Source organism: Anomalospiza imberbis, chromosome 1 (genome assembly GCF_031753505.1).
Source record: "Anomalospiza imberbis isolate Cuckoo-Finch-1a 21T00152 chromosome 1, ASM3175350v1, whole genome shotgun sequence".
NCBI classification, from domain to species: domain Eukaryota; kingdom Metazoa; phylum Chordata; class Aves; order Passeriformes; family Viduidae; genus Anomalospiza; species Anomalospiza imberbis.
In genome coordinates, this window is record NC_089681.1 from 111319134 (window position 1) to 112472566 (window position 1153433).

Here is a 1153433-nt window from a genome sequence, read left to right on the forward strand (position 1 = left end):
ATCCATGAATGAGAGATGTTACTAGAAAGTGGAAGGAAATTATACCTGGATGTCCTCAGGGGAATATTAGTGTCTTTTTGTCACCAATAGCCTGTGTGGAAGTTAAAGTAAAGCCAACTTTGCTTCACAGATTTATCCCAGACAGGCTTATTAACGAAAACTCATATTTAGCCTTTTTGAGTACTACAAACCTCCCTGTTAGGACCCAAATGCAGCTTAATCAGGATTCCCTGGACAACCAAAATATATGAAACAAGACTAAGCTGGTAATTTCTTTCCATTTCCTTGTTCATAGCTCCCAGTTCCCTGTTTTCAGATAGCAGTTTCTTTAAGATTGAAACTGTGAGTATTTAACCTCAGCCTGACTGACTGAGGTAGAGAAAGAGTCCTCTTCAAAGAGTGGGAGAGTAAAGGTGTAAATAATAATCTCCAGCCTGACAGGGTAAGGGAAGACAGCTAATTTCAGTTCCTCTCTTAAAAAGGCAAAATATCAAAGCACTGAATATTGTGTTTTCTTTCTGAGCTTTTCAAATCTATACTGAGGATACAAACAATTTATAACCTCTTGTATCTCAGGGTCTCCTAGTGAAAACATGCTAACTGCTCCTAGCTGCAGATTTTAAGTACAGCTTTTGAAACAGTCCATAAAGCTACTGAGTATAAATTATGTCTCTTTGTTAGTCTAACTATTTTCTACCTTTCAGTATCTTATTTCTGTCAAAATCCCATGTGAACTACAGCATTATCCTCATAGAAAAACACTTTCAAGCTTCTACAAAATATGCATTGTTACTAAAAAGCTGTTATTTCACTGTACTTAACATACACTCAACTCAAAACCATTCTGCTCACAGCCACGAGCTGCTGATGTCCACAATAAAGCAATTATTTTGATTAGTGTATTAACTCCAGTGTTGTTTTGTCTAATAATCCCACAATAAGATAGTTCCCAGATGCAGAATTAGGTAAGGCCTATACAGTCGCACTAACACAACATAATTTCATGTCTGTGTAGAGCTCATATTTGTGGTGTGGGGTGAGCCATCTCAACTTACTTTAGCTGCCTAAAAGTTAGCCTTGGACTGAAGTTCCAGGAGATGGCTGAGAAAACCCATTGCCTTTCTCACCATCTGATGGAGCAGTCCTGTTTGTCTCACTGTGATGGGAGAGTCCCAGATCAGGTTCAAGAACCAAAGGGTGGAGGACAAATGCCAGATGAACAGAACTGCCATTATGATGGCAGCAGGCTATTAGGTCACCCACATTCCCTTGGTCATCCAAGGAGGGAAAGGAGTCTAGATATTTTAAAAACCTTCTAAACACAATGAACTGATGAGAAGGAGCATAATTAGCCCAGACATCTATTTGTTAAGTATATGATGTTAGATGACATGAATCCTAAAGAAAATGCTCTCTGAATTGTATACATCACATAAAGTAAGCTACAAGATGCTTTTCCCATTGGCAGTCATTGGAGTTAATGCCTGTGATTTTTGTTTGGAATGACACATGGCAACTAGGTACATAGTATGCTGATATTGCCTTACTGAAACTATTAATGAAGTAACTGGAATAAGTATCTTGACCCAAATAAAAACATTGATGACTTTGGACATGTTTTGTCATAACTACTTTCAAAACAAAAATAGGAAATCTGCTTGAAAAACTGACATGCCCCATTTTGATGTTTTCATTATGATACAGATTGGGTTTTGTTTTGAAGCAGACTATTAGTTTGAATTTTTTTTTGTTCTCACCATGTTACGTATAAAAAAAAAGGACATGGGAACAACATCTGACACTTTGATTTCACTGCAGTTAAGCAAGAAGTTTATTTTCCAGAGAAATTTTGACATTTCAGTTCAAACCAAAGTCACATTTTGTAAGCCTGTATGATTTGAAACTCAAAACCTCTGTTCACTGCAGTGCTCTGTTCACAAAACTGACATTTGCCTGCTAATTTTCTAATTGAGGGTGCTTGGCATGGAGCATTATCCTCTCAGCATCCTTGATAAAAGGATGTCTTGTGTATCATTGGCTGAAGAACACATTCTCCTCTTTGGAGCAGTATGAAACTGTTGTGCCCTCTATCACTATTTGAATCATATTTCTCTCTTAATTTAGGTTATCATAGAGCACAGAATTACAGCTACTGTTAAATGCAGTTTTCTTCTTTCATATAATCACTGGTTTTAACTTGTTATTGATAATTTACACCATTGTGAGAACACACACAGCCTCAAGCAAGGACATTTACAAAAGGTTACATTCATTGTAAAATGTTTTGGAAAACTTATGTGTTTGGACTTAACACAGCATTTATGCTTATCTGATAGATATAATCAAATTAAAACATCTGTTGTGTGTAATCATCTGTCAGAAAAAGGAAATCAGCTTGTTATCAACTCCTGCATACATCATAGGCAACAAGAATAATGTTATCTTCAAGATTTATCTTAGTAAAGCAATCTCCTGAATGACACTTATCAAAATAAGGTTTTGAAATATTATTTGAATTTGTGCTGGATTCCCAGGGCACTGCTGTTCACATGATCTCTGACTTTTAGCTATAATGCAAATCGACCATTTTTAAGCTTCACCGAATTGGCTTGCTCTGTGTTTGCGGTGAATGTGTAAATACCCTGCAACAGTGAAAGCAGAACTATATTAGTGTCAGAAGAGACATCTCTCTGCAGTGCTTCTGGCAGGAAACACCATTAATGTCACCACACAACCTTTAAAATGAAAACTTCCATCTTATTTTTCCAAAACCAAAGGACATTTGGAGACTTTATACTGTTTATTTCAGCTTCTACAATGAGTATGTGAGCTGGAGGGAAACTTGCACACTTCCATAAGTGTGTTGTATTTTTGTGTGGAATCTTTTATATGTACAAAGAACTTGTAAAATTAAGTCTAGATGATGTGGCATTCTTAAAAGATATGGAAACAAATTATTACAGATATACTCTGCATATAATTTAAGTTGCTCAAAAATATGGTTACCCATGGAACCTGTTTTCATTATCGCATAATTTGTAGTGTTTACTATAATCAAAGCTTGTTTTTATAGGCTGTCCATTAGAAAGAGTTTGAACATGGATGCCAAGCCTCAGAAAATATCTGAAACTATCAAAGAACTTCAGTAGTATAACACAGAGGCCCTTCTGTTTCATTTTTTCCCACAGGAACAAAAGGGAGTTGTGAATCTATCATAAAATATATCCCTAAATCTAATCTGAAAGAATCTCAATACTTCAACCACAAAGCCCCAGAACTGAGGAAAGCATCCTCCCACCCCACCAAGCAGAAGATCATGTCTGTGTTGTTCAGGAATGCAGCACACTGATGATGTTAAAGTGGCTCATTTGACCGCAATCTTTAAACAAATTTTTTTGCGATAGCACAGCTGTTCCTCTCAGGAAGGAAATGCACACTTCCATAATTTTTATCTGCAAGGCAACTTTATGATCTGCAGTCACAGGAGGTGGCTACTGTGCTTTAGAGGTCAAAAGCAAGCAGTTCAGGAGGATCCAGAATGACTTGGGAGTTGGATATTGTTCCAACAGAGCTGACCCCATAACAAATGAGCTAACTGTGGCTTGCAAATATCTTAGCAAATAAAACTCACTTTTGCTATTTTCCTCTTCTGTGACTAAGAGCTTCATGAAGCTAGCCTGCAAGCCCCATTTTCAGGCTGTGCACACACAGTCTCCCACATCTTCCGACTGGTGTGACGTCTCCCCAGGTGGATGATGGTCACCATGCAATCCTACGAGCCTTGAATGTTGGGCAAGCATTTCCAGTCACATCTCAGGCCAGAGTGGCCAGGCTACCATCAGTGGTTTCAACTCCTGGCTGTAGCAGTCTAATACTGAGCAGTGAAAATTACATTGTGCTCACCTCAAACTCTCAGATGCGAAGGGTGTTTACTCTGTCTGCTAAGTTGAGAAAAATGTTGGGGCATCAAAGACCTCTGCAAGAATGAGGTAAAGATTATTAAACCACAGCTTCAGTGGTACTCAACATTCCCTGCATTACTAGAACAGCACAGGGTCTATTAGAGAAAGCTTTAATGCAATTTGCACCCATTACCTTTTTCAATATTAAAGTGTTATAGATAGTCCTTAACTGAGAATTAAATGCTTTGATGTAAATAAATGGTTCATGATTGACTCCACTGTCTATGGAGAAATAACACTGAATTTTCTGTCAATTTTGCCATTCTGGAGTGTCAATTTCCCAAGTCCTATGCCCAGATATTGACTTAATTGAGGGAACAAATGCACATTGCTGGCTCAAAGTCAGTTTTCCCTTCCATAAAAATGTGACAACATTTCTTGCTCAACTTTGCCGTGTCTGTAAGGATATTTCTGTCTTTGGAGAAAGTGGTTTGGTAATTCTTCTGACTGCTACAAATGGAGGTGCAATTGACAACGATGAAGGATGAGAGTGTGAGTGAATATTTGATGTCCCTTCACATGCTTTGAAGTACAGATAAGGAGACATCTTGTCCAGTGCTACCATAGTTTGATCTCTGAATCATGCAGCAGTTGGAGCCTTCCTGTCCTGAGGGACCTCTGCCAATCTTATATCAAAAAAATGCTCAGAAATTGAGGAGTTTGTAGGCTTTATGGTGAGTAGAACAAGAAAGCCAGGCAGCATGTTGTGCAGAGAAGTGTAGTGATGCTCCTTAGGGAGTGAGAATATCCTGTTGAAGTCAGACTGAATTTTCTAAAGAGCTTTTATAGTCCTTGCTATTTATTTGATACATGCATTTGCTTGCCATAAATACAAGCCTGGTTTTCATCGCTACCTTTCTTTGATGATTTCTGAAACATGATTTCTGAAACATTCTGAACTAATGTTTCAGAAATAAGAAAAGATGGAAAAATCTACTTCAATAATCTACATCATAAATGAAAAATAATTTACAGCTGTCTGCATGACATTAACATGATTTAAATGTTTTTCCTTTAAAGGGCATGCTGTTCTGTATGGTCATGTCTTTCTTTTCTTCATTTTGTTGCCTATTTTTGCCTCTAATCTTTGGGTCCTTTGTCCCATTTCTCCTATTCTCTATTCAATCTTTCCTTTGTTTTTTTTCAGTTAATTTGTTCTGAGTGTTATAAACCATCCCCACTGACGTTTCCTTTAGGTGTCAACTACAGACTACTATGTAAAAAATTAAATTTTTTAACATCTTTGCAATTACTACTGTGTCAAACTATGATAATGTTAGATTTAAAAACTGCTTTTTCAAAACTGTCTTTGCTTGTGTATGTACATTAACATTTCATCTAAAAAAATAATGACTATTAGCTTCGCAATTAGCAACTGCCACACTCTCTTAATTAAACAGTGGTAAGACCTCTGGGCCTTACATAGTGTTTTTTAGTCAAAACCCTGAATAAAGGGCACAGGGAAATGAGAGTGGGATAACATACTTTACAGCTCATTTATTTGCCCTCTCAACCACAATAAAGAATCCCAGCCCAGGCTGGTCTCCATTTCATTACCCCCCTCAAAAATTTCTAGGTATTTTCAGATGTGCTGATAAGCTGATATGTAATGTCCTGTTAAAACACCACGGCACGAGATCCCACCTTTTCTAGCAATGCAATGATATATGTGTGTGTGGTGTTGGCAGCTGAGCTGGGGTTGACATAGCAGAATGAACTTGGCCTCCCGTACAGAACCTGTTTCCACTCCTGTCTGATCTACTTATGGATCTCAGTGGCATGTTGGGGAGCACAGCTCCTATTTTCACTGTAAAAAGGTGTCTAATTTGCAGTGATAACATGAACTGCATTCTCTCACCTGGTCCTTCCAGTTCCTGAGTCCTCTCTCACAGTCTTCCTGCAGCTATTTCTAGCCCCTCTGAGCTCCTGACAGCCGCCACTTCCTGCTCAGCCCACTCAGCACACTGCATGGTTTGCTAGGCAGCAGCCCCCATGGTTTGACATAGTTGCTTTGGGTTGTTGTGCCCTTCAAAGAAATGCTGGGGTACCTGCCTTTGTCTAACCAGTGTGGGTCATACTCCATGGCTCTTGTGAAAGATTTTACATGGTATTTCCTGTTAAGTTTCTTAAACCCAATAAAGATTCAAGGAAAAATGCAATCTGAAACACCTACTAGGTCACTGTTTTCTTTCCTTACTTAGCTACAGTGGGCAAGAGAATTTAAAAGGCAAACAGGATTTTTAGCACTTCAGTGGTGTGATTAAAGCTTGCTGGTATCACAGTCATATAGTCAATAATGATTGGCAAGTGATTTTCATCTCTGAATTTCTACCCATAAAAATGTGAAGTGCTGTCTTGGACTCTTTAAAAACTTGGATATCTAGCTGTTGCTTATTGATTAGTTTTGATGTTGTTCATCCTCTTGGCTGTTGGTGAGAACAATAAGAATCTGTCAAGGACCAAATTTTACAGACAGTTCAGGTATTGTTCCTTCCCTTGCCCACACTAAGCCAGACATGGCTGTCAGCCCGATCATTTTGAACACAGGCCCCAAAAGTCTCTAGTCCTACAGAACATCCCCTGAAAGTCACAATTCCTTCCATGTGCCAGTTCCATTTATCCATGTGACAAATGGTGCCAGTTCATATTGTACACCCATGTCAAGGCAAAGGAAGCCACACCTTTGAAGGGGTTTCACTGGAAACCAGAAGGCAGGCAGGTCATGGAGGTGAAGAAGGGAGCAAGGTACCATTTGGCCTCTTCTACATGGAAATGTAGATCTCTCTCAAACTGCTAGTGAAGCAAATACAACTTAACCTTCCACTGGAGGTAATCACTAGAGGAACCTGAGTATTTTTTTTTTTTCACTGCTATTTTTTGTAAAACGCTTTTTGTTTGGATTTTTTTTTTTTTTGCCTTTGAATAAACCACTCAAGGTGCAAATTATCACAATTGCACAATTCATGACCACAATCTCTTCCTCTCTTCAGGGAGCCATATAAGTTTTCTAAGGATCAGAGGAAACTCAATAATTCTTATATATGAAGAGATACACTGCTTCCAGTGATGTGCTCAAAGATGCTCAGCTGGAATGCATGGAGAAAGAGGCTCCAGGGAAGAATGGGCAAATTTCTTTTCTTACGAGTGAACATTATGACCTAAAAAATAATTGCTTTGCCTGCAGCACTGAATGGGTTTTGAAAAAAAGAAGTATATTTTTTCTTATTTCTGTTGTTTACTTTTGTGTATGGGACATGAGTGGACAAATTTGGGATAACTCCTCACTTTCTGGACGTGTTTTTTTCTGTGCAACACGCAAGTAATAACTACTACACCACAGTGTGGATAGGATTTATCTATTAGGATTTATGTGGCAGAATTGACTTCACAGGTGTAAAAAACCATAATTATATATGTACTTCATAACTCTAATAAGTTTTCTTCTACATGGCCTTTCAGGTGTAAGCATCCATCTCTTTCCAGTGCTCATGTTGATGACTCTTAACAAGACACCTGTAGCATCAAAAGGGATCCATCTAAGGCTTGCTAACATCACCACTTACTACTTGTAGCTGAGTACCAATCATAGACTAGCAACGTGAGCTTCCAGGTGTGAAAGGAGTGGTGACAAGTGAGAACTGCAGGTGTTGATAGAGTGTGAAAGCCAATATGTGATAAGCAGCTACCAGTGTGAACTTTGGTTTCAAAGACTAACACACATTTTGCAAAGGCAGCGTTTGCAGCCCTTGACAGGAATTAGAGGTTGTTTTGCAGCACCCACAGAATAACCTTCTGCTGTTGCTCTACAAAGGGTGCACACCACTTTCAGCTTTTGCAAAGCAGTTTACCGTAGACACTCCACTGTGGGCTCACCCCTGCCGTGCTGGTGTTCTTGTACACAGGCAGCTACGCTGTTCAGAGCATGCAGCTGCTGGGGGCTTCCTGCCTATCTCTGCAGCAGGCAGCCATTTCTGGCCTTCACCTGCACAACTAGGAGATGGACCCCACTTTGCAAAGTCTGAATCTGGATCCAAACACAATTTTCTTCAGAATTCACAGGAGATCTTATCCTAGGTTTGGGCTTGCTCCTTTCAGATCAAAGACCAGCTGCAAAACTTGTATTCCAGCCAAAACTTCCTCCAAGTTTTGGGGTCTGGGGTTGCAGCTCTGGTTTAGCTCCATTTCTGGCTAATTTAGAAAACTCTATATGTTGAAAATTTAAAGCCAAACATTTGTCTCATTGAAGTCAGTAGAGTTTTGCTTTCTTGACACAGATTTAAAAAGGGCACTTAGATCATATAGGTAAGATTAATACTAACTAGAATGTTTAATTTTTTTTTTCTGACAGGCCTAACATTTAGGTGCAAATTAGCTGCCCTAGGTCTGTAGAATTCTCCATTTTGTAATCTCATTTTATTACATTACATGCATAGACATCCTATTTAACATTAACTCAAGAGAAATAAGTCCAAAGACAGTCCTTGTTTAGTTTGACCTTATACCTTCCAATCATTGCTTCTGGAGGGAAGGGTTGTTTCCTCTAAGAGATTTAGTGCAAAGATAGGATAACAGATTGGAGTGGACTATCAAGCCATTCCAAGGAAATGATTGTTATATTCCTGCCATTGTAAAAACCCAGGTTGGAGCCAGGTAGGTGAGAGCTGATGGTGCACTGAGTGGCTCAGAACACCTGTTGCCCAAAGGAAAGGACAGCACCATAAGCACTCCTCAGGGTCACGCATGAGTTTTTAGAACAGAAACTCACGCATGAGTTTTTGCTCTTAGCTCTTTATTGCAAAGGGGTTTGGCAAACCTCTCGCTCTCGGAAAAAGAGTCTTTCTAAAGCGTATGTTATTAGTTATCTTTGTTTGTTTGTTTGTAACAGAATTAAAATTGAATGGGTTGTGCTCATTGAGCAGCACAGAAACAGCAGTTGGCTTGAAACGAAGTGAGCTCGAGTTGAAAACCCTCATCTTTTGATACATTGGGCAATTTCCTCATAAAAGTGTGATAAAGTTTATTTGTATAAACAATTGCTTCTCCAGCAGTGTACAAAGAAACAGTAGCAGGGGGTGGTTGTGGTCACAACTAAGCAGTCTCAGTGATCTTAGATTACTAACCTAGCACTACATTACTCCTGGGATCTTGTCAGCCTCTGAAACACACCAACGGGTTCTGCTCAGTCTCTGTGTGAAACTTCATTGTGCTGGATGAAGGAAATCTTTGTCTATCTGAATTTCATTTCAGCTCATAATGACAGCTGTTTTTTAAGTGCTAAGAAAACCAGCAAGAGCAAAAAGACTCTATCAGACATTAGAGGTCAGAACAGAGCCCTGGGAAAGTCTACAGTTACGGCAGCACCTGTCACATTAAGCTACTATTCATGTAGGTTAGGTCGTGTAAGGAAGGAAAGAGGGATAAATTCCTATGGTTACTTATGGTCTCATCTCAGTTCTGTTACTGCTCTTACCCTATAATCAAAGGCAAGAGATTTAAGATTATCCATAAAGTAATTTTAGGTAAAATAATCCACAATGGAATTATTTTAAATAGTTGTTGAAGAGACTGCTAAAGGAAATGATAAGAAAAAGTGCCACCCCTTTTTAACTGGGTGGAAAGAATTTCTAGGAAAGTAATGTGCCAAGAACTCGTGCGTAGCATAGTGTCTTGGCATTGTACAGTATTTTGTGCCATTGCTGTGACAGCAAACCTACCTACAAGGGTTTTGCAAAGAGATTAAAGCAAGGAAAGCAATTTTTACTGGGGAGATTTGTAAAACAATGCCTCACAAGTGACAAGAAGCAGCTCTTCAAGGTCTACCAGGTTACACATAGGTTGACAGAGTTAGCAAGTGTTTTTGCAACAGTGCCTTCCTTTGGATGAGGAGAGTGCAGCACACTTCTTCAGGTGGAGCACTGCACAAATACCTTGTTTAAAGCTGACTGATATTTGTAATGGGGTTAATGTTCAAGTTCAAACACTTTTGCACAATAGTTAGCACAGGTGACCGAGTCTACCTCTGAGCTGTGGCCAAGAATAAAATAAAGCCAGTCCAACCTTCTTTCTTGAACAAATGGTGACCTTCTCAGAAGTTCTTGATTTGTAATCAGAACCAATTAGATGAAATCAGTGAGAGAGATATCTGTAGATTTATTTACCTTGGTTAAGGTTGAACAACGTTGGATAATCAGGATTCAGTGTGAATCATCTGGAAAGGATGAAGGCATTAGTATTCCTTTTGCTCACCTAACAAGGTCGTGGTTTTAATATTAAGGCAAAATTCTAAACCCTTCCCCAGGGGCTATAATTATATTACTGCTATTTACTCTGAGTGCTTTTCTAATTTCTAATGTAACTGTTCCTAAACTACTGAAGTCTTACTGGTTAGTAAGAACTATTCTCATGCTGGAAGCTTAAACAATTAATATTGTTCAGCTGATCAGGAATGTTGTTTTTCTTCAGTATGAGCTATGTATGCATTTTTTGTGACACCCCTGAGAAATTACTCTACTGTGTTACTGCCCCACAAAGGAAAGAAAAGAGGGAAGCAGCAAATATAGCAGCTTTCCCTGCTCTGAGGAAATTGCACAACAAACATTCTTTATATCCCTAAGAGGATCTGTTGGGTAAACCAGCTTAGTTCCATATTCCCCAGGAGTTCTCCTTATTCATGACACTAGAAAGGACTAAGATTTGATGAAGTCTTCTCAGAAAATCTTAAGAAATACACGTTTTGTAGGCTTTGAAAAGGAATGACATTTCATTCCTTAAGCCCATTCTGTAAATTATTTCAAAAATATTTAGAATATTAACAAGTGTTTATCTTGCTGGTTTTACTGCCACTCCTCTTCCCCTGTACACCCCAGTTTGCCACTAAAATGATAAAAAGAAGGGATAATTAGAAAACCACTAAATTTTAATTTCAGACTACTCTATGAATCTTCTCCAGATTTGAACAATAATAATAAAAATATAATCTTCAAAATAATGCAAATTTATCATTAAAGGAAATATGCAATCTATCTTTATTACCTTTTTGGGTCTTGGGAGCACTGGCAATAATTATGGTGACTGCCTCGGGTCCCTAAAGAAGGGTGGTGGTGGTAGAGAGTCTTCCATGCTTAGAAAAATGCAAAACTAAAATGAATTATTTGAGTTAAACCAATGCTGTTTCTCCCTGGACACTGTTAGACAGCTTTACTCCTGGTTTATATTGCCAGAGATTAATTCAGCTGGGAATAATAAGACTGAGATGTCTCCATTAATTATGCTTATCTAGAGAAAATACCAGAAAAAAAAATCATATGTAATAAATGACCAGAAGCTTAAGGGAGTTGCTTGTGAAATGACATACATTCTTTTGAAAATTGGAAGGATGACTCATCATTGGAAAAAAAAATAAAAAAACTGGTCCAGATGATGGTAGATTCTGCATTTCTTGACATCTTCAGATTGAGGAAATGTGTTGCAACTGAAGACAAGTTACTGGACTAAGCTAGAATGAAAGAGAGCATGGGTCAGACTAAGTTAACTAATATTTTCTGACCAGAAATTACAGGAATCTCCAAGAAAGTATGAAAATCATAGGGAAAGTGTGGGCAGCAGCTCTCTCTGTGTAGTTCCAGCTGCTTCTCACTGGCTATGGGCTCAGGACAGAACTCTTCTCTAATCCATGGCAACTAGGAAAGTGAGATCCTTGAGCTGTTTTGTTTTGAACTAATCTTTCTCTCTGAGCCATTTCTACCAGGCCCTTTTTACAAGAAAATTGGATTTCTTGTAGAAGTTCCTCCATGTATGGCAGAAGGGAAGAGCCATGGTTTCAGCTTCATGGGGTCTGCCTGGGACAAACATCCCTACCTTCAGTCTGACTGGAATGTGGAAATTTATGCCAAAGTATTTGTGCGAATTTTATTAACTGCACATCTAATGCCTTGTCTATACACTCTGGGGTGCCCATTTTCCCCAGCAGTGGTCACTATGAATGGGAAAATAGCTCTTCCCATGAGTGTCTCCTACCAGTAACATCTGTGTTAGATGTTTCTGCCTGCCTGTCTACCCAGTTTTGCTACAAGAATGACAGTTTGGAATGATTATTTCTCCCCTTTTTTGCAGTTGTTGCATACGGGAGATAGAGTGAACTGTTCATTTCATTATAGAATCAGAGAACATCCCGGGCTGGAATGGACCTTGAAAGATCATCTAGCCCAACTTGCAGAATGCACAGAGCCAAAAGACAGGCTCTATTTCCAAAACATTGAAAGTCATAAATAAATACTTATTTTCTACCAGCCTTTTTTCTTCTACTCAGTGAACTAGTTGCATTCATCAGATGTGCAGTTTAGGCTGCAAGGTTGTCCCAAAGCACAGCAAGGATTTGTTTGGCCAATGTATGTCTCTCAGTCAGCAATGAATGCAGCCAGAATGGTGGTGGAAAAGGAAATTGGGGAAGAATTTTACAGACACACAACTGCTCTCTTGGTCGTACGAACAACCAAGACAACAACCCATGATTGGTGCAAATGAACTTTTGATTTCTTCTCCATACAAATGTGTGATAGACACAGATTTACAGCTGGCTTTCTGTCACGAATTCCAGTCAGGTCTGCTGCTCTGTTTAATTCAGAGCAGCAGCCCATTTCCCAGCTGGTGCTTCACAACTTAGGATCAAGCACATCTCTGAGACCTGAGTCTGGTCCATACAGCTATGTAAAACATATGGTCAGTGGCCTCTTAGCTCTGTAAGATATTCTAGAATGAAAAAGGTTGTAGGCAAGCCAGTTTGCCCATGAATTCTCCTTGTGACACGTATACTAACTCAAGGGTGATTTATATTTTGCAGACCAAAAGCATTTTTCCTATGCAATTTACTTACTCTTGCAAGCCTTTTGGCCTCGGTGCAGTAACAGTCTGTGTATCCTCACTTTCACCTAAGCTTTCTGTGTCAACCTTTACTATTCTGCTTTTCCAAAGCATTTTGTATTTGATGGAGTATTCCTTTCAGTTTAATTTACTTTTATTCACAGTCTTAACTATCATATGAAAACCACCCTTTCTACAGTGGTTTAACCTGTATCCCCTTTATCCCTTTGTATTTATTCACTTGTCAAAAGAAACCTAAATATTAAACAGTTTCACCATTCTAAAAGCAGTTTCTAAATGCAACCTCCTTCCACCCTCCTGTGTTTTCATTCTGAATGAAACTGATTTACTTGACTAATTCCAACATTTTTGTTATTGCATAAGAAATACACTGTCTTAACAACCTCAAATTGAATATGAAGCAGCAAAAAACTTCTTAGTATTTAAGCAGAAGCAAATTCTGTTCCATGTGAATAAATCACATGAACTGACTTTTGCACTCAGAAGGTCTCACTCATGGAACTCTAGAATTCAAATTTTTTAAAACCCCAGGGTATTTGAAAACCTTTATGGCCTTCCTTGAAATAAATGTAACTGAAGCTGGAAAGAGCCTAAAGGTAAAAAAAAAAAAAAAAAGAGCTACTAAGCCTTAAATCCTAAACAGAACAAGGCACTATCTGAATTTCTTCCACAGAACAATCAAAAGCAATAGTAAAGTCCCTGGTTGCCTCTGCATATGGTCTGTGAGATCAAGATTTACTAAGTTATGGGGTGCTTTTGGAAGGTGGTTTTGTTTTGTTTTGTTTTGTTTTTTGGGAGTGAAAGGAAGAGGGGATTATGGAATAAAAACAGCTGTTGAACTGTGTCATATGTGGTAATAAGCTCCTTTCCTCACCCACCCAATCACATAGGGAAAACACCTAAATATTTCATTAAGATGATCAGAATCCAGAAGAGCATTCCACAGCAGCATTACCTTGGCAAGAGGTACAGTCATCACAAAGCAAAATTAGATTGATTTTGCAAATAGTTCTCCCACATTTTTTCCTGAACCCCGTGATCTATAGCACATCAGAAGTACCCAGTTTACTCTGACATTTCTTCAATTCCTTTGAAAATTATGGCCAAGGCTGTAAACAGGTATTGAGAGAAAGCGGAAGCCAGCTGAGGGACTTGAGTTCAGACATTCAGGGCTAAATCACCTTACACTATGGAAAAAGTCAGCAGTTACTTTCTGGGTCTATTCACAGGTTTCTGATTCCACTTATGCTATAAGAGCTCAGGATGGAGGTGACAACTGCATGAATCACTGGGATGACATGTGCATCTACAAGGAAATGACAGAGTTTCCTAGTGAGCTGGAAGTGAGAAAAAATATTTCTGGGAATTGCTGCAAATTTGATCATCCATGTCTAACGAGGAGTCAGCCATAACTTTGATAAAGGCTATATATCTTTGAGGAAAGGTGGTGACAATGGTTTGGCCAGATATTCAAAGTGTTTCTCTTCTCAGCCAACCACACTTCAGTCTTGCCTGGGTTCAGCATGAGCTGACTGTGCTTCATCTACACACTTCCCTGTAGACATTTTGATATGGTATAAGTGGTGGTGGTTGCATTGTTCAACAGAGGGCATACAGGAGGACAAAGAAGACAATTTAGGTTTGGGTGAACATGGTAACTGTGAGATAACTTATATTAAGGCAGAATTCCCTTCTAGGTATTTCACTAACACCTTGGCAGCATCAACAGCCTCACCATGCACTCTGATGAGTACTTAGGAAAATGTGTCAACTCATGTCTCCTGGTAGGAGCTCACTTGTCCAGACTGAATTGAGTTGTGCTAATGGGGATCAACTTGCAGAGCCTCCTACTGGAGCCCTTCTGGACAAGGTCTTGTGACACAAGGTACATCAGAAAACTCCCTTTACTTCGGCATATCTATGCCTACCCTGTGCTGTCAGTAGGTTTATAAACAGGCTGTGCTGGCCAAGAGAGATTCCCTCCACACATTTCTGTCCCCTTATAAACATGAATGCAAATCACTGCAGGCAGTGCCACGCACTTGCCATTCAGAAGGTCTGAACATCTCAAATAAATGATAAGCCCCAACACTCATGCAGGAACCAGAAAGAAGTTTTCCAAACTGAATAAACCAAAACCCACTCTGATGCCAATGAGAGTATTGGACAGTCTGTGACTGAGATGGCCCAAAGGAACTGAGTTCCAAGACCAGGAGCTCTGTACAGGGCTTCTAAGTCCTTCAAAATACATCCTTCATTGTTGCAGCCTCATACTTTGGTACAGAAAAGTCACCAATAGAAGCCTTTAGCAATTTTTAGATGATATTAATGATTCTCAGACTACAAATCTGAAACTGCCATCTGCTCAGTGTTCTTGCTTTCTGAATGCTTGTGTGCTCTTATTTGGTTCTGCCTAACATACATTTTTGATGCCATTGAAGTCAAGAAGAGTTTATTATTAAAGGTGACCATGGAGAAACTACCTGCAGAAATTGGTAAAGTGAATACCCATAGTGCAAAGATGCTTCATATTGAATCAAAAAAGAAAATCAAGCTTTAAAAACAGCAAAACATATGCTGGTCAGTATTCCTCTGCATTATACTGAAAGGAAGAAATACAGCTGAAATACAATGTGAAATACATATGCCAACATTTAAGAGTGCTAAATAAATTGATCTTTTGCTTTAGCTGAAGAATTGTAAACTGAAAAGAATGTCCCTTTTGCATGAGGAAAAATGCTGTAAAATAGAATTGTTCAATAAAGTTTGTGCAAACACAAATTATTCCAAAAGGCAGAGAGCAAGTCACTAAAAAATTTGCTCTAAAAATCACCATACTGTTTGCACTTGCCTACTATGTCATTTTATATTCCTGCAATTCATCCACAGTCTTCAAACTTGCAATCTCAGGATAATAATTTTCACAGTGGGTGCAAGCAGTATGATCTGTTAGACTCAGGTAAATGCTGGAAAAAGCAAGCTGTCCATTCAGTTGTCTGGTGGGCTGAAAATTAGTCAATGGCTGCTGTGAACGTACAGTTTTGGAGGTTTCCTTTCAGCCTTTTTTTCATAGAAGAGCCTTGAATTACTGGATTTAAATGGATGTCTACAATTTATTCATTCTTAAAGCACAATTTAATACTTACAGCTGAAATGTCCAACCCCTAAGACAAATACCTCTACTTTTTTTTTTAATATGGATATATTTTCTTTTAAATATCAGATAATATAAATTGGAAACCAGAACTATACTATATCAGTAATTTCTTTTACTTGTTATTTAATACATATGTAGGCAAGAAAGAGAAAGAGGTGGGAGGATTGGACAGATGATGGGGACTTTTAAACATCTGTTACATTTCCAGAATTCCATTCCTGGTAAGACTTTGAAATGTCACAGCTGCTGCCCTTTTGCTTGTATGATTATTTCTCCAGCTGTGTGGAAATGCTGCAAAACCATTTTGTGACCTGTCACAGAAAATATTTTGACTCAACAATCAATAACATAGAAGTTCCTAGTAAATGGTATTAGCTAACTCGGTGTCAGAGTGGATAAAAAAAATATTGTTGGTTCTTAATCATTGTATTTAGGGCTGATGTGTTTATAATGTATTTTCCCAGAAAAGTTGCATTCCTTACTCTTTCAAGAGTTTACAACTTGGTTCTTTGTATCTCCTCTACACACTTATGCCCAGTTAAGGAAAGGGTTAAAAGGCAATTAAGAGGGATCCGTCACTGGAGACTGATTTCTGACTCTGAACTATGTGCAGGGATAAACCCCCTGCAAATCAGAAAGAATTTTTTTGCGCAATAGACTTTAGAAATGGCTACCCAAGAACCCGAGAAAATGAAAATGGATGAGGGGGGAAAGTTATCTAAGAGAGCTGTGAGGCTGGAAAAATCTGGGAAAGCACTACAGGGAAGTTATTCCAATTGCTTTAGAAATACTTCCCCTGATGGTTCTGGGTACTTTTGCAAAATGTCTCAGTTATCAAACCCCGCAGAGACACAATTCTGCCTTCTCAGACAGGGCTGACTGACTGCTGGCCACCTGACAAACTGGAGAGATGATCCACAATAATATCACTCAGCTGCCAAGTAAAGCCAGTGATCTGCAGGAGGGTGAGGGATAGAGGGAGGCTCACCAACGTCACAGTAAAGAATTTCTCCTTAATATCTAATCTAAGCCTTTGTAGATACTCTTTCTCCAGCCTTTCTTGTGTGCTCCCTTCAGGTACTAAAAGATCTCAGGTTCCCCTGAAACTTTCTCTTTTCCAGGCTGAATAAACCCACTTCTCTCAGCCTCTCCTCACAGGAGAGGAGCTCCATCGCTCTGATCATCTTGTTGGCCTCCTCTGGACTTGCTCCAACAGGTCCATGTTTCCTCTGTGCTGGGGATCCCAGAGCTGGATGTGGCACTCCAGGTGGAGTCTCACCAGAGGGAAGCAGAGGGGCAGAATCCCCTCCCTCGCCCTGCTGCCCACACTGCTTTGGATGCAGCCCAGGAGATGTTCGGCTTTCTGTGCTGTGAGTGCCCACGGCTGGGTCATGTCCTCTCACCCTCCAGCATCCCCAAGTCCTTCTCCACAGGGCTGCTCTGGATCTGTTCATCCCCAGCCTGTACTGATAACAGGGGCTGTCCACAGCCAAGTGTTTTGTACCATCTTGTGATACTGCCCCTTGAGATCAGACTGTGACCTCTAAATGTTACTTCAGTCAGTCTTCAGAAGAGCTCAAGAGGGAATCCTGTCACACGTGCAAGTACAAGAACAATGTTACATACCCAGCTAGGTGTATATAGCTGGATAAGAACATTAAATACCTGTCAGTGTTCATTATCTTAACTTACATCAAATTGTTGACTGTGTTTGAAAGCAGTAAAGGCTAAAATGGACAGTGGGGTGGTTTTTTGTTTTTTGTTTTTTTTTTTTTTTTTTTTTTGAGAGGAAATAAGGCAAAACTACTGCTGGTAACAACTGCCCACAGATTTCCCTGCCTGTCATTACAAAGATGTTGAGGAGGAGATTCAAAATTTGGCAAAAGAACTGATTTTCAGATAAATGCTTTCCCACCTCACTGAAGAATGTCTTTAAGAAAAATCATTCAACCCTATCAGCAAACTCATGTTTTCTGACCGTTTTTTTCCCATAAAAAAGGGTTCCCAAGGGTCAGTTCTTTAGACTCCTTCCAGTAATACTTGCACATGTAATAAAATCCCAGGATGACAAGATTCTAGACTGATTAGACACATTCTATGGTTACATTGGATTCATATCTTAGAAAAAACATTTCATTTTCTGTAATTTGTTTCATAATCTGACACATAAAGTCAAATATTTAGCCAAATTCATGGAAGAATTATGTTAAGTGAGGTTTTGAAAGATATTAGTGGGTGGAAAATGAAGCCATTGCCACAATTTTCAAGGCCCTATTTGTCTGAAGTACTTCTGAGCTTCACAGTTACTCTTCAGGCTCTGTATGGTTGGGAAAAATAAAAGGGTATCGGACTCTGAGCCCATGTTGCACTTGTTCAGTCTTTCAGATTTGCACCCAAAACACCTGACTGAGCTACATTTTCACAGGAACTCATGTAGAAAACATAAAAAAAAGGGTTATCAGAGACTAGCAAGGGAAAATCATAATTTGAGAAATAAGGATTTAGTGCTACATGTGGGCTAAAATCCTTAATGCAATTCCTTCTGTCAAACCACCTATGATAATATATAGTGATACAAACCAGGATGTAGATTCAAGTATGGGTGATAATTTGTCTGTCTTTCCTCAATATCCTGCTGGCAAATGTGGTTTATCAAGGGATAAATCTTGACATGAGTGAGTGACTTCCTCATTTTCTAGAACTCTCTCAGTATGGGAAGTTGATACTGTGAAAAAAAGTTTCAAGGGGAGCAACAGCTGGAGCTTCCCAGGAAATAGATATGCCAGAGAGGAGACATTTGACAAGCTGTCTTGTGCCTACAGACTGTGTATTTGTCACAGAGAACAAGTTTCTATGCCAGAGAAGAGCAAAGGGGTTTAAGAGAGAACAATTCAGTTAACTAAACATAGTCATGACAGCCCCAGATGACACGGGCCCTATAATAGATTTCAAGACAGAGAACTGAAAGCCTTAGGGAATACCCTAAGCATTGGAAGGTCTCTGGACACCAGTGTTGACGTAAGTGAATCCCACCCTGATAATCAAATGAAGCAGCAGAAGGGTTCTGGTGAGCAAAGACATCTGAGGGCAAAGGACAAGGCCTCGAGAAGACAGCCAGAGTATACCCACAACATTCTCTTCTAGAAAACCTATGGGATTAAACAGCTCATTATAGGAAAGACAAGATAAGCGAGGAGAAGATGAAAAGAAAAAAGAAAGAAGAACTTTGTTCAGTCTATGGACAGTCTAACAAGGGGCAAAAACAGGCATTAGAGAAACATGTCCTAGAAAGGGGATATGAAGGGTGAGGAGCAAAGAGGGAGGTAGATCTAATTTGGATAATTTGGAGGAACATGTACAATCCACCAAGTCCAAAATACATGAAATAATACACTCTGCTTCATGAAAGTAGTTTCCAGTACTTTTTCAGCAGTTTTCCTTGAAAAAGATAAATCACAGATTTCTGCAGCAATGCAGAGGATGATCTCTTTAAACTTTGCCCAGTTGTTCCATAAGCTTTCAGAAACACTCAGTTTCTTTTTGTCACTTCCATACCACAGCTAACATGTTCCCAGACAATGAAATTAAAAATACATAAACCTGACAGTTTATAGGATGAAGGAAGAAACCACACAAGAGAGAAGAAAATTAGAGGGTTTTGATTTTTTCCTCTAAACAATCCAGTGGGCAAATCCTCTCAGGAGCTCTCTGTCTGAAGTAAGGACAATTGCAATGCTGTAATTACTAGTTAGCTCTAATTACATTTTGATTTCTACTATTTTTTATGGTTTTTTTTGGTTTTTTTTTTTTTTTTTTTTTTTTTTTTTGAAAGCTATTACTCACTGGAATGAGCCTGAACAGCTGTGAGCCTTTATTGGTGATATGGGTTCGGAAATACTATCATTTGAACTGATTAGGTGTGCACGTTCCCCTTGTCTTTATCTCATTAAATTCTAATACACAATGCACTGTACACACTGGAAAACACACAGATCACACGCACAGGAGACAATCACTTGAGAACTGGATACACCAGGCTTTCCTGGAGGCCACCTGGGATTAATTCCCACATAGCACAATACGTATCGGTTTAATAGACCTCATAAAACTGGGATTAAGATTTCAGCCCTACATTAAGGCACAGGACAAATTTTCAGATGTTTTAAAAATGAAAGAGAGAATGAAGGAAACTTTTAGAAGAAAATATGGGGCACGTAAAATATTTTAAAATATTTTACGTTATAAAACTCCCCTTATCTAGGTATTATAGTCTTTTGCCCAGTGGCAGCAGCCTATCTGAAAGGGTTGCATCAGGATGCAATTTTCTTCCCCCGAAATAGAGATTAAAACCTACCTAGTAAAAGATCACCAGAAATCCAGGATGTGTTGCACCTCCAAGACAGAATGTTTTACTGATGGTTATTTCACTTCTTTATGAGACAATGGTTTCCAGTGCAGTTAAAATTTAAACAGAAGCAGGGAGGTACTGTCTTTTTCAGGTCTCTCTTCTATGGTGTTGCTCCTACCTCTAGACCACACAGCATGACAGAATACCTGTATGCCATCTTTGGTTTTCCTCCCCTTCTTGCTGATCTCTGCTCTTAGATCTATTCTTGGTAAATGCAATGACTCCAAGTAATGTATGTTTCCTACATGAATAACAAAAAGAGAAACTCCTGTTACACTCCCTTATGGCACTTGATGCTTGATTTGCTGAAGTTATAGGGACTAGTCAAATATTAACAATCTTCAGAGCCTTTGCAAATGCCATGGCTGTGTTGCCTAAGATCAGAAATAATGCAAAAATATTTTCTTAACGCAAAAAATACTTCAAAATCCCAGGTGAGTGCCACATATATATATATGGACGTCAGGTTGTTCTGCAGTGAACTGCATTGAAAATCTCAAAGCCCCATTTAGTAATGCCCTCCCTGCCTCTCTTAGCCTGGGTCAGTTGCCATGGCATCTGCACAGCTCTTTAAAAAGAATCCAAAGCCAGTGTGAGCGACATCTGAGTCAGCTCAGTGCCTGACCTAACAAAAATACTGTTGCCTGAAAATGGGCACTCCTGGTAGATTTTACCTGAAGCAGACTAGTTTAATCCAGACAATAACACTACTAAGGCAAGTCAGTGCACGAGTGCTCACAACAGTTATAAGCAATAAAATAACTAATTTTGCCACTGTGCTTGTCAAACAATTACACAGTATCATAACACCAAGTGTCAGAGAAGACAAAATAATATATCAATGTACAAACAAGTACCTAGTACATAGGGTAAAGGACTTGATAGCTTTTTTTTTTCTTTTCTTTTTTTTTTTTTTTTTAATTGGGCACTGGTTAAAATGTCAGTTTTGTTTTCACTCAGATGTTTCCAAAGATGAGAAACGGATGAAAAACATAGGTTTTGTATAGGTTTTCTAGGACAGAAGGGGGTGAGAGAGACTGTGCTCACACAAGCAGTGCTGATATGGCACATTTACCTCCAGGGAAGAGATGGAGAGATGTCTGGTGAGAAGAGGACCAAGCTCAACTCGAAAGGGACATCTGGGTTCATTTTTCAGCATGTGTGGAATCTCATTCAATGTCCAGGCTTATTATAGATTTTGTGACGGAAGGAAAAACAGCATGAGAAAGAGAGGCCAACAATTTTGTTTCTCAAGTCTCTGATCAGCCCCTGTTAAACTCCTTTTCCTGCCAATAAAAGCAAAAGAGTGTAGTGCTTGAGTGTGTAAAAGTGGGAGTCAGAATTCATAAGCACTTAGAGAAATCCCTCCTAAAATTTTAGTAAATACTAATGTTTTTGAATACTGCATTTCATGCAAAATACTGGACGTCTTCTATTTTTAGCACAGCAAACTATCTCTTCTTAAAGCAGTCACTATTAAACACTTTTTGCAGTATGTGAAAGAGAAGAGAAGTTTTGCATGGTAAATTTTAGGTTTTTTATAGCATTATGAGGGGAGGGTTTTTTTTTAATTCTGTGTGGACAAATGCCTGTTTCTTCAGTCATTCACAACTGACAAAATAATAAAAGGTGTGCAACTTACATGTTAAAATGAGACTAGTAGGGAGTGTTTTGGGTCATTTGCCCATGCTCCAGACTCCAGTTTTAAAAAATTTTAAAAAGACTGGGCACATCCTGCTGCCAATTCTGCTTTCCTAACCATTTGAGTCTGGAGAGCTAGAGGTGAATGACTGCATCTTGTAAGGAACTTTCTTTTGCTCCCCAACCCGTTGAAACCTCAGAAAATTCTCCTAGCCTTACATTTGGAGCTGAAGCAGGAAAAGTCTCAGATACAATCTAACAGCACCCTAATCTAGGACAAAAACACACACACCGTATGAACCAAACGCTGCCCATTTTACTCTGCCATACCCAAGCCACCTGCACGGCTGCTAATGGAAAAAGCACACATGCAGACGCATGCAGGTTCCTTTGGAACATTCTACCCACTGGAAGAGAAGAAATCTGCCTTTCACATGAAGTCATTTTGCCAGTGTTTTGAAAGTATTTTCCGCATGTTTTTTCTATGAGATCAGCAGTCATGCCCTACTGTTCCACATTATCAGCCTTTTTTTTTCCACCCTGTGTTTTACATTAGCAAATCAGCCAGCTCTGAGATCATATTATGTAAGTTTCTTGGTTTTTTTTTTTTTTCAGTTTCTGTGTTTCTCTAATTAATAGGAAGTAGCTCTCCATTAAGGCCTAGAGATGACAAATGTCTTCCTTTCCTCATCTGTGCACAGCTCAGCTGCGAGCCCATTGTTCCTTGAGCTGCTCTTTCCCAGTGTTGCCAGCCCCAGGGCTGTTGTGTTTCACAAAGCAAGAACCACTCTAGGAGCAGGACAACAATGTCATGGATACATTTGTCCCTCACCAGCCAGAGGCCCTTGTGACAAAATACAAACGTGCACATAATAAACTTTGACCTGTAATTTTAGCCTTTCCCTAAGGAGGATTCATCCCACTTGACACTGACCTACTGAAAGGCAGCTGTCTGAGCTATTGGGATGGCTACTGATGCTTCCTCTGTAATCAGTGGGGAGGAGTATTCAACCCAGCTGAGGTGGATGAGGATTTTCAGGAGGTGCCTACTTGCCGCTGGCTACAGAGCATACTGAGGCAGCTACTAAATTAAACATCTACTTTCCACATGACTGAAGTGTTATGACATGAATTCCATTGTACATGGTTTCCTGCACCAGTTGAAGCCTGCCTTGAAGGAGAAATGTCTTCTTTATCCTTCAGTCTAAGACAGTCAACACCACTTCAATTTTTCTGCTTTGAAGCTGTTGTATGACTTTCCTTTCTTTTCTCGCTCTTTCTCTCATTAATGGGACAGGTAAATATTTTGCAACACATCATGTACTTCCATGAAATGAAAATTTGGAAATAAATAGTGAAAATCTCCCAATTTTCTTTCAAAGCATGTGCTTTTCAAAATTCAGTGACTGCATCTTTTATAGACAGTTGGGTACGAATATTCAATAATTAAAATTCTAAGGCTGAGTCTTAGTCTGGTTTGGATTCATTCACCACAGAGTATTTTTCCTGTTCTGTGGAAGAATACAACTAGAGGTTATTTGCAATAATTAATTTGACTCTGCTAGTACTGGTTTAAAAGCATGACAGTGATCTGTTACAATGACTAAGTTGCATGGCATTAATTTTGAGCTGAAATGGAATTATTTAAGATGCTGATATATGATGGAGATTATCTTGTCTAAAAATTAAGCTTTATGAGTTGAAAATATATTTTCTGCAGATGAATGCTAATAAGCCTTTAAAATTCATAGTTTCTAAGAATACTGTTAGTGAATTTATTTGCTGTAATATTCCTGAAAAAATTATGTAGAGCAGAAGTTTGTATTGGAAATACAGTCCTTACTTTTGTTCAGCAAGTTAGAAGCTGAGCATTAGCACAGAACTAAGAACAGCTTAGAAAAATAAAAAGGAGAGGTTGAATTGTTATTCCCATTGTATTTATTCTCAAACAAAATGTTGAAAATTGTTTGGTTGTCTCTGATATAAAAGATGTTATGAGGGAATGGTCATTTCAAGTATAGCCATTCTCACTTGCATATTGAAAACTGAAGATAATCTAAGATTTTTATTTGGGAAGAAAATCCTTGAGTTCTGCCAGTTATTTTTGAAAAGGCCTGGAATAGTTAGAACTGGGTGGTGTCACAGAACAGAACACATACACAATAGCTGTTAAAATAAGATGTCATATTGACAAAGCTCAGGAGACAATACCCTGTAAGAGCCTATGTTACATCTATGGAAACAGCACCCGTCCAAAGAATCTGGAAAGTCTTTTGCTTTCCTAGCTTTGTCCTCATGTCTTGCTAGAAAGTGAGTTGCCTTCCAACAGGCAATTCTAATGTGCTACTTTTTTCTTGTTCTTCTATATTTAAATTTTGTTATTCCATATTCCTCTCCTGCATGGGCTGGGATTTCATAAACTGTCTTCCGTGCAATGGAACAAACTAATCAGTCAGCTAACATTCTCTATCCCTTTTATTAATTGGTCACAACATCCAAAGAGTAGAGCATTGGACATATTTCAATTATTGGGGTGAGTAAAGGAAATGGGATGTGTCAGAACTGATACTCTGGTCTCTGGCAGCTAAATGCTATAGCAGCACACACTGCTGAGAGTTACTAGATGGAGGATCTGTTCCACAGAGGTGTGCTGGTAAGCTGATTTAGCAGCTGTGCCTGGATACAGGTCCAAACAAACAAGGATCTGAAAGCTGGCTCCAAATCAACAGCCTGGTAACCATTCAGCTAGTCTTAGAAAACATTTTGTTCCAAGGCTTTAAGTGCTTTCTATTTTCTGCAGGAAAGTCTCCACTGAATTACAGTTATGCACCTTTCACCCAGCTGAGGAAAATATGTGATTTCTTTGCATTCTGAAAAGTTGATTTAAAACAAAATCCTAGCTGGTAATTTGGCACTGGTTCGGATAAACTCCCAAAAATGTCAGAAGTGACTGTTCAAAGAGGGTGACAGGCATTAGTATGCTTTGCAAAAAAACCCCCACACTGATAACTCAGCACATTCTTCTGTGTTTTCTTTGTCAGGTTCTCTAGAAGAAGCATTTTGCAACCACACTCACAGAAATTCCATTTGGCTGCAAGACCTTTGCCCACACTAGAGAGAGCTATGCCAGCATTGGAGTAAAATTACATCCAGAACTGTAAGGGAAGTAAAACATCCTGAATATTCCCCTTTCAAAAGCTACTGGTGAGAATGACGTGCAATGTCCCCTGAGTTTTAGAAAAGCTCTGAAAATTTCTGTTTCTGTTTCCAAAGCTCCATTTCCAAGAGCCTGTTTGACTGATGCAGATCTCTGAGATCACATAGGTTTAAATACTTTCCTTTAAAAAGTGACAGCCATACTGCACCTTCTCCAACAGGAGCACTTCCTAGCTAAGAGTAATAATTATTAGCAAACCCCAGAAATTAAAGGCAAGTTGTTTGAAAATATATGCCCAGTCATAATTGTTAGGGAGCTAAAATTTCCTTATTTCCTTGAACAACCATGTCTACCAGCCTGACAATACGTTAGATGCAACAGATCCAAATTCTGGTTGAGGAATCCAGAGATTTATAGGACTTATAAAGTAAAGATGAGGTTTTTAGGTCACTAGACTACATCTGGCCTGCTTTGATAATGACTAAAAAGTGTTATCATCACTGCAAGTGGTGTTGTGTTCACATTCATATCTGTGGTGATTTTTGCAACTTGAATGGACTAAGTTGCTTTTTTTATTGTTAGAAAATGGTGATGGCTCCATTATCTGGAGAAGGTAGACAGCTCCAACATAAAGGAATTAAGTCAAAAATGAAATATGATCATAGATCAGAATGGAAAGGCCCAATCATCATGAGCATACACAATCTGTGTAAGGACAAATGAATATTCTCTAGGCTTGTGAGTCGAGTATCCTTCACAACATGAAAAAAAGTCAAAGCAAAAAGAAAAAGAGGCTGGCAAAATTTCTATCCTATGTTGTAAGTCATGCACAACACCTGGAAATGCTTAGGATTCCAATAACATCTCAAAATATAGGTGTTTTTTTTTTTTTTTTTTTTTTTTTTTTCAAACCATACTAGTATTATTCACTCTATTTTTTATCTGAGCAATATAGATTGGCAAGTACTATAAACATTTCTGGAAACAGTCACTCAAATTCTACTTCACCCGGACTTTAAAGCATTGGTACTTATTTTCTTGGATTACTCTCTTCCCTGGGGACAGAGCCAACATTACAGCAAATGTCACCCTCTGAGAATATAAATGATTGATAGCTAGGTTATTCTAAAAAACAAGAGAAAAGGACACTTAGCTACTCCCACTGTAATGCCTCAGTATTACTCTATGTGTACCACTGAGAAGTAGTTTTGTAAGTCAGACACCAAAACTAGGAATAGAATAGCTGATTCCCCTGGATCCATTGCACATTTTCTTTGTTTCATGTTTCTTTGTTTCATTAATTAAAACAGTTGTTACACAAAGTAATGGAAAACAATTTATTAAGAACTTATTAGAAAGAAGATACTGCAGGCTGTCCCCTACAATATAGTATTTAACTATCTTGCTGAGCTGGGCTTCCTGGAGTAATCCCTTGTGCTTTGTTTTGGTCAGTTTTTATCATAAATTTTGCAAAAAACTTCCATTTGCTGCAATGCTCGTCATGTCACAGTGCAATAAGAGCTGGGCTGCTCATATCTCCCATGTCACCATGCAGTGTTTAGGTGTGTCCTTGTGTTCTCCTGCTCATCCACCCTCTACCTCTGGACAAAGTCGTGTCTGATGCCAGGCTGCCTGTGTTTGTGTTGTGTTTGCACAGGGCCTGATCCCACAGAGTCCCTGTCTGTAAGCATATACTAAGCTCTCTAACCTTTATAAGAAACAATATAAAAAAAAAATCCTCTTTTACTTACACATAAAAGACAAAGAAAAGTAATGGAAGTAGTCCCATGTAAAATATTAATAAGAGGAGAGCTTTGAAGTAAGTTTTGAAGACGGGAGGAGTCACAACTCACTGGAGAAGCCAAGCCCCTAGAGAAAAGCCTGCTGCTAGCTCAGGTCAAGGTGAATTTTGGGTGGGAAACAGGACAGGCTCAGTGAAACAGGAAGGTTGACAGTTACAGACGACAATGGAGGGTCCTTGCCAGTCCACATATTTTGTAGCCAGGCCAGCTGAATTTGATGGCAGACCACTCCAACAACCTAAAAATTCTGTGCCAGACAATTTCAATAGGGAAATGAAGATTTTTACAAAATGAAATAGAAAAAAGTTACCACCCACTCTGCTTGTCTTCCTGCAGAATTTAGCACACAGTATTGTCATTTGCAGCTTAGAGAGTTCTGCAGGTTTCTGTCCCTGTGCCAGCTTGCAGAGTTAGCAATGTGAGAGGTGAAGGTGTTGTTAGCTCACTGTACAGCCAGTGGGGTGGGTGAGTGTGGGGCAGAGTAAGGGCATGGGTACAGAGGCAGTATGGAGTGGTGTCACATGCCCTGCAACAGTTCAAGTGAAATAACGGGCAGTGTGGATGGATGCTGACACAGTTGCCTTAATGCTGGAAGGTTCTCAAGTGATCGGAATAGGTCACATCTGAAATTTTTCATTAGACTGTCTACATATCCAGGAAAATACAGGTGTTTTGGATTGACCCTTTTTTTTTTTTTTTTTTTTTTTTCTTTACAACTAAGAACTAGAATTGGATTTTAGATTAAAACCTTTACTTTGGAAAACAGATTTGTGCTATAGAGCACACTCCATAGGCTGTATCAAGGATGCAGGTCACCTGTAGCTGCAGACTACTGAGAACTTGCTTAACAACCAAACATGCTGTGACCATGTCTTTGAACAGGGCTTATTTCAGTATAGCATTAAAGGTTAAATTTCAAACCAGCATATCCCTCCGTTAATGTTTCCTTTAGCCTTTGATGTCTGTTTACTCTTCCCCATACCTGTTTCTATTTTTGGTCAGAGGGCATTTGTATGTAGCTAAGAGTACACATATCTAAGAGACTATTTCTGCAGGGATATTATAGAGGGTAATTTTAGGTCCAGGACACATACTGAGAAGTGGACAGGCTGCCAGAAGGATTATAAAACCAGTCGTGTGTTTCTCAGATCCAAAGAACAGGTTTCAATTAAGCAATGCTAGGTTTGGCTGTAACAGAAATCAGTGCCAGATAGAAAAGACTTCTCTGATCCCTCCCCTGCCCCATCCGCCCTTCCCATTTTGTACTTTTGGCCAGCTATGAGATGAACATTTGCTCTGAACTTGCACAAACCCTTGCAACATGACAGTCTATGGAAAGCAATTCCAAGATGAAAGGTTTCTACATATCTGGACAGACTAGATTGGTGCAAGAGGCATGTCAGAGGCTGGCCCATTGCCAGGAAGATAACCCACCAGTCGATATTCTGGAAGTCACTTGCATTGAACAGACAGGAGGATACTGTGTATTTTGCCATTGTATAGGTTCTGACTTGATGCCAAAATAAGCTCCTGAAATGGATGCACAGCACAGCATCTAAAACACTGCACTGTCCCAACTGTGGTAAAAGGAAAACACTTCTTTCCCTGTTGCTATGTACTTTGGCAGATCTCCCATCCCAAGAATTGTGCTCAAAGTACTCTGGAAACACCTGCCAGGAGACTACTTGGGAATGTTGTTTAAACAAGCCTACCTGCCAACTTTCCAGCACTGTTGACTTTGCAGTACCAAAAACGTGTCCTATTTTAAAAAGGCTTGATGGATAACAGGAACTGGGCCATAAGGATGAAGCACAGAATGTGCTTAAAATCTGCTTGCAGTTTCTGAAGCTGCTCAAAGTATGTAACTGTCTAATGTACAGACATTTCAATATGCAGCAGTATACATGGTTGGACTCCTGACAGGAACACATACATAATAATGGTATGTGTTGATGCTGTGTGAGGAGAGGAAGGATATGTTTTTCCTACAGTAATTTACTCTAAAAGGGCTTCCACGTAATTGTTTTCTGATAAGATGTCTTTTTAAGTGTGTGTACAATATTTTTAGAGGAGCTATAAAAGTTTTCAGGGCAAAACTTTAGTGCACAGTGTTTGTTCTCGGGGGAGGTCATGCAGAAGCAGAAGTAAAGAGAGTAGCCTCTTGCCAGATTTGTCCACTGAAGGGAAGAGGATGCGCAGACAGACAGAAAAAAATGTCCTTTTTCACACACACACACAGACTTAGCATGCACACAAACACACTGGCACGGCCAGAGTTATCAGGTAGTGATGAAAATACAGTCTGCTTCATTAACATTGGTCAGTGTAAGACATATTGACAGATCTTCTAATGAGGGAAACTGAATTTCCTTCCATCCCCACTATGCACATACTTCTATTTCCCCATACAGTGTGTTTATTTTCAGATGTAGGTAGCTCAGTGTCCATTTAGTTCAATTCCCTCTAGTCCCTTTGAGGATTTCAGAGATCTGTTCACATCTTTGTTCTTGGCCCACACCTAACACGTTCTTGTGATGGAGAATTTGAATCCCATAGCAACTTTCTGTATGTGAAGGTCTGTGAGGTTCTTCCACCTCCCTTTCACTACTTCTAGTAATAACTTTAGCTCATAAATTTAATCTCTTCAGGGAACTTCAGCAAACATGGAAAATGGCTCTCTAAAGGATCATGTTAGGCACAAGGAGGAAGCTCAGCCTCTCTGACTCAATCATCCACACTATGCAAGTTCAGTTCTGCAATAACTCCGAGGAAGGCTGCATCAGAGATTTTGTTGATACATGGATGTGTAAAAATGCTTACATCTAAAGGTGCAATTAACCCCCAAGAATATGCAGCAAATCAATGAATGTCCATCATCATGGCAAACAGCGAGTTCTTTCAAGCACTCTCAAAAATTTCCCACTGTTGACCCACAGCAATGAGGAATACATCTGCCACTTGTAATGCAGTATTTTGTGAACTTTAAAACTGTTCTAACCAGCTAAATTCAAGAAGCTGTCTGAAGTGCTCTTTATGTCCAGATAAAAAGAAACTGTCTGCTGTGCCAGCAGAAGTATATAACTCTATCCTGAAATATTTACAGCCTTTCTGGGCTGCATTTTTCTAGATCTGAAGCCAAAGAAGTATTTCCCAAAGACTACTGACTTTGTAGGACTATTTATATCCAGCTTCTCTTGAATATCAATGGAAAGATTCTTGTTGACTTCAGTAGGAGCTAGATCAATGATCATATCACTGAAGTAATAATTCATTACACAAAAGGCTCACAAAATTAGCTGCAGCTACTCTGTCACTAATCAGTGCATACAATTTTTTGCTGACCTTTCCACTGCAAAGGCACCTGTGCCATCAGAATAGTCCCAGCTGTTATTCAACAGTTTAGAAAACATTCACAAATATTATTATCTAGCTTTTCATCATGTAAAGTGCTCTGGCTCTATCACTCCATCTTAACCTGTGGAAAAGGCAGAGGTATCCTAACCAGCACCACAGAAAACACTGAAATGCGCAGCTCTAAGCTTGGCTTGAAGACACTTAGCATTTGTTTTTGCAAGCTTCCATCTCTCATGTGCAGTATGCTGTCAAGGAGAGAGTTTATATCCTCAAGTCAGTAGCAGACACATGAAAATGTAAAAACCTCCCATATCCTTAATCAACAACTGAAATCCATGGATGGTAGGGACAAGTAAAGCCAATGCACATGCCTTAGTTATCTCTTTTATTTTCTGTAGTGACAGTGACTTGGCTTTATATGTATTTTCCCTTTTCTGGTGTGCTTGATTCCCTTCACTGCCATTACAGTCTGATAGCTCAGTACATCTTTGCCTACAGTGGTTTTTGTTTGTTTGTTGACTTTTCTACAGGAATGGTACAGCATTTGCTTTGTTTTCTGGTTTCCACTACATCAGAATGAATTTTCTTCTTTTCAACAATATAGAAACCAAACCAAAATTGTGTCTGTTAAAAATAATTTTAGGATGAATAGTGCTCTAAGGTATTTATTTTTAAAAGCCTTATGGTATTTAAAAATGTTGAGTGCACAGAAAATAAATGCAGCACTTTGATACTCCTGCAAGGTTCAGATCTCTGACTTCATGGGAGGAAATTTTGTTTTAGTTATTATGAGTTCTTTTATGCATTGTCTAATTCTTGATTCCTGTATTTTAAATACAGGAGACTGAAGAATTAAGCTGATCAAAATAAAAAAAAATTATTTTAAAAAGCTAAACATAATTTCTGAGGTGAACTGTCGTATACATAGAATTCTTAAACATGAGAATTTTTCAGCACTCTGAAACACTTTCTATTATAAGGTATTTTGCTTGCATACTCTGAAAGATGCTTGAGATACGTGGCTCAGGTTTATCTTCTATGTGTAATGAAGTTTATAAAGCAACATGATAACAGATACTAAATTACAGCAACAGATATCAGTGAGAGGTGGAGGTTATATTCAGGGCTGTTTGTATTGCCATATTGTGTTTACCAAGAACTCAGTTATTATATTTCCCATATTAAATTTTCATTTAGAAATCTCTTTTCTATGTCTGAACCTACAGACTGCTATGCATGTGCAAGGCCTTTCCCTAAAATAGAGGGTCTTTTTTTTCCCCAGAGAAACAATAATTTGCATACAGTCGCTGAATGCAGCTGTAATCTTGACAATTTTGTCAGGAAAAGTTCAATCCTTCACATTTTTGGAGTGAAGTCTTGAAGACACAGGAGCTTGAGGACTAAGGACTTCTAACCAAAAAGCCTCTCTAATCTTACCACAGGTTTGGGGAGATCAGATTAAGAACTATGAAAACTTCCTTCATTTTATTTTGGGGTTGAGAGTTTTGCTTCATCAGAAATGCTTTAATTTTCCTTCTGTCTTCTTTCTCTCTCTAATTTTAATAGTTGAGATGGAGCTACAAAGACTCAGTCATTTAATCCAAGCAGCAACTAGACCCTAGCTGCTTTCAGAATTGACTGTGTTTGACTTTAGTCACAAAACTTAGGTCTTAAATGCTGACTGTCCTTGGCAACTTTAAAATCCTAATAATAGGAAAAAAGATTCAGCTAGGAATTACAGAGCAAGTTGCTGGAACTTCACCAAAAACAGTGTCAGATGTGTGTGTGCTGGGTAACTGTTGCTGCAAGAGACTGTAGAGTTCTTTGTGGTAAATGGGTCAGAGAAGGGTTGCTAGTGAGAACTGATAACTTCAAGACAACTTGCTCAGCATGGCAAAAAGCAAAGAGTATGGAGAGTAGCATGAAGTGTTGCTGATACACAGGAATTCCTAATCCTAAAATGAAAATTTGTTGGAGTTGCTCCAAGGTATGCTATTGTTCAGTGCCTAATGTTGACCCTACAACATTTGATTTTTGAAGGATGGGGAAAATCTGCACTGGATTTCATGTCTCCACAACAAAGAAGTAAAGTGGTTATAAGAACCATCTACCTTGGTCTTATGAAATCTGAGGACTTCTGAATATTACATGCAATTTTGCCTGGACAGCTTGAGCCAATTCCAGCTCCCTCAGTAGTAAAAAATAAAAAAGAGCAGCAGAAAAGAACCTGCTAGTGTATTCCCGAGAAATAACAATAATAAAAAATTGGTATGCAATGATGTGGTGGTATGCAAAAAGGAATGGTATGGCCATAGAAATACAGTGATAAACAGCAGGGAATAATACGTACCAGCAAAAGTAAATTTCTTCTACACTATTACTAACCTCTTGCTTGAGGCCAAGAAGCAAGGGAGCAGCACCAGGCCCAAATCAAAGCAGACATGTAAGAAGCCTTCTGGGATAAGAACAATATCCACAACCAGCCAGATCAGGTGAGAAGACCACACATATTAAGGGACCAGCTCTCCCTGCCCCTCCATGTACTGTCCTTCGCTCCATCACCTGCCTGTGCTTCTGGTTGTGATCATGGCAGGGCAGCTGTGGTGTCACTAAATGGCAGGAGAAAAGAGAGAGGCAGGGAGGAGAGTAAACATGCACCAGGACCAACAGCAGGGCTCTGTGAGTCCAGGACTCCCCAGGAAGCATCCAGATGGGGCAGCCCCCCCTCTCTGATTGTGGCATGTAGCCCAGGTGACATTTTGGTGACTTTATTTGCCTGATAGTGTTAAAGCCTTTTGCTGGAGTCACAACACCTTGTTCTTCTATTGAAAAGTGCTAATCAGGTTATTTTCCAGCAACTAACTCAAACAGCATTGACAATCACCTTTTAATTTATGGCCACTACCCTGCTTTCTTAAAGTTCATTTTATTTATTAACCTGCTGGTTTGTAGTGGTCTCTGTTCCATTTTGATACAAGTGCAGATGCAAAATGCAACAGTTTTATTAGTTCACAGATTTTATATCTCTAACAGTTTTGCTATTCACTACACTCTGACAGGCAATGTTATCACAGTTTACTGGGCACAGTTTACAAGATACAAGTCTTGAAACAATTCTGCCCTTTTTTTAAATTAAGATACTAATGAATGTGGAAAATGTCTCAAGTTAATTGGTTCCTCTCAGAGGGACTGGAATGGGAAAAGGAAATGACAAGGGAAATAGGTATAAAAATAAACCATTCTTGTGCTCTAAATTTCCTGATCCCCTGGAGTTTTCATAAGCTGAAGTAAAGGCAAAACCTCACAGCTGGTGCATTTTTGAATTTTAGATGCATATGAATAGGAATATTTATGCTTTAAAATACCAACATAATTTTAAACCACCATTTTCTAATTGCAGCTGATATATGCTTCATGTGTTTCTTGGCGGCTTCCTTTGGAAAAGACACAGGAACCTCAAAAAGTGTAGAATTTCATTAGGAAAAAAAAAAAAAAAAAAAAGCAGCACAGTCTGCTGTATATAATGAGGAGCTTGCCAAGCCTATGGGAAATCAGAGGAACCGATAGGCCAGCCTCCTTCTTCCAAGTTCCTTCTCTATGAATTAAACTCAGGAACATTTTTTGCCTGGGACAGAAGAAAGTCTTATGTGCCTAGGTAAAAAAGAACAGTATGTGCTTAGGCTAAGCCAATCACCCAAACTCATTTTCCATAAACAAGGTTCTGCTACGGAGACATAACTGTGTTTAATCCTGTCTGGATGACTTCATTAGCTAAGCACTCCAGAGCTTGCCATAGACCATGTGATTCACCCAGTTCCATTCACTCCAGAAAGTGGCTCTCTCTTTGACTCTGAAGCAGCAAAAAAGGTCATTTATCAGAGCAGTAGAATTAACACTGGGTCATGAATGCCCTAAAAAGTTGTGTTGGTTTTGCAACTGAAACTGCCACGAAGGTATATCTCTCCTTCAGGAAAAGTCTTTCCAAACTGTTATATTTCATTGACTTTTATCCTTTTCCCATTGTTTTTAAATAATCTCAACCCACTTCCAACATGGATTCACAGCAATTCCAGCGACTAGAGAGCAGTAAGTGTTCCATCCTGAACATAAAAGAACTCTATGTTTTGATTTTTTATCTATGTTATATTTTAGGACGTTATATAACTTCTTCATACAACAAATAATTTTCAATTAACCTTTATGCATTTCTGTTTTTTACCCCCACTACATGGGCATTTCTGTTTTTTACCCCCACTACATGGAAGAGCTTTCCCTACCCATGATATGCAGGTTGGAACCAGATGTTCTCTAAAGTACTTTCCAACTCAACCAGAGAAAGCTGGATTTTGAGTCCATTTATGCCTTATGTTGTAACTCTCTTTGAACTAACTCAAGCACGCAGACAACTGAGGAGTAAGAACTGAATCAGACAGTGCAGGTTTTGGCCCTGAAGGTGAGGCTTTCAGATCTGCCAGTGAACGTGAGGTGCCACAAAGGTTTCTCAGGCTGAATTTCTCTCCACCATACCCTCAAGCTAGAAATGCAGGCCAGGGAGCAACAATCCCCGGAGTCTAATTAAAAGATCCTGGCTTGTAGTGTGGGAAATGCCTCCATGATGAATAGCACTTTGCTGCACTGAACAATCTGTTCTTAAAACATAAAATGGATGTGCTGATTGTAAAGTGGGGATCTGTTTTATTTGTACATAACTAAGGAGCATTTGCCTACACGCAAATAGGGACTGGGCAAAATGCTAGAACTCTGCAACTCTTGGCTGCAGCAGTAATCAGTGGGCAGTGACCATTAGTGTGGGCAGAAATCTGATCTGGATCATAACAGATGTGGACCTTGGCAAAATCTACAAAGCCTGAACTTGTCATTTGTCTGCTGCATAACAGAGTGAAGGGCAGCAAAGTGGGCCCAGGTCTGGAACAGAGCAAGGCAGTTCAGAAATACCCATCACGGTGCTGCACCAAATACCGCTTTAGATGACTTGACTGCATTTTGCCAGTATATAATTCATTCATGTTCAAGGTTTACACAAAGAGGCCTAAAGTATGTTCCCTGTTACTCCCATGCCATTGTCAGATTCTTTTAACAGATCAGGACAACAAAACTGATGCCATGCCTCAAATGTGGAAACCAGGGATCTCTTTCAAGTGGGAGATACTGAAACCTAGTCTGAAACAATGTTATTCTCACACTTGGACCACAAATTCCTGGAACTGAAAAACATTCTCCAATTAATATTCTGTCATAAATGACAAATTATGCTTAGAAAATATAATTTTACTAAAAAGAAAAAAAATGGTTTGGAAGATTTCAAACCACCTTGCAAGAACAGAACTGAGTGTGTGGATTTGGAGGACAAATTTCTCAGGAAGGGATGAGGATGGTAAGCAGATACAGGCATTGACTACTAGAAATAGTCCGAGAGAAACAAGGCACAGCATGTAAAGTACTTTGCAAAATACCAAGATATGGTCAGCTAGTGCTAAGGAAATCCTATAATGTATATTCATATTGGATCTTCAGGGGGATGCAAGGCAATTTTTTTAAGAGGTGTGCTGTAGAAAGATTTTACTGCTTACTCAAGATTTTTGCTGTTTCTCCTGTTGGCTTATATTAATATGACTTTCAGAATATTTTTAAACTTTTTGTGTTCCCAAATATTGTAAGCTCTCTTGGCTTTTGTTTGTTTGTTTATTGCTGCTCAGTTGAACTGACCTAAATTCTGGGACAGTGTCTCTTGCAGAGAGATCAGTATCTCATTTCTCCTTTTGTGGACTTGGCTTTTATTCCTTTTGCTAATCTCATCGAGATTGCCTGTAAATCATTCCCATCAGGGCTGGTTTTCTCATTTTCTACTTTTGTTTCTAGTGTATTTTACTGGCTGTCTTCCTCTAAGGAACAATTCCTGCAGCCAGGCCAAAGAGCTTCTTCAAAAGGCACTTACTTAAATGCCTCTAAAAATTGAACAGAAGATGACAAAATATCCGAACTTGAAACTGATGTACTCAACACAGAAAGAAGTAAAGGGAATGAGAGATGGGGATACTTGAGGAACTAAGCAGCACCACCACAGGGTCCTACCCAGTCTCACAGCACACCAGCCCTCCTGCCCTTGTACAGGTTGGCAGGCAAGAAAGTATTTAGTTACTCAACTGCCCCCTCCATGTCACAATGGCTAAATAACTTACATTCTTTTTAGATTTTGCAATGCAGACATCAGTACCTTTAGATAATATAAAGCACCATGTTCTCTTGCAGAGTAGAATTACATACATATATGCATACACTTCTTTTATGACAAATGCTGTCACCGAAATTATGAGAAGAAGCTACAGTTTGGAAAAAAAATATATTCCCTACTAAAATGTGAATTATGTACTAAATCTATCTCCTGTCACATCATGATTCAGAAGAGTTCCACACCCACAGTGTCAAAGGCTGAGTGCATTCTGTGCAGAAAGATATTTTTTAATCAGGTTTTACAGGGCCAAAAAAAGCCAATAAAATCCATTGGCTTTTTTCACACCTCAAAAAATTAAATGTCTTAAAAAATTAATAACAGATGGAAAAATAAAAGACCATATTTTTGAAGATAATAAAAATAGTTATGATTCCCAGTTTACCCTGCACTGTAGTAGCAAGAAATATCAGACTTGCCTAGGCCATTTCAAATTCCCAGCTAAAAATGCTACAAGCAAAATTTGGGCTACAATGAGGTCATCATCACACAAAGGATATTAGGAAGAGAGCAAAGAGAAGTATTTTATTTTATTCAGATGAAGTATTTAAACAATGTGCAGGAGCCAGTTCCACCCCTCACTGGATACTAAGACTCTCTGTTTATGAGAAACTGTTCTTCAGAACAACCTGATTGGAGCAGCTGGACTGGACCTTAAAGGACTCACAAGAAAAAACTCTAACAGTTTGTCCCCCAGTTAGCACTTACAAATATGTCCAAGATCTAAATTTTTAGAACTTTGCCTGTTCTGTAGATTTTTTTTTCTCCTATCCAGCTTCTTTTACTGCTTGAAGAAGAAAAAGAAAGCAAAAGTAACTCTTTAGGCTAATGATGTGTCTTAAGGATTAAGAGGTAAAGAGAAAGACTTATATCTTGATTAAAATTCATCTGTTACTGGGGTTGCTTCTGTGCTTCTGTGCAACTTTTGTGAGTCAACTGTTAATCAGCCCAGTTAAAATATCATGCTATATGTATCATTGCTTTCTACTCCCATGACATTTTGACTTTACAAAGAATAATGTCAGCCCCTGTTATCTAGGTTTGCTTGGTAATATCTCTTTTCCTTTTTGGCCTGTGTGTCTCTCACTTTCCCAGCGAGTGTCTTGATGATGGAAATTCTTGCACTTTTGCCTTTTCCCCTAAATTTTCCTGTAAATGCCTTTTTTTTAAATGACAGTTGATGTTGCAAAATAAATGAGAAAATGATACGCAGTATACACCACATTTCAGTTAAAATCATGTTTCTGAGAAGAGATGGACCATTCCAAATGAAAAGTGAAACTGTCCCAGTCCCACAGCTGGACTGGATATCGATGAGACACAGAGATTTTAGCAATTGCTGGGATGAGATTAGATGTGGGTCCTAGGCATTTTCCTAGAAAATCAGAATGGACAGCTTTGTAAGTCGGAGGACACACACATCCCCACCCCCCTTAACCTTTCCAATTTGCTTCATCTAAAACTAATCTGGATTGCCCACAACATGGGGCTTTTATCAAAAGGACTGAGGAGAGACAGGGTGGGGATCCTGTTATGGCAGGGTGTGTTTCTCTGTAGTTGTAAAGACTCATCCCTCCATTGTATTTACAGGAAAAGAAAATCAATCTTATGAGCATGTCCTCATCTTAACCCAGTTTCTGTACACACAGATAAGAATGAAATCCAGACTCCCCACCTCCCCTGGGCTTCATCTTATTGACTGTAAACCTCTAGATCTGCCACATACTCTAATGCTGAGATATTACTTGTAAATTGGTAACAGAATTCTCAAGGATGTAAAATATTTATAAAATCATGGATAAATCTGGATCAACGTATTGTCTCAGATTTTAAAACATTCAACTGAGTTAGGTAATAGTAGAATATTTTTTAGCTCATAGACTATTGAAGGACAATAAGTCAATAGACAAATCAAATCCCTACAGTAAGTTTTAGTCTAAATCTGAATAATCCTCATTAGGAACATGGAAAGCCACATCACCTTCAAAAGCTGCTCCACTTGCTCAGCTCTGACACTGTTGTCACGCCCAGACCATTTTATTCCAGAGCTTTTCTGGCTTCTAGATGCAGTGGAAGAGTCTTGAGAGCTTCACAGCAGAGAGGAGGGAGCAAGGAGCATACCCTGAGACTGAGTTGCAAGAGTGTATTAAAATTGCAGTCCAGATTCAACCTCAAATTATGGGAGATGCCTAATGAATAACATGGATGTATAAGAACTCTGGTGGAGTGAAGCATTTCCCTAGCCCATTCACCCCAAGAAAATGTTTCCATTTTTTACTGCTAAAAAAAAATTAACAAACTTATTCCAGTTTGTCAATGGGGTACACCTCCAAAGTGCTTTACTCCAGCTCCACCAGACTTCTTTCTCTTCAAGTGTCACCTCAGATGACACAATGCAAAGAATCACATTCTCTGTGTCAGCCCCCTGGCTGACACAGAAGGACCAGAGGACACCTCTTCTGGTGACAGGGTTTTCTGCTGTGCCTCCCCAGCATGAGCTGGGCTGAAGGGTTGGCACACACCAAGAGACCTGTGCAGCTCAGCAGCCACAAAAGCAGGCTTTGTCCCTGCAGAGTGCTACTTAGATTTGAAAAGGCAGCTTGATTTCTGCACCTCATATGGCTTGCCCCACTGGAAACCTGTCATGAGGGCCCAAATTACACAGACTTATGAAGAAACAGAAGCCAGATAAATATGGAAAGACTAGAATGATTCTTACTAAGAGTACAGTTCTCCTGGACTGTCATACAGCCATTGCACCGCAGGATTAACAGAACTCCTTGCTGACAAATTTTCCTGCTTTTAGGCTAGCTATTTTTAGGTGCTAAAAATTATTTTAATAAAAAATGGTCTTAGGTGTTTTTGGCTTATCTTTAATACTCAGTCCATAAAAATTTATTAGAGATTTTTTTTTTAACAGACAGGGAAACCAAAGAGAGTGATAACGAGTGATTTTTCTTAAAATGGTGGAAGAATTATGGGGAAATATCTAATACGAAATATGTAATGGTATGTGTATCATCAAGGCTGTGGAATAACACAGATAGATATGACCACTTTGGACAGGATATTTTGGGGAATAAAAAAGTTGTATAATAATTTTCCTAATAATTTTTAAAAATTAAAATTATGTCTTTTTCATATGGTCCTTCTTTTCCAAAATGAAGGATTTTTATTAAAATATGCTTTTCTAATGCTTCTGTTGAAAAAGGGTTTTGCAAACACCCATGGAACAGTTCCATCAAGAACAGGGTTTCATTTTTACAGTTGGTATTACGGTGTTATTTCCCCTCACACATATTGAGTACAACCATTACCAGCGTGGTTATGGGATATGGTAGACACGGTTTCACACTGCTTCATAAATCAGCCTTCCTTACCAGAACTTAACTATCCAGAATATTAGACATTAAGGCAAGACAAAGGAGAAGCAACCAGGTAACTGCTGTAGAGACAGAGAACAAAGCTGGGAGGATTTTTCACCCTGATGCACAGAGAAGTTAGAGGACAGGCAACGTGCTTGGCAGAAATGAAGTGGCTGCATTTTTTGAAGTGTGGGAGGAAGCTTACGTGAAGGTAGACAGCCAAAAGGGGAATGAGAAGATGAAGGAAGTTGTCCTGGGGAACAAATGTGCCTGAAAACTTTTAGCAGCACTGGCTGACTTGCAAACTCACCAGCACACTGTTTAGTCCATCTGTAGTGCATCTAATAGCACTGGTGTATACATTAGTGGCAGCCTGTGGAACTCAGGCTCTGCCATCATGTGAGGTTAACAGATGGACATGTTTGCATAAAAATATTAAAATGTTGAAAACATTGCAAACATGCAGTATTTACTAGTAACTGTCAGCTTTCTATCTCCTACAGCCATTTTGCTTCCTCACATATAAACGTATTTACATAATTTTCAAAATGCCTATTATCAAGCTCACTGTTATGGTACCTCTGGAGTTGTTACTGTCTATTATGTAAACATAGCACTACTACAATTTATAACAATCCTGTTATTTACCCCATAGAATGTGTAACTGTTCCAAGTGAGCCATTACTGACTGCCACATAAAGTAAATTCATCTTCAGCTGCTTTTGCAAGCATGAGTTGTAACAACGCTTAACATTTCAATAGCGCCATGCATGTTGGAAGATCTCAGTGCACCTTATAAACATTAATGAATGAATTCAGAATTAAAAGCAGTCCTGTGTGGCGAAAATTAGAGCTAACCCAATAATTCCATAACCATGTTCCAGTTCAGGAAGAAGTTTAATCGTGGGCACTGACTTCAATGTGGTTGCTTATGTGTCAGAAGCTTCACACATGCCCAAGTTCCCAGGTGACTGCAAGTCTTCAGGGTCTGTGACATTCATTTTTCTTCTCTTTCTGTTGGCAGAGCATGCTCAACTTACAATCTTAACACAGGAGGTCTCTCTGCAAACCAGTCTTAATTCTGTAAGACATTTGGTTTGAATTTCATGCACACACACTCCCCCCAACCACACAGTGAGTTCATTCTTTTCAGGTTCCTTGTATTTTGTGCTAACTCTTCCCAGAAGAGTGCTCCACCCCACTGCACGGTGTTCTCAGAAGTGCTGGAGGGAGGCAGATGGTAAAGTCAAGCAGAGCTTTTCCCAGCTGGGCAGCAAGGACACAGCTCTGCAGTCAGGCATTTCTGCTTGCTGAGGGTTTTAAGCCTTCAAAGTTGTTAACAGAGAAAATAGTTGCAGGTGTCCAGACCAGAATGTTAAAAACCCACATGGGTCCACTGCAGAACAGCAACATACTGGGGAATAGTAAAAACCCCTCACCTCCAGTTACTATGTTTCACTTTAAATCCAAGATTTTGACTTACTAAGATGTGTCATGATGAAATGGTATTCCTCTGAAGTGCATTTGCTTATGACAGCTTATTTGGGAATAAAGGAAATGGAAATGAAATTTTATATTAACTTCATTATGAACTTATATATATAAAAAATTCCAATTATCCTCTAAATTGTACTGGCTCCTGAAACACTAAAAACAATGGAGCTAAACAAGTCAAACAGGAAGACAGCAGCACAAATGAGAAGAAAATTCTGTCTTCTTATTTAAATTAATAAAAAGTCAAAAATGCTTAATAAAATACTCTAATTACAGTGCCTACAGAAAAAAGTAATAAATAAATTTAAAAAAGCTCTTAAGAGACATCACCACCTATGCATCATAGCATTGCTCCACGAACGAAGATGTAGTGAAGCAAGTCAAGCCTTTTCACTTTAAGAAATGGAGTAAGTATTTTCACTTTAAGAAATGGAATAAGCTCTAAAAATTAACCAGGTTGCCACTGCTGAGTTATACTGGATTGTATTTTGTTCTACAAATCTGTTTTTAAACTAAACCAAAAGCATGCAAATGCTTTCTGGAGCATATACAGTATACAACTGCTCTAAGTAGCAGATGATACACAACCTACTTCTGATCAGGGATAAATTTTAAAACTGAGACTCCAGTACCAAAAGTGTTCTCAGAAGCAAATTCCTACACAAGTGGTGCATGGATATCCAATGATTTACTGTGTTCCCAAAGGTGCCAGACCACTGAAAGTCTCTAAGAACAACATTTCAGGTTCATATGCAATTGTGCCTTCTTAGTCAATACGTGGGAAACAGGCTGCACATACACTGTGCATCAAGCAAACACTGGTTGGAGAACAGACGGATGTGCTTGAAACAGCCTTGCAACAGCTTGACATTCTGTGGACTAGTAAACCAATTGCAGGGTAAAGCAATGCATGGCAGGAAAACAACTCACAGGAAGGCTGCCCTTAACTTTCCCTCTACTTTATCATATTCCCTTCTATTATTTACTGCTGCTTATAGATTTTCATTCACTCTGCAATGATATGGGAGAATGCAATGTCTGGAAATTTGGTGGAAGTGACTCCCTCAAGACTTAATGAACTTGGTTCATGTCTGGCAGCTGGTTGACCTTGCTGCACCTCCATTTAAATCCAGGGAGTTAAGTCATCCATTAAATTAAAATAGTTTTGATCAACATTTGTGTAACTAATGAAAGCATCATTTACATAGCCTCTCTCAAGTGATACTTAATCTTCTGTGGTGACTGAGCAAAGATTTCCCTAAAAGTAGGACTCCTTTTTTTAAAAGCTGAATTCTGGGTTCTGTGAATTTGATGACAAAATGCTCACTGCTTCTGATCTTTTTTTTCTGGCTTTTCAACGATATGTAAGTAATTTAAAATGGAGAAGACAAGTGCACAGTCTTTCAGTACTGAGCAACATTGATGCAACAGATGAATGATACACTCAAAAAATAGAGAACTTTGAATATCCCTTCTTCTGCAGATTTAATATAAGTCAGATCCTTCAATATTGTATGGATGTGGATTATATTAAAGAGTTTGAGAACAATCCCTAAGTAGTGAATTGAACATATCATTCAAAAACGTAATACAAAAGTGAGTTAAAAATCACAAGATATGAAAGACTTGGAGAAAAAATTAATGGTCATGCTCTCATAGTTCCTAATGATAAATGATGTCTTGCATGTAGATAGAAAATCTCTTGCCTTTTGCTTATGATGAGTTTTTCCACTCTATATAACTGATATAGAAAAAGAGGACTTGAAATATTCCTAATTACAGGGAAATTCTGATGTGGAACAGAATTTGAAATTCAGCAGAAGTGGGTGTACTCCAACTCTCCCCAAAGATCAGAGGTTTGTGTGCAGATGGGCCCTGTGTATTAGCAAATACAGTTATTTGAAACCTAAACATATGGGTGCTTTGTACTGTCTCATGGAGTACAACAAAAGACGTGAAAAAGGTTTACATTTTATCTTTCAGCATGAAAGGTACTGTGGGACCAGGCGAAGGAGCCTCTCCCATCAGCACAGGTTATGGGAATGACCCTATTTCAGCTCTTTTCTCAGCTCCCTCTGAAATGTCAGTCCTCTAAAATGGGAACAAAAGACACAGGCAGAGGAGGGAGTGCTAAATCTGTATTTTCTTTCTCATGGCCCATTAACAAAACACACTTTAGAGAGGTCTCAATTTACAGTGGGAGCCAGTCAGACCTAAGACCACAAAAATACAGGAATATCAAAGAGTTTTTTTAAAAATCTCTCTCTTTCTTCAGTTTCTACACTAACCACAGTGACTGAAATCAAAGAACACAGTTTATTCTACTGCCAACAAAGATTCTGAAGTTGGAAATTCTGAATTTTTTTGCTAGCCTTTTATGAGCAATAGTTTAATCAGAATGCTTCCAAGGATCTCTTCCCCATTTGATTTTTTTCTCTGTTCCTATACTGATTATATGATAATAGATCTACCAGTGAAAAGACTCAAGTGACATGAGATTTTCAGAGCCTTTTTTCCCATCTTCGATTTTGGAAACTATCTTCACTCATTTCAGGAAGCAAAGGGGAAGTAAAGTTCAAATGAGAATGAGTTTCAAATGACCATCTTCCAAAAAACTGATGTATTCTTACATGTGTTTCCATCATAGTGGAGAGATTTAAAGAGTCTATTTTCCTTCCTGTTACAATTGTAAAACTTCACACTTAACACTCAGGCATCCCCATTTCATTCTTTCCCAAATGCCTTTCAGTCAACAGGACAGCTTAACTGCTTCTTTCAGCCATGTAGTTTTGCAGCCTTGCTGCCCAGCACCATTCCCCTCTTCAGAAACAGATCATGTTTCTGGATGAGAAATTTCAAGGGCATGTCACATACACTCATGAACTGTCACTGTGCTTTCTACACCTACTTTGAACACCATGAGATTTACCTCTTGAATATATATATATATATATATATATATATATATATATATATATGCAGTTGGCTTTTGATATCTTCCTTAAAAGGCTATAGCTGGCTAAAGCCAGATCCAGGCATTTCCACCCAAATCCAGGCAATTAAGTGAAGATCAGAATTAGAAGCATATTCACTACCTATATTAGGTGACTGGCCTTCTGGAAGACCTTGAGCACCTCCACAGACAGACCCTTAAGTAGGTGCAATGTCTCAGCCAGAAAAGAAGTTGCAAATTTAGGTTTGATTATCTATTTGAAAGAAATGTAATGGAGGTAATTAATTCCATGTGACTACTCACAGACTTGCAACTAATTTTATTTGTCTATTTTTTGGGATCAGAGTGCTTGAAATTTAGCAGGACTAGTGCTGAACATCTCAGGGGATAGCATTTTTCTTCCTTTTCTGTTGTTATATAATCACAGAATATAAAATTGGTGTGTACTTACCAGAATTTGAATTTCTTATTCCTACAAGTCATGCTTTGCCAGTATAAGGTGCAATTGTTTGTAATGAACCACACAGACTTTAGCCTTGCTCATTTAAGCACATTAATTTTTGGGACCAAGACATTTGCTTTATCAGTATACATTAAATCAATGTGCTTTGGATTTGTTGCCTGCAGTCTTGGCTTGAAAGCATGTGTTAAGCTTCTATCAATTCCATTTCTTTCCACATCAAATTCATTAGAGTGAATAGAGGGACATGGGGTAACCACCATGGCCCAAAACTCATAAATTGTTCAAGCACTCCATCCAGCTGCAGAACATGTCTATATGACAGTTTTGTGTTTGCCTGCATGGAAATGACTGTGAGAAGTGGCTTCCTGGCAAAGTCTGAAGCAAAGGCCACAGTCCAATTACTTCCTAGTTGTAGAAGTAGCTTTAGGTAAATTTATTCTTAAAAGCCTCAGTGTAATTGTTGAAGTTACAGACTTTTCTAAGGAAAATAGAAATGCAAAGGTAGAGTAGAATAACCAATTTTTAATTTTTTTCCCCTGCTCTGGAAAAAGCTCAGCTGCTTCAAAACATCTAGATTAAGGTTTACCCAGAAATCCAGAAATCACTTTTGTGCATTTTGAGGCTCCTGGAAAGTGGTTAAATACCTGTGACATGGCAGAGTAGTCTCCACTCAAGTACTGAAATGAGTCAGTCCCCAGTTCTGATAAAGGCTGAAGGAAAGAGTCTTGCGATGGACTTTGGGAAACTGCGCCTCTCTCCAATAAATGTTGTTACTGTGTTTTGACTGGAAACATTTTTGCAGAGTCCCATGGTTAGGTGGCAAAGAGATCCACTTGGGAGAGATCACACAGGAACCCTGCATGGAGGATCTCCACACATTTTGAAGGGCCACTGCTCCCCAGCTCACTTTGCAGTCAGGCCACGCTGTGGTAATGCCTTTTGGGAACTTAAAGACACACCTCAAAGTGGACTGTTCTGCTCATTTTCACTGGTATTGAAAACAAATTTTCTCTCATAACATTTTCTTTACAAAGTAGAACAGTAAATGAGTGATTGATTCTGCAAAATACAAGCTTCCTTTTGTCCCATTAGTTCCATCAGCATGGAGAGCGCTCTCTAGGCTTTAATACAAATATAAATTTCTCCAACCATATTGCATTTACCACTAGGAGTCCCAGGATTAAGCTATCCAAAACTCCTTGTGGAACCACCATCTCCACTTTTCCTTCCTTATTGAAATCACTACAGACATGGGATTACATAGCCACAGAGACTGGCTCTGCTTTACAGCACATCTACAACACTACTTTAGCTGTTCAAAGTGTTGATTGCTGCAGCTCCAGAGGCCTTTTCAATATAAGGATGAATGTTTTACATTTTATTTCTGCCAAATGCAGAGAACTCTTTATAGATTGTACAATATTAACTGGAGCTTTTTTTTTTTTTTTTTAATATATATGATTAAAAGAGAAGCATCATCCTGTGGGGATCCTGCCAACTAACTCGATATGTACTCTTTTTCCCTTTAGTGGTTCTGAGAAAAACATACCAATTAGTAGGATGAGGAGATGGGGAAAAATCTAGGGTTCCATTTTGGGAAATAGGGCTCATCTCAGCTAGCTTTAGCTACCTTGAAGACAGGCAATCCAAGCCAGTCACACAGGACTACTCATTCTCTCTTAAGAGAGTTGGGTTGAATGAGTCTCAGGAGTTGCCTGACTCTCTTCCTTCATCTCCAGAGAGAACTAGGATAATTTACTTAGATTAAAGGGTTATAAGATGAGTTTAAGACGTAATTAGTATGATCCTTGTGCTGAAGCCCACTGCTTGCATGAGAGGAAAACAGAAGAGCAAATTCTGGTGAGTAAAGGGTCTGTTTTTCTTTTAATGAAGGATACAGTTTCTAGCATTTTTTGTACCCACTGTTTCCAATCCATTGTTTAAATTATGAATTCTTGCTTCCTTGCATACCTAACAGATTTTGCTCTTATTTACAAACTGAAATGTCTCATGCTTGATTCTGATATGTTGAGATATAAGACATTATTATGCATGTGAATGAACACCTGAGAACTATCCTTCAGGCTGCAAGGAAAATGAAGCACTGCAGGGCTGAGGGAGTGTCCTGATGATTGAAAGAAGGCAAAAGAGAGGCAGACAATCCTAAAGATGCCAGACAATAATATTTTTGTGACTCTGTTAAGTGATTATATTCACTCAAGAGTCAGATTTGTGTAAGTACAAATCTAGGAAAAATACCAAACAAAATTATTTCAGTTCGGGGAACTGTTTCTCATGCAGAACATTAAAAATTTAAAGTACCCCTTCCCAGCTTTCAATTTTCTGTTTCTCTGGCATCTTTACAAACAACATTACAATATGATAATAGTGGTGTTTTTGTAGCCATGAGCATTACTATTTAGTTTGAGTCTACCTGATGCTTTTCCTTCAGGCTAGAGGAAATATTTGCATGTGTGAAAACTTGTCTCTGTTCTCCAAGTGTTTCAGCTGATCTAACACACACATTAGCCTCTCGCTTCCAGTTTGTGGTTGCTTTCAAAAAGAACATGCAGGCACCTCTGGTGTCAGAAGTTACTGTAAAAGGCCTGGATCAATACTTCCCTGCAACAAAGGCCAAGCAACAAATTGAATGGATGTTTCAGTTAAACAAGGAAAGAGTGAAGGGCAGTGCTGGGGAACACAGCAGCAAGCATGGAATGTGAAGAGGACTTTGGGAATAACACTCAACACCTGCAGCCTCACTAGCAGACAAATATTCAATGCTCTCAGAAATGACTCATACTAATTTGGGAGTGTAGAGGACAAGCTTTGACAGCACAGTCAAAGAGGCATCTCTTATGCCACGGAGCCAAAAGGCTGTTCTTTAGCAAACAGCATACTCAATGTAATTTTAATCTCACCATGAACATTTTCCAAGCTTGAGAGAGGAAAGAATCTGTGCATGATTGGCTAATCAATGTCGCCCTACTAATAACTGCTGTTGAAGGGCTTTAGTGTCACTCATTGATAAACAGATTTGTTAAAAAGCTCTAAATATTCAAAGACATTTATGGAAGGAAAAGGTGACAATGGGATGTTGGGGAGGGGGTGGCAGGTGTCACTTTCTGCAATTTCTGAGAGCAATGCTATTTCTTAATAGAAGTAACAGTAGAAAAATTCCAATGAGAGAAGAGAACAACATGTGGGTAAGGTTTGGCAGTATGGATGACTGCATCCAAAACTCACACCTCTTATGATTTGCAGGCAAGCCTGCATCCCTATACTCATTAGAGCTAGAGCTTATTGTGATTGTGGCTATCAAAGCACTAGCACTCTGCTGTTCCTGGATATATATAAAATGACATCACACAAAATGGACAATTCAGATTGCCTCCAGCTAGTTTACCCAGCTTCTATTGCTCCTAAAGCTGCAATACTGTGGCCTCTAGCAAGGATATTCCTGAAGAGAACACATTAAGAGCTGGAATTTCTTCTCTGTAGGAAATTCTAGACTTTTTTTTCCCTCTTTGGAACAAAAATACAGACATTTCAAGGGTTTCCTATGGAAGTGAGAAATTCCCAAATATTTTGTTTCAAAATAGCTAAAATGACACTTAAACTGGAGACTGTGACAGACTCTTGCTTAATGCCCAGCTCCTTGTGTAGCAACAGGGAGTCAAGGCCCCAAGACTCCATAAGTGAGGCAGCAGATGAGGAATATGGGAATCAGCATTCCAGCTCATTCGCTAAGGTGTCCAGAGCACGGTCCTCACACAGAGCAGGATTTTAGGTTGGCTTATTAAAGCCCTGCTTTCTACATGAACCACCATCAAAAACTAGAAAACAATGTCTCACCCTCTCTTTCTTCCAAACATGAAAGCAAGATTGCTCTGGGCAGAATGAAATGCTGTAGTTTAAGGATTTGTGGTGGGTTTTGGTCTTTTCAAAATTTAATTTTAGGTAATTTTAAGAAAAAAAATCTGACTCTCTTTTTCACCCAAATTATCTGTGAGTTTCTTGAATAGATATAAACAGCTATTTTTTTCATTAATTAAAAAAAAAAAAAAAGAAAAGAAAAGGCAGTTTATTTCTAGAAAATTTCAACAGTGTCTGCATGAAAGCCCTTAGAGGGGTTCCCAGCATGATCTCTCAGCTGCTGCACAACAGTGGGCCAAACTCCAAGTGGGACCATAGGTTCCTTGGGCTTCTGGCCTCCAAATGCCCGTGAGAGATCCTGACAGCCATAAAAACCCAGAGAAGCCCTGTGGGGCTGAAGAAGTGACTGTTGCTGGGCTCTACAACCTCCTGCCAGGAAACAGCGTGCAATGATGAAAACCTCCTTACTGTTCTCTGTCAGTCTGCTAAACTGACAGAGTTCCACAAATTATTCCAGATGTGATGAGTCACCAGTTTCTGACCAAAAAAAAAAAAAAAAGGGAAAAAGGATGGTTTGACTGGAGAATATCCAACCCATTCTATTCTTGGGATGGCTAGAAATTCTCTTGTGCTAGACTTCCTCCTGTTCTTTGACCTACAGGAGAACCCAGCCCTTGAGCTAAGGACACCAGAGCAGCATGCTGCAGTCAGTTAGGCCTCCAAGCACATTTCCCACAAATCTCTCATGCCAAGGATTACCAGTAGTTTCAAGCTAAAAGCACCTTCAGCACTGCCACACAAATGTGCTATCCCTTTCACTGTGTCTGCCAAAAATCTTTGCTCTCAGAAACGGCACTAAAGAGCACAGGTAACAGAAAGACCAGTTTATACTGAAAATTCTTCCAAATGCAGTTTACTTCTCAGAATGAATGGGGTTTTCTTTGTTTTAAACATCCCTAAATTTGTCCCACAAGTGAATTTTAGCAGATGGAGAAGCATGTATCAGAGTCTTACTGTAAACTGGAAGAAAGTTAACAATCCCCTGACAATCAGGTACATCCCAAAATGTGAGTTTGACTAGCCTAACTACAAGTTCTCCACACAGTTTTCTACACTTGTTAGTAAGGTACCTACCCTCCTGTGGCTTGTTAAGTGTTGTGCCTACCTGTCCATTCAGTCCCCAATAATATGCTCAAGCGAGCGTGGCAGAGTGATGGCAGTTTCAGAGGCATGAAGTTCCTACCAGTTCTAGGCTGGGCAGAGTCAGGCTATCAGTGCCTCCCAAGAGGGAAAAAAAGTGCAATGTTTATAGTACACCAGGAAGTCTGCAATATCAAAAACCCCTCTTAATGAAAAACCCTTTACCAACTCCACTGTTGGTAAGGCTTAAGCAAAACCTCCCAACTTAGGCTGTGAAGTCAAGAACTAAAGAAATTCATAGCAAAGTAAGTTTTCTTCCTTTTGATGCTTACAGTACAGTTTTTTTTTTTTTCTAATGGAGAAAGCAAGATAATGTTATTAGGAGATGTAGTTCCTTTCCTAACTTCAACAAGCCAGTCTTGGTCATTTACTGCTTCTTCTTTAGTACAAGGGTTGATGAAATTAGGAGTTTGACAGTTTTGGATAATTACAGACTTGGAGTCAAACTGGCTGTGATAATCTGTGTGAGACTATGTGGAAACAGCTTGTGCAGGCAAGAACTTGGCTATCTTTTAACAATTCTATCAGCCAGTCTAACAAGATATCTGACACCTCCATACAAGGAATGCTTCATCAGTCATTACCTTGGCATAGTTTCCAGTGAATTTGAAGGAAACTTTGTAAAAACAATAGATGGCAGAATAACTGTAGGATTTTGTGCAAACAGCAAAACTGTCAACCATGCTGACTCTGGTTTTGGGAAATTAGAAAATTTTAAGAAAAATTAACACTTTGTCATTTTATGAAAGATCATTGTCATTAAGTCCCCTTCATATTTTAGATGAAGTGATGGACATATTCATACCTTGCACAAAGGAGAGGTAGGGAAATGTGAAACATTTTTTTTCAAGCAAAAAGAGGCCCAGATCATATATTGAAAATACTATTATTATTTAAATAATTTAATCTAATTTGGAGAGCAGAATGTTTGAGTTGCTGAATGTTAAGAAAGAATACAAACCATGCCAAGATCCTTAAGCGAATCATTGACATACAGTGTGAAATCTGCAAGGACTCAGCAGCAGTGTAAATTTGCATTTCCATAGTCATCCCTGCTGAGATGATCTCAGATGAAACAGTGGGATCCACATATGTAATTTAGTGCAGGAACTATTCAAGCCTGTTCTACTGAAATGTATAGTGTATTCAATTAGTTTTATGCATCCTTATTTGCCAAACGCTGATGCTTCTTAAAAAAAAATGTTCTAACCAATTTAACTTCATTCCTGTCAGGAAATTAGTGTGAAATGACAACCAGCTTTTTCAGAAGTGTTTCTTGACTATTTTGATGTTTTTAGCAGGATGATGCAGTGCAGCAGATGCTGTTAGGTCTAAATCCAAGAGAAAAAAAGTAACAACACAGGGACTCCGACATTGTGCTGTTGTTTAAATCCTTCCTGGTTTAGCAGAATGTATAAATGTTGTTAACTCAAAGGCTAATAGTTATCCACTGCATCTCTAGCTCTTGCTTACACAAATCTCATCAATAATGTCCAAGTGTTTCTGAAATATTCATTCTGACACTGGGACACTGAAGTGCGTAAGTTTCTCATATTGCCATTTCCACCCATGGGTGGGTGCTTTGCCTTAGCCGAGGTGTCCAGAGTAGCCCATGTTATCACTACTTTGCCTATCCACACCCAGCATCACCCAGTCAATTTCACAATACACAATCCTTACTGCAAATCCTGGCTCCACAGCTGTTCCACACATCTCCATTTTTCCTCTGTCAAAGGCATTTCTAGCCCATGGCTCATTGCATGTAAAGTATTTGCCTGTCCTGTGCTCAGTATGTCAGTTTCCTGCCTTGAACCTTAGTATAGATCACAGTTTCAATGCTGGTTTTAAACACCTCCAGATGAAGCCACTCCACATCGCTATAAGTGACCAATATCATAGTTGTGAACTCTCCTGACTCGTGGGACATAGCTTTAGGAATATTGGTATAAATATTCCATCTTTCCTCCAGGTCCCCCGTGATCCCTCTTTTGGGCTGAGGCATCTTAAATACATTTTAAATCTTCTCTAAGCATGAGTCTCTGCATGTTCCCATCTGTTGCTTTCTGGAATAACAGTGGGTGACTGACCAGACTGGTTGGAGGACCAGTACCAGAAGACCCTCCTGATCAGTGGAATGATCTTTGTTCAAAACCTACATAGCTGCTTATTTTATCCAGACCGAGGCCTAGTTACCCGATTCCAGCTAAAATCTCAGCAAGCAGACAGTACCATACAGTCAAGAAGATGAGATGCTGAAACATTAACAGTCAGTCCCACTAATAAGCACAGTGAAATGATAGAAGATCAATCAGGTGCTGCAAAGGCATCCTATGCAAGTTATTTGATGTGTTTTACTTCATACTTGAGTTAGCCTGGTTCCCTAGACTGAGTGTTCCACCTTTCAAGGTTGCTCTCTCCAGGCAAGGTGTCTCACCAACCCAACTAGACCTGGTAAGTCTGCCAGACAGCAACAGAAAATAGCTAAACTTGCAAAATTTGCTGTCTTTTGTTTGCATATAGCCATAAGGGATTTGTGGCAGGTGGCCAGATATAGGTTAATGGCAAAGCTGCTCATCGAATTCAAATTTCATTCTTACCACTGGATTATCCTTTCACCCAGAGAAGGGGGCTTAAAGCTTTATCAGTGTGTAGGTGGCAAATGGAACAAGTGCTTATCAACACACACAGAGCAAAGGTAGAAAATATGAGCAGCATTGACATTTTAAGCCTTTCAGTGAAATGATCCATTACTAAATATATCTTTTCTTTTATAGACCATATCAGAAAGGAGGATTATGATCAAAATGTCATTTTTAATTGTATTTTCTATCCTTGACTTGGTAACATTTAGAGAAAACTCTGACTCCTTTTCCCTAAAAAAGAGAGTCTACTCTTCCCAGGTGTATTACATAAAATTAATTATTTACAGCTCCATGAGAGAGATTCCTTTTTAATTAGAGGCATAATTAGTGAATCCTTAGTGTCTGATTTTACATATGGTTAGTATTTTGTAAATTCTTAGAAATTTGATTTTTACGTGATGATTTTAATGGTAGCCATGTAAATCTGAGCAAAAATGAGCTGTTTTATAACAGAGGCAGAAAGGCAGGAGGAAAGTGTATACAAACTTTGCCATTACTTCATTTACGATTTGCTACATATGGTCCCACATGGAGTTCAGTACACAAATAAAAAGCTGTTTAAGATACTCCTTTAACCAATGCACATGTAAACCACAGAAGCCATGAACAGGAAGAGATGTATATGCTGTGTGGCAGACTGTGTGAACAGAAGGTGAATTCCAGAAAAACTTTTTAAAGGAAAATGTGTCACTTTCTGCCATTCAAGCATGTTTATTTTGACACTAGAAAAGTCACAGTTGATGTAACTTTATCAGATTAAAAAAAAAAAAATTAAGTTACCTGAAAGCCAGAATCCTTACATGTGGCATCAGTTTTACTGTAACTGAACAGAATTAGACATTTAGAGTGGAATATTTTTATCTTCTGACGTAAGGACAAACTGCAGCTGTTTCGAAGGTGCTGAAGCTCTCACATCTCCAATTAAGTGCACCGGTGTAAAAGATTAAGAACTCAGAAAGTGAAGCAACCATCAGCTGGATTTGCACTGCTTATGTGAGCAAAGGATTCTTCTATTTTCATCTGCATTTTGGGCTTCTTAATGAAGAAAATTTTTAGAGCAGATTCTGGGCCTCCTTGAAGTTACAACACAGCTGCTTGTGCCACTATGGCAACAGAACTGCTGGCACAGAACAGTCTGGTAGCACTAGATTATATTTTAGGAAATAAATGTAGGGAAGGGAGCTATGGTCATGATTGATACAACTAAATACACCAGAAGTTAGGAACTGTTGCAAATATCCTTCCCAATAATTTATAGTGTGCAAAGCAATCAAATAATTTACTTTAGTACCAGGCCTGTGAGGGAATTGGCAATATTGTAAAGCTTTTTTATGTCGAGACCTATGTGATTTTGTTGGGATTTGCTCAAAAGTGTGACTGAAAACATCTTTAAGCTCACTGACAGAGTTTTCCCTCCTTTGCCAGTAGTGTAAAGTCTGGGCAAGGAAGCATTTTAAATTTCAATTTTTAACCTTTTCACAAAAAGGGAATACACCAAGACATCAGGGAGAAAGCGATTCGTAAAACAGCAAAAAGTAATGTCTGAGGCAGAGCAGTGACTATTATTCCATTCCTGGAGGTATTCAAGGTCAGGCTGGATGGAGATTTGAGCAACCCGATCTAGTGGGAGGTGTTCTGGCCTACTGCAGGGAGCTTGGAGCTAGATGATCTTCTAAGTCCTTTCCAACCCATACTGTTATTGGATTCTATGATTCCATGTATCTGAAGCCAACAAGTTCAAGGCACACAACTACCTACCCCAAGCACAGAGCAGCTGCCTCTGTTTATCCTGTCCTAAATGTCTAAAAGTACAGCAAAGCAAGCATGGTCTATGACAAAGAACCAGAAGGGTAAAGGTTTGCAGGAAAGAGAGGAAGCAGCAAATGGCAAGGATGTGATAGTTTAGACTCCTAAAGCTTGAGGGTGTGACAAATTAGGATTTTTTATAATTTACCAGGTATGGACAGATGTTTGAAGCACCCTCAAGTCATCAGTACTTCTGACATCAAATTTCAGAAGATAAGGAACTCAGAACCTCATCACATTAATTTGATTTGAATGTAAGCTTTCCTTACATTGCATTTATTTTCAAATCCAGATACTATTTTCCAGGTAGTGAAAATACAGCTACACTAAGGTTATGCTTTTTTAAAAATGGAAACTAACAGTCTCAACATGACACAAAAATAAAACAGGTTTTATTTGTATCATCATTGTTAACAGTGGCTTTGGAATCTGAAAAGATGGGCAAATATTTACAATTTTATGTGGTGTCAAATTCTATTAAGGAAATACTAATGCTTACTGTTTTGCACCTGCAAAAGGCTCTTTTGAAGAAAGACTTTTTAAATTGGTCTTTTTACCAGTCAAAATGTTCATTGCTAAAATTTCCATTTATGTGACTATAAAACCAGAGTCAGGATCCAATCCATAAATTCCTTTGAGGTAGGTAAATATTTCTTCAATTACACAGAAAAAGTAATGAGTTATTTAAGTTAAGTGATTTTCCCTTACAGGCATGTATTTGGAACTAGAGAATTCTTGTATTTAGCTCTGTTCATTTCTCTACCACATTTTACTTCAAACTAGTATTCATCGAGGATTTACACTAAGTCACATGTGGACAATAAGAAAATTTTGGGGACAATTTTTTAAAATTTTCTTTCTTGATTCTTTTCTGTCTCAACTCATAAACTTGAGTGGCTTTTATAGCTCTCAAATAAGGAAGACCAAGCAATTGCTTGATGGCCATGAAAAAATGCAAATCAAGACTTTGACATCAATTGCAATTGAATTGTCTCAAATCACCTTGTCTTCAATGTCGCAATTTTCTTTAAAATACATGTGCTGTTGCATTCTTTCTTCCCCTTCCCATCTCAGTCTGTTCCTGGACTTCCAGAAATTTTTGATTTTATGTGACAGGTAGGGAAAAGAACACACAGTCATCTCCATGCCTTTGTACTTGACAACATCTCCTTCCACTTTCTCCTTGTCTGCTCCATAGACCTGACCAAGAGCAACTTGCTTGGTTATGAACAGAGGCTGAACTCATGTTCAGCTTTATAATAATTGCAGACTGCTTTTTCCTCTAAGGTATCTCTGTATTCTCCCTTCCTAACACAAAAACACAACTTTGGGTGCCTGACCATTAACTTGTCTCTTCCATCCAAAAAACTTATGTGTTCCAATATCCCATTTTAAAGTTATTTCTGTCCTTTGCTGGCCATCTCATTCCACTTGGAAACAGGGATGTGGCAAATTTATCTCAGTGAATTATGCTTTGTATATGTTATAGCTGAATAAGAGTTTCAATTATTCAATGCTTAAAAAGCCTTATCTCTTGCAGCTAGAGCCTATTTGAACATGTTAAGCACTTGGTTATTTCCACTGACAAGATCAATTTGGTACCAAATTAGAAACCATCTAACCTTCAGTAGTTTGAACAAAATGTGTTGAAGAGAGAGAGCTTGTATTTGTTGAACTCAAAATGAAAAAATTCTAAACCCTGAGTAACATTCCTGACCTCACTCATACTTGAAATACCATCAAATATTATGGGTCAGATTTTGATCTTGTTCAACAATGTGAGAGAAGCTTACTAGCATCTTAGAGAATTTTTCATATTGCAATTGATGCTAAACTTAAATGTGAAACCTCAAGCCACTCCCTTACAAGACTAGCACAGGAGTGAGTTCAAAGAAGCTGCAAAACTTCAAACATTTTGGGTGTCAGGATTGTTTCTAAACACTGAGTGTAAAACAGCAGAAATTACTGTTTCCAGGGGGCTGCTCTAACTTCCAGTGTTGGTAAAATTATCAGTACAACAGGCAAAGGACTTTGTGTGTTCCAAGCCTGAACATCAAAAAATGCAAAAGAAAAATCAAAAAGTAAGTTTCTATTAATCAGAAATATTTGCAAAAAGGGGCTGGAGTGGAGGAATGGGAAAAAAAAAAAATCTGCATTTTGTAGAGCATGGTTCTTTCTTTTAAAGTTTTCTTGAAACATTTGTTTTTCTAGATAATGAACTCTCCCTTTCTTCTTTCAGGAATATTCTGGGCAAGAAACTCAAATATTTTCGTGCTCAAGTCAACATTTATAAAAAAAGGAATTTTGACTATCTGTACATACAAGTATATCTCTGTTCTCAAGAAGTCAAGTGTGATAAGGATCTCACAGTGATTTTTTTAGCCAATGCACATCCTGTATCTTTGAGTACAATCAAACAAGTACAACACATTTATCGAAATGATTTGCTTTAATGTTTCTGGAGCAATGCTGTAAGAATGTGCCTGCACCCTCAAAAGCCTGAGTTTTACCAAATATATAGTAAAAGTATGGCTATGACTAATGCAAATTGCACCAGTGCTCTTGCTGAAGGATTTCTGTAAAGTTCTTTTCCTCATGCATTCTGACTTCACCACAAAATATTCTTTAGGAAGGGGCCTCTTTCAGAGGTGCTGATAATTCCCAGTTCCTCTGAAAGTAAGTGAGTTAGTGGGCTTTTTGCACATTGCTACAGTGTTCTAACATTTTGAATGCTGCTTCAAACCATACCTATCTCAGCTGACTATTTTCTGCTCTAATTTGGGATTTGGCCAGAGCACAACATTCACATCAGCCCTATCTTGACATCAACAGTTACTTATGTTTCTTCATTATTCCACTTTTACCAGCTGGCCTATTATATTATGTTATATTATAGCATGTCACAAGGGATTGTCTCAATTACATGAGGTTATGCTACATCTGTGAGCATAATGTAAAACTGGGGCTGGGACAATGGTGTTTTCTCACAGCTCTAGCTAAGCAAAATGGCAGTTTTACAAGAATGGGTGCTGAACAGTAAATTAGTAACCTAGAGATCCCCTGATTTATAAATTACTTTTACACGAATGAGTTATGTTACCACAAATATGTACCAAGCAAATATGCAGTTAAACTGCTTGAGGAAGTCAAGGAATCTTTTCTCTTATCTATTTAGAAGTGCTCTGGAAGCTTGGGCATAATGTTTGAAGTTGAAAGAAAAATCCTTAAAAGCACTTCAAATATTCTATTGTGCAAACTGCAGTGAAAAAAGGTCTACTTCTAAATGAAAACATCCTGATGGAGTGGGCAAAAAAGTGCTCAACCTCTGTATCACTTCGTATCACTGGAAGGGCTGTCACATTCTCTAGGCAGACAAATCCCAAGTCAGGATAAAATGACTGTTCCAAAATATTTCCCTTAAACTATATAGGGGCATTTGGGAAAAAAAAAAACCAAACTAAAAAACTTCAACAAGTCTGATTTATTTGATACCAGCTGGGATGTGTTCCAATAAAATCACTGTTTTCATTCTATTTTACAAATCATGAAGCTGTATTCACATTTTGTGAAGGTGTGGTTCATGCAGTAATACTTTTATGGCCATAGACATTACAAATATAAAATATTTGGTGAGAGAAGCAAACACCTGCATCTTCTATGATTGTGGGTACAGAAGAAAATGGTATAACACATAGGAGCATACTGTGGCATTTAGCCTGCTACTATTCAACTACTGCTGTGAAGGGAGCTTTTGAGAAACTAAAACAATGTTATTATTGTCACTAAACAATACTGCTCAAAAAGTCAGTGCTATATATAAACTCCTAAGAATGTTTTCATCAAGCTGGGAAGCCAAGTCTTTGTGAGGCTGAAAAGAAATTTTAGTAAGTGAACAAGTGTCCATTCTGCACTGCATTCCCCAAGGGTTGGAAAAATAGCAGAAGGCTACATACTTTATAGCATATCAGCATTTTTTTCATATACAGAACTAGAAAAATGAAAATATATCTTTGTTTTATATGGATTTTCTTTAGCCTTCAGACTACTGAGCTATTCTTCAAATGCCTCTTGCTAACAAAGACTTAACATTTACCAGAGGATTGGGCAAATTCCTCAGGCATTAGAAGCATGGTTGATTAAAAAAGCCTGTATTTAGTAATTAAAACAGTGCAGCTAATCCACAACTTGAAATATTTTGGAAGCAGATCATGGGGTGAACAATGCAGCTGTCAAGTAAAGAAGAGCTTTTCTCATAAGGGATCACTTCACAATACAAGCATCTCCAGATCCCCTTAAGCTATAGTGCACTTCTGCATAGTTGAAGACTTTTAATATTTCTTAATAGCTGATATAAATCACAAAATTTCATAACAGTGCAGGATTTCCTAGGGTTGGTTTAACACTTACAGAGAGCAGCAATTTGCTGTCTTATCCAGCTAATGCTTACATGCAAGTGGTTTTGATTCAAACAATGTAATTAAAATGGGTTTAATATATTGCTGGTCATCCTTTTGTAAGAGCTTTGCCATTCCATATCATAAGTGGCTTAAAATTTTAAATTATGTGATTAGTTATGACAGACACATTAGGCGTGGAAACCCCAAACTGATCTGAAGCAAGCCTCAAGGAACCAAATACAGTGAACTTAATAGTGGGAAGGCCTCCTTTCTTTTCTTTTGTCTTTCTGATGGTCATGGTCTGCTTTCCTTACATCTGTACTGCTTCATCAGAACAAACAAGTCCCACAAAACTTTTGTGGCAGCCTCAGTAAGAGCATCTGCTATTTTACAAGCCTCAAGAAAGTCAAGGTATATTCTTACATTGATTTTCAGGCAAGAAAGTAATAATTGACTGCTATTCACAACATTTCCCCCCCCCAAAAAAAATTTCTGTTACCTCAGTCAATAAATATGCTAATCTCTCTCAATTATGTTCCTCTCTATCAAGCATGAATAAAAAATATCTTGTTTGCTGTAGAGGAAAATGACAAGGATAATTAATTTGTGTCAGGTTTTTCAGAACCCATGACTGGGATCCTGATCACCAGTGAAACCACTTCACCTGTGACTGCCATCAACCATAGCTCTCTCTCTCCACACTCATTCACAGCAGCAGGCCAAATGTGCCACGCTGGAGGTCCTGAACCCTGAGGAGCAGCCATTAACTTTAATGTTCCCCCAACAAGAGGGGAATCTCAAGAGAAGGGAATTCCTGGGTGGGACATTGATGTTTGAGGCAGCGAGGTGCTCAGAAGCACCCTACAAAGCTACCAGCAGGTATTACTTTGTCAGCTCTCCTCCTTAAGTTGCATCAGCCTTCACAGACCCACAGACACAAGAGGAAAACAACAAGAGTCTTACTGCTCACATGGAATTCAATTCAAAAGATAAATGACTGGGGAGCTTGTCTAGGCCTGGCTGGAAGGAGAAAAATTTATTCAGTTGTGAATTGGAAAAAGGGTACAGTGCAATCTTTTATAGATTTTACTTTCAATGTCTTTAGGCATAAAGACTAAAGAAAGAAAAATATGGGAGATTTCCTTTCTATTATCTCTGTCCTATGAATATTTATGTAACAAACTACAACAGACATGTATTATCTGGTAGGAGCTCTCTATTTAAACTAATCCATGTAAATTACGTGGGCTCTTCACAAAGGGCTCATTGCTGCTTACCTTTACCTCCTACAGAAGCACCTCTACAGGTATTCTCAAAGCACAGAAGAATACAAATGCACATAATCAAATTGGATCACACTAAGAAGATTATGTCTGCATTGATTGAAAGGCACTACTAAATCTGTCCAACATTCCTACAACCCTACAAAAGAAGTGAACACTGTTTTGCTGAGAATTTTTCCCTGCATTCCCAGTTATCTTCTTGGTAAGCGAGGTTACGAGGTTACAAAACCAAAAAGAAATGTAAAATATAAAGCTGATTAAAGCTGATGAAATAGGGAAATATACGACAATGGATATTTCTAAAGGAATAAAATATATGAAACACCAAGCTCTTAACTGGCATTAAATTTAACCTGGTGCTTTAAGAAAAAAAAAAAGGCTATAAAATTTTTCCTCAAGATTACTTTTTATCAATCCAAAGCCTTAATTCTGTTAAAATACCACAAGAGAAACACAAATTGCATTGCAATATGTCTGTAGAAATATAAGTATGGGAGATCCTAGTGTCAGACAATGGAAAACCATAATTGGTGTTTATAACTCCAGTAGAAGACAATAGCTAACCTTGGATGTTACAGAACACACACTGAACACTTCCTTCCTCAGCATATTTGTGTGTACGCTTGTTTCTGCACATTATTTTGATGATATTAAATAAGAAATCCCTGTTTCAGAAAAAATGTAGTATGAATACATAGACACATCTGTGAGAAAATGACAAGAGGCTTGTGGTTGTGGAACATCATAGTTAGTAGAGGTCCTCTCACAGCCAAATAAACTGCATCATGATGTACCTGCTGTCATGTCACTATGGACACTACGGAGCCTCCATATTTCTCTGACATACTCTGACATCCATATTTCCTTTTCCTCAGAAGTGGTGGAAACCTGTTGGCCTTTACCCACTTAAGAACTGCTGGCTGGTCAGGGTCAGAGGTTGGCTGGCTGTTCTTAAATACTTGACTCAGTACTCAGCTACTACACAGCCCTTTTATTCTCTGCCTTGTCTTTTCACTGTATTTGTTTCAGAAGCTGGGACCAAATCCTTGAACTGGATGAAGTCACAGCAAGCTTTGCTTTTGGCTCCAGTGAGAGCAGCATCCCATGTGATTACACTGTGAGCTCCATTTCCCTTTAACTTAAAACATGTCAACACATTTTTACAGCTCTTTAGAAAGTACTGTAATCTTTAAGCAGATGCTTGTTGTAGATAAGCAGGGAATGGTATACTCTGTGCTGATTCTAAATCAAAACAGTGCTATCTATGTGAGCTACTGAAAACACTTTGGTCTTCTCCACCAACCAAGAGCAGTGCAAGGGATTCTCTGCTGCTAGCCTGAAAAACTGCCTGCCAGGTGTTTCATAGAGCCAATATTACCTGTGGTTGTGTTGTAACAGTATTTTCAATACACAAGGAGGAGGAATGGAAAAGTGGAGACTTCTCCAAACATCTCCACTCTTTACACATTTTAATCCCTGAGAGTCATCAAACAAAGAGGGTTTTATTTTTCTCTGATTCCCAACTTGCTTTGTTTTTAAATCAAAAAGGTGTAACTACTTCTTCACTCTGTTCAAATCCAATGGCAGCTTTCAATACAGTTTTTTAATTAGGCTTCCAAATTTGTTCATAAGCTGTCCAGGTCACAAGGAGAATTAAAAACAAACACTGGTAATGTATTTCTTCATTACTTCTACAGACCGCTATGTTTGACTTGTATTCAGAAGCAAAGCTAGCAGGATGCACATGACTGGAAAGGGCACCAGTGAAGTCTGACATTGGTTAAGCTTCTGGAAGCTCTGCTCTGAACTCTACAGTGCCTCTGTTACTTTGGGATTTGTACAAAAGATACAGGCTTAGTAACTCTCAAACAACACTCAGGTACTGGAACTGAAAAGCTCACCACTAAACTGCATGAAATATTTATGCAAGGATAACAGTTGTGTTTTCAACATGAATAATGGATTCCTTGCTCCTACATACTCCTCAACACCATACATTAATGATGCCTCATCTACAGATTTCATACTTATCAGTAATTTTATCCTAATTCTAAAATTTGAAATTTGCTCCCCACAATTCCCTCACATCCACAAGTCAAGTTTCAAAGCCACGACTAAGATATAATTTCTCCTCTGCTCGTTTTTTTTTTTTTTTTTAATAAGAAAGAGAATGTAATAATCAATACAATGTTCATAACCTTCCAGGAATTCAAAGGTTTTTTGGATTTAGATTTTTTTTCAGATTTTTCACCATTTATGAGACAAAACCAAAACTCAACACTCCCTCAGTTTTTGCCCTCTCATGGCAAAAACAGGACAAAAAAAGCAAGATCCATCATGATTCAATGGATATATTAGTCAGAGTTAAACTCACACATCCAGAGTTGAGTAGTGATTTCCTAGTGATCCATCCTAATATTCCAATATTAGTTCATCAGCAACTCAGGAACAGAGAAGGGACAGCCAAAACCAAAACCATACACACACTTTGATCCCTTCCTCAATTTTCTGTGCAAGTACAATGTTTTCAAATTTGCCAACTTAAAGTATTTTTAAAACCCTTGATCAAAAAAATACTATTTACTACAAGAGAGATAAAAGGGAATTTGGGAAGACAGCTATCATCCATGGGAGCAAGCCAAGTAAATTTGTGGACCCTAACTATGAATTTTCAAACTTTCAGGTGTTTGATGGCTTGTGAATTTAATCTTAACTCTGAATTCCCTAGGCTTTAAAAAAATCCACGTATAAATACCTTTCTGCTAACTATAACATTCTTGCAGAGTGTTGTGCTGTAATTTACACAGTGTTCACACTGAAGCCAAATTGCTTTCACTTAAAAAGCACCTCTGCTAAGGCATATATCATTTCTAGTACCTTTGCTTCAGCACTTTGCTCTCCTTTTATGCACACAGAAGGCTTTTAAACAAGGGTGACTGTCAATACCTTTAATCCCAGCGGTGGTACAGGCGGAGAAATGAGATTCTTCCTCCTACTCCCCCAGGCAGCTCTGCAGGTTGGTGGTTCTGAAGTGCGGAGACCTCGTACCAGGTGCTGCACATTATCTGTAGAGCAATTAATAGAAGAGCTCACTGTACAGAGCTGTCCACTGGGATCTTTTACAGAACCATAGAACCATTACAGTTGGAAAAGACCTCTAAGATAGACAAAGTCCAAGCATTACTGTTCACAACTCTTTCAACAAACCCCTGAAAACTGCAATCCAAACTAAGCTACTCAAAGGCCAAGTACTGCACGAAGTCCGGAAAATGCTACCAGAGCCGCAGACTATGTTTCAGACATGGTCTAGGGGTTCTGAGGTAAGACTGAAGGGCAATTACTTGCCTTTTCTTCTCTCCCCATTTCTCAGATGCTATTAATCTAAATACAGAAGAGACTGAACACACAACTTCACTGGAAAGTGCAGCCATAATTTTTTTTTTAATTTACAGTGAGTCTGAACCAGCAAAGAGGTTGTATTACATTTTTTACATTTACATATTTCTTTAGAAGATACCTTAATTTTTTTTCATAGTTTTTTTTCAAGCCTGAAAAGTGGTGAAGGTTTGCATTTTCAAATCATATATATATACAGCCTGTACAATCATTTCTGTGGTATTGACTATGAAACAGTAACCACAACATTCAATTAAATAAAAAGAGGTAATATTTTAAAATGTATTCAGCCTTACAACTGCATTACAGCAAAACTGCAGTGACTTTATCATTTGTCTGCATGGTTTCTCATTTCCTACTGTGGTATTTCCTTTTGTGGTGAAATAATACTCCTATTATTGTCTCACTGTAACCTAGAGATCCATTTTACATATAAACCATAGAAACAATTCTGATTTTTATGTTCTCTTGTTAGTGAACATTCAGGATAACCAAGTTCATTCAAGTCATTCTCTGCATTTCTGTTGTATTAAATACAAAGAAGTCTTTGTAAAGAACTGAGAAACTTCTTTTTTATCAAAGAATCATAGAATATCTTGAGTTGGATGGAACCTACAAGAATCATCAAAGTCCAGCTTCTGGACCTGCACAAGACAGCCCCTAGAATGATATAACTTTTATTTCTTGTGAATAATTAATTTATCAAAGAAAAATAACAATGACATTACCAAAATTATTCTACTAGTCACTAAGTTTGGCAAAAATGTTTGAACAAATCCTTGCAGAAGCATCAAAAATATTTAAAAGTTCCATTTAAAATACTTAGTTAAAAATTAGAGAACAAAGTAAAATAGCAGGACTAAAAAGGGATTAATAAAACATTAAAAATTTTTACAGACCTACCCTATAAGCATGCAAAATACTAATATAAGAATGCATCCTGAGGAAAAGTCCATAAAAGGAAGTAGTAGTCAGAGTGTTACTTAAATACAATTGTTAATGATCATATTTTTAAAAATAAATTGTATATTTTAAAGTAAAAATTTGCATCTTATAGCTCACAGCTCTAAGAAATATACATTGCATTTTGGTTTGCATTAATACAGAGGTATTTAGTTATTCATCTTTTAAAAATGGTTTCTATTTTTTTTTATTAGAAAATACTAAGCATCACTGCAGATGAAGGAGTTAAAGGATTTTCATATTTTATTAAACAACGATTCCTAAAACATAACACAGATTTGGAAACCCAGAGAAGGGAATTGGAATACAATTTTTAACTTTAATTCTATCAGGAAGAAATAAAAATCTAATTTTCATGAGCCTACATGTTGTCTTTCAATTTTGAGATCTCATTCATCTTTTTATCTTCGCAATCTTGAAAAAAGAAGTATAGTAGTAGGAATAAAACAGAGCATTTTAAGCGGCAGGGGGTTTAAGAATCATACCTTTTTATTAGATTCAGTTGCAATCAGAGTACCTTAAATGAAGATTAGCCCTGAGCAGTCAGTACACCATCTATTCCTGGGATACTCAGGGTCTGATGGCCTGATAATGTATTTTAATGCATATTAGCTTACAAGGGCCACTAAGAGTTTCACATCTGCAGTAAGAAATGCCTCTAAAAAGAATTTTGGCCTTTCTACTTTCATGTTAGATGGCATAATAATGAAAAGAATGAAATGGAAAATATACTTTTTAGGGCAGAAATCTGTTGGGAGATAGTTGCATATATTATGCCTCTCAGCAGGCAGCTGAATCAGTAAGGCTTCGTAGAACTCTCTGCTGCTGGAAAGAAACTGGTGCAGAGAAATCTGTTTGCATTTCAGCTCACTTCTTCATATAAGTGAAAGTAGCCAGAAAACATGCCTGTGTCTTTGTTTCCCTCCAAGATAGCAAATCCTTCTGAGATGGAAGTGCTGTGGATTGGCTTGGACAGGGACTGTCCTTCAGTCAAGATAGGTTTCAGTATCAGAGCAGGACCAAGCAAAGCAGACTAAAGAACCAGCACACTGGGCTAAAACCAGATCTTTTTGATGCTCTACATTGTTGAGATAAAACGCACAACAGGAAAACAGAAACGATACCTAGAAATACAGGGAAACAAAACTACCTCACCACCTGTAAGCAGCCATCCCTCTGCCAGCACAGCAAGGTCGTTAAGCACAGGGCCTACAGCTGCTCCTGGAAGCTGCTGAGGAAGGCAGAGCAGAGCTTCTCTCTAGCAGCTGCACACCAGGATTAGCAAAGTTTAATTCTGAGAACTCCAATCAACTTTCCCACGGTGTCATTATCTGCACGCCAGTTTGGAGGTGCAGCTTGATGGAATGCACAGAGGGAGAACCTCTAACAAGAAGAAAGCTTGGCTTCAGACAAGCTTGACTCTAGGCTAGAGGTCTTCTACCCTTTTCCCCAGTAGTTGCAGAAAAAAAGCAGCAGACATAACTTTTTCTAAAGAATCTGAATTATTTTAAGGTCACTAAATTTCACTTCCTTGCACTCACTAGGGTGACAAATGTCCCCAGCAATATTTTAAGAGATGGCAGATAGAGCAAGAGTATCAGATTACATAAAAGCAGTTAATGTTTCCTTAGAAGCAGAAAGTTTCCTTCCTTCACACCAAATTAACTCAAGGAGACTGAAAATTAAATTAAATTAATTTTCCTTATTTTAAACAAACAAATAAATCCTCACTGACCTTTGAAATACAAAGCATAACAGGCAAAGGTGTGATTTAAGGACGACTAGGTAATTAAAAATGAAATCAGAAGCTTTCTGTAGGCAACCACAAGAAACCTACTAAACCAGCTTTACAATGGGCCTGGCTATATGAACAGGGGTTTAATTGTTAGTAATTATTTTCACATGCTGCTTATTAGTTCCAATTGTTATTAAAGGCAAAGGATGCACTGTGTGAATAGCTGAGTTCAAAAGTATTTTTCGGTAGAAAGCACTGACTATCTATGATATCTGAACTGTGCAGATATGTGTTTTCTACAGGTACTTCACATAGGAATCAATAGGTGAACAATGAAAGTACTTAGCTAATGCTAAGGCCCAAGTGTTTGGGTCAAGAAGCAAGTTCTGTTTTCTAAGTTTACTCATAAATGTCCTGAGCTGCAACTTCCTGATATCAAAGAGCTGTTGGCGACTCACAAACCACTTCTTCTGAATGACTGACTCTGTGAAATATCAAAGCAGAGCTTCTAAGAGCCTCAAGAATAAATAAGCTAGCACTTTCACTTCTGTGAAAGTTTGAGTACTTTTTGCCTGTTTTCAGAATTCCATGCTATATAGATAAGCTTGGTTGATATGATTCTTCTTGATTTCTGTCCATGTCACGTAGCAGAGTAGCATTATTTCAACAGAGAATAATTTTAAAAAAGAAAGGAAAAGTTAGGCATTCTCTGAACTATTTATTTTAATTTTGAACCACTGTTACGATTTTTTTCTCTACAAAAACCTAGGATCTGTATGACCGGCCATGAAAATCCTACTTTGAGAAATCACATTTCCTCTAACTTCCCCTCACATCCTGCAGAGTGACTTGAGGATATTTCCTGTCTGAATACAGAAATGCTAACGCACGTGAGGTTTTTTTCTCCTTGTTTCCAGAAAAGAATATAACACGCCCCTCCACAGATAAGAAAATCCACTGAGGAAAAATATAGTGCAGACCCACAGATCCCAAGGTTGTAGAAAACCTCACATGGCTTTGCAGCTGACTTTGGAGTTGATTTATAGGCTGTCATCAAATCAGTGGTCAGAAGCTGACACAAAATGTCTTCTGCAAGCTTTGATTCCTTATTCAGAATGTCTTCTTCATTTATATTCTATTGAACCAAACAACCCAGGATTTCCTCTCCCTTTGTTGGATGGCTTCCTGTTCCTGCAGCTGCCTTTTGTGATGTCAAAACATGAGAGTTAAGTGTTGCCTGAGGATTATGTTGCCCAAGTCCACCCAAATAAATCAGATTTGAGCATTTAATCTTTTTAACATCTCTAAATATGTGGGTTTAAAAAGCAAAACCTTCTGTAATGAGGCAGCTCCTCCCCTTTACCAGATAACTTCATGACAAGCAAAGATTCAGTATGACTTGCCTTGAATCTTACATTTTGCAATATACTGAAAGTTTCCTGTTATCTTTTCTCCTTTACTGCAGCAGAAAAAACACTTTTACTGCATCAAAGTCTTATAGGAGCAGGTCTCACTGTATGTATAATTACATATTATTCTTCCATTTCCATCTGACCTAAATCAATTCTTCTGGTGGCAGAGTCTGTACTCTGTATTTGAATAAAGCATCAGTTGTATTGAATGTGCTGGAATTGGCAGATGGTTGGTCAGTCATTCAGTTTGATATTAATTGCTTCTTTGAGATCTCTTCCAGAGAACTGAGGACAAAATACATAGTGTCTTATTACATTAAGAAAAAAAAAATCACATCTGAAATTCTTTGATGAAAGATTCGTCTGCCTGGCAGACAATGTACTTTCTCCTTAAGAGTCAAAAAATGACTAAAAAATTCCATTATTTAAAGATTATCTCATTTCCTTCCAGTGAGTAAAAAAAATCAGACATTTTGTTCGAAAGAAAAAAATGAATTTTTTTCTTGCTATTTGAACAACACTTTTAACTGATTAACAGAGGGGGGTTCTTTTGCAGGAAGAAAGTAATGTAATTTTTTTTTCATTATTATTAATTTTTAAATTCCTCACTGCTCATTTATGCTCAGCTGTGTTCATGAGTCTTTTAGTGGCTCATGTTGAAGACTAGTAGCAAGCAGGGGCAGGATCAGTTATAACAAGACTACTTAGCACTTGATTTTAAAGACTGGCAGTTTAGAAGAGGACCTAAGCAGCTGGGGTGGGTCTGTTCTTCCTCTCTTATGGTGGGTCTACTGCTAGAGCCAAATAATTTTCTATTGGTATAGAAAGTACTCCTACAAACTCTTCAATACACTTGTAATTATATTCATGCTTCACATCAAATAAATTTTTCCTTCAGTATTTTAAATGTATCTGGCACCTAAAAATCATTATGCATGATTTAATCTCAGATTCATTACTTCACAGATATGTAAAATGTATGTTGTATCATTTATTCATTGGCCATAGAAATATATAAAATAGCTGTGAGCTGTTAAAAAATGTGGCACCCATTCTTCTGATACTTATGCATTTCTATTTCCATCACAGCAATTACAGCAGGTGCCAAATGGCACCTATTTCTTTTTGATAAATGGTATCTTATACAGTATTTAAAGAAGTACTGTGTCTGCTCACCCTAAACATTTTTAAAGAGGCAACAATCACTTAAAACTGGAGGCTGCTTCTGCCACTGCAGCATTGTACTTGCTAAGTGAGCTAAATGCCTTGTTTCAAACATGATTCTCTCTCACATCAAAGGTCACAAAATTCCTATGTCATTTCTGTGTTTCACTTTTGCACTTTTCCCTGAATCCTTTCCTTGGTAATATTTTCTTTTTCAATAAGCACGCTGCACGCCCCAGTTTCGTCCTCTTCCTATCCTACTTTTGACATCATGGTGGGTATTTGGACCTTAAGCTCAGACACTGAAAAATCATGAATGTTTTAACTTCTGCCACCTATTTACAAGCAACTTGGAGATACATCAGTAACACACCGGGTGTTTCTAATTTTAGTAAAATCCTCCACTGTGTCTGGAGGCTTGATCCTGAGCTAGCAAGCATCATATTAGTTACACTGATTTAAATGAACAATATAAATCTACACCAGCCATGTCTTTGTCTTCAAAAAAATCTCAAGACTTCTTGGGACCTCACATGCTTTATATGGAAAGATGGATAAACACAGGACCAAGATTTTGTCTCAAAGCTGAGCCTCCTTAGGTAAACAATAAAAATGTCTTAGTTGTACATGGCTATATTTTGCTCTACAACTGGAAAAATATGCATTAAAGCAGAAATTATTGACATTGACTAAGGCTATTTTTTTAATATTTTATGACAGCAAAATACATATGGTTTTTTCCCACGTGGAAGAACCACCGGAAGAGCACTGACAACAGCTTGGGTACTGGGGGCTCACATGGCTGGTTTGAGAGATGGACCAGTTGTGCTCAGAGCAAGGGAGGCCTCTTGGACTTGTCTGGGTGCTGCGACCTGGAGCTACCTCTGCCCTGGTGGATATCAAAATTCAATGAGTCTTCAAAACACCAGAACAAAGGCAGCAATATGAGCCAGCTTTTCAGGTGGGTTTTAAAAGTTCTCTGGGCTCAACCATCATAATTATGCCTGTAGACAGAGAGTACAAGCTGAATGACTTGTGCTGATAGCATCTTCAGAGGCAGTTTTGCCATGCTGTGTCATACCTCTCTCTCTAAGAGTTGTTGTACTTTTCCCATTCAAGTCTACAGATAACAGAACTGTTCTTGTGCTTTGGAAGATGGCTTCAGTGTGTCTCTATCCTGCTGCCTAAGTACACTGGCTCATTCGAGCCAAAAGGAAAGTGGCTTTAGGAATGGGAAACTTTATTACAATGGTAAATAATTAATTCCCAGTTCCATACAATTGTGGGGGGCACACTACAGCAATGCTCAAGAATGCTGCTCAGATATCAAGCAGCCACACCATGTGTTCAAGAGGAGGAAAAACAAGGTGTGACCTAAGATGCTGTAAAGATTTACATAGTGTGGTGAGCTTTGCAGGGAGGTTAACTAGCCTGGGTTTAGTGCTGGGTTGGTGCAGCTCTGCTGCTTCCCTTTCTGAAGCTATTGTCTGTCGGAATTTAATCTGTTTTATGTGTACAAAGCAAGTTACTCAGGGTAGCTAGGTATCTCTTACACAGCACTTTATCTCATGGAATACAAACCCAGAGAGCTGCAATGAAGATGACAGACACTCAAGTAGGAATAGTTGGACAAAATCACAAAATTCTCACTGGATCATTAAAAAAAGAAAAACTCATATCATCTAACTTGTTAATCATGCATGCAAGATGGCAAATGCCTATGGAAGGGTTAAGAGGAAGAATTTACTTTCTCAGACCTACTGTCCCATGCTTTTAGCAAAATCAAGCCAACAAATGAACAAGAACATATTGCCACAGAGAGGATCTGCAAGAAATATTCTAAACCAGAAGAAAACACATTTGACCACAGCAGCAAAGAATCAGTTGACGCACTCAGCAGAATTTCTGAGCTTACGAAAAAAGATGACATCTGAGAAGCGAGCCAAAACTCAGAGTAAAACCACACAGCAATATTCACACCTCTAACGAAGCCAGGGAATTTCTGGCTCTGCAGCTTTTGTGCTTTAAATACGACATTTTGGCATTTTGCCTCTGTGTGTGTGTGTATTTTAGTAGTGTAAAGATATCCTAACTTTAAAGAACCTCTTATTCTGCTTTTTTCCAATTAAATACCCTGCTAACAATCTCTGAAGTTAAGGCCACATAAGCATCAGAGAGTTGGGCTCAAAGATAAACAAAAATACAATTGGACCAAAGTGATTTTTTCTCCCTGAACAATGTTCTGTCACTTGCATGTTATCCTTTTTGTCTTCAATTCAGTTTTGGGCATGCTAACACTTCTCCATATTTGATTCTGGAGGTACTTTAGAGCTAAGCCATAAGTGAAATCTAAGTCACTTCTCACCAGCCCCATAAATTTGTCACATAGGAAAATGCCAAAATAATGTTTAAAATTACTCTATCAATTCCTATTGCCTTACAAAATATCTTGGCAGGCTAATTTTATTTTCTTTAGACCATCTTGCAACAAGTTTGCTGGAAACACCATGTTTGGACAGATTTACTGTCCAAGGGTTTTTTTTTTTTTTTTTTTTTTGTGCAATACTTGCAATAATTTTAGCTTGTAATTAAGAATGGATGGAAAAAAGTTATATGCAAGGGTTTGTAAATGGTTACAAGGGGGCTTGCTCAGGGGCCCTGGCCTAGGTCTGGAGAAGGAGACGGAATTATCCTCATCAAGTTTGCAACCACCTGTAGGAGAAAGGCATGTGGGAGGATGCAGCTGATATGCTCGAGGGCAGGGCTGCATTCAGAATGAGCTAGATGGGAGAAATGAACTGACAGTAAACTTCATGAAATTCATTCAGGACACCTGCCCTGCCATCTCTGGAACAGACAAACATCCAGCAGGACACAGGCTGGGATTGCCTGGCTGGGGAGCAGCTCTGTGGAGCAGGGGCTGAGGTCCTGGGGCACACACACCTGGTTGAATCTGAGCCAGCAGGATCCTGGCAGGGATGAAGGCTGAGTGCCCTGGGATGTGTCAGCAGGAACACAGCCAGCAAATGGGGGAAGCAGTTATTCCTTTTTGCTAGGCATTTGTTTGGCTGTCTCTGGAATACTGAGTTCATCTCTGGGCTACTGAGTACATGAAGGTTGTCAATGAACTGCAGCTCAGCAGAGTCCCTGAGGTGGCAGAGGCTAAAGCACTTGTCTTGTGAGGAGAGGCTGTGGGAGTGGGGCTGGTTCAACCTGGAGGTGGGATGGCTTCAGGAACCTGCAGTCCCCAGGACCTACAGAGAGTCAGGCTCTTTGCTGAGGTGAATAGTGGCAGAATAAGAGACAGCAATCATAAAAGAGAATGAAGTGTTTTTTCTTGGATATAAAAAAAGTCAATTTCCATGAGGATAATTAAGCAGTAGAGCAGGAGCATATCTGGTAGGCCAAAACCCTGAGCAACCTGTCAATACAGGCTTCTTTTTGGTTGCAATGTATTCTCTTTGTTGAGCCATACTTCTCGTTCTATTGCCTCAGCTGCTCCAACTGGACATTAATTCCTTTGGAGGGGAGGTACCCGATGAAATATGTTTAAAATAATTTGTAAGTAGAAAGGAAAAGAAAAGCAAGTTGGGGAAGGATGCATAAAAATACTATGCCACAGTGCTGAGGCAGCAGAAAAGAATCACACATAATCATATGTGCCAATACAGTTAACAACTGAAATATGTTGTATGCTGTGATTAGATTAATTGACATAGCTTTGATGAATGTTGGGTTTTTCATCTTTAAAAATAAATTGTCATGAGAGAATGTGCTTGTGCGGTCTATATTCACCAGTGCTGATGATTTTGCTCATTTCCTTCAAAGGGCTTTCTTCATTATAGACATTCCTCATACTGACAAGTGAAGAAAAATTTGACCCAAGTATTTTTGTTCCATATTGACATCTAAACCATTGGTGTGGAGTGGTTTGTAGTAATTTCTGCTTTAGGAAGAGATCATGAAGTTACAGATATACATATTTCCCTATCGCCACAGGTCACTACACACTATTACCCTGACAACTTTTTGGATCACCTAAGGAGTGATAAAAGAAAAGAGGGCACAGAAAGCATTTAGAAGCTCACGAGATTACACGGTGGTGACAATGGAAACAGAGATGTGCTAATGAAGAAGCTTTCATATCAGTTTAATATTTTTTTTCTTCTGCAGTCCACATCTGAAAAATGCCAGTATAGATGTGCGATACTCTAAAAAATATTGGTCTGCCATACTATCACAAGACAGTCCATTTCATCCACTGATTTTACAGATAATTTCGCTGTGAAAGTTTAAGGCTGAACTACTGAATAGTCTCTGCCAGCTTGTGAGGATTTTCTCTATGAGCTGAGGACAGCTTTGGGATTTCCCTACCTTGCAGCACATTGGATGTAGGCTCCTGACTCCAAGGGGGATATGTGGTGTCCATAGTGTACGTGCTGGATGCAGAGCCAGCATCGCAGCACACACTGCTGATTTCCTGGCTGAGTCAGCCAGAACTCTCCCCAGGGCTTTTCCTTCACTACAACTCCTCAGCAAGCTCAGACCTCAGAACCACAGATGGGTCCTAACAGACGCTTTTCTTATCAATTGTGTAGGCCAGGAGACACAGCAGCAACATGCAAATGGAAAACCCTCGTTGAAGCTACCAATACTTTCCAAACTGTAGTTTGAACCACTAACATTCAAAGCATAAAGGACCAATTTCAGTGTGGGAATAGCTCAGTTAGCTTCTAGGAAATTATATTGACCTACCCAGAGATAAATTTTCCTCTAACCATGAATGCAGTTAACATAAACAGCCATAGAAAACTGTGTAGGTCATTGATTTTGTAAATAATTTTACATGTAAACTAACTTCACCTTCTGGATTTAATGAGTGTTGATTCAATTTTATGGACTGTTATTTCTTCAGTGGCCCTGATTCACATAAAAATCTCATAAGGAAAGAGTTCCGTGATTCCGGCTGGTAAAAATTACCTCTATCTTCATTCTCCACCTGCTTTTCTCTTTGTTAGGATCATGCATTTTATTGTGGTTTTATCAAAAAAGTGAAATACAATTTGATAGTAAAGATTTAAATAACAAAGAACTTGTGGGTTTGGATTTAGTAACCACGGCTGTCTGTAAAAGCAGAAGTTTGTGGAAATTGATTTGCTATATTCACTAAGGCTGAGCATTTTAGTTCTTACAGTTATTTAGACTAACTTGAAAAATTCGAGCCTTGTTTTCCTAATCGGAGTTTCACCTTTTTTTGGTCTAAACCATACATAGTAAGTGGCCTGGGATATTGGCAATTCTTAGCTACTGGCCTCTGCAGTCTCCAAACTCTCAGATATTAAAATATTTTTTCTCAATTATATTGAAGTTAAACAACATTCTGAAACATTTGTACTTTTCCAAGTGTTGACTGTAAGGCAGAGAACAATTGAGAGCTAAGAAGAAGGACCTGAGTATTCTCCCTCAGATAAGAACACAGCCTCTCTAGTTACTCTTCCTACTGAAAAATAACTCTAGAAGATAAGGCAGGGATGCTCAGCTATGAAGATTGTAAGACGAAAAGCCAGGAATGTGGAGTGGAAGGTAGGCACTGAACACAGTATTCTTTAGATAAGCAAACACTTCTTAAAGAAACTAAACCACCTATGTGAGGTATGAAACTCCCTTTGTAACATGGGTAGAATTCTTATGTTAAATGGCAATCCATAAAATATGAACCCCAGCACAGAACCGCTGAAAGGTTCTGAAAGGAACCGCTGAAAGGAGCCCTGCCACTGCCTAGTCAAAGCAATGCTGATGTTTGAGAAATTAAAAACTCTTTCCTTCTCAGAGTGTTTCCAATGTTCTATTGTTTGCTGCAAACAAGGTAGAGCAATATAGCTCTACAGGATGCTGCTTGCAAATTGAAGAACCCACAAAACTTTTGTGCTTTTTTTTTTGTTTCTAAAAGTATTCCTATAGATAAAGCACTTGATCCTGGCTCTATGCTGCACTATTCATGAGGCATACTTTGCAAAAAGCTTAACAGAGAAGATTAGATTCAATTGTGGCCAAGTAATTAAGAAAAAAAAAATATTCTTTTGCACAGAAAAGAAAACAAAATAACAAAGCTGTGCATTCCTGAGGTTATTTTGGAATGCATTTGTTCCTGTCTGTCACTGCCTGTAGTAAGGCAAAAGAACCTGTGATTTTTGACTAACTTGGTGCTGCACCCACTTGGGTCAGTCACTTTGCTAAAGAGCAAAGGTGGATGTTCAGGCGCAGTGGTGATCAGCATGCAGCACAGAACCAGCTTATCCACAGCCATGTCCTCCTAATCTGTGCCCAAGCACTGTCAGAATCAACAATGTACTACATAAAGGTAACAGCAAGAAAGATCCAGTCTGTAAGTACCATTCAAAGTAAGTCATGGCCAGAGGTCTGACACTTTAGATAAAGAAGCTGTTTCAATAAATTCTTCCTTTTCTCTGGAGTTAGGTTATACCATTCTTGCTTTTGTTGGAGCTAAAGAAGGAATATCCAGTATTTTCTCAATGGCTGCAAAGTATTTGTAATAAATAACAGTTTTAAGCTTTCCCCAAACACATGCTATCAAAAAGTTTTGAACCTGTCCTTTTTTTCCTGAAACACTCTGAAGTCCACAGATTTTACGTCTACATTACATTGCTGATGGAAATGACGCCTTCCTTTTCTGTGATCCATCCATTTCCTTTTTCTGTGGGCTAGAGCATGTGCACAATCCATAAACATAAATAGGCAAATATAACTAAATATATATATATACAAACATATATATAGAGAGATATATAAATAGACCTATCCCCAGTTAGGGACATAAGTAGCATAAAAATGATTTAAGTAGCCTATTTGTTTCCTTGTTAGGGTTTGCTAAGGAGCAAGGTAGGTTATAAAAAAAACCTGGATTAAGTAGGTTTCAGTTTTCCTTTGAAAACAAATGAAAGTTATTCTTTGCACAGCATTGGTTTTTAAATTCTGTTAAAAAGCTGAGTCATCTACATAAAGGCAAAATTCTGGTGAGGAAGATTAATTACTTTTCAGTGAACCTCCCCATACTTAGTGGGAGCTGTGTTCATTGCAGATGGAATTCTTGACTGTACAATCATTACCACTGACATCACTGAAACTACTTAGAATTCATGAGCTAGAGACTGACTAAAGAATTAGACTGGTACTTATTCCCATTCTAAAGGAAGGGTCTGATCCTGGTTTACAGGAGACTTCTCTGATTGACCTGGGGAAGAGTGGGACCGAGCTCCAAATTGACAGTGTGATTAATAACAATAGCACAATGATGCTCCAGTCTGTTTCATTAAAATGGATCCTGAAATTTTTGCTATAGGGATTGTGCTCCTTGTTTCATCTGTGTCCTAGTACAGGTCTCCTGATCATTTAGTAGCTGAAGAAACAAGCAGAAGCTAAAGGCCACCAGGCCTTCTGCTTGTATACACCATTGCAGCTCCTTACACTGAAGGGCAATGGAGTTTCAGCAGTTCAGACCAGCTGAAGCTCTTCTGCTCAACTGCTTCTCGTAAACTGGAAGGAAAGGCAGAGCCCATATACCACAGAGCAGGCTCAAAATGTTTGAGCTGCTTTTTCTTTGTACCCAGGGAATGTGCAGGTACTCAGGGGAAAGTGTGAAAAGAGAAGCCAATAGCCAAGTGGATGATTGTGCTGAAGGAAGAAAGAGCTGTAAAAAATGGAGGAATAATGAAATGAATGGGGCAGTTGGGGTGGGAGGAAGCCTGTGATGTTTGGTCCCTCAGTAAAATTAATTAATAGTTGAAAAATGTGAAACAGGATGCAGAAAACATGTGGCAAATACCAGTGAGGTAACCAAGGCCATTTAGAGCACTTCCTATCAAAATTCAAACACATACAAAAATAGAGCTGCAGCAACTCATTTAAGAGCACGTGGTTGTTCATAAATTTTGGCTTACTCCTGCTGGAAATTACCAAAGTGCTTTTTTACACAAAAGAAACTTGAAAGGTCTGTGACTGTGAATGAATATTTTACTCAGCTTGAAAACACTCTGAAACCCGTTAGCTGAAGAGAAGGTAAAAGTTTCACATTGCTACAAACCTCACTCGCTGAGCTCTACAACTGTAAGCTATTTTCTCACAGAGGCCGATGCCACTTCTGTGGAGGGACCCAGAGAATTTCACTGCTGTCCACTCTTTGTCAGGATATACAAAACATCATCTGTGGGGGGTTGCTCAGGATTATCGAGTGCTCTGCTTCCCCAGCTATCTTTCATATTTGCATGCAGCTATGCTTCTTGGGATCCCTCCACAAATGTATTGGCATGAGTGTGTACTTGGGTGTGTTTGTGTGTTTGCCAATATATTTGGCACAGCCAGAATGCATCAGTCTCAAAGTAACTACAGGATATCTACTCTGACAGCATTCCAGTAATGACATTGAACTGAGGCAGACATATCTATGGAACAATCATGCATTTGTCTGGTCTTTTGAATCTGAAATGCTAACTTGAATTGGAAAGGGTAAGGCCCTTTCAGAGCACTCATGAAGCAGTTGGGAGTAGGAGATCTAGAAGACTTTAGTTTTTTTCTATCTTGTTCTTTGGAGCCTAAATATGCAAGAATAGAGCACAGCCCTGAGGGAGGCTTTGCTCATGCCTAAACCCCTGACCTCAAAATGGAAAACTTGGAGTCAGCTAAGTCTCCCTGACAACAAAGAGGGGGGGAAATGGAATTGGCACTTCACATTATTAATTTATTTGCATTACAATTTCATTCTCAAATGGGGAATAAACTGAATCAACAAAGAGTGGTAAAGAAGTGATCTCTTGTCAACTACAAAAAACATGTACATATATGTGTGTTTACATGTATATATATATATATATATCTATATATATATATCTTTATCTATATCTGGAATGAAGAGACAAAGTCTGCTTGCCCTTGGGGGCATGGCAGGCAGCATTGGGTGTGCCAGGGCAGGAAACAGCACTTATCTTATCCTGTACATTTTGGGGTCCTCTTTGAGCCAGGAAATGCCATCATGACCTGCAGCAGATAAGATAAAGAGCTCTGCAGAGGGTTGCAGAGTCTTTATGAGTAATCAGAGTCTTTATGAAAAATCAGTTGTTCAAACAACTGCTTATATTCTGTATATTCAGAGAAACTAGTACTAATTTCCCCACTTGTTTCTTGCCAGTGACACCACTGGCATTTTCTCACAGGTATCTCAAGACCTGAAATCTACCTTGTATTTTTAAAAAAAAAAAAAAAATAAAAAATCAAAACCCACAGGACTGCTTAGCAACTTGAAGAATCCTTAACCAAAACAGTCCCTCTCTGCCATCTCTAGTCCAGTTTCCCTACCTGGTAAAAGGAAGAGTTAAAGTGAAAGGAAATGGAGTATGACATAAGACCTGAGGCCAAGTCCTTAATTTGTTTTTTTGCTGAGGCTGAACTCAAGGAAGTCAACTGGATCCTTGCCTGAGTAAGTAATGAGCAGAAATTAAGGAAGGGCTTGAAGCCTGGGTCTTTGATGATTAGGTCAATGCCTTCCGTGTAATCCCAAGTGACCAAAAGAGCACAGAGAAAAAAAAAAAAACAAACTACCCCTTAGCACTTCCCATTGCCAGCTCAAGCAGGAGGACATCGGTGCTCATAGAATTGGGATTCTACAACAGAGCAGTTAAAACCCCATGGAAATGAGAAAAACTCTGGGGCTGGGCTGTTGTAGCCAGGTGGCTGCAAAGTTAAAATAGAGCCATTTACAATTTTGACAGATTCCTCTCTTCAAAAATCACTGTGAAGCACAAGGCTGTACACATACATCTCCTCTGAGCACACCTCAGGATTCCAAATCAGACTGGAAAGACATTCTGCAAAGCAATTGCCCAAGGATGTAATCCAAATGCCTATATCACCTACCTCAGTGAATTCAATGCCTGATTCATTCAGTCCAAGGACTGGGTTTGCAAAGCTTTCATTGAAACTATTGTACACTATGCAATTACAATAAAACAGATGACTGCTTTTATCTACAGGTATAGGGCCTGTACAAAGCAGATTGGTTCTACTAACACATAATATCATGCCAAAAGTTCTCCCAGAAAGAGACTGATAATGTTCCAGAAAGTAACCAATATGTGACCCTGCTTGGTCTCCACAGAACTGTGTACACTGTTTTTCTTGGATCTAAATGGTATGGCCAAATTTTGTATTGAGTCATTATTCAGACAGTCTTATTGACTCCAATGGAATTGTACCAATCCAAATCAACCCCAGCTGTCCAACATCCTTCCCTTGACTCCTAACCCTTTGCAGTCCTATTCTTCTTACCTCACAAAGCTTGCCTTGAGCTAATTCAATGGCAGGAGTACAAATGCAATACTGCAGAACTGACCAGTTTTATGTATTCATAGCCATAGCAGCCAGAGCGAGTCAGTAATCCTGGAATCATCTGATTAGACAGCACACAAAGCTAAATTTAATTCCATTGTTTTGCTGCCTGCAGCAGTAGTAGGGAAAGGAAAGCTATTAGTAATCCTGTTCTGTATTGCTCTCACTGTAAATAAGTGTTTTTAGTGGATTACCCAAGGATGTAGATTTCATAATGTGAAACATTTTATTGCTGTATAAACTATGGGTGTACATTAAGGTGTAAAAGGTAATGAATATATAACCAAGAGTGCTCAGGATGTAAGCTCTTCAAAGGGCTTCCTTGAAGACTCAGATCACAGCATCAGTGAGGAGGATTTATATTTATACTATTGATCTGAAACAAACAAGATCATTCTAAATAGGAGAGAACTTAAGCAGATTAAATAAGTATTGTACATATATGTATACAGTTCTGCTACAGTTTCCTCCCATGCACATCACTTATTTGTATTTATTATATTACACGTAGGGAAAATATGTTCAGTTGCTTAGGATTAAGCTCACAAGGAACAGAAATGGCTGAGGTAAGTACTCGATGGTTTGGCTGGCTCCAGCACTAAGGAGGTAGCTGGAGAGCATCCTCATTGCAGATTGTGTCAGGAGCCATGTGTGACTCGGCACAGTGTGAAGGAGAATCTCATGCTCGCACCCCCTGGTGCCGAGAGACTCTGAGTGCTGAGTGTCTGTCACGGAGCTACTCTCACCTTGAGGAAGATGAGAGTCAAGTCCTCTGGGATGCCTTTGCACACCATTGGCTGAGGCAGAACAACTTGAGAGGAGTCCAGCCTGGGAACTCTGCCAGCAGGAGAAGGAGGAGGCAGAGTCTGTCTCTGACATCTGTAACGAAAGATGGTGTTCCTGCAGTGCTTATAGAGGATGGCTGGCATTACCACAGGGATCTTCTAAGAGAAAGTAAGACTTCAGCTTTATGAGGTTTAAAATGAGTGCTATTTACTATGCAACTCTTTCCATTTGTAAAAGACAGAGCCCTCTGCAGACATTAATGCTTTCTCCTGTTCCTCTCACAAGCATTTGACATATTTTTGCTCACATAAAACTTGCACACCAATTCCTTTGTGCCATGCTTTTAGGAGATGTCATCATAAATCATTTTCTCAGTAACTGTTTGCTTCTACCTCATGTAGCATATACATGTTATACATGAACCTGGAAGAGGACAAGCAACCAGAATGTATGATCTCCCTTGTTGGCTGTCTGACTAAATATGAGGTCTGCACCACATATAGCAGACAGACAGAAAGGATTTGGGAACAGCAAAACTCAGAGGGGCAAAAAAAAAGTGTGTCCATCTGGTTTGTTGTTTCCGGGTTGCCAGCAATGAAGTGATGGTGTTCATACACTTATCCTTCATGTCATTGCTACCCAACTTTCAAACCTGGGCCATGCTGTGACTTGCTGCAGAAACCAGTGTCTCTTTACAGGAAAGCAGTGTGTGCATATGTGTATGTAAAGAGTAGGACTCCGCACCGAAGGACACAATGCTCATGATACATTCAAAAACCACACAAGCTGCAAGTAGTGCATTTTGCCTTAGCACAACTGCATTCAGCTTAGGACATATTTCAGGCTAGGTTAGAATAAGAAAAAGCATCTGGTGTAAACATTCAGGGTTTAAAGGTTTGAAAGTCACTTTCTGAGACTACTCCCCCTTGCAGTATGCAATTTAATGGCAGATACATTTGCTGTTTTCACCTACATGTTCATTACCAAAGTGAGAAGAGCAGGCTGAAAAGCACACTAATAATGAAAGCACAAGGGTATTTCTTACAAGAAAAGTGGTCTTAGGTAAAGGGAAGAGATGGATGATTCCCTGCTTAAGCCAGGAACACAGATACAGACCTCAATGTAACTGCAGATTCTGATACCAGATTCATTACAAGCTGGACATTTATTTTGTAGAAGAGAACATAATTCTGAGAACCTCTCCAAGAGACAGCTCTTTAAAATCCAAAGAGAAAGAAAAGGTTAGAAATAGGATTTTCCACATTCTGATACGTATCAAATTAGCTGTTTTTGATTTCAGAATCTCAAGTGTTAAAATTACTGCATACTGGGTGGAATCTGGCAGCCTCACGCAAAGAAAGCAAACAATAGACAAAATACAGTGAAACAGTGCGTTAAAAGCCCTCTAAAATAGTCTGCTATTATAAGTCAATGCTTTCTGAAGACGTCAGATAAATGATTTTAGGTATCTGCAGAGTCTGCCATTATGGTATGGCAGGTCTGTCCAAAGACAAAATGCACCAGCTGTGGCTCAGCAGTTTACCCAGCTGCAAAGCCCAGAGTAGGCTGAAGTAGACCAGGGACAAGGGTCTGGCACAGCCTGTCTTCACCCACCTGGCAGATCACAGATAAGCAAGCCACCATTTGTAGGCTGCAGTAGCTGAGATGCCGACTTCCAGAATCCTTGGGTGGTACTGCGGACTCTCAGAGAGGCAGGCAGAAGTCAAAGTACATAGGGAAATGCTGCAGTGAGGTTGTGAGAGATTAACTGGGAAGTCTGAAGCCTAAGATTTTATCCCAAGACCATATAAAAGCCTCACCCAGGAGCAGAGCACAGCACAGTCTGAAGTTGCATTAAGAAACCAACCAACTAGACAAAAAAAATAAATCCCAGTGTATACTGAAAGTAGCAATTTTGTTTTAAAAAGCCTCCTTCAGCTATTTCACCCTTCCCTTTGGTTTCAGCTATTATTCAAATCTTTAAAATTCTGCATCAGTCCTTTAATCTTGTGGAACAAAATTTCTGTTCTGCAAGGAAGGGCGAATGTAGGTTCAACAGAAAACCAGAAACTCAGTGAAGAGCAAAAGTAGTTTAAGTATTTCAAAAGGACATGCCCCTTAAAAAAAAAAATTCAATTGGAAGTGCGCAACTGATAAAGAAATCCTATAGTACTTTAACTTGGAAGCATTCAAACTGTTGAAAAATAACATTGCAAGGCTGAAGAAATAAATCAAAGTTCATTGGCCAAATTCTGCGCTCAGAAAAGAATGGCTAAGATCAGAGTCTTTCCCAGTTGCTATCTGTTTTCCTATTTTTTAATTAAATCTTGCAATCTTTCCTCAGACAAAATCATCCTCTGGGATTGCTGGCATTTTTTAGGACTTCAAAAACTTAGCACTCAGTGTTCTCAGGAGGAAAATCTTTAAGAGTTAAAACTATACAGCTGAACTGCAAAGAACTGTCCAGAAGTGGCATGACCTCATCCCCTAGCAACAGAAATCAGTAACAACAAAGATAATATAATTACACCACAGAAAGGATTCAGAGGGCAGATTATGTCAAGTATTATGTTGTTAAGAAAGAATGACATGTGAAACAGACAGTTTTAAACACAGATGAAAATACAGAAAATGTGCAAGGTCGATAGAGAAAAGTGAAATACCAACACAGAATAAATTAGCCTGCAAACCCTTAAAAGGGAAAGAAAATTATTCCTGTTCCTGCTTTCACTGTTTTATTTATTCAGTACACAGAATCAGATTCTCAGGGGAGCAGAGAAAGGCATTTTATTTCACAAGAAGCATAGTGGCACAGGGAAAATAGATGACCCTATGATGACAGCCTTGTTCTGGAGCTCTGAAGACCCAGTTCATTTCCTGTTTTGGTACAGATGGTCCATACTACTCAGACAAATCGTGTGCTTCCTGTTCCTCTGTCTCCCATTTGGAAAAGAGTGCCAGAAGAAGTATAAGGATTCAGAGCTGAGATGGAACAGATACCGCTGTAGTCTGGGGATGTCATGGAATTACCTACAACAGAAGGATTCCTGTCTGCATTGGCACGGAACACGTATTTGTCCCTTGAACAATGCACTTCACTTCACTTTTGCTGTTCAGGTTGCTCAGATGCCTAGAGGAGGCAGGACAGAGTGCCTGAGCAGCCTCCACTTCTCTGCAACACTTGGAGCTCCAGCACCACCCACCTGCCAGCACAAAGTTTATTTGGAAATGCATTCCCTGATACAGCTCGCTGCCAGTGCTTTCATACACCTTTGAAACACTGAGTAACGTGGGGTAACTTTTCAAGGACAACCTCATTTTAAGCAAAACTGACGGGTACCAATAAAAGCCTATATGCCTATTGCTTTACATGAGGCAAGGTCCCATCACCAAATCACCTGATCCCCCTCCTAGAGTTTTGCCTATTTATTCTCTATATCACTGCCATGTGAATATTAGCTTTCTATTCAGAGTCCTAAGCGGGCTCTGGCTAAAGTGACCCTGCCTTTTTCAGCCATGTCCAAGATATTTGCTGAAATTAAACTAAAACTAACAGAAAATCCAAACAAACAACTGCAAAAGGAACATCAGAGGTTAGTAGTGGTCATCATAATTTCTACATACTGATATGTGGACTAAGCTACACCTTGGTGAACTCAGTTTCTAAGTACTCAAGGATCTCAAAAGCAGGAACAAGGTGAGATGTTTATAGTAACAATTTTTTTAGGGAGTGAAGATGTGCACTAAGAGTATGATTTTCACTTATTGCATTTCTGGAATTAGTGAAAGAACCTTCTGAATGACAAATATATGCTCATGAACACTCTTAGCAGTACAGCCAATAATAATGAAAAAGCCCAAATTAGAAAGACAGAGAGAAAGAGTATTAGAATGTATGTGAGGTGTAACTCACACTATGGGTTTTGTCTCTCAAATACTCTTTATTTTACCTGTTCATTGCCATCCTTGTGGAGGTATCGGGTGTGGTTAAACTTTATACCTCTGCATCAAATTTTAAATTGGTGGGGTTCTTATGTCACACGGAGGACACATAAGCAGAGCAACACTTAAGCACAGAGACTACATCTACAGCAATAAATGCAGCAGGGCCAGGAACAGTCCTGGTCACTTTCTCAGTCATCCACGCTGTTAACTTTTAATGTTTCTAGGAACAGTTTTGGCCCAAGGCTGATAGCCCATCCTGAAAAAGTCCTGGGTGCTGTTCAGAAGTTGACACTGGCCAGGGAAAATTCCCAACGGAAGTTTGGATGCAGACACCTGATTTGGAGAATCAGAGAATTTAACAGTGTGGACACGTTCTTCCATACTATTTAGTCTCAAAGCCGGTCCTGGGGACATTTAATTGACTCATATGTACATTACCTGTGATTATTTGTGCCTTCTTACCATGAGAAACAAGTGCTACTATTCTAAAGTCTTTCTAATTATTTTTTAATTAGAAAGGTTTGAAGTAATTATTAAAGACAATTGCTTCTTCCCTCCAATTTGTGCAGAGTCCTACTGCATTTTTTGAACCTTTACAGTCAAGACCCAAAACTGGTCACCTATCCAGGACTGCTTTGCTGTTATACCCATCTTTATATCTCTTTTATGAGTAGAAGTAGCTGATATCAGACCAATTATGGTCATTATTCCTGCCATAAGACGTAAAACTCAGTACAGATGGTATCTTATTCAACCTTAACATGATGCAAACAAAAGAGCTATTTTAACACACTGTATAAAATCAGGGGACTTTCCACACTCTTTCCCAGGAGTGCCTGAGAACTGATGATTTAGCTGTCTTGGCACCTACCCTAGGCCCATCAGCCAAACTAGACTATTTTTCCTTCAGAACAATATGTTTTGCAGATATTACTAAATCCTGTTTTTTTCCCCCCAGCTTCATATGGAACTGTGTTAATCACAGCTCAGTGGATGGAAGAATCAGCACAGTGGATGCAGTTTCGTAAGTCTTTTTCACAGCCTGCCCAGTCAGTCTCCTCTAATACTGGCTGTTACAGTTCTCCCATCTGAGCTGCTGTTTAACTCAACTGCTTCTCCTTTGTATCGCCCATCTCATCTTTTCTAAATCCTAAAAAGGTTTATCAAAGACTAATCAAGTCGCTGATACCCCTTGTGATAAAAATGAGCCAGAGTTTTCGACCAGGACTCCCTGTAAGTTAATTTGAAGCAAGGTCATTACCTGCATTTATTAGCATTTTTTGAAGTAAGAAATACTTCTGAAGGTTGAGGTTAAAAAAATGAAGCTGAAATTAGATAATACATTTTTTCCTGTTTTTACAATCTGTGGGGACACATATTATTTCTATAGTTCAATTTACTGGTGTGTATTCATGTGAAGTAAGAAGATTTTCCACATGAAGTAAGAATACCTTGATTTTTTATCTGGCAAGTACTGTGTTAAAAAAAATTCCAATGGTAGGTCAATTTAACACAGAACAACATAGAAGTAAATTGTAAGCAGGTAGAAAACACAGTCAGTATTTTAAAAGTGTACAGACTGTGTCCCAGTAACAAAGAATGTACATAGAGAATCCTGTCAGTGGTGAGAGGATTCATTATTATTCTCTGTTGTGTATGATATTGCCATTCCTCAAGGATACTGCAGTTATTTCATAGGTTGCTAAATAGCACATGACATCATGGTGAAAAAACTGATTGATCTAGTTAGACCTGTGGAGAAGAACATAAAATCTTTGCTATTTTATAACTCTAACTTACATTTAAGCTAAGTTATAGCTCTTTGTCAATGCCAATGTCTCTGAGTATCTGAATGTCAGCTGCCAAAATTAAGTGGTTTGATATCGTTGTTTAGAACTCACTGTAAACAAAATAAATAAATTAATTTTTGATCAACTCTTGTGAAAGGACTGCATTATTTAGGCAAGCCATGTATTTTACTGCCTCTAAAAGCTCCTGGTTTGGCTCAGAACCATTTAAAAATGACACTGAACAATGCGGAGTATATGTTTATACAAATGAGCATATTATTAGACTTAATCCAATCAATCTTGCATTTCAATTCCTACAGGAAATGGCACTGGCATGGATCAAATAACACACAAATCATTACAGCTAAACAGAATGTAAGTTACAAAAAAATTCCTCCCTAATTGGTGGAAACATCTGTCTACTTCCCCACCCTCAGTTTCTTTCATATCTGGTACTCAAGAAGATATGTTGCTGCTATTCTTGGTTCTGAATTCCAGTAAAATGTTCAGGATTACATACATTTATAAAGAAGTTAAGTAACCTGTGATCTAGCTGGATATGGACAACAGTACTTTTGTGATAATGTGTGAGGCAGAAACACTATAGCCTTGAGAGGTATGACTGAAAAAATACTAATAAATGTTCACTGATTTGGTGTACAGTAAAAGTGAAAGGGTTCATGTCTTGAGCTGACTGAAGAAGTCTTTGAGAAGAACAAACCCCTGTCAAATTTAGCAATTATAATGTTAATTTCCAAGTATTTCCTGATTCGCTGAATAAAATACCAGGTTTCATGTCTGAGGTTTTTTTCCCCTCCAAGTTTAAAAAAAATCATGGAACTATAAGAACAATAAAATAAAATAAAACTAATTATTATAAAATAAAATAAATCTAAAAATAAAATAAAACTAAAATAAAACTAAAAATTATACAAATTTATCCAGAAGTTTCTGAGGAATGAAGGCAACACACTATTTCCCAAATTGTGTTATAAGAAAAGGCAACAAAACCAAACACCCTTGCAATCGTTCAGCAAATCTTACTGTTGTAAATGCATGATTAAACTCTCCTAGAATGTGGCTGGACAATAGAGGAGAAAGTTAAAAAGTGTTTGCACACAAGTAAAAGATGAGGGGAGAAACTACAAAAGAAGAATCACAGAGGGCTTAAAAGGAAAAGTACCTTTGGCCTGGTGCGGAAGATAAAAAGTGAACCTTACTAGGAGACTGAAGTTAATAGAAATATGGTATTGGAAGAAAAAAATCCTGTCAGTTTATTTCAAACAAGGCCTTGACTTGCTACAACTGATAATGCTGCAAGTGTTGCCAAGGGGTAATCTCTTCCTGAGTATGGTTCCTAAAGAATTCTCCCTGAGAGCATGGAGCTGCGAAGGAGAGCAGCCTGCCATGCCCTTCATTTCTGCTGCTCAATGCTCAGAAGAAAGCAAGAGGAGTCAAATGGAAGTATTCCTAAATTTGCCCTCAGCAGCTGCTTCTAGCAGACTGTTCCTATGCCCAAGGTAATGCAGAGGAGTAAAGGTATTGGTATCCAAAATGAAGGGCCTGCCCTTGCTGATCCATCTCTGCTTCACGAAGTACATTTATTTTTAAATTAAACTGGAATAGGTTTGGAATATGTGTATACTTTGTTACAACTGTTTCTTCCTCACTGAGAAACCAAATAGAAAAGGCTTGCTCATTTTTTACCCTCTGACAGAATGGGCCTGTTGGAAGAACAGTTCTTCTTTGCCCCTTAAATACAAAGGCTGTGATTCTTGTCTGTAAATGAATAGCAGAAATAACTGCTGAAGTTAGTGAAGCTCAACAGTAAGGAAAATGAGAATCATATCCTAAATGTCAGCACGGTCCCTCCAGATTTTCTGTACTGCTTGGCACTTAGACAACACTTTTTATCTGAGGAACTCAAAAGGCCAGTTCTTAGTTCAATTTTGTAATACCCTTCTGAGGCTGGTAAAATGCCCAGCTAAGGGAACTTGAGTACAGAAAGGTTAAATAATTTACTGACAGTCACACACAGTCAGTAGCAGAAACCAAAGGCCCAAATGCCCAGACCTGTGCTGTAAATGTAACAAGCAAGAAGTAAATTCTTGTCATTGTCAGTAGATGTGTGTATCTGTACTTTAATGGAATGCATTGACTATGCATCCTTTGGGGCTTAAATGCTCAGTAAATCAAACTGAGCTAAGGCTTGTTTTAAATAGATGTAGATTTCTAAAACAAATAGCAGCATTCACTCAGAGAAGTGGATTATAACTCATGGGTAGGCTGTTGTTTTGGAAAGAATAATCAGCAAAATGCAGGGAGAATTTTTAGAGTGTTTTCTAGTAACAGTTATTACTCTTGCACCATATTACATTTAATAGCAAAGTCCCTGCTGAAACTGCAATACTGCAAATACCTAAAATGGTTCTTTGTGGAGGATAGGAATTATTACATTTAGTTCCCATGCAAAGAAACTGATGTCCATTTGGAAACTGAAAAATAAGAAGATTCAGCTAAAACCAATTCCAGTTTTGAATACTTCAGATAATGACAGTTAAAGGAAAATGGAATTAAAATCCTACCCCATTTAAGAATCTGTTATATAGCACTTTTCACAAAAACTTGATGTAAAATCTGAACTTGTATTTCAGGACTTCTGGAATTCTAGACAACGTGCCACCCAGAAGAAACCCTGTTTAGCCACATTTTTTAAATTAGTGAAATTCCAGCAATTATAGAAAAAACCCAGCAATATTCATATGAATAGGTAGATCATCAATAATTTACAGCTACGGAAAATCTTCTTTTTTTCTTTTATAGCCAATATATATTACAGTAAAATGCTTATTAAATTTCCAAGTGGCATGGAGCTAGGACAAATTGTGAGTTCCTTGGAGGATAGGATTAGGATCCAAAGTGATCCTGCCAGTTGGAGAAATTACCTAAAAAACATAGGAGGTAAAAGGACATACAGTTAAGTAAGACTAATTAACTACATAACTATTGTCGTGGTTTGACATGGAAATGAAATTTTTTCAGGAAGTTGGGTCAAACCAATCAGTAGTCAGGTTTGGATATTGGCACCTGGAGGGACCACTGAAGGTATGGACACGCCTCTGAGAACACAGGGAGTTAAAAGCAAGAACTCCCAGGGGAGCTGGCTCTTTGGTTCCAGTCAGAGTGCTGTGCAGACTCTCCCAGGAAGATGAGATGCTTGAGGGACTGAGTATTGATTATCTGAGGGGTGGCAACTTGATCACAAATCCCGGGTGGTGTCTCACTGTGGTCTTGTTTGGAAATTGGGTGGGAGAAGGAGGAGTGTTTTGGAGGGTCTTCATCCTGGATTTAGCGTCTGTGTTTTTTATAGCAGTAGTAGTTTAATAAAGTTTTTTTTTTTCCTTTTGTTATTGAGCTTGGGCCTGCTCTGCTCTGTTCCTGATCACATCTCACAGCAATTATTTGGGAAGGTGCATTTTCATGGGGGCGCTGGCATTGCGCCAGTGTCAAACCATGACACTATATAATAGTAAAAGGAAGAGGAGCTCATTAGATGGGGCTTCTTTAGGGTTTGGGGTTTATAGTGCCTCAAAAGCCATGTTCACAGTGTCATGTTGTTTGGAAGAAAAAAGATAAATATGATACCAGGGAACATATGTAAAGCAATTTTCAAGACATAGGAAGCCAAGTCCCATTTTCTGTCATCTGCTGGTATATGAGCGCTGAGTGAAGTGGTAGACCTGTGCCCAAATTTCAACTCAGGAGCCATGAAAAATAAGAGAGGGAAAAAGGAAAAGAGATTCTCAAAACACAACCTTGAAGGAAAGATTCAATAAAGAGTGAAGGGGGGTGGGGTAGCGAAGAAGGCAGAGTTGATAACCTGTCAAACATACAGAAGGCTACTTCAAAAGAAGGAAAATCCATTCCCTGTGCCTAATATAACCTAAAGTTCCATAAGAAGGATTCAGGATGGGCATTGGGCGGAGCTTTCTAACAGCAGGAAAGGAAAACCCCACAGTAAGTTGCAGGAAGCTCTACAATCTTCCCACCAGTGGTGAGATATGTAACTATCAGGAATGACATTGACACAAGATGTGTAGAAGGTTTTCCCTGAGACTCTGATCCTATTCTGCTAAGTTACATTTCTTTAATATTTCACAGAAATATCAGCATTAATAATTTTTCCTGATATAGCTTGATTTTATCACTTAATCTAAGCTTCCACTCAGACAAAGATGGAGAGGATCTAAGAGGACCAAATGACTCTAACTATCAGATGCCCAGTTCACAAATCACTTCTCAATTAACACAGTGCCAGCAGGCAAATAGGAAATCTGAAGCAGGCATTACTCTCAGAAGGGTTCTAAGTTTCAGTTGTGGATGTTGTAATCAAAACCAGTGAGAATGAGTTTGAACTTGATCAAGTTTGACACTTAGTTTTGCCCCAAGCTAACTAGGGTGGTAAAGAGAAAATCATGGTCTACAGCTATCGCATGCACAAAGAAGACCAAACATTGTAAGCTGTGTTGACAGAAACACTAAAATGCAGTTAAAGAGTGTTTTAACAGATAAATCATACCTGGATTTGATTATGCATATGATGCATCAGAAACATTTGTATTGGTGCACCCAGGCCTATACTGCTTCAAAATTATTTTTGTTTTGTGGTTTCTTGCAACTTTGCCTGAAAAATGTTTTACCCCAAAGTTTAAACTAAGTTGAGATATTTAAATAATCTTATGACTATTGTTCTCCCTCTTCATAGCTTAAAAATATCTATATTCGCCTTGAAGAAATAGGTATATGGTAGTTGATTCTGACATTCATTATCTAGAATTATAAAAGCTTACTGCAAATACATCCTCAACTGCCAAAATCCACCTTTTTTTAAAGAATAAAAGTGTATTTATTACTTCAAAGTGGCTTTTTATTTTTGTAAACCTTCACCTGTATGGACCAGAGACAGAGTAACAGTGAGGGAAGATGAGGAGAGGAAGAGAGGGAAGAAGAGATCAGGGGAGAGCGAGAAGAGAGGAGGAGAGGATGAAGAACAATCCTAACCCCAGTACCTCATCTTTATTTTTAGAAGACTTTGTGTCACAGACCTAAGAGGTATAAATAAATTCAAATCATGCTGAAAAATTGCTGTTACTCATACATTCAATAAGTTTATGTAATTACTAATAACGAGAGAATTTTGCTTCTGAGTTTTAGATACTTATTTAAATTTTCTCTGATTAAAACACTTGAAACAAACTCCTCTCTTCATTAGACTTTATGGCATTCATCAACTTAAAGAATAAAATGCTTTCCCCTCCATTCTTCACAGAATCTCTGGGTAAATTACAGGATAAAATGATATTTAGTGTAGTTTGAGGGTTTCTAGAATTAAGAACCTGGTAGGTGCTTAAAAGTAAAACATAGAGAAGCTCAGGTTTTGTATGTATACTGAATGAACCAAGGCCAGAGCATATATGTCTTCCATTGTGCAAAACTGAATGTGTAGTTAAATTAAGAACAATAGGTATTCATAAATCAGCACAAGTGCTCATGAGAAACAAGTCTTCTAATTAAATAAGAGAATCAGTGTTTCTTGTTCCGGGAATTGTTATTTGGTATTAGGTAGGATATATTGATAGTAGAGAGACATTTTTTGTGAGAAGAATTATTTGGTTTATTTATCAAAAACAGCTCCTTTCCTACACATTATTCAAGTTAATTTACACAACTGGGTTGGAGGGAAATACTATTTGTGCTTTTTGAAAAGGAGCTAGAAAATGCTCTTACAGAAAAATCAATCTTTGTTATCAGAATAAAACATAACTAAAAGTAGTACTTGTGTGGAAATCATTATGGTATTTCATTCTGTTTTGATTTTATACTAAAAGATAAAACCAAAGAAACTCAAACTCATCAAAAAAATCAAGGCAGGCATTAGTATCCTTACTAAGGGAGAAAATTCTGCAGTGATATGAAAAAAGAGTTGATTTATTGTCTCGACAATACTTCAGAATTTGAGTGGAAATATTCTCTATTTGGTGAGTAAATGTGGCTTGAGGATGGCTTTGTGATTTTCTGATCCTGATGCTTCCCAAGTACCTGTTTTTCCATCATCTCATCAAGACAGAAAGCAGAGAACTAATGTTTTCTAACTTTGGTCCTGCAACCTCAGATTTCATCCACCCATTAAGATGCCTTACAGCTTTTCAAGTAGAAAGAAGAGCCTGAGTAGGTTATACTTGGTAATATAGTCAAGAACACATATATTTCAAATAATGGGGACATGAAACATCTCACTTACTTTAACCTCTTCAAAAATAAGACATTATAAAGAAACTTTCAGAAATTTATCTTCAAATCAGCTCTAAAAATATCCCTTGATGTATAAGTTCAAAGCAGGGAAATCCCATCAATGCCTTACTTTGGATGAGGCTAAAACTAGATTTTGAGATTGTCCTCTACAGTATTTCCGCGTTAATGTACATTAAGCTGCCAGGGCACTTTGCTTGCCTAACCAAGGCACATTCGTGCACCAAACAACATGAAATTGTTGTTGCACAGGGTATCTTGCACATTTGAAGCTTTTTATTTTCACAAGAGATGATTTGAACTCAGAACTCATTGTGTCATGGAGATTTGATTATATTTCATCATGAGTAGTGTTTTAGGGTATAAAGGCAACTTTTTGCTATAAATGTTTTTTAATAGATTTAATGGGTTTTGGGCTAATATTTTTCCACCCAAAGAAAACCAAATTCTATACAGACATTTTGGTCCTGTGAGTTATAGCCCAAAATATGTAATTTTTTCATATTTTCCTTGAGTTTCCTGAATGAAAGAAAGAGTTAACGCTTGAATATGAAAGAAAAAACAGGTTTTGAACATTCTGGGTTCAGTATCTTCTTTTCTGCTGAAGCTTTACATGACATATTAGACATACTGCATCCCTGGTTCTGTATGTTAATAGTATCAGAAACTTAGAAATTAAATATTGCAAGTAACTCTCTCTGTTATTTAACTCTGGGCAAAATAGAAGTATGATGTGATTTCAAAAGCAGACTCTTTTCTGCTGCCATTGGGCTAAGACTTTTTTGAAAGTCTTACCCTAGGACTTTGGGTCATGAGTCTTGCTGGAATCCAGTCAGTGAAACAGTGGAGCGAAGTCTTTTAAAGTATTTTCCTGCTCCAGTCATGGCTCCCAGAGCTGAAAATGTGTAATCGGGTCCTTTGCCTCATTCTGTGGCAGCTTCTAGAAGATTCAGTAATTTTAGCCATTCAAAGCACAAAGTTGTGCTTTGTGGATTTGTGTCCACAGAGCTGTTGTTACTGGCATTTTGACACGAGGCAGGTTTTTCCCTCAAAATTCGTTTAAAGTGACCACTGTAGAAAAATTACTACCTCTCCAAGTATTTATATAGATCTACCATCAAACTTGTGGGTCTATTCCATGCAGATGTAACTAAGAAAATGTTTCTGACACTTTTTTATGCCCAGTTGAGTGATTTTGGTGACATATCAAAAAGACAGAACCCAGAAGTACAAGGAGGTAAAAGCACACTATTTTTAGGCGCTATTCTGTGGTGTTAGAAAACGTTTGTGAAGGCTGCTTGCCCAGGGCGTTGTGCTCCCCTTGAGCTTCCAGAACCCAGAACAGTAACAGACCACACAGCAGTGACCATCAAGGGCAGCTTTGCCTTTCAAAGTCTTTGATTTCCAGCCCTATAGACTACGTTATTTTCATGACCATTGTAGTGCTGGTTTTTCTTTGCCTGCAGTATTTTCTACAGAGTAAATTCACAGGCCATGTGTGAGAATATATGAGACAATTCATATAGAATTTTGCCATAATTTCACAGAGGACACGCATTGTCACTGCCATTGTACCCAATTCCAAACACAGGATGCTGATCCCCTGACAATACAGCACCAATTTAGCAATGTTCAGAACAACATTTTATGAGGCAGAGGAAAGTAGTCTAAAGAAGCAGAATTTAACTGGAGAAAAAACACTACCAAACAACAAAAATTCCACCCAAGCAAGCATAGCAAAACTGAAGCCCATTACAAAGAAAAGATTAGGATGACATGACTATTTTTTCCCCCCATTGTTAAATGTAAACTAAGTTAATGGCAAAAAAGTCGTGGAGGATGAGGGAGGGAAGTTGTGGATGATTGCTGCATTCTTTATTACGTCCCCTTCCCATCCTGGCGAGCTGGAACATCAGTGCAATTCTCATGCCAGCTTCCAAGTAAACAACACGCACTTCCTGGCTATCTCTAATCTGGGCAGCAATGTGTGTGAAAGGAGAGTGCTGAGTGATCTGTGGCTGTGACCAGGTATCCTGTTTTGACAAGGGTGTTTGTCCTTTACCCAACATATTGCAGAAGTTATTCTTGACATTTTTGTACTATGTTTTATTGGAAAAGACCTAATTAGGTCTTTTGGGAATGATTTAATTTGGATTACTGAGAAGGTTAGAGGGCCAGAGGTAACAATTAAAAAACAACAACAACAGAAAAGCTTCACTTATAAAATATCTATTGCTTTCAACATTTTAGTTACAATTAATTCAAAGATATTCACTTTCCTCTAATTAATATTTACATTATATATTATCTGTGGTTCAAAATCAAGTTTTAAATTGGATTCTAAAATGTTTTGAGGAGCTAAAGGAATTGTTTTTGTAGCTGGCTCACACTTCCATTCTATAAGTAATGCTGTTCAAAAGTTATTTTTAGCAAAAGATTTCTATTTTGGAAAATGTCAGTTAAGCAAACCCCCTGACCAATAGAATGTAATGGTTCTAATGAAGCTCTGCAGGCAACACCAGAAATCAGAAACAAATTTCAAGATGAACGAAGTGCAGATTGGTGTAACTATCTGGTACTTGGATGAGAGTCATTCAAGATCCATGTTTTAAAGACAGATATGCTGTCTCCTGAGTGAGTGGTCTATTATGTGGGCTGAAGAGAGCTCTGTAATTTTACCCAATGACTCCTTAGATTTACCCAGATGAAGAGTGTTGTCCACAAGAGAGGTTTAAAAGAGGCTGAACACTAGAGATAAAATTTTGACTGGGGTAGAGTTCATTTTTTTCACAGTATCTAGTACAGGTTTATGTTTTGGGTTTGTGCTGAACACAGAGCTGGCAATACAGAGATGTTTTTGTTATTCCTGGTTAAGGGCTCATGCAGAACCAAGGCCTTATTTTTGTACTGCCACACTGGCAAGGAGGCTGGGGGTGCATGGGAAACTGGGAGGAGACACAGCTGGGACAGGTGACCTAGGCTGACCAAAGGGATATTCCGGACCTTATGACATCCTGATCAGTATAGAAAATGGGGGGGAGAAGGTGGAAGTGTGGAACATTTGGAATGATGGCGTTTGTCTTCCCGAGTAACTGTAATAGGGCCCTGCTCTCCTGGAGATGGCTGAACACCTGCCTGACCATGAAGTAGTGAATTAATTCCTTCTTTTTCTTTGCTTCCATGCACAGCTTTTGCTTTCCCTATTAAACTGCCTTTGTCTCATCCCAGAAGTTTCTAAGCTTTTACACCTCAAGTTCTCACTGTAATCTCATTGTTGGGGCAGAGATCGAGCAGCTGCGTGGGGCTTGGTTGCTGGCTGGGGTTAAACCACAAGAGTCACACAGCTGACACTGAAAGTTTAAGTGCCTGTTCCTCTCCCATCTCATGTAGAGAAAATACCTGAATGGGCAGTTCCCATATTCCACCTAGTTGCCAGAGCCATCTAGATACTGCCATTTTTCATAGAGGAAAAAACCCCAAACCCTATGGTTTTATGGAGAAATACTCCATAGGAGTTCACTGTCCCTTCCATAGGAGGGGAATGGATACCCCCCCAAACCAAAAAGCTTGTCATTTATGAACTTAAACTATCTTAATTATATCTGACAGCTACAGATTTTACTCTGATAAGAGGTGCTGGCATCAAGTAAGGAAAAGAGGACACCAAATGAAGGCAGGTTACTGGTGTTAGGGACAGTTGGATTTAGGCAAACTCTGAGCTGAGAGGACATTTAGGAAGGTAACAATTCAATCTGCTGTGTCCAGCAGGCACAGAATTTAACCATTCTCTAACTAACTTTCTCCATTTACTACATTTGATGACAAGAAATGTTAACTCAAAATGGCTTTCAGATAGCTACAGAACCTGCTTAAAACGTTGAAGATTCAGAAAAACTTAATACCTCAAAACAAATTCCCATGATGCTATCTTAAGGAAAAAAAAAACATTTTTTGAATTTTCCTTTTCTTCTTTTGAAGATGAATTTAATCTCTGAATATCTTGGAAATGTCCAATCAGGGAAGGAAACCTAGAGCCACACATTCTCCCTAAATTCATTCCAGTTGCACAGGTGTGACCTTGGGATGACTTTGACATGTAATTTTATCATTCTAGAGTTTTGCTGGATAATTCCCCCTGCATCCCAAATTGCACAAATCCACTGATATATGAATATTTTGGAAATGTTAAGAACCTAATGTTGAGTCCAACATTTATAACTTTTTTTTTGAGAATATAAAATTTTTTTTGAGACTCAAATATTCATCATTGATTTTCTATAACTTCATTGTAATATTTGAATAAAAGCAATCCAGAGGCACAAATTCCCATTATATAAAAAACAGCAGGACATTTAATGGCATAATATGCAGTTAATATAGGGACTGACAGTGATGTTATATATTGTTGGGAACTCAGTGCCAATGAACTTAGAGCAGACCTCATTAAACAGCAATAATTTGCTTTTTCTTTTTAAGGCAAAATCCCAGTTCTGCAAGACATTGTAATGGATTGTGATTCCAGAAGTCCTTCTGAGCACCATGGTCACATAAGAACCACTGGTGGGACCACTAGTTAAAAGGATTTACTTTTAAATTATCTGGTATGAACTGAATATATTAGAAATAATGAATCATTACAAGCTGATGCCTTAGAATGCTAAATCCTCATTTTAGTTAAATATACTGGAGCTGCACAGGAATGATCTTGGAGGGTAATGAAGAGCAAAATAATGACAGATTAGCCAGTTCACTAACTTCTCTGATTAAAATCTTTCTCCATAATAAGCAAGCCAAATTAAACGGAGGCGTGAGGTAAAAATATAAAACATACTTTTTTGTTGAAGTTTCAAGTACTTTAAGCAAATTTTGTGGTCAGATTTCAGACTCAAAGACCAGAAATGTAACCTGATGCCTCTCCCTACATTTGACTTGGGATATGACACTGTGCCAGTGGTAAAGCCTAAATGAATTAGACAAGCAAGACTTATAACACAGAAATTTACAAACTGGGACTTGAAATCAAGACTTAGAGTTAATCCCATGGCTGAAGAAAATCAGTAAAGAGATGGATTTTAATCAGGTAGAGCTTTCCCAAGATAACTTTGCAATATTCTGGAAACAGCAACTTGCAAACATAAAATCAACAAGTCCAGCTTTGGTACTACCTTAAATTGATTTTTTTTAAATTTGTTGAACACATACTAATGCAACTAATTAATTCATTTGGGAAGCATAATTAAGAATCCAGTTCCCACTACAGAAACACACATTTTCCAAGGAAAAGTAACGTAATCCAGGAATTACTTGGAAAAGTCTGAGACCCTAAGCTGTCATGCTCTCTTACAGCTCATATGGTTTACCTGCCTGCACAATCCACCTTGTAAAATTTGTTAAACTAGTGACTCCAGTGCATTCTTTATTATTCCACAGTCAAAAATTAGGCATATTTTAATTTCATTTACATTGCTGTCAGTCCAAATAAATTCACTGGGTAGCATCCTGAGGTTTTTTAAGTCAAGGACAAATTGTCCATTTACATCCCTGAGAAGAAGTCCCTCTAAATTTGGTAGAGTTACTCCAACTCATCTCTGTGCTATCAGCTCCATGTCTCATCTTTTATATCCTGAGGTTACAGCATAAATAAGGGAGCAATTAGAGATGCAAACCAAGTTTCAGTATCAAGGTTGGAAGCAGAATGTGTCACACTAGGAAAATAGAAATGTGAATTCCAAATGATTTAGGCAGAGCTGCCAAAGGGAAAATCTAGCATTTCCCTAATGGAAAAAGTGACTATTAGGTGGAAAGCATAATTGGAAAAGTACAACAGAACTTGAAGCCATATGACTGATTTATATAGAGCATAACTTTAAGTATGTTCACCTGTTATTCCCTTTCTAAGGTCTTCAAAAACAAAGTGTTGGTCACTTTCCCAGGGGTCTCTCAAATAGCAACAGATGTGGGGAGAGCCTTATATAGATGTTCTGGTTTTGAAAATTGTTTTGCCACCATCTTTTGTTAAGCATGAAACTCTGGGAAAATTTCACACATTTCTAATTTCCCTTACTTGTTTGCATTGCATTCATTGTCTGTGGCTATTCTAAGACTCAGAGTCAATACGAAACAAATTATTTTAGAAAGAGAACTCAAGAAACCCAGGGCCTCTTTTTTAGCAAAACTGAAAAGTCTGCCTGTATCAAGTCTAGCAAAAAAGAATACTAGTTTTCAGCTTGTTAGGAGAGCTCCAGATTTCCATGAGTTGCAAAGAGGTAGCATCTCCAAAAATTTTAGTGTCTAGGAAGATTTACAGTTGGACTCGATGGTCTTTAGGGTCTATTCCAGCCTAAATGGTTCTGTGGTTGGTGGATTACTAGATGATGAGTTTGACTGGCTGCATGCAGCCTGGAGTAAAATTTCTTCCAATCCTCAGCTTTTTGTGCCGTGCACAGGCAGCGTGGTTGTGTTTCTCTCTCATACCCTGCAGCAGGAGAGGCAGGAAGCCCCACTAGCTGACTGTCATATTTGATGCGGTCTGGAGCCCTCATTATCCTTAACTGTTATTACAGACCATTCCAGAACACACGTGAATCAAGAAACATGGACAGGAGTGGGTATTTCTCAAACAGTGCACTTCAGATCCCCTTTTGCTCAGAGCTAACCTCAAAGGCCACAACCTGATCTTGTTTTTCAGTTTGTTAAAGAAATCCATAAACCCACAGATGTTAGAAGGTTTATTTTCCTGCATTCTGGCAAACTAAAATAAATGAGAAACTAAAACCCTATTTCTAATAAAGAAAAAAATATTAGAGGTGAGTGAACCATGACTTTGACTGGTCTTTTGGCATATAGGTATGTGACTGAAATCACTCTAAAAGGGACTAGTAATTATGAGGAAAAAAGAAGAAGTAAACATGTCTTTTAACTTAAACCAAAGTATACATCACCTTCAAGATCTTAATTAAATTTCTCAGCAGGAATTAGCTCAAAAAAGAAAAAAATCTTCAATCAACTTAAGAAGGCTTCTGTAACACAGAACCTTGTGCTATTAAAGCCATTTCAGAGAAGAAGAACAGTCACAGTATGAGCTTTACAGGTAGACTGACAAGAAACTAAAAATCCTCAAGTGGAGATATTACAAAACCTAACTCTGCTTCCTTCTTGCAGCAGATAAATCTGACTCATATTTTTAATTTAAAAAAATGTCTCTCCATCATTTTTAGCTAGGAAATCAGTGCCTTCCTGATACATTCTCAAAGATTTTACTTTCTAACTACTTCTCTTCACTTGTGTCTTCCTCTTCTCCTTTTTATGTAAATCTTGGTGCATCACAGGCTACAGTTACATGCCCAGTCTGCACCCACCACAGAGAGCTTGGTCTGTATTTTTGTCATTTGCAAGATGGTTTGTGTGAAAACCATTCAGATGCCCTCTGGTGACTGAAACTGACAGTGAATTTACAGCTCAGTACAGCCGTCATGAGTATCTGATGGACCCAGTAATAGCAATAAAGTGGATGTGGATGTGTTGTTGGCATTTCCCTGTTGCTGTGACCAGCACTGGAACATCTCACAAACAGCATGCCTGCAAGCCAGAGGACAGAAACCACCCACCTGATGTAGAGAAGATATATGCTGTGATGGCAGGAAACCACATGTGTTTATTACTTTGTCAATCTTAGGTCTAAGACCCACAAGAAATAAAAAAATAATGATAATCTATAAACAGTTTATTGCATTATTCGTCAAGAAACTTCTGCTACTTTTATTACTCTATTTAACAAGATAATGGTAGAAAAGCAATGTACTAGTGATGGTGGGCAAAGTTTCCATTTTACCACAGGCTGGAAAATGGATTGTAAAATTTATGCTGTTTCATTTAATTCAGGTTATGAACACTGCGATGTAACTGAGCGACAGAAAAACACCTTATTCCAGAAGTGCACTATTTATTTATCTATCAGTTTATCAATTAATCTATAAGCTTAGCCTTTGGCAACAGAAATTCATATAATACAATACATATAAATATTAAAACCAACATAGCTTGATAAAATGAATTCAAATTCTAAGCAGTAAAATATGAAGGACAAAAGCATAAGTTAGGTTTTAAATTTCAACCATTTAAGACAATAAAAAATGGCAAAAATACATGGAAATAATTTTTTCATTTCTATTTTAAATAGTATGTTCAATAAGGGCAACAAGCCACATCACAGAGACATTTTGGCTCACTAGAAGACATCCTGGTTTTGTGGGTTAGTATAATAAATGTAATCTGGTTCAGCAATGAATTACCTACTGAATATACAGTTCTTAGGAAAATAGCAAAAGATACTCAACCTGCCCATACCATCATGGGCAAACCATTTTTTCCTCTCATACCTAAAGGAGGTCTACAATTCCTTTCCATGCTCACATTCAAAGCAGAAATGGGTATTACACTGAATTAGCCAAGGAAACCACAGTTAAACCATAGTTATTTATTGTTCTCTAGCAGTTTCATTTATACCAGGGTAAGTTTGATTATGTTTAAAGATATGTTTAGATATTAAAGCCAGCTCAAATTCTGTGAATCGTGAAGAATGGAGAAAGTAATGAAAATTCAACAAAGGGCAATTCTGGGGTTTTGTACTGGTAAGGTATTCCTCTGCATACACTTGGAGGCCCTGATATTATCACAAATTGAACACTTTGAATAAACGCATAGCGGTTTAGTCAAAATATGCCACTCTGCAAATTCTTGTTGAAGTGGGATAGTCAGCAAATAATATGTAAGCCAGAATGATCACTTTTACAAGGTGTTTTGCAAAATACCTCCTTTCTTCATGTGCTTCAGTTTTCCTGAGTTATAACAATAAATACTGATCCATGTGTGGGCTTCCTTGAAAGTTTTTTTTATTGTGTGCTTCAGTAAACCCAGAAAGCTCAGCAAAAAAACCCACCAGCAGGCACAGCCACATGCTTAAAACCAGAAACAAAAAGTTTCAGTGTGTGTTAGGAGAAAAAGAATCCGTTAAAATCCACTACACAACGTGATAACGAATCCTCTACAAGTGTGACTGTTCTCCAGCTTATCACTACTGTTCTGAATTGCTGTTACTTCCCTTCCTTTTACCTCAAACTTTCTCAACCTGCAAACCATTCATCATGTAACATTTTAATCCTAATTTTCCTTTTTGTTTGCTCAATTTCTCCTTTGTCAATATCTTCCTTAAAATATTACCTGCAATATTATTTTTTTGGTATTCTCATTTTCCTTGTTTTGTCCTCCCCTCTCACAAAATGACAAAAATGTTATATTGCAGTCCTCATAGAATGAACATTCCTCAAAATAAATCAAACTCAAATTTAAGGTTGAAGAATAAACCCTAAAACCATCCAAAATTTCCACTGGTGTTCAAGGGTCTCCACCTTTCAAAAAACTCCTGCAAGTGTGGCTTTTAATAGGGATGTTTATTGTTTTATTTATTGGAGCAGGCTTCTTTATTGTGGTGTTATTTTTCAAGTTTGCCTTAGAGAAAATCTCTTAAATGGTTTCTAGACTTCTTGAAGGTCTCAAAAACAATCTCTCTGCACTACCAATTTTCTTTTAGCAGCAGGACAAGTTTGCCTGCCAGCAAGCCAGTTCTTTGTCAGAATGAAGAGCTTCTCATCAGTAAATGGAACATCTTCAACACTGTATTTCACTCTCTGCAGTAATAACACAGCGCTACCAATGACTTGAAAATAATTAGCCAGCAGCAGCATTGATATTTTCTTCATTGCCAGCACTGCTCTTCAAAGCAGTAATTCGTCTCTCTTCAGGAGCATCAAGCCCTTCAATTGAATAATGATGGACTTGAACAAATACCAACATCAGCAGCACAATTCCTACTGTGGAAACTTGTAATCCAGTTTTCTTGTGTAGTAATCTAGTGTTTTTAGAACTACCATCAAAGCCTCCATGAGAGTGATATACTTGTGTGCAATTAAAGTGAAGTAGATGAGATCTAAGCTTCTGAGGGTAGTGTTTTCCTTTCAACACACATTCCAAATAAGTCTGCAATTCCCAAAATTCTCCCACATTACTACCATGTTCACACATCCCAAGAAAATTCAGTGAATTCAGTGACCAGTTTGCTTTTTCAGTCCTGAGACTACAGCAAGCAACACTGTCCTTTTTATATCAGCATGTAAATCCTCCTACTGAGCCTCACTGACCAAGACTTCAGTCTTTTGAACAATCTGTCTAATCCTCTACAGACACAAAATAGTCCTGAAGCACGTCTTGTGTCCCCAGTCTAGGACTTTGATTTACACTGTCTCAGAAATGCACAAAAAAAAACCAAAAAACAAAAAACAAAAACAAAAACAAAAAAAAAAAAAAACAAAAAAAACCACCAGCTAGTTTAAATGCAAGCTACAGAAACACTTAAACTTAACCTTCATTCTCACCAGTCTTCTTCATTTCCCTGTCCACACACTACTTTTGCACATGGGAATAGGAACGATGCTCTGTATTTGTACTGTACTGGGACTAAAAGAAGTGCTGTCCACCTTCCTCCAAGCCTGCAGCCATAGTCGAACAATTTAGGAATGAGATAACCCCCTTTGATTAAAGCAAGTCTGATTGATAGATAAATGGTAGTAAGAACAACCTCTGGAAGGGAACACATGGTCAGATTGCTCAGCTGGGTGGGTGGCTTTGTCTAAGTAACCATAAATTCCTGGAAGAAGCAGGTGAGGGCTATAGAGCCTTTGCTCAAGCCTAAAAACAGTAACAGTTAGCCAGTGTAAAAGCAGTTTAGGTGAACTATGAAAATTTAAGTTCTTCCGGTGTTTGTCAATCCTATACCCCGAAGTAATTTCCTTTAATGAGTTAGTCCAACTTCACTTTTTGTTTGGAGAGGGTTATTTTCTTTTTGTAGAGTTAAACAAAACCACTAGACAAAATGGCTAGATATTTTTCTGACATCTTTTTTTAAAAAAAATCACTCAAGGGTGTGTGCTTATTTATGCAAGTGTATTAGGAATATCAGCTGTGTAAATCAACAATTGATTTCCCATTTAAGCTGACTGGTAGCTGCAGTTAAGACAGCAATAGATGGCCTGTAACACTATAGTCAGGAGGCTATCTCCATTTTCAAATTGAATAGATTTATGTATGGCTTCTTAGTAAATAAGCATATTGTGATTTCTTTTACTACAAAGTCTGTTTTGGTTTGATTTCAAAATAAAGCTCTTTTTCGTCTGTGCCAAGAAGAATATCCTTTGAAGCTAGAAGTGAAAACTCCAGACACGGTCTGCACCATTCCTAACAATCAAAGAGCTCTTAACTTAGTACCAACACACATTCCTCTAAACAAGGCACTTTCTCAGATCTATCTGGTTTGCAGCAGAGCCCTCCTACCTCATTATTTACATTACTAAAAGCTGGTTGTCCTCTCCATCCCTGCTGCTGAACAGCTCACTTCTATTGATGTCTAAGATGTCTTAATGTCCTTTTCATTCCTCTTGAGATTCCACTTCATTCCTCTATCCCTGCTCCAGTTCCTCACTGTACTTCTCTGATGACCTGACAACTCGGCAGAACTACCTAAAATTTGTCACTTTTAAATACCTGTGTTTTGGACAAAAAAACCCCAAAAAATCAGAATGTTCTGTCTACATGCCTACATGGCCTTTTCTACCCTTTCTGAACCCTTGATGGTATTGCCTGAGTGTACGTAATATGGAAAGGAAGTTATTAGGATGGTATTCATATAAATCCCATCCATCTTCTTCAACACTTCCTTTTCTACACTTTGCTTCCTGACAAGTAGAGTTGGTCAAAAGATTTTCCAAGAAGGCCTAATCACCAACAGGAATGCTGCCTGAAAAGATCTGCCCCAGTCATTTAATCCCTTGTTTCTCTGATACATTTCCAGAATAACAATGCTTCTAGCAGCTCTGATTCATGTACAGCATTGTTTCAGTTCAAGGCAGCTACTGAGGGTCCCACACTCTGCTCACTCCTTCTTGGACTGCTGAGTCAAAACAGAAACTTGCACACTGGTTTGCTTAAAAATGCTCTGTGGAGAACTGCTGCTGTCTCAGGAGTGAATTCCTGAGCATCATTGCCATTCATTTAGGACTGGCAACTCTGTTAGCTATTCCCAGCTATGTCCCCATGAAGAATACCTAGGTTAGAAATTAACTGTGGCACAGCATGTAAGTAATTGCTCTTGTAGTTTTACAGTTTGCATTCCACACTGGCCCTTATGAAAAGGAAAAATCTACACTCTTAAGAAATGTTAACAGAAACTGCAGAGCAGTTCTTTCCTCACTCTGTCCTTAATTTCTGTCCAAGCATACAACTTCTGAAACATAATTAAAACCTAAAAAGCTCTAAATTATTCTTAAATATACTAAAAATGGAACATCTGCTTAATCAGCAAATAACTCAGAAGTTTAGGACTATTCACATTTGCTTCAAGCAAAACAAACAAACAAAAAAAGCAAGTGTCATAAAACCAGGAAAATATGATGAAAATGCCTCCAACCACCACAAGCTACACATTTTGATACCATTCATTCTACCCATAACTCAGCAAACCAATGTTAAATAAATAGAGAAATGTCAGATTCACTTGTACTGAAGTCATTTGAGAATTCTGAAGTAGGCAAAGAGAGTTGTGTAGGAAAGTGCATGGAAAATGCAAGTTGCCATTAATTTTATTGCAGTCTTGACTAATGAGGATGTAGGCAGGGGAGAGTCTGGGAAGCATTAACAGAAAGAAAAAGTAATACATAGCAAATAATATCTCAGGCTCCAATTCCAAGTTCATTATTTTATGGCGAATTACATAGCTAACATTATTAATATTCAGCCTAAGTGAGAAAAGGCAGACAAATTACAGGCTAACCCTAACTGCACAGAACACATACCCCATCTTTAAGCTTGTTAAAGACAGCTTAAGCTTGAGTAAGCTGTTGTTTGTTCCCTTACATGCTCACCTCCTTCCATTAACACTTTATATTAATAGATGTTAAATTGAGGTTTTCCTTTAAAAAAATCAGAAGCAGGAACTAAGGTTTGCAAAATAAATTTGTGCCAGCTTAACTGCAGAACACTTCATTCTTTGACAGTAAAACCATAAGATACCATTTTTATAGGACAAAAGGAGCATATTTAATCCTTTTGTATTTAACTGAGGCTTCCATTTAAAAATGTTTATCAAAATTATCTTGCTCATAAGTTCTTGTATTGTTTTTTATGGGCTTCAGAAAATACATGTCAGTATTGAGAAATAATTATCTGCTAAGAGGCACTCCTGGGTGAGGATAGGTGTTAGCCTCTAAAATTTTTAATAGACACATGACTTTCACGTCTTTAATATCTATCCAATTCAAATCTCAACAGCCTTGTCGTCTTTCTTATGCTATTTTAATACTTTTTCAGTTTGTTTGCATTATATAACACTGTTTTGGTTTTCTGTGCAACTCTTCAGTTTTGCCATAACTGGCACCTAATTGCACTTTATTATGAGACCAATCAAGAGTATGTTGAAACCTTACATGGCAGCTACAGGTCAGTTTTCATAACACTGCTGCAAATTAGGCACAATGTAGGGTTTTAATCTATCGTTCCTTACTAAAAAAAAAAATTGTGTTCAAGGAAATAGAAACACTGCGAAAAAATTTACACTCAAATTCTTCTTCAACTCTACACCTCAAACTCTATTCAGAGAAAACCACATTTTCACAACATTGACAGAAGAAATTAGAGAAAGAACAAAGAGATCAGTAGAAAAAAGATTCATTAGCCTGAAAACATGGGAGTATTCAAGACAAAATTAGAGTATTTGAGAAGCATGAAGAATTAATCCCCCAGCACACTTCACAAAGGTATTTGGAACACAGTGGGAAAATAAAGCAAAGCTGCAGTAAGATGTAAAGTCTGGAAAGCACTGGAGAATAGGAAAGACTAAACAGTTAATATCTTTACCATAAAGACAGCACAGTAGGCCATTTGGATTATTCAATTTCAGATGGCTATTCTATGTTTTTTTTTTCTTTTTGTAAAACAGGGTGAAACCATGCAAGCTGACCAGGAAAAAAAAAATAAAAGAGTAGTAAAATTTTACCACTTCAAAATGCCACAGACTATGTACTGCAGATATTCATTTTGCACAGACAAATCAAAACTAATCCTTTATTCAAAGAATAAGGTGATCATTTCTCAGATAAGGTGACTAGCTGCACTGCACTCATGCTTTTCTCACTAAGTGGACCCAGGAAAAGCTTATTAAGTGGCTGCACTGGTGAATGACTCACTGTGAACCCTAATGCTAATCAGGAAAATACACAGGAAAGTTCTGTAAAATGCCCCGAAGTTGCAGTTAGTCAGAAGGTGAAAACAAAATCTTGACAGCTCTTCCCTGGAATGGTGCTGAGGTTATCACTGGTGATGCATCAACAGCTCCTCAAGATAAGATTGCAGAGAAAGTGAAGTAGCCAGGCTGTCTTGCTACAGAAAATTACAAGCCATCAAGGAAAGGCACTGGAACTGCAGAGTGCTCTGCTGCATTTTCATGTGCTACCCAGAACCAGCAGCTTAGAATGACTGTTGGCAACACGAAATTCCAACTATTTATCCTCTGGCACATATTTTTTAACAGTGATCCTAGAAAGTGAATTTGTTCCTCCAAAAGGTAGAGTGCTTTCTGTTACTATTAAAGAAAATTTCAAAGGCAAATGATCTGAAGCTCAGTGGCATTTATGCCCTCAGGATATGCCTGTGGACAATTAGCACTGCTACTAGTTAAGATCTGAGGACAGACATTCCCTGTGTATCAATTGTAAAACACAGAAAAGATGGTCTCTTTCTAAAAAAAACTTTTCAATTCAGACTGAAAAATTTGAAATGGAAACTAGGTGTGATAATAGCAGGGCGTCCAAGAAAGCAGATGATAGACTGAGGTATTGAAAGGATTTATGTCACATGTTCTGAGAGTCACATGGGAAATCATTTGGCAAAAGTTCTGTCTCCTATTTACCTGCTCTAAGCAGATGTATCAAGTTGGGGGTGCAGCAGCAACTGTCTAAATACAGAGGGCAGGCACAGACTTTCCCAGGCATTTCCCCAAGGAAGGCTGTGAGAAGATCAGAGCAAAAATGAAAAACAATTCTTACCTCCACTTACACCTGCTGCTGTACACATGTATAATATGTCATGGAGATTTGTTTACCAAAAGGTGATTTCTTAGTTAGACACTAGATATTGTTTTGATAGATTGACCAATTAGGTCAAAACTGTATCAGACTAGCTGTAAGAGTTACTAAGTTTCTTAATAACTATAATATAATATAGTATAATATAATATTAATAAAACAATTAATCAACCTTCTGCAATCATGGAGTCAATGCTAATTATTATCCAACTAAGAGCCTACAGCGACATGGAGGTAGATCAAATAAATGATGAACATAGGGACATAGTAGAATGTAAGTAAAACATCTCATGCTTAGATGACTGCCCCCTCCAAAATGTACACCAAGCTCCTGCTTGAGTACTGGGACTCTCATAAATGATGTGCAGTCAGAATGATAACCTCCTGGAATCAAGATGCAGGTGGAGCTTTCTGGACAGAGTCAGCAAAAAACACCAGACCCAGGATCTGTCTGAAATCCTGCATCTCTTAGGAGCTTTAAGGCTTGAGCTAGAGCTTGGGCAGATGTCTGGATTTACTCAGTATTAAATCTCCTGTGAGTAGGTGCTTATAAAGCTGTGTTTTTCTCAAGCAGGAGAGCAAGGCTCACTTTTGAAGACTCAGCTTCTGAAGGAAATAAATAGTATGAGCTGTCAGATTTTAAACAGTAGCCTTGTATTGAAATTAGATAAAGAAAACTTCTGGGCTCCTAGAAAAGCACCTAGCCTGACAAAGTGTGGGTGAGAGAGGAATGCTTACTTCCCCCTTTCAGCGGCACCATCTCCCTGTGCAGAGTTTTATAATGATCCTGGGGCCAGGAGAGAAGCACAGGGCTCTGTTAAGCTGCTGTCCTGCCTCCCAAGTATATTAAAACTGTAGGAAAAGGGCAGTCCTGGAAGAAGGAACTGGGGCTGCCCAGAATCAGCCAAATCCCTTAGCCATGGACGCATAAGCTCACCCCCTCTTTGTGCAGTTCACTGACTGCTTTGCAGATACTCATGTTTCAAATTGATCTACAAGCACTATCATCCCTTCCCCTTCCTTTGGCGGTAGCTTGTAGAAAAACCACATGTTCATCAAAAAATCCACCAGAAAAAAAAAAACAAACAAAACAAACAACTCCAAAGCAGGCATCAAAAACAACAGCAAGCAGCATTATGCTGAACTGTTTCATAGCTGCTTTGTCCCTAGCCTTAATTAACATTAATGGGACCTTCTGCAAAAGCACAAAGGGGAACCAAGGCCACTACTTTGTGCCTGGATTTGTAGGGTTCCCATTTCCTGAGGTTCTTTCCTGCAGCAGGAAATAGTCCATCTGTCTCAGTAGAAAGGTCTGAGTCAGTGCTGAATCACTGCCCAATATGATGTGAGGGGGTCAGAGGCCACGTGCAGTTTTTGTTATGTTTTCTTGTAGTGTCTTTTGAATATGAGCATAAATTAGGACCACAACAATTTTAAAGATGGGACAGCCCACTATGCTTTTCACATAAGTATCTATGATGTTTGCACCCCTAAAGCAATGAGATACAATATCCTGCCTCCTGTTTAATGTTGCCCTAATAGCTAAAAATCTACAAATCCTACAGTGGAAGTAACATTTCAACAGTGAATAGGAACAACAGGAACAGCAATATTGCACAAGACCTCATGCTTGTCAGAAGTCAGAGGCTTGAAACACCTAGGTTTCAGTTCTGAAGTAAGATCAAACTTCATTTGCTTAGGTACACATTCAAATGAGATGTTTCATGCCTAAACATCGATCATGTCAAAACTGTAGACCTTAAATCCATGATCTCCACCAGGTCCATCTCCCTGGAAAGGCTAATTCTCAGAAGACTCCCAAATACATAACACACTGCAGAGAACACCAATTTTAATGCTGCCTGTGGAGAAAAACTAGAATTTGGTTTCTCTAGGTAATGATGACAATAAATTAAGCAAGACAATGTTCCAAGTTCCAGGTCTTGCTCCAAAGTCAGCACATACTTCATAGCTGGTTTATGTCAAATGCAAACCCTCTCCAAAGCAGTATCTTAAACCCAGTCCTTTCCTTTTCCCTCATAAGTATCCAAAAATTATGCCGAGTATCACGTTTCCCCTCACTGGGCCAGTGAATCTGCAACATATTCCCCTTAAGTGGAACGGCTTCAGGAAAAAGAAAGCTCCAGCCATATGGAGTTCTCACTAGTCAATAGCCATATGGAATGCTCACTTTTGCAAGATGTGTCTTCACCAGTCAGGTGAAGACAAGAATCAGCTGCCATCTCCTCTGTCCTAGATCAGTGTTCTAGCCACTGACATTACCCTACTGCAAATTATACCAAGCTGCACTTGAGAGGAAACTGATTCTCCCTTTATTGGCTGACAGGCTGCAGGCAAGCTGCCTTGAACAGAAGAGATTGTGGGCTGCAATTCCCAGAAGCAAGTCTTTTGTCTTTGTGGAGTTGTATGGATGGAAGGGGTAGGTTTTAACTTGTAACACAGCAGTGCATTGCACAGTCCTATTACACCAAACAAGTGACTCTCTGTTGACCATTCTGGTTCCTAAATCTCTCAAGGCATCCAACCTTTCCCAGGCAGTGTTTATTGGGTGCTAGAAGGAACCTAAGCACCAGTTTGTAACTCTCAGCTTGAGTTGTGTTGGAGTTAACAAAAACAATGGGCTCTGCTTTGCCCAAGGCCTGTGGCAAAGCTGTGACTGCATTCATAGTTTGTGAAATGCTCAAGGGCATTTTCAGGACAAAGCACTATACAAAACTCAAAATACTGTTGGACTGATTTCCACACCAGAAAGGAAGCAAACTGTCTCCTACCAATGCCACTGGCAAAATTCCTTCTTGTCAGTGACAGCAGAAGGAGGTTCCAGATAACTAGAAAGCCAGTAAGATAGTGAGGAATACCACTGAACAGCGTTGCATTTTGATTTATTATATTGTTTGTACTTTACATGGAAGCTCTCTCCTGTTTTACAGCCCCTGGTCTAGAAAGCTGAGGATGTGCATTCACTGCCTTGAGCCAGGAATTGCCTCTATGTCTCCGTGGTTTTTAACTGGGAGCACCACCCTGCTGAATCCACTGGCACAGGCAGACAAAGGACAAACAACTGAAAACCTAGGAGTAGTAGGGAGTGAAACAGAAGATAGTTGCACCTCATTTTGAAGCAACCAAATGCCAGCTCTTTTTGAAGTGAGGAAGTTAGCTCATCTATCAGTCTCCTCTCTTTCTGACTTGTATGTCACATCCTTTTTTAAAATAGTTTCTCCTAGTGCTTGTACACTGACCAAATTAGCATTGGTTAATAGGAGGCTCTGGACATTCCCTTGCATGCCAGAATATAAACCACAGTAGCTTTTGTATATAAAGAATCTTTAGGGCTGTAATTTCAACAGTGGCCTGTGCATTGAACTAGAAATGGCCTGGAAAGGCTGCCTTACTATAAAAATAGATGATTCCTCTTTCCACCCTAGCAGTGGGATAGAAATTATAAGAAGCAACATTGCCAAGGCAGAAATTTCCTTTTGAATCCCCTAGAATTTCTGTTCAGTCCCTGGCACAAATACTAGGTGCTATTAAAAAGCTGGAATGTACACTAAATTAAGAACTAAAGAAATGGCAGTGATGATTTAATTCTGAATATGTGAAATTCCTGAGAGATGCCTCAATTATATCCTCAAACATTAATGACTTCATCCACGAATTCAGATAATAGAAGTTACTGTAAACTGCAAATATGCACACATCTACAGTACATTATTCTTGTTCTATTGTACTATTCTATAAAAGGACAAACTTTTCAGAAAAGCAGACAGATTTCAGCACTGCAGAGAAATAAGAAAGCCCTAAATAAAATTATCACAGAATGAAAATTCACGCTAATTTACTAATTTTAAAAGGACATGCATCTAGCAAAGTGTTAAAGCAGCTTACTAAAGCAAATACGTATTTTTGACAAAATTCCTTTTTCTCCCCAGGTTGAGTATAGAGCTTAACTCATTGATGCCAACTGAACCTAGGAGGCTCCAAGAATAAATGTTGAGATTAGCAGCAGGACAGTGCAAAGTCAAAGGCTCAACTATATTGAGTCACATTTTGGATTGATATGGGTTTTCACACAAATGAACTACAAAGCCCTGCAAAAATTTATAAGCTGACAGACCAATAACTATCAAGGAGATTCTAGTCTAAAAAATAATCTAAAGGAAAGAGAATCAAAGCAGATTAAAAAGAGGTCTGGATGAGGTCTTGCTCATCAGACAGAAATCAGATGAAATATTTAGATTTCATGTAGGCTCTCTAGTTCAGGACAATTTCCTAAATGCCTAACAGAAGACATTTTCCTGTTAACACACAGCAGTAGGTGCTTCTGCACAGGTTTGATTGAGCCTTGTTTTTAAAAGTTGAACATATTCATTCTGCATTTGCCATCATATGTTGAGAATGAAATGATGGGGGGAGAAAGCAATTAAAAGTTGCAAGGATAAATTTGTCTCACTCCAGTCCAGAGTTTTAAACTATGAGATTTAAACTATGTTTTATTAGTTGGGATTTTTTTTTTAATCCTAGTACTGTTAAATTACAACATTTTATTCGTTAATTCAGATATGCAGAAGAGGTCAAACACATGATTTGTAGGTGTTACTTATGAGAAGTCTGACCCTTCTCATGGCATTTTATTTATTTACTCATTTTTTACTCCCACTATCACTATTTTGTTTAAAGAGAGACAGAGACATTATTTCCCACTCACTCTTTTCTCTACTTGCTTGTCCCTTTAAGTTGCAGTTTTCTCTCTTAATAAGCTCTGAAAACATTTGTTGTTGAAGCAGTTTTGCCCACTCTGCAAAATGCAAGTTGTTGGTTTATTTTTTCCACCTAATTCACAAAATGCTTTAGGCATTATTAAGTGCCTGCAGCTATAAATCACAAGTCCTGTAGCAATTTTATGTCAACGCTCTTTCTTCATAAATCACAGGATAGCCAGCACCATCTATGCTTTGTGCAGTATCTGTTGCTTTGAGAGGCAGCAGATTTGAATGCAATGGCCCAATACTGTGAGGCTGTTGGCCAAAGAGGCCGCAAGATAAAAATGCCAAGGAGTTGTAGCACTGAATGTTTCCTTTCATGACCATGGACCATCACCATCTCTGCTATTCAAAGCGGCTTCCTGAAGAGTCACTCAAAGTACCCCTCCAAGGTCTGACCACTCCCAGCCACCAATATTATGCCATAAAAATAAGTCACTTGGAGTCTCTGGGTTAAAGCCAGCAGAATTCCTCTTTGGAAAAAAAGCATTAAGAAAGCCTTATTTCCAGAGTATCCCCATACCTTCTTTCCCCTTCCACCTTGAAGTGAGCTAAAACAGTGGTCTTGGGGTTGCACTAGTATGTGGTATTATCTGGGATTGTTTCCAAGGGCTTAATTTAAATGTTTAACAGTTTTAAGTCAACAATCACCAGAAGTGTGGTGTGGAAGTATGGAATTTAACTTGAATGCAGGACTTTAAAAAATTTGTAGTTTGTTTCTGGGAAGCATGTAGTTCCCTGTGAATTATAAGAAAACTTACATTTAAAGATAGTTGAGATATTTTTCCCCTGAAGCAAGTACTACAATTCCAATTATCACAGATCACTGTGCCATCTGTGAGCAATTACCTTTCACCTCCTTTTTAAAACCTTGTCAACACGCTAAGTCAGGCCTCAGCTTTTTTCTGAGGTTTGGGTGCATGACCAAAGATATTTACAGTAAGATCAAGTTCACCCAAGCCTTCTCCTCCAACTTGTTTACATCAAGAGTTGCAGCTTCAAAACTGCCCTTTCTGAATTCTCCCTGGTTTTCTGTCTCTGTTTCAGAAACCCCTTAAAACTCCGTAAGACCAGTAACACTTTTTGGATGGTACTAATCTCTTTTTGTGAGCCATATAAAAGATTCTTCCTCTAGGGGAATGGATGCTTCAAAGCCTGAGTTATTTCTCTCCCGTTGTCCAGGACAGACTATTAACTTCATCTTTGTATGTTACCAAATTTGTTCTTCTCACCATATTAGTGAGAATAGTAACCCTGGGGGTCAGAGTGACATTGCTGATGTGAGAGGAAAAATTTTAAAAAAGAGAAGAAAAATATTTTACTTTTCTGTAGCAGTTGAACTGCATCTTAGACAAGATTGAAGATGGCTGTCAGTACATGGTAAATGCTGTCCAGGTTCTGTTTTATGCATTGGAACAAAAAAACCACCACATCCTTACATAAAAAAGGACCCCTTTTAGAAGTTTTTTTAACTGTTTCTTCAGTGCATCAGTTAATTTCTTACCATGTTTTTAAGTGGTCAGAGGACTGATTATTTATTAAAACAAGGGCCAGCAGAGTTGGAAGTAACTATAATCTATGCTTTCTACTTTTTCTTCTACAGTACATCCTCTAAATGGAAGTCCTCAAAAGATAATAAAATTTATCAGATCTGAATGTCCTGAACACCCCACATGTAAGGGTTTGAAAGGCACATGTTTTTGATTAACATCAAAAGTTCACACAAATATACATTTTCTGGAATAATTCAGCTCCACGACTCCTGGGAGCATACCTTTGTTAGCACACATATCTTTTTAACCATCAACAGCATCATTAACAATATCAGCATCAGTAGACTCTGCTGCCAATTGGAAGCATTCTCCATAGAGATATTTAAATCCTGAATGGGATTAGAAAACCTCAAAATAGAGCTGATTTATACTGTTGGAGAACTGAGAGGTAACTGATGTTCACCCCTGTTCTTGCTGCTTTGTGGCAAAATTTTAACCTTTGTAGTCTTCAGTCCGCCACCATCACCATTGTTTAAGAACAAATGTGAAACATACAAACATACAAACTGGCTGATACTATTGTAGCAGTGCTGCTGTGGTCTTTGCAATGACCCTCTTACTTCTAGAATGATCTCTCAAGGTCTCCAGAAGGTTTTCAAATAAAGTATTAGAAACACTTTTCTTTCACCCATTACTTATCCTTTCAGTACCAAAAGAGGACCTACAAGAGAGCCAGAGAGGGACTTTTTACAATGGCCTGTAGTGATAGGACACATGGGAATGGCTTCAAATTGAAAAAGGGCAGGTTTAGACTAGAAATTAGGAAGAAATTCCTTACTGTGAAGGTGGAGAAACAATGGCACAGGTTGACCAGAAAAGCTGTGTTTCTCCCATTCTTGGAAGAGTTGAAGTCCAGATTGGATGGAACTCTGAGAAACGTGGTCTAGTGGAAGTGGGGAGTTACAATTAGATGACCCCTGAAGTCCTTTCCAACCCAAACCATTCTATAAATACCAAAACTGTTCTCCATTACTCTTCTAAACCCATACCGTAGTTCTATGACTAATGCCTACTAGAGATTTAACCTAAAGTTTGCTGTTACGAGGATGGTGGATGATTCAGACCTCATGAGTCAAAGACAGACACTTTCCACAGTCAAGGAGAAACAGTTACAAAAGCTACAGTGGGTAGATGGTCTGCTTATAGTCCCACAAGCTTGTTTAAGTCAAATACATATAAGATACCACTTCTGCTATTCACAGTAATCTATTAATTGTTCAGCCATAAAGACAGACAAAATCTCTCTTCAAGACAAATAAAGGCTAATTCTTATTGATTCAATAACATTCTGATTGATAGACTACAAACTCTGTCAGAAAAATACTGCTACTTCAACAGTGATGATGGAGTCTCCCGTAGCACCAGTGTTGGAAGTTTCATTTTTTGGAGCACCTTTCCAGATAAATTTGTGTGATTTTAACCACAAAATGATAGCTAGAGGTGTCCTAGTGTTATGTCTTGTGCCCACTGTAGCAGCACTCTTCTCAATCCCTCATTGTGTTGCATAGTGTCTAGTTTTGCTTACACTGCCAACACAAACCACTCTTTAATTCTCTGAAACATCAGAAAAAAGATAAGCTGTGAGTGGGATTTTGTTACTGGATAGTGAAACTAAACCACACTGAAAAGATTTGAGTGGCTGAAGGACAAAGAGACTGGTATTAAAAAACCCCAAACAACCATCACTGCTTCCTTACACTCTTCCACCCTCAAGTACTCATAAAATGAATGAATGAATGAATGAATTCAGTGAAAAATGGAAGCCATATTATATTTCTTGCAAAACACTTACAATTTCACACACACACTTATGAACTGCCACTTCAAACCCACATTCATTGGTCCAGCATCCTCTGCCCATGTTTCAAGTACTTGTACTCTCATTTCTCAACTTTTACACAGGACAGTTTCAGCTATGAAAATTATCCTCAAATTTCTTTACACTTTGCAATTTATATTTTTTCCAGTTGTCTCATGAAAAAAAGATTTGGAATGTCATAAACAAAACTATTTAAATATTAAAAATATACTAAAAAACCCAGCCAACATTGATTAATTTATGCCAATGCCATCAAACTAGACTTACAAATTTCACAGACTGCTGAGTTTCTAACTCGACTCTGATTAAAGAAGCTGAGAAACTTTTTTCTGCTTACTAAATAAACTTTTTCCCCCCCCCTCAGATATTTATAATTCCTATATAGTCTTATAATTTCTGTAACATCAGCCTATTTTTTCAAAGGTTTCATATTTAGGCTTAGGCAACTATCAGTTTCTGGGCCTCATGTTGGGCTCCTCTCTGGGGCTTCCCCTGTCAGGGGGAAACCCTCCTGGAGCGGTTTGGCCAACAATTTCTTGTTACGAGGTCTTTTAAGACTAAACTACCCAATTAAGAAATGACACCTAGATTATTTTCCCTTTTTACCCAATAACTGATCCCTCAAAGTCTGCAATGCAGACTTTTCTGTCCAATTGCAAGACATCACCCAAGGCCATGAAGAAGAAGGTGAAGAAGAACAACCTGCCTCTGCCCTAAAACCTCCATCTTGTTCCCATCCTCAACACACTAAAAATCCCAAAAGCTAAATTTCTCACCCAAGTGACATGCTATACTACTCTCTATAATCTATTTCACAGTTTTGTGGACTCTAGTCTATCTTGAAGTCTTGGAAGCTTTCTCCATGAATGAGGGTCAAAGTCAGTGCTTCTCTGGGGGTCAGGATGCTTCAGAGCAGACAGAGAAATATTCCCCGTGCCCTGGGTTCCCACAGGCAAAAATCATGGTAGATTCCACAATAACATTGCCAGTGTTTTTTTCTTGGTGATTCCCAGTGGGGTTCCACTTGTTGGTATGTGGGGTTTGCACAACTCCCTTTTAATCTGGGCATGACATTTTTCAGCATGCCTTTATTGCTTCTTCAGAAGCTTACATGCTGCATTTGCACTTAAGAATTTATAACAACTCCTGCCAAGACTAACTTCAGACACCATGATGGCAGGAGGCTGCTCTGCCAGACAGCATCAGCACTAAGGGATGAGAAAGCTGAATTCATGGAGTGGGGGTTTGAAGAACTATGGAGTGCTCCTTTACAAAAATTGGTATTGGGGACATTCAAAATAATAATAACAAGGCAAACAAACAAAACCAGAGCTTGGCTATGAAATCAGGCTGCTCTGATGTCAGGGAAAGTGAAAGCAAGCAGGGCCTCTGAGCTCTTTCTCTATGCAGAAGTGTAGAGAGATGCTTCACTCTGGGACAGGCCCAGTTTGTGCACCGAGGTGCAAGCGTTGTGTTGGAAGCTGGATACAGCTGCGGGAGCATTTTGCTCAGCAGCACTGCTTGTATTTGTCATGGGAACTGCTCCCCTGTGCTGCTGTCACTGAGAAAAGCACCTGCACAAGTGAAGAACCTCTCCCCTGTCTCTTCCAAGGCCTCTAACAGCCAAGTGTACTTCTTCAGCAAGGAGGTGGAAAGAGCTGAGCAAGGTGCAGCCAATGAGTAACATTTAGAAAGTAATTCTGCCACTTAAGAGCCAAAATGTCAGAACAGTCTAATGTTTTGCAATATCTAGTTGAAAAAGCAAAAAGTGCCTTACATCAACTAATTTTCCTGACAGTTTTTATTCCTCTCATTCTTTTGTACGTTTTATCCTCATCATCACCAACGCTTTTATTAATTTCCTCCAGCATGAAGCAATTTTAAATAAGTTCACACCTTTGTTTGTTCACAACAACAAACACCTAGACAATTTTTTTTGTGTGTGTGTATGTAATTAATTTTAAAAAGCTGTGCAATGTGAATAAAGCTTTCAAATTAAGCTGAGACGGAATATTAATCTACTGAAAGCATAATGTCACAGAAACAATTTCCAATTTTACTTTTTTTGTACTTGCAGCAATTTTCTACATTTAGTTTTATCACCTATGTCTCACGGTATTGCCAATATCTGTAAAAGAATTCCTTATACCTGCCAACAAAAAAACAAACAAACAAACAAAAAAAACCCCAACAAACCCCCGCAAAACACAGAAAACATTGGCAGAATGTGTTTCTTTGGACTTCTATTTATTTCAATATATTTTTGCCCATTCAACTAATAAGCTATGGGTATAAGTAAATAACATTTCAATCTCAACTTTTGACATGGACCAAGAAAGCTACTTTATTACCAGAATAAAGGTCTTGGACTTGAGTATTTTTATAATCTCACGTCAGTTTTGGATTGTGCTAGAGGGAGATTTTATTTTCTTGCTACTTTATGTTTGATTTTATAACATTTTCTCAAAGGAAGTCAGATCTTTTTGTTTAGCTCTATGTATACTTATTTAGACAAAACTTTTTGTTTTGCTTTGTATACTGACTTAGCCTTATGAGGAGGGCTATGGAGAGAGTGTAGAGAGTCTGACCTTCTGATTTGTTTGAAAGGAAGAGATGCATGAAATACCACAGTTCAAGCTTTTTATCTGTGGTTAAATCCCACTTCCTCCCCCACTTCAGGTAAAGATACAGTTATACCCTTCATATTGTTATCTGCTGCAGACTCCCCATGATTTCCATTATTGAGAATATGAGACACAGCAGTTCAGATATTTTGTTATCTCTCCAAAGGTACTTTTTAGTCCAGTAATGTAACAGTAATTGTTGCTTTGCAAGACAACAGCTTTGAAGAGCTGAGAAAAATTAATAACAATTTTCTTAAAACTGATGCTTTGTAAGGCTTTGGGAGTAATCAAATTTCCTTTGTAATAAAATAATAGTATTAAAAGAATCAAAGAAAACTATTAGGCAGTGTCTTGAAAATGGTCATTAGAGACCAGATAATCAGTCTTGTTTTGAACAGCTTAGTTGGCTAACAAGCAAAAGCTACAGCTCAAGAAAGGGAGGATTTTCTAAGTAGACAGAAAACCACACTAATGCATGCAACCACTAAAATTATAAGACGGCTAAGTATTACGAGCAAACAGTGTTCAAGGAAGTCTCTCAGATGACTAGAAGCCAAGTAGTGTGAGAGAGAGAAACAAAGAAATGAACTTTTACAGTATAAATTTAACACTTTGAGGGCATAGAGTCGACACACAAACTTTTTAAGGGGAATGTGATATCTGATTCACATGACATAAGGAAAACTTTGCAGACTTTTATGAAACATTTTTAAAAAGCCAGTTATCACTTTTTCTTAATCAAAAAATGTAAAATTATCATCAGGTAAACACAACTACGGGGCTGTCCTGTTTATGTGCAGAAGCCTAAAATTCTTTGAACTACGTAAAGTTGATTCTTTTTGGTCAAATGTTATCAAATATTCTTGGGCCTACTACAGAGTGGATTTTTCCTCTATTCTTACTAAATGGGCAAACTTTTCTCCACGACTCTTGTTTCTGTAGTATCAGTAGAGAAGAAAGATGATGATTAGCTGTGCATTGCAGCAATGATTTTGACATTTGTGGCTTATGAGTCACTTATACCCTCTGTGGAGGGGGACCAGACCATGTCTGTGGAAAGGAAACAGTTTTGCAGGTGAGATGTCATGGCTGCTGAGATATGTGATTAAATCTAAAAAAGGAAACTGATGTCCTCCCTCCTTGAAGTAAACTTGAACTTTCACATAGAATACCTACTAGCTAGGATAAAATGTTAGCACTAGCATGTGAAGTTATGCAATTTTACTTTCTGCCACTCCTGAATAATAATTAGATTCAAAGGATAATATTCAGGCCCAATATTTCCTGGCTGGCTTCCCTCACTCCTTTCTCCTGTGTGTTTTTTAATGCAATAAATTAGCATGGAATAGACTCACATGGAATTTGAATAGGAGGAATTTAAAATAAAATAACACTGTGGGCATAGCAATAGCTTTGTTAACAGTTAATAATCTAATCGTGTTTCTTCCAAATACAATGAAATAAGAGGATTTGGTGTACTCTTTGAATCACAGACAAATTTACAAATCTGTCCAGTAGGACTAAAGAATGAAGAATGCAGAAACCCAAAATTAAAAAATTAATTAAAAAATTATTTTAAAGGGGTCAAAGTCATGACTATGTTTCTTATGCTTGCTAAAAATGACAACAAAAAAGTGCTATTGTTCTGAAATGAAAAGTTACAAATGTAACTGTACTTGATGTAAAAAGGCCATACAGCTATTTAACTTTCCTCCCTACCATTTTGGTCCTACTGCTTATTGTGATTTAATAAGAAGACAGTTAAAGTTCTCAGCAATAGCAGACTGATCTAGTAATAGATTCCCAGAAAGGAGCACTTCTCAACTCCATCATTCTGTCACAAAATCTGTGAGGGAGCCGGTGCTTTGCTAATTTGCATATCTTTCCCTGTGCTAAATTGGGAAAAACAATGTGTTAAGTATGCCCTACGTGTCCTGAACTGAGAAAATAGCTCCATAAACTTACTGTCAGTTATAATTATGTACAACCTGCTAGAAGGAATGGAGGCAGGAAAGAGAGTTTGGTCTCAGTGGAGAAATGCCAGAGATAAATCTGGCCAACTATTTTCACAACAATATAAAAAAAACCAGCCTCTCCAACCAGAAAAAAGGAACCCAAAACCAAACTTCAAATAACTTTTTCAATAGCTTTTAAGTTTCTAAGAAAAATGACAGTATTCCTGAAAGAGAGACCCCTGGTTTCTGCCAAATATCAACCAATAAAGAAATCTCTATTCATATCAGAGGATGAAAAGTTCTCACAAAGTCATTTTATTTCCAACTTTGCTAAATATTAGCATAAGTTTATTTTCCAGGGAAACCTATCCAAGGCAAAGTACTTTTCCTAGAAAAAAAAATTCTACTAACTTATGTCAAACAACAAGGAAAAATAACAAGCAAATTCCTGAACCTTGAATACCAGCTCATAAAACTCAGAGGAGGAGAACAGCTTCCTCAAAACCAGAAGAGACTGTGCCAGACTTTCTAAAGTCTTTCCGCAGTGAGAGCTTTTGTGTTCAAGACATGTTTGTACAATATGGGAAAGAAGCAAGAATAAGGAAAAAAAAGACAGACACTATTGTAGAAAGTGTCTGTCTTCATAGTTCAGTAGGTGACCCTGTGCTTTAAGAAAGGCTGTGACAGGGAGGGAACTGCTACAGCACTGTGTCTTATGAAAAAACTTTGCATACCTGAGCATTCAGGAGTGTACTCTACCTGCTTCCCCTGCATACTAATTCCTTACAGTTTACAGTTCAGGACTGAAGAAGCTTCAGAATCTCATCCCAGAACGTTTCAGTGCAGTGTGTAAACACAAGTGATGTGTTTTAACTGGCAGACTCCAGTGACCTGTGCTCTGACAGTGCAGGATGCAGCTGAACGCGTCTCGAATACAGAGCAACAAGTTGAACACACATACCATTGTGCAGAGACCACATGCCTAAACATAGAAATTTAAAATAGCTCTTGAATGTTTTGAAACTAGGCAGAACAAAATCTGCTCTTCACCTATATGAGTGAACTCAGTTAGCAGAGGATGCTTTCCACCCTTACTCCCATCCCAGGGAATCATCAAAAGTCATTCCAGTTTGAGACTCCCCAAGTGCCAGGAAGGGGTTCTGACCTGGAAGTTAGCTTTGGAGGTTTTTCAAGGCTCCTAATTCTGTCTCCAATGCTGTGAATTAGCATTAGCAAATGCCTGCTAGCCTACTATTTGTTATGGAAGATGGAGGTTATTTTATTTTCCATGCTTCCTTTAACAAGAATGTATTACACCAATCTACCTCTACTACACCTCCAAGCAGCAGAGAATGTCAAGCTTATAAAAATGCCCAAGGGTTTGTTTCCCTTTCACCATATCCAGCGCCTGAGATTAATATCAATCAGGATATGCTGGATAGGACTACTCAAAATGAGAGTGATGAATCTATGTTCAAAAACCATATTTGTGCTACTGAAAAGTATTTACCTTTCATTATACTCAATTTCCCATTCTTTACAAATGGAAGCAAAGGAAGAAAGTGTGCAGTTGTCTGATTCTTCTTTATGATATATAATATACAGTGTTTATTGATGCTTTTGAAATTTAAGTTTTCTTCATTTTTTGGTAGTGGTTTTATTTGACAATTCTCAAGATGGCAGAAAAAACTAACTGGAAAATAAGAAATGTAGTTCTAGTTAAATTAAGATGGCAAAATACAAGCTATTTTATCCAAATATCAGAGTTTTACTGAGGTATTTCTTTTTCAATTTTAAAATAAAAAAATATAAAGAAAATCTAATGAGTTAATGCTTATAATTTGCTCTTTTATTATCAAAAGAACCAGACAATTTCAGAAGGAATAACAAACATTACCTAATAAAATTGTGTACATTAAAATACTTTTATTTTCTTTTTGAATTAATTTTATGACTCTTAAAATTTTTTTTTTCTGAACAGGTCCATGAGCAACCTGAAGTTTGACCTTCTTTGAACAAAGTTTTGGGCTCTCTGCTCTTCAGAGGTCACTTACAATCCATATGAGTCTAAATAGCATGGCTATTTCTGTTTAATCCGCTATCTAAAGTAATTGGTTAAAAATATTCAACCAGGTTCAGAGTAAGGTTGAAACATGTGCTTACTCCCAGTGTCAGTAGAACTGTAAGTACCTCCATATGATGCTGTGTCTCATGCTGGGGTCATATCCTTGTTTTCTTTCCTGCTTTACCTTTACATTTTAAATTAACATCTGTTTAATTCAAATTGCTAGCAAGACTGGGAAGAAAAGCTTGATTTGTGAAATATTAATTATTTGTATCTTCTTAACTAAGGACTGAAAAATGATAAATGCAAGCATTTTGGTTCTTTCAACAATTTATCATTACCAACTACATTAACAACTACTATATTGATTAAATTTATAAGATTAATATTTATTTCCACATTATGTATTGATTTATTGGGCTGAGACATAATGTCAAAATTGCGAAGAAAAATAATCTAAGCTGCAAAAAATGCTAGCATGCTCAAACTAGGAACATACAGCTAATTAAGATCTGGTGACTAGCACATGTTTAGGCTTTTATTGACATGCAGTGGATGTATGCCAGCACAGCTAGTTTTGCTTTGTTGGGTTTTTTTCTTCACAAACACAGCTGTTTGCAATGAATCAATTCTTATAATTTCCCAATTGACCCACAATGAAAGAGAGCAGCCTGCTTTAAAGTACAGTTGTTAATATCCTTTCTTAATCCATGTTTGCGGGGCTACCTTTGTAGTGTGTTTTGTGAAGGTGAAACTGGAAATGCATATGTGCAAGGACACATGTGTGTGTATTTTTTCTACAAAGAAGAAATGCAGAATGGCATTGATGGCAAATACATGAAAATTATATGACAAACCATCTCTAAGAGTGAGGTCCTGCCTTGGTCACACAGAAATCCAATCAGTGGCATGATGAACATATCATTATATTATACTGTCCACAACATATTCTGGACATAATTCAGATCATAGGAATTTAAAAGCTTTCTGAAAGTAACATTCATTAATTATACATCACAAAAATTTTCAATTTATGTCCCAGTGAGGGACAGAAAGCTCCTGATGCCACCAGAATAGGTAACAGCAAGATTATTTTGTTGTTTGGAAGAAAGATTGCTTGGATATTTCATAATATTTCATGCTGTTTGACATTATACCTATTTAGATCTTCCTTAGACCATGATAAATATCAGGAGAACTGAAAATCTGAGTATCCAAAAAGAGAAATACACAAGATTAGTCTCATTTCTACCTTTCTCAGTTGGTTTAGTACAGACAACTGATACATGAATAGCAGTCTTCAGCTTCAGATCACTACTCTGACAGGTTTTTCTACCTAGAGAAGTAAAGCTATTTCTGCTGTATTTAACAGATAAAGCCAAAGACTCACCTCCTGATTAGATGAACCAACAATAACAATACAGTATTTCCTGAAGAATGTCAATGCTTTTCCTATGATTAAAATAAAGCTTTTCTAAGGTCATCTATAGACAATGGCTGTGTAGTATATACCACAAATTCTAACAGCTTAAACAGACACCTGAGTTTATGAAATAGATACACAGATACTATATTCTGTTTGAAGTACTAGAAAGGGAACATCAGTCAATGGTACATCAGTCAAAAGACTCATGTACGTGGTATGACCTTCATGGCAAAGCCACAACACAAAGGAGTTGTCCAGCCTTTGCCTGAGCTTTTGCCTGTGGCTTTTGATGATCATGGATAGATCATATTTCCTAAAGAACTCCATAGCAGCTCATTTAAAGGAACTCCATGAATCATTTTGCAGCAAGCTGTAAATGCTGTTCCTTTGAAGCAGCCAAAATTCCTTTGAGAATCTCTCTTCTGACAAAGTCTGGATAACTGTCAATCACTTGCCTTGGTGTTTAATGATATGAAGGCCAGAAAAAGAAAAACATACCTAGAAAAGAGTTATGCAGTAAAAAACTATCGGGCCTGATCCACACTGCAGGTCCAGAACACAGCATGTAATCAATCTGTCTTACAGATAGTTAATAATGTTCTTGGGTCCATTCTACTCAGGTAACTTTGTGGTGCAAGCAAGGACATTTGCCTTTGAACTGAGCATGCAAAGTGATCTTTTGGAAGTTTGAGTAAGAAAAGTTGATTATATCAAGAATTAAGTGGAATACATTCTATGAGAAAAGTAATATAGTTTTAACTGCCCAAATAGTGGAAATTTATTGTTAGCATTAGAAGCGCTATAAAAAGAATGATACTGTGAGTGTCTGAAACATATTTGTCTAATAAAAATTTTTAATATATAACATATAAAATGTTTTTATTTAGCTCTATGGTAATGTGTTTTCCAAGAAAGAGCAATATACCTCAATAGAGAAGCAGTACTTTATAAAGGAAAGATTTCCTTGACAACATCAGTTTTACTTCTATCTGCATGGATTGGGACATAACTGAAACACAATGCTGCAAGGAAAACCTACAAGCCCAGGCCCAACATTCTTATGACATGGCAGGCCTTAAAGGTGGCAAAAATGTCCATGAGACTTCATATGTGGCAATCAATCCATGTTGGGTTGTTGAAATTCTCTATAGAAGTCATGTATTCTGTAGGGTTTATCAAGTAAATGAAGATGGGAGAAGAGCCTTTATTTGGTATCACTTTAATAGATGGATTGGAACGGAAATGAAAATGTAAGAGGTGCAAACAGGTTCCTTCTCTCCAAATCATTTTGACAAAATTCAGTGGTAAGAAATTAATTACTTCACATATTTAAAGTCAGCGCTAACATTAGAAAGAGCCCATTAACAGCTGACCTGAGTTGTAACTCAGTAAAAAAATAAAAGAAAAAAGAAAATAAGTACATTCCTATGTTTCCTCTCAGTCAGTGTAAGCCATGTGAGATATGCAAAATTTCTTTCTACAGTCTCAGCTATTTTCCAGGGGACTAAGAGGGTGAAAAGTAGCCTAGAGGTAAAAAATGATTTTTAGCAGGCATAAAAAGCATCTCATTATCTCAATTATACAATTATGTACAGTGCAATGGGAAATAATATTCCTTCAAGTGAAAATGCAACCATGTACACTATAGTCTTCAATCAAGGAATTGGGGAAAGGCAGGTGGTGACACTCACAGTCATAAAACAGTTATACAAAACCACAGATGTCTCAATAGATATTTATTTACATTAGACTTGCTTTCTGATATTTCAACATGGATTAAAAGAAAGACTAGAGTTGGAGAGGGAAGGTAAAGACAGATAGAAAATGATGAGTGAAACTTATCTTTTAACCCAATGAAGAATTCTGTAAGAAAGGCATAACATATTCAGAAAAGCCATTATTTCATATCAACAGGAATGAATTAGCTATGGATTATATGGTTGATTTGGTCATCAGCTGCTGTATCTGCATTATTATAGATCTTTCACAGTATGAGTTTAGCAAAAAAGACATGAGTGAAGGCAGTTGGAGTTTTATGATTTTGAAAGTAAAACAGTGAGACCTAAATTTCAAGGAGACCACCTTTCTATGAGCTTCTGGAAAAACAAACTGGGAACACTGACATGAACCAGAGAGAGCATAAACTACTCATTTCAATCCTGCAAGAGTCCACTTAACTCCCCCTTCTGAACAGACAAATGAGTGACTGCAGGGATGATAAATTAGTTCAGCTCTCAGCAGTCACAGTGACAAAAGCAGTAGAATTCACATTTAGGATTATTTTATATAAGCAATATCATGGACATTTAAAGAGAATGAGTCTCTTTCATGGTGATTTGATCTGCTTGGCACGCAGGGTGCCTTGAGAAGCTGCAGGCTGCTGTTTGCAGCTGTGCTCCCAGACACTCCTGCTGGACTCATGGTAGGAGCTGACAAAGAGTTTTGCTACACACAAAGCTATACCACCTTCTATATGACAAACTAAGCCACCAAAAATACCTTATTTGTAGCAATGATTTTTCCTGCCACTGGAGATACTGGATTTTCCCCCAGTCCTGGCTAAGGATACAAGGTCAGAATAACTTTCCTTTACGTCCACCCTTCTGAAAAGTGTTCCTGTCTTCTTCACCAGCTGGTGCAACTGTTGGAAGATAGAGAGCTGTGAAAACAGACTTCTATCTTCTCTGACCCTTTTAGAGGATTTGGTCTTGCCGTGAGTTTCAATAGGCTTTTATACATGAGCAGTACTTACAAAGCAACTCCCTTACTTTTCTGACAGGAAGAGATGGATGCAAACACTAAATCTAAAAAATTGGATGCAGCTGGATGAGAATAAAATGTTTTAAGACTCAGCTTCACCTGCAGTATTCTGAGTCGGTGTTATCCCAATACTGATCTGAAGCCTTGTTTTTCACATTTAGTGTTGGTGAGACATTTTATTGAACTGGATATTACAATATTAGACAAGGACAGAGTTGTGAAACATTCTTTTGCATTTGTTTTATTGCAGTGGAGAAAAGAAGTAGCAGAATTTTTTATAGAATTAATTTGAAGGTACTATGCTATGGATCACATGCAGTGAGACAAACCCACATATTAAAAGCTACAACTCTACTATAAAAGTATTTTTTCAAAGTCTAGTAATAATTCAAACCATATAACCAAATGTTACAGTCCATTTTGATCTAGTTCCATCACACATTCCTAAGCCATACTGTAAATCCCACCCAAAACAACAAAAATCACAAAGCAAAAGCTCAAAAAACTTCTCCAAGAAACCTGAACGTAATCACTTTGCAAGCTTTTTTATTTTGTTTTAAAGTCAAGCTTTTGGAAAGCTTTCAAAACAATGCTGATTCTTGAATAAATGCCACTACAAACTGGGATTGTTTAGGATAGGCAGACCAGTTTCTGGAGAGAGAATGAGGAAGCATCCAGCTGAAAAACCCCACTGCCCCCTTATCCCACTCATATCCTTTTTCTCCACACAAAAGCCAGAAAACAAATTTCATCTGGATAAACTGAATGCTGACTGACTGCAGGTCGGTTTGGTTTTTTTTAATAAATTTGTCACCTTGGCAAACCTGCCCATTTGCTCTATCTCTATATGCAACATATAGATATCTCTAACATATAATATCTCTATCTGCTTTTCTGAAACACTTTCAAATTCTCTTTACTGCCAGGATCACCGAATGTTTTACCTATTAGGCTTGAATCCCCATGGCCATGGCATTATTCAAATACTGCTGATACAATGGTCTTTGCATACAGCTGCTCCTGCTAACATGTACCAAGAGGAATTTTATTGTGACAGCTTATGAAAAAAAGTACATAATCAAAGGAAATGTGCTAACACCTTAAGTGTCCAGTATCGAGTACTTCATCATAGCACAACACCTACAGGAAATGCCTGTGACATCCACAAGTACTAAATGAATCCATTAGGATTAGTGGTGTTAAAATGAATACCAGATGCATTAACAAGGGACTGCATAAAACAAAATGCTGCACAAATGTTTGCATCCCAATCCCAGCTTTCAAATAACATCAGCATATTACCCTAAAATCATTACTTTGCTATTCTAGTTCCTTTCCTAGGGAGCTCTAATGATAGTTCTTGCCCTACAGTGAATTCATATTGCATCTGGCACAGGAAATTTGGCATTTCAATTTACATAACTGTTTTCAATTGCACAAATTTGCTGTTCCCTAATTCTCAGCGTACTTTGAACAACAGTTTTCAATGCTTGACTGAGAAAGAGAAAAACTGAGCCAAACAAGTTTCCTTTCCCTCTCTCCCCTTCTGTCAGTAGGTTATCGTGCTTTTTCAAACAAAGATAAAAGAAGGTTGAATGTCAGATTTCAAAGAAGAGAATTTGTCCATCATTTTGCCTAGTTTAATTTGGATAGTTGGGACTGACTGATAGAGACTGGATCATGTATTACAAGGGAGAACTGCAACCTGGGTGAAAATCCAGACAACAAAAACTATGACATTTCCCAATAAATAGTATTCTTGTTTATGTTGGATCAAAAGAGATAGAGATAAATTATAGTACTTCTGTGAGACCAAGTAAAATCAGTGCAGATTTATTACTGAGTGAGTTTGAGCTGAAGCTATGGATGGTAGATGTGCTTCTCTAGGGTATGTCCAGTTCCAAGGTATACATTGCTGCATGCTGAAGGAGCAAGCAATGAGTGAGCAGTGACAATGCACTACACACCATCCATACTAAATAGCAGTGTGGAATTTAGGATGAAGACAACAGAGGTGGACTAGAGAGGAGGAAATGTGACACATAAAAATAAATCAAATCAAGCTTTAAGGAGTTGCAGATCCTCTCTAATCTAGTGGAAACTAAAGCTCTCTAAGTGCTTGTAAATCAAGGAAAATACCATTATAGTGAGACCCAGGGTTTCAGCTCATACACTGAAGCTATTTACATTTATTGAGAGAGAAACAAAAAAGCTGATATGGTGAAATTGCAGGAAAGTACAGCTGTGGAAAAGAAGAGGCAGGCTAATCCTGGTTTTGTTGCCAGTGTCTCTGTTATTAGGAGTAGCAGTGATAACATTATCTCTTCTGGTTGCCATTGACATCCCTACTTTATGAACATGTTTCTCAATTTCCCAACATTGGCTGCTGTGATATATTCCATTTTTGTCATTACCTTCCCTGTGGCAAGACAACTAGTGTTTCTAGAAGTGCATTCTTCATGTGTGATTCTGGTGCCTGAGACAAAAAGAAACAATTTGGCTTCTCAACAGGATGTGTCCTCAGTAAAGGAAGACAGCACCATCTTCATCCACTCAGAAGAACCTATTAATAGAAAAGATAAAGCCACAAAGTGTGGTCTCTCCTAGCAGCTCCCGAAGAGATATGTAGTTTTCCTTGCTGAGGTGAGAACACGGAATTGACAAGCAACGGAGCTCAAGGGAATAGTTTGCCAGAACTACACTCCCTTTATGTGCAGCCATGTCCAGTGACTCCTGGCTTTTTGAGGATAGAAATGGCAGCCACAGGGTGGGCTGGGGACACAGAGACAGGAGGAATTTCCAAACAGAGGAGAGAGGAGGAGCTGAGCTCAGTCAAACAAAACACAATGCCAAATTTCTAAGGTACGTCTAAGCCACAGAAAAGACAGGAACCACTGGTCTATGCAAATCCCTTCTGTCATTCTGAAACCTTCTTGGCAGCCTGGCCCTTCCTCTTCTTTCTGCTTTCATTAACTGCTGCCACCATTCCACCCACTACAGCTGTTTGGCCATCTCCTGTTGCCCACTCATTAGTGTGTCCCAGTCCCTTCCTTCTCCTGGCCTTTGCTGCTGCTTCACATTGCCCAGAAGGAAAGCATGCCAATCACCAACTCAACAGGATTGGGGAAGAAATTAGAAGGGCAGATTTGACTTTTCAGCCATTATGTGGCAGAATTAGGGAGAAAGCCACAGACCAATGATATGTAGCATAATTTTAGCTTTTACAGATTTTACTATGTGTTTTTTCCCAGCTTGTTTACAAATTCACTGCACAGAATATTGCAATTCCATCCTAAAGGTCAATCAAAGTAAACAGTTTTAAGAGCTCTTGAGATAATAATTTTGAAGAAAAAAAAATATTGCTTTACTTAGGCACCCTGCAGAAGATGGCAGAGTATAAACACAGAGATTTCTCAAGTTCCTAGTAATTGAAAGTAGAGAGTGCACCCTGGAATATGTACATAAATGCTTGTGTGTGCCGTGTTGTGAACTTAGTCTGTATTTTAAAATAAGTACAAGTTCCAGTTTACATCAGAGAGGTCTGATGGCAAGCACAAAATATTCCACCCATGAAAGCAAAATACCACAAAGGATGAAGGAATGAAGCTGTATTAGTTGTTTTATCCCTGTAGTTAAAAATAAGAAAAATATATCCAAACCCCAGAGTCTGTGTTGAGTCTACTAATGTCACTGCCAATAAGAGTTAAAATTTCAGTTCCTATGTTTGTCTTTTTTGGATACATTTCAGACTACATTTGCAATATGTGGTCCGACAGGGAGGTCTAAGAGAGCTGCCAAATTCCTCTTCCCCCATACTCACAATGCTACGAATAATCACCTCTATCAAAAAAATCAATTTTTTGATATTATGGAAGCAAAAATAAATTAAGGAATTTACAAAAAAGAAAAGAACCACTAAGAAAAAATTGAAAGTTATGACCATTTAAAATGGCTTGAGGTGTGGTTCTACAACTGAAATTCATTTCCAAAACCTTCTGTAACTCCAGTGAAGTCAATAGGATTTGAATGAGTTTGTTGTACTACATTTATAAAATATATGAACAATGACAGTACCATCTACCATTCATAAGATTTTTTTTACAATACTAGCTTAAAAAAGCATGGGGCTTGTAAAACTGGAAAAATACAATTTACAAGATTTCATTAGTTTATAGATGCTTTAACTTTTTGGGATTATATATCTCCATGTCACTTCATATTCAGGAAATGCAATTCTATGCTTGACCAAATTCTGATTCAGAAATGGCATTGGGAGAATCCACTTTAAAATACTTAAAAGCTCCCTAAAATTATAGTTTCAAACAGAGCTTGATGAAATAATCTATGTTCATGCTAACTTTTTTGGATAGAAAGAGAGAAGATTAAGCAATCAATATTTTCCTACGTTTAAATGACTGTATATATGAATCACTTACATAAATGTTGCCATAAAAGGCATAATCTGCTTTTAGGCATGGATTTAAATAGCTTGCATCAGCTTGAATGTAAGCTGTGCCAGGCATTCACAGGCAGAATTGCATGGGGAATGGTCCTTTTTTATTTTTATGCCTTCTGAACAACAGGTACAGTCACACAAAAACCCCCCTCGTTTGAGTCTTTACACGTCTCATTCTCAGATCTAAAAGCCAAATGTCAAAGAGAGTATATCAGAAATCTCCACTGCATTGTTTATTGTGCTCTCTGTAGAAGACAGCTGCTAATAATTAATCCATTTTGGTGTTACCAAACTGTCTTTTCTGCCTCTCTCAGAAGAGCAGCATTTGCAGAATGATTAAATAAGTTTTTTTGGTTTGGGATGAAGAAATGGGTATAGTTTGAAGGGCACTAGACAAGTACTAAGCCAGTGAAAGACTGTGTTCTAGTCCAGAGCCCCAAGCAGACACTACCAAATACTGTTGGTTTCTGGTTTTGTAATATTGAATAATTATGGCTTGAATTCGTCCAAATGGAAACAACATCAAACAATCCTGCTTTTACAAGGTTTCTATACTGCCTAGCAAAACCATTGCATTGTGTACACTTCACTGGAGTCTCGTAAAAGAAAAGTTGAAGAAACAGAAAGAAATTCCACCCTGTTCTCTAAGCTTATCCACTTTGGTTCATATTTATTTCATCACTATATCTATTATTATTATCACTTCTATGTGAGCATTGTCTTCTTCACTTCCCACCTCAGGTTACTGTAACAAAGTGTTGACTGACAGCTGGAGATTTCCAAAATTAATCCCAATGAGCTGAGTAACCCTAAGAGCATGACTCTTGTCAAGATTTTCAGCAGGCATTCAGATTATCTTGGTGAAACAAAGGGCAACTTTTGACGAATCTTACCCAGAATGAAGCCCTTCAGTGAAAGTCAAAACATTATTTTTACTGAAGAAGAATGGAACTCTGAAGATCTCTTTAAATTAATTCTGATTATAAACTACACGATTTTCAAGGTGAGCATTTCATCAAAGGAACACTAAAAGAGAAGGTGTCATTCTAAATGTGAGCTAAACAACCACCCACCTAGGGTACTGCTTGTTGTGACTGCTGTCTCTCATACCAGTGCTGCCATTTCGGGAGGTATAATGCATAAGGAGACTGAAGACAGATAAGATCAGTTCATAAAATCCCAAAACAATCACAGCAATAGGATGCAGAGTCTTGTGAGACTGTGCACTGCAGAGATTCAAAGACTAAAACTAAACATGCAAAAAAAAGTACCTGGTCAAGGGAGCCCATCAACATATTTGAGGTATTTCTGCCCTTGCATACCTTATTTACAGTCAAAAATGCCCAATCTAAGATATAGATTTTATATATACATATATATTGAACACAATCTGAAGTTAAGGAGAGCTTCTTGAAGAACATGACCAAAGAAGGATATGATGATCAACACCATATTTTGATCTGGAGAGAACTGTATCAACAGGGATGATGACTTCAGTAGTAGAGTATCATATACAATATATTTAACATCAGCAAATTTCATTAGCTTTGTATATTAAGCAGTCTAAATTGCTACAGCTGTTTTTCCTGACATACTGCCAGTGGCTCAGCATAATGCTAGAACACAAAGTAGTAAATAACAATGCAAAACTAAGTCCCAAGAAGTGCTTTGCAAAAGAAAGATGAAAAAAATCTTTAGAAATTTTACTTCCCATAATCCCTCCTAATCCCAACAAAGAATAAATCTCTTTTCCACACAGGACTATATTCATATGCCAAATTAATTTAAAAGAAAAATCTAGCACAATCCTTTCAGTTGTAAAAATTACATAGCTGCCAGCAGATGAAAGAATTAAAGCAGAAAGAACAAATTATTAGCAGCAGAAAGAACAAATTATTAGCAGCAGAAAGACAGTCATGGACTAGCAGAACACACCCTCATGGTAAATAGTGCAGCTGTTCTAGTGCTAAACACTTTGGGCACGATGATCTCTTGGTTTTTCAGTCTATACCTGCTTCAGATTTCTCTTCCTCAGAAATTTTGAGTGCATGGAAAAAGAGATGCATTAGGGCAGCTCCATTAGCCATCAGATATCCAACAGATCAAAGTGATTTTGGCTCAACATCCTTAGATACCTTCTTGATTACAAAGAGGCCTTGACTTCTCAATCTGTGCTCTTTGAAACTCATTCTAGGGGATCTTACTGGGCAACAGATTAAAAAAAATCTGTTTATTAGGATTAACTTTATAATTACCTGTTGGGTGATTTTATCCTGGACAAGGAGAAGCAATGATCCACTGTAGAGAATTGTCTTAAAATTTGCTTGTGGTCCTTATTAAGTGTTACATTTTAAAGGATTATCTATGTTTTTCCCAACAGTAAACTTGTAAAAAACTAAAGTAAAATTGCCTTATGCCTTGCACCTTGATACTTCTTTATTTATATTAAAACCCAATGCTCCACTTAACTGAAAATTCACAGAAACTCTTTCAGTTTTTTACATATTTCAGTTCTTTTTTAAATGTTAAAAAGCTTTTCTGCCATTTTCTAATTCTTTTTACTATAAACAGTCATGTTTAAATATTGAATACTCTTTTGGGAATTTTTTTGTCACTTGAGGTTTTCCATTCCAGCTTGTGAACAGTTTTGCAGATGGTATTCATTTTTAGCTTAAGTGAGGTGATCTTTTATATTATTACTGCTCACGCTCATTCATAACTGGCTTTCTTTCAACAAAATAGAGTATTTGTGTGCTGTGTTCCACTAGTACATAATGTACAAGAATTTTTCCTTCTAAGAGTCAGGAATTCCAGCCAAACTAAGTCCCTATATAAACATTTGTCTGCACTGTTCTGTTGTTTATCCCACTCAAAGAGAGATGAGGTGCAACTGGTGAGGAGGTGAAATTAGACCATTGCATATAAATTAGTTAATCAAAATAGACAGGAGAGTGTTAGAGAGGATCATGTTCAAGCGAAGGATGATATTCTAGTGAACATTTCTCCTAGAGATATTGAAAAACATAGCCAAGGCAAATAGCTTAGACTAGCAAATTACATAGGTGCTGCTGTTTTAAGTAAAACAGCAATTAAAAACTCAGTGAATCTATAGGTGTACACAAAGTCAGCACTAGGAATTCAACTGTATCCAAATTCAGAACAAATCCAGAAAATAAACAACAGTAACTACAGGTGTGGTCAACCTTTAACCACAGTACTCTGTCTCAAATTCCTTAGGCTTGGGATTTGTTTTTTTTACCAATATGAAATACATGTGCTAGAGAATTCAATGCCCTAAATTATTTGGCTTTCCTACAGTGCACCAACCACTAGATGTGACAACAGTAAGGAAAATGGCTTTGTGTCAATTTCTGTAAGCAGTCACATAACTATTTGAAATCCAGAATTTTCTAAGTGTGATATCTCTGCATGAAACAGCTCACAGGCCAAGAAGATTGAGTGAGAAACACTTGTCTTGCCAGAGTAAGGTGTGCTATGGAACCAATAGAGAAGGTGACAGTCTAAAGATACCTGTTTAGGTCTGTGGTGTCAAGGCTGTTGATTTCTGTGGAGATGTTGATGCCATCTGGAAACTTGATGGAGTACAGGATCTTCAAGTGTACTTCATCATTACTGGGTTATTCAAGAGCAGCCCTACCTTCCATGAGTTTTCCCCATAAATACAGTGCAAAATGAGCTGGGCACTTAGTGCTTGAGTGTGAGCTGGAGAGGGACACTAAAGGCACAAAGATATGATAAATATGTTTTTGTGGCTTCAATCTCAGAATGTTAGTAAAGTCTGCATTCCTAGGGATGGTTACATGTCACAATTTTTTTTTTTTTCTCCTGAGGATTAGGTTTCAATTCTCAAAAAATTCTGTGCAGGTAGAAATGTTGTAAAACTTCTCTGCAGATCTGAAATTCAATCAATTTCTTTCTAGAGCCATTTGTCCATTTAGCATCTATCCTTTCTTAGAGGAGATATTTTTAAAACATCACTCTGCTTCACCCTGAACATAGAAAGGCAGCAAACCATGCTGGAAGTACCCGAGTGAAAGGTAAGATGTTAAATACATTATTAAGTACTATTATTCAATAGGAAAAATCAACATATCAAGAAGTACAGCATACTGAATTCCCCTATTAGTCTGAGTTACAGAAGCAATTGGAAAAGTAATCTCTGGGGAAACCATTCCATTAACCTCACATAACATGGCACAACCTGTCTCAATTTTTAATCCCTAACTTTCAGGAAATGTGGCTCCATTATAGCAGTAAATGTTTGTGTCAGAGCTAAAACTAAACAAACCTCAGTGGAGCTGAATATGTTGCAATTTCCACTTCCTATTAGGCTGGCTGCTGGGGGGTATGTGCCTGCCTGCAGTACAGTGTGACAATCACAAGTGTGTTGCTATGGTTTAAATTAACTCTTTTTTTTCCCCCCTATATTTCACAGACTAGCAGCATGCCTATGGTTCCATGTTGTATTATGTTGTATTTGAAACAAAGAAAGGATTTTCCAACCCTTTTAGCTTTTTGCATCTCACACAGAATCTAAGTCAATTACTTTTGTTCATGCTCCTGAGAGTCTGTAGGCTTTCTTAGGCAGACTTGCTTATGTCACTGCCCTGTCATCAAAACATAATTACATAGCATCTGCACACATTGACCTTGTTTTGTCCTGTGGCTGCACTAGGATATAACAAGCATAAAAATAAAGTTCCAGTTAAAGCTCCATTTGCTTGGTTGGTAGGTTACATTAACACAGACTCTTCAAGATATCTTTGAATTGAAATAGGTGAAATTGGTGCTAGGAAACATGGTGAAGTACAACACTGTGCACCATTCATGCATCAGTTCAGTACTTTCAGTGATGGCAGAGAGTGCAAGGGCATGCTTTGTTAGTTTAATTTTTTAGAAGAAACAGGAGATTTTGTTTTGAATTCTTAATTTTCAAGGTATACTTGAAATACACTTCATACACTTCATGCCTTGTCTTATACTTGATATTTTCCATTTAATCTTCTTGACTATGACTCTTCTACATCTAGCAGCCAGCCTCCTCCCAGAACCATGCTGTGAAGGGAACTGTCCAACTTGATTGTACCCAGGAGACAGAATGCAATTCATGATATTAAAAACATCACTGTTGATGTCAACAGAAAGTCAGTGCTAAGACAAAGTTGGCAGATGGAAGCCAGACAGATCCAAAATTGGAAAATACTACAGTTGGCTGCCAGTGTGAATTACTTTCAGGTGGTCAGGTTCATTCCTAATTAAGATGGCACCCTCAGCATGCAATCCTAATGAGCCCTCAGCAAAGGCTTAATGAGTCCTAATTCTCAGCTTGCATAGTTGCATTTCTCAAAGTGGGCTGGTTACTATGCAACAAGTCAGGCATAACAAAGATCTTGCTTTTGCTAAGTGAAGTGGGAGTCAGATGAGATTAAAAATTTCATTAGTTCTTTTCTGTGTGCCTGTTTTAAAATAGTCTTTGAGAATGAAAAAAGCTAAAGTTCACAATTTATCCTATCATTATGCTGATAAAGTTGTGTTACTTACATGGAATGTATAACATTTGAAAAGACAGAGGATACAAAAGGCTTCCTCTATGTTTTGAGTTTCTTAATATCAGAAGTCAAACAAACTAGAAAAAAATGGACCTCCAGCACAATTTTCTTGTAGTTGAATCAGCTTTATAATAAAGCTTGAATAAGGAACTTTGCAAGGTAGTATAAAAGTCAGGTCTATTGTAGGGATGCCTGGCCAAGGGGTCATAGGGCTATCAAGAAGAAAATCTGACCATTCCTGGCTGAGCCACAAAATTGTTCTATTGGCTTTAGAAAAGCCAATTTTCCTTCTGCAAATAGAACCAACTAAGTGGAAGTACCTATGCAGCCTCATTGCTGTTTACTGTCAAACACCAAAATAGATTCCAGGTCTCACAGGCATTTCATGACAGCTGCTGTTCACAACATCCTAGAGCAAAGTTGCCTTCAAAGCTGCTCGTTAACATGATATGGTTAATCACAGTCAATTCTAAGACTCAAAGGTTTGTCCAGAAATTGACCTACTACTTTCAAAACAAAGAGCCATTTGAACTTCAAGTCCCATTTGTGAATCATAGATGCTACCATATACGAATAAAGAATTAAATTATTATACCTAAACTCTGTGGGTAAGAAGAGTAGAAGGGTTACCATCTCTGAAAGTATAATAGTAACTCACAAAATGATAAACACACCTGATTTACCTTATCACATATGAAGTGCCTAAAGTAGCACAAAGCAATAAGGGATTTAAGTGTGGTGTCCTCCAAAATTTTTGTTCATAGGACCATAATGAATTTAACAGGCATCTATATTACTATTTACTCAAATTACTGGGAGTATCTGGATTATAGGTACAGTAAAACTTGTCATGTAAGCAAAATATTGCTTACATTGCTTGCTGTGACCATAAGATTGCTCACATTGGACTTTGTCAAAAATGTTGGGCTGCTTCTGGTTTTCGTTCATTAATATTTTCTTATAGGTACCAATACTTTGAGCATTTGGGGAAACACAACTCAGTTTAGTGAAAAATATGAAGTACCAGGTATTCAGCTAATGTGAATTGGTGTTGAAGAAAATTAGTCTGGCAAGGGAAGTTTTGCTACTATGTCCAGGCTGGTGTGTGTAAAGATATGGAACTCGACCTAATAGGGCATCTATTCCATGGCAACGTAGGCTGAAGATAAATCTGATTGATTTACAAGAAAAGATTCCTCCTTTTCTTGTTTCTCCCTTCCCCAGTGCCTCAAAAGTCTGCCAATGCAAGATATAAATGCCACAGAGAGTTTCTGGCTTTCACAGTATCCTGACCTCTCACAGATATGCTGAATTCTGAATGGCAATTTAAGAAACCATCAGGTAATATTTTGGCATAGACTGACCTGACTCAGCTGTTTCATCCTCCTCTCCCCCTACTCAACTGCACATGGATCTTCCTTGACATCCTTTTCCTAGCTAGGCATTGCTAGATACTAGCACACACTCATTCAGAAAGTCATATCACTATTAGACTTGGTTGGGAATCTTATGTGATTTTTATTTTAGTTAGGAAACATTGAAAAAAACCTAAACAAGTCATGGGAAAGTCAGTTTTTAATGAAAGATCAAGTTTAACCTATGTTACACAGTTGCAAAATTGTCTTATTTTTTGACATTTTAAAAAGCAGTTCATTTCCTTGGTGAAAATGACTCCTAGTTTTGAAATTAGTGTATCCCTCAATTAAAGGGTTAGTGAAAAACTGCAGAGGGCAGGTTGGTGTGACAGGAGTAGGGTTAAGTGTTAGACCATGGGAAAAAATCCTTCCTGTGATTAGCAGAAAGACTTATGACTGTGCTACGTAGACATAGTTCTACTTAAAAGACTCATACAGGAAAAATACTGCCAAAATGGCAAGAAAAGTTTTGTATGGACAGACCACCAAAAACTCAGATTCTCGTGATACTCCAGTTAGAACTGGATGGCTTCCTAGAGGCATCTTATACTATCTCAAATGCTAGACTAAGTCTCAGGCTTGCCTCAGCCTGAGATGGGCTTCCCACCCTGCTCTTAAGAGCTGTCAGTGGATGGCAGGGTCCCTAGTGATTCCCATCCAGTCTTCAGACATCTCAAGCTCTACAGACACAGATTCCAACAGAACCTTTTTAGCTATGCCAGACTTTGACCCTAAAAATTAGCCTCAAAACTGCTAAGAAAGCCTGAAAACTCATTGCAGATGTCTTCTGAATCTATACTCAAACTGCACAGTCTGGAAGGTTCTAGAATCACAATAGCTGCTAGGACAGTGCATAGGACAGTTTGAGCATAATTTATAAAGTTAACTAGTCCAAGTGGATTTTTTTTTTTCTAGGAGCAGCCTTCCTCCTGGTAAATGACACTAACAGAAAACTTTGGTGTGATAAGACAGCACAAGACCTTATTTTCAGTTACAGATAAGTTTTGGTAAATTCTCTTGCCTTAACCAGGTTGCAAAGACTGCTGGTTTTCCCTTGATGAAAGCCTCACTTCGCCTGCTCTTGGCAAAGATATTTACAGGCAGAGACAAAATGCAAAACATCTAAGTAATAGGGAAGATAACCTGCTATGCACAGCTAGAGAAGGGTTGAAAGGATGGCCTGGGCACAGAGGCAACACCACAGGAAAAGACTTGTCCCTCTGCCTTGCCCAGACAGGATCACAAAAATCAGAACTAAGGCTGTTCCTTCTGTCAAAGAATTTAGAATAAGTGATGTAGCAGCTACTGCACGGAGTTAATATCCCACCCCAGCAGCAGCAACTGTCTCCTGTGAATCCATTACACCTTTTCATTATCAACAGCCAGAAAAATGAACTTATTTTCTTATCTGTATCTCCAGTTCATCTTATCACATGTCCGTGGCTATGACCGAAAAGTGTGCCTGTCATCTTTAGAACAATAAAATTCAGTTTTGCCTATACCACTGAGTGTCTCTGAGAAAGATCTGCTTTGGGAGTGAAGGGGAAACAATGTCAGGGTAAATAAAATTAGTCAATTTCAGTTTTCTGTAAATTTCAGACAAACTTAAAGACAACCTACAATAACACCACTCTTCAAAATCAACTAAGTTTCTGACTCTGATCTCCTAAAATTAAAATTATGTAATTATTTAGAAATATCTAGCTAAGGAAGCCATTTAGTTTTGATTGCTGGAGATGTTGATGAGCTTTATCGTGTAGGTTTCAAAGATTAATACGTTTCTCCATGGACATGTTTCTAATCCAAAATAGATCTAAATTCCACAGAATGACTAAGGATGGTGAAGAAAACCCTCCTGTATTCTTGAAATTCCAAAAGTCTGTAATAGAGACATTTTATTAGCCTCCCCAAAACTGTTTTCTCCCAGCTGGATGTTGTCAAACCAATGTTGGATTGGTGTGTAAAACCAATGCAGAACACACATAATTGCAACCTCAATTATTCATACAAATTAACTGCTCTGTTAAAAAGTTGTTTACTCTTGGAATGATTTATTAACAGCTGATAATATATTTATTTATAAGTAGAGAGGGGAAAGCCATAGGGGATTTCAGTTTCAGAAACTACACACTCAGTCTTATCTTGGTTTTGCCACCTGAGACACCAAGCTATCCAGGAACAGATGAAAACATGAGAAGTTCTACTGGTTCCAGTTTTTCTTTATTGACCTAGAAGTATTACACCTCTTTTATTTTTTTTTTCTACCTTTAGAAACTATGACAAAACCTAAAATTTTAGCCATTGCCTCATAATAATGTAAGTTAGAGGTTTCAAGGTATCAGTGTTGCAGCAATGTATATAACGAAGAATGGCGTGAAGTTTTGTAGTGCATATGCCAAATGCACATCAATATTTCATTGGTTCCAGATTAGGAAAAATCAAGCAGGAAATTGCTCCCATACATGATAGAAATATTAATTGCACACAGGATTGTCCCACTACAACTCTTCCATTTATAGCAGGATAATTGGACCAGCTATTCACCCCATGAGGCTCAAGAAAATCAAGGCAGGTGTTAAACTTCTGTGCTGGGGATCATACCTCTCCTTCCCATACTTTCATGGATGTGGTTGTTTAAGTGAAAATAAATGCAAGCTCAGAGAGCACACAGCATCACTTAAACAGCACCATACATTGTCTAAAGCAAAAATTAACAATCCAATCCCTCCTGAACAGCAGATCATGGAGAGCAACAACCCTCTGTATGTCCAAATTGCTGACCCTGTGATAAGCACATTTTAACTATGGGGGAGAGCCAAACAGTTATCCAATGATGTCCTTAGAGCAAAGCATCCTGGAAGTATGGTACTGGCCAGGCTATGAGAGTGTATAACACCCAGAATATGACAATTACATTCCACTCCACATTTCACAACAGGAAAACATTCAGGGATATTTGCTTCCACATAATCATAAACAGTTTGAAAGTCAATTTATGCACCTACATAAAAGAATCACCTGGAAACTTTATCACCACTCTAGCATGTACACCCTTGCAGCAGCTCTGATAGCAGTGAAATTTCAATTGTATCTTCTTCTCCAGATGAGCAAACATTTAAAGGCTCAAAAGTTATTGTTGTAATAGGAGAGATCAAAGGCCTTGTAGCAGGTGTTTAAGCAGCTGTTCCTGTCCAATTTCTGCCCAAACAATTCACAGCTGGGTATGAAAAGACCTACACAAGTTGCTCAGAGAACTACTCAAAGTTAGGTGAAGTCTTATTTTCTTTGACTTGGTTTGTTATGGAAGAAGTAGATTATTATTATATGATATTTTCTATGTAACAGCAGGAGGAAGAGCTTTTCTGTTAAACACCTGGTTAGCTAAGGACTTAGACTCAACAGCTGTGTTGAATAATTCTGAAAAGCATCTTTCTGTCTGCTCAAAATGCCTACAAACACCCTTGCAAGGAATGGAGCTAGGTGCAGAAGTAGGAAAGAAGGAAAGGCCAAATCCCTTATGTGGTGTGGGACGTCACAGCTCAGTTGTAACCAAAAGAGACTCACTGAGAGCCTGATGTTATTGTAATGGGGTATTGATGTTATTGTAATGGGGTATTGTATTGTACTGTAATTGTAGCAATAAGCAAACATACGCTGAGTACCACAATTTTCCCACTGCTTGTTAATGCCTATTAAAAAATTGACAATGGTCCAGAAAACAGGAACACAGAATGGAAAATAAACCATACAATGAAAGAATGTATGTTCCTTTTCAGAGGAAAGGGACTTAGTGGTCTGTGGTTTATAATATACAGACAAAAAAATTCTTATTATGAAGATGCACAAAATACAGCATGTGTAAATTGAAGGTAGACATTTTGTGTTGGAAAAACAATCAAATCCCTATTTAACAATGAGATGACTTTTCCACTGTCTGACATCTTTAAATGAAGTTGAGAAGTGGTTTAAGTTATGTGCTCCTGCTCCTCCAGAATGTTTGGGATAGAGTAAAACGTTGGTGACATCTTTAAATGAAGTCAGGAAGTGGATTAAGTGACGTGCTCCTGCTGCTCCAGAAGGTTTGGGATGGAATAAAACATTGGGCTGAACTGCCTTGGGATGTTGAAATGGATGTACTGATCACTTTACATTTGGAAAACTGTTTATACTGCCATAAGAAAAGGAGGCAACTGGAGGATATGCACTGTGCACACCTTCTGCCACAACCGTCCTTAGGAGAATAAAAAGAGTGTTCCCACTTACTGTGGCTGGAATATCATCGTGTAGAGGTAACTGATTATCACCCCAATGCACACCAGACCGTATGGTGAGTTCACACCAACGTGATAAACATCAAAATTTTTGCTACAGCTATAAATGTGCACAGATTTTCTATTATGGAAACAATTTCATTAGTTAAATATTTACTCGTATTTCCATTTGAATAAAGAACAAACAAAGAAACCAAACCAACACAAAACCAGAGGATTTCTCCTAACAGGATAGAATTTTCGTGAGAAAATTAGGTTCTGATCCAGCATGTCTTTCCTATTTAAAAAGTTTCATTTTGTATAACCTTTGAAATACTTGTATTAAAAATTGAAATACTGATTTGAAATGAAATATTAAATTATTTCACTCCCAGCAATGTCAGCACCATTGAAAGTGCGAGGTAGAAATTTTCCAAAATGAAGTGTCATTGAAAACTTTGACAGAAGGTTCTGATTCAACAAAGTTGCTTTTTCCAAACAGAAGAGAAAAAAAGTGTTAGAGAAATGATTAACCCAGCTTTGAGACCTCTGGAGGCAAGTTGTGGTGTAAAGTCTGACTGCAACTGAGGAAATTAAATACAGTCTACACTCTTTAAAAGGCAACACTTTTAAAAGTGCATTTTTTTCCCTTTTAACTTTTATTCAAGCATATTTAGCACACCTGCAAAGAGTCAGGGGGACTGTCCTGGCAGCTGACCTCCTTTCACTAGAGAGCAGTTTGAAAGCAAGGGAAAGCAGAGTGTGCTTCCTTTTTCTTTTCTTCTCTTTTCGTTTTTCTCCACCAATTTCAAGCAATCCAACCCTCATTTGGGTAGACCATCTACAATTATGAGAACACAGCTCAGTGTCCATCTCTTTTCAAATTCTTGATCTAATTCAAGACACATAGAGAGTTTTACATCTCCTTCCAATGTAGAATGTTAAGAGGGTACTGGAGTTCTGTCATTTTAAAGCAACCGAGAGGAGCTGGTAACAAAGTAATGGAACCAAGAGTGAACATAGGCCTGCTGACCCAAACAATCCTAAACTGAGAAATGACTGTAAGAGAGCCATCAAAATCCTGCCAGTGAATGCTAGAGTCAGGGATAGGGATTCTATCCCAAACAACATGATTTCCTCACCATGGAAAACCATGTAGCCACTTTAGAATACTTAAGTCTTTCAGGTTAAGGTAACTTCATATGCTATCACTGTTATTGTAAAATATCAAATACCAGCCTGAGGTTTGCATGAATTAATGTAAGAGTTTAATTTTTGGATTGCAGAGCACCCACACTGCAATTAAACAGCTGATCCCAGGCAAACAATTTCAGGGAATTTACTCTTGGTCAAAGTCTTTAAGTATGCCACTCTTTTGAGGGGTTAAATAAGAAACTATAAAATATAAAAGGATAGCAAAGATATCTGCCCTATGCAAGGTAGAAAATTTACTTCTGGATTTAATCCATGCATGCATATGGGTATACAGTTATATATATATATTTTTTATATATATTCCTGGCACATTTGGAAGAGCTTAGAGGGTTTTATAATTTTGTACATGTACACCACAGACTGTTTGAGAGGTTATTTTGTGCTCTGTAAACAAGGTAAACAGCCACCCTTGAATTGCTTTTTGAACCAAAACCAAACACGGAATTTTAATATTTAAAAGGCTAAAATGCATGCATTAAATAGGGCGTGGAATACAAGCATGCACTGATTTTACAGAGAAATAAAGGGTAACTTTTGCCTCTGCTCCCACTTTTCTGGTTACCATTGCTGGGTGTGCAGCATGAAGTCTGTGGCAAATAATTTTGTTTAAAAAAAAGATAGAAAAATAGACAGAAAATAAGCCCACTCCTGCACTGTTTTCTTCTTCCAGCTTCATCATTATAACCACACCTGCTCATAAAGTAGCACAGACTTCCTCCTTTTTGGATACAGATATATATGACTGAAATAGGTCCATACTATTAACCATAATCTCATATTGAAGGTAAGACCAGAATGTTGAGTGTAAAAGCTGAACTCTCCATCTTCTTCCTTCAGTAGCTAGTGAAAATGAGTTTGACTCTTTCTGTTTTCCTCCAGCTATTTGACCATCTTATCCCAAAAAAAAAACCTACTCAATAAATATTTCAAAAGCCTTTTCCCCCACCCTCTCCCTCAAATCAATTCACCCGGTGCTTTAAATTCATTCTGCTGAACAGGCTTCACAGCTGAACAGTAATGTCAGGAGTAAACATGGCTAAGTTACGAGGACTGAGGCTGTTCAGCCTGTGGTTCTTCTGATCTGGCCAACAAGTCATTACACACCAGTGCATTTCCCATTGGGCTGGAAAGAGCACAAATCCACATAGTTTTGTGTCAGTTACATGAGCCCAAGCACCTTTAGCATCCTGGATCTTTAAATGCATGGCTGCACTGGGTCAGGAAACTCACGACAAATTAATAAAGCCCTATGAGATACTTGGAGCAACAATCAATAGCTATGCCAGTGACATCATTATTATTATGAACCTCTTGCAGTTTGGCAGAGTTGTGCCCAGTAGAAGTAAAGAAGAAGAGAATTATCTTCTATCTGATATACAACTATATTATGACCTGAGGCCTTACATGTGCTACCCAACTGTCAAATTTTAGGAAGTGCTGGTTACCTGCAACTCACACTGAAGTAATCTCTTGTGACTTGGCTTAATTTGTAAGGAGTAAGGAGCTTGCAGGGTTGAGCAATGAGGGTTGAATGAGACAAACACCAAGATTAGATCAGAGTGCAGAGAAATGGAGAGCCCAGTGCATCTCCAGAGACAGCTCTAAAAACACTTTTTCTTCTACAAACCATGCTTAGGGTTTGCTTTGTTACAGCTCCTAAGGAGTATGTATTACACAGCTACTATAGCAAGCACTAGCTGCCACAAAGTCAAAAGGGATTTTGTTTTGCTTTGATTTGTTTTTAACCAAGATGTCTTGGTTGCAAAAGAAAGATGATGATGATTATGTATGAAACTGATACATTAGGCATGTCGAATCCAAAGATGAAATATTGTCAGATTTAAAGCTCAAACATCTAACTGGTCAGAACTACAGTTGGATACTCCTGGTAGTATCCAACTGTAGCATTGGACATTTCCTCTGAAATCAAGTCTTGCTCACCCACTTCTCCCCTCCCCAAGACAGCTGCTATCAATATTAGAAAACATAGCTTCATAACAGTCTGTCTCATTCAGATGAACTTACCTACATGAAAGCAGATGATCTGCGGCCAGGCATTTAGCTCTCAAGTGCAATCCCCCTGGGGGCTTATCCTAAGGGAATGATTCCCAGACCAATCAGCCTTGCTTACCTTACCCAGTAAGATAATGGGGTTCTAACTGACTTCATTACTCAAATAAAAGAACAGGGGGAGGGAGGAAGGCAGGGCAGTGGCTTAAGTGTCCCTAAAATTATTGCCAGTGTTCTCTGTAAGAAAATTATCGAGATTAATTTGGACAAGATCATCAAGCAAGAGACTGAGGGGGAAAAGATGTGATGAGGTCAGTGATGCCTTGCCTCTTTCTGCAGAGATCTTGGTGAAGGAGAAGGCTTCACTGAATCCCTTGCTACCACTCAAGCTAAAACAGGAGCGTGTTGGGTGCAGTCCTACAGTTAATTCTTAACAGCATTCGTGTCCAGTACGACCAAGGGAATCCATCTCAACTGCTTGATATCCTTGTTCCTTACTTAATAAACAGGCCTTTTATTTGAACACACCCTTGCCTGTGTGTTCACTTCTGAGAGTCAGGATTAAGCAGTTTTCCCAGGATGATCATGATACCTTTAAGGGCCTAGAAAAACTCATCATTTTAACAGGTTTACCATTGCTGTTCTTGTTCTAAACTATGGCATCAGGTCACTTGCTAGAAGAAAATCCTTCCTAGGCATTTATTTTTTGCCTTATACTCAATACTTCTAAGTCATCCAAAGTCAGCATCTGCTTCTTCTATAACTGCAGCAGCAAGAATGGGGGAAGCATTATAAGCTTCCACTTTACTGCATCTGGATTTAGAATACTATGCACAATTATTAACTGCCTCCCCTGGAAATTTCCTTCCTTTATTTTGCTCAGACAAGCAGGTTTTGGAAACTTGAGGTTGAGTAGCCTCAGCAGAACGTAATGGTCAGTGATTTATTAAGACAGGCCGTAGGTGTAGAAATGTTTACCAGGTGGCTAATAAACAGGCTTTGTGAAATAAAACTAAGGGGGAAAACAAAATCAGTGGCCTTTTTTGGGATAGTTTCAAACATTTTAAATATGCACTGGGGAAGGCACACTTTTTAAAAAATATTATTATTTTTTCAGTTTGACATGCTCTTTGAATGTTAAACGGACATACACTTGGCATTTTTGAAGACAGTATAATTGCACAGTGAAGAAGGGGGAATATATTAATGTAGAAATAGTTTCCCTTCTGTGTGGACCAGCATTTAATTCTCATAGTGAAATGGTCTTTCATAATGAATTACAAGTATAATCCAAAATCTGAGGAGGGCTTTGATCACACTTCAATGTTCTTCCCAGTCTGTGGTGACACAAGGTAACTGAGGCTGAGGAATGTTGCAGACAAAACACTTGAAGAAGTTGAAAGATGAGTCTTCTTTTGGGTTTTTGTTGTTGTTGCTTGTTTTTGTTTTTTAATTTGCTAAACTGTGGAACAAGAACATGTTCCAAACCATGGGACAGGAGTGAAAATAAGAAAATATGCTCTGGGGTGACCAAAATAAATATTTCAACAATAAGAAAATGGTCTTTTCAAACAAGTTATGTATCTTGTATATATAAAAAAGTTAGAGAGGGTAGCCTTGATAGTTTGGCAAGATAAAGGTGGATCCCAATTGTTTAAGTTTTGATAATAAAAAAAAAATGTACAGTACTTATTTTTTTTTCTAGAATAATAAAACAGGAAATCTTAGAAACCTTTTGTTTGTGGTTTTCATGAGCTTGAGGAGAAAAAAACTCTTGAACCAAAAAGTACAATGATTATAGGAAATAATAAATGAATTTTTAAAAATGCAATAAAAAGATCATACTGAAAAAAGACAAAAATAGACATTGCAAACTGATGCAAATTTTGATTCCAGAAATTTAACTGATTACATACAATAAATTGTAATTCCATTACAATAAAGGAATAAGAGGATTTCTTTTTCCAAGCATCACTTTTTCCTTTCTGTCACATTTCTTGTATTAGTAGTACCTTGCATTACGACTGGATATTAGCTGGTAAACAGGTTGGCATGGATCAGCTCTTGATGAGTCATTTGAGAACAGACAGCACCCTTTTTAGCTGGCATCCAGTTTTACAGCCCTGTCTTTGTCCATGGGCCAGAACATTTGGCAGAATGTGACCTCGAGAGATCATTTGTATAAATAAGAGAAAGAGACAGCACGTGTTCAGCCACAGAGTATTTCCATTACCAACCATCTACCCATGTTCTATGTTCCTTGCTTAACATCTCTGAGAGAAGATGTAAGGCTGCCCTGCCACCATCTCTGTACGACACCTTAAATGGACTGCACAGAGGCATTTCCCACAGATTGCACAGACTGGGAGGCAACAGCACTGCAGCGTTCCAAAGGAGCATATGCAGAAAGCATTGTTGTTTACAAAAGAAGAAAGGTATTTTACTGTGTTTATGAACAGGTCACTGAATTTGCCAAGCTATGAAATAGGCAAGCTTTTGAAAACTGAAACACTTGGGATCCATAGTCTATGTAGGCCACATACGCATCAGCCCTCTCCAATATACTTTTATTCACTCTTGAGCAAAATTATTCTGCTTTCCTTTTCCTGCCACTGGGATTAATTCAGTGAGCTTCCTCAGATTGCATAATTACCCTATAAGAACAAAACCTGAGCCCAAAGATAAGCAAAACATTTGGCTTATTGTTTAAAGCTTCAGTCCAGAAGCATGTGGTTGCAACTATCCAAATTCAGGTTAATACTTAAATATTTACTGATGTCAGACCAATCTCAATTACATTTTAAAAAATTTAAAATGCCCTCCTGAATGTAAGCAGGAAGAACTCCTGGTAAGCACTTCTCTCAAACTGATGGGAGACCTCCACATTTCTGAAAGGATTTGCACTTGCTGATCCTTTTGAGAAAAACTCTTAAGTAGTGTTAAAACAATATTTTAAATTTTGCCCTCAGCTTCTTAACCTTGATGGCCATGTAAGTCACCATAAAGATAGTACTTATGAAAAGTGACAGATTAACACATTTGCAGTAGAAACTGTTCTTCATCAAGGATTTGTGGAAATAATAGTGAATCTGTGGTACACCCAGGCTATAAATTCCAATATAAAGAGTTTAATAATATGGAATGCCTATAAATAAAAGAACTCCCCACATCAGAATTGCCTTCCTTCTTGGCCTCCATCATTAGCTGTCAAAGGAATAATATCTTTCACTGATGTGTCAAGCAATTATCCCATCCCCCCATGCCAATTTCAAATAAAGAATACTATCAAGTAAATTGTCTAACTTTTCAAATGTATGATGCATGGTAAAACAGTGCTGCCTTCTGCCCCTAGCAGTAAAATTTCACAAAAATGGGTTGTCACATCTGACAAAATTTCTTTTGAGAAATGGCCTCCTTTTTACTGAAGAACCCAAATTACTGGTCCCAGTGGAGACCATAGCATCACCCTGGAGATGCAAAACCATCAGGATAAATAACCAGACAGAAGGACACTCATCTTAATTCACACGTAATGCTCTGTCATCTTCTGAAACTTGCTAGTCCTGAGAGACTTAGAGAACTAACCAGATAAACTATAAAATATGGCAAGGAATGATCTACAGTGACTTGTGCATCTTTCTCAATCCATAAATAACTTTATATTTCATTTCTGGCAGCATGACAAAGCAAGGAGGTAATGAGCCATTATGGAAAACCCATCTGTTGCTCATAAGGGGAAAGGCTTTGTGCTGGTAGATTTACCGAGGAAAATTTTCACTGCAAGTCCTGTTATTCTTAATGAGAATTGCACATCTAATTGCCCATGCTGAAAGTGTACCCCATTATGTTCCTTTACTATTTAGATGGCTATTGTGTGCTCCAGCAACAAGAGAAAGTTATTATGAAAAGAAACCCCATTGTGAAGTGTCAGTGACATTCAGGCAGTGGGGGAAAGGAACATAGAACAGGGGAGGCTGGGAGAAGACAAGTACAAAAGTATTAGTCAAAATTTCTGACACTACAAAACCACTAAAGAAATTATTTTTGCATGCATACAGAGAAGCATAGTTCACTTGGTCTACTCCAAAGCCCATATGTTTTTTAATTCTCTTGCTAAATTTCTTGACTTAACCTTCAGATTCTCAGTTAGAATTTTAACCTTGTATTGTTTTACTTGATCACTCTTCCAACTGCTCTAGAGAGGGTGCTCAGGCAAAAATATCCTGTCTACTCAGCAGGGTTCACAGGCTTCTCCAGAGCACTGGAGACTGTCTCTACATCTTGAACAGCCTTGAACATCAGGAAAGACGAGGCATTCATCATTCCTTTTGCCTATGATTTGTTTAGCTCATGCACACACACTGGGCCCAGCCTAGCAGTTTTGTACCAGGACAAAATGTCAGGAGAGAAGCAACTTGGGCCAGAGGTTTCACTTAGACCTTTGACCTATAAGCATTCTCAACCCTTCTTGCATGTCTGTCTGCCTGAACTTGCCAGTGCCACAGGACAAAGCAGAAAGTGCTCAACCACAGGGGCTTGACCATGCCAACACCTGAACAAGCAACTCCTCTCCCTATCTCCAAGACTCAGCCTTGAAGCCACAGACACACAGCTTGTGGTTTCCTGCTACCATTTCTCTGGTATGGGATCCAGGGCCTGATGAAACAGGCAGTCAAGAAGCTTCATAGAATATTATGAGTTCACTAACACCAAGAAACGTAGAACAGATGGAAAGAGAGCTTTAATGAAGCAACAATAACAGGTTCCTTCTAGTCCTAGCAACATAAAGTTACTGTCACTCAGGCAAAATAAATTTACCCTTCTCATTTAAAGAACAGGAGCAGGCTCTGAAGCCAGCCTGAAACAACATGTTAACATAGCAATATCCAGATATGCAAAAGAATTCTGTTTTAAGAGAATCATCTCTGGCGGCAGACCCCCAAAAAATGCCTCTACTCCAAACTAAGTCTCTGTGTCAAAAGCAGTGGACCTTGAACAACAGCAAGCTCCTGCTTTATCTTTCCAAAACATAGCTACAAATTTAATCTACCACTTAAATGAAAACAGAACATTGCAACCATTGCCAAAGTTTTCTCCACCTATAAAATAAAGCTGATGAGCCCCCAGATATGTGCTGGGTATTCTTCTGATGGCTTGACGACCAGCAAAAATTTTATTCTGCTGCAAATTCCAAGTGTGGATACGATTGGAGTTACTACTGGACTTAACAAAGCAGATGTCTGAGCAACAAAAAGAAAATGACAAATCATACAATGCACGTATTTTGAAGAACTGTTGTTCAACAGCCCTTCTATTGGGAGGCTTCAAGTACTGTACAAACATGCCTTTCCTTTGCATCAACTCAGTGAGTTTGAGATGACATTCCATATGCTATTCCTGAATCACTCACATCTGGAAGACACAAATTAGTTTGGGAAGAATCACAACAGAATCTGCTGAATGTTGCTGAAATTGTAGGAGGACTGTAAGTAATCAGAATAAAGTCAAGAATTTGAACAGAAAACTATGTTTGACATGAAGTACCCTGTGGCTCTTCAGTAGCCATTAGTAGCAATATTACCTATATTCATTTCCTCAGCAGAAACAGTTAAAGGAGTAGAAACCTCTCTAAAATAATTACTAATTGATTCAGCACTATTGGGGGGTAATTGCAACATCATTTTTAAATGTCCTCTGTCCAAGTACAAAGTCAGATTATTCCTTTGGGAGCTGCTGATCAGTTTAGTATGTTATGCTACAGCCAGCTCCTTTTAGAGCTCTTAACTGAACAAGGAGCTTCTGAAATCACCACAGGACAAGGACTGTGTGCTTCAAGGATTCTCTAGTTGAAGAATCATACTCTTTGTCAGCTTGTGAAGACTAACATGAAACTTCATAAGACCACATGTGCCAGCTGCAGTTTTGTGAGACAGTTTTGATAGAAATGCTATAAAGAATGAAGAGACATTTCAGTTTTATGTCTCAGTCTGTATCTATGTACACATACAAGCATGCACAAACCCTGAATTTATAGAAGCTGGATCTTGTCTCAGAGATCATTTGTTGGGATATGGTTTAAAAATGAGGATAAGGGCTAAGGGAAGGTCAGGACAACATCAAAAGTAATAAAAGAAAAGTTGGGCCATCAAAACCAACACATTAAAATTCAACAGAAATCACCTTACAACACTAAAAGTAGAAAAGAACTATGCTGTGTCCCCATAGCACATGCATAATATAACTTGAACGAATGAAATACCCTGGGGAGAAAAGGAGAGGTGTAAAAAGCCCAGGCTGGGCTGTGATGTGGTACATCTCCATGTCAGCAAGTTTCAAATGGCACCACGAGATCTGGCACACGCTTTATATAACATCCTGCAGAACTACTGCGGACAGAGGAGTATACCTTTTCCTGAAGGCACAAAAGGTGCCTTTACTCTGCTGCTGTGGAGAAAACAGGATGGGGAAAATGTATGTTTAGGTGACAATCTAGCTGCAGGGTAAGGCCATGACTGGAAAGGGCAGTCCTTGCACTTCAGCTGGCCACAGTACAAAGCTCTGTAAAATTTCCCTTTCCTTCCTGAGTCTGTATATCTGTCCAATGTCTCCATGCTGCAGGGCCATACAAAAGGCAACAGGAAGAAGCATTCTGCCTGGAAAATTCTGTATTTACAGATAGCACATCCATAGCACACTCATTCCCCTACTTATTAAGGCTTATGCCACATCTAAATTTATGTGCTAGAATACCTATAGGGATGAGCAAGTTCTTTTGAGCAAGTTCTTTTGAGGAAATAGGAACATAAAAGGACAGATCAATTCATTTAAGAACTGCTTTAAGATTCTTTCTAGTATAAGGCACGATGCCTACAGCAAAACTTGCTGTTGCAGTTATACCAGTATAACTGTACCAGCAACGCCCTTCAAATCAGACAAGACCTTATTTCACCAGCAGAAGGTCTAAAATTGTTTTTCTCAGAAGACCTTCTCTCTTCTTCTGCCTGTGTCTCTGACGAGGTTCACCAGCTCTCTCCCTGGGGGCGGTGACGTGTACAGGGTTGTTTTCTGATCTCTACAGGCCTTGAAAGCAGCATGATCAAATGGAAGACTGAAGAGACCTGACAGGCACGCAGCTGTGTGCTGCAGCTCCACTGCCCCCTGACTTCCCAACTCATCTGTCTCTCTTGTCTCACAGCATACAGACAGGACAGAGCAGAAGATTAAAGCCACATTACACGTTACTGAATTACACCGGAAAGAAAGCAGATATCAGCAGAGGACAGAGATAATGCTCCCAAGTAATAAAGCAAACAACAAATTCTGAGAGTCCCTGTTCTCTAATTGAAATGAAGCCTCCATTTTATTCTCCCCTGGATCTTCTTGGCTATTCTTGAGGTTTTAACAATTTTAAGCTCATTCAGGCCAAAGAGATTAATTCTACATGAAAAAAGTAATAGCAGAACTGACACGATTATCTGTTTTATAAACATTATAAACAAGCATCTGAAACATATTTTTTCCCTGAAAAGCTCCTTAAGGTAGATCTGAGCTGAAGAAAATGGTGAGCTAATGACATTTCTTCTTGATTTAAACTGACTTAATACCAGACAAAACTTATCTGTTTTAACTTAACCTGCAGCACAGCATCCATACAGGCCTATTATAACTACAGAATGTTCAAACACAGTTTTTCTGGAAAAGTTTTGAGAAGACACTGTAGCTATTTGGCTGCTTTAGGGAAGGAAATAGGTAACTGCACATACCTCACAAGGAAAATCATATATGAAGTTAATATTCAAGAGAGTTTAAAGCCTATGTCTAGGGTTCCAGTATTGTTCTGTATATCATATTTCAGCTTCCACTTCTGATGGCCGTCTCTACAGTATTTAAGACTGCCCTGGACTTAAGGCAATTAGACTGCATAATTGAATGTACAAAGGAAAAGATGAACAGGTACCTTGACAGTGAATCTTAGAGACTTCCTGAAGAATCAGAAGAATTAACAAGACTAATTCTTTCAATGATGTGTTTGAGTGCAGTGACCTGTTCTTGGTTGCACAGGTGTACCTGCAGAGGCAGCTAAAGGACACAACATTTCCACACACCTCGATAGTTGCAATGCTCAAGTGTTCCACAGACTGGTTTAGGGAAACAAACAGGTGTGTATCCTTGAGGCTCACATTAAACTGGCAGACTGGAGGTTCCAAACCCCCTCTTCTCTATCCTCTGTCATGCCATCAGAAGCAAACAACTAGTTTATTCTATACTTTTTATAGCTAGAAAAATACACTCACATTCGGCAGGCCAGCTCCTAAAATACATATCTCCTTTTATATTCAGAGTAAAACCTTCAGCAGGTTGCACTTGTCTCTTTGCAAAAACAAAACCCAAAACTGACAAATTGTGTATGTCTCCTTTTCCAAATGCATAAAGAAATGGCCCTTGATTTTATTTTCATTTTGTAGATGGCATGGGTGTGATCATAAATTGGCAGTATGACATGCATAGTGGCATGAACAGTATGAAAACCCAACATTCCTGGTGGAAATCCATAAAATAATTTATTTATAAATGCTTTCATTTAACCCAATGAAAAAGAGGGAGAAAATTGTATCTTTACATATGCAAATTTCTGTTAATATTTTTATTTTAAATCTGTCTACACATTAGAAAATACCTCATAACACAGTTGATTATTATTACCTGTCTGGTTACAACCCTGCACAGTTCAGCAAGGATGGATACAACCCTAGACTGGGCTCCTTTCCTATTCACAGAGTTGACTGAGCCTTCTCAGGCCAGAACAAGGCAGCATACATTATACTGGTTAATATGTCATACTGCTGTATTTACCAGCTTGAAAGAAACTTCTTCATTAGCGCTCTCTGCCTTTGATATCCTAAGATTTTAATTAAGCAGTGTCACAACAGGGTGTGCATTAACAGAGCATTGGCACATGCCTTTGGAGCATTGTGAAGCACTGGACCAATTACCTTCTACCACCCAAGCAGTACAACAGCAGCCCATTAATGCACACCCTGGTGTGGCCTGTTTCAATTAAAGTATATTTGTGAAAGGACAGGCAGTGTTGGACCACTGAGAAAATCAGATGTTTTTAGGCTAGGATCCCACAGATTATTCAAACTTTTACAAATGTACACACTGAAATTCAGTAAACAAATTGCCTAGCTTACTTGGCAATAGTAAGAAACAGGGCTATTAAGAGAACAGAATGTAATTTCCATCTGAACGTAGAGAAAGTGAGGAGGAAGCTGTGGTGTCAGCACTTCTGCTCTCTCCATTCCCCCAGAGGAGGCTCAGTTTCAAGACTCTGGCAGAGACAACATCGAGGAGAAATAGGCTCTACTCACTCCATGACAGGGTTTATCCATGGATAGAGTTCATCTAATTATGTAGCACAGTGCAATTCACTAGGAACTTAATATTCTCTTTGTGCCTTGGTTTGTGGCTTGTTGGGGTTTTTTTGCATTTACTACAAAGCTAATTTTCTCCTTGCATAAAAATTTCATGCATGGCTTCAGCAAAAGACATATACACACTTGGCAAAATATGTTTTAACTAAACATCCCATGCGCACCAGGCAAGTCTTGCTTCCTCACAATTTTTTGTTTCCGTTTTCTCTCTCCACTCCTTTTCCACCTATGTATTTATGTCAGACTCTTTAGGGTAAGCAGCCTCATATAGCCCTAGATATAATGCCTCACAATTTAATGGCTTTCAGCAACTTTAACAAAAGTCACAAATAAAAATAAACCATTGACCTGTGGCCAACTGGCAGACTATAATTGCATGTTACAGGAGGGGAGCATAAAGCTGTGGTTTTGATCACTATACTCCAATTCAAGTGCACACCACCAAAGGCCATATCAATACAAGTTGCAGAAAGCACAAAATTGGTGGCAAAAATTCCTTGGTATGAGTCTCACTCAGTGTCCATAGAAATCAACTTGTCTTAGTAGGTTAGTATAAAACAGTTTATGACTACACTGTAACCACTGCCAAAATACAGGGCAGAATAAATCTGGCAGGAGCATCTAATCTGTAAGGAGCCATATCCTACCTTACTACCTACCTACCAGGGTAGGCTGAGAGATGATGGACTGGATGACAGAATATCTGGCAACTGGAAACACCAGAAAGGGAACTAGTTAAGCAGCAGAACAGTGTTATTACTAGTAAGCAATTAGGAATGAAGTTAAAGTGACGGTCTGGTTGAGATTTTAAAAGAGAACAAGTGTGAAGTTCCCTGTAGGAAATTAAGGTGGTTTCACTAGCCAGGGCATTGAAACTGTTCAAAACTCCGAGTAATCTTCTATTTAGGGGAAGCTATCATTCGTAGGAGGATGAAGTTGATTGCACAGAACTACTTTTCCTTCTTAATTTTCCTGGTTTTAAATGAGTCATCAGCCTCTGTATGTAATGAAGTCATATACATCAGCTACCTTCTCCCAAGTCTCAGAGGTGAAGCTGGATACCTCTGCAGTACAGCTAGTTAGTCACACAGTCAGCATTAGAGCCTTTAGAGATTTTAACTGCAGTATTGCATGTAGCAGTTGGACTTGCTTCCATATTTCAGGAACTACCTGAGCCAAGTTTTAAATGAAAAACAAACCATATGATGAAGACCCATTGCAAAATGATGAGAAATTGTCCCTCCTATTTTGATTTCTTTCCTCAGGGTATAGTCTAATAACTCTAAAATACAGATGTCATCTTATGTTAACTACTCTTCTTTCTCTTTTGCTGTAATAATGAAATTTGCCATTTCTAATTTCAAAAATGCTATGTCTTCTAATCTTGAGTCACTATCTAAGTATCAGGAGAGCAAAAGCTTTTGTTCTGCAGTTACCCAGTGAGTTGAATGCTGTGTCTATTCTCTATTTTGTGTTAACAAACTCCCAATGCAGGCAATATGCTGCCAGAGTGATAGATATGGTTGAAATATTGACAATTAGATACTGACTTCTAAGCAAAATTGCAAACATCAAATGAATTTCAAACACATTTGAGCTGATGCCACTGTTTCTCCAGCTACAAATTCTTCTGGCTTCTTATCTGTTTTTATGGAAATTTATTCTGGGGTTGACAGAAAATGTCTCTCCCATCTTTTCACTTTGAAAGGAAAGATGAATCTTTCAATCCCAATCAAAAGGTAGTCAAGAGAAGATTGGTAAAGAAGCATCTAAACCTTTAATTAAAAGCAGTAAGACATATTTCTTCTATTTTTCCTATACCACATTGAACAGGATGCCTTGCAAGACTTTCAGGATAACTTAAGAATCAAGTTTATACTTTCTTCTCTTTTCCAGTTGAGATGATTTTATAATCTGCAATTGCTCTTTAGATTAGTATCTTATCAAATTATTAATCAAATAAAATGTGTATATATATAAAAAGTATAAAGGCAATATATAAATACACTGAATATACATAAATACATAAAGAGAGATAAAGCATGTATCAACATAGATATGTATATCAAACATGTATAATATTAGAAGTATTAAATGTGATTACTAATTCAATTTCTTTTTAAGGAAGAAGTCAAAACCAGCACATCCCAGATAGGACATATATATATTCTTTTTTTTTTCTGATGAATCACTATAATTCAATTTATTGCAGGTTTTCTAGAAGCCCTGTACACTGGTATCTACTGACAAAACATTAGTGCAAGTCTGACTGAGACTAATATCTAGATAAAACAAGGTATAGAGCATTAAAAGTTGAACCCAGAATAATATAGTTGATTTTAATATTTATGTTTTATGTTTTTCTATTCTTTTATAATACATGGTTGTTAGAGATAAGATGTAAAAGTGTAAAATCCTTATTAAAGGTTATAAATATCTTACCTTTTTCTAACTGTAAAGAAACTTTGAGGAAATTTTTTGCTCTCACAATTAGTTTCTATTCAGAATGAATCAAATTGTTAGGATTTGGATTGCAGTAAACATATCAGACTGAGTCCTGCGTGTACATCTTGCCATGGAGATTCAGTTGAACATTTATGAGTAACTACTTCATCCATAGTGGCCTTCTGCCTGCTTTCTGCAGTTTTGTATGATTGAGAGTTGTTACCACAGGGATAGCCAGTGAAATATTCCCCAAAAGAGAGCTAAGGGTGCTTTCCATAAGCACTTGTGTGTACTATATATGTATGTATGTGTAAATATATATATATATATATATATATAAACACAAGTTACTAAAATTTGCATCGTTATATCACATTTAAAATACTACAGTTATTTTAGAGATGGTTAGACTCTTGAAGTGATTCAATTTATAACATTCCCCAAAACTTCCAAAATGAAACAAGAGAAATAAAGCATAAATTAATCTCCTAAATGGCCCTTTCCAAAATGACCTAGGTTAACCCCTTATATTTCTCTTAACAAAAGTCAATTGCTAACAGACAAAATGAATAGCTGTTAATCTTTGTTGCTAATAATCTTTTCTCAAGACTGTGCAATATAGAAGTTGAATTAATTCTTCATGGTTCAAAGACTACCTGGTAGAAGTTAATATCACATAAAGTGATATAATGACATTCCTTGACAGAAAGGGGGCATAAGGACATTATTGGTGTAAGGGCACTACTTTACAGGCCTACAGAAGAAAATTATTCTTCCATAAGGAATATCTTTTCTCAGTTGCTAATAATTAATTTCTTGCCTTAAGTCAGCAATTTATTGCTGCACTGCAACTGTACAAAGCTGAAGACATTATTCCAATAAATATGAAATTTTTTTTGGTTAAAATATTGCCTATTGTAATAGTTTAAATAAAATATAAGGAAAAATAGAGTTCCTCTATTATTTTCTATGTATTGTGTTGACAACACTGTTACAGCTCATGAAAGATTTGTAAGTTTCATTATTTTATTTTGTCCTGTCACTTCACTGACTTTTTGCACATCCTGCTAAAAAGGCAGGGAGCGCTAGATTTCCATGTGTGTTTTTAAACAGCAGCTCATGAGGCTGATCACTATTTGGATTGATTTATGTTTTAATTTTATGGATGATATCACACAATTATCTCCAGATGGAATAATCGGGATGAAGCATTGCCAAAGAACATTAGACACTGAAGAACTCAGCCAATGCAATCCATTCAGTACTGTAATTATTTTTGTTTTGGCTTCAGATATTTACACAGAGGCACAAACTCATTCTGGTAGGGCCTTGTTCAGTATCTGTACAAGTCAATGGAAAGACTTCCATAGATGAAAGGAGGCTCTGGCTCAACACCCCATAACCCTGCATTCCTTCCACACATTGCCCTGTGGTATATCTCAGAGATTCCTTCACTGTATTTCCTTTCTCCTGCCTTCCTCTCTTTGGGACTCAACCTTTGCCTTCCCACCCTTGCATCCTTCCCAGAAATCTGCAGCTGATATTCAGACTCATTGTTTTTGGTTTATTAAACATAGACAAATGACATCAAAACTTGTTCAGCCTGGATAAACCAGGAAAGTTTTAATTCCTATAGAAATCTATATATAGTTCTTATTTGTATGCATTTATTGGATGAGCAAGATTGATGACTTTGGATTTCTTGGTGTTGAAGTCAACCAAATATTTCTTCCTATATTAAATCCAACAATCTAAGAGATAGGCAAGCTTCTCTTTTTTGTTTTTCTTCCTGGGAAAACAGACAAACACTGTCTTGCTTAACAGTCCCATTTTACTCAGCAGCCAACATTTCCATGCCTACAATTAATTTTCTAGGAGAGAATTTTCAAAAGGACCTGCCTCAGCTAGTAGCACAGATCCCACTACAAACATCCAAACTCTATTTAGAAACTTAAACTGAAAAATTGACTCTGAAATATAAGTGTAGACTTAAGGCTGTGACTATTTCGGCTCTACTTCCTACTGCAGAACCCAAACAAGCACCACAGGGGAACACAGCAGATGGCCCTCTTAGGACACATCTGCATTGGTAAATGGCACTACCAGAGAGCTAATCAGCTACCTCAGGAGCTGGAAGCAGTGTCATGACACCAGTGCAGCTTGCTGAAAGATAGAGATAATTACTGTACCAGTGTCTTTATAATGCTTTCAGGACACGTGCCTTCCATTATGGATTCTTTCTACAGACCCACACAGAAGTAAATCACATTTCTACAAATAAGTCTGACCTGCCTATAGACCTGAATGAGTTACTTGGTCTTCATGATACACTCATGCTAACCTTAAATATGTTTATTATCCTGCACTTGTGTCTGGCTGAATGAGGCATGACAATCTATATAGTGTCATAGTGTGTAGAGTTCTACATGCTTATGTTCCTGAGCCAATGAATGAAGCTTTCAGGCTTAAGGGGTCTGGGCCAAACTTTCTGAGTTACACAACTTTCTGCTAGGTTTTGGATCAGCTGCATAGATTGTGAATGACACTTGAGAGTAGTTGAACAGCATGTTCTTTTTCTTCCTATAAATATAAACATATAAAGGTTTTAGTGTAGGGTATCATGTCCTATTATTTCAACTAATTCCTGAGAATGCAAAGGGGAATGTTATTTGATGGGTTTGTGTCAAATCTGGGAATCTTTTAGCATCTGTTTATTAACCTCCGCTACAGACTTTTCCCTTAGCTTCTTCTGAAACATTCTCTGTAGAATACCACTGACTTAGATATAATTAGGGGGCATTGGAAAAAGTGACAAAAAATTGCCCTTTCTCTTTGCACTGGTTCAAAAGTTATCAGATAGCTGTAATGACCACTTCCTTACAAAATTCTTAAGTCTTTTGGTCAACAGCCATACAAAAGAAGGGTTTCTTGCCTCTCATTTCATAGAAGAGAAATGTATATTTAAGTTTTTAGCCTTAACCTAAGAATCGAGGATATGAATTTACAGTTTATGAGCTTCTCCTCAAAAAGTGCCCCTCTGCATGATCTATGGTGGCTAATCCTTTAACCAAGCAGCAGAAAGCTGTCTCAGAGGGTAGAACCCCTACAGCAGCTGTCACAGACCAGCTAATGCTATGTGAATTCCCTGAGCTTGCACCAAAAAAGCAAGAGGTAATGCAGCCACTTGGTTATTCCTTCTACTTCATCCCACAACTCTGGTGATTTCTCACTTCCTATAAGTAACTTGGCAGGATAAATCTCATTAATAAAGCTACTATGTCCCATTGCAGTGCATGCATGAAGCATAAGAAAAGTAAACAAAGCTGGGATCTGAAGCACAGAGACACCATAAGCTAAACTGCAATGCCTTTCACCAGAAACTTAATGCTGAGTTCAAAAAGTTCTTGCTGAATAAGGTGCTAGCTCTAGCCATGATAAAAGCAGGCATGCTGACAAGATGACAAGTGAATTTATTAGACTGGCATTGAACCTGAGCAAATAAATCTTCTTGGAACCTCCAGAGTTGTATAGAGATGTTCAGGTGGCACTCAATAAGCCTGGCTGGCTTTGAACTGCCTCTGTGCAGTCCCATTCCTTGTGGGAAATAGGAACACAGCACTGAAGTCTTCCTGATGACTCCACAAAATGAGTCTGAGTCTTTAGGGCTATTAGTTTGTGTTCTGAGACTCAGTGTGGCTAAACAGCTCACAGACCCAAGCTGGCTGGGAAGGCAGCACAGCTGCCTCTTTCTGGAACTGGGCCTAAACTATTGAGTATGGGCAGCCCAATGCTGGCTGGGTAAGGAGAGAGCTCAAGTATTTCTGCTTCCATGGTATGATTAACCTCAAACTGGTTAAAGCATCCACAGATAACTGAGTGTTGATTACAAATAAGTTTAGAGCCCAGGGCTCATTCTGATCTACACCTCCTGCATCTCAATCCCATGCCTAGGAATTAGTGTACAAGACTGTTTCCCCTTAACAGAATGTTTTCAGTCATGTGCCAGTAAGTAAAAGGTAGCTTCTCTTAGTGCCTGACAAAATCATAAGTAGAAGAAGATACCTACAGCAGTGCATAGGTTGTTAAACAAAAAGAGCACTAGAACAATATTAAAAAAAAAAAAGGAAATAAAAAGAGCCAAGTGACCATTTCCTACACCAGATAAGTGAGGCACAGCTACTCTGATCACAGGTAGTCCCCCACCTCGGGGCAAACTGCTTATGTGAAAACTGCAAATCACTTCTTACCAAGTGGCCTGTAGTCCCTACATGGCACCAAGACAAAATTACCAGTTAGTGGTTTTGTTTCAGTCTCTGGATTCAGACACACCAATGTGATTACTGACTGTACTGTAATCTACCACAGTTTGCAGCTTTAAGCTGAAGCTGGGTGTTGCCTGAGCACATTATGAGGATGCTTGAAGGGTAAATTCTGCTGGTGTAGATGCCAATGTAATGTTACAAATCATAAGAGAAAACACCACCAGATGCACAGCAGCCTTATGCACTCATCTTTCTGGGGGGAGCCTGCTGAGTGTGCTCTTTCACACAGTTGCACCCACATGGTGGCTTAGAAAGCCAAGCTGTGTGACTCAAAATAAAGCTGGGATGGGGAGGAGTGCAGAGTGGGCACTAATACTGACAATTCAGGATCCAGTGCACGAGTGTCGTCTGGTCTCCTTTTCTTGAAGCGTGTACATTTACCTTGATGTTTACAAACTCAACTGTATGGTTTCAAAATAGATATAATTACATTTAGAAGGTACTTCCATATCCCACGAGCGATGCTGGACAGAACATGTGAATATTGGCACTACTCAGTATATATTTCTTAGACATATAAATAAAATACCCTTCTGTTGAAAAGCTTGCTAAAGTTCATTTCATCCTAGCAGTGTGCTTAGTGCTAAGAGAACTATCCTAGGAAGAGGCTATAAATATCTCTTTCTCCTTGTCCCCTCCCCAATTAGTAAAAGAAAACATGTGTGATGGTGAAGAAAACAACCTGAGAGAAAAAAAAAAAAAATCAGAACTTTGCAGAAAAAAGGAAATGCATCCACCATTGTACTGTGACAGATCTCCTTGTATTTTTTTGACAAAAGCATTGAGTTTGTACAATACAACTGAAAATGAGAGAAGTCACCTTTGCCTCCCCCTAATTATTATCAAAGATTGTGCAATGAGTTTGAAAAATTCCATTACTGGCTTGTGACTTTATTATTTGCAATAAAAAGAAACTGTGCTAATAGAGATAAGAAAGGTAAAGGAAATGGAAAAGCTTTCTGCATGGATAGCAGGATAGAAATCAAAATTCAGCACCAATATACAACATTCCTCCTAACCTCTCAGTGAGGATCAGTGGAATTCTCCTCCGCATTCACAGACTCCTGTTTCAGAGGAACACAGCAGAAAGAATGCAGAAGCAGTAGAAATAAGATTACAATAAACTCAGCTAGCCCCCTTTGATTCCCAGATGAAGGCAGAAAAAGCTACATTGACACAGTCTAAAAAATTTTATCTCCACCTTGCACTGCGTTTGAGGGAGCATATTCTTGAGCACCAATGAAATACTAAAACCAGCTGCAGAAACAGCCGTGGCAAAAAGGCATGGTAGACATGTCTAGTGTTTGGGAGGTGGCAGAGGGTGTTGGTAATGACTGAAACTGTTTCATGACCAACATTTTGCTCCATTACCCAAAGCAACATGTCACTTTCCCTACTCTATAGAGTGACAAAGTAAACAACAGCTTGTGGATGATGCTAGTTCATCAATAGCAGTGAGAATCTTTTGTCTTCTAACACGTCCTCTGAAGACAATCTGAATCACGACAAGTAGTCACACAAAAAATAAAATAGCACTTGCTTGCTCTTGAGATTGTGGAATTATCTTTATTATAAAAACATACTCTAAAATTATATATAACTATTTAGTGGTCCTAAAATTGTCCAGTTAAAATATGTCCTGTCACCTAAATTTCCTTCTATGCTACAGTAACTGCCTTGTAGCTGGAATGGGGAGTGAGGGTTAAAACCCCACAGACACAGTCCATCTTGATTTTGACATAGAATTTCCATCAGCAGTCTATGAAATAAAATAATGACTCCATTAAAATACAGTGGGTGAAAAAACAATTGCTTTGGCTTCCAAATGGGTTTTAAAGGGATGTACTCTGGGCCTGATTCCTCTCAATCCTTTCCTAATGACCAGAATGAGGTATGAGAGTATATGTTTATATATTTAGTAATGATAATAATTGGGACTACAAAGGATAGGGTTCATCATAGTGTTAAAAACTGAATATGGTAGAAATAACAAAAGTCAAAAACCTCAAAACAAATGTAAAGTACTACAGGCTGGAAAGACAGATCAAATATAAGACGTGGGATAAAATATGTAAGCTCTTTTACAGCAAAAAAAAAAAAAAAAAGCAAAGGAATTGAAGTAAGTAATAAGTAAATTTTGAGGCCAGAACATGGCTCCGCCTATCCTCAGTGTACTGTATTTAGTGCTGGTGAAATTTTTCTGGTACATCTTTCAATCTGGGACATGAAAAATTGAAGAAGTGAAGAAAATATCAACAAGAATGGTGTGAGAGCTAAAACACTAATCAAGGAAGAAAAGCAGATTGATTTGATGAAATAGTCTTCTCCAAAAATAAGACAATAAGTAAAAGCAGAGTTGAAAATACACATTGACACACTTTTCCAGTATATACAAGGGAGAAAAATCAAAAGGTACTATGGGAAACCTAAGAAAAATTCTGAATTTCTGAGCGCAATCAAGAATTCAACTAGAAAATAACTAGAAAAAAAGGAATTATTTAGAAATATTTTCCATTAGAATTTGTTTTTTTAGATAACTCCAAGAGGGGCTGCTAGTTTATTAGTCCTCGATCACAGTAGGGGAATAATGTGACCTGGGCTCGGGAGGTCCGTCCGACCCCTGGCTGCCGCTACCGTAGGTGTCCCGGACAGCGCTGGGCTGACAGGCTCAGCCTGTCTGGGTCCCTCAGGCTCGGCTCCCAGCCACAGGCAACTTAGTGAGCAACTCTGGAGCGATTTCAGCTCTGTGAATTCAGCTCTTAGTGATTTCGAGCAACTCTGGAGCGATTTCAGCTCTGTGAATTCAGCTCTTAGTGATTTCGAGCAACTCTGGAGCGATTTCAGCTCTGTGAATTCAGCTCTTAGTGATTTCGAGCAACTCTGGAGTGATTTCAGCTCTGTGAATTCAGCTCTTAGTGATTTCGCTCTGTGCTCACAAGTGCCTCGGCAGACGCAGGGATAGAGAGAGGAGAAGGCTGTATGCGCTTCCACAGCGGTGTCCTTTAATTTCAGCTCCTGTGAAGGGATGCAGGAACAGCTCTTCTGCCGAACTGGGCAGAGACAGGGGTTGATATAGGGTACTGGGGTGTTGGAAATTGTCCAGTGGCCAAGGTTGAGGAGAATGCGACCTATAGCCTTACACAGAGATAACAAGGGTCCGAGGGTGGAAGTTTTAGCTACTTTGGTCCAGTCATTATGGCTAGGCATTTCTTATCTTAGGTGAGTGACTGCCAGGGAGGCCTTGAAGGGCCTCTGACTGCTACAGGGGAAGTTCTCATCCACAGTCTCTGAAGTCCCTCCCACCCATATACTCCTAAAATTACACCAAAATTTATTTGTACAATGACAAAGAAGTTTTGGTACAGTGCTCTTATATAAATATGCTCAGAGCTGAACAGCTCCGCAGTTAGTCTTTTCTGTGCCTTTTAGATGTTTGCTCTAGGACTCCACAGGAGTTTAAGCAGACAAACACTTCTGTGCTTCAAATGATATGTTTACCAGAAACTGGGAATCTTGATCTAACTACAGTGTTTACAAAAATTGTGTTTCTGGTCTGCATTTTTATTTTGCTTCTCTTGGTAACAGGACATAAGATACAGGATTACACTTTTGGCAGGTGGTGGGAGGTCAGTGCACTAACAAGTGCTTTGACCATCCAGGGTAAACAAGAGCAAAGGTCAAAAACTAGTTTAATAAAACATATTGTTTAAGGAAGCAATGCCTCATGTTTAAAATGAAAGAAAAAAAAAAAAAAAAAAAGGTAGTGGAAGTCATGAAAAGAAAATTCCTACACATTAGAGTTACTCCTAAACAAGCCGGCTACGGACATATCTGTGTCATGAGGCCCATGCACAAACCTGTCTGATTGGTCAATTCATTACTTGCTCTAATTCTAGGAAATCTCCCATTGAATCTGAAATGAAAAGTAGCCAAAGGAGTAATGAAAATGGTATTTGCAATGTCTTGGACTTCATGGACAATAAGCAATCCTTTGGTGTGTAGTATGAACTGCTTACCACAAATATGATCTCCTAGGAAATAATCTTCAGCATGTAACTGTTGTAAAGCTCAGTTACAGATCCCCTTTTCGCCTAAGACTAAACTAAATTTGCATAATCTACACTGACTTTCTCTATGTCACCCTGTTACAAATGGCAGTCTTTTGACTAGTCAGTTTAAGGAATGAAGAATATCTTCTTCCCATGGCCCTTAAAGTTTGGCTGGGTATAGAAGGCAAAGGCAGGGCAAGCTTTGTGGTAGAGGGTTTTAAATTAATTTATTTCTCCTCCTTAAATTAAACAGTTTCATCATTAATTCCACTTTCAATATTGCAATAAAATAATTTATGGGGCCCAAAGATGATAAATGCTTAAAAAAAAAAAAAAACCAAACAAAGCAAAACACTAAGAATTAAAAATCTTGTAAGACCTTGCAGAGCAATAAACCATTGTCAAATGTTGTATGGCAAGACTTGTGGCAGTTGTCTGTTGTAAGAAGGTATTTCATCTAAGAAATTAATCTCTTCTTAAAGGTAAGATTTTTTCTCAGCGGAAATAGAAGAAAAAACTGAAAAAACCCCCACCACAGCTATAATTTTACACCCACCTATTGGGAGAATAAAATCTGTCTAGTTCTGCCCCGGCACTGCCCCAGTTCCTGTAGCAGTACAAAATATACAGCCCTCTACTCTAGCTCACCCTGACAATGCACACAGAATAGGAAAGGCTTACAGGGGTAATTTAGTTTATCTGGCCTGTGTAAGGCTCTCCTGAAAATCCTGGATGCTGTGCCATGTCTTTGAATAAATGAGACGTATGCCTCTCTTTTTTAAATTGAAAACAGTGCACAGACTTCCATTACCATGCCATTCCCCTGAGATTCTGCTGAATCCAGGTGATGACAGTAATGCCAGTATTAAAGTTTATTTCTCTGCAATCTTGCCTAATGTTGCCCTGTTGGGAAAGAGCCCCCAAAAGGGCTTGAAAAAGTAACTGGTCTGGATAAAGAAAGCAAGCAGGCTTCAAAATCTGAATTCTGACTGCCTACTGCCAGCCAGTCGGAAACACTGCCCAATTGTCCAGGCTAGCCTGCAATCATGTGAGAACACAAAGCTACACTTGTAATCTGGACAAGCAAATTGGCTGCTGTTTCCTGCACAATGATACAGATTTAACTGGAACGCTCTCCAGTTCCAGTTAACTGGAAACATAACCGAGGTAGAATCCTTTAACAGTATTAACCAACAGCCTGGATTTTGTTCTTTTCTTCTTTAAATGGACAAGTACCAAAAGACCAAACTGAAAAAGTAGACATTTAAAATTGGACACATGCCTATTAATATTCAAAGTACATCTGTTTGAACCTCATTTAATAAGGGTGACCAATAATTAGGTCCTGCCTCTGCAGAACCTAGGATGTGGTAGTCACTGTTTTGGTCACCTACTTAAAATACTAGCCAAGTTTCTCCTCACCACACTCTCTGCAACCTAGACAAATACAACCTTGCCCTACACGTTTTTTCACAGAATTTCACAGAATTTTCTAGGTTGGAAGAGACCTTTAAGATCATTGAGTCCAACCCATGTTCTAACACCTCAACTAGATCATGGCACCAAGTGCCACATCCAGTCTTTTTTTTAAACACATCCAGGGATGGTGACTCCACCACCTCCCTGGGCAGATGATTCCAGTAGTTGACCACTCTTTCTGTGAAAAACTTCTTCCTTAAGTGTAGCCTGTATCTCCCTTGGCGCAGCTTGAGACTGTATCCTCTTGTTCTATCTGTTGTTGCCCGGAGAAAGAGACCGACCCCCACTTAGCCATTCAAAGATAAGAAAATTATCTTTCCTTCCTGTTCATCTCATGGTCCACATCTTTTCCAATTCCCTCCCTGATTTTCTTACTCTACTCAATCTAATCCAAGCTGCCTCTCTTCCCTTTTTACACGGACCACAGCCTAACTTCAATGTACCTGTTATTCACAGTGGAAAAGCTGACTTTTACCTCACCATCCACACCTGCTGTCCTTGCCTTAATTTGCATTTGCAACTGGCTATCTAAGATGCAACACTAAAAAAATTGGTGCAGAAGCCAGCATTTAGCATCTGTAAATATGAAATTTTATTCTGTAACAAAAATTCTCAAGCACTACAGAGATGTAAAATATAGAAAAGAGTACAAGTCTAACACTATAGAAACCTCCAGTAGTCTTCTACTGGCCACTGGGCTTCATCTTTTAGTTACTGAATACATAGGACTGAGCTTACTAACCCCAAAAATATACTTAATAACTTTCAACCACTCCAGTTCCTATCAGTTAACCCCACTGTTGGTGTGTTATAAATAAGTCATTATAAATGTAGTCCACATGCCTGACAACATGTTGCTTGAAAAGCCATTTTACCATTTTATCAAATGTGTGGTCAAAATCACGTGTCCAAAAGCCATTTACATCAGTTGTAGATTATACTTCAGACTCAACTTTCGTCTTCAGCTTTAAGGATCATCATATTTTCTAATTATTTCTACTTTTGAAGGGTAAAACCTTCGAAGATTCTTACTTTGTCACTGGGAGAAGTGGTGGTATAAAAATGAATTGCAATTGTTCTTTGTTTCTTTTAGAAGGAGTACCCAGAAAATGTGGGCCCTTTGAATCTCTCCCTCTCCCTTATGTTTCTGTGTATATATATATATATACATATACATATATATATATATATATATATATATATATATATTCGTTTCTAGAATCCGAATATGTATTTTTTGTGAATGGAATGGATCTGAATTGTTTTGCAGAAGTTTTCTGGGAGATATAAGATTTAGCATGCTGTTGCCAACCAAATCAGACTTAATAGATATACATATTCTTCTTTAGATATTTATTTAAAATTTCTGCAGTTGCAGAGATCACAGACTACTAAGTCAACAGAAAACCTAGTATTTAGTCTAAATCATTCTCACAAAATGCTTCTTTAACCTGTACTCAGAAATATACTTTCCTTAGCCTGACTGGGTATTCACCAACTATTAAAGTTAGCATTCTCTTCAGTTGGAAAAGAAATCTTAAAGAAATCTAGGCCCACTTCTTCTTGTCTCATCTATCACTGACAAGGAAAGCAAAGAAGACACCTTCCTTCCTTTACACTGCACGGTTTTATATTTTTGAAGGCTGCCACATTGTGTCCTCCCACTCTTCTGATGGAAAATCTTCCTAGATTATATTTCCCAGGTGCCCACTCACTTTCAAGACTGATGACTTCTCCACATCCCTTTGCAACATGTGTTTGCCTCTGTAACATAGTAGGCTGCTGTGGAGAACTTGACATGCATTCACCTCAGTCTGACAGGCATTTAGATCGCTATTTGTCTTGTTTTGAAGTTTTTGGGACTCCTCACATTGCTTTCAGCAGGGGCAGTGTCAGATCCCATTCACAGCAGCTCATGCATTCAGCTTGATTACTACAGGTATTCTGAAAGATACGAGAAAGCCAAGGTTCTTTTCTGAAAAAGGATCACACACATTCTGTAATTTCCTTCAGAGCTGAGATAACCCATGAGAACAAAGCAGTAATCTTGGCTCAGACACATACTGGCTTTGCTCTTTGTGTTACACTTCAATGTTCCTTTTCTTTCTGAGCAGTGTTTCATGAGTGCTGTTGCCTCTCTATCAGTGACGCTCAGACAAGTCATCAACTCACAAATCAAACTTGTTTGGAGATATGATTTGCAGTTAATCCAGCAGTATATATGTAAGTTCTTTAGTTGCTAAAAACCTAGTTTACACAATCCATGAAGTCAAAAATATTACTTAGTATAATTGTAGCCTACTGATAAGGTTTAACATCTACCAGTATATTATATTTAGGGTTGAAATTGAAAAATAGTTTAAGGAAAAGCTAAATCAACCCACTTTAAAGACTTTGAACTAATCAAACTCTCAAGTTATTTTCCCCCATTTTTTCATTAAAAAATATGTGAAAGCCGGAAAGAAAACCAAGTATAAAATATTGGCAGGATCACAGAGAAAAAAAAAAAAAAAAGTGGAACAGAGCTATAAGCTTTAACTTTGATAATACACATAAAAATTGAACTCATCCCTTTACCTGTACAAAGGGTAGGTAAAAAAAACCCCAAAAATAACAAACAAATAAAAGCAGTAGCATGAAATCCTAGAATACCAAACTGAGCAATAAAAAATCATTTGGTAGTGACCATGAATGAACACTGAAGCTAAAACAATTTTCAGATGCCATTTGTTGAGCTACATGAATGAACAATCTTAGAATAACATCCTCATGGCTTTATATGGTTTTATCCAAATCTGTAGTGGAAGAATTTATTGGAAATAGAAACCAGCAAATAACTGCAATAATCAATTAAGCCAACACAGTTTAATGAGACCCTTTTCTTAACTTGAAATGTGTTTATAAACACATTGCCTGTTAATTCATTATGTACTCTCTCTATGTACCTTAATATTGTTTTTCACCTGAAGAAGAATTCTGTCAATCCTCATGACAGAAACTGCTGCCCAGAGATGTGTTCCGGGAATTTTAGTGTTAGGAACTGTCTTTAGTGGGAGTATATGCTACCTAAAAATGGGTACATGCTGTCAACACAGACATTTGAAATTCCTTCATAATTAGACCAAGGGAGGTCTCCATAATACAGAAAAAATAGTTTTAGCAGGATCAGGACAACAGGGCAGGTTGGGGAAATTATTAACATATTTGGATAAAATTCAGCACATACTGAGAGGAAAGAATGCTGCAGTGATCCCTTTTGACAAATACAAACTAAACCCATGATTATTCCTTCAATATATCATTTGCAATAGGATGTAGTGCTACCACTCCCCTTCTAATGCACGTATTCATATTAAGACCCTGTTTTAAAAGATAAGAGAATGACAGTCAACTTCCACCCATACCAGCCTGGGGTAGGGCCTCAGTGAGAGGCCTCTTCTGACTGAACTGTGCCAAAATGAACATCTTTCAATCTTCCAAAATGGATATCTTTCAATATTCCCAGCTAAGAACTTAAACCACACCTATGTATTCAGATGTGTGGATAAAATGGCTTCTAATGGCTCTAAAATGGGAAGGTGCCATCACAAGCGGTCTGTACACAACCATTCTTTTTCTTTCTGTCCTAATGAAGATATGACAGGCAATTTAGCTCTAAGAGAAGTTGCCCTCCCTCTCTGTATAATATTTTTGTAGTGGCAGCACAACTCCTTGCTCCTAGTAACACAGGTATCAGAAGGAATGATGATCAAAATTCCAGTTCAGAAGACTATACGAGGCTGCCTGTGATATACTTGCTTTTATCTTTAAGACTGATTTTCCACCATATTTTCTAAAAATCTCTTCCAGCAAGGTTTCAGCCAGCCACTTTTCACTCTTCATTGCTATTCTACCTTCTGAAGTACTGCAGGAAAGAAGGGACTTTTCTGCTTCAAAATATCTATGGAATTTAGGTCAGAATAGTGTAATACAACAAATGCTATTACATTACAGAAGGCTTGCTTTCTCCACCTAGTGGCTAAAATACAAAGCTAATATCCTGTACAATACTAGCACCCTAAGGAAAAAAGGCAAAATAAAAAAGAAAATAACAAAACAAAGGATAAAAAATAAATCCTCTGATTTATTAATACTTAGTGGCTTAATTGTACTGAAAAAACTGACAAATTTTTCCTCTTCTCTCATCCTCAATAAAAGCAATTTTGCCTTTTCAGGCAAATGGAAGTACATGGATTTTGCCCTCAATGGAAGCTGTTACAATGAGACCCTTGGAGATTCAAATCTCCTGTTTTTTTCATGGAAAAGGCATAGTGCAAACAGAGAAGACATCTATTGTGACACCACAAGCTGTCCAGATGCTGAGCAATATGACAGGAAGAAACTCAAAGGAATGATTTGTATTAGATTTGTGCTTCTAAGCTCACTATGGGCAATTTTCCTGACTGCCATAAATAGAGCCCCCCAAAACGGGAGGAAAACAGTTTTTTCTCTGATTACTGCAAAGTAAGATCTCACCCAAGCCTGGGTACCTCAAGCTGGACTTCTACATGCAGTGTAGTTTCCCAGGACTTTCTTTACAATCAAGGGAGATAAGCAGGTGCCTATTGAAAGTGAGCCTTCAGGTCTCTTTCAGAGCTTGGCTCAGTAGGAGCTGCACTGGCTCCTGCAATGTTCATCTCTTCTAAAGAGACCTGGGAAAAATAGCTCAGAATCAAATGGTTTCTAATATGAGGCACTAAAATAGAGTAGAATATTAGTACCTGGCATAGTAGGATGGGAATTTTTAAATGTTACATGCTATGCTTTACTTTTCAACCCGAAGAGGCACTGGCCTCTCTGAGTGATCATGACTCCCAATGAACACTTTGTTTTCAAGATCAAAAGTCCTGTCAGAATATTTTTCACTATTTCAAAATAGGATGGGGACAGAAAGTTTTCTGTTTATATTTACCTCCCTCATAAGCTAATAATGTAAGCTAACCGGCTCTAAGTTTCACAAAATTAAGAAACAAGAAACAGAGGGAATGCTGAGGTAAGTTTTACCACTTTCTAAAGGCCCAGTTCAGTGAATTCTGAAGTATTGCACAAATAATCTGGCTCAGCAGCCACCACTGCTTATGACATACTCAGATTTGTTAGGACATGACAAACCCTTGCCCACTGTGTCATAAGAGGCATAGTTCAGAAAAAAGTATCTCAATCATTTTTCTGGTAATGAGAAACAGCAGAAAAAACTTCCTTCATTCTTGTTGTCTAATACATCCAGGCCCATCCAAAAGCATATGTTTGCACGTGTTCTAAAAAGCTAAGGAATTCAATGTGCTTGTGTCTACAAAGGAGACAACCAGAGTAGAGTCAAAGTCTCCAAGCAGAATGAACTTTGTTAAATAATTGCAATTACTAAACCCCTGGTTTTAGTTGTGAAGACCACACAGGGCTGGTTTGAGTTAAATCATATTTTTGTTTGCCCTTTCATTTAAGCATATGCTTAAGAGCTTTCCTAATTAGACATTGATTTAAATCTACATTTAAGTGTTATTGCAGATCATCTTATGTCAATTACAGTCATAAACAAGACCTAATAGAATAATTTTGATTTCAGGATTTTGACATCACAGGAAAATTTAAAAAGTCAATGGGCAAAAAAATCCCTGAACCTACAAAAATGCCAATAACAACACCCACATCATCAACACATGGGGAATAAATAGGCCTTATTTTTATGGTTTCTAATGCTCTAGGAGGTGGGGGGAAAATATTTTATTTGTTTGGGGATTGTTGCAATATTTACACTGAGAATATTCAGTTTATATATCACTATCTTCATCAATGGGTCATCAGCATGAAAAGCTGGACTGTACCATACTTAGGAAAAGATTATCACTTATGTTATCTAAGATTAATCTGAAATAGTTGTTTAACAACCCTAAATAGCCTTTCAGAGTTACAATACCAGGTTTCTCAGAGGAAGGCACTTCCTGAACAATATATTTTAAGAATTACTGACCTACTTTCCCTCTTCTGTTCAAGCAGTGAAAAGTATTGAACAGATACTTGCACGGCCATGAAACATTGCAAGTTTAAAGCAACTTAGGAAGAACCAACACCCAGCAGCTTAGCACCTAACTTTAAATTAATAGACTTTTTTCTAATTAGTAATGGTAGTTCATAATGTATATCACTATAGTAGTGTATGATATAGTACTACACATTAGTAATATGATCTTTGCTCTTGGAGATAACATCTTTGAAAACAACTTCTTCAATCTACTTCTGATAGGTTGAAAAAAAGCCCATGACTACTACATCTTTCACTCTGCATCTCTGAACAAACTTATTACTTAGAGATAACTACTGCATAATTCATTCACCATCTTTTAAATTTATTTCTGTATATTTTTCTGTGCAAATTGAAGGGAGAACAGCATATTCTGCTTGTTTTCACAGACTGGTAGAGGGTCAGAACACTCTCTTCAGCCAAAATAGGTTTTGTTATTATTTCAGCACTGCATTACTGACAGTATTTTTCTACAGTGTGGCAAGATTACTGTAACATGCTAACATGATAAAATTGCTAGTCACACTGCTTTTCTCTCCACAATCTATCATAGCATCTCCCTTTTCAGTGAGGGATAACAGCAACCCAATGATGTATAATAGCTGACATTGCTAAATCTCCTTTCCTATGCTATGAAGACCCATGGTGGAAATCTTGAAGCAGCTCCTTTGTTAAATCACTTACTAGCAGTCTCCAATTTAAGTTCTCTCCATCTGACCAAAGGGATAGAGACACAGATCAATAGTACTGAGAGACAGAATAGGATGACTCTTTCAAGAAATTCATAGCCTTTCAGGAAGAATTTGCAATTGCATTTCAAACAGAGTCTAGGAATACCTGTGCACTGTGAGCTTTGTGAATTGTTTTAATGGCATTATCTGAGCACAAAATGGATTCTTTGACCTGTCACTCAGAAAATTTGTGCTTTGGATGAAATCTACCTTATTAAATGTTGAACTACTTCTGCCCCCATAAGAAGACACCCCAAATATAAGCAAGGACATTCACATTTTCAGCTAAGAAATTACCCAAATATTTGGAATCTGATACAGGTTGACAGAAGTCCCACAAACAGACTGCAAGAACAGAGCTGTTTGCATTTCCTACTCAGACACAGGCTATTTTTAGACCATACTGGTTAACCAGCCAAATAAGATTTACTGCAATCCTAAAGGTGAGATGGAAGGGCAGTACAACTCTTCACTGTCTCAGTAAAAATGATTGTTACTGTAACAAGCATGAGAGGATTTTTGCCTTTATTTTTTAAGATGTTATTAATACTCTCTGAATTAATTAAGGGGGGAAAGGCATTTTGTTTCCTTTTGCTTTTCTGCAAGGATTGCTTCATATTGCTTAGATACACAAGTTATATGTTGCAGCCAGCAGTCACAGGCAATCATGCATTTGTATACCACATTTCCACTAGGAAAGACAATATGTTGGTGGTATAAATGACAGCTATTTGCACTGCTTGGTCTTCAGACCCAGCAAAGGTCATTAATAGTCAGTATGTAACAGGAGACTTTTTGCCTGTGCTCTTTTACGGTGCTCAGGGGACTGAAATAATGAAGCTGTCGGTGACATCTCTTTAAAAGGTAATTGCAGGTAAAAATACAAGCAGAAATGAGAAATAAGTAAGAAAAATCCCTTGCTACAGTTAGCAAAGTACTTGGGTGGTAGGGGAGATGAAAGAGGAGAAAATGCTCACCAGCACAAAGCCTGATTCTCACTGGCTCTGCTCCTGCCCACTCTGTCCTAAGCTATTTCACTCTGTTGAAGCAATTTTACATTGTAGTGATTGAGACTTTCAGAGGCTGATTCCTCATCACCACACACCTTGTATTTCTGGTGCAATGTAATTTCATTGTACAATGTTTTACTTCAACTCTCTGCTTGAGCAGACAATTAAATACAGTACCACATTAAGCTTATAGTCCACCACTTACTAGAAGGAAATCCAGCAGATGAAACATAGATTTCAAAGCAGAGCTTCTGCAAATAAGGAGGAGTTTGTAAAAGTAGAAACTTAAGATAAAAAATTACTTTGAACCTCCAAAGATTCTGATTTAGACTGGTACTTAGGTGTGAGGCCCTTAAGTTTCAGTTTGGATTTCAGTTTGGGTATAATTGAACTAAGCCATACTTTCATTTAGATATGGTCTTACAAATCCATTTCAGACTGCCTAACTATATGTATGACTTTAAATTAGACACATTTTAAGTGTCTTAATGCAGTCCAGATAGATGACCTGCAACTGGGGTCATTTGAATGAGTCATTTTTCACCTGTAGGAACTATTTATCCTTCAACTCCTGCCTGGCACAAAGCCAGTTGTAATTTCTAGATAAATCTCAGGAGACAGACTGACAGTTGAAAGAAAGAGAGAAGCCTGCAGCTATGCAGTGCACAGTACATGACTAGCTCTCATCTACAAACTGCTCCTAAGCGTGGCTTAGAGTCATAATAGACACTGATCTGATGGAAGGCCTTGTTGTTTGTTTGTGAGTAGGAGTTTTTATTTTTTTTAAATCGTAAACCCCACAGAGTTAGTGGGGTGTTGCAATCAACACTGTAACGTGACTTTTTTTAATGAGTATCTCTCATTTCTCACACTTCAGTCGGATGCTGATGCTTTCCAGCTTGTTTCAGTATTCACACTTCATACTTGTACAGCACTGAAGCATCTCTCAAGATTTGCTTTCATGACCTCTGAAACACTTCAAGGTTGTTTTAAATCCCATCATTGTCTCCTTCCTCCCCAAGTAGACACCTAATACCTAAAGTTCAAGTATGCACAGGTCATGCCTAAGTGGTGGCCAAAGTATATTGTGGGTGTCCAATATTCCTACTCAACAGGAATCCTTGGAGGGAGCAAAGAAGCATCTACTCAATATGTACACTCAAGAATGTCCAGGACATGCATCTCTGTCTTGCACTACAAACAGAATCTCTGTTACTTAAAATTAAAAGGATGTGCCAGACTCATGGCAGGTATTCCTTCTCTGGTGTAATTGTGTTGCTGAAACAAAGGCAGTAGCTTTAAGTTAAAATTTCAAAGATGCAGAGTCCTGGTTCCTCCCTTAACCAGAGAGCAGAGACACAGCAGATGGCTCCTCAACTAGTTCCCTGATGCCCCATCTTCCTACAATCCTGCTGCAGTATCAATATCAGTGAGCACAATATGAGCTCCTTTGCCTCAGAGTTATGCCTTGTCCTCTGCCCTGTTGAAGAGATCTCACTTTTTTACTATGACACTAGGAATACACCTTGCACTCACATGAGCTGCTTCCTTACAATCTGCTGTAAGTAAATATTTTCAGTTTGAAAAAAACCTCCAAAAAACAAACCTAACCCAACAACAAGGATGCCAACCAACCCTTTCAAAGCAAACAACCCCTCAAGCACAAAATACCAAAGAAAACAAAAAACAAAATCCACACAACTAATCCACCACCCCATACCTCAAGCCACAAGGGTGAGCGAACATCTGTGTAGTTTGGTGTGGGGATTTCTTTTTTTTTTTAACTATGTAGATTTTTATATTTTCATATTGTTTTCTGCCTGTCTGGATCTCTTTTTTTAAGGGGAACAAGGTATTCCTGTTGTTTAATTTACTGCAGCTCATAATTTCTAAACTTCTGGGTTAACTTTACCAGATTTGAGAATGAGACAGATCTCAAAGTAACAGTGTATTTTTTAATACACGTTTTTTTTCCATAAAAGGGGCAGAAGGGAAGTTCCAACAGGAAACAGATGAAGCACTGAAGGGCTAGTTAGCCTAGACAGGCTTGCCTTTTGTACCCATCAACCAGGCAGCCAGTCAGGCCACATTCAGCTGTGACCCAGTTATGGTATGATGGACTTCCAGATCTGGAAAACTTGACAAGGGATAGATTAGAGGTTTTACAACGAGAGAATAAGAGCACAACAGGGAAAACAAGAAGACATGCAACAGGAAACTCATGGGGTGGTAGGGAAGTGAAGAGGTTGCAATATCTAAATTTGTAGCAATTCAACTGCAACCAATTTATTTTTCTCAGTATTCCTGTTTGGAATTACAAACGACAACTTCATTTATTCTTCCGGCTTTGATCGTTATTTCTACAGGAAAGACTCCAATAAAAGTAAGTACAGCAGCAAGGAATGAAGCCTTTTACAATTGCACTCACATAGACCCAACATCCTTCTTCTACCTTCTCCCACACTCTCAGAAATACACAATTGAAGAAGGGCTGAGAGAGAGCTAAAACTTATTACTGGTCTGTGAAAGCAAGATGTCTGTGTATATGCTTTCAAATTCTGATGCAACACTCTGGTATGGTTGAACTCATAAGAAAAATAAAAGATTTCTGAAAATTAATCTTAGGGGGAGAGACACTACATTTTACTTAATAGGGCATATTTCCTAATATGTTCATCTTCCTTAATAGCTCTGAAGTAGGCAGGCAATTGTGTTGCATCTATTCTGTATAAAATTGATTTTATATTAAAATTATAGCCCTATAAAATATTGCAGCACCCTCAGGATTCAAAGGCAGTCATATATCATAATTTTATCTTAGAATGCCATCTGGCCATATTTTACCATGCGTTTTGTTTCTAGGAAACACACCCTAGAAATAACACCACAATACAGTACACACATATTGAGTAAGCACAGAAATTATTTCTCCTCTGACATGGGTGTACAGCTTCCACTCACTTCAGGGACTACACAAGGCAGGCCTGGATTTCTGTTTTCAGTGTAAATTCAAGTGAAACATTAAAAGTCTACAAGCAGTAAAGCAGAGAGGAAATAATGCTGTTCTGCCCAAAATAAAAGGATAGGCTATAATTTCACTGTATGTGCTTAGTTTTCAGTTCATTTATTAAGAAATACTAAAATATAACCATGCAACCACTAGTTTAGTTAATTATAGGCCAAGAAGATCTCAGATTGTCTCAGTGGATGATCTAGCATACTTCAGCTATTGTTAATGAAGCAAAAGTAGTTTATACCAGCTGAACACATAGTTTCTGTTATCATGGAGAAATAACTGGTCTTGCCTTTGTACACTTATGGAAGAAAAAGGGATGTGGAATAAGGAGGCAGAGATACTGAATGCCTTCTTTGCATCAGGCTTCACTGACAGGATCAGCCCTCAGGAATCTCAGGTCTAGGTCCAGGGAAAACCAGAGGACGAAGGAAGATGTTCCCGTGGTCAAGGAGGATAAGATTAGAGATCACCTCATCAAACCTCATCAAATCTGCAGTTCCATGGAGCCTGAAAGGATGCATCCACGAGTGCTGAGAGAGCTGGCAGACAAGAATGTGGTCAGGAGCAATAAGCATGTGTTCACTAAGGGCAAATCCTGCTTGCCAACCTGATTGCCTTCTACAATGGCAAAACTAGCTGGATGAATGAGGGGAGAGCAGTCCATATTGTCTGCCTGGACTTCAGCAAGGTTTTTGGCTATGCCTCCCACAATATCCTCATAGGCGAGGTCAGGAAGAGCAAAGGGTGAAGTGGACTGAGAACTGGCAGAGTGACACATCCCGGGGGGTCGTCATCAGTGGCACAGGGTTTAGCTAGAACCTGTCACTAGTGGTGTCTCCAACAAGAAGCAAGCAGAAACTTGTTTGCACAGGAAGTTCTACCTGCATAGGAGGAAGATCTTTATACTGTGCAGGTGACCACACACTGGAACAGGTTGCCCAGAGAGGGTATGGAGTCAACCTCACTGGAGATATTCAAGATTTGTCTGGACACAATCCTGTGCTGTGTACTCTAGGAAAACCCTGCCTGAGTAGGGAGATTGGACCAGAAGACCAATTAGTGGTCCCTTCTGACCTTGCTGTTCTGTGACTCTGTAATTAAATAGAGTCTAGTTATTAATATTTATTTAACATTAACTTATTAATTAACTCATTATTTCTGAGAAAGTTACATTTCAGGTTGTAACTTCCAGCTACAAAGAGAAAATTCTTTAGAATCTGTTAAAAAAAAATTTTCATTTGATTTTATGGTTTTGGTTAAAAATCACAACCTTAAGGTGTTTGCCTTTCTGCCAGGCTTATTAATGCATCAGGAAGTCATACATAGAGTTGAAATACACTGCTTTAATATGATTTCATTCTATGATTGGAGAAAATACCATGAAAGAAAAGGACTAAATCACACCTTATTTTAGCTCCAGAAATGCTTCTCATATGTACTGAAAAATGTAAATACAAATCCAGTAATACATTTTACGGTTAGTTGACCCACTAACCGTTGACTTTACCCAAAATCAAATCATTTTGACTTTACCCAAAATCAAATCCTGTGCTGCATACTCATGTGTTAACATGTTCACCTGCTAAAAAAAGCTTTCTGGTCATTAAATCCTCCACCTCTAAGCAACCTATAAATAAACTCTGAGTAAACAAAACAAAGCAAAAAAAAACCCAACCAAGCAAAATACCTGAAAAGGCAAAATCATGTAGCATTTGCTGTCGTTGTTGAATTACATATCAAGGAAAAAAGTTTTATTTCCATAGCTTTGTTTGCTTTGGCAATTGATGTCTCTTCCTCTTGTGTTTTAAAGCTGTCTTTAACAAAATGACAGCTTAAAAGCCCTCCTTATTCACAGCTTGAGGTTGAAATGGAAACAAGCCAGAGCTGGAATGGCTTTCCAAATTAGCAAGGGAACCTACTGTTGAAGTAGACTATTACCCTGCATGTGTTTGTGCATACAGCCTTGTTTCTCCTACCCACAACTGGGCTAGCTATCATTTACTCACCTCACAAAGCTACCTCCTTCCTGTTCTTCTCAAAGAATTTAGTCAAAACAAAAGAAAAATCAACATAAAGTCTTTTGTGCTTGAAAGCACTTTTCACTTCAAATGGCCAAGCAGCATCAAATCACTTAGGAAATAAAGAAAGAGTCTTGAAAGTGCTCAAGGCAGACACAGTGGGCTGCAGTTTCAAAGGGGCTGTGAGAAGCTCTGAAGGGCTCGTGGCTGGTGAGTACCTACACAGTGTAAGTGGTACACAAAAAGCCAGGGCTACAGTGACATCAGAGAAATATACAGTGCAAATTGCATAGATCATCTGGCTTGCAGTTCTGCTGAGGAACATCTTAATGCATGTGCCAAGACAAGGCTTTTTTTGTTGAATCCAGCCACTGCTATACATTTTGGGGAGACCAACAGAGGCAAGGCACTTTAGAAATGGGAAATCTAAGCCACATAAATGCACCAAAACATAAAAAGAAGACCCTCAAAGAGTTAACAACAAAGACAGAACATGTCCTTCCTGATCTAAGTTTCCTACCCTTGCAAAGAAGAATCCTGAATTTTAATGAACATTAACAGAAATTACCTAGCTATTGGGCTGGCTTGCTTACAGGTATTAGCACTCGCAAAGCAGCCTAGCATGCAAAGATGACGGGCAATGATTTCCCAGATGTCTCTTGATCATTTTCCCCTTGATTTCAGTTTGCACTGAAATCCATACAAATCGTCAGTAAATGTGCACCTTACAGAGACACTCCAGAGCTCAGGAGCAATGAAAAAGGGCAGGATGAACAGCAAAACTACTCCACAGCTTTTGGGAGATAAAGGGAAAATGTCACATGCAATCACCTGTGTATGTCTATGGGCTGCAGTCAGAGCAATATTGCACATTGCAACCCAAGAGCCCTGTGCTAACAAAGTTTAAATTAAAGAAGCTAAAAGTAAGAATTTCATAACCAAGTAAAAGGCACATGCAGAGCCTAAAACCACCAGTAAAATTGCAGCAACAGCAAACTGAGACCACATGTCAAGAAAACTAAAGAAACTGCTGACTATGATAATGAACTACCTTGGAAAAAATCACAACCTTATTCCACCTTGCCAAGAGAATCGGATCACACATTAGTCCTCAAAGCAACTTAATTATTACTCACAGTTCACTTTCTCAGCTGCCTTGCTGCACTCCTTGGACTCAAGCAAAAATCATGGGATAGAGCACCACACAATCAGCTCTGCTGAGTCAGCACCAAGAGCTAGGTAAAAGAAATCACATATGATTTCATCTGCCTAGTTGCTTTCCTCATCAGCTGCAAGCACTTCTATTTAGCTCTCTGATAGAGCTAATTAGGAAAATATGTGAAAGGGGGTTGTAGCCAGGTGTGGGGCAGTTCCTTCTTCCAAGTAACAACTGATAGGACGAGGAAATGGCTTCAAGTTGTGCGAGGAGAGTTTTAGATCAGATATTAGGAAAAATATCTTTATTGAAAGGCTTGTCAATCATTGGAACAGGCCGCTGAAGGAAGTGATTGAGTCACCATCCCTGGAGGCATTTAAAAGACCTGTAAATGTGGAACTTAGGGACACAGTCTGTAGCAGACTTGGCAGTGCCACATTGATGGTTGACGTCAATCTTATAGGTCTTTTCAATAATTCCCTGATTCCCTGGAAGAAATGGATGCAGCTAGGATTGACTCATTTTTCCTGGCTTAAGCACTAATCCCCAAAACTCAGGTGAAACTCAGTTTATCTCTTTTACCTGCTTCCAGTGAGAGGTGGACAGCATGGGATGGCTGCCCCTTTCTGCCTAGCCCTGAAGGGTGGAGGTGTGTGCCTATTCTCACCTCCCTGCCCACACCGTAGCCTAGTTTGCAGGACATTCAGGTGTTAGTTTTGGTAGTAAATCCCAAAGACAGGTAAATGTTATTGTACTTCTGGTATTTCACTGGGCATTTTTTCATAATTTTTAGGTGGCTTTTTTTCAGAGGCTAACCTTTCTTCCTAGCCATAGATTTTCCTTTACTTAGATTATTGGAAATGACACTGTTTCAAAAGATGCAGAGCAGACAGGTCCTTGGATGTTTTTTTTACCCTGCATTAAAAAAATAAGTCACAAATAGCTTCATAAAAATCTCAGTTTTTAAAACAGTTTCCTACTTGAGATTGATTATCTCAGCAAAGTATCTGCCCTGGGATCAGATATTAGTGGTTTGAGACAGAGCTGTAGATGAACGTAGAAGCAGCAAGGACAAAACCTGGTCCTGCCCAAGCTCACTAACCCTGGTGAGAAGACAGTGGTCTTTATGTTGTGAAAGGCCAAGGTTTCTGAAGAGATGATGGAAAAGAGGTGTACCCATGGCCAGCCATGGTCACTCAGGGTGCTGCTCCCTCACACAGCTCATGGGTGACATGGGCTGCCTGTGCTGGCCCTTGCACTCAGACAGATATGTGCTCTTCAGTCACTCTGATGTGAAAAAGATGACTCCTAACAGCATCAAACTTTTCCTCCAGTCTATCCAGACTTTCTGTCCCATGCTCTATGCAATATTCTATTCCCATGGCCTGCCTAACCACAGTCTATGCCCAGCTGTGGGATCGATACAATTTGAATCTCAAAAATATTCTTCTGATGTGACTTAATGGAGTCAGAAAGATGAGTTGGCAAAGGGGTATTCTACATTAATCTTAGTGGCCAGGAAAACTTGGAATTTATATTTTAAAATAGGAGTGAGTCTTAATGTTAATATTTTTTACTATTGTATAAAATGAAAAAAAAAATCAAAATAATTTATTTGGGAAAAGCTTCAGATTTGAAACACATTGGTGGGGGCAGGGAGGAGGGAAGGCAAACTTCCCGTTTTTCTGGCTTTTTATTTCAGGTATTCTATCATGCAATAGACTCAATCTTCACTTAAAATATATGTGCCAGTGCGATGTACTACTGTTTTTAGGGGACCTATTTTCACAGCAGAGTGCTACCTGACATGAGTGAGCCCACGTGGCATGTTCTATCTGTGTGAAAAACCTACTTTGTTTTGAGTGTTTCATCATTATACCAACAATTTTAATATTCATGGCTCTCTAGCCTTTGTTCCCTAAGCTAGAGCTCTACCACCTTTCTTCTATTTACCTCCTCATCATCTCTTCCAGTAGCTCCTTCCTTTTGTTCTTTTCTGGGTATTGCAGCCCTTGAATCACACCCCTGTTGCCAGACAGTTTGTCCTCTGCGGTGCTGAATGGGGCACTTCAGAAGGCAGCGTGTCTCCTTCTCAGGGAGTGAGTGCTTATTTCACACACAGAGAGGAGCAGCTATTCAGCACAGCGGGAGAAATTACGGAATGCAGCCTGGAGGGGAGGTCGATGAGACAGAACATTTTTCTGGAGCTTTCTGGCTCCATTTAACCTCTCAGTAAAAGTAGGTTAGAGCATCCTAATATTAAGGATCATGTGGAAGGGGAAAATGAAAAAAATAAAAAAGTGTAGAGAGGGGAAGGAGGAAGAGAAGGGAGCCTTTGAATAGGAAAAATGTCCTTGCAGGTAATGCACATAGAATTCCTTCCTGATGTATAGTATAAAGGAGGGGATCATTAAGCTTGGCTCAGGAGTTTACAAGTGTGACTTTTTTTTTTGTCAGAATCAGGTCTGAACTGATCACAACTGGTCACAACTCTAACCATGCTTATTTCTGCATCTGGGCTTGGTGGGGGAGAAACTAAGGAGGAGAGGATAGATAAAACATTGTCACTTACAGTTCAAACAGACAAACCTAGAAAATAATCTGTGCTGTATTCTTAAAAAAAGTAAGTGTCTGAAGGTCCCAGATTCTTTGCAAACACAATCAGCTATGCTTTCAAACAGGTGCTGAAGTGCTGAGCTAAGACATTTATTCCCATTTCTCTATATGGGGAAACTAAGGAACCTTTCCCAAAAGGTAGTGTGAGACAGCTCTGAACTGGCCAGACACAGGTGAAGGGGTGGGGGAATTACCATTAAAATTAAATGTAAAATTGCATGTTAATAGAAAACACCCAGAGAACCATGAGGAAGCTACTGCTTTAACTTCATTGCCATTACTAATGTAGACTCATAATGAGGGGAAAAAAATAGATCAGCAAGCCAAGGCAAATTTTTACCCCCAAGTTATGACAGATAAAGATGTTTGAGTGGGATTTTATAATACATTATTTCTGTTTTAATCAGGCCCTATAAAGCAGCAACAGGGCTTATATACTTCACAGACACTTTGGATTATTGAATGCTCACAGTAGGCTAAAAGAGCACTTACAGTTCATCAAATTAGGCAAAATGTATAAATTAGGTACCATGAAACACACAAGCCAATGCATTTATGAGGAGTGAAGAAAGGGAAATAGAAGAGATTTAAAGGATGAGGCATTAAAATGTACTTTACAGTATGCTTTTAAGAAATTACATTCATGACTGAAGAAAACAATTAACAAGCATTTCAGCCTGTTTCTATCCATCGTGCAAAGCTAAGACCTATTTCTACACGTCTCCCTAGTCAACTATCCATCTTCCCTGGCCAACTATCTATCTTCCCTGGTCACTGATTGTTGCAGTATTTCCAAAGAGCATGATTTATTGTCTCCCACACATGTTGCAGCTTATATAGCTTGCCTGTCATGCGAGGCAGGCTCAGCCTGGAGCTTAACATCTGCAGTGTGGATACATACAAAGCTCAGGGTCTCACACACAGAACCTGTTTTGCAGGATATCATGTGAAGCAAAGGCACAGTTATGCTATGAGACAAAACTGCAGCCTTCTGAATGCAGAGCAGCTTTCCTGTCACATAAAAGCCTCATCCAGATTTAATGAGCCTATTTCAATACTTCTCCCTGTCTCTGGGCTATCAGAGAGGGTACCTAAGTGGAGAATCTCAACTTGCTTTTTGGTGCTATGAGTTTGCCAGTCAGTCAGTATTCTTCTTTCCTGCTGGTTCCTGGGCACCCATCATAAATCAGTGATGCATTTTTTCCCCTCGTGGTTCCCATGCAAGTTCTCAATGTGTTCAGGATTGCTTAGGGTCCTAGCTAAGACTGGAGCCTAAGACAGGCTGAAGATGTCTTCGGCAGGAACAGGAGGCAGATGCCAGCCCATTTCAAAAAGAGCTGCAAATTAATGTCTTAAAGGCATAGGGTGAGAAGAGGGCAGTTTCACCTTTGTGACACCTAATCAGGAGGGAGGGAAGGAACAGCTGGACATGAACAGATGGAGAAAAAATGCAACAAACTTTTTTTCTTCCATATGCACTAAGATGGTATCGTTTCTGTTGTGTCTTTTACTGTTGTGATAGATTATGAGAATTGCCACAAAGTAAAGATAACAGCACAAGCTAGGATAGCTCTTTAAAAGCATGGAGGGAAAGCCATCAGGATTGTGAAAATGTCAGAAATGAAAACAACTTGGAAATGAATCTCAAACCAAAAACCTTTATGCATCTGATAAACTGTTTGTAAATGATAGCCAAATATCTTTAGTCTACATTGCAGCATGAAAAACCACCTTTTCAGCAAGGACTTTACAGTAACAGCTAGATATCATTGTCCTCAAAACAATTACTATTATTTCTCATCTCTATGAAGACAAGACCTCAGACATTAAGTAGTCAGCTGGAGATCCCCATTGGAGACTTTTCAAATAAAGGAGAGGTTTTGTTTCTAAAATTAACTGAAACAACTGAGAATTAATTAAGAAAAAAATGGGAATACTAATTAACAACCAAATTTGCCATCTGTGTTTTAAATACTAACCTGCTAGATAAGGAACATTTTATGACTATTATTTGCCAGTTTCTTCTAAAACCATTTTTCTGTGTCCATTATCAAATTCTGCTCATCTTTCAGATTTCTACAGATTTCTAACAGGGAATGTGTTAGATGAAACTACTGAAGAATCAAACTAAGATAAGGCAGGTAACCAGTAAAGATGGAAAGCATTCCCTTCTCATTTCCTACAGAAATATTGGGTAGGCAGCCCATATTGGGGTGTGAAACAGTTGGTCTGAAAATATTTCAGATTTGAATTCCATAAAATAACCCTTCAAAAACGGAACTGTATATGAGAATGACCATGCATAAGTCTTGCAGTTTAGAAGAAAGTGGCTACTTTAAATTGCACTAGAAATTAAAATTCATAAAATGCACTGCCTCTTTTATAATTTTTATTTAAATAGTCTGGGGTGCCTGTACCCTGAAAGTGTCAAATACAGAAGAACTATTTCTAGCATGGTCTCAAAGCATGGTGTTGGTTGGTCTTGCTCCTCCTTCTGCCTTGTATGGTAGGATAAGAGGCAAGGAAAGTGAGGTTTGTAGGTGTCTAGTACTCATGTGTTTTCACTAACAAATACCTGTCTGTGGCTGCGCTCATATGCACATACATTTTTATAAATATGTATACACACACACACACGTATGGACCGCGGCTATGGCTCACAGTCTGTGGTGCCATCTGGTGGAAAGAAGTCAGCAGCGGCCCTACTGCCAGAAAAATAAGCTTAAAATGAAGGAGGGAAGGAGGGAGGGAGGAAGGAAACACCAAAAGAATGAAGGTCTGATCACATGATTAATGGAAGCCCCACTGTTCATCAAAACACAATCAGTTCCAGTCTGTCTCAACACCTAAAGCTTCTTACCTTTACTGTCTCAGACTGTCACACTCATTGATATGGATCAGCAATCATTGATGAGCATTTAAAACCACAAAAAGCTTAAATGGGTAATGGAAAAAGAGAAATACTCCCTCACATTTCTAGCTGTCTCCTCTCCCGATTCTGTCTGAGTTAGAAGGGTTTGAGTCCTTCAGACTTAATGGAACAGAAGACATCTTCAATGTATTCAACCTCTGCATATCATAGAAAACCTTTAGCAGTGAGAAAATATTTCCATGAATACAAGGTTTGGGGTTTTTTTCCCCTGATGCTCTGTCAACTTTACCTGGCATGAATTGTCTGCATTTCTATCAGTAGATGAAGTTCTTGGGATCAAATAACATACCATAACTCATAACTTCTAGACAATAAAAGCAATAATTTGTTTTTTGTTTTAAGGATTTCTTGGAGTGATGTTTACCATATAGGCAGAGGAAGGCAGTCATGTTTTATAGGAAGGATCTGTTTTTGGGTTTTTTTTTGGTTTTAAGAAAAAAAAAATGGAATGGTTATGTTTTTAGGGGAATACTTTATCTTCAAGAAGAGCACTCACATTAGAACAGATCAAGGCCTGAGGGAGCCTGCCCAATATGAGTAAGGTCTAATTCTTCACTAGGTTATGCAAAATTTGGTCATTTGGGAATGTTCTTTTATACATAGTTATGTTATACTTCTAACTGTGTACTCACAATTGCACTAAGGACTAGGGATAGGCATAACATGTTAAGGCTTCCATGGCAGAAACACATGCAGCAAAAACAGTTTTGTAGAGAAACAAAAAATAGTTGAAACGTTCATTAGTAAGGGTGGTGACATTATATCATGTTCATATTCTTATAAAGTAGCTTTAAATAATAAAATGTAGCTGACAAATATCAGCTTTCCTTTTTTCAGATTAAGATCCTGAAATGAATCAGTGAATTTAAAAAAATGATCAGGATTGTTTCTTAAAAGGCTGGAAAGTTTGTCAAATGTTCTGTGTCTCATAAAGAAAATACTGTGGAAAGCAGACACTTTAAGTACATAGCTGAGCAACCACAAATACAAATCTATATACCAGTTGCAATTAGTTTCTGCAGCTGAGGCAAATGAGCCCCCTACACTTCTTCCTTCATTTTCTTTCCCCAGGCTCTCTTTATCTTTTTCTGATTCAGTGGTTGTATATCACTTCTCCACTTAGTTCTCAGGCTCTCTTAAGGCTCCATTCACCTCTCTGACAGCCATCAAACCCTCTCAAAAAAGTGAATGGAAATGCAGTGGGGAAGAGAGGTGATATGACTAAATAAAAATTCCATCCCTGCTGAGATAGCATCCTAATCCATTGGCAGTCTTTCTTGATAAAGAGGGAAAAAAATCTTGGATTAGATTTCAGAACTTGAGTTGTGGTTGAACCATCTTTATAGCTGCCAAATTAAATATATTCCTTGACCTTCAAAACTCAGCATTTTCAAAATGTGTTCTTAAAACTCACTCAAAAAAAGAAGAGTTAAAATGTATGACTCCTGTTTCAGCCATTGCTTTATTTCTGTAATTCTTGCTTTTTGCTCTTGCATTCTTTTGTTTCTCACTGCTTATATTATGATGTCTGAATCACAGGCTGCTTCTTGTATTCAGTGAACCCAGCAGAATAAATTGTATTGACTTTACTTGGTATAGAACTGGATTTACTGTCCATTGCTCTAATCTACTAGATTACTTTTCTCCTGCTATTTCTTTCCTATATGTAAATAAACAATGAATATAGAGAAGTTGTGGTTGTTGGAAGATTGGAAATTAAACTAAAGAAATGGCTATTTTGGGGAACATTTTTCACACCATTTTTTTACAAAATATTCATCCATAAGTTTTGACGATGAGTTGTTCAAAAACAAACTTCCATTTACTACAGAAATGAAACATTTCCCAATAACTATAAACCCCCTTTCTGCCTTCTTGTAGCTGAGATTCTTCCTCACCACCATGACTCAACAAATCCATTGGGAAAAAATGATCTTTTTTTCTTACAGTTTTTCTAACAAAGTTTCTGTGTAAGCTCAGAAAGAATTACTGAGAAGGGGAAAGTTTCATTTGTAGGACAGTTCAGCAAGTTCAGTGGTGAATGCCTGGAAGACCCTGTGATGTGCCTTGTTACTGTGATTAATGACTTATTATTGATGCAGAACCATAAATTTATACAGGATCTGTCTAGAATAAGTAAGAGAGCAAAGTGTTCTGCTATAAAGAGTTACAGCAGGAAAATAGCTAAGATTCATAAAAAGCAAAACTTAAGAGATAAACAAACATATAACCAAACTGTGAACATGATATGCTCCCTTTGTAGTTCTTGGAATGTTGTCTTTTTTCTGAGATGGGAGGCAGACTGGGCTCTTAGTGGATAAAGGAAAACCAGGACACAAAAAAGAATTTTAATTTAACAAGGGAGCTGATTAATTTCCTCATAAAACCTTGAAAAAGTCATTTGAAGACAATTTGTTTACAAACACACACCCAAATTGATGTCTGACTGAAGAAACCGACAGTAAATGGGATGGTGCCACAATTCTGGGGAGCAGAAAAGAGACCCCCTTTTCAGCCCCAGTGATTTCTTTGCAGGCTCAAAATGGGCATTATCCTCTGTGGTCTCAAGGTGCTCTTTTCTCTGGGGTGCTGCTGCACATCCTCACTCAACAATAAATTCTCTGCATAGGTAGTGACACAAACTTGGTGTGTGGAAAGTAGGGGCTGATAGTGTCTGGTAATCTGTAAATTATTTAGATAATCAACAGCTAAAAATATACACCCTGGGATTTGGTGCTATCTGCCTTGTTTACATATCCATCTCTGCCCAGGGCTAACAAAGGGCAGACAAAGAAATTTCACCTGGGGCCTCAAGAACTATTGGAGAGATACAGCAGAAGAATCCATCGGGGAATTTTGGGTTCCATATTAAAAGAAAGTATTCTCATACTGTGGGTCAGGCTCACTTTCAGTGGTTTTTGGTCGTAAAATGGTAGGAATATCTATACCTATTTTTTTGCATAATGGAATGTATCTTTGAAGTGATTCTAATTTAAAAAACAAATAATATGGAAAAAGTAAGACCTAAACTCTTGTAAAAGCCTCCAAAGTTTGTATTTGGATGTTTTATTGGCAACATGTAGGGAAGGAATGGGTTCACATGTGCTTCAAAGCTGAGGAAAGAGGGCACAGACAGGATTGGTTTTTCCTCCTTACCTCAGTATCACAAGAATACATTACATGACCATGTGCATCACAGTTCTGAAATCTCCTGTCTTTCCTGTGTTCTCATACTGTACTGAAGAACACAATTTAGGCTCCTTCCATGCTTGATTCTTCTGGGCTGCTCTTGTTCTCTCCGTGGTTGTATTCCATAAGGTTTCCCATTTTATGTCATGTTCAGCGCAGGGACTCCTTCAGTTGGCACCTCACACACACTGCTTCTGGCTTCATTCTTAGAACACCTCATAGGTATTTCCACTGCTTTTTCTGAGCCTTAATTACTGAAAATGTGTCTGGGCAGTATCAACTGACACTAAAATGATTTCCTCTTTAATGTCAATTGAAAAATGAGTTCCGTTTCTTGCTCCAAACACTACTTTCATGTCAGTAATTTCATGAGGCCCCCGAGAGTTTTACTAGAGCAGCCAGCTGCCATGATGGAATCGTGCCGTGTTGGACCAAGCTCCGCGAGCACACTCAGCTGTTACTGGCATTCTGCATTTTGAATGCTCAATACTTACAGGAACACCAAATATTTTGAATAGATCTGCATTGGGTGGGAAGTGGAGACAGTGCTGCAGGGAGCTACTGTGCAGACAGAAGCAGTAATGAATTCTATTGCAACAAAAGAAGAATTGAAGGCTTCTTAAGTAAAGCTATGGGAGAGGACTGAGAGGGTTTTTTTGTTGTTCATTATGGTTGAAAAGATTCCCCTGCTTAGGTCTTTCTCTGACCTCTGCACAGAGATAATTTTTCCTGTCTTGAGTCATGGACTTCCATGCTTTTTATTCTCTACAGACTACATCTCTGCTGTGGCTGTTTCACCTAATGGCATCTGCAGCCTCTAAAAGTGAGGTTGGCAAAAGCCCAAGTTGGCACTGGCATGCAGTGGTGTGGATCAAATGGACAGGCATGATTTGCATGTGTGCCTTGCTACCAGGCAGTTTTTACTACTGAAACTGTTGTAGGAAGAAAGAAAGAAACAGGTTGTCAGCTCTGTAGCTTGCCCTTTCATTTGAGTTCTGAGGATGGGTTTTGGGTTAAAGAAGTCTGAGTATAATGCACCATGGAGTCCCTAGGGATTAAAATTATCCTGGATCTGTTCATACACAGGTACATACATTCATATCTACAGCGCAATGCCTTTCCTAAATGGCATTTCATGAAAGGGCAGAGGAAAGCAGAACTTTGCAAAGGATGGAAAGCAGACATCTTTCTTGACTCTGGTCAGCACCTTAGTCTGCAAACAAAGTTATCACACAAGTGTGATCTTCTATAACTTTTTGAAACAAGTCTGAAATACTCAGTGTCTCTCCTTGCACTTCTGATAAGGTCTGTTGGCAGGGGTAGCTGTACTGGTTAAATGTCTGTCTGTGTGTGCTGGGGTTGGGGCAGGCAACAGGTACCTGAAAAAGGAAAGTGACTGGGGCCTTTTTTTTTGTTGGTAAATAATTTATTTTGGATGATTGTAGATATCACTACCAGAAAAAGTAATCCTGCTATAAAATTTTTTATCCTGTGTTTCTGAGGCCTTTTTACCAATAAAGTGAAAGCTTGCTTTCACCACAGTGAGGAGGAGACAATTTTCTGGGCCAGATGCTGATGTCTTGCTATTTAACATTGAAGTTTCCTTGTTCCCTCAGAGCCTGTGTGCACCTCAGTCATCCATGTTACTTCAGTTCTTTCCCTTTAGTCTGTGTACAGAATTAATCAGAATTATTTGTTAATTCATTCACCAGGGCAGATCATGGTCACATAGCTAAACGTTTGTAGCAGTCTCCAAAGAGAGGCAAAATAGGATAGAGACTTACTAGCCTGCCAAGCCTAGGGAAGATTCTTTCCTACCTCTTCTCTTTGGGAAGTTTGTTTAGTTTTACACATTTTTGCATTTTTGTCCAATTATCTAGAACATTTAATACTCCTACACAACAGACGAACTGCTTCTCTCAGGTCCACATTACCACAGTGAGCTTTGATGAGCTTTGATGCTCAAGTCCCTATTGTTGAATGAGAATTCTTTCCAAGCTTAATAAAAAATTATATGCTTTGGGAAAAAATAATGGAAGAATTCCCAGCAGAGAATCCAGTGTGGTTATAGCTTGTTGAAGCTATACTTTTTGAAGGTTTCACTTTGGTGCTGTGCAAGCAAGTAATACAAATCACCTCAGAAAGTTACACTCTGCTTGCATGTCAGACAGGACGTGTCATAGGGAAGGGAGACAAATGAGCTTGAAGTGGATTGGGAGGAGCAGGAAGTTCTAATAGAACCAAGCATAATTTAGCCAAAGAGCAGAGGTCTTTGCTGTTGCAGTTCCCTGACCTGGGTCGCCACAGCTGGAGGAAGTTTCTGACACTTTTTTTTTTTTTTTTTTTTTTTTTTTTTTTTTTTTTTTTGTGGAGAGGAGACACAAAGGACTTGTTCTCAGGACTTCCTGTCAAGAGGAGCTGGCTGCAAGAGCTGAAACATATTACAGTAATAAACATAATACACAGGCAGGACTGGCAAATGGAAGGACTATTGCTGCAGTCCAGGGAAGCCCTTGATGTGAAAGAAAACCTTCTTTTTCCAGGGGCCTCTCATGCCTCTCTCCAGGGGCAGAGTCCTTGATGCCTTAGGTTTTAGCTTTTATATTTTTCAGATTCTGTACTGCTTTAGTGTGTAGTTCTAAGCTTCATATTAAGGGATGGTAAGTTCTCATCACAGAGTAGGTAGATAAAACAATTCCTTTTCTAGCTTGGGACCAAGGACAAATGATCCAAATTTCAGGCCCAAGAGCGTTAACAATGTGAACTGAAGAGAGAAAAACAAGAAGGCTGGGACTTCCAGACCTAAAGCTATATTGGACAATTAACTCCAGTAAGCAAATGGACCAAAACTTATAAAAGGGAGAGACCCTGTGACCAGTCGTCCATTTTGTGACCATTTGGGTTCATCTTGGGTGTAGCCCTGGCTGGGCTCTTGGCTGCCCAAGGTGTATCCATTGAGGCCTTTTAATAAATACCTACTTTATTCTTTAACTCCGTCTAGCCTCTGTTTTAGTTCAGCCTTCACAAGGCATCATCCTCACTAGAAGTACAGACACAGTTCCCAGCATGCTGTGAGCATGGAAAGGGTCATTTTCAAAGGGAAAGCAAGGAAAAAGTGTCATTTTCAGAAAACACTTGTAATGCAAGCCCTGTCCCCAGTGCAAAAGACAAGAGAAGAGCCAATTTTATGGCCAGCTCACTGCACAAGACATTAAAGTTATGTTCAGGTGAGGTGCTCTTCTACAAAGACAAACCAGTTCTCTTGTGTGGTAGAAACAACCCTGCTGTGAGCATCCTGTCTCAGTCATTGCTACAGACAACACTCATCACTACTCGGAGCACGCTCAAAGCTTTAGTACCTTGTAAAGGTCAGTCTGGCTGACTCTTTGGATTGAAGAAATATTTCATCCTTGCCATACAGGTCTGCACAGGGTTGAATCATGCACCTCAAGATGATTTTGGTGGCACTGAAACTACTGGGTAAGTCTATTTTTCTAAGCAGTAGTAGTTTCTTTTGAACATTTTTTCTTCTGGAAGAAAAAAGAGAATTGGATATTCTCCAAAAATTGGCATCTGCAAACAGCTGCTTATATCCCAAAGCCCTCACAGTACGCGAAAAGGGAAACAGATTTTGGAAAGCAGACCTTGAACTCTGTCTTATGGCCAGCTATTGCTGTGAAAAGTAACCAGAAACACCAAATCCCACTGAACTTGGGTGTGTCAGAGGGTCTAGCAGAAATCTGAATCACTGAATAGATTAGGCAGATCATTTTTTCCTCCCTCATAAGCCTAGCAGAATATGTCTTTTTTTCTGTGTTTGCATGGCACCCAGTGGAGACTGAGGCCACTGTGTGTTACTGTAATAAATATTTACTTGCTCATTTGGAAGCATGGACATAATACTGAAGGGTCACAACTGAGAAACAGGGGTGAAACATTGCAAAACTGTTTGTTTTTTTTTTTTTGGTTTTTTTTTTTTTTTTTTTTTGTAGTACTTTTCTGGGCCTCTCCAAGGCTCATCTTTAGACCAAGAAAGCCAGGCTGTCAGAGTGCTTGCTAAGAGGAGAACCTGGAACTTGCAGCACAAATGGAGAAAGCACTGGGTCTGCTCTCCACTTCTCCTGGTGGCTTACTCAGTTTGCTGTGCAGTGCTTGTTCTTTTCTTCAGCTAAGGATTGCTGTGTGTTGGTATCAACTGAGGAGATGCCTCTACTTCCCTGCTTCTGCCCCTTCCTCTAAAAGGGGCAGAAAAGAGACTCAGCGGTGGCAGTGCAACTTTGCACGTCACCAAGTCTAACTAGAAAAAACCAAGATGATGTGTGGAAAGCTCAGAGGAGCCTGGACTCCACCAAAGAATATTTCATACAAGACTAACACCAGGCAGAAGTTGCTCTACCTGAGGAAGAGACCATCCTAGTCAACTGCTGTGTGATGTGGCACAACTGCTAATTAAGGAGGAAGTGATTTCTGAGTGAAAAACATGGAGCTCAATCCCACAGGAATAATGTTCAAGGAGCTTACACAATTTTCAGTTGGCTGCATGTCAATGGCTGAATTCTACAAAAGACAGAAAATGTTCTGACTGGTAAAAAATGGTGAAATAAATCAAATAATAGGTGTGAATAATGGTTTCTATATTTTTCTCACACAGTTCTATTTTTCAGCAGCATTTCCATGCAGCAGAACCTAGGGCCTCAGCTAGTCACACTATAAACATAAGCCCATTCAACTTTTAAAAATAGCTGCATCATTTTAACTGCATCGACATTCAACTCCTCCATTTAAAGCAGTGCACATATCTAGTAGATTATTTAGCTATAACTTATGCTCCTTCAAGTAAGTTCAGTGAGGTACCAGTGCAAAGCATCTGCTAAAGCTGAGCACACCTGTGGCAGAGGTCTAAACACATAAATTTTGAAAAGGAAGGAAGTGGTTTGGTCACAGGACCTTGCCAAAAAGTGGATTTTTTCAGGAACATTGTAACATTGGTAAACAAACCTTGATGACCATGCGTGTGTTTCTCCAAAGCTCTGGGAGGGCTTAAGTGGAGGGATGTGCTATCTCCTGCCTGTCTCCCATCTGCAGAGATGGGAGACATCCCACGCCTGCCTTGTGTGCAGCAGTGGGCAGCTGCAGCCTCCTGTCTGGATGTGCTGGGCAGCACGTTCCCCTCCAGGCAGGCTTGTTATCTGCCTGGCAAATCCTCCCCTGTTGCCTGCAGCCTCAGGACCACTTCTGTCAGCCATTAATTATCACCGCGGCTCGTGCTCGCCTCAGCCAAATGGAGGCTTTTGCCCAGTGTACGGTGTCCTGCTGAAGATGAAATTAACATGAATGGGGCAAGGAGCTGAGGCACACACAAAGGCTATAGCAAGTTTGCCAAGAGTCAGGTGGACACTTAGGTTCGAATCATGGCTTGCTTGGTACGTTCAGTAACTCCTGCTGCAGTCCTGTCTGCTCCCAACCTTTTGCTTCTGTGTTTGCTGATCATTATTGGCACTCTGAGACATTGGTCTTAATGGGCAATCTCTGGTCATCCAAAATATTAAAATTAAAATTTATATAAACCTGCTAATTGTGGAATTGTCCTGAATTTATGCTATACCAGCTATTGATTTGTTTACTCTCTTCCCCTCTACTTGAAATCTCAAGGAGTGACAATCAAAGGACATGGCTTTCTCCACACGGAAGTTATAGACATCCATTCCAGATGCCGACTACTGATAAAAACAGCTTTTGCCCTCTGGAACAAACACACCTCACACATTATAAAGCCCCATTTGTCCTTGTTATTTTAATTCTAAGGCTAGGACAGATACAATGATATAATGTGCCAATTAACTTTTTTTTTTTTTTTTTTTTTGACACTGACAGTGGGGCCAAGAGGCTGCAAAGATAAAGCCTTCTTACCTGAACTTCTGTGGAAGCCGATGCAAACCTCCCTTGGACTGGTTCCATAAGCACACAGAGAGACAACTGACAGACAATAAAACCAAAACCACTAATGCCACAGTTGTTAGCAATTTCATTTTAGTAGAGCTTGAAGTGGAATGATCTTGGAAATGGAGCAATTCTGGCAGTGACAAAGATGAACCCGACACCAGAACACCAGCTATAAACCACCTTTGCACCATCTGTGTTACTGGAACACAGTGTCCCACTTTCTGCTGATCTCCCCAACCTCCTCAGCCACCACTCCGAGTTCCAGGCAGGCTGCAGCTTTAGCCTTCTGCCTTCCTCCTTTTCTCACCATCATCATGGCCAGAAGCAATGCACATTTCAGCACAGGTGCACTTGAAAAAAACCCTCTCACCTGCTTTGTCATCTCATTCCTCAGTCTTCTAAGGATTTCTTTGTTCTTTCCTGATTAAGCTGAAGGGAGTTAGAAGCTCATTGATGTGTATTTCATTGGGCAAAACAAAGTGAAGTGTGCAGGCAATCGAACAAAACATGCATAGGGCTGAAGGAGACAGGCACACTCCTGGTAGGTAAAAAGGAACTCTCAGTGACTCCCAACCTGTGAACAAAGCCACTTTGTTTGGCTGGGGAGGAGACTGGAGCTGGGCCCTTCCACCCCATCCTCACCTTTGCCACAGAAACTGCCTGGTAGGAAGAAATGCACATGGCAACAAGAGAGCTGCTAAGTGAAGCAGCCACGGGGAATGCACCAAATACCTTTATCCCTGTGAGATATGGCTGAGGAGGCAAATTTACGTTCCACTTTCCTTTCAAGATGAAGTATGGCTCACTCTACCACTGCTTAGGCTGTACTTATTCCACAAATAAAGATTTTCTGTCTTCCATGTGGCAACTTCTGCCCTGAAGTTACTCTTTAAAATAAACCTCAGGAGCAGAGGCAATGTTCTTCTAGCAGGTGCACAGCTGAGAGCCTGGACAGCAGATACCCACCAGCAGTGTATGTTCAGTCTGGGTGTGAGAAACACTTCCTCCTGTATTTCACCTCCTAGAACATGGTGGCTGCACTGCTTGCAGGGCAGCAGAGCTGTCCTGTCTCTCTGATTCCTCCTTTCCATCTGGTGAAGATGCAGAGGAGGCAGAGTTTGCTGCAAAGCCTTTCTGCTCCCTCTGTGCTCAGCCACAAGAGTCACAGCCTTAGGAAGCCTCTCCAGAAAGGTGCCACAAGAACACAGAGTCACCCAGCTCTTTTCTTTCTTTTTTTTTTATTGAAAGCTTCATCAAAGAAAACAGAAGTTTAAACCTAACATCCACTGATCTACAGAAAGCCCCAGGAGTGGGAAAATGGCAGCTATTTAGGACTGTGTTACAAATGGAAAACATAAAAAAAAATCATAGCAGTACAGATCTTTCAGAGACATTCTGAGACATCAGCACACAGATGCCCATATAAATAAGATTCATAATTTAACGTATCTCAGAGGTTCTGTATTCTACATTTTGGCTGCAGTGAAGTCTGTAAGGGCTGTAAAGAACCTCTGACCCATTTTTGTGATGCATGATTTCTTGATAGGAAGTTCATCTGCTTTCAAAGCTGCTTTGATTTTTCTTACAGATAGAGTCTATTCATTCTCCTTTAAAAAGGAAAACAATTAAAAATTCCTAAACGAATTCTGTACACTTCCTGGTTTTACATAAAATTGTTTTGCCTCAAAAAGATAGTAGAATTTTCTTCCACTCTGGAATACATCATATTTAATAATACTTCAATTACATAAACATCATGTTCTCTTCTTTAGGCTGTACTTTTGGGCTTTTAAAAATATAACTGACTGTAAATTTCACCAAATTCATAAAATTATTATCCAAGAGAAAGACACTTAAAGGCAGAAAATTAACGTTGGGCAGATACTCTTTTAAGGACAACAGATCCAGATCTTGGAAGGTGCTTACACCTTGCAGGCTTTGGACCTACAAGGAAAAATGGATTTGTGAACCTGTCAAGGGCTGACATTTTCCACTTCATTACACATTTTTATTAAGGTGAAAGAACTCAGCTGTCACTGTTGGGGAATTAACAGTTGAACTGAACAACTTCAATAAACACAAGAATTTTTTCTTATCATGGAAACCTGAACCAGTGCTGAGATTCATTTCTTTTACAGCTTTACTCTCATAATTTTCTGTTCAATTTTAACAAAGAGCATGTTAATAAAGGGGAGAAGAAAGGGTCTCTTCTGCCTGCTTCGAGGCACAAAGGTGAATCAATCTCTGGGATACCTACAGAGCTCTAGCCTATTTGGGTGACAGGAGCAAGATAGAAAAAGTTGGTGCTCTTTTTGAGAGGAAAATAACTCTCCTTACTCTACATCTTTGCTGTTTGCTGAGATTCTAGAAATCTGCTCCACTGAAGGGGAGGAGAAGTCTGCTGCTCACTCAGCCCTCCTTCTGAGAAAGTGTGCGTGCATGACTGTGTGTATGTGCATCGGAAATGAAAGGAATCCTCGTTACTAGAGTCAATTGTCATTAAACAGAAAAGACTAATGCACCAAATGTCAGCGGTTTCATTGTTTCCTGTTTTGCATTTCCATCACACCGTGACTGTTTTCTTGGTTCATGTGGGCTACCGAGAAAGACCAGGAAACTCCCTTACTCTAGGGCACTTCTTTTATATCCAAACCAATTTCATGTTAAATAAAGTTTTGAAAGGAAATGTTGACCACGCGTGTATCAAACATTACTATCTTCAACTACCACATTTGGTCTCATCACTAAAAATGGATTGATTCATTACTTTAAGCACATTATCACTCTTTAGCATGACTCTTGCTATAGGTGAAGTTAAGTGAGTCTGCCTAAACCTGTTTTGCTCATGTCAACCTCAGCATTAAAATGAAGTGGCATGAGGAGCACCATCAAGCTTAAAACCATGAAGCATGGCAATTTTTTAAACACTTAGGATCAGTCTCAATCTTTAGTACCATAAACAACATAATATAGATCCAAATACTATGACATATTAAAAATAAACTTTATTACAATGCAGGCTTCCTCAAATTTGCTGAGTTTTGGTACACATACATACATAAATAATACCCTTCGTTTGATTTTTACTCGAGTAAAAATCCATTCGAATGCTACAGTCCAATTGCCCATTGAAAGTTTAAGCCCTCACTTCTCTAATGACCAGCCTTTATCTTCCACATTTGGGCATGCATCCATAGCAGAAGATGATACAATGTGATGCAATTGCTCTCAGATATGCCTCATTCTGCATTACAGTGGATTTCTTGACCAACACAACCAAGGCAGTCTCTTGGTAAACAGAACTACACAAGTAAGCACAGGCTAAGGACATTTCAAGAGTCTGTTTCACCAGAAGGCAATAAGAGGACATTCACAACTTGAGGCCTGACTGTCACAGGTGAAAAGTGCTTACAAAACCAGCAGTAGAGCCAGATAGGAAGAAGAGTCCCTCTGCAATCTCAGTGGGAACAGTGAGATTTTTTCAGTGCCCTGATCTACACTCGGGTCAGCACCTGCAAATATAATACTCTCTTCAGTTCCACTGTATCTTTTTGTTTTTTCCTCAATGTTAAGTGACAAGCCCAGGTATTCAGAATTTTCTAGCCATAATTCATAGTTTTCTGACACCCCTTTTGTATTTATCTTTTAAGGTAAAAAAAAAAAAAAAAAATACCAAACCTGAACATCCAGATTTGATTATTTACAAGAATTCAGGTGTGATGGAAAGTAGGTACGCAGTACAGTTTATGGATTTGATATTACTTCTAGACCTCTGGGCCAGGCACCATTGCCTTAGACATCTAGAGTTGCTTCTGTAATGTTTCAGGAACTCTCCTGATATTTAAAGCTAATTTGGCAAGACAGACAAAGATGTTGACTTTATAAATTCAGGTTTTCAAAAAAAAGAAAAAATGTAAACCAGAAACTAAACAGAGCATAACTAAAAACCTTCAAAAAACATATTAGCCAGAACAAACACAAAGAAAACCAGTTTAAGATTTCAGAGGCCACCAAGTGACAACACCCATGCAGCAAGTGTGCTGCTATTTCACTGTTCACTTTTATATAATTTTTAACTTTTAGAAATGTGTTACAACTTTCTGAGCATTCTGTAAGTTCCAAATAAGCTTTCTTCTTACCTTATGATCTATGACTGTTTATAATCAAGGCTCACAGTGTTTACAATTCATAGATTTCAAGTACCAGTTCACTGTTGTTTTTGGGATCAGTAAGATGATGAATTGTATTTAAGGGGTCCATTTTCTTTCCTCTTCTCCCTCCACTTCTTTGCTTTGTTTCTTTTGATTTCAAACACTATTGAACATTATAGCATGAAAAAGAAAGGGAACAATTCTAATACAGAATGCATATGAAACACTTTAAAGTGACAGGCACTGTGATATCATGTTGCCTGCCTGGCTTAATAAAAAACACTGAGATTGTTTAACTTTGCTGAAAAAAATAAGAAAAATGTTTCTGAATGTATAAATAAAGCAGCAGAGTTCTGAATAGAAACAAGAAGGTACCTCAGCATATTCATCAGCCACATGGTAGCTACCTTGCAGCCTCATTGTTGATAGTAAATGAGACTTTTTGTGTGTCACATTAGAACTAACACAGAAACAAATGTCTTTATTTCATATTTAACTGACTTGTGCCCGGGGTTATCTCCATTTGTACAAATAATTCAGAGAGACACAGAGAGTATGCGTAAAAAGGAAGAAAATAAGGCTAGATTGATTTTTTCCCTCATATGCCCTCTAAAGAAAGAGGGAACCTTTATCCAAGGACAAAATTCAAGTGCCACTCTCAAAATGCAACAAGTAATGAGACAGCACATAAAACAGAAAGAGAGGTTTGGGTTTTTTGTCTGAGTTGAAAACATGTTGTGGATGATATTGTTCTTTAACTTTGGCATCATCTGGTTTTCAGAAGTGTTGAATACCAACAACTACTCTGGAGAAAGCAGGAGTTTTATCACTTCTGAAAATCAGGCCCTCTTCCTATGGTAAAGAACCATGTGAACTCCCATTTTTCTCTTTTCTATGTTGCATACCTAGCAGCATTTACTTGCAAAATCCCCTCCCCCCTCCCATTATGTTAAAAAATACGATCTTGTTTTATCGATTTAAAAAAATAATTGTGTTCTTTTCCCCCAAAAAGTCAGGTAAGGGAAACACAGACCTCTTTTTAAGATTGGGCAGCTGAATCAGATTGATCCAATACATATGTTTTCTTTTTCCTTATTTTTGATGGATACCCTGTCTCTAATCCACCACAATAAATGTGATGAGCATTCCCCTCTCTTCTAGATGGAGGAAAGTTTAAAAATGTTTGGTTTAATATTTACACAAAGATATGTGTGTATGTATGTATATATGGAAATGCTGCTTCACTTCTGCCTCCTTAAGGAAAAAAATCATCTTTTGACTTCCTTCTCACCTTTTTCATTTGTCTGTTTGGAAGAATTAAGGGCCATAATCAAGATTTCTGTATGGAAAATAACTGTCATTCCTAAAACAGGTTTTGGTGGATTAAATTTAATGTTGTTTTTTTTTTTTTTTTTTTTTTGCCTGATCATACTAATTAGTGATTGTCAGCCAACATATTAAGACAACAGAAATCATAGCAGAGAAGAACAATTTTTAACTTCCTGCCTGCATGACAATACGACATAATTTTCCAAATTTCTGCTTGCATGGGAAAGCTAAAATGAGAACAAATATCAAGTTTGCTTTCTCTTATATCTATCTGGCAACTCAAATGCAACACTGAGAAATAAATGCACAATTAAGGTGGCTATGCATGCTGGACGATGACAAAGACTGAGGTGAAGAAATGAACTGGTATGTTAGAATTCAGAAGGAAGACTGTTCTTTCAGTAGAAATACCAAAGATCAGGTAATTAAAGAGAAAAACTCCCCAAAATTAAAGCCTGCCTGGACAGATTAGTTGGTAACCCAATCCCCCTTGCTTTGGAATGTTCTCCAAAGCACATCATCAAAAACCTGGACAGCTTCTGATACCAACTATTCTGAAATTTCCACTATAAACATATGCAGTATGTAAAACACCAGTGGAAGATAGTTTAAACAAACAAGAAAGTAAGAACTGGTCCGGCCATGTAGGTCAAATAAAGATAAAAAAAAAAAGAAAAAAAACCCTCTATCTTCTGGACTGCGTTAGGGTGTCACTTCATCTTTGGTATAAAATAGGCCATCCATAGGCTGCATTTGTTCACAACTAGGAAAGACTACAGAAATTGTCAACAATTTCTTCTATCTATTGCTTTTTTTGCACTTTTTTTGACCATAAGCTCCTATCTACTTAAGTTTTTTTAATGCTCTTAAGCTAGGTTTTTGCAATGTGACAAGCAAAGCAGACTAAAAACTTCTTAAAGCTCATAAAAAAGACTGCAGATAAAAAGCACTAATGCTTTTGCTAGCGATCACGCTTTGTAAATAAAAAAATCTGCATTCTGCAAGAAAAAAACCCTGCATTCTCTATAATGCAGCAAGTTTTTTTCTCAATTCAATAACTTTACTGTAAAATGCTTTAGCCTTCTAGATTTTTTTTTCTGTCAACACTTAAGACAAAGTTCATAAAAGTCCCAGCATTTTTCCAATCCTTTCAGTTGCCACAGTTCCTTTATCATCAGCTTTTCTTCAAAAGAAGAAAATCATTTTCTTCTAAACTGTACAGTTTATTTTTTGTTCACCCCAAAAACTCAGTCTATTAAACTTCTGCACCAGCACCGGTGTGAGCAGTTTCAATTCATTCTCGGGTTTTCTAACAAGACGTTGACAGCTTGCCTTGAGAGCCTTTGACGTCCTTAAAATTAAGGCAATTAAGATTCAAGATAAACCTTACCTAAACATTTCTTTAAAAAAAAACCCAAAAAACAAAAAACCAAAAAATAGTCTAGATTAAAACAAGAAGAAAAAGAAAATGAGAGAAAAAGAGTAGCTTAATTTTTGAGGAAGACAATTGGTTTTCATCACAACTTGCTCCCTCTTGACATCATCAGTTTTTCTGTTTAAAAAAAAAAAAAGATCTAGCTACACCTCCAGGTAAATTCTGAATTCAAATGTTCGTCCAGATGAAATGTCAACCCAGCATTTTTCCTCTGGGTTTTTCCTTTAGTTGAAAAAAAAAAATAGCAAAAATAAAATTGTCAGACTACATGACGGAACCATTTGCACAGCACATAAAAACACTGTTTTGTTTTCGTTGGGAAAGGTAGAAAAAAAAAAGCATTCATTTGACGCCTGTGCAAACTGGAAGCCAACTTCTTGTTCAGTGAAGTTTCTCCATTCAAGGCAAAGATTTCAGACCGACATTCTTCAGTCCTGTTTATTGTCTGTGAAAACAATTGAATTAAAGTGGTCATTAAGTCAAAACAACTTTGAAATAGCCTCCTCTCCTTTTTTTCCACCCAATTCCCTTTAAAAGCTATCCAAGCTAAACTAACTTTGCAGCTGTTTAAATATGATACCACCACTAAGCTGAAAATAGTCAGGCAAAAATAGGGAACTCCTACTTTGGGGACATTAACACATCTTAAGCAGATGAACTTACTCTTTGAATGCTAGGCATTAATAGGCAGTCTAACTACACTGAAATGAGATGAATACATGGCTTAACACTGTGTAAATCTTTCACAGGTAATTCAATAAGAGGGTGAATATTTTCATAATAATAAGTGCCACTATTTATTTTGGGTATTAATAATAACATGAAAGATAAAATTACAATAAAAGGATACAACCAATTTGCTAGAAAGAACTCATTTTCTGATGGCAAGAACAATTACACTGTGGAACAGTCTGCTTAATGAGCCAGTTAAGGCTAACTTAGCAGAAACCTTCAAGGCAATATTAATTAGAAAAATATATTTTTTTATCATATAGTGTCTTATCTTTCTAAATTTAGCACATAGAATAAGGAAAATTAGCAACTTTTTTCCTACAGAAGATACCTTTCATTTTGTGTTTTTGATGTTTTGTGTCACTTAAAGATATGTCACATCTAGCTTATTTGAACAAGACTGTATGAGATCTTTAAGAGAGACCCAGAACCTACATAAAAATTCTATTCTGTGTCTAGGGCTATCTGTAAGGATCAGCTGTTGCTTTTCCCACAGTCTTTAAAGCTTACATGGAAAAAATCCTTTCCTGACCAAAATTCAACACAAGAAAATCCAGCACCTTTTCTTTTGCAAACATTAATGCATTTGCCTTGACTAGTTTAAAATAAATTTTAAAATTAGGAGTTAAATTGTGAAGAATGTTGATGACCTAACATTTGCCACAGAACTTTTCATCTGGGAGTGTATACACAGAACTACGATTTTAAATATTATGTTTGCAAAAGGGTTTTTTCATTGCATGACACCTGAAAATTAATATTTTGGAAGTTAAAAACAGATTTTTGTGGAATGCAACAATTAACTATTTTCTTCTGTTTTTCTATGCATAATTTCTGGTAGGACTACTCAATTTGGAAGCTCACCTCCTGAGATTTTACTGCCCCTATGGGCTGAGTGGCTGCCATGTGTGCAAAAGACCAGTATCACCAATGGGTCACAGCACATGCCCTCTAATCTAACCTGGCATTGAGTTTATCTACAAAATGCTCCAGAAAACCATAATTCTTCCCACATTTAAAATCAGATTATGTTGTGCAGCAGAATTTTGCTTGGAGGTAAGAGAGTATACTTTTTGGGGGCAAGGATATCCATTGATCTCCGCTTCATAGTGTTCATGCTTTTATGTACAAAATTAAATATTTACAAGGAAAAAGGGGAATAGGGTCTAAAATAATTAAGGTGATTTCCTCATAAAGTAGATTCTCTGCTCAGAATCAAGGGCTTTTTTTATCTACAGAATATGTAGCCAGGTTTTTGCCATGAAGTTACCATTTCTGAACTCTGTGGGTGGGATCCTCAAGTACAGCATTCAGCATATTAAATAAAACAATATGTATGCTGATTAGAAAGTGGAACTTAAATTCCAAGTTTCATGGTTTATTTTTACTTACAAAGAGAGTACAGAGTCCTTATACCACCCAGTTCATTCTTAGTACATTTTCTCTCCTTCGTTGCCTGCAATTTTATGATTGTTGCAAAGAAAATAAATGTAAGGAAATATACCGTTATAACTTTCCTCCTGACCGATCAGCTCCCATGAAATAATTTTACATAGTCTGCCTGTTCCTTTGCCTATATCTGACAAAATCATTGTCCAGTCATGTTAATTACTTTCTTATATCTCATGTTGACAATCACCATTTTATATCTGGCATGAAGTTTGTTATTAATAAATGTGCCCTTTGAAAAACAGAGTAACAAAATTATATTTTAATTATAAAACAAATTAACGGTTACTGGAATATTTTGTCAGAAGTTATTTTTTAAAGACAGAGATTGTGTATATTTTGGTTTGTTTCTACAGCTTCCCACACTGCATTTCTGCCTGCAACTGGCAGATATAAATAGAGGGCCAATTTCAGATTAAAAAAAATACTGAAATAAGCATAATAAAAAAATTTGTGGTGGACCTGCCTGTCTGATTAAAAAAGAAAGAAAGTCCTCTGAATATAAATGCTAGTGCTATTACAAGTATATTCATCGCTACAAAAAGGCTGTAGCTGACAAGGAAAGATGAGGGATCTCATTTTCAGGGAATTCACCGCATGAGCAAGAAACACAGCATCCATTTCAATAAAGAATTGCAATGTCATTTCCTCCTTCGCTGGAAAAATGCCAGAATCTGCAGCTCACTGCTACCTTATGAGGGCTTCTAGACCTAAGTCCTTATGATGTCTTCTAGACCTAAGTCCTTTTTCTTTGAGATGTAAGAGAGAGGGAACTGAGACACAGAAATCATCAGATCCAAATGCTACAGAACACACTCATGAAAACAAGTTAACAGGATGGTACAGACACATATTTCTCTCTTTGCCTTTTATATTCTGTAAATATTTTGCAATCATTTATTTATAGGTGCTAGGGAGACTATCAGCTAGAAAGGATAAGCATACATAGTCTGTGTCTCCATTTGGGTAGCTTGTGATTGATTGTTTTTTCAATAGGTACATACAGACAGATATAAGCATGACAAAAAATAGTCTTCTGTCTTATGGTGGTCAAAACCACATAAATCTGAAATCATTTGATACTCATATGGTAGACAAACAAATGCATCTTTCACTTTCAGAGGTCAAAAATGAAGTAAAGCAATTGACAAATTGTTATAATTCTAATCTTTTCTATATCAGCTTGTATCTGATGCCTCTGTAAATACAGAGTCATGATGCATTGACTGACATATCTATCGTATTTCTTGTCTGGCTATTTCTCTCCTTTCTTCCCGAAGATAAAACATGTATAATTCTATTTTCAATGTGATGCTGGTGTTCAATATACATGTATTAATGAAAGACCTCATTTGTGCTCCTTCCTAGAATCTGTCCCAGTGAGTAGCCTGTCAATATGTAACCTTCCCTTTGTGAAGATTTTTATTGTAGCAAAGAGAAGTTGTGTTTGAAGAGATTATTCTGAAGATGAAGGGACTCTTTAGAAGTTCTAAATACAGCTGTCAGTTTATAAATTTTGAACTTTCCAAGGTAATCCGTGGGAAGCAAACAAAGGGAGCATAAGAATGGAGACAGACTGAACAGTGCTTCTACCCACCTTCTTCTTATCCTTCTTCTTCCATTTCCAGGTTCTGCCTATTCTGTATCTGCATGGCAGTTTTGCACAATCACAAACACCAACTTGGAGTAATTTATACTGCTTCATTAACTACACTTTCAGAAAGAAACCTTTACATTTGCCAGTGTGCACTGGGCCAATATTTTCACCATTGCAAACTTTAATTCCTTTTTAACCTCTGATGCCAGATGCTGCTTTAGCCCATCATGATGATTGTTAAGGCAGTTGTTCAGATCCTTCTGAGTCCAGAAAAGAAGCAGACAGTTAGAGAGCGTATAATTGTGGGCAAGAGCTCAAGGACATTTCGCCAAATTGAGGCCGTCAGCCAAAACCTTTTGCTAATTACAGTGCTATATATCCAGAATTCATCAGAACTTAACAAAGCTATTCAGAAATCATATTTATGAAAAGGGAGTCAAATTTGTCCTGCTATAATCAAGAAGCACACCCTTCTGACTCCAAAGGCTATGCCTACTTACTTAGACTGTTGGTAAGAATATGCAGGCGCATGTTCACTGGATGTTTCCACTGTCATCTGTTGCTGTTGACCACTGGCTTCCTGTGATGAAGATGCTACTGTCTGTGGAGAAGTATCAGCAACAACACCCTAGGGAATCAAATAAGAACATGAAAAACTTACTAATTCCACTCATGGCAGTGAATTACATACAAGTGCTCAGCACCAGCTCACCGTTCACGCATTTCTCTAGAGATCAAGAGAGTTTGAAGTAGCAGAACCACATGCTAACACAACAAACTCCATCAGTTTTAGAAAGCTAATTCAGCAACAAGAAGGTTTCTCAGCCTACCAGTAGTACTTTGCTCTCACAGGTTGCAGTGAAGAATACCTTCCTCTTTGAGGGCAGTTCCCTGCCCATTCAAAGCTAGAGGCAAATCTGATTTTGGTGGATTCTGTGTTTTACTTCTTGGCTTTTTCACAATGTATATATGCCTTTTCTAATTTTTGCTTACCTATCCCAACTTCACAGTGTGTTCACATTTATTTTGCTTAAATGAAAATGCAATACAGGCAGAATCTTGGCCCACCACTCTCCACTTTACTACAAATCCAAAAGAATTTGAGTCACCTTAGAAGGATGCTGTCCTCTTCTACACACTGTCTTTATGCATGTTCCCTTTAAAAATAAATTTGCCTTACACTTAGGACTTTAATCTGTTAAGTCAAAGCTCCAATGAAGTTTTGATTTATTTATATGTTTGCAAAATGTAGATAAGTAAACACATAAAATATTATATTCATGAATGTAACATTATGCACAATTTCTTATCCTATTTAGACAGTCTGAACTTGGTTTCAGTTTTTCGTATGCTTTCAAAACAAGATACATTTTCTTTCCTCTCCTCTCATGCTTGGTGTGTTGATCTCATGAATAGCAAGTATCTTCAGGGAACATACTTTATTACTCTATTGCACACAACAGAGCCAGAAGAGGGAGCACAAAGCACTTGCTTTGTTTTTATTTGAGCCCTGTGTAAACAACAGGTAGTTTATTTTAAAACATCTGTTAAAATATCAGTTTCATTTTTCAGAAATTCTTTGTATCTATTGCTTAGCAGACTGCCAGTATTATTTTTTCTGTCTACTTCCTTGTCTTTATCCTTCTCCTTTTGTCCATCTCATCTTGAGATTGTAAGCTCTCTGGGGCAGAGACTGTATTTTTTGGTCTCTGCTTGTGGAGCATCCAGCATGGTAGGGTCCTGGTTCATGATGCTACATGAATACAGATAAACATTAACAATAATCATCATCACTGGGTAAGAGCAAAACAGGCTACAGATTCAGATAATATTTTGATTATTATAGTAGATAATTATGACACTGAATTACTTTAGAAGGCATGAATATACTAGCAAGTGATGGGGAGGAGGTCTTGACAAGCAATTTAATGAACCTTAATTCTCATTTGGACAGGTCAGCATAGTGTGCAGCCAACCCCATGATATGAACCACTCTCTATCCCACCATCTCCTTTAAATTCAGATTTGTATCTGCCTGATTTAGACTTAAGAATGGCAATTGAAAAGAGAGCACAGTGCATTTGCAAACAAATGAGGTTTAAGGCAAAATTATACCGAGGCAAAAAAGACTGAAACATAACCAGCTCAGTACAACAGAACGGTAGTAGCCTTTCCTGTGGGACCTTATCTGGGAATAATTGCAAAGAACTAGGAGAAAACAGGATAAGCCCACTTGACTGCTGGTGAAGCCATGCCAGCAGTACCACTAACTCACATCCTCAAAGCACAGAGTAGTAATAGCACAAAATCCAAAGTCCACACAGATGAAGACAGAAGTACAGAGACCCTGGCACTCCTTGCCTTACCCCAGAGTAGGGCAGAAGTTGTTAATAAAAGAGGGTAGTGCCAAAGAGAAACACACAGGGAAGAGGATGCCAAGGCTCCCTCCTCTCGCTGTGCTCAGCTGCCCTTATGAAACTTCACAGAAGTGGAGGCCAAGCTGACGCTCTCCCAGCAGCTTGTGGTCTACAGGGTTGAGTAAATACTTACTCATTAGACTGTCATCAGCATGACTCAGCCCCAAGGAGGGAGGGAGCGAATCCTTCCTCAAGGATGAAAAGCACTCAGTCAGTGCAGCATCCTCCACGTCTGTATATACAAGAGGAAGGTTTCCATTGCTCAATCACTTTTTCTGGTGGCTAAATGTTTCAGCAATTACCTATGCTTGCTAAGGACTGCATCAAACCCTCTTGCAATCTTCTCTTCTTGAAATCTCTTTTGGTTTCGTGGTCTGCCTGCTGCGTTTGTTTTCCTGTCTCTTCCCATCTCCCTCCCAAGTACATGGGGAAAAAATAGTCACAATCACTGATGTTTTTATTCCATGTCCTGCTGTACAACACAACAAATGCAAAACAAGAGCCCTTGCAAATAATAAAAAGAAAAAAAAAAAGAGGGGTTAGAAAAAAGAAGGAAAAGGAAAGAAAGAAAACAAAAAGAGAAAGAGATGTGCAGTCCTCATTTAAAAAGCTGAAAGCTTCCAGCCACCACTCCATAAAGAACCTTTAGGCCCCTTTCAAACAACAGGTGCAAGAAGACATAATAAATAAAAGTTCTGTTCCCCCTTCACTCTACTTGCACGGATGGAGATAAACTTACTTCAATAGGGACAGCTGTTGGAGGCACAGGAGTGTACTGGGGAATGTAGGTCCCTTGCATAGGTGCAGCAGCAGTCATGTACTAGAACAAATCAAAAGCAAATGAACAATAGAAAACCACAATTAAGATGCATAAAACCATGTTAGAAGAATGATACTATTTCAATTTCCCATTCAGAGCTTTTAGTAAGAGTATAGCATATTCTTTCTTTTAAGTAAGGACTTTAGGTAATGGTAGAACTTACCCAGCTATAAAAAATTATAATCTTGAACTTCAAACTCAGATCCTATCTTAATATAAGCAATAGTAAATATCTTAGTGACAGAAGCATATTGTTCTCTAAAATTGAGAGACCTATTTGTGGTTACAGATACAAAGCAGTCTAACCAATCTTTTGGAGTCTTATTGACCTTATCTAATGACACCTACAAAACATGAAGCATGAAGTTTGAGAGGTTTATTCCAATCTATACTTAACCACACCAACAGCAGCACTTGGGTTTACAGGGATACAAAGCTGCAGATATGTGCAATCTGAAGCAGGAGAAATAAAGCAAGAGCAAGATCCATCTGGAATTTCTCCTTTTGTACACAGGTACCTTAGATAAATTCTTATGGCTTATTCTTACTATCCAGGGATCTTTCCTATGCATTTTGAAACTTGTGCAAATTATTACAGCAACAATTTGTATTAGCTTCTCTGAAACATGGTCTCTCCCAAGTACTACAAGACAATCTTTTTTAAAATTAATGCATGCATGTGAATTTTGTCATTGTTATGGCACTGATTTCTTTATATACAGCACTTCTCAAAAACCTCTTGAACTGAATGCAACGGTCATTGTTCAAATTTTCAAATAAAGTATTGATATTAAGTCCTTAGATCTATATGTACTTTGCTTTCTACAATCCAGTCCTAACTACATGCTTCACTGACAAGAATCTCAGAATGTGCCCAATCCCCCAACTGACTGTATGACACTTCCACTACATGTTATCTTCAAAGACACACCAAAGATCTGAATCAGCCCACAATGTATTTGATGAATTTTAAAATGAGTTAAATATAACTTTGCTTCCTGGCAGAGCTAGGAAGTGCTTGCAAGATTTTATTCCACTGTTTATAGTAAAATTTACATTTAAAGCACTCTCCCAACTCAATTCTAAACTAACTGGATGGTTTGATATGCCTGTCACAAACATGCATTTTGAAATTGCAAAGTGGGGTGAAGACTGCAGCAATGCTGGAGAAATGCCTAAGGGAATAACAACAGCATATGTAAGAATGTCACAGCTAAATTCTGAAATATTCTTTCAAGTAGAAGAAAATAAAAAGTATTTAAGTGAAATTGTTTTCTATTAAAAAAAATAAGTGAGGATAATCTGTGATATAGAAGGCATACTTGCAATATGAGCAGCCTATGCTGTTGAGAACCATCACAATATTTTTCCCCGAATTCACAGTGTTTTCCTGAACTTGAGCAAAGAGACAGGAGTGTCCTATGTGTCTGTGTGCCTATAGCAGGCCATGCTTTTCTGCAGCTCTTTCTCCTTGTTCTTCAGGAAGAGAATTTAATTCTATACTGTTTTTTACGAAAGCTAACCCCCCAAAAGCATTAGGCCAACTCTCCCTACTGTACTCAGGGCAGCTGGGCTGTTCTCCTGCCTCACAGATTAAAAGCTAATGAGAATGCTACACTGGGGTGTTGCAGAGCTGCTTCCTCTCTATTCATTCTGCCTTGTAATTGTGCCCTCACATGTTGGGAAGACATCTGTTGTATAGCATTGTTCTAAGTGTGTCAATATTTAAGATTAACCTGAAGCATGCATTCTTAGAGTTCTGCAAAGACCTGCAAAGGTTCTAAACATCCACGCAGTCTAGCTTCACTTGTACAAATATATAGAGTTTATTTGAAAGTGTTAATTTAAATAATAAAGTGGTATCATTCAACTTGAACTTCCTCGGTTTTCTTCCTTGAACTTAGCAGATCAACATTCAGACTCTTATAAGATGCAGTTGTCTGCCATTCCCTACCTTAGACACAAACCCATGTGACTTAATATACAAATAATAAATTACTCAACTGCCTTTTAATTCAGATCACTCAATTTTTGCAAAATCCTTTGGCACGGTGTTCTGTAGCACAATGGAAACTGTCTAGGAATTAACTGATATCTTTGCTGACTGTAAAAGCACTGCTCTCAGTAGTTGTACAATTTCTGTCTATTATTTTTTATCTCTCGAGGCAGATCCTGATCTTACTTTCCAGCCTTCTTCATGTTGCTTCTTTCACTGCCAGACAATCTCTAGGGAAAACTGTACTGCTGACTTGAGTGTCACTGGTGGCCCTGGCCAAAGCCTGCTTGCCTTGGTCCTTTCAGATACTCACACCTCCTGTTTTTATTCTTTTTTTTTGCAGAAGTTTTAACTGAATTCAGCCAAACAGCAATGATTTACAGCACTGGATACCAAAGCTATCCAGTTACTTGCCAGACTCCCTGGAGAACTGTAGGACAGTAACTTCTCCCCTGTATATAACATTCTGCATGTCTAAATGTCTGCACTAATTGTGGATCAGTTTTTCTGACAAATCCTTTAGAGTTCTACAATTAAAAAGAATAACGTTGTTAGCCAAATTAGTTCCACTAATGGCACAAATGAAGTCATAGTACTTGGGGCAAAGATTTTGGTCCCAGGAAAATTTAGCCAAGGCTCAGTGCTACAGAATACTGATGCTTTATAAATGGCCCTGGATCACACAGTAGCAGTGTTCTGTATCACAGGTACACATATTGTGCCCTTCAGTGGAATATCCAAACATATTTTATGTCTTCTTCTTTATGAATGTAAAGACACCCTCACCATTTCAGGCAAGAGTTATTGGGTCAACAATTAAACATGTTATGGGGTTTGGAACTGGTTCTCTGTCTCCAGGGTCTCACTGAAGGTTTCACTGAGGCTTCTGTAAAAATCTTTACCAACCTATAGAGGACAACAACGACTTAGTTCTCAGAGACACATAATTGGTGTCTAGTATCTGAAGTCCCCTCACATGCAGCACAAGGGAGTCCCAGATGAGACCACATGAATTTGGAGATGTCTGCCCTGCTGAATTAGTTTCTACCATGGGAAGTAGTGCTGAGAAGCTGCTTTAGCTTAGTTTGTTTACTAACAGTGTCAGGAAAAAGGAGACAGATTAATTTTTTTATAACTGACACTAGCTCAAGCAAGTTTACATGTATTTCTTTCCTTTGTGAACTACATAATCCTAATTCTCTGATCTCACAGGATAAATAAAGATTACACAGTGCTAAGGCACAATGTCAGTGTTGATACTTACAACAATGGGTTTGGATAATGCAAGAGTTGAATTGCTTGTCATGAATATTCATGGTTGGTTGTTTAGCAAAATGTTTCCTGAACACTGCTGTTCAGTAGCTTCCATATCCAGCACACAATGAGCCCGCTGGTATCTGTGTGTCTTCCTGCATCCCCCAGACATTTCAGCTGGGTATTTTATTAAAAAATGTGCTCTGGATCTGTTAAAGTGAGTAGAGTTCACACTAGGAGGTGGAAAAGGTATTCAGAAATTATACTGAGATTTAAAGAAAAGTTAAATATTTTATATCTACTCAGTTTAAGACCACCCAGGATGAAAATTCTAGTCTAAGGACATCCTTGAGCTGAGGGACTCTGTTGTAATGCAGCTCGATTTGGAATACAGTTCCTGTAAATGTTCATACTCTGCAAATGGCTTCCCATCTCCCTCAAGAACCTCATGTAACTTGGAAGTAAACAGATGGCAAACAAAGAAGATGTCTATGTCAGAAAGTCACCACTGACATTTATTTTCTCCTGAGTGAACTACACTCAGTACAGTTCTTTATCCACACATATGTGTGAAATAGGGACAGCATGACTCACAGGCTCAGCTCAGCAGCACCCAGCTACATCCCCTAAATATCAATATTATGAGCACTGAAATGAGAGCATCTGAAAAACCCAAATGCATCCTTTCTTTGTCATGTGTTTCCATCAGGATTAAAGATTCTTGTGCTGTGATGTGATCAGTCATTCAGCAAGGTATGTGCAAGGCAGAGGAAACCACTGTTCATTCTTCCACATATGTACAGGCTTTGTGGGTCTACTAGTAGAAGCTGCTCATTTTTGACAGTAAAATGAATAGCGACTCTACAGGCAGAGATGATGGATCTGGAGGTTATAAGAGAGTTTTTCTCAGCAGTCTGATCCTTTAAAAGCAAGTAATTTCTACTACAGAAAACAACTACATTGCTGGTGGCAACAGGCTCTTAATTTGCTTGTAAACTATTGTTTTCTTCATACAGTACAGAAAATGAATGTTCTCAGCACTGAAGACGTGCAGTGTTATAATATGATTCATGCTTTATGATGCCCAACTGCTTAATTCAGACTGCACTGATCAGGTACCAATTTAGTCTATATGCTACATTAAGAATTCTAGTCATGTCTTTTCCAATGGGATTTTTGTTTCTTACCATTTTGAAATTACTTAAATGTGTGGAAGAATATACAGCTCAAAACCAAGAGTGTTTATGTACATCTACATCTCTGTTCTTTCAGATACTGCCCTCTGTGACTACAAAGAGTTAAATGCCAGGAGGTAACAAATGAGGAGGTGGGCTGAGGGGACAAGATGAGATCCCTCATGAAGGATCATGTTTAATTCAGAGAGCAACATCACTTCGAGATCTGCAAACAGTAGGGTGTCCCAGCCTGGCTCCAGCAAGGATCGTGTTAAGCCTGCAGCAAACACCAAACCCATAAAGGTGACAGGCACTGGGAAATAAAAAACAGGAGGAAGGCAGCTGCCTGTACCCAGCAGAGTGAGGGAGCATGCTGCAGTAGGATAATATGATCTACCCATCAAAGATGGAACTGAGTCACCTGCAGGGAATTTGCAGGAGCTTTTACATTGAGACTGTGGCACAGGTAATGCCCATTTATTCATCTGTCCTAATAAGCTCTTAGCCTGCTTTTCTCAGGCCCGGGTTAATGCAGAGTCAGGCATCTGCCTAACAGCTGAGGTACATAGCAAACACCCCCTACAGCAGCCATTAGTTACTGAATTTCAGCTGAGACGCTGCCTGAAAGAGTGCCTCTTGCAAGACCAAACTATTTCATTTACATCACCAGAAGAGTTTGGCTGCACACTCTGTTTAAATTCTGAAGGCCATCATTAACAGAATGTATAAGAAACCACCCTAAAGTTCAGCTCTATTTATAGGCCTAGTTGCCTATAAAATAACACAGCTGTGATTAGACAGAGGCTGCTGCAGATACATTAACTCTCTTGGTCACTATGAGTACTGTGAGATTTTAGGAGTGACAACAGTTAATAATCTGATCAGTGCTGAATAAGTTTCCCGGTATAAAGAAAACAAAAAGAATTTACAAAACGAGATAGTAACAGATATGTTGCAGTAAATCAGGAAACCTCAAACAACACTCAGAATCAATAGACTTGCTAAGGACAAATGGCAATGAGCGAGGAAAAAATGTTTAAGAAGCCTTTTATACATTTCATGAGCAAATGCTTTTTTCTGGTGTTTTGCTTTGGTTTATGTCAATATATATCTGTTGCAAGAATCAAATATCTCTTTCCTTACATCATCAGCCTTCATGTTCCTGAGAAGACATGGAGCCTTTTCACTCACGGTGAGAGCCAAAATGCAGAAACCTTGTACCAGAATATGCTGGTAAGCCTTTACACCAACCACCACAGCCTGCTAAAGGGAGATTAAATGGGATGTCTAACATGAGCAAATGCTAAACCACGTATCTGAAATAGGCAAGGATTCCAGAATCTGGTCTTCAATGACTATTTGTGGTTTCATATCACCACATGAGCTATAGTACAGTGATAATGACTTAGCTTTTCAGGATTCCCAGAATTAATGCCAGGGTTTGTTTCTGCTTTTTTTCTTAATCTTTTAAACCATCTGAGAAGTCTAGACGCTGCATCACTAACAGAATTATGTGAAAACATTTGCATTGCTGGAAAACTGAAGGAAATGAGTCTGTTGGCTGAATTTATTTTTATCTTTTTTTTTTTTTTTTTTTTTTTTTTTTTTTTTTTACCCCATGAAGGAAACCTGCCCTTCCACTTTCAAATCTCTTTCCCTTCAAAGAACAAAAACTGCATCTCTCTTTGACCATTGTCAGGTGGTTCTAACTTTAATGAAATATACAATAAAACCACTGCTTTTTCTCTCTGGTTCCACCTTCTCATTTGAAAATACCCTGTTCTCCAATAGAAAAGAACATTGTCTTGCTGTGTCCTCTTATCCCATAGTCTGGCATGGAGATATGGGAACTCAGGAAGAGAAAAGGACCATCTAGTTCATCAGTGCCAGTGGCAGTTCAATGAAATACAATATCCAGCTGCCACAGTTTTCACTTTAAACTTAAAATATCTTTTGCTACCCAGAAACATTCTCATTTTCCAGCTCAATCCTGTACTTATTCAATGGCTGTTATTAATTTCACTTTCTCCCAATTAAAGAATGGGAGAATAAATGATATGAAGTTTTTGCATATATTACAATAATTTTGCTAATAATTATCAGCCAGGCAAAAAATATAATAATATAATTCCATTTTACCACACAATTACCATAGTCCTATCAAGAACAGCTCTGTCATTCAACAGAATCCCATTGCTGGGCCACTGCACTCATTGTTCAGGCAGAGAATAGAAATCTTCAGCGGATTTAACATTCCTTCCCTGCTGCTCAGTAATACAAATGTATTTAGGAATGCTGGCTATCAATTCCCTTTCAACCTTCCTAATGAGATGTTACCTAATTCTCTGAGCAAGTTAAATGAAGGAAGAGAGAATAATAACTTCAAGAACTATATTTGCAAACTAATCTCCTTTTCTCTTCAGGAGTGCTAAACATCCTTTGCAAATCCCTATCTTTGGAAATCAGAGTAATACTGATAAAATCAGTAAATTCTCAGTAAATACTGAGAAAATCAGTATAGAAGAAAAAGTGCGGATGAACTAACCCCCCCATAGCTAACAGGTCTTTTCTTCTTTCTGAAATTCAGTCCTGCCACTAAAGCACAGGACTAATCAGATAAAGACTAATTAGAGTAAATAAATATGAGAACAGTCAGATGCCCACATACAGCTGTGCACCACACTCTCAGTACCATACACTTTGTAAAAGCTGTAATAAATGCAAGCAGTATAAACAGATAAATAAAAAGCCTGGCTCGTTCACTTTAACCACTGTTTAGTCTAAAGGCTGGCACTACAAATGAGCTCAGTAAAAGTCTCAAACCACTTCCAGATATCTCATCAATGTGTGAAAAGGGCAAAAACAGAGGAAAACACATCAGGATGTGAAAATAAATCCCCATTCTGATTGCATCTTTCATTAATTGGAATCTTCCTTTAGGCATTTGACCTGAGGGTGCCAAAGATCCTTGCAGTCCATGTGAGTGTACCAAGGCCCATGATAGTTTCACTCTTCCTTGTGACATTTTATGTGAGGACTCATGGAAAATGTACAGAAATGTAAACCGATCTCCCATGTATGACTGCATATATGAACAGCCTCAAGATGCGAAAACTGTTTTTTTGCAGAATTTGAATAATGCCATATGTCTGATGGATACATTTGCAAGAGAGGAAGATATCTGTGCTTAAAACAAAGAACAAGACTCTGGCAATTTGTTGTATTTTCTTAATTCTTCAGTTTCTACATGTTTCTCTACAAGAGAGGTATTTTTTTTTCTAATACCCTCTATGTACCTGTTCCATGAATGCACATTATGAGCTCTCTGGGGCAAGTTTCTGAGCATGGGTTAGCACCTGATTTATTACTGTCCTGTCTGCAGCACCCTATATAAAATCAGGGTATAGTGTCTGTATCATAATGTAGAAGTATCAGTCTCAGTCAACCAGGGGTGGCAATCACTGAGATTATGTGTGAGATCCACACATTTCTATTCTTCTTTCAGATCCTGTATACTGAAGAATGAAGGGGTGATGTGGCGGAATTACAGCTGTGGCTTCTGATACTTAAAAATTCCTTATCCATGCCTTTAGTTGGAAATTCTTAGACATTTCCATTTAACTGCAATTCTGCCAATTAGTCCCTGATGAATGGCTGCTAGTAAGATAAAGGAAAATGATCTGTACATTTTCATATTTTCAACATAAGTAAAAAAATAAAATGTATTGGTGAGTCTCTCAACATATAAACACATTGAGGTATTATTAATAACACATCTATTTATATGAACAAATAATTGTTTTCTAGAGGTAAACATGTCTTCTAGATGCTATTAGATCTCCAGGAATTTGAAGAGTCTAAAGAGAAGCAGACTGGCGTGTGCAAACATGCTGTATGGTTAAAATAAAAGGAGAACTGCTTAGACTTTTAAAATAACAGTTGCTCATCAGTCATCACATGCACTTTCCATTGCTCTTTCAGACCAGGGATAAAAGTGGCCAGCTCACGGGCCAGCTGTCCAAGAATGAAGCAGATGAAGGCCAGAACAATCAGTTAGAAGATAAACCAAACCAAAAAAAACAGTAAAAACAGACAAAAGGGCACATGAATGTTAGTATTTCCAGTTTTCCTAGAAACAGGAAGAATTTCAACATCTCCTGCATGAAAAGGCAGTCATGCCAGGCAGAAGAAAGGTAGTAAGATAATAGAATTATACCACCAATGTACACCTTGGACGTTGTTAAGAGCAGCTAAGGCATGATATTCTTCAGTCCTTTATCTCTAAAAGATCCTTAGAATCCAAAATATTTGGCTAAATATCATGAAAGATATCACTGTGGGAACGCAGGGGAGGACAGGGCAGGAGAGGGATCATTTCAATACTTAATAAAAAAGACTGCTGTTCACAAGTACCCTGTATCCAGAGATGGAGGAGAAGTTGTCAGTTCAGTGAGCCTGAAAAACCTTGGAGATGTCACGTTTTGGGGCTTACCCTGGAAGCAAACAGTGGCATTAGGGATGCCTCACAATCTGGTCTTCCTGAATTGATGGTGAGCGTACCAGTTCAGGCTTAGGCAGGGGGAAACACATTCCCTCTGGGAAATGCTGGGCCCTTATGCCTAAGGATACAAGGAAAATCAGCCTGCTGTTGGGCATGTGTGGATAAACATCCCATAAATGATGCACTCAGGCCTTCCAGGCAGCTCAACACAGAGATGGTGTGCTTCAGTAGAGAGTTTGCAAGCCCCAAGAGCCCTGCTTCATATCAGCCCTCGTGTGAAACTCTGGGATGTCCTTACCTCTTCCTATACATCTGGAAACTGGCAGTACCTCTTCAGTCTTCAAGCCAGTGCCCTGCTTTTTTTCCAGGACAATCCCACCAAGTTGCCTCACCAAAGTAACATTCCTGGGGTTTTCTGACTTGGCTGCGAGACTAATCTGGCCCTCAGTAAGCAGACCTGTAAGCTGACCCAATAGGAGGTCTTGGAAGCCTTCCCAAAGCACTGGACATGCTGAGGCTGCTCTGGAACATCCAATCCTGGGAGTGTTTTGCAGCTGCTGCTTGAAAACTGACAGAAACCAAGATGGACATTTAAGCCAGTTGGCAGCTGCCAAAATCTCGCAGACTAGATTTTGTATTGGGAACAACATGAGGCATTGTTTCTGAAAATTAAATTCTTTTTGGAATTTCTGGCTCAAGGGAGAATCTTTCTGGTTTGTTCTGAGTTTTTAGAAGATGAATCAGAATGAAACCAAATTTCATAAGATTGATTTCCCACAAACTGGAAACCGTGAGTGTTAAGAGTGGCTAACTCTTCATCTATCTGCAACTTCGGCCATATTCGTATTTGGATTGGGTGGGGATACTAGAGCATACTAACCTTTAAAGGCTGGTGCCAACTACAGTACATTTAAAGTAAAGTGTTTTAAAGTGATGCAGTACAAAATATTGCTTCTCATTGGCATAAAAATTGTTGTGTCCAAATCTTTAAATGTATTTACATGATCATTAGCTTTGCTTACATGGCAGGGCTGTGGAAGGTCATAATAGTAAGCATTTTTTGGGAAGTCTTCCTTTTCCCACTGTCCTCAAACTTATGAAATTCTTGTGGAAGAAAGATCACCTTAAAATTAAAGTCAGTGCCCTACTGATAGAGTGTGACTGTGTAAGAATATTACAGTCTGCCCCTTGGTATGTTACTTATCAGCTGTGGGAGGATCTCTGAGACACATTGGATCATATCAGCAATAGGGCTACAAAAGCAAAGGAGAAACCTTGACTTTTAGCAGAGTGGACTGAACTATACTGCTATGTCATCAGCTTATCTACCATGTAATGATTTGCTAACAATGGTGAACTCCTAAAATTGCATGATAAAAATTACATAGAATCTCTCCTAATTTGTCATTGTTTCATCCAAAAGATAAGGTGAAGAGGTAAAGAAGTAGAAAATATACAAAAAAATAAAATTAAAAGAAAATAAAACCACAAAACAATAAAAACCAGCAGAAGAACAAAACAGAAAATGAAAGAAGGAAAAAAAAAATCCCTGTACCTCAAAAATAGCCATCCCTACTTGCCATAAGCCCTCCAGTCTTATCATCTAATCAGTAATTTGTCTCCTACAGAGAGGTCCCTTTAGAATGCCTCCCATTTTGGACTCCTGAAGGTCTTTCATACTATTTCCCTATAGTATTTTCTTAACCTATGAGATACTGTTTCATTGGGGAAGTGTGATCAACACAGCTGACCAACCATAAGTGAAATAACCAAGACTGCAAGCCTGATGCTTCAGCTTTAACTATCACTTTGTACAGGTGAGCAACTTAACACATAGCAAACATGAGGTTTGTTTGAAAAATAAAAAAGTGCAAGTACTTATTTTTCATATGACACTATTAAATAGAGCTTTATGGGTGTGCTTAATAGTTATTTTAACAGGAATAACATGAGCAATGCTTGAAGGGGCCAGTAAAACAGATGTGTCTTAGTGCTGGCAGAATAGCAACATTCCAAGCCTGCTCTTTGGGTACTTTCACTGCTAGTTTTCCAAAGGAGACAGAATCACCTCATATGCATTAAAATATATACAATTATCATTTGGTATGGATTTGTGCTTTAACAACTTCTTACAGTTGTGGAAAATGCAAGCACTGAAAGTTTTCAGTGTTGGTGTATGAATTTTAATAATTTCTATGGCTAATAAAGACCTGACCAAGTATAAAGCAAGTCCCATCACTGGAGAAAAAAAAATCTCTTAATCAGTCTTTTCCTTGCTCTCACTGTACTGATTGTAAATAGTTTTAGACAGGGCTAAAAAAAGTGTAGCAGCAGTCTCAGCTTGATAGATGAGTATGCTGAAATGGTTGCTCTTGATATATTTTTTCAGTTAACACATTCTGTGAAAAATTGGAAGCAAAGCTAAATAACAAAATTTTCCCAATTTCTTCCATTCTCTCTTATTCTGATAGAGATTATGAGCAGAATAATCCAGGAAGGGAATCAAGATTGGTGAAAATACAAATACATGTTCAAGCACCCATATTTCCTCCTTATGAATGCCCTTTATATGACAGAGATGTCCAAACAGCACTTAAGGAGCAACAGCAAAATGCCCGACAGACAGGCATGATAAGTAATGGCTCAAAATGTTTGCAAGCCAGACAAAAAGGGTGACTTTTTTTTTTTTTTCCCTGAAAATCCTTTAAGGTAAACTCACTCTATGTCTGCTGGCATGCAGCCATTTTCCTATAAATTCATATTACAATGCTGTATTTCTAATGGATTGGGTATGGTGCTTTTCCATTTTGCTAATGAGAAAAGCTGAAGGCCATTACTTGTTCTGATTAAGATCCCAAGGGAAGAAATGTGATGTGTATATTACCAGGCCATATGTAAAGGAAGTATTTGGCATTTCCAATCAATCAGATGAAGGGTAGACAGAAAAAGTCTTATCCTGTGACTGCAGAGGAAGAAGATATAGGGGGAAAAGAAACCATAGAAAGTGTCTTTAAAAGGTGACTTACAGGAATCAGTTATAATGATATTAGTATGATCAATGACTAGAGGTACTATCTGGGAAGGATGTAATTACCAAAATGAAAACTTTCAAATGGGAAGCCTGATCAAGGGCAGAGGTACTGTCATATTTCTCAGAGCACTGTCAGCTCTCATCCAGGCAATGTATTACGGTGCCACTCACAAGCACTATGAGGTTGTGCTTCCCTGGGGTGGGAGCAGACCTAGGAGTGAGGGATTGAGAAACTTTGCATCCAGCTCAGAAACTAAGTCTGGCCCCAAAGGCAAATTCAAGATAAAGAAAGATAAGGCTGGGCAAAGGGGAAAATAGAAAATTCCCAGTCATGACTGGCTTTAAGGAAGGTTTTGCAGCAGTGCACATTTAAAAACCATTTCAAGAGAGAGAGAAAGGAAATGTTGTAGACTGATGAGCTACTTGTCATAAAGGAGAGGAAACAAAAACATGTGCCAAGAGATGCACTGCTCAATTTACAGAAGGATAGTCTGGAATATCCTCTAAGATGTTTCAATATGGAATTCCTACATGTTTAAACCTGTTGTCATAGAATTTTTAAAATTTATATCTGAATGAAATACAAAGTTTAGAGACAATTTGTCATCCCTTTTTCAGTGGCTGCATAGTAACAGCTTGAAAATGATACAAGATAGATGCTCCAAATGGCAAATAAAATGAATAGAGCTTGGAGATGGGTGTTCTAAGAGAGAACAAGATCCCTTGACTGTGTCACAATGCACAGTCAGAGCTGTAGATATACTTTAAATAATATATTAATTTCACATGATGTATTATGTGGTGACAAAAAATATACCACACTACATCCTCTCAAGTGGAACTCCGGATTAATGGAACATTACTATCAATGACAGCAAAACTGTAATAACTGACAAGGTCAGCAGGAGAGATAGTCTCCTGTACTCTCCCAAATCTGTATTAGGGCATTTAGCTTTCCTCTTTAGGACACCATTGATTCTTTACAGATATTTGGGAATGGTTCAGATACTGACACTTGGGAATAGAAAGAAAGGGTGTACCACTTTCCCACATGTGCTTTAAAAGAACATTTTCAACCCTTCCCTTCATCATGAAATCAGGAGGCAAAGGGGAGAGACATATTTTTCATAAATATTATTGGTGACAAGTCATGGATGAAGCATAAAGTGCCAGGAAAAAAAAAAAAAAAGAACCACAGCTGAGAAAGCCCACCTACAGCTATCAAACTGAAATTCAATCATCTTCAGCTTTCCTTAAAGGCATACATTTAAAGTATTCTACACAGGCCCTAACAGGAGTTCTCAGTGAGCTCTTCTGATCCCTCTGCTCCAATCATGCGAAAAGAAACAAACACTGCACAAATGCAACCCCAGCCTGTACAGGCAAGCAATTCTGGCCTCTTCTGAATGCCACAGCCCAGTCACAGAATTGTTCTTCTCAGGAGGATCTTGCAGAGTATCTATTTCTAGGCTAGGTTGTCCATTCTGGTTCTTTGATGCACTTCTGGCTCTGGCACATGGACTGACTGGAAAGCTCAGACATCTTCATTTTGCACTGGCTCTCACTGATCAGCATAATGTCCCCTTTGTCCTTTCCTTTTATACACAATATTAAAAAAAAAAAAAGAAAAATATTAAACGCTGTGCAAATATTTAGAGTGGACAAAATCCTAACTGCACCACAGATTTCCATGTCCAAGAATATGACAGAGATGACAAAGTGGCCATTTTTCTGTCAAATAAATATATATCAACACTTTAAAGCCACAGGACTTTGCATGATTCACCTTACAGAGAAGGATTGCTGCTGACATACAAATGTTATACTGAACTCATAGGCCACACTGCTGAAATACAAATTAGCAGAGGTAACACTTAGAAAGTATAAAACTGGCTATTCCTGAAGCTGAAGAAGGGCATTTGCAGATTCCTCACACTTAGTGGCTGAAGTCAGGGACAACGAATTTAATCTTAAAATGGGAGGGTGTGTGGGGGGATGGCTTGCCAGCCTGCCCAGCTGTAATATCTCCTAACAGCCTTGAAGGAATGGTAATTGTAAACTGAAACAGCATCTGCTTAACTGTCATCCTTGCCTCAGGACTGGAACTTTTTTTGCTTGTTGTGAAGATCATGAGAAACACTACATGGAGCATGAAGATGAAAACAGAGCAAGATTAAAAATATTAAATACAACCACCAAGACACAGCTGTCCATACTGCTAGAGAACTCAGGGGAATATAAATGCCAAAATTTGACATTCATGATATAACTTGGTATGGGAAATTAGAACACTGAGTTAACTGCAAAACTCTACTTTAAACTATTTTTCATGATTATTTATATAGAAGACAGATTATTACACATTATTCAGCAATCTCTGCTAGGCAGTAAAGCCAAATATAACTTCAACTGGTAAAATCTTTTTTTTTCTTACTGAGAAGAATGGGCCAATTAGCTCAGCTGCCTTGACCAGAACAGCTTATGGCAGTCCACCACACTGAGACTCTGGGCTTTGCCTCAAATGTACAGCTGAGCATCCCTGGGTTTGCAACAGAAGCTGCTGTCCATACCATAGGAAAGACTACACTGCATGGAAGTCATTTACCTCAAAGGAAATGGAAGAACTTGCATTAATTTGATTATTTATTCTAGTGATGCTATAAGGTTTAATTAATATTTTTAAAACACCTTGACAATATAAAATGCATTATAGGTATTGCTGTTGCTATTTGTTAGTTGTTCTCTGCCTCAGGATGTCTCTGAAAAGACTGGAGTCCTGTTGTGTTTGGGAGGAACAGCAAATGCTACAGATTGCCTCCTGTATAATTTGTACCTTAGGGAAAAAAAAAGAAAAAGAATAAATGTTTGCCATAAATCTGCAGGATATGTGCAGATGGAGTTAAAATACTTCCATAGAAATGCCACAGCTTCATAAACTGAACTAACTGAACTGCCTAAAAAAGAAGTGCTTCAAACTATCAGTAAGTACTGAAATTTCTTAGTTTACAATAGGATCAGCTCCACCTGCAAATATCTCTTTATAACAAGTATAGACAAGAGACACTAATACTTTACACTTCTCTGCCAAACTTGTAATTGCAATCATATAATTAAGTGTCCTTGGAACACATATTCAATAGTGTATGCAATAAAGTAAAAATCCTAATATTAAAAATAAGCTCAAGATGATGCCATGGTGCTTAAGCCATATTTTTCGGTTTTGAAATGCAAGAAAATATAACACTGCTCATGACATCTGTATGAAAATTAATGAAAGACAAGAGTGGATTTATAAGCCTTGAAACGTATTATTTTCTTTGCCTTCTGTTGCAGATTAATTACTTTAAATTTTTCCATCAATCATTTTCTGATTTCCAGCTCTGTTACGCTCAGTTTTAAACAAAGGGCAAAGATTTCAGCAAGGTCAGTGGTCTTCTGCTCTCAATATTGTTCATGTGCAAATAAAATAAGGAAACCTCCTTCTTCAACCAATGGCCACACACTGAGTGGAATTTTTTGCTACTATTTCATTAAGTCCCCTAACATATCAAGGAAATCTGAAATTGTTGCTACTTCTGTTTTTTATTTATGGATAAACTTCACGTAATATAATAATCTTATAGGACGTGTAGAGGAAAATAATACCAATCAACCAAATGATGGCCATTTTGTTGGAACAACCATTTAATTCCAGAAAATTAAAGATTCTGAGATAAGTCCATTGTCTACAGAGGAAATCAGTTCCACTAAAGCTAGTTAGGAGTATTTGTATGTTAAAAGAAAGTCAGCAAAATAGCTTTTGTTAAAAATTATCTTCAAACACTAAAATCTTGTACGCCAGTTTGGATTCTGTGGATAAACTAGGCAAGGTTATTTGTAGGAATACCATCATAGCCCAATTCTCACTTCCCCTTACTGTATTTTGTCACTCCAGTTTGCACTGTCAAAAATGGCAATTAAAAGAACAAATACAACTCATTTTTTAGTCAAATGCAGGTGTTTCAAATGGAAAAGGCTGGAAGTAGAGCAAAATTACAGTAAACAGGAGGAAGGGCACAGTCAGGTGCCTGAGCGATTGAAAAAAAAATCACTCTGGAAATCATAGCACTTTTGGTCTATACTGCAAATACTGCACAAAGCTGTGGTTCACAAGGCAGAGAACACAAACAGCATGTGAAGCTCCTGCATCACTGAAATCAGTTTGTGTCATATAAATATTATATTGATTTAAGAGAAACCCCCAAGGGAAACACAACAAAGGAAAACTGGGAGTTGAGGCTGGCAAACACACAGTAATTTGGACACTTAGATACTAAAGTCTTACATTTTCTGTTGCTGTATTACAACTACTAATATTAAAAAGGCAAAATTAGAAGCATACAGGTGAGTCAAAAGTCATAAAATGTCACAAAGGATAAAGCAGTCCTTCATGGGACCAGAAAAGGATGTGCCTCTGGATACAAGGGCTCCCCGGACCCATCCTGATGATGGGTGGCTCACCTCTGCCACACAGTAGAAATCTGCTGAGTTCAACAGTTCATCACCTTGCTAGAAAAACAATTCAATTCAGCAAACTCCCAAATTCACTCAACACAGCTGCTCTCAAACCCCTTGCTGCAGCTCAATGAAAAGTGCTGACTGAGATGTTTCATAGTAAATATTAGGTACAGCAGAAATCTCCTCCCAAATTGAGTCTTTTAGGAGCAAGAGGATTCTACAGCCTCCTAGCTCTGACACAGAAGCACCCATAAGTCACAGATAATAAAATACCATCAGAGGGCACAGAGGTTATTGCCATCAGCAGCTCCCTGTAGATTTGTAAATCATTTAAACAAAGCTTATCCTTTTCTGAGAACTTCAGGCTGAAATCACTGTGTATACAGGAACCCAGTGTCTTACACAATGTATGAAGACTGTACCTTTAGCTCCTTCATTTAACTTTGCTTCACAAATGAGTGATCCCTGAACAGGCTGCTCTTTCCAGAAGAAAACAAGAAAGATACCGCAAAAGCACTGGTGATTTGTCTTAGAGGAAGTTTAATCCTTTGGGGTACCAGTTTGCCAACCATCTGATAAGCCATGTGGATTAACTGTGAAACACACTGTGAGCTGAAATTCAGTGGGATATGATATGGGAAAAGGCAGTGAAATTCAATGGAATATTATTTTTGTGAGCAGTTGCAGGTCCAGGACTTTGTCCAATACATAGGTTATGTTATCTCTTCCACTGTGATTAAAATATGTACAATACTGAACAGCTTTCATATTAAATTCACTTTCAACTCCATTGTATATGTTTTTGGTAACATGGCAACAGGTCGCCTTCCAAAACACTGAAACACCTTCAACCTAGTGTTTTTGTCAAGTCCCAATTCCTCTGGAATTAAAAAATTTCCCTTATGAAAGAATATGGGAAATGTAATTCAAAGGTTGCTGTTCAGAGCAGAAACATTTTGCTTAACAAAATGTACCCATGTTATTGGAAATAAAAAAAAATCAAAGAATGCAGTATACTTACTAATCACACAACACATGTTGAAATGAATCAGTCTTACCTCTTGGTTCCAAATGATTTTTAGTAAGACAATACTGTAAATGGCCAGTTGCAACATATGTTTACTCTTTGACTGTAAACCTCAGACATTGCAAAAAAAATGTTATTTTGATGTACAGCTCTTTCCTGAGTCTTGGTACATCATGCTCAGCAAGCATTTAAAAAACTTTTTATAATATTCTGAAGTCTCAGTATTTAAATGACTATTATTTGTTTTGAACTGAAATAACAATGTCTTTTTGTGATGAAAAACAGAGGTTGGAGATGAAAAAAGGCTATTAGCCACTGCTCTGGATTTGTGTCAACACTTGGAAATTCCTCCTGTGGATTTTAAAGTCCAGTTGAGTTCTAGACGTCCCAAACAATGAATGTTCTATGCCTCATTTCAAACATTAGTCTAGCTTTTAACTTCTTCTGCAACGTATTAAAGTTATTTTCCCTATTCAACTTCTATAACCTTGTTGTTAACACCACTAAAATTTCTTTTCCTTTTCATGGATACCCTTCATGCACCTATGTTGTGTTGTAAACCACTGTTGTCTTTCACCTCCATGCTGTTTTCTTTCAGCTAAAGTTTACATCTCTCTCTGAAGTTGATACAGTTCAAATGCTTCACCTTAGACCTGAATGATAATGTGGGAAGGACTGCAACAGTACTTAGGATAAACTAGCTGGTTTTCCATATAATTTATCATGTTGTTCTTTTCCACTGACAATAGCTCCTTCAAGGATTTCAAGACTTCTTGCTGTGTTTGTGTGCACTTGCACATGAGGAGAAATGACCACAGATCTGTTTCCCAGCTCTTGGCAGAGAAGAGCTGTGGAAGCAGCATTCTGGGAGACACTTCTTGCTTTTCACATGGCCACAGTTTTGAAAAACACCCTTCACCTCTCTAAGATCCTCAAACTTGCCTTGTATTACATAGCCCCTACAGAGCTTGTCTTCACCGCTTATATTTTGATTTATTACTTCTGTGGAAAGCCATATTCCTCATTTCAGTGAGAATTACCCGAGCCTTGTTTAAACACAGGCAGGACAATAAAAACAAGTTTTGTTCTAATAAGACAAAGAGTTCTCTTCTGATTAAAAAATGGAAAACACATTTACAAAAGAGAAACATATCAAGAAAATACAGATGACAGACCTGACATTTAGAGTACTTTTGTTTTCCACCTCTTATTGAGTTGTCAGTTGCAGGTGTGGTGGGATGTTTCAAACCTAGAATCATTTTCAGGATTTTTTTTAACCTATTATTTTTTCCTCTCTTCTACCTCTCTGTCTGCTAAATAAAGAGATTCTTTCTCTCCTCAAATCTTGCCCTGTCATTTATAGCATCAGCACAATTTCACAAGAAAATGTGTGAACATTATATTTTTCCTCTTTAAATTCAGAATATTTAGGTAAATGACCTACTAGTAGTTAGCAAAATGACTTAGCAATCTTGGTTCATCTGTAGGAGAGATAGCAACAAAAATTTCTGGGAGTATGACTATAGATGAGCCTTTTTGGGGGGAATATTCTGCAGACCTCTAAATTTATGCCAGATATTACTAGTTTTATGGCTTTCAGTTTCTATTCATTACCACAAAATATGATTTCATTTTATATACAGTGCATGGCTATCATTAAATTAAAAAATAACATGCTTGGAAGAGGTGGCTTTGAACCTTTGAACCGCACTCTCATTCACCAGGTGGCATTCTAGAAATTACAAAAAGAACTGCAGCAGTCATATTTAAGAAAATATGTGAAAAACAAGCATCTAAATGTTCTAGTTTACAGTTATGTAAAGTTATCTGCAAATCAATTATATGAATGAGATTAGTTTGATGATGAAAATGAAGTTATATTAGTTAGGGCTTTTCTGGCTGATACTTTCTGCTTTGCTGATCCATCACTGTTGTTTTGTGTTGATGTGTATTTTTATCACCACAATCAGGGAGTTGATTCCTTCTCTGAAAGGGAATCTGGGCTAATGTCACTTTGAGTCATTGGCTGATACCTCAAAGAGAAGCAACAAAAGCTCTTTGTTCATTTCTGGAAGTGCTGTGTGAAGGTAAAATTTAACATAGAATAAAAGCTACTGACCTGCTGGGCTCAGATGAAGTGGTGCATGGACCAAAAATGGAATTCCCTCCATCTATGTTTATTCACCTTTTACATTTTCCCTTCCTGCCTACGACAGGTAGTGGCTTTGAAGATTGAACACTTGCACATAAAGGCAAACAGTAAGCCACTACCAACAAATGGTAGGGAGATAGAGCTGAGTTCAGAAGTGAAGGGGGAACACTACAGAGATATGATTTTATAGACTCCATTAATTCAAAATTCCATCTAACCACAGCAATGGTCAAACATAGATGGTGGAACCCCTGTTGAAACAGATGAGCAGAAAGAGTCTCATCTACACAAGAGCTGACTGCTGATGACTGTTTAGAATCTGGTGCTTTTCAGTTGCACTGAGTGCCCCTTTTTATCTCAAATTACATGAGGTAAATTGGAACTTTCTTTCAAGAGAATGGGAAAAAAGTGCAGAAGGAGCTACTTGTTTTTTTTATAAATCTCACAAGAATTTATGCTGATCTTCTCCCTTCTAACCAGAATAAATTCTCCTTAAATAGATCTCCTGCCCCAGACAGCTCCATGTTGTTAATCACTTACATTTGCCCTAGACTTTGGCTGAGTAAAAGCATAGGGAAGATCTTAGTTTCAGCCTGAACTAGGCTATTTCATTTGAAATGGGTTCAGTCCTATATTTTCCACACAAACAGTAACCGAAACTGTCAGTCAATAAATAAAATAAAAGAGCTCTAAGATTAACACCTGATAACGTGAAAGGCACAAGACTGCAAAGAAACCTTGCTCCTGTAGTTCTCCAAGGACCTTGTGACATACAATTAGAATAACAGAGAATACTTTTTGAGCAAGAACCTGAACATGAGGAGAATGAGATGATGTTTCAGCTCCATGTAGCTGTAGTATCTGCAAATAGAATGGAAGATTAAACAGGAAAAAAAACAACACTATCTAACAAAGCAGTTATTCTGCTGAGGCCTTCAGGTGACATTTTAAACCACTAGTGACCATGGAGTATCCAAAGGAAATAAAAGATAAAAAACCTATAACAAGCTTGTTGTTCCATTAAAGGGTTCTGGAGATATCATCAAGCCTTGCTGGCAACAAAAAGAACTAACAAAGTGAAAGATAAGACTGATGTACCTGCATAACAAGCCTGCTATTCCACTGAGAAATTTAAGTGAAACTATAAACCAGGAAAGCTGAGTTAAGGTTGTTTGCAGTTACAACAGGATCCTACATTATGCCATTGCAATTCTTTCACCTGTATTTTTAATACAGAATATCTGGAACAATGAAACATTTTTTGTTTGTTTGTTCTTCTTGTTTAAAAAGTGCAATGGAGGGTTTATTTTGTAAGTTGCCTATCAAGTTTCTAAATTAGAAACTGAAAGCAGAATGAACGTCAAGTGTGAAGAACAATTAAGCAGCCCAGCTGAACTACCACCTTGAGTAAAAAAACCTGGCTTCTACTCACTCTCCCATTGTTGTGGGCCTCAAAGACTTAAGACGAAATAAGGCTACACTAAGGCAGTGCCAAAGGAGAGGGAGAAAAAGCTGGAGTTAGCCCTCTGCCTATGAAGACTAACAAAGGCTGCCTCAAACTACTGAATGAAACTGGAATCCAAGCAGTATCTGAAATGGATGCTAACACCAGGGAGGAGAAGGAAGCCCCAACCAAGAATGTGCTGAACAGCAAACTTCCTTCAGGAATGACAAGCAGAGGAGAAAGAATAAAGCAAATCTGCTTCCCACCGAAGAGGCAGATTATTGCTGCTGATGGCCAAACTTGGAAGTGCTGAACAGCAATGACTGAAAGCAGCTATCAAACTGCTCAGTTTTTACATTTCTAGAGGTTTCTGTATTATATCCACTCAGGCATCAATCACAGTGTTATTAAACCACAAAAGAGATGTCAGATCAATGGCTGTATCAGAAACATTTTGAGTGATAGGCTGATGATGGAACAATTCCAGCCTCTATACATTATTAAACACATACTAATGCTGCTCTTTCAGTGCTACCCTTACAGACTCACACACTCTATTCTCCCTCTACAGTACCTTTTTTAATAGCAGACCTAATTGTAGGTGACTATTACATAGGAAAAACAAGACTTACTATAATAAATAATAATAAACTAAGGAAAAAAATTCAAGCCTTCAACCTCTTGTCTATCTTCACATTATGCCTTCTGGCATTAAAATTTCATTTTAATACAATTGTAGGAGCTGAGACTGGGTTGTCAGCCTTAATCAGAATATTCAGAGCTATTGCTTTCTTGCTGTAATCTTGACATAATTTAAGCTTAGGTTTTCTTTATGTATTTGCCCACAGCTAGCACACCCATGTAAATGCTTTTTGCTCATTTTGAGTGAAGAGGTATCTATGAAAAATACATATAAATACAGCAGAAATCACCCCTCTGGCAGATTGTCTGCTTAACTCTAGATTTCAAGCAGAATGGGGAAGTGATCAGAGCAGCACACGTGTCTCTCAATTCATCAGCAACAAAAATTGTATTTTCACCGGCAGAAATCAATTTGATTTTCATAAAGGCAAAAAAGAATTATGTTCTTGGTGGATAAAGCACAAAGCACAGTAACTGGAACATGCAAATGCTGTACCAATTTCTCTCACAACACAGGAGCATAGGGTCAAAATGTCATAAATGGCACACCTTTACCTCCTCTCTCCCTCCAGTGCCCTATACCATCCTTTGCCATTGGAATCAAGCAAAGATGGATTTGCAGCTTTTCCTGGCATCTTGATATCCTGATTAGGCATCTTCCTGATTGGGGAGTGCTTGGTATAGCAGAGAAGTCTAATTTTATGTGGACAATTCAAGAACAGATAAGAATTTAGAATGTTAAAAATATAATAAAATGAAATTAAATATGCATTTTTTAGGAGTTTGGATAGAAAGAAAACTTCTCACCCCCATTCATGGCAAATAGTTTCCTAAACAAAATTATTTGTGTTTTGGGGGGAAGGATTTACCTAGCACAAGGGAAATGCAGCTGACCATGAGTGAGTCTGTAGGAAAGCTACTTTGTTTTGATTGCTGAATTGGAAGCTCCCAGATAGAAGTGAGCACCCTAGCAGCATGAAGCCCAGCCTGGGCCGGTGACCAAATAATGAAGTGGATGGAGGCAGCTGCCCCCTGGATTCCCAAGGGTTTTAATGTGTGCTTCAGGGCTGACAGATCAAAACTCAAATCCAGTTTTTGGATGGAGGCAGAAAATGGCAGAGGCTGCTGTTACTCAGGTCACTCGCCTCACCAAAGAGCTAAAGAGTAAAGGGAGATGGAATGGCTCCCTCTGTGAAGGGAGATGGGATGGCTCCAGCCTGGACAGAGTATTTTAATGTTTTAAGGTACATCAAAAGGCTGAGTAATTCCCACAAGATATGAAGATGCATAGACCCTTGTGCTATTTCTCTAGCTCTCTCACTAAAGAGTAGATTTTCTGTTGAAGCAATGTTTTAGAAACCAAGTGTTCATCTTCAATCAGGCAAGTGTGGAGGTGGTTTTGAAGTCAACTCTCACTTAAGTGACCACAGGGGTCTGTTTCGGCTGAAAAATATGTTATGCTAATTAGCAAAATGCTTTGTCTAAGGAAGTGAACATATGAAAGCCTTCCAATAAAAACTGCTTTGCATACTGCAAGCTTTTAAATTAAATTGGGACAGAGTTACTGCCAACAGTGAGTAGAATTATTTGACTAGAATTATTTGTGATTTTTTGTCTTGTTTGCCTAAAAAATCTGGCTGGATTATTGAAAGGTAGCTGGTGGCTCTTTATCGCACTCTGTTGCACAGTTTTAAGGATAAAATTGAAAAATATATTCATAATAGATATGTGTCATTTATATATTTTACCTCCCATAAAACCTAGTCCTCTTGAGGTACTCACAGTAGTATGGCTTGGACTTGACACAATTCTTCATGCTTTATGCTCTCAGCGCTCCTCTCTCTGGACCAAAACTCAGAATTCCAAATAAATGAAGTAAAAATATCTCTAAATAAATCAAATCTCTAAATAGCTTGTGGGGTTTGTTTTTTTTTTTTTTTTTTTTTTTTTTTGTTTTTGTTTTTTTTTTTTTTTTTTCTGTAACAGAATACATGTCAAAGAATGAATTTCACATCTGGATGGATACATCCAGCAAAACTGCTACTGGCAGCCCAAATCATGATTCCTGATAGGAGGAATTCCCAACCGAAGAAACTCTCTATGACATCCATGATTATACTGCTTGCATGAGTATTTAAACTGAATTTGTGCTGATGCTGTTTTTATCTAAGAGAAATCCCGTATGTGATAAAACGGGGTGTCATTTTGATGTTTGAAAATGAGATGTTTGGAAAGCCTATGGATATTGTAGCACTCATCAATTGTTTACTCCTACTTGCTCTTTAAGTTTTCTGCAAGTGACTTTGGAGTTGTACAGATAGTAAACATAAACCTGTATGGTATACCTCTGAATGTATTTCAAGAAATTATCACAGGGAATGCTGCAACCTTGAAAGATAAAATTGTGTAAAGAGCTAGGAAAAGAAAGGAAAGATTTTCATTTGGTTGCAGTAACATGAGTTCAGGAGCTCATTCATGAGATCATTTGGCTGCAGTAACATGAGTTCAGATCTCAGGATCTCAGGATCCCACTAGATGACCCACTGCCTCTCAGAGTCCTTTGCCTGACTCCCCAGATGGATTTGTTACTGTAAGCACTGTAACAGTGGTCTCAAGCAAGAAGAGAACATTAACTGGGAATTTTCTAGTTTGCATTAAGATTGTGAGACAATGAGTGCAGAAGACAATGTTTCTTAAGTGTTATGGAATTGAAAATGACAGTCAGAGGAAAAAATTCATAGGAGCTGCCCAACAGCATAATCAGAATTCATTTTCCATTTCCTTGCCTTAACTGTTAAACAAGCTTTGGAATCACAATAATTACACATGCAGAAATTCTCACTAGACCAAGTATTTGTTTCAATTTCATGAAAGGAAAAATGCTGAGATTAATTTTGCCATGTAATTCCTACTTCTTTTGATTATTGAATGCAACCTTTAAAATGTCAGGAATAAACAATGAACCATCATGTTTAACTTTCATCAGAAAAAAATACAGAACTCTTAGATCTTAACTGAGATTTTTTAAAGAAGTGGGAAGAGACACTGGAGTTGGATTCAACAAACAAGAAAGAAGCAGCAGAAGTGAAGAGATCAGGAAGAGAGCCAACACAGTGAGTTAAATAACTTTGTACAGATGCAACTGTATTAAGTACCTCATTCAACTAAAAAAAGAGTTGGAAAACTGTGTTCCTATAGATTAGTATCAAGTAGAACAGTGGTGAAAAAAATGCTAAGTGCATAACAGAGCATGTTATGTAATTACATGTTTCATGTTATTATTACAGAAAGAGCATATGTGCTAAAGTAACAGAAGTGTAATGTGTATGCCTGTACTTTTGCAAAAATTTACATTACATGCAGTGTGCATACATTCACATATCAAACCATCATTTATGGTCTGCAGCTGCTGTATTTCAGGAACTTTTCAGAGAGCGTAAAGGATTTTAATTAAGAGTGGTTTTTGGCTTTCTCTGACTCTGGGGGAGTTAACTGAGTATGACCTACACAGTTGAAAAAGAAAATCTGAAAACAGTTTTTGAAATATGCATATTTAGATATGATATACTAGAAACACAGCTGGCCTTGACCAAAAATCCCATTTCTAAGCCTGGAACAAAATACATATGGCTGGCTGCTATGGTTTGAAGTGAGTAGTGTATCCCACCACAAAGTCAGAACTCCTGATCCCAGTGGTATGAAACTTTCTGGACTGACAAGCAAACAATTTAAAAACCAAACTGAGAGAGCAGTTCTTCCATAATTACATGAGAACGAGTACAGATAATTCCTCTTAAAGAAAGATCAGGTTTTGTTGGCCTACCATTTTACTACTAATACTATTTTGTCATTTCTGTTCTGTAATAACTAATGCTTACTGTATGATGATGAAGCCCTCACTTCACCATCAAAAGCACTGAAAAGAGTAGTCAATTACCTTAGGAAAATCAGTAACCAATAGATGCTTTGCAACAGAGGAAAAAAAGAGCGATCTTACCGTTCCTGTTGTGCCCAAGGAAAGGTGGTTCATCTGTTGGGTCAGAGGGCCCATCATGCTTGCTGGCTGCATTGACATAGTGTGGTCCATTGTTGGTGTTATCACAGCACCCTAGAAACACACATTATTTACAGTTCAACCTCTAACATTCAAAAAAAAAAAAAAAAAAAAAGAAGAAGAAAAAAAAGGCATTCTTCAAATGCAGAGTGAATCTGACTGAAAACTTGACATGAATCTTAAAAGACGCTAATACATCTGTCAGAAAAAATATGTTTTCTTCCTATTGACAACCAAGCTACACACATATATTATTTGTATTGCTAATGAGGCCATTTTATGTCAGCTCCAATTAAGAGTCATTTTTTACTTCATCGCTTCTGACAAACAAATGCATATGTTCTTTCTATGATGAATGCTACTGTACATTGCAAAATGCCTATCATTTCCATTTTTCCATATCCTATATAGAACAATCTTACAGACAGAACACATATGTCCCCAATTTTCTCTGACTTCTAAAGCCTTCAGTCTCAGAGATCTTCAGCCTATTATGGTAACGATCTTGGATTTTTCCAGTCTCAATTAAGAACCCTTACTCATGGTATTTTATAGCTGATTAAGTAAGACTAGCTATTGACAGTAAGTTTGGTAGTGACACCCATTTAAAACACATACAAAGTGTTTTAAAACATTTTTCTTCTCTTAATGGAAAACAAAGACATTAATTAAAAAGAGCATATGTACTAAAGCAAGACTGAGACTTTGACCAAAAAATGAAACAAAAGACATGCCAGAGGAGCTTTAGAGAGAGAGAGAGAGCTTCTTTGCCATTCATATTCCTTGGTTTTTAGTCTCCCACTCCCCAAGGTCCCACGTTGGCCACATCATGACTTAGTGAAGTGTTGATTCTCTTCAGCTCTATGTTGTAAAATGCTATTTCCTGTGTTGGTTACAGAAAGTCAGTCAGAAAGTGTGGTCTGCTCTTTTTCTTGCAGATAGTGACAGTATTTCTAGTCATTTCTTCATACAAAATAATAACTTTACTTTGTGTGCATCTTTGTGTGCACACATCACAAACTTACACAATCACATTACATCTGCTACAAAGTGTGACAGATGTAGATGAATGTATCTGTTAAAAAAAATTACTTTTTTTACCCTTTGAGAATACTGGAAAAATTCACCTATAAACAAACTTGCTTCAAAACTCATAGTATATCTGTTCTTACATGTCTATCTCACATTTACATAGAACTATTTTTGCAAAGGATCTGATTAGAATGATTTCAAATTTTCAGTCGCAAATAAAAATAAATAAAAATAATTCTGATTGCTTGGCAACAGCAATTGGGGAAATACCAATTCAATTTTGACTCACGTTCCAGCAATATTTTCTCTATGCACATCCTGTCTGAGAAGTCCAGAGTCTAGAAGGTAGGCTCATTTTGGTCAGTCTTTTTTGTAATACCCTCAGCATATGATATATATCCACATTTATTTTATGTCACAGAGTGGATTACATTTCTTGCATTGACAAAAGTCCCTAAAGAAATCTGACAAATTACAGAAGCTAGCCTCCATGGAGTAACTCTCATGATTCCAAATAAATGCTTAGGAAACAAGCCAATCAGTGTGCATGTATCAAACTTGCAACACTTGCCACTTTTGTCACTTTATTGGCTATTAATTATTTGCACTGGTTTACATGGATTAATTTATTGATTAGCTCATTTAATGAACTACCACACAGTGAAATCTTCCCTTTGGGTGAAAGAGCCTAAAAGCAAGTATTCAGGGCACACAACCATTCAGCCCATCCAGCAGTTCCTGCATAGCAAATTCAGTACAAGAGTCTGAAGAAGAACCATGCACAACAAAAGTAATCTTGTTTTGGTTTTGAAATCAGTGGCCTCACATACCATGCAGCCAGATGAGGTCCTAGGGTTTGGACTTCAACTGCGCTTTTTTGGTTATGATAGGAAATTGCAAACTCTGTGCTCAGAGTGATCAGTGTTTTTACTCTATCAAACCAAATGCCCTCAAATTAAATTTGTCAACTGAAAAGCAGTTCTCAGTTCCCTCTACAAGCAGTGTTCTCGTTTGGCTCAAAGGTAGAGAATTGCCTCAGGGCTTTCCATGACAGACAAGATGGGCTCCCACTTGTGATGTCAAGGAAGGTGATTCTCCCTCTCTTCTCCATATTCATAATATCCCATTTTGAGAGGTGCATCCAGCTCTGGGGGTGCTGTATAATGAGAACGTGGACCTGTTTGAGAAGGTCCAGAGGGGGGGCCATGAACATGATCAGAGGGCATCAATGTATGTAAGCATCTGAAGGGAAGGTGTTAAGAGCATGGAACCAGGCTCTTCTCAGTGTTGCCAAGCAATCAGACAAGAGGCAACAGGCAGAGACTGATGCACAGGAAGTTCCTAAAGAAGAGATTCTTTACTGTGCTGGTGATCCTCTACTAGAACAGGTTGCCTAGAGAGGTTGTGGAGTCTCCCTCACTGGAGATACTCAAGAACCCTCTGGATGCAATCCTGTGCAAAGATGCTTATTGCAAAAGTACAGTTAGAGGAACTTGCTGTGATTACATATGTAATCTATAACTGTTAACTATTCCTGGATATAAATTCAGGAACCTGGAAATAAAGGAGGGGCAGTGGTGAAGGAAGTCTTATGGTTTAGTTTAACAAATGTAACTGCCAGACATAGAATGGCAAAATCTGAGAACAAATGTCTTTCAGCAAATAAGTTAACACCACAGGTATTGCAAACAAACTATTAAAAAATATGGACTAGAGAGAAAATATATCAAGGAAAAAAAATTGCTCAGAGACAGAAAGCATATAATTTCCAAATTGAAAATATATATATTCCGGTCCCTAAATATACACCATTTAATATGCTAGAAAAAGAAGCTGAGAAAACAAATCAAATATTTGCAGCTTTCCTAAGACAGCTTAACATGTTTTAAGCTGACAGTTACCTAGAGCAGAGAATTACATGCATTTCCCAGATCATTAATTCACCAGTTCAGAATCTTCTTGTGATCACGTAGGAAAGAAATTATACTTAATTAAGGAAATATTGTCTGGTTGTTAGGGCGACCCCCAGTCTTCAGACCATAATGCGTTTCATATTACATGCTGTCAAGTCCATTCATATTCAATTTATTTAGCTGTAGAAGACAAAAATGTCTTGCCTCAGATGTTGCCATCATATTAAAAGAAATTTGATTCTTTTTAGCCTATAATATGTAATTGCTGATAAACATCCAGTTGGCTACTGGCAAAGGTTATATCAAACATATTGTTTCATCTTCATCTGTTTGGATGTCTGATTTTACTGAGTTTGTAAATGTATAGAAAGGCATCTTAGCATTGCAAACTGTTACTTAAAGCCCATTTTAAGGGCAAAAAACCTATAGAAGAAATTATCATGAGGTTTTGGCACTCTTTGCCAAAAAAAGTACCTGTCTGGTCAATTATTTAGATCTGTCCTGTTGCCTCGGCATGATAGCTTTTTTTTTTTTTTTTTAATTCCCACAAGAAACTGATTATAATTACTTTTAAATTTGGCAAGATATTCTCAGCATATGATTTGTCATACAGTTGTGTCGATGTTAGAGTGGTTTTAAAAGAAATTAACAGGGTAAATGGTAAGGGATAATGATACAGACAAGCATGTTTTTTGTAACATTTTGATAAACCTAAGATAAGCTGACATACAGATTTGATTTCCTCCTCCCTTTATTTGAAAGACCTTGCTGTTTTAGAATGCTTTAAGCTTTATGAACATATTTTTCCGATAAGAAAGTAAATGTATATGTTTCAGAATATAGTCTATCACTTACAAAGAGAGAAGCCAGACTCTATGAAACACTGCACACCCCCTCTATGGCAACAAACTCAAATTACAGGAAGGACACCAAATACAGCTTATTATATGAGGAGGTAAAATATCTTTAAGTATTTGCCAATATCAAAAGGCATCAGCAGAACAATTCTATGTTGGTGCAAAGACACATGCCAACTTTTGTCTGTTGAAGGGTGGGAAACTGACAGCAGAAATAAAAAGTGTATTAGAAGGCTTTAGGAATGGAGAGTTCACTAGTTGAGAGATGCACTAAGGGGCCAGTGAGAGGATAGATTAGTTGGTCACAGATTTCTACAATAATGAACTGCATTAAAGGCTTCTATTTTATTTCAGTGTTCTAATACTGATATTAGACTTAAGGGGAAAATACCAGCTGAATAAATATTTTTAAAGCTTACAGTAAGAATCTGTTTGTTTTAGAATTTATTTTTCCTTTATTTAAGAAGTTTAAACAATTTAACCATACTCACAAATTCTGTTTTGTAAATACTGGTCAATGTAAAGCCAATAAACTTTACAGCAGAAAACTTACTTTTCAAATTTCAGATATCTTGTGCAGACATATAAGCACTAGGCCATTCCATCTGAAAATTTATTACCCTACTACCAAGTGAATGCCTTTATGTTATCGAGAACATGTTGTTCCTTGAGATTTTATTAAATTGAGTGAAAGGATGACTTTCCTTACATTCATCAGACAGACACATCTATCAAGAATTAATATGAAAAAAATCAACATGCATGCTTTTTTGCAGATAAATACACTCTCTCTGCACACTGAACAAATGATGGCCATATTTCGATTGATTTACTGTTCTGTCTAGTCTGACTTGTCTGATCTCCTTGGGCTGCCTCTTACAGGCAGCAGAAAAACCAGGTTCCCTTGTCAGAACTGAGTCTACTGAACTACTCCAAACTGGCTGGTAAGGGTCAAACTCCTATGACTGTAGCAGGAAGATTAAAGGTAAGTTTGAAATCCTCTCTGTCCTTGTCATCACCTCTGCTGGGAATATTTGTTGATATTTCAAAACAAAGGAAAACTTATTTTCCCTTTCTCAGTGAAAAGGTAGCAATTGCTGTGGCACTTGCCAGTTTATCAGACATTAAATAATGATTTGAGTATAGTGAAGAAGATCAGCAAACATCAGCTAAAAATGTATATTCTACAAATCTTAGGATCTGATTTAATTTCATAACATTGTTGATTTCAAAAGCTTTCTAAAAATGTGGCAAAGTGAGCAAGAAGCCCAAACCCTCCACTAAATTAAAGCAGCTTTAACTTTGGAATAGGCAAACCCGATACAGACCATTAATGCTGAACCCTGCTTCTGTACTGAGTATATTTTGAATCATGGGCATAAATTCAAATTCCTATCTGACATCACCTTCATAACTTAGTTGAACCTCCTAGGAGCAATGGGCCTATTTGCTTTCCCTTTCTTATGTTTTTGTTGTATGTTTGTGAACTTCTTTCCTCAGCTGAAAGTATATGTCATAGGTCCAAGAGTTACTGCCCAGAAGTAACTAGTTTTAAAAGATTAAGAATCCAAATACAGCGTGGTAAATAAAGAACAAAGGAGACCCTTGTGTAGGCTTCACCTTTCTTCAACAATAGCCAACAATGGGTTTCTTTCCCATTGTCCTTCTTGCCTTGTATTTCCTGTCTCCTAGTCTAAAATACAGCTTTGATAATGTACAGATACAATCCTACATGTATGAATGCAGATTAAAGGGATGTAGAAATGGGAACATCAAGATATGAGGAAAAGACAGCTGATGCAATAGGAAGAGTTTTATACTAGTAACTTTGTGTACAAATAAAGCAATACCTGAAATGATATTGGACCAGTTAGTAAACGTATTATATCAGGCAGTACCATATGTCAGTAGTTTATGCTTCTACCAGGGTAGAAAAAATCAGTAAATATCATAGCATACCTCCGTCTGTTAATCTAAAAGGACCTAACAAAAACAAATAGTTTATAAGTTTATAATAGCATTTATTCTGCAAATAAAAAGCTGCCCATGTCACTCAGTGCTTAAAGCGACTTTTGCATGGTGACTTGTATCTTTCCACCCAAAATAAGGTCTGAAAAGAAAGGCCATTCAAGAATGTGACAACATTTACAAATATTTATGAATGGAAAATATACCTGAGTTCCTACAGGGATTCTGAAGCAGATTTTGTGAGCCCTGTGTTAGACCTTTGCCCTTACTCTTTGCCCATGCAGGTTGGACCACAAGCCCATGTGCTTCTCCATAGTCTGAAAATGCAAAATTTTCATACCCTTCTTCATCTTGCCCCAGGAAAAAAATAAAATTACTGGTATTATGTGCAGTAACAAATGGGAGTATTTTAGCTGGGGTCTGCTGTCAGGAAGGAGCCCACAGCAATTAGGAAATGACCTGTTGCAGTGGTGTATTCATTCCAGCAATTGCTGGAGAAGGCAGAGAGGCCATAGGCAGATCTTGCTCCCTCATCTGACCTATTCTAGAAGGGAATGAGAAATCTCATTTGCTTTTTTCCCTGCTCTTCAGCTAATAAGTATGTACTTGGCTGTATGATGGCTCCATGTAGCCACTCCAGGTATCAGTGCTTTTGTTATGTCAAGAACAGCCACCACAAACAAAACAATCCTCACAAGTCAAATAGGGTTTAGCATCCCCAGAAGACAAAAAAAGAAACACAAAGGTGGTAATTTGCCTGGGACATAACTACTGTAATACACAGATCAAATTTTCTCCTGCCCTTCCCACTATCAGATTTCACAAAAGAAAGATTTCAATCCATGTCAAAACAAGCAATTCCATTCTGTTTATATTCTTATATATATATTCTGATGTGGATGAAATCCTTCCTTCCTGCACTGTCTCCCAGCAGCTGCTGTGCCATCCTAGTAAATGGGAATCAGGAGTCTCTTTTCTGTGGATTAGTTTTTCTTAACATCAGAAAGGAATTTCATCTATTAAAGTTAAATCCAAATAATACTTCCCCTCAAATAGCTCTCTTCTATTCCCTCCCTTCTTGCCTATACCCAGGTGTGAAAATTCACTTAATGGCACATCCTAGGTGATAAATGGATATTATCAGAATGTACATTAAAATACAAGCCAGAACCAGTCTTTAGGTAACATTTTCACTTCTTCATCTTAGTGGGTTCAAATGAAACTTTCAAAATGGATGTCATATTTGTATCCTCAATAGTTTGATTTTACATATACATATATGCACTCACAAAATTACACATGGGAAGACAAATTGTATTGCCAATTCTACTTCACCCACTCAGGCCACAATGTTTTTCAGAATGTGCATAAGTTTTCTTTAAGATTTGAAACTCTCAGTGCAGGATTTATTATGGCATATGTAACTAGGAGCAACAGTGACTGGTTTTTAAACTTCCTGTTCATGAGCAACATTTAATGTGCAATGAGTACAAACTTCTGTTATAAGCTGAAAATGCTTACTAATTTTATTTTACACAGGTAAACATTCTCCTAAAACAAGAAAAATGCTTGACAGAAAATTTTGCCTCCAGAAGTTTGTGCTTTTAAGTAGAGTTACAGAGAAGGTTGGTGACATGAGAGCATGTAAGATGTTTAATGTAGTGGGGCCTTGTGTCTCCCTGGGCCTCCAGATTTCCATGCAAGGTGAGGCAGTCCCACCTGTCTGTGTGCTCCACAAAGGCATGACAACAGATGTGACCCGGTGTCTGACACACCAGGCTGTTAATCTCTGCTTTTCTGGCTAGATTGCAGATGCAGATCTTGCCTTTTCTGGCAAGATTCAGTGCATAGGTCATTTGCCAGGCACAGAGAGTGCTTAACTGGGTTTGGGGAGGAAACTCCAGTGACATTTCTGCTATGTGCACTTCTAGCCTCGACACTGCAATGGCCAGTGACAGGGCAGAAGCCGTGATCTGTAAAAGATATGCTGTGCTTTGTTTCCTGCCCAAAACCTGCAGGGACTTGCACTGTAATCTTACAGCTGATCTGGATGAAAATATTCACTTATTAGAAGGACAAACACGGACACTGGGAGAAATAAAAAATTATGAGGAACTGGCTATCAACAAGAGAAAAAAGAAACCAAAACCAAACAGTAAAACAGGCTGGTAATATAATCCTATGTATTAAGGTCATATTAGAGATAAGATGGCAAAAATGACACTCTACACAATAAAGAATATGGTATGGCTGTGCTTGGTGTTAACTCCACAACACTTAACACAACCAGATTTAGATGGAAATATCTGAAATAGCTTCAGCTTTCAAAAAAGTGAGGTGGTATCACTGAATGAAGTTTCAAGGAGACATACTGAGGTGCTAGGGTGGAAGACAGCAGAGTGCTCCTTTTTGAAATCCCAAATACTTGAGAGGGCAATGGGAACAACAGTCAAGGAATGGTTATTATCAGGATGTTTCCCTGCAATTCTGAGATCAGAAAGGCTCTTGTAAACCAGAATTTATCAGTGATGGACAATACAAATAAGGCAGCTTCACACTTGCTCCTGGAATTTGTGTCAGCCCTTCCAACGTCAAGCCAAAGGGAACTCTTCAACATCAGAGTTAATTCCTAGGCAAGGTTCAAATCTAGGCTGCACTTTCAGAAGCACACTGATGTAAGGGCTACCACGTAATCCAGGTACACAGCTGCTTGGGGTGGGCAGAAAGCCACCTTGAAATATTGAGGTTAATGTTACTGCATCACTCCTGAACTGAGCTACAAACAATGTCCATCCTCCATGAGGATGCACTATGGGGCACTGCCATCTGCTGCCTATGTCTCCACTCCTTGTTGGCAGCTCCTGCACAAAGGAAGATTAAAGGTATGGAGGGTCTAAAAATTATGTCCTTTCCCTCCTCATACCATTTTTCCAATTTAAAAGTTCTGGAAAGCTGATGAGGACCAGTAATATGCACATAATCTTCACAGGAATCCTTCTTCTCCTACCTATTAGGAAAGACAGATAGCAGAAGATGCTATAAATTAAACCCTGGGTGAGTAAGGATGCTTTTCTAATGATATGCTTCTGTTCAATAATAGATTTTAGACCTGAGGATTATAGACTGGGAAATCTTGTACTAAGCCACTGTTCATGTTATGTATCAATTCAGTTCTAGATCACAGTGATTCATACCAATCTTTAAAACTAAAAATGCACCCTTATTAGAGAGGACAAATACAGAAATTTGTCTCTCTGTCATGTTCTGTTAGATTTGTAACCTGTAATGTTAAACAAAGCCCTTTCCCACACAGTAATGGAAAGACAACTATTCCAGCCTGCCTTTTCTTTCATTTAAACCCCAAAGTTTTCACAGCCTGTGTGTCCTGGCCCAGATCCCAAATTGCATTTCATTTTCTGGACTTGTAACTCCTTAGGGGAGGCTATGGATGGAATCCACTCCATTCTGTATTGGGATTTTTTCCTTTGACTAGTTAAAACTGGCTACCTGGCACTGCCAGCTTTGTGACAGACCTCAAATCCAAGATTGAGGCACATATTTCCAGTAGTGCCTTCTTACCTTATATTACATCATTAAAAGTAACACAAGACTATGTCTCACTCATGCCTCTACAAATTTTAAGCATGATTTTTCTGACTCTCAAAATTCCAGACCAGTTGCTCCTTGGACTCTCTGCAAGCAAAATGCCACCAACACCTGGTTTTTGCTGCTCCTGGACAATCCACTCCGCTTTGGATGATGCTCCCAATGACACCATTGCAGTTTGTACACTGTTTTGAATAACTGAGACTATAGGAACAATCTGGACAAACTGTGGCTGCAGAAGTGTCCCTACCTAAAACTTCTCTCCCAGATGCATGAGACCTCAAGAGGCCAGTAAAGCTGATGGCAGCAAGTACACAGAGCATGTCCTTCAAAGGTAACCACATCTAAATCTGCGAAGGTACAAGTCATATAGATGAAATCAAATTCAAGCCCTCAGCCATGTGTCACCAGTCAGAAAAAATGGAGTCTAGAGAGGGTAAACAGATTTTTTAAACTAAAAATCGGGTATTTTAAGTTCTCCTTTACTTTAAGGTACTTCCAGCAAAACTAGTCTTTGTGGTAGAATAAACAATTAATATTTGTAAGTCCCCCTTCTACCAAAGATCTCAAAGTTTTTTTCAGTCCTGTGTGATATACAGAGGACTCAGGAGCTGGTCTGTTATCAGGGTTCTGGGATGAGTTTGGATCGACAACTGAACTTCCCAAGTCCATGAGTGCTCAGACTGGGGGTTACCTCTTGGGTCATCACCACTGCAGCCCCAAAGACAACAGGTGCTTCCAATTACACACACCAGTCCAAATTCATCAAGAAAATGATACATTTTAACTCTTGATTCATGCTAAGCAGATTTGAAATAAATAAGAGAAAATGGCTAACTTGAGTCTACTTTGCTCCACACTCTATTGTCTTTTAAAAGCAAATGAAAATACTGAGGAAAAGCAATTTAAAAGCAATGCATGTGAGTAAATATTCAGTGCAAAAATGGTTCAAATAGGTCTAAGAAGCAGACATGAAAAGTTCAGAAAGATGCAGATTTTGGCTATTATTAAGGCTAGGAAGAAGAGAAAGCAAGCAATCCACCAAGGATTACTCTACTTTAAAAAAAAATATATCTTTACTGATTAAGAATGACTAAATTGATATATTTTCCCTTTTGTTTTCTGTCCAGATAAAGTCACTCTTGGGCAGAAATCTTCCTTATAAAGTTTCAGCCTAGAGCACATTTTTACAGCTGAATTATTATCTTTAAAATACGAGTTCATACTGGAAATGCTGGCAGCCCTCTTAACTATTGTATAGCAGTGAGCACAGCTGTAACATGTTAAATATGTTGAAAGTACATGGGGGGAACAGAGTGGCTCAGGGGTCTGGTAACAGAACAGAGAGTCTCAGTGCTGGGTCACCAGGTTTGGTCATTGCTGGGACTGAAAGCTGTTATCAAGCAACAGCTGCTCAGTTCTGTTCAGGTATCAGCTACCCATGGAGAAACCCTCTACCTCAGACATACATCACTGTGACTGCTGATGTCCAACAGCCTTCCCAAGGGTTGGGAAAAGTAGGGGGCTGCATCTCCACAGGTTAGCTTGAAGGTGGAGGGCACTGATGACACAGAGGGGAGAGACTTATGTGGTCCTTGTCCAGCATGCTTCTCCACCTACAGAAGGTGCTTGCCACTAGCCTATGGCTACTGGGTCTTCTCAGGGCACTCAATTTTATCAGAAGGACGGTAACTAACAAAGACAGTTCCTTTTTCCACATTAGTGAATGGACCACATCCATGCCATTACACTACCAGTTTCAGAGGAATTGCCAAAGCAACATGGGCAAATGAAGTCAGTCTGCTGCTTCAGTTTTCTCTAAATGAATTTACTGGAGTAAATCAGGTAAGTTGTTCTGTTTTACTCTTATCCATATCCATGCTACAGTAATCTCTACAAAAAGATTTTATTTATTATAGCTTTTTTTTGATACACCACCATTTCCTACCAGCCACTGTGTACTCCTCCATGGGAATGCACAGCAAGCAGCCAGATCCTGACATACGACGAAGATGTTTTTACTTCTTTGTGGCTTTGTGGTTTCCACACACCGTCTGATTTGCAGAAGTTTAGGCTGAAATCAAAACTTTTTTTGGGGCAGCTTTCCTGAATTTCTTTCAGCTATTTGAGTATTGTATAGGTGATCAGTTTTCTCTGGGAAAAAAAAAAAAAAAATCTTTATGTTTATTTTCTCTGGCATCTAAAAATTAACTACCATTGTGGCCAACAGTAATTCCAGAGGTTCTACGATTGGGCCAAGAAAAAGCAGTTCAAGTTTTTTTCAATGTAATTTTCTAAACCCTACCTGAAGTTAATTCTTTAGGCTACAAGGTAGCTGATGGGAACCGCCTACTACCAAATACTGCTCTGAAAACATCTCAGACAACAGAGAGCACCTTGGTCTGGAGCCAGAGAGGAAGAAGCTGATGAGTCACTGCTGTGGTAAATGTACCATAGTGAGTCTTTGACCCAAACTGGATGATCAGCCTTCTATGAAGCACTGATCAGGCAGCTGAGTCTGCCATGAGTTCAGTAAGATGCCTTTTACACGATGGTAAGAAGATGCTTTGGAGGAAAAAACCATAGAGCAAGATAAAGAAAAGAAGGCCAGCTGGATGGTATACACATATTGCTGAGATGAACAGTATATTATTTGGAAAAAAAAAACAAACTCTGAAGAAGAATAAAACCTCTGAATCCAGGTCACACTTGGCACATAACAGTGACCAAAAGAATGAAAAAAATTGGAGCTGTCAAAAAGGATTGTTTCCAGCATATTTCAAAATGACATGTCATTTCAGAATTTATCTAAATTTGAAGGGGAAAAAATAGCTTAAAATTAGTTCAACAACCAAGAAATGAAAACAGGGAGATTCCAGATATTTTGTCTTTGTTCTTCTTCTCACCCTTTTCGCACCCCCTAAGTTCTCTCTGGGAGTGGAGTCAAAACAACATTTTCACAACTTTTTCCATGTCACTACTCTCTCCCTCTGCACATTTCCACTTGAAGACAAGTTTTAGAGCTATTATTTGATTCTGGCCACAGAGCCAAATTTTATAATCCACAGAGTATTATATATGTAATAGTCCTGCCAGTCCTAGCCAGAGGCAAAGGGTAGCCTCAGAGGTAAAGGAAACAAGAAACATCCAAAGGAAGATAAATAGGAATGAAATGATAGGCAAATGGCTAATACTCCCATCTTTTGTCGAGAGATGTGTGGATAGAAAAATAGTGCTCTAATTAATTCCAGAGTGACAGGGACTAGAGGGCTGGGTTCTGTGCACTGCATGCTTGTGAATCTTCATTATATGTGAAACCCCTTCCTCCAAAAACCAAATAAACTCTTGTTTTGTCTTTGACATCAAAAGATGCATCATAACTAACAACAGATGTTCTGATAAACTCCAGTAGGGACGAACCTCTTGGCAGCCACATTTCTGTTCTGCAGTGACTTTTCCAGGCACACAGAAAATCCACTTGTGGGACTGAAAATACATGCAATGGTTTTCTGGTAGTATTTCCTGTGGTATTTTCTGTTACTATTGAGGAATTGCAGCATCATGAAGGACCATCTTCTGGCGTTTCAGTTCAGGGTCACTGCAGATGATCATGAATTCAGGGAAGTAATGCAGAAGTGCACAGCTTGAAGAGGGAACTAGATGAGGCAAAAATTTTAGTAGAAGCTGATTGCAATTTCAATGGTTCAATCTTCTGTAGCCCAACAATCACAGTAACATACATTTCTTAGTAAATTTGAAAAATTTTGCTTGAAATCCCGACCCTGCTGAAATTAATTATGGTTTTGTCAGCAACTTGAATGCTACCAGTATTTAACATTGTTTTAATCCTCTGAGACAGATGCCAAGCTGTACATCACTATGCAGGTATCCAAAAGATTTTTAAACCACAGACAAATTTTCATTAATTAGTTATGTCTAGCAGAGATGATTCTGCTCTTATTTTCAGATTCAGATTGTAATTCAGTGGTTTTTGGTTTTTTTCAGTAATCCAATTGTAAATTTTGTGGCCCTATGCTGCCTGCAGACTTGTTTAATCAAGAAACAAAATTTTGTTTTCTGGCAAGACGGCCATGTTGTCTAGAAGCTAAAGTAATTAATAAAGATAAGGACAACCAACCTTGGAATAGGGAAGAATCAAGTCTAATAAAAATTTCCTGTAAGAAACCATCTAATAAATACTTGTTATGCACACTAAGAAGGATCCTTAGGCTGAAATGTTGCCATAAATTATTCATATGGAAGTTTTGGACTGTAAACAAATTTATGAAGATAATGATCTCTTTGCAATTCATGAACAAAAGTGGAGGGAGGGGTCAATCCCCAGAATAAACTGCGATGTATAAATCCACCAGCTGGAGGCATAAAGTACTGATGCAGAGATTCACTGCCGAAATTGTAAAATAATCCCTCTGTGTTTTCTCCTTCCAGAAAGACAGCTTTGAAGAGCAACTGCAGATCCAAATAATTTAGCATATCCTCATTTGCTGTCCTTGACCAGAGCAGTAATCACAAGTTAGAAATCAAAGTCTTTCGACTATAATAGGTGAATCAAATGAGAACTGTGCACAGCATTAGCCTGTGCCTGCTTAAAACTAACAGCGAGCAAGCGCGAAACCTTCGTCAGTACAGACCGCAAGGGGTTGTTGCAACTTTGGGAAACACTGATGTTCATTTTTGTTTGATGTACCAAACTGCTTTTCCTCAATTGAGGATTCATACTGACTGCCTAGGTGGTTTAATAAGCTGAATGAATTTCACAATGGCAAAGTTTACTTCCAGTACATTTATTTAATGGCTGAGGGAACTGATGAAAGGGAAATAAAAATCTGATGAGGGAAAAAAAAATTAGTCTAGAATCTAGACTCCCCCAGGACAATTTCTTGTGCTTTGTATCCTCTATACTGACAGACAACATATTTGCTTTCTAGCTAATTACCAACAAGTCTAAAATTTTACATCTTTGATGTGTATGAGATCAAAGAATATTAGGAAATAAAAGTAAGATTAACATAATTGTCTTGTACAGCTATAATAAATTATGACTACATATACAACCAGACACCCTGCTCATCGGCAAGGCATAAACTAGAATCGATTGAACTATACAAGAACCTTGTTTAACTTTGTTTCCTCTGCAGTTTCTCACCTCTCTTGACAGCCACCACTGGATCCCAGATGGAAAGCCACAAAAGAGGCCCCCTCCCAGTGGCCTATCTGTCTGACACCCATGAGATCCACAGAAGCTTCTGTTTCAGTTGTTGAGCCTTAAAAAAATATAGCAGCCTTGTGCAGATACAGCAGGCCACCACAGGGGATGAACTAAAGGATTTCCAGGTCCAAATTCACATATCCCTACCACATGCTTGATCTAATTTCTATTTAGGTTTTTTATTTTTTACTACTATTGTCTACCTAATGTGCTTACACAGACTGGGTGCCCAAACCTCTTTGGGAGAATTTTGTGGTAGTGCAACCTTTTTCTATTATGTATCTAGGGCACGATTCTCATCCATCAAATCCCTGCGACAGTTAGCATGCTCAATTTAGGAAAAAAGGGGAAAAAAAGGGGGAACCAATGCTTTGATGTATACCTGCATCTAATTCATCATTACCATGGCTGAAATAATGTGTTAGGAGTGTTGCATTTTCTTTAAACTGTCCATGAGCACAATGCTGCCCTATAATAACTGATAAATACCTGGCTTTGATTGATTTGTCTTCAGTCTTAATACACACAGCATGTTTGTTTACTCCATAAATATCTTAGTATTCCTACTTCCTCACCCGCTCAACTATGAGAAAAAAAATCAAAGGCAGCCAAAAATAACTGCCTTGCAATAGTAAAATGGGGTGGGAATGTTTGGATCGCTCCAGCTCATTAAGGTGACGTGAAAGGTCTACTTCTGGCTAGGAGCTGTGAGTTATTCCTTCAAGCAAAAACATTTTGAAGGTTTTATTTATCATCAGGTGGCAGTGACAATGAAAAACATCTATTGCACTTCAAGATAGCTGGTAATAAAGCAGCATGGGGAACGACTGACAGAATAACTATACCACTGTAACTTCTAAGTTTTTACAGCCATTCAGCTGGAGCTATACCATTGTATTAAGAGTGGTTTAGGGTATAAAAAACATTTAATACAGAGGGGTTCTCTCCCTCTCCATTGCTGTATGAGGAATCGGTACAACAAAATTTGGGTAAAGCAGTCTTTTGCTTAATTTAATTAATTGTTTTTACTATGCAGTTTTGCTTTAGTTCACACAAGGGCAAGCCTAAAAATGTTTCTGACTTTCTGACAACTGCCTCATTCAGCACCCTTGCAAGCAGCTCCCAACAAATCCCAGTCTTCAAAGGCACATTGTTTTTGTTTGTTCTCATTGTAACAGATGTTTTGTATCATGTACTTCAATGAACTAATTCATCTGCAGAGGACCGCCTACTCTGGCTGGTGTGCATCCAGCTGTGGAAATAGCTCAAGTGTCATCTGTGACCACTTTCATTCCATTCTTCTGACCTCACAGGATCTCAGTGACCGCATCCAAGCCCATTAAAAATAAACAGACCTGAGAACATCCTTTTAAAAATTTTCCAGCAGAGGAGTAATGCTACTCTAGGCAGGAAACCTTTCTGGAAAGAATGTAACTGATGCTGAAGGAAGATTCACTCAGCTCTGGAAGTCTCCTCCAAGACATGTTGCTTTTATCATATGAATTACCCAGTCAATATTAATAGGCACAGGAGCAATGTCATGTGTGATTTTGATGGAACTGAGAGAGCTTCTGACTAACACAGTGCCATATCAATTAGCCTGAGCACCAGACAATCAATCACCACTTCTGCTCTAAATGTACTGAGCTCCCATTAGAAGCTGCAAATACCATGAGGCTACTTCATCTCAACACACTGAGCCCTTTTATATACTGTGGCTCTACAGTAATATATTTCTGAAGTAGAAACAAAATCAATCTGAATTGCTCTGGAGTGGAAGCATATCCCATTAACAGCTGTGCACCAAGATTAAAATGTATTAGTGGATAAAAAATGGTCTGCGTCTGTAAGAAGACAATTACTACTTTCTTAAAAGTGACCAAATAAAACATCCAACAGCAATAAAGAACAGACTTTCTGAAAATGCCTTTAGAATCACTTGGGATCATTTCATCACAAGTCAAAACATGCCCGGGATGGTGCAACCATTCCTTGATTAGCATCCTTGGAAGCAGGAGCAACAAGTTGCTTTCTGAATTTCTTGAGAAGTTGACCACAGTTTTCCACAGGAAATAAGTAGTTCCTGATAAGATGCTGATCATACACTTCAATACTGGGTCCACTGTTATTTGCTAATTACTTTCAAACCATTTAGTCAAGTCACCCATTAAGAGGAAATTATTCAATTGCAGATCCACTGGACTGAGAAACTCAGTGACCAAAACTCCTTGTGGAGCTAGAATTATCCACCTGTGTAAGAGGGCTCGCAATACGTCAAACCAAGTAGTTAATTTCGGTTTTGAGGAGCAACTATGGCTGTAGTTAATTAGACAGCTCGGAAGGATCTTTAATATTGTGCAACACCAATCACTAGAATATTTCAGAAACATTTCAGGAGCCTTTGAAAACCTTCAGGAAAATTAGAGCCTTATATCAACCATCAGAACTGATTCATCACTTTCAGGAAGTTGCATTCCAAACCCCGTATTCTGCAGAGAAAATTTTTAAATTTTCCGGCAACTGTCCTATATTTTAAAGATGGTAATTCATCTTTTCACTTCAGCCCAGGTGTATTTATCATGAACTTGCTATTTGGGTATATCTAGGGGTCAGCTGCTTTGAGGTCTAAGCAGATCATGCAGAAGGCATGAACAGCTGGCTGCAGCTCGTGACATTTTCTGTAGTTCCTAACTCAGAGGTCGACAAAATGGGCTCACTCACAGCGACGCTAAAGAATTTCACATTAGTGTTCACTGACTTCACAGTAACTCATTAAATGGTGATACCTAGGGTACAAATGGGTGCCTGACAGAAGACTCTTTTGGGATTTTTAGTCTTTGTCACACATTCTAGCCTTCTGCTGATTTTGCTGTTGCTTGGTTTGTTTGGCTTGGGCTTTCACTTTGGAGCATGTCAGGATGATAGATAGCATTCTTTGAAATAGAGAAAATACTTCTCAGAGGGAAACCACCACATTTGAGTAAAACTATTGTCCTTCAGCACATCTAACATACAAAAGTAATGCCCGTGATGCTCTTATGACTTATACTGTATATTGGAATTGTTAATGACAAAGAGTTCTGTCCCTTGTATGAATCCACAAGACTTTTGCCAGCACAAAAGAGTTAACATAGCTTTTTTTGCTGTGAGAAGCAGAACAAATGTTGCATAATGCCTGGTTACATATTGTCCCAGCTTGGCCAAGCAGATGAAAGGAAACAGCAAAGCACAGTCTCATACTTCACTCGATACAACAGCACTCATGGCATGTTTCTACTTACTCCTTCACTTGTCTGCTGAACAAAATAATGAAAAGAAGCTCAGAGAGGATTCAAATACATTGCATATTGTGGAAGCAGGCAAATGTCACCACAAACAGATCATTGCTAATCACCACAGCCCACACTCTCAGAGCCATGACCTGTATCACTGATTTTTATCTGGAAGACAGATTTGAATGGCATATAAAACTCTAGGAAGAATAAAAAATGTACACATTTTGAATATTGTGAGAAAGTTCTCTTCAATTGTGGTATTTGAAGCCTCCTAAGCTCTATTACAAGATGTTTATAATGAATTCACCTGGCTTACACACATGTCCAATATATCTTTTTTTCCTGAATGGATGCAGTTACACACATTGGTACATTTATATTATCTCAGTGAAAACATCCATGATTACTACCCACTGAAGTATGAAGTCCAGAATCTCAAAGACATGCACATCACCTGTGCAGGCCAAGCAAAATATTTCTCAGGGTTATAGCCAAACCCGAACTTTGCCATCCAGGGATAAATTATCTTGCTTTTCTACCCCGGAAAGTAGAGGCAAAGCAAAGGAAAGGGCAAACTAGTATGGAGTTCCCAGGACCTACTCCAGATCCATGCTTTTAACACTGGCATGGATTGAAGGTATGTTTGCTGTGTGAGTCCAAATCTGAGCTCTGAGCCATAACTCTTCTCTGGGCAGCAGCAGCAGTACCAGGACTCCCTTTCAAAGACCAGTTTCCCCCACCATTACCATGCTCTAACCAGCTGCCTAAAATTTGCTTTACAGTCATCTCCTGGTAGAACCAATATGCCCAAGGTGTTGAATATCTGTCAAGATTTAGGTTGAAATGTTTTAAAATTGGATATCAAGCGAAAGCTGAAGATGTGAATAGGGTGTTACTGTCTGCAGAAAGCAGCATGAAACAAGGGGAATTGCACAGGTCTTTCTCTTCAATTTTTTCTTATTCCTGTGCTGTTCCTGTGGGAGGATGTGGCCTGTCACAGCTTTAGCTGTCATAATGAGTGTCTCTGCTTGCTGCACTTGGAGTGAAGTTAGCAAGGGAGCTAATACAGCTTAGCTACTTCCACAGACACAAATCAGTGAGGTGGGGTTCTGCATCTGCTTGTCTATCAGAAACACGCAAACTGTTCCTGACAAATGTCCACCCCTTTCTCTCCCTGAAGAAAGAATTGTGACAAGCACCAGGAAACGATCATTGCATCAAACACTTCATCCTCATTTAAAATAAGTACATCTAGAGCAATCTTCTCCTTTCCACAAAAATGATGTGGCCTGCCAGCAGGAAGAAATGTCAGTGGTGAAATGCATACAATCGTGCTTTTCCTGGAACACTGTTTGTTCTCCTGGACTGCTGAACTTTGGGTTAGCCAGGAGCAGCTGTGGCAGTGTGGATGAAGCAGCTTTACAATGGTAGGTCTCTTCCCCTACCTGCCTATGGAAAATATACTTCTAGCCACAGCCCTGTCAGATGCAGGACATCTGTGAATGTGACACCCACCCCCACCTTCTTGGCTAGAGGCAGGCAGTAGACCAGTAATTTCCAAAGCTGCAAGCAAGAGATTTTTATTGATAGTGCTAAAAAGGAAGGCTACCAAGCTGTGAGCTGACACAGACTCACATCCTGTGTAGATTGGGCAAAGAGGGGGTGCATAATGATTTGCAGATTGCCATACTGCAAAAGTACAAAGGCTGTTTGAAAGCAGGCTGTGTTCTGTGTGAATCATATGCAGCCCTCTTGTCCCACCACGGGGATCAGTAGCAGGGTGTCAATCCTGTGATCCTCAGCTTGAAGTTGAGTCATCCCAGACTGAACCTCCCATGAGTACTCCACACTCTGAGTTTACAGCATTTTAGGAGGCAGAAGTAGACAACTGATAATGAGGAACCCAATTGCTTTCCTGCTTTGGGATGTGCATGTATGGTTTGCCATGCATAGAGAAAAGATAACTTCCACTCAATTGCTTGCTCAGAAAAGCACAGTGGTGAAAGGCTACACCTGGGCTTTGGGGTGGATGTCACAGACAGGGTCTCTCCTCGGCAACAAGACCTGCAGTGACATTACAAAACATCCCAGGTAGCTTATGTAAAAGGCACAGATTGGGAAAGACTGTCCAGCAGACATCCTTTAACAAGAGGCTGTAGTCAGTAATCAGAAATAAAAAATTGGATTTAAACTGTAGTAAGTAGAAGTGAGATTTCAGCCCCTAATTTGCAATTTCTTGTTAACAATAGGCCATTTGATAAGAGAACCTACCCTGCTGTAAGTGCATCTCTTTGGCAGGTAGTCCAAAGGTAGTGGTTTCACTAAATAACAACTTGGCACTCCTTTAAAATTCTTTAGATTCTGTTGATCTGTGTGTTACACAACTCATTCTTCACCAATCCACTATGAAACAGGCAAAGAATGTTCAGTGTTTATGCTATTACATTTCACTATTTGTTTTTGCAATCATGTAAGAAAGAGGTTGAAACCATCCTCTCAACAGCACTGCAGATACCACTGACTCACAAGAGGCTTTGTGGAAAGCACTACTGAATGCATGGACTTAATCCTAGCTCAAACTGCTTTGAGAGGAAAACTAGGCCACAAGGTTACAACCTGAAAACTGTAATTAAGCAATTACTCCAGTGGGACTAAAATCAGTTTAAGAAAGATACACATGATTTGCCTCAGTACTGCAAAGTTTAGGTCAATATTATATTCTTTCTAAGGACATTTGAAATGAAAAGAAAGCATTTTACCTATGATAGAAATGAATGTCAAATACTGTTAGACCTGACTACATTCAACAGTTTCAATAATAAATAATAATACAACTTATGGTGTCTTGAATGTTTCTAACTTCCAGGGTGTCAGAGCACAGACGACATTTATACACTGAGATAAAAAAATAAATTGTTAGCACTGCTTCTGCAAAAATAATTTTAAAATAATTATGTTATTAAGATGCTTCAGCAGTTACAGTTGAGAAGGTGCTAATTAATCAGCCACTTACTCAGACCCCTCAATAAGTATATCAGGAATGAACACAGAAGGGAGGGGAAAAAAAAGGCTAGAAAATGCTACATTTGGAGGCCAGAAATAAGAGTTGCTATAAGTCTACCTGAAATGTTGAGAATGATATTAAAACACCTAACAAAAGGTTTCTTACAGAGATAAGTGAAAACCAAGGAGACAACCCAGAGCTTGGCTCCCCATGCAGCGAGGATGGGGGTCATACTAAGGTGTTTCAGAAGGAGCCCCAGCAGAATAAGGACACCATCTCAATTTCCTACATCAGACAGCAGAGGCAGCACTCAGAGAATGAGTGTTTGGGCAGAAAAATGAATAGAGACAAAGGAGATGAAAAACCCAGAGAAGTCACTGAACTCAAGGTGAATTGAGGAAGCAGGACTGGATCATCTCTATTGCAGAGCTGGAACATATGAGCACAGGTCCAGTGGCCAGGACTAAAGGATATTAATGAAGATAGAACAAAGATAAATCAAAGATAGATGTAGCTAACCTCATTTTTTAAAATAAAATTCCCTATTTTCTTGACAAAGGACATGCAGCAGATCTAAACTCTCTGAAGGTCAATAAAGTATTTCAGGCAGCGCTTCAGCCAGAAATTACTAAACTTTGGGGATGATAAAGGATTAACTAAAGCAGAAATGATAACAGGTTGTGCTAAAAGACAAGCTAGGCTACTTCAGTGGGAGGGTCACTAAAATCTCCCTCACGATTGCTCTCATCCAATGTTTTAATAATTCCCTTGAATAATATTTAGGGAAATTGCGAAGTTGTAAGGCACATTAAGTAAAGTGGCAAATTAGAATACCATACAGGAAGGACTGGACTAAAGAGAGCAAGGCACAAATTCATCAAGTCAATCAGGCTAACATGTGGTTTCCTTTATCATGTAGGAGCATCTGCCAGAAACGTGGAAGAAGGAGAAAACCTAGATATATCAGTGAATTTCAGGATGACTGCATTACTAGTCATGAGCACAAGGGAAGAAAGACATTTTACAGTGCAGCAAAGTCATTCCAGAGAAGAGAAGGAAGTATTAAAGCTATTTGCACAAAAGGCTTGAATCCTGTCAGCTTTGGCTACTCAGAAAAATGAATTCAAAGTGGAATAGATCCAAAGAAGGGTCATTGTTGCAGCCAGAGGTATAAAATCCCTACATTACTGCAAATGAAGTGATGTTAACATAGTTAACCAAAACTGAAAATGCAGGTAACATTTTTGTCTATAAATTAATGTGGTGAACATTGAGAAAGGACAACAGTTACTGAACATAGGAAGAATGTTTGACCAAGAAGATGGAGGTGAAATGAATAGGAGCACTTTAGGCTGGAAATTAAAAACTGAGTGCTAAGCCTCAGAGCAAAGGTGTTTTGAAACAAACCTCCTGATAGGATTATCAAGAGGCATAAAATCAAAGTATTTAATCAGGTTTTGCAAGGGATTATGTAACATGCCACTGAGATTAGCTCAGTTGGTTAGAGCATGGTGTTAATAATGCCAAGGTTTTAGTTTCGATCCCTGTATGGGCCATTCACTGAAGAGTTGGACTTGATGATCCTTGTGGGTCTCTTCCAACTCAGAATATTCTGTGACTCTGTATGGTTCCTGGATACAGGAATTTTGAATTTTTTAAACTGGTCACTAAGTCCTTAGAGTACATTATTATAATTTTTTTATATAAGTCCTGCACTAGAAAAATCATGATGCAGTTGTAAGTAATACATAGATTAGCTAGTTTCCCCTACTTATGTAAATTGCTCCTTGAATACACTTGGCATAACATAATGATAATTTATGGAAGTGCTGTTGTTCCAAGGATTAAGAAGGTGCCAGAGTCTCCTTCATCAGCTTATTGCTGCAGGCATGAGTCTCTTCTAATTCTTGCTGTTTCACACCTATGCAATTCAATTTTCCTAAGTGAAGTTAACTCTTGATTTATACTGGTAAAAATCAGATCCAATATTTCCTTTTGTAGCTGGGACAGTTTTATTTTAATAATTAACATGAAAACCCTGAACCCTAATAGTATCACTGTGAGGATGTGTTTAGAGACATCAGTCAATATAGGCCCTTGTTCCACCAGTCTTTTCACAAACTTCTACTAAAAACTATTTAGAAGTATGACAGTTTTATAATCTAAATAGATTGGGATTTGAAAAAAGACAAATATAAAACTAAGCCTAAGAGAAAGATCTTTTCTCCAAGGTCAAAAAGCTGATCAGTGGCAGATGAAAAAGTATCTGCTACTAAGTGCTCTAAGCTTACATGTATTCTTGAAAGCCAATGTGAGGAAAGGCAGGCTCAGGCAAAAAAGGTGCTGCAGCAATGATAAATATAGCTATAAAATACATTTGTAGCTAAACAAGTATGCATGATTTCCATTTGGAATTTTCTTTCAAAACCAGTTGAAGCCTCTGGACAAAACCTCAAATGAATACCATATTTAAAAAAATAGTAAATTAATTAACCTTAAAGATTACATCTTGATTAATACATAATTTTCTTCCTATGCAATTGTTTATAAAAGGACATCTTGTCAATAGCCTAAAACTTGACTTGAACCTTAACTAACAAGAATTCATCTTAACAGCTTTGACAGATTGTGCCAGTCTTTTTAAATCCTATTTTGGAGTTATCACAGTTAGGGTGCTGCCCTGGCATTACTTGTAAATCACAGGCTTTCCTCAAGAATGCTCTTCTGGGTTTGCAGAACCCCAGAACCTGTTCCCTGCTCCAAAGCTGCCCAATGCTTCTTCTGTAAATGGAAATGCTGATTTCCTGCAGTTGTAGGGATGGAGTTTGGGAGGCAGAAAGGAGATCCAGGTCCCCTTCTGCTGGTGAACTGTCCTCTGGTAACATCTGGTATTCTTAATTGCACTATGGAAATGAGAAACACATCTCCATGATGGGAAAGGCACACAGAGATTATTCCCATCTTTGCCACCAATTAATGTGAAACCTCTGTGCTCTCAGCCCCAGAGCACATTCTAAGTTCTTTGCTGTCTGTGGCAGATGAAAATTGTTGCCTTTCCCTTCCACCATCACAGAATTTGCATATTTGGTAATTGCAACACATGACCACCTTCATTACAAGCAGGCTGTGGTCTGGCTTACAACATGCACATCCTCTGATTTGCTGTAGGCCAGCAGAGCAGAGCGCTCTCTGTGGAAAGTGGGTAACACCAGCATCACCTGCAAGACAGCAGACAATGCTAGGCGCAAAATAAGAGAAAGGTTCATGATGGAGGGTAAATTTGAGAGGACTGTAACACACATGTCACATGCCTCAGCCTGTTCACTGCACACATATGCATGCATAACCAGAATGCATCTCATGGGGCAAAATACCTGATGGTGAGCTAAATTCAGCACTCTGCTGAGCCCATTACTTTCTGCAAACTGATTCCTCTAATTTTTGGCCTATCACTAATAGCATACATTTACGCAGCCCACCACTCTCTCCTGATCCTATTGCAATCTGCCTACTTACTAATCTATCACCTGGTAAATAACTATCTGGACCAGTGCTTACCAAATTAGGAATTTTCACTCAAAATGGCAAACTAAACATATTAATCTTACAGATTTGCGTTCAGGATTTTGACTTTGGGTAAATCTAAAACTTAATGAAAATGCAAATCTTCATGAAAACAGAGTTGTTACATATATTAATATGAGATAAATTAAGTATTGCTGATATTCTTAGGTGATGTACACAGAGTGGGAAAAGTGAAAGCAGAATGAAGGCTTTGTACAAAATTAGGCATTGATTTTTTAAAAAATGCACTATATTCTTCCACAGAAGGTACTCTAATGTCTATTGATTAATAACTATCTTTTTAAAAAATAGTTCCCTCTGATAAAACTGCTTTTAAACAGCTGTTGTATTAAGGTTTTTCTTGACAATGAAGGTTGATGTGAAAGGTTGCATCTTTTCTGTTAAAAATAAATCAAAATTCCATAACCTCAACCAGAATTTCCTGGCTTCAAGAAACTCTGGGGAACCTTTCAAATTTTGTGCCAGATGCCTTCTTTTCCAAATCTCTTTTTCATTTATGTTTATAGATTTATATGAAACATAGTCATTATGTTTTTTTTTCCACTAATGTAAATGTCTTTAAACAAACTGATGGTTTATCCATTTAGTGTTCATGCTATCTGTAGAACATTTGAAAGAAAAGAAAATTTTACTAGAGCTCTGAAGTCTTTTTAGGATAAAACAGCACACCACAAGTTCCTCAAATGCAAGGGCTTGTCCACTGGAAACATTTGTGGTTCTCCTGTCCATGTTTTCTAAGTGAATCCATATGTGGTGTGTCTCATTGCCATCACAAAAAATGCTCAGTTTCACTAGGGGGCTCTAACAGAGAGTCAAAAAATGTTGGCAATCAAACTTAAGTATATCTTTTTCTGGCATTTGTATTAATTTCTACAACAGCAGAACAAAGGACTGAAGCAATACTTTGATATGATTCCAGAAGCATTGTATAATCAGACTTAAAAACTGCAACACTTGAGTAGGAGATGTAACTTGGCTGAATCTCTTACACCTGTTTTCTTTTAGAGGTCTAAGTTAGTTGAGCTCAGGCACTGCTTTCTGTCCTGGGTACTCTCCCCAAAACAACAACACCTGGCACTAAAGGAGGTCAGCAAGCACATGCGCACCAGCATCTGAAAAACCCATTTAGGTAGCACTGAGACTACATCTGTATACAGTGGGTGCTGAGTGAGAGGGAGGCAGAAGTGACCTCATGTGAGCCTGCCTGCCCCAAAGGAACATTGCCAATTACTGTCTTGATTATCAGAGTTATAGAATTTGCAGTCCTTGATTTTCTGCCTCAGGAAACACTGGAATTAAAATTGCTTAGCAGAACTTTGTCAATGGTATTTGGTTAGTTATTTCAACCTCTAAACACTTTAGCCTTAAGAGTTCAAGTAAGTTCATGTTCAAAGGATCTCATAAAAATACATGGCTAAAAGTTGAAAGACTTGCTGAAGATTCCAATTTCTAAGGATTATTTCCTGTTTACTTTTCATACCAGCTAGCTGAATTCTCACATTTCGTCTTGGAGGCAGGAATCAACTGTCTGCAGAGGACATACTTTGTTTTCTTACACTCAAACAGGCAAACTCAAGATAGACTCCTGGCTCTGTTTACTAAAAAGGTAGAGCAAAAAATGTGAGGTAGAGAAAGCCATCTTGGGAGAGGGATGTGGATTGGAGCACAAGGAACTTCTTTGTTCCAGAGTGTAGGAATCAAAACACTGAAACTGCTGTGGTATTTTGGGTATTATCCAAAGCAGCAGAGTCGCTAGTGAGAAAATGAAAACTGATCCATTCCAGTTGAACAATTTGTACCTTTTATACTGCTACACTCATGCACAACAATTAAGAGGCAAAAATCTGGAGCCCTTGCTCAGCCTCGCTTCTCACCAAACTAGGGGTTTTACACTGCTTATGAAATAAGACATGTTTTTGTTGATGCTTTTAAAGACAGACGGATTCCATTCAGCCATGGGCCACAGGAAGGATGGCAGAAAAAAATAATAAGGGTGTTTGTTAAGACATTGACCTCTCTAGAAGGACTGTAAGGGCTTGAGAAACTTCCATAAGAGAAGTTCTCCCCAACATACTTTATCATTATCATTTATCTTTATAATTATAGTGGTACATTTTTCCACATGCTGCTCTGCTTACACCCTTCCTGCTGCCACTGGCATACTCCTTCTCCAGCTAGTATGTAGAAACTATTCCAGACTGACAAGAACATCTATCTGTGCATACCCAGTGATTACACACACAGTTTTACTTGGAAATAAAAGAGGATAAGTGTAAAACCAGTGTGTACATTGAGTATTAGGGTAGCACATTTCTGTTGGTTCACTAAAAAAATGCCTTTAAAGAGAAATACTACATGTATTTTTTGTAATAAAGATTTGAATCAAAATGATTTTTACAAATGCCTCTATCAGTAGAAATGAAATTGTCTATATGTGAACTGACGTGTAAACATGTTTTTCAAAGTATCCCCATAACTTTCAAACAGCCTTCAGGGACTACAGGAAAAACACAGTAATATGGCAAATGTTATAAGTCTCCAGAATAACTCTTATCCCATTTATGTTTTGATTCTGTCATTACCATCCATCTATCCTTATCCTGAGGCATTAATGAAAAACAAGAACATGGAAGAATAAGCACTGTATTTTGAAATATATAGTTAACTAAACTGAGCCTGGACTATCATCAGTGCATTAAATGTTTTGCCAATTTTAATCCAAACTCACACTGCTATAACTCTTCTGGAGCTTGTCTTCCATTAAAACTGTGGAGAATGATCAGGGCACATGGCAAAGCAATGACACTGCCAAATTTTAGGTATTCTTACTTTGACACAGTGAAAGCAATATGGGAAAAAGTGGTGAAGGTTCAATTCACAAAGGGTGCATATTTCAAAAGGTCTGAGTCACACATGAACCTCCAGGTAGATTTTTCATCATGTTCACCTGACTCAGGAATACCACTTTCCAAAACCCTGAAAGTTGTGTAAGCATTAAGATGTGAGAATAACCTTACTATGCCAGCAGAAGTTTATTTTCAATACTAGTTATTCAGAAATAGCAATGCTACTTCAACCTATTTGATGTTATTTTTCCATGGCTTTTGGAGTAAGACCAGCAAAAATCACTGATAACCAAAAATAAAACTCCTTTAAAAATTATATCTGCAGTTGTTTATTAACAATGCCCTACAATATCAGTTCTATAGCTGCAGAGTCCTTGACTGTTCATCTGAGTTTCTCTTTTTAGGACAAAAATGTTCTGATTACTATTTTCTTACAAAATGTAATTTTGGTTGTTTTCTGTTTTTAAGGGTATCACAGAAGTAAGAAGACAAACAAGGCTGAGAAGGGAAACCAGTACACTCAAATATTTTCCAGTTAATTTATATGTCATTTTTGTTTGTTAGGGTCAGAGGTTTATCTGCTTGTAGTCAAAAAGCTACAGAAGGAATTGGAGATACAATCTTTTACTATAGTGGGCTTCATAATCTGCCAAGTAAATGGATACACAATGCACACATGCACACATCAGGAAAATGTTGCTGAAATTGATACACAAAGGGAAATAAAGGACAAAAATATCTGACAGGCCAACCTACTGCAGGGAATATCACTGAAGAAAGAGCTTTGTATTTGCTGCACAGGGAGGCAGGTGGGACGGGAGATGAGACAGGCAGGCAAAGGAGGGACAGACAGACACAGGATGGTAGTGCTGTGCAGCACAGCTCTGCCCTCCTGTCGGCAAGCCTGCCAGTCTGAGAGAACACTGCCCTGCCTGTGCTCAGCATGCTGAGTGAAAAACCCCCTTTGTCTCCTCTACAGCATGGTTCTGCCTGTCTTTTTGTCATGAGGGACACAACGTGATGTTAAATTATACATAAATATCAAGTAGGACTTTCTGTCGGAAATGAAAAGCTAATCATCCAGTAACATGATTTAGTGGATATTTATACTCAAAACAAAGAATTAACCACCACTGTTTGGGCAATTCAAACTGTGCTTTCTGTATGAGTTCATCTCTACTGACAAAGAATAATAGAGGCTTAACAAAATGTTCTCCTTCCTGGAGCAAGGGGAATGTAACATTTATCTGCAGTGGTGACCAGGGGAACATCACATGCCACAATCAATCACCTCATAAAATACTACGAAGTAAAGTGGTGGCAATTTAGATAATAGCATGGAAAACTAGCTTACAAGAAGAAACAAAAAGCTAACCAAATTAGAACGTTCCCAGTTTCATCAGCTCACAGGATTACCAAAACTCACACCCTTAATTCTGCCAAATGTTATTGTAATCTTTTCTTCTTTTTTTTTGAGCTATGGAGGTGCCTAGAATAGTCCATATATAGTTAGGCATGGAACTACAGAAACTTAAAATGAACACAGATTCTTTATTTTCTTTCAAAACAGACCATTAATTCTGAAGTCTCCCGAATTCTCTGTGTGGCAATATTCTGACAAGTTTTCAGACATTTCTAATAAAGAATTCATCTCTGAATGAAACCTGGGGAATGGTAGTTCTGCCTTTTTGCTTTTTATGCTTCTTTGGTACTAAATGCCTCATGTCTGCATGAGAACATAATCTTTGGAAACATATGGGAAAAATCTGTCAGTGAAGAGTCTAGGACTGTACAGAAAATGCATGGAAGTAACCCACAACAGCAATGAGACTGGAATAGAAATGGTACACCACTTATCCACTCTCCCTCTACTTTTCCATCTAGAATCACAATTCCTTTTTTTAACGTGACTCTCTGGTTCACAGGGAACACCAATTTAACTCAGTATTTTGAGGGTGCCACTCACTATAAGAGACAAGTTTTCTCTTCATGTCCTTACTAAGGGGTAAATACATTCAATTACCTTATCATAACACCTCTTCTAGTACTGCAGAAAAATGCTTTGCTCAATATTGTCAAATAAACACACATATACACAAAATCTGGGATTGTTAAAGTGATTAAGTTTTTCTTTTAGAAAGGGAGTTTTTCTGCAAGGATTGGAGATTCTTTGGCTTTCAAAAGTCTCGTAACTCATCATATACACAAATCTAATCTTCTTGTGGTCTGCTATTAAATCCAAATATTAGAATACAAAACTGATGTTAACTGTGAATTTTTTCAACACATTTCATCTTCCTACAAAGAATACAGCAACAGCTTTACTCCACTGAGACAGAAAGTTCCCCCAGGGTCTGCAGAGACGTGAAGCACTGCAGCAGCAGGAATTGGGTGACCAGTCAGAACCACATTACGCTCCCTGCCTTGTGAGAGAACTGAAGAACTTGCCTCCAAAGACCTGAGGGGTGTGGAAAGGGGGCTACAAATTGGGATGCGAGACTTGTGCAACTAAACAGATATACAGTGTAATTATATCCATGTTGCTGTACAGCTAACTCTCAGCAGAAGTTACACTACTGTGAAGTCAAAATATTTGAACAAAAATATGAATAACAAACAATCCTAAGCTACAGACCTTCATTTTAATATTACTCCTCTTCTATAAATCAAAATATTGATGATTATGTGGAGCATGCATTTAAATTTTGGTTAATGGCACTATCAAGTGGATCTATACCTGAGAAACTCAAAGAAGGTAGAAATGTAACTAAAGGGATCTGTCTATAGTGGAATTCAGTGTGGTGTTTTCTCCTGGTATATCACTAATATTTAGGTAAAGAGCATCAAAACTCTTCTGTGAGGTAAACCAAAATCAGCCACACTAGTCCTAATGAATATTGGTTAGAAACATATTGCAGCTTTAAGTAGTTATAAATTGATAAAATGACATTTTACTCTGGGCAGAGGGGGAAAGAGCTGACTGGTCAAATCATAAAGCAGATTCAGATTTGGTAGAGACTCTCTAAGACAGTTGTGCTTCACCCTTTTCCACTACGTTGAAATGCATTACTGAAGCACTGTATCCTCATCCTTGATATGAAGCTGCACAGGACATTTTTGATGGATAAGCATGTAAGGGAATGGTCACGTGTTGATTCTGGCAATTCAAAGTACACAGGAATGCGGTTATCTTGCAGTCCCTGAAGTACAGCTTCAGAAGCAACACTTCAGAACTTGTTACTCTCTTACAATCAAAGCAATTAAATAACACATCACCCATTCTTCCTTTTCCAATAAATCAAATGGTGCTCCTTAAAGAAACAGAATCTTTACGGCAGAGGGCTCTTGTCACAGGGAGCAGCTGGCTGCTCCTACATGACCCAGGACTTCAATGTGGATGGACAAGCAGAGCAAGGCTGCAATGGAAGCACTTTTAGCCAGATATAACCAAGTATCCACTTACTGTTGGTTGCATAACATATGGCGGATGAGGCATCCATGAAGTACTCTGGACCTGCATATCAAATACTTTTAATTAGCATAGAAAAGTTTAAAACTTAAAGATTTACTTGAAAATATTTTCTCTATTACAACTAAGGTGCTAATTTTGAAAGAAGACTTAAGTCTTATAACTCAACACAAAATTAATTTACACTTCATAAAGTTATTGACAAAGGAAAAAGCTTTCAAATTTCATTTGATAATGTTTTCCACCAAAGTCAAAAGTCTGACTGCAGCACTTCTATGAATCACAACATTTTATCTCGTAAAGAAGCCTTCAGTATTCTGTGTGCCCTATTTTTTCATTTGCATTGTTTGCTTTCATCCATCAATATAATCATGAACATGTCATCCAACCGACAGTGCAGGAGACATAAAATGTTCAAAGTTTATTTTCAAAAGTATCTGTATGAACTTTTAAAGGCATAACATTTTCAGAGATCCGAGAATGACTTATTCTGTTTCCAAGAAGAACTACAGATGTAATTCAGAGTTTTTGAAAATTATTCTAACCGAAAGCTTTCACGGCAAAGCTGGCTTAAGAAGTCCGTCCCTCCAGGATCATTCTTAGCTTGAGCATCCTGGGGTCTGTTCCCACCAGAACTCCATATGCATCACCAAAGACTTTGTTGTTCTGCCTTATGACTGTCATATAATATATTTCAAGGAAATAACAATTATACTAAGAATCAGACATATGATAAAGTGTTTGCATATTTGTTGTGGCATCTCTGAGCCATAGCTACCTTTTGTGCTATGTGTGAATGGCCCACAGTCTATCATAACTCGGGCTCAGCCCCAAGAATTTTGTATTTTAGTTTCCTTTTGCATCAGTCTGGACACCCCAAAACAGAAGTACGCAAAAGATGTAGCCATGCTAGAGCCATCAGGGGACACCTCACTTCCAGAGATGGGTGTGTGTCACCTCAGACTGAGCAGAACCAGGAATAACAAGGAGAAAGCTATAAGGTCCCACTGCTCCAGATGCCCTGTGATTTTGTTAATGAAGAAAGTGTTGAGAATTAATTGTATAACAGTGTGCTCCAACATTTGCATACGTTTATCAAAGTCTATTTTTTGTTGAAAAGCAAGTTAATCAAAACATCTTTAGAATCAAAACCAGCACACCCACATGCTAACACACCTCTACTACAACACTTTCACATGTGTTGCACATTACTACAACACATGTGAATCCCCATGAACTGAAACACACTAGAGCTGCCACAGCTTGCTGCTGCTCATTGCTCCCACTCCTGCATCACTGCAGCTCCTTCACAGTGCCAGCGTAAATGTCTTTGGGCTTACACTGCAAACTATCTAAGCAAAATGATATATGTTAAAAAAAAAAAAAAAAAGAATGGTTTTGGTGCAAACGCATGAAACCACAAATTGATGCAATGGTTCAAACCAGAATGGGAAAAGGGGAACAACTGTGAACTGTGGAGCAGTGATGAAAGTAAGTGGCTGGGTGGCATGAACTCAGTGGCCTGAATGGAAGTAGTATGGCTCTTAAGCCAGCTTTACTACCAAGAAAATGGCATGTGAGCTGCACGCAATGCAGCGTATGTCTCTGGCATTGACTCTTCTTTGGCGCTGCCATTAGTGAAATTTACTGAATTTACCTCATCAAAACAACTTTTGTGTGGCAAATGCTACATAGCCATCTCAAATAAAATAACACAAAGAGAATTACAAGAATCATCTATCTTTGAAGATCAAGTTTAAAGTAGAGTAACTGCCCAGAATTACCTGTAAGCAGTACCATACCATCTGCAACCGCCCAGCCACAACAAACCAACCCTAACATTAAGAACAGCCCACCGTGCAGCTTTGAAAGTTTGAGTAGCTTATTTCAGGTAAGACTCAGGGTTGGAAAAGCACTGATGGCACAGGAGAGAAATAACTAAAATTGGAAAATGTATAGTCAATGACCAGATTCTGTGAAGTGGTAAGTTCCCAGACAATGGCTAATAATAAAAATGTACAATCTGGTTTTGACTTCCATCTCAGAAAGACAATAATTTCCCAGTGGAGATCTGAGAGGGATATGCTGAAAAGAGAAATTCTGAATGACATGGCATGTAGCAGACTAAAGAACGATTTGAGGGCACTTATCCTCAAGTAATTTGCTTTGACAGGGATTACTGGATAAAAATGAGTACTTTTAAAGGATGTAGTTACTGGAAAAAATATAGCTGGGGTCAAAAGGTCAAAGTATAATGCAGTCAACATAAATTATTTAAAAAAAAAACCACTTAAAATTTTTTGGCTAATGAAGGGGAGCCAAAATGAGGAAACAGACTGGAAATTAAGCAAAATGTTTATCAGAGAAGCTGATTGAAATTAAGAATTACAGTGGCTTTCATTACTGTTGTAAAGAATGCAGGAAACACTTAAAACTCTACCCAATGATACCTGAATATTCCTAGAGAGCCCTTTGTTTCAAGTGTGACTCAAGAGTGCAAGCACTCACAATTTTCTGTGGTATACACTCTGCCTTCATCCACATCCAAAACATCATTAACTGGGAAACACAGTAGACAAGTGCATATCTGACGTACCTGATATGTAGAGACAGGGGAAGCAGCAATGAATGGTGTGATTGATGTCTGTGGAATCATGCGGTTTGTTGGAATACTGTACGGTGAGGAATAAAATCTGCAAACAAAGAACAAAGGCAAGAGTTTTTTGAACCTTTTGACTACTTAGGCTCTAACTAAATAATTCACTGCCTCCTAGGCAAAGACAGAAAAAATCTACCCAGGTAATTATGTCCATCTATTTCCAAAACCACAATAAAAAAGATGTGATGGCTCCATTGAGCAAATCTTGAAAATGGAAAGGAGGAGGAATATTTACACAAAGCATATTTTTTTTCACTTCAACTACCACAAATATAGAACTTCACAATACAAGAAGCAATTATCTGAGATGCAAAGACAGCTGATTTTCCAGGGCGCTAGCTTGTGAAAGGAAATTTCTTACACGATATCGAAGACAACATTACTGATTTCATTTTTACACAGGGTACTGTTTTCTTTTCATATCCTAGTGCTTCAGTGCTGAGAATAACACATTCTATATACATGCCTGAATTATTTTATTAAGGGGTGGCTACAAAAACTCTGGCTGAAATTTTCATATTCATCTATGCAGAGAGCAAAACCCCCTTTTTCTGGTGAAATGTATCAGGAATTATGAGGCTAAATGCCCCAGGCAGCACTGAAAAGCTCAGATTTAGTCGGTTTTATGTCCACTGTTGCATGCTATGAACAGAAGCTGCACCATCTCTTGCTTGATGGTAATGTTATATTCTTTCTCCTTCCCCGTGGGTTAATGATTATTGATAAAATTATCACTTGGAAAATATCATCACTACTGCTGGATTGTGTTAGTACTTAATATGTGTATGCATTTGACCTTTTTGCAGTTTTAACTGTAAGGCAGAACAATTAAATTGCTTAAAAAAAGAATGTTTGTGGTTTTACTGTTGTCTAAATGCCTGTATTTTGGACTCAGAGAGAAACACTCGTGCAGTGCTCTTTTGTACAATTTAAACCTCATGTAGATCTTTCTCATATAGGATGCATGAGTAAGTAACAGAAGATTCTGCACAGTGAAGTGAATTTCATTCCCTCTCTCTTTATATTTTTCCCCCTCCCTACTCTGAGGCAATCAACAGTAGCTTTCTATGAGAGCTATGCAACAAAAAAAAAAAATCATTACTGGTGTTTAAACAAGTGCTCTATTTCCTGATCGCCCTGGCATCACAGATTTAGTACTAATCAGTCTAGTTCAGACTGGATGCATTCATTCTGGATGCAGGCTCAAATAACTACCGACATCAACCAATAGCCTTAGAAAAACAGGCTGTTCTCTTTGAACGTTGGGCAGAAACATTCAAAGTTAGGAGGGGAGAGGGAGACAGAGAAGCAATCATTTGTTCTTTCTATTCCAAATCAGATTTTAAAATGCCAAAAGCAGCAGGTGGCATATGAGTGATTTTTTGTTTAATAGAAATATAATGCTATTTTAGGACCATTTATCAACCCTCACAATGTTCACACAGAGACTATTTTAAAATTGTGCCTTTGCCCAATTTTATATATATCCTATTATGAGAACTTAGAGGCAATTGTATCCCCATGCTTATAGCAAATATTAGGTTAACACAACATCGAGCGAGAAGGGATTTTTATACCACTAGGCAGATTCATCTATGGCACTAGCATGTTGCATATTATCTAACCCCCTTTACAGGGGTTTTCTCCGAGATTAATGTAAACCAGAAATCACTTGGCCATACTCTTGATAAGTGGGTCAACTATGAAATGTTGTGTGGAGCAAATGAAAATACTCAATGGCAGACTGACAGAATTTAGACTATGGGTAAAATGTGTAATGTATAGAAATATAGATAAATCTTCTAAACTAAAAGATAATATAAAACTAAAACTCTTTTGAGAAAACCACACATTTTTGTTTATTCTTTTCTCATTCTGTTCATAAACCTGGCATTGATGCTGGGCTCATATCCTTAACCATGCATGAACCATTCGGACAAAGACAAGTACAGGGAAGAAACAACTTTCCATTTGGAAATAGTGCTGACTCTTTGGAATAAACTCTCCAATAAATCCCAGCAAATACTTACAAATTTACAGAAAATGTGCGCTAAGCCAAGAATTTGACTGACAGCTTGCCATTTCAGTTTCAGCTTAGAGATGCATTTATCTGAATAGCACACAAGCCTGTAGAATATATACTATGGTAATGTGGAAAATGCAGCCTTTCCCACACCCCTGCCAATACCGTTAATCTGTCGCCATTTGGCATGCTCTCAAATAAGCATCAAATAAAACATACCACAGTACATTCAGCTGTATTGGGAAAATTAGCGCACAAGGGCTTCAAGGAAGAGAAATGAAGAAACTCTGATGCTGCAAATGACAATGCAGGAAAATCCAGTTCATATATATTTAAATTTTAATAATAATAACAAAAAAAAAATCAAGTGTTACAATCTCAGCCACTGCAACAGGCTGCAAAGAAATTATTTTGCAGTCAGGAAATCCTTACATCAAGAGACAAAGGCTTGTCTTCTTTCCTCAATGCCACTTGTGGCCAGAAGGATCTAATAGTAAAGGATGTGGATGTCTCTGCCATATGTGAAGAACAGTGGTGTGGTGAGGATAGAGGTGTCCTTGCTGGGGATGGACTCAAGCATAGTCACCCTGAGGTATGGGATGTTCAACCTACCACACTGCTGGAGTCATTTGCTATCAGGGCAGGGCTCACTGGCAAAGAAGGCTTAACACACCCTCACCCATGGGACACTGAGGCATCTCCCTAAATTCCTTTTACATACAAATGGGCTAATCTCCTCATATGCAACTGGCACAAGTAGCATGCTGGGAATCTAATAAGAGACATGGGGAACAAAAACACAAGAGTGGCCTGGTCTGGCACAAACCCTACAGCACAACAAAAAGATCTGCAGCTGAGGACCTTCCTATTGTCAGTCTTAGGCTTTGCCTTATTTTTTTTCTTTAGGCTTAGGGAGAAGTGAAATGAGGTGGAAGACGTATGTTTTAAGTTCATTCAAGGGAATACAGGACTCTCAGTCATCAGAATATCTACATCAGAAAGAGGAGTGGAAAGAGATATGAAAGGCTTTGATTTGTCTTAGATATATTAAATTATGCCTCCAAGTTTACTGGCATTAAAATGCACACCGTGTATATAGTACTGTGCACTAGGTATTATGAGAGCTGTAGGCTTTGTGGTGTGGTTGACCTGGGAGCTCTAAGGAGAGCTTTCCAGAAGGCTCAGCTGCATTTTCTGCAGATGCAGTTTGCATCCTTACATTGATCTGTGCAGTTTTTTGCAGGTGCAAGACAATGTCCCTGCTCCTCAGCTGCAATTGCAATGCTAGGAGCACAAGCATGCAGGTGGCAAGGTCAAGGCAAAATGGACGTCACCCTTGTATTAAAAATAGACTTTTTCAACATGCCTAGATTCCATAAGCAAAGGGAAAACTCATCATTAGTAGGCAAAAAGATGCTTCTGGAAGTTCCTGAAGGCGGGTTTATAAGGGACTCAAAAGAACACATTTTTTAAGTGACGTTAAAATGAAGCAAATTTCCAGTACCTCATCAGGCACACAGAGCTTTAACAACAGTTTCTGTTGCTTAACAGACAAAGCACATCCTCCCCTGCTACACCAACCCTCCCTCTGCACTTGGGGACTGCATTATCTGCAGTGTCTGGTCACTATTTCCCTGCCAAAAAGTGGGAAAAAAAAATCCATATGGTTCCCATTCTATTGGGTAATGTGCAAGCTTCCAGACAGAATCTGCACAAGAGCAAGATTCTATTTGCACTGCAATAAACACCATTTGCTCATACCTCGTGCCTGCGGGCAGTACTGAAAAAGTTAGATTCATAAATAGTATCCTGGGGCTCACATAATGTAAGAGTATTACCAAGCATTATCAAGGCAGCAATTTCCTGTTGCAACATGGCACACAGTCAGATGTTGGAGTTGGGAAAGACCTATCTGAATATTGAGCCCATTGGCCAGCAAATGCGCAAAATTGTCCCCCAGATATGAGGTACTAAACTGGTACAGCACATCATAATCTTAGTCAAATGGCCAGGAGGACTCCAGCCTCAGGAACATTTTAAATGAGCTTCCTTACAGTGCAAGTACAAGAGCTCTATCACGCTCCTTGTATGGGTGCATAAAACTACTAAAACAATGTTAATGCCACAAATTAAAAAATTAATAGCATTTTAAAACAGGCACACTATTCCCCAAAATAAAACCTGAGTACCTTTGTAAACACAATTCAGAAAAGGCTGATTATAAAACAAAAAAAAAAAAAAAAAAGGCAAAGTGTTGCCAAGTGAAAAGATCTTATCTACTGAAGTGTGTGCTTACCATAACTTCAGTACCTCATACTGTAATGCTATGGTACACTATGGACTGGATTCTCCACTGCATTGTACCAGTTTTATGCTGATGTAACTCCACTGGATGCTTAAACAGAGCTACACGGGCATAAAAACAATATAATGAAATGGAGAATAGAGCTTTACAATGTAATAGACTCAGAAAAAAATCATCTATTTCTCAGCAGAGAAAAAATCATAGTAATTTTTAGTGAAAGCCTCTCTCACACTGTTTTATTTCTGCTATAGATTTTCAAGGCAAATATGCAGTTATATGGTAATAAAAGTGATAGTACGACACCATGAACAATAAGAACCTTTTCATTTGGAAAAAAGAGTCCAGATTCTTCCCTGAGGTTTGGTTATGGCCCAACTCAAAACCTAATATAATCTATGCCTCTTAAGGAACTGTGAATTTTAAATACCACCCCATGACACTTGCTGCAGAGACATGCTTCTCTAGTAGGCTTCCATCCTCCACATAATCCTGTGTGGACTTAGCAACTTAGATTCATCCAAATGCAGCAACCCTATAAAGAACTCTAGAAAATGTCAGCATATGCAGTTAAGCTTTCTTTTTAAATTTTGTTGGTGTTTCGTAACTCTTTGCAATCATCACCTTGACTTGGTATCTTTACATTTCTCATGCCCAGACTCAGTTCACTAAGTTCTGCACTGGTGACCCCAGATGAATGCTACAAGGAAAAGGCCTTTGTTTCACAGACCTTTGGGTGACATTGCTCCATGCAAACCTTAGTGGCTTGGTCCACGTTACAGCCAAAGTGTTCTGCAGCCTTTTGAGCACAGTATGGGTGTGCCACACTGCCCTTCCTGTGAGGAAGATGCCCCTTTGCTGGGTTAACCTGGCTCACTTCTTAGAGCTTAAGAGCCTTTGAGTCTCTTTCCCCATGGCCACACGCCGACCGACACCTGTGTCTTGTGTCAGCGAGCAACAGACCAAATTTACACAGCAAAGCATCAAGGTTCTCCCAGACTTTACTAAAACAAAACTCCTGAGCTAGATTTTCACTGTACTTGCAAGTAAAGAGGCTTATGAAAAACAGAAAAAACTTAAAACTACAGGATATGTAGAGATTGCTGTGTGAATGTCTGAAGAGATAAAAAGATCCTGCTGGACCAAAAGGGTCCTGGTGATCCTCATGATACTGCACACAATCAAGATCTCACCACAAGAGCATTTTGAATGATGGTTTAGTCCTGATAAAACTGAAAATATTTTGACATTTCAGAAAAAAAACATATGTCAAAGTAGTAATTAATTGTCACTCTTAGAGAGATATCTGGTACTCTAATTTTATTTATTTATTGCCTTAAAAATAAAAGAATATTTAAAAAACTGCAGAACTGAAATTCTCCACTGGGTACAATTTCTTTACCCAATGATCAGTGACAGTATGCTCAAGCAATTGAGTGACCAAACCACCTGAGCAGCCTCAATGAACACCATAAATGTTCTTTGATATAAATAATGTCTGATTCTGAGATAACTTTCATAACTTCAGAAGAATTTTTCTTGAATTAAAATTATATTAGTCTCAATGGGTCATTCAAACTATGGTTTCCAAAACACTCACACATCTGACATGCAGGAATTTATATGAAAAAAAAAAGCCAGTTGTCCACATGAAACAGCAGTGGATTATGAACCAGTGATGTTTTTATCTATAGATTATAATGTTTTACCAGCTGAAAAGTATGACAATAGAGAAGAATGACTCATTTGGATGGAGGTCAGAACAGGGAAATAGAAGCAGAGAATTCTGAAATCACAATTACAAACAAGCTCTCTATTCTTCTGAGTTTGGCCTCTTCCTCCAAAACACAGGAATATCACAAGTCCTACAAAATTACTGCTTGTGAAGGAAAATTAAGCAAAATAGACTAACTATTACTATTGATTTTTTTTTTTTTAGCTACTGGGAATCTTAGGGTTTTTTTCTTAATGCTTCAATTAGCAGTACCCTAACAAACATTTAACAAATAAACCCATTCATATCTATGTCAATAAATTCTCCCCTTCAGCTGGAGAACACAAGTGGGAGTACGCATGGAATTTGATAATCATATCATACATCTCTCTGATCAGAGAGTGACTGTCAAAGAGTTCAAGGCTGAACTTCCTGCCTCTTTTCAAATTGCTGTTAACCTAGCTGAAAAGAGAGCTAAATTTCAAGGATATATTTTTCTAGTTTATGAAATAATTGGCAATATAACAATGCAGGTAAATAATATGATGATGTAATTTCACTGCTCAGTTTGAGAAAAAAATTGTAATTCCTCATGTCAGCAAATGGTAGCTGAGAAATAAAGAGTGTTACTCAGAATTTTATCCTTAAATCCCATCTGCTTACACACTAATTTAAGGCTTTCTCCCTATCTGGCATTTTTATTCAGACAATGCCATGGAAGGCAGCCAGCCAGCCTGCAGAAAGAACCCCAGAAGAAGTAACAGCTCTATTATTCAAAATACGTTGGAATCTTCAATGATTATTTTAACAAAAGCCAAGTCAGTAAAGGGAAACTTTACTGGTTTCCACTTCATGACAGAGAGAGATTAAAAAGACATCCACTTACATTTGCCAAATAGAGATGGAAATTATTAGGAAAAACAACTTCCCATTCAAATGGATATTGCAAACAAGAAGGCATAAAAAGAAAAGGAAAACTAAAGAAGAACTTGACAATATAGCATTATATGCTTCAGACAAAATATGACTGAGTGGATTTGCTTTTCAAAAAAGTTTCGCTACAGAAAGAGAAAACAGAAGATGACATTCAAAATAATTTAAAAAAAGACATAAGAAAACATGCATTTCTTACCCATTCTGTATAGCAGCTGTTGGATCGTAAGTCAAAGCCATGCCAGCCTGCACATAGTTAGGGAAGAAAAACAGATTTTTTACTATTAGTGAATGAAAAGAGGGAAAAAAATACATGAAACATATTCAAAGCCAATATGAATAAAAACTGTATGCAACTTAAATAGAAATCTAAACTCTCAAGGGAAGCTCAGATGGCCAAAAGCAGCATGGACAGATTGGGTACCTCCCCAGCCTGAGAGATCACTGAGAAACAGATCTGTTCAGTCTTTTGGTTGCTATCTTTCCATAACATTTAGGGCAAATGGTGTTTTTGTTGCACCAGTTATCAATTAATAACTCCACTGAGATTAATGCCTTTACAGCTGAATACTCACTATAACAAGAGAGGCCCAAATCCTGCTATAGCCTGTGCGATGGGTAGTTGGTAAATATTCCAAAGCCAGCTTCATGAGAGCTTCACAGGAAGGAGTCTCACCTTTCCTACAAAGGTCACACATCGTATGACCCCGGCCTACTGTTTCCCTGGGGTGTAACTCCCACTTAAGAGTTAATTCATTACCATGAGACAAGAAACAAAAAATTGGCTTTGAAGCAGAAAAGCCTGAGCTTTCAAATAAGGCTTTTTAAATACTTCAGAGGTCTGGACAGAAAAAGAATTTGTTAATGTGTTACACAGAGCTTTTCAACTGCCATTTACTACCAGGCAGACCATGACCTGTGCAAAAGGATATGGCAGTGTCAAAACATTGTCCAGCTAACAACTATCATCACTGCCACCGTCAGCAGACATATCCACAGGTACCACAGGAAAGGCAGTGAGAGAGCAGGGCTGCAGACAGAATTAAGCACTCTACCTTATCCTCCAAGATAGAAGCCAGGGTCATGCAGGAGAGACCTTTCTTCCCCTCAGCATTTACTTAAAGACATGGAACTGACAATCCCTCCTCCCACATACTGCATTTGCTTTGACTTTTTCCTTTCGTTATTGATTTTTATCCCTCCCTTTGTGAAATGCTTTCCAATGTAAGATACCAAGAGATGAGAAGAAGTTATCCTTTGTGCAGGGTAAGAAACACAGCAGAGAGAAATTCTATTGCTCAAGGTGCTGCTCTCCCTGTGGGAGCAGGTAAAAAAATGCCATGGCACCATCCCACCCCAAGACACTGTATTCCTCTTCATTTTTCATACATATCCTATGCTTGTTGCCTGAGACAGGCAGCATTTTCTTCAAGGACAGATGCTTTACCAACCACGTGCCATGGTCTGTGCTCCTGCTGGGAGCTTTTCATGCCCCTAAAGCCATCTACCAAAGTACTTCTGAATAATGGCATCTGCCCCCTTCCAGATGGCAGCGCAGACAGGTCAGGAAAGTGTCTGGGCTTGGCTGGTTCCCAGGCAGGCAGGTGAGCAGCCAGGGTAAATGCACTGGTGACGAGCAGGCAGAGAGCGGGCAGCACTCCTGGAAGAGCTGCGTTAGCCCGGCAGCTGCAAACTGGTCTAAGAGGAGGTGGTCCAAATTTCCAGAGGCCAAAAATAATTTCTGATGTGAAAGGCCAGGTTTCATGCTACTTATAGCTGCCAAAAAAAGGTTCGTGTCCTTATTAAATTTGTATATTTCTCTCATTATTCTTTTAAGCAGATGCTAGGGCAAATGCTTTGCTTTATGAAAATGCCACTGTTTTAATAAAATATGTAGTCTCTCCCAAGCAAAGGACAATTCAGGAGACAAGTCCAAGTACATGTGGCTATTTTTGAAAGAAGCATTGATTTTATACAAAGAAAAATAAAGTGGCTATTTCTGCAAGTTTTAAGTGTCAGAAAACTGAATTTAGGGAGACCCAAACCACTAATAATTTTGATGTAAAAAATAAATTAGCTTAGAAAATAATAATCCCTTACTTAACTTGGTTTTATACTCTTATGTCTTATGCATGCTTAGCACATTATACTGTTTAGTAAGGCTGCATTAATTACTAATGGAAATGTAGAAATTTCCAAACAAAAGAGAAAAGAAAACTTTTTGGCTGCAATATATTTTTGAGGAAACATACTGTCTTGTTTTCCTTTCTCTTTTAAACACGTATAAAATTTGTTATTGCTCTCTTTTTCTATTCCTGCACCAGTGAAGACAACTTAAATATTACATACGAGCCCTAGAGGGACAGAAAATTTAATTAAAACTTTTTTTTTTTTTAAATACTATTTAAAATTATTAAGATGTTCCCTTTAAATTGAGGTGTTTACATTTTACCTCTCATCACACATCTACTCAGACTAACAAAAAAAAGGTTATAATTTTTTGGGAAAGGACATATCCAAGCTTTCTAAATTAAAAAGTTTCTAGATCTAGTTGTCCTTAGAGCTGCTGGATCAGGGCTCACTACATCCTGCAGCCTGCATTACTGACTGGGGGATAAAATGACAACAAGGTAGGTGGTTCTGGGAGGAAAAGTGAAAATGAACTACTGATCTTATCTTAGTTTCTTTGACATAAATAAGAATGAAGGTGCAGGAATGAAAACCTTCAGCAGCTCTTTAACTGGCTGTCCACATGAGACCTGCAAGCACATTTGTGCCGCTTTCATTTACTTTTCTCACAGATATTTGAGTGCATGGTCATGGCACGGACACTCAGCTCACCCTTCAACCCCATCACCCCCAGACCTGTGTGTGGGTCCATGCAGACAAACTGCACAAACTCAGTTCTCAGTATCGGTATTAAGAACAGGAGACACAGCTGTGATCCTGAAGAGTACAAAATATGACAGGCTAGACACTCATCTCCTCTTTATCCACGTCCCATATTCTTACTGCATGGAGACAGATTACCAGAATCTGTTCAAGTACTTCAGCAGTGACCACTATAAATATCACCATCACATTTACCAGTAAATGAAAAGTCTCACATTAGACAAATAGGACACAGCGTGTGGCAATATGTGCATATGGTAACCACCTACGGCTGGCCCAGTAATATTGCTAATATTCCCCCTTGCTGCATAGACTTAAACAGCTGCTATTTCAAATAGCTGCTAACACAGGACTATTTACTTCTTTCCCATCAAGTTGTATAATTTCTCCCTACAAAATTATGCTGGCTGGAAGCCCAGGAGTGGCAACACTTAGCCTGGACCAGTCAAAGATTTATGGTCTGAAGCATCTTCATTCATCAGGAATAAAAACTGATGAGCAATAATAACTTAGTGGAAAATTGTCTGAACTTTCCTCCATAGCAGACAAACAGGAATTCCAAAAATACCAAATGCAGAATATTAGGGTTGGCCTCAGACTTCTGTGTGAGAGTGGTCTAGCTCATTCTGTTAAAATCAGAATTGAATATAGCCATCATAATGCTAATACAAGCTGAACCATACCAAGCATTGGCTGATGCCTCTATAGCAGCCCTCTGCTGTGCTGAGACTGTTTTCTTTTGGGCCTTTTCACCCACTGGTTTGCTTGTGTCTCAGTAGAAGGAGAGGGTCTTATTCTTTCTTCTCATGGTGACACTTCTGATAAAATGTCATCTTGAGGGAGAGGCACTGATGATGGAATGCTACTTTAGGAAAGTATTTGTCACATAAATCTTTTCTTAAGCAACAACTAAACCACATAATTTTCATGCCACTCAGCCAGATAATGGCCCTAGACAGCTACTGAATGAAAACACACTAATAGAAATAAAGGTCATTCTTAATGACTACTGGTCTTTTCAGAAAGTCAGGTGGCACAGAAATTAACTCAGCTTGTTAAAAATATTGATTTTTAAAAAAAAAGATTACTTAAACCATATGAGTTTACTTATTTCTTATTTTTAAAAAAGTGTCTGAACTTAAAGTCATGAGGAAAGAATGAAAGTTTTTGTTATTTTTTGCTGCAGTTTTCTAACTATTGACATCAGTGAAAGAGATTCTAAGAACAAGAGATTCAGTCTGCACCTGTCTTTAAATTTAAGCTCTTTCATTCAATAAAGAGTAGGAAATACGAAAAAGCATCTGGAAAACAAGGGTTTGAAGGCCTTTTGTTCAAAACTTTACTGTGAAAATTCTTCCATGGGCAAAGACAAGATGTTGTTTCTGGTTTGATCTTTTTTCCCTTCTTTTTTATGATTTGAACATAAATGATCTGATCTTCAATATCATGTGAAATGAAGTGGGTTTATTATTTCTCTACCCAATCCCTGTGATGTCTCATAAGAAAAAACTTACCAGTGCAGTACCTGTCTTCCAGCAAACATAAATACCTATAAATGACCAATTACTTCTGTGCATCTTTGGTGTTGCTGGGGAGCTGCTTTCATGAACAACTTCATATCATGAACAACTTCATATCATATTCCCATATCTATTCTCTGTGTACATCTCTTTCTGACACCGTGCAAAAATTCACCACAATATCAACCTGCTACAAGATGTACTTTTCCTTCTCCTCAGAAGTGAGACTTCCACATCATCTCCTCAGACCTGCCCTGGCCACCCACCCTCTGCCTAGTGCTGGAGCACCTCTGCAAGGGGAGGCTGCTGCCAGGATCTCGGGCTGTGCAGGACGCCACAAAAAAATTGAGAGGCCTGGAAATCAAAAAGGGGTGAAATCCTGTGGTGGGTTTTCCAAGCAGAAGGCCCCCTGTATTTCTCCTCCTTAACGTGAGATTTGGAAAGGTAAGGTTGTACACTTGCACTTAAGGGATTTCAGTGGTGAACTGACGTGGGAGTTAGACTAAAAGATAAGTCTGTCCTCTGGATCTCCACTGACTCAGAGCTTCACCCTTTCACACTGGAGGACTGCCATCCCAGGGCGTGCACTTGGCTACTACAGTGGAATCAATTGAAATTTCAACACTCAGATTCCTGTACTTGTTTTGCTTCCATCAATAATATCTGCCAGGCATCACAACACAAGGATCTCTTGTGCCCTGACAGAAGATACCCTTATTGAAATGCTTTGAAAAAAGAAGAGAATAGGGAAAAGAAATCATCAACCCAGATGAGATTAATGCAAAATACTGATGTAATGAAATAAGATCAGTCACCAGTAAAGTTAACTTGGAGAATTCCTTTTTTTGATTATTTATACAGTTCTGACAGAAATATTCAACATTATTAGAAAGACTTCTGAATTTAATAGTGAATAACTGCCCCCCTCCCCTTTCATTTTTAGAGAAGGAGAAATCTAGAATATAAACGTGACACCTTGTAGATATCTAGATGCATATGAAAGGAATGGAGCATTTCCCAGTGATGTGTGCTTCTTAAGCAGCTGCAGATTCTGAGGGGAAAAGTGTTGTGGAGAGAAAAGTATATTCTACTGATGTCAAACTTGGGAAGTGATTCATGAACCTCAGAACATCAGAGACTGCACTGATAAACAAAATAACAAGTTCAGATACCCAAATGAATGACAAGAAACCCTTTTGTCCTACAGAACTGGAATGGAAGTCTGACATACACAGCTTCTGTTCTTGGGATTGATTCACTTTCTTTCCACTTTAACTCATCTTATTAAAAGATGAGCATCTTATTCAACTCATCTTGTTAAAATACAAATGCCAAAGACTACAAAAATTGAAAAAGAAAAACCAAGAAAACCAACAAAACCAAAAGAGAACATATATAATATAACATAATTATTATGTTTCCACAGCCAGTCTATACATTCGACCATGTCATCTTCAGGTCTATGAATGATCTGCTTTGGGGGATCTGGCATTCCCATTTTGCCATGAGTGTGCTCCAGTGCTATATCAGCTGTGTATAACATTCACATCTGCACACTAGATGTGTGTGCAGCAACAAGTTGGGAAGACCTCTAGGAGCTGGCAGCACTCCTGATACCTGTTGGGGATACAGCAGAAAAAGGTATGTCCTTTCCCTGTCTCCAACATTTGTTTATTCTGCCTAAGAAAGCACTGTTATAGCAGCAGAATTTGGAGGAAAACCCAACTGCAGGAAAATCTCCTGGGCAAATGGCATGACATTTTTCACCAGAGAAGGAAATTCAAATCTAAAATGGAAACAAAGAAAACTGATCTCTAAGGACAAGTACACTGCTGATTCTATTTTAACTAAACCATGGCCCTTTTAAAATCCTGATTGCATTGACAGTGATTTCACGTAGGCTACTGGTTTAAAATATTTCCATGCATTTTATAAGGTCAAAATCCAAACTGGTCTTTGGTATTTGTGCCACTGAGGCATCTTTTCAAAATGTTGCCCATAGCAACAGCACCTTGTGTCATTATTCTTGATCTTTTCACCTACTGGTCAGTTATCTTTTGCCCTTCTCTTTCTCCCTCTGGAGAGAGAGCTTCTTTTCAGGTTCAATGCCCCTCTTTGTTAAACTGAGCTTTTGTTGAAAATAAGCATGCAAACTGCCAATGTTTAACTTACAGGCATGCTAAATGTATATAGTAAATGTCTTTGTGGGTGGTTTACATGTAAGGGTACTAGTGCTTATCTTGACAGAACAGGGAATTTCCTCTCACAGCAAAGAAAAGTTACTTGTCTAGGTATAAGAAAAGTTACTTGTCTAGACACTCAGGATTATGGAACACAACTAAGTAGTACCTATCTCCTTGGAAGCATAGAAAAAATATCCATGACTGAGTTATAAATACGCCTGAAACAGAACTACTAATCATTTCTAAATGCATCTGCTGGTAAAGAAGAGACCATTGGCACCAGGATCAATTGCTTCAGCCCTTCACTGGTACTAAATTTACAAAAAATTTGGGAAAGTGTATCAAATTACCTGTTGTATATTTTTCTCTCTAAATTGCTGTTTGAATCAGACAAAGTTGTAATGAAAAGTGGATAAAAAGAGAAACTGTTACAAAAGCAACGTTCCCAAACTACCAGGTCATTTTATTTTTTTAAGAAAGAATTAAAAACATGCTTAATTCTTTGGCTATTCCATGAACTGAGCTTGAAAGAAAATAATGGAGAAAAGAGTAAGCAGAAAGAGAAGAAAGGGAAGGAAAGGAAGGTAACCGATTGGAATTTTAGAAATAAAAAAATGTAACTTAGATTATGGAAGCAAAAAAGCAATGAGTGGAAGAATTATTAGTGACAATTATTGAATATCATTATAGACATCAGACCAAATTCAATGACAATTATTGCATATCATTATAGACAACAGACCAAATTCAATGCATTCAGTGCTGCATCTTACTGTTGTGATATGTGCAACAATACTGTAGGGGTAGTACTCTGTTACAAGACAATGCAACTATTGAAATAGCACAAATTTTACAGAAATTTGAAAATTAAATATCAAAGAGTTCAAAATACTATGACCATCAAATAAACCTTAATCACATTGGGCTCACCAGATGTAGAAAAGCTAAAATTTCTAGAAAACAGTAATAAACTTTAGGCAGAATTCTCCCTGTCTACCATGTAATTTTCAAATAAACCTGCTCTTAAATACATGTATCAAAAGACTTTATTTCTGAATAACCAAAACAAGGTTTCATTAAATCTACAATAGAAGATTATGTTGCAAAATTTATGCTGCAGTTTTTAATCCAGTCTGATCTCATTGTGTGACTACACTTGATTCCCTGGGTGCATTTTTGACTAAAACATTTTTGGAGATTTATGTCACCCACCTCTAGACTTGTCAATTGCAATTTAAGGGTAAATTGAATCAAGTATTTTACAGACAGAATTTGACTATTATTATCCTCTATCACCATCTCAATATAATCTTGTCAGGTTAAGTTTCAAAACAGAGTGCTTAATTAAACCAGTGTAAGGAGAAGCCAGCCCAAAAAAGAAATTACTGAACTTTGTGCAGAAATTATGTCAGTTGCTGGGTCAGAATTTCACTGCAAATATTTCCAACACTTGCATGTATCACTGTACATTTATTGCACCTGTCTATTAGATGCCTAATTTGACAGCCTTATATAAAGCCATCACTAATATAAGCTCTCAGCTCTGTAGTCCAGAACTGGTCAACCATCACAAACACTCAGTTAAATTCTCAGTAAATCTGCTGAACATTTCCTGAGACTCCAAACAAGAGTGTAAGGTTAAGGACTAGAAAACACTATTCAAGATCTGCCACTCTTCCCTGGTTATAGCTGGCCAAGTAAACAAGCACCAAACCCACCCCCCAAACCCACCCCCCACCCAGACCTCCAAAAATCCCTAGAGAAATTCAGTGCATTTCTAAATATTTGACTTTAAAAGGGCAGGCAATTTAACAGCCAATTGTGTATGGTTATGAAGCAATCTACAAAGAGGTAAGATAAGATTTTCTACTGCGTTCTGCAGTATGACCTGACAACTTCATAAAAAACCAGAAGAAATCCTGTTTTATAAAATTCCACAGAGGCTCTTCATAAAAGAGAGCAAAACCTCTGAGAACAGCATGACCAGAGACACACCACTACAGCAAACCTGCTCCTCCCCACTAAATCTCCTACCATTCCCTCCCTACAGCAGAGTACTGGGCACAGCTGTCTGTCTCTACTTTGCAAGCTCAAGTTTGAGGCCAGTGACAGAACTGCTGCTGTCATTTCTCTGGGAACTGCCCTTCCGAGAAATACTCCTCCTGCACGCTGAGTGCTAATGCTGGTTAAACCTCAGATGCCTTAGAAATGCCCTTCAAAAAAGTGTTCAAGAATGAAAAGGCTTATCTGAACAATAGCCAAAACACATCTTGGTCTACATACCACAGGATTTGGCCAGGGTGGGAACACTAAGGGAGTAATCTCTTGGATGGTGTTCCAATACTTTTCTTTGGGGAAGAAACCAAGAAAGGGCAGAGGTGTAGGGAATATTTCCAGATGCCATTTGAACTATGACACTTGTCATATATCACACTTCTCACTTTTCACTACTCACTGCCTGTTCTTTTAAAAGGAAATTAAAAGAAATTAAAGCTTACAGTAATAACTGTAGGAAGGTTAGTCAAGTGCTGCTACCTAAAGAACAGCTGAATGGTAGATCATTTTTAGAATAAGATTGTTAAAGGATAAAGAGTTTGAAAAACCTTATTGCATATGAAATATAAGAGTAATTATACAGAAAGACTTTACATTGGAAATAAGAAAATTAACAGTGGGGAAGAAATTCAATAAATTAGGGACCCTAAAAGAGAACATGCATTCTTGTCTTTGATGCTCTGGGTAGCAAATATCCAATGTGCAGCAAGGTATTAAGCAGATGTTAGTAAACAGAGAAAATCTGAGAAAATCTAGCCTGAAATATTTCTGAGTTTTGATCTTTACCACCTTTTCATGTTTTTACATTATACTATTACAACAGCTCTGTAGTTGACTGCGATCAACAACAAGAAATGATGTCTTCCAGCGCTGAAAATCAGTTTTTAAGTGTTGATACTACAAATACACCAGCCACACCCTGCCTCTAGGTCACCAGCATATCACTGGGCTAATAGGCACCACTCCACTAGCAACAAATGAACTACACAAGATGCAATAAGCAGATGCCCTGGGGCTACAGGCATAATGGTGGCTTGCTGGCTTTAACTTTATACTCTCTTTTATTATTGATTTGAACTGAAGGAAGTATAAAACAGCAGAGATAATAGCTATGATGGTATTTACTTTTTAAACAGGGATTTAGATGTCTTTAAAATATGGATTGATGATCTTATTGTTGTCTCCTATACATAAATCTTTGTTTTTCGAGCTATGTGTAGGCTGACCTGAGTCTACTGCTTGAAGTACTTGGGCACTTGTTCCTCAGTAGATCCCTAATATGACAAACCATAATGACTCCTGAGAAGTTAACTCCAGTTTTTGAGACATACGGTGTAAAATACTGCAGTGACCCTTTGGAGACTTCTGCAATGTCCTGTAGCAAATGTGTCTCCCATATTGGGATTTTCAGACCACAGAGCTAAAAATGGAGCCTTTGCTGTTGGATCAGTGTAGAACAACCATGGAATGGTGAGAGCAATTTCTACAATTTCAAATGGCCTTTCTGTTTGTTCTGGGAGCTCAACAATAGTGCTAGAGTATATATGTCATAAACTAATGGTCTGAAAAGTATCAGCTAGAAAAATCAAGTAGTTACAAAAAAGCAGAAATACTCCAGAAACATGTAATTCAGAAACAGCAAATTATATGTTTTTTTTCAGTTTGCCTTGTAAAATTGAAGTAAACATAGCAACACTCACCCCACCCCCACAAAAAGAGACACCTTTCCACCACTCCCCCCACAACTTGTATTCTAGAGAAACACAATTGAGACCAATACATTTTTTTTCCTTGAAGGCTCAGTCATAAACACAAAGAGTAGTTGTTTAGGATAGAAATACTTGTAAGTCCTTCAGCCTTCATAGCTAACACCATATATAAGCAGGCACTATGAGCAGATCTACCTTATTTGTTCAAGTCTTTTTTTTTTTTTTGGTAATAAAATTCAAAACCAGTAAAAAAACTCTTGAAGAATCAAAAAATGCCTTTCTTATTTCACTTTCATATGGAGTCACTTCCCATAAAAGAACACAGAAAAGAAACTCCAGTAACAGACTACTTGCAGCAGAGCAGAGAGCAACCATTACATTAGTTTATTTTAAAATACTGTATACATGATGCAGCTGAGGCTACTGTAAATTGCTTTGTCTTGAACAGAATTAAGAGCTTAGCTCAGATAAGCTTTCGGAAAACTTTTACATGGACCCTACATCTGGATGCACATCTCTCTCTTTTGAAACAGCTCTCACATTCTCTAAGGATATTTACCACCAGAAACTAGATGGAGGAAATAACATTGTTGAATTGCTTCAGTGGAAATTGATTTTGTTTGTAAATGGCACACCTTGAGTGCTGATGTCTCACCAGTAAGAGAATCCTCAGCTCAGGTCTGCCTGCAGAGCACTCACAGTGGGACCAGGCTGTGCACAGTTCCACACCAAGCTCGGAAATTCTCCTTTCCTGTAACTTTACACTCTGCACATTATCATAAACCTCCATCTCCCCACTGCGTGCATAGCTTTTTCTGTAAGAAACTATTGCATTTTGTGTGCAATCTGATTTCTTCACAGTCTGAAAGGTAGACTTCCATGTCTGTCGCTGACTTCTGCCAAATCCCAGGAAAATAATTGCTACGTGGCACTTACCTCTCCTTCTCTGGGCCATGGCCTTCCATTCTGTGTGTATTTGCTTTGATTCTGGCGCTTCTTTTGCCCTCCATCAGCAAATTTGCACAGCAAAGGCTCAGTGGGGGCTGTGAAGACAAGAAACCCAGTCTATATTAGCATCCCCCCCAAAGAAAGTGATTATACCAGCAACAGTAGTGCTTTGTAATACTGATCTTTTGAAGTAAAATCTTGCCTTCTGCAGATATTTTTTGCCTCTTTTAGCCTTGACTCCACTGGCAGCTGTTCTTATTAACTAAGCTTCAAAAAATATATACTGGCAGCCCTTAAAAGAATTTAGCAAATATTGTTGAAAAAATAATCAGCCTACGCAGAATGTTAAGTTGCTGTAGTGGAACAGTATAGTAAGGCATTAGTTCCAGTTAAGTTAGACACGTATTCATGACCAGCATTAGTGCAAGGATAAACACTGCTTTACTAAAGAAGCTTTCAGTTTTTAATTGTAAAAACTTTGCAAGAACCTGCTTAAGGAATAAGTGTTCTCACTATTTTGGTGTTTCTCAACATCCAGTCCTTTAAAAATCTGACTGAACTGAATAAAATGGAGACTTTTGCCAAGCCCAGTCCAATCAGCTTTCTTTTTCCTCTTAACTCCTTCTTTTAAGCAAGTTGGCAGCTAAGAAAACCCTTTTCCTCTCCAAGTGAGATCTGGAGTGAGTGAATACCATAGTCAGGAGAAGCCAGAGTCCCAGGAAGAAAGAATAATCAGAGCACTGCACACCCCAAAAGGCAGCCCACAATAGGGTCCCCTAGAGAAGAAATTAACACACATCAAACGGGCGCAACAGGAAGGGAACTTGGTGTCTTGGGATCTCTTTCCCATCTACCCAGCTTTTCACAGCCTTCTAAAAATTTTTTAAACAAAACTTTAATTACTCTGCTAGTGGGAGCTTGTCTCTTCTACTTCATCCTTAAAAGGGGGAACAAATTCTACCCACTCAGGTGTATGTTAGGGTTGTGCTTTATTGCCTGTATCAGCAGAGAAGTAAACCAGTATTTTCCTGTTTGAAAGAAATCTAAAAATCATGTGTCACATCTGAGTCTTTTCAGGAATCTTTGAGTCCCTAGGCATGGTAAGTCTGTAATTAATTAACCAAGAGTTTTGATGGAAAAACTAATAAATATGTTTTTTTCCTTCCCATTTCCTGTTTGTAGGAGGCTAGAAATGTTGAAAGAATACACCTTCAGAGACATGAAGAAAATTTTTGGGTGGGGGGTGCTAATCAAGTTGTTGACTTATTTATTTGTAATAAAAATTATGATCTGGTTAAGGGACAAGTTCATGTGGTATTAAAACAAGTTAACCTCCACCAACCTCCTGATTATAGCCAATTCAAAATGGGTCAGAAAGGATAGATTAAAACTGTGATCACTTAAAAACTGGAAACAAGAAACAATGCATGGAGAGAATCTCACATCAAAACCACAATTTCGCATTGGGACAGCATCACTTTGGCTACTTCTGAAGCTATAACAGCTTTGTTTTTTCATTACCATTTTACCAGGCTAGTAATTTCCAAGGTCACTAGAAACTGAACAGCAGGAAACAATCCATTATTGGCAGAAAGCTTGACTGTGTGACCCCAGAGGTCCTTCCCCACCTCCAACTTTGATTACTGTATCAGATTTTTCTAGAAGCAATGTTCAGACAACCATTTAAAATTTAAAATAATGAAGGTTTAAAAGCATCCAGGTGGCTATGGAGATTCTTTCTGCAGGTGGAGAGACTTCACAGGGCAGACTGCCCTGTGCTTTCACTGGTTTTACTCCATGGCCTGATGCTGCCTGATTTCAGAGTGGTTACTTAGAGTTCACTTTGATGTGATTGCGAGGGAGGAGCAGGTGCTAAGCCGGCATTAGAGAAAGACCTATTAAACATTACATCTGAAGCTTCAAAAGCTTTTTGTTTTAAGCACTGAACAATTATCAAGGAACATATGATACCATCAGGAGGACCATGCAAAATCATCTGCACAGTGAATATTTACACGCCCTGATCATCTACTAATGAACACATCTGGTATTAGCCCATGTCCTGTGATGTGGTTTAACAAGCTAGGAAATCTACACATCTTCTCTCTATATATTAGCCAACCACAAATAGGAAGCTGTTGCCATTTCTAGAATTCCCTTATCCAGCATTACCATCTGACATCCTCCTATTCGTTAATTAGTGGCTTCCTAATGTTGATTGAGATCAAACATAGCTACCAAACAACTTTACTAACTCCATCTAGAAAAAATGTAAAAAAATATTGTATAGACTTTTCAGGAGGTTGGAAAGAAGGTGGAAAAGTACAGTGCTCTATACAGGCAAGTTTCTGTATGGGAGATTATATTCCTCTGTGATAAACTGAGGGTAATTCTGTGGATAAAATCAGTTTATGTTGACCAACATTAAAAGAAGTAAAAATTTCAAAACAAAATGCTTTGACAGGAGGACAGAGCCCAGATAGGATGGTTTTGGGTTGACGATTTTCAGGGTTTTGTTGGGTTTTTTCCCCCCTAAACACAGGCATGTAGCATCAAACAAGACATGAAGAGGTGTAGGTTCTAATGGTTTACACCTGGAAACAATTATGGTAACCAACCTATATATATATGTGTGTGTGTATATAACCAAATTAATAATCTCTCTTCTTTCAGGACATAAATGTATGTAGAATGTACATACATTTATGTATGTAACATAGAATGTAACAGTCTTGGGAGCTCAAAGATGTTGCTGTAAGTACGGAGAAGAACTCAAATCTTGGTTTACTTCAGCCCTCTAGAAATTTTTGTAAGAAAGGTCCTCTAGGCTTTCCAAGATGAGATGCCCCCAGATATTAATACCATCATTCTTACTGGTCAAATACAGAGCAACAGAAGATAGTAGAAAGATCACATCCTATTCCACCAGGCAAGCATAATTATTTCTAAATAGAATTCTTTTTTAATGGTTTCATTACATTTCCAACGTTCTTTAAATTATAAATTTACTTCAGCCAAGAAAATGATAACAATGAGGTACCATGGTCATCAATTCAAAAAAGAAAATATTTAGGAACTAGTCAAACAATATCAACCTTAGATGAATAATATTTATGCATTGCAGAAGAAGTGGTATATTTCACCCCAAATACTTCAGAAGGGGAGGAAAGAAAAAAGGGAATATTTTAAACTTTCAATTTCTTTTCCATTCCATGTAGACAGTCTTCAACTTATGGACTGCATTTTTACTTTTCTCTTTTTCCTCTGTATGAACATATGGACTGAAAATAAATGCCCGTGTCTCTGCCTCTTCTCTCACCTTTTGTACTTCTGACTTAATAGAAAATGTAATTTGGATATCTGTAGATGTCCACATTTTGAAGTGATAAGCAGATCTTTTTATATGGTTCTTAACATCCTTTAGGTTTTAAGCATATGTGGTATTTTGAAGCATATCTGAAAAATCTACTGTTGCTATTTTCCTGTAAAAAAATGAAAATTGATTCACTTGAAATAAATTTCAGGCTATTCCATCCTGATAAACTCTTCAAGATAGAAGGCACTGCTCTTTCACTGACTTCTACCTGACAGCAACAAACACAAATATCAAGAATAAATAACTGCTTTAACCTGAACATGGTTCATTAAGCCATAACCCATTTTTCAAGGCGAAGATTTAAATGCCTGCTGCAGCTCCCATCCAAAGCCTTCTCTAGTTAATAAGGCATAAATAGTCCTGAACTTGGCTTTGAGTCTTGAGAAGGAAGTGGGATCAAATTGATAGTGCTTCTAAACAGCATTTGCCAAGATATTCAGGGCTGCCTTAGGAGAGGGCAGTAGCTGCTAGTGTTCAAATTTTGTTCCCATGGAAGTCAATGGCTAAAACCCTATCTCACTTCAGTCAGAGCCTGAATTTACTCTAAGAGTTCAGTGGAGGTGAAAGAGAGAGACTGGTTTTATGTCAATCAAGCCTGTCGATATTGTTGGAGTTGCCTCAGGAGATCAGCTTCTCATGCTCTGCTACTTTAGATGGACAGATTGTGCAGACAAACAGCTCAGAACTGCCAAAAGGCTGTTAGTATCACCAAAAGCAACACTGGTACTTAAATAGCACAAAAACTTCTGAAGGAAGGAAAAGGGGTAACAGTGCCCCCTTCTCAGATCTGGCAGACTCTCAGAAATGTTCCAGCTCAGGAAGGGAATTTCAATTAAATTGGAGAATTCAACAACAAAAAAAAAAAAAAAAAAAAAACAAACAAACAAACAAAAAAAAACCAAAAAACAAAAAACCCACAAACTTCTAACTAATTCTGAATACATAATTTCCATATTCTTTCATTCATCGGAAGGCAGATACACTTGAGCTCCTACATGTGCAAAAATGTATATATTCATGAGCATGTGCTTCATAAAGAAAGATGAAAGACGTCATTTGCATTTGGTGAGACTTTTTCATTATTTCAGGTGCTCTGAAACTTTTACTGTCTAAAGAGTTACTGAGAAAAGCCTGTTCCCCACTGTCATTTAGTATCATCTGTCCAGCAATGGCAAGTATTACATATACAAAAAGCAGTAACAGGACATTTTTACACATTTTAGCTGCCTTTACTATGAATATTTTTGAAGACAGAGCATTTTTCAGCATGTCAGGTAGAGTTTAGTCTCTTCTCATTTTTTGAAACAATGAAAGTAACATTTTCAGTAAAAACAGCCATGTTCATTGTGAACATTCATGTGGGTCTTTAGCCACCTCTATTTTTTAATGTGAAGAAAAACAATTAGAAAGTCATTGGTATGGCAATAAATGGTCAGTGGAAAATTAATGATCTTTTTCAAAGTATGCTTTGATGAGAAAGTTGGATTAATTTCTTTTTCAGCCTTGGCAAATCCTCCTCCACAATAAAAAACTGTGCACAGTAATAATTGGGTTCACAATCAGACCAAGCATTCATACTGACCAAGCTCTGATAACTATTTTAATTCCTAACTGCCTTCCAAATTTTAAGTAGTTTGGTAACATTTTCATGTGCAAATCACACAGAACATCTTATTGAAACACCCATGTAAGAACCAACCTCTTTGTCTGTTTCAGACCAAACATTTGTAGCCTTTAAGAAAAACTTCACCTTATGATAGCATCAAAGCCATTTGTAAGGAGGCAGTATTTCACAGGGAGACATGAGAGACACAAAAGCTGTAGAGCAAGGTAGGACAGAGCAAGTTTAAGTTCTGATTTAATATCTGGGCTCAGATGGATGCACTCAGCAGGACTATGGTATTTATAGAGCCTACAGAGTTTATTTACAAAATGAATGTTGCTCTTGTAAGCTTTGAAAATGTAGAAGTTCCAGAACCCCATCAATAGAGTCACTCTCTGCTCTAGTGAGTCCACTGGCTTCTAGGAAAGTCCTGCCATGCAATACTTTTTCATCCCAAAGTCATAAATAAACAAAACCTGAACTTCAAGGAAGATTATAAAACAAAACCATAACTATTCTGCTCTTGGGAAATGAAGATGAAGAATTTCAAAAGATGGTACGTGATACAAAAGGACATGTAAGGACAAAGTGTTAGCTGAGTAAGGAAACCATAAATAATATGGCAAATAACCACTTCATCCTATCCTGCGTGGAGTTGTTAAAGGACCGAGTAATAGATTTTGTCCCAGAATTCCATGATACAGGATGTGATGTCACAGGAGAGACTCTCAATGTTTGCAAGAGTTAGCTTTTAACAGAGGTCGAGCTATATATAGCATATTTCATAGAACCATAGAATATCCTGATTTGGAATCATAGAATATCCTGATCCACAAGGATCATCAAAGTCCATCTCCTGGTCCTGCATGGAACAGCTTCAAGAGTCCCACCAGGAACCTGAGAGAGTTGTTCAAATGCTTCTTGAGCTCTGTCATGCTTGGTGCTTTGACCACTTCCCTGGGGAGCCTGTTTCAGTGCCCAACCACCCTTGGAGTGAAAAATCTTTTCCTAACACCCAGCCTAGACCTCTCCTGACACAACTTCAGGCCATTCCCTTGGGTCCTGTCACTGGTCACCACAGAGGAGAGCTCAGTGTCTGCCCCTCCACATTCCTTCACGTGGAAGTTGTGGACTGTGATGAGGTCTCCCCTCAGTCTCCTCTTCTCCAGGCTGAACAGACCAAGTGACCTCAGCTGCTCCTCATTCGGCTTCCCCTTCAGACCCTTCACCATCCTTGCAGATTTATCCAGTATTTTAGTTAAACTTAACTACATGATATTAATTGGATTTGTGCAGATGATTAAGAAAGCAAAACAACAAGTTATCACTGCATTTTAGTTTCTATAAAACTTCACTTTTACAAAATAATTATAGTAACTGGGGGCACAGTTAATAGAAAAGGACACCAAAGTGAAAAAATAGTGATCTACTTTTGATAAATTGTATCAGAACTTAAGTAATTATCTCTTGTTCACCTCTTTGTCTTAAGAAATGGGAAGCAATCCTTTCATCTTTTTTGTATAATAATTGTTTCTAAAGACCAAGAACATGTTAGAAAAAAAAAATAAAGCTCAGAGAGAAATAATGTGTCAAGCACAAAGGTAGGACTTCTATCCTGTGAAACAGAAATTACTTAGAGCAGGTGGAACAGGTAACCATATGTGTCTGTATGCTGGAGAAACAGCATGCCAACTTGGAAGTGTGGAGCAGATCTTGTTGCAATCAATCTAAATACTCAAGCCAGTACATGGAAAACTTCTGCTTTATCATATTGTTGCCGAAATGTCCATAAATATTTGTTAGGAGAGAACAGAAACTGGAGTCATCTTTCTATAAGAAACTGCAGCATTCATTTTACAGTCTGGTGGGTTTTTTTTTTTTGGTTGTTTGGTGTTTTTTTAAAACTATGTTCCTTTTTAAATTTTCAACGGAAGGGCAGACTGGGAGTGCCTGATTCAGGCTTATTAAAGTGCTCCACTCCAATCTGCTGATAAGGAGGAACTGTTGTAAAGGTTATAGAAACAGATGCTTCAATATGGAATGGAAAGTTAAATCAATCAAAATAGAAGAACTGAGATACAGTACTAAAATCATGCTGAAATGCTGTAATATGATGGTCTATTTTTATTTCACCAAACTCTATTTCTCATACAACTATAGTGCTGTACTCCATTGGAGAGAATGAATGCATGGTGAACAAATCCAGAATAGAATTTGGAATTTTATTACTTAATTTTATTAACTATTAAATAATTATAAAATACTCTGCACTTCAACATTGGAGTCTTCTTTTATTATAAACAAAAGGCAGAGCTCACAGAAATTAGATATTCTCACTGAACCCAAAGCCTCTCTACTGAACTCAAGTTTAAATTTGAGGTAAATGTAAGCAAGATCTGACTCAGGCCTATGGGCTTTGCCACAGAAATCAGCTTCCTCAAACTTGATGATACAGCAAAATTCTGCCCTATTGGAGGTCCCCAGCATAATGCTGAAAAATTCCAGCTGTAGTTCATCCTTTGTAACCAGTGCTGTGACAGCTCTTCACAACCTTTAACCACTGGATGAAAGGAAGTGGAAGGAGTGATTTATTTTGCAGTTTTAAAATTTCTCCAAGAGCCTTTCCAGCAAAAGAGTAGATCCTCTTACTGAATGACTGTGCAACGAAATCAACTAAGCATGTGCATCAGTTTGCAGAAATAATTTCACACACCTGTGCTTAAACCTAGTAGTTTTTTTTTTCTGTGACTTTCAAATAGGATCTGTTACAAACTCAAATTTAGGCCACATTCTTTTAATGTGCCAATTCTAATTGCAAAACATGTAATTCAGCTGGGTTAATAGCTCCTCCAAAAAACACTTTGATAGACTCCATTGGATTCGTGCCTCATTGGAAAAGCCATGTACAAAAGTGAGATGATACCATGTTTTGAAGAGAAGCATTTGTTACAAGTCACTGGAATCACTTTGCATATTATCTGTGAGGTAGATAATAAATAAATATTGAACTGTTAATTTATGTTAGATAAGGAAAGTCTCTGACTTGCTCAGTCATCACTGTTAAAAGATGAATGCTTAAGAAGCCCAACCACCCTGTCTGAAGAATTTTTATTTGGAACTTATGTGCCCTAAATTCCCTGTTTTTCTATCTTGCCAGACTAACTAAACAAGACACTGAAGAAAGAAGAGTCTATGTAGCTCTTCTGGAAACTATGCAAATAATCAGTGGAATAAAGATTTATGATAATACAATGGTCCCCTATCAAGAGTTTCTTCCCATTGACAAAAGCTGACAGCTGTGAACAGTTTTTCAAAACAAACCAAACAAAACAACAAAATTTTATATTTTGTATATGTTTTTTGTATAGATTTTGCAAAAACTAATTATTGTCTGTGATTCTGACATATAGTTAAAAGGAAAAAAGAAAAACAAAAAACAGAAGGGTTGCTTGTACCACTTTTATGCTATTGACTTACTGCATCTGATGCTCACTGGACTACATGATGGGCAGGAGCTGATCCATCCAAATAAAATTTTAAAAATGCCAAACTTAAAATATATTCCTGTATTGAAAAAAAAATTTAAAACCTTTTTGTGTCTTTCACTGTAAATTTCTAGACCATGCACGGTTTGCCACACAGACACACACACTTCTGCTGAGCGTGACAAGGAACTAATAGAGATCAGGCAAAAAATGTCCAACCCAAGATCCCAAGATCCAGTGAAGTTGATGAGAACACTTTCACTGGAAGTAAATATGACAACAGTTACACTGAAATAGATCTTACAAACTTTGTTTTTGTGCTTTATTTGGTCTTTAAACTTAAAGCTGAAATCCCTTCACATTGGCAAAATGCAAACAGAGTGAAGACAATGGCTAACCTGTCATCAGAACCAATTTTCAGGAAAAATAAGTTACAGAGTGAGGTTCTGCTGTCTTACTATGTTGCTTGTCATTCCAGAGAAGCATTAAATCTGAACATTCATACACTGAGGTAGTGAACTAGATGAGAAGTCTGAATTGTATCACAGTTTTAAACCAGTAGCACAATGATTTTCATGTATATACTCCATACCGGTGCTCCTGAACCGACTGTGGTTGATACACCAGCTGTGTGGGGCCCCAGGACTCCAATCTGCAGGTAGAAGCTCACTGAGGAAACCTGACCCTCTAAAAGTGATTCCAAAACCACTCTTTAAATCCCCCTCTGAGACTGCCCTGTGAGCTTTTAGGAAGATTGCACTTCATATACCTTTTACTCTTCTCCCATCTCACGAGTTACTTGGATCAAAATGGAGATCTTCTATTTCTTACTGTTCAATTATTAAGGAACAACAACAGAGGCAGCTTCATCTGAAAGGCTGAGCGATTTTTAAATGATCTCATGTACCATAATTTATAATGGAAAATCAGGTACAAATAGTGTGATATGCTTTCTAGTTCCTCGCTAATGGAAATAAAATGAATCCCTGGTAATGGGTGACCCTACTTGCTTCTGTGGTCACCCCTTTTACTTTTTCAGTGTTCTCTTTAGTAGCCTCAGGAGAAAAGAACAAATGCAAAGCTTTCATCCAAAGCTGCTTTGCAAAACAATAGCTCTATGCTTCTGCTATAAAATCTATTTTTACTATTCTCAGAAACAAATATTATTGATCACAGAGGCTTCGCTATTCCCACTGAGAAAAACTTACTTGCACTGACAGTCCAGAGATGAAATTGTTAGAATTTATGCTGTACAAATAATTAATTCTGGTTCTGTTCATAAAAGGTTATTTCATGTAGCTGTTTAAGTGTTACTCTAATATCTAGTGTGGAATCTATTTATTTTAAATTTAATTTTATTATGTTCTGTATTATTTTTTACTTTATATTTATTTAGATAAACAAGAACATTACCATCATATATTCCTCTGTATGATACCGCTAGAACTAACACTAGAGAGACAAAAAAACCTCTTCAAACATGCTTTCAATATAAACAAGGAAACCAGGACAAATGTCTCATGTCAACGAAATTATTTCTTTCCACCAGCATAATGATAATTCCTGTACATACACATTTATTTTTTAATAATTGCAGTTGAGTTTTGGGATGCCCTGCTTACACTCCAACACATGTATACTATTAATGTCCTGAAGAGCTTATGCAACCCAGGGTTATACTACATGAGGAAAAAAAAGCTTCAGTTATGACCATTAGCTTATTTAATTCACATTTAATACACATGTATGCGTTCTAATAATACTTTTTTTCTTTTTCCCAGTTAGGGAAAGACACATTTGTTGTGTCTTCGTGAATGGCCACTGTAATGAAAAAAAGTGGCTATATATATACAATGCTAACATTATTTGCAGCTCTACTCACAGCCTATTAAAGAGTAGCAGTAGAAAATATATACAATCAATAAATATTTGGTTTGGGTGAAGATGCCCTGTGTGTTGTCAAAGTAGTAACATGACCTTCTTGACATCTGAATTGAAACAATCTATTTCTAAAAGCACTGATTACTGCAGATGCATGAAATATTCCAGTGTAAATGTAAAATAAAGCTAATTTTTAACCAGCTATCAATCTGTTAAAAGGTTTTAAAATATTCAGAAATATTCAGACCTTTTTTCTCAGAATACCTAGTGAAAATCCTTTTATTTAAATCAGTTCTAATTAACACACATTCTAATAACTGCTGGGTACAGCAGCAAAAACTCCAACCACTGATAATCTAAAACATAGCTCAGCCATATCATTTTGCCATTAGTCTGAGAGAGAAGGAAAATCTGAAGGGAATTGAAAAAAATAATTATTGTCCTATGTATGCCCTAAAATGAAGGACTTTACTAGGAGCTAACAGATATCATCACCAGCTTTCTCACTTCAATGCAGGAATAATTTTAAAAAGTGGATTTGACCCTGACTATGACAAAACCAGGGCTGGGTATAGGTTCCAAAGCAGGAAGCATTTAAAAAACAGTGACTGACTGATTCTTAAAGGCAGGAGTTCATTTTGCTGTGGTAGACAATAACCAAGTCACACTAAATGCCTTGGACAGCATAATTTGTGTGCCACAAAACCTCACTGTGTGCTCTTACTATTTTCTTCTGTAAATGGGCCCAAAGGGAGGAAGGCAATACTTTGGAAACAATACATAAGTAATGATGCTGATACGCCTTACCTTTTTCTCCCCAGAAGAAGGGGTGAGCAGCAGCTCAGAACAAGGACTGCAATACCCCTTGCAGCTCCCAGCCTGATGCATTGGCTGCTCCTCCTGGCATCTTCCAAGCCCTGAGTCTGAAAGACGGACTTTTTTTGGGTAGTAACTGTGCTGAATGGCTACTGCCCCCCTCACCAAGTACCTGAAGGTAGGGAGCAGATGTGGCACAGGCATTTATGTGCCAGAAAAGGAAGATAAGAACTTGGAAAAAAATGCTCAGTAACTTCCATTTCCTTGAAGGGCAAGAAGGCAGAAAGGCCCTGTAGCACATGACCACCTGGAGCTCCTCTCAGGACATCGAGGCTTTGCACCAGCTTGAAGTAAGCCTCTGCCTTCAAGGCACAACTGTACCTGTGGTTTCCATGACAGAGAACTGCACAGTGGATTCACTGGGAATTTTCCACCAAGTCACCTATTTATGATGACACTTTATTTGAGGGAAAGACAAAAAAGTGAAATTATAATCTTTTCCCAAGACAATGGAGGACTTACTCATACTTCTTAGCTCTTTGCAAAATGTGTTGATGATACCAACGCTAAATCTAATGTGCTACGACATAAGGAAAATTCTATCCCTTGCAGCTTAAAAATCTTTTATTATCATCTGAGACAATATCCTAGAATATTAAACAGATAACACTAAGCCCTTCTGAAATTTTCAATTGCAGAGCTCTCAGCTGAGGGTAGACAAGGAAGCAAACTTACATATTAGAGACCGAGTGATAGACTAATCTTTAATGTTCTAATACATTGCTCAGAGATTTTTTAAAGGTTATACTAGATTCTACTTTGCCATGCACCCAAAAATTGCAAAAAGAGTAGGATTTCAATGCTAAGATTTGCAAAGTAAAAAATCAGCCCTCAACTCCCTCAGTTAAAAATACTGTAATAATTAAAACATGAGAGAGCCAAGCACAAGGAAGAATATGTGAAAAGGAAAGAAAGGTATAGAAATATGCAAAAAAACCCACTTTAACAGAATGAATAGAAAAATAGGAAAATAAAGGACAGCAATGTTTCTGAATTGTCCTTGAAAATGTCCTAGCTTTACAGAAAAGCAAATGCAACTCATGTCCTCCATTTCTGGATGACAACAGGGGCCTTCGTAAACACTTCACAGAGACTACAGCAAAAAGAAAATTCTAGCAGAAATGGCTGCTTAAATGTCACTGCTTATAGCAAACAGAATGACAGAAGTTTATAAAAGATGTAGTTCTTTCTGAAAACAAAACGGAAGACCTATTCTGTTGGATTGTGAGGAACCCACTAAGGCTGTGGATGGTCTCAGGGACAATTGTTTGGCATCAGATCACTAAAGATACTGGGGGAGACTATTGAGACTCCTCTATACAAAAATACCAAGGCTCTGTTATTAAAGTAAATTCAAAAGCTTGTCTCAAAACTCTATAGATGAGCCAACCCTTACATGCCACAGAAAATAAAATTAGAAACAACTATGTGAACGATGAAAAAGCAAGGACCTCTCTTCCAGATAAATTACATTAGGAGAAATAGTAATAGTTGCTTGCACCAAAACATATAATTTTTTAATGTTTTTTCCTCATTTGAGTGGGATCCTTCTTTGGTTTACAGGCACATGGATGCAGCCATGCTGGCATGATGAGTCTGTGTGCAACTCTATTCAAAGCATGATTGTAACTCAACAGCAGTATCAAAGTCTGGTCTGGCAAAAGCTGTTTCCAGCTGACGTGAAGCAGCAATTTTCTTCACAGCAAATTGTTTCATGAATCAGCCAGCAGGGAGTGACAACATTCTGCTACCAGTGACTAAGCCTATGACCTCTGGGTTGTAATTTCCACCAGCTTAAGAAGAGTTCATTGCAAACATGAGCCTATTTTTCACCCTACTGTTAAGAGAGATGCTAATCTGGCTCTTGGTTTCCTTTCTTTCTTATTTTTTCTTTTTTTCTTTTTTTTTTTCCTTTTTGCCAGCTTTATTGCTTACAATGTAGTATTTCCCTGGAGACAGAAAACAAAGTCTAGAACAGGTTGCTAATAAAACTTAAAGACAACACAGCAGAGTAAGAATTAAAGGGCAACAACTTTTCTACTTCAAGGAATTTGGCAGGCCTAGCAGAGACCTCATGGCTTTCTCCTGTCATGAAAAGGCAAATGAGTACTGAACCTTGCAACCTGGCAAGAGACAAGCAAACTGAAGTGAGAGACAAAAAATGTTTTTGAGAATGCCTTCTGTTACAGAACTAGAAACAGAGGAAAAATCCCAGTCCTGAGTATGGTGAGAAGATGAACAAGGAGTTTTAAATGAAGGGTGAGGTAAAGACTGAGTAATGAAAATATGAATATTACCTGAATTACCAAATGTTCTCCAAATACTTCACCTAGGGTCTGCATACACATAAAACTTCCAGCTAATGAACCACAACAGACTGATGTCAGTATTAATTCTACTGAATTAACACAACACTAGAATATGTACTGCTTTATGTCACTTGGTTGTAACAATAAACAGTGGTAGAAAGTGCTTTTATACCCTTAACAGAAGTGTTGAGGAGAGGAAAAATGGTACCCTAGATTTTATTCAGCACTGGGCTTCCGTTTGATTGTTGATCCTAAAAGGAGTGACAACCTTGTTAAAAGAGCTGTCATTAAGCCACATTTGTTATTTCTATTCAGTGCAGCTCTGCTTCTTGGGTTACCAGCGGGGAGAACAAAGTCTCAGGCTCTAAAGCTCAGCTCTGAAATGAGAAGGACAAGCTTCTCATACTGATAACCAGTGTCTCTTAGACTCTATGGCAAGGGTAGAGGAAGCTGTATTGAAAAGGCCAGCATGGATTTCTTGCTGGAGCAGGAGTTGAATGTAAGATTTCTTTGTCTCCACCTCTGTCTGAGATGCCCTAAGAACTGGACTTCTGGGACGTGTGCCATATGATTAATGTGGTTCTATCAAACTGTGCATTCAGAGGGACAAAGTCATATGAGATCTCTGGGAACTTACTGGTTGGCTACATGGTATATGCATGGGGTTTTTAACTGGCCTGGACAGAATATATTACTTGGATTTAAATACAAGCACATGTTACATCAGATGAAATCAAGGTGATCCAGGCCTCAGCACAGCCTGTTTGCAACAGACTGCTTTTGCTAGTGGATAAGCAAAGATTTGCACATTTAGGCAAAAGCTTTTGCTTTAAGGGTGCCTATGTGCCAAACAAGAGTAAGATTGCAGGAGGACTTGCTTTATAGTACCAGAAGAAAAATATATTTATTTGAAATGGTCAACTTAGACCAAACTAGCTTACTTTTATTATCAGTTTTTACTGTGTTTACATAGCATATAAAACGAGCTCAGAATTATTCCAGGTTTAATCCTGTATCTCTTATTCCTGCTTTGTAATACCCTTGTAGGAGAGTCTTCTCATGCAAACTGAACTATTCATATTTACATTATGCAACATGTTCTAGTGCTGCAGGATTAGGGTACGAGCATGCCTACGTAGTTCTCAAGCTGTGTCATGCCAGGCTCCTTCAAGGTAACTTCTGCTGCCACTTTTTGCATCCTAAATAAGGTGGGGGTTTTTACAGTGCTTATCACTGACTTTGTTTGCAAACACCTCACAAGCACTAATGATTTCATTCTCCCAGTAGGCAGTGAAGTATTTCCTTCATTTCACAAAAGGATGAGATGCAGCACAGGGATAACAGAAGTTGTCCAGTGTCACACAGTCACTGAGTACAGATCTCCTGACTTGCTGTGCAGTATTTATTCACAAGTTAACCCTTCTCAAACAGTTCTGCCTAGCTGCACAATTTTCTCAGCCTCATTTCCCATTTCAGCCTCTGTCAGGAAAAATCTCATTCACTGATGCAAGTTTGCAATGCCACCATAAGCTCACTAAATGCTTTATCAGAAGGCAGCTTGATCTATAGTGCTCATTCAAATTGAACTTGTAATGATAATAAGGACTGGATGCAATCACAGACACACACATTTCTCTCTATACATGTTTGCACAAAACATACGTTTATATACATATCTATATTATCTGGTATCTGTAGAAAGTTATCAAATACAGAACATCAGAACAGTAAACGTGCAGTTATCTAAAGCTTCAAGCAGACCTGCTTATTCACTGCAATATTTAGCTATTCTAGGCTCACACTTGTATCTATATCCCTAGAGGGCAATGTCACCTAAGAGGTTGAGCTCATGTCCCTGTCATCTTCATGTGAAGTCAAAAATGATGCTACTGCAAAGACAGACAGAAGTAAGTCTGTACTTAATAAAATTAGTTGTAATTAGACTTGTCCCAGTTTATACTGAAGAAGTTTTGAAGCCTGATTTCAAGAACAGCAAGGCACAGTTGATTATCCCTACCTACCTTCACAAACCTCTGGGATTTTCCTACTATGTCCCAATGTCAAACAGTGTAAGGCATAAGTAAAGACAAGATTCACTAGCGTCTTAGAGACCAGCATGCAGAAAACCAAATCAAAAGAGAACCTTGAAGGGAAAACAGAACATTCATTTTCTTCCATGAATTTACTGTCTTGCTGCTTTACAAATAATATACTTTCTGCAAAGCCAAGTTTCCTGCTGGCAAGGCCTGGGTCTATCCCCAGGTCTCACTCCACATTTACTCTCAACATTGTTCAGCTTGCATTGTTCAACTGCGCTGCCAGCCCTGGTGGGCACTATTTCAATGGTCTCTTTCAATGTGTGAAACGAAACCCCTCACTTCAGCAATGTTCTACCTCTGAACAGAAAATGATGTTTGGGTGGGGAAGTTTTCCAGCAAACCTTCTGACAGTGCAATTGTCTTTTAAAATCAGAATAATGCCATATAATTGCTTTATTGATGGATTCAGCAGCCTGGATTCACCCTCTGAAATATAAAAAAAGAAGGCTTCTGTAGTTTGCTTTCTTTTTGTTTTAAATGATTGATAATTATTTCACAAATGTGTTCCCCTGACATTTGATTTGCTAGATAATACACAAACATACAGTTTCTAATGGGTTTTCTGGCCTTTTAACCTAATTTATTTTCTCATTACTTTTAATTTTATTTCCAATTCCAATATAAAATCTGTTTTCCAGAAGATTTTTGCACGATCTGAAGCTTCCTCACTTTAATGATATACAGAATGATATTTTAAAACAACGATAAAGCCAAGATCAATGATAGCAGAGAATTAAAATCAACACATATTTTTAACTTTTCTTTGTCATGTTGAACTCCTTCACATGCATTCTCTCTCCAAAAAGGTTCCAAAATTACAATGGAAATTAATAATAATTTTGTGTATGTTAACCTTTAAAAAAATCTGCTACATGAAAACAGTTAAGTGAAGACCAAACAAGAGAGTTCAGCATAAGAACAGATGTTTTGCTGTCAAGTATTGTTACTGTATTGCAAGGATATATTAGCTAATTTTTGATTAGGGAGATCACAGAGATAATCATTAAGAGATGAAAATTATATATTTCACATTTTTATAACACAGAAGAGGAATTAACAGCTAAAACTTCAGAGATATATATGAGTGTGCACAAAACAATGAAAAAGTCTCAGTGTTAAGGGAGAAGTAGTGAGTAAGAATACCAGTACACTCACCAATTGCAGTGGCAGTGACTAAGAAAAGTCCAGTAATTTATTTGCTATAACAGCATTTACACTCTTTGGAACAAAGCAGGTTGTCATAGAAATTGTTCTGAGTGTATCTTTGGGATTGTACTAATTTACTCAAATTTTATCAGTATAAAGAATTACACTGCTTTTTTTCGTTTTCCTCAGCCAATATAAATCTGTTGAAGTCAGCGGGGCCTTGTGATTTTTGGTCTTATGGCACTGCAGGTCCACCCACCACTCCATTCATAAATGCATGAAAATGCAGGTCATCTTTCTAAAGAAAACTACTTAAAAGTATAAAGGACAATAGCCTTTTGTGTCCTTTACTGGAATCCAACATGACTAGGAGGGAGACATAACTTTTTTTTTTTTTCTTCCAATGGAGATTCTCAATATGCCATATGTATATCATCATTCTTTACAAAGACGCACTGAGATTTCCTAGCACTGCATTAAACAAATGAAATGCATTTTTGTATTACTGTCCTATTCAAAAGATTGTGCCCATGCACTAAGACTCAGAATAGATGAAGCCTTCTGAAAGTGAAGTCTAAAGAGAACACATCCAATCTGCTATTTAACCTATTTTTCCCATTCTATAGACTTTTTTTTTTTCTCCAAGGTGTGGCTCTGGTTAGAAAGGATAACACAATAATGATCTCCAAGCAACAATACCTGTATTGTAAAATCCCAATTTATTCAGATGTCCTTTCCAGTGTAGCCAAAAGAAATAACCTGACATGCTAACGGACAGGTTTCTATTTAAACAAAAAAGAAAAAAACAGAAGTCCTTAAGAAATAGCCTCTAAAAAACATGTTTTTGACTCTTCTCCTTGAATTCCACTGACAAAAGTAATAAGTAAGGTGACAGGAAACCTGATATTAATTCTGCAGGTTCTAACTAGATGTGCAGGAGATCTAAGCTCAAGGAATAGGGCTCGAATGTAAAGCAAATAGGCAATTATTCTGAGCAGAGAATTCTGTGCCTGATGATGACTTGCCTGTCTCCTTTCTCTGGGAGAATCTTCTGTGCTGATGCCTATATTCAATCTTAATGCCTGATACTGAGCGATGGGAAGCTGTAGGGATTCTTTGGAGATTCACTGTTAATAGGTTTAACTCAGTTGCCATGTCTGCTGGGATATTTCATAAATACATAATGCATGCCATGTGATCAGAATAATTAACTAGAATCACACAGAGCACACAGCTCTAAAACTTTTGCCATCTTCTGCTTTAGCCCCTCATCTTTTTAAAATAACAAATGCTGGTAAAAGGGCATGGAGTGATTTCCCCTCCTTTGCATGCATTCATGGCACACTCACACAGCTCCTGCCTCTGCAGTTCTGAGGTTCTGAAGGAATCAAGATTTCCAGAAACATTTTTTTTCCACATTCTGGGATGGCTACAGTTCTTCTCTACTGTCTGTATGAACCATTCTACAGAATATATGCAAGTTATACTCAGAACCTATAAATTCCTGTCAGAAAGAAAACTTCAAGATTTGAGTGAAAATGTTTTGAGAAAGAAAATCCTGCTGCAGATGTGTTCTTCGAGCAGCTTAAAATTTATCCAGCTGCTTTTTTTCCATTATTAATCTTCTGCATCTTGGTCCTTTCTTTCCCAAATGCTACATCAGCTCTTTTTGTTAGCATACAACATGCAGGAGGTTTATTTGTCTGTAAGGCCTCTCCATAAATAATGCAATTGCTATGGCTTCTAACGTATCTGAATTCCTGCATTTGAAGTGGACTGCATTCATTTATATGAGTGGACTTCCATGACATGGATCTCAGTGATCCACCAGTAGCAACATTCTCAGCATTTGCCTTTCCTGCATTATTGTATCAAAGAAAATAAGGAAAATGACAGAGGGTCCACCCCTATGTCATTAGGTGCTTCAATTTACTGTGCCAGGTGTCTGACACATGATTTCAGGCATAGTGACCCCTTCCTCTAAACCTACCTTCTTTTACTCTACAGTCTTCCCAGTTCCTTCAAAAGAAAGGAGGCATCCTGAATAAAAAAAATGTTCAGAGGTACAAGACTATCACATGACATAAAGTGTTCCCACTCAGTCCATATGAGAGAACCCCAGGGGTATATTCAGCCTGCTAAAAACAATCTTGCTGCAGTATCATTACAATGCAATCTTCATTTCCAATCCCATCAAAACACATGGCTAAAAATTGTTTTCTGAAAGCTGGATCTCATCAGATCTTCTCATAAGAGTTAATGTGGCTTTCCTCATGATCAACATGAACAAGAGAACATTGGCCCCAGAAACTCCATAAGGTAAGGGTGACAAGCATGAAGCCAGCAAAATTTAAAAAAGGAAAAATCATACCATTTAAGTTTTATGATCAAATTGACAATGGGTTGTGTTTGTTTTTAATAGTCATGCCTAGTTAATTCCCTTCAATTAGTAGTTGTTGAAACTTTAGTTTGAATTAGGAAAAATGATATTACTAAGTAATTTAACAATGGTTATTACCACTTAAGACTTTCAGATGTGCAATTATGCAAATTCACCAAGCACCATTCTGACTATTTTTTCACTACTTGGCAAAAATTGCTGATAGAGGTATGAATTTACATAATGTCATCTGCTATTTCATTTACAATTTGTATTTTAAAAATAAGGTGTGTATAAGGAAGCTTCTACAACAGTTCCACTGCTCCTCACTGCCAGTTTTTGCCATTTTAATTTTTTTCCCACATGTTAAGTAAGGATGCAAACACAGGACTGAGAATAATCAAGGAATCAAGAATACAGCTTAGGATATTTGCCAGTACTGGTCTCATTTCCAAAGTACATGCCCTCTGACATATGCATACATCATTTTAGACATAGCTAGAACATAAATGCAGAACTAGATACAATAAAACTTCTCATTTTTAGCATACCATGAAAATACACATATTTTACAAACCTCAAAGCATAGAACAAAAAATTGAGATATTCATCTCAATCCTCTCTTCTGACTCCCTCCTCTAATTCTCCTGAGTTAAGTATTTGAAGATTCTGGGTTCTTCAACACTCTTTCACATGGCAAATTAACAAAACAATCCTTTATCCTTACAACCTTGCTCTACTGCATTTCATATCAGTTCTCACTGTGTATTCCTCTCATAAAATTCCTTACCAGTCCAGTTGCCTGTATTGCACTGAATGACTCCATACTTGGTGACACTGTATTTTCCATTACACTTCTTGACTGCCTAATTGATTGACTTGAGTATTACAACACTCAATGAATCAAAAGTAAAAAAAAAACTTGACCAAAAATTTCTTCATGTTTCAATAACGTCAATTACACTCACAGAATAATGGAAAGGAAAAACAAGGAAAAGAAGAAAACCACCCTAAGGGCCAAAACGGACCATTTTATTCCTATAATTCTATGGCATAGTGGGCTGAACATCCTGTCATCGCCCTCACCATTATAATGGGCTTGAATTACTGGAACACAAGGTAGTTTATGGTATTAGCTTGCCTAATACCATAAGGAACAAACAAAGCATTCACTGCTGAAGTACAAAACTAGAAACAGAGGACACATAAGACAATATTTGACATTGTTCTTTATGCACAAATAATGTAACTAGTCAGTTTTCTGGTAGTAGACAGAGACTTTGCAAACAGAATGGATCACTAGGAGAAGAACTGTGATAGGGACTTTCAGATGTGTCTACATTCTAAATATATACAACTCAAAGTAAAAGAAAAATAAAAGCAATGCACATTTTACAGGAAAGTTGGATCAAGGAAAAGGTGTTAAAACCCAAATGAAAGTTAGTTCAAATTCACTTTCAGGACCATTGAAATATATGAGGTTTCATTGTTTGATCATGAGGAAGGAAATTTTTGTGATTTTCATTCAAGAGAGCAAGGCTACAAAATTACATCCATTTGGACAGAAAAACAAATACTTTGGAAAAATAAAATATTGCACTTTTGTCTAGTTCCAAGTTTTCTGTTTGTTTTCAAATTTTCTGTCCTTGTTCTAAGTTCTCTTTGTTATTTCAACTTAAAAGTTTCCTTCTCATTTTTAAAGGGGAAAAAATCAGTACTTCTTTTAGAGGCTGGCAACTCTTCCTGAATTCTGCAACTTGTGCCCTTGTCTAGCAATATTAAACTTTGATTTTAACTTCTGCTTTGAGTGACAAAATGAAAATTAGATCAATGTAGCTGGAGTTCAAAATTGTTGTTGTTGACACTTTCTTTGTGAATGCTTTCTCTTCCCATTTTCACCCAAGATAGTTTTTTTTTACTTGTTTCTATTTTTTTTTGTTTTTTATCAAAATGTTTCACTTTTGTGTATCTGCAATACATTGGGCTGTACAGCTTTTGGATATGAAAACATTGAATCTGTGATTTAAGTGACCATATGAAATTAAAATTAAGTTATGAAACATTTTACAAAATGTTTTTTCCATTCTTTTGGCACTTTGGGACTAACTTTAATTTTAAAGTTGAACAAAGAACTATTTGCTATTCCTTCTGGAGACAACAAAAGCAAAGTTAGTACACACATTCATCACAGATACTTAAATATATTTATACCAATACTCAAAATGATTCAGTAGTCAACTACTACTTGTGTCACCTCTGTATAGAAAGAATCACAGAAATAAGAAAAGACTCAATAGGTGATTATTCAATTATCACTAAAAGTGGTGGAGCAGTGTGTGCATACTGCCTTGGTAAATACCAATATAATATCCATGACACACAGAGTACACTCTAAATTAGGGACACAATATAATGAGAAACACATAGAACCTTTGAATAGCACATTTGCACATAAATTAATTGAAAATAACACATATTCCATAGAAACACTTCTTGGCTTTCTTTTTTTAACTCCTTTAAATTGACACATCTTACCACACTACAGCATGACTGCTATGTTTGCAAAGATATTAACAACAAAAAAGTCTTTGTAGGTGTTTATTTCTGCTTGTAGCATGCATTTAAGAGCTGCAAAAGAACAATGAGGCTAGATCCAAAATTCCTCGAAGTTTATACATTCAATGTTAGCATTAAAAACTCAGTTTGTTTAAGAACGAGGCTGAGATCTGCTACTGTCCTTCCATTTTAAGCCAAACTGCTAAACACTACTTTGGTTTTCTACTTAAATGACAAAAACTTGCATATGTTATAATAACCCTGAATATTCCTTTACTTCACCTTCTGTAAGAGGGGTAACCCTGTATGAATTGATTTGACACTGGTAACTGGCACTACCTAGAGCACAGCATCTGGTGAATCAATCACTACCACCATAGTGGCACATTACAACTCAGTCCAGGGATTTTGTGTTCAAAGCACAAAGTAAAGAAAGTTTATTATAGATAAACTACCAACTTCAAGCCAAGTATGCTGTGTTATCACATGTTTTATTATAAATTTTGATACCAGACTACGCTCAGTGTGCTGATCTGCAAACTCGCTTTCTGAGGGAGGATATGGGGGAGTCTCACTTCTCTGCCAAAATGAACTGTAAGAGAGAGTCATTACATACAAGGCCATAATAAAAGATTGTGCAGTGCCATCCACAGTTCATGTAATTTTTTATATTTTACTGCATTCAGTATTTAGCTTTAACATTGAAAAAGCTACTTTTCTCTCTCACTGACAGGCTAAGACCTTTACAAATCTCTTTTTAAGAGACCTGGCAAAACCTACACAGCTCTTCCTCTTGCACTGTTCAAGAGAAACACACTTAAACCTCCAGCCCAATACTACTATAGGTAGAATCAGAGCTCATTTTCTATGAAGTAGAATTCATGGGGTGGGGGGGGCTTCTCCGAATGATTTCCTAAAGCATCACCTAACGTCACAGAGATGGTGGCTATCTGCTTCTGCAGGAGCCTTCCTGAATAAAACAAACTCAGCAGGTTTTACTAGGGACTACTGCTATAATTTGCTACTAGTAATGTCACACTGGCTGGATAAAAACCCTGCTTAGGGTATGTGTCCTCCCTCCAGAGGCAGGAAAAACGCAGCACAAGGATCTGAGCATACATATAGCAAATGGTGGAGCCACACCACAAATGAAGAAACACTGACATCAACCCTGCGGTTTCTAAGCAAGATCTCCTCGTGTTACTGAACTTCTACTTTTCTGAAGGAATTGTTTCTCCTTAAAACAGATTGGGGCATTACATGTGAGCTGCTCCTCCTGAGATTCCTCTATAAGCTATTAAGAGATGAAAAAGCAGAACTGGGACATATATCCAATTTCAGAACAAGATGAAACATGAATTGAAAATGTCTATTTCCTTCTGTTAACTGTGAGAAGAGGCCAAGTGATGTAGTGAGATGCAAGCTTCTACATCCAGCTTCTAGTGGGTAAATTTAGGCTCTTGAGCCTGAAGATCAGAATTGTTACTCATAGAAGTGCTTACCAAAATGGAATGAGATTTGATATTTTCTAATCTGACTAGCAATAGTATAAAAAAACAAAAATATACTTAATATACTGATCATGGTAAAAATATGCTGAAAGGATTAAAAAAAGGACAGTTAAATCATAAAATCAGCAAAGAAAGTGGGCAATAGTACTTTACATATGGAAGTTAGTGATTCTGATTCAAAACAGCAAAATTTCTTGGCTGCTTGTTGATGACATGGCAAAAGTTGAAGTCATCGATTTATAATGGAAAGGGTAACTTATGCTGCAGTATTATGTCACTGCCTTACTGTAAACAGAATTCCTTCTCCAAAGCCAAAAGAAAAATGAACCCTGATCTTATACTTTAAATTTAAGTGTGCATATGTGTTGGTGAAAGTCTGCATTTGTATCAGCTCTCCTTAATATCAACTGAAGCTGCCTATGCACAAGGACATTCTCTTCTTTGTTTGTGTTATGTTACTGTTAGATTAATTTATCCCTGAGCTTAACAGGTCTTATTTCTGACAGAGTGATGCACAAATGTGAATGAGAGGTCAGGGAGAAGGATTCCTTTCAGCCTTCTTTCTTGTGTAAAAAAAAAAGGAACCTAATTATGAAGAATTTGATTAAGACTCCAGCCTTTTCCTCTTTTTGCCTTGTCTGTGAAAACTGTCCTCACCACATGGATAGGTGAAAGACAGAAATAAGGACAGAAATTACCATCACCCTATTCTGTCTACCTACAGAAGACACTTGTATTTGATCCAAATCCTGGGCTCAGTTATTCTCTTCAGTCCCTTACTTCTCTTAGCCATTCACTTACTTGAATATAACACCAGTCCAGCACAGCAGATGCTTTCATTAAGTATGCTGAGAAATGCTGGGCTGGTCTGGCCTGGAATTCAGAAAGAAACTCAATTTAAAATCAAAATGAATTTAAATGTCTCTGGATATGACACAGCTGAGAGAAGCACTACTGAATCTCTCAATTTATTCCACCAAGAACTTTCAGGTTAATATATATTAATGTATTTTTGGTAGGCCTGCAATGCAAGTTTGATTTGTTTCTGCTAGAAGTAATTTAAATTTAAATTCCAAAGCTGTAGATATCTAAAGAATTCTTAGGTTCTCTTAATCATATTAAAACACCATATACAAGGATTAAAATAAGCCAACAACCTATAGAGAGTCTGTTAAGAGAAGTAGCCAATTGATAGCAGTAAGCTGAGGGTAAAAAGAAACAAAATAAAATCCCTCTTAAAACTTCCAAATAGATTTTTAGAGCCAGCAGGCTTGAATCTGGGGTTTAATCAACACAACTAATTACCTTCAGCATAAGAATTGAGAGAGGAAAAAAGTGAAGAGGCCTCTTTCAGGCAGCATCTGAAGTTTTCTTCAGTTCTGGGCTCCTCAGAGAGCCATGATGCTCCTGGAGAAAGTCCAGTGTGAGTAACAAAGGGACAGGAACATCTCCCTCACAAGGAAAGGCTGAGAGAGCTGGGCCTGTTCAGCCTCCAGAAGAGATGGCTGAGCTGGGACCTCATCAATGTCTGCCAGTATCTAAAGGGGGGGTGCCAATGGAGCCAGGCTCTTCTTGGTGGTGCCCAGCAATAGGACAACAGCCAGAAAGGGATGCACAGGAAGTTCCACCTGAACATGAGGAAGAATATTTTTACTGTGCAGATAACCAAGCACTAGAACAGGTTGCCCAGAGAAGGTGTGGAGCCTCCCTCACTGGAGATTTTCAAGAACTATCTGGACAAAATCCTGTGCCATGTGATCTAGGATAAGCCTGCTTGAGCAGGGAGGTTGCAGTAGATGACCCCAACTGTTGTCCCTCCCAACCTGACCCATTTTGTGATTCTGTGATTCTGTAAAAGCTGTCTTCACATTCACAAGCCTGAACCTGAACTAGGAGAGACAGCTGTGCCCATTGGGACTCTTTTGTCATGTAGGGGGTTCTCTGGCCTCCAGCTGTCAGAGGAGGCAGTGGGAAAGTGTAAGGGTGAGAGTGGAAGGAGATGCTTAACCCTTACAGTCCCCAGTAACAATCACCATGTGCAGAGCACCCAACAAAGGAGCACTCCTTGGGCAAAGGGATAAGCTGGGTTTTTTGAGGTTTGACTTGGGACACTTTTTTACAATGATGTTAGAGGAGTAGTCCACCTTCTCTGTCAACAAGGGAATGTCAGGTCTACTTATCTTGTCCTGGGTTTTCTCATCTTCATGCAACTGCCCTTCCCAATACTGGCCATTCATGTAATGGCATTTCATAAATTTATGCACAACAGGTGGTGTCAGTAAGAAAAAGTGGCAGGTTTCTAAGTGGTCTATTTGTGTTTCTGCATTTTTTTTTTCTGGGAAAGCTAAAAATTCTATTAAAATAACTTGGCTGTCTTCTGCTTTCTTTAATCACACTGGCTAGCAAATGACTTCTTGGTAGCTGAGAAATTCCTATCTTGCAGGTTTTACTAGTAACACCAATTAACACAGCAGGAAATATAAATATTTCTACCACAAAAGTGATTATTCCAAGGCAATTACACTCTGTTGGTCAGGGCGAATAACTCCCAATACCTAAGCAAGTTTCTACTCTCCAGCACTGGGAGAAAAAAAAAATAATTGGAGAAATGGTTTTTTACCTTTCTCGAGAAAGAAAAGCTAAATTCTCAATAAAAAAAAAATCCCCAAGTTGTATTTTTCAGAATGTGAAAACGTATGTGAGATGTAATGTCTATTAGCTTCTATTTAGCGTCTCCCTCACACCAGGGAACTTTATAATAAGAAGCAGCTGAGGAGAAATCAATGTTGGCCTCCATGGATGTTCTGTATTCATAGGGATGGCTCCTCTGATTGATTTGTTGGCAACATGAGATAAAAAAAATTTAAATTAAAAAAAAAAAAAACTTAATGAGAGCTAAAGCTTATATGAGAGAAGAGTGAGAGACTAATACTAAAAAAGGGAAAAGATTTTTAACAGCTCCTCTAACCTTGCTTTATTAAAATTTTCTGTGCATGGACAAGGACAATGGAAGGAGAAAGGCTTCTCCCCTAAATTTGACCTGCTGAGATAAAATAATCAGGTCAAAACACTTGAGGCCTTGCATAGTACGAGAGGACACATTTGGCTGAAATAATAACAGAGAGCCATTTATTCTTTTCCAGTTTGCAAACTAGACAGTTCTACATTTATTTTTAATTTTTTTTTATGCTTTCTTATGGAAGACATAATCTACTTGCTCTTTGGCAAAGCTAATCCTTCAAGATTCCACAAAGCACTAGTGGGACAATGCCAGAGTATACAATAGATTGTGGGTCAACCCAGCACCTGATACTACCTTCGAAATATAGTTCTACCTCAAAGAAATTCTTCTCATAACTAGTAAAACACACTCAGAATGCCCCTTTCCTCTTGCACACAAAATTTCAGACTGTACTATATACATGTATGCTTCATAGCCACAGGATACCCATTTTAGCAAATGTTTAAAAACAGGGAGCCTCCACCTGAAGGCATCAGAGGGGGACCTGGAGCATTCACAGAGGTATTAGATGAATGAAGCTTGAAAATGGTGTGAAACATAAATTACACTGCACATAAATTCAGCTCAGTGCCGCTCTCCATATGAAAAGCTAACTACATGTTCTGGTAGAACTACATGTTCTGATGCATATTTTCTTTCCAACCAGTATTGTGCATTTCTTATTTGCACCACAGGTCTCTGCTGTATATCCTGAAAGTGCCTAGTGCACAGAAATCCTGTTGAGATCAATGAAACTTCTATGCATAGAAGGGGCAGGGAATGAGCAACGGAGATCCCCGAGGCAGATAAGTCTTTAAAATCAAGTTCATGGGAGGCAAATTTGCCTTGTGTGACTGGTAGCAGATTTATTTCAGGTTTTGTACAATTCACTGAAAGCCAAAGATAGGTCTGGGGTTTTACCTGTCATTGCTTTTAAAGGAACACTGAATTAATTTTATTTAGAGGCAGATCATGCAGGTCTGTACACTGACCAACAAAGAGAAGTGACTATGACATCTAGCATAGACACAAAGTCAGAGTATAGATGCACTGAGGAGAAAAAAATTTCAAATCAAGTGGGATTCTCGAGTCTAATGTATAGCTGTGCACTTAGTCTGAAGTGCTTTGGGCAGAAAAGAATCAAGATATAACAGGCTTAACAGCAGAGCACTTACTCTTGTCTTTTGTCTCCTGGTGGTGGTTAAGTGGCAGAACAGAGCTGGTTATAATGCAAAGTGCTTTTACCCATGCAGGATTATGCCCCTCTCTCTTCTTCAAAATTTCAATTTTTGTGCTTTCCAGGATAACGCATATTTTTCCAACACAAGACAGAGTTATGGGGGAAACTGAGCTCTCATAAGGATTCATACCTTACCATCACTGAGCCCATCCTAGTATTTCATATAGACTTCCTGGGACCACAGCTGCTGTAACTCTAACACAGCAAACTCTGAAGGACACCAAGATTTTAGGACACCAGCTGACAACACCACCAGAACACAGAGCAGAAAGTTTGCTTTGAAGATCATGTGTTTATGTGATTCACTTTGTCTCAAAACTTTGCAGCTTGAAAAATATCTTTTTTCTTCATCTGAGTTAGTACATTCCAATACAACACCACAGTCTCTTGCAGCTCATCCCTTGTAACTCATCACTATAATCAAAATGTTAACATGAATGACCCAGAAAGCATGCAATCACTCAGCATTGACACAAAACTACCTCTGTCAGGCCACATGGGCTTACAAAGCACAAAAGAGCTTTTGGCTGTAAAGGACAGATATTTCAGCAAACACACTTTGCTAAACATCTACCTACAAATGTTAAAGCTCTTCATCACAGTTCTGATCATGTAAGTGTAAGTAAAAAAAAAATATGCCCTTGTATCTTATTCTCTGCAGCATGTTTCCACTGCACTGTACATCCACTCAGCTCTATTTTCCTCCTAATTTTAGGATTTAGAATGTTCCTTACATTTTTAAGAACTTATTTTTTTTTTTTAATAAAGAAATCTTCTTCCTCCAGAAGGAGGAAACATTTTCTGTTCTGTGCATGATGAAGCACACAAGCTGCCATCCACTACAGGGCCTCCTCTGTTACTAGCTCAATTTCATCATAGTGAAACCAGTCTACAACTGTTCCAGGAGTCCACCAAATTCCAAGACTAATCACATGTTACTGACAAACTGCTGAAACTTAGAACAAATGCCAACCAATCAGTGCAAATAAATGCATTGGCTTGTGCTATATTTCTATCCCATCCAGGTTAGTGGCACAGCAGGCAGTATTTCATCATTTGTCCATAAAATGTGTGAAAAGTGGAAACCTGGAACTCGTAGCACAGTGTGGCAGTGGGCCTTTCCTTGTGTCAAACTCTGGAGTATTAGGAGATATTTCAAGAAAAATGTCAAGCCTCAAATCCTTTGTATAGAAAAATGCATCACTGTACTCAGAGCAGAGACAGCTCTCCTCACTTAGGGATGCCCACCTCAGCTGATGCATGGCCATGAGCAGTTGTGGAGGATACAAAAGGTGGTTGTATCTCCCATAAACTCCCACCCCACAAGAGAGTGAGGAGTCATTAGTGTTAAGAACACAATCACAGAGCCATAGAACAGCCTGGGCTGGAAGGGACCTTGAAGATCATCCAGAGCCAGCTCCTCTGCTGTGGCCAGGGACACCTTCCAGTAGATCAGGCTGCTCAAAGCCCCTTCCAACCCGGCCTTGAACACTAAACCTGAGGATACCTCTGGTTATGACTGCTATGCAAACTCTGTTTGATTCCTGACTTTGGCAGCCCAATTTATTTACATACAAATGATAAAAAATCAGCTCAAAAAGGTAATACAAAACAATAAATCATCTACTCAGATAGTCCTGTCTGCCACAAATGAAAACACACCAATAGAAATCAGTGAAATATATTTTCAGCAGAAATGCCTCAAAAATATAGGGCTTAACCATTTACACAAAAATCACTTCTCACTAATCCCAAGATTTATAGTATGTTTTGAGGGTTAGTAAGTAGAGATAGGAGGATTACAAATAAATGTTTTGGTCTCAAAATTAAGACCCAGGTATAGAAAGCAGGAGATCTGGGCTCTGTTTCTTCCTAGGCCTCAGAGACTCGTGCACTGCACAGGAAAAGCAGGAGTCCTTGGAAGGTGAAGTCAACTCATCTGAGCAGGACGCTTTTCAGTAAAAAAAGGTATCAAGCACTACAAAACATCATCTCACTGAATCTTTAATGGGAAAACTGGGATGTTTACCTTATACACAGGAATGGAATTAAGCTAAAATAACAGGTATTTGGAAAATATTACTTTGAATACTGCTGACAGACATCAGATTTCTTAATCTGTTGAGAAGATCTGACTGAAGAAAGAAAACAGTATCCCTGTGCTGGTCCTAAATATGAACAACTTTGTATCCTGAGGCACGATGAAAGAAAGGGGCAGGTGTAGTCATTCTTTGCCACTCTGTAATGCCACCATCAGCCAGTGAATCTCTCAACAGTAACGGACAGATTTTCATAGCTTCACCCTGCAAACCACTTAAATGAAGATTAGCTTTTTAAAAGTATCCTGTCCCTTCTAACATCCATTTTGGCATTTAAGACTGAACACTTTACGGATCTGAAACACTGGATGTTTTATCTTTAATGAGCATCACAGAAGCTCAAACCATTAAAATCCACTCACCATTGATCACCTAGAAGAAGAGAATATCCTTCAAAGTCATGTAAAATTTTCAACATAAAGCATTGACTTCTTTTGCACCAGCTTTGAAGATATCTAAAATGCAATTTCCTTACATCATATCAACAAGATCTTCATCAATTTAGTGAGAGAAGCATGTGTGCATTTTGTTTTACTCTGCTAACCTTCCCCTCCAAACACATAACCAGGTCCAAAGGATGATTAAATACGTAATGGGATGAGGCATAGTGTGACATCTTACTGAAAGATAAGAGGGCAAACACCAGTATTTAAACTTTTCTTCTAGCTTGTGACAGATAAAGCCAGCACCATTATGTAGCATAGGCTTCATGTTACTTTATATATCTCACACAATTCCTATACAGCTTTTGTGTAAAATCCTTCCCTGCATATATAGAAATGAATCATATCACATTATAGCTTGCTATGCATTCTTCCTGGAGCACACTATGTTTTAAATTACAAAATCCATTTTTATTTTCTTTTTCATTTGTCACCTCACCACTGGAAGGAAGGTTTCCTGGCACGTATTCCATTGCATGCCTGACAATATCAAGTTTGTCTTCAATATATTAGTATAAAAATCGAGGATAAATGATTACATGAGGTCAATGAGCAAGTAGAGGAGACAAGAAGCCTACATGATTCATTGTATCTTCTGCTACAAAACTCTGAGACTTTTTGATGAGAATGCAGATACAATAAGTAAGCACTTAGCAGAGAACTAATTTTTTTAGTACTCTGATAATTTTCAGATAATTTGGATAAATAAACCTGATATGAATATGTGTTCTTTGTTATCTGTTATCTCACAGTACAGTAATGTGCTGCACAGTGTAAGCCTCTCATAGTCCTTAATGTAACTCAGCCACTTGGAGATGAGGCGCTGATAGAATTTCTCTCTGAGGCATTCTCCTTTTTAATTCTGAATTTGTACACCTTCCCAATTAATGTATACATTCACAACATACTTATGCAACAAAGCTTTAAAACTGGTGCAAGCATCCTATAATGCTTTTTCATGCATGTGTTATTGAAAAAAAGAAAGGTAAAAAGAGTAACATGTAAAACATGTATAAAGCAGAAAGGCTGAGCATGCTCTGCAGGGCTGAAATGCTTTTCAGAGGACTAAGGGAGAATCGGTAAATATTTAACGTTGCTACAAGCAGACGGATTAACAGAGTAGAGCTCTTTGATCAATACTTGCAGCATCATGTATTATTTCCAGCGGGCATGAACAGCAAAATGCTATTTATTGACTAAAGTATGCTACACATCATCGAAGTTTAATAAAAGGAGACATGAAATTCTCTCTTGTCCAGGAGTAAGCCCCTGACCTGGCTGTAGCCTAATCAACCATTTCTTGCACTGCAGTAGCACTTGATAGTTCCCAGACTTATTTTTCTGGGAGCTTTCCACAGCACAGACAAATCCAGTCTCTGACATCAAGAGATTAAAGTATTAGATAATTTAAGATGAAATTAAATAAAGCTGGTGCAACAGAACAAATAGAAGTATGAGTAGTGAGAGGGCAAAAAGCATAAAATCACTTGGGTTCACAGACTAATTAGGACTTCAATTAGGAGCTCAGAATAAGAAACACTTTTAGTTTAGTTTTCTAGCTTATAAAAATAGTAAGAAAGAGTTTTGGCAGCTTTTGTCCCACTTTCATTGTATGCAGTGCTATGCAAGCCAAAAAGGAACAGCAAAATGAACACAGCTGCCAGACAGAAGAGAGTTCTTGTTGGGGCAAACCAGAAATGTTCCGATCAGACCAATGCCCCATCTGCCACAGACAGTGCTCCATATCCAATACATATACGGAAAATTCCAGGAAGTAAACTGTAAACGTCTGTGAAACAAATAGATGGTAAGAAAACATTTGCCCTGTCATCCTGAGTCTCTTCAAATATATTGCAGGATTCACACTCATTAATCTCATTGGGATACACATGAAATTACCTAGCACTACTTGGGAAAAATCAGCCAGTGAACTTAAATTTCATGTGCTTCCAGTAGCTGAAATATCTTGAAACAAATGGTATGGCCCCCACCCTTAATGCAAAGCCCTGCTGCACATACAACTGCCAAGGAAAAGCACAAACAAGGAAATTTGCATCAGTCATTCCTAATACTAAGACCTTTTGTAGATAAATTATTGTACTCCACTGTCCTCCCAGTCTGTTCCAAATCTCCACCATTTCTGTTGCTGTAGCATGCAATGTTTGTTGTGTTTATGATAAAGCTTGGAGTAGATAATTGACCAGATAAAATCCCATAATAACAAAAGTGCATTAGTCCAAAGTCCAGGAACATATACCCCTGTATATTCAGGGGCAACCCAGACAACAGAGTCCACATGAAGCTCTTTTCCTCTTGATGTTGAACACAGATGAATTAATGTCACAACAGTCAGCACCTGAAAATTGTGGTTGTCTGCTCACTGGGGTGCAAGGAGAGGCCTCCCAGAACACAGGAGCTCAGCTGTCTCCAGACCCATCACCTTGCAGGGCTGAGCTCATCTCCCATAGTTTGTAACCTATATACGACTCTGCTGAATCTAAATCTGTGCTGCTTATTTGGAAGTAGGTAATTGGGATAAAATGAAATAACTTTTCCTCAGAAGGGAACCCTCTCAATTTTCCCTTCACAGCTGCACTTTCTGTTACTCAATTTCAAGGAAACCAAAGTGACTGAATGTGCCTGACTTAATATTTTTAAAGGGCTCAAATATGGCTTTCAATCTCTCTTCCTCACTGACTGACATATCACATCCAGGAAGCAAAGAGATGCTTTCCTTGTAAACTCTGAATAAACTTCTCCAGTCAGTGTATTTTAACTCTTATTTCTAAGAAGGACAAAAGTTATTCAAGTATACAATTGCTATTTCTGAATTTCATTTAGCATATACCTCTCATGAGGTTTCTAAGTGATACATGTCAAAAGCTAAATGTGAAATTCCAAAGAATCCTTCAACCACTTACCTAAAATGTTGCTTATTGCCAAAGAATGATTCTGGAAGGTAAATCCTTAAATGACCATTTTATATTTTCTTCTTTTCAAATATGGTCCTCCTTTCCCTGACAAAGCATTTTGAGTCTTCTTATGCAGTTATAAGCTTTTCTTAAGGTTTTTCAAGTGTTATGATAACATTTTATGATTGCTTTTAACAATGACACATAATCCAAAACACCTATGAGGGATTTCAGGGAACAAATTTCAGCAGCCACTGAAATAAGAAATCACCAACTTCAAAAGGTTGCCACCTCAAGCTATCAGACTGACTTGTTTTCTACATCTGGTTTAAAAGATACAGTAACTCCACAATGCTAAAACAAATGAAACCAAATCAAATAGTGCAATGGTTGAAAATACTAACAAAAAATGATGAATGGAAAAGAAATGATGAATGGAATAAAAATAAAAATCCTTTTCAGCACTCCAGCCAGCCCACAAGAACCCCTTAGGGCATCTGATGGGTATTTTCTTGGCTGATAGCAGGACTGATGAAGAATACATTGTGTATATAAATTACATGAAGAGATGAAAAGAGGATGAAGAGGATATATGCACTTAAAGAGGAACAAAGACATCAGGAGTGGAGTGAGAATATCCTGTAGAAAATTTCTAAAGACACTAAAAAGGTGAGTAAGAGAGACTCAGGCAAATGACAATGTCTACTGAGGTAGGTGGTTAAAGGCAGTTCATTGGTATACATTCAGTTGACAAAACACTAAGGAAGACTCATGTTGATGAACCTCCTTGCCATGAAACTTTCCCACCTTTTTTCCTTTTTAAATAAGATTTGTGCACATAAATGTGTGTAAGGAATTTTAATGAGATGTACACTTTAAATGTATTAAAATGAATTATGTAGAAAAGCAGTAGGAGAGCAACAGATGTACAGATCCAAAGGGTGACATGCTTAGTGTCACTTGATGAATGTTTGTTTTGTTGCTTTGAAAAATTAATGTCATGAAATATTTAAAATGAACAAGAAACTTTAAAATTAACTTGGGGGATGGATTACTTCCTTACAAGGACAGGGTTTTATTAAGGAAATTATGCTTTTAGCATTCAAATCAGGACTCTATGAACAACCATTAAAATAAGCCAGATATTTTAGGAATGCCTTACAGACAATGTGCTTTCAAACACCTTGTATATAGCACCTCTATATATACCTATATACCTATATATACAAGGTATATATTACCAAGGTAATATATACCTTGTATATATTACACCTTGTAATAGCACCTCTTATGGACCATGAGACCAGAGAACTAAGTCTTCACAGCATACTTAGAGGTAGTGTTTCCAGTTTAAAGGGTAGTGACATGATAACCTTTAAAAACTTTCACAAGCTGATAGAAGACCAAGGTTGTCCACTGGTCAAAAAAAATTCTGGACCATTGCTCTTACTTATACCAAATAGTGACAGTAATAATTCTAGGAACTTCATTAATATCTAATTGTCTTCTTTCCATGTACTTTACCAAATGAGGGAATTAGAAAATGAGAATTCCATCCATCCCGTATTTCTGTTATTAACAGTGTCTGCTTTCTTGTCTAGAGCAGGATTTTCTGAAGTTTATGTTAAGCAGTGAAACTTTCAGCGGTCTTTAGGTTTGAAAACCATGTTCAGGTATTTAAGTTTAGGTATCTACACCAAAAGAACATCCAAAAACCAGACAATGGGTCCTCTGCCTAGGCTCTTCAGCTTTCATTGGCAACAGCTATGAGGGGATCCCATATGTCTGCCTGGTTCCTCAATGCAGTCTGTACAGCACATAGAGAAGCAGCAAGTACCAAGCTTTTGACTTCTGAGTCCAAAGTCAAATTCCAGAATTGTAAATAAGAATTAAGCTGTAATGCCCAATTGAAAGTGACTGTGAATGAAGCAACAAACTGGAATTGTTAATTTTGCCAACAACACCTCGGGGAATCAGAAAATTGTGAGTTTTTTCAAAGAGAAAGCATATTCTTGAGAATATCCATCTTCTCCTCCATGAGAAAATTGTTCTTGAGGCAAGTAAAGGAGAACAGAGGAGGTTATGATGATATAACTTGCATGCCAAGCCTTTGAAATGATAGCCTCATGAGAAATAACATGAATCAAAAGGAGTCTTTGATTTTTCCTTTTCAAAATAAGACCCAAAACCTCACTTTGTCCAGTACTATGCTCTTTACCATTTAGAATGGCTGGTAGCCAAGAAACGCAAACTAACCACGTATGAATGATACATGTCAAGGTTGTTCTGCAAAAACAAAAGAACTTTTTGTGGCCTAATAATGTTCCCTGACTCTAATCCATCTGTCAAGAGATTGCTACCGATAACAGCACCAGCAGCAATGGGGAACCCTTCTGGGTAAAAACATAAATTGCATAAGATGTGGAAATTGTATTATTTTGGAAACAATTTAACCTCAAGCTTTATCTGTGTATCTGATAGACACCCTCCCTCTCTCCATGTATCTTGATCCCCTATATACAGGATCAACATGTAGAACACATTTTCATGGTGTACTTTACCAAAATCTATTTTACTTTCATGAAAATTCAATTAAACAAGAGACTGCAATTATCTGTTTACTGGCAAACAGGCAGTCTACATTAGTTCAGCTCTGCTTTGCTGAACTGTGTTCAACTGCTCAAAGCATTCACATGTTTCATTATGAGATTTCATCAGACATCCCTGGCTCCAACACAATGGCAGAGAAAATGGAATGCACAATGCTCACTGCTCTCCACATTTTGGCTGCAGCTTAAAAGCTGACCATGAAACTAGTCAGCTTAAAAGCTGACTACAGAAACTGTTCACAAGTATAGCAAAGGTTAGGATAGCTTCGTGTATATTCGGTTTGTATTTCCCACATCTTATCCAGGCTACTTCCTCTCTCTCTTTTTTTAGCATGGAAAATTGAAAATTAACTTTCATGGCTTTGCTTTTGCTTCACTTCAATCACAGTGCCTAAAAATCAACAGTATAAATAGTATTTTATATTTTATTAACCACATGCAGCCTTACTAGTGTAACTTCCCACCAGTGCACACAAAGCCACCCTCTTCCTGCATGGCTGAGCTGGCATCCACATGCTGATGGCACAAAATACATCTGACTGAATTGCCATTTAAACCTGAAAGTCTGATGGAGCCAGAAAAAGCTTTGATCCTGGGAAATGTTTCAAGTGAGCTGTCCCCCTTCCCGAAGCAGACAGATCTCAGATCTGAAATGTCACGCACAATTACCCTAGAGTCTTTAACTCTGAATCTCCAAATAACTCCAGGCATTATGCAGGCTCTCCTCTTCCCCCAGCAACTTCAGGACTTGATTTTAGTGAAATTTAAAGAATTTTCTTTCAGAAGTAGTGGCTAAAATGAGACATATGTTGTAGTATAGGAAAAAAATATTACAACACTGATTCTTACAAATAAGAAGAAGAATGCAAACTGTTAGGAAACAAATAGTAAGACTGCTTCAATATGCAGGCCATCTAAAGATTTCCAGGCTTCTTTTTAATTCTGTGTTTGGGATTTCTTTAATGAAGACAAAATGTCCCTCTTTGTAAGGGTGGAACAAAATAACATGGGCATTTGGAATCAGGTTTGTATTGTAATTCAATATTGTGTATTCAATATTGTGTATTCAATATTGTGTATTGTAATTCAATACTGTGTATTGCTGTATCATGCTTGTGCTGTGATTTCCACATATTGCTACATGAATCTTACAAATCAAAATCCAATGTAACATCAAATAGCTCCAAAACCCTACATTTGGCATTAGAACATTGAACAGTTGTGCTGCCTCAGACCTGTTGAAGAGACCACAGTTTGTAGGCCAGGACTGGCATTCACCAAGTTTTCTCAACACTACAAGGATGAGGAGCTTGGTGAGTTCTGTGCCAGCAAGAGGGGTCAGTGGTTCTATGGGGCTCAGGAAGTAAGGTAGTGTGGCAACTCATGATATCAAGAGGTTGTTTTGGTGGTCACGTGCAGGGGCAACTATCCCAATGACCATAAGACTAGTCTTCTGATGCTCCATGTCTGCATGGATACCTGAAGCAAGCAGGATTGAGGACAGCAGAGGCTGCTGTCCTTGGAGTGGCATGCCAAAGAGGCACTTCACTGAGCCATGGACTTTCCTTGACAAAGAAAGGCAACAGATTAAGAAAAAGAACACCAGAGACAACATCTTTGTACAGAAGTTATCACCAGTGCTTGTGTAAATGATGATGGGGTGAACCCCACAAAGCAAAGTGACAGAAATGAGCCCAGGGAGGCTTCTGAGCTCACCAGCATTCCCCTTAGGCATATGTTCCCAGCCTCAGTATGACCAGGCAAGAGGGCTGGTCATACATGTGATGAAGGGATTAAGTTCACTGTGCAACATCAACAATCACTAGTGCTGGCCTGAGATGGGAGCAGAAAATCATTGACCAACAGTTCATCATCCTTGGACTAGGAGATGGGCACAAGGTGAGGTATGTGCTCATGAAGTTCAGTGAAGAATATACAGGCAACCACAGCCTTGTTAAGAAAGCTGAATTGAAACCAACACAAATGATAACCACAAGGTAAAGAGCCCTTTGCTTTAGATAAAGAGCATTATCAGTTGAGTAGATCACCTGTTTTGTGTAAATTGAGTTCCCTGACTCAATCCAAAGGGTGTAAATGTCCTTCTGAACCACGCAGGAAATATCTACAAATTTCAGGCCCATGTAAAGTATAACATAGAGGCAGCTAATAAGAGAAATTTGGGAAAAAAAAGCAATCAGTTTGAGCTGGCTTTGAGCCACATGTTCCTCTGCAGTGACTGGGAATGCTCAGCATCATGATAGTGCAGCATAAGACTGGCCCTGGGAATCATGCTTCTATTCTGATTCTGTTGTGTAAAATGATTGCCATATCATGCTTGTGTTGTAGTTTCAGTGTATTGCTCTTTTAAATCACAACTGCACTTAATGTCAAGTATCTTTAAACAAATCTGGAACTTTTCTCATGTGAAATGTCTGAAGGAACCAGATCAGAGAGTATTGGACTCTGACAAGTGGAGTCTCAGGAGTAAAAATGTTTTTTGTGGGCTGTTAAAATGATACTACTTATAATCTAGGGGTCAGAGATTCCAAACTTACCCCTTTTTATTTTTGTACAGTGAAAAAGCCCAATAATTATAATGAAGAATATAAATAGACTAGATAAGAATCTTTTCTCTCAACCAAGCAGTAAGAGCCATGGGAAAGCAGTGATGATGCCACTAAGTGCTTATTCCCTAACATCCTCCTCCTGTGAGCTCACAAGCCCAAAGACATTCTCAGAACTGTCATCTCACTGTGCAGGGAAACAAGCAACTATTTAAAGGCAAATAAGGGTAAGAAAAAAAATAGGAAAAAAAGAAGGTGAAGTCCTTTAACCAGGAAATTAAATCCAGGATCTGGCAAAAGTCTTAAGCAGATTTCTACTTTTGGCAAAAGAGGAGACTGAGCATCTTAAAGACCGTTTTTTTTGTCTGGAATAGAGCTTTGAGACTTCCAAATAGGCAACAAGCAGTGAAAAAATTTCAATGCACAGCAAAAAGAATGAAACTAAAGACCAAATATTAAAAGCAAAATCTATCAGGATGTCAAAGTCAGGGGGACTTTCTGAAAACTGCATGTTTCTAAGACTGACGCAACTTTTAAAAGCTAGCACGGAAGAGGAGGAACTGTTTTATGTTGATAGATGCTTTTGAGCTCTTAACACGAGAAAACAGGAAATACCTAAGGAATTGTTATTTTGGTTTTGGCAGATACTAGGGACAGACCTTTAAAGTGCCACAAGAGCAAAAGGATATCCTCTTGAAAGGAACACAAGTCCTTTGCTAAGAGCTAAGCTCAATTGCAGAAGCCTGTAAAAATGAACTAAGGCAAGTGAATGTTAACATTCATGGCTCAATTCCCTATCCAGCTCAGCTGAGATCTAATTCCAAAAGACAGGTATTTCAGCACAAAAGCACATGCCAACAAATTAGAAGCAGTATGCAGAAGGAAGATGCAGGCAGCAGCGGTCTCAAAAATCAGAATACAATGATAAAATATCAGGAAACTTAATTCCTTAAAATGGATTACCTAGGAAAACATATTTATAATCACTAAAACCAAAATAAAATCCATCAAAACCATCAAAATGAACACAATCTGACTCTAAGAAGAGTTAATGAGCTTCAACTAACATGTAGGATTAAAAACCAGATTTCTTTTGAGCTCCATTAGTGAAAAGGTATATGAAAAAGCTACGCATTAATTATTCCTATTAATCTTAGCACTCCAAACTTCCTGCATGACAGCTTCTCTTTTTTGGTCTCACCTTCACTGCCAAAGAATGGCCAAAGATTTTCTGTATATTATTCTGTGAGCTAATTCATTTGTAAGATGGTCAAATATTAGGGACATTGAATGGAATAGAAATAGATATGCATATTGAACAAACAAAAATGGCCAAAGCATTCTGAGTATAAACAGAACAGAACTGTTTTTACTGTAAGTGGATGTCAAAATGCATCTAAAGACTTGGCGATTCAGAAGAATTCTTGGCTTGCTCAACCAATTCAGGTAAATTGATTTTGATCTATCCAATTTTTTTTTACCTTTCATTTGTCTTTAAGAGAAAGATAAAAGCCATAATTCAAAACCTTGGCAGTTGTTAGAGAATGAATTTTGCTCTCTCACTCAAATACTCTTTTAATCTTTATACAGAAGTTTCAGACTCAGGTGACCACTGCTATTCAGGTAAAAAAACCAAGCATTTATTTAAAATTTGAGTAGGGGTTATTTAAGTATGTGCTAAGAAACCATTCTCAATCAAGGTCATCAGTGAGATTTCAGGGGGAAAATAAACCCCATATATATATATTTATACATACACACAATCCCAAGAGAATCAGCTTTAATGGAAAATGGGCTTGCCAACAATTCTGGCATGACAGGTGGGAGCACAACTCAAATTTTCCTAGGCTGTTGGACTACAAAAAGCAACAATGCCAGGCATATTCAAGTCAGCATATTTCACATGTATCAGAGCTTGAAAGGCCCAAGCAAAAGGGATATACCAACACAGGTAACTGTCACATGGATTTAGCTCCAATGACACAAACTTGTTAACAAAAGAAGTTTTCAGAAAACAGAAGGTTTCTGCTGACTAACCTGTCACAGGCTAAAACATTAAGCAATTTTGACTCTGCATTGAGAAAAGGATGCAACAGACAGGCTCTAGGTCAAAGTCAGTGGTGCCCAGTCTGCCTACCAAGAGTGGAGGAATATGCGCTGTGTCATCATCCAGCAAAACCCTTCCTTCAGGAGAGGGTAAGTGACAAGATGCAGACGGTGTCTGATCTAGTGCTTCAGGCACAGCACATGGAAATGCAGGATTGTATTTACAAGGAAGTTCTGTGCAGCTGAGGCTGCTCAAAACCCATGGAGGAAATTTTTGAAATGCTGGCATAAAAGAGATGGTGACAGCAAGGTAATGCTAGCTGCAGGGAAGACACACTGCACTAAGCCTGCTGGGAACAGGGAAGAGTGATGGACAACCATTTGATTAATCGAGATACTCTCTGCAAGGTGTAAGGAAAGTGAGATGCAGTCAGCTGTTTCCCAAGTAGTTGCTTGTACAGGTTAAACTGGTTCTTACCAGCAAAGCAGTAGTTTAAGAAACACTGAAACAAAATTTTAAAATTTAGGTTAAACCAAACATACCATATTCGTAACAGCTGAACTCCCTCACAGAAAGCATGACGTCTGCAGTTTCCAAAGGTCTCTGCTCATAGGTGTAGTCAGACTGACATCCCCATGAACTTGGCATTGTGTCTTCCCCTGCCACATCCCTCTTAGATGTTGCACATAAACCACTCGAGTCTGGAATCCATCAGCTGTGTTAGATAACGGAGTTACTTTGATTTCTTAACTAGTGTTGGTAAGTTCTGACAGCCACACTTAGTTTTATTAAATGTACTTGGGCAGGCTAAAGTCTTTCCCAATAGCTCCTTAGGGCACTATTACAAATTTCAGATTGAGACTGGACTGCTTGGGAATCATTGTGTTCCTGGAAAATGGGCTAATTACAATGGCAATCTTGCACAGCAGTTACCAATAGTCTCTGCCTATATTGTTTTCCCCCTGCAAAAAGTTAGAAGCATGAAAATAAATAGAATTAAGTCTGTGTTTGTTATTAGAAGATATGCAGCAATCAGGCAGAAATGTTTTCATGTTCACTGCTAGGTACAGGATCTGATGCATGAGAAATGGTAATGAGATAACAAATTAGCTATTGATTCAGACAGATCAGTGATGACTGAAAACCATTATGTGGTAACTTCTTTTTTCTGGGGGTCTGTTTGAAGTATGTTGGTGGTCCTCGTGTATTTCCTAGGAGAAGAACATCTGTTGAACAAAAAACACTATCAAAATCAATATAATTAGAATCTTTTTGAAACTCTTGAGTTAAAGGAAGGGTGGATCTTTTTCCTGACCCTGAGCTGATCTTTCTTGTGTGACAAATAGAAGCTTTCAGCTTCCAAGTAGTTTTTGTTGGATGAAGAAACAGTTTTATTTCCCAGGTCTGACAGTCTGGCTCTATCTATTAATTTTCATACACTTGGTTACATTAATGTTGATTAATAGTCAATAGTTTCAATTAAGCCTAAAAGACTTCAGTACCCAAATATCCCTGCAAATTATTGGGATGGACATACCTCTCACTCAAACTAATTCAAAAAGTGCCCAAAATGTTAAATTAGTAACAGATACCAGAGGAATAATATGCAACACACTTATAGAATAAGCCTCCTTTATGTCACTACTCTGGCATTCAGAAAAACCTTCTGGAGTCAATGATCACATAAAATGATCAGAACAGCAGAATCTTGAATCAAACCACCCCTAATGTATATTTTTAGGGGTGCTGAATATTTTTTACTATTCCAAAGCCAGCAAATAAGCAATGTCTTAGGGAAAAAAAAAAAAAAACCTTTAAATTGAAGGCACATGCCAATCCCATTATCTTCCATATTTCCCACCTTCAACTATTATTTCCTATCTACAGCTCTTATTTTCTTAGCACTCTTAGCACTGAAACTAAATCCCACTTTGGATGCAGCTCCTAATATAAAATGCTATATCAGCAACCTGGGTCATGATATACACAAAAGGACTATTTGGTTGAAATTACAGGCAGGGAAAACATACATAAGTTAAAAATTGCCTACCAACACCTTAATCACACACAAAAAAAATGTTTAAGCTTTTTAATGACTATTTCTTCTTACATTACATGAAATATGCTGAAGTAAAGATATAAAAAATTAACTGCTCAACCTAAACTTGTATCCACCACAATTAAAGCCTCCTAAGGCAAAGGTAAATTTCTTGGTGCTACTGCTCACATTCAAGAATAATGCTTTCAAAGAATCCAGCTCTGTTTTCCCTGGTTGCTATCAGAGCCACGCTTGAGGCTAGTCTGAAAAAAGATAAATTAGGGATGAAAATAACCAATGACATCAACTCCTACATCAGTGAAATGCAAGCTCTTGCAATATATTTACTCCTATGCTACCAGGCTTCCTTTGAAAATTCCAAATGCTGAGGTTTTCATTATACTGTAATGTAAAATTCAGCTGATAAAGAATTTCTTTGAAGGGCAGATGCTCATTCATGGTGCTGTTACCATGGGTGAGGGTGGAAAGGGAAATCCAGACAAGAATACAGTTACGAAGCTGCTGGGTCATATTTTCTTAATTTGAATACATATATAAAATTTTTACAGTATAAGCTCTGAACTAAAGAGCTTCACATATGGTCACCAAGTTACAGTATTTACTGAAAGGGGGATAGAGGGAGAAGGAGGGGAAGATGGGAGAAAAGGAAGAGGAGGGAAGAAAAAGGAAGAAAGAATATGAAGAGGGAAAGGGAAGGAAAAAGAGGAAAAGAAGGCTTGGATTCAGTGAATTCATTGTGCAATCAGTAATCTACTTGAGAAGGATGCTGTATTTTATTTAGTAATATAATGCTGTAACTGAAGAGTCACCCATGACAACTGGGATATATATCTTTTTACTTGTTTTTGGGGGAATTTCTTTTGTCATTAAAATTTGCATGTTTTTAAAATGTAAAAGTCTTATGTGAAGTAAGGATTGTTAAATTTGGCATTTGAAAGTTATTTTTCCAACCATATCTGTGCAATGTAAAAGTTAAATTACAAATTACTCCTTTGCCCTTTTTCTCTCTCTCTTTTTTTTTTTTTTTTTTTTTTTTTTTTTTTTTTTTTTTTTGGTTTCCTTTTCTTTGCTGAACAGCAGCAATTCCAAAAATACTATAAACAGAAAGATTATATACTGGGTGGTAGGGTAAAGGCTACATCTAAAATGCTGCTTTAATGAGCTTTAACAAAAAGGACAAATGTAAAATCAGATATCCATCACCTTTCCCTTCCCTCTTGATGTGTCTCACATTGTAGAAGATAAATTGCAGACACATCATAGACACTGAGGCAGCCCAAGTGAAATGTAGGCTGCTTTGCCCTTCTTTCAAGTTCCTGTGATTGAACCTGGGAAAGACCTTTCTATGATCTTGTGATCAAATGCTGCCATTCAAAAAAGAAAGGCTCAGAGAAATGACTAAGAAATGGGGCTTTTACTGCCGCTCAGGACTGCTGACCAGTACAATGGCATTGTTGTTGGGACAAACAAATAAAAAAATCAAAAAAATCTTAGCCTCCTGCTTCCCCAGTACTTTCAAGGCTGAATTGCTTTTCTCTGTGTTTTGCAGCACCATTCAAGGAGAAGGGTGAAAGAGAGACTTCCAGTATGCAAGAGGCTCCTTGCATACTTATTTGAATACCTTGAGGTATTCAAAACATATGGGAAAGGGGGAGAGAAGCTTCTGGTATTCAAAACATATTGGAAACTGCTCTTGTGATACCACTGATCTTACTTTGTCAGGATGAATCTCAGAGGGAAATATCTTCACGCACTACTTCAGACACTTCATGTCACTTCATGCTCAGGGGGAAAGGCCTGCAGAAGAGTCCTCAATGCTCATCTGGTGCCAGGGACAGTTTTACTTTTGGAGGGAGGGAGGGAGACAGTGTGGCAGAAATACAAGACTACAAAAGGATGACAGGCCCTGTGTAATTTTCCCCCTTATATGTGTCTTCCCCTTCCCGTGACACCCCCTTTCTCACCACAAAGTCCTACCTTAAGGCATCAGCGCCAAATTTTTCCTAAAATGCTTAAGGACAGACACACCAAGCTCCTGCAAGACTTTTGTTCAGGCAAGTATTCAGAAGTTTGGATACAAATCCTCTCTTTCCAGCTACCAAATTTTTTCACATGCTCTGCCAATGAAAATATCTTTGTAGAAAACTCTCTGTACCAGCCCTGATGGGACAAACCCAGCTGAAAGCCTCCATAAGGCTGTCGGCCACCCAAGGGCACTTCAAGGCACCTCTCCTGGATGTTTGTTGAGTTACAGTGGTGTTCCAAAACATGTGAAAATTCAATACTCCAATTTTATTGGGACATCTGAAAAGTCCGTTCCCAGAGGCTTCCACTTCTGGTTGACATACAGATGCACAAAGGAGTGTGTAAAAAAATATCTATTTGCACATTGTTAAGCAAATAAAACTTTTTTGTTCAGCTTAGTAGGAATTTACAGGGTAACAGTAAAGAAGATTGAAGCTTCTGACATAAGTTTCTCCACATTTTGAATTTAAAAGTGTTCAATGTGTAAGCAAGTGGAAAAGTGTGAGGGAGGGAGGAGGAAAGGAAGATTTCTTCTATGAAAGGCATGAAAGCGAAATAATTTTTCTCATTTAAAAATACATGAGATCATGCAAACCACTTGCTGGGTATTATTATTGAGCATAACACACTATGAGCTCAAGTGGTTAGTCTGTGCTCAGCCTTGCTCAAGTTGGCTTTTTAAATGACTTTTAAACTAGTTGGCTCAGGTGTGACAACACTATACTGCAGCAGTAGGGTCTGCAAAGCAGATGTACTCCATCATTTAAAGTGTCCTGAAGGGACTAATAAAGTAATGCAGGAGAGGAAGAATCAGGAGGAGTTGTGCCACTGCTGGCCACAGCTGATGCAAAAGCAGAATTGCTCCCTGAAATCTGAATCATGTACAAATAACATTACAATGTTCCACATTGTTTCATGCTCTGATTTGCATGTTTTTATTTCTTTGCATTGCATTGCTTTAAATTGCCAGCCCTTTAGACCTTAACAATCTGAAATTCAAGCTGTGAATCTTTCTGGCTCATAAATTTTTCCTGCCATAACACCTGCGCAACTCGTCTGTCTTGTCTCGGATTTTACAAGTGCATCCAAGGAACAGCACTGTCCCTGGACCAGAAACTTGTCGACACTTCTCCTGCTGATGTATGAGGCAAGACAGAATTCAGTGCACACATTCAGCTGTGCTGGCTATGCAGCAGTAGCATACAGAAGGGGCTTCTTTATTCTTAAACAAATATATCCACCATTTCCCATAAAGGGAATAGATTTTCTGAATTAGAAGACTTACATAGTCACTCTTAACAGCAAAAAATGCCCATGAGTTAAAAGAGAAAAGAAAAGTATATATTGAAATTAGTTTAGATAAACTGTGGCACAGTTCATTGCCACTAGATATTATGAATGAGAAAGGAATGCAGTTCTCTGTTTATACTGCAGACTGTTAGAAATCTTAGGAAAGATATGACAGGTGCTAGTGTGGCAGGAAGAAAAAAAGGAATACTCTTTTCTCATTTATATGCTATATTGTTCTCTAACTTTCATTCTTATAAACTGAGTGGAAGATTTTAATCCAAACTGCAGTAATGCTATTTTTTACATCATGACCTGAATTACTGTGATATCACAAACAAACTGATCTTACGCATCTTTTTCTTATCTCTAGTTACAAAGTAATACAAAAACCCCAACTCTGTAAAAGACTTTCTCCCTAATTATACAGGTAGATTACAAAACTCAGTATTTAATCATATATTTTTTTTAAATACAAAAAGATACAGTTCTTTTCCTAGGAACTTACAGACCAGTACAAGATCAAATGAAACCCAACATAAGTATGAAGCACTTCAGATCTTTGACACTGTCCCCATCATCAATAACTTTATGTATTTTTGGAAAAGCAGGCTTTAGATGGTGGCAGCATTCTGTCTTCTCTCACACAGCTTTCCTCATGAGCTCAAATTACGTGGTTTAGCACTGATACATACCTCTTAACATCTTAAATACAAATTGGCTCAGCCCTCATTCCTCCAGGAAGTTCGTGTGTACCAACTACTGGGGTTTACTAAGTAAATAAATATGTCCGCATCCTCCTAACCAAAGGGAGTCTTTTTTGAACTAAATGGAAATGACATAAAATCTTGAATAGATTGCCTTTAAAAAATCTAAAGAATATACAATCTTTAAGATCCAAGAGACCTAGGAAACTGGAATGTATCTTTGCATCATGACATGGAAAAATGTGATATGAAACCAGAAGCACCTACAGCAATGTCAGCACAGTAAGGACAACTGAAGGTTACATAAACTTAATTCTGAAGAAACCAAATAAACCAACCAAACAAACAAACAAACAAAAAAAATAAAAAAGGAGCTAAAGAGAGAGAACCCCATCTTGTTCAGTGGCACAAAATGACACACTACACATTTGAAATTCTTAAGACAATGCCATGAAGTAAAAGAAGTATCATCAGATTTTAAAGGCTGTCTTTGAAAGGAAGGAAACTTTAAAAGTCCAAGAAACACTTGATTTCATGTGAAGTCAAAAGCTACTGGAAATCTATTGCTGAAGAGTTGGTACGTGTTAGATTAACTACAAATGATGTTTGACCAAGTACTTGAAGGAGGGTAAAGCCAGGAGCCTGTGCTGGTGGTGTTTGACAGCTGTGAGTCTAAAAGGGAGGGCAGAACATGGAGCAGTGATGAGGTTTTGCCCACATCGTAGAAGTCTGCATGAGCCAAAAACCAAAGTCACTGAGATTTAAACAGGGAACTACTTTCTAAGCAACAGGTTTTATATTTTCCAATAACTCAGTACCCATTCTGCAGTTTCTTGGTTAGAAAGTCCATCTTTATGACCATCTTCTCCAAAGTCTATGTCATCTTAAACATGTGAGATCTGAAAAATGAAACTATTTCCTGAGGGACTCTCTCTTCTGAGAGCTGTACACACCACCCAGGCCCCTCTTGACAGCCAACACAACCCCAGCAAAAGGTCCACAGAGTCCATTCTGCACGGAGCTGTTTGTCAGAGAGACCTGAGCTTGGGACAGCACCTGCACATTGCTGAGGGCATGGGAAGCACATGGGGCCCAAAGTGGGACACGGGTTACAGGGGCCTCATGGTCACCACCAAGACTCAAGCAGGAGTTAAAGATTTTAACTGTTTGTCAAAGATGAAGACTTGGAAAGAAGATGAAACCAACAGAAGTTAAAAGAATATTCAGAGGATTTGCAACGTAAAAGAAATTTCTGCTAACAATGAGCCGAGTTTGTGTATTTATGGAGCACAGAAAATGAAAGATAACAGCAATTCCATTAAAAAATGACAGCTAGAAGTTGGAAACAAGAAAAGTAAATAGAAAATTTGTTAAACTGTTACTTTTTATGCAGGTCTTTCCAAGGATCATATTTTCTGATACAACGAGGAAGAATTTATATAGTGCTGTCAGCAGATAACAATGAAAATATTTACAAACCTGAATCCCTAGAATTCAGGTAGACAACATAAAAGATTCAGAGAAAGTTTTTGAGGATAGCAATATGTAAAAGATAACTTCCTTTTTAAACTAGTTTCACTGAGTACTACCAGTAGAAAATCTAGCAGAATCTCCTTTATTCTGGGTTCTCTGTAGCCTTCAACAAATGTTTCAAGATATCTACAAACCAATATCTGGTTTACAGTTTTGGCTGCTGTCCTATCTAGTTTAAAATGTCAAAAACATATACATATATACAGACTGCTATGCAAATGTCCCAAGAAGAAATATTTGTAAGAGTTTCAGTGTTTTATCTGTATAAATGAATGGAGAATTAAATAAAAAAAGATAAAGCACCAAGAGACATGGTCAAAAAGCTATCTAAGAAAACCTTTTAAGTTCATTCACTCAGAAAAACAACTTACAGCATCATTAACGAGAAACAAGATAGTATTTGTTCATATATTAAGAGAAAAACAGTGGAAAAAGTTGTTCATGTCCAGTATACAGTTAACCCTCAACTGGAATACTGTTCTTTCATTGCAATTTAAGGCACAATATCCTACAAAACATGTTGCTCTAAATAGAGTATTCCAGGTTCTAAGCCTACTTCTCTGAAGCAAAGGTTAACTATTTGAATTTATTCTCTGTGATGCAAGAACCTGAGAGACGTCCTAAGAGAAATATTTAAACTAAACAGAGAGGCAGAAAATATCAGTTGATTTTGGTGAAATGAGTCCATAAAAATGCAGTGCTTGGAACAGTTTCAAGAAGAAAAAATAAGAAGTAATGATTAAAGCAAGATATGAGATATTTTCAAATACATCTGTATTGTTGCAGATAATTTCTGTGTATTTAAGAGTTTTTACTCTAGTAAAAGTCAGTATAAAAATGATGTGGTCACTTGTTACTTGTGGGGTTCTTCACATACACAAGGATAATAATTCCCTATTCTTTTTTTTTTGTCAGATATCTGTAATTAAGTTAGCAATAAGAAAAGGAGGATTATTGACCATGTAATGTAGCAATCATGTGTCTCACTTGCTTTAAATTTTCTCTAAGAAAGTGACTGGCCCAATGTCCTCTGACAACTCAAATGAAATTTAGGAAGTACTATAGCAAATAGAAAATGCTGTGAGAGAGTATAATAGACATATCTGCAGAGGACAATTACTGCAATTGAGTCTTGTTCATGTGAAATTCCAGAAAAAATAAGAACTTGTTAAATTTTTGCATTCATTCAGAAAGAGAAAATAAAGTTATTTAAAAACATCCAAGGATACCAGGACAAAACCAAAAACTGTGTAAATATCATACCCTAAACTTGCCCATTCAAACAGAAGCCAGCTTGTCACTGAGAGACGAGCTAGGAAATTTTAAATTAATTCAGTGATTACAAAATGTCAACAATTAGCAGGATTTCATACGAAGTCTCCTATTCACCATCAAAAATATATGCTGTACAGAAAGACTGAGAGAGAGCTACCTGCATTATTAGTAGTGCTCTTCACATCTCAATGGAGATGTAGAGCAATACAGAATTCATTTGCTAACTTTCAGTGTGGCCATACAGGGCCTACACCATTAGTTCCTCATGAGGCTGAATTCTCTATAGGATGAAAACATACCCACTAGGCTGTGTAGGTCTATTTATCTCAGGAAAGCAGTGCTAATAAAGGGAAAACAAAAAAAATCTCTCACAAAAAAACCCCACTAAAATAATAATCACTCAAAGCTACTCAGAATATTTATGAAGTTGACATGGAATTTGCCAAGAATTGAGATTCTGCGGATTTCTGGAGATGACTGTGCTTTCTCAGTCTGAAAGAAATGCAAAGACATTAACTAATTATTTATGGAACAACCAATTATTTTGCACTGTATATCTAAGACTGAACATCATGAAATGCTTATTAGTTGAGCAAGTAAGAGAGTGGAGCAATTCCTTCTGGAATGGAATGAAGCCAAGGAGTTGTACAGAGAGGGGCCCCTTAATGAGAATGTTTCACTAACACAGACACAGTGATGCTCAATTTACCTAGGCACTATACAACTTCCCATCAAATGTTTCAAGAGACAGAAAGTAACATTTACATTGTGACTGGGTTGAAGCAGAAGGGTCTGAAGCTACAAGTGCTTGGTTCTACAATTTTTAAGAAACAAGAGACAGTGACTGAAGTTCTAAAATCAAAGGACGGATGTGTTTTTGCCTTCAGAAGGTACAGAGGACAGAGCTTCCAAAGTGCCCTGTGTGCCCTCCTTTCCTTCCAGTTGTAACACTGCTTTCCTGCTGCATTTTTGGCCTGGGCTAGCTTAGATGTGTGACTCTTGGCTAGGCTCAAACATCCAGGTACACAGCACTTATTCTCTTGTAAGTTTTTTCTAACTTACAAGAACAATAAAAAAAACCCCAAACACGACAACAACAAAAGCCAAATTTAAAAAATTCAGTTGCATTTACATCTCATTTTCCAGGAAAAAAAAACCTAGTTGAAAAAGAGTCCTGTATCCAAAATTAATGTTTCAGCTAACTCTTTGGGAAGGTATAACTAAGTCAGGTAAGGTATAAGTTTATGCTGGCATGAAAGCCAGAGCTATGGTGCTCAGTCTTTCTAATGGGCTGTTCAACATCATATGAAAGTTATCTACTCCAGATCTCCCATCATGACTGGGTAACCAGGCAAAACTAGCCCTGCAGCACATGAGCATTTTATCCTCTAAACATGCTAATCTTACAAACATACATCCCACAGAACGTATGGTGACACATCACCAGGATCACAACTCAGGGAACCAAGTAGGGGAATATATCAGGGATGGATGGAGGAGAGCTGCCAAAATCATTTGTCTGGTCCATAATCCCACTGCCTCAGGCCAGTAGCACATGGCCAACAGCCAGGTTGATTTCTTTCTTGATGGGCCTCATGCAACCTTCTATCAGCTAGTAAACCTGAACCAGAACATTAGAGCTTGGATGAGAGATGTGGACAAAAATGCAAAAAACTCTTTCAGTTCACTGCTACAACTGAAAGAAATCCATTTGAAAATCCAAAATCAATGTAATTGAACCCTAAAAGTATTGATCCATTTTCATTCTCATTAAGATCAGGCCTTTGAGCTGCAGAGGTTAGTAACAGATAATGTTGCATATTTCCACTAATGTTCTCTGGTTCTTTGTTTTTTAACTGATATCCATAAAGAGGTCACAGCAATAGACTAGAGATGATTCTCCTTCTATGCCAATTACTGAGATGCTGGGAGGATCCTTTTCAGACTGTAATTGTGATTTTCCAAGTACATTAAGAAACTTGATTTTCCTTCCTGCTTCATGCAAGACACTTCTGTCTTTGCTGAGAGGCTTAAATACAGGTTCATACCACAGATGTAGAAACTGAGTACAAGCCTTAACAGGAATCTACAACAAGAAGAAAGTAGGAGTGAATAATTTTTTTGCACTGGATAAAATGTAAATGATCCCTTGAATCAACCCCACTGCCAAGGTGATCATGTTTGTTCTCTGGCTTAAGAAGAAGAGGAATGAATACAACAAGTATTTTAATTATGGATTTAAAGAGTGCTCTAGTCTAATAACAAGGCACAAACAGTCTCTTTTATGTGGACCAAATACCCTACAACAAGTTCTAACTACCTGTGTTCAGAGATACAAAATCTGCCTACCAAAACTCAAGGACAAAATGGGATCTTACAGATACCTTGTGCATGGCTGAGTGAGTTCAGTTAATGGTTCAGTGACTTTTTTGAAGCTGCATTATGCTATATATGCATCTGAACAGTACTCAGGTAAATTAAAACCCTTAATATAGTCATTTCCTAAATAATCCTTGCAACTAAATGCCATCTGACAACAACAATCTTTTCACATGGACATCTCTTCTTCCTCAAGAAACTAAGAACTGATTCATGTCCTTTAAGAAAGCATCAGAAGTTATGGCCATTAAAATCCAAATTCAGTGTATCTCTTGAAATAAGATATAACAAGAAATAAATAACCATGCTGTCTTATCAAGACCCCTCTTTCGATGTACAACATAGTTCATGTTGAATACCCAGTTCATTTCTGATTATTTAAAAATTTAAAATAAGAAGAAAAAAGAAAATTATTTTAATTTTATAGCTTTTATTCTTTACAATGTAGCTTTTTGTCTCAAGCAGGGTCTGTAAGAATATTCTACTTCAATACTGGATTTAATGATGTGTCCTTTCTGACACAACTGGGACTGTGACCATGGAGCACACAGGCTTATACTGACAAAGCCAGCCTTAGCAAGTGCTTGCTATTCACACTCTTTCCATTGGGTGTTGCTATGATATTAAACAGATTACTTCTGGGATTCAAAGTGTGCATACAGAAAGACAAGCCAAAGGTTAAAGTTCTCCGCCTATGCTGCTCAGCCCATTGTTCTATGCAACCCAAGTTTGTTGTATTTCACAAAGCTGGTGGTGTAATTCACTAGCTGGTGCTGAGAAAAATTGTCTGCGGCTACTTTTGAAAAAGCAGTCTTAATATGGAGTCTTGCAGCCTGTACTAAAAGCTTTATCTTCTTTCATGAAGGTGATCTGACTAAAATTTATATGTACCTTGCAGCACTCAATTACTGTACACTGTAGCTGTGCAGATGACTTTCTGTTAATTAGAGTATTTAGTACATCTTCTGCACAAAGAACCAGGCAATGAATAAGAAGAAATTTAATGAAAGTAACCAAAAAAGGAAATAGTTTAAAGGAGGCTAGGGGAGAAAAAAATGGGGGAGATAACAACTTAGGACACAATTCTTGCAAGCATTTCCTGCTTATTTAATGCAGCCCTTCAGAAAACCCAGAGGAGAAATCCTTGCAAATTTGTGGCCTTGGAGAGGTCTTGTCAAGCAGTAACTATCAAGCAACTGATCACTACACTTTGCACAGCTGATGAACACACAGATGACAGCTAAAGATTTGAAAGGCAAAATAATACCTGGAACTTGGCTTTCAATGTGGTATGGACACACCAGTGAATGTGTTCTAAAAGTATTGTGAGAAAGTGTCAGGACTTCATTAAGTTATGGCAAGAAAAAATGACATAAAATACTATTTGAAATATCCTTAGTATTAACAGCTACTGCTGTTAATACTGGTAGCTAGCAATACTGAGTGGTAACTGTGATGAATATGAAGCTGCTAGGCTTATATTCTTATATACATTATATTCCTAGTTTGTTAAAAAATAATTGGCATTTAGTTATGTGGCCTCTATACTAACTGGGGAAAAAAAAAACAACAAACCAAACAAAAAAAACCCCAAAAAAAACCACCATTCAAAAGGAAAAACACAGTGAGACAACATGAATTTTATATGTCCTTAAATTTGCTGCTGTCAGGCAGAAATGCTTAAAACATACAAATCTGGGTAAGAAAAAGTTGCTATGGGTCATAAAAGATAGAATTCAGCCAGGGAAGTCATATGCCCTCTTAGCGGGGGCAGTAATTTAGACCACTCTCAAGATAAATTTCAGTATTTAGGTATTCTAAACTATTCAGTGAATTTTAAATTTCACAATGATGGCTAGACTTACCTGGTAGACCAGGTGGGGTTTTCAGATATTTGCCATTAAAATGCTGAATTACTACTTCACATTTTTCTGTAGACTCCATTCTGGAAAAGAGAAGAGAGTGGGATATGGGTAGAGGCAATATGTGTTACTAGACTGTTATGGAAGCAACTCGGCAAAAAAACAAAAAGCAGAAGGAGAAAAAAAGGACAAGCACAGATGCTGAGAAAAACCTTCAAAGCTGTTATTGCTGATTTTTGCGGAGAAACTGGTTGAGCCCATTAGGACAGAGTGTGGCTCCTGAGGGGGACCTGCCACCCTCCCTGCCTGCAGCTGCGCTCCCAGCTGTGTTTGAGCCACAGCCCTGTCAGTGAACAGTCCCCTTCTGGCTCCAGGGCATCACCCTGAACAAGGACATTCTTTATGCTCTCACGTGCTGCTTGGAAAAGCAATGGACACATTTCTAGACTCTTTGTGCACCCAAAATAACTTCAAATGGCTTAAAGAAACGAATTGCAGGATTTAGAGAAGAAGACAGAGGATTAAACAACAATTATTAAGGATTACAATGTTAAGAAAACAACCTGCAAAGATGGGCTTTATAGTAAAACCAAAGACAATGCATATATGACTATTACAACATAAAGCTGAGTTCTGGGTGAAGACAGTAATTTATGTGTAACACCAGCAGAGGAAATGCCTTACTGTTCATCTTCTATGAGTTCAGGATAACTTTCAGCATTGAGACATTAAAGCATTAACAGTGAATTGGTAAACGTATTTTTGAAGAATTGTTAGGAATACAATGTTGCTAGTCAAATCCCAAACCACAGTTATACCACATCTGGGAACTCAGTATTGCTTCAGATCTTCTAAATTAACTGCATAAAAGTCCAGAAGAAGAGTTAACCTTGCTCCAGAGGGGGTTTAGAAACTTTGAAAAGAGGAGAGAAAAGGAAAGCTAGTAATATCCTAGAAAATTTGTGTTTAAAAATTATGTTCAATGCTCCTTCAACACACCAGTACTTACCTCCAGGTATTCTCCACAAAATAACTCTGCTGCCATACTTATTGCTTACTTCTCACCAGTCTAGATAGTTTTAAAATGAATTTATCCACTATCCTTCCTGTCACACAATTTGGGGAAAGAGTGGTTCACATACAACAGCAGTTTGTCTCCCAGGATACAATTTTGCCAGAGTCCAAAAAACCACACCACACCGCAAAAACAAACAAACAAACAAAACCCCCCCCAAAAAAAAAACCTCTAAAAAAATCCTGCTTGCCCATTTATTTCTTTGAGGAAGTCAGTCTATTGTCCAATTGTTTCCGATGAAATTAAAACTTTCCCCTTCCAGGTTGTATCCCGGTGTATCACGTGGGCTGGTCTATTTCTACAAGCACAAAGACAGCGACTTAGATTGTTCGCTTTGGCTTCATTCAGATTTAACTAAGCGAACGTCTGCGCTGAGCCTTTAGAGATTCTTGTCTCTGAAAGAATAAATGCAATAAAAGTCTGTTTTCTGTAGCTGCAGGCACTTGGTGTCAAACCATGTTATGTTGCACCACACAGCAGTGACAATTTCATTTTAATACATGGGGTACATTTTAACAAGCCAAAGCAATCCCTGCAAAGAATGCAATATATAAGCTGCCAAATGAAAGAGACTCAGTGCACTTCATGCGTTTTATGTGGGAAGAGAATAAAAGTGAAACCCACAGTGTTCTGGGATAAAAAGCCCATAATTCGAATAGCACTCTGAAAAAGAATGTGCACATTTTCCTCTCAAGTTTCACAATTAACGGCTCTCAAATGCCATTGCTGGCTATCTGTAATCTGGCACACGCTTCGCTTGAAACCGACACTGGCATTATCGACTCAGCCTGAAAAGGCAGCACAATAGACAAAGCCCTCTATACATGCTCCCCTCAGATGTGTTGCTGAGTAACAACTGTCACCATCCTTTGCCCACCCCACCTGAGCCCTCGTGCGCTTCCTGCAACTTCTGCCTGTGGGGGTGGCCTTTCCCCCCAGCCAGGCAGCCACTCACTGATCAGGAAGGCATCCACTCAAGGGCCACCGAAACATGAATTATAATTGTCCACAACACCCCTTTGCTTAGAAATAACCCTTTCAAATTGAACTCTGCAGGATCATTAGCTCACTGACTGACTGGGAAAAATTAGGGGTACAGAGCAACCAGATATATTAGCAAGATTCTCTGATTCTTGCCATAATAAGACCCTGGTTTTAGTTTAGTCAAAATTCTGACCAATATCAACAACTTATGTGTCAATGCTTATGGCAGACACCTACACATCAGTTGAAGCTATCCACACACACAGATTCACACATTACTGCTCTTGTTTTATCTATAAGGATGAGCTGTATCCGGGCAGAGGTCCCAAAAATACACTTCCTTTAGGTCCACGTTAATAAATTCCTCCTACTTTTCCTTCAGAAAGCTGCAGCACTCCTCTATTGTAGAATGTGCTTTGAATTATTCTTCCTATATTGAGCTAACAATGTTTCAAAATGTTGCTTGAGACTGGTATTGAATAAAAATATCACTAATGCAATAGTTACATGTTAAAAGTTTTTCTGTAAAAGAATATCAGCTAATCACAGGTAAACTTGGGAGAAGAACACTTAAATACTTAATACTTACTTACTTAAATACATTTTTTAATATTGCCATTCCTTTCATAATTTATAGAAAAAATATGACAAATATAATATTCTGGAAAGAAGATAAAGATCCTAGATGCTTCAAAACTTTCTACTGAAGGATGGATATTCAACACTTGCTGGAAAGGGAAAGAAAACAGCTTCACATGATAATAGAGATTTGGTCTGATTAGATAATTTGTGACGTATTACTTTCAAATTCCTTTCAATTGTATATTTTTGATGTTGATCCTAAGAGAACCTAAGATAATAATTCATCTTTACATGCAATTTGGAGATAACGATAATTCATCTGTATATTATTTTGAACCAGCAAATGCACTGCAGAAAAAAAAAAATAATTATCAAATCCATAGGATTTTATATATTTTTAAAAGGTACAGATAATGATATAAACCCAAAGGAACTATTAACAGCATGATAATTTATTTTTACCTGTGTCTATATATGTCCCAGTTCAGGAAACTAAGTTGTAGGGTTCCCAAATGCAAAATAAGCAATGAGACTGTCTATATTCTATTCAATTTGAAAAGAAGTCAATTTTTTAAAATATGAAGAATGTTTTTATAATTTTTTTCTAGCTATATTTTGTAAACTAAAGATATTTCAATATGAAAAGTAAAAGAAAAGAAATCCAAAAAACTTAAACAGTGGATGCTTAAACAAACATCAGAACCAAATAATTTGATGTTCAGATCTTGCTATTAAATATTTACTTTATATAATTTACAAACTAATAATAATAATTTATTTTATAATATAAAATTTATATATCTCTCCACAGACCACAATGGTACCAAAGTAGTCATTATGTGTTGTTAGAAATAATAGGGAACATTTAAAATGAATGAGAAGAGAAGAGAAGAGAAGAGAAGAGAAGAGAAGAGAAGAGAAGAGAAGAGGAGAAAATAAGAATTATTTTAACCCCCTACCTAAAGTTCCTATACATGCTTATTATAAAGATTGACGCAGTGTCAAGAAACAACTTAATACAATTTTTATATAAGGAATACCATTGTAATTACATAATTATTACCTGAGAAATATTCAGTACCATGTAATTACCACTTAGTGGAAAAGTGTGGGTTTGGTTTACATATATCGTATAGTCACTTTGCTTAATAATAATAATAATATAAATGAGAATCAGGACTGTATTTTTTTAATATCCAAAGTAAATATTTAAAGATGAAATTGTTACTACCACATTTATGTTATGATCAACATAATAATATTGTTTACATTTACTAGAGTGGGTATAATAAATCTTTGAGAACAGTGTTTCCTTACTATTTAAGGCATTTTGCAAAGATGGAAGCAGATAGATAGTACAGTGAGGGGAGCCCAAAGAATGGAGCCCATAGTTAGAATACACACCAGAGAACTGAATTTCTTTAGCATATCAAGAAGATGACTAGAGGGGCAGTCTGACAGCACTGCATAAGTACCTTTGTGGGGAGAAAAAACTAGGGAGTAAGGACTTCTTTAATCTTCCTGAAAAAGTTATGACAAGAACCAGATAAATTAAAAAGAGAAGTTAGGCAGAAACATTTAACTGCAAGGAAGATGATCCACTGGCAAACATGAGCTAGAAAGTTGGTGGTCCTTTTTTTCTGGTTGATGTCTTAGAATAATTTCTGAAAGTCTTATTTTAGTAAGACATGAACATTAGCTCAATATTAGGTAAAGGGTAGTATTTCAACTGCCTAGGATATAAAATATGTGAGGCAAAATGATCTTCAGATCTCAAATACTCTAAAGAGTATCTCTAAACAAGGTAGTTTTCATTCGCATGAGGTTTCTTATGTTTTTCAGCCTTCCATGGAAACACATTCACTAGTTTTTAAATTTATTTTGCTAATTTAATTCTAGGCATTCTAAGACCCTGATGCGGCTGCAACCTGATTTCCTCCCTCCCTGTGACAGACTTAATGTATCTTGTCTCCCCAGCTTTTCAGTCAGTAAGAGATTGCTTCAAGATGTTTGTGCTTTTTGGTTTGAATCTATTTTATGTTGGAAAAAAGCTATTCCCTTTGCCACTCACAGCCTAAGAAGACATTTATTTTGACAAGTTCTCCTCATGGCTCACAAATTACATCTTTCCCAACATCTCTTGCCTCTATATTCTTCAACTGTCTGCTTGAACAACAGGAGGTTGTTCACTTTCTCAAATAAATATAAAAATAAATAGAAATATAAAAAAATCTTCCTCTCAAGTTGTGGTACATTCTATACCTTGCAGCACCACCCATTATGCCAAGGTGAGCTGCCTGAGTATCTCTGCACTACAGTATCTGTATTTACAGCACTCTCCATAGAGAAATCTCCTTGGGTCAGAAGAAATAACTTCATTACACCTACATTATCATGAATACCTGTGAAAGATGAACAGCTTCTTTTAAGGAAAAAAAAAAAAAAAAACCAACAAAAACATAGAAATTAAAGGCTCATCTCTCTTGTTTTACTTCAGTGGAAACTGGAGCATAACCATTTCTACTGAAATCCAAGCAGAGCTTCTATAAATAGAAAAATTATCCTGTGATGGCTCAAAATCTCGTTTCCTAGTTTTTGTTGCTCCCTTTTATTTGCCGAGTTGAATATTGTTTCCAAAGACTAAATTTAAAAATGTAAAATGGGGACAAGCAGGAGATAAGTTTAGGAAAAAAGATAGAAAAAGCAAAGAAAAGCAGCCCATTAGAATCTTTTCCAGAAGAATAAGGTAGGGAAAAGATGAGGATGAAGTCCAAACTCCCAGTAGCAGAGTGTTTAAATGCCTTACTACAGACCCCTAGCTAGGTCACAAAGGGATGGAAGCATCTCCCTGATGTGTACCTTTGCTCTGAAGTGACAGCTAATTGAGAATCTCTTGACTTTGGTCATTTGCTGGCAACAGCATCATAGCATTCTTTTATGACCATTTGTGTTGTACACATTTTCTCGTGTGACTGGAAAAGAATAATATGAACACACAGTCATTTCCACCTAGACCTAGGCTGATTTATGCTACTGTCTTCACAGTCTCAGGTTAAGTATTATACTGGTGCCTGCCAGCAGTGCAATACTTGACTGTCTGACTGTCAGCATTTCCATCATAAATTTCTGTTTTCAGAACCTTATGACTTTGTTGTAAAATGTCGCTTGTGGGAGGAATCTTGCAAGGTCGTTTTAAGTTACAAGACAGTAAACAAAATAAAAAAGTTAGTGGTTTCTAACTCTTTCTTTGCACTTTATCATTTAAAAGGACCTATAAAATGCTTGTTCTGCAGTTCAGCTGAGTGTGACAAACCTGTGTATGGTATTATTAATACTACTATCTTTTTAAGGAAGATACTTAAATAATACTTGAATGGTGTTTTATTGTAGGGTTATAAAAAGCAACTTTTATTTCATTGATTCAGTGGCACCAGTTAAGTCCCTCCCCAAGGTATATACCAATATCTCCTTGCTCCCTTTCCCAAAGACCAAGGAGTTCTTCAATTAAACTCACAGTACCTCAGGCTTGGATTATGCAAATTGCTCGGCCAAATTATCTGATGGCTCCCAACTATCCAGCTTCCTCCCTCATCACCTTTCAGAGCTGCATATTCATTTTCGTTTTATGGAGTCCCATTGATGTTTGTCTAGGGATCCTGATCCATCTGCTTTTCCCTGGAATTTGCTTCTCCCTGCTTCTTCCTGAAAGTGAGGTTTCATGCCTGACAATTTTCTTAGGGATGTCCAAAGTCCAGCAAAATTTTTTCCAGGTTGCAACAGCAGATAGAAATGCGAGGGTCTCAGAGATACATCCCCACATACACCTCCTCACCACCCTGCAGTGTTGCTCTGAGACTTTTTCAGGGAGGCCTTTCAATGGAAATGCCTCACCGCAGGCATTGGAATATTTTCCAGATATCACACAAAGTCTTTGAAGCATGTTTGGGATTTCCAGTTTCACCTGAGATATTAAATTATAAAGCAATTTCCTAGCTAAGATGCAGGATGTGACAGATCATTCTTCTGACTGAAAGTAGGAATGATCTTTATAATATTTAAGCCAGTACTGCCATCCCAGATGAGGGATTTATTCCAGCTAAATTATAGCACCTTTTCAACCACCTTCAATTAAACCCTTGAATGAAGAAAAACAAAGCACTTTTCCTCTTTACAAATGCATTCCTAAACTGCCTGAATGTTCTTTATCCCCTGGTGCTGCTGACACTTCTGTCTCCAAAGTAGCAACATCACTGATCCTCAGAAATCTCTCTCTGAATATTCCTCCTAATAAAACAGCACCACTGCTTTCCCTCCACTGTGATTTTGTCATTCCTTTATCTTCTCACACCTTAACGTCTGGAATTCATCCTCTATGGGCCTGTGGAAATCCAGGTCTTCCAGCACATACAGTTACCTCTTTATAAGTGGCAATACATCTTCAGGATAAAGATAAATATTTCCCTCCATTCTCTCAATACTTTCCCCTATCCAGTAGTTCCAGCCTCCCTCAAAGACCTTCTTACTATCTCTGATCTGCTTTTTACTCATACCATCAACAACACTACTAGTGTTGTTTGCCAAACTCATAAGATATCAATTTAAAAATTATATTTTGAAATAAGTCTTCAAATCCAGTTTCTGTGGATTTCTTTCCTTTTTTTTTTTTTTTTTTTTTTTTTTTTTTTTTTTGTGGGGTTTGTTTGTTTGTTTGTTTTTTGTTTTGCATTATTTTGTTCTCGTTCATCTTGCTGATTTTTTTTAAGGATGAAGGACTATGATTTTTTTTCTAAGCTCTGAAGAATGCACTTACATTTTTAAAATGAAAGATCAGCTGCTGACATTATTAGACAACTCCCAGCAACAGGTATTTAAGAGAAACACCTACAAATATAAACATTTTGATGAAATTCTGTGCAAGGGCATCACAATGTCATTCCCTCTTTTAACAAGCAATCTTACAAAAGACTGAACTCAAAGCTTCACATCCAAAGATGTGCCTCCTTTTTTCCAATATCCTACTTCTAGAAAGCATTTCTGCCCCCTTCTATTTCTTATTTCTCTCCCTGCTCTAGGATAGGCTATGTTTAGTCTCAGCTTCTGCTTGCCATTGTCAACAGAAACACCCCTGCTAAAAAACCATGGTAGTGTGAGCCCTGTGGAATGCCAGCTCCCTAGGAGAGTCTGAAGGCAGGTGATATGGCCTAGAAGTAAAAAACATGGGCCAGGGGTGAGGCAGAGGCAGATGGATAGAGTTTATAGCATGGATTGGCTTTTACAAAGCCACAGTCAAAGTCTAAAGTTTCCCTTCTCTGGCCCCTTGCTCATAACTCTTCTCCCCAAAATCTCCCCTGGGGTGTACCCAGGCATAGTTGGCTCAGGCCACAGTGAAATGCTCTGGAAAGATTCAGGAAAATCTGTTCAGTTGCTTTTGAAGGATGCAAAAGAGAGGAAATTGTTTCATGGCTTGATATTCACTCAGAGCTAGTTTTGTACACACATACTCCAAGGGAGGCTGTTAATGTCACCAGATATCTAATGTCATAAGATAATTTTGATCCAAGAACATTTGAAGTTCTCCAGGTTATAGATGATTGGGTAGCCACCTGCAGTACTATAAAACTGCTAATCATACCCATATAGAAGAAAAATCTGACAATAGTTGCCTACCTTCAGTCTTCTGATTGCTTTTTGAATGAATACACTTATTTTGAGATTGACTATTTCCATGATTGGGCAGACTCAGAAAGTGACTTTTAATCATCATAAAATGTAATTAATAACTTCAAAAGATCACATTTCAAAATTACTGGATGCTGCATCATTTCAGCATATGCAAATTTAACTTTTTCTCTGGTGCTTCTATGGCTCTGCTTAGAGCTATGGTAAGCATCATGGTACATTCCACAGGCAGGCAAGACATACTGTGGTAAAAGGTCCCAGATCAGAATAGCCAGGATCCTCACCTAGGGTGCTGATTTGAACTTCTAAAATCTTATTTGGACTGGAAATCCAGCTTCCATCCCTGAACTATACTGCCTTAGCAGCCATTCAACTTGTGCTCATACCATAGGTACATCAGAATGAAGCCTTCATGACTACAAGCAAATCTAAACAAATTAATAACCTGCTTGGTTTGACATACAGGAAAAAGATACCAGATAGCATCTCTTTACAAAAAGAAAGTCAGCTGGTTATGTAATTTAATATTGTATTGATAATTCTGCAAAGACAGGAGTCAGCATTTAACTATGGTTCTAAATTCCTGGATTACCTTTAGCCTCACTCAAATCAGTGGGAGATCTGCTGTATACTTTGATGGAGGTTTTAACCCACTGTCATTGACATGGTGAGTTACACAACCTACAAGTTAGATCATCAAAGAGTCCCTGAAATATGTTCCATAATTAAATACAATTTCAAAAAGTAAGTCAATTTTCAAAAAATGCGAGTTTTTCCATGACTTAGACTAATGTATATTTAGTGAGCTAGAAAAAATCATGTTATTATCTGCAAGAATGCACAAGGAACAGTGTGCCATCTTTCAGCATAAATGTTTTGCCTTTTCCCATTGAATTCAGACAATATTATCTAAACATTTTTTGTGCATGATGACCTTTCACATCAAGGGCTGAGGTAACACTACAATGTCACTTTTCTTGAAAGCTAACTTTTTATCACACAGTACCTCATTTCACTCAGTGGTATTATGGCACTAACAGAAGTGCCATGGTATACCAAAATATGATGGATTTCAGAGAAATTTGCAAGATGAAGAAGCTATTTTGCCTCCCCTACAAAGCACAGTGTTATGAATATTCTGTAGAAACAATGATCTAGGGTTTTTTTTCCCCTTTTCTTTTGAAGCAGAAGACCGATTTGCAGCAGAATTGCAAATTTCTCTTCTAATTTGTTTTTTCAATACCTTTCTATATATAGCACTCTATTTCTTGGCTTTTGAAAAGAAAACTATTTGATTTGAGAATGTTTCAAGTTGAAGAGAATCTATGTAAATATTCCCTGAGAGTAAACATGGAGCCCTGTCTATCTGTACTAACAATGAAATACATGGTAATAACATGTTGCCCATTCTGTCTAAAATGTCTGACTACCCCATAAGGGCTTGTTCTATGCAAATATTTCTTCTTAAGCTCTTTTCACAGCTGCAGTTCAAGGAAGCTGCAGCTTTCAAGGAAGGCACATTTCTTCAGTTACACTTCCTACCCTTTGCTCTTCCAGCTGTTAAGTTTACTTTCTCCTGTTGCAAAATCTTTGTCAAATATTTAAACAGTTTCATAGAACGGTTTGAGTTCGAAGGGACCTTAAAGACTATCTAGTCTCTCTCCAGATTTTTTACAAGACCCCTTCAGGTATTGAAAGACTGCAATAAGTTCATTCCCAGGATCTCCTAAGCATAGGCCTTGGCTTCTTTACCAAGTCTGTGCTTTTTGCTGTAGGACATTTATTATTACCTGAGCTTGATCCTGAATGGATAGCTCACTATTCCCAGCCATTTTTAGAGCAATGAAATGAACATCCTTCCTCACTGGCATTTCCTGCTGGAAAGAGTGGATACAATCTGATAAAGGTGCCACTCTGCATCTTCCATAGCTGTGAGACTTCAGAGCTACAGAACAGACAGCAATTGCAAAGGACCAAAGGTGAAAAAATGCACGTGAAAAGTAAGAGCAAAGGTTTCACCTGGCAAAGCCGACTCCTCTGCTGACTCCATTCGCATCTCTTAATATTCTGGTGGAAATGACATGTCCAAAGGGTTTCAGCATATTCTCCAGTTCCTGCTCATCCATGGACACGGGTAAATTTGAGATGTATAGATTTGTGGGATCTTGCTCTTGTTGCTGCAACAAAATAAGAGAAATATCCTCAGTTAGGCTTAACACAGTAGAATAGCTTATGGCTCATATTATAGGGTTAGTCAAAATAGGACCAAGCCAAGAATTCATAGCTGCATTAGAAGAAAAACTGGGTAATCTTTTCATGATGGCAACATATTTGCCAAATTTCTGCAAACTCTCATGCATGTGCTTAATTCTGTGCGTGATTGCTCCTATTGAACTCAGTGACACTACTCATTTATAGAAAATTACTCTCATGAACAAGTGTTCTTGGATTTGTGTCCTAATTTAGCAAAGAGATTGTGAAGAAAACGTGATTTCCACAAATGTGCTAATGTTAACATAAATAAAGAACAAATATTCAACATATATTTTAAGCAGATGTTCTTTCCAGCCTGAACACTTCCCATTCAGCCTGTTCATCATGAAAAAGATAGTTTGAAAACACAGAACACTTTTCATAGCATCTTCTCCTGTTCTTTCCCCATCGAAAATGTCTGTCTTAATAATAAGATCTAACTGGGCTAGGGGCAGGAGAGGGGAGTTCTGCAGTTCAGCCTATGGTCCTGGGTGAGATAGGTCACATGTTTGTTCTGAGACTAAAGGAAAACATCTTATAAAACAAAGCCTGTAGCATGAATAATTGAAGAAACAAATTTGAAAGCAGCTTTCTTGTTCTATTTCAGCTCTTTAGGCTAAACTTTCCATTTCCAACTCCTGTTCTTGCTTGCTGGACTACTGCATGGAACCATGAAAGAGACATAGATGCCATATGTAAAATAAGTGTATTGAAACAATAAAAAAGCCCTTGTCTACAAACAACCAGGTCTTGAATGCATTAAATCAATTTAGTTATGCCCTTGCAAATTTTCATTGCTCTGTCCATTTTTATTGATACAAGCTTTACATAATATCTGATCACCTGCCAGTACAAGCCTGGCTGGGATCAGGCATTACTACATTATTTTAGCTAATGTTAAATACCCAAAAAAATAAGATGCAATCATTATACTGTGAAGTAATCCAGACAACACCTTCTCTGAGAAAGTTCTCTGAAACAGTTTTTAATTCTTATTCTTACACATTTTAATAGGCAGAATTAATTTGTACTTGTTCAAAATTGAGTGGATAACAGCAATACCCTTTTTTTTGCTGAGTTGTCCTAAAATCAGATTAACAACCTTGCAGCAGCACTGCAACTTTGCACTGTTATGAAATTACACACAGTCCTGCAGCCATCTGCACTGGTTTAACTAAACTAGGTTCAAATTTCACTCCATTAAAATCAGTGAGGATGTGCCTTGTCAAACACAATAATGCATTCTGTTTCAAGAAGATGTATGAAGGCAGGACAGAACCAAGATATCTGCTCCATCGCTGCCTTTTACATTCAAGGCCTCAATATTAGAAAGAGAAATTGCTTCAAGCTGTGATTCATACACACCATCTTTGCAGGGACTAGAATTACTAAGGCAAATCTAATGTAGCTAAATATCAGAATCAGAAGCTGAAGAAAGTTTTTAGCTTCCCTTACCTCAGGCCCTAGGGAAATTTTAACCCTTTTGGATGAGACAAAAAAAAAACCCTGCAAATGGAGACCCCAAAAGGTCCAAAATCAGAAGGCATGTAATACTGTTGTACTGTTTAATGTGGATTCTGGTCTCAGGGCTATGGATGCTTGTCTTTGGATGTACTGGCTAATGACCACTGCATTCTAGCTTTGCATCTCCAGACTCACTACCCCATGAAACAACACATTACTGTGCATGATGAATTCTTCACTGTTTTACAAAACCGAAATAAAAGATCAAAGTGGGCATGTTTTCAAGCTGTTGTCCATAAAAACATACCCAGTTATTACCATGTCCTTAAATAAAGGGCGGAAGAGAGAAGAGGAACATTACACATGAACATTGAACTTACTGCAAATTCAACTGAAGTTACAAACCTCAAATCTAGAAAAACCTTATTTCCCTTTCCAGTTATTTCCCTACAGTCATCTTCCTTCCTCTCACATCAATTTACATTTATACATGTCCAAAAGCTAGTTCCTCTCCAGCAACCAAAAGATGCTAGTGAGGGGTCAGAACTGCTACAGTACCGACAATGGAAGGAAAATCATGCACACAGTCCTGGAGGGAAAGTAGCCAAGAAAAGAAAAGGAGTATGAGCTTCAGATCACACTTTTAGCTTCGGGAAAAGCAAGGAGACAAGAATGCAAATAATTGTCTTTCTCTGTCTCTTTTTTTTTCCCGCTTTTCTGTATGCAAACTATGTAAGTTTTATTGGTACTTCCCCCCTTATCCACCCTCTACACACCAAAACCATACAAAAAATTGAAAGATGTAGGAATTTGGAAGCATCTTCATTGTTACTTTGAAAGGGTGAGCAATAGAGGCAGGTAAAGCAGGGATATTCAAAAGCAAATTGAAGCAGAAAGTTTTGCAATTGCAATTGGCACAGTTCTTCAGAAATAATGCCATTATTATGCAAACCTCTACCTATTGATTGGTTAAGGGCTTTGATTAATCCACCAATCAATGTTCACGGACTTACATCTCTTGCTAATATTTAGAAAAAAAATATGCTGATGAAATCCCTGTAGCCAAAGACCAGACTAATGTGGAAAAGTGGATTTATGCATCAGTAACTTCACAACAGCCTCTGCTTTCACTGAAGCAACTCAGTCCCACAGCACATTAAAATGAGAACTCCTCCTTTGACTACTCAGTTTTCAAGCTGGGTCATACAAATAAAATAAATAAGAACCGTTGCCAATGTGTCTCACTTCTGAACCAGGAACACATAAGCCTTTTAACTGTGCTAGAGATTAAATGTCGTTGTTTTAAATATCCGTGGAAAGTTAGCTACACTCTGAGGATGAATGAAAGACTAGCAGACCATAGTCACTCTTTCACAGGGATTTGCCAAGCCTATCTTTTATCAATGTGATAAATAAATGCTGCTAACGGAGAGAGACAGATGAGGCCACTCATGCTACCTCTGCAACACAACAGTGTTTTCTAAGAAATGAAAAAATTCACATTATTTTTCATTACTATACAAATATAGCATTTAGAGAAATACCCCTTTCCTTTACAGGGAAATATCAGGCCACAGAAGCCATATATCACACAACCAACTGAAAAAAGATGAAATGCCTTCACAGTAATGCAGCCGGGAGCTGAAGAGGCTTTACAGGGATGATTTGAAACCCAGCTGCCCTGTCACTGTGCAGCCAGAACCCACTGCCACCTACCCTCATAAGCTGCTATTTCTCAGGCTTGGTCCCACTCCAAGCCTCTGGTATCGAGGCTCCTTGTGACCTTTTTCAGTTGTGCAGAGATCTCTGATGTTCAGTGTGTGCTGACACATGCCTCTCATTTTGCCCAAGCCTTTTCATCCCAGATTCCACAAGCTCTCGTGTGAGATATTCTCTTCCCCATCCCTGTGCCACTGCTGAGCTTTTCACTGTCAAAGGTAAGTGCCCGGGTGTTCAAAATGTGCCTATTTGTTGACAAGATAAGCCTAACCAGAACCATAAGTCCAAGCACCCCATGAACTACTTGCCTTTCATAATCCTAACAGTTGACAGCTCAGTTTCTGCCTTTAGTGAAGGAACAGCTCCCGGGATTGCAGGACTGATGGTGATGTTAGTGTCTGGATCAGACTCCCAATGGTTCATTTAATTCTCTCTAAGACTTTTCACTAGACATTAAAAAAATGCTACTTGCCATCTTGGGCCACTAAAATCCCATTTATTATTGTCTCCAGTCCCAAAATACACTGACTGACCAGTCATTAGTGAGAGAGCTGAAAGTCTTTTGTTTGATACTGAAGGTCACTTCAGAATTGCATCTTCATCCTATGACCCCATTGTTTGGGCAGGAGCCAAAAGGGTGGGTAGCAGAAAGCCACACGCTCACCACAAACAACTCCAACAGCACCGTGACTTGGATGCCCCACAGCTGGAGACTTGGAGCCAGCACTGTGGGGCCACCAGCCAAGCAGAAAGCAGAGTCTGGGCTTTGCTAGCGAGTTCATAGAATCTTAGAATCACTAAGGTTGGAAGAGATCTCCAAGATCAAGTCCAACCAGTAACCTAACACTGCCAGGTCCACCCCTAAACCATGTCTCTAAGCACTACATCTACATGTTTCTTAAAAACTTCCAGGGACAGTGATTCTACCACCTGCCTGGGCAGCCTGTTCCAATCCCTGACCATCCTTTCAGTGAAGAAATTTACCCCGCTGGACCACACAAGAGACACCATGCTGGCTGGCCCTGCACCATGGGAGAGTGACACACCTGTTGATGCAGTCTTCCCAAAGCACACATGTCCCTTGGATCTAATCCCCCACGAGTGAGAAGGGCCTCCCCAGGGGGACCAGGGCCAGCCACTGCAACTGACTGCTGTCCTGGAGGTTCACAGGAGCAGGGGGCTGCTGGCTGCCTTTCCCAGGCCCCGTGCCAAACACGGATAAATAATGGGTACAACACCAGGCCAAGTTGCTGCTTCATGAAGAGAGTGGTGAAACAACTGTGCAGCCTGCAACTGTGCAGCCTGCAGCCTGTGTGCCGGCTGTAGAAGAACCATAGTCAAGACATGCAAACTTGCAAGCGCAGTCTCAAGGCACCATCAAAAGCCTGCTCCTGGCTATCCTCACAGATGTTCATTTTAGCCAAGATCTCCCATTTGACAGCCCAAAGATTTTCCACATACAGTTTGCACTTGCACTGCAGCCCCAAAGAAGCAGGGATAAACTTATCCAGTCAATTCCAACCCTAGGAAATCGTGGCACAGCCTCACACCTTAGGCAAAGCACATTCTGGGACTCTGGTGTGTGCCAGTCTGTGTGGGTACACTGAGTGCCAGAGAATGAGCCAACAACAACAAGAAAAAAGAAATTAAGTCAATTTAAGCTCCTCTCTCCAGAGAAGTGCATGGCTTTTTGCAACTCCCTTTGCTTCCACTGCAGCTTGTTTCACCATCATTGTATGAGCATAATACCTCAGCTCCTCTGGCCCTTGCGCTCCAGGGGCTTTAGCTGCATGCATTTGTTGCAGTTGGGCCATTCTGGCTGGGGATGTGTATGATAGACACTCTCAAAAGGGTCAAAACCACACCTAGGAAGGCTTAAAATTGTGAAGATTTAATTTTTTTTAAATTCCAATTTGAAAAAAAAATCCAGTCTTAGAATTGGAAGGTTTAAAATTGTGAATACTGCAAACTAGCAGTAGGTCAAACCCATGTTTTTTATTAGCTCAGACCAGCTCCAGTGGTCAGCAGAGCAGGCGTCCTGCTGCAAGGCTCTGGAGTTCAGGAGCAGTTGTACTGGGGGAATAGCCAGAAATTGTGTTACTGCCTTTAAGAAAGTACTGGGCCAGTCACTCAGCTCCCAAGGCCTGTGCCAAGGAAGCGAAGGAAGTTTATAATGCAGAGGATTTGAAGTACACTACAGCAACAGTGTTTCAAAGGAAAAAAAGAAAAAAACCAAACCCAAGCCCAACCCTAGTGGGGCGTGTGCTACAACTCAAAGTTTGCTGTTTGCTTTGCTGGGCCCTCCCAGACGCTTTTGAAAGGAAGGACAATGTTCAGATGGGATTTTCCCTCCCATCTTGAGATAATCTTTGGAAGCAATGCTTGAAAAGCTGAAAGAACAATTCCTTCTTTTGCGAGCTGAGGCTAAAGCTCCTTACACAGTACATTTAGTAATGCATTCTTTAAAGACACGTGTAGGGAGGGGCAGACAGCTTTTGGCAATGTTCTTTTTTTCCCAAAAGGAACTCAAAACTCTTCTAATCTGTGATCTCAGTAGGACTGGAAACTGAGTATGTTTGGTTTATCTGGAAACCTTATGTACCAATTCCTTTTATTGAACCTAGTTTATTTCTCCTTAGATCAACTTGCCCTAGGAAACCAAGCACTGATTACGAGTTCAAATTATTTCTTTTTCCATCTTCCAAACTTATTCTGGGAATTTAACTTTACATGTGGATCAATATGAGATTCTGAACTCCTCCTTTAAAAGATATAATCAATATTTATACTAATAGATCATATGCTTTTCTTGTCCTTAATAAATTGAATTTTCATTATACTCATTTTGACACATGTCAATATTTCAGTTCACCTTTAGAAACACAGTTCTATCTTTTTACACGCAGGTTCAAAACACCCTTTGAGCAGTATTTTCCCCAAATTAGTTAATCTCTGCCTTATGGCTACTGCCCAGATCTTCAGCCTATGCATTGAACTCCTTGTCTCCTTTAAAGATCTAGGTTGAACTTCTGTATCCTCTCAAGATAAAAATAGTCATTTTTTTATAGAAAAGCCGTTTATGTGGATCCATATATATGAAACCAGATAATTTATATGGAAACATTTATGTGCCATTTCATACGCTTTCCAGTGTTTGCTCACTGTTTTGAAAACTGCAGTTGTATGGCAGCATCAGTCTCATCCTCAGTTTATTAAATTATTTCTAAACTGAAGTTTTTATAGCCAGTAAGCTTAAATTAAATTTAGAGGAAACATGTAATATTTACCCTCAGTAGCTTCATATTCAATAATTCTTCTTGCTGTTTTATTTTGTAACATTCACGTTTTTAGTCCTGCAGATCATGAGAACTTTTCAGGATATTTGAAACAGACATTCATTTAAAAGCTGATCTTATGCACATTTGGTTGGATTCACAGACCAAAATTTGGAATAAAAAGACTTTTCCCCCATATTTCTACTGTTACTCAATTTAGTCCTGCTGCTTTTTCATACTAATATAGCATATTTTTTCACATGTGCAAAAGATGCCTGGTTTCAGACAAAGTAAGTTACTGAATTTATAGTCCTACTGTTTAACTTCAGCTCTAATACCTAATGTCATCAAGGAACATTTAGAGATGTTCTGTCTTCACTGACCTATTCAGGCATGGCAGGATGGTCCTAACTTACTTAATCACTGTTAGACAGGATGAATAGGGGCTAGTACTGGGAAAGTTAAAAGAAAGTCACCACAAACTCCACCACATCCTGGTATCAGAGAGGTGACAGCAGGAAATCCTTTTTCTCCTTCTCAGTGAGGATGGGAAGGAAGGGTATGGTGTAGGAGTTGGGGATGGGGATCTTGCCTGTGTACCTCATGTGGTGCCTTCCCAATCAATGAAGATACACTGATATGAATTAAGTGACAGTAGTCCTGCTTTCAAAGACTTTTTACATTACATATTTGTTGTATAAAAAGAAGGAACAAACTAAAATACTCTCATGAAACCTTTGCTATAGCAATGGTTCAGACGATGCAGCCTTCCAGATTTGCCAATGACATATTTTGAGCCATCATTGCAGTAACATGAGGTGAACAAAACGAATGAAGTGCAGCTGCCAGGGTTCCCTTTGACTTTTTCCTTGCTTATTTGCTTTCCTTTGTGTGGGCACATTTTTAACAATGTAGAAAGCTAAATCAATGGCCAGTTAACTATTGATGCCTGGCTAGTTTCACTCTCTTGTTGAGGACCACACCAAAAGGCTCACAATGCTGTACAGAAAGCCTAAACTTCACATGGATTTTATTAGTGCACAATATATAATAATATAACAGATACAGTTGAAGGAAACTGCTAAAAGTAATGCAGACCTCCTTGTCAAGAGTATTTCTGAAGTTCTTTTACAGAATCTTGGAATTGTTTAAGTTGGAAAAGGCCTTTATGATCACTGAGTCCATCCCTTAACCCAGCAATGCCAAGTCTGTCATTAAACCATGTCCCTACCTGATACATGTACTTGTCTTTTAAATCCCTCCAGAGATAGCAACTCCACCACTTCCCTGGGCAGCCTGTTACAATAATTGACAATCCTTATGGTGAATTTTTTTTCCTAATATTTAATCAGAACCTCTCCTGGTGCAACTTGAGGAAATTTTCTCTTGTCCTATCACTTGTTTCCTGGGAGACCAACCAGGCTACAACCTCCTTTCAGGCAGTTGTGGAGAATGATAAGATTTCAGCTGAGCCTCCCTTTCTCCAGGCTGAATAACCCCTACTCCTTCAGTTGATCCTCATAGGACTTGTGTTCCTTCACCAGCTTCATGGCCCTTCTCTGAACCCCCTCCAGCCCCTCAATATCTTTCTTGCAGTGAGGGGCCCAAAACTGAACACAGGATTTGAGCTGTGCCCTCACCAGTGCCGAGTACAGGGAGACAATCACTGTCCTGGTCCTGCTGGGCCACACTGTTGCTGGTATAAGCCAGGATGTCATTGGCCTTCTTGGCCACCTGGACACACACTGGCTCATGTTTAACTGTCTATCAAGCAACATCCCCAGGTCCTTTTCCACCATTCATCTTTCCAGCCACTCCTCACCAACCTTGCAGTGTTTGATTGGGTTCTTGTGACCCAAGTGCAGGCCCAGGAACTTCACCTTGTTGAATCTCACATAAATGGCCATTTCCCATTATTCCAGCCTGTTCAGATCCCTCTGTAGAGCCTCCCGACCCTCCAGCAGATCAGAACTCCTGCTCAACTTAGTGCCATCTGCAAACTGACTGAGGGTGCACTTGATCCCCTCATCTGGATCATTTATAAAGAAATTAAACAGGACTGGCCCCAACACTGATCCCTGGGGAGCACCACTTGTGACCAGCTGCCAACTGGATGCAACTCCATCCACCACCTTGCCCTGGTCCTGACCATCCAGACAGTTTTTATCAAGTGAAAACACAAGCATCCGAACCATGAGCAGCCAGTTTCTCCCAGAGAATGCTGTAGGAAATGGTGTCAAAGGCTGCAGTAAAGTCTAGGTAAACAACATCCACAGACTTTTCCTCATTCACTAAGTGTGTCGCTTTATCACAGAAGGAGACCAGGTTGGTCAACCAGGACCTGCCTTTCAAAAACCCATCCTGACTGGGCCTGATGCGCTGGATATCTTGGATGTCCTGGTCCTGACCATCCAGACAGTTTTTATCAAGTGAAAACACAAGCATCCGAACCATGAGCAGCCAGTTTCTCCCAGAGAATGCTGTAGGAAATGGTGTCAAAGGCTGCAGTAAAGTCTAGGTAAACAACATCCACAGACTTTTCCTCATTCACTAAGTGTGTCGCTTTATCACAGAAGGAGACCAGGTTGGTCAACCAGGACCTGCCTTTCAAAAACCCATCCTGACTGGGCCTGATGCGCTGGATATCTTGGATGTGCTGCAGGATTGTGCTCAAGATGATCTGCTCCATAACCTTCCCTGACACCAAGGTCAGGCTGACAGACCTGTAGCTCCCCAGATATTGCTGTCCCTATAGATGGGTGTCACATTTGCTAACTTCCAGTCAACCACAAACTTTCTGCTGGGAAATGATTGAAAGTGGCTCGATGAGCACTATGTCAGCTCCCTCAGTATCCTTGGGTGGATCCCATCTGGTCCCATGAACTTGTATAACAGAACACTAACAATTTCCCCTGGGAATATATGGACTTCATTCTGATCGCCTCCCCATCTTTCAGCTCACCTGAACAACTGCTGGTCTTATTATTAAGGACTGAGACAAAGAAGGCACTAAGTACATCAGCCTTTTCCTCATTCTTTGTCACTGTTTCCCTCTACATCCAATAATGTATGGAAATTTTCCTTAGCTCTCCTTTTATTGCTGATGTATTTATAGAAGTAATTTTTATTTTCTTTCATGGCAGTAGTCAGATTACCTTCTAGTTGGGTTGTCAATCCCAACATGTTTTTTGGGGAAGAAGCCCTAATTATTACATGACCATTTTCAGGTGCTTCTGAGGTTTCCAACACATCCATAACCCCTGTGTTCTTGCTCCTGCATGGATGGCCATCCCCTATCTCCACTGAGAGAGCAGATCTCACTAGCACACTGTCCCTCACACATTGGCATGATACCCTCAGGCTTATCTCTACTGAGCCTGGCTTTATCCCTTTTCCACTTTAATTTTTTTTGCATTAGGCGTTGTCAGAAGCATGAGCTATCTCCTCAACCAAGGCTGCCTAAACACGGATGGTTTCACAGGGAAAAAACTGAAGAACAGAGGACATTCAGTTATTCAAAGCAGCTTATTTTGTCTTAGGTACCTTCAAAAGAATCTCTGTGTTGTTTGATGGTCTTCCAAAGGCTCTAATACACAAAGATTTAACATCCTGAGATGTTAAATCTGACACACTGACAGATCGACTTCACAGTAGTCGGTGTGCCTTTTTAGACTTGATACTGACTACATGTTTCATAAATTATCTTTCTCTGTGCCCAGCCCTACCTGATGTTTACACTACACTACGGTTCAAATTTTATCAAGTGTGGTGTTTCCAAAAAGTCACAGGAGATTTGGCCGCAGTATAATTATGCAACCACTCTATACAAATAATTAAGCCAAATCCATGAAACATTATAAATACAGCTAAAACTAAACCTACAGCATCCATTTTCTGTATAAGCTTGATTGTCATTAAGTCATGTCAAAAGTCTGTTACCAAGGTCACTTTCTGAAAAGACACAGTGGTTCTGCACATGGACACAGGAAGCACTCATAAGTGCTATTCTGAAGAAAAGCATTTTCCCAATGATTTTCGAAAGTATTTTATTGTTATTCACATATGTAAACTTAAGCACTACTGAACTTTATAATGACCCAAGAAAATAACATCTGCCATTTGAAATCCTTTTCCTGGAGTAATCTAATCAGAAAAGATGTGACTTGGGCACCCAGCATGACTGGGCCATCACTGAAACACTCTTTGCAGTTACTCCTTAAATAAGGCATAGGCTAAAAATTGCTCTACCAAAATTTGTCCAAAAATTGCAAACAAGCAAATTCCTAAACTCCATGACCAATGAAGAGAAAAAACAAAAATTATTGCAGGAAATTATTTGTCACAAATACCTGTATCAGCACCACAGTGGAGTATTATTTTTAAGTACTGTTTTAATTAAAACCACGAACTTTAAAAGAGTTCACAGTTTATATATGCTCAGAATTTCTTCTCTCTGTGCAAACTATCAGAGTGCTGTGTCTGCTGTGTAAGCTGGACTCAGCTTTCTTTTAATTAAGTTTGTTCATGGACAGCACAGCATTTGCTAAAGCTAAATATTGCTGGAACTGAATTGTTATTGGTCAGTCCAGCACAGAGCTGCTGCAGAACCTTCCATCATGCAATTCACCTGCCAATGGTGATTTAATTTGCCCTTTGTCTTCCGTGGGAAATATGGGCTTGAGTCACTGTGGTTGCTGCCTTCAGATTCTATAAGACACATGGTACCTCCCTTCACTTCCACAGAATACAGTTGTAACCAGAACTACCAAAGACTGATATAAAAACCTCTTATTCATACTTTTGCTATTACAAGATGAGATTTTAAAAATTCCTTACTTAGTCTTCCTAGAAACAAATTTCCAGCTTCCAACTTGCACAGTACAGTGCAGCCAAAAAGGGAGATCAACTCAGAAAAAATCGTGTCATTCTAACTTTGAATATGTTCAGTTGTGTCCATATTCTACTTCACACTGTTTTAGTGACTGTTTTCTATTTTTATCGCTGTTAAGTAAGAATCGATTACCTCAGATGATCTGATGACTGTCTATAGCAATTTCTGAAAATGCTACACTAATCCCTACCCATAAACCTGAAATCAGAAATTCACGTATAACCTCTGGAAGCAAAAGGCTAATTTGCCAGATAAGCTGCAGCCTAAGTTGAATACCTTATCTATTTATTTTGATTTTTCATCGATGGTGTGCTGGTCAACTTATGACAGTTTTCTATTGCCCACTGGACAAAATTGCCTTAAATATGTTTGTTTCCTTTATGCTATACTGAGTTAATGACATGCTGATTGATGTATATTTTGCAGGATTCTTTTACTGATATTTAGACAAGAGTCAAGTCCTTTTTCCCCGCAGAGAGCTGATGAATCTTGCAATTTAACTCTGCTATTCGCTTTCTCCCAGAACTGTGTATTACATGAAGCTGTCCAACAGAAAGGGTGCATTTGTGATTTGTAACATAGAGCAAAGAGGTCATGGAAGTGTTTACTTGCTTTGCAGAGGATACAGCATGAAATCAGACCACAGTATAAACTTTCCGCTATCAATAAGGGAGGAAAGAGAACCAATTCGACCTAAATTTCCATATGCACTAAATCAATAACGTTAAATTAACAGCTTCATTTAAAGTGCTCTTAAAAAACCAAGAAGTATGCACTGAAACATCCCATTTTAACTGATTCTTGTGATTATTATTTGTAACTTTGAAAAATATGATATAGCAAATAATAAGTATTTAGTAGCACTGCTTAATTCAGTTTTTCAAAAAATATCTGCAGTGCCAGTAACACTAATTAGTTGAAATGCTTTTTTATGTATGTAAAATGCTCAGTGAAAAAAAAATCTGATTGCAATAATATATGAAAAAGAAATTCACTATTATTTTTGCTCTAATTAAAATCATACTTCCAAACACCTGACATAAACACCAAGCATTTCCAGACGAAACTCTTTTTATGTTGAGGCACTATAACTCTTACAAGAATTCTACTGTTCAAATTTGTGTAAGCTGAAATATCAAGAGTTATGATAATCAATAATCAGAAGTTGGATTTTTGCACACAGCAATGCAGATTCTAGAAGTGGTTCAAAATATTACAGAATTTCTGGATCTTGCTTTCTTAGTCTACATTTGTCAAGATGGCAACTCTCATGAGTGGTGAGTCCTGGAGCTGACTGGGCTGTTCCACTTCCTTACCTCAAAGTATAAAGCAGAATATCTATGTTCTCATGAGAGTACCATTTGACCAAAAGGATTGCAAATGGCAGTGGAAACAAATGGTTTTCTCCCTAATCTGTCTCAGGATACAGTACCACTTGCTCAGTGCAGAGGTCAGAGTGCAGTGTCATTGTAGAGGACAAAACTGGGTTCCTCAAACTGTAGATAAAAAGTGTTTAGGTCAAACTGTGCATTAGCCTCTCCTGTGCAACTGTGGTGTCTGTAGTAGGCGTTAGAGCCGAGGCTGGATGCTCCTCCCTTGGCAAAGGAAACAATGAGACTTCTTAAACAACAGGAGCATGGCAAAACTGAGGGCTCTGCTGTCTGATCATCCAGAGGCTATAGGATGGCATAATGGAGCAGCAGAGCCACAAGTTACAGATGTGGTCATGCACACATAACCTGTACTTGGCCATGGTGGCTTTAGGACTTTCTGTCCACTATTTTTGGCAGCTGTTCTTTCCAAGGACAGAGTATTTGCTCTGTCATGGCCTGATCCTTCTCTAACTGAATGCTACAGAAAAATTCTCTTTGTTTTAGTTGGCAGCATCAGGATCTGTGCTTGGAAAATATTTTCAGAACTGCATTCAGTTTAATAAAGATGCAAATAGTGAATAAATTTCTTCTGATGATTATAATGAATTTATTGTTTTCCTTTAATATTTCCTTTCAAAGCTGCCAGAAATATAAATATCAAATAGATTTGCACACAGGGTTAAATTATTATCAATGCTGCATCCACCTGTAGATCAGTAGGAACTAATGTGTTTCCCTTGAGAAGCTTCTCTAGATTTGAGGCTAATTCTGAGGAATCTAAGGAAACTCAGATTTCTTCATTTAAAGTTCAAAGACTTAACATTTAACTGTCTACACTTGGACTGGAAAAAGACCATAGCTATTAACAGCAGTAAATTATCAGCACTGGGACAGCATTAAAAGCTTTAAGGGGACTTTTTGGGACAGTAAAAAGCTTTTTAATATTTGACCTACTGACCCAAAGGCGAATGCAAGCAGTGCACAGGTCCCATGTGATTGCCTGTGAAGAAAACGGAAGGCTTTCTTTTGTCATGTTTTGTGTTACTTCCTATAAACCATAAATGAAGTCAGAATTTTCTAGTCTGGGAATTCCTGTTGGGATAAAGGTTGAGGCCTACTTAGCCTGAGTCCATATAAACTGCTAGAGAACAGTTATTCATCTTGATGCACATGCCAGAAATAGAAACCTACTAGTCCTTGAGGATGCATCAATTTTCAGGGAGTCTGGATACTTTTAACTACTACAGAAACCTAAGAAAAAAAATCTACATAGACACTGCTTCTGGAAACCAAAATCCATTGTATAACACTGCCTTGACAGCTTTATTTTGAGAAATCTGTATTTAACACAGACAAAAATATCATTTCCATTTAAGATCAGGCTCAGCTCACAAAATATACACTGCAGAAATACTTGTACTATATCTAAATGCATCAGATATAAAAAGGCAACCAAGTCATGTTTCAAAAGTGACAAGGGATGGTTATCATTCAGAAGCATGGCAGATGCAACACTACCACATTTTCCCTATTTGTGGAATTTCCAAAGCTGAGTCAGCATGTCCCAGCAGAGGGTTAGCAAGAAGGCCTTGAAATAATCAGTTTCCACTCCCACAGAAGAAAATGAGGAAATATTATGAGTAACAGAGGAAAATGAAACTTTCATTTATTTAAAGCATAACATACTAAAAATAGAACAAAAAAGCAGGGTTGAATTGCTGTGATTAACACTGCTGAATCCCATTGTATGACACAATCCTGAATTGCTGAGCTGTCTGTGCATTCCTCAGCACCCATCAGAGCAGGTCTTGCTCTATGTGATGAGATTGCCCTGGTAAATGAAGTTGAGATAAGTGGCCGACGTCAGGAAAGAAACACGCAAGGGTTAATGATGGGGTTAAAATCCTGTCTCTTTGCCAAATGGAGCAGGCATGGATGGTCCCATGGTGTCCAGGCTGGAGTCCCAGCATTGCTGGCACTGTCTGTCTGAACTTTTCCTGCCAGGGAAGTCCACTGCTTCAGTCAATGTCATGCCTGTGCACAACAATGCCAGGAAACAAATCACTAACCCATGGTGGCCAATTATACGGTGCTCAAACATGAAATTTCACTAGAAGAGTGGTAAAGAAAGTAATCTTTCTATAATCCCTTCACAATCCTTCAGAAATACCATGCACTTATTCAATCACGGGCACAGATATGTGGGCAAGTTGACTCATGTAAGCCATGGAGCACATAGTGTATCCTGAAGCTGCAGATGAGCTAAGTGCCAAAGCTTCCTTTCACTGACACAGAAATCAAGTACCACTGTGGAAGGAAGCATTATTTAAGGGTATATTATGCGTTCTGTAGGCAGAAAATAAGGATCTGAGTGGTTCAGTGCATTACCTAGAGGTTTGGGGAACATCAGGGGAGAGTAGTAAGCACTGCTATATGTCTACAATACTGGGGGAGAAAGGAAGGCTAGAGAGAGCAGTATGAGAAACATGGTTCTCCTCTTGCCAAGTGATGAAAGCAGAGAGGAAAGGGGATTTTATTGTACTTTTCAATCTACAAAGAACATAGTGCAAGATGCTGGTGGAGGGAAGCAGTGAACCAAAAAGTAGTCTATGAACTCTCTTACATCCAAAAACCAAGGTAAGCAAAAGTTCTTAATGAGTTTTCCTACAAACCTTCCATTAGTTCCTTCCACATTTCATATCAGCTAGAAGAATGCTGTTTTCTCAGCAATAGACCCTGACTCAAGTTTTCCAAGCCAATGAATGTTTGCAGTTGCATATTCACAGAGGAAAAAAAAAAAACCAAAGTCAACAATTATCTGCAGAAGAAAGCAGAAAACCACTCTGAAATTAAAATACTTATAGCAAGGTGGACAACGTCTCCAGTTCTATCCTCCTATCAAAGGTCAAGACAGAATTATAAAGCAGATTTTGTTGAGCCATGAGGGGCCATAAGCTAGTCTTATGGTGGAGAGGAAAAAGAATTTCCCTCTGCTCAAGAAACTGATGTGAAAGGGAACATGTGCTGTTCTTGTGGCAGGAACAGAGTTTTGAGAAAGCCATTAAGCACAGATATCTGGTAACCAACATGAAATAACAAATTCAGTTGTCAGCTGGTCAGCTGGTGAGATGCATCAGGACTGGCGTGGCTGGACAGGGGCTGCGTAGCACAGAGCTCTTCAGGGTGGGAAGGACAAGCTCAGAGGTGCTGCTGCATGAAGCTCATGCAGTTCATTGCCTTTGTAAGGAGGCAAACTGTGCAAGGATGGCACAAGATGATATAAGAGAATAGTACAGAAGAGATTGAAAGATACTGCATGTTGGATTCAAACAGAGCACAGTATTTGAGCCTGAGTACACATGACCAGTCCCTGCAAGAAGGAGAAATGGAAGAAGAAAATGGTCCAAGCCCTGTAACTCCATCTTTCATTTTGTTTCCATAAATCTGGACTTGGCTGGCTGTGACTGCTCACATGTCAATGACTTGCTATGTTTTACTAAACTGGTCTGTGAGAAAAAGCACTAGCATTCCAATATTAAGCTCTCTGAGGTTCATGCATATCTGTTCTTACATCTATACAGTGTTTCAGCTGTGGGTAAGGTGCATATGTATGTGTGTGAGCCTCTGTGTCTGCATACATGCATGGGAATCATAGAATCATAGAACATCCTGGGTTGGAAGGGAACTTAGAGGTCTTCTAGTTCCAGCCCCCCTGCCTGTGGCCAGGGATGCCTTCCATTAGATCAGATTCCTCAGAGCTCCATCCAGCCTTGCCTAGAACACTTCCAGGGATAGGATATCCACAACTTCTCTGAGCAACCTGTTCCTGTGCCTTGCCACCCCATGGTGAAAACTTTCTTCCTAATATCTAATCTAAATCTGCTTTCTCTCAGATTTAAGCCATTTCCCTTTGTCCTGTCATAAGTATAGTGCTGTATTATATACATAACAACAAAATATACACATCAAAGTGCATTTCAGTTTACATATGCTTTCAGTTTTGAAGATCTGGCTAAACAGATGCCTATGTGTAAAAGCATACAAGACTACATCCAGACTTCCAAAAAATGGATGCACATTTGCAATTATGCATCATATGTGTAAGAGACTGTGTATGAAAAGTAGGTTTCCCCATACATAGTCACTTAATGTGCTTAGCTGGTGGTCTGCTTGTGTGTGATTAAATATATCTGCATGTAATCATATTTTACATTTACTTGTATAAGTGTATAAATTCTTCATATAAAAAGTGATGTCTTCATCAACCCAAAAAATGAAAAATATTATTATTCTCATTCTCACTTATAAATCAGAATCTAAGAATTTCTGCAGTATTAAAACTGTAACACAAGATGTACAGGCATTCCTTGAGTCCCAGACTGGAAAGTAATTTCTGTGGGGCATTTTGGATGTAGTGGATGGCTGGCAATTAAAGAGAAATGAGAATCTGCTGCAGGGTATAGAAGGAGTGGTGTGGTGTCCTCCTAGGATGCTGAAAGCTGGACCTGGTTCTTGTGTTGGTCCTTAAATGATCTGAGTCATCAGGACAAGGGGGAATGGGTTCAAACTGAAAGAAGGTAGGTTTGGATTAGATATCAGGAAGAAATTCTTTACTGTGAGGGTGGTGAGGCACTGGAACAGGTTGCCCAGAGAAGTTCTGGATGCCCCATTCCTGGCAGTGCTCAAGGCCAGGTTGGGGTCCCAAGGGGAAGCTCTGAGCAACCAGGTCTAATGGGAGGTGTCCCTGCACATAGGCAGGAGGGTTGGAACTAGAAGAACTTTAAGGTCCCTTCCAACCCAAACAATTCTATGATTCTATGACTTTATTCCAGATACAGAATCCTTTTTTTTTTTTTTTTTTTTTTTTTTTAATAATGAAAAAGACAGCATTAAAGAAGAGAACTTGAACTGAACATTTTAGGCTTCTGGATTACCTCTCTCAGATGCTGTATTCATAACTTGTTTTCAGAACAGTTTTAGTGAAAAGAAAAGCTGAAGGCTTAAAAGTGGAACATCCTAAACTCTCAGCTCTCTAATATTACACCACTAGTGCCAAGAAGCAGAATGAGAGAAAGCCATTTTATCATGCAAATTAGGAGTGCTTTATCTGAGGTATACTTCTTATGCCAGTGCTTATCCCTGCTGATACTGATATCATCAGTTGATGACATAAATAAATTAAAAAAACCCAAAACCATACCAACCAAAATAACAAAACAACTTTACCCATTTTTTTTTCTGGAGGTAAAATGAGTTGTTTCTAAAGGAGGCAAGATGGAAAAGATACCTGTGAAATTCCAGAGTTTGTTTGTGAGGTTCCTGCCATGACTGTAGCAATTTATTGTGGCACATGGTAAAACACACTACTGTGGACGTGTGAGTTTTATTTACTAGCTGTGTAAACACTTTAAACCTAAGGGGCTAAAACTGATATTACGCAGTCCTGAGAAATCTGTGTTCAGCTCAACTTTGTCAACAGATCAAGCTAATGTTACTTGTATTCTGTGGACCACTAAAAAAGAAGAAAAATCACAAAAACCCCCCACATCTATGTGCTAAATATGGAATTGGTCACAAAATCCCAAATCTAGCAAAAAAACCCCTTAAAATGCTCAGGTTCTCCAAGAGAAAAATAAATATCAACTGAATCCCACAGAGTAATGTCTCAGTCTGATGTTGACTCAGTTGTGGACCTGCAGATCGGCGACTGCCACAGATGGATTGCACATCCAGCAGCCTCAGGATGGGATCTGACACTCAGAGGTTTCCCAGCCTTTCCACGCCAGGGAGCGGATGAGGCTGGCTCTGCTGGGAAAAGCATCAACAACCTCAGCAGCTTGTTTGTTTTTTATGGGAAATAGTTTTGAGTTACATTACCCTGTTTTTAAAGATCAATAAACTTAACCTGCTAGGCTGCCTGTCACAGGTCCTTGAGATATTACATTGTTTCAAAAGATCAAGCAATTCCCTTAGAAAGTGAACAGCTAAGGAGTAGAGCTATTTGTATTTACTGTGCTATTAATTTTAAGACCTTAAATAACAAAATTTAAAGAGTTCAAAATAGTCAAGTATGAGAAAAAATATTTTGAGGTAGTCAGCCAATCACAAGTCATGCAGTGAAACAAGAAGAAAAAACAAAATGCACAACCAGCTCCTGCCACTTGTGATACACCTAGAAAATTGTGTTGTACTGTCCCAGTGTTGCTAATTCCCATGTAAGTAACAAATTTCCCCACTTTTCAATTCTGCTAAACCTGCTATCCATTCTATAAGCTCTAAAATTAACATGAAGAAAAAGAAATACTATTCAGAGACAAAGCCCACTTGAAACCGAGGCCCTGAGTACTCTGGGACAATTAAAGTGCAGCCTGGGTATATTAATCACTGTCTTCTGGCCCATTTCCAAATTGGGCAATTACAATCTGCCTACCTCAAATTCTCTCCAGAGTTTCAAATGCAAGAGTTATTTGTGATTTCCTTCCTATAAAAAGTGTTGTTTAGCACAGTCAGTAAAGACTGGTTTCATTCAAGTGATGGGTGAATAACCCACATTGACTATAGAAAATGTGTAAAAGCACTTCAGGATACTTCAGGAAGAAGGACACTTATTACATGGTCATTTTACAGTGCTTTTATTATTCTAAGAGGAAGTACTCCTATCTAGATATTTCTTCACAGGCCTCTCAGTAACCAAGTAGTTCAGAGTTAGACTTGTTTTTCTAAAATTACATTATGGTAGATTATTTTTTTTTTTGTTAATTGAAGATGATAGATTTGAAATGCAAGCACCGTATCACAAAGACAGTTTAGGAACACATACACAACTTCTGCTTTGAAAACTATTCAGACAATTCCTGAGCCAAAAAAGATTAATGATTTATTATGGGGCTCATTAATCAAAAATTGTGTGTGCATGTTTTTTAAAGGACCAATTCCACCGTTCAAGTCAATTAGGTCCTCTAAAGCTATTACATTGGGAAGGAGCCACAATATTACCAAGACTTCCTGCAATATTGTTGAGACTTCCCCAAGTGTATTTAGAGTATAAAATAAATGCTATTATTCAGGAGATACTGAATTGCTAAGCTTCTTAAATTTGTACAATTGGGAAATTGAAGTACATTAAAATGCTGAAACTCATTAAGAGTCCTTTTCACAGCTGCAAAATCGTTGGCATTCACAGCACCGTGCAGAACAATAAAACACTCCCCACACCTTTGAACAGGGTGACTTCCGTTCCTCCAGCTCTGCTTTAATGAATCACTGAGGCAGAACTGGTATCTAACCTCTCCGTCAACCTCTTTCATTGAAAGTAACAAACAAAAAGCCACAATAACACTAATATTCTGAACAGAAAAGAAAAATGTACAAGCATACTGTACTAACCCTCCCCCAGCACAAAAAACTCAGCTATTGCTGAGTCTTTGTTAGAATGTAATTCAATTTTCTCCATCAACAAGAAACAAACCATCTTCAGAGGCAGAAAACAATCTGTTTTTCTGCTCAAGTCACCCACCAAACCATGCCAAGTAGACTTTGGGTGTCACTTTTCTGAACCCAAAGCACAGGACTCAGCATTTGGATGAGTGTTTTCACTAACACTAGCTGGAAAATGTCACTCTGCATGCCAAAATGTCCTCCTGCCCTGATCACTGAAGGGCTGGATTTTGTGCCTCCAAGGTGGTACCAGAACAAACAGCCCAAGTCCACAAGAAACTTGTGGACACCCCATAAATGTCACATTCTCCAGCAGATGCATAGTGCTGGTCCTGATGATCAGAAGACAGTGCCTTTCTGAGACTCAACAAAATTCCATCTTTCTGCAACTGCATCAAGGTAAGTAGTGCCCAACCCTTCCCAGCCAGCAGCCAGGCACTGCACACCAAGAGATTGCAAACAGCACTTAAAACCAATCCCTCCCTTTGATCTGGGAACAGTATGTTCTGCCTTCTCCTCAGCCAGGAGGTTACAACTGCACCTCTCATATCTACAGGTCTCACCAACCCCAGGGCAAAGAAATCCAAGTCTTATCAACACTAGTGTGCATCAGCCTGATTTCTTCAGCTGAAGGATTTGTTTCCAAGTAAATTTCCATTGGGCCACCTACTGTGCTTCCATTGGTATTTGAAAAACAGAAGGAAAAAAAGTCAGTAACCAACCAAAAATTAAGTGAGAATAACAACTAAGGAAATAGTGACTACTCTAGACTTTTCACAAGATTCATCATAATCTTGGTGCTGGACAAAACTGCAAGAAACAGTCTTGGGACTATTATTTAGCTCATTAAATTCTATGTGCAAACTCTGTTTATTTCAAACTATTTCCCAAAGCAACAAATGGATTGTCTCCCTGAGAGGGGGAAGTTTTTCCCTTTTCTCCTTTAAACATTTTTGAAAGAAAAGTACAATGCCAAACTGGTGAAAAGATTATCTATTTCAGAAGTGGGTTTGAAAGATTCAACAAGAGATATTAACAATAAAGATCACAGAATTAATTACAGAAAAAGAGGGGGTGGGGTTCTGCATGGGAGTTCCTGTCTACATCAAACAAACTCAAAGAAAGCAACATTACGAGGGAAGATTACAGTATGACAAAAACAAGGCATGTGGTTAAAGCAAAAGATGCTTTAATACTGTACAAGCTGAGATGGTTTTTTTACCGTCAACAGAAAAAAAAAAAAAAAAAAAAAAAAAAAAGTAGCTTTCAAAGCTTTGCTGACTGCCACAGGAGCACACACAGGTGCACCAGCTGCATATCCCCTCCAGGATCACATTCCTCAATTGCTTCCTGGCCATGGAGACTTGGGACCAGGCACTGCTGGTGCATGGCCATCAGCACTGTGGGCAAAGGAGGTGTCTGCCTCCATGCCAAATGCTGCAAGAGACAAAGCAGTGGCAACTTCTTCCTAAAAAAAACCCAGTAAGAAAAGGGCTGTACCAGTTTCACCTGGCCAGTTGTTTGGGGAACTGATTGATACTTGCATGGAGACAATAAAAAGAATGAAAGGAGACCTCTAAGCTTTTCAAAACATAACTGATAATATTTTTTTTTTTCCATCTGAACAGGAAAACAGTGCCCAGCAGAAAAAGAAGCATTTTCAACAGCTTTTTATCCTTGAAGTGTTTTGGCTTTCGCTCCTGAACCCATCTTACTCTTTCTATTGGATCATTTCATTACAACAAAAAGGAAGGGGTCATTGTGGAATCCATTCCCTTTGCTGAGTCAAACAGAACTCAAGCTTCCACCTTGAAATCACACTGTAAAAGTTGTCTTATGCTGACAACTCAGGGCTTTCCTTGTCCTGTAATTTAGAGTAATTGAACTTTGCCATCTTGTCTTTTGCAAACTTCAAATAGAATGCCAACCTTCTATCACAGTCTTATCAACTACCTTAATTTATTTTGCCTAAGCTTTTGTTCTCTTGGAAAATAACACAACTATGCTTGCATCCAAGCAGCACAATTAAGCATCTCTCCTTATGCAGTGTGACCCAGTACACCTTAAGAGCTATGGTAACCTTATTAATTTTAGAGTATGGGCCAGTATTTTTACACAGTAAGTTTCCATCTGGAGAAAAGATCCTGGCCAGAATTATTTTAAAACTACAAATCAAAACCTTCTATTCTGCATCCCAAATCGTTGCACTTGAATATTACTGGGCATTTGGAGCTGAAAGCACCTGGTTGCTAATAGTGACTGAACTGCACATAAAGGCAGAGGTATGAGCTGAAACATCTGCATGCCCATCATGGAGGTTTGGATGTGCATTATGCACCTGGCTTTGTATATCCTACTCTGGCTCTGGTAAAAAGACTTGCTTGATTTCAAACACAGTGCCTGCAAGCATGAAATATTTTCTATTTTTCAAACCAACTTTTAAGAACAGCTTGAATTATTTGCTTTCTTCATTAATTTGCTTTGACCCTTAACGTGGGAAGTTCTTTCCAGAAAAAAAAAATCTGAATAGTTTCCAGGCGTTGTTCAGACTGCACACTGTGGAAAGAAAAGCTTTTACTAAAGTTTTAGGCTCACAAATGAAATATTAATATTTATGTGCAGTATTTAGAGTATCTGGCTTTGGAGTTAGGAGTAGGTACCTCATCACATAGAGTTTCCCTCCCATATATGTGAGAGACATTTAAGAGATGTTTTAGCTTGGGCTGTTGTCATAAGGGATCTCAACTGCAGTAATCCAAAACTGTCCTGCTTTAGCACCTAACCCTGGAGCCAAGATTCACCAGTCAAAGACTGTGTGGATTGCAGACCCCAGCCCAATGACTGTGTCTGATTTTAAAAGCTTTTTCTATGCACTGCCTATGATTACCCTTTTAGAGAAGGAAATGAGAGGAAGAAGCCATTCTAAATGACTAGATTAAGTTTAACTTCGGTATCTAAGGTCAGAGCAAGAATTTTTGTTTTAGAGTTTGGGTTTGCTTTTACTCCTAAGTGAGTTCCAGTTTGATCTTAGAGGCCGCCTGTGGCAGCTGAAAATGGAACCATCCCTTCAGGTCTCATCCTCCTACAGATCTCAGTACTCTCCCCTGCAATCCCCTGTGGTTTTGAGCATCTGGCCTTTCCTTGCTAGATAACATTAAGAGGATGAGTGTAAAGCTGTAAAGCTCAGAGTGGGGCAAAGGAACAGCTCATTTTCCTCAGCAACACCTAATGTGCAAATATGGCCTGAAAAGACATGGAACACCAGAACCTATATTTCTAGAGCAAACAACAATAAGCAGACAAAAACCTGAAGTCATCAAACCAGAAAAAAAACCAAAAAAAAAAAAAAAAAAACCAAAAAAAAAACCAAAACAAAATCAAACCAATAACAAAAATCCTCACCAAAGAAGCAAAACCAACCAAAAAAAAGGATTTCTCTTTCAGCTGTTTCAAGTATATGAGTCAATGGTGCCTTATTCAGCCAAGCATTTTGCTGATCTAACTTACACTAGATATTATAAAATCTCTAGCAGCAACACAACCACAGAAACAAAATTAAGTTATCAGGGAATATCTTTCCTCATATTTTGCTCTAAATACTATATGCATCAGAAAATCTAGAGATGAAAGACTTCCTGTATTTTTGATATAAGGTAGCTAAACTTTCGTCCAACTTCAGTGAAGCAGTTTCTCAATCGCCCAAGTAACCAACATTAAAAAAACAGAGAGTAAATATTAATTTGGCCAAGCAGGTTCAACACCAAATTATGCTGAATGGGATGGGTTGTGCACAAGCGAAAGCATAATGCTTGTTTGTAAATCCCAAGATCAAAGGCTAGAGAAACAATAAAATAGTGCATATTACTAAACTCATAAGGTAAAAGAATACCTAAACATAAGGAAGATTGTTAACCAACATCAGCATTTACCAAACGTACTTTTGAATTACTTTTGAAAGTGCAATCCTCTGGGTTTAGGTTTGCATTTTGACTCTTCTACACTTGTGCCCACTCTATTATAAAGAAATACTAATTTAATTTTTTTTTTCATTTTTTTACATGTCAAACTTTTAGCTATACTAGGACCACTAAACTTCTATGTTCACATGGTTTTAAAGAAATTCTTTAGTTTGCCAACACAAAGAGGACCAAAATGAGTTGAAATCTTCTTATGGAAATGTGTTCAAAGCTAGGAACAGATTTGTGTACTTAGCAAGCTGAATAGAGTTCGCAAGTTAAAATTAAGCATAGTTCAAATCCCCTGAGAACTGCGACAAGAGCACTTTCTTTCTGAAAATACCTAAATAGTTAATAGAGGAGTTAACAGTTAATGATGCTTAAAATGTAGACCTTAATTCATGAACTTTATGGGGTTGATAAAATATAGCGATGGGCTTTTCTAATGGCTTCCACAGTTCAGCCAACCTCTCTTAACGGGTAGGACCTCAGGCTTTATGGTAAGCATAAAAAGGCAGTATTTGCCATCTTGGTGAGGTTGCTGGCCTACCTAAGCTGGAGATTACATCCCTTTACACTAGTTTTGTTATCCCAATGCAAGACTAACAACAGCTTTTACTAATATAAAAGTGAAGTTTAGTCATTTACATGGGAAAATGAAAATACAAGTCATTATTGCTTTATGCAGTACACAGAAAATAGCTTAAATTAAGATACATTTCAGATATAAAGTTTTTTCATAACTTGTCTTTGTTTGCCATTAAAATGAAAGGCTGGGTTAGAAAATTGCAAGACTACATGACGACACTGGGTCCTGCCTGTTCCTTCGATTGCCTGTCAGGGCAGTGGCAATGGTTTAGGAAATCCACTGTCCCTGTCTTTGCAGACCCCAGAACAACACCACAGTTTCTGCCTCATGGAGAAACAACAAAATGTTTTCAGTAAAGCACATCTTTTAAGTTGACATCATCCTTCCAGAACATGTCAAATACAGCCACTAAAACTTCATACTACATATGGTTTAGATTAAAACTAACAAACAAACAAACCAGCCCTTAAATTATGAGGCTTTCCAGGAGCAAGAAGCCAAAAGTACAGTAATTGCTTTATAGAGCACTGCAGGGACTGCCAGCAGAGCAGCACATCCGGCGCCACTCAGAGGAGAGAGCACTCCCTGTTTCCAGTGAGCAGGATGGAGTAACAGCCTCTCCCAAGTCAAAAGGGTGCTGGGATGCTCTCATCCCTGCTGTACCCTGATTGACACTTACCCCCCAGGGGCACCTACACTGACAAAGGAGTGAAAAACCAAACACAAAGCACAGAAAATCCCTCCGTGCAGCCAGTGCAACAGGCTTTGGACCTCTGCCTCAAGGAGAAAACAGCTCCAGGATGGTTTGGTATTAATGACATAAATGAAGAAATTACATTTGTGCTGCTTCCTACATTTAGTAAAGGAAATTATGCATTTCCCACAAAGCCTAATGCCAGCTCCGCAGGGATTATATTACTATTTATTGTTTTGTTTGCTCAAATAAAACACCTGTTGAGGTCAGCTATTCAAAGAATTTTTAATATACAAGCCTTACACTATGGAGAGTAAGAAATGTTTATAGAGGCACTCTTGGTAAGATTGTTGGCTTTTTTCCCCCCAGGTAGGTGCATAATGATTTAATAACAGAAACAGCATGCCCACAAACCTCTGAACCTCAGATTTAAATAAAAACTAATATATCTGAAATCTGGATATCAGTCTCCTTCAGCCTTCCCTGTTATGGAAGGAGGTGTAACCCTAGGATACGGCATCCTTCTTTTATAAAGTCCCATCTTAAAGTGTCAGGAGTCAAGGAATTAAAAACAAAAGCAGCATAAATCGCTGTCAATCATTAAAGTCTTTGATCTTCCAATTTCTTCAGAAGGCATTATGCCTCCTAAATGGAGGGATCAATCACCCTATGCCAGACCTGCTGCTAGGCACTCCTGCGCCTCCCCGCCAGCATGGAGGACAGCCCATCACAGTGCATTCCAACTCCCCTTCCAGGCAAACAAAGGGGCAAAACCACACCAGCAGGAGAACAAAACAACACAACACAAACCTCTTTGTGCAGCTACACAACATGACTGCCTTCCCTTTTGGTATATTTTTAGGCTTTTCTGTTAAACAGCAGCTCACTTTGGTCTGCCTTTCCCAGTATATTCTCAGTGTGTGTTCTACCATCACCATGCCTCACTAGCAAACAGGATTATTGGAGATGTTTTTAAAATGAAGGAGAAAATGTTTATGTTTTCAGTCATCCGTGGCCATATGAAATTATATGTTGGCCTACATTAGCTTGTCTCCTCCTCTCTTACAGTAAACAAACAGACTGCATAAGTAAAGGGAGAATAATTTATTCACCTCTTCCTCAAATGCCAAACCTCTCCAAATGCAGCACATTTATCTCACAAGGAAGACTGAGCAGTTAAAAGAAAAGGAAAAAAAAATTTAAAAAATGAACATTCTCACCATGACATCTATACACAGAGATACATATGCTGACTTAGCCATGGTTCAACCCAGAGAGGCCCTGCTGTTCTGTCTTGCAGGATGGATCCTGCAAGCAGGCTCAAAGGGAATGCCACCTCAATGCCCTGTACCAATGCAGGAGATGCAATGAGCTCCAAACAAATTCAGCAGGATTAGGCCCTTGATTACCATCCTGGCTGCTGATAGAGTTGCACAGATTCGGTGAAAAAAAAAAGGATTTTAATAATAGCAAATGGTATCAATCAACCCATTTAATATGGATGTGCTTGGCCTGTGGCAAGAGTTAAATATGTTTTCATCCCAATTCAAACATGTTTGTCACTTAAAGGTTTCTACTCCTCACGTGTCTCCCAGGCCTTAATTCTGTTGCCCTTCCTCAGTTTGAGAGCACTTTTCCATAAACATTCCTTTTAATTTCAGATTATGGCAATCACAAGCACAATCTGGTCTTTATAAACAGGGAGTTGAAGAGAAAACAAACATCAAAGAGATAAAAGTAGTATTGTACTTTTAATTATCAAAGTATTTTATTTCTTTTAAAGGAACAGATTCACTGGTCTTTCCCAGCTGCCTTGCATCATCACAGCGATGCAAAGCATTGTAAATCCAGTTTTCAGGCGAATGGTTACAGTGAGTTAGCAACTGCTTTACATCACTGGAGCAGCATAAAGAAGCAAGCATTTCAGTCTAACCCCTAATCTTTCAAGGCATTTTACAAAACAAGAGAAAAGGTTTTTCTCTCCATCAGTGACTACTGCTTAACTGAGAGCACAGAGCAATCTAGTTAAGAGGAATAAAAGGTACTAGAGAAAATCTCTGAAAACAATTTTGAGGCAGAATTTGTACATTTTACTCTCCTTTGGCTAGCAAGAACATTTAAGTCTCCTCAGTGGAAGTGGTGGGAGAAAACTGAAACAGTGTGCCTCATTTTCAAACCTGATTTGAGACAGGTTGCAATATAATGCTTCAACACAAGTTAGAAGGACAGATTCACTTTTACTTAGGGCTTGGAGCATGGATAAATCAATGCTCAGATTAAAGACAATAAAGACAGATAAGCACTTTGGGTGAATATTAAATAGAAAGAAAAATACCACTCTCAAACCCCTCCTGCTTACCTAATGCAAGGTAAGTGGAAGTGTGGTTATCTTCCATAATGCTTCTTTCACTTGCTTTCAGCCTCATATCTGTTCAAGGCTTCTTCTGTTCAGGAGCTGCACTGCAGCCTGATTAACTGAGCAATTAACTGTGCCCTACATTGTTCTTTTTTCACCTGGCTATTGCTTCATTTCTCAAGTGGATGGAGCAATTGCTTCTGTTTGGCTAAGCTCTCAACAACCACAACTACTAATTTTCCATATACTTTCAGGCAACCGGAAGTTAGGAGCCAACATTTTTTCTTACCTGAATGCCACAGAGAATAGGGGAATAATGCCATGGGAATGGCATCCCCTGTCAACTTGTGCTCCACTCCACATGGGCACGCGCACACACACATTTATTTGCATACAGTTGTCGTCTTTTACCTTGCCATGTTTGAAAAATGACTAAAAAACCAAAAGCAGACTTCATTCCCATCTCCTATCAGTAAACAGTAGCTGTTTTATCCAAGTTCCTAGGGAAATGAGGCAAACACAGGATCACAGAATATCCTGAGTTGGAAGGGACCCACAAGAACCATGAACCCCAGCTCCTGGCCCTGGATCGAGCAACCCCAAAAAACACACCATTTGTTTGAGAGCATTGTCCAAACACCTGAACTCTGGTAGGCTTGGTGCCATGACCAAACATGCTGTTTGTGTTCGTAATTTTTTAACCTAATAGCTGCTGAACCCAAGAGAAAGATAAGCTTTTCAAAGACAAACTATAGTTATACATGTCTTTTGTCATAAAGGAAGATAACAGATCAAGCAAGTTCCCCCAGCTGTAAGGAAAAAAAATGACGTGTTAAGAATGTGCAAAAGGGAATGATGTGTTAAGAATGCTGTTGCAGATAACTGTGCAGCATCCTTTCTTGGCTCCACTTTGTGACAGGCCTGCACTGTGGGTGGCTGCATTGCACGAATATTCAGGTTGCCCTGTATGTGCATCCCCATTGATCTGCACCCATGCAACCAAATGCTTAATTTCATTTGCACACAGGGCTTCAGCATGTGAAATTGTTCATCCCTCCCTCCCATTGAGTGTGGCATGTCTTAGGTGGGGCTGGGCTCAGCACTGCAGCCTGGCTGCTGCATCACTCCTCATGGACATCCTGGAAGCACTTGGCTGGCTTCCCCATTCAGAAAGTGGGAGGCTTGAGCACAGACAACACTTTATTCAAATGACAATTACTGGAGTGCTTTCTTGCAAGCCATTTCAACTCAATTACTTCAGTGAGCAGTAACATTTAATTTTACAGCCTGGGAGCACAGTGATTCTGTAATTTAAATGTTCCTGACAATTTCAATCATACTGTGGTCTTCATGCAATTTGGTTCATGACATTGAATGGCAGAAACTGCAGAACTGATGCCACCTGCCACATAATCATGCTGTCACAACAACCTGGCAGCCTGGCGGCCATGCTACCAGGTCCTGGGCACATCCATAGCTTCCTACCACTGACTAGCCAGATAAAAAGGACAACAATGGGGAAGAACGCAGAATCCACACTAACACTCCTGCTGCTCCTTCCGGAAGACAGCGGCCGTAAAAACAGCGATTCACTCTCAAATATCCCATTTTCTGGATTCCTTGTAACCCAGGAACCCCACATAAAATCCCAGAGACTTCAAGTACAGTCCATCACACCAGTCTACCAGTCTCATTTTCTACTACAGGCATTACACCTGTAATTTGCTGCAGGAACAAGCATTCTTTCTTCCTCTCCCTGAAGTGCAAGGAGGGACTCGGTGTGGTGGAGGAATTTGGCAATTCACTAGGTAACAATATGGCTGTGCAGATCCCACCTGCTCTGCATTTCTAAAGGATGGCTGAAGCCTGCATCTCAGAAAAATTAGGACCTTGCTCTCAGAGACAAGCAGAGAGGCTGTAATGCATTCATCAGAAATCAGAGTGAATGTGCACACCTTCTTCCCAGGAAAAGCTAATAATTAAAAAAAAAAAAAAAAAAAAAAAAAAAGAAAATACATCCCCATTTAGGTTTGAACACATAGAAAAAGCAAAGCTTTTAGACCTGTCTTTCTACAATAAAAAAAAAAAAAAAAAGAAAAAAGGTCAATTTACTTTAAAATTTTATTATGAACACTAGTCACAAACATTTCTGATGACTACATGGTATCCAGTTTGGACTGTTTGGCCTCCTGATTTAATAGTACTGACACCCTCACTTTCTATTTTCATGCGTGAGAAAGGTAGGAACGAGTGGACAGTGACCAGTCAGACTTCACTTTCCTCCTTTACCAGTCAAAATGAAAAGGAAAGAGAAACCTACACCATGGTGAAACAGGGGGCAGCTGAGTGCAATGCCAATAGCACCATTGCCATTTTGCAAAGGCACTCTTTCATTCCTCTTTATGCATCTATCCTTGTCACCTTGCCAGCCTGAAGCCAGGCAAGCTGAAGGGGAAGCGAAGGACAGCTGTCTGACCACCGAGCAAGGAAAAGTGCAGAGATGGCTCAGCACCAGGCACAATTCTCCTCCTTACTTCTAAGCTAGACATGGAGTAACATTTCCCAGTCTTCCTTGCTTTCCCTCCTTCCTCCACCCAGTTCTTTTCTCCTAGAGGACAAGAATTATCATTAGGAAGGTCACTTTATAGCTGCTGAGTTTCTCTCTGGCTGTATTTCAGCTGAAGCTGAAGTTAGCACGCTGCTGGGTGTGAGGCAGAGCCCTGCAGACCAGCTTCTATCCAAATCCCCAGCGCTATAATTAAAGTAATTGCTATGTCCAGTGAAAGAGGTTTAATTTCACAGGGATTCAGGCAAAGACAGAGTGTGTCTTCCCTTCCTGAGGGCTACATAACAAACTCCAGTAGCATGGAATTTTATTTTGTCATTTTTAATTGTTATTAATTTTGAGGAAAACACCTGAAATGTTTCCACAAGCATGATCAAATATGTTAAGCTGGGGAAAATGTGCTATCTGAAACTGAAAGCAATTTTTGCTTTGTATAAGAAAATGTGTTAGAATGCATGACAGCAAGTGACTTCTTTCTCAGAAAAAGAAAAGTTTACTACAAATCAATATGCTTCCCATGAAACACAGTTTTACCTATGGAAAAGTTTTGGTGCTGGAGCAAGTATTTAGTTTTGAAAGACAACCATTTTTAGAGTTATTGATGAAAAGATTAATAAAACAAATAAAACCTTTTTTTTAAAAAAAAAAAGTATGTAGTATAAATATCAACATCCACACTCATTTTTCTACCCATGCCTCCTGTGTGAACTCTGACAATTTATATCCAGAAATTTTTTTGGAGAGAAATCTATGCCTACAACTATTGAACATATTTGGTAAACTCAACATCATACTCTGTATGTTCTTTACAAACAGTCAATATGTCCACATGTAAATCCCAACGCAACAAACACTGGAATTATTGTTTCACACAAATCATCGGGTGACACATTCATGGCTCAATGCTCTGGATTTGCTGTGCATTGCGACACAGCAAAGCATGCATGAGCAGTGACTTCAGCCACACTGCAGAACATCTGCACATTGTGGACATGGCTACAGTGCACCGAGCTGCCCCAGGGATCCCTAAGATAGTTGGCAGTGGAAGTGAAATTGAGTTGAGTTTAACAAAGGTCTCACATACTGCCCAAATAAAAAGCCTTGACAATCTCCCCTGACAATTGTGTTTGTAAAAGAAAGATATTAATGGAAAAAAGCGAGTGATGATCCTTTTATGAAACTCCCTTCTCTACCTTGGTTATCAAGAGATGACCATTGCACGAGCAGGAGGACTGCTTGGGTGGTTACTTGATTCCTAGGGAGGCACAGGAGCTGTCTGCAATGCACCCATTTCAGAAAAGAAAACTCAAAACATCTGGAGATTTTCTTTTCTTACTTCCCAAAGAAAAAAATTGAGTTAAATGCTTAAGAGCCCTGGGAGAGTTTATGTGCAACTACTTATAAAGCATCCACTCCCCTCTGCGTGAATCGGCTGCTTGATGCAGCTATGTGGAAACTGGGGGAGCTGTTGGGTAAAAAGGATGAGAGTACATTTTCCCTGAGGCTGCAGTTTCAGTCCAGCTCCAGAGTGCCAGAGCTGTTGCTGCCAGACACCATTTCAGTTATTCCTGCAAAATGATGGATAGCCGCAACCCATTCCCTAATGAAGATTTCATCAGGAAGGCTGCCATTGCCATCAGCTTCTTTTTAAGGGCAGCCTTAAAGGACAGGCTAAAGAAGAAGAAAAAAAAAACCCACAAACCAAAACACTCACTGCCCTGTGCAGTTTTCTTCTGAAAAGTGAGGTGCTAAATGGAAGCAAGAAAGTCCTTGAGAGATTCCTTTATTGTATTTATTAGCATCTCCTTTGAGTAAAGCTGAGAGGAAAGGGGGAGAAAAGGCCTCTCCTACAGGCCGAGACTTCAATGAACAGTAGTAAAAAATGAAGTTGGAGGAACCAAAATGTGCATGCCAATTCATGCTGTGAATTCAGACATCAGCCAGTTACAATGACAAGGAATTTCTGTTAAATTCTATAGCATCATAGTGGTCAACTACATTGGACACTTCTGCTGCTGAATGTTCCACCCAAACCTCTCTCAGGTCCCTCTTATTTTCTTGAGTGTGTTTATGCACCACATACATATGATACAGCATAATGGAACACAATATTATTTTAGCTAAAGAAAACAAAAAAGAGCAATTCTTACTTTAATAGTGTCTTGTACTAACTAGTTATAACAAGGACAGACCAAAACGCCAGCAAAATAAAAACAACCACCATCTAAAAATTGATGTTTATTCTTTTAAACATATTCTTTTTATCTCAAGTACTAGGATCATCTTCATCCATCTTTTTAGGAAGAATAGGTGACTACTTGTTTGCTGGTATTATAGCACTTTTTCAGGGATTGGCTACAAAATGCAATTTAGTCATCTCCTCTATAACAATAGTTTACAGAAAGATTTTCCCTTCGAAAACTAAATATAGAATAATGCAAGTAGCTGAAATGAGGACAACATGCTACATTTTTTCTAAGAAAACATCACTGTCTCCCTTAAAGTAGAATAAAGCCCTAAGCATTCCACAAAGTCAACATCTGAGTGAGAGTAGAACCAAGCTGCTCCCACTGTCTTCTAAGAAGCCACAGAAACTTCATGAATTCAGAGCTTTAACATTGTTGCTTTTAATGTACTCCCAAGAAAGAAAATGCACCTACATTAAATTTGCCCCTTCTTAAGAGGGCAAAAACAGGTCATCCCAGCAGCAGAAGACCAGATGAAGAAATTATTTGTAACACTCCCACAAAGATGAAATTGAAAGATGAGCAACATCACAGCTGAGCAAGGTGTGATTATAAGAGTGCCGAGACCTGGGAAGTCCAATGCACTCTTTACCCAGCTCCCACTGTTGTTAGCAGCAGGGAAACACTTCAAAGAATACTGACAGTTGCTATTTCCACAGCTCAAAACCAAAGGAAACATTACTGCTTCCCTTAAATTCCTATAGCTTTTGCTTATAAAGAAGCATTGTTTCAATGGCAATGATAGTGCTGGACTTCATAATGGTGGTGCCCACATGAGAACTTCAGGGTACTGCATCTGAAAGTGCCTGATGCTCTGTGGATACTACATCAACGATCACAGCTTTGAGTTCAATATGAAAATTTGGGGGAAAACAGATTTTTTTCTCACTGTAAGCACACTCAAAATGCAAACCATGACGTTATGCACATTTCTGGCTTCAGACTGTACTTGCTGGTATTAGCAGCCCTTCTTGCACATTGGTGACACATTCTCCCTGCTTCCATCACTTGCCATGAGGTGAGTCAAGCCCTACACCTGGCCAGATGTTTCAAGGTTAATGCAGACTAATTAGATGAGTTTCTAAGGTCAGTTTTGTGCAGAAAATCCTCTGCTGAACCAGTATCTATGAATGATATGAAAGACCAGCTGTGAAGAGGGGTAGCTGCTCACAGACAGAGACATCTTTCCACATAGCCTTTGCATTTATTAATAGGTTCCTTCTTTAGTGCTTCCCTCACATTTGGATCAAATACAAGCATGTAGACTTTAGCATCATAAATAGGAGGCGACTCTTTTAGGAATGTGTGAGTGTTTCCAACAATCATATTGTATGTCTTTGTTATTGCTCGCTGTTTTCCTGTGTGGATAAGCTTTCCTTGTTAAAAAGCGTCCAGTAAAAGAAGTGCACAGAATAAGAACAACTGAAGATGTTTTCAAGTCTTACAGTAAATTGTTTTTTCCCTGGCAATAATATTAGGATTTAAAAGTTTAAAGTCATTCAGGGATAAAAACAAATATTAAATCACTGAGATATTGGGTGTTTCTAGTCTCATTTTACGGAAATGAATTCCCCTCCTAACTACAAAAAAAATGTATTACTGTACTGTTTGGAGAAATACCCTACTATACTTTCACAATGCTTCAGCCTAGTGCTTCTGCTTCTGCTAATAGCCACACTACATTTGGCCAGGTTCAGCATAACTGCTTTTACCTTGTCCGGTCCAAAGCTGCAACTTTTACCCTTTTTAAAGTGAAAATGACATCACAACAGAAAGATTACCCTCACCTTTTCAGATGATCAGTGATGTGTGATTTATGCTATCCAAAACTTTCATATATGAAAAAGAAATTTCAAGAAAGATGAACTAGGGGAGTATGTAGGTCAAAATGTCCAAATTTCATCTTGGACAAGCTAGTATACTCAATACTTTTTTTTTTTTTTTTTTTTTGTTATAATTATTTACCTTATAAATGCAACTTTATAAGTAGCTGTCATATTCTGCCATTTCTGCCATCATATGTATAGAGAAAAATGTAGAGATAATATTCCCTTCACTGGTAACTGGTATTATACTCTAAATATACTGGCACAAATTATACATCTTTGAATATTTCTGGTTGCTGTTCTTTTGTTTATTTGAATCCAAATTTTTACCTAAATGCTATTTTATTCTTACTTGTCAAATCCCTTTATCAAAACTAAACAGGAAACATCTCTCTTTACTAGCTCCATAATATTATAAATGCAATGCAACTAAGCTCTAAAAAAAGAATAAGAAAAAACTGTAATAGGTGACAAACTGAGATTGCTTTGTAGCTCACTTGAGCATTGTGAGGAGCGGGTCCAGCCTCAGCAAGCACCGCTCAGTTTCAGCACGTTGTAAAGTAATCTCATGTTGGGACTAAGAGAGAAATTGAACCTTCCATTCAATACAACAGGCCACATTAGAAATATATCCTGCCTGGTCCTCATTAAACTTGTAAAACATGACTGCAGGAGTGCAGTGCATAGCACCCTCTAATAGCACCATTTAAATACCAGTCAACACTATAGAAGAGGTAGAGAAACGTGACAGAAGTATTAAAGCTAAGTCAGCCCTGAAATGTCGGGAGTTTAAATGTCTCTCCAAATCTCGCTGGACTTGGAATCAAGAAGAGAAGTCTTGTGTGAACTCAGAAATGTTTTTTTCCAATACCTGTTTGCAGTCAGGCTTCAAATACCAAGAAAAAAATCACTAGGAATATCAAGTCAAAAAAATGTAATGTTGGAATAAAAAGAACCATATCTTTTCCTTTTCACCTCTCACTGGCTGAAATCATTCTTTCACCCCACAGAATACCTAATTCCAATGAAATGCTTCACTTCAAAGAGGTCCCACATTATCTTAAAAAGGAAATATGAAGCAAGCATTCTCCAGGGGAAAGTAAACACTAATCTAACTTGCTGCTGAATTTTAAGAGTGAGGGTTGAGGGAAAGAGCATTCAGTAAACATTAAAAGCAGCTCCAAACAAAATGAAAACAAAATTCAAAAACCAAAAATAAAAAAAAAGGGAAAGCATAAATGATAAATCCAGGGACAATGCAAACTGATTTTGAAAGGAAAAGCACTTTTCTCCTTACTGTTTTCAGCACTATGACAATTTTCTTTTAAATACACTTTATCTGTTATTTGTCTTAAAGCATGTTAAACATGCATGTGTGAGCTGTTCCTGTAGCTAATTACTATTACAGCATTATAAACAGAAAGTTAAGTAATACTGAGGAGGTTTAGTTTCAGAGAGGCATGTCTAGTCAAACTTTCAAGCTTTGCAGGAAAGACTATGCTTCCCTCCAACATTTTTAAGCTTGGAAGAATTTTCTCCTTTGAGGTTGAGATCTAGTAAAATTTCAGTGCTGTTGACTTCATGGAATTTAACTTCACACTTCAATATCAATAAAAATTCAGTACAGTTATCTGAAAATGGCCTTATTGAAGTTATCTGAAACTCTACTGATGGATAGGAAAATAATGTTCAACACAAATAAATGCATAAAACATTTCTAAGGATCTGAAAGACTCCCATCCAAAAGCAATTGTTTCAGCAAATCTTTTTCTACCTTTCTTGCTTAAGTGCTGCATGAAATAAAATTATTTCCAAAACGTTTCTTCATAAAGTAAGTGTTCAAGTGAATCAGTACGTGTAAACAAGCTCTACTGAGGATTCATGCTGCCAATTTAGGATAAAGTATTTTGTATATTCAACTCCATTTCTCTGGTAAAATTTCCCTAATGAAATGTAGTAAAACTCACAAACTATCAGATCAACACACACCAGCAAAATTAAACCCCTGAGAATATTCACTGCTTTATTTTTATTAGTACTGCTTTAAATATTCAAAATGTATGGGTCATAAAATTATGCTTAGGGCAACATTTTCTCATAAGTTCATTTGTGCATGTTTTAAAACAGATTTAAAAACTAAATAATTTTAATCTCAACCTTAATGCAGACACAACCAGCAGAAGTAGTGATGGGGCAGATCTTAATAACCCCCTCCTCAAATTGTTAATTTTAGGATGGTTTAGAGTAGGAAAAGGTATGTATTTAAAAGCCTGAAGCAGTTTATATAATGCTTCAAATTTCTAAAGCAGCCCCCACATTCCCTTCCTTACAAATACAAGATAAAATTACTTGGAATTTCCGTATATTATTACTGAATATAGGACAAACAATAACACAGTCAAGAGTCAGACATGGTGACCCGTGATTATTTTTCATGGAAAGATCACAGGACAATATAAAATCTGAGCAATCAACTAGAAAAATGGGCTTCCATGTAGTTTAGACACATACATCTCAGCCTACAATTTATCATGTTATTACCCTGATCACAAAATGCAAGAGGAAAAGTTCATGTCTGCTTTCTTGCAGATGTGGGGTATCACTGCAGCCCTATGCACAGGAAAATCACAATGTGATTTGAATGGGAAGGGGGTTTTTTTGTTGTTATTGCTTCTTCTTTGTGGTTGTTTTGGTTTGGTGGTTTTTGTTTGTTTGTTTGTTTCAGGGTTTTTTGTTTGGTTTGTTTTTTTAAGACCTTTTTTCCCTCTCAAGGAAGCCAGGACAGCCTGTGATATGACACAGGTTACTTCAGGAGATAACGGATGCATTATCTGCAGTAATTGGAAGAAGGGTGCCCTCATGTTCCCCCCAAGAATCAAAAGATGCTAGACCCTGCTAAATCACAGAGGACAGCCTTGCAACTCCTCCCAAGTTTTTTTGCTAGGTCTTAATGTAAAAACAAGGCTGAAGAAGTAGTGGAGGAAGGTGGCAGGTTGTGCAGGGCACCTGGCAGAACTGGGAAAAGAGAATCTGCTGCTAGCAGGATCAGCAGGGGATGTGACACCTCATATTAATCCTCAAGAGCCTGGAAGCATCAGGGACAATATTCAGCACAAGCCAGGCAGCTCCACAAAATGCACTCTGATTAGAACTGCTCTCTGCCCAGCTTTTTGGTTACCATGAGCTAGAATGTAGACAGGCCAGTGTTAAAGCCTTCTGAAGAGGTATTGCTGCAGGTCTGTGTGTTCCACCAGGAGAGTCTGCAGAAGCTGCAAGAAAAGTCACTATGAACGGCCACCTCAAGCACATAAAAAAGCTTTTTCTTTTCTTTCCTTTCCTTCTCTCTCTTTCCTTTTTCACCTCTTTCTTTTCACCCGTCCCTCTCTCCCCACACTCCTCTTTGCCGGTCCCTCTCATCAGTGTGTCCCCTATGAACAGACATTAGCTTCCAATTTCTTTTACTTCTGCTTGAAGGTAGGAGCAGAAGCTTCCACAAACAGAAAGTTCCAATGCCAGTGACTTCTGGGTACAGGCAGTACAACTGCCCAGTACTATCAGGGATTCTCTGTATGAAGAAGTCAGTGGTGAATATCTGAATAAAAACTATGGACACAGTGCAAGCTGGCTGGAGATTGCCTAGAGCGGAAGACTGCCTGGCTGGAGCCTTGGTGTTTAGGCAGTCACAGACAACACAACTGGCAGCATGGCCTAAGAGTACTTGCTTCCTTCCAGCAGTTAGCAGTTAGCCCCCACTGGGGGCTTGCTTCCAGCAGTTAGCACCAGGAGAAGTTTTGGAGCAAATCCCAGACTGCTCCTTTGGTCTTGAGTTAGACCTACGTGTCGAGTTTTACCCTTCCACGGTACCAAATTTTGCATCCAAGAAAAGCCGGCCTTGGCTATTAGTCAGAACAGGCCTAAATGCAATTTCACAAAAAAATATTATAAAGAAGAATCTGAAAGTATACAACTGGTCATCCTTACAGAGAAGATCACTTTTTTAGGGAAAAGGAATGAGATCCGATGTACATCACATAGCACAAGATCTTAAGAGAGACAAATTGACCCAAAATGTACATCTAATGTTACTTTCCTTTGGGATTCTTTTTTTGTTCAGACATTTCATGCCAGATAATAAGGTATCTGGATAAGAATCCAAACTTTTGGATTTGCATAGAAAGCCCTCTTTGACTATGCAATGAGACAAGAAGAAATTTTTGTCTAAGAGTTAAAAAAAACAAAACGAAACAAAATTTCTTGGGGAATACAGTGAAATCACAGACCAGAAAGCAAGAAGAAATGACACTGGTGAGGTGCAGACCATTATAACATTTCTCTAGAAAGATGTCAGTGCTCAAAAGTGACAGGACACAAATCCACAAGTGAACATGTACAATGACCACCCTGAAAGCACCGTGTGATGTTACAGCTGGTTGAAAACCATTTTTAATGAAATAAACCTTTCAAATGCACAGGGAAATATAACAGCCAAGAAATCACCTAAATGCTTTTCATAACAGATTCTCAGTAGAACATTATTTAAATATTAAGGCTTATAATTGATGAAATTACTATTATAAAATATTATGTTAGCAATAATATTTCCCAAAACCTCTTCCTTGAATTATACTGCTCCTTATTCTATTTTCAGGCAGCCTCTCTAACATGAAATGCCAACATTGTACACATCAATGGCCTCGAGGGTATAATTAAAACTTGTTATTTACATTTATTTTTTAAAATAATTAACTGGGAGCATGTCTAATGAATGGTAATGGGGCTTAAATTAAGACACAATATGTCAACTACCTTGCCATTTGGAAGCGAACTCCCGTGCAGCTCCATGTGATCGAGAACACAGGGCTGGTGGGGGAGCCCTGTGGATAGCACTGTCAGTATAAAGTCAATGGCACACATTGGCTGACACCTGGTTACTTTGAAGAACCTGATTTTCACAGACATTTCATTTTACATATGGCATTGATGAGTTAAGGCACTGGCTTGGTTTTGGTAGGCACCAGAAGTTAAGCAGAGGCTTATCCATGCCCTAAGCTACACCTGCTGCGGTCCTTTGTTACTACAGTCTCTCTGTTTTCCACTACTTATAGGTATGTCCTCAGTCGACACAGTTTATAGGACGCGGCATAATCAGCTATTCATGCCAAAATAAGCTTCTGACTCAGAAAGAGCCTATGCATAAAGAAAATCCTCACACAGTGATGTACTTTCAAAATGCATGACCTCATTCTTCCCCAGTCAGGCTCTCAAAGGAAAACCGACCCAAACAAAACATTTTGTGGAGTGAAACATGAAACCAGTGTCAGCTAGGTCACTTCCAAGAGTGAAAGGCAAATTGCAGATGTGTAATCAATGTAACAGTGCTTGTGTCCACTTCCTACAGGTATAAATCCATTTTCCCAGCTTCCTGAAAGATTTTGCCACCTTGCTGCACTTGGGTCAAAAACAAGGAATTGACCTATAAAGGTCAATTCAAAGTTGATCACTGGTTGGCAGTGCTAGTACTACTCTTGTCCATCAGTTAAAAAATATATAAAAATCTATTTGCAATATTTTCTCGAACAGACTCCTGTAATCAGTTCAGTTCATGTAAGTTTAGACAAACTCCCTAGTTTTCATATATAGCTTCAAATGCATTTTCATAAAAGATTAGCAGCTGTTCATGTGTAATACATATGTTCCATAAGGTGAACAAAAAAAAACCTCTCTAGGAAAAAAGCCTGAAGGTATCTGTGTCAACAGTAAAATACTTACCACATGTCACATAATCATCTGAATGAAGTTGCAGGTTGTAAATACAATAAGAAAAAGAAGTAGAAAGAACATTACATTTTTCAAACACATCACTCATAAGCTGAGGAATAGTTAGATGCGTGTTATCATTGTTTACCTTTTCCCCCCTGCCTTTACTTTCTTCCCCTAGACCTGTCCATTTCCAGGCTATTTTTTCCTTGCAAAATCCTTCTTGTCCCTCCTCCTTCCAGGTAATTTTTTGGCTTATTAGTGTGGGCTGCACTGCTAATATTTGATGCCACCTAGTTTAGGCAAGTCTTGCACACAGCAATACTAATGAGTTTGTAGTAAAGGCTGCAATATCTAACAAAGCTCATTTGACATCAGCATGACTACTTTATATAGCTCTGTGAGGATGAGTTTAAGAAAATGCAAGATGAGGATAAAGAAATGCAGGGATTTATTTATCTAGATCTGTTTTATTATGTCTGCTATATACAGGGATACAGTGGAAACCACCTCAAGTAATGGGCCAAAAATCCATGAATTCCTTGCCTCAGGTAAAGCAAAACTGTAGAATTATCACTTCAGACTATAGCAAATCTACTCTTTTGGTCCAAGGATATATTCATCTTTCTTTACACATAAATTTGCATGTATGTGCATCAGTTTGTGGTAAAAACAGAAGAGAAACAATGCTTCTGTTTCAACACTAAATATTTAAATTTTCAAAACAACTAAAAATATTTGAATAATTGTACAAGCAAGGGCAGTTGTTCTAACTGGGATAATGATTTCTTTGTATGATATACAAGAAGAAAGTGCATCACAATCACATGTGTACAGCTGGGTGCACTTGTACAGAGCAGGTAGGAAAACAGAAACCATAATGCATATGCTAAGAGAAAGTAGAAGGTGGTATTCTAGACAGAAAATGTACTCTACCTGTAATATCTGTCAGTATGAATAATTTCTTGGCTGCTGGCTAGAATATATTCTGAAGTTCATTTTGTTTTATCACATTATTCACACTTTTTTCTGGAACAAGCCGTTCTCTTCTTATAAGACTACACTCTAGTGGAACAAATGAGCTCAAGCCTATGATTGATTCTCCAACATAGTTGAGATGCTATAGCTTTATTCACTTTTTTTAAAAACAGCTTTATTCATTTACTACCTCCAGCATGACTCCAGAGTAGCAGCTGCTCAGAGAAACAGCATTTTGAAAGGTTCTTTCCATGCTCAAGGAGGTGGTGGTAGCTTTTTTTTTCATAGTAAATTCCATGATAAGGAGGAGGAGAAGTGCCTGACACAGACAGACTGTCTCTGCTCACCAGTTCAAAAAGTGCACTCCCAGAAATATTTTCTAAAAGCTTATCAGTCTAAACATTCCTCTTCAGCTCTGTTTCCCTGTTGAAATGCTGTGTGAGTCTATTTGGATCAAGGCAGCAACTCCCTGTTTTATTTCCTGCTGAGGAACTGGCAGGGATGGGAAATCAACAGCAATCTGAGCAGGGTCCCTGGAGAAGCTAAAGCCATGCTATAGATGAGAAGGTTTTGTACAATCCTGTTCTGTCACAGTGTCACCAGAAAAAAAAAAAAAAGAAAAAAGAAAAAAAAACAACACAAAACCAAAATGAAACAAATTCAAATTTCAATAATAAGAAACTCCAAAGCAAACAACCACAACTCTTTTATTTTTCAAAGATATATACATATTTTTTTTCCTCTATAATAACCAACTAAAATAAACATATTTTGGGGGATACAAAATTCACACAGAAGTCACCATATTCTTTTCTTGAAAGACTCTCATGTTAAGAGCAGAATGACAAGGACTACCAACTAACATGGATTCCTCTTTCTTGTTTTTTTCAGTGAAATTTTTTTCTAGGAAAAAAGAAAAAAAGACCCTTTTTCCAAGATTTTCCTTGATGTCTCAGACCTGCAGCACATCAGCTAAATAGCTCACACACAGTTATTTCTGCTCAGGAAATCCTGTGAAGAAGTATGGGACATATATATTCATTCTCATTTACAAATTCATACATTCAGAATAATCCTGAACAAATAACTACATTTCTTAAACATCCCAGTAAAGGAGAGATTTTCAAAAATCCACCAGGAATGAAAAGAAAAAAAATTAACTGCTAGTTTGACAACTCAAAAAAAAGATGTAAAAATATCAAAGGAAAACATGGGTTTACGTACAATTTAAAAGGTACACATTTAGTCACAGTCTAAAAGTGACCTAAATTGCTTTTCTTTATGACCAAGGAAAGCACCTAAACTGAGTTGGGCCCCATCAACTGGAAACAGTATGAACATACAGCCAATTCTGCAGTGTGGATGTTAAGATCTGTGATAGATGAAATTCAATGACAAATAAAACTGGTTTTAGAATAAATTGTGAAAAAAATGACGCATGTGTTGAATGAGAATAGCCACTGCTATCTCGTACTGTAATGCTTTTGCTCTTACTTTTCAGAAGTATTTAGTTGTTTTAAAGGCAAGAACTTTATATGGTGTAGCAACCATGGTTTATAAAAATGTAAATCTCTAAAGGGGAGACAAGAAGTAAAAGCATGCATGAATTTAACTCGGAGCTCATGAAACAAAATGACCTTTTAAAGTTCTGCTTAGAAGCAGCTGCATAATTTACTCTGCCACAATCTTTAGAATGCTCAGAAGGCTGGATAAGGAACAAAATTCAAATATTTGGAACTCAACCACTGAATTTTGGACTCCTTCCTTTTCCAATGTCTTAACTTTGTTTATCAGCAGCTCTTCTGCTGTGCAAATAAAATTATAACCACTTAACTGAGCAAGCAAGAGATGCCTTAAATTAAAAATGCTCTGTGAAGAGAGCAACTGTGTAAAAGCATCATGCAAACCAAAAATGACTAAGAGCAGAAGCGAGCTAAGAAAGTCCGTGAGCTCAAGGATCTCAAGAGGAGAATGTTTTCATTTTCCAAAAGCTCAACCTCCCTCCTTTTCCAACATACAGGACAGGAGAAATATGAAGGGAGCAGAACTACCCAGGGATTGCAGGGGCAGAGAAACAGGGAAAGCCACATCTGGTTCTTGTGTCTGCTCACAGAAAGGCTCCTTACCTTTAGAAATACCTTATTGTGTCCGACACTACCTCTTGCTGGGAGAGACTAAGCCTGCCTCTCTGCTATAAAGCTAGTACTCACCAGGTGCTACAGCAGTAAAATAAAGAGGAAATAGTAAACATCATCTTTGTCTCTCTGACAGACACAGGGGTGGGAATCACTGATTTTACACCATTTCATTTCAACTTGCAAACAAACACCAAAACCCTTCCTCCTGCAGTAAGGGAACAGCCTTACTGCACTGTGCCCTGCTCCAGTGCTACACACTGATCTGCCATTCTCTGCTATTACAGTCGGTATGATTCACCTCAGGTATGTATTAAACGTGAAGCTTTTTTATATCGTCTCATTTTTAAAATAATTAATGTAATTTTATGCTTAGGAGAGAATCTGTAAACTCTTCCGGGCTACCTAGAAGCCATTCACCATTTGTGGTTTGTATGTTTTCTCCATTTGGCTTCTTTAGACACCCTTGTCAGCAGTTTTGGAAGAAAGGGCCTTCAGAGCTCCTGAATGACCCAGAACCCTTTTACTCCATCCCACCAGCTGCCTCAGGCTCTGCAAGGCAATGCAGCACTGCAGCACCAGCTTCCCTCTCTGCCTGTGCAAGAGGCTGAGCATTTAGCACTCTGCTGAATGTTTATTTCAACCACAACAAATGGGAAAGAAATGTGCACTTGAACTCGGCCTCCTCCTCACAAGCAGGGGCTTCTTATCTCTCCTCCTACCTCTTCAGAGCTGTAATTTAGAGCTCAGTTCTGGGTCTGTTATATGCTACTTGGAAGTTATCATTGCTCCAGCTATTCATGGCTCATAAAGTATTGTTCTCTCAATTGCACTGTATGGCTCTTTGTGTGGAAATGATGGATGAAATGGGATACATATTACTTAATGATTAGACTTCTGCAAAACATGTTCAAACAGATATGCCAGGCTTGATGATACCTTATTATCATCAACGAAACAGAGACAGCATAATGGTGCCATGTATGTATTTCTCAGCAGTAAATGCAAGGGAAATGTTTCTGTTTCAAAACCCGACAGCTCTTTAGTCTCAGTTATTTCACTTCAGCTAAAGATGACATGCTAAAATGAGGGCATTTATTACTAAGTGGCATTAAGAAGGGGGATATTTAACCTACCATTGCTTACAGCAATGCATAGAGAAATCATCTAATGTGTGCTGGCAGTAATTTATGACATTGGAAAAAATGCTATCATCTTTTTTCCCCAGTCTGTGGTCTGGCTTTGCAAACTACAAGCCCTCAGGAGCAAGTTTGATATAATGCGGCTAATGAGAATAAGTGAGCATACTGCAATATTCTTAAAGGTTTACACTGCTGAGTCTTTGACTCTTTATACTTTTTAATTTCCTTGTACAAACAGTGCAGTGAAAAACGGCAAAATCCATTTGGCTGGTCTGTGCTACAAATTAAATCCTTGATTAAATTTTGGCAATTACTTCTCCGGGTCTTTTTCATTTAAACATTTTTAATTCATTTGAATAAGCTTCTTAATCATGATTCTGGCAATCCATTGTATAGCAAGACAAACTCTAATAAATGCCATAATGCAGCAACAGACAAACAGAAAGACGGATGGATGCTGAAAAGGAAGGGTTCTGTCTTTTGGGCTTTTTTTTTTTTTTATCTTGGTAAGTGTTGCCTATATCCATCTTTCATGAAAGTTGTATTCCAGTCTTCTGTGATGTTGAAATTTATCTCATTATGTGTTGACATTTCCCTTTGTGATGTCAAAAGCTAATAAAGACTCCAGGTAGGGTTTCAAACCCTCTTAATAAGAGGGTGGAAGAAAGATTAAATCATCCTTAATGCACAAATCAATACTATAGTCAACCAAAGGGTACAATTTAAGAGGAAAAAGTGAAGGGCTGTCACTCTTGTAGCAGAAAAGATGCTCGATGGACATTTTCAGCAAAGTTGCTTTAATTTAGCTGCTTAGCCTTTACTGCACAGGATTGTATTACCTATTGAAAAAGTATCACAGAACCTGAGCTCTTCTCTGGAGGTTTTGGGTGGATTTTCATCTGAGAAGATAGACATGAGACAGCAGGAGGTAAAGTATCTCCTTAGTCAGAGAGGAAGTGTCTGAGCATGGAGAGCAGCACCGTGCCCATTTCTGTGCAAAAATGGTGTGAGGAAAAGCAATGGCTACTTGATGAGCACAGAGTCAGGAGAGAACAGAAATTAAAAGAAACCCTACAGGAAAAACAAAACTGGGTGGAAGTAATAAAATTTTAACCATTTGGTTTTAATTATTGTACCACTAGTTTACTGCTGCTAAAATGTGTAGAAAATATTGATAAATATAGAAGTTCAAATTCATACAGTGTTTATCAGTGACCCTAGAAAAGAAAGAGTTAAAGTCTTACAGTAAGGCCAACTCTCTGTCAGACAGGAAATATGCTAACATCTCACCCAGAGTATCCCTATTCTTGTAACCTCTGCCAATGCTTAATCTCACCAAACCAGAAAAAATAACCTCTGTGATCCTGAGAGGATAAACAAAGGGAATGTATATGCCCTGTTTTTTCCCCTTTCCTTTAAGCCAGAAGTCACCTGTAGATAGATTTTGCTGCTTTTTCCCACTACATTCCAGAGGCTTGGCTTTATGCAGTACATAAAGGAGAAGAATTTAAAAGCTGTACATTGATTTAGATGCACTTAATTGCAATTTCACCATCACATTACATTGTAGGCTCAGTGTGAGGTAAAGGCACAAAGAAAACAGATAAATAGAAGACCAACAGAGAATACCTGGATTATATTAAAAATTAAAAGAGAGGAGACACTAACTCTTGGCAAGCTGTATTAATGTCGTATCTGCCTCTCCTTGTCCCTAAAGGCAAGGGATTGAACTCTTGGGGATTTAAGCTGAGAGGTGAAGGTTCTGCACAAACGTTCACTAGCATGCAGGGGATACAGAGTGGGTGAGCTCATCTGTTCAGTATAAACCAGCAGTGGATAAAGACATAGTGCCCAAACAATAAGTCTGTCAATGCCATGTCATTATGCTTATGCTCAGTTTCACCAATAGCACATAAAACCTTTTTGAACTTCAAATGTTGGGCCACACAATTTAGTTTACCAGTTAATAAAATCGGGGTATTCTTTTTAAAGCCTCTTCTCATGACAGAATTTCATTCTCTGGAGTGTTCTTATCAAACTTCTGTTATGATCCTGAATAAAAACCTAGTGCCTGAAAAATACTACAGTGAAGAGGGGGGAAAAAGTCCCAAATGAAGCACTAGAGAGAAAAATCCTTACCAAGATAAAAACCTTCAATATATCACAACAAATCATATTAGAGCACAGGTGACAAACACTCCAAATCCATCACCAGGAAAGAAAAATAAACTATGATCTATTTATACAAGTATAGTGATATGAAAGGAACAAGGAAAGAATAATTCACGAGGAAATTACAAGTTCTGAGCTTCTAATTTTGTAGATTATTGTAATTTTCTCTACAGATGTTGGCACAGAGAGACAACTTTAACCCTGAATTCCCTTCTTGCATAAATGAGGGACTACAAGCCTCCTGATACTAGATTCAATATAATATGAAAAGTAAATCTGGCAGAAGTAAAAGTAAAATTCGTGTATAAATCTATTGAAAGGGTAAAACATAGAAGTCACATATAATATTTTCAGGATCAGCATTCTACTGCAAGTGGATGTTTTTCTGTAGAATCCCTTAATTTAGTAAAGACAACTACAAGATGCAGAGACTGTCTCACTGTGATTAGAAATAAAGGTCCGAATTATACGTCTGGATGCCCAGGGATTTCTCTAAATGAAGCATGGGAGTGTAAGAGAGACATGCAGCTCACTACCTTTGATAAGAAACCATATGATGTCAACAATGACAAGAACTCAAATCTTGCTCTAAGCTGGGCTCTTCACAGGTGCCTATCATTTGCTGGTAAGACTTTTCTATTTTCTATACCTTCAGAACACTACCTCAGTTTTGCTGTGAAGGATAAGACCCTCTGCTTTGAAAGCAGTGAAAATATAACTACTGGCTGATTAATTGGTGTATCAATGCATTTTTATATCAATTATTATGTATTATAAGCTTGGCCAAGGACTTCTATAACCAAAGGTCTGGCAAGGATGGCACTACATTCAGACAATTTCCTCTCTCAAGTAGCCATCCATCAAGAAGCAGGCTTTTTTCACAGCTCTATTTTTTTTTTCCTAATATTTTTTTTCTTATTTTAAAATAAAATCTTTTTATGAGCTTCAACTCCAGCACATCACAGCCTGCCAAATTCATCTACTTATAGCCCTAGGCTGAAACATCCCTTAATGCTCAGTTTCTACAAAGCCTGAGAAGGACAATTCCAAGGCCTGTGTTGTATCCACTCCTTCCCTACCCTACTCTGCCCAGCTGGCACCTCCTGCCCAGCCCGAGGGGAACCTTCAGGACCTGGCACTGGCAGAGAGACACCCTTTGTTAATAAGTGTAGGGGCAGGCTGCAGCCCAGAGCTCATCAGGACATTACCATGCAAGCCAGCATGTTACTCTTCCCTATTCAGTCCCTAAAGGAATTGTATTTGACAGAAGTGAACAGCTGCTGTGTATTTAGAGATGTGAATGTATTGCATTATTTAATGAATTGTGTCATTTTAATATAATTATTACTAAAAGTCCAAACGTAAGCCTATTTTTATTTATGCTTAAAATTTTTACCCACTAAGCATTTTCAACTCTGTTTGCAACCAGAACTGCTTTCACAAGGTTAGACCACCATAGTACTCCCAGTTTTGTTTGTGGATCCTTATTCAGCCACTTTCTTTTCAACAAGAAGGATCTCCTCCTTTCCAGATAGTACCAGGACTGTAGCTGCACTGCTTGCACTTGAGCCAGCTCCCCTGCATGCCACTAATATTTCTATCTCACATACAGTATTTCTGGGTTTTTAACAAATAACATCCGTGCAAGGATTCCTGTTTCTCCTTATTATTTTGGTAAAACTCTTTTATTACCCCAATGCCTCCACCTACATGTTCACTCTTAATATCATGACAGTAATACCTATGCCAAAAAGTCTTGAGCATGAATTATTCCTTCATGTGCTAAGAGAGTACCTCATGTGGAGCAAAGGATGAATTTCAACAAGCCACTTGATGCTACCAATTTCTTAACACACAAGCAGCCTAACAGGCACCAGTGCAGCTCAGCAGGTCTCGTTGTCAAGCCCAGAGCACAGCTCGGCTCCCACCATGTTCAAGGACACGACAAGGCAGTTTTGATCCCGGTGTTCACTTTTACCTTCAAAACAGCGCCGCTAATAAACTCATGGGGTTTTCAGAACAAGAGGGAACAAAAGGGGAACATGGGTTGTGACACTTTGCTTCCTTATTACTGGAATCTAGAGGGTGACTGGACTCTGCCTACCTGCTGCTTAAAATTACAGTGAGGTAAAAGGATTTTAGAAGCGGTGCTCTGCCTCTAGCAGGAGACGGATTCAGAATGACTGGTCACACAGTCTGGTGATCACATGCATTCACAGGCATCTCATTTTATGCACTTATGCAATAACCTCATTTCTGAAAGTCATCTGGAATCATTCTCTGGGGCTGGGACCCTGGGCCTGACACATGTTCTTTTTGGAAGGTGTTTCTGGTTTCCCAACTGTTGTTCTGCATTGCTCCAGGGCTTACAGACACTCTAGTGACGGCCACAACCTCATGCCTTATTCACATACCTCTATATTGCTACATTACTGGGTGGATACTGAATTAGTCATCACCAAGGGTCACTGAAATATTCACCTATTACTTCATTTGCAGTAGATATTTATGCGGATGCTAGCCAAGTCAATGCTGAGTATGTTTTTTCCTTGCAGTGTTAGACAGATGATGTCCTTCTTTTTTTCTAAAATACCTGTTGCTATCAGAAGGAAAAAAATGTCTATGTATCTTTCCATATATGTCACACACATCTGTATGAAATCAATTAAAGATAGGAATGTTGCTAGCCCACCTTAAAAAATGCTTAGGTAAAATGTGTGTACACCAAACTACCCCATGCTGAGTTTTTTAAAGATATTGTTTATTCAAAGTAGTCAGAACAAATGGCCTCTGGGATAAAATTCAATTCAATCTTAAACAGCACGGAGAGAGGGATCACAGAAGGGTAGTGCTCTGTTTCTTTCTAAAGAAGTAGAGAACATCATGTGAATCTGTCAGAGGTCTAAAACAGATACAGATTTAATAAAACTGTAGAACTCGCTGGCACGGGACATTTTAGATGTTTATGCATCCACAAATTGGTAAGTATGGAAAAAAGATCCCATCTCTGAAAAGCAATCCAGCCCAGGGATGTCAGGGTACACCCAAATATGTCTGTATCTGCATACCATACCCCTACATGCCACCGAAGCAGGACACAAGCCCATTGAAAGCCTCTCTCAGCAGTGCACCCAGGAATGATGCTGTTTAATCTGTCCCTTATTACTAGTTTTCATTTACAAATTGAAAGGGGGATCTGTGGGCAGGAGGGATGTAGCTTGTTCCTCCCAAAGGGGTGCTCAAAATCCAACCCCTTTTCTCAGCAGCCATAAGTGCAAAAGGCAGGAAAAAAAATCCTGACAGGCAATCCATGAAAATGCAGCCTGTTGTAGTCCCTGTGATAGAGAAAAATTCAAAGAAAATGAAGGAGCAGCCAGTGAAGCTTCACAAGGGACTACTCTGAGGGTTTAAAGAAAAAAAGCAGGCATACTGGAAATAGAAAGGATCCACACAAGACTTCAGAGGATCAGTAAAGACTTGCAGGGAAAGTGAGAGTAACAGAATAGCAAGGGGAGTTCACACTAGCCAAAGGGATGAAGGGGAGTAAGAGAGGCTTTTACAAATACTTCATGTCAGGCAAGAAAAAGATGGAAGAGGCTCACTAATAAATGAACACCAGGACAAAGAAAAGACAGGGACTCTAAAATGAATAAATCGACTTTTAGCAAGGGACATAAATAAGATAAAGCCAGATAATAAAAAGAAAACTGGATAATAAAGAGGCAGGTAAAGGGAAGCCTAAGTTTGTTGTTGCAGCACTGAGGCACAGGGAACACAGGGCAGCAGGAGAGCCTCTGCAGCAGGCACTGTTCCCTCTGCATGGGGCAGAGGGGACAACATGGCCCAGCAAAGGCTCCTCATTAGCATTATAATGCATAACATGTTCCTGCAGTTCTGCTGCATCTGTCTGCCAGAAAGCAAGGAGGGAGCGAAACAGCTCTCCTCCTCTTCCTCACCCACCTCAGAGATCAGGAGAAGGATGGGGAGCTTCTCCCAGGATCTTGGAGACGTAATTGACTGCACAAAGCTCAAAGGCATTTGAAGTCAATAGTTCATATTTTGAACCCAAAACCATGTTATGAGGCCATTGGGCAGAGAATTTAGTGAAGATCTTCAATTCTTCAATTGTCATGTTAATTCTGTCTCCCTTTGATGATACACTGGTCCCCATGCCCCGGTTTACAGATCAGACCTGCTGTGACATCCCTTATGGCACCTCCATCAAAAGATTAAAATTTAACCTGCTGATCAAGTTTAGGCTTTTCCCCAAAGAAGCACAAAACCTCAGTGCATAGCAGAGATGGGGCAGCAAATTTCCACCAGAAGACTTGGCCTGTCCATGACACCCATGGAGGTGGGTGACACACAAGGCCAGCAGCTCAGGTAAAGCTTCCAGAACAAACCTAATGTCATTGCAGAACATCTATAATACAGGTAGAGATAGATCAAAATAACCCATCAGTTCTAAACTGCCCTTCAAACTTGACCTTGAAAAATGCCTTCCTGTAAAGGATCAGACTTGCCTCAATCTTTTATTTTTAGGTTCCACTTATCAACAAGAATACTACCAATGTGATGGAAATGTATGGGCTACTTGATTGCTATGTGCCCTTTACCATCTCTAAAACTAGGCAAAAATTATAGCAACACAGTCAGATACCAATGCCTCAAGCGCCACACAGCAATTTCTGAGAAACCTTGAGAAATTTGCTTTCAAGGGTTAAGATATTAAATAATTTAAATATGTTTACGGAAGTTTCCCTGATAATAATCTCACCCAACAAAATATACGTGTCAAATGTAAACTCTGTATTTTTGGACTCTCCACCTTGGCTATATTAATATTTCTACTGCAGCAAGTTGTCGAGTGCAGCCTAGATCCAAGCAGGGAGTGATCCTTCAATTCTGAGCCCCCTTACCCTCCTACTGAGGACCCAGTGCTCCACAGAGAGCAGCTTCCATCAAAACTACTGCTGCTAACTCAAAAGCACCCAAAGGCTGCAAACCCAAGCCACGTGCTCCAGCTCTGCTTGCAGGGGTGGTGGGATGATGCCTGCCACCTTTGGCCCCTCTCACGCAGCCTCCATCTCTCTGTGTGGCTATTTCCTGCTTCTTCCTTGCCCCAGAAGTTTAAGTCCTATTTTTCAGGGAGACCCTGGTGCAGGAAGGAGGGCTGCTGAGCCCTGTGGGGAGGCATGGCTCAGCCCTGCTCTCAGCAGGTATTGTCCCCCATATGCCAAGCCCACCTACTCCACCGCTGCACTAACAGCTTCCTTCTAATGGTGTTCAGCTCCACACCAGCACATAGAATAAAACAATTTATGCTGCCAAATGGAGATGCACAGAACCAATGTACCAAACAGCAGAGATATTCAGCTTGTTCTCTGCCTATTCTACTCTGAAATGCACCCAGACTCATTAAATTGCTGATCAGAGATTATTAACTCTGAGTACTTCCTTCCATTTTGTCCAACTGTCTCTAGGTTTTCCCTATCACCTGCCAGGAAAACCCACTAAATTTCTACAAGAGTTTTAGCCAGTTTAATAAATTAAAAAAGAAGCAAGAATGAATGGAGCCCTAATACGATTTGTATGGAGTGGAAAGTAGTCAGAGCTACTAGGTTGTTGGAAAATAAGCAAACACAACCATTTACACTGAATCTTTCTCTATATATCAGGCTCTAGACAAAAGCACCTGAAACCACTTCTCCTGTTTCAGACAGGACATACATTAAACTTAGTTTAGACGAGGGTGGATAATTAAGCTCAGGACCTATTAAAATCTTGACATCTGATTTAAAGTACAAGAATACATGAAACAATACATGTCAAAGACCCCAGAAATTTCCAGGCATTAGGATACAGGAGAAGGAAAATGCTGCAAGCAGTGACCCAAATTAATTATTCCACTAGAAATCCAGAAGCTGCCAACATTAAGCAGGGACACACCAAACTACATTAGAGAAATAAAAAGTTATTTCAAAAGGTATCCATTTTTCTTTGTTAATACCCCTAACCTCTCCTCAGTTTTTTTGATAAGATAATGACATAGGCTCCTGGGGGGAAAAAAGCCTGCTGTGAAGGAAGAATTGGGTAAAGCCAGAGATCAGATCTCATCCAAGAGTCAGAAAATCAAAACGTTTTTTAGATACAGGATAATTTATGCACTAACTTTGCTTTTCAGATCAAATTTGCTGCTGAGGCCCCAAGAATGCCTCTCACTGAGGCAGAATATTATCAAACAGGAATGAGTGCTTTGCTTTCTCAAAATCCCAAACAACTCAAAGAAGAAAACCTGAAGCTTATTTACAAGCATCCCTTGTGTGCTCTCAGCCATGAGTAACAGATTTCCATTAACACTCTGAAAGAGTATTTGATTTTTACAGACAAGCTACAGGCTATGCTTAACTTTGGATACAGCCAGTGACCAAACTTCAGTGATTAATTTTATGTGAATCACAATTATTATGAGAATGTCTGTGCTGTTTTCTTCATTTTCTGATTTTTCACTTTTATGTACTTATGTCAGAGATTTCAACAAAACAGATTTATAAACAGGGACTTGCATTATTACCCTTGACTCTTTCATCTTCTGAAATAATGTAACATCTAGTATAAACTTGAACAAAACCAATGAGATATACACAGTTTATCTGTTCACAATAAAATTACACAGAATAAAAATGACTTAAAGAATATTTCATCTTTCCTCATCTTTCATGTAAATTGAATTTTGCTACTGTGAGCTCTTTCTGTACACACAGGGGTGGAAAACCAACTAGTTTTCATGGCATAATGAACACTTAGATAGCTGCAGAGATAAGCATTCAACTGCATTTACATTTTGCAATTATTTAATGCCACCTATTAATATCCAGCTACTGTCTCCGGCAGTCCTGCCTAGCAAGGTGGATGAGCATGCAAAATGTGCTAAAAAGGAATTTCCTCCTCATTTTCATCTTTGTTCTACTAACCCATGGCTCCCATTGTCCCTGCACACCATTCCCACCAGGAAGGCAACTCGCATTAAGCACAGCCCCAGCACACCAAGCCTGCTGCCAGCACACTCTCAGCACTACTCCGCTTTTCTTCTCACATGTCACAGTGCCTTACTCTTTTTGGGTTTTGTTTTTGCAATCACTACCCTATTGCTGCTTGGGAGGTTGAGTTCCTCGTCTGCCTTGGAAAAACCCCAACAACAGAGCTTTGAATGCCCCAGGCTGTGATTTTTTCTTATCTTTCCATCTGTTGTGAAGATTCAGGTGAAATTCATTGAGACTCATAAAGCCAAGTTTATACTGTGCCACTGATAAATCAAAGATAATTTTCTGAGAAGCAGACATCTATCTAAAATGATCTCGTGCCTAAATTTCAATTTTCATAGTTTGGATCCCTGCACATCTTACATTTGAGTACTGTTTTCCAACCTGCTGAAAGCATGGAGTGGTGCTGCTGTGCCATGAAAACCGTGTGGTGCACCTGTACAGAGACAGATGCATGTCATTCAGGCAGAGAGCCATGTCAAACCAGACACAGAGTGATCTGAGGTCTGAAGCATTAAAGGAAGCTTGTAATAAGTATATTTTCAGAGCTTTACCATATTACTGACCCTTTTCTTTCACCCAAGCAGCCTGCCCACTTTTAGTTTCCTAACACACCTTCCTTCGCCAATTCTCAAGCTGATCAGCATCTCCCTCAGGAGCCCTCATTTCCCCTCAAAATGAATACACGTGAAGTCAGATCAGCTGATGATTAATCCCACTATGTCTCTAAAGGGTCAAAATATTGGCAACAGAAATCAATGGTCAATCATGTAATGACCTCAGCAGGACTCTGATTACATGAGCACAAGAGAGCTTAACACAGAAAGCTGGCTACCATGTGAATCTGCTTTGGAGCCCCAGGGTATTACAGAGGCTGGCAGCCAGCGCACAGACGGGCAGCAATTCTCTCAGCTACACATGCAGATGGATTTTTAGGTATGCTGCAAATAAGTCCCAAAGGCAAGAAGAAAAGCCCAGCTTTTTTCCTAGTGTTGTTTCATTGCTGATGACTGGTAACACCTTTCAACTCTTCTCTGTTCTCCTTTGCTCTATAAAGACTGTGCTAGAAGAATAGATCCCACTACATGAATCCAGGAAGACCAGTAGCCCAAGCATATTTGACACTAGTGGTGAAACTTCCCTTGGCTTCAGTGTGGATGAAACTCATCCTCTAAGTTCCAGTCAAAGAGCCTGAGGTTTACCTCTGTAAACTCATATACGAATTTGGGTCAAAAGTTGCAGAATTCCTACAAATCTGCTATGACCAGCTCAGAAAACATATTTATTTTAATTGGGATATGAAAACAAAACTCCAGAGAAAGGCCTGCTGAAGACCAACTGCTATTCACTCCAAATCTTAAGAAAGACTCTCAAAACACAGCATTATTTTGGCTATAGATAACTATTCCAATTGGTATCTACTGCAGCCACATCTGGTTTAGAAAAATATTTTAGAACCATTCTGCCCAGGTGGGAATTTATTTAAATACACAAGCTTGAAAAGAGAATTTAAAGTCCATCAACAATTGCACACTTTTAGGAAGCAGATTGGAGAAATGCTGAGAAGAGACTACTTCGCAAAAGTTTTCTGACACTCTGCTTTGGATTGGGTGGGTCAGCAGCCAGCCCAGGTGTAATTCTGAAGTATTGCAGAAGGGAAGATAATACAAAACATGTGAAACAATCTCACCACAAAGCTGAAGTGCTGAAGAAGTCAATGTGCCAGTGCAAGGACTCTGTAGCATCAACACTGAGCCAATTCTTTCTGAATGGCATTGATTCATATCCATGGAAAGACAGTAAGGTTTCCAAGGATGTAACAAAAATCCAAGATGCAGTTTGAAGTAGAAAGCTTTTGAGAGAGGTATGGCCACCAAATCTCTCTACTTTTTTTTTTTTTTTTTGTGGGGGGGGGTGTGGAATTTTGCTCTCTTTGTTTCCAGTCCCAGACAAAACAAGGAAGGAAGAAAAGTTCTCAGAGATTCAAATCTGGCTTTTAAATAAATGTCCCACTGTCTTGCGAGAACCAGTCTTTTGTGAAACAAGTGTCCCTCCCTCGTATGGGGAGAGAAAAGGGAAGGTCTTAGATCTTGACCAATAAAATGAATCTATAAAATACTGACCAGAGCTGCTACTCCTCACAAAACTGCCACACAAAGGCATCATTTTGTGTTGCTGATATCTGACCAAAGGCAAAGAGGCTGAGCAATGCGCCTTCATGTCAGGAAAAATAATGCAATGCTTAGATTGTGCCAAGTGTGGAAGCCCACTGGGTCTGAAAGGGAGGAAATGCAAACAATAAGCCTTTAGTTTCGCACTCCACAGCGCTACTCTGAGGCTGAGCATCCCAGACCCTTTCCAAGTCCTGCCTTCAGAACCTTACAGTATTCTTTCTGCATGACCGAAGCATACAATAAAATAAAATAAAATTAAATTCATAATAAAATAAAACTGTAGATCATAGGTTACCCTTCTTTTTCTGAATCACTGGGAAATTTTCTTAAATCCACCAGAGGGGGTTTTGCCCAAGCATCTTACAGCCCAGATCTTATCTGTGCCAGAAGTTATATTGTAAAATACACCCACAGATGTTAAGAAGGCTTTGAAAACTGTTAATCTGATATTCCTCTTCTAAAACTCAGTGCCACTGAGGTATTATTGATAAAACAAACAACACCCAAAGGCTTCAAAAAGAACAAAAGCCAGAACTACTGCTCTGCCACCATGTTTCTGAGCCTTCTTGCAAACCTAGCCTCAAAAAAATTAAACTCCAATTTTAACTTTTTAAATTAAGAAATGAATTAAAATGAATTAAAACTATTTTTAGATTTAACCTGCTTACCTCTTAAGTAAACAACTACCTTGAGACAAAGTGTCTGAAACACATGTAAAAATGAATATTAAACTCTTGGTATAAAAATACCTCCTGTGGATTTCAATTTTACTTTTAGACTCCTCTTGGGAAAATTATTTTAAACACATGTTCAGATAAGAGTAAACTTAGATAAAAACTGGTTTTCAATAGTTTGGGGCTGGATTACAGGCTAGTAATGCCTCTGTAAAGCCACAACAGTAAAGATAGCCTACACAGATGCTGAAAACATACATATGTCCATTATAAATCCTACACAAGATTGGATACTGCTCTTAAGGGTGTTAAGAACCTAACAAAGCACTCACAGCTCTCATGAACAGAGCCAAGACAACTAAAACTTGTAGTTTTGGACACCTTTTCCTCCCATGAGAGGCTGAATTGTCTGAGAAAGATATTCAAAGCATACCATTAGCCTAAGACTTTCCAAAAAAGCACTCTGAGTTAGTTTTTTTTAATGGAATTTCCATGTTTAGGAGTTAAGTATCTATCTGTTTTTAAAAATCTGCCTACAAGCATAAGTGCATCTTTAGGTATTTAAAATAAATTTTAAATTCTGGCCAATAGTGCCCCATTTTCTCCCATCTAGCCTCCATGAGTTAATCAGCCAACTCATCACTTTGAAAGCAAGAGCAATTAAATTCTTGTATTAGAACTGGGTCCCATTAGATCTCCTCCAGCAGAACATCTTCTTAAACGAGATCTGCAAGAAAAAGACATCTGCTGGAAGAACTGGGCTGTAAATTACAATTTGAATGCTGATGGCACTGAAAAAAAAAAAGAGAAAGAACTAAAGGCATTTAAATTCCTATACCTAGAGAGGTGTGTTTTTTAATTAGATGGGAGAGTTGACAAGGCTTGGATAATAATATTTTTTATGTGCTCTGCCTGAAAATACAGATCTCTTTCTTCAGTCCTAAGAGAACTCTCAGTTGGATGTGATTGTGTACTATAACTCTATTTATGGTATAGTCTATCGCACTGCACTAATGTGTTCCAAGAGGTGCCTCTCCAGGAAAAGCCAGTATCCATGCAAGCAATGAGAAAATTTGCCTGTGGAAGGCATGGCTTGCCTTGCAGTGCAGGGTGGGCACAGGACCTGTGTGTGGGTACTGATCCATTGTGCCTGTTTCCAGGTAGGCCTGTGCTCTCTGAAGGCAGATAAATAGCTCCAAAATGAGAACAGCCCCACTGCTCCACATATTAAATCAATTTGTCCTGAAGGAGGCTGTGCTAATGATGGCAGAAAAAACCTAAAAAAGTTTCTCTCTTTTCCTAGTCTGACTTTGGATGTAAATCTGTGGCAAAAGAAACATTTGTACTTGGTCCAAATACGTTGTTACTGAGTGAATTTGACAGATTGGTAACACTTTCTTTGATGCAGTAATAAACATTTTCAAACAGAAATCAAGATTAGTCTTTTCTGTTTTAAACAAGGATACGGAGATGTCCAGTATATTCAGTTCAATATTCCAGGCATACATTGAATTAAAACCAGCTTGGTAATGAATATTTGTATATTTTTTGTCAAGTACTATAACTAAAGAACACTGTGGAAGGACAGCTTTTACCCCCTTACCCTGCAGCTAGCACAGAGATGCCCAGTAATGACCCAGCATGTGAAAACAATGGCAGGAAGGGTAGAAGAGGTACAGCAATGTCTTCAAGAGGTCTTCCAGCTACCAACCCGACACAAGGCTAAGTACATTTACTCACTGTCCTTTATAGGGCAAAAGACTGATTTCAAGTGCTGGATAAGCAACATGGATGAGCTGGAGGAGAAACCAAGGTTAAGGAGATGGTATGAGGGAGCATTACTATGCAAACTGTATCTCTCCCCATTTGGCAGGCCTCTGAAAAGAGATGAAGAGAACTGCTTGCCATAAATATATGTAGGGCTGCAGTAGACCAGCTCTCTTGTGATGAGCAATAAGGGATCAAAGCTGATCCCCAAGGTTGCCATGTGCAAGATGCCAAATAAGTCTCTTATGGACTTCCAAACCCATGACATTTCTTTCTTGCTTCCTTTTATTTTTCCCCCCATAATTCACAGATGCCCGAAGATTTCTGATATTTCAGCAATCCACTGGGGATTGCCAGATGAATAAATGGCTGAAAAGCCACAATAACAGCCCACACCCTCCCCTCTTGCCTGGATTCACTGAGTAATGCCAGGAGTTTCATATGCCCCAGGAGCTCCAAGAGCAGCACGGGCGACTGACTGTCTAGTAAAATAAGGATGATTAAGTCAGATCAGAGTCATTGTTTGCCTTTATGACCCACGTCTAGTCTTTCATCACATTTACAACACTTAATCCTTAATAGGAAATGCTCCATTTATTTTGACCATTGATGTATTCAGGACAGTCTCAAGGGTCAACACAGTTTCCATCTTTCTTCTTCCCAAGCTACATTATTAGTACTGTCCCATGGGAAAATCAGGCTTCAGCTTATCACATCAGTTTCTTGCAATTTTCTGAAGAAGCTCACTGAGAGGAAAGCGAGGGAGAGCCAGGGCAGAACTCTTTCCCCCCAGAAGCAGATCTACCAAATACATGTTACATGAGCTTTGGTTAAGTGATCACAGGGAGATCTCAGCAAAGCTTGGCTGGCATCAACAGCATTTCCCCCAAAACACTGCGAGATTGCAGGATATTGTTCCTCCACCTTGATTTGAATTGAAAATGGTATTTACATAATTTAGCTAACTTGGGGTGATAATCACTGGGATTATTAACTGTGTTCATATTAAATTTTAACATATTTTAGTGAATCACATTAGGATAATAATGAATATAATAAATTTAAGGAAAAGAAATACTTAGTTCTCCTTTATAAATAAGTTCTTCTATTTATTATTCACAGAAGAACATGTATTTTTACATCACTGCATTCTTACTGTGGTCTGTTCATTTATAAAGTTTTCAAGTCATGGATATCATATCACTGAGAGATCCAGTTTCTTTAAACTTCTTTAAACTTCTTTTACAGAGTTTTTGACCAGCATAAAATATTTTCCCTCACAAACACAATGTGATATCTCTGCAATCCATATATTTGTCCCGTTTAAAATAATGTAATGGTAGACAACCAATGGAGACCTGACAAACTAAAATATGTAGGCTTATAAAGGAAGATTGCACAGATGGGTACATTTAGCAAAGTCATTTTCCACCAGCCTATGAGTATCGAATTTCTAAATTCTTAAGTCTTTATTCATTCATTCTTGGAAGGTTTAGAGGCCAATTCATTTTCTCAATCTCTCAACTTCATAAATTTTCATTATTTGCATTTTAATTCAAGCACGACCTTCATTCTAGATTCAGAATGAGTTAAGATAGGACAAGAACAAAAGAAAAAAACATTCTTATGGATGGTAGAAGTAGAGTGAAATGAAGGAAAGGATATAAGTTGATTTCAGATTTGGAAACTTAGAAACACCAGGGAGAAAGCTATTTATTAAAATTGGAAAAGAAGAAGGGAGAAAAGCCCAAAATAAATGGAGCACTGATTAAAACCGCCATTTTATTAAAGAGGATAGAAATAAATTTAATGTACTTTTAAAAGAATAAAAAAATAATATAAATATCAGAGGAAACCTCCCTTGAGGCAGGGGACAGCCTCAAGATGAGAAGATGTCAAAATGAAGAACATGGAGCACAGAGGAAAGGTACCCTTAAAGGGTCATTCTTTTTATTCATTGCATAAATTTGACTTTGCCACACATTTCCAACACTCACAGCATTTTCTGTGGTATGTGCTGACCTTTTTGGTTTGTCTGCTATAGTATTTTCTTTTACTTCAATATTTTTTCTTTAAATTTTTTCTGTAATGTCTTGATAGGTAGAGCACTAGTAAAAATAAACCCCTACACACAGAACAAAAAAAAAAAAAAAAATCCCATGAAAAATAACCCTCCAGAACATTTCCAGCTTTGTCTTTGGACATCGGCGTAAGACCTCCTCCTCAGGGCTAACCTGTAAGCTTTTCTGGGGTCTCTTCAGTGTTGTGTGGGAAAGCTGCCTGGTACAAACACTTTTATGTGCAGCAACTCTTAGGACACTAAAAGCTTAAGGATTGATGTAGCAAAGTGTGAGCCTGTGACTGATGTGGCACCTGAGCATTACGCTGGGAGCAAAACGATGGGTTATAATGCCAAGCTCTGACATAATGGCCTCAACCAAGTGATTTAAGCTCTTCGGGCTTCTTTCTCCTCCTATGGTCTTATAAATACTACACAGACCACAAAGACTTTTGTCTCTCGACATTGCCTGCTCACACTATTCCACTTTAGGGACACACAGGCTGCCAAATAGAGGTGCAATGCTGGTGTTAAAGAAGGGAAAGTGAATTTTTCACACACAGCAATGGTATCAGTAGCATGATACCATTCTTCACATATCAGCAATGGTATTTCTGGTCTGGCAGTAGGTTTTATCAAGACTGACAAGACCTAAACTCAAATGAATCTGGAATTCATGCTCTGGTCAAATACAAATGCTGTATTTCCAGTCCAGAGTATTTCGTTTGATGGTGTAAAGAGATTGAAAGACTGTAGCAACGACATGGATAAAATCAGTCAGGAACCTGACCACATTTTATTAATACGAAAGAAGTGAAGTGAAACAAACAAGGGGAAAATTGGATAAAAATTGAAGGCCCTATATATTACATGAAGATTTGAAATGATAACTCCGTCATCATTATCCAGAGTTCAAAGTCCACAATTATTTCCTTGTACAGAAAGGCAGACTGATAATTCCCTTACGTCAGTTAAGGTCTTTTTTCCCCTTCACTCCTTACACAAAGCCCTTCTTGTCACTGGGAAATTCCTTAGACAGCAGCAGGCTCTCTTGCTAAGAATGAACAAGACACAAAGCTCAACTTCTGCAAAGCACTGCTCATTCAGCAGATATTAATTTGAATACTGAAATCAAAGTGTCTGCTGACAGCTCAACATCACTGGAGAAATGCAAGACCCATGATGTAAAGCTGCGAGAGGGCTCTCAGATTTGTACATACCTATGCATTGCTGCTGCCCTTCTCAGCAGGAGTTTTAAAACTGGTGGTCTGAGTCTCAACATCTCAATCATTAATCACAATTCAAATAATGAATTAAAATGGACCTCAAAAGACAAGGAAGGCTTTCAGCTATCCTATGTCTTTTAGGGCAGAAGTTTGATGATGTTTCTTTAGCTGCTTAATGAAGTTGGCTCCACTGGCCCCTATCTGCAGATTGAGGTAATTTTATTTTAAAAAATCTTTTAAGAAAAAAGCCAAGCAAAGCATGTGTATCTTATTTAGCCACATAAGGAATATTCAAAGCACAAATCTCTAAACACAATAACAAATCCTGCTTGTTTCAAGACACTGGTTTCATAGTCTCAAAAACTCAATCACGTAAGTAAGTTTTGCACATAGGCAGCACATCCAAGAGTAGAAATTTAATTATTTGTACTTTATTAAGGAATAATAATCAAAGAGGATTCCTGAAGAACTTCAGGAGAATCTCACTATTTCCAAAAGTTACAGATAACTACTGGCCAAGAAAAAAGATTAACTAGAAATGGGGGAACATAAAACAGTGTTTAGAAGAACTATATTTACATATGAAATGCATTGCTGTTCCTTGCTACTTGATATAGAAATGAAACTACATTGGGCATACTAACAATTGCTTACATGACTCTACTGGACCCCGGTATGGAATGGCAGCATCTTCAGTTCTTAGAAGTGCTCTGGAACTGCTTTTTCCACTAAGTCAAAATTAAAAAACAAGCCATGCTTTTGCAAAGCTGGCTCTTGCAGACTTTTTCTGACAAACTTTACAAACGCAGTTTTGAAGATCAGCTCAGATCTGGTACTCATTTGCAAGTGAAATGCTGAACTTGGCATGAAGTTTAGCTCAATTCTTCTCACAGGGTCACTTCTTCCAATTCTCCCTTTTGGTGCATAATGCCTCCTTGGTGAGTTCTAGTTAGTCACTAGGGTCTCACAGGAGACATTGGTATATCTTCTTAAGGAATTATTGTTATTTTTAATTGGAGCCATTTGCCCTTCTGAGAAATCCACAGCACTAATGGCAGCTCTTCTGTTTCTGACCTCTACCACCTCCCTGTCAAACTGGAATGGAAAACAACGAGCTCTTCCATTTAAATCAGCTCCTGCTGTCAGTGACAACACCCAGAGTTACACAAGTAAAGTTAAAGCTGAAAAAAATGCACAACTGATCTCTACTGCTGCTGCACAATCTGTCTTCACTCAGTTAAACTCCCTTAATCTGAGCAAGGTGAGAAAGATGAAAGGAATTTAGATATAGCAAAAATCAAATTGAACTGCAACATCTGGATCCAAAGCGTTATTCTTATGTGACTGTTGGAGGGAGAGACAAGGAGTTTCAGGATGGAGCAAAGGTGCAATTTAAAGCACACTGGATATGAAGACCACCAAATTTCAAATATCTTATTAATCAGTTGTTTTCTAGAGATAGGAGAAAACTCCATACCTGTCTTTCCAGGCAGAGTTGATGCTCTGGCCTGATGTAAGAACAAGCAGTCTTTCAGGCAGGCCAGCTGCTTTAGCGCTCTTTCAATTAAGCAAGGCTTACAAAGGGGAACTGAATAGACATTTTTCTTCTCTTTTAATTCTTCTATTTGAAATTTATTTCTGCTTTATGTAGGGGTAACTTTTTCATATACAAGGATGTTATCCAGAGACAAAATTGCAGCCCCATTGCAGGGAGTTAACCATGTCAAAAGGTACCTGATGATATCTAAACCTTCAGCAAATTCCAGCCCTCTGATTTCACAAGAAAAGTTGAGAAGCAAGCATTTATATATCTTCTGGCAGCTCACAAGAATTCTCTTTTAAATGCAAGTGTAGGAAAGACCCACATTTAGAACATATCTTTCTTCTTCTCCTGAAGTAAGAGCAAGACATATCTTGCCCACTTACAAGAACAGTGGGTTGGACTGCAGAAATAAATATATGACAGCACGAGGTCTGCTGCCCTTGCAAAAAATGATGAAACATTCAGGGATCAGCATTTTTCGCCCCAACTACTTACAATCCAAAGCAGATATTTCAGGCTGGCAAATTATACCTCTGAGGACAGAGTTATGAAATAATTTCTCCCCTGGCTTGACAATAAAATGGGGGGGAAGAAATGACAGGCAGGATAAATGTGCCTGTCACACCACTAGCAAATAGGAGAATCAAGCCTTAAGCACTCTTAAATAAAAAAAGAACAACAAAAGCAGGAAACCCAAACATCAGAACTTTTGCCACAAACTGAATTAATTTTTCTCTGTGAAAAATCCCCTCAACCCACCTTCTATACCATAGATATGTCACATTGTTTGACATCTGGCCTGAAGATAACTTGATAATTGTTGGCTAAGCACTAAGCTTTTGTTTGGTTTTGGTCTGTTGTTATGTTCCTCAGTTTACCATAGGACATTAGAAAAAAGGAAAAAAGGAAGGAGGAATGATGATTTTTGACTATATTATCAATTTCACCCCTTGGGTGACACCCCTTTTCCTACATCTTGGGACATCCAAAATGAATAAGTTTTTTCATATTTAATGACTGATGGTGAACTGAGAAAGTATCAAAAGAGCTTATCTCAAAGAGTGAAAGCAGGTCTGAACAGAAATGCTTTGTCGTAATTTAGAAAAACCAACTTGACAACAAACAAAGACAATGACATGATGTCTCTCTTGTTTCTTCCATGGGCTACACTGGGCTAAGAGCTCATCCCTAAAAGCTCTGCATGTGCAGCTGCTAATGCATGGGAAATGTGATTAACTGACTTGAGAAAGGCCCAGAATTACTCCCATTCTGACTAGATTACTGGATAATTAGATTGGTGGCACTCTTCCCTTACTGGGCTGTCAGATTAAATCCTGCTGGTTTTCTTCAGATAACTGTCATGTTTCACAATAATAAACAGGGACTGACACCAAGTCTCTTCGTGTTCAAAGGAAGCAAATGCCTCTTCTACCCCCACACATCCAAACAGAAAAATACTCAATGCATTTACTAGTTCATTGAAAATGTCATTAAATTTGATTAAAACATACCTAGTTGATGAACCTGGTCAGAAACATTTAATTTGTCTTGATAAATGGGAATCACAGGGCTTTGAATACTCATCTGGCAGATTACTTAATGGGAGGGAAAAATCAAATTATGCTTTAATAGGGGATAAAGAAGGAACATTTCAAAGTTCTGCTTACAGAGAAACAAGTCTTTCATTCACATGCTCCTAATGGGGATTTGTTCAGTCCAAGAAAGGAGCCGGCAGGTATGTTTGGATCTTCCACATCTGCATAATGTGGGAAGTGAAAGTTTTTTGTATTCCTCAATTCCCGTAACTGGTACTGCACCCCATGCTGTTAAAACAATACTCAGTATATTTATGGTATTTGGCTCCTCTCTTCCTTCCATGAAGACCTTGACAGAGCTTGATATGAACTCTGTGATTTGACCAGAATGTAAAGTTCAATTACCAGTTCCAAAATGCACATATAATGCTACCATTTTCAAACCCACACATTTAAACCTCATGAGGATCAACAAGTTTGATGTTTCTTCCTGAAGTAATCAGGAGGTGGGGAAAGCCTTCTGAAAGATAAAAAGAGACACATGCCAAACCTGAGCCAGTATCTTAACTCAGCTGAAAATTGTGCTGAGCTTCCCAACATCCTGAAGAGCACAGAGTAACAGCCCTTGGAAAAAAAGGGTTCCTAACAGAGGGAGCTTTTCTGCCCCACTGTAACCCTGCCCCAAAACCAAATCAACTCTCCCCACCGAGGCACCCACGAGCGATCACAGCACCACTGCAGTCTCGTTCCTGCAGATTTTGAGAAGGCTGCTGTTTGGAACAAGGCAAAAAGCTTGATATTCCAGCATTTTTTTTCTTCTTGTTTTAAATTACATAATAGTGCCTTATTTGAAGTATTGCCGCTGCTAATTAATAAAGGCAAAGTTTTCTGTTTGCCTGGTCGCACTGGCAAATTTATGCAATGTGATGAAAAATGTATCTTTTGAAGCTTGCATAAGAGAAGATTGAAGCCAAAGAAAAGGTGAAACATCTCTGATAATGTACACCAGAATATCAAAAACATTAAAAGTGTAAATCTATACCTGCATCTCTATTTTTTCCCCTGCCTTCTAAAGGCTTTTGGGTTTTTTTTATCTATTTTAAACTGAAAAAGTTGTTTACACTTTTGTATGAGATTATCTGCAACAAAATGGGGAAGGGATAGAGTTAAAACAACAATGGCAATGAAGTAGAGGGTAGATAAGCAGCTACAACAGTAAACTATAAATGTGAAGAGCATAAGCTAGCATTAAAAAATATGTCACAGCTATATGGCTTGCATTTATAACACTAATACATGTTTATCATATTCAATATGAATAATAGTTCCTAGGACTCGCAGCAAGAGTTAGAATAACAAAACTAATCACATTAACTATATGGAGATACTTATCTAGAGAACCTTTTTTTTTCCACCCACAGGTTCTGTTTTTTATAAAACTAGATTAGAATCATTTGTCTTTTTCACTTATGGCTGAAACAGAACCATCTTGGAGGGAAAATGAACTGGCTGATCTACAGTGCACAGCAACATCGAATAGCATGTTTGGATAAGAAGGGACTGACACTCTACCTAAGGAAAGCATAAAAGGGATTACAATGAATTTCTTGAACTAGAATTTGACGAAAACATTCAAATTAACTCTTTCCACTCTCACAGATTGAGACAAACAGTAAATATTGCGAGATTGTCTCCATCAAAGTACAAAAGGGGACTGCTTAGATATTTGTATTAATGAACTCTATTTGTGAATAGATGCTAAATTATTGTCTTGAGACATGAGATCAGCAACACAGTGCCTTGAAGAAATCTTGACATTTGCATATGTCTTCTGAATGCTATATAAAACTAAGTTCCCACAAAAAACTGACATTCCCAACAACTGGGGCCTTTGTGTGCCTGACAGAGAACTGGTGTAAAACTTCAAAAGTCCATTGGCTTCAATGGAACTAGGCTGATTTGTATCCATGTTTTATCACATATCCTCACCCATTTTCAAACCCAGATCTGTGACATTTCTTGAAAAACTATGCATAAGAAAATTGCTGATGAGTCAGAGCCTTGGGTGGATAATTTTGGGCTACTGGGTATAAATGTGTTTTGATCACTACTCAGGGGGCTGGGATTAAAATCAATACAGAAAGGGGTTCAGAGTAATTTTTTAATAAAGAATTATTTGTCTCAGAAATGGAAAGAAAAATGTCTTTGACTACTTGACAGAAGTAAAATGGCACTTGTTTAAGTTTGCTCAGGGACTCGGAATGGCAGAAAATGACCTGTGAGAGATGGATTAATATAAAGTTAATCCTGCCACAAGTATAAATACATTATTCACCTGTCTGTGCTGTTTATGAGATGGATAGATACATGTCCATGCAGTTGGGCACTCATAAAACTTTGCCTAATATTTGAAATACTTTGCTTTTACCTAATTTCACAATAGCTCTTCATGAATTGAGGCTGCTTTGTTAATGGTGGTTGAAGGAAACCTTCCCATGCAATTGCCACAGAGGAACTCCATTTTCCTGGGTTGTCATCCTCAGGCTCGCTCAGGAGCAGGTGTGTTTATGCTCACTATGATGGAGGTCTTCCCTGGACACCTGTCCAATATGAGCTGAACAGAAACCTCTGACACCCTTCACGGTGTCTAACAGCTATCAGATGTTAATGCATTTTGGCCGTTAACGAGTGGGACTATGATTAAAGCCAGCACCGTAGGAGAAGGAGGGTTTTAATCACATTCTGACATGCACTAGGGAGGGAGAGCTCTCCATTTTGAAAGGCTATCATCCAGTCCCTTTGTGAGAACTAAACGCAGTAAACCAATAACAGGAATGGTACCCACCACTTCACATGCTTTGGGTGGCCTTTCTTAACAAAAGGTTATTCATGCTGTTACATTATGAGAACCCCTAAAATCTCATTAGCAGCAATGAAGCAGATCCAGCGGCAGTAATAAACTCTAGTTTAAATTAGAAACAGCTACATTTTGCACATTCATATGTGTACACATGATCTGTTTGTTGATAACCCAAAATTACCAATTTATTAAAGTTTAAGTAACTTAGAGATGAAAAATAATAATCAGCAACCTCTGCATTTAGAGCAATAAATCCTTTATTCATCCTACAGCTGAGCTGCTCCTCTGATCATTAAGGAAAAATTAATTAAAACACCTTTGCAGAAATTGCATCCCAGGATGAAATGTGGTAGAGCCAAAGTAGGCTCGCATTTATTTGCAGTGTGTGGTCCCTGCTGTGAAAAAACACACAACTTACAAGAGTCACTCACATTTTAAATATTTCCAGCTTGAACATTCACTGCAAAACATCATTGCTAAGTTTGTATTCAAAAGACACAGCATAGTAACAGTTCTCTATAAATGCAAAAGGAATGCTTTTTGTTTTACAGCTGAACACTCCTCTCCCTCTATTCCACTGAGGAAAACACTACATACTGCAATTCAAATCAAGTCAAGTTTTCTTTCCTGTATGAAAATTCCTATTTCAACATCACAACTGCTATTAAGTTCAAAGGAAGCTGACAGTTCTGCAGTTATTAAGTTAAAAGATGGCCAACTTTCAGCTGGAGTCATTGCAAATTAATTCTGCCTTACAAGGCCACATTAGGTCATTTCCTGAGCTGGTGGTAATAAATAGCCCTTTCCATAATGTAAGAACAAATGAGTGTAGTGAGGCTGTCCTGATGTGAAAACAGGAGGACCAGGCTAGGCTGGGCTCAGGGAAGTGCTGTAGGGCAGCCTGAGCCACCCACACTGAGACCCACCTCCAACTGGAACCTGGATCTTGCCATACAATGAGCTTAGGTGCATGTCCAAGCTAGAGTGTTGCAGTAGGTATGATCTCACAGTGCCTCTTTTACAGCCCCTTTACTCTCTCATTTTACATTTTGGGTTGTAACTACCCTTGCCAGCTACAGGGCAGAGATGGTGGAGTGGGATTGAAATGGGCTGAGATCAGCAGGTTTTGTCTTACAGGTTTGAGCTCTATTATGTCCTCAGCTTTGAGGGGCATTTATTTATTAATGAATGTATAGGAAGGAATAGAGTTGGCAGGGACATGCTGTGTAAACAAGCATCAAACTACTGACATTTTCCCTTCATGCCTTTGTGCTGAGTAATTTGCCACAGACATGTGAAAGCACTAATTAACAAAGCTTAAAACCCAGGATTTTCTCTTCCTACTAAACTACTCCATTAGCTTCATTTCTTAGAATGCAGTGACGTCCAGGCAAAACATTTCCTCAAGTAGCGGGGAGAAAAAAATCCTGCCTAAAGCGTGCATGGCCTCAGATTTGTGTAACCCTATCTTTCTATAGATACAGAGAGGCCACAACATCCAGGTACATGGCCACCCTCTAATACACTGTATTATCCTGCATCTTTTATCACCTGCTGTCTTCCACGTGAATCTGTTCCAAGGCAAGGACTGCTCTTCTCTCGATTTGCTCAGGACCTAGTAGAATCGTGGGCCTGACCATGATGACTCTAACACAAAGTCTCCACGGTGTCCATGTTATGATCAGGATCAAATGACACAGGCTAGTGAAGAGACATCTTTTCTGAAAATAGCAACAAAACTTAGGGGAGTTTTGCCATTGTTTTTAGTGAATCTACCACTTAACCCAGAAGGTCCACAACTCATGCTGCAAGGTGAGTAGCAAGAAGTCTGCACTGGTCCTCTGACACCTGCCTTTCATTATGGGAACACAGATTTCCCCTTTCTAGCATTTCTAGCTTTTATCATTGAAACCTCTATAGACGCATTCTACAATGGTTAAGTAAATTTCAGGGAGGACGGCACAGATTAATTCTCATTATTACTATTACTATCATTATCACTAAGTTAGTACAAAAAAAAAGGAAAAAAACCCAAAACCTCAGACTCCCTGGCCAACAAGCAAGCTTAGGTTTAATTGTAAACAAAATGGGCTCGATGGTAGGCTTTTACACAAGTCTTAGACAATCAAAGCTACTGATAAACAACAAGGATTGTTTACCATGGGAATACACTGTTTTTTGCTTTGTACAAAAGAAGGAAACTGGAGAGCTGGGAGAGCAACAGGGTATCTCCATGGATTAGGTAGTGTATCGTACAGCACACAAAATATTATTAGGAAAACCTATACTGAGATGGCCACGCAGCCCATTGCTGGGCTTTGAGGGACTGAGGAGAATGCAGGTCAGGAAGAATAACTGGCAGATTATCTTGCCTTTTCCCAAATCAGAAAAGAACATTAAAGTGCTGCACACAATCTGACAGCACAAGGCCTCAGAGGGATTCCAGGCTGCTCCAGGAGGATGTGAGTTCAAGGCCCTACATCCCTTATACCTAGCAGGCTACAGCTTTAGCCTCTTGTCCTGCCCCAATGATTATTCAATTATTCATACAAGGTGAGAAAGGTCTGGGTGAGAGAGAATGAGAATGTCTTCTTTCAAGATGGCCAATAATCTGATGGAGGGGCAATCACCTGGCATGTAAGAGACCCTCCTTAAAACCATAAGAAATCCTCCCTAGAGCCCCTGCTGCAAATTAGACTGACTTAGGCCAAGCCACCAAAATCTAAGCGAGTTCCCTGAGCTCTGAATTATTAACTGTTCTGGAGAAAAGAGATTCTTTCACCATTAAACTTCTGCAGCTCTTTCTTCTTTTGGGGGGTAAGGTCAAATAAGACCTTGACTTTTGACTATCATATTTATCTACTGTTGTAAGTGGCAAAGCAAAGTGAGGTTAAGTGGTCCACTGAGACTCATGATGAAAGGTTCTACACAAAAATAAGAGAGATGTACAAGTATTTAAGTCAAGAAGGAAGAAGGTAGAAATATTGAAAACTAATAAATAACCTATGTAAACTGAAGTTTCATTCACCCTGCATTCAGAAAATTGCACTTGGAAGGACTTTAGGAGTGCCTCAAAGAATTAGAATCTTTGAAGTCTTGAAAAACAGAATTTCTTCATGAAAAATGAAGTCACTTAACATAGTTCAGCAAAAAATACAGCAACTAGTCAGGTGATACTATAGATATTTAATATATACAATCAGGATAAAGATAATCTGTTCACACAACACACTGCAAAATAAATCAAGTAGGCTGATTATCTTCATTTGAACTGAAGTCAGACATAATTGCTAGCACATTGGCACATGCTATTCATCATAACACTCATATTTTTCACCTCAGAAAGTAGCCACTCATTGTCCTTTGTAACCATTTAGTCTTTTCCATTGCTTTGAGACCTTAGTACTCTCATTGTCATATAAAATGCATTATGGCTACTACACAAATCCTTTACAATCACAGTCAAATTTTCTGAAAATGGAAAGAAACCCAGCAATATAACCAAGTGAACCTCATGGAGCTCAAAATCTCAGGAGAGCTGTACAGTGCAGACAATTAGTTTTTGCTTACTGGTAATGTTTTGCAGGCAAACACAAGACAATCAAAACCAAAAAAAAATCCCCTCTTAAATAAGGAGAATGTATAAGAACTCTGAAAAGGGGAAAATTGCAAAGCATAGGAAGGAAAAAAATCAGAAACAAAATTTGAGACTATCAAAGCTTGCTTGTGTTCCACCTCTTTAGGGTCTCTGCATGTACTTCTTCTACCTATTAATGCATATCCACTGACATTTTGAAAACAACATTAAATAAATCAGGTCTGTTTGGAATAGCATCTTTCATTATTTATTTACTATAAACCACAAACTTCTACGCAATGCATTTGCTGTGATTGGGAAAAAAATAATTTTTATTACAGTCTGAGTCATTTCCTATTTTCTTCCATTACCGAATAATAATTTAACACAGTAAACAAATATCCACTCATTAAAGTTTTTTAGCAGACTAAAGCTTTGAGTCATTGTTCTGGCAAAATTTGCTTCTCTGAAAGCTCTGTGAAGTGTTTTGTGATCAGTATTACACAGGTAATGAACACAGCACATGAAGACAAACAACAAATGTTCTGTGTTTCAGCACACTGAAAATCCAACCATGCAGAAGTACATGCATTTGGTCATGCTCATTTTACAAACCTCCTTTAGCAGCTCTCAGGATGGCAGTCACCAACCTCATCACTGGTTTAGCCCAGAACAACACTACATGGGTCTCATCAGAAAAAAAAATCTGCTAATTAGTACACAGCTCTGGGAGGCAATCTCTTTGGTCTATGATGAGCACAGAGACATGGGGGAAAAAGGCTGAGAACAGTACACATAATATGGGCAGTGACAACCATAAAATCAGAATAAATGTTTGAAAATTACCTCTTGACTGCCTTGATTAAGTTTAAAACGTGGCAGGGTTCAAACCAGCCATCTTCAGATACGTGGTGTAGTGTGACCAGCTCTGTGGGACTGTATCTCATCTCCAGAGCAAGCACAAGTTCACAAAAGTGACTACTGAAAGTTTAGAGACCGAGAGAGAGAGTAGTGTTTAAAAAGTTTTAGGAGAATGGAGAGAGGAAGCAGGAAGCCATTTTCAGGAGTTGTTCAAGACTATGCATGGCAGAGACTACAGAAAGTCTGAAGGAATCTGGCCTTCTCCGAAAACATAAAGGTGAAGACATGTGCATGCACTTTTTGTTTAGATCTGTACTTTCTCCAGTGTTTTGGTAGTGAGAGAATACTACTTGGGTGTAAGCAAGTTTGCCATTTATGATGGCCAGTATTGATGGTGCTCACAGAGGTCAGGGAGCTGCACGTGCTGAGTAAAAACTAGACCTGCTGAGATAATAACCAACATGTGTTCCTGCTCAGGGTATTTAAATACAATATAGAAATCTTGCACAACCCTGCCCCAAGACTTGGCAGTAAGCAGGATGCAGAAGGCTGGAAAGGACTCTGGGAAAAATTAGGAAGCAACAAAAGTCAATCTGTAGCACAGACTATTAAAATCCTGATTTTAAAATTAGGGAACAAATCCTCTTGTACTAAATAACTTCTATCAACTTTCAAGTAACAATAGTAAGACAGTGCCTATATATCCTTGAAACTGAAATTTCAGCAAGCTTTTGGTGAGACGTACCAAGCCCAGCCCAAGCAAGCTCAAGTCAGCATCCCATCGCAGGAGGATAGGCTGTGCACCTACACAGCTAAAAATAGCTGGAGGTGCACCTAAAAATCCCTCAAGAACAGAATGGGAAAACTAGGCAGTGTCTGCAGAATCTTCCACATTTATGCACCTGTGCCCTTTTCTGGTTAGCTCTCATAGGAGAGCTGCTGAAGACTTCTCCAATTTGCTGAAAAAGCATTAAAAAAAGAAAATAACTTCAACAAAAAAATCAGACCAGAAAGTCAGACACAATCCTGTTTTTCCATATGGTACTAGTGAAGTATTTTGAAGCTACCATGAAGATGAGCTTCTGGCCTGCGAGCAGGTCCACGGGAGCCACATCTCCTGTGCAGTAATGTAGGAAAAGGAGATTCAGCTGTCCCAGTCCCAGGGGAAGCAAGAGACAAGAATGCACAGCAACACCATGGACTTCATCAGGAGCACCAGAGGGGAGGACCTGCACCCAGCATCCCTCCCGTGACACCCTCTGTCCCTTACCTCCCAACATGTTCTGTACAAAGAGGATTCCAGAGATTCCCTCTGAGGGATCCACTAAAAATAAATAAGCTATTACTGTTAAGGACAATAGGGATTGTCTTACAACTCTGATTTCTTTTAGGTTTCTTTAGGTTAAGACTGCTAGAGGACTGAAAATGCACACAACACCACCACTGTCCTGTACAGTGAAACCAGTGGCTCTGAGGACATTTGAAAGCTCTCAGGTTTTTTTTTTTTCATTAAGCATCTGGGTCTGATTTTTTCTCAAAACATCCAGAAATTTAACAAAAGGCACCACTTCTCCCCTCCCTCAATGCCTTGCAAAACATTTATTTTTCCAAACCATAATCAAAATTTATTCAGCAGGTATTTTAGCATCTGGCATTCAAAGAGGCTGCGGAGAAAGGAACAAGCTGAGAGAGATAAGGAGGTAGAGAAGAAATAACCCGAGTTGAGAGGGAGGAGGTTCAGATTGGTTTTGGACATTTCAAAATATTTTACATTTAAAGATAGGACTGTGAAGCTCCAGATGACACAAAGGTCTACAGCAATATTCTCCTCTACAGTAATCTCCAGCACAGATATAAAATATCAGAGGAAGAACAGATGTAACAGCCAAGCATTATAAAACAAACAAATAGCCAGTCCTTTTTTTTTCTTCCTCAATTTTAGATCCTGAAAATTCAAGAATTGCCAATCCACTGTCAGGAGTGGCTCCAGAGACTTCTGAGCACAGTTTTGAAGGCTTCCTTTTTATTTTATCATCTCTTTTCCACTTCTGCAGCCTCCTGTCTCTCCATTTAATTATAGATGTGTCAATGAGGTTGATTAGAGCAAGGTTTTTAGGAGCTGGGGGACTGCCATTATAAAAATCTAAGGAGAGACAGTTCTGATGAAAATCTTTTATAAATAGCCACAATTTGCAACTCAGTCTACTTAAGAGGCCAGAGGAAAAGGGCACCTTAACTTGGGTCACATCTCTGCACTTCATGATCTAGCCTTTGAGTACCTGGAAATACCCATCTTTACAAAACTCCCCAAATCTTTAAAACCTAAGGTACCCTTACATCAATCCTCTGGTAAATGTATAATAAATCCCCTGCACGCCTGAGTCCCCGAGCCTGCAATCCTCTTCAATGTGAGCACTCAGTGCCTTAGCTTAGGCTGTACCACAATATGCGTTTGAACTCTGGGTCCTCAGCACAGACTCTATTTGAAGAAACATGATAACAGGCATTGCATTTTTTCTTCTCCATGCTTTTAGATAACTGTTATTCTTGACAGTACATGTTGCAATATTCTATACTGAGCAGAAATTTTGTTATAAAGGCTCAAGGGACTAAACTTGTAACTGAAGAACAGAGTCTGCACTGCTATGAACAGATAACAATATGGGCAAAAGACAATCCAATATATCTTTTTAACCTTATAAAACAATCTACTTGCTCTATTAGGCTCTTTTCCCAATAATAGCTGTATGAAGCTATTTACAACATAAATTAAGGCAATTACTAGCCTTTATTCCCACTTACCCAGTCTATAATTATTCCCATATCCTAATCTGCTCTCACTTGTTTCCTTCACATTTTCCAAGAGGTACAAAGTACCTTGAATATAAACAGGCACAAAGCTCACTGAGGTTGCATCTACATTTGCATTTCAGTGTGAATCAGGCATGTATCTTTTATGCAAATTTCCTAATTATTCCCACTTGACATGAGCTGGTTCATATCACAGAGCCATTGTGGAGCACAGGGAACTCAGGTACTTTCAGATTAAATTTACCCAGAAGTTCACTTCAGGACTCCACTTGATGTATTTCCACCACAACCAAGCCTGCTGCCTCCAGGGCCTGAGAAGAACTCAGGGAGATAAAACCTCAGTGAAATGCACAGTGTGGATGTGCTCTGCAGCACTGTTTGTCTCCCCACATCTGTTCCCTTTAGTCCAAACTGGTCCCTACAGTAGGCATAACCTGAATGCTGGACTTGGGGAAAGACCTACAGCTCTCAGCTTAGCTCAGCAAACTGCCCAGCTGGAAACCACAGACTCACTTTGCCCTCTATTAAATAATATACCCAGATTATTCAGATCTAAAGATAAAGCAAGTGAGCGAGGAGCTCAGAATCAGACATCATTTTGGTCCCCTTGTGTTACTCCAGCATTGTCCTTAGCAGCAATGCCCAAGAATGCAACATACAGTAACACCTTTCAGTCTTCACTGACCCTAGTTAAGGACAGGAAGGTTGACTGCCCACTGCCATCCCCATGTCTGGACAGAAATAATGAGTTCTTAGGAGCATCAATTTAAGAAAACACCTAAAAACTTCATGATTTCTGTTGGAGTAATAGTGCTACTTTCATATAAATATTACTGAAGTTATATAATATGTTTCTGGTAGTGTGAAATTGAAATGGATATTCATTTTTATATATTTATATTCATTTTTAATATGTATATATATATATGGAATGACCAAATTTGGTTTTATTAATGAGGACATATTTTTAAAATGAACATGCCCTGAAAAGTGTCAAAACAAGTGGGGAAAAAAAAAAAAGGTCCCATTTTGAAACAGAACTTACAGCAATGTAGCCTTAGTGACCACTAAACAAAATCTCTTTTCATGGTCATGGTAAATGCGTTTGCTGCCGAGGACAAGGAAAAACATATTCCCCGGACATAAAGTAGATTTAGTATGTCCTCAAGAGGTTTGTAGGATATTTACTAGTACTTGAATTTTAAAAGTCAGCTTAAATTATTAAGTTAAATAACATATCCATATCTAACTTTCTATAAAGATAATAAGCAAATACCTGTAAAGCTTACCCACATATTTGCTGTCTACAAAAGAAAAAGCATCCTCATACTCTCCTGGGGAAAAACTCTCTTTTTTTGACAGGACTTTTTCTTGTCAAGGACAGCACAAAGACAACATAATACTCAGACTACAGAATAAAATTAAATACTTAGAAGAAACCTCAACTTATCAAATAATCATTCTGCCTGTATAAGAAATGTCTTGTTTAAAAATGGCAGGAGTATATTTCCTCTAATTTTCCAGTTCAAGACTATAATTATATTAATATTGTGTGTTTCCTGGCAGTTTTACTATAAAGATTTAAATATTCTCTTTTGCTTTTGATTAATATGGATTTTTTCCCCCAACTTCTCCACATCTTTATTTGCCTTCACAGAATGGAATGAAGGGTTTTTAAAAGTATATCCAAGAAAACATTTTTATTGTGGCAAATTACAGAAAAAAATTCTAGTAAAGCATGTTCCAGAAAAAAAAAGTAGGCGCTTTTTTTCTCTCTGGAAAGGCTGAGCAACAAAACAGGTGCACTGGGGAAAAAACAAATTTGCTGGCTTTGCACAATGTAATGGAAAGTCCACTTTGTTTTTATTACCATTTCAAGCTGCTAACAGATTTCAGTGTGGAATGAAAAAAAAATAAAAAAGATTTAACAAAATCCAGATTTTTGATTTTTCTTGTATATACTTCAGGAAATTCCCTTACTAAAGCAGAGCAGTAGAGGTTTTCTCTTGTTTCCCTTTTGTCCACTCGCTTTTGAAAGAACTGTTGTGATCTTGAAAACATAATCTGGGAAGAAACATCTGGTCTTCACTTTTTAATTACATTTCAGTCATCTCAAAGGCTTTCCTGGAGGTAGACCTACCTACAAGGGCTTACTGTCAAAACTATAGGAGTTACAGGGCTGCTGCATAAATGGATCAGCTGTAATGGTGGATTTGGGACCAGTCTAAATAAATAAGATCATGCCACGTAAAACTTCAGAAGTAGGGACTGCATACAAGCAGATTGAGAGTTTTGATGCCGACAGAAGCATGGCTTGGGGTAGGGCAGGGAAACCTTCAGGGAGAAAATAAGGCCAGGAGCAGAAGAAGCATCCAAACTGGATAACTGGATGGTGGAAATAACCCAGCAGCCTGCCTCTAGCCCTGCCCAAACTTTTTTACATTGGGAGCAAGAGTAGAGCCTTATCAAGGTCAAAAGCAGTGCCCTCCCTCAGCACTATCTCCAAATGAAGATGGAATGAAGAGCAGTGCCACGGCGATGGCAGCATGGCAGCGGGGCTGGCCGCCAGGCAGCCACGCAGGTGGGCTGCAGCCGCCTGCCTTGCGCCTGGGATTCGCTTCCTGAGCCTCCCCCAGCCCAGGTGCTGACACTCGGGAGACCACATGGGGGGAGCAGGACAGCTGCCAAGTACAAGGTGTTACCCTGGACACTAAAATGTCTTGCTACAGCTCTAAAGCATGCAGTAATGGAGATATGAGAGGATAAGGAATTCACAATTTGTTTGGGCTGTGATCCAGCAAAAACCACTTAAGCAGGTGTATTACCAACAGAGCCACCAGCTCCATCACACACAGGAAGCAGACATCCAGTTTCCCAACAACAGGATCCACACCATCCTGAGGGAGCGGGAGGATCACTTTGAGAAAAGCCCTTTTTCCTACTATCCATTTCCAAATTTTATGTCAACCTGGCCACAGTATTCCCTAGAGTGCAATGGAAACACTAAACAACAACCAGAGAAAAATGCTTCTCTCCTTCTTTTCTCTAATATTTATGCTACAGTGACAAGAAGAGCTCTGTGCTATGTTCTGCACGGATAGAAAGTAATAAAGTGTCCAGAGCAACAGATATCAAAAAGAGAAAAGCTAGAGAGAGTACAAAGATGGTGAGAAGAAATGAGTTGACTAATGTCACACAGTAAACCACCAACAGAGTGTGGAAGAGTATCCACACTACCCTGAATTTGTTGCCTCTTAATTGTGAGGGTCAGTACTATCTCCTGTGCCATACATGCTCTGGCAGCCCAGAATGAAGGACCAAAATCTGAAGTAGCAGATGTAGATTTTTTTTTTTATAATCGGTACTATGTGCCATGCTTAAAGTACATTGGGGACAGTATATCCTGTGCCAAAGGCCTGAATCCTAGCAAGTATTTTGCTATTTTAAATTATGTAATAAAAATTGTTAAGTAGTTCACTCTCTTTTTAGAGCTCTGTGTGTGTATATATGCACACATATGTACATATTAAATTTAATATGTACTGACAAGACAAAGTAGTTTTGCCCTATTCTTTCCTTTACATGAACCTAATGAGGCTCTGCAAGGCTGTTATGTCTCAAAGTACCATCAGTGACAGATAGATAGATAAATAAATATATGTGTCATCCACACCCCTTTTTAAGATCTTTGCTCACAGTGTCCGTTGCTGGTAAGGTCGACCCGACATAAACCAGTTCTCAGCAGGCATCTCCCAGCTTTCAAATAACCGCTGAACTTAAGCTCTGCAGATGATAAAGCACCTTGTGTCAAAACCAGTGCCTTGTGACTTTGACCTTGCAGTTAAACCTCAAAGGTCTGTTCTGAAATGATGTAATCCACAAATTTTTTTTCTTCATTACTATTTTTAAACTTCACAGAGGTGAATAGAAAATCATGACAGGCTGGAAAAATACTTACTGGTAACAAACTGAGAGCAGAAATTATTCCTAAATTTTCATTAGCCTGTCTTACTAATAATTAATAAGCAAGATAGTTAGCAAGATGGAAACAGTTGATGCTATTTGAAGTAGACTAAGTCATGACAAACAAAAAGACCCCACTTTGATAAGCAAGCAAACTCCCAGTAACCTCAGTTGTTTGGTGTTCCCAGGTGGCAAGGAATGGGTGTGACTTTTCTTGTCCAGAATAGAAGTGTGCTGACCCTGAACTTGACTCAGCCACATTCTGGGCATGGAGTTTTCCCAGCTTTTACACCTTGTGTTGGCTGCTGTTAGTTTATACAGCCTTTCAGTTAGACACAAGACCTTTCCATCCTGAGCTAGCTCCACAGTCCATTTAAAAACCCATTTTCTAAAAAGGAACAACTCTATTAAATAATGCTCTCAATGTGATCCTGCCAATATTCATATTCAATTGCTTGACCTGTGGTGGCAAAAATATTTCATGAACCTACTGCTGCACATCCAGTAACTCGCATTTGGCAGTGATGGATACTGCTGGCAGGCAGTGCTGTTGGCCTAGTCCAGCCACACAAGAAGGCCAGTTGGGGTGTGGATGCGGTTTCTTCACTACACTTATTAATTTCAGCAGCTCAGATGATATGTGATATTAATGGATTAGAGGCAAAGTTGGGAAACACTTACTCACATTTTAAAACCACCAATCCTTAAATTTGGGATGAGAAAACACAGAAGGAATCCCAGCTCAGAGGGCAACTTGCTTTTAAAACTACTGCATCTAGAGAAAGGCATGTGTTTGGACAAGATTTATTTTTATGTACTTGGGGACGGATCAAAAGCCCTGTCACACCCCTTCCAAACAGCTCATGGAGAAGTAGTCAAAAAGCCAAATTGCTTCATTTCCTCTCCTATCCCCCCCTTCTGAAACCCTGCCACACACAGGTGATGCATCTGATGGAGGGATGCCAGGAAAGTTAGTTAGGCCCCCAAATTAGGTTCATACACATATTGTCTATCTGACTAACCACCTACTAAAAGAGAGGGACCCAAATAAACAGATTAAAAAAATCACAAAAGATGCCTGGAGCTGAGGTACCCTGAGCATTTTGGGGAATAAATTATCCAGGACTACAGGGTCTTGTACACTTCAGAGTGAAGAACTATTAAGAAAGATAAGGAAAGAACCCTGAATATTCTGGGTATTTCAGAAGTGCAGGGTACTTGAAACCAGGTTTTACAGCAGAGGAAGTCTGGTGTATTGGTTCTGTAATGCCCTTTGGATTTCCATGAAGGAATATTCTGTGAACAGAAATACAAGCATTCACAAAGATGAGATCAAGATAAAAAGAAGCTAGTCGTGCTGTAGTTAGAGCAGCACCAGTGACAGTGGCATATGCCTTTCCATAACATGAAAACATATGTACAGTACTTATATCCTGTGCCAGGGAGCCTAAGCCCTGCAACCTTCTCTTGAGGTGAGAAAAACAGCACAGAATTTCTGATCTGGATAGGCACAGTCCTTGAGACAAACAGTAATGAGGGCTGCTTGTCTGCCTGCTGCATAATGTTTTGGAGGGGATGTTAAGCTCCAGCATGAATGAGGGCAGTGCCTCAGAGCTACTAAAGCTCCTTGCCATGACATGATCCAGACACAGCGGCTCGTTTCCATGCTGCACTTGTGGGCCTCCAATCCCTCTTCCAGCAATCAACAGTGGTCCAAATGGAAACACAGTTATGGGAATTTGTTTCATTAGCCTTCTTCACCAACATTACATGTTTCCTTCTCACTCCTTTAATCTTTAAAAAGAGCTACTCATTTTAAAGATCTTGACATCTCTTCCTTCTTGTGCACTAACCCATCCAGCACAAGACAAGTAACCAATACCTTTATATTTCTTTCCAAAAGAGTCTCTGGTTTCTAAAAGAAAAAGAAAATGAAAGAGATGTGATTCATCCCTAAAGTCTCCATAGATATTTGTTTTCTCCGGATGACTGTTTTCCTACATTTCAGCAAATGGCCTGGCTGCATGACCCTCCCCCTCAGCACCTGGGAAGCACACTGTCAACTCTGGAAGTGTTTATTCTCTGTAGATTAAACAGCATTTGCTGGACGGTGATCACAGAAAGTTGTAAAAACAGATGGACAATGATCTGTCCAGACTTCCAGAGCTCACCACGAAAAGTCTAGTTACATAAAAACATTTTGCTGAAGGATCAAAGGATTTTCTTCCCCCTCCATCTATACTCAGTTACATGAGGAATTTTATATAAACACGGGAATGCAAAACAACCATCTTAAATAATGCCTAAATTCTAACTTTTGAAACTAAGTTCTTAAATTAGGCTAATAGAACTACTGGAGCGGTTTAAAAAACCCCACACCAAACCAATCTTATGTATGATCCTTTTCCCATTTCACCTTTATCTTGAAGCCTTTTTTTTTTTTTTTTTTTTTACAGATATACAATCATTCATCTTAAAATCATGCTATTTTCAAAGAAAATAGCAAAACTATTTATTCTCACTAGAGCTCCAGATCACACTGATTCAAAAATTGACATCAGTGTGCCCTCTCATGCATGAACATAACCAAACAATGCACTGTTTAAAAGCATACAGGCTTTCATCTAGGAATAAGAAATAGCATTTTTCTAGGTGGCGAGTTCAGCCCTGAGCTGTACTTCTGACAAAGTCTTGAGGTCAGGCTAAATGAGATGAACATGAATTCTTAGAGTAGCACTGCTTCAAGAGGCTATGATGCGATGAAAGGGGGATACAGGATGAGTAAGTACAACACCCTGGCTCTAATGCTTGCAATCCAGGAACTGAAAGTGAGGTCCAAGTTCTCACTTTCACAGTAGGGACTTGGAAAACCTAGAGCAGTTGCAGGGGAAAAAGCAAGAATGATGACAGGATCAAAGCATTTGCTTCACAGTGTGAGATACAAGATGATCAATTTATTTAACTCATCAAAGAGATGGTTTAGAGGTGGCTTGGTCTCAGCCTATGAGTGCCCATCTGGGAAACAGAAATTTAATAGATGGGTTTCCAACCTAGGAAGAAATTACTGAGATCAAACAGCTAGAACCTGGTTTGTTCACATTATAAAATCAATTGCTACCTCTCTGTTACCAGTCCTGACTGTATAACCATCTGGTCCTTCTTCATATACTTCAAACTGAAATTTAAACAATAAACTAACCAAAGAACTGAACAGTATAAAACAGGAAAGAGAATTTACATGAACAAGAAAAACACCAGTGATCTGAGCAGTATGCAAATACTGTTCTTCAAGCTCTGACTTCTCCTCCATTTCATGTTCATGTATTTCTGCATTTTGTGTTTCTAATTATCTCATTTCCTAACTGTTTTTTGGCAGAGAACTAAGTTTTCTGACAACAAACATTGTCTTTACACTTACCTTTATGCAATCACGTTTCTATGTTGCCTACAAAGTCAATATTAATAGTATCTTTACTTTGTGTGCCAGGAAGCTGGAGTTAGTCCCTGGCCTGGAGAGGAGCAGTTTTCAAACTGGAGATAGAGCATTGCCATTTTAGTGGCCCTTGAGAGGTTATCAAGGGGACAAGATGATCAGCATTTCTGCTCCTATAAAAAATGCGGCCTCCCAGGCTTTTAGCATTTTGTGATACTGTTTTGCAGTCCCCCTGGGGCATGCATCTTTGTACTCCCAGTTGGGAGGTTGGGAAAATCTACTGTACAGGAATGTCATAGTGCTACTGCCCAGAAGGCAGCAGTACTTTTTGCCTTTTTTTGCTAAAGAGGAATTTTGTATAATGTTTTAAAAAGTCTGAGTAATACTATAAATTTGCATGTGTAACTTTCAGTATAACGTCCATTATTTTTAGAGAGTAATTGATGTTGTTTTTTTTCTTCTATTATGGTAGTTAAGCATTGGAATTTGACAGACAGATTAAAAATAAAACATAAGGAAACTCTCAGAATAGGTTTCAATCTAAACAAGGCAGATAAATGTTGGGAAAGGGAAACACCCCATGTCAAGAGCACCATATTTCCTGGCATGCAAAGTACCAGCATGATTATTTGGAGCTGCATGCTTTCTTGGTCACATCCTCAATACCATTATGCTGTATCTAGAAACTCATAAGGAAGTGGGCACTACACCAGCCTTTATCAGAGGAGGCTGAATGGTTCAGTACTAAGAGCTGCTGGTGCAGAAGCAGCATGCTGTATATATTTAATAGCTGCATGCTGTATATACTTAATCCACAAGCGCTGTGCAAGCTCTCCCAGACAAGCATTTTGCATTGTGTGGGATTTTTTTTTAATACATTTAAAGCACTTTTTAAGAGTAACAGTTCTGAGACACATACAAAGAAAAGTGTTTGCCATACCAGTGTGTGAAATCTCTGAGCTGACAAGCTCTAACACAGAATAGAAGAACACCCCACACTTGACTTACCTAAAGAGATCTTCACGAGCAGCTGAGTTGGACGCAGAGTCCGACTAAGAAAAGGCTAATTAAGAGCTTCCTCTTGTGAAAATTTAGGAGGAAATGACAGAAGTAGAAAAAAGGAAGACAGAGGGACATGAAAAGACCAGCCCCCCGCCTGCATGATCTTTGTAGGGCAGCAGGGTGTGGGGACCCCAGCAGTCTCTCTGTACCTACTCTGATGCCATAAGCAAGCAGCTTGCCCCTCAGAATACAGTGCAAAGAGGGTGAGAGCCTACTCCTTCCCTGTCTAGACTGTCACACTGGGAAAACTCAGACCCTCCCCTGAAAGAATTAAATAGCAGACATAGGGAGGAATGAGAAGAATCCTCCCTCAGAAGGCCCCTCAGCTTTTACCCCATACCATAAACTGCACCTTGGTGATGCAACCATGCCCCTGAGAAAATAATAATTAGGTGAACATCATCAAGGAGGAAAAGCAGTTCAACTCTTTTCAGGGGAGATGTTTATAGCAGATCTCCTCTGGATATGGCTAAACCATTGTTCCTCATGGTCCTTGTCCTGCCAGCCCCCGGTGTCAATGACCACTCTGGGCTGTGAGACCAGGGCCACTCCTCAACTGACACAGTGCGTAAACATGCTCACAAGAAACAAAACATGAGGGAAACAGGGGCAGTTATGACATTTAATCATGAGCAAAAGGAAAGCCATTTAAACAATGGAAGCCAAGTATGAGTTAAGTCCATCTTCCACCTTTCCAATGATGTAAACAAAGTTAATTCATCTTTTCCCTATCTTTGTCTTCCCTCCCTTCTCCCCTACTGAATAGTATAACACATTAATATAAGTTTCAAATGGAGTCCTTGCCCCTGACAATCAGCTCTTCTTGCTCCCTGCCTCAGGAAACACAAGATGTTTGGCTAACCCTCCTCTTTTAATTTATGGAAAAGAGCCACAGTGCTGACTAGCAATTATAAGCAAGATTAATGATTTGCCAAGAGACCTCTTTGTACTTTCAACTACCTATACAAAAGCTGCTCTTTTTCTATAGAAAACAAATAGTGTTTTGAGAGAAAATATGACACACTTGCCAGACTGGAAATTTTTCCCTGAATAGTACAGGTTGAATATTTTAAGCCAGCACTACTGTAAGGCCTGCTTTGCACAGTGTCTGTTTGTATCAAGTATACCCTACCAGACAGAAACTCCTCTAGCTTACTCAAACCCTTACACAGCAATGTTTTAGACAGGGAAACCTCCATCAGAAAGAAGCAAGCACAATGCAGACACACCACGTAGCCAGTTAAGTTGCTTTAATACTGATCTGATTTTTTTTTCAAAATACTGCTACTTCAGAAATAGTTATTGAATCAATTAATTGTAAAATCAAGCAAAAAGATTTCTACATACCTTCTCTCTGTCACTGATAATGTTTTGGAAAAATTGTGCAATTTTTTCTAGGAGATAAGAAAGGGATCATGGCTTGCTATTACAATGAGTTAAAATATATTTTCCTTAAGTCCCTAGAAAGCACTACTATTGTTTCTAGGCATCACTGTGTTTGCTATGACAACTCCTAAATGTCCTGTCTCTGTGTTGAATTCTTCATCTTTGTGTAGCTTAAAATTTAAACAAATCATTTATATATCACTGCATGAAAAAAGAGAGAGGCCTTAAAATGCAAAAAATGCACCTAGCTATCATATTTTCTTAATGTGCCTTTCCCGCTGCTTGCCTTTTTGCTTAATTGCAGAAAAAAACTATGAGCAACACTGAGAAAAATAAAAAACAGTTATTCAAAATAGGAATTGTGGTGCATAAAACAGATTTATATTCAATAGATTGTACATAATATGCTCAGTAATGGTTATTATCTCATACAGCTCCAGCCTCCTATATACATATTCATCTACAGAGTATAGATATTTTCACTCTGCGATCTAGGAAAGAACTGATAGCTTGCAAATCCCACTAAAACTGGTAAGAATAGCTGGAAATTAATTGTATCCTGGAATTATCCTATTACTTGTAAGAATAAAGACTAGGACAAAAGAAGTAATTCCAGGGACTAACAAAAATATGAACAATTTTTTTAAAACTGCAAATGGTTTAACAGGGGATCATGCTTTCTGCCTACATCTATCTTTTGGGGGAGAAATTATGACAAACAAGGAGTCACTGTAGGTGTTCTCCTTGTGACTATTCATTATTTCAACAATAAACGTATGCATAATTTCATTTTGCTACTGATAGATTCAGATTACCAGGAAAATGGTGTATATACCAAACAGCTCCAACTGTTTTCCAATACAAACAATTTTTAAGAAGACAAACAGGTCTGAATCTTCTGCCTTCAAACATGGCTACCATATTTCTGGGAAAAATGTTCCAATAATTCTGATTAGCACTACTTTATGTTGGATACTAAAAGCCCTGGGTAAATGTGATTTTCTTACTATCTTTGTAAAATTCTATCTTTTCTATTCACTCCAGGTAGTTAAACTAAATACAGGCCAACATGTTTTCCCTCATACAAGTTGTGGAGGAGCCACAGTCAGCCTAAACATATGTGAAGCTGTGGCCATCTCTTGCTTACACATAGTGACATCAAAGTCACTGACCAAAACTACAATTCAAACTAAGACAGTTTATTGGAAACCTCTGACTAAGCTCACTGCAAATGACCCTGTGCTCCAAGGGCAGTGTCAGTTCTTTTCCTCAGCAAGGAGGCTGTGTTTGTAGGGTAATTATGTAGGGACTTCCCCAGGAACTCATTCTGCCCATGTTATGAGCAAAATGAAAATCAGAGAGCTGAAGGTTAGAAGAGAGCTGAGCTACCGACAGAAAAACTGGCTGAGCAGTTCATATATTTAATTTTAAATATAGTTAAGCTCATCTTCTGAACAAAAACTAATATGATCAATTACAATATGAGAATTACAACATATTTTAAAATATTTTTCTAAACTAAGGCCAGGTTGCAGTATCTCACAGAATTTGGTAAAAACAGTGCATTTACATTAACAAATTTGCTAAGGCTGTGCAGATGTGTTAATGTAAATCATTTGTAATTCAGTTGCTACCAACAATAAAGCACTTAAAAACATGATGACACTAAAGGGAGCATATGGAAAATAACGCAAATGGAGAAAAAAAGGCCAATAATTGAAACGTAACCATAGCATTGCAAAAGCGGAGAAAATAGTGACAAAATACATAAATAGAGATTGAAGTCTATTAATCAATCACAATGCTGTTTGCAAAATCCAATATTTTCTTCTTTCTTTTTTTCCTTTTCTTCTCAACCTTTGACCTGCATTTCAAGTAGAAGAGCATGCAGGAAGGGAGTGATTGCTGCATTATCTGTTATATTCAAAGAATAATAATTTGCCTTAAAATCTGAAATTTCAGAAATAAAGGGAAAATACTTATGGTTAAAAATGTTTGACTAAGGCAAGGCAATTCGTGATTATTTCTGTGAGCCCCAGAGTGGAGCCTGCAGAAACCACAGGTGATTTGTAGTGGGTTCTAGAGCAAAAGTTTTGGAGAAATATGCTTTATGTGACATAAGCAACTCTAATAACTGAAGGCAAGCTAAGTATTTAAACAAACACTTTCTTTCCCCATCAAATTAAATGCCTTCAATGAATGCAAACCTTCCAGAAATGCAAACCTTCAAAACTACTTCCCACCTCAACAACAGCTGTATATATATTACCCAGCTATGGATAGCAAACACATTGTGTTGTATTTAAAGTATGTTTTTTTTAAATGCTGAGCATAAAAACTAGGCATTATAAGAAGGTATTATGCCACTGTCATTACAGCACACAGTTTGCAGGTTGATTAGTTGAACAGAGCATGGTCCCAAGTATCCCTATTTCTGTTTTTCTGCAAAGAAGAGTATTTATGAAAGAAAGCCATAAAGCATGCCACATATATCAACAATCAACAGCTTATCTGCATTCCTGTTCCTCAGGATAGTGGATCATTTACATTCTGACACCTCCTGAAACATTAATATTTTTTTTCTATAATTGCTCCCCTTTTAATGATTCAAACCCAAGGCACTGCCACACACTGGAAAAGGGAATTTAAACAGGGAAGAAGAAATGCTACCAATGTACAACAATAATGGAATAAATTTCACCTCTTGGAAAGCAAGTGGCGTTTCTTTTCTGCATGGGTAAAGGCGAAATTTTTAAAGATGCACCATCCTAGGCTTTACATCTGGCTTAGCACCAAGTTCCCCTTGATGTAAAACAATTTATACACAAAGATCAGTACTTCTCTGTGTAAAAAAAAACACAGCTACTGCAGAGTACCATTACTCTCAATCATCTCACATCATTTCTTTATGCTGGCAAACTTTTTGTGGATTTCATACACAAGGAGGAGTCTTACCAGGAGTGTGTGAATTTACATAGCTTTTTATCTGTCACCTATGGACCTGACTATTCTCACTGCATGTAGGACTCAGTACCATTCATGCATTTGCAAATCCTTCTGCCCATAGAAAGTAAAAAAGAAACATATTTTTCTTTGTTTTATACCAATTCTTGCAAAAACTTCCCTTTTTAAAGTTTCTATTCCCCACTGTCAATCCTTTCTTAACCATCTTTTATTTTCACTCATGTTTTTTACCAACCGTCTTTAAAGATATTCAGGAAAGCTCTAGATAAGATGGTAACAGATCCAGTAGGGGGAAAAAATTGCCTAGTACCAATGGCAAAAAAAAAACCAAAAACCACAAAACAATGTGAAAATTACAAAGAAGAATAACACTTTCTCTTTTCAAAGTTTTCCACAATCAGCTTTAACATACTCCCCCCATAACTTCACAAACTACACTGATAAGGCAAAAGCCTCATTATGTAATTAGACAAAATCTTTTAATGCCACAGTGTGCACCAAATGTCTACCTGACACCGAATAAATATGTGTGAGGCTTTCCATTTACTTCAAAGGTTACTGGACTAAACTCTGTGTGGGCTCACTAATGAGCAACCTGACTTGTGCTCATGAGCCTGGCAAAGGATAGCTCCAAGAAAATGCAATCTCTACAGCTCATAATTGTTTAGATGCTGGAAAATGAAAATAATGAACTGGAAGAGACACAGCCCATGGCACCTTTTCTTTTCATGTATGCCACTAATAAAAATTTGTGGCGTACCATTGGAAGAATGAAGTATTTTATAAAAAACAGGAAAAAAAAACCCAGAGCCAAAATTTGTTATCTAGGGTGGGTTGACAGCTCATTCATAACTTTGGCAGGAGAAGCCTGTCATCTATTTGAAGACATGCACAGAGACAGTGCAGAGAGGCATAGTTAGGGGCATGTTTACATTGCAGTGCAGGGGAAACCCAGCCATGGTCTTAGAGAGTTCTCAAGAAGCTAATTTATCTTGTTATGCAAATTAGATACAGACCTAACAGGAATTATTTTCTCCAGAGCATCTTTAACCCTCACACACCCACTACCTAGTATCAATCTAAAGCTTCTTTAAAGCATCAGGTCTTGATAAGATTAGGTTGAATTACAAACATGAGATTGGTACTTTGATTTACTTTGTGCTAAAATACAGCCAGCACACAACATTGGTTTTTTACTGCTTTATGAAGTATACAATTACATGAAATACACATCAAACTCATCTAAATAGCTGGCCATTTAACTGTCTGTTTGGAGCAGTTGCACACTTTGTCATCCTGTGTGATCTAAAGCACAGAGTCAAGTCTGGCTGCTGTTTGTAATTTAAGATAGGTAGCTCTGAACAACAGGGCCTTTCCCCCTCCTCCCTCCCAAGCAAGGGAAAGCTCTTAAAAGGTCAGGCACCAATGCAGTTTACTGAATAAAGCTCAAGTTTGAAGAATGTGCCTTCTAAAGTGATTTTACTACCTGGGATGTAATGAGTTTTACAGACTCGCTTTGTTAAATTGCCCTGACAATTTCCATTTCCACTTGCTTCAATCATATTAACAGAAGCTAAAGTTCACAAGTAGTAAAATATTTCAGTGTACTGAGCTGGGTCTCTAAAAAATAGATCACACACTTGACAAACATATAGGACATAGCATTTGGCATTCCATTTCATGTTTGGCTTGGCATGTCTCGTTTAGGGCAGGACAAGATGCCCTATCACAGTATCTCATTACTCATGGAAATAAAACATGGTTACACCAAAGACTTGACAAATCCCATTTAGTATGTCAGAAGGACAGGACTGCCCCAGTGACTTGGAGTGGGAATGAAAAGGGAAATGTTGGAGATGCTCCACTGAAAGGGAAATGTACTTAACATCATAAAACACAAATATACAGAACCTGAGTAAAAAGGCAAGAAACCAGAAATACCTCATTGAAATTAGAAAAGGGACAGAAAAAGTGAAGACAGCAAGGATAAGTCTGGTTAATGATGGGATCATTCTCTCATTAGAAGACTACACACACTACTCTGTCACTACCTTGTGTTATTGCCTTTGCCTTTTTAAAACACACAGTCCTTGGGGCATGGGATGGACCTTCCTCTGCCTTTGCTAAGTGTCCAGTGCTCCCTGAAAGGTACTGCAATCCAAAGAAAAATGACCAACAATTGATAGTTTCCCCTTTTCCAATGCTGAAAGAGTTCTGAAATCTTTTTAGAGTTTGCAGAATATAGGAAAGAAAACTTCAGTAAATGATTATATCATGCAAAGAAGTATTTGAAATCTTGCATTAATTCAAAGCAAAAGTTTATAATGTGCAAGACAAGATGCTGATTTACAAATTTTACTTCCCAGGTGTTTTTCTACACTATTATCCTTAAGTGCCATAGCTATGGCTACATGTCAGCACTAGACTGAGATTTAAATTGATTTACTATGACTTTGATTTAAAATGCAACTTGATGCAACCAAGAGAAGAGTTGGGCCAAGAAATGCTTTTGCTAAGCTAACCCACACTAAGTGACGCATAGAACAAATAGACCATCTCAACATATCTACAAACTCACTGAGTGAGGGAGTCAGACACAGACATTTAGGATGCTGGTTAATGAACTACTGAGGCTCTTCAGAGGCAAAAATAAATAAAAAAGGAAAATCAATGATTTCAAAACAATTTTAAAACAAAAAATTTGGAACTCTGCATTATCATCCAACTATTCTCGGAAACATTAATAATGCTGAAGCAAGTTGAGATACAGTCAATACTCAACATAAAAAAAAGGTGAAAAAAAAATCAGTACTTAAATAAATGCTGTATTCATCACTCATTGTTCCTCCTGAGTCCCAGGCTCCAGTAACTGGCCTGACAGCATGGTAACCAGATCTGATGTAAAAGATCTTTATTATATACACTTATCTGGCGGCCCTGACTGAAGGTGGCAGACAGTATATGAAGGGAAGATGAGCGTATAATGGGAATGTGATTCCCCAAATCCCAGAAGGAATAAAAACCTGTAGCGATCAAGGTAAATCAAAGCCGAATGAAAAGAAACGCTCATCTCATTTAGATGCAAATATATCCGGATGCCACTGCACGCCACCTCTAAACAGTATCTCACAGACAGCATTACTTTCATTGTACCAACAAATGCCTGTCTTCGCTCTAATAATGTTCTCTTTGATGCACATGCTGTGGAAGAGTTAAGGCATATTTACATTCAATCAACAAAACTTCATCAGCACAGTGAGATGAACAGAGATCATATCCATAGCCCGCATCTGACCTTTTCACTGCTCTCTCCCTGAATGCACGCGTGAGGCAGGAAGGAGTGCACATGCACACCAGCAGAAACCAGAGATAATGCCTGAAATCAACTTCTGCCCAAGGCATCCTGATAGTTTCTCCTACGGTAAGTATTTTATTCACTTCAAACACTGGATTTTAATTTGTAACTTCCACAGAGCTATGCACAGGGTAGGTGCTCAGGTAATGAGCATTTGATGGAATTCAAAGAAGGCAATAAATTAAAAAAAAACCAAAAACCTCACATTTTTTGAATAAATGCATTACCTTCAACTGAAACCACATATTTATTAAATTATTTATTTACTAATTCACAGCATTAAGCCGGGTTCATGATTTACTCATCACAGGCCTGTGCCTATTGCAGGACTTTCGTCCAAAACCAGGTTATTACACATCAACCACCTGTCAGAATCCATACACATGAATATTCTTCTCTGAAAATACATGTAACAATTTCAGTTTAGTTTATCATTCACTAAAGAAAGGATAAATCAGCAATGTATTACTGTGACGCAATTTGTTTATGAGTCTTGACCTTGCAAGTTTTACACAGTTGGACCTTGATCCAATCTGTCATTCAGCATCTAGAAATAAAATTTTTATACATACAGCGAACAGCAGAAGTTAATAACACTTTTGATGCTACAGTTTCATCTTAAGAAACACAGGACTGCAATAACAAACTGCATTGGTATAACAGGGCAAACTGTAATGGTGTAACAGGGCACTGGATGGAAAGCTTCAGATACAATGGCTTCTTTCTTACATTCTGCATAATGTGAGAAGCTATTGACTTCTAATTTTAAGAAAGCACATTAATTGTGCCTTTTTATTTTGTTAGGACTGGTTTTGAAAATTCTAAGCTGTCTTAAAACAGCTAAAATATTTGCCTTAATGTATACTGCTTAAACAAATATGTTGGGGTCCTCTTTTGGAAGGGGTTTTTGAAGAAACTGCTGGAACCCCAGCTATGATTTAGGTCCCAGCATGCCTCAGTTGCACCTCCTTTCAGCTCTTCAGATTTTTGAGGGAGGAGGTGGTTCATGGATTCAGCAGGTCAAAGTGCATATCACTGACTGTGACTGATAAAGACAGAGTTGCCCAGAAGGCCAGATGCTTAGATTTTGGTTTTAGCTTGATGGGCCAAGCTGACATCTGGGAAAAATTCTGTTATCTCAGCTTTGCCTTCAGGCTTTAAACTATCCACAGCAGGCACGGAGGACCTACACTAAGACACAAAAGATTTGTGGAATCATTTAATATGCATATTTTCCTCTTATTGGGACTTGAGTTTTAAAGGCAAACCTGACTCCCATTCCTAAATTCTTCCAGAATAAAATCTTGCACCATATCACTAAGGGTGAAAACCAAAGTTTGTTGCTTGTTCCCAAAGAAAAAAGTTTTTGGTTGTTTTTGTTCTTACTAATATGTTAAGGAAGGGCAGTTACATTATTGATGACCAAGAAGAACAAAATCAAATATTTGAGGTTTTTTTGCCAAATACATACTACCTTGAATTATTCTTTCTAAAACAAAAACTAAGTAAAAGTGTGAATGCCATTAAAATTAAAAGATCAACTGAGTTCATTTGTTGAACAAGGCTCTTCAATACATTCCATTTCTGCTGCAAGATAAAATAATAAGCAGAGATAACACAGTGAAATATTTTACACAGGTGGAATATTAGCTAGGGACCAAGACTGTCAAAATCTTGAAACCATCCAGCAAAGCTTTCTAACAAAAGCCGTTATACTCATTATTGCCAGCTGAATATACGTGTTAACTTTGCATCCAAAATATAGGTCTATATTTTAAACCAACTAACTTCAGAACCACAAAAGACTGCTACATGACTCTGAGCAATCTTGGTTTTAAGCATGATTAGAAATGGCAGTACAACAAGGCTGAAGGTCATCTGAGTCATCCAAACTTCCAGATTTGAGCTCTTACTCACAAAAATCAAGTTCTGCCTTAAAACAACCAAACTTGATTCCCTGAAAAATATTTGTACATGTATCTGTCATCTGGTATTTATATTGGGACAGCAAGATTTCAAAGCTGTCTAAAACAAATATTAGAGACATATATCTCAGGAGCGCGTCTCTCAAGAATACCAATTTGAACAGAATAGTTCATTCTCTTAGCAAGCATTTTGCACATCTCAAGGTTTTCCTCTACATAATATTTATGGGAATAGTAATTCTGACAAAAAAAAAAAAAAAAAAAAAAAAAAAGACCACAACACAAACAACCAAAAACATGAAAGGAGAACTAGAACTCATTTGCTTCTTATGGCTCTCTAACTTAGGCCTATATTTCTCACCATCCTATCTTCATGTTAAACCTTTTAGCTGTGAAGTATCTGCAAAGATAATAGTTTGTTGTGGCTACTTTAAAAAAAAAAAAAAAAAGAAAAAGATAATCTTTAAGGTAATAAAAACCTGCCAGTTTCATGGAACCTAATACTCCTTTCTTAAAATGTGAGATTTTATCATAACTGAAGCAAATATTCCCATGGGGCAAAAATTCCAAGATTTAATATGTTAGAAACCCATCTATCCCCTATTGCTAATTTCTCACATTCACTTTTCTTTGTGAAATGCAGCATTTTGGAAAACATTTCGAGTTTAGAAACACATAAATATAACTTACTTTTTATAGCTCCTAGTTGGCTTACTATATTTTTGTAATTATACATGGCTAGAAATTAAGCTCTGGGACACTAAGCCTTTCCTTGCACAACTCAAGATACCTGGGGTGTCACATTTATGGTGTTAAACAGCCAACCAGTTGGTATACTCACTAAAGACAAGCTGAAGAACAGATCTTTAGCTATGAAGGTTTGCAAACACTTGTGGCATAATTTTAAAACTTGTGTTTATAAAATATAACACCTGCATTTGAATCTAGACATGGTAAGGCATTCAGAAGTTTAATTGAGCAAATGAAATTTAACAATAGAATATGCAAAACAATGTAGTTCATACACCTGCTAAAAATCAGAATGTCTAATGCAAACTCTACAGTGCCCATCAATTGACTAAAAGGCAGCAAAATGTACATATTACAGCACTACAGACTCTCTGAAAAATATCATACAGCTCCACTCAACAAGATTTAAGAAAGATGGATTTTAAATAGAAAAGGTATAGAAAAACACTATAAGTCAATGGAATAACATAAGAACAAATGTGAATATCCCAGAAAAGAGACTTTGTCTGCCTGTTGCAACAGCATCACCCAGCTCAGATCCAAAACTGCAACAGGATTGTGATAAGTGTGTAGGAACGCCCTAAAAAAAAAGTGTTATATTCACAATAGCAAAATGAAGGATGCAAATGCGGTATCATTCTGCTTTCCCAATGCTTTATGTGGATTGACTAGTGTGGAAAAGACTAAAGTGAAAGGACTCCACTTACGTGGGAACAAAGGGGGACATTACAGAAGTAAAAACATTTGTCAAGTCAAATACCACTATTAAAAACTTCTAAAATATTAAGTTAAAGACCAACACAATGGGTTATCAAAGAAATACCAGCAAAGAGGCAATAACTAGTATCTATAGCTATTATTCCATGACTAATCTGACCTATGGACTGCTAAGACCAGGTGACTTGAGAGTGCTGTGTTTTGTGAGAGGTTTCCATCACAGTACAAAGTGTTGCAGGTCTCAGCTACTACTCTGATTCAAACGACCTCTCAACAAAGAAATGGAGAAGCCTTTAGTAAAACCCACTAAACAGATAAAGTACTACATGATGCTCCCAGCAGGAAAGTGCCTAAGTTGCTACATTTTCAGACCACGTCCTTTAGGTAAGTCTGCACCAGGCTTCCCAGATGTTTTGGGATCAAAGACAGCCAGCACAACATTCACTTAGAGGAGTAACCAATGTAACCCCTGTAACCAATCTAATTGCCCACTGACATAAAATGTTGAGTCTCTTCAAGGTATCCCTGTAAGCCAATCTGGAAATTACTTACATACTCAAGAGAAGTAAATAGCATGCAAAAATGTAATCATGCAAGATGAAACTATTTATTTGAACTTCAAGGAAAGCAAAACAGAGTCTGCATCCAACACTCCTTTTTAACATATGAAGTCTGAGTTGAAGCAGACTCAGAAGATTGATCATGCAAAAGACAGCCATTATGTATTTCAGCTAATTAAATTTTATTCTGAAAGGGAAGCATTTCCATTACTCTAGGCTCAGCAGCCTCAGTAGAGAGGGCAGAGCAGCGAGAGCACTGCGACCCCATTACAGCCAGACTTCAACCTGGTTTGGATCAGTTCTGGCTCCTTTACCAAACCCATGACTTCACCATGTGCAATGTGCCATGCAGCAGGAAGGCAGGCTGATGTGAATTAGGTCATGCTATTAGGAGTGGTGACCTTTCATGATGAACAGTTTTTAAGCAAGGGAGAAGATTTTTTGGAAGCTAAGACACTGTGAAAACCCTCACTTCACTGACTCCACATGCTGCTTTATGCTACATCCCTATAATAAAGCAACACAGACATATAAATGATAGTCCTGGCTTTCCATAACAAGCTATAATTGGAGTAGGTGACTAGGCGAATGTTTAGATAAATGGTGGGATCACAACCTTTTATGCAAAATGGACAAATAAGTTATGGAAAATATCTGGGAAGCCCTGAAGCTGTGTAGCTCTACTGCAAGCTATAGGCACAGTTAAAGCAGACAGTAAATCACTAAATCTCATCTCAGAGTTTACAGTTTTGTTGTTGTTTTGGAGTTTTTTTGCCAGGTTTTGCTGACAGATGGAAAAATACTGGCTGATTATGACCAAGATTTAATTTACTTCCAATTTCCTTCCTATTTCTACAACACATGTCTAAAAAAAACACATACTATTTTATTTTCAGGGCTTAGAGGTATTGCTAGCAAATAGTCATACTCTAACAGCACATATTATGAAAATACCATTGCAATACTTTTTTGCTACTCATGAGAATCTCATTATAAGATTTTCTCACTAATATTTCTAAATTATCATCTATAAATGTAGGCATACATTGATATAAATATAGTTTCTTGAATACGTATCAACTAGGCATGCACTGAGTAAAACCCAATATGTCCATACACGGAGAGACAGAACTGTGGTACTGCACTGGAACAGCATCATCTATCAACTAAGTGAGGTAGTAAAGTGCCAAAGATACCTTTGAAGATGGGGAAGCCTTTCTTCAAGGCGTCTTCTCTTTCTTTACCTGTCTACCAACTGAATTTAAAGACCAAAAATAATTTAGTTGCAAGAAGTGACGTCTGAGACACAGAGTTCAGTCTCAACTACTAGACAGGTATGTTCACTCATTCTGAGGAATTCAAAGCCAAACTTTCTAGCACCAAGCCTTAATTATCCCAACTCCAAAGTTTTTTGCTAGAAACAAACATTTTTTCACTATCTCTTTTCCTTTTTGAATTGTGGTAAGAATATCAGGATAGAAGATGACTGACAAGTGGTAATCATTGAACACAGCCCACTTTGTTACTGACTGGCATCCAGATAAACAAAGCTGCATCCATTTTAACAAGGCAAAAATATGCCTCCTACCAAATACCATATTCATATTCTAACTATGTGTGAACATGGGGGAGGTCCAATTTTTCCAACTACAAAAAAGTCTTTACAGCTGCTTTCATCAAAGTTTTCATTGTTTTCTTTGGTTTTTGAGAGCATAAAGCTGTGAGGAGCAGTAGAGAAAACAGCCGTTGCACCTCCATTAAGGCAGTGTAAGGGGTGTCTTTGGTAGGCGTAAATCTCCCTGATGTACTCAGTACATACCTTTGGGAATCACTGAAAGATTCCATCTACCTACACAGCGGAGGAACTGGCAATTTAGGGCCCCTAGGTTCTTCTATGTGTCCACCATTTTTAACTATGACTAATAAAATGACTAATATTTTCTTCCATGAGCTCTAGAGAAAGCAGAATATGAATATAAATCTCTCCTAAATAAGGATTCATTGCACAGCATGACATCTGCTGCAGTCCTTTCCTTGGTTTAGATATGAAGGCATGTGCTGCAGCATTGCTGGTCACATCATGCCAAAGCAGTGGGTGCACGACAAAATGCATAGGGGCGCTTCAGTAGCCCCTGGCAAAGAGAAAGTCCTCAAGCCCGCTGACAGAATTGGCCAGATATTGATCCATTGGTGGCATCAGCTTCAGGTATTGTTCATCAATATGACAGATACAAATTTGATCTAATATTTAAGGAAAGTTGTGACCAAACAATTCCAGACTTTAAGGCAGTTATTTATAATGCCCTATTGATACAGAGATGGGAGAGTTGGGTATATTTCCTTTTGACACACTGAACAGATGTCCTTGTTCTTGGGGTTATACTTCACTTGCTGCCTCAAAGGAATAGCTCTGTTACTTTTTTTTTTAACACTTCAATTATTTCTGGGGTATATTTTTCTAAAGCTGACATTTCTTATTTTAAAAATTTATCTTCCTAGGTTTAATCAAATATGTGCATTTATGCTTGTGCAAAATGAGGACTGCCTTACAAAGTACCTGATACCAGCCAAATGTACTGTGTCCTCTGTGTCCATTTTCCCATTTCTCAGGCTGCAGCACTACACAGCATTAGCAATACTTGCCTCATTTCCAACATATTGATATAAAATGACCCTCTAAGCTTCCTGTCAGCTCTGCTCTCGTATTACAAAGCCACTCTAATATGCTTCACGTTCATTACTTAGCAACTGCTCCTTGCTTCTAAGAACCACATCCTTATTGACGCACACATATCCTGGCACATCTTTCTTAAAACTGGAAACAGAACAGGCATTAAAGGAAGTTATGATTGCATTTTATAAAATCGTAAGTGCAATGAAAAGGATTCATAGGGAAAAAGAGCCTTCTGTCTCTCCTGATATAAGAATTAGCAAGCAATCAATGACATCTACATTGCAGGTCTAGAGCAAGCAGAGGAGATGGATCTTTGAAGAATATGAAGTTAAAATGAAGAATTTCTTAGGGCTGGATGTTGTGCTGCCAAAATTTTAAATGCAAAACAGGAAGGATAAATTGTTTATTTGGGGATGGGGAGGCAGTTCTACAAATGACTATTCAATACAAGCTGAAGAAATCCCAAATTGCAAATTGCTAGAGACTAAGAGACTACTCTGGGGAAGTATCCTCAGATGCTTGTCTGGTTCTTGTACTCCTCTGTTGGCACATGCTATAGAGCATTATCAAAAAGAGAATCTGATATCAGAAGGAACTTTATTCTGGTCTGATATGGCCAGAATGGGTTTTACATTCTTATATCTCTTACATTTATTTTGAAAGCAAATTTATCATGACTACAAATAGAATTCAGCTGTTCATGTCATCATTATTTCCCTTTCTGAGCACAAATATATAAAGGGAAAAGACTAAAAAATTCAGTGAGCTTCCATTATGACTCGGTATGTTGCATGTAGCATGAGCGCAGCCTAATTTCATATTTTTATACAAAGGAAAAATAGAGGTTCCTATTATAGTGACAAAAATTATCATTCATTAGTGAACAAATCAGCATCTAAGCCAAAATTTATTTAGATTACAGCCAGACTACTCAGACATGTCGGTTGAATGGGAGACAGTCATTAATAAAGAAATAACAAGCAGAGTATTCACTAATACAGTAACATTTAGATATTCAGAGGGGGATGCATAGCTGCACAGGGAATATCTATGCATATTACTTGTAGATTTGTGTTTACTGGTAGAGGGTGCACCTGTGTATTTCCAGGCTGATGAGCTGTTATACAGGCACTCACATCAACTCAGAAGAAATGCCACTGAAGTTTGCACACCTGCCTTCCAAATCAAACCAAAAATTCTGAAAGTGGCCCGGTTTTCACTCAAATTGCATTGCTTTGTTGAAGCCGTATCTCAGTCCAGACTAAGTGGTACCCCAAAAAGCATGCACATATCCTCCTGCTGGTGGTCACATGAATCATCATGCTAGATACAATGAATTTTTGCTTCTCACCTTACAAAAGCATTGTCCTCAGGCCGATCTACAGAAGAACATAATGAAATTATATGTCACTGAAAGGAAGGCTACGTCCATTTTCTACCACAGTTATATTTTCTAAAACCACAGTTTTTTGATCATTTCAGCATGCACTGGGTTTTTCCTGGTGAGTAAAGCTGTGCTTACTGAATTTAGAACATAGTTCTGCTCAGTCTGAGCTGCAGATTCCCAAGCTGCATAGTTGTGGTCAGATAACTCCTCCATGGGGCATTTGGAGTTTCCTGAGTATGGAGGCAAAAAAAGAATTAATCTGACTCCAGTGTTTAACTAATTTACAGGACTCAGATTTCCTCTTCTGCAAACATAAAGGGTTTGCAAAGAGTGTGTGAGAGCTTCCAAGATGTATAGCTATGTGAGTGCTAAAGATAGGGAGCCCCATTCTTCTCCCCAGCTTAGATTGCCAAAGCGCTGTGGATTTCAGCTGTATTATTACCAATTCAAATGCGTTCCAAGTCAGAGGAAAGTCAAGAACAATGTGTATTTATGAAAAAAGGCCAACTCTTGTTTGGCTGAAGTTCATAACCCGAAAAGAACCCAGTAATTCCACTATTCTTCAGCCTAAAAGTTGGCTACATTTTTCACTTTCAGCATCTGTTCTGTGGTGCAAAGCATTAATAGCACGGAGGTGGATATATTTACTGATTGTATTTTCATTTTCAAAGGCAGAGGAATGTTTTAATGTTAGATGAAGTTACAGTATATATAAAAAAAATCAAGTAAATCTAGAAACTAAAGCAGCACTTGAAAAGGGAAGGAAAACACCACGGCCAGGTCTATCTGAGGTGATAGCTAGAGAATAAACATGACTGTGTGTGCTGTAAGATTTTCTAAGCTAACTTAGTGGTTAAGAAAGATGCTGAACTACAAGTTTTGGGAACAAAGGAACATAGTACTGACCTAATTCCTCTCAATTGGCCAACAGTAAAGTTCCATGCACTTTCAGAGAGTAGAATTATGTCAAGTTAAGCAATTCTGAAAACCCCCAAAGAAATTATTGTTTATAATTTTGGCAGGTGTGGTTCAAACACTGTCGATGTGCATACCCTCCTTGATGCTGATCTACATGTTTTTAGGAGAAACACATGCAAGTGTGAAAGGACTGCTGGATTTTAGTGCCCACAGGATAACTTGATGTTCTTTCAAGAATGGCTTAAACTAATGCATTCTATATTGGCTTGTGAATGCACATCTAAAAGCAGGAAAAGGATCTTAAGATCATTTCACACTGGCTACCATACAGTTCTCAAGTAGAAACATAAAATTTACAAGGCTAGATAAGACTAGGAAGTCCTTCCATTATTGTCATGTATCTTTGCTATCACTCCAATCTATCATTGTTTGTGCAAAGCTGCTCATTGCTTTAGTCTTGATTGTCTAGGACGCCCATGGGACACTGTCGTCTGCTACTGCAGATTTTCTGAAATTTAAAGTTAGCCCTTTGCTGGCACATCTGTGATTTGAATCCTGAATTTAGACAGTGTTTCATCTGGGAAAACACACAAACAAACAAACAAACAAAAAAAAAAAAAAAACACACACACACAAAAAAAACCTTCCAGGTTTTGAAAGGCATATCTTCCTAAGAAATTTTGAGATAAAACCTAATAAAAACAAATAATTTAGCATCTTGTTAATGCTCTTGCTTTGTCAATAATTATCCATTAAGAAATGGAAAGATATATTTACAAAACCTGCAAAGGCTAGCCCCATCTGGTAAACTCATTCCCCATCCCAAGAGTAAAAGATAGTTTATGAAAAACAGAGGTAAGCAGGCAAGAGAGGATGAGGACAGCACGACTTTGATAAGCAGCAGTACATGAAACTTGGAACTTCCAGTTTGTGCTTCTGCAGGAACACCTTTGGTATGGCTGACTTGGTAAAAGAAACCAAAGGAGAGGGACACTTGCATGTGTAACTTCCAAACCTAAACTGAACTAGCAGTCATTTCTTTCCAGCTGTAACTTTCCATTTCGATTGAACCCAGGACTGTTATCAATTCAGGTCAGTACTGGTCAGCCAGCATGACCAATATAGTATATATGTGCAAAAGCACAGGGAGAGAAGGTGCACATTTCTGGAAGATGAGAGGAGAGCTCACTGGAGAGTGCTCCACACCCGTACAAGAGTTGTGCCAAACGTCTCTGACAACTATTGCAGCAGCAGCAGCCTACGCCTGGCTGCGCAATTCATTCAGAAACGATGCGGAAGGTGGCCAGCACAACCATGTTCTCAGCTTCTCCTACAGTGCTGAGCATAGCCAGGTTTCCAGAGGCACCAGCTCCTGCCCCAGCAGCAAATGAAAAGAGTGTTTTATACATCACCAATACAAATATTAGACTTCATAGAACAGTTCGCTGGGGATGTGATAGCTGATAATTAAAGCACAGGAGTAAAACAAGGCCTGACAATTTCAATATTGAGCTCTAAAACTCCTAGAATCCCACTTTGGTTTCAAAAGGAAGGTTAGCTTAGTCAGTAGGGCTGTTAATCAAAAATATTACCAAAAAATTCGACCAACCAGTATCCTGAGGTTTTGTTAGCTAAAATTTGCAGCCATTTCAATCTTGAGTTAGTTAGGAAACCAGTGTATTATGTGTATAGGCCATATTTCATATTTTGTATGGACAGCATTCTTATTATTTTCATGAATTTTTAAACTGCAAAAACAAACAAACCTTTTCATTAAAATAGGTAAAAAAAAAAAAAAAAATTGGAAAGAAGGGTTTTCATCGGAGTGTTTCCATTTTAAGGATGAGCCCTTTAGAGTATTGGTGTCTGACAGAGGAAAAAAGGGGAAGTAATTTAAAAATAAGAGAATATGAAGCTGAAAAATAAGAAGACAGACAAACTTATTTGGTCAGCTGACTCATACCAGAGCAATGCTTAAAACCTATGCAAAAGTCTAGAAAATAAATAAAATTTTCTTCTGTGGGATTTCCTTTTCCTTGTTCTTGTAGAAAATCTGCCTATTTAACTATACAGCAACCAGCTCTCTATTCCTCTTTAGAAGCTCTTGTGCTTGGCTCTGTTCTGTGGGAAATAGCTCCCTTTTTTCTTTCACCTAGATGGTGATTACTCCCTGTATTTGAGCTTCTGCATGATGGAAAGATGAGAAAAGTATCACACAAGAAAGAAAATCACTTTCTGCAATTCCCTTGTGGAGGAAAACACATAAGAGCCTATTGGCACAGCCCTTTCTCAGAACCAGTTCCTGCAGTGTACTCTCTGGATGGCAATTACTGCAGCAGAGTAGTCAAGAAATGATTCCTTGGACCTAGACAACTGCCAGTGCTAATTAAATATTCCTTCAATATCCGCATTTTTCATGCAGGTCTTAAGGATGTCTAAATGCATTATACATACAAAAGGAAAACCCAGAAAAGATACACAAGATCAAATACATTTTTAATCTTTATAAAAGCAGGACTGAAAACCCTTCCTTTGTGAATAAATTTGTTTCAACAGTTTTGATGGGCTGCTAGGTATTAAAGAAGCTATTAGATACTCTGCAAGAACCTACCTTTGCCTGAACTTTCACATTATGCAATCTTACAGCACACTAGAACTGGAAATAAAAAATGGTAGAGAGGACCCCAAATGTCTGTGAAGGGATAAACTGATTGCACAGTTCAACAGCAAGATAATACAAGCTCAGAAGCTCAAATTTATTTAGACAGCAGACTTCTATTGATTTTTCAGGTGATTTAGACTCCTTGGCATCATTAAAACTTACATATAAAGTAGATTAGGAAGTTTCCTCATGAATGTGTAATTCTAGGTGAAGGACTTTTGCAAATCCCAAGAATAGATGTGTCTACAGATTTTATTAGAACACTGATACATTTTTCATGTGTACTAGGCTTCTTTGCCTACTTGCTGAGCCAACTCCCATGTTACTAAGATTCTCCTTATTAATTTTCCATATTCTGTCTAAAATATTTTTCTAGGAAATGCAGGAAAGGAGCATCTGGAAAAAACCTAAACTGGTATATAAATCATGCACATAAGCAATGTTTTTTTTTCTGTCATGTTTCTGTAGTCCCTAGCATAAAGAGACAACCAAATCAATAATTCCTGTGAGATTATCCAGTCATGCCATTTTCAGTAGGAAGACAAAAATGAAGTAGGAAGCCCAAAAAAACACCTGGACTCTGTGAGCCTGACCAAGTAGGCACTTCATACACACAAATGAATCTTCATGTCCAAAGGCACGCAGTAAGCACACAGCAAAGTAAACCAGGCCAGCTAGGAAAATATCCTTCAGCAGCTCCATAGCATTAATTCTTCTCAATAAATGAAATGCTTAATAAGCACTTTTGAAAAAGATGGACAACTTAGATGAACATAGGACAGCAGAAGTGGTCAGAACTCCTGGTTCATGTACCTCTGAGAGAGAAATGCAAAAGAAGCCAGGTGACAACATCTGAGTGCAAGAGACTCACGCAACTCTCCTGTGGGTGGGAGGCTGTGTGGGCCCTGTCCTTGAGTGGGTCCCTGTCCCACCAAGTGAGCCACATGAGACCTCATCTCCTCAGCTGCCACCACCACTTCTCCAGGCATACTACTGCTGTTCCTCTCCCTCAGCCGAATCCTCACCCGCCTGCTTCAAACCAGAACAAAAAGAGTAATTCAGACATGTTTAACAGCTGGGGTTTTTTTCCCTTTGTGGGTTTATGGGGTGTATTAGCCTCAACAGAACAAGTTTTCCAATACTGATGGGACTTGGAGCATCAATCCACCAGAGTTTAACCTTCTTCCAGAGGCAGCACTCTGAAACAAAATCAGCCAAAATGCTGTCCAAATTCTATAAAAAAAAGAGGGAGGTGGCTGTATTTTACCATCAATAAAATGAGTATATTTTACTCAAGTATCCACAAGATACTTCTGCTAGCCAACACGGACAGGGATTCGGTTCTGCTTTTTGTTTTTCAAAGAAGATTCCTGGATTTCTATGAGAAAAATTATATTGTGTTAAAACTGAGAAAGAACCACTCTTTCCGAGCAAGAGCTCTCTCCAGGAAAACATCACAGACAATACCGACACTTCAGCATATTTTCTCTCACTACTGAAGAAGGCCAGCACATAGAAAGAGTTGGCCAATGCCTCTTTCACCTTTACTCAAAAGCATCCACAGCTGGACTGAGATTTTTTGACATTAGCTGAACACAGGTTACAGTCTGTCTCCTCTCTGGCCTCTACACAGGGCAGTTTCACTGCTTTGCAATGCAGAGTAAAAGAAAAAGGGCACTGATACTATGAAAGCATGGCACACAAAAGATTTAGGTAATTTCTTCGGACTTAACTCTTTTTATTTTGATTTCATTTGAAAGCCACCATTCACCACTAATTAAAGCAGCTCTTCAAATAAAACTGCTCTTGATAAACTTCCAGAAATGCAGGTTAGATTATTGTTCTGCCCCTTTCCTCAAGCCTCTTCTGAGCCCTCGCTGTTAATTCCTACACTGGCAGGTAATGCTGTCTTTCAGTCCTGTTATGCAACTTGGCTTCCAACATATGCAAGAACTAACATGTTTCTCCAATAGATTTGCTTTCCCAGGCTCCTGCCTTCTCGGCAATGTGAAGTACTTTGTGTGGAGTCATCTGAATTTCCTTTGAAACCCCATTTTTCTAAATACTTAATTTTTTTCAGAGATAAGAAAAGTCAGTTGTATATTTATCTTGAGCTATCAAACACACTAAAAAGAATCTATCTGAGATTCCAGGCACCATGGCTAAATAATAAAAATACAGTCAGTCTTATGCAAACAAATCTGTACACAGCAGCTGCCTCAAAATCTCACAGGGCAAAAAACTGCTCCTGCCACAGGTTCTCCAGAAAACAAACCAACCAAGGGCTGGTATAGCTCTTCCCACTCTGAAAACATCAGACTTTGCTTTTAGTCCCTAAATATTGGACAATCCAAACCACAACGTTTTAAGTCACCATCTTTTCTGGTGTTTCTGCGAATACCAATTGCAGTACATTTGCAATTGTTCATTGTTCTGGATCCTGACAACCCCAAGCATAGATTTATCTTTCAATCCTATCGTTAAATCTATAATTTTAAATCTATAACTATACAGTTTTATATGGATTTAGATTTTTTTACAGATTTATATATAGATTTACTCCTTTCTAGAAAGGCCTATTTGATATCAATCATTAGGAAAAAAACATATCTCCTGTCTTTTTTTTTTTTCCCACAGCTTGACTAATGCATCAAATTGCCTATATTTTAACAAGGAGCTGCTGTATATCTGAAAAAAAAACAGCACAATCCTTAGTAGAAGTTTACATTCTTCATCTTGCCATCTTTTACTGATTTGAAGCAAATGTTTTTTATCACCACGTGTCAATAAACACTAAGAACCAATAAAACAGCCTAGCTTGCATTGTGGGACACTGTTAAACAGAAATACATTGTTGACATCCAGTTTCTTTCAGGCACAGTGAGTGTAATTCGGTGGAAGGCAAAAGAACCTCATTTACCAGCAACTACTTTTCTCTGTAAATAAAAACAAATCCACACACCAAAACAAAAGGATGTTTTTACTAAGACATCAAAGGTTTAAACCACCGACATTCCTTTAAGTAGAAATCTTCAAATCTGAGGGCTGTTTATTAGTTGATTTCCCTCTTTTTTTTAATTACCTGCTTGCTTTCACTGTTTTAGATTCTAGGACAGCATCGTTTCTAGAGACACTAAATCAGGCAATATTAAGTGCTTTTTGTGATTCTCAGGCAAGGCATTTTTAAAGTACAAAGCAACAGCTATTTTTGCTGGATGACACAGTCTAGAGGCCAAAGACTCATTATTCCACCTTCAGAAGGCAACAGCTGGACCACATGGTGGTCATTACTATAACCCCTGTCTCACCATCAGCCCCTTTGCCTGGGGACGAAGGACAATTCCAAGACCAGAGTGACTGAGCTCACTGTTCTTGCTATGGCTCCGGCAGCCTCTGTCTGTGAACAGATGCCAATCATCTCCAGACAACCTTTAGCAACTATTCTTTCAGCAACCTTCTACACTTTCATTTACGCCCTCAAAACAAAAAAAAACAAAACAAAACAAAAAACCAAAACAAAAAAAAAAAAAAAAAAAAAAAAAACAAAACAAAAAACACCTCAACAAGCAGGAGAAGCCAAACCTAGGCAGATCAGCCAGATTTTCCTTATGCTCAGGCATTCACTCCTTCAGAGAAGCCCACCAGGCACATCAGAAAAGAGTAACTTTTCCAAAGCAAAAGAACTAAATGAAGACAACTTCAAGGTGAAGAAAAGGCAACTCTTTCACCCAGTACTTAGCAAAAGGCATTTCCAATGCTCTTCCACTTTGGTGCTCTGTCTTACAACCCTCTGCAGTCAGAGGGGCAGACAGAGTCAGAGCAGAGCCCATTACAGGAGAGACAGCTCTCAAGAACACAGACAAACCGTGGGATGAACAAGGTGCTGGAGCCAAAGGATTCATGAATATTTGGAATAAGCAATCCAAAACCTTAAGAAAAACAGGAGCAAAACAAACCCCTGGAAATTTAACCCAACAGTTGAAATAATCCTACAATTACATAGTTCTTCTTACCTTTGCCATCTGCGCCTGCACGCCATTTGCTTTGAGAGATGCTACTGCTTTCTGTGCTGCTGCGGGACTGTCAAAATCTACAAAACCATAACCTGGAGAATAAAAAGATAAATATAGGTTTTCAGTATAATCCATGTGTATGAGCACAGATAAAGATTTTATTTTCATAAAGAAGGAAAATCTTTCCATTCTCTCACACTGTCTCATAATCTTCCAGCAGCACTGCCACCACACCTCTATTTGTCACATCTTTTCTCATGAACCTAGTAGGGTTTAAAGGAATAAAGTGACCTGAAGCTTCAAAGTGCCAGAAGATACACAGCAGAGGGGGAGTGTAGGCAGGTCTTTGTCTGTCCTAACAGACTAAAGGTCCCTGGCAGCAGAAGGGCACACACGCTCAGCGCTCTGGAGTCCTGCCCCATCTCTTCCGTAAGAGGAGGTAACATTATGGACCTTCCTGGGATACAAAGCTACAGCTTGCAATGGCTGGTTTCACGAGAAAAGACTCCTTCTCCTGTCCTTTAAAATCATACAAAGATTAAGCTTCAGTTGAGAAGGGCAACAAGTCCGTGTGGCAGGCTGGGGCCATGTGTGCAGGGGCAGGGAGAGCAGCCTTCCAGCAGGTGGGACCAGTTCAGGGAGAAATCCCAAGTGTGCTCTCCAGGCAACTGCCAGATAGCTCCAAAAGATGGTAGACAGCAAAATCTCAGCTTTGGTTAAACCACATCCCTTTCATCTCACTGCTCTCTCTTCTGAAACAAAGGGACAGATATCTGCCAGGAATTGCTTTGGGGTATCATCTGAACAACAGCTTAGAGGTTAGATCTTAGGGATTGGCAAGGGATAATCATCTGCTTTTATGTGGCTTTCTTACTCCCAGTATTTGCATTAGTTTAGTATATTAATCAGCCAGTCACTTCCTATCTTCTCTTCCTCACTCTCCATTTTTTTCTTCCTTTAGCCAGCAACACTGGTATGTTCAAGCAAGCCCAGTGCTGTTATCCCTACTGGCTAGCAAAACCCCTGAAAGTTGTTTTTATTTTCCTAAAGACATAAAGCAGGGGTAAGAAGACAAGGAATTGACTTTTCACAACTTTTAAAGCACTGAGCTCTCTCTGACCTTCAACAGCATTCAAATGTCTTGCTTGTAAAGATTTCAACTGAATTAGGAAGATCTAAAAATCTCACCAAGCACTATTTAGGCAGCTGCATATATTTCACAATCCATCCAGGGAAAACCCCTACATCTTTTTAAGCAATTACAGTGTAGGTAGGCATGTGCTGCTCAGACAAGCTGTGGCCAAGGGCCACATCTTTGGCTTCTCCCTGGAAAGCCATATGGATGAAACCGAACTGCCTGAAAGCTTTAATAATATTAGCTCAAGCATATTTATAGCTTCTTTGCAGACATCTCCATTTACTAGATCAATACATATCCTACAGGAGGCAACCACAGATATGATTTCCTCCTGTATCCATTTGTATTTATTTTCCCAGCCTTTCTTCCTACTCCTAGGAGACTTCATTGCCATCGAATCTGCACCAAATCTAGGTATAAGATTGTGTGCTTGTTATCATCTTGCCCCTCAAATTACAAACATCTCTATTATTATTTTGGTATGCATACTTTACTCAATGTAGGGGTTAGTCCAATCATGAAAGAATTTTGTGTACATGGATGTTTTTGTTTCTTGGCTTAAATCTCATCCATAAAGTTTTAAGAAAACTAAAAGAAATAAGAAAAAAGAAACAGACAAAACTATTAAAGAATTGCTGACTTAAGGAGCGTGAAAACCACTATTCTGTAGCAAAGTCAAGATCTGAACCTTTCTTTTCTTTTCTTTGCTCAGTTTACTATTTTGGTTTGTTTAGTGGAGGGTTTCTTGTCATGGGGAGGACTGGGGAGATTTTTTTTGATAGGGCATTACTACAGATTGAGGGACACTGTGATACAGACACTGACAGATTGAGGGACACCATGATAACAAATCTAATAAACACTAGAGTTTGATCAACTTGGGGATGTGAGGAGTGTTTGACCTTCTCTGATTCCCTCATTTGATTTTCCCTTTTTACTGCAAGCCATTTTTAAATCAGTTTGTCCTACATCGCATTTTCCTTTGCAGTGCTATCCAAGCTCTCTTCCACTGCAGAGCAGCAGTAAAGCTGATACTGCTTTGAAGTAAAAAGCATGCTACAAGAGAGCAAGACTCCTCCCTGGATTTCTCCAATGCCTTTGCCCTCTGGAAGAGAAACTTCTGGGAGGAAGAAGGAGATACAATTAGATGTGACTTCCAATTTCCTATATGAGAGATCCTGACAAGACAGAGCTGTCAAACAGGAAATCTGAAACATCTTGGGAAGTGATGGGATGGCTTGGATCAAACACTGAGAAAATTATTTTTTAGGGCAGTGAGGTGATCTTCTCAGGAAACTAAATTGTTTTTATTTCTCACCATTTCCATGCCCAAAAATTAGGAGGTAAAAGTGCAAAAGTAATTTAACATTGTCATTAAAAACAGATAATGGAGTTAGTTTTTATTTAGCATCAGTGTACAGTGCAGGTTTCATGTATGAAGGAATAGAAAGGAGATTATTTTTAATCTGACTTTCCAGACAGCACAGTAGTTATTCACATCTAAATTAGTTTTGCTTGTAAATAAAAACCAGAATGTGTAAGAATATTCCAGTGTTGTATCACAGATATAAAGTATATCTAGCATAATAAATCAGTGAAGAGTAATATCAGTCCATAATATCTAAAACCATTAATATCTTCTACGAATTTTTTCACTGGGCACAAGGGGCAATATGACCATATCAGAGATCCAGTGGAGTATCAAGACAAAAAAACCTCACATCTTTAGCTGCCCATTATGCATTCTAGTATAACTACTCCCAGTCTCACTGCAAAGCTGTTCTTTTTCCTTCCCTCAAGCTCATTTCCATTCCAAGTATCTTTTTCTAGCCCTCCCCCCTCCTGACACATCTCTCCACCACACACAGAACATCAGGACAAAATCACTCCATGGCTGAAAACCCGTCCAAAGAACATCAATCTGCCACAAGGGAAGCCAAGTTCCCAGGCTGTTTCAGCATTCAAGTATCCTTACAAGAACCCTGCAATGCTATATAATGGAAAACCAGGCATGATGCCTTTTTGTACAGTTTCCGTTCTTCCACGTAGATGTTTATAGTCTATGTTAGTGACCCACACTAAAATATTTCATTTGTTCATAACCTCACTTCATTTTTTGTGTCTCCGGCACTGACTAAATAGTGTTAATTTTTCTGTTTGGGTTTTGGGTTTTTGTGTGTTGGGGTTTTTCTGTTGTTGTTTTTTTTTAATTTATTTACTTGTCTGGGTGGATGAAATTTAGCCCTCATGAAAGCTAAAACTGGGTCTTGGAACATCCTCTCCAGTGTTCTCCAAAGTGTAAATGAAGTACCAAATTCCCTGTGCTGAGAGTCACTCCCTCCTGTCCAGGCTGTGGCTGAAGTGGGTTGTGCTCCCCACCAGCAGAACTGGGCTGCTGTGGCTGCCCCTGGCAGGTGCACTGTGGCTGGGTTTGGCTGCTCCAGCATCTAACCCTGCTCTGTTCCCTGGCTCCTCCTGGGAAAAGGTAGGAAAATGGTTGGAATCATCCCCTGGGATGAAATCCAGATCAGGGTCTGCCAATCAGACGCTGCTCTAAGAAAACATTTGAATTTCTTTTTCCTTCTTTAAAAACAACTGCAAGCCTCACCAGACTGTCCCTCTGCTAGACTCAAATTCCACAGCTTTTTTTTTCTTCTCTTTCCCCTGCATTTTTATTGTGTGTTCACTGCCTTGTAAACATTCTGGTTAATGGATTATACATTTTTCCCCCAGTTTTTATGCAGAACATCATGAAAAACAAACTCAGATTCTAAACCAGGACCTTCAGACTGTGCTCACAAGAATCCATCACCACCACAGGAAACCAAAACTGTTTCCCCTTTTTTCCTGAAGCATCCTGATATTTTCCTTTAAGAACTCCAAACACAAATAAGGAAAGCTGTGTTGTCTCCTGCTGCTTTGAGAGATGGGAACTGAATTTATCACTAACATGAACCCCTCACCTCAAGTGTACTTAGACTGAGGGTGGCTTTGGTACTCCAATGCTACAAGTCCTCCAGGATCCTGAGGTTTTTTTGTAGAATGACATATTACAAGTTCCTACATGCAAGCACACAAAGAAACCCAGGATAAAACTATTTAGAATAATTGTTAAACGTTTCCTTTAAGAAATACAGTGCCTGTAATTTTGTACTGGCCTGATGCCATTAGGGCTAAATAATTAAATTTTAAAAATAAAACCAGTATGGTTGGTTTTTTTTTGTTTGTTTTTTTTGTTTTTTTTTTTTTTTACCTGTGGGGGAAAGAAAACAGCTAAGCATCAGCAAACTCAAGTTTATAGCTAGCTGCAATAAGTGCTACCCAAATACACTGGCAGACACTAAACATCTCCGTCTCCTATAACCTAAATGGCTGGGGGCCTCCCGGTCTCAGTTTCTCAGTTCCATAATTAAGCTTGGCAGCAGGTTCAAATGAATTAAAACTGAATGTCACTATTTCCTCAACAAATCCCTCATCCTTGTTTTTTTCTTACTTGTCAGGAGAAGACCAGCAGAACAGCAATTAGTGGTAAGCAGTGCAGTGAAAAAGAACCAAGCATACACTAATTAGGTCACTCGCCAAACACGTTCATTTCATTGGCAGATTTAATCAATGTTTTCCTGAAATGTCTTAAATCTCCTATGCTAATTTAAAGTTTTGTTATTGTTGCTACTTTAAACACAGATGGGATGCCTGGAGATTTTCAATTGCTTTCCACAAATCCATTTCAAAATAACAACCCCTCATATAGTATATCATCAAAATTTCGGCACAGGTTTTAGGAAATGGCCTCTAATTTTATGCCAACATTTTTGTGCCTGCAAATACCTACGGGTGCAATTTTGTGGATTTAAGTAATTGCAGGTGTGTAGGGCTCTTAGACATCAAACTCTGAATTGCCCTGATGGATCGGGTACTTAGGGGTAATGCCAAATAATTTAAGGGACTGCCTGCCACTTGAGGTTCCCGTAATTCTTGTGAAGTGCTGGATGGTGGCACAGAGCAAAGGTGAGCTTCCCCTGGCACACATGGGCTTTACACTTCACCTCCAGGAAGCTCTGCTGGTATAGTGACAGGAATGAGAGCCTTGCTGCCTTTTTGAAGCATTGAGGCAGCTCCTCAGTCACTGCTGAAAGCAGCATTAGTTACTCAGAGTGCATGGGAACAGCATTTTCAGGGTGTCCTAGCAGCTTACAGCTGTTAGTGCTTACAGCTAGCACACCAAGGTGCTTTTTTGCATGGAAGACACTCTGTCGGCAGTCGGCATCACTGTCGCCGTGGGAGAGGGAGTTGCCACGGCTGCTGAACTAATCTGCACCACACCAGCCTGCCCTGCCCTCCTTCCTGTCCTGACTGCACATCCTCGGGTCCCTGCAGAGGCTCCATCCTTCCTGCTGGCGCTGCCCCCAGAACCGGCCTGGCCACGGCCCCACAACCACCAGTGGGTTTGAAAGGGTCACCTGATCAGCCAGGGTCAAAATAAAATGAAAAAAGCCAAAGAGCAGGAGAAGCGTGGTTTCCTAGAAGTGAGGAGCGGAGCGCCCCGGTACGCTGCTGAGCTGGAGCTCTGCAAAGACAGCAACCTCTGACAGAGGGCTGAGAAAGGAGAAGCCATGACAAATGAGGGAAGATAAGTTGGGGATGGTGAATTCTAAGCCTGACCCTGACAAAAGGCCAAACACCACATCTGACCTCTGAGCAGGTGCTTCTTTGAACCACTTGAATTCAAGTCAACCAGTACTCTCTGTTTTCTGGCTCCCACACATCCACACAAGCAGAGACAAGAGATGGAGACCTGACCCATCCAGCCAGGAGACTGGCATGGAGTCTGGGCACTAATTCAGCCAGTGTACCTGAGTCGGTAACCTTGAAAGCACCTAAATGCATGCATTGATGGGGAGCTCACACATGCTGAGGAGCTCTTCTGCTTCCACTGATGCCAACAAACTCACTTCATCAAAAGAGTTAATAATTGGTTTCTGTAAGTTAATATCTTTGCTTCCTTCCTGACAGATGGAAAAGGCTGACTGTCCCAGGCAGCCCCCACTCCTGCCGGGCCCTCTGCACTAGGGGCTGACATGGGCATTTAAGCCAAGTTGTGACAAAGCAGGAACTCCAGCTCTGACATTTTCCCACATTGGAGAGCTTGACTTAGTCACAATGACTCCTTTTGGCAGCATAAGACATGTACATTTTGCATAATATTACATAATAGTGGAGAAACTTTTAAAAGATGAACACAGATTTACTTATGTGTAATGAAAATTCCATTACACCTAAACTTTTTTTCCTAGGTCTAACGCACCAGACCATTTGGAACGGTGCTTGCCACCAGCGTACAATGTTTTTTTTAATGTAAAAAAAGTTCCCAGTCCTTGTTTCTGACCATCTAGAATTCAATATATTGGACCTGAAATCCAGAGCAGAGAAGACTGAGCATATCATACAGGTTCGGTCTTCAAGTAGTGTAGAGGTTGTTTGGACAAAAAGGAGGATAAAGTAATTTCAAGAAACATTTCATTAATGTTTCTGCTAATGCTACGCAGAGAGTGGAAATTAAAAACCACCCCCAAAAGGAAATGTGATGAGGGAGAGGAATACCAGCCTAGAGAAGAGGCAGCAGCCAAAACTATTTGATGAATTAAGAAACCATTAAATAGAATATATTTATCACAAATACCTTATTTTAACTTTATGAGATCACCTCCACATATATATATATATATGTGCATATATCTGAAGACACAAGCATGAAGTTTTGACACAAACACTAGTATAAATACACAAATACCTAATAATCAAAGAGATATTTCTCCTTCATACTTAGAAGAAACCACTAGGATTTCACAAAAGCCTAAGTTAATTTGAGTTTTAAAATTCACATTTGCCCAGCACTCATTTAGAGTCTCTTAATAGGTAGTATTTGTTCTGACAATCAGATAGTCTGCAAAATAAGTGATTATCTAGTAATTTACTATGCAATTTTCAGACATTGTTTTATGCTCAGATAAATAATCAAATAAAAGTTTTATAAGCCTTGGAAAATTAGAGTTAGCAAGCAAAGAGGTTGAATCACCCTTGAACACAAAATTACCGAAAACAGCTTCTTCATTTCATTGTTCAAATTGTGCTAAAATATTCCTACAGCTCCAAATACTCAGAGTAATAGTAAAATAGTCTACATCATTACTATTTTTAAATCACTACTTTATAAAAATGTTCTCAGTGGCTAGAAAGTGGTGAATCATCACCTTTTAATTAAAACAGCTAATATATAGTTAGAAAAATAATTGGAAGTGAAGACTCTTAAATGCAAGAAAGAAAAGATAGTCCCTTCATTTCAGATCACTCCCCAGAGATGCACCTACATTGTTAAGTATGCATATATAGCTGATTTTTTTTTGTTTGCTTTAGCTTGATATGGAAATACAGCACAAAACTCTCACTTTAATTATGTTTCTGCAGTGATTTCTTTTGCTTCTTGCATTATTTGAATCCCCTTTATAACAAGAGTATTGCAGAAAACCAGCATTAACTAACAGAATTTTAGAGATCTTTTTGCAAACACATTCTTAGTTTGAACATTCAATTACTTTGAATTAAGCAGAGCTCATATGAATACAGGTTATTATTAATTGCATTGAGTAACTAATGATAATATTTTACTGCAAAACTGAAGTATGGAACCCATTATGATCTTTAAATGTATTTTAAACTGTTTATAAATTATTTTTGTCAATCTCTGGTGAGTAAAGGAAACAGTACAAAGACACCTACAAAATTTTGCTATGTGGGAAAGAAGTACTTATGCATCAAGTAAGTAACTATATGTATATGCATATTCATGTCTATTTTTCTGGAACTTCATGCTTCCAAAACCTTAGTCTCTGAAGAAACAGAAGCAGATCTCAAAATTGACAAGAGCTCTTTGTGAAAGATGGTTATAATAACAACTGTGACGGGGAGAGGCATAAGAAGTTACGACTTTAGCAAATACACCTATCAAGAAAACAGTACTGCACTTGAGTACCCTCTCTCAATTTACACTGCATTCCTGGCAATTCAGAACCCCAAAGACTGGCAAACTGAAGAAAATCCTAGAAAGAGCACAATCATAGCCATGAAAATCCAGATTTTGCAAGTGGCAGAACACAATTTGTTTATCCCTAACAATATGACAAATATTTGGGGCCTTAAAAGTGAACATACACGTGTGTGAATACTTATGGGTAACCCTAATTGCAGCACGTCACCAGCACAGAGAGACCTAAGACTTTCTGAGAACCTGTCAAAGAACAAAAATCTTGGTGAAAATAAACAGAGTGAAGTTGAGAAATATTTCCTGGTATTTGCTAACAGCGTGAATTTGGATTAATCACACAAAACCAATGATGGAAAATTCATTGCTTAAGTTACTAAATATGGACTGACTAAAGAAAAAACATTGTAAATCTCACAGTGTCAGAAGAACATGAGATAAACACACTTTTCCATCTTTAACTTTCAAAGTAAATCTCTCCTCAAGTCCCACTGATTCACTGTCAAAATTCAAAATGAAGAGTAACTCTATTTTTAAATACAGGGATAGCTTACATCTACAATTGCCATATAAACCTATGTATGATTCAACATTACAGTTATTTACCACCATAACATTTTTAACAATACATTAGTTGTATAATGTAATCACTAATATTATTTTCACTAGATTTCTGTAGCATGAGACAGTCATTGTGGTTCTGAAGCTGAACTAAATTTCACACTTGAAGCAGTGATTGAAGAAAGCAGAATGTTCTCCCAAAGAAGTACTGCAAGAGGAGTGCTTAGTTACATATTTATATAAAAGGGAGAGAAGGATACAATAGCTGTTTCTTCCCTCGATTGGAGAAACACTCAGTGCCTCACAATATTTTGCAATACCCAGAACAAAATAACCAGAATTTGCAGTTTCAGATTTACATCACCTGCTTTGAGATCCAGAGTTACAGTATCAATTAATAGCTTCCCTGAAAAACTTGAAAGGAGCCCTTACACCCAAGACTGAAAAAGGGTTTGCTTTTTAAACTGCTATTTTTCATATTCACTTTCCTCTGATTACAGCGACGTCCAGATGCTGAAGTTTCAAAATACCACAAGAAAGACTATTTTCTCGGTATTTCCAGACAGCAGGAAACACTGACACTCTCATGAGAAAGTCTGCTCTTCTGAGGTTTCATGCTCAGTTATGCAGACTCCAGAGCTTTACTTAGCTTGGATAATGTTTGGGTAAGATATGAAACCAAATCTCTTGAGATTTGTCCATCACTTATTTTAGACCTGAGCGACTTGAGTAAAAAACCTGGTGTAGAGAAACAGTTTAGGAAAAAATCATTCAGCCATTACTTCTGAAAGCTCCCTGTGCCTGTGTAAAGCAACTGATTTCTCTTCTAAATATTGGACCTCAGTTTACCCAAAGCCAAGCAAGTTATCCACCAGCTGTTCACCAAAAAGGCACATAACCTAAGAAACTATGAGACTAATTCCAGCTCCTGAGGACTAGTTAGAAATGAACATTAATACTGTCCTGCATCTCTCAGGGTTGGAATCTGGCATGGCATTCCAGCAGGCATTTATGGACGGACAAAACAGAACCTATGGGTGCTTTACTTCCAGTGCACCACACCCATGAAAGACAGCAGGGAAATACTGGGAGGGGGGAAATGAAATCTCTCAGCAGCCAACTCTACCAGCACTCACTTTAAACAGTGATACTATTCTAGGAGGCAAAAGGAGGATGTTGTGTAGCACTCAGGGATCTTTGTCAGAAATGAAATATTCCATTCTCTTCTTCCCAACATTGGATTGCTCAGCAACCTTAACATTAAGTAACTGCAAATCCTTGCAAGTAGGAAAAAACAATCTGACAAGAGAAGATGCACTTGGTGATCACACTGTGATTACTGTACTTTATTAAAAATAATTTTATTTTCCGTATGTTTTGACAAGAAAATAGAAAGCATCTTGTGCAGGCTTCAGGAAATATTAAAATAACCTAAGGTGATGAACATGCTATTATCCAGTCTGTTCCAGAGGGAGGATGCTCAAGTACTGAAATGGTTTTCATTTCAAATACACATTCATTTTCAAGACACTGCACTTGAAAAATTGGACTGTATATTTGTCATACAGTAAGCAGTGATAAAGAGCACAGCAATTTATGTTCTTTATGCAAACCACTTGTAATTCAGAAAACAACTATAGTTTCTAAAAGGCAGCAAAGTGATAACACTTTCCCAAGGAAGTGAAATGTTTTTTTCATGCCAGTTGGCTAATTCTAGCATGCCAACCTTTGCTGTGATAAACATTTTGGATAACATGAAAAGAACTCCTATTCCAACCCATCAACACTCATGATGTCTTGGAGCTTTAGGCAGAGATGAGCAATACCTTCTGAATATTTCATATTTCTAAGAAAAGGATCCTGCTACCACCACCACCACACTAAAATAATGATGACCTTTGAGCAAGAGGTCAATGTGCTTTCAAGAAATGACTGGTGGTAACAACCAGCATTCCACCAGTGCTAAGGAGGAGAAGCAATATATTTCGGCAATATAGAGCAGGATAAGCCACAACACAGAGGTAAGAACAAAATCGGTGTTAAAGACACAGTGTACATTTATTGCTCAATGATTTTGGACATAGACACTATTTCAGACAATCAGAATGTAAGCTTCCTTAAAGTTTTATAGTTATATTGCCCAGGGTGTGGTGTTCTTTTTTCTTTTGTGGTTAAATACTAGTTGCACCTTCTGAGCCTTTTTTCATGTATCTACCACATTTATCTGTAGCCTGAAGTTCCAAAATGCTATTATTATGGTAGCCAGAAATGGCTATTAGTTTTCCTGGCTGAGACAAAATGAAAAAAATAAGAAAAAAAAAGAATTGAGAAGAAAAGAAGAAATCACATCAGAAAATCTTTTTTCAAGATCTCTAATCCATTTTCTTCAGATTTGAGATAGTTCTGCAATGTAGGTAAGTGGAAGACACAGATAAAGTGGGTAAAGTACAGGCTTTTAATAAAAGTCTGAATTTTGAACTAGTAGAAGTTTCCTATCACTATAAATCCCATATCTCTAATACATGAAAAAGAATCAAGTTAATAATACAACATTTGAATCTGAAGCAAACACCTTCCTTCCTATCTTGAATTTAAGGTAGCTCTCCAGTGTCAGCTTGCATGTAACAACATTCCCTGCTGGTACAGAACATGGGGGTCACACACCACAAAGGTCTGATGAAGGCGCCCGCTGAAGCCCATGCTGAAGCCCCCTGAATGATGACTGTGAGGCAGCAGGAGGTCACACCAGCAGGAGGACAATCCCCTGTGAATAAATGCCAATATGTAGGAAGCCTCTTGCACACTCAAATTCATGGCCTCAACTAGCCTTCACAGAGCTTGTAGAGAAAAAAGGCACAAATATGGGATTGGAAGAGACATCTTGGGTCTTTCTGGAATGTGGATGATGAGAACCCAACATTAGATGACCACATGGGGTAACATCAATTACTTACATAGTTCTTTTAATATTACCCTTTACTTACTGAGGATCTCACCTGATACATCCTTGTACCAAATATATATTGCCTTCACAATAGTGGCCATTTATCGTTTGGGCACTTACATAATCATCTGATACTTTCCCTAAAAATAATCTTCCAACTTTCCATTCAGGATTTCTTCTATTACTTCCTAAGTAAATTATTTTACTATTGGATTTTTTTCTCTTTTTCTCAAAATCCAGCCTTCAGGATCATCTAAGTATGTCTCCATGTAATTGCCTTGTGTAACAAGCAGGTATTGAGGGAGCTTTGGCAGCAATATCATTGAATAATAAATAAGAAGTCTGATACATGCCTTAGAAAGAGGGGCTGGGTGGGCATTGCTGATGGTAGTGACTGCTGTGTCCTATCCTGAATTCAGATCATAAGAATATCTGCAAGGACTATGTTTACTAGCTTTTCCTAAATGTTCAGGCATCCTCTGAACATAAAGCTGTTGAGTTTAGGGTCTCCAGAGCCCTTTAAGGATTTAACTAAGAAGCAAACTCATTGATATATATTGCCAGTAAAAGGCCAAATATACACTGAAAACAACATTCACCACATTAAGCCAGTTTAAGGTATGAATTTCAAGGCTTGAAAATAAAAGGTAAATGTGAGGAAGGCAGATATGCTAAAATATTCTTTTTAAAAATGAAAGTGAGGACAAGTCAGATATAATCATATTTGGTTATTAATGAGGGATACTTTATTATTAAAAATATCACAATTTTTATAAATTATACAGAGAATAATATACCTGAGATTTCCAGGTCTGTAATAGTTTGCAGAGAGTGGTTGTGCATCACTGTAGCACAACAAATAAGAAAAAAATAAAGAGGAAGCAGCAAGGAGTTTAGCTGGGACACACAAACCCAGCAAACGTTATTTTGCCAAAATGCGCAAAAAGAGAAAAAGACATTTGAAATGCCCAGCAGGATCCTCATATACCACATCAAAGAAATAAAGAAATGGCAACCAATTTTTTTTTTCCTTTCAAGAAAGAGTGCAAAATCTCCCCACACTTTTGTGTGTGTGTATGGTCTTGGTCAGTCACTCAGCCTTCATTTGCTGTGGCAGGCGAGACAGGGAATAGACACAGGCACTGCCGTGCCTCTCTCACGCAGACGCCAAATTCATGTTGGTGTTGTCAATGCAGAGATATGTAAATGTTTTGAGCCTGAATGTCTGCTTCCTGTCAACAGCAAGAATTAGCCAGACAAATATCCGGCAGGCACGGCTGTGCTTTCGTAAGAGTGTAAATGTTGTACTACAAAATTTGCTGCTTGCTTTATCACTGGCCTGTAGCTCTCAAAGCTGTTTTTGTGACCAAATGCAAAGGAAAGCACCTTCCCACACCACCATGAGACCCTGAAAGCACTGAGGGGTGTGTATGGAGGAAGATGATGAGGTACTAGCTGGCTGAAAAAATGAACACAGAGCTACTAGATGACCAAAAGGGTGCCCACAAAAGGAAACCCATCTCATTTCCATTACACAGAGATGGCAGCCTTTACAACAGCTTGCTACTCTACCCCTACACCTTCCTAGGCATCACTTTGTATTTCTGGGGCAGTCCTGGGACTCTTTCTTCCAGAGGTGACATAGGCAAGTGGTGTATCAATCAGAAGATGGCATGTCCATGTATTTCTGTATATATAATGCAATCAAAAGACCCTATATTGGGTATTTCTATTACATAGAGTGATATTCTGTTCTATGACCCTGAGAGCAGGTTTCTTTTTCACTGCTTAAGGGCAAGGGTAGGGGGTAACATGGAGCTGAGGCGTAAATTTCCTCACATGCCAGGCTTGAAACCTTTGAACGAAATGTGGATTGCCACTCTCATTTATTCATGGGGTGCAACAGCTTCACCCTCCCAGTGCTCTCTCCTGCACTAGAAGACAATATGAGGTTCCAGCAACAGACAGGGAAAACATTTGGAAAGAGAAAACCTTCCTAGTCTTCCAGAAATCATATAATTTTGTCATGTCATTTTATTACTTATTTTTTCCTTTTTTCTTCCCAGATGGTTGGGACAAACATTGCACATAAAAAAGAAGCAGCCTTTCCTTGCCTGTATCTAGAAGCAAGCAGATGGAACAGATGAAGGATCTCATGCAAAGCATGATGGTGTGACATGATGGAAGACAGACTACAGTATTAATCAGCCTTTCCCTCCCTAAGTCTACACTACACCTAATTAAGATGCCCATTTCACCTTCCTATCATGGATTTTGTCACCTAGGAAGTCTGTATTTATTGCATCAAGGCTTTGTTTTCCTGGATAACAAAACCTAAGATCTTTTAAAAACAAGAAAAAAAAAAAGTCCAGCAAATCACGTGATTCCAATCCTAATTCACATATGTGGCACAAGTGCTTTGCACTTGTTTAATGGGCAACTAACAGAATCAAGCTTCCCTCAGGAAAGTCAACATTTTAGTGTACGCTAGGAAAATTAAGAAAAAGCCATCTTCCAACCAAAAAATAAACCCCACATTTAATAGCTTAAAATGAAGCCACTGAAGACTAAACATCTGGGCTTTTTGGATATTATCCCAGATGCTGCGTGTAACACTGAAGCTCTTCATCACAGTATCCTCTTAAGAATTTGAATAAGATCATTTCTCCAGTATATGATGCTTCTCTGCAGGACATCATAAAAACATGCATGTTGCAATAAGACCTCTGCTATGCGTGTGAAATTCACACTGAACCACTTTAGATTTCTTTGGGTTCTCCAGGATTTCACGTAATACTAATCACCTACCTGCAGCAGTAGCAACAGCAACCACCCATGTGGATCACAAAAGCCAGTTAGAGAGGGATTATCAGAAACACTAATAAATCAGCAGTGTTTCTAGAACTTCCACTGGAGGTCAGTGGGATTTTTTGTTCCTGAAATACAACAGGCACATCCACAGTGCATCTCACCAGCATCCATCAGAGACCTTCCCACCAGTGTTGAACAAAGCAGTATTGCCTAGATGGCAAAGACAAGTGCCTGAACAGTGTGGTCCTCCCAGAATATTTAGGACTGTTTCTCATCAGGTATAAAAAGAAGTAGCAGAGCACCACTGTGTTACTGGTTTCAATACTAGTTTGGACAGGTCTGCTCAGTACAGCACTGTGTTTTTGAAAACCTCAGTTTCAAAAATGACTTGTTTTGAGATCTCCGCTGGTCTCATCTTCCAGGCCATACCAGCTGTGCTGAGATGCAGCCTGGATTTACTGGGACTGCTGCACAGAGTTCTGGACCTGGTTCTTTACAGAAGGTCAGACTGATCGGTGCATTTAAGCTCTGCAAACTTCTGAGAAAGCGTGTGTGGAACATGGCCACTGGAAAGCAACTGAACCAGCACAACATTTCATAGGCCAGAGGCACACTGATTACAACTATAGCCAAACTACACAGTGTGAGAGAGCCACACAAAAGACAAAAGTATGGGATAAGGCTGAAACAGAATTAGCCTTAATAGACAGTACCTCCCTAGAGCTTTTATGCTCACGGCCAAGCAAAACGGTTCTGCACAGGAAGACAAGAACTGCAGACTTCTGGCATGGGTCTTGAGACATAAACAGTATGAGAGACTTGTTCCCATAGTGGAACAAAGAGGTGAAGCAGACCCCCTTGAAACAAACAATTCCTGGCTATCATACCATCCAAACAAGCACAAATAAAATTAAGTGTTTCATTTAAGCTTTCCCTTTTTTTTTTCAAATATATAAAGTAGAAAATAACATTTTTAAAAGTTGATAGCTTTTTTGTTTTATTGACCTTCCTCTGCTTCCTCTAGCAAATCACACACAACCACATTCTCCCTTTTTTTAGAGATACATTGGTAGTAGGAAGTTTTGTTGTAGACTCTCTTTTTGTTTCTTTTTTTTTCCAGACAGTCTTGTCCATTTTTTTCCAGTCCTGAGATGATCGCTCCTATTCTTAATTTTCCTCCTCTCCTTGCTCCTCTAAGGTGACTTAAAAAGAGAAAGACTCACAGAATAGGCTAGGAAGATGGCTTGATTAATGACTTTTCCACTCCTGTAAGTAATTTCAAAGGAATCATTCTATCCAGGGATGACAACAGGGAAGATGTTTCCATAAACTCCAGTATGCTTCCTGCAAACACATAAGCATTCCAGTGCAGGCAAGGAGAAAGTAAAGATTTCATTCTCTAGCAATGCAATTATTTTCCTTTTCTGTTTGCTTTTTCTCCCCATACTTTCTGTTTTTCCCATACTTTCCATTTTTTTATCTTTCCTTTAATGGGTTTTATCTATGTCTGTAATTTTCTTCCATCATCTCCTCTTTCCTAGCATGTTTTTCTAGCTTCTTCAGCCTCTGATTTCCTTTGTCTGCTAATTTCAGCAATTAAGATGGAAACAGTAGTTCTCAAAAAAAAAAAAAAAAAACAAAAACAAAAAAACCCCAAACAAAACCAAAAACCAAACAAACACCTCAGCTTTTAAAGTTGAAACAAGAAAACTGGACTTTGAAAAAAGGTGAAAAGTAAGGACAAAGGTCTGTTTTGAAATGATAGTGCAACAAAGGAAGCAATTAGGGAAAAAAGTAAAGTGAAAAATGAATTCAAGTTTTCACTTGGAATTCAAGTTTTCTTTCAGTTAAAAAAAAAGTTCTTGTCCAATATGTTTCTGTACTTACTGCTTTTATCTGCGTAATGGGGAGTAGACTTGCCAAAATATCATGAGAGTCTTACTAGTAATGAGACTTTTAGACAGAGAAAATGCCAGAGTTTCTAGATAAATCAGAAACAGAAAGTACTAAGTACTTAAATGGAAAATTTATCTCATAAAGGAGTGCAGCCCTGTATCTCAAACAAAAGCAGGCTCACAAATTGCTGTACTTACATTTTTAATAGTCTGCCATGTTAATCAACTTTCTAGGATTCAGTCTACCTGCCTCAGGAGGGGCTTTGTTATCCACACCCTGGATACGCAGGACAGTTTGGTCTTAGTTGAAAGGCAAAGGGCACAGAACAGAGAACCCAAAACCTTTTGATGGATGCTGCAGCTTGAGGTTGTAGCACATTTCTAGTGCAGTTTGAGAAAGCCAGTACTCTGCTGCTGTCACAGCTTTTGGTTGCCTGCTGCAGGGATTCCCTGCTGCCACTTGCTTCACAGACACTTCTGTCCTATAAACACAGCTAGAAAACATTAAAGATGAACCTGGGGCCTTGGAAAGTTTCTGAAGACACTTAATATAACTATCGTTTTATCAAAGGAACATGTATTAGAAGATTATTATTTTGCTTCTCAAAGTATGCTTGCTACAGAAAACTTGTTCACCGAAGGACAACTCAGAAGATAGCTCAGCTTCTGAACCTCAGTTTTGCCCAGCTTCAGGTATTATTGACTAATTTAGGAGACAGGAAGACCACATTCTTTATGTGTCAGAGGAAATGGAGAGCAGTTCCTTTGTAGGGCACTTCAGAGCCCCAAAGGTAAATTCATTTTCTGAACCACCTCTGAAGGAGCATCTCTCTGCAGGGTTCATATTGATTCTAAGAAAACCAGTTTTAAAACTGAGAGTTTTGTGTTTGTTTCTAAAACTGGGCAGGGCAGACATTTGCCTCTGCAAGTGTCACTATTCAGCCTTTATCAAGCTTACAGTGTGGGGCGAGATCTTGCCAGCTCATGGCATGTGCCAAAAGGAGAAGAAAGGATGGGAAAGGAGGGTGAGACTCTCACACTGGGATTGCACACAGAGGAAGGGACAGGGTGGCGAGGCACTCATGCAAGGCACAGCATAGGTGGATAAGGAAACAAACAAAAAAAAAAAAAAAACAGAGATACATGCACATTGGATTTTAGTTCTAATAAATAAAAACTAGGGCAATGCACCCATTTTTATCACAAGGCTTCACTAATGAGAACACTGCTAATGAGAACACAACATGGACAAAAGCTTCTCTCAAAGCTTTTTCATTCAACACCAAACACTTCCCAGTCAAAATCCAGAAAGACTTCCTAATAGGGATTAGCTCATTTTCATTGTGAGCCAGAGGCCATTGGAACAAAAATACCAAGTGTTTGGTCAGGAAAAGTAATTTGGGCCAAATATTGTTCTCATTTGGTCTTGGTCTCCCTTTCACACCCCTCTCTGTTCTCTCCCAGTGATGATGAAGGGTATGACTGTCACCAGTACTTCTTCCTGTTAGCACATAGGAAAGGCTCCAGCAAAAGGCTCTTGCTCAATTCCATTCATTGCAGCTGGGTCATGCAGACAAACCACAGCGAGCTGATACAATGAAAAGCAAGTTTTAGCTGGAAAGCATGATTTTTTATTTCTTTTGCCGCAAATTTTTCTGCCCTCTTATATAATTTTAAAGCAATGTGCTACTATGTGTATTTTTAAGGAGCTGAAAAAATTAAACCAACTAATCCTTTCTTCTTGAATTTTTTTTTTCCTTACAAAGTAGGCAGAGCATACAAGCTAAATAATATTATTATATGTATGCATAACTTCTAAATAAAAATAAGAGGTTAACTTTGGTGTGATTTACTAGACTGACAACATACCCCTATCAAGTATACAGCACCCTAATAAATCCTGAAGTGCTCCCTCAAATTTGCATAATATGTATGCACTATCAGTCAAATCCAAATGTGGATTGATTCAGACATCTTAAGGAACAAACAACTCACTGCATAGGCACAGACTACAATAATAATCATTCTCTGATTATGGCTGATGCCCAAAAGATTAGCCAGCTAACGGAGACAACTATCTACCAAGCTGGCTGAATTTAATGAGCATTTCATTCACCCTCAGTAAGAGCCTCTTTGAAATAAAAATGAAAAAAAAAAAAAAAAAAAAAAACAACCAAGAATGTGGTGGGTTTTTTCTTAACTGAAAGTGGAAAAACACTTTACAGACTTCAGGTACATCGGCTGAAGTTCATCATTACCATGGGAGATCAAAGCATTTTTCTTAATCTCTTCTTAACTAAAACAATTTAAGCCCATTTTCATTGTTACTTCCCCAGGCTGTACCTTTCAAGGACAGTTCCACTGTTTTTAATCTAAAGTACAATAAGCTGCTTCACACACAACACACATAAATTTCCAAATCTCCCCATGCCAGACAAGGGCAGTAAATTGAGAAAAGGACGAGTTCAGTAACTTCAGCTGTGCAAAGCCTGTTTCCTAGCAGGGGATCAATAACAGCTGACTGTATTACGGTCAGAGAAACCGGCAGCAGCTTTGCTGTTTTGCTGCTGGAGGTCACTACTACCCTCAGTGCAACTGAGCCTGATGAGGTACATGCCCAGGGTACAAAGGTGCAGAGATCCCTGAAAGAGCTCCAAACAAGCCAGCCTGGTTGCTGGAAGCAAAAGAGCTGCAGGATCCAGGGAAAATGGTCAGTGCAGACCCAGGTTAGCCCAGCAAGTGCCTCACAAATATCTTCACTTCTTCCACAGCTTAAGTAGGACTATTTTTACTTCTTTTGACCTCACACATCACAGCTTTACTGGCTACCTCCATTTCCCTAATAAAAATAATAATGCTAAAAAAATTTAAGTCATAAGTCTTATGAGGTTGGGGAGGTTGGGGTTGTTTAGCCTGGAAAATAGGGGGAGACTTGGGGAAGCACTCTCTACAACTAGCTGAAAGGAATTTATAGGCAGGTGAATGTTGGTGTCTTAGCCCAAATAACAAGAGATAGGACAAGAGGAAATGGCCTCAAGTTGTACCAGGGGAAGTTTAAACTGCATATTAGGATTTTTTTTTTTTTTTCACTGAAAGGGTTGTCAGGCATTGGAACAGGCTTCTCAGGGAAGTGATTGAGTCTCTACCCCTGGAGGTATTTAAAAAGATGTATAGATGTGGCACTTGGGGGCATGGCTTAGTGATGGACTTAAAAGTGCTGGGTTAATGGTTGGATTCAATGCTCTTAAAGGTCTTTTTCAAACTAAATAATTCTATGGTTCTATCTCAGTTTCATCTTTGCAGGGGTTACTCTTTCCTCTCAGAAATGAAGGATGAGTTGATCCAGCTCACAGAGCTATAACTAAAAGGGTGAAATGAAATACAGAGTGCTCACTGATTCGCCTAGATCACCAAAGAGGGAATGTTACTTTGCTTTATCTCCCTTTCTGTTTATCTGTTGAACTTGTCCTTCTTCCCTTTACTACACCAAGGCTAAGGTCTGCAGACCTTCCTGTAACTTAACCTCTTGCTGCCTCAATTTCTTCTTCTGTAAAATGGGAGCGATACATTTATATTCACCTTTTGGCAACTAGATTTACTAATCAAATTAACCAGTTATCATGCATTTGTAAAGACCTCAAGCTCCTCAGAAGCAAAGCATTACAGTAACACAAAGTTTTATTGTTATTGTTGTAAAAATAATCAAAATTCAGAGGGAAAGGAAAGGTGCCAGCTGGCAGATTGAATATCCAGACTCACTTATTGGCAGCAGGACTATTGCTGATTATGCAAACTTGTACTTCCAGTCTTCAACTGGTTAAGGAGCTGTTGTCAGCTTATTTCACAGAAAGCTCCTTGTGGCTCGAAATACTGTCTGATCAGCTTCTTTTCATGGATCCAGGATTCCCAGAAGCAGAAGTCCTTAAGCACATGCTAAGTGTAAAACCAGGATTTAGGTGCTGTGGCTAATCACACTCACAATAAAAAACCTCCTCAATGCAAGAAAATAAGAAGGTTTTTTCCTCACAAATATAGGCATATATTAGAGTATCCAGGACCAAAATTTATCTTAATAAAACTCATCTTCAAACATTGCATTTGCATAGAGTATATGCAGATAAATAGATAGATAGATAGAAACATATATAACATGTATCATACATATTTCATTTAAATAAACCTTTTCTTTGGGGCTTGGGTCTTGGTGTTGCAGAAAGATTGTAAGACTCTGCTAGGCTTTCACTCACACTTGTTCAAGCTATCTGAATTACCCAGGTCTAAGGGATATATTCCAATTTAAAAGGGCCTTTCTGGCTGTCTAAGAAAAGTTACGTGGTCAGGGACACAGGAAGATGGATGCGTGCCACAGAACACACCAAGTTAACAAACTCTATACTGGCAAGCATGGACTCTTCTTGAAAGCTGAAAAGTAAAAATCTGTGAGGATGTACAACAACTTTTGAAATAGAAGTTTGGAACATTTGGAACATGGCTGAATCAGCAAAAATGTAAAAAAAAGGTTATGAGAAGAGTCAACAAATAGAATCTTCTCCTTGAGTAATTACTCTTCCTGGAATAAGCAATAGTTAATAATGAGAAGCAGACAACCACTGAAAAATGAAAATAAAAGCACAATTTAGTTGAAGAGAGAAGATAGTTACCACACACAGGAAGCATCCTTAATTAGGACTTCTAAAAGAAGATTTCTCATCTTGAAGGAACTTATTAGCAACTGATTGCTCCAAGGAAGGTTTCAAAACATGTTAAAATAACAATTACAGAATGTTACTAGCTAGAAGTTGACTAAGATGATGAGACCAAAGATTAAATCTTCAGGATTTTTTATTGGTAAATTCCCATAAAAGAGAATGGGAAAATGGGAAACTTCAGCATAATGGAGATATTGACAACTGAGTAGAGAAAACTACAGGCAAGTCAGACACTGATAACCCTTGCCTACTCAGTAGAAAACCAAACTGATCACCAGAGAGCTGTTTCCCCAAATCAGTGCCACCATACGTCCTGAAATGTATCTATGTATTAGACCCTCTCACCAGGATGTTAGAGAAACTAACATCATGAGCAATGTAATCCCTGATAGGTAAAACTAAAAATCTAGCTTGGAAAAAACTGATGGTCTCACTCTTTTAGGAAAAGCAACAGCTAGCAGATAGCTGGAGGGTCCAACAGAAGATTTGATATACCACTAGAGAAATCTAGGCTGACCAGAAGAATAGGGTTCAGTGTTCTTAGATCAGACCTCAGGAACTGACACATCTCAGTTTTGTCTATATGACAGCTGAAAGGCAATGCAGCAGCTACAGCTGCAAAAAAGCTCCAGGGAGACTCATCTGAAAGCCTGCATGGGTGGGGATACCAGCATGAGAAAGAAAACAAGTCAAATCAAATGTTAATTTCTCCAAAATTTGTCCTCAAAGGAAAAGGCAGGAAAACATAGTGTATAAATCAAAGGTGATCTAAATGAGTCTGATTATTGATGACAGGGAAAATAGATGACCCATATTAGCATATCTAAGAGAAGAGCAGACTGGATTTCAGAGTCCAGAAGATATTGTGTGCCTACCGCATTTCCACCTTCAGAACAGTTACTGAGAAGCACATCAAGTGGCAAAACAAGCTCATTAACTTAATCAGTTTTTGATGGCATCTGACAGCCTCCATCACTGCTCACTTAAACACTAACAGAGGCATCTGAAGGTTGATCAGAGGCAAAACAGACCTTTGTTGTCGCAGACACAAGGGGCCATGGCTGGATCGTTCTTTTCACCAGAGAAGAACAGCATAAACAATTTGGTTTTCAGGTTTTGAAAGACAATGTGGAAAGAGTCCCTTTACACTTTGCCCTACCCCAGTAGTAGGTAGCTTCCAGCCCACCCCAACACCTTGTTGGTCACAGCACCAAAAACTGTAGGTTCCTAGGACTTTGCCATGAGTGGCATAGACATTGTGGCCAACACTATTATACTCCAGGCTGTTGCTAAATTTGCTTACTTGCAGCATCTCTGCATCTTTATATGCCAAAGTATTCCTTTAAAAATAATGACAAGCCATAACATGAGTTATCAAAATGAAAAAATAAAGGCATGGGAGCAAAATAGGTTGTTTGTCTTCTTCAGGACACTGCCACAGATTTTGACATGAGGAATGGATAAATGCACACTGTCTAAAATCAGTGTACCTTCTTAGCATGAGGCCAAAATTTGGCATTCAATGCCAAAATAGCAAAGTCACATTCAACTATTACATACATGCCTCAAAACCTCATACCCGGTACTGATAACACAAATAAGATGCTGCAAATGATAAGTTAACAAAAAACACAGCTCACAAATGAATTTTTAAAGCAGAAAGCACAGCAGAATTCATATATATATTGGCACTGGTATGCACATTAAGAGGGATATATACAAAGACCTATCAGCAAGGTGTTAAGCACTCATTCAAACAAACTCAAAATCTGGCTGTCAAATCCAACACTTAAGACTGCAATATATGTCTTCTTCCCTTAACAAATTGACATAGAACAATACCCTTGAAAGACAGATTTGTGGTAATAGTCCCTGTAATTTATCTTAAAAACAGGATGAAAAGACCTAGTTCATTTGCTAAGAACAAAGCCTTACCATCAACCACCAGGCAGCTGGGGAACATATAAGGATATCTCTCCTTACGCATTTCTTTTCTTCAGGAAGAGATAATCTATGGGTCCTGATAGAGAAAATGCACTGAGACCAGGCCAGGGGTGTCCAAGAGTGAGTTATTATTTGAGACTGCAGGATGTATTCCAGTTAAAGGACATCATCTACATACATTTATTGCCCTTACTCCATTATTTTCCATACTCCACAGGATATATCACTGGACCTACAAGCATTTCTGGGGTTTTCTTGCTATAAAAACAAACCCTGGGTTTCTACTGTTGGTAGTTCTTTGATCTGAAATTTCTTGGTATTGATGACTCATCTTGAAGTCAAACTCAAGAGTTTATTTTCCTAATAACTTTTGATTTGTTGGTGGTTTTCTTTTTCAGTGTTTTGGTTTAGCAAAAGATGAGACTTGACGAACAGGAATAAACAAACCTGACTAAGCACATAATGCTACCTCTTTGAGTGCCATTTTAAAAATGACAAAAAAATATGACGCTGTGATAATCATTGATTATTTGCATTATATTGTAGAAGAAAGGCTTGTACTACCCTTGGGGCCCACATTGCAAAGCCTTGTAGAGCAAAACAGGAGATATGTTTCATGTCTCAATCGACTATGGATAAAATATGCTTGACAATTTCAGCTTGGGAGGCCCAGAAAGATTATTTATTTTTCCTGTCTGGGAAAGAGTTATTTGTTTGTTTAATTGTACTGTGCCTTTTAATAAGGAATGTTAAGGAATCTTCTGTTGACAGGAAAAACAATACAGTCCAAACCATTTCAGCAAGAATGCCTATTATTCACTGGATAGCATTATGCATATGACATGCATTGTATTTGCTGCAAACAGGACAAACATTTGCTGTTTTGCTCAGCTGAACAGAGAACAGCTTCTCACACATGTTTTATCTACTTTTTTCCAAACACTAAATATTACATCACTGTGAAATAAATTAATTGACCTGTGCTGTGAATAAATAAATCAAAAAATTCAATATGCTGCTTTGAATTTGCAGTTCATTTCTGCAAGACAGTTTTGCGGTAGCTGTAACATATGAGTTAAGTAAGCCTTTCTGACAGGTGTAAAAGCCTTTCATACCGCTTGCAAGGTTATGTTAGCGAAATATGACAGAAAATGTGGACTAGTCACAATATCATATGTTCCATATCAGCAAGTATCATAACAGAAAGGCTCACTAGACCAAATAAAATATACTATGTGGTAAAACAATGGGTGTGTAGCAATAATGACACAACAGAACAGGCAGGAGCTGGGGCTTTAATTTGGCATGTTGCTTTGCCATAGGATTAACCCAAATGAGACTCATTATCTGGGAAAAATAAAATAATGAATTTATCCATCAGGACCATTACCCTATGCTTGGCTAAGGAGAGAGGAAGCAACATTTACTAATTTGTTTGCTTTTTTAGAGCTGGAATGAACTCATAAAAAATTATGGAAGTTTTCATATGTACTGCCTTTCTCTGCCATCCTGTTGCATGCACTTTCTCAAGGGGACTTTATTGATCCCTCTTCCCAGATGTTTCATATTTGAAGAAGCATCATAAATCACTGCTGGAGCAGGAGATATTGCTGACTTTCACCCATCCAGTTCTCCAAATCTGAATTTGATTTTGTTTTGCCTAGTTAGTAGCTCACGCTCAGCCCTGGGTTCAAGTGCCTGTACCCAGTTCATCCCAGCAGTACCCTGTGTACTGCACAAAGAATATTTCAATGGCCTTGTCCAAGGAATGCTTTTGGTTGCTATCAAAGCTGGGTGACTGCTGAGCCACTCCATTCAGAAGAACAACTAATGCCGGAAAGGAACTATTTTTCTATCATAAGACTGAACAGCTGATGAGCCAAACATCATCTAACTACTCACTTGTGATTTTGGAAAGAGCTCTACCCTGGAAAAAAAAGGAGCCTGTGTGGAACTGCAAGCTGGGCTTCAATCAGGGTCTCTGTGCTACAAGGCCAGCTCTTCTTTTGGTATGTAATCCAGAATCTTCTGCAAAAGGCTTATGTGAATTACACATTGCCTCATGTTGAGAGTCAGGCAGTTAAGACATACTGTTCTAAACATCCTTGTTCACATGAACTTCAACCACTATTTACTAGTGTTCAAGAGAAAAAAATAAATTAAAATGACATCAACACTGATCTAATGCTTCGATTTTTCACTAGGAGGACAGCTGTTTATACCAGTCTGCCTCACATCTGTGAAAGAGCACAACTTATCAGACAGCTGAGGGATGTAGGGAGCAGTACAGAAAACCAAGTTTTAAACTCCCCAAACCTGAACTGACACCAAAAAAGTAGAGTTTTTTTACTGCCTCACTTTGAAAAATGCCAAACAAACAAAACAACAAAACTAACCCACAACACTACAACCAGTCTTCAGAGAAAGAAATACAAAAAAGCTAGGTATCAGCAAACAAAAAAACAACCCAGCAGGATATATAAACCAGGGATTAATTGTTTTGCTCTATGACCATCAACAAAGTCTATCCATAGCATCTATTTCTAGAACTTCCAAATTCAAATTAAACCTAATGAGTTTACAGTACAATTTTTAAAGGGTCTCGCCTGAGTCATAAAGACTGAAGCAACCATTAAGGCCCATTTGTTAACAGCTATGATAACTGCACTGTCATTACACTCGCTGTAGGACATTGTGCTACACAAAGGACTAATGTTATTGCACCAGACTAGAAGCACTTTAAAGTCATCTTGTGCAACTAGTAAGACAGGCAAAACACATTTTCTGATCACAAAAAGCATTCTGGAAATTGCCAAAAATTCATGCATTAGCATCAACTATACATGTAATATATGACGTTATTTTACCATTTAAGTAGACTGCATTAACCTGCCATGTTTAGCTTTGAAATTTCATAACTATGGTTATCTAAACACCACTGTTACACTTATCTATGCATTTAGGTTTGATGACAGTTTTGTCCTCTTATGCCCTTTAAATTATTCTCATCTGAGGCAACAAATTTGTCATCTCTTCTTTTTTTAACAATATTAATTAACATGTTATTTGTATTATAACAGTTCACAGAGCCTAGACAATTACACAGAGTGTCAGCAGACATCTTAGCAAAAGTGATGAAAACTATGGATCTCTGCTTGAAACTTGATGGGTAATCAAAGCTTATCTACTTGCAATTAAATTGTCACCAGGCTAAAGATTGCAAATTGAAATCTACTGACCAGATTCTGGTCTTAATATATACCTGGAGAACACTAACAATATGAGAGATATTCTAATTTAGAGTGATGCAGCTAAATTTGGATTCTGAGGGTTTGTGTCTCAGGTCTAGAAACCAGGGCTTTTAAAAATGCACATCTAAGATACTGTTAGAAAAAGTAGCTTTACCTCAATCTTAAGGATATCTTTATGTTCCCACTTACTTATAGAAAATTAAAATGGAGCAACAGCACATCACAGAACCTTGTGGCTATGTCTTGTCAGGCTAGAAGTCAGACAGGAGACCTTTGATAATTCTTTTGTATCAGAAAGGAGGTGTCTCTGATACGATTGACATAAGATACTGCAAAAGAACTGAATCAGTTTTGAAGGGACTGCTGGACGGATAACAACAGCTACTATACCTTCACCCCAGGAAAACACGTAGCACTCATACAGGCCTTGTGAATGTTTTACTTCAACATTTCAGCCACGGTATTCTCAGAAAGCCTAATGACTTAGAACTAAAGAAAGCAGAGATGTTGTACAATATGCAGTGGTTTTTAGAGACAGATAATCACAAAATGGCATTCTGCTTTGCACAGAAGGATGTGAAAGACAACTTAGAATAAAATTTTTAAAAGCCAGTCTCTAGAAACCCCAGGTAATGTTCCATTTATATACAGCTTTAACTATGATCCTGTGATGACTTTTCTAGATAAGCAGGAAGAATTAGCAGGCTTTTTATATGGAACAAAAATAGAAAGAAAGAAAATCTTGGTCAAATCTGTATGTTGAAGGTAGAATCTGTCTGTTGTATGTTGGTATGCCAGAGAATTAATTATAATACCATTCGTTTCTACGCTTCAGAATAAATAAGGCATCACAGCAGGGAATGAGTCCTTGTCCTCTCTTCCTTACAAGTCACTTTATCATTATAATTTTCTGAAAGAATTATTTACAAAAGATTCTCTATAGATATTCATTTTGGGGCATATGCCTAAAGAAATAATCACTTAATATACAAACATCTTAATTTAGAGTTAACATTTGGCAGCATGTTCCTCTTAATGTTCATCTGGTAACCACCAAAATGTCTCAGTTTAGAGAGGGACTTTCATGTGAGGGAGGAGGATGGGAGGTGCATAGCATCTAATGTCAGAGCAATGTTTTAATCCTCTTATCAGTCATAAACCTTATGACTTACAATGTTTATACTACTTACTGTAGCTATTTAATTTCTAAATCAAAGGCTTTCCTACATCTTATTATGATGTCTGCAAGGTTTTCACTTCTACTTCCCACATACAAGTCAATATCTTGTAATGCCCCACAGTTACAGCTGTGTGCTGGTAGTCAATTAATGTCCGAAAATTGGGTGCTTACTTCTTCTGATTAAATTTAACTATTAGGCTTCTAGGCCAGACTAGTGAACTCCTCACTGCTCTGATTATTCCTAGTCTTACAGCCTTGGTGTCAGTACAAACTATGCCAAACTGCTTCAGGCTTTCCTCTGACCAAGTGCAGTCTGCAAGCAATCCTGGACACAGGCATATTCACTCTCCTGGGCTACGTAACCCAACACTTTGACTCTCCAAGTCATTAATACTTTTCTCTGCAACTTGTTCCTAAGGCAGATACAAATACTGTAGGCCCAACAGCAGAATGAGCTGGGATGATGCCAAAGAAATAGTTCTCCTCTGAAAAATACCCCAATGTATTCAAATTAACACAAAACAATGTCGTGGTTTCCACAGACCTTTCCCCTCCACATCATAATTTCTACTAAAAGCTGTGACAGAGCTAAGGGAGGCAGAGCAGCCTGAAGGTCAGGACACCCTCAGTGGGGGTGGAAGGGGTCAGGCTGGGTGCTGATTCAGACCCAGAGCTCCAGCCTGAGCTTTTCACCTCTCAGCCAGCTGTCTGGATAGGGTGTTCCTTTCCGTGGTTACTATTAACTGTGCCAAGCTAAGAACAGGAGAAATGCAGGTACAGACAAAATACATTTTACTAGACCAACAGACAGTATATAAGCACATATATATGTGCTTATATATGTGCACATATAAGCTTTCCTTCAGATTCAAAAAAGCTTTTGTTTCTTCCCCCACTCTCTTCTCCCAAGCCTCCATTTTTTAAAAATCTTGAGTTCACCCCAATCCAGAGTAGGTGTAGAAATCCTCAAAAAGACTTAACAGATGGGAAACCCCTGTTTCATCCAAGAGTATTAATTCACAGCTGACTGGAGCTGACAGAAAAGTTGGATCTCGAATGGGAAAAAACCTACTGAAACAGCTCTCCAAAAGGACATAGGAAAGTACTAGGCAAAAAGCTTATTTCTAACATTAAAAAAAAAAATCATGGAAGTGTTGTTCCAGTTGACACTGCCTGCTAATAAAGTAACTGGTAAAAAAAGTGATTATTTGGATTTTATAAAATGGTGCAGAGATTTGGGGGCTTAAGTCTGCGGGTCTTATCTTTGTGATGATTATGTGTAACTACACCTACTTGTAACTAAAATATTTACAGACAAGAACATTTATTCTTGGGAATGGTCCACATTCTTGGCTTTTTCATGAGAGCCAAGAAAATAGTCCTTTCATTAGTTCAAACTCTGTATTGACACATGGGCTTTGCTATCCAAACAGTAAAAAACACAACTCAGCTGAGCTTCACAGATGTTTTGAACTGGCTCAAAAGGCCAAGCAATGTGATCAACATCCTACCACCTAAAGTTGTCTCCCTGAGCACTCAAGTACACATCTGTACTGCATATTTCTTCTTTCACCAATGACATCCAATAAAAAACAACTAATTTAACACGATTGCCAATGGATTCTTCAATATTTCACTTAAGTCAAAAAGAAAACAGATTGTTTTTAGAAAAACACAGCTATTAAATGTATCATTATTGCTGCTCGGACTTGGAAGCCAGGCAGCAGACACGCAGCCTACAGAAGTCATTGAATGCAGGGAATAAAAATGTATTTTGAAACAGTATATTGATTTTTATTTCTTTTCTAAGGGCATGTGGAATTTTCCCTGGGTGTAATTCAGCTTGTCTTGTCAAGGAAATGTTCTCTTTTTGTGTGCAAATTGAGTGTTTATCCTTTCAGCCACTTGGGAGCCGGTGGCTTTGTGCTCCTGGTGCCCCTGATGCCAGCAGTGTGAGCATGCTTTGCTCATCCATTTCTTACCAGCCTTTCAGTGCTGTGACACTGGGGCCCAGCTGAAGGCTGCCTCTTAGCTGCATGCACTTATGATATCATTGTGCTTCCTTTGTAGTCCTTCAAACAAGGACAATGTCAAAGAAGCCCTCTAATACTCAAACTCTGAACAGTCCTTCCATGTTCTCCATTTGCAGCCATCACTGGCGCCCACTGGGCTTGCCCAAAGACACACAAAGTTTCCAGTGAACACATACATTGCCTTCTTTTGTCTTAAATTTCACAATCCAATCTCCTCTTTTTTTTTTTTTTTTTTTTTTAACCTCTGTGTATTTCTAGGCCAGTTTGGTCCTTTTTGCTATATGTGATCCATTAGCTGCATAACTTTACAGACCAAGATGCAGGTTTCTAAGGGGTTCTCAGGCACCTAAAATCTTGGAAGCTGAGGGAAAAAATGGATTAAAGGAGGCTACTTTGTCTGGCTTCCTATGCCAAAACCATAAAGATGACATGAAAATCAGAGACATGAAAATCAGAGACATAAATGCATGGATAGGTGGTCTGGCTCCAAAATATGATGGTTCTTGAGTTCTAACATATGGGAGTGGGATCATTTTCCACGTGTAATAAGCTCAGCTATTTATTAACATAAAAGCATTTTACAAAGGGGAAAGTTTTTTTGGAACAAACAAAGTTAAAAAGAACAAAAGAAAAAAATGAAGACATTTTAATTTTCCATATTTAACAGTGTTTGTTCCCACAAGTATAAAGCATTACTTCTCTTCCTTTATGATAATTTAAAAGGTATGTTATTAAGAGTACAATACCAGGAACATATAGAAGGGAAAAATGCCAGCAATAAATTAAATGTACTGATAAATGATAGGAACAAATAATGGCATTCTACAATTAGAAATATGGCCAGATTTTTTCCCTTAATTTTCTAAAATGTTTAGTATTAGTACCTTTTTTTTTTTTTTTGGAAATGTTTAATTAGCTTCCCTATTTCCCCTTATCCTTCAGTAACTGGAAGCAGCATGTTGACACTCAAAAATTATCTGCAAGTACTGAAATGTTTCAGATTGGAAAACAATGTGGAAGCTAGGTTGGTTGTGGGACACTGCCCTAGCCTTTCACCTCTGTTGAGCTGGGAAATGAAATCTGTCTTAGGTCATAAGTCAAATGGGCTTCGTGATATGAAGGAGTCCCTCAGGAATGCAGACACAGAAATGAGGAATGACAGAGAGACACACACTAGGACTCATAACCTACTTCTGTATTGCTCTGAGCCAGCTTCCTATTAAAACCTCCTACAAGCAAGCTCTCCTTGCTACCAAATTTAACCTGGATTTATCCTCAAAAATCACAGAAAAAGCTAAGTTTTCAATCTTCAAAATCACACACACAGATATACAAAAAGCTCTTCAACATTTTTTGGACCTAGATTGATCCTTATTCAGCACACTGAGCTCTTGGCATGGAAAGCGCAGGCTTAATTCTTCCCACCCCTGCCTGTATAAACAGGCATTTGTGTCCCATGCCCTGTCGTGTTCATTGAGGTGACTCACAACAGTTCCTGGCCACTGCCCTTGGAAGCCAAGTGACACAAGCCTGCTCTCTGAAAATGGAGTTTGGATGTTCAGCCTCATCTTTCTTTATTTAATTCTGTAAGCGTTTATCTTACGCTCTTGAATCATCCTCCAGGCTAGGTAGTTAAGGAATCTCCTATTTATATCAATCCCCTGTAGCTCAGGACAGCAGTAAAATGCTGGTGTTCCAGGAGGATTACCTGAGCAGAGAGGTTTTCACTACAATACTTTTCCTCCCTGCCACTAGCACTAAAAATGCAAGGTAAATCCTATAATGCTCGCAAGGAGTAGCAGTGACTTTCTGTAGTCCAGCTCACACAGCTAAAAAGCTTTGGGGCACCAATGACTTCTTCAGGGCTCTCTGTTTGATCACTGCACTGCTGTAGCTACAGCTATATATTTAATCCTGTGATAAACACTAAAGTTATTATATGTATTTATATGTGTACATAAGCATATATTGATACATGCATGCAGCAGAGGAAAGGAGCTAGACAATGAGGTAATATGACAATAGGTAATATGACAAACACATCCTACTACAGGCTTTGCATTAAAGGACGTGTCCAAATACAGTTCTTTCCTCCAGCTCCTGAAGGCTGACTGAGCTTTACATACTGCAACAGAGCTGTAGCAACTGTATTAAAATTGTTTTCTGACAAGTAATAGCACATTTTCACGAGGCTTTACACATGGTCAGAGATTCAACACTGCCATTAAGGAGAACAGTCAGCCAGTAAATATCTTGTGCTGTTCTTCCCTAGCAGGAGTGTAATTACACCCCAGCATACCAAACTGCTCTATCTCGTCCTTGTGACCTTTGTCCTTTAGCAAACCCACAAAGGGAAAAGCTGGTATTCCTGCTCCAAGAAGATCACATACGAGTTTTAATCTGCTTCAAGATTTCACTGCCCTTAGAAACACTGAACTCTCTTCTGTGTGAACAACCTGACAAGAAGCCAGGCAAAGGGCCACTCGCCGGTCAACAGGAAGTAAGCTGGGACAAAAGGTCCAAGTTGAGGAACGCTTCTCTGGGCTCTCTGTCGATGTGCAGCCTCGGCAGCCTGCACTTGGGGCAGAGCCAGCACAAAAATGTACTCCGGGTAACTGTGGGCTTTGATTAAAAAGCCACAGTGCTTAATAACAAAACCTGACTGGAGAGAAAAGAGGACTGAAAAAGAAAGAGCCAAGCTTATGAAAAATAGCTTGTGCCTTCAGGCTCATTTTAAATATGTGTTTGATTGACTTTTTACTTGATTAAAGGATATTCTTATTCTGTCCTCACATTCTGTCCACTGCTTCATACTGCACATCAATAGATTTTGAACCAATGCAAAAAGCTCAGGTAAAGCAATCCAGAGCAACTGTGTGAACTAGTTCATGTTTCTCTCAGCATCTTGGAAAAATGAGCTCTTGAACTATTCGGAAATCCAATTAAACCCACACATGGATAGAAAATAATGGTATTTCCAGAATGTCTGTATGTGCACTGACACTATGAAATACTACGTACGAGTAGAACAGATGAGTTCCATGAGCTCTTCTGAGTTAACTGTTGTGAGAAGGAGAAGCTTGCAGGCAGCTGAACCTGGTGGCATTGCAAGTACCAGAGGATGTTTTTCACTGAAAAATCCCCAAAGTAGGACTTTGAGCAGAGATATGAAGGCTCTTTAGAGGTCACATCAAGCACTCAAAACCAAATCCCTTTCCTCATTTGAAATAGCCTTTGTTTATACAAAGAACACGTAAATGTGTCTTGTGTGGGAATATCTGTTTGTAGCCACCCCTCCAATTTTACTGTGTGCAGCTTTGGGGAATCAAGTGGATGTCTCTTCTTCCTCTCCCCTCTCGCCCTTTTTAAAAAAGGTTTTGAATTTCTTCTGCACATAAGGAAAAAAGATCTTTAAAATGAGATTTACTTCAAATATTACTTTCTAGAACAGGACTGTGTATTCCTCTCCAAGTAATTTTAACTGGATGACTAAAAATTTCAACTGAATTATTAAAAATAGAAAGATTCTATTTCCTTTCTGCCAGAAAATTTCTGAGTGCTCTGAAGTCAGTTGGCTCAAAAAGTATCACTAAAAAATAGAAAGAATAAAAATAATTCATAATTTTAAATTCAGCAATACAATTTCTAGTTTCAATTAGGAGACTTTTCCACTACATTATAAGTTATGCTTATAAAGCCCTTCATATTTAAAATGTGCTTAATTATTTTTTCTTATAGTTCAGGATGAAACCAAAGTAGCAATACAGGAACAAATTACTATCCATCATCTGTTTTGCTACACCCTTTGCAGGTTCTCACACCATAAAACATGCAAAGCAGCTTGTTGCTCCTTTGCTGAAAGTAATGTCTCTGGTAAATAATGTGCTTTTACCCCAATTTCCTGAGATGCGTGTGGACCTGAACAGTCCCCTGAGGAACATGCAAGAACTTGTTGCTTCACAGTAACCTGCACATACGAGTCTTCACTCACTCCCTCTCTCCTTCCTTTGTTGACTTCGCCACATAAATAGCAAGAACAACAAAAAAGGTGGTAAGAAGAGATTTTGCAACAAAAGTAATCTAATACGATGCTTAGGTCATACTAGGGACATACTTTTAACTAAGGAAGAGAATGACTGTCTGGCAATAGCTTTGAAAAAATATATGCTGGAGTTAATAGTGCTGGCAAAGTCACTAATGTCATCAGAGCACCGAAGAACAGGAAGGTGGTGCTAACACCAACTACAATAATCTTTCCACTGTTTAGTTTGGAAGTTTGTGCCCTTTTCTGAAAGCCACGTTTCATGACCTACTGGTAAAGTCCAGAGTAGAACAAAAAAATATTTACAAGGTTAGATAATATGAGCTAAGAGGAAAGACTGGAAAACTCAGGGTCCAGTTGCTGGACAAGGCAGAGCGGAGACAGGATGACTCTAATCTGGTAAATTAACAGTTTCTGCAATGTATAAAGGTAAAACTATGTTTCCTTGTTCATTTGGAACAGTAGCCTAAAACATAGCAAGGAAAACAGATTGGGTGTCAAAAAAAAAAAAAACCCAAACCCTATGGGTAAGCATAGTATGCATTGCCTAATAATATTTAGGAATCCCAATCATGGAACTTTCTGGGGACAGGATGTAGGAATAACTGTAGAAAATAACTCAGCCTGCCTTAGGATCAGGTGGATGGACTAGATAAAAGACTTCCCAGCCCTATCTTCTACAAGTATTATTTTTATCTAGCCTCATTTTCATCTCACTTGGAAGTGCAGAATTTATGCTAATATTACAAGGAATACGTCTCACAACAGGTTTATACTACTGAGCAGTCCTTGATAATTTGAAGCCTGTAATAAATATATTTTGTAACTAATGAGAAGTTATACTTATTAAACTACCATCTGAAGACTGCATATTTCATTGCAGTATTTTTTTCACTACTAAGGATACCAACATTTTTCTCATGTTAACCTCTGGGAATGAAGAGATAGACTAGTGTTCAACAGCTTATGTATGATGTGGATATACAAATCTCAATTTTATAAAGGAAAAAAAAATGCATAGGTATAAATTTTAAGCTATCCAAACAGTCAATTACTACACAGCTGGCATTTCTGTTGCTCTCTGCTAAAGTCTGTTTGAAATTATGACCATCTCTCATTGTAAAGCTTGCAGAAAACTTGACAATGGTTTCTGATCCCTTTTTTTATTTTCACTGCTCAGTAACAAAACCTGTGGAGGACACCTGCTTCTGCCTCCTGGACATAACTTCCTGCAATCTTGACTGGTAGAAAATAATAAACCTCAAAACTTCATTATAGTGGTAACCAGCTCTGTCATAGGGATTTTCCACAGTCGTCCTCTGTAGAATTCAGAACTTTGGATGGATTTATAAGGAAAATCTGAAAGATATTCTGGAGTACAGTATCTAAAACACAAGGAACACTGATTTGCTGTTTCCTTCTTTTGTGCATTCTGTGTTGTTTCCCTCATTTGCTCGTGTGTTACACTGTCAGGCACATTGGAATTAACCAGAAGATATGACCCAGATGTCAGTGCATTTGTAGTAGAAAAAGGCAATTTTAGAGTCTAGTGCTTAATAAAATTTTTGCATGATTTCCTACAGCTGTTATCCATGTGTTTTTTCAGGATAGCTGAAATACTACACTGTTAAAGAAATGAAACAAACACTCAAAACATGCTGAAAATGCAAATCCACAAGTGAATTTAATGTGGGATGTAAGTCTAACAGAGTATTTGGGGCTAGCGCTGATAAATAACCACAATGTCATGGGATCCAGAATCTGGTGGTCCTTGCCACCAGATTCTGGATCCCAAAACCAAAAACCTACTAAACAGATGTATTTGCTATATGTAATTATAGCAAAGGCATCCTGATTTAGTCACTGAAGTCTCTTCTTTCGCTGAGGTTTAATCTTGTTTATTTTTGACACAATGTGGGTTCTTATTGCACTCTAGAATCCAGAGACAAAATACTAAGACTGTGGATTAAAACAAAATAGAAATCCTTCCATATGAACTCCATGTCTGATGATTGTAAGGGCTACAACTATGTGTAAGTTTCAAATAATAGTCCTGAAGCTTTAAAAAAAAAAAACAACTCGCTTTCTCTTTAAATGTTAAAGAAAGCAGGAGATGGTTTGCCCTATGCTGTGAACCAGGCTGGGATCCTTCTTCATTTCCTATACCACCTCTGAACACAGAGCTTTTGGCCTGTCTGTCACATAATAGATATGTGAGTTCAACAAGTGTTAAGCTTACCCTAAAAAACAGATGAAAACAAACATCCATGCTTATGAATACACTGCTACTGCACTTGGGTGGCCATCTAAAAGAGACACGATGCTGGGACCAAAGTCTTCCCTGGTATATTTCCAATGACCTCAAGGTTACATCAGGATCTACTTGCCCATTGCACTTACTGATACACTTCAAGATTTTTAAATAAAAACATATCTTGGGTGAGAGAGTTCCAGAAACAGATGCACAAAGCCTTAGAAGGGTTTTATACTCAGCATGGTGCAACTGAGTGATCCTGTCCAGCAAAACACCGGAAAAGCACATTAATCAAGAGCCAAAAGCCCACATTCTGGATTTTTTTGTTTATCTTAACATAATTTGTTTACATAAACTTTGCACAATATTTTTCAACCCACTGTTCCTTTGGTATTTACTTATCTTCCTAGAAAAAGCTTCCTGCCAAATAAATAATTAGAAAATAGATTTTCCCCTTCCTAATTATTAATTATTGCTGATTGTAAGAGAAGATATTTAAAGAGACTTGATAGTCAAGAACAGCCTCCTATGACATGTTCATCAGTAGTCCCACAATTTCAGCCCTTTGCACTGTTTCAGATAAAAATAGAACATAAAATGATTAGAAAATATAAGGCTTTTACAAAGGCAGATGGCTGAAAAGATCATTCCAGGTACAAAAAAAGTCCAACCCTAGGCTGTGATTAAAGAAGGCCTTTTATGAAGTAAAGGAGATTTTGCAGAATTTCATTTCATGAGGGCAGGCTTTAGAAAGAAGGGAACCAGTTGCAGACACCTAGAAGGTGACTGAGTATTTATTTCTGCAGAGTAAGGAGCAGGATCCAGATCAACAGAGAAACTCTGTGGTATCTAAGAATGATCCTTCCATGCCCAGAGCTCTAGCTATAATCCCAGCTAAATACTGACAAGTGTGCTCTCATGCTTCAGAGCAGAACACTGGATACCTGACCTTCAAATGCTCTACTGCTGCCGAGAAAATGCTTTTATAAAACTACTGGAAATGCATGTATCAAATCTCCTTCTAATACCTCCATCAGAAGTAATTAATGATGGGAAATTATAGGTTTGCACAGAACTTGCACTTGCAGGACAAGTCACTATGGGTGTTCATGACAGAACTTGTTTTTCTTTTTTAAAACGCCTTAAATAACCACTGAATAGACACCTTTGAAACTTTGTTAAAAAAGTGTTGGCCTATCAATAACAAAATAACGCACCCTCAAAACCAGCTGTTTCACATTCCATTCATCAATCTTTTGGTTGCTTATGTCAAACATTGACAGGTTTAATGTATTGAGAGACAGGAGTTTGTCCTTGGCTCTAGCAGGAGGGAGGAAATGACAGCTGAGCACCAGCTTACAGCACACATACAGAAAAGCCTACAGACTAAACTGGGGCCTTGAGAAAAAACTCATCCTTCCATGCCCTGGGATCACCCCACACAGACACCACAGGAGGCACAGATGTGTGTGCATGTCACACTGAGCAAGGACAAAAATAGCAGTCCCTGAACTTTTTTTTTATCCATTTTGGGCAGTGTAACAGTAACAGACACAAGCCTCAGGTACTATATACTGGGCAATTCCAAATCTCCCCTAGGCTTTAAAAAAAAACCAAAAGAAGTATGTTTATGCAAACACACATACCAGAATGTATATTCTGCACTAACACAAAGCAAATAGCCCCTCAAACATAAGCATACCCTAAGCAGCCAAATAGCAAGTCCAATTTCAATTTTGTGGGTAAAACTGAACCATGGAAAGAAAGTACAGGTATCTTGAAAAAACACGTGTCCTAAAAAGAGCAAGTGGTAGTACCTGTTGCCTGATGATTTAAGGAAAGAAAAGGCATTGGTGACACTGAATTAAGATCTCCGCTCACCAATGACAGTTTTGTACACAGCATTTGGGAAGCCATTTGATCACAGCTAGCACTGGAATTTTGTCCTGTCTTGCAGTGTCCCTGAAACAAATGTGTTTGCCCTGGTAATCTGTGGATTGAAGGAAAAACATAGGGCTGCAAGGCTGAGCTCAGGTTGGATCCTGTTTCCCCACAAAACTGGGAGCATCTCCAACAGTTCTTAGGACAGTCTTTGCTTTCCTTGGGGCTCCTTCCCCACAGCTGCTTCACAGCTTGCAATGAAAATCAGGGCAAGCTCATTCTCATGTACACATAGCCAAGATAATTTGTTTGGAAAAGAAAGGCATCAGCTTCAACCACAAAGACAGCAATCTTTCCTGTAAGTTTGTAACACCTTCTGGTGCAGGAGAACATATCAGTATTGCATAAAAAATTCAAGACACTTATTTTATTCTATTTGTGGTATATGTTATTATTAAATTCATGTTGAACACAAGACAGTATGTTTTAAATTTTACCAAAAACCTGGTCATATTCCCATCCTTACACTGAACACTATTTCCCAGATAGAAAGAAAGGTTATATTCATACCCTGGGTCTTGGTCTACTTAGCCCAGGAAATAGTGGCTACATTACTGGAGCTACTTGGCACTGCAGCATCTGTCTTATGAAAATAGTCTGAGGGAGCTGGGCCTGTTCAGTTTTGAGAGCAGATGACTGAGAGAGGATCTCACCAATGTATATAAATATCTAAAGGATCTGTGCCAAGAGGGCAGAGCCAGGCTCTCCTCAGTGGTGACAAGCAATAGGACAAGAGGCAATGAGCAGAATCTGATGCACAGGAAGTTCCACCTGAACATGAGGAAGAACTTCTCTGCAAAGAACAGGTTGCCCAGAGAGGGTGTGGAGCTTCCCTCACTGGAGATATTCAAGAAACACCAGGACACAATCCAGTGCCATGTGCTCTGGGATGGCCCTGCTTGAGCAGGGAGGTTGCACCAGGTGACCCCACTGTGGTCCCTCCCAACCTGACCCATTCTGTGATGCTGTGATTCTGTGAACAGCAGTTTTGGCCACCCAGCTCTAATCCAATCAGGAATACCTACATTCAACTGAGAAATACCAGTGGTGTAGTCAGTATCACAGCATATTTCCTGAAAGATTGTCCTGTTTATAATGTAAGAAGGGCCTACCTTGGCTAAGAGGGACAATAGTTATTTAGGCAACTCAACTACCCAATTGACACCTTCACCCAGGAGGATAATAAAAAAAGTAAATGTTACTCTCAGGATCTTTACCTTCTCTGGGTACTATATACAGTTAGAGGGATAAACGTCTCGTAACAACCACTGACCTGCCAAATCTGCTCTACCACACACTTTCTTTAAAATTCTGTAAGAGGGTTTTAACAGTACGTCTCCCACATCCTGGGGTGCTGGGAGATCAAATGCATCCAAGACTGGGAGGCACTCAGATACTTCAGTGATGCAAGCTATGGAAGAATCCAAGACAGACAGATAATCCTCATTTATACCATATGGGGAAACACACTGAAGCAGAGAGAAGTTAAGCAACCTGTCACTCAAAAAAAAAAAAAAAAAAAATACATAGAGAGTGCCACAAGGAGAATTTCATCCCCTTTCCCCAGTACTTCAGACATTTGGAACAAGCTTCAAGATGAAGACTATTACTGGAAATAACAGCTTGGGAGACAAGTGACTAGCAGGTTCCCAACTACATAGTCCAGTGCATATAAACACCCTCTCCTCTATCCCATCACTAGCATTAGCATATAGAGCACAAAATGACTGAATGCAGCATGACTACAATCATTTTGATAGCGATTGTTTAAGTCAGTCAAGAGAAGAGCTGGCTGTCACTTCTAATCCTTTTGTTTGAAAGGTGAAAGCACCAGCTCTGCCTCAATCCTTCTGCAGGATCTTAAACCTCTGAGCATAGAGGGCTTGCTACTACCAAACAAGTTTCATGACAATGTATTAACAAATGACATTGGAAGAATGACTCTTGATTTCCACTGGCATTACCTCTGCCTGGGTGGTTTAAAGAAAAGAGTTATCAGTTAAGGAACAGCAATTTAGAAGCCATAAATGTGGGGATAGAGACGCCCATGGGATTTGTGTGCTAGCTTTGCTTGCAACAATAGATTAGAAAATCAGATAGAGAGTTACTAAAAAAAGAAAAAAGGCAAGAAACTAAAGACAGACTGATAAGAATCACTGCAAACCCTGCACCTCTGAAATACAGGTCTAATAAGAAGATATTAATGGGTCCAGAGAGTTTATACTTCCCCTGTGTTCATTCACAAGTTACACACCTACTGTATTTTCCATATGCAAAGCAGTCATATGTAGTGATTTAAACTACCCATGAAATCAGCATTTTAAAGAATTATTGTTTTACTAACAAATGTTCGCATGAAAACATTTTTCAAAAGTGTTTACAAATCAGAAAAATGTACTGCCATGTCTTTAAAAGAATAAGCACCAATGTTTCACCAGATATTTTAGTACAAATTTTGTCAAGCTCAGCCCTCCAGAAATGTCCAGTTTAAAACAATGCATCTCTTTAGAATGATTTGAGCTATAAAAAACACATAATTATAATATTAGCAAAGAATGTATAGCAATTTGCTATGGCAACACTACTTCAGAATTCCATTATACAATTACACAAGAAAGCAGATTACTTAAATATGAACTTTTATGACTGTCCTTAAGCTTTTCCAGGAACAACATCAACATTCCAGTCAATCATTTAAAAGGAAATACTAGTGTCTGATTTTTATGTAGCTATCAAAAGCTTTTCATTGGGTAACACTACATTCAGCAGTTCTCTTAATTCTCTCTAGAAAACAAAACAAAGTGCTGAGCTCATCAAGTTTAAACTTAAAACAGCAAAGTACCATGACACACTCCTGCTTTCTGATGGCAAATGCTGATGGAATACTGTCGTCCCTCCAAGACTACAATGTCTCCCACATTAATCTAAAAAGTACTTCTCATAAACAATGACAACTGTGAAACTCACTGCATTCAAATAGTAATGGAGAAGGTCCACAAGGATATATGGCCACAATAAACTCATTATCAATTCACGAGCATATGCATGGAACATATCTGCAACTGTTTATCCATCACTACTGCTATATTTTTATTGTTGTGAATCACTGTAACTGTAATTTGCATGAGGTGTACTGCTACATGTTTTTAGTGGCTAAATTTAGCATTTTCATAGCACTTCTAATAGTTTGCATGTCCAGAAATAATTATATTTCCCTACAACTGTGCAACTTGAGAAACTTTTTGAAACTCAGGTTTACTATATAGCATTTTAAAATGCAGACTTCAATAATTTAATTTCACTTGCCAGGACTCCCTGTTTTCGTTTTCTTAACTACACCAGTTAATGCAGACTTTTTCTGAACTAAATGGGTTTTACTAATTCTTTACCTCCTGGAGCCAGTTGTAAGAGTTTTGTGCGACGCATATAAGACAGCAAAGAAAACTCAGAAGGTTTAATCCTAGTTTTGCCAACACTTCCTCCTGAGACTGTGGATAAAAGACAAGTTCATCCTCCCTCCTCTAGTAGCTTCGGTTTCCTTGAAAGGATCTCAAAATAGACTAATAGACCACCTGTGAGGAGATCTTAAATTCATTAAACTCTTACAAGGAATACAATTTCTCACTATTTATAATTTAGTCCTGTTGCGGATCCATTTAAATAGAAAGACTGCAAAAACCACTTCACACATCTATTAACTCTGAAGTCACCAGCAGCCCGTTATTTGTGACAGTTCTCCAGTTTGAGCTTATTCAATCTTCCTGTTGCATCCATTAGGACTCTTCTATAATCTCTAAGGTAAAGACTTAAAATGTATGAATTCAGAGCATTCTGTCAGTATAGTCCTTATTCTTACTTCTCCTGCTTAGCAGTTATTAGTGGCCTACAGCAATTTTCCTCAGGACAAGTACTATCATCAGTGCTTTTACACAGCTTGGCCTTTCTTCCTAATCAATCATGAAAACATGGACCAGAGAGGGTCTCCTCACTGTCAGGTGACAGAAAACCAGATTATTATTCTGTTATTCATTCTAACAAAACATTAAGTCTTGGAGAATTTTCAGATGATAATATACAGGAATTTTTGCAGAAGGTGCTGGCCAACATATCCTAACAGACATCATCTCTAATAAAGGATTTATTCTTTTCAGGAAAAGCTTATATCATTCCTTCTTTTTGCAGCGGAATGTACCATATTTGCCAAGTGACAAGGACATGCTCTTTCCAGCCTTTATTTGCTCATCAGCTGGGACGTGGGTTTCATTTTGTTTCGTTTTTTTTCCTACTTGGGTTTGGTTGGGTCTTTTTTTCTTATTTTTAAGGTGATTGGTAATATGCGATGGTACTGCGCTCCCTTTGAAACAGGAGTGCAGACTATTAAATGTAAAAATTATCTGAAGTGCCCTTTTTCACAAAACCATTAAGATTGAAAAAATCCTCTGAGATCATCATAAACCCAGCACCATAATTTTCATCACTAGATCATGTCCCCAAGTGCCACATCCACTCAGTTTTTTTAACAACTTGAGAGATGGTGACTCAACCATTGCCCTGGGCAGCCTGTTCCAATGCCTGAACACTCTTTCAGTGAAGTACTTTTTTCCAAACATTCAATCTAAACCTCCCCCGTCAAAACTTGAGGCAGTTTCTCTCATCTTGTTGCTTGTTACTTGGGAGGAAACACTTGACACCACCTGCTACAACCTCCTTTCAGGTAGTTTTTGAGAGTTATAAGGCTCTTTCTGAGCCTCAAAGGCTCTCTCTTACAGCCAAGATCCTAATTTTTAGAGCCAAAGCTTTGCTCCTTGCCTGAAAAGCCTCCTGTGAATCAACAAAGCCTCATTTCAGGGTAAAATCTCCTCACTTACAGTTCAAAGCCTCATGTACTTAATTTGTAATACCTCATTTGGAGTGTCCAAAGACACATTTTTAGGGTGTAAAGTCCCATTTTAAAGGCCAAAAGATTCATTTGTAGGGTCTGAGCCTGTCTATTAATACCCATGGAAGGAAGAGAAGAGAGGATGGTTTTGTCAAAGTTCAGATGACTAATGACAGAGTAAGCATTTGTTTCCTTACTGAGTTGTTAAAGTTTACCTACAACTGACATGTAATATGTAGGACACAGACTATAATAGCGGGGGAAAAAAATGAGGGAGGGCAGATGTGATAGCTATGTACAAATAGAAGATAGGATGTCATTAATGAACAGAGAGTCTAATTATTTATTTAACCAACAAAGGGTAGAACAGTAAAGAAGGGGCCTCAAAATGTTAAGAAATCATTCCAGAAATATCACTGATAGAAAAGGAGAGACATGCAAGCCAAGACATTTGAAAGGTTCGTGCCAGGACATCCACATATATATCAAATGGCAAAAATCATCAAAATTTTAAAATCGCCTATACCCTAAATACTTATTAAACAGGACTTCCCAAGTACATTTAAGAACTGTCAGACTGGTTTGATTTCATATCAGATCACAAAAACTACAATTAATCTGCCTTTAAATAAAAAAAAAAAAAAAAAAAAAAAAAAAGCCCAAGAAAAAGCAAACAAAAATGGTTTAAAGGCACTGATACATAAAATCCCACTTTACAAGGTCACTGACACACTTACCAGGGGTAATGAATCTTGTTCTGATCAGTTTCTTACCAGCAATTTGCAAACAAACCAGAGGGTTTGTTCACTGATCAACAATAACATTGAATAGAGGTCAGCAGAAAGTTTTACAAGAAAAGATTGCTGGAGCTCAAATGTATCTGTTGAACTGAGTAAATACAGGAAAAGAGGAGTGCATTTTAACATTGAACTATAATATTGAAGGGTAAGAAGCAAAAACCAAAGAGGGAGATGAATTAATTAGTGTGGTGCCCAGAGGTAGGGGAGGAAGGATAATGAAGAGTAGTGGGATTAAATTAGGAAAAGCAAAATTTAGGCTGAGTATAAAGAAAAAAAACTTACTAATAATGAGTTTTGTTATTTTGGGAATTAGTGTCTCAGGTGAAATGATGGAAACACCTGTCTCAGATTTTCAGATTTAGGACTTTTAAATTTAGGTTGCACAATGGTGCTAATACATGAACCACGAAGTGCGCACAAAGACACACACACACACTTTGGGGAACAAGACGGTGCTGGTAGGGACAGAACAAGCGGATGCGATCACATCCTGTTTCAGCTCCATGGCTACAGTGCAATTACCAACATCCTCTCCAAGAACTGCCCAAAACACAGCCTACACACACGTGGCACAAGCTCTGCTTGGAAGCACTGCCCACGTGGAAAAGAGATAGGCATGTGCACAAGTAGGTGGTTGGCAGGAGTTCCTGGCCCAATGTAGTTCCAAGCACAGCGGGGTAAGGACACATCAGCACACCTGGTCTTTGCTCCCAATTCCAGCATTAGCTCTCTTTGCCACCCTTGCAGGCCTTCCAGTTTGATGGTAACAGCAAAAGAAATCCATAACCAAAATTGTAGCATTTTGTTGTTCTACATCAGGTAATTTTGTTTGGACATTAGTGAGCCCATGCCACACCATTCAGAGGCCAGGCTTGGTGCTCCAGTCACAGCACTTTGCCTTTGAGCACTTTCTGGAGTCAATAGTGCAGTTCAGAGGAACAGCTGCTATCACTCCTGCCTCTTCATTGAGTTCATGAAGGCCAAGTAAGCCAGCAAACACCATCACCAAACAAAATAAAACATCCCTTCAGAAAGGGCTGCAAGACAAAAATGCCATACACTGCAGCTAGCAATTGGATGTCTTGTTTATAGCACTTTCCTGCTATCTTAAGTGGGAAGCATCATCCAAAACTGTTCTAACATTTATTTTTCTGGGGTTTTCTTTGCCTACCTCACATAAAAGTAAAAAACAGCAAAACCCTTGCAGGCAATTCTGAGAGCACTGCCAGGACCACAACTGGATAAACAGTTTGTGCCTAATAACAAGCCGGCTGTTCACCCTGTGAAAAAGAAGGGTTAAACACTGTAGCTTTATCAGGAAATTTGAGGCTTTACACTGGAAGCAATTTGTTCAATGGCTATTTTGACCATAGAACTTCCTAATCTCAGTTCCCATAAAGTTTGGCTTGGAGCCAGCCAGAGTGGTTCGTTTCAGCTACACAGATATCTTCCACAGAGGAAATAAAAGGATTTCAAACCCCAGAGTCATTTCCTTTGGTTCTCGGCTCATTCAGAAAAAATGTCCTTTCGGTCAGTGATATCTCCAACTTAATTCCTGCAGCATGACTTTAAAAAAAAAAGAAAAAAAGTCTTTGTGGGAAACTTTTTGTGAAGGTTTGGAAGTGTGCCCTATAAGCTTTTTGCCAGTTGGTGTAAAATACCTTCTTTGCTCACAGAAGTTTGCAAAGAAAAAATGTCCTCTTCGCTTCTACATTAACTCTGAGCTTTCCAGAAGTTTTTACTCATCTAGCAGTCCCCATTTAATAATTAGAGGAGATATTCACAGTCATACACACAGATATATGAGTTTACAGAACTGTACATCAAAATAATCCACTAAATGTATTTTAATCATGGGGATTGATGCACGTACATTTTCAGAGGTAGCAGTGCGAGCAGAACAAGCAAACACTTATCAAGTGCAGCAATGTATTTCCCAAAAGTATCATAGACTTTGACACATTGTAAGCCTCAGTATCTCCCTTTTGAGAGTAGCTGACAAACATCTGAGGATTCGGCCCCAAATCTGAAAAGTGATCTAAATGGTCCAAACAGGATATATTTAAAACAAGCATGCAGGCCAGCCAACATAAATACCAGGAGTACAATGTCCTGTCCAAGTGAGTGGGATACATACTCCTTGAGGCTGCCACCATCTTAAGCAGGTAGTCAGGGTTTCACTGAAATAATGGAGATAAAATTTTTGTCACGCAATCTAGTTGTAATGATCAAATTCATTCCAAGCACATCAGACCGGTGAATGCTACCTTTACATCATCATGAAAGGGAGAGGAATCTTTTCAAATATATCCTCAGACCCGTGATATTTCTAAAAGCCTATAAAGTAAAATATAGAGGTACAGGACTCAGTAAAAATGGCAGCATTTGTGGGTTCTGTAATAGCGAGCTTACGCATCCTTTGTCCTAAAATGAACTTTGAAGCACCAGGATGCCCAGGAGCTTACACACTTCATCAAGAAGATTGATTTTAGTAAAACTCAAAGCCTTCTTCAGTACTGTGCTTCAGCATGCATCTAATATTAGGCATACACATCCTGAGGTGGCCCCATCTCATGTTCAGAAAATTCAGAAAGCAGAATAAATGACACATGCAAAATGGAAACATTAATGAGTTGAACTCTACTGTCAACTTCAAATGTCAGTGCCAATCTTGATAATTAAACTACTCTTTCTAGGAAAGTTTATCACCTGATTAAAATTGTAGTTTTAGTTATTATTTATTAATTGAGCCTTGTATAATGTACTTAAAGGCTCAAAATTGTTTCTTCCTGCATTATAATAATTCAAGGTGTTATATGAGATGGACTGAGACATCAACTCCTCACAGAGTACTTCAACACACATACACTCATATTTACATGTATCTCCATATATCTCACAAGCTGCTTTATAGCACTGCTCTGCAAAGGGCAACTGAGGCCTTAGAACTGAAGGCCTTCTTTAGCCTCAGATTTTCTTACAGTGTCTTGAATAGGACAGACCAGACCTTCAGTCCTTCAATCTGTGGATCTCTACCAGAGAAGATAATCTACAATATTAGATCTTATTTCTGTTTTCTGAAGGAATGGGAAGGGGGGAGTGGGATGTTTATTCAATTTATAAAACAAATTAAGAAAGTAAAATAAACAATGAAGCACAATTTTCTATATGCCAATCCAAACATTTCTGTTTTGCAAAGTTCCCTCTATTTAAATCATTATTTACCAGGATAAAATAACAGTGCCGAGATACTGATGAAGCATATAGAAAGAAAGCCATAGGGGAGATTTACAGATAATTTTTCTGAGGATATAGTAGACCTAGACTGGAATTGTAATGATACCTTTTTCCTCTTTCCCATTCTTTTCTAAAGCTGTATGTAAATTCAAACCAAATGTTGAATGGAAATTTTTTCTCCTTTTACGTTCCACTCTTCTTCTCCCTTTCAGGAATGCCAAACACAGGAGCTGAGCGTCAGTAAAGACTGACCAAATTAAAACAGAATTTCTGGTTTCACTTAGTCCTATGGGTAACATACTTCTACTCTTGCCTAAAACACAGTGGGAACATGGGACTTCAAAGGGTAATCTGCAAATCCTATTTTCTTACAAGCTTTTTTAATATGAAATGACTCAGTGACAGTCAGAACTTCCATTTACAATAATAGAAGAACATTTCATAGCCAGTCCTCTGCCTTATCCTCACTTCCACAACACTGAAAGCTCACCTTGCTGGGCTTTTGAAGGTTAATCTGACAAAGCCCATTTTGGAGTTGTTTTTTCTTTTCTTTAATGTGCAAACCTGCAGACATTTCCTAGGCCTCACACTGGCAAACACACAGGTAATTTGCAAGGAGATGAACTGTAACAGAGCCCCACTTCACTCCTCCAGCTCCTGCTCCCAGGCATTTCAGCCAACCAGCGCAATTTCCCCCACACATTCATTCCCACGTGCTCCAACGCAGCCAGTCAGGCTGGCTCAGGATGAGTGACACAGTTGCCATCTATTTTAACTCAAGAGCCAGGCTTTTTCTTCAAAGAGTCGCCCTAGTAGCTGGCTTCCAGGTAAAGATTTTCTCAGGAGGGCTGTAGATAGCATGGTGCATCACACCACACTGTTGATAGTGTGGTAGCATCACAGTCCCAAGAGCCCTGAGCCAGCACCCAGCCCTAATGGCCCCAAGGAGAGCAGTCCTAAAGGGAACGTGTCTCCCAGCTCCCTTCCCAGTGCTCCTTGTGGGGGTGCAGCTACTGAGACTATTAAAGCAGTTGCATGAAAATATATCTTACAACATTTGCCTGACTCCGGACTCAGAATATTAGGGAAACTCTTCAAAATAAGTGCATGCACTGGGGAAAGAATCCTGACCCCACTCTCAAGCAGGCTCATACCACAACTCCTGCTGTCATAAAAATTGAGTTTGCTCCACCCTCCGTACTAAAACTTGGCTGCTCTGCTGGTCAGAAACTCTCACCCATATTTAATCACGGCCTGTTTACTCTCACTTATTCTAGCTGCCAGCATTGTATACACATTTTTTCCCTTGCCTAATACCAGACACTGATTTCTTCACAGACATTTTTATTTTGTTCTAGTTTTGTGAATGTTGTTTTAAATGTTATGTCTTCCATTCCTCACCAATCCTACTCTATACTCTTTCGAGTAAGAAGAGCCTCAGCATTTCCAAGAACAAAACTGAGACCATAGGAGCATGAGTTTGACTGCATGGAAGAAGGAACAAACTCTAGCTTTTGTCTTTAAGGCAGTAAGAGGAGGGGAAAGTCAGTTATATTAATTGGATAGAAAGAAGTGGTAGGAACAACCCTATCAAATAGTTTGGGAGAAGAAATTAAAGTGGGAATTAACCAATTTAATATGCCAACTATCATTTCCATGTTTTGCCTGTGGGAGAGCTGCACACAAGGGCAGCAGGTCCAGGTCTATTAGGGCAGCTGCCAGTTCAAGGCAGGACTCAAGTGGTAAAGCAGGATGTAATTCAGTGCTGGATCTTTCCCACCAAGAGCTGCTGGGTTGCATCTTCTTGCCTTGAAAATGTTCCTCTAGAACTTGGAGCTAACCAGAAGGAAGGAGCAGACTGGAGTGATGACAATCTCTCTCTCCAAGCAAGCAGATGGGGGAATTGAGAAAATTAGAAGGTGATCACTAGATCTATCCTGCTTGCAAATAAAACACCAGGCCTGAAAAGCTAAGTGGACATACTGCAAAGTAACCATGGAGTCACTCAAATGCAGTGCTGACAACACAACTGAAACATCAGTGGCTCCCTAAGTGTCTTATGCCTTAAGAAATAAGATGGGTAAACTTAACTACATAATACAGTCAGAAAACAGTCACAGAAAAACTGTGAAAGCAATGCAATGAGTGGATCATCTTAACATCAAGATCTAACATGCATGGCAAAGACAGAGCAGGGGTGCTGGCGGGGTAGAAATGATTAGACAAAGCATGGCAGAGAGCAACACATAACCTGCAAGAGCTGAAATGCAGAAATATGCAGAAAAGCAGTAAGTGGAGTGTTGCCCTTTTTCCATTAAAAAAAAAAAAAAAAAAAAAAAAAGAAAAGGAAAAAAGAAAAAGAACTTAGAAAAGCAAACTTTATTTTCTAACTCCCCTATATACACACAATAGCAAAAATGACAGTGGGTTGGAGGGTGAAACTGCTACCTCTCTAACCACACTGGTCAAACTAACAGTCCATAAATTCTTTCTGCCTACAAAGAAGAATGCACAACAATCATTATTTACATGCGTGAGAAAACTCAGTGGAAATATGTAAATATCAGAAGGTATAGGAACTTTTAGCAGAACTTTAAAACTCTCAAAAGAACAAGGCAACAGTGGAGTACTCATAGGGGACTTTTATCATCCCTACACAGATTGGGCAAAATGGGATGTAATGCAAAGATCACATTTTTAGGTGCTGTTTCAGAGACCAGCTGCTTAGGAAGCCCAGAACAGATGCAACTCTTAATTTTCAATGACCACAGAGAAGGTTATAGGACAAATTGACAAAAGTGAATACTAACAAATTGCAACAACAGATGGTATTCACCCTCCCAGTTTGAAAAGAGCTCCAGGACACAATAACTGACTACACACACTAAGAAGTGGTGTGCAGGTTTTTTTTCCCTAAACCTGACTTTGCACCTGAGGACTGGGAGGTGGCACACATGGTCCCAACATTCTGAAAACACCCCAGGTAAGATTCAGGTACGTAAAGATCTGTAAACTTGATGTCATATCACCAGAAATTAAAGAAACAGAGTAAAATCAATGGAAATAAAGTATGTTGAAAGAGTTAACCTGACTTTTGTAGTTTTTTTTTTTTTACAGACCTATTGGAGTACTTTGAAAAGGTCAATAAGCCTGTGGTTAAGGGTGATATGGCCAATACAGTCTGCTCAGATCTCCAAAAGACATTTGACAAGACCCTCACAAAAGACTTCTTAGGAAACTAAGCAGCCATAGATTAAGAGGGAAAGTTCTTGAGTAAACAATTGGTTAAGAGATAAAAACAGAGGGTAGAGGGCATGATCTTTCCTACAAGGGGGGAGCAGGACCAGTGGACTTTCACAAGGAACTTTGCCAGGACCCATACTGCAGATCTCACTTCTAAATGATGAGAAGAAACTAATCAGTGAGGTGACAAGATTATTTAGGAGACAAAACAGGAGATGCATCTGTGAAGAGCTGCAGAAGACCCTTATTAAATTAAGCAACCGGGTAATAAACCAGAAGAAATTAAATGGAGATAAATGTAGTGATGCACACTGGAGAAAATTCTGGGTTTACATTATGATGTCCTTTGAAATGTCCATAAAAGTGTCAGCTTCCTATTTGCTCAGAAAGGCAAATTAAATTCCAGGAATTATTACAAAAGAAGCAGAAAGCAAGGCAAAGAACATCCAGCAGAAATATCTACATATATTTCCCTGTTAGCCCCTCCTTTCCCATAACTTTTGAACTGACTGACCCCATTCCAGCAAATTTTTCAGAGGTAGCAATCTCAAACACTTTTAAGTTCCAAAACCTCAATCTCATTAGTAGATACTGGTGAAAACACAGCAGAAATTTGTTAATCCCAGCAGCCACAGAAGGATTTGTGGCATAGCATACAACCCCCTCCTTTAAGTGTAATAATTTTATCACTTCTGCAGTAAAAATCCAAGAAAATAGAGTATGGCAGGCAGAGCTATGCAATTCTTCCTGATGTAAGAACTCAAATTCACCCAACTTGATAAATATGTATGTGTCTCCAAAACTCGAAGCATATTTAATGTCTGTTCCATTACTTTCTTCTCTAATAACTGTCTATAATAGCAATAAAACCTGTTTCTATTTAAAAAGGAAATTACTAAAACAATGTGCAACAAATGAACAAAAATTAAACACTAATATATTGAGCACAGATGTTTGGGGGCATTTCTCCCTTAGTTTTGGGGCTTTTTCTAAAGATACCTTCCATCAATAATGTGGAATTTACCCTGCAATTTACTGTGAGTTCAAGTGCCAGACAAGAGCAACCAAGATACCTCAGGCAAACCAGGTCACTGAGACTTTTTCTTGCTGTTTTGTGATTAAAGGCTGACCACAAAAACCTTTAGTTCTGCAGAATGACATGCCTGGTTGGTTAAATATGCAGGCAATTAACATAGAGATAACATGCATTTAAATGGAGGTCCCATTGACCCCCTTCTCCGGAGTGCAACCTTTGCTCTGAAAGCAGACAGCTTAGCAAAAATATTCAATTAATAAAAAGCCATGAAGGGCAACAACTCCATTTCAATTAATTTAAAAATAAATAGTGTTTACTGCTCCATGTTTGATAAGTCAATAAAAAAAACCAGCACAACTAATATCACAAGCAGCAAAGCAATGTGCCTGCAAGATCTTTATAAAGATCATGTAAAAATACCCAACCCTTTTTCTCCTTTGTTTAGAATAAAATAGAACATTCTATATGCAATGAAATAAAGTAAGCCTGTTTAATACATTTGAGCCCCTTCTTTCTTGCCTCTGCCCATTTCCTATCCCAAGTGTGATGCTACAACTTGCTGCAGTGACTCCCATCCCTCTCTCCAAGCATTCCCTACTGTTTCCACCCTCTACTCTCGTAACTATACCTCCCTCCCAAACACCTTGCTGGCCAAAACCAGCACAAGCTCTGGTTCCACCATAGAGGAACAACTAGTGAATTACTGTAGTTACTTCAGGTGGACCAAAACTAAATCCATCCTGGATTTCTTGTAGCAAGAAAATTGAGTGTCCATTCTACATAACTGCCAATTTTCTGAAAATATTTAACTTGTTTCTATTTCAAAGTCCCAGCCCTCTTTTGATTTAAACTGGACAATAAGTTGTAAACTTCTATGTGAATAAAAAATTGACAGCTTGGAGACTTTGAAATTGGAAACCAAACTAAGAAATTTTTAACAATTTGTAATTTTTTATTAAAACTTGTAGTTTGGGGTCCAGAGAAACCACGTATCACACCACTGCCATCTAATGGAAGAAAACATCAGCCAATTATTGGTCCTGGGGAAGACCCACTCAGACAAAAACTATTCCATAAAGTAGGAGAGTAATTTCTAGCACCTTCTTTTCTCATCTATAAATTTAGCTCTTCTCAAAACATTCTGGGTTGAAAAAACTCACTAAATGTTATCCAAATGTACGATTACTCTCGGGAGAGCTGAAAGACTGGTTTAGTTAGGGCTTTTTTGTATTGGTTTTTTTTTTTGGTGGAGAATTCAGTAATTTAAAGAAATGTCATTTAACTCCATTCAAAATCCTAATATTACTTACGGTACCTAAATTGATTGTGGAACCCGCGCTCTTTTTCAAAGACCTGGGCTGCAAAGCCCAAAGGGCAAGGTTGCCTTTTAGTTATTTTTTTTGTAGAGTACTTTTGTTTTCTGTACTGTTGATTAGAACCTAGAGCTTTAGCACTCACGTACCTGTATATGGCTACCATAGCCTAAATAGATGGAGCAATATTATTAATGCCCAGCAGCTCCCTTCCCAGAAGTGGTGTGGGTGGTTTTTTTGATCAGCATTGAGGGAACTACATCTTTATTGACAGCAGTTATGATTTTTCTCCTGTGTTGCACATCTATTCCTGCTCAAGAAATGTTGCATCATCTCCAGACAGGCAGCGCTCAGACAACCCGAAAGACAGATGTAATAAAAATGATGGCCCAGTCTCTTAGTGTTTCACAGTTTCATAGCCTCTACCAAGAAAGAGAACATCTACTTAATTCACTTGGGTAAGCGAACGCTGCTCTTCGAAACAAAAGCAGGGGGTGTGCAGTAATAGGGGAAAAGCGAGCAGTGACCTCTCTGCTGGAAAACCACAGAAATGAAGTTGTGTTGTAATTCACAGATCTGATTCAGAATGGTTCCTGTTGAGTACCCACACTCAATAAGAGCCTGCCAATTGGATTCATTATCAAATTGTCACTATATCAAGGCAGCATATGTTTTGCATATGCTGTATATTCTGAGAGAGCCTAATGGAGTAGGCCCTAGAAAAACTAAGGAGCTGGGCACTGTCCTCCTCCTGCCTCTGCCCCAGGCTTCTACAGGCTGGCTGCTGTGCTGAAGGTCTTGAGACTTTTGAGGAAGTAACTTCTGAACAGAGTACCATCACTTTTAGAAGAGATGACTTGCCTTCAAGCAACCAGACACTGAACAGATTTACTGGTGTATAAGATGCTGTATCATTGGATCAGAAAAAAAAGCTTTAGCAAAGTGATTCTTCAAGACATTTGAAAAAGTCAAGGCATTGGAAGGAAGCTTCCAAAGCTGATTATGAGCTGCTGTTCAGATTAAAAAAAAATTTCATCTGTTCATTTCTGTGCTATGAAATAGATATTTCCAAGTCTGCTGAGACCACTAAGAGCCTACTAGCATTATCCAGTCCCAAAATGCACTTCAAGTGCATGCCAAGCTATCGGCAAAGTTTTATACAGACCAATGAATCAAAACATTAATCACTGTGTACAAATGGAAATTTTACTTTTTTATTTCTCTGGAAGGAAACAAAGTTAAACCAATTATTTGTCAGCGATATGGGTCTGCAGATTTTGGAAGCAGTAAATTAAGAATAATCACAGATTAGATATGTCACAGAATACTTGAGCATCGTGGGTCTCCCTACATAAAATATTTGCTAGGCCATGAGTTCATTTATGAAAAGATAATGACCCAGGAAATTTTTTCCTTAATTGCAAAGAAGCCATTTAAGAAAATGTCTGGGGAATTAATTAGGAAGGAGTTTTCTCTGTAGAGGACCTGGCTTTAAACTCACTAAAAAACTTTTAGAGGTCTTGTTTGAGACAGAGCATCGTTTAGAGGCAGTCAAGAATGTTTGCTGAGGTGCATTTTGCAGGCATTGGGGTGGGTATGTCTCAGTCCTTACCATGGTGATGCACTGCCCAGTGCCGCTGTGCTCCAGCTATAATGACTTGCTGGGCACAACTCATTGAATCCTTTCCTATTTCATTTTAGCAGATGTGAAAAGCATTCAAAATTATACAGACAGGAGAATCTTTACCTCCAAGCTAAAATGAGATTTTGCAAAACACTTGCACATTTGCCAAGACATAATAATGCCTGCTGGCCAACCCAACAGGTGCCAGGAAAATAGCTTTGTTATGACACCTAAACACCCATGAATACATCATCTGTAAATTCAAGGAGACAATTATGTAGTTATTTATATATATATATATATATATATATATATATATATATATATATATGCAGCTTTCCTACCCCCCCAATATAGCTCCTGGTAACTTCTTAAAGTGGTCAGATTTACAAAGCATCATAGCTCATGAGCCCAGAGGTCAAACAAGCTTTTATTTGCTAAGCTAGGGCGTGAATTTAAATTTCATTTGTGAGGGAACAATCTCATATTTTTTTTAACTGGTAATTCCTTTCACTTCATTTTGATGTTTGTTTGCTATCATGGTGTTTAGATGCCTTTTTAGATATTTTTTCTTAAGACTTGACTCTTGATCCAATGTGGTTCCATAGTAATATCACTTTTTAATTTAAACTGAAAAAATTATCTCATCCTTTACTTATAAAAACCACAGGAGTCAAAGTAAAAAAAAACCCTGAAGTTTTAAAAAAAACTCCTAGAAAACAGACAAAAATACCTCCAAATATTTAAAAATTTTAAACAACTAGCCTCATGTTGTTTTATTTATTTTTTCAAAACACACAGCATTGCAAGTTTGCTTTTTTCCTTTCAACTGTTGAAGACTTTGTCCTTCTGTCTCTGGAGATTTGGTTTTATCAGCTGGCTTGCTAACCAAAAGTGATACAACTCAGCATAGTTTGTGCACTCTGTTCAGGAAACCAAGGAACAGAAGGACCAGATTAGCTGAGGCTGCTGCAGGTCAGTGGTGAGATGGACCAGCAGAGCCACAGACAAAACTTGCTGAACGCCTGCCCCACACTCAGACACTCAGCACATGTCCGGCTTTCACAAATGCCTCACTGTTGGAAAACCTGCTGAATTAAAATATTCCATATTGCTACACTTTTCATAACTTGAGAACTATTATGCCACTGATTACATAATGCTTTGGAGTGGATCAAAAATGGAAAAAAATAAAATAAAGAAATGTGAACAAACAAAATTAATGCACAAAACCCAGCACATCTATTGCTACTCTGGCATTGAAAACAGGACTGATTTATTAGCTACACAAGTCTAGAGTTTCAAAATTAAATCAGTCTGTTTTACAAATTATTTACTTTCTACAAGATCCATTTCCCCTTGAAGCACACTGTGCATGCCCTCCTAGTGTGAACAGTTTACAGTCTGTGATCAGGCACAGACCTACTTGTCTGGATTTTTTTCCCTTTCAAAATGGCAATTCTGAGAATCATAAATTACACAGCACAGTTATTGTAATTCGAGCTTATTCCCAATAAATAAAATTTATTAACTAAATAGCTTTCTATGTGGCTTAGCTCTTTCCCACCAGCTTATTATTTTATATAGACTTGCTTCACATTCCTAGTCACAACCATATTGTCCCATCTTAAGAATATGAATTTAAAAATACAAAGTAAAAATGCATAATTTCATATAATCACAAATAAACTTCACTTTCTATAGAATATTTCCAGAGAATACTTTGTAAAATTTGAAACTTTGAAAGTATTTTATCTAACACAGATACCAAGGTCTATCTGCTATGAATATAAGCTTTGTTTATCAGAACACCAGAGCAGAAGCCTCCAGCTCATTAAGCTCCAATGCATTAGAGTATTTAGGGATGCTAGTGAGCTTAAGCATATGAGAAGCAACACTGACACAAGGCAGGACAGACTCCTTTTGGGAGATATGAAACATCACTTTATCATGCCATTCCAATTATCTCCAGCACTTGTAGTAAGCCTCCAGTTATTCCATTTTTGTTACACAAATAAACTCTCAATTTATAAAATAGGTCATGGCAAATTTTACGTCCTGGTCTAAAAACAGCAAGGCAACTGGAGAAATAAAACTGTATGTGATATATGGTGGGTTAACACAGATGACCTCATGGCTTTTTTTTTACCATAAACCTACCCCAATCCCAATGAGTGCATATCTGCATCCACAGTTTTAATATTTTAAAAAGAAATAGATCATTGCTAACATTTCTCAACCAGAAAAATGTCATAATGAAATACTAATTATAAGCAGAGTCGCTGTAGTTCCTCTCATTGTGTTAGGCACATTTCCCTCCTAAACACTGTTATTCAACATATCAAGTCAACCATAGTTTGTTAAAAATACATAAAATGAAGAACATACCACTGAAGTGTTTGTATCCTACAAATTACAAACTTAATAGGTTTTATTTATTAAGAAAAAAAATCCCACATGTGGAATTTCAGACTTTCAGTCATTCTCCTGTGCTCATCTTCTAAGGTACTAGCAAAATACTCAAAATCATGCAAGGCCCTGATTAAACCAGGAAGCAAATCTGCATGCATGCAATTACAGTGTCTGCAAGGGCAGACGCAGATGACAGTAATTCATACTCTAAGAAATGGGCTTGTGTATTTGGCAGATTAACTGTTCTGTATTCCATTGCTATGAGGTATGGAAACTGTACTGTGAAACAGCCATTACTCATTCCCTCAGCTCTGAGCACATAGGTCTACCAAAGGCAAGCCAGGCTGGAGAGGGTGGGGGGCGAGGGCTGGAAAGAGAAGAGTCTACACGTTTCAGATTAACGCTTCTCTTGAATGGTTTCTTTTATTCCATTTCCCCCACTTTTTAAATTAGCAAATACAGTAGGCCCAGAAGGGAAAATGAGCAAGGGGAAGAGGGAGAGAGGGGAGGGAAAGGGAAAAAGCAAAAGCAGCCAAAACTCTCCAGCTTGTTCATTAGGGGTTTTGTGTTTGAACATCTGAATGAATCATGTGTCTGTTTTTCATTATTCTCCATATGTATTTGTTCTTTGCTTTGTTCAGACATTTCTGGCCATGTTGTCATGACTGTGCTTATTTTGTTTTATATACTGTTCTGTTACAGGCTGATGGTTACTTCTCGTCTGCCTCAGTGAGCAGTTACGCCACCAACAAAGAGCAATCTGAAAATGAGAGGTTATGTCAAAAGGTGTCCCTAGTGAACTCCCTTGCAGCCTATATGATTACTTTAGATCTGACTTCTTAATTCAGACCAGGGAGAAATCCTGAGATAACACTGCTCCTTATCATGACAGGAATGCTGTGGGTATCTTTTTAAAAATCTGAGGAATAATGGAGAATGACTTAAAGTACATCACTGAATGCCTTCCTTATTTCTCCAAAAGGAAAGCTAACACTTGCTAAACAGTAACCTGTTTCAACAGATCAGCAGTTACATGGAGGTTTTGAAATAATTTCCTTGCTAAATTAAATCTTTCTACTTTCAGCTTTACTCTATACCTTGGTCAACACACAAATGACACTGAAATAAATACTGAAATCACTAATCATGTGACAATTTCTGCCATCACATTTAATCCACCCTACTTCATTGGATACACATCACAGGATGATGTGCTCATTTAACAAGATAATCTCTTACTTGGCAGAAAGTGAGACCCAAAAGACTGGAAAGGAGCAAACAAATAGTGTGTTTTTTTTCCTTTTTTGATGTTTGAATACTGGGTTTTGTTTGGAGGTTTTTTGGGTTTGGAGGGAAAGGGGGATTGTGTTGTGTGGGGGGAGGGGCAGATGGTGGTTGTTTGTTGATTTTTGCTGGGTTTTTGTAGGGAATAGATTTAGACTCTACTGTTTTAGAGACAGTTTCAACTTCAACTTTCAGCAGATAGGAGAAAAAAGGTCTAGCTGAAAATGCTGAAGTAGGTGCCAAATTGATTAGCAGATCCAATTTAAAAAATGAGTTCTCAATGGCTCAGTATTGCACTACCTAGTGTACTGAGAGGGTTTTCTCAAAAGTCTTCCCCAGGTCTGTTATTATTCACTCTTTTCCACATTATCTTGTCCAGTGGATTAGAGAAACCATTTATTAACTGTGAAGAGGATACTAAAGAGGTAAGTGCTGCAAGCACTCTGAAGGCTTAAGATTATACTCAAATCTTAGTAAATTAAGGAGACCACAGGAAAAAATAGGATAAAATTCAATACAGACAAATGAAAAGTTCTAGCTCTAGGAGGGAATAATCAACACCCCAGAGCAGAGCATGCAATAAGGAACGCCTGGCTGGCAGCAGCACTGGAAGAGAGTAACAAAACCAGGGGCTGCACAGAATCTCTCAGCACAAACCAGTACCATTTTTCCCATGCAACACCCTGTGCCTCAGAGATGCAACTATATTTTAAATACATATAAAATTATATATATGAATACATCAACAAAGAGGAGAATCATGTGATCACAGAGAAGGCAAATGAAACCCCTCTATACTATTTAAAATTTAGGGCATCTAAAAAACTATGTCCAGCTCCAAGTCCTTCAGGTAAGGAGTGAGCTGATTAGAGAGACCAGCAAAGTGCATCATAATGAGAAATTTAAAACAAATTGCCTTTAAGGAAAAAGTTAAAGGACTAGTGTTTAGTCTAAGGAAAAGATAAGGCAGATGCAGATCAGTCTTCAAATATGTTTGATGTAAAAAGGAAAGGAATAAACTGCTCTACATGTCCACTGGGGATAAGAAAAGAAGCAATAGACTTAAATTACATCAAGAGAGATTTGGGTTAGCCATTAGGAAATGCTTCATTATAGTGAGGACAGGGAGTGTTATCACAGATTGCCTGAGAAACTCGAGGAATCTCCACCACTGGAGGCCTTTGAGCAAAGGTTACAGAAATACCCCTCCGCAGTGGGTTAGAGCTGATCCTGCCCCAAGGCAGGTCCTGACCTCTTCAGGTCCCTTCCACTTCTGATTCCTGGGAAGGCTTTTTGGTTTCTTTGGCAGCCTTACTGAAGAGAAAGAAAATTGCACCCAGCATTTAAAGCAGTAAAACATCTATTATTTTTATGCCATAAAGCATACTGTTAATAAATCCAATTATGTTTATGATCTTTTAATGGCACTGCTTATGTCATAAAGATCCATCTTTGAAAATAGAAATAGATATCTCTGCCCTACAGTGTAATACAACAGCATGAAAGCAAACTAACAGAAAATAAAAACTCATCGTTATATGGCTCCTATTAAAATGATCTTAAAGCTATCTATAACATAAAGAACACTAAACCCAGACATTTTTCTTTCTCAAAATTCTACCATTCATATTCTTTCCAGTATTTTCACTTCATATTTTGTGTTTCACAAACAGATACACTCTTTTCCTTGTTTACCACTGGCAATGGAAGCAAAGGAAGTTCTGCTCACAAGGGTATTCCTTTATAATGTAATCCTAAAAAAAGAAAAAACAACACCAAACCCCAAACACAATGAGGTTTGTTCCTGGTGTGACATTCAAAGAAATATGGAGTGATGTTATCAGAATTCCGCCAGAAGAGTGCCCCAAGGAAATCAAACACATGTTCAGGCAAAAGCAAATGCACAGCAGTGCAACTTATGACAATGGCCCATGACCAACTGGGTTGGTAGAGTTTTCTAGGTCTAGAACTACAGTCTTCCAACTTACTTTTCTCCTGAGTAGCTAATAAATGCTGTTTCTGACAGGCAATAGATAAGGTCACACAGTTCTACAAATCTCAAAAACATCTCTAGCACAGGTGACAGGATTTTTCTCCCATCTCATAATTTCCCCAGAATGCTTCTCTGCTGCTTCTCTTCACCCTGTATCGGGCCACTCACAAGACAGTCCTAAACTGCAATGCCTTTTCTTTTTACTAACACATATAGAAATGCTCTCCAGGATGTGTTTCTTTTCAGGAGAACCCACTCTAGCAAATTTTACCATTCCAACAGTATTCTGTACACCACTAGTTGAAAGCTACAGAATCATTTTAAGGTACATTTTCTCCCCCGCAGACTGAGTGACAATGCAGGCTCATAAATGAGTAACAATTCTAGTCCTGAGATAGTACTACAAACGTTAGTCAATATTTTCCTCAGCAAATATAGCTATACACACACACAAAACATGCTATATTTCAAAAATATTTTCATACATTAGCAGAAAAAATTAGGAACATAAAAATGGAAGAGGAATTATTTCTATATCTTGTTATTGCAACTTGTAGATCTAATTGTGTCATAAAAAATAATTTCTTCTTCTATTAGCATATGCCAAGACTTCAGAAAAATATAAAAATTAGACCAGGTTTTCCTTGGGAAACTTTTCCCAAAGGTTTCTCTGTTTTATACAGGAAATCAATTTGCATCACTGATGATATCATTCAAATCAGACAGCACTATGTGCTTAGAAGGCAATTTACTCTTCTGCCGAAGCAATTTGATACTTGTTCTGATTTGTGATTTTCATTTTGTTTGTTAATGAAAAAAATTAATGAGCAATGTTACTGGAAGCACAACTCAAAGCTTTGGCATTATTAAATATGTTTGTAATATACTGTGCATTATGTTGATTGCACAGTTGGAGCCAGAGCTTTGGCAGTCAAGCCACCAGTCAATCATTCAAATTGATAATGAACTCACAGGGTGGACACTTTGCACGTACCTTTGCACTGATTTGTGTTTTTGTCAAGAATTGCCTTTGTGGATACAATTTTCCCATACCTATGGAGAAAACAAAAATCAGAGGTACAAGTTACTATGTTTTAGTAAAGTACATAGTGATTTTTGCATGCAAATATAACACATATCCTAGGAAGAGGTCTAGAGCTCTTGAAAAATGTTCATCTGATATCCTGGAGAGATCCCTTATGCCACTAGCTCAAACACCGTTAGAGTCCCCCAAGAGCACTTGCCACAACCTGTCCATCTCTGGTCCTGCACTGCCAGCATAAATGCCAATCACAGGAAGGATTTTAGGACACTAGTAAAGAGGCTAAATTATTTTAAGTTTGTTTAGTTTAAATACAGACAGACCACATTCCGTCAGGATTAATGAAAACGCAGGAATTATGGTCACTTTTTATACGCAGGCGTGCACAGCTGTGCTCATGTGTGCATCCATGTCTATGTATATACACTCTATCTAGTTTGGATAAACAGAACCTTTGAGGTTTGTGTGCATCTCCCAGCTCTTGCCAAGATGAATGTTAATATTCATTTGAATTTATATCATCTCCCATAGATAGCATGGCACTGCACTGCAATTTGATAGACTTGGTACAGTGAAGAGGGAATTCAGGCAGCTACAATTTGTTATATAAAGCAACTAGACCATAAAATAGGTATCTGTGTTTACCTCACAGAGATTAAGACTAAGAATGCAGACCTAATAGTAAGTATCACAAAATCTTGGTAAAAGATAACAGAATATGGCATGTATGGATGAGCATAAGACATCAGAATAATAAGCAAAATAATTCTATTTCTCAAATCACTGGTACATCTTGTTCTTTGTTGAAGAGAACTTCCCTTAAAATGCCCTTTCCCACATTTTTTTTAAAAAGCATTACTGATACTCTGATATATTGGGCTTTCATTTGGAGGACTGCTCCATGAAACACAAGTTTCTACACCCACAAAGGACATATTGCTATGAAAGACTTAAGAAAATTATGTCTTCTAATGCCAAAGCAACACCCATGGAAAATAATCAACATCAATTTTAAGCCATTGAAATGTATGGTATACAAATGCTTATTTGGTTAATCTTGATTAACAGCAATATAAATTTGGTGTTAGTGGCTTCTACTTGCAATCCAGAAACAAGAATGTAGAAAACCTGCTATTACTTTCTCTGCCTCAGGAGGAAATCCATGTCTCCCACTATACAGAAAAGAATTCAAGAAGTCTAAGGGCAGCTAGAGTACTGTATCACATATTCAAGGACACACTCTTCTTTTTCCTATGGGTCTGTAAACATACTGAGAAAACCAGTCAAAAAAAAAAAAAAAACCCAACAAAAAACCAGGGAGACAAAGAGGGAATGGTACCATAACTCAGAGTATAAAAGTGACTCTTGGGTTTCAGTCTGGAATCAAGAAAACACTTAAATACCTCATGAAGGGGAGTAGCACCTCCAGGACAGACTGGGAATGGCCTAACTAAACATACAGATTGATATCAGCAAAAAATTTGCGACAAAGTTCTCAGCTGAAGTTTCCATACTGCAAGTGACATGTGGGCACTCAGCTTAAGATAAAGGGCACTGCATCACTCACAAAAGCAGAGTAAGGAGAGATGGAAAGTGAGACTTTCCATTTCACTGTTTTTCCTTTGCCTAAGAATACACAAAAGCATTTGTTTCCATTTGACTTTCATTTGAGGAGAAATAGCATGTTTTGCTTCATTTTGTTTCAGTCTGAAACCAGTCAGGAGGAGGAGGCAAAACTGATCTAAGAGTATTAAAAATTTGTGTAAACTAAGTCAAGCCCCAATTCAGATATCTTTCAGGAACCAAAACAACCAAACAAGCCTTCCTTCCCTTCATCTCTCTCCATCTCTTTTTTTTTGCTCTGTAGGTCAGAAGGATTTTGGCCTCTGAAGGCAGAAGCAATCCATTGTTCATTTCACTATGATGAGTACATGGGCAAGTAGTTGAGAATCTATTTTGCCGTAGCTGGCTCCACTCCAACCAGACATAATAGATTCAATGCTAACCATGAGATCACATGCTTTTCTAGCCTCAGGTGTTTCCAGACTCAGGGCCTTTATACTCATTCATGTTCCACTCGATTTTATAATTCTTCATGGTAGTACCTGAAGTTGACTTTGGCCTCTAAGATATTAGAGCACATGTCTTCATAAAGCAAAGAAACATTCAGTTCAGTGATTTATGGCTGTTCAGTGGGTCAACCTACCCAGCAGGAAAGTTGGCCCATGCAGTGCATCTTCATTTATTCGATTTACTTAGATTTAATATCAAGTACATGAAAAACATGCAAAAACACACCTATCTTGTACAGTAATGCACCTCTGACAGATATATGGGAAAAGAATCCAACAAAAATCAGTGGCTAACCCACAACAACCTCAAATAAAACACAACTCCTACCTAAACTTCCGCCAATAAAAACCAACACCCCACCTCCATTTCAGTCCAGCCACTCCTAATGAATTGATATGTTGTTCCATCCAAGTCACAAGAGAGCTAGAAGTTTACACTTCTTGCCAGCAGAGACAGGCATTTGTGGTTCCACTGCTTTTATTACAGATTTCACAGAGTTATTTGCTGCGTACTGCGATCCTGCAAACACTTCGTTACATGAGAGATTTTACTCACAGAATTCTGTTCCGGTCAGGAAATGCTTCTCACCACATTCAAAGTTATGTGCACACCTTCAGGTTTGCAAAAACAGACATCAGAGTGGTAAGAGGCACCACAATAACAAACACTGTTATAGGCAATTAGCCATATGTTGGCGATTTAATCTACTGCTATAAACCCTGAGTGCTACCACAAGAAAGTAATTGGAATTAATTTGGACACTGTTTTACTAAATATTTCAAGTAATTATTCTACAGTAATCAGAACATCAGTTCTGATGAAGAACGTTAGTTTGTGTGCTGCATGAAATCAGGAAGGTATTTTGTTCCTAAAAAAGCAGTCATATTTCTTTCTCTCATGTGTGAAGTGTGGTATTAAGCTATAGCTTATCTCCAAAGTTGTTTGGCTTTCTGCTTGTTTTACCTTTAATCATAATTTGATTCACCCATAAGTAAAAAAAAAAAAAAAAAATGTATTCAATGGGAATGTTCACAAAAATAAGGATAAAGTACATCACAAGTGTTTACCTCTTGTTTTCTTATATTTAAATGGAAATTACTACAAAATTCAACAGCCTGCACACCTGTGTTCTACAAACTACTGATATCATTAATGTAAAGAAATAACAGGTATGGTCTCCTTTTTGTGAGAAAATGTGAGTGCTTTTTAATTTTCTCTTGAGTACAGTACATGGAAGTACTCTTTCAAAGATATTGAATCAAAAATTCTGGTCATAAAAGGATGACTGTAGGATTGAGTTCACCTCAATGCCATATTACCAACCCTTCAAAACAATGGCTGTATCATTAATGATAACCTACTGCATCACACTATCCAAGGAAACAGATGTAACGAATCTGAGATGGATACCTCAAGAATGTGTCTATTGAGCATCTGAATTGAAATTGCTGTTCAAAAAGTTTCCAGGCACTCTTCCTGAAGTGTTATCTAAATGCACAGTAACCACTAAAAAGATTGTTCAAGTGCTTTTAAAAATTGTTGTAATTATTTTTATTCAATTATGCTTTTGATTCTTTTTTATGTAATAATTACCCTGGAAAACCAGGCGATCAGATTTTGAAAGAGCTTCCATGTCAAGAACAACTGCACAGATTAGGGCTTCACCACATTAATGAAGAACCCATGCAGTGAAATAGTGACTAGTTGTCTTCATTGTTTCTCATAATATATATACCGACTGCCCAGAAAATTACAAAGTTTAAAATCTGCAGGTTCCAGAATAGAGAGCTGCTTGGAGAGCTCATTGCCACAGCCCACACTGATGTCCCAACAGAGACATCACTACAAAAAGCTATTGGACAGCTTCTAGGAGGGAAAATCTGTCATGAAATTAACATTTGTGCCCTGGAAGTCACATACCACCAGAAACTGTGAGAGGATACCAGAGTAGCATCATCACATATTGTCCCTGTTTTAACATCAGGCACCTCCCCAGCTGCTGAAACAAATTCCTATCTGGCCCAGCCCAGCCATGCTTACATTCCAAGAAAACATTCCGTTGGGGGTGGAAATACCTTCTTAGAAACATAATCAATTCTACTTTATCTTGTATATATCAGTGAAACTGTTGAAGTCATCTGACATACACTATTAAAATTACAAAGGTCACTTAAAGACTCTTCACTTACCAACAGCAGTAACTGACACCATGGCACACAAAAGGGAGAACCAAGGGAAGAGCTCTGCATAGAGAAACAATCTCCCTGTTCAGTCCTGGCTATAGAGCTATGTCAAAAATCACTCTTGAGAGCCCCATCCCATTGCACCCCATGTTTCAGACTACTCAGCAGACTCAGGAAAGATGCAAGGAATGCAAAACAAGCCCTTAATGTATGTACATAAAAGCAGATCACTTTAAGAGCTTTCAGGTAGGTGGTCGATCAGCACTTACATTGCAGACAAAGCTCAACACGCTCATTTCCAGGAAGTTATTTGATAACTGCTGTTAAAATGGAGATAGTTCCTGAAGGAAACCATTCAGCTGTGGGTGATAACTCTTGTAAGATGCATGAACCTTAACCACTGCCAACCCCAATGAGAGGAGAATTTGCTGTCTCAAAGCACACAGAGAATTTGAGCCATTTCTCCTCCTGGCTGTGAGAAGCTAGGGTGCAGGGAAGATAAGTGGACAGCTAGGGTTAGGAGACAAGTGAGATTCAGCTAAGGACTACCTCAAGGCAGAGGAGACAGATGCCACCCATCCCACTGCGAGCAGGCAACATACCATGAGAGGAAGCTGGCTGAGTGACAGCTGTGACCAAGAGTTGCTGCATCAAAGAATGGATTTCCTAGAAGGCCAGGCTGGTGGGGGCTACACAGACTTTTCAACTTTTCCACGTCATTATGGGAAACAAAACCTCTAGGATAGGCACAGCATATTCCATCTTTCAAGCCAACCTTGAGGCTGGCCATAGCTAGTCCTGTAACACAAGACGTCTGTAGGAGCAGACAGGATAAATCTCTCACCACTCACCCAGATCCGTACTGCACGTGTGCTGCCATCCTCATCCACAAGGCAGCGGGTGCACAGGCAGGTACAAAATACAGCTTTTACCCAATCCCAAGCACTGCTTGTATGCTTCAAAAAAAAAAGTGAAGCTTGGAATTGAAACTCAAGATACCAGTGTACAGAACTCTTCCTTGCTCAGTAAAAACCAATGGAGTTATCAAGTAATTTCTGAGTTCAGAGCTTAATAATTATATCCCCCGCATTTGAGTTCACTCCAGGCCTCGAGCATTGCTCTGAGCACAATCCACCCTACTGAAACTGTCTGCGTTTCTGGGCATTTAGGTAATGTATGCTTTTATCTTGGGAACTTTTGTACTGGGATGAATTTGACCAGCAGTAATTGGATTTAGATAAGCAACTCTGAGGCGCTTTCATTTTTGTGAATTAATATCTAAAAAGTATAACCAGGTTTATTTTGTTTAAAGAAGACTCTATTAGGCAATTCATGGGTTTTGGGAGAAAATAAAGCCCACATTATGAAGACCTAAAGTAGGGAAAGAACTGCTGTTGAATTTCTTGGAGAGATATTTTTCCTGTAATACACTATGACATAAACTTACAACATCCAAATACACACAAAGGAGAAATTCACTCCAAAAAAAAAGTTTATATTTGCATGATAATTTCTGGGCATTTCATCTACTGCATGGCATTTTACATGCTTACATTTTTTCCCTAAAATATAGGTTATTCTGTCCCTTAACAAAGACTGAGTTGCTTTGTTGCCCCTTTCTCTGTATATTTTTTTTCATTTTAAAAAACCCCAAAAACCTGGAAATGTAAGACAAAATTCTTATATTCACACAAAAATACAACAAAATACGTGCCACTCAGAGCTCCTCACACAGACCAGTGCATGGCTTGGGGAACAAACAGAAGGAGCTACTTGTAGGGAACTGATGGGGTAATGCACTGACAAGACCATGCTTCTGTAAGAGCATAACATTTGGATGCTCTTTGCTAATTACTTTGCTCTGGCTGTCATGTTTACAAAAATCATTCATTCACTCAGTAAAATACAAGCTTTTGACAGGTCTCTCACAGTATCCCGCTGGACCAAATGTCCAGCACACAGCTGGACAAACACGTCTTGCAATGGGTGAGCAACTGGCTCATGGGTTGGGCACAAAGGGTTACAGTGAATGAGGGGACATGCGGCTGGGCATGGCCACTAGTGGGGTTCCACAGGGCTCCATCCTCAGCCCCGTGCTCAAAATCTTCATAAATGGCTTGGACACAGGACTGGAAGGGAATTAAGTTTGCAGAGAATAAAAAGAGGGAGATCTGTTCTGTCTCTCAAGGGCAGAGAGACCTCGACGAATCACAGGACTGTGCAATCATGCACAGTATGAAGCTCAACAAGGGAAAGTGACAGATTCTGTGCTTGGGACAGAGTAACCCTGGATGTATGGGCAGACTGGGGAACGAGAGGCTGGAGAGCAGCGCTGCACAAAGGGACCTGCCTGTCCTGGTTGACAGAAAGCTGAATGAGAGCCAGCAGTGCCCTGGCAGCCAGGAGGGCCAGCCCTGCCCTGGGGGGCATCAGGGACAGCATCACCAGCTGGGCAAGGGAGGGGATTGTCCTGCTCTGTTCTGCACTGAGGCAGCCCCACCTCGAGTGCTGGGGGCAGTTTTGGGTGCCATCTAAGAAAGGTATAAAGCTAACAGAGTATCCAAAGGAGGGCTCTGAAGATGGTGAGGGGTCTAGAAGGGAAGCCATATGAGGAGTGGCTGAGGTCACTTGGTCTGTTCAACCTGGAGGAGACTGACAGGAAACCTCATTGCAGCCTGCAACTTCCTCATGAGGTAGAGGAGGGGCAGGCAGTGATCTCTTCCCTATGGTGACCAGTGACAGGACACGAGGGAATGGCCTGAAGTTGTGTCAGGGGAGGTTTAAGTAAAGGTTCTTCACCCAAGAGGGTGACTTTGATGATCCTAGTGGGTCTCTCCCAGTTCTGCATAGAATATTCTGTGAAGTTAGCAAGCAATTTAGACTAACAACTTGTCCAAGAGTTTCAGAAACATCACAAAAAAAAAAAAAAGGAGAGTGGCCTCTTAAATCTTTTGTTTGTACATCTAAACCAGCCCTGGACTTTCAGAAGTGATCCTGAGTCATTAGCACCAAATTCTGAAAGGGCAGCTCAGCAATTTTGAAACTGAGACCTTCTATCTCTGTTCCTGACAGCACAATTAGAAGCCTAGTTTTAAGCAAACAGCAATGAACATTGTAGCATGTGGGAAGAGTGAATTTTCAAGAGAATGCAAGCTGATGAATCACTAAAACAACATATACATATTCAGTAGTATCTTCTGGTACAGATATTTACTACTAAGGGTGTAGTGATTTCACTCATACATGGGCCAATTAATCACTATTATCCCACATTCACTGAAAATATATTTTTCGGAACTAGGAGAGATAAAAAGCTACAAAATCCATAAAATAACTACGTTATACAATATGTCTATAAACACTATTATTGCTTTAGACAAATAAAATCCATGATCTTACTGTTCTATTGAAGAACGGTTTCACATTAGGAAGAAAGAACCTAAAAAGCTATTTCAGATTATGGATCATGCCATTTACAGATCATATTCAGAAATCCCACTTTTCAGAAGATGCAAGCACCATTTATCTCAAATCACAGGGCTCTAATACAGCCCTGGAAGGCTCTGTTAGGTCCTTTGGTGCTCTTTTAATGAAGAATAGGGAAAACTTAGTAGTTTTAGTGAAGTTTTCATCTTGTAAAATTTCAACAACATCAGAAAGATAATCGTTAACAGGCATGTAAAGAAACACCTATAACTAAATAATTCCTTTGCTGTTAAAATTCTAGCTTTCCTTTCCAAAGGAAAATCTACTGCTATCAAAGCCCAGGAATGTGTCTCGCCTTCTCCCTCACTAAATTGAAAGACTTGTCTCACATTAAAGATAGAAATGTATTTACAAGACAACACATATTTACCAAGAAAGAGAAGGTCATACTTCATATTCAAACTAATCTGCACTTATATATCTATATTTGAACCTTCACCTCTGGAAAAACAATTTCATATGAGAGTGTACAGGCTTGAAGGCTTATTGCAATTTTTTTAAGTATTTGGGAAATTAAATCAGGTAAAACAGAAGTTAAAGTAAATGAAATTTAAACAGACACAACATTTGTTGAAATAGTAAGACCTTGAATTTTCAGACCTGCAAGACATATATCATTTTAGTAGTTCACAGGTAACTTTTCCTGTAACCTTGTCCCTTTCTTTGCCAAAATCAGAATAAGATTTTTTTTCAGCATGTAAATGAAATTAAGTGGTTTAATCTAACACTTTCAGACACCAAAGATAGTTTTTTCATTGCCTTCTGTAGGTTCAACCTCAAATCCTATTGACAGAGCTTACAATAAGGCTATCACACCCTTGTTACTCAGGACAGAATAAAACACCACTTACTAATGTGGCACTCCCCACAATAGCCTGACATTTTACTGTTTCTCCTCAGCTTGTTGCAAGTAAGACACGTGGCTATTAGCTGCGGTTTCTATTCTAAATGCTGTTTTTTCTTAATTAGTGCTATGTATTATATTCATATTAAATCTGTGTATTTAAATATTGAAGCTATTTAAGACTATTTAAAAATTAATTACATTATTGTATATCATATTAAAATTATTACATTTATGTTTTTACTTTGACAGAAAACTATATTTTTCCCTCACAGTTCTGCCATGACAAATAACCAGTGTTAATAATTAATTAGCAAAATATTCTACAGTTGCTAAATTAAGTATGTAAAACTAAATTCATGCACAAATAACTATGATTTCATGCAGTACAGTTCAGTTCTTTTTCTGGGCCATCATTAAATCTTCAATTACTAATTATTCCACATTTTCAAGAATTCAGATGTCTTAAAAAATAAAATGCAACTTTTGTTTACAGATACTTAGCAGTGCCTCTAAATTTTCTGTATGATAGCAGGCACTATTGGGAAGACAGTTTAGGGATCTGAAACCCTTCACAGAATGACATGTGGTTTACTGTAGCCCGTCACAAAGGATAATGCCAGGCATACTCTAATTTTCAAAAGGCAGTGGATTTATTAAAAGTCCAAATCTTTTCTAGGATAAAGACATTGCTCATCAGCATTGAAAATAAAAAAATGAAGCAGTTCTTCAAACTTGAAGAATTTCCTCTATCCAACAATTCAATTATTTTAGACACTCTGGAAATATCCCCTCTCTTCCCTAACATATCATTCCAAAATGTAGAATTTATTTGCATTGTATGTTCTAGCATGCTGTGCTGTCTTGAATCCGATTTCTCATTCACAGTCTTGCTTACTTACGGAAGATTCATTGTTAAATTACAGTAGGTATGAACCAGCATGCCAGCATACCATGATATTAATCTCTGAAGTGTTCAATCATTTAACAATAGCCTCATTATTCAAGGGAACTCTGCAAATTCAGTTTGTGAAGATTTTCTGACATTTCACTAAAACAATTTACTCTTAAAAGAATTCAATGACTGCAATATATTGTAATACATATACGTATATATACACGCCTCAATCAGATGGTTCCTCTCTAATAAGACAAAAAAAGAAGAGGAATTGAAAAGAAAAAGAATTACAGATAAAAGCAAGAACTCCAGCTACCACCAGGGACCGTGAACTCAAACTGATAATTTAAAGCTAAAGCATTTTATAGGGTTCACACAGAGGCCACTTGAGTCAAATGTGTGAGTGAGACTTCTTGAGTTCACACAGCTCCCATTTCATTATTTACAAGTTAGAAAAATCCAGGTACTTGGGTTGACTTTAGAAACAATATAGTTTTGAGGGGAACTGTTTCTTCAGTATTTTACATTGCAAAATACATCATTTGAGAGCTACATCACAGAAAATTTTCTTTTTCTTCAATATATTTAGTTTAATCCTTTTATTTCCAGGGCTGGAATGTCACAGTTGTATTCACTTTCCAAAGGATGAACTTTGAAAAAAATGGCACAGAGGCACATATCTTTTTCTGCCTGAAATTTTCAGAAAGAAACAACAAGAGCTTGGATTTGTATTTTTACAATTATGCGGGCAAAAGTTCACACTGCTCACCCAGAACTGGGACAGAGCTCCTCTGGGTTTGAATTCCTTTGAATTTTAATTCCATCTAGTATATTTATAAAAAGCAAAGATTTTTTAGTCCATTTATTTCTACAACTCTAACATAATGTCAGGCTCGGGAGAGTGTGTGAAAGCAGATTCGATAAGCTATATGTTCGTGATACTTTTGAATACTCATGCACATGTACAATTTCAGGCATGTTGAACTTAAACAGGATGAACAACATTTCTCAAGGTTAAATTATGCTTGTAGGCTCATAAATTAATGTGCTTGTTTGGTGTGGAAAGTCCTCCCTACAGCCTCCACACAGCAAACAGATGTACATGGGACACATAATTACATGTTCCCACTCAGCCAGGGCTTTCCTTTCCTTAGTGAAAGGCTTATAACCACCACAGGAATTAGTTTCAAGAAGACAAATCTGCTCTGGCTGGTAACTCACCACAACTCCCAGGTATTCACCAAAACCTTCTCAAATGATAGTTATGTCAACAATTAAATTCAAACTAGGCGAAGCTGCCCCATATGCAATATAGATACACAATTTATGAATCACGTAATGTTTTTTATGCTTTCAAATCCACTAAAAACTTGTAAGTAAATGCAGCATTAAATCAAGAGTCACCTGATACAAAAACACATTTACAAGTTTTAAAAGATAATGATGACATATTTTAAAAGATGACATATTTGAACATATTAGCCTCACTATGTCAGGTGGATAAATATCTTTGGAGGGAGAAAGCTTATTGAAAACTTCACTTTGGGTCAGACTCTTACTTTCCAGAAATGTGGTACCCATGTGCTGGCTCCAAGGGCAGCCCTAATTTTCACTGTTGGAGCAATTGCCCCATGTCTTGAAGCGTTAAAGATCTACTTTTAGAAAACATCAAGGGGTAGGTTGTGCAGCATAACTAGCACATCCTGTAGCTCTCTTCTCATCAGTCAACACTTCTGAGCCTAAGAAAAACAAAATTTTAGTTAACCAAAATCTTGTGCCAGCTGCTCCCACTGGACACCTTGGCCATGAGTCTTCTACAAAAGAAAACCCAACACTGGCAATAGCTGTGCTCTGCTCTGGTTCATTTTGTGCCCAAAAACAGCCAACAGGGACCAGGAAGGCATGAGACAAGCCATGGGATTCATTAAAGAAATAAACTCTTTAAATCCATGGAGTCTTCTGTCCTTAAAAGGACACGTAGTTGGTCCTGCTAGGCAGAACCCTAGAAGGAAAGCAATAAAGACATGCATTGTAGCCCAATCCTTTCTGAAATATCCATGGGCAGATCTACAGAAAGGCACAAGAATTTAAATACTTTAGGTTTCTGCTGAAAATTTTTACCCCAGGAAAATAAGACACACTGAAAAAACACAGCGAGCCCATTTTGAAATCTGACCAGTAATGCTGAATTTGGAAGCAATTTAGCTTCAATTGCTTGAGAGTCCTCAAGAAAAGACTTTTGTATATTACTGGCTTCAGGCATCTTCAAATAAACTAATTAAATAAGATACAATCCTCAAACCATATAAAGATACACATGGAAAATCTGAGACCTCATTCTGAGTATTGGGCATACTTTGACAGAGAGAGAATTGTGATTCACTGGGATAAATCCACATCTTTCTGAAACTGGTCAAGGAACATAGCACTGTCTGCAAAGAGCAAAGCACAATTGCTCTTTAATGCACAAGAAAAGGTTATGAAGTTAATTTTGATATTAAAAAATTACAAATAAATATGAGACATAATTTTCTTTTGCTTAGATATTTCAAGCCCCTGTTATAGACTCAGGCTGTATTTTCATGCTTCTCTTTAGAGACATGAGGGAAAGAAACCTACATTTTTAAAAGAATTGAAAGCTGAGTTCTCTACCTTATCACATGCCTAAGGAACTAAGGGTTTAAGAAACAAATACTGTGAACCTAGCAATAAAATTTTGAGGCATGGCAACACCAAGGGCTACATCTTCATCAAATATTAGTGAACAACTTCAGCTAGGATAAGAACATTGCTTGACAGTTGTATGGTTTGGGTCCCAGAAAACAATCCCAAGGAAAAAAAATATAGCAAGGAATAAATCCAGCCTGTGATCTATTCCCCAATTTATAAAAAGAGCTGGAGTTAAAGAAAGATCAAAACCGCAGTGCTGACACCCCTCACTTACTGCTATCACAGACATAAATAAAAGGTATATCCTACACAGATAAATTATTTTTCAGCATATCTATTGCGCCAAATATGATCTCCAAAAGGTGCTAGGTTTAAAAATTAGTAACACAAAATTTACAATGATCACTTATAGCAGCAAGCTGCCTGCTTTTTGAACATCCCATCAGAAGTAGTGAAAGCACAAAACCTATGTAAAAAGTCACAGTCATTCTTCAAGGAGTCAAACACATTCTACAAGAAACAGGTAAATATTCTGCAAATATTTACAACTGTGAATGACTGAATTAACATTCTGGACAGTCTTGAATGCACCCAATGGCCAGCTTTCATCAACCTAGCACTTGCAGTATCAGACCTTGTATTTATGCATTCCTGAAACATCTTATTCATCCACAGCATTTGCACTCTTTCCTCCCACTTACTTAGACCTTGGGAGTTTCTGACTCTTTCCCTTTTTGCTGTTCAAGAAAGGAAGTTCTCATAAGACCAACATCTTGAATAAGAAGCCAAGGCAAAAGAAAAGGCCTGCTCTAGCTACTCATTTCCCATATGTCTTTGCCCTCCGCTTTATTTGGGCTTGTTCCAGAGACCACAGAGATCAAGAGAAAAACCTGTGGATTTGCCCTGTTTTGCAATTTCTGAGAGCCATTAAATGTTACTCTACATGCAACATTCCATTTTGTAAGACAATTTCCTATGTTCAGACTTCAGTTTCTTTGTGATTCCCACATTCTCAGGACAACAGTTTCTTTGTTCAAGCTTCCATGTTTATGGTATGTTATCTTATCTCTGGTTTAGCCTTTAATATTGAGCAGAGTCGGAAAAGAATCATCCTCTTGTTTGAGATGCAAAGGTTTATGTCTGCTTACATTTTTAAGATACACAAACATAATTCAAAATGTCTAAGAAAATATATTCTTATTAATGCTGTTATCTGAACGATGATATTTAACCCCAGTTGCAGCTTAGTTCCCTTATCTCCCCTGTGAAATAGCTTTTTTTTTCTCTAGGATACTGTCATGTTAGTTTCATATCAGAGTCTGAAAAAACTTTCTCCAGCTCTGCAAAGGGAACAGCAAGGTTGGATTAGAAGGAAATTCACAGAAGTGAGAATGAACCAAACTATTACAGTGGTGGGAGAGGGCAGGAGAATTTCATAGCCTCGAGGCCACCCAAAGCTGAGAGAGACAGTGTCACAGTGAAACTGATTCAGAAAAGAGACACAAAAGCATAAGAGTAGAGAATGGCAGAAAAATCCAGGCCCTAGTCTGAATTCCAAACTGCACCTGCACATGGTGAGGAACAAAAGGACCTGTCTACACCACAGCCATGCCAATTTTGGAGGAGAACATGGAGCTACCACAGCTAGCTTTGACCTGGTCCCAGGTTTCACTGCATGGATCTAAAACCCAGAAGCATCTTCAATAGAGGCTCCTTCAGGAACTGCATGCTGTGAATGTGAAATGCCCACTACTGACTCAGTTATGCATGCTTTTCCCCATCTAAAAGAAAGCACTTCAAAAAAGAAAAAAAAAAAAAAAATCATCATTTGTTTAAATCCCAGGCAGGGTTCTTGCCAACCTTCCCATGTCCCCCCCCCATCCCCAACCTTCTCCCAAAGGCTGATTTCTCACCCACCTCTAAGATTAGTGTGTTCAAGACCTGCTCAATTTTGACAGGGAAAAAAAAAAAAGCCACCTTGAACAGAAAGCCTTTTGAGTTTTCCCTTACTTTTGAAGCCTTTGTATTTTTTAATCCCTGCTCTGCCAATTTCATCTCCCTTTCCCCTCCTCCCCTTCAGTGGAAATTTTCTACTCTTTACAAGCCTGTCTCTCTGCAGAAAATTGATTTCCCCCAGGATACAGCCATCCTACTGTTCTATGCATGGTCATTAATGACCATCCTGCTCACCACAGAGACAGACAGACACGGTGGCACTTCTCCCCTGCTCCTTAGCACAGAAAGCACATGGGGAAAATGGTAACAGCCTCAGAGCTCAACCATACCAAGAGTTCATCATTCCCAGAAAACACCATACAAAATCCCCAAATGAGCTATTACAAGAATAAAATGATTCTTGCTGGTTTCTGTCACTCTTTACTTCCACTGCATTAGATTGAATTTTTTTTAATCTCTCCCAGGTAACAACCATTATGTAGTTTCCTCTCTCCCAGAGGAGGTAGTTTCCTTCTTCCCCCACATGGGAACAAGCCCTAATCAGATGTTACTTGGACTCATAGAGGTTTTACTTGGGGACTGGCATCAGGCTATCCAAGGGCAGAATGCATTTCAGCACAGATTCCACAACCTGCCTGAAGATGTGAGAAAATACCTGGGTGCTGCACTACTTGCCATTTCAGCTGCTTTGCAAGTAGTGTACTTGCTGGCTGCACCATTCCTGGGAGATCTGCCATCTCACATCTGACTGCAGCAACGTCCCATCCTTGGAGTGACAGACAATTCTCCCCTTAACTCCTGGTGTCTCTGATGCCAATGGGTAACACAAAATGACTGTACTCACAAAACTGCTTAAGCCTTCTCTATAAACATCTTGTGGATGGACTCTAAATTGACTCCATATCTCCTCCTTGACCCATGGGGTTCTTGCAAAAACTTCCTTTTGTCCCTGCTGCTACAGGGAGGTACAGTGGAGGACTTGAAGTCACAAGCTACATTACTAGTTTCAGCAGGAACAAAAATAAGGAAAATTATTCATAAAGCTTAAAGATGGATATAGAGCTGGCTTTTGTGGGTTCTGTTTAGTATTCAGCTTGGTTCCAGTGAATTTACATTAAATAAACAGGAACAGTGTCTTTAAATCAAAAGGCAAATTTTTAACAAAAGAAAACCTATTTAGTGACTGATCAGAAAAAAAAACTGACTCTAAAAATTAGTTCTGAAACTGAAAGAGAGCCTTAGCTACTGAACTGCAACTTGATCTGAAAAATGTCAACACAGTGAATGCCTTGATGCAGTACCTCAGAAAAGCTGGGGTGGGGAACTGCCCAAACCAAGACATTAATATTTAAATCTCACATTGTCCAGCTATGTCCACTTTGTATATTGTGCCATGATTTCTTTATGCAACTCTCAATAATGCTGGCTGATATTAACCAAGGAAATCCACCCCACTGTAGGTCCCATAAAATCACACACTCTGGAAATTTCCAAATATCTTGACACAATATGGGCAAGTTAGGATAAAGTTTCAAGCCTGAACTCCATAATTTCCTGTCTTTTGCTGGTCTACGCAGCCCTTCAATGCTATGTTAATATCATTTCTGTGGGTGTGATTGAATTACCCGCCACTCCTGATGCCAGCATTAGTGGATTTCTGTGTAACAGGAGAGCACACTTTACTGCTCATACTGTTACTAAATACCATTAAGCAGAGCAGCTGCAACCCTCCTGATAGCAGGACTGGAGGGCTACCTCGTTAGGAGGGGACAAGCACTTTACTGCTGGCACACAGCCTGAATCCCAAGAGCCCTCAGCACGTCCAATTTGCCTCGATGTCCCCACCAGGCAGCCTGCCACAGCATATCCCTCAGCCAGAAAAGGTCCCCGGGCCTCTAAGTCTGCTGAGATGCAGAGATCTCTCTCACAAGCTCAACATCCCTCGTCCTACACGATGCTGCCGTGACTTGGCAGCTTGAAAAGATGGAGACGTATTTACTTGGCAACCTTTTGGCTCCAGGTGCAACAGAGGGCTGCTAAACTGTCCACTGAGAGCACGCCTCACACACTGGTGACAGCTACTAACTAGTGGCACAGTGCTTTAAAAATCCCTTTCCCAAGTCTTTGCAGAGAAATTAAAATACCATATGTACGTGGATTGTAAAAACTCCATGGCAGCCTCCAAAGGGAGATTCAACAAGAATTTCTCATCAATACCCTTGCACTGCTAACCAGCACCTATTAAGCACGTATGAACCTGACTACTCCACAGACACATCCCTCTTTAGAGGCTTGCGTTAGAGAAGAGAGTGAGAGATGAGGAGCAATAAAAAAGAATGAGGGAGAATGAGGAGTTTACACATAGCTGCTCACTACACATTGACAGACAAAATCATCCAAGCAGTTGCAATGAGCTGTAGTTACACTTCCTGCCTTTCTAATCCACTTCTTCCTCACCAAAAAATTCCTCTATGCTGCCTATGCACTTGATCAGAAGCAGTGGGAGATTCAGCTGCTAGCACTGAACTAACAGCAGTCCCATGTTCTCAATGGACCGTGGGAACAGCATGGCAGGGACACAGGAGGGACAAGAAATGTGCTCTTGTTATTGAGAGAAATTCTTGTTTCTCTACATCTAAGTCCAGTAAGAACCAACAAACAAACACAGGAATCTAATAAGAATTACCACTTGCAAATCCCATATTATAAAAGAGAGAGTTTTTCTTGCCGCTCCATGAAAACAGAGATGGAACAACTACAAGTCCAAAAAGTGCTGATAGCATTTAACAGCTGTATCATTACAACCTGCCTCCCACATCTATAAGAACTGCTAACAATTATGTCTGGAGTCCAATTCTTATGTTAGGCAACAACCAAAACCACAGCATGAGTATAATGCCCTGCTTCCATTTAAACCCCACCAAGGACTTGGTCATTTTCCATTTCTTCCACCATAGGCATAATTTTTCCTTTCCATCTAGTAGCACTTGCCTTGACTTCACTTTATTCTGAGTCCAGAGACTGTCCTATATGAATCCTTCAGGTCCATGAACTAGCTGTATGGTCACACAGGTGATAGGAAATGATTTTTTTTAAAATGCACTTCATTTGTTCCTAAGGCACTTAATAAACTTTATATTGAAATATTTGTATTAAATTATTATCATTAAAAAAACTTCCTAGCCGTAGTCCATTTAATTGGCAATTCTAAATTTGGTGTTGATTTAAGTAAAGCAGAGGAGACCCAATACATTAAAGGCGAGTAGAGAAATTGTTAGGTATGGCTTAGATCCAAATTCCTTACTTTTAAAAGTAAAGCTTCAAGGGTGCCGCAGTATTCTCATTCTATGGGGTTTTGTTGCTCACAGCCGATGATGGACAGACACATGACATAAAGGTAATCAAAACCTCAGAGGTTTAGAGATGAGCTTCTGCTTCTGAAATAATGCAAGTACCAGTGTTCTGTGATCTCACAGAGCACACGTGGCACCTCCTGATACTCTCACAAAGACACTACAGCAGCTTTTGAGCATCATTTCTCTTGCTTAGGAACACAGATGTTCCAGTAATACATTTCATCCATTTAAGGACACATACAAACATACATAAACTAAATATAATAACAAATATCCATAAGCATGAAATAATTAGTTTTTAAAACATTTAAATGATGCCTGCAGTCCTTGATGAAATTTTCCAAAGGCTGGAGAAAACTCTCTTACAATCAGATACTTAAACTGCTTCACCTATTTGGATTCTTAAAGGAAAAAAATCTGAGAAGTGACTGCAGAAGTGCATCTCGGAGAAGAATGGAGCAAGAGAATTCAGAGAGATCTTTCATCTCATTACACCAAGAACAAACAGTGAAAAATTAAGACCAGACACTTGATTTGCAAGTGGGTTAGAAATTCTGACCAGGGAACATAGTTAACAGAAACAAACTCTTGGCAACAGTAGTAGGTTTGCTGTTGTTTTCATATCTTCAGTTCCAGAGTGGGTGCTTTTCTGGAACATATTCTTTACATCAGAATAAATTTCTATGCTTAGTCCAGGAACAAAGAAGGGAAATTTAAAGATCTTAACCAACCAGAAAATTATGGTAGACTGTCCCTTGGTCTCTTCTGGATCTTAAATTCTATGACTTTGTGAATAATTTTATCCCTTTTAATTATTAGTTCCCTACTATAAGAAAGCTAAAAAGTTAATGTTCTTGAATCAATAAATTACAGAAAATAATTGAAGTTTCATAATTGGATTATAACCCCAGGAGAATATAGAAATGCTGAACTGGGAAGCTGAAGTAAGGAAAGCATGGCTGTTTGGTTTTTTTTGTTGGTTTTTTTTTTTATTTTATGTGATCACCAGGTAGTAATAGCCATAAATGCTTCAATTATTACCTGTATCACACTGAAACAATAACATGCCTGTGATCCTGCAATAACTGCTATTTGAACAGACTGCTGTGCTTCCAAGAAGCTTCCATGGACTTGGGTGTCTGTTGTCAGAAATCTTATTTCAGACTATGTCCTATAATTCCACACTGCTATTTCCTTAATTGTTTTATTCAGGGTTGCTCCCAGAGCTAGATACCTTCCAAGAGAACCAGAGTCTAGAGGCCTCCACATTCCCTAGAACTCCTGACGGGGACACAGAAAATACAATCCCAAGACAGAGAAAACCTTTTAAGATCTCTGTGAGTTCAACATCTTTTAAAAATTAGGCTGAAAACATTCCGCTGTTCCTGTCTCTGTTTATAACGAGGCAAATAGAAAAACCTCTGACATAGTTGCAACAATTCTAAGAAATTCCTTCTCCAGTGAACATCTTTGTAAAAAATTAAAGCCTTTGCAGTTTTTAACACAAATCTAGTAGCAACACTTGTCACACAAATAATTCTGGGAAGTTACCAAATACTTGGAATGAAGGACATTGCATGCTACATAGCACAGAGCTCTTGTCGATGCTTGTTTGGAATGGTATGAGAAAGTCTAGCGGCTGAACACAATGACATTTTTGTTTTCGTGCTGATAATATTCAATAGCTTTGCCACCAAAGTTGGCCTGCCACTTCCCCTTGCATAGAAATTGCAGGCATGCACTAAGGCTTTTGCCATTAGCTGGAAGCAGTGCCCAGGTTATTCTTGGTTTGGGGAGGGGGGTTGTTAAGCATAGCTGGTATTGTTTTCTTTCAGCAAAGCTTTAGGACAATGTAGTTCTCAAACAGAGCAGAACATTATCTGCGTCATACCTTCAAGGAAAAGGTTAAAGAAACATTTCTGCTACACAAATGTCAGAGCGTGAACAGCATGTCTCCATCTCCTCTCAAAAGCTGGTGGCTCCTAAGGAGTATAAACCACATGCCAGTCACAGAACTTCCGTCTCCACTCTCTGCACATGCACGACAGCAACTGGCTCTGCTCTCCCACTGCTGCCATCAGCTCTCAAAGGATATGAGATCAGAAAGACACAGTGAACCTGACACCATGGAATTTAGGAGAACAAACACCAAAAATGCAGACAAATCTAAAACACATGGAAAAGCTTCAAAACAGAAGAAATAAAGATAACCAGAACTTGCAATGCCACTAAAAAAAAAAAAAAAAAAAAAAAAAAAAAAAAAACCACCACACTGCTATGACTTAAAGGACAGAAGTGAAGTAGCCAACAGCATTTCAGACAGCCCCCCCACTGGAAAACAGAATCCAAGCATCAGAGTTTTACAAGGCACCTCAAGGGGCTGGAAAATTCAGACTGTCAAGAGATCCATGGTTATGAAAGCTTTTTCACAGAGAGCATCCACATTACAAAAACAGACATGTCCCACAGACTTATATGGTGGAGAGCCTGTTTGTCCTTTGGACAGTTTCTGGCAATGAGCACTTCCAGACTCAAACGGAGAGATGAACTGATGGTGATGCCACGGCTGACTGGCTGCACAAAAAATATGCTGGAGAAGTGGAGAAAGAAAGAGGACAAGGAAAGACTGAAAACATATATCTCAGCACAGGTTAGAAGAAGCTCATTAACTGTGCTGCCCTTCTATCTCTACACCCCTCCTGCACAGTAAGCAAACAAGTGGCTGTTATGTTCATGCCCTTTACACTGCTACAGAAAACTCAACATTTCTGAGTTCTCTTTTTAGTTGGGGGTGTTTTTTTTTCTTTTTCTTTCTTTTTTATTCCACAAGGACTTTAATTAAAATTCATCAGAAGAAATATTTTCAGCAGCAGTGTCTGAAAATGCAGCCTCCTCCCATATCTTCCATTAAATCAGGTTCATCCAACTTGAAAGGAGATGAGAAACTCTCACTGACACTCTGTCACACTCCAGTGAAAAGACAGGCACATTCAAAACAGAAGAGAGTGCAGGTGTTCATTTATTACTTTACGCAGATTATTTTTCTGCCTTTCTTCCTGACAATGGGAACGTTCACATCCCAGATGGAGCTCTCTGTAGTGCTGTGGGCATTTGCTGACCTAAAGTTTTGTTTTCCCTGATGAAAGAGGCAAGGTAAAAAGAGGATTGGTTCATTGCCTACTGAGGCAGCTTTAATGTTTGTTTCTAACAATGGAAGATGTTTGGGGATTATTTCAATGGGAATGAATGCACAAATAATTTTTCAACTATATCAGGTAAAGGAGAAAAAAAACCTGTTCACATCCATGCCCATATTTACACACTGCAAAAATATAATATTCATATAACTGACTTTGCAAAACTGCAAACTTTCAAAACTGATTTTGGAAACCAAGATTTTCAAAGGAAATACAAGGTCACTGTCTTGCATCACTTCAGACCTAGAGAGTAACCCCACAATGTTTCTTGCAGCACTGATAAGCACCATCACTATAAAGACAACTTCAATGCAAAAATTACCAAATCATGTTCACAGCATCAGTTTTCTCTGCTTTTATGCCTACATTATGCATCCTTAGCATTCACCATTTGTCTCCAGATCAAAAGCATTTTGACTTTAAAAAATTACCCTTCTTTCCACATCCTGCCCCTCTCAATAAACTTTTAGGAAAAGTCCATGATATAAAGAACTTGAGAAGAATGTAGATTTCTCCAATATAATGCATCAGTGTATTTTTTTCTCTGGTCTGGAGACACAAACATTAACAAATGAGAGGAATATACTCATGTAGTTCCCTCCTTGCTTTCTATCAGCACATTAGTCCAGCAGGGTGCTTGGTCCAGCAGCACACCTTTCTTAGGACTTTGCTTTCCTGATTTTACTTGGAATAACAAAGGAAATCCAGGGGAGGGGAAAGGGGGAGTTTAGGTGTTTTTTCTTTTTTTCCCCTCAAGTGTGGGCATTTCTTTAGCTCCCATGAAGACTGATCTCTTCAGCAGATTTCATAGCCATTCCCAGTTCTCATATTACCAGGATAAACTGAACCAAAATATCCACCAAGACTTTAAGCAGGAACTATTCCCTGTGATGCCACATGGTTCCTATATGAGCTAATCCCACTGAATGAGTGCTCTCACCTTCATGCCCTCTCAGTCTCTGCTATATCACAGAGCAATGGTGTCAGCTGATATTAATTACAGAAGAGACGGAGGTTGTGGTTCTGTTTGAATTAATATTGAAGACAGAGTGCACATTGCTTTAACATACAGAATGTTACAGAATGCAGTAAATTCCTTTACCACTCCAAAGATTACTTCTTAAAAATTGAGGAGCAGACACAGCCTAATGCTCTCTAAGTCTCAGATAATTTGGGTTTTGTTTTCATCAGGGTTGGGATGAGAACATCAGTTTACACTGGGTACAAATTTTGTCTGACTTCACTGTGGAACAGATTTACTGCAGAGATTGTTTTGGTCTTTTTGGTCCTGAGCTCACGATGGCAATTGTACTTTGGTTAACCTTTATTTTATCTATAGTTCACAGTATTTTCAATTATTTTTATTCAACTTTTTAATGCAGTAAGGAACAGGAAAGGAAGAGAATTTACTTTCCCCACACCTTCATTACATCAGTTTTCATATAATTAATATAATATAATGTAATTATTTAAACAAAATAAAAGGAAAATAAAAAAAATCAGGACTGTATAACTCTTGCTGCCTTAACACGTGGCAGGAATTGTACTTGTTGCAGCTATTAACAAAACAACCTATCCTGAAAGGCACCTTGAACTCCTCTGAAACCTCAATGAACTCAGCCTTTTTCTGTGAGGGCAAAAGGAATGGACACAGTTCATTTCAAAAATAGTCTAGAATTTAAGTAAATTAATGTGTGACTTTTCAATTGATAACCTCAGTTACATTAGCCTTGGGACTAACTCTTTAGTAGAATCTAAACAGTGACAGCCTGCATATTTATTCAGACTTTCGATAACACAAAACCAAGGACATCCATAATTAAACAAGAGGCTAAAAAACTCACACTTAATGAATTGCCAAGGAGTCAATTGGGATACCTTCAGACAAAAGAGAAATTTAAAACACCAAAATCAAAACAACTAAACAACTCCACTAACACAAAACAACCGCAAATCATTGAACAATCCACTCAAAAGTATCAATCTATAACTTTATTTAAAGAAAGCAATACTCATTAAAATAATTATGCAGCAAGGATTTCCCATACCTGGAAAACCTCAGAGAATTCTGTCCCATCTCCCTCAAGAGTTAGCCTGAGCAGCATACAGACTTACTCTCTTTAGGTTTAGATATTTTTATTGTTGTTGTTGTTTTAATTAATTAAATAGGGCCTTTAATTTTACCCTGGAACACAAAGAACTCAAGTTGACTGAATCAAGATGAACAGGGATTATTTTTTGAATACATGTCAATGTCTTAACTGTGAAATGCAGAAGGCTTAGGTTTTAGCCAAATGCTGGAGCTTTAAGCCAAAATTTTCAAAATTCCTTGGGGCAGGGGGGAGGAAGAGATATAAAATAACTCTTTGCCCAAATTTTCTTTACCTTCTGCAAAGCAGGCAGGGGGGAGGAAGAGATATAAAATAACTCTTCTACCAAATTTTCTTTCCCTTCTGCAAAGCCTATTTTATCTTTTAAAAAATTTTGGGCCTGAATCTTCTTCATTGCAAAAATGTAAGAACAAACAAAAATAACAAAATCATGAGAAGCTGACTGACTTCTTTAAATTAAATATGTTTTAAAATCATAAATCTCAGATATTTAGTCTGTGCGTGAGATTTCTTTCAACTTATCTTCACCAGGATGCAGTTAGGAAGAACAGGATGAGTGTAGTATAATAATAAGGCACTAATTCATCTGTGCATGTTTTTAAGAAGATCTTAGAATTCTTCAGGGTGGTGAAATATAAGGCAATGCATGAAAATTAAAGTGGAAGAGTATGAATATTTCAAATATAATAATTAATATTTTGCTTGTAAAATGACACAGCATGCAAATTTTCCTGTCTATAATGTTACATTTTAAGGCTGATTATCTTCCCTTTTGATGGAAAGCATATTTCTACTGGACACACATACAATAATAGATACACATACAATGGTGTATACCACTGCACCAGCAGAGAGTGTGTACCTCTGAGAAATAAATGGTAACTATGTGATACTTACTATTAACATTATGAAGTATGTAATTATTTAAATTTTAGACTAATAAATTCTGATGATCAATATAAGCATAGATAAGTATAAAGCCTCTTTTTTTAAGAACCTCAGAAAAGGTTAAAAGAGGCCAAGGTCCATTTTTGGCAGTTCCTTTACTCAGTGTTTATGGAAATCCAAAAGATTATGCATACACAAAAGAACAACAGATTCTTGCTTGCTTTAACACTTTTACTCTTTTTTTTGTTGTAACTTTTGAAAGAGTTATTGTATAGAGTCCCAAAAGATACAGTGCAACCTAGCAGCTCCCTGCTGCAAAAGAGAATTTGATGAAATTCTGCTGGACACATGGTAAAACAACTACTGAGGAGCAGAACCACACAAAAAGAAAAATCTTCCAGTAGCAATTTTTTTTTTCATTTACTCAGCTACTGTACAGCCTATGATGACTTGTTTTCCTTTAGTTATATGAACAGTTTGACAGATTACTGTGACAAGGTTACTCTCAAATTGATAAAAGGTTTGATAGTGTCGGAACATTTGTCAGAAATGTCTCACATCACGTGTAATGGACTCTGCACTTCAAGCATCAATGGTACTCCAGTCTGCTGTTTTGTGTTTAGTGTGCAATGCACACCAACAAAAACACACAGCAGAAAGACAGAAAAGCAGGCAGGATTCATCAAAACAGCCCCGTACTTTATCAAACCATTCTGATTAAAGGGGTTTTGCTCCCTTAAGCCACCTCACAAAATGAAATTAAATGAAAAACTTTACACATGACTTGAAGGGTGGCCTCCATATGGGACTAAACCTGAAAATGGGATGGGATATGATAATGTACATAAACATGTGTGTTTACAGGATTTCCTGTACTTCTGACAGGGAAATATTGTGGGTTTAGAACATTATTCCTCAGCCTACCAAATGTGAGACATTAGAAATGATAGTTGTACTGCTAGCAGCCTTGTCCCATGCTAGAGCAGAGGAAATGGGTTCCGAAGGGCTCATTTTAGGCACTGGCAGCTAGCCTATGGGAACCATTGTGCTGGACATAAGCCAGCTTTGGTGAATACTTCCCTTAAACAGCTCTCAAAAAATATTGTACTACAAAATAATAATATGGTTCATGGATTGGAATTTAGGTTTTCACTTCACATCTTGCAGCAAATGATGCTAATATTAGGCTACGCAGGAAGCCTAGGAGCCAGCACCTTCGCTCGTTTGTAAATACCTGTTCACATGAAGACTTTAATGTGTGGTGAAGCCCCAGCCATGTAAGCTAAAAGAGAGCTCTACACAGGATAACATTTCTGAGCAGAAAAATCCTTTTTGTTCATATAGCAGCAGACTGTTGGGTTTGGTTTTAGTGGGGTTTTGGGCAAGAAGGGCTGGGTTTGAGGGTCTTTTTGGGAGTGGGGACAGGTGAAGAGATAGGAGCTTTGGACCTTTATCTACTTCTACTATGTAACCACCTGCAAAGGTTAAGAAAATATCTTGCAATGTATTACTTAAAATCTGCACATTGCTGTCATGAGCAAGAGTGAGATTGCTTAAAAAATCACTGGGAAGGGTATAAGCAAAATTCAGAATTAAGCATTTCTCAGATCATACTGCAGCCTGGAAAGCAGTGGTGGGGAATACACCACCACAGCAGCCAGTACAAATTCTTGTCTTTTCATATGTTTAAGTTTCCCTACATTGTCTTTCTCTTCTGCCTTGAAAAATTCTTTAATTTTCTGAAAAAAAAAAAAAGAGTCAGAAGAACTATCTGGTTTCTCCTTACTGACATTCAGCCAAAGGATAGAAAAATCAGCAAAATGAGTGTCAGCATTTTTCTTAAAGAGCATCTGTTCACACAGGAACCTCATGACAGCAAGACAAAGCCCTGTAATCTTGTATCAGATTAAGTTTAGCGGAGCACATTAAAAATATTGCCACAGTGCTAAAAGGAAGCTCTGAGATACTTGATTTGCACTTCCCATACGCAGACAAGGGGTAGGGACACACTCTAAACTTCATGATTCAAGTATCACTGCTCATAACACAGCATCACACCACGACAGCAGCACTTAAGCACCAAAGCTGTGAGGATCCTTTAGGAATAGTTAATTCAGTCCTGATCAGCTGAAAGGATTTATGTGAACTGGAGAAGGGTTAGACTGCAAGAAGATGCATCACAAAACAGCTTTTTGAACATCAGTAGACTACAGTCAATTTATACCTACTGAGGATCTGGCCCTTGAATTGGGATTATCTGTGACTGTCACATGTGGAAAGTGTCAGTGAATGTAGTTTGTACAAATGTTGGACAGGTACACTCACATTTCAGCTTGCATGAAATACAAAACATCACCAGCACACTATTCTCCTGTGAACAGTGAGTCAGTTCTACCCACGGAAGCTTTAATAGCAGAAAGTCACAGGGAAGAGTTTCAAGCTCACTCAAGTCCAAGTATCATGTCAGTAAGGCTGCTGACCCCAGTCCTGGCCAGTCATGCCCACATAAAGAGTACTCAGGGAAGTCTTTCAGGATTTTAAATCAAAATTAGGAAAGGCAGAGTGGCATAAAATTGTAAAAACCCACTGAATTGTTACTCCTATTGCAAGCTTCAAAACAACAGTCATTTGGATTCAGGTCTGTGGATCAGCCCCAGACTGTTCCTTACTTTACCAGATTTAATTTATTGATACCTATTTGAAAGGCTGATTTTTTATGACAAAATACAGAGATTATGTTGTCTTTTGGAATAGATGACTCTATGGCCAAAGCACTGCAGTTCTGCATCATAACAAGAGTGGATTTTTATTTTTCAGATTTCTCCTTGTGCATATTTTGACACAAAAGAAAACGTGTTATGCTAAATTCCACCATGGTGATCTCTGGCTGGAATCTCAAACTGGATTGTTCTCCTCCCACATGTCAACAATAATAACCAAGAGTTTGGAATTCCAATCAGGTTGTCATTTCATATTGCCCACTACATTTAGTCAAGCGAAAAAGGGTAGAAGAGTGCGACGTTTTAGGAAGTAGTTCTTTTGACGATGCGTGAGGAGCAAAGAGCTCCTTTATGCCACTTCTTTGGTTTCAACACAAATAAAACACAATAAAACCATATTCAACAGTACAGTCTGCAAATATGACCCTCAAAATAAACAGGGAAGTAGAAGGTGCCACTTCTTCTACAGTATCATTTTTCAGTGGCACTGCAGTTAATTAGATGTTAATTATATGGCTACAAGGCCACCTGCAGTGGGTTTCATACTTCTCAATCTTTGAGCCCAGCAATGTGACACAGCAATCATAATATGTGACAAATGATTGAGGGAGAAACACCCATGTAATGTTGTGCACTGGGTTGTGATTCACAGATCATTATGACTATAAAATCTGTCATTAGGGAGGTTTTCCTGCCATGCAAATTCTTCTTTTAACATAAGAAATCAACCAGATTAGAGTAAACAGAAGTCAATGTGAAGGCCCTCACCTCTCTTCCCCTAAACTCATTTACCTGAAGGTTTTTAGCTGGCATTAATTTGTCATTCAACTAAAGGAAAAACACTCAAACCTCAAGTGCAGGAGGCTTCTGATGCCTTTCAGGGGCCACACAAGTATAAACAGGAAGGCCAGCTCTGACATCTTCCTACAGAAAGACACTGAGTATTTTATGGGCACTTACGGCTGGCACAGCTTGATGAGGTCCTGGTCAGTGGTGCCGGGTGGAAGGCCTCGAATGTACAGGTTGGTTTTACTCAACTGCTCTCCGCTGCTGTTGTTGCTGCTGTTGTTGCTGCTGTTTGTGCTGGGGCTGGGAGGAGCCATGGGGTGGGGAGCTGGTGCATAGGACTGCTGGAAACAGAGCAAAACAAAAAGGCTGTTAGCGGAAAAGGCAAATTAGCGTGGCAGAAGCGTGTGCGTTACCTAGGTAAATCCAGAACTATGCTATGCTTGTCCTGCCCCTTCCTGACCACTTCCAGCTGCCTGCTCCCATGGCACCTCCACCCACTCCCAGCCAGCAATGCCTTTCAAATGCAAAATAGGACCAACCAACACTATTGGTCCAGCCATAGCTATGAAATGCATTATTCTATTATACTTTTTAATTTGGAATTAAAGTAGCTAGATCACAAAACAAAGTTCTGAAATGACAGATACTCAAGGAGTAACTAGCATTAAAGAAAGAAATTAAACACAATCTGCTCTAAGAGTATGCTAAAACACAAATAAGAATATCTAGCCAAAGGTACAGAAGCTGGTGCCAGAAGCTGAGTTAGTCTTTTCTAAACATGAGGAGCACCCAGTACATACACAGTCAGGTGGCAGAGAGTTGGCTAGTCTGAGAGAGGAAGAAAATTCCAAAGCAGCCTAAAAACACTCTGTTACTACGGATGTCTTTCGCAATAGAGAAACAGGGTTTTGAAAAGACGATCAGGCTAAGACCTTCTGCTCTCAAAATCATACCCACTTCTGAACAACCACAAACCACACACAGCAACTGGGAAATATTGCTTAAGAAGGGAGGCATTCTCACATGGAAAAACAGTATTCTCCCCTAACTCACTGGTAAATACATGCTGTGAAAAAAGACACCCACATCCAAAAAAAATTACCTAAACATCTCTGATCTGAGGCAACAACAGAGAATTTCAATTGCTGCAAGCATCCCTGGCTCTCTGACCACTGGAGCTTTTACTCAGAGCTTGCCAGGAGAGCAAAGGAGCAATTGGAAGAAGGAGACTATCCTGACACCATTGTGACCTATGCAGAAAAGCTGAAATCTAGGGAAGAACTTGCAGGATCCTGAGGACCAAGCTCCAGATAGGCAGCCAGGGGAACTGGAGTCAGAGCTCCCAGAATGTAACTGCCTGCTGAGAGGGAGAAAATCCCATTTCCACAATGCAATCAGCACACTCTGCTAGCTTTATGTGTAGTGACAACAGCAGGTAAATGTTGAACCAATGCTAAGTTAACCATGCTATGCTAATGGACTAATAAAAGCAAAACATCTGCAATTTTCATTACAGCAGCAATGACACTTTAGTGACTTCTAATATGCTTGTTCTACTTTTAGGCCTTGAACAGAGAAAATATTTAAGTCTGTGAGTAATTCTGATCACGCTAATCAACTGCCCCTTAAATGTCAGTGGCTTTACTTTAGTGCTTATAATTATGCATACACTAAATCACAGTCTTGGTAGATGGATTTCTAAATTAGTAGCTCTAAACTCTTTCAAACAAGTCCCTTTGTTTAGTCCCTTATTTAGAAGGAAAAAAAAAAGTTGGAGACTATAAGGGGTGCATCAATGACAGGTGATGATCAGACGTTTCAATGAAATGAAATGCCACACTTGCACTGATGCCTTTCCTCCTGGCCTCCTCCTTCCTTCTTCCAAGTTTCTCCCATTTAAAGCAGGAGAGAGGGAACATAGCTCCAAGTGTCAGGACATCAGAATTCCTCTGCAGTCTCACCTGGCTGTAATGTGACTCAAGTAGGAGCCATTAAAAGAAAAAATACTGGTTTTTAGTGTGATCACCATGCTATCAAGTAATGACATTCGCTCTCATCTCCTGTAAAAGAGAAAGGGCAATGAGCTCCCTTCCCCAAGTCTCTGCACAGATACTTTTGCTGACAATCAAAAGCACTTAATGCATATGGATCATATTTCTCTGCACACACATTTTATCACTGGGTAATCCCCACCCACTCAAGCTTCAATGTCATTTCCAGAAATAGAGAGCTGAAGCAGCAGCCTTGAGTACCAGCACAGGCAACCACCTCAACTGAGCCCCAACACTGGGGACACATCTTGGAAATCAGCTCCATGCCGTGGCCACAGCCCAGCTGGATAACACTACAGGCAACACTAACATATATTAAATATGTAGGCATCTTTATATTATCATATCCTGTCTGAAAGCATATATAAATCTCTGTGCACTGCAGGACCATAGAAGAAGCAGGTATGACTGTATATAACATGTTGGGCTTTAATATATCAAGAGCTCAGGAAATATCCCACGGTAATCTTGCACATTTTGAGCATTGCTAAGGTTAAATAAAAAGACAAACAGAGGTCGAGGTTACATTCTTACCACTTTAGCCTACACCTCCCAGAATACCATGAACACTCACCGCACGTAAATGATGTAAAGCAGTGAAAGATCTTCCCATAAGCCAATGAAGTGCTGTGTACTTTCATTATTAATTGTTATTATTATATATGTCTTAGCAGGGAATAATGAGTATATGTCCTATTCTCACACCAACTTAATAAGCAAGAAAAAAAAAGTTGAAATTCACCTTTGAAATACAAAGAGCAATTTTAATTCTATTATAAGATCTTTATCCTCACACAGAGGAAAACACTGGGGGCCTAATTCTAATGCTAAGCTTAAAACATTTAATTCCTCTCAGCCAGCTGAAAGGAGATGTAGACATGAACACAAAATACATTTACACCAATTTTGATTCCATAGCTATTAAAAAAAAAAGAAAAAAATCCTCGGTATACAGAGAATGAGGCCATATGACAGGCTGTCCCTCAAGTAAGAGCTGCTTAGACAACAGGCCCACATGGATGCCTGAGTTCCCAGCAGTATCCTTGGAGATGCTTTAAGGGTGGACAGAGAGGCAGCCACACTCCACTTTAGGGGATGCTGATCTTCTCAGCCCAGCAAACACTGTTACACTCCAAAACCTCTTCACTAATAAATCTCAGCTACAGCAGCCCACAGTAATTTCCATGCATATCCAATACCCCAGAATACCATCTGCAGAAAGATTACGAAATTGCCTGTACTGAGACTGATGACATCTTCTGGCTGGTTGCCAGACTAAAAGCTTCAGGTCAGAAGAAAGTTTCCCCCTGTTCTTGTTTCCTGAGCTGCTGAGTATATGACTGATGGCAGAAGTATGAGCTTTGCCTCTAAATGAGCAAAGGATCTGGTGTGGCAATCTCCAAGTAATAACTGGAGTGAAAGAAATGACTGGCAATCTAGTGATGATCCCAGATATGGACTACTTGGTACAGTATCCTGGACGAAACCAAAGTGGGGCACTATCTGGGGAACCACCTGCACAAGTGGTAGCAGGAAATCTGTGCCTTATTCTGACTTTTGGCCCCTCCATGGCTGGGGGAAAAGCACTTAACTTCTCTGCCTCGAGAGCCAGAAGGAGCACGCACCACTGTCAAGACTAGTTCGAAACACCCTGACACCAGCTGTAGAAACCTGGAAAAGAGGTTTTGCCACCACAACCTAGTACAGGACCTACACTGCTAGAAAACAAAACAAAACAACAAAACAAAACAAAAAAAAAAAAAAAGCAAAATCTAAATGTTTCACATCAAAAGAGAGCTGGAATTCAGAGCTGGTTTTGCCATTAATTTTTTTCATAACCAATGTAACCAACTCATTTTTCAATTCTCATGCTTCATTATTCAGTGGAGAGTATGTGGGGAATGAACTGGTTTGTAGATCATTCCAAGCAGCTTATTAATTTAGGATGGATGGCTAATAGGATTTGTTTTCATCTTTGAAAAATGAATGAAATTTCTCCTTTTTCATTATTTAAAAGTGAAAAAATTAATGTGGTAATTCTGATCCATTCTCAGGAATGCACCCTTCTTCTTAAACCCTACAGTTCAATTCTTTGAAACAAAGTGTCCTGTGAAACTGCACACAGCTAAGCATGAATAATGAGATACACCTTGGTCTTTCTGTGTAAATAAGCCAGAAATGCTGAACCAGAAGCCTCTCAGATATTAAATGAACAACGCTCCTCCTTCCAACATCCAACCTCCTTACGCAAGAACAGTATTTATCTTTCCATGGCAACCAAGTACTCTTAGGTAGTTTTTCACTAGTTGCAAGCTTAGACTAAAATAATTTCTTCCAAAGCAAAATACTACTTAAAAAGACAAATTTTAAATATTTTTCACATACAATTCCTTTTGGATGGGAATCACAGGCCCCAGATGCCAAGTTGTAGAGTCTGCTTTATTAGCAGCAGCTGGCTCCTTGGCAAGCTTCTGAGGCGGTCGGGCTTGTGGTTTTGGAGTGGCCTCAGAGCCTAGGATGCAGCTGGACAGTTATGCTAATGGACTAGCCAATTTGTTTTTAGTCACCTTTGGCTATCCCAGATTTGTATTCTTTTATCCACTTGAAAGGAAAGTCTTGGAAAGATTCCCTATTAACACCGATATGTTGACTTTTCCTATCATAGTCCATATTTTATATGAAAAAATGAGTACAACACACAGTCCTACATTAAAACATGTGTTATTTAAGCAATTGTGAACACACACTATCCATTTCACTCTGAATGGAGTGTTTTCCAGCTGCTAGATTCATCTAAGTGCCCAATTACAACACAATGCCCTTCTCTTCCAATTGAGAAAATAAAATAAGACAAAGTAAATACAAATAAATTGTGCAAATACCACTTTACAGCTCACATTAGGAAAACCCTGTTCTCTCTATACTCTACTGTATGAAGGAATAATTTTTGTGAGCTGGAGAGTTCTTACTAGTCAATTATAGAGAAGATGAGAGGATGCCACCAACTATTAGTCTGTTGATGGGATTTTGGAGCTGAGTGAACAGAAAATCTCCTATTAAGCAAAAGACAATCATCACAGTTGAAGAGAAAACAGAGCAGTAAGGGAAATTCAGGGAAAAAGAAACATAGATCAAAGTAACAGCAACTCTCCTGCCTTTGGTTTGCTTCCTCAGTGAGGAGCAGCACCAGAAGGCAAGCTGTATTTCCCATCCATAGACAGGTAGAACAGAAAAGTGAAAAAAAGATGAACATACAAGCGGGCAACATAGACACCCCATGTATTTTAGAAAGGCTGCAGCCAAGGGAACACGAGTTATAATTTTCTTCCCAAGTCTGTAGAGCACTCAGTGCTCTTGCAGAATCCAGCCATGACTATTGCCTATCTCCCATCTGGCCAATGAAGACCTGGAAGATAGAGCTTCTTTTGGATTCTTCTCTACATATATGAGAGAAAATAAACAGATGCAAAAGAATCAGAGTTTTCGAACCCCTCTGCACAGTAAAAAAGCTTCCTAGACTGTTTCTGTAGAAGCACCTCTTGGCAGCATTTTCAATTTGTAAAGGAATGGCATGTGAAAACATGAGTAAACTCAGAAGATGAGCAGAGACAATAAGGTTCAAAGTCTATTCCCTCATAGTTCTTTCAATCAAGAAAACGAGAACACACCTCAAGAGGGTTTTGATTTCTCTGAATTCCTTCCAAGGCCTTCAAAAGTGATTTGCTGGATGCAAGAAGCCCAGCGAGTGATAGCTGCTGGGTTATACTCTCTGTACTGCAAAATCACTGTGCTACTCCAAGCAAATCATTTAAGTTCCATACATCTCAGTTTACTAATCTGTAATGATTCTTCCTTACCTTCTTAAGGCATATATAATGCTCTGTGATTAATGGATGAAAGACACTACTAAAGATTGCAATATTACTTAAAGATGGGGAAAATATCATTAAAGTCTAACTTAATAACTAGAGCTAAACCCAATTCTTTTGCAGATAAAAATCATTTCTGCATAGAATGGTTTTGCTATTCTGTATCTACACTGAATGAATGAAATAATTTAAAATAAAAAAAACACCAATTAAATTAATTTTCTCTTTAATATTTTTTTAATTTAAAAACAACCTTAGAATTATAGTTCACAGGGCTATTGTGATTGTAATATATGTATTGAACTCACTTTATTCCAAATGATATCTATATTACATGGGAAAAAGGTGCAATTGTATTTTGCTTACCCTTTCATTTCACATCGGAAAAAAAAAAAATAAGGCCACTTGGGGAAAATGGAAATTATGAACAAAGCCTCAACCTAGTCCTCCAACAGACACAGTAGTCATTCAACAGTCAGACTGAAATTGGGATTTGATGGATCAGTAAAATAATTTGAGATCTTTGCTTCACAGACAAAGCTGTTGAAATCAATAGGCTAAATACTCCTGAGGCTTACAATTCCCTCGAACCTGGTACAAAGCATTAAAGATCTATGGAATGAAAGCATAGGCAGAATTTGAGTCAATTTTCTCTATTCCAAAATAATTATCTTCTAATCTGCATGACTGTGCAGATTTTAGCATTTTATAATTATCTACAGATAGACAATACAGAGAAATCGAGGCATCCACAGGAAGAGGAAGAAGTTCTTTATTGGACATGACTCCATGAAGTAAGTCTCATTTTATACAGTTTTCTGAATTAAAACCAACCAATGAAGCAAAGAAACAGAAGTTCACTGTTCTGGCTGTCTTCAAGAGCACTGAGAGTTTAGCAGTCATTAGCCAGGGTGACAGAAGTCTGAAAATCTTCTCACTAATCATTGTATCTCCTATTTCCAGTAAGACAGACTTAAATAGTCTGCACTACCACCATTATCAACAGGAAATTTCAAAAGCAAATCGGTTGGGTGTAAAGTAGCTTATTTTGAAGTGTGATGAATTTGAAGTAATAAAGTGGATTAGAGAACATTTCATTAAGAGAGTCTGAAGATCATCTTATCCGAGGAAGAATGGGCCCCAGCAAAAACCAGTCCAAGACAGGGGAAGGGCACAGAAATTAGAAACATTATTTGCAGATGGAGAATACCCTGGCCATCATTGCCTGTCTGGGGTTTGGTCACTGAATGGATGTAATAGATGCTGCAGAGCTGCCAGCTCCAGCTCTTCGCCTTCTCCTGCCCACATATTGTTACACCACAGATGGAGCTACTCATCCCTCATAAGCAATGTTCTGTTTATCCACAGACTACCTGTAGTTTGGGTCTAAAATACGGTAACTTCTCTGAATTTAGGGCTTCTTGCATCCAGCCGGGAGGGCAAAATTTAGTCCCTAGCATTAAAAAGCCAAAAACTAGCAATAAGAGCTGTGTCATCAAACAAATATTTTCCAGAGTGGAAAATAACCTTCACAGCCTTGTCTCCTCCCATTTATTTCATGGCAGGAGGCTCCCATGACAGAATATTCCTGAGGCATTATTTATCTCTCCACAAGGGAGAAGAAGAATTCTTTCTATAGATAAAGTATTTTGGCACTTTGGCAAACTCATAAACAATAGCCTATATCCTTTGACATAAATTACTGTTATTGCTTCATTATCCAATCCATTCATATTTTATTGATGCACTGAGACTAAATGTAAACAGACTTGAGATCTTAAAATTACTAAATCTGAGCAATCTGGACAATGAAATATTGCAATTCCTCTAATAAAAATATTTTAGAGCACAGATCAAAATATGACTGCAATTACTGTTTGTGATACAACAACTCTGTGGTAAAAAAAATAAGAAGAGAGAGAAAATAACAAATTCAAGAAGAAATTATTGTTTGTGTTTATATTTCCACATAGCCAGTTTTGGGGCTACAATGAGCTGTCGGTCCATTTAAAGGTTAAGAACGAAATTGCAGACCAAGAGGCTGATACTTAACTTTCCAAATGTTTGCAAGAACAAACACACATTTGGTTCTGAGAAACTAAATTTACTCTCGGGGTATTTGTTTACATGTGGCAGACTAAAAGCATCTTGGAAATGAGATGCAGCAGGCATATGCTGCATTGCATTGCTTTTCTGCACACAGTCCACACATACCCCAGCATCAACACTACTGTGAGAACCTGGCTACAATAAAAGCCCCCCACAAAAACCTGAATTTATAGCATAGAATGAAACTAAATGTCGGTATCATGTCTTTCCTCTCCACTTGAGAATCTGGCGAGCAGAGATCAGAAGCAGATGTGTTTTCATTCTGCAGCAAGAAAGCCCAACCAAAAAGGTTTTTCAAGATTCAAACAAGTGTCCTAAGTTTATCTTTCTTATAGAAGAATTAAGCAGGAAATCTGCCACTGTTGACATAAGCACTGCTGGGATGGAGGATTCAGGGATGGCAGAACTCCCCAGGAATGTTGTTCATCATCTCCCCATGTTACCACAAGGAACTTTTGTAGATGTGCATGGGGAAGCTCTGCCTCCTCCACCCAGTATATATAAAGATGAGATGTACCTCCCGTCCTGTGGCCAAAAGAATCCATGGAACGCACAGTTTGGTAAAGGCTTTTCCTTTCCACAACAGCATGGCATCATCACCACAGAATTTGGGGCATTTCACAATAGCCAGAGTTCATGTGTTCTCTGAGACATCTCTAGTTACAGTAACACACTGGTCCCAGGCAGGGTGCCAGAGGATGCCTGCAGAAGATATGAGCCATCACAAACCTCACCACATTTTTGCTTCCAGTGCAAACTCATGCAGCACATTCATCACAGAAAACAGCTTTTTAAAAATTGTCCACACAAATCATTACAGTTCATACATAATTCCTCACTTAGGAAGAAGAGTACACAACCAGCCTTGTGAGACCAATGTATGTAATGTCATTTATAGGAGAGCTAGAAAACCCTCCCAAGAGTAAACTGATATAGTGGGGGTAAGAATTTAAATCCAGGTTAAAATTAAGGTGCCAGCCTATGGACATAACTGGCCAATGTGGTGCCAGTCACCTTCATGCTTCTGGCAGCCCTGAATACTGTATCAAAAACAGGCTAAGGAAGACAGGGAAGCTGGTAGGGCTCACTGCAGGGCTCACTGGGGGTGTGAAACCCCACATTAAGAACCTCTCTGTCCCATTCCAGATACTCCTCTACATTCTTAAAACCAGTCGACTGCGTAAGAGAGAGAACTTCATAATGAAGTCACCATTATACATGACCTGAGACACTGTTTGGGCCCATGGAAAGACTGAAGGAATGGGACTCTGCAAGCCTTAATTAACTTGGTGAGGAGGTGAATTCCAGACCTCCCTCTTGAGGTCGAAATGCGCTTTGAGCATCACATGACTGGCATCCCAGGAGCCCACAAAATATTATGAACATCAGAAGGTGAACAAGATAAACCAGGAACATTCTGGGATGTCAACTATGAGCTTTAAATCATTTGCTACAGAAGATGAATAAGCACTCTCAACTTTGTTACTGCAGATTCTGATACCTTATCAAATCTCCATTTTCTTTAGATTTCATGTGGCAGATTTGGGAGGTAGTATGGGAAAAGCTGTTTAATTTTATTTGATTTAACAAGTATCTAATATAGCTTACAATTAAAACATCTTCCAGACATCAATCAAATGCACTTGAGGCAAAATCTACTAAATAAAGTGAATTAATGCAAAAAATAGAGAACTTCTTTCTTCTATCTTTAGAATTTTCAGAATTTAAATGCAATTTATTTACAGTCTTTTTTGTTTTCTGTAGATTTTATTGATTTTGAGAATGAACTTACTTAAGCATGCTGAGAGTGAGTATAAAACCCCAACACTATTGTCTTTTTTGGATCTATGAAACAAAATATTACCATACTTTTGTTTCCATTCATAATCTTACAAGGAAGTCATATGTACCTTATGTTGAATTGAAGCCTGAGCACTAAACTCTCAAGATACACCCAATACTCACACCAAATGCAGACTGAGGCAAAGGTGCTAATTGATCATCCCACTCACAGGGGTATTTTGCCACCTAAGTAGATGCCACAGCAGTTAATGCCCAGCATGCACTTTGCTGCCATGACTTGAGGTCCTGGAACTGCAGGACTAATGAATGATGGAAATTCTGTAATACTCAGAGTCACTGAAAGATGACAAGTGAGATTGACTAGTGAGATTCTGGCATGTTTTTATTACAAGGCAAATAAAAACTATGAAGTTTTTTTTGAAAGGTAAAATAACTTCAGAATGCCAGTTTGGCTTCAAAAACAGTGAATCTGAATATAGATAAACCTGACCTGCTGCTTAGATATGCAAAAGACCCATCACTTTTAAAATTGCAATCAGTATTATTCAGTAAGTCCTTTCCCATCTAATTCCTACTTCTTTCTTCAATGTTTCCCCTATCTATGATTTTAAGCAGTTCTCAGAGCAGGGCAGGAAAAAATTTAAAAGATCTACATTTACTGTGGTGGAAGCTCTAAGTCTCTTCCCATTTCTTCAACAACAGATTGTGCCACTTGTCCGAAGTTTCAAATGTCATTTGACTCATGCACTCAGAAATGTTGACTCAATTAAATTATCCACAAAAAACTAACTTTCAGTTTGCTAAAGGCAACCTATTCTCTTTTTTTTCTGATATGCTTAGGATGTCTCACAGTGCAGAAATTCAATTTCAACGCAACAACTTGCTTTTTCTCAGTTCCCCAAAATCATCACTATTTTCTGCTAAATGTTGTGGCATGATGAGCCAAGTGTCTCACTAACAGACACAAACTCAGCTGAAGATGCTCTGCCTAAACTATTTTGGGCTCTGTGCCATGTGCTTTTTCCATACCATGCGAAGGAACAATACGAAGAACCTGAACTTCTGCGCTCAGAGGTGAAGAGCTTTGCAATGTGGGGATACAGCTGCTTCGTTATGCATAGGTATAAAATCCAACTCAGCACTAATTGGGATAATGAGGTACTCCTGTTGCAAGCAATAGGAATTTAGAGTAAGAGGGTACATATGTTAAATTCCTGAAACAAGTCACCATCTCTCTATTTACTGTTTTTCATACAAATTATATACTTCCTGATAAACAAAAGCTTAAATTTCCTTCTGCACTGCAACATTGCCTCCAATCTCTTCTGCTAGCTTTCTGGCTTTTTGACCTTTTAATATTCTTCATTCACGCATGATTTATTTTTTAAGTCGGCGTTTTTTTCCTCTGGAAAGAATATATATTTGAAGTAATTTCAAATGTTAAATCAGGATAAGCAAAGGAAGAAAGAAAATCTCCTTAATACATTTTCTTAATAAATGTTGTACCATGCTTTAGAATAGAAGCTTGAAGAATTACGGCATGTAATAATAAGGTTTATATTTCAAACCAGATACATATAAATATTCTAAGTCTTAATACCACTTAATGCCTCTGTCATAGGCTCATATGCACAAAATGTGCAAAAAAAAAAAAAAGTTCAAGTCTAAAATGAAAAATTATTTACATCAGAAAAAGCAAACCAGAATGGGGAAGAGAGGTAACTACAATACTTCCAGCAAGTATTACAACTTTTGTAATTATAACACAGTGTTACCAGCCGGAGCAGAAAAATAAATTTGTTAGGAATACCAGCTTGTTTACTGGAGTGTTGGCAGCAAAAGGAAGACTAAAGAAAAGATGTGCCTACTGCTCAACAGGACAAAGGACAGATGAAAGCACTTGGGGCTTTCTTTGCCTCAGTCTCCACCAGCAAGGTTTGCTGCCAGTCCTCTTGGCTGTCTTCCCCTAGTAGTTGGGCCTGGGGTGAGAAGTGCTGCTGAGGAAGAGGAGCATTAAGTTAGAAACTACTTCAGGAAACCAGTGAGAGGTTACTGGACACAAACTGTAAGGCAGCTGGCTGGTGTCACCCAGAGGCTGCTCTTTTCTCTGAAAGGCCATAGCAACTCTTCAGAAGAGGGAGGACTGGGGCATCAGTAGGCTGGCCACAGCCTAGCATAGCTAAGGAGAAAAGCCTCATAGGTGCTGTGCCTAAGCCTGTGAGGGGCAAGAGTATCTGCAGGGATGAGCAAGGGCAATCAAGAATTGACCACCTCGCTCAACTTCTGCATTGGGACAAGCAGCTCCACAGATCAGGGGAGAGTGGTAGATGTTGACCTTAGCAAGGTTTACAATGTGGCACTGTCACAACAAGCTGGAGGACAGGAGGGAGTGCACCCTCACCAACACTGCAAGTAACACCAAGGTGGGGGGAGTGGTTGGACAACTAGAGATAAAGGCTGTCTGAAAATATTATTGTCAGTATATCCAATGCTCTAAGAAAGAACTACTCACCACAAAACTCCTTCACCTCACGTATTATGTATGCTAAAAGCTCTCCAAGTTTACTTACAGAACAAATGACTACTAAGTGATCTGTGCAGGTACATCCTATAATCAAATTCAAATGCACAAAAAGGATTTACTAAAACTGAGACATCTGAACTTTATTCCTCTGCTATGCTTTGACCTCAAATTTAGTTCATTTGCTAAAGTCATTATTAAACAACAATGTTCCACACAGATTCCAACAGCAGTACTATTTACATTAATGCCATATCCCTGGATTAAAGGAATTAGAAATACTGAATATCCTATTCCTTAGCTTCTTTGAAGATCTACAGTGTAGACTAAGGAAACACTCTCTAAGAAAAAGCAGCACTAATTTAAGGGCAGTCTGGTTCTCAATCATTTGAAATTAAATAAACTGAAATATCTTTAAAAATCTCTGAGACTAAAAGTTACACAATTAATGCCACCCCCAGTTGCCATCAGATAATCAAAGTTCAGTCTGGGTAAGATTTTAAATTACACGTATCCATAGTTTTAACAAATTGGTTTTTTTGTTTGTTTGGTTGTTTGTGCTTTTTTTTTTTTTTTTTTTTTTTTGTTTTTTTTTTGTTTTTTTTGGTTTTTTGGTTTTTTGGTTTTTTTTTGGCAATCATCTTCTTAAAACGGTGAAGGGAATCTGACTCCCTTAGCCACATCAAGGCATAGGTCCCAATGGGCAGCATACTCAGTCCAGGTACTCAGAATATCTAGGCTCAATGTCAGATACAGTGTGTCACACACAATAGAACTAAAGGGCTAACTTCAACTTAAGCCTAGGTTTGGGGAATTTGATCCAAGAAAACTTGAAAAACATCTGCAATGGGACACTGAAAGACAGCACCAAAATACTGCAGGTCTTCCAGGTGGGTCTGAAGACAACTGTAGGATTGAGTCCTAGCTATAATGAACCGAACTATCACTAAAAAGAGCAAAGCCTGGCATCTTGTGGAAAGCACAATATATCCAATCAAGTGTTTAAATGACCACGTGCCAATGACTGCTCACACAGGACCCAAATTCAGGCTCATGAAGAATTCCAGTATTTCCTAAATTCTGACTCTCTGACTATATAATCTTAACTTCCCCTGACAGAATTAGCTGAGCATGATAAAAGGAGCTGAGACTTTGTTTCTGTAAGAAACAACCCATTTGGGAAAACAAAAGGCCTACCCAGCAAAAAGACTCACATTTAGGTGTTGCTAATAACAGGTGGGAACATCTTAGGAAATGGCATAAGAAATGCAAACAGAGAGAAAATATCCCCAGAACACTTTTCACTTTGCAACCAGATGTTGTACACAGATCATCATCCTACATCTTCTGTGATTTGATCCATCAGACTTTAGTACTCTAAAATCCTCCCAGTGGGAATCAGTTTTAGAATTTGATTTTATATTAAAGAAAAAAAGAATATGTGTGGTTTAAATCTGCCACCAAAAAAGTGTCATTGATGCTGCTTGTCCTCATTCTTGTTTTACAAGAAAAATTTTGCAGTGGTTCTTTTCCCCCCTTCTTCCTACCACTCAGAACATTTTATGTGAAGCATTTTATCCCATGTCTTATGTGGACAATCCCCAAAAACATGAGGAGGTGGCAGCCACACAGTCAGGGGGATTGCTATCGCATCTTTAGCAAGTAAATAGAAACACTGTTAGCGTGGCGATGCATCTGACAAAATACAGAGACAGGCTATTAAAAGCACTGGATGTTTTTAACACACTTTTAAAAACAAATGCCTATATTTAAAAATGTTTCTTTCGCAGGGATTTCTCTTAAAAGAGAAAACAGGGTATCCTAGACAAAATGCATATTGATACTCTTAATTCTGCTGGTGTTAAATATCTGTGTTATCCCTCATAGGCCTAATATTTTGTTTGCAATGGCTTGCCACCACATTTACTTTTGTGAACCCTGGGCTAATAAGTTCTTCCAGGCAAAAAGTCTTTCAATGATAGAAACAACCTGTTATCAGGCTATTTATGAATATGTTTCACTGAGGTCCATTTACCATTACAATTCCCCCAATATACCACACCCAACAGGTGAAATGCTGCTGTAGAGGAAGAAATAGACACAGCATCAAGGCACCTCTGGGAGGGACCACGCCACAGCTTTTGTCTGCCAAACAGAGCCCAGGTTTCCCTGGTCCCATCTCAGATCTTGAGACCTTACCCTGCTCCAAACACATCTGGAACAACCCCTGTAGCCAGCCGACTTTTGATGATCCACTGGTCTGGCAAGGAGGACACAATTTAAAAGTTCCTTTGCAGGCTGTATACTGAGGGCTTCTGAGCCACAAGTGGTCTCCTGACGTCTTCTAACCTTTCTATCCCTTCCCTCTTCTAAACATCATCAGCTGCATAAAGATGACTCTGAACATTTGGAAAGACAGGGTTTGTTCAGGCTCTGATGGCAAAATGGGTGAGTATACGTGAGAGTCAATCTGCAGAGTGATTCCTGCAATTCAATACCATAGCTCTGAAAAAATACAGCAAAGGCTGTGAAGTTGTATATATGCAATCCCTGCATTTCTCAGTGCCCGTAGCTTATATTTATTCACCAAAGTAACAGCTCTTCTTTTCTCATTAAAGCTTTTTACAGTCTTCAGTAATTCTTCTGTAGGAGGCTGTTAGTACATTACCACTAACCAGGAAAACAAGATTTTGAAATACTCCCTCCGTGGCTCCCTGCTAGGGGAGCCATCGAGAACGATGGCACAGTGTAGCCCTGGTTTCCCTCAAAGCACTGCCACCCTCCCGGAGCATTAACTGCCAGGTTTCTGCAGCCACAGTCTGCAAGGCTGAAATTAGCAATCAGCACCTTCTCTTGCACCTCATCACATGACAGGAAACAAACATAAATAGGGAAATACAATACGTTCCTAAAGGTGGAGTCGAAATACTTTCATCTCCGTAATGGTTTAGTAAAGGACACTTATACAAGCAGCTTCTCATAATGTGTCACCTGTTACTTGCACTTTCATTTGCTTTCTGCATAGCACTGAAGACGACCACCTCTAAACGTGCTCTTTCAGAACCATTTCTGGCCTGAATCAAACTACTTAATATCTTTGCTGCAGACAAATTGTTTTATTAAGCACCACTGTGTGATCAGATGCCTATTTATTCTTGCATCCTTCTGCACGGAAAAACTCCAACCTTTCAGTGGATTCATCTCATTGGCAGCTGTTGCACATTTCACCCTGGACTATCCCAAACTCCTCTGCAGACCACCTCGCTCCCTCCTGCACTACTGAGGTGCAGCTAATTGAAGGCTGCATGACAGACTTGAAAGATAAAGGACCAGGTCATATTTTCCTGAACAGTGCCCTGCAGGTCTTAACAGCCATGCAAAGCAGCCACAGCTCTTTTATTTCAAAACCTTTTCCAGAGGACTCACAAAAAATAAGGTGTATTGAAGTCAATTTGCAGATTCAAACGTAACAAAGGGCAGAATTAAATCTGCTGAAGTTGCATCACAGTCTACACACAAAAAGAAAATGTAGCCAAATTGTTAACTCATTTAGGACCTTTATATCTCCTGCATAAGGGAAGCATAAATAGTCCTTTGCACGCATACAAAACCCAGACATATATCACAGTGTTACATAACATGACACAGCATACAGCAGGAGGGCATAGAGCTAATGTGATTCTACTGACACAGACTCTGACCACCTGCTTCTAAAGCTTATCATCACCTTGCTGGCTCAGCTCTAGCACAGCTCAATCAACTGCCCCATGTACTCCTTTTCTTGTGCACTGTACCTGTGGCTGAGGAAAAGTAGCTTCTCCCTGAAGCAAGGTTCTGGCTTGGCCAAAAATTTCCAAGGCAGCACCCAGGATGTGCTGGAGCCACAGCCATTTCAGCAGACCTGAGGTAGGGAGAGACTGAGATTTTGGAGGTTTTTTTTTGTTTTGTTTTGTTTTAAATCCTCGGGGATCTGACTGCTTCTATTTTAGTATTCCTAATTGCAAACATGGTTATTTTGGTCCTAAAATGTTTTGAGCTTTTATAAAATTAGCTGCAGCATTTTACTTGAAGATGCCCTGGCAGAGGGCAGTTCCACAGGCTAGCAGCCTACTTGCTAAAATAGTATTTATCATCTACTCACTTGAAAACAATCATATTTCTGTCAGTTTACACTTGAGTTCAAATTTAAAGACATTTAAAAAAAAAAACAGACCTCTTGATTAGCAGTTCTCACCCAACATCCCAAATCTGTGAACTGACCCTGATATTTAATAAAATCATTCATGCCAATAAAAGGGAATTAAAAATAAACAAACACAAAATCCCCTCCCCTGACACAATTGCTAAGGAGCAAACAAGACCATCACCATCGATTCCTCTCAAGCCATTTATCAAACTACTGGCAAGAAAAAATAAGGCCCAGCTTAATTACAAACAGAACAATAAAAAAAAAAAAAAGGTTGAATATAAAGGAAGAAATGCTCACAGACAATAGATGAGTTTAAGAATTATTTTTTACAAAATATTTTTTGTCAATAGACAAGGCATTAGGTTTTTTTCACTGCACTTAAAAATTATCAACAAAAGTACAAACAAAATTATGTCACTGTTTCTGGTTATGTTTCATGACTTTGAATTTCAATTAGTTTTTGAAATATTTCATTATTGATCAGAGCTTTTTAAAATACACATACAACATTCATTAATGAAATCAAGACAGGACAAATCCCTTTCATCTTCATAAGCAGTAGCTGGTCTTACTCAAACACCCAAATTAGCTTATTTTTGCTGCCTGTGTTCCCAGACTATCATTCATGTTTACAGATTTTTAAAATGAGCTTAGCTTTTTTGAAAAACAATAGAAAAACAAAGTCCTACCAAAAAGAAAAACCACCACCTAGGCAGAATTCTCAACGCTTAGTCCAGTATAAGCCTGCAATTCTTGTATTCTGCAACCACAGGCTTAAAAGCGCCTTAGCTGCATTTATTAGCTACGGGGTGCATCAGAAGATCAGCTTCCTTTGCCATCCCACGTAGGCTGAGACAGACACCTCTCCCACAAGGTTATGGTCCAAGGGCTTGGTCGTGTTCTTGTCATCACCACGGAGAGACAACATTAACCCTCAAGGACCACCACAGTCCCCCAGGGCAGACAGGTGTCTTAAGCAGGGGGAGACGCTGGGCAGAGGAGCATGGAAGTCCCACCAAGAAGGGCCTGCAAACCCTCAGGATCTCAGGGCAGCACCACTCAGCAGAAGGCCACTGCCTTGCAGCGGCGCTTGACCCCTTCTTCACATTCGTCACTCTGCGATGGAGCAGAAGCTCTCAGAAATGAATGTAGACACTGCTGCTGGCACTTTGTATCAATTAATACATTTTAAAATAAATAATACCAATTGTGTGACAAGGCTGGGAAGTGATTACCAAGATGCCTCATAAATCTGCATCAACTTGCCATATTTTGAATTTAAACCAATCAAGGCTATGAAAGGAGAGCCTTTTTTTAGGTAAGGTAAAATTGGCAGGATAGAAGGTTTCTTGACATCTAGTACCAATATTAACACTTGCACACTAAGCGAGGTAGTAGGACAATTACCCTATCTGAAGATCTGGAGTATTGGTTATATTAGCAGGTTAATTTTCTCAATTTTCTAAGCTCCCTTGCAGTGATCCATTGATGGCCAGCCTCTCTCTGACAGTTTATCCAAATAACTGACACTATTGCTGTTATCATTAGAATAGCTTTTCTTCAAGCTGCTATTGTTTAGCAGCCGTGGTCTGTGTATATGAAAAGAAAACCCATTAAAACTCATTTCAAAGATCTCTGTTAGCCCAGGAAATATTTAACAGCAGCAGTAGCTATGCAACAAGAAGGTTAAGCCAGTTAGTGTTTGTGACAATTGCACTTAGCCATTCTATCCAATGGCAAGAACATCTTTGCATTTATCAAGGGAACAGATTTCGTAAGAAACTACACACAGCAAGAAATAAATGAGAGATGCGGGGAAAACTCGTATTATTGTGGCATCTGCTAGAGCTATTTTAGAATGGTGTCCCCCTGTGCTGCTTCACTGATGGGCTTGTGAGAATCAACTAAAATTAAAATCTGTTTCTCAGACACTTGTAAATAGGCCACAAAAATTTAACATATTTCAGGGGTTTTTTTTGTTGTTGTTGTTTTCATGTAGTCCCATAATTTTCTACATTCATTTAGAAAGTGTTTCAGCTTATGCTTTGGAATGGCCCTTGTGCCCTGGACCTGCTGTGAGAAAGGCTCTGCACTTCCCTCCTCCTCTGCCAAAGAAGATATTCCTTATGGCACACCCTCGTCTCTCTTGCACATAGGGACAGTTGCAGCAAGAGTTTGCCCTAAGGATTATTCATTTCTCAAACAGGACTTCAGTATTAAATCCAAAATTTTTGTGAGGACAAAGCAGCTTTGTTCCCAACAGCTTTGGGCATCCAATTTCTTAAAATGTGTGTAAAAATTCTGCTTCATCTTCTACTTTGCCTATGCACAGGAATCCCTTGCACAAGGAAGGCCAAGCATTTATGCCTTTTCACAACACACCAGCATTTAATTGCATTTTGGCTCCCTTTAGGATGCGGGAGTCTGACCAGACAACCAGAAAAACATAAACGCAGAAATGGCTTTGAGCAAGATTGCAAGCCCTCTGCTCCCCTTGGCAAATCTGAGCTACTCACACAGGCACTGAAAGAATTGGGGCAGTATGAAAATATGCTCAAATGTGAGAACAAAGGTTGTGTAAAACCAGCCACAACTAACTTCTAGAAAAATGCATATACCATCCCTCTTACCACGATATAATTTTTTTTTTTTTTTAGTGAGAGTTACATGCAAAGTCTATGTTACCTCCAGAGACAAAGAAAGAAAAAAAGAAGCGCTGGGAGCCTAAGACAGAGAACCAAAATGGCATGTCTAAAATTTAAACTAATGCTAATCTAAAAGCCTCCTTACTACGTGACTGGGTTTGGCACACAGAAAGCAGAATATGACATGATTTGAATAAGTTGCACTTGGCAATATGAAGGAGAACTGCTGAATCACTGACTTCTATTTCTGGAAAGATGAAGTTTATACTGATTCTGGCTATACCAACACATTAACTCTTCATGTCATCAGTCTCCACACAGTACTATCAAAAGTGCTTTTCTTCTTCCTCAACAGGATGATAAAGGGAAATCCCACTCTTGTAGCTATATAAGTGTTTCCAAGAAAACCACACTGCTTACTTTTAAGTGGAAAAAACTGTATCTGTATCATCAAAATGACCATCAGCTTAGGTAGAAAAAATTCTTTGCATGCCGAAGAAAGGAAGTGCCAAACTGAAGAACAGAACATCTGTTCTAGAGAAAGCTATAATTATCTCATACGTCTGAACACCACTGGGCATTGAAGTTACTCAAGCTATTTTGCCAGACACTGTGTTCAGGGCTCCTACTTGACACCAGCTAGAAATAATCAACAGCTTGAGAGGCCTGTCAATATAGACCTTATACACTTCGAAGGGCACTACTTTTGGTGTCAGATGCAGAGTCTTGTTGCTCTAAGGGGATGAAAATCTGAACTATTTTGCTGCCACTGTCTCATATTACAAAACACTCTAATATTGTTAACTGTATCACTCACAGTTTAACAACTACTTCTGTGCCATCCATCGTGGTGTGCTTCACTGTTTAGGCATTTTAATGGAGTCCTTGGCAGAAAGAAAGCAAAAAAATAGCAAAATTGCCACTCTGCCACCTTACCTCCGCCCAGAAGAAAAAACAAGTGGTTTTCCTCAACAGATGCACAGTAAATGCTGTTGCAGGAGCTATTCCCTGGGGATGCCAAGCAGCAAAGGCTTGAGCCTGCTCCCAAACCTATGTGCAGGAGCTGGGCTTTTCTCTCTCTGCAGAGGCAACTCCCAGTCCCAGGCCCCACATTCGAATCCTCTCAATGAAAGCCTTTCATGAGTGCATTCTTTGGTATTTTGTTAGCTTATCATGCACTTCTGGTCGTCTCACAGAGAACACATCAACTGCAGCTGAGCCCCAGCAACACTTTTTTAAATATCCACCTCATGTGTGTCATCAGCAGATCACACAGGAAAATATGGAAAAGGGTTATAAAGCTGTTCTTCTTTCAGGACAACAAATAGCTACTGTTCTATTTTTCCATTTAATTTTTTTACTGTTCTATTTTTCCATTTAATTTTTTTACTGTTCTATTTTTCCATTTAATTTTTCTTAATTATGGCAAAGCAACAGAAGAAAGAAGTAAAACACATCTTTCCCTGCTAATTCTCAGTCTATGCCTGTGCTTTTCTGAAAATGGGATCAAGGTAGAAAAGGAACGATAAAAACACAGACAGCAGCAAGAAGGAGAGCGTACAACAGTCTCCTTTGATTCTGGGAACACTAGAGGCTAAAAGAAACTCAGCTGCCTGGGTATCTGAAGGACAGATTCCCACGTGAGACTCCAGCCTGGCTGTGTCACAGACACTGACAGATGGGTTTCCCCAGCCTTGAACAACCTAATGGAGCTTTTAGCCAATTTGCATAGTGGCTGTCCCTGGGTGAAATGGGTACGTGTCAAGGACATTAAGCAGGCCAAGACAAAAGTGTAATAGCCTTGTGTACAATATCACTTCTTACTGCTTGCTATTTATAACCCCCAGGGGGAGGAAAAAAGAAAAGAAGAGAAAAAGAAGCCTTGCTGAAAGCCAGTTGTGAGGCAGCAAGTTCCTGCTTTGGGGAATGGGCTGAAGAAACAAGACACTTTTCTTGCACAATGGAAGAACAAAAGCACTGTGCAGACAATTACTAGCTAGATTCTTTTCTTTTTTTAAAGCAAAACATTGTTGAAGTCTCCCAAAACCTGTCTATATTAGTGATCTATTTTGATCCCAAACCCTCAAAGAGAAGCATGTGAAGCTGATTCCTGCACCTGAAACAGAGTCCAAAATATCACTTCTAGAGTCCCATGCAGGTACAGGAGCCCGGCTGCTGCAGCTCTGTACAAGAGCTAAACCTAAGGCTAAGTTTTCTCAGGTCTAAGTCCAGGTCTTCTTTCATATCTCCTAGCACCTCACACGTGTCTGCTTCTTAACAAATTAGGAAGAAGAATGAAAAAATTCAAATTGGACTCACACCAAAAATTTATAGCTTGATGTGAAATATAAGGTCAAGCACTGAGGGTGGCTGAATTACCTGCTGAGTTGCTGCAGCCCTCGCTCACTCCAGGGAAAAGCACGCGTACTTCATATTTGCTCGGCAATCACCACAACCTCCTGGCTAGATTTTGCTCTCAGCCACATTAGAATAACTCAGCTACCAGACAGTAAGCTGTGATTGAAAAGTGGGGCTGAGTTGCAACTTGTGCAAAAAGAGCCCCTGCATGGAATCACTGAATTTTGTTGCCTTGCCTTCTTCTTCAGACTTGCTCCTTACAGCTTGCTATAATGCACAATGGAGGGTCTGCCCGAGCTTAAACTAATTCTTTACCATTTAGTAGAGATCAGATTAAAAATTAAGCACACAAACAGAGGCTTCCCAGAGGAAAGATTCAGCTCTGGCAACTAAACTCTGCACATAGCATAAAACACACCACAGAAAGTGTCAAACAGTATTTTTCACAGAAACAAAATCCACACCAAAAAGGCTTAGGATTTAACCCAGTTGAGCCATAATACATCAACACTGAGTGAATACACCCATATGTGATGCTACAAAAAACTAGAGATCTTCAGCAAAGGAGAGCTGTCTGCAGATTTGACATCTGTTTATGATCCTCCTGCTCATGGTGAGTGATTATCTATCCTGAGAACACAGGAGGGACCAAGAAGGTAAGTCCTGGTTTTGAATGTAGCTACCTCAGTGCTATTTTTGATTTTGTCATTAGCTGGCTGCATGATTTTGACTAAGCTGTCACTAGGGACTCCCATTGCTTCTAAGTGAAATGGGAGCACTAACTTTATTTTAGGCACTTCTGAGGTCATAGGATAGAAAAGCTCTATAAATGAACATTATTACTGTCAGCAATACTGTTCTACCACTTCCATGGTTATTCAAAACCAAAACCAACAGTAGTGCACAAAAGAGCTCTCTAACAGCTATCTGCAAATCTAGGTTATGACACAGGTCACCACTTTATGTGTTAAAAAGCTGCAGGATTTCCAGATGAGCATCTTCAGTCATCATAATATCTCAAGCTCAGTTCTCAAGTCCATTTAATTAGGGTGGATGGAGAGGAATAAAGCCCAGAGGATGTTTCTGCTTGGGTAATGTGTTTGTTTAGCATTACAAAAAATGCTATGAGCTTAAGTGTAAATTATTTGAGCCTTTGGCACTATTCAATTATATATGCTAATTTTAGATGGAGTAGATTGTACTTGAAATAACAGGATTTCATGTGAGCAAAGCTTTCTGTGGTGTAATTCCGTTGATATTCTCTCAAATCTTCTCTCTTGCAGAGACCAACCCTTTCTCACTGCTGGACTTTTATTGTGAAGAGAGGATTCACTCTTGGTACGACAAATAAGCATTTCAATTTAAGCTCCTCATTCAGTTCAATTACATAGGAGCATGCATGTATCTACCCAGTAGCTAATGATAGGGAGTTGTAAATACTGTTGCATCACTTGATTTTAAGACTTTCAGTGTTATTAGAAATATGGTATCTACAGAAGCTGTAAATAATTTGATTTCTACAAATTAGGTGAAAATGTTGTGATCATTTAAAACAAATAAGTTCAATTTTTTTAACATGTTAACCAATACAATACAGTATTTCATCACTTTCTCATTTCACCTTTTATAGACAGAGACTGGATGACCAGCAGCAAAAAGGTCAGTATAACAGAACCAGAAGAAGTAAAGCTAAGGCTTAGTCAAAGTAAGTCTAAGCCTAATAGTAGAGATAAACTTCGTTTTGCACCTGAGTTGGTTGCTCTGCAGTAGCAAGCAAAGACCCAGCACAACTCATTCACAGTGAGCTGAATTAAGGTTGCATTATGCCAGGTAGACAGTACCTTACACAATTTAAAAAAGAATAAAATATAAACAACCGAAATATGCAGCAACAATATGCAGCCCCACAATACCCAATGTCTAAAAATCTAGAGCCTATGTAGAAACCTATCTTCCTAATGGAAACATCAGAATAACACGCAAAAATACCAGTATCATAAGGGACATTTAAACAAGGGAGATTTTTTAGTTCTTCTATACTTGTTCTGGAACTAAGAAAAAATTAAGTCATAGCAGAAAAAGAAAATTATTTGGGGCTCAACTTTGATAGCCTTTTCTTGGTTTCAGGTTGGGAGGAAGGGGGTTGGGTAATTTGGTTTTGGGGGGTTTTGTTCATTCTTTACTCAACTGCATTTAATTGATAAGACGGATCCATCAAATAATTTTTGAATAGCAGAGAATGTAAAAGTGAAAAAAAAAATCATTATTATTAACAGCACTTCCTTCACTAAAGAAGGTTTAAGAGTTTTATATACACAGCAGCAGTCTGAAATGCCAACCTCCTCTACATCTTGGGTTCACACCTCAACCCAGCAAGGCAGATTCAAAATTTACAGCTTAGTGACAAGGATGCCAATTCATCACCACTAAACCATCTTGAGCCCTCTTTGGAAGTGGCACAGGTCAAAAGAGGAAACCACCAGCTGCTGTAGAAATCCCTTCTCAAATAAATTAATTCCACAAGTAGGCAGCCTGGCACTAGCGCTCTCACACACCTTCCACCACCCTCCACCAAAATCGGCGCTGCAGAGGGGCCATACTCATCCTGACTTTTCCACTTACCTTCCAAAATCACAAGCATAAATTTTAAAGTGTCACCAAACTTTAGAACGAGTTAATAGAAAGAGTCAAGAAGAGAGTAAAATATAATCACACGAAGCTCCAGCGTTTCTGATGGTTGAGTTTTCTCTAAAGACAAGACTGGCTCTCCTATTATCTTCCAGTCTGCAGAGGCACAGTGGTTGGACATCTTATGTTGAAGAGTAGATGAAAGAGAAAATTTACTTCTATCAATCTTTAAAGGAAACTACAAAATAATTTAACAGCTTATGCGAACACCCAAAGAGAGGATTTTTGTGGAGCTATTGTTCTGGCAAAGAAAAATGAGGCAATTTAAGTTAGTTTGACCAGGAAATGCATATCCATATCTATACACCTTCAGTATTCCTACCTGCATAGCTATTTTATCAAATATACTCACAGTTCAGTTTAAGAGTGACTTACTTTACCTTGGTTTAAATCTTTGTCCTAATTAATTTAAACTGAACTGTTATAGAGCCAACAGAATGTGGACTTAGGTTTATGCATACAGTCTTTAGCATCAGTTTAATTATATCAGTTTGAAATTGCACCATAAATTTGACTAGTATTATTCTGCATAAGCTTAGCCCTTGCAGCATCAGACACTTAAACCTCATTGAAATGCTGTGACATTCTTGTACTTAATTCCCTAAAATTCCTTAGGAAATCCTAGCCTAAACTGTGAGCAGGAAGCAATCATACCAAAACCCTTCAGAGATGAAGCGGGCAGCTCACATCTCCACCAGAGCTGTTTTCTTACCACCCCTTGCGTAACAGAATACTTCAACCACATGCTTAGTGTTTTGCAGAGGAGCAGTAGAGTTACTCAGGTGTTTAGGGACAGGTTGTGCTCAATTCTTTGCTGGAATCTCAGAAATTACGGTTTTGGTCCCCTCTGCAAAAGGTACAGTATCTCTGCTATTCAAAATCTGCCATTGAAGAGCACTAAGGCTTTAGTGAGGATTGGTGGGTTGGGGACCAGGCTGCTACATCATCTTCCCCATCATCCAGTGCCCTCTAAAAAATGCAATGGGGAGGGCTGGAGTGCTACCTGGCTCATCTCCCCCCAGAAAACTGCCCTCAAGAGCTACTGAACATCCTGACTGAAGAGAAACTCCCAAATTGTCTCTCCATCACTGCAGTTACTCTAAGGCAGCTGGAAACGGAAAAAAAAAAAAAAAGAAAAAAGAAAAAAAGAAGTGTCTGAAGGCTGTTAGCATGTAATTTTGCATACCTCATGGCTGCTATTTCAGAAACAGTTTTCAGATGAGTAATTTGGCGAGATTCACTGTTTGCAAACTGCATACTTGGTCTAAAGAGCACTTACAGTGATGTCTACAGCACCAATGTTCAGGCCACAGATCTCTGTTTACCCTGTGTTTCAGACCACCCAATCTGCACGCTTCCTCACAGTGCTGATTATTACTTACTCTTGTAAAACTTCGACTAATGGCTCTTCTGATACAAGGACTTTTTGGGTTTAGTTTGGGGTTTTCTTTTTTTGAGAGGGTCTGGGTTTGCTTTTTTTTTTTTTCTTTTTTAGAAATAAAGGGGGGGAAATAATAATGTTAAAAGAAGTAAAGCCTAAACCAGAAAAAGTTCATGTCCTGTCATTCATCATCTAGAAGAGCTGTGAGGAGCAATGGCATACAAAAAGACAAGTTCTCTAACTGGCATGTCTCCACCAGCCTTTACAATTAACAAGCTAGCTCATTGTCTGGGTTGTTATCTAAATTACAGTCTAGCCATTTTCTGCTAATATATTTTCTGACTTTTAAAACACTATACTGTACAGTACCTAGAACAAAGGCATCTTTCTCTATTTCTATTTAAATCTCTATTTCCCTGTTTTAAAAATTAATTACTGTAACCATAGCCCTAAGCAAAGAAAAGGAGAAGGGGAAAAAGGAAGAGAACATACTTTTAGCAAGAAGGGAAGGGAGTTCAGGTGTTGGAGTTTTCTTTGAGGCAGAGGCCATAAAAACTCACTACTTTTAAAAAGATCAGTCCTTTCTTATGACATCTCTGAACCATTGAGTATATCTTCACTTTCTTGTCTTCTTTTTTTTAATATCTAATTCCAGTAGAAAGAAAGTTACTACAAAACTTTTTTTAAAAAGGGATCATGTAGTGGGGGATACAAAATAATAACCATTATGTGTCATCACAAACATATGTTCCATTATATTTATTCTAGTTATAGCACATAAAAGATAAAATGCACAAAACTTGGGAAACATACTAGGCATTTTACTAAAACTCATAAACAGGCATCTTTGGATCAGTCTACCCAAAACCAAAAACTTTTTCTGCTTTTACTTAACGTCTGTTTCTTGAGATTCCCCTCTCAAGTCATCTTTCTTATGTGTAAATCTTGCATGCATCCTGGCAAGTGTGCTTTTAGGCTTTTCAAACTTTTTTTTTTTAATTTCAGATACTGGAACTTCTTTTAAAACATGTTAACCACAATTACACATATCCCATACTCTTCTTTTGGCCAACAGGAAAAAGGATTAGGGAAAAATGGAACCTGCCTCATTAGTTGATTGTTTATTTTGCATTTGTGGAGTCTGTAAAAATAATGCTTCACTCCAAGTTAAGAAAACATCTGTGGCAAAAAACATAATTTTCTTCCATTCCAGAAAACAGAAAGGCAGCAAGGCTTTTCTCACCATGTATGTCATCATAAGCAATATTACTTCTGTGACTGAAGGCAATGTAAAAGAAAAAAAGAGTTTGCAATAACTTTTAATGGTGAAGTTATAGGACAGCCCATCAATAAATCTATTTTTAAAAATCAGCAATAATTACAAATCATTGAATATCTATAAGCAAGATTTCCATATCTTTGATGTTTGCTTTTCAGCACAGGGTTTTACTGGTGCCACTTGTCTAATCTGGCTGACATTATTTAAATTGGAGAGCAACAAAAATAAAGCCCCTTTTTTGACCAAGAAAGATTACAGATATAAGAAACTTCTCAAAAATTACTTCACCTTTTACTGAATGGTGGTCCTGACACACTAAATCATTACACCATGGGAAAACACACTGAAGACTGAAAACCTCCATTAGAAGATATCTGCCAGCAAGTTGGTGTTTACCAAGGAATTAATTTTCAATTAATACATACTACTTGAAATTACAGAGATTAATTCAGATGATTCAGTACCCACCAGTAAAGAACATGGATTTGGTTTTGCTGAATTTTTTACATTTCTCATGGGATGGGGTGCTCTAACAATAGTCTTCCCTCTATAAGTGCAGACACAATTTAACATGATTGTGGGTTGGGCCATTTTTCTCATGCAGACTTCACTGAGACAATTGTAATGTACGGAAGTTAAGACAAACCCTCTCGCTACTGAATGTATTAAGCTAGTTCCTTATTATTTTTGAAAATTGTTCCAACCTCACTTTTCCCAAGCAGCATTTACTGCTAAGACACATCCCCTTGGTTACATTCCCCACAGCCAGACAGTATAGGTGCCTCACAGCAAACCCTGAACTTCAGCAGCAGGCTGACACCAGTGAGGTATAAATTGCAGCAACTTTTAGTCTGCTCCATCTGGCACCTGAAACAAAACCAGTCCTCTGACTGAAAGCTGTCATTGGTGTCAAGCTAAATCTGACCCATCCTTTCAAGCTCAATACCAGCAAAAGCATAGAGCTGTTTTAGGATCAATAACTTAAAAAGCTGTTTTCTCTGATTTGTAATCCAAACAAGTATTTGGGAGATGAAGAACTGGAGGATTGAGCCCAAAGTCATTACTTCTGACTTTATACTTCCAGAAATATGCCCTAGCCATGCATTTTAAATAACCACATTTTGAAGGTTAAACATATATAAATTGTAAACAGAGCACAGAATAGACTTGACACAGGGCTTTGAACATGAAGCATTAATATTTATTCAAAGTGTAAGGCTTTTATATGAAAAAAATAATACCTTTTCTTAGCTGAAACATGTTTAAAGGTTGATCTTCTCTGAGGAAAGTATCAAAATGCAGTGTGACAGATAAAAATCCAGAACATACCATGTCCATATTCACATATAAAAAAATATTTTCAACCTTTCAATTCAAAGACCAGCAATAAAAAAATCCCTCTCATATCCTTAGGATGCTAAATAATCATTTCATCCATGTCTCAGCAGTGTTGACTATAAAGACATGATTTGCCTTTGCTCTGTAGTTTTTATATACAAATGAACTGAGGACAACTCATTGTTACGGAAGTCAGTGGGATTGTCAGCTTCTTTACAAAAAAAAAAAAAAAAAAAAAAACAGCTAGATGCAGCTGGCTCACAACTCTGGAAAAATATTAAAGATGACAGAAAGAGTATGATGTTTTGGCTCTTCTGCAGCCATTATGATATTGAGCAATATGCTGCAAAGAGCTGTTGCAGTAAAGTGCTGCAAGACCACCTCCTTGCTGAACAAAGGTCATGCAAGGACTCAGTTGAACACTCTGAGCTGCATTGCTATGTCTGCATCTTCCAAATTATAATTTTTATGCATCTTTCCACCATGAATTTTGGGCTCTTCACATACCAACAGAAATTCTGTGTTGGTGAATAAGATCTTCCAATTCCAAACATTACCAAAAACCTAAATTATTTGTTTCATTTTTACCACCAAAACCATGTTAGCTGTTTGCCTCATAATAGCTTGAAGAGCTTTTCATGATCCCTACCACACAGTGGAGAGACAGAGGTGTCATTCTTGCCCCGAAACAAGAGGATACTGCTCTTCTCCAGGGAGTGTGCTGGTTATCAGAAACATCTCTACCCACCCATCCCCACCACAGCAGTTGGTGGCGGTGGCCAGACATACAGAAAGAGCCCTGCAAGGACAGATGTACAGAAAGAGCCCTGCCCATCTGACAGGTCCTGAGAGCCACCCAGCACCTGCCTGGCCCATGTGCTGCTGCCCAGTACCCAACATCCATCACTAGCCTGGGACTCAAGGAGGCTTCCCTCTACTGTGTTTTATTTCCATTATGTTATCTTATGGCGCTTTATATATGAATATAATGTATATTTTATACAGATCATGTATATTTGTGCCTACATAATGTATACAATATATATACGTACATATTGTAGGGAACATACACCAGCAACAGGCCTCTTTTATTGTAGGGATTGCTTCAGTCAATCTAATAGCTGACACGGTAAAACAATTTTACAATTTGTACTCTCTCCCATATTTTATATTTTCAGAAGGAGAAAGGAAAGAAGAGACTGGAATTTCTCCCTCTAGTTACTCAGACCATAGAATCAATGTAATTCTGCTGTCTTCATTACATTATTTTTCCCCAGAAACCATAATACTACAAAAAGATTAAATTAAATAATACTCTAAAAAAAAATCAAGCAGTTCTTTAATTTCATTTCAATACCATCTTGTTCTTCCAACAGCCTCTCAGATGTGCAGGAAATGGCTTAATGATGTGCCTTTATTAAAGGGAAGTGCTGAGGTATCTCTGCAGGTTGCTCCCATCCCCCAAAAGTTTGCACAGCAACAACTCTGCAAATACATATCTGCCAGCAAAAAATGTCTTCATCAGAGCCTCCTTTTATCACAGAAGCTGCAACAAAAACAGCACTTAAAGGACATAATCATCTCTACTCACAGTACCGCCTGAACTGTAAACACAGTTTAAAAACTGCACGCCATGGAGCTCAGGCGTGTTATCTAATCCTTTAGAAACTCTATCCTACTGCAAACACAGGGAGCAGTAATGCCAGCCTCACCATGTGCTTCCACTTACTGACCCACTCCCTTTCCACAGGCACACAGACACCATCCCTCACCACCCAGCACAGAAATGCTAACGCAGCTCTCATGGCCCAAACACTCGGTGCCTCACCTGGGAAGCAAATCCAGCCCCGCCAGTCACCTTCCTAAGGCCCCCAGTCGTAACAACAAGTGCAACTGTGCATTATATATGCTGTTGTCTAGAGTTATGTTTCCTCACCCTTGCCTGCACCCCTCCAGCACTACAGCTGAAAAACAGAATGAAAGGAGTAGGGTTTTTAGTGTAGTGTCTGGGGCTGCCGAGCTTACTCTGGCTGGTAGAGTGTTTGAAACATTACTTACCTGAGCAAGTGTTGCAACACTCTGGCCACACTTATTTTGTTAGCAAAGCAGCCAAACAGCTCGGGTGACTTTGCAACTGCCTTGCAGGGCAGCACTGCAAAAGTACAGGCTTTGACAGCCAGACCTGTCACAAGGAGGAAACAGATGTTTTTTCTTTTCTTTATCTTCTTTTTTTTTTTTTTTTTTTTTTTTTATTTTACTCTTCATTTACTCTGAACAAGGTAATTTGATCTAACTAGAAAGCCATTCTTCTATTTTCTTGCTAATAGAGCTGAAGACTCCTGACAACACATGTGAGTACAAGCCTCATTCAAAGTGGCCTTGGGAGCAGCAAGAAATGCTTGGTACCTGTTTCAGAGCTTTGTGTGGCTGGAGCAGGAGCAGCCCTTGACAGGCTCTCAGTCATAGCACCAACACTATCGTAACTTGTAATGGAATACAGCTTCTCCACAACAAAAACAGACAGCAACTGGTAGGTGAATAACTCTGGGCAAGACAACAACTGAAAGGTGAGGGTTTTGCCCTGCGCCCCAAATCATACCAGATCAAGCTGTGCCTGAAACTCTTGCTTTTGTAAATCTTAGTGCTGTGAAAAGCTGATGGTTTTCCTGAAAGGTAAGCAGAGCTAGTTTTTTTTCTGCCCCCATGCTTTCAATACAACTTAGATGCAGTAGTTTCACTCAGGACCACATGACATTTTGTAAAAGCTGTTACCCATTTCTGCCTCTGTTAGTCTCCGTCCCAACACTCCCCATCACATTTGAAGTGCTGAACCAGAAAGCATTTAAGTTCTAACTTGCATTGATTTTTAAAATCTGCCCACAGAGAAAGAGGAATCCTCCTCTACAGATCAATTTACACAACCATCATGGCACTAAGGTCACAGACAATCTTCTACCACACAGTTACCCTGTAGAACCTGAAGGAGCTCTCCCAGTGAAATCAGCTTTGCCATTGGAAAGACACGGGACCCTGCTTTGGATGATCTGAGACTCAAAAAATACATTTCAAAATCACACATGGAACAGATGAACATTCAAACATTGACTCTTCTATTTCTTAGACAACACTTGTTTAAAAATAATTAAATGTATCTTTGTTAAGGGTCAGCCATACTGTAGATGACAATTTAGTCAAACACCCATCAGCTTCATCCAGCTGCTCTCTAGTATCACAGATCATGTACTCGCCAAGCACAGCTTCAATGCCCAATCATTCTCCACACAACTACTTCAACCATCCCTATAAAGTTTACAAATCTCAGAGACAAAAATGAACATCTATACAGGTATGAAAACTAGAGCAGAAGATAATGTATCCCTGTGCCTAAAATTATATATTGCAAGAGAATTCTTATATTGTGCCTGGATTAATTACTTGCTCCACTACAGGGCAATTTTTACAGGATTAACATACATTGGACTAACAAAGGGCTATAAAAATTTTTGCTTGCTTCAAGCCAGACATGATATCTAAACACCCCTGAAAGCCACACACAAAGCTAGACCTTAGCAGCACCCACAGAGAGATGTAAGTCATGTTGCATTAGATCCTACGAAGTGAAATTACAGCCCACATCTAGCACACAGATTGTGTCCTAGCAGGCCAGATGTTGCATGCATGATTAACTACCAGCCTTCTAGGGGAATGTGACGAGCACACTTGCACATGTCCTCTACTCAGACTGTCCCTGAAAATATATATTTTTTTTTTCTACCTTGTGAAACAAGAGTTAAGCTGCATTTTACACAGATTTTAGACGCTGTTTGATTCCCATTGTGATGGTAGACTGATCCACAGAAAGGAAAGGCAGTCCCACATCACAGGAAGCAGCAGCTGCCCTGCAAGTACCCCCTCTGGAACTTTGTTGGGAACTATTCACTGCTGTGTACCCAGCATGCACTCTTAGGATAACTCAAAACTACATCATTACCTTGAGCAAGGATTAATCACAAAAACAGGGAAGAGATACCTGTCCAAAGGCACTGCTGCATTCACTACCTACAGAAAGACATTGCAGTTGATTCTCATGTAAGAGATGGGGATGGAAAGCCAAAGGAACAAAAAGGGGGAAGACTTTCCACCAAAAAAACCCGTGTTGGGCATCTGGTCTAGGAAACACACTGGGCAAGGAAGAATGACTGAATCTTCACTGGCCTTCACTCTTGAGGCACTTAAAAACACAAAGATGCTAATCTCACATTTCCCATTTGTTTGTTTGTTTGTTTTTTTTATTTCTTTTTGTTTTATACCTTCTGTGTACAAAAAAGAATTTCAGACAGCACATGTTTAAAAATTAAGCACAGTTCTTAAAAGGTTTCGATGACATAGGATATTAGCAAAGACCTTACAAATCACACCTGGCTGAAAAGACTAACAAAGACCTTCGAGAACACAAATTCACATTTTGTAAGACAGTCTGAAGATGTTCTATCTGTATTTATCTTATTAGCATGAAGCACCTGACACTACCATGAACACTGCAATGCAAAGGTATCCTGACTCTGTACCATTCATAAGTGTTTCTATTGTACAGCTGAGGACTTAGAGCGTCAAGGGGGAGGAGGAGATTTTTCTGCTTCCTAATTAGCTGTCAAGTGACAGAGTTCTTTTTATTGTTTGCAACAGAATTTTGGGAAATGGTTCCTCAGTACATTAGGTCACACAACCCATGCAAAGCTAAATGCACAGTTACTACCACAAGATGTGAAGGTGCTTTAGCTTTCACCCAGACTACTTATTCTTCTCTTGTTTGCCAGCTACCCTTAATTTCCTTCACATCTCACTCCTTGTTGGTCTGTTCCCCACTTTATCCCCAGTACAAATAACTATTTTTTTTTAACTGATAATCTAGATTGGCAAAAGCATTTGTTCAACTGTTTGTCCAATAGTTCTCCACTGTCATTTTGCAGATGTTCCACTGAATTTATTAAAATTTTAAAGCTTGCCACTGATACAGGAATTTTTTTTTTATCAGAATATACTTCAAATGTTAGGCAGGACATCTAGGAAATTACTAGATTCACATCAAATTTTGTTTCCTTGAGGGGGAAAAAAATCCAAACACTGTGTTTCTGCTTTCCTCCAGACATCAGGGTAATACCCCTAGTCTTTTTTTGTTACTTTACTTAGTTCTAAGCTATTGTTTGAAACTGATGCTTCAACTTCTTTAAAAAGCATTAAACCTGTTCTGCTCACATTTGTGCCAATTTCTTGGACTAAATTTATCAAAACTTAGCTGCACCAGTAGGTCACTGAAAAATGAGCCTCTGCCTAGGAGCTTGCTGCATTACCCATTAAAGGAATACCCCAAACAAGATCGCAACTCAGAAACTCACCACTAGCTGAGCAGCATCATGAACTCTTTCAGCTCCTCCCTTGCATTTTGTGGTCATTTATACTTCTGGATGAGTTTTGATTATCGCTCAGCCAATGTTAGACAAATAGTAATTAACCTAAGAGTATTCATTACAGGCACACACCCATAAACTGCAATACGAACGTCATCTGTGATTCCCTAAGTGAGGGAGTCCCTCAAGACTCAATTACTTGCCACTTTTTGCTCCATTTCAGATGTTAGCAGCCCTACTCTTCTAAATGGGTAATAACTACCGATAACCATTTACAAGCAGCAATTAAGAGTTTTAAACTGATACCAATGACTTCTCTCAAAACTGGGACCAAGCTTTACTTATTTTTTCCAATTTCCTAGATAATTATCTCAGTGTTATCTGTTTCCCACATACTTTACTGAATCACTGTTTTTCACAACATACACCTAGATGTTCATTGAAAATCCCTGGTAAGAGGGAAACTGAAAGTATTGATACATCAGATGAATTTTTCTCTATAGCATAGATCCTAGAATGGTGATTAACTTTGGATGAGACCATGTTAGTTCAGAATATCTGCTTTTATCCAAGTACAGCAGACAAACCAGGCTGAATAAACTCTCAGAGCCCCACCTTTTCTGAAACCAACTTCTACCCCTTCCCTACAATTGAGCTTAGCGTGCCAACATAATTCTAGGAGATACTGGAAGAAATGAGTATCACATAATGATTTATCATGTGTTAATTAACTGTCTATTGCACATTCCCTTGACCACTCTTGTGCAGCTTCCCTGCTCCTACACTCAGCTATTAGCTGTACACACACCCATCCGAGACAGGAAAAAACACAAAACACCCCAAATGAAACAGGACCTGTCCCAGCACACTCAGAAACTGATTAGCCAAACCAAAGCCTGATAACACACTCTGGATGTTGACAAAACATCCAAATGTCTGACAACCTGCAAAAAGGAAAACTTAGAAAACTTCCAGCAGAGGCATCTTAGCTGATCACGGCAGCGAGACTCATTGCACATCACAGCAACAGCGAGCAGAAGCCACAGAGCTCTCAGCACCAGAGACCAGCAGAGTTACCCTGAGTGATAAAATACAATGTCAGGAGTTTTAAAGTCTTTACCAGCACCCTTTTAAAATATTTCCTTTTTTATCTAGATTTTTTTCCCCCTCTATCCTTTTACCCTGAAGAGCATGGCACTTTGCATTCTACTTTATTCATTAATTAACAATGGTTTGACTCATAATTTCTGTTAACCAGTTCTAGATACCAAGTAGATATTTCCATGGATTTAAAGAAAATAGTGGATAGGTATTCCAGGGAGTAATTTAAAAATAGTGCAAACGTTACACACGTTAAGAGTGAATAATGTACCCTGCTTACATTCCTTTTATTTAGGATTCATTTCTAGAAGGAAAACCCTACTCTTCAAACTTTTTAAACTGATTTTTTTAAACCCTTTAAACCTGCATTTCTCCTTCCCAAGGTTACACAGCTTGTGGCAAAGTATACATATGGAAGTAGAGCAAGAGAAGTCCTTTCACAGTTTTTAGCCTGAAACCTAGTCAAATGTCAGACCTAAGAAAAAATAAAATTAAACAATCTATTCTTTTAATTGCATGTTCAACTCCCCTTTTTTTTGGTTTTTTTTTTAATTGTTTTTGCTTTTCTTTTTAAAACAAGTCCTCTATTTGAAAAGAACAAAAAAAAAAAAAAAAAAAAAGCCCAAACAAAACAAAACAACCCACAATATAAAATAATACAGAGCTTAAACACAGTGCCTGGTGGGTTCTTTGAGTTTTTTTCCCTACAGTACTTATATACTTTAGTCAGAGCAGGAGACAAAAATAGGAAAGTATAATATATTCATCTTTCTTCAGAGTCACATGAAGATGTACTTGGATGAGGCTAAGGGGAAAAAAGGAATAGAAGTGATGTCTTTTTTACAGTGCAAACTTTCAAATGAGTACTACATTAAAATCAAATATCTAAATGTAGCATCTGTAGCATCTATCCAGCTAACCAGGTTGTTGTTATTGCCATGATCTCCAATGCTGAGCTTGTGCCACCTGAAAACAATGAAAATTAAGACTCATAAGCAGCAGCAGTCAGACCTCTCAAGAGTGTTGATACCTCTCTCTCAGAGTGTCATCGGCTCCTGACAGCCAGATGCAGACAGGCAAGGTAAAACGTTTCAATCTGTGCATCCCTCTGGTCTGGCTGCAGCGCAATGTACGACTTCAAACAGCCCTCAGTAAACAGTCTTCTCATCACTCCAGCCTGGGCTGAATTTTAATCAGGGTCCTTTAAATGCCATTGAGCAAATCCATATACTATGGATTGCTTCTTGCATGCCTCCGGCCAACCACTATTTGGAGGGTCATTTATTATTTTTAGAAAACCAAAGCAATCCAAAGTTACAGTACATATCACAGCACATCTCGAGGCAGAGTGCAGTTATTTCTGGACATTTCATATTGCATGTAAATGAAGCTTTTAATTATTCCTTTAACATGGCATAGTGGATGCATCCATCTGTTAGGCACACAAGAAGAGGAGCTAGGTTTATCTCACGACACAACAGCAGTTAAGTTTTCAGGCCACTGAGATGGAAAACTTGGATTCAAAAATTCACATATTGTGCACTAAAGAAATATGGGAAGAGCTCCCAACTGTAATAGTAGCAATAAAGAGTCTACAATTCAGAAGGGATGCTATGTATGATGAAAACACTAAGCCTGCTCATAAACTACTTTTTTTTTTTTTTTTTTTTTGGCAAACCTCTCCCGGGGAAGGTTGGGCTCTGTGCATCAATTATAAAACCAAGAGTATGCCCCTAGTAGAACTACAAGCTCAGCAAAAACTCATTAGAAAGTGTGTGTGCGCAGGGTGGGGGGAAATGTGGTCATTATTTGACTGCTCTGTTCTGCAAAGAACTGTATTAGGGAGGTGTAAGCCAGCATAGTGCTGACTGCTACAGTTCTTTCTATCTCCCATAGATAAGTCAATTAATCAAACTTTGCTTACTACCTGTCAAAAGCCTGTGCCTGTCCTCTTGTTGAAATACAGAAGGAATGCAGGGGCACTTCCTCTGCCTGCAGGTTCTCTCTTGCTTAAGGAGTGGTTTCAGTCATTTTGAGAAAACATTATTTAGTCCTGTTAAACACCTTTAGGAAAATTCTCTTCTCTGTCTTTCTTGCAAACAGAGAAGCTGACAAGCAGGGAGGGAAGACATGCACCCAAAGAGAGGAGTGGCACTTAGCACAGCATCTGAGTGCAGCCTTTAAAACCACTGTAGTGCTGCTGCTGACACCTTCCTCCTGTCCAGGGCTTGGTTTGGGCCAGGCACCAACATGGGCATCATCCCTTGGCTTCACAACTGTCCATTTGAGTTTGAATTTCAGACTGAATGGGCAGTCTCAGGACCAGCAATCCACATAGCTCTGCTGGCTCAGAGGAGGAGAGTGAAAGCAGGTCTTTCAAGAAATGCATGTCTGGGAAAAATACTTCCTTTGCCTCTATGTCAGGCCACCATGATACAATCAGAGCAGCAATGTGAGATGAGATGATGTTTCTCTTCTGCCATGACAATTACAGACATTACTTCCATTATGGGAAATGTTTGAATATATTCTTAATTGGAGATTCAATAAACATTCTTTAAGAAATGATGTCATGTCCTCTTCACAGGAACAGGGGAAAAAAAGGAGGAAGAATTTTCCCCTATACCTTGAAAAGCCTGAGGAGCTGGATTTGTACACTGGAACTCAGGCAATATAAAGTGGTCCCTATATTTTTTGGAAGGTATCTTAAAAGAGGGATGTTTCCTTAGGACTTTGTGGAAGAAAAATAGAGTGTCACAGAGGCTGGTTTTCATCCGGATTTGAGGAAGATGTGAAAAAGAGCTACATATATAAATCCCAAAAGATGTATGTCAGGGAAAACAAATGCAGGATAAGGACATTATTGCTATTGCTCACCCAGGCCAAAATGAGTCCAGGAATCTGGGCAAACAGTCACCATATGATGAATTGAGAATCCACCAAAGCAAATGGAAACACTACCACTTTTTACCATTTTTTTTGTCCAATTCTGGCCTATGATTGACTAGGATTTTTAGTACTTTTATAGTAGATATTTCTTTCACACTATTGCCTGATGAAATGCAAAAAAAAAATGACCAGTTGTTGAATACAGCCAATTCCCAGAATACAATTATTTTGGATTAGTTTCTGAACTAGGTTCAGACTAAGCACTTTTAGGTCTATTTTTATTTGTAGATGCTTCAGTGTTTTTAGCTGTTTGAGCAGCAGTTTTTGCCACAGACTACTTTGTGGCAGCATGAGCAAGAGTTGAATTCAATGTTATTATTTGGAAAGTATTTGATTTTTTTTTCCTCTTAAAACTGTCCTGCATATAGATTTGTTTCTAATGGTTTCTGCAGTTCCTCTAAGAAAAAAGAAAATATTCTTGATTAGTCTCCCCAACTCAAGCATAGTGAGAGGCCACAAAACATGAAATCATAATTCTGGCTGTGGTTGAAGCCAATAAGACAAATGTAATTCCTGTTAAAAATGTATCCCTTCCTAATTTTTGTTTCTTAGACTTTCTGACTAAATTACTCCATTAGGCAATCACGGCCTAAGATATCAACTAAGAACTAAAATTCTAATTAGAGGATCCCGCATCCTCCATGATCGTAACCTCCAGACATTTAAGAAAAGCCCCACACAATCAAGCAAGACTCTGGTGTTTCCACTGCCCAGCTCTTGGGCAGCAGCTTTCAACTCACAACAATCCCTTTCATTAATTGAATTCTTCCACTCTGAAAAAATTCAGAATTTTGGTAATGGAAGAAATTACAACTTTTTGCCTAAATACAAATATCTTTTTTTCTCTCTAGTGAAGCCAAAGTAACTTTAGTGAAACTTATGAAGGAGTATTCCACATCAATTAATCAAGGTAGATGCCAAATTCTTAATAGGAAGATAACGATTACGCCCCCTTGCAAATCTGTCTCCAACTCTTCTATTTTCTTCATGTATTTGTCTTCCTTGACACATACTGTGCTCCTCCCCCTTACTCACATGCATGGCATCGGTGAGTACTTTGTCATGCGTTAAAACAGCTCGAGGTAAAATGTTCCAAGTCAAGTAGGCAATTCTAGTAGTTCAAGAGACAGTTTTTGACAGAACATGAAGTATACACTTTGGCTCTGGCCCACTTCACTAACTGGCTGATAAGTACCTTGAAACATCCAAGCAAACACACTCATCAAATGAAGCAATTTAACACAAGCAAGATGGCTTTGGGAAACAAAAAATTGATTCAACAGAGTTGACTCTGCAGATTTGTACAGGCACTACTCTTACAGACTGTTCCATGAAAGAATTGTTTCCATTGGCCCCTTGACTTTTGGATTCTTATTCTTCTAAGCTATGTTGCTCCAGTTGCAAAACCTGATGAAGTTCATTTGTCATCCTGATTACACAATGTATTCAATGAGTCCATTTTACAATATAATATTGACTAAAATATTAATAGGAAGTGTTGACAGGAACCAATCCAAAATAGCAACATGCACTCTATTATTAGCAGTGTAGTTTCCACCATTAAATAGTCTAAAAAAGCTTAATTGGATTTTAGCAGTCCTAGAAGTCAAGAAAGGAAAAGAACCTTTCAAAGTATTAACATCTCAAGTTCTGCAGCATGTTTCAGGAGCCAGCACAGTCCAGTGATTTGTTATGCTTGTGAAACATTGCAGAAGATCACCAATCCTTTCCAAAGTCCTGTTTCTTTAGCCCTTGAGTTGAAAATTAGAACATGGCATATAAGGAATTTTCACCTGAAGTTTAAAATGCCTGTATACATAGAAGTTTAATTTATTATTCTAATGACTTTCACAGCTTGAGATTCTCACTGGGAGACATGCCTGTATGCATTTAATAAGGCTGCAGAGATTGGGACTATTCCTGAAGGACTTTCCGAATCATTTCCAAAGCATCTTTTTATAGCTGGCAAAGTATAAATTATGTAAAAAGGCAATTAGATAGATACCATCAAATCTATTTGACTGTTAACCCCTCTTTGTTAGATTAATCTATAAACCTGAAAAGAATCCACTTTTAGCATTCCAAGACCATGCTCACATATTTAGATGTGAAGATGTAATCATTCAAATAACTGCAGCAGGGGGCAGGGAAGGGAGGGAGGCAGGGAAGGAGAAAGGGAGAGAAGGAGAGAGAGGCAGGAAGTCTTCATGTTCTTCTCCTTTTCTCTTGAGACCTAAACAGCACGTTCATGACAAATATGCTGTCCTATTACTATGATGTTGGTAACTCACAAACATAACTAATGATCCCAGCATTAGATTTTTGGAAATCTGGCAGAGATCTGATACGCAAATGTATAAAAAAAAAGATTGTTGTATCTCCTTTCCTTACTGATGAAATTCTAGTTCTTTTGGGATGTGAGAATTGAGAAGAAACATTCCCATACTCCCCATAAATCTTCCAGTAGCAAAGAATGAAGAGAGCCAATGGCACAAAACAGAGTTCCAATTAAGCCACATAATTTTTTTCCCACAAGATTGTCCCACAGGTAACAAAACTCCATGTTTGGTGCCACAGCTCTCTGCTCCTTTTCATAAATGGCACTTCATTGCCTTCTTGGAATTCACATATCATGGCACTGAATATTAAATACAAATTGCACAGGGAAGGCAAGAGCATGAAATTTCCTAGCGTTTCTACCAGGACACAACTCTAAGTCCAAAATTTATCTTCTCCTCACAAGGAAATTATAAACAACATATAGTGTGTTTCTGCTATTCAAGGGAAAGATTCAAGGCCTGAAAATTGCCCATCTCCAGTGTCAGTGCCCTTGAAGCTGGACAAGATCATTCAGCCTCAAACACGAACAGCAGCCTGCCTGTAATCCAGTCTCAGATCTGAACACCCTCTTCTTCAACCATCTCTAATGATGGGTAACCTTGACTTGCTTTTTAGTTGGATAAACAGACAGGCTGGCTCACCCCATGGCAGAAGAGTAGCTAATACATACATCAAAAGAGCTCTCTTCCCCTTCACCGCATGACTTCTGTTTTACGAGGCATGCCCAGAAGTAGAGATCATGTTAAACCATTTGACAAGAACATTCACTATTTCCTCCCCCCTTCCAGAAACTGACTGTGAGATTCTAGTTACAAAGACATTTTGTCAGTTCACTGCTGTAAGTGGCCACTTTTCATACGCGCCAGCTAAGCAGAAACTACCTGAGAGTTATGAATACTTATCAGATTGTGTGAAAGTCACAGGCATCACACTGCTGTCTGACTCTCAATAGCAGGGGACTTCTGGGTGTCATTTGGGAATGAAAAGATGCTGTCATTACTCCAAGAGGAGAAAGAGAGCCAAATGAGACTACTTGTGAAAGCAGCCCAATGATAGAACATTTTGATTAGAATAAATGACACCAAGAAATTGTCTGCTGGCAACCATACTTTTTCCTATTACAAGAACATGATATAATAAAAGGGAATTTCTTTGCCAACTCTCATTCAACTGGGAGGTTTCTGAAACCTCAAATTTCATGAGACAACAGCCTATAGAGATGAAGAAACAAAGGAAAGTATTTTCAGCTAGTGCTTTTCTGGGGAACAAAAAGAAAAGTTTCCTTACTTATATATACACACATGCACTTCCCTTCCTACAATTGATCTGGTTTATTTTGCAAAATAAAAATTCTTGCATTTCAAAAAACTCCAGACTATTAAGAACACTCTTCAGTAAAACTATGTTGCCTGGCCTGAAAGTCCATCAATAGTACCAATGGTGCTGCTCATTCACAGCCAGCAAAACTGGTCTTCACAAGGAGCAGATGATCACTGTTTGGAGAGTATTTGAGAGCTGCTTGTACCCAACAGCATTAAAAACTGAAGCCCAGCCCAGCTCACAGCTCTCTGCATGCACTGCCAGCTCTGCACCTCAGTCACTGACCCATCACGAGGCAGATGTGTGGAGGCATCTGTGCTCAGCTCTCAGCCTCTCTGTCTCCAGCTCTACTCTCTTGCCTCACCATTTCACAGATATTTCTTCTATTCACATTTGAAGAAAAGAGAGATTGTCAGTAAACAGCTGTACTTCGGGGGGTTTTCTATGAAAATATAATTCATGCCTTTCCTCCACCAGATCCTTTCCCTCTCAGTCATCAACTAGACATTCCACCCTGGAATAAAGCTTTTTTCCAGATACCTCAAACAGATGGAAGGATTCAAAAGAAGTTGTTCTGATACGTGTGCCATAGTAAGTGCCTGATCCATGCAGCTAGAGAGCCAGTCCTTCTTGAATGAATTTATATTTAATTCTACAAAATTGAACCAATCTAAGAGAAGGAAAATATTGTTTTGGGTATGGGAAACCCAGAAACCAGGGCTCACATACAACTTAGGAAACAGCTGGAAACTGCACTGTGATCATATTCTTTGCATGTGACTATCCTAAAAATATGTGTTAGTGACTACACTGGACACTCTTCCTCTCTCTCAACTGAAAATTCACCATACACCTCAGAAATATTTACCTAGAATCTTGTTGAAGTTGGTAGGTACTTGAGCGGTAAATAAGTCTGCAAGAAGTGGTATTCTGTAACTTCCTGCCCAGCTTTGCCTGCAAAGCTCTCCAAGTGGTCAATTCCAGTGAAAATTGGTTTAAATGTTCACTGAGAGCCCCAGCAAGCCTGAAAACTGAACTGACCTTGGACTGAGCCACAGTTTGTAGAAAGCTAATCAGGTACCCGCAAGTCCAAATAAAAATAAGCACATAACACTTTCAGCTAGATCAGGGGAAAGGGAAGAAATCAATACTAACTACACTGCAAATTTTATTTTGTGTTTTGAAATACGAACAGAACCTATCCATGGTTAAAATTCAGATAATAGTTTCAGTGAAAGGAAGGTTTCAGCTCCGATATTAACTGAGAAATTTGATCTATAAAAACAGTAAGGTTTTTCTCCACATTTTTTCACTAAATCACTTGAAACTGACATTGTTTAAATATTAAAACCCCAAACAAACCCAGAAGTGAGCAACACACAGGATGTTCCAAGCAGAAAAAGATGAGCTGTTTTGATCTAAACACTCTTACCTCAAAGGACATAGTATCATTAACTAAGATGGAAAATTTTAGATTTATTGGTTTAATGCAAATCAACATTTCAGCCAACTTTCCAATTAATTGTCAGACTTGAAAGCCATTTATACATACAGCTCCACAAGCAATATATCTCCCACCTTGCTCTGGTCCTCCTGCTCTCTTTTGGATCACCTCTGACATGGCTTGAGATGGATGTCCCCAAAAAGTGGTAGCACTCAAGTACAAATGAGCTGCTGAAAAGCCAGTGGGTAATAATAGCAATCCTCTCTTACTTCTTGGAATTCAACTGCTCAAGTTTCTGGAAGGTAACTTGAAATGGATGAGTGCCCAGGACTGAGTGCCCCAACCAGGAGGAACCTCAGTGCCACATCTAAAAATTAAAGTACTCTTTTGTCAGGTCAACACTTCAGTGCTCTTGGGAAGTCATCCAGATGGAAATTGCAGTCTTCCCCCAAGAGCCACATCCAAACATTCTGAAATCAAGGTGCTGTGAGATCAAGTTACAGCTGTGATGTTTTTCGCGTTTTAGACCAAGACACCAATCTCCACATCAGCTCCTTTCTGCCACATTCCAGTGGTGTGGCAGTATGAAAAGCTTGCAGCTGACCTGCAGAAGATGCACCAAAGATTCCTGAACTCAAAACAGTCTTAAGGCTATTGTAAATACTACACTTATCCCCAGCATTTACCCTGTGGAAAACTGCAATACTCTCACAACACCACTCATGCAGTGACTACAGACCACTTACCCAGGTTCCAACCACGTGGTCGATGCTAAAAGCCTTTTCTGGAGCTCTACACATGGGTAAACGTGACAGCAAATGTGTGACAGTTTTGCATGAGCACAGCCACCCTACACTCCACGGAAGAGGGACTCCATCTCGCTGCTCCACAAAGCATCACACACATCCTTGGGACTAAGGATTACACACTAACAGCAAGAATAATTTAAAACGAAGAAATAGTATTCATCCTACAGCTTTCTGATCACAGTGAGGCACTCTACTAGGCACAGGGGCTTTTCAGAGCAGAGTTTACCTCTGGCAAGCATAGCCATTTGCAAGCTAATGCTCTTACTAGAAAATACTAATTTACACCTTTGAGGATACATAAACAATGAAGGTCTGTGACCAAATCAGACCTCACAAAAGCTCATCTAAAAAATCACCTGCCTTTAATTTAAAGGTTTGAGTTTGGGTTATTTTAATTAATTCTCCCAAAGCTGTGCTAAATTCCAAGTAGATACACCTCTTTTCACTACCATTCTTGCATGCTCTTTTCAATGCATTTTATTAATGCACACTACAAATAAATTCTATTGTAGAGTGAATGAAAGAGAGATTGTAGAGAGAATGAAAACATTTAGTGGCACAATGCAGATATGTGGCATTCAAGTAAAATACAGGTTTCAGACCTCCTGATGTAAATGTGAAAACAGCAAACTGAAAAAAAGGTGGGAAAGAAAATGGAAAATCTTCCTTTTGCATTGAAAAGTTACTTTTGTTATGAAAAAGACAATCAAATAGTAAAAATTCTTGTGACTCAAACTATATTCTATTAATGCGGCTCCACAACATAGTATGTTGCTACACCGTATAAATTAACTTCAGTTTTCTGGAGACAATAAGTAAGGAGTGTTTTGTCTAGCTATATGGGATAATGAACAATGTAACAATTTCATAGCATTCCCTTCACGCATAAAAACCCCGGCATACTGTTAATATATCCTGACTAGATTAAAAGTCTTGCAAATGATTTTGCCTGAAAAGCCCTAGTATGAAATCTCCTTCAGGGAAATATCTTCAGCACCAATTATTTTAATTGACAAGAAAGCCAAGAGAATAGCAGCGAAGTGACAGAGACAGAGCAGACCAGGAAAGGCTCTGTTTCCCCATTTGCTCTCACATCCTGGAGTCTATTTGCTATTAGTACTTGCAGCCTTCCCCACCCTAACTATTTATATTACTACCTCTTCATGGATATGTTGAAACTTTAAATCATGGGAGACCATGTAAGAGTAAAACTTAATAGGTTATCGGCACCATAGCCATGCCTCACACACCTTTTTTTTTTTTTTTTTTTTTTTCCTTTAAAAGCCCCACTTTCATCGTTTGTTGTCCCCAAATAGCTGGTATGCTTTTGAACAGTTTTAGCACACCACAATTATTGCCCTCCACCCTCCAGGGAGGAAACAAAGGAGAGCAAATTTAACCTACTCGGTGTGATAATAACTGTGAAATCTTCTGCTTTCCGTTCCTCACTCCCCCCACAGTGCCCTCCAGAAGTAACCCGAGCCTAGCATCCCATCAAATCAGTGACATTTTAAGGCCCCTGTGCAAGGGGGAAGAAGGAAAAAAAACGTTGTTTCAACCTTGGGAATCATGTGGAATCCACATAATTTACTATTTCCTGTGATTCATCAAACTTCCTTCTTCCCAAGAGTAATTGGTCACCACTTATTTATACACCACAGAGTGGCTTAACTCCAAAGGTCAGACCAAGATTAAAAAAAAAAGCAGACCATTTATTCAAGAAATCTGGGTGGTTTGGGGCTGTTGGTTGTTTCTTGAATTTTTAAATTTTGGTTGGGGTTGGGGTTTTGGGAAGTGGGGGTGGGGGGTATTAAATGTGTAAAGAAAAAAACCTTACATGTCTTAAGCAGGCACTCAGCCTTTTGGACAACATGTGTTACCATCACTAAAGCAGTATCACAGTGAAGATTTAGGATGCAGAATCTTTAGCAGAGAGAACTGCTTGCATGTGTGGTAAATCAGGTCTCAATTTCAGGCAGAAGAACTAGGAAAAGTGGGAGCATGTACCACAGCATTGCACACTCACTTTGGCAATTCCTTTGCCCATTGTAAAAGAAAAGGATGTCACATATTTGATCCAGACCTGCCTTGACGCCCAGGCAGATGGGGTGAGTGCCAGTAACAAAAATACTTTTTCAGGAAGAGTGTGTGTGTGGCTTTGTGTTTACAAAGCAAACCATTTGGTTCCCCTACAATAAAAGTGTTTAGTCTTTAATATAATAAGTAAGGAAAAGCAATTATGAATCCAGAAGCCCAGAGGAGAGAAATAAAATAGTCCTTAAGCTCCACATTTCAGACAAAACTGTCATTCTAACATTGAGTATCTACTTTTAATACACATGCACTTTTAATAAACAAACACTAAGACACCATGGAATTAAATACTTTCTCTAGCTAAAACTTCTGCCCAGTTTTCATGATCTCTCTGCACCACACAGCCCTGTAGCCCCATCTACACAAATGAGTGAAGTAGTATGAAAGAAGATGCTTGAACAAGTTAATATCACATAAACTGCAAACCCCAGTTTGGGGGAACAATTCATATCATTTGAATCAATTCAAATGTTAAAGATTTGAGTAATCAAATGCTGAGATATAAGATGTCCAATCAAAAAGAAAGCTTACATATATAAGCTTAAATGCACATATATAACAACGTCCATAAAAATACAGCATGTGACATAGCTGACATTAAGAAGGGGACATTCTAAATCCTTCTCTTTAAAAACTAGAAAACATATCCCAGCTCTTCTTTTAGGATGTAACTGAAGCATATAAAACATATTTATTTATTTTATCAAGAAAACAAAAGAAACCTGCAGAACTTAAGCCAATTGTTACAGAACAACCATGTATTTTCTATCCCTCTTGCAGATTCCAAAGATCTCCTTTATGGGGAGCAAAGGAATTCCAAACATCCTTGCAGGGTACTTTGCCCCAGGCATTAACTGAAATTCCCACCATGATCAAGACAGAGAAAGAGGAAAAGAAACCATGCATTTTTTTAAGTGCATATGTATACATACACAAATATATACATATACATATATATATACAAAACAAAATTATATATATGCAAACAATATGTAACAATATGTAGTCAATTGTATTTCAGATGAGGAAATAGATGAAATTAGACATTAGGAATATTAATACTCCTAATTATGATGTTAAATATGATTCTCCATGACAAAGTGGCACATGCAGAAGTCTCAAGATATTTAGGAAAGAAATTATGTGTTACTGCTTTTATTCATGTGTTCAGGTCAGGTTTTGTTTCACTTTTTTACCTTCATTTTTTCATTAGGAAATATCTGATGTCTGAAAAAACAGGGATCTGAGACAAAGCCTTCTCTCCTTCAGCTAAAACACTTCAAGTTTTTTTTCCCTTTAAGCATTTCTATGTACCTGCCTCACACTGGTCAGATGTATGGTCAAGATCATAACCATTTTTTCAAATTAGTTCAAAGTACTTCATCTACTCCAAATTAATCATTTTAATTATGCTGTCAACAGCTGCATCAGGGCTTCAAATTAAATCTGTTTCTTTAATGAGATCCTGTTGCCCTACGCTTTTTACCCAATACTCTTTTAAATTGCTAAAGTATATGTTAGGATATTACATTATAGGCAGGTCTTCATATAGACAACCACTTCAAATAATTTAAAGAACATATTCTGAATTTTCATATGCACATATTAAAAAAAAAAAAACCAACCACAACCTCCTGGAAGTCTTAGGAACACAGGAATTTTTATCCTTCATTCGAATTCTCATAAAAGTAACAGGGGGAAAATTGGTTTCAGTGGAAGTGTAGCAGAGAAGGAAGATAATAATCCTTTCCTTTTTGCTTTGTGATGAGCTGTGATCCTTCCTGTTTCTGTATTTGCTTCAGTGAAGCCTTCCTAAATTGGCAGAATTTTAATGCAACAAAAATATGTACTGGCAAGGTCGGGATTTTGCTTAGCTTTTTTCCTCCCCTCCCTGGTGTTCCTTTAAACCTTACAAAAGAGCCTGTAGACAGGATTGTCAGGTAAAATTCACAGAACAAAAGAATGCAAATTGCCACCTATTACCTCTCAGGCACATTTCAAATAACCAAAAGAAGTCTAGATAAATGATAAGATTCCAGTCAATAGCTCATTTCTCCTATAACCACACAGTTCTGAAAGGAAATACACTGCAGTTAAACCAGTAGTGATTACTGGACAAGAAAAATATAGTTACCTTTTAACCATGGCACAGTAGCATTTACAGATCAAAAACATGTTATTAAACTCACAGACTGGTCGCTCTCCGCGTCTTCTCAGAATATTTCTCAAAAGCTAACATTTCTAACAGCCCAGCACCTGAAAGTATGCATACCTCGCATTTTCTTTCCTGGCTAGAGCTTCCATAAAATCCCATCTGCCCCTCTCAGAGGCTGAATAACTATCCTTTTAAGAAAAGTATTAGCTTTTGTAAAGTCACACGCTTAAAGCTGCCACTGAAGCAAGGTGCTTCTAAGCACTTCGTGTTGGCCTAACCCACACTCTTTTGAAAATACCACCCTCGGGCAACTAAATCCCTGGCCTAATTTTCAAAATTGCTGAAGATTCAGCAGTTTCTAATCATTGCACGGGAACTAATGGGGTGTTAGCAGTTTGAAAAACAGGCCACTTATTTGAGTCCCTTAGGACCAGAGGATGCCTAATTTTACACAGCCATTTTTAAACAAAGCAGCCTTAAGCTAGGCTTTTTGCCTAAACTTTGGCCAAGCAGCCTGCCCCTCACCATGAGAGGCTAAAAAAGGCTGACATATGGAGAGAGGGATGGGCAGTAATAAGAGCAAAGTGTACAAAAACTGCATGGGCAGTGGAAGAGTTGAATGCAGAACTGCTACTCCAGAGAACCGCTGCTGCATGGCAGGTGCCAGGAAAAGAAGAACAGAAAACCAAGTAGATCCATCATGAATTAGCTATGTGGAAATGACAAATATGTATCCATTTTACAGGAAGACATAAATTAGAGCTATAGCACTATTGCTTAGGCTCTAGGCTGGATCATAAGAAGGTTGTATTATAAAAACGCTGCTTCCCAAGGGTCTTAACTACAATCCTAGCCTCAGTGTACAATACGCCCCTAGCACAGCATTCCTCAATGTAATTCCTGCTGTTTGGCTATCAGTAACAACTGGAACCATGTGATAGCACTCCTGACAGATTGTGGTGCTGCTGTGCCCTGCCTGTGCTGCCAGGGAACAGGTGAGCTCCGAGGGTCTCTAGGCACTGGAAAAGTCTTCCATACCGAGCATGGTATTGCAGTCCCACGAGAAGCCCCACCTCGAGCTTCACAAACAGCTTCCAGTTGCCCTTGTACATTGTGTTGCTCTGTATGTATTACAGCTGCTTCAGAACTGAAAATAACACACACAGGAAAGGACAGCCTGACACTAAGAAAGCAGCTCTCTTGTGAAAATATCAAGAATTTGGGGTTTGTAAAGCAAAAGGCAGCTCATATTTGTCACCAAAGTCCTGATGACTTACATAACCAGCTATGTCTGATGCTTGACAATGCTGATATGTAAAATAAGACAGCAACTGAATGGCATTGGGCAACTAAAAGGGGGAAAACAATTATACATAAGGTCAAATTCTAGGGATTTCTACAACTTTTACACACATTTGCAATAACTATTTTCATTCATAGAGCAAAAAATGGAAACAATTATCAAGGCTGGATCTAAGTTTTTTTAATATCCCACAGGAAGGCATTTTATAATGCACTGAATCTATTTAGCAGTTTGAGAACACCAGTATCATCAGCCAGCTAATAATGAAGTCAAAACATTACCCAGGCAAAGAACATCGCACAGACAAATTCTATCTCCTAAAAGTCTGAGCTGTATTGGAACATATTTTCTACATAAACATTACTGGTGTAATCCAACAGATTTATAAGATGTATTCTTAAAAGCTTATTATCAAACAAATGTTTTATGAAGGATGGGATGTTGTGCTTTATGGCAATGTTCTGAGGTAAACTTTCATTTAAATGCAAACCATAAAATGGTCTAAACATTATTTTGGCAACTTGATGTGTACGGAATTCATCCCTACTTCAATTTCATAATATCTTGAATAAATTCTTGTAGACTGAAATTATGCATAGCAATTATTTAAGAAATATGTCTCAAGAATCTAAATATAGTTTACAAATATTGCTAGAATATTTGCCAGCAAAATATTGAAGTCTTTTCACTTTTCCCATAATGTAGTTAGATTTCTCTTCTGGGGTTTTTTCAGTGATGGAAAATAATTTTTCCCTTAATATCAGAGATACAAGCTCAAAGAACAGGTCCTGTCCTGGTTTAAATCAGGCAGCTCTGAGTAAATCTATTTTGCTCAACTGATGATCTCCCTCAGAGAAAACAATTCTTGCTTTTTATGTCATCGAACCACTTTTCCCGCCATTAATTTCAACTGCAACTCTCTTTTATGGAAGATGAATTACAGCAACAGCTTACATACCTCTTCTATTTCAATTTTGACATATCAAGGTTTCACTAGCCTCTATTTCCTCCTCTTTTTTCCCCTGCAGTAATTGCCAGGATTGCTTTCTTTGAAATGTCCTTCACATGCAAATACTGGAGCTAGCCAGGCTGGACACCTCTCCCCTCTCGACAAATAGGGGAAAAAAAGCTACCTGCTATGATGAATCAGAAGACTTTCAGGATGTTTCTAATTTTACTATTTCATGTGCAAGTAATGCTGATCACAGAGTTTTCTTTCCTGATTACTGTTTTGGATGAACTATATGATTTTTTTGAGCTGGTGGAAGAACATCAAAAAAGTACAATAAGCAAGCAGGGCTGCTGAGAACATAAAACAGGCTAGCAAAGGAAAGCCATTAAATAAGAGATTGAAAAAGGGAACTAAATGTATGTATCAATTAACAGTTTGTTCAGTGCAAGGTAGTTTAAATAAATCAGGATTTGAACACAAAAATTTTGTCTTTGATGATGATGTAAGTCATGTTAGTATCATTTCATTCCCCCATATATTACCTCTTCATGTCTTAGGAAGAATTAAATATTTGCCAGCTGAAAAAAACTGAAATATTTGGCTATTATACAAGGCTGTAATAATAGCAAAAAAAATATTTCTAGTTAAAATTTGGTTCTCAGCAAGGCAATGCATGATGATAAAGATCTACATACTTAAATGAAGATGCTTCCCTTCCCTTCTAGCAGCACCAGATACAGAGGACAAATTCAAAAATTTGTATTTCCAAGCAAAGAAACTAACAGAGTAAATTTTATTAGAAATGCATTTTCACCTCAAAATCCTTTCTCCAAGTCTCTCTGCATGCCACAATCTTTATGTAAATATTACAAAAAAAAACAAAACAAAACAAAACAAAAAAACCAACAACAACAACAACAAAAAAAAAACCAACCAAAAAAAAAAAAAAAAAACCAGAAACAAAACCAACATATGCAAAACCCAAGCACCCTCATACTATTACCACCTGGAAGCTGGAAGTAGTTTTTGGCTAAAAATTGGACTTGAGAAATCAGATCCTAAAAAACAACTCCGTTCACTCAAAAAAAAAAGTTTCTGAAACTGGTTTCTGCCCAGTCATGCTTGTCCTGTCCTGAGTCTGCACATGTGCAGTTCACACTGTAGACTCTTGCTCTTCATGATTCCCATCATATCCACACCTCTGTGTACAGGTAAGAGTTTAATTGAATGAGTTACAGTTACTAGCTTTTAACAAGACAACTCTATTTCCATGGTGCAAACTTTTACTGAGACAGATTACTTCCCAATTATCAAGCACACTTTGCTTGCTCCTTTATTTCCACTGTTTGGGGCTCCCCTTGCCTCCCAATTTCCAGATATTTTCTCCTTAATGATTTTTTTGTTCTCAGATAATTTGGCATTATGAAACTTTCGGATTTATGCCATGCAAGTCACAAATTTAAAATTATATATATATATATATATATACATACATACATATATGTAAATGCAGCAATCTCTGCAGTACATACCTAGGTTATTCAATTTATTTATGGTATACAATGTTAGGAGCAAGCCTTGTTACCACTATTAAATTACCAACAGGGAGGGAAAGTATGAATCCTGTGGTCGTATCTATCTTCATTTTCAGCAATCTTAAACTGTTCATTATGTTATTAATACAGAAATTCCTATGCAGATACACACAGACCTTTATTGTTATCTCTATTCTATGTCCACTGTTATCTTGAGAATATTTTGATGTGTGGGTACTGTTGGTTGACATGCTTTGCCATAAGGAAAACTACTATTACCTAAAGTATTTTCCTCCAAAAACTGAAGAGCAATAAAACACTTACAGTTCAGCAGGTCTAATTAAAACAAGTATATGGCATTCAATTCCCCTTTAAGCATCAATTGCCTGCAAATTCTGGAAAATATATTTGCCTGGCTCATTCACTAACATTTTAGGCTGACTCAAAAGCCAGACTACATAACCAGGCACTGTATGATCATGCACAAAGTTTAGGTGGTCTTTTTTGCCCTATTTCAATAAACCAAGTTTAAGGTAGATAGCTGAATGGTGATCCAGATAAGAAAAGCTTTTTTTCTCTGCAATGCTGAGTTTAAGTTATTTCTAAGAGGCACTTGGTAATCATGGACCCCCATATACTGCAGTCCTAGTGTTTTACCTTGACCCTGACTAAAGGGTTTTTTTTCCCCCTACCTACTATCACTAGAAAGGATTTTCAAGAATTCCATCTCATCATGTCAGATTCTCCTTGCAAAGCTGACCTCTTTGCAAGTCAGAGCCTGGAAACATCAGGAGAAAAAATGCAGAGCCGCTTCAGCAGAAGTCATACATCACTTCCAAAGACCAGACAGACTCAAAATCACATTCACATCAGTGATGCTGCAGTTGCAATAAAAAAAAAAATAAAGTCCAGGAGCTCTATCCCTCCTTCCTGGCATTTTTTCCTCTTGGTCGTTCCTACTCAACTGTAAAAGTTGCACATTCTTGAAAGTGAAGCACACTTCTTTTCGGGGCTTTCCCAACATTTTGGTGTGTCTCCCAGAGGAATTTTTTGAGAGACCCTTTTTTAATGAGAATAGATCAAGAGAGACAAATCACAAGGAAGCACTAAGCTACTGCAAAAACACTCAGAGAAGGGAAGACAAGACCACTAGATGAGCCCTTGAGCTCCTGTGCCACAGAGCCATGATCTGAAGAGCTGAAGCAGCTACTGCTGCCCCTTTTCCTGACAGCATTGTGGCTGGAAATATAAGTCTGGATAACAGTCCCACTGTGCTATACAGAAAGGGATATTTAAACTTTAAACTCTACCCCCATCTGTAGTATCATCACAACTCAGGTGCATTCCAACATGCATTGCATCTGCTGAAAGCACATTTCTCAAAACCTGTAAACCCGGATTATTCTCATGCCTTGTCCACTTTATGAAAGCCCTAAATTTTGCGTGTCTCCGTTTTCAACAGTGGATACAATGTAGCAGTACTCCAGGATCCAGGGAGCATTCAGGAGTCAGACCACAGATTACACAACAGGAACTGGTATTCCCTGATAGCACCTGACCCCTAGTTAGACCAAATGGTCTGAAATGTGCTAAATATGTATTATTACTATAATTTGTCTCTTCTGTGCCAGACAAAGCAGTCTGAATTGCATCTTTTCTTGTTTATATGAAAACAAGGAAGTTAGCTTTCTATTTCCCTGGTGCTATCTAGGGAATGTAAAAAGGATGCCCTAGAAGAAAGGCTTTCAGAGTTTGCCACAATAAAGATACTTCAGGGTGGGAACCTATGAAAACACCTTTGAAGTGAGAACTGTCATTCAAGGGCATCCTGAATATGCAATATATTATTGTACCAATCCAATTATTAGTCTATCTACTAAATGTTATCTATATATCAGTACTCAAGCAGACATGATTACATATTATTATAGCTGTTATAAATACTGATTATATTTAATTTAAAATATTTATATTTGTATAAATTACATATATAATTATATTTTATGCAGAAACATTTCCAATTCAATACCCACACATGCATAATGTGATGAAAATCATTTCCTTAAGAATTGAGGTGCTGGTTTATCAATATAATTCCTGTGCTTGTGTACTCTTCTCTGACTGCCTTTCTTTTTAAAGGACACTATGCCAGATACAGTATATAAAGAAACAGAGAAGATTTGACTGGCTCTTTTTTTGGTTGGTTTTATGGGGGTTTGTTGGTATTTTTAAACATATAGCAAGTACACGGTAAGAGATAAAGGAAACACTGTATTTTAATTGTACTTAGGGATACTTTGTAGTAAATTCAACTTGTGTTTTCTTAAGCAGCTCAAACACTGCAAATCCTAGTGAAGTAGGAAAATATTATCTTTTTAAATGTGAAGACAGAAATCAAAATGAAGTGACTTTTCCAAGGCCAGTGACAGACAGGAGAACAGAAAGAAGCAGAATCAGCCTTTCAAACATTCAATCTTTTACTAGAGAGAGGTCTTCTTCTCAGCTGAAACAAGTCTATTTTGGAGACAGTTACAAAAAAATAGCTTCAGTTGAAAATCAGAGGCCTTTTCTATTTGGCTTTCTGAGTTAGTTGGAATGGGTAAGTAATGGAGAGACTCATTAACTCCTGTGCTTTTCACCACTGCTTTCAAAGTAATCACAGAATTAGCTGAAAATTGTTCTCTGGCCTGTCCGTGTTTTCTATTGAACGAGTCTCATGATAGAAGAGCCAAGATCTGTGACCTAAACTTGGCTCCAATAATGCAGAGAGCAGCCTCTCCTCTGTGGTGAACTGAGCCTTGAACAATTTCATTAAAAGGAATCATTGGAAAAGATGAAATCGATGTTCTCATAACACAATAGCCTAAATCGTTAATACAGATCCTAATTTAAAGCAGGCAAAAATGTAAATTTTCTCTATCTTCTTTCACAGAACAACACCTGCCAGGCTTTCACGGGAGGCATAAACTCACCTGCAGTACTGATGGCCAAGTCCAACATTTATTAATTCCAACGACATAAAAAATAACAAAGGTGACAGCTCCCTTTTGTAACATGGAGCTGGTCAGGCCTAAGCACACAACAGCAGTAGGTGATCTAGCACATAAATGAGATAGATGGATGTAATGAAATCAGCGTGTTTGTAACCAAATGATCCTACTGCTGTCAAGCAATTTCAGTCCATGCACAAAGATCCCAAGCACAGGTCACGGTAAAGCATTCAATTCAATACCAAGAACCTTATCATATTATTTCACATGAAGAAAGATTGTATAGTCAAGCAGTCTGACAACTTTGCCTATGAAGGACAATTTCTCCAAAACAAATGCCAACAGCTTATTAAGTTACCAATCCATTGCTAAGCTATAGTGACTTAATGCCACCAGGCCGAAATATTTTCTGATGATTTTTAAAGGGCAGTGCTGGGAAGCTTGCAAATCACACATCCACATTTTAATGAAAGGTGCAATTACTGAACATTTACCTTGTATTTAATTAGAATGAAACATCAATAAGGCTCATTTAGCGTCTCTCTAATATGTCAGCAACTTTTTTTAAAGGTGGTAGCAAACATTCATTTTTGGTTTATAGTTATAAAGCTTTGCATTTGCTGGGTTGCTATTAAATGACTGAATGACAAATGGTGCAGTTTTGTCAATTCCAAAGCAAAGATAACTCTGCTGTGGTTCTTGCACAGAACTCGAATCAAAGACTAATTTAAAATCAGTATAATTTCCTCTAAAATAACAAGAATGGTTAGGGTAATCATATACAATTATGACAAAGGAATGCATCTGTTTTTCTGACCCAGCTGTCACTGTTTTGACTGCTTCCTAATGTATTCAAAATTACAAATAGCTGACGTATCTTATCTGAAATTAAAAAAAAAATAAATAACCAGGCAATAACACGAGAATACCTTTGCTGAAGACATCGCATGCAACACAACTGATTCCACTTTGCCCGTCTGGTTTCAGCATAAGCTGCTCCTTATGCTATATACCTCAAACTCCCTTTCAGCTGGTGGCACAGTGACAAACCAGACACAAGGTGTAAGAACACATTTCCTTTTAGCTCCACAGTATTTTGCTGTTTCAAGCATACTTGGAGTCACAAACTCCAGAACTAGATTTAAGATTCTATGAAGATCTGCTGATCAAGGAAGAAGGCAATGACTCCAGCTTCGCTGGACCAACTTCTTCAGGATTAAACTATAAGAATCACTTGCAGCTTCTTTCCCAGAGACTAGAAAACGATGAGAGGAATAACGGAATATAAACAGAGGAAAAAACAACACATTGGAGCCTTAGAAGGCTTACCCAAGCAAAATTTGTTTCCAGACTGGAGCACCTGGCACACAAGTACTCATGTATTACATAAGCATGCCATGTAATGCTGTGGCAGCTGGGATGCACAAATACTCAGAGAAAAGATCATGGCAGGTTTGGCCAAAGAGAGCTCACAGCATGCTTGATTAACAACCTGCTTAAAAAAAAAAAAAAAACACCAACCCAAAGCCCTTATGACAAATGCCAATATGGGAGATGTCCCATGAAAGCCAACAGAACAATTTCCATGCCTTTACCCTACAGTACCAGCTGCAGGTGCTGGTTGCCACTGACAAGACTCTTCTGGACCAGGCTGCAATGACATTCTTTGGAAATAAAAGTCTTAATGCCTGGAGTAAGTGCTTAAGCACAAAATCACTATAGAAAAATCTTACTTTCAGTTCAATGTTTGTGCACCTAAACAAGAAAACAACTTAAGAGAAACTTGTCCTCCTAATTCAATATTGAGCAGCAGCCTACCAGGTAGGAATATATATCTGTTACAGGAAAATTTAAATATTTAACATCTTATGTGATAAATATCTAATATTTACTCAAACTCCTAATGAATGCTTGCCTAGGAGGAGGACATGAAACCGCACTACAACTATGTCATTACTTAATTAAATTTTCCCTTTTCAAAAAATTCTAATTTCCAGCCAGCTTGCTAATGATTTCATGACCATGCTACGTAAACATTGTTTCCCTGATTTGCTTTAGATGTTTTCAAGCAGATATTGAAAGGGCATTACATTTGCCAATGGCCTCTTCTGCTCTAACTCATGTGAACTCATGACAAATATCTGCCACAGAGGGCTTAGAAATCAGAGGAAATGGTCAGACACATTCAGAAGGTATCCTGTACAGGTCAGGGCTTTGAAATAAAGCAGAACTAAGAATCTCAAGGCTTTCTGATTATTACCTGCTCCTTACAGGTCATCTGTACACAGTCAAGACATTCAAACAGGAACATCTTTGAAAAAAAATGACTGCAAGAGACAAAAAGGACCATTCTCTGATAGAAGCTCCAGAATGCATCTCATGAATTTTGAGTTTAAATTCAGGATTCTGCCAGGCTGACTGTGGGATTTGAGATATTTCACCCTCTTTGTCTGTAATTTCCAAAGGGGATTATTTGTATGACTTACATGAGGCCTTCACCTACAAAAGGAATGGAGTTTAGGAGCACATGCATCCCTGAGCACATTCTACAATTAAAACCAGAAATCAGTAAGTTTTGAACAGATTGCAAATATTCTTATGCTACAAGGAAAGGAACAATCTGTGAGAGCATGTGTGTGGTAACACTGACCCCAGCTGCCCTCAGAAGTGGGTGCCAGGTCTCCACATACTTACAGAGGAATTAAAAGCTCTTCTGTCAAGTCACTTTCAGGCAAGTGCTAGACACCCTTCTGCCTAAGCATATGTCAAAATTTCTTTGCACTCACACTGGCAGGTCAAATTTGTGTTTTACAATCAAGGCACATACACATACCAAAAAAAAAAAAAAAAAGAAAAAAAAAAAAAAAAAAAAAAAGCTGGAATTACATTTTCTGATGGAACTGATGTAACAGACTGAAAGGGCATTGAAGCCTCTGAAAGAAACTCTAGCAAAACCATACTTAAATGTGTTTTTAATTTATAACAATGCTAGAATCCAGGACAATTAAGAACTTGGTTTGTTCTCAGTTCAAGCAGACTCTTTTCTCCCCAGAGTAATTGCACAGTATTTCTTGTTTCTTGCCCTCCCAATTAGCATGGTCTCCCAGCCCTCACTGCAGATGAAGTTAATGTGAGGAGTGGAAGTGCAGCTCTGCCTATCTTTCTGCAGGTAGCAATTTTGTTACATCAGCCTAATACACACCTGCCTCTGAGCAAACTGCTCTGTGTCACAGGCCATCTTGCAACCATCAGATGACAACTTTTCAGCACTGCTGATCTGAACTGCATTCAGGTAACGACAGCATTGACAGTTCTTCTGATTTTCTCATATTTGATGTTTTATTTAAAACCGCAGCTGCTCCAAACAAATGATCCTCTAGGAATGTCAGCTTTCATTTCCCAAAGCATATTTTCAGCCCTCATGTTGTACATAAAAGCCTGGGAACAGGAACCAAATGTACCTTGATGTCTCAAAAATTCAAAGCAAAATGAAATATATAAGTACAATGTGTACTTACATATCATCATTTTCAGGTATCAGACTCCTTTCCACTAAGATTAGGATTTTTTTTTCCCTGAAAACCAATGTGACTAGCTAGAAAATTTACCTTGAATTTCAACAAAAAAATTGCTTACAATAAGAACTGTTTAAAAGGCACAGGTGTACTAGACAAGTTTGAACAAAGAGTAGTTTGAGCTTTTTTCTTCTCTTTCTCTTCCCACCCCTTCCCTTGGTCTTGCTGGCTGCTCATTAATCCCAAAGGATGGAGGAGTTCATATTGGCTCTGGCTTAGCATTTATGAGGTGCCTGAATACTTTGGCGTAAAGTGGATTTGCTTGGAGTTTATACGTGAACCTGTACAGGACTCAAGGATGGACTGATTGGTTGGAAGGGATGTCCTGAGGATTTTAACAAAAATCTTTAAGGCAAGAAAATACTTTAAGTTATCAGAGAAAGAATGGAGGGCACCCCATTGCTTAGCAAAAACAAGGACCACAAGGAGTTAATTTCTGACCAACTTGCACTCTTTCCTCATATTTCACTCAAATGCAAAAGAATGACTTTATAATGCCAAGATTCAACTTTGAAAAACACCACTCTCCCAGCATTATGCATTTTAAAAACTGGTTAATAATATACATTCATGCATAAACCAATGCTATAATTGAAGATTCCTTAGAACAATGAAAGACTAAACAAATCCTAAATTTACAAGGCTCTGTGGTGCTATTTAAGGACATCCCTGTGTTACTGTAGAATTCCAAGCCCAACTCTCACACTCACTTGCAGGGAGGACCCAGCTAATCCTACACAGCAGGGGGGTTTAGTAACTCTTCTGCAATTAGCCTGAGGCTTGAGATGAAGAAATGCAAAGCTACCTCCACCTACCTCCATCCCATTTACTGTGGGTTGTAACATGCTCAGACTCCCTAAGGGTTAGAAAGCCCTCATCCTCCCAGAAGAGACCCCAGAGAGATGAGAAGAACCAGCTGGGCTGGATGTGGGGGGAAAGGCAGTCACCAGATATCTGTGTGGCTCTCATGCTGACAGCTCCCATCCAGCTGCCATTTGATGCTGCACGACAAGCAACCTGTACACAGATAGACTTTGCTTAAGTCTTTGGTAACAGACCAGCCAGGGAGGAAAACGTCCCCAAGGGAAACTGGAGCTTCAGTTCAGCATTCAGTATATTCATCATCATGGGATTTTAAGAAGAATAGCAGCTCAAAGAATAGAAGAGTTTGCCAGGAAAGAGAGAAATCACCACATGCAAAGTGACTTCAACTCAGAAATACCAGTCAGGGACAATTTGACAATTTTGGCTTTTATTCTCCTCTCCTACACCTTGGTGCAGTCCTAGTAACTCACCTAAATTCAAAGGGATTTTACAAGAGAGGATACAGTATGTAAACGAAAAATCAAATCTGATGGGACAAACCTGATAAATGTGCAAAAGGAGCAATTATAGGAAAGTAACAGATATTGTGGCACTTCACATTTCCAATCAAAAGGTGTCAAAGAAAAAAAAAAAAAGAAAAAAGGCTTCCAGTCTCTCTACATTTTGTATTGCCCACAACTGCAATACAAATTTAAATTTGGAGGACTAAGGCTCCTACCCCTTCCAATGGGTCACTACATGTACATTTTCCATGCCTATTTCCCTGCAAATCTAAAGAATTTCAGAATTAGCTTAAGAATGCTGATTTTGGTGCTGTCTGACTTTTCAAGACTCACAAATGAAAAAGCAACATGCCATACTGAATTAGTTTCTCATTCAAGTTCTGTAATCCTGCAAACAGGATTTGCACATTCACCATCCACATGCTATCTTGAAACTTTTCCCCAAACTGACTACAGTGGCAAATTTAATGTTCCTATCCAATAAAACTGCTTTTATATTAAGGCTGAGAACAGAGTTCCCAGAACTTGTATAGTTTCATGTTAAAAAAAAAAACAACCCACAAAAAACAAACTAAAAAATATCCTAATCAGAAGACATACAAATTGATTGATATTTGGAAGAAGTGATTATGATTATTTTTTCTACAACTATTAATATTTCAATCAACTGTGCTGTAGACCCATCACAAGTAAGATGTTTGTAACATCAATTAGACAAATTCAGAGATTACAAGACACCACAGAAGTCTTCATTTAGCCATGGTAAAACTTCATTATAACTTCAGTTAAGTGATGTATAACCCCAAACATGTCTCCACAGCATTTCTCAACAACACCAACCTGTGTTTTAAGGCAGTTCTTACAACATGCTCTCAAAGCATCAATGCTTTAAGACATCATCACTGATGGTTAGAAATAAAAGTATCAGTGATGAAGTATCAGTGAAAGTGAAGAGTTAAAGGAAGAGCCCTACTTGAGTGTAAGGAAAATCTTTTCCCACTGTTGTAGAGATACAAAAAGAATAATTGAATATAAGAGGAGAAGCATTATGGGAGAGAAAAGCACCACTTCACACCACAAATTCGCATGGAGTATTCACTCCAAACAAAATCTCTTCAAACTACTGTTTGATAGGGCTAGAGATGAGGAAGATGAGCAGTCATCTTTAAAATCTTTGATAATATTTCCCTTAAATTTTATTGAAAACACATGGCTATTTCTTTCATTCAGCAGCCAACTTTGAGTTAGTTTTTAAATACTAGCTCCATTCTCTCTTTAGCTCCCCTTTACAAGGACAGCAGAACAGTTCCCACAGGAGAATTAAAGCCAGATGCTGACAACTGGACCATGAATCAATATATTTCTTAAATCCTATATTTATACACCTCCAACCTCCTTCATATCTTTGGCCACCTGTATCAAGAACCCTGTTGCTCAGGGTATCAATTGTGATCAGGTACTGGCCAGTGTGAGGAGCAGCAGTCAGGCACCTCCAATTTTGAAAATCTAACCCTTCATTAAAGACAGTATATTACATGGAGTCAGCAATATACTTTCAGAATTGAGAAACATTTTTATTGAGCCATTCCAAACCCATGCATATGATGGCAAAGTCATCCTTCTCTCTCACTTGCCTTGAAAAAGGTTGTAGCAGCAACAAGACAGAACCAAGTACCTGGCATAAATAGTCAGACTCCTTTGTTTTCAGACCCCAACTTCCCTATTACCAAGGAAAGACATGAAAGAAAAACAAGATACTGTTAAGGAAAGAACTTCCAAAATATGTAAAAAGAACCTCTACTAACATGCTTGGTAATCCTGCCCTTTGACCAGATGAGCTTAATCATGCCTAATATGGAGCTGGAAGCTTTTGCAGACACAAAGCTTCAAGGATGCAGCAGTGATGGAGAGAAACATTCCTGCCTTTTACAGGCCTGAAGGATCTTGCTTTGGGACAGGGCATCTGGAATCGACACCACGCCCCACAGCCACAGAAAAGGTGTAAACAGTTCGCTCTGGGTACCACCACTGACGCTCACAACTTCTCCTCCCCTGTTCTCTCTAATTATGAGAAGTGGAACCCAACCCCCTGATGAGTGATTTTGCCAGAAGGCATCCCTGAACATTTTCCTCAAGTCAAATACCATGAATCATGTGAATAGAACAGGAATGGAAGAAACCTGACTCTATAGAAATGCCTACAAATAGCCTACGGACTTGAGCTGAGATTTATGGGTCTGATCTAAATCCCTTTGAGGGCAGTGCAAAGACCGCAACAGGGTAAGGCAGGAATTTTGTTCCTGCTGCGAGAAAGCACAGAAGGCATGCCATCGTCTGTTAATTATTTTATTTCTACAAGGAATTCTCAGGAAAGGAAAACGTGGCCCTAAAACATGAGAAACAATATATATTACTGAACATCAAAGCTTACTTTATCAAATCAATAGGATTTTATCTTTTTTTTCCCAATATAAATAATTACTCTTGGCCTAAATTACAAGCACTTTGATATTATATACTTTATTAATCAAATGAATACACTCACTAAGAAACTTTTGATCAAATCACACTGATAGGCAGTTAAGAATGATACTAACAATTGTCTAACAGCCATGGAGTAATCCCATTTGATTATTTCTTACAAACATATGTGAAATCATGTTGTCTTATTTTGCTGTATTCAATGTATTTGTGCATTTATAATGCACTTAGGAAAAATACATAAAAGTTCTTCTTACCTGTTATTCACTAGTTTCCACCTACCATTTAATATGTATACAACAAAGTCCAAACAGAATTGAAATGTGGTATGTGCAAGTTTACACTTCTACTTTGCATTACTTCTCATACTTTTAGATATTCCCCCTCCCTCTAGAAACATATTTTTAAGGTTTTTTTCCTGGCAACGCTGACAAGTCCAAGCCAAAACCCTATTGCCTGCATAACCTAAAGTCAGATGTTTCTGCTCCAAACAGTTTACAAACGAAAACACTACGAATGCAAAACAAATGGATAGCACAATGTCTACTTGGATAAATTAACAGACTGACAGTGGAATGATTTTTCTTGCACATATACCTCATTTGTAAAGCTGCATCATTCTTATGCCCTGAATTTCAGAACCACTAACTCATCAAGTCCTTGGGACCAAGAAGGATAAAGATACAGAGATGTCTTAATCAAAAAAAAAAAATCTATTGCAATACTAAAAGTTGTTTTCTTAATGAAGACTGGATTCTACTGGCAGCTGTCTACATTGCAGTATTGAGGTTTTAGGGCCACTATCATTTTATTTCTTTTACTTTTATAAATGCAGCATATGTAATACTGCATTAAGACTGATGCAACTAAAGTGAGTTCTTACAGTGAACGGTAATCCTTCTTTATTATCTTCATTCAAATACAGCTTGCAAATTGTACTCTGATTGCACAACTATTTGTTTCAGGTTTGCTTTCAGAAAGCCAAATAGGAAAAACATTGTTTGCATCATAAAACCTTTTTTTTTTTTTTGTTAGCTTTGTTCTACATTATGAGGAAATGGTTATAAAAGCAGAGATTTCACATGGAAGACATACAGATTTCCATTACTACATTTGTGTTTACTAATAGAAGAAGATGCATGTAGAAAACTAAAAATTGAACATTTGTTCCTGGTTCTATTCTTTGCAAGGAAGACCAGAACTTGCTGAGGCTACTTGTGTGGCATCCCACTCCACAGGCAGCTCTACAGAAACTGCTGTGTTTCTATGTTTGGCTGAAATGCAATTTACCACCCAAACCGAGCACACAGGCCCTTAGCAAATGCCAGGATGGATATTTGTAACCACCGTGCCTTTGCTCAAAAAGGAATAAAGACTTTTCCTAACTGTTCCAGCCATTCTGCAGAGCAGCATGAAATTCCTGCCCAAACATCTTCTCTTGTGCAAGTCTGAATGATGCTCCCAGTGCCAGCATCACACCCCAGTACCAGCATCACCATCAGCAATATCAGACTAGCGAACCCTTGTCCTCACCTGTTCCTGATACCTGCACTGTTAAATATCTCCTAATAAAACATTTTGTTTAGAGCTCAGCAAATTTCTGTTTCGGTTTTGCAAGGGTTGTAATACTTGCAGAAATGCACACACAGCTGCATATTTTAGGAGTTTTAATATTCATGACTGGAATTAAAATCAGACAGCCAATTTCTACTGAGGCTCAAATATGAGTTGGTCACCATAGTCTTTAAGGATCTCACAGGGAAAAGAAGAAAACAAAAACCCCCACAATCCAGCCTTGTATCTTTTCATAAGGATCACAGCCAATGGGTGAGGGGAAGGAAGAGAAAATTGTTTAGGAGCTAGCTAATGATATGAAGGTTTTCTTCACCAGCATGATGAGATGTTTGTAACAAGATGCCAGGTAAGTGATGACTCATCATTTTTTAGCAAGCCTACAAATATTGCCTTCTGAGCCTCAAGTTTTTTCACTCTCACAACAATTCTTACCCACCATAATGAGATTCAACCATGCTGGGGACAGGAACACAAGCTTCCTCACACTGTTCATCTGTGCCTATTGATATAGATTCTTTGCACCAAAGACAGGATAAAGATTTCAGATCAGTTCAGACTTAGCTAAAATTGGAGTACTACTCTAGCATAGCAAGAGGCAGTTGTGCTTCTGTGCTACTCTGCTTATGCAACAGCATCACACACTTGAAAGGAAAACTGAGGTTTACACCAGGCACTTCTTCAGTATCAAGCAATCCCTCAAATGCAGCTATACCTTTCAATTGTGCATTGAGCCCACTCTTCTCAGGCAAACATAGTGCACCAAATACCTACCTTTCTGAGCAGCAAAAGCAGACATTGAAAATAAACACTTCTGAATAATGCAAAGCATTCTATTATTACATTGGACCCCTTCAGAGAAACACTCATGCCAAAAATCACTTCTACATGTAAGAAAACCTTCAAATCAGAACTAGTGCATAGACTTGCTCACATATTGAGAAATAACATGGATAAGAGGAAATCTGATTATTTATAACTACATTGTGGTAATGAAGAGGTTAAAGGCATATCATAGACTGCAAACACAGATTTCATCTCTACAAATGTATAACATGACAAGCAATGCACATGTGTGTGCCTGTCTGTGTGCATGTGCAAATGAGTGAAATATTCAGCATCTTGTACGAAACCACCTAATTATTTGCTTACTAAAAATTTACACGATACTTTATCTCTTGGTCATTTCCTATACACAGAAATACACACTGGTTCCCAAGTACAAGCTAGGGAAAAAGCTAATAAACAACTTCTAAAATTATTTTAATATATATTCTAAAGATATGACCTGCAGAGCATGCTCCCAGTAACAGCAACCAAGTCACTTTCTGACTCCTTCCTCCCTGATCTGTTTATTTCTAGCAAAGTTGTGCTTGTGGATCATCTTGTTCAAAGAAAGGATTTTAAAATAAATACAGACACATTTCATCCTATCAATCATGATCCTAGGGATCAAAGGTCCTTTGTAAAAATAACTTCCACTTCTTCCTCCGAGATGCATTCCTTAGAATATAAATACAGAGAATGAGATAAGTTGTATAAGGTTTTCTCTCAATACACACCAATAAGCAAAGCAGACCTGGGGATACACACTTAAAGGACTGGTGACAAAGAGGCACAATGGGTGAATTTCTGTGTTACTAACCCTGAGGCCATTTGGCCTGTGTCACTCCAGGCAAAGTGATTTCCCTGCCTTGGAATTCTGAAAGTTTCTCAGGACTGCATTTTGAAGTTCATCAGAAGAAAGAAAATCTCTTACATTTACTTTGGAAAAACATGTGAATCAGTTGAGAAGAATACTGCACTGATTTCAGAGTACAATTCTAGGCTTCAAAAATTGTCTGATTAAAAACAGGGCCTCTAAACATGTCTATCTTGATGGAAAAACTAGTATAATGTTTATTTTTGCAGGTATTTGGCCTGGAGAGAAATATATGAAGCAGACTGAAGTTTCCAAATCATTTTCAATTACTCTGCTGGGCTAAGGAAGAACAGATCCTTCTTGCTTGGACAGCATTCTCCATAAAAACACAAGCCCTCCTGAAGGAATCCATTTAACATGGTCTTTAAACAATACATTTTGTCTAAGCCATTACTGTATGTCTACTTTTCTGCATCTGTGAGAGTAATAATGATTTCATTCAAGTATCCATTTCCTCATCTGGTCCCAGACTGCATTGCAGACCAGCTCTGCAAGCTCAGTATGCCACATCCAGGGATACATTATCCAGACAGGAACTTCAGCTTAAACCAGTACCAACAGCACAATGTTGTTCTCCAGAGTCTGAAAAAAATAGATTAAGAGACACCGCCCAGTTTCATGAATCACACTGCACCAAATAGAGATAGTTCAAGGTACAGTGCTTGTCTTTCAAGATGCAAAGTGGTCAACTACCAAACTGTCTTAGAGTGAAAATAAGAGAAAAGAAAAAGAAAGGAAAAAAAAAGTGGTATAGAGGTAAAGGCTACATTCTATTGAATTTTCCCTCTATTAGGCAACGTTGAGAGATATAATAAGCTCTGTATCATCCAAGAAAGGTTTACTTAGTAAATCAGCATCAGTTTGAGCAAGTTAGCTGCTCACAGAAAAAGCATTGCTCCAAGATCTTAGTGAATCATGAAGTTCAGCTGGATGAATATTTTTGCTTTTTCATTTTGGACATAAATAAGCACCTCTTCTCTCAGCATGTGAAATGAGGATTAAATTGACCACAGAGTCATATTCTGTATTCAGTCAAGACAGCAGAGAAAGAATAAAAGATTATGATCGTCATAGCCAAGGTATCTTCTAACGTGAAACAGGGAAGAGATAACAGGAATTAATCGATATCTTTTTGATTCACAGAAGATCTTTTTGTGGAAGAAGTAGTTTCCCAGAGGGTTCAAAAAGGATGTATTGTTTTGATTTAACAGCAACAGCTTTATTTTTTCATAGTAATTTTCATCTTCAGTTAACATTCATCTGAGCTGAAACTCATTCTTGACAGCATCTATCCCCTTGTGTTTGTGGTTACAGCAAATCCAGGGTAATCCAGGAACTAAATTATCATGTATGTTTCCCTCTACTCTGTCTCTGGACAGAACTCAGATCAGGTAGAAGAAAAATTCTGAGAAGTAAAAATGAATATGCTTCTACTTCGCAGATAGGTTGGCCTTATCTGGGAAAGCATTCGAACAGTAGCAACCAAAGGCTGAAAACAAAGGCTGCCATTCACATTCAAACTAAAGAGAAAATATGAAGATGTACCTATTTTTGGAATCTACTTAAATACCAGGTGGCAGATACACCAGACAGAGCTTTGCTCAATTTTTTCCTCAATCACTTGAAGTAAGAGGAGGATGTCAAATGGGTTGCACTGTTCCAACCTCAGGAAGCTGAAAAAACCAGCTTTGTTCATGTCTGTTCAAGTCCATTGATAACAACAGGAAAGCACATTTGCACTTCTGATTCTTGTTTATTTCCAGAGCACAGCCTTGCTGGAGAAAAATGTCATTATGATAACTGTAGCTAGTACCCCCAAAATTAACAGCCAGGCAGCAAAGGTAGGGGAAAAAAAAATAAAAAAAGCTCAACTCCATAGAAGACTAGAAAACTTCTCACACACCTTCATTTACTTCCACGGAAAAGAGAATTTGTAGTCTCTTTCTCCCTAAGCATAATTTATGGTTTGCCCCAAAGTTCTCACTTTTCCGAACAGAAAACCTCATACTACATGCAGAACCTGCCAAGCTCCATAGTGAAGAGATCAGAAAAGAGAGTGAAAAGGAGGGCAAGGACACTTGCTTTCATCTTTGACATAACTCAGGTCTCCTTCCTAGAGATCTGTAAGAGCAAAAGGGGCCACAAACTCCAAGAAGCAGCAGAATTAAGATTAATCTCCTTATGAGACAAAAGCTGTCCTGTGATATAACTGAAAATGAGACACAGAGAGAGTACTGCTAGTCCAAAACTTAAGTGTCTCTAATAATAATTCAGAAGCACTAAGGCTGTTTTGAGCCAGACAGAAGCTAAGCACAGAGCATTCATGATTACTGCTGTCTAAATTTCCCCCTTACCTAAACTGATCAGGCTGAAGCATCATTTTAGGCAGAGGACCTTAACACAATTTAGAAAGAAACACATGGCTCACAGAATGCTAATTATTCATTATAAGTGAGCTTATGAATAGCATATTAGATAATATATTTCAACTGATATTCTGTGGGTTTTATTCCCAAATCCGTGGTAGTACTACAGCACTAGCCATGTCAAGACAAATGCACACTAGCACTGTGTAGAAACAGCAGCACTAATGAAGTAGATATCTTTGGAAAGAAAGTCACTGATGGTAGGAAAGTTACTGAGCATTAAAAGAATAGCCTATATAATACTAAATTGGTTCCCTATCTTATTTCTGTTGGGGGAAAAAAAGTCAAAAGCTGGATTCATTTTTCACTGGATCATTATTATGGTCTTCTGGATATTATCTGCAGTGACTTTCATTCCAGGAAATAATATAAATCTAGTATTACAGCTGAACTTGGGAGTCACATGCACTTTAAAACCACAAGTTTAATTGGGTTCTGGGATCAAAAAGTTATATCCAGGTTGCATCTGCCATTATTTCAGCCTCCAATTGTCCTTTCCAAATCAGAATTGCTAATAGAAACTTTTATAAGTCTGTATAGTGAAAACTCTCACATAGAGATAATGGCCTGGATTGTGCCTGGCTCTGTGAAGGTGTGCTAAGGGGAAAAGATCACAAAGAGCCTACAATACACAATATATTTTCTGCAGGGCAAGCCAGGATTCACAGTCTTCCAATTTATGGAGCAGAGGCCAGTGCTAGATTCTCAAAAGCACTCAAGGAGGGTTCTTCCTGCAGCAATTGACTTGTCTTGCAAAAGAAAAAAAGGACAGACATGGTGCACCTTCTCAAAAGGGGCAATAACAGCCAGGCTTTTAGAGAAGAGCTGCAAGTTTTTCTTCTGCTCAAGCCATAATGTTATTCAGGTCCTTCAGATTGTACTAATCTCACCCCTACTTTAAAGAACCCTGAAAATTCTTACCTTTGAGTTCTGGCCAAGCCAGAGATGCTCATGTAGGTTTTAAAGAGAAAGCAGATTAAAACTCAGTCCTTACTTTGTGCTGCTCCTCGAGAACAGCACTTCTCAGCTGTGATTGCACCCCACAGAGCCCAAAACCACATCTCTTTCTGCACCAGGAGGATGATAAGCTAAGCCTAGCTGTTCTCAGAGAGGATGCTAGAATGTGGTATTGGACTTGCAGGAGCAGGCTGACAGTTATAGTTTTAGAAGAAACACGTTACAGTGACAGTAGCAAGTTTAATATTAGTGACACTGTAGAGTACTGATAAAATCATCATAATGCCAAACCGTACATAGAAGACCAATAGTTTACGTAATAAATGTTCTTTCTCTACTCTAGAATAGGCACTAAACTTTTATTCCCTCAGAAAAAAAATGGAGAAAAATATCTATCTTTGCTATCAGAAAGTCACCAGTCTTTCAAAAAGACTAGGAAGTCAAATCATCAAGGGAGCTTGCTGGTGTTTGTTTTGGGAGTTTTATATTTGCAATTCAAATTATCTAACACAGTTCAATTTTATTTTATATAAGTTGCATATTATTTACAAACATTATTCCAAAATAACTGCTGACATTAAATACAATCACTTAAGAAGGAAAGGAATGAACACAAAGTAAAAAAAAATTAAAAAAACAAAAAACAAACAAAAAAGAAAGAAAGAAATCCTACCACTAAGGTGTCCTAACATCAAGAAGTTATTCAGATGGAGCTTAAGGTTTTGCATCAATCTCAGCAAAAATGTGGGAAAGAATAGAATTTACCTTGTTTGTGGAACAATACCTCAATATTTTTCTTTTCTATTTCATGTACTGATAAATATGAGCCCAGAACAAATCCATCAGCTGCAGGGAGTGCCTGTACTTTCAACATCCTTTACTACCAAAGAATGTTTTCCATTCTGCTGAGGAAGTGTACCCCTTTATAAACATGTGAATCAAAGGCCCTCTATTCTTTAATAAAACATGTCTCAAATTAAAGCATTAAATCTTTCCTTAATCAAAGGAGCAGCAGAGGCTGAATAGCAAAATGATTCTGCTCAGATGTTCAGATTTATCATTAGTATTATTATTATTACTAGAGTAGTGAGTAGCAACAAAAAAACAGACTGAGACCTCCTTTGGGCAAAGCACCAAGCAGAACATGGGGACCCCACTGGCACCATGAGAAGTTGGTGAGGTAGGACACCTTGGGACACTACCCCATCTTACTTGACACATGTGTGTTCCTCAACTATTACAATTTCAAAGTTAGTGTAATCTATTTTAGTGGCAGTGATTCAGGATAGTTTAATTTAACCTGCTTTAATGTGCAGCCACAAAGAAATTCTGCTGAGAGGCAGAACTTCCAGCAGTGCAGAGCCAAGTCTTTGAAATGCTTTGCCTCACTTGTGACTCTGCAAGCATGGCCTAAGAAAGTCCTCAGCTGACAGAGATGACAACTGAAATGGCAACACCGAAAAAGGGTGTGTGTCAGGAAAACAGAGAGTTGAGTCAAACAGATGAAATCACTTGTCCTGAACTGAACAACACACTAATGGCACAGCCGAGAAGATAAAGGGTTCCCTTCCAGACTATAGCAATCAGGGTAGCTATCAAACCTGCTCACCATGACCTTGGGATGTTCTGTGACCAGTCCACAAACACCCCTCTGAGGGCAGCATCCCCAGACTGGGTTACCAGAACAGCTGTCTGAATTAAACTCTTGTGCCTATAGTTACAGTACTCTACTTACTCTGCTACTTCTAAAAATATTCTCCCTTCAAGTTGCAAAAACAGCTATGTCAGTTCACAGCATTTTTCCATTTAGCCCCAAATCTTGTCTCCAATAATAATCAGAAGTAGATGGCAAAAGGAGAGGACAGGAGCAGAGGAAACATACAGATAACTACCCTTAACCATACTCCCATCCTTTAACAATTTGACTGTTTGGCATTGCATGCACAGTCTTTTGGAGGCAATTCCTCAGTGATTTCTATACAATGAAATTATCAATTCTCATTCGGAACTCAGGTGAACTTTTAGCATGCCATTACTCTATGGCAAAACATGTTCTTTTTCTCATAAACTGTGATCCAATCCCCAGTTCTCAGGTTCAAAGTCTGGTGCTCAAGCCATGCAACTACCCATGGTGACCCATCATTATGGCTCCAAACAATTTGAAAAGTTTTACCCCCTTTCACCCAGTCAAAAGTCATCCTTGTTTACAATCACCACATTACTCTATTTTTCAAGTATCCCCATCCTTCTGTTCCACAAAATATTTAGCCAGTACCATCAACAATGATGCCAACACAGGCCACAAGAGCAAAACCAGCAGGGAAGAAAATCCTCTTTGAAAATAGGATATTGCTCAGGGTGGGAAGCAGGCTATCCATCTCTACACCTGGTGTCTCTCTGTATCAAGTCTCTATTGGATAAGCAAATATGCATCGTCCTCACAACACAGGAGATGGGTGCTGGCATTACACCTATATAAATTCAGATAGAGAGATAAATTCATTCTACTTTAAAAGTTAAACCATTCATGTAATTTTTGATACCCATGCAGTATTGTCATCACAACAACAATTAAAACATGCAACTTTTATCAAGGCTAACAGTTTGTCTTACCATAACTTTGAAACAACTTCTGTGACCAGTACACATCAAACATTCCTATGAGGGCAGGATTCCCAGATCGGTTTATCAGAACAGCTGTCTACACTAAACTGTCGTGCCTATGGTTACAAGAATGTGCCATGGCTAATCTGGATCTGGGTGGGATTAACTCCCTACAGCTGCTGGTGCTGAGATTTCTGGCTCTATTTAATTTGGCAAAGAACCACACAGGAAGCTGAAAGACTCAGTCACTATAGTGAAGCTTCTGACATTTTTGTGCCTGGGCCCTGGAGAACCCAAACACAACTCGAGCCAGAAGTCAGTAAACTATTCAATTTACACAAACAGACATGTAAACTCAGGTTGCAGCTTTGTTACCAATTAAGTTGCCCAAAATGCAAGTTGTCTCTGCCCTCGCTACCTCCCTTGGCCGGGTATTTGTACTCCTTCTTGGATGCCGGGTATTTGTACTCCTTCTTGGATGCCAGTTCTAGTGCTTGTTTGGCCATGTGCTGAGCTGGCTCAGAGAGCCCAAGGACAAAGGAAAAAAAAAAAAAGAAAGAAAAAAAAAGTGACAGAAACCAGAATGCCTTAGTTTTCAGCCATATCTGCTCCCTAGCCTGGTTCACCTGGTAGTCACACAAACACAAATGTCTGCACCAGGGAAGGAGCAGCTTCCAGCACGGACAGAACTACCTCCTACCACTAGAACTGAATTAAATAACTGTGAAATAGCAGTGTGGCAGGGCTGTGCTTGTCCTCTACAGAGCTCAGCAGTGTTGCAGCAAAGGGAGGGAACAGGTCTGCTTGTCTGCAGCACTGCATAGATCATGATCCTGCCATGGCTCTGGACAGCCACTTCTTAAGATGATTTAAATATCTATAAACATTGCCTGTTCAAAATTAAACAAATTAGTTGGTCTGACAGTGCACATTTACTAATTACTTCACTAACTCATGGATAGTTTATCTAAGCCAGTAACCCTGGCTCAGCTTTCTTAATACACTTTAGCAACAAAGTACTGTACAGAGCCCAGCCTAATTTCACAAGAACTTTACAACCTGCCATCTTCATCTCTGCTGAGCCAAAAAAGAGCTACCCTTTGTTCTCAGCCCTTGGAGAAACACAAAGGTCTGTGTAAACCTAGGGCAGAGTACTCAATTCTCCACAAGATGTGATTTTTCCCTGTTAACATTAAATAGGATTATCAGGGAGAGAGAGGAGACTTTCACCAGCCCTGCCTGTTCTGTGTTTGGGAAGCTTAGGTTGCTGAGAATGCCTACACGGTGTGTATCCACAGCTAATTAGTGGTAAAGACCCCTCCTGTGGAGTCCATCAAAGCCACCCCACCCCTAACAGGGTTGCTGCACAGAGATCTGAATCTCTGCCTTCCTTCTAGAGGGAGGCAGGGATTCCCCTCACCATACAACAGTGAAAAATCAAATCCAGGAAGCAAACTCAGGTACCTCACTCATGAGATCTCTGAGGCTGGCAGAAACATCGATTTTAATCAAAATCAAATAAAAAGTGAGCCACTGAACCTTCAGAGAGCTGCCACAAGCAAAGTATGTACAACTTCACTTTAAAAGACAATAACAACAAAAATAGCATAGCCTCATCTGTGCTAAAATACCTTTGACATCGGCCACATGAGCCATCCCAGTAGACTTATTCCCACTGGAATGTGGCTTCAAATTGCATCCCTTTATACAGAAATGCCTAAGAGGATTTGCCTCAAGAGAGAGCTGACATGACTGCATAAGCCTTCACCCAAGGGTTCTTCCCTATGGAAAAAAAAGCTTTAATTTGCAGCTTTACAGTATTTTCTCCATTTGAGGCTGCAGGGAAAAAAGGCTGAATCTCTGCATCTCTATGCAACTAGGACCAACTACATCTGCTCAGTCCTTCAGAGAGAAGGAATATTGTCCTTTTTCTACTGATAGAGTCATTCCTATCACCAGAATCTTGGATCCAATTCCCTCATCAAGACGTCAACTCCATAGACGTGTGCATTCTAAAACATTTAGTACTTCTAATATGCCTCCATTTACACCTTTCCCTTTCTCAGTGATTTCCTCACCAGGAAGCTTAACAAAGGACAGTTTTGCAATACAGCCAGAAATGTTTCCCCACACATCCCCTTCAAAACTTCCATGATGAAAGTCATATAATGCCTCCTATTAAGAAAGGATTTTTGGGAACTAAAATCAGAAATAATCTGTATGATACTGCAAGTGAAGCCACTGAAGTACATTTTAGGAATAAAACAGAGGTTTAAGAGGCTTTAGATAACAAAGAAAGAGTCATGATGTCCACAGTTAAATATTGCATGATACTTATTTAGGCCTGTCAAGCAGCATCTCTTTTTCCTCCTTACCCCCTCCTTTCCATCTAAAGCACCCTTCTGTACGCTAAAAAAAAAACCAAAAAATTCTGCTTCCCATGTAGCCAGTGGATTCCACTAAGCAAAAATTACAGAGAAAGTAGAAGAAAGAATAAAAGAGCCCCAAGAAGATGCAGTAGGCAACACAAACTCACCTTCCAAACTGGCTGTTTCATTTTAGTTAGGGAGTTCCAACCTTGTTATAGAAACAGGGACAATTATGTTCTCCAATCTTTAAGGAGGGTGGCTGAAAATCATTAGCAACACCTGCATCTGCAAATCATTTTGTAATGCTCTGAATGAAAGATGATAATAAATTGCACTGACATTCATGGAACATTTGCAATTTCATCATTCAAGAGAACACAGGGATTCTGGAGGAGAAGCACGATTGAAAATCTTATATGATAGGAAATAATATGGGTAGTTTGCATTTATATAGCTGCCACCACCTGAGAATATTAAAAAAAAAAGAGATACCAACTGTATCTCTGAACATCTTTCATAAGATTCTATAGGCCTTCTTGCCAATCTCAGATCAGAAAAGGAAGACAAAACAGTGAGTTCTTCTTCAGTTCATACAGCAGGGTAAAAGGCAAAAGAAACCAGTCAGGAATTCCTTGCTCTACCTACCCCACGGCCTCCTAAATGTTTAAGTGCTGACTCAGAAAAAGAAAATATTCTCTAAAACATAATGAAGTGGCACGGAAACATTTATCAATGCTGCAATCTGGAATAGAGTTTAGCCTTTTAGCAATATACTCTGAACTGAGAGATGAAATAAGTTGCATAGCATGTAACTTATTCCTAAAGCAAATTCTACTGTAACTTAATTAACATACAAATACAATTTTTCTTCTATTCAATAATAGAAGGAAAAATCCATTCTATTCCCTAATGAACGACAGTTAAAATTTCCTTCATTTCAGCTCTCCAAGAATGGAAATGTTACTACTGCATTTCTTGACTTTTTCTTTTAACCTTGTTTGCTGCAGGAATTTTGGGGAGTACAAACAACCATAAATAGAGAAAACTCCCTAAGACCACTTGGACTTAATTGTTTTCAATACAGCAGTTTATATTTCAGCATTATTGTGCTGTCTAGTCCTCTTCTAATTTTCCCCTAGCCTGAGAACATGGTTAGCTGGGGAGCAAAGAGAAAACCAGGTGGCTTATGAATAATTAGCACTTTTTATAGCATTTCTTCACATGCATTTCTACTAGCACACTGTTCCAAATTTAATGGGATTCTGAATACTCTGAACATAAAGAGAAGTATTTACACAGAGCAGCATTGTCTGTCTTGGTTGATTTATTGTTGGTAGAAAGAACTCATTAGCTGTCAGGCCAGTTGCTGAAAAGACTATAATGCCAATGCACAAAGTTGACATAATGAAAATAAAGGAAAGAACCTGGGCCAAATTCAGAGGCAATCTGTAAGGTAATGTAATTTATACCCACTTATGCTCACTCAGATTCCCTCAGAACTTGTTCTACCCACTCTATTGGTGCATGAGGGAATCTAAATTGATGTAATTTATATATCAAAGAGTCAGAAACGCTATAAGGCCACTAAGTCTGGGGCACTTAAAGTCATGGTTTCCTACATACTGTTCTATTCGTTAATCTGTCCTGAATCCTCCCTCCCTTTACTGTTTCATCCTGTGATTTATGCCATCAACAGTCCCTGAAATGCAATAGGCCAAGTGAGAGGCAGAGTGTAGGTAAATGAACATGACTCAAAGGAAATCTAAATAGATGGAACGCAGAAGTTCGGGAAGCCAGGTGTCTCTCACATGCACATCCATTCTTCCCAGTGCTTGGATTCAATTTGAGATTTGGCTCTGCATATCCTCCATTACCATTGGCAATTGAATTTGTTACTCAAACAATACAAGCAGTCACAGCTCATAGACCTTCAATTTAGGGCCAGGAAAAATATTACAAGGGTCTAGTTGGACCTTCTGCACAAGAGAAGCTAGCAAATATAACCCAGAAACCCCTGGACTGAACGCAGCAAAGATGAATGAGAAAGACCCAGTGTCAGTTTAAAGACTTCAAATGACAGTGGAATCTGATGCATCCCTCAGCTATATGTTCCAGTGGTAAACTGTCACTGCCTTTCAAAATATGCACTGTGTCATCTGCTGAATTTTACTGGCTTCAACTTTCAGCCATTGGCTCTTTCTTTGTTCTACTAAATTTCTCTGTATATTTCTTATAGATTATATATTCAATTGCCTCTCACCCTTCAGTTCACTGTCTCACATTTTCTACATCCAGACTCAAAAGAACATAAATTTTGTACTCAAAATAGTTTTACAATGAGTTGAGCTTGCAATGAAAAGTATTTATATATGTTATACTGATAAAAGCTTTTTCATTTGGGAAAGGAAATAGGACAGCTGAAATCTGGTGACCACAGTCTCTTCCTTCAGTATCTGAGCAGTCCAGGATATTATCAATTGACGTATTTACTCTCTCTACTCTATCTGAACATACAGGGAAGAAGAGAATGAGAGCCAGGGTTGCAAGAGGCTTGATTGTTAAACCACTGCTTTTCAGCTCCTTCCACAGCTCTCTGACTGACAGCTATTCTGCTATCCCACTCTAAGCAAGCACTCCATCCCACAAAAAAATTCTGATTTTATCACTATGTGCTAATATACAAAGATATGTGGTCAGCAGTAGCTCTAGTGGCAATGATATATGGTCATATTTTCTGGTTTCCTGTTGAACTACAAAATAGTGTGTAACAAAAAATCCTCACACGTTAAGGGAAACCTCATTACAAATTACATTACAACGTAGGAGTAGCAGGAACGCATGAGAAACACATAAAGGGGTGCTCTGGAGCAGCATTCTGGTTTTCTATCAACCCACAAATGGGATTGGCCAGAATAAGATGTTTTCACATTGTTTGCATTTTTGTTTCCAAGGTCTCGAAGAAGATTTGTCAGACAGTTCAATATATCCCACTGTTGTTTCTGATTTCAGAGGTTGGCACACTAGTCTGCTCTGCACAGGCATGGTTGATGCTACCTGTCCCAGCTGGAGAGATGTTAAAGGTCTATGCCCTGTAGGACTGAAAGGGATGAAGCACAGACTAGCCCAGTTTCTCTTCTGGTCAGAAATCTAACTCTTGGATAGAAACTATCTGGCTCTCGGCAAAGTTAATGTTGCTTTATTATCTGTCAGGATTCTCCGCTGTTCATTTGGAACATCTGCTCCCCAAGAGGGGGACAGACTTTGCACAGGAGCATCAAACAGAGCCAGGAGGAAGCACATGGTTGCAGCGAACCGCAAAGAGCAGCCAGCATCAAACACCAGTTCAGTGCTTCCTATCAGCTAATGCCTTTCATCCTGTGGCCTCCTTCACCTCCAGACTTGGCCTCTGTCTGCATTTACACCTTCCCAGAATAAAATCCTTGCTTCCCCCACCCACTTGGTAACCATCATTCAGCTAGTTTGTCTATGACTCATCCACTTCAAAACCCTGCTGACTCACAGGCCTCAAAAAGGAAACTTGCTCAAAGAACGTACTGAGACGTGGGTACACCATCCATGCCAGCGAGGAACTCATCCAAGCTGACCCGGGCTTTTTACTAGGGAAAGGGAAGGAAGATGTGTCTCATTTGTGAATCGTTATAGTTTTAAAGCCTAATTAGCTTACAGATATTTATAACCAAAGTATACCTCAATGGCCTGATTTCCAAAAATATTATGCACCTAGTATTTCCCACCAAACCTAATGGGCACTCAACAGTGAAAAATATGATAAGGCTACATAGCTTTTCAAACAAGAATATACAGGATGACTTCATGAACCCATGGGTAAAAACTGACTTAGCTCATGTGATAAGGCATGCTTGACACCTTTGAAGAGCATGTTAAGTTAAAATAATAGCTGTAGAAAAAAGAATACAAAATAAAAAAAGAAAAAAGACATTTCAGATGGACCTGTCACACCTGAGTTGACCGTGCTCCTTCACCTTCATATATTTAAAACTAAGTGTTTTTCGGGGGAGGGACAGCAGGCTCTCCTTGAAGAAAAAAAATAAAGAACCAGATTAATTGCCTTTATTTTTTCCACTTCACCGTATAATTATTAACACACCTACACAAGTAGGTAGCAGAACCTTCTCTAACCAAGGGTGAGGGATTCAGCAGCTTCCTCAGCCACGTCTCTCACCATGAGGCAGGAATTCATTATGCTTCCTTATAATACAAGCCACTGAGAAATGTCTGGTAGAGGTACTGTAAATCCATTTGATTTCACTTCTGAGGAAGGGAGCGTGGTCTGAATGAGGTCTCTTCTAATACTGCACACCTTCTAACAAAATACTATCAGCATATTGAGAAAATGAAATTTCACACTGCAAGATTATCCTTCCTGCTCTCCCCATTTCTCCTGAATTTTACCAGAATTCGTCCTTCTCCAAAAACTGCCTACTAAATGCACAGCCTAGCTGAAATCCATGCCTTAATGATGAGTGGTTTACCTTTGATTTTCTCTAGCTATGAAATGACCACCAGTAATTTTTCAGCCAAAAAGTTACCACCAACTTCCATCTTCACTAGGACACCTCTGGAAGCACTCATAAATGTTGGCAGTAGGACAGGTCTATATTGGTCTAGAAAAACAACAACTAAGCAATGATGACAGGATCACTCATCTTCTGAATTAACCACAGGACTCATTATTACAATTTAAGTTTCTTCAAAATTTTCTTACTGTTCACATCCAAGGAAGACACCCACGCATATAAACTAAATATAAACTAATCAAGGTGTTTCTCTGACAGACTAGAAAGAAAGAGAAAAAACAATGTTATTTTTATTTCTCTTTGAAATTGTTTGGGAAGAGCCAAGTACCTTGTTTAAACAGACTACATAACTAGCTAGATAGATTAGCCACATAACACTAATATTGAAATGGTTCAGAACTGAATATCTAAACCAGTTAGTAAATCCTCTCACTGTAATCTTTCTTGCTTTAAGAACTTAGTCCTATGTACTAATTTAAATATTTACTCTTACTGGAATAATTTTTAAAGGTAGAAGATTGCATCTAACAATTTACATTAGCTGATATAGATCTGGTATGCATCACCTGTAAAAGCGCAAATATTATTTTAATGTTTTTCAAACTATTTAAATAACATTGAACAACAAAGAAAACCTTTGTAACACTGGATATTTGATAACTTATCCCTTATCTGCTTGATGTGACATTTAGGAAAACACATTTTTAAAAGTCAGTAATGTATTCTGAACGCAACACTGACACTTTTTGTACCCCAAAACTTCAGTCAAATCATGAAAAGAAGAAAAACATTTTTAAAAAAACCACTTAACATCTTCCAAAACAACAAGCTAAAAAAATACTATTAGAATGTAAATTTATGTAGTACTATTTTTTTTTTATCCCACCTGGTGTATTTTCTCACCCCCTAAAGAAAGATGTGTCAAAGATTGCACAGTTCAGTGGGGACTTCGAAGTTGCTATCAATCTCTACATAGAGAGCATTCAGATACTGCCATGATGGGCAGCAGTATAAAACCCAAAGAGAGAGAGAGAGAAATAGATAAAATACCTTCGGGAACAAGTTTCTTTCCAAGAAAGCTTACTAAACCAAGGCTTAAATTGAAACAGTATTATTTTTATATGTAGAAGAATTTTTCATCTTTTAACTCTCTCTTGTTTGTAATACACTCACAAAATGAAATTTCTATCCTAAAGGCCAAATTCTAACAGTCGTCTTCCCACTGAATAATTCCTAATCTTGTATGCAGTGCTGCAGTTTCAGCAGAGTTGCTGACAAGGCAGTGTTCAGCTGGGAGCACACCTGGACCACAGGATGGGGCCCAAAGGGAAAACACCTCACAGCTTACCAGGCTCCCAACACCAGCACTCCATCTGTCCCAATAAATCACTTCTACCAACCTCAGTGGGAAGAAATTTAATACAATTAAATCAGGCATGGGGTTTTTTCCCCCTCTAGTTGTCTGCTTTGGATATTCCCACTGTAAGTGCTGAGTAAGCAACAGATACAGCAGTACTTGGCATCAATATGAAACACAAGCCCAGAATTTCAAAATGCATGTCTAATTAAAAAAAAAGTCAATCAAGCTGAGTGTTAAAACTATTACTTAAACTACTTGAGTCTATAAACTCAAGAAATACTCAGCACTGCAACCTACACCTAAACACAGGGAGCCCTGGTGAGGCTGGATGTTACATCCCAAGCTTTTTAGACTTCATTCTGCTTTTCGTTGTGTGACTTTTGAGCCTTTTAGGTATATCTGGATTAGACATTCAGTCTTTTCCCTGCAATCTAGAGGGAGATTAGAATTGGTACATAAACACACATTTGACAATTTAGATCCTTTTGAAATAAAGTACCTTAGGAAAAATAAATTCCTGCCACCTAGTTTAACTGAAAGACAAGGTAACAGACCAAAGCAGTAAGGATTTCTCAAAATGCATGTTTAATAAAAATCAACTTCACATAACTGCTAGAAAAGCTTCTGTTGCCTTTTTTCTATCTAAGCAAATAATCAGTCCATGCATCCTAAATGTTACAACATTTTTAAAAATTAAAATGAAATAAGGGAAGAAATCACATCCCTCTTCATTATCCAATCTAAGCTGTGGAAGCTAAATAAACAATTAAGTTATTTAAATCTTTAAGATCACACCACTAACAAAAAGAAGAGTTACCTGTTAAGAGAGATACTTGCTTTTGGAAATACATTCTATTCATGGCTGTAAAAAAAGAATACAAACAAACAAAACTACCCTGAAAGACCCAAACTTCTTCCCTTTGTCTCCAAACTCTCTTTTCTTCCCCTGCAAAAAATACAGTAAAAGCGAGAGGTTTCCCTGTCAGCTTGCAAGCACTATTTGGAGAAAAAAAAAAAAAAAAAAAAAAAAAAAGGTAAAGCCCTAAGGAGCTCTCGGTCTTCAAAAGTGCAAAGTACATACGGTTCTAGTTGAAATTAAAAGGAGCTGCAGGTGACCAGCACTTCTGGCTCTGAGGCCCCAAGCTACTGTACAGAGCACTGTCCCTTTGAAATTTCAGCATTTACCAGCAGCCAACTTGCTGAAGTGCAAGACACATGCACCCCTTTCCCCCCCAGTATTTACTTTTCAAAAGCACAGAACAGTTGTGGGCAGCATGGCTCTCCTGCAGCATTACAGCCCTGGTGAAACAGGAAGCAAGCATGAAAAAATACCAGCTCTAATCCTCACCGAGCACGAGCCCCCAGCCATTGCACACCAGGATATTTCCAGAGCTCTCATCTGCTGGAAATAGACTTCTTGTCTCACATTGATCTCAACTGCTTTTCTCTTTTGTCCAGTTCCATTACGTTGTCCGTGAAGTCAGCCAGCAACATCAGCTGAGACTGTATTTGTTCAGTGCCAGTTTACCGACACAGGCAACTCCAGAAATCCACTCCATGGCTTCCTTCACTTTGCAACACCCAAAATCTGCTGGACAATGCATGGGATACTGGCCACCAAATAGCAAAGACGGAGAAATTAAAGCCCAGGTAAGCACAAACATAGTGCACAAAGGTAGAAAAGAAGGAATGATTGTTTGCAACTGAAACCCTAAGTATTAGGGAAAAAAATGAAAAAAAAAAAAAAAAAAAAAGAAAATCAGGAATGCATGAACTGGGAAGGCAGAGTGATTCATTCCCAAAGTGAATGAGTAGTGTACAGTGTATGGGTAAACAGTAATCACTACTTGCCATCTACCATCCAGGTCCTGGCACTGCTTTGCAATTAGATCTCCTACCAGCCACTTCACTTCTCTCCTTGCTGTTCCTACCCACTTTCGTGAGGCTGCCTTATTTACATTGCTCATAAACTCTTGCAGGCAGGGACTGTCTCTTACCCTGGCTTTGTATGCAGCTCAGCACTACCAAACTGCACAGTCAGAGGCAGTCTGCAAACAGTAAAATACCACAAAAAAAAAAAAAAGAGGAGAAGAATATGACTGGCTTAGAAAATACAACAGCAATATCTATATATAACAAAAAAGTTTTGATGGTCAAATGGCAGAACAAACACCATGGCATACATATTAGAATTAGGTGAAAGAAAAATGAGAACCAGCAGGGTTCCTATAAGGCTAAGAAGAAAACCAAAACAAGGGGGAGGGGGAAATAAAAACAAAGACATTGGTAAAGAAGTAGATTTGCTAAATGACAAAGGATGGACAAACTGTAGAATAGAAATAAGGCTTCTGGCTTTCCTTACATTCATGTCATGGTAATGACACCTTTTTTTTTTCACCACCAGGGATCCATTTATGCCTCAGCTTCTTCAAGGTCTGTCCTTGTCACCTAAGCTTCAGATCACCTCTTTGACCCTCAGGCTGGTAAAAAAGAAGGCATGAACTTACCTGACAATCTAACCTGAGAGCAAATGAGAATGTGGGAAAGAGGAGGAGGGAAATAAAATCCACCTATCTCTACCTCAAAATAGCTGACTAGTGCAGAAAGAAAGTCACCCACTGAAGGTTAAGAAATAATAAACAACTAATAATTTACTCCCATGCTAAAAGACCAGGGGAGATGAAGCATAAACGCGTACTTCATCGTCTGTTGCTGGAGCATGGCAGTCCTACTTCATTCCTCAACGCACATTGTGAAATCGCAATCTACATCTGTGTGGCCATTGGCACAGTTCCTTGTTCAGTTTTAAAACACCAATAATCAACACTTGTTTGTAGTGTTTTCACACATTTAAAACAAAACCCTTGGGACAAAAGAAGTTATCAGCACCAAGAATATCATCATTTCTCTCTCATCCACGAAGTACCTTTGAGCCAAACACACTGTGATTTTTAAAAATGCAACTATTTCCAACACAACAGAGAGGGTAGCATATATGATACTGTTACAAGCCAAGGTGAGAGGAATAAAAAGAGTAATGACAACAGAAAACCTAAAATAAGTCCTGGCAAGGCACACGACGTCAGGCATGAGAAAACCAAAGCCAGTTGGCTGTGACAGCTCTGTATCTATCAACTACTACTTAGCTAACACCCATCCATAAATAACTTCTTTGCTATTGCCTTGGTGACTAACAGGGTGCTGTAGATTTGAAATATTAAGCTGAAGGATTCAAACACAGACCAGTTTCCTTACACGATGTCGGTGGAATTGTGACAGTTGTTTTTCTATAACCTTCCCATCAGTGCCTGACAAAGCTGGCAAGGGCCAGTGGGACTGGGGACTGTGCACATTTACTGTTTGAAAGCATTTTTCTCTTCTCCTTGGAAGAATGAGAAGTCCTTTGCATCCTTTGCCAGATGTCCGCTAAGTTTTTGTCTCCTGGAAACATCTGGGCCAAGCACTGCTCAAATCTCTAAAATACTGCAAGCTGGGCCCTGATCTGCCCCTCATAGCACTGGCCAAACGCCACAAAGATCTTTTTCAGTCACCTTAGCAGGACTGCAGTCAACCTCCTTCCCCAGCACTGGGGACACAAGAGGGAATTCCTCTCCTCCAGAAAGTGCATCCTCAGGCCCTGCTCCATTTGTCCTCTTCCCTGGCGGAAGGAAGGCTCAAGAGGAAGGTGTAATGTTGAACCAGCAGGCAGGTTCAGGCACTTGCCTCAGGTAAGTGCTCTTGCAAAGTGCTCTGTAATTCTGTAAGTCACATTTGGTTTAGTGTCAAATGTCTTTGAGAACTCCATCAGCTAAAGCTGTGGGCACTCAACACTTCTAGATAACTATAGATGAACATGTCCCCTTCTAAAAATGCTTTCCCCTTATTTTTCCCAGCTTTTTCTCTACTCTTAGACCACTCATGCATCACATTTTCTCATAAAGCAGCAACGGCATTCCTCACCTCCAGATTCTGCCCAAAGAGAGAAGGTGTGGATGCTACACAAGCCCCAACTCTTGATAATCCAGTACAGGTATCTGAGGTCATTATTTGCATGCAGCCATTGCATGAGCAAATAAGGTGTTTAAGGCACCTCTCAGAATGAGCTCTGAAGATTAGTTAATGTTTATACAGCCCACTGAAAATTGAAATGACTGCTACATGCTAAGTATTACCATCACCAGGGATCCATTTAATTCAAAGCAGGGCAGACACTGAAGGAAACAAAACTTATTTTTTCTGTCCAGCACAATTACTGCCAGACTTATGCATGCTAAAAACACCCAATAACCCATCTAACACAGTAAATTAATGTTTATGCTATTAAGTTTAGACAATCTTAAGCTGAAAGCTTTTCAAACTAGAGGAAATTGCATGTTGCTCAGGGACAACTGTATACAATTACAGTGATTTCATAAAATGGCAGAGATATAAAGCAGAAACTGAGTGGCCGGCAAGGCTTCTAAATCACACAGATAACAAGTATGTCCTGGTGGGCCAGGAGTCTACATCTTTCTCACAGCTGTTCATAGAGACAGGAATTATATTCATAATCTCAAAATTCAAGACAACTCAGTGCATTGCACACCTGAATCTGTGAGGCAATGGCAGACAAATCACTGATCACTATGTACTATTACTGTCATCATGGAGTCACCATACATCAGCCAGTTTTATTATTATCCCATCTTGCACCACCAGCTGACACTCACAGTAAAAACAACATTAAAAAGGACACAGAAATATTTGGACCAACCCATATGTTTCTTTAGGATGCAAAAGCTCCAAAGAGACCCAAAGAGCACAAACATGAAATGCAACGAGTGCAATGCTCCCCCAGGCAGAAAGTTCCCAGCTGCTTTGCTAAAGGCCACAGCAATATGCCTGCTTTATGCTTGTTTTCATGAAGGATTGTTTAACAGTACACTTAGTGCAGCTCTACACTGACACAGTAAACATCATCTTAATACAGCCTAGGTAAAGCTTTCAACTTACCAAGTCCTGCTGCACGCTTTGTCAAACATCTGAAGGACTGCAGTGCCTCTGACTTTCTTCTGATGTCTTGCAGGTATAGAGTGGTATTAAAGGCAGTTTTCATGAATGCAAAACCAGGCAGAGGCTTTTCTAAGAGCTATCAGTCCTATTTTTTACCTTATTCATTGTACTGTTCACAGCACATTTTTATCGCCAGTCTCCCTTCCACAAAACAATTCCAGAAGTGTCATTTGCACACCAAACGAGTGTATATCGTACCATTCAGTTACATGTGGCAGATTATCGGGCTGTGTATAGCAGCTAAGCAGAACATTGACAGCTGTGTAGACATCTCAGCTGATACTAAAAGAAGTCTTGTCGGCAGTTCTGATCTTAAAGTAAATACACTGAAAATCTTAGCTCCAATTAGGCTGAGGCTAATACGATTTTCTGGAATGAACACTAAACGAATGTGGCCGATAACACCATCTTTGCAAAATATCTTGTTTGCTTTGTCTTTAAAAGATTACACTTTCAAGATAAAAATGGCCTGACTTAAAAGCGATATGTCCTTGCTGTCCATGTTCACAAAAATTGGAATTCTGTATTTTAAGCTGTGTTACGCTTTGTTAATATGAAATTGCCACCCTGCATCACTGACATATTAGCTGAGCTCCAAGTGACCTAATTCATTTTTAATATTTCATAGTTTGTTAAAAGCTGTAACAAGAGATCACTAACATGGTTCTGACACTCCCTGTCATGAATCAAAAGATGTAGGGAAAAGGTCATGCACTTACTAACTGGCACCAAACCAAATTCATCACTACAAAATGAGAGAACAGAAATGAAGACTGCATTTCCCATTATGCTTCTCTCTTTGTAAGAGTATCCATCAACTTGCATGACTCCAAAAGCAGAATTTATTTATATGCACATCCCCCAATAAAAGGTCAGAGAGAAGTGAGAAAGAGAAGAAATAAGGATTGCAGCCTTTGTCTAAGCAAGTAGTTCCTTCCCTTTAAAGCATACTCAGCAGCAACAGCTTTTGAAGACCAAAAGGAGAAACAATTCCCAACCACATAAAGAAACTAACGAGTCCCTTATATGGCTAAGAATTGCAATGCCATTTTTTTCCACAGCCAGAAAAATTAGAGCAAGAGGGGAAAATAGAGCAAACTTTAAACAGGCAGCTCTCTGAGCACGGGGGAATTCACACAGGCACATCATTCCAGCTTTAAGAACTGCCAAACACTTTCTTCTTTAAAGGGAAGGAGGACATTACACCAGGTGAGTCCCTGCAATCTAGATTTTAACTCTCCTGTTGTAACTATGGATACCTAGCTTTAAAAATCTTTTGTGATGTAGCAGTACCCCAGGCACCCTTATTCCATCCTCTGGTGAAATGCCTCCATCTGAAGCTCCCTAATGTCCCTGCATCTCAGAAGTCACCAATGCACCACCGAAAGATTTTGCCAGCTCTAAGACTGCACATCCAAACCAGCTCTCTGCCCTATCCACTGCATCTTCAGACTGACTTTCACCCTCCCATAACCCTGGCAAAAATGTTGCCAGCTTCTCAACAGGAAGGCAGCTAGACCATATCACATGTTGTTCCAAATAACCAGAGTCTCTCACAGGCAAGACACACGAATGAGACTTGATGGCTGATCCAGTCCGGCCGTCTCCCATCAGCAGGAGGAAAGGTCAGGCTCCTGCGCAGCATCGATACTGAACTCTGAATGGCTCAGCCTGGCTGGTCTCTAAATATAGCTGGGCAGAGGAAGGGCTGTGAAAGTGGGTGGGGAAGGGAGTGATACAGAAGCCAAATAAGCAATCAATTAAATAAAACAACACCATGTTGGTCCACCAGTAAGAAGACTTTCCCTCTCTGCTATGCCACGTTCTACAGCAGAGTATTTAAGCACAGCTTCAGAATTAAGTCTATGAAGGCAAACTCACAGAATAAAAAAAAAAAAAAAAACCGTCTGGTTGATTTATACTTGGGGAGGGGGGAACACAAATCTGTTCAACAACTTATCTTCTTGAATGAATTTGAATCACACAGGAGTGACATCACTTCCACAACATGACAGCACATAAATCATCATCAACCACATGGTACTAACCATAAAACATGTGTCAGGAAGACACCAACAAGGAACAAAGTATCAGAGTGCTTTACATTGTAAACATGCGTCTTCTGGCTTCTACTATGATCTATATACATCAGGTGTTTTATTTCATTCATTTGCATTTGAATGAAGTCAATACAATTAACAGAGGAACCCTCATAGAAAATCTATCCAAATAATTTCATCTGCATAAATATACCACAAATGAAGCAGTTAAAAATGTAAATATTTAGTTTTTAATAAACTATCATATTTGATACTGAAGTTAACTTTACAACAAATAAGCAATTTATTTCCACCATGGTTGCAAGCAAGCCCAAAAACAAGGGAGGGAGGGAGGGAGGGAGTCTTTCCATTCAAAAAAGCAGGAAAAATAATCTCTTTCTCTTATTTGACAATGTCAGACCTGAAGTCTTTCAGCTAATAAAAAACTTCTAGGAGATTAGACTTTGCTATAAACCAACAAAATATAAAAAAACAACATGACTGAGGAATTCAACAGGAGCTTCCAATCTGCAGCTACAGATAGGACAAGCAACCTCTGCTAAGTTCTCCATTTAGAAACACTGTATCTTCAGAAAAGACCAACACAGAAAATTGACTTGTTTCAAATTTCAAAGAGGCTACACAGTATTTTTATCTTAAGAATTACATAACTAAAAAGCAAAAGCAGCTCTCCGATACTTTTTTGTGGATTAAGTGCATTTAGCCTCTTACTGAAATTGTTAATCTTCATTATAAGGCACTGGGCTCCATGTGAGACATCTCCTATGGCAATTAGACTTCCCCTCTGTATAAATTGTATTTCAACTGGCAGAGGGAGAAACAGACAGAAAGACAAAGCATCTGGTTTACGCTGCTTATTCTCTAAAATTATAAATCACAAGAAATAATGTTAAATAGAAATTATAGCCAGAGCAAACACAAAATGCTGTTAAGAATCAGATGAGCTATGTCCTCGGCCCCTTGCTTAATGCAGAATCATTTTGATTTACTGTTTTTATTTCTTTAGTGACTGTTTTTTGGGGTTTTTTGTGTTTTTTTTTTTTTTTGGTTTTTTTTTTTTTTTTTTTTTTTTTTTTTTTGTTTGGTTGGGGTTTTTTTAATCTGCATATTATTCAGCTGTCCTGGTTTTATCATGGTGATCAGTATATGCTTTGTGGGCCTGATTCTGTCTTGCTGAAGACAACCGAGTCTTTTTCATTGATTTTTCAAAGGTAGCAGAACAGATCCCTGTCACTATAACTTCTACTCAATAATATTATTGTTAACCCTCTACTTAAAATATTGGTACATCATTCTGCATCAGTAGACAGCATTCTTGGGCTGATACCTGCTTGTTTAGAATAGCTCTCTTTGTAAAACTGTTTACTTCTAACCTTCCCTTTGTTACTCGATCTTTCCCATATGAGTGGGAAAGCAATTGCAAAACACGACTACAGGAATACTCGGAGTATAGGCTCTGACAATATCTGAGTAAATCACTGTTCTCTGTCTCCCTTCTCTGCCCATCTGCAGTCTTTGGTATGGAACAACTATATCATAAAAGCTCTTATTCACACATGCTTTTGATATTACACTATTTAATCACATACAGCTGTAGCTGATGAGACTGTTACAAAACACAATTTTAATGCAGCACTGGAAGCAAATTCTTGAGACATATTAACTATTTTCCTCTACATAAAATTTCTAGCACTAAAATTATTTTCTTCAAGAAAAAAAAATACAACCAGACTATTTGTTTTTTTGAAAAGTCTAGTTCTCTTCCTGGACAGTCCAGAATGGGGTTGTTTCCAAGCAAACTCAGTCCCCTCCTGGAGCATAGACAGTGGAAAATTTACTTCCCACCCCTAAATAAATAAATAAATAAAACTTAAATTGAATTAGAAAACACTGCTTGCAATTATATGCAAAGGGAATACTATATAGGCTACTCACAGCAAGACCTGAAATGAACTCAGACATGCTACTTGAAATTCAGCCTTTCTTATCTGTTTTTTAATTCATGGAAATTTAAGAACTGACAGTCTGATGATTTTTACCAAGATACTTGAATTAAAGTGCAAGCATACCATCATGCTTTCTTTGAAAGGACTTCATGCATTAAAAACCAAACCAGGTCATTTTTGAACTACTGCACTTTATTTTGAAAGGGCACCTTGTATAAGGCATTCTAAATTATAATTATTAACACACTCACCACAGCAAGATCTTTGTAGCCTCATCTGGCAAATTCTTGCAACTTCCATCTTTTATTACAGAAATAAAATATTTGCTTGCAAAATAAATAGCCATAGACTATTATAATATGTAAGTGTTTGAAGTAGTAAAAATTTGATTGTTCTTTTTCCACAGGTTTGGTCTGGGTTTTTTTGTTTGTTTCTTTTTTGTTTTCTTTTTTTATTTGGTGCTTTCTTTTGTGGGTATTTGTGGGTTGGTTAGTTTTTAATTTAAACAGCCTTGCATTGAGGCAACATATGAAAGGAAGAGCAATCAAGAAATTTAACACCATTTTAATACATATCATCATGTCCCTTAAAACAACACAAGTATTTTATCCAGGCATGCAAGGATAAATGGAAAGCAAATGAGTTCATATATTCCTTCATTTTTCAGAGGAACACAACTTTTATCTTCCTTATTGTTTAAGCCAATTGGCAACTACTAGAGCTAAATATTAATATTACCATCAAAATCATAGCTAGGCTGAAATACTTTTAAATGGCATTTAAATGAATTTGTGTTTTTTGGGCAGCTCTCTGAGGCATTTAAAACATGCTGTGACATACTGAATCAAACAGGGCTAAGTGTGAACAAACTTCATTCCTAGAAATGCATTTCTCTAATTGCAAGTGTTTGCCTTTACTTTGGCATGATCACATGGGCTCCAGCTAGACTTTTGAGCTCTGGCAGCGATCCAAGCTGCAGATGGTTGGAAATGCAGCCTGAAATCAGTGTGTGGTTGATGAATTACTCCTTACACCTGACCCCTGCTTCACACCAGGCACCAAACACAATCTGAACACTACCAGCCAGAGAAGCCCTGTCAGGCATCTCTGTATCTGGAACACTTTCTTCAAGGCCTTCTGTATGGCCAGATGGCCAAAAGTGGGGAATGCCATAAACCCTCTAAACAGAAACGTGAGTGACTAAAGAGCACGGGATTGGTAGGTAAGAGGTGAACAGAGGCAAGAGCTTTGCACCTATGCCAAATGCACACTTTCTAAAAGAGAGTGATGGAGCAAACAGGAAGGTATGCTCATGCCACACAACTGAAGGAAGTCCCCAATTCCCTCATACCAAAAGATGCCCTAAAAAATGTCAAAAAGGAGATATAGCACACACCTGAATGTGGGCCTATAAAATCACTATATCAAACTTAAACTCTTCTAAGTACACCTGTTTGAACTCCCTAATTGTTTTTTACTCAGCTGGGGCACGTAGATGTCATTTCAGGAACAGGCTCATTAAGCCCTCTTGCTCGCAGGTCAGTCTGCATCCCTTTCACAGCCACAGAGATGGGGTTTTATTCAGGTAGATGTTAGGAAATCACACTTCTTCCTTTTGCACGTGTTCACACATGCATCAGGCGTACACAGATGAAGAGGTACTGTGGGTACTGTAAACACTGCCTCTCTTTTTGGGGTGTTACAGTCATCTGACTGGGTTACAGAGGCAACACCATGAGAGTTAAACTACCCGACCCAAACCATGACTAATAAGTAGGAAATATCTTGAGAATGCATGAAAGCAAACCGCATGGAAATAGCTGCTTAACTGGCATATTTTTACCCCAAGTGCAGGTATAGAGATCGTAAACCAAACAATTCCTGTTGACAGGTAACTGTGGCATCTCCTCCTTTCTACCCAAGTGATTCAGGTTTTTTCAGTAGACTGTTTGCAATGAAAGCTGACCCCAGCAAGAGGTCTAATCATAAGCTGCAGAGGACAAAGATAAAACACATCACCTACTAAATCAAGGAGACTCAAATATATTCAGAGTTAATATTTTTCTCCCTTTTTTCTCACTACATGGCATTTCATAGTGATTATTTTTGTTTTCTTCTGTGCTAAGTGGCAAAGAGAAAAGAATTTGCTTTGGCAAGCAAGAAACTAAAGAAAGAAATTCAGACCATAATGCAAGATTTGGCATCATTAACATTCTACATGACAATTTGCAACGTACTCCTGTAAACCAGTTGTTTGAGTAGTTACACCATCAGCAAGGATGCAACTAAGGAAATTCTCTTAACATCTCAAAATAAAATAAAGAAGTACTACAGATTCTCATCAGATATACATGAGCTGAACCACTTCCCTGCAATATTTTTTGCAACAAGAGCACAAGACTATGCCTCACAACAGTAACCAGAAACACTTACTCTGAAATAAACTCCTAGGACAATTGGACTCTCTCCCTACTCTCAGCATCGACCTAAAAAAAGTTCCAAAACTGTAAGTTCAAACTGAAGTTGTCAGATAGTGTCACACCAAAACAGAAATAAGGTTATGTCTTGTCTCAAACTCAGTGCTTGTCCTTAAGAGACATAGTAAATTCCTTGCAGTTTTCTCATAAGGATTGACACCCTCCCTTTCTTCTCTTTTTTGGATGACAATGGCTTTTCCTAAACCTGAAAATAAAGTTTTAGCTTCAGTGGTGGCATCTGATAAAGAAGGAGCACAAATAAATGGAATGAGTTCATGCTTTGTGTTCCACAAAAGGCCACAAAACTCTAAAAAGTTAAAGCAATCAGACAAACATATGGAATCCATTTTTTGCTATTTATAATCTCATTACCCACATAGCTATTCATTTACACCCTTTCTGCACAACAACGTGCTAGCCACGTTAGAAGACACACACACACAGACTGTAGGCTGGAATCCTGCACAGCTCTGTGCTCCCCTGTGAGAGGGACATGATGTACAGTAATGCGGTACTTCTCAGAGGAGAGCCAAGGCAACTTCACCAAACAAGCAAAGCAAAAGCACTTCACCCAAACACGCTGGGGAACATGAATTTCCAAACTTTGCCTGTTGAACACACTGCCACTCTGAATTTCAGGTCTACCATGCTTTAAGAAAGCCTAGAATTTCCTTCTTAATTACAAATGAATGTGCACCGCCGTCCCGTCCCCCCCCCCACACCCCAGCACGCATGACTATGAGCATAAAAACACATTCTTTCTGTAGAGCTGAATCCTACCATGCTTGGTACAAAGAGCAGTTTTGGAAAATAATAAGTTCTCAGGCTGGCTGGAATCATGCAAAGGTTTATTTATATGTGTTGCTCCAATAGGGATGATAAAAGATACAGCTCTCCACCACAAGATTATTTGATTACCCAACTATTAGCTTTAGACATACAATGGATCTAACTGCTTTAAAACGTCCCAGAAGCTGATGGCTAGCTTTAAGGTAACAAAATCCAGATGCTGCCTGTCTGCACTACTTTAAAGTCTTATAGAAGAGAAATACTTGCATCTGTGTGTATATGTGTATATATGTGTCTGTGTATATATATATATAAATATATCTGCGCACGTGTATATATGTTTATTATTTAGAGTTTATGAATGCCCTTAACTGTGGACCAAGGAAAATGTGAAAAAATAAAGACACCTAAAATGTATCACCGATTTGAAATTTTACCTGTCCTTACTGTAATAGTGCAAGTGTGCCAAGACTGATGCACATGACTTTTCACAGGGTTGATAATTTTATATACCGGCTATAAAAATGCATTTAAGGTTTTTTTTTAAAGCAAGGACTTAAAAAAAAATTCATGGTATAGAAAAGCTATTTTTCTACTTTAAGCCCAAATATAATGTTAATTTTCTCAAAAAGCTTATTTTACAAAGTTAAAAATGAAGAAAAAAAAAAAGGAAAGAAAAGGGACAACTGGCAAAATGTAAGCTACATGAGTAAAAGGGATGGAATGTCCAATATTTCTCCTCCAATACTCGAGGCTATTGTTCTTTCAAAAAAACACCATCAATTGTTTCATGTCCTTGGCTTGCCAGGTTTTGAGGAATAGCATCAGCCTGCATCCCCCAATCCCCCAAACAGTTAAAGCTATAGGCAATATTGCAGTCAAGCTAGTGACGGGCTGCTGCTGCAACAGCAACATTACACACTAAATGGTCACAAAGGTAAAATGCTATTTGGATTGACCTTGAAAAAAGGGGTGGAGAAATAATAAATTTCATGCCAAAACACAAAATTTAAAAAAGGATTAATTTTATGCCAAAAAAATATCTGCATGATGCAGTGAAAGAAACAGAAGAGCAAGGAAGTGAGAGGTAACCCTGCCATGAATTTCAAGGCTGTAATCATACTGAGTTCTTCTGGTGTCATCACAACTCCAACCAGCCTGAATCACAGTTTTTACAATTAGTTAATTTATACAATGCAGTAGTTGGGCTATAAACGTTAATGGGAAAGTAATTTTTATTAACAAGGAATATAACTTATCCTTTCCCAACTGCAGCGAGATCAACATGCTTCAAACCAAAAGTCTGGAGAAGTCAGCCTCCCTTGTGGCACTTCAGCACACACAGTTGCACACACCAAGTGTCCCATGTGTTAAATTTGCCACAGGAGCACAATGTGTACATTTGCATGCAGTACCATATGCACGTGTGTGTGCCCTGCCCTGGCTTTTCCCTCCTAAAGGATGTTCGTTTATTTACTGAAACTGTTAATCTGGGGCTATGAGGTCACACTTCACCTTGTGAAGTGTGTATTTTTTTCTTTTTCTTCCCTCCAAATACAGTGTCCTGACAGGGCTTGCAAACTTTCAGTTTAGGGTTTTCTTTTGTTACTGTCCTTTGATCACAGGAAATCTTTTCAGAGAGCAGACTATTATACAATGGCATTATAAAAATAAGGCTTTAATTAACTAACTCATGGCCAGGTAGCATAGACTTCACTCAGCCTCTCTAGGAGAGGCCGGCCTGCTTTCCAGTCTGCTGGCATTTTAAAAATTATTAAGAAAAGAAGAAAGAAAACGGAAGCGTCCACGCTTGGATACACTCTCCAAAAGTAGTTACCCTCTATTTCTAGACCTCTTAAATGCAACAGAGTACAGCCATATCATCCTCGATATTTAATGAAATATTAAAACCAGTGCAATGCACTGAAACAAACTCCACCAGGTTTACAGACGGTTAGCTCCGAGCTCCACAGCATCTCCTCCTCAGCCGATTAAAAGTTTGAGTTGCCACAGACAGCTTTTCTAACAGCAAAATGCTTTTAAGCTATGAATAAACTGTAGAGATCACTGGAAAATCCACCAAAAGTGTTTTATGTCCGACGCGGTCCAGAGCAATCTTTATCCCATGCCATAACAAACACACTACCTGCCCGCTGTTACGATAGCGTTAACCGCACTGTTCTACACAAACAATAAAAGGAATTAGCCGACGCCAGCAGCCCTTGGGGAAAAAAAAAAATTAAAAGAAATAAAGAAATAAATGTGAGGGCAGACAGTAACCTTCCTGCCTCTCTCACGCCGGCTTTCTGCCTACCAGCTCAGCTCTGTGTGATACCAAACCCGAGAAAGAGAAAAATCGCCAAAGAGAAGAGGCGAGCCAGCAATTCGCGCGGATCCGCTCTCCATCCCCCGCCAGGCGCCCGGCCCCGCCAGCCCTTACCTTGGTTTGGAGATAGTGGGGGTAGTAGTAGGTGTACTGAGGGTACATTGGCTGCTGGTCCAGGCGTTTGCCCATGTAGCTGGAGTCCTTCTGGCTGGTGCGGGGAACTCGTTGGCAGGGTGTAGTGCCCCAGGGCCTTTCTTCCTCTCACGCCGCTATTCCTGACAGTGCGGGCGACAGAGGAGGCTGCCGAGACTTCCTCGCCGTCTACCGCGCGCTACTTCCAGCGCAGCCAAAAACGCGCCCGCACGAACATATACGTGTGTCTGTGTGTGTGTGCGGGTGTGGGTGCGTGGGTGGGTGGAAGCCCCGTGCCCGGGTGCCCGCGGCGGAGCAGCCCGCCTCCCCCGCTGGCAGCAGCGTGCCTCCGGTGGTGCCCGCTGCCCGGCTCGGGAGGGAACCGTCCTGCGAGCGGAGCCGGGAAGACAGTGCAACTCCAAATCTCCGCAGAGCCGCTCGCTCGCTCGCTCTCCTCGTCCTCTCCTCGGCTCGCCCCGCTCTCGAGCCCTCCCCTCTCGCTTCCCCACCCACCCCCCTTCCAACCAAATAAAAAAAAATGAAAAAAAAGAAAAGAAAAGAAAAGGAAAAGAAAAATAAAGAAAAAAAAAAGAAAATAAAAAAAAAGGGGGGGGGAGGGAAGAGCCTTCCCCAGCCTAGTTGCCTCTGCCTCCTTCACGGAGTGACATGGTGTTCAGGGCTCGTCCTGTCTTTCATTCAAACCCCCTCCGCGCCGCGCCGCCGGTGGGAGGGACCTCGGCGCGCCGCTCCCCCGGGAGGTCGGCGCAGGCCGCGCGGCCGCCTCCGCGCCCCCGCCCGCTCCGCGCCCGCGCCGGACCGGGCAGCGCCGGAAAGCGGCCGTGGGACTCGGGAAATCCTACCGCCGCGGGGCGGGGGACGGGGCAGAGCAGGCGGTTTTATGTGTATGATTTTAATTTAATATATATATGTATTTTAACAAACGGGAGGGGGAAGGTCACGGAGCCTGGTCGCCGTCCGCCCCCTTCAGAAAACTACTCTCCGCACCGTGGTCCGGCACTTCGCGTAGAGGCGACCCCGGGCCAGACATATTAAATACATACTTTGTTTACCCGCTTATATAAGACTTGGTTTATTTAAAGTTGGAACAAAATGGAGGAAAAGGGTAAAGAGGAAATTCGGCCGGCCTGACGGGCGGGGTGCCTTTCCCCAGACGTGTGAAAATACCACAGTGCCACAAAAGTTACCCGCGGCTGCGTTTCCCCCGGCCGGGCTCCCCCGCACGCAGCTGCCGCCGCCCGGGCCCAGGTGAGGGCCAGGTGTGGCCTCCGCGTCCGGCCGAGAGCCCCACACCTGCCACAGATCCCAGGCGTGCAGGACCTGTGTCAGTACCGCGATCCCAAATATTTATCCTCCGAAAGACTCGAAGGAAGAGTCTGTTTTACAACGGGGCTATAAATCATCAGGAAAAAAAAGTGCGTGAATAACAAAATGTTTCCTCTTGTACACAAATCCTAGCGTTTCTCTTTTTTTATAATAACTTCTTTAACATGTCATCAGATTCCTGGGCCTTTCTACAGTGGTTTTGCCTATTTATAAATTTTTGGGGAAAAAAAATGTGGGGAAGCAGTTTCTTTTTGTTTTTATTTAAATCATCCATAGTATGGCAGCAGGATTGTCAGCTGCTGCATTATCAACCAAATTGCTTAAAAAAAAAAAAGGAATTATAAAAAGAATGTCTTTAAAGGGACATTTCTCAAGGCTGGTAGGGCTAAAATTAGACTTGCCAGCTGTGTTTTGGTTTGTGGGCACGTGCTTGCACATGACAGGAACATGGAAATATCACGCTTTACTCTGGCAGTTTGCTGTTCTCATAAGCAGAGGGTTTTGTTATGGATTCCCATAACTGCCCCATAGCCAGTCCAAAAGGGCAGTGCGGGAAGCCATACACAGGCTTAAAATACTGCATATACACTGTGCATGCATCACCAGCCATTCATAATCGTTGGTGCTTAGGTACCAGCCCTCTGCCATACAGTGGGAACACCATGCCATGCAAACACAGGTATTTGCCTCCTGTGGCGGGAGAAAAACTTCTGCAAAAGGAGTGCTCTGTTCCCAGAGCACTGTGCAGGCATTCAGTGGGTTCCTGCAAACCTGGATGAGCCCTGTGGAGCACTACCATTGCCCCAGTTTTCAACAGACTCAGAACAAAAGCCTGGTTGGGTAAACTATTGAGTATTTTCATTCCCTATCTTTAGTATTATCATTCCAAGCTGGCCAGGACTATGTGGTCCCTCTTCTGAGGGTCCCTCTTTTTCATTCATCTTCTCTTCTGAGAAGTGAATTTAGAAAAAGAGATAGGAATGGGAGGAGAAGCCTGCAATCCCCGCCTCCCAACCCCTCGGTTTGTATCACTGCTCAGCTTTAAATACGCTGCCTCTCATTGTAGTGCATGATACTCTTGCTTACACTTTCTTCTCCCCCCCCCCCCCCGGCTTTCCCTGAGGGTGAAATAGACTGTTTGAGAGTTGGGATCTGCAGAAGTGAATAGTGATTACTTGACTGTACATGATACTTTGAGCCGAGACAACTTTCAGATTGTTCTTTCAACTGCCAGAATTAAGTTGTTGTGCTTCTCTCCTCACCTTCTCAATTTTCCCTCAGGATATTAACACAGTTTTTCTTGCTAAGCAGTCTGCTTGTAGACGTGGACGTAACCAGATTTGGGAGAAGAAAGAACCTATGTGTACAGGGTGAAATAAAAGATAAATACTAAAGGAAGCAGAAAGCTCCATTCTGACCAAGAAAGCTACATGAACACGCAAGGTTCTCCATGGTCATTAATTTAAATCCAGGAAGGACTGTTTTGTCTATATCATCTGACTACTGTGAGTATTTCAAATCATGCCATAAAATTTCAACCCAAGATTTCCACACACTTCTCCATCAGATGCACTGGCTAGTAGCTCCATCAGTTCTAGCAACTGAGAAAAGGTGGGAAGCTACAGAAGTGGGACTATTATGTGAGTGGGGAACAGCTCCACCTTTCATCTGCTCTCTCTCAGCAAAAATCTTCAATATGCAGATGCTTTGGATTTCCCTTTTCACCTGTAATCCTGACCAGGTGCTGAGCAGCCTCTGCTGTTTGCTCTGAGTGCTCAGCATCTCGCATGATTGAGCCTTCAGAGATGCAAGACAGAGTGGAGGCAGCAGAAATAGCAATTCAATATAAAAGAGTGGGGGGCCAAGGGGAGAAGACAGGAGGCAATATAGCATAGCAAAAAATGCAAATGAACAGCCACAAAAGCAGATTTAGATAGCATACAGCCTCTGAACAAATGCTAGTGCTGGAAAATGGAAAATTTCCATTTGCAAAATACAGACATCAAAAAGATCATCTGTGACTTGGGAGCACACTGTTTAAATAGAATCCCCTTCATTTTCTGGCCTATGCATTTGAATAACTGAATCCACTTGCAAACTGAAATAGCAGTTTGCCTAGCGAGTGTTAAGTATAAATGTTCCTCAAAAGAAAAGACAAGCTGTTCGATCCCAGTGAGCAACAGTGAGCAACTTCACAACTTTTTTTTTTCTTCCTATGGGAGGGCTCATTATCAAGCCCCAGCCAGTCCCAGCCTCGGGAACCCAGGGAGTGAGCCAGATCCCAGTGCATCTGCAAAGGAACTGCTGCCACTGCTGTCACTGACCTGAGGGCAGATTCAAGAACCAGGTGAGCAGTAAGGATCTCTTCAATGGAAAGTTTAGAATTGAAATGAAATGAAATTAAATAAATGGGAACACATCACCTATAAACTTGACAGCCAAGTGCATTCAAAGACAGGCACCAAAGGATATTAACCCTGCAACAACCAAAGCTGTGGATAAGAAACCTGGAGTTAACCAACAGAAGGGAAAAAAAAAAGGAGGGAAAAAAAAAAAAAGAAGAGACTCATCCTCCTGGCAGCCTGAAGTACAGAAAAATTACATATGTTTGGATGTATTTTTACCTGTCATAGAATGCAGATTTCTTCATTCAGAAAAACTGAGTTAAAAGAAAAAAGCAGATGCCTAGTAGAAAATTCAGGGGCTTTTATTTGATAAAATACAATTCTACGTACACTTTTTCTTTTTTTTTAAATAAGCTTACCTATCCAATTACAACCTTCTAAAGTCAGGTATCAGAGTCAGGGAGCAATTAAAATATTTTATAGCTCCTTGCTCTTGGAAAGCAGCGATATGTATTGTAGAAGATTTAACTTCTGGCAAAATTATGTCAAAATTTTCTAAGTCAGGACTAGAGAAATAGAGATACCACCACCTAAAGCAATATAATAGGTTAAAAAAAAAGAGCAATTATATTTGGCTTACATTTTTTACCCTGTCTCTCTACTTTTATTCTCTTTATTTACTCATTAAAGCTATTACAAAGGAGACCATAGGGATGCTTGACAGCTTGTTTACAATGGATTACAAGAAGAGCACTGATTTTATTTTTAGATCTGTCAGCTCCTTCAGTCCAGCTACCTTAAAGCTTTATTGATGAACACAGAATTTTACTATCAAATGGATCATTTATCAAGCTGATTTACCTAAGGAGAGCTAACCAAGTTTCTAAGAAGGGACATACCCTGGTGCAACCATCAGTAAAGCATTTGATAGCCACAGAGAAGGTTAAAAGACATAGAAGATCAAAACACTTAGCTTAACAATGACAGTATTAAGTGTCTGGGATTGACAGAACTTCTCTGAGTTGGGGGATGCCACTGTTTTCAGGTGCTTTCCTTTCATAAGAGACCAAACACCACTGGCGGTGGCTTTACCCACACACACACCCCCCCCCCTTCACTGCCTTCAAGAAAAAACTCAGCAGGTTTGCTCTTCAACCTTCAGCACTAACCATCACAACAGCACAAAGTCTAGAATTAGACAGAGTTACAGATGACCTAAAGTAAATCTGAAAGAGTTAATGGATAAGATTTTGGACAACAGCAAAGTGTTGCCATCTATCATCATACTTCATTATTTTCACTTTATCATCTTCTATCTTTACTTTATGGCTTAGGGGTTTCCATTAGTCTACTTTTACCTGAACATCCAGTCCTAAAGGAAATCTTTGGACAGCAGCAGAGTGAAAAATTTTAGATGAAAAGTGAACAACAGTGAATATTCACTAAATTGTTTGTTTTCCACCTGATATAATCCCTTACAAGCACAAGCCAGTTAAACTAGCAGTCAGTTGTACAGACAGCCTGAAATTATGCACTAATGTTTTCTTTCTGCAGATGTTAATGGATACGACCAAAGTAAATAATACTTAGTCTTTTGTCTGCAGTCTGTTTCCTACACATCTCTAAACATTTTGCAAGAGCTAATTCATCCTGCAATGTGGAAGAGGATTAAGTAACACAACCAGTCAATGGCAATGCCCCAGTTGTGACAGTAAATGGGGAATTTCTCTCACCCCACAAACCCTCATTGCATGGTAAAAGCCACAGCAAATAAGACCAATGGGGCAAAAGACTGGTACTTTCAGTTCTGTAAGGGATTTATGTGGAGAGAAAGCAGTGCAATGGCAGTGAGTGCATTGTGAAGAAATGGGAGAGACACTGGCTGTAGCATATCATAGAATCACACAGCAGAATGTTAGAGCTTTCAGAAAATGCCAGGATTGTGCACAGGTTAGAAGACATCCCATTCAAAGGTGGCGTATTCCATAGCAACTCCACATCACAAGTCAGTAAATGCTGCATCTGGTCTTGAGTCTAAACTCTTAGGATAAAAAAGGCAAACAAACCCCACCAAACACTATCAGGACTAGCCAAGGCCATTTGTCTCTTGCAGCATATTAACTTAATACTACCAGCATTGGATGTGGTATGGTTCCAGAGGGAGAAAATTCTTCACCTCCCACCTTCCTCCCTCCAAAATCCTGCTTACTAGACATTTTCCCCACCCCTTGTTTACTTAAAATTAGATTGTAATCAGGGAACGTCAGTTTTTTTCTCTTCAGGAAGTTTATTTCTGAAGGTAATGGGGAGATGTAAATATGCTGCCTGTTTACTGAGGCTCATAAACATATACGAACACAGGCAATTAATTGTCACTGAAGGAGTTCCAGCAAACATTGAAAATCCTAGCTTTTTAGGGCATGTTTGACTAAATGTTCACCCATCATGTACTGAATTACTTAGTGAGATATTAATTTTGTGCTCCAGCTGAGGGTAATCACAGAACAAACTGGCATTATTCAAGTTACACTGTGAAATTACAGCAAGGGTAAGCTTAAGAACAAAGGCCAGCAGGAGTTGAGCCTCTCGACTTGAAAGGAATTATCTTTTCCTCTAATTGAAGTGAGGACTGTTTTGTTTTGTTTTTTCTTTCCTTCCTCTTGCTAGATTTCCAGCAACACTCTTTGGCAGAAGGTCTTCTTGCAATGGAATTTTGCAGCCCATGAGCAGGGGCTCATCTGCCTGGGAAAGTTTACTGATGCAATTGCATCAGCATCCTCGACAGCTAGAGTTATATCTACGTAACGCCTCATATGGGCATTCTTCCCTGGGAGTGATTATGCTGGTAAATGCCCCTATTTACACAAGCGCAGACTTCTGGGTCCTGTTTTCCTGCTGGTGCTGCCACTGACCTACACCATGACCTTGGACAAACCCCTTCTCCTACTCCCTCCTCTCTGTCTGTGTCTCATGAGTGTCAACTGGAACTCTTTATGGTCAGAACAATCTCTATGTTTTTACAGTACCACAGGGTAACCTCAATTTTGGTTGGGCACCAAAACAACACAGCAGAAATCTGCAATAATGTATGCAAACAGTTTGTTGTTCTATCATCCAGACGGCTGCTATTAGAGAATTCACTGGCTGTGGCTTTTTTTTTTTTTTTCCATGAGAAAAAGTTAACAATAGGAACGAATGGAGGGTCATTTCAGGCGACATTCCATCGCTATCAAATATAATAGATTCTGCTTTCTCCATACTTTTATCCTCCCCAGCATGCCAAGACACATTTCTATTTGTCTCTTTCATATCTGGCAGGCTTATTTGCCCACTAAGTAACACTTTATCTAATGCTGGCTGTAAATAAGGTCTGAAGGAGCCTTTGCTAACAATTTCTGTTTCATCCCCTAACAGACCCCCTTGTAAAACATGGTACAATTATGGCACTACCCTTGTAATTTTGTCCAAAACTACATTCAAAAGTGTTTGTGAAAATAATTTTTCATTACAACTACTGGAAATTTTATGGTTTTGATGAAATCTCAAAACATTACCTCATTTTTTCAGTTTAGTTCAAATTTGATTTTTTAATTTTAATTTTTCCATTAAAATTCTGCCTTGACTCAACTGCAATAAGTATTTTCCTACTTAGTCCCCCTGAAAAAGGAAAAATCAAAGTCTAAAAAAAGTCTCTAACATATTTTCAAAAATATCTTAAGCAAAAACTCTTGTATCTCTACACATGCAGGAAAATATTATTTAGGAAATATACAAATGAAATACCCCTATTTAAATCAGTCTCTAGAGAAATGTGTTCATCAGTTGTTTGTTTTTAACTGAAATTCATGACTGGGAAAAGCGATCTGCACTTCAGCTTGTGCCAGTAAGCCCTACAGTTATTCTGACTCTATTCAATCCAAAGTATTTTATAAATAAAGAAAAATCACAGGTTGGGAGGAACTGTAATCTTCAGCCATAACAAAATGCTATTCTTTTCCTTCTCACCTAAACACAACTGAGAACTGAAGAGGAAAGCACATAAAAACACGTACTAAGACTGCTAGTGCCTTCTTATCAACATGCAAAGCTTCCGTGAAAGCATTACAAGAAAAAATTGTAAGTGTCCACTAAATATGGAATCAAAAGATTGTGTGTAACGATTCCCAACAGAGGGGGAATTTCTGGCTCTCAAATTCTGTCTCACCAAGATAGGGAGAGAATGCATAGCAAATGGAGCAGTACAGTACTGGGAGTTGGGTAAAAAGTTCCATGTGCAGGTAAGCTGCAGACTTGAACCAATTCTCCGTTTTTCAAATCAGTTCATTCTTTTATAGGAATAATGGCTTTTTTTTTTTTTTTGTAATGGACAGCTTCCATTTACCACAGAACCAATGCAGCCTGCCATGCAAAATGAAACCTTATGTCACACTAGATTACTGTCCATCATAACCAAAGAAAATGTATTGAACTGAATATATTTGGTTCAGGAAACCCGTATTTTGTCAGCTGCAGTATAGCTCATTGTCCACTAAACAGTACCAAGCCCACTCTGAACAGAGCACACTGTAAAAATGTTTCACCTCCTAATCCTGAACTTGTACACTTGCCAGAACAGAAGGGAGGGTAATACCTGACATCTAACAAAAACAGGGTTAGGACTGACACTTTGCTGTACCAGAAAAATTCTTTGGGTAAGAGATCATTTATTTCCTGCAAACAGACAAATGCTAATTACAGCTCAAATCTGCCCTCTTTTTCCTCTACAATTTCTTTTTTCTTTTGCTTCCTCCTCTCCTTTGTGCATCCTTTCTTCATTCTTGTTCATCAAATATTTTTGCCTTCAAAAAATCTCATCAAATCTCTACATTCTCATTCATCTGAAAGTTATCTGTCTTGAGAATAATTTTTCTGCCTTCTTTTATGTATTCCAGCTGGAGTTTTTAATAAAGCACAAGGACTCAAGGCTACTGTATTTTTATTAGGAGATGGTGGAAACTTTATAGTGATTTCTATTCACATTCAGCAAATGTTCATCCCTATTGTTCTAGCCTATTTACCGCTCCCAACATCCTATTCCCAAATAGTTTTCACTCTGTAATCCTTAATCTGTTTTGTTTCCTCTTTATTTCTGTCCCTGCCTAACTGCTTATCTTGCCAGCATAAGCACTTTCTTTTTCTCAAATTTTTTCTCCATTATTTTTTCTCTTGCCCCCATTCCTCAGCCACAGATGCTTTAGGCTCCACTTTCTTACTTATGTTGCAGTTCTTTGAATATAGAACAAAAATATTCGCGGGGGGGAAAAAGATACCACTGCGCTATTCTTTTTAACTTGGAAATCCATCCTACTAGATGGGAAGAGAGAGCAGTGTGCCATAAACATCTAAATTCATGTCAGCTGAGGTGCCTTGGCAGGGTTGTGGACAGAGGTAAAATAAAGTGGAAGGTGAGAATATTAAGTTCATTAACAGAGCAAGAACTGGGTTTCACAAACTGAGGATCCAATCAATCTCACCTCTTACTGACTTGTTTTCAATAAAGGTCTTTAAAGACATTTCTGCTAAGTACAGATGTACACAGGTTCCCTTCTCCTCACAATTGCAAGTTGTACACCCCTGACATCACCATGCTTGTCTTTTCAGGATCCTATGGCAGAAAAACATATATCAGCTTAAAACCTTAAGAGCAATCTTTGCCAAAGAATTCTTACCTCATACAGCAGGGTAAGAATTACAAGCAGAAACCACTGAAAGTGAGTAGGAGTTAAATATTAATCTTTTGATATAGTTTTTCAGATGAAATACTGACACAAATTCAGCTTGCAGATAAGTTGCACTTTGGCCATTTGGTACATTCCCACCAAGCAAAGGTAGATGTTTCTGTACTATGAAGAGCTTGTAAGAGAAAAAAAAACCCAAAAAATAACTTTATTTAATTTAATTGTATTTTAGCAATAGATTTTTTTTGTGCTATTCAATTACTTTAATTTTTACCAGAAAAATTTTTACTTTAATTTGTTTTACCAGAAGGGCCAGGAGTGTTCTGTCCCTATGGGGCACATATTGAAATTTCCCATGGTCTCACATTCATTGGAGTGAAACACGGGTTTTTCAGAACTCTAGCACTGCAGCCGAATATTTCCATCCTGCAGATTGCATCCTCCCTTCGAGCTCACGATGAGAAATTTGAGTCAAACCATTTGTCCTTTTCCTGTTTCTCAAGATACAATTTTTTTACCTGTGTTGGAATAAGGTGGTGCCAAATGAAGACAAAAATAGCCAAGCTCATCCAGCTCCTTCTTCTTGGATAGTGGCTGAAAGAAGCCTGAAGGAAGGCAAGGTTCCTTAGAACATGTGGAAGAAGGACCAGAAATTTGCCCAAATGGGTGACTCATTCTGCTAGGGATATACTTTCTACCTTTTTTGTGAAAACTTTCCAGGTTTGGCCACATGGGAAACACTTGAGTAGGCACAGTCCCTGCATCCTCAGCATATATCTCCCTAAAGTCCCTATACCTGCTTCCCTCCCAGCTTCCATAGACCTCTGCAAGACAGACACGGAATGTCACCTTCCTCCCAGGAACAGGAGCTGTACAGAGCAGGAGGCAGGAATGACAGGCATAGCAGGAGATGCTGGCACATAACTCTAGCAGTACTGTGAGGTATTGCACTGTCTCTGCTGAGCTGTTGGGGTGCTGCCTATCACTCACTGAGATGAGGAGGTGTGGAGGAGGGAGCACAAAAGCAGACTGAGGAGTGAGAGAGGGATGTGCCTTGGTTACAGGGGGAGTGAAGACAATACATCAAGGCACTGGTGTTATAAAAGGACCCCAGGGTGAGCAAGCATTACAGTCTGAGGTGGAAAAGAATGAAATAGGGATTTCAAAATACCTGTGGAAAATGGGACCTGAGGTTAAGAATCAACTAAAATTGAGAATGAAAAACCGTAGTGATGGCAACCAGGTAGTCAAGACGATCCAAATTGAGTAGGAGGGCTAGGCAGGACATGAGAGGAGCCAAAATGGGTGAGAACAGAAGGGCACAGAGACATGCAAGGCAAAAAAGAGGACAGCCCTTTTCCCTCTGCATCCTGGTAACCCCCAAATTCCTGACATTGACCACTCCTCCGTTGTCAACAAAAATCATCTACACCCAGCTGCAAAGTAGTCCAGCCCCTTCTAGCATTGGTCCACACAGACTATTAAAATCTAATGCTGCCAGACTCTCCATGTCTCTGTGATAAATAGAAAGATTTCAACCTTGCTGACAATCCATTTGTCAATATGCCATGGGATGGCATTTTCAGGTTCCTTTATTTTTTAAAGCCAGAACCTTTTTCACACATAAATTAAATTAAAAGAACAAGTGGGAAAATTCCATACGATCCCACATTTAAGGTTAATGAGTAATGGCATAATTATAATGAATAATAAAATGATAACGAGTGTTCACAGAGAAGCCCATTATAACTGCATAGACAACCATTATTCTGTAATTTTATACCTTTTGAACATGTAACTTTGCAACCTTAATGCTTTTTTAACATTGTTTTTTGTCTGTGTAATTATATATAACAATCTCCAGACACCATCTGCAGTCTTCATATTTCCTTGATACCTTTCAAACAAAATTTTATACTGAGTATGAGAAGAGGCAACTGATTATCTCACTGAGCAACAGCCAGGAGATAGTGGGGGATGCATTTGGTTGTTGCCTTTCTGCACATTCATAATTCCTATCTCAACAGCTGGGACCATGTTACAAACTCTTGGGTTTGGTTCATCTTTTTTAAAGCCTCCATTTTTACAACAGTTTTCTAAATATTTTCTGATTTTTCTGATTCTGCAGTTCACTTCTCCCATTGTTCTAACAGTGGAAGCCAAGTTAACAAGGTTTCAGGACACAATTAAATACTTTATTTTATTCAGTTAGGGTTGTGTCTGAGAGCAAGGCATCAACCATTTCCTTCATTCCTTTCCATCCGACACTGTACCGATTTACCCTAGTTTTGTGTGCTGTCCTTCACTGCTGGACTCCTGCTTAGACACAGTACTAGGCACATTTTTTAATTGGAAAGAGGCATTGCATGCTTACAGACTATCATCATATTTCAAGTTTACTGCTAGGAAAAGCCAATATTAATAAGGGCTGGTTTGCATTTCTTCAGGCATTACATATTTTAGCTGCAAATGTCAGCTTTTAGCAAGCTCTTTAGCTCTTCTTTCCAAAGTATAATAATAATAATAATAATAATAATAATAATAATAATAATAATAATAATAATAATAAATGCCCCCCCATAGGACTGTCCCAAATCCTTGTCACTCAAGCAACTCTGGGTCACCTTAAAGCCACTGCAAGTCCCTGAACATCTGCATTATTCAGACTAGATTCCTAATGTGTACCGTATAGCAACGACCGCTACACTACCTGCATGCTTATATGCAGGTGGTTCTCTTGGCAGCTGAGACTTCTGTTTGGAATAAAAGAAAAAAAAACCTGTTTGTAGTAAAGAGCAGACACTTTGGGGGGCCAGCTCAGTGAGCTGACTACCTGTGGAGCACACATTCTCATTTCCAGCCGCATGACCCTGAAGCAGTCATTGCAGTCTGAGTGGAGAAGGGGAGTTAACACTAAATAATATTAGATAAGAGTCAATCTCTAGTCAGCACTCTTCAAACAGCAAGAGAAACATGTCTTAGGTATAAAGTGAGAGATCAAGTAGGAGGTAACAGTAGTGAAGAATGATAGGGCAAATGAAAGACCCACTCTGCATGCTTCTCTGAATTGATCTTTTCTATTATTAGATTTTTGGCTATAAGAGAAAGGTGATGGATCCTATGCTCTCAGTGCCACAGCAAGTCATTCACTTGTTCTTCAGCATCACTAAGAGCAGTATATGAACTTCAGCAGATTTATGTATCTATTTTATGCAATAATTTAGTTGCTGCCTCCTTGCATGTGGGAAACACAGTAACACCTAATTCAAGAACTAGTCTTGTAACAGTACTAATTAGCAAGACAAACAAAAAAAAAAAAAAGAAAAAAACAATCAGGTGATGTATGGATACTTAGTTGTATAACTCCTACAGAGATGAATGAAAACAGATCCTCTAATTTCCAACATGCTGCACTGAAAAGGACCATCTCTGAACTGAAATGGTGGATGGCTCCCTATGTACAAACACTTACACACACATGTAACCCATGATCCAAGTACGCTGGTAGATGACAGGGTGCCATGGCACACTTGGTCCCACAGGACTGTCTGGAAGCAGTTGGACCTGATTAAGCTGAACTCCCTCTTAAACATCACAATAATTTCTTGTACCAGCTATTAAAACCCACTTGCAGCAGTGGATTTTGCAAGCTGCACACCCTGTCACTCATTCCAGCTCCCCTAGGAGCCCTGGAGCACCTGTGGCTCTGCTTGTATGTGGCTCTGGAATACCTTCACTGCTCAGTCCCCAACTCTGGCCTCCTCCTTAGAGCTGGTGGTTGTTGCACGTCTGCCAGCATGAATACCAGCAGCTTTTGGCCGGGGAAGAGGTGTTATACCAAGCCTGGGATTTCTGGAATATGATACTAGGATTTCTACATTAGCCCGATGGAGCTTCTGAATTTCCACCTTAGCCACTTTATATAACACAACAGAAAGTATATTAAAAGACAAGTTGCAAAGTTAATAGCTAAAATTCCTGGAGCACTGGAATTAAGACTGCTTATTCCACCGTAACTACATCCTTGAGTCTCTTCCTTTGAAAAAAATCTGCAGAATTGCATCTAATTCTAATGAGAGGCCCCTTGCCTTGTTCTCAATGTTGAATGGGCACTGCTAGCCATACGACAAAATATTTCATATTTTATTTTCTCATCACTTTTTAATGCCATACCATATTTCCTGTACAGCACTCAAATTCTGCTCTGAAGACAGAATTATTAATGTTTGCATAGATTCTCAAGCAGTTTTTTTTTTTTTTTTTCACTATAGTGACAGTGTGCTTTGTAACACATGTAAATTTATCTTCCTAATGCCTGAGGAGATGGAGAACTATGTTCATCTCCCGCTAACAAGTAGGCAACAGAGGCACATACAAAATTCACCAAAAAGTCAGTGCTGGATTTTAGTGCACATTTTAAGGAAGGGCCTACATTTTCTGAATATTGTGTATCATATGGCACAGTTCTGCTCAAAGCTCAAGCTTCTGCCAGTTGTCAGCCACAGAGTGACCAAACAGAGTGACCAGTAGCAACAAAACCTTCCTGTCCTCCCCTATGGGATTGGCCCACCAAACTGCAGCAGTGAGCCTCATGTATATGCTGGCAGCAGAGAGACTGCTGCTCCAAGCCCCAGACCCGCATGCTAATCTCAATCTTCTTGCTCAGTAAACTTAATCCTACTCTTACAGCAACTGAAAAGAAATATTCCTAATGGGAAAGGATGGGAAATCTTAACAATAAGTAGTTCCATCAATCCTTTTCTATATATAAAATTAATGATACTGAATTGTAAAATTATCAGAGAATGAAGCAATAATTTTATGAAATAGAGAGTTAAAATAGACTCCAAAGGATTAACATCCACAGTAGATTATCCCTTCCATACTAAATTGGGTAATGGATTTCACTGAATGGGATATTTCTTTATAGCAGAAGCATGAGATATTCTTTCAAAAAAGATCTGTAATATCTTACTTTACATATGATTTGTGTTTTCTTTTGCTAATTCCTTCAGTCATTTAGAAGTAGAGATCTTGACTGATGACACAAGTGCATATTCTTGTTGAGATATATTAATATAATGGGGAGGAACACACAAGCCACACATGATCTTCTTTGGTAAGAAAGAGCAGAGGTCTCCACGTGAAGATTTCTGGTCACTAATGGAGTATGGTAGGACACAAGTAGGTAAAAATAGCAGTGTGGTTAAGATACTGGACTAAACTTGGAAGCTATCTTCTGGTTCCTGGCTCTGCTGCAGACATCCTGTGTGTCCTTGGATAGATGCCTCTTGTGAGGCTAATTTCATTTATGTGCTCATGTACATAGTAATGAGCCTCATAAACACCCTATAAATATAATCACTTGAAACAATTTTTAAGGTACAATCTCTCATACTCAGTGAGGGATTTCATATTCTCCTGGGAAATGAAAAAGTGTTTTCTAGGCTAAAGGCATTAGACTGGTTTGGAGCCATCTCTATTTCAGTGGCATCTGTGTGCACATTTAGATTTGGCACATGCAGACGTTTATTTAAAAAAAAAAAGTCTGTATTATTTGCACTATTTCTCTTTTTCTTTCTCAGACTGGGATTGTTCCTATTTATAGGAACTCAGACTGTAGGAAGCAAGGAGAGACTTACAGATGACGATATCTTTGAAATATGTACTGGCTCCATGTAGTTTTTGTTCAAAATTCTTGGAAACATCCTGTAAAAATATGTGTGCATGCACAACAGTTGTGATTATTCACATAGACTGCACTGTAAATCACAGATTCATTCGTACATCTGGAAGTTACACATCTCCCCACACACAATATGCACAGCTACACAATTCACAAGTAAATTTCTACAGGAAGGGTGGTCCTAGAGCAAAGGCAGATCTGCCAAATCTGCTAATCAGTGTGATATTTCACCATTTCTCGTGCAAGGTACACCTTTACTGTTTCAGGGGTTTTTTTGGTGCCCTGGCAGTCTCTGTTACAGACATCCAGAAAGGCCAGATAAAAAACTGCTGCTCACAGCAGGTCTGCTTCAGGTGGGCAGCAAATGCAGTACACCATGGACCCTGGGACTAGTCAGCAAACACAAACCATGTCAAGGTTAGGCCACCACAGTGTTCCTAGTTTTGTTTGTGCATCCTTATTTAACCACTTCCTTTTCAACAAGAATTATCTCCTCCAATATGTATCTTTGCAGTTGTTGACCCTCTGTGGCTTATATGAAGCATAATGTATCAGGAAAAAGAAAATTATGCAAGTAAAGATTTTAAGTCTATATCTATCATCTACACCTATGACTTTGTAAAAATACAACTATCTGCTTTCCAAGGTAGACATGCCTTACTTGGGATGGGTCATTATAGAAACCTCTTTTTTTCTTTTTTAAAAAATTTAATATATCCAGTTAAAAAGCCACGCATATGGAGTAATTTCTCTATGGATCATTTATGGGCAAAACAGAGTCCAAGTCTGAAAATTCACCCCATCAGGAATATGTTTGCCAAAAACCAAAGAGTTTAATATTATTAAAGTATGACAGAAGATACTCTTGATGATAAGCCAGGAACTAGTGTTCATTATTAATCCGTAAATTAACTACTGTTGCCCTTAAATCTCTATAGCATTCCTTGCATCATGTTACTGTTTTCAAAGAACTAGAAATGCCAATACCTTAATGAATCAGACTACTACCAAATAGTCTAAGATTGTTAGAATACAAAAAAAAATTGCAATTCCTAATATAAAAGGGAGCAGGCAATAAGACAAAATCAAGGACACAAGCAAAAGAGACCTGCTGTCTCCAAATAAAAAGCATCAAGGTGCAATGCAGCTAAAAAATCTGTGACTGCGGCTTCTACAAGAGCTGATAATTCAAATGTGATCACTTACATATAATCTATAAAAGCAAGTGCATAACTACAGGGACAGTTTGATAGTTACAGGGGGGTTTAATATTTTTTTTCCCGGATGGGAGTCATTGTGTACTACAGTTACCTAAGTGAATTCAAGGTCATTTAAGGGCAAAGATACATTTCTGGAGCTACTCCTGCTGTCTGATCTGTCAAAGAATTAACAGCCTTTGCAGTTAGGAACAGAAGCCTTACCAAGTAGGATCCTTTTCTAAGGGAAAGGAAAGAAGACATGAAATTAAGAACCAGGGCCTCTCAGGAATGGCCTGAGCTATTTGTTAAATGCCTCAGCACTGAGATGTCCCAGTAACAATAAGGCTGTGGCAAATCAAGAATCTTGACACTCCCAAGAACTTGTGAATTCTGGCAAGTAAGTTATGTCTGGGGAGATGAAGTGAAGTGAGGATGTACTAATTGTCACATTGCAGTATCATAACATTATGAATAACATTCATAATGCCATCGGATAGCTTCCAAAAGAAGATTCCTGATACAGCAAAAAACTGCCCCTAATATTGGCTCATATTTTATTAAAGCTGAGGATACAGTGACAGCTCAACAGTAAAATGTATGTAACAATTACTCAATAACAGGTTGTATAGAAGGCTTCAATAGTTTCTTGCTTGTATCCTTTGGGCTTTTTTTTTTAATCTTTTTTTTTCTTTTTTGTCATGTAATGACAAGGACATTGCTCATGTTCACTGAAATACCTCAAAATATACAAGCTGTGATCAGTAACACATTTATCAGCCTCTCACACTGCCCTTATATTGCTATTTTCTATTTTTCAGGGAAATACATTCAAGACACATGCACAGAGTAAATCCAAAATGAGCCTTAAATAATCTTGTTCAGGGCAACAGAGAATAATGAATGTGTCTTCAATGAGGGGCATAATTACAACAAGCTGTCAAAGGAAACTTTAAGAAGGTTTGGGGGCAGGGGGAATTAAAAGCTATTTACCTCTATCAAAGCAGAATGAATAAGGGTAATGAGTAATAACCCTGAGAAAATGACAACAAAGGGGAACAGTCTCAGCACCATGAGTGGGAAATTAATCAAGTTCCTCTTTTGTTAACAGGTGTTACACAATAAATTCCCTGTGTTCCACCCTGAAAAAGCATCCTTAATACCAGAAAAGAAAAAGTTCTAAGAAGTAAACAAAAAAAATGCTACCTTGTCCTTACAATACATCACTGGCAAATGTCTCAAAGAATCTTTTAGTTCAATACAGTAAAAGAAATACCAAACCTCAGTGTTTCATGGCATTTAGGTTTAAAATTATGGGGAAAATCCAGTGTCCTAAATTAACAAATAGGCAATGGATGCATGACTAGGAGAACCATTTGGACAACACCAAATAATTTGCAGGAAGGACAAGGTAACAGCTAACAAAGCCCCAGTGTGCCTACTAGAGACAGACAAGCTTGGATATCTTGATTACACCTACCACACCTCAGTCTCTTAAGCCAGGGAATACTTAGTTCAAGTCAGAGCAGCACAATGCAGTTGTGTAAACAGAAGACTGAAAATCAGGAAATCCTTAGTTCTAAAATGGGATCCAACTGTGCCCCTTTTTCCTGTCCACAAAAAAGTTAATGAAGCAGCCTAAGCAACCCGCCCTATCCTCTCTCCTGGACAGAAATAGGAGTGTGTAACTGCCAGTCTCAGTGAAGTGCTGGGAAAATTAACAGGGATGGATTGAATAAATTCACATCTTTAACATATTCTGAGGAAGCATAGGCTCCATAAGAACTAAATATTATTGAAATACTGAGTAGAAGATCTTTTCAAGGGGAAATTACTACATTTCCTTTCCTTATGTATCGATTACTCATTAATGCAGCAAAACTGAGAAAGATCAGATTTGACAGTTCTCAAGGAATGGTTTTCACTCTTACATATGCTTTTGATTTGACACTACAAATAAAAATGTTATTCAGTAGACCCCAATCCTCTTCCAAAACTACTCCTGAGGGCCACAATTTTAAGACTTTCTGTGCAAATTATCTTCTCTAATGTCCATTCCAGCTTAATCTTGCGTACTTATATGTACTTGAGAAATAGCATGCACAAAGATTTCTACTGCTGCTTCTTGTAAAAGTATTTGAAGACAATTTGTTTAGACACTTTAATTTCAGAGATTTTGAAATATGCTTTGCACCTTCAGATTTATCTCAACTTCTAAAAATATATTTATATTTATTGAAAGAAATATAAAAACCCTGAAAAACAAAGGTTATTTCTAAGCAAAAAAAAAAAAAAAAAAAACAAACCAAAAAAACAGCAAAATAACCTCCAATGCCAACAGTATTAAATGTTCAAATGTTCTGTATGTAAAAGCTAATATGAATGCCCAAGAGCTCTGTGCATTGAATGCAAAGCTGTGGAAAACAGAGATGATGGTATTATATCAGATCATGGAACTGTGAGCTTAAAAAAAGTTCAGAAAGCAGAAACACAAGAGGGACAATGGTAAGGTCAATTTGCCCTTTATATCAAATGACATATTTACAAATTGCAGTACATAAAAGTTTAAAGAAACTCAACCAACTCACAAAAAAAGAAAAAAACAGAAATTAAAAGAAAAAAACCACACATAAAAAAAACCCCAACCAACCCACTCAAAAATAAACCAATACCAAAACCTAATAACACAGCACCACCTTTTCTTCACTTTTTGCACTTAGGCAACTGATGTAGTTGCATTGAGGGATGTAGGTAGATGAATGGCAGTAGGTATTATAAATGAGACTGAATAGGAGGGCAGCATTTGGGAAAGACCCTCTAGAAAGAAATGAGCTGTGTAGAGAAAACATGAGAACCTTTCTGCAGAATACAAGGCACTAAATTGCATTTGAGTTTTGCTCTTCTTTCAGAAGCTATTCGAAAATAAAAAATGTTCTTTGAGTAACCATAAATAATTTCTTTAAAAGGACAATAATCCTGTACAAGAAATCTCAGTGTCAAGGTCTAAAGAGAAAGAAAGGGTTCTAGAAAGCACAAAGTCCAATTTACTTGCCAGCCAGGCACTTTTCTCCTCCATCTGTTTTAGAGAATCTCCCCCTAAAAACTTTCACAGCTTTTTTATTATGCACTTTTGCTTCATGGTGAGCAAATACAATTAAAAGCAATGGTATAAAAATGTGAGAGTCATGAGCCTTGGAAAAGTCAGTGAACCTTGCAGCATATTTAGCCCTTAAGTGAGATTTCACATGGACATATACAAGATTTAGATCATGTAATAAATTGTTTTGTTCAGAATAAGACAGGAAAGTTGATCCAATCACACTAAATCCTGAAGAACCAATTTGTCTGGAAGCACACAAAAAGAAATCTCCTTTACCCAAACAACATGCTTAGAATGCATTCCAAACTTCCTGTGTGTCATTGGCCATGCTGAGCAGACAGGGCTATGATTTCTAATCTAATCAGCCTCAGAGTGACTGTGAAACCAACAGCTGTGTCTGAGCAATCGGAAAAATAGATACACAACAAAGGGGACGACCATCTCATCGGGGCTTCTCCCTCAAGTGCATAAACTCAGCTTCAGTGGAAAGTATAAATATTTCATTCACTATTTTGTACTGTATTCCTCCTGGGATTTGTGCTCCAACTAGTTTCTTTTAAAGGTGCATTAATGTCTTCTTTTAACAGCATCCCTTCTAAACTTTTCCCCTTGCTTAATGGGCCTGAAGGGATTAAACCCTTAGCAGAAAAATGCATCTGTTGTACATAACATCACAGTATTAGACTATCATAATACCAACTCATTTATTCTCATTTTGTGGAAGTATACCTTCCCTTGAGAATGATGCTACAGGGTATATTTCCTTCCTGATGCTTCCTTTCATGTATTGTATGATGTTAAGGAGAAACACTTGTATTCAGACATCAGAAGCCCAAGGCCCACTTTTTGCCTTGCATTTTGAGGCCACATTATGCCAAAAAGGTATCTAGGCTGGCCAGCAAAAAGCTCCAGAAATTCTGCCTGTCTCGGTGAATATGCATTGTATGCTCTTTGTGCTTGTCACAGCTCTGGACACTGACCAGACAGACCTGAGTAAATTTGCTTTTGATTTAGGTGACCTCCTTCCTCTGCATCAATTTAAGAAAGCTGAGCTTAACATGTCAGTGAGGTCAGCTGTGGTCTAACTACTCGAACACATACCATAATAGCAAACACCAGTCTGAACAGTGGTGCCATTTGTCTTGGACTGGCCAAGGCTTTGTCTATGCAGTTACAGCTTCCATAGTCCTTTGGCTTTGCATTACATAGGATTCCCTGCAAGTGCATCATAGCCTCCATCAAGACCAGGTCTCAAAAACAGCCTTGAAACCAAGAAATCAGAGGGACTACAGGTAAAAACTGGTAACTACTCTCAGTTACTTTCGTAACTTAGCTTTGGCAAACTTGGCAAAATTTATAGTTCACCTGAATGGAAAGATGTTACTTCATCTGTAAACTAACTTCACTTTAATCCAGATAAAAGAACTTGTGTATATCTTGTGCCAGGAGGAAATGTAAGATGAACATTTTCCTACTAGGGCAAGAGAGGAAAGACGGTCTTAGGCAAAATTTTCCAGGGGCAGTTTTGAAGTAACCATTTTTTGAACTGAACAGAGAAGAATGTTTAGTTCTCTTAGCTAACATGATAGTGATCAGGAAGAAATATAGAGCCAATATTTAATGGTTCAAATGGAGACGCTGGCAAGGATCTGGCTTAGAAAGAGACAGATCTGCAGAGGTTTTGACTCAATATTAATCTCTGTTGAACTGAAAACCCTAAGTGCTGGAAAAGGAAAAGGTACCAAATTTTCCTGTTTCTTCATGCTAGCTTACTTGCTGGATCCTACGCTCTTCCAGGTTTAAAGGCAGCCATCAGTATTACCTTAGCAGAAAATGAAGATGTCTGGTAAATAACAAAGGCAGAGGATGAAGGGGTCACTCAGTCAGAAAGCGGATTATGCAGCCTGCAGTATGCTTGCAATGTGACAGACTTCCTTAAGTACACAAGTGTGTTAATCAATAGTTAGGATCTATCTGAATGTGTAACTAGCTTCACCTTTTGAGAGCTCATATTATCCAAGAGGGGGGTTAATGAATATTAGCACAAAACAGAACCATGGTTGCAAAATCCTAAAATGACAGGGAGAGGAAAATAACACCAACTTGGAATCATTGCGGGCTTAGCTGCTGAATGATGCTGAGAAGGGCACAGTCCCTGTTGACTGAAACTAGAGATGAATTCAAGCCACACAAATTCCAGCTCAATTTCAGACTTGCCATTTTTTTTGCAACCCTGCACAAATCAGCAGTCTTCTTGACTGGACTGCCCTTTCTGTCCTTCTCAGTGCAAACAGTGGAATAGTCTGCTCTGCCTAATGCACAGAATTACCAAGGAAGAAAAGGGTGCTTCTTATCCCTTTCCATGACTTTCCTGTTTACTGTAAAGCTTCCCCTATTAGCCAGAATATGTAAATGCATTTGACTTCCATATTGCAGCGATATATGGTTGTATAGTCCTTCAGTCTGGTTAGCCTTCCCAGTTGTCTTTCATCTTCCCTGCATAGCATCTGTTTTTCAAAGACAGATTCTCTGCTGTTGTCTTGGGACAACGCTGGGACATCTTCCCCGAGGAAGACATTTTGTTGCTGTTCTGCTTTGTGTAAATTAGCAGCGACATCTTCTGAGATTTTTGCTAAACCTTTGGGGCTGTTTTTCCTTTGCAAGGTGTCTGAGTAAAGTGTCAGCTCTATTTTCACACTGGACAGCAAACACATACAGTTTTGTTGGTGCTTTCATTATGCTGAACTATGTAAAAACCAATGCACAGTGTTAAAGGCAGAGCATAACAGAACTTAGTAGCCTCAGCCTCTGAAGCATTTTCATGTCTGTTTATCTCAGAATACAGATAGAATATCTTAGGGTGGCAACTGTTACTAGATTCTCTTTTCCATATCACTGTTACACGTGCAGAAAAAATACACAGCCCTATTGTGAGATTTTGTGGTCTGTTTTACTTTACCCTCAGCTGATAGTTCTCATTTATTTCTTGACATCACAGTATATCTAATGTGGAAGCTCCTGAGACTAAGAACTTTAGTAGGACATAAAAATTGACTGGTTTTGGTCCTTCCTCCATTATGGAGAAATGTTCAATTAGAAAGCCCCCAAAGACACCAAATCTTTAACCTTTGGCATCTTGGCACTTTTAGAAAATTAACTCATTTTGAATTGTCTCTTGTTAAGCTTTGAGGATCAAATTTGCTTATCAGTTTTAAAATTATGAATACATTACTCTCTCTCTCAAATTTCTTTTACATCCATAGAGCTGTCCATACTCCTAATAAATCTGAGCTGGATCCAAGACTATATTGATCTTCAGACACTGGCTGTGTATATTAATCTCCGCTATTTTTCTCAGAGTGTATTTCACTCATTGATGAGGTAATTGGACCACTGGGCAGGTATAATGCTACAACCACAACTACTTCCACAGAAAGCCCCTTTCTGATTGCATTTTAAGTTACTTTTCCCCAAGTCTCTCTCATCGATAAACATTAACATTTTTGCAGCAATGGAGGATTACTTCAATCACGTAGAAAAGGAATATATAAAATTACCAGGGCCTTGTAAAGGCTGGCCGGAAAAGTTATAAAAGTAATAAGCACCTGAGTCAGGTAAAATGTTTGAATACGTGGGCAATACAGGAATATTTACATAAGTACTCTGTTCTATTCAAATCTGAAATAAGCACCACTATTCAGTTTACGTTTCAACTTGTCAGACTGATCAAAACAGAAGATGTGCATGTGAACTGAAAATTAGGAAGGAAAAATAAAAAACGTTCCATCAGGCAGTAATATGTAGTTCATCTTTCAAGTGAGGAAATAATGACTCTGCATGTGTGCCTTTCTGTGGAATGCAGGCCACAGCTTTTGTGAAATACAGGCAAAGGTAAGACTGGAAGTTAGATTTGTTTTCTTATCCCTTAAGATGGCACATAACAGCTATCCCAAGGATTTCTAACAGGAAACAAAGGCTGAAAACTCTCCAAAGATTTCAAGGTAACACAAAAGTTAAACTTGAAAAGACTGCATCAATATTGGGTCAGTCAGACTAGCATCCCTCTCACTGCAGGCATAGTGTTGGCCCAATTTCCTTCTCGCCAAAAGCCAGAAATCACCAGGTGGTGATGTATGCCATGCTTCAACAGGAAGATCTTTTCATTATACTGCTGGGGTCAAATTCTGAACTCAGCTGTATTAGCACAGAGCTACTCTATCAAAACCAGAAGAGCTGTTCCAAATTATTGAGTAAAAGAGAAATTCCAAACTCCACCCAGATATAAGGAGACCATTATTTTATTTTTTGCATGTATACACAACTATTTTAAGAGGTCAAGTATGACCTAAAATTTAAGGAGACCTCAACATGCTTAGATCCCATAAAAGAGAGACTTGGCCTTCCCACATCCTCCTCTGTTCTCCTATCAGACCCTTGCCTGATTTCCCAACTCATGATCATGGGTCTTCAAATGGTCTCCCTCCCAACCCACTTATAAGCACTGAGGTAGCAGGAGCAGAGTCTGAAACAAAATCCTACAAGCCTGCCTCATGGAAGGCAAGGTCAGATGCTGAGCAGCCAGATCTTGCTAAATTCCTGCTGGCTGCCTTGCACTTCAGCGGGAAAGTGCAAACCAGCTGATCAACAGTGACTGGCTCCTGCCTCATGAATAGATTGCTCAAATTTAAAGGCAATATATCTATATTGTAGAAAGGTTTCCTTGGAAAAAGGATTCTCTTTAACACTTAGCAATAGGGCAGAATAGAGAACTTGTGTGCCCTTTTGATTCATATTTCAAACCTTTAGCTTCCATTTTGGAGAAGCTGCATGACATAAATCCCCATCTCCCCCTCCCACAGTTTAAGCCAATAAATTCACAGAAACCTGATCACCTATGAATGCATAGTTTCCATCTTTCCTCCTGGGTAGCTGCTAAAGTAACCTGTTCTGCTCAGAGGGAGTATTTAATGTTCCTCAACTACTACCATTGGTCTTGCCCCTGAGAAATTTCAAAAAGAAGGCTTTGCTCAGAAATGGTCATTTAAATGACCACCAGGAGTAATGCAGTTTTCATCTTTCCTGAAGACAGTAATTGACTTTATTTATTCGCAAATTTCACGCAAGCTATATTTCTGTATAGTCAACCACTTCTAACCACTCTCCAAACAACTTTTTTCCAGAAAAATCCCGTATTTGCCATACCTAAGGATCATACTAAACTTTGTAGTGATTTAACAGCAGACAGCCACTAAACAAAAAAAAAAAAAAATTGAAACTTCAGAAGCTATAGGAATTCATTGTTTCTTTTAGCTGATAATAAGCTTATAGCTAAGATTATACAAAACAAACTTTAATAATTGCTGAGGAGCAATGAGTATAAATTCAAGCTGTGTCTCACAGAAAAAAAATTAAACAGTCTATAAATTGTATCTCAAAATAAATTGCACTAGCTACGCTGTGCTAAAAATAAATGATCCTGCTACTATTCTAGTGAAATATTTTATTAAATCTCCTAAAGTGTGATCCAAGGCTCTGGGATTCACCCCCACCCAGTAAAGCTGGTAAGAGAGAGAGCAGAGACAGCTTACAATTACATAGTTATCGAAAAAAATCCTACATTTTACTTCTGAAAAAGGACAAAATAGTTCTCTCTGCTGTGTGAAAACATATCCTCTGCCTATTTTAACAGCAGTCAGACCACTGCAAGACATCAAAAATATCTAAATGCCAATTCAGGCAACAGGTTTAAACCCACCAAAATATTAATTGTTTTTTCTCACCAAGCATAAATAAGCATTGCTAGAAGACAGCAAAGAGACCAGAAGCATGGGAAATTAGAAAAATCTTCAGGCTGTTAACAGTTATGAAATACTATGATTTACATGTAATTGGGATAAGGAAGTCAGACAGTGCCAAAGGCTGAAAACTATTTCACTGGAAATGTCACTCCACAGGTCCTGTTAACAGCCTGGCCTTCACCTCTGGCCTGGCCTGAACCTGTCTAGGTGCTCCTGCACATCCACAGGCAGGGCCAAGAACTTCTCTGCACAGCACCTGGATCGGGTCATTATGGTTAAATTGACCTTGCTTGCTCCTGAAGCCTCAGGATGTCCAGGTATGCACATTTCAGATTGTGAAAAGAGCTAACCCATGGAGCACTGGACAGCCAACATTTTGGAACTGACAGAAATACAGAACTTGCCAGTGTTCAGGAAGGAAAGATTATTATCTGCCAAGGAGCAAAATTATGATCAGAATATAAGGCCTGTTTTGCAAAAGTGATTTAACCAAAATTTGCCCCATGTAAAATAACTATAATCTATAATTAATAGAAAAGTTGAGTATTATTTATTTTATATATAATTCTAATTTTGAAATTAATAAAATATTTTCCCTACATTTAAATTTTAAAAATAGTTTTCCCTTACATGTCCACCAGCATGGACAGTTGTCCATCTCACAACATATTACATTGCCCCAGAAAGAAAGAGAAGGAAGATAACAGATAAACTGGGAAATGTTTACTTAATGGGACAGAAGTCTTCATACTTTAACAACTCAGTCAGGGGTTCTGATGACATAATCAAAATCACACCTAACTCTTTGTTCAAAAACCAAGGACTTTGCTATATTTCAATTTTATTCAGAAAATAACAAGGGAATAAGCAGGTTTTAAAAAAAAAATCAAATTATATCTTCTCTTTTCCTTTTTTTTTCTTAAATAATATCTTCTCAGATTTCAAGCTATTTGTTAACACCTGTGAAGGTGGTTGTACGTAACCCCAAGAGTTATTGATGACTAATGAAATACTTCTCTGGGAAAATACAGAAATATTTTCAGTTCGTGTTTGTTCCGATGAGAGGTTTCAAGTCAGTTGGCAGCTCTTCAGTAAAACCTCAGAAAGCACTTGAACCCTTTTACCATCTTAGTTACTGAATTCTTAACCCTTCAGCCCATGCGTATCCTGACTTCAGTTTCAGTGCAACTAATGGGTATTACAGCTTTTAGTCCTTGGGGCAGCGTCTCTTCCACTTCAAATGCTACAGGAAAAAAAAGGCATCTGAACACAGGCATGGGAATAATGTCATTTCAACCAGAAACAACAGGAATCTCTCTTTTTAAGGATACCCTCACTCTCACATGCAACAATTAAATATTCTTTCTCATTTTGCACCAGTAAGTCAACTCCAACTTGGAATTCTAATCTTGGTCCCCAGTAATTGTATATTAAATTGTCGAAAATAAATGTTCCTCAGACTGCTCCTCCCAGGAACTGCCTGAGAGAGGAGTTCTCCATAAAAACAACCGAGAACAATTGTTTTTCCTAGTTTTCCTTAGAACTGCTGCAATTCCTCCACAAACACTGATAGTTTAAAAAGAAACAATGCTTCTGTCTCAGAAAGCACATCAGCTGCAAGCTCTTGGAGGTTGGGAGAGCAGCAGTGTCTGGCCCTTCAAGTTTGCCTTGCTCCCTGCCATGTCCTAAGACAACTGTATTGCCACTGGCGAGAAGAGATAACTGGGTAAGACATATCTGAGTTTTCCTCATTTTACACATTCCTGTGTCACAAGCTGCCTGTAACCTCAACAAATACCTTGCATGGCTTCTTTGCATTCTCTCGTCCTGCCTGCGTGCTGCCTTTACTGCCAGCCCATCATCTCCTTGTGGCCTGCATCTCCTCTTTTGCTCTTTTCTCCTTCAGCCTGGCAAGGGCACTGGGGCCTCTGGCTCTGAATTTATGAAAACAAACCACCACAACAACAGGCTCAGGCTGATGTCTCAACAGATAAGCAGGCGATCTTTGGGGTAATATTTTGAGATACAGGCACAATCTTCTTTACAGACCTCAAACTTTTGAAGAGAACTGGGGAGTCCAAGCACAGTGAATGACAAAGTCAGCACATCAGCAAACAAATTGTTCCTGTGCCTTCAGTGGCACCAACTTCCAATCCTGTCCAGATTACCCAAGCCAAATCCACTCCTTGAGCTCTGCACTTTGAAGAACATCGGGGGAAAATGCCTCAAAATGGAAAGAAAAGTCAGAAGCATAAAATGGCAGATCCACACTACTTACATGAAAGTGAAGGGTAGATAAAATGTTAATGTGCATATTTGGGGAGTTATATTACAGACCATTATTTTAAAAGCTGATTAAAATTGTTACTCTGTCATGACATTATTAGTGAACAGCAGGCAAAACTAAGGATCTTTTTTTGAACTCTCCTTTACAAAACAAAAATTCTTCACTTTTTTTTCCTATGTCTATTAGAAATTCAGGAAGATAATTTGCTGGTTTTAGGATGGTAAACCACTGTAAGAAATATTTAGAAATACCTTAAATTTCCCATGGCATCAAATTCTCAGGGCTATTCCCTTTACATATTTACTTAGATTTGAAACTACATTTTTGCTTGTGGGTGGCTTATGTAGCTCTCTCGGTTTGCTGTTTATTTACAGCAAATAGAGCTCAAATAGAAAGGGCTTCTCCTTCTGTACCTTGAAATTAATCCAGATAGATGTTCATTATAAGTAGTTTACTAACTAAAAAACAAAATAAAACAAAAAATCCCACCACCCTTTCAAGTACAGCATCTCCTTCTTTTTATGGCAGGATTTCCACATATGCAGGGAAAGATGTCTCTTCAACTGGAATGAACTGTCATATTAATGGAAAATGGAAATTTGCTGTTTAAATCTGCAGCTGATTTCTACATCATCTGAAACATTACAAATTGCATTTCTCATTATAAGGAAAAACAAAGTCACTTGGGAAATTAGTTTTACTTCTCACCTTTTTTGTGCTAAAAATGTAAAAAGTCTGAATTGAAAAACAGGAATAATTGACAGACTATTTCCACAGCAAAGGGTTATTATGGGAACACACAAAACTAGACAAGCATTCTAAATTCATCCTATTAAAAAAATGAAAAAATCCTTTTTTGTTTGTTTTGTGCAGGTATAAAATAAAAATCTTTTTCTCCTACAGACTTGAAAAGACACTCTAAAATGTTCTGTTAAGATCCCACTTATCATCAGTGCTGAATTCAAATGAGTTTCAAATATATTGAACTATCACTTTGCAACATATTACTTACCCAGGATTACTTTAATTTACATCCAGTGCTACTAAAAATTCAGCTCTCCTCCTCTGCCACATCATTGTGTACATAATGAACTTTATGATTTCTTACAGGCACAATCTATTGCTTTTGGTTTGACTTTCAGGAAGTTTTCCCCAAGTAATTTTTCAGCAAGTGAAGAAAGTCTAAATAAAATAACTTTCCTGATGAGATTTGGCATCTTATTTTATTACAAGACAGGATACTTAGGTTTTTTAAAGATCAATGTTTTGAATAGATCTTTGCAGAGCATATGTTTAAGAAGCATTCACCCTCATGACACTTCTAATACATCCAACATCACTCTTTTGGAATTAAAAAATAAACAAACAAAGAAATAAAAAAAAAAAAAAAAAACCCTGTGTAACTTCTTTTAGTCATAGATCAAACTTGTGGAGGCTTCCACAGGTCTATGGAAAAAATACTTCACTGACCAGGTCATATTTCATTTGACTTTGGACTTTGACTTTCAAAGTGAGAGATCAAAGATGCTGGGGGAAAAATATCCCAAATGCTGCAGGGTGATCCATGTGGGGAGCCACCCTCATCTCTATCTCAGGCAATTGCCTTTATGCACATGGATTTAATGCAGTCTTAGAACTGACAATACATTCAAAACATCAGGAAGGCCAATGGCAATATTACTGCATCATTCTGATTAGAGGGTAAAATGCTCTGGAAAAAATTGGGTGAGTAATATCTGCTAGTCCATTTAGCAAGGTGGTAGGTAAGAAGAATCATGAGTGCCAATCCCAGTAATGCTCCCCATCTAATTTCATTTCACCTTAGTTCTCCTAAACAGTAAAGGAAATGTTCCCCCATTGAAATACTGAGGTTAACTTCTAATACTTGTGTGATGCTATGGAATCCTTTGATTAACTAATCTGAAAAATATCATCAACAAAAGTGCAGGGGAACATTACATTTCCTGGGTCTAGAGCCTGGGCTTCTTTCAGCAGCCTGTGTTGTCTCAAAGAGGCCAAAAACAATTTTCAAACAAAAACAGTGGTAAACACGTATCTTCAGCAACTATCAAAATTATTTCTCAGAATTACCAAAAAAAAACCCCACCAACAAACCCCAAAAACTGAAAAAGTAAGCAGAAGAAAACAGCAAAGCTATTTCCATGAGACAGAGCTAAGTGCTGAGAGAAGAGTTGAGGGATGAATTCCAGTTTGCACAGCTCTGTAAGTGGGTGGTTGTATTAAATACACTTTATTCCAGCATTTTTAAGCATTCTGAACACTTCTAACAAAATAGCTGGAAATAAGAACTATCCACAATTGACAGAGCAAATGTAAGCAACAGCAACCGTACAAGCAATTATGTAAAATGTGTCTAGGGAATTTCCCTCCATCAACTACGAAAACAACACTGAAGAAAACCATATGGGGGATGGAGTATACCATGAAAATATTTTAACTGTTACATCAATAGGAAAGCATGAGGATTTTTCTAAGATGTCATTTCTTAGAGACTAGGCATTTTTCTTCTATTGCAGTTGCAGGAATACTGTTATTTTTATATTAATGGAATTTAAGAGCAGATACAGACGTGAAAGGTGAATTTTCTAACCATTTTGAGAAATATTCCAAACACTACTACTTGTCCATTCTGGAAGTGATGCAGCAGAGTACTATCAAGGCAGCTTCTTAAAATGAATAGCGTGACTACCTCAATCCCCACCTATCCTGAAAAGTCAGTTTACGAACTTGCAGTACGGCAGGAAAATTATTATTATGTTACAATAATATATAGATTTTATTTAACAAAATACTACCAAGCAGTAGAATTTTTTTCTCCAAACTTTTAGATTTAGATTGACTGATAATAAAAGTGAATCATTTGTAGGATTTCCTTTAGTGAGATTTGGATTTGGTAAATCCTAAAGGATTTACCAAAATATTCAGTGATGTTAATGTCTACAGTAATTAATCTCAGGAAGACTCTTTGTTGTTCTTGGGGTTTGGGGATTTTTTTTCTCTCCTTGGGTTCATTTGCTTTTACTATTGCACATCACTCTCCCCTTCAATAAACAAAATCCCATGCAAGCAAAGTGACTAGCCAAAAATAAGTTCATTTGCAGGGGTACACTCCCATTTGCAGGTTCTGGTCTTTGGATTTTTCATGCTTTGCTGAGCACTTCATTTGGGTTGGCAGATTCAGTGAGTCATATGGTGACAATTCTCATTTTCTGCAGCATCTGAAATGTCCACTCATGGCATCACTGACAGTTAAAATTAGATATTTGGCAAAGCAGTCCTAGAAACTAAGGGCTTGATCAAGTTGCCTAATTATAGCTTCCTAGTGCCATTTGAGATGCCCTGGAGTACCCCCAGCAACCACAGAGACCTGGCAGGTATCACAAAAAACCTACAGGAGACCTGTGGTTCTCCAGAGCGGGAGCTGTAGGCAAGGAAGGATAATCCCACAACATTTCAAAGGGCACAGGACCTTTTGTTTAGACTCATTTAGGAACTGAACACTATGTGCTTGCCACTGGGATATTGAAGAGATCAATTCTCCTGTCTTAGCTTGTTCTTGCATCACATTCCATCTCTGCAGGCGAGTGCATGAACTCTCACTGTTGCTCTGTGCTTGCTCTCTGGCACAGAGCACAAGGAATAAAAAATATGAAAATAGATCAGAACAAGCGTTAATTTTGGTGGGGTGAAAGTCTTGGTAGAAAACCTCTTACAGGGAATCGAAGGGAGGGCTTGCATATTTTCTCCATATTCATCTCATCACTGTTTACTCAGAGGAAAAAAAAAATCTGCTTAAGGAATTGTTCATGTTAGTTCCTATTGTGTCACGGGTTTTCCTTGGAGGTGTGCAAAGCAGAATCCAGTCTTGCCTAATTTGTGAAATTTGACATGATTTCAGACTGGGGTTGATAAGGTTTGTGTTTAGGGACTCCTGATGGCATCTCTAAAGATTGAAATTCTTCATCCACCTCTCTTTTCTGACAAGATTGTATAAAAGTAGAATAAAAAATTGTTTTATTCTTCTTTTTCACATTAAGCAGAAAATGGCTTTCTTGAGATTATGCATTTGCACTGGACTCAAGAAAACAGACCCCTGCAGAGCATGAAATGACACTGGGGAATATATTTTCCTTGACATACTGGGCATTTTTCATCTGAGGCAGCTCTCCACCATTCCCTCCCCTTCTTATTTTTAACATAGTTATGCAGTACCTCATATCAGCACTCATTCTTATATTCTCCTTAAAAATAAAATGAGCACCAGCAGTACAGAGGGACAAATAGTGCTTATCATAATAAAAACATTATGGTCTCATGGAAGTAAGCACTATTTGGAAAATGGTATGAAAAATACAATGCTCATGTAGTTTCCCAGTGGCCAAAATTTCAAATTTACTCATGAAGGTGTAAAATATTTCCTAGAAACCTGCTGAAATTGCATGAAATCTAATAGTTTGATGCCCAAGGCAGGCCTAATAAACCTTCCCTACTTCAGCCCAACAATTCAACTGCCTGAATAAACAATACTCAACAACTACCGCAGCTCAAGTGTCTCCTGAATATTAGATCCTTTTCTCCAATGAAATAAATTTCATTGAGGCCAATATTGATTCTGACTGGCATATATTTCTGTTCAGATCAGCAATTTGCTTTTTTTTTTCTAAATCTGAATCAATATACATTGGTCTTACACTTTTCTGATAGGGAAACTGCTTCTAAACCCCTCTGCTTTCTGCATTAACTCAATCTGTTCAGCTGCACAATGGATTGGTTAAGACGATTATTAGTGATATGACTGATGTTATTTGCTCACCATCATTATCAAGTAGTGCATTCAGAGCATGAGCTAGAAATAGCATGCTTAAAGAGTGGCTAAATGGAACAAATGTTTAAAACTAGTGTGTAGTTAATGAACAAGGATATTCATTGAAGTACTTCTCAGAAACTGAAATAAAAGCTTGCTGTTGAGTAAAGATCATTTAAGATATTTCAGGACCCAATGTAGATTGGTGGTGGAATAAGAGCCATGCCAGGAGTTCCTGGCAGTTGGTGACTTCTGTGGGTCGAATTGTCACCACATGGCACAGCCTCACAGGCCTAAATGCCACCTTGCTCTTGCTTCCATAGAGGAGCTCAGAGGGTGTGGAGCCTCCCTCACTGGAGATACTCAAGAATCACCAGGACACAATCCTGTGCCATGTGCTCTGGGATGGCCCTGCTTGAGCAGGGAGGTTGGATCAAGTGATCCACTGTGGTCCCTTCCAACCTGACCCGTTCTGTGATTCTGTGAAGTCTGGGAAGCACTGTAACTAAGGCATAGGCTGAATGGATACACCCAGAGGTGTTTTGTTAGAGTTGGTTTGGTCTCATTTTAGTGTCTAAAAAGTTTTAATGTCTAAATGTTTGAACCATTATATTTTCTCTATAACTGTTACTCATGTTTTTTTATGAAAACAAGGTCCAAGAAAATATCTTACACATCACAAATTTATGTCATCTTCATATTAAATGAAGGAAACTTTGTATTTATTTCAATACTAGAAAATTATAAAGTATAGAAATATATTAATACCCTATTTAATAAATATCCAACATTTAGCAGTCACAAATAGTTTAAAGTAATTCTAGATAGAAGGGATAAGATCTGGAGATTTTTTAAATATAGGTTAGCCTGTTAGACAATATTTTGAACAAATTTTAACAAATTACATTTGGATTAAGTAGATCATTTATTAATTTATTAATGTCTTGTGCTTCAGCTGGGGTCTTAAATCTGTCATAATGCTACAGAGAAGAAAAATATTTTAAGATGTATAGAGATGGGACAGTTTGGAGAGAAAATTAAAAGTTTATGAACTGATCGCATATTCCTATGAAAAAAAAATACACACTTCTTATTAAAACCCTGTGGCACCTTGATGCAACTATCACTTGAGTAGCATCTGCCAGTGTCAGGTAGGGTTTCTCGGACTCAGATCTTTTGGCTTCTAAAATAGTTACAAATAACCCAGACCAGTCTTTTTTTTCTTTTTTTTTCTGAATCACCATAGCAGGATTAAATAATCAGTACAGGGAAGAAGATTTTTTGAGAATTTTTTTATATATGACACTAGAGAAATTATGTGGCATCTAAGTCACTAAATATAAATCTGGTGAAAAGGTTGCTTTATTTGCTATGTGTATTGTTTAAAAGTAAGCACATAAAGAATTTGACAACCTGAATTTTCTGTTTATCTGAGAAACTGTACACCTACTCCTTATACTTGGAAAGAGATTTCCTGTCAGCACTCATGAATTTCTGTCTTGACCCTGAGCAGCAAGAGATATATTGCAAAGGCAAATGTTTAAAGTTTATATCAATATACACGTGGGACAAAGGTAATTTACTCAGTGAAGGAAGAACCCCCTGCTACATTTAATCATGCTCAAGTACATGGGAAAGTGCCCTTACAGCTGTTGTTTCTTTCTGCCTTTTTAACCCAACTATTGAGAAGCCCTTTTCTTCTCATGAAACACCTTAAACCCAAAGCCTAATTAAACTAGTAAAACAGCACTAAACCTGGTGGGCAGACATCGCCAGTCACTATAATTTGCAATTAGATTTTGGGTGAGGGTACAGGAAATCGATGTTATGGTCACCCCTTAATGAGAACATAAACACTTCCATATTAAAGGATTATTTTCTTAAAATCCCCACAGGTAGGCAGGGGATTCTTGCACCTGTGAAGGAACAAAAACATAGCAAAGAAAATAATGGGAAGCAAAACAAAAAAACCTCTTTGCTTCATGTGGAAAAGGTATTTTCCTTTCTCCCATGATCTCAAGAAAAGCCAGATGAGGACAGAAAATAATAGTATGTATACACGTGGTCAAAGCAACAAGGTCAGGGCAAAACTCAGAGCCATTCTGCCTCTTTAGAACCACCTGAACCAGTCTTGTTTCAGTGTACTGTTACAAGAGACAATAAAGACACAAAGACAAAGAAACACCTTCTACTTTTGATCATCAGTGAATACAAACAGGAATGTCTTGGTGGAGGCCAGTGGGACTTTATCGCCTCTGATCATTTGAGAGCTTGGCTGATTGCATTCTCCAGACAGAAACTGCAAGTGTATATTTTGGGGCTTTTAGAGAGGGAAAAAGCAAAAGTGAGATATCTGTGGGAGACATTCTGCACAGCAATAGAGACTGGAATCTGCATTATGAATGTCCAATAGCAAGGAGTCTCACACTCAGCTGCAGATCTTCTGATACCAACACCATCACTGACCATCACTGCAGTTAGAGACTTCATTAAAGAAACTTTCCCTTCCTCATGAAATTTAGGAATTGTATAAAGCAAGAAAAAAAGCTTCTCCTTACAGTAAGTAATTTGCACAGAATGACTCTCAAGTTTCTCCTCCAGTCCCCTGTTTGGACCAACAGCTAACACTTTGTGATCACTAGCCGTGTTTACTTCTGCTTTTCAATTCCATTTTTTTCACTGTCATTTTAAACAGAATGAACTATTTTTATTTTGGATGTAGTAAAATTAGATGGTTTTATTCTTCCAGACATATGACTCCTAAAAATGAACAGGGTCAGTTTAAAAAGCATTCATTGAGTGGGAATGCCATCTCTGTTGGGTCTTGGGTTTTTGGTGAGAGAGGGAGACAGGATACTGGGTTTTTTGGAACAAATCTAAATATGGAAAAGAAGAGTCCTTAAGAAAATTATAGCTAACAATGTAAGTTCACTTTTGCTGAAAGAGATTGTATTTAGTTTATTCCCTCCTTCATTATATTTGACATGTTTTTTATAGAGTGTTTAGCTGTTTTCCACAAAACATAATCTGATTGGCATTTTTCTTTCTGGGTGGGTTTATTCCTCCTTTTACAGAGGAAAAAAATCTTTACACTTCCCCTCACCCCTTGCTTTTTTTTTTTTTTTTTTTTTTTTGGTCTTAAATAAGGAAAAATATTTTCAGCCATGCCAGTTACTCTACCAAGAAGGACCACGACCAACACTGACACCCCTTATGAGGTCAACAAGACTAGAAAAAGGTGTTTATTCGCATGGAATATCTTACAATAAAATATCAAAATTGGATGTAGTCATTCAAATAATTTAATTTGGTTTTAGTCAGTTAACAAGATTTCAGTGCTCGTTGCCCTTTAAAAAGCAGTTATTCATGAAGCCATACAACTTAGCTATCACAAAAGCACTAACATGCTTTTATTAATGTTATGTGAATTTTTTTTTGTTTGTTTTCTGCTTCACTAACATTTCAAGAAAAACAAGGTGGTTGCCATGCGGTACAGTCAGTCCTGGAATGGCAGAACAGCCTTTTATTCCCAAATTCTGAGAATTTTTTTAGATCTACACAGGAGCCTGTATTTTCTCTGAAAGGAATTATACATCTTACCATAAGCAGACACAGTTTCCATAGTCAGTTTCCCTATTGTACAATACTTGGCTGTAAGAACAACAAATTGAATTTTTGTCCTCCTTCTATTGCCCCTTTTACCTTGAATTAACTACTCTAGTAAAAAAAAAAAAAAAAAAAAAAGGTGTGGGGCATGAAGGTATAGAGGGGGATATGGAGGGGGACCAAAAAATGTGATGGCAGAGAATTACAAAATTACTCCATTTTGAGTTTCAGAAAAGTCAAGTTGACCAAACTTCTGCTTCAGACACCTTCTATTGGAAAACATCAAGTTTATGTCTCTGTTCCTGATGTAACTGAGCATGCAGGAGGAAGTGGGGAAGCATGAACATTTAACTGCCAGAAGAGACAGGTAACTATTCCATAGATCATTGTCTTGCATTTCAAGGGAGGAAAAGATTTGATAAATAACTGCATTTGACATTTTTGACTATGAGGTGCAAAAAGGACTCTGTTCAAAATTATACAACAGCACCCCTTTAGCATCATAGGTTTCTCTGGAAAGATACAAGTGTCATAAAATTAGCAGCAAGTAAAAATAGGAACTGAAATAAAAAGACTTTACTATGATACACACAAGCAGTAACCTGACTTATTTGCCCCACAGGTGGGATTTTTTTTTAATTTGAATTAAATAGCTTTAAAATAAATCTGTTCATTTTGTGTAATTCTCATGTAACAAGTATGATGGGAAAAAGCTGCTCTGCAGTTCTACATGACCGCAGCTAGAAATTGTTTGTTTACCCAATGCAGAATTTTGTTCTGTAAGCAGATATTTTCTATCATTAAGTTATTAATTACATATTGAATATATTCACTGTGGGCTGAAACCCCTATGTACCCTGAGTATCTTAACTCAGTACTGGACAGATTTGCTCTTTTAGGAAAGAGTGAGAACTTTCACTCTTCAGAAACAGATTCTGAATTACGCTTCTGAAATCTTGGTCCCCATTTTCATCACGATGAAGGAAAAAAAAAATTAAATTATCTAGGTAATGATGGATCTACTTTCACTGCTTTAAAATCTACATCCCAACGAACTAGTTGGAGAATGTTAACACATCCTTTTCCTCACATAGCAGTGCTAAGAGTTTTTTAAGACTGAAAAGGCAATTCTATCAAGCTTCAATATATAATTAATTCTTTTACTTTCCAACTCCCAAACAAAATATTAAGATAAACAGCTTGACTTGGTATCAGGCATTGTTCATCGTATGCTCTCCTTTACAATGCTACAGCTTTCACAGTTCTGTTTGTCTTGCATAATGTACTGTATGTAGGGCAGTGAATTACATTCCTTTCCAAGAGACCATGCTGAATTACTATTTCTTTCCCAGGACTCAGAGGTGAATAATTGCACCTGTCCTCCTTAAGCAGACAAAAGACATTAAGCAGCAGCCAAATGGAAAGAAAGATTTAAAAAGAAAATCACTTTATAGTTTGGCAGGAAAACAACTCAATCCAACCTTTCACCCAGCTGTATACAATATGAGGATTTTCTTGCGCAGCTTCTGAAGAAAATGAAGTCTTCAAAGAGAGACTGCCCTGATAACAAAGCAAAAAATTGAGGTGCTTTCTAGAAGTTTAAAAGATCCTACTTTAAAAATAAATCGTTGACAATAAAAAAGAAAAAAAAAAAAAAAACAAAAAAAAAGAAAAAAAAAGCTCAATGACACATCTAAGTGTTTGTGGGCAAATGTTCTCATTTACAGGATACAAACAAAGAAATAAAGTAGGATGGGGGAACAAATATAACCACATGGCTTTTCCAAGACCACACAGAGATGCAGTAGGAGAACCTAGCACAGAGCAGAAGTGAAGATGCTGGAACTTCCTGACAACCTTGACACCGTGTCACAGGTTCGTGGTATCATTTAGATTGGGAAAGACCTTTAAGACAGAGTCCAATTGTAAAGATTTTGTGACCATGCTGAACATAAAGGCTGAGTTTTGCTCTCCCTGACTACAAGCAGCTGGCACGGAGATCTGCAGCAGCTCTGGTTTCAGCAGAGCAAGCCATGCTGGCAGGCATCCAGGGACAGGTCACCAGGGCAGAAGGACAGAGCCTCAACAGAGTATTTGCCTTTGGTGCCAGGAAATTCCTAGCACCTGACCATGCCAGAGGGCTAGTGCTCAAAAAGACAAGAAAAAAGCATGAAAGTTGAAAATACTGAAGAAAATCTCTGCAAAGACTTTTGTAATATTTCCAGACCCTTACAATTTTTTTCCTCTTGCATGGAAGCAACTATATACCCAAGGAAGAGAGGTATTTGTACATAAATGGAAAAATATTCTCCTCCTTGGGAAACCAAAAGGTTGTCAGTCTCTTCGGCAAAAATTCAGGCAGTCCATCTTACGGCTAAAAAGGTAAATGCCATGGAAAAACAAACTATATTAAAATATTGACAGCACCCAAGTAAAATAGAAGAAAAAAAAGGAAACAAAGGAGTGATGCCTTGAGGAGAGATGCCCTTGCCGAAAGAAATTCTCTTTTCCCAAAAGCACAAATGCCTGTATTTGACATCTTTAATGAGAACCTGATACTGGATAGAAGAGAAACACTGGTGGAAAGCAAAGAACATAACTAAACACACCTCCTTTCAGCTAGAACTTTTGGGCTTCACTAAAACACCTCCATCACCTTATAGTTACAGGTTTTAGAACAAAAGCAAACACTGCTGAGTTATATACTTGAAAAAAATACAGAAAAGCGCCAGGTTTGACAGATAAGGTAACAACTTGGAATGAAGGAAAACCAAAGCTTACTGCCATTCTTTTCCTCCAACAGCTACAGGACCTTGGGTAGGATCTCTTTCAGTACCATTGCTTCCCTTCCTATTTTCTGTCCCATCTAGTTACATGCCTTGTGATGGCGACTTTCTTTTGTTTTGATAAAAATCTGAGGTCAATAGCGTCCTTATCAAGAAAAAAGTCAACACAGCACTGTGATGAGTTGTCCCTGGATTTCAGAAATAAATAAAGCCTGTTATTTTGTGGATCTCTATTTTTCCTCTCAAAAACTCCAGCTCCCTCCTTTAACAGTGATGCAGAAATACCTTCTACAAAACACTTTCAGTCTCCTCAAAATGAAGTTCTCCTACAGAAACCTTGAAACTGGACAAAAGCAGAGAAATTAATGAAAAACTTGCCCAAGACTGACACATAGATCACAATGTCTCTCAGGTGTCTCTTTTAGAGGACATCCAGCTAATAAAAGCAAGAGCAAACATTTCAACAAAGGTGACAAAGGTGAAAAAGGTGACAAAGATGAAAATTTAGATTGCTTAACAAATAAGACATGCAAAGAACTCTAGGATTTTGATCTTTTTTAGATCATGTGCTCTCAGCAGAGTGTTTAAATCACTGGTGGAACTTATGTCAGAAATCAGCAAGGGACAAATGATCTTTGGTCAGCATTTGGGTTTACAGTAAAGCAACATTTGAAATTTATCAAGGGGAAAAAACTGAAATGTCATCAAAAGAACATTTCAATTTTGACAAATCAATATTTCCCACAGACATGCATTTCTTCCATCACCCTTTGTAAACAGAACTTGCTGTTGACAGTGCTGCTGAATAGCATCCCTGGTGTAAATAAATCCTCAAGGCAAGGAGATAGGTCTAAGGGCAAAAGGAAAGTTTCATCCCTTATGCCTTCACTGAATTAGGTGGGTTTATATAAAATCAATAACCACAATTAAAATTAAGAGAGAAGAGTAAAAGTCCATCAGCAAAAAGATTTGAAGTAGTATTTGCTCAGACTAGTCCAAAACCCTTCACCCTTGGAGGCTGCAATCTAAGGAAGTTGCCTGAGCGTGTTAATTATTTAAAATGAAAGCAATACAGTTGCTGGCCTTTTGCGATAATCAATCTTTCAAAAAGTGTCAGGTGTCTCCAAAACATGTGACAGGTTGGCAGTTTGTAGCATCTACTGTCAAGCCCTAATACCAGGATTTTCTCTGGAGCCTGAAGGAACTCATCACCTCAACTAACAAATCCTAAAGACAACCTGTCTGGCTTACTGAAAATGAGATGGAGAAGCTAAATTAGAACCATACATCTCCTATTTGCTAAATTAAAGCCGAAAACCAAAACAAACACTGGAAGCGTGTATATACATATATATAGACACACATTCATGAATACAGACAGAAATGCATATAGAGATATGTATAGGTAGATATATATCCGTAGCTGTAAATTATAGACATTTACTAAGATCTGTATTTACTACCTCCTACAAGCCTATTTTACAGTCTAAATTTAGGGAATTTTCTTCTCTTAAAAAAAGGAAAGAAAGGAAGGGGGAAAAAAAGCAGCATCTGGTTTGGGTTTTTAAAGTCTCTTTCTGTTTCTTCCACTTGAGTACGCAAGAATAAAAAATGTAGAATCAGCAAGAAAATTCTTGCTTCCCATAGAGTCTGCTTATAAACAAAAAGTTCCCATCTCCAAAATGGTTGACTTTATTAGCATTTGGAGGTGATGAGAAACTTTCTAGCAGTAGTTATTTTACCAATAAATAAGCTCTGTGGATATATCTGTGCAAGTACTTTCAGTAATTTCAAATATCTCAATTATACTTCCCATGAAGAATTCTTTCTTCTTGAAAATAAGGGCACTAGTTATTTACAGGGGATTTTTTCCAATCCTGCTAGCATTAATTGTTGAAAAAATTATTTTGTCCTGTGATTTTTGCAGAAAATTTGACTTTTTTCTGTTAAATAACACAGGAAACAAATCAATAAAAGGCATCAACAAACATCAATCTACAAAATTCTTAATCTGTTAAGATTAAGAGAAACAATGACAGACCATAATATGTGTGATGTGTAAATGAGTAGAGGATACCAGAAAAAATAACACTAAAACAACACTTACAAATAAAAAAACAGAATTCTGAAACCAAACATTTCTAAACTCACGTGGAACTTCTCCATTTCCCTAGGCTTTCTGAAAAATGTTTGTTGCGAGTCAGTTGAAGGGTTTTGTGTCGTCAGTGCTCTCCCTCCCTTCTGAGAGGCACTGCCCTTTTGGAGCAGGGCAACTTCAAATTGTAATTGCCATCCATCAAAAGTGTAATTGCCATCCACTCCAGAACAGAAAAATTCACTTGGTCAACCTGAATTACCTATGGGCAATGGCCTTTCACACACTTCACAGACCTGGCAGGCAGCATCCACAGCACTGTGCCTTTGCAAGAGCCAAGCAGAGCCACAGGCAGCATTTAACACAATTATTACAGCATCATGTACACATTTTTGAATAAAACTACTCTTTGAGGTGAAACATCCTTAAATACTTTGGTTAGAGTTCTATATTGCTAGTGACTTTTCCCTACAACCCTTCACTATAGTTCCACGTCAAAGCTTAATACACAAAACGAATATGCTGGATAACTCAAAGGCGGAATGCAAAATCCATTGGTGGATTTTGTGATTTCTTTTTTTTTTTTAAGGCCTGGCCAAGTTTTAATGGGCTGTCACACATGAACTGTTATGAAAGCACTACAATGAACTGAGCTGATAAGCTGATCTGATCAGAATTAACTGCATGTGATTGCTGCTTTGAAAAGCTGGCCTAAAGAGGCAGCATTGAAAGCAATCTCACAAGTCACTGGTACCGCTTGCCTCAGCTATAAGTAAGCACAGATGGTGAGAAAAGTTAATTAAGAGACATATTTGTTTGGGAATTTGAAATTTCCACCCTCTCTTCTCCAAAGCCAAGCCACAGTGAAAATGTGTTTTACGTTAGCGGCCTAATAAGTTCATGTTTTTGAGGCTCTGTTCCTGTAGATGGAGGTAATAGATAAACAGAATAAATAATTTATGTCAGCAGTTAGCATATGGATTTGCAGCTGATCACTAAGCTACTCATTGCACCTGATAGCTACAACATCTCGTCAATTAAAAATATTCCTTTCTCCACAATCCTTCATTACTTTTTTCCTAACTGGCACAGCTTCTCTCTTATAGCACAACTGTACCTAGCAATGGAGATGTCATCCTTTTGATTCGCACTTTAATGACTGCCTCTTTATTTTATACTCTCACTTGTTCTTGCAGGATTTCATAAGGAACATGTCAGCAACTACATAAAATAGCTTCTGGTGATACACTTCTCTTTTACTTCTGGTTGGGAACTCTCTTACCTACTTCTTTCCAGCCAGTGCTTGATCTTTCCCCAGATTAATTAATGGGGGAAAGCTGGAGCTGTCACCAACTTGAGAAGATCAAAACACATCCTTTACACTTTATATACTGTAAGACTGTGACCAAAGTGACATCTGGCAGATATTTTGCTCAATGGTCCTTCAACAGTATATAATTTCTTGGACCAATTTCCACTTTTTTTCAGCTGTGGCCATTATAATGACAAGGGCCAGTAGCACCAAAGAAATACTGGCTAGAGAATGGTAGGGAGCAATCACACATGAAAGGCCTGTGAAGGTAAGAAAGGGTTAACACCAAGGACAGAGAAAGCCAAGACTTCAGAACTGCAAGTGTAATTGAGAGGTTCTTAGAGAGACACTTCCCAATTCATGCCTACTGTACTATTTATTTCCTTTCCCATCACTGCTGATTATAAGGATGTGCATGTGTAAAAAGAAGTTTCTTCCTCTCTAATCAGACCAGCTCTGCTCCACGAATCCACAATCCACTGTTCGTGACATTACAAAATGAATCAGGCAGGAGGCTCAAGTCAGATCAGGAAGTGACAGCTTTTGTTTAAACAGATATCTTGGAAATTAGTGATGACAGGATTATACGGCATAAGCATTTCACTCTTTGCACTTTCTCTCTAAGGAGAGGTGCAACAGAATTACTTACTGGAAAGATCTTAGTATTAAAAAAATCACAAACCAAACTTGATCGCTGATCATTTCTACTTATATTCCTAGAGAAATAAAGGTCTGTTTGGAATAGGACACCCATGCTATGTATTGCATGCTTCCTGAATTTAAAGAAAGATAATTCTTTGCATTATAATGCATCACATCATATTTGGTATATGATGTGTGAATTTGGTATGTATCAGTAAATTGTTTCTGTCACTCTTATTTTGGTGTTATAGAACCAACTTTGAGTAGAATATTTCACTTACAAAAATGTGTCCCCTAATTAGGTTTACATTTCAGAGAAGAGGATCACATCAGAAAACTAGAAATTGATAACCAACTTCAGCCCTGCACTGAGAACCTTCCTACATCATTCTGCAAAGATTTTAGCCAAAAACTTGATCTGTGTTTGATATATATATATATATATAAATGTATATATACACTTAAAACTAATAACTTAGCCATTATACATATGTATGCATACAAATTGATAATTGTATCTCACACCCCCAGGTGGTTCCTAAACATTCTATTACCTAATTCCATAAAAATGGTAGGTTTTCTAATTTTATAAATGTATACAAAATAAGTTGTTTAAACAGTCAATCACTGAGAGCTCACTACAGATGTTAATCCAATTTGTGTGGTAATGATCAGGTCAGTTTACATAAAGCATTACAGCTGTGCAATGCTGCAGTCCGGCAGTTCTGTCATCAGCAATGAGGCTTACCTACCTGGAACTGGAAATTTTTCCAGTGGACTATGCATAGTCATGCTGACAGTGAGTAAGCCCTTCCATTAGACTTGTCCACAGTGACAGCCTTGCTCCTTTTCTGCTTTTCTATCCAAGGATTGTCAGTGGAAATGTGTAAAAGGAGCTACAGCTCCTTCTACTGGGTCTTAAGGTTTCTAAGATTAAAGATTTGAGATCCTACTAGGGCTTGCAGAATTGAGTGGAAGAATGCCAGTAGTGTCTCATAGCACTCTGCATCACATTTCTTTTTAATTCTGCTTTTCACATTCCAACTAACAGTATAATTTTAGAAGCAATCATGCATTTAAAGAAGCCGTAGAAAGAAGTCTGGGGACAGACTGTTGGAATAGGGACTGCTAAGCAAACTGATTGTCTGATCCATATATGACATCTCAGACGTAACAGCTTGTAAACATTATGTGTAGAGCTCCAAATAATAACTCTACAGATTTAACCAATCATGCTTTGAAGGCTGTCACTGATTTAGTGGAGCATGACCAAATCCTGTTAGAGTGCAGAATAGATTCTAGCTGGAAGTCTTACGTACGCTGGGTTGGGTATCTAGATAAGGATTTCAAAGACATTGTGCATGCTACAGACATGTATGCACATAGAGAAATTAATACACACAGCTAAATTCACCATCCCATGGGCATACAACAAAGGTTTCAAACCCTGCAGGGTAACACACTCTGTAACAGCTCTGTCTGCTTCATCAGAGAATATCACATGGTCAAATTCCTTCATAAGTAAGGACTGACTTTTACAATGGTGAGCATGCAGGTATCTGAGACTGCTACATGAATATCCAAGAAAGGCATAAAAGATTCCTTTACAATTTCAGCTGGAATACTCCAAAGCTGATGAGATCTGTGTTTATTTTATCACTTTACAGATGTGTTTCTTTAAAACAACAGAACAGTCTAAGTAGTTCTTTTGTTAGAGTTAATTCAATGAACAAGATTTCTGAAGATCTGTGAAATTCTATCATCCTTCCAGCAAAATGTGGAGAAAGGGACATGAAGTGAGTCTTTGAGACTTCTGAAAAAGCATAGGTAGGAAACCTGTGTAGATGTGAAAGTGCTCAAAGGACACTATCACTCAAAGGTTCCTATCTTGCCCAGCAGGAATAATCAGAATTACTTTGTCTATTTTTAATCTTCTTGTGTAAAGAAAGTTTGAGAGAAAAGCATGACTAGGTGTCTTCTCCTATTCTGAGCAATACATGCTGTATTTTTCTGGCTGTAAGCCTCTGAGTGTGAATGCCAGAAGAATTTCAAGCCCCTAATATTAAAAAAAAAAAAAAATTACTATGTAAGGACCATCTACCACATTATAATTTATATTAGTATACACAGATCCTGCAGGTTATCCTGCTTCCCAGTATAGCTAGAAATTAGCACCTTCTTGTTTGTTCAAAAACTGCATTGCACTGTTGACTGGGTTGATATGCAGTCTGTTTTTCCCTTAGATAACTCAAGAGCTGAAAAATTACCCTGTTTAAATAAACTTCCTGTTCTTTTCTTTCCTAGGGTGGAAAGACTGTTTTTAATCAATGATTGCAGCACTATGGAAGAGAGATGCCAAGGGTGCTCTCTGATAAAACAAAATAAAAACCTCACCTTTGGCTCTGACATAGTCAGTACCAGCCAGAGTCATAAGGGTCTCTTAACGCTGCACTTTATAAGATATTTTTTTCTTTCATTTAGATTAAAAAAAAAAAAAAGATAATTTTTTTAATTACATTTGGCCCAATTAAATTTAATCTTTTTTGTCTCCTTCAGCTTTTCTCCAAACAGCAGAGAAATCCAAGGCTTTTCTCTTGGTGATGTCTTCAGGGACTAATATCTTTAAGTACTCCAAAGGTAGATCCAACTCCCTGACATTTGTCTGCCTTGAACTTGCAAAGCACTTGTAAGTTTGTTAGCCTCCAAAGTGTCAAAGAACTGCAATGATCTTTAGAAATATTCCATGTAGTAGGTTTTGCAGAAACAGCTTCATACAGCTCTACAACCTACAACTTGTTCTGGTGAACCTGTGTCAGATGAGGGCAAATAAAATCCTCTGAAGTAAAGTAGATATCCAATTGAGCATGTAATACTGGGAAGATTCACAAATAAAGGAGCTCCCCTGTATGCAGCTTTTATAATTGTCATTTACCATAAAAAGGTTGGTTTGAGCCCAGATTAAACAAATCCAAGTTAGAAACAGGAACTAGACTAATTCTACCTTCATAATATACAATGAAACAGACATCCAACCAAATATTAAGGCTTTTTTTTTTTTCTTGGAAACTTGAAATTCATTTGATGCTGCAGAAGGGAGGAGCTGAATTTCCTGGAATGCCTTGCCCCGGCCCTGCTTATGGACTCACCCTCAGAGAATACAGAAGCAGGGAAGGTATGGAAAAAGCGTGTGATCACAGCAGTAGGCGCTGCAATGGCAGCTAACCTGTTACAGCTTCTTACCACCAGTTTAAGAAATCTGTCCAATCTCTGCTGAGTAGCACTGCAACAGCTCCTCAGATGAGCCAGAACCAAGAAATGTGCCAAGTTTGTAAATGTCTGAACCCAGGGACACTGAGGGCAGGGCTAATCAACCAATCTGCACAAAGGTTTATGCAATTCTGCACATTCTAAAATTTCTGCTTTTCAGCAATCAGATAAATCAACTCCCAGGTTGATGTATCATTTCCAGTGACTACATATTAAGAAGCTAAATGAAAACAAATATCGCAGAGATTGTATATGTACAACCTACAGATATTGTACTATGATTCTAGTGGAGCTACCCTCAACTTTAGTCTAAACAAAGGAAAGAGGAACTGTGGAAGTAGCTTGAAAAGACTGAATTTTCAATTCAAATTTTAAACTCTCTTCCAGGAAGTACAGGATTCTTCTTGTATGCTCTTTTGCTAAGCAGAGTCAAACCTTGAGTCACAGAGGGGATAGTGTTTATTCTAAATTATCAAAGTAAAGAAGCAGTTAATTATTTGAATACCCATAGTTTAAGATAAATTAAGCTGTCATGGGACTCCTTTGAGCCATCATTCTAAACAAGGAAAATATCTGAGCCCTTGTGATGTTAAATACTTTACATTTCTTCACAACAGTTTTTATCATTTTCAATGACACCATAATGGAAGTGAGCAAACAGAAGAATCCATAGAGATGTTTAATTTATTCTGAAAACTCATCATCCCAGAAAAAAAAGGTAAGATTTTACAAATTTATTCCTCTCCTTTATTTCAATTACCATGTTAATGTTTGAGACAATTCCTAACCCAAACTTCTGGCCAGAAGTCTGTTGGCAGGTAAGATAGCAAACGTAAATCACATCACAATGACCTTGCAATAAGACTGCATAGCAAAATTTCCATTCTGTACCAAAAGCTGCACTTTCCCGTTTCCCTACTGGAATTCACTATAGGATGGCAAAACTTCATTACTTACACACGGCAGGAGGTTAAGATGCTATGTCTTTTAACAAGTTCTATAGCCCAATGTCCAAAGCTAAGTTCAAATCCAAACATTAAAACAACAAATTGTGGAGTGGGAAAGAAAAGAAGATTGTTTACACTAATGAGATTTTCCCCCATTAACTCTCTTGGGGTCTTTCAAAACCAGAAACTACATGAATGAAATGGCTCTGCTATAAGCAGTCAACAACACCAATATGACAAAACTCACCGTCAGCCTATACTGTGACCCTTTCCTGACTGTCAAATTAAAACACACAACAACACTGAGCCACCCTTCCCCATTCTTTTTGGCCACCAGTTCATGCAATTATAGAAGACCAGTAGTCTTTGCTTAGCAACAAGCTTGCATGTTCACCACTAATCACATTAAAGATAAAGTAGTGAGTCTAAACAAATCTAATGATAAGAAGAGATGCTCTCCTTCTCTGACTAATCCACACAATTTAAAATGTCTGAAATAGAAAGAATAATTCATTCATCTGACAGGCTCACCAGAAACAGAAATGAGGCCCTATATAATGCTGCTTTTCAGATGATGTTTCTGACACCAAAACCCGGGCATACAACAATAATTTCATGCAAGGAGAAAGAATGCTAAATATACAAAAATATATGTATTTGTACTGAGGCATAAAACTTTCACATTTGCTTATGTCTAAGACGCAAACTAATATTTTTTTAGGGTTAGGACTAGTATATGTGAGCTGTTCTGTCTGGCATGGGACATAAAGACTGCTGGAGAAGGGTGCGGAACCATCAGCCCCTGAGTGCCTCCACCTCCCAGGAAATAACAGAGCGCATTCAGGTAACTGCAGAAAAGGTTTTCATTACTTACAGCAGGATGTCCAGCACAGTAGGTGTAGCTAGCATGAGACTGGTAGTGCAAGCTTGCTCTTGGAAAGGTGTATGTATTCCAAGCAGGTTGGCTGCTATTCCACTGGGAGCTAAAGCCAGGGCTCATGGTCACTCTCGATTTACTGTTTTGGTACGTTCTCACTGTGGAGCTGGACTATCAAAAAAGAAAGAAATGCAACGTAAAAATAGCTTTTAGGGTAGAATACAAATAATGCAGCTATAAGTCATCATTGTGCATACATATAATGCCACATGGTCTGGAACTAACTTGAATGTTTCCTGGAAGGAGCTGGGAAAAGCAAAAAATGGATTCCATCAAAGATATCCGTGAAAGAGCTATGTCACTGTAATACCCAAAAGGAAGACTGATGACTGTCAGACTTCAGGCTGGGATATAAATCAAATGGACAATCGATAAGTGATAGAAGTAAGGAGATGTTCTGAAAATGTGTAGAAGGTACAATCCCAAGATTAATTGTAGAAACTTCCATGTCTTTTTATTATATTGACATTTATTGAACCACTGATCAGCTATGGCCATTTTACAGTAAATGGCAGTTTGGGGCCAATGTTTAGATCTATTTCTTGAAGACTTGAAATCCCATCTAGTGGCTAGCTAAGGTTGAGCCATCACAAAGCTACATATCAAATATGCAAAATTCTAAGCACACTATAAAATTTTATGACATTCTAATTACTTAGGAAAAAAAATCTAACATCTTGATTGATTTTTTTTTTTAATTCAATTATTTCATCTGAAAGTAACCTGGACTACAGATATGTAAGTCATATGCATTCTTTCTGTCCTTCTCTCCTTTTACTTTAATTGTAACTTTCTGCTTCTAGTCCTTGTTTTATGAAAAATATTCCTAATAAACATCTACACTGTTAGGGGTGGTTTATTAGGGCAGCAAAAAATAATCAATTTTCAAAAGAGTAGAAGATGCATAGGAGTGGATGCATTTTTAGCAGGTATTTAGGTTGGTCTTCAAAGACATGCAAATGTATTTTTCATTCCATATTCTGCTCTTCATTTGGGTTTTTCTTGCTTTCTTTTTATTGGCAAAGGTGTTCTAAATTTCCCATGCAAATTCACCCCAGCTAATTGTAGTTATTATAAAACTAAACCTATTCTTTTTAGCACATTAAATTTACGGTGACCTTGTTTATACAGGGAAAGCTTGAGAAATATAAACACAAATAATATTTCTTAGAAATGCTTATAAATGTCCCTGTTAGCAAATTGATGCTATCAATTTCAAAAGCTATACTCAAGAATGACACTTCATTTATTTTTACCCTACTTTCAAAGACAATTCTTATACATCATATGTGTAGCATTAACCAAATATCAATATGGGCCACCATCAAACAAGGTGTTTCACATGATCCAAAACCATTCTTACCCTGAAGTGCTTACAAGATAAATGAGAAGGTCAGGGAAAGGATGAAAGAGCATAGTCTAGTGTAGAAGCACAGAAAACAGCTTAATAAACATGACTTTCAGTTTGATTTCAATGCTTCAGCTCAGTTTCATTGGGAGAGAATTAGAGAAATGGAAGAAAAGACAACAGAGAAAAGACATACAAAAAGGTTTCAAGGACACATTCTAGCTGTAAAAATATATACGCTGTAGTCTTTCCAATTTTTAATACTGTATTTAGACCAGCCGCTTGCAGAAACTATAGGCCATGCTGGCATGGGCTGAACATGCCCTCTTAATTTAATTTAATTTTCAAAAGTTTAAGTACACAAAGTTTGCCTCAGTTATCAATTGCTGTATAAACTTTAAGTTCAGGAAAAGGCCAAACGACTTCCTGCATGTGTTTATTTCCTGTGCCGCCGATTAGGAAGCCTGAAAAGAGCAGTTTCCGCTCAGCAGCTCTCAATATCTCGACAGATTCGCCTCCCGCCCCCACTCCTAAGAGAAGGATTCCTGCGGTGTGATTTCTAAAGATTTAACTTACGACTAGCTGAACACAAAGCGTATGAATGAACACTAAAACCCACACTAAACTCTCATTAGTCACTGTGTGTGACAAGTGGTTACTTTGTTCTTACAAAAGGCTTTAGGAGAAAAAAATATCTGCCCCTACAGTTAAAGGGGCTTATTTGAAATAAATCTTTTTGTATGAATTTAAATTACTACAAATCAAAGGAAAGAGGCTACAGCTACAGCTAGGAAAAAAAAAACACCAAAAAAAAAAAAAAAAAAACCCAACAAAAAAAAAAACCTGAGGACTTTCAATGAAGGGTTTTTCTTTTCTTTTTTTTTTTTTTTCCTTCCCTTTTACCCTCTTTCCCCAAAGATCAGAAACTGCATTTTCTTTCCTTTGACATATTACTTATCTTTCAAATCACTCCTCAAAGACATATCTTTCTTTCTGGGCCTTGGTAGACTTGCTTCTACATAAGAGATGAAGGCTTGGTTTTGTTTTGGCCACATCAAGTAGATTTTTAGCCCTAATGTACTTTTCCTTGTACATTTCTCCCCTCTATAAACTTCAGGTATTCGAGTGTGCCTGCTTATTAACTTCTCTTGAGAAGTTGATCCCTTATTGAATATTCTGTGAACACTGAGCTATCCTAATAATAACTTTGCTCCTTGCTATCATTTCTGATGGGTTTTCATTGTATGGACCAGTGGAAGGTATCTGTGGCTGATGGGATGTAAAGGTGCGTTGTTAGTTGTGATAATTGTTAATTGATTATTTTCACAATGGCAGCAAACTCCACTACAGTAAGGAGAGATCTGCTACTGGCACTACATAGATGTGCACAATCCCTGTTCACTTCTGAGAGAAAAAGAGCAAAAATTAGCCTGTTTTTCACACAGCCTACCTGAGTTGCTGGGCAGCCTTCTGCCCGGCTTTTGTTTGTGTCCCACACAAAACACCCTCCCGGATCTGTCCCCATGCTGGGGGCACGGTTCAGCCCCAGTGCTAAATCCAGGCACAGAGTTGAGCCCCTCTGCCCCATTCATATTCTCCCCCCAGCTCCTACCCCACACAGGGTGCATTAGGAACAGTGAGGCATTCAGAGCACCAAGGATGCAGAGGGTGTCCTTCCCATGCAGATCTCTCAGGATGCAGAGGCACAGAAATGAGCTCCCACAGACCCCTCAGGCTGGCTGGGAGCCGTGGGTGAGAGGTCCCTGAGAGGAGACCCCTCTGCTCTGAACAGCTCTGGTCAGGGACCACCATGTCTGAACCCATAAAAGCTGCTCTCTTGCTGCTGGATCACTTCCAGAAAAAACCCAAAACACATAGCAAAATAAAGCAAACGTCAGTGGAGACACTCACAGGATAATTGTCTTTGAAATCTTGAAGAAATGCAGCTTGTCTGCCAGAAAATAGGGATCTCTGCACTACCAGCCTCAAAGTCCCAGGACAGCCTGGTCCCTTCAGGTGGTCAGGGAGCAAGGATGTGAAACCAGGGACTCCAAAAGTCGATGGTTTGATTTTCTCTGCTCAGCAAAATGCTGCATACGTCTGCAGCCTTCTCAGCATAGTGAAGAGGCAGCTCTGGGAAAGACACTGGACCACCTGGGAGAGCTGGGAGGGGACAGTGGTGCCCGGGGGCAGGTGCCCAGGTGCTGGCAGCGCAGGGCAGGCCCTGCCAGGCGCGGCTGGGGCCATGCCCTGCCATTCCCTGCCATTCCCGGCCGGCTGCCACCACCCACACACTTCAGGGCACCGCTGCGCCCTGCCGCCAAGGCGGCGTTGCCTCTGGGAAAATGGATTTGAAAAGAGCAAAACGCTGCTTGGGAGTGAGGGAAAAAGTGAGAAACATGCCTGTGAGCACCGGGGGCAGAGCGGGAGGAGGGTGAGAAGGCTCCCCTTAGGCCCTGGAGAGCCCACCTGGAGCAAGCGTGGGACAGGAGCTGTGAAGAAACGCATGCTGGAGGAGGTGGAGATGTCCTGAAGGAACTGTGGCCTACACTAGAGCAGAGGATGAACGTGAGGAGCAGGAGAGGGAGAACATCCAACCTCCCTGTGCCAGCAGGAGCTGGAAGCAGGCTCAGGCTCAGGAACAGAAGACTAAAATTGAACCTGGGAAAAAGGCAGAGGGAAGAAGGGTTGGGTATGGTCATAATTTCCCCTTCCTTCTCACTATGCCAACTTATTTGAACTGGTACTAAGTTATTTTTCCCACGTGGAGTCTGGTTTTGCCTGTGAAGCTAATTGCTAAATGATCACCCTGTATTTATATTGACCTACGAGCTTTTCCACCCCTTTTTTATAGAGGAGGGGGAGTAAAAGAACCTCTGGACGGGTGTCTGGCTCACCACAAACTGGTGCAGGTCTTGTGGCACGTGAGCTTTTACTCAGGATTTAGAAGTGTGTCTCTCTCCTCTTAACTACTGATTCCATCAAGAAAAGGAATCACCTCTCCCCATAATCCTAATGTCTTATTTATAGCTCTTAGGTTGTCAAAGGCAGATCACAACTGCCACTTCTGGGACAACGCAGTCCCCTTTTCTCAGAAAACTTCTGCAGAAAATTATTATATTAAAACAAACAAAGCCCATCACCAAACTCAAAATCAACAAAAAAAAAAAAAAAACACAAAAACTTTTGCACTCCTTGTTATGTCTTGCCAGAAATAAGAAATATTATAAAGCAAGAAGAGAATTTTCTTTTCCTTGAGTAAGCCAGTCCAGCACCTTTATACCCCAAAGGCCTAATACAATGTAAAATCGAGATCAGTAAAATTTAAATGTCTAAGCATATTTTAAAGTGTAACTTTTTTTTTCTGTGCCTTAATTTCTCTGGTTTATAAGTATGGATAATCTTACATTAAAACATTTTGAGTAATCTTTTCCTTGTGTTTGTAAAAGATTTGAATATTTTTGGACATAAGCATGAGTGAAGTGGAAAGTGTTATTAGTATTCTTAGTAATTCTTGAGCTTAACTGCTTTCGGTTCTTAGTTCTTGTAATAGCTGAAGTGTGAAGTCTAACAGTGGAAAAAATAGAACATAGTATTTATGGAACACTTTTTATCATCAAAGCACTGTGCACATTTTAAATGATGGCAATGTTTTTGACTGGTGCAACATTTCCAACTTTTAAAGTTTATAGTGGATGTAAGAACTAGCAGCCTCTCTATTCATAAGTGAATAAAGCACACCCTTGGACTAGGACATTAAACAAAATTGATAGTTCTGACACAGCCTTAGTCTTCATGTCATCACACCCGTGCCCTCCACTCTTTTGCATTACAGTGTCATCATGCATTAAACTAACAGGAAAACTATATGCTAACTTCTGAATTTCTACACCACATCAAATACAAGATTTACTACATCTATCAGACACCTTTCTGCCAAACATTCCAAGATGCTATGATTATTATTGGCTTTGGCACTCCAAAAGAAGGGAGAGGCTCAAATGTTCTCCTCCACCACACTACCTCTTGACTAACATTGACTTTAAAAAAAACAAAACCAAAACCAAAAAACAAGTGGGATTAAAGAGGTGTAAGAATCTGAATTCAGCCTCCCATTTCCTCATCTTTTAAAAGCAACTTTACAGAGCAATGATGTCATTTTCTTAGCCCACACAATTTGAGCTGTTTTCAGTCCCCTGGATTTTCATTATAGAATGGTTCTGTCTTCAGCTGCATCTTCTGTTGTGGTTTTTTATTTTTTTTTTCCCTGAAAGGAATTGTGATTGAAAGGGTATCCACCCTCTTCCCATATCCCTTCAAGGGATTTGACATCCTCTATTTTGGATGCTAAAATGATTACAGAAGATGGAAAAAGCCAAGGAGACAAAGTGCCATTCTGGAGATACTGCTTCCAGGAACTTTATGCCTGTATTTGGATCAGGCCATGATGCAAAGCACAGTCCTGTACTCTTAAAAGTTTGTATGCTTTACAAAATACTACTGTTCCCATACTAGAAATCAAAGGTTTCCTATGATCTGTAAAAGTAAGAAATGAAAATAGCTTCCTTGGAACATTGTTGCATGAGCTAAAATGTTGTGGGTTTTTTTAATGCTCAGAGAAAATATGAAACTGGCAAACCAAATCTGATGTTAGTTCAAAATCCCCCTGAGAGACCTTAAAGATTTAGGAAACTGAAGAGCAAAGGTTGTTTTTTTTTTTTTTCTTATGGGCTTGTTATGAAAACTAAACATGGAAGATATTGCAGATTGGTTTTGGTTTTTGTTTTAATGGCAGAAAGGAGGAATTTTGTGCTGCTATTTTCCTCAACATAATCATTCACCATAGCTTGCAAATATTTTACAGTCTAGGACCAGATTACGTCTGTTTCATTAAGAAATGAGTTTTTAATATTTGGCCATTGCAGATTTCAAGTTTATCAAGTTTGTCTCCTAACTTTAAAAGAAAAAAAATACCTTAGAGACATGATCAAATTTTCAAATTTGAGAGAAACATTGTTTTTCCAGACATGGGATTGAAACTCAATATGCTCTACCTGGAAAAACAGGATCAACTGAAAGAAATAGCATTCCACGGAAACCACAGAGAAATGATGAAGCTGTATTTCATACCTCGGCATACATGTAAGATTACAGCTCATCCAGAGGATCCAAAAGCACTGAGCGCTTGCCCCACATCATGCCAAAAGCCAGGATCTGCAGCCCATCTTCCCCCTCCCAATAAGTGAGAGAGGAATGCTCTCTTGGCAGGCAGGCTCCCTGCCAGCCAGGTGAAAGGGACCCAGGCCTGCACAGCTGGAATACTTACAGCTGGGGCCCTGCACGAGTGCTAAGTTGAGAGACTTTTTAGGATAGGTCTCAAATAACTCAAGGAATGTAGTCCAGAAAAAGATTTTGCCATTCATTATTTTCCCCCAGAATTATTATGCCTTGAAAACAAAATATATATGGCTTTCACACTTTCTGGTTAGAATTGCTGTCATTTCCAGTGACAACACTGTAATTCATGTTGTACTTTTAACTGTTACTCGAATCCCAAGAGCATTTTTTTCCTGGGCAAAATATGAAACATTACTCTTGTAGTTACAAGAGAGTGAGCAGAAGAGCTGAAAAAATGAAGGCCTTCACAGCTTGAGGAAGAGGCCATGAAGAGGCAGGTTTTCTGCCATCTTAGCATCCACACCAGGGGCAAAGAATTATTAATAGGAGATAGGCCAGTGGTAATGCAGATTAAAGCCTTAAAACCTCTTGGCAACCTGTGTGGGACTCACCAAAAAGTTGCTGCTACCTGATAATTCTCTAAGCAAGAGACCACTGGGTTTCAGTCAACTTCTGCACACACACACCTCTCCAAAAGCACTACCACCACCAGCTCTCAGGAGGCAAAGTCAGTGCAAAGGCCAAGAGTCTCAGGAAATGCTCCTGTACTTCAAACTAATTTCTCCAGAATAAGAAAAGGAATTTTGCATGCATAAGAGACGCCTCTAATGGTTTTGTTACCCATGTAGTACCAAGACATATGGAATGGGGACATTCATGTTTCTGGACCATTCATTTGTATGTCTTCCTTTCACAGAAAGGAAATTGAAAGGTGACTTTCCAAAATGTATGAATTTTATTTGTTTAACTTGGTTATCTTCTTTGTAAAAAGTAAACTGGGATTAAAATGTATTTAGTCCAAATGGGATTCTTTTTGGTCTAGTTTAAACCTTTGATTTACTTTTAAACATAGTGAATATCTTGACTCCAAGTAAGGCCATGTCAAAGTTTCTTCTGTTCAGAATATTATTTAGTCAATGTATTGTGATAAATTTAAATCATAACAACCTCAGAAGGACACTGAATATGACCTTGTAATGGTAGGTCATTAAGTAATTATTTTCTGAAAATAAATCACACTGGCATTTGTTAAATTTACTCCAGCCTTTTTTTAAAACATCACGGTTGCAATTTAAAGCAGTGATGCACTGTGTTAACCCAAGATGAGCATGAACTGAGTGTTTCTAGTAAACTCTGGTAAGATAGCACACGTTAAGACCCTTTCACAGATAACCTGAATACTTCTGATTTCTAAAGAAGTCACCCACATAAAATAAACCACTCGATGCAATACTCCTACAAATGCATATGCAGCCCATCTGTACAGAGTAACTGGAGAAAATTATGTTCTTAAACCAGCAGCTGTTAAGCACAGAAGTCACAGAGGCAAAGAATTTGTTCTAGATCAGAAAGGCTATTGGTGAACAGTATTACTAAGGATAATTGCTGATAACATACAGAACATAACACTGACAGATCTCCAGAGTAATATTTTTTACAAGGTCTAAGAATCCCTGTTTTGTATGTGCCTGTTACCACTCTTAAAGGAATTTTCTGCAAAATACACAGCAGTATTTGGGACTTAGAGCATTCCCTTGGTAAACTACAGAACAAAACAGGGTGCTGTAAAAATTTAAAAAAAAAATTTATTGTTATAAATGTATTTCCTTAGGATCACATTTCCAAGTACACAGAGCTCTTATATATACTCTGTTGTAACTCAACAAACCACTTATATCTACATCTTATTTTTCTGTGTAACACTAACTGCAACACAAGTTCAGGAGCTTTACAGATTAATGACTGATTTTAGCATTTACCTATGTGCCAAGTTGGGACTTTTTACAGACAGCTAACATCTTTTGTGAAACTCATTATTTTTTGATAGTTTGGGTAGAAAAATAATTATTTCATTAACACTTGAATTCCTTCTCCTTTTACAGTACCCAAAGGTATTTTTCACTATGTTCTACAAGATCTTAACATTTTTTCTGATGTATCTGTTTACTTAATGTATATTGAATTACTCCATGAACAATAAATCAACCACTGTCTTGGATACAAAATGCATTTTCCTCACACTAGATCTGCAATACACAGCTACACAGCTTTTTTTAGACAACCCCAAGAGTAACAACTGGCTGACAATTTAAGCAAATCTGAAACATTAACCAGTGAATGTAATCTGGACTGAGATATCAGGGAAGAGGGATGCTTATGAACTGAAAAATGTCCGTGGCACAACATCACTTCTACAATTCTACCAAATACAGTCAAATTTCTTTCCTTGGCCCCAGTAGGGCAAGTGTTGATTCCAACATCACATGCATATTACAAGCCTTCATGTACAGAAAATGCTTACTTTACTAAATGAGCGCAGTTATGAAACACATTTGGCCACTGGGAAGAATTCTATAAATCCTACAAAACTAACCAATGTACTCCAGCTAACTCCTGTGGATGGGTTTGCATGCTTTTGTAAACCTCACTGTGGGATTAGGACATTTATCAAAGCTGTGATTTCCTTCCCATAATATTATATCTATTGTACACCAGGAGTTCTGCAGGTGCATGATTTATCCATCCTGTCATTAGCTACAATACCCTGCAAACAGTTTTTATTTTCTGCTGGAGAAACAAATACTCCCCCCATAAATTGTTTTACTGCTGATTGGTGAACAGGCTCCTGCTCCCTTGACAATAAAACAGCTTGCTTTCTCTGACCGTGGAGTTATAATTTCCAGCACAACAATCTGAAGCTCAGCACCATTTCTTATGGAATTAAGTAATACAGGGAAAATTACAGCTCACTTTTCAATATCACGCCTGAACTCTCATTATCTGTTAAGCACCAAGACGTTTGATCACTTGAGGGACATTACAGACAACATAGCCCCAAAGATCCAACCAAAGGAACACAGGAGGATGAAGCAAAAAGGCAGATAAATAGAACAGGCAAAATCATCTTTTTAAATTTAAATGAAAACCTAATATGAATTTTTCTACTTGAATCAGGATTTGCCAAAGGTTTCTGTTGGGCTGAAAATGCTCCATGGACATTTTAAATAGCAAGGAGCAAACTGGATAGCCAGGAAATCCAGAAATGAAAAGCTATTTCTTACTCAGTGGAATCATACTCAGACAGGCCTTTCACTCAAATTAATTATTTATAGAACCACATATATTGTATATGACACATTTGAATGTGAAAAGGCTAATATCCTCTGTCTTTTACAGTACTCAACTGATCCATTAGAAATGTAATAGACAGTCTAATAATTCTATTACTTCAGTAGGACAGACAAAAAACAAAAGAGAAAGTGGAATGAACTACAAAGAGAAAAAGAAAATAAGACATTTTCAAGACCATGTCTCAGGGTATTCCAAATCAATTTCAACTGCCTCAGATATCTGTTGAGTATCAAATACAGAATGGAGTAACATGCACACAGGCACATGCACACAGTTGTCAAGAGAAGCTGTTTTTTCTTCCCTTAAGCTTTGGGCATTCATACTGGAGAAGAGAGATGAGCAAATTATAACTGGGAAGTTGACTATAAATTGTATGATTTCAGTGAAGCAAGAACTGGTTTTCCAGGATACATCAATATATGGTTACAGATTTCATTATAAAATAAGTAAATCTTAATGAAAAATGACATTAAAATTTCCAAAATAAAAGACAATAGAAATACCTAAATGATAGTATGCTATAGGATCAGAGCTTATAAGATTTTCTTAGTTTTGCTTTTATTCCCTTGGGGAAAAAAAAAGGCAAAGAAAGGCTATTGAAATCTAAATAATTCTGCAGATTATTGACAATCCTGTAGTCTAAACTAGTATGAAGGAGACACAGGCATCAACAAACAAACAAAAATATTATTAAGTTAATGGAACACTTAGTGAATCTGAAGGAACAGTGCAGCATGAGGTACACGAGGCACTCATGCTGAACATCTGACCATGTAAAGCTTCTCTGGCTTTGGTCTGCACGGCATTCGCAACAATGGGACTACTCATGACCTCAAAGTAAACCATGAGTATAAGCAAACAGATCCCTGACAAAGCTTTGTCAAAACTACTTCTTGAGTTAAACACAGTTCTCTCGTGCATCACTGTCTACTGTATGTAAAGATGGTATCAGTCAAATGCTTCTAGATATAACACTTTTACTATAAAATATCAATGTAAATGCAAACAATCAACCTCCCCATAATAGTCCTTTTCCTTCAAACTATAAGTCACTCCTTTTATTCTTACCAGCTAAAGATACAGGGCTGACTTGCTTTTGGCCAAGCCACAAGTGTTTCAGATTGGCTTTTATACTTTATGAATTGATAAACCAAAATAACAATAACAAAATGCCAATTACTTACATTTTAGAAAGGTTACTGCAGTAAGAAAAACACAGACAGGTCTGAAAATAGCTTCAGTTGTCATGAAATTACACTGCTGAGAAAAAGTAAGCCCAACACACTACACATTGAGGGGCTCTAAGTGGAAAGCAGAGATCTTTTGAATCCTGTTAGAGGGTGCTCAAATAAGAGAAGTCATTGAGCCTCAAGAGAGGAAACCCAGCTGAAGCTCCTCACAAAGCCTGGCATGTGGAGCTGTACTTCTTCACTTAGGAAACACTGACAGCTAGGGGAATAACTCAGTGCAACTCAGCCTAAGATAGTTTTTCCCCTACTGCCCAACAGGATGAAGAAGATTCAGATCCTTCCTACTGAACTTCATAAACTTGACAGGTAAACAGGGGGACAAAAACCTCTACTTTTGTGTTTTTCTCTGTTGTAACCAGAACCTCCTTTCATATTCCCAAATGTTTGTTAAAATGTTAAAATCCAGATTTTAAAATATAAGTACAGCAATCATGTACAGTCTGCAAAAATCAGATGAGAAATTAACAGAGACTGAGCAGAAGAGAGAAGATTGCCAGAAACCACAGCAGAAGGCTCTGAGGTTAAACAGACACTGTCCTGTCACATTGTTCCCATCTGGTTTAAAACCTCTGCTTCTCAAGTCAGAGTCTTTCTAGAGTTGATGACTGTATTTCCAAAGCCTGAAGATGAGAAGATTTCTTACCCCTCTGTAAGGACACTGGTCTTAAAATGCTAGAGAATTAACAGAAAATTAATACCCTAGAAATTCCTTTAAAAGGCATATTTTGAATCTCATGTTTCTATGTCAGTAGATGATCTCTGCAGCTCTGTGCTTAGAATATAAATTTCAGGAAAATTTCCCATACAGTGTATTCACTCTTTTGTATCCCAACATGTATGGGTGCCATGACCTTATAGGAGAAACAGGAAAAAACAGTAATAATAAAAGATTTGTACAGTGGCTTACAAAATTAGTTACCCTATTCTATGTGAACAGTTCAGAAATTTTGAAGATTCTTAAAGAGATATTTTGGAGGCACATTATTTGTTCAGTTTAAAATATATTTTAAAAGTTCCAATCACCTATAAGTAGCTTCATGATTATTTAAGTGCAACTTTCAGTATCTATTGAACTGTTTCATAGATACTAAGAGGGTAAGTAAATGAGTATAGATATAAAAGAAAGGAATCTCATCTACTATATCTGGAATAAAAAGATGGTTTTTCACCTGAGGAGGAAAACTATTATTTGGAAGATCAAAAATCACCATTACCTCTGAATCAGGCTTTTTATGTGACTTAAACAATCACAGCTCTTTCTCGGCCTCTGTAACAGAATTTACTGCTTCGCCTTTTTCATCCTACAGGAGAATGTGTAACATCTTTTGTCCATTCAAATTTTAACAGCAAAGTCCCAAATCAATCACCAATCATCTAATCACTGAATCAGGTTTTTGGTCAATTTTCAGGTATATAATTATATAATTATAATTATAATATATAATTAGTATGAAAGCTTGTATGATCAAGAACAAACACAACAACAGAAAGGCCTCTAGTAATCCACATATATCATGTAAGCATAATTAAGTGGAATAAATAACAACAGGCAGAATAACACAGAGGACGTTTCCAATTTTATTTAAATCTGATGGCAGACTAATTTTTTAATGAAGCAAAAAGCAAGAACACGAATTAGGTGGATTTAAGAAGCTAACAGCATAAAAGAGCAAAGATGGGGGACGTAAATTTGAGGAGCTGAATCATTATAATAGAGCTTTACTCCATCTCATTTGGCTATGTATATTTACATGCGTACATCTATGTCTATATTACATGAGGGGAAAATGTTGAAATTAAGAATGCCATGTTACAACATTTTGAACATTCTTTTTAACTTATATATTTTAAAAGAAACATTTATTTAGGAGGAAAGGGTTAATATAATTATTTTAACTGTCTGCTGTAAGCTTTTATGGAACATGAATGCAGAAAGACACAGGAAAAAACATTACAGTCTACAGCTTAAATATTGAAGAAAATTCAAATATATTTATGTTGCTATCTCCTGTAATTTTAGAAATATCTGCTGTAGATGGTCATTATACCCAAACTGCAGATACTGCTGCGCAATGAAATAGACAGACTTAAACTATTCAAATATTTGATGGCATTGTCAACCTTTTAACAAAAAAAAAAGGATGCTGAAAAAATGCTAGTCACACCATGATTTGAGGTTACCCACCTTTTTTAAAGGCCTCTTTTACTTAGGCCATGATACAAAAGAATGTGTATTTTCTACACTGACTTTCCTAATAAGAATTGTTAACTTAGATGGATAGATCAAATTGATAGAACATACATAAGGGGTTTTTTTTTGCTGCTGCCCAATATTCTGATTTGAGTCAGAAACATTGTAATTCATAAAAAACTCTCTAGAGAAAATATTATTTAATGCAAAACAATTTAATTAGTTGATGAAAAACCATTTTTAGTTTAAAAAAAGATTTTTAAGAAACAGAAAATTTTACTCTAAAAAAGTAAATATTTCCTTCTATCCTCAAATTCAAGAAAAAATATGCGGGAATAAAAGCAATAGAATTCAGATTTAATAAGGCAAATTTTAAGAAATTATTTGATTTCATGGATCACATCCAGCTGATCAAAGAAAGGCAAATTTGTTAGATGAAGCAGAAGAGATAGTGTTTATCTGTCTCTTTTAACATCACAGTCATACATTTTGGCAAGATTCTGATAACCATTCATCTGCAAAAATTTCATAACTTTAGGAGGTGTCATTCAGGCCCTGGATGTCAGTTTTGTTCTGGATGCCAAGGTTCCAGTGCACCAAGAACCCTTAAGCATATGCACAGCTGTAAGCACAGGAAGAAGTCTACAGGAGCTCAGAGGATTCGTTACAGTACTAGAATCATAGAAAAGATTTTCATTTGAAAGACTTAAATATCTAACAGAATTGATCCTGTGCTGAATGTAAAAACTTCATTTCTTCGCAAGAACAAAAAGATGGAGGCTTAGATAGGAAACTTGTTGTTTACTTTAAAAGGATATAAATCTTCATGATGCAGGGTATAAAAGAAAGATTAATACTCTCTGGGCAGGATAGTCTAGTCTTATTATGCACAGTATATCTGGCACCTTGTTCTGAAGCATTTAGCAGTGGCTCATGGAACAAGAGATGTTTAATGGTCTGATACGGCCTTGCTGCATCGATCACTGTGATACAGCAATCAAAACCAGAGGGTGCATATGGCCCCATTTGAGCTTTACATGAGAATTCCACTATGCTAATCTCTAAAACATAGCATCAGATTATGCATTTCCCTCCCTTGTGCTTTTCCTTGCTTGAAAATAAATAAATCAATCAATACCGCTATGATGCAAAATTTCTGAACTTAAGGAACATCAATAGTGTTTGTAGGTTCTTGGCAGAATGCTACCTCTCTGGTAACAGGGTTGCAAATTGCAAGGAGCCCTATTGACCTTCTTCTTTTAATAAACTCATTTTTGGAAAAAAACACACACACATTCATTATGTCTCTTACTTCCTGGAGGAAATATTGGTGCAGCTAAGGTCTGGAAACAGAAGACACAATAACAGGAACAAATGACTGAAATATTTCACTGTCTTGCTTCTTCCCTCAATATTCTTCCTACTTCTATTTACTTTCTATTAGGGCTATTTTTTTCAAAAGGTGAGTCATCCATTGTACCTTTTTAAAAAAACCCACATTTTTGAATGAAAAAAAGATGACAGAAAAGAAAGAATTGGTTGTGTAATCTGTATTTAAATCCTTACATTTGACTAGAGAAACTCAAGAATTTGCAGACAAAGTAACTAAGAAACTAGCATCTAGATTTTCAATTATCACCAGCTCCAGACTATTCCTGGGTATCCATTTCATTGTCCTCATGACTCTTCCATTCCTCTCTGATTTCGGCACACTTCTTGTGAAACCTTTCTCACTCCTTTCTCTTTAGATATTGCTAACAGTTTATAGTTAGGTAAATATACGTAGAATCCTCACCTGATAATTTGTATCCTCATCTGACTCTCAGGAGACAAACAACAATTTAAAACACAAGATTAAAGAATTTGAGGTTTATAACGACCAACAAAGCCTCAGTAACCAAATGTCTGACATGAAAAAATCTATTATTAATTGCTTCTGATAAGAAGCACAGGCATCTCCACTGATTTTAAGAGTTGATATAAACTTTACTGGTTTTAATCTTTTTTCCCTCTTCAGGGTTCACTGAGTTATGCTGAGATGGATATCCATGAATTTATAACATTTTAAAGAGAGATAGTGAAGTTTTTTTTTTTTAACTACTAAAACTTGAATGTATAGTCTACATGTAAAGTCTACTCTAAGGTAGACTTTGCATTTTAGTAAATTATTGTTATTGATATTAAATATTATTTAATATAAAGCAAAACAGTCATAAGCATGTCCCAGTTGGACTGATCACAGATGTCAGCTGGGAAATGAGAATTTATGCTAAAGTCCCCAACTGAGCAGTAATGACATAAAAAGAGTTTAAAAGATAAATTTTCAAAGAAAAAGATACTCACATATTCTTGTAAGTATGCTCTATTAGCATCTTATATCAATTTAGTATTTTCTAAGCAAAAGAACTCTTATGGCAATTTGGCAAATAGAAACCCCCAGGGGTAGCCCTCTTTCCACTTAGTAATTGACAACTTTCCCAATGAATGCACAGTCCAGTCTTTTCCCTCTTACAAGCACAATTTAAAGTCTACAAAGAGCAATGTGATGGTTTTCAAGTACCCACAAAGAAAAAAGTGATAATGCGAAAGAAAATCTACAGATGAATAAACATGGGTAAAATTTTGAAAATGGCAGAGAACCAGCTGGGAACTCTTCCACATAGACTTGGTTATGCAAAGAGAGAAACACTAAACTTGCTTAATGATATCTACAAATAAAATTAGGTAATTAGCAGAGCTGCACAGTCATGGGACACTCCACCTAATATTAACTATTCAATAGATAAAAACATTATAGGTCACTGTGAAAAACAGTAAGTTTCTCCTATTGAATATTCCCTAAAGGTTAGACAAAGGTTAGACAATATTTTCAACAAAACAAAAGTTTCTTCTTTTTAATTAATGTTACCCCAAACTAGGGAGAAACAGGAGAAGGTGTTTAGAAGACCTACTTTTTGACTTTTTCTTCCAAAGTGGCACAATGAAGCATCAGTCTGACACCAGCAGATGCTAAATCATTTTTTTTTTTTTCCTACTGTATCTAAGAGAGAAGGTTTTTCTGGAGAACACAGTTCAGTTGCTAAATTAATATTCACATTGTATTTCCACATTTCTACCCCAGAATGAGAAAGGTCAGATCCTGTGGAGACAGATCTGGGAGGTGGGGAGAGTCAACCCCTGAAAGAACAGTTAGGAGAGCTATAGGCATGTTGTGTAGTGCAGAAAGTGGAAAGATCACACAATGAAGCACTTTGACTTCATGCCAGGTATACCCTGTGAAATGAATTTCAAAATGAAGATTTAGATTACAGACGGCTTTTCCAAGCCATTGCTGGCAGGAGCACAAGTGTGGAAAAGCTGTGACACCAGCAATTAGGGATAGAATAACCTGAGATATTAAGAGAAACTTGTCAGGCAAAACTTAAAATATCTAAATATTTCTCCTAAATATTTGCCAAAAGAAGAAATAGAAATTGCTTTGGCTCTGCTTGCCTATAAATTTGCACCTTCTGGATTTATTTTTTTTTAAATATTCACAGATACTAGTTCAGAACTTCTATAAACATAATACTAATTCACGTCTAAAAGCATCAGGAACAGAGAGGCTAAAGATAGAATTCTTTTAAAATATAGCATGTGGTGTGCCAGCCACACAGTCCTATGAATTTCGTGTTTATCCTATCTGTCCAAGTAAAACACGCTGTGAGCATCTAAGCAAAGCTTCTTGAATTCCTCGCTTAATGTTTGCAAGGAATCCAGTTGAAGGAGTATTTGCTGAAACAATAAAGTTGAAGAAAAGAAAGCATACACATTTAATGAGTGACCAAAAAGGCAAACTACTTAAGTCCTATCTTAAATGACCCTTATTATTAACCATTCATGGGGAAAAAAATCCAAACTAGTAATTAACGTTTTAAAACCTCATGTAATGTCTGCACAAACGCTAGCAGTGCCATCAGAAATGACCACTGCAATGAAAAGAGTCATATGCTTTTCTAGAAAACCCTGAAAATTGTAAAGAAAAGAGCCATTGAATATATTATTTCCCAGTACTTAATAGAAAATTATTATTTTTTTGTAAATTTGGATCATTCAATCAGAATTTACAAAACATTTAAAAAAGCTAATGAGCTTTTTTTTTAAGTAGGGTGGAAACAGTTCTATAGTCTCCAACACTCAACACCAGGGACAAAAATTATTTGCTACCCTTTAACTCCGAAAAGAAGATGCAGAAGTTGTTAAATGTAAATGCAAAGAACTGGGCTGGCTCCTGCTTCCACAGGGTGAATGAAAAATTGCCATTGGCACTCTTTCAGGCAGGATGTATTTCTAAAAATATCATCCTAATCTACAGTATCTCTCTAATGTCTCCACCAAGCTGCTTGTCACTGTCCCCAGCTCCTTAGTCAGGTCTTCCAGGATAAAGAAGTGGAAGAAAAGATGTCCAAACAATGCTCCAGACAACAAGAGGTTAAAATCACATAGCTCCAGTTTGCTGCAGGAATTATTTCAGATCTCAGCAAATCTCACAGCACAAAGACTTTGCCTTTTACTTCTCCTGCTGGGTCTAGCTAAGGATTGAGCCCCATAGCTGAATTTTGAGTATCCTTAAAGTTTGTGGATCACAAATTGTAACAGATGTCCCTGCTGTGCAGGGAGTTTTGTTTAAAGGTCCATCTGCCTGCAGACTGAAATCTGGGATTCTTTGTTTGCATCCTGCAAAACCAGATCATTCAGGCCACTCACCGTAAAAACACAGAGATTTTTTTTCTGAGGGGTATGAAAGATCAATACATTGCATACGTTTGTTCCTCTAAAAAGAGGAGTAGCTTAGACCGTCTCAGGGTTTGGCAGGACACAGTCTGACTCGTGGTAATGTTGCCTCCACAGGATTGGCTGCCTGCTGCAAGAAGGAAATGGATATAGGCACCTACAGCTTTTTTCTTTAAACCCCACGTAACATTGAGCGCTCTACATGTCTGGGGATGTGGCAAGCCTCAGCATGGCTAGATGGAGAATTTGGGCCAGGGAGTGGAACACAGGGTCCAGAATGTGGTCATTTAGAGGAGAAAGACAAAGAGACTACAGCACTGATATATTTAACAAAAAGATGCAAATGTTTCCAAAATCTGAGCAAAAGAAGATAGTAACGATGAAATTACATGAAAAGAGAATGGAAGAGAAGTGAGAGACTATGAAGGAATGAAAATCAGGACATGGGAAGAGAAAATAACAGAAAGGGTACAAGTGAAAAGAGAAAGAAAAAGTATTTACTATGCAATTAGATTTCATGCAGAGATGCACTCAATTCCTTCCTCTGTCCAGCTTCCAATACCACTTTTCAGAAGAAATTCTCCACACTCCCCTCAGCACACGAAGGGGGAGGCATGGTGGGAGGAAGGGCTTCTTCATGCTCCTCAGAATCCACTGCTCTTTTCCAGGTTCTCCAATTAGATCAGCACATTTTGGGTTTTGGATGAGAAACTTGCAGGAGTGAATGAGATACTTGCATTTGAGCAGAGCCAACCCCAATCTAGGGTTTTTTTGAGCAGGCATTCACCATACTCTTGGGAAAAGAGGCTCCAGTTTCCTTCCTTGCCTTTCTCAGCACACTTTCAGCCCCACAGTTCTATGTTTCTTTATACAAGTAGCACCTCACTTGTCTGTACATTCTCCAATCACCACCAGGTTCCAGTGGGCCTATTTTCCTCCTGTTCATCCGCTAAGACCATGAGGTTATCTCCTACTCATAATTTTAATTATTTTTTCCTCAGTTCACCTCTTTGGCAGCCAACAGGCAGGCCCACAAGCTTGAGAAACAACCGTACAGAAAGCCAAGAAATTGTTGCAGTTTTCCAAACAGTCTTAAGTGTTGTCTTTGCTTAGGTCAGACCTTTCTAAAAAAGTTTTTATTGGCCTTCCTTTGACTTTTCTACCGTGTCATGCATAACTTCTTTGCAGTCAGCTTCCTGCCTCCTGGACCAAGTCCTGCATATGCAGTCGTGCCCAACACAGGCGTGCCACTCTGTTTCTCTCCCCTGTCCAAGCTCAGAAATGACAAACCTACAGATATGAAGCCTTGAGCTGAATACAGCAATTTCACAAAATTGACCAGAATTCACGGGTTATGACAATGTTCACTTACTTGAAACTGGTTGCGAGTTTTCATGTATCTTCAATTCTTTGCTATTTTAAAACAGTGTGTTTTGCCTCTACTTAACAGGCAAAGGAAGTCAAAGAGTGCATCTTTCAGCTACTTCAGAAAATATTCAGCAACAGGAAATATATTTTTTCAGACACTTACAGTAAATCTTTGCCATTGTTTTAGAATCTGGCATCCTGTTCACCAGTTAAGAGGTAATCTATATGAGAACTCAGAAGACAAACACTATCACACACCTGTAAAGCTTAGTAACACTATTTGTCAGCACAGGATTTTTTTAAGATACATTTATATATTGAAACCTAAGAATGAATTATTTTTGTATTTACATCTTTATAAAGGCAGTAGGTACTGGTCATAATAAACACAATGTTTTTTTCTCCTGTAAAAATATCACAGGTTCAATATTTTCTGCAAAAAGTATTACTTTATTTTTATGGAATGCCTTTATATTTTGTCAGAAATTAGATGCCCATGTTCTTTTATTTCTAGCAGAATTAGAGAGATGGGTCAAATCTTCAGCATGACATTCCCCATTTTTCATGTATCAGTGAAATATTCTGTACCTCCTTTTCAGGTTTTTTCTGTCATTTTGTCAGTTTTCTGCACTATCCTCTTGTTCACATTTGAAAGACCTGGAAGTTTTCTAAATTCTATTAAATTTACCCCTTTTTTCATATTGGACAATTCAATCCTTACACTTCACATTAGATCCTTGTGTATAGTGGTCACAATTTGTTACAAGACTTTTTACATGGCCCATCAGTTTCAGACATTTATTTTTCTCCTTCAAGAATCTATTTAAACTATTTGCTTTTAACTCCTGTTGTTTGACCAATAAGATCTTTCACTGGCTATCTGTGACTGCACCTCCTAAACTGACAGTCAAATTGGGCTTGGAGAATTTTTAATGGGTATTCTGTCCTGCTGATAGCTACAGAGAAGTTCATCCCTCCTTCCAAGGAAAGACTCCTCAGGCAGTGCAACCTTTAACTGTTTCCATAGTCATTCAGCATGTTCAAGATCCAAAAGTTTCATACAGCTCCATTTCCCATTTACAGGCATGCTGAAATAGGGTGAGATTTTCAAGTAAAGATTTTTTTTTCCCCAAAAATAGAATATGCACACAAAAGCAGACAAAGAGAATGCATGCTGAAGATGAAAAAAGAATTCGCTCCACTCCACTAAAAGAAACCAATAAATGCTTTTACAACAACAGTGAAAAGCTAACTGGGGTCTGAACTTGCTCTCACTAATGTCAGTAACAGTTTGATTCAATGGGAGCAAAGTAAATCCCATTAGAGCCTTTTACAAAAAAATCCTAATAAAAGCAGACACTACAAAGTAAAGGCCCCGTTCAGGCCTCGCTTACACCACAGCCATTGTAAAGCCACACCATCATATCTGGGGTTGGCATTCAGAGCTGGAGCTTTTCAGTCTTACACTTGCCACGTCACAGAAAGCCGAAAGGAGATGCTGCTCTGAAGTGAGAATTGCAAGTCTCCCCTGGCCGTGGCTTTAATACACTATTGTTAGGTTTACATAAGGTCTGGCTGGGTCCCAGTTGTGCATTCCCTGACACTCACACTGCCTGATTTATGTTGTCTTATTTGGCTGCTTACAGAATCAAATTGGTGACTGGTTTTGAATGAAGGCAATTAGGGTGCTGGATTGGTTTTGTAATTTGGAGAACACTACTCCAGAGTAGTCAATTGTGTAGAACTATCCAGGTCTTTAATCACTAGTTTCCCTGTGCAAAGAGCTGATACTTTGCATCATCTGAAAATTATACCACCTATAATCAATTCCATTCTCCCCACTAGCCTCCCCTTATTGCTTCCTCCCCTGCCCTGCACCTGGCAAAAACATCACATTTTACTGGAGAAAAAGTTAACTATACTGTGGCCAATTACTTCAAAGGTACAACCAAATTTTATTTACAGGGTCAACCAAGTGTATGGGGGTAACTATCTTTACAGAGCACCTGACAGCTGTTGTGATGCAGTAGTCCAACACTTCCTGTTAGAAATCTATTGGGAAGAACTTGTTCTAATTTGAGTTAGGATAAACAAGACATTCCTCTCTGCAAATCCTAGAAAGCGATATCATCAACAAAGACAACAGTTTTACATAAGTCTCTGGGTTTCCCCTGAAAGACTGGAAATTCTCTATCCAAAGAGTTTTCTTTCTGAATGGATAATAAAATAAGAAGATCCTCAGATTTAACTCACAAAAATTAAGCCAAGAACAGGGCAGAAAATCATGCATAATTTGCTGACGTATAGTAACCATATACCTTTATGAAACACAGTTTCTTATTTAAATATACAGGCTTCACATATTCCAAAGCTGAGAATTAAAATTGCACTCAAGAGTTTCCTCAAGCAATTTTTTTATTCTCAAGAGTGGACAGCAATTGAAGCATACATTTACAAGATAAACAAGCAAAGAAAAACTCTGAAGAGTTACATGATATTCTAGGCTACATCTTCTGTTCCCTCATCACAATCTGCACTCCTGACATTTATTCAGAGCAAGGCTGTGTTCTGCACAGTAGCTTTCAGATCACTAAGTCCCAAACCTTTGGGCCAATGCTCTGCTGAAAGTCTCTGCCATTGAGCACTGACTACGATGGAATTATTCCAAACATTTATCTGAAATGGTAATTCATTTTATACAATGCTGTAAGCAGAATTTCACTGAATTTGACTTCTCAGCAAGGCTGCATAAGAAATAATATGTGCTTCACTGAAGGGTTCCACAAAACCCCTGGTCAGCTCAGAAGATGTGAGGCAGCTTCAAGGCTTTCTATAATGTATTCTAATCTTATACTCCTCATTGGACGTCCTCACTATAGCTGAACCCTGAAGCCCATGCAAACTGACCACCACTGACAAATCACAGTTTGGAGAGTCAAAAATTTTATTAGTAGGTAATTAAGTAACTAATTAAGTTTTATTAGTAGTTAATAACATGTAAGGTTATGTATCTTTTTACAAATTCCCTGCATACACCCTTAATTTATTGTGGTCCTGAAAGTCCTCAGATTTTAATAAAATCTGCCAAATAGAACTAAACTCTAGTTCCCACTCTCAAGTAAATAGCAAATCTTACTGATTATGAGGCAATAATGAAACTGTGTCAAAAGGTTTGTGAAGCATGGAGTAGATGATGTTAGTTAGCTGCATTTAGTATTGGTCTGACTAAACGAATTCTATTGTAATTGAAATGATCCTATTCCTTGAAATAAAATATAGAGGAAAGAAGAAAAACTTCAGATTATTGTTTTGTTTCATCACTTACAAGCAACAAGGAATAACTGAAAATTCATTATCATCCTTTGGTACTGTAAGCAGCTATGCTGTTGCTGTGCAATTTAAAGACCCAATCAGCCCATTACACCACACCAGAACACTACTCATGGTATGTTCAAGAAGAGCGATAAATTTGAACTTGACTGACTTTAATGTAGCTGCTCACCTAAAAACATTCACCTGCAACACTACACACAGAAGCATTTATTTAGACAATAATTGGTTTTACTACTTCAACCATTGTGAAATTACTAGCACATATTTGTAATAATCCCTAGAAGCATTCTAGGTAAAGCCCCAGAAACTGGACAGATGCTTTGATGGAGTTTCTCCTCCTAGGTGACCACATTCATTGGAGAAAGAGTGAGGAACCACCTCTCTGCCAGCTCCCCAGACCACCATTCATGCCTGCCTAAGTGACATTACTGGCAGTGCCTGGAGTCAGTATTTCAGATTAATTTGTATTTTAAAAAAAATCCCAAAACTTATTTGAACACTTGGTTGTGCTCATCATATTCACCTGAAAAGAGGGCATACAGTCTCAACCTAGAGTTCCTGGGGCCAGTAGCCATGGGCAGAGGCTGACACTTCTTCCAAGGACAAAGGCACGAATAGGTAAAAGTCAGGGACCTGGTTGCAGTGCATCAGCCCTCTATGAGAAACTATGAGTTATTTCTCCTTTTGAGTTCATGATGCAAACTTGAAGGGACACACAGCATATTTGTGACTGAAGGTGCATGTCTACAGCAACTTTGCTGCCTTCCTATAAATAGAGAGTAAACTTGAAGACTCAGATTCTTGGTTAGAAAAAGGAAGTGAAAACACATATAACAAATACTGTTGCAGGGTCAGGAATTCACGTCTTCAACAATCGACAGGGTCCAGCAGCGAAGCAAAGGAAGGTACAGAACCTTCCAGTGACAAATCCCATTCCTCGCCCTCCCCCTCACCATTTTGCAATGTGTTTCAGGTGGTTTTAGAAACAAGGGAAGAACCAGGAGCTCTGGATGAAGGCAATTGGTGACAGACTACAGGCCATGCCAGCAGCCTTACCAAGATAATGGAAGCAAGGCAGAGCAGGATTATTTCAAAAACTGTCTCCAGACGCAAGGAAAGGAAGGAACAGCTCCAGTTTGAAGGCCTCAATGATACCAGTCAGAATCACAACCCAGAGCAAGCCAAAGAGCATTGAGCAACAGCCAGCAGGAAGGGGAAATTCTTCCTCGTGATTAGTGGCACATTCCAGCAGCGTATCTGAAAGGGATGATGGCAGAAAAGCTTCACATCCCTCCCTCAGCAGCAGGGAGGCTGGCTCCAAATCAATCAGGAGATTAAGGGATCCCATCCTTTGGGGAGTACAAAGAAGGAAATAATATGCCAGAAGCCTCTTGTGCCAAAATCTTTTCTTACAAGCCTCTGTTTGGGGGTAATGGCAATTCAAATATTAGGAGTACAAAAGAATGCTGGAGAAGAGAACGGGAGGGTAAGAAAGGGTGCAAGTCCCCCTCCTAAAGCACTGGCCTGCCCTGAGACCACAGGCTGAGCTGCAGATCTCCAGGCTACTAAGCTAAAATGTCTGAATAACATCTGGATATAGGTGTAATTGTAGGAATCGTTCTTTTAAAGCACAAGGCATTGTAATTCACAAAAGGGTAGGAGTTTCATCCTAGCACTGCCCACTTCTCATTGAAAAATCAGACCCCCAAGAGCTGGGAGATTTAGAAAAGAGCAATGCAGCACACTTGAAGCTGACTTTCGACCTCCCCTCTGGCCCTCCAGAACAAGGTGTAGAAGGAAGACAAAAGTGTTTCAGCCTGCAGTTATGCTAACAAACACTCTCCATGCCCCCTACTGCTCAAACCGAGTTTTACCTTCGGGCAAAAGAGCCATCATCCCACTTCTTAAAAATACCAAGAATTTTCTTTACTGTGCTGTTCCCTGCAATCCCTCAGAGCCACATTTTTCTTCACAGAGCAGTGGGAAGCAGGGGGAGGAGGAGAAATACTGCTGCCAATTGATTCTAATAAGAGAACTTAAGATGAAGGAAAAAAAAGAAGTAGAAAAAGAAGCAATTAAAAGTGCTATAGCTGGGCAAAGCACCAGATTTTTTTGCTATTTTCCCTAAATCCTAGCTCTCAGGCACCAGGATTCTGCCTGAATATATAACAGCAATGGTGGGTTCATGTCTACAACTCTGACACCTTCATGAGAGATATTTCCCACTTCATCCCCAAAACACCTCCTAACAAAAAAGCTTTGTGCAGTGATACAAGGTGCCAAAATGACACAATGCTTCACAGAATATGGCTAAACATTTCTTCTTGAAATGGGAGCTTGAGGACTCTCCTGAGAGACGCTGGAGAAAGCTGACTTGCAAATGTTTAAGAACCTCGTCAATGAACAACTGACTGATTCTGATTGATTTAATGAAAGTGCTCTGTACTGCTGAGAGGGTATTTACAAAAGCAGAGTTTAATCTAGTGAGACTGTGTTCCCACCAGAGCCAATGAACAGACATAGGCTTGCCCTGGGCAATGCAGAGAAGGAAGTCAAGCTAAAGACTGTCTTTGTTAAATGTTCTGCTGTTTCCCACCATGCAGGGAACGTCCCTTTGCTAACATGGACCATTTCCTGTATCATGTACCCTTTTGGACAGCATTTCCATGATAACCTCAAGAACAATTAACATAGAATTGTTTCAACTAATTAGAATAATGAATACACTAAAGAGTTTAACTGTAAAAGATTCTGATTTCTCCACCAGCTAATGTAGAGCAAAGAGCAAACATGGAGGAAGTAACAGAAAACATGGTTAAAAGTGAGTTTTTTGAGCAGAAAATACCTGTAACCCTCACAACCCAAACAGATTAATGGAGTTTACTGGAGTTGCAAAGGAAAAAAAAAATCTGAAGACTGAGCTTGGAAATCCTGGAAAAAAACTGAACAAGAGCATTCACAAGTAGGGCCAGATTTGTTTTGGATTTATCTTGCATCATGTAAGATGTGTTACTTTACACATAAGCACATAAATGTTAAGCTCATGTGAAAAAAAAAAAAGAGTAATCCTAGGGGCCCCTACCACAATAAACCCCCTTGTTTTTTATTTTTTTTTGATATTTTGTAGATTACTGAAACAGTTGCAATTCAAAATGAATGCCTCAAAATGCAGTTAGTAATGTGAAAAGGGCACACACCCTGTATCAGACAGTTTTAGCAAAGTCTTCTGAAGGCTGCCAGAATATTGAACAACTCATACGTTCCATTAGTGCTTGAAATAGGAGAAATTGCCTAATTTCTTTTGAAAAACAATACAAATCTACTTCAGAGAAAGAAAAAAAATCAAAAATCAGTCAATCATACAGGCTAATATTATTCTAGATAATCAAATATTGGCAGAAGTCTTGCAAACTCACTCCACTCTTATGACTACCACCAGATCACTTGGGCTCACCTGACTACATTCCAAAGGCACACACAATTACAAATATTTGTTGAGCATTACACATTATTCACCATTTAAAAAATTACTAATATAGTCTTTATTTGATATTATATATAGATAAAATGGCCCATAAGCATTCCACTTATTTTTTAACATAGGAAAAATTCAATTTCTGTCAAAGAAATCCACAGTTTTCACTATGCCTTCCTCAACTGAAACAGCTCTTGATTAGAGAGTCTATCCCATAAAAAAGCATTGTAAAGCAAGCATATCTCTGGTCACTTCAACTGTTCATTCTACAAATTTGACCTTCTTCAGTAAGTACCTTTAACTCTTATGTGTTTCAGAGTATCCCTATCCATGCTTATATAAAGAAAAATCCTTTCATATTAACACTTTTCTTTCTTTAATCAAATTCAGCCTTTATTTACCACCTTAAAAAGCTCCAGAGTCCCCTGTACCTGATTTTCAGGTAAATGTGGCCAGTGGGAGCTCTTGTCCACAGACAGATTTTCCATGCTGCATTTCCTATCCAATAGCCTAAACAACATAACTAGCCTATCCCTGCTACTTAAGCTTTTATATTAACACAGTCTGAATAAAAAGTGTAAGGGCTTTCTCTGTAGGACTCCTTTCCAGTGTATAATCACAGGTCTTCTTACCTGCATGATCCAAAGCAGAATTCTTGCACAGCTATAACTGGAACAGATCATTTTTGATTGCTCAAGTCCCAAGACCAAAAAAGAACTGTAACAAGAACCTAGTACCCAAGGCAGCAAGAAAATGTATGTACTTTGATTATTCATGACAGCTGCCTGATATCACAGCTATCTCTGCTGAAAGAGGGCTTCCCTGAATCATGGCATACAGAGTGGCTAAAACCTCTGGTCTCAGTTTCCTTCTGCCAACTCTGCTCTGGCTGCTTTATTTGGATGTTACCACTTCCAGTCTTCAACAGATGCCATCAGGTTTGTCAGAAACAACCTGCCATGGAGAACAAAGCTCCATGATTCAGGAAGAAATGGGTAATGGAAACATTTAACAGAGTAAAGCAAGTTTAATGGGGTAAAGCAATCTAATGGGGTAAGCTTGTATCTCAGTGTCTATCTCTTTCACGTACAGATGCTTGCAAGGGCTTTTTACAAGTTAAACATTGCTTGAAATTCAAATCTGAAAATGCTCTGAAGGAAACTTTCTTATGGGAGCAAGATGGGTGCCTCTTTTGACTCGGAAGGGAAATATTTCTGAGAGCTCATCCACTTCATTCAATTCACCTCAACAAATGAGATACTCAAAAAAGTGCTAATTAGTCAACTCATTAGGCAGTGCTTGGGTTATGGAACGAACATTATATAGCTCAGTTGTGGCTATTAACTCTACATTTCATTAGATCCCAAGCAGTCATTGAAAGGAAACACATGAGGGAAGCTACTTGTACAAGCTCCCTGCCATGGGGTCACGTCTGGGTATGGAAGACATCTGTGTGCACAGCGAGCTCACCTCAAACCCAAAGGCAACAGTGAGCTCTCCAGCAAGCGAGACACCTGAAATCCAGACTCATTGATCAGCACTGAAATAAAATCAACTAAGGGATTCATATAGAAATATCACAATACATATCACAATAAATAAACCAGCAGATAGCTTCACCGATTTACAAAACTACCATATCAACACCTACACTAACCATCTGGGCAAAATATATTCGGATCAGAGGGACAATGAGGAAAAGGTCATTGTTTTAACAAGTACTATCAATATGCAAGAAGACAGACCAAACTAAGCATTCATTAACAGCAAGAGATGCCTCGGAGCACACTTTTTTCTTGGCAAACATCAAATGCAGAATTCTTTGTTTCTTCCCTCTCCTTTATTTTGAATGCAATACAAATAATAATGAATATTTATTAGCCTAATTGCTTGAAGGCCTTTCCTCCTTCAGCCCTCTTACACACACTTAATTCTTTTTTCCTTGTCCAGTTGAATGATGCCATCAGTAATCAAATAAAGAAAACACAATGAGTATAAAGAAGGGAGAGAATTTTAAAAATAAAGAAGTCAAATAAAAAATTTAGTTGGAAGAAACAGCAAGAGGCACAGAATGAAAAATAAGTTTGGACTGCAAGAATGGGAAATATGAAAAAATGTTTTCACTTCTGATTTTTTCCCGTCTCCTCTTTCTTGTTATTTCCTTGAGTCAATTGTTTTCACTAGATAATCCAGTTCACCTTGAAGTGTTTTTCAGGGCAACAGACCTCAAAAGCTTCTTTCACTGCAGAAAATTGAGCTAAAATGGACTTGTATTACTAGCATTACTAGTCCAGTTTCATTTATTACTTTTCATTTATTTTTTCATTTATTTACACCCTGACAAATTCTAAGGTCATATTTTAGAGATCATCACATAAGACTAGAGAGAAGAACAAGACTCAGTGACTTTTCCTGATGCTTGCACCGACTCCTCCTGTGATTTCTAGACAGCGAGCGGCTGGAGCGCTGTGTGATAATATGTAAGGATCTCATCGTGCAGAAAGAAAACAAGCTGGTTTTAAAGCCCATTGATATCATTAAGGATTTTACTAGGGATTATGTTACTGCAGCAAATATTGCTCAGCTGTCTTTCCCTTCCTTATCAGTTCCCCTATCCTATGAACTCTCATTGTGCAAGGAGCATCTGTAATCCTAAAGGGAAGGAATAAACACAGACTGCATTGGCTCTGATCCTTCCTAAATTCAGATTTAGTGACCTTGCTAATGTTCTTGGGTTAGTTGCACTTCCTTCAAGGCCTGAGAAGCAAGAAAGGGAGAGGTGGCCAAGGCTTGTTTTAGGCAAATGCAATCTGATTTTGAAAAAGTGTAATTATTTTAATAGGTAATGTACACCCTTAACTACATCGGTAATAGCTCATGGGACAAATTCTCATGAAAAAACTATTTACAAACCAGCTGAACCAAATTTCTGAAAATGGATTTTTGCAGGAACATGTTAACAAAGAAGAAAAAAAATACCTTCCTTATTAAAGCATTTATAATAAAATTATTTTTTTCAATACTTCTAATGAAAGTAACAATAATGTTATCATGATAGTCTTTGAAGTAAAAAACATGAAAAATTCTGCAGATGAGGGGAGGAAAAAAAAGCATGTTGCAAATTATAAATCACAAACTATTGTAACATTTTGCAATATGGTATTTTTACATTAATTTGCATTAAATAATGTGAATGAAGGTGTAGACACTATTCATGTGGATTTATAATTTCTGTCACAAAGAGTGTGTAGTAGTTAGCAGTCTTGGTAAAAACTCTTGGTCACAGATGCTAAATTCAAAATGTACTCTTATACACCTCTTCCTGCCAGATGTAGCAACTGTCCTTCAAGTGCAGTGGCTTGCAGTTCACTTTGTATGATGAAGACAACGATGAGACTTAACACCAGAGATACCAATACCTGACAATGTAACCTACATTACCTTCTAATTATTATTACAGTAATTCATTATAAATACACTAATTACCTGAAAAAGTTCCTTGCAACTCATGAGTGCAATATATTCTTGCAAGTTTGACTTACAAAGATTTAAAAGTGCTTGGACACTCCTTGTGTGAAGATAGCCCCATTCAATAGTAGAAGGATTTGGGGTTTGTTGTTTGGGTTTTTTTAAACTAGTTACTAGACGTAAGTGATGGGACCTTGTTATTGCTAGTTCATTTATGTGCACAACATACACCATCCTTTCAGGGAATTTAATGAACCATGCAGAAGGAGGAAAAGAAAATATCAAAGGAGTTAGTGACCCTTGCCCCAAAAGTAAATTGTAAAGCCTTCCTAGTATTTTTGCTGAAACATTTTTCTACATTTGCAATGTACCTATGCTAGAAGTCGAGCTGTTATCACCAAAGAAAATTGATGTACAACTTGGGAAAGCTGATTGAGGTGTCAAACATCCACAGGTTTAGAGAATGATTTAATCAATACAAGAGGTATAGGGCATGCAGTTTGTATTGCTGTAACTTGTCTCCTTTGAAGCTTTGTTGTTTATTTACAGCAGATTGGAATGCTCCTCTGCATTTGAACCGACAACCCACTGAAGTTCCCACGTTAAGGTCAGATGCCACTTGCAAAAGAACTTCAGAGGGTTCCATCATCCTTCTCCTCCTTTTGCAGGAAATAGCTTCGACACACTTTAAACAAAAAGAAAACTACTCATCATTCCAACCCAGAGCTCTGGATCCAAAATACCTGAATTTAGAAGTCTGGATCCAGATTTTGCCAGTCCTTCTTGGATATGTCATTCTTCATTGCAAGCAGGAATAAATTGGGCAATGAAAACATCAACTATTTGCCTAATTTAAGTTTTCAAGTATTTAGGCCCCATTGTTGAATATAAAAGGCAGCTGTTTTTCTTAGGACACTCTTTGTAATACCCCAGTAGCCAGCTTGTGCAAATAGCATATTTCCACTGACTTAGATAAATAGTTTAAAGTGAAAATAGATCATATCACTTTGCACAGCAGTTTTGATTTACTCAAGCTGAGAATTTGAATGTAAAGAGTAATTTGGAGGTTAGGTTATTTCATTTTTTTAACCTCTACTTATTTCCCTGCCGTTATTTATGGAACAACCTACTCTATTAAAGGGTTGTATTTTCAACATAATTTCTAGAGTTTCCTTCACTAAAATTGCCTATATTTACTGAAAATTTTGGAGGGATGTAAATGTTTCACTTTTAATAATCATTTTATAAAATGAAAACCCTTCTTCGGCATTGTACCTTGTCAGGAGACCACATATAACAATAGAACCAGATTGAAGGAAAAACTTTCATTAAAGGCAGAAAAATACTCTGACATTATAATTAGGCAAATCAAAACCTCATAGAGCAATGACAGGACTCTTCAAGTAACAAAAACATTGCTTTAATTTATGTTAACGTGCTGTAAAATGCAGCGACATGCTGAAGAACCCAACAAATTTGACTCTAATTTTCACTCTGACTGATACAACAATTTGGATAAGTGGAGCTGTTATCTCCCGACAGGAAAATCAGGCACTTTGTAACTAGAGGAAGAGTGTAGAAGTGGCTGCAGGACACAGCTGCGCTACCGACACCTCAGTAGTCAGGATCATCCATGGTTAAAGAAAACAAAATTTTAAAAATAACCACAAACTCCAAACCAAAGCCTATTTTTCCATCCAAAGTCTGACATTTTATGTGAAATTGCTTCCTTTTTTACATGTCATTAAAAACTAAGGCTGAGAAGTGTCTGTTTTGGGGAAGAAATAAAGAAATTGGTATTAGCAACGCTTCACTCTTCAGAAGGGCTCAGATTATCAGAGTTATTAGAGTAAGAAATGCATAAAAAGTGAGGAACATGAGATTGCAAACTTACAATTTTTAATGAGCTCCACCATGGGAAAGTGGGTGGCTATTTCATTCCAAACCAGAATTCTGTCACCAGCAAATAGCAGCGCCTTGGGACCATCCTTTCCAAGCCCAGTGGCACATGGGCCCCAGCGTGAAGGGCCCTGGGCCCTGAGCCATGGGCTAGAGAGAGAGATATCCTCCAGAGTGACAGGACTTCACAAATGTCTCTTATTTAAGAATACAAAGAGAAGGGGCCCTGTTATGCTCTTCTGCAACTACATCTAAAATAGTGCTTGGCTCCCTGGACTCTTCGTCTCACAATAACCACATACAGGAAATTGAGAAGCTACAGGAGGAGGTAACAAAAGAGGTTAGAGGTATGACATTGCTTCCACTTTGGGAAAGAGACAAAGCCTGAAGAACAAGGTGATAAAACTGTAGTAAAGAAATCACAATTAATGTGGACAAGTGGCGAGGAATACAAGGATAAGTTGCCCAGAGAAGCTACTTGTCAGTCTTAAGGGCAGTAGAAGAAAGAGCTTTCTCAGTAAAAGCCCAGCTAAGCTGTGCAGCTCACACCACCCAACACTTTGGTAGCCAGAAGTATGAACAGCTGCAAAATAGATCACAGAGAAAGGATCCAGCGATCACTGTGAAGGTTAATAGCCTAGATGCAGCCTTGGTCTCAGAGCCACTAAGCCATTTATTGCCAGGAACTGGACAAATAAGCAACGCAGCAGGACTGCTCTAGACTGGAGCTTTTCACATTCAATATGTATTCAAGTTTATACATGCAACAGCACTGCTCTTTTGAGGGAATTTTCACAAGAAATTCTACCTAGTTCTTTGCCAAGAAAAGTTCATCAAAAAAGGTTATGTTCCTATAAACACTTTAGTTTTGACAAAACTGGCTCTTTCCACTAGGGGAAAAAAAAAAAGAACAGCCAACCAGTTCTTATCCTCCATGTAACTGAACCCAGTGGCAATTTTCTCCTGAGCTACTTCAAACCAGGAAGCATTCCAGTCAGACCAAAGAAGATACTGCAGAGTTCATAAAAAAAGCTCCCCACTGAGTCACTGTGTGCACGGCAGCTACATATAAGGTGAGCACTCAGTTATGTCTCCTGCTGACCAAAATACATTGCATCTTGGGTTGGTAATTTTAAATAATGAGGTGAACATGCAGTTTGTATTGAAATAGATTTGTAGAGGAAATTTTATCTAAATTACTTTAAAAACAAAGGTCATCCTCTTTCCCTGCCTTAGTTTTCCCCACTGACACAGTGGCAAAACAAACACAACAAGAGAAAGAAAAGATACTGTGTAAGAATTTTCATTGCCTTACAAAAAGTAGCTTAAGAACTATTTTTCAGTGCTGTTTTTCAGCCACAACAGCAGTTGACCTGCTTTATTAGAAAGAGAGGGAAGTTGCCAATTTAAGGCAGAGGTTTCAAGAAATACTAATTTCATATAAATGTCTGTGTGTGTGTATATATATATATATCTATAATGTCCTTAAACAGCTGGTGATATTCCAGTAAACAGCTCTATGTATGTTTAAAACTCTAGGCATAAAATTGAGTATATATTTGCTTGAGCCACTAAGGAATAATAACAATAAATAAATAACAGCTGTGATTAAAAAAAAAAAAAAAAGTAAAGTTTTGGAAAACAAATCCTTATGAACAAAAAAGAAAACAGCAAAAAGTCTCCTTAAAAATTACAGATGCCATAGGGTTAAAAAGTCTTCCTGTCTCCACTTAGAACAATTCTAGAATCAGAAAAGAAGGAATGAAGGAGGTAGAATGAGGAAAGTTCACTGGAAAAGAAAAATCAAGCAATCATTCCTTTGGAGCAGAGTTACTTTTGAAGTTACCATATAGTTTTTCTTAATATTAAAGGATTCTTAAGACCAACATCTAAGATTTTAAAAGCTTTTAGATCTTATTTTCAACAGTGACTCATCACATCAATGAGCTGAAATACAGATCTGTGTCTAAGATCAAAGAAGACACATCACAACCCAAATACAATTTAAGCTTACAGTTTGTCAGTGTACCACCTCCAAGATATGAGCACATTTTTTTGCAAAACTATTAGGAGTTCCTCAGTGTGCGCCATAGTGAGATCAGCAAGAATGTGTCAAAGTTAAGAGAATATGCTCAACATCATACCAAATCCTCTTCACATTTTTTCTTTCTTTGCATATAATTCTCCTATTTTAATGCACTAAAAACAAGACCAGAATTTAATATTGATGGCAAAATATCTTACCTTGATCTTGAAAGTATCACTGCTTTTATACAAGAGAAATGCCATAAAAATTAGACAAATTGCACAAAGAGAAATATCCCATATTTTTCAGAGAAAAATGCTAATTTCCATTCCCAGTTGTGCTGAGGCAGTGCCAGCGATTGGCTCCATATGTTTCAGCAATTGGAGTCATATTAACATTCTTGCAGTTCTTTTGCTTTCACATGCTTTGTCTTGGTTGCATTATGCAGACCTGGGAAATCCAGCATTTCTTAACACCCTCCCCTCCAAATAAAGACCAATTCAGTTTCTGACTACAGTGGTTTCTCTATCTCAATCCCAACAATGGTGATTTCTCCAGACAATGCAAGGAGGGAGAATGAAACCCATACCTGGCTTCCAAAATATATTCATTTTTTAGGAAACTCTGATCGAGTGCATAACAACATGGAAAGATCACTTTTAAAGGAAGAGCATCCTGGCTTCTTGTTACAGCAAAATGTCAATAGATTCTACATGTATTCTGCCATGGAAAAAAAAAAAAAACAGGAAAGCAGAAGTTTTCATCCTGAGCCAGTGACAAACGAGCAGTAAAATGCTAGTTGGGCTGAGACAAAGCAGACTAACTTAATAACTGTAATTTTCATCAGCATTGGAATATGAGTGGTAGGATGGAAAACCCACATTCCAATGCATAACACTGGCAAGTGTATTTTTCCAAGACAACCTGTTTTTCTAATGCTGCTGACCACAAAGTCATCCAAGTGCACCGCTGCCTTCAGAAAAAGGTAGATCTGCTTAAGATGAGTAAAACTTCCACAGCAGGAATTTTACATAAAGGGTTCACCAAAGTTTATGCTTCATCATAAAAAGTACAGGAGGATACTAACTGGGAGTGAGTGCAATAGTTCTCTTTCAAACAATATTACTAAAAGTCAGTGAGTCAAATCACAAATCTTTTGTCACAATAAAACTCCTACTGAAATTAGTGCTGGGAGCAGGGAGGTAAGTAAGAGCAGAGCATCAAAGAGAGGAAATACTGCTTTCTTGGATTTTACTGCGTAGCTGCTTATAGGGTGGTAGATCATATCCCCACTCCTAAGATGAAACACCATCATAAAACAGGCTGGCATGAAACAAGTGCTTGTGGTCTTGCTGGTATGGGGTTTTTCAATTTTAAAATCTGACAAAACCCAAATCTGATTCAGATTCCTATTAATTTAAAACAAAAATTCTTGTGTGACTTCCAACCAGCAATTTCTCAAACCAAAGCTTTGAAGTGCCACCTAACCAGCAATAAAGGGGGGTGTCTATGCTATGGAAACACAGGGGAATTCAGAAAATTCCTTTCAAGGACAGTGGAATTTTTAGGACTGTGCTCCATTTAGAAATACCAAGCATTTTCCAAGCAGTAAAGAGAAGAAAAGAAAATTTTAAAATCCCCCTAAACTGAAAGCAGAAATCTTCTCCTAGCCAAACCACAGATTATGGATAGTCTTTCTGACATGCATTTTTTTGGTATTTACAGAACTTAACTAATGAATCTCGCAAGACACTGGTGACTGAGATCTTGCTGCAGCAAAGCCTTTAAAACATCTACTTAAGTATAAGTCAAGTGGAGGGAATGAGTTTTAAGCATGCATCATAAATTACTCTGATTATAAAGTCATGAGGATATGTCAAAGTAACAAAGTAAAACAAAAGACACTAAAACTAATCAGATGATATTTATGAAGCACACACTTTCAGGACTAAAATAATTTCTTTATAAAACAAACCAGGGAATAGTCAGAAAAAAGGAAGAAAATCACACTAAAATTGTGAAGGAAAATAATTGACAACTAAATGCAGCTGTATCACTGAGAAAGAAAACATAACAATTACTCTTACATTCAACAGATCTTTTTCCCCCCTGCCTCCAAAATGGGCTCACAGAAACTCTGCAGACATAAATTATAGTGCCACATTTGTCAAATGCCATTTTGAAATCTTAAAAAACTATTCCAGTTCTGTTGGTTGTGAGCAGTGCCATTGCAGACTCTCCCCAAAAAAACATATTTGGGTTAAAATGAAAATCAAGATTATGCAGAAGCATTAAACAATGTTGGCAAACCGACTAACTACAGTCGAGGAAAAACATATTGTCCTCTGCAAACTGGACAATAAATATTCCTCATTGTCAGGTTCTTGTACTGAATCAGGAATGAAATCTCCACTACCTTTTATTTCTAAAATCTCAAATTCTATCATTTGCAACATAAATTTAAGAGTTGTATGCAAAACCTTTTCGATGCAGAGTTTCTATTTGAAACTTTTTTAAAATATTAAGTACTAAATACGCATTAAACAAATCAATAATTTGAATATGAAAGGAAATATTTATCTTCAACCAAGACACTTTGTAGTTTTAGAACATCTGAGGAACATCAGCCATATTTTGCCTAAACATCCTTAGCCTCAGTGGGGCAACAAGGATGGAGAAAGTTTGAACAATTTGTTATGGGGCTCTGTGACCTTGAGTCAGAGCAGAATATAATCTTGCATCTCCCCAGGCCCTAAATCTAAGACTATGGTGCTTCCCAGTGCTTCACCCTTCAATTTATACATTTGGCGTGAAGACAAAAACAGAATCCACACAACCCTTGGCCACTTAAATACAGGATGCAGTGGTATTACCATTTGCCTCTGCGGTCTTTGAAGACCTTTGTTGAACCTCCTCATCTGTCACTTTCAGTGAGAATTTAATGGAGGTCCTGCTTGACACCATTATCTTTTCACTGGATCCCTCGATGACTTTGGAGATTATGGAGACGAATGGTGTCATATGGTATTATTTTAACCAAACACTTCTATATCACTGAAGAAGGGAATCTGTTTTCTTGCTTTTATTTACTTGTTTGCCTGCACGGAAGCTGCTGGGGACCCTTGATGGTCCCAAGACAGTAAGCAAAGCCCTGAAGTATAAAGAAGCCGAAAGCAGCATCTCCCATAGTGACAGAAGTATCAGCAACAAAAAAGCAGGAATGGAAGCTGGATTAACAGGGTTTAGCAGAAAGTTTCAGCAGCAATCACCAACTGGTTCCTGAAAGGAGTTTGAAGCAAGGTAGGGGTCAACCTCTTCTGCCAGGCTACTAGTGACAAGGACAAAAGGACACAGTCTCAATCTGTTCCAAGGGAGGTTCAGGTTGGGCATCAGGAAGAATTTCTCCATGAAAAGGTTGTCAAGCATTGTAACAGGCCACCCAGGGAGATGGTAGAGTCACCATCCGTAGAGGTGTTCAAGAAATGACTGGACACATAGTGCCACGGTCGGTCAAATGTTGGACTTCATTATTTTGGAGGTCTTTTCCAACCTAAATGATTCTGTGATTTTCTATGGGATAACATCCCAAGAGGGTGTATCCATTTTTCTTCTGTGTCCAGTAAATATTTACAAGCTGAAGGACAAGGACAAGTGACCATTGTGCACAGGGACTCCCACACCAACCGTAAAAAGGTGGCAAGTATGTTTTTCCACTTGATCACACCCACATTACTTGGCAAAATAGATAATGAAGTAAAGCAACTGGGTGACAGTAAATAACTGCTAAGGTGAACTCAGAGTCCTTTTGTTTTGCAAACAGTACTGTGTGCCATTAATTATGGGCAAGGAGAAACAAGAGCACCTCCAAAGTAGATACCTGGAGAAGCAGAACACTTCTCACTAGCAAAAGGATCATGCACAAGAGGGAGATACAAAATGCTCAGACATAGTACTGCCTCAAACACTTAGCTCATCAATAAATTTGCCTCCCTAACATGAACACTTCATCAAATGCAAATATACTGAGAAAGAGAAGGCTTTATTAATTTCAGCACAGATGAAAAAAATGTTGATATATTTCTGTATGAAACAAGCAAAGGAACAATAAGGCCCCTTCTCTGTGTTTTTAAGAGGCCAACTGTCCTGATTATGAAGGACAATAACATGAAGCTAAGCTTTTGCAGGCTTTTTAATTTAATTTCTTATCACCCTTGTTGATAGCAGTATCCCTTTTGTTTATATTTTAAAATTAACAAATAATCATGCTGTTTCAGAAATCTGCAAGAAAGGGACTCCCACTTGGGGGTGGGAGACAGCTGTGTTTACAACAATGTCATTAGTACTTTTCTGTCAGTAACTAACAGATCTCTTCAAGACTCAGTGCTCTGCAGTCTGGACATGCTACAGTGAAAACTGAACCATGAAAGGCCAAGCCCAGAGACTTCATTAATCTGTTTGGGCACCATAGAGACCTGCCAGAATAGAGCCACACCGCATTTCCACGGTATAGCTCCAAGGAAATGGCTCTTTTAGAAGAAAAATTATCACAGCACGGGATCAGAGTGACAGCAGAAGACTCCCTTCTGTGTGAGCAACAGCTTTGAGACTGGGTCCAGGTTTTTGCTATTGAATGAACCTGATTTCTCTAATGGGCAATGTGGAGAATGGAGAGATTCCCCCTGCCACAACTCCCTCCTGTATAGCTCACCCTAAACAGGTAATTTGGCCAGAGTTACCATGAAGAAGTCAATTTAAAAAAAAGGAAATGCTACATTTTGTTCTGCACACATAAATATTAATGCTCTCTGATCGACAATCGCCTCTTAACACCAATGTAAGAGGAGAATGCGATGTTGTTGTCAAGCTGATACAACACACAGCTTCAATTTCCAAACTGAGGAGGCTGAGTAAATGGTCAATTTCATACACTCCCACAGGAAGCAAAATTATTCACTCAGAACACCTTATTTTATATACATATTGGCATTCAAAATCTGTTGTCACCTGTTTGAATGAGTTGCAAAATGAAAGCTTCCACATTCTCTGTTTTCTACTTATACATTAATTTTTTCCACACAGCAGAATGTATCTCTTCACTGCTTCCACAAAAATCTTGTCAACAACACACAATTAATGATACCATGAATCATTTCACTGAGATGCAATAATACCAAACGTCAAACATTTTAAATAAATGCCCTCCACTCAGCACAAGAGGGAAGAGTGAGTAAAGTCAGCATCTGCTAAACCACCAGAATTTTTACACCATCCCTATTGGAAATATTTACCCTTTCTAATGAGATTTAGCAGAAGGCATCCCATGCCAAAAAGAGGACAGCAGCTGGCAGAAAGGCTGCTTAAGTTCCCTACAGGAGTTTGTGCATGCTCTCATTTGGCAGGGTCACTTCAAAGGCTTTGCTTCCCACCTTGTGGAAAAGAAAGCATACAAAAGGGACTGTGAAGGACCACTTCACTGCCTCTTTTCCTCATTTCACTAATAGCTACTATGAAGGGCACTGGGGATGAGGAGTGGAATTATGATAACCTATTACATGCCCTCTCATCCAATGCCAGAGGCAGCGCTTTCCAGGGCTCCACACCCAGGCTGTGCAAAGGGTTACAATTCAGGGACACACACAATTCAAGCTCTACCTTCTTTCCCACTTGACACTTCAAGAATGTAGGACAAAAGGTGCCTTGAACAAAAAGTTCTCAAAATTAACATTTTCAAACCAGCTACCTAATTTATCGACTTTTCTGGAGGATCTGTGTAAATTCAGTTCATGTTGGGGAGGAAGTAGGAGTAGCTACCCGAGAATTCCAGCCCTAAATACAAAGAAGAAAACTGGCATTTTAAAGACACAGATTTCATATGAAACAAAATGAAACTACTAACTTTGCTGTCCCCAAAGTTCCCTCAACTCCCACTATCTCAAAAAAGGAGGTTATTTTTCAGTTGAAATATCTCAGGACTCTAAAACTCACCTTCTGGGTCTATCACATTTCATACAGGCCATTTCAGAATGGGTTTAACATTTCCAACATGCCTCTGTCTTGTCTAATTGAACTGAGTGGTTCATGGAAGCCTCTCTTGATGTTTGTGTAGGGAGCTTGGAACAGAGTTGTGATTCCAGTTGACACTTCTTGTGAAGAAAGGGTAAGGCAAAGCAATACACTTGCAAGAAGTCTACAAGGCTTTATTTAAAGAGGAAGAAAAGTATTTTAAACATCTAAAGTATTTACTTCTAGAGTATCTGGGGACTCAAGTCACAGGCCACTTCCTAAAGTCACACCAAAAAAAATAAACATCTGTTGTTTTTGAGGACCCCAAGTGCCTCCCAAGCCCACTGTGGCTTCCACTTAGGTAGCATTCATATGCAATCTTCAAAATCCTTTAAGAACCTGTATAACTGCTTGCTTTTTTCATATTTAGAGAAGGAGAAGCACAGGACTTTGCAGCGACTTTGCACAAGGACAAACAACTGGAACAGCCAAGGGAAGGACAGAACTCAGGTGCTTTATTCCTAATAAACTGCCTGACTCTCTAAATCATTTTTTATATTGCCATTTCCTAAGTACACTGTGGCACAGCTAACTCATTAATTTACTAAGAACTGTTAGTAAACATTTTCCTGTAACATTTCCCCAGTTACCAGCTAATGTTTCATTTGAAAACTGAAGCTTTTATTGACGAACCCATTTAAAAAGTAAAATGAATCATGCAAACCTGCAGACAGGAGGGGAAAAGTAATCCACTGAATAATTACACAGGAATGTTTTCAAACGTGAGAGGGAAGGGCTGAGGAGACCTGGCTGGGCAAGGCAAGCGGGAAAGGAGAGCTTTCACCTTTAACTGGAAGCAGCCGCTGTAACCTGCCTAACCCCACCGGAACGCACGTGCCAGGGCCATGTCTCGCCAGGGCACTGGCATCTGGACCATGGCAGCTTTCCTGTGGGCAGGGAGCTAACTCACTTTTCTCTTATGTTATCCTGAAAGAAGTTTCCATGGAGACAGGCATGAAAATGGCAATAGACCAGTGAGGTAGAGATGCAAAGCACCAGGTACACAGAGTCCAAGGTCTCAAACTCATCAGGCCAGGCTCTGGGCTTGCCATGCCCACAAAGTTCAGCTCCATCTTCCCACAGCAGCGGCCTATCGAAGGTTTGATGGAGTAGGTAAATGCCAACCATTAATAGTAATCTATCACATCTCATGAACACCTAGTTGACATACATTAGATTGCTTCAGATGTATCTGTGTGTGCAAAGGTTGTTAAAAGCAGTGTTAAAATGGCACAGTAAAGGCAGGTGTTTATTTCACAGGACAAAGCAAAGAATGCCGATGGCTTTCCAGGAGAGTGTCTTGTCTTGGGGTTTTACTGAAGCAAAATATCATTGATCAAATACTGTTCTCTGATTCCCTACATGCAAGAATGATCTAACTTTTGAGAGAATTAGGAAAAAAAACACCTCATTTTTTATGGAATAATAATAATTCAATTGTTTCACATTTCTGGTTACTATAGTGCACTTTGAGAAGTGCCAGCAGGAGCATCAAGATCTGCCCTTTCTCAAAGAAGGATCCAGGAATACTTTAACCAAACCATAACATGCACAGGGTGGGGAGGAGAAGGAAGGCAGGAGATTCCATTCTTGCCTGGAGATATTGGGAGCCTGCAGAGAGATGGGTGAGGGCCCTGGCATCCAGAACATGTTGAAGCTGAGGGCTGAAATGTGTACCCCATCCTGTTCTATCTGGGCACTGCTCTTTAGAAAACATTTACATAAAATTCAAAGCTTAAGACTCTGCCCAGGTCAACAATAAAACCCATGCAAAAATAGAATAAAAGAAGGCTCAGGATGAGAGGAACTTCCCCATGCATGGTTTCTGGGGGCTTTTTTCTTTGTTCTTTTTCTTTTCTTTTTTTTCTTAGATGAAGGCAGAGCTGATGAAGCACAGGCTCCACACCACTGAGTTTAGCCAATGAGCGCAACAGGATTCCAACACACATGTCTGCTTTTCAGACCCATTGTGAACTTTATGGACCATGTTCTTCCTCCATCCACAGGGCAAATGCTCCAGGAGTGATTCACAAGCCCTGCCACTTGGTACCAAAACATGCTCCCCTGAGCTGGTTAATTTAAGACTGGAATTAGTCTCTTTGTGCTGACAACATTTTTATGAAGGCAGCATAATCCCACAGAGCGCTTACTGCAAGCATTTCAAATCCTGATGTTTTATAGTGTTACTTTTTACAACATGTGTGTATATTTGAAAGGTTTCTTTGATACATTCCTTTACTGAAGTACAAAGCATAAAATACAACCCACAGAGCTTCCAACTTATTGACATTGCTCCTTGCATTTACATACATAATGACAACGTCATCCAAATTGTTTTGAAGAAGTACAATTTACAGCCTTAAATAAAATGTTGATTTTTTTTAAATGTATTTCGGATTTTACTTTTTGTACCACAGTGCAAAAAAGGCAGTTTAGTCTAGACAAAAAAAGCTTGCTTAATCCAGTAATCTCTCTATAAAACACTGAAACAATGCCATCTATTTCTGCGTATGTGTCTCTGGAAAAACTAACAAAATTTCTGACATTTCTGGAGATGTTAAAAAAGCCATAAGTGACATGCAAGTATTCTCCATAGAAAGTTCTGAGGTCAGACAAGGAAACCAAAGTATTTTAACAGACTGAATAGCTTAAGTTTGCATTTTATGACACTGAGTAATGACACATACCCAGCAGTTTTACATGTCTACCTTAATTCCTCTTAAAAGTCTCCTTAGCAGCATAATGAATGCTATATGTCTGGTATGGAGGGGCTGGTCCTGAGAGTGCTGACAGAAACCCATCAGTCACGGCTCCTGAGAATGCACCTCTTCCATTTTAGAAAGTAACTTCACATATGACTTCCTTAGACAGCAAAGCAGGAAGCAAGTCATGGGCTGGGAGATGCTGGAGGATACAGAAGCTGTTTCTACTCCTTTTGCCCCAAAATAAATTATGCTGCGACTGTAACATATGCTAAAACAAAACAAAACAAAAAAGTCTTATTTCTTGTTCTCATCCTGTACCTTAAATCTTGAACTCAATGTCCCAGAAAAGCTGCAATTTCAACTGCTTGTCCAGTAAAGAAGACAAGATGGACAAGCCTTTCCTATGTAGCAAAGGGCATCATACAATCTGCAAGCAAGTCGAAGACCTGATAATTCACTGCATCCAGTTTCCAAGAAGAAAAAAAATCCCAAGGAAAGTGGGGAGGGGGAAGGGAAATGTCTCATATTTCAAGATAAAAAAAAACTCCTTTCTATTCTGAGGAGTCCAAACCAAGACAAACTTTTCCCAACCAGAGAAAACCAAAAAGTGCAATTAAAAGTGTAGTTATGAAACTATGAAAATAATTAGATATACACACACATATATATATAACTAGGCCACTTATTTATTGTAAGTTAATTTTATACCTGATTTTCTGGAAAGGCCAAAATAAAAAAAAAATTAAAAATGGGCAAAAGGCACACCCAGCCATGCTGTGAGTTCTCACATGCTGTGAGCCATGTATGTGCTCCTTAAACACCCATACAACAGTGTTGTCTCCTTTAAAGCCACACTTAGCTGCAACTTTCCCCTGTGAAAATATCAATGCTGATATTTTGGATATTCCTCCTTCCTGCCTTTCCAACAGATTTTTTCTGATTAATAACTTCTTGTTAAAAAAAAAAAAAGAAAGAGAGGAAAGAAGAAAAAAAATTCCCTTGAAATCACAGATCCTTAAGATCTTAGAATTAGCAGCAAGTGTGATAACTGATCACAAATTACCCTAAGAAATGACTGCTGACCTTTAGCTAGGCTCTCCATTACTGCCACTCACCTTATGGTGTTTTATAACCCCACTAATCACCTGTCAAACATATTAGCAGGACCTTAGTTCACTACTTTCAAGAGGGTCACAAATTTTGAAAGCTAGGGTTTATAATTACTCACTTTTTCTGCATATACACACACCAGTGCACATTTTAATACAATCCAGTCTAGCACTCCTGTAGATGTTATTTGGGACCATTCAAGATTTCACTAGTGCAGCTCACACATTGCGTCTCAGACCCCCAAAAAGGCATTTGGATGAGGAACATGTTGCAACTGCAACAGAATAATTATTATGCCCAAAGAATTCCTTCTACCTTCTTTTATTCACTCCCCAAATCTATTTCAGGAACTATTCCTATCCCTCTGACTCTCAAGCATCAATGCATGTGCCACTGTAGGCAGAATACAATGGCAATCAAAAAAAGTATCACCATAGCAGAAATGCCTCTCCATGAGAAAAAAAACCAACAAAAAACAAAACAAAACAGGCAGACATAGTTTTCTTCACAAGAATTTACATATTAAAAGCTGTATTTATCAATATTTGATTTAAACGTCTGTGCCTGCACATTTATTGAACAAAGCCAGATGGGTGCAGGCAGCTGCACATCTGTATTCATTAATAGAAAGGAAGAGAGACATTCACAGTCAACCACAGCAACAAATAACAGAATGAAAAATGTTTGGCTGAATTGTAAGTGTTTTACCTCTGTTCATCAACAAAAATTGGAGTCTTCCTCAGGCCTACATTCATCCTTAACTTTAAAGACCAAAGTACTTAGGTTAGGAGAGTAGCTGATCCAGCAATCAGTGGAGAGAGATGCTTGCAAAGGTGCTACACCCCACTTAACACATGATTAGGTTGACCTCTCCTCCTTGGCCACACAGGGAAGCTACAGTTCCTCAGTCAGAGGATAAGTTTCAGCTTCAGTGTTTAACTGCCAAGAACAAATTTGAGTTTATAGTGAACTAAAATGATGAAATGCCTTTTATGGAGTGGACTTACATTACCACAAATACAATTAAGTTTTGAAGAATGTTCTTAGCATAAAGGATTGAAGTAAAAACTTCTATTTGTCTTTAAAACTGAAAACTAAAGTTCATTTCCTGACTGAAGCTGTGACTGTACCACCTATTTGAGAATCACATGTGATAGAAAAATATGTACAACCCAACTTCTCTTGCAATCTGTACTGATGGAACCAAGATAAAGTATATTCTGCAGGAATTCATCAGTTCATAGGATAAGGCCAAATATTTGGGGCAGCCTATTTTTAGTTACCAGACAAATAACCTTCAGGCATGCAAAACAATCATCAGTCTGACAGCTACCATAAACAGGAAAGGGCAACTGCTCACAGCTGTAGCACCTAAAGACTCAGATCTAAAGCCCCACAGTTTCCAAGAAACACAGTTCTGAAATTAAAACTATCCATGAAACTGTTCCTAATTGCTAAGCATGCTGGGTATGCAAATTTTCAAATTAAAGATGTTTTCTTGCTTAAGTGGGAGCTGAAGCCTTCAGAAAAATTAATGATTTCATAGGTGCTGATCACCCATAAGATTATGGCATTCTCTTAGGACTGTGGGCTGAGGAAGTCATGTGCATTAAATGCAAAAATGAACAAATGAAATATTAGGAGAGAAGACCGACACAGGCAGTGCATGTTAGCTCTGATAGACCCTTCTCACGGGGAAGAAAAGGGATTGGAGGGGGAGCAGCTAATCTGTTCTGTCAGCATAATGCAATTCAAAAATGAGCCTTGCATAAAACAGAAGGCATTTTGAGGAAAGGCCTTCTACATTCGGATCCTCCTTACAGCACTTGCACATGAAGATGAAAGGGGATAATGGGACCTCAGTGTGGGACTTAGAGATAACATAGGACCAGTGAGAGATAGGTCATCTGCCTTTGCACTCAAAAATACATCTTGTAGATAAATTACTGAGATTACAGAGCCCAAACCATGCATGGTTTACTCTGAGTGAGAAGAAAATTCTATGCCTTTCAGTCTAGGTCACTACCACTGATAGTTCTGCTTCCAGAAGGAGACTCATACACAAAAAACGTAACTGGATACTATGCTGTGTGCAACAGAACTTAAAATTAAACACTGACATAATCATGGAGTTTAGATCATAACAGCCTCCTGCCAGTCTACAATATTATGCTTAAATCTGCCAGTAGAACATGGAACAACATAAATATTGCATCAGTGCTTTGGAGTTTACAGTGTGTGCTTACAACTTTGCTTCACAAAGAATATACTTCATGTACTCTCCATTGGGAGCTAATATTAATTCAGCAACTCACTAAAGTGCTTTATGCAGAATAAAGGCAAATACCTTAATGCCAGAAGGAAGAAGTTACCTCTTATAACAGGTTACAGAATAAAACCATGCAGCTCCCTACTTCTGTTTTGCTAGGAAGAATGCAGTGAAAATGGTGCTGCATATCCAGCACTAGGCAGCAGGGACTGAGCATGCAGCACAGACGTGGGAATTGCTGTGCTTTGCATCCAAGAACACTATCTCTGCAGAAAAGCCTTAGCTACTTATCACGGTTGCTAATCACTTCTGGGAAAACAACACTGTGACAGGAAAAGCTTCAGTTTTGTTCCAAAATCCTCAATGCAAAAAAAAATATTTTTAAAACACCCTCGTTTTAATTATTCTTCTGTGTGTCAGAAATGAAACAAAGACAGAAGCCCTGCTGATACCCCCCCCCTGCATGAGAGCACATATCTATTTTGCAGGGAAGGTCACTTCCATGTGTGCCATAAGCTATGCACAGAGTCATGACCTGCATCAGCTTCCCAGAGCCACCTAGGCAGGCTGCACACTGCAGCACTGGAGCTGGGCAGCTGCTCCTGCCTCCAGAAGCTCTGCTGGTCCCTCAGGGCTGCTCTGCCCACCGAGGGTTTGCGTGTCCTTGTGTGCGCTTCACACTCCTTCCCTACGGCCGCTCTGCAGAAGCCTGCTGAAAGCTTCACCCAGCCCTCGATTCTGACCAAGTTTTAACCAGGCTGTCCTGACACCTTCCCTCACACACACCTTGTCTCCCGAGGAGGAAATTAAGAGCCAGATGAGAGGTGCCGGGGGCAGCGTTTCTCAAGCAAGCGTACAGGAGCTGCATGTGAGGCTCTCTAGTAAACTGTCAAAGCTCCAGCTACAGTGAAAGTATTATGCTTGCAGTTCTTTGAAATGATATGTTTTCACGTGGTGACCACACATGAAGTCCCTCATGGTCACGCATGGCCACCAAGGCAGTACTTGGGGATACCTTGTTTACCAGCATGATTTTATGGACTTTTACTGCTAGAAAACTGAGATGAGGAGTACTGGAAGGGGACAGAGTGTTTACATCAGGAAAAAAGATCTCTCAGCCTGCCAGGAGCACAACCCAAGCCTTGGCCCTTCTATGTTTTTTGTTCATTTTCTCATGACTCCATTGGAACCCAACACCCACACACTCAGCAAGAGAGCATTTGCTTAGTAAGAAGAACCTGATGAAAACCCCAAGAAATACAGCTTCATGACTGAACAGCTTCCTCAAGTCTTTTCCTAAGGGAGGAGATCTGGTCTTGATTTAGCTGAAGTTTCAGCTCTGGCTCTACACAATGGTAAAGCCTGACAGGTACCATAAAGGTACCTTCTACTCTGTGCTGCCAATCACAGCAGCTTCACTGACCATCTTCTGCATTATTTGCCCTTCACTAGTAGCCAGCACAGTCTGGGAAAGAGCAGACATTTCAGTCTGTTTTCCTGTGCCTAAGACCTGCGATGAAAATCACCCAAGATCACATTTCAACCACGTTTCCAGGACAAGTGGCCACTGGGCACTGCTCCTGCTGAGCCATGCAGAGCTGTCTCAGGCTGCAGCCCGCATGATCGCAGCACTTAGAGGCAGCCACAAAGAGGAGGCACCTGGCAAATCTTCATCTCAGAAAACTAGGGGAAAGTAGGTGCGGCGACATCTTGTACTTACTGTACGCTGAAAGCAAAAATCTGACCGACTGCCAGGCCTCAGATCAGAGAAGAGCCACAGCTCCTGATTTGGCTCATAAGAGAAACTCTCATGCATTTTAATAATTCAACCCTCTACAGCATGCCATAGTAGATGAAATCATATACATTTCCTTTCCAGAGTGCTTTCAGTTGCTTATAAATTTGCCAGTGTTGCTTATCCCAAAGCCAAAGGCTTGGTTCCTGCAAGGGAGAGGCAGACCTCAGTCTGGCTGCAGCACAAGGGTGTCCCTGTTCTGACACCTTCTCTCCTGCCCAGTCCAGGGCAGCAAGAAGAGGCAGGAGGCTGCAAGGGATCATTGCTCAGCCAAGGCACATCCCCCCTCAACAAGTGACCTGAAGGGCAACCCCTTATCTCCCCTAGCTGTCAGAAGAGATGGGATTCCCCTAAAGGTGCTCCAGTAGTTCTTTACAGATCTGACACCAGCAGACTGGCTGCTTTGACTGAAAGATCAAGACCTGAACACTGGGCTTGGCCGATTTTTAATTTCCTCAGTAGACCTTCCCCAGCTTTTCCTGCTGTGGCCAAAGAGAATTCTGTCTCTACTTCTTCAGCAGCTCCAGATGCTGCAAAACTCTTTTCCTCCTTCTTTTATCATTCAAAATTGCCTTGTGCTACACAGCCTGTGAGTAATAGGCTACCTATAGGTAATTACCTATATGTAATTAAAGAGACCAAAAAACATAAAAATATTAAATAGGAAATTCTGAAGCAGTCTTTACTACCTTTGACTGCTAAAAAATTAGTCAAGGTTTCTTCTTGAGATTGAATCACTTCAGAGCAATTAAAAGGTATATTTGGTTTTCAGCCAACCATACAGATCTGCATTGTGCAACACCTTGTAAACACCCGAATAGCTCACCTGTAAATACATCGATTTCAACTCTTTTCTCCCCCCTCTCCTGTACTGGAGGCAGTCAAATACCCCAACTTGAAGTTTGTATCTCACAAATGATTTTGCCTGTAAGGGACAAAGAAACCACTGTCCCACGAAAGACTCATTCCTCCAAATATCTACAAATTTGAGTGGCACAACAAATCAGCCATCCTCAGATGAACAAAAGAGTTACTTTACATGATGCTAGTTAGGGAAGCTGCCCTCATGGAACACTGCTGCTTTCCTGCTCACCAACAGCTTCACACGCACCAGCTCAGCTCACCACAGCACAAATCATTGCGGAGCTACTAAGAGTCTCTGCTTCCAGGTTTTAAAAGCTCACAAACTGCTCATCTCCACAGGAAAAAAAAATAATCCTAGGCTAAAATTCTCCCCTTAGGTGGGGAGGAAAGGCATGAAAGGCAGACACCATGGCAAAGCCCTTTGTGTTATTAAATGCAACAACTGAGCTCACCACTCTCCTGCAAGAACAACTCCCACACTGAGATCAGAATTCACAGATTCCACGGTCAAGTGTTGTTCCAATTTTTGTTACAGAAATTGCTTGGGGTGAGGCTCCCTTATCTGCGCTTTTAACAAATGTGATTTGCCATTAAACTGAACCAAGACCCATGTGCTTCTCTCTGCTTCAAAAACTTTTTAAGTCATTGTCCCCCAGAAATAAGAAATGTGCACAGTGTGTGTTGTAATCAACATCACAGGAGAATTCTGCTCCACTTTACACAAACCTTAGTCAGTGTCATTTTAAAAAGAGACATTCGGCATACACAGGTAAATGGATAGATAACAGTAGATACAGATCTATAATATCTATTTATGAACACAGGGAGCCCTAGATCTAGTTCCCACCTTCATCTCAGGAAGAAACAACTTGGCAAATGGTTGGCAGTAGGGCATTTTACAGTTTAAACAACACACACAATCCGCAAATGCAATTCCTACCTGAGAAAATCCCATATTGTGTGCTGACTGACACGTCTCCTGAGGTCATTTTAAAAGCTACTTGTGTCCTGTGGGTTTATTTTGCTGTAGAGTTGTTCTTTAATCTCCCAGTACCTATACATCAGGACCATGTCCCATCTGTCACTTAGCTGATGGGCTGAGGCAGGGTGAGGGAGAGCAGAAAGCGATGAGATTTCACTACCTCTTGTCAGTCACTGGGAGGGGATGTGTGATTTTTTCCCTGGTGGAACATATAATGAAAGGTTGCCCACCACCACATACTTAAGGCAGACAGCAGGATGATGAGCTTCTCTGAATCTCAAACAATTTCAGCTCACATTCAGGACTGTGGACCTCAGTGCCCGAATATATCCTGACTGCTGGAAATGTCACAGTCATCAACAAGACACACTCAGGAATAAGGGAAAAAGCCATAAGTGAAGAAACAAGAATTTTGGAGTAATGGCCTGGTCTCTTCTAAAGCTATATGAGACCACGTTTTCTTCCTTTTTATTGTCCTTTCTCAGAGTTAACAAATAGGAGAGGCATTTATTTAAAAATAGTTCATTGCTAGTTAAACACACAGGGTAATCTTTTGTTCCAGACTCCTGAAGCTTCAGACTGCAGATGTTCTCCCCTGCTACAATGAATCCTAAAGAGCCTGATGGTGCCAGGACCCTTAGAGCTTGCTTGGCTGATCATTACTTCTATAGATTACATTTATGGGAACAAAGCAGGGCAGTGTAAATGAACTGTTTTTCAAGGAGCAAGGACAAGCAGTGATGCTGCATGCCACGAAAAGAAGCATTTTCAGTATCTTTTTTGCACATGATATGGTTTGCCTCTCAGACCAAAGCAACCTGGTGTTCCCTGTGCTGCGGAAGTCTGCGTTCCCAGAGTCCACCAGCCGACATGTAGGATTTTGTGGTTATTAAGAAAGCTTGAGCAAAGCACATTTGGAAATGCAGTTCCCTAGCAGGAGCCCTGGGAAACATTTAAGCCCAATGCCTCAAGAGCTACAGAGGCAAAAAGAAGTGAACAGATGTAGTATTAAGTTGAATTCAAAGTTCTTGGTGCTGCAGTTACCAAAGTGAAAGGGAGGAATGTAAAAAGGTAAGGGATTTATTACAACCACGATCTCATTCCCTCTATGCTCCTGCGAATGCACATAAGAATTTCGCAGTTTTCCTTTTAATGGATGCTGTTTCCATGGGCACAGAGGTAGTACTGGTCTGCACAAAAGCAACTCCTCTGGCTGTCCACAAAAAGCAATGGATATTTTTATCAATTAGTATTATTTCACTAGTGTCTCCATACATAGCCACAGATCTTCCCCCAGAAACCCAAATGAAATGGCAGCTTACTTGTTCTGCCAGGAGTGCTAAATTCATAGATACACACAGTCAGAAAACACCAGTTTGTGCTTTATTTTTGTACGGCTGTGGGTGCTTCCTTTCTAAATGCACCCACATAGACCACAACATATGGCATACAACTTTTGCAAATATCACCGTGGGGGGGACACTGAGGGAGTCTACTGGTGATATGCTGTTGTAACATCTCCAGAAACCAAGATCAGTAGCTTTGTCCTTCTCATTGTGTAAGTTGGTACAATGATATGCACTGCTTTTTCAGAAGAAACATCTGCGTCACTTTTATTCGCTGAGTGTATACAAGTAGCTTCATGTCATCATACGGGTGCACAGGCAGTTAATCCTGGCGTTTCCATTAGCTCGTGCAACACGAGCAAGACCAGGCTGCTTCTGAGCTGTTACACCTACAGGTCAAAACAGACTTAACCTATCAGTTCTTAAGTACACTTGCACTTTATTTTGACTCATCCGTTACTAGTGATGAAAGCATCCCAGTTTCACAGCTAATTCAAGTTTAAATTTATCCTCATTCACTTTCACATTTCCATGTAGACCAAGCCACTTCAATATCTTTCCTTTGACAGAACTTCTTTCATAACTAAAGATCTCCAAACATTTAAATGCCCCATGAGAAAACATGCTTTCTTTCAGTTGATGCCCACTTGAGATAGTGATCACTTCTTCCTACTTTTTTTTAACATTCAAGGCCTTTTCTTAAAAAACCATCATACTCCAGCAGCATGCCATTCCATGGGAAAAAAACACCACTTTTTATTAAGTAAAAGCTAAAATTTTATCCATTATAACTAGAAAATCAAATTACCCAAAGTCACAAGAAAATAAAAATTATATCTATCTTAAAATTATAAAGCAATGTAGGATTTTGAGGGGAAGGGGACAACCACATGGTGCCTAATTGCTGTGGCTGGCTCTTCCTCTGTTTTCACTGCCTGGGACAAATTGCACACAGCTGCAGCATCACTGCTATTGTGCCTAGGCTAGCACAAGGTGAGGTAAATGGGGATTCCTGCTGCTCTGCAGGGCAGACCTGATCTAAAACTATGTTTAGAAAACAAATCAGAGTATTCAAAACCAGATAGAGTTTTCTGTCAACATCAGTGTGAAGGGAGTTGATGTCATGGTCTCTTAATGTACATAAAGATCGCAAATTCTCCCATTTGGGATTCTGTAAACTCTGTACTGTCTAAAATAACCTTTAAAGACACCAAGATATATTTACTGTAAAGTAGGCTTATTGTCAGAGACATTCTTCAAATTTCTTATTGACTTCATTGTTTATAAATGATGTTGAATTTACTCTTTAAAGTGGGAAAACAAAATACCCACTACCATTTCTCTACACGCATGAACAGCAGACTTGCTGTAGTGCTTGCATAATAGATGGTAGGAGCTCTCTGCCTTTGATATCATCTTAATGAACTCAGCATAATTGCCTTTTTGAAACAATGGCAAAGAGCACAGCAGTACTTAAATACAGCTCCACTGCTCTTGGTAGTGTGCCAGCTTCCCATCTCCAGGTTCTTCATTACTTCATCTCTCTCTTTTCAAAACACTCTTTTCTCCAACATACAAGGCCAGGATCTCAGCTGATATAGAATGATGCAGCCTTGTGTGATATTTACTAATTCATCAGTTCAGAAAAGAAGAGACATAAGTGTATCCCAGCCTTCTCCATGCTCCATGCTCAGCTGTCGCAGCTCCAGCTCCCTGTGACACCTACCAGCCCTCTCTCTGTACCATTGGCTGGTGCATTGGCTGGGTTTGGTATCAATCTCCTGGGATGGGAATGGAAATTCTGCAGCTCTCACAGCAACCTTCCAAAGCAAAATACTTTAATTAAATATAAAAAATTGATTAGCACAGCACTTGATTAATCTCTGGGTTTATCTGATTCTGCCGTTCAAGTTTTCAGTATTTTGCACTATTACAGGTTACCAACACACAGCTGTGCTGCACACACCAATAAATTGAGTGCAAAAAATATTTTGGGGTAACAACTTACTTTTCAATGCACAGTAATCATTGTATTACAAAGTGAATGTGACAGGAAAGCTACAAAGAAATCATGCCTTTCTTGAATGCCAAATTCATATCTGAAAACATCTCTCTGGAATTACACACAGCAGGGTATACTTGTCATCCCTAATTTGGCAGTGACAGACTTGGCTGATTGTGATTTAGCATTTGAATTTTCACTTTGCTAAGGAAAAAAAAAAAAAAAAAAAAAAAAAAAGAAGGCCATATCTTTTAAACCCGGAAGCTGAAGTTAGATATTTAAATTTGAGACTCATCAAAATTAAAGTGCCCTAGAACATGCTGCTCCTTTTATCTTTTTTTAAGAGATTTTGATAGAGTCTTGTAGTGAGAAAACAATGCACAACAAATCACCCAGTGAAACCAGTAACTGGTTATGTACGGATCTCTGCAGTACTGAAGTACAGGGCTGGGAATGGTGAGTATTATCACACTGTAACTTTTAATCCAGCTCTGACACTGCTCACACCAACTAAAAGTCTTCTGATGAAGCTAAAATAATCTGAGAATATGCTATTACATGATCAGAATGATTGTTTGTCTTTAGACTTCCCTCTAAATCACCTAAGACCTTTGCATGCTATATAAATAAATTACAACCAGTATTTTAGCTTCTTTCAGACACGGCCATTATAAAAATGTCACTGACATTTTAGTCAGGATATTCTATTTAGTTTGAAATATGATAGGAGCCTAATGAGGTTTTAACCAGAGAAAGGCAAATGCTAAGAAGCCTGAATCCAAATATACCTAGGAAAATTAAAGGAAAAATCCTATAAAAACTATATAGAGAGCAAGCTGATAATACCTAATGCTGAGCATGGCCTCCTTATCTGGAGCTCCAAACAAAAGAAGCCGTAGCAGGACTGTAGCAGTGGAGATTTTGCTCTGGCTGCAGTACATTTACAGAAGCCTGAGTGCTCCAGTAAGGACACACTGACCGCAGCTGCCCAGTCCTTGGCTGCAGAGGCAGGATCTCATGTGGCAGCCTAAGACAATGCATCCTGCAGAACATTTTCCCGCAGGCACCGGACGACACAAACCAGAGGATGAGCTGGACAGCTGGCATGACAGAGCCCCAGCTGGGGCTTCCCCAGCAAAGAGCCCTTGCCCCACCAGGCAGCTGTGGAAGAAAGCACTCTCCTGCCTTCTCACTTGTCTCACCTAGCACATGGCAGGGTGCACAACCTCCATGGCTTTCGACCATGGTACTCTTTCATTTATTTATGAGTTGCACAGTTCACCTAACAATCAGCCACTTTTTATTTCTGCTTGCGAAAGCGGAACACAGACGTCCTTCAAACCATTAAATATCCATCAGTAAAATAACTGTGTAGTTAGTGAAGGATTAACATATTCAAAATATGTATATGTTCTGAAGTTAATTAATTTCCAAGTACAAGCACTTATATGACCACTGGTTAGAACAACCTAAAAGCAATGCTTGAGCAGTATAAATCAAATTAAATTACAAACCAATTCTGAAGCTGTATGTTTAAGTGCCCCCATCAATTTGTACAAAATTATAAAAACTAGGAATTAGGAACAAAACTCTGACTTGACATTCTTTTTCTTAATTTGAACTTAACTGGATTACACATGAATTACTAATTGCTGTTTCTAGTGACCCATGGTGGTAATATGAGCTCTGTATTACAATGACCTGACATTTAATTAGTTTGTATGAGCAGATTATGCAAAGTTTTATCATGAAGTGATTTAAACTGATATTGCCCTTGGTAATGCAACACAGCAATAGTGAAGTCTATGCATTGGTACAAACATAAAATTTCAAAGAGAATCCATTAAAGGAAAAACCAATTGATTAAATGCAAAATGAAAACAAGCTCTGCAGAGTATTAGGCACTAAATTCTATTCAACCAAGCTTCAAACTTTGTAATCATCAACTTGAACTATGTAAAACAAGCATTAGTCACACTTCAACTACCGAATAACTCAGTTTGTATATTACTTGCAATTCAAAAAAATCCTGAGAGCTCCACTAGACATTTATATATGAGCTACAAAACTAGCTAATCTAGATATCATTTTGTGTGGAAAGGAAGCATTTGCCTGCCTGGTTTCCATATGGAGTAACATTCATAAATGGGTAGCAGAATAAGACAGCATGGACACCACACTGCAGAAGAAAAAAACAAATTACTCTATGACAAAGTATCTTCCCAACAAACTGAGAATGTTTCTGAAGAGCTACTAGCAAGTTCAAGCAACATAATCCAATGAAAAAAAAGGCACAGATGCAACTGAAGACCAGACTCCACTTAATTTACTTCTGCCCATCACTGAAACATCTGATATTAATCAATAACAAAAACATTGGCCCTTTCTAGTGTCATTTACTCCTTCAGGGTATGTTCTTATAGGAGCTGGTTTTGGTTGTTTTTCTGGTTTTTTTTTGTTTTTTTTTTTTTTTTTTTTTTTGAGGTGCTTTTTTTTTAACTCTTAAAGATACACTTAAAGATTTATTAAGGGAAAAGGAAGTATTGATTTGAAGAAATTCTACTCCCATATTGAAAGAATCTTCCTCCTACTGAAGAAGAATTTACATAGATTACAGACTTCCTACAGGCTTCATCTCTATCTGATAACCTCTAAAATGTGTTTCTTTGCTGAACCATTAGATTGACACCATCTAAGTGCTGCTTGGTGAAATTTTGGACATTTCTATAAAGAAATAAGTCCAGGCTCTAGAGGAAATGCTTGCCTGTCTAGTACAGTATGGAGTAAGAAAGGGAGATCAAGTTTCAGGTTTACAGCCAACCAATAGTGACCCCTAACAATGTTGCCAAATAATCAAGAGAGCCCTTGAACAATAACCCAAGGCCTGTCATTGGAAAATAGATGCTGATCTTTGTTTTGGACAAGTGTGTGATCAGATGTCAGGCTGTACATTTCATTTGCTGTTCATTTTTGTTGCTTCTGTGCCAGGAAGGACCATCTGATCCTGCGAGGCTCGCACAGGAAACATGATGCTGTGTCAGGGAAGGTCTAGGCTAGATATGTAAAAGGTTTTTATCACAAAAGGCGGATGAGAACTGGAACAGCCTCCCCAAGGAAGTGGTCACAGCACTTAGCCTGACAGAGTTCAAGAAGCATTCAGACAACACTCTCAGACACATGATGTGATTCTTGGAGTGTCCTGTCCAGGACCAGGACTCAATGGTTCTGATGGATCTATTCCACCTCGGCCTGTTCTGTGATTCTATGATAACCCTCTTGCATGGGCCAGTTTGACATAGCCTGAAACATTTGCAGAGTAAGTCTCTGAGGGAGTATTTTTACTTCGCATTTTTATTTCTTGAGTACGTATGTGTGTATACCTTTCTAGTTTCAGATTTCCACCAGCAGTCATAAATGAACATTCACCTCCAAAACTTATGATTCCTGATGACCTTATTGACTTTGTGTCTGTCAGGATCCATCAAGATACTCAGAAAGCAGGAGAAGCTAGCTGGATTTGAAAAGAACGTGAATAGTAGGTAGCTCCTTGAAACCACAGGAACCAATTGTCTGTAAATCCAGCACACAGCCTGCAGTTAGGAAGCATTTTCCAGAACAAAGTGTGGCACACCCTGTTCTTGTCCCTTGTAAGTTACATAGCAGCTGCTCCCTGAACGCTGTGCTGCAGGTCACCTTTGCCTTCCGTGCTGGCTCAGTGCAGAGCTGCTTTCTGGGAGCACACCTGTGCAGCCTGGGCTGCAGGAGCACAGCTGCTGCCCCACAGGATGGTCCCTCTCCTCAGCAGCACCCCAGAGACCATCTTGCATCCAGCAGGGCTTACAGTGCATGTCTTGAAGGACATGCCAGTCCCCTTTAAATATTTTCTCACTTTTCAGCACTACAGCCACTCAGCCTTACACTCAGGGTCTTACAGGAATTAGTACTATTTTTCAGTTAGTCTGCCCTACAGCCCCCTGGAGAAGAAAAAACAACCAAGAACCTGTGGGTCACAGGTTACTGCAGCCATACATTTTGCCATACCCATCTGCCTGGTGCCAGAGGACTTGAACTTCTACCAAGAAAAATGCAAAAACCAAAAAACTTACAAGAACTTGCACGCCTGCTTACCTTTACAAGTACGAGGGTAATTCACTCACATGTCCTCACTCTTCCGAAGATATCTCTACTTCACTGAGTCAAGGCTGATAATTTCCAAAATCATCTCTTGGCAACGAGGTATCAGTTTCATCCATTTCTCATTAGGTATTAAGCCCTTAAAATATATTGCTGGCTTTGAAAACTAAACACAAAGTGTATGTCTCTAAATTGCTTGTAATATTTGAAATCTACCCTACAGCCTGAGCTTGAAAATTGCACACAGCTGAAGTCTACCTCTATTATTCATTGGCTTCAATGAGACTATTCATGCAAAAGGTCCAAGGCAGTTTCAGGGCTTTTGGTAATATATGTGTAGATATATCTTTTTACTTTTAAAAATGAACAGGGATTTTGGAACAAGCATGAAGATCATAAAGTGGGCAAAGATTTTTTTAAACCACCACCAAAATGCAATCATGCTGGAAGAAGCTGACAAATTTCAGCAGCTCTTTTTCATTAAAGTGCATTACTTTAAACAAAAGCCCCCAAGGCAAGCTCTGTGAGAAGTTTGCCATGATGGGAATATACTCATGTGAAAGAAATATAGCAAAATCTAGCACATTCACAGAAACATCACTTTTAAATATAAAGTCCATTATTCATTATTAAAAGAAATGGATACATATGTGAGAAAAACACCCATCTTGTGGCTACATGCCTGACAGCAGCTTATATTCTTTGCAGAGTATTTTACATCCACAATAAATGTGAACGAGATGTATCTATCTAGCTTTTAGGATGTTTTTTCAGGTTTATTGCCACTGGGAAATAGCTGTGTCTGATTCAAGAAGAAAAGAAAGCTGCCTTTATCGAGTGAATTAAAGTGCCAGGAAATTCAAAGACATGGGAATGCTGGACAAGTTGAGACACAAATGCACAAATGGCAATGTCTGCTTTACATTGTAGGGCACATGGTAGCCCCTGATAACAGGGGGACATTGTCAAGAGCTTGACAAAATATACTTCATAAAATAAAGGGTGTAATTTCATTACAGTCACAGCAGTTTATGATGCAAGGTATTGCCTCAGCATTTTGTGGGGTATTCTTTTGGTCTCCTGTTTGAAGCTAGCCAAAAAGAGAGATGGATATTAATAGCACTGATGCACAAGCAAGTTATCAGAGTGCATCTACTTTAATTGCTGTTGTATTTCTTAACCCTAGCAGGGCACACAAATACTAAAAAACAGTCACTTGTGCCAGAGAATCCATATTTAACCAATACATCAGGTTAAGATTCGAATTTTTCTTCTGCAGGGTATTCCCACTGTAAAAATTTACAAATGACAGATGCTCTGAAGTTTTCCACAGTAAAGACATTTTAAGGAATGTCATTAACACTTTCTAAGACCTTTGTGGCCCTGAAATTGCACAGATGGCATCTCCTCAAGCCCTGATAGTTCTCTCCAGCTGTGCAGTGAGACAGTGCTTGGAGACTGGTGGTAGCTTTTTGTTTTGGAAGTTTCTCAAAACATGTTGCCTTGAAGTGTGGCAATTTCAATATGCTGTGGCTTTTTTCCTTTCCTCCAACAATAACAAGAAACACATACCTGGGGAATAGACAGAGAGTGGAGGGACACAGAATGCACCATGGATCATATGTTCCCATCTCAGCTGGAATAAAAAGTTAAATAGGAACACTTTTTTGCTGCAGCTGTCACAGTGGTTGATTCTGCAGTCTTCAGAGCTGAACTACTTGGTTGGATTTGGGGTTGAAATTTGGTTGAGCTACTCAGAGACTCACTTGCACAAGGTTTACATATCTGAACATGTACTGGAAGTGAAGTGCATATTGCCTTGCACACAGGACAGTATCAAAGGGCAAGAGTAATCACCAGAACATCCTGCCTCTGCAATTGCCATGCAGTACTAGGTTTTAGTCAGGGAATCTCTTAAATTAGCAGCAGCTTTTGCTCATCTAGGAGCACCAGACTGGATTTGGCAGGTGATGCACAACAGGAGCAAGCTGGTTTCTGGGGGCACACGAGGCACCAGCTGACTCAAAAGGTAATTTTGAGCCATTGCAGAGAGCCAGAGCCTGCTGGAGAGGGCAGCAAGGGTATCTTTGCTTTGGCAACATGGATCAGGTTCAAGACATCCATCCACCCTGCTGCATTCAGGAAATGGTTACTCAGCTGGTAAAGGTGGCCGGCTCTGCACACCTTTACAGTGGCCAGGTGCAACCAACTATGACTATAGAGACCAGTGCCTTCTGCACCACAGGACCTTCTCTTTCAGAGTGCATGGGCTGAATGTGGGATGAGTTTTGGACATTCTTGTTTGGCATGGCTTTTCCCTGAGATAAGGACCAGTTGGAGGAGCAAGGCCCTGTCACCGATGTCTAAAGAAGTTCTAGCCCTCAAGGGTACAATGGAGAAGGATGAGCAACAGACTGCTTGAAACCTGCACTGGGAGAGGGAGTTTCTCTCTTCTTCCTGGAAAGCAAGAAGTAATTTTGAACCTCTTAACTATAACCCCTACATCACCTTTCTGGGACTCATAGTCCTTTCTCCACTTTTGCAGCTGTAGCACGAGTGAGAGCCTGGCTTCAGACCTTATAGTAATTTTGGTGGGCTGCCAACACTTCTTGGAGCACACAAGGCAACAAAGCAAGGTGGTTTTTTTAATATTTGATATTGCAGGACAAGTTGGATGTCATTCTGTGGAATAGGATAAAAATAATAATAAAAAGAGGCATTTCCTTAACCAAAGGGCATCCTTAATGCTGCATATGATCACTCACTGCAAACAGGAAAAAGATAGGACCTTCTCAAAGGAAAGGCTTCAACAATCTTTTGTAATGGAAAGTTTTAAGCAATTTACAAGTAGGAACTGCTAATGACTCCTCCATTGAACATGAAAGATAAATCAGTTAATCTGAAAAAAGTATACATACCCAACAGGAAAGGTAAAAGTTTCCAAACGGATCTATTTAAACTAAGAGCCATTGATTTCACACAAGCACTGCTCCTGATTAGAACTGGAAAGCCAAGTTTGCTACTGTGATGTTGTTTTGCTCTTGTGATTTTGAAGCAGTGTGAAGGGCAGAGAGACAGAGGCTAGGTTTTAATAGGAATTACATCTAAACTCTGTTCATCACTGAAGATAGAATGTAATCAGTTAGTACAACTAAGGACACTGGTGAAAAAATTCTAGATGTCAAAATGCTGCTGAAGCGACAGCTCTATCACCATGAGAACAAAACTGCAGGAACAAAATTCTGCCATAGCAAGATCCTGACACATTAGTAACCTTGAAAAAACCTGTGACAAATGTGCTCCACCCCCTAAACAAAACCAGCAGTAGTTTGATACATGCTCCAAAAGTGAGGTAGATTTTGAAGTTTCAGACGCTCCTGTATATTTACAAAGTGCAAAATCAAGGCAGAATACGTGTCATAGATTCACAAACCTAAGCGTAAACCAGCCTGCTGTAACTACATTCCATTTCTCATCCTAGAAAGGTTGAACACAAGTACTCTTGCCTAGTTGAGGAGGAGAAGCCTATTATCCCCAAGCACTGAAAAACAAATACATTCCCTGTGGCCTGAATAAACTAGGTTCAAGAGGCTGCCAAACAGGAAGGCCAGCCAGTCTGCAGAAAATGTTTAGCTATCTAACAACGACATTGAAATTTGGGACAAGATATCAAGTACATGTTAAGCCAAGGTCCTGCTGCCCACAAGCATCTCCACGACAAAATGCAAGCAGATGGATAGACAAATACATATTTGCATCCAGATAACCATCTTCAGGAAATCTTGATAAAATTTATTTTGTTTTTTTTTTCAAATACCTTGAGTACAATTTCAGATTAATCAAAGTAACTTCAAATCCCAGAAAGATATTGAATGAAATTAAAATATTTGCAAGTAGCAATTAAGCAGACAATGAAAGTTATAAACAAACATAAATGGCTCGCATACATAACATATCCTACACACAATTTATTCAATGGCATCATGGCTCTTATGGAGAATGAAAAAGCAGAGGCTGTACTAGGTCTTGACTTTAGTAACTATTCCAACACTTGTTCACCAATTTATCATAAACAAGACAATCAACCAGGGTATAGGTGAAACCCTATAGTTTGTTACGTGACTATTTGAAAAATCATGCAGGCATTGCTTCACTGCCAAATAGGAAAGCTGAATTAAGTGCAGGAACCTGTTTTCATTCTGTGAGTTTTCAGTATTTTCATTACAAATTTGGTACGATGAAGGAGACAACATCAGACCTGAAGAGATAAAGTGCAACAGATCTTTTAGAGGAAGAGATTTAGTGTCAAAGTAATCCTGAGATGGAGGGAAAGGTGTCTGAGCCAATGAGGATTCACTTCAGTAAGTGTGGAGCTGCAGACTAGGAAACGTGATGACTGCATGTTCATATATGCACATATGTATATATGTGTACATAGACATATGTATATATATGTATATATATATGTGTGTGTGTGTGTGTGTTTATATATATATATCCCTGTGCAGCTGACAAAAGCCATAAAAAAGGAAACAACCGGAGAGGCAGTGGGTCATCAGAACAGGATTTGCGAATCTTAATGGATTGTAAACTGCATGCAAGTCAAGAACATTTTGCTTTTGAGAGAAAGCAAATATCAAAGTGGGATGTATAAAGGGGAGCACTGCTCCTAAGACAGCTGAAGCAAACCTTCTGCTTTGCTCAGAAGCAATAAGGCTCCCAAAGCTGGAACACTGCAGCCGGATTTGGGCGCAGTATCTAATACCAGAACAACACAGGCTGACTTGAAGGATTTCAGATGAAAAGAATTATCACCAGAGGTCTCAAAACCTATCCTTGGAGGGAAGTCTGGGAAAAGCAGAGTTGTTTAGTCTAAAAATAAAGATGTCTGAAGGGAGATGCGATAATGATCTTCAAACATAGAAAAGGACTGCTAGAAAGAGAAAGGAAATAAGCCCTTTTCCATGTGGGCCGAGGTTTGTATGTATAGAAATAGGCTGAAAAGGCAGCAAGGGAGATTTAGGTTAGACTTCAGGAAGTGCTTTCTTCTAGTGGTAAGAATAGCTAAGTCCTGGAAGAGTTGGCCCACAGAGATCTTGTGATCACCATTATTTAGGCCTTTTAAGAACAGCTATATAGACACTTGTCAGAAACACACTGGTTTTATCTCCACTGTCTTGGGGCAGGTGGATGGACTGACCGACCTCTACAACACTTTTTGCTTTCAACTTCCACTGTAACTATGAAAAATAAGTGATTGGAGTATAAACATGTTTGTTTCTAGCATAGCATCTCTCTCTTTGAAAGTGTATGAGCAGTCACCAGACTAGTGCTTGGTGTCATCACAGCACCTCCTCTGAGTTTTGGTACACAGATAAAGGCAGAGGGGAGTGCCTCAGAACTCACAGGCAGACCTGAGTATGGTTTGCAAGAAAGTTTGGCTTCTATCCTGGAATAAAGAGGACACAAGCTCAATCTCTCTTCACCCCAGGGAACAGGTGTTCAGTGTTTGCTCATCCAGACCAGAAACAGAGACACAGCAACCACAGAAGGAGTGGGAGCTGGCCTCTATGCCACACTGCCCAAGAAACATTTTTATCCTCCAATTTTACTGCAGGAGATTTGAAAACAAGACTTTCTCTGTCAGTAAAGATGCAGGCAGGAAGACTTGGTCCATTTAACACTAGATATTTACCCAGATGACTTTAAAAGCTCTGCATGGATTTTGGACCAGCATTTTTTTCCTCTTGTGGGAGTGCAGTAAAACACCAGCTGCTGTTAATGTACCTTGGTGAATAATCACACTCAGCTAATTTTCAGCTATGAATGATTAAGCACTTCATACAGTATGTGAACATAAAAAGCCATTTTCTCACACTTAAAATATATTTGATTTGAGAACACAGTGAGGCAAACCCACCCCACACCAGTATAAAGACAAGCAGCAGAATTAGACAATTACTCTTTTTCATCCATGATCTTGTGTGACATACAAATTCTACAGGAACGCCATGACATCCCTGCACAAACTGAATACTTCTGCAACACTGTTCAAGAGCTGACTGCACTGCCTGCTTTTACCCCTGGGTTGCCATGCACATATTACACTTTGCATCTTTCAGAAGAACATCCCTAGAAAATATGAGTTTTTTAAAAGAGGAAACTGTCAAAATTTGGCAGGTCACAATTTTGTAGGCCTTACTCATTTCTAGTATTTAGTCCTGCAAACCGTTTGCTGGAAGTCAGTTTGACAGAAAAAAAATACCGTTCACTGATCTGACACAAAAATTGCCAAGTCACACTATCATTCCACATGAAGACAATTGCTTTAGCACAGACTTGGGTTTTCAGCCTCAAGTCAACAAAAAGCACACTCTTACAAGACTTTATTATGGAAAAGATTTTTAAATTCTCCTGAAGCTACAAAATTCAAATGCCCTTAGAGAGCTCAGCTCTCTACTCCTTTATTTGCTCATTTCCTACATGAATACATACTGCTAAAGAGGAGTGAGGACTGTGGGCCTGACCACTAAAAAAGTGCTTCCATCAAGAGCGGCTATGTGTTGTTCTCCACTACAAAAAGGTAAGAAAGATGCTGTATTGTTTTAGTGCTGACAGGAACTTTGGAGGTCACATGCCCTGGGAAAACCCTTGTAATTATGCACAGTAGGTGGTCATCCTTTCATGAGTGATTTTTGCTACTCTCCATCCCCAAGAAACTCCTTTGCATGACACACACAATACAGCTCTGAGAAGCATGGGCTGTCAGGAAATAGCTGTTCTGATTCTGCACCAGCAAATGGAGGTCTGTACGTATGGTAATAACAATTTACTTTTTATAGAATAATAATAGGCTTGGGTAATTCCTGTGCCAACAGATCAGCGGCTACTGTTTCCACTCAGAGGTTATGAAAGATTCTGCCCTCACCCCTTTCCAATGGCCTCTTGTTCCAGAACAGCTGAGCGTTATTTTTAAGCCATAAAATTGTAGGAGAATGGCTGAGCAGCTATTATTAACAATCATACAGAATTCCACATAATGTGTGTCTCAGTCCACTTTATATTCTACCACTTAGCACAGAAAGCACAGGCTGAAATAATTTACAGTCAATTGACATTTTGCATGTATAAAAGATACATCTATTTGAACAAGGTGAGTTCAAATCTGTGGTCTCTGTTCAAAGAAAACTTAAATATAAGTCAATGAGAACAATGTCTGTGAAAACAGGGCCTGCCTGGCTGCTTTCAGAGCATGAGATCAAGTTTATTCTTTCCAAAATTCCTTAGTGTGCAGGACTCGGGAATAGCTCTTTTATCTTCAGGTTCTCCATTCCCCTGATGATCCACCTGCAGTTACTACTCCAGCTGTCCTTTTCCTGAATATAATGAGATTTTTCTGCCTTTTTCTAGTTGATTCTCACCTGCTTTCTGTTCACTTCTACCTTTCCCTGACAATGATATCCTCCTCCCCTTGTCCATCCTTTTTTTATGACACAGGAATTGAGAGCAAGTAAGGAGAGGAAATTGCCATGGTGGCTAAAGGGATAAACTAGCAAAGAGAAGAATTTAGGTCCTTTTGGGAGGAGATACAGCAACTCTTATTCAGATTTCCTGTAGATTTTTTTCTTCCTTTTCAGATTTGTGAGAAGGAAGCCAGAATTTAATCTTTTCCTTCCTCCTTTCAGGTTCAACAGGAAATTAGCCGAACAGCTAAAATGCCCACTCTGCAGCCCTTCCCCAGCAGGCCGTATGAATGTCTCCAATTGTTACAGTTTGTTAATTGCCACAGAGAAGTTATCACATTAATGCAACTTTGATGCCAAGAATAGTTTAAACGAAGTTAAATGAGTAAAGCATGCCTAGTAGTTCCCATTGTTCAGCCCCATAGACAGGCAGCGAGTTGGATAATTGGGCATTCTGACACTTCCAACTCATTTGTTTCATTACACTGTGTTGCTTGCACTCAAATAAACATCTGCAAAAATTGTGAACAAACAGATCTAGGAATTCTTCATGAGGAAAAAGCTGCTGTATTCAGATTGATTATGCGCTAAGACCTTGTAGGATTGGAGGGTTATTTGTTTTAAGAATGAGGGGTTTTACCTCCCAAATGCATGGCATGCTAGAGCAACACAAGCCATTGAAGTCAAAGCTCTGAATATCACACAATGGACATCATGTTGAAAATAGATTCCTCTAAGACTCTGAATTTCTCCTAACATCACATCCCATTACTATTATGTAGGTGCCTTTTACCCTAATAGGGACACCCAGCACTTTGCAGAGTCAGATTCCCACAGCCAGACTGCTAGAGTTCCTGGACTTCCACCGCTGCCGTGGGTGCCAAGAGATATCCTGCACTTAGAGACAGGCATTCAGCCCCTGCCAAATAAAATACTCTTCAATGGATATAACTTACAGCGAGCTTTTCCTAGCTTTTTTCTGGTATAGCTCTCCTGACTTCCACAAATCTTCCCCAGCAGAGAACCACTCTGACAGCAAGAGTTACTGAATTGTCAGGCTGGGCACCACTCATTTTTGTGGCCTAACGTGATGCTGGAACCCAGCGTGGACTCTCTCGGTACCTTCGTGCTGGCGCTCTAGGACGTGCCAAAACACATCAAGTCCACTTGTACATCTAGTTCAGTAACCTGCCTCCAGCAGTACCTCCGTGCTTCAGGGGGAGACAAACCTTTTGTAGTGTGTATAATGAGAGGAGAATTTCCCCTCTCTAGCTATTCATACAGCAATTTGTGGAAAGCCTGATGGATGAGAATTGATTAGCAAGACTTGAAAGGTCAGAGGTATGCACAGACCTCATCTGCAGTACAAAGGACAGTTTATCCTCCCCATCACAGGAAGCATATAGTGAAATTTTCAGTGTTGCTGATATAATATGGGATATATTGAAACAGCAGGTCGAATTCTAATGCAGCCTTTATCATTAAAAATCCCAAAAGAGCTATGTTATTCTTCTGAGCCCACAATTTCAGCCTTCCCCTGTTAGACAGTTTGTTTTTTGAAGGCTACGAAATCTTGATTTATTTGCTAAAATAAATTCACAAAGCTTCATCTTCCTGAGATATGTCAATTAGTTGGTTGGCCAGGCCCCCTCAAAGTTCCAGCACTGGAGCAAGATAATTTTATTTCTACGTAATCTTACTGAACTTTTCTCCTTTTGAGAAATGCTATTTTCTAGAAATAAAAAGATGAAGATTCTCTGCATAAATTGATCTCACTCTCTGAAGTTCCATTAAGAAGAAGATCAAGCAGACACTATTAAATACTGAATAAAACTGCAGTGCAGCAGCTGACAACACAAAAGCCCAAGACATTTCCAGTTTAGAAAGAAATAGTTCAGATGTTAACATTTCCACAGAAAGGGTTTTCTGTGCTTGAACCAGTTCTTTTTTAACCTTATGAACTTGTGACTCTATAGTGGGTTGTGTATTTTCTTTGATTAGCTGGTTTTGGGGTTTTAACTCCAGCAAGTTTCACAGCATTTGACATAAACACCATATAAGCAGATTTAAGGTTCTAGCCCTGAAGGTTGTAAAGAATCACGTAAAATCATGAACCCAAAGGTCTGAAATCCATATGGTAAAGGAAGATCAGAAAAGTTTATGCTTTACATTTTCTGGAGTTTTGAATCAATCTCATCTCCTGGGAGCTGGAAGTGTTTTCCTGAATGTGAACATGAGCAAAATACTGAGCAAGGAAACGAGGCATCAAGCAGACTAACAGGTTTTGTACAGTATAAGTATTTTTATACAATTGCAGATGCATGGCACAAGATTTTGGGATGACTGCAAAGAGCAATGGAGGGAGCTGGGGGACTAAGTACTTGCTCACCTAGGACTGAAAATAATTTTTGCTTCCTGTGTCTCTTATTTCATATACACGCACATATATAAGCATATGCACATGAACAAATTCTAAATAGCATGTACAGTCATTTTTTAGTATTACGCTATCATTCCAGAATTGGGATATTAAGCACCAGGTGTTGGAAAGATTTCCACAAAGTTATGCCAGTGTAATCAGTAAGATTATGCCAGCAATATTACATTTACAGGACCAGGCCCTAAGGTCATAACAGTTGCTCTCTCATAGCAAATGATGAGCAGAATCCCCGGCAATGCTGTAAAAGCAGCAGATAATTACATATTTTTACACTTTTATTTAATGATTTTCTTAGACATTTAATTCTTGCACCAACCCTGCCATACTTCATAACTCTTACAAATATTTCATTAACATACTTAAAATTATTTAGTTTCTCATCCTGCAGTGCCTGCATGAATCATCATTCCCACAAGAAGGGAAGGAACAGCTACACTAACCCAGGTCTCTTAGAAACCTCAATACATAATTCACACATGTTCCTATCTTTTTTTGTTTGTTTGTTTACCCCTATTGCTGCATCCTTTATATTTCCCCCCTGGCCAGGAAAAGTCCATAACTGTAGACAATGAAGCCTCACAGTCTGGTAACAGGACACATTATTTATTTATATGTAGAAAGAAAATGCATATCATGATTTTTAACTGCTTAATTCAAGCCTGTATTACAGAATTTTCTGATATCCCCTCTGCTTTAGGTTTAGTTAAATACACCAAATACTACCCTCAGTATGTCATTTGGGAAACTGAATTAGAAAATGGAGTTTCCTTAGGAGCCAGGATCATTAGAATAGAGGCATCCCTTCATTTAAAGAGAAATCCATGATTAATAACATAACCTTGAAGAAGTCCAGAACACAGTATGCTATGACATAATTTGAAAAAAGGACAGGGAACCAGCCCCAATATATTGTAATCATTTTTTCAACTCAGGACTCATTTTGTATTTTTTGAAGAGCCACTGTTCAAAGAGAGGAAACCAATTTAAGTTGTGTATATGTACATAACACAGACCAAGGTTAAAATAAGAAAAGCTTCACTCTACTCAATTGTTATTCTAAAGCATTTCAGAAATATCTGGTAAATTTGCATTCTCCTCTGCTGCCCCCATCAGATTTTCATACATTCTTGAACCTTCGCATTCTCATTGGTTGGAAGCTTTTCCCCATCTGAATCTCACACAGTGGTTGTAAATACAGAAAGTATTAGTGCTAGTTTCATCAATATTTTGAACTCAACACAAGTAAAAAGCACTTGAAATTATTTTGTTCCTGGTATCTGAATAAACTTAATTCAAAACTGACTAAATTGAAAAAGAGATGTTATAGTGACGTGAAGCTCAGGCTACCCTTTTTACCACATCTTTACAAAGCTCCTTTCCAAAGATCAAGATAACCTTCTCAAAACTGAAACATCTTAAAGCATCTTGCATCTGACACTCAAATAAAGCTCCTCAGTTAGATTTCTGAACTTCTAAATCAGTCAAAGTGTGTAAGCACACTGGAAAGAAAATAAACAAACTGAGGTGAAAAAATAAAGACCTGAAGAGAAGAAACATATGTGGAAAGGGTAAAAGAGCAGAGGGAAGAAGCGGGTGGGGTGGGAAAAATTCATAATAAATCACAGCCCTGCTCTACCAGCAAAGATCAGCAGCTCCCAGCTGAAGAAACAGTCAAACTAAAAGCTGCCTGTGACTGCAATGAGATTCTGAGCACGAGAAAATTTAATAAAATTACAAAAATTGGCCAAAATCAGAATATATTTATTTTTTAAACATGTGATACAGTTTCCATCAATGGCAATAAAAGCTTTGCCAGTAAACCCAAATACGGGCTCAGACACTGCTATTATTAACTCTCAGTTCTTAGTAGAGGGGCATGAAGTGTCTGTAGAGAGTAATCAAGCTTGGAGCCTAGCATAGCCACCCCAGTAAAGCACTGAGCCTTTGGCCTGGGTTGTGGACTGTGTTTCAACCCCAGCACGTGGGTTGGAAGGCAAAAACAGAGAGGAAGAGACACTCACTGTCACCAAGCAGTATTATATTGTCACAAGAATTTCACAACACACACAGGCATGTACGTACCATTATAGACATGCATATATAAATATGCACACGCATTATTCAACTAGAAACAGATTAGCATCAGCTAAATAAAAGTGAACACCCAGATTTCAAAGAAAAATCACACAAGGTAAAAATATGCTTGCCTGCCTGTGGCACCAGTTGAAGAATAAATATGATAATAAAAAAATCATCATGAAATGGCATATGGTACATTTTTGTACACATATTATTCACTCATTTTTTATTGTATTTGACTTGACACTGACAATATATCTTACTCATTAGGGGAGCTTATATTTCAGTCTCAGCTGTACGTTAAACATCTCCCACTGTTATGTGGCAAGATACATAAAAAACAAATAGGCAAAAGCACGCTTGCCTGGAAAGACTTAATATTTCTCAAAATGTTCAAAAATTATTCTTCCCATTAAAAAATCCAGAGTCAAAGGGAGAAAATACAATTGTTACCCTTGATTTTTCCCTGGTGTTTCATTTATTACATCAAGAGTTCCTTGATTGGTTTCAAATGCAAAGTTGCTCCCATGGCTTCAAAGTCAGAGTAAATTGAAAAATGTGCTTCAACAACATTGATACTCAAATAATATCCCAGAATACTGTCTTAATGGCTTTACCCTTATTAAACAAAAACATAACGAAACTTTGGGGGTCCTTTTAAATTAAATAACTGAATGATAATAAAAAGCAACAAAATGAACCGTGTACTAAAGAAAAGCTCGTCCCCTCTTTAAACCCCCTCTGGAAATACTTGTGAGTTTTAAGTTTTCCTGCGACTCTGAAGAAGTGTCTTTGATCCACAGGCACTGACATCCTCACACAGACTCCAAACAGGCATGTCACATACTAAGGGGAAGGCTCTCATTGTGGTCAGTGTTTTGAGCAAACGGGTGTAAAACCAGACCAGAGCTGGGAAATCCCAGGAAGAACCATTTCTCATTTCAACACCAGATTCTCTCTCACAGTTCTCAGCAATTCTCACCAGATTCCTCTCCAGCTATATCCATCTGTCTGCAGAAAAGCAGACTGGAAAAGAGGTCCAGAAATTGCTGTCTGAAAAAAAGCTCTCAAAAGCCATTTAAATAATCTAAAAATACTGTCAGTCTGTTATAGTATTTAATAGTACCTACTCTTTATTTTATGTTTGGCTCCAGAGTTTTAGACAGCTGCTATTTCATGTCATTTCAATGAACCTGAGCATGTTAAATAATTTGGGGGAAATGAAGAAATAGCCCAAAAACTGCTGCCCTTTGTAAAAAATATCAGATCATACCACCGCTCTGATTCCAGTCTTTTGGGACTCCATACAACTTGAAACCACATTAATTTCTATCCTTCCTTCCTCTTGGGAGAAAAACAATGCAAGGATGGAGCAATGACACCTGTATTTGCAAAGCCAGTATAGCTTTCCCATGAGGTCACCTCTTGCCCTGCTCCCAGGTGAGCTTCCATATGGAATGGTTTTCTTCAGAGAGAAGCCAAGGTTTGTCATTTTCTCTCTGACTGGTGCAACTCAGGCAAAAGCAGTGTGTTTGTGAAAAGTAAATGGGGGAAAATGCTACATTGTCCTCAACCAGCAAAAATGCTATATTGCCCTTCACCTGGAGTGAAGGTGAAGTGGTGACATCAACCCAGTCAGCTGCTATGAGTATGTCAGCCCCTTCATGACAGGGGATAAAACAGCCACAGACATACCAAACTGGGATTGTGTCACTGAAGTGAATCAGCTGCACAAACCCCTTTCAGGCCTCATGAGCACATCAGGACAGTGAAGAGGCTCATGGTTCATCCGTGTTGCTAACTCAGGAGCTGTCAGGTTGTCAGTCACACCATGCCACATAGGGACAGATGCACAGGGTGGTGGAACAGGGTGTCCTGAACTATACCAGGAGTCCAGACAGGAGATTTTGTACAAAAAGTATGTGCTGCTCAGAAGAGAATCAGCCAGAATGGCCAATTTTCCCAATATTCTTTGCTCAATAGGAAATTAGTACTCTCTGACTCTTAAACTTTTTTATAGAAAATATTTCTAAGTGTTTTCTAAGGGTAAAGACATGAAGCAGGGAGAAATAATCTACACTTAAGTCCTGAACTTAAACTGTGATATTTCCACATCATACTACCCTTGGAATGATGGCATTTTACAGAAGGTTTATCACAGCCTCACCTAAATCGCAGTGTGATTAAATGGGCTTTTCAGTTTTTATTCTTGCCCCTCCAGGAGAACAGGCCCAGACTATTACAATTGAGGTATTTCAACTTAACAATACTGTGAGACAGCATTGATCTTTAGTTTCCATCCAGAGAAATAATACTTTTGAAAGCAATACAGAATATTCTCCAGAGGGAGAAAGCCAGGGTTAACAGACATCAGGCATAGGAGTGCATCCATTGTCACCCAGGTGGCCCAGCATAAAAGGATGCTGCAATCTCTGGCCACTGAGATGCATGAGGGGACTGCATCTCCAAGCCAGATATGACTTTCATTACACTTATGAATTATGCCTGACATTTATATTTGAATGTAATATTTTTTGTTTTAATAAAGAATCACTGGATCATCAGAATAATGGATAGCACTGGTGCAAATATAATGAAAATGCCAAGCTTTAAATAGCTTGTTTAATTATTAAAAATGTTACCGGAAAAAACTAACTTTGCATTGCTGTCAAGATCAAATGAACATGAATTTCAATCAAAAGAGAGGCTATTGTACAATATATTAAAACATGAGGTTCTGCCTACAGTAATTATTGTGCACAGCACACAAAGGGGAAAAAAAGGCAACACTATCAATCACAGTCTGTCGACATTCAGTCAATATGAGCCCCTCCCCTGCTTTGTTGCACAGTTTTTCCTTTGTTAGCCATATTATACAATACATGGGGCTTTCAAGAGCTTGGCATTGAATGTGCATTAAGGAAGGCTCTCGAGATCCTTCTTGAAAGTAATTCGATATCTTTTATTCTTTGAGAAAATTGCAATAAACTAGACAGCATCTTATTTTTATTTGTTGTTTTTATTGTTAAATCAGTCATCTGCTTCTTACCACATTATCCTTTCTATGTGATCATGCTACACAGAACACAACCTTCTTATAAGTTCATCTGCATTATAGTGACAGTACAAGCAGCACTCATTCAGGCTGCTGAAGGACTTGATTCTGCATCCAAGAGAAACACCATGACCAAGATTTTCATTTTGCACCACTGTGCAAGGTTTGCTGAATAAGTAGATGTTTTTAATTTTTGTGCTAAGCAACTGCTGGGGATAATATGGAACACACTGTCTTGCAAGAATCCCATCACAGCATCTGTGCATGCTAAAAAACTTCAACTGCATAAGCACATCAATGCTGGTAGCTCCAGGATTTTTCTTGGATTTTAGAGAAGTGGGAAGTAACACTACACATGTAGTTGCATGTCCTTCTTGTCCATCTTTCTGCTTCTACTTCCCAAAATTTTGATGCTAGGCAAATTCTATATCAATCAGAATGTGTAGCATGTATCCTTGGCAGGATTCCACTGACACTTCACAAATATTTCCACCACTGCTTTTTAAATTCAAGTTCCTTCCTTCACTCCCTTTTTTTTTTTTTAATTTAAATCTGCATTGTATTAAAATTGTCCTTGACTTCTGACTTTTTTCTATTTTTGCTCAAAGATTTATGGTAGTATGGCAAAAGCTCTTGTGCTGTATTGCTCATTTGGATACCAATAAAGTACATTTTAAAAGGTAAGAGTCAACCTTCCCAAAGTTATAGCTTTATGGTTACCCAAGTATAAATTCTGAACTATATATAATGCATACACTAAAAACATTAAAATGCAGATATATATAACTTTCTCCAAGTGGCTGTAACACATCCTGTTTCTGTACACCTCACCACATCTGTGGATATAGCAGTAAAAGACCCTCTTCCAAGGGAAGCTTTCTCTTAGGGAAAGCACCTATGAAACCAGTTTATGCTAAAGCTGATGAGAATTTTGTCCTCAGGCTTCCTACCAAAGTTAGAGCAGACATGAAAGCTCTAACACATCTCTGTTAAAAGGGTAGGGCTTGCTGCCCATTTTACAGAACACAGAGGTGTTTGTTTATTTACCCATGTCTGTGAAAATCTTTACATTCTCTAAGCTGAAGATTCATAGGGGTGCTTGAAATTAAACAACAGAAGCAAAACGTCCTCCTGCACACGCTTGAGGGTACGATCACAAATTCTGTAACCAGGGCTTTATCTCAAGAGAGCTATAAAGCTGTAATAAAAACCATTTTATTGCTACGCTGTCCCGTGATGAGGCTGCTGTTCTCTCATGAATATTGGAGATGTCCTGCACTTAGCCATAAATGGCCCCAGCATTACAAACCACTAAGCACTTCATTCCAGCAAAACACTTTAAACCCACACAACCTGAAGAGTGTATCCAACCCAATGCAGACTATTTCCAAGTTAATTTCCAGAGCAGAAGAACCCTGTACGGTTGTGTCCTATACACAGTGTTGCAGACAAAGGGAACCAAGGCAGAGTAAGGACATGGTCTTTTTTATCAGTTCAGTGGATAAAGCCTGTAAGCTGAAACCACAGTTACTGATTGGCTGTATTTTTTTCCCCTAACTTATGGGACTGAGTTCAATTCCTCTGACTTCAAATCATTTTCCTGTGTAAAGAGGGAACTATTCCTTCCTAACGTACTGTCACCATGATACCTTATCAAGGTAGCCATGAAAGTTACAGCCAAAACACATAAGATGGACTAAAGAACGTATTAAATGGATTTCATGAGAAGCTTGGCATTGAAAGACTTGCATAAAAGCTGCAGCTTCTTTCCTGTTATTCATATCCCATGGCCACCACCCAAAGCTGGAAAGAGCAGTACCTGGCAGAACTCTCACAGAATCAAGAGGCAGATTTTATAGCACAGCATCACATTTGAACAGTAAAACCACTTCCACCCTACAACTGGCTCTTCTGTGACTAGTGAGTGACTTAACAAGATCAGCCTTGTCAGCTTCTAGCTACACTGACTAGCACTTTTTAAATACCAGCACTGTCCCTATACCTCCTCAGTCCTGAGCACAGTGTTTCATCATTAATTAGTCTACATTAGGACTAACAGCAGAGGAGATACAGGAAAGTAACTACAATGATGCTTCAGCTTTGTGCCAGTCAAGGGGAAAAAGCATGTTCAAGAAAAGTTGGGAAAGTGCCAGGCAATAAATTAAAAATTACTGAATAAATCCACCCCATCCCTCCACCCCACAGCTTTTGTGGACACAACTTCAAAGGATCAAACAAGTGTAAGTTCAACACAAACTCAGACAAGGCATCTACTGACGCATCAGGCTCTCTCTGCTCTAGTTACAACTTCTAGTAAATCTGTTCTGTGAATTTTTTTAAACATTGGTTTCAAGTTTCACAGATCTTAATGCAAACATTTTAACTGATAATAGCATGGAGAAATTGTTTGAGGAAAGTCATATCTTGTAGCTACTTTAAGACTGCCTGTGTTGTCCCAAGGGAATCAGTTGAGAGGACAGGGACAAAACACTGAATCTATTAAGCATGTTGGACTAAAAGCAGTAATTGGCTTCACTTGATATTCTGCAGACCTAGTTGCATTATGCTGTATTAACTTTTCATGGCTTCATGCAGTGTACCTTTTTTGACATTGCTTTCCCCTTGTCCCCATGAGAGCAGTCTGTCTATTCGTTCTTCTCTGTTTACATTCTTTCAATAAATTACACAGATAACTGTTTTGCCACTTCTTCACTACTGCCATTTCTAGGTTTGCATTTACATGAGACATTCTAAGTTTATGAATTGAATTGGAGGCCATAAAGTTAAAACTAACAAGGCTATAAAAATGAATTTGCTTTAATACTGCAAACATGCTCACAGCAAAACATTAGTTGCAGCACGTTTTTCCTCATTTTCTCCTTCTTCCCCTTCTCATACAACACTTGCCTCAAGCCATGGAGGAGAAGGCACCTCACCCAAGCCATTCATTAGCAGAATCTATCATAGCATAGCATATAGAGGAGCATCTCCATTTATAAATTTAGTTCTGGGGCAATCCAACAAGCCTATCCACAGCAGCATCACAGTTCAGGAGTAAAGGAGCCCTCGTTATGTGGAATACAACTGGAAATGCACTGAGCTGATGCTCAGAAATTTCCCAGTAACATCTCTACAGCTGGTCAGAAGAGAAAGGGACATATAAATGTATTCCAGGGAAACAAAAAAAAAAAAAAAAAAAATCGAGGTTCTGCAATCAGAGAAAGAAAGAGAAATATTTCCACAAGAAGAGCTGCTAACACCCGTACCAAAACAAAGGAAATGAGAAATAGATGGAGCTTGCTAGTCTGCTCCATAATTTAATCTTTACAGCATCTCTCTGGAAGGTTGGGTACCAGTCAGTAGCTGTATTTTCCCATAAATGATGCAGACATCAGTTCAGCCTTTCAGACACAGACAGACTTCTGCTCAAGAGCAAGTACTGCACCAAACCACCCCAAAAAACCAGAAAGAGGAGATGCTGCTGAGCTCCATTTGACTCATGTTACTTACTGACACAGCCTGCACCACTGCTGTGTGACACAGCCCAAGGAGGAGCAGGAGGCAAGGCAGTGGTTTTGCTTGCTCTTAAACCAGAGAACTTGCAGGAAAAGATGTAATTCTATGCTAGCTGAGAAAGTTTAGGTGTTTGCAAACCCAGGGCTTTCAGGATTCTGGGCCAGTCACATATATTTGAAACTGCAATGTGTGTATTTAAGGCTATATAATAGGAAGTATTTTGAAATAATGGGCTAAAAACTACTTCAAAACATTTTAGCTAGACATCAAAACCTTGATAAAATTCTAACATCATGTAGGAAACTAAAGTCAAGATGACAAGAAATTCAGTGGGATTTAACCTTACATACAGAGAGGAAATTTTGTGAAAACAGTCTGACTAAAGAAATGAGAGTCTAATGGCAGATCTGATGATCCAATCTTCAGAAAGACTGCCTAACAATTTCAGGTCATTCATATGAAACCAGTTCTTACCTTAAGCAACCAAAGCTAATTTGAATGTTTAATATCTGAGTTATTAATTACAATTAGAAACACTTGTCATATTCCAGACAGAAGATTATTTCCTTGACTTACATGTTACATTATTCTGATATTATCTAAAACAAACAGCAGCTTAAAACAAAAAACAGCAGGAAAAGGTCACTCCCAAGAGCACAACAACAACAAACCTGTTAGACTGAGTTGAAAGGAGATTTTTAGCCAAAATAAAGATAATGGATTAGCTTTCTCCTGTGATTTGCATTTAATTTTTGGCTTGCTAATGAGTAAAAGTTCCAAATTATACAAGACTTTCATAATACAAGTTGGAAGAGAAGTCCAACTATTTCAGGCAGGGAGCAAGAGCTATTAGAGCTGTTGATAAGCATTTTGCAAAATAACATTTCCATGGCAAACAGCACTTCAGAAAACAAGATTTCATTCATGAAAAAAAAAAAAAAAACCAAAACATTCTTATAAAGCTGAACAACTTTGACCTTTTTAGAAGGCAATTTGTAGCTTTTGTATTGTCTTATATGAAGTTAAAAAATGGACAATAGAAATGAAATGTTTTTCCTAAAGGGAAAGAAAAACATGTAGATCTCTCATCCAAGATTTTGAAGTTTTGTGGTTAGTCTGCTTAAAAAAGAATTTTTCATTTGTCCCAAAACTTTGTATCAACTGGAACAACCCATCTCCTACAAGATTCCATGTTTTTTATAACCTCTCCTGGTTCTAGAAGGTATGGGTGTGTGCATGCATGGCCCTGGGAGTCATCTTCAGGAACAACAAGTGGGCACTTGCCATTCACTTTTGAAAAGAAGCAAAGATTTTTCCAAGCTAAACTGAAGAATCTACCTACCTGCTCCTGGCTACACATGTGTATTTTATTAATTTGTGAACATCAGCTCTGAAGCAGATTGAGAAAGAAAATAAAACACTGTTAAATCTTGCCAACTTTGTGATATGTGTCCCTGAAAGCGTATTTGAAACTGAAAAATTCCTGGCATTTCAGGCATATAAGAGTCTCATCATTATTTGACTCATGGGGAAGACAGGGAATGGAATAAGGTAACATAGTTATGCCATGTTACCCCTAAAGGACACAAGTGTGTCCTGAGCCTGAAGGGTCCATCCAGGAGAGCAGCTCTCCCGTGTAGGTCCCAGGCTGCTCCAGGAGACAGAGGCAGAGATGTGCAAACCCACAGTGTAGCTCAGGCAGGGTCTGAAAGCCCCAGGCTGAGCTGAGCCATTTGCCCTGAGCCACCCTATGGAATCACAGCTAAACTGGATGAACACAGAAGACTTACAAACTCCACAATTTGTGCAGGTTTTTTTTTTTTTTTTTTACAAATTGCTTCAAGTGGTCAAATTACCTAAAGAGAATCCACAACTCTCACCCCCATCAGAAGACACATTCCTTTTTCCCCACAGTGACAGAATCTATTTGTAGAATGGGACATGATTACCCATTCAATGCCTTCTGCTATTGCAGGGCAGTGAAGAAATGTCATCAGAGATTTCCTCTGCATGTACTTCTAGGAAAAGGGGAAGAAGAACAGAATAGAACAATTCCTCTGGAAGGGAGCTACAATGATTGAGTCTGACTGCCTGACAGCTTTGAGGCCTACCACAACTTAAACCATTATATTAATGGCATTGTCCAAATGCCTCTTAAATTCTGACTGGCATGGGGCATCAACCACATCTCCAAGAAGCCTGTTCCAGGATTGGACCACCCTCTTGGTGAAGAAGTGTTTCCTCATGTTAAGGAAAGGAAACCTCCCCTGACAGATGCAGCTTTGAGACATTCCAGTACATCCCGGTATAGGATCCCAGGAAGAGACCAGCCAATACTCCCTTCTCCGTTTCTTCTCAGGAAGCTATAGAGAGCAGTGAGGTGGTTTCTTAACTCTTTCCCCTCCAAACTAGACAAACCCAGTGTCCTAAACTACTAAAATATCAGAGGATATTCCTTCCAGCTCCTTCACCAGCATTGCTGCCCTTCTCTAGAGTTCAAATACCTTAACATCCTTTTCAAATTGTGGGACACAATTTATGGGATTATATATTCCTTTACTGTGTTCCCTTGCAGTATAAGAACACAATTTGTACAGTTACTAAGCTAATTGTTTCACGATGTGCTATGTCAGCATTGCACAGCCCTTTGCAGAGAAGAAATCATAGGCTTTAAATACAGTAGCTATCAGTTTTCAAGCATAGAAGTCAACACATGGGCTTTAGCTCATAAATCCCATGCAATTTTAAATCCTTGCTACTTAAAAACTGCCTTTTTCCTAAAAGCTCTCTAGACAGGGGGCACTCATGGTAGGGAAATTCATCTCTAGACTTATTCTGGCTGGTGGTCTATCAGATCTCTCTTTGGACACATTGAGCTTGCATCAAAATATTAAGGATCTTTAAAAGAAGAGACAGTCTGGCAGCTTTCTGCACTCACTACAACAGTTTTGCAAACTAATTTATATTATGTGTGCCAAAAGATTGCTTTTCATGTATCTTTTAATAATTAAAAAGTTCCATCTAAATAGATAATATCTGATATTGATATATGATACTGATAATATCTCAAGTTTCAGGTGGGGATATAGAAAACAAACTCTTCAGTCCTGCTTTGCAGTTATCTTACAGGTGTATAGAAAGTCTCAGAGAGGCAGTCATCTTTTATTATCAGGCGGGCAGCTGGCCAGTCAAATCCTTACCCACATCGTTATCAGCAACAAGATTTTTAACTAGCTTAAAAACTCAGCAAACCTTTATTCACACTGCTGCAGAGTAAAGCATATCCCCATAGACAGAAGCACCACTAACTGCATCACACTGATCCACCAGCATTTCATCTCTTGTGGCTTTTTCAGTACCTGGGCTGACTTGGCACTTTCTTCATAGGAAGTTCCAAAAGGGAACCTCAGTTAATGCCAGCTGTGGTTATTTTCTTTCCTAGGAGGCAGGTATCCATTTTGAAAGGGCTTAGGCTGACAGCAGCAGCTTTCTTGTTCAGAGCCCATCACCACAATTCATCCATTGCTCAGCTGGCAGGTAGAAGGCTGGATGTGCTGGCCATGGCTGCATGGAGCTGTGGTCCAGCAGGCTACTGATGGGTGAAAACCTCACTAGGGTAACTTCCAGGCTCTACCATTCTTTCCTGGATGTCCTTGAACATATGAAACAGTGAACTGCATGGCCAGGTCTTTTAAATGTAGATTGCAGAAAAGCATGGTTCAGAAAATTTAGATTTCCTTGTCCATATCAAAGTCTTGATTTCATGGCATCTCAACAAGGTAGTGCATATCTGTTGCTGCTCCTGATTAAACTGAGAAAAGCAAAAGGCATAGAAGATCAAAACCTCAAACAAAAGAGCTCCATCATGAACAAGGAAGGCCAAACCCAAAACTTCAAAGTGTGATTTATATTTTTTTAAAAAGTAACTGTAAGTATTTTATTTGCCAATGCATAAGAAGTTAGGACTGAGGTCACAGCTACACACTCCCTACAAGACCACACACTGCATTCAAGATCTTGCACGAGCTGCCTCTGCTTAAAGGTAGAAGCTGTGCAAACGTAGCTCAAAAACAATATCTTTATAGCTTCGTTTTCCCATTACAGAAAAATTCACTCATTTCTTCATTGTCATTACTTTTAGCTCTCATGTATAATATCCTGCAGAACATTAGTCTCCATAGAAATTTGTCAGGCATTAATATTTGGGAGTAAAAGCAATATAATCTTGTTTACAGCTCTAACTACAACACTTCTAACTTATCTCGGCAAGTTTACTTATCTCAAACAGATTGGTGCTTCAATTTATTTTTTTTAAAGGTTTTCCTAACCCAGCCACATTACACTGGCAAGAGTAGCCAAGCTAAATTCAGCATGTTCTGAAGATCCAGAAAGACACAAACATCAAAACCCAACTCTGAGGACTCCTGCTCTCCATAACAGGTTAGCCAGGCTGTGGATTAGCCACACCTCAGGTTTAAGTATTTCCCTATGGGGAACTAGTTGTACCTCCAGTTCTTGATGGCTAAACTGTGGCACCATATGAACCCAAATATTCTCCCAGAAGCAAGTAAGTTTCTTCAGAGATAGAAAAGCACAAATTACTAAACCCCCCTCAGCTACACTAAACACAGTCAAGGCAGAGTGGGATTTTTTGATTATCCACCAAAGTAGATGGCCAAAAATCTGCTGGGGCTAGAAGGAGCAGGGTCGTTCTGAGTCTTTGTGCCATTTCTATCCACAGCCCATTGCAGATATCGGCAAGGCTCTTCTGAGCTTCTCACAGCAGTTGAGACCTCTCCCACTACCTTCTGATCTTTAACACCCTTAGGGATTCTTGCTAAAGGACGAGATCATCTGTAAAATAATCTAAATACACAGATACTAAACAGAAAACAGTATCATTCATGCATCTGTTCTATGATGAATGTTTTACTTACACATATTTATGCAGCAACTACCACTTTCACCACTGAAGTGCTTTAAAGCTATGGTGGAATGCTCTTCCCTGCGTGGCACAGGCAGGCAGCTCTTGAGTTATACTTTAGCACTCACACAGAACACAATTGGTGCTGGGGTCTTGCTTTGTCGATCCTCTGTGTGGCATTATCAGTTTTGTAGCATCATTTGCTTGGCCTTCAAATCTGCTGTCCATCAGAAATGTAATCCATGTGCTCCAGAGTCGCACTGTGAATAAAGCCAGTGCCTTGCAAGCAGGCAGGCTTAGCAGAGTTGCTTCAGAGAAGCACTGCTGCTCTGAACAAACCCCTAATGTAGGTGAAACCTGGGATACTCTTTGCATTCAACTGAGGTTGGAACAAGTCTTTTTTGCCAAGGAGTTCAGACCTAAGACTAGTATCAGAAGGATATGCAACTTCCACCTGAAATGCTTCTAGATCCAGTCTTATGAGCTTCCCAATTCACAAAGGGTAAAACCAGCCCTGGAACAACTAACCTGTGTATCAAGCACCAAATTAGCATGCACTTGATGTCTGCTCTGCTGAGCAGAAAAAGAAGTGCTTTTGGCTGCAGGAGTGCAACTGAGCAGCATCCTACCCTCTTTCAGCAGTGTAGCCTACCAAAGGGCATCCATGTGCCAGGATCTCTGCTCCCTTCCTCCAGATGGCATAAGGACCAGCAGGACTCATTACTTCTTTTCAATGTTTTGTTGTGCTCTCTTTGGAGCACTTCTAGCTTATACTCTAAAGAAATCATCATAAGAAGATATTACATTTGCACATAATGCAATGCCTAGAATGAAATGCCAATTCTTAAGTTTTGTTAAGTTACTATATGGTTGTTGACTAAATGTTACTGTAAAAAATTATATGAATTATGTAAGCATAAAATCTCTCAGGTCTCTTTTCCTATTTTCACGAGTCAGAATTATAAAAGCAGACATAATTCCAATATCTTAAACAACAAAAGGCAAAGTGAAACTAGTCCAGAAAATAAATATTAATCAGACATTTTTCATTCCTCTCAGAACAATATCCTTCTCTTTAAAAGCAAACAAAAATTCAATGTCCTAATAGTGAGGACTGAGCTGTGTTACTGTATTTCTCATTGAACAGCTCTACTTCTCGACTTTGGCTTTATTACAGTACAGAAAACCCAACTGAACAGAGAGACCACTGGTCTCTTTTCTTCCAGAGACTGCCAAAGAAGACACACTGCAACCCAATGTGCCAATATCCATAGCACACATTCATTCATAGTGTGATTTCTCATTAACAAGGCAGCCTAAATCCAACAGTATGGCCATTCTTTTACAAGAGGCTGCAGAGCACAAGGTAGGTGAAAGAGCAATTTGAGTATTTTCTTTCATGCCCAACTGTACCAAGAGCACAGTTTTGATCAGCTGCCTGCTGACAGATGTATCGCTGTTTACTCCATGTCCTTGCTTGTGGGTTTCTCCTCTGATCTCTAACAGGATCCACTGGGGCTTGCCAAGCTTCAGCTGCTCAAGTCTCTTCTCACAGGAGCCTGTAATGCTCATCACAGGAAGCCATGTAAAATTCAGCTACCAGAGCATCATATACTCACTAAAATCCAAAAGGGACCACATCGGTCCTCAGATGACAGCAGGCAGATCTCAGTTTCAAGAAAAACAGCAGTCACACATTTAAAGGTGAAATACAACCCAGGAATAAACCCCCAGTGCTGGGAATAACTGGGAACAATTTACAGAGTCAAATACCTGCTTTTATCATTTTGTGTTTTCACAGGTTTCATACTGAGCTTCTCTCCATTTATTCAGCAGCAGAAAATGTATAACAATAGACCATCATTATTTCTTTTATTTCCTTAAAGGGTCTGTTTGATTTATGCAGTGAGCAAACAAAAATAAACAAAAAGAAAAAGCTGCTTCTAAATTTATGAGTTGGTTCTACAAACTGTCAAAATTTTGCAGAAATGGTATTGCAAAAGAAAGACAACCAACTCTTTCAATACTAAGATATTTTAGTGCTATTTCTGCTAACAACTCAGGGTCTTACATTAGTAAGAGATTGCCATTCCTATACTATACAGCACCCTCTGGGGTGCATGGGCAGCCCAAAAGATGAAGCCAAAATAACACTGTTATTGGGTAAGAAGCGAGCATCTTCCCATGACACAGGTAGAATTTCTAACCCAGAACAGACATGCAGAAATGCTGGGGACAGAACATCCTTGTATATATATTCAGAAGAGGATTAAGGTTTATAGGAAAATTCCTAGATAATGTTGCCACATAAGACTAGTGTTATCACCCAGAGAGACAGAAATCAGCTATGAACAGCTGAATTATGCCTTCCTGATGAATATCATCTTTATTGACCTCATGCCCTTAAGATCAAATTAGCTCATACTGGATAATTGCCCATGTCCTGAAAATGTGCTCATCATCGAGAGTAAACTCAGATTTCGCCATCAGAACCTTAGCCAGGCTAATAGACCAGGCCACTGCAGGCAGGGATGGTTAGCAGCAAGTCTACTGCTAAGACAGCAAATATTGATGCTTCTGGAGGAAGATGCAAAAGGATGCTGGGGTTAAAGCTTTTATCATTGCACTGTCACTACATTTGCCATTTTAAAAGCAAGTTGGACATCTGAAAAAGGGAAGGCTTGAGGTAACCTTATAGTGATATTCATGTAACTGAAGGGAGCCTGCAAAAAGATGAGAAGAGACTTCTTGCAAGGACGTGTAATGCAAGGTGGAGCAGCTTCAAACTGAAAGAGGGGACGTTTAGATGAGATACCAGGAAGAAATTCTTTACTGTGAGGGTGGTGAGGCACTGGAACAGGTTAGTCAGAGAAGTTCTGGAAGCCCCATCCCTGGCAATGCTGAAGGTCAGGCTGGATGGAGCCCTGAGCAACCAGCTTGGTGAAAAGTATGCCTGCCCACTGCAGGCTGAAACAAGAGGATTTTTAAGATTCTTTTTTCAAGAATGAGATTGCCATCACCTAACAAGGCATATTAGGAACATCCTACAAAAAATGCCAGCTTTCTGAATTATTTCACACCATTGATATGCCTCTGATTTTCTCTATTTTATTCAATACTCAATTTTATTCAATATGCAAGAGGATTGATGTAAAGCATGACAGCCAAGTGGGCAAGTGCATTAACCAAGACACTGCATGCTCTTGGTTAACAGCTGAGACACTCCATCAGCAATCTAACCCTAACCGCAAGGAATATTTTGCAAAATGGGATAGATGTATAAAAATTCACAAATGCAGCTGTCAGCTTCTAAACTCATAAGAAATTGGGTAACCTTGGAAATTCTTTCTGAGCTCATGCCTTTAAGTACAGTTTGCAGTGTGATGATAACTATTGTGGAAGAACCTAACTGAATTATAATGCACATCTTACTGTGTTACTGGCAAGATTACTATCAGATAATAAATTCACTCTTCTGTTGTTTGTACTTATCAATATACTAAACTTCAGTCTTCCTGAATTTGAAATGTGTATTTATTAACTTCCTTGGAGAAATTAAATAACTTTTCCTGAATCTTAAAACAAAACATGTCAAACTCCTAAATAAAAGCATTTTCTAAAATATTCTACAGAAAAGACATATTTCATATAGACCTTGATTTCATTGCAAAAAGTCATAGGAATCACAAGAAAATTCAGGAGTACCACTCCACTCAGAGTCAGCTTAGGCAGAGTAAAGCCCTACCTAGATATTGTTCCTAGGCCTGATCATCCTGTCAGATTTAATTTACGCATCTATTTAAACACCTGCCCCTAACATGGGCTCACGAATATTGCAGGAGACCACATCAGAAGTGTTGCTAAAACAAGGAAAATTACACCCTCCACTCCTCTACTGTCCACAGGCCTAGTCCTTTCACCACAAAAGATTGGTCAGATGCTTTACTCATAGTAAATCCATGCTGTTTCCCCACTCACCCTTTTTTTCTTTTAATCTGTTCAGAAATGTGTCATTCAGCTGTAAAACAGATCTAAAAACATACAGCTTTTCTTTTTCCTTTTATTTAACACTCACAATAGTACACCAATGGAGGAGGCCAGCAGGTCAGGCACTATTTAAGATATTCATACTGCTCTGTTCTTTGCATAATAGCCCAAATTCAAAACACTGGTGCCAATTCACATTACAACCTACCTCCAATTAAGAAAAAGAGGTGAAGCATTATAACTTTCTGTTGTGTGCACACATAAGGTATGGGTGGAACCTTGCAAGTAGTTCACACTCAAGACCCCTAGAAATGCATAACTACAGAAAAATTCTATCTCTGACTGAGCTATCAAGGGAAGCATCAGTTAGAACATATGTTTAAGTGTGGTGTTCCAAATTACTACCAGTGATTTCAAGAATAAATCAAAGTCTTTCTGCTTGAAGTAATAAACATTCATAGCCTTTAAACCAACATATAATCATCATTTTGTTAATGCTCCTTGAAGCCAATAATACCCAAAAAGTAAATACTTAATAGCAACTGAGAGGCTTGGGAATAAATACTATTTTCTAAGTATCAGCATTTATGACTAATGCAGTTTATCATCATACCAAAAGAACAGCGTAGGGTACTGTGACTGCTTGCTCCTTGATGCTACAGCTACCAACACAACCCCACTAACTTCAAGGTTACCATATGACAAATAGAAAAATTATGCGGCAAATATTGTCTTCCAAGTCAGCAAACTCTTAATTAGATCATATGGAAGAGTCATGATTTCAGTCCTCAAGTGAAATTGGTCTACTTTAAAAAGCTAGACTGTTTAACTAGTGAGTGGTCTGCATATTCTTAGAAATAGCAATAGTCAGTATGGGGAGGAAAAAAAACCCTAACAACAACAAGGTTTTGTTCAACAGGAACATATGTTGGGAAGAGCACTGATTTTAATGTTTGCCAGTAATATCCATCAAGCCTGTATGTTTGCTCAGGACCTTAAGGTTAAGTATATAAATAATTTCAAGATCAGATTTTGATAGCTCAGCTACAGAGAGGTCAATATAACACATATGCACATATTGTTGGGATCTTGTGCTGACATCTCACTATAAAAAACAAAAAAACCAACCAAATTGTGCACCAGACATCAGAAAAAAAAAAAAAACCAAACACAAAAAAACCCCAAAAAACAAAAACACCAACAAAAAAACCCAACAGAACAGACATCTGCTCTTTCATGTATGCAGCATGAAACCTGGGGGGGGAGGAGGGGAAGGGGGGAAGAGGAAGAATGAAACTAAGACCTATGTTTACAATCACCAGAATCACATGAATGAAAATAATACAGATTCTGAACAGGGGAAACTACAGTTTTCCAGGAACTGTACTGTCAGAGGGTATTTTAAAAGGACCACAAAACATTCATAAAAATGAGCATTTATCTCTCTTGCCTCTAATACATGTTAAACATAAAATGGAAGGGGAAGCCAAGGCAGCTCCTACAGGCATGCTCAAAATCAGAAATTTAGATTTCTGAAAAAGATGCAAACCTTCAACAAGACAAAAACTGATGCCACACAAAATCTGTCTTAGAGCAGACTGATGTATACAGATATTTTCAGACTATTTTTGATCAGAAAAAAAGAAAAAAATAATCCCTTCAAATATCTTGTATTGTTAAAGACATTAATAAAAAGAACAATAAGAGTAACCCTACTCTTAGTCATAGCAGGAGCTTGTCAGAACTTGCCAAAATCATCTGCACATTTCAACAGTACAGAAAAGTACCAGTAATTCCTAGAAACCCTATGCAAGTACATCACTGAACATACATCCATTCTCAGATATGCAGGTGAATCATGCTTCCAAAGTGACCATGATAACAGAATCATATGCAACTATTAGCTAATTAAAAAAAAAAACAAACAAAAAAAACCAAAAACAATCCCTGTAAATCCAACTGAAAATAATATTTACCTGGAGAGAAATAAGACCAAGAGCTGCTTTTCCTCTCTAGGTACGTCTTCACTAGAACAAGCTCTGCCCAGGTATTCTCCCCAAGTACTTTGTCAGTACCCATGCTGAAGATATTTCTTCTTAAAATAATCTCTTTTATTTTGTACTAGAACTTCCTGGCAAAGGTAAAGGATGACAACAGTGTTTTTTACAAACATCATCCATTATCACACAAGGAAGCCTGAAACTCAGGTGTCAGCTTTTATCTGCTAACAATGCTTATTGCAGTGGAACTTCTCTCTTCCCTCCTCAAATGAGAGGTGTATTTGTGGGACTAATCCTATTTGAGGTCATACAATTTCCCAAGTTGTATGAGCAGAAAAGAGTTGAATTTCTCATCAGAAGCTATCTGATGCTCAGAGTTTCCTGGCAAAGGCACTTTTTTGGCTGATTTCTCCATTCTGCAGTTAAAACTACCATCAGATCATGAAGGCCCAAAGACATCAAAGGAAAAATAATGTCACCTCAAAGAATCTCATGCTTCTTGACTCCTCCCCACAGATGAGCTGCTGCATCCAGATCCCACCAAATGGCAGGAACACAGCAGCAGTGCCCTAATGAAGTTGAGGCACTACACTGAGTATCTGAGCTCAGGTACCAGCTCTTGTTTTCCCCACTGAAGTCTCAGCCTCTGTTCAGGTCACAAAGAACTTTACAGTTTGTTCCTGGCGTGTTTCAGGCTCAGCTCATACCACGAGCATGACTTGCCAGAAGTGAGAAATGATGGAAGAGGGCAAGAGTCCTCAGGCCCTTTTGCAAGGTCACTGGTAGCAGATGCCTAACAGGGAACCAAGACATGAGGAAGAAACACAAGCTTTACAGGGGTAAGAAACTTGGGTATGCTGAAAAATTATAAATGGGTAATTCCCAACGAGGACAGCAAGCCAGGCTGGAGCTTTCATGCCTGCTGCTGAAGAAGTGTGGGAAAAGAAGGAAAATAAAAAAAGAAGAAAGAATAAATTACACTGATAAGACAAATTTTCTGTGTAATTCTACTTGGATATAGTAGACCTGACAAAAACCAAAAAATGTCTCCAGAAAGAAACAACCCCTTTTGCTCATCCTGTCTCATGGTTTAGACTGAGTAAGTGGGTTGCTGAGTGTCAGAATGTGAGGTTTCATTTCAGCTTGTCTAAAGGAAGAAATAAGGGACTGGCAGAAGAAGAGAAAAAATGGTATCAAAACAATTTCTAATTTCTTGGCCTCCATTTTAAACTTAGTTTTCCTCTAATGACTAAAATGAGAAGGTCTGAAAAAGTTATACAATGAGAATTCACCTCCTCCCATGGAGAGTGCAAGGAACAGGAATTTCCACAAAGCTTTAAAATATTATTTTGCTTGCCTGCTGATTATCTTGGTCAAGTAGCAGAGCTACAACTAGCACCAAAACTGGCACCACACTGGTCTCATCTCTTGCTGGAAGTCATGGTGGGACAAGTTATCTCCAAATGGTGAGTAGGAAATAGAAGGTGGCTGTCATCCTTGGGATAATGAAGCTTTAGCAGATGTTTTTAGAGGTTTCCCTGAAATAATCCTGGAAGCAATGCTGCCAACCTTATTCAGTGAAAGGTTTAAATGCCTACTAGGAATTGCACTCTTCCCACAAGCAATGGATGCAATCACAGCATACATGTGAATTTGAGAAGGAACTGCAACACATAACACCAGGTTAGAGACCCACCTGGAATTCCAAAGCCATTCAGTGAAGGCCTGGTTAAAAAGCAAAGACTTTGAGCTTTGCTTCCAGGAATGGTAAGAGGGGGCTCTGAAGGGGGACTCTCTTAGACCAGCAAAAAGGGAGTTACTAGAAGACACAGAGCTGTACCCAGAGTCAAACAAAGGAAGCACAGCTGAATGATTTACACCACAGGCTGAGAGGAACAGATAAGAGAAAGGCACAGCCTATAATATATGAAGGAGGGGGTTCTGTACATAGTGGCTAATAGCATCATCTTCTGGCTTTCAGGGCTCCTGCAAAGCCACAGCACAATAAAAACATATTATGACAAACACTTCAGTAAAGGGACAAGAGATACACAGCTACAAAGACAGAAGTCACAAGAGAATACAGTAACTCTACCAAGGCATGGGAAATGTTAGCTATCAAGATCAGACTGAACTCCAAGAAACTGGGGAAGCAGACATACAAATAATTCACTCAGTACAACAGGGAAAGTGTAAAAAAAGGAAAAAATATGATTTTGCACAAGACACAAGGTAAAATAGTTAAACAGAAGGGCAACATATAGGTGCAGTAGAGAAAAGCCATGACAAAGTTTATAATAAAGACTTTGTGTACAGAATCAGAGCTAATAACTGTGACAAGAAGATCATACCTATCCTTGCAAACAAAGGGAAAGCACACAGCAGTAAGAAAGATGAAATATTGTATGCATATGACAAAACTAAAAAGAATGAGAGCAGTTTTAAATCACAGACTAGTAGCAACACCAAGGACGTATTTGTGTGTAGCAGGCACAAAATAGATAACACAACTAAATGGCTCCAGAGACAGCAACCAATATTAGAATTATATCTTCACATCTTTGCTATAACAGACATGGAGGTAAAACACAAGATAGAAGAAAATCAATATAAATCTCTAAGAGTAGAGCTATGTCCAGACCAAGTGCTCATTGTCCACCCAAAAATTGTGCTGCTACCTGAAGGAGGTGTGAGCATTACAACACAAATCTTTCCTAAAGACTTAAGAATTAAGTAAATTCAAAGGTTATTTAGCTTTACAAGTTGTAAAACTGTCGTCTGAAGTTTTCAGTTCACAAGCTGTGCTGTAGTTATCGAGTAGTCAGAAAGAGTTGGGTCTTACTGAAATTCTGCTTTAAAAAAAAAAAAAAAAAAAAAAGAGTCCTAAAATTATTGAGTGAGGCAAAAGAACCTTTCAACAAACAATTCCAAGGTTCCCAGTTTTCAGAGCTTTTGTTCCATGTTCACTTCTGCTGAGGGAGCAAAATATCACCTCAATGTGGAAAAAAAAATAAAGCATGACAAATAGTTAAATTCACACCATACCATTGTAATAATATCCAAGAGTTGGATACCAACAGACAGAGAAGACTTTATAGTAAGGTCACTGCTAGTACAACTGCAAGTTAAAAAAAAAAAATCAAGGGATATATCAGTGACTTCTGGAAAACAGTCTGGCAGCAGAAAAGCATAGCATCTAAGTAAGAACATGAACTGTTAAACTAAACTTGTTTCAGACCACTTCAAGGTAACAGCTGGGGGTGGGGGAGAGGGAATTAAAAAGAAAAAATTTATATCAACTGCACCTGCATAATCAGACACTGCAGGAAAAAACTTCATACTCAAGCACATTTTAACTGTCAAGGTTTTTTGAAAAATACTTCAGTGTTACACACAGTGAGAGCAAACACTTTGGCTGTGTAATATAAAATTATTTTTAGAAGTTTATCAGAAGAATAGAACCATTTCTCTGGATGCTCTAAAGATCCAGTGCATTCCCCACCAGAGACATGACTGTTCCCAGCACAGAGCTGTAATGCGCATGAGGATATCCATCTTAAGCAATAGGCTGCAGTTGTGCTGAAATGCACAGCAGATTTCCAAGAGTAGTAGAAATCAACAATTTTACCAGGAAAAAAAAAAAAAGAAAAAAAAAAAGGCACACAATAACATCATTATCACAGACTACTATCTGGACACCTGGCAACTAAAAAACTTGTCAGACATTACCTCAGTGACCACTGTAATTAAAGCAATGAACCATTTGCTCAGCCATGATACCTGAAAATCTGAAGTATCATTACAGTAAACTGGGCTCCCTTCTCTTTGTGTGATTTACCTGGAAACGGGAAGTCAGGCATGTCACACACCGTTTCCATAACAGAGAAGTCAATCAAATGGAAAAACTCAATAGCAGTTAAAATTGTTATGTGTAGTCAAGAGGGAAAAAAAAAAAGTGTGGCAGGCCATTCTGAAATGAAGAAACTGATAAAATATTCAAACATCAGAAGTGAGTTTAAGGCAGTGACATTAAGACATGCATTCTGCTATGTGACAATCACACACAGCAGTTTGTGCAGTCTTGAGATGCACAAAACCCTCCTAAATACAGCAGAAGAAAGGTCAGTTACCAGAAAGGCTAAGTGATTACTTGCATTAGCAGGAGAACATAGCTCTTACTGGTTGTAACAGGACATTAAACATCTTACTTATATAAAACATTTATTTTATGCTCCTCATAGTGGTGTTGACACAACTTTCACAGAAGTGTTTACCAGTACCTGAGGCCTGTGGCAGAACAACACATACCACTGATTTTTTTTTTTTCCTCCAAGCATGTTATGAAATCACAAGAAAAGTGCAACACAAAGGAATGAACCTGGATGCTAAATTGCTTTCACTATCTCCCTTTTAACTTTTAATAATGAATAAAACAAAAATAATAATTATAAAAGCTACATTTAACACCAAAATGTAAGAAGAGGAAAATAATTTTAGGTCAAAAACTGAACCTTACTAAGGTTATTTTACTAGAACAGCATCATTAATTACAATCCAAAGCTTACATAAGTTTAGAAATAAAATCATAATACCCCCTATTTAAAAGCAGGCATAGCCACTCCTTTATATACACAATACCCAAGAAAGAATGTAAATCTATTGATGCATTATTTACTCATCACCTTGTATACAGTCTCACTGGGTATTAATTAACACATGAAAATGTCCAGTGAATTTAATAACTAATTAGAGTGGAAGCTAGATGATGTGATCCCAAATTCAAGCCCTGGGCTGTGGAAAGACCTGCGCTCAATAGGCTATTGAAATAGAAAGGCAGTGCTTGGAGCAGAGGAAGGTTACAAGCCCCACATTAGCAGAGCTCCCTGCAGCAGAAGTGGGGGAGCACACGCCTGCCCTCAGCAATGAGCATTTGTGGTTGCATACAGGATGAGAGGGAAACAACAGGCTGCTCTTCAGAAATGCATCCCTGGTATCAAATGCCTTTTTCCTTCCTTTTCAGTTCTGAGCCACTAAGCCACAGGAGCATCGTGACTGCATGTCTGATTGCTGCGTGAGTATCAGAAAGCACCTTTGAAGTGTCATAATCTGTAATTTAAACCTGAAATACATCTTAACACAATGGACTGCAATATCCCTTCACATGCAGAGAGGTGCTCCTTACACAAACATTTTCTTAGTCAGGAAGAAATTTCTTTTTTAAGTGGATTTCAACACACAAACCAGCTTACATTAACCAAGACAGCACACAACAGAGAATCTGTATTTACAGTCAGTCAGATGAAGTCTGACACAGATGGTAACAGGTAGGACATCTGACATTACAGATGATACCATGTCCTTAAACAAATTCCATTATGCCCAGGTACGTATTGAGCTGCAGTAGTTTCAGATAACAGAGTGACCTCTCTTCCATATGTGCTCTGATACTTAAGTAAAGGAGGACAAATTAAGGACAAAATACAAGCTTTCACTTTGAATTTTGCCTCCCCTTCTCCATTTCTTTCATGTGCATTACCAGGTATAAAAAGCATACACAGCAAACCACCACCAAGCTTTCAATAGTCTGCTCACCGGGATGCAAGTGGGATTTCATTCGCATTCAGCAGTGCTGTGAAGGGATCAGACTCAATTAAACCACTCACGCTTTTTAGAATTCTCTATGGCTAACCTCTAAGAGAATTATCACAGTGCAATCAGACCAAAAAGGTAGTCCAGAAACACGAATATGCCATGCTGCGTTTCTGAATTACTGCAAGCAGCTGAGCAAGCAACTTATTAGCTGAACAGGAAACCAGGCATGCTTGAAAATACAATTACTGCAATGTTAATGTGTCACTGTCGCTGATCTGGACTTTAGAGTTGCTTTCACAAAGGTAAAGTGGCCAAGAGTGATAACTATGAAATGCAATGGGTGGGAAACTGTCATGTAACTTTTGCCACGGGGGAAGGGGCATCTTTGCTTTAATTGCTGCTTATATGTTTTTATAACCGTTTTTTCCACCTTATCAAAACACCAAATAAAACCCTATCATGCACAAGATTCTTTGATGTTTTGGATTCTCCCCTGTAAAATTTCCCTCTCCCCAAGTTTCTGCATACATCAGAGGCAGCTATAGATACGCCAAAGCATGGCTTTCATAAACTGAGATCTATATCAAGGACGTGGTTTACAAATATTTTAAGACTTAATGCTTCTGCCTCCTTGTGGCAGATGCTGGCATGAGCCTCCCTCCAGAGCTGGTTCAGCTGCAAACGCATTTGTCAGCTTTGAAATGCACAGAAACGTTGGCCCTCCTATAAAATCATCAAAAAGCAGACTACAGTTAATATTTTAACTGAGTGAGAAACCACAAGAAGTTTCAGGACAAAAGGAAAGAGCAAAAAGCCACTGGAAAAATTGTGGTTGCTCCTTCCTCTTCCCGAGTCAATGGCTATTCAGCACATCCCCGCAGGCATCAGCTCAGGGGAAAGAAAGGCTGGGCTGGGTCCTGATACTATCTAGAGGCCTTAGCCATCTGAGCCAACAGGAGCCTCTGGCTTTGATGTGGAAAGCATTAAGTTGCTTGAGAGTTGGTCTGTGCAATGCTTACTTTCTTTTTGGTACACTGACACAAATACAATATGCCGTGGTGATGGATTACTGTCCCACTGCAGCAGAAGCTGGAAAAGCTGACCTGCCCTACATGTGAAAAATATTCTCCATAACCAAGAATAGCGTTCACCTTTAGATCACAATAATACACATTTAAGTAAAAATAAAACAGCTATAACAATTCAGAGTAAGTGTCCAAATGGATCCTGTACCCCTCCAGCCCTGAGATGAGCAACTGCTCCAGGAAAAGGTACAAAACAAGATTCAAGCATGGAGTTGTACTGCTCCAGAGTGAGCAATCCTGTCTTCTGAGCCCTACTAAAGTGACAGCATTCAGAGCCAAGGGTTAGATATGCATCGTTATGCTGAACACACCTCAGTAGATTTCTTTTCCTGAGGAGTTAGTGAGCTTTTCAGTTTGGTTTGGGCACCTTCAGTGAAAGACTTCAGTCAGACTTTTAGTGCTGGAACACAAGTTGTTGCAGGATCCATGCCACTTTTACCTAAGAGTTTGCCAATTTCTTGACAGAGTTCAGGCAGATTTCTTTCCTCATGGCACTTCCAAATTACAGAAGAGATTTTAATCAAGACCCTTGCTAGTCGAAAGTTTAATAAATATAATATATATATCAGTAAATGTATATATTTATATATTATATATAAAAATATATATGAGACCCAAGCATCTCTTTAGGGAACTGGCATCATATTCCACAACTCTGAGTGACAAAGTATGAGCCAGAGTTGAAAGTTTGGTGCTTTCAGTTTAGTTTATTTGCAGCTCTTCAAAAGCCCTTTCAATAGTGACAGTTTTGTTGTATTCAGGGACAAAAACAGTAGTTCTTGAGAAAGATCATATCAAAGGCAATATGAGAGAAAGATTTAAATACTCAAAATTGATTCTGCAGATGCTTCTATAATGCAATGGGGCAAAGTACACAAGGAATTAAAAAATACTACAGACTGTGTCCCTAAATGAAAGTTTTCTCACTGAAGACAAAAAATAATCACTGCAACCTTAAACATGAGGAATTCTGAAACTGTTCTGGCACAAGTGTAGCCACTTAATTGTGACATGAAATCACTCCAGTTCATGGACACTTCCCATATCAGTCAAAACACATGGCCTTTCATGTTGTTTTTTTTTCCCCTCATACTTCTTAAAGCAGACGATATATCAACAGTTTTCCAACCACTGTTATAGGGAAGATTTCATATTAATATTTGTACTGCAAACGCTGGTACAACCACTATTGCTTAGTAATTATAAAACTTCTCATATACTACATTTGGGAAATAACAGCCTAGAAGAAACAAGATTAAGGAGAAGTTAGAAAAGTGGACCTTAAAAAAAAAAAAAAAAACAACTTAAGAAGTTTCTACTTCACAATGCAATTTAGTTAATTAAATAACAGACTGAAAGCATACCAGACTACTGCCCTGAGATAAATACTTAGGCCCGATGACAAGAACTGAAAACAAGAAGCCAAAGGGCACAGAAATCAGAACTTAATCCTATTTTCACTTTGTTTTCCTTAGTTACTTTTCAAAATAATTGTAAACACAACATTCCTAGATAAAAATCAACCCACAGAAAGCTATGTGAACATACAGATGCCAGTAGCTCAGATAACACTTCACAACCTGAAGTTTGTCAAGATCTAGTCATTTGATATGTGCATTGTGTTATTGCCCCAGAGAGCACAAGTGATGGAAGCCCAGGTGTAGTATATTTATTTTACCAAACTGTGTATTGACTGTAGAATTCATGTTTCCCCTTAAAGAAGTAAAACCTCATGAACACCTCCTGCAATGTCCTCCTCTGGGCAATGCATACATATAATTTTTACTAACAGATACCTGTAGTATACTTCACTCAGTAAGACAGACAAACTCCTCCTTCAGAAGTTCACAGTGTAGTATGGAGAGATGTATTAAATTCTTTGAGGGAGATATTGCATTGTAGTTTTATTTTCCAAAGGAATCCAAACAGAGCTTGCTGGCCTACTGCATAGTGTCTCCTACTACAAGGACTAAGTATTCTACTTGTATGGTCTATTTTCAATTCAGTACAGCTAGATTTCCACTGAGACCATAGCATCATCTGTTTACATATTCTGTCAAGTGTTTCCAAGACTTACTTCAATTGTTTTTCTAAGTGTAGGGCCTCTGCTGTAGGTCCTCAAATAAAATGTGTGCAATATTGATCAAAGTCCTGCTTGCTCTCCATGCAAGATTCAATATATTCCTATTAGAGGGGTACAAACAGAGCTTGATCTTTAATAGGATAAGCAAGCTCTGTACTGCAGGACACAATAGACCTCAGTTGTCTAAGTGGCTTAGAATTTTGTCTAGTCTTTGGACATCCATCTAAAAGTCACTGGGAGGATTAACACCAATTTTTCCCCTGTTCCTTATAGTCCAGCCATGGTTATGAAGGCACACAGCATGATTTTGCTTACCACTTCCACTGTCCATAAATGTAAACCATGGAAAGAAAGTTTGCGTGGATTAAATCTAAGACTCATTAGCATACTCTGCCAGCTTATCATCTTCCACAAGTTTTTGATGGTTACATTTGCAATCCTGAATAGCATTTGTTTTCCCTTCTGAATTTTGCAGCAATCCAGTCAACATTCTCATTTTAACCTGTGCATAAAGAGGGATTCAAATCAATCTCATCCATCGAAACACTGTCATTCATTCTTGGGATTTCACATGCTTTCCCCATTTGAGCACCATTCACACTTAAAGAAAAAGAAACCAACAAAACATCTCATTTTGCAGAGTCACATTTTCCTTATATTGTTGGTCACAAATTTATGCCTTCATTGAAGCCTGCAGGATTTCTGCTTGCACTACTTCAGCCTTTTCAATAACTTCTTAGTTGCTTTTGGTTTTGAAGTTTTAATTCAAGTTTCTACATCTATGCAAATTTTGCCCTGACACATTAATTGTCTTGAACAGCCACTACAGCTGAAGCAAGAAATACTGGCTTTATGGCAATATGTAAGTCAAGTTTATACAGAATCGTTTCTTCTAGTTCTTCGCCTACATTATCCCTATTTCAATTCCCTTCTTAGAAAACCTGGATATTTAGAATGGAATTAAGGTCCTGGCCTCCCACATCAGCGGACTTTGACATTTTACTCTAAGTTACTTGTAAGCCCTTGGTGTTTTTAACCATCCCCCAGATGTGTGAAACATTGGTGCTTTTAAAAATAATCCCAGTCAAAGCTGAAAGCCCACTTCACAAGCAGGGTAATGGTCACTCTACAGAAGGCTCTCAGGCAGGGGCAGAACTATAGAGTAATAAACATCGTGGACCTTGAAAACAGAATTTTTAGATAGAGTACCAAGCTATGGATAAGACTGAGTAATGCAAGATTTGGTGACTTTGGTGAAATTAACTAGCTTCTGCAAGGAAGACATCATGAAATTCTCAAAGAATTTCCCTCTAAGTCTAAAAGCTGATCATCAAAATGAAACAAGATCTCTAAACATGCTGGGAGAACCAGAACCCTGAACCTTACATTGATTTAAATCACCAGTATAAAAGTCTCATTTTCTTTCTAGCACCATATTCTTGCTTTTCAGATAACTGGCACCAATGCTTAACATTAACAACTAACTGAGTCACTGTTAATATAGAACGGGGAAAAAAAGGCTTTCATTTCCTGATTACAGTTTGATTTCAAATATCAACACAGCTTGATGGAACAAAAATGGAGCACTCACACAATTAAGATCTTAACTCAGTAGGCAACTAATGTGTGCCTTGAAACATGACTAACAAGCATCTTGATAGAAGTGAATTTTATCAGTGTTCAATGACTATTTAAGCATATGTAGAGTCATGTAATAGACAGTAGAGCTCACAAGCTGTTGAAGCAAAACTTAAATAGAGAGTTGTCTAGTTGAAAAAAGTTTCTTAGCCAAGACCAGCTTCAAGATTAGACAAAGAGACCCTTTTCTGGAGCCCACACTCAGAAAACCTGGGACAAACAAATTGACTTTGAAGACACAATATCTGATTCTCTCGCTTTGAGTTAAACTCATTGTATCCTTTGAGAAACTGGTCCATATGTTCAAGAGGTATTTTCCATCCCCAGCTTTTATGATTCATACATAGATTGCAATTTCATTGCTATGGGGTAAATACATTTTAAATTAGACTATATAAAGAAGCTCTAAAGTTGCCATGACAGTTGCAGCAAAGCGCCTTGTCGTTTCTCATTACAAAGCATAACCTATCTTTATAGCCAAATTAGCTTTTTCAGCTATTCCCCCAAATATAGCCTGAAGATTTATTTTTGTTGATCCGCCAATTGTTTCTTTCAGATTTGCATGGCTAATTATCAAACAGAATGATCATCACTTAGATTATTAAAACAATCCATCAACCAGCTTAATTCTCCTTCATGTAAAAGACAGGAAAGGGCTCTTAAAGAAATTTTTGTATGGACCTGTTTTGAAGGCCAGAGAAACAGTTCTATGCCACCAGCCTTGACTTGACCATCTTCTCTAGACATGCCCCTAGCATGATCAGCCCCCAGACACAGCTCAATGCCAGCTGTCACTCCGCCAAAGGTTCACCCTCCTTCCTCAGCTAATGTTTGCTTTGGAAAACCATCAATCCCTTTGTTAGTGCAGCCGATGGTGGACTCAGCCATTTCTCTTCACTGCATTTCCTTTCCAGGTGTAAGGCTTCAGGAGCATGAAGGATCAGAGGCACAAAGAGCAAAATCCATCTGCTACTTTTAAATACTAGAAAAAGGGGCAAAAGGCCCCTAAAAATAACTTAAACTCTTCTGCTCCCACCTATCTTGCAATCTTGAAAAACATTGGAACACTGAAGAAATCAGGGGGATGCAGTAGTATGTGTGTAGGCTGCAATTATCATACTAATTATCATCTGCATCAAATTGATTGCCTTAACTAGAAAGCAAAATTTTCAAAAAAAAATCCCTCTGAACTGTTCATTCCAAGAACAATTAAATCTAAAGTAAGAAGAAATATGACAAATTGCTGACAAGTGTTAAAACATCATCTGTTGGCATCTTCTCTTTCTTTCAAGATGTCATAGCAAAGCTGAAACGAAGACATCTACCACAGAAGATATCAAATGACACATTTAATAGAACATGAAGCAAGATGTTTGCGTGTAACACACTTTGTCAATCCTTGCTATTAGTCAACACATCAGGGATACTACAGATAACATAATGAAAAGACCCTACTGTAAGATTATGTGCAGCTTCAAACAATATTATCTGAAGTTTATATGACAAGATCTGAACCTTGGGAAGAGTCAAGAATAATGTTGCTAGACACAGCAAGGAGACAGTTTCCTTAAAAGACTCACAGATTTAAAGAGTTCTGAATTCAATCAATCCACTATAGAATTTTGTTAGAATTCAACTGTGTTGCTGTGTGAACAACAAAACTAATTAAGCCTGATAGTGAATGTACACACATCTTGCAGTTGATTGACTTTAACTGAATTATTCCTTGAGCTCTGGGGTAACATCATCCCTTAACCAGAAAATCTGCACAGGAGAGAAAGTTTAGCCTCATTCTTGAAAAAACACAGACACCAACAAGGGGGCAAAAGGCTTTTTGAGTTTTTTGCCCCATGTCAGGAAATCCATAATGTGGCCAACATAAGAGAGCTAATTGTGGACATCAAGATTGGAGGCAGACTGGGCTGCAGTGCCCCTGCATTGCTGGAGTTTGCAGTCCCAAGAGATATGGGTCAGGTAAAGAGTAAAGTTAGGCCCCTGAACTTCAGGAAGGCAAACTTTCAGCTCTTAAAAAAGATAATCAATAGGAATCCCTGGAAGGCTGCCCTCAGGGACAAGGGAGTAAAATAGAGCTGGTAGACCGTTAAGGAAGTCTTCCATAGAGTCCTAGAGCTAGTAATCATCACAAGCAAGAAAGTGGTCAAGGAAGACAAGAGAATCACATGGCTGTGTAGGGAACTGCTGGTCAAACTAAAGGGGAAGAAGCAAACGCACAGAGGAAACAAGGAGGGTAATCTGGGAAGAATACAGAGATGACATTCAGTTGTATAGGGATGGGGTGAGGAAGGCCAAGGTGAAGTTGGAGCTGAACCTGTTAAAGGATGTAAAGAATAACAAGGGCTTCTACAGGAATGTTAAACAAAAAGCAATGTCAAAGGTGTATTCTTCCCAATGTAAAATACTGGAAAATTGGTAATAACAGATGAAGAGAAGCCTGAAGTACTAAACAACTTTTTTGCCTCTGTCTTCAATGGCAACCTCTATTCCTACACCTCTCAAGTGAATGGAGAGTACATTGCAGACCACCTTCTCTACTGCAAGTAAAGATCAGGTTCACCACCACCTGAGGTACCTGAACACAAATAAGTCTACAGGACCCAATGAAATGCATCCCAGAGTCTTGAAGGAATTGGCTAATGGCAAAGCCACTCTCCATGGTATTTGAAAAGTCATGGCAGTCAGGTGAAGTCCCAGGTGACTGGAAAAAGGGAAACATTGCACCCATCTATAAAAAGGGTAGAAAGTAGGACCCTGGGACCCATGCCAGCCTCACCTCTGAGCCTAGTAAGATCATGGAACATATCCTCCTAGAAGCTATGCTTAGACACAGGGAGCAAAGAGGTGAATGAGGACAGTCAGCATGGTTTCACCAAGGGCAAGTCCTTCCTGACTAACCTAATGGCCTTCCATGACAGAGTGACTACATCAGTGGACAAGAGAAGAACTACAGATGTCATCTATGGTCCCCTATAGCATTGGTGTCTCAAAATTGGACAGAAGTGGATCCAATGGCTGGACTGATAAGTGGATAAGGAATTGGTTGGACTCCTGCATCCAGAAGGTAGTGGTCAGGGGCTCAGAGTCCTAAAGGACATCAGTGACAAGTGGTGTCCTTTGGACGTCCATACTGAGACCAGTGTTATTTAATGTCTCCATTAATGACATAGACAAAGGGTGCACCCTGAACAAATTTGCAGATGAAACATCTGAAAGAGGGGACATCATCTAGAGGGACCTCGACAAGCTCAAGAAATGGAGCCATGGGAATTTCATGCAGTTTAACAAGACCAAGAACATGGTGCTGCACCTGGGTCAGCAGATCAAGAGCTAACAGATCGAGAGCAGCTCGGCTCAGAAGGACTCTGGAATGCTGGTGGATGAGAGGCTGGACATTATCTGGCAATGTGCACTTGCAGCCAATGTGCACTTGATCCAGTCCAACCCTGGGCTGCATACAAAGCAGCGTGGCCAGCAGGGCAAGGGAGAAGATTCTATCCCTCTTCTTTCATCTGATGAAACCCAACCTGGAACACTGCATCCAGCTGTGGGTTCCCCAGAACAGAAAGCATGATTAGAGAGATGGAACACCTCTCCTATGATGTAGTACTGACAAAAATGGAATTCATCAGCCTGGAGAAGGTTTTGGGGTGACCAAATTGTGACCTTCCAGTACCTGAACAGAGAGTACAAAATGATGAGATTTTTTGCAAGGGCATGTAGCGAGAGAACGAGGATAAGTGGGTTTAAAGTTAAAGAGAATAGTTTAGATTGGATATCAGGAAGAAATACTTCATTGTGAGGGTGGTGGGGCACTGGAAGAGGCTGTCCAAGGAAGTTGTGGAAGCCCCATCCCTGGGTTCAAGGCCAGGTTGGATGGGGATCTGAGCCACCTGGTCCAGTGAAAGGTGTTCCTGACCACAGCAGGGGCTCGGAACTAGATGATCTTTAAGATTCCTTCCAACCTAGGCCATCCTATGATTCTCCCCCATGAACTGCCCAATGGCTACTGAAGGGTGGTATCATGCTTTCCTTTGGTACAGCATCACCAATATATCTCCTCTGTTGTACTCTTACAATTCCCTTAAAAACCTCACATCTCAGAAAGGTTCAATAAACTTTGCATCCTTCCTTTTCTTCACCAAATTCAGTCAAATAGGGAGCAACCAGAATTCACAGATGAAATATCAATAAGCTTAACTTGCTAAGCCAAACAGGCAAAAAAGACTTATGGGAGGAACATTCCTGGGATTTCTCAAATTGAGTCTGTAGTTTTGAAGTGAGACTTCCAAAAGAGGATAGGAATCTTCCAGTGATGACACAATATGTGACACAGGGAGAATTGTGTCTTTATGGTTAAAAAAATTGTAGAATTATACAGTTTGCAGCCTTTTTAAATCTTATTAAATTCTTCTTCTAGAAGAAAAAAAGTTTTGAGAGACAATATAAATGCAGCTGAAAGATAGCTTTTGGAAATGTTTTACATCTACAGAAGTCTTTACAAATGCTGCAAGTTTTTTCCCCTCATGCCCAACACACACATTTTTCTAGACAAACCTGAGCACACGCTTAGCACAATACATGCATTTGGTGTTTGTCATCAAAACTAATTACACAACAATTGAAGGGACCAAAAAGTTTGCTGGCCTAGCAGACAAAAAAAAAAAAAAAAAAAAAAAAGCCAAACAGCTGTTTAGAAACATAATTTTGAAAAAAAGGTTTTTTCTCCCCTGCATGCTGGTTTTTAACATTAGCCAAGCTATAGATGGAATCTTCTGAACCTTTACTTGAAAGTGTAACGATACCCAGTGGTATCTGACAGAGTAATGATAACTCTCCCTTCCTGAGAAAGGAAACCTGCTATTTCTTTCTCACACCTGTAGAAGAGAAATACACAATATTGAGCTTTGGAAGAGTCCTCCTATGTTTTCATAACCATTACACCTAAAGTTTAACATTTATACAATATAATTGGGAGAAATTTCACATACTTGGTTTACCAAGACTTCGGTATTGGGAACTAATGTCCAAATCCCATGCTTGGTGAGGAATATACATATATATCCAACCCACAGTGTAGACTAAAGGTACCAGATGCACAGATTGCAGAATACAGCCCTCATTTTGTCATTTACAGTGACTATAAAACATAAGCCCTTCTTTTAAATATAAGTTTGGGGTTCTTTCTAAAGATACCATCAGTCTTCATCCTGCTGTGTTAGCAGTTGTGTCAGATACAAAGTGTTTCTCCACAAGTAGTTAAGTGAAAGCATGGGGTTGGATCTTATGAACACCATTGCTTCCCTCCAGGCACAGGCTCTTACCCTATTGGAGCTTAAGAAACAGCTTTATGCTCAATTCAGTCAGCTGCCTGGTGATTATGCCCAGACAACAGGTAGCATATTTGGAAGAGCGACCTATAACTGTATATACATTTACATTAACTCATATTTTACCACTGACCATTAAAAAAAAAAAATCTGTTTCCTTTTTAGTTCCCCTCCTATTTCATTTACAAAAGCCTTAACTTTTCAAAGCTAAGTTTATGTTATACTTTGGTTGGCAACAGACACAACTGCTCCCGAGTCTCATTTGGCTGAGTTATCTTCACACAATAAAAATAGCTTACACATCCTGGTGTACTGATGCATTTAGCTGAGCAGTCAACTCAGTGTGCCCTGCTCTCCTGTTACTTGCAAAGCAGTCACCAAGATTAACTCTGCCTTTGCCCACGACCTTGGTGAAGCTGGGGCTGCCAGCGCAGATTCCTGTGGCTTTATAAAACATATGCCAGGTTCAATCTTCCCTTATGCTGTCCTACAAAAAGCATCATGCCAGAAGCAGCAGCTCACAGATTTCACTGAGGAATCATCAAACTTTGGAAAGCAGAACTTTAACATCAGGTTTCCTGTTGAACCTACAAAGCTGCAGCGGAAAAGATGGACACGTGTATGAGAGGTGAGACACACAAGAAAAAAAAAAAAGAGAATGGCTAATATTTTGTCTGCTACTAGTAAAGACTGACCTAACACATGGGTCAATCTCTATCAATAGTTGACAAAATCCCATAAGGCTCTCATGTGCATAACATGGCATATACAGTGGATGTAATAAGAGCAGCAAACCTGGAGTGCTGATCACAGATATTCACATTTTCCAAACTTTCAGTAAACTTAGGGGAATACAAGATACATAAAATAATTACGCTTTTAAGTGTTTAACTAGTTAAATTTGCTCTTGCAAGGCACTCTCTCCACCTCAAATTCAAGTTTAATGAGTGATCTTAGATAAACCTAACACAGGCTTGTTGAAATTCAGTGAGTACCTTCGACATGTCAGAAAATTACGTTTCTATCATTGCATACTTGATTTTTCCACGTGCTTATCCAAATGTAACTAAGATCGAAATGCAATGCTGCAAAACTGTGATGACCTATGGTAAAGAGGAATGTCTAATTCTGAAAAGGTATATTATTGAAAGGAGGTATTTAGGGATTATTCACTCCATTATTGCAAAACTGGCAAATTTCCCTTATTAAGGCTAATTAAGCCCATTGAAATTTGCTACTTTTTTGGGGTAAATACCAAGTGCCAGGAGAAAGAAACATTTCTGTGGCCTGGGTTGTCTGGTTTGCCTTTGGAAAGTCGCCAGACCTCATTTGACCCTTAAAAATAAGGTTTAACCCTAGTAGCTGGACTAAGTCATTGTCATTTAGATGAGCACACTGCAGCTCAAACCTAGGTCAAGAGTGAAGGAATTGTGTTGCCACTTGACAGCTGTTCAGTGGCTTCTGGGAAAATTGTTGGTGTTCTCAGTAAGTTTTCTAGCAAACAGGCACATAACCTAAACTTTACTGCCACAGTGTGCAGTGGTCAGCAGAAAAGCAAAGAGCTGAGTCATCAGGGAGACAGTGACTTTCTCAAAACTGACTTAAGTCAGACTTGAGGCACTGGAGGAAAGCAAATAAGACTCAAAGCAGTTGATTACATTACTATTTATTACTCTTTATTTAATATTTAGAACTAGCTGTCTTCCACCAGTTTAAAAGAAAACTCACTTCACAGGAATGGATCTTCTAAGCCATTGCTCCAATTATCTTTGTGTTCAGGCAGCCTGCCAGAACCCATCAAGGAAATACACTATTACCCATCTTCCTACTCCAGCTAGTCATGAATTCCACTTGGAGCTGTCTTAGGCTACAACAATCCCAACTGCTACCAGAAGCCATACCTAGTTTGGCTTCCTAAAATTAAATAAATTCTTTACTGTCATGCTGCACAATTAATCACAAGGTTCATTTTGACCTTGTGCGCTGTGAAAAACCTACTGAACAGACACCTGTCTAATTACCTTCTTACCAACACATTACTGCTCCAACACATACACAGGAAGAATACAAGGGCAAAAACAAGGCAAAGGGAAGGCAGGGACACACACAACAGGGACAAAGCAAGAGAGAAATTATGGATACGGAAATCTCTGACCTGAATTTCAATGAAACAGCTGCCACAGTACAGCTAGAATATCACCTTTCCTAGCTTCTGCTTTCCTGACTGGTACATCCCCATCACAAAGAAGCTGTATTATAAACTATCATATGGAAAGAAAGTATTTTGGCTGTTTGAAATATAGACACTACAGTGAATGTTTATCAGCATCCATTGTCTGTCCAGATTCCTCTGAGAAACTGCTCATCGCTTTGTGCTAAAATATAGTACTTATCCATGTGTTTAAAGAGTAGGATATTGAAGGAAAAACACACTCTGACCTTAAGGCACTGATGCCAAGTTCAGCAATGGACAAAGATCTGACTACCAGCAAGAAAGCAATGAGCTTGTTTTGCCTCTACCAGAAAGTCAGAGCAATAACTCTGTAACAAAGCTGCAGTGGAGCCAGACAGAGGAACATTATGGAATCACAGCTGAGAGCCCTTCTGTCCTGTGGCCCATTGGACATAGTTTCACTTTCTGCATTTTTTACTTCATTAGCTCATAAACTAATGCCTTGCTAATAGATACGAGGAGGAGAAAGATGATGAAATGTTCTATATTATTTTTAATGGCATTTAATACACACCAATTATTCCACAGGCTCATTTAGCACCTAATATTGAAGAGGCATTCAAATATTTCTAGAAAGTAATATAACCTAGGCATCTCTAAAGATATTCTTGCTAACAACCTTTGTGCAAGAGACCTGGAATATTGCCACTAAGATGCCAGCCAACAGTGAAGACCAAATGAATTGTCAGATTTCACCAGCTCCCTAGTGTGCTCATAAGCAAGAAAAGTCAGTCTATCACTATATTCTACCTGCATGCAAGGTGGACTTATTTGTGAGATCTAACTAGGTGCTACTGACTTTTTGCCTCTCATTAACAGTTAGGACATAGCAAATTAGGAGGATTGTTGTCCCATTACTCTTTCTTTTAGGACACTTTATCTATGGTTTCTTTCAATGCCTCGACCTTAAGCTGGCATCTGAAAGATATGGTTTCTTCTCTTTTCTTCTAAGGAAAAAAGAGGGCTTTTCTCTTAATTTTCTTCATTTTTGCTAGCACACTGTTCTCAAGTCATTACCAGTAATGAGTGAATTGTTAATGTTAAAACTGCTTTCAGAGACAACCGAGCTGCAAAGCTGAGTGCCTTTTGTCCCAGCCTGCCTATGTACCTTTGATTCCTAATGTCAGACAGACTGCCCCACAGAAGGATTTGCCATCACTATAAGAAGCTCTGCCTTGGATGTCCTCCCACTCAACAAAAGCAGCATCGTGTTAGAAATAGCTATATCATCATCCCTGATAAAGTGCCACTTCCTCATTCATTTTCATCAGTTCTAAGAGCCACTTACACTTCAGGCAGCAGCCTTCAGAGTACCACAGAAGGACTAAGTTCAGAGCTTCTCACAAAATTGCTGCAGACTTCTTCACACATCAAGCAATGCCGCTAGCCAAGAGCATAGTGTAGGCAATTTTGGTTTATTAGCATCTGTATCTCCGCCTTGATTCCATCCCTCAAGCCAGTTTAGTAAGATCCCACAGCTCCATGGATGGCAGTTCAGAAGCTGAGATTTGGTCTGGCCTTCCTGTCCACCCCTCAAACTCCTTAACTAAATTGATTTATTCCTTGAATCAAAGAAAAAAAAATCAGCCTTTTAGACTAATATTTTCTTATTTTGACATTGAGAAAGAGGAATGCTTGAAGAAACCTAGGTTGAACCAGGTACTAATGCCTCTTTCCCAGGGCAGTGAGAAGGAACCTCTTAATCACATTTCAAAGATGCCTCCCCTGCAACAAGACACTTTCTCAGGCTCAAAGGGCAGTGGAAACAAAAAGAAACCCAAACAACACTATTCTCTGAACAGCTTCATATTAAAAAAAAAAAAAAAAAAACAAACCTGAGTATACAAATTCCATGTGTCCATGAGAGCAATAAGTTGATAGAAACTTATTAAAAACCTTCCCCAGATAGCATATTTGAGATAGATAAACATGCTTCAGTTTATCCAATACAATATATAAGCATGTCTGGGTACAAAGCAAAATAAGGGGAAAATGTGTTATTTTCTGTGACTCATTGGCTTTACCGTTTCAAATCTCTCACCTAATGGACCAACTTCACATAGATAGAGGAAATGAAAAAAGAAAAACTTAGAGGAAAGAAGGAAGAAATCATTTCAACTTTTAACATTTATTCGATGCATCAAAGGTCTCAGCTATGTAGTTCAATTAGATTTGTGTGTGGATTCTTGCAAGATGCATGTGGAAAAGCCTTCATTGGGTTCACTGCATGAGACTAAAGAAAATGCAGACTATGAATTTGAACTTTAATCTTTTTCTTTCCTGGAAAGCTATCTTAAAAAAATATTTAAAAAAAAAAGTTTAAGTAAACTATATATAGATGCTGCCAAGTGGCAAGGCTGAACACAAATCTCTTATCCAATACAAATATTTTGCCACTCAGCTCATGAGAGTGCACAGCAGTATTCCAGTCTCCCAAACGGAACCGCAGCAAGCCTATACATCCTCACAGTTGGTACTGGCATTTATAATATCCATGAGGCAAGTTTATAAGCTTATTAAACCCAAAACACAGAAGACAAAAGCTGACAATAAACATGGAAGAAAAAGATTAGCGTGGAAATGACAAAGGAAAATGAGAGTCAAACATAAGGGGTACAATATACATGGAGGGAAATTACCATGGGCACACTACATTAGAACACAATACATTAGAACAATTTTTTTTCCTGCAGATGTTGGATAGTCTAGAAATACTTTCAAGCAACATTCCTGGTAGTTAATCCCTCAACTCTGCTAGTGATTTGACAGGGTTGTAACATTAAAAACAATCTTTATTATGCACTTATGTTTCCCTCCCTTTTCAAAAAGGAAATCAAGTGTGTAGAGCATAAAGGTGAATTTCATATGATTTGTTAGGATGATCTCCTGACTTAGGAATTCATCTCCTATTAACAGAAAACTGCAGACACACAGGAAGAGGGAACACTGCTTGTATGTATTAGTTATACTTCAGGAGCTTTTTCTTTGCTCACTGTCTAATGCCCTATGATGGAGCAAGCAATAACCACTGAAAAGTTAACCTTTTGTTTATGCATGCTTCACTTTTACCCTCAACAGTAAAAATTCAGTGTTGAAAAAGTGAAAGACAGAAAATATGGAAAACTTTGCAAACAAAAGAACCATACTGTTATATGAAGAGAAGGCACAAAACTCTCACAATACTTTGTGAAAACAGGACTATTAACACCGGGAGGATAGCGAAAAAGGTGGCTAACAGTCTACAAAGCACTTAGCCACTTTTTTCCTCATCCTAATGTGAATACTAATTAAATTCATGTTTTCTTCTACTTTAGTTTTTGAGGTCAAATCACAACTCAATGGAAGTTCCCTCTCTCAGTGTACAAATATCCTTCACAAGGAAAATCCAGCACATCAGAACAAGGGTCTGTTCACCATGATACTTTATATTTTTCATAGTGTCAAGGGGGAGTGATGGTTTTGGTTTTTGTAGGTTACTGGGGGGTTTTGGTGTTTTTTTTTTTTTTTTATGTGTATGTAGAAAGAGGTACGAAAAAACAAAAGTAGAGGCTGGAAGAAAACAATGCTAATGCAATCATGACTGAAAAGACGCCCAAAGAGTTTTTGAAGACAAAGTTGCTTTAGTTGGAATACATTGTTCTTTAATAACAAAAGCAAGCCATGTCCTTGTCTATAGTCAAAAAAGACTTTTGATTTTGATCAAGCCACAGAAACCCTAAATACCATTCAAATTATTATAAAGAATCATTAACTATAATACTGTATTTTTTCCTGGCTATCATTTAAGAGTTTCTGGATTCAGTTTCAATTAACAAGTTTTCCTGGAAGTTTTGTTCATTGCAATCACGTCACAAAGAAGCCCTGGGGCAGTGGAGGACGGAAGGCTAGCATAGGAGAACAGACTCCATGTGTTGCCAAAGGGCATCAAACACTCACACTTGTAGCTTAAGTGACAAGATTCAAAGGATAGGGGGATCCAGCCACAATAACATCCCTGACAAACCAGAGAGGCACCACTGCATTAGAGGAGGCATAGCTGTACAAGCTCCTCTGTGAGCAGCAACTACATCCAAGAGTTTGCCACAGGATATCCTGCAACAACCTCAGAGACCAGCATGACCCAGCTGGGCTAGTGTGGGTAGATAACACTCTCGAATCCCCTCACAGATTCTTTTTAAAAGGAAGTATGTGTCAACCTGAGCTTCATATCCTTTTTGACAAGGGCATATTACCTGATGGGGCTGTGAACTGGACCATCTGCTGTAGGAAGGAGCACCAGAAGTCTTGTTCGCTGTAGGTCTCTGCAAAATAAAAGAAGGACATGTCAAATATTCACCAACACGCCCACCATACACACTGGCTACTCGCCAACCTCAACCATGTAAATAACCATAGTAAAAAAAAAAGAAAATCCACAACCCTAAACAAGAGCCTCCAGAAACCACAAATATGAGACAGGTGCACCAAAATCACATAGATAGAAACTTGCAACTAATGCACTGTTCAGCCTTGAACCTCGGGACCTCAATATTCACTTCAATTTGCAGTTTGTTGCCTAGACTGCATAGTGAAATGCTAAACTCCAACCTAAACTGAGGCTAAAAAGCACTACCCATCAGGCATACATTTTACTCGGTTTAAGTAGACATGCTGTAAAGGAAGAGCAACTACATCATCTCTCTAGACTTGTGAAAAGATGCTGACACTGTCCCACACCAGACCCTTGTCTTTAAATTAGAGAGACACAGATTTGACAGACAGATCAAGCAGCAGATAAAGAACTGGCAACAAGGTCACACTCAGTTGTGGTCAATAGCTCACTGTTCAAGGGGAGATCAGTGACACATGGTGTTTCTCATGTGTTGGAAGGAGGGTGTCAAAATACAACAATTGTTCTTTCAGAATCATTTCACCTTACCTAAGTTTCATTTGTGAAATATGTAGTGGATTATTTATAGACTAACTTTTTTTTTTAAGAAAAACAGCCTTTATGATTTATCCCTACATTTTTCATCCATTTCTCTATTTTTCCCCCAAAGCCCTAAGAAAAAAGGCCATACCATGTACTTTCATATCCATAACATATTTCCATATCATGTGTGTCACATACAGACTTGACAATTAAACTGCCTTTGATACTGCAGAAGAAGCAATTCATTATGGCATTGAATAGAACCCCATCAATTATTTTTTTACAAATTTTCTCTGGTTTCAAAATTATTTTATACCATCAACTTACACACCATCTACTCCCAGTTTAAGCTAGCATCTGGTGTAACAGAAGACTTTTAAATCCACTCCTTACTTATGTGAATTTGCTGCTTCTTAAAAAAGAAAAAAAAAACACAAAAAAAAAACCACCAAACAAACCCACTGGATACCACAGTTAACAACCAAGTTTCTTGCGAGCGTATCACTACTATACTGTGTAAGCTCATGCATTACAAAATCTTCATGACAACCAGGCTACTTGTATCAGGAAGACCAGGTGGGTTTAAGTTTCTTTTGCATGAGATCTGAATTCAAACAGGCTTTCCAGACATGAGATACTAATTTATCAGTACACTATGTCACCAGCAGGATACTAATAAGGGGAACAGATTCATATTTGAACCATATGGACATCAATTACAAAAAAAAAAAAAAAGCAATTGTGACATCCATGTGAGATTTATACCACAATGTAGTACAGTCTTTGTAAGTATGGAAATAAATAGCTTATGGCTTTTAACACACAAGGATATAGTACATTTCTATGCCAGTTATACCCACTAGGGCTTATACATCATTACATATTCTAAAGCTGGCATGTCATTCTAACTAATAAGAAACAGCCACTGCTGGAATTGTATTTGTGTATTAGTCTATCAAAAAGCAGTTATTTCACAAATTTAATTATTAGCATTACTGTATAGTGTATTTATCTTCACCTAGGCACCCTTAAAAAGATAGGCATTTTTAATATACAGATACACCATGTAACAGAATAACACTTTTTTTTGATAGAAACTCCAGAAAAGACAAAGTGCACACAATGCTGGTCTCAGCTTCGTGAAAAACTATCTCCATTTGCTTCAGAAGAATGGCCAGCCGATCTCTGAACAACAAGTTGAATAGTGAGATAGCTGGAGTTTTTTCTAGAAGCACCCGGAAATTGTTCTCCAGTAAGATGTCTTTCCACAAGCACCACACACCTTTCTTAATTAATATATGTGTAATGTATGCCTGCCTTTAGTACCATCCAATAAAGCTGCATCTTCCTCCTGTTTAAACTCATAAATACCAGTCTTGGGTTTCATTACTCCCTCCAATACCTTTAGTAGGTACATTTCCTACACAGCAATCGCTCTTTTGAACTTTTCTGTCTCTTTCAAGGACATTAGGAAGATAAATATCCCACAGAGAAACAGTACTGCAATATTACAGAGAATCAGGCAAATCCTTTCCAGGACAAACACCCAGCAAACAAATAGTTCCCAAGACAAGAACACAAGATTTTTTTTTTTAAACTTTACATAAAAGAAAACACTTATGACTTCTATCTTACAATATAATTAAGATGGCACTTTTGAAAAACTGCAAATAGTAGTATAGAAGACTTTTTTTTCCCCCCCTTCTCCATTTACAGACCAAGAAACAGGCTCAGCTGCATATTCCAAGGCAACCAGACTACCGGGTTATAGAGCGAAGGCTTGCACTGCTCACACACAGAAGCTTCTATATTAGACTATTCAGAGTGGATTCTGAAATATCAAGAAAATACTTTCACCCAAGCTTCTATCCAGGTTCTAAAGGGCAACAGGAAAAAAAATCTGAAGGCCAGGCCACAAGCCCTGGTCATCTCAATGGTTAAAATATTTAAAGCAAGTGACTTAAAAAGTTACACACGAGCAAACTCCAAATGCACGCACCCCCACCCCTACTTTTCTGCAACCAGTAGAAATTAGACACCCACCTACCTCTAGGAATATGTGTCTTGATACCTAGCAGCATAGGTCATAAAGCAGACCATACTCTCTGCTGGATGAGTAGCTTTTGCATACAGCTGGCACCTCAAAGACCTCAAGGTGTTGCATTTTCACAAGCTATTTTAGCAGGGAGAGCACAGGCTGCATTCAGCCCTTTAAGCCACATCCCTTCCTTCAGTTAAAAATCACCTCCCACATCACTCCTCCTTTTGAGAAAGAAGGAGCATAAACACAGGATATTTAAGAATGCTCCCTCTGGCACAATTAGCACTTCAGCATAAGCCCTGGACATAAACTTACTCCCTGGTCTTGCAGAGCTCCCTAACAGCCTCACGGAAACAACCTAAACCAAACAGCCATCAACACCTACAGAGCCCCTAGCAAGTCCCACTCTTAGCTAACTTTATACCCATTCTGCTTCCCCAGCCCACTTCAGCTCCCTAAGCTGCCTCTCAGCCATGTGCAGATATAAAAAGCTCCTCCCCAGCTATTAAAAACTAATTAAGATTGACTTCCCTAATTGCCTGCTCATCCAAGCTGTCCTTTGTGTCCTGGCCATTTCCCTCATTCCCTCCACCTGTGAACAGAGGTCAAACTCACTGAGCTGCAGGTGAACAGTTGTTTTAAAAGACCACAAAGTTTTGCTGAAAATTTTAGAAAGGTTTAAGAATCACAGTGGAGTGTACTTCCAAAGGCAGTAAGACTGGAAACTGGATGTGTGAGCTTCATATCTGAGATGGAAGTTGTGGAAAAAATGGCAGTGTGGTCTGCTGCCCAGGCAGCAGTCAGTGTGAGAGGAGAAAATCTGATGTAGATTCAGGTGCAATGCTTCAAGCAAATAGCCAGATCTGAGCCTGAATGAGAGGAATGCTGATGAAACATCAGACTGCCTCCAAATCCTAGTGAGACCAAGAAAAAAAAAAGTACTTCTCATAGCAGTAAAGTGGCACAGATAAAAGAAGAGCAAATTATGCAGTACATGTGCAAAGATTCTTTTTTTATACACAGCTCACAGGAAAACTGTTTTCTCAGAAGATTCCTACTACTGAACACAGTAAATAACATAGCAAGAAGCCAGGAAAAAAAAAAAAAACTTTTAGAAGAATACATGGAAATCAATACAATGGAGTATGGCTCAACAGAAGAGTTCAGGGAAATATGTGTTACTATTTCATTCTTGGGATAAGGCTACCAGTGGCTGCATGCAATACAAGCCAAGAACATATACAGTCCCTAAATAATTCCTCAGTCACTAAAGGAGAGCTTCAAGATAAGGCCACACTTCAAATTTATGAAAAAAAGCAGAGCCCAGAATTACAAGTGTCATTAGTCTGGCTATATTTCTAAAAACAGAAAAGGAGTAATGTTCTGATAACCAAGGCAAAGTTAATAACTGGTTCTACACCCAAATAAACTTATAAAGTCTTGTGATGAGCATGGCAATTCATCCCATTAGTCTGGAAAAGTATCCTGAGATAGGATGATTTACTGTCTGGAAGTACCTGTCTCTTTCCATCCGCTCACTGGAGAGACAGGCTAAGTAGGCAGTTTAATTGAGACATCTAACTGGGAATGGCTAATGTTAGGTGAAATTAAATCTACCCATAGTCCCTGTTCTCCTTGCTACCAAGGGGCCTAAGCAATTTGTCGTCTTCTACGTTTCAAAGGGTTATTATGGTAGCAAACTTGTTATGCAGTCAGGGTACTTGTGAACTGCCCTGTGAACTCCCACAAACTGTGTTAATCTTCAAAATGCAGCCCACTGGTAAAGACATGAAATACTGTCTTGACTTGCAGGACTTAGAAATTTTTACCTGGGCAAGAATGGGAAAAAAAGAATTTACTTTATAAATCAAGAAAATAAAATATGAAAATAAATGGAACATATACTTAAACATTTAGTCATATCAAAATCTTTTTTCTTCAAAGAAAATCTACTTAGACTTACACCTGTAGTACTCTGAGAATACAATTATAGTTACATGAAACGCCTGATATACCACCAGTTCCTGGGCTCTTTGGCTTTTAGGCCTAAAACCTTGCTGGCATTCAGCTGGTCTCTAGTTCATCAGGTTTACAAAGTTGTTGCTTCTTTAAAGAATATAGAGTCCAGTTGTTTATGTGTAGGTGGATATGAAATTCAGGATATATTATGCACTGTCCAATATCTAGATTTCCTTTTTTTCTAGTATTTGCTATGGAATATTCCTGATTTTCTCTCAAATGAAAAAAGAAAAAAAAAAACATTTCCTGAAAAAAGTAATAGAGACAGCTGACAACTCTGTAAGATGTTAAGGCACCGAAGTTCTTTCTCTGAAGTTTGCTTTCTTTTTTTATGGAGTTTTGTATATCTGCGACTTTTGCAAAGAGAAACCAGCAATGTTATGTTAAAAAGAAACAATATTCAGGGGCTGCTTCTTTTGAGACATAGGCCTTTGGGTTAATTCATTTATTTTTTTTCACAGCAGGAATTTATGAAGAAAACATGAGTGAAAAATAAAGTTTTAACTTCTCATACTACAAAGGGTTATAATATCCTTTATGACTGTCCAGGAACAAATAATGAGCAAAGTCCTTTTGACATTAACCACAGCAGACTGGAGCAGTGGGAGCTAGTTTTTGAAGTATTGAGTTTTATTTCTTTTTACTTATTGAGCTTATCCCACAACAATGCAGCACAGAAAAAGACAAGTTATTAGTTTCTATGTACAAGGTAAATAGAAGTGGTGACAATTCATCTGATACTATCTGATCAAAAATGGTGCTTAGAGGAATTACAGAGTCTGAAATTTGAACCAGTAATATCTCATGAAACAACACAGACTTCATGCCTACATATCAATCCATACCTGCCTCTGGTCTGGCTCCAGATACCCTTAAGCCATGCTGATTCTCTGTGTGAGGTAAGACCTCACACACTTGATAATACTAAATCCTTTACAGCCTCTTCCTCACTAACATCATCTCAAGGGATCAGAGAAGCCAGCTCAGTGGAAAGGGTATCTCTGTGCTTCCAATCTGGTATCACACCCGGCTCCACGGGGAGACAAACCCCAGTAAAGCCTGTTCATTACAAATGTGCTGCTCACCCATGAAGCCATTTTCACTTTTGTGCAATAAATGTACACAACTCCTTGCTCCCTTTGAAACCTCATCCCATTTTTAACAATACCAATACCATGCTGGAAATTCATAGCTAGCACTCTGGACATAAGATTAAACAAATTCCAAGTACTTTAAATATCCATGGTTTTTTCAAAACCCTACAAGTTAAGAAACCTCCAAAACTTCCTGGAAAAGTGTCTGCTTTCTACTGATGCTAGTGCTACAAAATTGCAGAGTGATGGATTTTGTTTATTATTATTTTTTTAGAAAAAAAGAAGACAGGAAAATGTTATATAATCAGATTAATAACAGGAATGTAATTTCATTACAGCTGTGCAGCAGTTTTTACCACTCAACAGTGAACACTGATGATCATGGGGCTGGAATACAAAGCGAAGCGCAGTGATGTTGACAGCAGTGGAAGGATGCGAGGTGACGTGACAATATGGTCTCCTCTTCCATGCAAAGGGTGCATGATGCATCCTTCAGCTTGCTTGGCAGCTGAGAGAATAGCACATGTCAGGGTGACATCACTGCTTTGCAGTGATGAGACGATGCAGGGGAATCACCAAGTACGTTGCTCCATAAAAGTGTAAAGTCAGGAAGAAAACATTAAGAAATCAGCCAATCTGGATAGAATGGCAGGACATAAAATGCAACAGAGTTGCAAGAGGTAAAGTTTGTAAGTAATGAAATACATTTATAAGTTGTGTATGAAAAAGTGCACAGTGGGAAAACAATCTTTTCTTAACGCTGTTACACAATGTCATTAGGGATTACTTCCTCTAGCTTACAGAAATCAATGTTATGACAGGAAGAGACAGAGCAGGAGAGATATTGACTGAGCTGTCAACCATAGGAGTACATCTCTCTGAACCTGTGGGTTTGGGCTTTGATGAAGAAAATGCATTCAATAGCCACTTTTATAGGAACTCAGGCACTCACTCAAAGTACTCACATTTCATATCCACTGTCTAGTCATGACCATCAACATAGTGACTCATAATTTTGAGGTGAAATTGCCAAAAGTAGTATATGTCTATCACTCACCCCCATCCACGGATCCTTGACACCTAATGCTTTGACATGGGTTATGAACCATGGTGCAGGGGTTGTCATGACACTGTGATTCCCTCTCTTTTTTCTCTTTGTCCACTCCTGTTTACTTATTTAATAAAGATATTAAAGAAGGAAAAGAAGAAAACTTCTAGACAAAGCCAGAGATAAAAATATTCTTTCTTCATAAACTATCTTTACACTTACCAACCAGGAGCTTTGTGCTAAAAAAACTCCAGGCCTTCCCTATATGGCCTCCCATATGCTATTTGATTGTTAAAAGTAATAATTAATATATTTTAAGTTTCAAAGTATGTATTTCAATGCTAATGAAGTCCACAGGCCTTTTATATCTCACAAATCAAATAAGAACTGATACTAGAAATTTTGTATTAGAAATCCATCTCAAACCACATCTACTTTAGCAGAACTGGCTGGTCAAGTTCAAGCCAACAATAGTGTAACCACTAATTCCTTCTCCTTTCCGATTTGTATCGATCAAGTGAAGCGCAGCATCCTTGAAATCACAAACAAGCTGAACAACTGTTACTGTTGGTGAAAAGCAATAACATATATCTTAGGAATTTTATATGATGAAAGAGATTCTCTATGGAGATGCTATAGACACCATGATTTGCTATGCAGTCAGCACTTTCTTCCAAAGCCAGAGAGTTTGAAGATAAGCTGCAAAGAGATTGAGGAACAACCTTCAAGTCTTCCAGATGGAGTTGACATAAAGTTGGCATTCTTACCCCATAAAATGTACAATTAAGAAATTGTAAGAAAATCACAAGACATAGAAACACACAATTAGATAAGAAGGAGAAATCAGCTGGGAAAAAAAAAAAGAAAAATATTAAGACATTCAATTGTTTGAGGTCAAGAACTCACTCAAGCACTATAGAGAAGGTAGGGGAACACAACACAACCATATGAGAGAAAATTTAATCATAAAGTGGCTTTCTAAAGCAGCTGCTTTTGTGGAACTAAGAACTAAGTGTAGTATTATGTTAAGCAATATTCTATTATAGCAATCAGTACATTAAAGAACAGCCAGGGAATGCCACAGTCCTGGATATCACCAGGATACCCACTCCTATTGAAAGAATGCTCAAGGAAGTATAAGATGTGTTATCAGAAGAACTTGGAACATATGACATGTTATGTGCTTTTGACTCTCACCAATTTTCTGAGTAAATTAAATGCTGAGCCATGAAGAGATGTAGGGGAAGTGGTCACAGCACCACGCCTGACAGTGTTCAAGTGTTTGGACAATGCTCTCAGGCACATGGTGTGACTCTTGGGTCCTGTGCAGATCCAGGAGCTGGACTTGATGATCCTTGTGGATCCCTCCCAAGTCAGGATATTCTATGTTTCTATGATTCTATGACACAGACAGTCTTGGCTATGTCAGAGAGCAAAATACGATTTGTTTTGTGGGACCAAAAGACCCAGCTTTCTTCACAAGCTTCCACAGACCTGCAAAAACGGAATTGACAGGTCTATGTTTATTTGAGGTAAAGGAATAACACCAAGAGTGTAAAATAAATTGATTGTAATAAGGGCTGTTCTCTTTGAGCAGCTATTCTGAGAAAGATTATCTGTTCCATTTTAATAGCAGACAAGAAATATGAAAAGTGACCCAGAATATTTGAGTAATATTGGGTCTGAGGTATTAAAAGATAACAAAGTGACCACAATGAAAACTGATACTGAGTAGGAAACCATCAGACATGTACTATAGAGAGTATCAAAAAACATTAGAAGAACAAATCCAAATATAAAGACAATGGATGCTCTCATAAAGGCATGGGGGGGACCTTTCCTTTTTTTATTAATGTTCACCAAGGAAAATAAGAATTCAGATTTATGCTTACATTGAAGATTATAATAAAGCCAAAACAGAGAATAGCCTTGATAAGACAATGCAAAAGACAACAGTGCAGAAATTAAAGTCAAATATGGCATACAGTAGATGTAATAATCAGAATATTTTACATGTGTTTCAGTACTGGGAGGCAAGGGCATGAATCATGAAGGTTCAGTAAAATAGAAAAATAAAAATCTTTATTTGCAAACAATGCAATCATAGAAAGGTGGAGGAGGTGCTATAATGATCTCTTTAATGGTGAGAGATAAAAGTGAACAACAAATGGTTATTTTCTAGATAAAGGAGTCATTCCCAGAAGAATCAAATTTTTAAAGTATTCAAAAGGCAATTAGACATTCAGGAAAAATGCTGGCAATTCCTGCTAAATTATTAAGACTTGAATGCAATAAGCTTAGTCAAATTTTTTACAACTTAATTTTGATAATATTTCCTAAGAACAGAAACAGAAAGTCACAATTCCAATTTCAAAACCAGGATGTATTGGAAATGTAGGAGTTGTTTTTATGTTTCTTCCCATTTCAACCTCAAAAATCCAGTTTTCATTCCTTTTACAGACACATACTCTTTAAACACAGGAAACGGTGAGTGATGGCAAATATTGGTGTCTGGCAAAGAATTCCCTCCCAAGATTAGTCACAAAAAAATAAAAACAAGCTATCACTTTTAGTTAGGTGTTGTCTCCAGGAAAAATGCTGCTAAAAAGACAATTAAAGTGTAATTTCTTAGAGGATTTAGGAATAATCTAGTGGGTCCTTGGTCTGTAAGGAGAGTATCTGACATCTTGGAACATCACAGCACAAGTCTGAGACTGTTTATTATGTAGGAAATCGGATGCTTTTCAAGTAGCGATACAATGAAATTTCTGCTCTGTTTCATAGCAATCCAATGCTAAAGGTGGGAAGATGAAGAAGCCCCACACTTTTCAGATCAGTCCAGTCATTGGTTTGAAGGCACTGGAACAATCTGCCTCGATTTCAGAACAAGTGACTGCCGCAGGAAAGACAAGGTCAGAAAAAATGGTGGGTTTGGATCAGTGAACATGAATGATATTCAAGGATTGTAAAACCAGGTAAATAGCCTTGTAATGATAAGATTCTGAGCAAGCTTTCTGGCAGGCAATGAGGTTGCAATGAGTTTGGTAGCCTAAACAGCTGACGGCTTTAAATAATAGTAGAAGTTTGTAGGAGGAATAAATTCAATTTTTTGCTGCTTTGAACTTGATGACAGAAGGAAAAAAATTCTTTGTACAAAGAACCCTAAAAAGTTACCAAATTAAAAAAAGAGATCTCTTGACTAGATTGGCACTGGTGTTGCCTAATCATCAGCTGACAAAAGCTGAAAAATGGGAGGGGTGACATTGTACTGCAGTTTGACTGTAGTCAGTGCCAGCATAATATAACTGGATGGGTGACAGCTGCTGTGACTGGGATGTGGCACAAGGTTTGCTAGCTGTCAACCACCACAGCAAACTTACTGAGCTCCTGGGTACATAAAGTGATCTCATTTTGTTGTAGACATTTCTAGCGACAACTACTTAGCTGACTGTTCTGCACATGATTCACACCACCACTCTTACTGCCCAAGCAATGTGTTGAACACAGGTTGTTATAGGGATTCTAGTCAAGCAGGTGGTACTCTTTTGCAAACAGCATGCTTGCTTATGCTGTGAAATCCTACACCTATTGTCTCCACCTACCTTCCTCTTCTATCAGCAGCTGCTGTCAGGTGCTCCCTGTTCCAAACCCCTGTGCTCACTCCCTGTGCTTCAGTGAGCATTCCTTCTCGCCCAGGCCTATTGTGCAATCTAAACCCCAACACCACAGAAGGTGAGACAGGCTTTCAAATCTGGCTGCCACTGCAGGAGGAGAGATGCAACATGGTGGATAGAGCAGCAATAACTGCAAAAATTTATCATCCCAGCTTCTTCAAATGCCCCTCCCTGCTCCATGATCGAGGCACACCAGAGCAATAAATTCTTCTACGAGCCCTTAAATCTATCACACTAATTGCTAAATGCAGAGTAGCCATTCATCTTTCCTGCTAACATGGCAATGCGTGAATTTGCTGAAAGATTTTTTTTCTAATGTTTCCTTCTGATTAAACTGTATAAAAAAAGAAAATGTAACATCACTGTCTGCTTTGAGGCTAATGCTTTTTTTGAAGCCTGGAGAGGAGTTCAGTATGAAAATCATGAAAGATTAGGAGGACTGTCAGCACAAAGGGACAGATATTTTCCTGCTCTATTCACATCCAGTCTTAGCATTTAAAAATGCATGTGAATAACTCTTTTTTTTAGACTTCAGAAAGAATCAACAACACACATATTTCCAGAAATTTCCTAATAACATTCTCCTAAAATTTCTTTCCAGAAATATCACAGAAAGTCTTCCTTCATTTAGCATTGAGAGTAAGTGAAATTGGACTGTATTTTACCAGAGGGGTCAAATATTTAAAATAATACTATCCTTTGCAATTGGTTAATAAATATACATGGAGAGAAACTTCAATGAAACACAGGCAATAATAAGAGGCAAACTTCAGATTGCGAGCATCTCCTTTGTCAATTTGTTCAGCGTACAGGAACCTTGTCAAATTAAGAAAATTCGAAGTGTATTAGGAAAGGCTGCCCTCTTCAGACAAACTTAATAAAAGGTACACGGAAGCTCTGAGTGTCTTGAAGTTAAAATAAGAATGTGGTGAAATTAACTGTGCAGCGCAATATTAGCGTATTAACTTTCTTCTGCTTAATAACAATTTGCTATCACATAAAGAAAAGCATTTTTGATCATTAGCTATACATTAATGTGTGTTTTTTAGACTCACAACAGACCCATTTATACAGTTTCTGTAAGGCTGCTATAACTTCAAGTTATATGCTGAAATATAGAGACATAATTAATTAAGAAATTTATTGAGTCTGAACTTCCCTTATGTCATGTTGTGTGCTGTCATATGGAAAAATAACACATTTTGCAGTACTGAATTTCTGTCACAGGGGAATTTTCATTAAACATGATAAAATTGCCTTTTTTCCTCTAACAAAACTTGGAGTTTAGATAGGTTTTGATCTTCCTAATGATCTAAACTAGTGAGTGGGAAGAAGTTCTTGTCATCATGATTGGTGTTTTATACTTGATGGCTATTTCTAATTTCATTCATGAACAATGAGAACACAGCTTACTTAGAAAGTATTTTTTTCATTTCCTCACTATTTGTCATCTGAGTGTCTTTACAGGTGAAATTGTGGATTTTTATCTTGCATCACACCAGGTGACAAGACACAAGGCTACCAGATATTTTCCTGGTGTATATCATAGAATTTTCATAAGGAAGACCACCTGTATGAAGTAAGTAATTGTATTTGGGTTAATGACTGTAAATAACAGCTTCCAATTTACTGGAGAGGTGAGGTGGACATAAATATTTTTTATTGTTTTTTACTTTGAAAACTGAATCTTAGAATCTTCTGAGGAGACCTAGAAATACATATTATGCTCCACAATATCAAACCTAATACTTATCTAGCCACATTTTTCAAGACCTGTACCAGGACCTGGAACTGTACTAAAGAAAACAGCCATTAAGTCTCAATATATCCCCCTAAAGTTCTCCAGAACAGGGAGCAGAGAAATGTGTTGCTAAAAGATGGTCCTAAGACAGAAAGATATGAGGGATTTAGTTGCCAGTTTGATAGATGTCTCTCCATTCATTAGAAAAGGTCTTTTTTCTACCTTTTCAGCAAAGCCTCCAATGTCATGATGTCTCAGGAGAACATGCCTAAATGCCCAATAAGTTTGTGATTGCAAGATTGCACTTTTCCTTGCAAAACACCTTTTTTTTTTTTTTTTTTTTTTTTTTTTTTTTTTATCTTGTCTCAAAGCATAAGTCCAATTCATTCTATATTCAGATCAAAAATTTGAATCATGTTTCCTTCCTCCTTCACCACATCATAAAGGCTTTCTGAACAACAGGTAATTTCATATATCATGTAGCTTTCCACAGTCAGCCTCCTCATTCTCTGAAACAAGCAGTATTTCTAAGTTCACTTTAAGAAACACCCCATGCTCTTAACTTTAACCATGTGAGGAAGTCTCTCTGAAGATTGCGGGGCTTCATTTCCCCTTTATTAAATAAGATTTGGTTTAAGATGTACTTTAAGTTAAGAATTACTTAAACGCTTTGTTGAACTGAGGCCTGAAATGGGACTTTAATTTCCTTAACAACTCTCAGTATACCATTACTAGAATAAATGCAGAAAAATCAGACTTTCTGAAAAAATGTGTCTCAAGGGTGCTAGTACAAGCAAATTACAGAGCAGTTAAATAATGCCAAACTATAAATCTCATATCTACCAACACTTATCCATCTGTCTTACCAGTATGCTAAGGAGTAGGTCTTTTTTAAAGACTGAGATGTTAGAGCTGGAAATGAATACTTGCCTTTTAGTCCCCTCCTATGCTATGGTATTCAGTTTCATGTATAATTGATGGGCTGAAATTTTAAGACAGACTGAATAAATAAATTATGAGTATTCAAAATATCACCCTTTTGCCAGTAAACCCCTGTTATTCTTCACACTGACTCAGCCACCTTTCATGCTGCTATCTTTATTTATAGGAATAGTATTTTCTGTGATTTTGTAGTATACACTTACTAAAATGATTTCAATGGTAATTATTTCAATGTCAAACATAACCATGATTTTTTAATAATCAAAACACAGTACCGCTTTGTTTGGGTATTTTTCCTTCATTCAATTGAGACATAGTTTAAAAGAAAGGCATATTAGTTGAATACCAGCATTTTTTATGCTATTGCTAGCTCTTGCACAATAGAATTCCTAAGAACTGTGCTGTAATTCTTTCCTGCAGTGAAACACAGGGGTGTCCACATTGGCATTCTTGAATTTTCTTAGGCTGTTAAATCATGAGGCTGCCTGTAGTATGCACAGAGATTGGGTTATGAATTTTCTGAAGTGACAGATCCCGTTATATAAGCCACTGGTGAGTCTGGGAATGCCATTCAACATTTTCAGCTTTGGAATTAATTTTATTCTATTTTTTCCCACGAGAAAAATGAAAATGTTCACAACTTTACTGGTAAGGAGTGCAGTTTCCATGACAAAATCATATCCCTGGGAAAACCCCAAGTATTCCTTCCAGCTGTGGGTATACAGAGGTACAATTCTGACCTGACAGCTGTGCACCTGATGTGACTTATTGAAAAACTCAAACAAGGATCCTAAAATTAAAAGGCTGCTGGACAAGATAGCTGCAGCATAATTCTTGTAAGAGGCAAGGCTAATGGACTTGAAAAAAACCTAAGAAATCATTTTTGCAGAATGCATTATAAGCGTCCTTTATATTAAAATATTGGTCTTTTCTCACATGCAAGTCTTTCCATTGCTATCAGGTCCAGGCTAGTGAGAGGGCTAGTCAGGTAAGCCCAAAGTCCTTCAGTATTACAGAGGTGGCATCAAAAGTGAACTGTAACGTAACTGTCTGATACCACTTAAAAAAGGTAATATACAATTACACAATTTAGTTCATTTAGTGACAATCTGTAATCACAGCTTACTAAGTCCTTCCAGGGCTCATAAAGTAAATAACTGGAGCAGTAAGAACTCTTCTACAGACAGCAACTTTCAGTAAAAAAAAAAAAAAAAAATTTGAACAGGTAAATGCACACACGCAAGTTTATTAACAGAGAAAGAACACAAGAAATGAAAATTTGCAGACAGACATTAATTTTGAAAAATTTGAGGAAGTCAGTGTAAGTTCAAAGACAAGGTAAAGATTACTGATTTTCCTTAAATAAAAACAAGAAAGCAACCTAACTCTGTCCCAAATAACAGCTGATAAATTCACTCCATTTGGTCTGTGCCCCTTGTACCTTGGAGCTGGGATTTTGAAATTTCACTGGTAGATGAATGTGAAATACCCCTTTATTCCTTTGAAGAAGCAAGTCTGAAGCTGCAATGAGCCTGCAAATAGTGATTAGCATTTAAAGTGGCACCCTGAATAATAAAATGTCTTTGAGCTGGATTGTAATTTTCTGGAAGTGAAAGATACTCTTTACATTTACCTCACAGGAGACTAATTTTGGTCTTGTCCCGCTAAATGAGAGGTCACAAAGAATCAGCTCCAATGAATCTCTCCTAGGCTCTTCTGGTAATACTTAATTCTTGACATTTCATTTGTGAGTTTTCTGGAGGCTGTAGTTTGTGGCTCCATGCCCTGTTCCCTTCCAGCCTGAAGAGCAGTACATGTTGTGAGCCAGGCTGCAGGAGACTGCAGTGCTACTTCCTGCTCCAAAGAACTGTACCTCTTCCCAGGCAAGCCTGAATAACCATCTCTGAAGTCTGACTTCCTCACAACACTCAAAAATCCTGCTCCCCACCTCTGGACCCTGATAGAGGTATGGGGCTGTGAGGGTTTTTGTGGTATCACCTGCATCTTTCCTATCTGCTGAGACAAAGTTCATGGCAACCACTTACAGTGCTCAGCTCAGTCTTCAGCCAAAGTATTTAATCAGCAAATGTTGTACCAAGCTAGTTAAAAGCACTCAGGAAGGATTTGGTGTGACGTCAAACTGAAACCTAGTAAAACCAAAATAACAAATGAAGAAACCTGCAGCTGGGTAAAAATATCTGAATCCACAAGTGGGGAAGCGTTCACACAGCAGTAAACTCTCATTCCTATCTGCTTCTGTGGAAGTAGTGTTAAGCAGAAATGCCTAATGGAAACAAACCTAACCTGGGCAGGCTCTTTCAGGAGAGCAAATAGACAGAGAAGTCTCTTGATGCCCATGTAAACGTCATTACCTCTCTTTCCACCTCCTGCAGCAGCCCACACAAGGACTGGTCAAACAGTTCACAGAAAAGGGCAAGCGCGGGCTTCGGAGTTGTACATTCCCCAGAGAACACCTCCTCTGCCCTGCTTTTTAAAAAGCATAGTCTCCTGTTTCTCTACAGTAATCTTGAAATCTGTTCCATTTTCCATGCTTGACTATAGAAATTCTCTCTGGATTCCCTGAAAGAAAAATATTAAGCAGAACACCCAAAGTTTTTTAAAATACTGTAGCACTTGAGTCTCTGCCTGCCACTCAGTGAAACACAGCAATTTAAAATTACTGAAGCTCTTAAATTAAGTGCTTACATTTGAAGGTGATCACCACTCTGAACATGTGAATTGTACAGTTATCTGAACTATCAAAGCTCTTCAATTTACTCCAAGTAAATCATTTTTGGAAGTGATAAGGGAGTCTGTAATTGCCCAGACTGTACTCATTTAAAGCTTCTGCTCAGTTTTCTACTTCTTTTTAAAAGTATTTGAGCAATTCTGCGAGCTTATAGAAAGACTGTGCTGAACACATTTGAGCAGCTTGGGGGAATGTGTATGACTTTTGTTTTACTTGTAAGCAACCATTTTGGATCAGCATTTTCCTTCCGGAGTTATGTCAAAGCAAGTGGTTTTACCTAACTCTTCAACAGTTGTGTGGAGATAAAAACTGAACACTCATATCCATTTTCAAAGTCTTCAATTCACTTAATAGACAATGTACAATTTTCTGAGTGCACTGAAAATGTCATTGCTTTGTAGCTACAAATTGAAACACATAATGCTCATCTCCAGGAAGCAATTATTAATATTTATTTTTACTATACAATATACGTATTCTTGCAATTTTGGCACACAATGCCTTTTGAATGTATTTTCTTAAATGAACTAGTAACAGCTAGTTACCCTCTGTAATATATGATGAAATTCTTCCATTCCATACACAAACCCCTTACAGCTGTGAGGACTATAGAAACATAAGAGATTCTAAAAATCCTGCATGATTCTTTCCTGTACCATCCAAAGTAGGTTCAGGCCAGAATGAGGCCTTGACAGTTGTGTGGGGTTGTTTTTTGTTTGTTTTTTTTTTTTTTTTTTCGGACAGCTTTCTACATATTCCCAGAATGGTTAAATATTGCACTATTTCCCATACTGTATAAAGTTCAATTAGAAACATTCTTTCTGTGGGCCTTTTTCTTGTGTTCTTCCAACTGCCCCATGGCAGAGCTGTCACAGCTGATGCTCTGCTTTGATTCACAACTCCCAGCAAATATTTCCCATTTTCCTTGCTGAATATCATTAATAATAAAGCATAATTATCTGAAAACGCTGATGAATTCTAGTATTTGTTATAAATTAATTCCACTTAATGCCTCGTATTTTTAACACACTCTTATCTACCAGAAGTAAGTTCTGAGCTGAAGATCTGTCAGTTAGCCTTCTACTTGTAGACCCTTGAAAATCAATTGTCTTTTGAGTGAAGGCACATTTTGGCTGTTTGACAGCAGATCCTTTTATACATTTGTACTGACCCATAATCTATTGCAAAGGATGTGCATTTGCATTTGTATGCTCTGTGTCCTAAAATAACACGTGAGCTGGGACCTGAGGGGTTCTTGCTGCAATATCTGTTGGTTACTCACACCTGATGGATAACCAGCTCATATTTATGATGCTAAGATATCTTGAATGCAGGTTTTTTTTGTTGTTGTTTTTTGGGTTTTTTGGGTTTTTTGTTTTTTTTGGTTTGTTTTTTTTTTTGCCATTTTAAGGACTCTGCAACCAGCAAAATCTGATTCCATTGCGTTTCTGAGTCATATGGTGCTCGTGCTGCATCCACCTACGTTTTCTTTTAATGGCCAGTCACAGATGCCAGAGGTGAGACAATGCAATGATGCTTGACATTTATCTATTATCAAATCATTCGCTCAAGATTACATTGATCTAACTGTGTATGCTGCAACTCAATATTTTTACAGGTACACTGTGACACATCAAGATTTTTCAGAGTAATTTGTAAAGAAATATGTCACATGATTTCAGAAAAAATATGAAGGTTTTTTTTTTTTTTTTGAAGCTGTTTCGTGTTCTCTTGAATGATTAAACCTTGTGTGAAAAAATGAGCTGACAGGTTAATTTTCCATGTCAAAGTCCAGGCACTGCCATTTCTTTCATTTTGGTTTATATATCAATGTGGAAGAATTTGCCTGTCAACAGAAGTGTAACAGTCATAGTTGCTTACTTTGTTAATTGCTACCACTTTTTGCATCTCTATTCTTTGATATTTTGGCTATAATGCTGCATTCTCCATTATTCTGTGGGATTTTTTCCTATTTCCCTGCTTTGCAGAAGAGTTCTATAATTTATCAGCCATCTTGCTCTCACAAGAATTTCCCTAGTGATATGAACTTCATCTGAAGTTTTCTCAAGTTTCTGAATGTTTATAATGTCTTTCTACTGTACATATAAAACAAGTACAGTAACAGTGATTTCTGAACAAAGTCCTAAAGCATTAATGGTTGTTGCTGGTAGAATCCTTTACTGCAGCTTAACTGTTTGACCTTCTTGATTAAATTATCCACGTTGTTCCCTTCATTTCTACTCATGTTGCCTTGCACTACATTGTCCTTAAAACTTTTTGCTGTCCCCTTTTTCAAAGGTATTTCTGAGCAGTTTTCTTGTCTTGTTTCTTTACTGCCCCTCAGTTAGGCAGACTTCAGAGGCACTTTTCTGAAAATCAGTAACAGCTGTTGCAGCATCTATGATATGGTCATTCAAAAATACAATGGCACATGAGGGCTGACTTGTGCAGGGCCTGAGCCTCAACACACGTGGACTCCTTTCATTGGTACAACCTGAAATGTGGGATTTGTGTCTTGAATAGCCTTTTCCTTATGCTTTTTAAGATTGTAAAAAAAAAAGACTTGGAAAAGAATTCCAAGGCAATTTTGGCCCCATTCTTTGCATTATAAGCTGGGATCAAGCAGTTCTAGACTATTCCTGGCAGAGCTTCCTTTAACCACTTTTTTTAAAACCTCTAATGAGGAGCCCTGAATGAGTGTCCCAGCACCACAATTGCTCACTGTTCCATCGTTCATATATGTTTTGGAAGATGAAGTTTCCCCTCAGGTCTCTTTTTGCTAAATTAAACAAATCAGTTCCCTTCCCTGATTTCCATAAGAAGGTTTTCTAATCCTCTTTTCCTGTTACTCTCCTCTGGGGTCTATCCAGTCTGTCTACTCTTAAGCCCATCTACCAAAAACCATATTTCAACCGCAGTTACACCAGTTTCAGGAGGAGCAGAGCATGTTTCCTGCCACTGACAAAAAAAAGTTTAAACATCCCACAGCCTCATTCTCATGATTTTGCATCATAATAATAAAATGGTGTGCTCTTTTAATGAATTTGTTCTTACCAAATAAAAAAATTCGGCATCAGCTCATCTACACCAGCTCACATCTTCAAGAGCTGACCCAAATTTCCTTTTAGTAGAAGTTAAAACAATCAAAGAAATCCTTGGTGACTCTATCTGAATGACTCCTATGACTTGTAGACAGCCAGATTTAACAATGATTTCCACTCACTCTGAACTCTGACATTGGGCACTGATTATTATTTTTTCCTCATGCCGATCTAAAACACGGGGATGGTGCTTGTTCATTGCATTTCTCAGTATATTTTGACTGCCTCAACTTTTGTTATTGCCATTACTGCAGAGATCCTGGCCCAGCAATGTTGTCAGTCGGAGCACGCTGATGAGTAACTCCACAGTCATAGCTGGCTCTTAGCCTACGAGTGATGATGCTGTTTCTGCATTAATGTTATGCTCACTGAATAGTAACTATCTTGCACCCTTGGATATATTATAGATTTCCTCGTTTTTAAAATGCTTTTTGTCAGCAGTGATGTTTGTGCACTACAAGGATTTAGGGCTTGCATTTGTCCATTTCTTTCATTGCTGCTATCATCTTTCATTATCGCAGCTATAGCTCTAAATGCTCTAGAAATTCTCATACATACTTACCTTCAGAAAAGTCTGTTGTAGAGACCTGGCTCATGGAAAGACTTGCAAAAATTGCCGAGTGCATTACCTTGCTTGTGTGACTACCTTAGCATGCTTTTGATGTTTGACTTTATTTTGCTAATGTGTACAAGTTATAGAACTATCAATCACCTGCCAGTCTAGCAAAACAGTGAACTTCATTTCATCTGGCCTCTCTGACCTGTTAGACTTAAGTGCCCCTACCAGGAGTTAAAACTCCAGCCAGTAGAGATGATAGGATTATTGAAACACAGTCTCTTTCATTACCACAAGGGGTAGCCCTCAAAGACTGAAATCTCAGTGGTGGCACTCATAAAGATTAACATTCCTGCCAGAAACCACTGCCCAGCATATCAAAACACTTCTACCTAAAGCAAATGCCTGAATGCAAATTTAGGCAATGAAACTGAAGTAGCGCATTTTGGGAAGGTGCTGAGTACTCACAGCTTTCAGCAATTTTATGGAATTAAATGAAAACAGTATGTGAAATAATAGACCTAAGAGAGACAAACACAGTGGCACTGTGGCACAGTGGCACTATGGCTATAGTCTTTTCAAAACAGAAATAGATCTTTGTGTAAACTTAAATAAAAATTCTTAAAAGGTAAAATGACTAATTCCTTCTTTTCATATAGTTTAATTGATGGCCTTAAGCCAAGAACAGATTTAAAATTTATCAAAGTTTCCTAAATAATTGTGACTTCATGGTCATACAATCCTGAGTAATGGACTGAATAATAGGTTAATCAATTGACTGATTCTTTCACTGAACAGAATATCAAGTTAAAATATTCCCCTATTATTTGTGTTCATTTGTATTTAGATGTAAGCACATACAGATCTGACTTCCTGCCGTACTGAAAAAGGATGGAGTATTACAGCATGAAGTGTTCAGAGAGAATTTGTCATCCACACAACTGAACTGTGGGCAAGGGCGACTCTAACACCGCCTCGTAGAACTCACAGCCCAGCACATGCTGTATTTGATGTGCCAAGGAAAAGGTCCTGACACTTGTTCAGCCCATCCATCAACAGCAGTTCTTTGGGAAACTCCCTCTTTTTTCTCTGCAGATTCAGGGCCATGCAAGCAGGACACTGAATCTGGATAATACAGGCCGTCTACCCAGGATGAACATGGCAACACCGTCTGACACCAGCTTGCAGAATTGGGGTGCAGAAGAGACAAGAAATGCAGTAAAGAACCTCTGCCAAGCAGAGGAATCTTTACCCCTAAACGAATGATACCACTGCCTCTCATATAATTTCATACAATTAGGTTTTGACCGCCCTTTTTGTGAAAGATTCAATCCAGCTTATAGTATGCAAGAGCATAGTTAGGAGTTGTTCAAAAAAGGAACAAAATGTGAAGGAAGACATGGAGATAGTCATGTTATAAATTAATCCATGAGTCTGCATTTTAAAAAATAAATGTTTCAAATGTAGGGCATCTTTGAGTCAGGTGCTAAGCAAAGAGGTTGGCAGGCCAACACATTTTCATTTACTCCATTTGTTAGTTCTAGATTATATTTTCAAGTGTCAGGTTACTTTTCAGATCAGTACTGCATATTTTTTTTACCAAAGCAAAGCAATACAGATCTTCTGAAATAAAAGTATAAAAGTGCATATTTATTTGACAGCACCCTGCATTACAGTAACTAAATTAAAACACATTTAATATTTCCTGTGCTGGCTTTCTATTATTTGTCAAATGTTTCCACTTATATATATATACATATGTGTGTGTATGTATAAAAGTACATATATATGTATATATGTGTACATATATATTATATATATATATAAAAAACTAAATATGAGCATCTTTGAAAATTCATTATCATTTCTCAGAACCCTCCAACAAGGGCTTTATTGTTCAAAGCTGCTGTAAAGAGAGCTGCACCAAAGGGAGCCATTTGAGCTGCACAACAATGAACTTTATTGATCCTACATAAGTCATAAGCACAGTTACATTTTTCTGAGTGCCTTCTGTGGGGGCATTTTCCTAATGACAGTGCATGTGTGTCTATGTATTAAAGACATCACCACTGTGCATCACAGCATTCAGCCAGCACCTGGTCCAAAATTTCCAGTTTTGGAGAAGGATCTCTGCAACATTTCTGCATTCTCACTGCCATTATATAAGTTTATTTGGAGGCAACCCTGGACCCACACTAAAATACAAGACTGCAAAGATTTTCTGCCTTTTTATTTACAATTGATTAAATTGTTCCAGTGGTGGCCTTGAAAACTATACCTGTATGCTGATCCATTCACTCACATTAAGAAAAATAAAAGCGGCACATGAAATAACTGTGCCCCCAAGTAAGTGTTCTTACAAATAATCTGGCAGGTTACTCAGTAAGCCAAGTAAGTTCCCATATTTGGATAAATTCTTTGTGTGCCCAGACTGTGAAGCACAGAAAGGAGAGTTCTTGCAGACTGGTACCATAAACATAGCCAATGTCAACAGGTTTTATTTTACAGCAAACATTAAAGAGGAGATTTTCAAAGAAACATAAGAAAGTTATGAGCAACCAGAGATCAAACACCTTTAGGATCCTCTGAACAGTAAAATGTCAAACAAAACAACCAGTACATCAGCCCATACCAATTGCCACACTGTAATGCTCCCTGAGGCTTCAGTTCAAGAAATCAGGACCTTGTTTATGGAAACATAATTAAAGCACTTTGTTTGCTTTCCTGTAACAGACACTTTAGCACCTGGTAATTAATGGGAAATACCTGAAAAATCTGTTATTGAATTTCACTAAGGCCATGCATTAGAAACCTATTTGCTTTCCTGTGGCAAATTTGGCTGCAAATTCACATGCCAGGGCTTCTTTGACCCACTGGTACAAACCAGAGTGCACATCCCTAAATCCTCTGCTGCTTTGTGAGCCTACCTGCAGAAGCTTCCTTCCCCTTCCCACTTAGAGGAATTTAGTTATCCAGCATGCATTTTTAATAGGCTCAAGTCACTTCCACTGTTTAAATGTTTGGACCCTAATACCTGCTACAATGCTGAGAACATCAAATGGGAATCCTGCCCTTAACATCCACAAGGGATTCACATATATGCTTCCCTTGGCTCAGACTCTGCTCAGGCTCATCTGTTTGAAGGCACCAATCCTGCTTTGCTGGTGCAGTGCTCAGGCAGCGATGCCAAGAGACAGGAACAGAGAGCAGTGAGCTTGCTCACATAAGGCTGCAGGAGTCCTTTCCAATGCTCCCACCCCTGTAGTCACACTAGGTCATTTCTGCTGCCAGTCTCTCTGGAAAAGGCCTCACATCTGCTCACTCAGAGTGCGGGGCCATGGAAATGGGATATGGTCCAAGGGAGCTTCGGCTACACGTGGTGGCTGCTGCGGGTGAAGCCTGTCGTCATGGGCTTGCCCAAGAGCCCATGCCCATAGCAGAAATCCGTAGCTCAGGAAACAAAAAGTGATTCTGCTACGGACAAATCTCCTTCTTATTTAAAGGATCAATACAGCAAAGGTGCCACAGGGACCCAGAACTCCCCACACACATACTCAACTCCGAAAAAACTAATGAAAGACACAAGTCAGAAACAAAGGACTCTGAGTAATGAAATGATTAAAGAGAAAATACAGTTGAAAACTCCTGGAACACATTATAATTTAATATCTCATTATTTACTAGGCACATTGAACATAACATGAATTTCCCTCTGCTCCACCAAGCCTACTTCATATTCCACAGACCCTACGCTTCTGTATCTCATCCAAGCTGAGATGAAATTGTCTTGTGTATCAGACAAATGTACTAGAGAGTAGCCTACACTTTGGTAATGTACAAGCTGAATGTTCCCAACAGTCCAACTTCCACATCATTTAGAGAATTTGCACTCACACATTTTCAATGCATAATGAGGGGTTTTAGCAGTTCATAATTATTAAGTAGTTATTTTACATGCCCTTGTGTGTGGTAAATAATAACATAGAGAAAAAAAGTAACCAAGGGTCTGTATAAATGATTCTACATAAACCTACAAGCTCAGGTTTTAAATCTGCATTATCATGTTGGTTCAGATCTCTAGGCTTTAGTCTGAACAAACATGAACTTCAGGGACATTTGAAATTCAACTCTGTATCCTGACCTGGATTTTCTAAATGACCTTTGAAATTTGGAACTAAATCCAAGTGTTGCAGAGTCTCTATCTGGAAGCTTTTTGCTGATGGATTTTCATTCAGTCTAATGTAGGTGGCAAATTATGCTGAGAATAAGTCATTTTCAAGAGATCCAAGGTCTGGCATACAGACTACTGCTTCCAGCCATTTTAAATGGAAAACAAAGGTTCTTCATTTACCTCTGAGGCTTCTGTCTGATTTATTTTGCTTCTCTGGTTTGCATTTATTTGATTGTTTGTGCCAGGTATAAAGGCGAAAATGCAGGCATTGCTAGAAAATCTGCAATCTGCAGTCCCTCAACAACATTAACCTCTTGCAGAAATGCCTGAATCACAGCAGAAAGGAAAGATGGCATCTCCCAGCTGGACAGGCCTTTGCAGCTTGCCCAGATGTCAGAAAACTAGTCTTTATTGGCCAAGATTGAGACAGCCATAATTTTTTATTAAGCAGTGTAGCACATATTCAACTTTACTCACGTATTTTAACTTAAGAATGCACTTAACTGCTTTGCTGAACATGGGCAGGCACAAAAACTTGCCATGCAACTGGCACTGGCAATGTAGGGTCAGTCACTCTTATAGCACCAAAATATTCTCCAAAAATCCTGAAAATGGGAAATACAAGAGATCCTATTTATCAGGTAACTACTCCAGTGTAATAAAATCTTCATAGCATGGTTTGAGTTTGAAGGGACCTTATATATCATCTGGTTCCAACCCTCCTGTCATAGGCAGACACCTTCCACTAGCCCAGGTTGCTCAAAGTCCTGTCCAACCTGACCTTGAACACTTCCATGGGTGGGGCATCCACAACTTCTCTGGGCAACCTGTTTCAAGCCTCTCTACCCTCACAGTAAAGAATTTCTTCCTAATATCTAATCTAAACCTACCCTCCTTCAGTTTAAAGCCATTTCCCCTAAACCTATCACCACACGCCCTTGTAAAAAGTCTCTCTTAAAGCCCCTTAAGGTACCGAAAGGTTCTCTAAGGTCTCTCCAGGTCCTCTTCTCCAGGCTGGAAAACCCCAGCTCCCTCAGTCCATCTTCTTAGAAGAGATGCTCCAGCCCTCTAATCACCTTGGGAGGCCTCCTCTGGACTCACCCCAGCAGATCCACATTCTTCTCATGCTGGGAGCCCAGAGCTGGATGCAGTGCTCCAGGTGGGGTTTCAGGAGAGTGGAGTAGAGGGGCAGAATCCCCTCCCTTGCCCTGCTGGCCACACTGCTTTGGCCATTCTCTTGTGTGACTAGATGGAAATTAGGAAAATGTCCCTTCATCTGACAACATCTGATACTGCACTCCAACAACCTCAACAGTCTTCTGACCCTTTCTGTGAAGGCAGACATTCAACTTATATTGGTAAGCCAGCAGATCTTACCCAAACAGAAACCAAAAAGAAACATCATCCCAGCAGTTCTTTTCTGAACTGTACTATAACTAAAATTAATATATAAACATAAATCTGAAAAACTGACTTGTATTTCTTATTACTGTCATATGTCTTGGTTATATAGAACCATGCACAATTAAATTAATAAAAAAAGAAATTATTTTTGAAATGCACAGAAATTCAGAGGCAGAAGGCAGTCATATTTTCAGGCTCTCTTGATGTGTTGAAGAAAATAAAGGAAGATTAAAAGAATCAGTCTAGTTATTACCTGCAGGAACTGATAGTCCTTTAAAACAACTTCAGTTTCATGAAAATGTAAAACCCAAAAGCTTCAATCCACTTTGAGAAAAAAACATCCAAGTTCCAGGGACAGTAAGAAAGCTACTGAAGCAAGTCTTTTGTTTGCCTTTTGACCATTTCTGCATGCAGAATTCCCTGCAGTGCTGTCCAGCTCTTCTTCCCAAGTGCTTAGAAATAAGCAATCTACATTTGACCGTGCCTTAATCTACATTTTTCAGGACAAAAAATTCTTGGCTGCAATGCTGATCACCCAACTAGAATTTTTAAGTACCTTCCAAAAATCTCATATCAAAATAGTGCTTTGTCCTCTGCCCATTTTGCGATGTCACTTTTCATCCTCTTTTCTTTAAGGGAACTATGGACACATTTTATTTCTGCTGCACTGGAAGAAGATTTACATCTCTACAGATTCTTCAGCATAATTGTTCCTGCATTTTGTGTAAACAGTTGTAATTTTTTAAAATTGCATTGTTTAATTCATATTTTAAATATAAATTACACGTAGATAAAGATAATTAAGTTCCTGCTGAGATGAAGACCACTGGAGTCAGAATTATCATATTGTTTTTTGACTAGTATTATGTGTGGTTGAAAGATGACCTAAACTTTCTTCTGTCATCATAAAAAGAAGAAACGTGAATAAAAAGTCAGCCTTCCATTTTAATCAAATTGCCCTGAAAATCTGGTAAGGATCTAAAGAAAGAAGGTTTAAATACCTCCTACAATGGAAATATTTCAGAATTAATCTGACAGTACAAGCAAAAAGAAGTAACTGATAGAAGCAAATGAACTTACATTGTAGTGATCAGGGAACAACTGGGGAAAGGGCACAAAAATTGCAAGAACCAAATGATTACTGTGGATTGTTTCTACATTAAAAAAAAATAATTAATCTATACTCTTAAGGCTACTTAAAAGGAAGTATGAAAAAGTAGAACATAAATTTGTCTGTCGATAGAAGTGAATTACTGGATTGCTGTTTGCTGAACTTTACAAAAAGAGAGCAGTTTCATATTAATGATAAAACTGATCTGATGATACAGTTTTCTTTCTGGAGAATCAAGGATAGTTTTCTGAATGGGGTTAACATAGGTGTTAACTAAGAGGCAAATCCAGAGTCAGACCTCCTGCTGAATTCTTCGGAAGGAAAATCAAAATCCTTCACTGAGAATAGCACTCCTATTTCTTGCTTTTCCTATCAGGGCTCTTGGAGATAATAAAGTTTTATGTTGCCCAAAAAGCCTCATACTGGGAGGCATTGCTGTTAACTGTGTCATCTTCTCACCTGGACATAAGAGAGGAAAGATATTGGGGGAAAGGCATTGGGCTGTGCAGAAAAACCCCAACTGCTGTGAAAGAGTTGAAGTTCACCTTATATAAAAACAGAGGTTTGCTGTTCATCTCTGGCCAACACAAAATATGACAAACCACTTAAAGAACCCAGGAACACTCTTGAATCTTACTTTATCCAGTGAGAAGTGAAATATCTCAAGTATGCTGCCTAGAAAAATTTAATCATGATCCTTACCATGGAGTGCCAATGAAAAGAAATTTACATATCCAAAATTGCTATTTGTCAAAGGTCAGACAAAATCTACCATGTGCTGACAGATTAGTACCCTAACACTCTTCAGCAACATTTTTCAACCTGAGAACTAGCAAACTTCAAGATAATTGGTATTTAATATGTTCCAAGGACATGATTGTGATTGCCTTTAACAAGTGTCTCTTCCTGTAGTATTCATGCATTAGTTTGTCAAATGTTTGTTAAAGGCAGAAACTAAAGTGGAGCTGGATGTAACTATAACACTCTGGAAAACCCTTTTCCCTAAGAGGATCAAGTTAGGAGACTGTGGAAATTAAAGAGCTGTAATGTGAAACCTAATGTATAGTAACTGTCAAGTGAGGTAATGTAGAAACTAGAAAGCCTTGTCTTAGAGTTAATGCCTTAATCCCAACATACCACTTACACTGTGAGGAAAAAATGTAAGAAAGTGAAAATCCATGAAACAAGGTTATGGAACAAAGACAATAAAATAAACATTGTCAGTGACGATGTGTTGAAATTGATTTGTTTTCATTCCTGTAACAGGTACTTAATTTCTGATTTGCCAAAATCTCACAGCATCCTTTTATGTTCAAGTTATATATTCTGAGGTCTCTTCTAGACACTAAATATTAATTATGAGTATCTATGACAACCATTGACACTAAAAATGGAGTATTTATCCCATTCAATGCCTGAGCTCTGAGGTATTAACCTCTCAAAGTTTTGGATAGCCAGAAAATAAAACTGTGACGCTAAAGGATGTGGTTATGTGGTGAATAGTGAAAAAAATTCCTTTTAACTAAACACAAAAAGTAGAAGAGTTTCCTGATTATTAATGATAAGCTTGTGCTCAGGGCCTAGCCAAATCAAAGCCAAGTGTTCTCAACCACAGAAACAACAAAAAATGATTGCATGATAATCACATGTGTTTTGATTATATGCATCCTACAGGCTCCCACAGAACCTCCCAGTCCTTAGCCCAGGCTGAGCTCAATCTGCTGTCCCACGGCAAACCATGCGAGACCCAAACCCACCAACTTTCACAGTTTTGACATTAAAAACATGATGAGGGGATGGGCAAACATAGCCTAAGGACCACCATCTTGCCAAGGCCCTGCCTGTATCTGTATCTGGAGCTGACAAAGCAGCAGAGAGAACCTACAAGCTCCATCACATATATACCTACATGGAACATTGCTCAACACCTCTCTGCAGGACTCTCCAGCATGTCCCATCTGATCCTTTCACCAATTCTCACGAGAATAAGAGGGATTTGGATGCCTTCCCCTTGGAGACACCTTTGGTGAGGAAAAGGAGGAGAGGAATGGAAAAACTCAATCTTGGATTTTCTGCTTGTGTACACAGGTTTTAGAAGACTTTGTGGACCTTCCGAAAAGCACTGAACCAAAAGACACAATACCGTGGACAAGAAATGGGGACACAAAACAGACAGGCATCATTGAGACTCAGGGAAGGAACACAATAAAGACCACTGGCATCAGCCATGTTGGCCCTTAACTTTTCTGTTTAATGTTTGGAGCAAGGGCGGTGGTGATATACACCAGACACAGCTCAACATACTAGAGACAAGCATATTATTTGGCCTCAAGGACCACATCTGTTCTGCTAAAATTGTGAAGTCCCACAATAGTTAGTGCCTAACCCCATGTTTCTCACAGGATGCTTGAATTCCATCCCCACGTTTTGAGGGGCAAGACAGTTTAGCAGTGTGCACACACATCGTGCCACATCCCTTTGCTTCAGGGATATCAAAGGATCTTTGGTGTAACTAAGTGTAGAGACTTGGGTGCATAAAGGAAGTCCTAAAAATCAAGGGGAGAGGCAGCCACAGTGTCACCCCTGGTGAAAGACTGAAATAGAGACAAGAACAGTCCTCATCTTCAGTATCAGTATTAGCAGCAGAAAAGTTCTGTACTGCCCTGGTTATTCCTTCCTCCATAGCAAGGAAAGATCCTGGCATGAGTGCTTGTAATGCAGGTGTCTCCATACCCTGAAAAAGATGTCAGTACTGATGTTTTCACCATTACAAAACTGCAAGAGTCAGGAAATGTTGTTGCCAGTGATGGTGGTGCCTGCTGCCACTGTAACTACATTACCCTTCAGAACAACTCCTCCCCTAAGAGATGGTAGGAATGACAAATTAAAGTGTTAATTTGTTAAACTGAAATAGCACAGTCAAATTAGCCTGGCTGAAAGTTAAAAATAAATCCATTCACTACTACACAGCCAAAAGAAGTATCAACTACAGAGCCAAAACAAGCATCATACCCTTTGATAGTAAAATTCTGCGTGCAGAGCAGTCTTACAAGTCCAAGGGGAAAAAAAAAACCCGGAAAACAGGTAGGCAGCTCAGAATATTTGGTTCATACAAATGCAGCAAGTCCGACAAGGACGTTGCCTCTGAAGAGACTTCAGACACCAAGCATATGCATCTGCTGAACACCCTTGAGGTTCACCAAAATGACTCAAACCCTCGCTTCTCTGACTGCTGCTTTGGTAGTATCAAAGACTGATCACTTGTGACAAAACCAACAAGTACCAAGTAGTGAATTGCCTCCTAATAGATAAAGAAAAAAAATACACTGTCACAATTTTTTTTTTTTTTTTTTGTGGATGGAGGCCAAGCTGCATCTGTTCCAAGCACCAGGGCCAAAATATCATCTACAATTAAAGCATTGCTGACAATGTTGTTGAGGCTACATGAGACAGAGCAGATTACAGGTCATCCTGCAGCTTGGAGGTATATTGGCACTGTGATGGTAGTAGTAATAAAAATGTGTTTCTGTCAGTGAAGTAACCAAATATGACTCAAAGAGCACAGGTAACAGACAGGCTGAATAAGAATTCACTTTTCTAAACACAACCACAATTTGAAGCGTCAAGACATGGTGGCCTACAGAGCTTCACTGCTGGACAGCTGTTGTAGAAGTCTAACAGAAATCAAATTAATGAGAGAAAAAAGCAACACACACAAGCCTACCACAATAACTGTTTTGCAAAAGCAGAAGTTCTTTTCTATCACTGATATAGTCAGGAAGACATTAAGAAAGAGTGAATTATGACAATTGATAAACTACCACAGGATAGGGGTCATTAAAAAGGGGGTAGGTAAATGCAAGCACTGCAGAGGCCCTGCCATATTCTCACAACTGGAAATACAGAGTTGTGGAGATGAAAAAAAAAAAAAAAAAAAAAACAAAAAACCAAAACAAACAAGTACAATTGAAGCAGAGAGCATAGCCTTCACCATCTGGGAACTTATACCCCTTTGTCTGGGAATGATCTCTAAGCCCATGCTAAAAGATCAATGAACTGCAAAAGATGTCTCAGTCTGCCTGGGAATCTGAAGAATGAGTGGAATCTGGTTTTACTTTGATTTTAATTTACCCAGCCCACATTACAATTCTGCAACATACTGTCAACCCAAAAATATTTGTTCTATTGCCAGAGTCCTATCACTACTGAAAAGGAAACATTGATATTTTGATCATGATGGGTAAATGGCAAAAGCACATGAAATAAAGTGGGGGTGCAATGGCAGTGGGAGAGAGGAATAGCTGGGGGAAGACTCATTCCCTAAACAACTCAGTAAGCCAATACTTTAATACTCATTATGAAGCGTGATCATGCTGCTAATGAAGCAATAAATCCTCCCTTGCATTGGTGCTGGAGGGAGGGGGGGTCAGAAGGTGGAGAGAGCTCCCTTTCTTTTCTCATTAGAAGCAACAATGCAAAATGCTTTAATAAAGCTCAGCAATGTCCTAGAAGGAATAATCAGCTAATGCTTCTCCTCAGGAAGCCATGCTGCAAAATGGCACATCTCCTTGGCTCTTGTGGCTTCCCTCTTGGGACTCCTGTGCTGAAGTCAGCACCAAGCCTGGCCCTGCCCTCCACATCTTCCCCGCCAGCCTTCATCCACTTTGGGACTTCCACAGTTGACTTCCAGGCCTGGACCAGCCAATTTAAGCATAAACTTCACTGATAAATTCCTAATCCCCCTCCCCCTCTACGTATACTCTAAAATGCCTTTATTTTAAATTGCAAAGGAGAGGAATATTTTCTTTCCCAAAAACTGAAACTGGCAATGAAAAATGAGCAAAGCCTATCTCTAATTAACGCTAATCTGTCTGCCTTGTGTACGCACCAGTGAGGGAGCCACAGTACGCTGCAGATCAGAAGATAAAAACACACTCAGGAGTTCAACTGCTTTAGAAGCACAACATCTGTTAGCCATGTTATTCTGCAGCTATCCAACAAGCAGAGCACTCTTCACAACACTTAATAGCTTATGCATTATGGATGCTGCCGTGGGTACAGAGGTACTTGGGCTCCGGCTTTCCTTCTGCGCAAGTCTCAAATTAAAAAAAAAACTACAGGCAAATCTGGGCAGTGTCTCTCCCCTCTCCTTCCTCACATGGGAAGTGAGAGCTCAGGGCCAAATTCTGCTACCAATTACACTAATATGGCTCCACTCAAAATCAGTTTGGTGCAACACAGAACAATATCTGACTGACTCCATCCTTAATTCACTCAGAATGGGGAATTAGAATAAAATTGCAAAAAAATCTCTTCAGAAGAGAATATTTTAAGTCAGCTATTGTTGTAATATCTTTGATTGATTTAGCCACTACACTATTATTACAAATTAATAAAGGAAGGTCACACATTAATGGAGTTTATAGGTTTTTCAATTACTGTTTTCCTATTATTCTTCCTATTATTTAATTCATCAGCTTCTTCATATAGTTTATCTATAACTCTAAGGCATTATGGTGCTTCAGAATTTATGAAGGATATACAGAGCATATAAATCCTATTAACTAGCCCATCATATTTATAATTGATTCAATTAAAATGTTGTGTGTGTCTACAGTACATAAAGGGGAAAGAAAATAAAACTGACACCAAGGGGTTAATAAATTCTTGATTATTTATGTTTTTTTATACTTCTCTACCACAGTGGAAACAAGACACAGCATGAATATTTTGCATTCTGTTCCTTAAACCCAATAGCCCAGCATGTAACTTAAGGAGTATAAGAGACCCAAGAGCAACTTAGAATGATTTTTGTATTCATTTTAAAGCCAAAGGGACCATTTTGTCCTTCTAATATGACTCTAATATTCACATGGCATGAGCCATAGTATTTCATTCAGGGATTCTTTCATAAAGCTAATGGTTTCTGGAAGAGTTGGGTTTTTTTTCAAGTATTCAACCTTCATTTAGGGACTTCCATCTATTTGTTCCAATTTTGTAACATAGCCTTGCTGGTAAAAATATACATTCTGACAGGTTTTCACATCATATATGCATGCCCATGTTAGATATCTAGCTTAGGAATGATTCAACAGATCAAAGGGAAGGACTGGAGTTCCCTGCCTAATCAATGAAAGGAGGCAGTCAGTCAGCTTCAGCACACTGAGTCACACACTGAAGGAACTAAAAGCAGATGAGGAGAATAAATACCTACACTGACTTCTGTTCTGAACTGCTCGAGATCCTCCTCCCACTGATAGCTGCTCCTTCCAACTATTGTCTTTGGCAATACACTTCATTTGCCAGACTGAATAGGCAGCTACTTTCTCTATAGCCATACATGCAATTCTGTAATAACTAAACCACATGGAATTTGCAATGTGACAGTGAGACAGATTTTCCTGAATTCAGATCATTCAGAGAGGTCTTTCTCGCTTCCTTTTTTTTGCTGTTATCTTTTTTTCAGTACCAACTCAACACAGGGTTTAGGCAACAGAATCCTAAGTGTCACTGAATAGGATTTGTGCTACAAAGTCATTTAAGTGCTTTTATAAATCACACCCTTGAACTCTGGATAGGACTGCGGCATTATCCTTGCCACAGAGTCTGAGTGCAACATCAATGTGTTAATTCCTATTTTTAAAGCACTTTGAAGATGCATATACTACTGCATTGCACCCTGCAGACTTTCACTGGTGCTAACATGGTACAACTCTGTTTTCTCCCTCCCTCCAGCCTGAGAATAACAAGAAAGACCAAAAAATGTGTTTTTCCTGTGCATTTGAAAAGGCAAATTTTGATGTCCCAGCATGAATTATTCTGCACCACACAAAAATGCTAATTAAGCCTTTATTCTATAACCTGACAGATGTTTCTGATGCACTGTTCATCCATTTCATACTGTACAAAAGCTAAAGTTTTAAACTTTTTCTGTTATGACGCAATTAGCATTATTCATGAAGACAGCCATCAAAAGCCTGCTTGAAGCACTGTCCCATTCCTCAGAGAGAAGAATTTTGAAAGACAGGGCTGGAGACTGGCCTCCCTGAGCACTAGGTAGACACAATGCATACACACACATATGCAAGGAGTCCAAAGGCCCCCATTCCTTCTCCCCACACACCCTCACTTGTCTTTCCTACAAGGACCATCTCCTGCTGCACATAAATTCCAGTCCTGGTGCCTTACACTCACTACTCAGACCCAGCCCACGCAACCTAGTGTTGTGCATACAGAGAAGCAGTTCAAGAAAAATAAATGTGCTTTTCTGACTGCAACATCACAGAGAACAAAAGATGAAACAAAAATCTTGGTAGCTGACCACCCTATTCCTCTATGGCATAGAAGTTTGTCTCAGTGCCTTTCTGTCCCAGCAGTGGCCAATCACTACTGGCTCCCACTGACAACTTCCCTGCAGTGTCACAGCAAATTCATCTTCATCCCTGTTCCTTTTGTCTTATCTTCTATACATCTACACAATATCCTTCTGGTTTTTTGGTTTTTTTTATTCCTCTTAACTATCACTATTCCCTTTTCTTCTCTGTTCCCCTAAAAGAGCACATTAATACTCCAACGTCCTCAGTCTCCTGCCCTGGTCACCAAATCAACATCTGAGAAAACACTTGTCCTTTTCTCTTTCTTGTTCTTTTTTCTCCAGTTACTCTGGAGTAACCGTCAGGAAAAGAAAGATATCTTTAAAAATACTGATTCAGCAACTACACTCTCTTAGTTGGAAGGAAGCTTGTCCCTGGAGTAGTGATTGTGCATATAAAGACAATAATAAGACTGGGGGCTGCAAAGCTGTGTAGCAAAGATAGAAATCTTAAAGTCTGTCTTTACAATTCTTCAGAGGTTTAATCTATAGCAAAAAAAAATCTTATTTTACAGATGTGTAAGTGCTGTGAAAACAATGCATTTGCCTGTTCATCACAAATTACACTATAACACATCTCAAGGAATGCATCAGTAAGTGGATAAACAGAAACAAATAGGCATATAAAATACTTATGAAAGGGATGCACAGAAATTAACATCCCTAATAAAGAATCAACCCATTTTCTCTATTTGCATTTTTAAAACAATATTTATTAATAATATACACCAGAGCTATTATCTATTACTGTAAAGCTGAAGATGTAAGCTATGTGATCTATGCCTTAACAAAGCAAAGCTAAATAGTCACTCTGTCATTGCTTTACATATTTAACATAGTACATCAACAAATAGGCAGGATAAAGGTTTATAAAAGCAGAATTTAATTGAGTCAAATTGGGTTACATCAAATTCCTTGCTGTACAGAAAAGACAGAAGTTAGGTAAGTGAAACCTGGAAGTGTGGCATAGATAATTTAGCTATAAGTTTATCAAGAATCATGATGGAGTATTAAACTGAAGATGAGACCAAAAAATACCGAAGACATGAAGACTTCCTATGAGGATTTTCCAATCCTAAACCTGATGTCCCTTCCTTTTGCCAGGCTGAATCCAAACACCAGAATTATGTATGGGATCCCTGTTCATGTGAAGAAATACACACATGTCATGATTTAGGAATGGTGCTCCCCAGTTTAGTGCTCCCACTGAGAGTCTCCAAACCATTTGCTGCTTACTCTTCTCCTCTTCCTCAGCAGGATAGACAGGAGAAGCGGAGGCACAAAAGTTGAAGATCACAGGTTGAGATAAGAACAATTTACTGGAAACAGCAATGAGATAAGAAAACAAACAGTTGCAGCAAGAATACTATTGACAGAGGACAAAAGAAAGAGGCCAAATACCCAACTACTCCCTCTGCCATGCTACAGCAACCCAGAAGAGGGCCCTTCTCCCCACCCCCAGCAATGACATGAGGTGATATAGAATAATCTCTAGCTCCTAGCCATGCCCCCTCCTGACTACTGCAAGAATCAACCCTGTCCTGGCTTGAATCAAGACAACACTTCAAAGAGGCAGTCCAAAACAATCCATACCCTCATCACACATCTAGAGCACGCAACTGGGCAACACTATGAAGAAGGATGCGACATTGACACTGTCCTTCCTGTGAACGCATGGTAACAGTGAGAACCAGAGAGAGGTTTCCCAGGTGGGCTGGAGGGATGGCAGGAGAAACATTAAGGATACCTTTCCTCTCTCACACAAACACAACTACTGTGTGGTTCAGGATTTGTAACACTAGCGAATAAGAAAAGCAGGGATGAATTTTCAACTACAGCAGTCTCAAAGTTAAGGAAGTCTTATATGCAAGGCACTGAGGTTTGAATGAACCCAAACTGGAAAAGCAAGTGACTTTGTTTTTCCTACTGAAAAAAAATACTAATCTGTTCCTGATCATTATGTATTTTTAAGGAAAATAGCTCCCTTTCTTCCTCCAGTGAGTTAAAAAGATAATGGCCATTTCTGCCTCTTGGTGAACTAGATATAGGGAAGAATTTCCCTAGAGGTATAGTGGATACCTCATCCCTGGAAACATTCAAGGGCAGGCTGGGCAGGACTCTAAGCAACCTGAAGTAGTTGAAGATGTCCCTGGTCATTGCAGGTGATTTGGATGACTTGACCTTGAAAGATCCCTTCCAACCCAAACTATTCTATGATTCTCTGAAGGACCTGGTTGTACCAGCCTGTGTCAGGGGGAAGTCAGCAAACCTACAGGGTGGTAGCCAACAAGAGGTTTAGGAGCACATGGTTTATGTATAAAGTAAAAGCCAAAGAGCTGTCTCTTACCTGAATAAATCTGAGCCATATAATCCCAGATCCTGTTTACCAAACAAAGGAGCTACCAGCATGCTCTCCCACATCACCAAGTCACTCAGCTTCCCATCAAAGGACCTGCAGTGGCAGGCATGGGACCTGCACAATCAGGAGGCTTTCCTTCACTGAAGGCTTTCCACTGTCTCAGTATGAAAATGTTTGGTGAGACAAAAGCAGCCCTGGCCACTTGCACTAGAGAGAACAGCAGCATGGAAAGTCTCAGGGACAAAATACTCTATAAGTAACTTCAGACACCTTCAAGCTATGGCAGTGGCTGTTGAAGCACTCCTTATTTCACTGTTTGTGAGATATGTGACACACAGTGGGATTAATCTATTCTATAGCTTGATATCCACCATATTGACCTAGTCATTCTCAATCCCCTTTTAAGTCTATGGCTCTTTTTAGTTTTGGTATCTTTAGGACGCAGTCAATTTCAACTGGTTTGGATATCTTACTTAAGAGGTGAAAATGACATCCTCCCTCTTGACAGAAGAATGGGTCTAGATGAACAGGAAGCAGTAGATATCTGCTGCCTGCACACTGATGTACCATCAGGGGCTGCATTGGGTTTCTTTTGTGTCACTGGAGATAGCCCTAAAGATCACAATGACTCCTTTAGTCCTTAAAATCTATTAATCTTCTAATTAGAGCTAATTAAAATGAAATGCTTTTTTACTTTTTTTTAGACAACTTTCTCTTTCATCATTAAAACACTGACATTTTTTAAATGAGCTCCCCTAATAACAGGAGAACATTAATACACTTGATTAGTATTCTTTTCTAATAGTTAAGACCTTGGCTTGTCCAATTACACATTTTTATACCATTAGAAAACAAAGCGAGAAGCTACATGTAACAGCACACCCTGGTTAGCACAAAGAACCCAGTGTAAACAGAAAACAACCAATTAAGTGGTTCTTCTGGGTATCAGGGATGAGGAAAAATACTTCACCGTAGTTTGTGAATTGTGTTTAAAGTACACACAATAATTTTGTATTAAATATCTGGGATAAAATTGAGTGATATAGAAGTGGGAGAACAACAGCAAGGAAGCAAGGGCGTGCATAAGTAGGACATGTCTCCTCTCAAACTTCCATCTTTCTCTCTTACAAAAAACAGCTCTTATGAAAAGCTTACAGCAGCAGAAGACAACAGGAGACATGTCATTTAAACAGAGGTAGGCCATTAATATATTGTTTAGGGTAATTGAAATGCATTGCACAGGATTAGTTGCCTGACAATCATCCCAATTAAGCAGGCGTGTCATTGATCAGCATAGCAATTAAGAGGATTCTAGGGTATCAGCAATTTATTCTTAGCAGTCTCAATACTAATTGCTTTCAAGCACAGAACCAGGTTCAACATTCTTTAAAAGAGAAATGAGAGAGTCATTGGAAAAATTCTTGTTCTTTTCCCATGAACGACCTATGGGCTAAACTAGATTAGGAGAATTCACAACACTGCAGAGTTTGAACATAGTAACAAATTATTCCATCGTTATCTACTGCTAGCAACAGGAAATGACAAGATCAAATGGAGCAACACTTGGTGTTTACTTCAATCTGGATTTTGCAATGTCCCTGTAAGTCAACAAACGATTCAAACTCCAAAGGCAGCACACAGTAAGGCAAAGGCTCTGTGGCAGCACAGGAGAGAGACTGTGCTTTCCTGCAGGTTCTTTGAGAATGAAGAAATGCAGCCCTGCAAAACACCAAACTTCTGGCATCCATTTAAGTCCAGTTTCAAACTGGTATGACTTCCCACACTAGCACTCTCCCGTTGGTGTCCTTGTGCTCAACCAACTAACACTTAGGTCTATCCTCTGAGCAAAATGATTAGTTTGACACCAGTCTGTGTTTTACAAGTGTGTTGGGGTATCTGGTGGTGTCTGCTGTGTCAGCTGCACTCAGGAGATTCTCTCTGCAAGCAGGTGAGACTGAAAGAACACGGCATTGTACTCCAGGTAGATCAGAGGCTCTTGGGACCCAGCTTGCCACAAGCATGAGTAGGATAGAGAAAAGTGGATAATTACACAGGCAGAGTGAGGCACAGCTGGGCCACAGGAACAGCAAGGAGTCAGGCTTGGTCATAACCTGAGCCTTGGCACAAAGCAGAAAACAATAAACCTCATTAAAGTTCCAATGAGAAACCTTGTGTGTGCTGCAGAATATTATTCTATGTTTTCAGGTTTTTTTTTCTTTTTTTGTTCATATAGTTTTTATTCATGTGCATCAGTGAGGAAATAAATATGGATATCTAAATTGGAATATTTACATTTTCCTTTTCTTATTGTTTTCTTTCAACACCAAAACTACTGTGAACTGAGTGAAGAAATTAACATACATAACACCTCTAAAAGCACACTGATTATACTTGAATGCTTATGAACAGCAGCATCTGTGAATATTATTTTGATGTATTAAAATCTTAGCATAGGACTTTATCCCTCTGAAACCTGAAATGTTTGGTACTATAGAAATACATACCTGATTTTAAAATATTTATTATGCAGAAAGCATAATGTTCACTATTAATCATAGGATACAATGATTACATCTATATAAATATGCTATTTTACAAGTTACTCTTTACCTAAGATTCATTTTACTTTAAGAGAATAATTTCCCTCACCAGGATCTGCAGTTCCTAAGGGGAGATGACAACAGCAATGCAGACCAGGACACTGGAGACAGTGAGAGGAGGAGGGAACCTTCTTCTCAGTCTTTGGAAAATCACAGAGTCATTAAGTTTGGAACAGACCTCTGAGATCATCTAGTCCAACCTTTGATTGATCACCATCATGCCAACCAGACCTTGGCACACAACCAGACCAAGTGCCACATCCAGTCATTTCTTGAACAGCTCCAGGGATGGTGACTGCCTACCATGTCCCTGAGCACATCATGCCATTGTTTAACAACTCTCCCCATGAAGAAATTCCTTCTGATGTCTACCTGAATCTCCCCTGGTACAACTTAAGGCTATGTTCTCTCATCCTGAAAATTCCAGATATCTGTCCAGTTAATTTTAAAGCTTCCAAAGCCTTATGCAGAAAGTAGACTGCATTTCAGCCTGGAGAAGAGAATGGTCCAAGGGAGACCTTAGAGCACCTTCCAGTACCTACAGGAGGCCTACAAGAGATCTGGAGAGGGATTTTTTACAAGGGCATGTAGCAGTAAGACAAGCAGTGATGGCTTTAAATTGAGCATAAATTTAGACTAGAAAGTAATTGTTCAGTATGAGGGTGAGACAATGAAAGAGAATGCCTAGAAATGTACTGAAACCATGCCTAGAGAAGCCTAGAGAAACCATGCCTAGAATCCCTGGAAGCATTCAAGGTCAGGTTTGATGGGGTTTTGAGCAACTTGATTTAGCTGAAGATGTCCCTGCCAACAGCAAAGGGGTTGGAACTCGATGATCTTTAAGGTACCTTCTTACCCAAATAATTTGATGATTCTATGTTTTTTCTAGTGCAAACAGTCCACCAAACCCATATTCTAGCTTCATGTCCATAACAAGATGTAGATATCTTAATTTCCTTTCCTACATGAATTTAACCCCCTCAGACCTCTAGACTAGGCATGGCTAATATCCTCATTTTAGAGGTGTGAGACCCAGAATGACTCACTTACACAAATAGCCCAGACAGATCCCCAGGTGGGATTTGGAATTTCAGAGAACCAAGAGTCTATTGCCCTAACACCTGAACGTGCAAACCAGGAATGTCTTTTAAGGAGCATCTCTTCTTTTTTTAATGAGCCTGGGACTTGCCATGCATGAATCTTCTTCAAGCCTTGTTTTGCAGTACTGAACAAACAGCGATGTCTTTCCCCCCAGTATTTCTCCCTGTAAAACTAATGTTGGCATCATTTTAAAAGGCTTTGATATCCTGGCCTGACAGATGCAGCTCCTATTTATCCATTAAATGCTATTTGGCATATTGGACCCTTGCACCAAGAGACAAGAAGAACACCCTATTCACATGCTGCTAGCTTAAAGAGTAATAACTGCAATTAAATTGTACATTGCTTTTTGCAGAGGTCAGTGAGGCTGCTATGGGACAGAGAGTGCAAAACTAGCAATTAAAATAGCCTCAGTCTCTCCCAAGAAAAGATGCAAAAGCATGCAGAAGAAAGATATACTGTGCATGCAAACATCTGTTGTAAATGCATATTTGGCAACTCAGCAGATAAACAAATGGGTCAGTGAGTTAAGAAAAACAGTTTCCTTTCAGGACAGTAGAGCCTGCAACAGCCTGCATTTTAAGTAAATCAGACTCTTTCTACTCTTGATTTGCACAGCTTCACAACTACGCATTTACTTAGAAAAGGGGAGTCAGCCCTTGTCCCCAAACCAGCTTTTTCCTATTAATTTCACTATGCTTGCTCTATGTGTAATGGGGCCATTTGAAATACTTCCATCTTGTTTGCAACTTGAATCATGTCTTTATTTTTAGCAGACTTAGAGCTACACTATGACTTTACCAAATGGAAAATGTAATCATGTCTGTGTTATATATAACAAAGTGTGTGTTTGCCCTGAGCCAAATGAACAGCAATCATCAGGATTTTGGATGGAGTCAGAATTTGGGGACAGTAACAACCCTAGGAACTAACCCTGCCAGCAACTCTGCTTTCCTAACTTGCATTAGCTGGAGTTTTGTGACAGCTCCCCAGAGAAAGGTGCTGAGGCAGCACAGCAAGAAGACAGTGTCTCAAGAATGCAAGAAACCAAATTATTCAATTTGTCCATATAGTGGAATGGGATTTGGTCTACTCAGTGGGAAAGGACACAGTAATCTTGGGGAAAAAACCCAAAACAAAAAATCCCTCTTCCTTTCTTTAGGAAGAGCATGTATGCAACATGCTTATAACCGACTCTCAGTTTAACTAGCATTGGCAGAGATTCAAGGGTGTGAAACACTCCTCCCAAACTCCATGGGGGCTGATTTATGCCACTGGGCAGCCTTTTCACATAATGAGTTTCCCTCCCAGAGGGTCACATTTACTACTTCTGTCCTGCTCCAGAGGCAAATCACATCTAGCTTCCAGGCTCTGCATTTAACAGGAACAAGAACAGCAAAGCTGACAGAGAAACTGAAGAAACATATGGCAGCTCTGTGCATATGGAAAGGAGAGGTGTGACTGGGAGCATACTGCATGTTGTTGCTATTGGAGCCCCTCAGAAGACCTATATGCATGCAGTAGGGAACAGGAACCCTGAGCTGTTTGTTTGTACACTGGTTTTTAGGGCTTCTTAAACTAGCACCTGCTAGATGTGTTATTCAAAGCATTCCGGATGAAAAAAGCAGCCATTGTTTTTCAAATACTTAGAACATTTAAATATATAATGTGCCTTTGCTGATGACAATAGAGAGGCATAGCGTAAAAATAACTGCATGTGTAGTCTGGTTTTCCTCTTACAGCAGTTTTATACCAGTGTAATGTCATTGATCCCACAGAAATTGCTACAGATTCACTGCAAGTGAATCCTGAGAAGAACCATTTGGTGAATGTCACTGTCTTAAGACTGGTGCATTATATTTTAAAATGCTGTATTAAATGCCCATAGCAGCCACAAACTCTCTTGCAAAAGGAATTCTGAATCATCCACATGTGGGACAATTGTTCCTCAGTAAAGTGGTCTTCCCTCAGTGGAGGAGCTGTCAGCATACAATTATAGATCTCTGAAAATCATTAAATCTCCATGTTTACTGGAAATACATTAGTGAGAAAACAACATTCTATTTCTCCAAATGTCTTTTGAACATAATAGCTTTTTTCTTCTGAAAATGAAATTCCCAAATCTGCTAAGAAATTACAACAAAATGTCACAGTTCTGTAATTAATAATTCAACTCTTTTCTCTACCCCAACCCATAAAGAAATCAAAAATACAATCAAAATGTTGTTTGTCTGGCAATATGCATTCTACTTCACAGCAGCAGTTGTCAGAAAAGTACTTTTCATGTTAAGAAAGACACTGTGGGCTTGGTTTATAAACAAATTTTTGCTGGTAAAAATTACATAAATCAAGCTAACAACATGATTTACATCAATTGCATTATATCAAATTAACTGCTAAAATCAAGCAAAACCATTCTGTTCTCCTAAAAAAATTGCTAAATGAAGAAAAGCAATTCACATCAGGTAATTTGTAGGCATTTCCTAGTTGTTTGCAAAGTTATGATCCCACTTTTAGAAAGGCTGCAAAAATATTTGGCATAACATCACTCCACCATACGGTAACTTTGTTCTGTATCAATTATAATCTTGCCTTAGCACTTTGCTCTTCAGCAATTCCAATGCTATGCTCTGCAATTTAATTTTGTCTCTGCTTCTACGTGGGGGAATAAAGGAACAGAAGGAGCGGGTTGAGCCATGGACCCTGCCATTTTCCCACTTTCTAAATAAAAACCAGTGCCAACAAGCACAGCTGTGGCAATGAAAGGACAGAATAAATTGTACAGGTAAAGGATGTTAACAAATGCTAGGAACCAGGGATCCATCAAAAACATGAGTGTCAAAACAACCTTATATAGAAAAGCAGATCTTGAAAAAAAAGTTATTCATGTCTTCCTGTGCTGTCTGGGTTTGGATGAGTATCTGATGCTATGATGTTGGCCCTCCATCTCCGAACACTAGTCCAGTCACTTACACACACATTGTAAAAAGCTGCCTGCAAGTGAAAACCTCCTCTCTTTGGAGACTGCATTAATTCACTTCTGAAGTTCCCAGCATAATTTTGTCAGATCTCACAAAGCACCATCACTAGGCAACCACTTTTTGGTGGGCTCCAACTTATTGCTTAAGACAAGTTTCTTTCTGCTCTATCCATCGTCTACCACTCCTTCCCTAGGGGTGTTGAAATCTGTCAACATTTCTTAAGACAGAAGCAAACAGTTTTATTTCTACATGACCCAATGGCAAAATGGTATGGCTTTCCTTCACTGCCTGTAAATGTCTCAGCATCCATTTGCTTCGTAGTGAAACCGAATCGGTAATTGCCCGGAGTCTTGTCTATTGAAATGTATTTAAATTCTAATCCATGACTGTACCAGACTTTTTTTTACAGAATTTGAGTTGCATTTTAAAAGCATCTAAAGCCTTTGATACTCATTCTATGTACAACAGCAGCAATAAAAATGGTGTGGGAAAAGAGCAAGTCCTTAAAAGTTTGCAGGCAGTGGATAGGCCTGGAGCCCTGAGTCCCCCAGTGCCTTCCAGCTCCCGACCAGCACAAGCCCTGGGCCTGGAGCATGGGCTAGCTCTTCAAGGGAAGGTGTGCAGGCCAGAGGGGTGCTGAGATTGCTCAGCCCCACAGATCCTATGGGCTGCAGCCTGTGTGTAAGAGGGAAGCCACTGCTTCATTTTTTAGAAAGTCTTCTCAGCTTCAGAGTCCAGACTGTGCAAAGAGGATCAGGAAAAGGGATGTGTGCACACTATGCAAAGTGAAATGTAGGATGTTTCAAAGACAATCTCTCCTCAGTCTCCTTCTTTCCTCCTCTCTTTTTCTGTCATTTTACTCTTAGCCACCTCTCCCCACTTTCTAACAATCTCTCACCATCAGAAAAATACGTTTTAGAAACATATTTCATTTCTCCAGTCCCGCTGTCAGATTTGCTGAATCTGTCTTCACTTCTAGAGAATCCCACGTGCTGTTGCTTCTTTTTAAGACTGCTTACATTTTACAGATGGAATAAGACAATGGGAAATATTCTTTTATCATATACGATCAACCTGTAGCAATTCAGGTCTTTGAATTAGGAAGTTTTCTGAAAGAGCTACGCCCCTATTTCACCTGCTCAATAAAAAAAATTTTACTTTGTACAACAGATTCTTATGAAAAAAACTTTTCCTGCATGAAGGAATTTTCTCCATGTATAAAGTTTATACCAGGCAGGGATGTTGCTGAATCTTGCCTTATGCTGGACGAGCCGTATTCCTGTTTTGAAAAGAGTATGCTTTTGGCAACTCAGCATTTACCTTACTACAAGGACAATATAAACCCCTCAGAGGAAACCACTACCATTGGAATGCATCCAGAAAAAACAGAAATTCCACACCAGTTGAGTGGAAGGTTAAAGCCTTCCACTCAATATAAACTTGTGGAAGTGGAAGGTTAAAGCCTTCCACTGGTTGGTAAATGCTAAAGTATTCATCTTGCAGATTTTTGAGTTGTCTGTGAAAATTATTTAAAACAGCTATCAGAAGGTGTCTTTGTGAAAAACAATATATAATATTACATCAGTGCCAGCAAAGAGGTACTGCTGCCAGTTTTACACTAGTCCAAATAAACCCTGTCCACGTTCTGTGTGAGGTATTTCTCATTTGCACAGAAATACCACACAGAAGCTCTAATCAATGATGTGGACTCCACGGTACCAGCCGTTAAATGGATACAGGCAAAAAATTACTTCTTTCCTACAGAATTTGATGAAGGGATCCAAAGCAGAAGATTGACCTAAGAGAGACAGAAGTGTTTTTGAAATCTATCTAAACTCAATTGCCATTCTTTCATTCACTTTACTATGTTTGAAATGCTTAAGTTCCTAAAGTTCAGAAATCATCTGATACACCTTTTTGTTTCACACAACTCATTTGGAGTTTGATACACCTAATTATGTTCATATGATACTCCTAATTATGGCGTAATTAGTTAAACTCTGGGTCTAGGAAAGTCTGAAAGCTATTCACAGCAACATCACTTAAATCAAGAGCCATTCAGTATGAAACAGAGGTCAAGTGGACAACCATAACTCTGAACAACATTTTGCAACTTTATCAAAACATTAGAAAACCAGGAACCATATCAAATTAAGAGGACAGATTGTTTTACAGTACAAACTCCTGGGTAGAAGGAATGAATAAAAAATAAATAGTTGTGGTTGTCAAGCAATCAGGGTATTATATTATTACCTATGGGGTTAACATTTATGGTTACCATTACACCAGAGGAAATAGTGCCAGTACCAGAATACTTAAAATCAGCATTCAGATGTGCTCTGGTCAACTCATCAGTAAGTCTCAATCAAAAATCTAATTTGAATTAGGTAAGACTGAGCTGTCCACACATAATGTTGACAAAAGACTGATAAATATTGAACTAGCAAAATAAAGGTCAGTTTCAGTTTTTAGTTTTCAAACTAGTTAACAGAGTGATCTTCCCTTCCTTTTCATCTTCTTTGAACGGTAGCTCAATAAAGATTCCTTTTGTTTAAGAAAACAGTGCTAGTAACCACAGATCAGAATCAGGCCCTAAATGGATAAAAACAAGTAGCATAACTAGTAGTTGGGAAGCAGGGCTGACTGAAGCAATTAAGAAATAAACCCCTATCACTTCTTGGAGCTCTAGGTCAATACGGAAGACCGTGTGTCTAACCCACCAAAACTCCAAGTTTGTTTTTGTTAGAGAAGTAAGAAACCTCTTGTGCACAGTGACAACTCCAATGTCCCTTCTTGCTTAACACAAGAGATTACCTCAGGCAAGGTAAGAATCTTGCAATGAAAAATCCCAGTATCCATCAGAGTTTGTGTGTAGGAGCCAGAGGTGCTAGGCAGTCTGCAAGCACACAGGGTGGATCACTTCTGGCCCAGAAGGGCTAATATGAAATGCATCACCAGCTTTTGGTTAGGAGCAATTGGAGCTGGTTTATTATTTTAGTCAGAAAAAAGCCTGAAAAATCCTGTCTTGCTGTGTGTTTTATCTTCCATTGTGGAAAACTAAAACAGCAGCAGCAAATAAACCTCGTACCAATTCAATCTGGAAATCACAAGTTCAGCAAAAACGCAGAGACACAACAAATTATTGAAGTTACCAGGTTTGAAAAGACCTTTATAGGAAGACAAGGTGAACCAAGGTGTAAATAAGTTTTTAAAATTGAATGAGTTTTCTAAGAAAGCTTTAAAACAGACAACTTACAAGGTGAAGATACAACAGAGATTTAGAATGTCATTTAACCATGGGAATTCAAACTAGGGAACAAGGCTGCTCACCTCTGGGACAAATCCTCCAGCTCCTCATGAAATCTGCTAGAGTGCAAAGAACTGATAACTACTGCAGCAGCAGGTGGACCAGGGCCCCATGGAAACCTTTTCCACAGCTGTGCTTACGACGATGCCAGAAGGCACTGAAGTCCTGTTCCATAAATCTACAGGGATGCAAAGGCACATGAGGAGCAGGACACACACAGGCTTCCCAAAACAGGCCATGCACCACAGGCAGGAATGAGAAATGTGTAACAGAGGCTGTGCATTATCTCTACAGCAAAGATGCTGGGATGATGAGGATGGCAAAGTTCATGGCCATGTCCTCCTGACTGATATTTGGCACAGGTAAAACAGGCCAACACCACAGACCCATCACTTCTTCCTTTCCTTCCCATCTAGAAATTGTCCCAAAACACATGATATTTTGGTGGTAATACCAGTGAAAGTAGCAGAGGTTATGAGCCTTTTGGCTCAAAGTCAAATTACTGAAAAACTCCACAGACTTTCAGAGCTTCTTCCATGACTGCCCTAATTTGTGTCTCCACTGCAAACAGTGAGTCAACAAAGAACCACCTAAAGAACTCAGATTTTGCAGTTTGTGAGCCTTCCTTTTTCTCCCTGCTCATCTGTGCTGGCAGGTTGATTTTTTCCTCAATCTGGACTAAAAAAAAAAAAAAAATTAAAAAAAAAAGACATCAATTTATTTTTTCGAATACTAACAAAACCCAATGGGAGAATCAGGCAAGAAGAAAATTGCAGGCTTTTCAATCTCCTATTGTAGGGAAGTATGCTGGAAAGACATTCATAAAATGAAATGAATGTAAAGAGTACATCCAAGAGTGCAGATTAGTGAGGAACGCATGTGCTAGGATTTGCATAATTCCAGCTGGTTGGTGGAACATTTCATATTAACAATAATGCTAAAAATAACGTATTTTGAATATACTTGAATAGACTACGCTTAAGCATTGCTGTTTTCTTCACAGTCGATGGGTGCTTTACAACAATCAAAGGCAATGGCAGGGCAGGAAAATTCAGCCTCGAGTGAGGTGGTTACAGACAGCACTGCAAACAGCGACAGCTCTTGCAGTGAAAAACGCCAACATGTATAACCAAGCAACACAAAATTCCTCCACCTACTCATCAATAACCCTTTATTGCCTGCAAGAATCCAGGCATTAAGTTCTTGGCCAAGTGAAGTTCAGATTTGATCGATAGTGGGTCTGAATTAAGCATTGCAAGGAATAGAGACTCCTAGAACTCCATTGTCTCAAAAACTGACATCTTTCAAGAGTCTTTACTTCAGTGCCTCTAAGCTTTGAATTGATAAAAACATATTCTTTTATGTTTATAGGTTGCTCTCTCTAAGGCTCCTCTACCTCTGGCTCATAATTTTATTTTGTGTCTTTTGATTTGGTGGGTTTTTTTAAAGCCCAGCTCCTTCAATGATATATTTATGTAAGGATTTCATTTTCCCTTTAAAATAAAAACCCAGATGCTCTTAGCCTTCATTGTTGAAAAGAGGAGTTTTGAAAACATCTCCAAGCTGAAGATAAAAGATCAAAAACCAGAAGGCAAGTAAAAAGAATGTGCATTTTTTTAAAGCCCCGTTTTTTTTCAGCCAACATCATGATGTTCTTGAAGTAAAACATGATTTATAAAGGTTGAAACTGGAGGGAAAAGAAACAAATAAAGAAAATGCCTTCCCCTGCAAGCATGAAAATATCTGCGTAAGCTTATATACCAGTATGCCAAATAAATTAATGGAATTATACACATGCATAAGTGTGAACATGTATTAATATTCACAATATGTGATACAGAGTTCTAATCATTTTTGTTTCTATGTATTAAAAGTGAATATCAGCCTTGAGGATGTGATTGATCATGGCTCAGTCAACAGAGCATCCAAAATAAACCCTAAATCAGAAGTGTTGCATGTAGACATACAGTATGAAGATGAAAAAATAGCACATCAACCAAGCTCTGTAGTTACGAAATACCCAAACCAATAGATAAAATGTGGCAGATACCTGTGAATAGAAAATACCACTTATGTAAGGCTAAAGTTTGGGTGGTGAGGTGACAAAAAGAGGTAATTCTTGAACTGACAATCTCCTGAAAGACGAAGGCAGCAGCCTCCATTAAACTCAGAAAGAGTCAGTTGGTAAGTCTGACTTAGGAATGAACAGTAGATATTTGATTGACTCATTCATACCTCAGCTTTAATTTTTCAGTATGTCAGTAGCTTGATTTTCAGTCCCGGAGCACCTACAGCTCCACTGAAGTAGTAGGAGATGTGAGAATTCAGCCTCTTTGAAAATTCAGCTAAAGGCACTTGGAGTTATGAACAAAACGCAGGCTCAGTTGCATGCCTATTACTGTACCATCATTATGACTGCTCACAAATTAGGCACAGAGTCTCACACATGGTCTTAGTCATATGGGGGACAGTTTCAAAGACGCATCATGAGATGATATGAAACCAACTCCCTATAAAAGCACACATACCTTTGAAAAGCTCACCCTGGGCTTTGAACAGTTTTTCACAATGGTTCTCTTCGAGGATTTGGTGGTAATAGAAATCATTCCTTATATACCACTGGATAAAACCTCAAGATTATTGAAAAAAGGCTTAGGTTTTGCGCAAGAAGAGGGAAACTTTGCACATTGCTCCTGGGAAATCTGTGTTGCAACAAGAGGAACAATGTAGGGCAAAGATCATGCAAGAGTGAAAAAAATATAGCTGCTACACTACTACATGAGGGACATCTCATTTTAGTCCCCTAGTAAATTCCTTCTTTTTTTACAGTGAATTCATGCCAGAAGGGCAAAAAAATAAGCTACCTTCCAGTTAAAGCCATTCACAAAATCAACACAATTTTGAATCATGCCTTGTTTGCTTTCAACCCATTAAAGTTTAGAATTAACATAACCTAGTTTATTGGTTTTTCATGCTCTTCAATATTTGTTTTTTTATACTAGACCCAAAACTAAACTTCAGAGGCCAAAACTGGGGCAGGGGAGAGGAAGGAAGGCAGGCCCCTTTCATTAATCTCAGGCAAGGGTTTCAATCTCAGACTCACATAGGATTCACAGTATAAACACACAGTTGGCTTTTAAAATTACCCTAATGTATTCAAAATGTTTGCTCAGTTGAATCTGTTATGCTTTGATAGCATTGCTCCATGCCATAAGGGTACGGCAAGGGAATAAAATATGAACGATAGCACTAATAAATTATCATTGTAAACTACAACCACACCTTTATGTGACTTTCTGATCTTTACTGTGAAAAATCCACTTAGGCAACAGGTAAAAAAAAAGTTCCTTGGAGTGTATAATCTTCTGAAATGTTATGAAGGAATGGAAAAAGAGTGATTCATTGGATAAAACTGTAATTTCATGTGCAGTTCTGATGAAGCCAACAGGAATTTTGTTAATATTTTGGGGATTTTCCTCCATCCAGATACTGTTATGTACATTATTATGACCTATCCAGGTATTGTTATCTAGATTTTTTTCTCTGAAGACAATAGACTGCATGCAGCAAAGCACCTGGTTCTGAAAGATGAGGACGAGCACAGGACAATAAGCCTTACAGCCCACACAGGATAACAAAGTGATGCCATCCCAAGTCTGGGCAATATATTGGCCTAAATAACATTTATGACCTGTACCATAAATCTGCTTATCAGCCCACATTTGCAGTTTAATGAGTCTCTCTTCCTCTATTCCTTGGCTAAGGACAACTTTAGCATCTTCCTAGGCTAATTATTGATAAGTATAGGTGAATTATTCAAATCAGTTTCAACTTGATTTACAATACACCTGATGTCTAAGACACAATTATGAAACAACGAGTTAGACATCTGAATATTTTGTCTCCAAATTAATTCCTCCCCATGGACGAATGCTTGATGCCATAGTAGATTTTGGTTACAAAAAGAAGGGAAGATTCCTCCCCCTAAGCCCTATAAAGCTTGATTTACCACCTAATCTCATACTTAGGAGAAACCAAGAAGGTGAGCAGAGCATAACAGTGATGGCCAACCTTTACCCAGGGAACTTAAAAAGGTAACTTGACATTCTGGAGATCAGATTTTCAATTTGAGAACAGAACATAATCTGAGCTAAAGGTATGTTGGAACACTATCAAAACATTATTTGTCCACAGAACATCTGCTGATAAGAGGAGGGAGGAAACATTTTGGAAGTCACCACTATTTGATCATCCATGATCTAAGGGAAAAAAGTGAAGACCGATTTGAAGACTACGTGGCATTTGGAAAAGTTTCATGGGCAACTGATGATGTTATGTATTATCTAGTGTTCAAAATGTAAGCTCTTCCTTGCTCCTTTCATTTTGTCAGTGTATGGTTTAAGCCTGAAGCTTTTCAGGGAAGTATTTTTCTTTTTTTTTTTTTTTTTTTCAACTTAGTTACAGGAATAGTCAGAAGTTTTATATTTTCCAAGTTGAATGCACTGGCAGATGCTTATGCATGCTAAAGGACAGTTAATTTTCTTTTTGTGCTCATACCAAGACAGGAGTGAGGATAGCATTTTGCAGGCTTTGTACAAAGAAGAATACCAGGAGAAGAGTTGTAGTTATGCATTACAATTCAGTCACTGCAGCTGGATACAATCCATATGATTTGCTTACATCTTCATAAGATCTTCAAGGCGTATCAGCTGCAATGCGTTATTCACAATGTCAAATATTCTAGACAGGCCAGAAATATATCTGTCCATGAACTATTACTAAGAAATCATCCATCAGCAACACAAAAGTAATCTCTGCTGTATTCTAGTCCAAAGTCCAATTGAGAGGGTCTAACACACTGGCTGAGATCGGTTGCTTTCTGAGCTTGGCCTTTTGCCATTTTTTCAGTCATCCCAGAAAGAAACAAGGAATTAGGCAGTGTGCTAGGTTGCCAAACCAATGACATCAAAAATACTTATTAGTCCTGATTGCATTATTGTGTTTTCAAGGAAGGTGATAAATAAAAAGAAAAAATATTTTACATAAGTACGTAGACACTCTTCATAATCTGAGGCATATCAACTATCTTTTCCTCATGTTCTTCCTCTCTCATAAATACTCTACAAAGTGCTGATACACATCAAATTCTGAAGACTTGAAAGAGAGGGGCATAGAAAAATAATCTAATTTGATACATTGCCGCTATGTCTGTATGGATGCAGAGCATAGGCATTGTCTTAAATGAGAATTTATTTTCTGCAAGCCTGATGATAAGAGAAGGTTTCAAAACCCACAAGCATTCATCCCTCTACCTGAAGAACTCCTATGTGTTGGTCACTGATAGAAACAGCTAGGTTTGAAGGGGAAAAAGGGAAAGATATGCTAAATACTGATAATATTTTCAGTTTCTTCCTCCTCCCCAAATCATGTCTTCCTGAGCACTCCAGACAAACAGAACATCCATTACTGTTGTCCTAATTTCTGTTAACAGTGAACTTCAATACAGGCCTAAATCTGCTGCCACTGCAGTTGGTGAGAACACCTCTTTAACAGCACTAATATCAGCCACTGCTGCCAACGCAGCCTTATAGCACAGATCAGCCTGCCCTTAAACCACTTTGAGTGGAACCCAGTTCTGCCAAACACTTAGAGACAATCACAAAAGAGAAAGGAAAGCACAACTCTGGGTATTTTCTTCATCTTGGGATTTTTTTTCAACAAAAGCAAAACAGCCAGCCCATGAACTCCCTCTAGAACAGGGTGTACTCAACTCATATGCTTCAGTCTCAACAACAAACAGCCTGCACTGCTGGGTTTAATTGCTGTCTGGCAGTTCCAACACACAAACTTCTCCAGCAGTTTTCAGATGCTTCAATAGCATGGCTCCCTGGAAAACCATCAGAATCCATTCCCTGTCCTGTATTTTTCCCACTTATCCTGAAGACTTTTCTTCGCAGTTCATTCTGGGTCACAATTGTCAATTATCAAAAATGCTGCCTTGACTGCAATTCCACCCAAACCATACTGCAGGAAAGTAATATCTTTGGGATAGGATTCTTCTCACCTAACCCACTTTATTTCAGAGTTCAAGCATATATCCTTGGCTAGCCAGCTAATTCCCATCATAATCAGAATCTTCAGGCAGCTAAAGAGTCATTTAATTCCAACACAGGCTTCTAAATTTAGTGCAATGAATTTACCTCCTTAACTCCTTGACTACAGAAGGAACCCAGAGAATTAGCTCTGGCTAGCTGCTTCCATTTTTAGATCTGGTTTAGCAGTGGTTACATGATCTAGCTCCATGCAACAGTGTCAAAGCCTGGTGGGAATTTGATTGGCGTATATATTCTAAAATATTTCAAATATCTTTTTAGTTGCTCTCTGTTTACCCCAAACACCATATGTTCAATAACTTCAAGCCAATCTCTAAGAAGTCAAGCTGAGGTGTTCAAATGTCTTAATCTGTTCCTCTTAGAAACTGGAAAAATTTATTTTATGAGATAATACAGTAGGGTCCATTTTTTCATACGACAAACAATACTTTCTTTTATGTTCCATTTCAGACTTGTATAGGAAATAAGGTGCCTGTGTTTTTCAATGTATGATATTTTTCACTTTGATTTTTTATTGGGCTTTCAAATATGCATGCAATTTTTGCTTTTAAACCAATTGAACATACAAACACAACTATAACTGATTTTGGCATTCAATGGAACAGAGTCTCATGTATTTGGGGTTTCTATTATCAGAACCCATTTTAGCTACTTTTTTTTTTTAACATAATAAAATGACTATGCAAGAAACTACAGTGCCATGCTAAATCTTCCAGACATGAGAACAAATTAATGACTTAGTGGGTGAAACTCTGGAATGCTGACAACTGCAAGCTAGGCTCCTCTAATGTACTGGTAGCATGGTTAACAGCCTGCAACCAAAATGTCTTATAATGCTTATGTGAACCCTCAATTTATGCCTTTAAACTTACACTGCTATTATACCATTAAATTCCTATTTTTTCCTTGCCAAAGCTTACTTTATTTTCTCAGGCAAATTCTACACTAATACAAAATGTTAGGCTGTGGTTGTTTGGAGAAACAGGTATATATAGAAATGAAATGTATATCAAACTTTGTGCATATTCACACAGGGTAAAATAGATTTAGCTTGCATGTTGAGATGATGGAAGGGAGAAGTATCTGAAAGAGTAATTAAGAATAAAATACAGTAAAAAGCCATGTATCCCTTCTATCTTACACCCTACTTAACTTCCTGCTTTTCCTTCAGCTTTCTCCCAGTCAGATCTTCTTTCATATAACTTACATATTAAGTACTTTCATGCTCTGTGTAAAAATAGTGTCAGGTTGTTCTAGTTTCTAGCAGGGCAATTACTGAGACACAGGTGTTATGAAAAAATAGATAAAGGAAGCCTTCTTTCAGAGCCGTGTCACAAAGAAAGATGAACCAGATGTTGCTTCCCTTGCTCAGTCCCCCTCTATTATTGTGCTTTTTGGCTTAGGAAATTCCCAAATCTAGGAAAGTATAACCAAGTGGTATCTCCATAAGCTCTCTGAGACACATGCTACTTCCTTGTGCTGGAGATACTACCTAGACTTTCACACTGAGCCTCTTTCTGGCACTTCTTACATTTACTAATTCCCACCTGATGAAACAGACCCATCAGCCTACAAAGCCAGGCAGCTCTGGGGCCATCCCTGCCATGAGACATACTCTAAACCAGTCCAAAGCCATTTTTCCTCCCTGCAGAAACATGCCAAGACCCTGCCATTTTGAAACCTCTACTATAGCATTTCATGACCATTCCAAAAGACACCACTGCTTGCAGAATGTAATTATAAAATACTCCCCCATAAACTCTGAAAACTATTTAGGGGACTATAAAGTCATCACATAAACTCACCAAAAACAAGGGCAAGGGGGGACAAGGATTAGAAATTTAAACTTTTTGAAGGAAGTATAATAAATATGTTTTTATTTTACAGTAATTAACATCACCTACTTGTTACCTTCACATCTTTTAAGGTGTCACATTAAATGAGGCTCTTCATGAAAAGCAACTTTTAGCCACTTCTAAAAGGCAGAAAGATTACTTCTGAGTAAGAAAGCTAAATTGCTTTTCTTAAAACAATATATTCAAAAAGCCTTACAGGTGTGTCCTGACAGAAATAACTGCATCAAAAACCTAGAGATTTTACTCTTGATTTATTCTTATAGGGTGATATTCTATTCTCACAAAAGCCAATGGAAATTTTGACATCCACTTCAATGGTGACAGAATTTCACTCACTGAGTTAAATGACATTTATTAGATTTTCATGTTAAATGCAGAGGAAAATCCTGTTCAGGATTCCTGCTAATCCAGACTCAGAGTTTCTACACGACTAAAGCAAGAAAGTTGGTAACCTCAGATCTCTTCTAAACTGTACAGAAATGACCCAATTTCCCACATTCTTTTGAATACTAAATCTTTGAAGCCTGAGATGAGGGAGAAACCGCTATGTTGCACTTTGAGTTTCACTCAGTATTCTGACTGTAGCCTTTGTGAGTCTGCAAGGATTTACATTCATTGTCTCTCCAGAGTCACTTGCAAAATGATTTCTAAAAATTCTCTCTTTCAACTACTATTAGGCACTGTCTAATACAGGAACAAGGAATTCCTGGCCCAAGGGCCAGGAACAATCTGCAACTTAATTTCAGGCAGTCTACAGCCAAATGACTTTGTGTGTGTATGTATTTATTATTGGCTGAAAAACCAAAGTGCTTATTGACATATGACTTGCCAAATGCCTCCGAGGGACCTAGAGGGTCCTTCTCAAGGAAAGGACCTCTACTCCAGGGCTAATAAACTGCAGCTCAACATTAAAGCTACCAACCAAGCAACACAGAAGCATAACATTGCAGATTATTCCAGAGTATATAAATGCAGTATTCCAATGTGATTGTCACTAGGTTTGCCACTCTGGTGCAAAGGGCACCATTAGCAAGGCATTAGTGAGTCTACTCTGTGCTGGCAGCTTCAAATCAGTAAATGGCAAAGATGGAGAGGAGCAGAGAAGGAAGAAATTACTATACCTTAAGCTTCAGAGTTCAGAGAAGATTTGGGGACTGCCAGGAAAACAAACAAAAAAGCATCTTTTTGCTTTCAAATATTTTTTGAGCATTTGAAACAGAAAGTGAGGGAGAGATAGCATAACTTCTGCAAGGTTCCTTTTTAAGCAAACTGTACATTTACATCAAGCAACATTAAAAGAGAAAGCAATAGATTCAGAAGGAAAAAAGAGTTCAGAACTGAGGAAGTTGCTCACATCCTCCTGTTACTTGATCTGAACCATCTCATATCCATCTAGGTTATTGCTGTTTCCTCTATCTGTCACAGATAAATGACTGTTCATGCAATAAGAGCCACTGCTATGCAACAGCTGTGCTCCAATGGACATTTTAAAGCTCCTTGCATTGGCAGATGCAGGGAAGAAGGAAGGGCAGGGCAGGGCAGGGCAGGGGGAAGGAAGGGATGATGAGGTGGAGAGGCAAATGAGAGAGAGGCAAATGTAACGGGTTTACATTGTCACCCTTCATAAATCTTGATAGTGTCTTCAACAAGATCTAGAAAAATCACAATTTCACTCCAGGACAGGGATGTTCATTACCCAGGTTCAAACTGTATGAAAAATTGCTGTGGGAGAACCATTCACAATTGATTTATGGCTAAATTGAGAGAAGTGGAACTGCCATGTCCAACCCACTGCCTTCAAAATATCTTCCAATCTTGCACCAACACTAAAAGCTTTGCAGGAAGCTGCTTCTATCATTTGTGTACCCAAACACAAGGCATTAGCCCAGCATATCCCATTAATCATTCCAGCCACCTAGAAATGAAAGCTGTAATAAAATGGAGAAAGGGAAAAAATTAATAATTTAATACTTGATCTCTATCTGGAAAAATATATCATTCTAAAATAAACATTTCTCTCTTTATAAGCCTGAGAGAGTCCTTAACAATAAGTATATTAAAAACTCTAACCAATTTATTCATGTTTCTTTAAGAAAAAAAAAGGGGAAATGCAGGCTTCAGAATATTTGTTCATCTTATTTTTTAAAAATACATAATGTCTTGAGAGTTGTTCAAGGCAAGCAAAACAAAGGCATGGCTTCATATAACAGATCGTTTTGGAGATCAGCTGTTAAATGTCTGCATATGCTTCAAATCAATACAAAGGGCACGTGGATGTTTAGATTAATTTCTATGCTCCAAGAAGTGCAAAAATATATAAGGCCATGCATTCTATGCTCACCAGCAAGTTCATCATCAACAGACACATTACTTAGGAGCTGCATCATGCCTTCAGGAAAATTTAACCAGTACGCTGCTATGGCACAACAAACATGTTGACCCCAAGTAGCAGCAGAATGAAAGGAAAGTGAAAAGAAGTTAAAAAATTATGATTCTGCTTCAAGGAACAATCTCTCAAAGCAAAAGGCAACTTTCCGACACTGTAGAAGGAACTAGGACCTACTGTGAAAGAGCCATCTGTGTACAACCCTGAAAGAAGGAAGTCACGGAAGCCACTAGGAAAAAAAAATCACACCATGTTATTCTTGTTTACATGTATTGAGTGATCCCCTATCACGCTTCACTATAAATTAATTTGTGCCTGCACACACCCAGACACACACATTTGTTTCATGTACACCTGAGCAAGTGGCTTTAGGCCACTGGTGTTTTCCAAAGCATGCCAAGAAGACTAATAAGATACTACTACATGTTATAAAAGAGATTTCAAAAGTTGCACAGTAGCTGAATTACACTGTATCAGCACAAGCACTAGTCATCTCTATCAAAGGCTTTTTTTTTAATGAGTACCATATACTGTATTATTAACTTCTCTTATAGAATGTAAACAGGATTTCAGAAGAGGAACTAATGACGAAAAATTCAAATAACAGTTTGAAAACTGGAGCATGAAGAAACTAAGTAACAAACTCTCTGATGAGGCACATTTGTTGGGAGTTACGCTTTTATAGGACTACAGCTGTCACCTATCCTTTACTCCTCTTAAAATCTTAAAGTTGAGATCATGACATTAAGACTGAGCTGTTAATATCACCTCCCAAATTAGTCAGTATCTTTTTGAACCACTGTGGGGTTTCATCCTGAACCCCTGTGGGCCTATGCTACAGGATGAGAAGAGACTAAGTCTCTTACCTCCAACATAAGCAGTATCCTCCATACTTGTATTATTTCTCCTCTTCTCTATCTCCTAAGGCTATATTTTTGGTCCTTCTTCTGGCAGGAACTTTCTCAGGCTCTTGAATGTTCTTGCCACCCTTTTTCCAATCCCCCTATTTCAGTTATGTCCTTTTTGAGCTCAGGAAACCAAAACTGTCCACTGTGTTCTAGCTGAGACCACAGGCACAGCTTTATACAAAAGGCTGTACAATATCCTCTCAGCTACTCAACTTCTTAGCAGTCTTGAATGATGTGCAACCTAATATCACAGTTGGATTTTGGCTGTTGTAATTTGATCAAGTGTCCCAACTGATCTCTCATACTCATCTCTTCTGGATCTGTCAGGACTGATTGTTCACACTCAATCGTTCTTTATTCACCACTGATCTTCATCGAACCCTGTTCTGCCCACTTGGTGGAAAATTTTAAAAATAATACTTCTTGCTCCTCCTGAACAGATAAGTATTTCCACACAGATTTTGCAACATGGTGGCTCCAGCTCTCTCTCAATAAAGAGGTAAACAACAGAAATCTTTCTTAATTTGCAGATGTCCAAATCCCAACTTTTGTCTCTTTCTACCTCAACAGATTAGCCTAACCCTCTGCTTTTCTTCTGCTCCCCAGCCTTCAGTCTAATAATAGTATTTTGTCTGTTACTCCACAACATTGGAGTTTTTGTAGACTTTTTTGTCCAGAGCTCTGTCACTCAACAGCATTTTGTTTCCAATAATTCATTACTTTTCTAATACATTCTCCATGCTAGAAGATCACTGAAACATTGGCTCTTATGTCAAAAAAAAAAAAAAAAAAAAAGCTGGTGGACTACATCATGCCTCTCTGGTACTTTACTATTGTTGCCAAATCCAGATGTAAAGTGTTACTTAAATATATCACTGAATTAACTAACTATGCCTATAACTGATTCACAGCTGAAGCTCTGTTTCCAATAGAATTTATAGGAGACACAAGGCTCAAATCACTGTGAAACCCAGCCACAAATCAAAGTCCTCTGGCATATGGGACCAATTGGTCTAGCAGAGGTTTGCTGCTGGAGCACTGAGCAGCTCATGCTTGAATCTCAGCCCTTGGCCACTCCATTTCTGCTCACAGCATTTTGCTATCTTCAGTATGGCACTGCTCTCCTCTACAGATTTGCCAGGCACTCATGCAGATTCACAGTGCTTTCTGTACGACTTCTGGAAACCAGAGCATGCCCAGCTATTCTAGAAGCCTGTCAAGGGTTCTTCTTGCCTCAGGGTCCTCCAGAATTTGAATTCTGAGCTCCAAAGACTCATCTGCCATGCAGGAATTCAAGACTTTGATATGGCATGCGAATAAGCAATCTGGGAAGGACAGGAGAAATGAGTAGGGCAAAGTGTCTTTCTTGATCTCTGCTGCACCAAGGAAGCAGCTCTGTCAAGGATGTATTTTTAATCCTTCTTCTCCAAGAAAAGGTCACCTGGATGCTGTGTACGAATGCTAGGAAAGAACAAGCCAGAAGGATTCCACTGACTCAAGCAGCATTTTGGAGAAAGGAAACAAAGGAAGAAAGAAAACCTAGTGTGTATTATGTGGTCCAACTTCACTTTCATCATCTTAGACGGAGAGACAGAGACTGCTGAAACCATAGCAGAGGCCAATATGACAGCAGGGTTATTGTAGATGATATCCATAATAAAAAATGCAATAAAATTACAAGGATGCACAGGTGTTATTACAGTTTAGAAACTAAATTCCAGCACTGAAAAACTCAAAGGCATAGACATATTCTGAACTCTTCCAGACAGCCCTCACAATGACAGCATTGCTTACTCAGGGCTCAGTCCTGCCTTGCCTGAAATTAGAGTCTGCCTCCTTTTCAGTTTCAGCACTGCAAGACTAAACCTTGGCATCTTCGCTCCGTGTAAGCATCCACAGGTCAGTGAAGAAACTGCAGCTACTGTTCCTTGGACCCCTGTCCCACACTTGTTTGTTCAGGAGTCTGCATTATCAATGTCTCATTATTGAATCAAATGCCACCACAGTGACTGAAATACAGCCCAAAAGTGGGCACTACTTATCTATTTGCCCCCAAGTCAACAGAACACAAGGCAAAAAGACAACAACAAAAACCCCTATGTGTGTGCTTCCCCTGGTCCATGACAGCTGCATCTCATCATGTCAACCACCCCAGGATCACTGTCTCTGGGTTGGGAATATAGCTCTGTTCCCAGCATGCTCCCCATTTGCCTGTCAGTTTAGTGTGGTGGGTGCCGAGTAACCCTCCTTCTTCCTTACATCAGCATCTTTAAGGCTTGAATATTCTGTTTGATCTGTTTGAGGTTGTGGGAGGAGTAAGCAATTTTCTGTCTGGCTTATTAGCTAGGTAGGAAATACTCCCCAATAAACACATTCCTTAGCATCCTTAGCATTGCCTTTAGACCGCTTATCCACGACATTGTTCTGCCCTTGTTTTGGTTTCTTATAAGACATTTTTGTTTAACTTTACACATTCAGACAAGTGGATATAATGCAAATAACCTGAGAGCCAACGTTATTTATAACTTTACTGCACATAACACCCTCATTCTCCCCACCACCCTTTCACTCTATAAAAATATACAAGAGTAAATAGGCACTCCAGAAAAAGAAACCCAGGCATCCAGTGTTAAAACTGAACAGCAAAGAGCTTAGCAGCAGCAAATATAACCTCACCTCCTTGGGAATAATGCCTTGCTATTTAGTCTGGTTACAGATGCCCTATGCTGCAAATACTATGCTGTGGTGTCAGCTTTTCTCTACAATCTCTGCCACAAGTCTGGAGGATTATGTAAGTGGAGGCCCAAGAACCCATTTGGAGAATTGAAAAACAGCAAGTATGTTCAAAAATTAAGACTTAAAAAAATGTACAAATCAGAATGAAAATGCTGAAGTATAAACAGTGTAATGTGAAAAAAAAAAAGGGAAGGGAAGGGAAGGGATTTAGCTGAACAACTTTAGAGGAACAGTTTGCCCAAATTTTTGCCCAGATATTGTGTGTATTGTTTCACATCAGTTGCCTGCAGTGTCTTTCAAGGTACAGATAAAGGGGTAAGTGTCACTTAAAACAGAAACATCTATTACTCAGGCTCCTGCTCATCACAGATGAGGCATATCCCTGGTTAACGACATGGGCTTCATCTCTGTGGAGGCTTACAATAGCTTCAGAGCACTTGGGCAAAAGTCCCAACAAGCCTGCCATCAAGCCGAGAAGTGAAAGGGCACACAAATGCTTATTTTGTGTTGTCTCATGAAGAAAATCTTTAGAAGAATTTTACAGGGAAGCTTTTAGAGAAAATAAAAATATTTATTTCTTTCCTTTACTGAGGATTTCTGAATTCACACTGACATTTGACTGAGCAGTTACTTAGCATGCTGTACACCACAATTCTCTTACAACAACAGTGGACACAGTAAAGTTCCCCTTTTCCCCAGAAGATGACAATAGTGCATATTTTTCATAGAGTGTTACAATTTTTCAAGGTTTGGGGTTTTTTTTTCTTCTTTTTTTAAAGGCTCAAACAAAGGAAAGATATGTTTGAAAGGAAGGATCTATGATGAGAGGGACACTGAAACTGGAGATACAAAACTTGTTTCTATGATACATTAAATATCCTACCATGGTCAAACAGACACACACAATAACATTTAAATGTGCAAAGGATCCACAACTGTAGGTCTTCCACCACCTCTAGAAGTTGCTTCAGCAGCAGATTTTGTAATCAGTCACAGGCACCTGTAAGACAAAAGAATAAGGAACAAGTGTTAACAGAGAGACACTTTTCCTATCCTCATCTTGTAGCTCATTAGAATTTGCAAGAATCTTTAAGATCAAGGGTGACTAATTCATCTCCTGGTCCCGCGCCATTCTGTGATCAGCAGATGACTGATATCTGATTTATCTGTGATCTAGGTGTAGAGCAGGGGCAGCAGGGCTATCCGTGGAGACACCTAGCAGTACCCAAACCTATAAAAGATGGAGGAAGTGAAGCAGCTTCACACCTGTCAGCCTCCAATCAGCAAGACCACCCTCCATCTGGTGCACAAAGTGGGTCTTTTTACCCACCACAGAGCATTATGGTTTATGTCACTTGTGTTGCTAACAGCACACTGGGGAAAGGTAAGACAGCAAACACGCATTTGTAATGCACCACCCAGCTCATCAACAGGAACAGTAAAACCTTTAAAACAGACAAAACAGCAAAAGCAATTAAGGAAACTCCTTCAGTTCAGAGCTACCTGGGGCGAGCACATGAACTGGCATACAAGCTGCCTGGAGGCCCTGGAGAGCAGTTGCTGAATTAGTGAGGATTGGAACAACTAATTGGTGATTGTTTATCAAATAATACACTAGCAATTCCACTGTTTTCTAAGAGGGAGGCAAGAATAAAGCCATTTCAGGTGCCACCACTGTGAACTTAGCATTTTCCTAAGATACATAAGACATATTCTTCAACTCTTTTAAGTGTCCATATGCAGACTAGACAGAGGCTGGCAGGAGGCACATTTATAAGTGCATTTATTTCAAGTGTCTCTGGTAGTTCAAAGGACTCAAACAAAAACTGTTGTCTAAAAAAAACCACAGATGTGGTTTGGAGAAGAGAAGGAGGACAACTTATCACTTTTGAGGTGGGAGGAAGGGATGGCAAATATGGTACTAATTAATATAAAGCCTTCACCTTCCTTGCTGCCCTGCTGTCCTCAAACACACAAAATGAAGAATCTGCTCTGCTCTCTCAATACTCTTGGCACGTACCTCCTTCTCTCTCTCGCTTGTACTCCCTCTCTCTCCATAAAGGGGCATGAAATGAGAAATTTCAGCAAGGTTTCTTTACAGAAGAGAGGCTTGGCTTCAAGCCCAGTATACATATGTGGGAGGGAGTCTTCAAAGAGAGACTCCCTCAGCACTGCCCAAGAAAGCCGTACTTCTCACGGCCCGCAAGTGAGGTTTGCTGAGACTTGCTGGCTCAAGCCCCACCAGTCCCTCAGAGACAATAAATGCCCAAGGAGGTAAAAACATCTGAATGATGACGTCTTGAATTTTCCTTAATTTGAACTTTAGGGAAAAATGACCGCATGTCAAGAGGAATGGCTTAAAAAAACCCCAAACTCAATTTAAAAACAATCAAAAAAACTTGGGGTGTCACTGGATTTCCCTTTTATATAGCATGTCCAGTTGCATGGATCAGTCAATTTATACTAAGGATTATTTGTTGTCTTTATCTTTGTACAGATGATTCCTTTCCAACAAGTCCTTGTAGACTCCTGTAATGGTGTGTTGGTATAGTTATACAAGCACGGACAATTTACTCTTGCAAAAAGGCCATTTGCAGGTATAGTTTAACAACATTTCCATGAGCAAATTGAGTTGTCCAAGAAAAAAATATTTTTTCCCCCTGGTCTAACTTCATACATTCTAGGGCTTTTGCTAGCATAGCAATGATGACAAAACTATAATAAATCCCTACCTGACACAGCTTTGCCAGCAAGACTAAAGTCTTCCTCTCAGTTAGGTTGAAGTACTTCATATTTAATCAACATTTATATTACAAGCTTTTCCCCTCACATCACAGTGCATCCTCGCCAGTCACCTGGCTTTGCATTGCTTCCTGCCCATACTCTGGTAACCATGGATCTCCTAGACAACATTTACAGCATCAAGTATGCAACTGCAGGCTCACCTAAAGCCATTTAAAAGGAGTTTATTTTTGATTGTTTAAAAAATTTCCCTCCATTATGCAGACAGACTTTCTGCAATTTCTGATGAACCCTCATCCCCAGCTTACAGCCAATTTTGACCCCCTTCTTGGTATTGTGGTAGTAAACGCTGTACCACACAGTTGAAATGTATGTTTGCTTTAGTTGTGTCTCCACCCTGTTTTAAAATGCACAACACGGATCAAATGCCGCTAGTTTCCTCGGACATATTTCCACTTTGAACATATCAGGAGGTAAACAAAGCAGACAGCTCTTAACTGATTGTTTTTTCTGTAATTAAGTGGGACTTTCTTACCATGCCCAATGAAATCCAGAATGCTTCAGTGTAGATGCCTGAAAAAGAGAGAAAAGTGTTTAAAAGACAGTCTTTTGCTCAATGAAAGTCTAACTCCACAAAAAAAAAAAAAAAAAAAAAGAACTATTGCCAGCATAATTCTATAGGTTGAGTTAAATAAATAAATACTTATCTGATTAATTGTTGCCTGGAATCCATTTGTGCTTGTATCTCTTGAGTTAGAGGCCATATTAAAAAAAGTGCACAGGAGATTTGAAATCTGAGGACAACCTAAAGCTTGAATCTAAGAAGGCTCAATGCACCAGTACTTTCCCATGGCGTGGGTGAGACAGGTTTAGTCATCAGGTGTGACAGAGAGCAGTCTGTTGCAATCCAACATTACATGGAGAGCCAACTAGAAAGCAACGTATTTAGCACATACACTGCACACATTACAATACCCTCAAAGAAAAGAAAATCAGGTGTTTCAGTAACCAGGTTTTATTCGGGTCAGCTGCTTTTCATTCTCTCTGAAAAGCTACAGCAAGTGCCTGGATAGAAAGATGCTCACAATTTGGAGATTATTGCCAGACATCAACATCACTGTTATTCACATGTGGGTGACACACTAAGGTACTGTGTATACAGCTATTAAGATAAAAAGACCCTTCAAAATCATTAAATATCTGTGCAAATTAGGACTTCACCCTGAATCTGGTTTTGTCCATCTCAGACTTCTCTTTTTTAAAATTCTGCCTTTCTTTTCTGCAAGAACACTTACTGAAATCCTTCCACAAAAGCTCAAATTGTTTTTTAAGGGCAGCATCTTGTTTGTCATGTATTTAAACAATACTGGCAATGGTGAGTGCAATTACATGGGAAGAGACAAATGGGATAGGCTCAGAGACTGAGGAAGTCAAGCATCCTATCACACTCATGACTTTCACTTTTTCCTCCTCAGGCAAATGCAAACAGCCTCAGCGCCTTCTCCAGTCCCACTGTCCCAACCTCTGGGACTCCCCAGCTCCCAGCACTCTCTGGTGAAGTGATTCCCTGAATCAGAACTACATTTTTGTGTACAATAGCCTTTGGGAGAGTTTTCTTTAAGGGGTATGTCCAAACACCCCTGCTGGCATGGGAATTCTTGGCATCTATAATATCCCAGGGCAATTTCACAGCTACAGGAAGTCCTTTTTGCTAGTTTCAAAACTGTCCCCTAACCATTCTCTTGAGGCTGCTTGGCTCCCATGGCATGGGAGAGTGAATGGGCATTTTCTATTTGCTTTCTCCATGCACTTGAGAATTCATAGACCTTTGCTTCTTCCTGCTCAGATAGATGCCCAAGTATTGTTTTCCATATGGGAGTCACTCCACATTTTCATCAATATTTCCTGTATTATCTCACCTTCTTCTGCATCCTTTCTAAAATGATGGAGCAAGGATGCAATATTGAAGTGTGTCATGCATTTATGCTGTAGCATAAAGACTCTTTGTTTTGTTCACAATTTCTTTACCAATCAGCCCCAGTATTCAGGTTGTTTTTCTTTCTTTCACTCATTCCTATTACACATTCAGCAGACATTTTTATACAATTATTATAAACCAAGGTTTCTTTCCAAACATTAATTTACATTCCATGACTGTGCATTTCAATTTAGAATTGTTTCTCTTCCTCTGCACTATTCCATGTTCTGCCAGGTCATCCTTTGGTCATTCTCTATGTGAGGCTGTCCTGCATTCCCATAGCACATCCTCACCTCAGCTATCTTGCTTGATCTGGTATCATCAGGAGGCTTTTTTGCCTCATTCTCCACCCCTTTCAGGACTATGCTGAGCAGCACCAGACTCAACAGCATGACCTCATTGGTCTTTCCATCCCTTTTCTAAAAGTTGGCCAGTTTCCTCTTACTTTTATTTCCTAAACTGAAGTTATTATCAATCCACTTAAGGATGATGCACCTTAGCCTATGGCAGCTTGATGTCATTGAAAGTTTTGGAAGATGTATAAATAACAAAACAAACAAAATTTGGAAAATTTGTTTATGTGATTATAACAGAAGCAAAAACATCCTGAAGCTCAAAAATCTTCAGTCCAAAATCTACTGTCCAACCATTCTTTAAAGTAACCCTTACTCTTCACACACCAAGGTTTTAGCTTCTTCTTGAAATGACAGCACACATTACACTCTGGAACAACTCCTCCCCAGCCACAGGAGTTACCCCATTTGTGGGGAATGTGTCACTCGCCTCAAAGAGAGCTTTTCTCACTGCGCTTTCTTGAATCACAGGGAGCTGCTAACAGGAGGGCCAGTTCCAGACCCAGTCATGGGCTGCAAGTGCCCCATTGCTTCCAGGACCATTAAGCCAAGGTATGTACTAGGAGACACCAGCTCAGGAGAATATTTTTTCCTGTATAGTCCATCTGGAAAGACATTTTTTCATGTTCTTTTGTATTTTGGAAAAGCTGTAGCTCTTCTCTCCCACTCTCAGCCTTCTTGTACACATGCATAGGTTGAACAATGATGCATGTTCCATGCTCACACAAACCCTCTGGCTTTGAATGTCATTCAAACAACACAATGCCACATATGGTTCCCAGTGTTCAAGAGCAGTTCAGAAGTCCCAATTTAGACTCTGAGGCCCACCAAATAAAAAGGAATGTGATACATATGTTCCCAGTTCTAGCTCAGCAAATATAGGCTAGAGGAAGAGAAAAGCATCAAGCCTGGTAACTTAATATTACACTAGATGAATAAGTATAATTTTCTAAATAAAAATAATTGGCTCAAATATAATGCCAATAACCCTTCAGGGACTTGAGCTGGTGAGTACCATTGAAAATAATAAAAGAGGCAATTCTTACTGCATGCATACACTTTAAGAACAAAAACACTGTGTGAGAATTTTAATTCCAATGATTTGGATAAAGCTGGCTGTCCTGAATCAGCAAGCAAAGCACAACAGCTACAGTGAAGTACAAAACCAAAAGAACTGTAACCTTTAGACAGCAATCCAACTTCAGCTAAGCACTACTCCAGGATTGCTAGGACAACACACTTAGTGAATGCTGTGCTACAACGTAACTTCTTTAGGAATAGGATCTCCACCACAGGAAGTACAGGTCCCTGGCACACACCAGATCTGAAGTGGCCTGTGGTCCTCACAGAGCAGTGCTGTGGATGGAAAGTTGTCTGCTCAGGCCCTGCATGGCCCTTTCCTGCACCAGAAGCAGTACATAATTGCTCCTAAGCAATGAAGAGTTGGAAAAAATAAAACCCGAAGGAAATAGATACTGGTATTATTCTGATTCTGCCTTCTCCAGCAGAGTTCTGCTCATTGCAGCCTTAAAGGACAGAAACAGCTGGTACTTTCTCCTCAGAGGAGACTACTCCAGAGACTGGTCAACACTAATTAAAGGATGCACTTATTCATTACACAGATTTTCTAGATTGTCCCAAGGTAACCAATGAAACCCCAGTTTACCTTTTTCAAGGACATAAACACTGTGGGAAGAGAGCAGTCAGCCCCTGCCATCCTGGCCAGGATGCACCTCCTGCAGCACACGTTGCTTCCTTAAGACCCAGTGCAGCAGGGAGCAAGGAGTGGATTCAGCCCAGCTCATTCACCATTTAAAAATTAATGGCAAATGCAGCCTCTCTAGTTGCAGGTAAGGCACCCCTGAGACCTCTGAAAACTAATGTCAGCCCTCCAACTCATGTTCCTATTACAGCACTAATCTTCAGGTTCATCCACACACTGGCAAATGCTTAAAGCAGCCTGTTAACTCTACCAAAGGACTGATTTTAACTCGGCTCACATACCCAGAAAGGTAAATGCAACATGCCAATACACACATTCTGCTATCAAAGAATGACTTAGAAGTATCAAATTTTTAATATCTCATACTTATTTACTGATGCCTGCCCTAGCAGGCATATGTAACCTAATACTGTATTTTACTGATATTGCAGACGGTATAACCAATCTCCTAAACTCTCAACACTCTCAATGGATTAGTATGATGCGTGGAGCAGTTTTAGCTTACAAAGCACTACTTTAATGTGTAGAGTTATTGATTTAACTTAGAAATTCTGCTATGTCGTGTATTTTTACTGATTTACCTTTACAGTAGTGTAAGAATATCTTTTCTCCCCTAAAAAAACTTTGACACACTTCCTTATACAATACAAAATATTGCCCCTAGTAGGATTTCAGGACAGACACTCAGTAATGAAAATTATAGATTTTTGGAAGAATTTTTTGTGTTGCAGGGCTCCTCCCACATTACTCATGTCTTTTTTTCTAAATAAACCCGGCATACCCCCTAAACTTTCCAGAAATTTCTCAAAGAAACACCTGCAGTTATATATCAGTGTACCCTCCTCCAGCCTCAAGCCGGGTAGGTACTGTTACAAAAGGAAAAAAAAATTTTCCCCCCATCTGGAATACTTCCCAAAGGTACTGATACATTTTCCTTCTTCTCAGCCATAGTAGTCACTCAATCCTCTAGCCCCCTCTCCTTTTGAATGCTGCGGGAATCTCCCATGTGCCAGCCCCAGTCCCAGCTCACAGTTCTAGCACATATGGAAAGCTGCAGCTGAATAGTGCATGCAAATCACAGCAATAAAAGAATGCTGTGGCATTGCTAAAAGCTTATTTTGAAGGCACATTTTAAAAACAAGACCAAACCTGAGAACCACTCAGGAATGTCAAAGGCATTCTCCTGCAGCTTTTCTTCATCATCAGTCTCTGCAGCCATGCAACTCCAACTCCTACCTTCTGCCCTGCACCACACCTCTTTCATCACTGTATCACAAGTATCTTTTCTTCTGTTAACTATTCTGTGTTTAAATCCTCCTTTACTCTGCTATGTTAATCAATAGCAGCCCCCACCACCTCTATCTTTCATTCCTCTGCTAATCAATGTGATATTGAAAGTGCTTCAATTTTACCTTATGATGACTTCATATGGCATAAACCACCATCAAAAAAGAAGTCTAGAGTCTAGCTCTATAAATATACTTTCCCCTTTTTTCTTTGCAGAGGTAGACTTACATCAATAGTTAAATATGCCAGAAGGCTCACTGAGTCTGTATCTTGAAGTACTCCAACTCACCACATTTTTGTACATTCAATGAATTATAGTCTTTGAACGTATTCATCAAAACTCTCCATATCAGCCCATGCCCAGTAGACATGGCATGTGATTTTAGTAAGGGCTTAGACTTACAAATAATTGCTTCACATCTGTTTATTCACATCAACCAGTTCTATGTATGTTTTTCTCTGGCTTATGGCAAATGCAGGATAACTCACAATAGCTTCAAAAAAGTCTTGCTTCATAGAAAGAATGCCATATGGTTCTATCCCACTTCAACACCACAAGGAAATTGCCACAGAAAAGATTTACACATTAAAGCATAGCTTTAGTCTCAGATACTTTACCTTGATTTACAGTGTTTCCACACCTTCACACTTTAAGATAATGTTATCATAGTATCTGGATACTACCAAATTCTCACTATGTTAAAAAATATATTTAAGTTTATATCTAAACTTCTGTTATGGTAAATAAAGCCCTGTGATTTCAGAAGGCACATAGATCATAGACAAATGGGTCTAGCAACCAAAATCTTCCCTCTCACACAATGATAAATTGTGCCATTCCAGCAGCTATTTAGACCTCACTGCCTGAACTCATGCTGACCTGAAACATACCCATTCCTTCATTACCCCAAGCTTTGTGTCATGTGCAGCATCAAACAACTTATCTTCTTCCTGCTTACAACACCTCCAGCAATAGCACTCTTTTCAAAGTTAAAAAAAAAGAAAAAAGGCAAAAAAAGCAAACTATTTAAAATGAACTGATGTTTATGAAGTTAAAACAAAACAGAACAGCACACCCGACTCTGCTCTGTATTTTTCAGCAGCAGAATATCCTGCGGTGGCCTCAGCCAGCTGGGCTCTGTGACCCTCGGATTGATCCCTTGAGTGTGTTCCCATTTTATCAAGTAATGAACACTCCAGCCCCAAAGCCAGCAAGAAGTTTGTCACTGACTTCAGCTGAGAACAGGAATCAGCTCAATCATAAGAAACCTTGAGCTAAAAAAAGCAGCAAGAAAAGGCACAGGAGGGAGGTGGGGGGTGTCAGCTCAGAGTGCTGTGGGGCACAGCTCTGCTTGTTACCAAGGTTACTTGGTACTTCCCCACATAAGATTTCATTTTCAATCACCAATAAATCTGCAAAAGTTTGACCCACTCAAGTGGGAAACTGGGGTTGAAATGCATTAAATATATGCTGCAGCCTGATTTGGGGGGAAGGAAAAGGTTTCCAGACATAATATTGTAGGCAGTTTTGAGAAAGAGGTTACAGGGAAATGTGTGGACGTGGAAAGCTCATCTCCACTAAAGACTCGTCACTATGGCCCTGCTTTGGGTCTGACAATAAGTATGTCACAGATCAAAAATTTACTGATTGTGTCAGGCATGTGTCTAAACAAAAACCTGCCCGGATCTGAGCAGGTTGTAAGTCCTCAAAGATAATGGAAAAGAAAAACACCAGTTAAAAAAGAGTCAATAAAGATAGATTCCATTTTTAGCTGCTTTAGCCAATAAGCTGCTTAGGCAATTTCAGCCATTCCCTCAAGGCTCTCAAGCCAGCAGGTTTGCTCCAGGCTGGGGCTGAGCAGGACTTTCCCTGAAGCTGCAATTCCAGTGCTCTGAATGCTGTTCTTTATAAAAACATGGATACCCTCATCCTCCACCAGTGTCTTCCCAGCCAACATTTGCTCCAGTGAACATCGAAGAGGTTTTCAGAAACAAACATAGTAGGGACAAAAGTGTCAGGCTTGCAACATTTACAGAGAAATAGAGGGGAAAAAAGTATGTAGATTGGGAAATTTCTCTCCCTAAGCCCTTAATTACTGACATGGAGAGGCTGAAATTACAACAGATGAGAAATGGGATCTGAAAGTAATGGAAAGAGAGATCATTCACAAGTCTGGCACTGAAATCTGGCTAAAAACACATGACAAAGAGGTGTGGCAATGTGGTGTGAGTCTCAGCTCTGATGATCTTAGATGCAGAAGAAATGCTGAGACTATGTCTAAGGGACACCAACTGGCTGAAGAATCTTTGGAAAGGAGTCCAGGCCTGAGGTTCAGTGGGAACAAACCAACATGGCAGAAAATACCAAAGTCTAAGCAGAGACTGACCAGAGGAAGATCCTTGACCAGGGTAATTTTTGTGGCTGAGCCAAAAGCTGAGATTTCTGTCAAATATCTATGAAGTGAATCATAAATGGGATTGAGGCTGCTTCATGTCAGCCTGTAGGAAAGATGCTTTGTGGCCACCAGTTATTCCTCTAGTGGCCCTGCTCACTATAGTGGACAGGAAGATCTCTGGTCTGTCCAATCACTCACAGAGGTGCACATTTCACACCCTACAATTAACTTGGGGTTTGCAAAAAATGAGTTGACAGGGAGCAACTTCTTCCCTTGTGTCTCTCATATTCCCCGGTCTGTTCATGTAGTTTTATTTTAAAAGGTTTTATTTTGTTACCTATAGCTGAATCCATTCCTGTGGTGCCTCAGCCTGTACTTACACACCTACATTTCTATTTCAAATAGAGCCTACACACCTCTATTTCTTGAAGCTCAATGAGAGTTCAGAAATTGTGTTTTGAAATGTGCACCTTGTCATTGCATAAAGACCTTATACCATGGAGGAGACGAGAAAAGGGGTATTTTTCATGCTTGAGAAATAGTTATGGTCATATTGAAGAGTACAGCCTCCTTCCCCTCAAATAGTGTTTTAATCCTAATATCATACAAGAGGATAACTTTTGCACTATGGTAAAATCTGATCTGACTTAGGACAGCATTCCTCACTGACTTAGGACAGCATTCCTTCTCGTGAACAAGCACGGACAGTATAGTTCTGGGATCTTTTCATGAATTTACTTAAAACATGGTGATTTCAAGTTTTGTGTGCCACTTTCTGTTAGTTACTCAGAGAAACTTTGCTAAATAAAATCCGCAATCATCACTACAGATGGGAAAAACAGAGCCCCATGAGAGAATAGTACTTGCTCCAACTCCCTATGCAACCCAGGAAGTGATTTGGAAGAGAAGACATAACCTCCTACCACACAAGCCTCCTCGATGGCACCCCAAAAAGAAACCCAGATCCAAGATTATTTAACTCTTGGTGACACTTGCCTTTCAGTAAAAAGGCAGAAAATATTTTGATCAGTGCCATAGCTCCTGAACTTACACAAAACTTTCCAGTTCAAAGCACACAATAAATCTGGCATGTGGTCTGTCTCACCTGCCACTCTGAGAACTACCAGGTCATTTGTTCCCTGGAAGGATCACTTCATTCATATGCTGATGCTGTTTCTTTCCCAGTGCTACACTGGTTGCATGGCTGACAAAGGAAAGGACAGATCTTGCTAAACTTGCAGCATCTCAGAAGTTTCATCACTTTCAGGGAACCTTCTTCATTTCCATTACTACTCCTTCCCCTTCAAATGCTGGTTCTTGATATTTGCTGTTCACCACAGATGCACTGTTTTCTGGGCAGAGGTTGAGCCAGTACAAACCATTTAGCCTGGCAGTTTGAAGAAAAATGTTAGAATGCCTTTTACAGAAGAACAAACATTGACGCACGTTAAGAAATGTCATTTGTGTGATGCGCTATTTTGCAAGACCACCATGGTTGCGCTACCTCACTCTGATCAGCCACAGTAATATTTGAATATTGGATGGCAACAGTTGAAGATTAATTGCGGTAAGTTATTCATGCCTGGAGGTTCAGATTTCCAAGCAGAAGCATGTGGGCTAGACGATGGCTGTTCAGCACATCCCCAAGGAATGTGTGGTGGGAAGTCACCCAGCCCCTAGAGGATCAGAGTAGCTTGTACTTTAGCAAAATAATCCCCCTTCCTGCTTCTCTGTATCCAGAACACTTTACCATCAAAGATGATATGCCAAGGGCCTTTTCTTGGTGCCAGCCAGCACTGCCAGCCAGTATGCTTACAAAAGGTGTGGACACACTCAGCCTTGTATCCTTGCATCATTTATTTAGCCAGGGAAGCAAAAAAGGCCATTCTCAGACAAGCAAGACAATGTGTTTATGTACTGATCGAGTCAGGACCTGTTTGGCCCTCAGCATTTACTTCAGTTCCATACTCCTTACATAAGAGTCTTCAAGTGAGAGAGACTTTGAGAACATGACAGTGTGAGGAGATCCTGTCAAAACATAAGTGTGAGGGCCTATGTGGTGAAGAGCCTCTCAAGAACGTTTTCTGCCACAAGAACAGTTTCCCTTGAATTGTTCCTGACGCACACAGAGCATGAAACTGATGTCCAGAAGCATTACTGGAAAGCCAAGGCAGAGGGGTTCAGCCAGCCAGCACCTAACCCTCTGCAGGAAGAGATCCAAGCAGCACCTAGATCCAAACTAGCACCCACTGCTAGTTTGCACCTAGGGTTTGAGAACTATAAACAGCAGTGAGGTTATTGGAGGTATTATATATTTTTTCCTGAAGTCATCATAATACAGACTTTTTCTTCTACCATGTCTTCTCTTAAATAAGGAAGGAGAAGCAGCCTACTTCTCAGAAAGGCCCAACAATCCCAGCACAACCCCAGCAACATCTAAGGGAGTGCCTTCAGCATGAAAAATTCTACTGAAGACAGGAGTAGAAGATATTACTTGCTGATTCCCACCTTTGCAATGGAAGTTCAGAACCAGCAAAAAGAAAGTCACTAGTTTAAAATTCAATACTACCAAATCACTACACAGAAGCTACCAAGATATCAGGTCTTAAACACATGAATCCAGTTATTATTACCTTCTTGAAACTCACTGCCTGACATCTCCATCTAGTGAGTAACAAAATATTAAAATATTGGCTAAATATTAAGAGATATGCAAAGGAGTACAAATTGAATTCTTCAATATACTGAACACTATTTTAACAAATGAAATGTTTATGCTGGGTAGAAGTTCAGACAGAAATCATCTTGAAATGTGACTTACAGTTCCCACATAGGAACAAACTACAATAAAACAATTATTAAAAATAGCTGCAAATTTCTCTACTGATTGGTATTGAAAATCAGAAAGGTTTTGAAATAACCAACAAGAGTGTGAGAAGTTTTCTTGGGCTAATTATAAACAGTAAAAAACACTGATCTTTTAGGTTTTCTAAGGGATAAGAGTTCTCAAAATTTAAATTCCTCTCCTTCTCCTTCTTTCTATGACCTGGGCAGAGACAGGAGACATTTATAATGATGTGTAGTAAAGTCAATTTTTCCACTGCTTTGCAATCATGTACCTCCATAAAACAGACAGAATGCTGCCAGTGGAAAGACAGAGAATTTCTGTTTGGTGCCTTTTATCCTTCTGTTTTACAGCAGAATGGGCATAAAACAGGTTCACACAGCTCTCATGGATCATTACAAAAGTCCAGGTCAACAAAGATCGAGCTCCTTGTCTAAAATGTCAGCTGTGACCCTCATGCAGATACCCTGCCTCTAAAACACACAGCATTGCTCTGGCAAAAGACTGCTGGAAGTGATTATGTGCTGCTGTCTGCTGAGATTACACTGAGATTTCCACCCCTTCCACATCTATTAGCCAGCCTCTGAAGTTTAGTGCCACAAATTGTCCATATTGTAATGTAGCATGTTTTATGCAGCTACAAGATACTCAAGATCACCAACACCTCGAGGAACTGAGAAAACAAACAAACAAACAAACAGGAAAAAAAAAAAAACAGCCAAAAAACAAAAAGGGGGGGGGGGGAATGTAAACAACAAGCTAGAAAATCATCTTCACCTTAAGCAAGCCATATTAAAGGCTGTATTTTAAAAGCAGCAAGCTCAGGATTTCAGCCTGAGATACAGACAGTGTTGAGACAAGGGGTTTACTCCAAATTCAATATAACTAGTATTTACCAGAGGAGGGAAAAGGTTCAGAATATAGAGCAGGTCAAGTAAAAGGATTGTGCAAATTTGAAAACACCTGCAAGGTGGGGCACATATGGTAGATGTGCTGACTATATAGGAGTAGACAGGAAGAAAAAGGTGCTTGTATTCTGGATGGAAAAGAGCTGTCTACTGCCATGAGCCAGCATCTGCAATTGTTGAAAACCATTACAGCCATGTTCCCAAGCAAACAACTGTGTTGGGCTTAGTCCTCACTGCTTCACAGGGAACAGCATGGGAACTTACTAGACAGAGGCCAGTGCCTTCCCATTTTATCTTAGTCCTTCCCAAGGAGCAAAGGGCATGTTCAAGTGTGAGCAAGCATTTGCAGAAGTGTTGCTGCCATCCTGCTCAGGCTTCCTTCAGCCCAAATTCTAGCAGGGCACAGACACAACCACTCTGAGGAGATTGTGAGTAAAATACTGGGGTGGTGGGGGGAAGGAAAGGAGACAAAAAAACATCCCCCATGTATCTAAATGACAACAGATAAGACAGTGAATTACTTAGCTGGGGTTATTTTCCCTCCAAGTTTTGCATAAGAATCATTAAGAACTAAAGGGATAGGAAAAATTCTGAAAGAACAGTTGAAAAGATATGGCTTTACAGACTGTCAGCATTTTTTTTCTTTTTAGTAAAATATTAAATATTAGCTATAATAAGCTATTGAAAAAAAACAGTGTATTAAATATTAGCAAAAAACTCTCTAGCAGTGCTGTTCCAGAGTTACACCCAAGAGCCAGTTGGGAACTGGCCGTGACAACTCTGATGCTTCCCAGGGGGCAGGAGCAGGGAAGACAGCAGTAACTCACCAGCAGTAGCTTTCAACATTACTCATTTTTTCCAAGCAATAATCTCAAGAAGAAAACTTAGCTCCATTCCTCCACACTGTTCCTCTGCCCCACTCCCCCAAACGCAGTCCCCCAGCAAGTTTAGGTTCTGATCCTAGCTGCCCATGAGTCTTGTAATAGTCAATAAAAGCATTAATTAATAAATAGATAATTAGATCTAAGAATTTTCATGATCCAGTCTGCCCTGGCTCTTGCTTCATCAATCCGTGTGCAAATGGCCCTCAAGCACAGGTGATTAACACTGCCAAAAGCCAGACATCCCACTTCTGTACTTCACAGCAGTCGAGTATCTGAGGATGTAGCACATTCTTGCACATTAACTGAAGCTCCTACTCATCAGGAGCCCAAAGGAGCAATACTATTGGAAATGCCATTTGATTAGTCTGTGACTCAAGGAGAAGAGCCTTATTTATTATTAAAGCAAAAATTCTCATTAAACTGTATTTTTCAATAAACCTGGGACTAGCTGATCTCCACAACTTTTTAGCTTGTTCTAGTATAGTCTTAAGCAGCACACCAAATACATTGTTTCACAAAGCTAGCTGGAAAGAGTTTGCAAAGCCCTTTTACCTCATTCTCATTTTAGCTAGTATAATGAAGATGGATATAGAAACATTTAGAGGAAAAGAAAACTAGGATTTTCCCCCTTCCACAAATTCTTACAGAGCTTCACTTTGGGGGCAATTCAGCCTCCTTTCAGAGATGCTCTTAGAGACTGTCTCAAAACAGGCAACAACATTCAAGATTTGGAAAGTGAGAGGTCACATAATGCAATTACTTCAGATAATCAGATCTGCAGAGTTACTGAGACATCAGAAGTGTTTGTCACTGCCTCACAGGAGTTTAAAGCGTATAAACGAAATCAATTCCAAGTCCAGAATCCCAAACAAGTAAGTGGTTACCTAAACAGATGAGAAAGAGGGAAGCAGTTTTCCCCGAAACCACTCAGATTTACATCACCAGAACAGAGTAATCCACTGTTTCCAACCACTTTAGAATGTTAAAGGCAAAACATAAATTGACATCATAATGTCATCTTAATAAACACAATCAGTATCAGTATCATAGTCTAAGCCTACCTACCACTGCTCTAGTCTACCCCTTTGAATTTATTATTGAACAGGGAAACAAAATATGAAGGTGTTTATTTGTTTGTCTTTGAAATTAATTGGTGAGTCCAACAAGTAAGTCAGGACAAGAACACTTCCATGTAGGGTCCTCCTCCATGGGGTTCCAGCAAACTTTCTGCAGAAATCAGTTAAGAGTTGTGTCTGTATAAGAAAGAGTTCAGCCACGTACTGTGAGAATTATGGTGCACAACACCCATTCTATTAGAAATAAATTCTCTCATTTACATTTTAATTCTGTGGAACAAGCCACTCTCAACAGGGCAGTTTGCTAGAGTTACTGAAGATGTACAGAAGTTGTAATTTTCATCAAAATGCACATTATGTTCTCATCAGAGAAATGAAAGGACCAATAGGCAAATTAGAGAAACTGCCTGTCTGGGAGGTGCCCCCAAATCTCCATGAACACAGTCTCTTCCTATTGTGCAGCATATTGTTGCACAGCTAAATATCACAAGAAGTTTCATTAGTTGAATCGAAATAACTACAGTAAATATTGTACTTTTCATTGACCCTTTAGAATGAATAACACTATACAGATGGAAATCACACCCAAATATCTAAAGCTGTACATAATTTAACTGAACAAGCTCTAAATACATTCCAATAACTACAGAATGTACTGGGTTCCTCTCTTTTATTTATAGTTTCCTTTCTTTGAACTGTGTACTCCTTAAAATAAGAACCTGCCATCACTGGTGGATCAGAGGACAGAAAGACAAACTCTTGTGTAGGTGCTGCAGGGCACCAAAATACCATTTCTATTTTTTTTCTCTTTTAGCAAAGACTGCAATCAGGGCTGGGTCAAAGTCTGCTTAGAGGATGGGAACATTGGTTTTACTGCATGCCTTTTGTACTCACTGTGATCTTAATATTGCTTATGAGAAATTCAAGTAGTGTTTGGCAAATAACTATGGCTCAGTGAAACAGCCAACACCCACTCAAATATTAAAAGACCTTAAAATACACTCTTCACAAGTAATTTCTACAGTGGCAATCACATGTTTATGGGGTGTTAGTACTTATAACAAACAGAGGCAGAGTCTTTATTTTAAGCTCTTAGGTAGGGAAGTAATATTAACCCAATGCTTTCATTTCCAAGGAGACAGATGCAATCATTAAGTTGAAAGCTATTCTGAGGAAGATTTTTTCTTCAGCATTTCTAACTGGGCTTGCATCACTTTATACAGAACAATCATGGGAGCCAAAATTAGAAACCTTCCATGTCACTCTCACCGTCTTTCTAGCTTTATGACTTAGTATTATTGTTTTCATGACAGAAGAGCTTCAGGATAACAGAACATCCCGGGAGAGCCTACAGCTCTTTAGTGAGCATTCCCAAAGAAGGGTGAGAGATGGTTTTGCACGATGTCAAGATCTGGGTCAATGCCAAACACAACCCAGACCAAGTCTCTGGGATATCCAGTGGTGGGATTTCAACAAGCGCTGTTTTCTTCTTTCTTCTCTTCCCATTTTATGTGTTTCTTTAGAAAACCTCAAGATGAAGTGGGGTTACTTCACGATGAGATCATCAGTTACCCACAAATATGTAAAATGCTTTCTTCCAAGTTTCCCAGAAAAGAAAAAAAAAAAAAAAAGAAAAAGAAAAAAAAAGAAAGGAAAAAAAACACACAGAAGAAACTCCTCTCCCAAAACCTTGTTCCTGCTACCCCAAAAGAGGCAGAGGGCTAAAACAGAATCCACTGAAACAGCTTTCATTATACATTGAAACATATTCAGATCATTTTCAATATGCTGTCAATGGTGAAAAATGGAATAGCTTAATGAAGAACTTCCCTTAGATTAAAAATTTAATGTGTAAACAGAGAGTATGAATTTAGCAGTTCTACCCGCTTTATAAGCACACTATTGTCAAAGGAAATCTTCACCTCAAGTGAGTATTTTTTACATTTTTTATAGACCCTGCCTGAGAAGTGGGGCAGCTCGAGAAGGACACCTCACAACAGCACACAGATACTTGAGTACCACACTGTTAACGTCTCTAACCACTCACTGAAACATGCCTTGCAGCAGAGAGAGAAGTCTGTAGCCTACAGAGGAAGGAAAGAGTCAAAATGATTTTGCTCATTTTCCACCCCCCTCCCTTATCATCATGCAGGAGGAGGAGGGCGATCTATTGATACTGGGTGTAAAGACAGCTGCTCTTCTGATCCAGCGTGGCTTTTGTTAGCAGCGGCAGAGCTGGTGAAAGAGAACAAACGCTCTCCCATACATGCATTGTTAGGACAGGAGACAAAAGAATACCTGTTTTGAATCACTGAGGACTATTACTGTAACAAAGTACAAGATAACATTTCGCCAGAGGATACAAGAGATTCTGAGAGGAGCAACAATGAAACCCGACAACCTTTCTGTCATCTTATCAAAAACTGCTTGGGGTACTTACTGAACAGTGGGGGGGCAATAATAGCAAATAGAGAGCAAACACAGTTAATCTTTGCACAAAGGCTTTTTGATAAGTAATAAAATAGAGTTAAGAGAGGCGTGCTGGCCTTTGCCAACTCACATTGCTTAGAAGAAACGATATAAGACAGGCCTAAACAATTTTAAAATAAACAAATCCATACACAACAGGGGAATGTTGCATGAATGAATTTTCTCATTCTCCTTTCTCAAGCAATTCAAGAAGCAATCAAAGCACTCCAAGGTTTGCTATGCTTTTACATACTTTTTTTGACACATTGCTTTACAGAACCTTCACAACAGCCCACTATCAGTAGCTTTGGTGCCACTGTATGGTATGTAAATGGAATAGGCAGATCTTTGACATAAAAATAATAATCTCTGGTAAAATTGCAGTACTACAGTGTATCATAGCATCAGAACTATGGAAATATTAATACATGGATCTTTGACAATACAATGTAAGATGTCACTTTGAGCAGTTATTATGCTAATAACAGATACTTATTATAAAACAACATGAAAGAGGTAAGCTATGTGGGTGTAGAAAGGGATCTTTAGTATTCAGAAAATGTATTTAAAAGGGAAAAAAAAGCAAGTGCTTCATACAGCATCTAATCCCACATTAGGCAGATGAGGAGTTCCCTGGCAGATGGGTGTCAGGGTACCCTGGGACTTGGATGAAGCAGCACATTATCTCTCAAGGGAGCACACATGCCATTATAATTTACAACATCCTTCGAGCTTGTTTTTGTTATGCAGTGGGCCAAACTGGGACCAAAATCATGAAGACAGGGGGAAAAGTGGCACTAGAGCTTTGAGGATTAACTAGAAAAACTGCTCATCAAGTCTGGCAGGGTTTCAGGAGAACATGTTCTTCCCCATGCTTACTGAGTTCAAAATAAAATAAAGTAAAATAAATTCCAATACTAAAGAAAGAAAGAAACCACAATGATGAAAATGTCTTACACCAAATTCCCTATACAAAGCAAGCAATAAACCAGCATCGTGACTGGTTCCATTCAAACTACAAGAAAGTGTCCATTTATATTAAAAAAAAATGAAGACTATTAAATGTTGCATTTAAAGCCAAAATAAATATTTACAAAGAGTTTGTAATATAAGGAGGAATCCAAGGAAAGAGAGTCTTTGTTTGCCTGATGGCTAAAGAGTAAATTTGTCTAGGGTTTTTCCTTTCTTGGGAAAGGAGCAATTTATAGATATTCTACATTAATTCTCACCTGGGCTTTTTTACTCTGCACTGAGACCCTGTTTTCCACCTAATCTGAACTACAGAGTCACTCTGGGGGCAGAATCAGCCATTTGACACAGGGCTACTGCACTCTAAATTCAAACCTTAGCTGTGCTTTACAAAAACTTCCATACCACCAAAGCCAACTGAAGCCATTCTCATCCTTACAAATACATCCCTCAGCCCTGAAACAAACACAAATGCCATGTTTGTGAAGACAGAGCAGAAGATGCAACACTTCAGACAACAGCCATAAATAAAATTCTTACGTGCACAAACATAATCCATTTCAAACAGGAATGTTGGTGCTTATGCTGCAGCACTTGGAAATACCTGTCTTTCAACATTAAGCCTTGCGAGGATAATGCTTAGCTGCAATGTAAACCCGGGCGATTGCAGCAGAACAACCAGAAGCTGTGTGATTACTTATTGCACTCCCAGTCAGAGAGAGGGAAATCTGCCACATAGCTCACATGCAGGTACAAGGAACCCTGCGTCTACAACAGAATAACACAAGGAATTATTTGGATTTTGCTTACAGTTGCAAGGATTTCCTTATATACATCTCTGTGCACAGATGCATCTCCAGGACAATTGCACTGACCATGGACTAGATCACAGATGCTTCTTTTAATTACTTGGCACTTTCCTGGGCCAAATTTATTCAACTGCCCAGCCATGTACCACCTATCCTTTCCCCCTCTTTCCGATTCCTACAACTTTTCCCGGTTAGGTGCAGGCTTCCTGATAACTTTATGGCCTTTTATGTGGTTTAGTTACCTTCTGTGGTGGAGAAAAGGCAATGGCCACTTGTAAAAGCTATCAACAAAAACCTAGGAGTCTGCAAACTAAAAGTTACTGCTTTACTAGCATGGCAGCAATAGACAGCTGTGACCAGTCACTGATACCTCCCAAATCTACAACTGCTGTGTTCAAATCCCTGATACCTCCCAATCTACAACTTGTCCTTCCGCTGCTTTTCATTCTGAACTTAATTACTGCCCCACATACTACAAACAGGATTTGAACAGTGGTATTTATCCAGTAGAAAGCACTACTGCTAACATCAGTTAGACCCGGAGCAGGCTGGAAAGATGACAAGAACACAAGGCATATAGGAGAAGGCATACAGGAGAGACCAGTAAGTTTTCCACTGTACACACCCTTTAGAGATATGCAGATGGAGTGGAGGGGGAGTAGAAAAAGAAAAGCCTTAGGCACATTCCTGCTAGCTCTCATGATTAAATTCCTACTTTTACAGTTTTAGGGTTTTTTTTTTCCTAAACCTTCAGTTCTAATAATCAAGGTATTTTGTCATACTTGCAAATTTCCCTTTATAGAAGGGTGGCAGGCAGAGCATAAGAAAAGTCTTGACAAGAAGATTCCTCCAGAAGCTAAAAAGCAAAAGTCATTCATAAATCATTCATGAGTCCTAAGCCATACTCATCACTGGATCTGGTTTCATGACTTGAACTGCAATGTCTACCATAACCACTGAATTTCTCTTCCCGACAGGTGAACATAACTCATTTTGCTCTGTGTGCTAGTGAGCTCTGGAATTTTTCTTGGCATTTTAAGATAAACTGTCCCTTCAGGCTCTTACAGTCTCCTCTTTCCTTCTAATACCAAAGCCTCAATTAGACCATGATTAAAGAGGATGTACTTACAGATACCAGCAGAAGGTAAAGGTTGTCAGCTCTACTACAGGTCAGGAATGTGCTTTTCTCTGCACTCTAGACTTCAGAGTTTAATAGGGAAATAGAGTTTACTAATAGGCAAGTCAGATTTTCTCAACAGGATTCAATCTTGTTTATCAATTAAACAGGCATAAAAATATCTAACCAGATGGTTTCTGCCAGTCAACAGAAGTCTTGAGGGCAAGAGAACTTACACTCATTGACAGAAATATCTAACAGAAAACTAAAACAAATCCAAGAGGAGATGTGCTTCACATGACGCTTTGAACTCCTCTCTTTGCTACAAAACCAAGAGTGAATTTGTGTACTGCAGAATATTGTTTAACAGAATTCTTCAGCTCCATTTTCTTTGTGAATTTGTTTATCATGCTTCAGAGTGCTGATCAGGTTTTAGGAAAATGTGATGCAAAATTATTAACTACTGTGGCATAGAAGCCAGGCATGGAACTCCTCACCCCATTTGCACTGAGACCCAGCTCCATTTATTCTCCTTTGCTTTTGACCAGTTTCCTTCTGCTTTCCTTACTCTTCAGCTTCTGCACAGGTTCAAACAGCTACCTGTTTTTTAATTTCCAAAGAAAATATTGCTTTCTCCTGCAAAGTTCTTCACGTCGTTTCCTCACAAAGATGACACTATCCCATAGTGTTTAATGTGCAACATTCATTTTTGGATCAGGAACAAGTGGAAAGTCTGATAACGCACACTCTCCTAATTTAGAAATGGAGCTTTATAACACTGAAATATTGCAAGAAGCTCCACTGCTTGCCCTTCCATTAATTTGTTACTTACTGAGTTGGATTCTCATCAGCAATTCTTAATTGATGTACTCTGAGCCATGCCATCAAATATTCTCTATGGATCTAGTTGGCAATAATGGTTAATTTCTAAATTTTGGTAAGTTAGTGATTATTTAGGTTGTGATTACTTCAGAGTAAATATATTCCTACATTTTGGAAAGCCCCAATAAAGAGTGGGCATTGCTACAGATAAATAATATACTGCAATAAGTATTCTTATAATGGTAATGTATGATGCATGGCCATTTTGCAGATGTTACAGAACTAATTGTGCTGCCAACAGAAGCAGCCAAATCCAAAACAGATCCATATGAGGAATTACTGTTGAATCAGCCTCATCAGTGAGAAAAGCTTCTGCCACACAAACCTTTTTTACCTTAGCATAATCTTCATAAAGTTAATGAAATGCAGCCTAGCCCTGTTACAGCTGTAAAACCAAAGTAACTCCCATACAGGTAAGTTGGAACTGATGTAAACGAGACCCAGGACTAAGGATATTTACCATCAGAGCAAAGAGTGAAGTGCTAATGCTGTTAGTGATGTGACACCACTGCAAAGCAGCCTCTGTGTGGAACAACCACTGCCTGGCACAGATTCCCCTTTGACCTGAAAAAACAAGGTAGTGGCAGAGCTGCCATACTGGCGCTGCATCACCACCCAAAAGTTCTTTACATCCTCAAGTCTTACAGCACAACTGGCCCCATTGGTTTGTCTGCAGGGTAAAATATTTCTCCACAAAAAGAAAAACCATATTTCACTTCAGGTTTTAAAGAAATAGGTAAGTAGGATGTATGGACTTTAAGACTAGAAAGGGTGACTAGAACATCTAGTTTGACTTTCTTGAAACAAAAGCCAAAAGCCTTCAGCCAAATATACAAGACAAAGAAAACAACCAAGAGGAAGACTTATATCACAACCTTTCCTAGTCACACTTTGCTAATCTTTAGACTTTTAGTATTTTTAATTCTCCCTCATAAATCAGTACCTCTAGCTCCCAATTATTTTAGTAACAGGATCTCTGAGCTGAATCATGTATAGAAAATTAATGACCTTTAAAATAGAAGGTTTACTTACACAGACATTAATTGCTATTGTAGCAGATGAATAGTTAAGCAGGCCCATGAAATGTTTTGCTCAAGATCCTAATTCAAGAGAAGGAAATACTTTACACAAATCCTTGGATGACAAAAGGTCAAACACAATGAAGTTCCTATCAGAGAAAAAACCTGCTTAGGTCTATTTGCCAAGTACTGCAAACAGGTTAACCATACACATAATTAAGTTCTGAATCCCTTTATAATCATATGGCATCAACCTGATTGCAATTATGGTGCCTTGGGCAGAAGATGTCATTTTAAGTAGAGAATCACTACTCTGGACAGGTTTTATAAATGATTCGCATTGATTATCATTTCCAATTAAAGGAAATAAAAGCATTAAATGGCCACTTTGATATTGGAAGTGACCTTTCACCTGGACTATTTCTCTAATGGATGAGGGTTAAATTTACTGTGACAGCACCTAAGCACATTTTATATGGCCTCAAATTTGATGGTACCAGTATCACATCAGCAGCGGGCTGAGTTGGTAAGATCATGACGTGCAGTGTTTGTACCAGAAGTATGATTATCAGTATCCTAGGGAGTCAGAAAACCTAGGCATTTTCCAATCACCTACTTTACATTTCAGCAGCTAAAAGAATGACACATAGCTATACTATGACCTACAACAGGATTTTCAAAGGAACACACATTTTTCTCTTTTACATTTTTTTCTGTTTAATGTACCTCAACCTTATTAATTTCAGCTCCAAAATGTTGGCATTCCCAGTAACAAAAAAATAACCACAAGTAAGTAAATCATAGGTAACATCCCTCTCTCCAAACAAAGAAAATATTGTATTCTAACACAGTACTGCCTCTTTCAGTTAGCACAGCAATGTGAAATTAAATATAAAAGCTCCAGTGAGTGATTTTTTTACTAATCCTGTGTAACACATTTTGCAAAAGTGTCAAAAAGAAATATAGTTCAGTTGCTGAATACAGAATGGAAATTGTTTACTTTACAATCCAAACTTCTCTATTTACATAAAAATAACTTCACTACAGCAGAAATTTTAGGCTACAACACAATATTAATGGAGTTCGATTGCATATTATTCTAAATGGGTTATTTTACAGCCATTGTAACATTAGATCTAAATGCAAGACATAGACTTATGTTTTAGTGTGCAAACAATATTTCAAAAAGAGCCATAGGTAAGCATCAAAAAAGAGCTTTTCTAAAACTACCACCCTCCTAAACCCTGTATTTGTATAAAGGCACCAAACTCTATTTTAGTATTAATGTTACTTATCTCAGAATTACAGCCTGATATTCCCATGAGAAAGACTGACAAACACTTCCTGGTTGTAGAATGAGCCATATATCACCTTTGCTTCAGCTCTTCCCTGGTATTTTTTTAGTGTTCCTTTTACTGGCACGGTTTTGTTTTATATTGGTTTTACTGGCATCCTAGCTGTAACTGTACACTACACATGCCTCTCTACAGTCCATCCACGAAGGAAATGAATCATTACAGCTTTTACTTACTTGCCTGACTTTTCAGTGCAAGCTGTAAGGTTTCCATCCTCAATATCACTCAGCACAGGGACGCTTCCATTAGATTGTGTTATTAGCCAGGAGTCCTCTGGAGAGCTCTGCTTCCACCGGAAAGTGCCATAAACATGAGCCGCAGTGAATGCCAGCTGGGAAGAGAAATGCATTGCTGTATCCCTTTAATGGGAGAAGTTGCTCCCCAGTGCAGCTGGCAAGCTGTTCTCAGGGTCCCCTTCGGAGCCAGCCAGAAGACAGCAGTTCATGTTCACCAGGAATTACTTTCTATTTGCTTTCATCTTCTTTTCGACTGAAGCGGTATTTTAACCAAATGGAATACATTTTTTAAAGCTGCCTCTGCCATATGGCTGGGACAGTCTGCAGGCTTCTGCTTTCAGAAGGGAGGTGATCCCCACCACTTCTCTGAGCCTGAGGGAAACTGGTATTGATGTCAGCAGTAGCCATGAGCCTGAGGAACATGTCATTTACTGCAAGCAGCTGCCATGCCTCCCAGGGCCAGGGCTCCAGGAGGGCTGAGCATCCTCCTGGCAGCCACACTGCCGTGGACTGTGAAACCAGAGCTTTCACACCTTTGGTTCTGTTGCCTCTCCAGAGCTATCTGACCTTTGGAAATCTCTAGGCTTTTTTCCTGAGGACCTAAGAGGTAAGCATAATTTACTACTGGGACTTACACCATTCTGAAAGTCTTGGCTCCACACCAAGTGCCAAAGTGCAAGGGTATCAGACTTTCCTGCAAGGGAGATGTTCACTAACGGGCTCCTGTTAAGCTTGCCATTAATTCACATCTGGCTGTGAGAACCTGTCTCTGAGTTACTGAAATAAGATCAATTCTGAAATTCTTCTAAGGAAATATTTTTGAAAAATTCTTTTAACCAGCCCAGGTCCCCCACTGACCCATCAACTCTACATCCAGTCTACTGGATCTGTTGAAGCTGCATCCTCAGAGATCCACGAAGAGGGACTGAAAGAAATGGAGAGGAGGAAAAGAAAGTAGTAGGCAAAAAGTTAATCTTGATTCTCTCTTGTCCAGTGCCTAACCCTCACTTACACTAATGAAGAAAAATAGAATAATAACAAACAAAAAACCCAAATGAAAACAAGGAAGAAAAAAAAAAAAAAAACGGGGAGGGGAGAAAAATAGAGGAAAATTCTCAGACTTTGAGTATAACTGGGTCATTGTCACTAGGCTGTGATTCTGTGGAGTACATAGTTTGAGAGACAGAAGACTTGGCGCGCAAAGCAGGCCAGAATAATGAGCAATGGCAGATTTGCATGTCAGGTCTTTCCACCATAGCACAATTAGTCTACTGATACTGTAGGCATGACTAAGGATGGTGGGATATGAGGGTAAGTGATAGAGACAAAATGAATGATTAAATGGCCTCAGACCTAGCTTGTGACCTCATTCTATCATAAACAGCAAAAAGTGAGAGAACTCGTGTGTGCATCAAAAACCTGGCAGGGTTAGCTGAGCACATGAGACAAAAGAAATAGCACATGCACTCATTCTTGGGCTGCCATGATGTTCAGTCTGCACCAGAGACACAGAAGACTCAGGTACCATCTGGGTCCCAGAACAACCTCGCTAACTACCAGGGGAGATGATTAGGCTGCTTACAGACATAAAAAGCAGCAGCTACTGATTAAGGAGAGCCAAGAGGCAGCAGAGACACTCTCAGCATCTGCTGCAGAGCGGTAAGCAACAAAAAGACTGGAATCCACGTGAACAAGACGTCACTTTCCAGATCTCTTATCCATGTAGCACACAGCTCACCAGGCTGAACAGGGACCAATCCAGAAATGCTGGTTAACTCTGCACTGCAGTCTTTCCCATAGTCTCCACAAATCCAACTCAAAAGCCTGGCTCTAGGCTCTTCTGTTTGCTCAGCAAAATACAGTCCTGTTTAGGCTCTAGGAAGTGTGTTCAAGAGGTGCCAGGATATGTCTAAGAGACTAGAGTCACCAGGGTGCGGCAGCATGTGAGAACAGGTCATCTTAATTTTCCTGCTCTGTCTGCGCTGCTTCTCCATGGTAATTCTCAGGGGCCTTTCCATTAGACTGTGATATTAGCCAGGAGTCCTCTGGAGAGTTCTGTCATCCCAGTTTGTTTGATTAGCAGCTACAACCATGAACAAACCACCTTGTCCTATGATGCACCCCCATTCCCAAGAACCAAGCATTATGCAACACTGAAAGTATTCCAAACCTGTCCTATGTCATACTCTGGAAACCAGGCAAAGGTACTTGCTAATACCCACATCTGTGGGAGAGACAGTTACCTTTAGAGACAAATTTGTGGCATTTGCTCTTTAGAAACACTGAAATGCAGCAACTCAAATTCCTAATGAGACCACAAAAGAGTCTGCTGTGACTTTTAGGGAATAAGTAGACGATGATGAGATTTTGGAAGGAAATGGGCACAATTGTGGTAATCTGTACAGTAACAAGAAATTGCTACTGGAGATCTACCCAGACACAATACTGCAATCGAGAGATTGCACAAGCAGCTAAATATAGGGGAAAATTTACCTCATCAATAACAGAGATGCTTCAAACAAACAGGCATTTACCTTTTCCACGATTCTTTTTATTTTTTTTTAATCTCTACCATTGCAATTGGATAGAATCATAGAATCACTTAGGCTGGAAAAGACATCTAAGACCATGGAGTCCAACAGTTAACACTGCCAAATCGACCCTTAAATAATGTCCCTAAGCCTACCCTGTTGAACTCATGCCCTCGGAGTTACCCAGTGACTTCAACTTCCATCAGCAATGAGTTCCTGATATGGCAGAGTATTTCTTCTGACTTACTTTTGACTTGTCACTTTTAACCTTCACCGAATGCTCCTTGTTCTTTCCTGATGGTAGAAATAGCATTTCTTGCTCTGTGAAGCCTACACCTTCATTGTCTGTAACCTTTTATCATCTCACTTCTGACTCATTTCCTCTCCAAGGTAAACAGCCCCAATCTTTTCAATCTTGTGCTATATGAAAGCTTTTCCTTGTCTGTTTAAAAACTGATTTATGTAAACAGTTAAAAACTTACTCTGTTAGCTTAGCTTGTATCTATAAATTAGCCATGCATATTAAATTTGTATTAGCTAGGTTTAACTGAATTAAGTGTATCCACACAGGATTTTTCACCAAATTCCTAAAGTCAGTTTAAAATGACACCTTTTGTTAAAGCAAAGCAAATGAAAGCGTAGTTAGGCCATAGCCAGTTTCTGATCCACAAATACTCCCAAGAAGAATTCAGACAGTGCTTCAGGAAAGGGTATATTTCAGCAGACCCCTTAGAGAGTGTTATCTCCATTATCCTGAAATTCATGAAGCCCCCACGCATAGCAGGGAGTAATTCTTCTGAAATATTTTCCATCAGAAACACAGAGATTTGTTAGAGAATTAACTTAATATGTTTTACCTTGATAGCACCTCCATTTGTGGGAGATAGTTTATTGCCTAGGCAAGGCAAAGTGCTATTAAACCACAGATTTTAATTCAGCTGCAAGTAAGCTGCCCTATTGTACCCAGAACACAACAGCGATATAATGAAAACTGCTATAAAAATTAATTCTGAAAATATCAAGTACAATGATTGTTAAGTTTAAGCAAAGGATATTTGCTAGTTCGTTCCAAGACTTAGCTGCACACAAAACCCAATGAAAACTGGCTTTTACACATACAGGCACACAGAGACATTTGCCTATGGAATAGAAGTTTTAAATTATGGCTATTAAATGTGTGGTATTTCTTAATGACATTATTCATTGTTAACCTTGTAATAATACATTTGACAGAGGAAGAGGAATTTATCGAAAACCTGCCAATGGATTTTAATAAAAAATATTTCCCAACAGAAGGCAAGAACATCCTTATCTACTAGGCCACAAATGCTCGAGTATTTCTCAAGGAATTTAGATGCATTATATTGCAATAGAAACTTACAGAAAGTTACAAAAAAGCAAATAATTCTAAGAATCAAACATACAGGCCACTGAGTTGAAAGAAAGTAATTTCCCACATTAACATTCAGATCTATTATACATGCATACAAATTTCCATGCAAATCAGACTTCACTTATTGTGTATTTTGCCTTATTTAATGAAAAAGGAAAAAGACAGAAGAACACCTAACCCCTTCTATTTTGCCTATTAAGTTGCTGCTTCCTGCAGGACCCTGGTGATGGTATTTCCACTGAGGCTAATCACAGAGAAGAAGTGTGCACATAAACAAGAGAAAACTCATGCTCAGGTTAGAGAGAGCAGCCACCCGGCCTGTCTGTCACGTTCACCTCTATTCACACAGTAATTGCTGTACTCTGGAAAGCTGACTAGACGCATCATGATCTCAGAACACTAGTTATCCCCTACTGAACCATTTTCAAAATTGGTAAATAATACAGCTAAGTATAAAAGGAGACATTGTCAGACAATTCAGCTTTAGAGAACTCACTTTCACAGTATGCAGAGAATTGGTGAAAGAAGCTGAAATACACAGTCAGTCCTGGTCACTGCTACAGCTGCAGTCCTGGCAGAGATGCCCTTTGTGTCCATGCCATGTGTGTGTCCCCTTGACACTTCCCTATAACCTTCATTCCTCTTTTCCCACAGGGAAATATGCTGGCAGTCTCCTGCCCCCATCAGCTTCATGTTAGTGGGACGTGGAGGCTGGATGGGCAGAGATGCTGCAGGAGAGGCTTACAAAAACCCCATTTTGCTTCAAAATGCCTTCCTGCCAGCTCACTTCTCCTGCCTAACTCCACTATCTATAGCTTTCAAATGCTTCCCCTTCATAATCACACCTCCTACTATTCTGAAGACTATTTTCTGGGAACACTGAACATATTTGTTGGCTCACTGGCCCCTAGCACTCTGACTGCTCATTCAATAGCATTCACAGAAGACTGCAAAAGACTTGTCATCCTCTTACTATCTGGCACTCTGTTAGTAGCTTACTACTGTTTCCCTCTGCAGTACAGGTCCAAATTGAATGTCAGACACAGGAAAATGCCAGCAAAAGCTTCGGTTCACAGTCAGGAACCAGCCACAGGATGCAGTCCAAAACTAGATCCACACTGTCATTACCATTATTAACACAACGTTTGCCATGAGTAAAGTCCTTTTTCATTCTTCTTTTTGACAGTGAGGACAGGGAAAATTAGGATTATTATAGTATTTCAAATATCTGCTGGGTGATAACATCCTATAGTGGTAGCATTAATTAAAAACTCAGGCAGACATTAGGATAAACAGATTCTCCTGCTTCCATAGCCAGGACTTCTCAGAAGCAAATTCCCACGGAGATCACACATCTGCAGTGTAATTGTCTCCTGGTTGCCTAACTATTCAGACAAGGAAGGAAGGGATTAGGCCCGTAAGTCTTCCTGCTCACTAGCCAGCCTGCCAAGCATATCCACCACCCAGCCTCATTCCTCCCACTGCCTGGCTCTACGATTGACTGACCTCCCCAGACTCTGCACAGCCACAGCAAATACACCTGGGGCATTCCTGATGGTGGCTGAATTGTCAGCTAAAATAATCACCTGGCTGTCACCAGGAGCAGCACAGGTAGGGCAAAGGGGAGCAGCTCAATGCGCATGCTTTCAGTCGACATGGTAAACAGCTAACATATGGTAATTCTGAGGGGGTTGACACACTGCAGCAAATTATTAAAAGGCTGACACTCAGCTGAAAGAGATGACACTTTAAAGTTACTCCCTAGCACAAAAGAGAAAAAATGAAAGTGAACTGTGACTGAACTGCTGTCTTGTATGCTCATATTTTGTTGATAAATTTATTTGTAGGTATGAATTTAGCCCTTTCTTAAGAGTGTCACCATCAGCTGCTGATAAAAAAGCAACCTGACTCTATTACAGATGTGTTACTCTTCAAACTGATGCTCCAGCAAGAGCAAGAGGACAAAGAATTCCGTTCTTATAAATCTGTTGTGCAGGCTAAGGCTACACTATCAACTATAACACTTGACATTGTTACACATCCTTTCTAAAAAAGACTACTTAGAATTTGAAATATTGTATTATAATGAAATACCTCTTTAAATATATCAACTTTGGAAAATGCAAGTTAGCCAACAGTTCCCACTTCAAAATACATTTCCTTTCTAAGGTCCTTCAAAACACTGTTCAGTTATTACACTAACACTTTATATCAACTGTCTATTACCAAAAATAGATTCAGATTAGGTATCACATCCCCAGGACACTGGTGTTCCTGAGTTCTACGACTGTTTTTGATACAGTAGGGTATGCAATTTTATACTGTTGAAATATTATACTTAGTGCTACATGAACATGTAAGTGTAGAGGCTTCATTGTAGCAGCACTGTTTAATTACAAAAAGGAAGATAGCACTTCTTACTCAAAACCTCAGAATTCCAAGATCTGATCATGCAAGTATGTAAAACTGCAGTTTTATTTACAGTTGCATTCACTTAAGACAATTGTCAGGTAATTCATATCAACTTTTGGAGCTTAAGTGCATCTGAAAACTCTCTGTAGATGCCATTTCATTTTAAAAACCATCAAACCATTTTCCAGCACAGAATCATACAGGAACAATGTGGAAGATTTACAACATTCTCCTGCTCCAAGGAAGGATAATTCCTAATCCCAAATAAAATCTCATCAAGGGACTTTCTAGAGAGTTTTGTGTGGAACATAGTAAGATTTGCACAATGAATGTTCAGTAAAATTGTTATTTTAGTAAGCTTTAAACCCTCAGATTTATTTCAAAACGAGACCTGTCCATGTTCCCTCCTTCTTCTTTTCCAAATGTGGAAATTACTCCCAAAATTATACTGCTCAAAACAATTCTCTTACAGCTCTGAAGAATACAAATGAGTTTCAATTTCCCATTGATACTACAGAATGTCATTTTCCTAAGTGTGTAAATGTAAGAATTCTGTAAATTGTTAGAGCACTGACAATGAACATCTAACCCCATCTGAACCTACTAATACACCTTCCTCTGGAATTTTTTTTTTAACAATCCGTACTTCTCAACTCCCTCATGCATAGTTTCTACTCATAACAAGTTTTACTTGGTCATAAATCAATTAAAGTCAGTAAAATATAACATGCCTGTGAAAAACGTGGTGAAATTCCTTTGCTAGTAGGGCACAAAATTTGTCCTTAGCCTACATGAAATCAAATATTAGGTCTCAGCTTTAAAGATGTTGTTAGACTATTAGAAGCATTTTTCCAAACCCTGTGGTTTTTAAAATTAATAATTTACTAGTCCTTTTGATCCTTACACTTCTGGGCAGATGCTGAAGTGCCATCAGAGAAGTACAGTAATAGTCATGGCAAGGGTGTGGTCTCTGTTTTCTGTTGCAGAGTCTGCAGGAGCACTGCCAGCACACTCTGGCACTGGTTTGGAAGGAGATCAGAAGAGAGGACCATAACAGACGACAGAGGTGAGGTAAGACTTTGTCCCTCTCTGTGGCCTGTATTGCACTGGCATCCAGTACCAGCTGCACAAATGGAGTAAGGGAACAGTATTTTACCTATGGTGGATGTGCCTCCCGATACTACAGATCAAGCAGTGGCCTGCCATACAAGCAGGTCGCATTCCCTCATTCTTGCTAATTGAGGGAAAAGAATAAACTGTCTTGTTCTTCTTTCCTGTAACTTAGCCTCTAAAATGTATCACTAGATCCCATTGGTGCATTTATGCATTTTACATTGGTTTGGCTTTTATGTATGAGTTTTATTATTTTTGCTTCACTGCTATATATATGCTTCTCCCCATTATTTTATGCACCATGATAACATAACAAGTGTCGGCTGGAAAAAGAGCTCAACATTTTCTGCCTTTACTCTGCACAACACATACACTTCTGTTTGTGCACAGAGTAGCTTGGTAGCTTAGCACAGTTCATTTCTGTACTTTTCATTTGGTAACTCACCTTTTAAATTCTCTGCAGTGATCTCCACATCACCTTTCAGGGGTCCTGACCCTGGCTACTGAACTTCTATACTTCTCACAGTGTTCTGGGTAGCTGCGACAGTCTCTGCCACAGATGTATGACAAAACAAGGACCACACCACATGCTGAGACTATTGATACCACAGAACTGTGTGTCAACAGGTGTAACTGCACTGACCTGAGTCTTAAAAATGGCAAAAGTTCTACCTATGACAGATTCATCAATAATTTTCCTTTGTGTAGGTGAGAAACAAGTCATCTCTATCAGCAAATAAGAGAGTAATGCTTTAGGCCCCTGTTAACTGTTGTGTCACTGTGTCTTCCTGCTCCTAGTTCTTAACAACACAGTACATAATACATAAGCGCTTGTTATCTATGGTTTTCTGACTTTACTGCCTCCAGTCTCTTCCAGTTACTACCATCAGATGTGGATGTATGACTAAGAGGTGTCATGCTATGATCATAGGTAACACGCACAGTCACTTGTGAAATGCAGAATGACACATTTCCATGGGCTTTGCTTGAATCTGCAGACAAACATGGGCAGTATGGATGGTTCTGGATGCTGGGAATAATGCCACAGTCAATAGGGGATAGCGTGACCAAACAGATAACCTGCTGTGAGGAGCTAAGTCTGACTCTAAAACAGCAGCAATTAAGTACAAGTGTGACTCCATCACCTGATTGGTTAGGTAGACCTCAGTGACTGTTTTGTCTGCAGCAGCATGCAAAAGCATACGACTGTGAAACACTGCCTGAAGAGAGAAAGTTGTTAAATCTTACCAACAGGCAGAACATGCAGAACAGAGAGCAGACCACAGAGCCCAGAGCCTTTTTTTCCTGCCCTGAGCAGCATTTCCCAGCACACGATGATCCAAGTTTGGATGTTGATCTGGCCGGTTGTCTCATGACAGTCCTGTGGTGTAACCCTTCTTGTAAAGACTCCCTAAGACACACTGACCTTGATCATCTCTGATGCTCTAACCTCCACATGGCCTCTCTCCGAAATGATCCATCAATTATTTATCTTCTGCACAGGGTGTGTCCTCTTGACAAGTTCAAGAAGTGGCACCCTTGGATCCCATTTTAAAGTCAAACAAGGCTATGCTTTGCGTAAGACCACAACAACATGTGACACCCCATTAGCCACCTCCCTACTGTGGGAGGCAGATGAAGTCTGAATCTTTGTTGCTGCCTTGCTCCTCTTGAAAACCTGCATGGCTTTCCTTCCCTCTAAGCTTGCTGCTCCTCCCTTCTCCCTTTGGAAAAATATTCATGACCTCCTCCAAACTTTAATGTTCTCTGTTTAAGCAAAAATTTCCCCAAGCGCACAACAGGCACCTTTTAACTACCATTCACTGAAGTGACTACAGAACATCTGTGGATGTCTGTCTTTGAGGCCATGCCAGCAACCTCACCATTTCCCTGCATCCATCTTAACAGCCATCTGATAATGGTGTGTCATTTCCTGCGCCACACCATGTGTGCAAGGATGTAGATGATAATGCGGATGCTGGCTGCTCTGTTTAGGGAAAAAGTCATTTTATCACTTGGAAATTTCAGCATGTCCCTGCCATAGTAAAGTTGAAACATGTTTCCAGTTATAAATTAGTTCATATAGAAGCACTCTATAAATGGACTGATCTTCCCGAAACCACTCACTAGATCAGGGAAAATTTAGTTTAAGAGCATATTCTATGATAGTGGGAGAAATAAGATAGGACAAAAAATGGGGATTATTTAAGTCCCAAGATATCTGGGGAGATCCTTTTTAGCCTGTCATATCTCAAACCAAACTAACCTAAATATTATTGTATCTATTTTCTTTGGCAATGGCTTGCTGTTGCATTTTATTAGATATGAAACAATAGGTGGGAGAGAGTAAGCCAATTAATTATTAAAAGTAGTTTTCCCATACTTTGAAAGTCTGCATGTCCTCGAAGCACACTCAGTAAAGTTAACAAGGCTAACCAGGGCACTGTACAACATCTGTGAAGCCTCAGTAGGCATTCTGCGAACGCTGTGAAATTCTGCTGTATGCTTCCTTAACTCCACATGGACGCAGTGCACACTTCATAAAGCTCTTTTGCCTCAAAACACAAACTTTACAAACTTCTCTCTTCTAGCCCTACTAAAAAGTTGCTGCTTTCAATTAGCTTTCCAGCTACTCCCTCTCTGTCCCTCCACGTCAACTCCCTCTCACTATTAATTCACCTGAAGAGCAGAAGTTATTTACAACCTAGCTCCACACATCATGCTCACCTGCCCATCTCTGAGGACTTGTAATCACCCTTGCTGTGTCATGTCAGATTCACACAGTAACTACCTCAAGGCAATAAACTACTCTTTTTGAATCCGCAGAAAAACACAACGCCTATTTATTTCTATTATGCTGAATACAAAATTGCTACTAAATATAATAGCCCATAAAAGTTGGTAGATAGTAGCTCTTTAACTCCCTTTCCACAAAGACCTTGAGTATGTTAATTTGGATCCAAAACCAGATTTTCTGCTATGGTCTCCTAAAAATCACTACAGACTCACTAATGACCTCAGTGAGAAAACCATCCCTGGGTAATAGCAAAAAGATGCCAGTGGTGCTTGAGGCACTTGTTGAAATCAACACTCGTTGAAATTAACACAGACTCTGCGCTGATAGAACAGGCATGGGTTCCACAGTAATTTCATTTAATTCTCCAATCAATTTTAAGAATCTTTTGCAGATGGTCCAGAACTGAAGGGGGGGAATATTGCCTTTATTTTCCCTGCACTTGCTGATCACATTATCACTTTGAATAACTTGTGTCAAATAGCTTTCTGGAGACAATAAACCCTGCAACCATAGGACAAGGTGTTCAATGGAATGAATTCCAAAGTCCAGGAACACTAAGCGCATTAACCAAGCTTTGTGGCTTGAGTCTGTGATTTTAATTCACCCAACACTTTCTTTTCAGTCAAGGAAACTATTCCTACTCTGCTTCTGTAACAAGACTGGTCTTCATATAGTATATAATTAAAATAGCAGCTGTATTTAAAAACATGGCAGAAGCCATTAGGCATGGAAGAATTACTCTTTTTCTAGTAAATCATGGCTGTCTAACACATTCTATACATGACTGTCCTTGTCCATACTATGAGCCAAATGTTGTCTTGTTTTATCCCAGTTAAGATGCACTGGTTACTAGAGTTCCTGAAACAATGTATATTGCCCCTGTATCTCAGAATGCAATGTGCGGAATTGAAATAAAACAGAAATTTTTGTTATAGGCAGAGGAGAATTTCAGAACCATGCAGAAAGGATGACAATGAGGAAAGAAAGAAAGAAACTACTGTAGAATATTAACATCTGCATTGCCTTTCAGATCCAGGTTTGTTTTTTTTTTCATTCTACACATTTAAACATCACACTAAAACCTGATCTGATCCCTAGTTTTATGGAAATTATTATCATTTTTCCTGTTGTTACTTTTCCCATTTGCAGCTGTAGTCCCATTTTCTTTACTATTTGGGTATTTTCAAAGACAAGGTGTTAGAAAACAATAACTCTACTGAGACTTTGCAACTTTTTATACCATTGCCGGACAATACCGGCAGCGAGTCAGTACAAAAATCCACCTAGCACAAGGTGCTGGGAAACAATCCCAGTCACTATATGAGCAGCATGGCTACAGCCAGGCAGAGAACAACCAAATATGGAACCAAAGAAAAACTGAACCACTTCACACATCAGTAACTATATATCTCTCTTAGCTTAGGCAATTAAGTAAACTGAAATCTCAGTCTAGTAAAAATTGCTGTGCCGTAAGGATTCAGCACAACACAGTAAGTTTTTACCACAGATAGAGATGGTCTAAAAACACTGTGAGCATCTAGGAAAACACTGGGAATAACATGCAACAACATGGGCATTGTTCATCTCCAGCTTCATTGATTAGCCATTGTTTGAAGCCTCAGATTTGTTACAAGCTGGCACTCAGCTCTTGGCCAGGAACTCCTGTGAATACTGGGCTTTTGAGAACAAGCTCTACTTAAGTGGGGAGGATATGCCATGCACTGGCCAAGCTCTGAGCTGTCGTATGCAGACCTGAATAGGACTGCTTTCCAGTCTCGGCACGTAGGCATGAACACATACCACTACATCTGAGTCAAGGCAATGTCCCAACTGCTCAAGAGGAGATAACAAAGCCCTTTTCAGTGCTGCATCTTCCTCCAAGTAGGAATCCTCACAACCCTTCTGCAGCCAAGACAAAATTGCTTTTAACCAGAGAGTCAGTTCTGTGTCTTCTGCATACAAAACTTGTGGTTGTGTTGCCGATGATTCAAGAGCATTGTTCAGCTCCCACCCATGATGTTCATTGTTTATGTCCCTGGATTTGTTACCCAATCAACTACATATGCACTTAATTTCACTTTGTATTAACTCTAAGCAGTATTTACTTTTCATGAAATCTCTCTATTACAATATGTTTACCCCAGGAACCAGTCAGAGTTTGATCCCCTTTTCAAGCTTCATCCATTTATTGATCAGTTGGATGAAAAATTTAAATAGCTGCAAGATCAGTAAACTTCACCAAAACATTTCTAATACAATTTATTTGAGAGGACAACTATTTTAAATAGCTTATTCTTCTTTCAGAAATCTCAGTATTGGGTAAAATTTTAAAGAATCATTCACATGCACTATCATGTGTGTTGTTTTAACACAGACACAGGCAAATCACAGAAGTCATTTCCTCACTCTCCAACTTTATGCTTTAACATAAAACCCACATTCTCCACATTCCAGATTCTGGGATACAGTTAATTATCTTCTCAGTAGCTGGTACAGTGCTGCATTTTGTATTTAGTGTAAGAATAATATTGTCCTACTGTTGACATCTACTAAAGGCAAGATTTTTTTTTCCCATATCATAGAATCATAGAATCTTAAAGTGGTTTTTGTTGGAAGGCACCTTAAAAACCATCTATTTCCAAACATCTGGCCATGGGTATGGACACTTTCGACTATACTGGATTGCTTAAAACCCCATCCAACCAGGCATGGGGCAACCACAATTTCTCTGGGCAACCTCTTCCAGGTGCCTCACCACCCACACAGTTTATTCCTAATGCCTAATTAAAAATTGTCTCTCCCAGTTTAAAGCCTTTCACCTTGTCCTGTCATTCCATGCCCTTGTAAAAAGTCCCTCTCCAGCTCTCCTGTAGGCCCCCTTTACACACTGGAAGGCTGCTTAGGGTCTCCAGAGCTTTCTGTTCCAGACCACTGAACAGCCCCAGCTCCCTCAGCCTGTCTCCACTGGAGAGGTGCTCCAGCCCTCTGATCATCTTTGTGGCCTCTTCTGGACTCACTCCAGCAGCTCCATGTCCTCCTTATGTTGGGGTACCAGAGCTGGATACAGTGCTTCAGGTGGGGTGCACAAAAGTGGAGCAGAGGGGGAGAATCACCGCCCTTGACCTGCGTGCTGGTCATGCATTAAAAGGCATTCCCAAAATACGAGGCAGAAAGTAATTTTGGAGATATAAAAATGATGAGGTCTGGTTCCCAATATCTTGTCTCCTTTTTGGATTCTTTGATGTCTAATAGAACATGAGTTTGTTATTCTTGACTTCAGATGCTAACAGTTTCTCTCTTTCTCTTCTTCGCATCTGCTTAATTTTGTAACAGAGGCACAATCCTAGGTTCATCTAAGGATTCATTTTCTCACTAGAAAGAAGAGTGAGGCAGATACATGAAATGCATCAAAATGCAGAAGTAGACCTGCCTGCAAAGCAAGGCTTTTAGTTCATCGTGAATTTCCTCTTTTTGATTTTTTTTAATCTGAATTTTTTACCTAGTCTCCTCAAAGCAGATAGCTCTTGGGTCTTGCTCATCATAACAGGTTGATGGCAGGGTTAATAGCTTTGCAGCCCACATCAGCAATACAAAGGACTAAAACCTCCCTTCCAGAGGCACCTTGCAGGTGCTCTGGCTTTGGGCAGCCATTCCAGGAACACATGTCCAGGAGTCTCCCCATATGGTCATGAGTTAGCCTGGCCCAGAGCTGTAATCTGGGAATGTGCAGGATAAATCTGAATATGAGGGACTCAGAATATCCTGGGTCCGTGCCTTTGGGTCAGGCTGACCACCCAGACAGCCACCAGGCTCTGGGAACTCTGGAAGAACAGGGTGCAGACTTTTTTTCAGACCACTTCATCAGGAAGAAACTGAACTATGCAGATCAATACTAATATCACGATGGTCCACAGCACAGATAGGAACAGCTTAAGAATAAAGAATAGGTGCTTTAGAGTGGATCTGAAAAAGACAGAGTTGATGTTGCTGGGCTGGGGAATGATTTCTGAAAGCTTCTTACCAATGATTTAGACAAAGACACATTATTCTCCAGCTTTGTCCTCACTTTAAGCATACACCTGAATTTCTGTCAGACATCAAACTCTCAGAACAGCAACCGCCACAAGTATAATTTTCTGCCATATCTGTGTGGTGAAGAATTTGTCCATCTATGCATGTCCTTGACTTTTCATGTCTGCATTACATCTTGGCAGAACCATAGCCCATGATACACTTGGCACAAAGCTTTCAGTACTTGGAAACTCCAACTAATACAAGGTGGTGCATTTTACACTATTATCAGGAGAAGCTGCTACCATCAGCAACCAGTAGTGTTCTCTATTTCTGCTTTCTTCATCCCACACACCCCATACCAGTTCCTCATAGCTATTACTGATTTCATTTTCAGCTTTTGGTTCTTAATTTCTGATTGCTCAATGGGATGGGTTCAGATTATCTGGCAAAGGAAAACTCAACCAAATCTCCAGAAAACACGACAGTGGTTGACAACTCCTCTTCTGTTCACAGTGGAACTGCCTAAGGTAACATAAGCACATCTGATTTGAGACTGGAGTGATCTACCCCCTGAAAGAATTCCCACCATATGCTTCAAGCATAAACTGCATTTCTTGAGCCTTCTCTCCCTAAATATAAACACACAGTAACATTTGGCTTTCCAAGTCAAACGCAACTAAATACATAAGAGAAACTATTAAAAAATAATTCCCCTGAAGTGTCTTCCACTATTCCTGACCTATTGCTTGTGGAGGATGAGTGAACAAGCACTGTATAGTTGATAGCAGTATTTTTGTAAATAGGCTAGCAGAAGGCTTTCAGAGACTGATGATCAGATAATGTGTACAGCAAAACAGAATTCCCAAGTTAATACCAAGTGCCTTTCCCTAGAGCACTCAGCTTTTCCCCTCTAGAAGCTCACACTTGGGTGCCATTATCACACAGCACTATCACAGGTGAGCATCCTGGGAAATAACATACAAAAAAGACCACAAAACACCTCAGAACTCTCGCATCAAACAGTGGCAAATTGGTTGTGAACCAGAATACAATGTAGCCAGCCCACATAAGCTTGGTTTTGCTAAAACCTCAGTGTGCTCATTTCCATGTAAATACACAGAAAGTTCTTTGCTTTGGAGCTATTTCACAGATGGTTTTATATCTGGAATGTAGGTATAAAGTGAAAGCTCTGGGGGTGCTTGTAGATCATTTGTGCATACCAGAGATGCAGAAGTCCTCCTCAGTATGAAATGTTACATTACCAAATCCATACCTCAGACCAACTTTTGGAGAGCTTGGGGGCTTTGGAAAATGGAAACACTGTAATAGACTGGCTGTAGCTGAGAGCTTGAAAGTCCTAGCTCAGGGCTCAGGGTATCACCTCTGGGAAAACTCTACCCATCCTGTCATAAACCTCACCCGTAGTCACCAGCTTGCAACGGAACTGCAAAGCTGCCTTCTACTCCCAAAGTGCTCCATGCACTGATCCTTGTAAAGATGCAATCATTGCAGGATAAGCTGGAAAGAATCCTTGGTACAATTTAGGGGCCTGGATCTGTTGGCATCGAGTCATGGAGTGGCAAGATGGTGCGACAATCCACCCACACAACCTGTCACAGGCATCAGCTGCACCTCCAGCCAGGAATGAACAACCAGGATTGCAGGTTGTTCTCTCCCCCAGTCACTCACTTTGCCATACTGGAGAATGTCAACATGCTTCTGTATATAGGATTAGACCTATATGCTTTTAACTAAAATAACAGAAAACATTGTAGGAGTGTTGAAAAATATTTTTTTTATGTGTTTTGCTTTAAGAGAAAAAATAGTATCCACATAGAGTCAGCCTATTAGCTTTCTAAATCTTGCACTCTACGTGTGCTTCATTTTGTCCCACCCAAATGGCAACTAGGCTTTAAAGCACAAAGTACTGTATACTTAATAAATTATAAAGTCAATCTTCATAATTTCTATTCTCATATATCAGTCAGAGATGGTCTCAACAGAAAGATATATGAGAAGTAACCTAGTTCTTCCTCCAACAAAGCACTTAAGCACACACTCCAGCACGTCAGCATCCCAGCTGAAGACAGTGGGATATATTTCAAGTTACACACGTTTCAAAATTTTATTGAAGCTCAACAACAAATAAACTAATATACAGCAGGGAAAAAACCTTCAGTATTCATATAAGTGAGACTATGGTAGTATCTTCTAGTGAAATTCCATAGACATAGGAAAATACTTGCTTTGGTTAATTCAATGTTCCTTTTGGAGGCAGTGACAAAAAATACTTTTATCAGAACATAAATTTGACCCAGCTCCTTTTAGATGGAAGGAAAACTCTTTACTCTTTTTATGTCCACTGGAAATGGAGCTCAATTATTAAATATAAGATTTTTTAATAATTGAAGCATGGTCCCAAAAAGCAAACCTGACAGTGAAATCATAAAGCATTGCAAGGTCTTAATATTTAGGTAGTCATAATTATACATTATCAGGAATTCAGGTTCTAATGTCCTTTACAATTTCCATGTAGAGCACTTACACTTCCAGCAAGTATCAGTGTGCCTGGGAAGTTTGTATAAGGACCAAAAGAACAGTGGTTCAGTCATTTCAATCAATTTAGAAAGTTCTTAGATGATATTTCCAGAAATGCTTGAGTCCAGTTTTGTAGTTGACTTGAGTTTTTTTCACAATAGTGTTGGATTTTACAATCTCTCTAATGGTTTTTCCCCTTCTCATTATATTTCTGTTGCCAGTACTTAACCAGATATCTGAAATAGTTCTGCACTAATAAGAAGTACTGGTTGTCCTGGGACAGCATCCAGAAAAGATACATACATTTAGAAAGGTTTGAAATATCACAGCACATCCCAAAAATACAAGCTAGTCATTGCAACAACCTTGGCAATGGCAAACATGGAAAAGCTAATAGTGGAATTAAAAAAGAGGAATATATCACAGTACTTTAGCATGGCTATAGATAGAACAAAAAAAACAAAATCAAAAAAAAAAGAGGTAGTACTTTTGTTTCCACGTCCAGAAAATGCTGGCAGATACAGAATAAGAGTGCAATCCTGAGTCGTCTAAACACATTAATTAGCCACACCACAGAGAATCAGGCCTTCTTTGGTGTTCATTCACCTTGAGTCACACCTTCTTTGCCTTCCTCATATCCATGATTGGTAAAACATTAGACTGCGTGGTACATCAGAAAGTAATTATTGAGCATGGATTTCTGCTGATGGCAAGGTTTTAAAATTCTCGAGGCAGTGGCAAAACGAAGTCATGTGTAAATGGCAACCTTGGCTCTACATTTTAATCATTTTGAAATAAAATAATTTTAAGTTTAGTAAGTGCAATGAAAGAGATCCTAGAAACAATCACACACACACAAGTCATTCAGCTAGGTACAGTAACATGCAGCCACGACAGAATTAAATATTCATAAACTCAAAGGGGATGGAATTCTGTGTTCATCTATCACAATATGTAAACCATCAGTTACCGTTTTAAAAATAAAGTCCTTGCATCCACCCTCTTAAACTGTACAGGCCCTGTTTAAATGATCCAGCATCGATACCCTCTTTTAATTAAAACAATAGCAGAGATTTTACCACACAGTAACAAACCTAAAAGTGTAGGAGGCAAATGCTGAAAACTCATAGTCTACATTTAAAAATACAATTTTTAAAAAATACAACATGAGAAATCTTTCTCATGACAACTGGAGTCCTAGTCATGCAAATACGTGGTGTAACATAGTTGTTGCATTGATTTATTGCACTGCTCGCTTACATTCCTTCATTGTGTTACTGTTCTCTTACACATTTGTAACAAAACCAAACTATAGTAAAACTAGTTGAAGAAACACGGCTCAAATCCATTATATGCCAACATTTCTTTTTTACATTACTCTAGGATCATAATCTGTTTGGGGGTATCTGTGCATTCAGAGAATTACTCGTTTTTCAATAAAATATAAACGGGTGTGTTTTACAGTCTAGAACACACGGATCACACCTTGCAACCATCACCGAATTACGATGAAACTTACACATTTACCAGTCTCTGCCTGCCACAGACCTATAGACACAGCAGAATTCATCGGCTTCAGTTTAGCAAACCCATGCCGAGAAAAATGAATGAAGACAGTGCCCACAGACAAAAGCACTGATCAATGCACTCCGCTGACATTATCTTAATGGCAACCTTTTTCCATCCCATCCTCCCTACTTTCCGATTCTCCCAGCAGCAGCCACATCGGCACCAAAGGGTGCGATCTGACCCATTTCTCGCTCAACTCCGTCACCCGCAGGTTCTCACTCGGCAGCGAACAGCCGTCCCCCGGTCCGCAATGACACAGCAGGGCTGGAGGGACACAGCGCCCGGGCTCCTTCCCCCAAGTGACTCGCCCCTCGCCGCCGGCTGGAAGTCGAGGCGAGGCGCGGGGAGGGAAGGGGAGCGGCCCCGGGAAGGGCCGGCCGCGGCTCCTCGAAGTGAGGTTAAACTTTGGCGGCGGCACCTGGGCCGCTCCCGCCGGGCGGCCGGGCGGAACAATGCCCGGCGCCCCGGGCCCGGCGGCGGCGGCGGCGGCGGCGGCCCCGCGCTCCCCGCCCCGCCGCCCCCGTGTCCTCAGACAACCTCCGCCGCCGGCCCCCCGCCTCCCGCCGCCGCGCTGACAAAGGGCGGCGCGGGGCTGCCCGCGGCCGGGGCCGGCGAGGAGCGGGAGCGGGAGCGGCCCCGCCCGCCCCGCCGAGCGCGGCCCCGGGCAGCCGGCCCCTCTGGCGGGCGCGGCGCCGGCCGGCCGGCGGCGGAGCGGACCTACCTTTTTGTCCTCTTTCTCACTGCCGTGCCTCCGCTCCGGGTGGCCGCTGTCGGCGGCGGGGCCCGGCTCCGCGGGCTGCCCATCGCGGTGGTGCGGGCGCTGGTGCGGGCAGCCGCTAGACCCCGCCGCCGGGGGGATGGGCTCCGGGCACGGAGAAACTCCCTTAACATCCATCTCCATCTTCCAGTTCACTGTATTGCGAGACAAAAGCAGGCAAACACTTTCCACCACCCCGCGTCTTTCTTCTGCTTTCCTTTCTCCCTCTTTTCTTTTTTCCCCTCTTTCTTTCTTTCTCTCTTTTGTTTTTTCCTCCTTCCTTCCTTCCTTCCTTTTCCCCCCTCAGGAGGCCGTGACACGCATGGCTCTGGCCGCGGCTGCTGCACCGATCCGGCGGCTGCAATTCTCCCCTAGATCCTCCAGACTTTTGTATCCAGCGTGCGTGTGTAAGAGTGACTGTGTGTGTCTGTGTGTGTGCGTGTGCGTGTCCTTGGCACGGCGGCCTTCAATCGCCCCGAAACAGCAAACGCTAACTAAGCAGATCTCTCGCCACGAAGATCAACTCCCGGCCCCAGCCTAATTGTGGTGGTTATTTACTTTACGCTATCTGTGTCCCAGGCCGGACAAGCCCTCCCGGCTGCAGCCCTTTGAACAAAGTTAACTGGAGGGAGCCGAGCCCGGGGAGGGGGTGGGGGCGAGGGGAAACCACCGGGGTTTAACACGGGGGAAGTGACAATAACCTGGTAATGTCAAGTAAAAGTTAAACCTCCCCCTTCCTCCCCTCCCCCTCCCCTCTCCACAGCCCAGGCAAGCGCAATACAGCAAAGCAAAACAAGCGATTTCAGACCTGTGCAAGGTGCTGGTGGCGAGAAGAGAGGAGCATTTACCCGATTGTTGCTTTTATTTTATTTTCCCCTCGCCTCTCCCCCCAGCACCACCCGCTATTGCAAATGTGGGCTCCTTGATGTTAATCTCCTCTCAGCGGTCTGAGTCTATGCGTGTGACTGGAGCTCCCTCTCTCTCAGGCTGCCAGCGCCACGCAGCACTGCACAAGGAGAACTGAAGTAAGGAGAAAAACAAGAACAAATACAGGCTGGAAATCTAAATCGGTGCGAGCCACCGGCTCTCCGATTTTATCAACACAGATAAAAGGAGAGAAAAGGAAAAAAAAAAATCGCGTGTAAGCTGCTAAATCAGTTGTGACCGCAGTGCACTCTCGACAGTTTTATTCTTTGTGTTATCTTCCTTCTCAGACTGAAGTTAGACATGATAGGGAAAAAAATGCAATCTCATTAAGAGTGGTTTATACCAAAAGAAGAATTTCTTAGTGGTGCCAGAGTCAAGCCAACTCTTAAGCTATTCCCCTTTTCATTTCAACGAGATGAATGGTGAGCACAGACCTGATCACTCTTAAATCAGGACACCATCAGGTGACCAGTCTGCACTTCTAAATATAAAACCACATTGTCCTGAGGAGCAGCTGCTCTGGAAGTTAACTGGAAAGATCTCCTAAGAGCCTGCAGTGCAAAGATCTGATCTATGCATCATCCAGCTGATGCATGTACTGACCTCTGCAACAGCGACTACCCGCTCTGCAGATACCAGGCCACATCCCCAGGAGCTGGTCTGTTTTATGCCAAGAGAGAACCTGTCCCAGGATATTTTGGGAAGCAGGTGACTATTAGGTACTTTATGATGCCCTTTTATTCCTGGCCGTGGGTTGTGTTATCCCCAACAGTATTGTTACTCTGGGAACCTGAACAGTTCTTATTGTTACAATATATTCAGACAAAGGGCAAGAGCTAACCTTGCAATAGAGAAAAAAAAAGTCTTTGTCACACCAAAGCTGTATTTTTAAAATGCACATCTCTAAAAATCCTTTTGTATTATTCTCAAAGCATGTAAAGTATTTACAGTGCCTACTATTTTCTCAGATTGGTGCAAATGAGGAGCCTTTCTACTGAAATTACCAGCATAAATGTTTAAAATTGAGGTAAATAATTAGACAATCAAGCCATATATATCAAATTTATAATCAAATACTTCAGACTGCTTGCAGTCATCCATTTGTAATCATTGTAATAGACTTTATTTAAAGGCTACATTTTGGGGTTGAAAGCCTTATACCTTCCGGACACTCTTGCAGTTCTGGTCTCATAAGCAAAAAGCAGTACTAACTGCAGACAGGCACTTCAGAGGGGAGGCTGCACAGCCACAGTGGCTGTGGAACTTGTACCAAGGTGGACTTGATGGCAGAATTGCCCACAACAAAGCAGTGAGCCCACACAGCTGATAAGCCACCCCCCTGTCTGTCCACTGGCACAGTCTTCTTCCTTCCACAGAGAAGAAATCATGCAAGGAACAAACTTCTGTCCTCTAGAGCTTTCCAGTCAAAATTCTCCCAGTATCATAGGTTGGAAAATGGCAAAATAAAAGTGAAAATAAATACATAGTTCGTTCAGGCACTACAGTGCACATTTATAAAAACAACTGAAAAATTACATAGAAAACTTCCCATGGTGGGTCATAGTAAATAATCCTGTTAGAAAATAACAATTCCCAATCTACCATCTCAAGGACTGCAAAGTAAAATTCAAAGCAAAACCAAGCCACCTAAAAATACAGAAAAATTTACCCAAGTACAAATATTTGTCAATGTGCTCTGAAGATTATTGGAGCTGGATATTGGCAGAGAACCAAGGAAAACTAATTCCAAAGGTGGGGGCCCTGGACTCAGAAAGTTCTGCTTCTAATCCTAGAGAGTTTAACCCCCAAAACCAAAAGAAACTTCTGAGATAGTTTAAGTGGAGATGACCATACATAAGAAGAAAAGATCAGGCCCTAGACTATATGAAAGTCAGTACAAAGTTTTGCATCTGGCTGCTGAATTTCAAACTTCCCTTTCTTCCTCTTTTTTACCTCTTCTTTCCTTTCTGTGCTGCGAGAGATTTACAACACTATTCCAAAAATAAAATTATTAAAAACAATGCATCATAACAGTGCTCTCAGTTGTTCTCTGCACAAACCTGATTGTTATTCAAAGGATTTCTAGAGAACTCTAAGTAGAATATACTTTTTTTAGGCTAAGGTAAAGTTATGAATAATCATTGCAAATCTCAGGGAGAGAAATAAAGATCTCCAGGCCAAGCACAATTTGAGATAGAAACAGCAACTACAAATCTAGAAACACTAACAGATTGAACAGGAAAACATGATCTGTACCAGCAGCCTGGGGAAATGGTAAGCATGACCTCCTTCCAATCTCTTCGGTGTTTCTTCTGAAGAACGGGACTACAGACCAGGATAATGCAATGAGCCACAAAACTGAACAGTTCATCAGTATTGCTTAATGAAAAGACTTTGAAACCTTCAACTTACTTGATACATACACTGAACTAAAAACACAGAATTGTATTTGGAGCTGAGGTGGAAGAATGGTGAACCAGCGCAATTTACCACATGGCAAAGGTCTTGGAAGAGCATGCATTTGAGAAGCAGAAAGCAAGAAGTCTCACTAGAGGGCAAGCCAATCCACACCAAGTAGGCTGAGCTCCTAAGAAAACAACATCGTGTTGGACACTTCTCAGATGTCCTTAAAGACTGAAAAAAATTAGCAGGGATCTTTCACTTATGTGCACCATGGTAAACCAGCATATATTTTAGCTTCTATATAGAACAATAAAGTGCACTACTGAATATGGACTATCTATTACCATACACAACAAATATTAAGGATTTCTGTGCCCAGATCTATTGTATATTTTTCAAGAGAAACAGCGTTAAAATATTGCTGGTGAAATCAATACTATGACTCATTAACACACACTCCATGCTCTTGCATATTTTGCAGTTGTGTGTTGTACTGTAAAATGGGTGTAGGTGACTAAATAGACTCCAGAGACACTGATGTTCTAAAATGCAAAAGGAAGAATTTCATGACCAAGTACATTCTTAGCTCAAAAAATTAAACTCAGGGAGTGATGACAATATGAATTAAATTACAGGCCAAGAATTGGAACAATTTGATGGAAAGGGTCAAAGACTTCTTCTAGAATCCAGTGTAATTTTTATCTTGTTATTCCTGGTTATGATCAGATGATAGTAAAACATACTGTGCACCAACATGGCAGGGAGATTCTATGTAGTCATAATTAATAAGGGTAGAAATGGTGGGAAGACATGCACAAATTAAATGAGTTGCCTAAGATCATAAAGTAGTTCAGCAGCAGATTAAAAAGAACATTTATCCCCTTTCCACAATCTCTTCTTTTGGTCATTTGTTTCACTTAGCAATTTGTCACCTCTTATGGGTAGTTAGGATAACTGCTCAGAAACAAACTAAGGCATTTATTGATATTTACTTACCTAAGAATTAATGTTCAAATATATTTTCAGGTCTTTCTCAAGCACATTTACATTTACATTGATGTGGATGAACTGAAGATGTTGCATGTAAAATGTACAAAAGTGGCTATTACATGTTTGCAAGATTTACACAATCTTTATAAAAATGCAGCTATTGGAGCATTTTGCTTTCTGCTGCCTCACAAATCTCTTGGTTCAGGATTCATCTATCCACTGCATTCAGCATTTGAATAATTTTGACCTTTTACCACCCTTAGACAATTCAAATAAAAGGTTTCCTGTTGTCAGCACAAGTTCCTTGGGGCCTCACTCAACAGTCTTATCTGTCAACTTGCATTGTAGGCAATTTCATTTCTCACTTAAGAGTTGCAAACAGAGTTGCTTTCTCATGAAGGCTCTGAATTTATCAATAATTCCCTCCATACTGTACATTTCAAAGTGGCTAATACAAATATCCAATGGGTCATTTTCCCACTCATCGATCTCTGCTTCTGCCCTCTTAGGCACTTTAATGCAGGTAAGCAAACATTTGGTAACCTGGGGACTTCTGAAATTTTTGAGATCTATCTATGCTGGTATTTTCTGTCTCAGAAGTCTATAATTTTATGTGTTTGATAAATGCTATCCTAAAACAATTACATTGCACTGGGATATAAAGATATGCTGTGGATGTTCATAGAGAGTAAAAGGTGAATATACTATTTGAATTTCACCATTGTCTACATAGTCCACATGAAAATTGATACATTACAAGCTACATTTTCAAAATCATCATATCTTCTAGCTTTTTACCCACAATTTTAATTCAGTTCTCCCTTTCATTCCAACATTTTTGCTCACAGATCTCAAAACCACAAAGAATGGCTGCACAACTCAAGCCTTGAATACTTTTTGACACCTTTAAAGACTTAACTCTGTTCCTTTTTTGGAATAAAGAATCCTGTAACCCTTGGGAGATCTACCAGACTCCTACATCTCATTTTCTAGAAAACCATCAAAATATAATTGATAGGCTTAATGACTTTTAAACACGAACATAGCTCCTTGTAGTTTTAATTCTACATGACTGATTAACAAAACTATTCTCTAGCCATAGCCATAGCTTCATCTTCCCTGCCCAAGACAATGAGAGAAATGGCCATGCACTCACTTTCAATAGCAGCATCATGATTTGAGCACACAACTATCTCTTCTTTTTGTGTGGAAGGCTTTATTCGCCTCAAAATTGTTATGTGAAGTTGAAAGAGAAGCAGCTATTTGTGCTGACTTTTCTGAGAGCTGGCCTGGACTCATAGCTAGTCAGGACACCACGGGGTGGGACAAAAGGCCTAACCTGGAACACTCAAAAGGAAGAAAGGAAGCTCTGAGGGAAATGGGGGGGGGCAGCAAATCCATATTTGTTTCACACTCTGAAAACATCTGTATTTCCCTGAGTGATGCTGCAGTCTTCTTGGTTCCCGTGGTAAGCCTGGATCTGTGTCAAACTGAAAAGTTTAACGTAGTTTTCAGTACCTGGGAAAGGAATATCTCCACTGAATTCACTTAAGTTAGAAATTGGGAGAAAAAGTAATTTGTCACTATAATAATTTTTAGAAACAAACAAAAGGGAGATGCTTTAAAACAACAGAAAAAGAATTTATCTAGATAATTTCTTAATGAATGTTATTTCTTCATTGCTAGAGAAGAAACTTACAGAAGTAGACAGAGGCATGAGAATGTTCTACATGGGATAGAACAATCTCCAGTGGCAGCCAAGTGGTATGCAAGAACTGAAGTTTGTACTCACACTAACAGGGAGAGATGGAGACAAGATAATGTGTGGGCTAAGCCCTTCAGCATTTCTGCTTCACCAGCTGATCTGAAAGTCACACACAGCCCTGCTGTGTAAAGTGCAGAGGATATTTTTGGAGGAGCAAGTGCAGGTATTAGAAGCACCAATTCCTCTCTGAGCTTCCATGCCATGGAGTGTTCCTATGTGCCTTTATTTCTGATGTTCCCAGTGGAATTGTAGGGAAACATCATCAGAACAGGAACATGCCACGGGATAAGGAAGAAGCCCAGAACATTTACATGTTTAGCTCCAGGAATGCCTTTTTCTTGTTTTTTGTTTTTTTTTTTTCCTTTCACAATCTCTTTTCATAGATTCTGTCTCTTGTAGTAGGGTGAAGCATAAGGACTCAATGTGCTAATAGCATCTTCTTTTATTTTTCATGCAGACTGCATATATACATATGCAAATACAGTTTTGAGCTGGGATGATGGGTTTTGTTTAAAACTGTCAAAATGATGTCTGGAAATTTTTCTTGATGATGGAAATAGATGAGTAATCTATTTGGTAGTATCTGTGAAAACAATATGCCCAAACTCACTTTTTAAAAATGTTTCTGCTTTTAATTCTTAAATTAACACATACTGCTCATTTTGACTATTTCTTTCAACTTCTGCTTGCTCTCTGGTCCTGCTGAGATATGCCCCATTCTCTCCTTGCTCTTTCTGCAGATTGGAAATACATTCAAATTCATCAAGCTTCTAAGAGTAAAAAACCCCAAAGTGTTAAGCATAAATGAGACTGAACACAATTAATCACATCTTCTTAAGGCTAAGAATTGATAACAAGTGTATACATTATCCATTACTCTTCTATTCAAATGCAGGCACTTGAGTACAGGATTTTCCAGTTTTGTCCACTATATTCAGGCCTTAACCTGCAACTGGTTGAATCCAGTGAGACAGAGACTACGTATTTAAACAGTATAGTCTTCAGCACTTTAACTAATATTTAGAAAAGAGTCTGACTTTGCTGTCTCTGCCTATGATAAACCTGTTTTGATGCCAGTTTTACAACTCCAAGGTGTTATAAAGGACATGGTTCCGAAGGGGAAACCCAAAATCCAGAACTTTCCCTTTCCAAAATAATTTAAAATTCCATAATTAGTTTCAATATATCTATACTTTGGACCTAGCAATGTCTCCTTAATTGTAAAAGCCATTTTTTAATTATTTCTGCTTTTGTTGGATGCTATAGAGAAAAACTCCCACAGAGTAAAAATTTGAAAGAAACTTTTGCTGAGTGGGCTATTATATATCTTCAAAAAGCAACCTGAAAAAATTATTTTTAATTTTTTTTACTCAGAATTGTAGAGTTTAAAATAGACATTTGCAGGAGTAAGTACTAATGAATACAATAGTGAAGCAAATTAATGAGGAAATGAGAAGACTAGAAGATGCAAAAACCTAGGAAATTGATGAAAATTAAAAACCCTGCAAACAGTTTTCTGACTCTGAATGGCAAACTCAAGAGAAATGAAAGATGAATGCATCAAAAAGAACATCTTTTTGTTCCTTGAAAGAATAGATTATTGTCTACTTGTATTTCTTGGACACCATCACTGGTAGTTCACTCACAAAATAACAATGGAAGACACATCCTTGCCCCGAGGAATGTACAATCAAAAGAGCCAATGGAAAAATGTCCAGTCATTGCAAAATGAATAGAATTAGATCCAAAATTAAGCAAATGTACTTAAACAGCAATGCCTCCTAGCATATTAGCAATAGCTCAGCAAAAGACATCAGTCAGCCTAACCATTCAAAGATAGATGATTTGATGACAGATTAAAAATAAATAGACATGGTAATGAATATAAAGAAAATAAACAAAAGTTGCAAGGAAATGTTTTGATTTAAAAGCTGAAGTTCTCAGGTCAAATATGCTGTCAACAGGGTATGACACTTAAGGTCTCAAAAAGCACTCAAAGCTAAACTTCAGCTCTGTGTATGCAAATCACTGGTGTGTGTGGTTGTTTATCACTGTCACTTGTACAAGAAAATGATAGAATTTACATCTGTAAAAGCCTGTTTGTGCTTAGTTTGTATTCAGTTAGCACATACAGCTGAGGTTTGTATGCATATCTGTATATTTTATCATTTGCTTGCAGAAAAAGCAGTGTTCAAATTGTACCTGAAAAAATAGATGTCATATTTTGAAACTCTGGTTCTGAATAGTGCTCAGAAAAAGCAAAAAGTCCCAATACAATGGTTCAGACAGAATCTAATCTATTTCCAGCAATGACACCAAAATAAGATAACACAGTTTACAATCAAACAAACAGGATACCAGACAACATGCAGATGTTAGAGTATGTTTGTTTTCTTTCTTGTGCCCTTTAATTAACAATGAAGTAGTTCATAATTTTGACAGTTGTTAGAGGTCACTTTACCTCAGAGAAGGTTCTAATGCTTTGCTACAAGTACACACAATTCATAACTCTCAGTACTCTTGTTTGATCCTGCCATGAAGACTCATGGCATGTCTGTTCTTTACAATTGTGTCAGTCATGTAAACAGAACCAAAATTCCTGGATCAGGAGAGGTGTGAGGCTGAATTAGTCAGCTAACCTCTCTCTGTGCCATCTTTGGCATTAAGCTAGGCCCTTCACCAAATTCTATATCAGCACAGTCCAAGCTATCCCCAGTGCACAGGGATCCATGGGCCTTTGTGTATTTGCCATTAATATATATAATTTTTATATTTATTCATGTTTCACAGGGTATTTTAGTAAGATCTAGATAAAATTTATTTAGCGTAAGTGCTTAGATTCTGAAACACAAGGCCCACCTGCCAAGGAGAAGAATGGGACTATAAAGCTGTCCACTGTCCAGTTTAGTTCTTGCATTTGCCTCTAAGAGACAATGTTAGCCCTCAAACAATAAACCACATTCACTCATAGTCTGGGAGTTTATCTATACCGCTATTTATCTCATTTCATGGGAGCACCAGAAGAACTCACAGCTCCAGAAAATAGTTGAAGTCAGAATCCAACAGCAATCCAAGAGATTATGTTCTTACTTCTTCATCAGCCACTTAATCTATTCTCAACTTCCAAAAGGTACTTTCCTTGGATCTACCCGTATCTACCTCAATTGAAACTCATCTCCCAGATAAGATAAATGGTGTCCCTCCACAGCAGAATGCAGTATACTTAAATTCAAGTTTGAGAGCTAGAGGGTGTGTCTGGGAAGAGAAGGCCTATGTGAAATAGATCTAGCGAATGTTTTCTGGTTTAATACTGGAAATTTGTCTGGAAGATAGTCAAAGGGCTAAACAGTTTTACTAGAAATAATAAAGCTGTATAATAACCTGTGCTGGTTTGGTCCTAGGAAAATCCTTATTTTCTTAGAATTAAGCTAACGGCAAGATGCATGTTGTTTTTTGGGGCATTACCACACTGATGTCTCACAATAAGAAAACAATTTTGCAGAAAAAAAACTTATTTTGAGTGCCTTCTATGAAATCAATTTACATTTCTATTACTTTCTAATGAAAAACATTGCAGTTTACATACTTCACTATATTTATACGGCTTTTGTAAGCTTGTCAAGTTATCTGTTTTGTTAGCCCTGCATTAAGTGGTCTGGAATAATTGTGTTTACTGTATTAGGCACTTCTGTCTTTTCTGAAGAAAATCAGATGAAAACTAGGAGTTGATATTTTATCTAAGACCAACAGGCCTCCTACTCCAGTACCCTGACAGTAGCCAGTGTCAAATACACTTCAAACAAAAATAAGTAGACAAAAGTGTCAAATAAATATGCAATAACTAGTGGGTACTAGACTTTCCTCTTAATTATTACCACACTGTCATTAATTTATGCCAAAAATAAAAAATTATATCTACAGCGTAAAAATATTTTTTGCTGTAACTCCTGTAACTTTTTTTCTCTTTACCCATATAAAGGTCTAATACTCTTAAGAATCTAAAAGCCATTTTAAAATTCCAAAATAAGGTACAGCAAAGCAAATGCAAATCAGCAGACATTACATTCTCAAACATGAGTAATGACTCAGCGTTGTTCAGATGTGCAGTTTTATTTCTACAGCTGCATCTTGCAGTGCAGTGCTATCAGTCAGATTGAAGCTCTAAACAATCTGGTGATTTTACAGTTCTGTGACATCTAATAGCTCTTTAACTTTTTTCTACCTGTCACAACAACATAACAATCTATTTAAAGAGCTCTTATTTAAGATTTGCCTCCTACTGAAAAAACCTGTGTTCTGGGACATGGTTCAGAGGGATGGGAGGATTAAATAGGTACAAGCAGTTAATATTGCCTTTGGGCCATTCTTTCTGAAGAAACTGACTGTACAAATGCCATTTAGAGTGAGAACTTTCTTATTCTCTGTTTAGGAAACAATATGGTTCAAGTATAACTGCAATTTACAAAAAAAAAAAAAAAAAAAAAAGAAGGACAAGAAAATATTAAAAATAGTCTCTACATTTCATTAGAACATCCACTCAAACCATCTTGTGTATTTGTGAATTTAAACATATGGGTATGTATCTTCATATAAAGCACAAACATATATAAAGTATGTATCCATACCATATGGATGCACTTACCACCCCATATGTGACATGGAATAATGGGTAGATGGTAAGCTAAAACATCCCTGCTTGTCATTTGCCATGTTTCAGGATGAACTAGAAAAGCATTTACAAGCAAGAAATGCTAAGGTATTGGGGAAAAAATCTATAAAATAAAATAAAATAAAATAAAATATTTTTTATCAATGGAAATTGAAAATTTCTCTTCAAACACAAAGGCCAACTGAAAGCAGTCTCCAGGGGAGGAAAACAAAACCTAAAACAACCCATAATAAAATCTTAATTGATGAAACAATTCTAAAATGTTGGAAAAATAAATTAATCTGAATAGAAAATAGCTAATTGGTGTAGCTGATTATGGATAAGTGTTAAAAGAATAGCAAAAGACTCAGCAGAAAGCTAAGACTAAATGAAATGGATGCAGAAGACTGGCTGGAGAACAAGTTTATGATTTAAGAGTAGCAGAAAGAAGACATAAATTGAAAAGATGTAGGACCATATTGGCTGTACATGCTCTCAAGTGGAAATTCATAAAATCTGGAAAGTTAAAATTAAAGGTACTGATTTCACTAAAAAGATAAGAAGTTACTATTATCTTGGAATACCTCATTTGGCCCATTCTGGGTAACAAGTTTAGTATGCATTACTTGTCATAGTACAAAGAATTTTTAATTGCTTGAGATGCAATTTCACAGCTCAAGACTTCAAGAGAATCCATGATTGCTTATTTGGTGCTGGTGTATATTTTAAGAGTTGTGGGGAAAAATTCTCTGGAGTAATTTCATTTTCAAAAATAAAAACTTAATTTTTTGGCATAGCAACCAAGTTATCTCTGCTGGTAAAAATACAGCTCCTTCTTATCTTGCTAATACTTGGATAAATATGTTTTGTGTTCAGGAGGCAACTGAAAGGAATCTGATGTATGAGCAACCTTTATGACTGATGGTGATGGTTTGATGAGCGAAATCCTTGTTCTTCTTCAGCAGGGATTTTACATCAATAAACTTTTTCTCTGCACTGAAAAATAGGGGTTCAAAAACAGTTCAAAGGTGAGAGAAGTTTTTAAAAATTCTTGTGAAATACTTAATTCAGAGAAAACAGCTTTGTCATAATATTCAGGTGCTCATTGGTAATGAAATTTTGGTTTTCCTTCTCATTGTTTAACATTTATAACCAGGATGCACTCAACATTGTTTATTATCTTGAAAACTGTTCAGGTGCCTGATAAGCCTAACTTTTTGGAAAAAAATATGCATTGTAAATGCAAAAGATAATTAACCTATTAAGTACAATTCAATGCTAAAGGAAATGCAGCTACAGTATATCACTTATAATGATTTACAATTAAATTATCTTTAGAAAATTCTCAGCGAGATATTTCAAGATTTTTGCATGGGCTGAGAAAAGCTGTACTTAATACAATATCCAAAGAGATTAAGGGGGATTCAGTTTTTATAGACATAAGATCATCAAAGGGAAACCTTTTAGAAACTTTAATGGAAGGCTTCAGAAAAAGGTAAATATGATCCAGCTTCATAGGCCTCAGCCACCAGAGGATGATACAGCCTATTTGTAAACAAATGGTTATTTATTAGCTGTGGTATTTGAGAGATGATGATTGCTAGGCATTTATGAGCAAGTTATCTCATTTCCCTTAATCGTGGCAATGACTCAATATTCCTAGCTAGAATGGAGTTTCAGTATGTTCCACCAATCTTGCAATACACTATATCGCTTGGGTATTTTGGGTTTTTTCTTAACTCTAAGCAAGAGTGATCATAAGACATGATATCTGTGGGGAGCATTTACCATGACAAAGCACTGCATACTTAGCAGAACTACAGTCAAAATACTCTTTTCTGTTTCATAGCAAAACTTCATTTGTGATTTGATGCAGAAATAAATATCAGTGCTATTAAAAATGACAGCAGGGAAGAAATGGTAAATAGTAAGAAAAAAGAAAAGTATAAATGTTGCATAATAACCCAGTTAGTTCTACTGTACAAAGGCAAAGGAAACTCCTAAATGCTTATTAACACAATCAGTTTTAAAATACAGAGCACCACACAGTGTGTGGGAATGGGTCAGATCCTGTCTCCAGAGCTCTAGTAAATTGGGCAACATAGCTGAAATGACCAGAAAATAATTTACTGGATTTTTGTCCTTTGACCTCGCAAATTTGTCATCACTGAACTTTTTCAGGCAGCTGGAAAAGCATTTTGAGCTCATACATACACCCCTGTCTTTTAACTTCATGTGCTTAAATATGTCTCAGATACTTTCATTACTTGGATATTCCCATCTAGACTTTTCCTCCTCAGAGGCACATGGTGACAGAAACACAAATCTTGAAGGTATTCTAAGAATGACTGATTCATGTCAGGTTTCAGTAAAAAAACCTTGCAATTATGAATTTTTGAGGAAATAGGTCTATGTTATTCATAAAAGACCAAAGAACAGGACTATGTTTGGAAAGTTAATGCAACTTTCTAGCTTCTAAAAGCAAAAATTCTAAACAGACATTACATCATATGTACTCACTCTCAACCAGTTTGTGTTTGTGGGTGCAGTACAGACCTCTGACATGTAACCTAGAAAAGTACTTGACTTGTGAAAAACTGTCCCTCTTCTGTGAATCAGCCACAAGGGGCAGGTGAGACATGCATTTCATCTGTCCTACAGAATTATTGCCTGGCTGGAGCAAAACACTAGTTCCAGGGGAAGACAAAGGTAATACCTATCTATCATTTTCTAAACAGAAATCCTCCATGGGTGCTATTTCCTGTACATCCAGATCACAGTCATAGATTCCTCAGTGGCCTTCCCAGTCAAGTAATTTCTTTCTGAGATCCAGACTGTTCCCACTCCTTTCTATTAACTTTGCATTTTAATTCCACTTTTCTTTGCCTTCATTTCTTTTCCCTAATAATTTCATTTACCCTCTCTTGCCCTGTGCTCCATAGTTTTCCCCATCCTTGTAACACTCAGGCCCAGCTCCTAATGCTCCACTTAGGCAGTTTTCCTTTTATTGCTGTGGCACCAGCAGGGGTTCTTTGACACTAAAAGAGAGATAATCTCCGGCTACAAACTCTGTTCTCCAAACCACAATACTTGTCAAAGAGAGGAGGAATTGCATAGAGCCCCACTTGGCCACTTCAGTCCAGGCAAGGAGCAGATCCAGTGAAGATGAAGCTTTGGAGAAGGTAACTGCCAAACCCTAGTGGTTAAAAAACATGAAGGCTTTTTCTTTTTTTCTTTTTTTTTTTTCATGAGGCTATAAATGCAAGCCAAATGTAGGCAGATTTTCACAGCATAACTCATGCCAAGCTTTAGGCCACTGCTCCAGAACATAAAGATAATACAGTTTCCTTGGTAATTGTAAACATTTCTCATAGGAGCAAAAATGTTTTCCTATGAAATGTATTGTGAGGCATGGACCTGCTTGCTTAAGCTTTCCAAAACAAGTAAAGTACTACATTCATTTCAGCCTGAGGCAGACACCTGCCATGGAAAACTTCAAATTGAGTATTTAAAATTTAGCAAAATCGTATTTTATCTGAAGACACTTAATAATGGGAAAAGACAGTGTCTTAAATAAGGAGATTTCTTATGTGTTTATTTTAGATTTTAACTGTACCCGGCATTGTGGGGATTGGGTTATTTCCTCTCAAGGGGATGAGAGTAATTTTGCAGACAATCTTAAAAACAAAATTTAAATACAGCTGTCTGCTTTGTTCTTCAGGGGCATGGAAGATGCTTCAAAAAGGATGAATTGTGAACTGAACAAAGCTTGTTTTAATAATTTCTGTGTATGCATTTGCAAGGCATCTGAAAAAATACCCATGTGATTTCATCAGATTCAGTGATACTTGGTGGGTTTCCCAGGATGAGATTAGGCAGATTGCCTTGGGTTTGCTCCACAGGGGACAGGTCAACTACCTTTATTGCATGCCATCAGCAATGTGCCACTGAGACATTTCCAAAAGATTAAATACTTCTCAGGATGCAGAGGCCTGGTTAAAACTGAAAATTTCCTTTTTTGTTTTTGCTACATGTAATGCCTATAAGGGGGCTATAAAGGGGATTATGGAATCATAAATCACCAACAGTATTGTTTGCTGAAGTCTTTTTTTTTCTTATTGCTTATACTTATGAAAGTACATGCATTTTCAAATTGTATATGCATGTATATTTTTATTAAAATAGGTGCAGAATAGTATGTTGTTTAGCCTCCCTAGACAACTGGTGCATTTCTCAAGTCACTGTGCCAGTTAAGCTTTGCTTTGTGGTTAGAAGTGGCAGTTGGTATAATTATTAAAGAGAAGAGATTTTCAAGGATTCAAAGGATTGCTTATCAGCAAGTACTCTTTATGTGACTCCATAATACTTTCCTGTTCTGTAGCAGAGATTTCTTTAAAATTCTCTCTACAATCAAGAAAAATGAAATTTAAGAACTATGCTAATAATGGTAAACTCTATTTCTTGTTAATTATTTTTCAGTCTCACATAGTACTCTTTCAGTTTATATTATATGACTGAGTAATACAAGATTCACATATTTTGGAATTTACCCTTTTTGATGAAAATGTTATTGAGAACAAGTTACAGAATCTCAGTCAATCAAATAATTACTAAAACAATTACCAAAGCCTCACATGATGCGTCCATATTTTTAGTATTATTTTTTTTTATTTTCTTTTGGAAGCAGTTGTAACCTTCTGTCTTTGTGTTTACTCCATACACAAATGAAGGCTGGCATGAGGTTCATAATTTCACATTACAGGTCAGTCTCAGAGGCTGCAGAACTATGGATGGAGGATCTTATTTTTGGCTAAAGTCTCACAGAGCCCCCACTTTATCTTTCCAACTATTTTGCTCCTGAATCTGACCCTGTCTTTAAAATGGGCATCATGCAGTGAAGCACAGAAGTTCAGATGGCATAGATCTATTTTGAAACTTTTATTTCCAATACATCTCCTCTAGAACTTTAAGAAAATCTGTCTCAGATCAGGGTCCCATTGTGCTAGGAGCTGTACCAGAAAAAAAAAAAAAGAGAAAGAACAAAGATGACTCCTACTCCAAAGAAGAAAAATAAAAAGGAAGACTGAGGGGGGGGAATGTAATAATTGTGGTACATTTTAATAGGCACTTGGGTATTAGTATAAAATTAGTAGGAATTAATGCTGTATAGGAAAATGAATTGTGGCATTACAGACCATGCTATATAATTTAAGACTTTTAAACTAGGCAAGAAATACCAAAGCAAGTGGCAATGGAAATAATTTGAGATCAGTAAGACCATACTTTCCACTTCTGCCAGACTTAGAGTAACTGAATTAGGTTTAACTTAGCCTATGTGGAGGAAGACTGACAAAAATAAATACATCCAGTTGCCATATTTGTACTAACACTGGCTGAGGTTAGTGCTCAGAGACAAAACAGGACCCTGGCCTGAGAAAACATTTCACTGCCTCTGATTCCATGTTCATACTCAATGTCCCAGCTGAGGATACATTAGGAACCCTGCTTCTTTGCAGCTTATTGTTTAGAACTAGGATAAGGTTTTTTCCCTAACACCTGCCTAGCTGTTGACATTTTTCTGCTCTTTTAGAACTATTTTTCTTTATCATAGGATTGCAGTCTTTCTGCCAAGCTTATCAATAATGCACTGCACATATGTATCTTTTACAAAATATTCATATTGCCCTGTTTTTTAAATTACTTCTTTTGTCTCATGTCTCCTGCTTTCAACATTTTTAAGCTTCAATCCTTTGAAATATTTTCTCTCTTTGGGGCAGGAACATTGAACTCTTCCTGATGCCTAACTCAAGTGTGGAAATCAACACGACCTATCACATATACTTAGTTTGGAATATTGAAATGTCAAGTGTAATTCTGAAGACGGTATGAAGGACACCCAGTGCCTAAGGAGACAGACTGAACCACCATTTCCTGAGATACCTGCAGCCAGAAAGGGTGAATGTGATCATGGCATAAAATAAAGCTATTCAGACCTGGCAGCACCCTTGGAAGGTGACAGCTGCGCAAACTTTCCATGTTTGGCTCAACAAAGTGACAAGCAACTGCAGAATAGTCTGGTGACAATAGCAATGGAGATTTTCAGCACATTCAGCATGCTTTGGGAATGCAAGATACATATCTAAGGTCTCTTAAGAGTTAGCACTCAGTAACATCCTAATATTGTCTTCCCATTTACTGTTGCTCAAGTTAAACTGCACAGTACTATACACATGCCAGTTTCCATTTTATTGTACAGGATCTGTTTTGTTAGGGAATGCTCATTAAGTTCTCTTCAGTTAGCTATTAGGCATGCTATATATAGGCTTTGCCTCTGTTTTTGTGGAGTGTGTGTTTAAAGCCCATTTCTGAAGGCCCATTGTCATCCCAGGCCCACACTCTTTGGGTATGAATAGTGTGTTTATTGTCTTCTTGAGAACTGAACGTGAAATAGATTTGGGGTGTGTTGCAGACTGCAAACTTAGATCATGTCCAAGCAAGTTGGAGCATATTTCTGACTGAATCACACGTGAGCATCAGCTGCCTAGCAGTGCCATAACATGGCCAATGACATGTCAGCCATGTGACTCTTCATAGGAGGTTGTGACATCTAAAGGCAGATGGATTTCTAGGCTGTGTGAGCTCCAGAAGCCTTTCTTAGTCTGTAGGGAATGCTACAAGTGTCCTGTATTTGACCATGAAAAGCACTAAGACACATCAAGGGGCACAGCAGCCTTAGTGAGCTCCATGGTCCAGCCCCTAAGGTTCCATGCAGAGAAATCATATTCATGAACATATGTCTAGCTCTTTTACCCTCTTCCACAAGCCAACCCTTCCAATATCAAAAAAGTGTTTTGTTTTTGACTCTTCCTTGCAAAGAAAAGAAAGCTCTGAGATGCTTAGAGCAAATAATTATAATAATTACTTGACAGTGTTATTATTACAGTGTTCCAACTGCTCTCTCATTCTCTACCATTGCAATAGCAACTCATTTGTTCAGTCTTGACTTGAGTGAAGCACTGCAGTTTCTTTCCAGCTCCTCCAGTGACGAAGAGAAACTGCAGTGCTGTGCAGGACCTGAAAATGTGAGTGCAAAAAATATGCTTTGCAGCTCTTTGGTTGGCAGAATGCCCCACCATATGACCCAGCCTGCTGAGAATGACCTGAAACTATGGAAATGGGACACAGCCTTTCCCTCTGTCGTGAACAGCCGTACTGCACCTACCTCTGGCCTCAAACATAGCGAGGGATTATAGTTCTTCTGCATATAGCAATATAGCTAACATCATCCATTAATTTTATGCATGATAAAACTGCTTCATTGTGGTGATACATCCTCTCTTGCAAGCAGCTCACAAAATTGGTGAGATAAACTTGAGAGAACAAGATGCACTGTTCTGAAAGATGATACAGTTTATTTACATGCTCTGCAGATCAGAGAGCTTGAGAAGGGAGTTTGCCTCCAAAATAAAATTGCTTGGTTTTATTCCATGTTCCAATTCACAGTCATATACTATTTGCTTTTCAATTTTTGTCCTCGTAGCTTCTTTATTTTTACTACTTTCCATATTTCTAATGCTGAACTTTTTTCATATTATTTTTCTCCATATAATTGGAATTTTCTAAGCAAAGTTTCCTTGGTTTACTTATTTCCTTCCTGTATTTGCAACCTCCTTTTGCTCTTCTATTTTATCTCTGTTTTCACTAATATTTGCAACACCTTCTAATTTGCTTGCTGTCTTCTTCTAACACTCCTCTCTTTCAGATTATTAACAATACTGTTAAATAAGACATGCTTAAGAGATTGTGCTACTTCCTTTCTTGCATTCTCAATGACTATTTGCAGCATGCAACCTGAAGAAATCTGTTTCCCTAAAGATTGATGTGAATAAATGGTAGGACACATTGTTTAGGGATCATATTGTGTTCTGAGAAACCCTTCTCTGATCTTTCAATGAAAACCACTCCTACCTTACACTCAGAGAGTTCACAAACTCAGGTCTTGCTAAATTTAAGTGGAAGATTCACAAATTGTAGATGTAGCTAGAGATTTTTATAAATCCAGAGATTTTTTTATAAATCCACTGCTCTGAAGAAACTGTCCTATCCAGCCACATCCATCTATTAACTCTAACTTCGGCTCCTTCCATGCATGCTAAAATCCTGCTCTGCATGCCATTCTTGTCCAAGTACAGCCAGCTGAAACAAGATGATGTGCTGTTTATCTTCCTGCAAGGTAGCCAGAAATGGTACTGTGCCCATGCTGCTCATAATATTTTGGCTGTCAATCATCTGCTACAAGTACCTGAACAGTGAAAAACTCAGAAATAACTCCTCTCTAATATCTATTACCAACAATCTTTGGTCAAAAGGTTCAGGTGTAATCAAGATACCAGGGAATTTTCTATTATATCTTTCTCACCTCTACATTAACTTTGGTAAAACATATTTATTCATTTATTTGTTTAATGGTGAAATTTTACTGCTTTGTTAAGACTTCTGTGTGGCAGGAAACTCTTAGCCTAGCTTTTAACCTAATTAATTAGCTTTTTCTGACTCTATTCCTACTAAACATCGGGGAAAAATACAAAATATCAATTTGTTTAATATATGTGAAATGCTGTATTAGTAAGCATATTTAATATGCTTATATTTTGCATGCTTATATTTTGTTTTGTAAATCTTCAAGCATCCTGTGAAGTTCAGTTACATTTTAAGTATTTCTCATAACAATGCAGACAAGACTCTTCTGGCTCAAAAGAATTTTAAATATTTTTTCTTAGTGATTACCAGTTTGACTGTTGGTTCAGTAAAGTAAAATGGATCCCAGCGTAGCTGTCTGGTGAAAATAAATATATAGCTTAAAGTTGTATCATATTTTTATTGCAGACTTTTTAGGGTACCTGTCATCATTGCATTTATCAGAAATGTCTCACCATTTGCATTTCTGTCTCAGTTAGCAACTACAAGAGTTCAAGTTTGAACTGAATATAATTGACTTCACTACCTGTTCTACTGCTTGAAGCTGTTAGACACAGCTTCAAAAATAATGTAAAGGAAGAATAAACTGGTTTTACCATCAAAAGAGAGAATCTCCTACAGCCACTATTCCTGCCCTTGCTCTATTCCCTCTCTTACATCACCAGATGTATTTATGTGACTTCATGGTAAACTGGATAAACAAAGTAACTTGGACAATCTCTAACTCCTTGCTGGAAGGGATATGGGGTTATTTTGATCCAGATTGGTTTTATGATCTAATTTACTAAACACTCAGACAAATACTTCACTGCATCAAGGGACACTGAAAAAAAACAAAGCACCAAAGTCAGGAGGACTGGACTGCAGCAATGTCAATTCAATGCTTTGAAGCTGTGATACTAGGAAAGTGTGATTAAAATAAAACAGTACCTAAAATACATCAGTGGCCCTAGCGAACTGTAATGAAAAGGCAGTCGTGAGAGATTTCCTGGAAAACACCAATTTAGGTAGCATAATTATTGAAACAAGGTAAGTTATTAGCTAGTTGCTAAAAGTATAAAACCTTCTTTTTCCATAAGTGTTTCATATTGCCTGATAAGAATTCCTCCCTAGTCTGTGAAAAAAAATTATTTATTAAAACTTTGCCTGTCTTGGATTTTTTACTTATTTTTAAACCTTCTCAGAATTTTGGCCTTACCTCTTGGCTGCTATATTTTTCTTCCCAATTTCTTCTGAGAGATTTTACCAGAAATCCTTTTGAAAATCAAAGTAAATTACTTACTCAAGATGCCCTTTATACACTGTACTGTTGACTTAAAGAATTTAGCTGGTCAAGAATGTGTGATTTACACTTGTGGCAGCTAGGCCAGTTTGATCATATCAGCATATATTTATCAAAGAGTTTAATTACTTTCTCCTTAATTATACTGCATCAGTTATTATAATACTGAAGAGAAGTTTGCCAGCCTGTGATACCTGGAGTCATGCTCGAATCCTTTTAAAGATGGGAACAATGCTAGACATTTTTCAAACATCACCATTTTTTTGCTTTAAGTGTTGTACTGATTTCAGAGCTTCACTTTCATATTTTGTGTTTCTCTTTTGCTCTGAGTTTTTTTTGTCTTTTAGTCAAAAGCAACATGTAGTGAAGAAGAAGTATTTTCAAAGATAAGTTCTGTTTGCTTGAGGCCATAAAAAATACTAAAAGATTACTGGCCTAAATGACATTATTTATTACTTAAAATATTTCTTAACATTAATATATAATTATGTGACACTTTAAGAAACCTCAATAACAAGAGTTGTCAGAAATAAAATTGTTTTGAGAATAATTTCAGTAATATTTTCTTTATAAAGGGATTTATAAAGGGATTTTATTTTCTTTATATTTTTTTTATTTTCTTTATATATCTTTATTTTCTTTTTCTTTATTTTCTTTATATATCTTTATTTTCTTTATATTTTCTTTATATTCTCAAAAGGAATTAAATTATTGCAAAAATTGCACAAAATAATTTTTAAAGTCTTTTCACTGAAAAATTAATGTGAGAGTGGTGACCATTTATCCTGTAAAATAGCGAAGAGAAGGCCTTTATATTTAAAATTAATATTTTATCTGTCTCTTTCTGCCTGTTTCCTAATTCCATTTTTATCCACTTTGTTCTGTTTCTCTTTTCCTTCCCTACTCCTTAGGGTGGCAGGAAAGAGGTTTGCTTTGATCTTTATTCTATTTTGTAGGTTTTTCTTTTTTAAGAATAATTTCAGTTGTAAGACAGTGAAATGAGCATGCCTTGGATGTTCTCTACCATAAATAAAATCTGTGTAGCAGCTAATAATCCTCTGGACAAGCATACTATTTTTGAAGTGAAAAAAATCTTAGAGACTACTTAGAGTTAAATTTTCCAGTACTGAACTTAATGTTAACCAAAAGGGATTATATATGAGGATCAAAGGACAATGTAACCTCACTATTGTTTAATATTGGAAAAAAGGAGGGTCAAGACTATACAGTTAAAATGCAGTTTCTAACCACTGAAAGATATGTGCAAATCAGTTCCAAACATATAAATATCCATCATTTTCCTATAATGCATTAAAAATTGATTTAGAGATTGAAAAAAAAATGAAATTAGAGAAACTTGACTGTTTTTAAGCAGCTATGTAAACAGTCATATTTTGTTATCTGCAGTTTTTAAAAATCTAAATAAAAATATACCACATAGATATGTGATAAAAAATACCACTTCAGTTTTTAACCTCAAACTAGGAAATACAGCAAGCTTTTTAAAAATTGTGTCATGTCTCATAATTGCCACTTAAAATAATTATTCCTTTTAATAGTTCAAACTATTCTGCTTCATGAAGAACCAGTGAATTTGTGAGAAAGTGGGCAATACGTGAGTAGAGTTCAGCAGGGCTGTAGTGAGAGTATGGTGACACAAGACACTAAGTGATTCCCCACGGCTGAATCCCAAGGTATGTTACAAAGTAAATGCAAAAGATCTGGCTTTGAGCACCCTGATCTAGGGAAAGATGTCTCTCCCCATGACTGGGGACTTGGATTCAGTGATATTTAGAAGGTACTTTCAACCCAAAGCAATCTGTGGTTTTCTGAAAAAATAAACTTAATAAAGCAACATTTCCTAGGTGCTGTCATTATTTCTGTACCATCTAAGCTGACAAAAAATTATATGCAAAATAAACCATTTACCAAGAATGCTGTGAAAAGTATGTCATGAAGAGCTACAATATTATTCTGGACTGTGAAAAATTACTCGATTGTGAAAAATTACTTGATTTTTAAGCCTGTCTCTATCTCATATGACTGGGTGGCTCTGCAGTATTTCTCCTGGTACTAGATTCCAAAAAAGTCTTCAAAGGTGAGGTATCATGGTTCTGAAGATGGTACTAACAAAACAGCGTAAAAAAAAAAGTGGCTGCTTAGATAGCATGTGCCTCTGAAGAGAACTGTGGTAGGAAGCAGTATTCAGTTCAGCCTGAAGAAGAGAAGGCACAGCGTGATCTTACCAATGCATACAAGTAACTGAAGGGACTGTGCAAATAGGTTAAAAGCTCTTCCCAGCGGTGGCCAGCGACAGGACCAGAGCCAATGGGCACAAATTGAAATACTGGACTCTTCCCCTGAAAATCAGGAAACACCTCTTCACCATAGTGGTGACTGAGAACTGGCACAGTCTGCCCAGGAATGCTGTAGAGTCTGTCCTTGGAGATATTTAAAAGCCATCCAAGCGTGGTCCTGGACAAACAACTCTGGATGTCCCAGCTAGAGAGTATGGTTGGACCAGACAACCTTGGGAGGTTATTACAACCTCCACCATTTTGTGTTTCTGTGATAATCCTTTCATAATGGAGTAATTTTGCACCAGGAAAGGCAAAGCAATGCAATAGTAAAAAACCACAGAATTTTTGTCCAGATTTTCAGGCATTTCAAAGCATTTGTAGATCTGATGCTGCAGAAGTACAGCAAGAATATGTTGAAATAAAATATTAATAACTGGGAGATTGAAAAATACAATTTCTACTGCATAGAAATATGAAAGATAAGAACCTGTGAACGCAGTTACTAAACTACACTGAATCGTTACATTTTTCACTTTCAAGAGGGTACCAGGAGTACAGTCCCTTCTGGTACTGCTGTTCCTCCTATTTTATTTAAAAGCATTTGTGGGAAGTGGCCAATTTTCTAAATAAATTCTAGATAGTTTATCCCTAATTTTTTGCACATACATGATCACTTTTAAGAAATATGATTAAAGTCTGATATATGAATCTTTCAATAAGAAATTGCAGTACAAATAATCTTGCCAGAATATTTTTAAAAATTAGAGAGTAAATAATCAGGAGATAATATTCTAAAGAATGTAACACCACAGCAAAGTCATTCAAAAGACAAAAGGTAATTTGATGAAAACTTTCTAATTGCTAGAAGGCTTTTGGAAATGCTGGAAGATACCAACTTTTTTTACAGGAGATAATGTAAGTCGTAAATAACAGAGTTTGCATTTTATCCAATTTTGCTTTTAACATTTGGAAATAGTTTACTTAGAAATAATGAAGGAACAACAAAATTTCTTCCTTACCAACACAGGATATGCTGTTACCATCAATTTAGTTTATTAGAAGTCAATCAAATACAAGTTTCCTCTGTCAAAAACTCAGAATTTTAAGATAAACTCTGTCCTGATATCTGAGTAGGTAAAGCTTAAAAGATGACCACTTCTAGACTTTAATTTCTGAGTTCCATCCTTTTGGATGATGTCTTGGATCAAATGCCTTCAGAACAATTGACTTCAACTATGTGGAAATATGCTTCATGCATTCAACTTAGTCAAACATGCTATTTGATATCTCAAAGGAGAACTTTTGGCTTTGCAAATTTTGGAAAAGATTTATAATAAATTGCAGTTGAAGAAATGCCTGAGGCAAATATGGCTGTCCTCAAAGCACACTACACTAACAGACAATGCACAAGTCTAAAGTTTTTCTTAAAGCAAAAGCTATGACCCGTTGCCTTATAAATAATTTCAATCTGACCCCCCTCTACATGTAAACACAAAACCACCCTGTGAAAAGAATCAAGAAAACTTTCAGATCATGCAGAATACTTAAATGATGTATAGTCCTTCCCAGCTGATTTTTAAAGTAGATGTAGATTCTGTCTTACTGTAGAAAAAAAGCACATGAATTCATGACCCCATTATGGGGGATGGGGCAAAATTTTCATCTTTTTCACATCAACTTTGACTCAATATGAGGCCCTACAACACAGGTGAAACAAAGAACTTCCACACCATGCCCAAGAGGCTCTACAAGCAGAGTGCATGAGGGTGCATTTCAATGCTAATAACATGTAGATTATATAAACATAGCCTTACTGTGTCTGACCTAAAGGGTCATGATGAGAAAATAAAGACATGAAACAGATGAAAGCTGAGAGAGCCCAAGTATACCAAAAGCATTACTCTTAAAGGGCTTTCCGGTAATAAATAGCGTAATGGGAACCAAACAGCCTGGCATATGATAGAACAAACTCTGGGCTTTCCTGGGATAATGCTCCCAGGAGGGAACAGCAAAATAATTGTATTCTCATGTCCAAAGACAATGAAGACCACTAATGTTTCAAGGGCTGTGAAAGGAACAGAGTGTAACAGAGTCTAAAAAGTTGCCCCAAGTGACAAGCCTCATTTCTCTGAAAAAAAAAAAAGTGCATGGAACAAGAAAAAATAACAAATGTTGAGTTATAATGCTGTCTTGTAAAATAGTCTGCAATACACTGAGACATGTTTATGAGGTATGGAAATATCTTTCTTCAAAATCAGTTACAAATAAATTGCATCCAAAAAGGCAGCCGATTATACATCTCTACAAATTCCCAAGATTAAATAATAAATTTTGATGACAATGAAAGATTTGAAGTAGGGATCTATTCTGGCATTATCTTTTTCAGCTCAAATGCTGTATTTTTGTTCAAATTCCAGTGTATGCTACTCACTGTTACATTTGTAACTACCATTGAAGCACCAGCTCTGTGTAAACAAAAAAGTTTACTGTGAGACTGTCATTCTCACTTGATTCTTACACTTCATCATTTCCACAAACCACCAGATATAGTAAGACTATGAAAGTTATCATCATTCTCTGCTGTTCTCTAAATTAATTTCCTATTCACAAGACAGAACTTGTATTGAATCCAGTTGAGACTTAGAAAGGCAGATCTCAGGTGTAATATTTTAGCACTCAATGAGGCAGAAGGGAATAGCTCTGATTTTTTTTCCATAAAGGTCTGACCTTGGAAGTACACTCAAGACCTTTATGAAGACTATGATGGCCCACTTGAAAGTTTACAAAAAATAAACCACCAGCATTCCAACCTATGCATCCTACCTTGTCTGAGAAAGGCAGCAGAAGTGTCAGTACAATGGGAAAATTACTTTTCATATCTGACCCTTTGTGATGAACTGGATGCAAAATGAGAAAGTAAAATATCTGCCTTAGAGAAGAATACAGACAGGATGATAGGATGCAGCCCTTTGAATTGCAACACTCTGGATTTGATCCATGTCAGAGTGATCAAATCAATCAATTCTCACTGATCAAGTGAATTACAATGAAATATAAATACTTAATTAGTTATGTGGCCAGAGTAGCATTTCTGACTCATATAGTACATATTAAAGGACTAAACTGGGCTAAGAGTTGTCTTTGTTTTGACAGATGGGTCAAGCAAGTTAATTCAGAATGAGTAGTACTGCATCCCTTAACAGACCTAGGACTTCTGTAGGCCAACGAGGAGGGATTCAAAATTTAGTGTTCATATTATGGAGTACCTCATAGTACAATTTATGAGTACCTCTTATGGTGTCAATTAGACACCATATAAGAAATGCTTAGAAATTTCAACAACATTATTTGCTTTTAGGAATTATTTTTATTAATTGAAAAGGAAATTTAAAATTTCATTTTATAGTCATGAATATACTTGCAAAATGCAAGAATTACTGTAGTCATGAGTTACCAGCAAAAATAAGTATAATTTATACCTTTTTCCTTGTATTTCTCCTTTTTCTTCCTACAAGACTCACAAGATGTTTTAAAGCAACAGCTCTGCAACATGCTTAAGTTCCAGATATTTTATGCAATATTATTTCTATTGTTTGATGATTTAAAATAGTATCTCAGAAGGGCACTATTTGTAAGAAAAATAAAATTTTCACCATCAAAAAAGGGTTTCACATTAACAAAGCATACAGAACTAAAACCAGCAGACAAAAAGATCAGGTCTCATTGATACTAAAATGAGTGTTTTATGTTAGGACATAATTTATCCCAGAATTTTTACTTATTTGAAATATGTGAATAATATTCAAATAATTGCATCTGAATATGAAAGTATTTGCTCAGTACTATAACTGATGATAGTAGAAATATTATTAAAAGTGAATAGTTAAGAAAAAATGTGTTATTTATACACAGAAATCAAAATAGACATCCTCACCTTTTTGGCACAATATTCTGGAAAAATTGTTACAGTACACCACAAGAGAAAATAAAGTTCCTGAGGCTGAACTGTCTGGAAAGGAGGGCTATGGATTTTGGAATTTTTTTTTTTTTTTTTTTTTTTTGATTGGTTGGGTTTTGCTCATCTGCCTCTCAGATACAGAATTAGGACAGCTTGGGAGTTCTACTTAGTTCTACTTGGAGAATAGAGGATTGTGGACAAAGGACTGTACATGGCCATCTTCTATATTTCCATACATGGGTATAAGGCAAATATAAGAGGGAAATAAATTATTTACATATTGGTATATATGTTTAAAAATTTGGTTTATTTCATGTTTATCACAAATACTTTTCCATTGTTTCTACTGAAAATAAGATAATTTGAAACTGGTCATACTTTACCTGGTTAATATGTTTCTTCACAATTAAAATTTACTTCTCTAGCTAAAGCTCAGAGTGGCATACAGGAAATGATTAAGACGTATTTTACTGCTTTCCAGCATGTTTACATGAACTAATTTTATAACATACCTGCAAAGATGGAAGAAGCCAAAGAATTTTTGCTGTTAGCTATTTTTAATACAATGTAGCCAGCAGATAATTGTGTTTTCCTTAATGTTAAGTAATGCCCCTCCTACTGTGTTTTAAAAGGAAGTGGATCAGCAGGAAACATTTAATTTACAGCAGCTTCTTGCTGTTTATGTGAAAATCAGCTACCAGAATAACAAATGGTTATTTTATGTATGATTTATTTCTTCCTTCTCAATAAAAATTCCTTGTTCAGAAGAAAACACACATACCAAGAAACAGGGAGATATATTTTAAAAATATATGAAATGTCAAAAGTTCAAGGCTTTTTTACATATTGTAGTCAGAATATTTCAGAGTATTAAGAATATTTGTGAAAATGCATCCCTCAAAGCTGTAGCTAAGGAAACACAGTTGTACTCAACAATTCTATATCCTAAAAGTTAATACTATTAATTACTTTCAATGTCACTGCTAAGAATGCTCAGCAAGAAATCTGAAAAGTAAAACCAAAAGATTTCTTAAATTCTGTTTTAATTATTTCAGGATGTTTGGTTTTGATTTCTTTTGGGGGACTTGACTTCATTTTCTTTTTGTCTGATTGACAGTACATATCTTCATAAAGACCACCTATCAATGTGCTTACACAAAATTCCGTACAGTATTTTCAAGGATTTTTAAATCAACCCACAGCTGTTGGGAATAACAAACAAGAAAACAGGGAATTAAAACAAAGAGTTACCATTTAGCCTCCAGTATAATTCTAATATTACACTGAAATTACACATTTCACTTAGTCGTATTTTCTTACACTTTTAGGTACTGCAATTTGCAGTCACTTCATAGGTTTATCTATCAAAAGCACATACTCTAAAACTGGTTGTGAAGTTTTTAAGGATTTTTTAGCACATTTGAGAATGGAATTTGGTCAAATATCTGCTTTAATTTCCTGGGTTTGCCTGTTAACTATTTCCCTGAAAAGCACAGGGATATACAGCAAAACCAGGACTGGCTAAAGAAAATTATACAAGCAGTACAGAAGGTTTACACAGAAACAGCTGGAACTCCACTTGGAATCAGTATGACAAAACAACTTGTGAATACTTACTCCTGTAAAATTGGGGAAAAGAAAGCCTCATACTGATACTGAAATTACTTCTGTGATTCTTGTTTATTTCAAAAATGCTTTTATAATTAACAGTATGGATGAGGTTCAGGTTTCCTAAGTTTCACTTCTTGGACCTCCTAGATAAAGAACATAGAGAACTATACCCCCAGACAAGGTAAGAGCAAAGCAAGTCCAGCTTCTCTTCCCTCAGGCCTGCTCCTCCTTTTCCAATCTATCCTTCCCAAATGCTCTGCAGTTTATAAGGAGATGAATTTGGCTGAGAACTGTAACATGGCTTTTTTAGCCTCGTTTTTTTTCCAACCGATATAGATTTTAAACTAAATTTCCTAAATTTTATAGCTTTTCCTGAGTGGAGTTTTTTCACACCACACAGTTTATAAAATAATTAGCTAAACTAACTGATCATCTTAGATGCTGCACAGAACAATGTGTGGCATGAGAATACCACAAAACCTCGTAGAACCTTTCTTTTGGACACTAATGACACCTTTACTTATATGTTGGTTCACCTGGTTTTAAACTAAATCTAGTCCAACAGAACTCTCAACTAAAAAATGTGAGGCAAAGTAAATGTTGTAATCTTTCCTTACACAATACTTAATAAAACAATAAGATACACCAGTAGAATAGCAAACTGTGTTCCAGTGCCAAAATGAAAACTATTACTTATACTGAACCACTAAGGATGTGGCTGCTGAAAATTAGGAGTTTACTTGCTTTTTTAATTTATATTATCTTGAAATTATTAGAAGTAAAATGTGGTATGGCAGTAACAAATGTCTTCAAAATGTTTTTTTTTTCTTACACCATTTATATATATTGTACTGTATATATACACACTATAGTACATTATAGATATGTTTATTGTAACTATAGTAGTATCATTATAATTGCAATTATTTGAGCATATTAAAAAATAATAAAAACAAACAAATCAAATACTGTAAGAATAAAATATTTTTAGGTAAAGTAATAGAGCTGGGAGAAAAAAAAAGCAGTACCAGAAAAGCTGGGCCTGATGTATACAACTGACTTGACTGCTAAAACACTGCTATATCAGAAACAAACTCTTCTCCTCACAGAGAAAGTATTAAACATTTCACATGTATTATATGACTTATATATAAGTAATTTCTAATGAGACAACCCTCATAAAGGAGAACTTCTGTGTGTCTAACCTCCCCACAAGAACTGTTTCAACAGAGCATCTTAGCACATTTTTCCTTTAAAAAGATTGTATAGTTTCATGAAATTTCATTAAACACCCATAAGGCTCATCATTTCAAAAAGTGAAATATTATTTCCAGACATACCATTTCATGAAAGAGTTGGTGGCTGGAAATTGACTGTGGGAAAATAATAATTTCACTATTTAGCAATAATAATAGTAACTTAGCTGGTTCTGCTTGTGTTTTTTAACAGGGAAATAACTCCACAGTTCCACACTCTGAAAAACAGTTTTATTTTTTATTTTAGGGATTTTAGGGAACTATTTTAGGGAACTCTGTTGCCTAAATAGCTCACAAACTACTCTAAGTTATGTAGACCATAAGTAATTACTTTCACTGATAAATGAGACACTGAAGGTATAAATGGCCTGTCCTATTACCCAATAAGAATTGTATCTACTGTTGTTTTCATTAACATAGCTTGGATCAGAAATTAAAACCTGGTAAAAATCACAATGAAAATCTAACTAATTATAAATAGCAGTAAGTCACTAAATGAGAAGCAGATGTGATTTAGTAAAAAAAAAAAAAAGAAATAATTCTTACTTAAGAGTGTGTCTAACTTTTGAATAAAATAATTTTATATTTACTCTGAAGATCCTTGCAGTTTTTAGCTATTACCTTATCTGCGTCTTTTTCTTCAAAATTCTTTATTATAGGGATCTTGTAACCACAATGGCCTTCTTTCTCTCAACAGTTGTGAAATATTTGGGTTCTATATAAGGGGTTAGCTTTCAGTACATTTCTACAGCATCTCATGCAGCAGGCTTTTTGATGCACTTAAAACATTAATGAAAGTTTACCATTATCTATTAAGATTCTCTAAACTAGTACACAATAAGGAAAATCAGGTGAATTTATTGGGATATTTCCACTGATGGTAGATAAGTAATCATTAAAAAATACTGGCAGGTCACATTCAGTCCAGAAGCACAAATCAACCAAACCATAAATCTGCTTACACTTAAAATCTAAAGCAACTTCTTGACTTGTCAGCCTGTGCATTGAAGTCAGCTTGAGGAGTTACCGCCCACATCAAGTATTAAACCTCTCTGCACAGCTAAGATTTCTCCTTATAACTGTTCCTCAGAAACTTAATAAAAGCTCTGCAAACACAGAAAAACCTATGTTCTCTCACTTTAACCTGTGCCTACATAAATATATGCAGTTCTCAGAAAGGCTCTATTTTAATAAAACTTAATTGTGTCTTATACCCTGTATTATACAAAAACCAGCCAGATTTCTTTTCTTTTCTCAAGCTCTTGTCTCTCCTTCCCCAAAATTCATGAATTTCAGATATTATCCACCCTGTCAGAAACGTCTTTGGGTATTTGCAGACACTCATGAGAGAAATTCAGTAGCCACCCATACTTGTTTTTCAAATGACTAGAAGGACAAGTCCTGAAGTTTATACCTAGAAATTCCATCAAATGAAAATGCATTACTGTTCTCCAGGTCTGTTTATTGCAAGCCTTCAGTCACTCCAGTATTACTGATTATAACAATAATTATTACTTTCCCTTCTTAGAGTACTAACAATTATATACTTAGAAGAGTCTGCTTTATATGTCATTATAACTTATCTGATTCTCTCAGACTTAGAATACTGTTCTATTAAGTTCTATTGTGAGTGCAGCCAATCTGCAAACCTTTTACTTATCAGTAATACTGTATTCAACAACCACAGCTCTTGTGTTCACATGTAATTTAAGAAATAGCAATTTAAATATTTTCAACATGTAAGTTTAACTTATTTTAAGGTGATACTAATTTTATGCCTTTTTGATATTCGTTTTTCACAATATCTTGGAACTCTTTGCAAGTTCAAGTGACGAAGGAGTCCCATACAGTAGTATGTAAAGTCCCGCGCTCATTTAATAAGCAATTTTTATCAAATTATTCTGTGTAAAGAACAAGCAAGTTTAATTAAGAGCAGAAGAAACTGCTACAGTTAATTCCAGGTTTGGATTGAGGCTTGTTCTAATACATTGTGCATTTTTTACCGAGAAGTTAAAGAAGGATGATACCAATTTGTTGATTATTTTTAAAACATCTATACTGTGAATATACTTCAGATAAACTAATATGCTTTAGTGCTGGCTGCTGTACATTTCCCCTAAGCATTTTTCTATAGGGCAAAATGGTGCACTAAAAATCTGCTGAAGCAATATGCTACTATTTAGCAAGTTCAACATCTAAAAATTGAGTAGGTAGTATTCTTGTAGCCTCTACTAGATCACTGTAAAACCCACCAATCTGGCATGATTTAAAATGATACATAAAAGCTGCTGAGAATGGAACAGCAACAGTACTACAATTTTAAAGTTATATAATGTACATTATACAGAAAAACTCACATATCTTCAGCATTGAAATAACTTTCTTTTTTTACAGCTAATTGCACTTCAACTCAAAACATGAAGCTTTCTAAATCCTCTGTTTAAAGACTAAAGTAATTCAGTATTCGTCGCAGACATCTGCTCTTACAGACAAATCCAGATGAACTTTGTACTTTTGCTTCAAATTTGCCCTTACAGAAAGAAATTATGTAATGACATACTATTATGTTTCACGTCATCATTTTTCAAACATCAAGTAAATGTTTCTATTTTCAAATAAATGATCATAAATATTCTGGACCAAAATGCTCCAGATAAAAAAATTACAGAATTCAGGGCACGGATTAAGTACCATAGTGCCCATTTGCTCTTTCATTACTTAGAAGGCAAAGGCAGGCTTTTGCAACAAGATTCTATACCATATTTTAATGTTCTTGAGTGAGGTGCCAAGCAAAAAATTAGTATAATTGTTATTGAACACCTAAGAATACTCTATTCTCTTCATACAATTCTATAACACCCCGTTGATTTCCTGGCCTTAGATTCAAGATTCATGACAATTCATCAGTTTCAACTTTCTTCTGGAAACTAGCAGAAACTAGTTTGTTGTTCTCAAAATAGTGCAGTAATTGAACAAATTTTATATTGAAAGTGTACTAGATGACAGTCTTGTAATCCATCTGTCAAAGATGGCTTATCCATTTTTATTTTGATTATCTAGGCTAAGATTTCTCTTACAGGTCACAGTTAATTCAGTCTTCTGAATTTTACCTTGTGCACAATGTCAAGGGATGTTACCACAGTAATCAGTAATTCTGTGCTTGTAAAGTGAAAATGTTCCTAAACTAAAACAAACAAACAAACAACCCATCTATGTTTATCTCTCCATTCATGCTTTCTTTTCCTCAAGTCATGCTAACTTTTAAATTGTTCAAATAACACACAAAAAAGTGAAATGACATGGGGAAAAAAGGAGAAAGTGATGTAATGTTGTAAGATGCAATATTTTTAAGCTAACTCATTTTCATTTCATATTTCCTCTATCTGTTTAACAGAAACCCCTTCCTTAATTATTTACTAATTAATGAAGTCTGGAGAGATATGGAAGGTTAAATAATTTTCCTTTTTTTTTTTTTTTTACATTGAATGGTAAATGTAAAGCATAGAACTTAGAAAAGTTTTGTTACAAAACCCAGAGGTCCTCATGTCAGAGTCACTTCAAGCACTGCCCCATATACTCCTATGCTTTGTATAACTAATAAAATCAGTATCATTGCTATTCTCTATGTCTCCCATCCTTCTGAATGAATTTTTGTCTCTCCCCATAAAACTTGGCTCAAAAAAACCCCAATACTTCCCCGTCTACAACGGGTTTCCCACATACAATAGAAGTGCAGTATTTTGACTTTTCAAGTGGCTACCAATATTCAGCATATGGGTTTTTTTTTTCTTAGTTCTCAAAGCACAAAGAAAGATATGCTCATTTGAAAACAGACTGCTTAGGAATTAATTCAAGCTGAAATAATCTTGACTAAATAATCAACTCTGTTGTACTATTAAAATAAGACAGCATTTCCAACACTTCATGGCTATAAAATGCCATCATTTACAGATTATCAAGGCAGGAGGGCAGGCAGATTTCATTTGGTAAGGTCTTTTCCCCAGAAGTATAGAAAATGAAGATAAGTGCATTGTACATGAGAAGCTGAGAGGAAAGGTTAATGTTATTTGAATTCTTTTGCATGTTTGAGGGACTTGTTTTATGTATCAGAATTTTTAAAAATAAGCAGAAGAATATCGAGGCCAAAAGGGACTATAACTACATTAGCACAACCACACTTCCTCTGCAGGCCAGAGAATTTCCTGCTAGTACATCAAAACTAAATATCTTTGTAAAGATTCCAAGTAATGACAATCCTAATCATGTGTTCCAAAGGTTAGTTACCCTCATTGTTAAGAGATACGCACATTTTATATTAGTCTTGATTTGTCTACATTCAGTTTCAAACTTCTGGACCTTATTATATTCTATACCATTTAAGGCCTTTAAATACTAGAAATCTTATTTTCATGCACCTATTTGTGGACTCTGATCAAATTACATCTGAATCTTCACTCAAACATATTGAAGAGATTGAGCTTTCTAAGCCTCTCATCATAACCCACATTACAAGTAGCACACAAACATTCTTATAGCTATTTCTGAATATTTTTTCAATATTTTTTCTTTTTTTGAAATATAACAACCATTACTGAAAGTAATATTACAGCAAGTCTAACTTATGCCATTTGCTAATGTTTTACTACTTCTCTATTCCTATACCTATTTTATGTCAGCAAACAGTAAAGAAAAAAAGTGATCTATACACCTGAACACTTTACTCTAATCTGAGACTACAAAATAGCTAAAAAAATTTCTGGAGAAAATAAACCATTAAATATATGAGGGTGAACAGAAAATGAGATAAAATGACATGACTAGCAAAGCAATCCTGCTAGAATGACTGGATATGTTTAGAAAAGGAGGAAATTTTGTGAACAAATAAAAAGCACAGAAGTCTCTACACAAAAAGTTTTATATAAAATTGGGGTTATTGCTGCAATTGTAAGAAGTAAGGAACTGGCTGTGGAGGAGATGTCAACTCCTATGAGCTAGACCTCTGCCCTAGAGTGAAGTTAGTAGTAGAGTTCCTCAAAGATCATCATTGAGAATAATCTTATTAAATATTTTTAAAACTCCCTGGCATAAAAAGTAGGAGTGATGTCAATGCCTCCTAACCATGTGTCAATACAGGGAACTGAACTAAGATAAAGGAAAAACCGGGTGACTCAGGGACTGGAGTAATAGAAGTGTCATGACATTTAATAATACAAAGTATGAGGTTGGGGCACAAACTCAAGGCTCAAGGCTTCTTAGCAGTGTATACTAAATTGGATTTTGATGCCCTCAAGCAGAGGATAAAATTACTTATTTTCTCAACATGAACAGGCTTCAGAACTATATTTTGTGGTGATGACAGAGGAACCACAACAGGAACATCCCTGAGAAGTTTGTGCTACTAAGCTAAGCAACATCCTTACCATCAATAGCAAACAGCCTTGGTCCCACTGCCTTCTGCACAACCCTCTCTCTGACTCGGGGCTGGAGCCATGCACCCTGTCTGAGGAGAAGAACAAAAAGCTACTGGCAGAGGCAGAAAAGTGAAATGTGCACATCCCAGGTGAAAAGAACTGCTAGTTCCAGCATCAGATAGCCAAGATCCCCGTTTGCTCTGTGCTCACCTCTGTCAATGGCAAAATCCTCCTAGAACACTCCATTTTCTCCAGTCTGGAGAAATTAAGAGGAGGCAACAAAGATCACAACTAAGTAAAGCTTATCAGTCCCAAGAACATGTGGCTATGAGACTTAAACTACCCAGCCCTGTTAGAAGCAGGAACTAGCTTAAACTCTTAAATCCATCTTCCACTCCCCCATCTTGAAATGAACTCTTTTCTCTTTTGTTATCCCCTCTAGCAACCAAGCAGACAGTGTTGAGGAAGAGGTGTGAGCAGGAGGGGACAAATGCACAGCCAGCAGAGCAGCAGTCATGAAATTAATGCTCATGTGATCTTGGCACCCTGAGCTGCTAAGAGAGGATGAAATATGGGAGCAATTCTGTACCATGATGATTCTACAGACACATCACTCTGTCATCATACACAACTATTTATGCCTAAATCTAGTTCTGTGACAGTTCCTCAGAAAATAATACACTGAAAACCTGTTAGGGAAATGAAGATCATAACATATTAGTCAATCTCAGGACAACTGAGCCACCAATGTGATGCAACCCTACAAGGCAAACATGACCTTAAATCAGAAATTATCATTTCAGTAGAGTAAGAGAAGACTTTATGCTATTTTACATTGCCCTAATGAGCCACTGTGTATACTGCTACGCAGAATTCTGGCAACTTATATTAAAGAAAAATGGATTTAAACTGGGACACATGGAGAACTGTTACTAGGATGATCAGAGAATGGAAATTTTCCTGTTTTGTAAGATCAAAGTTAAAGAAAGTGATAGCTAGCTACCTTTTTTCCTTACCTCCAATTCTACATTTTGTATTGGCTTCTGCTTCAGCTGCACCATTCTATCAGCCCTAATGCTCCCGTACCTATGCAGTGAACTGAGTCAAGGAACTTATAATCAATAAAAACCTTTCAATCATCAGTTTCCTGATGGGATTTTTTTTCTGAGTATGTAAATCTATGGTGGCACACAGAAAATAAGGCCTGAAGCTAAGAGTAACAATGCAAATTTATGATGCAAGTGCAGATCATTGTTGGCTAATAAACACATATTGAAAGGAAACGCCAAGAAGGAACACAGCTGTTTAAATATAAGGACAACACAAGCTTGGAGAAAATGGTTAGACATCTACTAGAAACCACATTTCAGACTGGAAATCAGAAATTTTAGCTGTCATGAAAGTTCAGTTGTGGTTACAGTTAAAAGGACAAAGGCATAACCTGTTCTTACAGTACAGCTACTATATGCTAGCACTTTAGGAGTTTTTTTCAATCCCTATTTAATAACAGTCCCATATTTTTGATAAAAAGTATGCATTTCATTGTGTTGAAGTATAGTATTTTTTAAAATTAATTTCCAGGAAGTCAGAGATTAGTAAATTAATACATAAAAAAGTAGTACCACTTGTACATCTGGACAAAGTGTAACATCTGGAAATGCTACTCATAGTAGCAAGGTAAAAGAAACTTCAGGCAGGGTGTAATTTCTCTAAAGTTCCAAAATTACTGTAACAGCTTTTTTCAAAGAATTGCCTCCTATATGTGATGTGAGACTTTCGGATGTGCCTTATATACCCTGTGACCTGATTTTTAACAGAATTTGGGTTTAGTATTTTGGGTTTTTTGAAACTTGTCTACCTGTTTATGCATCCAAAGCCATTATTTGGCCGCAAAAACATGAAGTATGCAAAAAATATATAGGTAGATAAAATACTCTTTTTTTAAATCACCAAAAAAGCTCCAAAATACAGGTAATCTGTTTTCATGAACATTAAGTGGGAGTTTAATCTTAGAGGGGGGAAAAAAAAGAAGCACCTTCCAAAATCTTTGATGCCAGTTTTGAGCATAGTTAGTGCTCATGATTTTGCATGAGAAACTTGACAAACTACGGAGTCCTGAAACACATCAACCTGCAGGAATTGGATTATATTTAAACATACGTGCTAACTCTTACTTTTCATACCAATGAGTTCTACTGTGGCAGCTCCTTTGGGAGTCCCTGCTGAGAGCAATGAATGTGCCCTTCTTTGCTTGTTTGTTTTCACATTCTTTGTACTGAAAAAGTTACTTTTGGATTTAGATTTCCAATAACTTGATAGCGAGTGACTATTAGATACCAGAATCATGCCTTGATACAGTTTTAAAGACATTCTAACACATTTAATTAAATTGAGACATATTTCAAGGGTTAGCTGAATTACACTGTTCAACATAATCACACAAAACAAATATTTTACATGTCACTTGTTAAATAACATTCATATGTGACCACGTAAATCTGAACTATGTCTAAACAAATAAAACCCTCTAAGAATTTTTCAGATTTTACTCCTGATCCTGCTTTCTTGGCCCTCAAAACATGCCCGTTTTGTGCCTCACAGTTGTGCACTGGCACATTTCAAATATCTACTTTTAAAATACAGAATAATACACAAAAAAGGCATGTAGAAAAAAAAAAAAAGAAAAATATGCAAAAAACAGTAATATGAAAGAAATTCAAAACTCAAATAGTATTTACAAATACTATTGCTTTTATGATACTTTAAAATACATTATTACAATCTTCTAGTTATGCTTTTAAATTTTTTTTTTTCTGTGCTAAAGATCATCGGAGTTGTTGTGATGGAGGAGTTCCAGTTATTATTTCAAAGTACTTTAAGAGCTATAAATCTAAAATTGGTGGACATTAAAAAGAAATACAGGTAAGAGATGCAAAAACTATGAATCTAATACCTTGCTTATCATCTCTTTTAATCAGAATGTTAAAAATTCATATTTTACAGCAAATTTTATAAGAGTTCTCACTCTTCACTTGACCATTACCACCTTTTTGATCCTGTAGTACTGCCAAAAAACATTTCAAAACCAATACAGGAAGACAAATACATCTGACAAACAAAATAAATTATATTATACTGGTTATTCATAAGATATATGTACTCCTTACCTTTGAAATATTAATACAGGTGTTGTAATTGATTTATTATGTTACAATAAACCAGTATAATAACATTTCATCATACTTTTCAAATTACTTCCATTTTAGATGTGTAGATCCATGGTCTCCGTTATTAATTTGTATGAATAGCAAACATCATACCACTAATTAATATCATATAATAAAAATATGTTTGTATGTCTCATTCATTGTTAAAACATCACCTTCCCCTCAAAGGGACATATTAAGTCTGTTTATTTTTTGGAAATTTCTGCTATGTAGCAAACTACTCACAGGCACTTGTCATCACCAAAAAGGTCAGTGGATTTGAAGCACTTGTCTTTTTGTAAAAGAAAAATGCATAAAGTTTGACAACGCTTTTTTTGCCGCAGGTTATCCAGAGAACCCCTGTGTGGTGCCAGGGATTTTCATGGCCCCTCCCCATCTCATTACAAAGGCTGGTAAAGATGCCACTGTTTGAAGGCTCATTTTTGTCAAGTTATAATATTGATGCCATCCTGTAGCACACTGTGCACTCTTGGCTACAACTACTCTGCTGCAATAGCTCACCCCTGAGTGAGGCAGTGAAGGAGTTTCATGTGCAGTGCTCTCTCTGTAGCCTTAGTCTGGAATTCCTTTTTTATTCCAGTCAAAGCAGCCACACCATCAGTGGCTACATTTGCACAGTTTTTCCATTAAACATTGGTTTCATTAAAGAAACTGTTTCCTGTTGAGAACAGATCTTCTCCAATACATTTGGATCAGTAATTGTCCTAATGCTTGTTTTTTCAAATCTTCAGCAGTGTCTTCTATGCATCTTTCAACAGTATTTACTGATAAGAATGCATTTCAGATTGCTGCTATATTGTTCTACCTGTGTTATTTCAGTGATTTTTTTTTTTTTGTAGGAATAACAATTGTTTCCTCAATGGCATGTGGTCTTTTGCTATTACCTATGAAACTTCCAGACTTTTATCATTAAGTTTTGCAAAGTGCTGGATTGAGCAGCATGACTGAAAACATCACTGAAAAATATTTGTGAAGGTCTGTCTTCATGTTCTGAATGCATAGCTTTCTAAACATCTTGCTAACCATAGTGGCTTCATACCACCTTTAGCTGACATCTCAAGACATAATACACAATTTTGGTGAACTTCATTAGCAGGGGGTGTCAGTTCATAGAATCATAGAGTCATAGAATCATAGAGTCATAGAAAGAATGATAGTTCCAACCCCCTGCCACAGGCAAGGACAACCTTACTAGATCAGGTTGCTCAGAGCTCTGTCCAACCTGGCCTTGAACACTTCCCAGGTATGACATATCCACAACTTCTCTGGGCAGCTTGTTCCAGTGTTTTGCCACCCTCACAGCAAAAAAAAAAAACTTCTTCCTAATATCTAATCTAAACCTACCTTCTTTCAGGTTTAATCCATTCCCCTTTGTCTCCTTTGCCCCCTTTGTAAAAAGCTCCTCTCAATTTTTCTTGCAAGTTCCCTTCAAGTACTGGCAGGTTACAATTAGGTTGTCCTGAAACCTTCTCTTTTCCAGGCTGAACAAACCAAATTCTCTCAGCCTTTCCTCACAGGATATTTCAGTCTTGATAATTTTTAATGTGTTTAATCAACTTATTGTCAGATCCAATCAAATCACCATTGGTTTTGACATTGTGTGGCTGACAAAGAAGTCACACTTGGAACAGAAGTGGCAGCTCTACCATTTTCTTGTTCCTTGCTTGTGTTTTGAATCATCTTCAATGACAGTTTCTTTGCAGAATCTTTTTAAGACACTTGTCCATTTTGTGAGGGTTAATGTAATCAAAACTAGTTAATACAATCTGTAAATCCAGTTAAGCAGGCACATGGGAATGGGAATTTAGACAATACACTGAAAACAAGCAAGCGATGGCAGCACTGTCAACCCCTCTGCATTGTGCAGCACCCAGTGCTCCCCCAGGATACCTCATATGCCATACCTGAGGTGACCATCTGACCAAATGATGGCAGCAGTTTTGTTTTGGGCTTTTTCCCTTTTTAAAGACAGACTCATTGGAGGAGCTATGTATAAGTATGAGCAATGTGACCAGATGGAGAATAAACAACAGCAATAAAGATCTCATGTTGCTGGTGGTGCCTGTTAATCTGGATTTCTAAGGAAGAGAGAGGAATTCTCCCAGCAAGACCTAATAAATCTGAATAATTTGAACAGTTGTCTGTTTGTGTCGGTACTGGGTTGTGTGTCTGACTGTTGGCTCCATCAAACCCTGAGATGCCATCCAGGTGAGCTATCAGTTATCAGTTGCAACTACAGTTGTAACTACATCCTTGTGGCTTCTTTCTCTGACCCACTTAATACCTGCTTCATTCTGCTGACCAGTCTACCTGTCTGCTTCTTGAAATAAACTCTCACCTTGCCCTTCTATTTAGTATATATTTTGATTCTGTGGCATTTTCATTCCAAGTCTGATTCCTGAGTATGCTTTCACTTTTTTGCTTTTTTAATTTTTTCTTTTTTTTTAAGATGCTCTATGCTACTCCTAATTTCTGCTTCTTTGGCTCACTTTAACTTTTTTCCTGCCTTGATTCTAGTCTAACAATGATCACTGAGCCCAGTTGCCTATTATAGTACCTACCTACAGTTGTTTGATATTGTGTGGATGTTGACAGTGTGAATCAAAAAACTGAAATTTCACAACTATTAAATGTGTTTAGAGCTGTTACTTGAAAGCAAAATCAAATAAAATTGAAGACTGCAGTAATTTTCTCTATATTTACTGAGACATGAAAACTCCCTGGGCATCTGTAGGAAATCCAGGATAGATCTCTCTCTTTCACTAAGAACACTGTTCAACTCTCATAATGTGTCCTTCAGGGAGCATCAGGCCTCTGACTAATGATAAGTTTTCATCAGGTAGAGTGACTCGTGTGCTATGGCATTACCTAAGCTAAAATGTGGATTATTTTCTTGCAGTTTCTAAAATAATAAGGTGCTACTTATAAAAACTAGTGATTCTGAATCTGAAAAAAAATAAGCATAAAAGAGAATATAATTTAAAATAACCTTTTTGTAACTATTTCTAAATTTGATACAAGTCCCAATACTAACACGTATTAGGACTAAAATCTTCAATATGAGACATTAATAAAACAATAATAAAATCTATACTTGTAATTGGTATACAAAAATAAATGGCTTCTAGATTCAATATCTGTTTTGTGGCTTCTGTTCAAATCTCATGTCCTTTTGAGATTTCTGGTTTCATAGCTTTAAAGAAGCCTATCTGAAATTCTCTATTGGTAAAGGAGCACTGAACTGAAACTTAGTAACTTGATCAAAAAATCTACCATGAAGAATCAGATATTTATGGATCATGCTTTTCACTTTTTGACAAGAAAAGAAAGCGAATGCCTGTAAGTTTTTGGCTTCTAAGCTTAAGCAGATGTTCACCTCTGAAAACAGATATTATCTTCAACATATTCATAGCACTCTTGGATTTTGCCATACCCAGGTACCAGGACTTGCATCTGAAGATACCCAGCACTCCTCAAATGTAGTGGAAATATCTTGATGTTTTGCTGTTGTCCAAGATCTTTCCCCTCAGAATCCTGAAAATACCTGTATCTGCTCCATACCACCCTTTAGGATGGAGCTCATCGTGAACTGCAGCTTGCCAGAAAACTATGAGAAATAAATCAGCACCTTAAGAGAGTTTGGAAACTGGAGAGACTCAGTCAGTGGGAGAATTAAATTCCTGAGCATATCTCATTGAAGAAAATTTACCACTGAGGGTTACTCCTGTATATTGTTGTTTGTGGAATTAGCTTCCTCTGATTATAAGCATTTGAAAGTTAAATGTTTACCTTAGATCCTATTTCCAAGTATGATTATATTGTAAACTGGCCTAATCAACTGAAAATTCACTTTTTGCCAGCTTAATTTCAATCTTTCTTTTATTTTAGAGCAAGAACTCAAAAGGAAGGATGGGAATTCTTCCTTCAGTGGATTGTTCTTGAAAACATTCTTAAAAATAACTTGGAAATGTCTGAGAGTGAAGTGACCACACACTGAGTTAAATCTCTTTGACTGTGATGTTACCTTGAGCAAAGTAAACTTTGATGCAGAAGATGAAGTGGCAGAAAATTTGTGGTGATAATTCTTAGGGAACCGCCATTATTAACAAAGAAATTACATTTGTTCAAAGACCTCAGTAAATGTTAGGGTAACAGTCAGAAACCTGTACAGAACATAAGGAGGTATGAGTTGTTCTCCAGTTAAGCACAGGAAAAAATGTATTAAACAAAAGAGACAGCATAATATTTAAGCAGAATTTCTGATTAAGGTGCTGGCTACTGAAGAAGAGACATTAACTCTCTCATGGCTACTCTACATATTTTGATTTGTGCTTCTGCAGTTAAGGCAATAGTATGTAGAATAATTCAAATCCAGGACAGGAACTTCATTCAGACTTACCAGTGAAGATGCAGCAGATAGGTATGTACCTAATATTTGGATAACTCACCAAGTTTTTCAGGAAAATAGGATAGAATGATGCTTTATGAGAGCCCAATATATCCCCTTAAGGAAAATCAAACTGATACTTTAATTCTATAAAGAATTTCCAAATAGAAAAAATGTCAGTAGTAATGAATTTTTTTTTGAAGTTTGATATTTTTAAAGCATTGGGAAAATGAAATTATACAGGTTGATGCTAAATGAGCCTTCAGGATTTCAGAAGTTGAACTATTCACTCAAACCCAGAAAAAACCTTCACTTTCAGAGCACAGGGATCAAACACAATGCCAAAGAAAAACCAAACCAACCACCCAACCAACCAGACAAAAAAACACACAGAAAAGTACTGCCATTTTTCCTTCCAAATTAACTCGCACCAAAAAATAATCTTCCTATTTTATTTCCTTTTCTGAACATTGAAGTTATGTAACAGGGATAGATAATGTCATGGATGAGAAAACATCCACAATGAGAGTGTAAAGGCTGTACCAGATGAGTTTTAGGATACAGTGCTGGGATGATGGTACTAGTATGGAGAAAATGGATCTATACAATTCTGCTGAATCACTGCTTTGAAAAAACACTATTCTTCAAAGATCCTTCAGGTGATGGGAATACTGAATCACATCTTATCATAGAGAATGAATACAGATGTAAAGATTATTACTTCCACTCAAAGTCCCTGAAGTTGCCTGCAAGTATCTTGACAAAGAAATCAGGTTAATACAACCTTGAATTTCTGAAAGGCACTTAGTTCCTCACTATAGACTCTTAAGACAACTAAGAATGTAATGGTTTATGGATCCTCAGATGACTAAGCCAATGACAAAAAAAGGAAAGAACAAAAGAAAAATGGGCAAAAGCATATTTGGACTATTTTCTCAGTAATGACTTTTCACTAATGAAATCTGAAAATTGGCCTTTTTTTGTGCAACATGTGCATAAATTACCTGGAAAACTGAGTAAACACCAAAGGAAATCTCTAAGTATGCTCCAATATTGATACTAACTTGTTCCAGGAAGTGGAAAGGCATGGGGATAAGGAACTGAAAAACAACACCAACAAGCCAACCAAAAAATAGCAAAAAACCTTACAAAACTTTCTAGACCTGACTGGGCAATAAAATGGCAGATGAACAGGGTAAATTAAAGTTTAAAAGTGATGAATATGGGAAAAATAATTTACCTTTATAAAAATGACAAGCTGAAAAATTGACACTGAAACATGACCTTGAAGTTATGACAACTCTATGAAAACATTGGTTCAATGTTCAGGAGCAATCAAAAAAGGAAATCAAGTATTTGGAATTATTAAGATGACACAGAGGAACACATCACCACGCCACCACATGATTTCACAAAGCTCCCAAATCTTACAGACTCCATGCTTTTTGGTTCCACAAGAACAAGACAGAATGAAAAAGAGAACGGTAACAAGAAATCAAGGCAGAGAACACTTTTCGAGTACCACGACATAAGGTAGAATTCTTTACCTTAGGAAAAGGATGGCTGACAAGATCATAAAATGGAGATTTATTAAGTCTTGACTGGCATAGAGAAAGTGAAGAAATTTTTTATTATTTCCTATTTCGCTATGTTCTCACAAAAATACAGACAATAGGGGAAGCAGTTGCTTAAAGGAGAAAAGCATAACAGTATAGCTGCGAAGGAAGCCCAATGAATGTTTGTCACAGAACAAAGTATTTTCACTACCAAGTTAGTAAATGGAGAGCAAATTATAAAGGCAGTTAAGACAGAAATACTTGCCATGGGGAAATGAATACTTTTCTGAAGACAATATTGGGAGGGGGTGGTGTGTGATGCTCCTCGCGAATAGGGGCAGGGAAGGCAGTAGGTGGGGTGAAGCCGAGCTCCGCGCCCGCAGCTGGGCTATGACATCTCGTGGTCACACGGTCTAAGTGCAGTCCAGGACACCGCGCTGCAGAGCACCATTTGTTTTTCCTTCGATATTAAAAACAGAGACCCTGAAGACGTAATCAGTGGTGGGGAGCAGGCGGAATAAAATCAGAAGAGTACACTACTTATAGGCTGTCTATATAGAAATGGGTAATCTAAAATTTAAATGAGGTTATTATTGATATATGAAAGAGAAAGTTGACTCAAATGCTGTTCTATCATTAAAACAGATATGCTTTCATTAACACTGTTAAATGTGACTTCAATTATTGAGGAAAACAGACTAAATTTTAAGCCGAATCTGAATCAAAAAAATCACAGACCACTTGAATACACTCCCTCAGCTGTAAATGGAATTGTATTTGGGTTTCATGACACACAGACCATATGGTTCTAGCAGACACGAGGACATGAAATCTTAAAGATCCATGCCTCAGAAACAAAATATATCTCTTTACTTGAAAGCCCTACTGGAATGTAACTTCCTCCTAACCCTTGTTTTGTCTCTGTGCATCTTGGAAGAGCGATTCAGCTCACCATGGCTAAAGCAATACTGAAATTTTATTTTGAGATCCTTACAAGAAAGAGGTATCTTGAATTTCTCACACCGATACTACAAGATTTTAAGTCTTACAGATACTTTCACTTACCTACATTTAGGTTTACAAAGAGATTTAATATTTAATTTTAAAGGCAAATCATAATCACAGAATCACAGAATATGCTGAGTTGGAAGGGACACACAAGGATCATTGATTACAACTCCTGGCCCTGCACAGAACCATCCCCAAGAGTCATCCATGTGCCTGAGAGCACTGTCCAAATGCTTCTTGAACTCTGTCAGTCTGGTGCTGTGACCACTTCCCAGCACCTGAACCAGTGCCCAACCCTATTAAAGTTTGTGTTGAATTTCCTTGCATAAAATAGATTGGATAATATGGTCACTGAAATACCTATTCAAGTGAAAATTTCTAATATAAAAAAAATAAAATTACTCAACTCATCAGAAATTTTTAATCAGAAAAACAGTATTTCTTGAATAAAATATGAATAAAGTAACAAAAGGTGTTTTTAAAAATCCACACTATTTTATCTACTTATAGTCATTTAGATTTGTTGAATTTCTCCTATTTTTTCAGCTTACAGTAACCACAAAAGAGTTCACTTCTTTAGGAAGTCCCACACAACCTTAAAGGGTTTTTTCCCCCTGAAATCTCAATTAGTATTTGGTTTAACAGCCTAGAATAAGTTTATATATGACAAGAGCTCAGTTGTGTTGCAAATCATATTCATCAACTTTTTAAGCAAATTATATTCTTGGCAAGAATATAATACTAACAAAATAAAATGAGCATAATTAATGCTCCCTTGTTATTAAGTTACAAGTATGCTTTTCCTAGACAAGAATTAAATATATTCATGTGGAATACAGCAAAGTGAGGACTAAAGTCTCCCATTTCTATCTATTTTTTAAAGTAATAAAATGCAGTCTTCGGCAACATAAACAAAGTGCATTCTGAACATTTCAGAAGGAAAACTTTAATTCTTAGCAACAGGATGGAGTCATGCAACAGAGTTACTTCTGTAAAAAGGATTGCAGTACTATTACCTTTCATAAAACTCTTAGTCAAGGCATAAGTAAGTTCAGAGGGAAGACAGAAGTACCCAAACTAGATGCCAGAGAAACTAAAGATATCTACACAATAAATAATGTGACTATATACATACAGAAGGAAGGGGCTATGAATAAGTGTTTTGTCCTACACAAAAAGTTGTCTCCCCATAAAGTTGTACAACACACACATTTCCAGAGAGCATCTTGACTTACAATGTCATTTATACTCATTCTAGCATGAACTAAGCCATGATAAGGATCAGACAGCCTTTTCTCCATATGGAAAGGAGATACTGATGAAAGGCGGGAAAATGTCAATGCTGCTGCTGTCAGATCTGTATAGATGTAGTCATCGTGATACATTGTGATTCACTGTGCATCTGTCTGATTAACTCTGCAGTTGAGAGAAACTCACAAAAATAAATCCAGCACAAAACCATTCATTACCAAGTTTCCATCCACTTCTATTTGACAGTGAATACTTCCTACCCATTAGGTCATATTTTGTCTACAGGTAGATCAAGGCCCCTCCTGAACAACAAGCTTAGTGTAATACCACGGCCTAAGCAGCACTTGTGCAATCTTGAAACTTGCAGTTGAGACTTGCTGGTAGGGGTCTACACACCTTTGGCAAAGCTGGCATCAGATGTACTTGAGAAGGTAAACATCAGTCCCAAAGTGCTAGCAGAATGAAAATATATAAAGTCCATTATGTTCATTAAAACACATCTCTTATTTGTGCCTTCTGCTGAAAGATGCACCTCTTGCTCAGACTTGAGGGGAGGACAGAAAGAGAGGGGTCAGAGTTCTGAAACACTTACATAAAGCTGCTTCTTGTACCCTGCCCCTCTTGGTCAGGGACAGCCTCTCCAACAGGGAGATCAGATGTGTCTAATGATCAGAACAGATGGATGTGAAAATTGAAATAAAGTCCTGAAGCATGTTATCTTGGACTTCTCATAAGCAGATGGTTCTGAGGACTTTTGGAGGAATGCTCCACAGACCTCATGTATAGCACCCATTTGGAGTTAATTTTGCTGTCCTTCAGTGCTCTAGGTAATCACCTTCTCAGACAGGTATTAGTAAAAAGTCAATTAAAGAAGTCAAGAGGACTACTAACCTCAGGTGTAATCTTGCTTGTCTAGCAGACTGACATGACAAGCTTCCTCACAATCTTAGCTGTGAGAGATGCTTAAGCAAAGGCAAGAAGACAGTCATTCCTTTAAGATTTTTTTCCTCTCTACAAGAATGGACACATCTTTATTGAGAAAAATAATTGAAATATCTGAAAAAAACCCAGAATGAGTATATTAAGAAATACATGGTGAGCTGGGTGAATTAAGCATAAGTTATATCAGGAACATGACAAATACTTCTGGTCCATCATAAAGGCCAAAGGTTCAGATTGTCTCCAAGCACATAAAAAAATAATTTCAGCCAATCTAAGACAAACTGGAAACTATTTAAATTTTCAACTCTGCTTGGGGGCCTATCTATCTACACTCCACATGTGTACATTTAATAATCTGTTGGAGGCTCTAAAGATCAGTGACAACATGCTATCTTTCCTAGAGAAACTACTCCAACACTTATCAGAGATATAAAAAGACAGATGGCCTTTTGTGGTGGGTTGACCCTGGCTGACTTCCAGGTGACCATCAAGCTGCTCTGTCACTTCCCTCCTCAGCTGGACAGGGGGAGAAAAACATGACAAAAGGCTTGTGGTCAAGATAAGGACAAGGGAGGTCATTCAGCAATTACTGTCACAGGCAAAATAGAGTTGACTCAGGGAACTTAGTTTAATTGATTACAAATCAGATCAAAGTAATGAGAAATAAAACCAAACCTTAAAACACCTTCCTCCTACTCCTCTTTTCATTCCAGGCTTAAATACTGTTTTTCCTTATCTCCTCCCAGCAGAGCAGGGGGACACGGAGTGCGGGTTATGGTCACTTCATCACACACTATTTCTGCCACTCCTTCCTCAGGGAGAGGACTCCTCACACTCTTTCCTTGCTTCAGTATGGGGTCCATCCCATAAGAGACAGTCTTCCAAAAATCTTTCCAACATGAGTCCTTCCCACAGGTTGCAGTTCTTCACAAACTGCTCCATCATTAATCCCTTCCATGGGGTGCAATCCTTCATGCACAGGCTGCTCTAGCATGGGTCCCTCCTTGGGTAGCAAGTCCTGCTAACAAACCTTCTCCAGCATTGGATTCCTCTCTCCATGGGTCCATAGGTCCTACCAGGAGCCTGCTCCATACAGGCTTCCACAGGGTCACAGCCTCCTTCGGGTATCCACCTGCTCTACCATGGGGTCCTCCACAGGCTGCAGGTGTATCCCTGCTCCAACATTAACCTCCCTGGGCTGCAGGGGCACCACCATGGGCTGCACCATGGACTGCAGGGGAATTTGTCATGGTGCCTGGAACACATCCTCTCCCTCCTTCTCCAGTGACCCTGCTATCTGTGGTTGCTTCTCCCATGTATTCTCATTACTCTTTCCTACCTTTTCACAGCAGTTTTTCCCCCTTCTTAAATCTGTTACCCCTTTTTTTTTTTCCTTTTTTAAATCTGTCATCCTAGAGGCACTACCACTATCATTGATAGGCTCAGCCTTGGGCAGTGGCAAGTCCATCCTGGAGCCAGGCTGGCACTGGCGCTGTTGGAATTGCGGGAAGCTTCCAGCAGCTTCTCAAAGAAGTCAGCCCTGTAGCCTCCCCATTACCAAGACCCTGATACACAAACTCCTTGTACCTTTTCAGATTTTTCCTCTTATAATGGTAGTCTGAAAACTAAATGAAAACAATAAAAAAGGACATTCATACTTGGCTAGTAAACCTATACATAAATAAGAAAAGTTATTGGTAATATTACAGAATATTTTTTAAAAATGAACCAGGACTCCCTTCTGCACAAAATATCACATATCTCAGGACTATTTTTATTTATTTAAAACCAATTCCTTTTTAGTTTCAACATTCCAATTTAGTGGTATGCACGTATGCACAGGTATATATCCACAGATAGAAAGCTGTGCTGTGCCTGAACATTCAAAAATGACAGAACTTTAACCGTTTCTAGCCCAAATAAGTGAATATTAAGACTTACAGACTCCTGTATGAATATATTGGCATTTTGCTGTTTCTGTCAGTATAAACCAAGCAAGCATTGGCTGTGGGTAACACAGCAACTATCTTGCCAGGCATTATTGATTTATCGAATATTAAGACCATCTGAAAAATGGCTCAAATAATATTAAACAAAAAAAGATTGTGCTTTTGATCTCTTTGTTTTGTATTCCTCTAAGTGGGATGTAAGGACTAACATCTTCCAGAAAAAACATGCTTGTCACCAAGGAACAAGTGCTGATAAATTGAACAGAAGGAAGAATAGATTGTAGTTGATGACAGCATATAGAACATACTCTCTTAAAATATCCATAACCTATATTACATTTAGAATTCCAAAATAAATAAGAAAGAAATTTCATATTTGATTTGTTCTGGCACAAATCTGGGTAAACTAGAGTGCAGGGCTACCCAACATAAAGTTATTAAAACAAAATTATATCCACAGTCTAATCTCTGGCAAGCACTCAAAGCAATAGCCATGAGATAGTTTTATTTTATGGTAAGTATCTGACATTTTCATTAGTGTACACTGGCAAGAAATGCATGTTGATGTTCCAAATGCCTATAAAAAGCAAGAATTAATTCACACCCCCCAAAAATGGCAAGTAATTTAGAAATTACTTTATATTTCGTATCAGTTTTAAGCTCCTATGAGATTGTCAGCAAGCATGAGTAAAAAATATTTTGGTGAGAAAAATTGAAGGTTTTATATGTAAGTACTGCTAAGTCAGACAAAAGATCCACATAGCACAGCTCTTTGAGTAACAAAAGGAAATGCTGTGTAGGGAGAACACACATCCAGCCAGTTTCTTCCAGCACACTCCCAGAGCACCTACAAGTGTTGGGTTAGGAATGTTAGAAACAGACACACTTGCCTACTTTTGTTCCTACTAAGTAATTACTTTGGTTATGACAACAATTCCTTTTTGAACCCACTTGTACTACCTGATTACACGATCTCCAGTAAATTCCAAGAGTTCAATGCCTACTGCATAAAGCAGTAGTTCACTTGTCTCTTTTAAATTCACCTCCAACTACCTTGATTGAATGCCATCTAGTTTTAGTACGGTGAGATTTGGCAAGCAGCAGTTCCACATTTCTTTTATCCACTTCCTTTATGATCATAGGAACTTCTGGCATATTTCTGTGCCTTCTTTTTTGCTAAATTGAACCTACAACTTTGGTTACACTACTGTATACATGTGCACTTTCAGATAGAACGTGAGCTTAACTTTCAATTTTCAATCTCCTTTGTACTTTAATTTTCCTTTTGAACAGAATTTTTTAAGCCACTTCTAAAACATGGCTTTATTTTCAACTTTTGACAGTTGAAAAATCTCAAAATTCCCAGAATAATTAGTGCATTATTCTTATGTCTGTTAATACCTATATAATATGAAAAATCTGTTTCCAACTACATTTAAGCATAGCTATACAGTGACTCATATATGAAAATATTTTATCAGTCACGTGTGCATAATGTGATATTTTCCCAACCTTAAAGAAGTTTGGAATAACTGTTAATGTGTTTTGGTGCAACCCAAGCTCTGGAACAAAGAGTAACCAGGAATTCAGTATGATAGCTTTAACAAAGACATCTAATTTGTACACCATGCACTGTCTGTTACCTGGATTGGAACAAAGTTTGTCAGAGCACCCTAAAAAGTAACTGAAAGAAAAAATGCCTTCTCAGGAAGTCTGTTTGGGAGATGTATCCGTATCTCTGCTGCCATCAATTACTGCATGGAATGCGTTAGGAGGAAGAAATAAAATCCTTATCTTACTTTGAAAGCTCTCACAGGTGAACAATTATAATCCACATTGACTTCATCTGAATTTTGTGATAAACCTCTGTACCAACAGAGAGCAAGTCCTATCTGATACATTTAAAAAATTTCTTTTTTCCATTTCATTGCTATTCCTGCAGTAGCAGGACACACTAGCTCTTCGTTTTTTACTTTATGCTTATTATAATTTAAAAGCACAGAAAGTAAAAATAAAAGGCTTCAAAGTTCCTTCATTGATCAATTTTCCAATTGTGATTGTCTTTATAAACATTCAGAAATCCTTTTAATGAATTTGAAGGACCTGTTGATGCTAAAATCCAAAAGTACTATGATACAAACATCACAGTTGTGCAATTTTTCTCAATTGTGGATCATCCTGCCCCAAAATAAATAATGATTATAAAAGTTCAATTGAAAGAACTTCTTCTACAGGTGTAATATGCAAGATGCATGTTTTGTATTCTCTATGTTCCTAACTTTGTTATAAAAGCAGAATTCAGAGAAGGACTTAGAAAGCTTTCCTGTTCAGCAGCAAAGGGCCAGGCATTCTGTCAATGCTGCTGCTGGCAAGAAGAGTTGACCTTTGCTCCAGAAGAGCCACAGCTGTTTGGAATCAATGCCAACAGGCTTGGGAACCACAGGCCAGGGCATAGGAGCGTCTGTGAGCTCTATACAAAGCTGTGCTGTGGGCACTGTGTGAGAGGGGTGATTGCTGGGGGTGAGGTTCTCCAGACAAATGGGCAGAGAACACTTGTCTGCTAGAGGGCATCAGACAGGGGTTTGCAAGATTTTAGCATATTCATTTGTGGACTAAATTATGGTATGGTTGCCAAGAGAATAAAACTAATAGAAAGCCCCGAGGAATAAAAAGCTTTGAAAAATGCAGGGGTGGGGTGGGCTGGTTAGGTCAGATTTTGCTCAGTTGAAAAGATGAGATTGGTTTGCATGTTTCTCTTGTTTCTGTACACCTTAACCCAAGCTTAGCTCATCAGAAAAGTCAGTTTTGCTCATAGGCAACTGGTATTAGAAGCTGGAAATCACAACAGAGACTTCTTAAAAACATTAGTCAGTAAAGTTAAACAGGTATCAATAGAGACAACATGAAGAACAATCTAATTAAAAAATACACTGGTGCTGAAAATTTCATACAAATCATCCTGCCTCCAGTAATGGAGCACAGATTCAGCAGTGATTGAAATAATATTAAATGGTTTTCTACAACTAATTTTTATTTTTCAAACTCTTGAGAAAAAGAGCACATCTAAAATATTTCTGCATATAATACAGAGTATGTGCATGCCTTGACAAAAAAGATGACCAAAAAAATTAGGATTATAGCCCTTGTAATCTTATCTTGGCTATCTGCATATTTTTTCCAGAACTACTTCCTAGAGGAAACTCAGACAAATATGATTACTTCCACTCTTATGGGGCTCAGTCTCTTCAGGAAGATACTTGTCAGAAATCCAACACTTAAAATATGGATGAGTATCCATATTGCAATACCGTGTCTGAGTTGTATAAACTTGCATCATCAGTCCCTGCTTTATACACTTTCCATTTTCATTATATATCCACCCTTTATACAGATAAACTTTCCATTTTTTCAGCCATAGGAAAGTAAAGGCTTTGCAAGTCCTTCACTACAAAGTCAAACTATATTTATTCTAAATTTTTCAAAAATCCCTGAGTTATAACAACTAATCCAACAGATTTTTTTCAAGGAAGATTTACTTACCAGTAAAGTTATTTTTAGTTATTTTTATGATCTAAAATAACATCTTGTAACAAAAGCATTTTATCTTTACACACCACAAGGATACCAGGAAACTGTCAGTCAGTGCATATGCAACAGATAACTTCAGCTACTGACTTCTCTACCAGCTTGTGAAGAAGGTAGGAAGAAAAAAAGGCAAGAAAGTGTCGTGGAAAAAAAGTAGGATTATGTAAAATATATATGTCAATAGAGTTCTTTGAGATCACCATTTCCCTATAGTTCTTACATCCAAATGAATATCATACATTTAAAATGCATAATTAATTATATGAACATTAATGACATTTCAACGACAAAATCATTACATTGCCTCCTATTTTCATTCATTTTCTAGTTTACAAGACCAGGTCTGTTTTCTTTTATCCCAGAAGAATGACTATATCAAAAGATTTTTTAATTTTGGTTTTGTCAAATCAGAACATTGCACAAAGGGAGGAAGAAAGTCTTTTAAAAAATTAATTGCTTTGATAATGAAATGGAGTATGACAGCAACGACCCTTGCCTACATTACAAGGTCAGTACAGTGATCAGGAAGCACACCAGGCACAACTTGAACCCAAGACTGGTTTAAGTGGTTTAACTGCACAATATGTTATATACACGTATGCAAGAAAAAGAAATAAAAAATAATTTTAAAATCAGCAATATATTTTGATATGTGGATGACATGCCTGGATGGCTGGTCCATACTCTTTTCTTTTTCTGTCATATACATTCCAAATAATCAGGAAAGACATTCATAAATGCATTCTCAAACAAGAGCCCAGTAGAAAAAAAAAACGTAGGAAGAACATAGGCCCAAGAACATGAAGTCTACCTTCAGTACAGTATGCCTCTTTACAACTCTCCTTCTTCTCATGGTTCAAAAAAAATGGAAAAGCCCCCAGGAAAATGCTTTTCTGAGAAGTACATTAGTCTATCCTGAATTGTGATTATTCCTCCAAAATTAATGAAATTAATTCTCTTTCTTGGCCTTCTAGAACATGCTGCAGACCCATCAGGGGCAGACTGGACTGGAACATCTCTCTGTAGTTCTTTTCACATCACGCTTACCAACTAATGGCTTTGAAACTGCAGTCGTGGAATTCGACTGGCTCATCAGTATTTAATTGGTAGAAAACAGAAATGGAAAATTATGCCAAAGGATCTTCCTGTTCATGTAGGAGATCTATACCTCTGTAGTAGGACAATGTTTTTTTTATAATCTGAAGACCCCACAAGAGTCATTCAGTTTTCTTGAGCTGAAAAGTGACAATTTTCTTGAACTCAATTAAGATATTTAAAATACTGAAGCTGTTGAAAAAGAGTTCCATTGGTTAGGGAAGACTAGAGAATACAAAGCATTTACAGCATGTATCACTGAACTGGAGGCTTATTAAGCCAGTCTCTAATTAATGTAACTATCTCAGCAGAAAATTACTCACTCATTCTTTTTATAGTACCAAATCATCTATTTATCACAGTACTGCTTAATAACTTCCATGAATAAGGAATACAAACATTTCCTTCCTATAGCCTACTTCCCACAAAACACCTCTTCCTCCCCTCCCCACAAAAAAGGGGGAAAAAAAAGAAAATCAAATAAAAAAAACCACAAAATGAGCCCTACAAATTCTTTTCCTTTCCCTTTGTTCACTTAATGTGTTTCACTAAGATTTGTACAAGAAATCCATAAAGAAACAGCCAAACAGCAGGGAAACCTGCATTCGAGCAAGTTCTGAAGATTTTTAGCTAAAAAAAGTAGCTACATTTCCAATTCTAAATACTCATAACTGAGAGATGAGCAGTTTGGGATTAACACTGAGATACAATTCAAAAGCTTATTCAGCGTAATGGAATTTTAACTGGTTTTATCAAATGGGTATATGGAAGTTCAAACTCTTTGTAACTAACAAGACCAAGTATCGTGCGCTCAGACCGGCTCCCTTTGCTCAGCTGAAATGCTTCCAGAACACACTGCCCTGACAGTCAACAGAGGCCTCTGGCTCAGGTACCCTGATTACAGCTGCTAGACAGTAACAAAGCATTAGGTGCCAGCTACTTCAGTGTCTTCCACAAGGGAAGGCAGTGCCTATGGGTGAGGACATGGTAGTTTTTGAATGCAGAAAATGTAATGTCTTCAGAGAGCTGCAAGTCCTGACCATTTCCCTACCTTGTATTTTGACATTTTAACAGTCTGTTACTGGAAATGACAACAGCACCCATACAATGTAAAGGCTTACTATAAGAAGGGTTATGAATAGGATGACAGAAGATGCTAACAACTTAACCCTAAGTCATCAACCTAAATGTTTAGTAAACCCAGAGTTATACAAAACAGTAAAAGCACTTCACAAGAAAACACCCATTAGAATTCTGATTGTGGAATCAGTCAAAAACCAATTTGCTACATGAAGCTGTCTCAGGACACTAGAATGTTCAGAGGGTATTGTTTTCTCTTACCACTTTCTTCTGCTGTAATCCAAAAAGAGGAGACAGACACAGCTCTAATTTATGAGACATTCAACAGACATATTAACCCAGAGCTAACAACTAGCTTGATAATAAAAGTATTATTTATTCAGCTTATGAATTGCACACTACTAATAGTTTTATTTTTCTTTATCATACTGAAATTAACTGAGTGTGCTTCACCTTGGCCCATTTGTGCCACATCTTAGCTGCACTGCAGAATAAAACTAAATGCACACATGAAATAGATAAGAAAAAAAGTACAAATAACTAACTGTCAATTAAAAAAATAAATGCTTAATAAGCTTGATACCATACTAAGCCAGTAGCAAAACTCTGTTCATACTCTAAGCTTCTTCCCCTCATCCCTGATTCCTTTCCAATCCAAAAGCTTCTTCTGTAAAAACTATAAAAAAAGTTTATGGCAATAAATCACCATATTTGGAATGGCAATGGCAGTGCCTCAGAATTTATGCATTTTGTAGCCAATATTTTCTTTCAGAACAGAGTTTCCTATAAAAAAAAGAGTGAAATGACCCCTCCAAAGCATGATGTTTACCACCAAATTAGTTCTGGACAGACCCCTTTCTGTTTCCTTTCTCTTTTCATTCACACACAAATAAACCTTCTGGCAACATCACACAATAGTCAAAATAGAACTTTCGAGAGTTTTCCAGACATTTGTAAAATTGTACAAAGCTTCAAACAGACAGTTCTTTCATTTGATGAACAGAACAAACCTGGTAGATGTGCCTTAGCTACAAAGAAAGAAAAGTTAGTTGAGTTTACTGAATGCAATAAGGACCTAATATTTTGTTTTAAACTTCAAAGTAGAGAAGGGACAAAGTAAGAATAACTAAAAATAACATTTGCTTAAGTACAAATAAAAGATGTTCCATTTTAATGCACAAAACAATTTAGTATTTCAAAATCTAGGGGATTTTGGGGACATCATTAAAGAGACAGCAAGAGAAACTTAGCTGAATTTAGTAAAAGTTTTGACACTGATTTTGTCAATCAAAAACCACCCCTACTCCTTAAGCCATAGATGATGATGAAAGCTGAATCTTCAGTATTTTGTATTTTTAGCCTCTTTTAAGTACTATCTTCCTTATTAGGAACTTAATATTCATCTGCCAAAGCATCTGCTCTTTGCAAGGATTCACCATTTCAGCTAATTCACCAAGGCAGCACCATTAGGCTCAAGGAATACAAATATATGTAGACCTATTGTGATTTTTAAAAAATGTTCTTCAGATTTACTGAGAAGCCTGCTAAGGATTAGCTAAAAAAATAATTAGGGAAAAAAAAAAAAGCCAAAAAGCCCCAGCCACTAAGCTCCTATGATCAACCACTTCTTCCTTCAACCTGTTACGGCTCTGCATGAGGGGAATGAAGGGGGGTTTTTGCGAGGAGCCCTCAGGGCGAGGAGGGCTCCCAGGGCGAGGAGGGCTCCGGGGGCGGCCCCTTTCTGCCTGCCCGGCCGGGGCTGCTCCGCTTCCAGAGCTGCTGCTTTCCGAGCGAACCGGAGCGGGCGCGGTACCTGCGGGGTTCCTGCCGCGCCCATCGCCTCACGAAAAGCCGCGCCCGAGCCACCCGCGGGCACTTGAAGCGAGCGGAGGAGGCGGAACCGCCCTGTCCGCGGCCGGAGCCCTCGGGCCGCCCTGCTGAGGGGCGAACCGGGCATCACAGAGCGGCATCACTGCCCTGCTCCCCGCGCCGCCGGACAGGGGGCCCGGGGCCGAGCCGGGCCCGTCGCCGCTGGGCGCAGCCCGAGCTGAGGGGAAGGGGCGCAGCAGCGGCGCCCCCCGCCCGCCCGCCCGACGGCGCTTCCCGCTAGGAACCACGGCCGGGACAACGGGGCTGGGCAGGGCCGCTGTGCCCCCCGCGCCTCCGCCCCGACCCGGGGCCTCGGCCGCTGCCCCGCACCCTGCGGGCATTTCCGCAGCTGCTCACGGGCTCGCTGAGCCCGTCAGGCAGCGCCCGTCCGGCGGTGGAGGCACGGAGGGATGTGAGGGAAAACGCTGCGGGAGCGCCGGCTGTGAGGGGACTGCACCCGGGCAGCAGTCTCGGAGCTTGTCAGCTTTTTAATTTGGAGTGTCATCTTCTTTGCTGGCAGCTGGGTAAGGCAGTTCATAGAAACTTGTCTTCATGACCTTTCCCAGCACAGGACCCACTGGCACCCAAGTCAGCAAGCCCTGCCTGGTGAAAACCAGCTTTACAGCTCTTTCTCAAATCCTTTTTAACTTTAGAAATTATTCTTTAAGGCCATTTGCTATTGCAATACGTGTAATTTATATGCTGTAAGGTTAAATATATATATACATATGTTCTTCCACTGCAGTGTCAATAAAGCATTTGGTTCATTGCAAGTGTCACCCACACATGTCCCTCATATAGGACTGAGCCTATGTGGGGGTTTTTAGTCATAGTTTTCTTAGGGGACTGTAAATACCTCAGAATTAATCAAGGAAAATGTACCATTTTTGTTAAGAAAATGAAGGTGGACTTTGCTTTTCTTCTGTTCTTAGTCTTCGCTTGCTCTTTGCCAGTCATAAAATGATCCAGTTATGCTTATTTTAATTATTAACAAAAAGCCTAATAAAGTAACAGAGTAAAAACATATTCTAAAGAATTTCCCCCAGAGATACCTTTTTTTTTTTTTTTTACTTTTTGCGTTATCAAATTGAGAGGAAAGCTAATGTATTTATAAGCATTAATTAATTAATTAATATATTTATAAGGGTGAAGGTATGGGTGCTAATGTCTTTGAAATAGGTCCTAATGTCTCTACTGACTTTGGGCAGAGATTTGTTGCAGAGCCCAGATAGCTTGGCTCCTGGAACAAACAAGTGGCTCTGCACAACCCTGAACTTCCAAACTTTGGGGTAAAATAGTAGGTTCAAGGAGGGAATACGTGGCTGGCGGTTCGGGAAGGCTGTGCCTTCCTGGTACCTCAGCAATGGGGAAAGGAAGAGGGCAACACGTGGCCGGGAGTTCAGGATAAAAGGAGGCTGTGCCCTCAGAAACCTCGAGAGAGAAAACTCAGCAGGTGTATGCCCCAGTTGACTCCCTCCCTTTATCTGAATTAAGTTGAAGGACTCTTCTATCTCCTTTTTGGACATAAACCTCTGGCATTTGTGGATTTTCCTGACAAAATCCTACCTTTCATAGCCTTCCTAAAGAGGCCCTGCAACGATAGCCAGGACAGAACAAGCTCCAGCTGCCTGCCAGAGTCACCAAAACCATGAAGATTTACCTTCCAGTATGGCTTGCATCTGTCAAGATAGACAGCTAAAAAAATACCAGTCCAGTCATCTTACAAAGTTTAGTGATTTTGGCGAGGCTAGCATTGTTCCCATGATCTTGTGTAGCCCATGTTACTGCATGGACTTTTTTTTCTTTTCATGTCTAATAAAGGGCTTGATTTGTTATAAATCCATAAACAATGTACTTAAGAAATCACACTGTGTAGTGTTTAGGGCTTGGTTTATTTGTGGGTTCTTTTCACTTTTTTTTCTACCTCTACAGCTAACTACTGACCTTAAACAGACTGCTTGTTTGTGCTGGGGCAGACTTAATTTAAATGTTACTTATGATTTATCCGTAGTCTAGAGAAATGCACAACAAGGATTTTAATTGCATGCACTATTATTTGGTACTTCCAAATTTTTACTGTAATGCAGCTTTGTGTCCTACTTTGACTGGTGCAGAATTCCAAAGAGTATAAAGACTGCTGAGCCATTATCTTTGAGCAGGACAGGTTTTGTGATCTTTCTGTTGCTTCTGTACTATGTCAAGCACAGAAAGGGATCAGAAGAAAGCAACTATGACTTATTTTTGTATTTGCAAGGACTTGCACTGCATAAATAGATGTGTTTAACACAGCCTTTGCATCTGTCAAAGTGAAATCTAATGTGATGTGGTTCACAGAATGCTGATTTTTGCATCAAGTTTGTTCTGTTCTAATTATATGCAATAAGAGTTTTGTATCATTCTAATTGTACTTATTTAAATCACACATAATAGAAGTAGTCAAGAGAATTCAACAGAGTACAGGGAGTAAGCTGTTCTAGGCACACACTTCTAACGCATCAGAGTTATTTAACTGCCACAGAATCATCATGGTATGCTAAGGGGCTGGAATGGACCTTAAAGATCCTCTAGTCCCAACCCCTCCATGCCATGTGCAGGGACAACTCCCACTAGACCAGGTTGCTCAAGGCTTTATGCAACCGGTCTTTGAACACTACCAGGGTTCACACTGTCATCTGGGGCCTCAACATTTCTGAATATTTTATCTTCTCTTTACAATTTTCTAGAGTGAAAATCTGATGTAGTGTAATTTAATATTATTTATACCAAACAACTATATTTGATTGCTGATTAGTGGGCTTTCTTCATGATAGAATTTTTAACTTTTCTCCTTTGTAGCAAAGCATGGTCTTCCCATAAATCTGAAAAACAAACAATGGAATCAGTTAACACACATTTCTGATGGGTCATGAAACTGGAATGTATTTTATACTGGAAAGTTACTAGTCTCAGTTAAAGACACACCTTTTGACACCGGATGCTCTGGCACACATCCTTGTGGCCATCTGTTATGGTAAAATTGTTTGCTAAAGTCTGAAAAGAGCTGGGATTTAGTTTTGGTGGGGTTTTCTTCTTGTGTTTTATAAGTCCAGTATTCTGGTTTTGCAAGCCTAATGCTTGTGCCTGGCAATGTATTTCCTTTGTATGTGCTTAACATGTGCTGGGATTAGGATGTCAGACTGAAGTACAGGGAAATGTCTTGCTAATTAGAAGATAATTCTTGGTAGCTTCCAAGCTCTAGGCTGGGCAGCTTACAAACAGCTGTGTAACAACATGATGTTGTTACAGGAAAAAATCTGTCAATCTAATGGTATGTTTCATTATCTTTTTATTATTCCATAGTTGTTCAACAGAACAATGCATGCCCATGTGCAGCTGAACTATGTATGTTTTTACACTTTCTAATTAGCTTTTTAATCCATACCCTGTTCTAGTGCTTTCTGTGCAAATGGGGTGATAATAAATTCATTTTTATCTCTTTGGAAATCAAAGTGTGTTTCTTTCAGAAAAGATAAATGACATGGTGAACCATTGCCCACCTAAACATTCAGTAATTCAAAGAAAAAAACCAAACAAAACCAGGCCCTATACTACTGGAAAATTCTGACATTAGTTTAAATATGACTGTCTTTAAGCTGGTTTTAAATGTGTAGCACCACATTTTACAATACTGGACATTGTTTGGGGCTATTTTTTGTTTAACTGTTCTGTAGATAGGATGCCAACTGTGTATTTTAATGGGAAAAAGATTACAAATTAAATACATGATAAAACAAATGTCATAATTAGTCTGTGAATGCTATCCACAAAAACAGTGGGCATATTTGATAGCCCAAATCCTTATGTGCTTTCCTTCTGGATTTCATAACCTATTTTAAATCAGTGTTAATCTATGTAGTAAAACCTCTGTTCTGTAACTTAATGACAGGCAAACACGTTTGTATCCATGTCATGTGAATTGTTACAAAGAGGCGACAACCTGGAAATAGTATTTTTTGTCCTTCAACTGAAGGCCACTGCTCTAGGTAAGAAACAGTGGAAAATAGCACTGTACTACTTTGGCTCATAAAATACAAAGCAGTTTACATGTAACATAAACTTCTAGTGAAAATCTTAGTAACAGTAGTATGCTACAAACTTTTAAAAAATTTGTTTTGAGGTCTGTGAGCATGGTTAATGGAGAACTTGTGGTTTAGGTTTTTAAATTAGATTCTTGTCCAAAAAACAATTCCCTACCCACAGCAGGGGTCCTGTTTCCATTTGGTCTTTAAGCATTTAAGGACTACTCAATATTGCAATATTTTCCCATATATAGATCAATTTGGCATGTTAGTACACTTCCCTTGCTCCAGCTGACCTTGTGGCACAGTTACCAAAAGTCCTTTGGGATTTGGCTAAAGAACTCTCACAACATAAAAGCAAACTGCTTGTTTTTTTTTTAGCTGCAAAGGAAGCTCCTGCTAGTTTTAAATTAGTCTTGAACAGCACAGCTGCTCTCCCCTGTAGATCTACATTAGACTTATTGAATCAGCTTGCTTTTATTCCCTGTAACAGAGGTCCTGATCTTCAATTTAGATTTATTCTTGCTTCATTTTGACCTTGGTGGAGGAACAAAAACTGTGGTTTTGGCAGATGAGGTTACATGTGATGATCTTTCACCCTGCTGTAGCAACAGAGCATCCATTGCCTTTCATCTCTGCCTCTGGCTTGCGGGGAGGAAAAAAAAATTAAAAGAGTACAAATGTAAAATGTTACACCATGTCTCACTAGCTCTTCAGCTGTGTGCAGGTGTAACTTCTCAAGATGCTGGAAAGAGTTTGAAGAATGGGAAACAAAAACTGTGGTTTTGGCAGATGAGGTTACATGCGATGATCTTTCACCCTACTGTAGCAACAGAGCATCCATTGCCTTTCATCTCTGCCTCTGGCTTGTGGGGAGGGAAAAAAAAATTAAAAGAGTACAAATGTAAAATGTTACACCATGTCTCACTAGCTCTTCAGCTGTGTGCGGGTGTAACTTCTCAGGAAGCTGGAAAGAGTTTGAAGAATGGGAATTGGATGGGCTCCTTTGCTGAGTACTTGGAGCAAGTTTGGGGCAGCTCCCACTAAAAGTCACTGATTTTTACTGCTTTGCTACAGCCTTATTTTGAATGATGGCAGAGAGTGCAGCGAGCCTCAGAAAAGGGAGAAAATTGGGCTTTTAGTGGCTGCCCGCTTGTGGAGATGTCCAGTGGTGCTGGAAGAGTGGGTGCCGGCAGGGAGCACATCTGTACCCTTGCCAGACGAGAGTGGAGTGCTGTGCCCGGTTCTGGGTTCCTCAGTACAAGAAAAGCAAGGAGCTACTGGAAAGGGTCAGTGGAGGCGCCTCAGGGGTCTCTCTTTTAAGGAGAGGCTGTGGGAGCTGGGCCTGTTTAGTCTAGAGAAGAGACAATTGGGAGGGAATCTCATTTGTGCATATAAATATTTCAAATGTGGATGCCAAGAGGATGGTGCCAGAGGCAGTACAGGGACCAGTGGCCATAAACTAAACTCAGGAAGTTTCACCTCAACATGGGGAAGAACTTCTCTACACTGAGGGGGCAGAGCACTGGAACTGGCTGACCAGGGAGGTCGTGGAGTCTCCTTCTCTGAAGGAATTCCAAACCCACCTGGACGCGTTAATGCAGCACTGTTCGTGGAGACCCTGCCCTGGCAGACGGCTGGGCCTGGATGATCTCTAGAGCTCCCTTCCATCTCCAACAATTCCGTGACTCTGCCAGACCATTCCAGGTGGGAACGCCGACCCGCAGCAGCTTCCAGGCCGCTCGGAGCCGGCGGCAGCCCCACGCACGGCCGGGCGCAGCCAGCTCTCGGCCGCGCTTGCCGAAGTGCCCGGCTGGGCGGGGCGGCGGCCCGCTTGCACGCCGGGATTTGCAGTCCGTCCTCCCTTCCCGGTCAGGCGGCGGGGCCGCCTCTCTCCTTCCGGGAGCGGCGCGCACCCGTTGGCGGGGACGGGCAGCGGCGTTTGTTGACTTCCTCGAAGGCGGCGGGGGCGGCGCCGAGCCCCGGGAATTCCCCGCGGTGGCGGAGGCCGAAACCGCGTCCGGGCCGGCGGAGTGGGGGCGATGGGCGCCCGAAGGGGCCCGAGCGGAGACCGCGAGGGGCGGCGCTGCCTCCCCGCCGAGCTGAGCGCCCGCCGCTGACCCGCCCGGCCCAGCGGGGCCCGGACAGGTTGGTCCCGGCGCGGGGGGGAACGCGGGGCGGTCCCGGCCGGGGTTTCCTCGGGGTGCCGGGAGGCTTCTGCCCCGTGGAAGAGGAGCGACTCTGCCTGGGAAAGGAGGCTGGTCTTTCGTTTCTCCCCTTAAAATAGAGTCGTCCTCGTAGAAGCCCAGAATTGTGAGGGTTGGAAGGAAGATCATCTAGTTCAGCCTCCCTGCCAAGGCAGGTTACAGGTGACACAGGAACGCGGGCAGGTGGGTTTTGATTGACTCCAGAGAGGGAGACTCCACGCCCTCCCTGGTCAGCCTGTTCCAGTGCTCTGCCGCCTTCATGTAAAGTTCTTCCTCACGTTGAAGTGGAACTTCCTGAGTTTCAGTGGGAGCAGCTTGTCGGTCTTGTGCCGTGTCCCTGCCCAGTCACACTTGGCCGGAAAAAGGAGTCATCCCGTGGGGGACGGTGAGCAAGGCTTACAGGTACCGCTACCAAGCTGGGGCTGGGCCTCGGGCAGGCTGTTAGGCTGGTTACAAAGCTGCCTCTGATGAAGCTGAGAAACTGCGTGGGTTCTTGGAGCTGCAGTTTGTGCCTTGGTACAGAGGAGTCTGGCAAAGGAAATGAGCAAAGTAGAACTACGGGTGTGAAAACAGAAACACGATGGAATATTGGAGCTGACAGGAATACAGGTGCTGCAGGAAGTGTTAATTTGGAAGAAGGAAGTGCGGATGAGCATTGAGGTAGTTGTGTATGCTAGTGGTGCTTTAAACTTTTAAGAAAATGCCTTTTGAAAACCTGGCGTTTCACCTGATAGGGAAAATACCCTTATCTCCTTAAATAAATTGGTCCCCTAGCAACTTAGAAGTGAGTTTCAACTGTTCCCGTGAGTGCTTTTAGGAGTTTTTTGTTTCTTAAGGAATCCTTTTATTTCCCCACTGCCTTTCACTGTACGTATGCAGTAAAATCAGTGTGCTGGAAACAGACTCTGGAAAAAGTGGAGTTAGGGGAGAATTATTGCCAGGACAGTAAAGTCTGCTCTGGACTCCAAAGGTCAGTTTCTCTTCTGAGACAGTTTTCTGGGAGATGTTGTTATGAGCTATAGGAAACTTGTAATTTCCTGGATAGGGGTGTATGATCACGTGCTTCTGCTGCTAATAATCCAAGTTATCTATTCCAACATCTATTTTAGAATTTTAGTAACTCTGCTAGAATTACTGTAGAAACCAAAAGAAATCTAAGATTATGACTTCTTCTTGTTCTTTGAATAATTACTGTTTAATAACAGGATTTTTGTTAGAAGTGTTTATCAGATAATTGCCCTATAGCATAAGTAGATTATTATTTCCTCAAATTTTAAGCAGAATTTTTTCATCTAAACTCTCAGTGAAGTCAGAACACAGAAAACACTGATTGACTGAACTCTAGATTAGACTATATGAAGAGTTTATCCACCTTCTCCCTCCCAACACCTATATTTTTTTGCTAAAATTTATAGTTACTCAGAACCTTGTTAGCTGCATTTGCAGTTTAGAAAAGTGTGAGGTGACCATTGTCCAAGTACTAGCTAGGTTATGTTTTACAATGAAAATTAAATAGCAAAAAGTTTTTCAAAAGAGCAAAGAGGCTGAAGTGACATCTTTGTGCAGCAAAAATGGGTAATAAATTAGAGATAATTTTAAGATTACCTACATTTCAGCAAGTATTCTACTTTGGGTTTCAGTATATCTGTTTTCTATGTGACACTCAAAAGTTGGGGAAAGTGTGAAAATGATTGGTCAAATATATTAACAACCTGTACTTAGTGTACTCAGGGCAGAGAAATAGAGTAATTTCATCTCACAGCACTGGAAAATAATAGAGTTGCAAATGCAGTAACATTTGTTTGTTTTATTTCAATAGATGTATTGAATTGTGCACTATAAAATGTTAAATGTGGGTTGCCTACTTAGGAAAGTGGAAACTCCCCTGTCACTGCACATGCTATCCATATCTGGTTTCTTTAGAACAGAATTTGAAGAAAATAAGAGAACCTGTGGAAGGAAATAGGACAAAATGCAGTGTGGGTTTACCTTTTGATATATGTTTTCATTCTTTCACAGGGATTTTCTAGACAGAGGAAGTCTGACAGTCCATGTTGAAAAAAAACAGTGATAATGAGATCCAGTTTGCTAAGATGGCAATGATAGGATTAACAAAGGGGTCAGGATAGGGACCAGCTTGGTAGGAGTCAGTGGGGAGTTCTTCTGAAGGAGACTTCATATGTGTGTCCATTATCCATGTTTCACTTTGGACTCAGTCTTATGTTTTTGCTAAATGTTTATACTATTACTGCTTTAATTAACTAATTTTTCATTATTATATATATATGTGGAGTTCTTAGTGTATGAAATTGTAGATGCAACTAAAATTTGGTAGGACCTTTGGGGAGAAGAAATTAAGCTTGAAGAGGCTAAGTAAAGCATAAATGGCTTGAATATTCGAAGTCATCCACTGAGAAGCTGCTAAGTGGAAATTAGGTTCAAATTACCAGGTTTCTCTTAAATATTGCCATATAAATCTGAATATAGAATTTTAGAAGACAGCCCAAGTTGAAAAGGACCTGGGAAGATCATCTGGTCCCCCTGTAAAAGGGAGCCTGGATCAGATTTGCTGGCATCCTGTCCAGTTGTGTCTTGGAAATGTACAGATGTTGTGTTAGTGAGTTGCAGGATGACCAAGGGCCATCAGTGAGACTCACTTGCCTTCCAGTAGCTGTAACAGGCAAGGCACATTTCCAGTTGAATTCAAAGTGAAATTGAATTAAATGCAATTACAAAAGGCTTATCACTGAACTTGTGAACTTACTGAATGGTAATTAATCTATTTAATTGAATAGAAGGAAACTTGTGATTGGGAGGTAGGACTTGCTGTTTGGTTTACAAAAAGAAGATAGGAAAAAAAATCCAAAACAAATCCTCTAAACTTTTGGAAATTTTTATTCCTTATAAACCTTTTGAAATGGGAATGAATGAACAGCAAAAGAAGGGTTTCAGTAACCTTTTAAGATACTTGCATTTGGTGCTAGAAATGTTTAACAGCCAAAAGCCATTTTGCTCCTACTTATGTTTGTTTGATAGTACTGCTTTTAATTACTTTCAACATTAAATGCAATAGTTTAATAAACAGGATTATATGATGCTGAAAGGATAATATTTTATTGATTCCTACTTCTGGGTTTTTATTTTCCCCTTTTCAGGTAGTTGTCAGGGAAAGTTATTATTGTGACAGCATCCACAGAAGGGCAGATTGAATACATTACATTGAGGATGCATAAGGTTTGCAAATTAGCAGTGGAGGTACTGGAGTCTGACACTGTTCAGAGAAAGTAAAATTTATCAAGCGCTGTTGTCATAAAATGGGCTTTTTATTGCTTTTCTGGTCCTTGTGAGAGTAGATTATTTATTGTAAAAACCTTGAGATTAAAAAAAATTGCTTAGTGTACCTAAGGAGATTTTACTTGGCTTTTGTAGCTTACCCAGATGTTCAGGATAGATGAGCTACAGTGATCTGGTGTGTGAGCTCAGAGACAGTGAGTTTCCATTTCCTGAAGGCGATAAAACGAAAGTGCTCTGGAGGTCTGATACAGCTCACATGCCTACGGAGCACCGAGTACACTGAGAGGGCTGGGCTGTGCCCCTGGGCTCAGGGACTCTGGGAGGGTGCTGGGCTGTGGACTTTGGCCACCGTTCATCCTTCCATATGGCCAAAGTAGCAGCTACTGAGATGTGTGTGCGTGTGAGCATTTTTATTACTCTTCAAAAATGGAGCAAGTATGTGTAAAAAGTGATGCTTTTCTCTGTAGAACAGTCTGTTCACAACTGGAATCAAAGAGAACTTAACATTTCTGAAGGAGAGATGCAAAGTGATGGATGCTTAAAGAGACTGGAAGTCTTGCTTGTTTTAGCATCTTGTGTCATATGCTCCAAGTACTGCGTGGAGTTTTTGATGCTGGCTGCAGGAATTCTGTATTATTCCTTGTTGTGCTGAAGTATATTTTGAAAAAAGAAGAAAAAACCAATACATAATTTCTGAAGTTAAGGTGAGAGTTGTAACATGCTCACTCAGGATTCCTGTGGTTCAAAGGCATTTCTTGAATTTAAAGGGTTTTTTAATGGCATATATGTATACCCTTCTCTGTAAGGCAAGATAAATCAGTACAAAAATTATGCTGTTGTTATCAACAGCTGGAAACTGTTCACACTACCATTATGAAGTCAAACCCTTCTAGTCTGGAAGGCAAAGAGGAAAACAACCATCTTGCAATTATTTGCATTAGATATTTAGAAATATTTTGAAAACTCACTTATTCTCTTTCAAATCAACCGTTAGGCCAAAATGAGAATCTGCTTCATACTGGGAAAAATTTAATGTAATCCTGCTTTTACTATCTGTCCTTCTGATCTGAGAATAAGATTAGCATTTCAAACTACAGAGCTCTGTTTATGCAGTGGTCTGTTTGCTATTAGAGCCTCTGCATCCCATGTTCCTCATATGTAGAATGTGTTTTATATTTAACTGCCTCCCATGGTGTTAATGACTAGTATTCATAAAGCTCTTTAAAGAGAAAAGCAGTGTTTCTGCCAAGCATTAGTAAGATATGGGAAAACATTATTTTGCTCAAAATATTCATTGTATCGAATCAAAGCTGTTCTATAACCTATGTTGAGCAACAGAAGTGGTTCCTGTTAATTCTTCTTTTCTTCACATTATGTGAAAGAAAACTTAAGTGGTGCCACCTCTTCAAACTCATATGCTTATAAACAGGGAACATAATTAGTCCTGATAGAACTTAATACTTCCTGTCGACAGTGTATTCAGGTTGGGTTTGTGTTTGTTGGCTTTTAAACAGTAGTTTAAAACAGTATTAACAGTTAGTTAATACAAACAGTAGTACTGGTACTCATTTAATGTATTTTTGGACATAAAGATTAAAGTCCTTTTAAGTAGGCTGTTTTGTGTGCAGATCATTCTAATGTGTAAATGAAATGTATTTATCACAGGCAAAATACTTAGCTACTGTGCTGAAGTAAAGGGAGTAAAAAGTATTAGGAAGACCTTTCTTGGGATGGGATGTATGGTAAATGGGATTTGCCTTAAGGAGGCTGAGATAAATCACTTGTATTCATGGACATTAACTTGTCAATATTATTACTTCAAATATTTTAGTGAGAAATCTTTCACTTGAACTGGTTACTGTAGGACAGATTATCTCATGAATTGCAGCTCCAGAGAGGTCAAAATTCACTCAGGTGTTTCAGAGTGTCAGCTCTGGGGCATTTTCAGCAGTGCATACGAGTGTGACTTTGAATTAGGAGAAGTCAAACAAATTAAAACAGGGCAGAAGTCTGTGGCTGAACTTGGTGAACCATCCTGAAAGCCCTTCTGGCATCCTTCTTCCTGATTTGAGGAGTTGTAACCTGTGGAATAATCAAAACACTTACTTGATTGTTGCTGTTAGTTCATATTTTTTAAAATGAGGTAGTATAGTCCTGGGGAATCTAAATTTTGATTCCTGTCCTTGAGTGAAATTAAAGACTACAGCTGTAGATGGGGACTTCTTACAGCCCTTTTTCTATACTGAGGGTTTCTGTCTATCCTGACAGCAAAAAAAGCTGGGTGAGCTGTGCATTTCACCATGGCCTTTTATAGTACTGCTGATCTTGAACTGTTTAATGGCAGTTTGTCATCACTTAGTATGCAATACAGTTAGTCAAAAATGTGTATATTGGATTTTTTGGAACTGTAACTTAGGTGTAGAAATTTAGAAAAGCATGCAAAGTCCCTTTGAATTATGTGGAATTATATGCTTCTCTTCTAAATAATCTCCAGTTCTGGCTTAGAGAGCAGCATCAGAAAACCCGAGTTGAATAATGCTATAAACTAAATGAGATCTTCCAAGTAAAAAAATGCTAGAGTAACTGGTTTTCTTAGCAGGTGCAGGTTAGGTGTGTACTTGAATTTATAAAATAGTATTTGTGTATGCTGAGTCTTATTTAGAAGGTGTTTCTCTCTTGGAAGCTCATGAAGGCGCTTGTAGTTAACAAAATGCAGAATAAATATGGTCTTGTTTTCCCATATTGCCATCTCCTGGTAGCACTGATGTGTGCAAGAAATAGGGAATGTATGATGCTCAGGTTTAGGAGCTATAGGAAAGCAGGGGGACAAAGATCTATGTTATGTACAAGGTCACAAATCTGCTGCTTTCTTTGAGAGATAATAATAAGCTGTGACACTTCTTTAATGACATTTGAGTCAAGTGTTCCGAGAAAAGGAGATGTGTTGCCTTGAGAGGACAAGCTCTTGGGAATTTGATGAGATGGGTGACAAGACTTGCAGAGCCTTTGGTGAAATGGGGGAGGATAAGCTGGTATGTTATGCTCATCTTGGAAGACAAAATGAGCAATTCCTTCAGACAGTTAATGCAGTTTGAATGATGTGGCACTTTTGGTCAAGGTCACCTTGTGCATGGAGGGATACTGTTCTTACAATGAAAAGGAAGCAAACCTTTCTTGTAGGTTTCTTTCTACTTAAATATCACAGAAATCACAGAATATTCAAGGCAGAACAACAAGCAAGGGGAAGCTTAGGCTACTTTTTTATCAGAATGCATCAAACAATGTGCAAGGCATCTGTTCACCTCTTGAACATAACCATTAAAAGGAGTTCAGCTTTGGTTTGTAGTGTTCTTTTCTTTTTTTCACTGTTGAAAAACTCCACTGCTGTCTTATTTAGTAGAAATGAGATGTCACAGGTTTTTATCATGTTGTCTAACTGGCTTGGAGCAAATTGAGACAAATGTGATAACAGCACTATTGTTCAGCAGTAGCTCTTCATAATGCTGCACTTTGAAAGCTTTCCAACGTGGTGAGAGAAATTTGACCATACAGACAAGCTCCAGGCCTTTACTTCTTATAATCTATAAACAAATGGAAGCCTAGTTTGAATTCAAATAGCAAATACGCAGTAGAAGCAGCAATTGTGGCCACGGGATTTTTTTTTTTTTTTGCACTAATGCCTGCCTTTTCTGCAAGGTTCTGCTGATCAAGTCTGTTTTCTGTTGAAGTAAGTTTTTCCTGCAGTACAAAAAGCTGTCTTCATTATGCTCGGTTCTTTCATTCCAGCATTTCTGTTGGTTCATTAGCTAATCATCAGGAACCTAAGGATTTGTTGAAGGGGAAAATATAAAAGTCTGCTTTTTGTAGAAGTCACACCACTAGTTTGTTTAAAGGGGGGTGGTATTATCAGGCACTTTGTAGCATTTCTTAGTACTGCATAGGAATACAAGTAATCTTGATGTTCATAACTAAATGAGAGGTGTCTTTTTTTGGTTGGTTGTTTTTGCATTTTGGAGGTTGGCTTGTTTTTAAATAAACCCCTAAATTTGTTCCAGATAACTTGTGACTCTTAAGGAAAATACTTTTGAGGGTTTTCCACCTGTTGCTCAAGAAAATATATAGAATTTCTTTAAGATGGTATTTTCTTATTGAATGTTTTGCTGTGCCTGAATGATGTAGGTTGTAACAAAAACTCAGTGTAATATCTACTTTGATTTTGTCATTCAGGTGGATCTGCCTGGTATTTTAGAGTGACACTTTACTAATGATCAGATTATTGTCAGTTTTCTCCATACATATTGAGGCAGGTCATGTTACTGTGCATGTTTTCATTCTCATCATATTTTCAGTCAAAAATTACTGTAATTGTTAAGAAGTAGATTTTCTATTATGACCAAGGAAAGAATAACTACTCATGCAGTACAGTCCTTTTTTAAGGACAAATACAAGTGTAATTTAAGATTCTGTTTTAAAGTTTGGGAAAAATGTAAGTATTTGCATTAAAAAATAAAGAAGCTTTGGCACAGGATTTGGTTGATTTGTTAGAACTGTACTCTTTTACTGCTCAGTGCTGGCTTGCAAAAGCTCTGATCTAATATTCCTTTGGAGATCAGATAGTTGGTACCAGCCAAATCCTACATTGGTGTTAAGACTTAATAAAAATGAATTTGAGGGTTCATACATCTGATAGGTACTCAAAATATTTATGTCAAGTAATGGTGAAATGTGTCTTTTCTAAACAGTGTATTTTCAAGGTGAAATGGATTTCAAGATTTTTCTGCGATATTAAGATACTTCCTGATTATTCAGTCTTGTCTTGTCATGCTTAGACAGAAACACCCTGCAGTATTGTTTTGGAAGGTTTTCAGACTCTTGATGAATTTGTCTTTGTGAAAACTTAGCACTTATATCTGTCTTTTTAACAGCTGTCATGGAGGAGTTGGTAGAGGATGACATCTGTATTTTGAACCATGAAAAAGCAGACAATGCTCACAAGAGAGACAGCGATATTCCTGTTCCTTCCTATAGTGGAGATGAGTCTGTTGCCTCACACTTTGCACTTGTCACTGCTTATGAAGATATCAAGAAACGACTGAAGGAGACAGAGAAGGAGAACTCCTTCTTAAAAAAAAAAGTGAGACTTTTAGAAGAGAAGGTAAGAAAATAGTTGATGTACTGGTTTCTGGTAGCAGCTTAATTTTTGCTCCTGGCTGGATGGCAGAGAAGAGGTCAAGGATTTGAAATATACCCTTGAAATAATTTCCATGTTAAAAAGTTTTTATAAATAGTTTTATTTATTTAAGTGAAATGCAGTTTGCTCCTCTGGTAGTGTAGTTGTGTCATACTGGCGTTTTTGATTCTCACTGGGCACATATATGATGCAATGCAAAGACAGTGGCTGATTCAGACAGATATGTAGTTGCATAGAATTTGTCACTGTAGTTTGGGTGCCTCTTTATGGTGTTTATTAGCTTGGGCACATGTGACACAGTACTGTTGAACAGTGAGGTGCAAAGCTTGTAAATTATCAGAATCCAGGACATGTCTAGCAAAAGACTCTTGGGCTCAGTATACCAAAATGATAAGGAAAAATTGGTTGCTAAAAATATCCAGCTAGGTCTAGCTAATCACAGCCTCAAGCGTGAAATGCAAAATTACAATGCCTAACATAGATGTTGGCTGGCTGGCTTTCCATACAGTAATTCTAAAATGTAAATGAATATTGGAATTTGTTTTATAGGCAGTTTCTCATGGCCATAAACTAGTGAAGTTCATTAAAGCTAAAAATTGACCAGGGCACAGTTTTTTTCTCTCCAAGTAAGGATTGTTGTGATTAAATGTACATCCATTGTTCCGCACCGAGTGTCTTTGTACTGCAGAAGTTCTTGACTTTGGTAGATTGCTTTCTTATATAGATGCAAAGATAAATCCTAGTGTTAAAGCTGAGACACTTTTTACAGCTTTCTCCTAACTGTGCTACTGACTCTTAAAAGCTTTCCAAGTATATATTATTTTGTGGCATTGGAATAGAGAACTTGAGTCACACTTGGCACAGCTTTGAGACACTTATTTGGGAATTCTTGATGAAGACAGGATTGAGTTTTTCTCAAAAAGGAAAATTATCTCAAGACTGTCTTTATAAAAGGTTTGGGGGGATGTTGGTAATAGGAATAGAGCTTTAGACCTGAACCATGCTGAGTGTAACATCTTTTATATTGTTACTCAAAATCACAATGAACAGGATTTGACCTTGACAATTCCTTTTGTTTTATGTCTTTTGGTTTGGCCTGGTGTAGCTTAATTCTCTTGAAGATGCTATTTTGTTTTCTGTAGAGAAAACTTTCTAGTATATGAATACCATTAAAATGTTTCTATGAGGGAGGGGTATTGAGAAGGCCAAGACTGTTAATGACTTTCAGTCTTTGTCAATAGCTAATGTACCCGTACACTTAAAAATATATGGGGAGTTACTCCTTTGGAGTTTGTCATTTCAATGTGCATGGAAACTTCCAGAAAGCTTATTAAGGCTTGTGTTCTATTTGAGTGGCTTTATTAGGGGGAGAAAAATATAAAGGACAAAATTTAAAAGGAGTCATACACATATAAAAAAAAAGCAAAGGGCAGGAGCGTCCTATCTCTGTGGCTTGTTTTCCCATACTTTCTTTCAAGCAAACACTTAAAAAGAGGAGATATTTAAGGTAGTCACATGAGTGTCAGTGCTTTTTTTTTAGTTTTTTTTTTTTTGCATGACTCCTAATTTTTAAGAAAATATGTGCAAACATGTTGTAAATATCTGCAAGAGGTACACTTAAAGGAAGTGTGCAGGATAAAAAGAATGAAAAGGAAAATACAATACTTAATTAAAACAAGAACTTTTTATATGAATGGATAATTTGATATAAGACTTCTTTCTGTCTTATTAAAAACACTGAATATATTTTAACTCTGTTCCCCTTTTTCTAGCAATCCAGTGGGTAGTGGTTATTCTGCCTTGCTTGTCTTTTGCCATAGCAGGCAGTGAGATGGTGGTGATCTGAAATTTAATAGATATTTGTAAAATAATTCTGCTCTGGCTTGTCTTACATAAATACACTGAAAGAAATCTTTATTTACATTATGAGGCATTTAAGAAATTATGGTTGGTTTCCTTTGAACTTTCTATATGTTGTGCCTTTATATGCTTTAAACTCCTTTTTCAAAAAGCAGTTTACATTTTTTCAGAGCCTGGAAAAATATGATTAAGGGATTGTCAGTGGGAGTAATCATAACTTATGAATGATTTTTAAGTACTCATAGGAGTGAACTCATAGCAGTCTGCTGGAAAGTATCCCTGTCCATGGCAGGGGGGGTTCGACCAGATGAGCTTTTAAACATCCTCTTCCAACTCAAACTACTCTATGATTCTGTAAATTAGTGAGCATTAAGTATTGTTAGAGATTTTATAATCTGTAGACAGCCTTTGCTGCACTTTTGGCAAAAACTTTGACTCGTATCAGTGTATTTGATTAATTTGTTATCTAAACTGAAAAAAAAAAAAGGAAAAGCTGTTAGATTAATATTGCAGGCTGCACCATTGCCTTTTTAAAATTTTGCAGTTGCCAGCAGAACATACAAAACTTCTCACTTCTCCTGTGTGTTAACCGTTCAGGTGCTTGGCTCCCGGCTGGAAGAGGAATGCAGCTCAGTTGGGCGGGAACAAGTCAATAAGGCCTACCAAGCCTATCGAGAGGCCTGCATCGACCGTGATCATTTGAAAAGCAAACTGGAAAAAATGGTGTGTGCCTTTTTAAGTAATGGCTTCAATGGATGCTTTATCAATTCTACATAGTTAGTACATGTTTACTGTAGAATGAACTTTATATACTTAAGATCAGTGACGTTGGTTTTATCACTCTTTTAAAGTACATGACAATACTTTCCATAGAAATAACGATTTAAAGTACCTCAATTTAATTACTGGGCTAGAATAATGCTAAAAAATATCAAAGTAATATTTTTGTTGTTATATTTGTTCTAAAATATTGAATTGTCAGACATGATAGAAAAATGCTTCACAAATTGGGTTGGGTTTTTTTCTCCCCTCTGAAAATAGGCAAAAGAAAGTGCAGAATCCTTGAAAAACTTGAACGAACAGTTGCAATCTAAAGAAGTAGAGCTGTTACAATTGAGAACCGAAGTGGAAACTCAGCAAGGTATGCATTTGGTACTTCATCTTAAGGTATGTTGAGGCGCCGTAGTGGTTATATTGTGATCTTGGGGCGTGAAGAGGTTTAGCCGTATATAGGGGCAAGGTAAGAAAGGCATGAACAGCAGTGAGGTACTTTGAACTTGTCTTCATTCTCATAAATGGTGACGTGTATATTCTGAGGCTGTAGTGTTCTTCCACCCTAGATGATTTACAAATTTGAGAAATGGGCACCACCTAACAGTTTATAGGCTATGTCATGTACATCTCTGGACCACACCACCTTTTCCTCAGAGCAGGGCAGAGGCCTGATCAAGTACAAAGATCATTCAGTCCATCCCGCTTCCTCTGGCACCTGCAGAGGGTCCAGCATATTGCTTTGTCTTGCTGTTGGGATATGACAAATACAAGAGGATGTTGTATAGCAATAGCTGCTGTTGCCAACAGTTACTTAGGTGGCTGGGAAATGAGGAAAAATAGAAAGATGTTTGTTGTAGAGAGCTGGTGAAAAGAGAAAGGAGAAACTAACAGTATATCCTGGCAATTCCAAAAGTCCAAATCCAGCTTCTCTTACAGCAGTTGTAAAGAGCGCTCTGTATGTGATAGATGCATAAAACAAAACACCATGGAAGAAAAGAACCCTTGATTAATTTAGTTACAAAAAAATGCCATCTGTGTAAAGTTAGAGATATGGACTGACTTCAGAGTCTGTACAAATGCAGTCATTTGAAAGGTACTTTTGAGTATGGCTGTGCTTGAGTTGGTTTACTCTCCAAGACCTTATGCATCTAATGCACTACTTCAATTGCACAAATGTTTAAACCTAGAAAAACAAATTGCAGGTAGTGCTATAATCGCTGTTGAGGGCCTCATCATTTCAGGAGGTAAGAATTGCAGAGTTTGTAAGGAGAGCTCTGAAAATGTGATGATTTCAATCCTTATTTATAACTCAGATTTACTCATAAGTGGACTCTGAGTACCTTGTTTGAAAAAAAAAAAAAGAATCAGTGTAACTTAAGGTTGTTTAAATTATTAAATCTGGAATAAGTGTACCACGCAGTTGAAGACTTGTGGGTTTTCTTCCTGTCATGTTCCTTCTTGCTGTCTCACTAATGCCCTGCTACTGATCTGATGGTAGCATCATTGTTATTACCATGTGAATTGCTTCAGTCCAACAAGATTTGTGTAACTTTATGCTTTCCCCTTTTGCTTTGACTGTATCTTTTGTTGTTCTGTGCAGAACTTCTCGGTATTAAATTTGGGGAAAACTTAATGGTAAATGATGTAACAATGCAAACCTGAGGGCAAAAAGGCTCATGTTTTCAAAGCATGTAAGAAGTATGCAAATTGGCATATATGATGTGTATTTGCCATAAATTGATTTTTTTTTAAATTTCCAGTGCCTTTTTATGCTAGTACTTCCTTTTTCTCTGTGTCAAATCTCCAGTGCATTCCTAGAAAGTAGGGCTTCATGCTTTAAATCCAGAAAATAGACCACCTCTGCCAACAACATTACCCGTGCTATATTTCCCTGGTGCCATAGACTCCAGTTTCTTCAGAATATGATGTTTTTGTAGAGCATGGGCTGATTGAAAATCATCTTGCATATTGAGTTACATTCTTTGGACTGAGACTGGAATCTGATTGTCTTGTTTGTCTTCTTTACAGTGATAAAAAGTCTGAATTGTACTCAGGCTAACTGGGAATTAGAGAAGCTGAACAGTGACCTGAAAGTGCATAGTCTGGAACAGGATCTAGAAAAACTCAAGGAAGAATGTAACAGTCTAAGGAAGGAGTTGCAAAATTCCAAGCAGAAGGTACCTTAATTTTTAAGGAATTTTTGTATTAATGGTTAGTTTTAAATCCTGTGGTCAGTCAAAATCAAGGGTTAACAAAAATATGAAGTATACAATTGAGTGAAAGATTAATGTCTTGGTAAAATTAAACCTTAAATATTTTCATAGTCCGTCATTTTTCTTGGAAATAGGGACAGGCTCTTCAAGGAAGTGTTCATGGTATCAAGCCTGCCCAAATTTAAGAAGTGTCTGGATGATGCTCTTAATTAAAAAGTTTATCTTTAGGTAGTCCTGTAATGAGCAGGGAGTTGAACTTAATCCTTAGGGGTCACTTCTAACTGCAGATATTCTATGATTCTATACAGGTGAGATTTCCCAGCCATTGCCCATATAGCAAGAGAAAATAAAGCTTTATGATTTTTTATAAGTAGCCACTGAAGTTCTATGTAAACTGAGCTACTAAGAATGTTTGGGCAAAAGCTGGTCTCTATAATTTTTTTTTTTTTAAACAACAACAGGATGCTCCGTTGATGTCATGAAGTTTGTTTAAGGAGGTCTGGCACTTTTCTTTAGGGTAGTTGCATGAAGCTTGTCAGGAAAGTACCTCTTTTGGCACCCTTCCTTGCCATTTCTGGGCAAATATCTGTTCTGAGGGACACATTTTGTAACCTAGGCGTTGTTAGGATCTCAAAAGGAAAATTAAGGTAACAGTAACAAAAAGCAGTAAGTTATTGTCTAGTGCATTCTTTCTGCTTTCCATCTTACCTTTGATGAAAGGTACAGTGCCAGTCTCTAGGACTCTGCAGTCACATTGAAGTTACACAGTGAATGTAAAACACCTAAATGTGATTGTTTGAGGAGGCAGACTGTTTTAGATTCCTTATGGTCATTAATAATGATGATTATGTAATCTGGAATCACACAGCATTTGAGTGAGTCTGCATTTTTTCCACTAGGTGGGGATAAAGCATATGAGGTGCTTCGTTAACTTCCCTTACTGTTGGTTGTTTCACTTGGGTCTGGAGCTGTTTCAGGTGCTTTCAATAACTTGTAAAATCTGAAGGCTTACTGTAACTTCTGTGAAGTTCTGGTGTCTTCAGGTAACTCTAGAACAGAGTAACAGCTGCATAAATAATTGCAGATTGTATTGTGAGAGTGAATGATGTCAGAGAGAACAGACTAAAATAGCATTTGTAAGGAATACTGCATGTGATACTGTTTAAATTATGTTTATGCCAGCAGCTTTTGTTGCACAGAACAAATACAGGGAACAGCTCTTTGTTGTGTTTTGGGGGGTTTTGTTACGGTGTTTTTTGTTTGTCTTTCATATAATTTCTTCTTGATCCTGGTAACTGCTTAATACAGGAAATAAAAAAGTGCATGTTTTCAAATGTGGGCAATACAGTGCAACTTTTTTAAAGCTATGAATTTAAATCTTTGGGAGATGGTGAGAAAGTTTAGGAGGGGAAAATGCAGTCAAGTGTGATCAATGGGCAATGACATCAGCATTATTTCAACTCAGCTGGTATTTTCATTATTACTTATTTTCATTACATTAGCTAACATGTAATGAAAGTAAGTAATAATGAAAAAACAGGAAAACATGTTTTCAAATGTTTTCTACCTTAGGCAAGTGTACTTTCTATATTTCTGTACTTTTAGATATTCTTACTGAAGTTTTACATTGTAGTTGATGCAGTGTGTACGTTGTATTGACAAGTTGCTTGAAATATGTACAGCCTGTCTTAAAGCCACTGTAAAGGGATCAAATCCATAACAGCTTTGGCTAGAGGGAATGATAGGAACATGGAAAGAAGGGATATGAAAGCGAGGGAGCTCATCACAAGTGAGGGTCTAATAGAAGCAAAGCTAACAAAGTGAGCCCAATGTTTGATTTGTTTAACAGCCCTGGTAAATTCAGTGTGACTGCCTATATGTGCAATTTTAAAGTAGTCTTTCAGACTGAAGAGATAAGTTATGTCATAAAAGTAACTTGTGGAAATAAATCTATACTGAAACAGTTTCCTTTAACTCAAAGATCTTTATATACTGTGACAGAGAGAGAACAAAAAACAAAGACTATTTAAAAAGCAGAAATTGAGAAAGACTTTTCATGTCCATTTAAGAAAGTAATCAATCTCTAATTCTGAGAGTTCAGCTGTTTTCAAAAAGAAGAGTATGGAGGCGGCTGAGCAATGCCTTTGTATAAGTAGGTAGTTTAAGCATTTTTTAGTGGAAATTCTTAGTAGAAGTCTTTATTTTCCTTTTGAAAACCACTGCAGCTAACACAAATGAGGACTACTTTACTTGTGAATTTCAGTATTAGGCAAATTGGAGTTTCACTGCTGATTTTTGAGCGAGAAAATGTGAAATAATGTTCATTCATTCTCTGTCTCCCCTTCACTCTGTTATGCAGGACCAGGCTCAAGAGGAAAATCCATTACATGGAGACCACCTTCAAAGGCAAGACATCCAGAGGTATGAAATATTTTCAGTTTGCTCATTTCAACTGCAGTTAGTTGAACAAGTAAATTATTCTTCAAATAACACACTCTTTAGGTGTGTTATTTCAAGTTACATAATTTCATTGAAAGTCTAGGTATAGTTATTTAGCAAGATCATTGTACATTTTTTTCTTTGTATTTGTAGTTCAGGATGATGATGACGATGATGACTATTTATATAGTTATGCCTGTTGGTGCACTTACAGCATTTTCCACCAGAGGGAACAGTGGCCCTTCACAATGCCAGGCTTTAGTGCAATGGGCCTTGATGCTTCCTTGGATGTTGAAGAGACTTTTCAGCCACTGAAAGAGAGCATACAGACACTTCCCATCATTTGTTCTCTGGTGCTAAATACGTTTTAAAAAATTCATCCAAGCACTTTCCTTCTGGTTGGTGGCAGACACTTGAGCTGTCCTTATATTTGCCACTTCTGTGTTAAATATTGGACAGTTCTGGTTTGTCATAACTAAAGTTTTTTATCTTATTTTTTTAGACCAAAACACAAGGAAGTGTGGTTGTCACATCAGCTTTAAAATTGTCATCTCTTAAGAGTTGAAAGAGCCAAAAGGAGTCTGCAGTAGAAAGGCCACAGGTTTAGCTGAACTTCTTGAAATATCAATTCTGAAAATTTTAACTTTCTGTCTCTCAGAATTGCTGACACTTAATACATTATTTTTTAAAATAACACCTTCCTGTGTTCTTTAATAGAGCTTTATGAATCTGGACATTTGTGTTCTGGGGAAGTATTTCTATGGATAGAAGTTCTATTTCTTTGTTTTAAGGGAACTCTCTTAGTGTTGACTTGCATAATAGCTACTTCTCAGAGTAATTTTGAACACATTTGTGCTTGATATTTCATGCAGGAATGATCCTATATTGCTATTTTTGAAGGATAGCATTACATACAGTTATAAATCTTATTAATTCTTACTCATCTCAATAGCTTGAGGTACTGAGCTGTTTTCAAATAAATGCCTTTTAGTGAATGTAGTGAGGAAGAAAAAATTCTGGAAACTTTCATCCATTAAATTTGTCTTCATTAAATGTGTTATGGTAGAATGTTAAGCATTAAAAAAGCATTAAATCATTGAATTCATGTTTAAGTTGAAAAACCTGGGATGCAACAATAACTACATCCTTATGTCTTTGAACACTAAGTTAATTATTAATCAACATAAATGTGATATTCAGTGAGCCTTTGCTAGAAATTTTACCAAGAAACATATGGTAATGCTGACTTTTCCCTTTTTCTCCTCTTAATTTTCTTACCAGTTATTAACCTGAAACATCAGTGTTGGAACACTGTTGCTAAATATGTTTCTTGTATTATGTTGTCTTAGAGAATGAACTGGAACACCATTTTTTACACTGTGTGATAAGGCAGTGTATTAACATAAATTGGAGGCCTTGTATATGAAAGAGTATGGTTTATATTTTAGATTGGATTCTCTGTGTATGCTCAATTTGGGTCTCAGGTATTTAGTCTGAATTCAGTGTAGCAATGTGCATGGTGTAAGACCAAATACTGGTCTTTGATTATTTGAAATTACAATTGATCACTATTACTAGGCTCATAATATGTGTTGGGGTATGTGGTCTTTTATTGAAAGGTATTCAGAGTTAACACTCTGCCTTTTCTATAACCTGGTGTCACTTTAAATAAAGCATTCCTTTGAGATGACTAATTTTATTGGAAGATGGTTAGTTTCAGATACTGAAATAAAAAGTATTCTTCATATTTATTTCCTTTGGATAATTTAAATTATTATTATTTTGACCTAGTATGTCAATATACAATGCATTGTATATTGCAATAGGCAAGAATCAAATAAAATGCAAAGGTCCATCTGTTTCAGGTAATTCTTGGTACTGTTCAGTCCATTTACAGTTATGGTACTGTAACAAAATTTGCAGAACAATTTATTAACAGTCAACACTTGATAGGCATGTTAAGATGCTGCTTTAAAGGCAGCAATATTTAACTTGTAATAAATTTTTTCTTTGAAAGTTTGCAACAAACATACTGGGACCTGAAGAGAGAAATGTCCAATTTGCGTGTAGTGACTGACAAGCAAGTTGAGATCCTACAAAAACTGAAAAGGAACCCACCAGGAGCCAAGAAAGGCAAGTCAGTGTTTGCAGTAAGAGACTTTATAAACACAAACCATTGATTCAAGCTGTAGCATTTTAAAAATAAACCAGCTATCATATCTTATCAGAATCTCATCAATTGAAGCTGATAAGCTAGACTGTGTTATGGTTCCAGCTTCCTCATTTTCTGCTTTTGCTTCTGTCTCATACTGGTCAACTTCACACATAAAGGTGTTGCTGATGTGTTTTTTCTTCAGTACTGTATTCTGTTCCCCTTGTGGCTTTTTTCTCAGTCAAGTGTTGCTTATGTGCACAAGGCTGAGGTGTTAAGTTTACTTGTATTTGACCTTTTACCACAACTACTTCATATTAGGGGGGAAAAATCTTTTTGCAAATGCAGTCTTATTTTCCCAGTACAGAATACATGAATTATTAAATTAGCAACATTTCAAAATCAGACTTTAAAAGACTGAAATTCCTTATGGTTCCCTATTTCTTTATATTGTATTCAGAAAAGGTGTCTTTTCTAACAAAATGCTACACAATGTGACATTTTCTGCAAGTCAGAATACTGGGGAAACAAACTGCCTTAAATAATTTTAAGGGTTAAATATTTTTCACATAAAGTATTTAAAATTTCTGTGAGCACTTCATCAGACAGTTCTTCTGTTCCATACATATTTTTCTCTCAAGCCAAATGCTAGACTATCAGTCAAACAAACTGTGGTAAAGAGTTAATTTTCTTTGCTTTCTGCTCACTTCAGTTGTGGTCTTTACTTTGCTCAGAATATTGGTGGAAGACAGTGAACTTGGTTACAATGTACTGGTGACAGTCTCTGATGTCCCTGTCCATTACCAGATCAAGACATTTTGTTTCTAAACAGCTCAGTGAGGTAATGACAGGATTCACCTCCCGAGCAGTCCCTGCCTTTGTGGTCAGCAGTGACTAATGATCACTTTGTCTCTGGTACTTGGCTGATACAAACTGTCAACCCATTTTGTAGACTTGGCCATATTGTTATCAGGTGAGTCTGTGTTCCTACAATTCTAAAACATGTTTGTCACATAGCTTCAGCAGAGAAACTGGGAACTGAATGAGTCTAAATAATCTTAGATCTGTCAAGGTTTGATGTGATCATATACAGTCCTTACTTTTAATTTGGAGTTACCAGTCTTGCCACTACACAACTACTGATTTTTTCTCTCCTCCTTGCTGAGGAGACTCATTTTCTGCAATTCTTATGCTATTTGTTCTTCCACAGCCATAGAAGGCATTCTTGATTGATCAGAAAACAGTGGACTTTTGCCTTTTCATCTGTAGACTTTTTTCAGTCATTTTTCAGAAGTATGCGAGATTGGACAGGTCTGATCTTGGTCATCAGCCACACTTATGAATGCAATACAGCTATATCTTCGCTTATATTTATACACAAATCTTGGCTTATGCAAAATTTGGGTACAATTGACTGAAGCCTTCCACTTCCTATACCTCTAGTGACTTTTGGCATCTACAAACCAGCTGCCATTGTCGGAGGTGCAATAATTCTGCAGAACACATGTTCATTACTTTGACTGGGACATGAGCAGTATCAGTTAACATGTGGATTCTACTTAGAATGTAGAGAGGCATTTTATTTGTGTTATATATGGAGGCATTTTCAACAAATGTGTGTGCTTGTGGGGTTTTCTGTTTATTTTTTTTCTTGTTTTTTTCTGGTTGGGTTTTTTTTGTGGTTTTGGTTGTTTTTTAAGTTTATTTTTGTTTTGGGGTTTTTTTTGTACATTTTCAATCTATTTTCAGTGGATTCAATTTTTCTTGAACTTCTAAAGGTGTGTCGGCCTCAAATTGCGTTTTACACCTGCCAGCACAAAGATGCCAAATCCAGTGCCTTAGCATGTCTTTCAGACATGATGCCCGTGCTATTGGAGAGTGGTTTGGGCTGACATCCATAAATATTGATTTATTATGACAAACAGAAGTTGTATTCTTTGACCAAGACACTAACTTCTTTTTCTGTCCCTTAAGAACAAAAGTTAAAAATTGCAATTGATGCTCAAGATTACCAGCTGCTCTAGAAAACTCTATGTGAGTTTTAACTCAGGAAGCATTAATCTACTCTGATTACATGTTTATCTACATTATCACTACAAAACAAAATGACCTGTTTGTATTTGGCCATATGTTCAGATGTGTGTTGAAGGTGCCGCTCTTCCATTTCAGGTAGATCCTGTTCTGTTTCAAAATGCCCCCCTGCCTAACAGTTTAAAACTCCTCTGGAATGTCACATGGCTGAACATTGCAGTCTGTCGCTTTACTTTTGAAAGTCAGACAAGAGAACCTGTGAACACCACGTGCTTCCATCTCACTGCTTCATGGGCAGTGAAAATTTGGGCTCTGGATGGCACGAAAATACAACTTGTTAAAGAATCAGTAGAATAGGAAGGAGCATTCAGTCTTCTGCATCTGGCTGATTTCTCCAAGCATGTGAAAATGGTCTCTGTTTCAGCATTCATTTCAGTCTGGTCAGAAAGATCCATCAGTTTATCTGTGTTGAAATGGGGGTTGAGAGATATTCTTGGAGTTGGATGTGTTTTAGACACCGATTTCAGGATTTTGGGTTCATCTTGAGACTGGTGAGGGTAGTATGTTGTTTTTAGCTTTCAAGTAGTTACTGAATATGGTCCAAAAACTTGTGGCTTGAAGAAACTGTGTTTAACATTCCTGCTAGACTGTAGTACATTTGGAGTACATGAAAAATGCATTAGATAATGTCATTTTAAAAATATTTTTTATCTTCTTCCTTCAGCTGCCTGTACTGCACCAGTGCAATGTGTTGACTTGAACATTTCAAAGGTGAATTTGACATCTGGGGTAGGCTATAAAAACCTCTCACAAAATGATAAAGCCCTCAGCAATGCTGTGTCTCCCCCTCTGCTGAGAAATGCCCGTGTCCCATCAGAAAGGGTGACCCTACAAGCTTGGACAGATGAGAGACCAATTCCAGCTGATGGCAAAACGTTTCAGGAACACCATTCCTACGGAAAGAGCTCTCTGGAAGATAATTCCTGGGTATTCCCAAGTCCTCCAAAGCCCAATGAGAATATCTTTTGGGAAATGAAAAATAATCCAACTTTGTTAAACTGTCCAGCAGATTACCTGGATCAGTGTAATCAAAACTGTCTGCACAAGAGTTAAACAATTTTTAGGATGAACTGAGGCATTTTTGGAGGGATTCTGAATAGGCACCTTAATGCTCAAACTTTTAAGGAGAGAAAACAAATTGCTTGAAATGTTCTATTTTTAATTCTAGTTCCAAATCAGAAAGCCTAGTCTTCCTCTGCTGTAAATCAGGAGCGAGTTCCTTGATGTTAAAGCTGTGCTGGTATAATGTAAATACAAAGAAATCTAGCATGGGGACTAGATAGTCTTGTACTGCAAATGACATACATTTGCTAAAGGTTACACTGAAAAGTGAGTTTGTGGAATAAAACAAAATAATCCAGTTCTGTATTTGTTTGCTATTTGTATATTATCAAGAAAATACTTGGTATCCAGTGTTAGAACTTGTACCAGGTCTGAGCTTGTATTTTGACAGTGTTCTTTTTCAGAATAAGATAATATGAAGAATTGGATTCTCTCTTCCTTCCCCCTTTCAGTTAGCTTTGATTTCTCTGGTTTGTAAATGCATTTTTCTGTAATATTGAACTAAGAAAGGTGAGTTTGTTTGGGTTTTTTTTCAACCTTGATTTATATGAGACAGTTGCAAGAGAAAAACCATCCTTAGGCTATCCTGTTTCAATTGCCTTATTTAGGGCTTGATTGTGAATGGTGAAGGACCGTAAGTAATGCTGCTGCTGAACACTGTGAATCCTGGAGGTTCAGCTTGTTTCCCTCAGTTCCGCTGAAGGAAGCTGCTGTAACTGCACAAGGATGCTGCCACAGACCCAGTGTGCTCACAGTGCAGTTTTTCATATTGTGCCTCCTTTGCACAGCACCACAACTCTGACTCTTCATTCCTGTGGTGGTGAAGGCTACTTATTTTTCTTTTGTTAAAGAAACAAAGCCTTAATTTAATCAGACTTGGTGTTGTTGCATTGTTGATATACAAAAATAAGTATTTTTGTGGTGTCTTTAGTATGCCACTGAGAACCAGAGCTACTGGAATTTCAGCTACCTGCTTTATAGATTATGGGTCTCTAGGCACTACTTTTTCATTATTTTTTTTTTCCTCTTAAGGCCATGAACTGTTTCTAGACAAATATAATTTACGCTTTTTTTTTTTTTTGTGGTAAAATTCTCTGCTTCATATCTGGCTTAATACAACAGGGTTTAAGTGAAATGTCTTGACTGCTCAAAATGTTGAGGAAAAATGCATTGTATTTTAGATCCGTGATACCTAACTTGTAATGGGCAGGAAGATATTTAATACTGAATACGCTCTTTACAAATGTGTGGGTGGGTGAAGTATTCAGCTTCACAGATCAGCTTAACATCAAAGTAATAAAAATTAATTTCACAGCTGTTTAGTAGCTAATTATCTTAAGATTGCTTGCAAATACATGGGGAAGCTCTGGCTGTAGCACAGCCATAGTAATGATGGGCTGTAGAAGTGTTACAAGGGTGCTACGTGACCTGTGTGGTTCCAGACACTCTCCCCTGCACAGTAAGTACTTCAGACAGAGCCCATCTTTCACTTTGTCTATCAAAGGCAAAAAAATGCCTTCCAGATACCTTCTCCTCTAGTACAAACAGCATACATAAACAATGTTTCCCATTCACCAGATATTGGTTTTATCTTTCTATTATCTTGCTCACGTATACTGCCTTGTCTGTGATTAATGGAAATGGTGTCAGATGTGGGAATTTATTCTGACCAATGAGCACAGCTGACTCAGGGGAGTACAATCTCTTGGAAAGTAATAGAACAAAACCCAATATGCATAAAACAAATCTAAGTCACTAGGCTTTAGCTGATAGAACCAACTACCTATGTAATAACAAAGAAAGCATTTCTCATGTGGCTGCATAAGCTATATGGTACCTAGTTCTAATGTAGTTTACTTTTGGGGTCCCCCACCTCGACATTACAGAGGTTTTTTATTAAGGAATGTAATAGTCAACAGGCATTAACATGATTTGTGCAATGAAGGAATTCTACTGTGTAAGATATTAAATAAATTTATTTTTGTTTGAAAATGGTTTCACTAACAAATCTCTGTATTTGGCACAAAATTTTTTGCAGAAGTTTTAATTCCTTTATTGTGTATAAATGTTATTCCAAATACAAACAATTAGATTTGAGGTTCATCACTTTGACTCAAGGGAAAGAAACAGCCATCTGCTGTAGCCTGCTTCAGCATCTTCTGGGAGAAGTATCCTCCTGGATGTTGAAACCTGAAGGATTTAGTTGCCTTTGACTACTTGTGTCAAAAGGTTCCCAGTCAGCCTGTCCTGTCCTGTATGAAATTAAGATTTTCTGTGCAGAGCCTGAGAATTTCCAGGTTTTCCATTTGACCCTTGGTTTATATTCTGTGCTCCTTCCCAGGGTGGAGAAGGGAGCAGCAATGTTTGATGAGAGGGACTTCAGGAGTGCTGCTGTTAACTAGGGAGAAGAGGGACTGATGCCAGAGAGTTTGCTGCAGGCAGCATTTCCAATCCAATCACTCACTGCCATGTCCAAGCTGTAACATTTGAAAAGGAAGTCCCCAGATTTGGAGTCACTTGGGAGCTCACTGGTTTGTGAAGCATCTGTTGGGTCTGAAGCTTACAATCAGATTTTGACTGAAGATGGAAAAGTCATTTAAATCCACACCACTAGTGGCTTACAGTGCTTTTTCCATTTTCAGAAGTGAAATCTTTTCATCAGTGACAGCAAATTACATGGGCAAGTAGCTATAATAATGGGGTTCTGGTGTTAGTGTGCATGTGTTACATAAAACTGTAACATTATAGTAAGGACCAAAGTTCTCAATTATATTAAATGACCTCAAGAACATTTTAACTTGAATGCAAACCTTGAACATTTTAAAACCTCCCCCAACCCACCAATTTGACTATTTTTAATTTAAGAAAGCACTAACTCCATTTAACAGAAATGAAAGCCAGCTTTTGGGGCAGGAGGAGGTTGTTGCTCTGCACATTTAAATGAGCAAATGGCAACCTGATTAATATGTATTTGGGTGTCTGGTGAGTTGGATGAACCTTCTAATAACTTACATGTAAACTTGCACTATTTGGTTAATTTTAAAGTATTTTTAAAATCTGATAGTTTTAAGTTTCCCTGACAGTTTTGTGGTGTACAGCTGATCAGTTTTCCTCACATGTGAACTAGCCATATTGAAGAAAGCAAACCCCCAAATTAGCTGTGATGCACTGTACCATTTTTACAGCTGGAACAAGACAAGAGCAGCACAAGACATATGCTGGAGTTACAGTAACACAATGCCCATTCCAAGTAATAAAACACAGGCCCATGTAAGTATCACATGAACTATATTGGTGGGATAAAGCAGATTGAATTTTCTTCCAAAACCAATTTGCAGCAGACTTTGCCACTCCTGTGCTGACACAACTGCAACTTTAATGATGCTGTGGGCTGGTAAAGGAAGAGTGAAGAGCTCTGGTACCTGACTGACACCTGTATTGTCTTCTGATCTCCAGACAGGCCCTCTGAAGGACAGTGGTCGCAGAGGTGTAAGGTATTTCTCTGATTCTCTGTGTAGTTTGAGTGTAAAAGAGGGCATATGTAGGGGTTTGATTTTTTTTTGAGTTTTTATTATTTTTTGAGGGGTTTTTTCAGGCTTTTGACACTTTCTGTAGGGAGAGTGGTGTTACTACTTGCAATTGTATGAACATAGGGCAGTCGATGAAAGCATTCTGTTTTTTTATGACCAGCAGTAAGGTAAACACTAATTTTAACCGAGTTGCAGTTAACCATTAAAAAACCCACCCTGTGCAGTAACTGTCCAGAAAAATTAATTTAATTGTATTTTAAGATGGAAGAGAGTAAGTCAAACATTAAGATACAGTAATTAAAGTGGTAAGATGATCATGTTTGAGTATGGCTGTTTGATCTAGGGAGAAGCATGCAAGAAACACCCAGGTGCTTACTGTTAGTGAACCAGTTTTTAACTAGGTAGAACACTTACATTGCAAGTGTATTTGACCATTTTTTGATCAGCGGAGTAAACAGGACAGAGGAATTACTTGCAGGAGTTACCCAAGGAGGAGTATGGCTGTACTAAATGTGGAGCAGAATGGGTTTCTGGCTTGCAGGTTAATTTCTACGTGATGTCTCAGACTGCAGTGGCTGTTCCACTGCCCATTGAAAATCCTGTGCACTACAAACTGCCCCTCATCTTCCCTCCAAGTCTGGATTTTACTCTCTGAAGGCAAACTTTTAAAGTACATGACACCAGATTTTTTAAGTACATGATGCCTTCTCCCTCTTTCCTCTCATATCTTCCCTTTGTTTGTAGGGGGCTCCCCCCAGGAGTTTGAAGAGACCTTTTATACAGCCAGAAAGTGCAGCCTCCAGTGAAAAATGGGGGTGTCTTGGGTGCCTGCCAAGTGCTCTGAAGAGGACAGATAGGCCCATGTGCTGTGTTTTCTTAGACTGATTAGAATCCAGGGCTGCCTCCAGTAAACCTGAGTAGGAAGGAGAGTTTATGGCTGAGACAAAACCAAAAGTAATTCAGTGGTATGAGTTTTTCATGTCATGGTACTCATTCTTTCATTTAAACTTTAAATAAAAGATGTAAATGCAATTCAAGTACAGGATATGCACAAGACGCTAAGAAAATGAAAGGTGTGAAACCAGGAATTCAAAGCTAGGGAACAGCACATTAAGGCCAGAGATGTGTTAAGGAGAAAGCTGATGCATGATCCAAGGGCCAATCCTTGCTCTAAGTGCACACCAGAGTAAATAAACAGAGGAGCTGCAGTAATCCAGATACAGGAAAAGAGAAATAAATGGCTGACAGCACCATTCAGTACATGGAATTTCAGGTGTGACATCAGTGCACGTGTGAGCTGTGGCTGCTGTTCACATACAGCCTGTATTGAAGGGTGGGGAGCGATACCTGCAGGTTCACCTCAGCTTTGTTCCATTCCACACATCCATTCCTCCCCTGCTGTCTTGGTCACTACACCTGCTGCACACAATTTCTGCTGAGCCAGAAAAGGAGACCTCTATTGCTGGTGCTGTTGTCTGACTCAGACCTGAGTCATAGCTGAGTATGAGCCAGGTAAGCCCTCAGTGCAGGCACACGCCACTGGCAGCAGCCAGCACTGCCCCTAAGAGAGAATGCTCCCTCCCACCCCAATCCTCTAGGGAAGGGCTTTGGCAACATTTTCAAACACCCAGGCTGGCTTTCCAGAGCTTGAAATTATAACAGATTTTCAAAGTGGGACAGAAGAACAGCCACTGTCATTAAAAACACATGTCACCATCTATTTTAAATTTCCTCCTTTTTAAAATACATACAGCAAAACAACTAATTAGGAATATTTTTGTTTTCTAAAACGCTTGAGATAAGAAGCCGAGTACATGTGTAGGACATTGTTCCACATATGCGATTTCAAGGTGGTTACTTTTAGAGCTGAGTGCCCTTAAGTTTGCCTAACAAGGCAGAATGCTACACATTTTCAGTTTGTCACTCCCAAGTCCAGTCCTCCACCCAGTCTGCTGAAGCAACATTATTAATGATTATTTCAGTAAAAGGCACAGAATAAAAGGCAGTGACTAACCTGGAGCATTGAGTCCTTCATATACAAATGTCAGAGCTTCCTCCTTGAACCTTCATATACAAATGTCAGAGCTTCCTCCTTGAATAGAGGAATACTGTTTGTGGTGAAACAATATTAAAATAAACAAGTAATATGTTGCCTCTTCTAACAGAACAGTATCAAATCCTACTCCTTACTCAGAAAATTGCTTTTTTCTTTCTTTAATCAGGGCATTAAAGTTACCAAGTTTAAGTGCAGCCTTTCCTCGCTTTTAAAGAATTAAGTTTTATATCAGAATGCTTGGAGGATACTCCAGGATATTTTATAAAACTTTCTATTAGATCTCTAAGTGAAGCAATTTAAGTGATTACAAATAATTTTTTAATAATTTAATTAATTAACTGCAATTAAACAGCTTCAAGTATCAGTACATGAAAGATGGTTTGTGTGCTCTTTTTAAATTAGGGACCTTTTTAGTTCCTGCAAGGTGATCTGCATCTTCTATGCTTGGTTGAGTTTTTATTCATCTCTGCCTGGGATAATTTTCTAAGTGTGGTCACTCACTCACTCCTGAAGCATGGCAGCTGATTCCCTATTCTCAAGATAGGTCTGGATTAGATTACTTTCTCCCCTAAAGTTGAAATGGTCAGTCTGGGCCATGCACAAGTGCAAGGCATCCATCCCTTCTGACAGTGTAGCCTTAAAAGTGAGTCACAGTGTAGGCTTAAGGAGTTACAGTGCAGGTACAAGTACTGCCAGGCTCTCATCTGACAACATTTTGATGAAAAGGGTAATTCATATTAGTCTGAGTAGCTCTTCTGCATTTGCCACCCTTCTCTTCTATTAAGTGCATCTCCATACAGTCAGCTTCAGGTGATGACTAACAGACCAACTTCAGTGTATACCAAATCTGTGACCAGTTAATACAACTTAAATTATTTACCCATAAGTTTTTATGTAGCCTGCTTCATGTAGCTCGAAATAGGCTTTAAATTCCAAATTGTACACTGGTAACAAAATCCCAAGTCCAGACAGAGGAACACACCTTTGCAACCTCTCTTGCAAACTGTGACAGCATGCTCTAGATCTTCAATTATGAAAAGTTTTAAAATTAATGCTTAATTTCAGACATTATTTTATTCTCCATTCATCTCATTTTGTGTATTTCAGTTAAACTCCACACAAAGTGGTACAGACAATTTAAGTCTGTTTAAATCAAGTGAAATCCAAATTGTATATAAAAAAAAAGTTCATTTTAAGTTTTAATCACACATTCGGAGTAAACTTCTGTCTTTTTTTCTTAATTCCAGTTGCTCTGTATTCTTCTCTTTGCTTCAAATATTCTGCTTTGCATTCTTCATAGAATGATGGATCAGAATAGCTACAAGACAGAAAAATACATATTGTTTTTCATCTTGGAATATTGAACAGATACTGCACAAGTACCACTCATAACTGATCTTTCTTTTACACCCAAAGAAAACTTGTCTGCCTTTAACAGTAAAATAACTTTCCTTTTCAAGCCTCTGTAGCGAAGCCAAGAGGAAAAGCAGAAAAAGGGAAACATGTTTGGTATTTAAGTTCAGCTGAAGAATTCATTTGCAGTAACTCACCTCAGCACGGGAAGCTGCTGGAGATGACTTTCTTAATGCATCCAAGTAACTAACGGAAATAGGTTCAAGTGTGTGTCTTTAACAGCATATATAATGGTCCTTGATCATTACATTAAATTCCTTTTTCTCATAATTTTTTGAAGTATAACAATTCAACACTATAAACCTTTTTTTGTCAGAAGCATTTTGTTTATTTTTTTCAAAAAGTGAAGGAACAGACAAATAAAATTAGTAACTCCAGCAAGTTCTGACTGCAGTTTAGGCCTAAATTCTTGCCTGGCTGCATATGATTTTTTCATCAGTTCCTAAATACTGAATAACTGTCACTAGTTCAAAGGCATTTATTTTTAATCTCAATCACTGGTTTAAGAGAGCAGGACACACCAAAAATCAAACCTACCTCTTTTTTCCCCCCAGTCAAATTCAAAAACTTCACAGCCCTCTCACCCTGGGAAATTCACGAATCTAACACTTCAGCCTAATGGCACTGGGGGTAAATTAGGACTTCCAAAAAAGATGTTTTAATCCACCATGGCATTGAGTTGACCTCTCATATATAACAATTTCCCATTGCTACTGCTGTTCTTAACAGCAGGACACTTTCAAGACAGACTAAATATTAAAAAACAGAAGCAAAATGAAAACCAACTTTTCCTGTCTAACAGACTGAAGAAGCTTCCCTGTGCGCCCCTATCTCCACATCTGTGAAGTACCAGAGCAAATAAAGGGCTGCAGGTCCTCTGGGCTGAAATCCATCCCCAGGTGAATCAAGAAGAGAGTCTCTGTAGCCATATATTCATAGGGTAAATAAAAACTTGTCAGTTAGGGCCCTGACCAGCACAGTTTTAATAAAGCAAAGATACCATTTTCAGAAAATACATCCAAGTCCCTAACCCTGCACAGCCTTATTCAGAATAGTTAACATTTCTAGATTAGTACAGGCCATGCACAAAAACCCAGCAAAAACTCACGAGGGACTTACTAGCCAACCAGACAGTCCTTCAGTGCTGTGTTCTCCTGCCGACACTTCACCACCATCAGAAGACCAGTTTCTTGACAACATTTAGTAAATGCTGAGGGGAAAAAAAAACAACAGAAACTAAATTGACAATAGGTGAAAAAACCCTGTGTGTAGGAGGTAGCAGACCAGATCTGATTTATTATTAATATAACCATAGTTGGCCCAGATTCTCATACTGTTTGCAAGGTCTTTGTCACTTGTTTAGCAACAACACTTTAACTGGGATTCTCCCTCATCATGTAGCACGTTCACACACATATTGCTGTTGTTAATACCATTTCTGAAGTTATTCTTGCAGCAAATCCATGATTCTTCTGCCTGCTTTTCACATGCTCTACTCTATGTGTAGGCTACCACCTACATCTCTAGCATTTAAGAACAATGAAGTTGCTCAACAAGTGAAAGCACCTGGTCTGTTTTAAGGATCTTAAGATTTAAAAACAAGTCAGTGAGATACTAAAACAGAACAGCAAAGTCATGGCTAAGGACATGGGATTTATCTGGGAGTAACTAAAATTACGCTTCATTGTTGCCAGCACCCTGTACAGATGTTTCACTGAATAATAACCCTTGAAAAGAATTGGCTGTTATTTCTATCAGGAGATTTCAAACTGTTCTAAGAGGTAATCAGCTAAATTTAGCAGATGGAAAAGAAAGAGAAAAAGAAAGCCATGTGTCCATGATCAACCAGGAGCCAGATCAAGAATAAAGTTCACCCCTACACATCCCCTTCCAGAATTCCATCCATTTCTCATCCTCTAAGGTCTTCCTCGTAGTGATTTAATATCCAGCAAATTTAGGGCACACAAAAATTATTTTCTTGCACATACTTAGCAAAATTTACAGCTAATCTAGTAACATCAAAATGAAATGGTACTACATCACACAACAGCTGAATCACATTACCTCTGCTCAATGTATAGGTACATCAAGACTTAAATAAACAAGAAAGAAGAGATTTGTGCCTATAAAGGCAGCACTCCTGTCCTTTGCTCATAGCAGATGCCCGCTGAAATGGGCATCAAGCAATTGTGGACCTCCGTGGAACAAAACCCACCTTCTGGGATCCTGGACACTACTGGCAAGATTTTGAGAAAGTGATCCAACAGCTGCAAGCAATCCCTAGGTGAGGTTAATCTCCTTGTCCACAGGTATTATTAATTAGGCTTTCACTAAAATAATTTACAAGACAAGGTAGCGTTTGCTGAAAGTGGTGATGACAGATTTCACTGTCCTTATACTGCAAAATTTTGCAAAGAACTGACTTCTTAACTACTTCAAACATACTATTTATTGATGAACACTTAAAAACCTTGTCCAACACAGTACCCAGTGTTACACACTGGCAACTCCACCACACCCTACATGAAAACCAGATGAAAGTGTGCAGAAAATGGGTTTAAGTTAATCAGTTAATTACCAGCTGGAAAGACACTGTAACCTGTGCTCAAAGGTATCTATTAACAACTACACCCAGTTTCTGAGATCTAAGTGTTTCAGACTTCAAGTCACCCAAATGCATAAGCATAGCTTTGAGGAAACACCTGGACAGCTCAAGTTTACTAAGCAGTTTAAGCTCTGAACAAGGCAAATGTGTTATTAGGTTATCAGAATATTTCTTTGATTTTCAAGGGTGAATCTGACATTTCTTCCACTCTTTACTGGACTATTAATATTGACTATTCCTACATCAGCATCTCAGAAAAACCATACCTATTAGTATATTTCTAAAAACGACCTTTGTTTTTTTGTGAGAAAAACATCCAAAGCTTTTGCAAGCTTTTGGTCTGTCTAGTTTGATTTATACTCTCTACAGGCACTTCTTTAAGTGCTGTGCTGAGGTTTTGGGTTGGGTTTTTGGTTTTTGTTTTTTTTTTTAATAGTAATCATTTCTTGTGGAAGCTGTGAAGTAAAAAACCACTGAAGACAACAGGAGGTCCCTCTCACTTGTTAACTCACCAGCCTTGATTGGTTGAAGGCGTGATGTCCCAGTGAACAAAAAAAGCCTGAACTGCAATTGCCAGCATTCCCTGGCTTCAGAAGGCCCTGCCTGTGGTACATGGCCAGGCACTGCTGCAAAGTGATAAAACTGCTTCCAGCTGTTTAGCTTTAACATTACTGATGCTTAACAACAGAGAGGAAGAAAGAAGGTTAAAGCATATTAGGCATCCTTATATGAGCACACAAAACTTCATTATCCATCTCTTCTGTTTGGCAGTCATGTAAGGAATGCAAGACAGGTTCAGTTATAGATGCTTACCAGAAACCTTCCAGGAGTCTGGAGAATGTTTTTTTATTTTTAATTGTGCTTTGTCTTGCTCACAGAGGGGCAAGCACCAATCTCTTCACTCTCCTAACCAGTGACAGGACTCAAGGAAATGGGATGAAGCTGGGTCAGGCTGGTTTAGGTTGGTGATCAGGAAAAGATATCCAACCAGAGGGTGGCTGGGCACTGGAACAGGTTCCCCAGGGAAGTGGTCACAGCACCAAACATGCCTGAACTCAGGAAGCATTTCAACAATGGTCTCAGGCACATGGTGTGATTAGGGTGTTCTGCGTATGGCCAAGAGTTAGACTTGATGATCCTGATGGATCCCTTCCAACTCAGCTTATTCTGTGATCCTATGACTCTTCCATGAAATGAAATGTGTCAGTGTTGAACAGCACAAACAGTGCTACTTCTCCTTTGGAGAATAATGTCAGAAATAGTGTTCAATAGTTTCAGATATCTCAAACCAAGAATTAATCTCCATGTCTGACAAGCCTTAGTCATTCCTTACTCACGCAATATCTGCATTGTTGACCAAAGTTTCAGGATGCATAGCAAGGCACCGCAAAAGGAGCAGATACACAGGATCTGGTTACAAACCTATTGTAATTTAACACTTTAGCAGCTATGAGGGGTAATCAGAACACTAAAGAATCCAAATAAACCTTATTCCTGATACACTGCACATTATAGAAAGAACAGAATTGACCTTTTCATAATCTTGTGTATTATACTATCTTTATGACTTCAGGAAATGGTTTTCCATGACTTTGGAAGCTGATGTTTTCTTTCTTCCTGCAAGCAGCAAGCTACCAAAACAGAACCTCAAGCAGCAGCAAAACAAGAAGTAAATTTGGGCCAGTCTGCAAATTCATTGCAAACCAAAGAAAGCCATGTTTCAAACAATGAAAGTTATCCCAAATATTTCCAAATACAAGCCAAATAAACTGAGCAACAGAGCTCAACACCACAGAAGTGAAAATGCCTTGTTAGAAAGAGGGAAAAGGCTTGCCCTCCATCAAATCAAAACTTTGCCAAGGTTTTTCTAGGACAGCTACATATGTCCATCACTGAATGCTCTGTACACAGACAAGGACAGATCCACTACTGCGTCAGCGAGCTGCAGGTGCCTACTAGTTACCACGGAAACTGGCTACAGACCCCCCTTGCACCTGCAGCAGTCATGGTTCATGACATCATACCTGACATAGGTTACCCCACAGGCTCCTCTCCATGCCACAGGCTCTGTCTAAGGGGATGCACACGGAGCGAAGATCTCTTCTTGAGGCTATGGCTCAGAGAGACTTCACTGAAAAGCTCAACACTGATTTGATGCTGGATTTCTTCTTTTCCTCTCATGAAGAAAGCTTTGCATTCCTGTTGCAAGTCCAAATTAAGATTTGGTCGCAGTTCAGAGAATTTTAAGTCTCATTACATTCTGGCCATTACAGCCACATAGAGAGATTTTAACTGCTAAAGCAAGGCTGCAATTTAATTTAGTACCTTTTCTAAATCAACCAAGTATGTAAGGCCAAAATGTATCTTTGCCAAGACAGAGGTCTGCTGTCAACAGAACAATAGCTGAGCAGCCATGTTTGAATACAGAGCAATTCAGTTTTGCCAGTTCTCACCTGCTCACTATGGCATGCTGGCATGTGCAGGGGATCTGCCTATGATGGGAAGACCACATTTTCAGGAAGAGACAGGAGGGCTTTTTGGCTGAGGCCAGAGATGAGCGAGTCATTCCAAGGACTGACTCTTCAGCAGGGAGCATCTCTGGCCCTGAGCAGCTCAGGGAAGCTGCTGAGTTTGGTCCCTGGCACCTCCAGACCTGCCCTGGATCCAAGAGCCAGATTTCACTGGGTCTTCCTATCCCAACTTACCCACCTGAGAAAGCATGACACAAACAACTAGGAGAAATTAGATCCTGACATATGTAAAGTCACAGAACAGAAAAAAAAAGGAACTTTTTACAGCCTTCTTAATTTATATATAAAGCTGTACAGACATGCATTTTTAAAATAAAAATCCCATTCCAAGTCTTTCTGTAATTTCCTTTAGTTACAGAATTATACAAATTATGTTGGAGGCATGAAGAATTAGTTTTGAGTGCCTGACTTAGTATATTTTGATGGTTGATTAAAAACTTATTTATGTTACAGAGCACTCTTTTTATTAAGGTTTCTTTGATAATTAGCTAGGTTGGCACAGTAAAGAACACTGTTTACAAAGATCTTTACAGTCCACACTAATCTTTGCTGAAAAAAACCAGTATCTAAGAAGAATGTTTTTCTTTAGTATTTCTAACTGCTTTTTCCCAACTCTGTTTTATGACTTTATGACAAGATAATATGAGAAGCAGATGCAAACTGAAGTGAAACTGGCTAACAGTTCACTTAGAACAGAATAAAGACTGGACAAATTATTTCCCTGTCTATTCAAGCAGTCAGACAGCCATATGCAATACATACTAAAGTATTAATTTTAAAAGATCAGACACTTTACCAGAAAGCTACAACTAAGTTGGTGAGGGGTCCACCAACAGATGTCCTGGGACATACAAGTCCTAATTAAAATAAGGGAGATAAAAAGCCAGGGTCTTGCCCATTTTAACTTTAGAACATATTCATAGGTTCAAGAAATATTTGCTCCCTATAACAAAAATAAAAAAATTTGTAGGATTTTGAGGCAAAGGTACAAAGCAACAACTGGCATAAGACACAGGTACAGCTCTGCAGAATAAAGATGATGATTTTCTTCCACACCATTAAACCAGACAACGTTAAATTTAACACTCTTAATCTCAGTGTCTGCAGGACTACAAACAGTGGACAACAAAAACAAGGCAACATATTTATGATGCAAGTGTTCTTTATGTATCCTACAATACCATCCCAACCCAAACAGAATTCAGCTGGTTTCTTCACTGTGCTGCACTCAAAATGAAATGGTGGAATAGGTGTGTTGGACTGCTGAAGTTTCAGTTATGTGTATATAATGGAAAGACTTCATAAAAAAAAAACATGTTATGTCCTGCCACAAGCTTAAAAACAAACTGAAAGTTGTGGGGTTTTTTTTGCAATTTAATAAAGAGGAACAACCAGCATCAGATTATGTTTGTAGCAGATTTCTAAAGTATTTGTTCTCTTTACTTAAAATATATTAAAATATTAGATAGTTAATTATTTCTTCCTCCAAACATCGAAGTCTTCCCATGTGCAAAGTAAGAGAAGAATAAGAAGTGGGACTTATCTCCAGACAAGCAGCTGCATGGAAACTGTGTTGCTATAACACCAAAGAAGCATCCTCGTTATTTTCAATGTATGAACTGTTTGTAGCGTGAAGGTTATTTCTGAAAGTTCAGTTTTTGCAGATTCAGATTATAAAAATACTTGGCACTTTCATATTGCCTCATATTGTGAAGTGTTGTACATTTCATATCATGTTGGAACTGTAGTTTTATCAATTATAATTGTGCATCTATTTTGCAGATGTGCTTGTACACAAAATAAATGAAATATTCCCCATTATCAAGATAAATTGATCCTCTCAGGTCTGGCTCTCGTTTATTTAAAGACTTTACAATTTTACTACTTAAGAGAAAGTCCTACAGAGGTGTTATCTCACCATTTATATTTTCTCAACACTTATGATACTGCTATCACACTCTTAAAATAAGAAAAAAAAAACCAAAAAAACCAAAACAATCCAGCTTGCATCATGATCCAGACCAGACTTATTCTGGGGGTAGCTTTTTTCCCTCTACACACACACAGAGGGAAGAAAAAAAAAAAAAAAAGGAAGAAATAAATTGTTTTGTCCGTTTTGTCCGGTGTTTGGGTCATTCTTTGGGCTGTACCACTGAGTGGAGAAAAGATGCCCAAATAACAATGGGGATTTGGGGGTGAGAGTAGAAGGAGGAGGAAACAGTTCCCTTTAAAATGTAAACAAGGGCAAAATTTTAAAACCTACATTTGTAAAATGTGTACAAAAATATTAAATGATCCAAAACATTACCAGCAACATTTTTAAGGGTAGTTTTTATGCATTTCATTTTGTATAAAGTTATGATTCATTAGCTTGTTACTTTGAAGATGACTCAGTATGCACAGAACAGATTACTGGTGCATTTAATGAGCCAGAGGAAGTAGTAGCATGAACATCAAGAGATTGTTTTACATTGTAGAGTACAAGCTATTTGATATTTCCAACACAGTACAAAAGAAAGCTTCTCTGTAGATTGCTCATGGTTCAGTTAACATCACTGAATATCTAATACCTCCAACTCAATTAATTCTCACCTGATTAAGATCAGTCTGATATTCAAACTAAATCATCTCTCCAGTCAAGTAGAAATCAATATTTCTGATTTTACTTTTAAATTACAACAACAAATACAATACATGCATCGTCAGTATGCTAGGAGTAGCTTTCCTATTCCAGCCTTCTATGGCATGCATAACACAGCTGATTAAAGAATTATTCTAATTTGAGCAACAACATATACAAGACAGATTAATTTGAAAAGAAGGAGATAGCATGAAATAATTAATCTTATATAGGGCAAAGAGAAAACTGACATAAAATAACCTTCATTCTTTCAAGTGAACCTCTGTTATCAGATCAAATACTTTGTCTCTGCAAATATTCATTTGCTATAACATTAAAATCATATACTTTCCATTTTCCTGCTCATCGCCAGCCCTCCAAAATCTGCTCCATTTCAGCTTTTTTAGCTGCAGGCATCTGTCCTAGGAGAGAGATGATCAATACATACTAGCACACAATACAGGACTGGGGAGCAGAGAATCCCAGGAATTCAGGAATTTTAAGTAAGGAGTATTCATGCCCCTGGCCAATCTTTTCCAGGGCACTCTCAGCATAGAAAAGCAGCTTTATCTGTACAGAGTGCAGAGGATCCCCCAGCAGACCACAGCATCTCTGGCACTCCAGAATGAAATGTGGAAATCTCCTTGGTCTCATGACTGAGGTGAACATACAGCAGGAGAGAATCATCAGGAAGGCAAACAGCACAACTGTGATCTGCAGAGGAAGAATGTTTCCCAAAAAAACCTAGAAACTGTTTGTCTAAATACAATGCCTTGGGATAAAGAAAGCATCTTATCAATATCCTAGAACAAATCTGAATACTTTTCTTTTGGAGACATTTACAGATGAGAAAATAACATACTGAATCAAAGGGCCTATTTGTCCTGTACACCATCTTTCTCAGAAGTCAGTAACAGCTGCTTTAAAAAAATGTATCAGAAAGTCTACATAATGGAAAAACAACTTCTCAAGTGAAGTTTCTTCTTAATCCCTATGAACTGTAAGCTTGGCTTATACCTTGAAGCATAAAGTTCTCACATGCCCTTCAAAACCCTTAGGATGCCTTACATGGTGGGTCTAAATGGACAAGCATCCAAAACAAGAGGATGAAAGAGGGGAAAAACCTCCTGAAACCAGAAAGGTATATGCTAGCCGGGATTCCTTCAACATCTATCTGCTCTGGCCCACTCAAGTCCTGCTAAACTCCCAACTACTGCAATTGTAGTTATTTGTTTCATACCATGCAATTGTAGTTATTTGTTTCATACCATTTTTCATTAGCAGGTTTTCAAAATCCTGCTGCAAAAATTAATTGGCCTCAAAGTATCTCTCAGCTGGATACAGAAACGGGCCAGAACAGTAGGCAGCAAAGGCACTCTACACAGATCAACAACGTTTGAGAGTTGGTTGGGTTTTTTTCAGAACATCCAGTTACTCGCTCTGTAAATGCCACCTGCCTACTTAGGAATAAGAGTCTCCAAAGTTTTCATGTCCTACATACACTGATATTACAAGGATCTAGGTTTGGTCAACTGCTTACAATGAGCTTTTAAAATCAATATAGGAAATCAATTGCTTATTTAAGCATTCTGTTTCAAAAATTATAAAAGAATATATAGGGTTTTTTTAAACCACAGTACCATAGCAGTTCTGAAAACTGATGTAAGGTACATAGGGATCCTCCAATATCAGTTAATGCAAATCAGAAGTCATTCCTCAGCTGCTGATCTTTTTATTACAGAAATATTAGCAGGGTTTCTCTTGTTTTCAAACCCAACAATCATTAAAGACAGAATTTGTGGGGGGAAAAAAGAGGATCTTAAGAAACTACCATCAAGGAATGACATTCACAAAGCCACGAACAATGGCGATACAGTCCCATTCCCATGTGATGGAGAGGCTTGTGCTGGGGAATTCTCTCACCAGACTCACTACACGTGTTCTGCAGTTCAAAATTTGCTACCATTCAGACTGAGAGTTGTGGATGTTTCTAAGAGGCATAACCAGAAACCTCAAGCAATAACAGAGAAGCCCTTCTGTCTGTCCTAAATAACCCACACTTATCCACAGAAGATCATTGGACCTTTTCTTTCCAGTTTTATCATAAGCACCAAGAAACAGAGAATGGAACTGAAAAGTAAAGTTTAAGAATGAGAATAATTGTTTTGTTTAAGAAAAACACATAAAACAAGCTGAGGAACACAGCCAAACACAGTAATTCAAGCCAACTCAATCAGTTCAAGTAACAAAACCCATACAAATACTTAAAAGTATTAACAAAAGCATGCCAGATTAAAGTAATTAAGAGTTAAAAAAAAAAAAAGTGTTCTGAAAATAACATACACATGCAATCTCAGGATACTTTAAGGAGCATTTAGTTCTGCCATTAGGACAAGAGCAGGTCAGCTCTGCTCATTCTATGTCCTGCACATATGAGATCTGACCAAAATGTCTTCTTGGGGACAAGGGTTGGAAAGACTGAAGTTAGTTTTCAGTTTGATATGAATACTGAATGCACACATGAAACTTGACTAGGAAAAGTGTTTTCCTAAGAGTCACAGAGTCAGAAAATAACCTATATGCTTTAAAATGTCAGGCAGTGCTTTCCTGATGATTGCTATATGATGAAATACTGTGGAAGACAGAATAAATTAGCAATATATGTTTATGACACCAGACTTTCAACAGAACACGGACTTTAACAGCAAAACAAGCTTTGGCAGGGATGATACAGAGGAATGTCTGCTTGTTAGTTTTGGCGCCATAGACATGATCTGATCTGATCTTGACCTGATCTGATCTTCCATCATGGATGTACAGAGTTGTCAGTATTTTCTGTATGCATGAGTATACGCACCTACCTACATATGTGTGTGCATGCATTTTGCCCCAAACACACAGAATTTTAGTACACTGTCATATTTTTTAAGTAAATTCCAGCAACCCAGCTCTATAAGAGCTACAAGACAAGTCCTCCTGCTTCTGACTAAGCAAGACAGGCAGGGCACAGCAGTACACAAGAGGGTTATGTCCTCAGAAGACACAGGAGAAATAGCAAGGTCATAACTATTAAGTATAAGGCGACTACTTTGTCAGTCAAGGCAGATTTAAGTGCTCAAAGATGACAATCTGCTGGGCTATGCAGGCAAATTTTTCCAGAGAAGTAGACCTCCTTTTCTTCCTAGTGAATTACAAAAATCTACCCTTTTAAGCAAATTAGGCACACTGCTGTGAAGCATTTTATTTGGGTAAATCATGATTTATCCACTAAAGAAACCTGCTTGAGGAATGTTCTTGTCAAGTACAAGCATCACCTTCTCTATAAGGCTTCAGGTAAAGCAAGCCCAGCAAGCACAGCCACCTGGTTAAACTGCACTGGTTTTAAACAACTGCTTCCTTTCTTGATTTGATCTAATTTTCCTCCCACCCTGCACTAAGTATCCCTGACATCAAGCGTTACCATACCAGGTGCTGGAAGAGGCAGAACTGGAAGAAATGCAAGTTCCCCCATGCTACTGTCTGTCACTGCCTGCTTTTATATAAACAAGCGCATCCAACTTGAGCTGCACAGAGCAGCCTCTCCTCTGCCTATCCTCCCCCTCCTTCGGGCGCTGCCGAGCCACACAGGAACTGCTGAGAAGTTCGGATAACACATGATTTAAAGAAACAACATCCCCTCCCTCTGCCCTATAGCGACTGACTCTTCAGCTGAACTCTAAAGGCAAAATATATCTAGTTCTCAAAAACAGAGCTTCTCGGAGGGGAAGAGGTAACAGTAATGTCCTTCTACCACACGGTGGGGGTAGAGCAGGGCATTTCTGTAAGTCCTGAGGAGGCATTTGCCCAGCTATTCCACTATGACACCAGCTCTCAGTTACACCGTGCTGTGTCAGGGATGTTCCTTTCCCCCTGCCCCAGTTCAATTTAATGGACTTCCAAAACGACCTATTTAACTCAGAGCTCCAACACTGAAGGTTGGTGGTAGCAGTAAGAGTAGTTCTCACTCCTCTGAACAAAACAAAATATCCTCTAAACGAAAGTGAAACTGGTTCCAGCTGCAGGGTGAGATGGGGCACAAGAATAGGGTCAAAATCTCGAGTCTTTTGAGAATATAGAATATTCCCAATATACAGAATATAAAATATGTATACAGCTATTAAAAGCGGAAGTTGCTTTCCCTCACAGGTCACAATTCATCCCCAACCAGTGTTCCAACATCTCCCAAAATAGTTATCATGTACTTTCCTGTAAATGTCTTGTTTTTCAAAATTGACTATCCATAGGCTGGTGTGGAGGCAGGAATTCTTCAACATGGAAGAATTCCTGCTGTTTGAGGTACTACTCAGTGCAAATAAGGATGACAAAACCAAAGTGCAAATTTTCCAGGAAAAAAAAAATCTGCTGTGTCCATATTCTGAAGTAAACAGTGAAGAGTAACTCGACCCCTGCAATTGTGGCCACAGTGTGATAAAGTACGTAAACTTACTTTTTCAAATAAAATTGCATCATTGAGGCATTTAGAATGCCATTATGGAGGCATTTAGAATTTCAGACTACCTATTCATTTCATGATTTTGAAGAGATGACTTTAAACCATGTGGCAGGAAAGCACACTATCAAAACTCAGCAATATCTGGAAATTTAGTAGTAACTGTGTAATATTTATCTTTCATCATCTGTAAAATGTTTTAAATAAAAGACTACAATAACCAGGTACATTTCTTCAGAATAAAAGTTGTAATTTTGAAGACAATAAAATAAAATACTGGTAGATAGGGTATTTACAAACAAGTCTTTGATAAATCTACCAAGCAAAACAAAATGTACCAGAAACTAGGTATGAAAACTCCCCAAAATAAATTATTTTGCAGTGTAAAGCTTAATAGGCAAATGGCATAAAAATTTGTGTAAGAACATTGACTTTACTAGCACAAATCCAGGTGTAGTTTGGTAAACTGAAACCTCAGGGACACCACTCTACCTTCTGAAAGTTGATTACACTGTGCTCCTCAAGCTGTATGCAGAGGGATTGAAGTTTGGCAGGAGGGAGTTGTTTAAGTGCATCTATTCTGCCTGCTCCAATTATCTTGTTTCTGATGCAAAAACGTTTTAGAGCATCAACATACAAATACAGCATCAACAGTGTTATGAAAGAAACAGCAAAAATGATCACAAAGATGTGGTTTCCATTTTTAGGAAAACAACCAATCTCTTATGAATTCATTTAGCAATTGTTCAAGTAAGTATGTTAGCAGTGCGTCTGCTACAAAATCACTGGCAAAGGAGATACAGCAAGTTAAGACAAGGGGATATGTATATGTAGCTCCAGTTTAGAAGCCATTTGTCACACTTCTTCCTGTGACATGAGGCTACTTCCAATGAAATATCACACACCTATCCAAGCAATCAAGAACTACTGTTGTTTAGAAAGCAATTTGTCAATTGCTTTCTAAAGGAGACTAAGTTTATTTCTAACACATTCAATCACAGACCAATATCCGGGGCTCAACCTGCTGTAAGACCAGAAGTGACAGAAGATCTGTCCATTACTCAGTGGCAGCTGAGGACACAAGAATCTGAAGCAGCATTCAGCAGCAGGAACATGAGCAGAAACTGACTGAGGGTCCTGGTGCTGCCATTACAACCCCCTGTGACTTTTTGTCTTCTGTTTACTTGGACTCAAAGTAAGGACCTTTCCTAGTTGGGACTTCAGTGCTATGACTGGTTGACTGTGAGTGCATTCTCCACTGGTACAATGAAATTAAAAAGAACCTAATCTGGCTAAAAATCTTTCCTCCATTTTCTGGGTTTTGAACTAAATGAGTTTTACTCACTGAATGCAGATGTACACATGCCTCTATCACCACAGATTTGTCAGCATGTAAGTTTTTTCCAAAGACTTGTCTCACCTTTATTCTGAAAGAAGAAAAAACCACCCAAAAGCTAGCATATGCTGTATTAATGTAAAACCCCTAGAGGGCAACTAAGCTTCAATTTCAACCGGCATAAATATTCAGCTCCTTAACTAGTTTACAGATTATGTAAACTATTTCCTTCAACCTTGTTCTTTTTTCCCCTCGTTTAAAAGAAATGAATCCTTTTCATTCTCAAATCACATTATTGCTGCCTATTTAGTGTAAGTTAATCACCACTGTCCAACCAGAGACTGAGTCCTCAACCCAACAAAGCTCAAATGTGCGCAAAAGAGAACAATAAGTAAAACACATGCAAAGGCTTCATTTAAACAAAGACAGAAAACAAGCATATGAAAGTCTGAAATCACTTTCTTTGCATTAAAGACCTTTAACAATACATCTTGTTTATTATTCAGCTTAGTATTAATTTATTGCATGGCATCTGTTTTCTCGTACAGCAGTCTGGTTGCAAGTCTCAAATTTATAAATCAAAGTTTACACGGTTGAGATTATTTGCCTGTTTTCCCCTACATACTAAGATTTCAGCCGTATATATTTGGTGACAAAAAAAAAAAAAGTGATGAAATAGGAAGCAAGATGTCAAATTAGTTATGAAAAATGGCTTCATTTAGATTTTGGTCTTTAGCTAGAGTCCAGGACTGCTGCCAATGGTGAAAGTAAAAAAAAAAAAAAAAGAAAGTAATTCGAGCCATAAAAGTAAAAAGCCTATATTCAATTCCCAAATTTTCAATTGGTAACCAGTGTCCAGCTGAGCCTTGTTTGACATGAACCAGCAGGCAGCAACTGCCTTTCCCCTACTCTGATCAGATCTTGTTGGGAGCTGAAAGACACTATCCTGCCAGTCCACACCTGCACAGAACCTGCAAACACATTGATGCTTAATGTTAGAGAAGACACTAACAAACCAATGGGATTCCCAAGATATGGAAGCAACCAGAGACACACAGGAAAAAAACAGCTCAAAGGAATCCTTAGGAAATGCCTGCAAAGTCCAAGGGTTTCTACAAGGCTTTTGCAGGAGATCAAATACACAAACAAAAATGGATAGCACTGCCATCCTTGCTTTACACATATCAATGCAATGTCCCATATGCTTTGATCGTGACAGTTCTCCTTCATTTATGGTCTTATCTCCATTTACATGTCTGAACAGAGACTAAGAATGACTACCAGTAGAATACACTTTATCTCATTTTAGCCACCCAAAATTTCCATGTCCCATCCAAAGCTGATTCTGAAAGTGCCTTCCTGTCCTTGTTGCCTTGAGCCTTGACAAGGAAGGGGTAAGGGGATGGGGAAGAGATAGAGATGACTACAACTGGGATGAGATGTCTTCCATCCTACATGACTTAACCAAAAATCAAAGGAGGAGTTTGAGGAGCTGACATAAGTCTCCAAGGGTGTTCCACTTATAAGGGTCTCCTCTCTGAACACTACAGAACAGGATGAAGTAACTTCTATCCCCCTTGAGATCTTAAAGACCTGAAGGGAGAAGAGGAAGGCTAGGCTCTGTTTCTTACTCATATACATACCCTCTGATTGCTTGAAATACAACAGGCTTTAGGTATTCATTCTGACTTTTTTGTCACAATTTCAGCCAAGGCTTAGAGACCTGAGGACTTGACAACTGTTAGTACAAAAATGCCCAAGTAAAATGTTATTGTACAATCAAGTTCAGGTCTGGACACACAAAAGATTATAAGTACCAGATCCCCTTATAACACAGTAGAACCCAGACATCAGTGTATCAACCTTACAATCAAACTTAAGACAGTGACTATATTACATTAGAAACACGGGGATTCTACCAGCTTCACACAGAAGAATTATAGTCACTGTTACAATTCACTGTTTATGTGAAACGGATCTGGCTGAACCTGATACCATAACCCAAACATTATTACCTTTAAGTACTTTTAACACATTTCCCAGAGGCAATTATATCTACTCTTTATTAGAGAGGCTGAATTACTTTCAGGCAAGTCAAATCATTGCAACTCAAACATTAGGGCCACAGAGATCTGTAACATCAGGTCTGGAACAAACAGCACTGCACTGAAACCACTGCAGAAAAGAAAATCATGAGACCAGAACTGTTCATCTGGTGGGGGAAGGTAGACAAAGCAAAAGTTTGCAACTCTTAAATATCTTCCTTCTATAGAAGTGCAAAAATTATTTTGGGGGTTGTAATTTACTAAGTAGTACTAAGCCAAACAATGAGTGTTGCTAAATGGTTTGTGCACGGTCAGTAAGTAGTATTTGCATGGATTTGACAGCAGAGTGAAGAAGACAGATTCCCCCAACAGCATTTTGGTTTAAAACTGCTGAAGTTTTATAGTTACTCAACAGATGGAGTATATCAAAATGAACTTACACCAGTCTTGCTGAAGCAAAAACATCTTTTCCACACCATTCTCATTCTCCACAAAGAACTCAAAACTTCCTCAAGCTGTTTGGAATGTATAAAATAAAATATCAAAAATCATCACACATACATACATACATACATGAATATGCTTTTTAATTTCCTTAAACTTGAAATAGTTTTCAAAAGTATGGGGACACCTCTGTTACAAAGAAAAAGCTGAAGAGCCGTTAATACTACTATCCAACTGTCATGAAGCATTGTTACACGTAGCTAATATAAAATATTTTAAACATAGGATTTTTGATGTAAGTCATTGAAGATACCAGAGAAGCTGTGACCTCTTCCAGCACCCCATTAAAGACTAATTAATTACTAATTAAATCTTAAGTTATATAACCCCAAATGCTATACCATTCTTTTGCATTCCTCTTTTCCATATTCTGTTGAAAGCAATAGTAAATTTCTGTTCATTAACTAGATATATGTTGAAGCCTACATTTAATGTAAAAAAACCCAAACCACTCAGAAAAGACATGCAAAGAAGCACAGGGAGGAAATCAGGACAGATCAGACATGACAAAGATAATTTACACCAGAGAAAAATAAAGAGTTCTTTTCACCATTGGCCTTATGAATCATTTTGACTGGGCTGTCAGAGTCACTGTAGAAAATTATCACTCCAAAGGCAGGAAAAAAAGTAATGAGCAACAAAGTTTGAAGTTGCAGACTGTGGTCACTCTTGTTTACTGGATATAATTTTCAAGCTGAAAGCATGAGTTCTCCCTATGAATTTAACTGCCATTTTTAACATCACAGCATTAAAGATTTTGGGGGTTTGTGTTTAAAATTCTTCATGCTCCTGAAAACAATTCTGGAATCTCAGGGTTCAACACCTTCCCTAAGCCATTTTGGGGACTCCGATAGAAATAGTTTTCCAGGATGGTTACTGAATAAGTATTTTATTTTTCTTTTTCCTTTTTGCCTGTTTAACATAAATCAGACCATACTCTTTCTTCTGTTTAAAGTCCTGCTTTCATTCAGATTACTGCCAGGAATCTGTCCAATGTCTGAGAACACAAATTGCTTGACATACAAAGAAAAGTTAGTTCAGACATTTAATCCCAGAAAAACTTAGAAAGCAAAAAGTATTATTTTTGTTGTAATAAAAAATTGGTAAAGTAGAATTAAGCAAAAAATAGAACTAATACAAAAAGCATTCTTTTTGTTGTAATAAAAAATTGGTTGGTATTGGTAAAATAGAATTAAGCACTGAAACAGGCTATAGTAGCTGAAACATTAACCAGATTACAGGACAAACACAGGCACACTAGGTATGGCCCCAAGAGAAGAGGATGGTCCAAAATGTCTTCCCAAAGTCTTCTGCAGACCTGCAACCCTTTCATGCTTGATAAATGTGCCCTCCAAGGGCACTCAGGTTTGATAAGCATTTCACAGAACTGAAGTTCATGCTTTTGAAGCATAGTTAGACCAGTCTAGAATGCATCAAGAAGTCCTACTTTCAACTCTCTATGTTTTTCCACATTATACACTTTTTGTACATTTCTCACGTATTAAACCATAGCATTCAGAAATTCCTTTTGCAAAAATTAGCTATGTCTTCCTAAGATAACTTTGTTTAAAAGTCTGACAGTCTACAACCATAGGTGAGATTACATCTCAAGCCACAACCTTGCAGTGCTTTATTTTCACCAACTTCATGAGCATCCCATTAGAGCAAAGAGCATGGGATATTTCTGTCACCAGGAAACACAGTTTTATTCAGCAATAGACAACATTGTCTTTAGCATTAAAAAAAAAACACTTGTGCATTGTCAGTGTTGCTACCATAGGACCCATTAACTACTACAACAAATAATAAGTGGTAGAGGGACAACTCCCTCAGTTTGAGCTAAGCAATCTTTAGAACTACTGCTCTACATGTAAGGAGAAGCTTAAAATGTTTCCATCCCAAAACAAGATAAAAATCTGAGATATCATTGTTTTTGGAAAATGATGAAGAAGACCAAAAAGCATGAAGAACACTTAGAACACCACATCTTGTTGAAAGTGGGTGTAGTTGCCAAACTATATTTCAACTTTGTTACCTTATTGCCTGATAAGATCTGTGATTCCTGCCCCCCCCACTTTCTTTTTTGACTGGTTCTGCTGAGTTGTAACATTCTACACAAAGATATGTACAACAGGTATAGGATATCAAAAATATAGGAGATCAAAAATACAACTCTCCAACATACAGGAGATCAACAATACAACATTCATAATCCACTGTCTCATTAAAGAAAAGCATATTAAGTAAAATCACCACTCCTATTCTATTCACTCTTATTCTGATTTCCATTTAGTATTAATTCCTGTTGAGCTTCATTTCAATTTCTGAGATTTGGAAAAGCAATTTTCTTTGGCAAATACTCTTGTCAATTTCATATGTTTTCTAAAGAATAGACAGAAGCTTTCCACTATCACCTTATGCTGAATACAAGGTCAATATATTGCTTTTAGGCTGCCTGAATGCTCACTATTTACTGTATTTCTGAAGTCACAGAAGCAACATTTTGACCAAACTAAGTTTTATTTTCCACTGCTGAACCTAATGGCACCTATACAACACATTCTGACTTCAACAGTTGAAAAATAACCTATTTTCTGTGTGAAACTAACTCCAGGGTAATATTAATAATTCATATAGAACATAAATATTTATACACCAGCAATGAGAATATAGCATGACCTCTTAAAAGTATTAAAATTTATTTTCACTAACTGCTAACTGTGTAACTGTTGAATGTAGTATGTAAGGGGGGTTTATAATGCAAAGTTTCAGAGCAACTACTTCATACATTGTTACGGACAGGCAGCTAAAACAACAGCTACTGTGAGTCCCGTGAACTGCCACTGCTCTTTCCACCCACACCACAGTAACACTCTAACACTGCACCCGTAGGTTACCGCCACCAGCTACGGAATGGACGCAAAAAACCCCTCACAGAATCCCAAGTTTGTGCTCGCTTGCTGGTAATGACTGACACAGAAGAATCAAAATGTGTCAAGTGGAAAAGGAAACTATGAGATCAGCAAACACTGTATATAACACCTGGGAAAAGGTATTAGTCAGTGGCTGGAACAGCACCCTCGCTGTTTTGTTGGGAGAAGAACTTGACCATGTCTCCTCCACTATGGACTCCCCTCACACAGTTCCCTAAAGACTGATCTAAATACCATGAAATACCCCAAGATCATGAGATACAGGTAAGGTCGCATTTCTCTATTTTTACAGTTTGTGTCAATCTTACCTCACCAGGACCCTAAGACACAAACCCAGTTATTCAACCTAACCCTGTAGAGTGTACTAGTGGAGAACTGGAAATAATTAGAGCACACAAAAGGCATATAAATCAAAATCACCACTCCTGAAAAAACAAGTTTGGAGAAATTATGATAGAGAAGACACTTTTAAACTTTTCATCAGTGGGCAAGGAATTTCCAGGTTCCGAAGTCACATGAAGATGGCAACAATGATTCAGTATTAATGGAGAATTTGTCAGGGAGTAGTAATATGACTAAAGAGTAGGAATAACTGATGATTCGGATGCTTAATTTCAAGTTCAACTCTTCCAGCAATCCAAGAAATGATACAAAAGGACAAAGGCAATTAGTTATTTTCTTTCCTTATATACAATTAAAGTATTCCCATTCTGCAGATGTTAAAACACATGAATCCAGTCTGGAAGAATAGTTTTCCTCCTAAAACTGCATCACCAACTGAACACCATAATACAATAAATGTATCTCACTGTAAGAGCTGCAAAAGAAGCAAACCTACTGTTCAACTTCCAGCAGTTAGCTTGGTGAGTGCTCTTGTCATGGACATCACTACCATGTACTACAGTAATCCAAAAACACACAGGCATCTTCTACTTACACCAGCATTTGTTATGAACATGTAATTAATCTGGGCTATATTAATATATTTATGGTGGACAGGGAAATCAATTTGAAATTCAGGATCTTAGCTGGAAACCAATAAAATGTGTAACTTGAGAACAGCAAATTGAAAGACTGCACAAAACACAGGTAACCTCTTGAGGTTCTCATTTATGAGCTCTGAATTACCAGTATCACTTTAAAATCTATACATAAAAATCTCTACCAGGTAAGAGAATCAAAATCAAAATGGGGCTTGTAAGATATGGCAACCTGGCTGAAATTGATATTCATTAAAGTACTCTTTGCATGAATAGGAGCATTTGGACTCTGTGGTCTTTATCAGAGCCCCAGCTGGTAATGGTTGAAGGTTAATGCCTTACCCCATTCTGTTCAATTTTCTGTCCTAATTAGTCCTCTAAATCTATAGCTGTGAGCACCAAGTGTCTGTGCTCAAAAGAAACTAATTAATGCTAGCAAATTAGATCAAGTCCAAAGATCCAACAGCCAAACTCTTAAATGCTCCTTGTTAATAGGAAGTGTAGCTGTCAATAACTGCTGTTGGTGGCTATAATGAGGCCTCTTTCTTTCACTGAAAGTGATTTCATTTCTCTTTGTCCCTGTAAAAGCTGTTCCTTTCCCTAATAAATAAAATTAAAAAAATAAAAAACCCCACACAACTAAGTTGCAGTGGTAAAGCTAGCAGCAGTCTGACCCATTTCTTGTCATCAGCTGAGTTGAAATGACATAGAGGGGGGGAAGAACAAAAATAATCACACCAAGCAAGTTCCCTCCCTGGACATTTTCTTCGAAGTGTTCAAAACCAGTTAGGAACACTGAAATTTCTATCATCAAGCAAGACAATATACCTTCATATTTCTTTTCTATAAATTAGCTTAGGGTAGCTAATGCTGTTATCATTCACTCAAACAAACAAACAATCACACACAAATCTAGAATCTCATATCTTCAAATTCTCATTTACATATAGCTGTTCTCTCTGCCCAGTTTGTTGGAGCAAAGCTCAATATACCATAATCCCTCTAGAGATTGTATTAATTCACATAGTTAAATGTGATGAGAGTAAATGTTCACTGGAAATATATAGCACTGAATATTTTTTTCCAAAATAAAAGCTGTTGTGTGCAAATAAGAACATCATACAAAGATTCAGCATCTTACTCTCAAGGAATGCAAGCCAGAAAAAAATTGCTCATAGCAATTTACTACCAGTACTAAATATAAGTGTACACTATCAAAACATCTAAAATTATTTAAATAACTGACAACTGCAGAACACATAAAACATAATGTAATATCAATAGTTTCATATAATGTCATGTGGTCACATGTGATGTGACTATAATATACGTCAATATTCAGATAATAAATATAGCAACAGAGGACAACAGTTTTCCTCCATTCTCCACCTGCAGCTTTGTTGCTGAATTTAAACTACATTCTCAAATTATACTAACCTTCCTCTCAAAATGGAGTTGCAGATAATGCAGCAATTTTTTTTCATCCTCCTAAGAGAAGGCTATTGTGGTCATAAAAAAAATTCCATGATTCTTCCACTATAACCTCTCAGGCTTTCCACCAAACTCTGAATAATACGGACATAAGCACATGGAAGCAATTTCTGATCACAGCAGCTCAATTTTAAAAAAGGTACCAGCAGCTGTCATGTTAACTCATTGGTTTTTATCAGTCACTTGATCTTTTTGCTTTGGTCAATTCGAAGATCACTGTGTTCCCAGATACTCCTAGGAGATGTGAACTTGAAAAAAAAAATTGTAAGGACTATATTTCCACAATGATGCAAAGTGGATGAGCAAAGTTCAGCTGTAAATGCTGATTTTAGTTTTAATTTGCTATAAGACAAGAACACTCATCAAAATTTTTAAGTAGAGCTGTCATGTTATTTCCCTCTACTATCAGTCTTAGCATCTCCTGATGTCAGAACTGTACGTACCAACAGGTTAATCCTCCCTCAGCATTCAGCAAGGGTTGGCAACAATTAACAGAATTCAGTCTGCAATACCAGGGAAAGTAAGCAACATCAAGCAAGATTTGCTAAGGATTTCAGACGTTTCATTATCTGCATTTCTGATAGGAAAGTATATCTTCAAAGAATGGGTTTTTAAGAAGGAATATCTAAAGGTGTGTTTGGGCATTTAAATGTACAGCACCACATGTAGTTCAATCAGAAATTTCTTTGGATTTATGGACCTTGCTATGTCAGGTGTAAGGGTCATGGTCTAGAGCAGGTGGCCCCTACGGGGACAGAGATAATGTCAGTGACAGGACTGTTGAGTAACTGCACATTATCAAAACTCCGGATGACACTGGTCATGCTCAACTGTAGAGAAGCCTGCAGTAGTGTTGCATCCCATCATCTTCACTAAGTATCAACATGAGCCCTGAGGAGGAGAGGGCTAATGGGAAATCTGGAGAATGGGAGGAGGATGGTTGCTTGGAAATGTCCTTTTCCAGCCACACTTTCCAAACCATTTTAAAGCCCTGCCAAGTATTATGAGATTTTTTTCAGCAATGCAACTCCGGTTGCTTTAATTACACAGCTCCTCCAGACAACAGAACCAACACAACAGCGTTCTCCAGTGAAGGTCCTCAACTCAGTACAAGTAGAAATATCTTCCTTGTGTCTCCCTCATAAAAAATTTAAAATAGATTAATATTTTTTTAAAAAGGACAGAACAACTTGTCATCTTGATCAAATGGATGTCTCCCACAATATGCTTAAAATAAGAAATGGCTACATTTACTTCACCATCTTTCTAATGGCAGAACCAGGCTGAGTTGGACTATCTGTCCCTGCAGTGACCCTGAGAAGACTGTAGGTCTATTTCCTATTGAATCCTTCAACCTTACAAAGGAGTCTAAGTTACAGAAGATGTCTGCAGGTCCTCTTCATGACCTTAAAGGCCCAAATCCAGATGATGTAACAGTAACAGACAACACAATTCAGAGGAAAGCAGTTCAGAACTTAAAACCCTTGTTGCTTCAGCAAGTTGCTCTTTTCCCAGGGAAAAAAAAAAAAGGTTGTGAGGTTTTGGAAGTGGGCAGAAATGCTTTACAATACAACAAATACACAAAACATTTACAAAAAATATAATACAGAATTCATTTCATGACTGACTCTGTGACACAGTAATATCTTTTTGGGATCTCAATTCAATACAACTTCTTCAGAGTCTAAACTCACAACATCTCAAAGTCAGTCAGTCGTTTCTATTTTCCAAGCCAAGTAACCCAAAATTAAACCAAATTAAGCTGACAGTCCAAGTTTGTGTATTTCTGTTGCAAAAAAAAACCCCACCAAGTTCAGTTTCAGAATTATAACTTTGGACAGCAGAGTAAGTGCTCTCAAGAAATTAGATAAACTCCTCTGTAGAAATGATAAAAAATCAACCACAGCTCTTCTTCTATCAACCACAGCAGTTTTTTCTATGACTGTCCCTAGTTTTAGAGCATGGAGCTGTCCCTAGTTTTAGGGTGTGCACGCATGAAAAGCAAAGTACAGCTGGATGAAACTATAGACTTTTGATGTGCTAAAGGTCACCATTCTGATGAAAAAGAATGGTGAACTCCAGGTTCCTGAAATTTGCTATGATTTTGCTTTGAAGAAGCTTACTCATTTAAATTTTATAACTGGAAATTAAAGCAAAACAGGAAAACAGCTTGCTTAAGAAATTATTTCATATAAGCAGTAAGTGAGGCAACAGCTAACAAATGATCCATTTAGTTACTTAGATTTGAAATGCAAGGACATGGTAATACAGAAATATATCATTTAATATTGTTCCAGGCAAACTCATGCTACAGTTTGTAAAAATACAGTGAAACATTCCTGTATGACAATGTTTTGGGGTTTTTCATTTGCTTGTTTTTTGACACTTTTGCCCACAATTTCACATACACACATACAGTCCATGAATATGAACACAATAAAGCATATTTACATAACACACAGAAAATTGACTAGTGTTTCCCAGAAAGCATGTTAACAGAATTACTACCCAAGTTAACAAAATTACTAATACACCTATTTTCACTGAAAAAAGTGCTTGAAAAATCTTAAATAACACAGAAATCATTCTGAAACGGAGAGCTACAAAATTCTTAAGAAACATGCAGCACACACAAGAACTTATACTGGAACAATCTTAAAAAACAGTTGTAAGAAAATTTAAATAATTTAAGTAAAATGAAATATGACCAGAGTGGACATACTTTCCATGGTTATTTCTTCCCTAAGCCATTTTGGTAGGCTGACAACCAAGCACATCAATGAGGACCCATTTAACTGTGTACTAGGGCAGCAGGATCACTTCTTAAGTTAACAAGACCTTTTTTTTTTTATTTATTTATTTTTGTAACCCTTGGGGTTTCTTTTCCCTGGATGGCTATGGAACACGTGACGGACAGGCTGTCATTACTTGCATTATTAGCTCTGATAAGCACACAGCTCTAGGTGGTATAGCTGCAGGCTAAGGTACCGGGCTGGGTACAGATGGACCCTGTGCTCATGCAGAGCACTATTGAATGTACAGGGGCTCCCCATAGGGACACATGTGAACCCAGCCTGATCAAGCCAATTGTAAGGGCCCATACTTGTGGAATAGCTTTATTTCCTACAGTACCAATGCATTTATCACAATTTCCTAAAGACAAAAAGAAACAGAGGTCTATTAATAGGAGTTTCTAAAACATAAACTTAACATAAAGCAGAAAAATCCCACGTTGAGAGGAAGTTAAATGATTATCTCTGCCCTCAGTGTAAACAACTCCATTTCATGCATGTGTGTACACTCCACAGCACACAAACCAAGTCACAAGAGCTTTGATTACTTAATTACACAGCTTATGTTCATAGCTTGTAATTGTTTACAGCATAAAAAGCATAGCCTCTTTACTCTGATTAACACCTATCCCTGTGTACTAACAAGACAAATTTATTCCAGGAATAATCTCACAATGGATTTATGAGATGGTAAATCTACTGATCACAAAACTGCTTAAGCTTCATTTCCCATCGTTTGGTCTCTCCCCTCCACCCAGATGAAAAGGTGTACAACAAAATAACTGATGCTCTACTACCACCTTTTTATTTTAATAGGGGTATTAATGTGGGGTTTTGCTCATTTATTTGATAAAAAAAATTGTTTCAGAAATACTCAGTTTCCACTTCTAACTTTCACACAATTTGATCAAAGCTGGCTTACAGGTGACAGAAGAATGACAGGGAGATAGATGTATCCACAAACCTTATTTTCCTAAAGATACAAAACTAAACTCTACACAAGAGAAAGAAGGAAGAAATTATAATTTTGCTTAACATCACAGAAAAAGAAAAATCATAACATTTAGCTTTAAAATTTATGGAGGGAAAAAGATGGAGAAGCTGCAAGGTAATGGTCCACAGCCCACAGCTCAAGAACCTCCAATATTGGTTGCTGCCACAGAAAATGAAGATGCTGAAACCAAAGTCCTCATCTTACACAAAGTTCAGAGGAGAAAAACACATTCACACAGTCTCTTTGGTTAAACTCAAACAATATTATACAAATAGCAAGCTCTCAAAATACTTTTAACCAACATCTTTCAAATGACCCACACTACTGCAATTGCTTTTCGTCTTCATTTTTTTCCCCAACAGGTATAGAATTTGAAGTAAAAATGATTAAACTATAGTTCAAATGAAAAAAAAGGTCTGTTAAGTCCTTCTGGCAGTGCTGGAAGGCACCTGTTACATGATGCCACTTTTCTTTGGCAGATATTACTGTAACATTACTTTTTAAAATTTTTTGGAGAACTTCTAAAAGCAGGTGCTTAAAAATACACTGGTCCACTTTACCTAGACTTGTCTCTAGTCATAGAGTGCCCTAGTGATAAAACTCCAGAAACTTCCTTTGAAGTTTCTTAAATAATAGCAAAACACAAAAAGTCATATGCCACCGGGGAAACAATTGTTCTTCCTGCCATGGTAAAAATCACTGAAATAAATCAGGGAAAACAATATGGCAACAAGCTAAAATGTACTTCCTTGTCAGTAAATATTGTTGGAAGATGCACAGAAGACCATGATGAAAATGTGAAGAAACAAGTGTGAAACAAGTTACATAGTGTAGGAGGTTTGCTATACAGTTGAGTGAAAGTACAGAAGTTTTTAACTTCTCACATCTTGTGGTATTTGCATTTCATCAATGAAGTGCACAAAAATTTCTTGGTTTTTGTGAGCCACTAAAGAAAAGATGTAATGGAGAAGATCTATTCTCAAGAGGAAGTGGCTTCTTGAATAAAAAACAATGTATTATGGAAAACTGTGCAAATGTAACTACTCATGGTGTGCCTGCTTTGACTGGAATAAGAAAGGAATTCCAGACTAAGGCTCCAGACTCTTAAGAGAAAGCACTGCACACAAAACTCCTTCACTGCCTCATTCAGGGGTGACCTATTGCAGCAAAGTAGTTGGAGCCAGGGGTGCACAGTGTGCTGCAGGATGGCATCAATATTATAACTTGACAAAAACGAGCCTTCAAACAGTGGCATCTTTACCAGCCTTTGTAATGAGATGGGGAGGGGCCATGAAAATCCCTGGCAGCACAGAGAGGTTTGCTCTCTGGATAACTTGTGGCAAAGTCCTTCAAAGAGTTGTCTTTTCTAAAAAAAAAAAGTGTCAGGTTTGACAAGCGCTCCAAATCCACTGACCTTTTCAGTTTTGACATGTGGCTATGAGTAGTAGTTTGCTACCTAGCAGAAATTTCCGAACACTAAACACTCAATGTGTCTCTTTAAGGTGAAAGTGTCATTTTAATAATGACTAAGAAAGTAACTCCTTTGCAAAAGAAACTTGCATTTTGGAGAAAACATTTTGAAAATAGGTATTTGAATATGTTCACCTAATTATGTAATTTTTGGTTTAGTTTTGTTGGTGAACAAAACATGTGTCACCTACAAAAGCCTCCTATATCTGTACACTTTAGAAGGATATCAACAGAACTTTCTAACCTGTTAAAAATCTTTCCAAAGGAGAGTTTTAGGGAGTTGAAAACACTGACATGCAACACCTTCTCGTTAGTTTGGAAGAAAAACTGATTGACATCAGGGGAGAATATAATTTATTGGCCCAATTTCAAGCAAAGCCTTTTCAAAACTTGTGGACAGAACTGAAAAATGAGAACGGTTAAGTAAAATTTACTAAGTGCAAGCAACTATGTACTTCTTCTATGGGGATCTATGCATCTCTGTAAGGTATTTTTTCCAGGCATGACACCCATTAAGATCAAGTGTTGAAATAAACTGAACTTAGAACCAGTTATTGAAATTCCTATATCACAGAGGTAAAGACTTTAAAAACTATGATGCATGTTCAGTTGTACAGATCTCAATAAAAAGTACTATTATTAACAGAAATCTTTTTAGATTGATAAATAGCTTAAAATATTTTCAAGTATTGTTTGTTTCATCTTTATCACATCCTTTTTTAACTTCTATCTTTATGTTTCATAATGTACATAACATACAAGTACAGTGATACATTTACATAATTTATAAATGAATATACCTATATTGGGATTGTGCAGTCAAAAAATTTTTACTGATGGGGTGCATGAACAAAAGAAGTTTAAAGAGCTCAGATCTGGATGACCGGATGCAAATGCCCTCTACTGAAAGCTGACACTTGTATAGAATAATTTCCTGGCTTTTAATCCATTCTTACATCCCTCTTACAGCAGCATCCTTGGCTAACCTGTGTGTAAGCAGCTCTCAGCAGAGGGGGTGACACCACTTTAAAGAGTTATTAAATAGTTACTAATTTAAAGAGTCCAGTACTCTTCACAAGAAGATGAAAGCAGAAGTGCACTGCATGACCCTATTTCAACATCTGTCTAGTAACATGTGTGTGTTTATGTGCATGGATCATTTCAATGCTGGGGCAAGGAAAGGATGCAGTACCTCGGGAATATTTAAACAAATGTGTTATAATGAGAGAAGCCTTAACTGAAGGTTTGCATGAAGCAATTGAATTTATATAAGTATTAAATTCTTCATAACACAGAAACACAGTAACTCTTGCAATGCTCTGTCACCACCAGACTGAGATGTGAAGAATTTTGTATTAATCATACTAAATTCTACAGCCCTTGAGAACAAGTAATTTTGGAAAATAGTCCACATCCCCAAGCAGCCAAAGCCAACACAGTAGATTTATATGCTTCAATACTGGTTTCACAGTGAGCTGATAAGATGGAGATCACACATATTAATTCTCTGACATGATTTCTAAAACAAGGATTATATTCAGGGCACAAAAGTGAGTACATCTGATCTCCTAATGAATATTTGACTCTTACCTTGCACCTTGTCTGAACACAGCTCCTTGGCTCGATCCCTCATTATTTGTGGAATCAAAACATCTTTTTCTACATGTCTCAGCTTAGAATTTTCTGTAAGAGTGAAAAAAAGATAATTTTGAAAAGAAAAATTTGTTATCTATACATCAGAAATAGTCAATCTAAAGAAGTAACACAGCATTGTTTACACAACATAGAGGAGTACACTAAAACTGTCACAAACAGCAGCAGAAAGTACCAAGAAAGGACCCCACAGATCAAAAGGACAGAAAGTCCAAAATTTGCTCAGATACAAATATGAGCATTACCCTGAATATTTCTAGTCTGTTTAATATGCACTGTGAACCAAAAATAAAGGAGCAAATTCTGGCAGCACATTTGAATTTCTGCCTTATTGAATAAAAAAATCTGCATACAGACAGCACAGCAGTTAAATATTTTTATTTCTGGATACTAATATTTTTCTATGCATATGATCTGTATGTGATATTACTAGTGGAATCTGGCAACAACAGATGATTACAATGAGCAATAAACAGAATCTGAACTAAAGACATTTCTCCTCAAAAATACCCTTCTTAGCATTTCTACAGCAGGAAAATACCCCTCTATTCTGTACGTACAACAGAGACACTGTAAACAAATAGCTCATGATTTAGATTTGCTTCCATGCTCAGATTTTCATATTAAAATATTACAAATATCAGATTTCTACAAATATATTATTTTACAGATTAAATATTACAAATATCCTTAATTTTAACTTTCTGCAGAGTATCAGTGCAATTACTGTACCAAATACTTGGTGCAGTACATAGGCTACAGACAAGATAAAGCTGTCAGAAAACTTCCAAGCATGTTTTGTAAACAGGACAAATCAGTTCAGCTGAATGACATGGCAGGAACCATGCCACCACACTACATGCCTCAGCTCCGCTCACTCCAGTCAAAGCAAGCTGGTACTGCAGCCTTCCTGCCCTCTCCCCATCCCTATGATGCTCTTTTTGCTCTGCCCACACAGACAGGCTCAGCAGCCCTGTTGTGAATGAAAGTGGAAGTTAATTTCTTTTAAAGGTAAATAAATTTCCTGTTAGGTAATTTTTCAACTAGGTAAATTCCCTGATACGGTTCACTGTATAACTCCAAAGCCATCCATATGAGGGAATTCAGTGAGACGAGGACAAGAAGACTGAAGTATCATGAATACCACTGGCACACATTACAGCCTTAATTTCTGCTCCCCACACTTTCTTTTTCTAAACTCAGCTTGGCTATACTGGTGCTTGGAGTACAAAGGGAACAAATGCAGATACAGTCAATCAAGCGTGTTGCCACCTGTCACCAAAAGGGAAGTTTTACCAGTGCCGCATTGCCCTCACTCGCCCTCATCACATCATCATCATTATTATGCACCTAACCTCTCAGTGAGTGAGCAGGTAAAAACAGAAAACTAACCCAAATACATGTGAAAAAGTGCTTCTCAGCTGATTTACACTTTGGAGTAATTAGATCTACTTATCTACTTCCCATAATCAGCATCATAGAATATCCTAAGTTGGAAGGGACCCACAAGGATCATCAAGTCCAACTCTTGGCTATGCATAGGTTCAACTTTTATACCACAGCATACATGGAAATGGAGCAGAGAGAAGTCTTTAGGGCCTGGGAAGAGCAGCTGCGCTTCCCCCACTGGCAAAGCTGGCCAGAAGCATCCACGATTTTCACAGTGACAAAGCACAGGCCTCCAGTGTAAGGATCAGCTATCCCTCTACTGACAAAGAGGAGAAGTGGGCAGGAATGCAGCTAAATGCTAGAAAGGAAATAGGACACAGGGCCATCTGGAAAAAAACAAGCAAGCAAGCAAAGAAAAAGAAACTCAAAAAGAGAAGACTTCCCTAATAGCCCAGAACAGTCAAAAAAGATTGTCGGGTTTTCTCTTAGGTTAAACACCCGATCTTCTGTTTGATTATTCAAAAGAAAGAGGCGTAAGACTGATAGCAAGGAGTAGCTCTACTGGCGTTAACACCAGCACAACCAGAACCATGACAGAACTGTGCTCCAGGCAAATTCCTTCTTTTTAGTCCCATGTTGTCAAGTCTACAAATGCTGAAAATGCAGGAAGGAGAGGGCACACCAGGACACTGGGCAGCATCCAGTAGGAAGAATGAGAAGAGAGCTACAACAGTAATTCAAAAGTAATTATACAACAGTATAAAGGAAACCACAGCAAAAACTATTTATAAACTCATCTACAGTTTTTAGAAGAATCTCTTGTGAAGTATCAGTTTCAATTTTTTTTAATTTTAAAAATGCTTGTATTTACAGGATTTTGTTTTTGTATTTTTAATTAGAAAATATTTAGTACTTAATAATGGTGTTAAACCTAGACTAAGTGACTCTATGAAAAGCCCAAGCAATTTTAATCATCTTATACTGTCTAAGTTTCAGGCTCTGAAACTACCTCTCCAAATAGCTCAAATGCAGATGTTCCGTTTAAGTGAGTTTCTACTGGAGTGAGTTTACTTGTGAGTTTCTACTGGAACATCTAAAATACGTGAATATCTTTCCTTGATTCTAAACTATCCATTGCATTACAATTACAGTGATTTTCCTTCAACAATCTTAAAACTGAAGTCAGTACTGAACTCAGTATCCCTAGCATTTATACAAAATATTTTAGAAAAATAAGGTGCAAATATTTAAAGTAGCAGATACCAGCTAAAGCAAATGTGTTCATACACAAAGTACCTGCATTTCTGATACTGATGTACAAGCACTTGCAAGACCATCATCAATTCAAGTCATTCATCTCTGCAGTAACATATATGGCAACATCTTTCAAAGAACACCTCAGAAGCAAGACTTCATCAAAAAACAAGACCCAACCATGATGTAAACCCATCATCTCCTTTTGCCTTTTTTCAACTATATTACAGTTTCCAGAATAAGAACTTTTTTCCCCTTTTGGAAGTTCACTATTCTGCACTAAGAATGGTACTTCTTACTCTTAAAACCAGATACCCGTGGACTAGTCCCTACAGAAGAATCTGCATTTCAACAGTCTTATGCCTGTTTTATTTCATCATGAAAATATTATTCCCAGACAAGTAAGAAATAGATTTTCCTATAGTTTGCCTTCTGCATTTGAAAGTTGATACCTTTGTAATCACCCACATCCTCCACCACTTTTCCTGGTCTTCTGGGTAGGCTGTTTGAAGAGATCATGGCCTTTCGCCTCAAAGTGAATCACCACATCACCCCAGAAAAATGCTAGCCAAACAAATGCTAGCAGAAGCTTTTTCTTCTCCCTCTGCCAGCCCAAACTTGGGCATTTTTGTTGGATCAATTTAATACTCTGGTAGTTTACCCTTACCTTGCCTTCTGATGAAATTTCCAAGTACCATCAAACATTACAAGGGACAGATGGATGAACACAGATAATCACGTAAAGGTTACAAAACAAAGACTAAATACTCTAATACTAAAAATTATTTTGTAAAAACATACACAAAAGTTAGCCAGAATTAAAAGCAAATGCAGGCTTCCAGGGGCTACAGCTATATCACTAGCTCCTGGAAAATATAAGTCTACGGGCAAGGAATCCATGTGATAGAACTACTGAATGTTTCCTAAAGACTCATCCACAGATTCCAGAATGCTGCTCTTGGGGACAAAGAACAGATGAGAAGATAAAGAACAGTTAAAGAAGTTACAAGTTTGCAGGGAAAAAAAAAGACAAAAGGGGAGAAACCTACAGAAAAGGGAATACCTTTGTGAAAGAGAAATTGTTTTCCATGAAACCTCAGCCCAGTGTAAAGAATTAAAGAGAGAGATTACTAGACTGGGAGATATCCCTATTCACCAAATCACTAAGAAACATTTCTGACTTGGCTTTTTTTAACAAATAAAATCTGTGGGGTTTGGCAAATCTCAGTGGTCGTGGTTCTCATTGCATACAATATGCAGGGCACAAGACTACAGTTTCAATAATATCCTTCTGTGATTGATCCAAACCTTTAGCTGCAAAAGCTCTTTATTGCCACGGAAGGCCAAGGACCACAGCGGGTCACTTTAATAGTTTTTGTGATTTTTCTAAAAATGACCAAACCCCAAGAAACTAATACACATTAATAGGAACAAGAACATCCCAACCACTAGAACACATCAAATTCACTCTGTATGGAAGCTGGGATAACAGATGACAAACACTTTGCTGACTTTCTAGCCTCTGACCAAAGGACCCAGGAAGGCCTTGAGAACAACACGAGCACCGTGTAGAGCTGTGCTGCAGGCAGCAGACCCTTAAGGGGAAGAGGAGGATGAAATACAAAGCTGCTTTATAGTCCTAACAACAAAAGGGACTGTAGCAGCTTCTCATATTAATTAGAACACTATTACAAGAGGATACCAAGACAAAAGCTCTCCTAGAAGAGTGTCCTGAGAGAAGTCATATAATCTCCCCACTTCATTCAACACAGCTAGTAACAGACTTGCTCACCCTTTACTCATCCTGCTGGTAGTTAACAGCTCTGCTCTCACCTCTTTCATGACTTCAGGTAGCAGGGACACAGATTACTCAGGAAAGTTGAAATCTGCTCTACCCAGCTACTTAAAGAAACCTCACACTTTCTCCATCCAAGGGGAATTGAGTCAAGCAATTCCTGTAACAGTCTCTGAAATGTGCATTTCTAGTTATACAACTTGTTATTTGGATTTTCTTTATTTTTTATTTAGCCACTTACAAAAAATAGTACTTTATATACTATTGCTTTTTCATTAAGAATCACAGTATGTATGAAGAACAGAGAAAGCTTTAGTAACTTTATATCATTTTAATTAGCAACTTTACTACCTCATGCTTTCCCTGAAATTCCACTTCTATCAACTTTTAAACATCAGTTATGTTCCTTACTAGAAAAAATGCTCTAGAAAGTCCAGTCAAGGTTCATGAATCCAAGTTAAAATACAACACTCCACAAAATACATACATTTTAAAAGCAATCACTTCCATTATTTTGGGAGATTGGTTGAGAAATGTGGAGCCATAAAGGGAACCTTCTTTTTTATTATATCTTAATATTTTTTTCCTACCAGTTGCCATCAACGGTAAGCAATTGTGAGTAGACAGATTTCTAAGATACCCTTCTTTTTTAAGCTAAGAAATAAAACTCAAAAAAGTATCAATAAGAACTTCAGCACTAGAAATAGCAGTTACTAAAGTGAAAAGGGAAGAAAACCAAGGAGATGCATGCAGAATTACCATTCTTCAACCTATATCACATTTAAAGAAAATGTCCACTACAAAGAAGCTGTCTTCCTGGAAGGGAAGGTCTTGTTTTAATCTATGATGAGTCTACTAAAACTTGAATTTAACAGCCATTCTGTCATTTCTTCCACATCCAGACCTATAGTTTACACAGTACTTGAAATGGTTTGGAGAACGAATAACAAGTTTATTACTAAGTTGCAAAACTGCATTAATTTAGAGGATTCTGTTATTCTTCATGTCACTTGGTAAAAATTGTTTCTGTGAGGTAAATACGCCATTTCATTACAAAGTTTTGCTTTAGAACATTTGCCTTTGAGCAATTATAAAAATACACTGGGAAAGTAAACTTTTCTTAATAACAGAAGGAGCAGCACAGTGTCCACTGCCTGCTTCTTGGCAAACTTTCCTTTTATCAATCAGACTATTGGTTCTAGACATTAAATGTTTTTTACAAAAAAATCAGATTTATTTTAGTGCAACTGTAACAGTGTTTTGAATAAGCAAATATAATTACAGCTTAGTACTCCTCCAGGAAAAGAATGCATTAAACTCAACATTTTCATCTCCATTATTCTGCCTAGTTTATTCCCCTTGTATTAAATAAAAATTGCCATTCTTAGGTTAATTCATGCGAATCATTTATGCATATGTGCATCATAAAAACTTATCCAACAAGACTGTATCATGGAATCAGACTGTATCAACTACTCAAAATCTCTATCTGAAAATACTAAGTCACACATCAGAACAAATTCATTTAGAGATACACCCATTAAAGTCATGGGAGAAAAAAACAACTTATCTTTCTAAAATCTCAGGGTCTTTTCCTACAATTGTATTTGATGTATCAATTAATACTTTAAGTATCCAATCCTGTATCCTTTGGGAGGGCTTCTATGCCTTTACCAACAAGGAGTTCATGGGGTCAGAGCTACAGAATAATTCCAGCATCCTGCTTTGTAAACCTTGGTCCTAAAAAGCCCTGCAGAATCCTGTTAAAGGTAAAGAATTTTATCAGTCAAAGACATCCAGTGTGAACTGATGGATGATGGACCAGGACCAAACAAACACCTTTATACATATGTGAAATACTACTGAGTTTGGTAACTTCATTTGCACATCAGTGTGTACAAACTAGAGCCTTAAGTGGTGCACTTCTACTGAGGTTTTGAAGCATAGAAGGACAATATGAAATGACAGAAATGTTATAATCCAAGTGAAACTAGATCTGTGATACCCTGAAACTCTAATTTAAAAGCAAAAGAAACTTATCAATGCAGCTTTTCCATGCAGTATCCTTTTTTCTTCTTCTTTAAATGTATATGAATAAATTTATTTGTATTTTAAAAGTTCCAGATTTTGAGATCTTTCTAATACTGACATCATTTTAAATTAAGATGGAGTACAGGGATGACAACACCAGGGAAAATTTCCAAAGCTTAAACTTCTCACCATTCTATCATCACCTCAAAGTCAATTTTCACCTTTTTCACTGGCTGGATTTGTTATCTTACATTTTGCTTTCGGGCTCATGTTCCTGCAATATGGCAGTACTGGATTACGAGAATGCTGTTTGCTAAAAGTGAACAATGGCTGTGTTACAGCAAGTCTGTAATGCCTAGAAAGAAAAGGAAAAGCAGACCTACAAAGCACACTTTCTTGTTAATTACATGCAGATTGCAAATGCTCATACACCTAGTGAGTAATAAAGCTGACATGAGGAGATATTTTTACACTGCTGTTCACACAGCAAATCCAGTTACAGGCCCTGAAAATTAATTACAGATTAGGACTTAATATTTACTACTGGAAATAATGCAGCTTCATTAACATGTGGCCGGTACCGTTGTTCAAGTATGACAGACTTGCCAGTTAGGAAAACTTAGGTTGTGAGCTACCTATAAAGGAAAGACCTCAGGCCACCTCAAATCCCATCTGACAACAGATGAGAATTCCAGCAAAATGCAGTAAACACAACTAGGGCTGTGGGCTGACCAAGGATTAAACCAGCAGAGCCAGCCCTAATTCCACCACTGTAAAGCTTCTGAGTGCTTCGCTTGGTAACTGATGCAAAATCCTCAACGCAACTTTCTGTCACTTAAACGAAACACCATGCAGCAGGCTTTCAGCAACCAAATACACATTGCAGGGGTTTTTCTGAGATGCCAAAATATACTAACAGCACAGACACTATTCAATTCCTACATATAGGATAGGGTTGTACACTTTTTAAAAAGTCAAGCCCACACATTTGAGCACTTCTTGTCTGAAATCAGCCCCATGTGTATAAACCCTATTTCTTCTACGCCCTTTCTAACTTACAGTGAATGATGTCCAAGAATTTATTGCTCTCTTCCACTTGGAGTAAGAAACAGAGAAAGGTTCTAAAAAAACACAAACTATCTGAATTGTATAAACCAAACAGATCACATAAAATAGAGCTAACATAAGAAACTGTGCAAGAATTTTCACCAGAAACGAGAGATGAGTAAGAGGTAAATCTGACACAGAAAGAGCAAAGTACCCAATATGGACGAGGAAGGGAAGCAGGAAAATCTAACAACCAACAAATCCCCCAGTCATTACAAGAGGAGATGTTAACCACCTAAGATTTGCCACCATGCCCAGCACCATTATTCAGCTGCTCCAGCACTACATAATTTTCAGAAGTGTGTGACAAGGTGTAATTAAAAACAATATAAATCACAAATAAAAGCTTCATTATAGAAACAAATCTGCCCAAACTCCTTGAGAGGTTGAATATTTAGCTCTTTAGGCACTCCTTTCAAGATAAAGTTAACACCTTTCATTGCAAATAAAGAACATCACACACAAATGAAGAGCAAGGCTTATGAATAACAGGACCGAATACCATTCTTCCTGCATTAAACAAAAAAAAAAATCTTTAACTGGAACTAAGGATTAAGAGACAAATAAAAAACAATGCCTACCTTTAACTTCTGTACCTCTGTAGTAAGTGAACAATCAGTACATACAATATAAATGAATGAACGTCTTGGAAACTAATACCAAAACACACCAGTGTTCTCTTAAGTTTCAGAGGATGAGGTGACAAGGCTAAAAGCCTTCCAGTTACATTAACACAAGGATTGCAGATGTTATTCTGGCAACTCATGTTATTAATCACAAAACTTATCTAAAAGAAGTTTAATTAAAAGTTGAAAAAGAACAGCTGAAAAACAACTTTTCCTTTTACTTCTACATTTTTCCCTTTAAATTCAACATTGTTTTATCCCTCATTATTTTATCCTTTCTAGCTTTTGAAGCTATAATTTCATTCTTTTCAACATATTCTTCTAGCTCTAGTCTTACTGCCCTTGCCACTTTGAAAGAAGTCACATCCATTCTGCAAGCCCAATTTTCTCTGTCCACTGATAAAACTGCCGTTGTATTTAACAACCTACACTTCCACCTGACATGAAGAAATAGACATGTTAGGTAGCTTAGGAAAAACATCAAATCAGTCTTCAGACCCTCTGCTTTTAAGCCCTATGCCAAGAATAGGTACCAAAACCTGTATTTCTATCTCAGCTGTTGTCCATGACTCCACTTTATGCATCTGTGAATCTTCAACTAGGGATCCAATCATCACCACCTGAAAATGACAGCTATAACCAAGTGCATATTAAAAATAAAATGAGCATTCTCATAACCCATGGCCTCTATTCCTAAAAGCAACACCATACATAGCTTTGGAAGTGCTTCAATTTTGATGCTGGGCTGCAGCACATTCATTTTGGAGAAGGACAAAACAAAACAGTGTAACATTTTCCTAAACTGGGAGGGGCTGTTGACTCTCTCAAAGGCAGAGAGACCCTCCAGGAAGACCTAGACATATTAAGGGCTGAACAATCACCAACCATGTGAAGTTTAACACAGTTTAACACCTGGGATGGAGCAATTCTGTATATACAGGCAGACTGGGGAAAAAGTGTCTGGAGAGCAGCGCTGCAGAAAGGGACCTGGGTGTCCTGGTTGACAGAAAGCTGAATGAGAGCCAGCAGTGCCCTGGCAGCCAGGAGGGCCAGCCCTGTCCTGGGGGCATCAGGGACAGCATCACCAGCCGGGCAAGGGAGGGGATTGTCCTGCTCTGTTCTGCACTGGGGCAGCCCCACCTCGAGTCCTGTGTATTTTGGGCACCACAATACAAGAAGGATATAAAACTTTAGGAGAGCATCAAAAGGAGAGCTACAAAGTGGTGAGGGGCCTAGAGGAGAGGAAGGGCCTGGAGCCACTCAAGGAGCAGCTGAGGTCACTTTTTTGTTCAGCCTGGAGACTGAAGGGAGACCTCATTGCAGTCTACAGCTTTCTCACAAGGGGAAAAGCAGAAGCAGAAGGGGATGTTTTTCAAATTCAGTATTAGGAAAAGGTTTTTCACCCAGATGGTGGCTGGGCACTGGAACAGGCCCAACAAGGAAGTTCTCAGGACACCAAGCCTGAAAGAGTTCAAAAAGCATTTGGACAACACACTCAGGCACATAGTGTGATTCTTGGGGAAGTCTTGCACAAGTCAGGGCCAGGAACTGGACTTGAGGATCCTTGTCGATCTATTTCAACTCAGGATAATTTGTGATTTTATGAACATAAAATCTTATGAACATGTTTATTACCAATTTGTTTATTGGATATAATCACCTAATGACACAACCACAGTTTTTTCCCAAACTATGGCTATCAAAAACCTCCTCCCATACAAATCACAACATAATTCACAGGTTCTACTATCTGAGCTTCAGAGGACTCCTTGATATTCACTCCCTACTGCCTTTCAAAACCATGAGAATACTTGTGTCTTTTGTGACCATAAAATGAAGTATCAGTCATAGTAACAATTTACAGAACTGTGATCCTCCCTCTTTTTTTCTCATATATGAGCCAAGAAGCAGTTTAGAATGCTTAAAACATTAAAACCTACCAAACCAGGGTATTTGGGTTACCACCTTACTAATACAAACAGGGCAGATCACACCTCTTGCAGCTACTGCTCCAGTTTCTCTACTACCTCACTTAGACATCTCCATGTTTTGTTCATTCTGAGGCTTTCAACAGAGCTGTATAAGCCAGAAACTGATGGGGAGTGGGGGGAGGAAAGCAAAAGATAGTGGATAACAAGGTAGCAGATTTAGAGAGGTGTCAGTAAGCAATGTCACTGCTCAGGAGATGAATCTCAGTATTGGTGCCACACAGCAGGTACCAAAAGTACACCCTTAGCAGTCCTACCACAGCTAACGTACAACCCCAGTATGGTTTGAGAGGGACAGATAATGTCAATACATGCATAAATATGGAAGCAGAACGCTGATGACTTCAGTGTTTGGTGCCATGCCTTTTGTTCTGCACTGAAATCACAACAGGTTGAATTGCTGGGATTAGCTCAGTTGGTTACAGCATGCTGCTAATAACACCAAGTTGTGGGTTTGATCCCATTATGGACCATTTACTTAAGAGTCAAACTTGATGATCCTTGTGGGTCCCTTACAACTCAGCCTATTCTGTGAATCTGTGAATTAACTAATGTAATAACTAGGCTTTTTCCAAAGGACAACCGGGAGGTGAAATTACACTGCAGATGAACATCTGCCACTTGAAATACCACGGTAAGTTTTATAACATTTTCTTAACTGAGTAAGAGATCAATGCTTAGAGGATACTATCAATAAACCCAGAACTCAATTATATATGAATGCCTTGTTTGCAAGGCCTGGAGACCCAGGTCTAAAACAGGTTTCCATCAGAAACCGAGAGCTTGGCCTTGGCCAGCATCCTTCGGCTTTTGGAAAAGCAGCCACAGGGGGCTGGGACGGACGTGCACAGCCACGACCACTGCAGGTTACCCCCACCTACAGGAGTCTCAACACCTTGCATTAGCTGAAGGGAACAGCCTTTTAAGACACGAAGCCGAAGGCACCCGACTCGGGAACTCTGGGCACAGTGAGTGAACAGTACACGGGTATAAAGGCCACGGGCTTACATTCATGTGGACACGTGTCTATAACCATTCGGACAAGACCTCGGTAGCACGAAGCCGAGGACATCATAGCCTTGGCGCTTTGCCTTTACGTTTGTTACACAGCCAGAGAGGCCACAGCAGGCACCCGCGGGCGCCTGGACGCCCCGGAGCTGCCTTCGCCCCGCGTCCTGCCGCTGGAGGTCACGGCGGCGGCAGCAGAGCGGCAAGGAAGGAAGCAGTGAGGTGGTGCCGGGAGCCCGCTGAGGGCAGCAGGAACGTCCCAGTCCACCCGGAACCTCGCTGAGGCCGGGACGGAGCCCCCCAGGGGGGCCCTTCCCAGCACGCACAGGCAGCGCACCGCAGCCCCGGCTACCGCCCTCTCCGGCGGGTGTGAGGGGCCAGCGGAAAGCGACGGGGGTTTCCCACAGGAAGCCTTGGCGAGGCGAGCGGCGGTGGGGGGAGAGGAGGGCGGGGGTGAAGTGAGTATGTCTGTGGGGACGCTCCGCCGCCCCGCCGTCCTCCCTTCTTCCCTCCCTCTTTCCCGCCCGCCCGTCGGCCGCCCCTACCTGCGGCGCCGGGGGCAGCCTCCATCTGCGGCCCCACGCAGCGGCGGCAGCTGCGCACACCGTGCGCGGCCACAGCTCCGGCCCTGCGGCGCAGGCGCTGCACAGCCCGGCCGCTCCTCCCGCTCCTCCCGCTCCTCCCCGCGTCGGGCGGAATCGGGGGCGGGAGCGCTGTGGGCGAAGGGTGCCATGCGTGTGGGCATTTGTGGGCACGGGGGCGGGAGCGCTGTGGGCGAAGGGTGCCATGCGTGTGGGCATTTGTGGGCACGGGGGCGGCCCCGAGGCGGCCCTGAGGCGCCGCCACTGCGGTGAGCGGCGCCGAGGGACCGTGGGTGGGCTCATACTGTGTGAGTCACCGAGGGATCACAAAATCACAGAATGGGTCTGGTTGAAAAGGGGCTGCAGTGGGTCATCTGGTCCAACTACCTGCGCAAACAGGGTCATCCCAGAGGATTGCGTCCAGATTGTTCTTGAGTATCTCTAGTGAGGGGCACTCCACACCCTCTCTGGGCAAGCCGTTCCAGTACGTGGTCACTCGCACAGTAAAGAAATTCTTTCTCATTTTCAGGTGGAGTTCCCTGTGCATCGGATTCTGCTTGTTGTCTCTAGTCCTAGTCTTTGGTACCACCGAGCAGAACCTGGCTCCATCCTCTTGGCACCCCCACTTTAGATATTTATATTGGCCAGGTTCCCTGTCAGATGTTTGTTCTTGAGATTGAACAGGCCCAGCTCCTTCAGCCTTTTCCTCATAAGAGAGATGCTCCAGTCCCCCACTCATCCTCACTGCCCTCCGCTGGATCCACCGCAGCAGCTCCATGTCTTGTACTGAAGGAGCTCGGAACTGGGCCCCCGACAGGCCTGGGTGCCGAGCACCAGGCTCCCAGGGAACCTCAGAGAAGCTTCTGTCTGTGTCTGTGTCTGTGTGTGTGCAGCCTCTGACAGGGACTGGTGTCACATCCTCCAGCCCTTGGTGTGCTCGATGCTTCCACAGCAAGGACTTGAAGTGGCAAATGAGAATTCCATTGGTGGCTGTTTTTATCAATGAGTTGGTTGCTGACCATAAAAAGGGCTTCCCAGTCAGCGGGCAAGAGGTCCCTTCTTATGCCTCAGTGTCGCTGGGACCACATTCCTGTGACAGCGGTGCGGTTGACAGAGGAACCAGGAAATCTAGTGTCCCACCTGCAACTCTTAGTTAGGAGTCTGCAATATATTTAATTGACCAACCTTTAGTTTTTACTTGCATGAAGAAAGAATAACCACCTGCAACTCTTAGTTAGGAGTCTGCAATATATTTAATTGACCAACCTTTAGTTTTTACTTACATGAAGCAAGAATAATCACTTTGGGACACAAAATACGGAGCAAAAAAATTAATTTAAAAAGTGATAAATTGTCAGAAATTGTCATACACTTAAAAATCCAAGAACATGATTCCCAAGAAATTAAGAGAAATGAGAAGTAATGAGACATATCTGAAGCTCGGGTCTTGTTTTAACAAATACAAGCCAGAATTTTCAGAAAGCCTACCCTCTTTTCCTATCTTTAACATTTTAGACTGACAAGTGATATGAAAAATCAGTCATTTTATGCAGTAGCCTCTTAAAAGAGGCTGAAAAAGTTCTTCCAAATGTAGCATTTCCTCTGTTACCTGGCATTATTACTTTATGTTCAGTGGAAAGGTGAGTTTTAAACCTGACATTCTCAGGGAAGTGAGAAACCTAGGAGCCTTCCCCAGACTTCCAGACTGTGTGCCTCTGAAAGATAATAAGCAGTCTAAAAGATTCAGTAGGAGGAATGTAGATAATGCTATGTTATTTATTATTAAAATTCTTTTCCATCAAAGTTTCAAGTGCAGTTTTTCCCCAGACTGACATTATTTTCCCCATTTGAAAATTTATTCTCTTTATTAGAAAATATATTGTTTCAAATTGAGGCCACACTGAGACCCAAGTTCTTCGTGTTGATACATTCACAGAAATTAGTAGAGCGTGATGTAGGCAAAAATCTTCCACATGAATGCCTTTGGCCTTAGTGATCTAGAGCATTTCTGCTTTATACCATTAGGTGCCTTTATGCTTTTCTTTTTTTAACCACAAGTTTGATTTCATTCCTTAGAGTAAAATATGAATATTACGATTGTTTTCTGTAACTTCATACCACTTCAGTTAATGTTTATAAACTGTTTTGAGAATTTTAATTGAACAAAGCAATGCAAATGCAACATGTCAATTAATTTGTATTTGTTTTATTAAGGCTATGCCACTTCTGCAATGAATATAAGAGAGTGTTAAAAAAAAGATACCGGCCAATCTGCAGAGTTCTTATATAATCTACAAAGAGAAAATACAAGAAAACACATGATACAAAGAGGAGCTTTCAGCATGAGAGCCAAAAAAGGGGAATGTATGCTTTCAAAGTAAGTTGAGTCTTTTAAAAAAACGCATTGTTTAAGTTAGTAATTTTGGCTGCTCTTAATCTCTTGGCTACTGATATTTTATATATGCCCTGCAAAATTAGAACTCTGAAGTTTTGTTTTACTGATGAAGATCTTTGAACTTACATGTCAGCTCCGTGTGTTGTGTTAATTTGATCAGTTTCAGGCCATAACTTTGCTGCTTCTTTCATGGAAACAGTACCTGCAAAAATAAATGTCCAATAGCTTTCTAGCTTGGAGAAGTTGTCCTCTGCTGCTGCTTCTTCCAGTAGCAGGTCTGGAAAGCAGAAATAGGACTTTCTGGGAGTTTTATTTCCGAGTTTGACAGACAATAACGATAAACGCTGAGAAGGGCAAAAGGGACTAAGACACACCTTGAGAAAATAAGAACAAAGGAAAAAACGTTGATAGAACAACTTTGTTCTGGAGATTTGAGGGTCAGAAATAGTTTTTGAGGGAGGGCATATGCAGCTGTGAGTCTGATAACAGTCTCATGCTATTTGGAGCTAGTAGAAATTATCAGAAATGAGAAAGTATCAAAGAAAGTGTTATCTTGACAGATAAGCAAATGAGGCTGACATGCAGAGCAGAAATGGCATAAGACAGTAAGGTAGCAACTGTCCACAAAGGGCTTTAAATTAGGATAAATATCTTGTGTCTGACTTGGGAGCCAGTGCAGTGATCCCAAGAAGTGGCACAATGGCTGACTTAATGACACAGTAAAATTATGTTCTTACAGCAGCTTGAATGAACAGAAGCAGAACAGTTTTTGCCATGAGAAAAGAGAAAGTTACTGTATGAGAAACGTGAAGTGTTAAGTGCCAAGAATTTTAGTAGCACAGATAAAAAAGCAAAACTTTGTAAATACATGTTCTTCATGGTTTTATATGCAGTCTTGATGTTAGTAAGATCATCGACATATAGAGAAAACATAAACTTACTTCATTCATTAATGTGGAAGCGGCTGTGAAAATGAACTCCATCCTGTAGGAGCATCCAAGGGTGTAAAGGGATGGTTAAAAAAAAAAAAAAAAAAGGAAAAAAGGTGCAAAGTGGGTCTCCCTTAAACATGAGGTCTAACTTGTAGTTTATCCCAGGAGAGAGTTTTGAAATGACACCTGGAGTATGCAATTAGTGTTTAGTCAGATCTTTTTTAATATGAATCTTGCACAACTTGGGCAGCCCTGTGAAGTTGTGCTGAAATGTGTGGGGCATTTGCCATGTAGCACTTTGATACAAGTTCCTATGCTTGTATGCTTCGTTTAACTGAGACACTTAACTGGTAAACTGGCTTGATTGGGACATCTCCTGGGGCACTGCTGTAAGACCAGTACTACTTAAAACGCACAAATGCTACTTAACAGGGCCCTTAACAGAGCAGTGGCTATTGCTTAGTGCCCCTGGTTATTCAGTGCTGCTTATGTCATCTCTCTGTCACAGTTTCTTGAAATTTGTCTATACAGAGAAAATACTCCCTGCAATTAATTCCCTGAGGGTGAAATACTGGGTGTAGTAGTGGAGATAAACTGATGTTGGTGGTCACAATTTCTGCACTGATTGTTACAGTGGGGAAGATGTGATAACTTTCCCTATGGTCTTGAAGGATGCTTGAGCTAATGTTTTTCTTATGCAATTTTAAAACCCTATATAGTGAGAAGTAGTAGTCTTGGGTTACAGTAATTTCTGTGTTTCTAAGATTCATATTGTCATTTGATTAACTAATCGCCCATTTTCCAAAGTGTGAACATATTTTCACACTTCAACCAAGACAGCGTTAACAAAGAGACTATAGATAGCAATAGAGATTAATTATCTATCCCATGAGTCTCTACACCTTGTTTTTACCAGATAAAGAGAGCCTATCTGTCTGCACACAGGTGTGATTTTTTTTTTTAAACAGTAGTGTTGGTCAAATGAGTTCAAAGGCTTATTTTCAAGTGGCACCTCTTAGACATGTTTGTTCACTCTTGACGTTTTTGATCTTGTTTCATGAAATACAACTTCCAGTATAGGGTTGTGATTCTTTGCTAAGCTTACCCATGAGAAATTCATTCATAGGTGTGAGTTGTGGGGGAGCTTTAAATATAAATATTTAGAATCAAATAAACTTTTCCTTCTTTTCTGGAGGGAAAGTACTCTTACTAAAGTCACTGCAAAGTTGTTGAGGGCCTTATTTGCAATTGCCATCTGAGATTTTCACTGACTTGAGACATCTTCCAGAAGAGGGAAAAAACACAAAGGAGTTTTAGTGTCTTTCGGTTGTACAAGTTACAGCATTTTGTATTTATTCCCCCACAGAATTAAACCCATCCATTTGTCTCTTTAAGGATAGGACATCTTTACAGCAGAATCTGTTACTGTAGGAAGAAGCATTAAGCATATTGAACTATTTCTGCCCTGTCTTATGAGTCTCTAATTCTACCTGTTCTGGATATTAGTGGATGCAAGTGTGTTGCAGACCTCTGAACCTGCAGCCTGTCAAGCCTCGCTTCAGTGATGTGAGACTTCTGCAGTATTTTCACAATGAAGGCACTGGTACTGCATTGCCTTGGCCTCTCTCTTGCTCTCAAAGAACAACTGGCATGTTGCTAGGTGGCAAGCTCTGTGGTGGCAGTGCCTATCTCGAGTCCTGTGGACTGTTTCTTACCACTTCACCTAGAATGAAATCTTTCCCTTCATGGGTCTGACCTTTCCGCTCAAGTTTCAGGGCAGTTGGGACCATCTAATCAGGATGACTACCAAAGCGTACTGTCTCTAGCAAGATATCACTGAAGTTGTATATAGGGAGCTGACCATCTGCTCAAGTAGAAAAATTGCATCAAATAATAATTCTTTTTACCAGTCACTACTAGATCTGATTGGCAAAGTGAAAAACACTTCCATTTCTTCTCTGAAGTCTGCACACAAGAGCACACTCTTTCACTGGCTTTTGTTTGCTAAAAAATTCTTCTTTTATGTCAACAGATTCAGATGTATCCCAAAGTTATAAACTCTATAGCAGGTCTAGACCATTTGGCTGTATTTTAGGTATTATTGGTCCAGTAGTGTAAAAGGAAGGGAAGGTCCACCACCAAAAAAAAAGCAGACTGTAAGCTTTCATCATTTGATTTACCTTGCTTGCAAGAACAGTTGTTTTTCAGGCTGTGGTCAGAATGCTTTTCTGTCTGAATACATTCACAGATTCTATAGGGTGATTCTCAGTTGTATTACAAGTTTTGTTTAGAAATTTATTTGAGTCATTACTGGAGCTTAGAATTTTCATTTTCCCTCCTTGCAGCTCTGCATCCAGTCATAAGTTTTATTTTTGTTTGTGATGTTCTTTGAAAAGCTATTTAGCCATTCTCTTACTTTACCCTTTCCCATTTTTTATGTGCCACACAGAGAAGGGCTAATCCTGCAAGATAAATGTTAAAAAAGAAATGGTTTGGTGTTCAATGTGGCTTCTAGGCCACAGTAACTACTGTGTGGTACAGTCCTTTAGGTATATGAGCTGGCACAAGAGCCCTCTTGCTGTCTTTACCTCAGTACTAGCCTGGATATTTCCTAATCACTCCTTGGTATGGTTTTAATTTGCTTGTGTTTTTTGTGCCACAGCAGAGAACATCTCTAAGGAGGCAAGCTCTGAAATTCTAAGGTACCTTCCAATCCGTACTTTAATGCAGACAGAGGTTACAGCTCCACCCTTGGTGATAGGAGTTGTATTACAAGTACAGAAAAAGAAAGAGTAAGCCTTTAATAACTGAAATGCACTACACAGTCAGTCCTGTTTGAGTACTAGTCTTGTTTGTACATACTCATTTTGTTTAGTAAATCCCTGCTTAGAGATACAAATCCTCTTAACTGCTGGTTGAGCCTCTTAAGAATCATTGTCTGTTTCTTTAGTTTTGGAAATGTTTGCTTCTCATAGGGCACACCACCCTGAAATGTAGGATCACTATTCTGCCTTGAGGTACAACTGCAGTAGTTGCTTCTTTCATCTCTAAACCACAAAAAACCTTAGAGATAGGAAAAAAAACATCACAAAGAGCTTAAGCAGTTTGCCTGGCACTGTGGAGGAATGCTAGTCATAGACTAGAGATCTGAAGATCAAGCTCCTCAATTTATAGTCCATTCAGATTACTTGAGATTGTACCACTACTCATAATTCAGGAAATTAAGCCTAAGTACAATCCATACTTCTACATTTGTATTGTCATCACTGGAAATGATAAGATCTGACTCATCAGGGCAGAAGAAGAAGGTGATGAAACAAAAGCTACTTATTAATGCATGTAGAGACAAATGCTGAAATGAAAGAGAAAGAATGTCATTGCCAAATGTGATCCTGATGCTATCTCAAAAATTCATTCTGTCAGCAGATGGCTTCTTTTTGCATGTACCTAGCTCTCAGTATTTAACTTACAGTAAATCCTCACACCTATCCAACCAGATTCACTGTGTAATTATCTATGATGTTATATTTTCATACCTACTTAGTTTATATTGTTGAGAAGTCTTTGGTTAGTTGTCTTTTTCTCCATTAAATAAAAAATACAATCTAAGATATGGGGTTTTTTACCTTAACATTTACATTTGAGTATCTATCCTGCATTTGTTTCTAATTCAAACTTGTCATTTAAAGTCTGATAAACAGAACGTGAGTAGAGGAAGATGCTTTTCTACCCCAACAGAAATGGTCAGAACATGTTTTTTGCAAAATCTTTTCCGTCCTCTTTAGGTGCATAAGAGTGATGCAACAATAATAACGCTGAACACTTAGCTTCTCTATATTCACCAGTCTGGAAAATTCAATGTGACTTTAAGTTTAACACTACTCTGCTAAGGAACCTCAACTGACCAGCACTGTGGTTTTAGTTACTGAGGTTTTAGTTACTGAGGTATGGATGTTGTCAAGACGAAGAATTGGCAGTCATATAACTCCATAACCTGAAATTCAGTAAGGGAAAAAAAAGTCTTACATGCTTCTTTGTAAGACATCCATTGCTTTGAAAACCAGCTTCTTAGTTCCAAGTATCTTACCTATGTTGTGCAGTTAAGCATTTGCCTGTTTGTGTGTACAGGACACTTATTGGTGAAGGCAGTGAAATTATAATGTCCCATATTTTTGAGCTGAGAGAAATTCTTGTTGTACCTGCCAACAAATGTTATTTCTACCCTCATCTCCCTTTCTCATCTCTTTTTTTGTGTTGCTCAGTGTGGTTTTATAGCTGCTGTACTTTCACCTACTGACATTCATTTCAGCGTTAAGTGAGCACTGAATGCAGGGGAGATCTTATGTGACAACTCAGCTCAACATGTATTTCTCTGCAATCTGATTCTGGCATGTACCTAATTCCCTGCCTGTGATATTTGCATCCCTAAGTAATACAGGTTTTGAGTGACTCCAGTTCTGATGGCTGGTTGGTGGGCAAGGGCTGGTCACTGCTGATGTGTAAAACCATAGGGTTGTCTAAAGAATCATGAGTTATGAATCAGTCCAAAACATGAGATATGAGACTGTTTAATGTGACATGTTGTAATACACAGAATCCAGGTGAAAACTTGAGGGATTTATCCCATTGATTCCAGTTGCATTTAGGAGGCCATAAGAGCCTGACAACTTCCACATTCAAGTTCTTTGCTGCAAAGCATTTGATTAACCATGTCCTTTGCTTTACCACCAATGTTCAAACTTTACGCACTAATGAAAATTATATGAGGACATATATGTAATGTATATCAATTATAATGTAATTGAAGCTTGATACAGAAATAGATACTCAATAGAAATCCTTAGCAAAATTAGTAAAACAAATCTTTTAAGATCTAGGAAGTGCTAGACAATTCTGAAACTTCAGTGACAATGGTAACAATATTCATGTACGGCAAGCTGAAACTGGGAGTTGAATACAGATACTATGATTTATGATTTCATAATTCTCACTTTGCTGTCCAATTAAATAGGTAGTTAAGGTGTATCCTTTATTTCTCAACTTTTCCTAATAAGATGCAATGTTGGATTATGGATTAACGGTTTTTATTATTTACTATTTATTCAGCATTAGTCTGATCATTGTGCATTATTAACATCAGTATGGGGGATTTAAGTCTGTTTTTTCAGGCATTGTTAGCATATTTGTTCCAAAAATCTTGCAGTATAAACAATTGAAATGGCCTAACAAGCAGAATTGAATAAGGGCAAAGAGAGGAAGAATACATTATAAATGTCATATTTAGCAGGAAGACATCTACTGTGTATCTGTTACCATTATACATTGATAATACATGTGAAATACAAGTTTCATATACATAGATATTTAATTCTCTTTCTGACTTTTCTTACAGAATTAGAAAGGAGCATAACATCAGAAATGACTGAATGGGGATATGTCAAAAGAAAGTGTAACTTTAATGTTTAGCTTTTTGTCATGCTTTTACATAACTTGGACTAATGAGGGAATTTTGGTCAGATATTTTCAAATTCATTCTTTCTTGGAGGTTCCCTCCCTCACCTCCCACTTTTTATAACACCTTTTATTTAATTTCAGTGACTAATTCACATTTTAGAGAATAGAATATTCAGTGCTCTAAACTTTCAGTAAGGTTCATAACATTTCTGAGATTTCCCAGAACTTCTACAACAAAATTATGGGAGACCAAATTTGGTATTTCTGGTAAGTCAAAGGATTGAGATAAATGGAAGACAGTCCTTTTAAAAATGACCAGTTACATAAATAAACATAGAGAAATAGAAAAGCATAGAAAACAATGAAAAAGCCCATCCTCTCAGTCTTTTTATGCTTTATTTTGAATGGATATTTGGAAATATAACTGAATCCCTGCAGTGGATAAACCAACTTTTTTTCATGAGCACTATGTTCTGACACAGAAATGTAAATCTCCCTCAGTATTGTAATTTGTATTCTGTTAAGTACCAAAAAATTGTTTGCAATGTGTGATGAATCAATTCCCATGCTGGGATAAGCTGTAAAAAGGGATGCTGAAGTTTGAATTTCATGATTTTCTGATGCAGAGTAGCAGATTAGGAGTAACAGCCAGATTTTAATCCCTGAGCTGAGTTCTAAAGAAACTGCATTTGGAATGTCAGAATAGCTCTTTTTCACTTGGTTATCTTTATGCTGTGCTGGCATCTATAGAAATAAAAGTTCTGTTTGTTCTGAATGTCCTTTCTTGCTGCTAAAAGAAAGAAAGTTTTAAGATGTGAAATTTGCAAAGCTTGGTATTGATTTCCTTAGGGAGGAAATACTAACAAAATGAAGGCAGCCAAGTTAGATGGAGAAATCATAGCACCTTTAGAGAATTACAATTTTTTCATATGTTTTTATTGGGTTCTTATCAAGTGCTTCTTCTATCTTCTTGTTATACTGCTTAATTTTTCATTTGAAATATATATACTGCAAGTACAGTATCTTAATGTCACATCTTTTCTTCCATTGATATATCATGCATAAAAAACCATTTTTTATTCTTTTGCTCTCTATTACAATATGACCACTTGGCCTTTTACAACATATAAGGAATCACTTTTGGTCAATTTTAGCAGGAGAAGCAGTATTTAGAAAACTTTATCATCTCTGGCAAATGCTATTCTTGCTAGGGCTCCCATTTCAAACCCATTGGTATGCCATGGTTATACTGTCATCCACTGTCTTTCAGTTCATTAATATAATTTAGTTTTCATCACAATTCATCTCCGAATTTGTTGTGTTAATTGCCTTTCTTGCCACCCTTTGTTGTCCATTAAAGTTTTGATTTACTTTTTTATATAAGAAGGTTTGGCTGGTGAGTGACATCTGATCTTGTACCACCATTGACAGATGTGCAATATTAATCAGGTGTATGGCTGAACTGCAGTTTCCGCAGATGCAGTTTTTACAGTCACTCCATATTCACTGCTTAGCCATTCACACATTAATTTGCAATAAAAGGAATCCAAAACCTGGAATGTCATTAAAAATACTGTATATGCATTGATGCTACCTTTTAGAAGTATTTAAATATATTTGTACTTTAAAAAAAGGATGGTAGATATTAATATTAATGGTACATAAGTACCATTGCAATTAAGTTCAAATATTGTTTGAATTTTGTTAGCTGAAAAATTAGGGAAAATTTTAAACTTAATTTTTTTAAGCTCTGTATGGTTTACCTAAGCAGGAATATATATTCATTTTAAAAAAATTAAAGCAGTTTGCTATACCTTCAGGCTTATAGAACAGTATGATGTTTAAGAATGTCTGACATTGATTTCAGTTCTGGATTTCATTGTGGAACACAGAGCTACTCATATTTGAGAGACACAGAATATAATCCTAACCAGGACACCCGCCATTAGTGCAAAGTCCCTCTAGGAAGGTGTAACCAGCTGTGGTGGCAGTTTAAGCTATATATCTATATAAATATGTAATATATATAAAGTAGATATATCTCTATGTCTGTTATCTATATCTCATGTTCCAATCACATTGTCAACAAAAATGGAAATGTAAAGGATTGTTCCAAAGAAAATATATTCTTGTGAATATGTTACCAAAGAAAATGTTACCTAGTTTTGTGAAATTAAATTAACATTTTGAACTCTTTAGCATTAAATTGAAATGGCTGTGCATGTGGTGGTTAGGACATCCATCTATTGAATGCAATTTGCATTGAATTTTGTCTTGCCGAGCCCGTGTTCTGAGCTAGCATTCAGCTAGAGCATGGCTACTGCACCGACATAATTCTTTTGATACTGGGGCAACACAGAGTCCCTTTGATTGACTTCCTATTCATCAATTCATGTTCTGTCTTGAATGTAAATAATTCAAAATGTCCACTTCAGCATATTTTTCCCCCATAATTTCCTTCCATTGGTGCAGCAAAGACCCCACAGTGTGCCACTATCTGCACCATGTGGGTACCAAGCAGGTTAAGGAGCTGCAAGCTTACAGCTGAGGAGTTCTGGTTCCTTGGCAGGGTGACACTCACTCTCCAGGGCCAAGGCCATAGAAAGTGCCTTTGGGAGAGCTCCTGCTGTGGTGAAGCAGCACTGGGAGGGTGGGAAGCAGCTGCAGGCAGAGCTGCTGGCCAGCCTGCCTGCTGGAGGGACAGGGCCGGGGCAGCACAGAGCCAGGGTGGGGAAAAGCAGCAGAATCTCTGTGGCACGGTTCTTGCCAGGTTAGGGAATGTGTAACAGAGCAGCTGTTGGATATGCAGTGACAGCTACCACGGCCACCATGGCTTTGCTGGCTGACAGCATGTCTCCCAAAGGGGGGTAAAGCATGGGCTACTCTAATCAGATGTTCATTCGGAGAAAAATGAACTTTCTGTCATTCAAGTCCTTGCGGGTACTGCAAAGAGAACAAAAGAATACAGTCATTAAAAAAAAAAAGTCACTGGCTACTGACCTACCTGTCAATAAGCATTAAAGAAATGTGGTGCTACTGCTGAGAAACTACCAAATTTGTTTTAAAGAGCAATGCTAATGTCAAATACAAAGTCAGAATTGGTGTTGGTCTGTAACAATCATGTTGGAAATGAAGAGATACTTTTGATTTTATTACAAAGGAAAAATCCTCCACAAAAGATACTTGCATTAGCAAGACAGAAAATCTGCAACTGAATTAGGGAGAGACTGGAGGAGGGAAAAAGGTAATTTTTCATTCCACTAAGTTTGGATATCCTTGCAACAGTTCACAACAGCAATTAGGCATTTGAAATTGGCAGTAAACCCTGGGAAAAGATGAGCATATTGTCAGAATAGTTGTATTTTTTAAAGTGCATTCACTGACTCAGGGAGGAGCTGGAGTCTGCAGTAAAGGAGAGCAGCAAGTACTAGCATACTTAAAACTCTTTGGAGTTAGAAGCTTTGCTACCGTAAAGTAACAGTTTTTTTAGGAAGGATCTGCAAAGCCTTCAGAAGAAGAAGATGTGCACATACCAGTTCTGTTTCTGCATAATTAAATTCATAACCTGTTTCAGAAAAGAAAAAGAGCTTTGAGGTCTCACTTCAGCTTTTACTGTGTTTGATGTACATCAGAAATACCCTCCTAGCTTTTCACACACTTCTAGTCAGAAGACTACTGTAATTCTGTAAGTGCTGTGCTGTTCTGGCTAGGTGGTTTTGGCATAACCTCTTCTTAACACCTTTTCATTCAGTTTCTCTCTCCTCTGTCTTTTACTCCAGACCACTTCTGACTTCTGCAGTATGAAAAAACCCAACTAGTAATGTAAATAAGCCTGAATCATACTTGTTTAAAACAAGTGTTTTTTTTACTTCTGTCCATTTTATCATCATGTTTGAGGCTTCTACATTTTTCTTGTATATTGGTGGTTAGCTGGAAGGACATATAGACATTAAGACCTTTGGGAGAGATTTTTCCTGCTTTTCAGTTGAAAGCAGGTCACTGCTCTTATTGATTTCTGGACTACCAGATATTGTATGTGTCAATGTCAAGTTTTAGGTCTCCTCTTGTGATGGCAATAATGATGAAGAATTCAGTATTTGGATTTTATGGGGGCACATCTAGGTCATTTTACCATTAAAATTATCAGAGGACCAGAAATACTCTCTTGTTTTCAACTAACAAATCTCCAGATTGTTCAAGTACATTTAAAGAAGGTGATTTGCATAATTTCTTTGTGTGCTAGTGGATTTTTTCTTTTGTATGTCTAGAAAAATACTTAACAAAGGACTTTCTTTCATTCTCTTACTATTTCATAAGAGCTAGGCTTGTTCCTGGAATATTAATATGGGTGTTATCTGTTTTACAGAAAAAAAATTGAGATTGAGATTGAAATTGAGAGAGTGTGAGTTATGTAATTGAGTAGTTGATGATGAATGATGACAAAAGTGTTCATGGGAAATATGAAAAACTATTAAGGTGTGTAGGAATTAAATGGTGTTTAAGATTTGTATAATCTGTCTGAAATACAGGAAACTTTAAAGAATATTGCTAAATGTTAACTAGAAATTTATAATTTTCTCTCCAGCTCTTATTGTAAATGTTAAAAGTAATTTTGACCTACATTTGAAAGGAAAGTTCTTGTATTTTTCATATTAAAATGTTAATATGTTTGTTATTTTAATATTACCTGGAAAATTTCTTGATAAAGCTTATAAAACTAAATTCAGTTTTGGCTGGGAAAATTATCTTTTCCCTTTCAAGCAGCACTGAATATTCTGCAACCTCCAGAAGTGCAGTCCAGCAGCAATCTCTTTGAGGAGAAATTGTTTGAAGATTCAGATCCCTTTTACATGCTTACACCTAGAATGCAGAAATACAAACAAAAAAAAAAAAAAAGGGTGTGTTTATTAATGACAACTGGGTTTTTTTGTTTTTTTTTTTTTATTTCCTGTCCTCAATTTCCCTGTCTGGACGCTGCAGCAGGAACCACATGACCAGATAGAGGCCTTTCAAATAAGTTCTTAAATTAACTTGCTCTTCTTGAAAACAGATACAAAAGTAAGAATACCTTAAGCAGCCCCAAATGTTTCCAAATGTGCACATAGATTTGGTGGCATAGATGTACTATTTCTTCTAAACATAAACTAGTATACTGCAAAAGTGAAAAGTAAACTTGTATTTATAAATTAAAAGGAAATCCTTGTAAGCAGTCTAGGAAATGGTCAAGTTGTCAATGTTGAATGAAGTTTGCATATTAGGTGGAGTGTGTTGAACTTCTAGTCTGAAGTTCACGCAGAAGAGAAACTGCTTCAACAATTTCATTCAGGTATGGAGTCAGAAATGGACACATTCTTTTTGACTTTCTGAGCTTGGCTTTGACTTGGCTTGTTTTGTACTATAGGAGAAAACTTGTCCCTTATCAGTTTACCTTGGCCCAGAGTTCACTTTCTCCAGCAGAAATGGAATAAAGTTACCATTCAGGTACTCTGTAAGCCATCTTTATGTGGTTGGATTGATTCTTTCATTTTGTTAAGGCGCTTTTCCCAAGGACTGCTTGGGAAGGAGCTGTGTCAGCATCATTGCTTTAGAAAATCCAGCATCAGAGTAAACTCTGCCTACCTTTAGCAGCTGTCTTTATGCTCTTCCATTCCCTCTTAATGCTCTTAATTTTTTTTTGCTTCCTGCCTATGACCAACAGTACCCAGTGGTCTGTTCTTCACAGTCACAGGCTTTGAAAAGTGTCCTTACACACTCACTGTGTGCAGCTGTACTCAGGCAAATGGCTTAAGGGCAGATATAATTATTTCAGAGTTTTCTGAAAATCTGAATTTGAACAGTCTGGGAACTTTTTGTTATTGTTGGCTTTTTTTACTATATTGCCTTCTAACAATAGCTGGCTTTTAAAATGTTGTCTTTCTGATCTAAGTGTTCCATATTTGCCAAGGGATTGTCTCTCATCAGCAGGAAATAAAAATGACCCTATGAATATGTGTTCTCTGATCTTAATATCGTGTATGTAGAAGACAGGAGAGATACAGAGGAGGCAGGTTCAGCAAGGAAAAAAGAGCATTAAATGACTTACAAGTTCACCAGGATATCACACAATTCTTAAGATAACTACTACCAGTCTTGTTGAAGAAATTACATGAACCCTATATCCCAGCAGTAATTACAGTGGCCAGACAGCTCTGGTTTTTGGGAGCACAAATTCTTCCACCAATCCTACTCCAGCAATACAATGTATTAGGACTTCTACTCAGCTGGAGGGGAGAACAAAGACAGTTACTGTCCTGATCCATGAACTAGCATTCAGATGTTTTTATACTCTGCTAAATGTATTCTGGAAATTTTCCTGTTTATTGCTGAGGTGTCCTAATTTATGAAAGCAGTTATATGTTTAGTGTGTTTTGTAAAAAAACCCTATGAACCCCAAAATCTAGTCTCCCTAAATATGTAAAATTTACGAGCAGTTAATCAAAACTGTAGGACATGTCTTTGCAATAGGATTGATGAAGGTGCAAAAACTAGGTATTAAGTGATGCATTGCTTGATTGGTATGTTGTCAGTGCTTTTAAGACCTTTCTTTAACAGGTCAGCACCACAGTGTGCTCTGCCACAGTGACCAGGCAACCACTTTATTTTCCCTGACAATGTGTCCCCCTCTCCTCCTGTAGCTTCAGAGATGCTCTCAACCCAGCTGGACTATTTGTTCTAACTGCTATGTCAGTCCACCAAGCAAATATGCAATATGAAGTTACAGAATAGAGAGAAGGGATTTTAGGACTTTCTACTTCCCTGAGAAGGGAATTAGTAAGACACAATGATTTGGGAAAACATTTCAGGAGACAGTGGACTGGCCTGAGGAATTAGGGACCCTTGAGCTAAGTAGTCCCATAAAGGTTCTGGTTTTTGCTTTCAAGCCTCTTATTGTAAATGGGAATGTGCTTGGTGGTGTTGGTGAGCAGAGTGAACATTTCATGCACTCCAGCGAGTTTGTGGCAGTCTCTTGCCATAAATGCATCGATAATGTTTTCTCATTTAACCCTATTTTGGGGATAGTTTCAGTTTGACTCATTCTTGCTGACAAAAAGACTTACAGCAATAGAAACCTGTACAGTTGTGAAAGATGTTTTGTAATCTCATCAGTCATTTTGTGTTTGCAATCTATACTGTAACTTTTTTTAATAATTTGAATTCTTTACAGATACGTTGCCAAAAGTTTCATATCAAATTTTAATTATAAATTGTTACAAAAACCAAGTAAATTTCTTGAAGCGGACTGGAAAAGCTTATGGCAAGAGGACATATTTTTTGGACTTGTCCAGGGTTAGCATGTTTTTGGAAAAAAGATAATTAAAGTCATTAGGTAAATTGAAAGACAGGAAATTTGTTTTGAGTAGCAGCAGAAAAAAAAATCCATATCTAATGAAAGGTGGTTCAATTTTACTAAGTTTTCCTTTTAATTGTATGAAACATTTTGAGACTGTGTTGTCTCAAGGTAAAAATGGAGGCTGAGAGATTTTTCTCTGATGCAGGAGGAGAGAGGCAGAGACAGAGGAAGAAAAGAATAGTGAAGACTTTGGCAGAAAATATTTGGCATCATAAAATTGGTATTATATGAGCCTTGTCTGAAAAAGCACACAATATTTTCATATATTTACCATTTCAAATGAGCGCATTTGAATGAGTGTGATTTTTTATGTTTCTTTTTATGTCTGGTCTTATTTTTTGGCATTAAATATTTGTGTTGTATGTGCTAAGAGAACTTTGGAAAGTATATCTCAAATAGAGTGACAATGGTGGTTCTGAGAGGCTTGATGAGATTATTTAAGTTCTCTGTCCTTTGGATAAGATCATTTCACATCTCATTTTTTTGAATATTTGCCTGTTTTCCTAAAACACTAAATAGCCTGTGTCAAATACTGGTCTTCAGGGCAGCAATAGTGCCCTGCTTTGGGAGCACTGGTTAGTTGTGCAATAGGGAGCAGAATTAATTCATTGCCCTGTGTTTGTGTGCTGTTGTCTGTTGCTGTTCATTCGTATTCTCCATGATTTGTTTGGCAGCACATTAAGAAGAAGTCTTATTTAGTGGCTTATTAAGAACAATGTACTTGAGTTTGTTGAGGAAATAACTACTGCTTCAAATTTGAAGATCTTGACTGCCCCAAGATGAGTCCCCCAACAGTTGGTTGCCTTACACTCTAATGCCCGGTGGAAGAAGAATCTGTGCTATACAGATAGTTGCCTCATCAGAAATAATTCAAAACTGCACAAAAGAGAAAAATAAAAAGTAACTGAAGCTCCAGACAAATTGGCAGGCTGGGTTGTGTAAATAAAATGGCCAGCTAATTGTATTCCCTGGTGAATTCAGTCCAAATGGACCAGACGGGTTGAGTGCATAATAGAACACATGCACCACAGTTTGAAAATCTCTGGGAATACTGAGCTGTCTTGTGCCACCCCTGATGGAGCTGAAATTGTAGTGAACAGAATGCTGGAACCATGTTGTATTATCAGAGGACGTGGAACCACTTATTTGAACTAAACACTTAGTGCTGTCATGCTGGTGTGACAGAAAATGGCACTAAAGCACAGCTGAGTGGCTATTTTTGTCTGGATAAATACTCCAGTTTGTCAAGCTCTGTCTTCTGGTCTGCTAAAGCACAAAGGTAGAGTTCAAAATCAGACATTAACAACTTTATGTTATGTTAGCTCAGGAAGAGGAATCATCTCATTCCTTTTCTTTTCTGTGTGCAATTCCAAATGTTGAGTAAATTAAAGAAGTGCATCTCAGGTGATTCAAAGAGGATGCTTAAGCCTATGTTTCATTTTGTATTTCCACAAAAGTAAATTTTGTGTAAATTTACCTCTTTCCTTATTTCAGTTCATCAAGTTTTGGCATTGCTGCTGGTGGATGTAGTCTCCAGTTTAAAAAGCACTACTTGTAGGGAGATAAGCTTCACTAAATAAGTATGCTTGTAACTCCCACTTTTACAATTATCCTTACTGTGCTGGAGCATTTCAGTTATTTGCTTTTGTGTCCTAAAACTAACAGCAAAATAGAACAACAAATAGAGATTACAGATATAAAGATTAGAGTCTTACTGACTAAGCAACCAGGCTTGGGGTATAAGTGGGAGTTCAGGATTTCCATTATCGAACTAAGTCTAAATTTAATACTCGCTTAATAATTCGGGGGGGGGGGGGGGTAATTTTTGTCATTAAACTTGGCTAAAGTTGGGGTTCAGGTAGATGAGGGGGAAATCATAAATGTAGGGCCCGTGATTTCTCTGAAGCATTTTCAGCAAATGTGGACCATTATCTCAAGACATGTTCATGGCACCTTGCAGCTGGGGAACACTCAGTGGTAAACAGAACAGGATCAGTGTGAGGCGGGTGTCTCCTGTTGGGGTGAAGAGCCAATAAAGATCAGAGAGAGGGTAAAGATGTATTTCAGGCATATCCCAAGGCACTCCAGGGGCAGAGCTGTCAGGATACAAAACTTCAGAGGAAACCTCAGTATATGGGCTACATGTATGGAAGGACTGTGCTGCTGTGCAGCAAATCTGCTGGCTTTCTGTCAGGACTGCTTGAGTAGAAATTTTTTATTTGATCAATACTCAAAACTGTGATTTTATATTGAGTTAGTACATAGAACTTAGAGAAAGGGCACAATAATACTGTCTTGAGTATAACTAATGGGTGTTCTTGTTAGGCTTGTGAATAAATACTGCTGATGTTGCCTTGAAGTCAGGAGTGCTATGCCCTGAGAGAGCAATGGGGAAAGGTGAAAACAATGTTTTGCCTTTGTGGTCCCCTAAAGGCAAACTTTCACTACCCTTTTCCTGCAGATTAAGAGAAAATTGTTTGGTCAGTGGGTGTTTAGGGGACGAGAGAGGAACAGAGGAAGCTGGTTCTTCAAGGAATGAAGAAGAGCAATAAATGACTTCTGAGTTCATCAGGGTACCACATAGATTTTGATATAACTAAGAGGGCTACTGCCAGTCAGTTTGGTCAGTGAAGAGTTCTCTCTTCCTCTTTGTTTTCTTTCTTTTCATCTGAATTTTTCTTTTCTGAAATTGATTTGTATCATGTAAATAGTGGTATCCAATATACCAAAGTTAAGAATTGAATATTCTTTAAAAATGCAACTTATTCAAAACCTTTTACCCTTACAATTTTAAAAATTTTTATAATATGTTTTAAACTTTTGATAATACTTATGGTAATACTCATACTGATTCTGAATTTTCAGGTCAAAGCATGTTAAGAAGCAGACTATAGTCTAAAAAGTTTTGTTCTGTTGTGAGGCATACACTTATACAGCCAGATGGTGCATGGATATCTGCGGGGAAATTCTGAGGCTAGAAATTAAAGCAAGACAAATGAAAATGAGCAGTATGGTCCAATTTTTAACAGGCTAGATAACCGATTCAGTATCAGCTACTTTTCCAACCAAAATGTTCTGGTTTTGTGTTTTGGTTTTTTAGGGGTTTTTTTGGTTGGTTTTGTTTGTTTGTTTGTTTGTCTGTTTGTTTGTTTGGGTTTTTTTTTTTGCTGTGTAGTTCTGTAGCTCAATTGGGAGCTTTAGTCTTCTTTTTGAGCTGTAGTCTTCTTTGCTCAGAAAGTCAGCCACAGTGGTAAGAATGATTCCTTCAAAGTATGTGTATAAATACATGAAAGTAGTGGAATAGGTGTATAGTCTGTAATAGATTCATTGCTCAGGTAAATCAAGACACCATGGCAGCACTGGTTGAAGCAGTAGTGGATCTGTAAGAAGGCTTAACTCTTGAGAATATCTGATTTTACTTCTATCTCAAATCTGTGATTTTTCACTTTTCTACCTTGTATTTAAGAACAATATTCTTTCTTTAGACTTTAACATAAGTCAAATTTAATAGGAAAGTTATTTATGTTACAGTCATAGCAGAAGTTTAATTGTGCTGTGTGCACTGATCTGGTCACAGTGTGAATATGCCTTTAGCTTTGAGATACAGGAAGACATGCAGTTTGAAATTCTTCATGGTCTGAGTCTGCTTTGAGTCTAACTTGTTTTTTTTTTTTTAACAGAAAAACAATCAAATCAATCAAATCAAAACAAGCAAATAAATATGTTTTCTGGGGAAACAAAACAAAAAACAAACAAGCAAACAGAAACACCAATGTACAAACAAAACCAAAATAAAAATAACTACAAAACGAATATCAACAACAAAACCAAACCAACCCAAACAAACAGGAAAAAACCCTCCCCCAGAATCCTACTGAAAAAAATTGGTTTTTTCATTGTGTGTTTGTATGCTTGACTACTGCTTTCCTGAGAAATTCTATTGCTTTAAAGTTTTCAAGCTGCTCTTCACAATTTTCAGAGATTTTCTGTGTACAAATCTGTTCGAGTTTGATGGCCTTTTAGTTGGTGTATGTGTACTGTAATCAAATATGTCTTACCATTTCATTTTTTCTATTTTCAAGATTCAGAAAAATACTGAAATAAACCATAGTCTTCCTGCTGGTAGAATATATCCCCCCGATTGTGCACACAGCTCCCTTTGGTGCATGTCAGAAAGAAAAAATGCAATTATTTGAGCAAATAAGAGTACAAGACCAAGTATAAGACAGGATCAGAGTACAAGATCAATTTAAGTTTGATTCATTCTTATGGTCAGGTCAAAAGGGAGTGGTCTGAAATTATAGCCTGTGCAAACCTAAAGAAGCAGATAGAAAAACACTGGTTTCATTATGATTTTTTTGTCCTGTTTTAACATCTACTTAATAATATTCCTTTTCATTAATTCTGGTAAAACAGGCACTTAATTATTTTTAGGGAGCAAAAACAGATAATATTTTGAGACGATTAACCTGTAAATATTAAAGTCCTTGTTTTCCCCTTTGAACAGGACTCCTGTGCTACTGAGCTGCATGTTGTAGCTGGTAACACTGACAGAAACTGTGTCAGAATTGCTGTACATTCCTCAGGACAAACCCAAAGCGAGTGTAAACTTCATTATGTATTGTGCTGTGTACACAGTTTTACATAGCTTTTCCACAGGCTAGACAGACATTTCCATATGAATTTGTTGAGATGGTTCACTCTTGAATTACATGATGCCAACCTAGAAAATTGACAGGAAGCATTATTCAGATTCTTTTAAATTTTTAATTTTTAAAGCACATTGTTGTGTATTTCTCTACTAGGTAGGGTAAAGCATCTTCCTGGCAGTACTGGAATGCCCTAAGGATCCCCAAAAGCCTTTTAAAGAATATTTTATTTACTGTGAGGACTTGAGATAACCCTTTTAGGTGCCTGCAAGATTTGTAAAGTCTGGTGAGAACAGATTGGCCATGGATGCCTTCAGCTCAGACTGTACTGAGAAAGGTTTGCTGTGTATGGTTTCAGGCTACTGGCAATACCTGGGGCATTAAGAGTGCCATTGCAGCATTAGTGTTGATGATATGGGAGCTCATATGCATGGCTCAGGCAAAGTCCTGTAGAGGCTGATCCACCCAAAACTCAGAAGTAGGTTTCTGTCTTTCTTTCCTGCTGCTCTGTGGTTCCCCAGAGTCTTGTTTTACTTACTAAATCTAAAGAAAAGTGGCGCTGGACAAAGCACAAACAATTTGGTTTTGACTTTTGGAACTCATGGCAAAACACTTCTTGTTCATTTGCAAACAAAATTAAATTTGCTTTCATTTTAAAATCAAGAAACAAATTTTCTTACCAGTGCTCAACCCTTGGTAGCAAGTAGATTTCTTTATGGCAAAAGATCTGAGTTGGCACAAGAAAGAAGATTTAATCTGGGCATGCATGTCATTGAAAATGAAAATGTTTTTAAGAAGAATGAGCCCTGGAACAACCTCTTTAAAAAAGCAATGGAAAAAACGAATGTGGTTGATTTAAAGAGGACATTTCATCGGTTCATGAACAGGATTAGAGGGCCCAGCTGCTTTTAGCAGCAGGAGTCTGACATCAGTCATGAGTAACATAGAAAGACACTTTTGAGATCTGTGTGTTACCAGTCAGTATATTTCTGATTCTGCCTCATCTGTTTTCTTCCAAATCTTCTGCTTTGGGATACCATTTTAACTGAGCTGACAACATGCTAGACTTACAACATTTGTGATGTGTATATAAATGCATTTTTACAAAGGAACAAGTTCTGCACAGCAGGATTGGAGCAATTCTATGGTCCTCAGCTCTGTCAGCATAGAGCATATTTCTTTCTCTGCTGAGTATGAAAATCCATAATCAAGGGGGTAGGCTCATCTGTAGGAGTATTTGGCCATGAAACCAAAGATAGTCATTCTGTATTAAAGGCATTCAGAATCATCTGATGCTTCTGCTTCCAGTATTTGAAGAAAGATTCTATGAAAAATAGGAGGTTTAAGTAACATTGCTCTTTTGTGAATAAGTAAGTGAAAAGTTGAATATGACTAATTAAAGTATTTATTCATTCAGGTTAGTCACAGGATGATAGAAAAGTTGTTTGGAAGGAACCTATGGTGGTCACCTACTCCAGCCTCTTGCTCAAAGTGGGATGCATTTGTCCAATGTTTGACACTTTCCTGCATGACATCCTTGTCACTAAACTTGAGAGACATGGATTTAATGGATGGACCATGCAGTGGATAAGGAATTGGTGGGATGGTCGTATTTGAAGTGTTGTGGTCAATGGCTTGAAGTGGAGCCCAGTGATGAGTGGTGTTCCTCAGGGGTCTGTACTGGGACCAGCACTGTCTAACATATTTTTTTGCAACTTTTTCAATGTCACTGAGTGTGCTCTCAGCAAGTTTGCGGATAACACCAAGCTGTTAGGTGCAGTCAACTCACTGGAGGGAAGGAATGCCACCCAGAGGGACTTTGACAGGCTTGAGAGGTGGGCCCACGCTAACTTCATGAAGTTCAACAAGGCCAGGTGCAAGGGCCTGCACCTGGGTCAGGGCAATCCTGAGCACAAATATAGACTGGCCAAAAATAGATTGAGAGTGTAGGTACAAGTTTAAATTGAGAAAACTGACTCTCAGGCTTTTCATTCCTGTTTGATATCTTTAAAACATAGGGAGGACTAATTTCCTGTATGAAATATTCACTTAAAATAACTACTGCCAGACAAAGTAAATTACCACCAATAGGTAGGTAAGTTCCTCCAAATGGAAAGGAAAAAAAATACTTCATAAAGATAATTAATCTATACAACATCCTGCTAAATGAAATTTAATTGTACAATGTAACTGAAAAGATTTTGAAGAGATTTGTTGCATCCAATTATGCTTATTCTAGCAGGATGCAGTTAAAATTACTTCATTTGTTCTAATTCTTCTCAGTATGTTGGGATTATTAAGGAGAGAAGGAAATAGAAATCCCTTCTATGAATCTCTTCACTTTCCCTTAGCCAGAGCAAGAATCAGTTTCTAATTTTCCCACAGATGTTTTCTGTGCCAAACTTCACGTAGGTGAAGCACCACAGGTGTTTGCACATTTATAGATTTTGCAAAGTCTATGATGCTTGTCTGCCTTTCCTGTGCATATTGAGGCCATAGCTGGGTTCAGCTAGAGGATCAATTAAGAATGTCAGCTTGTAACTTAAAATATAAAAGAAAGTATACAAAATATTAAATTAAAGAGGAAATAAACTTCCCTTTCCAAAAAAATAAAGTCCATTATCTGATAAAAATATAGTATATCTGAGTATCTTAAGCATACTAACAGAAACAGATGTAATTATTTAAACTATGTAGGCCACAAACTAAACTTTAAAATTCTGTTGTAAGCATGGATTGCATAATGTATTTGCAATATCTGAGACAATTTTGTAAATGAGCAGGGACCACGGGAAAATACCTGAGGAGGTACAGAGATAAAATACTGAGAGATTTAACCACCTCAGACTTGCAGGTTTTAGCATCAGCAAACTGAAGAATTGTCCCCCATTTTGCAAGTGTTAGCCTACACATCTTGGTACAGAGAATGTTGGTAGATTGACTGAGTTCATGATATGCAAAATGAGGAAAGTGATCCTATTTAGATAACAAATATCTGAACTTTCTGTCCAAAATTCAGAGCTTATTTATTAAGGTTCAATTGCTTACAGTGGTCATTCTGAAATGATGCACACTGCTTTATTTTCACTAGACTTCTGTGTAGAACTAAAAAGAGTGAGTGGCAAAAATGGTGGTTGTTCTGACATAAGCAGCAGAACAAATGGCAACCATCTTACTGGAATAACTCTTTCCATTCAGTTTTGCAGATTCAAAAAGATCTTGTAGTGTGAGTAAAATTCACAGAAGTATTTAACTGAACTGGGTACCCATCAAAATCATTTTGACTTGGGTAATTCTAAAATTATTAAAAGTTAGACATATGAACAAAAATTAAAAGATCAAGGCTTTACATGTATGGTGCTTCTTTTATAGTAAATATTAGTAATCTTATAACATCTGTGGAAATTACTGTTGGCTTGGGTGAACTTCTTTTAGGCTCAACATAAAATCAAGATGGTCAACACAAGACATAAATGTAGTAATTTCAAGTACATAAAAGCTAACTGACTTACTGGTAGCAGTCAAAATAAATTGTATGTACTTATTCAAAGTGAGATGAATAATAAAAATACTAATGTAATTCACAGATTAAAAAAAAAAGGCTAATGATTTCACAACTGTGGATTTCCAGTAGTAAAATATCTTCTGTACATCTTGTTAATGAAGGTCCTTGGAAGTACTTTGAGAGGAGAGTTCTGCTTTTTAAAAAATTCAAATATACTTTTGTTCCAAGCGGTAAATGCTCAATCATTTAGATAGCTAGTCTAGCAAGAACTGCATGCCAAGAAGGAAAAAAAAGACAGAAAAATGCAAACAAAATGTAGGAAGTCAGAAACAGATATTCAAGATACAATTTTTTTTTTTTTTGGTTTTTGGTGTTTTTTTAAAGTTTGGAAAAAGAATAAAATCTATTCACTTTGTTGGTAAAGGGACCCTTTTTTTGTTTTTCTTGGCTCTTCTGAACCATTCACAAGTGAGTCTCAGAATCACTACAAATTCAGATTTCTGTGTTTCCACCACTTTCGTGTATGCTGAAATACCTTCTAGAGTTTTAAGATTTGTCAGGACTGCCAATGTGTATTGGGTATTTTTTCCATTTGAAAGAAAATTAGTAAAGAAATTTACCTCTCTGATTATTTGAACAAAGGCTGACACCAGATTTAGCTAGGATAAGAGTAGTTCTAGACTTTATTCTACATTAATTCATATTCAGGTTCCATTTTAGTTTCAATGTATTATTTCACTGCTTATTTTTCAAAGACTCATATGCTTGTCAATTAATATAATAAATTTATTCTTTCTTATTCACACACTTGTGTATTAACACTAGCAATATATTCATTCTCAGCAGATGATGGCAAACATATCATTCCTTTTCAAATTACGATCTGCAAAAGGTTTCTTTAATTATAACTTTTAAATAAGCCTTTGGTAATAACAATAACCAGCTAAATAAAGCATTCCTGTTCTTTAGCTTCAAAACTGTCTCTCAGTTGGCTTGCGTGTATTGTATGAGTCAGATTAAAAAAAAAAAAAAAAAAAAGAGAGAGATGTGCAAGTTCTTTGACTCAGGCTATACAGCATATGATTGAAGTAAAGAAGATCATCTGCTTTGTTCACCAGGGGGTTTTATTATTATTATTTCTCTCTGGTCTTCTACTCTTCTGCTCCTCAAATAAGGCTAATTACAAAGGAAAAAAGTTGAAACTGGTAGAGAGAGATCCTTTAAAGCCATTCCTTTTGCAGAATGGAACAAAAGAAAGTACCAAGGGCATGGATAGGCCTTGAAAAAAAAGAAAAGAGAAAAACCATCTAATGAGGATGCTGAGATAAGTGCTTGTGAAGAAAACTGGCAAAAAAGGGCTTTTAGTCTAAAATCCATAAATAAGTGGGCATTAGATGGGTACTAGAACATTTTTAACAAGAGAGGCCACCAAACTGTATCATCCTATGCAAGAGCTACTACCATAAAACTCTTCTTCTTAAAAAGATAAGGGTTTTTCTCTTTGAATTATTAATTTGAAAAAGATATACTTGAAAATTAAGGAGTATTATTCACATCTGTGAATCCATTATAGGGGAAGACACCATCAAAGCTGCTTTAGATATAATTATGAATGCTGTAGATTTTCTAAAGGTCAAAGATCCTAAACGGTATGAAGAAATTGTTCACAGCATATCATGGTTCAGACAGGGTGTGACCTCCAGTCACTCTTTGGGTCTTCTAGTCTGTGCTGAAGAAGAGGCATGCACAGCGTCAACTACAGAAGAGTTTAAGAATCAAATCATTTGCCCATCCTCCAAACCTATTTCTTAATACTCCTGGGTAATTGGGCACTCAGACGTGCTTGATATCCATAGATGTGCAGGTCAGGTGTTTGAGGCTCGGTCTAATTACCAGAGAATGACTGCCAGCTAAGCATTGTCCATTTCAGCTCTCAGTGCTGCTCTTGTAACACATAAAGGAGAAAAACAAATCTGAAAGGGAGAGAAGATAAAAGGACAGGGAAAAATAAACTATAGGACCTGATCCAAAGACTGTAGAAGTTAATGGAAAGTCCCATTAGCTTCAGTGAGGTTTAGATTAATCTTGGTTTTTAACAAGACTGGCAGTTCTTTATCCCATCATGCATTAGATCTCCTTTCACCCCTGTGTACCAGAAAGTTTGCGTTTAGTACCAGTGATCTGATTTTGAACATGTTCTGACAAACTGATGAAATTAGTTGGGAAATTATTTGTTTTAACTTTGGGGTTTTTCAGAAGTTTCTCTTAAGTGAAAATTCTCTTAATATGGAATTTTAAGGGCTTTAAAAAAAAGGTTTCAGTACAACAGCAGTATTCCCCAAAATATAACAACAACGACAACAAACAACAACTACAACCTGTAAATCCCATGGCTAAAAATCTGATGTTTACACTTTCTTTGGAGCATTTTGGTTGTGAATTGAAAAAGTTATAAAATATTTTGTGCAGATTTATTAACTGTTTATTAAACATGGTGTACACTATACTGCTCCTTTCTTACTCACTTTAAGTCATACTTCTGGCACATGTTCTGTGCCGCAGATGGACCTAGTAAATACACATGTATCTAGTGATCAGGTGTTTGAACTTGATTGCCAGCTAGCAGCTTTTGGTGTGACAGGGGATTCACCCATAGGTGTCCTATGCACAGGAGAGTAATTTTTTTTGCACTAACTTTTCACAGCAGGTTACCTGTGTGGTTGGTAGCCATTGGCCATTTTGTGTCACTTGCTGCAGCCTTTCCTAGATTCTGTGTGAATGATGAACAAATATAACAGGATAGTTCCAAATGGTTTGGTAGATGTCCTGCAATTATCCAGTTTTATTTATTGTGGTTCACAATTTGACTTACTGAGTAGTGAAGCAGAACTAATATCTTGGATTTTTTTTATATCATTGATTTTCTTTTCTGGTCAGGGATTTTCCTAAACTATCACTCATAAAACTGATGTTTTACGAGTTTTTGTTAGTCTACATATTCTGATAATATCTTCTGCATAAATATTAATAAACCAGCTACAGCTGCAGACGAGATGGTAAGAGGTTTTTTTTGTGCTAGATTCAAGCTAGAGAGATAATAATGTTGTTTTCTTGTGAGACAGTCTTTTATTTTGCTTTCCAAGGCACACTCAGTATCAGTGAAGCATCAGACATAATTCCATAATTAAATTCTATTGATACTTGCTTGAAAAGCAAAATTATAATCCTTCTGTTTCACACATTAAAGACTGAGTTTGGTCTCTGAATAATGCTGTAACTCTTAAGAGGACACTTGAATTTTCTTTATCACATTTTAAGAAAAATAATTCTGATTGCAACAGAGAAAATTTATATAAATGCCCTCTTACTGACATTTTGCACAGTTTTCTCACATGTCTTTGAGTTCAATTAGCTAAATAAACACAAGTCCCACAAACTGCAGACTTCATAGACTATATAAAATAGCGGCTTTGATACACAGAGTATCTTAAAACAAGTATCTGGCTAGATGTAATAATAAATACATTGATGGAACGTGGTGTCAGTGAATAGTGTATTTGTATGCTTCTCACACTGAGAAATTTCAGACTTGTGATAGAGCCCTCCCTTCTCCCCTGTAGCAAAATGCCAGCTGTTTTTAGACAATTCAGACAGTAGATAAATTATTAGTATGTAAACATTTTATTATAGGAAGGGAAACATTAGCTTTTTATTAATCTTTCGTATAAACAAGCTGGACTATCAATTGTTATCCTTACCCAGGTCAAAACCACAGCAAGTTTAGCTAGTTCTATGCAGAAAAAAAAAGCATTTTTTGTTAAATGAAAATGCCAAGGAAGGGGTTCTGTAACTGGAAACGAGCTTCTAACAACATGATAGAACATATTAGATATGTGTCTGCAGAGAAAAAATTGATCACAGAAAATGAATAGTTTTCCAAAATATTTAACTTCTGTAAAAATATGTTGAAAATGTGCAGGATACATGATATTAAAATGTACACCGAAGCTGTTGTTTAAATCAGAATGCCAGTTCCTTCAATTTGCTCTCAAGGAAAAATGATTATATGGGCCATTCACTTAAGAGTTGGACTCTATGATCCTTCTGGGCCCCTTCCAACTCAGTCTGTTCTGTGATTTTGTGATTCTGATGAGGTCCAATGAATGAGTGACAAAAGTAGCCTTGCTGGAAGCTTGGCTTGATTCTTAGCTGTAGCCTGCCTGGTTAATGGAACACAGTTGTGGAAACAAACAGAAGCTCTCTGAGAGTAAGAGCCTAGACTGTGGTTAGTACTGCACTTTGTGCTTTCACGGTAACTCAAAGAGCCAGCTCACATATTTGATTTCAGAGCCCCTAAGTACCCACTCTTGGCTCACGTTCATTCTCTTCTTTGCTGCAAAACAACTGGGTCCCAGCAAGAAAGCTTCAACTGGAAATGCAGAACATATGGAAGACTTGCCCAGACCTTTGTGGTTTTCTTAAGACTTGAAAGGGCAGGTCAGTAAATCTGTCATAGGTACTCTGAAGACTATCATGCAAGCCTCAGGAGTCTGCCTAGTTCTGGAAATATAGAAGTGTCTTGGCTGGGACTGTACTTAGGCCTATCAAGATGAGAGTAAAGAGCAAAGAAATTCTGTGTCTTGTAACTTCAGGGGTGTTTGCTTCAAGGCAGGGGAGCCACTTACTTCTCAGACTTTCTCAGCTCAAAAATGCATATGCAGTTTGCTTGTGCAGGGAGTTCAGTCCTGACTGAGCCAGTGAGATTCTCACAGAGCATGGTGGGAGATGATAAGATGTGTGAAATGCACAAGAATCACTTCATGTTTAGTCCTGAGAAGGCCTCTCATTGCTGAGTGCAAAAGCAAATGAGCCCAACAAGCCTCTTAAAGTGAGTTGAGTGCAATGGTCATCAGTTGTGAGTGAATGTGGGATGACAGTGGGGACATAAATGACTTTAGTCTTCTGTCTTTGGGACTAAGAGCACATAGACACAACTTGACCTGTCCTGGCAACCAAGAGCACATAGACATACACAAAATGCTCCAAAAAACTGTAAGATTTTTAGCCACATCTTTCTTGGTGGTGCAACAGATTTACAATGGTACACTGGAACCGATTCCTTGTGTCCAGGCACAAAGAAAATCTAAGTATATTGTGTATTATGATCATAAAGTTGCATTTAAAGATGAATGTGCTGCATTCTAGTTTTTCTTACTAAAAGGATCTAAATTGTATGGCCTATATAATATTATTAGCACCTATCTAGTAAGACACTTGCAGGCTTATTGCACAATCTAATGTAAGCAGAATTTTTAGGTGTAAGTTTCACATTTTAGTTGCTGTTAAAGAACTGCAATAAATACTGTTTTACCTGAATTGAGACTGATGGCTAAAATAGCAACAGGAAAGCAAAAATGAGGGAACAAGGCTAAGATTGGCTGGCAAAATGAAACAAAGAGGAAGTCTTTCCAGCTGTACTGCAAGGCTTCAGTCATCATTGTGGTTGAGTGTCTGCATCTCAAAGAAGTTGATTGTGATGAGGTATTCAGACCTATGGCTGATTTACTTTTTTTAACTGACTGTGCAGCTAAATCTGCAAATAGTTGTGTAAGCAAACATCATATGTGGAAGCAAACTGTGTCTGTGTACACATGCTGTTGTACCAGGGGTATCGTATGGATAGCTGCACAGCTCTTGTATTAACTGAAACCAGGAACCAGGGGGACAGAAACTGCTTCCTGAATGGCATGTGGCTTGAAGACTCCAGGAGTCACAGGTCTTAGGTACAGCACTTCACAATGAAAATACTTCTTTTAAGTATGTAGTACTGTATTTGTTTGCAGATACTCAAAATACATACAGAATATATAGAGTAGATTGTTTGTTTATTCACGAGCCAAACAAGCCCTATAGGGCCAAAAGCATATGTACATTTATATACTATGTAAGCTGCACTTGCAGTCAGTGAATCACTGCTTAGGCAGGCTACCGTATTTAGCTGAGCTTCAATGCTTATGTATATTCAACCAAAGGTTTGAGAATATTGTGATGTAAGAGATTTTCACCGACCATGTAAATATGGCTACTTTGAAAATAGAATTTGCATCAACATTAGCCAGTATGGTAGGACAGAAAGTGAAAGAAATGCCCTGTTCAAGGGGTCTGAAGAACTTCCTCTTTTAAAATTTACCATATATTAATTATGCATGACATTTCAGGGAGTGGGAGTTGTTTGTAGCCTATAGCAATGTGTTACTGAAATGAGACAGAAAAAACGTGTCAGCATATCAAATTGCACAGATATTGGTAGCCTAGATGTATTTGCTAGTTTGGAAAGTTATGTTTGATGTTGTGAAATTAAGGTACTGTGCACAGGGTTTGGATGGTGGTACCATATTTCTTTTAAAATGGCAATACTGAAGTAGTTGGGTGATAAGAAATGTAATTCCTATCTCATGGCAACACTGCAAAGAGAAATAAGAAATAAAATATCTTCTTATAACTTATTCGGGAGCTAATAAAATGATGATAGAAATACTGAAATGCATTTCACCCCCACCCCCACTGAAAAAAAAAAGTTTAACAATCTCCTTCTCATTCAACAAAATAAGGGAAAATCTTATTGAGGATTATATGTGTGTAAATATTTTTTTCCACTTTTTTGGGAGGATATCTTTCTCTAATACTGATCTTAGCTACAAAATTTCAAAAGGAACTCCTCCTTCACGTAGGAGAAGGATCCCCAGCATTCTGGGGACCAGTTTTGGAGATTTTTCTAAATCTAGTAATTCTCTATTTTACAGTATGTTGGATGTTACATACAGTATTAGCTGAATTTTTACAGTATGTTTGGTTGTTATTTTTTTATTTTTTGATCCCATGGATCAAAAAATCCTTCACTGCCAAAGAAAAGCTGTTGAAATGGCTGCCAGCAGAATTCTCATGTTAAAAGCAAACCAGCAAAACCAATGAAAAAACAACCAAAAGTATTGTACAAACAGGAAATGGTTGAACCAGTCACAAATCTTTTGACATTCCTCCTGCCCTACCCACTTGGGTGCCTGTCTCCTCAAGTGTGAGGTTCATGAGTATTAACCAGCCAATTTACCAATAATATCTGAAGATTTTCTCCTAGCACCTCTGATTTTTTAAGGACATAAAAAGGACATGTCCTTTTTTATATTGCTGTAATCTCCATTGTCCATTGTAGGGGAATCTGGATGGGAATTTCTCCAAGTCTCAGGACCCACTGCTGCACAGTGAAAGATGATCCATCCTAAACCTGGGTAAACATCCTCATCTGTGCTGGTGCATGTTGTAGTTAACAATTCGTAGTCCTGCAGCCCATCTCAAGGTTAAATCAGTTTTACATACGATTATCTAATGGACTCAACATTCCAATTTGTCAAAATGTAAAAGCAATGGCATTTATCTTAGCAAGCAAAAATTTGAGGTGGGAATAGCAGTTCCTACAATATGTGCAAACACTGACTAGAACATCTCTGTACCTTAGTGTTTTCTTTTCACTGCTGCCCCTGTTTGGAGTTCTCCGGTTTGTGCTGCCCATATTCAGTCCTGCAATAGGTTCATATCCATTATTCTTATAGGAGACATCAGAGTTCATCAGAAAACACAAATAAATGTCATTCTTATCGACCTATTTTTAGATTTTGTAGCATCTTCTAGCTCATAGTTCTCATTTGTTTTTTAATATAAATTAGTTTTGAATAATTTTAAGCATCTGGACAGTTTCCAAAGTACTTCACTTTTGTTTTGCAGAAGTATGGTGTATTGTACTGGCGTATTAGTCATGGTTCAATACTCAGACTACAGGCTGTAATCAAGCTATGAGTGCTTTTAATTTCAATGACAGGTAGTACTTCACACTTACAGAGGTTTTTCTCTTACATTTTGCTATGCTACTGCTCTTCTACTCAACTATATATGTACTCAAGTATACTCTTCTCCTTAGATTTTACCATTTTATCCCTGTGCCTTCCATCAGTGTGTTAAGCTGACTAATATCTGTTGTATTTTCTCTTGGACTCCAGAGAGGCATCAGTGTGTTCAGTAAAGTGCCTTTATTTTGAGACAGTTGGAAGCTCAGAAGTAACTACTCTAGCTTGAATAGGCAGACATGAGGTTTGTGATGGTCTGTAGTTCCCTAAGAAGTGGTGAAATGAAGAAGCACTTTATAATCTGCATCTTCTGTGCAGACAAAATAATACTGATAGTTGAAAGCTCCACTGAGCCAAGCAGAAAATTGTTGTCAATTGTTGTCTTCCTCCATGGGCATTAGGTCATCTTTCATACTGATAACCCTTGTGTGAGCAAATGAAAGCACTCACTTTTGATATTCAGTGGCAAACCAGAACAAAAAGTGGAGAATAGGTTTTATGTGCCTGGTATACAGTAGCTGGGAAGAAATGCTGCAGTATTTTGTATTGTTGATGTCATACATGGTTTATAATATTGCTAGAGCAGTCTAACAAGGACATGGTTAATGCAATTTTGGGCAGCAGTTCATGATGGTTAAGCAGGATGGAGAGGTCACCTACCCAGCTGAAGATAATGTTCAAAGGACTGGTAGGTGAAAAGTTAGCATTAGCTTGCTAAACTACATACCAAGCCTGTCAATTGTAGAATGCAAGTGCAAGTCATGAACTATGTGGTTGTACATATAGTGGTTTCTTTATGATAGAAATGTTTATCAAATGCTCTTCATTCTTTGATGGATTAACTACAGGAGAGTTCCACTTTGTCCTTTACAGCTATTGCACAGTTTGCAGCTCTTACTGCTACTTCTTCCATTTCTAGAATTCCTCTCGTTCAGTAGGCCACTGAATGCCCCAACTGAATGAGAGGAATTCTAGTAATGGAAGAAGTAGTAATAAGAGCTGTAAACTGTGCTATAAAATCTTAACAAGAAAATATTTTTGAGAGACTTTTGGGCACATGGAAACAGCAGCAAAAATCTCTCTTCCATCTTCCGCTGTTCTAAAAGAAAATTTGAATCCAATAGGAGAGGAAAAGTGACTACACTTTAGGCATTTGTAATGCATTGATCTCTATCATATGGAACTATTACTGTGTTCTCTATTACAGGTAATAAAAAAATAGAGCCTGGTTTAGACAAAAGTTAGGGAAATGTGAGGATTGTTTCTTAACAGTGAAAAAGGAAAAAAGGTTCTTGCTTACTTAAACTCTCTTGTCTTTTTTGTCTACAAGGACACGCATTTCTTCACTCTTGTTACCATGTCATCTTCCTCCTCAGTCCCTGTTAATGTCTTCTTCTGGTCTTATCCTGCTGTGACTGAGCATTACAAAGTTTTTCACGCCTCCATGCGCAACTCCATCAAACAATTAGTTTTCAGAGCACATGATACATATAGATGGCATGGCGGTGGGTTCAGACCTAGGTCAACATACTCCCAGCTTTCAGTCAATATGAAAAAAGTATAGGTCTACATTATCAGTGGTATCGATTTAGAGAGTGGATTGTTCATTTTTGCCTCTTTTTCAAACTTACTTCCAGCTGTGATCACTGCTGTTATTCTGATTTTTGTCTCAACATTCACCACAGAATTTCTCACCATGAGAAACACTAATTTTAAACAGGCACCTGAAATGTATCAAAGTATGAGTATCATATTGACTCCTTGTGGAGGTTTGTTGTCCATCTTGCATACTCATCTTTTAGAACATTCCAGTAAAGTATCCAATTTTTGCATTTAATTGACTTCTACTTTCCTTTGAAAAAGTTTGGAAGACTTGTTGGTGAGGACTTTTGAGGAAAGTCTGCCTCAAAAATACATGTTGCTTGTAAACTAATGTAGAAACACAATGGGTAACGTATTTTAATTGAAGTAAAAAGTCAGGTTTTCAAAGTCTGAATTGAAATAATCAGGGATCAATTATTATCAATTGTGTTTAATGGAGATTGAAACAAATATGAGTAAAACAGTGGGACATCCTGAATTAGAATGGATTGATCTTGGCATTGTGATGGAGGCGATGTATCACTTTATAAATATACTGCGGGTTTGGAATCCAGTGTATCTCAGCAGAAGAAAGGGAAATGCTTTTAAAAAAAAAGTCTTGTCTGCAACTTTAGGAGATAGGAAAAAGCTTTTCTTCTGGTTGCTTTGTCTTTTTTTTATATAGTAAATAGGAACATTTTACATGCACAGTCTCTTTAATTTTATTGAGCATGCTGAAGCATAAATCTATATAACTGTGTTCTACCTCTCTCATTTATTACCTTGATGGTTTTTTCTTGTAGAATTTCTGTTTTGTCATTATACCTAAAATAAGTAGGTAGGCAAGAAGTATGCCTAGTAGTTTAAAACAAATGCACCTTTATATTATTGTGAAGTTTAGATATTAGAAAATTAGATGGTCCTTACTGTAGTTAAAGCAACATAAAACTAGAAGCATTGATGGAGATGAACAGGGGTGTTCGCAATTAGAAGGTACTGGCAATTTCTCCTGTTTCCTTTAATTTCTGTTTTCTCCATTCTTTTTCTGCTGTGAGATAAGAGAGATTTCAAGTCCCCTGTAATCAACAGAATTGAAATTATTTATATTAATTTTGAAAAAAAATCCAGTAACTGGGATATACTGATATCAAAGCAACCTGGGACAGTAAAAATACTATATTTATTCTATTTTTGCTCTATTTTTACCCATATAATAATTAAGCTCTAATGATGATAGTGTCCGACTATAATTTATTTCAGTGGCAAGAGAAGTGTAACTTAGATTGGCACTTCACTACATATCATGAGTCAAAAGAGTAGGTTTGCAAATTTTTATGTTCCAAAATCTGTTGAAATCAACAGATTTCCATCTTTTCTAGACAAATAGTCTCTGCTGCTTTTACTCTCTTTGACAGAGGTGGAGCTATTATAATTCCAGATAATACATGGAGTAGCTGCATTGTAATACAGCACACATTTTAAAATTGTTCTGATACTACCAAAAAATATAAAGTTTTATATATCTTTTTCTACAGGAATGTTGATTATCAGTCACTATGATAGAATGAGGTAGGTAGAATATATTTTTATGCAAGTTATAAAAATGGCTATCCAAGATAAAAATCTCAATCCATACTTAGGCAATCAAAAACTTATTTGATATTTTAGAACAAATAATTACTCTGGGCAAGGTAAATGGGCAACCAGCAGTGCTGATTATGTGTCTTCCTGACTAAGTCATTCAGTATAAAATACAGGTGTTTAGCTTCAGACAGCAATCAAAACTAAAAAAATAAGATCTCTTCTTTCCTTGTTTAGCACCAACTGTATCCTGCTTTGCTTAATTCCCAAATCCACTGAACTGGATAGTTGTTACCAGTCATCTCCAGTCTGTGTGAACATAGAGAATTTGTTCTTTTTGACTAAAACCAGTGAATTTTGCCCAAAGATCTACAAAAAAAACCCTTATGGAATTGTGAGCTAGATAGGGTATCATTTGGGAAAGATGGACTAGAGACAGGTCACTAAAGCCTTTTTTCTTTTTCTTTTTACTTCATTTGAACTATTGACCTTGTGAAAATATTCAGCTTTCTGTGAGTTGTTTTTTCTTGTTGAGATAGGTTTTGGTGCCTGAGCTTTGAAACATGTATGATCAGACCCAGATTATCTGTGAGGCTGCTGGGTTTTCTAACTCGCCTCGCTGGAAAACACACCGATCTTGGGAAATCAAGCTAATGTCTCTCAGCTGTGCAGAAAAAGTGTGAACAGCTCTGTCAAATGAGCTACCCCCATCTCCTTTTTTCAGGCAGCATCTTATACTGGAGCAGTCACTTCACATTTGCCATTTGAACAGTTGTGATATAACTGCTGTTTTATTGCCTATAGGAGAGTTTCTGTGAGGAATCAGAAGCTGGTCTTTCAGCTACCCTGGCCAGGAAAGGTTTTAATCACAGGACTCCATTACTGGTGAATGCATAAGGAGTCCTGACAGGATTACAAGAGAATATGAACACATAGCTGGCCTCAAGGTTGCTAATTGACCAAATGGTAATACGAGGGGAAGTATTTTCCAGCCTGGAACCTCTGCCCCCAGATAAGGATATTAAATGCCATCAGTTAACCCCTTGAGTGCAATGACCCAGTGCTGCCAGGGACACTCCTGGTGTGATAGACCCTTACCGTCCTAATCAGTGGTGATGTATCAAGTAGAGCCATAGGTCCAGATGAGTCCTACGTGTGTCCCTTTGTTGGATGGAAAGATGTCTCTAGACTTGCAAAAGGTTAAACACAAAATTTGAAGTGCACAGCTACAGTGGCTTAAAAACACATGAAAATTGTAAAGCAAAAGAACAGTCAGGAGTGAAAATAGAACAATATAAAGTGAAAAACATTAAGTAATTTTGCTTTGGAATTGAGTTGGGTTTATTTAATTTGTTTTATTGATTTTTTACTGTTTTCTCTAGATAGTTTCTGAAGAATGAATGCGCTTAGTTATCTTCAGCTTAGTTCCTTCCTGCACTTATTCTCAGATCATGAGCATTACTAAATTTCACTGAAAAATATCAAAGCTATTATAACAAGTGAATTTATCAACAGTAAGTTACACTTCATAAAAGAAGGCAGTTCTATAACATATGTTCTGTATCTGTAAGATATGATTTCTTTACTTTTTTTTTTCTGTGGCATTTTTTATTTAATTTCCAGGCAGAATATTTCTGTTGTTAAGATGGTGTCTTCTAAATCAGTGTTTCTCTGTAGTAAAGAGTTAAGTTCTGTATCAATTTATGTATACAGAAAATGACAGTCTGGACTTCATTTCTGTTATCTTCAAAGATGTTTAAAGTGAAATTGTCCATTATGGGAGGTTATTACTGCCCTTCTAGTTTAGTAAATATTGGGATCTTCTTTGTTCTTACATTCTGCAGGACTTTGCCTCTTGCCTGATTTCACTGAAATTAGTGGGGTTACTCATGTAGTATGGTACCAGTCAGAAGATATATCAATGGCAGACTCAGCCAAGTGGAAGTTGTAGCTTTAACAAAGGTTATGTCTTTACTGGCACAGAGGTATTTATCTATATTTTTCAATGTGATGATTAATTCTTTCGTTTATTGTGGGTATCTTATAAATGACGTATATTTGGCCACCAGAAACTATCTCTATTGCCTTGAGGCACCTCACATTGTTGCATTAATGGATAAAAATTACATTTGCCATTTCATAATTTGTGTCCTTCTTTTTTCATGGTTTAGCATCAAGTCTGATAAACTTAGAAATCAGTAACTCATAAGCTATATTGTTGGCTTTTGGATGTTAAATGTGTTACACAGGCTTAATCAAAAGTAACACTTCCCATTGGAACTATTAAAAGAGCCAAGTGCTGATTTTTCAGGCCAGAGAACAGTGCTAGAAGGCAAAAGTCCTCCTGATATATGACTACGAGACATTGTAGGTTTTGAGTGCTGCTTTTGATCATGAGCTGGTACATTAATGGGTATGGCATTGCCTTTTAAAGAGGGACACTACAAGTTGTAGGGAGGAGAGAGACTCATGCTGTGTATTACACAGCAGTGCACATCAGCAATTCCATAGTATGGGAGGCTTTTTAACCTTTTAGTTTTAAAAATCCTTCTTTCAAAGCACCACTCATTCCTTTATTGATCACATGGCACTACATTAACTTTGGCTGGAAGAGGCTGTTCTTCAAGCTGACTCTGTGCACCCACATTGTTTCCAGCATCCACGCTCTGTCTACAATCTGAGCTGAGGCTTCTTACAAACACTAGTTACCAATCTGAAAGGTGATGTTCTAGGAGAGGTTCCTCTGTCATGTGCTACCTGCATATATGTCAGGCTTATATGTGCTTGGACTCAATCTAAAGTACAACATGAACCTGGATTTTTATTGTGTGGACAGTGGACAAATTTGGACATGAGTGTTTGGGGGACCTACACTGCCCAATTTTCTGCCTGTGATCTTTTCTGGTGTGTTACAACTTTATATACATGCTCATAAAAAGTTTTATCCTGCCTGTAACAGCTGAGGCAGCTGGGAATCCCCACCTGAGTTCTCACCAGCTCTAGGTCAGTTGCCACTTTATATAGATGTGTGCTCATCCCTTACAAAATGCCATGCTGGTACCAATTAAAAACTGGGTATTCCACCTCAAGAAGGTAATTGTGCTTGTGTTTCACTGTTGGTTTTCCTTACAAGACCCTGCCTAAGAAGTGCAGGTCCATGAGATATGTGCTTCCCTGCCATACAGCTGTTTGCAGTGGTTGGAGATATGCTAATAATGCAAATGAATGATATCATAATATTAATATCCATGTGTGATGTCCCTGTAAAGTGCAATCTCTTGAAAAGGTGTGTCTTGTGTCTGGAGTGCTAATAACATTCATGTTAATCCTGTCGTTAGTGTACTTTTTCTGATTAGGAATCATCACTTCAAATGTAACTAGTACAACTGGTAGGAGGGCATTTTCTAGGAGGAAAAAATTCTCCTATTGGAACGTCAACCTTTAGACAGAACCAATTCTGGATTTGTCTTCCATAACCTGAGCTCCAGAGCTGCACAAGAGCTGCCTTCTCCAGTGTTCAAGCACTACCAAGATCCTCTTCATGAGGCATCAGAGCAGGCCAGTCGGAAATCATACTTTTTATATTTGTATTAATTTGGTTTGGTTTCTGAATTATAATAAATTTAATTAGATTGTAGTCACTTGACGCCCAGGGGCTCAATTCTAATTTGCTCCTACTGCCTGATAACTGGTTAACTCAGTCTAGACATGAACCATTCCTGGCAGGGTTCTCTACACATTAGTTTAAGAAGCCATCATTTTTTGTAAGCATCACCCTTGCCTTCATTCAATCACACCTCTAAGGTTTCCCCAATTATACAAGAGGTAGAAATTCCCCATATCAGATTGCCCTGTGCCAAGTATGCCATCTTTATCCCATCACGTAGTACACATCATTCTGGACTCCCCTGTTTCTCCTGGGGGTAGTGTGGCTTGTGCCATTCCACGGGCCAGAAGAATTTATGTGCATGTACTATGCCTTGCACTAACTGTAGAGCTCTTTGTCCATCACTACTTTGCAATTCGTTAACAGAAACTCAAATAAAGAAGTGGGCAGACAACCTATAAATTCAGCAAGTTTCCTGAAACAAAGGCATCTGTGGGATATGGTAAACCATGATCTGCAAGACAAAGACTGCAATGTAAATTCAACTGAGATTAGATCCCAGAGAATCCACAAATATGATGTTATTTAGTAAGACCTATCACAAAAGAAGCTTTAATTACTGAGAATACACAAAGACAAACCAGGAGACATCAGTTCTACTTTTCCTGGAACTACCCCTTTTTCACTTTTTATAAATAATATATCTTACTATTCCAAATAAAACTGTGTGGGTGATCAGTAAAGAGTATTATCCCCAGCTTTACTGCAGATTTCATTACATAGAAAGTAGCTTAAAAGATGACTTAAAATGTAAAAGAGTATTTTGTCTGCTTTTTAATCCTTGCTTGTTAAGAACATTGTACTAGAAGGAATTATTTGACTACTGGGTCCAGTCCCTGCAAACAGTAGAGATCCCACTGTGTAATCCTTTTAAGTAACTGGCCAAGCTCCACGTGCAGAATAGCAGTGTTTCTTGCCATGTATCTTACTCGAAACTGGGCACACTTGATGCATTACCAAATCTAGTTGATGCAATGAAATAAACACCATTTAGTAAGGTGTAAAACTGGTTCATGTTTGCTGCTAATGCCTATTTAACCCAAACAATTAAGAGGTATGTTTGCTGTTACAGTTCTTTCCACTTTTCATCTCTTCATTTGAGGGCTAAAGCTTAGTCATGGGAAATGGTTAGAAAAGCTGGAGTTACAGCAATAGTTCCAAGGCACAAAACAAACACTCAAAATTATAAAAACTGTGTACATAATGTGGCAAAAAACCCAAGGAAATTACAGTGGAGATTGCAAGAATAAGGGGGAAGAAAATGTTTCCCAGTTGCTTGAGACTTAAAAAAATGGAACTATCTCAGCTTATTTTTTTGCCTGTCCACAATCCCTATACACACACAAAAAAAAAGATGTTCAGACTTTAAAAATTGTTTCTTACTTCTATCATTTCTGTTTTATGTTTTTGTGTCACTCAAGATGAATTTAATATTTCTGATATATTTTATTACTTCCTCTACCAAATGTAATTAGCAAGCATGAAGTGGTTTGCTCTTTTTTTTCGCATTGAGTGAACAGTTGAAAAAAAAGCATTCCTGTTTCTCCTAGAACAGTCTGATTTCATTGCCTTAATTAGTGTTATTCCTAATTTTTAAGAGTGTTAATGTATTTATTTTCTGCTAGTTTATAATAGATCTTAACACAGTAAGTGCCATTCACTGTATTTAACATGTCTGATTATGAAGTAAGAAAATAACTTTGCTATCCTGACACTTAATTCACTGGGAAACCTTCCTTCCTGTCCTTTCTTTCTCTTTTCAGATGTCTCCCCTTGCTAATTTTAAATCTGTTAGACTCAGATCTCATCACGTCTCTCATCTGGCTGTTCCCTGTTTCTCTCATTAATTTGACCAGTTTGTTCCTGATTTTCCAGGTTTCTGTAAACACAATTCCAGGCATACACAATTGAAAAGTGTGTGAAACATCACATTCTGGTTAGTTTGTATCACAGTAGATCACAGTATTTATGTGTTCCCTTGAATGCATAAAATGAATCAAATTCTCTTAGCAAAAATCAATTATTCCTGTGTGTAGGTAGAAGGATAAAATAGTCTGCATAAGGATGTACAAAATAGAGTTAAACACTAAAATCTTGTCTAAAAGCTTTCAGAAGCCTTGTTAATGGGTCTAATACTATATAATAGAAGCCAAAAGGCTCCTGGACATATTTTAACTCTTCCTGCACAAAATTTCAAAGCAATACAATTTTTGAAGATTGGACAGTTTCAAACATGAAACATGGTTGTTGTAACCACCGTGACCCTCTAGATTATGAGTATAAAAACAAGAACTCAAGAAGATGGGAATAGGTTTCAGAAACTTCTTAATCCTGTCACTGGGACCTTTCCTGTTCATTGTGCATTTGTTCAGATCTAAACAATGGACATAGTGGAGAGAGAAGCAGAGGGGAGGAGGGGATAATAGAGACAGCTGGTTTAAGTTTTGTATGTATTAAAATGACATAAATAACAATATCCTTATATGTAACTCTCATTCAGTGATCAACACAAGAGATTCTATAGTTTCATGGGCTGCTGCTGAACAACATCTAAAAATGTTATGAATGGTATTCCAAAACTCTAACCTTTATTTTCAGATAAAAGCTATTAATTTGTGCAGTGATGTCAGTCTTAGTTCTACAAAGAAATTGATTGTTATCTAGCACTCTTAGGCCTGCTCATTCATTTATTACTCCCTTCAAAGCCAAACAAGAGCAAAAAAAAAAAAGAAACTCTAGGAAAAATCTTGAGGGAATGAGGGACTATTTATATCACAAGGCCTAATCTCATAACCCCTTGCATATATTGTGATTCATAAAAATGCAAGTTGACCTACAGGGCTATCATTTGCATGATTTACCAAATAACATTTTTCAAATATGTCTTTTCTGTGACCCTCAATTCTTTAAGAAAAGGATAGGTTACATTGTTGTATTAACAATGTATTTCTTTCTCTTCCTTGAGCTTTATCAAGAGATGTCACGCGTTATAGTTTGGTGACAGTGCTAGAAAAAAGTGAAGACAGAACTGACCTCTCATAGCATTTTTGTGACCATGGGGCTCACACGAGCAGCTTGGCATCTGCCGGCACATCTTTAGCGAGTTGGCAGCCCCAGCGCCCTTTGCAGGTTGCAATCAAACCTGCCTTCTACAGCAGCCTCTTTCTGGCTGATTAAGTTTAATGTAATTTTAATTAAAAACCACAGTGTCAAAGGGTTTAGCTGCTCGAGAAATGAGCACAGATTGTGGCACAGTGGCAGCAGTCACTTGGAAAATGGAAATGCATCCTGACAATATTGTGTAGGGGCCAGATAAACAAAGCTGCAGCTACTGTACCTTGCAAAAAGCTGGGAGAGACCATCATTGCAAGGAAACTTATTCAAAAATAAAGTATAGAGCAGTTCTTGTTCTTGTCTTTTAACCATTTTTAAATGCACCTCAGCAACTGAGTAATAACTGCCTAGAATTAATTTTAATCTTCCCTCCACATTTTAACTTTTATTCATTGGCATGTTTAAATTTTCAGATTTCAGTCCTTATTTATTTTGAACAGCAAAATATTTGATTCACATAATAATACAACTTTTCTCCTTAGGCTCTAAAGAAAAAAATCATCACAGATTTTATCATTGCTGAAAGCAAGTTCCATTTTAGGGAATTTTTTTGCTTTTTTCTGTTTCCAGCTTTTCTTGTCCCTTGAAGCAGATCACAAGGAGATTTTAATATTTTACATACTGCAGATATTGAGCAACATTTGGAAATTACCAAAAGAATCACTTCACCAACAAAAAGTTGCATCATATCTATGAGATTTAATTTCACAAAGTCTTAATATACATAGAAATATTGGTAAGAATTGTTTCCAAAAGAAGTATCTCTGTAATATTTTATTTTCTTAGTTGCCATAGTTTGTTTTTTTTTTTTGAGTAAAGAGAATTGATTTGGAGTTATTAAACACCCTTGTCTTGGCAGAAGTTGCTATTTTTTAAACCCATACTTTGAACACATGTATTTCTGGAACGAAGGCTTGATCCAAAATCCACTGAGATCAGTGGAAAATCCCCAGTGACTTAGACTTTGGATCAGATCCTGAGAAGTATATGTGCAATAGGTAGGTAATGTAACATTGTTCCCAGGAATTCCTTTCAGCAAGAAGCCTTTTTATTGTTTGTAGATGCTACTGATGCTCAGGGGCCAGAACCCCAGGAGAATTCCACCTAGTGACGTCAATTCTGTAGAGGAGAACTTCCTCTGTCCCCTTTTAGGTTTGTGGGACATTTTCGAACAGATGGAGCCTATATAGGTGGGACGGGTTCCATCTGAACAGAAGGGTCACAAATGCACCAACTGAGAGGATAGACAGAGCTATGGGGGAGAGTTTAAAGGAGTGGACAAGGGGGATGGGAAGTCTGTACGGAATCCAGCAGAGAGGAAGAAGTAGCTAAAATAAGCAGATGGGTAGACAAGGGGAAATAATGTTAAGGATTGAAATATGTAGCACACCTAGAGAAAAGGTTAAGAGAGAAAATCAGAAGACAGAATTGGTGTTGCAATACAATCAGGAGGCATAGAAAAGTCATTATTCAACAACATACATAAAAGGTCTGACAAGGAAAGTCAGTTTTTAAAAGTAGTAATGTTCCAAGGGAAGGGTTGTCCTGAGCATCATGTGGTGGATGCAGGTAATAGAATGTATTTACAGGCATTGAAATTGCTTTACTGCATAGGGTACAACATGATAGAAAGCCAATGAAGACTTCAGTTAGGCCTCTAAACTAGAATTTACACACAAGTAAAATGCCTTACCTGAAGTACATGAATGTATGATGGATTCCCTGTCTCTGAAGAGAATAGCATGGAGGGAGAAAAAGAAAACGGAAAACAAAGCAACATCCCATCACAATATCTGAAATGCAAACCAGGCTGGAAGTAATAAGGCAGGGGATGCACAGAAAAGATGACTATGTATAACCAAATAATATAGGAGAGAGACCCTGCAAAACTGAAAAAAAATTAATTTCAGCAATACAAACAAAGAAATGTGTCATTTCCATTTATACTGACCCTGGATCTAGGTGGAAAAAGGTATTTGAAAGCAACTCCATTTACCAGTGGTTTTGGATGCTGGTTTAAAAAGGACTTTCTCCCACCCTTAGCCCACCATCACTATTACTTAAATGAAAATTTAGGTGAACATGACCAGTTTTTATTTAGTAGTGGTGGTTATGATGTGATGATAAGATTAACTTCTAATATAATTTTGTGAAGGACGGCAGTTTTCTCATAGAGCAACTATGAAACCACCAACAGTTTGAAATTAATAAGTGCTACCATCCATTACCTTCCTACTACTAATACTATTATTTTATAAATATATATGCAGTATTTTGTTTCTAAATAAATGCTTTAAACCAAAGTATTTATAACTTGTAATTACAGATGATTGTCTGTTATGGAAAGATCTATCAAGTCCAAAATTAATAATATCTTAATCTAATATCTTAATATTAATGTAATATCTAGCTTTATAACAGACCAGAGCAGACCACTACCAAACATTTAAGAATAGTAAGATATCTTCCATTATTTGTAGCACATTGCCATGTACACAAGAACCTTCTCCTCAGTTATCTCCAAAATCCTTAGGGTGCCAGAACCACTTAGGTTTGCTTCTCAGTTCTCCCTATGTTTGTGAACAAGGTTCTGAGGATATTCCATATGGAAATATGCAAGTGGTGCTTTTATGATCACCGAAAGAAGATGTTTCCCTGAAGCCTTTATATGTTTCAGAAAAAATCTTAGCATCTGCCTGGAGCCCATTTGAATCATATATGCAGTTCACTTCTACATCAAAATCTGACTGTGAACATAAAGGAAAATGCCCCAAGGGTTACATGACACAATAGCAGGTTACATACAGCACTTCACTGACATATATATAATACTTTTATTTATGAATACAGAATTAGATGTTTATCTAGGCTTGTACAAATAGCTAATTATATTTGATGAAGCAGTGAACTAATTAATACCTTTGTAACAGGTAATTAAAAAATTCTAAAGTGTCAAAATATTTGACTTTTGAAGCATTCTGAAGAGAAATGGTGCTATTACCTTGTTAAGAGTGCTAGGATAAAAAGAGAGGGTAATCAATAGCCTCCTTTATCTGGTTTCATGGTGAAACAAATATAATATGTAAATATTTGTGTATGTATATTTTTATAAATAATATGTATATGTAGTTTCCAAAGGATTGACTGAATACACTGGTAAATCTTTGTATTCTATGAAGTACAAAGTTTTGTGTATTTCCAAACTCCTGTAGATCTTATACTGCACAATATCATTTTGGGTATGTCCAGTCACTCCAGTTCTGTTGCACAAGTAAAGCAAACGCAGGTTAACTGTGTGGCCAGCCAATATTTATTTAATGTATTTAGCAGCATATAAATTACATAGAGTGAGTCTCAGTGAAACCAGGCATTAGTGGTAATGCAGTTCAGCTACTAAGATTGGCTGCAGACATGCATGACAGAATGCAAAGGGTATAGCTCTGAGAAGAGTTTCACTTTTTCAATATTCCAAACAAATTACTTGATCTACCTCTTGTGTTTGTACAAGCATAATATTTTATATTTTTAGAAGATATTATTGTATAAGCAATAATCTACAGACTATAAATAAGGTACTTTTTATTTAGTGCTGATTCTTGCAGAAAGTATTCAATAAATTGTTTCCAGCTTTCTATAGCCCATTAAGTTTTCTTAGATATTTAACTCACATGGCGATAACATTGCAACATTGGTGCAAATTGAATTATTAGACCACTGAAAATTACAAGCTTTGACCAAAACACATGACTTCAGCAAAGCTTCTTCACTGGGGGGTTTTGAGTTTTGTTTTGGTTGATTTCCTTGTATATTTGGTTGTTTTTGTTTTTTTTTTTTCATTTTCAATATAGCAAAATATTTAAGATTTATTTATAGTGTTAACTGAATAGTTAATTTAATTTTTTTTCACAGGTACCCCAGTAAAAGCAGACTTGATGATAATGATTTTCTCTCTTGTGTAAGTAAAAATAATTGTGTGAATGAAATGCCTTTTACTGTCAGTGTAGCACTTCTCTCTGCTGTGCTGCTTGCAAAAGTGGACATTGTATTACTGTGCTCCTATTTAAATTATTTTTGAGGTTTCTCTCATTAGTTGTGCAACCTCCTCTCTGCTTTTCTACAACAATAACAAAAACTTGGCAGATTGGAAAAGTGTGTACTGTATACTATTTTTTTCAGCCCTTCTAAAATTAAATTAAATCCATTCACCATAGCAAAAGAGCCCTCAGGCATAATTCTACATACTATGTATTTGCAGTATTAAATATTCAGTATTTTTTCTTTTAAAAGCATATTTTTTACAATTGTCATAAACTTCCCTGCTAAGCCATATTTGGGGCTGCATTTAACTTTGGTTTTTTTCCAGGTTGTCAAAACTAAGCTTTCCATATTCATTAGTCTTTCTGATATATAAAAATCTCAGTTGATATGGAAGGAAAATTTTAAGTAGCATCTTCTATCTGAGCTTACATCCAAGTGTTCTTTTTACATAATGTAGAAGAGTGAATAAATGGGTAAATTAGTCCAAGCAATAGCATAGGTCCAAGATACTCATGAACATTAATGATTTTAAACCATTGACTGTTTGTTTGGGTCAGTCCGATCTATATATTTCATATATTCTCTTGATTGACAGTCACTCCAGTATTCATATCAGAATCAAACATACACATTTAGAACCATAAAAAACCTCAATTATAAAATAAATTCCATACATTGGCCACATAATATCTATTACTAAGTTTGAGTCATGCTTGACCTTTATTTATATGGCTAATTTCAGTATGCATATTATGCACTGATTTGAAAATTTGCATTCTGATTTCCTCTAAGTATCTTCCCAATACCATATTAGATGGATTTTAGGAGCCTTAAGAAGTGTGCTAATTATCATCTTTGAAACAAAAGACTGCTAAACAAGGATATGACTTGGGTACAATTCCATTAGTGACAGCAGAACTTGTGTACACTCTCCAGTTAGAATGAGCAACCCTACTATCTTTTGCAAGGATGTATGTCATGAATTTTGAATGCCTAATGTACAGAAGAGTAGTTTAGTGTTATAGCAGAAAATACTTCTTTATAGTAGCTCATAAATTGCCTCATTGACAAATTTCATTTTCCAAGTTAAAAGTATGTGAACAGAAGCCATCTTGAGTAAAACTTTTTTTGCGTGGCTACTTTTTTCACAGGATCACAGAACATGTCAGGTTGGAAGGGACCACAGTGGATCATCTGTTCCAACCTCCCTGCTCGAGCAGGGCCATTCTACATGGCCCAGGATTGTATCCAGGGAGGTTTTGAATACCTCTAGTGAGGGACACTCCACATCCTGTCAGGGCAATCTGTTCCAGTGCTCAGTCACCTGCACAGTAAAGATGTTCTTCCTCATGTTCAAAAGGAACTTCTTGTGCATCAGTTTCTGCTCATCACTTCTTGTGCCTCGCTTGGCACCACCAAGGAGAGCCTGGCTTCATCCTCTTGGCACTCCCTCTTTTAGATACTGGCAAACATTGATGAGGTCCCATCTGAGCCATCTCTTTTTGAGACTGAACAGGCCCAGCTCCCTCAGCCTTTCCTCCTAAGACAAGTTTTCCAATCCCATAACCAAATTCGTCACCCTTCCCTAGACCCACTCTAGGAACTCCGTGTCCCTCTTGTACTGAAGAGCTCAGAACTGGCTCTTTTTCCCTCTTAGAATTTATCAAGAAATAGTGCCACTGGTCCACTGAATCAGAAATTAAATTTTCTTACTAACTAATTATTCATTAATTTTATAATGGATTTAAAACTTTAATGACAGCACGTTCCAGGTGCCAGAGTGCAGCAGTGACCAGGGTACTGCAGGCCAGGAGAACAAGGACCTTGTCAGGCAGGGTCTGTCCCAGTGCCCATGGCAGCAGAGTAGGGCAGGCACAGAGGTGATGGCTGGGTCCAACCATGAGTTGAGATCAAAAAAGAAAAGTCTCTGGTGTACCATCCTCAAATATTCTTCACTTGTGATTTTCTATCCATCTGTAGCAAGGAGTGGAAAATAGTTAAGTGTGATCCCACTAGAAAATTGATATGGAGATTTGAATCTTTCCTAGTATTAGTGTACTTTGAGATGATGGTAATTTTTTTCATAATGTAAAGTCATGACAGAGACATTAGGTCAAAGACATTTACACCTTTGTAAATATATAAAGCTGAGCTCTCATTCGCAAGTTCCTACCCATTTTAATTTGCTGACCACAGAGGAAATTGTAGAAAGGATAAGATGGTTTTATTTAGTGAGTTTCTTTTCATTAAATTCTCCTTTTAGAGTAAAATATAAACATCTGAAATTGAAATCCTCGTTATAGGTATAATTTTATTACAATAGCAAACATTGAACAATATTGATGCTGCGTAAAATAAAGATGAACCTTTCTCTAAGGATCTTACATCAAAATTTCAGTCTGTAATGCTGGCTCTTACGCTATCCAGTTCAATTCATCCATCTCCTGCCATCATCTTGATGTGCTCTGAAATTGCACCAAAGTATAGCTGGTCACAAATTTCACACTTACCGCTTTAGACAAGTGAAAGGTCAAGGGCTTACAACAGTTGAGCAGCTCCTTATCAGTACCACAAAGCACAGACAGGCATGAAAGTGACTGCAGGTCAGATCAGCTGTAATTTACACTAACTGTGTAAGTCCACACAGATCCATCCCAGTACCCTCACATAGCGGAGTGTGTAAGTTTGAGCACTGATCATTTGTCTCACATCTCATCTGCTCTGTGCAATGTTGGAATCAAATATACAAGCACACTTTAATTTAGTGCCATTCTTTTATTTTCAGAATAAACAAGCATTAAGTAGCTCTTCCAGTAGAAAGACTTTTTATATTTGAAGGGACCAGTTTAACTTCTAAGACAGAACTGAGATTTAAACCAGCAAGCTAATCAGGAGATGGAACTAGAAGTGGTCTAGTATCTTGTTGAAAATGCTGCTAGAGATAAAATATAAAATTACATATTCAGTACATTCTAAAATCTGAAAAATAGGCATTGTGTCTAATCTACAATGAGAATATGTACTCAGCCTTGGTCTGAATATTATAGGCTAAATAAAACCTAAAAATGTGCTGACTGAACTCCCTCAAATCATATTACCAGATCCCATTTCATCAGGCAGCACTAGATTTATGGATTTTTGTTTACAGGAATCTAGCAGTGTAGGACTTCTATCATAATTTTAATGTTTACAAATGAAAGGACAGAGTTTTGTACATCTCCCAGATAGAGAGAAAAAGCAAATTAATATTGATGACTTAGCTTTTATTCCTGAATAAACTAAAAACAGTGATTGAACCTAAAGAAAAAAAAAAAAAAGCAAACCAAAACCAGAAAAAAACAAACCACCAACTTCTAATGTGTAGCTTCTTTACAAGTTGGTTTTTCCCTACAAGGGTCTCAGCTACAGATTCACAATCATTCTTGGGCAAGAAGAAATTAAGATCTCTTTGTCCTGAAATAAATCCCATTAATCTATTTTATTATTTTTATTTAGAACTGGGGTTGTTAATGTTCCAATTATCAATTAATTTCTTTCCTGAATTAATTGTCATGTTTTAAAAGGAATTTAAATATATGATGTACACAGAATAATGGTTTTGAAAAATAATCTCTTTTTCGGTACACCAACTCTTTTGTTTGTTTTCTAAATTTGACACTTAAGTCAAACAACTGGTTTTCTTTCTTGCATGGTTTACCCAACAGTACAATTCAGCAAATCAATTTATTCGTGATAAACAGAATCCCTGTTGTGGATATCCTGTTTTCACTATCAGTGGCCTACTAGAAACATACTAAAACCAGCATTTGTGCAAGCAGTTCCATATTTACTATTATCAGACACTATATATATTTCTTTTAATTTAAATAACTTTAAATGTTATGATATTCGAACAAGTTCATTTTTACATAAGCCATGCAAAAGGCACTTCAATTATTTTTTAAATGAGAATGGATTATTCCCCCATATCTAAACTACCTGTGAGTACCAATAACAATAATAGTTTAAACTTTCAATGCCAAGGTCTAGTAAAAAAGGGGTTTAGAGTCAGTTGCAATTATTGGCTTAGTATGTACCATATCCAGTCTGTCCATTGCAGAACACTTAAAAATTCTGTTCAGTTAGAATATATTTATTTTGTCTTGAACACAAAAATTATATTGAGATATCTTCAGATGTGATGTTGTCATAGACTATGCCACAGTATCTTTGGACTATGGCATTATAAATCAATAATGGTGAATCTTGGCTTTTTATGTCATTGGACACAGTTGGGGAATGTGTAAGAATAGCTACAATGTACTGCATGCACAGCTGGAATAGTTGCTGGAAATAGATATCAACAGAAAAAAAACTGAAGCCATCATGAAAAGCAAATCACAATCAGCTACTCTGACACTGATGTTTGGAAATCAAGAAGTACTGGATTTTTTAAAGCACAACTGTGCTTTCACATCAAAATAGTGGAATAAATCTTCCACATCAAAATAGTGGAATAAATACATGTAGGAAAATATTTCCTAAGAGAATAGCACAAGGATTTCCCTCAGATTGTTGCTCTACTCAATGTGAACTTGACTGAAATTCAAATTGTGAAATAATAAATTTGACATAAATTAAAAGTTTAGTCTTTGCCTCCCAGTGCGTGCAGTAACTTAAAGCCAAACACCAACAAACAAATTGGCAGCTGGTGTTTTAGTCTGTGAGGTGTTAGACATCTGGTCCCACAAAATGAAACATTTATTTGATTTGTCTTAAGTATGTAAGTTAAGAGATATCCAATATGCAAGGGCCTTAAGACTGTGCTTTCAGAATGTTGAAACTCCTTTTTCTTGAAATTTCATCAAGAGTATACATGCTCATTACTATGTATTCATCTCTGCTAAGTCAGATGAGGAAATTCAGAATAAAAGTTATCTTCAGAAATTCCCATATGGTTTTGAGTAACAGCTGCTATAGCAGAAGCCAAGTGGCACACTCAGCTTTATTTAACACTACCTACATGGTGCTTTCTGTTCCAGGGTTGCTTTCATTTGTTCCCTTCCTTGCAACAAGTATGCTGGTCCCATCAGTTAGAATATCCAAAGGAATTTCTTCTTTCATGAAGTTGCATGGCTAATGGTTTCTGCAGTACTCCTGATGTCCAATGGTAGTAGAAGTTTTTTAGAAAAATTTAGTCACTAATTTTGGCTTCAGCAACAAAATAATTTGAAAATATTATCTATCCTTCATATGACACTGAATGGTTGAATACCAACCTAATATTAACAAGATAATCCAAAATCTACCAAGAGCATTTAATGCTGTCCAGAACCTATCATTTGCCTAGGAATGTTTCAGTGTTAGATGATAAGTTACAAAACTAAAACCAATTGCCCAAAATGAAACTTAAAAGAGCAAAAAAATCTTTGGTAAAATTTGGCAGTGCTCTGTGTGTATTCTTCTTGCTCAGAATGTTGTATATGCACAGGAGGACATCATTGGTAGGTACCCTGGCTTTCTAACACCAGAGGCTTTCCCACAAAGCAAAGCAAGGGCTTCTTACAGTGCCTTTTCACTGAGGTTCTGTTGAAATTAAAGGCTTAGCTGCTTCCGTGCATGCGAGTCATGCCCGCAGGCCCTGAAAAGCATTCTGGGACACTGCCCTTCTCCAAGGCTCTTAGACTTATTTGCATGAAGTTGTCTAATCTTAGCCAGGAGTTTTTTGCTAATGTGGATTATCAGTTAATAAAAGCTCACTTACTAGTGAAGAACAAAATTTTGTATATTTCAAAATGACAATGGAAAAAAAGGTAATCCAAATTCCCAATGCCAGTGTGTTTACAAATAAATTCCATGTAATTTACAGCTAGAGATAGCCAAAGAAGTTTTTTTTAATGGTTATTCCAAAACATACTGCAGGGCAGAGTTAAGATCGTTAATTTCATAAACTGGTTGTATTGTTTTTTAATCTTATGCTAAACTTGGAATCCTTTTAGGAACTACAGGTATGATTGGTCTTTACAGTGTGCAGGGGCCATAAGACACCATGCATATCTTCAGCTCCCCAGTGTGTTTGCTCTGGGGACAGGATACAGAAAAAATCAGATTATTCTCACTTCTATTACCTACACAGAAGTGTCACAAATCTAAAGAATGATGATGGGTTGTAATTTACTATACAAAATGTCCTCTCTGGGTTAAGTGAACTATTAACATTTTCCACAAAATCCACAAAGCATCCCTTTCCAAGTGGAAAACAGTCAAGTCTGCCAATACTAAATTAAAGTGCTTCAATTAGGAGACTGTCACTTATCAAAACAACATGGCAGAATATAATAAGCTACTGCAGAGAGGGTCTGAGGCAAGAAAACTAGTACTTAAGTAGAGGCTTTCAAAGGTAATAAAGAGATCAATACATAGTAAAGTTAGCCAGCAGCCTAGAGCTGTAGGAGAAATTTTAAAAAGGAAACAAGTGATGTTTTTGAAAGCTTCTCTTTTGCAGTAAAATTCCAAGAGCTGCCTCTGCTGTTTTCACAGAAATGCTTTGATTGCATGGTTAGCTCCCAGTACCATGCATTAACCATTTTTACAGTTTTAATCGGGAGCCAGCAAGGGCCGGAGGGCCCCTAAGGGGAATGGAGCAGGGCAGGGGTCTTGTCAGCCAGGGGCCACCCTGAGCACGGCTGGCCCAGAGGTAGTAGCCCAGCCCAACCAAAAGTTGCAATCACCAGGCATTCATGATGATGAAGCAGGTCTGAGGTCAAGCCAGGAAGTCAATCTGTAGGTCAGAGTCAGGTCCAGCGATTGCTGGGCACACCTCAGGTTCTAGTTGGGAAGGCAGCGCATGGGGTCAGCTGGACACACTGAAGGTTCAAGCTGGGAAGGCAGGAGCACAGTGTCAGCTGAGCTGAAAACCAACCCTCCTCCAAAGAAGCTTAGGAAAGAAGCAAACACTCAGGGCTGAGCTTAAGTAGATCATCTGGACTTGTGGGTGTGTGTGGAGATTCCAGTTGAGGCGGGCCAGGGCCATTTTGGCTATTAGTGCACTCAGGCTGTGTGTTACCTAAAATTCTGCTGCCTCCTGTGTTTATTACATCTGACAAATATTGTTCACCCTTGTGCTAAGGTGGGAATATTTCAGCTGGTTTTGCTATGTTTGCAATGAAGCTTGAGTACTTCTTAGCTAGATTCTGTTGTGAGATTAAAATAAGTATTTTTTTTTTTCACACAGGAAGGCCTTTTCTCAAAAACAGTCCTAAAATCTGCATCTAAAATATTCTTTCTCTTCTCTGTTTAAATTGTCAATGAAATGGTACAGACTGGAAGGATGAGATGAGAAATAGACATGACCAGACAGAAGCAGTTTTAAGTCTTGGACTCAGACACTAAAGGCAGGAATTAACTGTCTAAACACAAGTACTTTCCATTTGAGGTGCCCTAGAGTATCCAAAATATCCACACATATGATCTTTGCCAACAGGCTTTAAACCAGGTACGTCAGGGGATGGTGATGACAGCTTGCAGATAAGTGAGGGAAGAGCAGTCGGGGCAGTAAATACATGGGACAGGGTGACAGGAGCAAGAGAGCCCTCAGGAAAGATAAGACAGGTTAAAAGAAGGTTTGCCTCAAGTGTTTGTGCACAAATGCGCACAGTCTGGGAAGCAAACAGGAGGAGGTGGATCTCTGTGTGCAGGTGCAGAACTGAGGCAGCATAAAAATAAGATGTGGCAGCATAAAAATCCTGAGATGTGGCAGGATCTCTGCATTGTAAGGAGCACACAAGTTCTTTAGGAACAACAGGCAGCAAGGACAAGGAAGAGGGGTGCTATCTATGAGGAAGCAGCCTGGATGTATTGAGCTCTTTTGTGGAACAGTAGGTAGGGTGATTGAGGACTTGTGAGCAACGATCAGAGGAGAGGCTGGTAAAAGCAACACTGTAGTGGGAATCTGTTACAAATTGCATAGTCAATATTGGAAATAGATAAAGTTTTCTTTAAGCAACTCAAGAAAGTCACCAACCTTTCTTCATACAGATTGCCACACTAGCACTGAAAGATTCTGGGAAGGACCTGAGGGTCCTGGTGGGCAGTAGTCCAAGTGCACTGGGAGTTTTCAAGAGGAGTGTAGCCACTAGATCAAAGTGTGATAATTCCCCTCTGCCACTTTTTGGGGCTGCCTTCAGTTTTGGGCTCTCCAGCACAAGGAAGTTGCTGGTAAATATCAGCAAGTCTAGCAGAGAGCTACCAAGATGGTCAGGAGGCTGCAGCATGTCTTGTCAGGAGACCATGAAGGGACTGTGCTTCTTTAGAGAGCAAGATTGTTTAGGGAAGGTGCGGGGTGTCTAGCAGCAGCTTTCTGATACCTAAGAGGTAGTTTTTAAGAAGGTAAACGCAATTTCTTTGCTATGGAGTACAGTGGGTGAATGAGAGCTATAAATTGAAATAGGAAAGGTTATAGCTTATAGGAAGCAAGGAAAGATTGTTCCACTGTGAGAATAATTGAGCATTGAAAGAGGGGCCCAAAGAAATTATGGGATCTCTATCCTTGGAGGTTTTGAAGACCCTCTGGACCCTGCAAAGTCCAGAGCAACATCCTCTGAATTCTGTGTTGATCCTTTTTTGAGCAGGGTGTTGGACTGAATACCTCTTGAGGTTCCTTCCAGCTGGAAAGACATGCAGTTTTATTGTATATGGGATATATGTACATGTATATGGTGCAGAAACCACAGGAGACACTAGACCTTCTGGTGCTCTTCTGGTGAGTATATAGTATAGGGGAAACCCAAAGGCATGTCATAGGGCTTTAAGGATTGTGTTCAGGCAAAAGAAGGTCTGATTGACTTTGAAAAATAGACATATTACATGCTTACCTTCCCACAAGAAATGAAGTTTATACAGAGGAGTATATGCCTTCCTCTTCTTTTTCCATCTCTTTTTATCTGTTTTATCATTTTAGAATTAATTTCAGGGAAGTTTTTCATTATGGTCTTTTGACCAGATGGAAAGACTTTTCTGGCAATACCCAACAAGTAAAATTGTCTTTTCAAAATGCTGTTCAAATTAAGGAACATGTTTCATGGTAATATCAGGACGTTCTTGATTCATTTCAAGTCTGTACAATAACAGACACCACTGAGGCTAAAAATGGAGAGAAGAGTAAAAGGAACTTAAAATGTTCAATCCTATAAGTAATAATCCAATGGAAAATATAGTCTAATTTATGATACTATTGTGAGCAGCTCACACTCAAATGTTCATTCTTCTTTAATTTAAATGCTATTGGGCATGTGGTCATATGTTGCTACATTAAAGATGTGTCTGATACATTTTCCTTGCCACAAGTCTTGTCCAGGTTGAGATTTCATGTTCACATCCCAGTATATACAAATGAGATGGGTAATTACTTCCAAATTATTTTTGTTATTTATGAAAATATAAAGGAGATAAAATACAGAGCAGGGATTTTCTAACTTCAACAACTTTAAACAGTTCAGAGCAGATTCAAGATTTGTTTTTGCTATCTGTATATTATTCTGTAGTCCTGTCTATTAAATTCAAACCAAGCGGAAGGAAAGGATGAATTTGCATATCCATTTCCATTCAAGTTATGGACTTTTAAATCCATGTTGCTTGTGTCTATAGACTAATGAGTGCATCATTATAGAGGAAGCCTAGTATGTCACTGCATTTGGAATGTCCAGATTTTTGCTCAGCATATAATATTTTGAGAGCCATTTTTTTCAAGCATAGTGTAATAGGCTTTAACTTTGCTAAGCTTTTCTGCCAGGCCTCCAGTGCCCTGCTGTTCTATTATATTGAACTTGTAAGCAGGATGCTCTGCCAGGCTCACCCAGATTACTGCTGCAATAAGGGCCCTGCTGAGTGACTAGTGTCATGATAAGTGCTAGGGAGGGAGTTCACCATCTTGGCATACTGTTCTCATCTTATTAAATTCAGCTTTGTGGAAGCAGGGAGTCTGCCTCTCGGCCTCACTGGCTCTGGCTCAGTCCAACTGCTACTGTCAGACAATATGAAAATAGGAACCACCACAGCTAATGGCAGGTGCTGCACCACCATAGCTGAGGGGAAAAAAAAGAGATTTTTCTTTTTTTCTTTTTCCTTTTTTTTTTTTTTAATTCGGTACCTGACTGGATTGATTTGGAAACATTTAGCTATTTAATATAGCCTTCATACCCACAAATACTTGCTGAGATACTGTTCTTTTTGAACTTATTCTGTCCACTTTGTATGCATTCCTTTGTTCTTGCTTGCTTACTTACATTAAATGTAATGTAGCAAAGCCCCTGAAACAGGTCTGATACCATTCAGATTTAGCAAAGGATGATATTGTAAAGATATAGTCCTGACATCCCTATTCAGATAAAACTCCCTACTGGGTCCCACCTGAGAAAAAATTCCCAGATTCTGGTCTTGGATTACTGCTGGAGGTGAAGTGAGTTAGCTGTTTCTTCCCCCTAAACTCAGTAACCCTGCTTGCCTAGTTTTCATATTTCTCTTAAAAATATAACCATTAGTTTTGGGTGGAGGATTCAGAAACTTCCCAGTGCCCAGAAATGACCAGCTGTGATTTGAGTGTACACTGCTGCTGAATGCAGCAGGAAAAGTGCAACACTCATAGAGAGGAGAGAGGGAACAAGGGAATATATGTTTGTAAGCCATACCCATGGAGAGAAAGAAAATTAAAATCACTCATTTTGTAGTATGAATTGCAGTAAAGCACATCTTAGTTCTGAATCAGAGGGTACTTGACCATCTATTTTTGAGCCTAAGGCTCTTTTGAGCTGCAAATGAAAAAGAGTTTTCCAAGGGCTTTTGGAAGGATAGATAAATTACTTCTGCACCTGCTGGTGTCTGAGCACATATAGACTGTTCCTTGACATCAGCAAATACGTTGTTTCTCACTGTTCAACAATAAATGTTCAAATAACCCCATCATTGTCACTTCAACATTTTGTAAATTGAACATGAACAGCACATGCAGTAACCTTTCTGACAGAAATATCGACAAGGTCTAGCTACAGAAGTCACCTTATAGCAAAAACAAGTTGGGATCAATAGAAAATCCAGGTTTTCAACTGTTTGTGGCAGGAGTTGCTAAGTCTGGCAGCTTGCATTTCAGCAGCACACTTGTTGGCCATGTCAGTCTTCATAAGAGTGACAGCTTTGATTAGACTCTTTGAGAGAGGCTGATTCAAAAATTCAGACAAAATAACCTCTTTCTGCCAATTTGCAATATCACATTCACAATCCATTCCAGACTCATCAAAGCTAAGGAATAAAGGACTTAACATTTTAATCCCCCCACTGAGAAAATGAATAAGAAAATTATGTCTCTGAAAAGTGTGATTTTTTTACTTGAAAAATAAGAGTGGAGAACTATTGGTGGAACTGACTACCATGAATGTTGTGTGTCAGACCTTTTAAACACCAGGAAATTAGCATGTAAGAGAATTCTTATCAAAATTCGAGGGCAAATGAAAGGATAAAGCAAATCTATATGGTCATGTTCATATGTAAGGCAAGTCTAATTTGTTTACACTTGTTTTTCATTTCTATATCACATTCAAAGCTGTCATTTTTAAAGGTTTTCAAATCTTCCTTCTAAATCACAGTTTTTTTCATTTTTTAAAAATTCCTTGGTCTTTCTTGTTATCCTGATTCACTGTGCTGTAACTGGGGTGAGCATTGGTGGAGTGGTGTTTTTCTTGCTCTGATCACTGTGTGAACCACACAAAGTAAATTGCCAAGAAAAAAAATTATTCATTTAGAAGAGGTTTGAACTTTAACTTTCCTCTTTTTACTATCTCTTTTACTATAGCCTTAAAAAGTTCAGAACACTGCAGCTAATGAGTGAATTACAGTGGAATGGCTGCTGGAAATTGTCCAGGAGAAGCGTAACTAAGAGGTAAGTAGAGAATGCTAACAATCTGAAGTTTTGCATTGTATGAAATAGGTTTTATTTTGTTTTACTTTGAGAAAAAAACAAAGATCTCAGGCTTAGATCTTTGCAACTGAATCCAGGCTTGGAATCAATAAACATGGGATGATTGTGGCATGATTCGGGAAGTATTTTATGATAAATGCTTGGAATCTACTCCAGCTTAGACATGACATTGATCTCTAGCCATTGTGCCTGAGAACATGGAACAAAAAAAGTGTTTGTTGCTGCTAATCAAACAGATTTATTTTTGGTTTTCATGCTATAATTTAAGTGATTCAATGGGGAGTTGCTCCTCTGTCAGATTCTGAGGGATTAAATGGCCTTGGGACATGACCTCTCTTTGTGAGGCAGAACATCAATTCAGGATTCAGTTTTTCAGATTTTTCTTCATTTTAATATGGAAGAAGAATGCCTCTAAGATATTCCAGCTGAAAAGGAAAATTGTAACAGGGTATCAGAGCTGGAACCACTCTTCTTTGAAGTAAATCTGGACCTTGAAACGCGTATCCATCCTCAATGATTTAGCAGCTAAAGAGTTTAGTGCTTTTAAATTACAGCAATCAAGTGGGCAGGGCATTAAGGTGGGACTGTAAAAAAATTCACCCTGGTCTTCCATTCATCACATAAAAGTAACATAGAGCACTTTACCGAAGACAAGACCTTATCATCATTCTTCAGGCATCCTTTGTCCTGGTTAACTGACAAACTTTTTGCAAAAGGCTTTTGCCAAGTACATCAGATATACACCAGCTGTGTAAATCCAGGCTTCTCTGTAGTATATTGGGAAAAGTTATGAACATAAAAATCTGAAACAATGAGCCAATCGTGTAATTGTTTTAATTAAGTCAAATTGTTTGTGTTTGGGGTTTATTTATTTATTTATTTAGAACTGTATGAGAAAAGCATTTTTTGATTTGGCATTCTGGAGATAAATATACCCTTGCAATGTTTGTAGCACAGACACTGAATTGTCATGCTAATGCAGAAGAGTAAAAGAGAAAAAAAATAATCTATTTTCACTTTCCAAGTTGAATGAAATGTGAAAAATAAACAGCACAGATGGTGAAACAGTTTAAATTTTTAATACTCTCCCAGTGTTAATCATTTCCAATATTTAAAACAGCATGATAGCAACATATATTAAAGTATGTTATTTTATTTAAATAAAAACTTATTAAGCAGCTGAGCGATTCACTATTTTCAGCAAAGCCAAATCTAAAAAAATATTTTTGGAACATAATCTGTTTAAATTTTGCTGCATGAATATTAAACAATATGTTCAAATGCTGAATCTGGCAGAATCTTATTGCCGTCTACTCTGGATAGCATAGCTGAAAACTTTCAGTTCCGTATGTTCATTTCTTTTTCTCTATTAATTTGCCAAGTAAATGTAGACAAGCAGAACTAGAATTCTCAGTAAGTCTCTTCATTGTTTTTCAGTATTCTCACAAATGGAACACAAATTTTGGAGAGAATCCCAAATGGCAGGTGCTGACACTAAGTAGAGACAGGAACAGCCTTCTTGTTAACATATTATCTACTCCTCACCTACCACTGCTCTGTTACAAAACTCATTGACAATGAAAGCTAAATGAAGTAACTGAAAACTAATTCAGTACTGTTACAAATATTTCAGATAGCTTTCTGCAGCTTGGGAGCAAACAAGCAAAGAAATCTTCTCTATGCCTAGCCCTGTTGGATAATATCCAAGCTGCTATATTTTCTTTCCAGAGCAAATTTAAAGCATTCTTTGCAAAAGGTGGTGTCCTGGAGTGCTGAACTGGGGAAACCGAAAGACAGATGGAGGAGATCAAATGAATCAGGTACTGCTGCTTGCAAAAGGAATTGAATGAGGTGGACAAGTAGTTGATATGACCTTAGTAGAACTGTTTTGCTGTGTAACAGAGCCATTAATACATTTTGTAATGTTAGGGTGTTCTATATGTTAAAATTGAGCTAAGTAGTCTCATCCCAACATAATCTCTAATTTATTTCTTTACAAAGGTTAGAAGGAATATATTAGTTTATGCAGTGTTGCAAGTAGTTTAGGTAATGATATTTATTTATACATAAACCTTTTCACTGTTCTCCCCTTCCTCCTGTCAAATCCCAGGGTGTGCCCATTGTTCTCATAGTCTGAAGAGTCAAAGAGCTTTTCATGCATAATATCAAAGACAGCTGTGTGGCAGTCACTCTTAAGATATCCGAAGGATATCTTTTTATTTAGAAGTCCCCATGAATGTTCATTCTTATATGTTACTGATTGTGCTGTCAGTTCACAGAACTTTCTTTTTTATTTTCTCATTTAACTTGAGGATTAAATTTCAGTATTAGTCTGAAGGAGCTAACGTCTCAGTGTTCATACCCTTTTTGGAACTATAACCCTGTGGTGGAGACCTTGTGAGTTTTGCTGGGTAAACACAAAACTGCAATATTAGCTCACTTCTAGGCAACTGAAATAGGGAGGAGAGGGTGCCTGTGCCCCCTTAGTGGGTAGGCACATATTGCACTGCCAAGATTTTCCAAAATGGTTAGGGGCTGAAGGTGTTTTGGCTGGTGGGTGCCACAGCTGAGATAGCTTATAAAGAGCCTGATTTTTGGAAAATAGCCTTTGAAACTAGGCCTTTAACAACAAGGCTCTAACACTCTCAGATTTCTGGCAGTGTGCTGCCTTGTTTTCCTCCTTGATTTTTGTAGTCCTCACTGTGGACCATCTCTGGTGACTATCACAAAGGCCATCTATATTGAATGTTAATTTAAGTGGTACTCGTGATAGATTCACATCCTTTACATAGCAGCCACAAGAGGGGGATGTGGAACACTCACAGAATATTAGGGTTTAGTCCTCTCACAGTTGTCAGTGTTATCGATACTTTCTCTGATTTTTACCATCCATCCACTTTTAGCACCTGGCTTATTTTTCTGAAGATCACGGCTTGCAACAGTTTATTTTAGTTACGTGAAACCTTTAGAGGGGGTTCAGATGGAAATATTCTGTCACTTAAATTTGACCCTCTTTTGCTCTTTAATAGCACAGTTACAGCTGTGTAACACTTTCAGAGAACTATGCAGCTATTTCAGCACAGAAAAAGGGGTTAATGGAACAACATGGTTTTTATTCCAATAAACAAATTCTAAGTGATACATAGATTGTAATCACAGGAAACCTTTTTTTTTTTACAGCAGCTGTACTGTAATGGGCTATTTTAGGGGCAGAGTAGTACATACTGTAGAAAATTTGTACATGAGGGCAAAAGGAATAGACAATTGCTTTTGGGGACTGTGTAGATTAGTACATCATTGCATACTAACAAAGTGCTAATTGCTCCTTTTGACCACGGGCCCAGTTTACAGAGCTTTAGCACAAATATGTCCTGTACACTAAATTATAAAACTAACACTGCATTATTTCTCTCTACAGCTTGCAAATTCTTGCAAATTACCCAGTTTGCAAATCCTGCATTTGTTTTGTGGTGGTTATAGTAAAAGCAAATAATTTACTTATATTTATATAATTTTAGGATTGTTTTAATACTGTGTATAACTACACAAGTAATTTATGTCTACTCAGTATGTTAACTAAAAATAAATAGGTGTGAACTACTTTGAACAGGTTGTTGGTACTGATTTTACAGAACTTTTAAAATAGCAGCTGTTTAGAATAATTGCCAAGTATTTAATGATCATTTAATAACTGGGAAAAACAAAACAATGCAGAACAATCTCTCTTCTTTATATTTGTTTGAATCACACTCAGAATGGTAGATGTTTTAGTTCAGAAAAATAATATCTCACATCTCTGCAACTTTTGTAGAAGTCCAGAATTATTTGCTCCCAGAATCTTTCCACCCCTCAAACAGGATAGAAAGAAGCATTGCAACGAGACTCATGCAGAGTCAATAGGAGACCTCATTTGCTTGGAAAGGCATAAATATACAGGTGTCACTCCCATTCTGCTGCACATCATTTAAGCCTTTTATGTACCAGCTCTTGATTTTGTTTCTCGGCTAACAGGGAAATTTGAAGACTGGGCTTATTTCACATATCTCATTTGGTCCTTCATGCAAGAATTCTGATAGGTCTGACACTCTTTTTATATAAGCAGCCTGGCACTAAGTGAATTTAACATTTACTGTAATTTAATTCTAGCTCTGCAGATTGTTCATTTTGGATCTTAAGAACTGTGAACTAGAGACTGAACCTGAGACTTCAGTCATGTGCTGTAGTATTTGAGGTTAGAGCATGTATCAAAATATTTTAATAAGGAAAAGGGATTTGGTAAGGGAAAAGAAAAGATGCTGTAGGGAATAATCCAGTTTTGTGAAAAGAACAGACTAAGGTATTTCATAGGTTTCCCTTTGACACATTGCTGAAACAATGTGAATACTGAATAACACAAATTCTACTCTCTAGTCTATTTTTATAATAAACAAGATGATTAAAAGAAAAGACTAACTGAAAAGGACAGGTATGTGTCACCATAAGGGCAGTCTGTGTCACAAAGCAAGTATGCCTTAGTTCCAGCCAAAACAACCACCCACTCAGCAGTACTGAAGGGTAGGCATGCTGGTATGACCCAGATTCAAATGGTGAAAGTAGGAGTGAGAAAATGAAAGTGTTAATAATATTTCAAGCACAGAGTGAATGGGAGGAGAATTTCTGGGATTCCCGTTTCATTCCTGTTCTCTCTCAAAAGGAAATTATGGACTTCCCTCAAAAAAAAAAAAAAATAAAAAAAGAAAAAAAAGAAAAAAAGAAAAAGAAAAAGTAGTCTCTTTGGCTTATAACCAAATGTTGAATATTTTGACTCAGTAGTATGTGGCAGAACTGTGCACCTGATCTGGCTGGAAATATATGTGTGAATACTGAAGAGGAATCAATGAATTGAGAAGTATAAAATATCTGAGGACTTGAAACTTTGACTAGTGCTGAAACATTTTTTGAAAATGGGAAAAGATTTGTCATTTAACATACTGACATACTTCTTTGTTTTGCTGCAGCTGACATAAGTTTGAAAAACAATAAATCTGTTGCAGACATCAACACCAAACCAGCATCCTACCCCACCAAATAGCTTGCACAATGGCATTTTGGAAAGGATGGAACATATGCTTACCATATTGCTGCAAAAACTCCTTTTTCTTACTCCTTGTTGTGCCTAATTCAGTTCATTCTTATTAGAACAAGCATTTTTATGTTGCTGAATTTATGTTGTGTATTTTATGCTTTGCAGAAATATTAGGAGGGCCTCCAACTCAGATAGGCTTGGTATGATATTAGCACTGAATGTGATTAAAGAAAAGTTAACATTAGAAAATTCAATTGTTTTACAGTAGTTGCTTTTTTAGTTTTTATTTAAGTTTAATAATTGAGACATCAAAGCTTTATCACACACTATCAGCTCCCATGTTGAACAACATTCATAGATACAAATTACTTGATTGATTGCAAGTGTCTTGTAGGTAGATTCTCTATAACGAAAATAAGGATTGCAGCATCAAGCTCTGTGAAAACTTCTGCTCCTATGGAAGTCCTGTATTCAACCCATTTTTGCATAGTAAGTGTAGGACAGTAAAGATAATCTTCTGATCATTCTCCCTTGAACTTGCTCAAACTTAAGTGGGTTACAGGACTACCACTACTTGTTTTCTGTTAATGTTTTCTTCCTTTGACGTAGGCAGCTTTTTGGTTGGAAAGAATGAGAATCATAAAGTCATAGAATTAGTTAGGTTGGAAAAGATCATGAAGTTCAACTGCCAACCCAGCACTGCCAAGTCCACCACTAAACCACGTCCCCAGGTGCCACATTTGCACATCTTTTAAATACCCCCAGGGATGACAACTCCACCATTTCCTGGGCAGCTGTTTCAATGCTTGGCAAAAGTTTCAGTGGAGAAATTTTTCCTAATATCCAATCTAAACTTTCCCTGGCACAACTTGAGGACATTTCCTCTTGTTCTATAGCTTGTTACCTGGGAGAAGACACCGACCCCCACCTGGCTGCAACCTCCTTTCAGGCAGCTGTAGAGAGCAATAAGGCCCTGAACCTACTTTTCTCCTGGCTAAACACCCCCAGTTCCCTCAGCTCCTATGAAAGCTCCTCATAGGTCTTATCCTTCAGAACCAGCTCTGTTGCCCTTCTCTGGACGCACTCCAGCCCCTCAATATCTTTCTTGTAGTGAGGGGCTCAAAACTAAACACAGGATTTGAAGTATGGCCTTACCATGAGTACAAGGGGACAATCACTGCCCTGGTCCTGCTGGCCACACTCTTTCTGATACAAGCCAGGATGTCATGGGCCTTCTTGGCCACCTGGACACACACTGGCTCGTGTTTAGCTGGATGTCAAGCAGCACCCCTAGGTCCTTTTCCACCAGGCAGGTTTCCAGCTGCTCTTTCCCAAGCCTGCAGTGTGCAATGGGGTTATTGTCACCCAAGTGCAGGACCCAGCATTTCACCTTGTTGAATTGGCCTTTTCCCATCATTCCAGCCTGTTCAGATCCCTCTGTAGAGCCTGCCTACCCTCCAGCAGATCAGCGCTCCTGCCCAACTTAGTGTCATCTGCAAACTGACTGAGGGTGCACTCGATCCCCTCCTCTAGATCATTGATAAAGATACTAAACAGGACTGGCTCCAACACTGCTCCCTGGGCAACACCACTTATGACCAGCTGCCAACTGGATGCAGTTTCATCCATCACCTTTCTCTGGGCTTGGCCATCTGGACAGTTTTCTTTCCCAGCAAAGCATGCACCGGTCCAAGCCACGAGCAGCCAGTTTCTCCAGGAGAATGCTGTGGTAAACAGTGTCAAAGGCATTACTGAAGTCCAGGTAGACAACATCCTAGACAACAGCTTTTTGCTCAGCCATTAGAGGAGTCACCATGTCACAGAAAGAGATCAGGTTCACCAAGCATGACCTGCCTTTCATAAATGCATCCTGACTGGGCCTGATTTCCTGGTTATCCTGTATGTATGATGGCTGTGTCATGAACCAACGACATTTCCCATCACCAAGGTCAGGCTGACAGGCCTGTAGTTCCCCATATCCCTCATCCAGAACATCTTGTAGATGGGCTTTGCATTTGCTAGCTTCCAGTCAACCAGGACCTCCCTGATTATCCAGGACTGCTGGGAAATTGGTGGCTTGATGAGCATTTCCGTGAGCTCCCTTAGTATCCTTGGGTGGATCCAATCTGGCCCCATAACTTGTATTAGTCTAAGTAGTGTAGCAGGTCACTAACCATTTCCCATTGGGTTATGCGGGCTTCATTCTGCTCCCCATCCCCCTCTTCCAGCCCAGAGGGCTGGGTACCAAGGGAATAGCTGGTCTTGCTATTAAAAACTGAAAAAAAGAAGACATTAAGTACATCAACCTTTTCCTCATCCTTTGTCACTATACTTCCCCCCACACCCAGTGAAGAATGGAGATTCTCCTTAGCCCTCCTTTTTTTTCCTGACATGTTTTTGGAAACATTTTTAATGTCTTTTGTGGCAGTAGCCGGACCAAGTCCTAGTTAGGCTTTGGCCCTTCTGATTTTTTTCCCTGCATAACCTCACAACATACTTGCAGTCCTCCTGAGTTGTCTGCCCCTTCTTCCAAAGGTCATAAGCTCTCCTTTTTTTCTCCTAATTACCAGCCCTTTGTTTAGCCAGACCAGTCTTCTCCCCTGCTGGCTCATCTTTTGGCACAGGGGAACAACCTCCTCCTGCACCTTGAGGATTTCCTTCATTAAGGATGTCCAGCTTTCCTGGACTCCTTTGTCCTTCAGGACTGTCTCCTTAAGGGGCTCTGCAAACCAGGCTCCTAAGCAGGCCAAAGTCTGCTCTCTAGAACTCCAAGTTAGCAGTTTTGCTGACCCCCTTCCTAACTTCTCAGAGAATTGAAAACCACCATTTTGTGATCTCTATGTACAAGCCAGCCCCAAACCATCATGTTACCTATAAGTCCTTCTCTGTTCACAAAGCAAGAAAAGTCAGTATGTGGTTGGTTGCTTACAATATTTAGAATTACTTCAATAAATATGACTTTTGTGCAAAATACAGATGATTTTTTTACATTATCAGTTGTGCTTGCAGAGACACTCCCTTAAGACAGAGCATAAATTAATTAGAAGTGGGGCTCAGGAGTGACTCATTAGCCTGCTTTTCTCTGAAGCTTCTCGGTGTTTGCAGGAGAGGGTGATGGAAGGTTGAGGAGGAGGAGGAGTGCATTATCTCCTTTTGTGATGCCTCTTGTGAAGGCTTTTTCTCCCACTGACTGAGCACAGATATTGAAAGTCTGTTCTATCTCCCAAAAGTCTGATGTCAACATCAGATGTCATCCACAGCAACAGCAGCAGCAGCCGCTGTGACAGCAAAAGGCAAACAGTGCAAGACGTAGCCAAAATGTTGAAGTCCCTGCTTCCCTCCTCAGGGCTAACAAGGCACGCAGAGACCTATATTCTGAACTTGGGACACAGCTGTTAAAAGCACTTCAGTTTTCCAACCTGTGTGTCTGGAAAACTTTGTGATTGCAAGTGGTTTGGACAAGTCTGGCTTTTGAAGCAAAGCAAAAACTGAGTTCTATAAGTTTGAAAGTGTAACAACTGAGTAAGAATGGCAGAATTTCACACCTCTTAGTTCAGATTTTCAAAGGAGGCAAAATAATGTTCCTAGTATTTTAACTCAGTTTTGTAAAAAATAAAATAAAAATAAAAATAAAAATAAAAATAAAAATAAAATAAAAATAAAAATAAAAATAAACTATATGTATGGGATTAAATGAACACTATAATACACCCCAGAAACCATAAAAAATTGCAGCAGCATAGAAATTTTCATTGAAGGGGCTGTTTGGAAATGGTTCAGTTCATGTAAAGGCTATTTATTAGTCTCATCACACTTCCTGGTACAATGGAACTGTTAGTAATATATAGCAGTATTGGAAAACACTTTTAAATGACCCTTATCCAAGGACTTGAGTGAGTTTCCTTACCGTAGGTTGTCATGCTGTTTCTTTTTCTTCTTTTTTTTTCAACTGCCATCTGTGCTCCAGAATTTAGGTTTTCATTAAAGCAAAAATCAGCTGTGAGGATTTTGGTCTCATTCACATTAAAACCCCTTGGAACAACTGAGAACTTGATCATATAGTTACAAAGAAAAACTCTGTAATTCCATTCCCTTCTTTTCCAGTTTATATGTGACCCTGGTCAGTTTAAAATCTGGCAGTGCTAGAACTCTATAAACCAAATACCAAGCATTGTAAGCCAAATACCAAGCTCTTATGCCCTTCTGGACGCTTGCAGTTGTATCTCTGAGAAATCAGAAATGCCCCATTAATCTCATTGCAGTATCAGCCTGGAGATCTAATGCCATTAACTTAACTCTCAACTTCATTAACCATTTCACTGTTTATTAAACTGTATGGCATTAGGTGTATAGAGAATGGCACAGGTTGTTTTATGCAGTATACACTAATAACTGGAGAGATAGATTACCATCAGTCTGAATTGCTAATTAAGGCAAAATCTAAAATTTTCTGTGTTAACTCTAAAAATGTGTTTATTTTAAATCAGTTGGGTTTGTGGATGGGCTTTTAGGAACAGTACTGCATTTTTCTTATCCTTGTGTTTGTACCATTTTGAATTGTAAAGTACCTAAATGCAAAACCCTCCCCCCAAAACCTTACTAGTAATTAATATTACACTGATAGCATTATCCAAAATGTTGGGAACTTGTTAGTGGGTCAGATGTTGGTTTTGTACTTCACATCAAAGAGGCCACCTGGCTGTGCTGGTATCAGCATATCTCCAGCTTGTTATTGGTGCTCAGAAAGTGATGCCATTGTGAATTGTTACAAGAACAGGTGTATATTGAAAAACAATCAGTGAATACTCTTCTCAATGTTGGTATTTTTTGGGGGGATGGGGGTGGGTTTTAACCCATTTTAATCTAAGTTGTTTGCATTTTGTTTGTTGATATTAGTTTCCCATTCAAAACCACAGTCTTCTTACTGTTCCAAAAAGTTTTTTAAAATGGCATTGGCAAAACCAGGCTCAGTATAACTCCATGAAAATGGAAGTCTTTTTATTATTCCGAAAGTTTGCATTCTGAAATTGTTTCATCTGTTCTGTATAGCACTCAATTTGATATCTCAAATATTTCCTTTCTGAGTTTCTGGGATTTGGGGAGGCAGGAGGGAAGGGCTCTGTTCAACATGCTGACCAGGAATGACCTGATTTAAAGTGTAAAAAGTGACACTTACAAAGCCCAACTCATGTTTGCACAGCCCTTGGAAGGTATACAGTGCAGTATAATTGCTGAGTGCAACATAATTGTTAATTATTTGGCTTCAGGCAAAACAAAAATAGCTGTGTGCTCACACTCTTCATTTGTAGGAGACACCAGGAATCACAAGATTTTAAAAATACTGTATTGTATAGGCCAGTTAACAAAAAAAAAAAAAAAAAAAAAAAAAAAAAAAAAAAAAAAAAAAAAAGGTGTGGTGGAGAAATCCTGGGATTCTGAAACATGACTCTGCTAAAGCAGTGTTTTATGGGAGATTTGTGTGATACTTTAAGGTAAAATGCTCATCAGTAAGCTTCACTTTGCCTTGCAAATGGGCAATAGCAGTCCTGCTGGCATTAGTTAAAGATCGTAAAGCAGGTTGATGGGTAGAAAACCGTTCAGAAGATTGTTTTTCCTTTACTCATGCAACACAGAATGATGCAACCAGCACCGGTAGAAGAAAAAAAGAGCTTTGAGAACAGAAGCATCAGTGCCTTGACTAAGAGGTGCTACAGGTCCTTCAGTTTCCAAGTAAATCCTTTAGAAATTGGTGAAGTTGAATAATATTTTACTGAATTGGTCTCTTATAGTTGTCAGTGAAATAGGGTGGGAAATTGTGGTGCCAGCCACATGCTGCAGATGCAGTTCTTCCTGAAGCTGAGTCTAACTTCTTGCTAAACAAAGACTAGAGAGGTAACAGAGGCTTAAAGCTCCTGAATCTCCTTGCTAACCTGTGACAGAGATGTTCTGGGGTGAAATGCTGTTTCAGTTAAGTTGGTGCCAAAGTTCCAGCTGCCTTCAATGGGAGCTGGGTTTCATCCATCTTTTTTGCCCTTAGTAAAGGAGACACCATGAATGCGCTTAGGCATCTCTGCGAGAATCACACTTAGTTGTGGCTGGGCAACATCTGATCAACATGGAGCTGTGCTTTTTACCTGGCATCAACACCCATCTTGTGTCAGCTCCATGTGTTGTCTTTCAGTTTCCCTGCTAGGCAGCTGTAACAAAGCTCACCTGCCCTGAGAAAGTCAGAGCTTGCTCTCCCATGGTTCTCCTGTGTGGATTCTGATCCATGGAGATGGAAGGAGTTTGCAGATCATAATCACCACTGTGCCACAGGATATTATTGCAGGTTCTGTTTGCTGTGGATGTAGATAGACCTGGGGTTTTGCTACCATAGTTGCTCTGGTCTCCAAAGGGATTTTTAACTTTCAGCCCATGAGTATCTGCAGGCCAGGAAGAGATGATATGAAATTATACCCATAAAATATTTGGTTCCTCATCTACACACCCCAGTGCAAAATGAAATAGTGAAGAAAAGCAATTTTCATATAGCTGTTATAATTGAGAGGGAGTATCATTTCACACTATCAAATCCCTATGGAGTTGTCAGGCCTTATAATAATTTGGTCTGTATCACACAGAACACTGTGCACCGGTACAAAATGAACAACTTGGTACTTTGAAAAGAATGGTACATACTACTTATTTGTGGGTTTCGTGTTAGAGGTATTATTTTTTTATATTGGAAATAGTTTCATATGCAAAACTTCACCCACATCAAATGACTCAGACCTAATACAGCAACCCCAGTGAGAAAGCTGCTTGGTAAATGATGACCTGCCAGAGACATATTGATTCAAAGCAGTTTGGATACATCTTATTTGACTCATGATTTCATTCACTACCTCTCTGCTGAGTCTAGCATGTGTGCAATTAAAAACGTTATTTTGCAAAGCCTTTATATATCTGAGAGATATTTAGCAGCACACTTACAAATCTGATGGAAATCTCTTCATCTAGTTACATTTGTTATCTTGTAGCTTGTCAAAGATTAACACAAATCCAACACAATGCATGTGTTCAGTTGCTAATATGTAATTTTACATTATAGATGGTCAATCTTATACCTTTTGTGGAAGCTTCATGGGGATCTTTCTCTTGGGCACGGTAATTCTAGCTACTCTCAACTGGTTTGTGTCATAGCCTTGCAGATTACTGCATTTATCAAAGGAACCAAAGGGGAAAGTATCTAGAACACTGCATTGCTCATGGGTTTAATGAAGTGGGCTATTCAGGGGAGCTTTTGATATTTTTCCTCACTTTTTCTAATGTGCAGTGGGACTTAGAATACTTAACTGTTACTGTAGAGACATTTATAGTTCAAAAAAACTCCCTCAAATTTAGTTGTCTTTTATATGGAAAAATGTATGTGGATGCTTAAATGTAGGTGGAGTCACAGATTAATCAGATCAAATAGCTATAGGCCTTTAAATAGTGCTGTAGTCAAATATGGCCTATATGCCACCTACTAGCCAAGACAGATCGGTAGACATGAAACAAAAATTACTGATTGACCCATTGGATGCCATGTTAAAGGAATTAGAATTTAAGTGATGACTTAACAAAAAACAAACAAAAATAAACTGAGCTTTATTTGTCCTGATACAGAAAGACTGTGGAGAATTGAGAGAAAGAAGATTAAGAGCTGCAAGAACAGATATTATTTGAAATTCCTTTGAGAAATATAAAAAGCAGAGATAATCAAGCTCGTATCATAGATTTGGAACATACATATCAATTCCAGAAGCTAGTCTGCATTTTCAGAGACAAGGGTTTCTAATGTAGTGATTAGAAAATTCTATGTGTTCACTCTAGGTTTAGGTGGAAGAACTAACTCCCCAGGTGGATAAATATATCAGCCAGATCAATACAGTAATGACAATGAGTATTTTAAATGCTAGGAAGAAAAAATGGCTATTTCTATGAAAGGCAAAATGCGTTAAAATAATTTGAAATAGTAGAACAGTTCAAAAGTCTTATTTAAGACATGAAGTGTAAGTACTTTTCTAAATAATCAATATATAGCTATAGAAGTAGACTCCAGTGGGTATGTCAGTTCAGTTATTGCCTAAACCATGAAGTTTAAGTTATTGTGGAAGAAACAAAAGTCCTACTTCTATGTTGACTATGTTAATTCCTACTGAATTCCCTTGGGAAGTGATTGATATAATCTCAGCCACCACGAAGCAATACCAGCAATGGCATAGTTCTAAGATGACTGAATTATAAGCCAAGAAAAAAAAAAAGAAATGCCAGCTGGCAAAATACAAAAAGTATAATTCTGTCAGGTTTTTAGTCCTTATGTCTCTGTTACAAGTGAAAGTAGTATAAAGAAAGTCTGTTGTTTCTAGCTCCTGACTATAATAAAATATTGCTCCCATACGAAAATGTTGAAATGCCTTTCTGCTACATTGGTGGTATTTTCATTTCATTTTGTTCATATTTCACATGGAGATTCATAATTCTGTGTTCCACAAAGTATGCCCATCTAGCAGTTAGTTGTCCAGGCCATGTTGCCTTATCTGATTTACAAGAATGTTGCAGAAAATAGTGGCAGAACATAAGTGACATTTAATTATGGCACGGGTACTGCTTCTATCCTTGTCTGGTGCTTGTCATAGATGGACATTAGGTTTGCCTGACCTGATTTAATGTTAACAAATGTATCATAGCTGTTGTTTTTCTCTTTATTAGATCTTGGACTTGTATGTGATTATTAATTGTGCAGAATTAGGCTGGCCAGCTGCTAGATATGATCATGTGGTTGTGTTACCAAAATAAATTTGGACTGTCTTGTTTTGCTCCTTACATATTATTTGCTTGTTCTTTTTTTCTTGCATGGCATTGGTGTCTACACAGCCACATGCTAAGTAAAATTAAGGATTTGTTCCAGTAGAACTAACACAGCTTTGAGGAGTGGAGTAAAGAGGGAATAGGAGGAATTTTCAGTTTCAGACAAACTGGTTCCTTGGCTTGGCTTACCACACAGTTGAAAATAGTAAAAATAACAGTGCTTACACTAGGAAGGTGGACAGATGTGTGGGACAAAGTATGCCTGCCCTGTCCATTGACTACATACACGTAAATTGGGTTAAAATTATTATCAGCTCTTCTTTCTGCCTGTGCAAGCCAGAATGCTAGTTACTTATTTCCAGACTTTTAGCACCCCTTGTATCCTCAAGGTTGCAGAAAATAATTGCTAATGGGCTTAAATTACTTTATCCAGGTCCCTATGAGTTCTAGGCCATAGTGAATTTCACCAGGTATATGTAATTTAGTAACCTCTAATTTATCAAAGTAACCTCTGGCTTGTTCTCTTCCTTCCCTAGCCTGAGTTCTTGCTTTATGTCACTGTGTTAGCTCTCTGGTCACTGCTAACCTCCTGGGGCTGCAGCTTCATGTTTGTTGGCTAAATAGTATTCCTGTCCCAGTTGCTCTGGTGTTTGTCATAGGACATCACCCTCCAAGTTGTCCTGGTGCAAGTGGTTGTGAGTCAGTTTTGCACATAAATCAGGGAGTTGATCCAAGTTGTAAAAGTCATGCTTTATTAATTGTTTTCTTTTAACCCAAATCCCCAAGGGGAGAGCACACCAATGAAAACAAGCCAGGGGTTGGGAATACCTTAAGCCAGTGACCACTTTCTATTGTAAAACAAGCCCCTGCAAAGACTTCAGCAAAACAGCTTTAGACTTACATGATTACAGCTGAGATTAAAATCTGGCCTTGATGTATCCAACCATCTGTTTCCATCACAAGAAAAGAGACTCAGCAGGAATATTTGCAGTTTTGAGGACAGGATTCTGGTTTCATTCCTGAAGTTACATATCACAAATAACTCTGTTGCTGGTGTTAGAGTTATTTTCTTGTTTATTCCAGTGTATATTATTTGGCAACCTACCCTCCAGAAAATTATAGAATGAAAGTGCTCTGGGACAGTCCTCAATTTTAGTTTCTCCAGGTTTACACCAATATAATTAGTGGACAGCTTTGGATTCATACCAATCTACCTCAGAATATGGCCTTTTTTAAAGTAGTATGAAATGTATATAAATTTGTCTCAACAGTTTTGGAGGAGTGTACTTTACGGCTATCTTCATAGTCCTAATTAAATGTGACATTTTTTCATCCCTTGAATTTTGCCAATCTCTGAAGTGACCTGCATAGGTAATGTATTAAATCTATGAAGGAAAAAACACACAGATGCCTATACTTTTATTTTCTGCAAATCCATTTAAAATATATATAGAAGAGAATTGCAAATACATGCAGTGAGATTAACTTCACCCAAATTTAACAACCCTTGGGAATATCATCTTGCTGATCATTGTTAGCGGTTACAGGAAAAGTTTTACTCTCAAACATATGTATAAGCATTTTTACTAAGTTTCTACATTTTCTGCTGTTCTTTTTTATCTCTTCCTACTACTTATGTCTGGTGCACAATGTCACCCACAGATTAATGTCACCACCAGTGTGATGAAGTATACACTTCAGTTTCTTCATAAGAATTAAAATAAGTGGGAACCAGTGTTTATAACACATGATGGAGGAAAATGTTACTTATCTGTTGACCTAATAGCTAAAAGAATATAGCGAAAGATCAGGGACGAAATTCCCTATTCCTTTTTATACATCTGTGGGCTCATGTTTACATTAAAGGTGATGCACAATTTGGAATGGCTTGGCAAAGTTTTGTCTTTTTGTCTGATTTTCATACCTCTTTGAACTTGCGAACTGTCCTATATAAAGCATATATTTATTCAGTATGTGTTTGTTTTAATAGTGTCTTCTTTTTCTCCACATCGTTCCTCCTCACCTCAGACCACAGTCCTGATTTTTGGCTCCATTTTCATTTTGTATCTTCCTCCTGCTGTTGACTAGATTTGCATATAAAATAATTCATAAATATATCAGAGAAAGAACATCAGTTTTTTGCCAGTCTCTGCTCTGGAAGCCAAATATTGGGAATATTTGTAGATGTTCCTCTCTTTACATCTTCTCCTCCTGCATCATCAACAATTCTTACCACCTTCTTCTACACAGGAACCATCTGTCTTCCTTGCAGGCTTAGCTTCAATCTCTCTGCTTCTGCAACTTCAGCATTCTTCTCAAGGCCTGATTCTCATACTCAATTTCCTAAAAGGCACCATCAGCAGAGCTGGCTTCTTCTCTCTTTATAAACCAAGGCAGATTCCACACTGAATCTCTGCATGCCTCTCAAGGAGTGATACTGCTTGGATCTCATTCTGAAGGAGGAAACTTCACATGGATGCACATATAACATGACAGAGTGCTGAAAGAAGATTCCACTTGTTATACTGTTAATCCACAGGCAATTTGTTTGGTTATTTTTTTTCCTCTAATACATCCTATTACATTGTAGAGCGCTGCTGCTTTCAGGGTTTTTTTTTTCAGAATTTGTTGTGGGTCATGACTGTAGTTGTTGCAGGTCATCACTGCAATCCAAAGAATGTAAAAACTGTAAGTATTATATTTGGTATTCATCAGAATGTGTGATGTGTACAAATTTTGTCCATGTGCTATAGTTCTTTTTTTTAATAGCTCCAGAGAATTTCCCAGGAGATGTGTGTGGGTTAATGGCAAGATTTTGGTATTTAGGTTATGAGCGTCTAAGTGGTTGTATACGGAAATGTTGATATGGCATTCGGACTCTCAGCCATGAGTCAAAATTGTCCTGATTAAGGCTAGCTCCATACTGCATTAGTAAAACAGGGCAGTAGGCTAAGGGAAGTGACAGTCCCCCACTACTTAGTACCTTCAAAATCCCTTGTGGAAGCTGGTTTCCATTTTGAGGCATTGGGTACAAGAAAAATATGGACATATTGGGGGTCTATACTTCGTTATAGTATGCAAGTTATCTGTGTATATGGGGGATCTTGCCAATGTCTACCAAAACATGAAAGGAAGGTGCAGAGAGAACAGAACCAGGTTCTTTCCAATGGTACCCTGTGACAGCACAAGGGGCAATGGACACCCACAGAAATACAGGAAGGTCCCTTTGAACATAAAGAATCATTTTTTCACTGAGAGGAGGACTGAGCACTGACATAGGCTTCTGCTTCTCAGAGAGGTCCTGGTCTCTCCATCCTTGAAGATACTCAAAAGTTATCTGGACGCAGCCCTGGGCAACTAACTCTAGGTGGTTCTGCTTGAGCAGTGGACAAGGTGGCTTTCAGATGTCAATTCCTAATTCAGCCATGCTGTGATTCTATGACATGCAGATTCTATGACATGCATGACTCTACTGAAGAGACATAAAGAAGAAAGACAATTAGAGAAGCCTCTGTTGTAGAAGGCTGTTGAAAATAAGATAGAAGGGGATGAAGGAACAGTGGAAATAGGACTCAGATCAATCATGGAATCTCCATCCTTTGAGACATTCAGAACATGATTCATCAAAGGCTTGAGCAACTTGGTCCAACTTACTAGTCAGGTCTCAGTGTTGATTTTTTAGGCAACCTTTATGTTGGCCCTTCAGAAACTTAAATTATTCTGATTGATTCTGATTGATTTTGTGTAAAATTTAAGCAAGATTTCCTGCTCTTTTCAGGAAGGTCTTAATGAATGCAGAGATATTTAAAGCAAGACACAATATAAAAGCCAAGCTGCTGGCAAAGATTAGTAGTATGAATATATTTTGAGATCTCTGCTATTATTATTACTTTGCATGGCATTTGTGGAGCAAGAACCACAGCTGCTGAATGCACTACATTGGCATATATGATATGAACAATATCCATTTATAGGTTGTTTCACAGAGGAGTCCCCTGGAGATATGACTATAGGAAGCTGGGCTATAGGGTATGCTGTATAACACACAGTTTTGGCTAAGTGTAAATACCACAGACTTTAAAGACATGACATGAAAGCAATTTTAAGGAGAAAACTTGGACACTTCTGCAAAAAAAAAAAAAATATGGTAGATCCACCCCCTCCTGCCATTTCAGCTAGTCCTTTTCTACTCTGGCTTATATCCACACTTTAATAACACATGTGGAGGCAGCAAGTTCCCCTGTAAAAGAATTAGCTTTGGACAGAAATGTCTTTGTACTGTTTCTACTCATAAGCCTTGGCACAAAAAACTCAAGGCTGGATTGATTGAATCAATACTTCCTCATAAGCCTGTGTTAACACTGGTAGCTAACTATCTACAAGCCAAGGAGGGAAAAAGTAGGTGCTGAGAAGGCAGTTAGTGAAAGTTTGCAGAGGATAAGATCTGAAGACAAGTAGTTATGTTGAATTTGCAACATCCAGTAAACTCAGGGCACCTTGAGTCTGCTGAATTCGTGAATGTGCTGGCATTAACGGTGGGTTGTGTAACTTGGACCACATCCTGAGAGACATTGGCAGCTGGATACAGGATTGTATGCCCACCTCATGAAACAGAAGGACTCTCTGAAGGACTCTCTGAATTACTACCTGGAAGCCATCAATACTTCAGCATGGTCCTTATCTGAAGGAATTGTCATCCCTACTATTGCTGTGACTGGTAACTGTGAGTGAAAGCATGAGTAAGTGAATGTGTAACACAAATAGCTATCTGCTATCAATAGTAGCAACTTCATCATCAAAGAAATATCTTGCATTTCCCCCACGCAAACCCCTATCAGAGAAAAGGGAATTTACAACACTTCTACAACAAATTAGAAATACAATGAGACAGAGAAAGGTTCAATGCTGCTGGTTTCCTTGCTTTTTACTTCCAGTTAAAAATAGGTGATACCTTAGTTTCAGATGGGATGGAGTTAATTTTCTTCCTGGTAGCTGGTACATTGTTGTGTTTTGGATTTAGTATGAGAATAATATTGATATCACACTGATGTTTTAGTTGTTGCTAAGTAATGTTTACCTTACAACAAACTGGGAAGGAGCATAGCCAGGACAGCTGACCTGCATCGGACAAAGGGATATTCCATAATACAGAACACCATACCCAGATATAAACTGCAGGAAAAGAGCCGGGAGGTGCCAGTTTCTGTTTGGAGATAAGCTGGGCATTGATCAGTGGATGGTGAGCAACTGTAGTGTGCAGAACTTGTCTATCTTGTGGTTTATTCCTCTTTTTTTCCCTTTCTCCATTATTATTATTGTTGTAGTTGCTACTATATTTTACTTTATGTCATTATTAAACTTTTCTTAACCTGTGGGTTTTTCCACTGAGGTGGGGCTTGTGAGTGAGCAGCTGCATAGCACTTACTTGCCAGCTGGGTTTGAAACCACAACAGTGGAAACAGATCAAGCAGGAAAGTTTTGAAATAAAATCATTCAACTGATACCTTCAATACCAGTATGGACTATATGCAGTACTAGTCATTTTTATTCCAGTAATTACTCATAGTATTGTCCAGGGTAAATCAGATCTAAGGTGTATCGTCCTACCTTGAGCAGTAGCTAGTACTAGATATGTCAAAGAAACTGCAGGAAGTCTGGCAGTATATTGCCAGGGAGTTGGTTGACTGTGTAGAAGAGTGCACTTCCAAAAGCTGTAATTGTTGGTTGTTGAAATTATCTGTTGTGTAATATTTAACATTATAATCATAATTATATATAATTTTGCTTTGTGTGAAAGATTTTCCTATTGCTGCTCTGAAATTGCCACTAAATTTCCATTTCAGTGGATGCTCCCTTGTACTGAGAGCATGTTGTTATTGTGATTCTTTTTGTGTGTTCCTACTTAATTGCCTTCTGTCTAAGGCAAACATGAGAGAGTATGTCAGTGTCTTTTTACTATTTTTTTATCTCAGTTAATTCTTCTGTCACCTTTTTGATAGGGGTAATTAAAATTGTGCAGTGTTCCGGATGACAAGAGATTTTTTAGTTAACTTAATTGCAATACATAGACATACATAATTTTGTTTCTGTTCTATTACCATTGTATTTTATGCATAGCCCACTGACTGCTTGATTTTTCCACTACTGTTTCTTCATGAATAATGGTCCTTTTGGATCTAATACAGTGTTTGTTGAGTCTTTTTCTGAGGTACAGAAAAAGGTCAGTTCAGAACCCAGTAAAGTGAGCAGTTTCAGTGATTTCCTTTAAAGTGTTCCAATGAGACTTGCCAGCATTTGGTTTTATCTGCCATCATGTTTTATATTCATTCTACTTGCTTAAGACATTTTTTCACAGTTTCTCTGGTCTACATCTACTTTAATAGTTTTGGAATGTCAGAAAAACACTTTCCAGATAGTTGATAAACAACAGATGCCCTGGGATGGAACCTTGTGGCACAACCACAGATAACCTCACGCCATAGCAACCATCTTTCTTTTTGTTTCTTATTGCTTCACCATTTTTGATCTGTGCGACTTTGTCTTCTCTGCCTTCTCCACTTTGCCCATTTAGCTTCTGTAGCTAAGGACCAAAGGACCAGAGAACTTCATAATTTATGTCAGCCCCCTCTTTTACCTGCTAAACTACTGACTCATTTAAATCAATTTTACAAATTAGCTCCTTTGCAGAGCTCATAATCTATAGATCTCATTTTATATTAAGTATTTTAAAGGCACCGATGCAAATAATTTACCAGTTATTGAAAGCAAGCTGTTGGTCTGGAGGTCACTGGATGACTGCTCACTCTTTCATCTAACTGCCTGAGCAACACTGACCATCCCTCAGCCCTCAAGTATGGCAGTCAATCCTGCTCTTCCACTCAGGACAGTAAAAAATTGTGTGTATAAATGTCCTGTCTTTCAGTACTGAATGTTTGCATAAGCACATGGTACTATCACATTTAATGCAATGAACACAACTGACCACTGAGACATTGGGTTATCCTGGTGTGATTGCATGTGTTAGCACTCACCTTTTACTCTCTTGATTTGAATCTCACAGTTTACTCCCTCTCTTCCCAGATTATTTTCATAACAACTTTATGCTTTTCTGAACTACCTGTACAAAGGGTAACATGTCTTAAGTTATGACAGGCAGGAATTTACACACACCAATTTGCATCTGGGTCCAATACATTCAGCCACCTTCTTTCCCAAAATTCTTAATGCCAAACAAATCTATCTGTGATTCGCTTCCTAATCTCTGTGCTTTCTGAGGGCCCTGTTGCCAGCTTGTCTCTTGCAGCTTGTCAGTGTTTGCTTCTCTAGTGCAGATAATGTAATGTCCAGTCTCTCCTGACTACAGGGATGGGGACTAATCTGTCTGTAAGGGAGCCTTATGTACTGTATACCAACCAGGCTCTATTGACTTCATTGCTTTTAGATTAGTCTATAGCACCAGATGGCCTTCTGTCTTTTTGGCACTCTCACAAAATGGCCAGTCTTACTCTGCTGCTCCTGGGATGGTGAGTATTTGCACATGGGGGATGGCAGCTGCATTCAGAAGTCTTCCCTTCTCTGCTAGATTGTTTTGGATTTAGAGCAGAGATTCCTGGATGCTCAGGTAGCATATCCTGACCCAATCTGCCCCTTTTAGATAAAACAAATATGCTGCTTATTACAGTGGAAAATCGAACTTGACTTTACCACTACATCTGGAAACAAGCGCTTAGAGCTTTCTTTTCTCTCTGGACACATACCTAGCTATACTGGAGCTCAGAATGAGCAAAGGAGTTGGGAATGTGCAGTTAGCAAAACAAGGGCTAAAACTAGGAAGAATTTGTTGCAGACCGTTGGGGTCATTTGTGTGATTTGATTTGATGGTTAATTATGAGTAGAGACAAATCTGCTGTCAAAAAGTGATTCTAGAATAAGTAGATTCATCCTCCTGGAGATCCTGTTGGAGAGGCCACTCCTATGACAGCTCCCACACAACTCTAATTGCAACTTCTGTCTGGGAACACAGAAGCAAAGCTCATGACATTGTCCCCTATGGCTGGCCAGCTGCAGCAGCAGCTCTTTGCTTTGCAGCTGTTGGCAGTTACAGCAGAAGGTTACAGCAACTTTGGGCATCTTTATTCCACAGAAGAAAGTGAGCTTAGCTCTGAAGAGGACACTGCAATTATATGTGACAATCATGAGCCATAATGGTGACATGTTCTACCTATGATTCTCTTATCACAACTGCATGTTCTTTTGCAAATATTGAACATTCCTCCCTACCCACCGAACTAGGGAGAGATGAGCTCTAGCAAAGAAGATAAATGGGCTAAAAAGGTGAAGATATAATTTCTGACAAGGAATTTGTAAAAAATGTAGAAATCAGAGTGCAAACTTCAGTTTTCCCAGGAGACAAGATCCTGAACTCTTGCACCTTGCCTCTTCAATGACCCTTACCTCAGCAGTCCTCCTTTTTCCAAAATGACCTCACACTCGTTGTCTGGTCACCTTCTTTAGAACCAAAGTGAGAAAATGAGATGGCATTAGCTCTATTAACACATTTGGCCAAGAGAAACAGAGAGATGAGGAGTCAAGGCCTTGTCATCTTCTGTGCCGAGCTGATGCAACAGGCTCTGCTGGGGTGCTCAGGTCTAGAGCAGTACCTGGCTAGGAACAGTTAAAACTTTGTTTTCCCTGTTTTCATGCTAATATGTATCATTTTGTGGCTTCCACAGTATATGACACGACAAATTATTTGCAGTGAGCTCCTCCTGTACAAGTGGTCAACACACATTTCATTACAGAGCCAACAACTAGCATATCAAAAGTGAAGACCTGGTACTTCATTAATTCACTTTCCTTCATGGTTTGTTTTTTTTTTTTTTTTCCCTGGCTGTTCTTTTTTCAATGTTTAGTCAAATAAATATCTTTGCTGATTTTATGGAGAGATAACTAACAAGGGATTCTTGGTCTGAGTGCTCAGTATAGTAGCATTTAGCTCATCTTTGGTCTAAGGTTACGGTGTTAGTGGATGACTGTCCTTGTGAGTTTCCCCTCTCCATTTCTGAATGATATTGAGGACTTTATACCAGAAAATCAACTAAACCTAACTTGTGGATTTCCTTCTTTAAGCTTTCTAGGGAAAAGACATAAAAATAAATTTGTAGTTTTAGAAACATTTTCATATCACACAAGAGGCAATAGTTGATTTCTCAGTTGAGTTGTCTGAGATAATTCAAATGCTTTTAGAAGGAAAGCAATCCAGAGGACTGTCTAGCTGAATTCATCCATCATAATGCATGGGAATTTCAAAGTGCCCATGGGGTATACAACACCCAAGCAAGGGGAAGTAACTGTTTCAATCGCTCCTAAGGCTTTCTTAAAAACTGCAGTCTACATGCAGTCAATGTCATCAGAACGTGTTTTCCTTGAGGGAAAGAGCTTAGAAGAGACTGATGTTCTAATGTTCTGAAAAGTTCACTGAGTTATTTTCCCTCTGTAGGGGCAAAGGTGCTGAAATAACTTTAATTTTATATCTGTGTTTTCAAGTTCGTTTGAACATAAATATTGCTGTTTTCCTGTTCTTTCTTTCTTTCTTTCTTCATGGTATATGTAACTTTTCTACAACCTGGAAATTCTTCTCTTTCTAATGTGCAAATGCAGCTGTTTGCAACTGATTATAACATGGCTTCAGTTTAGGTAGTGTTCCTGAAAAGCATACGAAAATAATTTGGAGCACTCTTCTGACCATGTGGTCTTCAAAAATGACCAAAACCCTCTCAAGCTACAAAGGGAGAGCAGCTTATCCACAAATGAAACTCCAGGCTCCACAGGAAGGTAGTCCTAATTCTCTTGATTATATCTTTGAGTGTGCTCTAAACCAAATCTCTTCCTTCAACTATCTGTAGAAATAAAAGCTACAGCAATCTCAAAACCATTAATCAAACAAACTTATCAAAAATACCTATCTTTTGCAAAGATTATTAGCACAATTCAGCATATGCTTAACCTGAGTGTGGAAGGAAACGTCCCCCCTTCTAAGTGAAGATGTTAGTGTTTATGAGACATTTTGGTAGGGAGAGAAAAGGGTTGGTACTGAGAGTCAGAGATATTATGTGAAACTGATGTAATACACTATTACTGTGAAAGTTTACTCCCAGCAAGCTACATGACAAATTCAGCAAAGACTCCTAAAGGGTTTACACTAAAAATCTGTAGGATAAATAAATAATTAATTTTTCTATCAATCTGGTTCTTCCCAGTAAAGTTTCCTCTTGACTGACTGAGAGAAATAGGGAGCACATTACCACGGCCTCCAAATCCCTGCTGCTTAGCTAAAGTACAGCACTGAGTTGAGACAACAATGTTTGCATGTTAAGATTATGGAGGCTGTGTGCAGTGGAAGGCTGGATGTTAGCTGGGTGAGTGAGTAGACTCTGAGCACTAAAACATTGGTGTATGACAGTAGAACACAACACTGAAGGGATATCATATCACATGGGCTTCTTTAGACCCGAAAGGAAATGTAGGTTAGATAAAGTCAAACAGACAATGTTCTTTTGCTTGTTGTAGCCTCAGAGGGAAGATGCAGGTTGAAGAGATTTTTCTGATATACTCACAAGCTGAGTTATTGATTAATGCTGGATATATACCTCTTCAGATTAAGCACAGGGGTTTTTGCCTAGTAGTAAGGAAAAATTAAATAAAAAGCCATTTTTTCAAATCTATCTAAACAGATATTTTTAAAAGTATATTAATAGTGTTCCTTTGCCAAAATTTTCCTTGTTTTTTTGAGCATTATGCCAGCCAAGGATCACCATCAATAAGACAACTATCCCTATTTAGATCAACTGGCAAACATGAAACCCATCTGTGTGTTGTTTAACAGGTGCCATTTTAGATCCATGGGGAGCAAAGCAAGCTTTGTACAGATGGACAGTTATTCATTGGACCCATGCTAGCAGTATTATATTTATTCAGCCACTGCCTGCCTACAAGCTCAATATTTGAAAGAGACAGTGAAAAATGTTTCTGGTGGAATATTTTCCTGAGAGGGAAATAGGAGGAGGAAGTAAAGGAAATTCCATTAAAAATTGTTGGCTTACACCCACCCACAGTCTCATTTTGATCAAGAAATGCAAGTTCTGGTAAGTGTGCTGAGAATCACTTGCTGCAACCCAAAAGTTTTAATTATTAATAGAAATACTATTAAACAGTATACTTTTCATGGAAAGGAAGTGAGTTCCTTCGACTGACAGCAGTTGTATAAATTGAAATAGAAGCTGGTAACGCACATCCACTATGCCAGGTAATGAAGGATCTTTTTCTCCACTTATGTCATTCTTTCCTTTTTGGTTTTTTTTAATTTTATGGATGACCTTGAGAATGGGGAGAAAGGTATATGAATATTTTGATTTATATGAATTATGAAAAAATATAGGAAAGAAGATTTCAAAACACATTTTGCTACGTCTAGTGAAAAACAATTAGTTGGGCTGACTTCTACCAAAGAGGAATATCTTTTGCTGTGGAAAACACTGCAGAGATTCTGTGGGTTACTATGGTTCTTCTGTGCATGTAATAAAGTGATCCTCTTGACTGCATCCTCACAGAAATGCCTAAGGGACTAATGTAGTTTTCAATAACAGCCTGTTACTTGTTCTGTAGTCTATGCAGGAGCATGGGCATACAGACATTTTATGCTCCTTAAGCTTAATAAAGGCATCTCCATATAAATGACAGTAAGTCTGCAGCATGGTGAGGCAAGCAGTAAGTTCCTGGAGTAAGCCAGCTGAAGTTGTTATTAGCACTGACTGCAGTTAGGTGAATAGTGATTTAACCAGTAAGAAACAATCATTGTGGTTTGGATGTTAAATATAGCACCCTTCGTGTTGAAGAGTGGATAGACTCACAAAACCCAACATCATTTGTTGCGAGACTTGCCAACTTGCCAACTCTCAAGCACTGTGTACAGCTTCCTGATTGTGGCCACCTTTTCTCTCAACATGGTTTCTAACTCAGGTGAAAAAAGTGAGTGCAATATATAAGCATTGCATATTTGATGTTAAAAACTGGCTTATGAGACCTTGGTAACAGGGGACATTACAAGGTATTTATGTTATCTATTATTGCTTTCAAGAGAGTCATAGTTGCTTCAGGTTGATTAAATTTTAAGATGTGATAAAAAATCCCATGATGACAGCAGTTGAACATAAAGCCAATTGCACTGGACAAAATTACCATTTCTGTTACTACTATTAAAGTATAAATACTACCAAAAAAAAGTTTTAAGTACTGAGCTAAGACGAAAGGACCATTTTTGCCAATTTTATATTATTTCTCTAGAAACAAAGAATGATTGAGTTGGAAGAAACCTTTAAAGATCATCTAATCCAACTCCCTGCCATGGGCAAGGGACATCTTTCACTAGTTCGAATGCTTTAAAGCCCAGTTCAGCCTGACCTTGAATACTTGCAAGCATGGAGCATCCATAGCTTCTATCATCAACCTGCTTTGGTGTCTTGCCACCCTCATTGTAAAATATTTCTTCCTTATGGCAGATGTAAATCTAGCTTCTTTAAACTACTGCCCCTTGTCCTAGCACTACATGCCTTGGTCAAAAATCCCTTTCCATCTTTCTTGCAAACCCCTCTTTATATATTGAAAGACCACGATAAGGTCTCTCCAGAGCCACCTTTTCTCCAGGTGGAACAAACTCAGCTCTCTGAGCCTTTTCTCACAGCCCTCTGGCCATTTCTATGGCCATGCTCTGGGACTCTCTCCAACAGGTTGATGACATTCCTGTGGGGGGACCCCAGAGCTGGATGCAGGTGAGGTCTCATGAGAGCAGGGCAGAGAGGGAAAATCACCTTCCTAGACTTCTTGGCCACCTTTGGATACAGCTCAGGATGCAATTGGTTTTCTGGGCTGTAGGTGCACATTATCATGTCATGTCCAGTTTTTCTCAGAATTTTTTGTTGTGCAAATATAGCATCCTGGTGATTTGGAAAAGAAATATTCTGCATCTACATCAGGTTGTATACAGTTTATAGACATGGTGTATACAGACAAAGAAAGAGAAAAAAAATGGCATAATATTCATTCCCAGAAGAAAGCACTCAGGATTAAATTGGGAAAGTGTCCAAGAAAACACAGTTCTCGTTATACTATGAAGAGTTGCCTATTATAAACTCATCATCCAGTCCAGTCACTGGTGTGCATGGAGAGGGTAGACTCTTAGCATGGATAGGAAAATATTGCCTACGCTTTATTCCAGAGTTTTAAAGAAGATCCTGATCAGAATTACAGCTATTTGTATAGATGAGACTGTTATAAAAAGAATGCAAATCGTGTTTTCTTATAGGCCAGTAAGTCAGAACAAGAAGTGGAAAATCAGGGGCAACCAGAAGCATTCATGTGATGTTATAGAAAAATAATTTCTGAAAGTATCTGCTTTCTGAAATAATTTCTGAAAGTATTGGCTGCTGCTGTCAAGTTTCTGAAATGACCCTACTGGGATTTTCTAAAATATATGCATTCATTGATCAGAGACAGAAAGTTGAACAGCACTTAAACAACATTGTAACTACAATAGTTCAGTTTCAATTATCTTAGTCATTGCTTTCACTTACAGGCTTCTCTATGGAATTCTGAACTGCCAAGGATCATACCTGTAATGCAGATAAAAGATAAAAGTTGGATAGACATGAAAATATATTTTCAGGTAGTTCTGTCTTCCTTAGAACAAGGAAGATTGCTGCTTCACATCAATATCAGCACCATAGCTTGGCTCTGCTCTCACCTGATTTTACCAGCTGCCTCTCCTGTTCACAGTTCTTCTCCTGTTTCCTAGTGAACATCATCCACACAGTCCTATTTCTTTGTTGTTCATCGGTCAGACGTATCCTTCTGTGCATGTGTTGGGGGAGTCCTTTCTCCTGCTCCCCCTCCTGCAAGGTGTGAGAGAGCCCTGACATACTAAATGCTTCTCTTAAACTTCCTTTTCCCAGGGCCTACTTGGCTTCCTTTTCCTTTGGAGACCATATGAGGTTTTTCTCAATATGCTCCATTGTATTTTATATCTAAGTTCACTTCTTATTTTATATTATGAGTTCATTTGTTTTCTTTGAGTTTGCTAAGTGCAGCTAGTCTGTGCATGGCTCATTACATTACTTCTAAACAGCCACAGCCAAGCCACTGCCAGAAGCCCCTGTTGAAGGGGTGTTTTGAAGGGCCCCTGAAGAAGCGGTGTTTTACTTGCTTGTTCTCTTGCTCAAGGAAAGTAATTGAGTTTGTATAATTCATATTTTAAATTCATCCAATAAAAAAAGGAGATTCTTCAACCTGTTTTTTTTATTCCCCAAGTGTGAAAATTAGATTTATCAGTTATTAACTTGTTTATTTTTTTAAGGTATCTAGCTTTGTGTCACTGTTGATTTCACTATTTGCAAACTGGCTTTGTCATTTTATTGATAGCACTTGAGTGAGGAACTCTCTGATAATATATGCAAACTCACAGCTCTCAACAAGCTTTACAGCTCCGTTAATGAGGGGATTAACAAGAGCACTGCAATGTATTTAACCTGCGGCACTAGCTCTGTTTCAATAAGACTTCAACAGCCTATTAAATGGAGTGGGGGCTCAATTAACCCAGACAAAGGCCACTCTACAGAACATGGCAGGGAGGACCACAGTTAGCATCTGCCTAAGCAGCTTGTTCCGAGCTGGAAATAAAGAGGGTGACATGTTCTCGCCCCGAGCTATGATATAACTGAAATGGTGATTCTAGTTCATCTGCGCTGACTGAATAGGTGCCGGCATTGAAACCCACCACTATCTCGCCATATGACAGTTTGTAAAATCCGAGTGCACTCAACGGTCACCCAGAGCCTCCTGCCTGCGAGCACCGAAGTATTGTTCCCAGGGAGCTTTCCCCAGCACAAGGATGCAGTGCCGGCGTGGTGTTACGTTTGGACAGTCAGGGGACATCACGTCAGTAGATCTTTCAGGGAATGTTTTAACAATCTCCTGCCAGAGAGGGATTCGGCGCGGAGGTGTTACTGGTCCTTGGGTAATCTGATTATTTCATTGGAGGTTAAAATAAGAACGGGAAAGTGACACAAAAGCAGGGTGGGAGAGAAACAGAATTTTTAGAAATGCAAATTTTACAACAGCAGCACACCTACGTTTCTCAGTTCTTGGTTAAATTTCAAGCATTTTTTGAAAAATATTTTACTCATGGTTAAACTTGTGTTGACAATGCTTTACTGGGTAAAGTTCTAATTCTTCCCTTGTCTTTGGGATGAGAAGTAAGGATTTTTGCTGTTCCTAGGGGAAAACTATCTGCAGAAATTAGCTATTATTTTATTTGGTAATATCGGTTTCTTAATAGATATTTTTACAGACCACAGGTCTTTATCAAGAAGTAGTCACTGATGGAAGAATGGCATTAAAGTGGTGTTATGTGCCCTAGTGTAAGAGTCTAGAGACTATGTTGCAATTATTTGCAAGATAATTGGAAATACTAGAAAACAGATTCTTTTCCTGTGTTAAAAAGTAGAAAATAACAAAATTTTTAGCTAACAACCAATCAAAAAATGCAAGAATAATGATGTCTACTGCAAAATTTGTTAGACAAATGAAATAGGGGATATGAATTCATACCTTGATTAATTGTAAACCCTTTCAGAAAACACAACTCTGCTCAAAAGGGTGAGACAGTTTTCTTTCATATTCTCTTTTCCTTGAAGAATGCTATGTGTTCATTAGAAAAGCATGTGCTCATGAGTGTATACCAAGAAGCAATCTTGGTATATTGCACACACCATAATCTGGTGGCAAGGGCTAATAAATAAACTTGCATTGTTAGCAAAATAGATGGAGGAGCTAGGTCTACCAAAATAATGGGGAAGAACTGGATGGGCTCTGTCAAGTTCATAAGTGAGTGGTAAGTCCATGGCTTACCTGAAAATAAATGTATATAAATAATTTCCAGGTTAAAGAATCCAAACTGCATCTGTTTTTTATAGATATCATTTGGATTCATCTGCCCTGTTTTCAGTGATAAGCATGCATAATGCTTTTTCTCAGGACCATTTAGTCTAGTGCTCTGTACATTTATTTTTACATCACATTCAAGGCCAAAAAACCATAAGAATTCTTCCCTTCTATGCAAGTCACTTCCAGGTTTATGTGAAGTCTTAGCTCTCAAGCCTTCCAAGGCAGAAAACATCTGCATTTCTAATGCAGAAAACAAACAAAAGACAATTTTTTGCATACCCTCCAGAGATAATTAAGAGACACAAAAGAGCAGAAACCCAATTACTTTTGCTTTGAGGTCAACTTTAAGTATTTCTGATTATCATAGTAAGGACACGTGCTGCTAATTTTATACTTTTATGTAGAGGCTAATTTTCTTTCCTTGGATCTGTATGTTATTATGGTTTGAGGATAAAATAGGTGAATTACCATAGCAATGTATTGATTTCCAGCAGTGAAAAATAAAGGGAAGTTCTTAAATGAACGCTGGTTTTCTGATGGGATGTATTTGCTTTACCTTTTTAAGTCTAACCTGAGGTTAATAGGGCATTATTGCCTCTAATCACATCTAACTAGACATGCCTCGTTGGTAGAATACATGCATTATTGAAAGTTTTAGAGGCAATGTTGTTGTTTTTTAAAAGAGGAGGGAAAATTGGAACAAATTATGTTGTCAAATAACTAAGAACTGCATCAGGCCTTCAGCAAGCATGTTAGGTAGTTTCTCTAGACTCAGGTGTACCTTCTTAAAGTTTATTTTGATTCCTAGAGCCTTTGGCACAAAGAGGTCCCTCCTGTGTAGAAATCAGAATACAGGTTGAGCATAGAGGATGTGATGCTGGTGTTAGCAATGGTCTAATCCAACAGGGCAATTTTTGATTTCCTTTTCCTATCCAGTGTATTCTCCCCAACAGTGACAACTGCAGATGCTATTTGGGAACAGCATGCAACCCTAGGTACTCTCTGCAGTCCTTTCCTCTTGCATTTTCCCACCATCCACAACTGCTGGATAAGGGATGTTTGAGAATGCATCATGCCTGTTAATGTCACTCTGTGCTTAAGGATCTGTTGTCCATGTATTTATTCAGACCTCTTTTAATCTGATATCTTCTGCATCTAAGGCTGCCTGTGGCAATGTATTCCAGAGGTTCATTCCTGTTGGTTAAAACCAAACTACTTAAAAAATGATTTCTAGGTGGGTCACCTATTTGTTCTGTAACCCCTTGTTAAAATAGTTTGGAACTTGCTGCACAACCACTGACCTTGTCCATTGCCATCGTAAGCTTCTAAACCTGTCCTTTCAGCCATCTGCTGTCCAACTGGAGTTCCATCCAGTTTAGTGTCTCACAAAGGAGGGGTTCTCTCTGCTTAATTATTTTATTTGCTGTTCTTCATAATTCTTAGCTTTGTTCTGCCATTTTTCTAGGTATGGAACTGCAAATAGTATACTTAAAGAAGTTCTTGCTTCTCATGTGCATCATTCTCTACTCATTCTTTCCTTTTAAATCATGGTCATTGAATGATAATAACAATTTAACCATAAGACAATAACACATTAAGCAAAGTGATATAATAGGAGAAAAAAATTGCTTAGTACACATTGCTACTGCTCCTCTTCCAAGCTTTTTTTTTTTTTGTCATTAGGAAAAACATACACAATATATAGGCAGCACATAGATCTTTGCTCCCTGTCAGTGCCTTACCAGATATGCTGGCTTTCAGCCAGATCAAGTTAACTGGAATTCAATTAGCATCTTTGACACTTTTAAGCAGTTATTTTTCTACTTTTATTGGCAACTGATTCCCTGTGAGTTTAGCTGCAAAAGAATGAAGATGTCTGATAATTTTTCAACTTAATGATTGGCTTTCAAGAGAGGACAAAAATCAGTGTAGTATTGGAGGCTGAAGTGTGAACAAGAATTGAATGAGTTTGTGTATAACAAATAGCAATATTTCAGAATGTAAATAATATACAAATCATACAAAATATAAATCATAGGAATAGCCATTAGGAAATACATGAAGTTCTCTGCTAAGGAAAAATATCTATCTATCTGTCTTAAATTCTTACCAAGTGTCAGAGAACAGGAACACATTGCAGTGTGGGCATTTGGATGAGCCAAAAAAAAACAGAAAGAGGATAAAAACAAAATTATAAAAGGTGAAAGAAAGTACACAAAATTATAAAAGGTGAGAGAAAGTGCATAAAAAATCCCCAGTCCATAAAGATATACCTCACAGACAATTTATCCATATAATTAAGAATTATAGTTTGTGGAATCAAACCCACATTCTCTTATTTCTAGATCCTCAGGTGAAAATTGTTTCCTTCAAAGGATCACCAAACCTGGTGAGAGGTTGGATTGTGCAGCTTTTGACTGTCACAGTAAACCAGGAGTTCAGGAAGAGACTGAGAAGCATCTGAGCAAAGAAAATGAACATCTTTCTGGGATACTTGGATAGCTGCCAGCTCACACATTAAGCTCTGTTTTCCAAACCAGTTGTTCTGTTGTTTCAAGTGAGAATAGTTTTCATCCTCTGCCTGGACTTCTTGTTTTTCACAAAATGAATTTACCAGCCTAAATGTGGGGGTTTTATTTTCCCATAAGTTCCTGACATATGAGCATTTACCATGGTATATGCATAGATATAATTTATATAAGCAGGAGAAGATGATACTAGGTAACCATTACAGAGCTCCTGGAAGATATTCAGGAAATGCAGTTTGATTATGCTTTTTGCTTTTTTTTTGTTGTTTTTTTTTATTAAACTCTAGTTTGAAATAAACAAATCAGCTATTAATTATTAGGAAATATTTATAATGCTGGACTCTGTTTCAAGGCTAAATGCTGCTAAATCTATAAGTGACTGCCCAGAATTAAAGCTATTAGCCAGTGTGAAAACTGTAACCATACCATTAATTGTTCATGTCCTAGAAAATATTTGTAACAGATGCCAAATGTGGGATTAGGTACATGCCAGTAAAGCCTCACTTATGGATGGTTTTCAAATGATGTAAATTACTTCATGGTTATCAAAAGGATACACATATGAGAAAATGTGTGAAGGAGCTTGAGTTTTTCAGCCAAATCAGAAATATGGAAATTGCTTTGCTAGATCAGACCTACAGTTAGAGTACAACATCCAGTTCCTGACAGTGAATGACACTAAGGTGTATCTTATCCTCTAATAATTAAATTCTAGTGAACCAGGTTTAGCATCCCTTCAGGAATTTTGTGGTTAGTTATAATATATATGGATTCTCTTGATATCTGTAAAATGAAGTCAAATCCACTATTTAATCTTCTGGTGTTCTTGGTTTCTTGGCTTCTCATGACAGCTAGAACTTGTGTGGAAAAAAATTCCTCAAATTTTTAAAGTATCTTCCAATGTAAATGAATGTTCAGCTTATCCTTGTAGAGCGGTACTCTCCTGTACTGTGCATTTTTTAAATACACTTCCACTTTAATTCTCTTTTCCTGGTTTCTCCAGTAACAAGGACCTGAATGTCAAATAGGTTGTTTCCTGTACTTCTGAATATTGCCTCCCTGCAGGTAAGCAGGATAAATGGATTAGGCAAGTGTGCCATGGTTATTTCTGTGATTCTAATCACTGATTTTAGTTAGGATTTTGTCAATTTTTCTCATAGTTATAGAGAGTTTATGTCAACAGGAACTAGAATGATGATTACTGACCTTTGCTTTTGTGCTTTTGTTGGACCTGAAAGAACTGAGATGGAAGAGAAGCCAGAAATATGTTCTTCCTCTCAGCCTCATCAAACTACTTACGATCTTTTGTCCTCATTGAACCTCTATCCATTTTTTGTTCAGAAAGTTTTTTGAGTATTTGGAAACATGACAGTTCTGAATGTTTATGAGATGTGAGATCTGTTGTACTTATGATCACAGAAATTATTTTAATTCTTTTAGTCAATTGAATGTGAGAATAGATGCTAGCCTATATACATTCAAGTTAATACCTTTAATGAATTTGGGAGCATTGGCTATAGTAACAATAAAAATGAGTAACTCACAGCCAGCAATTATCTCAGGTAACCTGATGGAGTGGTGGTAAATTGATCCACTGATTTTTAATGTGTTCTACACATGTATAGACAGATACCTTGGAAATATCCATATTTCTTAAACCTGTAGGTGGTATTGTTCATTCTGTAAGTTATGTGCAAAACAATAGCCCCAAGTCTTTCGGTTCCCTCTTCTTTTGTGGGTGTCATGTCATGGCCCAGTTACAGATAAGCATTACTTGCTGGAACAGGCTCTGACTCCATTAGGCTAAGCCAAATTCCTCCAGTGTTTTTAGGCTGACACACTGCAATTTGACATTAGGGAAAAGAGGAGATTACCATCTACAGGAGGGAAAGTGAGAGAAGGAAACAGCTGTGATGGAACTGCTCATCTCAGACTGTTCCTGGAGGGCAATTTGCTTGGATTTGGTATGTTTTACTTAGCTTTGGTTTAACAGGTTTGCACTGCTGCTATGTATATTGCTGCATTCTCTGGCTTTCTATGTTGCTGGTGAGAAGTGGAATCTTATTTTTTCAAAACGCTGTCCTGTGGATCAGATCTGTGCACAGGCTTTTAGAGGCAAAAGCTTAGCACTTGGATTTGAACTGAAAAAATGCAGCTGCTACTTCTTTCATTTTCAATAAATTTTCTTTACTCCTGTAGCAAGATATTGTGGTAACTGTTATAAACATAGTTGTATATATCATGCTACCTCTAATTATTTATTTCTGGGGAAGATGGATTTGTCCACCCATCCTGGCCCCAGATACCCTACTCAGTCCACCTGGAGTTGCTCACTGCCAGTATAATTTTAAGGGAGATGTCAGAAAGTTAGTTTGCAAGTTCTTGACTTTGAGTAGTTGAAGGGGGGTAGAGGGTGGTGTTGGCTGTTTTTTTTTTAGTAGGAGGGTGTCTGTGGTTTTGGTTGCTTTTTTTTTTTTTTTGGAGGGGGATGATTGTGATTTTGCTTGTTTCTTTGGGATTTTCTGTAGGGGGAGTTATATTGGCTTTGTTTTGTATGTGTTTTTGGGTTATTTTGGTTTTTGCTTATCTATATATTAACTCTTTTTTGCCAAGGAATATCTGTCCTTATAAACATCTCAGCAAGGCAGGGCTATCGATGCTGGGAAAAAGATCAGTAGTGGCTTTAATAGAGTGTGGTTAAAGATCTGTGTGTGGAACATTGTAATAGTCTTCAGCTCACGTTAATATAGGGGTGTTATTCTTTTTTTAAGACATTAAATTCATCCCTGTGGACAGCACTTTAGAACCTTAAACAATAAATGAGGCTTGTACTGGACACAGGCTCTACATCATGCCCAAGCTTTTAGCTGAACACAGATCTCTGAAGACAAAAAGCTGCTTTTCTCTGTCTGCCTTTTGCTACCCTCAGTCCTTTCAATCAGCTGTAAACAAAGGAAGAAAGGACTTTTCTAGATATTCATTTAATCAAAAGTGTTAACTGTAGCACTCTTTCTGCTAAGGGTAAATTATAGTATTTATTTGACTCAACAGGGAATGATAAAGGTAAAAATATAAAGTAAACAGAATTACTTTTTTTTTCTTTTGTGTTTGTGACAACAGATGTGACTGGACCATCATGATCCTGAGAACACTGCAATACTGACCATAACACTATGTTAAGTTAGCCTTTCTGGGTGGGGAAATTGAGATGTTATTTCTCTGTAATCAAGGGAAAAGAGACTGACACTTCATAATGTTAAGACAAGATTGTCAGACTCCACTGGAAATAACGAAGTTTGACAGTTCCTGGGTTAATACTGCAAGTACCAATCCTGTAAATTTCAATTAGCCCTGACAGCAGTAGGGCTTAACGTGATGTTTATGTGAAGTGGTATGTTGGTAGATTTCCTTCACACTTACGAGGAAAAGGATCTCTCTCTCCTCCCTTCTCTCTCCCTCCCTGCCCCCTCTCTCTCTGACAAACACACACACATACACACACACACAGAGTAAGGTTCAGCCTTTGCCCTATTAATCCTAATTATTTCTTGAGATGTCATGAAGATACTTTAAGCATCCCAGACTGTCTTTTGTGGACAGACTTAGGAATCCAGCTATTCAGAACATTGGTATTAAGAATGGGTACCTAAAACTTGCCACAAAATATTCCAACTTTAGCATTTTAAATTTTTGCTAACACTCCACTACCTGAGCTCTGTGGAGTCCTGGTAAAGGCAAGACACCAAACTTGATGCACACTTCCCTGCATAAAGCTGGTTCTGCTGTGGTCCTGCTGTTGCCTTCCCCTCTGGAAAATGCAGCCTTGACAGGGAGCAGCTTTGCCAGCTAGCAATGCTTGGTCTCTCCTCTCCTTTTCCCTGCTGTATGCACCAGTGAAGTGGTACTTCTGTGATACAACGTGATCATAGCTGTGCACCCACTTGGTTTAGATCATTATTGATGTCCACCCCGACTTCTATCAGCAAAACACCTCTTTTTGCTGCATCTTGTGTCAGTTCCCTGAATGAAATAAGCTTTTACAGGCAAGAAGTAATTTTTTAACTGTGTCTGTGCTAGCGCTCTGGCTGACGTTAGTGATGCTGCACAAAAATCACACCTCTAACCAGCCCTGTGCTACACACTGCTTTACCAGCAAAAGTTTCTAATGCCATCCTGATGTCATGTAGTCCTCCATGTCAATTTGGTGCTAAATATAGGTGTTATGTGTGAAAATTTTGGCCTACCTGCTGTTCTTAAGAGAAATCAACAATAAGCTTTGGTTGGGCAGAGGTTCCTCTAGCAAAGTGCAAACATGTTACCAACAAAAAGCCATCATATTTATGCTTGAGATGACCACAGGTATTATTTTTTTAAACAAGTAAATGTGACTCATATAAAAGGGCAGGACAAATAAGATGTGGATGGGCTTAGAAGGCACGGAGCAGTAAAGTTCTGTCAGTGGCTTCCTTGTTAGCTGTCAGGACAGACATTTTGTGCATGGGACTCATCAGGACTGACTTCCCTCTGCTCCCACTGAGACTAGTGGGAGATGGTGTTGAGTACATTGGACAAAAGAAAAATAGCTCTAGGGCTGAGTTCTCTCTTAGCAATTAAAGAGAGCAAAAATATATGTTAAAGACACACCTTTAGATAGTAAGAGCCTGAAAAGGACACCTAATTTTAAAGTTCTATTATAACACTGAAGCTGATCTACTGGTACCCTTTCCATCCTGCACCACCTCTGGTTCTCTCCTGATCCCATACTGCTGAACTTGCTAAACCAACATATCATTATGCAGCAAAAATATGAACAGTTTAGTGCTGAATTTGCTTCAGAGCTGCTGCCATGGAGTTGAAGTGTGATATATGAAGGAGAAGAAGTGATATGGCATTGGAATGTACTGGCAGGAGTAGAGCAAAAGGGAAGCAGATCTCTCCTTTCAACTGATGGCAAGTTATTAGAGCATCTCAGACATGAGATTGGCCCGTATTTTCAGCAATCTTGTATTTAATTCTGCTCAAATCTTATTTCAGCATGCAATCTTATCAGTCACAAACTCGGGAAGGTATGCTTAAAATTTTATGAAAATACAATAAATCTAGGCTATGTTATGTTTTTCATAGGTCTTGGGCACCAAATGCAGCTGCTAGAGGAAAGATATTTGATTTATTCAGCAAGTTGAATTTTTGTCTAGCTAAAAATCTTGCCATTCTAGAATGATTTCTGCATGGACCTGAGATAATCAGAAAGAGGTAATGTTAAGGAACAAATTCTGAAGTCAGAAATTTGAGTAAATGGGAAACAAAAATTTTGGACTTAAAATGAAGTTATCTCATGTTAAAAACAATGAATTGTAAGGCTAACATGGAGCATTTACTCATTTTTATCTACTGAATTGGATAGGTGGAAAAATTAATGAAAATCACTCCTTGCCTATGAAAACTGTGAAAGAAATGCATTATTTTAATGGGGAAAAATCAAATAGCTTGAATATTGCTGTACATATTCATTGTGGCATTCTGTGTATGCTTTGATTTATCCTATAGTCTGTCTGTCTTATATCCTTCCGTTCTTCCTCTTCCCACCTCCCTTGTTACTTGTTAGGTGATTTACTTAACACTTTGCAAGTGCCTCTTCTGTGCTATGCATATTCAATTTATCAGAGCTTCTTAGAACGGGTGTCCTCAGGAGAGGAAGTCTTTTTCCTTCCTGGCCACTCTTTCTCTATACAAACATCAAACTGCAGTAATTGTCTTAAGAATTTAGAGTCAGACAGCAAAGGCGAAGGTCCTCTTGTTTGCCTTGTCTAGCAAGTGTGCTGATTCACTTCAGAGAACTAGTTCCTCTTCAGAAGTAAGACAATTAAAGTTCCTCACTGGAAATAAGGAAAGAGGCTGTTTTTCCTTGCTTTTTGATTGGGGAATCCTACTGTCCTGGAAGTCTTTAAGTTTCATTTTGTTTAAGAATCAAATTTTTAGAAGGACACAGTCCTGTTACAGCTTTGCTCTGCTGAATTATTGAAGGTTTTATAATAGCTTCAGTGGGATAAAATCAAGCCAACAATGGATACAGTAAAAAATCCAGTCCTATCTCTTTTGTATTTTCACTGTTATTTTCATGTGTCTCACATCCCATCCCCATTTTCGCAGACTGCTTTCAGGAAGAGACAACGATCAGACAGTGAAGTCATGTTAAAGTATGAGGGGAGTGTTCAAGTCAGAAAGAAATTTTCCTCTCTTCGCTTTCACCAGTTCAAAGGTTTTTGAGCCTTTTGCATCAGCACTATGGTGCTTTGTAGTGCCAATGTTTTTTAATTACTCTTCCATGTTTGTGCTTTAGCTTCTGTCTATGGCATGGCATAATTTAACACATGGCAAAACAACTCCTGTAGGTTCTTGACTCAGAAAAGCTTTATGTTTTACTGTTTGGTTCCAAAGAGTCCAATAAGTAATGTTGTGCGAAAGTGAAACTCTCTGTTGCTTACTTAGGAGTTTTTTACTTAGTTGAACTTTAGATTCCACTGTGGTGTCATCCAATTCAAAGTTTTTATTCTTGTGGATATTTACATAGTACGGGAATTCATTTTCCCTCTCCTTTCTCTTTTTTTTTCCTTCCATAATTCCTTTTCATGAAAAGCTAGCATGATTGAAATCAGTTGCAAGTTTTACACTGCAATATTTGCCTGCTTTTCATGCAAGACTACTTTTGTACAAGATAAATCTTACAGGAGGAGGACAAGCCTGGAATATCTTATATTGGGTCATTTTATAAGAAATGTCTGGTAGCTCTCAAACCCCATCTATACCCCCTTTCCAAATAATTTCACGTACTTGTTAGTGCCCTATAGTTAGCCTCATGAGCTGTTCTTTGGTTTGTTCAACTCTGAGTGTCCCCTCAGCTTAGGCACTGAAAAATCAGACACTTCACAGTGCTGCTTTGAAAACACAGCAGTGCAAATGTGTGTCTGCATGCTTAGCCTAGTACAGCATGAGTTTGATTCTGCAAAGCAATGAATGCTGCTCGTGAGCCAAGTAGCCTTGTCCTCAGTCATTTGTGTTAATAACATACTTGCTGTATACGAGTAGGCTGAGGGGTCCATTCTGGGTGGATATCTGGACTGAAAGTGGGACGTGGCAGACTACAGGATTTGTGTAGCTCATGGTTCTTCTCAGAGCTACAGTGCATGAACAGCTTGGAGAATGAGAAACCAATCTCCATTTCCATGCAAAGGTTTAGTCATTAAAAATTAGAGCTCACTTGTGAAATCACGAATCTTGTCAATGATGTGTTTTTCAGTGTGATGTCAGAGCCCACTAGAAAAACACATTTTACATACTGAAGAAGAAATCAGATGTTTTCAAACTCATAGAAACTACTAAAAGGATTTGTTTATCATAACCAGACAAGCATTTAAAGTAAAAATTGGTTTCATTTTCTGTTAGTGATGACCTTTATTTATTAAGAAACACAAATTGAAAGTAACATAACTTGAAACTAATGAAGCTGTTAAGAAAAGAGAAGATATGGTAAAAGTTTGAGACCTTTTGAGAGGTAGTCTCTAATGGATTTATTTGCAGTGTTTTAAGACACTATTGAGCCAAAAAACTATTCTATTCTTTGGCTTAAGTTTCAAATATCTTCATTTGTAAGTGACAGATAGAAGTCCCTTCTGTGTACATCAGCTTCTGTGGATCTCATGTCAGTTTATGAGTGTGAGCTCACTGCTTCTGGTAAGAGAGTAAATGGGAAAGAATAGGGGAAGATTGAGAACTAGGTGAGAGGTATGAAGGAAGTAATTGAAGGCAGTACTGCCCTACATCTGTCAAAAAGAAATAGAACAATTATGTGCTGTGAAGATGAAGAAAAATGTGTACTTGGTAATTTTCTTTCAGCGTTCAGGGTCAATATTCTTCAAAGTGTAAACGAGCAGTTTAATGGAGAGAATTAAATGAAAGGCCAAGTCCTGTAACACAGCATTATTCTTTCACTACAACCTGGTTTTAAATGTAGCTGAGTCTGTCTGACGCAGATCTACTGGACTTGTACCAACCTTTACTGGTAAGGAACCAGCTTGGTGGTTTCTGTTGCGTTCAGTCACTGCCAGCCTTACAGCAAGGAGGAACTGGTGTGATTGGGAATCCGGGCAGTTGCTGCAGTGACTGCCAGCCCCAGCTCTGGCCCGTATGGCTGTACAAGCCCGGCAAGAATCTCACCAGGACTGCAAATTGTCATGGGAATGTTTTTGCATGAGCAGCACCCAAAACCAAGTCAAGTGGCATGAGCTTTATTTTCTCCTAAAGCATATGGTTCACTATATATTCATTGAGTTTTGGTGAAAGTTTTACTGGAGCTGGGATGGTGGAAAATGGCATCTTGAGCCCAGTCCCAGTTTGGGAAACACATCTAATTTCACACCACTGGAAAAATCCCAGTATGCTTTGGTTGACTGTGATGATATCTGTTACATGGGAAGCTTGCAGAATTAATGACAGTAATTTTTTTTTAACTAAGACTTGTCTGCCTTTACTTGGAGTTCTGTTTTTACTGCAATGCAAGCCATGATGAAGTGGTAGGGCTGTGAAGCTTTCAGCTTGATTTTGTGGTGGGAGAGAATAACAGAGAAGGGGACAAAGAGGGCACTTGTGGCAAGGAACATTGTGTGGGAGAAAGTACTAAGTGAAGTTTCCCTAGTTATGTATTTGCTTTTCTTTTTTTTCACCCCAGTAAGTTTTTGGTAGAAAAATTACAAGACAGGTTTTGCCACAAACTTCTGTGTTGTCACTTCAAAATATGCTGATTGTTTCTGAACTGGCTATATATGCTTTTATGTTAGCTTTCAGTATGATACTGAAGCAACAGAGAACTGCCATAATAGAGTAACTATTCCTCTCTGCTCTTCCCTTACTATTTCCATACCTCTTCCTTTATTTCAGCTGTGGCAGTCATTGGGCTCTTCCATGAGCCAGTTTAATTCACCGTAACAATAGAAAACTGTCATGGGTTTTCCTATTGTTTTTCTTTTTTAGTGAATTAGACTGGCACATATCAGACTGGATCTGATGGGTGGAATAGCTGGTACAAAGTCATACCTGTGCTTCAAATCAAGCTCTAAGAGTGTTCCTCCTATAGATATTAATGAATTTTGTGCACTGTTTTAAATGGTGGGGTGGTTTTTTTTCCAAGTTTCTTAGGGTTGACCATAATTATATGTCAGCCTTGCTACCCACATCTCAAAATGCTCCAAATAAACTCATTCTGTCCTCCTGAGATCTCCTGACATTAGAGAGACTTTGTGCTAAGAAAAAAGGAAGGCAAAGGGACTTACACTGATGTTTCTAATGCCCAAATGGCAACATTAACCATCGTGTAGAGAGCCTGGTGTCCACTTTTGGCAGTAATCAATTGCCAGTTGGCCAGACAAGTGATCACTGCATACATGCAGAGAAGCATCTGTGGCTTTTCAACATGTTTCAGACACTGGGGATTCATGGCACATGTGGAACAGTGGGATCAAGCATGGAGAGCATGTGTGAGAGTGAGTCTGTGCATGCATGCAGAAAAGCTGATTCATGGCAAGACAAGTAAATCCAGAAGCGTGTTAGTCCTACTGAGCTAGTCAACAGAGCTTGCCTAGTAGGCCTCTGCTGGATGCAGTCAGATTCTCATCACTCTGTTCATGATAGATGTTGGGTGAGTTCATTCAGTCAATGCAAGCTCCAGTCTGACTATATTTACCTGTACCCATTATCAACGTTTAGGATTAGGGCTACTCTGGGGTGTAGGCAAAGTCTTAGTTATCCTCTTACCTTGGGATTGTTTGCAAGCAAGGCAGGAATTAACTAGAACATGCTTTCCTGCCATTAGAACAGCTTGATAATTTGGCTTGTTGGTAGTAATGATCAAATATTCTTTAAAAATGTTCTTTAAAGAAGTGCACGGAGGTTCCCAGGTCAGGAGCACGTCTAGCTATTTGTTCATTTGTAGCCTATTTTGTTATGCAACTGTTGATCATGACAAAAATTCAGGAATTATTCCTCTGACAGTATTATGTAGAGACAGACTGAAGGAGGAAGAGCTGAGAATGGGTGGAAAAGTGAGTGACCTGAAATTTCACATTACTGTGAAAGCCAACCTTCACCTTCACAAGCCTTCCTCCTTCACAGAAGAATAGGAGCATTTAAGTTAATTTAGGTAATCATCTAGAGAGGATCGGGAGTGTTAAAAAGCTCATAACCCCTTCTCTGAATCGTTGTTTCAAAACCCAGTACTTGAGACCTTGCAAGCCTTGAAAACAGGCAAACATTGGTCCTTTCTCATTTTGAGATTTTTTTTTAAACATAGAATTATAGAATTTTAAGGTTGGAAAAGACATCTAAGATCAAGTCCAACCTCCTCCCTTGAACTTGCTCAAATTTAAGTGGGTTACAGGAGTACCACTACTTGTTTTCTGTTAATGTTTTCTTCCTTTGACGTAGGCAGCTTTTTGGTTGGAAAGAATGAGAATCATAAAGTCATAGAATTAGTTAGGTTGGAAAAGATCATGAAGTTCAACTGCCAACCCAGCACTGCCAAGTCCACCACTAAACCACGTCCCCAGGTGCCACATTTGCACATCTTTTAAATACCCCCAGGGATGACAACTCCACCATTTCCTGGGCAGCTGTTTCAATGCCTGGCAAAAGTTTCAGTGGAGAAATTTTTCCTAATATCCAATCTAAACTTCCCCTGGCACAACTTGAGGACATTTCCTCTTGTTCTATAGCTTGTTACCTGGGAGAAGACACCGACCCCCACCTGGCTACAACCTCCTTTCAGGCAGCTGTAGAGAGCAATAAGACCCTGAGCCTCCTTTCCTCTGGGCTGAACACCCCCAGCTCCTTCAGCTGCTCCTCATTGAATTTGTGTTCCACACCCTTCACCAGCTTTGTTGCCCTTCTTTGGACACACTCCAGACCCTCAATGTCATTTTTGTAGTGAGGGGCCCAAAACTGAACATAGGATTTGAGGTGTGGCAATTAATTTTTTTCTTAAAATTGTAGGATTTTTCTTAAAATAGTAGGATTTTTATACAGTGAAATAAAAAAACTTTGAACTTTGAGTTCAAAACCCTTCAAATCAGCTCATGTGGTGGGAATGGAAGCATTCATATCAACCTTTGGCACCTTTGATGCCGTTTAGGTTCAGATCAACATGTGGCAGGAGCCCTTTGGAGCTGTGATATGTAACTCAGGCACCTTTGCCTTGGGCTCCTTCAGTTTTCCTTCTGCTCCTTTGATAAGGATGTCATAGAGGTGTCACCAGAGGACACAAGGAAAAACGACACACCACAGCTTTGGTCACCATGAAGAGACTAATTTATTTTTTCTGACTCTAATCATTTATAGTTCTCAAAAGGTGCCAGTGGATTGGAAGGTGAACGTGCCACCTCTCCAATGACACTGGACAAACTACCAGTCTATCAAATTTCTCCACCTCTATGAAAGAATGCAAAACAATAGGTTGTTTACAGAAAGTTGCGTGAGAAAGTTCTCTACAAGAATGTAAATTCAGAAGGCTTTAGAAAATCCTAAGAAATCAGGGCGACATAGAGGTGACACCTTTACATAAAAATTGTGCAAGTCTCTCTGATCAGGTAACTCAATGCAAATTATTTGCTTATACAAGTGAAATAAAATACCCTCTCCTTTGGCAGTATGTTCATCCCATCCACAAATGCCTGTCACTTTATGTCCTGATCTGTGAGCCTTGTTTCTACACTGCAAACATGTTGATGCAAAAGTTCCTCCTTACACTGTTCAATCCACTTGTTTCAGTCTGTGCTGCATGAAAGAGACATTTTCCAGCACCTGTGTTCTCACTGGTGCCTTCAGCGAAGCCCTGCAGATGAACCATTAGAAATACATGCTGACCTTAACAAAGAAGGAGCCGACACACTTCACTCATAAGACCCAGAGAGCAATCAGACAGCATCCCAGTGACATTCATCACAGCTGCTGGCAACAGCCTTTAATTCATCTGGTATTTAACCAGGGTGAAATACCCTGTAGCTATATCATGTTTGTTGGTGTTAGATGAACCCAGCTCATCACCCACTCACTAAAGTTCAGGATTTAACACCAATCTGTGGTCTGCAGGCAGTTAATCTCCTGACAAAATACTTGTCTCCTCTTTGTCCTTTATTATATTTTTTAGTCAACACAACCTATTTTCTAAACTCCAGTCTGCTCACCTCCAACATGTAATTGAATTCCATTTTCCTGAATTTGAAAGCTATGCTACATTTTGGTACAGGTCAGAGATGCAGCCCATCAATGACATAATTAAGCCTAATGATTACAGGCAAATTTTCCAGTTTTCATTGTTAAAAGTTAAGAATATTCAAGCAGTGAAAACTGCGAGTGTGTTTTCAGTGTTTGAAGACTGAAGTGATGTGGCTGCAGCATCCTTTTAAAAAGATGGATGAGAATGGGAGATAATTAAGAACAATAGCTCAGATAATGAATAGCTATGTGTCTAATATGCATTCGCTGCTGAGTCTTTAAAGGAATTAATTGGACTTCTTTCAGTGTGAATCTGATCAGGAGAAGTCAATGAAAACAAATCAGTCATTGGGGGCTAGAGCAAATTTAGTGGGTATTAAACATGGCCTGGTGCAGTCCTATAGGATGGCCTCTTCTGATTTAATGATACTTACATCCTTCTGCATATAGGATGTGTTCTAATTGAATGCTCCAATGATGTAAAGTTGGAGAAGTAAAACTTTCTGGATTTCATCCTGGTTCCATTGAAGTCTAGAGGCTCCTACTGGTTTTAATGAGGATGGTTTTGTCCCCTGTGTAAGTCTAGATACAAACCACATTACTGTTCAGATAAAGTTTTAGGGAGAAAAAAAGCATGTAGCCTACCTTTGAACACTACAGTTCCATCTGCTTTGAATCTAATTTAGCTATTAATATATCTAAAAGACTTTAACAAATATTTTTTTCTTAAAATTAACCATCTGTATAAAAAAAAATCTTCCTTCAAAGACTTCTTCCTCCAAAGGCCAGCTTCACCAACTTCATTAGGCTAACTGGAAGCCCTAGACAAGTAATCTTCTTGACCTTGGAAACAAGAATAGGGACACAATAACTGTATAGAAAACAAAAGGAAGGAGTTGTGAATCTTACATGAATGGTGCTAGAGGCAGAAGAAAACCCACATCACTGAGATGGATCAATTATTCCAGGCTATCTAAAAAGTTAAAAATAGTAAAGTACATTTTTATGGTTCCCAGCATTCAAAAAAGAATTACTAAAGGCCCTCAAATAACTAGATTTAAACAGTAAATCTTGACTACTTTATAGGGCAATGGTAAGACTTGGTTACAGTTTCTGAATTTTTCATCACAGTGTCAAAGGGTGGAAATGTTCTCTTCTTTTTATTTTTTTCCCCCTAGATTAAAGAATATTGAGGTTCCTGGATGACCATTTGACATTGGTAATTTGGTAAATAGACAGAACACCAGGTACAGTGCGATTTTTATTAAAACAATAACAGGTATCAAAAATTAACATTTTTAAAACAGTGGAATTGAATTTGGCAAAGTACCAGCATTGGTACAAGGGGTTTAATTCTGTGTTCATCAACACTAAGTAATCGCCTGACAGTGCTGAACCAGGCATTCTTACTCTTGGGCTGAATTAAGTGGAGTACAAGATATGGACTTCAAGTTATTCATGGATATGTAGGACTTAATACTGGGTGCCCTGAAATCCCATGTATTGCTTTGTGGCCACTCACTTGGACTCTGTTGAGGTGAGGGGATCTCCAGCAGTTAGTTGACCTTTGTATACAGCAAATAATCAAGGCCAGAAGAAGCAGTTTATGAAGTCCCACCCCTACAGGTGAGATACTTACCTGAATATACTGTCATTATCAGAAAAACTTTTGTGGTACAAATGGCCCTTTACATAGTGCTAAAGGCCCTGAGTCAGTTGTCTGGGCTGAAAGTGTTGTTACCTTTCCCTTCCTATCTGCTGGAGAGATGACCTAGAGCAGGAATAGCACAACAGGGCTTGCTCCTCAGCCAAACTGACAGCCTGGTAGTTAACCTAAAGCAAAACTAAGGGTGCATTATATAAATACTGCAGCACCTGTTTCTAAGGTGCTGTAATCACAGACAAGTGATTACAAATTACTTTTCCTAAGGTGCAAATCACTGATATCCATGGGAAGAGGGCTGTGACCTCTGACAGCAGGGGCATGTGCGCAATGATGTGCAGTAACTGCTGTAGCTGATCCTCCAGAGATGGAGAAAAACCCTTTGGGCCTCTGCCCTTTAGTTGAAGTACACTCTCTCCCCCTGCACTCAGCAAACACAGATCATTCAACACATCTATAACAAGGAAAGATGCTGTTGTTTCAGGCAAAATCTTTGCATCTAAGGATTGGTGTATTCAAATAGTCCTATGCATGACACCTACACAGACAAGTTCAAGCTGATTTTAGTCAACAGATATGACTATTTAACATAGTGAACATAGAACAGATAAAGCAGTTCTTTTCTAATATTATTTCTTCACTGTCTGTGTGTTAACACTTCCCACACTCCATGATCAATGTTTTATTACTGTGATTTCTTCTCAGTCTTGGTATTCTGAAATGACCCTTTTAAACCTGATTGGTGCTGCGTAAACAGTATGGAAAGTAGCGTGGGTTTGAAACACACACACATTTATTCTTATGTGTGCCTGATAGGTAAATTCAGGATGAGAGAGAAGAACATTCTTGAATATCTCTAAGATAAAAGTATGTCTAGAACATGTATTTAGGTCCTGTGGTGTTTCCTAGACATTTGACATCATATATGAATATTCTGAAGGCATCACTCACATAAATGAGTGGGATGTGATTGCAATGAAAGATGCAGTTTTCATGGAGGTTTAGTATAGCAAATTGTTGAGTGAAACAATGGAAAAACCCTAAAATGTCACAGGACCTGTCTGGAATTTCTGAAGTTGTATTTGACATTTAAACCAGAATTGGTGCTGGAGTTTCTTTTTTAAGAGCGAGAACACAGAATGTTTGTGTGGGTGGTTCATTGGAAGTTAGCATTAAGATCGGCTTCACACCTATCCTGCTTTTTCTTTGTATTGAAATGTAAATTGTGTGGTTTTGCAATACCAAGAATTATAGATGATCTATTAGTTTGAAGGGCATTACAAGGGATATCAACAGAAGACATAGTCATTTTTATTGTGATAATAGCCATAACATTTATTCCATGTTATGATGGATTAACACATAACATTTGCCATTAATTGCTTCTGTTTCACCATTTTCCAGCTTTACTGCTGTAGTTGCTTTGAGTTTTCTCCCACACAGATCAATCTGTAGGTCCAGTCATTGCAACGATGCAGAAAAGCCTCCAGTCCCCACTGCCATCACACACACAAAGATCCAGTTGAATTTAGCGCTGGTCAGGGATGTTTCCCCTCTGTCTGTCTGCTCTGGTGCAAAACACTGAGTGATGCCAGTCCCCATTTCAGCGTGCAGCCACACAGTCCAGCTTGGCAGTGTGCATCCCGCTGCGGCTGGCCCTGAGCAGGCAGCGCTGTCACTGCTGCCACATCAGCTCTGATCTAGTCTGATTCAGCCTGCTGCTACAGAGTCACTTGAGGGGATCCTTGTGGGGATACCAAAGCAAAAACACTTTTTGCTTCTAGGATGAATATTTCTATTTTGGACACAAGGATCTCTCTTTTCCTCTTGTGGGATTTGGAGCAAAGACCACTGTCAGTTGTACCACCTGCTGGGTGGAGCTGCTGGAGGGTGTCATCTCCCCAGATCCCCTTTTGTGCAGTTCTACTTACAGTCTGGTATAATATACATATATATATACACACCAGATGTGTTCTCACAAAACAGCAAAATACTAGGCCTAATTACAGAAAAGCAACACTTCATGCAAAGAAGGTTGGCCAGGTTGTTCCATTATGGAGGAAGCACTCTTTTTAACCCAGGTGCAACACATGAATAAATGTTGCCCAAACGCCAGATGCTTTCTACATTCTTGCAAGATATCCTGCATTTCTTCCCCCTGTACTGGAATGCTGAGCAACAGCAGCAACATGAAGCTACGAAGGCAAAAATGATGCAACAAAGCTGAAGCTAACACACCACATCTGCTTCCCCAATATCAAAACTTAGGTGTTAAAAATAGGTTAGAAACTATTGTACAGTAGTTGATAGTTGTTAAGCATGTACTGTTAGATTGGTTATGGTAAAAGGGGTTTAAAGGGGTAGTTGTCAGAAATAGGTTGCTCTACATACCCTAATACACCTAAGAAAGTGCACCACCCCAAGAAACGAGCCAGCCTGGACAGAACTGTAATAGGCCAATCAAGCATCCCGTTTTTAACATTAGGTATCTATGGATTAAATTGACAGTTTCCTAATTTTTGATGCAGACTTCTTCCCTGGGACTACATTAGTTGTTGTGCATTTTACAGTAGCAGAAAAAATGGTGGGAACATGCCACTTCAAAAATTAGTAATTTTTAATGTTAAACTTTAGGCATTCCCCTTTAAATTGTAATCCTGTTAAAATATCTGGGCAAGGGAATTGGATTTGATCATTCTGTTACCTTTTTGTTTGGTGGTAAAGAAATTGGTATGAGTGAATTAACTGTTCAAAGTTTGTTTTTCCCAGATGGATGTGCCTCCGAGGATGGACATTGCCTTTGAATTAGATTTCGCAATTGTCACTGGCTGCATCCTTGATTACTGAAATTAAGAATGGCTCAGACTCTTATCTAAGAGCAGGGTGGAGAGCTAGGTAAATGTTTCTTCCCTTAGCCTGTCTCCATGGCGGGACAGGGAGGGGTTTGTTTGCCTAATCAGCCTGTGATCTGTGGGTTTGTTTTGCAAAGGAGCGTGTGGGGCTGGTGTCCTTGGGTTCCCAAGCCTGAGGCAGTAGTGCTGGGAAAAATGTAATTGGGGCCCATCCTTAATATTTATAAAGAGGACACAGAACTTTTTCTTTTTGTAACTGAAGCCAGTCATGCAGCAAAGCAAAAGTAAGTCAGAAATAAGTATTTTATTTATAACTCAGTGCACTAAAAACCAACCAAACAACCCCAAATGTAGTCCAGTTCAACCTTTGTTTTATGTCACCATATTGTACTTGCTCTTTCTCTTCTCAAAATGACAGTTCTGGGATCTTGATGTCGACCTATGGAAGAGTGATTCCCAGACAGAGCATCTGGCTCCTTGCATGAGTCCTGAGGCAGTCGGTTGTGTTGGGGGCCATGGAGTTGCCTCTGGCTCTGACATGTGGTTGTGTGAGTCTCTTGATGGGGCTCAGTTGTGACTCTGCCCTGCTGAATGCTGCCTTGTTTTGACTTTCCCAAGAAGTCAGTTTGCACTTTTTAATTATTTTTGTAGTGATCATTCCCTTTAGGAGGTGTTGCCCTTCCCTCCCCGCTTTTTCCACTCCTACAGCTGGGTGCAGTAAGAGCAATGCTGTAAACAGCATCCTCAGCCTGCTGAGGGGCACAGCCTTTTCCAGTGCTACATCTGAGAATTACTTTGTTTTGCCTTCACATTGCAACTTAAAGCACAATACTTATGGCTCCTTCTTGTCTGAGGAATTTTGAGAAACTATACACAGGAGTAAGGATATGGATGTTGAAGGCATGAAGTGGGGTTTTTTTGTACAAGTAAAGCAAGGAGGATTTAAGGATTTGACTTCTGAAGAGGCTTTAATTGCTGGCAAGGCCAGAGGAAGAAAACTGTGTGCCGTGACTTCTGCTGATCTGATGTGGGAGTGGTACACAGCACTGTGCAGAACTGAGCCCCTCTGGTCTCAGGGCTGGATACTGCACATACATCCACACTGGCACAGAACTGAACACAGTCCTTCCCTTTAGTAACTGATATACAACAGTTTTACATGCTAATTAGATTAATGTCATGACCTGTCTTTCACTTATAGACAGGTCCTAGACACAAGAACAGGTCCAAGAACAGAAATTTTAATGCCCTTCCCAATCCAGCCTGAGACATTTCCCTAAATCAAAGCCACTAAAGCTGCAAGTGCACAAGGAGGATATGTAACTCAATTACAGGAAAGAAGACTATACCCAGCTGCAGCTGATGTGGAAATTGAGTATGGCTACTGCAAATCACTGTGGAATTATACAAGCTGGCATTAAACAAGCAGCAGGGCAAATTAGCCCTGCACTGAGCTGCATGCTGCTGTGCTTACACAGCTCTTGAGTTAACATGTCTAAATGCAGCGCAGCTATCTCTACAAATCACTGCATTTTGCTAAATCCAGTGGGGACCAAAGAATAGGAATTGCTTAAAATATCCGGTCTGCCTTTCTGCAAGTTTAGCATCTTCTCTTATCTCAAAGCTCAAAAGACTATTCTGAAGCAGGGGGAAATCCTGTATGTAATTAACCAGCCCTGGCTTGTGTCCCCAAGATCACTTTTCTGCAGACTAACTCCCTGGAGCTAGAGCCAAAGAGTGCTGCATTTGTGCTTTGATATGGGGCATGCTGTGGTTGCAAATCCTGTGGTTTTAATTGCTAGAGGCCATGCAGAACTGCCCCATGAGCAGTAGCATGGGACCCAGAAAGAGGCAAAAATTTCTTGGCCTGGATTCAATTCTATGCAGTGAGACTTGCAGAAAGCACAAAAGGTATGCAAGAGGCAGCTGGAGAAAGGTTAGGGATGCAGAAGAGAAAAAGGGTTTACAGGCAAAAGCACCTTTATAAAAATAAGCAAAGCACCAAAATAAAACACAGTAGTAACTACTTTAAACATTACGTACATAAACTAAGAGGGCACCTATTTTCCTTGAGAGAATACCTATCTTTTCAAAATGCATAGCCTTGATGTCTCATTTGGGCAGTGCAGCAGAGATGTACTGAACATTTTTTAGAAATTATACCCAAAACACTAAAAGCTGGATCTTCCAATTAGGTGTAGACCGGCACAGCCTGTTTGGTAGAAGTCACAACTAACATTAAAAGTCTGTTAATAGCAAAGCTTCTTGCCCTGCTGTAATTAGCACTGTGTGATTTTTTCCCTTTTGCTCCTTTCCAAAGTATCAGTTATTTCAGAAGTAGTCATAAAGGTCAAAATATCAAAGAAGAGCTATGGTCTTTCTGTATGATAATAATTGCTGACAAGTGGCTTGAAGCTTAGATACACAAAGACTTTTTCAGGCAGCTACTCTGGGGTGGGCTTTAAAAATGTATTTTGAAAAACTCACAGCTTCTTTGTCAAATGCTTCATTTTCATACAATTTTTGACTGTGCAGAGAAAGACCATCTTTAAGGGGCTGGATTGCCCATCTGGGGTCAGTGCAAAAGAATGGAACAGATTTTTTTTATAATTATTTATAAGATGTCTGCTTTTATAACGCTGTTCCTTGAGTGTCAGACAACCTCAGGGGCCCTTGGCCACCCCCCTCCATGTGTTGGTCAGTAATGATTCATTCCTTGAAAAGCATGGAGCAACTCTTAAATCTATCTATGTTCCCCTCCCTCCCCATGTTGTCCATCTACTTTTCGCATGGCATTTAAGATTTGAGGGTATCAGAAACATATTTCTTCAAGTCTCCCTACAACTCAGATGCTGTTTTCAATGGAAACATCATTGGCAATGTATTTGTAATGTTTCCTTTGATCCTGCAGCCCCGCCCTGCCAAAAAGCTCTTCAGAGGCACACTCTGTGCATTGATATTACCCACAGTCTAGTGACTGCTCCCTTCTGCCATAATTCTTATTCATAGTTTGGTAACTCTAGTGGCCTCAATCATTGTGCAAGGTGCTGCACAAATCCTTAGGGTTTATCTAGAAAACATTTTACATTCCTAGTTTAAATGGCTTGGCTGATTGACTGATAGTGTAACAATATACTAGGCTGGACAGACCATTGATCTTCATTCCGGGACTCAAATGTTATTGTCTCTCTTTACATTTACTGTAAATGCTCCAGAAATTATTGTCCTTGGGGAAAAAATAAAGGGTAGTGTTTACCTCTTTCAAATATATTTGGAACAACAATCTCAGGTAAAAATGTAATCTAAACTGCCAACCTAGCTGTCTCTTCCAAGGCTTGATAAGGTTTATAGTCTAAGATCACAGTGAAAGGTCCTCTTGCAAGACAACCTGAAGTAGTTTAAGCATCACCACCCCATCTCTTCATTAAAACACTGCATTTGAACAAGCAACTGCACCAACACTCCTGTTTCACAGTGCCAGCAAAACCAGGTTCATTTGAAGAGCCTATGTCCTCAGTAATTTCTGGAATTCCTACAGCTATACTTGTAAGAGAACATCTCACTATGGCTGGGATAGACAATATAGGATCAGAAACAGCCACAAAATGACTGGTGTTTTTTTCTTGGCTTTTGACCATGATTCCTAAAACTAGTAGATAGGATGTTGGTTTCTAAGACTAGTAATTAAGATGTTCCAAGAATCTAAAGCAGTTGCCCTGTAAGGGAGGGAAGAGCTGCTTGTTGGAAATGTCCTGGTGAATGGCATCTGCCTACAGGAGGTGAACAAAGGTGTAATTTTTGTCATTTTGTCCACTATCATGAAGTGGTAGCAAGTTAAACACTGGATGAATGTGTCAGACTGGTTTATATATGCCTTTGCTGCTAAAACTGTAAATACGTTAAACTGCAATCTGCTCAGTCTGCTCTCTACTGCTTGGAATGGATAAATGCATTGCTTTGGCTGTACTATTTTCAAGATGATCTACAGAAAAACAGGGACAGACAATCCCCCCCCCCAGGGGCTGCCCTGTAACAAGGAACTGTTGCAAATTTTCCATCAAGTTCCCAACTTTTTCATTAGAGATGTTTTGGTTAGTTGGTATTGTCTGAAGATCTCTCAAAACCTGTCTTTTTCACAGAGCAGAAAGGCTTGTTCACAATTCTTGGCAAAGTCAGCACATGTTGTCAGCCAATTGTCGGAAAGTGCTTCTTATGGAGCTCGCCTCTCTGGGGAGAGAGGTCAGTGTTGGAAGGGAATGGGTAGACAAAGAGGGCAAATGCTTGTCAAAGACTGAGATTGACAGGAAAATGCATTATTTTCTGAAACCTGGAGATGATACCACATTTGGTCAAGTTGGAGTCGCTTTTTTTATCAGGAGGCCTACTGATTGGAAAGGCTAGCAAGTCTAGAACAGGGCTGTCTGATTCAATGTTGTGCCACAAACTGGCCTTACCCAGAATTGAGGTTATACATGCTATCTTCTCTCTTTTCTGCCTGCTCTGTGCTTTGGCTCCATTCTGCAGAGCTCTGTGGAGGAAAGCACATGAAATTCCACGTGGAAGCACCTTCGGGGCACAGCAGCAGAAATTTGAAATAAAAGCACCACTAGAGGGCATCTGCTCGTTCTCACAGCTGGAATGGGATCCTGTTCACCACTGCAGAATGTGAGCCCAGTATTTACAGCTAAGGGTAAAAAAAGATCCTGGAGCTCAATGCCTCCAGCATTTTCTTTTTCTTTAATGAACACATCCTTGTGCTTTGTGTCCTCAAAAGAAGAATACACTGAAATGCGTTAATAAGCAAAGTTTAAGATGGTATATCAAGCTCTGCATGTTACCAAAGTTTGACAAAGATCATACTGAATGTACAGAAATTTATGTTTTCTTATTTTCCTGCATGTTCACAGAGAGCAAATGGGCTTTGAGACAAAGAGGGAGGAACTCAGTTTACCTAGTGCCCCTATGAATATACTTGGAATTAATCTACATAGAGATGCTGAAGGAAGTCAGGAGAATGTTCTCACTATCTAATACAATGGCCTTTTTTTGCTATGCTTTAATTCTTCCTGAGAACTAAAGAATTACATATATTTATAAATTTTAATTTAGGTGTGCTTTCATCACAGGTTTGGTTGAGTGCCTTTGGTTGTCTAAGTACTTCATGTGGTTGTGGCTTCACCATGGTACACTAGGTTTTATGAACCCTGGGGAGCTCATGTGGTAGCTGCAGAGCAGTCTCTGAGCCACACTGCAGCAGGAAGACCTGCACACAACTGGCTGGAGGCTGGTTGGACACAGCCCAAAACACATCAGTATGGCTATTGATTCACCCACGGTCAGTTGTTTTCCTTTGTGTGTAGACTTTTCCTCTCTCAAAGAGGTCCCAGCACAAGGTACCTCAGTCCTTCTCTTCAACACTGCCATCTCCAGAGAGAAGGGAAAATAATTTTATTTCAGCTTTAAAATAAAACTCCAATGGTCTCCACTTGACAGATCTAATTCCAGGTTAAAGATAATCCAAACCTTCCTGTCCAGTCCTATCCAGGCTTGCCTTCTGCAGCTGAGGGATGATAGTCCTGCACTAGTGCAGACTGAGGCTCATCCCTTCCTTCACCCTTTCTGAGCAGAAATCCTCAGATGTGCCATACTGTGCCAAATCCTTTACAGTGGTTTTGTGATGTGAGTTAGTATCTGCTGGAGATGCTGAGCTGAGATGTGAACTCATTTCACAGAGGGCTCGACCTGAATTCCCTGAAGTGAGAGTCTCGTCCTTTTACTCACTGAGCTCCCTCTTTTTGTACCTAATCAAATCCTAAATCCTCTGAAGTGAAAAAATGCACATTTTGTTTTCAATGACTTGCTGAAGCTGAATGCTTCTCACAACCAGCAAGGCCTATGAAACTAGTATTTATTAAGGATGAGTGATTTCTCACACTTATTCTGTTTCTATCCAAGGCTGCCGACTTGGTCCACCTGGGTTTCAGAACTGAGATATCACATTTCCCACGTCTCATGCCTTCTCTGTACTTGCCCTGCATTATTTATTAAGGCACTGAGTGCTCCTGGGGTTCGCTGTCAGGCAGGGTCAGACTGCTTTGGGCTCACCTCTGCTGCCGCAGCATTGGAAGACTGATGCACCAGCCAGTTTATTGAGCAGACTGGTCTTGCAGCTGGTGCTGCAAATTGAGGTTATATATATTATATTGAGGTTATATATTGTATAACCTCAATGCTGGAATTTAGAAGCTACTCAGTGGAGAAACTCAGAGGAAACTGGGAATCAAAGCAGAAGTGAGGACCTGGGGTTTCTGACTCTGCAGGAGGATAAGTAGATTAATTGGTGTCTCCCTCAGAGCTGTTTTGGCTATCAATTCTTTCAGGTCAGGCAAGGTTGCAATATCCCTGCTGGCAGTAACACTCTTAATGACTGAGTTGATCAAATCAGTGTCATCCATTTGGACCTTTCTTGCCAGATTGGGCTTGTAAAAGAGTTGCAGCAACTTTTCCATCTAGAGTCTTACCAAACTGGGGGGGAGCGGGAGAAGCAAAATGCTATTTAGTGTTAAAGATTTGTTGCTATTTTTAAACTGCTAATTGGATCTCCCCTCTGAATCATTCCAGATCAAACATGTACGTGGTTAACTAAGGCTCTAATTTGGAAATTTGTTGTGCTACCTTTTGTCCCAGGGAAAAAAGAGTTGTAGCATCATGGCCTGCACGGACACTTTTATTTTCCCTACAACTGTGATATTTCTGTAGCTTAAGAGGAACAGTGGCTGATCACAATAGGAGAAAAGCGTAAACAGGCATTAGTGACTTGGGGAAAAAAAAAGTTCTATGAAAGAAAGAGCTGTTAATTTTCATGGTATTTCTTTATTTTCCAAGAGATAGACAGTGTGGCCCAAATCTCCCTGAGACGGTGAGGAGTGTAAGTGCTCCGTTAAAGCTGGTGTTTGGATGAGACCACATGCTACTACTAGCAGCCAAAGAAGAAGCATGTACATGTGGTTCATCCTTGGACTACAGAAGAGGGGCAGATGCTTCCTAGATCTTGCAAGTCAAGTTTCATATTTTAAAATTCTGGGTCACTTCATTAATTAAAAAGTTATGGTTTTAGAATTGTTTCTAATCACATGCACTGTGGCACTGGGAGCTGGAGTGGTTTTTTTGTCTGAAGCCTATATTATCCATCAAAACGTGCTTCATGAAAACAGCTGGATCTCATGTTTGAGTCTTCATAACTGAACTGAATGTGTTTAGACTGTCTTTTTCCATCAAATGTGTGATTTAACAGTACAGCAGTGGAAGAATCTAGGACAGTTTCTGAATTGCAGATTTCTGTACTAGCTGTTTGCGAAGCAAGAAGAAAAAGAAAAGACAGACTGCTGGCAGAAAAGTACAATACTACTACAATAAGCATACACCACATTCCATTTGATGGACAGCAGTGCCTATTCCCATAGAAAAGGGCTGGGATTCATGTAGATTAGTTCCTCGTTAAATGTGCGTAGAAATCCAAATATTCTCTTCTCAAACATGTTAGTTGCCTTTCTGTTTTCTTCTAGTCACTTACTAATATTATAAGCCGCGAACTGTGAAACCAAAGTTGCAGGAAAGGCATTGTGTATTTGCAAAAAAACCCCAACAAAATTAGGCCTGTGTGGGTCCATCCTGCAGTCTTTCCTCCTGCAAAGCTTCCCATAGCCCTGTGTGTGTCTGTGTCTATGCCCACGCACGTGGGTTCCCATTTGCTACAAATGGCTCTGTCCCTTTTCTTCAGGATCTGTCAGAATGAGCATCTGTACAATGTTCAGCTCTGCGCTTGACTGAAAGCTTGAGAAGTTAAAAGCTTTTAGAACAGTCTCAAAAAAAATCAACAACATGCACAAATAACTAAAAACACATGAGAGAAGAGAAAAAGAGAAATAATGCAGCATGCAGTAACATTTGGAACCTTTCTCTCTTTTTAGTGGTATCAGAGAGGCTCAGCAAGAAAGGGACCCCTGGAATCCATAGGGTTGCTCTCAGAAACACAGTAACAGCTGAACAGTTCATGAGAGCTGAGGCTACAGGGAAAACCTCCATGAAAAATAAAAGGAAAGGAAAGAAAAGAAAAAAAAACCACAGGGTTTTTTTTTAAAGCTCTGTACAGATGCAGTGACAATTTGATGAGTCCTTCTGCTTTTTTTGCTTTCATGCAAATTGATAGCCTGCTCTTGGGAAAGGTCTACAGTGGCATCCTGTTGTCTGCTTGAAGTTACAAACTGACTGGATAAGCTAAGAAAAGAAGCGTTGTGGAAAAGTGAAAAGGTGTTTGACAATGTCAGGAATTCTGTGTTGCTAGTGGACACGCACTCAGAGCTAAGGCTCATAGGCAAATTCACAACATTAAGAAAATTGCAGTGGAACCAATATCATGCCAGTGCCAAATACTCAAAAAGACACCAAGTTCTGCCTCACAGGGTCATGCGAGTATTATAATAGTGCATGTTTTTTTCAGGCAACGATGTGCTGTTTTGATATGCTTTCTGTTTTTCTAACTGCTGTGGGTTGTGTTCTCACGGTTTGCCCTGCAACCACAGGGATACTTTTTGTATTCTTTAGATGAAAGCTGTTCCTTCAGCTTCTTCAAGAAGAAAATTGAGAGTGTGGCCTTTAAGAAAATGATCAAATGTGACAAGTGTTGTAGTAAAGTCACAAACAGTGAACCGATTTTTATTATGATGATTTGGCTTCTTATGGATAAGAACACAGTTGCATTTCTGTTTTGTTTGCTCTCTAAAGCCTTGTGCGTATAAACCTTGCCTTCCCCTGTCGTACCAGCTTTTCTCTGACCCCAAAGAGGACAGCTAGACTTCTCAGGCATTGTTACCTAGTGTTGCCTCTCTTGCCTTACTGCCTGTCAATATGGGAATAGATTCACTCCAGCATTGATGTGGATGAACATCTGAGCTTAAGCTGTTGTAGAGGGTGAGCAGTCACAGTGCAAAACCAGTTACAGGCACTGCGAGGGCATATGAGGATTTGTCCCCTGAAATTTATGAGTGTGGTAAGCTGAAGTGCTCTGTGATCCTTTCCTGGTCTGTTGTGAAAGGGTTTCTTTTTCCTTCCCATCTCATCACAGAATACTACAGAAGATGTTGGAGGACTGCTGATTACAAGGAACGGTTTTGCGTTCATCAGAAAGTGAGAGGGTTAAATGACCCCTTACTGAAGGTTTTACTTGGGAGTTCACCCCCTAAGACAGGCCAGAGAGTTAATCACCCTGAATTACCCCAGGTGTAATCTGGTAGTAGCTTTCTTGGCAAGGGAACGTGCAAAGTTAGAGAGCGTGAGTTAATTCTGCAGCTAATATGGGCACCTGTGAAAAAGTGGTGGTGACCATATTTTACACATTTTTTATGTGGCTTCTCTGTTGGGAAATTACTGTATTAGTAGCAGAATGGTGAGAAATTCATAGGGAAATACCTTGGTTGGTTGGACTTGAGTACTTTGAACCTGGCTGTATATCAAAGTACCTTCACCTGCATGTTTTGGTGCAGAGCATGTTGGGTATGAACCTCCTTTGTCCTGAAACAAAAACATTTTTTTATTCCTATGATAAGTAAATAAAAGAGGGTGTAAGACAGGACTGCTTTCATGTGATAGCATTTAACACCCACAGGTGTGACAGGTATAAGTGACCATACGCGATGCAGCACGGGGGAAAACCAGGCTGGTTATTATTAAGTCAAAGATACAACCCATATCAAGGCTCTAAGCTTGTCTCCCCTTGAAAACATTAACTGCTAGAGGTGTACAATAATACCTCAGTGGAAACTCAGCTTATATAAGCAAAAGAGTTCCATTACAAAACACCCTCTTTGCAGGAGTTCAGTTTTAGACATATAAAAGTAAGAATGAGTTTGGTTTGGGCACCTGGAGAGAAGGCGCATCCTGATCTAGTAAAATGATTTGAGGCCATGAATTAATCTGCTACTAGGTTTCTCCTATAAGATGTCTAGGGGTTGAGAGTGCAGGGTATGACTGGCAGGGTATGTGCAGAGTGCAGGGTATGACTTCTAGTACAGAAGATAGGTGAAGTGTAGATAATGTTTGCAAGAGAGTTCCTTTGGGATTGTAGATGCCCGCATTAAATTAAATAAGCTATGATGGCAAAAAGTTGGAAGTTCTGCCCTTTTATTTTCTAGCTTTTTGCCAGCATGGGTTTTTCAACTCTGAGCCAGCACAGCTACACTAGGAAAGCCTTTCAGAGGAACCCAGACACATTTTCTTAGCCTGTCTAGATAAGACATCGGAGTAAGGCTTGCAATATTTTGATTGCAGTACAGCAATCTGAAAGTTCACAAGGTGAGGAGCACTCTCACCAAGAATATACACTGCAAACTGTATTTAAAAATAACATTTTTAATTAAAAACAGCATTTCTGATCCTGTTGGCAGTAGCTATGGGGCATAAGTGAAGATATATAATCTGACAGGAGATGTTTGGAATCTTGATGCAAGAGACTGCAAACCAGTCTCAAGCCTGCTTGAATAATCAAATTAAGAACTTCCCTTCTTAGGCATACATTTCTGAAGTGGCACATGCTGGTCTGGCACAGAGCACTCATTATTGCCAATAACAGCTGACATCAAAGGCTTTCCTGTTATGAAATTTTGTAAAGATGCAAGTACAGACCCTTTGTGTAGATCCTGGCTGTAGTTTCATAGTATATAATTTTTGGTGCCGCAATCATCTTTAAAAGTTACGGTTCCTTCTGGTTTCCAGAGCTTGTCTGTAGTGTTTGTTCTGCTGTTATCTCTCTGCTGTGTTGCTATACTGCTTTATGATCCAGGAGAAAAACAAACCAAACACTTTTATTTTTGGTTGGGATTCATTTACTGATTTACTTTGCAGCACAGCCCCTTGCACAGTGATAAGATGTGTGACCAACTGTGACATGAAGGTGGCAATAAGTCATTAAGACATATATTAGGAGTGGGATTGGATGTGGGTGGGATCACCTTCCATCAGTTTTGTGATGGAGGCAGGGTCCTGTGAGACTGTGCAGTCAGGACAAAGTCTGTCATTGCAAGTCCCACCATAATCTCCTTGGCTCTAGGGCCTGCAACCCCAGCCCTGGAAACCACTGTACAGGAGTGCCTTTCTTGGCCATCCCCAGCTGCAACCCCATTCTATCCAATCTGAGAAAATGGACCCTGGATCCATTGCTTTTTTATGCTCTTTCTGTGAATTCAAGGACCCATGGGCTGCCAGGCCCTTCCCAGTAGAGCTCCTGCTTCTCTTGTGCTCACAGCATCACCTCCAACAGAAGCAATGGCACTCCTGCTATGGGCACTGCACAGTCATCACTGCCTTATAGGGTTGTGGCCCAGCTCTGGGCATTGCCTGCACGGAACTTACTACACAGAGTCTTTTTACACTGTAAAAAAACAGAGGATCTGTGTGGGATTTGAGGGAGAGAATCATGCAAAGTAGGAGTGGACCAGCCCATGTCTGGGGCTTGTGTCTCTTGTAGTGACCAGTGGAAAGTAAGGGACCAGAACAAAATCTGTGCCCCATTCACTGAGGCATGTGGTTCATCATGGTCCTGTGCTCCAGAGAGGTTTGGACAGGAGGCAGAGGGGTATCTCTCTGGTGTGATGCAACACCAGAGGAAGCGACAATTCTTGGGCAAAGGGCTTGTCCAAGTCCCAGTCATTTATCCCACATGCCCCAGCCAGTGCAGTGGGACAGGGAGACATCAGGATCAGACTGCTCCACCAGTGAGCAAACACATGTGGTACAGCCTCAGGCCTTGCTCCCCCCCACCCCCAGCCCCTTTGATGAAGGGACCCTTTTTTGCTCACCCTCCGAAGCCTTGGATGCTCACTTGGAGACTTTACTGCCCTGGTACCCAAGTACCTAGCTGCAGGCAGTGGTCACTCTTTGGCCAGTGTCCCAAGAAAGGGCCATCCAGACCTCCCTGTGCATCAGGCAGGCAGCTCCGTAAGGAAAAGACACTATACATCCTTGACAGTGTGACTGCAGCTTATTTTAACACTGCTGGTTTGTCTCATCACTTGTCACTCACCATGTAGCACAGTAAAAACTAGAAAGCAAGCTGAGTGCAGTAAGTAAAGGCAGTAAAGCAGGAGCTTGCACATTGAACTTGCTTCCCTGTTGATCTTAGTGCATTTTGCCTTGCCAAAACTAAAGCAAAATACAATGCTAAGTGGCTCTGAATGAGCTACCGGTGTTTTGCTTTTACTGAGATTTTAATCTCTAATGGGACATGCAGCATTAGGAAGAGCTAATGTAAACAGCTCCCAGTTTAAAGGCATTTTTGGTTCTTTTCTAATCGCTTGCTCCAGCAGTGTTCACCAGTGGAACAACTGGGACTGCTGCTCTCATTCAGTGTCACCATTTTTACTGAGTATTCATCTCACTTCTGTCACTGTCAATTAGAGGCAGGTTTATTCCATTCAGATTCCTATGCCTGATTCAGAAAAGCTACAGGAGTCACAGAGAAATCTGAAGCTCTCTTAGCTCCTTTGGAGTGTGTCACCATAAATCATCCCAGCCAAAAGGCCATATGCCACTTTGTGCTACGCTCTCTCAGTTAATAAAATGCGTTAGATCTTAATGCCTTGGGGCAAAAGGATGAGTCTAATGGGCCATGCTTTATCTATTTCAAGACACCAGGTAAACTCATAGTTCTGCATTAATGATGATTCCTTTAACTTACTTCACACTGAAGAGACACTGAAATAGTTAGAATATTTTTCATGGCTTCAGCCACTGCCTCAAAATGCATAAGCAAGGAGGATAGTAAGTAAAAAATCACAACATTTTGCAAATGCATAAGCATATTTACAAACCTCAGAGGAGTGTTTACCTTGGCTTTTGAAGCCTTTCACATTCACCCTTTCTAGCTATCATTGCACAAGGTAGAAAAGTTATTTCACTGAGCAGATCAAAAGATGACCAAAATTGCCACTTAATCACATGACTTAAAAAATCAGTACTAACAGATAACTTCTAAACTCATCAATTAATACCAGAGATAAAAATTGCAAGGTTTGGCAAAACCGATAATACAAATAATTTTTAGATTTTCATTCTGAAAGGCTATCAGGCCAGACCTCATTTGTGTTGGATGCTATAAAAATATAAAAGAAGGCTCTTGACAATTTAAAAGAGTCTCCTAAAAGATGTAAAAAATGTTATTTTTGGCATCATTTAAGGAGCGCTCTATTAGCTCAAGAAAAGCAGTCCAGTCCACTTCTGAACACAGAAATGTTCACAGATAAGATTTCTCTTTTTAGATTTTATGCACATTTTATACTTTGCACATAAGGCAAATTGAAAATTAATGTAGGTTCTCCTGACAGGTTTAAACAATTATCTTTGTTATAGCAATAAGCTCATTTTATCCCTGAACTGTTAACCAAAATAAGTGACAAAGAACAATTAAACCATTCATCTCAATTTAGGATCCGAATGCACACCCATGGTCAGAAGAGCCCAAGTCCTTAGTTTTCATCAGAACCCATTTTTAAATGGTTTAATGCTGCCTCTGATTGTCAAGTGCTAAAATATGAATCTTCACACTTGTGAGTCACTGGTGTAACTAAACTGTGACTTTGGCATCAGAGAGTTTCCTGGGAGTAATGATAGCTGGGGCCATGAAAACATCTGAGTCACGATTTCCGGGGTAATTCTAGCCCACCTTTGTCAAAACTGAACAAACTCCCACGTTCTCCCTCTTTGCCTCACCAGCAACCCCCAGCAACTCCCTTTGGTGGTGACTGGGTGGTTGACAGCTTGATTTTGGGCTTTTTGTCAGAGTGAAAATTACTCACTGCTCCTGCCTCTTCTGACAGCATCATCGCTGGCTTCCATAAAGGCGTTAAAATACATGCCTTCCTCAGATAGGCAAATTCCTCTTGACAGAACATCCTCAACCAGTGCATGTACAGGGGAGTGGAAATAGGAACAGGTACAGTTTTGCTTCAGGTCTTAGGCCTGATAGCTGTGAACACCTTGTGTCTCACACTCCCCCAGCTAGATGTGTGATACAAAGGGGTGTAGCTACAGCCATAGCTGGATATTTTTAGAAGCAAATGTCTGTCTGTAAATAAGAAAATATGGAAGATCTAAATCAATAGACCAAAAATATTGTCTCTGGTGTCAGTGTAATGAGCTAACTACTCATTTTCTCCCAGTAACAGGGTAGAAAATGAGGGGATATTTTGTCACATTGAAAGAAACAATAAAAACATCTTTCTTCCATGCTCTGCAAATTTAGAAAAAAAATCATCAGTAAAGTTGAAGGAAACAGCTTTCCTTTCTTTTGATTTTCTGAACTCTCATCTTCTGGAGTCTTCTTGGATTACCTTGGTTGGAGAGATGGCTGTTTAGGCTTTGTGATGTGGTTTTTTTTTTTTGCATTAGAGGTGTGGAAAATGAACCACAAGAAGGAAGGAGATAGGAAGTCTAGGTGCAAGAAG

General features: G+C 38.5%; 3 protein-coding genes and 6 long non-coding RNA genes across 25 annotated transcripts; 4 read left to right on the forward strand and 5 right to left on the reverse strand.

Moving 5' to 3' along the window:
* The first annotated feature begins 59487 nt into the window (after positions 1 to 59487).
* On the forward strand, positions 59488 to 60306 carry LOC137482284 (uncharacterized). Of its 2 annotated transcripts, none has more exons than XR_011003996.1 (2): positions 59488 to 59869; positions 60100 to 60306. It is a non-coding gene; the product is annotated as an uncharacterized lncRNA (long non-coding RNA). The 2 variants fall into 2 exon arrangements; XR_011004014.1 differs by having other exon boundaries at positions 59488 to 59686.
* Positions 60307 to 127051: 66745 nt separating this feature from the next.
* Positions 127052 to 180901, reverse strand: LOC137482413 (uncharacterized). Its single transcript, XR_011004062.1, has 3 exons — positions 180774 to 180901; positions 128574 to 128722; positions 127052 to 128081 (listed from the first exon to the last, which is right to left on the reverse strand). It is a non-coding gene; the product is annotated as an uncharacterized lncRNA (long non-coding RNA).
* LOC137482361 (uncharacterized) lies at positions 168143 to 169045 on the reverse strand. The gene is made up of 2 exons (XR_011004031.1): positions 168869 to 169045; positions 168143 to 168779 (listed from the first exon to the last, which is right to left on the reverse strand). It is a non-coding gene; the product is annotated as an uncharacterized lncRNA (long non-coding RNA).
* An 18120-nt stretch (positions 180902 to 199021) lies between the features above and the next one.
* RBMS3 (RNA binding motif single stranded interacting protein 3) lies at positions 199022 to 902030 on the reverse strand. 12 transcript variants are annotated; one of them, XM_068206323.1, is made up of 17 exons: positions 900896 to 902024; positions 900012 to 900202; positions 795826 to 795894; positions 687161 to 687334; positions 545159 to 545328; positions 517769 to 517827; positions 457212 to 457303; positions 350503 to 350660; positions 340167 to 340246; positions 286888 to 286994; positions 275792 to 275838; positions 268558 to 268654; positions 265956 to 266006; positions 235120 to 235230; positions 209323 to 209403; positions 206667 to 206794; positions 199022 to 202833 (listed from the first exon to the last, which is right to left on the reverse strand). In XM_068206323.1, exons 2-17 carry the CDS (start codon positions 900189 to 900191, stop codon positions 202827 to 202829), a joined length of 1611 nt encoding a protein of 536 aa, XP_068062424.1. In that variant the 5' UTR covers positions 900192 to 900202; positions 900896 to 902024; the 3' UTR covers positions 199022 to 202826. The 12 variants fall into 12 exon arrangements, with proteins under 12 accessions (XP_068062424.1, XP_068062432.1, XP_068062409.1 ...); XM_068206331.1 differs by having other exon boundaries at positions 545159 to 545325; positions 900856 to 902023; XM_068206308.1 differs by having other exon boundaries at positions 900856 to 902019.
* Positions 393977 to 404375, forward strand: LOC137483310 (uncharacterized). The gene is made up of 3 exons (XR_011004423.1): positions 393977 to 394304; positions 397797 to 397937; positions 403497 to 404375. It is a non-coding gene; the product is annotated as an uncharacterized lncRNA (long non-coding RNA).
* Positions 856426 to 876459, reverse strand: LOC137483393 (uncharacterized). Of its 3 annotated transcripts, XR_011004454.1 has the most exons (4): positions 876046 to 876459; positions 867460 to 867741; positions 859153 to 859190; positions 856426 to 856875 (listed from the first exon to the last, which is right to left on the reverse strand). It is a non-coding gene; the product is annotated as an uncharacterized lncRNA (long non-coding RNA). The 3 variants fall into 3 exon arrangements; XR_011004452.1 differs by lacking the exon at positions 867460 to 867741 and having other exon boundaries at positions 876046 to 876389; XR_011004453.1 differs by lacking the exon at positions 876046 to 876459 and having other exon boundaries at positions 867460 to 868195.
* Positions 902031 to 962989: 60959 nt separating the features above from the next.
* On the forward strand, positions 962990 to 984664 carry AZI2 (5-azacytidine induced 2). Its single transcript, XM_068206406.1, has 8 exons — positions 962990 to 963231; positions 971510 to 971739; positions 974233 to 974358; positions 974677 to 974776; positions 976438 to 976586; positions 978982 to 979043; positions 981079 to 981194; positions 983969 to 984664. Exons 2-8 carry the CDS (start codon positions 971515 to 971517, stop codon positions 984355 to 984357), a joined length of 1167 nt encoding a protein of 388 aa, XP_068062507.1. The 5' UTR covers positions 962990 to 963231; positions 971510 to 971514; the 3' UTR covers positions 984358 to 984664.
* CMC1 (C-X9-C motif containing 1) lies at positions 976171 to 1032196 on the reverse strand. 3 transcript variants are annotated; one of them, XM_068206419.1, is made up of 4 exons: positions 1031975 to 1032149; positions 1019746 to 1019838; positions 992485 to 992575; positions 991008 to 991270 (listed from the first exon to the last, which is right to left on the reverse strand). In XM_068206419.1, exons 1-4 carry the CDS (start codon positions 1032132 to 1032134, stop codon positions 991156 to 991158), a joined length of 459 nt encoding a protein of 152 aa, XP_068062520.1. In that variant the 5' UTR covers positions 1032135 to 1032149; the 3' UTR covers positions 991008 to 991155. The 3 variants fall into 3 exon arrangements, with proteins under 3 accessions (XP_068062537.1, XP_068062520.1, XP_068062531.1); XM_068206430.1 differs by lacking the exon at positions 1031975 to 1032149 and adding an exon at positions 1031552 to 1031668; XM_068206436.1 differs by lacking the exons at positions 991008 to 991270; positions 992485 to 992575 and adding an exon at positions 976171 to 979372 and having other exon boundaries at positions 1031975 to 1032196.
* Positions 1032197 to 1089144: 56948 nt separating this feature from the next.
* LOC137483418 (uncharacterized) lies at positions 1089145 to 1094503 on the forward strand. Its single transcript, XR_011004463.1, has 2 exons — positions 1089145 to 1089699; positions 1091467 to 1094503. It is a non-coding gene; the product is annotated as an uncharacterized lncRNA (long non-coding RNA).
* The last annotated feature ends 58930 nt before the right edge of the window (positions 1094504 to 1153433 follow it).

Excerpts from the sequence above, each read along its gene's own strand:
- RBMS3 (XM_068206323.1), bottom strand. The coding sequence starts at position 900,191 with ATGGAGATGGATGTTAAGGGAGTTTCTCCGTGCCCGGAGCCCATCCCC. Across the intron at positions 350,661-457,211 it reads TGCAGGCGCAGATGGCAAAG|CAACAAGAGCAAGATCCCAC; the intron begins GTAAGAAGAACT and ends ATTTTGTTGCAG. Across the intron at positions 209,404-235,119 it reads CCTTGGGCACAACAGGAACG|TACATGACTGCTGCTGCACC; the intron begins GTAAGATCGCTC and ends GATTTGTTCTAG.
- AZI2 (XM_068206406.1), top strand. The coding sequence starts at position 971,515 with ATGGAGGAGTTGGTAGAGGATGACATCTGTATTTTGAACCATGAAAAA. Across the intron at positions 971,740-974,232 it reads TGAGACTTTTAGAAGAGAAG|GTGCTTGGCTCCCGGCTGGA; the intron begins GTAAGAAAATAG and ends TTAACCGTTCAG. Across the intron at positions 981,195-983,968 it reads CCCACCAGGAGCCAAGAAAG|CTGCCTGTACTGCACCAGTG; the intron begins GCAAGTCAGTGT and ends TTCTTCCTTCAG.
- CMC1 (XM_068206419.1), bottom strand. The coding sequence starts at position 1,032,134 with ATGCACAGGGAACTCCACCTGAAAATGAGAAAGAATTTCTTTACTGTG. Across the intron at positions 992,576-1,019,745 it reads GTGTTCAGACAAGGTGCAAG|CATTTACTAAATGTTGTCAA; the intron begins GTAAGAGTCAAA and ends TTTTCCCCTCAG. Across the intron at positions 991,271-992,484 it reads AAGGACTGTCTGGTTGGCTA|CTATTCTGATCCATCATTCT; the intron begins GTAAGTCCCTCG and ends TCTGTCTTGTAG.